This window comes from Lepus europaeus, chromosome 9 (assembly GCF_033115175.1).
Source record: "Lepus europaeus isolate LE1 chromosome 9, mLepTim1.pri, whole genome shotgun sequence".
In the NCBI taxonomy this organism is placed as follows: domain Eukaryota; kingdom Metazoa; phylum Chordata; class Mammalia; order Lagomorpha; family Leporidae; genus Lepus; species Lepus europaeus.
The window spans coordinates 17,434,486-18,587,918 of record NC_084835.1 but is presented as its reverse complement, the minus strand read 5'-3'; the positions used below and the strand labels follow the sequence as shown (position 1 = coordinate 18,587,918).

The 1,153,433-nt window shown below is 46.8% G+C and overlaps 5 protein-coding genes and 1 non-coding gene across 14 annotated transcripts; 3 read left to right on the top strand and 3 right to left on the bottom strand.

Annotated features, from left to right (window-relative positions):
* Nucleotides 1-221,595: 221,595 nt before the first annotated feature.
* LOC133767346 (U6 spliceosomal RNA) lies at nt 221,596-221,699 on the top strand. The gene has a single exon (XR_009866836.1). It is a non-coding gene; the product is annotated as a U6 spliceosomal RNA (small nuclear RNA).
* A 44,138-nt stretch (nt 221,700-265,837) lies between these two features.
* LOC133766216 (basic salivary proline-rich protein 1-like) lies at nt 265,838-267,178 on the bottom strand. Its single transcript, XM_062199936.1, has 2 exons — nt 267,029-267,178; nt 265,838-266,371 (listed from the first exon to the last, which is right to left on the bottom strand). The coding sequence occupies exons 1-2, from the start codon at nt 267,176-267,178 to the stop codon at nt 265,838-265,840; spliced, it is 684 nt and encodes a 227-aa protein (XP_062055920.1).
* CTNNB1 (catenin beta 1) lies at nt 265,842-302,781 on the top strand. 3 transcript variants are annotated; one of them, XM_062200653.1, is made up of 16 exons: nt 265,842-266,006; nt 289,409-289,470; nt 289,909-290,136; nt 290,471-290,724; nt 290,838-291,076; nt 291,164-291,365; nt 292,362-292,506; nt 295,881-295,984; nt 296,062-296,400; nt 296,624-296,782; nt 298,478-298,597; nt 299,099-299,249; nt 299,343-299,464; nt 300,310-300,370; nt 301,461-301,681; nt 302,145-302,781. In XM_062200653.1, exons 2-15 carry the CDS (start codon nt 289,458-289,460, stop codon nt 301,667-301,669), a joined length of 2,346 nt encoding a protein of 781 aa, XP_062056637.1. In that variant the 5' UTR covers nt 265,842-266,006; nt 289,409-289,457; the 3' UTR covers nt 301,670-301,681; nt 302,145-302,781. The 3 variants fall into 3 exon arrangements, with proteins under 3 accessions (XP_062056637.1, XP_062056636.1, XP_062056635.1); XM_062200652.1 differs by having other exon boundaries at nt 301,987-302,781; XM_062200651.1 differs by having other exon boundaries at nt 301,461-302,781.
* A 4,361-nt stretch (nt 302,782-307,142) lies between these two features.
* Nucleotides 307,143-904,143, bottom strand: ULK4 (unc-51 like kinase 4). 5 transcript variants are annotated; one of them, XM_062200117.1, is made up of 37 exons: nt 904,086-904,143; nt 897,026-897,203; nt 882,934-883,033; nt 879,577-879,716; nt 875,076-875,238; nt 870,886-870,987; nt 869,634-869,717; nt 867,940-868,015; nt 865,754-865,846; nt 861,620-861,738; nt 861,400-861,469; nt 857,845-857,941; nt 853,858-853,962; nt 850,002-850,062; nt 847,241-847,422; nt 846,311-846,357; nt 840,215-840,293; nt 809,321-809,428; nt 797,336-797,419; nt 775,258-775,419; nt 757,446-757,628; nt 737,680-737,807; nt 704,449-704,582; nt 702,135-702,256; nt 701,915-701,971; nt 694,278-694,329; nt 694,095-694,189; nt 665,874-665,925; nt 665,619-665,766; nt 650,036-650,128; nt 621,739-621,787; nt 567,609-567,714; nt 492,241-492,407; nt 487,749-487,886; nt 436,644-436,829; nt 309,391-309,476; nt 307,143-307,287 (listed from the first exon to the last, which is right to left on the bottom strand). In XM_062200117.1, the coding sequence occupies exons 2-37, from the start codon at nt 897,161-897,163 to the stop codon at nt 307,224-307,226; spliced, it is 3,870 nt and encodes a 1,289-aa protein (XP_062056101.1). In that variant the 5' UTR covers nt 897,164-897,203; nt 904,086-904,143; the 3' UTR covers nt 307,143-307,223. The 5 variants fall into 5 exon arrangements, with proteins under 5 accessions (XP_062056101.1, XP_062056104.1, XP_062056103.1 ...); XM_062200120.1 differs by having other exon boundaries at nt 487,788-487,886; XM_062200119.1 differs by having other exon boundaries at nt 861,620-861,735.
* A 108,477-nt stretch (nt 904,144-1,012,620) lies between these two features.
* Nucleotides 1,012,621-1,137,153, top strand: TRAK1 (trafficking kinesin protein 1). 3 transcript variants are annotated; one of them, XM_062200650.1, is made up of 16 exons: nt 1,012,621-1,012,906; nt 1,049,867-1,050,061; nt 1,096,748-1,096,824; nt 1,102,270-1,102,386; nt 1,105,498-1,105,598; nt 1,106,363-1,106,471; nt 1,106,722-1,106,800; nt 1,108,642-1,108,772; nt 1,109,185-1,109,259; nt 1,109,788-1,109,925; nt 1,112,558-1,112,634; nt 1,114,447-1,114,683; nt 1,115,327-1,115,640; nt 1,121,153-1,121,308; nt 1,131,172-1,131,274; nt 1,134,392-1,137,153. In XM_062200650.1, the coding sequence occupies exons 3-16, from the start codon at nt 1,096,774-1,096,776 to the stop codon at nt 1,135,191-1,135,193; spliced, it is 2,490 nt and encodes an 829-aa protein (XP_062056634.1). In that variant the 5' UTR covers nt 1,012,621-1,012,906; nt 1,049,867-1,050,061; nt 1,096,748-1,096,773; the 3' UTR covers nt 1,135,194-1,137,153. The 3 variants fall into 3 exon arrangements, with proteins under 3 accessions (XP_062056634.1, XP_062056633.1, XP_062056632.1); XM_062200649.1 differs by having other exon boundaries at nt 1,121,153-1,121,371; XM_062200648.1 differs by having other exon boundaries at nt 1,121,153-1,121,497.
* A 6,847-nt stretch (nt 1,137,154-1,144,000) lies between these two features.
* Nucleotides 1,144,001-1,147,372, bottom strand: CCK (cholecystokinin). The gene is made up of 2 exons (XM_062200116.1): nt 1,147,159-1,147,372; nt 1,144,001-1,144,134 (listed from the first exon to the last, which is right to left on the bottom strand). The coding sequence occupies exons 1-2, from the start codon at nt 1,147,370-1,147,372 to the stop codon at nt 1,144,001-1,144,003; spliced, it is 348 nt and encodes a 115-aa protein (XP_062056100.1).
* Nucleotides 1,147,373-1,153,433: the final 6,061 nt, after the last annotated feature.

Below are 1,153,433 nucleotides of genomic sequence, written 5' to 3'. Positions count from 1 at the left end.
AAAGTGCTCCACACTGCATTCTAACCACTGTGCCAAATGCCCACCCTCTCAGATCAACTCTTCTTTTTTTAAAGATTTATTTATTTATTTGAAAGTCAGAGTTACACAGAGAGAGAGAGAGAGGTCTTCATTCCACTGGTTCACTCCCCAGTTGGCCACCACGGCCAGAGCTGGGCTGATCCGAAGCCAGGAGCCAGGAGCCAGGAGCTTCCTTCAGGTCTTACCACGTGGCTGCAGGAGCCCAAGGACTTGGGCCATCTTCTGCTGCTTTCCCAGAACATAACAGAGAGCTGGATTGGAAGTGGAGCAGCCAGGACTAGAACCGGTGCCCATACGGGATGCCGGCGCTGCAGGCCGTGGCTTTACCCGTTACACTACCACGTCAGCCCCTGCAATAACATTTAAGTCCTCCCATATTCCTGCCTGCTTTGGCCACATTCTTCCCCCCGTATCTTTCATGTTCCAGGACAGGCACATTTCTAAGAGACCTTTCTCTCTGAAGTGTGTTTGTCTAGAAGACCAAGGGATAAAAAATCTCGGGCTTTGTCACTGACACCCAATAGCTACAAGGCCAGGCAAACCCTGCTCTCCAGTAGGAGTTCCTACCCAGGCCAGGCACAAAGGAGGCAGTAGCTGGGGGGCAGAAAATTATCCCCGAACCTGAGAAAGGAGAGAGAAGGACGTAGGGCGTAAATGCAACGTCAGTGGTTTCCAGGAAAGTTTATTTCACGTTGATCCCACTCTGGAAGTCTCTGTAGGGTGCTCCTCAAGCCCTTTTTTTTTTTTTTTTTAAAGATTTATTTATTTATTTATTTGAAAGAGCTACACAGAGAGAAGGAGAGACAGAGAGAGAGGTCTTCCATCCACTGGTTCACTCCCCAGTTGGCCACAATGGCCAGAGCTGAGTCAGTCTGAAGCGAAGAGCTTCTTCCAGGTCTCCCATGCGGGTGCAGGGGCCCAAGGACTTGAGCCATCTTCTGCTGCTTTCCCAGGCCACAGCAAAGACCTGGATCAGAAATGGGGCAGCCGGGACATGAACCAGTGCCCATATGGGATGCCAGCACTGCAGGCGGCGGCTTTACCTGCTATGCCACAGCGCCGGCCCCATGAAGCCCATTCTTGCTCCTCTCCCTTTTCCTCAACACCAGCACTTCCATGTGGATAATTCGTTTTAAGACTACCAGAGAAGGTTCTGGAAGGCATGGTTAGAGAGGTGATGTGGCAGGAAAATGTGATCCCTCATCAGCCTGGGCCACAGAACTGTTCCTGCAGAGTTGACCGAATGTTCCGGTTTCCCTATGATGCAGAGCCTGCCCAAGTCGCAGGACTTACAATGCTAAAATCAGCAAAGTCCTGAGCAAATTGTATTGGTGTTTAAGGAAGATATACTAGAAGAATTTACAAGCCAGAAGTCATTTAAAATTAAACGTGAAATAACGAGATCCAATCAACTGAGCACTTAGGAGCTGTGTATTTTTCTGTATCATATCTTTAGTGTAAGTTTTACTTTAAAAAATAAAATTTCTGCCTTTAGAAGTATGTTATTGTTGCATGAATAATAATTGCATGGCTTCATAGGTTACTGACCAGCAGAATTTAAATATTTAATTTGAACTCAGATTATCTATACATAATTATACAGTGTAAGATGTAGGTATACATTAAAAATGATGGCATTTGACAATAACATCACTTACTAAATTTTAATGTCACTTGTTGCAACATTATCTGACAGAATAAAAATTATAATCTACTCAAATTATAATTGTTGTGTAAATACCTAGATAACCTGCTTCTCTCAACATTATTTAATCAGGCCTTCATTTTATTGAAAAGTGGGTATGAATCTATACACTATTAATATGGATTACATTTTATAAATTAATATTGATGGAGGCACTCAAAAAACAAAGTAGAATAATGAAAATGAGCTCAGATAGAACATAGGTAAAAATTATGGGTTAGCCTATATGATGGGACTTTTTAAATTTTTTATTTACTTGAGGGAGAGAGAGAGAGTGAGAGAGAGAGCGAGAGAGATCTCATCCACTGGTTCACTTCCCAAGTGCCTGCAGTCCCCGAGTGAGGGCCAAAGTTAGAAGCTGGGAACTCAGTTGAGGCCCCACATGGGGGTGGCAGGTGCTCAGTCGTTTGAGACCTCACTGCTGTTTCCCAGGGTCTGTGTTAACAGGAAGCTGGAATTGGGGCACTAAGAACCCAAGAGCTCTGCCTGTGTAGCCACGGGCCCTACCCCGGGCCTGGAGTCGTGGATTCTGGTCTCCAGTTTGCAACTAATGAGTTGTGCAATCTTAGGTCAATGATTTCCCTAACTGTAGGCGAGTTCATGAATCCCCATGTCCCTGCCCTCCTCAAGGAACACCTGTCCAATTGTCAGCAATTCAGTTGACAAGGAGGGGAGTGGAAAGGAATTACTTCTTGCTTCCCTGTTTGGAGTTTCCAAAATTATCACCCTTTCACAGGAACGAAATTAGAGCCCCAAGTGAGCCATTAAATTAACACCCCATGAACTGAACTCTGCTTGCTTGCATCGTAAGATAGTTTACAATTTTAAAGACAATTCTTGGGGAGGAAATTGCAAGGTATGCTTATCTGGAACTTTCTATGTTGCTTTCTGGGGTCACCCAACTGATTGGCATACTCCAATATCTTAAATATATTGCCCTGTTCCCTGACTCCACTGTCAGGGCTGGTAATTGGTGGCGGAAGAGGAGGTGACTGTGTGACTAGAGTTAGACTCCTACGGGGTACTGGAAGCTGGACCACCACTAAGGACTAGGTGGACTGTGGCATGGGGCTTTGAAGCAGTGAAAGGCTGGAAATAGGTTCAGAGAGGGAGGTCTCAACTGCTTACTCCCTAGGAGCTGCAGCATTGGGATTTAAGTGACTAAAATCATATCCCTTGACCAATAGGCTTGGGAGTGAATGTAGCTGGGAGTTAATGTGGCCAGCACCAGTTTCAACCTGGTGATAGATGGATCATTGGCTACACTTGTAATTAGGAGATCAGAGCTGCTTTTGTTTATAAAGATGTATTTATTTGAAAGGCAGAGTTACAGAGAGAGGAGGAGAGGGAGAGAGTGAGCGAGCTTCCATCTGCTGGTTCACTCCCCAAATAGCCACAATGGCCAGGGCTAGACCAGATTGGAGCCAGGAGCTTGATCTAGGGCCACCATGTAGGCGAAGGGGCCCAAGCACTTCGGCTGTTTTCCGCCACTTTCCCAGGTGCATTAGCAGGGAGCTGGATCAGAAGTGGAGCAGCCAAAACTTGAACCAGCACCCATATGGGATGTAGGCATCGCAGGTTATATCTTAACCCATTATGCCACAATGCTGACCCCGAAGGCAGAGATTCTAACCTGCCCCTGGTCTGTTGTTTACCCAGCGTGTGAGGCAGAGAAGGTCACTCCCAGCTTTAAAACCGTCTGTGCTTCCCATTGTTCTTGGGGTGAGAGTCTAGCATCCATCACCCCATCTAACTGAGCCAACCTTGCTCAGCCCCATCTTCTGCCCCTTCTCTGTGCTGGGCATCAGCCTGTGGCCTTCAGAGCCTGTCTCTGCTCTGCTGCATACCACAGCTGCCAGCCGTGCAGATAACACTCCCTAGGTGTCTTTGTCTAATGGCTTCTGCTTGGGTTTGCCAAATGAAAGATACAGGAAGGAGATTGCAGGGTGGGAGGAAATAGGGGAGAAGCAAAGGCTTCTCTTATTTTCTTTCTGCTCCTGTCTCTGGCAGGGGGTTGCATCTTCATGGATCTGGTTTTCACCTTCTGAACCCCGTTAGCATCACCTGCACCTTATTCTTTTAGCCCTAACTATTGCTCATCTCTGGGTCAGTTTCCTGTTCCCAGTGTGCCCTTCCAGATTTTCTACTACCTATAGTTTCCTGCACCAAACTTTGGGCATGGATTCCATCTTTCTGGATGAATCCTTCTGATGATACATTGGCTCTCTTTTAGTTACTTTAATGGGCCAGGCTACTTGCTCTTTCTGTTGTCCTCTGCCAAGATCTAAAATGCCCTTACACTTGGATCCAAGAGATTCCCTCCCCTCTTGGGCCTGGGCAACCCAAAGCAGCCTGGATTTGGGATTCCTAGAGAGAGGGGTCTCTGTACAAAGCAAGCAAAGCCCTGGGGCATGAGCCCAAAGCTGCATGAAGCCAACTTGATTCTACCTTATTAAATTCTGAAAAATCCTGGAGAAATAGAAGCTTGCACAAAAGGTCACTGCTCATTTTAATCAAACCACATTGCTGTGCATGGCTGGGCTGTGGCCTTCAGTCAAAATTTCCTGCATGGCAGATTTTCCCTTTCCTTGGATAACAGTGATATTCTCTGCGAGCATGTAATAGAGCTTGAAATTACCCTGGCATGTTGTTTACTCTTCTTGAGAGTGGTGCTAGGCTCAGAGCAGTGTTTATCTAGCACTGTCATTATTTTTATTAAGTAAGCCCTTGCACTTCCAAAGGGTGCTGTAAGCTCTGTAAATATTTTATTAGCCTTTGTAATTAGTTGTTGCATCTCACAGCCCTGCTGGGAAGTGGGTCACTGTAACAGCCCCCAATTTTACCACCAATATGGAGGAGAGAAATGGGAAGGAAGTTGGAATGTGAGGGCAGGAGGTACAGCTTTTCCTTCCAGGGACTCAGCTTGCTGGGGTTCCTAGGGACCCACATACTGCATAGCGACAGTAACTCCCCAGCACTTGCAAAAGGGATGGGTAGTTCCTCCACACAGAACTGGGCTGAGAATTGTATTAAAAAATAGGAAAAGGTAAAGGCACACAGAAGCTTCCGGAACACGGTAGGCACTCAATGATACTGGTTCTTTTTGCTCTCCTGCTGGCTCCCTCTTCCCTTTGTTAAACCAAGGCTTAATTTATTCCCCCTCAGAGTAGGGGAAGAGGAAAGAAGCAAAGGTAGCTGTAGTTTGAGGAGTGTGGTCCAAGAATGTGACCTGTAACCTCTTATTGGAGAGAATGTATTTTAAGTTTTCTTCGTGATCAAATGGATGATAATTTTCAAACATATTTTTGGGGTGGAAAAAAAATCATCTCGAGCTATTAAAGTAGCATTTTGTTAAATCCTTCTACTGCTTATGTTTAGCTCCTTAATGTACCAAATAAAAAAAGAAATACTATCAAATTCTCCTTATATTTCTGGGGGTTTTTCTTCTGTGATTTTTTTCTGTTTTTCACTGCAAAGGTCTACAGCTGTTCTATCTCCTTCAAGAATTCTTTGTTTTATCCCAAACAATCTAGTTCTTCATTTCGTGGTTTAGGCCTTGAATGAAGTTTTATAGTGAAATAACATCTTTCTTTATTATGTTGTTTACATTAGCTTGTTTTATATTTGATCATTAAAAATCAACATCCAAGGGCTGGAGATTAAGCCTCCACCTGCAATGCCGGCATCCCATATGAGCACAGGTTCAAATCCCAATTTCTCCACTTCTAATCTAGCTCCCTGCTAATGCTCCTGGGAAAGCAGTGGAAGATGGCTCAAGTCCTTGGGCTCCTGCACCCACGTGGAAGACACAGATAAAGCTCCTGGCTCCTGGCTTCAGCCTGGCCCAGCCCCAGCTATTGCAGTCATTTGGAGAATGAACCAGTGGATGGAAGATTGATCGATCGATCTATATCTCTCTATCTCTATCTCCATCTCTATTTCTGCCTTTCACATAAATAAGTAAATCTTTTAAAAAAAAATCAACATCCAAATCGCTAGCCATTATTTACTTTTAGGTATGCTATTATAATCTTTGTATAGATACAAATTCCGTTTGTTTGGCGTTTGTTTACTTGGGGGTTCTTTATTTTTTAACAAGGAGAATTGAACACATCTATGATTACTGAATTGTAGATCTGTTTTTCGTTTCTTTCCTTCATTCATGTTTTCTATTTGCTGTGCGTGTTGTCCTGATTTACAGTTTCTTGGTTTTTTTTTTCTGGCCTAACGACTCCCAAAACCACCCCCATTAACTTTTATCTCTTATGGTTCTTTATTTTGCTAGTGAATCCATTCCTATCTTGTGTTAAAGGATGTTTTAGCATAGCCTTCTCATTGATACATGAGATTAAATAATACCCCTTCTGTGCCCAACAAGGCATCTGACCAGTACCGTCTCCTTCACCCATCACTGTGAAGGAGACTTCGAACAATTTCCTGCTTCTTACTTCCTTGCTCCTTCAACATCTAGTCCTGCTGAAAAGCAGCTTATAATCATAAATGATGAACCTTTAGTTTTCCTCTCCATGTATTTCAAAAACTCCACATCCACACTTTGTCCTTCCTTGCTGTAGTATCAACTTCTGTTTAAATCTTTTTTTTTTTTCAAAAGTAGGGTAATTCATTGTCTTATAATTTTGGTTTTGCTTAAGCGTTTTTTTTTTTTTTTTTAATCTGAGCCTTACCTTGGGTTTTCCAGAATGTGCAGCCTGAGACCAAGGCTTCCTGGAGATGTGGTCCAGGGCCCCCAGGGCAGTAAGGCAGGGAAGCAGCCAGCACAGGGGCATTAACGCTGAGCCATCACGACCGCAGCTGGCGGTTGCTGTATCCTGGAGTCAGCTGTGAACCCTGTCTCAGAACGATCTTTTTGGGGTTGGAAGAAGGGAAAGATTTATCCACCACCCCAAGACCCCCACTGTTCAAAGGTTTGCCTTAGAAAGTGTACATTTCCTTGCATTTTCAGGTTGCGCACACCCAAGAAATGAGCACGTTCCCACAGCGGCTCTTGCCTGGGACTTCACAGAGAAGCCCAAGGGCATGAAGTAAGAAGCACAGGGCATGAGCCCGAGGCAAGATCCTGACAGGTTGCACCTGCAGGAAGCTGGTTAACTCTTGTATGGAAGTGGCTACCACAGCTAAAGTTTGAACCACACAGGTAAAACAGAGCCACTCAAGAGCAGTGTATGGAAGGTGTTTGCTGCAAGTGTGGTGCCTACAAATCTTATGCAATAAAATAATACTCAAAAATTTAGAGGAGAAGGCATTTGGCCTGGTAATTAAGTTGCCTCTTGGGACGCACAACCCATAGCAGAATGCCAGAGTTTGAGTCCTGCTCTAGTCTCTATTTCAGCTTCCCACCGATGCAAACTTTGGAAGGAACAGGTAATGGCTTAAGAACTTGGGTATCTGCCACCCACATGAAAGATCCGAAATGAGTTTCTGGCTCCCAGCTTTGGCCTGAGCTAGCCCCAGCTGTTGTAGGCATCTGGAGGGTAAACCAGAAGCAGCAGATGTCTGTCTCTCTGCAACCTCCCTCTGATAAGTAAATAAAAAATTTTAGGAAGAAAAAAAAATTTAAGGAATTACTTCTCCTTACCTCAATTGTTCCAGTCCCACATCTGCCTTCTAGAAACAATTTTCATCCTTGAACCATTGTCTCCTGGTGTTAACCTATATTTTCCTAAATATTTTGTCATCAATTTTCAGAATCCATTGATTCCTTATTAAAATGATATAAAATTTTGTCTTCATGCCACCAGCTCACCTGTTTGTTCTTATTTTTCTAAAAACTGTGACAAACTAGTTTTTGTGCAATATATTCAACTCTTACATTCCTGTAGCTGTGTAAAAATATTCATTTCAGTGGCAAGGAGAGGATTATACTTTTTTCCTCTATAACTTTTAAATTCTCCTGAAATCAATGGTCACTTGGTTTGAGTCATCCCCCTGGTTTTAAGTACCTATATTATTTTCCTACATGCTGCATCTAATCTACCAAATGCTTTCCTGTGTTTTCTGTTGAAACTCTGCATCATATCAGGGAGTCCTTGAGCAAACCGCTCCCTTTATTCCCCCCCCCTTTTTTTTTATTTGACATATAGATAGACAGAGGGAGAGATGGAGAGAAAGGTCTTCCCTCCATTGGTTCACTCCCCAAATGGCCACTATGGCTGGCGCTGCACCGGTCTGAAGCCAGGAACCAGGTGCTCCCTCCTGGTCTCCCATGTGGGTCTCCCGTATGGGTTCAGGCGCCCAAGCACTCGGGCCATCCTCCACTGCCCTCCCGGGCCACAGCAGAGAACTGGACTGAAAGAGGAGCAGCTGGAACTAGAACCGGCGCCCATATGGGATGCCAGTGCGGCAGGTGGAGGATTAACCAAGTGAGCCACGGTGCTGGCCCCCCTTTATTCCCTTTCAAAATCTCTTTTGGAGCTTTCATTTTTCTCCAGTGTGGGAAAGGAGGCTCCCTGGACCTGCCACAGACTGAACCAGTGATTTCTCCTGTGCCCTTCTGCGTTGGATTCTGTTCATGCCCCCCACATCTTCCCTTCTTTTGTTTATTCCCTTAATTTGCTGGAGTACATTCTGCAGCATCTTTCTCATGCAGGGGAGTGCCTTATAGGTTCTCAGTGCATATCTTCAATTTCCCTTCACATTTGAGTAATTCTTCGGTGCCACTAGTATTCTAGGCTGCACTTTATGTACTTTTTTTTTTCCAGTGTTGGTCTTAGGAAGACCCATGCATACCATCCTGACCTTTAGTCTTCTTTTTTCTCAATAGAAGAGTTTAAAAATTTGCCTTTAATGCTCTGAAACTTCATGATTCTGTGTTGGAAAGAATACTTGTTCATTTATTACATTAAGTCCTCTCTTGGTCTTTTCAATGAGGAACCTTATCTTTACACTTTTTTAAAAAAAATTATTTGTTTATTTGAAAGGCAGAGTTATACGTGTCAGCGCTGCGGATCACTAGGCTAATCCTCCACCTTGCGGCACTGGCACACCGGGTTCTAGTCCCGGTTGGGGCACCGATCCTGTCCCGGTTGCCCCTCTTCCAGGCCAGCTCTCTGCTGTGGCCTGGGAGTGCAGTGGAGGATGGCCCAAGTGCTTGGGCCCTGCACCCGCATGGGGAGACCAGGAGAAGCACCTGGCTCCTGGCTTCGGATCAGCGTGATGCGCATGTCGCATCGCCAGCCGCGGCGGCCATTGGAGGGTGAACCAACGGCAAAAAGGAAGACCTTTCTCTCTGTCTCTCTCTCTCTCACTATCCACTCTGCCTGTCAAAAAAAAAAAAAAAAGGCAGAGTTACACAGAGAGAAAAGGAGAGGCGGGGGAGGGGGGAAGGGAACTTCCATTCGCTGATTCACTTCCCAGTTGGCATCAGACAGAGCTGCGCCAATCTGAAGTCAGGAGCCAGGAGCTTCTTCTGGGTCTCCCACATGGGTGCAGGGGACCAAAGACTTGGGCCATCTTATACTGCTTTCCCCAGCAATAGCAGAGAGCAAGATGGGAAGTGTAGCAGCCAGGACTCAAACCAGCGCACATTTGGGATGCTGGCATGGCAGGCGGCGGCTTTACCCACTGCGCCACAGCACCAGCCCCTCTTTTCACTTTTTTAGCATTTACTTTCAACCTTTTTCTCTTTCATTTTGTTGTTGTCTGAAATTTGTTCTTTAACTCTTTTATCTTTTTTCCCCAATATTTCTCATCTCTTCATAACTTGTTCTACCCTTGTTTTATAGATGCAACATGTTCTTTAAACTCTTCCCTTACCCAGCTTCTATAACAGACAATTGAAGGGCACTCTGTAAATATTAGTTAAATAAATGAATTTCTCTGGAGACAAAATTATTATTTTAATTATTCTTGGGTTTTCTTCTCTTCCTGGCATTATTTTTGAACTCTGGATTCCATTCCTCGGGAGTTTTGTTGGATGTCACTCTTCATGTACAAGGCTGAGCTGCTTCAAATTTGCTTTGGCTGCAACAACAGAAAAGTACCCGTAGTTATTTAACCGCATAGGGTCTGTGCCTGTTGCGGAGCAGAGTGGCTGAAGGCCTCGCATCCTCTTAAGGAAGGCGTTACACCCAGGCCCCTTCTGTCTACCAGCTGCACTACATAGGCTTTTGTCTGAAGGCTCTAATGTAGCCACTTGCTCCATGCATCCACAGAAAACAGAAAGAGCGCAGGGCAAAATGTGGACGCAGTTGAGTGTGTACTCTCGACAAGGCTTTTCTAAAAGCCCTCAAAGTGAAGGGAAATACTCTTTCATACCTCACTCCTGATGAGTGTGCCCTTTGCAACCCCACCTGCAAGGGCGTCTGTGTAGGGGAGTGGGGTTCCCTTGCAGTCCAGACAGAGCCAGTGCTGTCTCCACGTGAGTGACTGGGGAATAAATAAATATCAACACCCAGCGTTGTCTCATGATCGAACGCTGGGGATCTGGCGATTCCAACAAAGTCTGCGAAATGTCCACAAGCTGCTGCCAGATCTTCAGTATCCTCACGGTGGCTTTTATTCTCGGTAAATGTGGTTTGGAAGATTGATTTTATTTTTTCATGTTTTTAAAAGATTTATTTTTTGAAAGGCAGAGTGAGAGAGATTTTTTTTCTCTGCTGATGTCACTCCCCAGATGCCTGTAATAACCAGAGTGTGGTCCAGCCAAAGACTCCATCCTGGTCTCCCACATGGGTGGCAGGGACCCAAGTACTTAGGTCGTCTTCCACTGCCTTCTCAGTTGTGTTAGAAGGAAAATGGATTGAGGGGCCGGCGCTGTGGTGTAATGGGTAAAGCCGCCACCTGCAGTGCCAGAATCCCATAGCACGGGTTTGAGTCCCGGCAGCTCCACTTCTGATCCAGCTCTCTGCTATGGCCTGGGAAAGCAGTAGAAGATGGCCCAAGTTCTTGGGCCCCTGCACCTGCACTGGAATACCCAGCTCTGGTCATTGTGGCCTTTTGGAGAGTGAACCAGTGATTGGAAGACCTCTCTCTCTCTCTCTGCTTCTCCTTCTCTCTCTCTGTAACTATGACTTCCAAATAAATAAATAAATCTTTTAAAAAAAAAAAGGAAGTGGATTGAAAGTAGAATAGGCAGGACTTGAACCAACACTCTGATAGGGGATGCTCCCTGAGAGCACAAGTAATTTTTATGTGTTTAAAATATTAAATTTGAGAATATATTGAATATTCACAAATATTGAGATACATGAATAATATGATATGCATATTCAATATGAATAATATGCTTCAATAGATGAACAAATATATGAATCATCTAAAGTTATCTTAAATCTTCTAATTCAATCTAGATTTGTGATCTAAAATGAATACTGAGTACACATTTTCAATTTCAGTTTAAGGCTTCCATTTATAGTTAATTAAATACTAGCATTATAAATACCTAAAATCCCACATATAAAAGATCCTCTTTCAACAAAAATATCCCTACAATGATTTCATTCTGTTAAGTCTTTCTATCCTTAATTCTAAATCCTGGGACTGGCACTGTGGCACAGTGGGTTAAGCCACAGCTTACACATCTGCATCTCATATCGGAGCACTGGTTCCAGGCCTGGCTGCTCTGCTTCTAATCAGCTCCCTGTTAAGGCCCCTGGGAAAGCAGCAGGAGATGGCCTGGGAAACTTGGGCCCCTGCCACCCATGTGGAAGACCCAGTTGGAGTTCCTGGCTCTGGCTGCATCCTGACCCAGCCCCAGCGATTGCAACAATTTGGGTAATGAATCAGCAAATGGAAGATCTCCCCACTCTCCCTCTCCCTCCTCTCCCTTTCCCCCCTCTCCCTTTCCCTCCTCTCCATCTCCTCCCACTCTCTCTCCCCCCTCTCCCTCCTTCCCTCCCCTTCTGTCACTCTGCCTTTCAGAAAAATCAGTAAATAAAATTTTTAAGAAAAACATTCTAAATCCCATTGTGATTTAAACATGCCTACCCACTCAGGAAGCCAAATTCTGCCCAGGTAAGCGGGGTTGCTTCCTGTTAGAGATTTTTTGAAGAGATGAGACCTAAGCCATACTAACCCAAAATAACACTTCCCTCCACTGTCACTCACACTGAGCCTCTCCTTAGCAGGTTGAATCATTTGAAATGAACATTTTTATAGTGTGAAAGATGTTCCAATATTGGTTCATAATGAAGACCCTTATATCATTGGTTTCAAAAAATACAAAAGAGGCAGTGTTTTATTCCCACCGCTTTACCTAATTCTCTAGGCTACACAGTTCTTAATAAGTCTCCAAAATGACCTAGTCTGAAATGACTGACATTGTGGTGCAGTGGGTTAAGCTGCCGCTTACAACGCCGGCATCCCGTATCAAAGTGTCATTTCAAGTCTCAGCTAATCTACTGCTCATCCAGCTCCCTGCTAATGAACCTGGGAAGGCAGAAGATGGTCCAATAACGTAGGCACCTGCAGCCTAGGTGGGAGGCCTGAATGGAGTTTTGGCTGCTGGCTTTGGCCTGGCCCAGACCTGAGTATTGGTGGCCATCTGGGCAGTGAAACAGTGGATGGAAGATGTCTCTCTGTCTCTGTCTCTGTTTACACCATGCGTTTCCAATAAATAAATAAATCTTTGAAAATAAAAGAAAATGACAATAGAGTGACCTTGAACTATCTTCATGAAGGTCATTTTCAGAAGGCCATTTTACTTTCTTCCCCTGACCAGTGTCAAATAATACCTTACAACTTAGGCATATGCTAGTATCTCTTCTTAATTGGTGCGATGAATGTGTTGTAATACCCACGTGTTAGCAAGGTAAGTAATGGGATCCAGCAACAATAGTTGCTATCCTACTCACCTTCACCTTGGTTCTGTCTGGGGAAGTTTATCTCCTCCAGAGATGAGTGCTTCAGTCTCTTTCCTGGGTGAGTAGCCTTGACCGCAAGCCTTTGGCAGAGGGTTGAGAAGGATGGGCTTTCACTGGATCCCCATCCATGAAGCTTCAGCCGTCACCTCCCACCCCTGTGTCTGGTCTCCTCTGCATTCTAAGGATAACTTACCAGGCTCTCCCTGTGATGAGGCAGTCTACTGACAGTGATGGAGGGATGGAGGAGAGGACATCTGATCAGACATCTCCAGCAAGCTCCACATGCTGCCCTGCCCTTCGCATCCCTGGAGCTTTGGAGCCCAAGTTCGCTTGAGTGAGTGGGCTCTACCTGCTCCACCCACTTTTTTATTTCAAAACATCTATTGAACTCTCTCACCTGTTGCTGGTCCTTCTCCTATCTCGTTGACCTCGAAGACTTTTCAAAGGTCTTTTGCAATGCTCTCAGTGCGGTCACAGGACAGAGACATAGTAAATGCATGACTAACTTTACCTGGAATCCCATCCGTTGGGATTCTACTCTCTGTATTGGAAGAGGCTTTGCTTATTGCTGCTTCTGATCTCCTCCATGTTTTTGAGCTTATCTGATTTTCATTTGGGGTACTCAATGATCACATGAATCCGCCTTAGATAACTAGGTTACTGCACTTCCTGAGTCCCTGTGTCTTTCAAAAATGTGTTTCTTCTGCTCTTGACATAGTAGTTCTATTTGAATATATGCTCATCTTAAAAAGAAAGTAAAGGTGAGCAGAGAAGCAAGATTTATTTAAAGCAAAAGTACACACTCAGGAAATAATACGGGCAAACTCCAGGGAGAAAGAGCTGCTATGCTCATCTTTTATTAATTTTTGGTGAAGGAGCTTATAAGAGTCTTTCTTTTTCCTTAGAATGGATAAATACATGTCTCTGGACTTATTTGGTCATTATTTGTGCTTGTTTTTTATTAAGTCTGCTTTCTAATCAATGAGACTTTAAAGATCTGAGTCAACTCAGGGAAGTTTTTTTCTATTTCCTGATTATTATTCCATCTCCACATCCTTACATAGCTTCTGTTTCTTGTTAGATTTCCTGTATTTGCCTTCCTTTTGTTTTATATTTTCCATTCATCCCTCACTTTCCTTGTATTGTTTGGTGCACTAAAGTATTTTTTTTTTTTCCTTTTGATCTTTAAAACCAGTTACTAGCCGGCGCTGTGGCTCAATAGGCTAATCCTCCACCTTGCAGCGCCCGCACACCGGGTTCTAGTCCTGGTGGGGGCGCCGGATTCTGTCCCGGTTGCTCCTCTTCAGGCCAGCCCTCTGCTATGGCCCGGGAGTGCAGTGGAGGATGACCCAAGTGTTTGGGCCCTGCACCCCATGGGAGACCAGGAGAAGCACCTGGCTCCTGCCATCAGATCAGCGCGGTGCGCCGGCCACAGCGCGCCGGCCATGGCGGCCATTGGAGGGTGAACCAATGGCAAAGGAAGACCTTTGTCTCTGTCTCTCTCTCTCTCTCACTGTCCACTCTGCCTGTCAAAAAATAAATAAATAAAACCAGTTACTAAATGCTCAGGAATGATGGTGCATTAGCCTGGTTGGGTTGCCTTAACAAGATACCGTAGGCTAGGTGGCTTGAGGAATAGACGTGGTCTCTCGCAACCCAGGAAGGCGTTCAGGGTTGGCTTCTGGGGAGGCTTCTCTTCCTGCCTTGCAGGTGGCTGCCTTCGCATTGTGTCTTCACATGGCCTTTTCTCCATGCAGATGGGAAAAAAAGAGAGAGGGAGAGGTTGCAGTTGGTGTCTCTCTTCTCATAAAGACACTAGTCATGGTGGATTAGGTCCCCATGCTTGTGACCTAAGTTAATGACCTCCAAAACAATCACTTTGGTGATTAGGGCTCTAACATACCAGTGGGATGGGGGAAGGACACTTAATTCAGTCCTTAGCAGATGGTTATCATTTAGTATCTTCATGAATTCAGAACTGATGTGCTTTAGTTGCAGGTCTTTGGTATTCAGTAATTTTCTCCCTCTAGGAGTGCTCACCACTCCTTGGACAAAGTTAAGTTTCTTCAGGTTCCTTTGAATAGTTTGCCTCAGTAGGAGCCGCTAGTCATGATGGAGTGCTCTGTGGTTGAACTTTATTTACTTGCTACCCTTGCATGGAGGCCCTTAAGAGACATTTGAGGTCAGGCTGCAGAAGACTGCAGGAGATGAAAGACCCTACAGAGCTATATCAGTGCCTCAACAGGAAGCGAGCTCGCAAAACGGCAGCTACTTGCAGCAGCGCAGGAAAATGGTTATCTTTCTCAGATTTCTCTTTCTGGTACCAGCAAGGAGAGCAAAATCCATCTCTCATCACAGAGCCTGGGAAAATCTTGTGAGTGCAGCGCCCCCTCCAGGTCTCCCAGGATGCCCAGGATTAAGGGGCTTGAAGGGAAGGACCCCAGCCCAGTGCAGCGCCTGCACTCTCCTCTGGCAGTGGGTCTCGTGCTTCAGGGATATTGCCTAGTATCTTGCCCCATAGCTAAGGCCCTTTGCCCAAGCCAGGCCATGCTGTTCCCTTGACATAACAAAGCTCTGTTCTTCACTTCTCCCATAGACCTGGTAGCTGCCTTAAGACTATGACTCTGATAGCAATTTTCTCCTTTCCTAGAGGGTAAGGAGCACTTTATTTTTAAACCTAGATCCCTTGCTGACTTCTAGCATAAATGATATGGATAAATAATTTTTAAAAGAAGGAAAACATGAGAAACATTTGAATTTCCATACAGGAAACAAAGGTTAAAGATGCATATCTTGGTGCAACTCTGTTACCTCTAATCTTTCCTTGTAGCATCCACCTGAAGGACATCGTGACCTGGAGACCACAGCCCCAGAAAACCAACCACAAGGCTGCAAAGGCTCTTACACTTACGTAGCCAAACCTCACAGCCATGAGACGTCCCAGAGAGTGCAGGCTTCCCCAGACAAGCAGGTGAGTCAAGTACTGCCGTACATGCGTGTGAGTGCACATGTATACATTTGTGTGTTTAGCTTGTTTGAGGAGACCTGGGAGATTTCTGAAAGCAAACACTGAGACTGATACTGTTCAGCTTCCTCATGGTTCTCTGCAGGATTGAGGCTCATATTTTTCTAAAATGAGCATGTAAGACATTAGAAAAGAAGGAAAAACAACATGACCTCCTCTAGGTGAACTTCTCGAGGGTGCATAAGGTCAACTTTTTGTAGGCCTAGCTTTTTGGAAACTATATGCAATTATTGTTAGTTAAATCATTGTCATCTTTCTAACATGAATCTTCCACTGTACCACTGTGCAAGGAGTGGTGGTCAATGTCGCATGTCGATAGAATGACCTGGTCCCAAATGCTTTTAGGTATTTGCATGGATTTGAAATCTTTTACACATGCAGAATTGTTCAAGGGTGAAAAATAAATTAGTGAGAGAAAGATTTACTTATACAGAATTATAATTACATACTTATACAGCTGTACAAGTATAAGAAAGTACTAGTAAATGCATTTCTCAGATGATGAGATCCTGATCAGAAAACACAGGTGCACAAGAAACTGGAGTGTGGTCCCTGGACTCCCAGCTGCTCAAGCCACTCTGTTGTCTCCAGTTCTTTATCTGCTGCTTGGAGAGATGGAGACGCCCTGTGAATCGCTGGACAGAAAAATGGAGACAATTGACATTAGCATAAACTAGACGGTGGCAGCTCGGTCATTGTGGTTCCCCACATGAAATGTTGTAGACAGGAGTGGTGGCTGGGACAAGAAGAGTTGGTCGGCCGGCGCCGTGGCTTAACAGACTAATCCTCCGCCTTGTGGCACTGGCACACCGGGTTCTAGTCCTGGTTGGGGCGCCGGATTCTATCCCGGTTGCCCTCTTCCAGGCCAGCTCTCTGCTATGGCCCGGGAAGGCAGTGGAGGATGGCCCAAGTGCTTGGGCCCTGCACCCGCATGGGAGACCAGGAGAAGCACCTGGCTCCTGGCTTCGGATCAGCGACATGCGCCGGCCGCAGCGGCCATTGGAGGGTGAACCAACGGCAAAAAGGAAGACCTCTCTCTGTCTCTCTCTCTCTCACTATCCACTCTGCCTGTAAAAAAAAAAAAAAAAAAAAAAGAGGTGGTCATATGTTGGTCATATGTCACGTACATTCTATCTGTAAGTCCTAGTGATGTGCTCCAGTAACGTTTGAAAACATAGTCATGTCCAAGCCCAGCCCTAAAAAGTCTGGGTCGCAGACTGGGCATCAACTTGTTTTAATGCCCACAGGTCAATGCAATGTATAGGTCAGGCTGATGACCACTACTTTAAGTGTTGTCATCTGAGAAGGAAATTCAAACAAATGCCAAGGGCATGAAGAATGACACAGCAAAACAGAGCCAAATACTATAGTGCTGTGGGATGTGGGATCAAGAATGGCAAAGGCACGTTTGAGAAGCAGTGTTGTGAGGCTCAGAACTGATCTCTGGGCTCAGGGTCAGGGTAAATCCCAAGCATTGCTACTTAAAACCACTTTCCCAGTGATTCGCTGATGATCTCCCATCATGAGCCCCTCCTCTCTCAAACCCTCACTCCTAAACCCAACCCAGCCCAGGTACCAGTGCCACAACAAATCATATCCCTGACACGGACAAGTTTGTGATGTGCCTTCAAAACTCAAAGTTAAGAGCTGAGAAATATCAGACAGACAATAGACAGAAAGGGTAAAGAACTGATATTGGGCATAAGAATGATGACTTTCCGAGAGCAGGAAATGGGGGCAACAGTTAAATTCATCAGTGAAGACGAGTTTCCCGAGTTCTCACATTGCAAGTCCTGACATTCACAGAGTTCATGGGGCAGGTGACTCCTCTGAGCTGTGCAGATCACCAGCATCCTTCTACCAAGCGCCTTCGCAGGACGCGGCAGAAGCCATCGATCCTGACTCCGTTTCAGGTCTCGCCTCCCACGCTCTACGGCACAGTCACACAGAACGTGATGCCTCCAAATGCACTTCGGCATGTGCAAGAAGTCAGCTGCCACAGCTTCGGGCACCTTGCCCTCCCTGACCTGTCCTGGAAAGGGTACTCGGCCTTCGAGGCCTGCTTGTGGTGGGTCCTCTGAGAACGTCCTTCCCGTTGGAGTAGGCCTCGAACTCACCTTGCTGCCCTGACCTCCCCCCACTGTCTAATCAGTGTTACTGGCTCTCTGCTAGACTAGAAGTCTCTCTGAAGGCCGGGGAACACCGTCCCCTCCAATACACCCACCACCTAGCAAGATATCAGACCCAATGCAGGAGTCCTTGCTTCCTAGATTGGCAGTTTAACTCCTTTTCATTTTCCCTGCTTGTTTCCAGAACAGGCCTTGGTCTTGTTCCCTGGAGAACAATGATGGTTGGGTCATCTGTCAGTGACGTCTGTTCAGGAACTACTTCCTAGGCAGCTGCCCCTTTTGTGGAGTGACTCGGGCCTTCAATGGAGCCAGCTGTCTGGGTCCCCAGGTCTGAGCTGTCAGCCTGATGCTCTGGTGTCTGTAGCTTATGGGTCCATAAAAAACCAACTCGGATGGGTCTCACAGTCTGGCATGTGAGTCCACCATGCAGAGTTCAGTTCCTGCCTGTCCTCGTGCAGAGGTAGTGAGGGACACAGTTGCTGAAATGGCACGGAGGAAAGACAAAGGCCACACAAACTTTTGGCAAATAAATAGACAAGTGGATGAACAATTCTAAAAAGATTACATAAGCACCCTTGTCCTCCTGGGCCTCTCCCAAGAATCTTGCCATAGATTTCTACCAAGTGTTTAAGAACTGCTTCCCAGTCCTGGGAAAGCTTCCCTACATAGAATTTCCTTCAACACTGTGAGGATGGGCTCTGCCCAAGTTTCAGGACTTGCTGCTCTTGGGCAGAGCCAGTCTCCCAGAGCACTGCGGAGTCTGGTGAGGCTGGGTTCCCTGTGCTCTCCGCCTCATGGTTTAGACCCCGTAACCAACCATGCAGTCCAGTGTTGCTGTCCTCAGCCTGCAGATGGGGAAATTGGATCTCCGCTTCCACCCAGAGTCCTGCTGTCCCTCGAGGATGACAGGATGGACACCCAGAGCCTGGAACTCCACATCGTGGGCTGCTTCTCGCATCCCAGGCTGCTTCCACCACTGGTGATGATGAAGAAGAGAGGGAGAGGCCACAGACCCCAGCTCTGCCCTCTGCTGCATTCCTCGGTGGCTGTCCTGTGTTCTGGAGACCACAGGTTGTGGCTTGGAGCTCAGAGAGCTTTCCCATTGTCCTCATTTCACATGGGTAGAACATGAAGGGCAAAAAAATCTAAGGCCACAGCTCAGGGTGCAACACGGCCTTAGAGAACTGGTTCCAATCCATAGCTTCAGAAATTAAACCCTTCTGCTCTGAAACTTAGCTTCTGACCTCTGACAACGAGAGTAAATAAGCGAGGTCAGACAACACAAGCACTGCCCAGAGTCACGGAAGCCAAGCCTAGCATTTTAGCAATTAGGGATACTTGTCCATGAAGCACTTAAAAATCCATTTAGACTGTCCAAGTCGGTTCAAGCTCTTTAATCTTGGATAGAGTAAACAAGACTGTTTTTAAGTTTTTTTTTTTTTTTCTATTTTAAAGCATGAGTATTGGGAGAGAAAAAAATAAGACATTCAAGGCCAGCCCTTTGGACCCCAGTAATGTGTGACAGCTGCACACTGGTCAGACCTTTCAGTAATATTTTCAATCAGCCGACGCCAGCTTACCCTTTCACAGACTGGAAACAGCACACCTCCTTGAAATACACTGGTCAGTGCCCCCAGCATTATTCTGCACCCCAAAAAACATAGCTCTCAGCCCACGGGATCTCAGCAAATGGCTGTTCATCAGGAGCAACAGGCTTCCCAAAGGATGAGCAAAACTCAGCCCTGCCCATAGACATCCACTCTCCAGGCAAACCAGCCCCCTTCCCTGTCTGGAAGCCCCAGGCTGCTCCTCGCCTGCATGTTCTGCCCTTGTCTCTTCTACGTTCGGGGCACGTTTCTGTCCTCTGCCTTCACCCCATCTCGGCTGGAGGCACTTTTCAAAGCAACTTGCCCTGAGCTCCTTGGCGCTCCCCTCGCTTCTTTTTCTGCTACCGGTCTCTTGGCAGTGAGTCCTGGAAGACATGGGCTGCTACGTATTTCTCTGTGTTTATTTGCTCAATGTCTGTTTTCTCCACCAAACTCGACGCAGGCAGGGACAAGTGCCTTATTCACTGCTGTGGCCCCGGTGGCTAGCACAAACCTGCCAGCGTGGGTACTGAGTGGAGCTGAATAACTTAGCACATCTCCAGTGATTGTCCCTTTCAGTGTAAGATCTTAGAGAATAACATGCCCTTTTCACCAACTTGGCTCAGCCGACCCATTACTCATCGAAGGCCACAAAAGTCCAAGTTCAGTGGGTGTGACCCTCTGAAGTATGGCTTGTGGGGCCAGAGGAGAAGCACTGTGGGGTTTTTCTCTGAACAATGTGCACCTTCAGTAGAATTCCCGAGAGTCGGATGTGGAGTGCAGCCAGGAGGTAGACAGCGGTGTGCGTTTCCTGTTCAGTGAAGCTGTAGTCGCCCCTTCGCTCCTTTCACTTCTTGCACAACTGGAAATAGTTCTTCTACATGGGAAAGTCTCGGTCACATTCCCCAACTAGGTGGGTTCCCAAGAGGCTAGCAGGCAGCCCGTGTGTGTGTGTCCGTCTGTGTGCACGTGCAGACACGGGTGGCGCTGTTAGGCCATAGTGTGCTGAACTTTGCACCCCCTAGAGACCAAACACTTCAAAGCTGTTTGGAGACCTAGGAATTCAAACAAAGCATTTAATCTTGAGGCCCTGACACTTCCTACTCAAGTTAGAAAAATGCCACCCAGGCACCTCGCTGCGTCCTTCAACTCAGAAAAGAGGCCGCAAGCATGCAGTGAGGCTCCCGACGCCTGCTCCTTTAATTCTTTTTCATTTTCATCTCCTATTAAATTTGGATGATTTGTTTTGCTTTTTATTTTTAAATAATGACAGGGTCACAGGAAGTCACAAACATAGTACAAAGAGGTGCTGTGCACACTCTACCTGTTTTTCCTAGGGCTACATCTTACATAATCGCAGTACAGCACCAAAACCAGGAAAGTGACATTGGTCTGATGGGTGGGCCTAGTTCATTGTAATTTCATCACATGTAGAATCTCGTAGCCACCACCACAATCCAGGTTCAGAACTGTTCCATCACTGTGAAGGTCTCCCTCACGCTAGCCTTGTGTTTTCAGTCAGAGCCACCCACTACACCCCAGTGTCACTAACCCCTGGAAATAACTGACCTGTTTTCCATCTTTAGGATGTTTTTTCATTCAAAGAATACTACGTGAATGGGATCATGCAGGGTGTAACGTGTTGAGATCGCTTCGTTTCACTGAGCCGTGTATTGGAATGAATGTCTTGGCTACATTGAGTTGATTTTTGCTCCTTTGTCCAAGCTCAGTTACCCATACTTGCATGGGGCTGTGTCTGGGTTCTCATTTCAGCTCCACTGTGCTACATCTCATGACTTCATCAATACCATTGAGTCTAGAGAACTGTACTTACGTAGTGATCCAGCCCACTTAATTCTAGTTCCTTTATCTTTCCATATAAGCTTCAGAATATTCTTGTCTTTATCCTGAAAGAAAAATCTTGTTGGTATTTTGGTAGTTAAACCTATGAACCACTTTGGGGAAATTGTACATCTTTTGTTGAGATTTCCAACAAGTGAACATGATGTGTCTCTTCATTTATTTAGATCTTAGTTTTCTTTCACTAACATTTGATGTGTTCAACAAAGAAGTCTTTTACATGTTTTAGGTTTGCAGCTAAGTATTTAAGAATTTTTTGAATGATGTAAATGGTATTGAATTTTTGATTTTTATTTTCATGTATTCCTTGCTACTATATCAACATATGGTTGAGTTTTATGTCACCTTGTTATGGCTTGTGAATTTACTGAATTCCTTGAAATTTCCAGGAGTTGTCTTATAAATTCCTTGGTAGTTTCTGTGTAAGTAATCAAGTTTTCCACAAATAAGAACAGTCTTATTTTCTCTCTTCTCACTTGTCTGTCTCTTACTTATTTTTGTTTCCTTGTTATTGTGGGTAGAACTTCCAATACTGTGCTGAGCAGCAGTGGACAATGTGGAAATCCTTGCTGTGTGCCTGATCCCCAAAGGAAAGCTTTCCATCTCTGCTCTGCAAGCAAGATGTTTGCTGTAGGTGAGTAGACGTTGTTGAAAAGGAAGCTTCCCGCTATTCCTAGGTTTCTGAGAGCTTTCTTTTTATTATAATAGTTGTTGAATATGATCAAATGCCTTTTCTGTAACAGTTAATATAATCTTGAATTATACTTCTTTAGCTTCTTAATATGATGGGTTATACTGCATGATTTTCTAATATTCAACCAGCCCATCATCCCTGGAATAAACCCATTTAGTCATGGTGTGTAATTCCTTATATATGTATTACCTAATTCTGATTGCTACCATTGTGTTTAGAGTTTTTTGCATCTATTATCATGAAAGTCTGTATTGTTCTTCTTTGGGTACTGTTTTTAGTTTTAGTATCAGGGTTAAATTGGCTTCATAAGTAAGTTGGAAGTACTTCCTTCTCTTACATTTTTTGAGAGACTACATAGGATTCATGTTAATTATTTAAACATTTTTACCTTTTTCTTGAGAATCAGTCTGGGTGTAGATGGGTATTTCTTATTCAGGAGTTTAAAACTATGAATTCAATTTTCTTACAATTACAAGGCTATTCAGATAATCTACTTCATATTGAGTGAGTCATGATGGTTTGTGTTTTTAAAGGAAGTGAGTCATATCATTTAAGTTGTCAAATTTCTGTATGTAGATGTGTTAGTGATATTTCCTTGTTACGCTTTTGATGTCTGCAGGGTCTGTAGTGGTACCTCCTGTTTCATGCCTCATATGAGTAATCTGTGCCTTCTCTATTTTATTTTTTTATTAGTTTTGCAGGAAGTTTTTAAATTTTATAGATTTTTGTTTCATTAGTTTTTTGCTTTTCTGATTTTGATTTCATTGATTTTTTTTCTTATTGTTGTTAATTCCTTTCTTCTGCTTTGGTTTCTTTGCTCTTTTTTATTTGTTTCTTGAGATGGGGACTTCAGTGATTGATTTCAGACATTTCTAGCCTTAGCGTTTAGTGCTGTAAATTCCCATCTCACACAGCTTTACCTGCAAAGCATTCTCCCAAGGCTTCTTATTTAACCCATGTATTATAGATTTTTTTGTTTGATTTTCAAATATTTGGAGATTTTTCTTGTTAATTTTATGACATTGATAGGCCGTGTTTCGTTGCGGTCAGAGAATAAACTACTCACTATTTTGAGTTTAAAAATGTGCTGTGGTTTGTGTTGCGGCCCATGGTGCCGTGTCTCGTGGTGTGTGCTGCCTGTACACTTTTTTTGAATGTGCAGTCATCCGTTGCTGGGAGTGTTTCACACATGTCAGCTAATGTTGATTGACAGAACGTTGAGTTCTACATCTTTGCTGATTTTCTATGAAGTTCTTCCATCAGTGTTCAGAGTATTGAAATCTTTAACTATAATTGTGGAGTCGTCTTTTCTCTTTTAGTTCTGTAAATTTTGCTTTACATATTCTGGAGCTTATTATGTAATTTGTGATATTTGTTACATAAAATACCATTTTCTTCATCCATAATAGACAGATTATTTCCATATCTTGGCTCTTGTGAATAATGCTGCAATGAACATGGAAGTTCAAATATCTCCTTCAACATATTGATTTCATTTCCTTTGGATATATGCTCAAAAGTGAAATTACTAGATCCCCATAGGAATTACATTACTTAAGACATTTTATAGAAACCTTCATAATATTTCCATAATAACTATACCAATTTACTCTCCTAATAACAGTGTAGAAATTTTCCCTTTTCTCCACATCCTCACCAACATTCTTATCTTTTGTCTTTTTTTTTTTTAAGATATTTATTTTCATTTGTTTGGAAGGCAGAGAGAGAGAAAGGGAGAAATCAATACAGACAGAGATCTTCCATTCACTGGTTCACTCCCAATATGGTCATACAGCTGAGCCTGGCCCATGCCAGAGCCAGGAACCTAGAACTCAATGTGAATCTCCCACATGGTTGGCAGGAATCCAAGCATTTGAGCCACCATCGCTGTCTGCCAGGGTGTACGTTAGCAGGAGGCAGAAGTCAGACTCAAACACATGCACTCTAATAAGCAGCACAGGTGTCCCAAGTGACATCTGGATTGCCGCACCAAAGGCCTGCCCCAATCTGTTGTGTTTTTGAAAGTGTCTGTTCTAATAGATAGGAGATGGTGTCTTGTTGTGGTTTTGACTTGCATTTCCCAATGATTAGTGATGTTGACCACCTTTTCATTTGCCTTTTGATCTTTCATGTCTTTTTGTTTAAAGAAAACTTTTTTTTTATTTTTATTTTTTATTTTTTGAAAGGCAGAGTGGACAGTGAGAGAGAGAGAGACAGAGAGGAAGGTCTTCCTTTACCATTGGTTCACCCTCCAATGGCCACCGCGGCCGGCGCGCTGAGGCCGGCGCACCACGCTGATCCGATGGCAGGAGCCAGGTGCTTATCCTGGTCTCCCATGGGGTGCAGGGCCCAAGGACTTGGGCCATCCTCCACTGCACTCCCGGGCCATAGCAGAGAGCTGGCCTGGAAGAGGGGCAACCAGGACAGAATCTGGCTCCCCGACCGGGACTAGAACCTGGTGTGCCGGTGCCGCTAGGCGGAGGATTAGCCTATTGAGCCGCGGCGCCGGAAACTTTTATTTAATAAATATAAATTTCATAGTTAGACCTTTTGGATTATAGCAGTTCTTCCCCCCATAACCACCCTCCCACCCACAAACCATCCCATCTCCTACTCCCTCTCCCATCCCATTCTTCATTAAGATTCATTTTTAATTTTCTTTATATATAGAAGATCAACTCTATTGTAAGTAAAGATTTCAACAGTTTGCACCCACATAGACACAAAAAGCATAGAGTACTGTTTTAGTTGTAGTTTTTCCATTAATTCACATAGTACAACACATTAAGGACAGAGATCCTACATGGGGAGTAAGTGCACAGTGACTCCTGTTGCTGATTTAACAATTGATACTCTTATATCTGACGTCAGTAATCACCCGAGGCTCTTGTCATGAGCTGCCAAGGCTACGGAAGCCTCTTGAGTTCACAAACTCTGAACTTATTTAGTCATGTCTTTTTTTTTTTTTTAATTTATTTGAGAGGCAGAGACAGAGAGAGAGAGAGTGGAAAAAGCACACCCACTTGCTGGTACACTCTCTGAATGCCCACAATGGCCAGGGTTGGACTGGAACCAAAGATTGAGCCAGGAACACAACCCAGATCTCTCACATGGATACAAGGAAGTCAGCTGCTCGAGTCCCCACCACTGTCTCGTGGGATCTGCATTAGCCGGAAGCTGGAGTCGAGATCCAGAGCCCAGAATGGGACCCGGGAATTCTGATGTGGGATGCAAGCATCCTCACTGGCCTCTTCGCCATTAGGGTAAACACTTGCCCCTGTATGTCCTCTTTTTGGTGAATTTCTATCCAGGTCTTTGCCCTTTATTTCATTGAGTTAGTGAGATTTTTGCCATTGGGTTATTTGAGTCTACCTGGAGGTTAAATTCCTATCAGATACATGATTTGCAGTTGTCATCTCCATTCTGTGGGTTACTTTTTCACTTTGTTGTAAGATCGCTTTTCAATGTGATGTAATTCCATTTGTCTTGTTTTTGTTGCCTGCGCTTTTGGTTTCATATCCAAAACATCAATACCTTACAAATGTCATGGAAGTTTTCCCCTGTGTTTTCTTATAGTTGTTTTAAAGTTTCAGGTCTTATGTATATGTATGTGTGTATATATATATATATATATATATATATATATATATATATATATATTTTCTTTCCAGGCAGAGTTAGACAGAGAGAAAGAGAGAGAGAGACAGAGAGTTATAGACAGAGAGAGACAGAGAGAAAGGTCTTCCTTCTGTTGGTTCACCCCCCTAAATGGCCGCTACAGCCAGCACTGCGCTGATCCGAAGCCAGGAGCCAGGTGCTTACTCCCACTCTCCCATGTGGGTACAGGGACCCAAGCACTTGGGCCATCTTCCACTGCCCTCCTGGGCCACAGCAGAGAGCTGGACTGGAAGAGGAGCAACCGAGACTAGTACCCGGCAACCCAACTGAGACTAGAACCCAGAGTGCCGGCACTGCAGGCAGAGGATTAGCCAAGTGAGCCACGGCGCTGGCCTAGGTCTTATGTATTTTTTAAAGATTTATTTATTTATTTATTTGAAAGTCAGAGTTACACAGAGAGAGGAGGGGCAGAGAGAGAGAGAGAGAGAGAGAGAGAGAGAGGTCTTTCATCTGCTGGTTCACTTTCCAATTGGCCGCAATGGCCAGAGCTCTGCTGATCTGAAGCCAGGAGCCAGGAGCTTCCTCCGAGTCTCCCATGTGGTTGAAGGGGCCCAAGGACTTGGGCCATCTTCTACTGTTTCCCCAGGCCATAGCAGAGAGTTGGATCAGAAGTGGAGCAATTGGTATTTGAACCTGCATCCGTATGGGATGCCAGCACTGCAGGCATCAGCTTTACCTGCTACGCCACAGCACCAACCCCTTGTCTTACATTTTTTAATGCATTTGGGCTGATTTTTATGCATTATAGGAGATGAGGAGCAGTTTCATTCTTTTGCAAGTAGATATTCAGTTTTCCCAGTACCCTTTATCAAAGAGACTCTCTGTCCCTGTTGGATATATTAGCAATCCCGGGTTTGTTTTTGGGCCTTCAATCCTGTTCCATTGGTCTGTTTTGATGCCAGTGCCATACTGTTTTGATTAATGGAGCTTTGTAATATTTTTTGAAATCAAAAAGTATGCCTTCTAGTTTTGTTCTTGCTCAAGATTACTTTGACTAAGTCTTTTGTGTTTCCATCTGAATTTTAGGTTTGTTTTTCCCAATTTGTTAAAGAATAATATTGAGAATTTTGGAAGAATTGCCTTTAGACTATGGTATGGACATTTTGGCAACATTAATTCTTCCCATCCATGAATGTCTTTTCATTTTTTGGTTTCTGTTTTCCTTCATCAGTGTTTTATAATTAGTCTTTTATTTCTTTAGTTAATTTTATTCCTAGGTATTCTTCTTGTTGCTAGTAAATGGGATCATTTTCTTAACTTCCTTTTGGATAGTTCTTTGTGTGTATAAAAATACCACTGAATTTCGTATGCTGATTTTGTAAATGTAACTTAATGATTACATTTACATGTCCTAACAGTTTTCTTTTCCTTTTTCTTTTCCCCTCTTTTCATTGTTGAGTTTTTAGGGTTTTCCCTGTATATCATCTGCAAATACAGATAATAATAATTTTATTTCTTCATTTACAGTTCAGGTGCTATTTATTTCCTTTCCTTGCTATATAGCTCTGGTTAGGATATCCAGTACTGATGAAAAAAAGTGATGAGAGAGTATCTATGTCTTGTTCTAGATATTAGAGGGAATACATTCCATCTTTCCCTACTGATTGTGATGTTAGCTGTGGGCTTTTTTAAAATTTTTATTTATTATTTTTTATTTATTTGACAGGCAGAGTTAGACAGTGAGAGACAGAGAGAAAGGTCTTCCTTTTCCATTGGTTAACCCCCAAATGGCTGCCATGGCCAGCGCTGCACTGATCCGAAGCCAGGAGCCAGGTGCCTCCTCTTGGTCTCCCACGCGAGAGCAGGGGCCCAAGCACTTGAGCCATCCTCCACTGCCTTCCCGGGCCACAGCAGAGAGCTGGACCGGAAGAGGGGCAACCGGGACTAGTACCTGGCACCCCAACTGGGACTAAAACCTAGGGTGTAGGCGCTGCAGGTGGAGGATTAACCAAATGAGCCACAGCACCAGTCCCAGCTGTGGGCTTTTTAAATATGATCTTTATGGTGTTGAGGTTCATTCTTTTTGTATTTTGTTGACCATTTGTATGAAGGAATGTTGAGTTTCATCAAATAAATGTTCTGTGTCTGTTAAGATGATCATTTTGAAATCTTTCGTTCTGTTAATGTAGAGTATGGTATACATAGAATTGCATATGTTGAATCAGCTTCCAATATGGGGATAAATCCTGCTTGGTCATGATACGTAATGTTTTATATAAGCAAGTTTATTTTCTATGTTTGGAATATAGTTTTCTTGTGATGTCTTTGTTTGGCTCTGGTATCAGGGTGATGCTGGTCTCAAAAGTTTTAATTTGTTCCCTCTTTTATTTTGGAGAAAATCTAGAGAAAGATGGGTATTAATTAAGTCTTTGGATATTTAGAAAAAAAGACAAGCAAGAAAAACTGAAATCTCATTTAGATTAATTCTGTAAGAAATGAAGATTTTTCCTGAATATTTCTTTTATTTTATACATTTTTAAAAAGATGTATTTATTTATTTATTTATTTATTTGAAAAGCAGAGTTACAGAGAGGGAGGGAAAGGCAGACAGAGAGATCTTCCATCATCTGGTTCATTCCCTAAATGGTTACAACAGAAATGAACCAGGCTGAAGCCAGGAGCCAGGAGCTTCAGCCAGGTCTCCCACGTGGGTGCAGGTGCCCAAGTACTCGGGCCATCCTCCACTGCTGTACCAGGCTCGTTAGCAGGGAGCTGGATTGGAAGTAGAGCAGCTGAGACTTGAGCCGTACCCATATGGGATGCAAGTGATACAGGCAGTGACTTAACCTGCTGTGCCACAGCGCCGGCACCTCGAGTATTTCTGACAGTGGAGAGTTTCAGATGTGTCTTTCTACTCTAAACTACTTGTAGTATTTTCTCAATAACTTCTGATAATTTCCTCCCTGCTTCTAGTGGCTATTGTATACTCTTGGCATTGCTTTGCCCTAAATATTAACATAGTTACTCCCCCCTCCCCATTTCCCAATGCACCAATAACACAGTGCTGAGTGGGTCACGGGATATGAAAGTTTGGGTATAACAAAGGGGAATTATTGTATAAGACAAAAAGTAATGAGCTGATCATGTCTGCTTTGGGTATATCACAGCAACTGACTGCAGAGCTCAATAGGGAAAACCCAAAATCCCTAATACTAATTTACCTATGCAGAGTAATTTCTCTCATTTTGTCCCAAGAAGGTCTAGAAATCTTACCTATATCCAAAAGGTCTATTAAAACTTTTTATTAAAGGAAAAATTTGCTTCCTACCTGAGAATAAATTCTACCTTCCCAAACACAAAAGTGATTGAAGTCAGTTTTTAACTGCATTTACCTCAATTCTTTTAAATGATCATCTTATTTAATGAAAAAAAATTTATGTGGCTTGACATTTTTTTCCAGTAAATGAAAAACCCAATCATTGCCTTCTAAGGCTTTAGAATTAAATCAGATTGCATGCTTAACAATTTCTTCAACCATAAAACTGTGGACAATCTTACCAACCTTCCAGAACTATTGTGTTAAAATGAGTTGAAAAATAGATAAGTGCTGTAAAAATCCAGCCTTGTTTTTAGCGCAGAGGACACACCCAGTATGCTAGGTGGCTCTATGATGAGAACAGCGAAATTAACTGAAATTGGAAGTATCTTGAAATACTTGGGTCGCAACTGCCACACTTTACAACACATGAGTTTCTCTCCCTTCTGGTGTATTTACTTTCTACAACAGGAAGAACTTTTAAAATTACTCAGAGGACAAAAGGGGCCTTGAGAGTGCCTCTCCCCATAGCCATCTTTCTCCCTCTGTTTCAGTCATCAACACTTGAGACATGATCTTGACACTGATGACAAGAAAACATTGTCCATTCACTTTTTTTTTAAATTTTTTTTAAACTTTTATTTAATGAATATAAATTTCCAAAGTACAGCTTATGGATTACAATGGCTCCCCCCCCCAAAAAAAAAAACTTTCCTCCCACCTGTCCATTCACTTTTATTTTCAATTTTGAGATATAAAATGTTTGCTTTCTTAACTTAATGTGCTTTTATGAATGTAAAACTATTTTAGGCTTATATTACAGCCTTAGTCTTTTTTTTATGTCATTAATCCTCCTACTGTCCAGTAGGCTACTGTCCAGTAGCTTCCCCCTGGTTAGACTAGAACTCTTTTTCACATGCTAAATTGAGTTACCCCACCAGGACCCCACGAGGCCCTCTGAGCTTTCTGTATTGCTAAGCTCTTTGTGCAGCTTGATTTGATGACAGGCTTTTCCTGTGGGTCAGAGAGCTTTCAAAGCCATTGTTGGAACTTTCCTCTAGTTCAGGTACAAATGGCAATTCCAAAAGGCAAGAGAGGGTGTTCTAAGGAGGCTGACAGCAAGACCTTCAAACATCTCTCGGTTCAAATCCTTCCATGTTAATAATAATCCTACCTTGGCTTTGGCTCCTTCAAAATCAGAGCCGGAGGCAAGAACCTGGCTAAGGTGGTTCATTTGAGAGGAGACCCCAGAAAGTTGAGATGAAGGGGAAAGGAGAGTATGAGACTAAGAAGCAGGTAAACCCACTAGAGTGTGCACTTGGAGTCTGTACAGAAATACCTTCTAGAATGTTCTATCCGAGTATGAGAAGCTAGGCACTTGTCTACTGGCTCTGATTGTCTACTGGTTGAAGATAGCTCTTAGGGAGTCACCTGGCTATATTTCCAGGTTTCTTGATTAATGGCTAAGGGGATTCCCAGCTTCAGCTCTGAAGTAGAAAAATAGAAAGGCTTGCCTTATGGTTGAGTAGGACATTTTTGTGTGAAACCACACACAGAGTTGCAACAGAAATCAAAGGTGGACTTAGGGGATATGGCACAGGGTGTCGGAAACACTGGCTACAACCGTAGTGTCCCTTCTGAATCTACTGTTCCCCACTGTGCCTATGGGATGCCCCCCAGCCAGTGGACTACCCCGGTGTTGCAGCCCATTCTGCAGCCCGTTTGCTCAGAAGGTCACTGCTGTTAGCTTCCTCTGCCTGGCGTGGAGGCCCTGAACAAAAGACCTCCTTCTTCCGTCCTCCTTCCGACATATCCTTTTATCCACACACTCCATTCTGCAGAGCACGTCTGTGTCTGAGAGGAGCTGTGGAGCCTCAAGCAGCCCTGGTGAAACGCATTTAAGAGACCATTTAAATTGCCCACATCACAAAGTGGCTGAGAGGCATGCGATGCTGCCTAGATAGCTCTCCGGCCTACCTTGCCCGGCTTGCTTGCACAAACCTCTGCAGCCAGGACCAGCCCAAGGCTGAGTTCAGTTCGTGAACTGAGTCCGTGGGCTGCCCTTCCCAGTGAACTTGTCATACTTGCTGAAACATTTTTACCAGCCCATGCCCTGCACACATCAGGAACTTGCTGAGGACCAGGCCTTGTCTCATTCCTACACCCAGGATCTCATGTTCTGTCTGGGACGCAGTGAGCTCTCCACAAATCCTTGTGGAAACAAAGGAGGGAGGGATCAGGGAAAGGGGGTGGAAAGCCGGTTGCTAGGAGATAAAATGATTTGCTTATAGCACAGTTGCCAAAGATAAGTCATCTGGCACAAGCAGGGAATTCCCAGAGCTAACCAGTTAAAGCAATACTTTGCTGAAGTCTATTGCAAAATGCAGTACTTGCTTAGTCATTCACTTTTGTCTTTACCATTGTTTAAGAAAGAGATGGTCCAAGGGTCAGTGTCTCAGACCACTAGGTGACTTGCCTGTGTTTTCGTCTGAGTCGGAGCCTCCCCCCCAAGACAGCTGAGGACAGAGGTGAGCAGGAAATGGGGCCAGAGAAGAGGGAGTCTTCTAGGATGTCCTGGAAGCTTCCACCCAGCTGTCTTGGGCCTAGGGACAGATGAGCTGTGAACTCCCTGACACTCCTGCCCAAGTATGTGATGCAGCCACACACTGCAGCTGGAAGGGAGAGAACAGGTAGCAAATGCCCTGGAGTGATGGCCGCTTCTTCCTCCAGTGACTGCTGGCCAAGGGAAGAGGCAGGGAGGGTAGATAAGAGAGAAAAATTGGCTGCTTTTCTTATTTATCTGTTTGGGTAAAGAAAAGCAAAACAAGAGGTGAGCATCCATACATTACATTCCACTCACTGGATCCTCCCTTCCAGCTCTGACTTCCTCACAAGCCTAATGTTTGCCTCCTACACACAGTGCCCACCTATGGCCATCGTAGTATGAATTAGGAGAAAGAAAAAGAAAAGCCTGCTTCTTTTCCTTGAAAGCACAGAAACATAACACATGAGACATCTTTGGACAGAACAAGTCGCCACAATCCTGTGCCTCCTAGCGGCCCCTAGCAGCTGCCAGGGCTTGGCTGCCCTAGCCCTTGGGGCATTTATAATCTAAAGTGACCAGCAGAAGCAGAAATGTGAAAGGCTCTAATTACCTAAATTACCGAGTGTTGTGCACAGGAAATGACGTGTTCTGTTTGTGATTTTACTCACAGTGTACAAAACACTTTCCCCATAATTCAACAACAATCCTGAAATGATCACCATGTAACAACACAGAAGCCGAGGTACAGAGAGGCTTCGTGGCATGTCTTGACCCACACAGCTAATTCCAGATGGACCTTGGTGTTGAACTACGGTTGTCGGAGCCGAAACATAATGCTGTTTCCAAGACCCCAACAGCGGCTCCCACTGACTGGTTACAATTGCCTGACTTCACCCACCACTGGCTCCTGAGCACAGGTGTGGAGACCTTATTGCTGGCATGCCAGTGATGACAGCATAGAATACATGTCGTGGACTTTGATATTTCAGCCACATCCCCAAAGTGAGCCTGGTTCTGATAACTCTACCTACCTTCTCAAAGAAAAAATGAACAGATTAGGTGAAATTAGAAGCTCTGGGGGAGTTGAATATCCCGTAAAAGTCAGTGAATGTGCAGTGCTGAGACTGGGGAAAGAAAGCTCAGTAAGGGGCACTCAGGAACTCCCAGGGCTTAGAAGAGGCCAGGAGCTGAGCTACAAGGTTGTAGAACCAGGGAAGGCAGAAGAGGTCAAGCACAGAGCTCCGTGTGCTACATGGGAGCGCAGTCCGGACATGGCTGATTTCACCTCTTGTCTCTAGGCCTCGTGGACAGCTCTGAGAGCCAGGGCCTTTCTAGAAAGAAAAGTATCACCGCGCCCGACTCTGGTGCCAGTCTCGCTGGACTGCCGCTGCCAGCACAAGACAGCTGTAGAGAACAGGATGTCTGCTGTGTTCTCAGAGCTGTCTGCAGGGCAGCCACACAGAGGCAGTGTGGCCCGTGTGGGGGCACTCATGGCAGCTGGGACACTGTGAAGATTCCAGGCAGGTGGGTACCAAAAACAAGGGCTAAGGATGGAGGTGTTTATTAGAGCCCTGGGCGCTGCACTGGCCCTCTGATTTTAAACAGTACGCGGATGCTGACCACGCTCAGAGGTGTGGGTCCAGTCCAGAGCTCACTTCCTAGCTCAGGACTCACACGGTCATATGACACACGTGGAAGTGCCATAGAATCCCATGCATCATTTCTTTCAAATGGAACCCCACAACCCATTCCTCTCATCTGACATCCACAGGTTCTCAAGCCACATTTGGGCGTTGTCCCTGAGTCTCTGTCTCCTTCTCACTCCCACATTGAGACCATGACCACATCTCACTTTATTCCCAGATCCATTTACTTTTCATTTCCAAGGCCATCTCCCTAGTCACAGCTCCCAGTGCCTCTTGCTAAAATCTTTAAACTCATATCTGTGATGGGCTTCCTGCTTCTACTCTGCACTCACAGAGCAGTCTGAGTGACCTTGCCAAAGCAAAACGTAGATCATCAGCCTTTTGCCCCAGCAACCCCCAAAGCCCCCCCACCCAGTGGCTTCAGTATATAATTGAAACTCTAATGGCACCAGCAAGGCCCTGCAAGGTAACCATGCAAAGGTTTTTCATAATACAAATTCCCCATGATTTTTAAAGACCTCCTGGTATGCATAGTTTTCAAAAAAAATGCACCCAAATATACATATTTTAATTTCATTTTCCGTGAACTTTTTGAAGGCAACAGGGGAATGCACCAGCAGATGAAATGTCCCCCTGTGATACAAGAATGGTCAGCAAACAGTTGCTGGATGAGTGAATGCATAAATTTTAAATGAAAGAGGAAATTTAAAAGCAGAGCTAGCTAGTCTGTTACTTGTCCTCTCAAGAGAACCCAGATTGCCTTCCCTCCCCTGTGTCTGATTCTTCTCTATCCTCCGCTGGCCTTGAGCAGCTTTCCTAAGTCGAAGCTTCGTCAGGGCAGGAGTGTGGTGGGGCAGCTCAGAGAGGAGCAAGCCAGGTCCCTCCCTTGAACCATGAGTCACAGTGCTTCTCTTCCTTACTTCACTGAGGTTTTGCAAATTATTGAGTAGTCTTTTTTTTTTTTTCTTTGAAAGTCAGGAGACAGAGAGCTCCCATTCACTGGTTCACCCTCCAAATGCTTGCAGTGGACAGGGGATGGTGAGAGCCAAAGTCAGGAGCTAGGAACTCATTCCAGGTCTCCCAGTGACCTGAGCCATCACTGGGTGTGCATGAGCAGGAAGCCAGTGTCAGGCCCCAGAGGCAGATGGGAAACCCAGGTGCTCTGAGGTGGAGTGCAGGCTTGAGAACTGCCCCTGCCACAGATCCCGACCTCGATTTTCTCTCTTAACCCTCTGTAGAATCCTATGATGTGGTTATTAGTGTTTGCTCCATTGGACAGGAAATCAAGTCTTGGTGAGTTGCATGACTTTCACGAGGTAAGATGTTGGTAGCTGGCAGAGCCATGGCATCTGTCTGATGGCATCAGGCTCAAGTTCCAGCCAGTAGGCCACACTGGCTTCCTGCATGTTCACTGCTGTTCAACACTTCAAGATGCAAGCAGCCGCTGTGGACCAAGTGCTTTGGGAAGTGTTTCTCTTCATCTTCATCTTTTATGCCCACAACAAACTTAGGAGGTGGATCTTTATTCTCCTTTCTGCAGAGGGTGGACTGAGGCCCTGATGGTGGGAGCACTTTCCTACGGTTCTTTATGGAAGAGCCGAGATCTGCTGCAGATCCCCTCCTCCGAGGCCACTGTCCACTCTGTTCCTGCATGTTCTGCTGCTCCATCCGACAAGATCAGGGGGAAGAGGACTTGTCCAGAGACACACACCAAGCTCAGCAGGGCGTGGCCTACTGTCTAAAACACTCCCGGAGAGGCCCTGTTGCTCCTGCACCTCGACAGTGGCTCTGGAGAGCCAGGGAGCAGGAGAGGGCTTGGGATTGAGAACGATAAAGATGTCCATTCAGTCTCAGCTTTGTCCTTCACCAGCTGGTGGCCTTGTGCAGTCTACTCAGTTCTTTGAGCCCCTGCTGCCACTGAGAAAGGGGGGTCTCAGCACCAGAATCACGGAGATTCTGTGAGGACTAAGTAAGACCACAGGAAGGAAGCTCTGACCATGGGGCCAGCACGTGGTAGGTCACTATTACCCAGCTGGGTATTTTTAACTTCCTGCTCACCGGGTTCTCAGGCCCAGGAGAGGAGACACTATAATTAGGCTATTCTGCTGTGGAATTCCTCAGAGCCTGTACCTCCCTTTCTTCCTCCAATTGTCTCTCCCTTCCTTTCCCACCCACGATTTGAAGTCGACCGTTCTGTCTGCAGGAAATGTGTTACATGAGACCCGGCTTGCATTGGTGTTTCGTTCCGTGAGCTCTGCTGGCCTGTGCCTCCATTTCGGTCCTTGGGGGATGTGCAAAATGTTGTCAGGTGGGCCTGCTGGCTGCCTCACAGGCATGATGCACAGTTAATGGATGAGGAATTGCGTTAGTGGAAAATAATATGGGAGTGATGAGAGGGATGTATTCATGCAGGCAGAGATCTCAGAGTTGCCCGTGTGGGTCCACGTCGCAGCCCTGTTACTACCTGTGAGCCCAGGGCCATATTAGTACTGTCTCCAAATGTCAGTGTCCACACCCACAAAACTTAGAGATTCTCATTAAGCTGATGAGAAGCAATATTTTTGAAACATCCAGGGCCATACTAGGTATACTGTAGGTGCCTGATAAGGGCATTATTTTTAGAGTATTTAACAGTGTTTGCATCTAAAACAGGGATTGGCAAACTACATCTGGCCTATAGGCCAAATCCAGATCAGTGTGTGTTTTTATCAATAGAGCTTTATTGAGACATAGCCATGCTCATTTGTTTACGTTCTTTCCGTGGCTGCAGAAATGAGAAGTTGCAATGGAGCCCACTTAGACCACAAAGCCTAATGGATTTACCTGTTCAGCCCCTTGCAGGGAAAGCTTCCTGATCCCTGACGTAAAAGACACTCTATAAATGCTTGATATATAACTGATGCTCAATGCATTTTGGTTTATTGGAATGCACCCTTACCTCTGTTACATGAGACAAAAAGTCAGGAATGATCTGCGAATGCTGAAATTCCTTTTGACAAACTCACCCCAAAACACAGACGGCCCTTACTCAGCTTCCTGGCTGAAGATGGGTGTCATTATCATCATCGTCTTGATCAAGGGCCCCTGGAACTTGTACCCAGCCCTTTCCATGTTTCCTGGGCACTTAGTGGGTGGTTACCTTGGCTTTCCTGGATCCCCACAGCTCAGATGTCAGAGCTTTAAAAAGGGAGGGGGACAAGAGAGAGAGAGCGCACTGAAGTTTCCATTTTTAGTGTGCCACTTTGCTTTTCCATAAAGTTTTCCTTCCCCAGCCCCTCTTCTCTTTAGCCAACACTGCTCTTTGTTTTTCCCTATGAGCTTCTCTTCCTCATTCATTCTGAGTGCCTTTCCTACACCACTGATTTCCTGGTGACAAGCTGTTGGCTTAATTTTTAAAAATCATCTTTGGTAATTGAGAGAAAACTCTTAAAATGTTTCGTCCTTTCTTGCTGTCCAACTCCTTTTATTCTTGAGATAGAAGATTGCTGTAGACCCCATAGTATAATAATGGCTGCCCTGGTCATGGGTCCTCTTAGCAACTGTTCACTCTGTGCGTCAGTGGAATGAAGTTCAGCTCCATTAACAGAATCAAAGCAGTGGTTTAAGTGTGATGGAAACTGATTTGTCTTTCACTTGAAGTCTGGAGGTGGGAAATCTAGGGCTGTTCTTTGCTACGGAGGACTCAGGGGTCAGGTTCTGTCACTTTGTCACTTTTCCTCCCTCACTGAAGGCCCTCACCTTCACATCCAAGATGGCAGTTGAAGTGACAGCCATGACTTTTGCATTCCAGGTAGGTGGATTAAGAAAGGGAAGACAAAAAAGGAGCAATGAAGATGCACCAGTGGTTTTTGAGAATTATTCCCGGTAGCTGTCACCTGACACACCTGCTAATATCTCATGGGTTACATGGACACGTGTAGCTGTTAGGACATCTGGGAAATAGAACATTGATTCAAGTGGTCGTTTACCCATTCTATTTACTAAGAAGGATGAGGAGAGCAGATACTGGGGGGGAAGCCAGTGAGTATCCACCCCTGAGGATTGTTTTTAACTACAGATAGCAAAAGCTCCATCTAACGTTTTCAGCAACTGGGATTATTATTCCTTAATTTTAAAGAAGTCCAGAGACAAGTAGACTTAGTTGTTCATCAGGTCATGAAGGACCAAGGCTTCCACTCTGGTTCTTTGGTGTGCCGGCTACATTTCTACTTCCTGCAGTCTTTTGGTGAAAATATGGATGCTGCAACTCCAAGCATTGTGTCTTCATGCTCTGCTCCAAAGGTGGAGGGAAGAGGTGTCCCGTTTGTGATGCTTTTTGTGTCCTCTCTGGAAAACTCTGGGAGATTGCCCTTCCATCTCCTTGGCCAGCCCTAACTCTCATGTCCACCTTAGGTCATTCACAGGCAGAGGGACTGGGATAGCATAGACTGGCTCTTAGGACTTACAGCTTAAATAAAAGTAGGACTCTCCTGGCAAGGGAGAAACAGGAAGCAAGTTATGAGTAGGAATGCAATGGAATGGTCCATTATTTGGAACAGGAGCAAACAGCAATGGTTCCCCCAACCCCCTGCCTCTAGGAACATGAGACTTAGATTATTCCTGGATAAAAGGCAAGGGGTGAATTAATTGTTGATCATAGTCTCAACTTTCTTATAGCTGCTATTTGTTAGCAATGTGTTTTTGTATCAGTACAAAATTCAGAATGAGAGGTAAAATCTGCCCACGAATCTTCAGGCTTGAGCTCTCAGTTGAGTACTCTGCCAGCTGCTGCCTCAACAGTGCTCAGAGCTATGTTTAGGCAACTGTTCTGGATAGAAAAATCGGCTTTCTAAAAATACTTCCGCAGTCGCAATCATACGTCGTCTTCAGATGATGTGCCTTATCTTGCTGATAGGGTCTACAATCCTAGGTAAGGCCATCAGTCCTAACCAAGCTGCTTGTGATAACGACATGAAACTCTCCTTTGCTGAAAGCATTCCTCACCATCGCCCCAGAGCACTAACAGCACTTTGCCTGGTTCCCCATCCAAGAAGGACGTGTGAACAGTTGCAATGGGCAGACCTCATCCAGATTTGCACTGTAGAGCTGAAGGCTCAAGTGTGCCTGCAAGTAGGCCCAGATTCTTCTCCAAGAGAGAAGAAAGGGGGAAATGGCATCCCTTTGGTGTACCATGTGATAGGTATTTGCTATGAATTGTTTATCAAAGCCCTACTACCATAAATCAAGTTTGTCTACTTCCTGTCTGAGAATCCCCTCACCAACTAGACATGGAAAGGGCAGAGTGGTTGGGTTTGGGGCTTGGAACTTGTGTTCTGAGACTCTGGATTTTGGCATCAGAAGTGAAAAGATCCAAGGGATGTACACAAGACAAAGTGCCCAATGAATGCCAAGAATTTACTTCTAAGAATTCAACAGTACTGCAGAGAAGGGGAGGACAGGGTTATAATAAATTATAAATATTTAATGGGCTTTCATAGGCAAAGCGCATGGTACATATGGTATGGGATTAGCCTTAAGATTTTGCTTGGGGGGGCTGCCATTGTGGTGCAGAAGATTAAGCTACCGTCTACGACAGTGGCATCTCATATAGAAAGCTGGTTCAAGTCCTGGCTGCTCCACTTCCCATCCAGCTCCCTGCTAATGCATCAGGGAAAGCAGTGGAAGATGACCCAAGTGCTTTGGCCCTTGCCACCAACATGGGAGACCTGGATGGAAGCATGGGCTCCTGCCTTTGGCCTGGCCAAAGCCCCAGGCATTATGAGCACCTGGGGAGTCAACTCAGTCTGACTGTCTCTCTCTGTCTCTAAGTCTGTTTTTCAAATAAACAAATGGCTCTTTTTTAGGAAGGAGATTTTGGTTAGGGAAATGATTATCATCATTTCACAGGGAGCTCCTGAGATTGAGGGAGGCAAAGCCCGTTAACCCAGATGACACCATTAGTAGGCAGCAGAGCTGGCATCTGAATTCTGACTTAGTACTTGTTCCAAATCACTGCTGAAGAACAAAGCTTACAAAACACATAAAGGGGAAAGTTTGCACTAGTAAGAGTTAACACACCCAACAAAGTCCTCCTAAAGTTCAGGCAATAGAACATCATTCTGGAAGGAAATAACACCTAAGTACGTTACCATTATGAGACACATAAAAATGAGAATGTAAAACTCTAAGAATAAGACGCAGTGATACAAACAACACAAATATTTGAAAAAGAAAGTAAAGTTTTGTTTGTTTGTTTTAGATTTTATTTATTTGCAGGGCAGAGTTCCAGAGAGAGGAAGAGTCAGAAAGAAAGAGAGGTCTTACATCTGCTGGATCACTCCCCAAATGGTTGCAATGATCAGGGCCAGGCCAGGCAGAAACCAGGAGTCTGGAGTTACCTCCGGGTCTCCAATGTGGGTGCAGGGGCCCACATACTGGGCCATCCTCTGCCGCTTTCCCAGGTACATTAGCAGGGAGTTGGAATGCAAGCAGAGCAGATGGGACTTGAATCAGTGCCCATCTAGGATGCCAGCACCATAGGCCAGGGCTTTAACCTGCTACACCCCAGTGTTTGCCCCATTTATAAAGTTTTTAAAACAACTTTATTAATGGGGCCAGCGCTGTGGCATAGTAGGTTAAGCCTCCACTTAGAACACCAGCATCCCATATGGGCACAAATTGGAGTCCTGGCTGTTCCACTTCCCATCAGCTCCCTGCTAATGGCTGGGAAAGTAGTGCAAGATGGTCCAGGTGCTTGGGCTCCTGCTCCCACATTGGAGAACCAAAGGAAGCTCCTGGCTCCTGGCTTCAGATCAGCCTAGCTCTGGCCATTGCAGCCATTTGGGGAATGAACCAGCAGATAAAAGACCTCTCTGTCTCTCTCTCTCTCTCTAACTCTGCCTCTCAAATAAATAAATAAATCTTTAACAAAAACAACTTTATTGAGGTAAAATTTATACACAATGGGCTGTACATATGTACGGAGTACAACCTGATATGTTTTGGTATGTTTATGTGTCAATGATAGTGAACTTAACCATAACCCTTGAAACTTGCTCCTGTTCTTTCTCATCCCTCCTCTCACCCCTCTTCTCAGTCCCTCCCCAGGTAATCCCTAAATACTCCTATTTTTTACTTTTTGATGTTGCTGTAAATAGTATTTTAAATTTAAATTTCCTTTTTTTTCTTGCTAGTGTAAAGATTTATAATTGATTTTTATATTAATATTATACCATGTGTTTAAATCCATTTGAAAATTGATCACTGTAAAAAATAAGAGTGGGAATAAGAAAGGAGATGTACAGTTTGGCATCATTCCCACAGACTTACATCTAAGGGTAATGCTAAAAATTTGCCAAAGGACTCCAAATTCTATTAAGTTGTCAGGTACTAATGCCACCTTACATGTTAAAGTGATCATATTAAGTGTGTAACTGATCATATAGATAGGATTAAGTGTCAGAGGGATCACATAAATAAGACCAAGTGTCTGATAACAATAGAATTAAAAAGGACAGAATGATCCAACATGAGAAGCAGGCCACACAGCAGACTCATAGAATGACAAATGCCTTAAATAGCACTCTGACCTCAGAATCAGCTCTTAAGGCATTCAGATCTGGCTGACAAGTCCATGAGAGCGTTTCAGGCATGGAGAGCCAAGACACTGTGGCAAAAAATTATCTACATGGAGGATCTCTGTGAATGAGATCTCATTGGAAAGAAGGGGCCATCAAAGAAGGATGTACTTTGCTCTGAAGGGAGGAGAGAACTTCCATTTTTATTATGGCCCTGTCTAAATAATTTCAGAGTTTGTGGACTCAGGAGGCTTCCATAGCCTTGGCAGCTCATGACAAGAGCCTGGGTGATCACTGACGTCATAAATAAGAATGTCAATTGTTAAATCAACAACCGGAGTCACTGTGCACATGCTCCCCATGTAGGGCCTCTGTCCTTAATGAGTTGTATTGTGGGAGTTAACGGTAAGACTTGTCTTCACACAGTACTTTATACTCTTGTGTGGTGTAAACTGTTGAAATGTACCTAGCATTGAGTTGTTCTTCTGTATATAAAGGTAATTAAAAATGAATCTTAAAGAAGCATGGGAAGGGAGAGGGAGTAGGAGGTGGGGTGGCTTGGAGGTGGGAGGGCGGGTGTGGGAAGAAGAACCACTATATTCCAAATTTATATTTATTAAATAAAATCTTTCTAAAAATGAAATAAATAAAAATTTAAAAATTGTAGCATTTAAATTTGATAAACCCATTCAATAGTTTCAGTAGCTTTTTACTAGATTGTTTTGCAGATTCTATGTAGACAATCATACTGCCTGTGAGTGAAGATAATTTTATTTCTTCCTTTCCAATTTATATGTCTTTTATTCCTCCGGCTTGCCTTTTTGCATTGACTAAGATCTCTAGCACAGTGTTGAATACAAGTGGTTAGAATACCTTGTTCCAGTGTTAGGAGAAAGCGCTCATTCCTTTGCATTAAGTATGGCGTCACCTGCAAATTTTCTTAAACACCCTTTATCAGATCGTGTGTCTTCCCTTTAATCCATAGCTTACTGAGAGCTTTTTTTCAAAATCATGAATCAATATTGAATATTGTTGGATGCTTTTTTTCTGTATCTACTAGGAGGATTATCTTTAGCCTGTTGATGTGAGGAATTACATTATTTGGTTTTCTGCTATTGACAAACAGCGTTGCACAACCATGGTGAGTGAAATAAACACCTCTCGGTTGTGTCTTAGCCTCTCTATATGTTGCTAGATTCATCTTGGTAGTATTCTGTTGAAGATTTTTGCTCGTATGTGATTGAGAGATATTTGTCAGTACTTTTCTTTGCTTGAAAGTTTTTGTCTGGCTTTGGTTGTTGGGTAGAACAGGCTTCATAGTGTAAGTTATGAAGTATTCCATTATCTTAAGTTTTCTGAAAGAGTTTGTGTAGAATGGCACTATTTCTTCCTCGCACATGTGGGAGAATTACCAGTGACTCATCATGGCCAGGAGTTTTCTCTGTGGAAATATTTTAACTACAAATCCAATGTTAAAAAACATATTCAGAGCTATTAAGGTTATGTTATTTCTTCTTGAGCAATTTTGTCCTTAGAGGGATTTGTCTAGTTCATCAAGGTTGCCAGATTTATTGGCATTAAGTCAGTTATTCTTTTGTCTGCTTACTTTGGGCTCAATTGGCTCTTATTTTTCTAGTTATGTAAGGTGAATGCTACCATTATTAGTTTAAGCCCTTTCTTTTACTCAGATTTAGGCATGTAGTGCTATAATGTAAGCACCACTAAGTGTTTCATGTGTTATCTTTTCATTTTTTGTTCAACCCAAAATACTTTTTTTTCTTTTCTTTTCTTTCTTTCTTTTTTTTTTTTTTTTTTACAGGCAGAGTTAGAGAGAGAGAGAGAGAGAAAGGTCTTCCTTTTCCGTTGGTTCACTCCCCAAATGGCTGCCATGGCCGGCACTCTGCACTGATCCAAAACCAGGAGCCAGGTGCTTCCTCCTGGTCTCCCATGCGGGTGCAGGGCCCAAGCACTTGGGCCATCCTCCACTGCCTTCCCGGGCCACAGCAGAGAGCTGGACTGGAAGAGGAGCAACCGAGACAGAACCTGGTGCCCCAACTGGGACTAGAACCCGGTGTGCCGGTGCCGCAGGTGGAGGATTAGCCTAGTGAGTGGCGGCGCTGGCCTACCCAAAATACTTTGTAATTCTTCCTTTTTATTTTTTTCTTTGACCCATGAGTTACTTAGGAGTGTGTTACTTGGTTTCTAAATGTTTGTGAATTTTCCAAATATCTGACTGTTACTGACTTCTTGTTTTTAAATTTTATTTAAGTTATACAAGTTTCACATATTTCATATATACAAATTTGGCACACAGTGGCACTTCCCCACCTACCCTCCCTCCTGCCCATGCTCCAACCCTTCCTCCCCTTCCCTCTCTTTTTCCCAATCTTAATTTTTACAAAGGTCTGTATTCAATATACTTAATGATTGTATAGTTAACCCTACTCTAAGTAAAATGGTCAACAAATAGTATGAAGAGAAAAAGAAGACGAAGAAAAAAACATTGTTCCTCAATGGAAGAGACAAGGGCTATAAACAATCATCACATCTCAAAATGTCTATTTCACTCCAACATATTACATTTCCAGTATTTTGGGGAATCAGAAAACAATTTATATGCTTTGAAATCCTTTAAATTTAATGAAACTTGCCTTATGGCCCAGGATATAGTCTGTGTTGATAATCTCAGTCCACTGGGGGAAAAATAGAAACTTTCTGTTGAGAAGAATGTTCTACAAATATCAAACTGGTTGGTCATGTCATTCACATCTCAATATCCTGACTAATTTTCTGTTTGTTTTATCAGTTATTGCCAGGATTAGAGATCTTTAACTGTTATTGTAGATTATGTCGTTAATATCTTTGAAATTCTGTGTTTACCTCATGTATTGGAAACTCTTTTACAACATTCGCAAATCTTTAGGTTTGTGAATAACCGTCACGAATGACTCCATCATTATGACATATCCTTTGTTCTTTAGTCTTTTGTATAATATTTAATATGGTCACCTCAGCCTCTTATTTATTTCCATGCCCTTTTTTATATAGTTTTAAAAGATTAATTTTTCTTCATTCTGTTTGAAAGGCAGAGAGAGAGAGAGAGAGAGAGAGGAGCAGCAGCAGGAAGCTGGCTTGGAGTCTATTCATACATATCTTTGCATTTTAAATACAGTTATTTGAAGACACATGTAACTAGATGTTGCCCTTTTTATCCACTATGAAAATCTCTAATGGAATTGTTTCGACCATTTACATTTAATTCGTTATTGTTGTCATAAGTTTTAAATTAGTCATCTTGCTGTTTTCTGTTTATCCCACTTTTTCTTTGTTCCCTCTCTTTCATTTTCTGTTATTCTTTGGTAGGGTTTTTAGTGTTCTCACTTTGTCTCATTTTTGGATTCTGTACTTTCAGTTATTACTGAAAGATGTACATGGGGCGCTCACTTCAAATGCAGTACAAGAACTTTATAATAGTCTGTCTACTTCAGTTCCTCCCCTGCTGTGTCTTGATGCTACTGTTGTCCTACATTTTCCAGGGTGACTGTTAGGAACGGCCACTATACCCAGCCCAAGTGAGTGCAGGGTGTGTTTACCTCTTTCTAGATGGTCCTTCTCTCACCAGTTGGTAATCTATTGAACATTCAAGAGGGACCCCCTCCCCTCTACAAAGATCTCTGGAGGTTTTTGTGTTGTGAGGATCTCGCCCCTCAGTCCTCCATCCTGCCAACTGCAGCTGCCTGGGTCTGCCTGGACTCAGCTTTAGCTCCTTAATTCAATCCATTGTGGTGAGTCTCCCTGCACTACCGTCTGGAAACTTCCTGCAGATAGAAAGCTGGGGCCCACCTCCTTCCTCTTCTGTCCCTCCAGGACCACTGCCTGATGTCCAGGATCTTGTAAGCTTTGGTTTCCTAAATTCTGTCTGTGCACTCGCTTCGGTTTATTCAGTCAGGCAGGCAAACCTGGTCCCTGCTACTTCATTTGCTAGAAGCAGAAGTCCAGTACTCAAATGGAATTTTTAAATTAAAATAGCACAATGGAAATCAAAACCTGGAAGATATGTCAAAGATCAGATTATAAATGGCTAGATGGGGGATTAGTCATCTAGAAGATGGATGTATGGAAAATACATGCAGCACAGAAATATAAAAATATTGACAACGTGAATGAGTGGTAAAAGATTATGAGGACAAAATGAGACTGTTCAGTACTTATCTAAAAGGAATTCCAAAGAGAAAATTAAGAGACTGACAGAAATGCAATCAAGACTGATTTAAGACACGAATTCTGAGATTGAAGAAGTTTCCAAGCAGGATAAATAAATCCACGCCTAGCAGTTTGTTGTAAAATTACATAGTACCAAAAACAAAGAGCAACAACCAGAGAAGGAAGATAGAGTATTGAAAAAGAATTTTTGTGCAGATAATAAGCTTTGTAACAACAACAGGAGATTGGTATATGAATACAGACCAACCAAAGGAAATCCACTGTTAATCTAAATTCTGTACTCAGCTACACACTGTTCAAGAATTCAGCAAAATGGGGCCGGCGCTGTGGCTTACTTTTTAATCCTCCACCTGCTGCGCTGGCATCCCATATGGGCACCAGGTTCTAGTTCGGGTTGCTCCTCTTCCGGTCCAGCTCTCTGCTGTGGCCCCAGAGGGCAGTGGAGGATGGCCCAAGTGCTTGGGCACCTGCACCCGCATGGGAGACCAGGAGGAAGCACCTGGCTCCAGGCTTTGGATCGGTGCAGCGCCAGCTGTAGCAGCCATTTGTGGGGTGAACCAACGGAAGGAAGACCTTCCTCTGTCTCTCTCTCTCACTGTCTATAATTCTACCTGTCAAATTAAAAAAAAAAAAGAATACAGCAAAATAAGGTCATTTCAGACAAAAAATTGGAATAACCTACTACTCAAAGATTTTTCCAGGCGTAAACTGAGGGTGTACTTTAGGTTGATGAGAAAATAATCCTGAAAGAAGTGAGACATACTTTTCATGTGTCTAGTAGTTTAATGTAAAGACAAAAGGACCTGAGAGCCCATAGTATAATGGAAGCCAAGCTAGAATGAGACTAACATGGATGGGGACAGAAAATCACCTACAGTATTGCAGGATGAAACCCACAGGTTCATGCAGCAAGACAAGATCAACGGCGTGGCTGGGACAAACTCAGTGCCAGTGAGGAATCGGGAAGTAGTCCAGGGACTGGTCTGTTAAACGATGCTATCTGGCCAGAATTTGCAGGAGTTCTCTGTGAGATACACAAATGTATCCTGTTCTCTCCACTCATCACTCCCCAAATTCATCAACATGAGACAACTTATTTACAGTCATTCTGCGGTTCCTCTTTGCCTAAAATACAAAGCTTGAGTTTCCTGATCTAACACACAAAGTGGAATCTGGCTCCTGCCCATCCTAAGAGAATTAATGGAAACCCGTGCATCTAAATTGATCTCTTGTGTTGAAAGTTTGTTTATCTGGCCTCCTCAGGCCTACCAAAGTCTGGAATTTTTAGATGCTCACTTTAGCTCCTGTCCTGCCCGTCTTAACTCCTCCGTCTCTTTCACCCTATATTAAAAATGGTTCTACACATGATTCATTTAAATTCAGTCCTATTTTCTTTTCCAGATATAACCCGCCTTTATACTTATGGCACTTTTCCCACATAGACCATATTCCATATGTCTTTTGTGTTTTCCAGAATCCAAAATGTGATGTTCCTGGCCCAGTTACAGGCTGTCAAAGCCAAAACCTTAAAAAACAAAACAAAACAAGATAAAAACATTATCTTATGGTTATTTGTTCAGTGATTCCTGAACCTCTGCAATAAAAGGGTGCTCCCTAACTTAAATGAGCCATGCTTATCTTGGGACAACTTTAGTTGATAAAATGTTCTTTCTTATTTGATGAAAAAAAAAAAATCTATCTTCCCACCTGATCCTAATGTTCTGGTCCTAATCTATGCTCTAGAATGACAATAATCCTAATATTTGAAATTAGGATATTACATTTTTATGAAGTGGTGCTGTGGCGTAGTGGGTAAAGCCACTGCCTGCAGTGCCGGCATCCCATATGGGTGCTGATTGAAGTCCTGGCCATTCCACTTCCTATCCAGCTCTCTGCCATGGCCTGGGAAAGCAGTACAAGATGGCCCAAGTCCTTGGGCCCCTGAACCTGTGTGGGAGACCTGGAAGAAGCTCCTGGCTCCTGGCTTCAGATCTGCACATCTTCAACCACTGTGGCCAGCTGGGGAATGAACCAGCTCTCTCTCTCTCTCTGCCTCTCCCTCTCTCTCTGTAACTCTCCTTTCAAATAAATAAATAAATCTTTTTTTTTTTTTAAAAAAAAAGAGATTATAGTTTTGCAGATAATCCTGCTGGGTTTACATCCCAGCTCTAAAACTTAAACTACCACTCTGAGCCTTGAATAAGAAACTCAGAAAGGTTAGAGACTTGTCCAAAGCTGCCCAGCTTCAAGTCCATTGAAACTCCATGTACTTTTGGCAAACCCCACGGTTATGGAGAATTACGCAGAGCCGAACTGCTTCAAGCAGAATGGAAATGACAATGACAATTGGTTTAGGCAATATTTTCTACCAGATATTTTATCAGTTTTGCTTATGGAGGAAATTTTCTCCTATTCCTGCTGCTTGTTGCTGTGCCTGGAAGAGTCTCACTGTTGGATGGAGAAGACTGAGTTGGGGGTTATAGCTGGGGCTCCATCTGCAAAACCAAAAGCCTTTTCTGATCATCTCAATGAGTGGTCCTCAACACTACGGGTCACCGTTGGGTGATCGCTCCCACCGCTACCAAAGGAAAGGAAAATAAAAACCGGAGACTTTATTCAGAGCACACTTGTCCAGCGGGGAGAAAATTTTGAACCTTGGTTGGGAGGAAGCGAGAGCATGTAAAATTAGATAACTGAGTCTAAAGAAGGTTGATGGGCTGGCTCAAAGGTCCAGACATTGAAGGCTTCTGTGTTTCCACAGCCAAACAACCCTACCTTGGGGCGGACATTTGGCCTAGGGGGTAAGATGCTAGTTAAGAGGCCCTTGTCCCACATCAGGGTGCCTGGGTTTGAGTCTCAGCTCTGCCCTAATTCCAGCTTCCTGCTGATACAGAACCTAGGATGCAGTAGTGATAGCTCACGTAGCATGGTGCCAGTGACCCACATGGAAGACTTGGATTGAGTTCCCAGCTCTTGCCTTTGTGCCTCAGTCACTGTGACCATGTGGAGAGTAAACTAGCAAATGGGAGCTCTCACTTGGTTTCTCTCTCTATCAGATAAATAAATTCATTTGTAAAAATCCTATTTTATAATTCATATTATATTTAATAATAGACCTGGTCATCAAATAGGAGCAGGAAATGTGTCTTCACTCTGGAGAGTGGGAGAAGTGGTAGAAGAACCACGGACCAGCCCAAAGCCCAGTGAGTCTCAGCCAGGGGTGATTTGCCTCCAAGGGGGTATCTGCCACTGTCTGCAGACATATTTGATCATCACAGTTTGAAAGGACAGTTGGAACACTACTGGCATCCACTGAGTCAAGGCCAGGGATGCTGTTAAACATTCTAAAATGCATCTGATAGATTCATTCACACATCAAATAATCATCAGTCCCAAGAAGAAGGAACCTTATCTAAGTGGAGAAGAACTCCCATGTCTAAAAACTTCCGTGTAGCATCACAGGTTGTCAAGAAGCTGAATGGGAATATTCATTAGCAGGTGCTCCAAGAACAAGGTGCTAACATGAGACTACTCTCCTGAAATAGAATGTGAGATGGGAACCTGATAATGGAGTGGGTACCTGCAAGACAGTGAAGGGAAGCCAAACAAGGGAGCAATATCAGGCAAGGCCCCACTGAACAGAACCTGAGCCTGGTCCCATGGAGTGTAAATTATACAGCAGAGAAGAGAATGCATCAGAATCCCTCTGTGTCCATCTGTCATTGGCTAAAGGGGAGGAATAAATTCTCAAGAACCTCCATTCTTTCCTTTAAGCGGGCTCTAGCAGAGTAAGAGAGCTCACCATACAAATTCTGCAGGTGCTAGCTGGTGGACAGTGCTAGGGTTTGGATGTTAATTTGGATATTGGGTGTCGCCCAAAAGGCCTATGTGTTAAAGGTTTGGTCCCTAGAGTCTTGTGTGAATGGTATTAAGAGGGTAGAAATTTAATCCAAGGATGTTGTCTAGAGGTTGAGCATTTGATAGGTGATTGGATTGGATCAGGTCATTAGGGTGCAGGCCCCATGAGTAAATCCTGATGGCTTTATGAGTGAGCACATGGACAGAGACATATGCATTCCTTGTTGTGTGATGCGCTGCTCTGCCTTGGCACTCTGCCAACACCAGAGGCCAAACCAATGGTGCCTACCTGTGAACAACCTCCCAACCTGTGAGCCCAAATAAATCTCCTTTCTTTAGAAGGTGAGTTGCTTCACGTATTTCATTATGATGATGAAAATCTGACTAACACAGGAATAAAAATATGCAAAGACAGGGCACACACAAAATGGTTGAAAAAGAAGAAGAATGTGAGTAGACTGGGTGGATCACTGACATGGCCTACACACACTCAGTTTAGAAGGCTCCAGCCTCAACACCAGCCATTTATGGAGTGTCCCTGTGTGTCCCCAGCACAGCTGCCAGGATACACACTCTTTATCTGTGGCTGTGCACCCCACCATGCCCGAGTATAAATACTGGGCTTTGCTAGCCTACAGTCTGCATTTGTTACATTCCATTCCTCAATTTATGCTCTGGTCTGGTTTGTGTGTCTCCCCAGTCCCCACTATAGCACATTCACCAGGGTAACCCAGATTCAGTAAACACAAGGCAAACCCTCAAATACATGCGCTAGGAAAAACCATAAAGGCTTCCCCAGGATCGCTGCAATTGCTGGGAGCTCCTACAGGCCCCTCTGCATCAGCAGCTTGCTTTAAATATCTTACCTTTCATCAACGTGGGCATAAAACCAAGCTCCTTCACCCATGCCCACAAAGAACCACTGCAGCCCAGGGTTAGCAGGGGTTGGGCTGACCTAACTGAAATTGCAGGGAGTACAGAGAGAAGCTGGCACTGCCTAGGGCATGGCCGGCCAGCATCTGGACGGTCCCTTGTCTTCTCTCTCCACTTTTCTCTGGAGACCAAAACGAAGCCTTGTGCAGCAGGTTAGAGAGTGTCTTCCGGGGCTCACACTTGCCCTTGATCGTCCCACATCACCAGTGTGTTCCCTCCACATCAATTGAATACTCTTGCTGAGAGGAATGGTGGGGGAATGGCAGGCTTCTTCCATTTAACGTATTTTCCATTAACATATTTTCATTAAACATATTTTGTGTGTGTTTGCACATGCATGTACATGTGGGTATCCACCTTGGTATACATTTCCTTATTTATTTACTAATGCGCTTATCTTAATTTTTCTGCCATTGTTTTAGTTAGGGCTCTTATACACAATCCGTGTTTGGATCCGTTCTGAGCATCTTTGCTTTTATCGTATTTATTATCACATTTACTGTGAAGGTGGACATATCTGATCTTTTTTCTCTCAGTTTATACATTGTTCGTTTTCTTAGGTCTCTTTCTTTCCTTCCTACCTTTTGCCAAATATCTCTGTTTTTTGTTTTTTATTTTTTGCCCCTTTTATCTAAGTGATTTGCAAGTTGTGTATTCCATTTTTATTGGCTTAACAGTGACCCTTATACTTCAAAAACTATCTGATCTTCTATTCTTTTACACTGGACCTGTTGACATTTTCAGCGGAAAATGACAGATGCATACTCTTTTCATTTCTTTTTTATTTTTGACAGGCAGAGTGGACAATGAGAGAGACAGAGAAAGGTCTTCCTTTGCCGTTGGTTCACCCTCCAATGGCCGCCACGGCCAGTGCGCTGTGGCCGGTGCACCGCACTGATCCGAAGCCAGGAGCCAGGTGCTTCTCCTGGTCTCCCATGGGGTGCAGGGCCCAAGCGCTTGGGCCATCCTCCACTGTGCTCGCGGGCCACAGCAGAGAGCTGGCCTGGAAGAGGGGCAACCGGGACAGAATCCGGCACCCGGACCAGGACTAGAACCCGGTGTGCCGGTGCCGCTAGGCGTAGGATTAGCCTGGTGAGCCACGGCGCTGGCCCTATTTTCATGTCTTTACCGCTTGTGTCCACCTCTTGCTGCTCCAGATTTCCCAGGATAACCCTGAGTTTTCAATACAGGTTAATAATGTTGGCACCTTGTGAATCCTTTTCTTTCCATAATTGTTTTGACATTGCATTATTTCCTTACACCAGGAAGTAAAATTACTGACATGATCATTCTAAGGCACAGCATTGTTTATCCCGTTTCTTGTGCATCGTATTTCCTCATACTTGAGTTCTGTATTGTGATTTTGTTTGAGATCACCAGAGTAGCTTTGGAGACAATGGAACTGAGAGACGAAGGTGAGTTGTATCCGCTCACAGACCTGATCCGTCAGGAAGTTCTCTCCCTCTGCCCTGCCGCAGAATTGTTCCAGTGCCATTTGTGGTGATGTTCCATTTTCCTCTGATTTTGTATTTTTAATGTATTCATTTATTGATGCAAGAGACAGAGAGCACGTGCCCATCTGCTGGTTCACTCTCCACATGACCCCAACAACCAAAGGGCCAGGACTGGAAGCCAGGAACTGAGTCGAGGTCTCCCACTTGGGTGGCAAGGACCTAATCACTTGGCCTATCACTTGTTGCCTCCCAGGGGCCACATCAGCAGGAAGCCATTGAGAGTTAGAGCCAGGAATCAAACTCCACTGTGGGATGCAGATGGCTAAACCAGCAGCTTAAACCAGCTGCCTATACCTGTGATTTTAGAACTGTAGAAGCAAATTAATGGTTTGATCATTTTTACTTATGATATCTACATGGATACTTGTAAAATTTTTTTCTTATTCCTAAAAATATCTTAAATTTGACAGGATATTACTAAGGATATCCACTTTCTGATTCTTGGAAAGCTCTTCTAATCTGAGGACTTTTTTTTTTTTGTTTCAGAAAAGGGCTTTTATTACCCTTTCTGAATCCATTTTTCATGACTCTTTATCTTCCGCTCATGATCTCAGTTTTTTTATACTATAGGAAATCTTTTTACATTTCTGAGTTATCAGATAATTTATCAACCCATCCTTCAAAATCAATGAGTCTTTTTCTACCTTATGCACAATGCTATTCATACAATCCAGAATGGTTTTCTAAATTGAGGAATTCATGGTTTTCATCAGAAAGCAATCTCTCCTAATCTCAGATTTCTTCCTTTTCATCAGCGCAGCATCTTCTGGAGTCTTACTGAGAATACTAATTAGAGGGTTTTGTTTCCTGTGGATGTAGCTCCCGGGCTGCTCCCAAGGTTATGACTTAGCCTAGCACAGGCCAGATCCCAGTCCCTGCTGGTGATGCTGGGGCGGGGAGATGGGGCAACCATATGGGGAGAGAACCAAGCAGGAGGGAGACTCCCTGGGAACTGAGACTTCTCTTCCCCACGCTCAGCAGCCCCCAGTTTGTGGAGTCCTTCAGCCCTGCCTCAGCACCACTCGCACGTCTAGGCGACCCCGGTTCATTCCTTGTGCTGATGGAGCTACAGGAAGGCTAGTGGTCACCACTGTGGCTGCTCATCACATACAAGCAGTGAGAAGAAGAGATCTCAGGAGCAGGCATTCAGCCTAAGACTTCTGTCTGGACACTCCTACCCCGCATCCGAGTGCCTGGGTTTGTGTCACAAATCTGCTCCCAATTCCAGTTTTCTACTAATGCAGACCCTGGGAGGCAACAATCTTGGCTCAAGTAACTGGGTCCCTATCACCCATCTGGGAGACCTGAGTTCCTTGATCAGCCAGCTTCAGCCTGACCCAATCTTGGCCATTGTGGGCATTTGGGGAAGTGACTGTCTGTCTGTCCCTCCATCTCTCTACGTCTTATGTAAACGATTAACTTTAAAATGTATCATTTTTATTTATTTATTTTTTGACAGGCAGAGTGGACAGTGAGAGAGAGAGAGAGAGAGAGAGAGAGAGAGAAAGGTCTTCCTTTTGCCATTGGTTCACCCTCCAGTGGCCGCCGTGGCTGGTCTGAAGCCAGGAGCCAGGTGCTTCTCCTGGTCTCCCATGCGGGTGCAGGGCCCAAGCACTTGGGCCATCCTCCACTGCACTCCTGGGCCACAGCAGAGAGCTGGACTGGAAGAGGGGTAACAGGGACAGAATCCGGTGCCCCGACCGGGACTAGAACCCGGTGTGCCGGCGCCACAAGACGGAGGATTAGCCTATTGAGCCGTGGCGCCAGCCAAAATGTATCATTTTTAAATACATTACTTTAAAATATTTTAAAAATAGAAGATAGTTTCAAAAAGTTCATGAGAAAGGGAATTCAAGTTAAGTTTAGTGCAAATTTTGAAACTCATGAAGATCTTCAAAATGTTAATAGAAAGTATGTATTCTGAAAAAAATGCAGCAAAATACTTATTTTTCAATTCTGTGTTCCCACACACTTTTTGAAGTAATTTTACACAATTTGTCCATTTCTTTGTTCATTCATTCAACAAGCATTTCTTAAGCTCTGCTTCGTGCCAATCCTGGTTCTACACATTGAAATTTTTATGACAAATCTGGTTCTACCCAAGTAGATGGTATAATATCAAGGAATTGTGATACGAGGAAAAAAAATATGAAGAAAGAAATTGGGTGGAGCAGGGCAAGGGGAAGTTCTCAGGGTCAGCGTGCTAACACGTGCTTGCTTCATTAGACAGCGCTACATGCACCTGGGCCGTAATTGGGCTGCTGGGAGAAGGCTGTGTCATTTAAGATCTAAGGCTTATGCCGTGGCCAATTAGGGGCATGCCATATAGCAAAAATCATTGCCGCCTCCCAGCCTCACTCTGTGGGTTAGGGTTAGAATTACTTCTGCTGAGCCACAAGCCTGATGTGTGGTTTGATCAATCCCCTGGCTCAAAGGGCTCCCTGCCTCAGCCTTTCACGAAGAGTACCCATTGGGTGGGGACAATGCCCTACACACTGTTGTCCATACCTTAAACAACATACCTAAGCTGTACCCTTTTTGACCTGAGTCTTGAACCTGCTGAGGGTCCGCCATACCCTTGTTCTGGAGAGGAACAAGATAGCCCTGTCCACTGAGAACTTAGTAGTGGTTAGTTAGCCTGGTTAATGGGCTCTGCGATTGGACTTGTTGTCACTCTCATGTTCAGTTCCACCTACTGCTTCTGCATACCACCTACCGTCCATCCAAAGTCTGAGTCTGGTTCATCCTGGAAAATTCCTGCCCTAGTCCTGGCTCTTCCCACCATCCTGATTCTTCCTATTCTTCCCAGCAAGCTGTGCTTCTGAGATGTCACATGTCTCACCCTAAGCCCATCCCAAGTATTACAGCAAGGCATCTACCATTCTCATCCTGCTGTTCATCTCGGCTGGATGATGCAGAGGGCTGAGATCACACCATGATTTGTTTTTATAAGCAAAGAAACTTGTAATTAAGGGGAAACAAAAGGTTATTTTTCAAAGGAGATTTACTAGTATTGCGCAACCACCTGCTTTACCCTACCCCAACAGACCCAGCCACAGTGACCTTTCTTGAAAGTCAGAAAGACCTTCTGAAAGCTTCAGTTTATACAGTACAGAGGCCACACACACCTTTGAATTTTATAGCTCTAAAATTTGCTTGACCCGACTGTTAACAAGCACTTACATCCTTTGTCAATGTAAATTGGTATGTCTTAACCCATGTTGTGCTACTGTAAAAGAGGCCACAGACTGGGCAATTTCTAAACCATGGGAGTATTTTGGGTTCCCCATGTGGAGGCGTGGAAAGCTAAGATGAAGGGGCTCCAGCAGTAAGAGCCTTCTTGCTATGTCATCCCGTGGCAGGAGATGGAAGAGCAAGAAAGCAAGAGAGGACTGACTTCATTTTTATAACAGACCCACTCCTGTATGATGACGTTAGTCCAACAGGTGACCTAATCCTCTGTTAAAGGTCCCGCCTCTCAATGTTGTTGCCGTGGGGATTGAATTTCCAACAAATAAAATTTTGGGGGACACATTCTTCTGTTTTTCATCCATTTTTTTTCCAGGAGCCTATGTAGATATCTCATCAAAACCTTTTGATTGATCATGTTAAAATTAGAATCTATTCCAAACTACCTGGAATGTTATCAGGTGAGCAAACTCTGGATGAGTTACCAGACTGATATTTGGCAAATTTTTTCTTCTATGATCATATAGAGTTCCCCCTTTAAAAGTTATCCTTAAAGCCAAGACAAGTCATTTCTACAGCTTATAAATAAACCAAATTACTGACCCAAGTTTCATTTCTTGCCACCTGCCTACACCTATTAAGGCATCTGTCCATTGGCACAGTCTATGGTGTAAAGCAAAATAATTCACAGTCCATCCTTTGGTTGTGTCTTCGACAAGTTAGCCCACTGTAGTGTGGGATCAACATGGCCGGTGGATCAGCAACATCTGATCTAGCACCTACTACTTGACCTCTAATATGTTTTCCAGCCAGTGGTCAGAAAACTGTGTGCTTGCAAAGATTTCAAAATGTCTTCTGTGGCTATACTGACCTTGTGTCACCTTCCAGAAAGGATGATCTTCATACTGAGTTCAGTTGGCACTGAACTGATCCAGCAACCATTGCCATTTAAATGTCTCATGTTTAGATCTATTCCTTTATGGACTGTGGAAATTTTATCTTTGGTGTTGAGAACAGTCTCTACTTTGCACAGGTCACTTTAGAAGATGAATTGACCCAGGATACTCTAAAATTCACAACCTAAGCAGCAATTTCTCAAAACTCTTTTTGAGTAGTAGAAGGGGCACAAATTATTAATATCAATCTTAAACAGCAGTAGTTCATAGGCTGTGGACTCCATGAAATTTAAATCTCTGCACAGTGATTGATGATGCTTGGGGAAAGTGCACTTTCAGTCATCCCATACATTCAGCTGTCTTAGTATTATTTGGAGCAGAACTGTGAGAAACTCCAATATGGCACATGTTTGTGTCCCACTGTACAGCAAGATGAGCAAAGCACAGGTCCTACTGACAGCAGTAATTGGCATTCCAGCAACACAAGCCCGTGCCTCATGTAAATCCTCTCATCTCTGCCCCTACAAACTGCCGGAGCCCCATACATGCTAACAAGCAGTCATCTTGTCCTGTTCTTGGGTCCCATGGTTTTTGCTCATCCATAAGGAAGTCCCTTCAGCATGGAGCCCACCACTGCCTTTCTTCCAGGGAGAATCAATTGTTGTAGTTCAGTCTCCATAGAGACACACCCCGAGACAAGATTCAAGAAAAGTTGTCTTCCTAGAGACATAAGGATCAACCAGGAAAGAGAAGGAAGCAAACAGGCAACAGGTTAAGCCTGTCACCTTCTTTGGCTTCTGGCCTTAATCTCCATGAAGAGCTCTGGGAACCAAAGGAGAAGGCACATCTCAGACTTGGGTGTTTGGACTCCAGCTCCCAACAGACATGACTTGAAGGTGCTGGGGACAGGGACCTTAATTCAGGCCAGAGAAAGCCATCAAGCAGGTGGAAGACTGGTGAGTGTCCTCACCACTGATAAGGGCCAAAATCAGTGTCAGTCTCACCAACACCCACAGCAGGGAGGATGCGCCCCGGCTGTCCCTGGGCTGAGGTGGATTGTATTCCCTGCAGTTCTTCCTGTACCAAGGGTGCATGTGTGTAAGGATGGCTGTAAGGATCATTCTTAGTAGTAGAGTAGCCCATTTTAAGAACTTTCAGGTTTTTCTTTTTAAATAAACATATTTTAGTTCCATTTTTCTATGACTTTTTCAAGGATTTATTTATTTAAAAGGCAGAGTTACAGAGAGGCAGAGGCAGAGTCTTCCATCTGCTGGTTCACTCCCCCAAAAGGCTGCAATGGCCAGAGCTGGGCCAATCTGAAGCCAGGAACCAGGAGCTTCTTCCAGGTCTTCCACACGGGTTCAGGGGCCCAAGGACCTGGGCCATCTTCCACTGCTTTCCCAGGCCATAGCAGAGAGCTGGATCAGAAGTGAAGCAGCTGAGACTCGAACCGGCACCTGTAAGGGATGCCAGCCCTACAGGTGGCAGCTTTACCCACTACACCACAGTGCAGGCCCCAAACTTGCAGTTTTTACTCTGCCAAATTGTCCCTGTCTAAAAGGGACTCACCAGCTGATACCCTGGCTGACAGTATCTGAGTAGTCAGTTTTTCCCCCACACCAAGTGTCTGGCAACTGTTGATATATTTGCTGTAGTTTTACCTTTTCCAAATTACCATATAAATAGAATCATAGAATATATAACCCTTCAAGTATGGTTTCCCTAACGTGGCATAAGGCATTTGAGATTCATTCATGGTGGTGTGTGGATCAGTAGTCTATTCCTTTTTATTGCTGAGTTGTTGGGATGATAGCATATTCCCTGGAGAACATGCATATGCCTTCCAGTTTTTTTTTTAATAGACCAATATAGCAATTTTAATAATAGCTTTTAAAATCTTTAACTCTTTTTGTAGATTGCCAATTGATTTGAATGGCTTTTTGTTTTTAGTAACCTCAGTTAACCATACTTTCTCTCAGTTGGTAATGTTAACACATTATTGGCTTCATCTGTTTACAGAGCCATCCCAAACTACTGAATACAATAAAAGTGGCTGGAAAAAGTCCATAGGAACCTATAGGAGGACAGCTAAACACAGAACCAACAACGCTTTAGTTTTATGAGCAGCAAATCATATATAACTATGGATGACAAAAGACTTTAAGTCGCCATGTTTAAAATTATAAACTCATCAACCAACAAGAGGCACTTGCTTACTTCACAGTATTTTTGAAAGCACCTGTAGGATTTTACAAGTATTTAACCATTTAGGCCTCTGGGGCTTTCTCATTAAGATAACTATCATGTCTAGTAACACAAAATAATTAGACTTTTTAATTCTCAAACATTTGTATTAGTAGCATTTTCCATTATAGAAACTTAAATTTTGGTACCACATCACATCTTGACAGTACTTCTAATATAATCCAAATAGCCTGATTAGTTGGTGTCTCTATAAGATGAGAGACATAGGTCCTTCGATTTTTTCAGTTGGGCCCAAACTGGGAAAACCAAAGTCCAGGATTTACTGGAAATTTTAGAGTCCAGATTGTTTGAAACTTAGATTTTTTGAATGCCTGTCAAGAATGCCAAGAAGGCTCAAAATCCAAACTATCTGGTTGAAATAAGATTCCTTAAAATCATGACATAACATAGACCAAATTTGCTCATTGTTACAAGGTGATTATTCAAATCTTTGAAAATAAGCACATATTTAAATAACCCATAGCTCTTAATAAAAATGCAGCTGTTTTTGAACAATTAGAATTTAACAGACATCAAGAGAACATAATAGATTACTTTAACACATTGCTTTAACAGAGCATCAGAGTTTAATTCTATGTCAAAGAGAAATTGAGCTTCCTGTGATCTTTTGCTGTGAGGCTTCCTTCCTTTACCTTCTTTCATATTGGTGTCCATGTTTCTGTGTTTCTGTGTGTAACACATCTTTAAGCATCTTTTGCAGGGCAGGACGAGTGGCAACAAATTCTTTCAGTTTCTGTTTGCTATGAAAAGTCTTAATTTCACCTTCATTCACAAATGAGAGCTTTGCAGGATATAATATTCTGGGCTGGCAGTTATTCTCTCTTAGTACCTGGGCTATGTCTCGCCATTCCCTTCTAGCTTGTAGGGTTTCTGATGAGAAGTCTGCTGTGAGTCTAACTGGAGATCCTCTAAGAGTGATCTGACGTTTCTCTCTTGCACCTTTTAGGATCTTTTCTTTATGTTTCACTGTGGTGAGTTTGATTACAACATGTCGTGGTGAGGATCTCTTTTGGTCATGTTTATTAGGGGTTCTATAAGCTTCCTGTACTAAGATGCCTCTGTCCTTCTCCAAACCTGGGAAATTTTCTGCTAGTATCTCACTGAAAATGCCTTCTAATCCTTTCTCCCTCTCCATGCCTTCAGGAACTCCTAGAACCCGAATGTTAGGTTTTTTAATAGTATCCTGTAGATTCCCGACAATATTTTTTAGATTTCTAATTTCTTCTTCTTTTCTTTGGTTTGCCTGTTTCCTTTCCTGTTCTCTGTCTTCTAAGTCTGATATTCTCTCTTCTGCTTTGCCCATTCTGTTTTTAAGGCTCTCTAATGTGTTTGTCATTTGATCTATTGAGTTCTTCATTTCATTGTGGTTTTTGGTCACTATCACAGTTTCATGTTCTACTAGTTGTTTCATTTCATTTTGATTCCTCCTTAATATTTCATTTTCACGAGAGAGATTTTCTATCTTGTCCATTAAGGATTTCTGTAGTTCAAGAATTTGTTTTTGAGAACTTCTTAATGTTCTTATCAATTTTTTGAGATCCGCTTCTTGCATTTCTTCAATCTCAACATCTTCATAATCTTGAATTGGGGTGTCTTTTTCATTTGGGGGCGTCATAGTGTCCTCCTTGTTCTTGTTACCTCAGTTTTTGCGTTTGTTGTATGGCATGTTGGAGATATTTGGTTTCTTCACTGTGGTGTTTTTTCTTGTTACACTATGGCTCTATATTAAGTGGACTGTCTGCTTTCAGTGGAGCCTTAGAGGCTTGAGATGAGTGTGGACTGAGAGCTGTGTTTGGTTCCTCAGGGTTGAGGGTGTGTCAAAGATGACACTCCCAGGTTAGGTGTGGTAAATCTCTCTCTCTTTCTTTCTTTCTTTCTTTCTTTCTTTCTTTCTTTCTTTCTTTTTTTTGATTCAAAAGGGAAGTAATTCCGCACAGCTGAATGTAATTGGAGGTAGTTAGGCAAATGATATACCCACAGGAGCCAGAGATCCGAAACTCTTTCCCAAGGATCACACAGGGAATCTCTGCTGCCCTCAGTGTGGGCTCCAATTCTCCTGGAGTGTCCCACTGGGTTGCCACGTTAGATCCTAATCTCCTGTTATTTCACCCCTCCCCCCAAAGTCAGGTTTTTCTGCTAGGCTCAGGGCCGGTGCAGACCTGAGGTTGCCCTGCTTATGACGTATGTCCAAAATGGTGCCTGCTCTTTGTCTTGCTCGCCTCTGAGGGGTGAGCGGAGAGAGAGAAACTCGTGTCTGTATAGGTCACTTTTTTTTTTTTCCTCTCTCTCTTCTAGTTAGCCTGGTGAACTTTTCCCCACGGAGTTTCAAGCCTAGTTCTCTCTAGTCTCCTCTTTCTGCTTGCCCGCTGGTATATCGGGCTATTGAGGTTCAGCTCACCTCGTGTTCCAGCGCTGGTGTGTTGAGTCTGCCGCTGGTGTCCCGAACTTGGGCTCCCACGCTCTCCACGCAGGTCCACTGTGAATCACTAGTTCCGGAAGAGTTTCCGCTGCTGTTTCTTCCCCTACTCTTCCTTGACCCTGCAGTATCTCCACTTTTATTAACCTGTGTGTCTTGCCGAACTATCAATGTGCTCCCTTCCTATTCTGCCATCTTGCCCGTGCCTCCTCCTTCCAGTTTTTAATAACCATAAATAAACATCCATGTGTGTCCGTTTGTGTTGACATAGTTTCATTTCATTTGAATAAACACCTGTGATTGATATTGTTGGTTCATAGGATAAGTGTATTGAACTTTGTAAGAAATTACCAAACTGTTTTCCAAAGTGGCTGTCATTGTTTTGCATGCTCACATCAGAGAGTTTCAGTTACTCCACATCCTTACACCATTTGTTTTTTTTTTTTTTTTTAAGATTTATTTAGTTTGAAAGGTAGAGTTACAGAGAGGTAGAGGGAGAGAATGAGAGAGAGAGAGAGAGCAAAATTTCCCATCCCCAATTGGCCGCAACGGCCAGAGCTGGGCCGATCCAAAGCCAGAAGCCAGGAGCTGCTTCTGGGCCTGCAATGTGGGTACACTGTGCATTAGCAGAGAGCTGGATCAGAAGTAGAGCAGCCGGGACTCAAACTGGAGCCCATATGGGATGTCGGTGCCTCAGTGCCGAGGGGTCGGGGCTTTAACTCGCTGTGCCACAACACTGGCTCTTTTTTTTTTTTTTTTTCATCAATTCTGATTGTTGTATGCAATAGCTTGTGATGTTAATCTGCATTTCCCAAACGCTTAACGATGAGTGCTTGGCTTGCTGTCGGTATATCTTTTCGATAAAGAATCTGTTCAGTTCTTTCATCCATTTTTATCTGGGTGGGTTTTTTTTGTTGTTGTTGTTGAAGTTTGAGAGTTCTTAATATATATGAAAGTACTCAAAAAGATTTGTGGAAAATAAAATTTAAAGATAAGTTTATTATGGTACAAAAATATTTAAAGCCACCATACACTTGTTTTTCCAAAAAGTTAATAAAAATGAATATTATGAAAAAGCTATGCATGGATTCCAAAACAATTTTGCACCAAAATAAACATCTATTAATTCCATTTTCCATGAATTTTCAGAAGTACCCTCATACAAGTACTATATCAAATAGGTGGTTTGCAAATATCTCTCCTTATGTACAATTTTTTTTCATTCTCTGATATGTGTTTCAAAAAATTAAAATTCTTAATTTTGAGGAAGCCTAATTCATTATTTTTCTTTTATGGAACTTGTTTCTGGTATTGTAGTTTTGAAATTTTTTTTTTAACTTTTATTTAATGAATATAAATTTCCAGTGTACAGCTTATGGATTACAATGGCTTCCCCCCCCCCATAACTTCCCTCCCACCCGCAACCCTCCCCTCTCCCGCCCCCTCTCCCCTTCCATTTGCATCAAGATTCATTTTCAATTCTCTTTATATACAGAAGATCAATTTAGTATAAAGATTTCAACAGTTTGCACCCACATAGAAACACAAAGTGAAACATACTGTTTGAGTACTAGTTATAGCATTAAATCACAATGTACAGCACATTAAGGACAGAGATCCCACATGGGGAGCAAGTGCACAGTGGCTCCTGTTGTTGACCCAAATCTTTCTAATCATTATTCACAAAGATTTTATCCTATATTTTGTTCATGAAGTTTTAAAGTTTTAGGCTTTACATTTGGATTTATGATCAATTTTTAATTATTTTCCTTATGATGTGAGGTATGGAACAAAGATTTTGTTTGTTTTACATATGATTCTACAGTTGTTCCCGTAAAGTGAACAAGCTATCCTTAGTATATTGAATGGCCTTCGCAATTTTGTTGCAAATCAATCAAGCATATACATGTGAATCCTTTTTGGACTTTCTATTCCATTCCATTGGTCTTCATGTTTATCCTTTCACAACTACCACTCTTTATCAGTGTAGTTTTATAATAAGCTGAGATTTGGAGGTGTGAGTCCCTCCAAACTCATTCTGTTTCAGATTTATGGTTCTTCCAGTTTCTGTGCATTTCTGTATATAACTCTTGAAAAAGTTAATAGAAATCACACATTATTTATTTAAATATTTATTTTATTACTTATTTGAAAGTCAGAGTTACACAGAGTGAGAAGGAGAGGTGGAGAGAGAGAGAGAGAGAGGGGTCTTCCATCTGCTGGTTCACTCCCCAGTTGTCCAGGTCACCCACGCAGGTGCAGGGGCCCAAGGACTTGGACCATCTTCTACTGCTTTCCCAGGCCATAGCAGAGAGCTGGATCAGGAGCAGAGCAGCCGAGACTTGAACCGGCACCCATATGGGATGCTGGCACTGCAGGCGGTGGCTTTACCCGCTAAGCCACAGAGCCACCCCTTAATTTGTTTTTTCTGAGGACTTTTGGAAGTGCCCTCATACAGCGTAGAATTGTCTTGTTGATGCCTACCAAAACACGTGCTGGAACTTTTCTTAGAATTTCATTGAATATATAGATCAACTTAGATTTAGTTGGCATATAAATTACTATACTCTCTTCCACATTCATGAGCACAGTAAATTTCTATTTATTTAGGCCTTCTTTCATTTATTTAATTAGTGCCCTGTAGTTTACTGCATACCTGTTCTGAACATATTTGAAATAGTTTGTAACTGAGTATTTCATATTCTGATGGTATTAAATGTTATTTTAAAATATCGCTTCTTAGTTGTTCATTGATGATTTTTTAAAAGATTTATTTATTTATTTATTTATTTTGAAAGAGTTACACAGAGAGAGGAAGAGAGAGAGAGAGAGAGAGAGAGAGAGAGATTGATCTTCCATCCACTGATTCTCTCCACAGATGGTCATAATGGCCAGCTCAGGGTCAGGCCTGATGGTTGATTTTTGCATATTGAATTTGTATCTGGAATATCAATGATCCCTCTTCATCCAAAGATTTTTTTTTTTAAAGACACTGTCCTTTGTTTCAGCCTAATATCCTTAGATTTTTGTTTTTAGGCTTAACTTCTTAATCCTCTGCAGGGATTGTAAAAGAATAATATCATTCTCTCTAATACTTCTTTTGGGGACAGGTCCAATCTTTTCTGTTGTCTACTCTTCAGTAAATCCTATTACAGAAAGATTCAAGCAAACGTGTGCATCACACACAGTCCCTGAAGATGAATTACTTGCAAACTGTTCCGAAAACACACTCCCTCTGTGAATGCTGACAATAGCTGATATGCAGCTGACACTGTAAAGTATTTCTCCATTCGTTTCCCACTTCATTCCCCACCAGATTGTGCACAGAATTGTGCTGGGCTCTCAGCATCACAAGTGACCGGTGGAATATACTAGCTGGGGTTGCTTTGAGCCTTCATCTCCTTGGCAGTGTTCTTGGGTGACAGGCATTCTCCAAGGTCCAACAGTAGAGCCACAGGAGCTGGGCAGGCTCTCACTGCTGGAGCTCTCTGCCTGGATTCTTGGAGTATTCTGTATGTGTATGGCATAGTCAGCAAAAATCAAACCAAAAAATGTGTCCATACCTGTCACGGGATTAAGTGAATAGCAATTTCCTTTCCACTTTGCCACACCGAGTTTTAAGGAACAAAAAGGGAAGGCTGCCCTCAGAGCCTATAACCCTGGTGCAAGTAGAAAAGACAGAATATGGTATGAGGCAGGGCCCCTCCTGGCCACAGGTGCTGATAAGCCAGGGAATGCCTTCCAGTCTGCGGCCAGCTGCACCTGCTGTAGTTGGGGTCAGTCTCCCTGAGGCAGTGCCTCTGCAGGCTTCACCAAGGGAAATCCCAGGAATTTCCACCCACTTCCTCTGCTCCAAATGTCAGCAAATGGCTTTTCATGGTGACAGCATTTGTATTTGCATTTGGGTTGAGGATAAATTGTCAACTTACTCAAGCTTCTTGGAGAACTCATGGAAATTAGTGTCTTTTATTTTATTTTTTTAGGAATGTCAATGAGATTTTTGCATGAGCTATTTGGTGTGTGTGCTTTTATCTTTGCTTATTGTATTGTTTTAAGTATCATGTTGAGTATCTGAGGGCAATGATTTTAGTGCTAACCAAAGCCGTATAAGCAGGGGAGAAACTGTCAGATGGTTCTGTGGTGACAGTGCACTCTGTGGGGCTCAGTGCAAGGTAGTAACATCTGCCTGTTAGCCTGGGGAGCAGTACGAGGAGGTGGGCGTGGGAGAGGCAGGAAGGCATCTCTGAGGAGGTGATCTGTGCCTGGTCCTAGGTTCCTCTCTGTCAAGGAGGATGCTCACCCTCCATTTCCGGCATCAGCAAAGCCTTCCTGTTGCTTGTCACCTTCCATCACAAGACTCACAAGCAGATCTATCTGTGCTGCACCTCAGCCCCCTGGGACACCTAATGAGCCCCCAGGGCACCCCTGATCTCCGTAGGCCTCCCCCAGAGAAGAGAGAAGTAACTCTGCTGGAGCTGCGCCAGCGAGCAGGGTGGGGGGGAGCACGGCGTTGACCTGCCCCACCCCCAGGAGTGTGGGTAGAAGGAGGTGCCTGGGGAACGGTGACCCCACAGTCACACAGGATTAGGGGCTCTGCTTTAAGGATCACCCCAGGAGGTCATCTGCAAAAGAGACAAAAATAACAAGGCCACTGAAATCGTATTCCAAGATCTACACAATCCCACACAATCTCATGCCTCTTGCATTAGAATTCCCATTTTACAGACGGTGAAACTGAAGCCCAGAGAAGCTCAGTGGTTAGTCAGGCCTGAACTCAAACCCATGCCTCTGCTCCACAAGCTCCTCCAACTCCCCTACACCTGGGGACACAGGATCGTCCTTCAGACTAGCAGTTGGCAGCCTTCCCTTGCCTCTGCACTGGCCTCTTTCCAAGTCTTGCCCATTGGCAACTCCCCAGAACACACACAGGGATTCTCCCCCAGGGAGACAGCCAGAAGCCCAAATCCCCACTCCCAGCCCTTTGCAGAGGTTGCCATTAGATTTGGAGAGCAGGTGAACGTGCGTGATTTGAAAGATTCTCCTGGGTGGGCATTTGATACAGTGGTGAAGACACCACTTGGGACACCGACATCCTATATGGGAGTTCCTGGGTTCAAATCCCGGCTCCACTCCAGCTTCCAGCTTCCAGCTTCCTGCTACTGCACACCTTAGGAGGCAGCAGATGAAAGTTCAAGTAGTTGGGTCCCTGCCACCCACATTGGAGGTCTAGACTGAGTTCCTGGCTCCTGGCTTCAGCTTACCCCAGCTCCAACTGTTGTCTAACTCTGTCCTTCATCTCTAATAGAATAAAAATAGATAAGTAAAGATTAAGAAAGACACTCCCCAGAACTTCTAAAACAATCTCCAGGCCATGGGGAAACCACTGATTTAATTAAGCCAGTAGGTACAGGACAGGTCACAGCATTTTCTTCCTGCCCATGTCACTGCCATTTCTATTCCCAATGACAATCTTGGATTAACATTGGATCCAGGCCGGCGCCGCGGCTCAATAGGCTAATCCTCTGCCTGCGGCGCCGGCACCCCAGGTTCTACTCCCGATCGGGGCACCAGATTCTGTTCCAGTTGCTTCTGTTCCAGTTGCTCCTCTTCCAGTCCAGCTCTCTACTGTGGCCTGGGAAGGCAGTGGAGGATGGCCCAAGTGCTTGGGCCCTGCACCCGCATGGGAGACCAGGAGGAAGCACCTGGCTCCTGGTTTCAGATTGGCGCGGTGCGCCGGCCATTGAGGGGTGAACCAATGGAAAAGGAAGAAGACCTTTCTGTCTCTCTCTCTCTTACTGTCCACTCTTCCTGTCAAAAAAAAAAAAAAAAAAAAAAATTGGGCCCTACCCCTTCTCCCAAGCCTTTATTCCTTGTTTTTTTTTTTTTAATGTAAGGGTTTATCAAAGATTACATTTTCCATCTGGAACACACAACCAGGACCATCATGGATGTACAGACAGTGGAATTAGAGAAGACTGGGGCCAGCTGAGAACAGAATGCAGAATCCAAAGACAAGAGGGGTGGGGACCAGGAATGGGTGCTCTCCCTACCACCACATACATGGTGGCTGATGAAGGTGTCATGGCCACGGCCCCTTGGTCCACCCTGGAGGATCTCTGCAACCAGGTGATGGCCACACTGCCAAGGGCTTCTGTGCTTTGCAGCCTGAGGATGCTCTGGTCACAGGCTCGTGCCAGGTTCACACACAGATCAGGCCTGGAAGACCAGGAGTAAAATGCCACTCCCGCCCACAGCCAAGGAGGAGTGGGAATTAGTGAACAAGAAGTCCAGTTGCCTCCCACCTTGGGGAGAAGCTCTGAGGTGTGCCCTACACTGTGGTCCAAAGAGCCCTACCTGTCCACAGAGGCCCCGCTTGGTTGCCTGCTTTGGAACCAGTCACTTATCCCTCCCTGCCACCCTCTCTTGCTTTCTGGGATCACTCCTGGATAAACCATTTGCACATTATCATGGGGTCTGCTTTGGGGATACCTAAATGAAGACAAAGCCACGTAAGGATTTTCAATCCAAGCTCTTCCTTAGGCTTCAGTACAACACACCTTTTCCCTATTAGGACGTCTCCATCATACGTCCAGAAACCCTTTCCTGTGCCCAATGCCCTTGCCTCTCCTAATGGCACAGGGATTTCTTTGTAGGATCTCTCACCTCCTCTGCCCTTGGATCAATTCAGCTGACCCAAACTGGATGTAATGACAGGCAGGACCAGTTCTGTGGCTTACCTGCATGGAGAGAAAATCTCTTTGCAGCCCAGAGCGAGGCAGGCTACTATGTGTGAGTGTGAAGGCACAACCTGCCAAGAATGGAGGCAAGGCTGACATTGGGACCTCACCATTATCCATGGAGTCTTTCAGGAGCCACAGCCACTTTGCATTGAATCTCTACCTCTGGGCTTTCTGGAAACCCACAGAAGGCTGCACTCTGAGTGCTTAGTGGGTGGCAGCTGGCAAGTTCAAGGCATTAATACTCTCCAGAGCAACCCTCTCCAACCACCAATGGGAGTTGGGGCCCCAGCTTGCTCACCCTTGCAGTGGTATAACCCGGCTCCCCAGAGCTACTTGTGGGGTTCAGCCCCAGGCACCGATGCTTGGTGTTTTCCCCTCCCTGTCTCACTGCCCCACATTCCCATGTCACTTCCTGCATTTCCCAAATCACATTCAAATCCTTGCCTCGGGCTCTGCTTTGGGGAAACCCAGATGAAAAGGTGACAACTCCAAGGGCAGATATAAAATAACAGAAGGGGTGGGGGGAAGAGAACTCTGTCTTCATCATCCCTGGAACCCTGATCAAGGAATGCCCGAGGCGATATGTTGCCTTTGTTGTTGTTTTCTTTTTTGCTTAAATAAATCTCAATTTTTTTTGTCAGTTGCAACACTAACAAAATGGCTACATTACAATTAACAGCTAGATTTAAAGTTCCACAAAAGCCATTGGGTAACATCTACGCTGCATTTCACATTCTTCACCAGCATTCTGCCCCGCCCCCATCAAAGGACAGAGACCAAACTGGGCTCTGTGCTGACTGCTGGTACCATCCATGCCCCTCTGCACACTCAAGCTGTCCCTGCCAGCCCGGCACACTCACTCACCTGCTCACTCCTCCTCCACTTGACCTCAAGCCGTCCACCTGCAGGACCCAGTTCCAGAGCCAGACCCAAGTCTCTTCTGGAAAGTCTCTGTTCCTCCCTCCTGGCACTTTCCATGTTTCTCTTGCCATTTCTTAAAATAAGAAGAAAAATTCCCTATTAAAATTACCAAGTATCTATTTTTTTAAAAAAAAATATTTATTTGAAAGGCAGTTACAAAGAATGAAAGAGAGAGATCTTCCATCCACTGGTTCACTTCCCAAATAGCCACAGTGGCCAGAGCTGGGCTGATCCGAAGCCAGGAGCTTCTTCTAGGTCTCCCACACAGATGCAGGGGCCCAAAGACTCGGGCCATCTTGTACTGCTTTCTCAGGCCATAGCAGAGAGCTGGGTTGGAAGTGGAGCAGCTGGGATTTGAACTGGTGCCCATACGCGATGTGGTGTCTCTACCCGCTACGCCACAGCGCCCGTCCCACCTAGTGTCTCTTGAGGCAGGAGGCTCCGGAATGCCTCATGTTAGTCTGTGGCAGGTGACACAGCTGTGCTCCCCATGTGAAAAGTTACCAGTGTGTGTACTCTCTGTACGTACGTAGTCCATGTCAACCCATGAGTTTGCTTAAAGATCAAATAGTGACTCCAGCCTAAGAAGTTCTCAGGCCGCGGAGAAAGTGCTTTTTCCCTTCCGACTCTGTGATCCCTGTGGTTGCGACTTCAGGCTGAATCACTTGTCCCAGTGAGGAAGAACTGGAGCTTCCCAGGGTGGGGAGGGCTTGGTGAGCAAGGCCGACATGGGGAGGGAAGAACAGCCGTGCACCCGTGATGCCGGCGTAACTCAGAGACCCTCGGCTTTCAGTGCATTTTTGCAGTAAGCAAAATGCTTGGCACTGGTGCTTTTTTCCTGGACTGTGGTTCAGAGGCTTAGTTCCATGTATGCGTCCACTGATGCAGAATGAAATGTTGTTAGCGCTGTCAGATCAGGAGCTGGCAGGAAGGAGCCCCATGAAAGGGCGAACGCTGAACGTGTGTCACCGGCAGGACATCAGACTTGACAGGGCCAAGAATTTGGCTGCTGGAGCCAAGGTTAGCTAGCACCAGGGCGGAGATGTGATCCAGCTTTCTTAGGAGGACCTTTTTTTTTTTTTTGACAGAGTTAGACAGTGAGAGAGAGACAGAAAGGTCTTCCTTCCCTTGGTTCACCCCCAAAATGGCCACTATGGCCGGCGCGCTGCACCGATCCGGTGCCAGGAGCCAGGTGCTTCCTCCTGGTCTCCCATGCGGGTGCAGGGCCCAAGCACTGCCTCCACTGCCTTCCTAGGCCACAACAGAGAGCTGGACTGGAAGAGGAGCAACCGGGACAGAACCTGGCACCCCAACCGGGACTAGAACCCGGGGTGCTGGCGCCACAAGCGGAGGATTAGCCTAGTGAGCCATGGCGTCGACCGTGGGGGGAATCTTTCGGCTTGGTCGGTGTGTGTGTGTGTCTTGAGGTTGAAGGCAGCACAACTGGATGGGTGAAAAGAGACGGAGACAGAGTCAGAGACAGAGAGAGAGACTTAGAAATAGAGAGATGGAAACAGTGAGAGCCACATAGACCTAGACAGAGACCGAGATACAGACACACACAGAGGGGAGAGAGTATACTCCTACCTTCAAACCTGTTCCCGTTCCTCTGCTCTGAGCAAGAAGAAAGTACTCTGCGATCTCGATCATCTCCTTTTGGCATGAAATAGTTAAAGGGAAAAGAAACGAGGGACGTTGGGCTTTGGGATAGGCATGAGTGCTCCTAATACCAAACAGCCTAAAGGTATCAAGAAGGCAGAATTTCTACTAGAAGAGCTAGGTTGAAGTCTGTCTAACCACTTACCAGTTGTGTGACTCTGGAAGAGTTGGAACCTCTTTGAACTTTCATCTCTTCACCTATAAAACAGATGCATAAGGAAGTAATTTTATAAACTGTAAAGTGTCTGTCCTCTGTCTGTGTTGCGAGGGCTGTTTTGGGGGGCCTTGTTAGAAGTTGGCAGAGCTTCCCTGAGCCCTGTAACTTCTCTGCCCACTAAGGCCTTCCCCAGGGATCGCTGGACCCTGGTGCAGCTGTGCGAGTTGTCAAGAGTATAGAAATGCAGATGGGAATTGACTTAGAATCACATGGCGGTGTCAGGGATCCTGGATGGATTCATTCCAGAAAGAGCAGGTTTTCTTTGGTGGGAATTTCAATGGGGTGAGGGGAGGCCACAGAGAAGTGACTGGGGGTCTTTGGTGGCTTTGTTTCAAGTGCCATCAAGAAAAGGTACTCATTCCTCCCTTGCTGTTACCACCACTGTGCGCCATTATGTGTGCTCCAACCCCAGTGCAGTGGGCAGATGTGCCATGAACTTGGAAAGGAAGAAGCCAGGTGTGGAATGTGGCTTCTCAGAGGTAATGGCCTGCAGGAGGTGCACCTGGCTGCCCTCCTCCAAGCACCTCACACTGGGGGCGGGTTGGGTGGGAGGGGAGAGGGTGATGTTTGCCAGATGCAAAATCAACACCTGCCTCCTCATCCCTGGAGGTCCCTGCCCAGTCGTGGGTGCAGCAATCTCCCTCCAGCACTGCTTCCAACTTGTCTTTGGCTGAGAATCCCCTGGGGGTTTTGTCAAACACCAGCTTGTGGTTCAGCAGGGTTGGGGTAGGCCTGAGGTTCTGCTCTCTGACAAGCTCTCCCTGGTGGTGCTCAAGTCCATGGGCTACAGAAGGAGCAAGGCTGCAGAAGCTGGTTAACTTAACCAATTACTGTGAATGAATAATGAACAAATTAATCTATCGGATTCCATCATGTATCCCATCAGCTGTGGCTCTTTCATCTACTAAGAAACTCTTACCTGTCTGCCCCTCCCAGGAAATGGCAGCCCATTATTCACAGCCATCTGTCTGACAGGAAGCAGGGTCTGCCCAAGGCCTACCTCTGCCTTCCAGCAACAGCTGCCTTCCCCTTGGCTCCCAACCCCCAGCCTGTGCCCTGGAACTCACCAGGTAGCATTTGATGTGAAGATGAAAGGAGCAGCACACCTGGGTGTCTGCCCCCACTCTCCAAGCTCCACTTCCTTGACATCAATCACTCCAACCTACTCACTGATCCAAATTAAAAGCTGTGCTACCCAGCTCCTGCTGGAACAAATTCTGGTTCACAGCCAACTTCAAGGCCAACCCCACCCAGCTCCAAGAAGAGGTAGTGGGGCCAACGAGGCAGTCACTTCTCTTAACCGACCTCTAGGGACCAAGTCCATGTCCAGCTGAGTGTCATTTTCTTCCCAACCCTCCGGTGCTATGTGGGACAGCCCCTGGGAACAGGGTGGGGAATACCCCGAGCATCTTAAGGGTGTGCCTTGCAGCACACAGCCTGCCCATGGTCCACCTCACAGCAGCCTGCTGGCACAGTGCTCTTCCAAATCCCTGCTGTTAGAGTAGGCTCTGTTTTGAGTACTATCTGGCCCCCAAAAAATAGCCTGGCCTCCTGTTTGTAGATTCTCATACCACTTTTCACCAGCTCTCCACCTCCAACATCAGCCAGATTTTTACCATTTGGATCCTTTCTGACTTGCATGGAGACTGGGAAAATACCCTCCTCCTAGAAGATTTTGGGTCCCTCTAAATATGACTGATGACTCTTGAGAACATTTGAAAGTCAACCAATTCAACCTGTGCTCACTGAACATTGTAAGTCCCACGTGAAGTCCACAGTTTTGTTGAGAACAGAGCAATCAAGGGAAGACTCAGGCTGTTGCTCCCCCAGAGCACACATCTGGTGGGGGAAGAAAGAAAGTGAGCAAATCAATAAATAATCAAGATATTTTGGTACAGTGATGAGGCTGTGAAGTTCAATAAACAAGAAGGTGCAACACAAGGATTTGGGGGGCATGGAGAATTCCTTTATGAAGAAGTGATATTTAAATAGGTAACCCAAAAGTGAGAAAGAGCCAGACAAGTGGAAACCTGGTGTTAAACAGTCTGTGTCACCAAGACAAAGTCTCAAAGGAAGAACAACACTTTGAGTGCTCCAGAGAGAAGACCAGCATGGTTGAAGCACAGGAGTGGGAGTGATGGAGGAGGGGTTTGAAGAGCCGGGGTAGAACGTGTGTGTTAGGAAAAGAGGTACAGATTGGTGCCTCCTCACGCCGAGCACCAAAAATGTTAGGAAAAGAGGCACAGAATGGAGAGGAGGCAGTGTATGAATTTATAGCCAGACCGAATTTATTCCGAGAAAATAAATTCACAGAGGTGGGTGACCAACTGCCGGTGTGCACACTGACAGAATAGCTGGCAGGAGGCCCTGACCCCAGGGGCTGGGTTCTTTTTATATATTAGGAGGGCTAGGGATGGGGTTGGGGTCGGGACAGCAGGCAGAGGTGGAACTGGTCTTTCAGGTGACAGTGCGGGGCCTCAGAAACCTGGGAAAGAATGAGGGGGTGTAAAGGCAATAGGGGTGCCGGTGCTGTAGTGTAGCTGGTAAAGCCACCGTCTGCAGTGCAGCATCCCATATAGGTGCCGGTTCGAGGACTGGCTGCTGTACTTCTGATCCAGCTCTCTGCTGTGGCCTGGGAGGCAGTAGAAGATGGCCCAAGTCCTTGGACCCCTGCACCCATGTGGGAGACCCAGAAGAAGCCCCTGGCTTCAGATTGGCACAGCTCCAGCCATTGCAGCCATCTGGGGAGTGAACCAGCAGGTGGAAGACCTCTCTCTCTCTCTGCCTCTACCTCTGCCTCTCTGTAACTCTGCCTTTCAAATAAATAAATAAATCTTAAAAAAAAATAACGATCATAGGATGTGTGACCCAATTGAGATTCAAGGGCAAGGAATAAATTCCAGTGTTCATCTATCTTTTGGGCAGTGAGCAAGATTGGCTGAAGCTTATGTCTTTGATCCACCATTGTGTGACCTTGCGATTTATTCTAATGAAGTGACAATCCATAGTGGAAACTGAGACCCGAAGAACACAGTACAGGCTGTGCGCAGAGAGGGTTGGAGGTGAGAGACATAAACACAAAGCAAAAGTGGGATCTCAAGGACCAGTGCACGAGTAGCTGCCATCATTCATCAGGGAGTGATGGCATGGGCAGAGAAGAGGCTAGATTTGGAAATCCAGACAAAGAGCCTCATGTTAACCTCTTCTGAGGGTTGGCATCTTTAACACCCACCCTCCCCCACAAACTCCTGTAAAGATGTTTCATACAAGAAGTTCTCCATCCTAGACCCATACTTCATAGATGCGGGAAACTGTTCCCAGTGTCACAACATGCTAAAAATACTGTCCTCACCCATCCAGTCTCTGGCCACAATCTGCCTTTCTCCTGCCTTTAGCTACTCAACCAGAAAGAAAACAATCAATGAGTATTAAAGTGCTTCATTAGTACTGGTGTTTTTTAATAATGGTTCTCTTTTTTTTTCAGTTGATAAAAATTCCATATATTTACTGTGTACAACATATTTGGAAATATATATACATAGATATTACATCATTAAATTAAGTTAATCAACACCTATAGCCTCACATATTTATCTTTTTTATGGTGATAGCATTCAAGATCTATTCTCTTCATAATTTCCCAGTATGCAACATATTATTATCAACTACAGTCACCAGGCTATACTGGCACAGTGGGCTTCAGTGTTTATTCATCTTGGCTAACAACAAGTTTGTACTCTTTGATCATCCCCCCTCCCCCAACTGAGCCCCCAGCAACCACCATTCTCCTCTGTTTCTCTGAGTTCAGCTTTTTTAGATTTTTTTAGATTTAGATTTAGTGAGATCATGTGCTATTTGTCTTTCTATGCCTGGTTTATTTCCTTTATCATAATGTCCTTTGGGTTCATCCATGTTGACTCTAGTGACAGCATTTCCTTATTTTTAAAGACTGGGTAGTAATCTATTGTATATTTGTACCACATTTTCTTTATCCATTCATCAGTGGACACTTAGGTTGAGTCCATACCTTGGCTATTGGAATAATATTGCAATGGCATGGGAGTGCACATGTCTCACACACATTTCCTTCGGATTAGACGTAGAATCAGGGCTGTGTGCATTAGCTAGTAATTCTACTTTTCATTCTTTAAGAACCTCCATGCTGTTTTCCATAACTGCTGTGTTAATCACATTCCCACTAACAGTATACAAGGGTTCCTTTGACTGCACATCCTCATCAGCTCTTGTCATCTTTTGCCTTTTTATTAATAGTTAATTCATTGGGGTTTTAATTTTTATCTGCTTGACGATTAGTGATCTGGAGCCTTATTTTTTATGCCCATTAGTCATTTGTATGTGTTTTTTAAATTATTTATTTATTTTTATTGGAAAGTCAGAGAAACAGAGAGACAGAACAGACAGGCAAAGATCTCCCACCTGCTGTTTACTTCTCTAACGCCGACCAGCACCAGGGAAGGGCCAGACAGAAGCTAATAGTTGGGAACTCAACCCAGGTCTCCTACATGGGTGCCAGGGACCCAAGTACTTGACCCATCAACTGCTGCCACCCAGTTTGCACATTGGCAGGAAGCTGGAAGCTGAAGCACAAGCAGAGCTGATCCTTGAACCCAGGCACCAGGCACTCCAGTACAAAAAGCAAGTGTCCCAAGCTAACCCAAAGCCTACCCGGTTTATCTTCTGTGGAGAAATGTCTATTCAAGTCCTTTGCCAGTGTTGTAATTGGATTATTTGTTTTCTTGCTCTTGAGTTGTTTGAACTCCTTATATACTTTGGATATTATCCCCCTGTCAGATGTATGCTTTGCAAATAGTCTCTCATTCCATAGGTGGTGTCTTCACCCTGCTGATCGCTTCCTTCACTCAGTAGTTTGGTGCAATCCATTTGTCTAGTTGTGTTTTTGCTTGTGCCTTTGTTGTCATATCAAAAAAAAAAAATCACTGCCTAGATAATGTTAGGAAGTAGTTTTACAGTGTCAGATCTTACACTTAAGGCTTTAATCCATTTTAAGTTTATTTTGTATATGGTATGAGAGAAAGGTCCAACTATGTGATTGTCCAGTTTCCTCAACAGCATTTATTGTAACGACTGTCCTTTATCCAAGTTCTTGGCACATTTGTCAAAGATCAATTGACCATGAATGCATGGATTTCATTTTGTGTTCTATATTCTGTCCTATTGTTTTATGATAGTATTCTGTTTTGATTACAGTATCTTTGTAGTATATACTTTCAAATCAAACAGTGTGATACCTCTAGCTTTATTCTCTTTCTTTAAAAAAAATTTTTTTGCTGCCAATTTTAAGACTGACTTTCTAGTGCTGTAGAAAATATCATTGGAGTTTTAATAGCAATGGCATTAAATGTATAGAGCATTTTAGGAAGTATGAACATTCTAACAATATCAACACTTCTAACCCAATCCATAGGATATTTTTCCATTTACTTATGTCTTCTTCAATGTCTTTCATCAATTTTTATAGTTTTTAGTGTACAGATAATTCACTGCCTTAGTTAAATTTATTCTTAAGGGTTTTAAAAATATTAATGGAATTTTTTTCTCAGCCTTTTTTTTTTAGATAGTTTGTTGTTAGTGCATAGAAACACTGCTGGTTTTAATACATAGATTTTTTTTATCCTGCAGCTTTAGTGAATTCCTTTAATAGTAATAACAGTTGTTTGAGGGAGTCCTTTATGGTTTTCCATATATAAGACCATGTCAGTTGCAAACAGAGATAATTTTACTTCTTCTTCCAAGTTAGATGACTTCATTTCTTTCTTTAATTCTTCCCAGTTGCTTTGGTTCGGAATCTCAGCACCATGTTGATAGAAGTGATGAGGGCGGGCATCGCTGTCTTGTTCCTGACACTAGAGATACGTTGTCCAGTTGTTCACTGCTGAGTGTGATGTTAGCTGTGGGCTCATCCTGTACGGCCTTTATTGTGCTGACTCACACTTCTTCTAATCCTGATCTGCTGAACGTTTTTAATCAAAAAAGGGTGCTGAATTTTGTCAAATGCTCTTAATGCATCTAATGACATGATAATATAAATTTTATTCTTCATTCTGTTAAGGTGGTGGGTGGTGTACCACGTCAATTGATTTGTGTATGCTCCACCATCCTTGCTTTCAAGGGGTAAATCTGTTTGATCATGATGCATGAGAGTTTTTAAATGTATTGCTGAATGTGGTTTGTTAGTATGCTACTGAGGGTTCGTGCATCCATGTTTATCTGGGATATTAACCTTGTAATTTTCTTTCCTTGTAATATCCTTGTCTGACTTTGATATCAAGGTAATGCTGGCCTTACAAAAATCAGTTTAGAATTATTCCTTCCTCTTACGTGTTTGGAAAAGTTTGAGAAGGATTAGCATTAATTCTTCTCTATAGATTCGATAGAAATTACCATCAGATCTTGGGCTTTCTAAACTGGAAATTTTTTGATTACTGATTCAATCTCTATATGCGTTATTGTTATGATTATATTTTTTATTTCTTCATGATTCAATTTTATAAGTTATGTATTTCTAGAAACTTACCCATTTGTTCTATATTATCCAATTTGTTGGTAGATAATTGTTTATCACAGTCCCTTGTGAGCCTTTTTATTTCTGAGGCATCTGTTACAGTGTCTCCTCTTTCATTTTTTGTTTCATTTATTTGAGTCTTTTTTTCTCAAAATTTTGTAGATTTTATCAAACTCTTAGTTTTGCTGATCATTTCTGTTATTTTTCAATTTTTTCTTTATTTATTTCTGTTATTATCTTTTTTATTTGTTTTCTTCTGCCAGCTTTGAGTTTACTTTCTTCTTTTTCTAGTTCCTTGATGTATAATCTTGGACTGCTTTTTTGAGATGTTTCTTCTTTCTTAATGAGAATATTTATTAATGCAAAATTCTGTGTTAAAACTGATTTCACTTTATCTCATATGTTTTGATATGCTGTGTTTCCATTTTCATTTGTCTCAAGATACTGTTATTTCTCTTTTGATTTCAGTTGTTTAAGAATGTGTATTCTAAATTTATATACTTGTGAATTTTCTAATTTTCATCATTATTTCTAGTTTTATACCATTGTAGTAAGAAAAGATATTTAATATGATTTATTTTTTCCAATACTTATTTATTCATTCATTCATTCATTCATTTATTTAAAAGCCAGAGTTACAGAGAGGCAGAGGCAGCAAGAGAGGTCTTCCATCCACTGGTTCACTCCTCAAATGGCCGCGACAGCTGGAGCTGCTCTAATCTGCAGTGGGGAGACAGGAGCTTCTTTTGGGTCTCCCCCATGAGTGCAGGGTTCCAAGCACTTGGGCCATCTTCTATTGCTTTTGCATACCATAGCAGAGAGCTGAATCAGAAGTGGAACAGCCAGGTCTCCAACCACCTCCCCTATGGGATGCCGGCACTGCATGCAGCAGCTTTGCCCACTACACCACAGCACTGGCCCCTCTGATTTCAATATTACTGGATTTGTTAAGAGATTTTTTTGTGGCCTAATATATGATCTATCCTGTAGAATATTCCATGTGTATTTGAAGAGAATGTGAATTCTGTTATTGTTTTGAATGGAATGTTCTGTTTGTGTCTGTTAGTTCCATTTGGTCTGTAGTTCTGTTCAGGACTACTGATTCCTTTAACGATTTTCTGTCTGAATAATCTTCCCATTGTTGGAGTGGAGTGTTGAAGTTCCTTTCTATTACTGTGTTCTTTTCTGTTTCTTCCTTTGGATCCATTAATATTGGCTTTACCCACTTAGATGCTCCAATGTTGGATGCATATACATTTGTGATCATTGTATCTTTTGACAAATTGACCCACTTAACAATGTATAATGGCTGTCTCTTGACAATTTTTGACTTAAAATCTACTTTGTGTGATGTAAATACACTCACTTCTGCTTTCTCTTGGCTCTCATTTACAGGAAATGTCTTTTTCCTTCCCTTCAATCTTGTAACCTTAAAGCTAAAATGAGTCTCTTACAAGCAATATATAGTTTGATTTTTTTTTTAAAAAAATCTATTCAGTCACTCTAGTCTTTTGATTGGAGAATTGAGTCCATTTAAATTTAAGGTAATTTTTGATAGATAAGAATTTACTATTTACATTTTTAATGTTTTCTGCCTGTTTTATAGAATCATTTTCCCATTCTTTCTTGCTTGTTCTCTTCCTTTGTGATTTGATTATTTTTATTTTATTTTTTAAAAGATTTTATTTATTTATTTGACAGGTAGAGTTATAGACAGTGAGAGAGAGATAGAGAGAAATGTCTTCCTTCCATTAGTTCACTCCCCAAATGGCCACAACAGCCCGAGCTGCACTGATCCGAAGCCAGGAGTGAGGTGCCTCCTCCTGGTCTCCCATGTGGGTGCAGGGGCCCAAGCACTTGGGCCATCTTCCACTGCCCTCCCAGGCCACAGCAGAGAGCTGGACTGGAAGAGGAACAACGGGACTAGAACCCGGCACCCATCTGGGATGCTGGCGCTGCAGGCAGAGGATTAACCTAGTGCGCCATGGCGCGGACCCCTGATGATTTTTAATATGCTTTTGTTCCTTATTTTTTTGCAAACTTAAGTAAATCTTCTATAGGCTTTTATGTTTATGAATACCATGAGGATTACATAAAAACATCTTGTAGTTAAATTCTTTTTTTAATCTGGTAATAACTTAACTTTGAGCACCTAAAAAATGCTACACTTTAACTTCTCTTTTCTTCAAATTATGTCATTGATATCACAGCTAACATCTTTTATGTATCATGTATCCATTTACAAGTTATTGAGCTACAGTTTTTTTTTTAAATTTATTTGGCAGGTAGAGTTATAGACAGTGAGAGAGACAGAGAGAAAGATCTTCCTTCCATTAGTTCATGCCCCAAATGGCCACTAAGGCAGGTGCTGCACCGACCTGAAACCAGGAACCAGGTACTTTTCCCTGATCTCCCATGCAGGTGCAGGGGCCCAAGGACTTGTCCATCCTCCACTGCCCTCCTGGGCCATAGCAGAGAGCCGGATTGGAGGAGGAGCAGCCAGGACTAGAACTGGCACCCATATGGGATGCTGGCGCCGCAGGTGGAGGATCAACCAAGGAGCCTGCCCCCAGTTATTTTTTAATACTTTTTTAAAACTTTTATAGAGTTAAAAGTGGTTTTTGCACTACCATTACAATATCAGAATATTCTGAATCTGACTACATTCTTACTGTATTATGCTTTCATGTTTTTAGTTAGGTTTCTTGTTTCAACTTCAAAAATTTCCTTTAGGATTTCTTGTTAGGAAGGTCTAGGGTTAATCAAGTCCCACCACTTTCACATATATGGAGCGGTCCTTATCTCTCCTTCATTTCTGAAGGACAAGTTTTCTGAACAAGCTTGGTTGGGAGGGTTGATTTTTTTTTTCCTTTCATTGACTACATTGTCCTGCTGACTGTTGGCCTGTAAGGTTTCTGCTGAAAAATCCTCCAAAGTCTTACAGGGATTCCCTGGTATTGACCACTTGTTTTTCCCTTGCTACTTTAAAAGTTCTCTCTTTGGCCGGCGCTGCGGCTCAATAGGCTAATCCTCTGCCTGTGGCGCCGGCACACCGGGTTCTAGTCCCGGTTGGGGCGCTGAATTCTGTCCCGGTTGCCCCTCTTCCTGTCCAGCTCTCTGCTGTGGCCCGGGAGTGCAGTGGAGGATGGCCCAAGTCCTTGGGTCCTGCACCCACATGGGAGACCAGGGGAAGCACCTGCCTCTTGGCTTCGGATCAGTGCAGTGCGCCGGCCACAGCAGCCATTGGGGGGTGAACCAACGGTAAAGGAAGACCTTTCTCTCTGTCTCTCTCTCTCTCACTATCCACTCTGCCTGTCAAAAAAAAAAAAAAAAAAAAAAAAGTTCTCTCTTTGAGACTTCTGAAAATGTGCTTCTACAATGTGTCAGTGAGTATCTCTTCGCATTTATTTTATTTGGGGTTCTTTGGCATGTATGGATCTGTATATTATTTACCAGTACAGCTTTTAGAAGCTTTCTGCTATTCTTTCTTTAAGTTTTCTTCTCCTTTCTTTCTCTTCGCTCTTTCTTTGATCTTGAAATTCCCAAAATGAGTATTGCTCTACTTAATGGCTTCCAGCAATTCCCAAAGACTTTCTTTACTCTTGTGTGTTTTTTGTTCCACTTGTTCTGATGGATGATTTTAAATAATGTGTTTTAAAGCTCACTGATTCTTTCTCATGTTAATTGAGTCTGCTGGTGAAGTTCTTTATGGAATTTTTCCATTAAGTCATTGTGTTCTTCAGCTCTAGAATTCCTGTTCGGTTCTTTTCCATGGTCGCTTTAGGCTTTATTTTGCTCTTTTGGCAGTGTCATGTTTCCCTGGTTACCCATGAACACGTAGGCATGTATGCTGTCTACACATTTGAGGAAGCAGGCTAGGCATCTACTTTAAGCGTAAAAGACTGGCTTTGGCAGAGAAAGCCCCTTACTAGACAGCCCATTCAGATTCTGAGCAAGCCCCATCCTGCTGGAATCACCAAGTGCCTGGGCCTGCAGGTAGATAGGCCTGATGCCTGGGCCACAGGGAAAGAGCTTGGAGCTTGGTCCCTTGGGGTTTGGTCTTAAACCATGTAGATCCCTGGAGCAAGGGGCCAGCACCTTGAAACTAGTTGTATGTTGGCTAGGAGGCTAGATCCACAGTAGTCATCCTGAAATCTGAACACATGGTGGTTGTCTTGGAGCCCAAATCTCTGGGAGTCTTCCCACTGTTGGTGCCCACTGGTGCAGGACTGGACACTGGGTCTACTAAAGCATGGGATGATAGAGGGTAGCCTGGAATCTGGGACTTTGGAGGCTACCCTGCTACTTAGGTGAGCCTGGAGCTGGATCTTCAGGGAATGGAGCTGCACTGGAGTTCCATAGCAGTGATCTGAAGCCTAGTGCCATGAGGGCTAGCTTTGGACCTGGGGTCAGAGAAACGGTCCTGGTACCTGGCTCCAGGGTCAGGTTTATAGTATGGTGTCATCAGGGCTGGCCTGGAGGCTGAGCCTACTAGGGTGTGTGAGTATTGGCTTGATTCTGGCATGGGCCTGTATCTGGAGACTTTGGGGACCAGATTTGGTCTGGTGAGTCTACAGCCTTGCGCTACAGAAACAAACCTTGGGCATAGGGCCACTGAGGCAGAATTGGAGCCTGGGGCCATTGGGCCCACCCCAAAGCCCACAGTCATGGAGGCCAGCCTGGCATTGGATAGGCCGGGAACCTGAATCTATAGGGTCCAGCTTGACAGCTGGGTGAGGTCTAGAGACTTAGTCTTGGGGTGTCAGCTTGGATTCTGGCCTTGTGTTTCACTGGGGTGAGCCTAATGCCAGAGTTCATGGCATAGATAAGTACTCATTCCACTGTACTTCCCAATGAAAAAGGTGTCTCTCTTCATACTGTGTTGCCTGGGCTTGGGGGAAAGGCAATGCAGGTAATGTAAAATTGTCTTTCCTACTATCTTTAGTATGCCTTTTCCTACTTCTATGCTATAATGAAGTGCTGGAATCTCTCATTTGTATTTCTTAACTCTCATAAAGGTATTTTTTGTGCATAGATAGTTGTTCAAATTGGTGTTTCTACAATTCTAAAAGGAAATATATAAGACCCAACCCAGTTGTCAGGCTGGACAAATGCTAGAAAGTCCTATTTTGCCATCATCTTGCTGACACCACTCAGTACTAAAGACTTAACCTCAACTTTAAACTTCCTTAAAGTTTATAAGTCAATGAGAATGCTGTTTTGTGAAATGCATTCTGTCCAATGTCCCTAGAGCTAGGTCCTCAAGGTGGAATTTCTGAGGGGAGACCTGCTTGTCTGTCTGCTGCTTCATTGTTCCATGTGATGAAACCAGGTTTTGCTGACAGCACATCTCTGCCCCTGCCCTTCAAGACTCTGAGCTCAGCAGTGGCCATTGTTTGTAGAGACCAAGCCCCATTCCAAGTTTCTCTGGTGAGTGGTGATTGAGAAGGATAGAAAAGTAGTAGGGAGAATAGAGCGATCTGGGCATTGTCATGTTCCCTGATAGCTTTCTTCCTTACTGCTCTCGGATAAGGTCTGAAGATCTGGGGAGATAACAAAAGCTGTAAAACAGAATTATTACACCCAAACAAGGGAGAATAGATATGTTTAAAAACAAGCAAGTCTTATCTAGAACTTAGTTAAGTGTTGATAGAGGAATTATTGAAGAAGTTGTAAGGAATGAAAAAGCCTGATACATTCATTTTATTGACATGGAAGCAGAAGCCCAGCAAGCAGAAGTAGATTGCCCAAAAGAGAACCATTGATGAATCTCTTAGACTAGGGCACCCTCAAAAGCAGAGCCTTGGACCAGAGCTTATGTGCCAATTGTACATTCTGGGACATGGACCCAGAGAAGGACCCTTAGAAAAAATAAATAGAGGAGAGGAAACCAGGTGAAAACCATGCATATGAAGGGGTCTTGAAAAGGAATATCATGAAAAAAATTATGCATGGAACAAAACTTTTTGCACCAAAATAAACATTCATTTTAATGCCCTCATATGTGATCAGCCTGACAGAAGACAAATGTGTTCAGCCTTCCCTTTTGGTGAAGTTTGTTTTTCCCTCTCTGTCTTACCCTGCCACTTCCTGTTGAAATCTGCCAGCTCAAATGTCACATCCCTTTGGACCCTTCCTTAGCATGCTAATCAGAATTAATTCTTCCTCTTCAATGGCACAATTGCCATGGGGTTCTTCCTCAGCTCCAGCACTGATGCCATTTCATGACAGTTTATTGGATGGGTGTTTGATGGACCATCTACTTCTGCAGAGGAGATTCTACTCGTGGCCATCTCAGAGCCTTTGTGCGAAAGGCACGCCGAAATAATAATTTAATTAATTTTTCTGAACTTCTTTAGCCAGAGGTAAACTGCTGATAACCTCTCCATAACCAGGTACCTATCTACCCTAATAGGCGAAAGCAAGCTGGGAGAAAGAATGTAGTCACAAGAATGCTATCCTACGCTGGATCCCCCCAGAATGAGATTCTGCAACCAGGGAATTTACTTGGGAAGTGATCTCAAATTCAGAGTAAGGGAGTAGGGAACTGAGACAGGAAAAGAAAGGCAGCCGCTATAGGATTTCACCTCTAGGGTCCTCTAGGGCTTACTCCCATGGGAGACCCCCGGAAGAGTGTGTAGCCCATGCTTCAGATATTTCCCACCTGAGGCAGCAGGAGGACAAGGTGTTTGTCCATCAACTTCTTTTTTTGTTGTTGTTAACAGTTTTATTGAGATTTAATTCACCTGGCATAAAATTTACCCACTTAAAGTATACAATTTGGGACAGACATTGGACACAGCAGTTAAAACAGCGTTTGGGATGTTTGTATCCCATATCAGAGTGCCTGGGTTTGAGTCCTGGCATCATTTTTTATTCTTTTTTTATAGAAAGCTTTTATTTAATAAATAAAAAATTTCAGAAGTACAACTTTTGGATTATAGCATCTCTTCCCCCAAAACTGCTTTCCCACCCCCAAACCACCCCACTTGCTACTCCCTCTCCCATCCCATTCTTCATTAAGATTCATTTTTAATTATCTTTATATACAGAAGATCAACTCAATATTAAGTAAAGACTTCAACAGTTTGCACCCACACAGACACTTAGAGTATAAAGTACTATTTGAAGACTAATTTTACTGTTAATTCTCATAGTACAACACATTAAGGACAGAGGTCCTACATTGGGAGCAAGTGCACAGTGACTCCTGTTGTTGATTTAACAATTGACACTCTTATTTATAATGTCAGTGATCACCCGAGGCTCTTGCCATGAGCTGCCAAGGCTATGGAAGCCTCTTGAGTCCACAAACTCCAATATTATTTAGACAAGGCCATAATCAAAGTGGAAGTTCTCTCCTCCCTTCAGGGAAGAGTACCTCCTTCTTTGATGGCCTGTTCTTTCCACCAGGATCTCACTCAGAGAGATCTTTCATGTGGGTCATTTTTCGCCAGAGTGTCTTGGCTTTCCATGCCTGAAATGCTCTCATATCCATCAACTTCTGAGAGATTGTTGGCTATAGCCCCAGCACTTCTTGCCACCCCTTCATGGACCGTGTACAGTCCTCTGGCCAGGTAAAACCCTCAGGCAGAAAGTTACAGAGACACAGAGTGGAAAGGATATCCTGAAATGCAAGTATTGAATGAAGTTGGCAAGACACCCAATTCAGTTCGAGCATTCTAGTTTTGGCCAGCTTTGATTTAAGAAAGTACCCATCAAATAAGACCCCTCTGGCCCTGTTCTGCACCATGGGGTCACCCAGGAAAAAAAACTTGGTCTACTCACATGATGGCTGCTGTCATATTGAAAGACAACTGCTCTATTTCCTGTCATCCCAGACTCATGCTTTCCTACATGACAAACTACTGCAGCACGCACTTCTCCTTGAAAATAAGAGACAGAGTTTTGAAAGAGCTGATTTTAAATATATCACATCATAAATATAAACCCTGAGAGCACAGCTTCCTACATTCTTACTCCACTGCCCTCCTCCAACGCAAATAGAGACTTGGGATGTTTTTAGGATGACATTGTGTGAGAAGGTGATTGAGCAGCTGGTTTATGGTTCATGGGCCTTAACAGCACAGTTTTAAGCAATGCAGTTAATCCTACAATGTTATTAAAACATCAGATTAGCCTATGTGACAGTACAAGGTGACTGGGTCAGTTGTAGCACAGAATCCCGAATGTAAAAAGGGATTTAGTGCTGTAACCATGCAGGGGATCTGTATCAAACTGTTATTATTCCTCTGGGATGTGTCTATTTAGTTGTACTTCTGCTTTGCCCAATTGTAAGGAAAAAAAGTGTATAGCAACTACAGAAATAGAAACATGACTTCAAATAATGCAAATAAGATGGAGGAACAAAGGGAATAAATGGAAGTTGCCAGAGGGTATGTCAATGCACACAATGAAAGTCAGAAGGTCCCATGCCCTGGATAAAGGTCAGAGATTTAGATCCTGATGGCTGAAGGTTAGAGAGAAGAGAGAATCATAGCCATCTAGGAAGAGCACACTCCTAAGAAAACTATCAAGTCCAAGGATGGGCATATGATTGACAAGAAAGATCCAATCTTGGCAAGGTGGAAACCTTAAAAATTAAGGTAATTTTCTCTAAAGTAAACTGTGGTTTTGGAAAACTAAAGTATGCGTTTCTTAGATAAGAGATAGGAGGATACATACATACTTGTATATACGTAAAGACGTGTGTGGAAACTATAACCACCAAATTAGAGATGGCAGTTATCTCTGAATAAGAGATAGGAAGTTCCCATGGAGACTTCAATCGTTTCAATAATATTTTGTTTTTCCTGTTGAATTATGGAGACATGAAAGTTTGCTAGGCTGTTTGTTGCAATTTTCTGTGAGTCGGAAATTTCACAGAAGACATTTTATTCTGAATGTTAGGGAGGCAAGAATGAGTGCTGTAAGACCATTAAACCTTAACCTGATGTTGTTCAGGAGAGAGATGGAGGTAGACTCACTGAAATGAAAGTCGTATAGTTATAAAGGAAATGGAAAGAACTGAGATTCGGATTTGAAATGAAGCCAACGAGACTCACCCATGGACTGCATGTGAAGTGTATGGAAAGAGAAAAACCGTGACCCATTAAGCTTTTGGCACAAAAGATGGTGACGTACAGTGCTATGAGGATGGCGTAGAAGGAACAGTTTGGGGGTAGGATGGAAGAGTGTGGCTATCCGTAGTTCTCTTTGGACATAGGAACTTTGGATGCCTAATAAACAAGCAAGTGGAGGTGTTGAGTAGAAGTCTGCATATGTAGTCTAAAACTCACAGTAAAGCTTTGGTCAGCTGATTGAAATCTGAGAGCCACGAACACACACATTGAATGCATAGCTGGAGGTCTAGAAGAGAACATGGCTAAAGAGGGCCAATGAAAGGGCTCTGGACATCCCAGTATTTAGGAATCTGGATCCGAAGTGGTAGCCAGAAAGAGACTAAATAATCCTAGGCAATGGGGAAGAGAAATACAAGAAGAGTGAGTTATCGCAGAATCAAATGAAGTGGCATTTTAGAGAAGCAGGGAGAGGTCAATTGGATCCATTGCAAGTGAGAGGTCAGATGACAACAGACAATGGACCTTCATCTTTGCCAAGATGTAGGTCAAAGACAATCTGAGTGGATCCGTGAGAACAAAAGTGTGGCTGGTGGTGAAAACTGGAGGGAAGCCATCCAAAAATCTGTGTTCAAATGGTTCAGTGAGCTTTGCTGTGACTGGAAACAGAGAAATTTGTTAGGAGGTACGGGGTAGGGCAGGTAAGGTGCCACAAAGCAATGTTAGGGCAAGAAAGATGGAACATTGATGTGTGTGTGTTTAATGAGGATAATCTTGTTGGAAGGGAGAAAGTATTGATGCAGGGTTGGAAGGGGATCATCACAGTAAGGACACTCTTGTTCAGAGAAGTGGTAGAGCCAGGATAAATTGCAAGGCGCGCCGAGAAGGTGACAGAAACCTTCCACTGTAACAGTGCAGTACCAGTGTGGGCAGAGGGGTACACTGCTATGGTCTGATGTACCTGCCCCGCAAATGAGTGTATTAGAGACCTAATCCCCAGGGCAAGCAGACTGGGGAGTATGGCCTTTGGGATGTGTCTGATTGTGCGGGCTCCTCCTGAATGAATGGGCTTTATGCCCACTTGGAAGGGCTTGGTGAAGTTTTTCTCCCTTTGCCCTTCTGCCTTCTGCAATGTAAGGATCCGGCGTTCTCTCTCCAGAGGATGCAGCGTCCAAGTTGCAATCAAGGAAGCAGAGACCCTCACCAGACACCACACCTGCTGGTGGCTGGATCTTAGACTTCTAATCATTTAAATATGTGAGAAATATAAATTTCTTTTCTTTCTTTTACTCCATCTTGGGTATCCTTGACAGCAGCACAAAGCAGGCTAAGACACAGACCAAAAAATGAAGGAGAAAATCATTCTCATCTTATGAAAGTAATTTTCTCTATGAAGTTGACATTGAGAAATGAGCAGCTGATGGAGTCTTTGGGAAAGGAGAAAATGTGTAAAATGTTTTCTACCCTTGGGAGGGTAGAAAAATGAATTCACCGGGGGAAGAGTAGTAGGAGTATCTGAGGGATTTAGGGCCCGTTTGAGACCCAAGGTCCTAAATTTGAAGTGAATTAATGCAATTTTCTCCAGTAGTATTCAGCTTCTTGGGTACAAACAGAGTAAGCAGAAAATTGGGCTTAGTAAGAAAGAAAGGTGGGAGGAGCAAAAGTGTGTTCCAAGGGAATAACTATAGCAGGTTGTCCATGTAGCCTAACGAGAGCAAAGAAGGAAACAGACATAAAGGGGATGATGATGGAAGCTAAAATCAAAGATTTGGAAGTTTCCAGAAAGTCAGATAGTTCCTGCCGTAAGAGAACCGGAGTAGTGAGATAGATGAAAAGGCAACAGTCAGATAGTGGGGTACCTGCAAGGGAGGTCTAGGTCGTAATTTGCTTATTACAGATGAAAAACTTTAGACTGGAAAATGACCACGCGAATAGACATCTGAAGTGTAGGAAGAATGATGACAAAAAATCAATTAAGTTCATAGCTATCAAAAAGTCATATAATAAACATTAATATGAAAGATAAAATGGGATCAAGTGTTGTGGTACAGCTGAGCAAGCCATTGCTTGAGATGCCTGCATTCCTTACCAGAGTCCTGCCTCTGCTGTGACCCAGCTTCCTACTAATGCCTCTGGGAGGCAGTGGTGATGTCCCAAGTTCCTGGGCTCCCAGCACCCATGTGGGAGACCCAAGTGGACTCCTGACTCCTGTCTTCAGCCCAGTCCAGCCCCAGCTGTTGTGAGCATTTGGGGAATGAAACAAGGGATGGAAGTTACCCCCCTCTTCTCTTTCTTTTTTTCTCTCTTTCTCTCCTCTCTCTATCCCCCTCTCTATCTCTCCTTCTCTGTCTCTCCTTCTCTCTCTCTCTGTTAACTCTGCCTTTCAACTAAGTAATTAAATAAAACTTGTAAAAAAGATAAAATTCCAAATGATCTCAACATGGCAGGTTATTGCAGTGGAATGGGGAGAAAGAATGGAGACCAGGGACATGAAAATGTGCTAATGGTATATTTTCGTTTAGAGAGAGGATATAAACATTGATTGACTTTGGACATCAGTGGAACATTGTCTAGATGTATTTGTTGAAGTATAAAAGGTTACTACTAGAAGGCAAAAAGTAGTGGATAAATTCTAAATCATTAAGAAAGAAAAGGATAAAAGAAAATGCAGTTAATTCACTAAAAGGCAGAATGGGGGGAAAGAACAGGCAAACACAATAGATTATTAAAATTGTTATTTAATATAAGTGATTCTAGCCAATAAATGTAAATAGGAACACTTCTGAAATGGTCAAGGAAGGAACTGGGAAAATTATTTCATCAAAAAGAACAATATAAGTTGTTATAATTCACCATTTAAAAATTCTGGAGGTTGACTAAAGCACAGAATAAATTTATAATTGCTGACTAAATCTAGAAAGACTGAAGAAGAAATAGAAAATATGAATAGATTTTAAAGAATTGGTAATTGAAAATTTTCCCAGGACCAGATATATGGGCTCATTGGCTAGTTCCCCTGAAACATTTAAAGAAAATTGACATAATTCATTCATTGAATCTATAGATTTAATGCAGTATGTAGCAAAACCTCAACTGGGTTTTCTGGAGGAAATTATTGAGCTGACTCTAAATATTTTATAGAAATGTAAATGACTCCAAATAACCAAAAGGATCTTGAAGAAAAAGAATAAAATTGAAGGACTCCCAAATTCCAATTTCAAACCTTACTGTAACACTAAAGTAAATAAACAGTAAGGTAGCATAAGAATAGACATAACTGAGCACCCAAAAATAAACCCTTACATTTAGGGCTGGTTGATATTGGAGAAACATGTCAAGATGCGTTGATGGGCAATGTTTTTAAACATCTAGTACTGAGACAATTTGATAACCACATGCAGAAAGATGATTTTAGACTGTTATCCCACACCATAAACTAACATGGAAATTTGTATAGATCTTGCATCCTGTAACCTTCGCAGCTTGTTTTTTAATTCTAATAGTTTTTCAAGTTTCTAGGATTTTATGGTATCACTTATTGTTGGGATCACATCACCTGGATATACCCGCAAAGAGTTTTTCTCCTTGTTTTCTACTCTGGATGGCTTCTCTTCCCGTCCCATCTCCACTCTGCCCCAATTTCATCCTGTTTGTGCTGGCTAGACCCTCTGGTACAATACTGAGTAAAAGTGGTCAGAACACATCTTTGTCTTCTTCTGGATTTTAGAGGACAAGTTTTTGGCCTTTTACCATTAAGTGCTGTTAGTTATGAGTGTTCACAGCTGCCTTTATCAGGTTAAGGAAGTTCTCTTACATTCCTACTTTGATGAGTGGCTGTTTTGTGTGTTTGCTGTAGTTGTTGGTCATGAAAGGACATTGCAGTTTTTACTGCCCTTTGAGCATCTATTGAGATGATCATGTGGGTCTTGTCCCACCGTCCACTGACACAGAGCATTGCATAATACATGTTCAGGCGTCAAACCAATCTTGCATTTCAGGGATAAACCTCTTAATCCTTTTTTGTGTGCTGCTAGATTCAGCTTGCTGGGGCTTCACTGAGGTTCCTCGTTTCTATATTCATGAGAGATATTGATCTGTAGTTTTCTTGTGATATAGTGGGCTGGTTTGGGTACTAGGGTAATAGTGGCTTCATAGAATACAATTATAAACTAATTTTAAAATGCGCAAAATATTTTATTGTTGCCATTCTGTGAAGGTGAAGATGAAGTGGGATTTCATCGTGATTTTCATTTGTATTTCCCTAATGTATTGGCCATTTATGTATCTTCTTTGTTAAAACATAAATTCAGATATTCTACCCATTTTTAGTTGAGTTATTAAAAAGATTAACCTATCAAATGTTGGCGAGGATGTGGATAACTGGATATGAGATGCTGTAGGGGACTGATGCTGTGGCACAGTGAGTTGGGCCACCATCTGCACTGCCAGCATCCCATATGGGTGCCAGTTCTAGTCTCAGCTGCTCCACTTCTGATCCAGCTCCCTGCTAATGTGCCTGGGAAAGCAACAGTATATGTCTCATGTCCTTGGGCCCCTGCACCCACATGGGAAACCCAGATGAAGCTCCTGGCTCTTAGCTTTGGCCTGGCCCAGAGCTGTAGCCATTTAGGGAGTGAACTAGCAATAGGAAGATCTCTCTCCCCCTCTCTCTCTCTAATCCAAATTTTCAAATAAATAAATAAATCTTTTAAGAAATGAAGAAATTGGCCAGCGCCACGGCTCACTTGGCTAATCCTCTGCCTGCGGCGCCAGCACCCCAGGTTCTAGTCCCAGTTGGGGTACCTGATACTGTCCCAGTTGCTCCTCTTCCAGTCCAGCTCTCTGCTGTGGCCTGGGGAGGCAGTGGAGGATGGTTCAAGTGCTTGGACTCTGTACCCGCATGGGAGACCAGGAGGAAGCACCTGGCTCCTGGTTTTGGATCCGTGCAGCGTGCTGGCCGTAGCGGCCATTGGGGTGTGAACCAATGGAAGGAAGACCTTTCTCTCTCTGTCTGTCACTGTCTAACTCTGCCTGCTGTCAAAAAAAAAAAAAAAAAGTCAAATATAGGCTACACTGTATAAGCCAGCAATGGCACCCCCAGGGAATCTACACAAAAGTTAAGGAAACACATGACCACACACATATTTATATGCAAATATTTACATCAAAAAAGTAGGAACAGTCCAATTTGGATGAACCTCACAACCACTGTGCTAAGTAAAAGTAGTGTAAAAGGCCACATATTATATGATTCCTTTTTGAGAAATTTCCAGGAAAGGTAAATCTATAGAGAGATAGTAGGGTATTAGTTGCCCAGGACTGGGAGTAGGAATGGAAAGTGGCCATGGGTGGGTACAAGGTGTTTTCGGAGTGCTGGAAGTGGAGCAGTTGTACTGCTCTGTACATTTGCTGAGAATCAATTGCATATCTAAAGTGAGTGAATTTTTAAACTGTTTAAAACATTTAAAAATATGAATGTGTTAAAGTCACTTTTTAAAGAAGATTGTTAGATTAAGCTTTAAACATTCATCTATATGAGGGGTCTTCAGAGAGCTCATGGAAATGTATCTGATGAAAAAACTATGCATAGGCCGGCGCCATGGCTTACTAGGCTAATCCTCCGCCTGCGGTGACAACACACCGGGTTCTAGTCCCGGTCGGGGCACCGGATTCTGTCCCTGTTACCCCTCTTCCAAGCCAGCTCTCTGCTGTGGCCCGGGAGTGCAGAGGAGGATGCCCCAAGTCCTTGGGCCCTGCACCCCATGGGAGACCAGGAGAAGCACCTGGCTCCTGGCTTCGGATCGGCGCAACGCGCCGGCCGCAGCAGCCATTGGAGGGTGAACCAACGGCAAAAAGGAAGACCTTTCTCTCTGTCTCTCTCTCTCTCTCTCACTATCCACTCTGCCTGTAAAAAACACACACACACACACACACACACAAAAAAAAAACAACTATGCATAAACTTGAAATTTTTTGCACCAAAATTATCTTTTTAATTTTTTGTTTACGAGAGAGAGAGAGAGAGAGAGAGAGAGAGAGAGAGAGAAGGGAGGCGGGGAGCCTCTTTTTCTGGTTCATTCTTCAAGTGGCTAGCAGTCTGAGTGGGGATCTGGAAGCTTAGTCCAGACCTTCCATGTGGGTAGCAGGCACTCAGTTACTTAAGCCATCTCTGAAGCCGCACAGGGTCTGCATTAGCAGGAAACTGAAGCCAGAAGCGGAAGCCAGGAGTCAAACCCAGACACTTCCATGCGGGATACGTGGTTCCTAATTGGCATCTCAAACACCAGGCCAGACACTTGCTGTAAATTTACCTTTTCAATCCATGTTCTACAAGCTTTCCCAGTCCCCTGATATGCTGTTAAGGATGACACACATAACAGAATAATAACTTCTAATATTTACTAATCATTTACTTTGTGCTATTTATTTAATCACGACAGTAAGTTCAAGAAACAGCCTTCTGATTTTTCTGATTCTATAGGTGAGAAACCGTGGCCCAAAGAGATCAATAACTTCTTCAAGACTTCAGAGCCAGGTGGTGACGAAGGTGAGCTTTGAACCTCCCTTCCCCCGATCTGGATTGCTCCTCTTACAGGGCAATGGTTAAAATAAATGAACAGCAAAGATAAGCCAAGAAAACTAGAAAGAAAAATCAAATTTGTGTTGAAGTCACAGAAGCAAAAGTTAAGGGAAAAGATACTAAAAGGGACTTCCCTTGGTATTGATAAAAATCTCAAACTGTCAGAAACATGCAACAGACACAAACTTTTTCACTTACAATAGGAAAAAAAACAAAAACAAAGCTGACAGAAATTCTAGGAGACAGAAAATCTAGAAACTCACCCCAATGGGGGAATATTTGGTTATCTTGCTCACAATTTAAGCAAAATCTTAAACATGGAGAATTTGAAAGCTGCAATAATACAGCTGATGAGTAAGAGAAACTGAATGAGCTCTCTTCAAGCACACGTGAAATTGTCATGTGTTAACCACTTGTACACGCACATACTGCACACATGCACAAGAAAAAGCTTGGAAAAAAAATTCCCCAAGTAAAAAGCTTGTTGACCATATCCTTTGACCACAAAATCAACATTAAAAGGATAACCCTAGGGCTGGTGCTGTGGCATAGCAGGTAAAGCTGTCCCACACAGTGCTGGCATCCCATATGGGCACCGGTTCAGGTCCTGGCTGCTCCACTTCCAATCCAGCTCTGTGCTATGGCCTGGGAAAACAGTAGAAGATGGCCCAAGTCCCTGTACCCTTGTAGGAGATCCGGAAGAAGCTGCTGGCTCCTGGCTTTGGATCAGCCCAGCTCCAGTTGTTGTGGCCATTTGGGGAGTGAACTAGCAGATGGAAGATCTCTCTCTCTCTCTCTCTCTCTCTCTCTGCCTCTCCTTCTCTCTATATATAACTCTGACTTTCAAATAAATAAATATTTTTAAAAATAAATAAAAGGATAGCCCCCTACCCCAAAAAACCTATCAGTGTAGGAATACTAAAAGTTTTAAATGTAAAATCTGGGGTCAAGGAAAAAAGCAAAGTGGAGATTACTACTATTAACAGTGAACAAACATAAGAATACTATGCATCATATCAATTCTCAAAGAAAAAGTTGTAACTTTAATACACTAGAAAACTAAAACCATTAAAACTAACTGTCCACTTCTACTCAGAAAAATTATGTAAAAACCCTTCAATATATTTCTAAAGTATGAAAATGTAATAATAAAAGCAGATATTAGTATGGTAAAAAAAAAAAAAAGCAGGATAATTAACAAGCCTGTTTTTAAAAAGAACTATGCAAATATGTAGACTCTGGCAGATCAAGAAATGTAATAGGTACAAATATTAATGGCAAAATTTGAACATGACTCCAAGAGGAGTTTTTTTTTTAATTTTTAAAAAAATTTATTTGACGGGTAGAGCTATAGACAGTGAGAGAGAGAGAGAGACAGAAAGAAAGGTCTTCCTTCCATTGGTTCACTCCCCATGGCCACTGCAGCTGGCGCAGCACCAATCTGAAGCTTCTTCCTGGTCTCCTGTGTGGGTGCAGGGCCCAAGGACCTGGGCCATCCTCCACTGCCTTCCCGGGCCACAGCAGAGAGCTGGACTAGAACTGGCGGCCATCTTTTTTTTTTTTTTTTTTTTTTATAAATAGAAAGATAGTACATATATAAAATGTAATTATCGGCAAATGTGAAAATTATAGGCCATGGATGATTTCCTGAGGAAAAAATAAAAATGTAAAAGTTTATCAAGCAGGCAAAACCTGAGTAAGACTATCAGCTGGCAACAAAGAAAAGGTAGTGAAATACTTTCCTGTAGCAGGTACCAAGTGGAGATGGTTTAAAAGCAAATGATGTCGAAGTTTAGAAATACATGTGCCCTCTCCTTTAGGGATTCTGTTTCTAGGACTCTAGCTTTAAAAAATAGTGATGCCGGGTCATGCATGTGGGTGCAGGGGCATAGCAGAGAACTGGATTGGAGGTGGAGCACTGGGTCTTGAACCGGGGCCTATGTGGGATGCTGACACTTCAGGCCAGGACATTGACCCGCTGTGCCACAGCGCCAACACCCTATAATATAGTTTTAACATGTAACAAAATGTTTATGAGTTTTAAGTGACCTGCAAAAGGAATAATGCAAATTATCATCTTGGGGCTAGCATCGTGGCATAGTGGATTAAGCAACCACCTACAATGCCAACATCCCATATGGGTCGCTGGTTCGTGGCCTGGCTGCTCCACTTCCGATCCAGCTCCCTGCTAATGTGCCTGGGAAAGCAGTGGAAGACGGCCCAAATGCGTGGGCCCCTGAACCCGCGTGGGGGACCTGGGAGAAGCTCCTGGATCTTGAATTCAGCCTGGCCAAGCCCCAGCCTTGGCAGCCATTCGGGGAGTGAACCAACAGATGGAAGGTCTGTTTCTCATTTCTCTCTCTGTGTAGCTCTGCCTTTCAAATAAATAATTTTTTTGTTTTTTGTTTTTTTAGTTTCAGTAAAGGTATTGTAAGAAAACCTCACTTAATGTATTTCAGTAATTTAATGTTTCTACAGTCATGTGTTACCTTTAAAATTAACAAAACTCTGAGATACTTCTTTGTTGAACTAAAAAAAGCAAAACTAAGTTCTAAGATACAGAAAGAAGTTAAAGAAGAACTCTAGGATGCCATGCTGTTCTTTTCAATAAATAATCTTGATTCTTGGTTGTGAACATTTCCAGAAAAAAAAATAGTGATGCTCAAAGAGTTACCACCAAAATGTTTCTCATTTCCAGATTTATAGTAGCCAAAGAAATGGAAGCCATCTACAACTCCCATAGTATATCTGGGAGCAGGTGTTTGGTGCAGTGGTTAGGATGCCATTTGGGATGCCCACATTCCATTTCGTAGCATCTGTGTGAATCCTGCCTCTGAATCCAGCTTCCTGCTGATGTACACCTGGGAGGCAGCAGGTGTGGCTTGCATAATTGGGTCCCTGTCACCCACGAGGGAGGCCCAGGGCTTTGGACTGACACACATATTGCAGGCATTTGGGGTGTGAACCAGCAGATGAAAGTTTTTCTCTCTCTCTCTCTCCCTCTCTCTCTCTCTCCCTCTCTCTCCACACACACACATAAACACACACACAGAGATCCCTTGCCTTTCAAATGAAAATAAGTTTTTAAAGGGAATAGTTAGTAGAGCATGGATGCTCCTTTGATGTAATACTAACTGCATCCTTTTAAACAATGAATTCAGCCTCTATGCGCTGACCCAACAAGAGCTCTAGAAGATGCTGCTCAGTGAGAAAATTCAAGAGCTGTTTGTTCGGTGTGATCCTATTGTGTAGCGCTAGAAGCAGAACTGTGTGTATGAATGTCGGTAGAGAGGAAAGGGGCTGGCAGGATGGCCAGGACCTGCTGATGCACAGGGTGGGCAGGGGCACCACGGCAGGAAGAGGGTAGCTTGCTGCCCTCTGTTTCACACAGAGGACAATCCAGGTATTGCCTGTGTCAGCAAAACAGGAACTATAAAAATAAATGGAAGCACTTAAGTGGAAGACAGAGATTTCCCACAAGAAAATCTTTAAGGCCGGTTCCAGATCTGCAGTTCTTACTCACCTCAGGCAGGGAGCCTTCCAAACCAGACCACGGCAAAGCAAACGCTTGCTTAGGTTTAACATCCTACCCGCAGCGGGGCCAGAGCAGGTTACAGCTTTTCCTCTTCTGCCCATCAGAGCTGGAAGGCAACAGCACCCCTGAGTGGGCTCACTCCAAAGACACCCTCTGTGTCCCGGTCATTGTTCCCACCTGGCCCCTTAAGCACCACACTTTAAGTGGCACTGTAACATGACTCAGCCCTGTCTCGTGAATGGGAAACAAAGTGCTATTTGTCCTTCTGCCTGAAATAGGACTAACGGATCTTCCCGACTTGCCCCAGAGGGAAAGGAGTTGGGCTTCATGGGTAGCCCTGATCTGCTTCTCCACTCCTTCCCGGAGTCTCTCTCCAGCCAGGTAACCTGTGGGCCAGAGACCTGGCTCCGTCCCCTGTTGCACTGGGCTTTTATGTGCCACTCGCTTTTCCTTGTCTGTTGAGCTATGGCAGCAGAGATACCAGTAGCCGGTTTGAGCGTCACAGCAGCTATCCCAGAACCTATGGGGTTAAGAGCAGTATCATCTGTTGCGCTCTTCTCTCTGAGGTCCATCCATTCAGAGTAGGCTCAGCTGGGCTCCCGCCTGAGCCTGCAGACAATGTAAGTCATCCCAGTAGCTCTTCTCCGGGAGCTGGGCTTGCCGTTAGTTTGGTGACAAGGTAGCTGGGACCCATGTCTTTCATCTGTGATCACGTGGCGGTGGCACCTGCACAAGGCATAATAGGCCATTTCTAGGCATTAGGTAGTTGGGTGAAGACCAGGAAGAATCCTCACTCTACCATGTGTCATCAAGCTAAATGTCTCAAAAGAAGCTTGTGGTTAGCAGAGACTCATCAGAGATCATCTAGTCCAGTCTTCCTACCACCAGACTCCAGTCTTGATTATGTCTCCTTGAGAGATCAGCAGAGCTTAGAAGAATCAGAAAATAACTTTGGTTCAAGCTCAGGCAATGGCAGACCATGAGTCCCGCTGGCTCAAAAGAGGTTGGCCTCCAATTATTCACCTGCGTTGGTGATCGGGCCTCTCTTCCATGAGAGTGATCGGAATCAGGGGTCTTTTGAAGGAGAGGGAAACCACAGAGCCCCAAACATGAGGTTTTCAAAGAAAAGAGGCTGCCCACGAAGGCTTGATATTAACATTCAAGGCTGGCGGCCTCAGTTGAGTCCAAAAGCCCGTAGATGTGAAGATACCAGATGGGGCAAATACAAACTTAGCCACTGAACAGAGCATGCGTGCCTGTTCTCCCCAGGTACCATCTACCTGACTTCCCACAGCTCCTGCATACCTCTTCAGGAAGAAGGGAGGGGGAAAGTGGCACCAGGAGTGACCTTTGCTGGTGTTTCTGGCTTTCAGCCCAAAGTGTCACCTATAATTAGGTTTTGGAATTGTGTGATCTCCCTCTCACCATAAGAATTGATCATTCATTTAAAGGATCTGCATGGAGCAAAAACTTATATAATTTTCTTCTTAAATTACAGCCCATCCATGCCAATCTCTCCCTTGGTACTCATGTGACAAAATTAAAGGCAAAACCCACATCCTCTGGGTGCTATGGTCTATTGGGGATACAAAGGGATATCTAATATTTGTAGTACAACAAGGTCACTTCTGTAAGGAAGTATGCACAAAATGGGAGCAAAGGCAGACTGGGCCAGTCATCAAGCCGGAAAGAGGGGGCAGAGGTAAAGATTAAGAGGTGAGGGAGAGCGTGGCTGATTCTCAGGAGGGCGCGAAGTTCACAGCCCTCGCATTACCGGTGCGCAGTGGAAGGAGGAGTGTGGAGGCAGAAGATGAGGCTAGGAGAGACTCCAGTGCTGGGATCAAGAGGAGTCTTTATATGCATGCTAAGCATTTTAAGAGTTCGTCCAAGAGTAGGTGTTTGGCATAGCAGTTATGAGGCGACTTGGCACACCCACGGTTCATATCAGAGTGCCTGGGTTGGAGACTCAGCTTTGCTCTCAATTCCAGCTTCCCGCTAATACATTCCCTGCATGGTAACAGGTGATAGCTCAAGTAGGGGTCCCTGCCATCCACTTGGAAAACTCAGTGGCTCTGGCTGGCACCGTGGCTCAATAGGCTAATCCTCTGCCTTGCGGTGCCGGCACCCTAGGGTTCTAGTCCCAGTTGGGGCGCCGGATTCTATCCCAGTTGCCCCTCTTCCAGGCCAGCTCTCTGCTGTGGCCCAGGAGTGCAGTGGAGGATGGCCCAAGTGCTTGGGCCCTGCACCCCATGGGAGACCAGGATAGGCTCCTGGCTTCGGATCAGTGTGGTGCGCCAGCCACAGCGCGCCTACTGCAGTGACCATTGGAGGGTGAACCAACAGTAAAGGAAGACCTTTCTCTCTGTCTCTCTCCCACTGTCCCCTCTGGCCTGTCAAAAAATAAAAAAAAAAAAAAAGAAAGAAAGAAAACTCAGTGGCTCCTGGCTTTGGCCTGGCCCAGCCCTGGCTGTTGTAAGAATTCAGGAAGTGAGTTGTCAGATGGGATGCTACTGTCTGCCTTGCAAATAAATAAATTAAAATAAATATTCTTTAAAAAGAATTTGAAAGAAAATAGGGAACTAGTAAGGAATTAAGATTGAGGAAACTTATCATCACGTTTTTATTTTAAAAAAATATGTACACCACTCCTTGGATGAACAGAAAGGTATTCAGGAGACAACGACAATTAACCAGTCAAAACAGGTGACTCTGAACTAGAACAATTGCAATGGAGATGAAAAGGAAGAAAGAACAGGCCTAGAGAAGCCCAGCATAAGTAATGAATGAGATTTTGTGGCCGGTTAGCTACAGGTTGGAAGAGAAAGAAAGGAACCGAAATGTTGATGACATTTTCCCAGGGCCACTGAGCGAGTGACAGCATCACAGGCCACGTGAAGGAATCAGGAGGACTGGCTGGGTGGGGCACAGTGAAGGATGCAGCCTGATTGGCACATGGGATTTGCCTCCAGGGAGGAGTGACCAAGGTGGAAGCAGCGGCCTTGGTTACTAGGTCCTGAGAGGACAGTGGGGTTGTTCGTTACACTGAGGCAGAGAAAGCTTGGAGAGAGGGCATGGAGCAAGAAAGAAAAGAGCCCAGAATGGAGCCCCAGGGAGCACACGCTGGGGCCAGCAGAAATGCGAGCTGCAAAGGCAGGAAAACCCCAGGGAGGGCATGGCCATCGGTGTCATCTTGTGCACTGTGAAACCAGGAAGATAAGCCTGAAACAGCCCCTGAGTCCGCTACACGGAGGTCACTGGTGACGTCAGCGGAAGCTTCCACAGACAGGGCTCAGCTCCAGGGAGATAAGCCTAGGAGAGAAGGCGGCACGGGGAGTTGGCTGGTAGCGGTGATACGCTGGAGATGTGGTGTGGACATAATGGAAGGTATATGACGCGAAGTGGAGGGGCATGCGGTCTAAAAAGTGCTGTGCTTTAAATAAAGGAGACGTGATTAAATGACACCAGGAAAGGGGATACTGCTATTCTCATAGGAATCTCATAAGGATGAGACTAGCACGTGGCTGTAAAGTGTTTAGCAGAGTACCTAGAATATGTTAAATGCCCAGTAAGTGTGGCTTTGACAGTGATGTTGTTGATAACGACAATGATAGTGGTTGCAGAACAGCCCAGGAAGGCAGGTGGAAGACACAATGCAGAGAAGGAACGGCTGATGGCACAAGAAGGCTGGAAGGGAACGGAAGGGACCCAGAACACAGGCCAGTGGGCTAATTGTGGAAAGAAAGCAATATTCGTTCACTCAGCAGCACGCACCAAACCCCCACTGTGTCCCAGGCACTCTGCTCAGTATTGGGGGGGGGGGGGTAGCAAAGGGAACAAGAGGACCACTGCCGGCCCCAAGGAGCTCGCAGCCTAGAAAGATGCAGAGTGAATGGCATCACGGTCCGCTGTGATGGGATGGAGTTCAAGTCAGGTGGCGGGGGGGCGGGGGGTGGTGGTGGTGGTTCAGGATGTACTTCCTGTCGGCAGTGACTTCTAACCTTACACCTGAATCCCCTAGATGGAGAAACGCTGCAAGGTAATAAAAGAAGGAAGTGGGGAGATGATGTACAAGGAGGTTTGCAATACCTGGAATAAGAAGTGGAGGAATTCCTGTCTGGGACCTCTTTCTTGTGTACAGTGAGTTTATCTGATTCTTGAGCAGGATTTGGAATGGCTTCTGTGAAGGAGCAGAAAGAAATAGGCATACACACAGTGAGCAGCATTGAGGGCGCAAGTGGGAGTGCCAGGTTGCCTTAGAGTCCACCCCTCAGGCTGGACAAGAATGGAGAAGCTGGACCGGGTTTGCAGCTCGGGAGCTGCAGGCTAAGGGGAAGGGAATTGAGGGGGCTGGCCCGAGACAGGATGGTGCGATGCCTCCTAAGGCAAAAAGGAGATGCACAACCCAGGGGAGACTGGCCGCCCGCACCCTCCAATAGAGAAGACACATGGACATGAAAGCACAGGACAGTCGCAGAGCGGGCAAGAAGCTGGACTGAGAGTGGCAGATCCAGAGGCCACAGCAGCCCTGGGGCTGCCGACACCCAGAAAGGCCGTAGGCACAGAAGAGAGAACTGAGCAGACCAGGAGCCGGCAGGTGTTAAAGCAATCGCTCAGGGGCTCCTAGGACGCTGGCAGGAATGAGAGAGAGAGGAAGGGCGTGATGGAGTCTCCATCACTGTGGCTGAGGTGGAAGAGCTTAGGCGTGGCCTGATTAACAGCAAGGGCAACCCAATCTGGGTTGATAACTGTTCTCTCCGTGGTTCCCACACACACGTAGGATATCTTGTGCCCTCACTTTGTTATTTAAGAATTACAGTCTATGCATACGAAGAGTGACCTATTTTCTTCCATCTGCAAATTATAGTCTCATGTTCACCCTGGGGCTGCTACTGTGTTGCCAAGCGGGCAAGGCCAGTGAGCACAAATGCACCACTTGATGATGGCACAGTGACTGCCTTTGGCTGGCGTGATTCACTGACTTTCAATCCCTTCAGACCTGCTTTCCCTCAACCTCATCAACCAGACAAGCGAACAGGCGATGTGAGAATGGTAAATGAATTGGTGCATGGGGGCCTCACAGAGACACTGGAAGGGGCTCCAGCCTGGGCTTGGTTAAGGGCCAAGACAAGCTTTGGGTAGTCCAAGGTAACGCCTGCCTCCCTTGTTTCCCTCTCCACCTCACCCAGTGAGAAACACACATGAGAAGCTGACCATGTAAAAGCCAGGAAAGACATAGAGCCTTAAGGAAAAGCTATTTCCTGCCATGCTCTCTGGCACAGGAGAGATGTCAAGAGAGCCCTGGCCTTCATTTGGATTCATCAAGGAAACTATGCATCAAAAGCTTGAAAGGCATATCCCCAAACTTCTAATGAGCCTCCAATTTTGAGCAGAGGGCAGTGGCCACATAAAAGGAGAAGAGGAGCGTGAGAGCTCCATGCTGGCAGAGGGCCCCTGGAAGCTGCCCCTCCCACCTCAAAGAGGGCTCCCTGGCCACAGCTCTCCTCCTGTGGGCCTGCCTGTCTACCCCACCCCACCCCCCGGCTCCTTGCCCCAAGTTTCCAGGCAACAACAGTTCTGATAAGTCGAACATTAGCTTCCTGCCGACAGACCAACCCAGAGTAGAGAAAATGGCTGCAGACCAAACCATGCAGTTGTGTGGAGCCCAAAAGGCCACTGGTGGCTGGATCCCTTTGTGCCCATGAAGATGACCAAAGACCACTCCAACAAGACCTAGTCCAAGCAGAGTACCTCCTGATCCCTAAAGGAAACTCTGGAGTCTTGGTGTGAGCTCATGGATGTCCCTCAGGGACGGGAGCTGGGGTCTTGTAACCCTTCTGTAGTTCACCGGTGGTCTCTAGTTGTCCTCGGAGGAGGTCAAGTCCATGGTGCTGCCAGCAAAAGCATTCTAAGAGCTGGAGAGCAGCCCTTTGCTGTTGGTAGCAAAAGCTTCCCGCAACCAGGCAGGGGCTCACAGATCTGGTAAAGGGATCTGAATGGATCCGGGCAGAACACAAGACCCACTCTAGTTACAAATCATCTGCAAATGGGAAGAACAACCAACAGACAGAACAACACTGGATGTGAACCACTCTCCTCTGGGGGACCTCAGAGTCTGAGAGGCCCTCCAGTGTGGAAGAGGGCAGGGGAGGGGTTCTGAGAGCCAGGACCTCCACGGAGAGCAACGCCACCTGCCTGGCTTTTGGTTGCCATTCCATGAACGACATCATGTCAATAAAGGCTTCCTTGGCTAAGAAGAAGTTTGAAAACCACCCTACAATGGCTCTTTTTTAAAAAGATTTATTTATTTGAAAGGCAGAGTTACAGAGAAAGAAAGGTAGAGACAGAGAAGGGTCTTCTATCTGCTGGTTTATTCCCTGAATGGCAGCAAAAGCCAGGGCTGGGCCAGACCAAAGCCATGAGTCAGAAACTCTATCTAGTTCTTCCACGTGAGTGGCAGGGGCCCAAACACTTGGTCCATCTGCTGCTGCTTCCCCAGGCATGTTAACAGGGACCTGGATTGGAGGTGGAGCTCCCAGAACATGAACTGATGGCCCATATGGGATGCCGGTGTCACAGGCTGCTACTTAACTCGCTAAGCAACAGTGCAGGCCCAGCTCTTTGTTTTTACATGTTTATTTACTTATTTTCTTTTTAATTTTATCTGAAAGGCAGAGAGACACACAGAGATGCAGTCTATGGATCTCCGATGTGGGTGGCAGGAACCCAAGTACTTGAACCATCACCTGCTACCTCCCAGGGTGCACATGAGCAAGAAGTGGAGCCAGGACTCAAATCCAGGCTTTCAGCTATAGGATGGAGACATCCCAAGTGGCATCTTAACCACCGAGCCAAATGCCTGCCCCTCCAATAGCTCTTTATCCCCTCCATGTGTAAGGTTGGTAGAATAAATCAAGATGCCAATTACTTGGAGGACCCTGGGGATAAACCATCTGCCCTACATCAGGACAGCACCATGGATGAAGGCCCTCCTTCCTGCCCTTGTCCACCCCACCAAAGCTGGAGATATCAAGCCCTCAACAGCTCTTGCTACACTCCCTCTAAATTCTGTGGGTGGGCCTAAGAAAAAATATGCATGAAACATACTTCTCTTTGCAGTGTGTAACATAGACTGAATTTCAGACACATACACAGAAACAGAGCCAGAGAGAAGGAGAGCTTTGGCAGCTGGTAAATAGAGCCCTTGAAAGTGAAAAACGCAACCCCCAAGATAAAAGAGGTGGACCAAAGGGAGATGCGTGGTCCCAGGGAAGACTTGTGCTCCATCTGGTTGAACAGGTTGCTGAAAAATAGCTTTAATTTCACTCCAAGAGGGAAGACGCAACCTGAGAGAGTTGCTGGGGGAAGGAAGTCCTCGGATTCCTAACTGCAATTTTTCAACAAACACCATGAGCCAGGCAGCCCACTGATCACCTGCCCCTGAGGAAAGGGGGAAGGAAGGCCACAATTAACAGAAGTCAAATAGGACCCCAGGAGAAATCAACCGGGGGAAACTACAGTGTTTCGTGTAGGCCACTGGAATTCCAAAGTGCCCCATAATCCCCACTTACATGTTACCAACCTGTGAAGCTACCATGTGCTTAAGAGAGAAAGATTCCACCAGCATTCAGGTGATCTAGCAGGTTGCAGACGAACTGCGGAAATGCCCTACCTCAGAGGTACAGCCTTGCCACCCGGGCTCACTGGAGCTGATTGACAGCATCATAAAATCGATGAGCTTCACATAAACGTCCCAACTTTCATGGTTTTTGTTCCACTTTAGTTAGTTCGTTTTCCTGAAAACACTGAGAGTGCTGGGCCCAAGACCCTAAAGGTAATGGTGAGGAGTGGGCTCCTTCTAACACAGGCCACGTTTCTCGGCAGTGAGATGAGCTGGCAGCACAGAGAACAGGATCCCTGTGCCTGTGCAGGTGTCTCAATGAAGGTAGTGTCACCTGAGCAGATAAGTAAGCTCACTCGCTCTCTCTTGCTGATGCCCTGTCTCTTTTTTCCCCCAATTATTTATTTACTTCCCCGTTTTCATTTTATTTCAAAGGGCAGAGAGATAAGAGAGGTCCATAGAAAGAGATCTTCCATCTGCTGGTTCACTCTCCAAATGCCCACAATAGCCAGGACCAGGCCAGGCAGAAGTCAGGAGCCCAGAACACAGGTGGCAGGCACCCAAGGACGAGAGCCATCGTCTGCTGCCTCCAAGGGTGCACATTAGCAGGAAGCTGGATGAGAGGTGGAATGGTCAGGACTTGAACGAGCCCTTCAGTGTGGGGACAAGAAGTGCTTTTAACCCCTGCACCACCCACTCAGCCCGATAGTTCTCTTTCTTTGCTTTTGCCATCTCTAGCCCATTTAGGATTTCTGCCATCTCTTCACACCAGGCCTGCTACTGTGCGCCCAACTGAACAAAACACAAGTCAGATCTGCTTGCAGTAAGCATGGAGACACTAAATCCTCAGTTAACCAGGAGTGCAAGTGAATAGCATCGAACAGAGATAATAGCACTGGGCCTATTGGCTGAGCATGGCTCTAAATTCCTCATGTGTGCTAATCCTTTAATCTTCACAGTAGCACTATAAAGTGGGTCATATTACCAATCCCATTTTACTGATGGGTTTCACAAGTTATAAAGTTAAGATTGGAACCATTGAGGCTTTGATATATTTTAGAGAATTAATGTAGTCAATGCAAACTAAGATCTGGAAAAGGGCTGGGAATCTTGGGTTTTCATTCAACTACGAGACACTCAAAGACAAGGCAGAGAGTGCATCTAGGTGGCAGGGAGGATATACATGGTGTGAGCACTAAAGCTGATGCCAGGAGAGAGGCCCCTCCAGGCTGGAAGTAGCCTGGCCCAGGGGAACAGTGGGATGATGACATTTCCTAAATAAAACTGGGGCTGGTCTAGATCTTGGGAACCCTATTTGCAAGGGCAGGACAGCTGGAACTTGAGGATCTGTGCTGGAAAACTGGCTTCATGGGATAAGGTATGAAGGTCCAAGTAGATGGTCAGACATTAACAATGTTCATTGAGTTGACTACTGTGTACCATGCAGGGTACTGAGCATGAAACATCCGTGAGCTCCACCCTGGGAGATGGGTGTCATTGTCATTGTGCACATGGGGAAACTGAGGTGCAGAAAGAGTTTCATTAATGTATCTGCATCACAGGAGCAAGAAGAATGAGCCCCATGAATTGTTTCCAGAGTCTATAATCATAAATCCTACATTTTCCCCTTTAGCTGGCCAAGCGCCCGCAAAGCAAACAAAGCATTGTAGTTACAGGTGTCAGGAGCCAATGTTTAGACAAAGAGGGTCAGAGTTCCAACACACAGAGGCTGGCCTCAAAGGCAGAAATCCCTTATCCAGCCCAGACCTGTCAGAGGGTGTAGGAAATGCAGGCTCTCCCATCCCACTAAGGCAGTTGTCATTGTGTATAGTCCTGTGAGAAGACACTTGGTGAATGAATGCATAACTGGCATCTTTAGAGCCAGAAATGCATCCTCTCTGTATTTACCTTATCAGTTCCATCTGTGCAAGGTTGACCAGGAGTCCTCTCCAAGGGTATTCACACCACATTGTTCATAATAGCAAAGAGAGAAACATCACAGGAATCCCTTGGGAGGGGAACGACTGAGGCAAGTGTAATAAACCCATTCTAGGGAATACTCTCCAACAGAAAATGCACAGCTCACGTGAAGAGATCCCAAGATCCAAGAGGCAGCTGTGCCCTTCAGTTGCCCTTAGAGGAAGACCTTGACTCTCAATGCCAAGGAATGTAGCCAGCTGACTCCCTGCAGTTTCAGAGCCTTGAAGATTCTTTGCAGCAGTTGAGTTGAGGCCATGCCCTCCCTGAGAGTCCCCCAGGGTATTAAGGCCTGGCTGCTTCTGCACAGTGAGTCACTCCTCCAAGGTCAATGTCAAGTCTGAGCTCCCATTGGGTAGAGATGGTCGGGTCTGTAGCACACTGCGCTGTCTCCCAGCTCAAGCCTGCTCCCTCCCCTGTGCTTCTCGCTGGCGTCACCCCAAGGAATCTGATATACTCCTAACTCCTGTACCTTCCCAAAGACCCCAGATTGGCACAGTCATTGATCATGAAAGCAACAAATTACAGTACAAGGCATATACTAAGAGACCATGATGTAGGCAAACAAACATCTACATGAAGAAGTATTTTTTAAATGTAGAGAAAGAAAGGAAGTAAAGAATCCAGGGAGGGAGGGAGGAAGGAAGAAAAGAAGAGAAGGAAGGGAAAAAGAAAACTTCACCCACACACACATTTTTCTACACATTCACACATTCATAGTTATGTATTGGAAAGTACTGAAAAAAAAAAAACACACCCAATTGGTAGCAGTAGTAAGTGAAATTTTTTGGAATGAGGCATGAACAGGACTTAAAATTGTCTGTGTTGCTTTAATTTTCTTTCTCTAAGAAAAATACCTTCTAACATGACTTATGCAAGTAACAACTTCAAAAACACACACTTGTTTCTGGGGATCCAGGTCCCCAGGGCCAAAACTGCATGTCTTCAAGGAAGATCCCAATGTACCTGCTTCAGTTAGGGGCCTCCAGAGTGGGGCACGAGACCACCCAGAAGTGTTACATCATGAAAGGATCTGAGGACCACTAGCCTATTACCATTCCTTGCCGCTGTTAGCGTAGCCGACAACCACAGTGATCCACTGAAAAGGTGTCCAGAAAGATCTATGGGGTGTACTAAATTGCATGTGACTTCCCTGGCCTCCCTGGCCACACTGGACAGAGATGCCATAACTCCGCAGCACAGTGTCTCAGAGAACTGCACTTAACAAATCTTCCCTCGTATGGCATGGAGTACATCCGAGAGTGATGTGGCTAATGCTAAATCTAAACTGCACGGATGGTTTGCACAAGAGGGAACCACAGTTGTGACTACCTGTTGAAGCCATGTCTTTCACCTTTAAGAGGTCAAGGCCTCTCTCTCTCTCTCTCTCTCTCTCTCTCTCTCTCTCTCGCTTTCTCTTTCCCCCTCTGTCCCTCCCTCCCTACCTCGCTCCCTAAGTCCCTTCCCCCTCTCCCCCTTCCATGGGTGTCCTTAACCAATGTTGAAGAGGCAGACTGAAGAAAGGGAGGCCCCAGGCACTGAGATGGTGCTGGGCACAGGCTGGATACCTCCTCCCTGGACTGCTGACCTGTGTCCTCCTCCCAGGAGTTGCACTGACACTGACAGGCTGGTGATGGGTCAGAGGTTTGCACTCTGGTTGCAGTGTGCATCGCTGCTCACAGCATGCCCAGGGGAAGAACGCTAGCTTCCTAGGTCGAGGCTGTAACTGTTTAGAAGATTACTATTACTTTTATTTTTAGATGCCAATAAAAATGGCATCTGGGACCAAGGCAGATAAATGTTGCATTTCTAAGGAACTGGAAATTTGAGTTATGGTTGGTATTGTTCAATCATTGTCCATGGCCAGGGAGGGTACTCCTAGGAAGGGTTTACTGCAGGGATGGAACAGGGCCCAACTTGGAAAATTATTGGAGGCAGAATTTCTGAAAGGTTCCAGAATTGTCATCTTGTGCCATACTGAACCTCTCAGTACACCTGGCCAGAGTGCCTTAGGTAAGGTGCCGTCTTCCAAGTACTATGTAATATACCCCTGGTTCTGCTCTCATGAAGCACTCACTGTAAGCACACTTCGTAAGAGGGTACTGTCCTGTCCATTCAGTAAATGAGAAGATAAGTAACATGTTTAAGGTCACACAGCAGGGGGGGCAAGTGCTGGGTGTGGTACCAGGTCCCATGGAAATGACTGAACTGTGCCTGGCTCCATGCCAAGGCCTTGCTCTCAGTGACCCCCACACCATCCAGGCCTTCAGGCAGGCCAGCTTTTTGTTCTAGCAGATGGGCAAGGAGAGAGGACAAAGCACTCTTTGGATTAGCACCAACCTTTGCAAACACTTCCAGGATCAACTCTGTGAAAAGAGTGGGATGGTGACCAGATGTCTCTGTGCCTTCCCGTGTACTAAAAGATAGTTTGAGGTTCCTGCTTTGTTACTTCCTTACTTAATTTTAATTAAAGTTTATATTCCTTGTTTTTTACTTAATATCTTTTTTTTTGTGGCCCAGAATTCCATCCAAAATACTACATTATGTTTAGTTATTGTGTCTTCTTAAGTTTCCTTGTGGATATGACAGTTTCTCAGACTTGCCTTGCTCTCGATGACCTCAGCAGTTGGAAGGAGTGCTGGTTAAGTATCTTAGAGAGTGCCCCCCTGCCCCACTGCTTTTTACCCAAGATACCCTACTGGGAGCCAGAATTCATCCAGTAACACAGGCATCTCAACTTCATAATCAGATTATGACTCCTAAATATTAGGACAAAGGTTTTCAGATTCATTCTACAACCCATTCAGTCTATAACCCACAGGTGAGCTCTGGATAGAACGCATCGGAGGAAATAGGAAGGAGGGCCCAAGGGAAGCAAGGAGGAGCACGTGCATTCTGCAGTTGGTTCTCCCTCCTGTGGATGAACAGTTACGCCAGACCAGTGTTTCTCAGGGTAGGGGAGAGGACACAGGCAGTAAAATCCCAAAGGCGCTGGTTAAAAGTGCAAATTCTCATCCTTATTTCAGGTGCTCTGGTCATGAAGCTGCTTGGGAGGGATAAAAGACTACAGTTATGCTGAGGCTCAAGAAAGTTTAAAGTCCACCATGAAAGAAAATATTGGACATTCTGCCTTGCCCTGATGGCACATGTACAGGTGAGTGCACTGGCAGACGGGTGAGAGTAGGTAAGTGACGGTGGATCGGGTTCCGGTAGGAATGCTACAGATAGTGATTGCTGGGGACTCGGAGAAAGGCACTGTGATCCAGGGGGCTGTGCGTGGCATCAGGGCACAGAAAAAGCAGCCCCCAGACCTGGAGTGTGAATTTGTATGCAGGAGCTATCAGACTGATGGGGGCGAGTGGCAGCTTGGAGATACAAAAGGGGAATGTGGACCTCAAGGTGACTTGTAGACTTCAACATAGATGCCCAAGGAAACCGTGTCCTAGGTAGTATCACATCTATAAAGCACAACTGGCGTGAAGCAGGGAAGATGGAAGGATGAGTTTGGACCCTAGACATGTTACATTTAATGTCTTGGTGGAGTACAGAAGCAGGCACGTTCAGTGGCAAGTTGGGGGTCTTGACCTGAATTTCAAGTAGGTGGAGGGGTGTCTTACACACTCACGGGCTGGCCTCAAAATAGAGCTGGGTTTGAGCTGCTCTGTCTTGTGTTCCTCCAACTGCGTAGCCTGCAGCCACGGTCGTGGGCTCCCCCCAACTCCATCCTCCTCCTTTGTGAAGGAAGTGGGTGCAGCATTGACCTTCAGAGTCCCATAGAGGATTTAGCGGGATAGCATGTGTTAGCTCTTCCGAACATCCTCAGAAAAGTCAACGTTGATTCACATGCAGCATCAAAGTTGCGGTTGAAAACATAAGCTAGATCTTGAGGGAAAGAGTGTGTAGTAGATAGAAGAGATTAAGGTCCGAGTCTTGGGTAAAACAGCAGTGCGAGGACAGAAAAGGGAACAAAAGCCAGAAACAGAGAGAGCATGGAGATCCGAAGAAAGGCAGTAGTGCTGTACAGTGGGAAGTAACTCCGATTTCCTGCAGACTCAAGTTCGAATCTCTGCTTTTCCATTCACTAGCTGAGACTAGAGTTTTGCTGGAATCATTTCCTCAACTGTAAATCTGGGAGGACACTAGCCACCAGGTCTGATCAACAGCTAGGATGCCATATGTAAACGTCCCCTAAAAGAAACCCTGTGAATGTTAACCGCTATTACGATTATCGCACTGGCAAGGCCAGCAGGTGTTTTGCAGAAGGGGCAGCAAACAGTAATCCAGTGGTGTAGAGAGATTAAGGAAAATGAGCAACTGAGGGAAAAAAAAAAAAAAACACATGGATTTGTGATTTCAGTGGGTGAAGTCAGATAGAATCCAAGAAAATCAAGATAGCTGGTGTGGACTCCTATCTTAGGGCCTGCCAAACTTTCATGTTCCAGCATACAGAGAAAATTATAATGTTTACCTAACACACTAGGATGAGCCATTGAGGCTGTCCCAATCCAGAGAAAGACCATCCTGGGAATTCCAACTACTCCAAGTCCTGATTGGACCAACCAAGATCACATGCTCCTTCCTGGACCAATAACAGATGTCTGGGACTTCCAGATACTGCTTAGGATAAATCACAATTCCTCTACAGACGCAGGGGTTCAGAAAACTTAAACGAAATTGCAGTTCTGTGGGAGAAGAGAAGAAGGGATATGGAAGATGGAGCAGTGTTGCACTGTCTGCTATAGTAGGTGTTGTTAATCCCATTCCCCAAAGAGACTGAGACTCAAAGGGGTTGAATAAAGTTCTCCAGGGCACAGAACACATACAGGATAGGGCAGAGGGTCAATCTAGGGTCCCTCCTATTGCAGTCTGCATCACTGCCCGCTCGCTGCCCTGCCACGTGGCAGGTGCCTCCTGACACAACAGGTATTTTGTGTCATTGAGCAGCACACGGCTGCAGCCATCCAGTGGTCACCGCCTCACTCCTGATGAGTGGTGGAGTGATGACTAGCCAGAAAGCACACCAGCACGAACTCATTCTGATCATCTCTCCATGCAAGCAACTTTTGGTTATCAGTTGTATGGGACACATGATGCTGCTTTTCTTCCCACAACCTCTCATTTTATGTTAAATATATGATTTTTATCCTCAGAAGGGGGATTATCTTGGAGCAGAATTGGCAAGGTTAAACTCTGTCTATAAAACACATTCAACTGCACCATGAAATGAATGACATAATATATCAGTCATCTTCCTGGCTTTCAAAAACCCACAAATGCATTTCTGTTCAGTATGGGTGAATGTTTTATATTTTGCCTCCTTTCCCATGAAGGTAAAAATGACCTTGGTTCTTAGGAAGTGAAGATATATTGAACGGGTTAGGATCAACACAGTTCCATTTCATTTAGTCTCCACTAAAATTGCAAGGAGTGAAAATAGAGATTGAATTTATTTTACTATATATTGCCTCATTTGAACTTTAGTAAGGCATTAGCTTCTAAAGAAAACCCTCCCCCTCCCATAATCCCTTATTGATGGCATGTTAAGGAAATTGCCTTGACTTTATGGATTCCGGGCTGGAGGTACGATGAACCCGCTGGTGTGTCAACCGAGAAAAGCGCGCTAGGCTGGCTATTGCTGCAGAGACGCGAGCTGCTGACTATGCAGCACTTTGGCCCTGCCCAACCCACATGGCTCTGCTCCCCACAGAGCAAACTGACAGCATGCCAAGTGCCTCCGAGCCTTGCTGCCAGGATCTTCCTTTAAAAGAGCAAACCATGGGAGCGGAGGAGCCCTATGTCTTGAAAAGGGATCAGCAGCATGAGCCTCCTGCCCGGCCAAGGCCAGGAGCCCTCTACATCTCCTCCTTCCTCAGGGGGCAGAAACACCCTCCGGAAGTCACAAGGTGTAGCCCCAGAACTGTATCTAGCAAGGTGTCTTAATAGATCCTCAACATCCTCACGTGTAAAATGACTGGAGCAGAGTGAAAAGGTACCATTTTGGCTGGCGCTGGCACTGTCATCTCTCAAACATGGTTACCCAAGAAAGGACTGCGTTGAGCGACTATAAATTCTAGGAGCATCTGCTCCCTTCCACACATGTGTGCTCTTCGAATTCCGCTCACTCCCAAATTCTTGTCATTTCCTCCCCAGAATGGACAGATACCTCAGCTGATGACCAGCTGACCTAAGAGACACCCCCTGAAGGGAGATTTTTCCTTTGTAGATGGGGACACAGACAGGATCGAAGGAATTGCGTAAGAGGTCAAGAGTCGGGCACCAGTGAGGGAGTGTTTCAGACAGTGTATTTGAGGTCCACAATGCAGACTGATCTGCACCTGCTGACTGGGCCAACCCACTTCAAAGGAGAGAGAGAGAGAGACGGGGGTGGGTCCCCATCACCTGTTTATGTTCCCAGAGTCTAGCCAGCGTCTGTCACTGAGAAAGTTGTCAATTGTCTTGGATAATCCCAGGCTAAGGGGACACCAGTTGCTGAAAGATGAGCCTGTCTACTCTGATGAGACCCAAGCCACATGCACAAGCCCTCCCAACCCTTCCAGGAGGGCACTGTCCCTTCCTCTCTGAACGTGATAATGAGTCCACTTTCTCAAGAGTGCCATCAGAGGGGAGTGGAAGTTAAACAAACACATCTCTTTGTTGCTGCTCGTATTAACTAACTCACATGGCTTTGGCGCTCTCTCTGTCGCGCGCTCTCTCTCTGTCTCTCTCTTTCTTTTTCCCCAATCCATCTTGACAAAAAGTGGGAGGGGTTGAGGAGGAGTGGGAGGGGAACAGTGAGGGTTAGGGAGAGAAGGTGGCCAGGAGGGCAGCGATAAGTCCCAGTGTTCATTTGGTAACGGTGTGTTGAATGAACTTCGGCTCAAGGTGACGCTCGGCATTATGTAGGTCGCAGAGCACCAGGTCCCATGTCTCCAGGTGGAAATGAGTGAAGCGGAGTGGGAGGTACTGAGAGGCCTCCACTCCCAGGAGGGCTCGTGCCCTCTCTAAGAGGATGACCTCTTCTCAGCTCCAGTTATTACCAAGGAAGCATGGGAGTCCCCAGGGAACAGATCTTCCTTTTATTTCTCCCATTACAAGCTAGGAATATGGATTTTAAAACTCTACTTCAAAACATAAGAAACCTGTTTAGACCCTTTCAAACACTATAGCGGTCAATAAGAATGCATGTGGGGACAGGTGTTTGGAGCAGTGGTTTAAGACCTCACTTGGGACACCGCCTCCCATGCCAGACTCCTCGGATTTGAGTCCCAGATCTGTTTCAATTCTAGCTTCCTCCTAATGTACATCCTGAGAGGCAGCCAGAGCTGACCCAAATACTTGGGTTCCTGCTTCCCATGTGCGAGACTGGGATTGAGTTCCAGGGCTCCTGGCTTTGGCCTGGCCCAGCCTCAGCTTTTGCAGGCATTTAGGGAGTAAAACAGCAGATGGAAGATCTGACTGTCTACCCATTTCTCTGCTTTTCAAAGAAATTTTATGTTTTTTATGTATTTAAACTGAAGGCTGAATCTCGTCCCCTGTTTTTGGAAGCACTGTGGTTCTGAAATTTCACCCTCCCCTAAAGAACTTTGTAACACAGACGGCTGGGTCCCATCCCCAGGGACTCTGATTCAATAGTTCTAGAGTTGGGATGGAGGATAGGAAACCACGTTTTTAAAGAGTTCCCAGGAGTGGCTGATGCTTGGCTGGCTGGTCTGGGGCCGCACTAGCATCCCCAGCCATCCTTTCTACCCCCTGCTGTACCGCTGGCTTGAGTAGGAAAGGTCTACTGGCCCCTTGGGGGTTGCTATGATTGGAGCCCGTGGATTGCAAATAGGAGCCTGAGACTGTCACTCTTGGGTGTCTTCATTTCCTGGTTGTATTTTCCTGGTGACGTCTGGATGCAGAGATGGCTGAAGTCCCAGTTTATACAGTGGCCCAGAAAACCAGAGCTGTGGGAAGCTGGCTCTCCAGAAAGACCCTCTCTGCAGAGAACCCAGGAGCACAGCTCACACGTACCTCTCATGACGGTGGGTCTAGAAATGTAATGCCAGGAGCTCCACCTTGCTCACTCTCATCCCAGATGCCCACACACCTTGTCGCTGGAATCTCCCAGTACTGCTTCCCTGAGACGAAACTACCAGGTGTGTCTTGTGGCAAATGTGTATTTCCTTGTTTGGCATTTTGGGGGAAGGCCACCCGAAGCAGGATGCTACAGCTAGGTGAGGGTAAGAAATTAAATAAGGCAACTTTAGGCCAGGGTTCTGAATCTAGTGGGTTCCACTAGAGAAACCCTCAACTCCTCCAGCTGAGCCGTGGGGTCACCAGGATAGACCCTTACAGATAGAATCTAGACTGAGAAATTTGCAATAGTCCTGCTGAGATCCTGCTTTTGGAAGCTTGATGTTGGTGCCCAGGCTTCCAGAATTATTCATCTCTTATCTCTCCACACTCTCCGTAATCCCAGTTAGCTCATATTTAGAGAACTTTCTCAGGCTAAGGTCTTTACTCCTTTTACGTGGAGCCTGGAGCCTGCGTTCCTGCTGTGTTGACCACATGGAATCATTCCTAATCCAGCTCAAACCCACTTTCTCTGTAATCAAAGAACCCTGGACTTATCCGACCCCTAAACACCTAAACGCCATCTGGAAAATGCATAGAATGATAGCTGAGCATCAAGTTGAACAACGGCCTCCAAATTCTTGGCCACCACAGGCAGCCCTGCACCAGAAGGGGGTGTGTGGATTCTCTCTCTCAGTCTTACTCCACCTGAGTGTTCTAGTTTCCTATGGAACATAACTCCAGACAGGGTTCCCTCTAGCAAGGATATGCCCCAGAAAGAACTGGCGGAGAGAAAATTTAACGTGGATAAAAGAACCATGGTCAGTGATGAGCAAATGCATGTTCAGAGAGAATCAGCTCTGAGTATAGGAATTCATTTGGATACAGTCAAGGTTTCCCACCCTTGGGTCTTTCCTAAGTCCACAGAAATTTTCACCTGTAAAAGCTGTCGAAGAACAGGACCATGGAGAAGCTCCCCAGTATCCCATACCCAGGCCTCTCTGTAAGGCAACCTCGGGTCCTGTGCCCAGATGCCTTGTCAGAGGTGGAGGAAGGGTAGAGACACTGGCAGTGGGGCTGAACAGAAGAGAGCCCGGGCACACGTCTGGTCTGGCTAGTTATCACTGTCTGTACTCAGCCAATGAAGTCTCCTCCCTGAGGCTTGCTCTGCCATCTGTGCCATGGCGTAATACCACTCATGCCATCCTATCTTTGTGAGGACTCAGGATGGCTGGTGCCCAGCAGGATCCCCCTGTGTGTGCTTCTGTCTTGGGTGGTGCTCCCTAGAGGCAGAGCCTGGACTCGGAGTTGGGTGCATGTGGTTTACTGGGGGAAGTGACCTCAGGAGAAAGGACAGGGCAGGGGGGAAGGAAAGAGGAGGTCTTCGCTGGAGTCCCCTTCTGCCTTATCCCATGGAGAGCTCTGGAGCATGGCTTGCACCACTGGCTTGACTCCTTCTAGAGGTCAAGGGCAATCATTGTCCCTGAGTGCAAAGGGGGTGGTATTTCTCTTTGGGGAGAAGCAGCTCCCATCAGCTGAGGGCACCTGCCTGCAGGAAGCCCTGTGGGAGCCCTTTGTAGCAATGATCATAGGTAGCAGCTGGAGGTGGGCACCCCCTGCTGCAGGAGATCTGAGTGGGGCTTCCCCAGCACCCCCACTTCTCCTCCTCTTCTTCTCTTTACTACAGTAGTCTCCACTTAGCCACTGCTTTGCTTTCCACACTTCCAGTTACCAGTGGGTAACTGGTCTGAACCAAGAGTCACATGAGCACAAGGAGAAGGGACCAGCCTTGTGGTGCAGCAGGTTAAACGGCCACGTAAGATGCTCACTTCCCCTATCAGATTGCTGGTCAGAGTCCTGGCTGTTTTGCTTCTGATGCAGTTTTCTGCTGATGTGCTTGGGAAAGCAGCAGCAGATGCTTGGGAGATCTGGATGGAGTTCCTGGCTCCTGGATTCTCTGCCCAGCCTAGACTTGGCTGTTGCAGCCATTTGGGGAGCAAACCAGAAGATGGAATATATCCCCTCCCTACTCCACTGTGTGCATCTCCCTCTCTGTCACTCTGCCTTTCAAATAAATAACATTAATCTTTAAAAAAAATAAGAAGAAAGGTGAGTACAGTACAATGAGATGTTGAGAGAGAGGGGAGAGAGGGAGAGGCCTCATTCACATCACCTTTATTTATTTTATTATTATTTTCTATCTTACATTGCTTATTCTCATTCATCTATTGCTGTGCCCACTTTGTAAAATGGACTTGATCACAGGTATGGGCATAGAGGACAGCACAACATACGTATCAGAGTCAGTGCTATTCATGGCTTTAGGCGTCTATTAGGAGTCTCGAGGTGTATCCCTTGTGGATAAGAGGGACAAACTCTGCTCCCAGCAATCAGCCATCTCACTCTGTTGGCACAGGAGCCTACCACCTTTGTCTTGACTCTGGTGCTATCCTGAGCTGCACTATAGTGGGATACTAAGTGGTGTCCGACATCCACAGCTGTGTGACCCATACCGTATACCCAGTGATCTGCAGGTATGGGGACAATGCTACTGAGCTCACAAGAAGCAGCTGGGCAGGGGTTACTTCCCAGGCATGGTGATGGATTCCCACCGAGTAGCCACACCCTTGTCATCATTCTGATCTGCTGGCTCTTCTCAAAAGACTGAGAGCCCTGGCTAAGATCATACAATAGAGCTTTGCTTGTTCCAAGGAAGTGAGGAAAAGCAGCCAGAGGCACCTGCAGGCAGAGCAGCAGCAGCATGGTCATCGCCAGAGCGCTTCTTGGAAATGCAGACCCAGAGGTCCCCCAGACCTGCTGACTCAAAACTGCTGTCTGATGAGGTCCCAGGGCGGTGCCTGTGCACACTGAACCATGAGACTCGCTGGGGAAGGTGCTTTCTTAGTGTACATTGTGTTTGACTTCCCAGGGCTGGGCTGAGGCAGAGACTGGGAACCAGGAACTCAATCCAGGTCTCCCATGTGAGTTGAGGAGCCAGAAGCTGGAGCTAGAGCCAGGAATCAAACCAGGTATTCAGACGTAGAACAGGGGCCTCCTAACAGGCATCTTAACACCCAGCAAAAGGGTGACATGAAACCGACAGGAAGTATGGAGACCGACACACCAGATTTGAGACCCAGCTGTGTTACGACCAGGTAGGCAGCCTTGGGTACATGCCTTTCCAACTACGGGAAAAGGGACGAGGAGAATTTTTGCCTCATGAGACAAAGAATTTAAAACACCTCTGTGCCAAGAACACGGTAGGAATGTAAAACAAACAAAACCCTCGATCTGGCTTAGAGCTTGCTATGTGCTATTCTTTGGGAAATCTGCTTGAAATAAACGGAGTTGAAGCAGGCTGAATTGCAGCCTCCAAGGAAACAGAGCGTGGGCCCGGAGGAGGAGGGACCTCAGTAACTTTGATCTCGCTGCCCGCTCTGTTCCTCTCGCCCTTGATGGTTCTCCCAGCATGTCATCAGCTATCAACACATGGAAGGATTTGTTCCTGCCTACGCAGTCCTTGCTGAAGGATGGATGGAGACCAGTAGGGACAGAGGCTGTGTGGCCTTGGCATTTGGAGCACACAGGCCACCCTCCAGACTTCAAAGCACATGTAGCAAACAAGTGGTATGTACTCGGTTCTGCCTTGGCTCCTATTTTCTTTTGGCCTGTAAAGATCTTGGTTTTTATTTTTAATTACTTGAAGACGTTTAAAAATCAGGAGAATTTTGGCGGGGTAGGGGAAGCTGGCTTTCTAGCTTCTGTTAAAAAATTGATGTCACTCAGCCCCCATGCCTGCCTGGCGAAAGTTGGCTGGAGCTAAGAGCAGCTGCTCGTTTTGGCGGACCTGCGTTCTCCACACTGCCGCAGTCCACACCATCCCCTCCTGTCGCACTTCACCAACACGGGTTCCTTGTCTTTGCAGCCACTCTCTGACTGTGCCCTGGGGGAACAGAAGACCACAGAGCCACAGGGGGTTTGGGAAGGACATCGGCTCTCTCTCTGTATTGCACAGACAGTTGCTTTAGATGAATCACGTCTTTATCCTAAGGGCCAAGGAGGCTCTCCAGATCCAATGCAAGCATTGTACGCCTCTTACTATTGGCACACTTTGGGCGGGCCAGGATTTTTGCACCACTTCCACATTCTTATCTTAGCAGTGACTCTGGGGGGGCTGCCAGGAGTCCCGGGTTACAGATGAGAAAGGTGATGCTCAGAAAGATAAATATGTTTTCATGATCAGAGGGGAGCCATTGGCAGGGCTGAGACTTAAACATGGATCTGGTGGGTCCCCATCTTCCTCGGCTCCTGGATATAAGTTTAGCTTCAGATGCATGCACGCAGGAGCTGCTATGACAAACCCTCATATAATAAAAAGCCTATCATTGGAAACCAGTGAAAGGGAAAGAAAAAGGAAGTCCATTGTGTCAAGTGTTGGATGCCTACTCTTTCTCGAGCCCTTCAGTGTGCACCCTGCTCCATGGAGCAAATGCTCCTCTTCGTGTGTAAGTCGACATGAGAACAGGGTTCCTCTGAGGCCCACTGCAGACCCTGGAAACAAGCAACAGGGCTGACTGGGTCTTTGGACTGCAGCCAGATCTTCCAATGAGGCTTGTCCCTGGTGACCAGCTGCTCTTCACATAGTCCCGCTTGGCCAGCGGGACCTCTTGTCACCCAGTTCTCATGCCACTTGGTCACACTCTTGGCTTCCACCCAGAGTTCCTCTCTTGCTTCCTCTCACTTAGATTGCTCCAAGAGTGTAGAGTGACAAAGACCGATGAGGCTCCACATCAGTTCTCCAGTCATGGCTTTATGTTGTACTAGCTCCCTCAAATTGTGCACCTTCTTAAAGATACCTTTCTTGGCTTGCTGTCTGCTGTGGGGTCTTGCTGAATTTATAACTGATAGACAGTTAACACCAGGGAAAGCGCTGTCTCTCCTTCGTAGCAATCCATCTCCCACCCACGGGGATTCCTATTTTAGCGCCCCTGACAGAGTGGTGATGCGCTCTATACTTACACCCTTGGCAATATAAAATTTGTTACCGCAGGGGTCCATTCTGTTCCATATCTCAGAGCTCTGAGTTTTAACAAGCCCTTCGCTAAGCCTACCTGAAATCTGCTTCACTTTTATACCATTCATCCACCAGGAAACCTATGTTGAGCACTGATTCAGTTAGGACCTAATATTATAAGTGACAGAAAACACACTCAAATCTGTCCCATGAAAGGCATGATTGGGAACAAAAATGACTTTAAGTGAGACGTCCCAGCACTCAAAAATGCTACAAAATACCACGAGGTGCTCTCCCCCCTCTGCCTTCCATGTTGCTGTTCTGCTCTCCTGTAAGCTCTCCTGGGCCAACCTCTGTGTTAGCAAAACAGCTGCCACTGCTCCAGGCCTCTTCTCTCATCCGCCAGGGAAACCAAAGCAACCCTTTTCTTAGCTCCTCTCAGAAGTCCTAAGACTCAGACTTACTGGTTCACATGCCCACCTCTGAACCAATCATTGCAGCAGGAAGGATGAGCTACAGAGCAGGGGTAGGAACGTCTACCCCACCTACACCAAAAGACTTGAACTAAGAGATGGGTAAATTCTCTAAAGAAAAACAAGGGCACTACTCAGGGAGGAAGGGAGGAGACAACACCAAGAAAGGATCCCATGAATGTCTCCTGAAATCCTTTGCTTTTTGACAGCTGCTGTGATAGCTACTGAGGATGGTAACCCCTGCCTAGACCAGCTGATAGCTTGGTGAAAACACTCAATATTACCATATGAGGCTCTCACAAGTGCTGGTGCTACATGGAGAGAACATGGCCCCCTTCTGGGAGGCACCTTCTGGTGCATGAAAACACCTTGCCCACTGCTTTAAAATCTTCCCCAACTTTAACATCCCTGTTCTGTCCAGTTGGAAGCCCTTGGACTTGGTGTGCCAGTCTTGGACTATTACAGATAGCAGGAATATGATTCATGCAATTGAACCCGAACTCCAGAGATAAGGAGGCTGCCTTAGGCTGGGTCCCCCAGTGGTGGACTCTGACTCTAGGACTGGAATCAAGGAGTTAATGTCGGGAGGAGATTCCAGGAGATACACCCCAAGACTCCTAATAGTTACCTAAAGCTATGACCAGCACTGACCCTGATACATACGTTGTGTTCTCCTCTATGTCCACACCTATGATAAAGTCCATTTCACAAATTGGGCACAGCAATGGTTGAACAACAATATGTAGGGTAGGTAAGGGAGACAATCACAGTAATGCAGTTAATGAGCAGGTGATCACTGTGGGCAACCAGGGAATTCTGAGAGACCACCTGGGGCATGCAGTAAGGGAATGGAGGCTGGCTAGTTGTCCCCCAACTCCCATCCCCCTTGATTGAGGCCACTCTTAGGGCCAAGGAGCCACAAGTAGACAAGTAGGTGCCTGCAGTGAGAAGCTGTTGGCTGTAGGGGGACTGTGAGTGCAGAGGGAGTGTGGGAGTGGAAGGTCACTCACAGCACTTGCTTCAGAGTCTTTTCCGCTTGCGCTGGGCACTCACTTGACTTCTGCATCAGACTTCGACCTTGATGCTGTTGGCAGCCGCTCTAAAGCTAAGACTGAAAAAACAGGGCTCATTCCCCGGAGGCTGCCACTTGCCCAGGCCTTCCCCCACCTCTCCTCCCTGCCCTTGTGCCCTAGGATTCTGTGTTAAATATTGCACCTTGATTTCTCCCTGGAAATGTTTGCTTTGGTTTTAGCTTCAGACCCCAACCTGTTGAAATGATCAGGCCTCTTGAATGGATTATCTACGGCACCACTCTGCCTCAAAGCTTCTTTCATGAGCAAACCTTGAATGTGGCCTCTGTCTTTCTGTTTTTCTCAACTTTTCATGATGCAACTTGTAATTGTTCACAATGAAAATTCATTCGGAAAATATTATTAGCAAAATGAAGGCAAAAACATTGTGCACATGTCACCACCCAGAGACAGTTGCTATCAATATTTTACTTTCTATTCTTGTAGAATGTCATGAAGGCATAAAGTTGTTTTTTCCTAAAATATTGATTTTTTTAAAAAAAGATTTATTTATTTGAAAGGCAGAGTTACAGAGAGGCAGAGGGAGAGAGAGAGAAAGGGGTCTCCCATCCACTGGTTTACTCTCCAAATGGCCACAATGTCTGGAGCTGAGCAGATACGAAGCCAGGAGCCTCTTCTGGGTCTCCCACACAGGTGCAGGGACCTAAAGACTTGGGCCAACTTGTACTGCTTCCCCAGGCCATAGAAGAGAGTTGGGTCAGAAGTGGAGCACCTGGGACTCGAACCGGTGCTCATTTGGGATGCTGACACTGCAGGCAGCAGCTTTGCCCAGTATGTCACAGCACCTGCCCCACAATTATAAGTTTGGCAACTTGCTTATAAACCCTTAAAAATGTGAGTTGCGTCTTCACGAATTCTTGTTACTCCTCCCTCAAACAGAAGAGCATAACCCTGACATACATAGTCCTTTTGAGTGTACTAGACATAATGACTCACTTCTCACAAATGGAAAAGGAAAGATGGTAACTTTATAGTGGGAACGTGGGACACACACCATCTTCACCAAGTGCCAGGGTTGACAGTGAGTCTACCTGCTGAGACACAATGAGAATGCATTCACCCCAGTGCTGAACTCCCCCAAATGCCCAACTCAAGTCTGATCACGAGAAAAGATCACAGAAACCCAAACTGAGGGGCAATAAAGACAATAGAGTCCTCTTCAAAATGTCAAGGCCATGAAGAAAAGAGTGAGACATTGCCGGCGCCGCGGCTCACTAGGCTAATCCTCCGCCTTGCAGCGCAGGCACACCGGGTTCTAGTCCCAGTCAGGGCGCCGGATTCTGTCCCGGTTGCCCCTCTTCCAGTCCAGCTCTCTGCTGTGGCCAGGGAGTGCAGTGGAGGATGGCCCAAGTGCTTGGGCCCTGCACCCCATGGGAGACCAGGATAAGCACCCGGCTCCTGGCTTCAGATCAGCATGGTGCGCTGGCCGCAGCGCGCTACCGCGGCGGCCCTTGGAGGGTGAACCAACGGCAAAAGGAAGACCTTTCTCTCTGTCTCTCTCTCACTGTCCACTCTGCCTGTCAAAAATAAAAATAAAAAAAAAATAAAAAAAAATTAAAAAGAAAAGAGTGAGACACTGTGACAAATAGGAGGGAACTGAAGAAACTTGACACAACGAGCACAATGCAGTGTTCTGGATTGGATCCTAGGGCAGAAAAGGACCCTTCATGGGAAACTGGAATAAGGTCAGTAGTTTAATCGTTAAAGTTGTATGGATGCTGGTTCCTCAGCTCTGATAAAGTCCTGGTTATGTATGACGTTACCATGCAGGGGACTTCACGTGACAGGTACATTAGCATTCTCCAGTCCGTCTCTGCAGTCCTCCTGTGGATCTTTTAAAATACTTGCTTGGAACATTATTCCAGTTCGACAGAGCTGAGGCTTACACAATTCAGGGACCTCTCTAGGAAAAAAAAAAAACGCACATAATTACCAGGACTAAATTAAGTATGAGGACAAATGTCTTAAATGAGCAAAGAAATAACAACAAATTACACATTTTAGAAAGTTGAGAACACAAACATCAACCCCCCCCCCCAAATAACCTGCTGCTACTTGGCAAACAGCCTGATACCCCTCTAAAATACTTTCTTCCAGAGGTTTTTGACTGAATTATCTTTGATTGCTTTACAACATGATGACAGTTTTACAGTATCATTTTTCTCTATAGCCAATAGACTGTAATTCAGTCTTTCCTATAGCACAGCTTTTCAACATTTTTCATTGTCGATAGTTTTTAAAGTATCTTGTAACTTCCCAACTCACTATTGGTAAGGTCTTGTAGATTTTGCCCAAAATTTGAGTATCTTCTCTCAAGCTGAAAAGTTTCAGGGCTAGTTTTTTTTTTAAAGATTTATTTATTTATTTGGAAGTCAGAGTTAGAGAAGGAGAGGCAGAGAGAGAGAGAGAGAGAGAGAGAGAGAGGGGTCTTCCATCCACTGGTTCACTCCCCAGTTGGCCACACAGCTGGAGCTGTGCCGATCCGAAGCCAGGAGCCAGGAGCTTCTTCTGGGTTTCCCATATGGGTGCAGAGGCCCAAGGACTTGGACCATCTACTACTGCTTTCCCAGGCCACAGCAGAGAGCTGGATTGGAAGTGGAACAGCTGGGACTCGAACCACCGCCCATATGGAATGCTGGCACCACAGGTGGCGACTTTACCCGGTACACCATAGCACCAGCCCCAAGGGCTAGGTTTTCATACCCAGTACCCATCTTTAACCATCCTTTCAGCCGAGACGCTCATTAACCACACCACCATCCAGCAGTGTAGTTGTTGAAGGTTTATGCCATCATCACGCACCAGAACTCCCACTGTGACTAGGTATGGAAGGGAATGGAATCCTTCACTTACAATTTCATGTAGCTGGGAAACACAAGAAAGCTTCCAGAATACGTTCAAATCTTGTTCCTCTTCTACTTTCCACTATCCCATGTTACGTGCTGTGGTCTCTGTTTCATACCATATGACAACCTTTGAGACACAGTGCCAGGTGAGTCAGCTGTGTGGGTGGTAGCAGGATTCTTGGAAGCCATTCCTATGCTGGAACATGCAGTGTTACTTAGTGAAACCCAAATATGACCATGAACCACATCCCTGCCCACCCAGCTGGAGGAGTTACTGGTTCATCTACTTCTTGGTCAGATCCCTGAGTTAACTTGTGGCTGCTTCAACTGCAATGGAGTGGGCATCTGAGTGCAAAGAGGTGGTGGTTTTAATAGATTGAGGTTAAAAGTCCTTGCCTTTGTGAATTTAACAAAAACACAGCTCTTTGGGAACACTTCGGCCCTCCCAGGGTGTTGGTTGGAAGGAGCCAGTTTAAGGGAAGAAACCTCAAGCTTCTGTCTGTTTAGCTTCCCAGGAATCAGCCCTGCTTCCAGCTGCAAGTGACAGAAAATCTGGTTTGCAGAGCTCCAAGACCAAGAAATGTTACCACCATGCATATGAAAATCCTAAGCGGGTTGTTTGAGGGATCCAGCCAGTCCTTCCATGTGTTCTTCAAGGACCCAGGCTTTTTCTGCCTCTCCATTCTGTATCATATGGATTGAATATTTCTTCAAAATTTCATGTGTTGGAAAAATTAGTACCCAAATTCTTCTGTTGACTGCATTCGGAGATAGGGTCTTACAAGGTAAATGGGATTAGATGGAGTCCTTCGGGTGGAGTGCCCGTGATGGCATTAGCAACTTTAGAAGAAGAGAAGTCCTGAGTTTGCATGCTCACAGCTCCTTGCCATGTGTTGCCCTCTGCCATGTTATGACACAGCAAGGAGGGCCCTCACCCGCTGCCAGCAGCTTCCTCTTGGCCTTCACGGTCTCAGGCACCCCATTAGAGCAGCATCAAATGAACAGACACACTGCCTTTTACAGAGTCAACTTTGTCTTACACCTGCGTCTCTTCCTGTTCTTGAGATGGCTGTCGGGAGCCAACTTGCTACCTGCCTCCTCCAAAAATGATCACAGGACCTACAGCCACCTTCTCCTGGAGCCTCACTGGTGCAAAATGTGTCACCTCCTAAGCCAACCACAGTCCAGGACATAGGGGTCACTTCTAGCCCAATCCAGTGTATGCCTGGAGTTAAGGTCAGGATCCCAAATGCCATGCTGCTCTTACATGGAGGTAGAGGGCCAGGCTGCTTCTGTTACCTCCCAGCAGCCCATGGTCTGCTGGGAACACAGGATCATCTCCACCATTTCTCCTGTGAAGAGATGCTTTCAGAAGTCAAAATCTCCCATTCTTTCTTCCATTTATTCAATAATCTTGTACAGACTCCTTCTGGGATCAGATCTTGTGCTATGAATTGGGAAATCAGATGGAACTGAGACATAGTCCTCACCCCCTGTGCACGGTCTCTTTGAGGGGAGACATAGGTAAGCAGACCACTGAAATGGAGAATGAGAAGATCAGTTAGGGACAAAAGAGGTCCAGGAAAAAGCCCTGAAGGTTAAGACTGTGGAGTTTGCCTTTAAGAGCAGAGGGTGAGGAAGAGGATGGTACAGACAGAAGGATCCCAAGGGGCAAAGGCCCCAAGGCCTGGAGAAAAAGGAAAGGATTCCTGCCAGTTTGCGTTGCTGGAGAGCAGGGGAGAGAACAGTGGTGCCACAGGAGGTTGAGAACTGCCTCTGTGCCCTGGCTGGCAGAGGGAGACATTGAGCAGGTCCTTGTGCCTGGGTTTCATGCTGAAGGTGACGAGAAGTGATCAATGAACAATGTGAGCAATAGAGCAACCTGGTTAAATTCCGGTTTTAAAAGTCTGCTTTTTAAAGTTGATAGGGCCGGCGCCGTGGCTCACTAGGCTAATCCTCCGCCTTGCGGCGCCGGCACACCGGGTTCTAGTCCCGGTTGGGGCACCGATCCTGTCCCGGTTGCCCCTCTTCCAGGCCAGCTCTCTGCTGTGGCCAGGGAGTGCAGTGGAGGATGGCCCAAGTTCTTGGGCCCTGCACCCCATGGGAGACCAGGATAAGCACCTGGCTCCTGCCATCGGAACAGCGTGGTGCGCCGGCCGCAGCGCGCTACCACGGCGGCCATTGGAGGGTGAACCAACGGCAAAGGAAGACCTTTCTCTCTATCTCTCTCTCTCATTGTCCACTCTGCCTGTCAAAAATTAAAAAACAAAACAAAACAAAAAAAAAAAAAACCTTTAAAGTTGATAGGGAGGAATGGTGGAAGGATGCCAGTTAGGAGTTGAGTAGCAGTCATTTGAAATTCAGTGTACTTGGTTGGTATGGAATTCCTTTGAAACAGATGCAGCACCCCAGTATGCAAGTGTGTGTGTGTGCGCATACACACACACATACACACATATAGAGCATCTATTAATAAGTCCCAGATCATTAAAATAGCTTATTTCCCAGTTTTGGACCATTGTCAGTCATCTTTCAGCTGTTACTATGTGTATGTGTGTGTATGTGTATACATATGGTGTGTGTGTGTGTATGTATGTGTGTGTGTTTAGTGTTGGAGCTGATCAGCAACCAATCTTCCCCCTCACCACTTCATGCTTAAACTCTCTGCCCTGAGACCTGAAATCATGTTTGAAAGAGACAGTGGAGCTGGCGCCGTGGCTCACTAGGCTAATCCTCCGCCATGCAGTGCCGGCACACCGGGTTTTAGTCCCAGTCGGGGCGCCAGATTCTGTCCCGGTTGCCCCTCTTCCAGTCCAGCTCTCTGCTGTGGCCCGAGAGTGCAGTGGAGGATGGCCCAAGTTCTTGGGCCCTGCACCCCACGGGAGACCAGGAGAAGCACCTGGCTGCTGCCATTGGATCAGCGCGGTGCGGCGGCCGCAGCACGCCGGCCACGGCGGCCATTGGAGGGTGAACCAATGGCAAAGGAAGACCTTTCTCTCTGTCTCTCTCTCTCTCTCTCTCTCACTGTCCACTCTGCCTGTCAAAAAAAAAAAAAAAGAGAGAGAGAGAGAGAGAGAGACAGTGGAACCCACTGTGTTCCCAAGAAATCCCCTCTGTTCCTGAAAACCAGAAACGAGGAGAGGAACAGGGCTGGACAGGGAGACAGCACCAGCTCTGCAGAGTCACTCTATAATCCTGAGACAGATGTTTTACGTTCCCAAATCTCTGGTTCCCTCATGTATAAACTGGGCAAGAGTAGTCCCCATTCTACCCTCTTCCTGGGAGGCTAAAGTGGAAGGAAGGGAGTGAGTTGTTCAAACCCAAGGACTAAACATTTCCTTTTAGGATCATCTGTGTGGAATAAGTCTATGACAATATTAGCAACACTGTGCACTCTTTGGACCAGGCAACTTCCCTACCCTGTTTAATTTTCATATGACAGGTAAAGAAATGGTGGCTCAGATAGCTTAAGTCCTCGGGGCCACAGAAGTAGCAAGGGACAGAGCTAGAAGTCAGACTCAGTACTGCCTGAATCTAGAGGCTGCTCCTTCAGTTGTCATCCTGGACTGTCAGGCAATAATGGGTAGTAGTCTTACAATGGGCCCTCCAGGCAAACTTCAAACCTGAATGCCATGTCCCTTGCCCATATCTGGGAAAACACAAGAAGCCCATAAGTATCAAAAATATATTTGGAGAATATCAAGACTTATCAAGCGAAGATGTGGAAGAGTATGAGTAACTTACAAACAGAAAATCGTTTCTTACCAGCAGGTGACTGCTGGAGGTAGGAATAGAGAGCACAAGGCACAGACGACATCCCCTTGACTTTAAGCATAATGATAAAGAATGATGAGGCCATTGCCAAGCTTATTCGGGGAGGGCTATGTAAACAGACCCACATCAACCTTAGGTAAATGATCAGCAAGCTTTGAGGTAAGCTGTCGGACAGTGGTTAAGACACTGCCTGGGATACCCACACCCCATATCAGAGTGCTCCCAATTCCAGCTTCCTGTGAGTGCACACCCTGGAAGGCAGCAGGTGGGGGGTCAAGTCACTGAGTCCTTGCCACCCTCATAGGAGACCTGGATTGAGTTCCAAGCTCCTGGGTTCAGCCTGGCCCATATCCGGCTGTTGGGGAGTGAATCAGCAGATAGGAATGCTCTTTCTTTTGCATTTTTTTCCAACTTTCAGACAAATAAGTAAATAAAAATCTAAAAACATAGCGAGCAAGCATTGAGTACTTATTAAATATCTAGACGGATGTCATACCAATCATTTTTTAAAATTGTAATTCTATATACATAACAATCTGCCATTTTAGCCATTTTAGGTATACGGCTCTGTATCATTAATTACAATTATATTGTTGGGCAAATATGAGGGGTATTTCTAAAAGTTCATGGGAAATGAAATTAAAAGTTTATTTGGAGCCAAAAGAAATTTCTAAAATTCATGTATGCAAGGAGTCTTCACAAACGTTCATGAAAAATGTATTTGATGAAAAATCTATGCATGGATTTCAAAATTATTTTTACCCAAATAAACTTTATGTTTTAATTCCATTTTTCTCTATTTTTTAAAAAAAGGCATCCTCGTGTAGCCAGCACCCATCTTCAGAACGGTTTCATCTTCCCCATCTGAAACTCTGTTTCCATTAAGCACTAACTCCACGTGCCTGAGATACTCGGGTCAATTCACCAATGCCTGTTAAGCAGGTGCCACTTTTTACATTTCGCTTCTTACACAGTAGGGAAATGGGCACAGAAACCACACCTTCACTTATTCATGCACTCACTCATTCATTCAAGCTGGCGTGCCTACGTGTGAGCTACAGAATCATTGCCTTCTGCTATGTGATATGAACTAGCGTGAGACAAGAAAAGCATAAAAACACCCCCATAACTTCTGAGCCACTGTTTTCACAGGGCTGTGGGAGAGCTGGCCACCAGGAGAAAGAGTGTATTTTTGAAAGGAGAAAAGCCCCTTATTAAAATACAGCATGAAATTCCTGCTGCTACAGTTTCCTCCAGGAAAACCTACGTCTCACTCAGTCCCTGCATAGGTAAAACAACGAAGACATTCTTAAGGTCTGTTTTCAAAGCCAAGAACAGGCTTCGGGACTGCGAGGAAATGTCACTGTAAAAGTCTTGGAAGATGGAGGTGTCCTAGAGACCACACCGACCTGGTTTTTATCTGCCCTGTTGCTTTATAGCACTCCATGCTTTGCTCTCTCCAAAGTATGCAAGGGGAAACCTGGCTAGGAAGGGATGTTGCCAAATGCTTATTACACTCCTAAGGACTGTTGAATCCCATCTGTCTGAAGGCATTCAAGGTCAGGAACATAGATGGTTTTTCCATCTGTATGTGTGAAGAAAGAGAGCCACAGTGGTCCTTTCGTGTTCTCTGAAGAATGGTGCTGTGTGGGCGCCCAGCTTGCCTAAGTAAGATAGGACACGGCAGGTTTTACCAACCTCTGGGGCCATATGCTCCTTTGCTGTGGGAGCTCTCAGGGGCATGTGTACATTGGAGAAGTTTACTAGCATTCCTGGTGTCCACTCAGAGGGTGCCGGTATCAACACTCTCCCAGCCAAGCTTTAGTCCCGGGCAATCAGAACTGCTCCCAATCATTAATGGGACTAGGGTGACCATATTGACCATTCAAAAAAATCTAGATAAATTTCCATTTCAGGTAAGCAAAATATAATTTTTAGAAGAAACATGTCCCATTGGAATATTTGGAATAAAGTTACAAGAAAGAATCAACCATAGTTTATCTGAACTTCAAACCTAATGGAGGACCCACTATTCTTTTTTTTTTAAAAAAAAACTTTTATTTAATGAATATAAATTTCCAGTGTACAGCTTATGGATTACAATGGCTTCCCCCTCCCATGACTTCCCTCCCACCCACAACCCTCCCCTCTCCTGCTCCCTCTCCCCTTCCATTCACATCAAGATTCATTTTCAATTCTCTTTATGTACAGAAGATCAATTTAGTATAAAGATTTCAACAGTTTGCACCCACATAGAAACACAAAGTGAAACATACTGTTTGAGTACTAGTTATAGCATCAAATCAAAATGTACAGCACATTAAGGACAGAGATCCCACATGAGGAGCAAGTGCACAGTGGCTCTTGTTGTTGACCCAACAAATTGACACTCTAGTTTATGGCGCCAGTAACCACCCTAGGCTGTCGTCATGAGTTGCCAAGGCTATGGAAGCCTTCCAAGTTTGCCGACTCTGATCATATTTAGACAAGGTCATAAAAGACAGAGTGAGGATAGTAACCAATGATCCTAAGAGTGGCATTTCCCAGGTTTGAACAATTATACAGCATTAAGTGGGGAAGAGGACCATCAGTACACACAGGTTGGGAGTAGAGCCATTGGTGGTAGAGTAGAGGTTATGATTACAAAGGAATGAGGCCCAAGTGTGCTAGACAGGGTCTAGAACAAAGGACAGAGTCATTATTAGAGGAGCTAAGAAAGGTGCTGTCTAAGCTACAATTAAGTTTTCTGACTGAGAGGCAAATAGAACCTGATAGAAGGGGCTTGATAATAATCTGGTGGGCTTTAGGCCTTGTAAGTTAAGAGGCCCAGACCTATCTACCTCTTCACATGGGGTACATCCTAAGGGAGGTGTGAACCTCCTAGGGGAAGGCACTCTGTTGACTTTCATTACTTGGCTGGCCTGGGAGGAGAGCTGGCCAGGTAAAGGCAGGGGGCATCTCTAACAAGAAATTTACAGTTCTGCCTGCAATGTTGCTGACCCTACTTGACCATCCCCTCAGCTGCAGTGGTCACTTTGGAAGTTGGGCTGAGTGAAGGGCTTTTCAGCTTAGAGCCAATAAGATCTGTGGCTCTGACCTGGGCATCCTTCGACTCCAGGGCAGGTCCATTTCCAGTGATCCAACTCTTGGCAGAGCTGCCAGGGCTCTTCACAAGCTGACTTCTGCTGAAGCCCAGGCTTACCACATTGAAAGCCACTGCAGTGGACTGGCCTGTTGGGTCTCCTTGAGGGCAGATCACTGTACAGATCAGCCATTAATAGGCCTGCCACCCATTGCTTCTGATGCCTAGCTTTCTTTTCCTCCTGGTTTGTGTTAAAGCAGACCAGAGGATGCAAGTCAAGGGAGTGCCCGTATCCCATCTCTAATCTTCGGTGGCCTGAACTACAAGTCTATAGTCACAGGCATGTTCTGTAGTAGTTTTTCTAAGGTAGACAATGCCCATGAGGAAAATTATATTCTCACTTTAAAACTTTCTTTCCCTTTGGTCTGAAAGGGAGGTTTTTTCTACTTACTGTATACTTCGCTGATGGCGAAGTGAATCTAGCTATGAGATTATTATTTAAGTTCTTATTTTGGCTATGCTATTACAGAAAAATGTTAGCCATCTCTTTTATAAGGTCTAAAGATTAAATTGTGCGTCCTACAGATTCCTTCATAATAGAATTAGCTTCCTACCTTGAAGAGAATAGAGAAATGAAAGAACAAGTTGGGCTTAGAATAGAGAAATGAGGGAGCAAGTCCTAGATCGCTTGCTGACAATAGCAATATCACATGAATACTTAGCAAACCGTTTCAACCATTAGATAACAACTTAAGAAAACATTTACCAGAAGGTCCAATGCCTTCTATAAATTTTAAGAATCATGTATTTGAAAACACCTCTTAAATAGCTAACATGGTGTAGTTTGTTTAACCAGTAAACTTAAGCACAACCATATAAAATGTTTTTAGTTTCTTTCTACCAACAAGTTTAAAACATATGATACACAGATTCAGGTCACACAAATTAAAATGTATCTTTGATTAATTTTAGCAGCTTAAATTTATGGACAATCTTATCTATAAGCCAATTAAAATAAAACTCTTAATAAAATTCCCTATGTGGACATACAATATGTACACACATATAACATAGCATAATAGACCAATATAGCAATTTTAATAATAGCTTTTAAAATCTTTAACTCTTTTTGTAGATTGCCAATTGATTTGAATTGCTTTTTGTTTTTAGATTACTTTAACACATTGCTTTAACAGAGCATCAGAGTTTAATTCTATGTCAAAGAGAAATTGAGCTTCCTGTGATCTTTTGCTGTGAGGTTTCCTTCCTTTACCTTCTTTCATATTGGTGTCCATGTTTCTGTGTTTCTGTGTGTAACACATCTTTAAGCATCTTTTGCAAGGCAGGATGAGTGGCAACAAATTCTTTCAGTTTCTGTTTGCTATGAAAAGTCTTAATTTCACCTTATTCACAAATGAGAGTTTTGCAGGATATAATATTCTGGGCTGGCAGTTATTCTCTCTTAGTACCTGGGCTATGTCTCGCCATTCCCTTCTAGCTTGTAGGGTTTCTGATGAGAAGTCTGCTGTGAGTCTAACTGGAGATCCTCTGAGAGTAATCTGACGTTTCTCTCTTGCACCTTTTAGGATCTTTTCTTTCTGTTTCACTGTGGTGAGTTTGAGTACAACGTGTCGTGGTGAGGATCTCTTTTGGTCATGTTTATTAGGGGTTCTATAAGCTTCCTGTACTAAGATGCCTCTGTCCTTCTCCAAACCTGGGAAATTTTCTGCTAGTATCTCACTGAAAATGCCTTCTAATCCTTTCTCCCTCTCCATGCCTTCAGGAACTCCTAGAACCCGAATATTAGGTTTTTTAATAGTATCCTGTAGATTCCCGACAATATTTTTTAGATTTCTAATTTCTTCTTTTTTTCTTTGGTTTGCCTGTTTCCTTTCCTGTTCTCTGTCTTCTAAGTCTGATATTCTCTCTTCTGCTTCGCCCATTCTGTTTTTAAGGCTCTCTAATGTGTTTGTCATTTGATCTATTGAGTTCTTCATATCATTGTGGTTTTTTGTCACTATCACAGTTTCATGTTCTACTAGTTGTTTCATTTCATTTTGATTCCTCCTTAATATTTCATTTTCACGAGAGAGATTTTCTATCTTGTCCATAAAGGATTTCTGTAGTTCAAGAATTTGTTTTTGAGAACTTCTTAATGTTCTTATCAATTTTTTGAGATCCGCTTCTTGCATTTCTTCGATCTCATCATCTTCATAATCTTGAATTGGGGTGTCTTTTTCATTTGGGGGCGTCATAGTGTCTTCCTTGTTCTTGTTACCTCGGTTTTTGCGTTTGTTGTATGGCATGTTGGAGATATTTGGTTTCTTCACTGTGGTGTTTTTTCTTGCCACACTATGGCTCTATATTAAGTGGACTGTCTGCTTTCTGTGGAGCCTTAGAGGCTTGAGATGAGTGTGGACTGAGAGCTGTGTTTGGTTCCTCAGGGTTGAGGGTGTGTCAAAGATGACACTCCCAGGTTAGGCGTGGTAAATCTCTCTCTTTTTTTTTTTTATTCAAAAGGGAAGTAATTCCACACAGCTGAATGTAATTGGAGGTAGTTAGCAGGCGAATGATATACCCACAGGAGCCAGAGATCGGAAGCTCTTTCCCAAGGACCACACAGGGAATCTCTGCTGCCCTCAGTGTGGGCTCCAATTCTCCTGCAGTCTCCCACTGGATTACCAAGTTAGATCCTAATCTCCTGTTATTTCACCCCTCCCCCCAGAGTCAGGTTTTTCTGCTAGGCTCAGGGCTGGTGCAGACCTGAGGTCGCCCTGCTTATGACGTATGTCCAAAATGGCGCCTGCTCTTTGTCTTGCTCGCCTTTGAGGGGTGAGCGGAGAGAGAGAAACTCGTGTCCGTATCGGTCACTTTTTTTTTTTTTCCACTCTCTCTTCTAGTTAGCCTGGTGAACTTTTCCCCATGGAGTTTCAAGCCTCGTTCCCTCTAGTCTCCTCTTTCTACTTGCCCGCTGGTATATCGGGCTATTGAGGTTCAGCTCACCTCGCGTTCCAGCGCTGGTGTGTTGAGTCCGCTGCTGGTGTCCCGAACTTGGGCTCCCACGCTCTCCACGCAGGTCCACTGTGAATCACTAGTTCCGGAAGAGTTTCCGCTGCTGTTTCTTCCCCTACTCTTCCTTGACCCTGCAGTATCTCCACTTTTGTTAACCTGTGTGTCTTGCTGAACTATCAATGTGCTCCCTTCCTATTCCGCCATCTTGCCGCTCCTCAAGGACCCACTATTCTCTCTGGGCACCCTACCTGGGAGGCAAGATCACCTCCAGTTGGAAACCTCTGGTCTAGAATGACCAACCTTCCCAGGTGCCCACGGCTTTCCTGGTTTCAGCATAAGAAGTCCAGCATCGGGCGAGCTCCTCAGTGCCAGGCAAGCAGTATTGCTTGACCACCATGGAAGATCTACCTTCCTCCTTTGTGCTGGGTTCAGCGGTGAGGCTCCCCATGGGCTCCCAACAGCCCTTGGGAGTGTTTGGTCCTTTCAGAAGATGGAGAGGCCCCATTGTGAGATTGACAGGCAGGGCTCTCCATGGGAACTACAAAATGGCCCTACTTTTGCTGACTTGTTGATTCGTAAACACAACCTAAACATTACCGATAATGGCTCAAGTCAGCCTTCAAAGTGGCTTATTGATTTCAGCTGCCCCAGAGCAAATTATTCTTCCCAGAAAAAAAAAATCCATATCCAGGATATCTCATCTTAAGTAATCCAACATCCAAAGCTAATGGGACTTCCCCACCAGCTAGCGAGACTATAATTCCGCTTGGATTCTCCTGTAAATCCTCGGGATGGATATTTTGTGCATTGTTGTTGCCTTAATTCAGAGCTGTATTGACTGGTCTTCCCATGCATCCAGGACTGTTACTAAGCAACACTGATTTTTTTTTCTTCCCCTGTCATCTTACGTTGAGTGTGACAATAAAGTGAGACAGGGGGCTAAGAGGTAGAGGTATTGCAGAAGATTCTCTACTAATTTACCCATGAAGTGACTTCAAAAGTTGGTGGAAAAATTAAATGAATATGTTTTGATACAAAAATTCTTTTGAAATTCATGCATCTTTTTTCCATAATATGCATTTTCAATAAACTTCTTGAAGACCCCTCAGTGTGCTACCCATGGTGTTTCTCAGAGCTGCACAGGCCCTAAATCCCACTTTTTTCCCCCTCATGGAACTCTGGTCTTCAGGCCATATGAAAAGGAAATCCATCTTCAGTTTCAACTTTCTAACTGTGTTATTTGATGCTATATAGGGATGAATTTGGAAACGAGGCCATTTCCCAAGAATTGAACTGAAGAAATTCAGACACAATGGCTGACTGATTTGTAAACATCCTGTGGAGAAATCTGGAAACATCCAGCAGTGCCCATCAGGAAATCTGGGGCGTCTCTGAGAGGCTGGATATAATGGTACATAGTGGAACTCATGTGTATCAGCTGGAGAGAGCCACCATGTACACTTCTTTCCGTGGTGGCTTGAAAGTGGTGTCAGTGGAAAAACTTAGCATCATGGAACTTGATTGTCAGATGTTACAAATCAGGGATCCTCCCACCCCACCAAAACCATTTATTAAACATTTACTGGTACACCATTGAAATGTCAGTACAGTTAACAGGCAGAAGCCTGACCAGTTCAGTTACACCTGGACAATAGAAGGACAATAGAAACAGCCTGGGGGCAGGTGTTTGGCCCAACCATTAAGATACTTCTTGAGGTGCCCATGTCCCATACTGGAGTGTCTGGGTTCAAGTCTACCTCTGTTCCTGATTCCAGACTCCAACTCCCTACTAATGCATACTCTGAGAGGCAGCAGATAATAATTCAGGTTCTTAGGTCCCTGAGACACATGTAGGAGACCAGAACTGAGTTTCCAGCTCCTGGCTTTGGCCTGGCCAACCTAGCTGTTACAGGCATTTGGGGAGTGAATCCAGCAAGTGGCAGTTTAATATCCCCCCCTCCTCGCTCTCCCTCTCTCTCAATTAAGTTTTTAAGGAAATAGTCTGGAGCACTTAAATTGCATCCCCAGGACTCCAAATTTGCCCATGCTCTCCCTAGTACTTAGCTAGGGAGAAAAGAACCAGCCCTTGTAGACAGACACAAGCCCTCATCCTGGGACCAGGAGTATTGTGTCTGTTGACCTGCTTCAGACGTCTTCAGGGACCTCCAGAATATAATGTGGCTTCACACATTTTGGATTTATAATGCTAGGCTGCTCTGTTTCTCATTGTAAATTCACAAATCTGCATTCCAGGCTTACCTGTGTGTGTTGGGAGCAAGCGCATCTCAATGTGGTAGTTACATGCCTAGGTGCCAGAAGGAGTCAGACACCCAGAATTCGAACCTTTGCTCCATGGCTGGGTCACCTGGAGTGTGACACTTAACCTCTCCACATCCTCACCTTCATCCTTTCTGCTGATGAAGGCCCAGTTCAGCTCTCGCCATCTCCATGAAGCGTTTTGCTGTTCCAGCACAAAGATCACACCCTTCTCTAAACCATTCATTTTGTTTTATATCCAGTCTTGTCTCCACCAACTAAATTTTATGGAGCTTGAAGACTAGAATGATGTTTTATATGACTTTTTTATTCCCAGGAAGCTCTGTCTATGATGCCCGTGTGGAAGGTGCTCAATGCAAGCTCATCAATAAGTTAATTAATACCAATTCTTCGGGGTGTTCCACTGGAGCGCTAGGTGTGCTTCACACATTAACCCATTAAATAAAGGTGCCCCGAGTGTTTGGCCCAGACACTCCTATGTCTCCTGTCCGAGAGCCTGGGTTCCAGTTCCGGCTCCACTCTTGATTCTAGCTTCTGGCTAACGTGCACCCTGGGAGTCAGCAGGTGGCGGCTCAAGTAGTTCGATCCCTGAACCCAAATAGGAAACGCAGATTGAGTTCTGGAATCCTGGCTTCTGCCTGATCCAGCCCCAGCATTTGAGGAGTGAGCTACTAGGTGGGAGCACTTTCTCCCTCTCCCTCTCCCCCTCTCTCCCTCTCTCACTCTTCCCCTCTCCCTGTCCCTCCTCTCCCCCCCCTCTTCTTCCCTCCTACCTTCCTCCCTCCCTCCTTCTATTCCTCCTTCCCTCCCTCTGACTCTCTGTTTCCTTCTTACAAAAGCGTAAACCTTCCCTAGAAGCACCCACCCACCCACACACACACACACACACACAAGCTTTTTCTCATTTCTCATTGGACAAGAATGGACCAGATACCTTTTGTTTAATTTCTGACAAGGAAAATGGAATTATCGTGATCCATGTACCAGGAAACATGGGATCAGAGGAATGCTAAGTGATGCATCTCAAAGACTCCCACAGGGTCTTCGCTCAGTCTGTTCAATTGGCCTTTTTGTGAGTACTCCCCCTATGCTCTGACTGCAGTCTCCTGCTCCAGCTACACTAAGAAGCCAATGCTTAGATGGTTAACAGTCGGCTTCCTTTCCCCACTGAGGGCCCATGCTTGTCTCATAGCCTGCTGCTTTCTTGAAAGAGTAGACGAGTATTTGTGGGGAGTGGGGGAGGATCTAGGAAATCTATAACCTCAAGACGATGGTGTATGTATGGGGTAACTTCTTTCTTGGGATCTGGGCAATTTGGCATCCCCAAAGGAAATTTGACAGGTGATGCAGAACTCCTATATCGATGTCCCTTCTTTCCTATAATAGTTAATAAGAACGTATTATCAGCGAGAGGGTTTGCTTACATGTGCGGTAGGAGCACGTAGGAGGGGAGGAAGAAATCAAAGTATATGTGGCTGTGTGATGCCCCGTGACAGAGTCTTCCACATGGCTGCTACAAGATAACAGCCATCAGCTTCATAATCTCCTGTTTGTCATCTGGGCTTCAAAACAGGGCACGCAGACCCAGTTGCTGTCACAGGCGTTTTGTGCTCAGGGACTTCAGAAAGGCAAAGGATGCAAATACCCTGCAACCCAAAGCATACGGCTCCTCTTCCCCTCACCTCTCCCCAAGGAGGAGATGGGGAGATAGCCACCCTTTGTTCCCTGCAATGTTTATAACACTTATTATGTCTTAGGGTCCTTAATACGCGTGTGCCTTATAGTTCCTACCTCAACTTTGTGATGTTGTTTTGTTTGCTTTTCAAAATTTTTTGAGGTGAATAAATTTCACGTATTTCATACATGCGGACTGAACAACATAGTGATACTCCCCAACCTACCCTCCCTCCTGCCCACACACCTGCTCTTCCTCCTTCTTCCTCTCTATTTTCTTGCTCTTAATTTTTACAGTGATCTGCTTTCAATTTATTTTGTACTCTTAAGATTAACCACACATTAAGTAGAGAGTAAAACAAATACTACGAAGAAAATAATACTGTTCTTCAACAGTAGAGACAAGGGCTGTAAAAAAAAAATCACTGAATTTCAAAATATCAATTTCATTCCTATACATTACAGTTTTTGTACTCTATTAGTTGCCACGGATCAGAGAAAACATATGGTATCTGTCTTTTGGGGGGCTGGCTTATTTCCTAAGTATAATGATTTCCAGTAACATCCATTTTGTTTGCAAAGACAGGTTTCATTCTTTTGTAAGACTGAGTAGTATTCCATTGTGTGTTTGTGTGTGTGTGTGTATATATATGTGTGTGTGTGTGTATATATATATATATATATATATACACCATAATTTCTTTATCCAGTCATCAATTGATAGACATCTGGTTTGATTCCATATCTTAGCTATTATGAATTAAGCTGCAGTAAACATGGGGATACAGATAACTCTTTCATATGCTGATAACATTTCATTTCTGTAAATTCCCAGGAGTGGAATGGCTGGGTCATATGGTAGATCTACTTTCAGCTTCCTAAGGTATCTCTATACTGTCTTCCAAAATGGCTGTACTAGTTTACACTCCCGCCAACAATAGATTAGGACACCTCTCCCCCCACACCCTTGCCAGCAAGGGTACAGCTACTGTCGGGGAAGGAGGATGCTGAATTCATGGGTGTGGATTGCAGGAAGCAATTTTGTCTTTTCCTTGTAGTAGGAGGGAAGGCAAGATGATTGTCCCTAAGTTCTGGCTCTAATTGTACTGAAGGGTCCAAGGACACAGCTCAGGCTGAAGCTGTGGACGTTAAAGCCCACTCATGATCACGTTGCCCAAGTTCTTGGCCATGTTTGGGACAGTCTTAATACAGACCCCAATCCCTCATTCAGAGCTCCTGGGGGCCAGGTGTGTTTCAGAGTTCGGGGTGTACTTGGGAAGGGAATGTGGTACACATCTTACCCCAGGGGATCCCGGGGCATCTCACAATCAATAGCATTCATATTTTTGCAGCAGCGTGGATCCATATTCACATGGCCAAGATCAATACAGGCTATAAATAGCCTCCCCTCCCTACAGATCAGGTGTTGAAATTGGTCACATTTTGCTGCACATTAGATGAACACTCGCGTTGGGCCTTCAGAGCCGTGGGGTCCTGAGGTTCTGGGTGAGGGATTATAGATGCATCAAGGTGCACATTTTACGGCAGCATCATGAACTGTGCCTATAGCCTGGAGTGAGACCAGAGCCGCACCCACGTGTGAGAGCCAAGGGCCAGGGAGGGTGATCCTCAGATCAAGTGTCACATCGTAGGGATGGGTATGAGGCGGGAATAGCCAACACTCGGGTGGCAGCAAGGCAGGAGTGGGAGGGCTAGACGGCCCTCTCTGGGTCCTGCCTCTGCACAGGAGCAGATCAGCTGACTGGGGTGGGGGGAAGCATGGGTACACCGGACTTGCCTCCAGAAGCCTCCAGAGCAGACTGCCCGCTCTCTGATGCTCTCATTCTCCTCCAAGTGAAAGGATCGGGTCGTCAGATTAGCTGAGGGCAGGCTGGCCCCCAGGGGATGGGAGAGCCGTGTCTGCTGCCTGATCCTCCCAGAAGCTGTGTTTTTGCACAAGCTGCAATCTCCTGCACATCAATTATTAAAAAGCCCAGTGACTTCGGTTTGTAGCTATTTTTTTTTCTCTTCCTGGCAGGGTATAATTTAGAAAGTGGACTACTTGGGTTTGATTATTTCGCATGCAGGATTGAAACTGTAGTTCTTAAATCCTTGCTCAGGATCCTGAAGGGTGGGCGATGACAGGGGCCAGTCTCCTGGAGAGACTGACAAGGCTGGCAGAAGTTGAGGCCGTAGCACCAGCCCATCCACAGAAAGATTCATTTACATAGAGGCCAAGAACCTCCAGGCAACAGAACTTGAGCAGTGTTGATATTCAGAGTTCTGACACATACACAAGGCATGTTTTGTGAACTGAACGTGAGTCCCATGAGGCGTATCCACAAGAGCCTGGAGAAATACCAGGAACATTGAAGTAGTCACACACACACACATACACACACACAGTAATCACAGCAAATACATACTGAGCTTTCCCGGGAGCAGGTATTATTTTAGGTGTCTCACACAACTCAGTGAACCCCAGCAACCTCATGAGGAAGTGTGGCGTAAGTTCTCAGTGCTCTGCCATGGTCCTTTGTCCCACACTTGGTTTCAGCCCGGCTGTGATGGGAAGCTTCCTCCTTAGGTAGTGGTCTCTATGTGTGTGCCCATGGATTGCTCCTTTTTGCCTTGGGGACTCCAGCTTGGCCCCAGGAAGCTCTGCACCGAGGGAGCCGTGAATAAATGCTCTGCCTCCCTTCAGGAGAGCGATCCAGCCCATATCCTGGAGGTCTCAGAGCAGCCGGGCTCCCAGTGCCATCAGCAGGAACCGGTAACACAACCTCAGGTTGGCTTTTCCTCCTTCCAGCTCCCTTTGCGCCTACTTCCTGGGGTCACCCCCTAAGTAATAGACCTTGTCTCAAGTCTGCCTGCAGGGAGGCCCAAAGCAAGACAGGTCACATTGTCACTATCCCCGCTTTCCAGCTAGTGGGTCCCCAGTGAGTATTTGACATTGACCCAATCAGTTATTGAATGTGAGATTGGCATGGGCAGAGTAGGATTTGAGGCTGTTGTCAAAAAGGAAGGCGGGGCAAGAGCACGGTGGGCCAAGAGCATCTGTGGCTTGAGGGATCTGCAGAGAGCCACTCCGGAAGTCCTCTCCTAAGTGAGGCCCAGCCCCAGAGGACCTCAGCTATGGCTGGCAGAGGTGGCAGACTGTATCATACAGGTGACTCAGCCCAGGAGATGGGTTGAGGGAGAGACCTCCAATGTGGCCAAAAATGGCTGCAAGAGCGTGGCCCCTGTCCCCTGCAGCATCCGCACTGCAGTTTGTCAACGTGGCCACGAGCCCGCACAGCAGGCCTGGGCCTGGCAGAGAAAGGGGACAGCGCAGTGGCCTCCAGTAACCCTGTCCGACCCATAAACCCATACAAGCTATGCTTGAGACTCCCGGGAACACCTCTAGATGGGAGTTTTCAAAAGGCAGGAGTTCTTGCTAACTGGCAGTGTGATACACTTTGTCCCCATGGTTGGCGAGGCCATGAAAACAGTGCCATAGCTTAGAGTCGTACACCTGGAGCCCCTCACGCAGCCCTTGGGCATGGGAATGTGGCCACAAACTGAGAAGACAGACCACGGACACCGGGATCTCAGCTCAGCCACCTGTCGGGTGTGTGCCAGGGGCCGGTCTATGGTTCAATTGACTTATAAAAAGGGTAGAATTTAGTAACTGCCTACCAGATATGTCCAGCGGGGTAAACTGAGGCACTTAAGGCTGAGAACACTCAGCGCAGGCCGAGAGCTCAGTACCTGCTAGAGAACAGGAGCACCAGCAGTACCCTGACACTGCCTCCAGCCTCTCCCTCCTAGCTAAGGCCGTCCAGGACAGAACTCCCTCTACGTCTGGGGAGTTCCCCACATTATGAGTCTTCCTAGTCTTCCGTGCCTGCTTCCCTCTGCAGACACTGAATATGGCAGGAACTGGCTTTCCCAGCAGCCTTTGGATCAGGGCACAGGATCTACCAATAGGAGGCATGCTAGGGTTTGCCTCAGGGGCTAGACACAGGAGCAGTGGGGTTTCTCTCTCTCTCTCCCTCTCCTCTTTCTATCTCTCCTTTCAAATAAATAAATCTTTTTTTTTTTTAATTCAAGCAGCTTTGGAAAAACTGCCAAGTGCTCCCCTCACCCTTCCTCCATATTTGTTGCATCCTGCGTCATCTACAAAACAGCCTGGTGGGCTCCCAAGGCCCCATGCCCACCATCTTGATTTATTCCACCCCAGGGACCGTTCTGTGTTCTCTCTCTCTCTCTCTCTCTCCCTCCCTCCCTCCCCCTCTCCCCCTCTCCCTCTCTCCCTCTTTCCCTCTCTCTCTCTCTCTCTCTCTCTGTGTGTGTGTGTGTGTGTATCTCTTCTGGTCTCTCCTGTAGGCAGTGACTGGAAAGTATTTGCAAGAGAGTATGGAATTGGGCAGTCTTGGATCCCCTCCCAGGTCAGCTCACTTTCAGCCTCAGCTTGCTTTTGTGAAATCGAGCCAAGGATACCTATTTTGCACAGTTGGTAATGGAATGACAATGCTAGTACTCTTAAAGACATCCTATAAAGATTTCTCCTTTTCTTTTCTTTACTCCAGCCCCGGCAGCCCAGCAGCCTAAGGCCCACACCGGGTATGATTGGTGGCAGCAGGGCAGGAAGGGTCAGCACCAGTGGGTGAAACAGGAAAGAGAGGGGAACCAGTGCACTGGTGAGGATGCCAGGGGCAAGAAATGATTGAGCTGTTTAGTAGCAGTGAATGATTCTTCCAGGCTTGGAGAAGAGGTCCCCGGGTCACACCTGCCATGAAGTATCAGGAAACCATCAATCCACATCAAAGCAATCAATTCCTTATCCTCTGAGTGCTTAAATCATAAACACAATCAATACTGGCCTCTGAATATTGCAGCAGTTCTTCATCCAGAGGCTCCTGGGGGTACCACAAATAAAACTCATTGCCTGCCAGCTCCTACAGACACCAGTCCACTCCTGCAGGAGTTCCGTTGCATTTGGAGCCTCAGGGGCTAATGCCACGTGCCCATGAGTGACATCTCCATTTCCGTAATGGTACTGGGGAGTTGGAACTGTGGCCAAAATGATTCCTAAAAGCATTCCTCCTTCTTGCCCACGGCTTTGGGGCATCTGCTAGCTCCTGTGGAAGAAATAGTCCCTGTATTATGATGGGCTGAATGTTCATGGGGGAATGGGATCAAGAGCAAGGCTCTGCTGTGTTCAGCTCTTCACGCCTTCGTAAGGAGGGAGTAAGATCTCACATGTGGTCCCACCAAAACACACACGATGGTCCTCATGTAAATGTGGATGAGACAGTCGTCACAAGGAAACATACAAGGAGTCATAATGAGCCAAGAATCAGTCACATCTCCAAACCATTGCTCTTTAAATATGTGTATGTATTGTAGAAGACGAGGAAGCAGGGAGCTTCCCTCTCTTTCAGCACTCTTGAAGTCTAACTTACACATAAAAAATTGCACTACCCACAAGTACTCAGTGAATTTTCATAAACTGAACACACATTGTTACCAGCACTCCTGCATTTTAAAATAATAATAATAACATCTCCAATTCCCAGAACTGTCCCTCCTCTTCCCTTTCTTGCCTCCTCCCAAGGATGACTGCTATCTTCACTCCATGCCAGTTATTCTTTTTATGGATTAAGCCATAGAGTCGTTTTCTTTTTAGGTCTAACCCTGTTTGCTTGTCGCCAAATGAGATTCATCCATGCTCCTGTGTGTAGTCAAAGATTTGTTCATTCACTTCACTGATTTGTAGTCCATGGTGTCGACATACCACAATCTATTTATCCATCCTACTAGTGTTGGGCACTGGAAGGGTTTCTAGTTCTTGCTGCTATGGATAGGACTACTAGGAACACTCTAGAAGTCTCTTTTGGTGAACATATGTGGAGATTTCTGTTGCAGAGATACATAGATATAGACAGACATGGACATGGACATAGGCATAGACTGAAATAGGGACATCGTGCTGGGTCACGGGGGTTGCATTGTTTATCATTAGTAGATGTTGCCATGTAGCACTCCTAAGTGACTTTACTAAGTTACACCCCCAGAAGTCTTGAGAATACCAGTTTTCTATATCCTCATCAGCAGTTTGCTTTTTGGAGTTTTTGTTTGTTTCTAATATGCCCCTTAGCAGGCTCACCACTCCTACTCCTTCATCTCTGAACCACATAGGTGCTATTTGCCTTCTTGGAACTGAAGTTTTCTCCACATTTTGGTGATACTCACTACTTAGTTACCTTTGCAGACTGGCCTTCCAGCCCAGTAGGCCCATTCCTCCCTCTTCTACTTGTAATAAACAAACTCATATAGATATAGCCAGATTATTCTCATTGGATGGCTCTATTCCTCTCCTTTACTCAGCCTCTCAAGAAAGCACCTCAATGCAAGTAAGAGTTGGGCCATCATGGGAACTATTGTAAATCTGTCCCATCTTAATTTAGTAGAGTATTTTCAAGCTTCAATTCCTTAATAATTACTGGTAATAAATTTTTTGGTTATACCTCACTGATACCACAGGTTTGCAAACAACTACCCATGTGATTCCAAGCAATTTCCTTCTCCTAGCACCACACTCAGACTTGGACAGTTAAACGGGGCTCCTGCTCTAATCCTCATGCCTTTTTCTATCCCCACCTCCACCTCCATTCCAACCCTCCCAGGCCCACCAACACCACCACCTCCCGACACCAAACTGAAATGCCTTCTTCAAGGTATTTCTAAGAACACTTCAGTGCTTGGAACCAACCAGGGCCAGCTTTGCTATTTGTGTGGGGCATATTAGGCATATGCCAGGACCCATGTGGGTCCCAGACTCCATTTCTCTTCTTTGCAATCAGTACTTTTTTACCCTGTATGTAGCTCATGGGTATGATTGACTTGGTGCCCCGAAAGGCTCTAGGACTCATACTTAAGGTGCTGACCTGGGGCTCCCTGATAACCAGTATGCCCCTACTGGTTACCGTGGTGTTTCTCTAAAGAAATCTTGCAAGATTGGGCTACCAGATGATATTGATGTTGGTATTTCTGACTTTTGGCTCATTACACACAGGATGAGGCCAACAGTTTGCCACCAACCCTTGGCCTTGGACCTGTGTGTGGCCCTTAGACTGCTTTTCACCTAATCATCCATACAGCCACCTCCAGTATATCCCTGCTCTTGGGGACAGCAGGAAGATTTTACTCTGTTTTCCCCCCAACATAGGCACCCAGGGAAGCCACTCTACTCCCTCTGCAGGCTCTGCTCCTTTGGAGTAGACCTCCAGAGTTGGCTGCACTTATCTCTTCCAAGGGCTCTCAAGACTGTTGCTCCATAAATCTATGAGATTGTTACATCAACGTCCTCTCTCTATGACAATCAACGTGGTGATATCACATTCTCTAAGGTCACTCTTAATCCATCCAGGACAGCGAATAGCACTAATCACTCCATTCTTGGTTCTCAGCCTATCCACTGGTGTAGAAGGGAAGGGTACAATCAACATCGAAAGTAATCACAGTTCAGGAATGCAGTGATTACAGCCTAAAGAGTTCAAGGGAAGACGTAGTTGAAGATGTGCTGTATTACAAAATTCCAAACAGTGGGTGTACCAAGACCCAAACATGAAGTCTCATTCATACTTTTCAACATACTAAGGGTAAGACTTGCATGTGTAGTTGTGATGGGAAGTTTCATGTGCCAACCTGACCAGGCTGTAGTCCTCAGTTATTCAATAAAATACTCATCTCAGTGTTGTAGAGGAGATCATGCTCAGTAACCTGGCCGGGCCTCATCCTATCAATGAAGGGGCTCTAAGAACAAAGCTGAGACTTTCCTAAAGAGGGACCTCCATCTATGGACTGCAGCTTTAGCCCAACCCTAGAGTTCTAGCTCATCCTCCCTGACAGCCTGCACTATGCAGTTCAGGCTTGCCTAGCTAGCCCCATAACCACTTAGACCAATTCCTTGCAATAAATCTCTTTATATACACATATCCCACTGGCCCTGTTTCTCTGGTTGACTCTGACTGATATGGTGGTCATCATCAGTGAAGCACAGTAACAGCCTATGAGCAAGTCCCTGGAAGCCATTATTCATAGGGGGCACAACACACGATGCAGCATCATGAGTGATGATAAAGCCAGCATTAAATGCACAGCCTTAGGAACCCACAGAAGCAAGAAAAGCCATTTTATTTCAATACAAAAAGATTTCAAAGAGTTGTGATGTCGTGAGAGTGGCTTTTTCTCACAGTAGGGTATGTGAAACTACCTCAGAATGGTGCATTTTACATAAAGGACATGAAGAGATGGTTCTTGAAACTGAAAAGAGAGGGACAGTGAGTGTATTCCATGAAGAAACTTACGGTGTACCAATAGGACAAAACAAACACATGAACACCCTTTTTCTACCTAATGTTCTGCACCTTTACCAATAGACCACTGCAACTGAGACACATTCATAAATTTTCTAAAACATTTATTAATCAAACCATGGATCCAGGCAAGGACTATGCAAAAGACATTCTCCCGGGGCTCACACACTCCAAGGGCTCATGGTTTTCCTTTCCTTCACACTCTCCCATTGGTCATGAAGACTTTGACTGGTTCTACTTCATGGTTCCTTCTGCCTCTAGTATTCTAATTCTCCTCCCAAGGCATTCAAAGCAACTTTCATCCAGAGATAAGATAAATTTCTTCCCAGAGGTTGTATGTTTTTTGGGGGGGTGTTATTTGGGTTAAAGTGAATCCTGCCTTCTCTTGTCCACTCAGAGCCTCTTGTTCACTGCTCTCCTCACAGACCAAGAGTATCTTCCTCTCCTAGCAGGTACATAACCCAGTTCAAGAGCGGCTTGAATTGTAGCACAAGGCTCAGATCTTCAGTTTCTCATACAAGGACTCTCAGTCAAGAGGCTGTGCAAGCAAACTGTATGCAGTCCTCCTGCATACAGTGGCTGAACACAGTCCATTGCCTGTACTTGGCCTTAAGGCACTGTAACCTGCTATAACCATTTCCATACCTGGTGCTTTGGCTTCTGTCTGGCCCACATGCTTGTGCATGGATGGCTATGTAGTGAAAGGCCCACTTGACTAGGCATCAAGGTCCTCCAAGTCCACTCTTCCCACTGTTTAGCTCAGTGAAACGAGTTTGACTTCTTTTCACCACAGACACCAATTTCTTCATCCATAACATGGGTGAGTTGGATTAAGACATGGAGGTTGCTTTCTGTTCCTTTAATAAGTGAAAGAAATGTGAAAAGAAAGTACAAAGAATAATAGCACACTCACATTCCTGTGACTCAGTGGACAGAGGATATAGGTGCAGTATTAAAATTTGTGTAGGTAATATATTTATTGTCCTTTCTAAAAAATGAAGAGATCAAATCAAACATTGATGCCCAGAGGGGCGCACTAAGCAGGCCACGATGGCACTCGGCAGAATACACTGCCCTGCCCTTGACACCTACGGGGACAACTGATTCAGGAGTTCCAAAATGGCAGTTGTCTGTCCTGATTGGCTCACAGGCATGCTTGCTTTGACCAACAAATGTTGATACCCTTCAATGAGACATGTACGTGGGACCTGATTCCTTTATAGCACTCCTTGTCCCCATTCCATATTCATTCACATTGGTATGTATATCCCACCAGAATATCAAAAGCATTTGAGTTTATGAATATAAATGTATTATGCCCATATGGAAAGAGAATAATAAATGCTTCCTGTCGTTTCCCATTGCACTCCCACTATACGCCTCAACCTATGACCTGGAGAGTGAGGATACAGTGATGTTTGTGCTTCCTTCTATGCGTCAGTTACATCTTGATGTAATACAGGAAGACCATGGTTTGGAATGAACAGACTGGGGCCCAGATTCCAGCTCTTCCATTTGCTTCTTTATCCAAAGCCCCCAACTCTTTTACCTTCCAGAGTTTCTGCAGTGATCAGCAAAACCATCTGGCACAGGGGCGAACACAGCGGGAACTCAATAAATGCTAATTCCTTCTCTTATCCTCTTGCAGAATCAGCCTAAAACTCTCTCCATGATCTTCTCTAGGGACAGGTAGTGCATCCAGCCTGGTCTGTGGTATGCAATTCCTCACTAAGAGAGGCAAACAGAAATCAGAAAAGCTGAAATAGAGGGACGTAGGGTGGGGCTGCCTGTTTGTTCTTGCAGTTACCCTTGACAGCAGAGAATAGCACCATGACCATGGGAACGGTGGCAGTAGCATTGGTCAAATGCGAGCTGCCTTCCAAAAATGCCTAAGGCAGCATAGCTTTTGGCAGTCTTTTCTCCCCTTAATCACTGCAAAGATTTCTCAAAAAAAAAAAAAAAATCACATAGCAATGAAAGCCAAAGGAATGTCGGTGCCTATCCATAGAAGCCACATACATCTATTTTTGGTTCCCAGTAAAGCCCCATACACTGTAATTAGTATAATAATATGCTCTCTTCTATAAAGACAGATGACACAGTTGACCCCTGTCCCCATCTGGGCACAGGACGTGTGCTGCGTGGGTTGTTTTGTCAGCTGTGGGCTTGGATTACTTGCCCGTACGCCCTCATCTCATTTGGATTGGGACCAGGCATTTGCAGGAAGATCAGAAAAGATGAGTGTGGAGTCAGCTGAACCTCTGAAGAAAGAATTGGTAGACGTGGAGTCTGGGTGCATATCATGGGTGGAATTAGTGTGGAATTTTGCTTGAGTCACTTTGGTAGAGACCAACTGGCACCTGACAACTTAAGGGATCAAATCTTCACCTGGGTCTCTCTCATCTAAGCCGAGAAGCCACGCAGTCTCCCTGCTGGACCACTTCCTAGTCTTGGGGGACATCAAACAGATACTCTGAAGCCAGCCTCCTTGAGCACAATCAGATCCAGCAGTCCACAGGTTACGAACCACAGAACACTGTACATTGTGCACAGAGAGAAATATGAGTGTGTGTGAAGAAAGGGCATCAGGTTGTCTTGGGTGGTGAAGCTTTCTCAGTACCTACCTTGCAGATAGCACTGTCCAGCCACCTGGAGCCTTCCCTTCCTGCTCCCCTCAGCAACTTTATCTTTCTGGCTTCAGTGTGCCCCCCTCCCACAAGGTCTCCCCAGTATTCCAATGTTGCCTTTCAACCTTGAGGCTCTTTTGGTCTCTGCCTACCCTTGAGTCCTTGGCCCTTGAACTTCAAAATCATTCTGCTAGTCCTGGGGAAAAGTACAAAGAGAGCTACTTCTGAACGTCATTTTACTCATTTGTAACATGCAGATGGTGGCTTGTCTACCTGTGAGCAATTTGATAGAAGCCTACTATTGTTGGATGTGTGTATGTGTGTCGGGGGTGTTTTGTGTTGCATACAGACAAGTAGAAACAGGTATGTATACATACGCAAGAGTAAACTTTTATAAAAAGCCATTACAACATGCAATGATAAAGCCCTCACTCAGGTGCACAGTAGCATTTGATCCCCATGATAAACTTTAATATGGACAAGGCTGATGTTGATGTTACCACACAAATGCAGATCTTCTGACTTCAGGGCCAGAGATCTCTCTGTGACTCCTCTTGTATCCCTGGTAAGGAGAGACACTGGGAATCTAAATGGCTCAGAGAGGCTGGGTGAATTGGGTACTTCCCCCAGGAAAAGGCTACAGGTAAAGTCAGGCTCTGACCTCTTCTATTTAGCCTTCTTCTATTTAGCTCTTCTATTTAGCCTCAATATTATACTCTGTAAAAATGATGGGATTACTAATGTATACATTACAGGGGAGTTGCAAAGATCAAAGGAGGTAGTTCATGGAAGTACTTAGCACAGATCTCGTGCACAAAGCCCAGTAAATAACGGCATTGTCTCTATCAGTATTGTATATTCACTTACATTGATCCCCAAAGTGTTTCCTGTCGCCTCTGCTCAAACTAGTCTTAATTTTGAACATCCTAGAGCACAACACACCACTCCTAGTGCAGAGCTGCAGTCTGAGGCAAGCTTAGATGAGCTGGTTCAGAAAGGATGTTTGAGAAACTTGGCAGAAGGAAAGGTACCACCTCTTGTAAAGTCTGTGCTCTTCCCGATCGTCATGATGTCAGTGACTCATTGGATCCAACACAGCAAACCATATGTTAATCAACAGAGCTGCCCACAAGGGGTAGCCAACAGGCCTCTTGAAAGGAGCTCCAATCCTATCAAAGGCCTAAAATAAGAATAAACAATAGCAAGAACCTTTGAGCTCAACTCAGGACACATTTCCTGCATGGGGCCCGCTCGGAACACTTCAAGATCCATCTGGAAACAGCATCAGGCGGAAGTAGGGTCCACAGCCAGCTCAGCCCAAACCACCTTCCACACTAAGAGCCGACTCTTCTGTACTTAGCAGGACTAAGTTGAATTCTGTTCCACATCCCAGATAACCAGCTGCTGCCCACATGTGGTTCCTACAGTAAAGCTCTCCCAAGGCCAGACTGAACAAAGCATCCTCTGGTCATGACTAGCAGGTGCCCAAGGTCAAATACAATAGAATCAACTTCTCACAGCAGCCCACAGAAGGGTCTCACTCCACTGTGCATGTGTTTTTAAGTGACTGCTGATGCCCCTTGCCCACAGCCTCTGGGTACTTCCAACCCAGTTTCAACTTTCAGATGCACAGGAGAGAGTGGAGGTTTGTGCTTATTAGGAGGGAATCTCAGGCAAGGCAAATGGAACCAAGTAAAGAGCTCTGGCCCAAGACCTGGGAGCCCTGGGTTCAGCTTCTGCCTCTTAGCAGGCTGAGCACAGGATCCCGAGCAAGCTGACCCCCGACTTATGGACATGCGGGGGGAAATGCAAGCCTCCCAGGTGAGACAAACAGCAATACCTTTCTGCACTTCACACCCTGAGCCTCCACTTTCTGCCCTTGTCAGGGCCTTGGTTCCTTTTGTTGGTAGTAACAGCTTTATTGAGATAATTAATATACTATAAAATTTACCCTTTTAAATTTTACACCTTTTCAAGTGTACAATTCAATAATTCAGTATATTCATATATATATATATATATATCTGTTAACCTTCTTAATACATATGCTAGCGTATATCATTTATTTAACTTTACACAGAAAGGTCATACGGGGACCCTTGCTTTGTTCTTATTAAATCAGTTTTCCATATCAGTAAATATAGATCCACCTCATTGCATTTGTTTTGTTTTGTTTTGATTTTGTGTTCTATTTTTAAATATTTCAAATAATACCAAAAGCTATAGAGTTAAATGAGCAGATTTAACATTTTTTACCATTTTGTCATATTTGCTTCTAATGTAAATATGTATACATTTAGATAGTTTATTTTAAAGCAGAGATGTGAATATATTAATATCACATAATGTGGGATTCATGACAAAGACACAAAGTGAAGAAAGAAGGGTATATGATTATGAAAGGGAATATAATTCAGTGAAGACAGCATTTATAAATATGTACCGCATACTATATTTTTTGCTATATATATAAGCTCCCACATAGGAGAGGAAACATGTGGGATTTGTCTTTCCATGGCTAGTTTATTTCACTTAGCATAATGATGTCCAATTCCATCTATTTTGTTGTAAACATCAGGATTGCATTCTTTTTTATGGCTTAGTAATATTCGATATATATCATATTTTCTTTATCCATTCACTTATTGATGAACATCTAAGTTGATTCCATATCTTTGCTATTGTGAATAGTGCTGTAATAAATATGGGCGTGCAAGTATTGTTCATATGCTGACTTCATTTCTTTGGATATATTCCCGTAAGTGAGATCACTGGATCATTTGGTAGATCTATTTTTAGTTTTTTTAAGGAATTTCCATACCATTTTCTATACTGGCTCTACTAATTTGCATTCCCATCAACAATTTTGTAGGATTCCATTTCCTCCTCTACATCCTCTCCAGCATTTGTTTTTAAAGCTTATTTATTTATGTTCCTTTATCCAATCTGCTGGTTCACTCCCCAAATGCCTGTAACATCCAGGGCTGGGCCAGGCTGAAGCCAGGAGCCTACAACTCCATCCAGGTCTCCCACATGGATGGCACGGATCCAAGTCCTTGGGCCACCATCTGCTGCCTCCCAGGATGTACACCAGCAGGAAGCAGGGGCAGGACTCAGTTCTAGGCACTCTGATATGGGTGATATGGTACGCAGGCACCCCAAGTGGCGGCTTAACCTGCTGGACCACAACACCCACATCTTGGTTTTTGTTGTTGTTGTTTGTTTTGTTTTGTTTTGTGATAAAGGCCACTGTAAATGGAGTGAGATGACACCACATTGTGGTTTTCATTTGCATTTCCCTGATGGCTAGTGATAGCGAGCATTTTTTTTCATGTGTATTTTGGCCTCTTGTATTTCTTCTGGGTCTTGGTTTCTTAATGTTAATGCCTCTTTAGAGTGAGCATTTTCAGTGATAATGATGTTACTCTTGGTTTTTTTGAATCTGAGGAGTCATCAGATATCCTATCTCTCCAGCCTAACTGTGGCCTTACACCGCTTGTCAGCCACTGATAGAGTTTGGATATGGTTTGTGCCTCTAGATTCACCTGTTGGAAACTTGATCCTCGATGACCTGGTGCTGGGATATGGAGGACCTTTAAAAGGTGAGCCCAGTGCAATGTCACTTGGAGCTCTGTCTCTGATGAGAGTAGGACAGCTCTTGAGGGACCCTAAGGTAGTTCACGCAAGAGGGTTGTTATAAAAAGAACAAGCCTGGTCCACCCTCAGTCCCCCTAGTGCTCTCCTTGTCACGTGATCCGTCCTTGTCACACATGCTTCTCCCACGATGCCGTCATCCTGTGATGTGGCCAGAGGGCCTTCATCAGAGCCAAGCACAAGCCAGCACCATGCCTCTGAACCTCCAAAACGGTGAGCTTGATAAGGCACCCCACCTCAGGTATTTCATGATAGTAACAGAAAATGAACTAACGCACCCATGATTTTTATAACATGCCTCTATCATTGACTGCCCTGATGTTCGGCTCTGGCTCTAGAGCTGAGAGTAGAATCTGCCCATGCAAACTCTACTAGAAGCCACTTGTCGTGTGATCAAGGGGATGCTCCCCATCTTTAGCACATTTAATCTCACCTGGGCAGAACCCTACATGTCCAGTCTTTTCTAAAGCAGGACCTTATACTGCTATAAGGTAACCAGTTGGCTTATCCCCAAACAGGGATGCGCTGAGAGGGAAAGGGTGTTCTGTTAAGGAATACACCTGAACAATGAAATTTCCTGGGACGGTCCCAGGTAAACTAGAACATAACAGTCATCATACTTGAACACATTTGTATCCATGGAAGAAAAATCTACGGTAATCTCAGCAGCAGCCCAGATCAGGAAGAGATGGCTCATTTGGGCCATGGGCCCCAGGCATGGGGTCAATTCTTGTTGTCACCTAGACCTCCACGTACTCCTGGCATTGAAGTGGTGGAGGCCAGGAATGCTGAAAGTCCTGGAATGTACAGAATTGTCCCAGGAGACAGGGAATCATCTGGCCCAAACTAGCCAAAATTTCTCCACTGAAAGAGATTGATATGGTAGGATAATAGTAATTGTAAACAACAATATGAAACTTAGACAACTTCAGTATCTCCAGGAACAATCAGGGATTGGAGCATATATGCCCCTCCTTAAGGTATTCCAATGTCGGTCTTTTAAACACTGCTGGGTGAGTATGGTAGTGCTATATATTGGTATAGCAGTTAAGACATCACTTGGCACACACCATGTGGCAGTGGGTAGTTTCCAGGCCCAGCTCCACTTCCAGTCCCAGCTTCCTGCTGATCTGAACCCTGGGAGGCAGCAGGTGACGGCTCAAGTATGTAGGCTCCTGCTACCCATGTGGGAGAGCTAGGCTGAGTTCCAGACTCCTGGCTTCAGCCTGGCCTAGAGCTTTTGCAGGTGTCTGGAGGCAAATGAGCAAATGGAAGCGCTCCCTTTTCAAACACTGAAATAAAAATGAATAAAATTTGTGAATAAAAAAATTAATCAAAATTCGAAATTAAAAAAAAATTAATGAGAATCAAACACTGCCAAATAAATCCCATATGCATTGGCTTTGTATTAAAGGTTTACTGATCAAGGAAGATGTTTATTATATATTAAAAGAAAAAGACTAATACTCAGTACGATCCCATTTTACATATAAGTATTCTCTCTTCATATACACAGAGGATCAGTATATATACATATATCTATACACACACATTATACATACATATGTATGTATGTATCAGTGTGTGTGCATGTGTACAAAAATTCTGGAAGAGTATGGAATGATGCGGGGGGGTGACAAAGAGTATGACCAAAGCTTAAGTGTCCTCCCCTTTAAAGTTTCAAGAGCCATGGGGAAATGTGAGCCATTTTAACAAATATTGGCAACTGCTGAGGGTGGAGGCCTCCTGGGAACAGTCTATGAAAAGTAACAGCAGCCACAACTCCAGGCCTCTGCCTGTGATTGTCATCACATCCCCAGTGAGCTTTCCCAACCCTCAATCAGGCTTCTGACGGACACAGATCCACACCCCGGGGCTCGGAGAGCTGACCCACAGGAATTAGAGCAATGCCAAGGGGTGGGGACTGGGAGGAAACTGGGTGCCGAAGAACAAACCGTTCTCCACTGGCGTGTCCTTGTGTGAGGAAGACACATGTCCAGGCCACCAACATGATCATTTCTGGGCTCAAAAACAGGAAAAATACACGGAGCACTGCATCACCAGCGCAACGAGCAGGAAAAGTTTGCCAAGTGGACAGCCCTGTCTGGACCAGGACATCAGCTAAGCCTTCAAAGGCAGGACACACTACCAGGCTGGTGACTTCTGAAGCCAAAGGCAGGCCTGCTTGTCCTGGGCCTCCTCTGATGGCTCTGAGACAATGCTAACCGAGGCCATCGCTGTCAAGGGGTCATTGTGACTGTCTCCCCATTCAAGTGGTAGGAAACACCTCTTCTGAGTTTGGGAGTTACATGAGAACCCACATCTCCATGGTTCTCCCTCTTCACAACAATCCTACAATGAAGGGGGCCCTTACACTTACCTTGTCCTTTAATCCTAACAGTGACCCTGTGGAGCAAGCACCCCTGCTCCCATTCTGCTGATGAGGAGACAGACACTCAAGAAGGTTAAGCCCAGTCACTACTCAGCATTAAGCATCAAGCCTAGATTTGTCGGTGCCACAGTAGCTTCTTTTGTTTCTTGGTTCCTTTTAGCTTGGGAAGCAGTGAGGCAGGCAGGCAGGATTCTCATCTGCTGCTTCTCCCCACAAAGGCCAACAAACTGAATCCGGGAGTGGTAATTCCACCCAAGTCTCCCCCATAGACGGCAGGGACTCAATCACTCGAGCCATCACCGGTGTCCACTGGCAGGAAGCTGGCTTCCAGAGCCAGAGCCTGTACTCAAGGCCAGGCACTCCAAGGTAGGACACAGGCATCTTACCCCGACTGGGCCAAATGCCCACGCCAGGGGCCACAGTCTTTAACTACTCGTCTTACCCACCATTGCACACCCCCAAGGAATGGCAGGAGCAGAGTGTGGTCTTTTGTGGTCAATGTGACCATTGCAGCTTGAGGATAATGCCTAAAGACATGGGGTTGCGGGAGGGCTCCAGAACTGGACCTTTGGAGAAACATCAAAATCTACACCATGATGCTAATACGACTCTCCCCATAAATACTACCTTCATTTTACAAGTGAGAACACCGCACCCAACATCATAAGCTAACACATGGCATGGCCAGGATTTGAACCTTCTTCCTACATCGATTGACCACACCACTACACAGAAATAGCAAGAGCAGCTTTTGCTGGGTGTTGGCATGAAAGTCAAAGCACACGAGACCAAGGCATAGTTTGAGGCGGGTGGCTGAGGAATGACACTACTGCAAAGTCCCCATGGAATGACAAAGCATGGGAGATGCAGAGAAGGGTCACAGGCAGAGCTCCTCCAGCCACAGACTCGCCCGAAGAGCTGTAGAGAAGATGCAAGTCCAGTCTCTCCACCTGGATGCCCTGACAGGACCCTGGAGTACTGGGCCTGGCTCCTTTCCTCCTGCCAAAGACATCAGCTCCCCCTTCAAAGCAGTCTTCAAGAGGAACCTTGCTGCTTCCTCCGATCGCTGGGGTCCTTAAAGAGAGTGAGGAGATGCACATGGGCTTCCCTGGGAAGTATTCACCCAGTGCGCCAATTTGTATTCATTGTGCTTGAGCAATTATTTACTGCATTCCCACGGGTGCAGCGCCAGCTGGAGTCAACTGTGGTACGCTTTTCCCACCTCATCCTCAGCAATTACCTTCCAGCTGATGGTACGTACACGGATATAAATTGCTCGCCAATAAATATGTCCCTTAAGAGCCTTATTTATCTTTTGGAAGCTCCATGAAATAATCAGAGCCATCCATCACACCATAGTCTGCCCTTCGACTTTATAGGGGATTCCCCATTAACTTTAATGGGGAAGGTTGTTAGGTGTCTTTCTCCCCCTCCCTTGGCAAAGATGGAGGGCAGTGCATGGCCAATAAAAGACGCATTTTGCAAAAGACCTACTGCGTCGTTTCCGCCCACCTCCTCAGAGTGTCTTCTCCCTGGGATGATTTCTTAAGGCATTGCCTTCTCTGAGATGGAACAACTTGTTCCATAGGCCCACACTTGGTCCTCAGCACCCACTCTGGCTTCCCAGTGCACGCTGATCTTCTAGAGGGGAAAATCTCCCTACCTTAAAACGCCAGTGGTCTAACCTCTCCTTTACCTGATGTCTTTCTGCTCACTGTTATCAATATAAATCTGTACCCGTGATCCCCACCTCCAGATCGTGGCCAGCTTGCTTCCAGACACTGGAGGGCCCTTGGTCCTTGGTCTTTTGCGTCTTGCACTCACTGTACGTTTTCAGTCCTTCAGACTTCATCCCCTGGTGGAAATATGTCATTTTGTACGTTGTGATTTTCTTTCTTTTTGTTTGTTTGTTTGTTTTGGAATTGGCTTTTGTATTATGGTAAAAGCTAAACTTGCAATAATGAAAAGAGTCTCAAGCAACTGGCTTTGAAAGATTACATTTCCTGGGGAGGGCATTTAGCCTAAATGTTCAAATGTCAGTCTAAACACTGTATTCCACATCAAAGTGCCTGGGCTTGAATTTCAGCCCTGGATCCTGCCTCCTGCTAATGCAGACCCTAGGAGACAGCAGCGATGGCTCAATTCACTGTTTTCCTGCCACCCACCTAGGAGAACTGGATAAAGTGATCCTGGCTTCAGCCCAGCCTAGCCCCAGCCATTGCAAGCGTTTGGAGTGAACCAGTGGATATAAACTCTCTCATTCTCCATCTCTCTCTCTGTGTGTGTGTGTGTGTGTGTAAGTGTAAGTGTATGGTCTCTATGTCTCTTTCACAATAAAATGAAATCATACTTTCTATCTCACATTTCAGTTCTGAGGAAGGGGGGAGACAGCTTTGTTCCCCAGGTTTATCCAGAACCTTGGTTCCTCCACCTACTGCTCCATAGTTCTCAGGTGCATGGTCAAAACGGAGTCCTAGATAAATCTAACATTGGTGCTTGAGCTAATGGGATAAGAAAAGAGAAATCCCAGAGGGGAAAGTGCCTTCTTCTCCATTAGACAGTCACCTGGGAGTGCACCACCCACTCACTTCCCCTCAGCCCACACCTGGTCCCAGGGGAGCAGCCACTGCTTCATGCCCAAGCTGCTCTACACTCTGTGTGTGTTGGGGGTGGGGGCAGACTACAGTAGACATCTAGCATTTTCCCCCACAGCTTTCCCTGGTTGATTCTTCAGAACCGAAGTGCTCACAAGCAAACAAGAATAAAAGTGAATCTTCCCTCCACGTAAAGCCCGTGTAGAATGAAGTATAAACCAAGCAGCTGGATTATAGATTCTGCCACCGTGTTTCATGTCTTCCTAAGTGGAAAGAGTTCCTTCAAGGTGAATATAAGGAAAGGAGTCATTCTTGCCTTCTTTCCCACACACAGCACACCTGCTGCCTAAGAAAATGCCCAGGGTTCTTGACCGACTATGCATCCAACCATTTCTCAACACCTCCGTGACCAATCCAAGCAACAGTCAACTCTTCCTGAGTTACTCTAGAAACTTTTTCTTTTAAAGATTTATTAATTTATTTGGAAGGCGAAGTTACAAAGAGAGAGGAAGAGCCAGGGAGAGAGATCTTTCATCCTCTGATCCACTCCCCAAATGGCCACAATGGCCGGAGCTGGGCCAGTCCAAAGCCAGGAGCCAAGAGCTTCTTCTAGATCCTTTATATGGGTGGAGTCCAAGGACTTGGGCCATCTTCTGCTGCTTTCCCAGGCACATTAGCAGGGAGCTGGATCGGAAATGGGGCAGCTGGGTCTCAAACTAGCACCAGTACGATATGCCAGCACTGCAGGCAGTAGCCTAACCTACTACACCACAGCACCAACTCCTCCAGAAACTTTCTAATGATTGAAATTTGGCCTCCTACAATTCTATTCCCAACACAGCACCCAGAGTGAAAGCATGAATCCTTCTAAAACATAAATCAGAACCTTTTTCTTCTCAGTTCAAAATTCTCCATTTGGTATTTGGCACAGTGGTTAAGCTGCCACTTGGGAGACTGGCATTGTGGCACAGTGGGTTAAACTGCCACCTGCAATGCCAGCATCACGTATGAATACAGGTTCCAGTCCTGGCTGCTCTGCCTCCCATCCTGCTCCCTGCTAATGTGCCTGGGGAAGTATTGAAAGGTGGCCCAAGTACTTGGGCCCCTGCCACCCATGTGGGAGACCTGAATGGAGTTCCTGGGTCCTGGCTTCAGTTTGGCCCAGTGCTGGATGCTGCAGCCATTTGGTGAGCGGATTAGCGGATCAAAGATTCTCTCTCTCTCTGCCCTTCTCTCTGTAACTCTGCCTTTCAAATAAATAAGTAAATATTTTTTTTCTTTCATTCCACTTGGGGTGTCCAGATCCCGTATTGGACTGCCTGGTGCAAATCCTGGCTCTGTGACACATTTCAACTTCCTGTTAATGCACACCCTGAGAGCAGCAGGTGATTGTGCAAGTACTTGGGCTTTGGCCTGGCTCTCCTGCAACCATCATGGCTGCTGAGGGAGTGAACCAGTGGATGGAAGATTGTGTGTGTGCGTGTGTGTGTGTGTGTCACTCTGCCTTTCAAATACATAAAATAAATCTTAAAAAAAATCAGTGAGAATAGACTTGGGACTAGATTAGGGTTTGTGGGGATGTGTTAGACACTTAAGGCTAGCAGAGTTTAGTGGATTGTAGGTTACTTGCCTCACTGGTGAGATAGAGGGAAGATAGTAATAATCCAACTAATAGTAATAACCCAAGAAATGTAATTGCGGCATTTGTGGGGTCCTGTTTCATCCACAAAACTTAATACACATTTTTTATGGCAATAGCTGATATGAGAAAAGGTGGGAAAGAAATGGAGAAATGGTACCATTAGACACAGCTGGTAACACTGCAAATCAGTTGGATGCTTTCGCAAACTAACATACATTAAATATAAAAATATTTATACCTTTCAATGCAGTAAACCTACCTCTTGGATTTGATGTAAAGGAAGAATTTAATAGAAGAAACTGACCATAAATACCAGAACATTCATGCAGCAGTCACCGTCACAGCCACAGGTAGAAAATGAACGAAATGTGTTTTAACAGAGAATGATTGCATAAATGATTGGGATGGTAACTCAAAGGGTACATGTCATAAAGTCCTAAAAATAATTATGAAAACCACACAGCAGTACAAATGATGCATATGACATACTGTGGAATAAAAACCCAGCCTACACGTTGTAGACTTTCAGCTGCAATTCTTTGAAAACACACGTACAACGTGGCTAAGACTAAAGGAGAATGGGCAAAAAGAATTATGTTCATAGGAAGGCAATTTCTTTTCTCTTTTTTTTTTCTTAAATTTATTTAACAGGTAGAGTTAGACAGTGAGAGAGAGAGAGAGAGAGAGAGAGAGAGAGAGAGAGAGAAAGAGAAAAGTCTTCCTTTCGTTGGTTCACCTCCCAAATGGCTGCTACGGCCAGCACTGTGCCGAGCCAAAGCCAGGAGCCAGGTACTTTTTCCTGGTCTCCCATGTGGGTGCAGAGACCCAAGCACCTGGGCCATCCTCCACTGCCCTCCTGGGCCACAGCAGAGAGCTGGCCTGGAAGAGGAACAGCTGGGACTAGAACCCAATGCCCATAAGGGATGCCAGCGTTGCAGGCAGAGGATTAACCAAGTGAGCCACGGCGCCAGCCCCTCTCATTTTAAAATTGACTTAATTACTAAAGTTTTCATGTCAAGCTTTTGATAATTCAAAGTTTTGTTTACATGAAAATGGAGGGCTGACGGCTAAGAAGGCTTCACTTCTCTTGGTGGCCAGTCAGCTACAGAGACCCCATGACCGCCAGCTCTGCTGATGCACATGGGGACAGAGGCCTCCTTCACGGAGCACCATCCAGCCTCAGCCCTGGGAGCACTCCATCCATGCCCACCCAGAAGCACTGGCACTTCAGTTTGGGGAGGATCTTGGGGTTCTGGTAGCCACACTGCCTACTCTGCCTAGAAATAGAAAGAGCAGAGACGTCTGGTATTGAGGAGTGTACCACTGGATAGAATCAATCAATTAATCTCTCTCTCTGTCTCTCCTCTCCTCCTCCTCCCTTCCTCCCTCCCCCTCTACGTGTATATGTCTGCCTCTCAAAGAAATAATTTTTTACATGTTACAAAATAAATAAACTGCAGTTGTCTCAAGGTATTGGTTCCAGGAAAGCCCCCTAACCCACAGGCACCAGAATCTGAGGCCCCTCAAGTCCCTTGCATAAAATGGCGTAATATTTGCATATAACCTACTCATATCCTCTAAGATATTTCAAATTATCTCCAGATGGTTTATGCCTAATACAATGTTATGGATAGGCCAATGGTTGTACTGTCTTATTTAGGGAATAATTACAAGAGAAAAAAAATCTGTACACATTCAGTACAAATTCTTTTACTAGAGTTTTCAATCCACAGTATAGATGGCCAACTATACTACGAGTATTCTAGAACCCATCTGTATCCACTACATCCCCTGCTCCCTTTGCATAGTTACTGACAATAAGGAAGAGAGGCATAGGGCTGGCATTGTGGGGTGGGGAGTTAAGCCTCTGCCTGAGATATGGGTGCTGGTTTGAGTTCCAGCTGCTCGGCTTCTTATCCAGCTCCCTGCTAATGTGCCTAGAAAGACGGCAAAGGATGGCCCAAGTGCTTGTGCCCCTGCCACCTGCATGAGAAACCAGGATGGAGTACCTGGCTCCTGCCTTCAGTTTGGCCAACTCTGGCTATTGAAGCCATTTGAGGATGGACCCAACCCAATCATAAATTTACACGGATAACCTGACCTGGGGGTGGGTCACAAACTTCTAACAGGACAGCGAACCTGTAAATGTTTCCTTAAAAACAAGCTTCAAATCGTCCTTGTGCTCTGGGAAGAAAAGAACAGCTCTCGAACTACAGAAGTTTGATGAGATCCTGTGACGCTTGTAGGCCTGAGTGACCCTGCGTGGCCTATGATGTTTAAGATTCCTCTTGTTGATTGGATGCAGCATCTTCCAGCCCACTGGCTGAAGAATCCTCTACGTGGTGATGGCTCTGGACTTAGGAGCTGCAAGGAGAACTGATAGGCGTGGGCTGAGAGATAAAGAGGAGTGAGCAGGACAGAATTTAGAAAGGGAACTCCCGCACCTGCAGAAGAGAGGTGGACACAGGAGTCTGGGTGGGGGCAGGGAGTCCCGTACAAAGCAAAAGGGGCAAATGCCAGGCCAAGACTTGAATGGCCGGGTAGTGAGAGGCCCAGGAATAATGGACAGGAATGCCCTCCCAGCACAAGGCCTCCCTAAGATGTCCTGGTTGAGTTGCAGTCCTTAAGATTGGGTTCCTGTAGTGCAGCAGGTGGGAGGGGCAGATGAAATCACAGGAGCAAGCCATGCTCTCACTACCAATGCAACTTCATTTACAGTCCCAGACTGGTAAGGAAAGAAGAATACTCAGTGGCAGTCCAACAAATCAAAGAAAATGCACAACTTCCTGTTCAAAACCCTCTGTGACTCCCCAGTAACCTACAGGATGGAGCCCTGGCTCCCCAACTGGGCACACAAGGCCCTTGTTAATCTGTCTTCCCCCTCCTTGTCCAGCTACAGCCCCTCGCACTACACCACCACCCCCAGGGCACAGTGCTTCCCATTCTTCCCTGTAGATATCCTGCTCCTTCCGCACCTGTGCCCACTCTGCACCCTCTCTTGAATGCCCCTGCCCCTTTCCTACTACCAGTTTCACAAAACCTGCTACAACTGCCCAACTCTTCTTCTCTCATCTTCCACCTCCCTGCTCCCTCTGTTATTTGTCATTTGCTTAGGGCTCCAAAATGCAGTGCCCAGCACTGTTTAAACACTTGGGTGCATGGGGTTGTAATTGTCGCTTGCCCTACCAATCTCTCCTCCTGTACTGCAAGCAGACAGCACACAGTGACCCCTCCCAGATTTATCTCTTTCACTCATTCCTATCATCTTTCCTTGAGGTTCCAGAGTCCAACACTATTACCACATACAAGGGGATTCTTTGATCCGCACGCTGAGCAGTGCTGTTTCCTGTCAACAAGAGGAGTCTTAGATATCTACCTAGCAATAGACATCTTTGGAAGGCAAGACTTGGGATATGGTGTGCTCATGACACAAGTACAGGTGGCCCCTGAAATTAACCTATGTGACATGCCAGAACTAAGTGGATAGTCTGAAAATGTTGGTTGAAACCAGGCTTGCTTTTGGCCTTAGTTCCTTGTGCCCTATAGACAAGATTGGTTTGCTACTGATATCCCTTCCCATAAAGACTGTAACTATCAGAATTCCCCCCAAAAAACCATTCCCAGGAAAACTCCTTTGAGCATAAAGGTTAGATGTTTTGTTTTTAACAAAAACCACAACTGAAAATACTAACCAAACAGGACGTTCCCCATCACGATGTCCCCATGCTTGCCTGGAGCACGGTGGCACCCTCTGCCTTCCATCACTCTCTGCGGCCCTAAACACCCTCCCCGCCCCTCGCTCCCATCACGCCAGCACCAGTGGCCCAGGCTGGTTTCCAGCTGGTTCCACTCCCTCCCTGCTCTTCTCACTCCCCTCTGCCATGCTCGTTTATGAGGCCGTTTGTCTCAATCTCCCGGCCACACGATAAAGCACAGTGCTCCAAGCACCAGCAGTTTCTGTGATCCAAGTCGCTTCACTGAGTCATCTGTCAGTGTGTCATCAGGCACACCGGACTCAGGGCCCTTGCTTCCAGAAGTGTCGCTGGCATTTCAGAGTTCCAAAAAGCTCCTCTTGTGGGCCTGTTTCAGGGTAGACCCAGGATTACCTGGCCTTCTGCCTTAGAAGCCTTTCCATATATATTTTTTCAAACAGGGTTTGATATGGACGCCTTAAGGAAAGCAATAGGAGTTGACTTTTTTCAGGCTATTCCAGAAGATTTCTTCTCTTAAATGAAGTCATGCCTGGGAATGAGCCAGGAACTCCTAAGCCAGCATTGCCTTTGGCTTCCAGGGATCACAGCAGGATGAACACGAGGACTGCAGTCCCCGGACTGGAATTTCTCCTGGGGGAAGACTGAACTTGACCCTGCCTTTCTGGGCACCGGGAAGCCCCCAGCAGACTTAGGTGCGATCTTGCTTCCTGGCACAAGTTCCACTGGGAGAAAGGACAGAGTGGGGACAGTTCCAGGACTTCTCTTCTTACTTGGCCTCGGCGCAGGATGCTACTCCTTCAGCTGCAGCCAGGCCACACGTGGGCTGGGTCCAGGGCCTTGGAACACCCTCTGGCCACACCCCCCAGAGCCACAATAACTGACCCCAGCAAAGACTGCCTTCCCAGAATTCCTCGGGGCACCCGGGCTCCCTGTGAGCGCCTGGGCTTGGAGCAGATCCTCTGAGGTGAGGTGCGGTCTGGTCCCTGCAGCAGGGACCCTCCCAGCTGCAGGATGAACGAAGACACCAAAGCAGAGCTTGAGGCTCAGCCGAAGCCTCTGAATTTCCTGCAGGCTGAGGGTGGAATTGTCCTGGAAACTCCTGGGTCTGCAGGAAGGTGACAAAGGCCCCCATCTACAGAGAGTGAAGACTTCCTGTGATCGAGGAGAGAATCAGCCCCTGCCTGGGACGTCCCTACTTTTTCCCCCGACATTTGCGTTCTCCAGGGGTCCTGCATGGAGAGGAGCCTGTTCATCAGACACCCCTCTTGCCTACCCTGGTCTTCTTTTTTTTTTTTTTAAGATTTTATTTATTTATTTGAAAGGCAGAGTTACAGAGGCAGTGGCAGAGAGAGAGAGAGAGAGAGAGAATCCTCCATCTTTTGGCTCACTCCCCAAATGGCTGCAACAGCCTGCATTGCGCTGATCCAGAGCCAGGAACCAGGAGCCTCCTCCAGGTTTCCCATGTGGGTGCAGGGGCCTAAGCACTTGGGCCATCTTCTACTGATTTCCCAGGCCATAGCAGAGAGCTGGATCAGAAGTGGAGCAGCTGGCACTTGAAGCAGCACCCATGTGGGACGCCGGCACTGCAGGTGGCAGCTTTACTCACCACGCCACAGCATGGGCCCCCACCCTGGTCTTTTAAGGGGTAAAAGTGCCCAAGGCACTCAGAATTGTAAGACAAACACTACCCAAGGTGTGCTTGTACAGTGGACTCTGGTCTATTTTCTCATCTGCCTGGAGTACTCCGGTCCACACTGCCTGTGTTTAAGGTCACAGATGACCTCTGCCCCACCCCCACCAAAGCATTACACGTCTTGTGTCCTGGTGATGTCACTACTGGAGGTGCTTTGGGAACACCCCTTATGGGGGTCTTCAGACACCATTTACAAGGCACCAAGGAGAGCCTTGGTTTCACCACCATAAAGCCACAGATTCTTTCTGCCCAAGACTGGGATCACCCAGTCTCAAGCCCATGATTCCAAGTCCAAACCAAGCTAGTTTTCCTCTAAAACATTATAGTCTGACATTTTACTCTCAAGTTCCTGATCCATTTTTAAGTTCCTCTCGTATCAGGTATGAGACTTAGAATAGGCTTTTGTTTGGCTTTATTTATTTATTGTCTACAGAGGTCCAGTGGCTCCAGCACCATTCATGGAGAAGGGTGTCTATCTTCCGTTGAATTGTTTCTACATCTTTGTCGGTCATTTGTGAGGTCTGTGTGTTAGGCTCCTTCCTAGTCTCTCTGTTCTGTTCCATTGATGCCTGTGTCTCCCTCCACCACCAGTGCAGTCTTGATCACATAGCTACAGACAAGTCTTGATGTTGAATCCTACACAAATTTATTTCAGGAAGTAGAAGTCTTGAATTAGTTTCCTCCTACTTTATTCATTTTTTTCAGATTTATTTTAATTATTCTTGTTTCTTTGCCTTTCCATATAAATTTGAGGATAATATATATGTCAAAAAAAAAAAAAGATCATCCTGGAATTTAATAGTAAGTGAGTTAAACCCATATGTGTACTCAGGTAGAAGGGGTTGGCATTGCGGTGCAATGGGTTAGACCACCACTTGGGACGCCTGCATCCTGCATCAGAGCGCCAAGCTCCTGTGCTAGGTACTCTACTTCTGATCTAATTTTCTGCCCATGTGCACCCTGGGAAGAAGCAGATGATGGCCTCCCACATGGGAGACCCAGAGCTTCAGGCTCATGGCTTCAGCCTGGCTCAGCCCTGGCTAGTGCAGAAATTTAGGTTTCTACCAGCAGTGGAAGAAAAAGATCTTTCTCTCTCTCTCTCTCTCTCTCTCTCTCTCTCTGATAAATAAGTATTTAAAAACTTGCAACATTTTTGTTGTGTTGAGTCTTCCAGTCCCTGGACACAGTATACCTCTCCTTTTTTTATATTTCCTTTATTTCATTAGTGTTTTGTAGTTTTCAGCGTAGAAGTCTTAGACTTGTTTCACTAGATTTACCTAGTCCCGTATATGTAAAAATTTAGGGAACTTTCTATGTATACAATTCTGCTTTACATATACTTAGCATTTTAATGTAAATGTGATTTTGTGATTTTCTTGGTCATAGATTATTCTGTTGTATTGATATCAAGTAATTTCTTGGCTTTTTTCTTCCTAACCACTTGAGTTGTTTCCAGCATCTTATTGAGTAGCTCCCTTTTCCCTTCTCTGAATGAGCAAAAGGCTCATTTCCAAGGATCTACTGGTGTCATTAGCACCACTGTCATTAACATCTTTGTGTATGAAATTTTTTGTCTTTATTTGGCAGTTATTTTTCAGTATCAGTTCCCAGAAATGGAGTTATAGAATTAAAAGTTAAGGATATTGTACATTGTGTGTGTACACATGTGCATATATATTTTTTTAAATTTTTATGTATTTGTTTTAATTTTCTTTGGAAAGAAGAGAGGCAGGAATAGAAATTCCATCTGCCAGTTCACTCCCCAAAGGCCCACAACAGCCAGGGCTGGACTAGCCTGAGCTCCATCTGAGACTCCATGTGGGTGAAGGGATCCAAGCACTTGAGCCATCACTGCTGCCTCCCAGGGTGTGCATCAGCAGGAAGCGGAAGCGGAGCAGCTGGGACTCAAACCAGGCATCCCTGATAGGAGACCCAGATTCCCAAGAGGCAACTTAACGGCTGTGCCAAACACCAGCCTCACATCGTGGATTTTTTAAAGGATGACTTATAAAAGCCTGCAAGACACATCAGTGGGGACTTGCCTGTAGTGTTTGGATTCCAAAGAGCCCAAATGCTTCCACCCTGACTTCACATTGAGACTGAGAACATCCCCAGCTAACTTACACTGATGTGGTACCTCTTACACGTTCCTCAGGGAGTGCTCAGCAAGTCCTTCAGTTCCCATGCTCCTCAGCTTCCTCGGGTGCACATTCCAGTGATGCCATATCAGAGCATACATGTGTTTATGGTGAAAGTTTTTAGAACTCCCATGAGTCACCAGAAAATGAGGGCTACGCCCATGCGATTCAAATCAGCAGTCACTAGCCACTTTTGGCTATAGAAATTAATAAATTGATAATTTAAATTGATTAATTAATTAAAAAATTCATGTTCTTGGGGTATGCTTGTAGCTTAAACAGCTGCTTTGGCCAGCGCCGTGGCTTAACAGGCTAATCCTCCGCCTTGCGGCGCCGGCACACCGGGTTCTAGTCCCGGTTGGGGCGCCAGATTCTATCCCGGTTGCCCCTCTTCCAGGCCAGCTCTCTGCTGTGGCCTGGGAGTGCAGTGGAGGATGGCCCAGGTCCTTGGGCCCTGCACCCACATGGGATACCAGGAGAAGCACCTGGCTCCTGGCTTCGGATCAGTGCGGTGTGCCGGCTGCAGCGGCCATTGGAGGGTGAACCAACGGCAAGAGGAAGATCTTTCTCTCTGTCTCTCTCTCTCACTGTCCACTCTGCCTGTAAAAAAAAAAAAAAAATAGCTGCTTAAGGACGCCTGCATTCCGTATCAGAGTGCATGGGATCAAGCCGCACCTCTGCTTCTGCTTCCAATCCAGCTTCCTGCGAATGCGCCTAGGAGGCAGCAGATGATGGCTCAGCATACTGGGTCCCTGCCACCCGCATGGGAGACCCAGGTGGAGTTTCTGGGCATTTAGGGAGTGAACCAGCAAATGGGAGACATCTCTTCCCTTTCTCCCTTTGCTGCTCTGCCTTTCAAATAAAAAAAAGAAGAAAGAAAGAAACTTTTTTTTTTTTTTTTTTTTTTTTGGCAAAAGGAACAAGGAAACCCAACAGAAACAAATTTTTAAAAATCCCTGTTCTCATTTCCCCTCCCCACACTCCCAGTGTTCAATAGCCACCTGGCACCCTGTCCATTGCACAACAAGGATTAGAATTTTTCCATAATTGCTCAGCGTTCTATGGGGCAGTGCTGGCGAGAAAATTCCTCTTGGGACTCAGCTGTCATGGAGAACCGTAGTCTCATAATTACCTTTCCACAAATCAATTCCGATTGGAGAGGAAGTGCGTCCTGCTCCTGACAGAAGACACAGAGGTGTGCCCCACCCCCAGAGCCTCGCAGGAAGCGCACTCACAAATGGCCTTCGAGGATTTAGTAGGTGGCGGGCACTCCGCTGAACATGGCTGCTTCTCACACCCCCACCCCAAGAGCTGGAGACTATTTTACATGTGGAAGAATCAAGAATTTCTGCTGGAGACAATTTTCTTTGCATTCCGTAATTGGAAGAAATGCTTCCACGTGCTGCTCGGGGTAGAGCCTAAGACTCCAAGGTTATGGCCAAAGAATTGCTCTCTAACTAGGCTTCTGAGTGGGGAAGCAGAGAGGAAAAGGCTTCATCGGGAAGATGTAGGCATGAAGCACATACAGAGCTCCTCAATCACTTTTTTAAAAAAAAAAAAATTATTTATTTATTTATTTGAAAGGCAGAGTTACAGAGAGGCAGAGAGAGAGGTCTTCCATCCACTGATTTACTCCCCAGTTGGCTGCAACGGCCAGAGCTGGGCCTATCTGGAGCCAGGAGCCAGGAGCTTCTTCCGGGTCTCCCATGTGGGTGCAGGGACCCAAGGACTTGGGCCATCTTCTACTGCTTTCCCAGGCCATAGCAGAGAGCTGGATGGGAAGTGGAGCAGCCAGGAGTCAAACGGGCGCCCATATGGGATGTCAGCACTGCAGGCGGCACCTTTACCTGCTTCACCACAGCACTGGCCTCTCCTCATTCTTTTTCTTGATTTGTTTATTTATTTATTTTTTTAATTTTGAATTTTTTATTTTTTTATTTCATAAATGTGAATTTACAAAGTGCAACTTTTGTATTGTTGTGGCTTCCCCCCCAACCTCCCTCCCTCCTGTGGCCCTCCCCTTCCCACTCCCTCTCCCATCCCGCCCTTCATCGAGTTTCATTTTTAATTACCTTCATATACTGAAGATCAACTTAGTATATACTAAGCAAGGGTTTCAACAGGCTGCACTCACACAACCGCACATGGTATAGAGTATTGTTCGACTAGTAGTGTTTTTACATTTCATAGTAAAACACATTAAGGACAGAGATCCTACGTGGGGAGCAGGTACCCAGTGACTCCCGTTGTTAACAATTGGCACTCTTATTTATGATGTCAGCAATCACCCGAGACTCTTGCCATGAGCTGTCTAGGCTATGGAAGCCCCTTGAGTTCACCGACTCTGAACTTGTTTAGTCAAGGCCGTGTCACAGTGGAGGTTCCTTCCTCCCTTCAGAGAAAGGCGCCTCTCTCCTTGATGGCCTGTTCCTTCTGCTGGGGTCTTGTTCACCAGGATCTTTCATTTAGATTGTTTTTTTGCCACCATGTCATGGCTTTCCATGTCTGTGAGACTCTCATGGACCTTTTAGCCAGATCCAAATGTCCCAAGGGTTGATTCTGAGGCAGGAGTGCTGTTTTGGGCATTTGCCATTCTATGAGTCTACTGTGTGTCCTGCTTCCCCCGCAGGATCATTCTCTCCCTTTTAATTCTATCCTTCATTATTTGCTTACACTGGTCTTATTTGTGAAACCTCTTCGACACATACCCTATCTTTTTGATCGGTTGTGTATTTATCACTTTACCAAGTGCGCTGGCATTGGTACCTGCCTCCTTGGTAAGATCCTCAATCATTTTTAGAAGTATCCTGTGATGGAGGAAGGACCCTGGACCTTCCTCTGCACACAGATCTGGGGCAGCAGTACAAGGAGGTGATGTGGCCTGGTGTCACCCACTTTAAACTCAGACATTCATTCAGTCCTGGGTTTCACCTTTCTCTGGCCGTGAGAGCTTGTTCAAGCTTCTCTATTCCCACCTGCAGGATGGGGATAATACTGCCTGTCATAGGCATTTGCATGAGGCCTGAATTAAAGAAGATGTAAGCGTTTCATCAATGCAAAGCCAAGTGTGGGTTCCCCCGGCCCAGAGCTGGTGGCCCACCCTGGGAGGAGGCTGGAAAAGGAAACAGGATGAAGGGTGCTTTTAGGGCCTCTGAGCAGGGCAAGATGATGGACCTTTGAGAGTTCCACGAAGTGCTTGATGCCATCAGGGAGCAGCAAGGTGCCGCATCTTTGCAATTCTGTATGCTGCGGAGCGGGACTCCCAGCACTCCCTGAGATATTGGGCTTTAAACCTGTCACAGTAAATAGTCAGGAATTAAAACACCAACTCCCCGACTCTGGCAGTGCAATTTGCCATCTAAATTGTTGCCTTCCCTGGAACGGTGCATAAACAAGATGAGCAGGTCGCGTGAATTCTCAGCAGACGTGGTGCTCACAGGCAGCTGGTTCTTCCCTGAGAGGACGGGAGAGGCGTTGGCATCTCACACGTTCTCGTGTGTGCCAGGCAGGGCAGGGAGCCAGGCTGCCAGCTGGCACGGTCATCACAGCCCCCTGGAAGGGAGGAATTCCCATCCCATTCTGCCAATGAGGAAAGTGAAGGCCAAGGTCATTTGCCCAAGGCCACAAAGCTGTTAAGGAAAGGAGCTACCCTCAGCCTCCTTGGCTCTTCCCTGTTTCTCCACAGAAGCAGTTCCAGGAGAAAGGAGTTGACACGAGACCCCGGCTGCTCAGTCGGGAAGTGGCACAGGGGACAGAGCTCTGCCCAGAGCCTGGGGCTTGCTTGGCATACTTCCTGGCCACCCCTCCTGCAGCTGCCGTGTGGCCCTGCCTCTTGCCAAGGAGGACTGATGAGGGTCCCAGGGCAATGCAGCCACTCTGCTGCCTTGAGTCAAGAGTCAGGGTCCCTGCTTACGCCCTCCTGGGCGGCCCTTAGCCATGGACTGCCTGCATGGGGACCATGGAAGCCTCCCCCCACCCACCAGGGCCTGCAGTCACAACAAACTCGGAGGGATGACCCCCTCAGAGCACCCCGTGCCCTTGCCTGGTTCCGCACCCTGGCCTGCCTTCTCCCCTCCCTTCCTCAGTTTCTTTGGGAGCAGCTGCTTAGTAAGGCGGCTTCCCAAACATCCCTGTCTCAGGGCCTGCTTCTGAGACACCTGCCCTAAGATGGAGTTGGCTTGCATCTGGGACAGAGCTGACTTAACAACTTGGGTCTCTTCTCTTTCATGCGTGACTCAGTGGAGGCCAATGCCTTTGGTGTCTTTCAGTGTCAACCAAAGTGCCCCGTGCTTGAATCTTTACTCAGTTGATCAAACAGCTGTGGATCTGGGCACGCAATGGGTCAAAATGTGAACAGCCTACAAAACATCGGTGTTTGAAGGCGTGTCCAAACAGGTGTCCAGTCCCTCCAAAGAGACATGCATATGGCTGATAACGACCCGTGCAACCACTACAAACTAGTCCTGCCTGCTCCACCCCTCAATCTCTCTGTTCCCTTCCTACCTCATTGGGAAGAACCTTCCTGCTTCACACCTTCTCTGTCCCAGTACCCCTAGGCCTTACTCAGACGGGAGAGGCCAGCCCTGCCTCTGAATGGCTGGTGGAGAGAGAACAGGGATTCACTCTATTCTTCATTCACTCAGCTCGCCCCTCCCTCCCTCCCCTCCCAGGGTGTCTGTCAAGCACTGAGCTTGTGTCACCGCCCACCCCCCTGCACACTGCAAACTCATAGGTTGAGATACTAACCCCTATTACCTCTGCATGTGATTCTATCTGGAGACAGAGCCTTTTCACAGGTCACGAAGGTGAAAGCAAGTCATACGGGTAGGCTCTAATCCAGTAAGACAGGGTGGTTTTTCTAAGAGGAGACTGGGATACCGATGCCCACAGAGGGAAAACCTTGTGACGCTACAGGGAGAGGAGAAGGAGCTAGAGAGAGGTCTCCAAAGAAACCAACTTTGCCAGCACCTCGCTCTTGGACTTGTAGCCTCTATAACTGTGAGAAAATGGGTTTCTAGTGCTTACGTTGGCCAGTCATCCCATCCAATCAATGTAAAGCCCTGGGCAAACCCCTCCTCCCAGCTCTGCCCCCCACGTGGTCCTAGAGAGAACCAGGCTTATTCATATGCTAAAGTGGACACCCTTTGGGGCAGTGTGGCCTCCCCGTCTTCCCATTTTATGACCAAAGAAAGAACCATTCTCATGTTCAAGGTGACATGTACATTCCCCAGCCAGATAAGGGGGTGGAAGCTGCTTCTACTGTGATTTTCTTTTTTTTTTTTTTTCTTTCTGACAGGCAGAGTTAGAGAGAGAGAGAGAGACAGAGAGAAAGGTCTTCCTTTTCCGTTGGTTCACCGCCCAATGGCCTCTGCGGCCAGTGCACCGCGCTGATCCGAAGCCAGGAGCCAGGTGCTTCCTCCTGGTATCCCATGCGGGTGCAGGGCCCAAGCACTTGGGCCATCTTCCACTGCACTCCTGGGCCACAGCAGAGAGCTGGACTGGAAGAGGAGCAACCGGGACAGAATCCGGCACCCCAACCGGGACTAGAACCCGGGGTGCCAGCGCCGCAGGTGGAGGATTAGCCTAGTGAGCCGCAGCACCGGCCTCTACTATGATTTTCATTACCATAATCAAAGCCACTGGGCCACCCCCACCAGCAACCTGACTCCCCACCAGGGGTCCATGAGCTTTTGTTCTTGTTTTACATGGTGAAGCAAGCTGTAGCATGGCAGCGACTGCCCTTACTGCTCTATTTCCCCTTCTGGAGTTGGTGTGGGAATCTATGGAATGTTATTTAAAAATATATTTATGTATATTATATATATATATATATATACACACATACATCGCTGCTTGTCAGGAAGTCGCCGCTCTCACACATGGAAGATAACATGAATATTAGCTCCCTCACGTGCAGAGCTACCCCGAATGCCTAAGGGACTTCCCCAGAGAGATCCAAAGCCACGCAGCACCCCTGAGATGAGAGTCGCTGCTAATTTGGTTCCCTGGGTCACACAGACATGGGAGGAGGTGGCACAGGAAGAGGGAGCCTGGTATTTTCTCTGCACTCACAGGACTGCGGTACACTTACATTTCCCAAAGGCCATAATTATTTCCTGGAGAAGAAATTCAAATGACCCAGATAGTTAATTCAGCGAGATTGGCCCCAAAAAGTATTTACCTAAAAGGCAGTTTTGTCGAAAGGAGCATCACAACGCAGGCAGGGCTCGCTCTCATTGCCCGAGAAACGCAGGTGCCAGATCTAAGGCTGACGGCTCATCTAATTAGATGGGGCGGGGGGCTTGGGAGCTTGGAGGGCACAGAGAGGGAGGAGGAGAGAGGAGGGAGAGGCAGGGAGCAGGAGGGGGAAAAAGGAGGGAGGGGGAGCCAAGAGAAGGAGAGAGAGAGATATGGTCTTGTCACAGGTCACCCAGTACATGGTAAGGGCAGGGGCTGGCCATCGCCCTGTGATCCCCTGAATGGAAAACAATGGGAACTCGGCTGCCTCCACCTCCCTTCCCGTCTGTGTGGCCTCTGACCAGCTACAACCAACTTCCCTTCCTCTACGACCCAGGCTCCCCTGCCCCCACGACAACAAACCTCAGTCCCACAATGATGCTGTCCACTTCCCCTCCTCCAAACGCCCGTGCCCTTGGGATGAGGAGCTCAGCCTGAATCATGAGGAAAGTCGCTGGTAGAAGCAGCGCACATCAACAGCTCCCGCAGGCACAGCACCACGCTCGGGGCAGACACGAGCTGACCGCACCGGCACTGGACAAGAAAGAAAAGGGAGTGGACGATGCTCTATAAAAGCGTGATGATTGCGTTGCATGGCATTAGTTTGACATAATACGAGCTAATAGTCCCTCAGCAGTTACGATGTGCCAACCACTGTGCTCAACCCATTGTTATAAATCATTTCATTTAATCCATACCCAAAACCCAATAAGCATAATTATTACCTCTATTTTATAGATAAGGAGACTGGGAAGGGATCCAGGATTTGGACCCAGGTCTTAATCACGATGCCTTGAAGAAGCCATGCCCTTAATCACCATATGACCAAGCCTTGCAGTGTAGGGAGGAGATGTTTGAACAGACCAGGAAGGTCCCTTTCTCTACCCATTCAGCCCTGTGCAGGGATGAGCTACTTCAAGCAGATACCAGCAATCGGCCTTCAGGCCTTGAACTCATCATAGATCCCCAAGACGGCCAGAGTTGAGTTGTATGGGATTCAGCGGGGCAGGCTTGTGGACAGTGAGCTGTGCTATGTGTGGCTGTGGCATGGTTGTCACTGCTGGGGAAGGCGCTTCAGCCACCTAAGAACCCTGACCTCTCCTCACCCTGCAGTCCTTGTAATTTGGTGAGGTTGCAAGAAGCTACCGAGAAGAACCTACTCTCTTCCCCACCATGCAAATGTAGGGCCAGGTCCCCACCTGGAGACAACCACAGTGGTTCAGCAAAGCCTGGGTCGAGCTAAGTCTGTGTAATCGGGGTTCGCTGCGTTGAGGGTCTCAGCTACTGCACATCTGATCTGCGTTTTCTCTATCGGCTTTGCTGCTAAAGAAGCCGACATTCCTCTCAACCCAGAGGCTCCCAGACCCGCCGCCGTGGCTCAGAATTCAGGCAACGCAACAACATGTTCTGCATTGGGCTCCCTCAAATCCCAGGAAGAAGAGCTGTTACATGCCGAGTGAGAACGCTGAACTGGCTGAGAAGACCTAACGGAGGCCCATAAGAGAGCTGCCATAGGCACTCAGCGAATGTCATTCAAATTGGCCAACAACAGTGCAGTGACCCAAGATAAAACCAAAAAAATGTATGCTGGGGCAGGTGTTTGTGGTGCCAGTGGGTTAAGCTTCCTCTTGCGACGCCTGCATCTCCTATTGGAGTGCCCAAGATCAAGTCCCACCTCCACTTAGAAATCATGTACCTGGGAGGCAGTAGATGATGGCGCAAGTATTCTGTTCCTGCCAACCTCGTGGGAGACCCAGGTGGAGTTCCTGGCTCTTGGCTTCAGCCTGGCCCAGCTTCAGTTATTGTAGGCCTCTGAGGAGTCAACCAATGGATGAAAGCTCGCTCTCTCTCTTTCTCTCTCTGCATTTCAAGTAAATAAATGAAACCTGAAACACACCCATACACGCACTACTGACCCATCGATTGAGCATTCTATTTCTTTGTGAACAAAAGCATACATAAAGATTGATCCAAATCAGTACCTACAACAGGTGGACAGGCCTGTTGAGAATTCAGTGTGAATGGAAACGTTTCATTTCATAGTATTTAGAGTCTGCTTCTGTGGTATTTAGAGGATCCTGCTTCCCGGGGCTGACATTTTCCAAGAACAGAACTGAGTCTGCCGGCATCCTTTACAAACTAAACCAGTCCCGTCCCTTCTATTGGAACTCTAAGAGTTGGGAATCACACAGGACAGAGGATGGACTTTTTATGTGACCCTGGGTATGCCAGCCACCTCACCCAGCCTCAGTTTCCTTCTCTGAAAATCAAAAACAGCAGGACCTCCCTTGCAAGGACTCACTGAGAAATGCAAACACTTTGTCGATGTTTGAAAAGGCTGGGGCCAGCAGATTAAGCTGCTGCCGGGGACACTAGCATCCCATATCAGAGCACCCATTAGAGCCCGGGCTGCCCTGCTTCTGATTCAGCTCCCTGCTACTGTGCCTGGAAAGCAGCAGAAGATGGCCCGAATCCTCGGACCCCTGCCACCCACGTGGGAAACCTTGATGGAGAGCCCGGCTCCTGGCTTCAGCGTGGTGTTGCTGCCATTTAGGGAGTGAACCAGCAGCTGGGAGATCTCTTACTCTCTTCATGTCTCCCTCTCTGTCACTCTGCCTTTCAAATAAAGAAAATATTTTTTTAAAAAGGAAAGAATACATCTGAGATGAGTCTGAAGCTATGGGACAAGAAAAATCCCAGCAGAGTAAGGAGGGTGCCAGAGACCAGCTGAGGACTAAGCGGATTCAGTGCTGGTTGGGGGAACATTCAAGCACAAGAGAAGAATATTCCACCGTCTCCTCCAGATTCCCAGAGTGCACCCAACCACAGAGGGGGACACCGGTGTCTGCTACTCGGCCTGCAGCCTCCCACACAGCCAAGCATTAAAAGCACAGCTCGGAGGTCAACAGGCCCCCCAGTTTCCTGTGTGTTGGTCCTGTCCTCCCAGGGAGAACACAAGCTCCTTGTCTCACACAGGGTGCCTCTGTGTGCCCCCATGGCCCTGAGCACCGAGCAGACCCTCAGTAAATATTTACAGATTGCCTGCCCGGAACGAAGCCTGACGCTGGCCAGCTGCACCACGGAGCTTCTGCCACCTCTTGGCTTGAGGCCGCCTTTCAGAGCTCACCGACACTGACTCTGTGTGATTTCTCCCAGCTGTGCCCGGAGGAGCCCAGAGACCCCTGGTACTCAGAGGGGACAGAAGGCCGAGGTAGGGTTGTTGAAGGCTGCAGAAGCTATAGCAAGACGCCCTTGACGTGGCCTTGCAGATAACACAGGGAAGGGGCAGGGGACAGCTGACTGGGTCGCTGTCACCTGACCTTCGCAGCAAAGGTCAGAGGAGAAAGGACAGACAGGAGAGCAGGAAGTCGCCAAAGAGCCCCGCAGCCTGCAGCCATGTGGCGCCCCATCACGCCCGGCCACCCAGCGGCACCAGTGAGGAGACAGCTTCCTTCTGTGGTCTGACCCTGGCCGGCTGCCAGGGCTTCAACAAGAAATGTGTTGGTGGCACAGAATGGCATGTCTAACTCGTGCTGCATGCCTGCCGGCGTTTACCTCTCTTTCCCACACCCACGGACGCAGACTGGCTGTGTGGGAGGAGCCAGGGTGGCCGGCTGTCTCCAGGCTCTCGGGCCACACCTCCTTTTACCCCAGACCCGGCTCCCTTTGGGCCAAGGATGTGACTCTCTTTAAGCAGAAGGCGACAGGCAGCTTGACGTTAGCCGCTGATCACACACTATGTTGTTCAAGTTCACAAAGTTTCCATGAGGTGTTACCCACCCTTGTTTTAGAGGTGGGGAAATTGAGGCTAACATGGTGCAGTGAGGTCTCCACCCAGCCTGAATCCTCCAGTGATCTGACCCTTTCCAACATGTCAGTCTTCCTTGTAACACCCCAATCCGTCCTCCTTGGGGACAGAGGCAGCCACACACCCCCTCTAGGCTGCTTCTCTCACCTTCCATCAGCGATCAGAGTTCTAGAAGGGCCAAGAAAGCCCAGGGGTCAGCTCACTGCGCACTCAGTATTTGCTGCCAAGGGCTTTTGACTTCATATGGGTTGTTAACTCTCGAAGTGCCTGTCATAGTAGGGATATTTCCCTCTGTCTTGTTTTTCTGTTGTGTATCAGTTAAGGCAGGAGAAAGAGAGAGACCTGTGGTTGAGATCAGGCTATGTCCACACATACGGGTAGTGGAGGTGCCACTGGGTTATGGGTGCGCTGCCAAGAACAGGGCTCAAGCCTCCATGGTGGTCCATGCTGGACACTAAGAATTCAGAGCAAAGCTCTTGCCCTCTACCCCATCTCCTCCTCCACTGGCTTAGATTTGGAAGCCACTGCAGCATGGGTTCTGGGTCACCTTGTGCATCTGTATGTATGCACACCTTCTCAGAGCAGGGAAGAAATCAGGGTAACTGCCTAGGGTGGGGGGAGACAGAGAGAAGGAGAAGAGGGCTGACCCCGAGAACCGCTGATGCACTGGGCCCAGGAGCCACGGCATCGGTGCCCAGCAGCCAAGCTGAAGGACCACAGCCAGAGCCTGCTGCACTTGCAGCACCTGCACGCTCCACCTGGGAGTCACCTGTCAGTCACAGAAAGGAGCACAAAAAGTAATCAAGCTCTTCTTGCCGACATGGGGTGGGGCTGGAGTGCAGCAACCTGGGGAGGGCGCTGAGCCCCGTTCCCTCTCCGTGTCAAGCGATGAACCTGCTGCCTCCTTTCCCGCCTGTGGCTGGTCCTCCTCCTTCCTTCAGTGTCTGTGTCGGTCCGGGCTCCCCCTGCATGTCCCTGCGTCTCTATCTTTCTCTGTCTCCCTCCCCTCCCCTCTCCTGTCCTCCCTTCTCTCTCTCTGGACCACAGGGGTCTCTAAGCTACCCCCTCCTCATTGTCTCCTGTCTCACTCCTGACTATCTCTCTCCTTGCCCTTGAGTGCCCCAAGACTCCTTCCTCACCCCCTTTTAGAGACCTGTGTACACCTGCGTGGAGGGCTTGGAGTTCCAGCTAAAGGAGCTGCATAAATCGTGAGCAGATGGGAACCGAGCCCATGCACCCCCATGGCACGGCGCCTGCGTGGGCGGCAGATGGCGGCCCGACAGGCTCTGCCACTGCCAGGCCAAGCGCTGCTCCAGGTGTCCATCGCCAGCAGTTCTCATTCCACCGCCCCCTTTAGGCACGACCCACATTTCAAAAGAGGACGCACAAGGCCTACAGAAGATGCCTCTAATTCACCCAAGGGTTGTGCCTGCCGCTGGGAGACAAGCACATAGCACATTTCTCTCTCTCTCTCTCTCTCTCTCTCTCTCACTCTCTCTCTCTCTCTCTCAGAGTGAGCTATTTTTACAAGCACGCGCCCCTCGTTTCCAGTTCCCGTTTCAGCCTGAGCAAGCACTGAATTAGGTTCTTTCTTCGTTGTGTAGGCTCCCTCTCTCTGTTATTATATAAAACCATTTCAGCCCTGAAGGAGTTGGCATCTGACATCCAGCGCTTCTGAATCCCCAGAACAGAGAAGGGAAGGCATAAATAGAAGGGAGGGAAAGAAGTGTTCTGTGTCCGCTTCAGCAACATGAATCGTCGGAGAGTTAAATAGCAACAAAGTATTTGGTGTTAATCTTTAATATTCCCAGGAACTTGTCACCTCCTTCCTCAATCCCAGAGCTGCCTTCTGCCGGTGACTCTGCCGCCTCTCACAAGATATCACACCTTCTATTATGCTCCCAAAAAAGGACCCACCGGAGGGGAATTCTTAGTGATTAGACTGCCAAAAAAAAAAAAAAAAAAAGTGAACCTGCTCCTTGTTATTTACAAGGAAATGACTGAAAAAGGGTGATCTCCGGATTCGTTCCCTGGCAGTCTTCCCGTGTTAAGCAGAGCCCGCCTGAGCCCCATGTCTGATGTGATTGCTCCCCACTCTGAGGCTCCAGAGTCAGGGAGCGGCATTTGGCATAGGGACAAAGATCGTATCAGAAGTGGGCAGAGAGAGAGGCCGGCTGCCAGCCGCCCTGGCTGACTGCACCTGCTGAGAGCAGGATGTGCGCACCTGTGATGCCAGCCAGGGGGCTTCCCTTGCAATGCACGTGAGAAGAGTCTTCCTCCAGCAGGCATCCTGTGCTCTGTTGTCACAGCATGGCTGCCCCAGAGACGGACTCTGAGAAGGGGATTCCTGCAGAGGGAGCTCCTCTGAGGACAAAGCTCCGAGTGACAGGAGCGTAATTCCCCCTAAGCCACTCGGGAAGCCAGTGCAGAACACATCTCAGAGCTATAACACACGAAAGGCAAGGAGCTGGAGTGTTTATCTGCCACCTCCTGCCAGCCCTTGGTGGGGAGGGCTGCTGGGAGGAGGAGAGCTTGGTGTTCCTGGTTCCTTGGGCTTAGGCATGTTGGCTGCAGACCATAGCTCCTGCAAAGAGAAGCAGGCGATGGCTGTTGGAGTACATTACAGCAGTAAACCAGAAGGGATGTGAATCCAGTACCCACTGTGCACATCTGTGACCTGTGATCGTTTGTGTTTTGGGGTTAGAGCACCAAAATGAAAAGATATAAAAGATCAACGCTGTCTTTACCACACTAAATGTCTTATCTGTGGGTATCTCCTGGGATTCTAGACACTAAGCTATGTGGGTCCAGAGTTCTTTGCCTCCACACCACAATTCTCAGGATCTTTATAGAGGGAGGATTTCTCCTGGTTGTAGAAAGAATTGCCCAGGATGGAAGACCCTGTCCATACCCCAGAATGCCTGTAGGGCTTCATGAGCAACCCCCTTGGAACCTACAGACACAGGAGTGAGGACAGAGATGAGTTCCTCCCTCCCCACCTCCCTGCAAAGTCTCCTCGACCATAAGTCTCTTCTCAAATCATGGAGCTTTTGTAGAAACTCTTACGGTCACATCATGTTTCCTCTGGTTTCATGAGGACCAGGGCTGCATCTTCTCTACACCTGTGTCATCAGGAGGTAGAGGCTCACTGTGTCTTTCTCAAACAGAGGAATGAATGAAAGAACGTCGTCATTGCTCAGCTTAGAATCTTCTTTGGTTCCCCATTACCTACAGCATCAAGTCCAATTCCTTAATAGGACATTCAAGGACCTTTCCACTTTTCCCAGCCTAATTTCCTACCCAGGCTACCCTTCCACTCCTCTCTGTGAACTACTGAGCATTTGGCCAAAATGTCACCTTTCTCCACTCCCTTATGTACTGCGTTCTTTGCCTGAGGTACTCCTCTCCCTTTCTTCTTCCTGTGAGACAGCTACAAATCCTCAAAGACCCACCTGAATCCTCCTCTTCTGTGAAGTCACCCCCAGCTTCTCCAAGAGGTTCAGATAGGCAGACCTTCAATGTGTTCGGAGTACTAACAAAGACCCCCGGCAATGCTTTTCAAACAATGTTGATAGTTGCAAAAACAAAGATAGTAAGTAGCCGATATGGAAAACATTCAAAACTGTTTTGGCTTTCCTTATACATTTTATAGTGTGGAGCATTTTTGGTTTGATTTTTTTTAACAATCTTTTTTTTTTTTTTTGTATTTATTTGACAGGTAGAGTTATAGACAGTGAGAGAGACAGAGAGAAAGGTCTTCCTTCCATTGGTTCACTCCCCAAATGGCTGCTACGGCCCTAACTACGCCAATCCAAAGCCAGGAGCCAGGGGCCTCCTGATCTCCCATGCAGGTGCAGGGGCCCGAGCACTCGGGCCAACCTCCATTGCTTTCCCGGGCCACAACAGAGAGCTGGACTGGAAGAGGGGCAACCAGGACTAGAACCCAGTGCCCATATGGGATGCTGGCACGGCAGGCGGAGGATTAACCAAGTGGGCCATGGCACTGGTCCCCTGATTTTTGTTTTAACTACTCAAGGCTGGGGAACAAGGCACCATAAATCTTTTGGACCTTAGGGGTGATTATTGCTGTACTCCCAGGCACTAAGACCATCCAGTCACTCAGCACATGGTGCCAAGCACCATGCAAAGCCTGAGGCTCAGGAGTGCAGATGTGCGGATGACCCCGGCACTGCCCATCAGGCCAAACCCTCTGGAGGAAGTGACCAGCAAGGTACAGAGCACTAAGACACCAGTTGGCTGCTGACCATTTGAAAGGGCCTGTGCTAGCAAAATAAACAACGATAGTAATCGATGATAACCCACTGCACTCTGCTGTAAGTAAATAATTGAATAAGTAAACAAGTAAATATATAAATGGCAAAAAGACAGAGTTGTAAATAATCAATGTACAAGGAATGATAGGAATGGAAAATCACCATTTGGTGACCACCGCATTAATAACGGAGGTGGGAGGCAATCCAATGCTACTGAACTAGCAGACACTTGGGTGCTGAGAGCAAGATACTGGCGTATCTTGAAGGATCTCCCCACAGGAGACTTACAACTCACAAAGAGAGGAATAGTACATTTATAGTGAAGATCCCTGACAGACACCACTGCAACAAGCCATCACCTTAACCTCACATGATAAGACACGCTGATAGCATGTCTTACAAACCCCGTGTTCAGAAACTCTCTACAAAAGTGACTGTCTAGCATTTTTCCAAAAGTGCCAGAGTCATGAAAAGGCAATATTTTGTAAGATACTTTTCCCAAATTAAAAGAGGCTCAGGAGACATGGCAACAGAACGCAAAGTGGGATCCTGTGTGATTGAATTTGGGGCCAGAAAAAGGACATTAGTGGGACAATCGGAAAAATATGAATAAAGTCTATGGATTGGTACTTAGGGTTATACTGGTGTGTTGTTATCATTGCACTATGGCTACATAAGATGTTAATGTGAAGGGCTGTTGAATGAACAGTATGTAGAAATTCTGTATATTGTTTTGGCAACTTTCTGGTAAATCTGCAGTTATTTTAAAATAATATATATTATATATTATATTAATATTATATGTATTATATATATATATATAATCTAAAGAGCCTACACAGCTTCCTCATCGAATATGATCACCAACACATACCCTTTGCCCTATGGGGTTCATCTCTTAGAGGTAGAAAGGAATCTGTGGGGAAAATTCCAAACCTAAAAGAAAACTGGAGCTTTACTATCACCAAACCTTCTATGAAGACAAAGTGCAGTACAGAGGTAGTATGGTGGATAGACTATTTGCAAACCAGGCACCATTCTCCACCCTTCCCCTAGCCTTGTCCCTTAACAAGGTACCTTTCCAGACCCCCTGTCTCTTCCTTGTGAATCTATCCTGGCCTTGTGGTTGCTTTTACTAACAGGCAGAAGTGACACCATGTACCAATTTCAAGCCTGGACATGAGGCCTGCCACATTTCTGCTAATTCTCCTTAGACCCTGCCCAGCCACCAGGGGAATTCACCTGAGCTGGCTGCTGGAAGATGAGCAGTCTCACCATGCAGAGAGAACCCAACCCCCAGGCAAGCACCAGACAGGTGAAACAATACTTGATGAGTGGACCTGTCAACTGACCACAGACTCATGAGTGAGCCCAACCAAGACCAGAAGAACCATCCAGCTGAGCTCATCCAAAATTGCTAAGTCACGGCACCATGAACTAAATAAATGGTGGTTATTCCAAGCCACCAAGTCATGGTACTGTTTGTTACAGAACTATGAATAAGTGATATAGGGAACAACACTATGTCCTGTATCTGGATCAAGGACTAAGAATGATTACTCTCTCTTTTCCTTAATTGGGCAAATATAAAGGCAGAGAATCCCTGCTTTTAAAAAGACAAGAGGGGGGTTGGCAGGCACCATGGCTCAATAGGCTAATCCTCCTCCTGTGGCGCTGGCACACCGGGTTCTAGTCCCGGTCGGGGCACCGGATTCTGTCCCGGTTTCTCCTCTTCCAGTCCAGCTCTCTGCTGTGGCCCGGGAAGGTAGTGGAGGATGGCCCAGGTCCTTGGGCCCTGCACCTGCATGGGAGACCAGGAGGAAGCACCTGGCTCCTGGCTTCGGATCAGTGCAGTGTGCCGGCCGCAGCAGCCATTGGAGGGTGAACCAACGGAAAAAGGAAGACCTTTCTCTCTGTCTCTCTCTCTCACTGTCCACTCTGCCTGTCCAAAAAAAAAAAAAAAAAAAAGACAAGAGGGGTGAATAGCGGTTAAAATGTAAAATGTTGACCAGGATGCCTGTGTCCCACATCTGAGTGTCTGGTTCAGTTCCCAGCTTCAGCTCCTGATTTTGGCTTTTCACCAATGCTGACACCAGGAGGCAACATATGATGGCTCAAGTAGTTGGGTTCTTGCCACCTACACAGGAGAGACCTGGATTGAATTCCAATCTCCTGCCTCAGGCCAAGCCCAGACCCAGCTCTGGCCATTGCAGCTTTGACTGTTCAGGGGAGTTAATCAACAGATGGGAAATTATCTCGCTCTCTCTCCCTCTCCCCTTCCCTCCCTTTCAAATAAATAATATCAAAAAATAATAACAATAACATGACAAGCTACAACAAAATAACACCAGAGGAAGTGTCTGCTTTTCAGTGAGATTATTTTGATATGTACCACCTCCCCCCCACCCAAGATGAACGCGAACCCTTACACTAGATGAGGAAACAAAACAAAAGAAAGCCATCAGGACAGCTCCCCAGTAGAGGAATCTCAGTACATCCAGAACTGCTGCAGACAAAGTCGGGAGTGACGGCATCAACTCCCTGCACAAATCCCGTCTACACCGTCTCCCCAAGGGATGGACGACTGTCTGCTGAGATCTGGATTAAAAGGCATGTGCCTCGCTGGGTTGCATGAAGTCCAGAGGTAGGCTGGGTTGAGGGTAGTTCACCAGAGGGTCCCAAAGGACTGTCAGGGAGAGAAGTACAGAGGGAGACAAGATTGGCTGCAGGGTTAGAGAAGTTGAGGCACGAAGGGGTGTGAGGGCTTCTGGGACACAGAATCAGTAGCCACAAGTCATGGAGCTCCTCGAGCCTAAGTTGGAGGGGCCTCCCAGAGACAAAATGGGACACGAAGAGCAAGACTCCCAGGGGATGTCTTGAAAATATCAGAAAATATCAGGCTATCTCCCCACATGTATTGCCTTGCTCAGTCTTGAGGTCCTCAAAGTCCATTCTAGGGTTCTTGGGCCCCTCTGAGCCTGAAGACCAGACTGAGGGACCAGTGAGCACAGTGCACAGGGCAATTGAAGGGTTGGGGTGCAGAGTGGTGTGAGGGTGTGTTTCCTCCCTCGAGTGAAAGGCTCAGCCACAGCATCAAAGTAAAGCTGGATATTTCCTCTGTGTTCTCTCCTTGGTCAGAATTCAGCACTGACCACTGACCACTGATGAAATATCTTGCCTTATCTGTCAGGGCATAGCTGTCGTCCCCAAGGTGGCAGCTTGCTTCTAATAATAGGAAGTGCCTTCCTGCCCTGGGAACAAAGGAAATAACCTCCAGTACCCCTTCCCCAGCCCTTCCCATGGGCATGAGGACCTTGCTTTCTCCTGGAACTGGCTGTCACCAACCACTGAGCTGAGAGCCACTTAATTCAGCCATGCAAATCACGAGAAAATAATGCTCACCAATGCCAGGCTGCTGAATATTAGGAGTGAGAACTTGGAGCTGAGGTAGTGGCACGGCAGGGTAAGCCACCGCCTGTGATGCCAATATCCCCCCTAAGTGCCAGCTTGAGTCATGGCTGCTCTGCTTCCAATGTAGCTCCCTGCTAATGCGCCTGGGAAGGCAGCAGAGGATGGCTCAAGTGCTTGGGCTCCTGCTACCCACATAGGGGAGACCTAGATGGAGTTCCAAGCTCTTGGCTTCTGCCTGTACAAGCCCCAGCTACTACAGGGATTTAGGGAGTGAACCAGAGAATGGAAGATCTCTCCCTCTCCCTCTGTCTCTCTCTGTCTCTCTCTGTCTCTCTGTCTCTGTCTGTCTCTATTACTTTGCTTTTCTGATAAAAAAAAAAAGGATCTGAGGACTCAATGACTCCCACTTTTCACTGGGAAGAAGAAGCAAGAATAAACAGGAGGAAGGAACAAAATAGTCAAAGGAAATTAGGTAGCCTTACAAAAAGACCTCAATAAGTTCATGAAAAAAAATAGAATTCAGAGATAAATTTATTTGGATGCCTCAAAAAAAAAAAAGCTTTTTGAAATTAGTGCAGTTTTTTCAGAACACACATTTTCCATGAACTCATTGAAGGTTCCTCATATTTCTTGTTGGGTAAGCATGCAACAGACCACACAGGGGGATGAATCCTTACCCTGCTCACTGCAGGGGTAGGAATCACCCACACCCCTCACCTGGGACTCCTTCCTGCCCCACCTCAGGCCAGCCTCCTCCATGCCACCAGCCAAGCTCCCCAGAATGCCACGTGCTGAACTTGGCTGAAACTAAACTTGGGTTTATTCCAGCCCAGCTTAGCTCTTTTCTGTTTTTCCCCTCAACATGTAAAGCAGCTATTAATAAACAGCAGGGCTTCAGTCACACACACACGCCCCTTGTTAATTCCCATGGTTAACCCTGAAGGAGCTAATAAAGAATAATCCTGTGATTAATTATTTAATAATGGTCTCCCACTCTCAAACCTGAACTGTCATTTTGCCACTGGAAAGTGTTGAATGTAGGCAGGAAAGTTGAGGATGGAGACCCATCTGCCTTCAATGTCTGCCAGTAGACAGGTGGGCATGAGGGGTGCCAAGGCTGAGCCATGATAGAAGGTGATGATGGGCCAGCGCCGCAGCTCAATAGGCTAATCCTCTGCCTTGTGGCGCCGGCACACTGGGTTCTAGTCCCGGTCGGGGCACCGATTCTTTCCTGGTTGCCCCTCTTCCAGGCCAGCTCTCTGCTGTGGCCAGGGAGTGCAGTGGAGGATGGCCCAAGTGCTTGGGCTCTGCACCCCATGGGAGACCAGGATATGCACCTGGCTCCTGCCATCGGATCAGCGCAGTGCGCCAGTCGCAGCGCGCTGGCCGTGCCGGCCATTGGAGGGTGAACCAACGACAAAAGGAAGACCTTTCTCTCTGTCTCTCTCTCACTGTCCACTCTGCCTGTCAAAAAAAAAAAAAAAAAGAAGGTGATGATGTTCCAAGCTACATCAAACATGTGCCAAGCATCATCATCATTTGGAACAAGAGCCTCCTGCCTTGGGTCCAGGTCTTGTTTGTCCATGGAATGAATTGTCACCTGCCGCTACCCACATGAAACCATATCCTGGCTTTGATCAGAAATATCCAAGCAGGAGTCCCAAGCCTAAAACTCACTGGTGCCCAGTGGGACATTGTAAATTTTCCCTGGGAGACAGAGCTTCCTCAAGGCCACTGTTTATAATGTGAATCCTCTGGGAAGCAGAGAAGCATCACCTAGTACCGCTGTCAGGTGGATCCCCAAGAAACCAACCTTAAGGCAGGGCTTCAAGTGCAAGTAATTTCTTTTGGAGAAAAGTGGGGAGAGGAGTGAGGAAGTTAGAGAAGAAAGGGAGCGCAGCCAGTAATGGATGCATTGTTGACCACTGACCACTGTGGATCACTGGAGCTCAACCTCCTGGGAAAAACAGAGAGCTGTGTAGAACACAGGCTCTGTATTATTCTCAGATTATCTTGGGTATTTTATACCACCTCCCACAGTCTTTGGCTGAGGGTAAGCAGAGGGGTGGGGGGAGAAATGGGGGAGAGTCTTTCACACTGGGTTGGGGGTTGGGGAGAGGTGGTCAAAGGTGCGATTTGAGTTGTATCCTCCGGCAAGACTGGATGTAGGTGCAGCTGTGTTGGGAGGTGGGGCCTCAAGGGCTCCACCCACACCAGTGCATCAATGCCATTCCTGCAGGAGTGACTTAGTTATCATGGGATCAGGCTGTTAGGAAGCAGACCTGCCTCTTGTGCTTTCTCTCTGTTGCACATGATCCTTTCCCCTTCTGCCATGCGCTGATGCAGCACGAGACCCTCACCAGAAGCTGAGCAGCTTGCCAGCACCCTGCTCTTAGCTCTCCCAGCCTCCAGAATCATGGACCAGAAAATCTGTGCTCTTTAAAAACTACCCAATCTCAGGTATTCTGTTATGCCATCTGGAAGGTGACTAAGACAGTCCATTGTGCAAATTGAAGCAGTGGTGATCATTATGAGTAACATCTGCATAGCCCCCAAGAATCTGACCTTGTACAGGTATGTGAGGAAAGAGCCTGTTGTCACCTACTGAGGAATTGGAAGCTTGGGGAAATTATATGACTTCTCTACAACTGCATAGTTAGTGAGCAGCTCAAATCATTTGATCCTAAGTTCCAAATTTGTGCTATTTGAGCATTTGGCCAGAATAAGGAAATGAGCTGGTGTTGTGGCACCAGTGGGATAAGCTGCTGCCTGCAATGCCAGCACCCCATATTGTAGATCAAGTCCCGGCTGCTCCACTTCTGATCCAGCTCCCTGCTAAGGCACCTGAGAAAGCAACAGAAGATGGCCAAGTGCTTGGGCACCCATGTGGGAGACCCAGATGGAATTCACTGCTCCTGCCTTTGGCCTGGCCCGGCCCTGGCTACAAAACATCTGGGGAGTGAACCGATAGATGAAAGATGTCTTTCTCTCTCCACATCTCTCTTCTCTCTGTCACTCTGCCTTTCAAACAAATTATCATTAAAAAAAAATAAGAAAAAAACAATGAGAATACTGGAAACAAGAATAGGATGAGGGACAGGTGGTGACACATGAAGGAGAGATGTTAGCTACCATTTATTGAGCCTAAGTGTTTTGCATGATTTTTTCTCATTCAGTCTTCACAATGACTCCATGTGGTGATACTAGTATTTCCCCATTTCACAGATGAGGCACAAAGCAGTTAAGGAATTTGCTCAAGGCCATACAGGGAGCTGGGGCACCAGTCTAGGAAGACTGGCTGCAGAGTTCATGTTTTTAAGACTTTCTCACCTTCTCTCTCTGTGTTCTTAGCAACTCGGCTCACACGTTGCACCATTTGAAGTCTATTGAGCATTTTCAGCTGAAGCACAGTCCGTAGGATTCCTGGACAGCAGCAAAGGGGCCGTGGCCAGGTGAGGAAGGAACTGGGAACTCCAAAGTCATCTAGCTGGCCACCTCAGCTAAGGTAACAAAACAGGTAGACAGGGGCAGGCATTTGGCCTCCTGGTTAAGAGGCCAGTTAAGATGCCCGAATCAGAGTGCCTGGGTTTGAATCCCAGCTCTGCTGTCTATTCCAGGTTCCTGCTTATGTGGACCCTAGAAGGCAGCAGGTGATGACTCAAGTACTTGGGCCCCTGCCACCCTGGATTGAGCACCTGGCTCCTGGTTTCAGCTTTCTCTGGACATTGTGGCTGTGTGGGGAGTGAGCAGGTAGATGAGCTCACTCTCCTCAGCTGAGTCAGCTCATAAATCATGGAGTCCATTGTGCCCCAGCATTAAAACACTCTAGACCTGGGCTGTTCAATCCAGTAGCCACCAGCCACATGTGGCTACTGAACCCTTGAAATATGGCTGGTCTGAATTGAAATGTAAGTCGTCCTGAATGTTTGCATTTTTTTTTTAAATAATAAATGAGTGGACATTTGACACAGCGGTTATGACACTGTTTGGGATGCCTGCCTCCCATACACCAGGGCCTGCCTCAAGGCCTGGCTCCTCTACTTCCAATCCAGCTTCCCGCTAGTGTGCACTCTGACAGGCAGCACACCATGGGCAGATACACAGTTCTGCATCTCAGACACCTGGATTGAGCTCCACACTTGTGGCTTTGGCTTGGCCCAAGCCTGGCTGTTAAGGACATTTGGGGAGTGAACCAGCAGATGGAAGATCCCTTTCTATCTTTCCTCTCTGCCTTTCAAGCAAAATAAAAAATACACTTAAATGTAATTTTAAAAATAATTTGAAAATAATTTTTGTTAAAGAATGTAAGATTTCTTGTGAGTAGTGTTTATATGGATTGCAGGATAAAATTATACTATTTGTGGTATATTAGTTTAAATGAAATATATTGCTCTGAATTTCATCATTTTTTTTAAACTATGGCTACCAGAACACTTAAAATTATGTATATACTTGCATTACATTTTTGGTAGCCAGCACTGCTCTAAGAGTTTCTCAAACATGTCTTGATTTCTTCATGGCAGATAAACTTCAGTCCTCCTTGCATTAGTAGGCACCAGATACGTGTGTGCACACACGCATAGCCACACAGCTCCAGATCCACTTTTTAATGCCATATCCCTATATTGAAATGGATTGCCAAGAACCACAGCCATTTGAAAGATGAGCTTGAAAGATAAAGACCAAACGACTCAGAAAAAAGAAAAAAAAAAAAAAACAGAAAATACAGCAAAGAAAATGGAAGGAGCAAAGAAAAACATTTTTTTTAAACCCTGCAATTAATGTTCTCACGGATATGAGAAGTAGCTTCTATCTCTAAAATCACAAAACCCTACGTAAAAGGGATAAACAGTGAGCTCATAGCAATAAAGAAACTGATCACCAACATTGTTAGTTCAGGAGAAGTGGTTGGAAGGATGTAAAACAAGAAGGCAAATAAACACATAATAAAATAGTGAGGATAAGAAAATTGGGCAATCTCCTGTACTATTTAAAGATTTTTTTTTACTGTGACTCATAGTAATAAATGCCTCTCCTATTGCATTGTAGCTCAGTGCACACACAAGCATGCACGTAATACCAGTACTTGTTACGTGATATGCCGTATGAGTCAGGGTTCTTCAGGAACACAGGATCAGTGGAACACAGATAGATACCTAAGAGAGTACTTATCATGGGAATTGGCTCGCAGCACAATGGAGGCTGAAATTAGTCCCATGACCTGAGATCTGGAAAATGGAACACCCCGTGGTATAATTCAGTCTGAGGTCAAAATTCTGAGAATCAAGGGAATCTAGGGTGCGCCTCCCAGTCCAAATCCCAAGGCCTCAAAACTGGGGAGAGGAGGAGAAGAAAGCTCCAGGCAAGTGCTGGAGTCCAAAGGCCCAAGAATCAAGAGCTCTGATGTCCACGGGCAGAATAAGATATAGGTGCCAGCTCAAAGAACAGAGGATGAAAATTCACCTTTCCTCTACATTTTGTTCTGTTGAGGCCATCAACAGATTGGATAATTCCTGCCCACATTGGTGGGGGCAAATCTTTACTCAGTCTACTGATTCAAATGCCAGTGCCTTCCAGAAACATCTTTGCAGACACACTCATAAAAAGTGCTTCACCACCAACCTGTCCTGCTTCAGCTAGCAAAGGCTAATTCTGCCTGGAGAGAGAGAGGGTGAGATTAAGAAGAATTGTGGTTTATCACCCCGAGGTGGGGGTAGTGGGGGGGGATGTCTTGGGGTAGTGGACTTTTTTCTGCACCCCCAAACTGCTGTCTTTGCCCAGCTCACCCCTGATGGTTCTTGGACTGTCCTCTTGTCCTTGTCTACACTGTAGTGTTTTGGACCCAGGGGGTCTTGGCGGTCTCAGCACCCACATTGGTGGAACCTTGGGAGCTTTAGGGAAAGCTCATTCCTCATGCTACAGCATTCTTTTTTCTTTTTAAACTGAATATAAGTAAAGGTTTATTCATTTTTTAATACTTTATAAAAATTTATTTATTTTTTTTAAAAAATTTTAAGGTAAACAAATTCTATGTATTTTATATACACAGATTTAGGAGCATAGTGATACTTCCCACCCTCCCCTCCTGCCGCTCACGCTCCCACCCTTCCTCCTCCTTCCTCTCTTATTCTCTCTCTTGATTTTTACAATGATCTACTTTCTTTATACTCATAAGGTTAACCCTACACCAAGTAAGGAGTTCAATGAATAGAAGACAAAAACACCATTCCTCAACAGTGGAGACAAGAGCCGTAAACAATCACGGAATCTCAAAATGACAATGTCACTCCTCCCCCTGTCTCCAGCCCCAGATCAAACAGCCTAAGGAGAATCAGGTGGGGCAGGCAAGGGACCCTAACCTAACACAGCTGCAGCTGGTAGAAAACACGAGGGAACAAGCTTGGCTGTTTGGGCCACAAACCAGTTGTGTGTGATTATGCCTCTGCTATATAAGGCTGCATACTCCCGTCAGGCAGTGTGGGTGATTATGGCTTGATCTGCTGTCTTCCCTTTGTGCTGAGATTAAACGTAAGTGTGTTCCAATCGGAATTTCCGGTGGTTTTCTTTGGAGTTAATATTGCGCAAGGCCTCTGGGACTTTGGGCTCCCGTTGGGTGATCGTCCGTCCTGAAAAGCAGAAAGGTGCTAGCACTTGGTCATAGCTGACGATAGGAGGAAAATCTCCCCAAAAAGTTACTTAAAAGCCTAACATGGTATTTTTATCCCCAAGAAAATACAACAGAGTATTTCTATCTCTGAGAATGTGTTGCTTAGTAAGTTCTGAGGCTTTCTGAGACAAGATGGGACAGGTGCTACGTACGGGTACTTTAGAAAGTTCATGGAAAATGGAATTAAAAGATCTTGGTGTAAACATGGAAATTCATGCATAGCTTTTCCATAATCTGTATCTTTGATAAGCTTTCTTTTAAAGATTGATTTATTTGAAAGAGTTACACAGAAGGAGAGGCAGAGAAAAAAGAGAGAGAGAGAGATAGGTCTTTAATCCGCTGGTTCATGCTCCAATTTGCCATAACGGCCAGAGCATCGCCGATCCGAAGCCAGGAGCTTCTTCCGGGTCTCCCATTCGGATGCAGGGGCCCAAGCACTTGGGCCATCTTCTACTGCTTTCCCAGGCCATAGCAGAGAGCTGGATCAGAAGAGAAGCAGCCAGGACATGAACCAGCAACCATATGTGAGGCTGGCACAGCAGGCGGCAGCCCCTTTCATGAGCTTTTAAAAGACCCTTCATATGCACAGATTTCAAAAACTTTCGTAACAAAATAAACTACTATTTTCATTCCATTTTCCTTTGATTCTGTCAAGTGTCCCAGTGCAAGCAAAGAAGCTCTTAAAAATAATTGCTTTCTTCCCCAGTATTGGGGTTTTCAATGGGTTGCCAGGGTAACAAAGGCGTACCAAGTCAGGCAAGCCCACAGACACATGATCGGCTGCCCCAGGTTGGATCCCAGGCGCAGGGAAGCCCTGGAGCCCCCTCAGGCCTCCCCCAGTCTTCCAGGTGGGAGTGCGGGTGTATGTGTTAAGCAGAGCACCTTGGGGTGGGCACGCACGGTAATAGAGTCGGACCAAAAGGAGCAACTAGAGGCAACGGGGGGTGATGTGAACCAGAAAAGCCCAGAGAAACACCACCTCTGCCTCCTGGCTTTTCTTTTCCTTTTCTTGGCCGAACTTGAGAATTGAGAGTCACCGTCTGCATATGTCTCTTCCAATTATAGCTCTTAATTATGTTGCTGGTACAATGTGTAATAATACTTTGCATGGTTATATTGCTGTACAAAAACCTCATGCACATTAATTCACTTGACCCAAGAAACTACCCAAGGAAGTCAGCAAGGCGTTTTATAGAAAAATGAGGTGGAGAGAATTAAATGCCTTTCCTGGGAACACCCAGCCGGTAATGATGAGAGAAGAGGCCATGTTCTTTCTACCCGGCTTTCTCTCACAAAGGGAATGGAACTCATAATAGTAAGTGCATGGAATAAAATAATGCAACGCAACAGAAAGAGGAAAAAGCAAAATTAGAATACATGGACTGGGGCAGGGAGGGAGTGGGATTTAGACAAATGTCTGTTAATTTGCTGTAATTAAAGCCATCCTGACAGTATAAGCCAAAAAGATAGTCATGCAATTCTAAAATTGAGGCTGGTGAGCCCAAGTCAGTCTAGCATTGGTCAAAACTACCCTTGAAAGACTGGGGTCCTTTTTCATCCCAAGTAGTATCCTGTTCAAGTTGGCTTCACTCAGACATCACCAACCAATGACTCCTAAGAACTCTCAATCCTGTCGGCGGTTTAGCACAGGTTCTGTAGAAGTTCTAGATTGCCCTCCAAGAGCCTCAGAAAAGTAAAACGCATCTCTGAAAAGAGTGACTGATTACTACAGCCTCCTAGAGAATCGCTTTCAACATCTAGGAGAAGGTAGAAAGTTTGGTTCTCTTGATTACAGGTCAATTAAGAATTTCCCTGGAAACACTGTCTCGTTGCCATCTGGAAGACGTGGGCTTGCCAACTGCAGATAGCAAACTCTCCAATGAATGCTCTTAGAACAAGCCAAATGAGAAACAGTTATATAGCTTTAATTGCATCTGGGAAAACCCTCACAGGCCCTCCTAGCATTCTTTCTCATTGCATTCAGTTTTCCCTGTGGGGGCCTGATGGGTCAAGATGGACCAAGAGATGGCCATATGGCTTAACTGAGATCTTTGAGGTTCTCCTGAAAATTGGAATTCTGAGTGGAGAGACAGAACAGAGACATCTGAAACTCTAAACAAAATTTCACACCAGATTTCAATTGAGATTTTCATGCCTCTTGGTTCCTATAGCCTTACTGGTCAGCTTTTTCTACCAGATACTCAGTATCCTTCCAATAAATTCATTTATTAACTAATGTAAGTTTTTGCTACTTAATACCAAAGGACCCTACCCGATACAAAGTGTCCAAGGGACCTTCAAAAAGTTCATGGAAAAGGCATATATGGGTTTCAACATACTTCACAACAAAATAGATTATTACGTTTTTATTTGGGAGAGCTGTTCCATCTGGTGGTTCACTTCCTGAATGCTTAGAACAGCTAGGATTGGGCCAGACGGATGTTAGGAGGTATCCTAAGTGGGTGGCAGAGACCCAATTACTTGAGCCATTACCTGCTGCCTCCCAAGGTATGCACTAGCTGGAAGCTCAGGTGGTGTCTGAACCGCTAGGCAAAACCTCCACCCCTGAACTCATCTATTGATCTCATTTTTCCATAGATGAGGCGGCAAACCTAGGACATCTCTCTCTGTAGGTTCCTGTTATGCAAGCAATGAGAGGATGCACCAGGAGATTTTCTAGACAAACATGCATTTTTGAAAAAGCTGTCCTGACATTGCTAAGGTCCGTACATGATGAAGAATCCTTTCTCCAGTACAGGAGATACCAGCAAACATGAACTTCTTTTTTTTTTCTTTTTTTAAAGATTTATTCATTTATTTGAAAGAGTTCTACAGAGAGAGGAGAGGCGCAGAGAGAGAGAGGTCTTCCCTCCAATGGTTCATCCCCAGATGGCCGCAACGGCCGGAGCTGTGCCGATCCAAAGCCAGGAGCTTCTTCCAGGTCTCCCACATGCGTACAGGGGCCCAAGGACTTGGGCCAGCTTCCACTGCCTTCCCAGGCCACAGCAGAGAGCTGGACAGAAAGTGGAGTAGCCGGGTGTTGAGCCAGCACCCATATGGGATGCTGGTGCTTCAGGCCAGGGCGTTAACCCGCTGTGCCACAGCACCAGCCCCCAAATAAGAGCTTTAACGCTGTCCAGACCTTATATGACATTCCCAAACAGTGAGTGGGGTGGTGATGATAGAGAAGTCCCCACCTCAAGAGGGAAACCACTCTACATCCCAGCGAACTATGTCCATGAGGGAAAGAGTGCCTGGGCCTGCCAGTCTTGCAGCTTTTTACGAGCAGTCAAAAGCCAGTGTTATTTGCCATAAATACAATGTAATCACAAAAAATGAGTTTAAAAATGCATTATTAAATACATCTGGAAATGGTGCCTGCTTTGAGCTCTGCTCTGAGCCTGGAGATGGTTACTTCCTTCCTGCCAAGAAAGTTGAGACAGAGGGGATAAAATATGCCAGTGTCCGACCAAGACTTTGTTCTTGGTATAACCAGTAAGAGCACTGAAAAGGAGTAACTGTATCATGATATGATTCAATGTTATTTACTGCTGGATCTGTGGGCCCCATGTGCAGCTATCAGCATGGGTACTCTAGCCCCTTTAAACCTCTTCTCGCCCACACTGGACTCACCACTCATGGTGAGATTTCTTTGCCTACAGCGTCTGACACAGTCAACTCAAAGGGCATTTTTAAGCCATCCAGGCTGGAAGTCAGCCTAAGCCAGTATTTTCAACATTTCACATTTTTATTTTTTTTTTAAGATTTTATTTATTTAAGAGGCAGAGTTAGAGACAGAAGTCTTCCATCTGCTAGTTCCCTCCACAAATGGTCACAATGGCTGGAGCTGGGGTGACCCGAGCCAAGAGCTGCCTCCGGGTCTCTTACATGGTACAAGGGCCCAAGTATTTGTGCCATCTTCCACTGCTTTTCCAGGCCATAAGCAGAGAACTGGATCGGAAGCAGAGCAGCACCCATATAGGATGCCTGTACCACAGGTGCTGGCTTAGCCTACTGCAGCACAGCACAGGCTCCCATTTCCCATTCTTTATCTCGTTATTTTTGCTGCTTCCATTGTCCGTGAGCAGATCCCTCCATGCCTCACATGCACTGTGTAGTGTCTTCCCGTCATTTTCTGCCCTAAGAGGCCAACAAAATAACCATCCAGGACCACAGAGTCTAGCGGACATCCTCAGCCCCTCAAGGATGCGAACCTTGAGTGATTTGTGAACCTCAGTGATTGGGCAAGGATACATAACACAGGATCAACAGAGCCAATATATACTCAAACAGTATATTTTGACTACCTCTGTATTTCTTCAGGATACGAGAGAAAGCAGTGAAGAGACCAACACCTCGCCTTCCATGAACAAAAAGATAAGGTTCCGTCTGCAAATGAGAAGTGCTGCGGTATAAATCCAGGCAGATGTGGAGATGGAGAGTGCCAGGGGCAGTATTCTGGACAGGATGGTAAGTATAGTCCCCCATCTAGGGTAATATCTCCATCCAGGTAATAGGGTAATACCCAGTAGGGTATTAGACGTGGCTATCTGTGGGAAGAGCGTCCTACTTAGAATGAAAAAGTTCTTAGCAAGGAGGACTCTTGGCCCATTTGGAAAAGCAGCAAGAAGGTCAATGTGGCTGGGACAGAGTGAAGGAGGGGAGGAGACTTTGAAGAAGATGGATAGGCAATAAGGGGCTAGGTCACATAACCAAAATCAGAGTCATACTAAGAGGCCATTGACCACAAAAGGGTCGTGATCGGGGCTTTGAAGAAAATTAGGAACCACCTTTGGGGCTGGTGCTGTGGCACAGTGGGTTAACGCCCTGGCCGGAAGAGCCAGCATCCCATATGGGCGCTGGTTCGAGACCTGGCTGCTCCACTTCTGATCCAGCTCTCTGTGTGGCCCAGGAAGGCAGTGGAGGATGTCTCAGGTCCTTGGGTCCCTGCACCCAAATGGGAGACCTAGAAGAAGCTCCTGGCTCCTGGCTCCGGATCAACGCAGCTCCAGCCGTTGGGGCCAATTGGGGAGTGAACCAGCGGATGAAAGACCCCCCTCTCTCTTTATCTCTCTCTCTGCCTCTCCTCTGTGTAATTCTGACTTCAAAATAAATAAATCAATCTTTTAAAAAAGGGGCGGGGAGAAACCACCTTTGAGGCTCCCACTCAGAGCAATTTACAGAAGTCTACAACTGATTGCTATTCGACCAGGACCACAGAACAGCCACATGGGTTGTGCACAGCCCAACTGCAGTTCCCGCAGAGTATGGTAGGAATGGTGCCCCTGGAGTTGCCAGGGTGTGATGGTTACATTACTTCTCACCTCTGGAGGTTTTCTTTGGTCCTCATCTCATGGTGAGTGTGTATGACGAAAGCCAGACCCCTGATTCAAGTTCTCCATGAGTTGTGACCTCTTCTTTGCTAGGTGGTTGACAAGATTGGTCCAGGGGTTGAGCTGCACTTCGAAGAACTTGAGGTTTGTCAAAGGTTTCCTTCTGATCTACAAATCCCTTTACTCCCCATCTGCTTCCAAGACCTGGGTTTCAGGATCCAGAAAAGGAAAGCATGAACTAGCACCACCGCTTCCAATGACAAGTGTGGGGCCTGCTTGGCCATGGCATTGGAGTGGGCAGAGAAGCAATGAGCCCCATCCTTCTCTGCCCACACCTAAGCCTCTTGAATCTGTCACTGGTAAGTGTGAAAGAACATAGAGACTCCTCCCGTTAGTTTCTTTGCCTGAGTTTTATTGTTTTGGTTACACACACATACACTGGTTAGGGTTGAGGGAGGCACACACCAACACAGGATCACATTCACCTTCACCGGTCCTCTAAACCATCATCTTGAATCCCTTTCTTACCCTGTCCTTCGATTCCATTGGCTTACCCTTTCTGATCACATTCCTGACTGTACTTCAAATAGAAACTCAAAATTTAATTCCTTTTGCATCCACCCAGGATACAAGCAGAGATGGCAGCTTGAGCAGGTGGTTAAAACTGGATTGATTGCCTGGCACACCTAGCAACACCTGGGTTTGGGGTAAATCTGTCTCCATATTTTTGGGGTTTGGACCTGACATTGCTTGGAAGTTGCTAGCATCTCAAAAGACATGCTAAAGAAACTCCTGAATGGAGAAGTGTGAATTTCCCAAACCCATTTTTAGAAGGCAAGCAGCTAATCATACAGACTAGCTAATCAGCTGAGCTGCAGAAGGAGCAACATCTGAACATCTTGCTGGAATAGAAAGCAGAGAAATTGTGCAAGAAACATAGCCACTCCTTCCCAGTTCTTTCTGTAGGGGGAATCTGGTATGCCAAGAGACCTCCTCGCTGCTAGTTGCCGTAGCCTCACGGTAGCTGGCAGCGTTGGCACTGCCCTTCACCCATGCAGAGCTGCCCTCATTGGTGGAACATCTGGGCAGATATGCACATCTTTGCCCAATCTCATGTCTTCTTGCAGAATCTCTTCATAACTAGAGTCTTCTTGTTTAAGCATCAGCTTTGCTAGAACAAATTGCTGTGGTCTGAATGTGTTCCCCAGAACTTGTGTGTTGAGATGCTCCACCCCTGGGTCATAGTAATGAATTTGGCCTTCTGAGATTGTTTTTAAGTCCTGTGGGCTAGAGCTTTCATGAAGATGATCAGCGCCTTTAAGGAAAATAGGCTCAAGAGAGCTTGTTGTTCTCTTCCACCATGCAACGACAGTGAGGATATGTCTTCTATGAACCAGAAGGTGGCTCTTCCTGGACACTGAATCTAACAGTCCTTTAACTTGTCACCTTCCAGTGCTATGAGAAGGAAGTCCCTCTTGTCAGAAGTCTGTGGTATTTTTTGAAGTAACCAGAACAGACAAAAGCACACACCAACCCTAAAACTTAGTCTCTTAAAACGGTGGGTTGTCATCTCGAGATGCTTGGCTCAGGTAAGTGGACCTCACTTGGCTCCTATCTTGGGGTTACAGTCAGTGATGGGAGCTGAAGTCAGTTGAAATCTGAGCTGGGCTGGACATCTGTTTGTCAGTTTGGGGCTGCTTCAACAAGTACCATAGACGGGACGATTTAAGCAACAGAAATTGACACACTTCTGGAAGCAGGGAAGTCCAAGATCAAGGTGCTGATAGATTCAGCTCCTATTGAAGGTCATCCCTTTCTTGTTTGCAGACAGCAGTCTTCTAATTGTATCTTCATATGGTGGGGAAAGGGGAGAAGCAGTTCTCTCCCATCTCTGAGAGCACTGATCTCCATCTCTAAGCCCTGACTACCTCCAAAGGATGCATCTTTCAATAACTTCGCATTGGGGATTAGGATTTCAGCATAGTAATTTGGAGGGGACACAACTGTTGAGGCTGTAACAACACCCAAGAGGTCTGACTGACAGGCTAGTAGAAAGTAGTAGCTGTTGCCTGGGGAGCTCGAGTGGGGCTGCTACCCGGGAGACCTGTAAGTGTTCTCTCCCTATGCCTTCGGATTTTTTTTTTATTAAACTTTTATTTAATGAATATAAATTTCCAAAGTATAGCTTATGGGTTACAATGGCTTCCCCCCTCCCATAACTTCCCTCCCGCCCGCAACCCTCCCCTTTCCCGCTCCCTTTCCCCTTCCATTCATGTAAAGATTCATTTTCAATTCTCTTTGTATACAGAAGATCAGTTTAGTGTATATTAGGTAAAGATTTCAACATTTTGCCCATATAGCAACATCAAGTGAAAAAACTACCATTGGATTACTAATTATAGCATTAAATAGCAATGTACAGCACATTAAAGACAGAGATCCTACATAATTTTTTTTCAAATTAATTAATTTTCTATGCCATTTCCATTTTAACACCAGGTTGTTTTTTTTTTTTTTTCATTTCCAATTCTCTTTCTATACAAAAGATCACTTCAGTATATAATTAGCAAAGACCTCATCAGCCTTCGGATTTTTATGACCTGGAGGCAGGGTTCCCAGAACTGTTGCCCGAAGAGATCCAAGTGGAATTTCTGGGTAGCTATAACCTAGCCTTAGACCATCACTCTACTGTACTATAGTAAGTCACCAAGCTCAGCTCACATTCAAGGGAGGGAAATTAGAATCTTTTTCCTAATGTGAGAAACAAAATGCTTCATCTGGCTCAGGTGGTCTGGGGAGGGGATGAGCAAGTGAGGACTCCACTAGCACAATCTCAACCTCAGGCATTATTGCATGTCACCCTTAAAACTGCTACATAGGGTGGGTTCTGGAATTCCCATCGTAAGTGAGAAAACCCATAGTTGCAAAGATTAGGTAAAAGAGCAGGATCTGAGTACAAAACCATATGGCTCTGAAGTCCGTGCCCCCCCCTTTTTTTTCTTTTTTGAAGATCTTATTTGAGAGGTAGTTATAGACAGTGAGAGGGAGAGACAGAGAGGTCATCCATCCGCTGGTTCACTCCCCAGATAGCCGCAACAGAGCTGCGCCGATCCAAAGCCAGGAGCCAGGTGCTTATTCCTGGTCTCCCACGTGGGTGCAGGGGCCCAAGGACCTGGGCCATCTTCTACTGCTTTCCCAAGCCACAGCAGAGAGTTGGATTGGAAGAGCAGCAGTTGGGACTAGAACCGGCGTCCATATGGGATGCCGGCGCCGCAGACAGAGGATTAACCTGCGCCACAGCGTCGCCCCTGGGCCCCTTCCTTATACCATACTAAATCAGGGTAAGACAAATCAACTCTGGCTAAATGCTGCCTCTTGCTATAAAGTGTGCTTTAGAAGGGCTGCGGCACAAAATCCTAGGTTTCCCTCTAACATATCTCAGAATCACACCATAAGCAGTGCTCCATGCCACCATGGAAGACGTGGCAAAGGTCTTGACCATTTCAGTGATTTTATTCTCAAAGATACTGAGGGCTATGACCTCCACTTAAAGCCTTGGTTCTCAAGGTGGGTAGGGGGTGGGGATGCTCCTGGCGGGACATGTACTGATGTGCACAATTACTGGGTTGTCACGAGGAACAGCAGGCATGCCAGTTGCTGCTGGCATCCAGTGAGTAAAGGCCAGGGTTTCTGCTGCACATCATCAATGCACAGGACACACCAACCAAGATCCCACTCCAAACATCAACAGAGCTGAGTTGGGAGGCCCTGGTTGCCTCGTTTTGATTGAGGTTCAGAGAGAACCTGCTCTCATCTGCTTGTTGACTCCACAAATGCCTACCAACAGCTGACACTGGGCCAGACTGGAGCTGGGAACTCAAGCCAGATCTCCAACGTGCATGGTAGGGACCCAGTCACTTGAGCCGTCATCTGCTGCTTCTCAGGGTTTGCATTAGTACAAATTTAGGCAGGAGTTATAACTGGGTATCAGGGCTGGCACTGTGGTGCAGTTGGTTAAAGCCCTGGCCTGCAGTGCTGGCATCCTATATGGCAACAATTTGAGTTCCTACTGCTCTACTTCTGATCCTGCTCTCTGCTATGGCCTGGGAAAGCAGTAGAAGATGGCCCAAGTCCTTGCACCCCTGCACCCATGTGGGAGACCCAGAATAAGCTTCTGGCTTCGGATCAGTGCAACTCCAGCTGTTGAGGCCATCTGGGGAATGAACCAGCTATTGGAAGACTTTTCTCTCTCCCTCTGCCTCTCTAAACTCTGACTTTAAGTAAACAAATAAAATCTTAGAAAAAAAAAAAAGGGTATCCTGAGTGGCATCTTAACCATTAGGCTAAATGCCTGCCCCACTTTGATTTAAAGGCATGAGATACGCTGGCCAACCTGAACATTTAGGAGTGAAGGAAGAAAGAGCAGTGGTTCTTTGTTCCTACTTTTATAGGACCTAAAGTCGTTGAATTTCAAGGGTTGGGTTTTTATCTCCAAGATGCACAAGTAGCTTTTTTCTATTGTAGTAGCTGATACTGTTTGGAGTTCCTGAGTTTGTTCTCCATTCTGGAATTTATAACAGTCCACTGATTTACGACCTTCTAACACCAGAGAAAATATTTATATGCTTCTTTGAGGAGACAGGTGATAGTAACTTTAAAAGTCAGAAAGCAGGAAGCAGGATATGCTTCCAAGATGTTTTGTGTTCACCACACGCTAGTGTATAGCTCCTTAAATACAGAATCTGTTGAGCACAGAAGGGAGAAGATGGTGATGTGTCTCAGCATTTGGAAATATGTTCATTTACAGGTGAATTGTGGCCATAATTTCATATGATTGATCATATAAACATACTTAACCATCCAAACAAGTGTTTCCTTTCAAAGAAGTTACCGTGGAAGGATGCACACTTATTTTAACAAATCCTCCAATGCTCAAGATAAATTTGTACTTCATCCTTTGCTCCAACTCAGAACAACAAAAGGGAAAAACTCATTACCTCGGAGTCATATACCTTATTTATGATCCAGAACAGCATTTCTCACTTTGAGAAACGACTAGAATTTGCCAGAGTTATCTCTGAACAAATCTGGGTCATTTCTAGACATCAAATACACTGTCAAAGAACCAAAGTTTGCAAGATAGGTATCTTCGGAACTCAGCTTTATAATGGATTGAGAATACAGTATGGACAGAGAGCATGCCCAGGGTTAAAGTCCAATTTGAAATATTCACTGTTCCTTTCTGTCTTGAGCCCTGTTTACAATAGTCAATGTGTGACTTTGGCCATGATTTAGTTAAGCTTGGTATTTAATCGATATTTTCCTTCTGATACTGGTCTAGTGAAATAAAGGAAAACATGGGTAGACCGTTACGTTTAGGGCTGATGGTCAAACCAGTGGGGCACAGACTCCAGCCAATCAGAGCAGACTTCAAGCTACAGCAGAGAGCTACTGAGCCAGGAACAAACCTTGCAGTTACTGGGTTGTGAGAATATCCAGAGATCCCAGGGAGAGACTGGGGGGTTGGCATGGGGATGGTAGGGTGGAATTCTCAGGTTCGTGTTTGAATAACTGGTGTACATCAACTGGATGTCACCATGGTTACAATGCAGTATGGAACGTCCACGCCAGAGGTTGTTAACAGCAGACGCACAAGCACCTCATTGCATGGGTGCTTTCAGTGGACAGTTGCACAAGCTCATTCTTCAGCTCACAGTGTCCTTCCTCAAGCTCTATTGTCACCCTGCGTTTTGCCCTGGAGACATGAACCCACTACAGCTCAGCCCCCAGTGACAAACACTAACCTTCCCTGAGGCAGCCTTCAACCCATGGGGGCAAAGGCAGGAAGGGGAGGTGCCTAAGAGCCACCCTGGCCTCCTCCAGTAGGCAGTCCTGGGACATCTTGTTGTATTCTATGTAGTCCCAGGAGACTCAAGCCCTTGTCACAAAGCAACCTCCCTGAAGCACCTGTACACCTGCTGTTCCTCTTTGCTCCCACACTCTCCATGCTCCCTACTCCTGTTTCCAGGAATCACTTCCAGAGCCCTAATCTCGGGCTGTGCTTCTAAAGGATTCCGAGACAGGAAAAACCAGGGAAGGCACTATGGGGAAGGCAAGGTGCACATTGCATCCTTACTTCAGGGTATTTGAGGGCACCCAGATCCCACAAACCATTTAGAATCCTGGTGCAATTGACCTGGTCATTTGTTAAAGCTTTGGAAAAACTCAATGTGGCCCAGCCCTTTGAAAGACTTCCTCCATTTAAACTAATTAGTATCGATTTCCAGAGCCTGCCAGCCTTCAGGGAGTCCTGTCCGAGGTCCAGGGGAACAAAAAGTCTACTGGCAAGTGGAGTTTTCACACCTTATCTGCAATACTGTTTGTGACGTCTTAAACCTTTTCCTAAATTTGTGTTTTCCTCTAATCATGGGCTCTTATTTCATCTTTTTATTTCGTTAACCTTAGTGTTCAACTTTTCAGCATTTGTCCCATTCCTAACTTTTTAAGAAATGGTTTTATTTTTAGTTGAACTGTAGTAATTGAACATGTTTATTGGACACATAATAAACACATGCACACACACAGTGTGTGATGGACAGATCAGGGCAATTGGCATATCTGTCACCTCAGACATCTGTCACTGTCATTTCTTTGTGTTGCTAGCATTCAAAATTCTTTCCAGTAGCTATTTGGAATGTTCAGTCAGTTGTCAACCATAGTTGTTCTGTGCTACTGAACATTAGAGGTTACAACTGCTAATCGACTGTACTCTACCCATTAACCATGCTCTCTCCATCCCACTCTTCCCCACACCTTTCCCAGGCACTGGTAACCATTATGCTATACTCTACTACTTTGAGAACTTTTTAGCTTCCACATTTAAGTAAGAACATACAATATTTTCTTTCTGTGCCTGGTTTATTTCACTTAATGTCCTCCAGTTCCATCTACATTGATGCAAATGATAGAATTTCATGTTTTATATACCAGATTAATACTCCATTTTGTGTATGTACTGTGTTTTGTTTATCCATTCATTCTTTGATGGACACATAGGCTGTTTCCACATCTTGGCTATTGTGAATAGTGCTACAATCAACATGCAGCTACAAATATCTCCTTGACATGCTAATCTCAGTTGCTTTGGCTAAATACCCAGTAGTGGATTTACTGGATCATATAGTAGATATGTTTCTAGCTTTTAAAGGGACTTCCATAGTGTTTTCCATCGTGACTGTTCCAGTTTACATTTCCACAAACAGTATATGAGAGCTTGTCTTCCTCTCCATCCTCACTGGCATTTGGTATTATCTTTTTGATAATAGTCATTCTACCTGGGGTGAGCTGTCTGTCATTGTGGATTTCACGTATTTCTCAGCTGCTTGTGATGTTGAGCATTTTTACTTATACTAGTTGGCTGTTTGTATAGCCTCTTCTAAGAAATACCTGTTTGGGTTATTCATTAATGTTTTAATAAGATTGAGGGTTGTTTTTCAATTTTTTTTTCTTTTTCTTTTTTTTTTTTTTTTTTTTTTTTTTTTTTTTTTTTTTTTTTTTTTTTTTGCTATTGAGTTGTTGGAGTTCATTATACTCATATATTCTGGAAATTAATCTCTGGTTGGATGAACACTTTGTAGAAATTTTCTTCCATTCTGTAGGCTGTGACTTCACTCTGTTTGCTTTACTGTGTTTAAGCTTTTTAGTTTGATGTCCCACTTTTGCTCCTTTGCCTGCACGTCTTTGGTCATATCCATACCCTGATTTTGGTATAGGATGAGAGACTGGTCTAATGTCTTACTTCTGCAGATGGATGTCTTATTCTGTCTTTTCTATGCCAATAACATAATTATGTATTATGCCTATACCATAGCCAATATCATAGTTACTATAGCTTTGTCATATGTTTTGAAATCAAGCATTATAATGCCTCCACTTTGTTCTTTTGGCTTAAGGTTGCTTTGGATCTCTTGTGAACCTACTTAAATTTTGTGATTTTTCTCCTAGTATGTCATTGGTACTTGGATATAAATTCCAATAAATCCGTAGATTTTGGTAGTATGGACATGTTAACAATGCAGATTCTTCTAATACATGAACTTGAGACACCTTATTTTTGCATGCTTTTCAATTTCTTCCATCAGTGTTCTGTAATTTTCACTCTAGAGGTCATTCATTTCCTTAGTTAAATTTATTCTCAGGTGTTCTTTTTAATGTGTTTGAATGGAATTGCATTCTTGATTTTTTTTCTCAACAAATTTATTGTATTTTTGAAAATATGGGTTTTTTTGGTGTGTTGATTTCTCTATCCTGCAACCTTATTGAAATTTTTTTAACCAATTCTAACAGGTTTTTTGGTGGAATCCTTAGGCTTTTCTATATATAAGATCACATTCTCTGGAAACAGGGATACTTTAACATCTTTATTTCCTATTCGAATGCCCTTTTTTTTTCTTGTGCCATATTGCTCTGGTTAAGATTTCCAACTCTATATTGAATAAGATTAATGAAAGTAGAAAACCTTGTCTTGTTCCTGATCTTAGAGGAAATGATTTCAGTTTTATCCCATTCAGTGTGTTATTGACTGTGGGACTGCCATATAGAGCCTACATTGTGTTGAGGTGCATTCCTTCCAAATAGTTTGAGGTTTTCATCATGAAGGAATGTTGAATTTTTTCAGTACTTTTTCTGTTTCTGTAGAGATCCTATGATTTTTGTCATTCATTCTGTGGATGGGATTTGTTTATTGATCTGTGTATGTTTTACCATCCCTAGAATAAACCCCATGTGATTATAGTGTGTAATCTTTATCATGTGCTATTGGATTAGATTGGCTAATATTTTGTTGAGAATTTTTATAACTACATTCCTTAGAGATACTGATCTATAGTTTTCTTTCTGTTGTGTCTTTGTCTGGTTTTGATTTTGGGTAATGCTGGCCTCACAAGTCCCTTTCAATAGCTTGGAATAGTTTGAGAAAAATTGTTCTTAAAATTATTCTTCTTTAAAGACTTGATAAAATTCAGTGATGAAGCCACCTGACTGTGCACTTTTCATTGTTTGGAGACATTTCACTACAATCTTTCTACTTGTTATTATGACTCTCTCTACTTGTTATTGGTCTGTTCAAATTTTCTGTAGCCTTAAGATTAAATGTTAATAGGTTATGCCTGTTCTTAAATGTATCCATGTCTTCTAGGTTTTGCAATTTGGTGATGAGTATTTGTTCATAATGGTTCCTAATGATCTTTGTGTTCCTTTGGTAACAGCTGTAATTTTCATCTTTTATTTATTTGGGTCTTCTCTCTTTCTTGTTAGTCTAGCTACAGGTTTGTCAATTTTGTTAATCTTGAAAAAAAAACAACCCTTCATTTCATTGACCTTTTATGTTGTTCATATTCCACCTCTATTTTTGTCATTTCTACTCGGATCTTTCTGTTTTGGATTTGGTTCATTGTAGCTTTCTAGTTCCTTGTCTAGTTTCTTCTCATTAAGTTCTTTATTGAAAGCTTTCTCTTTTTTTAAGAACTCATACTACTTTTTAGTACTACTTTTGCTGTCTGCACAAGTTTTGGTATCTTTTGGTTTCACTTTCATTTGTTTTGAGAAATTTTTAAATTTCTCTTATGATTTCCTCATTGACCCATTGGTCATTCAATGAGTATTTAATATTCATATGTTTCTGCAATTTTTGAAGTTTCTCTTGTTGATACCTGGTTTTATTTCACTGTGATCAGAGAAGAGAGATGCTATAAATTTTTTAAAAAATTGTTGAGACTTGTTTTGTAGCCTAAGCTATGTCCTGTCCTGGAGGATATTCTGTGTGCTGGTGAATAGAATGTGTACTTATATTCTGCAATACTTGAAGATGTTATGTGAATTCTGTTATATCCGTTGTATGGTTTATTGAATTTTTTCCCTCCTGATCTGTCGATGAAACTGGGATATAGAGGTTCCCCAATATCATTGTGTTGAAGGCTATCTTTGGCTTTAGATGTTTGCTTTAGAAAATTGAGTGTTCCCTCTGGCAAAAAAAAAAAAAAAGAGGACCTAAATGAAAGATCTCTGTGAGTGAGGTCCCAGTAGAAAGAATGGGCCATCAAAGAAGGAAGTACCTTTCTCTGAAGGGAGGAGGGAACTTCCACTTTGACTATGACCTTGTCTGAATAAGATCGAAGTGGAAGAACTCAAAAGGATTCCACAGCCTTGGCAACTCATGACTAGAGCCTAGGGAGATTACTGACGCCATAAACAAGAGTGTCAAATTGTTAAGTCAACAACAGGGTCATTGTGTACTTACTCCTCATGTGGGATCTCTGTCCTTAATGTGTTGTCCAATGTGAATTAATGCTGTAACTAGTACTGAAACAGTATTTTACACTTTATGTTCTGTGTGGGTGCAAACTGATGAAATCTTTACTTAATATATACTAAATTGATCCTCTGTATATAAGGATAATTGAAAATGAATCTTGATGTGAATAGAATGGGAGAGGGAGTGGGAGATGGGAGGGGTGTGAGTGGGAGGGAAGTTATGGGGGGGGGGGAAGCCATTGTAATCCATAAACTGTACTTTGGAAATTTATATTTACTAAATAAAAGTTTAAAAAAAAGAAAATTGAGTGTTCCAGCATTAGATACATACACATTTGTAATCATTGTATCTCCTGGTTGTGTTGGTCTCTGATCATGTATAGTGATCTTTATCTGTCTTTATAGTTTTTAACTTAGTCTATTTTATATGATATAGATGTAGCTACTCCGGCCACACAGCAGACACATAGAATGACAAATGCCCTAAACAGCACTCTGGCCTCAGAATCAGTCTTTAAGGCTTTCGGATCTGGCTAAAAATCTCATGAGAGCCTTTCGGGCATGAAAAAACAAGGCACTATGGCAAAAAATTACTTACATCAAAGATCTCTGTGAGTGAGATCCCAGCAGAAAGAACAGGCCATCAAAGAAGGAGGTACCTTTCTCTGAAGGGAGGAGAGAACCTCTACTTCAGTTATGGCCCTGTCTAAATAATATTGGAGTTTGTGGATTCAAGAGGCTTCCATAGCCTTGGCAGCTCATGGCAAGAGCCTCAGGTGATCACTGATGTTATAAATAAGAGTGTCAGTTATAAATCAACTACAGGAGTCACTGTGCACTTGTTCCCCATGTAGGACCTCTGTCCTTAATGAGTTGTACTATGATAATTAACAGTAAAACTAGTCTTCAAACAGTACTTTATACTTTGCATGTCTGTGTGGGTGCAAACTGTTGAAATCTTTAGTTAGTATAGAATTTATGTTCTGTATATAAAAGTAATTAAAAATGAATCTTGATAAAGAATGGGATGGGAGAGAGAGTAGGAAGTGTGACAGGAGTGGTGTTTGGAGGACAGGTATGGGGGAAGGACCACTATAATCCAAAAGCTGTGCTTATGAAATTTATATTTATTAAATCAAAGCTTTCTACTACTCCTGTTTGGGGTTTTTAGTTTTTATTTCCACTTGCACTGTATATGTTTTCACATTTATTTAGTATCAGTCTGAGTGTCTTTACTGGTCGTCTTTGCTTGTTTTTATCAATTCAGCCACTTTACATTTTATAATTTAATGCTTTTTGTTAACTTGGGAGACAAGGAGCCAGACAGAAAGACAGAAGAAAAGATCTCTTAGCTTCTGATTCACTTAACTAATGCCCTCAGTGGCTGGGACTGGGTCAGGTCCGAAACCAAGAGCTGAGAATTCAATCCAGGTCTCCCACAAGGGTGACAGGAACCCGACTGAGGCGTCCCTGCTGTTTCTGAGGGTCTGCATTGGTGGGAAGCTGAAGTCAGGAGCCAGGGCCAACAAGTAAACCCAGTTACCCCAATGTGCCTATGTTAAACACCCACTCACAGCCTACATCTTTTAATTGGGAGATTTAATCCGTTGAATTTCAGAGTTATCGATGAGTGATATATTCCTGTCATTTTGTTAATTTTTCCAGATTGCTTTCCATGTCCTTTTTTCTTTTGCTCCTATCTTGTTGTTTGTAATTTGGTGGTTTTCTATAATCATAGGATTTGATTCTCCTTATGCTTTGCACATCTACAGTACTATTGAGTTTTGTGCTTTTGCATATTTTCATGATGATAGTTAATCTTTTTGCCTCTAGTGTAGGAATCTCTCATCTTTTACTGTAAGGCCCAGTCTGGTAGTGATGAATTCCCTCAGTTTTTGCCTGTCTTGGAAAAACTATTTCATTTCTGAAGGTTAGCTTTGCTAGGTATAATATTTTTGGTTGGCAATGCTTTTTTTCCTTTGAGGATTTTGAATATATTATCCCATTCTCTTTTGGCCTATAAGGCTTGCACCAAAAAGTCTGATATTAGTTTAATTGTAATTCCCTTATATGTGACATCATGCTTTCTCTTGCTATTGTTGGAATTCTGTCTTTGTCTTTTGCCAGTTTGACTCTAAGAAAAAATTTTTAACTGAGTCTATTGGAGTCTTTTGAGCTTCCTGGATCTGAATTCCATATCTTCCCAAGATTTGGAATGTTTTTAGTTATCAATTATCTTATAAAATAGATTTTGTATGCTTTTTCTCCTTTTTTCTATTGGAACATGCATAATGCAAATATTCAGTCATTTACTGGTATTTCAAAGGCTTTTCTCATTCTTTTTAAATTCTCTCCTTTGTCTTGTTTATTTTGAAAAACCTTTCTTTAAGCACAGAAATTCTTTTTTCTACCTGATCTTCTATGTTGTTGATGCTCTCTACTGTATTTTTAAAAGATTTATTTATTTGAAGGGCAGAGTGACAGAGAGAAAGATCTTTAATCCACTGGTTTAATCCCCAAATGATGGCAATGGCTAGAACTGGGCCAGGTCAAAGTCAAGAATGAGGAATTCACTCCAGGTCTCTCACATGGGTGGCAGGATCCCAAGTACTAGGGCCATCTTCTGCTGCCTTTCCAGGTGCATTAGCAGGGCATTGTATCATAAATGAAGCAGCCAGGACTCAAACCTGCGCTGCAGTATGGGACCTCAGCATTTCAGGTGGCGGCTCAACATGCTGTGCCACAATGCTGGCCCCTCAACTTTTCAATTTTACTTGTTGATCTATTTTGCTTTAGAATTTCTTTTTGAGGGCTAACATTGTGGTGTGGTGGGGTGGGCCTCTGCCTGGGATGCCAGTATACCATTTGATCACCGGTTCAAGACTCGGCTGCTCCACTTCTGTTCCAGCTCCCTGATGGTGTACCTAGGAAAGCAGTGGAGATTGGCCCATGTGCTTAGGCCCTGCCCATATGTAAGAGACCCAGAAGATGCTCCAGGGCCCTGGCTTCGGCCTGGCCAAGCCCTGGCCTTTGCAACCATTTGAGGAATGAGCCAACAGGTGGAAAATTGATCTCTCTCTCTTTGTCCCCCCCACCAAGTCCCACCTCTACCCCATTACTCCCCTGTGCCCCTTCTCTCTGAGACCCTGCCTTTCACATTATGTGTGTATATGTATATATTTTAATTTCTATTTGGTTCTTCTTTATGATCTCTGTCTCTGCTAAATTTCTCATTAACATCATGAATTGTCCTCTTAATTTCATTGAATTATCTACATTTTCTAAAATCATTATTTTGAATTCTTTTCCAATTAGTTTATCTATTTCTTTTCCTTTGTGGTTTGTTGCTAGAGAGTTAATATGTTTCTTTGGAGGCATCATATTATCATGTCTTTTCCTGTTTGCTTTATTACTCCCTGCATTGGTATTTGTGCATCTGGTGAATCAATTGCCTCTACCAGTTTTACAGAGTAGTGTTGATGATAATAGACTTTGTCTTGGCATTGTGTCCTAAGTTGTTGGCTGGATATTTCACACTGAATTTGAAGTTAGGCACTTTAGTCTCCATGGTGTTCCTTCATGTGTGAACAACTGCTAATGTCTGGGTACCTCATTGACCCAGGCTGCAGGTATTATGGGATTGCACTGCCAGCTAGGCTCAGTTCTCTTTGGTGATACACCTGGCTATAGGCATGGGATACCTATCAGTTTCTGTGGGTATTGTGTAGTATTGTGGGGCTACGTACACAATACGTAGGCTCAAGTAGGGACAGCACAATATACCTAGTCATAGTCAGGAGTGTCTTTCACTACCTGAGGGCCTCAAGCAGGCCAGTTGTACTTCTTTTGAACTAAACAGATGAATTTGGGGGGACTCCAAGGATAGCAAGCTTTGGGGATTTTTCCAGCTGCTTGCCAAGGCTGAGGGTGGGTGAGCAGTGCCACCAAGTTGCTTCTGGGCCAGCAAGGCTGTGGGCAGGGCCATCTGGCTGCATCCTGGGGCCCAGGGTGTGGGAAAAATCACCTGGTTGCTTACAAGACATCAGGAGGGTGGACAGTGCAGCCGAGTACTAACTGGGGGGCTTCTGCTTACTGAACAGCTCAGGGTCAGCCTCTCAGCTTCTTTCCAGGACTGTAGAGGATCTGCAAGGCCACTGGCTGGTTCACAGGGCTGGGTCAGCAGAGCTGCCGAGGGAAACTACCTGGCTGCGTCACAAGACCCCAGGTGTGTGAAGTCTCAGCCAGGCTCCCTGGAGCTGTGGGCTGGGTTAAGGAAGGTTCAGTATGTGCTGGTTACTTCTCTAGGACAATGCAGAGTACAACACGGCAGCTCCCCAAATGGGACTCAGGACCTGGGAGGACTGCAGGTTTCTCCAGTAGTAAATACCAGGTGTTTGCAACACAAGTGGAGACTGCCAGGGGCTTCCTGCTTACCTCAAAATCCCTTGGTTCAGGGTTGATTTTGAGGGGTAGGACGGCAAGTGCTTTGTTCTTCCTTCCCTTAATAAGGCCATCTCCCTGCTCTGCAATGTCTCTGCTACATCACAAAAGCACTTTGCCACCCTGCCTTGAACGCTCCATGATGCTACTGTTATTTTTTCATAGTTCTGGACCTTCATTGTAGAGGGAAGTGCACCGTGCACCTCTCACCAGTCATCTTGGAGATGCCCTATTGCTGTTTTGCTTGCTCCTTCTTCCTGGAGCTGATCATTTATCACGGATCTTGAGGCCTGTCCATTCCCCTTCCCTCTCATCTCTGATCTGTACCTTCTCTTCATCCTCCACTGCGATTCTTCAGCTCACATCCCCACCATTGCCAATCATCTCCTCCTCCACGTTACCATCTTTCACTGCCAGCTCAGAGCTAGGAAGATCTTCTACCAGATGCAGTGTGGACTGGGAATGACATCTGGTTAGGGGCCATCCCAGAGATGCCAAATTCTATCTTCTTCCTGATGAGTGTGCCGACATGGAATACCAAGGGCACCTGGGATACAAGACACTGCTTTGTTATTTGCAGACCCAGAAATCCAACGCAGACCATGCTGGCAAAGGGCACTGGAGAGCGCGGCTGAGTATGGAAGTCAAGGAAGAAATGTTCCCCAAGCATCAGACAAGACCCTCACAGCCCAATACCCAAGACGGAGGAGTCAAAAGCACATGACAGGAATAGAGGAATATGTGTGCCTGTTCATCTCACTGCCTGGGGACCAAAGGAAGATGGAAGTAGAGCCCTGGGGGAGAAACAAGGTAGGTGGGCATCCTCCGAAATGGCAGACAAGAGAGTATAAGAAAGAAAAAACGGACCAAAAAATGCACTGGTATGCTCATCTTAGAGAGGTGTTTGTGAAATAAGTAAATCAAAACAAAATTAATGAGGACTGAAAAGGTCAAGGATTAATGGCAAAAAAAAGATATTTCACCTTAACATTAGTGGCATTTGTGAGAAAACATGGCAAGTCCAAGGGGAGTCCATACATGTCTGATTACAGAAGTTGAATGTTTGTACCAGTCTTCAATAACATTGGCTATCAGGGCAGGTAAAGCTGCTGCCTGCAGTGCACCAGTTCAAGTCCTGACTACTCCTTTTCCAATCCAGCTCTCTGCTAATGACCTGGGAAAGCACTGGAGGATGGCCCAAGTGCTTGGGCCCCTGCACCCACATGGGAGATCTGGAAGAAGCTCCTGGCTTTGGATTGGCCCAGATTAAGCCATTGCAGCCATTTGGGCAGTGAACCTGCAGATGGAAGATGTCTCTCTTGCTCTCTCACTCTATAACTCTGCAATTCTGCCTTTCAAATAAATCTTTTTAAAAATTTGCTATCATCAAGTTGTCACTGAGAAAGCACCGCACCGACACTAAACAGGTGCCTGGAAATTCAAATTCATCCGCATACATAATGATATAATTTCCAGAAGAGGTATGCGTTGGTCTAGTTTCTACTGCTATCCAAGGGGAGTGAGACTGTCCTAGGGTGGCACAGATAGACTCGAAAGTGACATTTGATGGCATCAAAACCGGGAGCAAGAAGGTCAGTATCTACTGATGGATACTTCTTTTCCCTCCATCAATCAAAAGAATCAATGTAAGACTTGTGCATTTTTTGAATCATCCATTTGAAAGAGTTACAGAGATGGAAAGACAGATTCAGGGCTCTTCCACCCACTGGTTCACTCCCCCAGACAGCTGCAGCCATCCCAAAGCCAGGAGGGAGCCAGGAGCTTCACTGGGGGTGCCTTGTGCATGGTAGGGGCCCAAATACCTGGGCCATCTGCTGCTGCTTTTCCCAGGTCATCAGCAGGCAGCTGGATCAGAAGTGGAGAAGCCGGAACACAAACCAGCACCTGTATAGGATACCAGCCTCACAAGTGACGGCTTTACATGCTATGCAACAATGCCAGTCCCGAGAGCTGGTTTTTAACCTGGACAAACTGTACAACAGTTCTTTTAGCTCTGCTTTGTTTGAGGCTTGAAGAGATGGTGACAGCCTGCTGATGGAAATAAACCGTTCCCACTGTCCTGTGGCCAAATTCAGGGTTAGAGAAAGTTGTCAGCTAGGAAGAGCTGTGCCTCATAGATGCAGAAGTGGGATTGTCCCTGAGTAAATGTGGCCTCATCAGCATTCTGAAGTCTCTTGGCAAGGAATGGAAGTGGATGGCAAGCTCTACCATGAATGTGTTTCTCCACTTAGAAGCCTATATTCCCGTGACTTTTCTTTTGTTAACCATCAGGCTCAATAGCCACAACAAATGTCTATCAAATTTAGAACACAGAAAGAAATCCAGAGTATCAACCCACCTCTTCTATTCTTGGGCTTCCTCCTTGAATAATTTCATCCCAAAAGGAATGCTTCTGCATTGCCCCCAGAAATGCCTGATGTAGGTAAAGAAAAGCCACTCGTTTAATTCCAAAGTCCACTACTTGACAATTTTCCCCTCTTCCTGAATCCCAGCTACTTCATCCAGCCTGGCTCATCAGAGATGGTTATATAAGGAATTAGCCTAAATCCAGCAAGATTTGGAAATCAAGGGGCCCACATTTTGACTCAGGGGTTAAACCACCACATCTGTCTCTGGCATCCCATTTCAGAGTGCTGGTGTGAGTCCCTGCTGCTCCCCTTCTGATCCAGCTTCCTGCTAATGTGCCTGGGAAGGTAACATAATGGCCCTGGCCACCCATGTGGGAGCCTAAATTGAGTTCCTGGCTCCCAAATTTGGCCTGCTCCCCTGGCTGTGGTAACCATTTGGGGAATGAACTAACAGGTAGAAGATCTCCCTCTCCTACCCTGTTGCTCTGTCTTTGAAAAAAAATACATAATTTTTTTAAAAAATAGGACTTTTCTATCATTATAAGGTTTCCAATGATTATAAAGTTCCAACGATGCAATCAGCCTCCCACAAAGTAAAATCCTAAAATCAAATCTCTCCCATTTAGCTACTTAAATCCCTGTCACAAAATATCCTCTCCAGCTTTTCCATTCTACACAGACCTAGATTGAAGGATTCCCTCTCAGGGGCCTGGGGGAAAGCTGCTGCTGCAGTGGCCACAGCATTGGTTGGCTTCTTGCTGGGACTGGTGTGGCTCTTTCATGTCTACTGAAAAAGATTTCTCTAAAGCGTAGTCTCCCACAGACCTGACTTCCTGAAGGTCCAAATTAATAGACCACATGAGAACATCTCTCCCTGTCACATCCCATGGAACAACCTCAGTTACCCCCCAAAAGCTTGGTCCTGTGCTTTCTTCATCCCCAAGAGAAGGGAGGGAAGAAGGGGTGGGGAAAAAAAACACATTGATTTGGTCACATCCGTCTACTCACAATCTGCGATAGCTCTCATTGATGGAAGGATAAAACAGTGTTACGTACTTCTAGTGTTCAAGGCTTCCCAGGATCTGACCAAAACTTGCTTCTTCCCTTCCATTTGCCGTTTGTGCCATTCTGCCCACTGCACCCCTGCCCCTCTGCCTCCGTGTCCTGTCTCCTCTTTGCTGCCATCTCTCTGGCTTCAGCTCATTAATTAAAGTTTGATTCAGGTGCCACCTTTTCTATGAGTCTTTCCTGGCCCTCCATGGTCAGTGGGGTCCTCTCTGTCTCACTCTTCAGCCATCCCGGAACCCATGGATCACACTTGGTGCTATCCTGTGCTACTGACCACTCTGCCTTGTCTCAAGGAAACCTAGTGGCTCCAACTGAAGCTGTACCCCACCCACATGGCATAGCAAGAGCCCCACAGGCTGAGAGTGATCCTACCCTGTTCGGGGAGGAGTCTCATTCTCAAGGATTTGACCTCACATTACCCAGGCTTTGATCGCAAAGAATAAGATCTATGCTGGTCATGCTAAGCAGGAACAAATGACGACAGGGTATTGGCAGCTCAAAGGACCACTGAAAGCATTCAACAAACAAGCTGACCTTTAGAAATGACTCCCAAAGACACAGGAAAAACTGGACCACCCAAAGAGCTGCTGCCCCTCCTATAGGCAGAGGGCCACAAGCAGAAGACCATTCACATCCATCAAAAACATGTCCTGCCCACAGCCTGCTCCTCAAACATGGTGGCTGGGCTCTGGACCCAATACAGGTGGCTCCCCGGTGCCTGACCACAGAGACACCAGGCATCTTCTTGCTTCTGTCTCCCCAGTATGCTCATGGATGCAGCTAGAAGGCTGAATCTAAACCCTATCCAGACTGCAGCTTACAAGAGTCTTGGAAGTACAGTTCTGTGGCTTCCCAGCTTGTTCAAGAAGGGAAAACACTAGAAAAAAGTGGAGTGGCTGTTGAGAGTCAGCCCGTCACATGTCCCCCGGATCTGTGTAAGTGTCCATCTTGCCTCTGATCTTCGCCGGAGATTCACGCATGTTTGATCTGTGATGCCTGATATTTTAGAATCGATCTTGGTGACCACCATTCACTTCACTCTTTGTCAAATAAGTTAAGTCTATAACATGCAGATGACTGTTCCAGTCACCAAGGCATTTCTCAAACATTCATAGAAAAAGTATTACAGATTCCCAGTGTTTTTCCAAATTGTTTTATTACATTTAACATGTAGAAACATAAAAATAGCTATAAAACTCTCATGCTTACAGAATCTTAAACATTAATTTGCAAATCAAACACAATCAAAACTCTAAAATGAATGAAATTGAAACTAACAACCATTCTTTAGCATAATGAATGATGCTGCTTTGTACCAAGTGAATCACGGACGTCGGACTACTCGGAGGAAAATTCATTGGCACATTTTACATTTCACATGTTAATGGCCTGATTCTTTTGATTCTGAGCAAGAGGGCCCATTGTTTCAGTCGCTGTCAGTATCATTATCGTTATTTTTCCTTTTGAACAATAAATTCATTTATAACCACTGGTTTTAATGGGCCAATCACTTTAATGGTGCACTCCAAAATAGAGTGCTGAAAATTTTAAAGCATCATTTAATAGAAACTTCTTCCATGCATAATTGTTAATACCCTCCTCGTTAATGAACTGCAGAGGGTTCGTTTGTACAGAGAAGTGGGTCATGCAGCAGAGCATGGCTGTGCGTGTGGTTCCAACTGTGGCCAACACAGGCTCGTGGAGCTCCACATGTCTGCATTACCACGTGCAGGCAATGACTCAGTCTGTCTGCCCCCTTGCTGCACAGGAACTGGGGATCTTTTTTGCTTCTCTAGGCTTGTTTGAGCTATGCTTGGCACCAACATGTTCATGAATGTGAATGTAAAGAACAACTTGGGGTGAGGACAGTTCCTAAGATAAAAAGAACTCCTCCATGAAATTCAATAAGAACAAGACGGCAAACCCAGTAGGAAAAATGCAAGGAATATGACCAGGCACTTCAAAGAAGAGGAGGCAGGAGAGCTAACAAATGCGATAATCGATACCCACGTGCACATGATTAATTCAATCACCAATTAAAATAATTATGAGCTACTTTACATCCATAAAATTAGCAAAATTAAAAACTGATAGTACAAATACCTTGATTATAATGGGAAAGCATCTGAGGGGAAGGGAACCTTGATGCACTAATGGTGAAGAAAAAAATTGGGTACAACCCCACTGGAAAGCAAATGCTATCTAGCACTACTAAGTATATCTGTACCCTGCAGTCTAGGAAGCCCACTCCTGGATATACATCCAAGAAGGCTTCACCTGCAGGTCTGTGGAGGAAATGTGCACAAGGCTGTTCTTTGGCAGTTGTGTGTGTGTGTGTGTGTCTGTGGCAAGAATTTTGAGGTAGCCAAAGTGTTCATTATTCAGGAGATAGATAAGCAAATTGTGATGCCAGCCTACCGTGGAGCAAATGGAAATAATGAAATAGAGGGGCATATGGCAATAATGACAAATCTTTGAAAGCGTTGTGTTGATTACAGAAGTTAGAATGGGATGTCTGTTATGATGCCATGTTAAAAATGAAGACACACTTGGGATGGGCATTTGATACAGTGATTAAAACGCCACCTGGGATCCCCACAACCCACATGGAGCACCCGAGTTCCCTAAGCTGCTGTGTACTTCCTAAGACCTGTTTTAGGGGGACCCAAAACCAAGACAAGGTCTCAACTTGTACTCTGCAAGGGTTATTATGGCTCTGTTCCTATGATGACACATTTTGGCTCAGGGCAGGCTAGGGCTGGAGCCTTCCCTCCCGGGATTTATTGCAAAACCTGGAGGCTTGTGTCTCCAGGTCACATCATCTCACAGTCCTGCTGGCTCTGGCTATGACAGCTCTGCCTGCTTCCTGAATTTAACACCCCACTGAGCTTCAACAACAACAACGAAGAAGGAAAAAACACCCCTCCTCACCAGACGCTCCTCTCCTAAGAAAATAAAATCTGTGTCTCTGATGGTGAGGTTGGGAGATGTTTTATTTTCACACATTTGCACTGCACCTTCACAGACCAAACCCATGAATCCTGTTTTTATTTTGACACTATATTAAATTGGAATTAAACTGAGTGAGAGTAATAGCTTCTCCCAAGAACCAGAGTGGGGAAGAAGCTATTGGTAATGCTGGGAGAAGAGCCTGCAAGGCAGGATGGCAGCTCTCCCAGGACCCTGGGGACAGTGGGTCTGGACCAGGGAGCAAATCCTGCTCAGCACTTGTTTGGCTCCATTGGATCCCAGGAAGATCCAATGACACAGGAAACCTGGCCTTTAACCTTTCCCCATTCCCCAGCATGTAAAGAAAGCACCATTTATCGGGGCTACCTTCCTGGGAACAAAGTAACGTTGAGACAAGACATAGCTTTGAGGTTTAATTTTTAATGCTCTACCATTGTCCATGTTTGATCATTTAGAGGTTTGGCTTAACATTTTATGTATAGAGGACAGCACAGGATAGAGGGAATGATTCAAAGGTAAAGAATAAGGCATACTCCATCTAACTCCCCTTTTGTTTTATAAAAATTAGGGTGGGCATTTGGTGCAGCAGTAAGACACCGCTTGGGATGCCTTCATCCCTTTCCAGGGTGCCTGGGTTTGAGTCCTACTTCTACTTCCTATAACATCACCCTAGAAAGCAGCAGAGATGGGTCAGGTACCTGACCCCATGCCACCCACATAGGAGACATGGCTAGAGCTCCTCGCTCTTGGCTTCAACCTGACTCACCCCAACTGTTTTGCTCATTTGGAAAGGGAACCAGTAGATGGAAGATCTGTGTGTGTGTGTGTGTGTACCTCTCTGCCTTTCAAGTGAATGAAGAAACAAAATGTATAGTGATTCATTACTTATTTGGAGTCAAGTGCTCCTGAGACACTGATGAAAGCTTTGGCCTTCTCCCCAGAACAAGCACATATAAACCCAACACATGGGCTGGTGCCATCCTGCCACTGGCCTTCACGTTAAAGACCTCTGCTAACTCAGGAGTAGCAAGCATGAACACTACACAAAGAAGAAAGAAAATGGAGAAAAAAGAAATGTTTAAGTAATGTTTTCTACTTTAACATCCCCTTTGGGGGCAAGCATTGAGGAGCAACAAATCACGCCTGATGGCGATGCTGGCGTCCCATATCAGAGCGATGCCAGTTCAAGTTCAGCCTGTTTTGTTTCCAATCCAGCTTCCTGCTAATGAGCCTGGGAAAGCAGTGGAAGGTAGCCCAAGTGTTTGGGCTCCTGGCACAGGCATGGGGGACAAGAAAGATGGAGTTCCTGGCTCCGGACATCAACGTGGCTCAGCCCTGTCTCTTTCAGGCATTTGGGGAGTGAACCAGCAGATGGAAGAGCCTTCTCTCTGCTTCTTTTTCTCTTTCAAACAAGTCTCTAAAAATAATTTAAAATGAAACTTCCTGATTCATTCATTGATGAGTGCTGTAGAAATGCTCCATGGGCTAGGTCCTTCTGCTATGAGAAGGCACAACAGTGGTTCATGACTCCCACACAGTGTTGTGCATGTTGGGAAGTGGGGAGGGATGTTAAATGGCTGTAAGGCATCTCAGGGGAGGTGACTCTTAGGCAAGACAAGAATGATGACTCCACCAACCAAGAGGGCGAGCAGAGGGCTGAGGGCCGAGAACGCAGCAGGTGCGAAGGTCTGCAGTGAGTGCAGATGTGTGTGGGAGATTGTCCCCACCGCTACCAGCGCCACACACTGCTCTCAGGCTGAGGACCAGGCAGATGGGGAGGAAGGCAACTGGGGTGCTACGTGGATGTTCCGTAACCTTTGCTCTTATTTCTGTAGCTGGCTGATGTCTCCTTGAAACATGACTTCCATCGTGTGACTCTCAGACCCAGACCTGCACCTGCTGAGTTTTCTCCCATCTCACTGAAGCTGCCACCTCCTCCCCAGCCTGGGAGCTGGATCCAGAGCACAGAGCCCAGCCCTTGTGTTCTGTTCCCTCCTCTCCACGTGTATGAAGACATCTTTGAGTGCCACTGACTCCTCCGGAGCAGGCTCCTCCTTGAGGTATGTGTCTCGCCGTCCCCTCCACCTCCACAGGGACAGCCATGAAGCGACCCAACCCAGTGGTCTCTGCTTATTTCCCTGTTTCTGCCCTGTGTGGCAGTTAAGGTGTCAGTTGGGATATTCTCATCCCATATTAGAGTGCCTAATTTTGAGTCCTGGCTGTTATCTCAGTTAGAGCCTCCTACTAATGTGCACCCTGGAAGGTAGCAGGTGCTGGTTCAACTACTTGGGCCCCTACCATCCAGATGGGAGATCCTACCTCCTGGCTTTGGCCTGACCCATCACTGACTGTTGTAGGCATTAGGGGGGAATGACAAGTAAATGGAAACGAACTATCTTTCTCTCCACCCCTTTCCAAAAATATAAATAACAGATGTACTTTTTGAAAATGGTTAAGATGGTAAATTTTATATATGTTTTACATTTTTTAAAAAAGCAGTATTGGCCAAAATTACATAAAATTGGCAAGATTGTTCTTTTCCACTACTGAGTAGTAACAGGGACTTGTGTAATGATTTGAGTTCAGCTCTCAGCTGTAGGAAAACGAAGCTGCATTTCTTCACAGCTGAGTTTGGTGAGTGTGTAAATTGTCACCGCTATGTGTGCACACGTATATTTTGGTGAACCTGCAGGTGTCTCACACCTGAGTGGGAAGGGAAGAAGCATATGAGGCAAAGCTGGAGTGATACTGGCTGCCAGATGACAAAACCCGTGTGAGTTAAGTTTAAAAACCTTCAGGGGATGGAGGAGCCATTGAGAGCACTTAAAATAGCGAAATGATACGGCCTCATTGTGTTCTAGAAAGATCATTGGGTTGCAATGTGAAGAATGGATGTTGCAAGGAAAGGAAAACAAAGATGGGGGTAGCAAGAACATGTGGGGGCTCCACCAATGAGCAGTGGATGAGGACTGTAGCAGAAGGGATGGAAGGATGGTTAAAGCCGAAAGGTATTAGATATTTAGGCAATATAATGGAAAGCCAAGATACTGTGGCAAAAAAAATGACCTAAATAAAAGATCTCTGTGAGTGAGATCCCAGCGGAAAGAATGGGCCATCAAAGAAGGAGGTACTTTCTCTGAAGGGAGGAGAGAACTTCCACTTTGATTATGGCCTTGTCTAAATAATATTGGAGTTTGTGGACTCAAGAGGCTTCCATAGCCTTGGCAGCTCATGACAAGAGCCTCGGGTGATTACTGATGTCATAAATAAGAGTGTCAATTGTTAAACCAACAACAGGAGTCACTGTGCACTTACTCCCCATGTAGGATCTCTGTCCTTAATGTGTTGTACTACACGAATTAATGGTAAAACTAGTATTCAAACAGGACTTTATACTTTTTGTGTCTGTGTGGGTGCAAACTGTTGAAATCTTAGTATATACTAAGTTGATCTTCTGCATATAAAAGTAATTAAAAAGGAATCTTAATGAGGGGTGGGATGGGAGAGGGAGTGGGAGATGGGATGGTTGTGGGTGGGAGGGAGGTTATGGGGGAAAAACCTCTATAATCCAAAAGTTGTACTTTCAAAATTTGTATGTATTAAATAAAAGTTCTTTAAAAAGATATTTAGGCAGTATAAATGATTAGCAGCCAACTGAGTGAGGCAGAGGGACAGGGAGAGACAGCACCCAGGTGAACACCCAGTCCTACTTGGGTCACCTGAATGGACAGTGAGTAAGTCCCTAGGATAAGAAAATAGCAGGAGAAATGCAAGTTTGGTTGGGACAAGCATGCTGCTTTGTGTCCATTGGCAGTCAAGGGCTCATAAAATCAACTAGTAATGTTGGCCCTTCCAATCATAAAAACTTGACCATTAGGTCTAGTAGAGAGTTCTTAGGGCACGTACACCCAACTGTTGACATCATCTGAGCCAGGCCTTGAGAGGGGAGCACACTCTCTCTAAGGTAATGGGGCTGCAGGGTATGGAGGAGCTAGGCCATGGAGAAGATGACATGAAGTAGGGCCCTGGAAGGTTTATCCTAGCCAGGATGTGCCACAAGGACTGGGCAGAAGACTGGTGTAAGGGAGCCCAGGAACGAAGGAACTTCAAGTTTCACTTGTAATTTTTCCTTTAAGCCTTGAGAGTCAAATGACCTTCAGTGTCATTCCTTAGCTGTGTCCCAATCCTGCCTACAGCCGGTCAAGTCCTCACTCTAGGGTCCTGTTAACATCCATAAAAGGGTAAAATTTGAACACTTACCCCAGGGACCAACTGAGACAGCATCTCAGTGCCTGGAACACAGGACACACTTCACAATGTTGGCTTGTCTTCCACGATCAGCCCCACGACCCAGTTGACCTCTGCCTTCCAAAGATGAAGTGCAGCCCGTTCATGGTTCCCCAGCTCAGATCCCCGGTTCAGTCACTTGCAAGCCTTCCTAAGTCCTTTCATTTCCTCTGTGTAGCTGGGTCCATCCACAAAGTGTTCACATGCACATGGAAGAGCACGGGAAGTTGATGCTCTGCCTGGATATTTCAGGTCGACGTGTAGCAGCCTGTTCGGATCTGCCTCCAGTTCCATTTTAAGAGGATGCACTTGCTCAGATGTGTTAGGAAGACTCCTCACATGTATTAATTATGCCCCCACTAATTACACAGAAGGGGTGGAGCAGCATCATTGGAAGGGATGGGCATGGACAGCCAAGGGAAACAATGATGAGCTCGGCTTTGGCCTCACACAGGAGTGCAGTCTGAATCTAGGGGAAGGTTCTGACAGCCGTGTTCTTCATGCTGCCTGGACGAGGGGTGGGATTTACCAACTTGGAGTTGCCTGTGTGACCGGGTTTGAGAAGGGGAGTACAAGAGGGGCGTTCATGTTTCCTAATTCTAGAACCCCATTGACTGTACGCTACGCCATCTACTTAATCATAGGCTTGAAAAAGAGCACGAGGGATGCCCTCACGTTCATGTCCACTTCCCATTTCTGAAACATTAAATGAAAATGTGTCTCTGAGAGCAGAGGAAATGTGGTATAAATTTTGCAAGCACAAAAGGAAGGGGAATACTGAAGGGCTTTGGAGGCCCTGAAGTTGGTCAAGGACCCACTCTGCCTGCCCTCCCTACCCCTGAGCTACCTTCTATGGGGAGCCAGTAGACAGAGGAGACATCAGATCTGAGCTCCCCCTCCCCGCCCCCACTCTGGGAGGCCACTGGTCGCTGGGAGCAGTAATTGAAGCCATCCCAGGAGTGGTCAGTGACCATCAAGAGAAGACCCTGTGGTCACTAGGCCACCTGTGAAAGGTAAACACCCAGCGCCAGCCCAAGACAATCCACCCCCCCTCCCTCACAGCTTTGGAAACCGTCAAAGTCCCTCAGGTGAAGACACTGACTCCTGTCTCTTACCCTGGACCAGCTACCCCTCAGAGAGGGTGAACCTGGAAAACGCACGTGTGGCTCAGAAATCAGTGGAATTCATTTACAAGGTAGTGCTAGTGAATAATTCATTTATTTTGAGAGAAAAATGGGCCAACTGAATAGCTTCAGGGTCTTAGAAGATGTAGTCTGGTGGGATGTTTAAGGTGTCGAATAATATTTTTAATAATTAAATAATGCATGTTCATGATAGAAACCTCAGAGTAATGAAGAATGCTTCTACCAGAATTGGGCGCCTGTGTCTGCAAAGGCAAGGGTGTTTGTTGAAATAGTTTAAGGTAACAGATACATGGAAGCTACTTAAATGTCCGACAGTGGGGAGAGGGTTAAGTAAACTGAGATCACCCTGGCAACAAGGGGAGAGGTAAAGTAGAGAATGAAGTGAAAGGGGACGACACAGAAGGCTTTACACAGTGTGGCTCCATGAACGGGAAAACACTTACAAATTTGCAGCCAGTGCTCGCTTCAACAGCACATACACTAAAATTGGAACAGTACAGAGATTAGCAGGGCCCCTGCTCAAGGATGATGGACACATCTGAATAGTGTTCCCTATTTTTTCTGTAAGTATCTTATGTTTGGACTGTGTGGCCTATCATTTTCTGACCAGCTAGTTCTTCTTGCCCTTGAAGGCAGAGACAGAAACAATAGCAGTGGTAGGTGGATTATTGTCCTCAATGCTTTACTCCCTTCCTATGACATCATTTTTCCGTGTGTCTTCACAGCACTTGCAACTACAGAAAGTTTGGACATGCCCACATGCCTTGGTCTTACAAATGTAAATATAAGAGAGCTGACCAGAGCTCCTGCTTTCAAGCCTGGCCTAGCCGCAGCCCTTGTGGGCTTGTACAAAGGGACACAGCAGATGGAAAAATCTTTCTCTCCATCTCCCTGTCCCTCTCTGTCCCTCTCTGCCTTTCAAATAAATAGAAAATAATTTTTTAAAGATTTATTTATGTATTTGAAAGTCATAGTTAGAAGGAGAGCACAAAGAAGTCTTAAATTCGCTGGTTCTCAAAACAGCCGCAGCAACCAGAGGCTGGGTCAGTCTGAAGCCAGGAGCCAGGAGCTTCTTTTGGATTTCCCACGTGGGTAGCAGGGGCCAGGGCCTTGGGTCATCTTCTTCTGCTTTCCCAGGCATATTAGCAGGGAGCTGGAGAAGAAGTGGAGCAGCCAGAGCTTGAACTGGCATCCTTATGGGATGCAGCTTAACCTGCTTCCACGGTGCCAGCCTCAGTGTGTGTGTATGTGTGTGTGTGTGTCTGTATCTTTTTTTTTTTTTTGGACAGGCAGAGTTAGACAGTGAGAGAGAGAGACAGAAAGGTCTTCCTTTTCCATTGGTTCACCTCTCAAGTGGCTGCTACAGCTGGCGCGTCGCGGCCAGCGGGCTGCACCGACCCGAAGCCAGGAGCCAGGTGCTTCTTCCTGGTCTCCCATGCAGGTGCAGGGCCCAAGTACCTGGGCCATCCTCTACTGCATTCCTGGGCCACAGCAGAGATCTGGACTGGAAAAGGAGCAACCAGGATAGAATCCGGTGCCCCAACCGGGACTAGAACCCAGGGTGCCAGCCCCACAGGCAGAGGATTAACCTAGTGAGCCATGGCACTGGCCTATATAGTTATCTTTTTAAAAGGTTTGCATGCACTTACAAACACAGTAAAGAGCCTAGAAAAAAAAATAATGCCAGTGGAATGCATTACCTCAAGGGAGTGGAAGGGATTGGGAGAGGAAATAGAGTAGAAGCTTTTGTTTTAACCTACATACCTAGGAGTACTTTCAAAACATTGATGAATAACAATTACTTTTCAAACTTTGGATAGAGAGAATCCACACTGCATAAGAACCATGCATAAAACTAACTCCTGGAGATAACTCTAGCTGAGGTGCACTCTTCCAGATTTCACTAAGGCAAGTACGATCATAACCACCACTGAAATCTCTCTAAATAACATATCATGCGTGCTTTGAAGAGCCAATGAAGAATCATTCTGTGAATGACTGTTCCAGCATTAGCCCAGCCCTATTTCATCACAGGACCATTCTATAGTTGCTTGAACAGTCCCCCATTGGGGAACATTTAGAGAGTTGTTTTTTTTTTTTCAAACGAACAATGCTGTATGGACAACCTCATGGGTAGAGCATTGCATGTAATCACACTTCTTTCCTTAAAGCTAATCCCTGGGAGTGAAATTGTGGGGTAAAAGGGTGAATTCACTTTGGTATTTTTAAGACGTGTTGTTAACTTGTCATCCCATAAAAGTTGTGAGGTCTGCAATCCCTTGTCCGCAAAACTCTGAAAACAGGAAATGTTTTAAGTTTGGTTTCTAAGCTCATGTGGTGCCAACCCCTGACCCGAATGGACAGGAAGCTGCTTGCGGTCTGTAGTCATCTCACTTGATGCGAGCATTTGTACATTTCACGGCAGACACGGAAAAGTGTTGGGGTTGGGGAGGGGACTGGATGGAAATGGCCCTCGTCCTAGCCTGGGATGTTGCAAGGCAGACAGTTCATACGTCGCTTTTCTTTCCTAAAATCTAGAAAGATCTGAAATCCCACATGCCTCTGGCCCCAAGAATTGCAGAGAGACTAAGGGCCACTGTTCCTGTAGGCTCCCCGCAGCAGGATTTTGAGAGTGTTGTTTTCTCCACGTGCCCATCAGCCCTGGGTTTTAGAACTTGTTCCTCGTCTTTGCTGGTCTGAGCCGCAAACTGCAAATAGATGAGGCTGGCCGCTTTTCCAAAGTCGCATGCACCTGTTTGACTGTCTCCGTGCTTCACCTGTCTGCCGCTATCTGCAGCTCTGACCCTCTTGGCTCCAGCGGCTCTTGGGGGAGGGGCTTGGGAATCCTCACCTGGATCTGATCTCAGCTCTCCCCTAGTCTCCACCTCCTGGTCCCTAGTGCTCACTTCCAGCAGGTGGGGTGCCCTTCTTTTCTGCCACGCAGGTGTTTGATGGAGGAAGCAAGTGGTGGCTCCAGAGCACAGACCTCCCTGGTGACAGATCCCTTCCTGATTTCCCAGAGACACAAGACTCTGAAGGGGATGCTGGGTCAGCATAGTTTCAAGTGAAGCCCCATAGCCACCATAGTCCACAGCTCTGCCAATGCAGTCAACCCGCCCTGCATATCCATTCTCTACCTACGGTTCTTTTTGGCTTCCATTATCATGTACATCACTTAAAACAACTATGAAACTACACACACCGCTATTCAGGAAGGCTGGTTCCGACAGGACAGTCTATTTTCATTAATACCACCTGGTATTGTTTGGGCCAAACATTGTAACAGGAAACCCAGGCAGGCTGACTTAAGGGAGCACCTACAGAGAGGTGCCAAGCAGTGAGACCAGATCAGCAGGAATGTGACACAGATGCCTGTACCCAGGGACTGTCCTGGCTGCCCCAGTGTCTGGAGGCTGATGCTAATGCCGGCTCCACAGATGCAGCCTTGCGGCAGAGGCCAATCCCTGGCTGTCGCGAGCAGAGTGCCTCCTCTACCCCAGCCTGGTCCCAGGGCATGTCACTAAATTACCCATGGGCTGGGCCAAGGCACGAAGACCCTAGTCAGAAGATCTGTGATCAGAGATGCTGCCCTGACCTGGGGGTGGCACACCTGCATCCCGATGAAGCACATCCCTGAGCCCCCGCCAGAATAGCGGCAGCCCCCTTGCATGCAGCACCCTGAGGCTCTTGATGCAGAACCTTGGAGAGGGGACCTGAGCTCGCCCCTGGCCTCAGGACAAACAGGGCTGCCCTCACCACGGCGGGTACCTGAGCCCACTCACACAGACTTTAGGAAGTGGGCCACTAGGAAGCGCATGCGGTGTTTGGTGTTTCTAGCCACGGTATATTCCAGAGGCTCTTAACCTGGGACGTTGATTGGATTTGAACATTTGACTCTAGAGCAAATTATTTGAATTTTTCATGCCTAATTTTTCCCATGTGTAGGGTGGAAATTATTATTCAGATCAAGAGAGATCATATATGTATGCAAATCACATGAAATAGTGCTTGGTGCAGAGCATGTAGCACCAAATGTAAGCTATTGCCATTGCTGTGTTACTACTTGGGGTGGTATCAATGCTGTATCAGATGAAGAATATAAAAGTCTTTGATCGTGAGCCCAGACAGTACTTTATAGAAAATAGTAGAGAAAAGAAACTTAAACCAAGCAGATGTCATTATCAAAGCTCAAGTTCTAAATGCCAGAAACAAAGCCAATTTATAATTTCTTAAGTTAGTTTATTTCTTCTGGTTAACAAAGTGAATATGAGACGTTCAAGGAAGAAGTGGACCTCAAGACAGCAAGAAGGGAACACAGGGTAACTGGGAAGGTGGAAGGAATCTGGGAGGATGCTGGTGGTTGGGCGTGTGAGGCCTTACCCTGCTGAGGTGGAGCTTCCTGCTGCCCTGGGGGCTGGCAGGCAAAGGGGAGCTGACAGCACAGGCCGAGCCCTTAGATGGAGCTGTTAAGGGAAGGGACAGCAGCGCAGGCAATGCAGGTCCCTCCTTGTGTTTTCACTGCCATTGGAGGGAGGAGCGCAGTCAAGAAATGTAGGGTCTGGAAAGAAAATTCCTCTGTGCAGTTGCAAAAGTCAAAGGCCCTTGGAGAAAAATCAGAAAAGTGAAGAGGACTAAAAGGAGAAACTTGTGACATGTCCATCTCCTGCTGGAATAGTCTTCCATCAACGTGACTGGCCACCCGGTGAAGTATCACGAACCACGATAATTTTTGCTTCTCCATGGCCAGCCCAGAGCCCCACCAAGGGTTTACCTGGGTTGGTAGAGCCAGGCATATTGGCAGAGGCAGCCCCCACTCAGGGGGAAGCAGAGAGACTGGAACACTGGGGAGGGGGCCGGGAGTGGGTCTGGAGCAGTAGGGCTACAGGGACTGTCGGATGAACAAGCACCCACTCAGTGGGTTCCAGGCAGTCACTCTCCACTCCGAGCAGCAGGGAGGGGCCCCAGGTAGACATCCCTGCCATCCACCCACATTCCACAAAACAGAGGCAGAGGAGAGCCGCCTATCGCCCACTTACTGTTTCAAAGAGCTACAAGCCATGACTTATCGCTGGACAAATACTGGTTTTGCCTACCCTTGATAAAGTGGCTAAAAAACACAGTGTTATGCCAGGAAGGAGGCACTGATTCTAAAGAAGTCCCCACAGTGGCTTCCGTGCACCAGTGATAGGGCATGGTGTTAAAGTTGTAGCACCAAAGAGTTGTGAAGGACCATTCCAGGTTTCTACAAAAAAATAAATAAATAAAAATCCCTCTGCAAACTTCCTTAGAGATATTAAGTCCAAGCTAGAAAATCTCAAATAAAATGACAAGAGAGAAAGGACACAAAACATGACTGTTTCATCTGTGTGTGGGTGCACACGTGTTTGTACATGTCTATACACGTAAATACCAGAGGTGCAAGGGGAGCAGGGTAAATATTTGCTGAACATGAGTCCTGATGCACCATCATGTATGTGAACATGATATGGAGAGAAAAGGGGTGGGGGTGACATTGGGGCACCGTGGATGCAGCTGCTACCTCCGACACGAGCATCCCACGTGGGCTCCACTTTGTGTCCCGGCTGCTCCACTTCCAATCCAGCTCCCTGCCAATGGCCTGGGAAGAGCAGTGGACGAAGGCCTAAGTGCTTGGGCCGCTCCCCTCACATGGGAGACCCAGAAGAAGCTCCTGGCTTCTGCCTGGCCTGGTCCCAGCCTCTGCTGCCATACGGGTAGTGAACCAGCAGATGCAAGATCCTCTCTCTCTCTCTCTCTCTCTCTCTGTATCTCTGACTTTCAGAATAAATACATCTTTGGGGGAAAAAAAAAAAAAAAAGAAGGGAGCAACCAAAATGGACAGTCGCTAGATTCTGCGTGGTGGGACCACAGGTCATCATTTGATTTTATGAACTGTCCCAAGTGCTCGGTTAGAGTTTGGGGTTTTAGAGGAAGCGTTAGGTCTCTATGCTCAGCCTCTCTGGGGGCTCTTTGACCCTTGTCCCCAGCGACCCCACAGGAGGGGATGCAGCATGTAAGCCCCCCCAAAGGCCTGTGGCACTTTTTTCTCATGCAGATCATTCACAAGACGAAAATAATTTCTCCATGGAGACGTGCATCCTCCTCTGTTAGATGCAGAGGCTGCTGGTAACTTCTAAATAGCAGCTTCCTGCCATGCTCTTCTTCCTACGGAAGACCTGGGGACAGGGTTCTGGCAAGTGCGTCCTCCATGGTTGGGTATGATCCTCTGGGGGTGAGGATAGTGGTGACTTCTAGCCTTTTTTCTCTTTCATTGTATTTATTTTATCTGAAAGAGATCGCCCATCTGTTGGTTCGCTCCCCAAATGCCCACACCATCCAGGGCTGGGCCAGGCCAAAGCCAGGTGCCTCGAACCCACCCTGAATCTCCCAGGTTAGTGGCAGGGACCCAGCTACTTGGGCCATCATCACCTACTGCCTCTGAGTATGCCCATTAGCAGGAAGCTGGAGTTGGAAGCACAGTGGGACCGGAACCCAGGCACTCCCATATGGAATGCGTGTGTTCCAAGTGGTATCTTAAGGGCTACACCAATGCCCATTCCTCCTTTTCCTCTATATTCTTATTAAAACCAGAATTGTTAAAATATTAAATAATCAGTAAGAATAGCTATATCTTGGAATAGTTGATGAGTATCTTAGCTATACAAAAGTAAACTGGATTTTTAGAAAACAGAGTAGATCTTCATTGCTTCTCCAGACCTCCAGGATAAAATTCAGTGTCTACACGGCCCACACCAACCCTGATCTCCTCGCTACTTACTGTCATTTTAAATATTTAGTGAAAAACCATGAACCTACTGTATTTCTTAATCAAAAAGGCCAGTTTGGGCAATTTAGACACCCCTAGGTGTCTTATACAATAATGCCCCCGTTTCTCCTCTTTCTTCATGGTTTTGGTTATCTCCAGTCAACTGTAGTCCAAAAACATTAAATGAAACTTCCAGAAATCAGCACTTCCTAAGTTTGAAATTGCATGTCATTCTGAGCAGTGTGATGAAATCCCCTCGCATCCCATCCCTCCCAGGACATGAGTCACTGCTTTGTCCTGGTAATCCACGCCGTGCGCACCAGCAGCCCGTTAGTCACTTGGTACGGTCTTGTTTATCAGATCCACGGTCACAGCTACACTGCTTTTGTTCACCTGCTCCTTCTTGTACGTACTCAAGGCCCCAAAGCAAAAGAGCAGTGATGCCAGCAATTTGGCTATGCTGAAGAGAAACCATAAAGCGCTTCCTTTATTTGAAAAGGTGGGATTTCTCTACTTAATAAGAAAAAATTTTGAGATCCATAATACACTAAGAAAATTTGAGTGACAGATCATATTCACCTCACTTTTATTACAGCAGATTATTGTAATTGTTCTGTTCGGAATTTTTGTGGATGTCTTACAGTGCCTAATTTATATGTGAAACTTTCTACCATACATGTTGTCTATATGCATACGTGAAATTGGTATTGTCTGCAGACTCTGCTATCCGTTGGGAACCTTGGGATGTATCCATTGGACCAGGCAGGATTCCTGTTCTGTCATTGTCTCTGCTACGGTATGAACGCCTGTGGATCAGGCTCTAGGTTTTACTCAGCACCAGTCCCAAATCAACGCACCCAGCACCTAGAAATCATATATTTTTTTAACAAAAAATGAGTGCCTCCATTTCATCAAAATATTGTATAACTTATTTTTCTTCTGTTCCAGTGGGTTTTTTTTTTTTTTAAGGCTGTTGCACACACAATTTATCATCTAACAAAAGGAAACCGCTGATAAAAGAAGTCCTCCTTTGTTCTGGATTTCCTGGCCAGGTTGCTCAAGTCCTGTTTGCTTTGACTGCCTCTGGAGGGCTTGCTGGGTGAGGTCAGGGAAGGGAAGAGCAAACAGGGCCGCCTGTTGTTGGAGTTGCAGGAAACCAACTGCAAGGCTCCCGCTGTGTGGAGGGACAGGGGCAGGGCGAGCCAAGGCGAGTGAGCCAGCCTAGACCGTCCCTGACCCAGGAGAGACGTGGATTTTTATGCCTGTGCCCAGCCTCTGGGCCTGCCTGGCCAAAATAGCCTATGTGTGTTGAGGCGAGAGAATTCAGGGAGGCCACTGGACAGGTGGGAAAACCAAGGCACCACGCAGAGTCAGTGTTTGCCAAGATCACAGAGCCGGGCAGCAGCAAAGCTGAGACTCAAACCCTAGCCCCTCCACTCCCTTCCCCCAAATCCTTGCTTTTTTCCTGGAGAGGCTGAGCTGGGAGGGTCTGAAACCCATGACTCCTGGCTTTCACTCAACTCTGATGACTTCGGGTGATTAATCCACCCACAGTTATTTACTGAGCACCTATTATATTCCAGCACCTGTCTAGGTAGGCGGTGGTGGGGGAGGTGAATTCCCACCCTTAAAAATTCCCCAGCAGGAGATCGGTGATGTGATGTGTGGCGTCCATAAAGTTGTGCAACTCACCTGTGTGAATCAGAGGCCGAGGCCCTGGAAGGCTGTGCAGGAGGAGGTGGCCAGAAGCACAGGCCCTGCTCCTGGAGTCCCGCCTCCTCGAGCTTGACACACTGATGTGTCTGAGACTCGTAGGAGGCCTGGCACCCAAGACACAACAGAAAGAAAAGGGGACAGCCCTGGCTGAGCGCCCTTGATGGCCAGGCCCTACACCAAGGCCTGTACCTTCTGTGTTTTGATGCTCAAAATAACTCTCTACATCAAAGAGACAACTGAGTTCTGGGGTGTTTGCTCCTAACACCCCTGGCCATGGCACTGTATTGGCTTCTTATATCCATTATACTTTAGCACAGGGACCCAAAACCATGCCTTTACTAGCAAGTGGTCAATGGCCACTTGTCACTTGTCTATATTGGACAGCATAGGATTTACAGAACATTTCCGTCATGACAGAAGGTTCTACCAGACAGCACAGCACTGAGGCATGAGAGCTGGCAGCTCATAAAAGCTGTTGTGTCTTTCCTCTACCTTCCACTCTCAACCCTTGCTAAAGTGGCTGTGCAGTACGAAACACTGTAGTTGTTCGGTAAGTATTGGCCAGATGAATGGGGAAGGTGTGCCTTAAGAACAAGAAGAGGGTGGTTGCAAGGGTGGAAGTGGGCTTGATTTATTCCAGACGTGGCCAGCATTTGATGGAGAGGTTGGGCAGTCTCAGACATCCTCCTCCTGTCACCCATCCCAACCATGAAAACACAGAAATGAATCGTGACCTAATTTATGGCAGCAATAAAAGTCCATACGTACCTATTACCTCTCCCAATGACTCATGTCTATGCGCATTCCCAGTAAAACATTCCAAACAGACCAGAACCGTGGTTACTGCTGATGGGGGCAAGAGTGTTGTTTTAAGGTGAAGTTTTTCAGTCTGATTCAGGCCAGTGCTTGAGAGCTAGGGTACTGGAGTTCCTGAAACACGGTTCCGTATGTTTCAGATAGAGAAACTGAGGCTCCCATCTGTCACTGGCCTATGGTCACACAGCCACGTGGAGGTAATGTTGTCCTCCTGCCCATTTGCCATCTAGAATTTGGGCTAGAATAGGGGCAAACAACACTTGTCTGAGTATAAGCCAAGGAGCAGGAAGCTTGGGTGGCCAAAGAGCCAAAGCTGAGATGAAGTTGAGGACCTGGACTCGATACCCAGTCCCAGTTCTTGATTCCAACTTCCTGCTACTGCAGAGCCTGGCAGAAAGTGACTATGGCACAAGTCATTGGGCTCCTATCATCCATGTGGGAGATGTGGATTGAGTTCCTGGCTTCAGCGCAGCCCAACCATAACTGTTACGGACATCTGGGGAGCAAATCAGTGAATGGGAGTGTTCCCCACCCCACCCCCCATGTGTGTGTGTGTGTGTGTGTGAATTAAAAAAAACAGAAGCAAAATAGAATAGTAGGTTAGGAATAACTCCACAGCAGTAGGGTCACAGGTATACATTAAGAAGTAGAAGGTGCTATGGTCTGAAAGTTTGTGTCCCCTCAAAATTCATATGCTAAAATCTAATAACCCAAGTGATGGTATTATGAGGTGGTGGTGATGGGGTCTTTGAGCAGTGGTTAGATCATGAGGACTGAGCCCTCATGAATGGGATTAGTGCCCTTATAAAAGACACCTCCAAATGCTAGCTAGTCCCTTCCACTGTGCTGGGATACAATGAGGATCTACAGACCAGGGAGCAGCCCTTACTAGACACAGAATCTGACAGCACCTCGATCTTGGACTTCACAGTCTGCAGAATTATGAGAACTAAATTTCTGTTGTTTACAAGCCAGCCAGCGTATGGTATCCTGTTATAGTCGTTCCAGCAGATGAAGACAGAAGGCAATTACGAAAAATTGAAGTCTGGCAGCATCAAGTGTTGGCAGGGAGGATGGAAATGAGCATGCTTCTGCACTTGGGGAGGTGCTGCGTGTTAGAAGGGCCCTTCAGAGGACCATTTAGCATTGTCTAGCAGAATTTAAACTGTGCGTCTCTGTGACCCAGCAACCCTACCACTTCCCTAGGGAAACATTTGCACAGGTGCACGCCGGAACCCACGCAAGGCTGCTCATTGCAGCATCGCCTGTGATCACAACAAATGAGAAACAACCCCAATGTCCACTCATAGGGATCAACATGTGAAATGCAACATACCCATATTACGGATGCGATGAACTACATCCTAGCTCTATCCAGGGCCACCACAGCACAAACATTCATGCGAGCGAGAAAGAGACGGCCCCTGTGCATGAGCCAGTTAGACACAGGCACCTTTCCTCTGGGCTAAGCTAGTGGAGCTGAGCTGTTTCAGCCTCCCTCCTGCCCTCCCAGCTGTGTGACCACATTAGTGGTTTTGAGTCCAGTCCTGTCAACTGAAAGGACTGTATTGAGTGGGCCGACAAGTTGTGGAATAGTATGTAAAGCAGGGTGCTTAAATGCATATTCTCTGTATTTTCTCTAAGGACCAAATACATCACATGCATGTTAATGAGCAGAAAATGACTAGAGGGACACACCTGTGCTCTGCGCACCTGCGGCCTCTGGGGAAGCAGACGGTGGAGACTCAAAGTGGCCTTTCACTTTATCAAAAGCATTTGGTTTAATTGTTCACACACAGAGTGTACATCTCTAAAATTGGTATGATTAAATTGTATCTAAAAGAAATGGAGAAGTGGGCCTTTGGAGCAGGAGAAATGTGTGTGCTGGATAACACCCGCCACCATATTTAAAGTCTCTGCCAGCTCTGCATTTAAAGTCAGTTACCACGATTCTGGGGTGAGGTAGCATAGAAAGTGACAGAGAACTTGGGCTGGGCGAATAACTTTCTAGAAACCAGAGAAACGCGAATCTGTCAAGACTGCCTCTCCTGGGCACACCTGCAGGTGTCCTTGATGAGGTCAGTCCCAAGAATCCCAGTTTGCCCCCCAAGGCAAGGGAGGAAGGGGATGGAGCCTTGCCATCCCCACCACGCAGACAGCATTTCCCAGTGCAAGGAGCAAACTCTGTGTTCCCAATGAAAGTGATGGGAAAGTCAATACGCCAACTTAAGCAAGATCAAAGGAGCCATCCAATGACTTTGGGGGGCTTTATCACAGTGAAAAGAAGGTGAGAGAAGTTGACTTGTCTTGAAATTGTTTTTTAATGGTTTGATTTCACGGTCTTCTTGTTACTTAAGTACCATTCATCTTCCTCCAAATCTCTAGCAGGACTTTCATATGGCTTGGCAGCTCAATTTCCTTTCAGCCTATTGGATGAGACGCAAGGGCCAGCGGTCACTTATCTAGGGAAGGCACATTAGAGCCATTAGAACCTGCACCAGCAGGTCTCAGAAACCCCCCTTTGCAAGATTCACAGCCCCCGTGAGAACGGATGTATATCTCAAAACACTTGCTGCTCTTGTCACCTCCATTCCAGAGGCAACCCTCGTATTGATTGCCCATGCTCTGGGTACTATTTAATTATCTCTCAGAACAACGGGACCACTCACTCAAGGAGACGTCACTGACATGACAATGATGTTTGACTTGAAAGGGTAACCTAAAGGAACAAGCATCTCACACTTGCTTCTCCATTTCCCACACTTGGCAAAGCCACTCACCAGCAAGTATCTGCCCCTGGTCCATGATGTGCCACCGTGGTGCATCTTTTTTCTGTGCCATATACTTTTCCCAGGGATCAGTCCCCAGTGGCATTTCCCAAGGCCAACATGACACCACTTGGCTTCCACTGCAAGAGTGTTGTTTCCCTCCCAAGAGAAATTTCCCAAGGAAATTCTGGAATGAAACGATGGCAAACAGAATGAGGAAAAATTGAAAGGCTAAGTCAGCAATCAATGCAGTGTCTATGGAAGGGTGGAAGGCTGGACTCCCAGCTGGTCCATCTGCATAATCTCACTGTATTTAAACTTCACGTTTATATGTACCCTATACAGCAGCAGGCTGGCCAGTGTTAGCTCTTGCTCCAATATTTCCAAATCATTTGGGAGATGATCTCAGGAAATACCACTAAGGAAGCATGGAAATGAGACAGGGAAAGGAGGGAAAACTGTGAGGCGGGTGTCACCTAGTGGTCCCCACTGGGGGCAAGGAAGGCTCAATCCCTTTGGCAACCTCGCAACTCACTTCCAAGTGGTCCCTCCTGAGGGGCAAAGAAGTAGGGGCACTTTTCCTCCTACTGTATCCCTTTGGCCAAGAGTTACTCCTGGAGAGCTATCTTTCTGTCCCTTCCAGCCTGACCAGCACACTTTGCAAAGAAAGCCTGAGACTGACATATAAGTTTGCATCTGGTGCAAACATGGTACCATGTCCTGGGTGGTGAGCCAAGAGATATGGGTATTAACCCCCTAGAAACTGCTCAAACTCTATTCATTTTGTAAGAGTCATGTAAAATGTGACTTCTAGGATGGCACCTCTTCTTCCCACTCCTTCCTGATGAGAAATAATTAATAGCTTCCTGCTCCGAGCTATGTTAGCACTCTGCACACACTTCCACTAAACTAGCAATGGTGTTTTGTTCTATTTTGTTTGACTATTTCCATTCACACAAGACTTGACTTGAGTGTGGAGGTCAAGTCTGAGACTCCTGTGTATCTGAGTACTTCCACCATTCAGTGTTTGTGTACTGACTGAGGTTCTGCTCTGATTGAGATACTGGAGAACCAATCAGTGCAAAGTATGTCAGTTATCAATAAATGAAGACAAAGAGATATGTGTAGGATAGAAACTGGGGGATGAGTAGGAGTCTTTTATAAGGACCGGTCAAGGCTTCCTTGATAAAATAGAATTTCAGTGTGATGAGTGACCCACAAAGGTAGTTTAGGAAAAAGCAGTTTGGGCAGGAAGAATCATAGGTGCAAAGGCCCTGAGTTGAAAACATGTTGAATGTCTTCAGAGGACAGTGAGAAACACATGGTCCAGGCTTAGCTTACTGCTGATGTAAGAGTGCATGACTGTAAGATCCACTGCAGGTTCCTCCTTCTCTGGCCAAGCTGTGTCTCATCCCCTGCATGTCTCAACCATGTGATGCTGTCATTGTGTGCAAGGTCATGAAGGCTAGGGTCTGTGTGTTTTGATCATTTTGGGGCCGGTGGTGCCAAGGTCAATGTCCTTCCTGTTGAAGACACTCAGTATGTTCCTCACACTGAAGTCCTCACTATTCTCCATCTAAAACTTGGGAAAGCAGTGATCAGATCACAGAAAAGGAGCCTCGAAGTGCGCACTTGCTACTTCTATTAGCAAATTAACACGAGCATGAGATCAGGAGTAGCTTCAGCATTCTTGGTGGCAGTGGCTGCTCTTGGATGACACCAGGAGTTTTTGGGGAGTTAAAGCCCTAAGACATGACATTTCTTCTTTCAGGGCATTAACTTGACTCCAGACATTTTTACAGCCTGTACTAGGGAACAGTGGTACACTACGACCTTAACAGATGAATGTAGCCTTCAGTCCCTTAGAAATCACCAATGTCCGAGGTCTCATTTTAGAGCAGAGGCAGCAGCTGCTCGGTTGACTCAGACACTAGCATAGGTGATTGCATTTTCATGTGGTAACAGGTGACAACATGTTCCAGAAAAAGCATGTCATGTAAGGACATCTGAGGTTGCAAGGACAATAGTGTTTTGTCTCCAGCCCTCTCTACCCTTCCTTTAGGGAATTGTATCTTTCCTATTCCAGACATACGTTTGGGGAGAGGAAGGAAGTGGAAATCACAATTTCCTTCGTTCCAGGGTCAGTGACCCCATGAGGTGGATCCTAGTATTATTTGTACTTTAAGAATGAATAACCTGAGGTTCAGCAAGATTAAGTTTGTGTCCAAATTCACTGGGCCTGGGGTCAACCCTGGTTCTTTATGATTCCAGGTCCCTTGCTCTGCACTGGAAGTGTCAAGGAACAGAGTAGCATCAGAGTAGGGGGGATATGGAAGGGCACAGGAAGCTGACATTGAGGCCACTTAGTACCGGTAAGCTCGGGCCCCGAAGCTAAGGCAAGAGACGAGGTAAAGGATCTTGGCATTTCCATTTAGTGAGACCGACTTTAATCACCTGCCAAAAAAATGGGCTCTAATTAGGGAACCCAAATAAACTTTCAAGAGCTAGAGTTTCTCTCTCAAAGAGGTACGCTCCCAAGAGGTCAGGTGTCAGCCATAAAGGTAACAGGACAGACTGTCAGCTGGGCAGAAGCCTCTGGAGAAAGGGGGAGAGCAGGGGTCAGAGTCAGACCATGCCCCAGGTCTGAAGAGCCTTGCCTTCTAGACAGAAGGCCACTGGGGACCGTGTAGGGGACCCATTTGAAAAGAATCATCAGATGCCAGTTCTAGTAGGCTCACTCTAGAAATACTGCCAGTTTAAAGTCACCCCTAAGCTATTATGGGAGTGCCTTCAGAGGACAACCTTCAGCAGGGTTTAGCAGACCCACCAGTGATGACTCTGATATCTGATCTCAATGGCAGGAGGCAACGTGGGGCTTCTCGGGGACGGAACTCTGATAGACAGGTGCATGTGGCTATAAGGGACAGCAACCCAATCAAACTAGCTTGGAAAATGGAATCAGAGCATGTCCTGGTATCCTACCCTTGTGATGGCTCTTTTGTTTCATCCTGAGCAAGCCAGACAGGATAAAGGATTGTAAACCAGGTGTTTTGTTTGGTTTGTCCCCACCTTATTGACAGTTCCTTCCCCAAAATTGTACTTAAAAACCCTACCACCACCAGGATTCACAAGGAAGGCACCACAGGAACCACTAAAGGAAGGCAAGGTCATGTGGAGCCTGGGACCCAAACCCAGTCCATCCTCCCTTCTTTTCTCTTTGCTCTCTATAAGGAGGTCTCATTTCCTCTCAAGAGGCTGAAATCATGGTCTCCAGTAGCTCTGGGTATACATTCTCTCAACTTCACCTCCCAAGAATTGCCGCGGCTCAATAGGCTAATCCTCCACCTGCAGCACCGGCACCCCGAGTACTAGTCCCAGTCGGGGCACCGGATTCTGTCCCGGTTGCCCCTCTTCCAGGCCAGCTCTCTGCTGTGGCCCGGGAGGGCAGTGGAGGATGGCCCAAGTCCTTGGGCCCTGCACCCCATGGGAGACCAGGAGAAGCATCTGGCTCCTGGCTTCGGATCAGCGCAGTGCGCCGGCCACAGCGCCATCAGCCACAGTTGCCATTGGAGGGTGAACCAATGGAAAAGGAAGACCTTTCTCTCTGTCTCTCTCTCTCTCACTGTCCACTCTGCCTGTTTAAAAAAAAAAAAAGAGGTTGGGAGAAGCAAAGGTGATGGCCTTGGGTCACACAAGTGATAAATGGGGAAAGCAGGTGAATTGAGCCTGTATTTCCACATCAGTGGCGTTTCCACAGGTGAAGTTATTTCCCCCAACTTATGGAATCTCCCCCCAGTAATACACCCTGGGCTGGAAGCAGGGTACTCACGAGGAGGGAGGCATCTTACTCAGCATTTTTCAGGCTTCTCCTCCAACCGACTTACAGATATCAACATAGATAGCCATACCCTGTCTGAAATGTAGTCAGGAGAAAGGGACAGAACCATTGAGTGACAGACCCTTCCTTTGAGCCTTTTGGTCTAGAGGTGGCAAAAACACTTTGCAAATGACTGTAACAGGATGTTGACTGGACCCTATTGTCACCAGAGAATTGACAGCTGGTACCTTGAGAATGAAGTGGTGCTAATGATCCCCACATTTTAGAAAGGCGACACCTCCCCCCCACCCCCGCCAGCTTACTAAGAGGCAGCAGAAGCGACCATGCCGTAGCTGTTCACCAGCCCATCCCTGTATGGAACTCATAAGGAGAACACTGGAAGAAGAGGAAGTAGGGTCAGTGGAGCAGTCTGTGTGGCTTTGTGATGAGCACGGGGTTCCCCGGCAAGACTAACTACCTTACCTCCCCATGCAGGAAGGGGAGACACTAGAGCTTTCTCCTCTTGACAACAATGGGGGAGGAGGAGTCAGGAAAGCCACACGTGGAGACTGGGAGTGTCCATAAGACAGCGGTTCCACCCTGGCTGTTTCTAATGCTGGCAGCAGGGAATTGGAGAGTGCTGGGGAGAGTGTGTCGAGATCTGATGGGGAGAAGCACCTGCACCCTTCCCCAGTATCGCCTGCAGGAGGCTTGGACAAGACTCAGATGATGAATCAGCACCTCCACCCCTGCAGAAGGTTGGAAGGAAAGTCAGGAACTGTGGCGCTGCCCAGATAAACTGGAACCAAGAGAGGAGGTGGCCCCTCTGGAAGGGTGTTGGGTGCCTGAGCAGCTGGTGGGGTGAACAGGAGACAGGGCCAACCCTGCAGAGTCTTCAGCATGCAGATGGAGTGAGACTGAGCACTGGGTCAAAGGAAATCACATCCACTGAATCCACAGAGGGCCACGTCAGAAAGGACCTCAAGCTCAGGTGGAACCAGCTTGTGCCAGAGAGGCAGCAAGGCCACCCCAGCACAGGACAGGCATGTGAGTTCACCCCTGTTTGCCAGCTGTGCCCATGGGCCCAGTGCAGACAAGTTAGAGGCAGGGGAGGGATGGGACAGAGAGAAGAGGAAAGTTCACGCTCCATTGCCACTGACATCCTTTGAGTCACATGTCTAGACGGCAATGGCGAAGGAGAAATCATGGCATTCGATGGAAGATTGCACAGGACTTGGCTGCATGTAATCCCTGGAAGTGGCCAGAAAGCTAAGGAATCTGCCAAGATAAATTCAGGTTGGGAAAGACACATACCACAGCAATGAGCGGGGCGGGGGGAAGGGGTGATGCCTCATTTTGTCTCCCTACTCAATGAGCCATTTACATTTGGATTCTCGTCGTTGACCTACATTCCCTAATCCTTTTGAGCCACTTGGAGCTCATTTTCTTGCTTCCTTTTAGAGATGAGAAACAAGATGAGAGCCCCCCTCTCCCTTAGCTCTGCTCACATCTGGTTGGCTCACTCTTTACGGAGCAGACAGGCTTTCTCTGGGTGGCTGGAAACAAGCCCCTACCCTGCACAGCTGCAAATCTTCCCTCTCTATCTCCAACTGAAACGTCTCAGCGAAGGAAGCTGACTGGTTTGTCTGAGCCACAAGACCCTCCTTGCCCCACCAACAGGTCAGAATCGTGTGATCGACACAGCCCTATCCCCCTGTGTTTGGAGTTTGGGGTGAGGAGAGCTGGAAGAGACAGAAGAGCACAGTTAGCCTACGTGACACCGAGATGTATGTCAAATAAGCCCAGCTACCGTTCTTCTAGCATCTTGAAATTCTTGTTTCTCTACATATTTTAAAAGATGCTTTCAATCATGTGGGACTTTTAAAAACTCCTTTTTTTTTTTTTTTTCAACAAAATCAAGAGATCATGAAACCGGGTAACAGATAAGTGATAGCAACGTCCACATTTCAGTTTCTTCCTCCCTAAAAGTTACACAGGCTCATGAGGAAACTAGAACTTCTCTTTGTCTCTCTGCCTCCAACCCCCAAATTGGATAACACAAAGATTAAAAAAAAAATCATGTGACCAGGGGCTGCTATTTGGACAGTGTTAGATTATAGAATATTTCCATCATTCTAGAAAGTTCTGTCGGACAACCCCAATTTAGATACTTAACAAAGACCAAAAGCACAATGGGACTGAACCAAGAATGTGTCGGTGGTGAGAGCAAGGCAGGTACAGAACCAGGAAGGACCAAATGCCACAGGGCAGAAGCTGCCAGTGGAAGTCAGGATTCCTACAGAAACTGCTGGGGGGCAAATGTGGCTCCAGTGTTGGGGGTGACAGTTCCCTTTGGGCTGGCTCTTTCTTTTCAGGCGGGACCCAAAGTCCCTCAGGGGGAGGAGGCAAACAGGAGGGCTGACTGGAGTGAGAAGAGTGTTTAACGCTCAAGGCAAGCATAGATTTTCCTCCTCATTCCTCTCCCAGGTGGGGACCTCACAGGTCAGAGTCCAGACTTATTAGCAGAAATAAAGAAAACAAAGCCACCTAAGCTATCCTTTCCCTTCCACAGAGTCCTTAACCATTTCCCCTCCTCTTTACAAACTCAGTGATCAAGATAACACCAAGAAACTCAAGAGAGAGCTGGGCTGACTATGCCAACACAATTCAACCGTTCCCCTACATGAGGCATGTTTCAATTGTCCTAGTGATCTTGGCTTGCCTAGTCCCTAGACACAATGTCTGGCCCGTGGCTGCTGCTCAGAAAATACTGTTGAACTAATTAATTAATTAATCCCCTGTCAGTTACATAGGGAGGCCCTGGAGTTGCCCAGGAAAATGCTAAAAATCTGTTCAATGGGACAAGAAGGAAATAGTAGATAACAAGGCACATCCTTTAAGGCAGCGATTGCTGTAACGCAGCATCAAGGCCTGGTTTTGAGGTTGGTCTGGACTGTGCTGGGAACCAGCTGTGCCCTTGGGCCCTGGTTTCCTTCTCTGAAAAATGGAGACACTGAGTTTGATATGCTCCCTGGCCCTGTCCAGCTCTGCATTTCTATGCACGGTGGCATACAACCGTTCTTTGTTTTACCCAACACAAGTGCAATTTCTCTTCCTAAGAGTGCATGAGATATCTTTGTACTTTGTTTTGTGTAGGGAATAAGGGAGTTAGCTCACCCTTCCCTCCCCTCACCCCATCAAAGGTGAGTTTGGGAGTGTCCCCTTCTGGCTGGGGCCAGCGTTAGTGACCTGTAATTAGGTTGTGAAACTGCCCACGATAATGCAATGCCAGCCTGTGCCTGAGACCCTGAGAGCAGAGGGCGTGTTCCCTAACCCCAGAGCAAAGCTGGAAACCTGCCTGGGTGCTGCACCTCGGGTGGGTAAGAGTGGGGGCTCTGAGACTGGGACGTTCTCATAGAATTACAAGCAAGAAATTTAAAAAACAAACAAAAACAAAGGGCCAAGGAAAGAGGCACCTGCAGGTAGGTTAGCAAAGAAATAAGTACCAGGCACAAGGCATAGATGATAGATGTGGGGCATATGATAGATGTGGCATTTATGGGGGGGGCCTCAAAAACTGAAAATAAATATTAAACAAATAACTGATTTAATGATGTGAAGTTCTACAAAAGGAAAAGTCTTGGTGCAAGGTACACAGCAGGTGCAGGGGTTGGAGGAGGGCTCTGATGGAGCAAGCATAGGCCTGGCGGGTGGGTAGCAGGTAGCCAAGCAAGGAGACCAGCGGCAGGAGGAGAGGCCCTAGCTCAGTGGAGCTGAACAGCCATGGTCTCCAGGACCCCCGAGATTGTGCCAGAGCCCCCACTAGTGCTTTTACAGAATGAGCTTCTCTCCCCAATCCCTAGCTGGTGCTCTAAATTGAAGAGGACTCAGTTCCCCAAACTCACACAGATGTTTGAACTCTTACGTTAATGGTGGATGGTTTGATCTAATACTGCCCTGTAGGGAGTCTTTATCTCTTTGGGGCTTGCCCTCAGGACGTAGTTCCCCTGTGAGGGGTGGCTATTGAAGTCGAGTTTGACCTGGCTTCTCTCTCTGCTTCCAGGTTCACCACGAGACCTGTCCTCTGCACCTGCTCCTCCTGCTGGCCTCCACCAGACCCCAGACAGATGGGGCCTCCTGATCCTGAACTCTGAGTCTCCAAGCTGTAAGCCTGCTTCTGGCTTTTCCTTTTCCTTCCCCAGAAACTCGTCTCAGTTATTTTAGCTAAGGGAACGAAACGCTGGCTAATACAGCTAGGGTACAATTACACCTTGTGTTGTGATTGCTAGATGAACAGCTGCCTTTCACAGCAACCATGAGCTACAGGGGGGCCTGTGGGCCCTGCTTTGGGTCACCTCTGAGTCCTCAGAACCTGATCTAGGACTGGGACACAGAACATTTCCGATAACCATTTGCTGATGAATAAGAGGTGTGAGAAATCTTGTCATTAGAGAAAAACATAGACATAGTAATAGCTACCTGCTCTGGCCCTGTGAAGAGTTTTTAACATATTGCCTGCTGCAAAGGGTTTACTGTAAATGTAAGTTATTCTTTAAAATACCCGTAAGCTTTCCTTCTGATGCTGGGCTGATCCACACCCTCACAGGGATGAGAGAAGGAACGTGACTTGCCCACGGTCATACCTCCAGAACCCTTGGCCAGAGCTCCGTGCTAAGAACCAGCTGCCTCCTGCTAAAAGGTGTTCGGTAAGAGGAGGGCCAGCTTCCTTCTTCCATTCTACCTCCCAGCATCTCACCTATCACAGGCTCCTCTTCCAGACTTTGAAAATCTCCTACCCCCATCTCAGTTTTTCTTCTGTACCAAGTGGGCAATGATTTACTTACAACTTAAAAATCAACCCAGTGTATTACTTTGAAAAGTTCAATGGACAGGATTCTATCACCTTTTCTGAAATAATGGAGACCTAAAATAAACACGAAGATGAAAACACAAGCAACTTGACTAAATCCAGATATTGATGTGGGAGGGAGGATCTGAGCCTGAGGCCAGTGTTAGAACAGAAACAATACTCAAGGAACTTCTTTTTGCAAAGGGAAAGGCTTCTAGAGGGAGGAAGGAGGGACAGGAGGAAACGCAGGCTACCTAGAAAGGTAAATATAAAAAAGCAAGAATAATAGCATATCACATATGAGGGTACTTCAAGAGTTCTTGGGAAAACATAATTAAAAGAAGTTTTTTGGTGCCAAAAAATGGAAATCTATGCCTCCTTTTTTAATAATATACATTTGATGAACTTTTTGAAGACCCGATGTAGTTACAGACTTCAAGTATTTTTTTTTTTTTACACCAAAACAGACTTATCTTTTAACTCCATTTTCCATGGACCTCTTGAAACACTCTTGTGTATAGACATAAAATGTGAGAGCGAGAAAAAAAAAAAAACACAGGAAGGTAAATGGATTTACATTATTGGAAGGGTCTTGAATTGCCCAGGATTCAGTAATAGTACATATTTATAGTTGTTTGCAGTAAGTTAAGGATCACTTCGTAATTTCTAAAGTAACCGCTAAACAAATGATACTACAAAGGCCAACAGAAAAGGCAATACAGGAGCTGAAGTGGGAGAGGGAAAGAGGAGGCTGGCAAAGGGACACTAACAAGGACAAAAAGATGCCAGTACACTCCCCAGACTTCAGTAGATCTAAAAGACACTTGCGGAGAAAATATGAGCTTTGTGCTTTGGATTCCATAGTTTTAATGCTGCCATCATGATCCATCTGGAATCCAACCCTCCAGAAGTGAGAACTATGCTTTTTTTTTTTAAGATTTATTTTTTATTTATTTGAAAGGCAGAGTTACATAGAGAGAGGGAAAGACAGAAAGAGAGACATCTTCCATCAGTTGATGCATTCCTGAAATGGCCAGGACTGGGCCCGGCCAGATCCGGGAGCTTGGAGCTCCATCCAGGACTCCCATGTGGGTGCAAGGGCCCAAGTGTTGGGCATCTTGTGCTGCTTCCCCAGATGCGTTAGCAGGGCACTGGATCAGAAGTGGAGCATAGGTAAACGCCTTTCCTAACATCAAACACCAGAGACAGCATGGCGGGACTGGAGTAATGCAATACAAAGGTGCTGTTTGGACGTGGTACATCCACAAGCCCTGCAATGGACAAATAGGTGACCTCCCTAACTGTAGAGGCCCCTGTGGTCAACCTTATACCTCAAGCAGCTTCACAGGGAGGCTGAGTCACGTTGCCTGTCTTTGCATTATTTGGTTGTATAGGACACAACCTGGTGTGTCGCTCAGTTTCCTTGGCCTCTGTGTACCGTACCTCCTGGGACTCACCTGTGCATTGCCACCGGACACAGCTGTCACCTCACCTCCTCCTTGGCCACAGCATCGTGCTTCCTCCACAGTAGCACCAAGCCTCGGGGCTGCTGCCCTCCTGTCTCCTGCTGACAGCCGGAGCTCTGCAGAGGCTCAGCGGCAAGCAAGCAGAGCTCCCTGGAGGCCTGCTGCTCCCTGGCAGGCAGCCCCAGGGAATCCCGACAAGCAGAGAATTCTGTCAGGGATCACATCTCCTCTGCACCCCAGGCTTCTCCCATGTGACAGTGGCATGTGCAGGGCAGGAAGCTGGGTAGCCATGGGCCAGGTCAGGCAAGAGGAGAGGAAGGGCTCACCCTCCCCTGGGAATGCCCGTCTCCCCAGCCTCAGGGCCTGCACAGAATCTTCCCATTGCTTCTCCTCCCAGTTTTTCAAAGGCATCAGCTTCCAGAGGTGCAGCCTGCAAACCCCCACGGACCCCTAAGCAGTGCACATCCGTGCTGAGGCAGGGTCTCGTTTGTCACTCAAATGAGTTGATGCAAAAGCCGTTGCTGGGTTTGTGATAAGTTTCCTCTCAATGGGGGTCTCATCCACAGCTGGTTCCAGTCACCACAGCACTGACTCTGTTCTGCATCCAACCCTCCACCAAGCCTGGCCAACTTTACCACCTAGATCTCACTTGCATCTCTTCCCACGTCTCCATCCCCTCTGCCCTGTGTTGGTCTAAGAGGATGTCTCTTACCTGAATAATTGGGGAGGCCCCAACGGCTTTGTTACAGCTGTGGTTTGAACATGATTTGGGCCCTGAACTCATCTGTTTAGTCCCAGTATCTTACATTAATGTACTAAGAGGGTAGAAACTCAGTCTCATTATGGTGTTCAGAGGTTGGGCCCTTGGCAAGTGATTAGGTTGAATTGGATCACTAGGGTGGGGTCCCTGGGATTGATTCTTGATGGTTTTATAAGGAAAGATAGAGACAGATACATGTGCTGCCAGTCTCCTGCTATGGACTACCCTGTGCCACCTTGGGGGTCTGCCAGCTGGAAGACCATCACCAGAACTGTTGAACTTGGACTTGAGCCTCTAGAACCATGACCCCAAACAAACCTCTTTTCTTTATAAAGTTAGGCTGCATCAAGTATTTTGCTATAGTCATGAAAAACTCACTAATGTACTCACCTCTGGCCTCAGGACTACATGGCCCGCTACAGACACCTGTGGGTGTGCGACATTTTCCCTTGTGATTCTTCAGAGCCGTAGTTCTGCTCACCTTCTGTTTAACAGTCTTGGAAGGCTTGCCCTAGCCTCCAGAAAATTCCAAAATTTTTAGTGCTGGATAGAAGGTCCTACTAGAAACCAGCCCCTTTTTGCGTTTGGCTAGCCAAACCGCAAGAGAGGTGATAATCAGAGGAGTTGGTAGAAAAGGGAGCAAAACCTCTCTGCCATGGCTTTGCTCATCTTAAAGTCAGGCCAGGGATGCTGGTCAGAGGTGGAGTCCTGGCTCCTGACTCTGCAAGGTCACAGCTTCTGTTGCTAGCCCAAATCTCCAGTTCATACCCACGGTACCCCTAGGAGAGCACCTCTTAGGATCCCAGCCTCCCGTCAGGCTGATGACCCTCTCCTCTGCTGACATATGAGTAGTAACAAGGTGATGCTTGGTGTTCCCTCAGCTACTGTGGTACATGCCAGGTACTGTGCCAAGCCCTTCCTAATTCATTTTTCACAGCACCCCTGCAAGGCAGCACAATTGTTATCTGCATTTTGTAGATGACCAAACTGAGACCCAGAGGTCAAGCAGCTTCCCACAGATGGAAGATGACGGAGCTGGGGTTTATCATCACGGGCACACCCTAAACCATGGGCCAGCCCGTCTCCCGGGTTCAGGCAGGGAACTGGAAGGGAGGGGGCCCTTCACAGCCCATCACTGATGCTTCTGGGTGTACTTGGCTCGCGTTAGCAGCTGCTGACTTGACTTCTCCTTTGAAAAGAGGAGCTGTGCATCCCATTTGCTAGAAAGGATTGAGAAGTGTCTCGGGGATGCGTTGCTGCTCAGCCTGCTGCTCCTGGAAGAATCCTGGAAGTTTTGTGTCACATTTAGGGAGGAAAGGAGAGGAGAAAGCTCTACCTGCGCATCTGTAGCAGGGAATGTCGAAGGTGACCGCCCACGTGCCCAGAGAGGAATGGGTTTGGTGGCAAACTGACACCAATGTAACAGCACCCCTAGGGACTGGAGGGGCTGTTCTGACATCACAAACACAGCAGCTGAGTTACATGTGCCCCGTGCCTCCCCTCCAGGATGGAGAAAGCCTCATCACCTCCTATGGAAGACAGCAAGTGAGATCAATGCCAAAGATGGTGTGCAGGTAGGGTCTCAGCAAGAGCTGGGCAAGGCGGGTGATGGAGGTGAAGACCCGCACCTGGGAACAGAGAGATTTCTCAGACTGACTGATTCCCTAAGCAATGAATCTCTCCAGGTGCCCGTCTCCCCCGGCAGCCATCCTTCATCTCTTTGGCTTGCATTTGAAAGTCAACAGATAGCCAGGACCTACGGCCAAGGAGGCACTGCTTTCTTCCAAGCGGCCATGCAGAGTCCACTCTGTGTGATCTTCCCCTTCCTACACCCAAAGATGGGAGCTGTCAGGGCAAGCCTGGTGGGGGTGGGGCGGTTCCTGTGCATCGCAAGTATTCAGGAGAATGCCTCTCCCATAAGATTTATGGGCTTCATTTTACACTTTAATGGTTTCTGTCACAATCCCAAGAGGCTTCTGTGACTGATGGGAAGCCAGGGAAGAGACAGGTACTCCAGGTAGAAGCAGTGGCACTGATGGAGATGGGGCAGAAGTGAACAAACATTTGTTCTGCAAATGTTTTCTGTACCACACGTCTTTGCTCCCCAGATAGAAGAGTTGAGGGCACATTGCTCTTTGCAATACCCTTAAGGGTGTGCATATCTGATCCCTATAACCCTTAAGGGTGTTGCGCTATCTGGCCTCTAAGAGAAGGGAGACCTAACATTCTGGGGGTCAGGGAGTGGCATCTTGAAGGGGTCCCTAGGGGTGGGTGTTGGGCACACTGGTGAAGACACTGTGTGGCATGCCCACCTCCCATTTTGGAGTGCCTGAGTTCAAGTTGCAGCTCCTCTGCTTCCAGTCCAGCTCCCTGCTTAATGCGCACCCTGGGAGGCAACAGATGATGGCTCAAGTATTAGGTCCCTGCCACCCATGTGGGAGACCTGGATGGAGTTCCAGGCTCCTGGCTTCTGCCCAGAACAGCCCTGTGAACCAGCAATGGAAGTTTGCTCTTGTGCTCTCTATCTCTATCTCTTTCTCTCTATCATGTGTGTCTTCCTTTCAAGTAAATTGAAAATAAATATTTTTAATTAAAAGGAGCACCTAGATAATGCCAATCCTTCCCCAGCAGCAGTGAAGCTTCTGAAGAGTTGAACTTGGGAGAAGAGAGATGACTCTTGCCTGGTCCTAAGTCGTGCAGGTTCCCCACCACCTGGCAGAGCCAACCACCTGTTTAGAGGAGATTTGGGCCTTGCACTTGACTGCCCAACTTCACTGCTCTGAGATCAACACATATTCCCCACTGGACACCCAGAGCCTCTCGCCAAACAGCTCAGTACAGGTGGAGTGGGGGAGTCCATAGCAGCCCATCAGGCTGGCTCCCTTCTCTACCTCCCAGCCTCTCCTTTGAAATAATTGTATTCAATGCAAAGGTACAAAAATGGATGAAGCAGTTGTTTTTAAATGCTGATTTCATGCCCCTCCCAAAGGCACTCTTTTGTTCTGTTTAATTTTTACATCAGATTGGCAAGAACAAACTCTAGGGCGGATTCATCAAAGGAAACTGATAATTACTGACACTGTACATTTTATTTTGTTCATTATTTTGTTAACAGCTAATTCTGAAAAATACTCCTTATGAATGGGCTGGAAGCTGGCATAAAAATTATTAGCCATAACAGGATGCTTTTGCATAGAAATAGGTTTATTACCCACCAGCTGCAGTGAAGTGTGTGGGACTTGCTTTGTGGCACCCAGCAAGGGTCTCCCCACCTGCTTCAGGTAGACAGGCAGTTTATAACCTACGGGCTGGGCTACATTTTGCTTTGCACTAGTGTATCTATCTTATCCTGGCTGGGATTCCTGGTGAGTGGCAAATAGTTGATAATCAAGGAAGTAGGAGCCAGAGGTAGGCCCAGGCCAGCGCTATAACGTAGCACACAGGCCTGGATGTCCTAGGGCTTGGCTAGGGTGACGCCTGGGAGTCCTCACATTTGCTGAGTGTGGCAGCGGTGTGTGTGTTGGTTAATTCATTCCAGTTTTATGAAGGATCAGGTGTGCAGTCCTCAGAGAAGCTCACTAGACTCAGGTGCAAGTAGTGGGGAGTGGTTACTTTTGGATGCCTCCACCTCTTCTTGTCTTTGGGGAAATTCTCTGGCTCATGGTTCTTCCCCAAGATAGAAGTTGGACTCCCTTTTGCCTGATCACCCTTGCTGCGGAGGTACAGGCAAGAGGCTGGGGCTCTACCCATCTGACACTCTCACATGAGACTTTGGGAGACTAGCAGTCCCAGGAACTTGCCCAGAGACTCCGTCCTATGAGCTGAGCTATGGGGTATTCCAAGTAGCCACCAAGCCCCAACTCGGGGGAGTAGGCACGTTTGTCCTCACAGGGCTATGTTTCTGAAAGCGGATCTGTGACGAGATGTGACCACAGTCCTCAGTCACCGGCCTTGGTGACTGATCTCCTGGGCCTGTCAGAGATTCTGTGAGTTACCTGGTATTCTGCTTAAACTGGCTAGAATGACATTTGCAAGCAGGAACCCAGAGAAAACTTGCTAGGTTATGCAGCTAAAATATTCAGGCAGGGATATCAGAGGCCTCTGGTCTGGTCAGCTTACAGGGACCAGAACCGGCTGTTGAATTCTCAGGAGGACGTGGGTTGAGTTCCTAGCTCCTGACTTCGGCTCAACCCTGGTTGCTGGCGGGCACTTGGGGAGTGAACCAGCGGATGGCAGATCTCTCTGTCTGTCCCTGGCTCTGCCTCTCAAAGAAACAAAGCAGACAGGAACATTCCAGAAGAGGGTCCCTCCCTTACCTCTCACATCAAGAGGGAGCCACTCTCCTTGTCTCCACAGCGTAGACTGTTGCACCTCCCTTTCTACTCTGCAGTTTTGAGTGACAGCAGCTTAGCGGTTTCCCAGGTGTCTTTTATATCAGTCCGGTGATTTTTTTTTTTCCTCCTGGAGTAGATGTTAAAAGCAAGTGGTCATGGCCGGCACCACGGCTCTCTTGGGTAATCCTCCACCTGTGGCGCTGGCACCCCGGGTTCTAATCCCGGTTGGGGCGCCGGATTCTGTCCCGGTTGCTCCTCTTCCAGTCCAGCTCTCTGCTGTGGCCCGGGATGGCAGTGGAGGATGGCCCAAGTGCTTGGGCCCTGCACCTGCATGGGAGACCAGGAGGAAGCACCTGGCTCCCTGCTTCGGATTGGCGCAGCGCGCCAGCCGTAGTGGCCATTTAGGGGGTGAACCAACGGAAGGAAGACCTTTCTCTCTGTCTCTCTCTCTAACTCTGCCTGTCAAAAAAAAAAAAAAAAAAAAAAAAAAAGTAAATGGTCACAATCCTGAGCCAGATCCCTGGTCAGTGCCACCGGAAGTGAGGAACGAAGACCCTATCATCGCTTTGCCTTCTTTGCGTTTGCAGTAGCCAGGTGCCCATAGGGGCAGGGAAGAAAAACAAATTGTTGGGAAAGGACTCAGTCCCTATGGCCCCCACTCTGGAGAGCACTGAGCGGAGTCACCCACACAACTGCGCGTCAGCTCCTCCACCTCCAGCAGGGCCTCTGACGAGAGACCACCCTTTGTTTTCCCACCCGGAAATCTCCCTGCATCCCCAGCGTCTCAGGCCTCTCACTGCTTCTCGTGCTTTCCTGCTCTGGAACATAACTCCCTCCCCGCTTTAGGAAGTGCCTTCGGAGTTCCCGGAGTGACGCTGTCAGCCATGCAGGCTATGTTCTATTCCATAGAGAACGTATTCTCTGTATTTGGTAAATGACACGAAGCTCCAGTCGGCGACAATCGTGTAAATGCTTTTTTTTCAAGTAGGAGAAACTCACAGCCCCTGTGTGATCTTTTGCTGGGACACCTCCTATATTGCATGCATCATTGCATTTCATGCTCACAGCTCCCCTCTGCAGCGGGGGGGCCTCCTCACCAGGAGCAACGAGCTGCCCCTAGAGGCTTGAGAACTTGCCTGAGTCCTCACAGCCAGGGAGTGCTGGGGCGAGCCAGGATCTAAGCTGGCTCGGGAATTCACACTGGTCATGCTTAGCTAGGAAGCCTCATTCTGGCTGCCGCTGCGAAAGTGGGTGAGGGTGGCTGTGAAAGCTGAAGCAGACTCCTGGGACACCGGCAGACGGAGGTGAAAATTGAGAAGGGAAGAAGCAAAGGTGATCCCAGGCAGAGTCCCTTGGAGGGCGACTTCTGCCTGATCCCAGGGGACGCTCTGAAGCCAGACTTATACCTCAGAGCTGCCTGCTTGTATTTTCTATCTCCCCACCCACACTCCCTATATGGGTAGACATGGAGGCTCTTAAGCACTACTGGTTGGTCCTCTGTGCCTTTGGACACATTGGGTTCCAGCAGACTAAGGAGAATCCCCTTAGGATTCTGCAGGTACTGGCTCTTGGAGGGGGGTCGCAGATATGTTGCAGGTGCTCTAAGATGTGGGCAGAACACATCCCCTGGATTCAGACCCTACCTGCAGAAACCCTCAGAAAATGATGACATAGGAGGCTCCAGGGTTCTGCTGGGGGTGCTAGTGCATGAGCCCTCCAGCCAGTGGGTCAGGAAGCACCGTGGGATGGACAGATAATACATATTTCTGAGCTTTTAGTTAACTTACATTAAAACATTAATGGTAAGCAATCTATAGTGCATAATAGAAAAATCAGATTCTTCTATTTCTGAGTGACCGAATTGCATAATAGCATTCCTAAGGACCATACAGGCTGGAGTCTATCACAAGGACAAACTTTGCATGGACTCTTTTCTTGTCTTTTGACACCTGCGCTTGGTCACAGGTGACTCCACACACTCCTGGGAGATGCACATCGTGAGATTCACTAAGGAAGGCCTCCCGGAAGAATGGGACTAGTTGTTAACAATAAAATCCATGAATAAGTGTTATAGCAGCTTCATGGAGGTATAATTCACATACCATGTAATTTCCCCATTAGAGTATACCATTGAGTGTTTTTTTTTTTTTTTAGTATATTCAGAAACCTTGTGCAGCCACCACCACAAAATCAATTGCAGAATATTTCTATCACTCCAAAAAGAAACCTCAATGCCCATTTGCAGTCTTGGCTCATTCCCCCCCACCCCGGATTCCTAGCCTGAAGTGAAAGGGCAGGAGGTGGGGGGGTGGGAGGAGGTGGCTGGCATTGCTCTTGTTCCTCATTTCAGAAGCCATCCAGAAAGGCTCATGGAAAAGAATACTTCCAGAATGTCCGTCTTCTCTACATTTGCTTGAGAGAGTCGCAACTTTGTGTTTCTGATTGCCAGGCTCAGTGACCGGCAAATTAACTGCAAGAAAGAAAGGGAAATGCTATATACGCTCAACTGAGCCAAGATAACGGATCTGACTCCATGTCCTGGTGCAAAAGAGATGGGAGTGCTTGCACACCAGTTTGTCCTGAGAGTAGCAGCCACTTTTGGAACACAAGGCCGGGGTGTGGCCTGGTTTCCTTCCTCCCAGGTCGCTCCCTATAAAGGACTCATATTCCCCAAATCCAGGCTTGGGGAAAACAGGGCATTCCTTACACAGGAAGCTAGCAGCGCTGTGCAGTACTGGTGGAACCAAGTTAAAAGTTCCTGAAAAGCCTCCTCCACTTCGAGAGAACAAACAGGCAGGGAACACCCCCTCTTGTTGGAAAATCCTTTCATGACCATATTATTCAAGAAATGCATATCTGATCAAGGTTTTCTTCTTTTATTCTTCTGAGGCAAGGAGTGTAGCAAAAGTTATCAATGAGATTCAAGGTTATTGCGGTCACTGAGACATAGGCACCTGTGTCTTACTTCAGTGTATAAAAATCTTGGCTGGAGTGTGCTGTGACCAGGTTGGGCGCATTAAGTAAACACCCACAGACCTTTTCCACTGGAATCTGAGAATAAGGCAGTGAAAAAAATCCATTTTCTGAACATCACACTGGTCCCATTAGGAGGGCTCTGTGATCACATTATTATGTGCTTTGTCTTCAAACACAGACTCCCCTGTCTTTTTCACCCATAAGCAGAAAACGTCCTCTCCATGCTCATTATCAGGCTCCTGGAGCCGGTTCTCTCTGATGTGTCTCCCTCCCTCACTTTGGAACTCCACTTCCTTGAGATCTGTCATTGTCACCTTTATTATAATGGAGTCTTACAATCCCACAGCCATGACACTCAGGGGGAGGAGTATTCTGATGAGGAGGGTGGGGGTGCCTGAGAGTGGCGGCGGAAGACTCCACAGCAGCCTTGCTGAGAACGCGCAGAGAATGGAGGACTGGTAGGGAGACGGGCATTTTGTCAGCCAGTTCTCTTCCCCTGGCCTCATGGAAGAAAAAGCTAGGAGGGTCACTACAGGTATGCATGAGAGTAGATCTTCCAGGCATTCTGGTTGCAACGGGTAAGACTGGTCCCTATCTGATACACACACAGCGACGGCTCAGTCACTAGGTAGAGGTGATGCGCTCTCTGTGTAGCATATGTGGACAAAAGAAAGGAAAGGGTGGGGGTGGCTTTCCTTGACGTCCATATTCAGTAGGGCTTTTGACTCAATGGTAAGACAGTTAGCTAGACCAGTAGACTAGAAAGGTCTTCTTTCATTCTTTGTGGGAGCCAGGAATTCCATCCAGGTCTTCTATGTGGGTAGCAGGGACTTAGGTACTTGAGCCATCACCACTGCCTCCCAGAGTGTACATTCTCAGGAAGGTCGAGTCAGGACCAGAGCAGGGGATCAAGCCCAGGTACTTTGATATGAGACACAGGCATCCTAGCAGTATCTCAACTGCAAGCCTAAATGCCTTCCCCTGCAAAGGCAATATTTTTAGAAGCACAGCTGAGGGATGGCCAAACAGATAAATCAGCAAACAATAAATTGCACCAATAAATCAACAAACATTTAATACTTCCAGTTGGTATGCTTTGGCCAAAATAACTGAATTTAATCACATTCTTGTACAGATATGATTTGTGTGACAGTTTATGACATTCTAGAGATGAATACAAGTCATGTCCATCTGTCTGTCTGCCTATCCATCATCTACCTATCTATTTTTGGTATTTTTCTCCCTGAAAATGAAAAACTATCAAGACAAAAATAGGCTTAAAATGTACACAGCAGTGTGATGGGCTTCAGGAGTCAGATTGTTAAGAAGTTGTTAGAGCCTTCTCAATGCAACATGGACATCCCATTTTGGGTGCCAGTTGGAGTCCTGGCTGCCCTGCATCCAAATTCAGCTCCCTGCTGGATTGTGCTGGGAAGGCAGCAGAAGATGGCTCAAGTACTTGGACATCTGCTACCCATGGTTTGGTAGCAGCAAGGCCTAGACCTGGCTGTTAAGCCATTTGGGGAGTGTACCAGCAGATGGAAGTTTGTTCTCTCTCTCTCTCTCTCTCTCTCTCTCCTTATTACTGTAACTTTCGAATAAATAAATAGATCCTTAAAAATATACCTCATTAGCTTTTGAGCCTACAACTGAAAACATACTATAATTTGAAGAGAGTTCAGGCCCAATACCATGTGAAAATGGCTCACAAGTGGCTCTACCATTTTGGAACAAAAACAACAACAACAACAAAAAAATGAAGAGGTGTAGGAAAAGAAGAGCAGGTACACTTCCAGCTGAGATAAACTATGGACCCAGTAAAATAAAAAAATACAGACAGGTTGTTGCAGGTAGGGAAATACTGCACCCGGAAGCTCTTCTGTTACGAGGGGTAGTAAGGGCCAGCTTAAAAGGAAAGCCAAGAGACTCATGCTCATTTGCAAGAGGAAATAGGTTTGAGCAGAGAAATATGACATCTTGCTCAAAGTAATCCAAGGGCAATTTCCATGGTGGTTGGTGATTCCGGGAGAGAGCAAAAACATCACATGAAAGTTAATATTTGATGAACCTCCTCCAAGACAAATTCCAAATTGATTAAAGATATACATGTAAAAATGAGAAGTGTTAGAAAACATGAATCCTTCTTCTCTAACTTAGAATGGAGGGAAGAAATTCTAACTATGACCCAAAATGTAGAAGACACAGCACATTGATTAATTTTTCTAAATAAAAATAAATCATCTGAATGACAAAAAAAAAAAAGGCTGAGGAGAGAAGGAGCAAGAGGAGGAGGAGGAGAAAGGGGAAAAAGAAGAGAAAGAGGTGGCAAAATATAAAAACACCATATACAAACAGCAAACTGGAAAAATAGTCATATCACAAAATCCAAATATTCCTAGCATAGAAATTTCATAGAAATGGAAGAGACTAATAGATAAAATATAAGATCATTAGGTCATAGCAATCAAAAGGAAAACATATTATGAAGCTACACCCCATCTCATTGAAAAGAGAAACGCACTTTCAAATTGCACGGAGATAACGTTTGCAAACCTTCCAGTCTCATGGCACACTGCTAGGCTGGGCTTTCCCAGGTGGTTTAGTGTTAAGTAAGGCCCTCTCAGGGAACAGCAGCAGGGAAGTGAGGAGGGAGGTAGAAGAATTCAGCATGGGTGTGTCATGAAGCCAGTTGCCTCTATGATACCTAGAGCTCAGGTGGGGAACAGTGGGAGATGGTGCAGACCTCCTACACGTACACCAGCGAGCTACCCCTACACATACACCAGTGAGTATTGTTGTTTGACAGTTGTTTGACTGTTGACATGTGCAATGAACTCGTGAGCATTTCTGCTCTTTCCCCTCCCTGGCTCCCACACAGGCCAGAGCTTCTTCCTGAAGCCAGAAAAGGAAGGCCCAAGGCAGAGAGAGTTACAGCTGTAGCAGAGAGGGTGTGGGCAGGGCTCAGAAGTCTCCTGCCTGCCCACATGCACCCTGCATTGAGGGCACACACTCTCATACATCTGCTGTGAGAATGGAGTGTGTTGGTACACCTGTGGTCAGTGGGAATGCCCACTGGCTGCATGCTCAAGCCCTCTGGGTGAAATGGTGTAGTGTCAGCATATAGCCTGTGCATAGCCTCCTGCACACTGTAAATCACCTCCAGGTTACCTACAATACCTAATGCAGGGGGGCAGACTTTGTCCTAGTTGTTAACACAGCCAGCGTCCCACACTGAAGTGCTGGGGACTGAGTCCCAGCTCTGTTCCTGATTCCAGCTTTCGGCTGATGCACTCTGGGTGGCAAAACATGGCAGCTCAAGTAGTTGGGTCCCTGGCACCCACGTGGGAGACCTTGGTTACGTTCCCAGCTTCTGGCTTCACTGGGGGAGTGAACCAGCAAATGGGAGTTCTTTCTGCCCCTCACACAAATAAGTAAATAAATACCCAATGCTATACCAACAGTTCTTAAACTGTCTGGTTTGGTGAATAATGATTACCGAAAGCAATCTGTACATGGTCTTTAACAATAAAATTTTTCTCTTTGAATCTTTTTAATCAGGGGTTGGTCAAAGCTATGGCAATGGAACCCAGAGATACAGAGGACCAACTGCATAAACACACACATACACATGTGAATGTATTATTTAGTGAAAAAGTTAAAATTGTAAGTGCTGATGAATACCTGTAACATGGATGGATTTATGGGACACTTTTTCATTCTAAGTCATGTAATTCTGATTCTTTTAAAATGGTTTACAAGGTACACATATTACTTTGCAAACTGAAAAATGATAGTGGAGATATAATGACTCAATACACGTTAGGGAGAAAGCCAACAGTAGAAAATAATCAAAATGCAGAGTTTATCAAACAATGTATTGAGCTGCAAGGAACATAAAATGAGTCTGGCTGACTAGAGCAGAGAAGAAAATTATAGGAAGGATATTGGCTAGTTCAGGGAATCACCAGGGAGGTAGAAACAATAGGCTTGAGTTACAGGCAGAAACCTGAGGCTAAGTATCTGTAACCACAAAACCACTTGGTGAGGACATGGTTGCCATTGCACCCACAGCCCTGGCTCCCAGTGCCATCTCTAGGGAGATAGGATGGCGGGCAGGATGTTCCAACTGAGGCATCAAGAGGTGACCGACTGTGCATGTTAGAGTGGGATGTGAGGCAGATGACTTAGGACTGGGCACCGTGAGAATGTCAAAGGGATGGGAGACCAAGACTGAGGGAGATCCTTGAAGAGAACCTTAGAAGGACTCTTGTGGAGGCCTCCCCAGGCCAGGGAGGGGCAGTCAGGGGTACTGGGGGAGGATCTGCCAATGGGTTTCCCACAATGCCCCTAACAAAGGCATTAGCTAGACCAGCTAGCAAAAGGCAGTGTAGGACAGTAACCAGCAGGCCAAGAGCTGTTGCATTCTTCTTATGTTCCCTTGTGGCCCCAACCCTAAGGGGGTGGAAAACAGCAGCTAGCCAGCAGGGGGTGATGGTGACAGGAAGTCAACTCACTCTCTTTGCAGGGAAGTGAGAAGAGACTTTTTGCCTTGACCAAAGACTGAAGGAGGATAACTATAGGGAGACTTTGTTTTTGCAATTTTGTTGCAGTGAGACTTTGCTACAAAGATCACGAAAGGGGTGGGCATTCAGGACCACCTTTCTGGAGGAGGCTTAAGGGGATGGCATGGCAGGGGAGGGTCACAGGAATAAAACTGCTTCTAAGATCACCCATCAGGATTACAGAAAAGCGACAATTGTGTATCGGGAGGATCTTTCCACCGCAGTCACTGAACTAATTAAATCTGCTTGGGCTTCTTTGTGTCCTCTGCCCCAGACAAAGCCCAGCACAGAAGTAGCTGATTGGCTGAGCTGAGCTCACGCCTATGCTTCCGGTGCCTTGGACCCCAGGATGCCCACGGGAATTAGGGAAGGGGTTCAGCAGGTGGCAGGACAAAATCTGACATGTGTACACTATAATGGGGGACCCCGTGTCCACTTCTGATGGGTACTGCACCCTCTTAAGGGCTGCGGGGAGGTGCCTGAGGGGAAGCTAGTGAGGAGTCCAAGAAGAGTGACTCAGGTTTGCTCTCGAAGGTGTGGAGTCTCATGGTACCATAGCAGGTGCAAGAAGGAATTTCACTTTTGTCTATGACTTGGTAGCTTACAAACCTCTGGGACTTCTATTTCATTTGCTCCCAACAACAACAATGAAGTAGGTCTCCAGTGTCCAAGTGGTGCCTGGCCTGGAGCAGGTGCTTTGGCTCAAGCAAGGCTTTTAACGGTATGAAGAGTGGTGGAAACCCAACCCAACGGTAGTGTTTAGAGGTGAGGCCTTGGAGGTCAGATTAGATGTGATTGAATCCTAGTGGCTTTAATAAGGAGGGAGAGGGAGACCTGACCAGCACAGGAGGCACACACAGTCCCACCATGAGCTGATTCAGCCAAGGAGGGTCCTCCCCAAAGTCAGTGTCATGCTCTTTTGACTTTGAACCATGAGCCAAAGTGAACTGTTTCTGTTTTGTTTTGTTGTTTACAAAGTAGCCTGCCTAGTATATTTTGTTACAGTAATGAAAATCTAATGCAGTAGGTATTCAGTACATTCTTGAACGAATCAATGAGGAAAGGAAGAAATGAATGGGGAAGAATAAAACGCAGTGGTACAGGCCGTACAAGGAGATGCTACCATGATAAGCGAGATGTGCTTCGTCTACATCATGTAACACGGTAGCCACAACAGGTGCTGAGTGCTTAAAGTGTACGGAGACAAAAGAACTTGATTTTTTTTCTTTTTAAGATTTATTTATTTTAAAAGAGTAACAGAGAAAGAGGGAGAGACAGAAAGAGAGATCTTGTATCCACTGGCTCATTCCCCAGATGGCTGCAAAGGCAAGCACTGGGCCAGGCAGAAGCCAGACGCCAAAAGCTTCCTGTGGATCTCCCACATGGGTGGCAGGGGTCCAAACAGTTGGGCCATCTTCCATTGCTTTTCCCAGGCTGTTAGCAGGGAGCTAGATGGGAAGTGGAGCAGCCGGGACATGAACCGGCGTCCATATGCAAGCCGTCTCTAGCGGCTTTACCCGTCATGCACAATGCTGGCCCTGATTTAATTTTAATCTATTTAAATTCAATAGCCACGTGTGACTAATGGTTACTGTACTGGGCAGCTGAAGTCTAGCATTCAAATTCCATTTCAGCTGACTTAGTTTATAACCTGAGTAAACTCCTTAATTTGTCTATTTCCATTTCCATAAAAAATGGGGAAAATAATGCTCCCCTTCCTGTGATGTTTTCAAGAGGTCCCGGGTGATGTTCTTCACATTCTTGGAGGGCCAAGCTCTGCACCCAACAGAAGCTCAATAAACGGGAGCCACATGGGGTTCTTGAGACTCCCCCACTGCTGTTACTGCTATGACCTAAGTGATGCCAAGACTCAGAGAGGTGAGAGGTCCTGGCTAGGTCACACAGCCAGCACACAGCAGAACGGGATTTGCATCTTCAATACTCATTAGAGAAGCTGTTTTCTTAATTACCATCATAAGCAAGGGCTCAAAAACTCCATATGGCCCTGAACATTGTACCCTGATAAATAAGTCTTCCACACATGCTAGCAAAGAGCATTCAAATTCATGTAGCTTCCATGGGGATTAATAAAACATACATTTGTTTAAAAGCGATACTGAATTTATTGCGTTTTTTTTTTTTTTTGTCATGTAGATTCTCAGTCAACTGATACTAAAAAGTACAACTATTAACTGAGGTATCTCAAAACCTCTTGACATAAAAGGCCATCCTTGGGTCTGGCGTTGTGGCACTGTGGGTTAAGCCGCTGCTTTTGCACCATATGGGTGCCGGTTCGTGTTCCAGCCACCCCGCTTCTGACGCAGCTCTCTGCTAATGCACCTGGCAAAGCACAGCAGAAGATGGCCCAAGTGCTTGGGTTCCTGCCACCCACATGGGAGACCTGGATGAGGTTCAGCTGTTACAGGCATTTGGGGGAGTGGACAGCACTCCCTGTCTGTCCCTCTTCCTTTGGAACTCTGCCTTCCAAACAGATAAATAAATCTTAAAAAAAAAAAAAAAAAAGGCCATCCTTAACACTTCTGTATTAAAGACACGGGATCTATCTATCCATCCATCCATCCACACTAGAGTTACTTATGTAGCAAAAATGGCAATGCAGAATCTCCACAAACTATACACACACACACACACACACATATATATATATACACATACATATCCTAGGTACATTTACTAGAAACATGGAGAGTCATTTTTATCAAAAGGGTTTATTTAAAGTCAGGTAATGGAAAATATCAAGGTGTAATTCCCAAAAAGGATTTCACAATAATCAGCCATTATCATAAATAAAGCTCTGAGTCTAGTTTTAAAGAACAGAGCGCACAAATTCAGAATAAAACAATGTTTTAAAATCGATTATGGAAAAGATTTCAGAGCTTTAGAACAGTAGTCCTGTACAGAGTGAATAGAAGCAAAGAAGGTACAATGAGGAGCCAGTGGAATGAGGAAATAAATCCTCCAACCTGTATTTTTCCTTTTTGTGCAAAAAAGGGAAATCAACTTCACTGGTATTTAATATAATGTACTGACAACAGTGCCTGTGTATAATTTAAACAAATGTCTTTCTGGAAGTGCACATACAAAATGATTTCACTAAGATTTCCCAGTTAAAAAATTTTTAGGCATTGTTGTCTTAGAAAGCTTAGGATAAACTTGCAGTATTATGCCATCCTTAACAATTTCAAGAATTAATCATCTTAGTTCTGTTAGTTAGCTTTTCCTATATAGCGAACCACCCAGAACAATCTGGCTTACAACAACCACCATGTTTTATTGTTGGGAGCCTGCACAATGTCCCTGGTGCTGAATAAGGGTTCTGGAAACAAACTCACATGAGGAAGAGGCGAAGGAACCGGGGTGGGTTTGCTACAAACAGAGCAGACCGATGGGAAGGAGGGTTACTCTCCTGATTTCTACGGCGTAGTTTCCAGTGCGGTTTATAGTGCAAGGAGAAATATTTTGAACAGACGACCCCTTGCAGGAACAGAAATGAAAGCTTTCTTCTTTTCCCACATTGATTCCATAATTATACAACTATATGATTTCAGAGAACTCCATGCCAGTGGAACGACACAGTCGGCTGACATGAAAATTGCTGGGAAATCCCACCGGAGATGTATACATTCCATACTTGTCAACTTTTCTCGTTTCTATCAAAGAATTGGCTATTTCTTTCTTCTCTCTTTAAAAGCAAACCAATAGGCTTTTGTCTCTTTTTCTCCCCCCCCCCCAACTCAAATTCTAAAATTGTAAATTCAAAACACGAGCAGATTTGAAAATAGATGATGAAGGAAAAGCTTTAGTATAAACAAAAGAAAGATGGAGTGAAATGCAAGTTTGTCACCGCCTAAGAAACAGTGTGATGAAAGTGTGATACCTCTGCAGAGAGAACACAGGGATTCAGAGCATTGCTTGTCCATCTGAAAAGAATGTAAGAAAGAAAACACTGAAAAAAACAAATCCATACCAATATATATATATATATCCATGCAGTATCCTTTCTGGGTGTAGCTGAAATAGTGTTCTATTTGAATAATTTTATGTCTCCTTTTAGAGCTAAGATTTCTGCAGAGTTAGATCCAGATGCTGTTAAAATCCGTGCATTGTGTTAAATACTAATATATTGTATTGCAAGCCTTAGAATGAAATGTTAGGTCCTGCAAGAGGATAAATTTTAATAGCCAATAACCTTGAAAATTTGACCAGGTTAAAATTTATTTGCTTTTAAAGAAACAAACAAACAAACAAAAAAACTGAGTCTACAATGCAAACAAATAGTCTTTTTCTTTCAATAGCATTAGTAGAAGAAAAATCAGAAATGGCCATATCCTTATTTTAAGAGACAAATAGTTTTTTTTTTTTTAATCAATCTGTATATTTCTCTTCTTTTCTAGGCCCAAAGTTATTTTTTGCTGAGTGGAGCAAAACAGAAAATGGACATTTGCTTCTGGCACTGTGAGCTTCTCCAGGCCCCTGCCCTGTTACCCTGATACAATGTATTTCTGGCACACACTTGTGATACAGCCAGCAACCACTCTCCTCAAGCACTCAACTTGACAGCAAGTGAGAGTAAAAAAACATCTGACACATCAGTGAGGCGTGCCACACTCTAAACACAGTTCCTTCTTGAACGAGATAATTTCTAAAAAAATGATTAACCAGATAGGTAACTGCTCAGTACTGCTGTTTTTCTTCTAGCTATAACACGTAGCTGTCTCATTTTTATTGAAACAACCAACGGAGGGCTTCAATATTATAAACTATCTTTAATTTTTTAAAAGAAACCCATAGCTCGTCCAGATGCTTTCTAACTTGAGATTTAAGATCAAACCTACATGTGTTTAAAAATGCCATATTCTCCACTCCGATACTCGCACAGTCATACACAGACACACCTGATACAACTCCACACGGGTGACTGAACCATTTAGGATGTGTTGGTGGGTGGCAAGGGGAAATGAACTGGGGGAGAATTTTCTGTCTTCCTTTTTTCCCTTTCTTTTCACAATAGGTATTTTTGCCGGACAGGACATCTTGCTCTGTGTTTTGTTTTCATGGGTGTTGGGGTGGGGGGAATCATAATTGTATTTAGACTTTATGTGGCATGGGTTACTCAGGTCACAGCAGAAGCACCTGCAGCAAATTAATTTGTTGTAGCACATTAATTATCTCATAGCTTCTATTTAGGCTGCAGCTGTTGCTATTATGTTAATAATATTTTTTTACCACCACTGTATACAACAGGTTATGGCAATAATAGAAATATCCTATCTTTTTTTTTTTTTTTTTTGGCTTCCCCCTTCCTGTCGTTTCCATTTTTCTATGGCAGAAGGGAAAGACTGCAAGAAATTTAGGCAAATGAAGTCCCAAAGCGCACTCCAATTTTCTATTTCTGAACTGATTGGTAAGAGAATGGGTAAGTGAAATTAGCAAAGAATCACCCCACACAAAGATGGCGCGTGCAGAATTTGTGAAAGCGAAAAAGAAGAGGAAGGAGAAGCGAGAGAGGGACGGAGTACTGCAGAGCTGGGGTGGTGAGTGTTTGGATGGGGGCGGGGAAAGGCTGCAGTTTTCATGAAATAATAAGGTGGGGGAAAAAAGGCATACAAAGAGTAGGTTTTTCATTGTTTGTAAAATATAAACACAGATGAATTCTGTCTTTGGTTTGTTCATGCTTTTCACTCTGCACAGCAGGGATGTTCTTAAGAAGTTGCCCTCTGCGAAATTTCACTAAATGGGAACCGTGGACCCTGCATGATGGGATTATAATCACACCAGCCACTCCTTTTACATAATTTTTTGTTTAAGATCCAGTAAGACTCCCTGTTTTTAATATATATAAAGCGATAGACATGTGTATGTCGATAAACTGAGGGTGTGCGTCCCTATAGCCTCGTGCAAGCTAAAACAAAAAACCGGTGATATTACGTCTACAAATCTCAATGGATACAAAAACAATATGAAAATTTTTAGCTGACAAGAACATGTCTGCTGCCTGCAGTCCCTGCATTAGCTCACCATGTTGCCTACTAACCGAAAGATCAAAAATTATCGATTTCATGGCGCTGCTTGCTCTGGGAAGAAAAGCTACTTTAAAATTTGCATTGTTTAAGAAATGAGTTAAAAGAAAAGACTCAGTTTTTTTTTCTGAACACTTTGGGAATGTGAAAATGGCTTGTTGTAATCTTATCCATGATTTCCTATAATTCTATTATTTTTAGCAGCCGGAGTCCAGAAATGATTTTTTTCGATGAATTTAGGATTTTGCCGCAGTATACATCTGCAGTCCCAGAATCCTCCGGTAAGTTAATCCTTCTTGGGATGGGAGACGCCTTTTACCTTCTTGTGAATGAAATATCTGCAACCATTTTGAAATTTTTAATAGAAGGGTTGTGTGTGTATGTGTGTGTGTGCGTGTGTGTGTGCGCTTGTGTATGTTGGGGGTGTCTGTCTCCCAAGCATGATTTCTTAGCAAGGCAGCGGTATTTGTGTTCATTCTTTCTCACAAACATTGAGAAACACATACCTTCGTTTTCTTTGAATATCATGGGTGATGTCCCATTGCCTCTCCTCCACCCTCTCTATGGTAGCCATTAAAAGGTACCCAACGAGGGCCTCGAGCACACATATAACTCGGAAGCATGCTCCTAGCGTAAGGAGGGGACCAGGCCACCGCCACCACCATGGCTGTTGCCTCCCGCCACCTTCACTGTCCCTCCCTCACTCTGCAGTGCACATCAGCTGCAAAGCCTTCCAGGGTGGCTCTCTGCCGCATTTGCCCAGTGGGTTCCTAGATTACTTCTGTGTGCAAGAATAGCCAACCATGTAGTCTGACAAGAGGTATTTACAACTACTTAGTCTGTTCAGCTGGAAAGAAATCAAAAGATAACACTGAACCCTGAGATAATGTATTGCAAATCAAAAGTCCCAATCCATAAATAGCCCACTTGATGAACTGCTATATGAGAAGCCGATTTTAATTGTTGTCCAGTGTTCTCATATTGTAAGGAAATATTGTGACGGGCCTTCTTGGAGAGTCGGGATGGATTGTTTTTAAATGCACGGAATATTATTTAGTCTTTCCTTTCTGCTAGGAGGGGATTCGGATGTAGAATCCAAAGTGACCACACCCTGGTCTCACAGCTTCTCTGCTGCCGTTTCTGCTTATTTTCGGGTCGAGTCAACACACGGTGACCATTTTACATTAATTTAAGGGACCTAATCCAAAGGAGCCACTTGTCCGTTTCCCTCTCTCTAAAGGAAGCTCATTGTCTTAGGTGCCCAATAAATGTTTAATTAATGGATTTGATAAAGTATTCACACAGTGAGTGGAATCTTCTTGACAATGCTGGTTTGATTAATATTTCTTTTTTTGAAGTGCAAAAACAATCTGGGCATTTATTATTATTATTTTTTTTTTTTGCAGAACGGTAATTCAAAAGCATGTGTTTTCAGGTTCTATGCAGCCACTGCTTGATACGCCAATGGTCTGGTATCATGGCAAGCAGTGTCTTCTGCTAAACCAGCGGGAGACACTTGGGCTTCTAACAACACAGCCTTATAATGTAGAACCATTTGTCTGGTGCCATCTCACAGAATGATTTAATTTATGTCAAACCCATTGGACTGGCTCTTGAAGGAAAAGGTGTAAAGGAAAAAAAAAGATAACCCTGTGATTTTTTTTTTTTTAAAGAAATGAATTGCTCAAAGTCAATTTGTGGTAATTATTTTCACAGAATTACTTATTTCACCAAGTCATTAGGTATTTTCATGCTCTTTCTCTTTGGTTTGATAACAGTATCTGTCTTGATTTCATAGAAGTTATTCATTTCGTATTTCTGATGAGACAACTGTTGTTTTATGAGAAGCAAATAAAAATTCTGAGCAATTTGTTAAATCCAACTAATCTGTTTTAATGCCAGTAATTCTTGAGTATACTTACATGTGATGGAGAAAAACCGCAGGCTGCATTGTTGCAAATTTACATTTCTTTGAATAACCTGTGTATTTAAAGTGTCACTAGGGCTAAAAAAAAAAAATCTTGATTCTAAACTTATAGAAAAAATTCTTAGATTATTTTGGCACCTGAATAGAGAAATACAGATAGAAAGTGTTTTTCCTCTTTAGATTTTCTACTGGTGCTGGTATGTCTTAACAGGTTTCAACAGTGTGCCTTATTAGCAAAAATACACTGAACACAGAATATGCAAAGCTCTACTTTTAAAAAATACTAATTGTGGTGAATCAGTCATCTGATTTTCAATGTGTAATTTGAATCAGATCAACTGAAATATTCCTTGACTCTGTACATGACGATTAAAACGGGGGTGGGGGGGTGAGTGGATACCTGTACACGCCATTTCTACCCCTGACTTTGTCTTAGAAACAGTACTTTGACGAAATACCTTTTTCTGTTCGATCTGTTTTGAGTTGCGAGACCAGGGAAATTAACTGCGACCAACATACCCTTGATTCTACAGAATTGCTGCGAAGATACAGATGAGAAAATCATTGGAGACAATGGATCTCACTGAGCATCATCTTGGCGGGGGGGTACTTTTTCCACTGCGGGGGCTCACGCGAGCTATGGCGAGAGACAGCAGTACCGCTGTATACAGTAAAACATCTTTAGGGCCGAAAAATAAGTGTTATTTAAAGAGCATGTAGGCTCCAAAGCATGCTATCTCCATGAGGTGATGAAAAAAGGTTTCCCGCCTGGACTTCTGTAGAGAGACCTATTGTTTGCATAGGCATTAATTACAGTCCTGGGAGAAAAGCCCCCGAGGTAACTTTCACTGTTGCCTTCTGTACTTTCTCCATTGTGTTGGAGGAAAAATAAGCGTAAGACAATGGAGGAGAGAGAGTGGACCGGCTTTGACAGATGCCACTCTGGCAGGGTGACAATGGAGACGGCCGCGAGGCGGGTGCACTCCCAACTTCCTTGAAGTTGAGGACGATCAGGGGACGGAGAAGAGCAAATGAGTTTCCAAACACGATCCAGGCTGCCTCCTCCACAGCTCCTCCGCGGACGTCTCTCCGGCAGCAGGAGGGCACAGGTGCAGCTCTTCCCCAAAGAAGAAGCCCGGCCAGGGGCTCCGCGGCGACCCCGATGGGGCCCCGCGTCACCTACTGGGCATCGCCCTAATCGACAGCGCGCGGGAGCCGTCCTCCTCCACTCGTTACGTGTTCGCTAGTGGGGGACTCGGGACGACTTGTTGAGCCACGCGGGCTCCGGCGCCCACTTCGCCGAGTTGGGCCACCGAGCGGGGCCGGGACGCCGCGCCCACCCTGCGGCCCGCGGGGAGCCGCGCGAGCCAGGCCCACGCGGGGAGTGCGCGCCCCGGCCCGCGGCGGGGCCCCCGGCCGCCGCCCTCTCCAGACCCGGCCCCACGCGGCTCCTTAGGGCCGAGGCCGCGATGGCCCCTTCCCGCGGGGGCACAGGAAGCGCGCGTCCGGCTCGGGACGGAGCAGGGTCCCCGAGCTGCCCTCCTCCCACGTCGGCCAGGGTGGCGGTGGGAGGGCCCGGCCGGCCCACGGTGCCCCCTGCGCTGCCCCGCCGTCTCGGGCGGCCAGGGAGCCGCCGGCTGCCAACGCTGGGAGCGTCCCGGGGGGCGCGCGCGCGGGCGGGCGCGTGCACGCGCGGGCAGGCGCCCCGCCCCGCCTCGGCCCGGGGCGGTCGCACGGCGGCGGGCGGCGCGGGGACTACTTTCGGCGGCCGCCCGCGCCCCGCCCCTTGTCCTCGCGCGGCGGAACGCTCCGCGCTGCGCCGGCGGCGGCAGGATACAGCGGCGCCAGCGCGACTTATAAGAGCTCCTTGTGCGGCGCCATTTTAAGCCTCTCGGTCTGTGGCAGCCGCGCTAGCCCGGCCCCGGGAGCTGAGAGCGAGGGGGAGGCGGAGACGGAGGAAGGTGCGAGGAGCAGCTGCGGTCCCCGCCGAGCCGCCACCGCAGGCCGAGGACGGTCGGACGCCCGCGGCGGGTGGAGCCCGTTCCCCTGAGGTGCTTGGACGCTCCCTTTGCTTACCCTTCCCGGGCTGCTCCCGCTCCCTCTTCGGAGCCAAACTTCGTCCCGGGCGGGCGGGCGGGCGGCCGGGCCCGGCGCAGCCCGGAGGGCCGGGGCGGGGAGCCGGGGACGCGGGCCGGCGACGGCGGGGGCGGGCGGCGTCCAGGGCGCGGAGGGCGGCGGCCGGGCCCGGGTTCCGGCCGCGCTGCCCCTCGGGGGGCCCCGGGGGGCGCCGCGGGCGGGGAGGGGGCGCCGCGGGGGCGCGTCCAGGAGCCCGGATGACCGGCGGCGGGGTGGTGGGGGTGGGAGGCGGCGGTTTCCGTCCCGGGCTCCGGCGGCGGCCGAGTTTGGGGGAGGGACCCTGCGCCTCGGGATGCGCCGGGGTGGGGGGCGGGGTGCGGCCGGGGGCGGCGGGGGGGGGGGACTCCGCCTTCGCAGCCCGGCGGCGAGTTTGGGGTTCGGGCGCCGGAGGCCGGGACGCCACCCCCAGGTGCTTTTCCGCGGCGGGGAATGGGGGGCCCGGCGGAGTTGGCGGGTTTCCTCTCTGCGTCTAACAGACGAATAAGAATATATATATGTATATTTTAACAACGCTGCCTATGTGAGTTCGAATCGGAACAACTTTAAGCCTCAGAGTAACTCTTAGTGCAGCCGGCGCGATGCGTCAGTGGGGTGTGCACCTGTGAAGTGCGCGTCGTGTGCCAAGGTTTTCTCGTGCGTGCAGGTGAGTGGGGGGCGGCCTGGAGCGCTCTGGGTTTGTGGCCGTGGGGCTTGAGACCCTAGGACCGTAGGGGAGAGGGGACGACGGGGGCCGGCTGTTGGTCCCCGAGTGGCCCGCAGGCTCCAGCCTCCGGCTGCTTGGAGACTTCTCGATCGTGGGAATAATGTATTCCAGTAGTTGTGTGGCAGCTAAAGTTGAAGTTGATTCCCCCCCACCCCCACCCCTGTTTTAGAGCACGTTTTCTTTTCAGCGGAGTGAATTTTTTTTTTTTCCTCCCTCCCACGAAATTAGACAAACGAAAAATCCAAGCATTGTAACTTCTTTTCGGTGTTTTGTGCGAGGAGAGGACTTTGAACCCGAGTCTTGGGAAGTTCGGTTCCCGTCGCCGGGTCTGAATCGGCCGAGCTGGGGCGCGGGGTGTAGTGGTTTCCTTGGTGGAGGGGGCATTGTCTCCTACTTTGTGTCTTCCAGACATCTGTGGTCTCCCCTCCCCCCGAGTTTGTGCGCGGTGAATGGAGGGAGACTGGGCTGCTGGTATGCAGAGGTCGGCGACAGGAAATCGAGGAGTGGTTTTAGTGAACGGAGAGCTTTGTATCGTGAATAATGGTGGCTCAGACTAGACAGCAACTTGAAGAGACGGCTGCGTTTCCTTTGATGACGTCTAGGCCGATGTTTTTCAGATCGCTAAGTTGTAAAGTATTTTGTCTGGAATTTAGGAAGCCATTCCATTATTTACTTGCCACTTGGTGAACCGTCAGCACCCTCAGTTGGCTTCCTGTTAACTTGTCTTCATTCTAATAAATATTACGTCGAGCTCGGAGTGTTACCTACGTTATGCTGCTGTTTACTGTTTGTTGAAATCACTGGCTACTTTGGAAGCGCTTTCTTTGGATTAAGGCTACTTAAATTTTACTTTTAAATCCTCAAAAATCTCTGAAGTAGAAGAAAGTCCCCTTACGGTTTATTGGAGGTTGTCCTTTCACAAAAGACAAAATGTGATTAATTTGCACCCAATATTCATTACTTTGACCTAATCTTTGTTCTGAAGGCCGAGCACAAAGACAAGGCCCTGAAGTGATTGCAACAGTAACTTGAAAAACTTGCAGAAGTCTATTCTCCAGGATTAAGGGAATGCGGAGACCATTCAGTCTGCAGTCCTTGAGAAGGAATTTAAAAACTGCCCTAGAAAGCTTAGTATCGCCTGTAGCTTAGAGTCCTGTGGCCTCCTAGGCCTTGGAGCCTCCCACAGATCACACCGATCATTTAAAACAGCTTTTAGGAAAAAACAACTTAAAAAAAAAAAAAGGTGTTCAGATGTCAAAACTTTTTTTAAAAACCCATTGGCATCTGATTTCTTTCCAGATTATGTATAAAAGTATATTCCATTATTAAAATTTATCAAGCTGAACTGACCTTAAATTCCTAGTAATGGCTGGCATTGAAATTGTCACAATTGAAGGCCTGTATGCTTGTTTTTGTAACCCCACTGCCAAAATGGAAAAAGAGAAGGAAATTTTTCTAAGGGTGATTGAAAATATGGCACATAGAAAAACTGCAGGTAGCATTTTTGTACCAGTTAGGAGAGGCAGAGAGGAAATGCGTGTTGTTACTGTTGAAACTGGGGATATGGAGAGTTTGAGTATCATTCATTTATAGTTCAAGGTAGTGAAATTAGAACTGGCTGTGTAAGTCTGTTCAGCCAGATGACACTTCAGTTCCTGAAATGAAACAATACATCTGTTATAAGGTGATTTTATTTCCCTGTCATAGTCTACTAGTTGGTGATAATTAATAATTGTAGATGAGTAGGTGGTAAAAAGTTGATAACTCTCAATGGGGTCAGAGGCATGCTTGACTGCTAAGCCAGGGAAAGAAGGATGAAAGCTTTTAGATCTGGATAGACTTCTGATGTAAAAAAAAAAGGGGGGGGGGATTGTAACTCACTGGTAGTGGTACGTGTTGGTTTGTGATTGTTTTTGAAAACATTGCTTGTATTAACTTGGTTGTTTTCTTGTAGGCCTCTATTTGTTGGAACTATGGTATCTATTGTTGAAACAGCTTGACTGAAAACATTTTTATACCAGGAAAGTAAATAGTAAACATAGACCAAAATCTTTTTCTGGTTTATTCAAAGCATGTAGCTGTTGCCTGTTATACCTTCATGGGGAAGCTATCTTTACAGAATCAGGTCCTCCCACTTTTTTTTTTTTTTTAGATGTATTTTATTTTGAAAGGCAGAGTTTACAGAGAGACAGAGGCAGAGAGAGATCCGTCTTCGATCCGCTGGTTCACTCCCCAGATGGCCACAAAGGCCAGAGCTGGGCCCATCGGAAGCCAGGAGCCAAGAGTTTCTTCCAGGTCTCCCCTGCAGATGCAGGGGCCCCCAAGGACCAAGGACTTCGGCCGTCTTCTGCTTTCCCAGGCCATAGCAGAGAGCTGGATGGAAGTGGAGCAACCAGGGCTCAAACCATCGCGCATATGGGATGCAGGCACTGCAGACGGTGGGGGCCTTAGTTAGCCTTGTTATAACAGACTGTTGTTGGTGTAGTGTTTGGTTCGTTTGTGTAATGGATAAATAGGCTAACAGGTTAAAATACATACTTGTCAAGTTGTACAAAAAGGAAAATGTTAACTTCGTGGTTTGGAAAAGTTGGAATTAACCCCTGTGGTTTTTCACTACTTAACCTCAGGAGAAAGTTCTTTATTTCCTGTTTACTTAAAGTCTGTTTTAAAAGAGAACAATCCATTGAATTAAGGACCCATTTTTAGGGCTTAAACACTTTTTTTGAGTTTGTTAATTGTGGGCATGTCTCTTAAGAGACATCCCTCGCTCCCAAAATCTCCTTCAAACCTGAAGCAGCAGAGTGAGTAGTTCGGGGCATGTTTTCATGCTTTGGTCATATTGAGTGCCCTCCAGTGGATATAGCATTATTCTTGTGATTTATTTTTTATTTTAATTCCAGCAAGTTTGTGTTGGCATATATTTATGAATGGTTCTGAGAAATCAATTAAGAACCTTTCAAAATCAAGAATAATTTATTCATATCAATACTGCTAATTAAAAGGCTGGCTTAAAAAAATGTCAACTGAACCAGTATTTGCAGGATTAAAAATCAAAGTTGAATTACGAAGTTTTATTTAGGTCTCTTTAGTCCTGCTTAAATATAACGATAAACCAAAGACTCATACTTACTTGAGAAGATAAAAGATCACAATGTTTAGCCAGATTGATGAAAGAAACTAAGAATCTCAGAAAAAACTGATGATGGTGTGTGAATTGTCAATTTCTCTGAAGTCCCACAGTAAAACAATAATGACTCAACTAGTTTCTATTAGGAACTAGATGGAAAAAAAGCTAGTTGAGTCCTTTTGCGTGAACTAAAATATAGTATCCTTGTGACTGTGGGGTGTCATTTGTACAGGGTTTTGGGCTGTGGTCCAGTATAACAGTGTTTGACCTTTAAATTTTTCAGTAAAGATTTTTATTGTAGGCTCCCAGTGTTAATGTTTTTAGTATTTCTGCTAATAACATTAATTTCTGAAAATGCTTGTTTCAAATCAGTTTAATTAGTAGCAGGAATGACTTATCTAGACTTTTGGAAGTAAAATGGTCAGTTCATGAAGAATTCTCAGAATTTAAATTTTTTAAAAGATTTTATTTGAGAGTTAGAATTACAGACAGAAGGAGAAAGATCTTCCATCCACTGGTTCACTCCCCAAATGGTCGCAACGGCTAGAGCTGGACCTTTCTGAAACCAGGCTCTGAGAGCTTTTTCTGGTCTCTCATGTAAGTGTGGGGGCGCAAGCATTTAGGCTATCTTCCCCTGCTGTTTGCAGGCCATGGCAGAGAGCTAGATTAGAACAGGAGCAGCTGGGACATGAACCGATGGCTTAACGTGGTATGCCATAGTGCTGGCTCCCAGAATTTAAAATTTAAAAAAAAATTTTTTTTTTCTGTTTTCCTGATATCTAGTTAGAATGAAATGAAAATGTTACTTTGTAAGGAAACTGATGGTTTCACTGATTGCTCCACTTTGCTGTTGATGTTTAGTACGGTTTTGTGGAACTATTGTAGGACTTTTGACTATTTGAGATGTTCGTTGTCATTTCTAATTATGCTTTAAACCAAAAAGGCCAGAATGCCTTAAGTAATGGTACAAATGGTTTGTGTCAGAATGGACCATTCCTCTATGAAAGATCATTTTTGGAATTAGTGTTGTGCAAGTTGGTGCTTAATATTTGTAACACTTTTTTTTTTATAAACTTCTGTTCCAATTTTTGAAGGTTTTAGGATAAGTGAGAATAGATTTGTAAATTCTTTCAAAGATTACATTCATACAACTTAATGAAAAAATTTCCTGCTAGGAACTTATCTCTTGAAATTGGCCATTTGCCTTATAGCATAAACAGCTTGATGTTAAAAATGTAGGACTAAATTATTTTTTGTTTTTAAGATTTTATTGGTTTGAGTGGCAAAGTTAGAGGGAGGTCTTCCATTTGCTGTTTCACTCCCTAAATGGCTGCAACAGCCAGGGCTGGGCCCATCTCCCAGGTCTCCCACGTGGGTACAGGGGCCAAAGGACTTGGGCCATCTTCTGCTTTCCCGGGCCATAGCAGAGAGCTGGACCAGAAGAGAAGCAGCCGGGACATGAACTGGTGCCCATATGGCTGCTGGTGCCTCAGGGAAGGTTTAGCCCACTATGCCGCAGCACCTGCCCCAACAAGATTGCTTTCACAAGTCATACAGAACTGGTCTTGTTACAATGGTGGAAATGGCTATTCATGTGGCCTCCAGGATCAGGCCAGGTATAAGGTAACTGGGACCCTGTGGACTGCCACAGATGGGAGAACACATGTCCCAGCTGAGCAGCCAGCCATAAGCTGCAGCTGGTGTGTGTGTGTGTGTGTGTGTATTCATGTTGCAAGATCATCCCTGCCTGCCAGGATAGGGAAAACATTCACTTCAGCCTATATCTTTTGCACATGTTGGCCAATGAAACTATTTTAAGACACTGTTCACAAATTAAATACATCTATAAGCAGGATATTACCAATTTGTAACTATTATATCATTTGAAGTGTGTTTTTTGTTCTTTATTATGATCTATGAAATTATTCTGTGAATTTATATAATTTAACAGATAACTATTAGTTTTGTATTTAAGTACTTGGGAGATGCCTTGGCATCAGTTGATTATAGATGAAGAACTTAAAAGTAATATTTATAGTACTAACTTGTTTGTAAACTCAGCAAAATCCACACTTTTAAGGTACTGAATTAAAAAGGCTTGGTTCAAAGAAAAGGGAGAGAAATAATTTACTTATTACTTAACTTTTTTTTTTTTTTTTTTGTGGTAAGATTTATTTATGTATTTGAAATGCAGAGTTAAAGGGAGAGACAGATTTCCCTCTGCTGGTTCACTCCCCAAATGGCCACAATGGCCAGGGCTGGGCTGAGCCAGGCCGAAACCAGGAGCTTTATCCAGGTCTTCCACATGAGTGGCATGGGCCCAAACACTTGGACCATCCTGCACTGCCTTCCAAGTGCATTAGCCAGGGAGCTAATTTGAAAGTGGAGCAGCCAGAGCAGCCAGGACCCAACCTAGTGCCCATATGGGATTCTGGCGCTTTAGGTGCTGGCTTAACCCACTATGCCACAGCAGTGGCCCTTACTTAACTACTTTAAATATAGTTCTTTAAAACATTTTAAAAGGAAGTCTCAAAGCTTAATCCATTAAGGCATTTAAAATGCTAAACCATCTTTATGTGTGTACACAGTTCATACCAGCCTCAAATTTTACTGAGGTCTTTAAATCATGTCCTGGTTTTCAGCAAAATTCTGCATTTCTGAGCTAAACTATTGTTATTAGACCAGCTCCAAAACTTAAAAACGAAATGTAGACAATTAAAAATTAATTGAGTATGCTTATTTAATGTCACTGCTTTTTGGTCAGTATAAATTTATGCAGCAATTAAATGGATTTTGGTTAAATATTACTTCTAGCGAAGTTTATTTCCAGAATTTGTAGTTTATTTAGTCTTCAAAACTCCATTGTTTAAAGGACAAACTGTGACTGAACTGAAATTGCAAATCCTATGTCGACATTGGTTTTAGACAGTATCATTCCAAAATAGTGCTAAAAGAGTGAGCCTTTCATAAAACATCCCAGCAGCCCTGCACTCCCACGATCTCATGTAACTCTTCATAGAGCTGCTATGAAGTTTCTTTTGTACTATTCCAGAAGTTTCCTACCTCTGGTCTGTGCAATTTGGGAAAAGGCTTTTTCCCCCCCCTACTCTGCCCGTGACAGTGTAAAGAGCTTTAACCAACTAGGTGATGTTGGAGTGAAAGTGCTTCATAGTACTTAACCGTTTTCTCCCTCTATTTCCATCTTTTACATTTTCTCACTAGTGTTCCCATGGTTTTAACGTGTGATTTACTAATTCCCATGTTGTGGGACTGATGTTTTCTTTTTACCTGATTTATAACAAATAGGTTAAACAATTAGTTTTTAAATGGGGGAGGGGATTTTTAACCTACCTTAGTATCTTTCAAGTTCATTTGTCTTCATGGTATACAAAGCTTATCTCTGACTAAAACATTATCTTAAATTCTGGTAAGTCTGAGTTGGAAGTAATATGTACACAAAAGCTGAGAATAACAGTTTAATAAGCTTTTATTAATAGGATTTTATGATAACTAAAATAATGGTTGTATACGTGTACATACATACAACACATTTTGTTAGCCAATTTTTGTTTTGTAAATCTGTAAAACTATTCTGAAATAAACTGTTTAAAAAAGAATACCTTAAACGTTTATACTAATTTGCTGCACTGAAAGACAACTGTTGCATACTGGTCCAGATTTTCTCTTAGTATAGGATAAACTGATTTCAGAGCTGTAACAGTCTTTATGAACTGTACTTTTTTTTTTCCCCAAAGTATAATTAATTGGTTTTGGGGTAAGAGTGTAGTGTATCCATCTTTGAAGTTTTGTATATACTGTACTAGATGGATGCCACATGTATTAGGGGGGAACAAGGGATTCTTGGAAAAATTTTTTTCAATGTAGCTAATTATGGAGGTTTCCAAGTGGAGTTCCATTCTGCTGTGTAGGAAAGCACCCAAGTAGATACTTAAATTCCTTTCTGAACCACTGGGGGAAATGTAGCAATGTCCAGTAAGGTATTGTATAACTGTAGTTTATTTAGATACAAAAGTAGAAAGTTGACTTTTTTAGGAAACATAATGCTGACATAGAATTCTTTAAATAGGTTGGTAAATTTAGTTTGTCATTTTTCTAGCATTTTGCTTAATTGTTACATTAGTGTTATTTTTATTAGTAGTATTATTTTGCGTCTGAGCTTTTGTTACTTTGGTTGTATCTTGTTTGCATAGTCATCAGCCAATCCTTTATATTCTGAGATTGTTCTATGAATGTTTCCTTCTCTTCATAGTTGCAGCTGTAAAATAGCCCCTCCCCTGGTGATGCTGATTCCCTTGTAGCTCTTTCAAATGGTGCATACCTTCAACACTGAACAAAGAAGTAGACTAAATGTCTTCTTGGCTCCTCATGGGCACTTGACCATTCTTTTCCTAAGCTCCAGGTCTTGATTCATCCCGTTAAATTTTACCCCCACTACCCCCACTGTCTGCTTTATTTACTCCTATCTCTAATTGTTAGTGATGTGAGTACCATGTAGAGTAGGGCTGCTCAGAATGCTGTCTGAGTGTGAACTGTTTGTTACCAGTATAAATTTGGTTAAATTTATGCCAAAACGTAAATCACCTGTGTCACTTTAGTTTACTGTTTGGTAGCTACTTTCGTTTGTAAGAAGATTTTTTTGAAGGAAGCAGTGTGTTCATTTACAGTCTAGCAGAAATTCCTTAGGGTATGTATACTGGCACTTTGGATAACTCTGATGCAGAATATCAATGTTACCAGTGATAGGCTTCCAGGATCCTGGACTCCTATTTCCCTGATTTCCTCTCCTCCAGTGATCTTATTTCCCCCTGTAATTCACACACACATTCCTATTGTCCTGTATGTATCCTAGAATACCTTTCACATAGTACCTGTGTCCTGGCCCTCATACTCATTTCAACCTTCCTGTTCTCTCATTTCTCTGGTAATTATTTCCAAGTCCCTTCTGCTCCTTTGGAGTCTGCAGTCTTACTTGTCCCTGCCGCTGGTGCTCACTTCTGCCCAGCTGAGATTTCATGTTGAATCACAATCACTTTTTGTACAGGGGAGAGGAGGTGTCTTCAAAAACTTTGTGGATAATGCACAGTATGAAAAAAAGAGCATGAATTTCAATTTTTTTGCACCAAAATAAGTTCATCTTTTAAGTCTTTTTCCCTACAGACTTTATAAATTCTGTTACACAGCCCTGGTGTCTGTCCCAGTGATTCCCTACTCTGTTACTGGTTTATTATCCTTTATGATTGCTTGATACTTTTCCCTCTGTCAAACCTCCAGTACCTCCTTCCCTGTCCTCACTCTAATGCCATCGCTTTCTGTTTTCACTAAAAATGTTGAACAGTTGAAAAAAACTCATACAAGCTCCCATGTTGGGCTGAGCCCTCCTTCACCTATACCTCTGTCACTGTAGGTGACCTGTAATGTTCCACGATTAGGCCGTCCAGATCACTGATAGACCAAATCCCGTCCTTTCTTGTTCTCAACAGTATTCCTCTGGCATTCTCTATGCATTTGCTGCATTGATTCCTGGGTCTCTACTGGCTTTACCCATGAATGTGCAGGTGTGCTGTTATTTATCCCAATAAAGAAATTTTCTCCACAACTGTTTCTCCTTTGACCCACCACCCCAGACTGCTTCTTTACGGCAAAATACCTTAAAATAATTGTGTATATGTGCTTGTCTTCTCTTTGAGCCCCTGCCAATAAACATGATGTTGACATTATTGCCACGGTTGCTTAAAATGCTTTATTTATCTCTTAGGCCCTTATGTCTTCTAGTAGGGTTCCTTCCTTGCCTTTTCCGTCATCACTTCTGCTTCTATGTTGGAGTAGCTGGAGGTTTAGGCATGGAATCTCCTTTTTTGTTGTACATACTCACCATCCAGCTTTAAATAGATGATATTACATCTGCTTGGTAATGCCTTCCAAATTTATAACCTGTCCTGGGTTTCTCTCCTGAATTCTAGGTTGCCATATCCAGCTGTTTTTCAGCATCTTGAATGTCTCAGAAACTTCTCCAACTTAATATATCTAAAACTGATGCCAGTTTTTCCCTAAACTGCTTTTAGTCCTTCATAAATGCAGCTGTGTATCTTCCTAGTTATCCAACCTTAAAACCTGTTGTTGGTTCATTTTTCTCTAATACTCCAGATTTTCTCTGCAAATTGTTGTGCCCTGCCTCCAAAAACTCTATATAATCTGGCCATTTTTCTCCATGACTAAAGCATCTTCATATTCTGCCTGGATAATTAGGAAGTCCTTCTAGCTGCTCTCCCTGCTTATACTTTTGTCCCCTCCCTTTATCAGTCTGTTTTCAGCACAGTGGCAGGAGTAATCCTGTTTAAATATAATTATTCTGTTCAGAAACCTCCTAAAGCTTCCCATTATTGAGTAAAAGCCCAAGCCCATATGTGTCTGGACCATGCCTTTCATCCCCTGCTATGATTCTTCTCTCATTTCTCTTCAATCTTTGTTTTTCCTTAAACTGATCAAGCATTCGTGTCCTATCACTTCCACATTGAGATCTTCCTTGTACAGCTGCTTTCACTTTATCCTATAGTGATATTTATTTATTTATTTGGTTTGTGATACTAAATTATACTCTGAAGTAACATTGGATTCCTCATTCTTTTCCGCCTTCCGGGTCTTTGTGTCCTTTGAATAGTTTCTGAAACTTCAGGTGCTTAATAAAGGTTTGTTGAATGGATGTTCTAGAATGGCTTCTAGAATGTTCTTGTTTGGCTTCAGTTAGTGCCTCATTTATTCTTCTGCTCCCTTTCACAAAGTGTTGTGTGTGCATGATTTCCACTTTTCACTCCCATTCCAGTTAGTGTTCTGCCTGCGTTATTCCATGGGATGTACTCTTGCTGAATTTATGTCTGGACACTCAAGTTGATGAACCGAATGGATCGTTCTGAAAAAGCCTTAGTCTTGCTGCACTGCTCAGCATTTAGTGCAGTTCCTAACTTATTTCTAGATGCGCACTGTCCAGTAGAACTTTGTGTGGTGGTGAAGGTGTTCAGATCTGTGCTGTCCAGTATTTTAGTTGCTTTGTGTGGCTTTTGAGCACTTGAGATGTGGCTGTGACTGAAGGCTACACATTTTTAACACTAACTTAATTGTGAATGACCACATGGACAAAATGCAGGTTTTTTTTTTTTTTTTTTTTTTTTTTTAAGGTGTACAGATTTCATGTGCTTCATGTATACAGATTTAGGAACATAGTGATTCTTCCCGCCCTTTCTTCCTCCTGCCCACACTCCCACCCTTCATCCTTCTCTCTTTCCTATGCAATTTTAGAAAGTCGTTTTTCTGTTGTGGCACTACTAGACTTAGTATCACAAAGTGATTGTTCAAGCCAGATGCCTAAGTCAACTTGAATTCCTTTTACCTACTTAATTTCTCTCATCTGCTATCTCCAGTTCCATCAGCAGTGCCAGTTTCAGTGTATTTCTACTACTTGTCCTGAGTACTGTTCCCTTTGCCACCACCATCTGTCACTTGGACTTTTGCTGTAGCTGTTCTACCGGTTTCCCCTCTTCCTTTTTCCTTCCAGATTTTGAATTGTAGCAGGATTAGCTTTTAAAGACTTAAATGGTTTATCTTAATATTCAACTGCCAGTAACCTTTATGACTCCTGGTGGCGGTGGCACTTTGAATAGAAAACACCTTCTTTGTTAAAGGCTAGAGAACCCTACATGACCCGGCTGTTTTCAACTTCATTTCTTCATCTTCACCCTTTCCTGCTGTAATCAAACTGTGATCTCAAGGTTCAGTTCTTAAAACTGATGGCTCTGGGCTTTTGTGCATGTTATTTCCAGTTTACGGAATGTTCCTGCTTTGTTCCTTGGGTGCTGGCTTTTTTGCATCCTTCAGGTCTGTTTGAAGGTTACCCTCTACCCTCAAGAAGCCTCTGGTAACTCTTTTGTTTTTAAGATTTATTTATTTGAAAGACATCATGACAAGAGGAATGCTGGTTCACTCCCAAAATGTCGTAAGCATTGGGCTAGGCCAAAGGCAAGAGAGTCTGAAGCTCCCATCCGTGTCTTCCTTGTGGGTGGCAGGGGCCCAAGCACTTGTTTGCTGCCTTCCCAGGCACATTGGGAGTAAGCTGGATCGGAAGCAGAGTAACGTAGGCCTGAATCAGCACTCCCTTACGGGATGGCAGTGTCACAAATGGCCTAACCCACTGTACCACAGCGTCATCCCAAGCCTCTCACAACTCATTCCTGGGACATTCCACTCTTGTGCTTGCATCCTTCCACTCCCCTCACACTTGTTACTCACTTACGAATTGTTACTGTTTGTAACTGTTTATTCATTTGTCTCAAGAATGTGAGGATTGTGCTGTTTTAATTATTTCTGTGTACTCAATCTATTAACAGTTCCTGGAGTGTCCCTGGTGCATAAATATTTGCTGAGTAAATGAGATTTATACATTGCATTTATGCTGTTAGTGTTGCTATGTCCTGAAATTGGAGTAAATAGTCAAGGAAAAACTTTCTTGAGGACAACAACAAAAATCCTTTTTGATTAACATCACAATTTGATAAATTGAGAAAGCGAAATTTATATATATATATGTGGAACATTCATGTATAGATCCAGGTTATGACTCATGAGTTTATTTTTGAACTCATAATAGAACAAAGATTAGGAGCTGTTCCTTGAAATGCTTTGTTGAAATAACAAAAAGCAGTCCCATTTTGAAAATAAAAGCTTTCTAGCTGATTTTATTTCTGTAATACTCTTCCCTTCCTAAATATAAGGGAGCCTCATAATTATGAGACCTATTGTGGTAAAACTGTGAAAGGCAGCAAAATGGCTTTTTAGAAACATAACAGGTGTGATACAAGTGGTTGGGGACAGAAGACTGCTAAAGATGAAGAATCTGTGGTGTGGTGGCTTAGTAAGTAGATAGTTCTCAAGGAGTTGATGTCAGAGTTACTCTACAGAGTCCAGGTTTTTGTGTTTTATTAGGGTTATTTCCTAGGTTTACTTTGAGAGTTTGGATCAAATGATGATTTGTGTACATCTGTAGCCTTTAGTAGTGGGTGGGGGTGTTGTAGCATCAGCATTTATGACACTGAAACAAAATAAATACAATACCAGGGCCCTACAGCAGCCTCTTTGCTAGAGGACCTCCTAGTCATCGGTATTTTTAGGTGTTCCAGGTTTGTCTGATTAACAACATATTTGGCAAAAAACCATTGGAAGGTTATAGTTACCAGTATAAGGGAACTTTGGTGCCTGCTTGTAGATTGTCATAGGGAAAATACAGCGCATCCTGCTCTTAATGGTCTGAAGTGTGTTTCCAAATAAACTGTCTTGATATGGCCTTCCTATATTGTTTGGTCTGGTTTCATGGTTTTCACACAAGCTATTTTGAAGATACAGAAAGAAACTTTGTGTGACCTATCTTAGTAATCTATGGACACAATTTTTCCTGTTAGTAGTCTTCACATTTACACTTAATTAAAATGTAAGTTTGCTTGCCTTTGTTCTCAGTGAAAATATGTATTAAATAAATGAGGGGTTGGCAAACTGTTGCCCAAGATCTGTTTTTGTGTGTCCTGTGAACCAAAGATTTTTAAATGGCTGGAAACAGATCAAAAGAAGGGCAATATTTCACAGCACATGAGAACTACATGAAATTCAAATCTTGGTTTCCATGAGTGAAGCTTAAATGGAACCCTGCCCTGCTCCTTAGTGTAATTGTCGGCCGTGGCTGCTTTCATACTGCAGGCACAGGCTTGAGTAGTTGCTGCAGAGAGCTTAGAGCCCACAGAACCCCAAGTGCTTAGTGTCCGTGCTTTACAGGAAAAGTTTGCCGGCTCCTGTGTTAGATGATATGCATTTTTCACAAATCCTTCACCTTTCTGAAGGCATTTAAGAAATCTTTAGAGTTATATACTATTGTTGACTAGTCATCAAGTCTCTGTGTTATATTTTCTGTGTCAACGTTCTAGCATTTTTTTCTTTAAAGATTGATTTATTTATTTGAAGGAGTTAATGCAGAGAGAGGATGCAAAGCCAGGAACCAGGAGCTTCTTCCTGGTCTCCCACACAGGTGCAGGGACCAAAGGGCTTGGACTTGGGTCATCCTTTACTGCTTTATAGCAGAGAGCTGGATCAGAAGAGGAGCAGCCCGGATGCCAGCATTGCAGGCAGAGGCTTCACTTGTTACTCCACAGCGCTGGCGCCAACTTCCTAGCATTTTTATTGGCATATTCAGTCCATCAAATGTTTAAGAGATATATGCTAACCACTTTGGAAACAGGAGCTAAAGGTATAATCGCAGCCTTCCTAGAGTTCATTTGTGATGAGCGGCTTTTATTTTCATAAAGGTCAGTCTGCTGGTATGGTGGGGAAGGAAACTAGTAAAAAGTAGAGAAGAGGAAAATTGCCATTTTGGGACCTAAAGCAATACAGTAAATTGCTTTTGAAGGTCACTAAGTTGCTGCCACTAATTCTGCCTGATGTCTGAAGGTGGAGAGTAACATTTAAAAATAAAATCTTGACTTTGTTGTCATATCTAGTGTTATATAGCTAGGTACAGTCAATTTATGGAGTATATAATGATTCAAAATTTGGGAATATTTTAAAAAATTTGGCTGTGATTACTGTTGAAAGAATGTAGTTCTTTAGTATTATGTATGAAACCACATAACCTAAAATTAACCTAAGAAATCTTCCTTATATTTCTCTGAAGCATTGATTTCTAACAGTTTTATTTAACTTTGGGGTTGGATGGGAAGTAATATTAGATTGAATTTTAACTGTATTCTTGAATTAACTATTGCTTGTCAGTTTTCTCTCTGATAATTTGAGGTATAATGCCTACTTCATGAGTTTGGAAGACTGTGTGAAATAACTATATCAGGCTCAAAACCAAAACTGCTGAGATTTTAATTGTGCTACCTTGTTAGATGTTTATCAAGGGAAGAACTGGGCATTGAACATATCACAAAGCCGTATCTTAATTACACTGCTAAAAAAATACTTGATAAAATTTAATCAGAAACCCAGCACTAGAATGAAAATAGCAGTATTCATTAAATTATTAAAAATAGGAAATTTCTTTGAAGTAAAATATTTCCCTGAATATAAAAAAGTCTGATAATTTCCATACCCTTGCTTTAGAAAATATGCCACTTTTTATTTTATTTTTAGTAAGTTGGGTTTGCCTTGAGGCAAAATGGTTGGCTGAGTAGTTTCCACTTTTAAGATTTATTTTGAAAGCGTTAGAGGACGAGAGACATCTTCCATCTGGTGGTTCACTCCTCAGATGGCTGGAATAGCTGGGACTGAGCCAGGCCAGAGTTGGGAGCTTTTCCTGGGTCTCCTACATGGCTGGTAAGGATCTGAACACTTGGACAATCTGCTGCTGCTTTTCCCAGGCCATTAACAGGGAGCTGGATCAGCAGTGGAGCAGCTGGGACACAAACTGGCACCCATATTGGATACTGGCATGGTAGGTGGTGATTTTACTGATTATGCCACAACTTTGTTGCTGGTTTCTGCATTTCTTTTGCATAGTCCTATTTTAGTGACAGTTGAGCTTTTTTGCTTAGGATACATGTATTCCTAAGTGCTGTATTTCAGTGTTTGGCTGACCTAGTAGGGCTAAATGCTGGAAGATACCTTCTTGGAAAAATGGCATTTCTGATAACGTGTTATTTCTGTACACTTGGTTCTGTGTTTGCAGAAGGGCATACAAATGTTTCCATGTAGTTGATGTATGTGGAACTTTTTTTTTTTTTTGTATAGACCATTTTCATTCCTTTTAATTGCTATATAGTAATTTACCACCCCATTTTGCCTTGGACCACTGCAGTAAACACCACACTGGTGTACCTACTTAGTGTTTGCCTCTAAAAGTCTCCCCCCTGCCAACTTCCACATAGCTGTTTGAGTAAACTTTTGAAAAGCCTACATCACAGATCCTGTTACATCCTTGGCTTCCCAGTACACTTGGGTTTTTATTTTATGTCCTTGCTGATTTGTTTCCCCCTTCTCTTGATGGTTCCTGTCTTCTAGTTAGATTGGTGACATTTTAATACCTTCAGCACACGAAGCTTTTTCTGCCTTTACGCTTGTTTTCTGCCCAGTCTTAACCTGGCTCCTTCCTCTCTGCTCAGATACCTTGAACTCTGAGAGGCCTTCCCTGACCACCCCCTCTCATCCCACTTCTCACCTTCTTCATTTTCTTCATACCAGTTCTCGCTGCTGTCTTGTTTTATTGAGTAAATCCCAGTCAGTAAAGTGTAATGTTACTAGATGTATTACCTTAGTTTTTATTCATTGTTACTGCAATGCCAGTAACATAAAAAATGCTTAAATTTATTTGTGAATGAATTTTTATTCCATTTAATGGTTAAATTATATTTTTGTCAGTACTCTATAAGGGGCATTTGGTTAATTTCTAGCTTTTTCTCTGTACAGACCTCATGGCATGCTCTGTAAATATTCCCACAGAATACATTTCTTATAAAAACGGAACGTTTAAGTTAAAGAGTGTTTATTCTTATATTTAATGGATAGTGTTGGCTTATCCTCCAAAAAGTTTGTGCCACTTAATGGTATTCTAGTCATCAGAGTGTATTATCAGTCTCTTCAATCTTTAGCAGTCTGAGAAGCAAAAAGTAAATGGATCTAAATGTCTTGTGGATATCAATTGCTCACTTCTACTTTTTTGAAATGCTGAGTCTTGCACTTTCTCTGCAGTATAGGATTGTTTTCAGTGACTCTCTTTCTGTGCTATGGATGTTAACCTTCAGTCATGCCTCATGTATTCCAGTATGTCTTTTTTTGAATCACTTTATATGTGGTACTTTGTCCCAGAATTAAACTTTTAAACACATGTGAGCATTTGAAACACACACACACACACACACACAGAGTCTTCAAAAAGAACATGGAAATGGAATCAAAAGGTAACTTTTGGTGCAAAAGTTCTTCAGAATCCACACATAAAAGGTATTGCTTAAATATATAAAAATGCATTGTATGTGGGAAAATCATGGCTTTCAAAATTTTTGTATCACATATACATCTTTTAATTCCATTTTTCCAGAAACTTTCAAAAATGTTTTGAGAGGTAGAGAGCTCCCATCTGCTGCTTCAAAACCTTAAATGCTCTTAAAACTGCCTGTCCTGGCAAGGCCAGGCCAAATCTGGGAGCCACAAACCTAACCAAGTCTTCAGTATGGGTGTCAGTTGCCTGACTGCTTGAGCCAGTCATTACTGCCTCCCAGGGTATGCGTTAGCAGGAGGAAATTGGAATCTGGAGCAGAACTTGAACTCAGCTACTCCTGTAATGGGATGGGTGAGTCCTGTCTGTCATCTTAACTCCCATGAACTTTTTGAAGTACCTCCCCCTGCTCCGACACAGACACACACATACGTGGTCCTCAAAAAGTTCATAGAGAATGCATATTATGAAAAAATTGTGCATGGATTTCAAAATTATTTGCACTAAAAGAAATTGATTTGACTTCTATTTCCATGAACTTCGAAGTGACTGCCCATTTATACACACACACACACACTTGGTGTTTTTGGTTTCAGTGTTTTCAGCTCATGTTTACATTAACTGGACTTCCTAATCAGTTTTATTTCTCTGTTTACCTAAATTTAGTGTCAAAAAATGGTTTCCCGCGTGCAGATATTTGAAGGAATAAAGTTAATAGTGTAATAGTGTTACACGGCATAGTTGGGTGACAGTAGTTCACAACAACCTGCTATATATTTTATGAACAGATACACAAGAAAGGAGCTCCAAGTATCCAGTTATAACATCAAAGAAGAGGAAATCTTGATTGCCCTGATTTAATCAATACAGATTTTGTGATGCCATACTGTAGCCCATATATATATATAAATTATTGTTAAAAAATTTTAATATATAGGTTTAATTTTAATGTAGTTAAATAAAACAAAGTATTTCTTTTAGAATAAGAAGCCCAGGGTGGCTTAACTGTGGTGCAGTAGATTAAGCTGCCAGTTGGGATGCCTGCATCCCATATCCAAGCACCTGACGTTGAGTCTCTCCTCTGCTTCCTGCTAATGCATTTGAAGGCAGTGGATGATGGCCCGTACTTGGATTCCTGCCACCACGTGGGAAACCCGAATGGAGCTCCTGGCTTAACTGTGGCCCACCTGTAGTTGTTTTAGGCGTTTGAGGAGTGGAGCAGATGGCAGATACTCCATCTCCTTCTCTGACTCTCTGCCTTTTGAATAAATTAGACTTCGTAAAAAAAAGAACAAGGAGCTTGTTTCTCTCCTAATACTATTTATAAAGCAATCCAGCTCTCTCACTGATTTTTTTTTTTTTTTTGGACAGGCAGTTAGAGAGAGAGAGAGAGAGAGAGAGAGAGAGAGAGAGAGAGAGAGAGAGAGAAAGAAAGGTCTTCCTTTTTCCGTTGGTTCAGCCCCCAAATGGCCGCACACTAGGCCGATCCAAAGCCAGGAGCCAGGTGCTTGCTTCCTCCTGGTCTCCCACACAGGTGCAGGGGCCCAAGCACTTGGGCCATCCTCTACTGCCTTCCCGGGCCACAGCAGAGAGCTGGACTGGAAGAGGAGCAACCAAGACAGAACCCTGTGCCCCAGCTGGGACTAGAACCTGGGGTGCCGGCGCCACAGGCGGAGGATTAGATTAGCCAAGTGAGCTGCCGCGCGGGCCTGGAAGTATCTTTTTATGCTTAGGAAATTGCCACATTATACATGTAGTTTTCTGATTACTATAGTATTTTATCCTTTTCTCTCCTAATAATGTGATAATCAGTGTGACAGTTGATTTATAATGTTATCTTGGTATCTGATGGAACTAATCCCTTCTCATAGTTCAGAATTTTTTTCTGCTCACACTTTCATTCCAGATGAACCTGAGAATAATCTTTGAGTCCTAAAGGGGTATACATTGAATTTATAAACAAATGAGAGAAAACAGACATGTTTATACAACACAAATTTATTTTTATTTTATTTATTTATTTATTTATTTATTTGAGCTTGATTTATTTGAAAGGCAGAGTTACAGAGAGGTAGAGAGTGGGATCTTTGATCTACTGTCTCAGTCCCCACATGGCTGCAACAGCTGGAGCTGATCCAATCTGAAGCCAGCAGTCAGGAGCTTCCTCTGGGTTCCCATGTGGGTGCTGGGGTCCAAGCATTTGGGCCATGTTTTATTGCTTTCCCAGGCTAAAGCAGAGAGCTAGATCAGAAGTGGAGTACCTGGTCTTGAACTGGCACACCCATGGGATGCCGGAACTGCAAGCTACAGCATTACCCTGCTACACCACAGTGCCGGCCCCGACACAAAAATATGTAGGCAAGAACAGGATATATTTAACCATTTACTTTGTCTTACATTCCTTGTTTTTATTGTTGCTATTATGAATGACTTTGGTGATTGTATTTTTGTGACTGTTCTATTTGTGTATGGGAAAATAGTTGTACATAATCATAATGCCCACTTCTATTAAAAATGTAAACAGTTTTCTGTTCACCTTATTAGAGGGTAAAATCCACTCCAGACATGTGTAAAAAGTATCTTAAAATGTCTTTGTACTAAAATTTGAAAGAATTAGTGATTTTGTGAAGTTGAGAGAAATAATCATCAGTTCTGAGACATATTAGAAATAGATTCTGCCACACAGCTGCCATCTTTAGCCTTCTAATACAGACATTTTTAGCCTTTTCAAGCTTATGTGACTGTTAACCTTCACAAGTTGGGAATATTTTTTCCTTGTATTTGAGACTTTGTTAGTATGGCTTAGCTGATGTACCCAAAGTGTACAGAAAATATTAATGTCTTTGTATAACTCCATTTTAATTGCTTTAAAAAACTAAAGTCAAAGATGTTCCTGTTTTAAAGTCTTATTTGGGCTTTATTTTATCTGGCTTGCTGACATGTAGCTTTTATTTTCATGTTATTTTTGCTATTCAATGTATAGGAAATAATGTAAGAAAATGGCCATATATTCATCACCTTAATTAACAAATGTAGTTTTGCTGTATTTTTTTGGGTTTTTTGGGAAACAAACGGCTCAAAAGTTGAAGCTTTCTTTAATAAAAATGTTGCTCTCCTAGTCCCCTTGTTGCTCTTAAGCCCTACCCACACTGCTGAGAAGTTGTTACGTATTTTTTCTGTACTTTCATTACATAAACAGTGTAAGGCATTGTTTTTTGTTTGGTTTTGGGTTTTTTTTGTTTTTTACTTACTTGGTTAAACTATATTTTGGAAGCTGTAAAAATGTGCCAACATAGATAATGCCTATTCACTGCACTTCGAGATAGATGTGTTTTGAAATGTTAATCTTTGCTTACTTTAGTATCAGTTGCAGAAAAAGTGTCTGCTTTTCATAATTTTTCTTGGAGGTGGAGTGAAAAGGTAAATTAAAACTTTTTCCTGAAGAGGCAGCATGATTTCAAAACTTTTTGCACCCAAATAAACACAGTGCTGTTTCCCGTGAACTATGTGACGTATTTTCAATATTCCAAAGAGTTAACTTTATGGTATACCTTTATTATGGAAATGACTTGAGGAAATTATTTTATACCAAACATATATTAATGACTGGCATAGGGAAGACACAAGGGAAGGAAAAGGTCATTTGGGGAACCTTCTACTATTTGCTAGCCACAAAGACACTTCCTATTTCTAATAGCCATTGTGTACATGTTGTGGAGGAGCAGGAGTCACTTGATGGCTGTTTCTTGTTGGCCATTTGAAAAGATTTTTCCCCAGATACACAACTGAAAAGCAGAAGGCAAACTAGAGTGGGTTGTGACTTAAAATGTTAGTGTTGAATAAACAGTGCTAAGACAGCAAGAGCTGAGGAAGCTGAATTTTACATTATCAGTGACAGTTAATTCAACTACACACGCAGATGTTTCTAGCTTTAAAAAATAATCTTACTAAGACCTTTTATTTTTAATCCCCAAAGATACTAAAGGTTTGTCATACTCCAGACATAAAGTAGTATTTTTTAAATTTTAAAACGGAAGAAAATATTACTTGGCTTTGCTCTTCTAGTACAGATTTTTGGAAACGTGAATTGTTAGCACCAACTGTCTATAAAACTATGGGTTTATGTAATGGATCTGCTTTGTTTCTTTGTAGCAAAATTATTCCCAGCTAATACTCAAACTTTTTGAAAACTAAGGTAAAGATAATTTTGTTCTGAAATAGGAATGAAAAAATAATGTTCCTGTGAAATTTATTAGTTGTATCAGATATTTTTACATTGATGACTGACAGAAAATAGCTACAGGATTTAAAGTCAGGGAATTGCAGATGGAAAGACAAGAGTTGAGCATAGCAGAAGACGCCACGCGGCACACCCACATCCCATATTAGAGTGCCTGATTTTGAGTCACAGCTCCACTGTGATTCCAGCTTCCTAGTGCTAATGCAGACCCTGAGAGGGCAGGTCTTGGCACAAGTGGTTAGGTTCCAGCCAGCTTTAGAGACTTGGGTTGGATTCCCAGTCTATGCTTGCATAGCAACAAAGAGGAAAATACAGGACACATTGTATTCACCACCTCAGTAGACTGGATAGAAAAATATATGAGAAGTTGCCCATCTCCCAGCATTCTCTCTTTGTCAGCACATCACCTCACGGCAATGCAGCAGTCAGAAGAAAAGTTTCCTGATGTAGTCTGTGTTAGTGATCCCCTGCATGTTGGAACACTTGGTATTTTGTAACTTGTAGGCACTCTGGCCCCTACTCACCTTGATTGGTAGTTAGTGGATTTTCCCCATTTTTGTTTCTCATAATTCCTTCTGAAATGCTTGCTGCCTGGTGCTTTGATCCTCTGGACCAGTCCTCTTGTTTCTTCTCTTTATTTTGTCTTTCCCCTTCTGCTATAGATTTTCTCAACTTTAGCCTTTTAATTTTAATTTTTTTCTGCAATCTTTATGAGGGTACTAAATTAAAATGCTGTTTCTCTTTCTACCTTTCCCTTCATTTTCAAGTTCTTTGTGTGGAGTCAGTTGTGGGTTTTTTTTTTTTTCCTTGAACTTTTTTCTTTGATGATGAAGGTTCTCCTCAAATCACACCTTGATGGAGCTCTAGGATGGGGAGCTCCTTTGACTCCCCCTTGGCAGAAAACAATGAGGAAGTCCATTTTTCTGGAAGAGTGGTAAAATAGCCAGTAAGAAAGTTAGGCAAAAGATACAAACTAAAATGTATCATCAGTGGACAGAGAGCCTGGATGCCTTCCAGAGTAGTGTTATTCAGAGTTCAGGTTGCAGATCGCTTGATTGATTGAAGAATATTCATTTAAAAATGGGGACGTCTATGCTCTACCACAGTCCTTTTAAATTTGTTAAATTAAACATGCAATCCTGCTTAGTACATTATCTTAAAACACAAGATTCTTTGGTGTTCTTGGTCATTCATTTTGTTGAATACATAAATTGTTTCTACTGTAGATTCTGAAGCAGCACAACTCTTGTCAGCTTTAGGTGTCAGATGGTTTTTGTAATCATGAAAATCTAGTATTTTTTTTTTTTAAGATTTATTTATTTATTTATTTATTTGAAAGGCAGAGTTAGAGGCAGAGAGAGAGAGAGTCTTTGATCTGCTGGTTCACTTCCCAGCTGGCCACAATGGCCAGAGCTGTGCCGATCTGAAGCCAAGGACTTGGGCCATCTTGTATTGCTTTCTCAGGCCTTAGCAGAGAGCTGGATCAAAAGTAGAGCAGCCAGGACTTGAACTGGCGCCCATGCGGGATGCAGGTCTTGCAGACCAGGGCTTTAACAAATGCTATGATTTTTTTTTTAATGTGAAATTAAATTTTTATATTGATCAAAATAATATCTCCATTGGTTATATGTGTGTTGATACTTGTAAGCAAATTACTATAAATTTGAAATTAGAAAGAAAACCTTCACTAGCAAACATGCTTTTATGTTGCAGACTTTCATTAGAAAAGTAGTTTTATTTGTTTGTAAAAACTCTAAAATTCACTGTTTTGATCTGTTCACCAAAATCTGCTTTAAAAAGGTATATTCGATTACCTGTGTTAAATTAGAAAACAACTGACTTGTTTAATGAAAATGTGGCGTTTTTAAAATCCCATTGGAACTCTACTGTTCAAAGGGGAATCTTTGAGTTTTCAGCGAGAGGTTAAAAAAGAAGAGACCTTCAGGAATTTTGAGAGGTTGATTTTTGCATAGGTTTTTTTTCTCCCTGCTTTCATCATTAGAGTTTGTGCTTTCTCATCACCATCCTGACTAGCCGTCATTTATACTTTACTGAGAAGAGGTGTGTGTCAAGGAGGAACTTCGACTTACAGATTCAGCAGTGAGGAGATGCTAGGTCTGTTGCACATGTATCATGTGGTGAAAGAGGTTTTGGTATTTTTTTAGGGCATGGTCCATGATGTCTAGCAGGCATCCCAGTGACTTGTGTTAAAATCTGGTTAAGTTTAAATCCTAATAACTTTCGATTAACTCTTTTTAGGGTAACTTGACGCTTACTATACAACTGTTTTGAAAACGCACCGTGGACAATGGCTACTCAAGGTTTGTGTCATAAATCTTGGTTGCTGAATTGAGGCTCTGCTTCTTTGCCATTAACCCAGTCTGGCTCAGATCCCCCTGCTTTCCTCTCTCCCTGCTTACTTGTCAGGCTACCTTTTGCTCCATTTTCTGCTCACTCCTCCTAATGGCTTGGTGAAATAGCAAACAAGCCACCAGCAGGAATCTAGTCTGGATGACTGCTTCTGGAGCCTGGATGCAGTACCATTCTTCACTGATTCAGTGAGTAACTGTTAGGTGCTCCCCTGAGGGCATAGGTATTTCGCCACTGAGCTGATCCTGGCTTATCATTCTGCTTTCTTGGCTGTCTTTCAGATTTGACTTTATTTCTAAAAATATTTCAATGGGTTCTATCATGATTTTTTTTTTAATTAAGGTAACATTTTCAGCGTACTGATTGTTAATACTGTGTGGTTTTTACAGCTGATTTGATGGAGTTGGACATGGCCATGGAGCCAGACAGAAAAGCAGCTGTTAGTCATTGGCAGCAGCAGTCTTACCTGGACTCTGGAATCCATTCTGGTGCCACTACCACAGCTCCTTCTCTGAGTGGTAAAGGCAATCCCGAGGAAGAGGATGTGGATACCTCCCAAGTCCTGTATGAGTGGGAGCAGGGCTTTTCTCAGTCCTTCACTCAAGAACAAGTAGCTGGTAAGAATGTTACTGCCTTATTAAAAGTCAGAATGCAGGTTTGAGAATTTTTTTTTTTTTTTTTTTTTAAAGACTCAGCTTTAACCTGTTTTGTGGCTTTACCTGCTACGCCACAATGCTGGCCCCGAGAATTTGTAATTCTTATCAAAGGTAGTGTGGGCGGGGAAAAGAAGGGAGTGTTGGAATTCCTTGCCTTCTCTGACTCCACTTCCCCTTATATTAGACCATTTGATGCTGAGTGACAAGTCATGGATGTCACCTTTCCTTTCTGGATAGCACACTCTTCAGTGAATTCCGAACTGTGGATAGTAAATGTTGACTTTGTCTCTTCTAGATATTGATGGACAATATGCGATGACTCGAGCTCAGAGGGTACGAGCTGCCATGTTCCCTGAGACATTAGATGAGGGTATGCAGATCCCATCTACACAGTTTGATGCTGCCCATCCTACTAATGTTCAGCGTCTGGCCGAGCCTTCCCAAATGCTGAAACACGCAGTTGTCAACTTGATTAACTATCAAGATGATGCAGAACTTGCCACACGTGCAATCCCAGAACTGACAAAACTGCTCAATGACGAGGATCAGGTAAGCAGTGCCATGGCTAGCTTTTGAGTCACTTTGAAGGAACCTGTAGAGAGCTGTTTCAAAATGGCTCCCCAGTATCAGTATAGAAAACTAATGATGTCTCTTAATTATAGGTGGTGGTTAATAAGGCTGCAGTTATGGTCCATCAGCTTTCTAAAAAGGAAGCTTCCAGACACGCCATCATGCGTTCTCCTCAGATGGTGTCTGCTATTGTACGCACCATGCAGAATACAAATGATGTGGAAACGGCTCGTTGTACTGCTGGAACCTTGCACAACCTTTCCCATCATCGCGAAGGCTTGTTAGCCATCTTTAAGTCTGGAGGCATCCCTGCCCTGGTGAAAATGCTTGGGTAAGAAAACAGGTCCAAGTGCCTGGCGCTGAGAAGCAGCAGAATGCAGTCACAACATTTCTGACAAGGCTTTTTGCTTCTTTCCAGCTCACCTGTGGATTCTGTATTGTTTTATGCCATTACAACTCTCCACAACCTTTTATTGCATCAAGAAGGAGCTAAGATGGCAGTGCGTTTAGCTGGTGGGCTGCAGAAAATGGTTGCCTTGCTCAACAAAACAAATGTCAAATTTTTGGCTATTACAACAGACTGCCTTCAGATTTTAGCTTATGGCAATCAAGAAAGCAAGGTAAAGAATGGTCCTTATGGGGCTTTCATGGAGCATTGGAGGACGTGCAGTGTCACGTCAGTCCATGAACTGACAGTCATAGCATGCGTCACTCAAGTTTTGGAAAAATTTGGCATCTCCATTTCTTTAAACATATGAATGACTAAAGCACCATGCTAAGCACACTTTTAACAGGAGGCAATGTTCTCTCTGAACTTTAATTCTTCTGTGGGAGATAGACTTTGAAATACAGGGCTGGGAGGGCACATGATAGATGAAATAGAACCTGTTTTAAGGGTTCAAAGAGACCTAACAGAGGAAGTAATCATCGAGTTCACCTTTTCAGGATGAGAAGGGATTGATTAGACGACAAATGAGAAAATGGCATCTTTGAAGTTCCTAGAAAGGGAAGGGTGTGGCAAGTCTTGTGAATTTAAGAAATTCAAAAAAGAGATGAGGTAATTGAGATGGGGGGCTGACTCTAGGGCTCTGTAGAACATGTTATAAAGGGCAGTGGGAAGCAGCTTTCAGCAGAGGCAGAGAGTGAAGATTTGCTTTTGAAAATGGAGGCAGTGTCTGGAGGTGGGTGTATGTAGGAGAGTAAAGGGCAAGAGTGAGTGATGATTTTGGTATCTTTTTTAAAGGGATACGATCAGAAAAATCAAAGGGTCCAAATGAGTTGCCTGTGTGTGTTCTGGGTCAAATTTTCAACTGATCCCTTTTGATATAACCTCTATATTTGAACATGAATATTATATAGCAGCATGTTTTTATTTTTTCTCCCTCTTCCTTTGCTATGATCATTGTGGTAGAAGGAAGTTGGGCTGGTGATTCCTTAGGAGGACTGGGATGCCTGCTTTGGGGTGAATATACTGAAGGAAGGGAAGTTCGGTGGGGCTTGAGTGAAGGGATCGGAATGCATTTAGATGGATTGACAAGCTAGCTGAAATTCTTGTATCGTAAAAATGTGGCTTTTCTAAATTCAGTGACTAACAGTGTATATGCACACCTTTCTAGCTGATCATTCTGGCTAGCGGTGGACCCCAAGCTTTAGTAAATATTATGAGGACCTACACTTACGAGAAACTACTGTGGACCACAAGCAGAGTACTGAAGGTGCTGTCTGTGTGCTCTAGTAATAAGCCGGCTATTGTTGAAGCTGGTAAGTATGTTGTGTGTATTCCGGCGTCTCCCGTCCACAGCATCTGCGGTTCTAATTAGATTACGTTGGGCAAAGGCAGTAGAGCTTGGCCTTTACAGACTGGAATGCAGATATTCCCATTCATTTTGCTGTTAGATCCCAAGTCTGCTTGTTACCTGGATCAGTGATGTTGAAGGCTGGTTTTGGTAGAGATTTACTGAACATTGGAAAAAGTGGCAGGTACTCTGCTTGATAGCAATTTTCCAGTTGTGATTTTGGGTAGACTGAAGATTTGCTAACCTGTGAATATATGTGGGCTACTAATGGCGTATTCTAGTACAGTGCAGTTTTATGTAGTAGTAATTTCCTTGGTTTGTCAGTGAATTCTTGGGAGTGGTGTTTTGCCCTGTTAGTCTGTTCTCAGTGAACAGATGGTCTAATATGAAAAGCAGTGGTTTACGTTGCCTGTAAGTATATCTGAATAAGGCAGCTTGTGTGCAGTAGTTTATATTGTGTGGATTTTGGTGGTAGAGGAGGAGGAGTCTATGGTTTGCACCTGAGCCTTTTTTTTTTTTTTTGTCATGAAGACAAAGTTATTACTCTTTAGCCACATCACATCCTGTCCCCTTTGAGTAACCCAGTATCAGCAGCCATGTAGTTCAAACTGAAACTAGTGAGGAGGAAAGATGTGAAGGAACTTAATAGAAGAAAATGTTAGGGGCAAAGTATAGGGTTGGTGACCCCTGTCTTTTCCAACTTGTTGAGAGTGATTTTCTTTGTGAATTTGAGAGAAGTAGATGATGATTTCTCAGGGTAGCTAATGTACACACTGAGAGGCAGAAGTTGATGTCTTCAGTATATGGATCACTGCCACCCATGTGGGAGACCTAGAAGGATTTCTGGGCTTCCGGCTTTGGATTGGCCCAGTCCCAGTGCGTTTGGGGAATGAATCAGTGCGTGGAAGTGCTCTTGCTCTGTCATACTACCTTACAAATAAACTAATAAAAACTTAGGGGATCTTCACTTGAAGAAAATTCCCTAGGGTTTTTCTTTTTTTTATGTATTTTATTTCTTTGAGAGGTAGAGTTACAGACAGAGAGATGGAAGGAGAGGTCTTCCATCCGCTGGTTCATTCCCCAAATGGCCACAACGGCTGGAGCTGGGCCAATCCGAAACAGGGAGCCAGGGGCTTCTTACAGCTCTGTCACACAGGCCTGGGCTATCTTCCACTGTTTTCCTGGGCACATTAGCCAGGACTTGAATCAGTGCTCTAAAGGGATGCCGGAGAGGCCTAGCCCACTATCCCACAGTGCCAGCCTTAAATCTCCTAGCTTTCTCTGATGTTTGTTTATTCAGAATAATATATTCAGCATGTAATTCAAGCAGTGTAGTTAGGTACAGGATATACACCAGATAACAGATACTGTCAGTCCCTTTGCCTACTGTATGCAAAACTATGTGATTCAAAGTTGGAATGAATGTTGTAAGACAAATGAACAGCAACTGGTGTTGACAGTTTTAATGGGGAGGGAAGCTGGCTAATTAAATAGATGGAAAGGGGCTTCCCTGAGAAGGAGATATTAAAATGGACAGGAGGAAGAGTCTGTCTGTGGTCTACATGGAAACAGAGTCAGTTGCTTTCCAAGTAGAGAAAAGAAACATCACATGGTATGTGCCGGGAGGTAGGAAAGAGATTGTGGAGTTCCAGGTGCTGAAGAGACAGTATGCCATGTAAAGAAAACATAGAGGTGGGGTGAGAAACTCAGGATGAGGTTGATGAGCTAGGCAGGGCCGTACATGTAGGCTTTCTGGGCTTTGTAATCTAATTCCTCTTGTATTTTGTTGCTATATTCCAGCTCTGGAACTGTAAGTGTAGAACACTTTATTTGGAGCACTGTGTAGTGGGATCCAAATTCAAAGGGATTCCTCAAACTTAGACCAAGAATTGGATCCTTACGAGAAGCTTTTGATGATTGTTGAACAGTGACATAGCATTGCAGTGTTATGTTTGGAAAATTAACACTAGCATTGTGGACGTGTTTGACCAAAAGCAAGAAGACCAGACTACTGAATGTTCCCTAGGCCTTTGGGAATAAAACAGTTGGGTTTTAGAAACACATAGTAATGCACAAAGGTGTGAGACTTGTAAAAGAATCATAGATTCTTAAAGAATCACTTTGGGTTCCAAAGTAGCAACCAAACGTTATTTGTGGCAGAGAGAACTTGGTATTGTGATGATAAAAAGAACTCATAAAAGGGGTTGGTAATCTTTATACAATATAATTTAAGAAGCTGTTATTTTCAAAATGATTGAAAGATCATTATGCTAGAGGTTTCCCTTTTCACGGATCAGGGTAAGGGCAGCTGAGATGGGAAGTGAGAAGAGCCTTAAAGTCAGCTGCCTACCAGTTGTTACCCTGACCTGCTGAGTCATAATGCAGGTGCGTTGATGAGCAGCTGGGGTTAAAAACCACTGTGTGTGTGTGTGTACACATACACAGAGTGAGGAGAGAAAGTAGTCAGGTACTGAGTTGGGTCTTAATCTTACGCAGGTCACTAAATTAGTATGTGGAGCTCCTATAGGTAAAGAAGTCGGTAGGTATGATCTTTGTCGTGTATGGAAGGCAGTTGTCATAAATGCTATAAAGGGAAAAAAGTGTGCAAAGTACCTTGAGAATTACAGAAAGTGGGACCTAACCTGAGTTGAGGAAATAGACTTGCAGGATGAACAAGGAGATGCAGTCTATTGTCGCATTCACAAGTGGTTTGAGTTGGGCCGAGTTAAAAGCTTACAGGAGGGGATTGGGCTTCCATTGATACTTCTTGACCAGAGGGTCCCTTACTGAGGCTCCTCCATGATGGGAAGTGTGAACCTTTGCGAGGGTAGGGGATACATGTTTTGGAATCAGTGGCTTACACAGTCCCTGGGCAAGAAGTGTTCCAGCGCTTTTTTTGGATGGTTTTTCCTTAAGGTTTTTGCTCAGGTGTGTGACCTAATTACCATATGTAAACTTTTAACTATTGGCTTTTTAGCACTTAATACCATCTGACATCTGACGTATGCTTTTGATTTATTAAATGGTGTTATTGTCTGTTTGCCCCCAACATAGTCATTGATGTCTGTCCATCTCAGAACAGGGCTTGGTTACTCAGTCTGTATTTTTGAAATGATTAGAGCGAAAGAAGTCATTGATAAGAGTGCTGTAAGATCATAAAGTCTTTTTCCCAGAGAGGAAGGGAACAGTAGCTATTGGACAGAACGTCACTAATGAAATGAAGTGGAATAGAAAGGGACAGAATGCAAATTACTCAGGGAGGGACTACAGAGAATGTTTAGGACTGATGGGTATGTTGAGCCTCCCAACCACTGCCGTATCTGCTTTGTAATTGTCTAGGAGGGATGCAAGCCTTAGGACTTCACCTGACCGATCCTAGTCAGCGTCTCGTTCAGAACTGTCTTTGGACCCTTAGGAATCTTTCAGATGCTGCAACTAAACAGGTAAATCCTAAGGAAACTGTGCTTTGGTGATGAAATCAAAGGGAATATGTACCAAGCCTCTGTTTTTATCTCCGCAGGAGGGGATGGAAGGGCTTCTTGGGACTCTTGTTCAGCTTCTGGGTTCAGATGATATAAATGTGGTCACCTGTGCAGCTGGAATTCTTTCTAACCTCACTTGCAATAATTATAAGAACAAGATGATGGTGTGCCAAGTGGGTGGTATAGAGGCTCTTGTGCGTACCGTCCTTCGTGCTGGTGACAGGGAGGACATCACTGAGCCTGCCATCTGTGCTCTCCGTCATCTGACCAGCCGACACCAGGAAGCAGAGATGGCCCAGAATGCTGTTCGCCTTCACTATGGACTGCCAGTTGTGGTGAAGCTCCTGCACCCGCCATCCCACTGGCCTCTGATAAAGGTAAAACATCAACAAGGTAGAATGCTGCTGAACTGAAAATGAACTGCCTCTAACTATGTGATGGATATCTACATCGAGGGGTTGACAAATAGGAATTGTATTTCTTAGTAATAAATGTGGCTGGGGACAGGTAGGATTCTGAAGTGTTGGCGTGTAGATTTAGTGTGGTGGGAAACTTCGGTAAGAAAATGATTGTGTTGAGTTGTATTTTTCTTACCTGCAGGCTACTGTTGGATTGATTCGAAATCTTGCCCTTTGTCCAGCCAATCATGCACCACTGCGTGAGCAGGGTGCCATTCCACGCCTAGTTCAGTTGCTGGTTCGTGCACATCAGGATACCCAGCGTCGCACCTCCATGGGTGGAACACAGCAGCAGTTTGTGGTAGGTGAATCTTGGCAGAAAGGGCCAGCTAAGTCCAGAGGATCCTGAGTTAACGTTGCTTATTGGCTCTGCAGTGCCCTTCCCGAAAGGAGTGTGAGTGACTAAAAAACCTGACAGTGCTGTGTGGGAGCAGAGATCCTGTGGACCTCACTGGTACTGTGTAGGCGTGTCCTATGCATGATCAGCCTTTGAGTTTGGAAGTACTGGTACTTAGCCCAACGTAGGCTCACCTCTTAAGTAAGTGTGCTAGTGGAGTCGTAATGTGAATAGAAGTCTCCCTGATGGCAGAGTTTCTTATCCCCCACTACAAGCTGAGTTTTGCACCGAAGTTTTCAACAGGCCTTTTTACTGTCTCTTCTATGAGAGCTTTAACAACTGTTTTCATAAACTTAAAACAGTAATACTGAATTTAAAATAAGTAGTAGCATTTTGCAGTCTTGATCCATAATATTTTTAGCTTAAAGCTGTGATGTTGTTTGACTATTAAAACACATAATACAAATGTAGTTAAGCAAGGACACTTCTCACCTTTTAAACATTTTTTAAAAGACTCAAACCTTTTAAAAGTTTTCTCTAATTGGGCTCCTTTAAATAAGAAACATGGACCTTACCAGGACAGAGTTTGATAATCCCATTTTGCCAGTAGGTCTGTGTGCGTGTGCACTCACTCGCACTCCGGCTTTGGCTTTCTGTTCACTGCTTTTGGTGTTAGCTCATCTCCATCGAGTGCCTTAATAGAATGCCAAAGAATATCTTGTCTGGTTTTTTGAATCTCAGAGATTTTGTGTCCTCACGAAAAGTCAAGTTTCTATTTTTAAAACGCCACTAAAAGTATTAGAATGATAATGGAAAGAAAAAAAAAAAAACACTCAAGCAGGAAGCAGATGGTACTTCATTTGCAGAAGCTAACTTCCTCCTTCACATCCAGGCTATCTGTTGAATAGCCTTGGGAGAATCACCTACAGAGTGGAGTTTCTTCTGGTGATGAAACTTCGTTCACCAAAGACATGTAAATATGCAGGACTGGAAGGGGCATATGCCGTAAAAACAGTTTGAACATCACTTCCCATCCACATATCTTCTCTGTTTATATACTTTTTAGTCAAAATGATCAGTGCCCGTTTGTTGAGAAAGTTATCTTTGGGATTCAGAGGTCCATGGAAATTGTACAGTTAGCCCTTAGTATCTGAAGGGGATTGGTTCCAGGACCCTCTCTGGATACCAAAACCCACAGATGCTCAAGTCCCACTTAGAGAAAGGCATGCTATTTTCATATAACTAATACATGTCCTCTAGATTCCTTGATGGTATAGTGTAAATAATTGTTATACTTTGTTCTCTTTATAATTCCCTAAACAATAAAGTCTAAATAAATAGTTCACCGTAGATGCAGGTTTTTTTCCTTTTAATAGTTTTGGTCTGTAGTTGGTTGAATGTGGATTTGGAACCCAAGGATACAAGGCCAACTGTCCTTTGCGTAGCACCATGTATCACAGAGGGGTGTTGCTTACTAGTAGTGCCACCGGGAAGCCTCCTTTTGGTGACATTCAAGTGAATGGGAATCCTCCTTTATTCCTGCACTAACCAAAAATTATGGGGAGCTTTGGGTAATTATAGTCTAGTAATTGCTACTCAGAACCATTTACAAACTTTAGAGAAGACTGTCCTGTTTGTTAACCTTGTTTCTTCTGGTAGGAGGGAGTCCGCATGGAAGAAATAGTGGAAGGTTGTACTGGAGCCCTTCACATCCTAGCTCGGGATGTTCATAACCGAATTGTAATCAGAGGATTAAATACCATTCCACTGTTTGTGCAGGTATGTTGGTTTTTCAATGAGGTGTTCTAGATTTTACATGTCTGTAAAATTTCATTGTGTTTCAGAAAATTAGGGACCAGAAAGATACCTAACATTTAATTTTATGAAAATTGCTCCCCCCCCCCCCACACACACCCATTTTTTTGGTCAGTAGAAAGAAAACATTGGGACTATAGCCTGAAGGAAGAAAAGGAAAGAGCCGTTACATTCCACTTTGAGGGTGCTCAGTTTTTAAGGGGGAAGAACTGGCCTGAGGTTCCAGGACACAGCCCCCATCTCACCCCTCAAGCAACTTTGATTAAAATGACCTTTCTCAAGACAGGGTTTGTAGCTTAAAACTGTTCTAGAAATCCAGTATTCCAGAGCATTAAACATCATAGGACATACATTCAGAGACTGAATTAACACAGCGAATGCTGCTTACACTGTAAGCAGGGAGGATTTGTGTCCCATGTGGGTGCTTGCTGTGTTTTAACTCCGGGTTTTGTGTTTTCTCTTTAGCTGCTCTATTCTCCCATTGAAAATATCCAGAGAGTAGCTGCAGGGGTCCTCTGTGAACTTGCTCAGGACAAGGAGGCTGCGGAAGCGATTGAAGCGGAGGGAGCCACAGCGCCTTTGACAGAATTGCTTCACTCCAGGAATGAAGGTGTTGGTGAGTAGAAAAGGAACCAGGGCTGTGGTGGCTGTCGTGTACAGTGAAGTCTCGCCTGTTCCTTAAGGACCTTTTGTTTCTGTCCTTTCCCAGCAACGTACGCCGCTGCGGTTTTGTTCCGAATGTCTGAGGACAAGCCACAGGATTATAAGAAGAGGCTTTCGGTGGAGCTGACCAGTTCTCTCTTCAGAACGGAGCCAATGGCTTGGAATGAGGTGGGCAGCTGTGTCCGCACGTGGATCTGGAGTCTGTAGGGCAGGGAAGGCAGCTTGCTCTTTCCCGTTACTCCGTGCACAGACACTGGCATGGGAGTTTTCCTTATTTTTATGCTATTCAGCAACTGCTCTGGGGAGACCTGCAGGTTTTAGGAATTATTACAAACCAGCTGTGCTGCGTTACATTACAATTCCTAAGAAAGATACAAAAATTTTTTTCAGAAGAGTGTAAAAAGTTCAGTCAATAGTTGGTCAATTTATGGAGACATAACTGCATACATTGTCTTTAGCACTTGACTTCAGTACAGGTGGTCTTGGAAATACTCATTTCTAATGAAATGAACACTGCACTGGAAGTTTGTTTTACCCATTCTGTAGTGATTACAGGACCTGGTCATGTGCTAGATGATACTCTGTTTGTTGAAGGACTAGAAAGAGATACTATTAAATTAAAAACATGCAAAGTGCCAAACAGTGAATGTAATGTCTTAGGGTTTTAATAAGCATCTTATTAGCATGTTCCAACTTGATCCTTAACTTTGCCCACCCACTCTCTTCCCCAGACCCGTTTTTGTCTTTGCTAATGGCAGCTTTGCCTTTCCAACTGTTGAGGCTAAAAATCTTCATAGAGTACGTCGTGTCTTGCAGCAGCTCCTGCTGTAGGCCAGCACTCTTGCCCGTTTGGTTTACTAAGTCCTAATACAGTGCCTGGTGTATTGTAGCTGCTTATTAACTATGTGCACAGATGAAATGTATCTTTGTGGGGTGAAGTTTGGAAGGAATTTCATTTTCTAAGTATCTTTAAAATATTCCTTTGTATTCGTCCTTGCCTTGTTCCTATTCAGACTGCTGACCTTGGACTTGATATTGGCGCCCAGGGAGAACCCCTTGGATATCGCCAGGATGGTATGTGTCTCATATTTCTCAATTAACTCCAGATCAAGCTGAAGTTCCAGAGCTTTATCAAAAGAGCCTGTGTGCTCATCTGGGAAACCAGTGTTGGCAGGAAAATAGTGGCTGCAATTAAAGGCAGTTCTTAAACTCCAGAGTCAGCAATAGTATTTTTAAGGGATCATAGGGAATTCTGAGCCACACACACAGCAAGCAGCTGGATAATAGCACACCAGCAAATGTCAGGCTTGCTCTTCTCTTTCTAGAGCATCCTTAATAACTTTGTCTCCAGCCCACCTAGGGAAGTGAGAGAATGAAGAAACTCCATCTCACTAAGTTTAGCTCTGGGTTTACTATTCGGAAAACCCAGGTAATAAGCTAGTTCAAAATGTGACTGATGAAGGTGGAGGAGAGGGTAGACCCCCAACAGCGATGGCCATCTTGAATTTACAAGTGTAATCTGACTTGGTGTTAATAATGACTAAATCACCGAAGCCCATAAGTGTCAGTTCCTAACATGTTGCATCGGACTGTTTTCTCAGTACTTCCGTGGGTGTCACTTGTACTTTTCCAAAGATAGACCCCGTTTGGCTTCTCTTGATCTCCTCCCTATGACTTCTCCAAGCCTAGGCCTCAGGACTGGAGACCATCCTGGGCCACGGGCTGTATGCAGCCTGTGAAATTATGTGCTAGCCCTGCCAAGGCAGTGACAGGAGGGACTCAAAATTCTATAGATCTGTAGCCGGCTACTTTTTAGGTTGATAATTTTTATGTCCTGTGACTGATGCTATAAATATCCAAATAGCTCTTGGCAGAAAAAGATTCCCCACCCCTTGGTGGTGATGCTGTAGATTGCCGCTTCTGCTCTTCAGGAACCTTAGTGCTCTGCCAGGGTAAATGCACCATGATAAAACTAGAACCTGCTGCTGGTGTGGTCTCACGGGTGGCCTGGCTGTTGCGAGCCTAGCACTGAGCAGTTAGTTGGCTGAAGGAAACAAGAAGCTGAAGCCAGACAAGTTGGCTGCCACACTTCAGATGCCCTAACCTGTGTGTTTACCTCCTGTCTTTTCCTCTTCGCCCATTTTGTTGTCCCTGCCTCTTCTAGATCCCAGTTACCGTTCTTTTCACTCTGGTGGATACGGCCAGGATGCCTTGGGTATGGACCCCATGATGGAGCATGAGATGGGTGGCCACCACCCGGGTGCTGACTACCCAGTTGATGGGCTGCCAGACCTGGGGCATGCTCAGGACCTCATGGATGGGCTGCCTCCAGGTGACAGCAATCAGCTGGCCTGGTTTGATACTGACCTGTAAATCATCCTTTAGGTAAGAAGTTTTAAAAAGCCAGTTTGGGTAAAATACTTTTACTCTGCCTACAGAACTTCAGAAAGACTTGGTTGGTAGGGTGGGAGTGGTTTAGGCCTATTTGTAAATCACCACAAAAACAGATATATACTTTGAAAGGAGACGTCTTGGAACATCGGAATGTTCTCAGATTTCTGGTTGTTACGTGATCATGTGTGGAAGTTATTAACTTTAATGTTTTTTGCCACAGCTTTTGCAACTTAATACTCAGATGAGTAACATTTGCTGTTTTAAACATTAATAGCAGCCTTTCTCTCTTTATACAGCTATATTGTCTGAATTTGCATTGTGATTGGCCTGTAGAGTGCTGAGAGGGCTCGAAGGGTGGGCTGGTATCTCAGAAAGTGCCTGACACACTAACCAAGCTGAGTTTCCTATGGGAACAATTGAAGTAAACTTTTTGTTCTGGTCCTTTTTGGTCGAGGAGTAACAATACAAATGGATTTTGGGAGTGACTCAAGAAGTGAAGAATGCACAAGAATGGATCACAAGATGGAATTTATCAAACCCTAGCCTTGCTTGTTAAATTTTTTTTTTTAATCTGTAATGGTACTGACTTTGCTTGCTTTGAAGTAGCTCTTTTAATTTTTTTTTCTCTTTTTTCTTTTTTCTTTTTTTTTTTTTTTGTTGCAGTAACTGTTAGTTTTTTAAGTCTTGTAGTGTTAAGTTATAGTGGATACTGCTACAGCGATTTCTAATTTTTAAGAATTGAGTAATGGTGTAGAACACTAATTCATAATCACTCTAATTGTAATCTGAATAAAGTGTAACATTGTGTAGCCTTTTTGTATAAAATAGACAAATAGAAATGGTCCAATTAGTTTCCTTTTTAATATGCTTAAAATAAGCAGGTGGATCTATTTCATGTTTTTGATCAAAAACTTTATTTGGGATATGTATGGGAAGGGTACATCAGTAAGAGGTGTTACTTGGAACCTTGTTTTGGACAGTTTACCAGTTGCCTTTTATCCCAAAGTTGTTGTAACCTGCTGTGATATGATGCTTCGAGAAAAACATGAGGTTATAAAAAGGGTTCAGAATTAAACTTTTAATTCATTCAATGGTGTCACTTTTTTTCCTTCTTGTCACTCAGTGGTGAGGGTAACAGTATCTCCATCTTCCTGCACTTAGGTTCTTGGAGGAGAGCTGTGGGCCAAGACCCTTTCAGCCTGGCCTCAGTCTCGTCCAAGTGACCAGAAGCCTTTGGGGCTACACTGAGCTGTAAGAAACAGCAAAGCTGAAAGCCAGGAGGCATCCCTCCACAGGGTATTCCTGCAGGTAAAAAGGAAACACTACCGACCTGGCCTTGGGGCTGCAAGCACCTCCACACAAGGGTGACTCATTTGGAGGGGAATTCCTGTAGCTCCACTTTGAACTGCTAATTAAGCAGACTTATCTGAACATCGACAGGACGGGCCATCCTCCCACTCTCTGCCAGATGATCCCGTCATCCTGGTGGTAAGTCTGAAGACTTTGTCATCTCGGAGCGCAGACCTGTTAAGACTTGTGTTTTGCTCTGTAAAAGCAAGAGTGTTTTGAGTGGAGGGAAAGCTGTTTCTGACCGAATGTGTTTTTATCAAGGTGGTAGCAGTTGGATGAACACGCATGAAGTTCCTTTTTGAAAGTCAGCTTTTTCCTTATACATGACAACCAACCAATCAGTATTGCAAGGATACCAAGTGCTGCTGGTAGGTTCACGCAGCAAGTTTAGCTCTTAACAGGAAGAACCTTGGCAGGATGGTACATTTACAGGTTTTTTCTAAACCAGAAAGCATCTTTAGAGATTTATCCAGTGTAACGAGGAAATTAATCCAGTTTAGCAAGGTAGTTCTGGGCTGTACTGACAAGCACCCAGGGGGATGCAGGCACTTAAGAACAGTAAAGACAACAGACTTGCTGTAGCAGCTCTCCAGCCAAACTGTAAGGCTAATGGTAGGATCATTTTTTAAGGTACCTCAGAGGTAGAAGTAGCATCAGTGTGGAAAATGGACTTTCTTGAAAAAGTATGGAATGATTAAGTAGCCATTGGAATAAAACAAATTAATGCAGAAGGTATGTGTGCCCAAGAAAATCTCAGTATCACAGACTTTTCCTTTCAGGCTCCATCATGTGGGTCACAGTAGCAGCACACCCCAGAAGCCCGCGGCTTCCATGAGAAATAGTGCACTAAAAAGGTTCACACATAGAGCAGGGAACAGGAGTCACACATGCATGCTGCGGGACTTCACTGGTCCAAAGACAGAGGAAAAGCACTTTTAAAGGAAGGGACAGCTGCAAAAGTCAGAATAGTGGTTACCTGCCAAGGTACCACAGGTAGGACAGGACGCTGCCAGTGGGGAAGAACATGTCCAGAGGGAGTGCTGCCCATCGGTGTGGCTGGCACCCAGTGGATTGGGAGCTGAGTGTGGTCACAGGAGAACAGGGCGCTATGCTGTCGTTGGGAGAACAAGACTGGTCCCGTGGCAGTGAGCAGGCTGATGTTCTAGACAGGCTATTGATTGGATTATTTGAATCCTTGACAGCAAAAGATTTTAAGATAAATATGCTCTGTAAGTAATTCTTATTTTGATTGCTATAATAAAACAAGCTCTGAATTACATTGTTAAAAAACAAAGCCTTCAACATTGATCTGCAGTTTTGTTTTCGGTTGAGAATCGTAACTGCAGATTACCCACCTCACTGCAGTTCTGAGGTGACTGCGCAGCTCTGGCAGCATCCTACATGGAGTCGCTGCCACTCGCGAGGGGTGGGCAGACAGCTGAGCAGCGGGGAGGGAGAACAGGGACGCAAAGGAGACACTCCACCCTCTCGAGAAATTGGGACCCTATGTATTTACAATGTAGGTTTGGCATTAGCCATGAAACCTGTCTAAATTCTCCTGAATTTCCGTCTTAGAAAAGGTTGGCAGAGCCACTGTGACAGAGGGAGTGGCACTACCACTGGTATTTGTCCCAGGGCCACTCACTGCAGCACTCTGTTGCTAACAGCAACACCGACATCCCTCACAGTGCCCCTGGCTGGGGAAGTTGTGGTGCCTTACTTGGTGGGTCGCTGCAGTCGGGGGGAAACCGGCGTGTGGAGCCATGCTTTGATGCAGAATGGTCTTGCAAGTCTGTGCTTCCATAAAGGAGCAGCAGAGCCTACCTGCGGTGCAGCTGTTGGTGCCGAATAGGTTTTTACCAGACCGAGCTCTACAAAATGTGTGTCCGCCCCGACATCAAGCCTGTAGTTGGGAAGGGGGCTTTTAAAGGATCCTTGTCCAAGGTCACAGCTGCTTGCTCCGAGGCTCCCCACCCCTCTGCCTAAAATGCTGGGGCCAAAGCCTCAGAAGCTCTGGCTTGCCTTGCCCCTGCCCTATGCCCACCTCCAGCTCTCCCAAGGGTCCCCAGTACTCCTTCCAGCCCTGCCTGTGTCAGGGCTTCTGCCACCTTGGATATTTCTGTATTCAAGCAGGGGAGACCCAGTTCCAGTCGCCTCACTTGCCCCAGAGCCCGGCTTTCTGAGCTCTCGGGTGGGGAGAACGCTAGCCCTGTATTCAGACTGGACCTGAGGCTGCTTGGAGGTGGTGTGGGCAAAGTGAGAAGATGCAGGGGGCAGGACTGTGAGGTCGCTGCAGGTGGTGCCCAGCTCCGGTCAGGTACCCCGGGGCTGCCTCCTACCTCTGAACTTGAGACATCCTGCATTCCTGGAGCAGCTCAGCTGATGCATGGAAGCCGTCCAGCAAATAGCTGAAGTGTGGGAATGGAGGGAAGGATGGGACAAATCGGTGCCTAGGCCTGGGCCCCTTGCCACCGCCAGAATCCGGGGGAGGGGGGGGTGTTGGGGAACTGGTGGTCAGGAGCCAGCTGCAAACACAAAGGCAGGGCAGGGCAGGGTTAGCCCTCTGCTGGGTTAGCCTGCTCCGCCCCCCCCCCCCCCGGGAACTCGGGCCCACCCTCGTGAGATTGATGAGGACCCTCTTCCTCCACAAGGACACAGCTTCGCGTGTCAGGAACCTGACACCTCCAGCAGGACAGTGACCCTGCTAGCCCAGATAGGACTCACCCTGGACAGGCAATGCCAGGAGGCTTTAGGCCAGGAGTATGCCTAGCAGAATCCATGTGGAACCTGGTCCCTGTCTGTCCAACCTGGAAGGCGATCATGGGGACAGCTGTGCCTGCTCCCTGGACGCAGCAGACCAAGCGAGTGCAGGTGCAATCAAGGTTGAAGTCCTTGGAGCTGCCTCACAAGTGGCAGCAGGCAGGCTGGGGCGAGGTCACCAGAAGATGCCTATTCCTGGGTGGGAGACGGACCCCAAGCTCTGAAAACCCCCGTGAGGGTGCACACAGGTTCAGGAGTCAGTCATGAGTTCAGCCAGGCCGTGGGGCTGTGGCAAGGGACTGGGCTCCAAGGCTGCTGGCTGGTGTCGCAGGCTATGGAGGGAATTCAGTAAGGTTGACACGGGGAACGCTGTTGCAGTTGGGCACAGAGCTTGTGTCCTTATTACGAAGCTATGTGCAAAGTGGCCAACCACTCAGATTGGCTGTATCCAAGAGGGGCTGTCAGCGACTGCCAGCGGCTTCCCACAATGCTGTGCATGGGGCTGATGTGCCTCCCACTCAGCATGCAGGTGGCAGCTGCCTGGGGACGCAATCCATCTGGGCCGCGTTTGTCACTGGAGCCCTGGAGCTCTGGACCAGTTAGCAGCCAGTGGTCAAGTGTAGCCTCACCTCTCATTTTGCAGACGGGGAAACACTGCAGAGAGGCTGAGGGATGGCCTCAGCGGAGGCCTGGGTAGAGCTGCCAAGGACCTGCCCCTGCCTTCTACTGCTGCCCACAAACCTGTGCTTGGGCTTCCCTTGTGGGTATGGGGGAGAAGCCGGAAAGGGTTGGGTGGACAGGAGGGAGGGCAGGAAGTTAGAAGTAGTGGTTCCACTGGGACATGGCTCACTAGGCTAATCCTCCGCCTGCGGCGCCGGCACCCCAGCTTCTAGTCCCGGTTGCCCCTCTTCCAGTCCAGCTCTCTGCTGTGGTCCGGGAGTGCAGTGGAGGATGGCCCAAGTTCTTGGGCCCTGCACCCACATGGGAGACCAGGAGGAAGTACCTGGCTCCTGGCTTCGGATTGGCACAGTGCCGGCTGCAGCGGCCATTTGGGGGATCAACCAACGGAAAAGGAAGACCTTTCTCTGTGCACTCTGCCTGTCCAAAAAAAAAAAAAAAAAAAAAAAAAAAGGTTCTTCCCCCAGCACAAGAGGAGACACGCACAGAAACCAGCAGGCTGAAGACGGACGGAGCGTCTCGGCTGCCTTGTTCGCACAGGCAGAGCTCACAGCAGAGGGATGGGAAAGCAGCATGGCTGGCCCTCCCAGATGCACCCCACGGGAACCGGGGAAGTCCGCTGAGGGCCCTGGGTAGTGAGTGAGAGCACTTGCAGTTGGCAGGTTCAGGTTCAGCTGGCTTTATTAGGTCCAAATACAGCGGTGGGCGGTGATGTGGCGCGGGTGTGTCTGGGAGCCAGGCTTGTCTAGCACCCAACGGCGCGAAGGATCTCCAGGGCCAGGGAAGGTACCGCACTGTCAGCAGACAAGCTGAGGAAAACCAAAGCAGAAACACCTTGAACAGGCGATGGTATCTATCTGCCATCACAGGCGCTGGCTCCATTGGTCCCTGGGTGTCTGGTGGCCCAGCTGCCACCCACATGCATTATCTTGGGAAGAAGCAGAAATCCCTGGCTCTGGGGTGAGCTGAAAACCCCACAGTCCTGGGGGTGGGTGTGCACAGGGAGGAAGTCCCAGAACTCACCCTTCTCAACCCCAGAACCGAGGAAGCTTCTGGCAGCATGCACTGCTCCCCACGTCCCAGGCCCTCTCTGTGCACTGACCCTGCCTGCCCCACGTTACCAGTTGCCTTGCCAACCAGCCAGCAGCTCTGGGTGCCGTACTCCGACGTGTGGATATGCAATGAAGAGCTTCACATGGAAACTGTTAGGGGAGCAACTTGCTTGAGACACATTGAAACCTGTGCCTTAACAACTGGTAGGGAAGCCAGGAGTGGCACTCACACGGCAGTGACCCTTGAAGGGTAAAATTAGCTCGGGGCTGCACACAGAGCTGGGGGTGGGGGTGCCGTGGGAAAGACACGGGTGGCAGTGGGATGGGGCTGCGACACTAGGAGACGGTGCCTCATTTCTGCCCTGCGCATCCAAGGCCCCGAGCGATGTGGGAAATGTGTTTTAACTCCGCCTGCTCCGGGGCGGAATCCAGACCAGTCTGGTGGGGCCCTGCTGCCCATCCTGCCCGCCAGAGCAACCCTAGACGGCTGACAAAGGCAGGCAGGCCACCCTCTGGATGGAAAACTGCCATCCACGAATTCCAGGCTGACCCAGGGCCACCTGGGTGCAGCCCACGTGAGGCAGCCTCACTGCCACGTGGCCAGGGTTGGGGCCAGAGCTGCTGCTGCTGCAGCAGCATCCAGCCACGCGTGGACGCGTGCGCTCCCAGTTGGGCACAAGCATGTGCTAAGTCCCGGCATCCGGCCACACTGAGCACCTTGCTAACTGGGAGAATCCCACCGAGGCAGGGGCCTCCCCCCAACCCAGCACAAGCCCATGAGGGTGGCTGCAGCGGGGCCAGGATCTCCGGGGATGGATGTCACCCACTCGTCACAAGCCACACACCCCGGGGGCCCAGAGGTCAGAAGGGGCCCAAGCTAATGTCACCTTCCACAGAGCCCCGTAGTCATGAAATCAACAGAAAGGCTCTCCACGTCTCGCACATCCAGTGAAGATCAAGCTCCCCTTATGTGGGGGTGCTTCTCCCCAGGGTGGGGAGAGCAGCAGGCGCTGGGACTGCCCACCTCCCTCGGCTCTGGGGACCCTGCTGGGGTGACGGGGTGGGCCTGCGTGCCTGAGCCCCCACTAGCAGCCTCCATGGTGCTGCTGTCACGTGCAGCGAGCCCAGTCACACAGCACCCGCTTACAGGAAGGTGGGTACGTGGGGGCAGTGTTCTTCCCACTCCCCTGCCATTTCTCCTGGGCACTAACACTTTGCATAAGGATGTAAGATCCAGTGTGCCCCATCCCCATCCCCTGGCACCCACCTCTCACGTTTAGGGGTGAGGTGTGTGTGTGGGGGGGGTGCATGCCACTGTCTCACTCCCACCACACTGAGCATCAGCATGCCCGTGGGCCAGCTCCCGCCTTCACAGTGTATGTGTGTAAAACACATGCCTCATTGACAGTCCATGGACCTCACTTCTGGAATGTTCTATACGCACTGGCTGGGGACTGAGAGGCTGGCCAGAGCCCACAGGCTCAGCATCCAAGGGTCACCTCTGCAGATCCAGTGCTGTAGAGCAGGCTGAACTGTCAGCACTGCGCAGCCCTGTGGGGCTTCCACACAGTGGTGAGGAAGATACCTCTGGCCGGGCTGCTGCTAGAGGACCTGGGTGCACACGGGCCAGGGGTGCAGCCCACCTGGTCATCGCCCATTCCACCTGCTCAGATGCCTTGGGATGGGGATGCTGCCTCCCCCGGCAGGACCAAAGCTTCCTTTCCCTCGTTGACCCCTGCCCTTTCCCCTCCGCGGTGAAGATGCCCAGTGGGTGGAGCATCTTGGGGGATAATGAGTCAGGGTGTGTGGTGGGGGGAGAAACGCTGGCCCTCATTAGCCCCTGCTCCCATGCCCACTCACCCCCCGGTTGGGGCCAGCCGCTCCAGAGCCCGCAGGAGACTGTCCGCCTTCTTCAGACTCTCCAGGTGCTTCTCATTGGAGGTGATCTGCAGGGAGGGAAGGAGAGGAAAGGGCTCAGCTCCCTTCTCCCTGATTCATCCCCGTGGCGTGAGTGTCAGGCCTCTGTGGTGCCCCGGGAGCGTGCCCTGAGTTGGGCACTGCTGACCACAGGGATAGAGACAGGACATGGGGACCTTCGGGGTTGGGGGGGGGGCATGACGGGGATCCACTGGCACTTGCAATGTGCAGTTCAGGAGGCGCTGCCTCCTGTGGGTCTGGAACCCTGAATTGTCCAGGGCAAGCAAAGCTCCATCATCAGTGCTGGGAACCAGCAGGCTGGGCTAGTAATTGGCAATGTGTCCTTGGAGCTCTGGGCCCAAACCAGTCTAAGCTCACTCATGCAGGAAGAAGGACCATGGTTCTGGGTGCCTGGGGAGCCTGGGAAGAGAAGCTCTGACGGTCAGACCCCAGGACATGTACCCTTGCTGATCCCTGCTATCCTGGGAGAAACAGATGTGGGCAGCCTGCACCATAAGCTCTCAGAGCTGCAAGGGCCACCCAGGGGCTGCATTACCCAGCTGCCAGAGAAGAGGGTGCTTCAGGGACGAACCCATGGCCCCGCTGTTAGGCCTGCTCCCCTTAATTCACCATTCATGCCCTACTTTTATTCCGATTGTTACCTTTAGTACTTGTTTAGGGGCGGGTGTTTAGCCGATCAGTTAAGACACATGTCTCACACTGGAGTGTCTGGATTCGGGTCCATGACTCCAGCTGTCTGCTGCTGCAGACCCTGGAAGGCCACAGGTGACTGCTCAAGTGACTGGGTTCCTGTCGCCCACATGGGAGATCTGGGTGCAGCTCCCAGCTTCAGCACAGTCCAGTCCTGGCTGTGGGCATTTGTAGGCATTTGGGGAGTGAACCAATGGAAGCGGGCTCTCTCTCTCAAATACATACATACATACTCTCACTTTGTAAGACAAATCTGTAGCATTATTAAAAATAGAAATGGGGGGCTGGCGCTGTGGCATAGCGGGTAAAGCCGCCGCCTGCAGTGCCTGCATTCCATATGGGCACTGGTTTGAGTCCTGGCTGCTCCACTTCCGATCCAGCTTTCTGCTATCACCAGGGAGAGCAGGAGAAGATGGCTCAAGTCCTTGGGCCCCTGCACTCATGTGGGAGACCCGGAAGAAGCTCCCGGCTCCTGGCTTTGGATCAGCGCAGCTCCCACCATTGCAGCCATCTGGGGAGTGAACCAGCGGATTGAAGACTGACACCTCTCTCTCTCTCTCTCTCTCTCTCTCTCTCTCTCTCTCTCTCTCTCTCTCTCTCTGTCTCTCTGCCTCTCCTTCTCTCTCTGTGTAACTCTTTCAAGTAAATAAATCTTAAAAAAAAAAAAAAAATAGAAATGGGCCCTACCATCTGTATTTGTAAAGTGGATGAATTTGACATGGGAGGAGGATGGAGAGAACACCACCCCCACCCCAGCCCCTTTTGCTGGTTCACTCCCCGGATGTGAAGCTGGGAGCTCCCACATGGGGGAGGGGGCAGGAATCCAACGACTTGAGCCATCACTGCTTTCCAGGGTCCGCGCTAGCAGCAAGCCGGAGCTGGGTGTGTAACCCAGGCACTCCCACGTGGGACGTGGCTGTCTCAATCAGCAGGTCAAACATCCACCTCCCTGTAGCCTTACAGGTGAGGGCGTGGGGGCTCGGTGACATTAAGGGACCACTATAGGAGCTCCCATGCACCTGGTCCTCCTCCCCCATGGAGCCCACCTGGGCAGGCCTCACTCAGCCAACGGTGGTCGCAGCCACCAAGATTGGATGAGGTTTCCAGGGCTCAAGAAGAGGCTGACATGTCTTAAAGGGTCTCTCGTGGTGGCAGCAAGATCACAGAGGGTAATTAGAGCTTAGCATGGCCTCTGAATGACGTGTCAATGGGTTTGCAGTCCCCCGGAGGTCCTCTCCCATCCTGGGGTGCCTGAGCCCAGCCGGCAGGGCTGGTTTCTGCAAAAGATGAGCATCTCAGAGGGGCTGCACGACAACCTGTACTGAAATGACCCCGGCCCCCAGCGTGAGTGCTGGGTCCCGGACAGTGGTCCAACAAACTGAGGCTGCTAACGCCCTCCACATCAGGGGTCTTCATGGAAGACTCCCACCTGATTGGTCTCCGAACCGCCTCCCACAGCTCAGGTGAGCCACAGGGGGGCCTCCCTGGGGCTGCCCGCCCTGCCAGGGGCTCAGGTGCAGGGTGTTTGCTCCCAGGCAGTCACCGGACAAGTGCACAGAAATGACCCAATCACGTTCACCCACAGGGCAGGTGAGAGGCGTGAGCCAAGACAGAGCGCGAGAATTCTCTGATCCCAGGAAGAGGCCGAAACGGCTGCATGTGCAGCTGGCATCCACCCAGCCAAAAGAATTAACTGAAAACACCGCGGTTTGACCGCTTTCAACGGGGCTCTTATTAACAACGTCACCTGCTGTCCCTTATATAAGGACGAGTGAAGTAGAGAATAGAAGTGTCGCATTCCACCAACTGTGGTTCCAGGGCTGGGTAAGATGGAGAACACCAAAGCCACCCTCCCTCTCCCCCTCTGCGCACAGCTCTGAAACATGGCACAGACATTTGTGGACGCTGACAGCAACTCGCAGTGGGCGCACTGGGGGCATACACGGGACCAACACCACCACGCCACCTTCCCTCCAGTGCAGCCCAGACAGACCTCCACGCAGTCCTGAGCGTGGTGGGGCAGGTGCAGCGCTCCAGGAGACACAGCGCAGTGGTGGGGGAGGAGACGAACACTCCAGGTTTTCCCCACTTGCTCTCCTCCATCCGTGTGCACCCCGGGCCCTAGGCAATTCTGCGGGGACAGGGACAGCTGCAGCAGGCAGCCCCGGCCGCCTGCAGCCCTGAGGTCTCTCTCCATCTGTTTTGCCGGTGTTCGGCCCAAGGGAGCGTGGCTGCGGACATAGGCCGGTTCTTCCCAGAGAAAAGGGGAGACTCACGGAACCCCTTCTGGTTTCCTGTAGCAGGGAGGTGATGAACTGTCTGATGCACTCCTGGGCTCACTCCCAACCTGTGCGCACACGGAACGGGTCCCAACGGCACAGCCACGACTTGGAGAACAGTGAGGATAGATAGATCTCTGCCCACATCCCCGACTGGCCCCTGGAGGAGGCACGCACCGTGCAGCCCTGCGATACTTTAGATACTCAGCTGGCAATGCGGTGACAGCTCCAACCTGCTACGAAGCTAAGTGGTACCAGTGCCTGCTGAAACAAAACGCCATTTTTCTCTCTGGGGCTTCGGTAGGACAGGGGCGCGTAATGGAGTGATTAAAATGCCAGGATACAGGGCAGGTGTGTGGCCTGGCAGCTTAGATGTCGGCGGGGACGCCGACGAATGGATATCACAGTACCTGAGTTCAAGTCCCGGCTCTGCTCCTGACTCCAGCTTCCTGCACATGTGCACCCTGGGAGGCAGCAGGTAATGGCTCCAATAATCGGGTCCTTGCCATCAACACGGGACACTGGAACTGAGTTCCCAGTTCCCAGCTTGGGCCTGGCCCAGTGCTGGGGAGACAGCAAGTGGCAATTCTTTGTCTCCCTCTACCTCTCAAATAAGTAATTAAAAATAAAATGACTAGGATAAAATGCAAAGATTACTTGGCATTACATAATCATGACAATTACAACTCACATGACAGAAGACAATCAACAGAAGATATCAAATAAAATGACACAGATGCCGTAATTATCTAAGACTTTAAAGTGTCACTTAAAAATCTCTAGAAACAAATAATCACTAAAGCTGTTGAAACAAGTATTAAAATAGAACGTATCAGTTAAAAAAACAGGCGATATAGCAACCAAATGGAGATTTTAGAGCTAAAATTGTAATAACAACAACTTAAAAAAAAAAATAAACCTTGCTGGCTGGAATCAGTGGCAGAAATGGAGATGAAGACGAGCCGGTGAGCTTGAAGACGCAACAGCAGAAATTATCCTAGCTAAGCAACACAGAGGAAGAAAACACTGAGCACACAGATGAACAGTGCCGCAGGGGAGCGTGGGAGAAAACCAGCAAGTCTGTGTGCCGGGGTCCTAGAGTGAGGTCCCGGAACGAATGGATCCAAATGTTGGTGAAGAAAACCCAGTGCAGACGATGGCAAGTGGGGAAAAAAAGAGACTACAGATGTAAATGGCCGAGGAAATCCCTAACGTGAGAAATCCACACCCACACGCATCGTACTCAAGCTTGCTGGAGACCAAGGCTCTTGAAAGGAGGCAGAAAAGGAAAAGATGTGTTACCTACAGGGCACTGAGGATCGGCCTGACCGTGAACCATCATCAGAAACCATCGAGGCCAGGAGACAGCACCGCGACATCGTTAGTTTTTATTTGTATTTCTTGAAAGATCAACAAACCTGGTTTTTATTATAGTGCCGTTATTTTTGTCACTGGTATTGCACAAAATTATCGACAAAGAAATATTAAACTTCAATTCAAGGCTTCTGCTAGAGGCCGGCATTGCGGTGCAGGGGGTAAAGTCATTGCCGTATGATGCCGGCATCTCATATGGGCACCGGTTTGTGTCTCGGCTGCTCCACTTCTGACCCAGCTCCTTGCTGATATGCCTTGGAAAGTAGAATCTCTGTCTCTCCCTCTCTCTGTAGCTCTTTCAAATAAATCTTGTAACACACACACACACAGCTACATGAAAGATATTTCATAAACATAGCACAAATTGATCATTTAAAATTTCCAACTACTTTTGGTATATATATATATGTGTGTGTGTGTGTGTGTGTATACACATACATATATGTTATGTACATATCTGTTATATAGATGTATATATATGTACATATATATATATACATACATACACACATACATATATAAATTTCAGAAGGCACTAAAGACATCCAAGCAGCTGTGCTGGGAGGGGCTTGCTCTAGCCCTCAGGTATAAGCAGGTTCATTGCCCCCTGTCCTGAGTTTGGTGTCTGCTCATTCATGCTCAAGTGCACTGTATGATTTTGCAGATTTTTCTGTGATGCACTGGAAACCAGAGACCAATTTAGGGCTCAAATCTTATTATCTAGCAACAGATAATTTACGGTTGGCACAGTAAGTGCTAAAGGAGAAACTTAGCAAATAAGGCTCCTGTATCTACCACTTGTCACCCTGGGATGATATTATGCTATCAGAGCATCATTCAGGAATGAAGGTGAAATGAAGAGTCTCAGGTGAAGGAAGACGACCAGCGGAGCTGCTCTAAAAGAACTGCTAAGGGAGTTCCTCGGAGAGAAAGAAAATGACACCAAAAGCAAACTTGGAAAATTAGGAATGAAGGAAAAGCAACCAAAATGGTAAATATAACAAGCTATTCTTCTTTAAAAAAATACTTACTGATTTTGAAATTCAGAGTTATACAGAGAGGTAGAGAGAGAGAGAGAGAGAGAGAAAATCTTCCATCTGCTGGTTCGCTCCCCAGATGGCTGAGTGGCCAGAGCTGGGCCTGGAGCTTCATCTGGGTCTCCCACGTGGGCACAGGGGCTCAAGGACTTGGGCCATCCTCTGATGCTTTTCCCAGGAATGTTAGCAGAGAGCTGGATTGGAAGTGGAGCAGCCAGGACTCAAACAGGTGCCTATATGGGATGCTGGCAGTGCAAGCTGCAGGCTTTACCCGCTACACCACAGTGCCGGACCCTGGGTAACCTTTTTCTTTACAAGATGTCTGATGGTCAGAATGCCAAAGAATGATACTGACTTAAGGAGTTTTGGAGTTTTCAATGTGTGTAGACATCATGTATAGGACAACTGGAACATACAGGATGGGGGTCAGGACAAAGGAACCTGGAAGGGGTGTGGTCACGTTTTATTCCAATTAAAGTGGTAAAACGTGGTCAAAAGCAGACTGTGAAAAGTTAAGTATGGTATAACTCCAATAACAACTACTGACAAGAAGTTATACAAACGAGTAGTAGGGTCCGGTGTGGTGGTGCTGCAGGTTGAGCTGCCATCTGCGACCCTGCATCCCACAGCAATGTCAGTTCAAGCCCTGGCTGCTCCGCTTCCAATCCAGCTCCTTGCTAATGTGCCTGGCAATGCAGTGGAGGATGGCCCACGTCCTTGGGCCCCTGCACCCGTGTGGGAGACCCGGATGAAGCTGCTGGCTCCTGGCTTTGGTCTGGCCCTGCCCCAGTTGTTGCAGCCATCTGGGGAGTGAACCAGCGGATGGAAGACCGCTCTCTCTCTCTGGCTTTCAAATAAATAAGCCAAATTTTTTTAAAGTATTTTTAAAACGCAATAAATAACATGTTCAAACAGCTTAAAAGAAGGCATGAAAAAGAAAAAAAAAAAGGAAATGAAAGTCAAACAGAAAGCAAATGAAATGGGAGACGAAACCCCAACATACCAATAATCACATTAAATATAAATTGTCTAAATGCAAGTAAGAGGTTTTCTGCATGATTAAGGAAAGATCCAACTATCTATCATCTTAATTCAAGTGTGAGGACAAAGGCTGGTTACAATTTACAGGTTTAAAAAGGATGCATGAGGCAAACGTGAGCTACACTTGATCTTAGCCAAAAGGCCAAAAAGCGAGGCACACAAAGCCAGAAGACAGCTGAGGTGCATGTATCAATATCAGACAAAGCACACTTCAGAGCAGAGACCATCACCAGGCCTAGCACCTACAGAACATTCTGATGGAAGGGAAGGTCACCAAGAGGATGGAACCATAAAGGAACACGTACCTGACAACAGAAATCACACACACCCGAGGCAGAAGCTCATGTTAGTAACTGCAGCGAAAGGCAGACAAATCGTCAACTGAGGCTGGTGTCTCTAAAACTCCCCTCAGAGTCGTAAACAGTGAATACACAAACAATCATCAACGATGTCGAAGAAGCAAGCGACACCATCAACTTCTCAACGACACTGTCTACACCTCCCCCCCCTCCCCCGCCAAGAATCCAGAAGCACTCACCAATGATAAAATACTGTGCCATAAAATACATCTTCACAAACTGAAGAGAACTGAAACCATAATATTCTCTGGCCATAATCAAATTCAAACATAAATTCATAAAAAGCAGAACAGGAATAATTCCAACCACTTGGAAATTAAAGAACACTTTTCAATAGTCCAAGGATTGAAGAGGACATCCCAAGGAAAATGACAAAAATACTGTTAGCTGAATGAAAATGACTATACTGCGTACCAGAATCTGTGAGATGTGGCTGACACAGACCTTGGCAGGAAAGTTACAGAACCACATACTTCTGTTAGGAAAGATGAGACATCCTGACTCAATAACCCATGCCTCCACATCAAGAATCTAGAAAAGAACAAGACAAACCCAATCCCAAACCCAAAGAAGGACAAAAATAACCCAAAACAGAAGTCAAGAGTAATGTGGCAAATGGAAGCCCAAACTTATAAATACTTACAATAAATGCAAATCTGCCAGATACTCCAAGCAACACATCAAGATTTCCAAACTGGACATGAACAAAATAAAATACTCCCCTTTCTCTCTCTCTCTCCACAAACACACACACACAGTACAAGAAACTTTAAATGTAAGGGCACAGAACTGTTGAAGGTTGAAGAATGGAAAAAGAAAATATACAAACAGAAACCAAAGTAAGTTGGTTACTTTATCAAGTAACATAGACATTAAGGCTGTAATCACAGCTAGAGATATGAGCAAAGAAGGACACATTTATATATATTTATACATAAATGTATAAAAAGATCAATTGACCAGGAAGATCCATCAATTCTAACTCTGTATGCCCCTAACCACAGCCTCAAAACTCATTTTTAAAAAAATGACACAACCGTGGTGAGAATTAAAAAAACCCACAACCACAGTCATGGTGGGACACCTTTTATCTCCACCAGTAACGTACATGGACGACGAAGAAGAGGCACAGAAGTTATGTACAGAAAGATGAACAAACTCTATCACACACTGAGAAATTCACCTCATTGCAAAGTACTCCTTTGCAGTGCACATGGAAAATTTCTAAAATGTAAAATAAACTCAGCCATAAAGCAAGAAGCTATAAACTTAACCAAAGAAGTCAGGACCTGTAGGATTAAAAACTACAACATGCCTCGAAGGAAACCACCGCAAACTGATAAATACCATACGTTCAAGGAATGGAAGATTCAACATAATAAAAACATGAAGTCTTTCAAACCATAGGCTTAGTGAAACTCCTACCAAAACCCCAGCAGAGATTTTGGTAGGTATTGAGTAACTTTTACCTTTCCGTATAAATTTTAGGATAAGAATTAGAATACCCGAAATGACTGTGGAAAAGCAGAACAAAGTTTGCAGAACCACACTACCCAATTTTAAGATTTGCTATATGGCTAAAGCTACTGTGACAGTGTGGTACCGGCACAGGGATAGACACATAGATCAATAGAAGAGAGACCCCAGAAAGAGCAGAACCACGTACATACTATCAGAATTTGGACAAACATGCAAAGGTAATGTAACGAGAGAGACATAGTCTTCTGAACAGAAGGTGCTGGAACAGATACCCATCTGCCAATGCAGGCACTTAGACACATACTACACGAAACATCATCCCACACGGATCGGGGATCTGCAAGGGATGTGACAACTGTACAACTTCTAGAAGGAAACACAGGAGAAAAATCTACGTCACCTTGGGTTTCTCTTAGTTTTTAACACTGACGCGTGATCCCTGAAGGACAGATCTGACAAACTGGACTTTATCAGTATTACAAAATGTGTTCTTGTAAAACATGGATGAGGGAGTGAAAAGACAAGACACGGACTGGGAGAGACATCTGCAGATGACACACGTGCTGCAGCACTGACATCCAGAACATACAAAGAATTGCAAAAATCCAACGAGAGAGCACAAACTGATTTCAGTCTGGGCAGGGAATGGACACAGTGTTTAGACATACACTGGATATGTGGATGCCAAATGAGAAAAGACGAGCAACTTCCTTTGTCAGGGAAACGCATGTTAAAACTGCACACTCTTACTAAACTGCCTTCGATCCATAAAACGGGCAGCAAACACTGGGGAGAGGAACAGAGAGACTTCAGCATTGCTCACGAGAATGCAAAAATGGCAATTCTCATGCCCAGCAACTGCTTACCAAACTAAGCACAGTCTTATCGTATCGCCTAGTCATGGCACGCTTAGGCATTTATCCAAACTCATGGCCACACAGAGAAAGCTGGATGTGAAGGTTTGCAGCAGGTTTATTCATAATTGCTAAAATGTGTCAGAAACCATGATGCTCTTCAATAAGGAAACAGAGCAACACCAGGGAGGCCAGGCCCATCAGCTGGACCCAGAACAGGCAATTTTTTTTTTTCAATTTAAAGATCAGAGTGTTAATTTACCTTGCTACGTTATTTGGTCTCATGGTAACAAACCGTTTTCTATAATTAGTCGAACTTGCAATATTAGGATTTCAAGTGACTTTGAGGGGAATGATCTCTGGGAGTGACCTGCTTTCCCCTGGAGTCTGGTCTCAGGCCACTGAAGGTGATGGATTGAGATGGAACAGCCCCCTCTTGCAAGCACCAGTGTTTCCAGTGGGTAATGTGGCTTTTCGCCACCTATTTCCTCAATACCAAGTTTTCTTCAGACCCACATTGTGGATCTGCTCAAAAGTCATTACTTCTCTTTTGAGTTACCTGCACAGGGACTATTCTGTGCAAACAGAGATCCACAGAGACATCTCCTGGCCATTCTGAATGAGGTGGGAGTAAGAGCCACACTCGTCCACTGTGGGGGTGACTCTAAGGAAACAGCTTTAGACTACGCCTGCGATGAGTACCAACACAGTACCTCCTCCTCATAGTCACTGGTTCCCAGCACTCAGATCCAACTCCCGTAAGCCAGCACAAGCAAGCTCAATTTTATTTGCAGTAACGGGCTACAGCACAGGTTTCTGAACAAGTGGATTTCAGTATTCCTCAACGTCCAATGGCAGGCATCTTTCTGCAAACCAAGTTGTGCCTGCCTCCCATTCCTCTGCCTCCCGGTGACCATAAAGCAGCTGGGCTGCTGAGACACCTGACTGGCAGCTGCATGCTTCACTGACCCCGAAGGGAGACAGCAATTGTACTAGGTGTACCAGGTTCACCTGGAAGGCAGGTATTGTTCGAACCACGGGACCCACAAGGGAAAAATCAAAGGAGCTGGGAATTTCAGTTTAGCGTTAAGATCAACTTGGAAACACAACCTCTCTACTTTTGTTCTATCTATCTATATGTAAGGGTGCTTCAAAAATTATGTGGGAAAATGGAATTAACAGATAGCAGGCATTTTTCCATCAACTTCTTGAAACCCCTTCTGTGTATAAATACAAGTTGATTGCTGGCGCCGCAGCTCAACAGGCTAATCCTCCGCCTTGCGGCACCGGCACACCAGGTTCTAGTCCCGGTCAGGGCATCGGATTCTGTCCCGGTTGCCCCTCTTCCAGGCCAGCTCTCTGCTCTGGTCCGGGAGTGCAGTGGAGGATGGCCCAAGTCCTTGGACCCTGCACCCCATGGGAGACCAGGAAAAGTGCCTGGTTCCTGCCTTCGGATCGGTGTGGTGTGCGGCGCAGTGCGGTGCACGCTGGCCGCGGCGACCATTGGAGGGTGAACCAACGGCAAAAAGGAAGACCTTTCTCTCTGTCTCTCTCTCACTGTCCACTCTGCCTGTCAAAAAAAAAAAAAAAAATACAGGTTGATTAGCCCTCATCCCAAATCCTGTGGACCAGAGTGTTTCGAATTTCAGATATTTTGCAGATTTTGGAATATTTCCTTATAGGTAATGAGTTATCCTGGGGGTATCAAAATGCGAATTCATTTATATTTCATATGCATTTTATACACATAGCCCAAAGGAACTTTTATACGACATTTTTAAAGAATTTGATGCATGAAACAAAGTTTCACAGGCTGGAGTGTCCTACTCATGACACGTTAGTCCACAAACAGTGTTGGATTTTGGGAGCAGTTTTTGGATTTCTGAATTAGCAACGCTCAACTTGTGTATTTTACCTTAACATGTACACACATAAAAAAAAATCAGATAATGCACTTTGGGTAAATACGTAATGTTATTCAGCTTTTTGCTGTGGTCACTTCCACATGGCATGGTGTCGATGAAGCATCTATGCCGTCATTTGGTACAAACAGGCAGTGAAGAGACAATGCCTTACTGAGCAGTCACCATCTAATTCCCTGTGTGGCTCAGGAGTTGTAAGGTAGTGGGAGAGACAGAGAGAAAGGCCTTCCTTCCGCTGGTTCACTCCCCAAATGGCCGCTACGGCTGGCGCGCTGTGCCGATCTGAAGCCAGGAGCCAGGTGCTTCCTCCTGGTCTCCCATGCGGGTGCAGGGCCCAAGCACTTGGGCCATCCTCCACTGCCCTCCCGGGCCACAGCAGAGAGCTGGCCTGGAAGAGGAGCAACTGGGACAGAACTGGTGCCCCAACCGGAACTAGAACCCGGTGTGCCGGCGCAGCAGGCGGAGAATTAGCCTAGTGAGCCATGGCACCGGCCAGTAGTGTGCACACCTTGCCGTCCTGAGTCTGGATTTTGGCGTACCCAAAAGCAAACAGGTACGAGCGGCCCCTTAATGCCCCTGGATAATGGCCGGACTGAAAAACATGCCAGTGCCTCTCACGTGCAGGCAAGGCTGTGACGACAGAGGACGCTGGCTTGCTCCAGGCAGAGGGGCCACTGTGGGGGTGAATCCAAGCCTGGCGCCTGCACCCTTTAGTTGAGGCCTTGAAAAAGGCACAGGTCGGAAGGACTTCTCTTTGCCCTCACGGCTCTCAGCTCAGGAACATGGCTCCAGGCATCAACCTTCCCGAGCTCCTAAGAGGCACCAGTGCGGGCTTCTGCATTTATAGATGTTTTCAGGTGGGGAAGGCGGCAGCTGTGGGCTGTGGCTCTGCTGATGGGCGTGTAATCACGCACGTCTGGATCTTTACTGATCCTGAAAGTGTAGCAAAACGACGCCAAGTTCACTTCAGCTTTCTGATCCTGAGTTCCTCTCAACAGGTCCAGGCAACATGGACGGGCTGGGGGCGGCGGGGAGGGGGGGAAGCGGGACAGCAAAACAAGACAACAACCAGGAGATGATTCTGACAACAGTGGGAGCAGCCCAGGTGCTCCTTGGCACCTGTTATTAAAGACGCACGCCTCACATGGGGGAGGATTATTTTAATTTTGCGGCCTCCAGGTCTTATAAACACAAGTGAAAACAGGCAGGTAACTATGACAACTCTACTTCAGAGAGTTGAAGAAGCAAAAATAGACCTCCCCACCCAGCCCCTTTATATTGTTCTCTGCACACTGACTCTGTCGTCCCCTCCTTGGGGCTGTCCATGTGACTTCAAAGCTGTTTCTCCCAAGTGCTTATCCGGACATGCCATCCCCTGCCACCTGATGCCAGAACCGAGAGTCTGGGGCAGGACCTCCCCTGGGGGTTGGGGAGGGAAGGAATCGGGCAGCCCCTCCCCCAGTTCCACCTGGTGAGACGCACTGAGCGCTCCGGGTCTTCCCAGAAACTTCTCGAAGCCGCTTCCAGAGTTTCCCTTCCTGCATTCAGACGGAAACACGGCCATGGTAACACCTGCTTCTCGGCACCCAGCGCTTTCAAACACGTGCTCTTCCTCTTCACAACCTTGCAAAGTGAGTATGACCGCGTTCATTTTACCAAATGAGGGCACAGCGGTTAGGAGGGCTCATGCAACTTGGCCCCAGGTCACCTGGGCAGAGAGGAGGAGGAGGGCAGTGGCGCTAAGGTTGGCCCCCGTCCAGGGATGACTTCATGGCTGAGGCTCCTCCCAGGAGACCGCCCCATCCTCTCGTGTGCCTCTGAGTGCCCTGTGCTGGGGTCTGCAGACGACTCAGGAACTGAACAGCGTCTCCAGCCCAGCCGCACCGCCTGCGTGCTGGGTGACCCTGTATACATGGCTCACCCCCTCTGGACCGGCTTGTGGGCCACCTCCTGTTAACTGCTTGGCCCCCTTTGCTGCCCACCATGGTGCTTGCTGATGTCTGCACTTCCTGTGGCTGCAGAGGCCACAGAATGTCTTCTTGCAGAGAGAGTGTGGGATCCCTGATCCCAGCTACAGCGTCCTGTGGGTCATATGGACTGTCCAGATTGGCCAACACGTTGATCTTGTAGGGAGAACCGCCCTCGGAGCCTGGCCAGGGAAAGACTTGGCAACATCTCTCCTTGCTCTCTTCCTGTGGACCTGTCCTGGCCAGTGGCTGGAAGTGAATGGACAGCTGCCAGGTAGCCGCAGTGGGCCATCATCTCAGGTTCTCTTTACAGTTTTCCCAACAGGAAGGTCTTCCACCATCCCACGTTACAGACGGAGGATGGTAGACACAGACCTGGCCGACTTTCTCCCTGCACCCACCCTGTGGCCACACTGCTCAGTACTGCTCGCTCACCCCAGTCAGCTCATCGTGCCTTGCCTTATTCCTTGAGGGTCTATACACAGAGTGCTACACACAGAGAGGGGGAAAGGCCGAGCTGACATCCCCCAGCCCTCCACGAGTAGTATGGATGTTACCATTCTACCACGCAAGGAGCCAGCTCCAGCTTCCAGGAGCCCAGCCCAGGGGCACGGCATGGACTGCAGTGTCCAAGACAGCAGCCCAGGGCCGGGGTCAACACGGTGAGCACCACACCTCTCCACTGAGCCTTGAAAATTTGGAAAGGCAGCGAGCGAGGGAAGACGGACATTCGACACGCATCGAATCACCACACACGCGGGAGAGCAGGCGTCAGAGAGAACGCGGCGGTGATGCGGAAGGAGTTTCTCTTGCCTTTTCTTGCCTCCTCCTGGGCTCTGTGTGCTCCTCAGCCTAACTCCTTTCCGGCACAAACTCCTGTTTGTCCCTGTGGGTACCTGCTCAGCCCAGGGGCCATGGGAAAGCTGAGGATTTGAACGCTTCTTCTCCTTCACCCCATAAGACAAGATTGTTTTCTAAAAGAAAATTACGCACAGCTGCTCTTTCACTTGAGGCCAGCCAACTCTCTGCAGGTCGGTACCAACGCCCTTCTTGCTTAGGAACTGCTCATAATTACAACAGCCCCTGGCCAGGAACCCTGGTAAGTGTAAGATGTGGAATATAACATAACTGGGATGAGAAATCTTTAGGTCTGATCCAACTATCAACAACAGCCAGATCAAAAATAAGTGAGGAAAAAGTTTTAATTGGCAAAAAAAAAAAAAAAAAAAAAAAAAAAAAGATGGCTGTGGACCTCTTGTGGATATCAGAGTAAAGAGAGGCTACCCAGGGAAAGTTCTGATGAAATGTAGGATCAAGTCATGCTGATTTCCTGGGAGGACCCCAACCTAGTGCAGAGACAGCCAAGCACCAGAGACTTGATCTGCAGGGCAGTGGCACTTGGAGTTCAACCAGGGCATGTGCCTGGCATCGCCTTCTCAGGGAAGAAAACACATGGGTGGCATCTACCGCGGGACTGGGCCTGCGTGCGAACCTGGGGCTTGGGAAGTGAGAACTGTGTGAAGACACAGCCTGTAAATTGCACCCACACGAATCACAGCTGGCCCTTGGGAACTCACGGGGGTCACATCAAGGTATCCCCCTTGACAGCACAGTCACTGGCCTTCTGCTGTGAGGGGTGCAGCGGTGAGCATCCGAGAGATGTGGGGGCCGCGAGGTGGGAAAGCAGCAGACTAGAGAGGTGACTTCACCGTGCCCGTCTCTAGCTCTTCTTCTGAACTTTGGATGGAGAGGAGCAGAGGACAGAGTCACGTCAGAGCCACGTCAGGGCAACAAGGCTGAATACGCCCCCCAGCTCCCTTCTTCCCTCCATCCCTCACCCACCGTGCTGGGCCACCAAGCCACTCCGCAGTGACTGAGCCCCGATCGGCAGGGAAGATCAGAACGGTGCTCACAGCATGTAACACATAGCAAATGCAGCATCTCGTGTGGCCCCTGACTCTGAGGATACGCAACGGGTGTGGGTACCTGCCAAGACAGAGGTCTTCTGTGTCGTGACACAATGACACACAGCTCCCCCTCACAGGTGGGCAGCCAAGAAGTCCCCGCCGCACACGAGGTGAGACCCCACCGGAGGCTCTCCTGGCACCTCGAAGGGGTCCCATGTGTTCGGGATCGCGTTGCCTGTTTTCACACACAAGCTCTCTACGCCCACCCTTTCCTCCTCTTCTCTGAACAGTGAGTCTGCACAGTTCTGGGATCCAGAACAGCAGGTGTTTGCAGCCCCTGCCACACGCTGTACTCTGTGCAGATTCCAGGGGTACAGCCTAGGGGGTCAAGTTCAAGCTGCTACTGTGAGGATGATGAAAAAGTGAGTTCAAGAAAAAAAAACTAAGAGCGTAGTAGGTATCACGAAGAAAATAAAACGTCAGGGAGGGGCGGAGCAAAACAGTAGAGTCTCTGGGGGGGCTGACACGTGAGCTCAGGAGAGGAGTGGGAGGAGGAGGTGGAGGAGGAGGGGGAGGAGGAGGAGGAGGAGGAAGAGCAATGAGATTATCTTGGGGTCTTGTGCTCTCCAGAGGAGGCAACAGCAGCAACCAGGAAGGCCCCGTGCCAAGAAGGACCTGGAGGAGACTTGGCGGTTGCAGATCCGGGGTCCAGCTGCAAGCAGGGAACAGGTTAGGAGGGGCGTGAATGGCTTAGGTGAGAGGCCACGGGTCGGGGTGCCACACCCAGGAACACCCCCCAGCACCTGATCCCCGGAAAGTGAGCCTTCGGTGAAGCCGAGAGGCAGACTGCAGCTTGGAGGAGATGTGGGCGAGCAGGTGACTCCCGGCATGAGTGTGACCAGGACTGAAGACCCCTGCATGTAGGCCACCCGTGTGGAGAACGCCTCTGTGGGAGAAGGGGAGAAAATCGGCCTCCTTCATGACACAGGAAACCGAACCTCTGAGATGCCAACCGGAAATAGAGAAGATGGGTACAGAGCGGACTTCTGCAGAGAAGTGATGCGATGACCTGTCCACTCTCAGAGTGGCCAGGAGGGTGACCAAATGACAATGATCGGCGACATTTTCAACAGACTCATCAGCTTATACTTCAGTTAAGTGACAACTTTTTAATCCACGGCAATACTGGCACCTAAAAGAGGACGGTCTTCAGCTTCCTATGGGAGCGCGTGTTGGAACCGGGAGAGGAGGGTGCTGGTAACGGGCAGCTCTGACTTCTGCTGAGTCGGCTGGTACAGAGGGGACACTGGGGGTGGCAAGCGCTGGAGCCCACCTGGCCCCACAGTCCCGCAGAGAGGCCACCATAAAGACCTCCACACACATCACGGTGGGGTTTGGAAGGTGAGATGGTGAGGTCATGGTGGCCAAGACCCCGGGACCCTTGCTCTGGGCTGAGTCTTGAGCCCCTGGCCAGGAAGGGGGCTGCTGGCAGATTTGTAGCCACAGGAAGCCACGGCCAGCTGAAGCGTGGACCCAGAGAGCAGCTGATTCTGAGCGTGGTCTGCAGGCTCCCTGGGGCCCAGAGGCAGCCATCGCCACGGGATGCACCTTGTGTGTCGGGAGGAGGCTGACCGCTGTGGGACAACCAGGAAATGGGGCTGGTGGAGCCCTGGAGCTGAGGGTGCACTCCTTCCGCTCCACCCTGCTCTGTCCTCTAAGTTTCATGCGACATTTGTGAAAGCTTCAGGGGCCACCACAGCCCCTTCAAATGGTTCCGAGTCAGGAGGGAGACAAACCGCCAAGGGAAACGAGAGGACGTTTGATTTACGTGATGAAAGCTGCCGGGGGACCCAAGATGGCGATATAGGAACAGGAGTTCTGAGCAACCTGGGACAAAACAGATGCTTAACAAGGAGAGGGGGTACAAGCCGGCAACAGAGCGGAGCTGTGAGAATTTCCCGCAGAGTAGCCCAGGAGTCCAACAGCGACTGGGAAGGTCCATGCTGAGGGACAAAAAAAAACAAAGGGAAGAGGTGGAGGCGCAGTAGAGGTTTGGGGAAAGCTGAATGGGGAGACTCATGCCACACCCCCAGTGCACCAGGTCAGACGCGAGGTCTCGAGTCCCAGTGGGCCGGGGAGTCTGGTGAACTGCACTTGAAGCTCCAAGTGGGGGGAAGGAGAAGGTGTAAGAGGGAGACAAATGGAGAGGCTGGTTCCGTCCCTGTCCATGTTATGTCAACCTCCTCCCCCTAACCGGACATGCTAGCTGGCAGGGAGAAGCCATATTGTTTGTTTACATCTTCAAATACTGCAGGGGGCTACCACATTTGCCTCCCGGGCACACACCCATCAACTGCAGGGGCCACCTCACAACACCACCCTCCCCCAACCCGGGAATGAGGATCACAACATTTCAGAGTAATTTTGCCCCCACCATGCAAGCTATACAACAAGAAGTCCTGAATATTGAAATCTCGAGCTCATTTTACCCACCAGTGAGAAGCCAGACCAGCTCCCAGTAGGCGGGGCTTGGTGCACCAGACCTCTCATGCCCACCCCCATCACCATCCAGAAGTAAACAGGACTCCTGGAGGCGGGGCTGCGGCTTCCACCTGAAACGCACAGACATAGCAGCTCACAGCATAGGGAAATCTTACCACAAGCAGCAACACAAATATTAGAGAGAAAAACAACTGGAAATGCTGAAAAACAAAGGATAAAACCTAAATAAGAATAAGGAAGACACTATCAGCACCCCCCAAAGGAACACTACAACTCTTCAATAATAGGAGATGAAGAAGAGGAGTTCGAGGATATGCCAGAAACAGAATTCAGAAAATCAATCGTCAGATTACTTAGAAGCAATCAGAAACAAATTCATGCTCTAAATGAAAAAGGTTCCCAAGAAACTGAGATACTGAAGAGAACTCTGAATGAAATACTAGAAATGAAGCATTCAGTGTATCAAATAAAAATGCAGTGGAAAGCCTTAACAATAGAACAGGTGAGACAGAAGAAAGACGATCAGAACTAGAAGACAAATTTCTGGAAATAATACAGTCAGACCAAACATAAGAAGAAATTAGAATATTAAAAAACATGGTTAGAGATCTACAAGATTTTATCAAACAACCCAACATATGGATCCTAGAAATTCCAGAAGGTATTGAAGACAGAAAGGAGTAGAAGGATTTCTTGGGCCAGCGCCGTGGCTCACTTGGTTAATCCTCTGCCTGCTGTGCCAGCATCCCATATGGGTGCCAGGTTCTAGTCCCAGTTGCTCCTCTTCCAGGCCAGCTCTCTGCTGGGCCCGGGAGTGCAGTGGAGGATTGCCCAAGTGGTTGGGCCCTGCACCCACATGGGAGACCAGGAGAAGCACCTGGCTCCTGCCTTCAGATCAGCGCGGTGCGCCAGCTGTAGCAGCCATTTGGGGAGTGAACCAGCGGAAGGAAGACCTTTCTCTCTCTCTCTCTCACTGTCTAACTCTACCTGTCAAATAAATTTTAAAAAGGCCTTCTTAATCAAATGGTAACAGAGAACTTCCCCAATCTGTACATAGAAAGAAACATCCAAGTACAGGAAGTGCACAGACCTCCCAATATACACCACCAGAAAAGATCTTCACCTGGAAACAGTGTAGCAAAACTCTGCTCAGTAACACATAAAGACAAAATCTTTTTTTTTTTTTTTTGACAGGCAGAGTGGATAGTGAGAAAGAGACAGAGAGAAAGGTCTTCCTTTGCCGTTGGTTCACCCTCCAATGGCCGCTGCGGCCGGCGCATCACGCTGATCCGAAGCCAGGAGCCAGGTGCTTCTCCTGGTCTCCCATGTGGGTGCAGGGTCCAAGGACTTGGGCCATCCTCCACTGTCTTCCTGGGCCATAGCATAGAGCTGGCCTGGAAGAGGGGCAACCAGGATAGAATCCGGCGCCCCAACCGGGACTAGAACACAGTGTGCTGGCGCCGCGAGGCGGAGGATTAGCTTGTTAAGCCACGGCGCTGGCCGAGAAAGACAAAATCTTAAGAAGTGCACCAGAGAAACCACAAATCACATTCAGGGAAAACCCACTTAGACTCACTCTGGACTTCTCATCACAAACCCCACAGGCAAGGAAACAATGGCGAGACATACTGCAAGTCCTAAGAGAAAAAAACTAGCGACACAGAGTACTGTACCTTGCCAAACTTTCATTTATGAATGAAGGCAAAATAAGGATCTTCTGTAACAAACAGAAACTGAAAACGTTTGTGACTACTCGCCCAGCCCTACACAAGCGTCTTAAGGATGTGCTACACACAGAAACAGAAACATCACTACAGAAGGAGATGAATGCAGAAAATGACCCAGCAAAAGGATAAATGAAATCCAAAATACACACACAGGACTATTTAAGGAAAATGGCAGAGCAGAGATGGTATTTAACAATAGTCACACTGAATGTAAAGGGTCTCAACTCCACAGTTAAAAGACACAGACTGGCTGAATGGATTAAAAAATAAAACCCATTTATTTGCTGCCTACAAGAAACACATCTTACCAACAAGGATACACACGGACTGAAAGTGAAAGGATGGAAAAAGATAATACATGCCAACAGAAACCAAAAAAGAGCTGGGGTGTGGCCATTCCAGTACCAGACAAAATAGACTTTAACACAAAAACTATTAAGAGAGACAGAGAAGGACACTATATAATGATTAACGGATCAATTCAACAGGAAGGTGTGACTATTATAAATGTATATGCACCTAATTACAGGGAACCTGGCTATTTAAAAGAACTATTAAGAGATTTAAAGGGAGAGATAGAATCAAATACAATAGTAATAAAGGACTTCAATACCCCACTTCAGCAAGGGACACATCAACAGGACAGAAAATCAACAAGAAAACAACAGAGTTAATTTACACTATAGACCAAATAGACCTAGCGGGTATCTACAGAACCTTGTACCCTACAGCCACAGAGTACTTCTCTCTGATACATGGAATTTTCTCTAGGATTGACCACATGCTAGGCCATAAAGTGAGTCTTAGCAAATTCAAAAAAATTGAAATCATACATGCATCTCCTTGGACCAGAACAGAATGAAGTTGGAAATCAACAACTCAAGAATCTCTACATCATATGCAAGCACAAGGATAATGAACAACATGTACCTGAACGAACAGTGGGTCATGGAAGGAATCAAGAGAGACATCAAAAAAACTTCTAGAAACAAATGAAGAAAATACAACATACCAAAATTTGAGGGATACAGCAAAAGCAGTGTTAAAAGGAAAGTTTATAGCAATTAGTGCCTACAACAAGAAACTGGAAAGGCACCAAATAAATTAACTATCTATGCACCTCAAGGATCTAGAAAAACTACAGCAAACCAAACCCAAGACAGTAGAAAAAAGAAATAATCAAAATTAGAGAAGAAATCACAAACCTGAAATAAAAAAAACTACAATAATCAGCAAAACGAAGAGCTGGTTTTTTGAAAAAATAAACAAAATTGACACACCATTGGCCCAACTAAACAAAAAAGGAGAGAGCAGACCCAAATAAATAAAATTAGAGATGAAAAAGGAAACATAACAGACACCACAGAAATATGAATCATCATAAATTACTACAAAGATTGTATGCCATCAGATTCCATAACCAAGATAGAAATTGAATCAGTAATAAAGACCCTCCCAACAAAGAAAAGCCCAAGGCTTCACTGCTGAATTCTACCATTTATTTTATTTTATTTTATTTTATTTTTTGTATTAGACAGCCAGGGTTAGACAGTGAGAGACAGAGAGAAAGGTCTTCCTTCTGTTGGTTTACCCCCTCAAATGGCTGCTACGGCCGGTGCGCTGCGCTGATCTGAAGCTAGGAGCCAGGTGCTTCCTCCTGGTCTCCCACACGGGTGCAGGGGCCCAAGCACTTGGGCCATCCTCCACTGCCCTTCTGGGCCACAGCAGAGAGCTGGATTGGAAGAGGGGCAACTGGGACTAGAACCTGGCACCCCTATGGGATGCCGGTGCCACGGGCAGAACATTAACCAAGTGAGCCACGGCGCCAGCCCCTCTAGCAGACATTTAAAGAACTAACTCCCAAGTGTGCTAGCGCACTTGGGCCTCATTCCTTCATAATCATAACCTCTACTCTACCACCAATGGCTCTACTCCCAACCTGTGTGTACTGATGGTCCTCTTCCCCACTTAATGCTGTATAATTGCTCAGACCTGGTAAATGCCACTCTTAGGATCATTGGTTACTATCCTCACTCTGTCTTTTATGACCTTGTCTAAATATGATCAGAGTCGGCAAACTTGGAAGGCTTCCATAGCCTTGGCAACTCATGACGAGGGCCTAGGGTGGTTACTGGCACCACAAACTAGAGTGTCAATTTGTTGGGTCGACAACAGGAGTCACTGTGCACTTGCTCCTCATGTGGGATCTCTGTCCTTAATGTGCTGTACATTTTGATTTAATGCTATAACTAGTACTCAAACAGTATGTTTCACTTTGTGTTTCTATGTGGGTGCAAACTGTTGAAATCTTTATACTAAATTGATCTTCTGTATATAAAGAGAATTGAAAATGAATCTTGATGTGAATGGAAGGGGAGATGGAGCGGGAGAGGGGAGGGTTGCGGGTGGGAGGGAAGTTATGGGAGGGGGAAGCCATTGTAATCCATAAGCTGTACACTGGAAATTTATATTCATTAAATAAAAGTTTAAAAAAAAAAAGAACTAACTCCAATTCTTGTCAGTTATTCAAAACAATTAAAAGGGAGGGAATCCTCCCAAATTCTTTTTATGAATCCAGCATCACCTTAATTACTAAATCTGGACAAGACACAACAGAGAAAGAGAGCTACAGACCAATTTCCCTGATGAACACAGATGCAAAAGTCCTCAACAAAATTCTGGTCAATCGAATCCAACAACACATCAGGAAGACCATTTACCCAGACCAAGTGGGCTTTATCCCTGGTATGCAGGGATTCTTCAACATTTGCAAATCAATGTGATACATCACATTAACAAACTGCTGAACATAATCATATGATTATCTCAATAGATGCAGAGAAAGCATTTGATAAAATACAACACCCTTTCATGATGAAAACTCTAAACAAATTGGGTATAGAAGGAACATTCCTCAACACATATAAGGCAATTTATGACAAATCCACAGCCAGCATCTTACTGAATGGGAAAAAGTTGGAAGCATTCCCACTGAGATCCAGAACCAGACGAGGATGCCCACTCTCACCAATGCTATCCAATATAGTCCTGAAGTTTTAGCCAGAGCCATCAGGTAAGAAAAAGCATTCAAAGGGATTCAAATCAGTAAAGATGAAGTCAAACTATCCCTATTTAAAGATGATATGATTCTATATATAGGGGACCCAAAAGACTTCACTAAGAGACAACTGAAACTCAAGGAAGAATTTGATAAAATAGCAGGATATAAATTCAAACACACAAAAAAGTAGCCTTTGTATATACAGACAATGCCGTGGCTGAGAAAGAACTTCTAAGATCAATCCCATTTATAATAGATACAAAAAAATCAAATATCTTGGAATAAATTTAACCAAGGATGTTAGAGATCTCTACAATGAGAATTACAAAAAAACTAAAGAAAAAAAAAAGACATACAAAAAATGGAAAAACCTGCCTGTTCATGGATTGAAAGAATCAATATCATCAAAATGTCCATTATTCCAAAAATAATTTACAGCTTCAATGCAATACTAATCAAAACAACAAAGACATCAGATCTAGAAATGATGCTGAAATTCACTTGGAAACACAGGAGACCTTGAATAGCTAATGCAATCCTATACAACAAAAACAAAGCCAGAGGCATTACAATACCAGGTTTCAAGACATACAACAAGGCAGTTGTAATCAAAACAGGCTGGTACTGGTACAAAAACAGATGGATAGATCAATGAGACAGAATAGAACTGCCAGAAATCAACCCAAGCATCTGCAACCAACTTATATTCGACCAAGAAGCTAAAACCATTCCCTGGAGCAAGGCAGTCTCTTCAACAAATGGTGCTGGGAAAACTGGATTTCTACATGCAAAATTATGAAACAGGACCCCTACCTTACACCTGACACAAAAACCCATTCAAAATGGATTAAAGACCTAAATCTATGACCCAATTCCATCAAATTACTAGAGAGCACTTGGGAAACCCTCCAAGACATTGGCACAGGCAAAGAGTTCCCGGGAAAGACCCCAGGGGCACAGGTTATAAAAGGCAAAATTAACAAATGGGAATTACATCAAATTAAGAAGCTTCTATAAAGCCAAAGAAACAGTGAGGAAAGTGAAGAGGCAACAGACAGATGGGGAGAAATTATTTGCAAACCATGCAACTGATAAAGGATTAATAACCACAATATATAAAGTTATCAATAAACTCAACAACAACAAAACAACCCAGTCAAGCAATGGGCAAGAACTTAAACAGACATTTCTCAAAACAGGAAATCCAAATGGCCAACAGACACATGAAAAAATGCTCAGGATCACTAACCATCAGGGAAAAGCAAATCAAAACCACAAAGAGGTTTCACCTCACCCCAGTCAGAATGGCTCTCACACAGAAATCAACAAACAACAAATGCTAGCAAGGATGTGGGGAAAAAGGTACCCTAATCCATTGTTAGTGGGAATGTAAACTGTAAAACCATCATGGAAGACAGTTTGGAGATACCTCAGAAATCTGAATATAGACCTACCATATAACTCAGCTATCTCACTCCTGGGAATTTACCCAAGGGAAATGAAATCAGCAAACAAATGAGTTATCTGTGTCCCCATGTTTATGGCAACTCAATTCACAATAGCTAAAACATGGAATCAACCTAAATGCCCGCCAACTGAAGAATGGATAAAGAAATTATGGAATATGTACTCTATGGGACACTACACAATGGTAAAAAAAAAAATGAAATCCAGTCATTTGCAAAAAAATGGATGAATCTGGAAAGCATCATACTTAGTGAAATAAGCCAGTCCCAAAGGGACAAATATCATATGTTCTCCCTGATTTGTGACAACAGAGTATCTAAAACAAAACCAGTAGAAGTAAAATTGACACTATGAGAAGCAGTGACTTCAACAGCCCTTGTCTTGACTACTGACAGTTTATTACTTTATTTTTATTATTTTTTTCTGCTGAATACCATTGGTCGAACTCTTTACAGAATTTATCACAGGTGTATAAAGTCAACAGAAAATAGATACCAGTAAAAAATATGAGTGGGAATAAGAGAGAGAGAGGATTGGTACAGTTTGGCACACATTCCCATAGACTCACCCCTAAGTACAAAGCCAAAAACTTAGCATGGGACTCCAAATCCCATTAAGATGGGTGGCGGGGCCGGCGCCATGGCTTAACAGGCTAATCCTCTGCCTTGCGGCGCCAGCACACCGGGTTCTAGTCCCGGTTGGGGCACTGGATTCTGTCCCGGTTGCCCCTCTTCCAGGCCAGCTCTATGCTATGGCCTGGGAAGGCAGTGGAGTATGACCCAAGTCCTTGGGCCCTGCACCCGCATGGGAGACCAGGAGAAGCACCTGGCTCCTGGCTTCGGATCAGCGAGATGCACCGGCCGCAGCGGCCACAGGAGGGTGAACCAACGGCAAAAAGGAAGACCTTTCTCTCTGTCTCTCTCTCTCACTATCCACTCAGCCTGTAAAAAAAAAAAAAAAAAAAAAAAAAAAAAAAAAAAAAAAAGATGGGTGGCGGGTAACCAAAGATAAAATAAACAAATGGGATTACCTCAAACTGAAGAGTTTCTTTACAGCAAAGGAAACAGTCAGGAAAGTGAAGAGGCAACCAACAGAATGGGAGACTTTATTTGAAAACTACACAACAGATAAAGGATTAACAACTAGAATATATAAAATGATCAAAAAACACCACAAAATCAAAACAAACAACCCAATAAAAAAATGGGCCAAGGAGCTTAACAGAGGAAATCCAAATGGCCAACAGACACATGAAAAAATGCTCAGGATCCCTAACCATCAGGGAAATGCAGATCAAAACCACAATGAGGTTTCACCTCACTCCGGTGAGATTGGCTTACGTACAGAAATCAACCAACAACAGATGCTGGTGAGGATGTGGGGAAAAAGGGACACTAATCCACTGTTGGTGGGAATACAACCTGGTAAAGCCACTATGGAAGACAGTGTGGACAGTCCTCAGAAACCTGAATATAGCACTACCACAGGACCCAGCCATCCCACTCCTTGGAATTTACCTAAATGGAATTAAAGGGGAGAAAAAAAGAGCCATTTGCACCTCAATATTTGTTGCAGCTCAATTCACAATAGCTAAGACATGGAATCAACCTAAATGTCCATCAACGGATGACTAGATAAAGAAACTATGGGATATGTACTCTATGGAACACTATACAGCAGTAAAAAAACAATGAAATCCAGGCACTTACAACAAAATGGAGGAAGCTGGAAAACATCATGCTGAGTGAAATAAGCCAGTCCAAAAGGGACAAATATCATATGTTCTCCCTGATCAATGGCAACTAAACGAGCATCTAAAATGATACCCATTGGGCCGGCGCCGTGGCTCAGTAGGCTAATCCTCCGCCTTGCGGCGCCGGCATATCGGGTTCTAGTCCCGGTCGGGGCACCGATCCTGTCCCGGTTGCCCCTCTTCCAGGCCAGCTCTCTGCTGTGGCCAGGGAGTGCAGTGGAGGATCGCCCAAGTGCTTGGGCCCTGCACCCCATGGGAGACCAGGAGAAGCACCTGGCTCCTGCCATCGGATCAGCGCAGTGCGCTGGCTGCAGCGCGCCTACCGCGGCGGCCATTGGAGGGTGAACCAACGGCAAAAGGAAGACCTTTCTCTCTGTCTCTCTCTCTCTCACTGTCCACTCTGCCTGTCAAAAATTACACACACACACACACACAAAATGATACCCATTGAAGTGAAACGGACACTATGAGAGACAATGACATGATCAGCCCTTGTCTAGACTGTTGAGGAACAACTTATTATTTTATAAAAAAAAAAAAAAGATGGGTGGCAATAATGCCATCTTGTGTTAAAGTGATCATATTAAGTGTGTAATTGATCATATAGATAGGAGTGTCAAAGGGATCCCATAATTAAGATTAATATATAAAGGATCACATAAATAACAAGAGACAGAATTAAAAAGGAGAGAATGTTCCAACATGGGAAGCAGTCCACACAGCAGACTCATAGAATGACAAATACCCTAAACAGCACTCTGACCTCAGAATCAGCACTTAAGGCATTTAGATCTGGCTGAAAAGCCCATGATTTTCAGGCATGGAAAAGCCAAGATAATGTGGCAACAATTGTTCTACATGAAGGATCTCTATGAGTGAAATCCCAGTCAAAAGAAGGAGCCAAAGGAGGAAGTACTTTTCTCTGAAGGGAAGAGAGAACTTTCACTTTGCTTATGGCCTTGTCTAAATACTGATGGAGTTTGTGGACTCAAAAGGCTTCCACAGCCTTGGCAGCTCATGGCAAGATCCTCGGGTGATCACTGACATAAATAAGAGTGCTAATTGTTAACAGCAGAAGTCACTGTGCACTAACTCCCCATGTGGGACCTCTGTCCTTAATGAGTTGTACAATGACAGTTACCTGTAAAACTTGCTCTCAATCTGTACTTTACACCTGGTGTTTGTGTCTGTGGGTACAAATTGTTAAAATCTTTATGTAGTATAGAGTTGGTCTTCTGCATGCGAAGTTAATTAAAAACTAATCTTATGGCCCAAGTGCTTGGGCCCTGTACCCACATGGGAGACCAGGAGAAGCACCTGGCTCCTGGCTTCGGATCAGCGCGATGCACCAGCCGCAGCGGCCATTGGAGGGTGAACCAACGGCAAAAAGGAAGACCTTTCTCTCTGTCTCTCTCTCACTATCCACTCTGCCTGTCAAACAAAACAAAACAAAACAAAAAACTAATCTTAATGAAGAATAGAATGGGAGAGGGAGGAGGAGGTAGGGTGGGAGTGGGAGGGTGGGTATGGGGGGAAGAACTGCTATATTCCTATGAAATTTGTATTCATTAAATAAAAGCTTTCTTACAAAAATAATAATATATATAAAGAAAGCTGACAGGTGGTAATTCATCTCAGTTCAGGCCTGCCATGACCACTGGACGGCTGGTCCAGCAGCTGCTATTTTTGTGGAAGGCACTTGATGGAATGCTGACAGACCCCCTTTGGAAACATGTTCATAATGGCCATTTTGAGAAAACTGGCAGCTCCTTGGAGAGACCTGTCCTCCTCTGCCCTCAGGCCAGGCTGCAGTGTGAGGACACAGGGAGAGACAAGAAGAATCATGAAGTCTCTGGATCTCCCCTTTAGAGACACAGGTCCACGGTGACAGCCCCCACCACGCAGGGCCAGGTGCCGACCAGGAGCTGTGTATGTGCTGCCGGAGAGCTGTCTGCACATCCTTGTTTCGGGGCCAAGCTGGTGACCCCCATGGAGCCCAGCAGAGTGTGTGTGTGCGCAGGACGCAACTTCCCGGTGCCACAACGGCCTTGGGATAACAAGAACTCAAGCAAGGTCTCAGAGCCCCCCAGGTCTAGAGGCAGCATCCGAGAGCCTGCACAGGCATCCTGAAGCAGGGGCTGGGAGGCAGAGGTGACCCAACTGGTGCGGCCTCTGACCCTCACCCTCCTGGAGACCCAGCTGGGGAAAGGTTGGACGGAGAGTGGGCAGGTGCCAGATGCAGCACAGGATCTGGGATTCCAGACTCACTTGGCGTCCTCTTTTTACGCAAACCTCAGGCACCGTAACAGGCACACTGGGGCTCTGGTCCAAATGAGGCTGGAAATCTCGGACAGCCTCAGAGATGCTGCAGACTCTGCCCGTACAGAACCGAGAGGGACGCAGCTCCGAGACCCACGGGGACCGCGGTGAATTCTCAAGGACAGACTGTTTCGGGGCAGAGAGGGTGGGCTTTGCCATGGCTTCCCAGTGGCTGTCGGTGCAAGGTCAGGCCTGTCAGAAGCCTAGGAACATCACCCAAAACGGACACCTTGCAGGTGAGCTGGGGTGCTCAGAACTCAGATGCTTCCTGAACCCCTCTTTTTTTATTTAGTAAACATGAATTTCCAAAGTACAGTTTATGGATTACAATGGCTCCCCCCCCACCCCATAATTTCCCTCCCACTCGCACCCCTCCCCTTTCCTGTTCCCTCTCCCCTTCCATTCACATCAAGATTCATTTTCAATTATCTTTATATACAGAAGATCGATTTAGTATATATTAAGTAAAGAGTTCATCAGTTTGCACCCACACAGAAACACAAAGTATAAAATATTGTTTCAGTACTAGTTACAGCATTACTTCACATTGGACAACACATTAAGGACAGATCCCACATGAGGAGTAAGTACACAGTGACTCCTGTTGTTGACTTAACAATTTGACACTCTTGTTTATGGCGTCAGTAATCTCCCTAGGCTCTAGTCATGAGTTGCCAAGGCTATGGAAGCCTTTAGGGTTCGCCGACTTCGATCTTATTCCGACAGGGTCATAGTCAAAGTGGGAGTTCTCTCCTCCCTTCAGAGAAAGGTACCTCCTCCTTTGATGGCCCCATTCCTGAACCCCTCTTCAAATGCAAAAGTATTCTTAGAGGGTTCTCACTGGGCAAGAAAATAAGTTGAGACAGAAAAGGATTTCAGAAGAGGAAAGGGGTTGTGGGGACTCTTCCTCTTCTCTCTAACCGAGGCATTGCTGTAACTTTCCCCCAAACAATCTCCTGCCACTTCTCTGCTCCTTTGATCAGAACTTGGAGTATGGGGGGCCGGTGTTGTGGCGCAGCGGGTTAGGCTGCTGCCTGTGAGGTTGCCATCCCACACGAGCGCTGGTTCGAGTCCCCGCCACTCTGCTAATGCTAATGCCCTTGGGAAAGCAGCACAAGATGGTTCAAGTACCTGGGCTCCTGTCACCCCCGTGGGAGACTCAGACGGAGTTCTGGGCTCCTGGCTTCCACCTGGCCCAGCCCTGACCCCAGCCGTGTGGGGAGTGAAGCAGTGGCTGGGAAAATCTCTCTCTCTCTCTCTCTCTCTCTCTCTCTGCCCCACAGGTGGCTCCTGCAAGTGAAGACTCAGACCCCAGACGGACACTTCGCACGTGGCTGCTACAGAGCCAGCTGTGGGCAGCACCTCAGGTGCACTCACGGAGACAAGCCCCACGGCTGCTCCGACTGGCACTCCACGGTCACCACGGGGCTCTTTTTCTCAGATGACCTGCTTGAGTGAGAATTTGAAGCTGGCCTTATTACACTCCTCTGACATTAGCTCCCTGTGCGTTTCTTAACATAACTGGATTCTGGGGGCAATGTATGTGATGAGCCGCACTTCTCCACTTTATGGAACATTCACACAAGCGCCCTGGAAATGGATAATTCTGTCTACCTCCACTTGCTTCACTAATCTTTCATGCAAGTTCATGAAAGAAATACAGCTCACAGACTGTAGGGATGGGGTCCGTCCCTAACATGTCCTTTCCCAGAAAAATGCTAGAAGCAGAGATCGGGCCTCGGGTAGGTAAGTGAGATCCTGGGTCGGATGGATGGTCCTATGCCAACGCCCGGTGTTCCGGCACCTGGATGAGGTGCAAGACGATCAGCCGGTCCTAAGGCTCCCTGAACTGACGAATGTTCTCACGTGTGTCCACTGCACCCCGTTACAACGTGGCGCCATCAGTCAGTGGCTACCTTGATGACATGCTTGGGTGCACTATCAGGCGTCTCAGGGCCGGCGCCGTGGCTCAACAGGCTAATCCTCCGCCTTGCGGCGCCGGCACACTGGGTTCTAGTCCCGGTCGGGGCACCGATCCTGTCCCGGTTGCCCCTCTTCCAGGCCAGCTCTCTGCTGTGGCCAGGGAGTGCAGTGGAGGATAGCCCAAGTGTTTGGGCTCTGCACCCCATGGGAGACCAGGAGGGGCGCCTGGCTCCTGCCATCGGAACAGCGCGGTGCGCCGGCCGCAGCGCACTACCGCGGCGGCCATTGGAGGGTGAACCAACGGCAAAAGGAAGACCTTTCTCTCTGTCTCTCTCTCACTGTCCACTCTGCCTGTCAAAAAAATAATAATAATAAAAAAAATAATAATAAAAAAAATAAAAACTATCAGGCGTCTCAGGAGTTAAGATCACAGGGATTCTGTGGCTCTTTTAATGAAAAGTAACATGTAAAGATGCAAATTTATGAAAAAATAAACCATACATTCTATATAATAGAAGGGCCTTCATGGTATTCTTTTAAATGGAACACACTCCATGTGTCCTGAAGTTCGTCCAATGATATGCTTTTCCTTTTACAGTTTTCTGTCATGACAAATTAATCAAGAACAGCATACAATGAAGTACTTGCACCTGCCTGTGGTTGAAAGGCTACTGGAGGCTCACAATTTTTCTCCCCACACTTAAGACTTCATGATGACTCTACCTCTGGTTTGAAGGCATAATGAAAATGCTGTTTATCCAAGTAAACTGTCATGTGAAAAATATAAAATAGATGATTTTCTGTATTAGTTGAAAAAAAAAAAAAACAGAGAATAAACATAGACACAACACAAACACACATACCTATCAGTGTAAACAGCTTAAGACAACGACCAGTAAGGTCCCTTAGCCAACAGATTACGTGGAGAAAGACTGATCTGTAATACAAAAGAAAGACTACCTGCTGGCGCCGGCCCCAGAGTCTAGAAGAAGCCAGGTCGGGGAGGATACAGATCCCTAACCCAGACCCAAGGCTGGACATTCACGTTAGAGGCTCACGTTGTCCATCCTACTCCAACCAGCTGAGGGTTGGTGACCTTGACCCACGTCCTTGACTAACTGCCCCCCCCTCCCCGCATAAGACCCCAAGAATTGCTCTGCATATCTGTGGGGGTCTGGTCCTCAGGGTCAGGAAGCAAACGTAACAAGCTCTTTCCCTTTCGTCCCTACCCTTTTTGTAGTTGGTGTTGTTGCGCTCTGAGCATAGACACAGGGGAGGAATCCCCGACCTTTTGGCTTTTGATCTGGGATCCACGCGAGCCTCAGAAGTGGCTGGGTTGGCAGGTGCTGAGGATAAGAGCTCACACGTCCGGTGCTCTCCGTGTGCCAGGTACTGTCCTGAGCACTCAGAAATCAGCTTACCCGTTTGCGCTCCTAACTGTTAACTGCTATTCATGTCCTTATTTCACAGAGGAGACTGTGGCATGGAAAAGCTGAGCTTCTCAGGAAATCCTTGAAATCATTCAACACAGTAACAGAGCTTCACATCTCATAAAAAGACAACATCCAAGAATACGGTACATTTTTGTCTTCTGTTTATTCATTCACTAAAACAATCGGCAAAGACAATGTAGTAATTTTTTCCCCCAAAACACAGCTATCTTTCAGAACTAGTTCTTTTTGAACATCTGTATCACATGTAGTATTTAACCTAATCACTACAGGGCTTATAAAGCTGTGTGGTTTTTTTTTTTTTCATTTTTTTATATTGTTTTTCTATATCTTTCTCAATTCTATGCTAGTTTCATATGTTAACTTATTAGCAACTTTATTTTTTAAAATAACTTACTCAAAAGACAGAGTTACAGAGAGGGAGATCGTCTGTCTGCAGGTTCACTCACTCCCCAAATGGCCACAAAGCCAGATCTGGTCCAGGGGAAAAGCCAGGAACCCAGAGTTCTATCCAGGTCTGCCATGTGGGTGGCAGGGGCCCAAGCTCTATGGTCGTCTTCTGCTGCTTTCCTAGGTGCGTTAGCAGGGAGCTGAATTGCAAGTGGAGCAGCCAGGACTCAACCCACTGCTCTTAACCTGAATAGCGGCTTAACCTGCTGTGCCACAATGCTGGCCCCTAACAGCCTTATTGAGGTTTAGGTGACAAATAAAAAATTGCACAAATAAAAGCTGTATAATTTCCCAAGTTAGGGCATGATCATACAGTTATGAAACCAACACCACAATCGAGATAGTGAATAAACCCACCCTTCCAGAACTTTCCTCAGGGTCACTTGTACAATTCCTCCTTTCTCCTCCTCCACAGCCCCACCCCCAGGCAACCACTGATCTCCCTGTTATTATATGCTACTTGGCATTTCCTAAAATTTCCTCTCAGTGGAAGAGGACTGTATATACCGTTCTCTCTGTGGCTGCTCTCTTGCGCCACACAGTAACTTTGAACTTTGCCCAAGCTGTAGTATGTGCCATGCATCCCTTTCTCCTTCCAGGTGGGCTGTACTGTGAGGATGCACTACAGCTGCTTCTCCGACTGCTTCCTGACTGGGACCATCCCAAGCATGGCCCCTGTGAACGGTCACAGCTCGCGTGAGGCCGTGCTGGGCGTGCGGCCTCCACTCCTTTGCGTAAACTGATTTCCATCTGCAATCTGTTGCCCTCTGCCTCAGGTCTTTTTCGATGCGGGTGTGCTGGTAACGCATTCTTTCCCTTTATTGTGCATCAGAGAATGTCTCTTACTGCCTTCAGTTTGGAAACATGTTTTTTGCTGGAAACACACTTCTAAGGTCGACAGTTTTCCGTTTCAATGAAGATGCCTACTTTGTTGTCTTCTCAGATCATTTATACAAACGTGCCTTTATCCGTATCTTCGTTCCTGCGTCTCTAATACTTCGTTAGCCCATGGCCGCTTTAATGATTTTCATTTATTGTCGGTTTTGAAAAGTTTGATTGTGATGGTCCTTGATGTAGTTATTTTCCTGTTTCTTGTGCGTGGGGCTCATTGACTGTATTGACCAGTGCATTTGCAATTTTCCTCAGATTTAGAGAATTTCAAACATTACTTTCCAAATATTTTTGCTGCTTTTACACTACCATTTTTTTTTCCCTAGGAACTCTAATAACATACAATATGCTGCCTGAAGTTATCCAATATTCAGCTTCATTTTCTTTCTTTTTAAAGATTTATTTATTTGAAAGGCAGAGTTGCAAGAAGTAGAGAGAGAGAGATCTCCCATTCACTGGTTCACTCCCCAAATGGCTTCAACAGCCAGGGCTGGGCCAAGCTGAGATCCGGGGCCTGGAAGTCCACCCAGGTCTCTGCATGGGTGGCAGGGGCTCAGGCACTCAAGCCATCTTCTGTTGCTTTCCCAGCTCCATTAGCAGTGAGCTAGACTGGAAATGGAGCAGTTGGGACTTTGATGCTCTCATGAGATGCCAGCACCATAGGTGGCAGCTTCAACAACCGTGCTACAAGGCCAGGCCAGTTATCTTCATTTTCAAAAACAGTTAAAAAACCTGCTCATTCTGAACAGCTTCTATAACCGTTTGTTCAAAGTAACCACTCCTTCTTCTGCCATGTCTAATTTTCTGTTAATCCCATCCCACGTATTTTTCATCTAAGACATTGCAGTTGTTATCTCCAAACATTTTTTCCTTAGGTGTTTTAGAATGTGTCTTCCAGGTCTCTGCTAAGCTTTGGACATGGCCATTACAGGTGTAACAACCAAAACACCCTCCTCTTCCCATTCAGGGTCAGTTCTGCACTGCTTCCGAGAGACTGTGTTTTTCTGCTCTTTGAACGCCTTATAAGCTCTGATCCCAGACATTATGGAATTTACTTTATTGGGTGCTTCATGTTTTTGTATTCCTTATAAATATCCTTTTCTTAGGGGGGGGTGTAGTTGAATTACTAGAAACATCTTGCTGTTCGAGGGTCTTGCTTTTTTTTTTTTTCTTTTTTTATTTTTGACAGACAGAGTGGACAGTGAGAGAGAGACAGAGAGAAAGGTCTTCCTTTTGCCGTTGGTTCACCCTCCAATGGCCGCCGCGGTAGCGCGCTGCGGCCAGCGCACCGCGCTGTTCCGATGGCAGGAGCCAGGTGCTTCTCCTGGTCTCCCATGGGGTGCAGGGCCCAAGCACTTGGGCCATCCTCCACTGCACTCCCTGGCCACAGCAGAGAGCTGGCCTGGAAGAGGGGCAACCGGGACAGGATCGGTGCCCCGACCGGGACTAGAACCCGGTGTGCCGGCGCCGCAAGGCGGAGGATTAGCCTGTTGAGCCACGGCGCCGGCCGGTCTTGCTTTTTTGATTTGATAGACAAGCCTACAACACAGCTTAAATTGGGGCTGATCACTCTTCACTACTGAGGCGACACCTTTCTGTGTACCCCATGCCATGTGCCCTGAGTTACGAGGTTTTCCAGTTTGTCTGGAGGGAGCAGGCACCATTCCTGGCCCTAGATGAGCAATGAACATTGTTCCGTTTAATCCTTCTTACATGATTCCCTGTTTTATCTTTTAAGATTTATTTAATTGAAGGGCAGAGAGACTCCAAATGAGAGGGAGAGTGTCAGAGAGAGAGAGAGAGACAGACAGACAGATCTCCCATCCACTGGTTCACTCCCCAAAGGCCAGCAACAGACAGGGCTGGGTCAGACCAAAGCCAGGCTCCAGGAACCCCTTTCTGGTCTCCTACACAGGCAGCAGGGGCCCTGGTACTCAGGCCACCTTCCACTGTCTTCTCAGGCGTATCGGCAGGAAGGTGGTTCAGAGGCAGAGCAGCTGAGACCAGAACCAGCACTCAGATACGGGAGACCAGTGGCCCCTCCTTCCCCGGTTTCCCACTCAGCTGCTGATCGGTGCTGCGGAGTACTCAGGGGAGATAACCTCTAGACTCCCAAAGTTCCTTTCCAGCACTGTGTGCGGTGAACCCCGGCTGCCTCGGTCTCCCTAGACCTCCAGTTCCATATCCACAACTCAGACAATTTACTGGACCCCACCTCAGTGCCCTCTTCATCTGCTGCAGCCTGCAAACGCCCAAAGCAGTAAGCCGAGGCAGTCCTAGCAGTCGCCTCTTCTGTGTACCATCTCTCGGGGTTATCTGTCAGTGCTCGACCGTAACGTCTTAAAAACCACTGTTTTATGTACTGCATTCTTTTTCCCTCCCTCCCTCCCTCCCTCCCTCTGGGCTGTTTAAGGCAGGAAGGTAAATCTGGGTCCTACCACATCATCTTGATCCCAAGCAGACGTCCCCAGGTGATCACCTGCAATGCTTACAAGCCCAGCACTTACCTAACCATTCCTCTATTGCTGGATCCCTGTGATGTTTGCAGGTTTTCAGTGTTGTGCACAGCCATTAGTTTGCATGTGTATTGTAAAGTTGCCCGGCAACCCAGACACCCAACGACACGCATCAGCTCAGGACAGGGCTAACATTTCCCCTCCCTGCCAAGTGATTAACTGACTTTTTCAAAAGGTCTAGGGGACTGATTCATGGGTTTAAAGATGGGTGGGAACCACAGGCTCTTCAATTCAATTATTCCTAAGATATTTCATCATAGATACAGCTAAGTTAATTATAGGCCTTGGCTTAGAATGCATGCCCATGGCTGTAGTGAACCAGAATAAAACTCTAGTGCACCTGATTCACTAGTTCACTTCTATTCCTGATGCCCCAAGCAACCAGCCAGTCGGTTCTCCACTATGGAGCTGTGGTCCAAGACGATATTGCTCCAGCTTGTTAGCATCTCAGGGACTCGCATGCCCTAGGGCTTTTGTTAATTGCGGAGGCAGGGGAGATAAAGGTCACCAGAAAAGATGACTCTGTTGCACCTGCACAGCTCTGACAACCTAGATTCAGGGCTCCGTCCGCCAATGACTGAGCATGGGAAGGCCTGCAGTGCCTGCGCTCTGCATAGCCCACGGTGGCTCAGAGACTCCCGTTCCAAAGTCCAGTGAGCTAGGCTGTCCCTCAACCCTTGTGGGAGAGACGCAGGCCAGCTTGCACAGCTCATGATGGTTGGCAAAGCCCTTGGAAGAAGCAACGTCCCTATTACTTCCTATGGCAATGTCGGGACTGTGACGAGGCAGGGGTACTGACGTGCGATTTGCTACTTGGGCTTTGGGGGTTAATCCAGGTTGGTGATCCATTGCTAGAGAGGAGGCCTATGTGTCTTCCCCTTTGCCTCCTGTCAAGCGAGAAACAATCTGCTGGATGCAAAGAACGATTTTACAGCACTTTGCTAGGGGTTACAAGAAAGCCTTGGTACACATTTTGCTTTTGAAAGTATTTGTCTTATTTGACCTGATATTTAGGTGATTTTGAGGCAAACCATTAAGTACATAGAAACAAAACAGTAGATCAAAAGATCCAACTTAAAAAGAGTGCCTACAAGATCAAAGCCTCTGATCATCCCCTCTTGCTGCAGGACTTCACCTAGCAGAGGGAGAAAACATTTCTTTTGAGAAATACCCTTTTCAAAGAGAGATTAGCATCTGGCTTTAAGAGAATGGCCAAAGGGTGGGGACACACGGGGTGGGGAACAATCAGTCCAGGTATTCAGAGCAAACTCTTCAGCTACTCGTCTCGACAAGTTGGCACATCTGTCAGATGTCTGAATGCTGGGAAGACAATGCATCTGCTGGTGGGCTTGTTCAGAGTGTTCCCTAACATCTGTACAGTTCAGGATGATGCTACCTGCCCAAGAAAGGTGCAGCTTCACCGTGCTCTCCAGCTAAGACTGACGGAGCTCTGGGCCCAAGAGGAGGTCCGTATGCTGTCCTGACTGCCTGTAGGATTTGCCCAAGGCTGTGTTAAGCAAAGGATGCCGACACGGAATGGAAAGCATCAAGAGACAGTCCCCTTCCCGGCTCCTCACACCCAGGATTCCACAAAGACTTCCGTAACGGAGGGGAGTCCAACTGATCCACAGGGGCCTGACTTACGTTCTCTGAGCTACAGAAGGTGGGCATGTTACTATCAGACACTTGTCACATGGGTCACCTTAAACTGTGCCCGTTTCAAGTCACTGACCGCGTGAACACTCTCATTATCCTACAGCTGCCCCAAGGCTCAAAGTTCTGGAATGTCCCGGGCTTCCCTGGACCATCCCAAGTCAAAGTCCCAGGCCTTGCACTCTTCACTTGGCTGAGAGCGTTGGTTAGAGGATCGCCAGAGGTGGTAGAGAAAGAACAAACCCTCCGGGCAGATTGTTCTAAAGGCAAACCTTAGAGCCCAACAACTACCTTCCTTCTTTCTTACCAAAGTATGTGACAGAGAGCTGACATAGAATCAGACCCTGAAAGTAATACAAGTGAACAACATCACAAGGTAAACAACGGGGAAAACAGTGGCAGCGTTTATCACAAAGGGTTTGCTTCCCCAGGAAAGAACTTCTGCAGATCAGTGTGTAGAAGGTCAAAGAAAGCTGGGTACCACACACCACTAGAACCAGACAGCAGGGCCGAAAGCAAATTCACAGATTTTCGACAGGAAATCGGGTGTGAGTTCAACTTACCCCAAGCAAAATGCAAATGGTAACAGTGACAACATAGCACTTCCACCTCTCTGATTACCAACGACAAGTGAGTGAGGAGGAAGCAGGAAGGAAAGCAAAGCTCAGGATACAAACATAGCACTTGTGTAAAGGCCAGAGAAGAATGAGTCCCCAATTCTTTCTTGCCTCTGTACTGCTTTGGTGTGCGTGTCCAAAGTCCGTCAAAGGTTACAGGCTCAGTCTCCAGGGCGGCACCAGTGAGAGGTGGCAAAACCTTTAGGAGGTGAGTGTAGGGCAAGAACCTTAAGTCACCGGGGCTGCCCCCTTGACAGTTTCAGACAGAAAGCTAACACTAAAAACTTGATTTTGGCCCAACCACTCTCTGCTTTCTGGTTTTCCATGTGATCCTGTATCGCAACACACTCTGCCATCTGCCACGGAGCCCTCACCGGAGCCAAAGCTTACACCTTGCCATCCGGAATTTGAATTTCCAGAACTACGAGCTAAATACATGTCTCTTCCTCTCACAGGGAGCTTGTCTCAGATGTGAGAGGGCTTCAAAAACTTCACGGGAAATGGAATTCAAAGAATGTTTTTTGTTTTGTGTTTTTCAAAGGTTTATATCTTTATTGTGAAAGTCTGAGTTACAGGCAGAGGGAGAGGAAGAAGGAGAGAGGGAAGGAGAGAGGGAGGGAGAGAGGGAGGGAAGGAGGAGGGAGGAACAAAGGAAGAGGGAAAAGGGGAAGAGGGAAAGGGGGGAGAGGAGGAGAAGAAGAGAGGGAGAGAGGGAGACAGAGAGAGAGATATTGATCTTCGGTCCACTGGTTCACTCCCCAGATGGCAGCAATGGCCATGACTGGGCCAGGCCAAATCCAGGAGCCACAAGCTCCATCTAAGTCTCCCATGGGAATGTTAAGGACCCAAACACTTGGGCCATCTTCCACGGACACTGGCAGGGAGCTGAACTGGAAGTGGAGTAGCCAGGACACAAACCAGCGCCCATATGTCACAGGTGGTGGCTTTCCTGGCTACACAACAGTGGCTCTCAAATTTAAGTTTATGTGGGTGCAAACATTTTTGAAATTCATGCATATCAGGAGTCTTCAAAAAGTTCATGGAAATTGGGCACTACAAAAAAAGCCATGCATGGATTTCCAAATTTTTGTATGGAAATAAAGCTTTTTAAAGTTTTAAACTGAAAAAACTTTAACAGATGCATACAATTTGTACATATTTATAGGGCACCAAGCGCTGTTTCAGCCTAGGTAGACATAGTGTGCGAACTTGTTTCTCAATCACATTCTCTGTGAACTGTTTGAAGTCCCGCAGTACATCACTGTAGTAACCCAAGCTAATACGTGCAGGACGCACCTCTGGGCTGACCACAGCAGGACAAGGAAGGCGGCCTCCCTGGAGGCGGCTCCGGAGGGCAGGCGTGGATGGGAGTGGGTTGGCAACTATTCACTTTATACTTTTTTTTTCTTTATCGACTGAAACGTGAGCCAGAGATTGCCTCAAAGCTGAATTACTTGTAACAATTTCGAGGGAAAGGATGTCTTCTCCGAGACCCCGTTTTGATGGACGTGTTGACAGACCAGGCTGATTGAGGGGCCCTTTGTATCTTCAGAGATCGATATATAACAACTTCCTGTAAGATAATTGCAGTGCATTATGGGACGTCAAGGTCCCTCACACATTACCTTCTTGAAACCTTGTATGGGTTCAAGAACCCTTGATCTTTGTTTCTTGGGGTGGAGGGGGGGGGGGCATGCTGAGGCTCAGAAAGACAGCTCTCTTGGGCCAGAGAGTGAATCCCAGGGCTTAGGTCTGGGACTCATCTGATGGCTGCAGGAGGCTGCATTGTTAGACCTGCCCAGCCCAGGGCTCAGAGGCTAATGAACGTGATGTTAGCCACGGGGAGGGGGAGCAGGACAGGTTTGAGAACAGCTGGACAGCCACGGCGGGGACAGTCAGCAGAGGCTCTACGTGTGTGTGGTCCCACTGCCTACGCCGGAGCAACCACACTTCTGGAGGAAGAGGCCAGGGCCTGTGGCCAATGCACGGAAAAGCTGCGCCAAGACCTAGGTAACGCCCAAGGCTATAGCCACAGCCATGGCCAAGGAGAAAGGGGAGCTGGGAAGGGCTGAAGAAAGATGGCCCCGGGCTTGGGCTCAGGAGTGGCACAGGAACAGATTTGGGGTCCGGTTTCCTGTTCAAACCACAGGGTGACTGCCTTCTACCCCACCCTCAGGCCTGCCCTCCCTCGGGGGCCTGCTGTCACCACAGCACCCTTCTCTGCCTCTTGCAAGACCCCAGCATGACGGTGGCCCACAAGGCACAGGCTAGACCCCTCTCCAGGGGACTTGTACTCATCTTCATTCACCTGCACTACACAGGGCATGCGAGGCTGCACGGCCTGGAAGTGTGGACCTGTCTTGGCAGTAGCGGGTTGGCCACCGCGTGGTATAACTCACTGCTCATGCAGAGGGCGACACTCGAGGCCCTGGAAGACCCCTGTCCGCAATCCCAGCACATCGCAGGGCCGGGCAGCAACCCCGGGAGCTCAAGACGGACACTGGTGAACATCTCGGGGGACCGTGGCAAGAGGCCAAGGACTGGGGGAGGGCAAGGCAAGCCGAGCGCCGGGACGAGGCTGTGGAGCTCACGAAAGCTAAGTGAGCACAGCATGCAGGGACTTGTTCTTGTTGTAAGTGGGAGCAAAGAAACTGTTGCTGCTTACCTTGGTGGAAGGAAAGAACATAGGACTGAGAGAGGGATACAATTTGCTGCTGGCGCAGAAACTGATCAATGTGAAGAGAGAGAGAGAGAGAGAAAAGAACCCCATCTCCTGTTTTCTGCCCCAGGACATGGATTTCAGCTGTGAACGGAACACGATGCTTATCTTCCTGTTGATTTGTCTTGGTCCAAAATTCAGAAACACAGTAAGATCACACGGGGCCCCCATGGGGTGAAATTCAGTCCTGTGCCTTTGCTCAGTAAGGAACCGGACCCTGGTGGAGGGCACGTTCTCGCTGCTGCTTGCCCTCCTGGGATACCCACGCTCCCCGGCACACAGTGTCTTAGTCTGTTTCGTGCTGCTGGAATGAGACTACGGACACTGGGCAGTTTATAGCCAGCAGAGAGTTATCCTCTCCGCTCTGGAGGTAGGGAAGGCCAAGGTTGGGAAGCCTGCAACTGGCAAGGGCATTCCTGCCACACGATCCCCTGGCCGGAGACAGAGGAGCAAGAGACCATGTGTGCCGCAAACAGGAGGAGAGTGGGAACAGGGAGAGGAGGCAAAGGCTAAAGGGGAGGAGGAGAGATGAGACCTGCAGCAGGTGCTGGGCACCTCCATGACCACTCAAAAAACACCCTGTGCCGCCTTCCCCTCCCCTGGAGGGGTCCAGTTTTGCTCCAGTGCCCTCTGCTCCTCCACAGGAGTTTCCCCAGAGAACCCGAGCCCACTGGGCCCCAGGCTCTGAGCTAATCCTGGTTCCGCTGATTTGCAAGGCAGGCACTCACCCTGATCCTGCTCAGGCAGACTCCAGGGGAAGTGCGCAGGAGGCCTCTGGAGAGATTTGCTCCTCTACGACCTTGGCAAGTCTTGGAGAGTTTTCGGACGGTATACGGTATACTTGATGTCAAAGCTGCCAATTGCTGCAGGTCTCCTGCTGCATCTCCTGATACCCAGGACCATTCCCACGCTTCCACACTCTCCTATGTAGGCAGAAACCCAGAAACGACAATCCCCAGACCCCCTTGCCGATAGCTTCAGGATCAGAGTCCACCGCTGAGCCCAATCCCGTGACCTCCGGAAGGGCAGCCTGTTGTTCACCAGAGGCCACACGGCCAGCCGCCTGGGGATTAGCAGGCAGCAGATAGGAAGTTTGCCAGTGACTCTCTAAGCCTCCCTCTGAGAATTCAGCCCCGCAAGCCGCTGAGTGGGGTTCTTGCGAGTCCTGACCCCTCAATCACGCACACAAGTTCCTGGTTTTCAGTCTCTTCACTTACACCTCCAAACCTCTGAGTCCAGCGCCTCAGCCTCTGCCCAGTGCCTTGCAATGCCCGCTCCATGGGCCTCCCCCGACCTTTCTGTTCCTACACTGGACAGCCATGCCCCCAGCACGGGACGGGGGATTTAGGAGGCGCCCTAGGCAGTAACTGGCCCGCCTACCCCGCCCCAGTGCACAGTCCAGAGACACTAACAAGTGCATGTAGGGCATCCTCAGAAAACCCATGCAGACACTGAAAGGTGAGTGAGTGCAGGAAGGCTAGCATTTGGGAAGGTTTTCTTTCTGTTAATCCTAAAAGAAAAACCTAGAAAACTGTAACTAAGGCAGGGTTCTTTTCAATTTTACACCAGGAAAGATTGCAAGAATCAAACAACGCAGCTGGGAGGTATGCACTGTAAGTCAAACTGGAGATGAAACAATGAGTAATTAGTTAACAGTAATAGAACTAACACAGAATTAAATGAAAATTGAGACTACAGAATTAGGGCTTTTGCCTCAAGTGTTAGGATCAGCAAGGAGCCTGAAGCTGTGCAGTCCAGGGAGTCGGACTGGCTGAGAATGGGAGAAAGGATGTGAGAGCATCACAAGAGCTAGTATCTCTTTTTGTGCACTCAATTAAAAAGACCAGATTAGGCCGGCGCCGAGGCTCACTTGGCTAATCCTCTGCCTGCGGCGCCGGCACCCCGGGTTCTAGTCCCGGTTGGGGCGCCGGATTCTGTCCCAGTTGCTCCTCTTCTAGTCCAGCTCTCTGCTGTGGCCCAGGAGTGCAGTGGAGGATGGCCCAAGTGCTAGGGCCCTGCACCCGCATGGGAGACCAGGAGGAAGCACCTGGCTCCTGGCATCGGATCGGCGCAGCGCCGGCCGTAATGGCCATTTGGGGGGTGAACCAACGGAAGGAAGACCTTTCTCTCTCTCTCTCTCTAACTCTGCCTCTCCAAAAAAAAAAAAAAAAAAAAAAAAAAAAGAGCTAGTATTTCTTTTTTTGCACTTAATTAAAAAGACCAGATTAAACATTCCTAGACTGTATGACATCTGGGTGGTCAAAATCTAGAAAATCACAATGTTGTGAGTTTCAAGTAAAAGAATATTTTAACCACAAGATTTTAAAATGTTTATTTTATCTACTTGAAAGGCAGAGTGAGGGTGACAGTGAGAGAGAGAGTGAGAGAGAGATTAAAAGATTGAAGTCCCCAGTAGAAAAATATAGATTGGTGAATGGATTAAAAAAAAGAAACCGACATCCAATTATATGCTGCTTACAGGTAAAGATAGAGATAGACTGAAAGTGAAAGGTAGGCAAAAGATAGCCCATGCAAATGGAAATCCAAAATAAATTAGTAGCTATGTTCACATCAGATAAAACAGAATGCATATTGATAAGAGAGTCCACTGAGTGAGAAGAAATAACTCACAAATAAACACGCACCCAACTGTCACACATATACGGACCCAATGCAAGAACAGCCAAAAATATGAAGAAAATTTTATGAGACATAAAGAGATGGGCAGACTCTAATACAATAAAAGTGGGGGACTTCAACACCATACTATCATCAGTGAACAGATCATCCGGACAGAAATCAACAATGATACATCGGAGCTGACCACACGATAGAGCAAATGAACCTGCTAACAGACGTTCACAGAACATGCCATTCAACAGCCACAAACTGCACATTCTTCGCATTAGCACACACAGTATTTTCTAGGATAGACATACGTTAGGCCACAAATAAAGACTCAGTAAATACAAAACAAAACAAAAATCTCAGATCACAAAAGAACATAATGAGAAATCAACAAAAAGAACAAAAGAAAATTTATAAAACATGGAGATTATGCAACATGCCACTTAATAACCAAGGGATCGCTGAAGAAATTTAAAAAGTTCTTGAAAAAAATGAAAAGAAAAACCCAACATTTAAAAATCTGTGGGATACAGGAAAAAAAAGAAACCTTGATCCAGACAAAAAAAGCAAAATCTCAAATAAGGAAAACTAGAGATGAAAAAGGGGACATTACGACTGATATTTTCTGGTAACACAGAAACACATAATAAACTACTATGAACAGCTCTCTACTAGCACACTGGAAATCCTCAAAGGATAAATTCCTGGTCACATGCAGCCTACCAAGGTTAAATCAAGAAGATATAGAAAATCTAAGCAGATCATTAGTAAGATCGAAGTAGCAATTACAAGTTTCCCAGAAAAGCGCTCAATATTCCCACGGTGGAATGTATACATAATTTATTTGAATTTTTTTTTCTTTTGCTCACATCTTTGTTATGTGTTTCACCATTAAGAATGTAGATGATATTCACTGAAATTCTCAGCTTTGGCTTTAATACTTTAATTTTTTTGATCCAATAGAATTTACTTTGATGTGAAATATGAGGTGAGGCTTTAGTTTTTAAAAATAACTAACTTTCTGAAACCACGTTAAAAGTTTAATCTGTGAATATCTTTCCTATGTTTAAAGTATACTTATATATGTGAACATGAAATATTAGAATATATTTCAGGTCATTTTTCTCTGTTCTATTATCTTGCTGTTTTTGTGTCAATGACACACTTGTATTGAATTTGTAAAAGGAAAAAAAACCAAATAAATAAAAAATAAAAGTTTTCCAAACAAAAGTCCAGTTGCTGATGTATTTACAACTGAGAGCTACGAGACATTTAAAGAGGAGCTGACTTCAATATTTCCAAAAATAATCCAATATACTGAAAAGCACAGAACTCTGTCAAACTCTAGCACTGCTCTGACACCAAAACCAGACAAGGACACAATAAAAAAAGAAAATGACTGACCAGTATTCGTGAGGAGCAGAGATGCAAAAATTCTCAAAAAAGTTAACAATACAAATCCAACACTCCATCCAAATGATCACACACCATGGTCAAGTGGGATTCATCCCAGGGATATAAGAAGAGTGGTTCAGCATCTGAAAATCCTTAAATGTCATCAATCACACTGACGGAATGAACAAAAGCATGCTCATTTCAGTAGATGAAGAAAAAACGTTTGATGAGACTCCACATCCCTTCGTGATAAAAACTCTCACAAATTACACAAAAAAGGAACAGACCGCAAAATGATAAAGGTTACATATGCTATCCCCACAGCAGGTGTCAAACTGAATGGGGAAAACCTGAAAGCATTTCCCCTCACCTAGAGTAAGACAAGAATGTCCACTTTTTACCACTCTTGTTCACTAGAGTATTGGAAGTATTAGCAAGAGCAATCAAGGAGGGAAGGACATACAGGGCACTGAAATTGGAAAAGCAGAAGTCGAAATATCTATGTTTGCAGATAACATGATTTTGCAGATGGAAACAGCTAAACCCTCCACCAAACAGCTGTTGGAACTGACAAACCAACTCAGTAAGTTGCATGATGCAAAATCAACACACAGGAAACAGCAGGATTGTTATATACCATCAACGTTCTTGCTGAAAGGGAAATCAAGAAAGAAATCCCATTTGTAATCAAAATGTTCATATTATCTAAAGCATTCTTCAGATTTGATGCAAGTCCTATCAATATATTAAATAAATTCTTCACAGAATTAGAAAAAAAAATTCTGAAATTCATAAGGAACCCAGAACAAAGAGATTCTGAATAAAAAATAAATAAAGCTTAAGGCATCTGATTTTAAAGTATACTACAAAGCTACAGTGATTAAAATAGAATGCTACTGGCATTAAAAAAAAAACACACACACATGTATCAACAGAGCACAATAGAGAACCCAGAAATCAATTTTTAATTTTTGACAAAAGTAAAAAATAAATGGGATATAGATAGATGAGTGAGACTGCATCAAATTCAGAGGCTTCTGTACAGCACAGGAAATCATCAGTCGACCGGAATGACATCCAATGGAATGCAAGAAAATACTTGCAAGCTACTTATCTGACAAAGGATTAATATATAATAATAACTAATATATATACATATATATGACAAAGGAACTAAAAAAAACAAAGAACAAATGCAGTTAAGAAATGGGCAAAGGCAGCCAGCGCCGTGGCTCAACAGGCTAATCCTCCGCCTTGCGGCACCGGCACACCGGGTTCTAGTCCCGGTCGGGGCGCCGGATTCTGTCCCGGTTGCCCCTCTTCCAGGCCAGTTCTCTGTTGTGGCCAGGGAGTGCAGTGGAGGATGGCCCAAGTGCTTGGGCCCTGCACCCCATGGGAGACCAGGAGAAGCACCTGGCTCCTGCCATCGGATCAGCGCGGTGCGCTGGCCGCAGCACGCCAGCCGCGGCGGCCATTGGAGGGTGAGCCAACGGCAAAAGGAAGACCTTTCTCTCTGTCTCTCTCTCTCACTGTCCACTCTGCCTATCTAAAAAAAAAAAAAAAAAAAAAAAAAAAAAAAGAAATGGGCAAAGGACCTGAAGGTACGGTTTTCAAAAGAACAAACACAAACGGCCAACACCTACAGGAAAAAATGCTGCTGGATGGCCATTATCCAAGAGCCAGAGAGCAGCAAACACTGGTAAGAATGTGGGGAGAGAGGAACTCCTATACGCTGTGGATGGGAATGTAACTTTTTACAGCCACTATGGAGAAAACAATGGTCCAGCCATTCTACTCCTGGATACAAACCCAAACACTCATGGAATCATTGCTTCAGAAATCCATCTGCCCCACCATGTTTATATAGCACTGTTCACAATAGCTGAGATATGGAATCCACACCAGCCTCAGCTGAATGGATGAAGAAGACATGGTATATAGCCATAATGGAATACTATTCAGCCAGAAAAAGAATGAAATGCTGTACCTGGCAGCAAAATGGATGGACCCAGAGCACATCCTATTAGATGAATGAATCCAGACATAGAAAAGACAAATATCACATTCTCCCTCATATTTTGGAGTTAAAAAAAAATCACCTGAACACAGCATGGTCATTATCAGCAGCTGGAAGGGGTCTAACCAGGAACATTTGGATAATAGGTACCAAATCAGAGCGAGATTGAAGGAATAAGTTCCTAGTAATAAAAAATGCAGTAATATGATATGGAAGAAACTTAAATCCATTTTCCAAGTGAAAGACGTTGATCTGAAAAGGGTACTCACTGAATAATCCCCACTCTACCACATTTCAGAAAACGTAATACTACAGAGATAATGGAAAGGTTTCTAGGGGGTGGGGGCCAGGGAGGATGAGACAGATGGAGCACAGGATTTTCAGGGAAGGTATTCTCCTCTGTGTGTAGGATAATGGTGGATACAGGTCATTACGGAAGCACCCCGTGTGATACTATGATGGTGGGTGCCAGTCGTCAGACGTTTGCTGCAACCCACAGAGTGTACTACACCAAGAGTGAGCTTTATCAGGAATTAGGGTAAGTAATGTCAGTTCGTCAGCTCTAACACACTCTGCTCTCTGGTGAGGGGTGTCCATGGTCGGGGAGGCTGAGAATGTATGGGGCAGGGGGAACATGAGAGATGTCTGTACCTTCCTTTCATTTGGCCGTGACCATAAAACTGCTCTTAAAAAATAGTTAAGGGGCCAGCGGGTAAGGCTGCCACCTGCTATGCCCGCATCCCATATGGGCGCCAGTTCTAGACCCGGCTGCTCCACTTCCAATCCAGCTCCCTTCTATAGCCTGGGAAAGCAGAGGAAGATAGCCCAAGTCTTGTGCCCCTGCACTCGCATGGGAAGACCTGGAGGAGGCTCCTGGCTTTGGATCGGCGCAGCTCCGGCCATTGCAGCCAGTTGTGAGTGAACCAGCGAATGGAAGACCTCTCTCTCTCTCTCTGCCTCTCATTTTCTGTGTAACTCTAACTTTCAAATAAATAATAAAATAAATCTTTTTTAAAAATGAGGTGAGAGCAGGGAGGAAGACAGATGAAGGAATGGAAAGAGTAAGACAGACAACACGTAACCCAGATTGCATGAAAGCAAAGGATCCCAGAGGGTAGTGCAGAGCAGGGCCAGAACATGACACCCCCACCCCCCGGGATCTAGACCATGATGCCCATCCCTGGGGCAGGCTTCAGTGCCAGCGCACTAGGTGCTAGAGGCTCCTGGCCCCAGATGTGGTCACGCACACTGAGCTTTCTGGCTGAAGGTGGAGTCGGGGGGGGGGGGGGTCTCACTGGGGAGCAGGCGTGGAAAACTGTGCCCAGCAGCTGGGGACTCGGCAGGGAGGCTGCTGTCTCCCAGCGCCATGGTGGAAGTAGGACTCTTCCTGAGGCATCAGAGCCCATGCCACTGATCCGAGGCCAGCAGGGGAAGGGACGCAGCCTGCATCTCTCAGGGCCCAGTGTTTTCAGAAACTTCTCTGTCTCTCCTGTCACCTCCATGAGCACCTGCCGGACACCAGCATGGGTCCACTGTTTACTTTCTCTGTGGGCCCCAAGCCCCTCTCTCTGCAATCAGCAAGGCATGGCACCTGCACCTGTGCTGGGGGGGTGCCGCAGGGTCACCTCTCCACCAAGCTTTGGAAGCGGATCAGAGGGTGTGCCTTGGCTTGTTGCTTCTGAGACAGACACCACACCAAGTGAGGGTCCCGTGAAGTACTCCAGTGCATCGCACTGGCAAAGCTGGAGGCAGACAGGTGCTGCCCCAGAATCCTACGAAAGGGAACCGGCAGAACCTTTCTCCCCGAACGTTAAGGTTTCCTATTCAATCCCAAATTGGTCAGTGCCCCCACAACTTTCACATGAGGCCATTATTGTCCCTGGCCACTAAGGTTTCCATGTGGTTCTCTAACACAAGGGGTCTCAGCCCCTGCTCCTCACCAGCCTCACCTCTATCCCTTTGGGACACACATATTTCCCAGGCGTCTCCAGATCCAGCAAGTGTGACTTTTCAGGGGAGGCTAAGAATTCCTAAGAGCCACTGAAACCCACGGAAGCCAAAAAAGAATTCATGCAATTAACAGATCTATTTCCGATACCTGCGATGCTCACTGATGGACTGCTACTGCTTCCAAAGGCAAACTGCCTCGCCGAACCCAAGCCCTGTGCCCACAGGAGGCTGGGGCTGCCAGAAGACTGGGGATGGGTAACGCATCGGCACATGGCCTGAGAGCACTAATGGTAGCTCGCCGTATCCAGGGTCACCGCGGGAAGGGGGACGCTCTCCTGGCCAGGGGTGCTCCAACACTTTCAGCATCTGTCAGCCAGAGGCCTGACACAAATCACTAAGCCCCCAGCCAACAAGTGACCAGGAGGCGTTTTGCCCTAGAGGTTGACAGCACATGAAAAAACTGCCGTCCTCACAGAGCTCATCACGTCCATCATCTGATCTTGTTGATGAATACAAGAATTAGACACCCAGGTAAAGTCAAACTCCATATACAGCAGACGACAACCAGGTTAACAGGCAACAGGTGGGAAGTAAGAGGCGCTTACAAAACCCACACACAAACGCCAATCAGAAAGCTACTGAAACACCTAATCACTGGTTTTCGGGTTTCTTGACACATGAACGAGTCCAGTTTTACTGTCAATGAGCAGACATAACATTATGATTCATAGGCTACGACATTAGCTTTTTTTTTTTTTTAACAGTTTCAAGAGAATAAAAAGAGTTTAAGGATTAACTATTCAATCCCAAATTGGTCAGTGACCTCACAACTTTAACACGAGGCCACTATTGTCCCTGTCCACTATTGCGTTCATGTTGTTAAGCAAACCAATTAGCCAGAATTAATGATATTTGGAAATATCTAGATGTTCCTATTCTTGTTTTCTTTTTCTCCCTCCATTAAATCAAAAAGAAAATAAGATTTTGACCTAGAGGCAAAAGGATGGGTCCTAGTTTACATAATTATGCCTTCTGTTGGTAAAGATTAAATCACTTAGCAATTAAGTTCTCCAAGCTGTATATTAGGAGACAGCTAACCCTGGGAAGGCTGTGAACTTTCGAGCATTTTGTTGGGGGGAGGCTTTGGTGAATCATTCAGTCAGACAGAGGAGATATTAAACGTAATTCAGAGGGGGCTGGTGCCGGGGCTCACTTGGTTAATCCTCCGCCTACGGCCCAGCATCCCATATGGGCGCCGGGTTCTAGTCCCGGTTGCTCCTCTTCCAGCTCTCTGCTGTGGCCCGGGAGTGTAGTGGAGGATGGCCCAAGTGCTTGGGCCCTGCTTCTGCATGGGAGACCAGGAGAAGCACCTGGATCCTGGCATCGGATCGGTGCAGCGCGCCAGCCGCAGCAGCCATTTGAGGGGTGAACCAACGGAAAAGGAAGACCTTTCTCTCTGTCTCTCTAACTCTATCTGTCAAAAAAAAATAATAATTCAGAAACAGACATGGCAGGAGACGGGGAGTAAAGCATCAGGATTTGGACCACCTGCACTTCTCAGTTACACGGAACAGTCAAAAGGAACTTCAGCCACTCCATGAGTTAGCACGAGGAGTTATGGGTAGAATGTTTGCAAAAATGGCTGGAATTGGCCCAGTCCTGGCTATTGCAGGCACTTGAGACTAGACCAGCAGATAGAAGATCTCTTCCTGCTTTTTAGATAAAATGCAAATAAATCTTTTTTTTTAATAAAACATGGATGCATTTTTTTCTCCTTCCTGTATCCACACCTCTGATAATGTGACATTGCAGTTCTCCCATCCAGAAGCAGAACCTATTTCCCATCCTTGAATCATGACCTTGGCCAACAGGACGTGATGGAAATGATGTAGCAGCTCTAATCATAGGACTCAGCAAGTCTCCCACACTCTCCATCTCTCTCTGGGACTTCAGTCTGTGAGAACAGACTTGGGAGAGGTAAACTGGAGACTGAGAGCCCATGTAGGGCAGAAGTAGCCCAGATGTCCTAGCCAAGGCTCCAGACCCTAAGGCAGCCCAGGTGAGATCCGCAGGGCCACCGACTGACCCCAGGCTGAGCACTGATGGATGAGGGAGCCCGCAGGACAGAGCTCATGGGACTATGTGAGCTCTGGTTTTATCTCAGTCAGTTTCAGGGTGACTCAATGCAGAAATATTTAAACTGACGGAGGTGACAGTCTCCTAAAATTTGGATAGGGCAAGATTCTTACGTTCTGTGATCCTTTGCTTGGAGGGATAATTAATGAAGATCAGTGAACATACCATTTTTGTGTTGCCTTATTTCTTACCTATTTTTCCAGACTGCTATTCCATATTTAAGAGAATGATCTCTAATGGCTATAAAATATTCCACAGAAGGACTGTAGTGTAATTTAGCTGATCATAGCCATGTTTCAGATTGCTCCGATTTTGAGAATTCTAAGTCGTTTTACACACATTTGACTATTTGGATGATTTCTTTAGGATGGAGCCGAAGGAGCTAAGGTTAGGAGCAACGGTGTGGATTTTGAATCAGACCACCAGATGCTCCCCCTTGGGGTTGAACCAGTTTTCAGACACAAGCACGGAAAGGGCACCAGTTTCAGCACACACTTACTGGCACTGGGGTTTATTTTTAGGAGGTACAAATTCAGTAGGTTAAAAATTGAAAAGAGAGCACTGTGGCTACATTTCTTTGAATGAAATAAAGCCATGGTGCTGTCTGACTTCTATACTGCTGGATAAATGAGGCTGGTACACAATTTTGAAAATGCAGAGAAATAAGGAAGAAGCAAACATCACTCAAATATTTACTTACGGAACATTTACAGCAGCTCTACATTAAGAAAACTGGTCACTATTGGCTTTGCTTTTTTAAACTTTTTTTTTTTTTTTGACAGGCAGAATGGACAGTGAGAGAGAGAGAGAAAGGTCTTCTTTTTCCGTTGGTTCACCCCTCAAATGGCCACTGTGGCCAGCGCACTGCACTGATCCGAAGCCAGGAGCCAGGTGCGTCTCCTGGTCTCCCATGCGGGTACAGGGCCCAAGCACTTGGGCCATCCTCCACTGCTTTCCTGGGCCACAGCAGAGAGCTGGACTGGAAGAGGAGCAACCAAGACAGAATCTGGCACCCCAACCGGGACTAGAGTCTGGGGTAAGGGCGCCACAGGCGGAGGGTTAGCCAAGTAAGCCGTGGCACCGGCCGCTTTTTTAAACTTTTAAAAAAGATATATTTATTTGGATGGCAGAGTTACAGAGAGAGGGAGACATATCTTCCATTCACTGGTTCGCTCCCCCAAATGGCCACAATGGCCGGGGCCGGGCCAGGCAGTGGTCTGGAGCCAGGAGCTTCATAAATGTCTCTCACATGTGTGCAGGGACCCAAACACTTGGGCCATCTTTCGCTGTTTTTCCAGGTACATCATCAGGGAGCTGGATTGGAAGTGGAACAGCTAGGGCACGAACCACTGCCCATATGGAATGCCAGCGTCACAGGTGCCAGCGGAACCCGTGATGCCTCACTGCTGGTCCCGGCTAATTGCTTTTCCAAAATGAGTTTTCAAGAGGAGGACCTCTCACCACCATACAGTATTTGGATATGTGTAACTTTTCTTTGAATGTGTATTTATAATGGGCATCGATAACCTGATCTTATTCAAGGTGCAACAATAACTTGACAACCAATACACTCGATGCTTTGCAGGAAATTCTCATTTATCTTTGTATTAAAATTACTCTGTGGCACTGAATACTCACACAACATGACCCAACCTGGGCGAACCTTGCCCATAATCACAGCCTACTAGGCACAACACACAACACTCCTGTACCCTTCGACAGCACTCCTAGATGGTTGAGCGAGAGCGAGAGCGCACCACGGAGATCTCTACCAGGAGAAGGTGATGGGGACACCTGTGGCTAATATCAGGTAAAGCACTGAAGGTCATAAAAAAGTTAATTTTTCTCTCCTCTCATTAACCTTGACCATTTTATTACTTTATGTGTGTGCATGGGGGGGGGGGGCGCACTGTCTTTCTGATATAGAAAGGCCAAGCCCTGAAGTTCCAACAAAGAAGTAGCCGAATCCACACTGCAAGAAGAGTCACGGAAGATTGCTGGCTGTGACTCAACCCCCCCAAGCTCAGGGGCTTCTCCAAGATCCTGTAGCCCACACGGATGGAGCAGAGCTGGACCAGAAAGGTTCAGAGGAGGCTGATGTGTTCTACGCAGGGAAAAGATGCGACCTCCCAATCCTCCATTGCCCAAGGATCAGCCACACTGCCTGTTGGCTTTGTTCGTCAGGGCTCAGAGCTGAGTGGGCCGGGGACCCATCAACCTGCTGCCACAGTGGTGCAGGTGCTGATGCAGGGAGTATTACACAAACTAGAGCGGCTTCCCTCTTAACCGGCGGGCACTTTATTTCATCTTTCAATGAGACGCTGTGTAATCTTTTAAGATCAGGGGAAATGTGCATTTCAATATGAGGACAGAATGGAATGGGCTCAATCCTTCCAGGCCCCTAGACAGCTTCTAGTTAGCTCTCACTCACACCAGGACTGAAAGAACAAAGCACTAACATATTTAATGGTATAAAGCCAGCCGAAAAGGCTTCACTCCGGCCGTAATTCAACTTTCAATTAGACAATGGCTTAGGTGCTGGGTGGAATGGCTGAGCGTTGTTTTCCATACCAACAGGCTTTCTGGACTTCTGTGTTCACAGTATTGCAACGCAATGCATATGAGTATCTTAAGTAGGTATTAATACCAATGGAGAAACGTGAGAAAATAAACATAAAAAACCCAAAAGTTTGGATGGCAATGCACTGCACTTTCTCCAGATGTGTCATCACTGAAGAAGTTTACAATCATTATATTTACAGGGACATGAAACACCCATGGAAAATAAATCAGTTTGAACTCATGATGAATGTTAACACTGCTTGGGAAGGGGTATGCAATTTTTAAGTTATTAGACATTGAAAATATGCAAGAAAAATAGGAAATATGCAGGAAAAACAGGAAAATATGCAAGTTGAAGGGTCTAAAACAATCTTGGGCCCCTATATTATTTTATCATATTATATTGTCATATTAATAGACTGATCAGTTTCCATTTAATAGTGGCACTGAGACTGAGACCTAAGTGATACCGAATAGAGTAACTCAGAACAAGAACCCGAGAAAACTATGATCCCGTGAGCATTTCACTTGCTGTCACGGAATATGAACCCAGGGTGCTGGGTTTAGGCAAAAGCTGTGCACCAGAACGGGGTGGCAGACTTGAAACAGTTTGCTTGTTACGGCTTTTGTTTTTTAATAGAACATTGCCGGGAAACTGAGCTTGCAATATCGTACTCCCAGGGGGTGGGACCACCACGAACAAGGGGAGGTTAAAACGAAAAGAAACGAGTCTGAGTCACATTTTTTCAGCACACAACGTGCAAAGCTGCACACTGCAAGCAGGAAGTGCCCTCTGGCTCCCTCTCTTGCACATCCTGGACACTGCCCTGAACCTTGCTATAAAAGCCATGGCCCTCGGAACAGCGCGATGCGCCGGCCGCAGCGCGCTACCGCGGCGGCCATTAGAGGGTGAACCAACGGCAAAAAGGAAGACCTTTCTCTCTGTCTCTCTCTCTCTCTCACTGTCCACTCTGCCTGTCAAAAAAAAAAAAAAAAAAAAAAAAAAAAAAAAAGCCATGGCCTAAGGCTTCTCACCGAGGTGGCCTCTGTAGGGAACCACAACTCCCCTCTCTTGCTTTTCCTCGGAGCAACTCTGGCTTTAGCCTAGCATCTGGTGACGCCCTGAATGAACAGACCACTTGTTTTCACTAACAAGATCAAGTGTGCACGTGTGTGCACGTGCACGTTTGGCTGAATGGAGAACTAGACAGACATGTTGAAGGAGTTTGACTACCAGTCTTTCTCAAAGACGGAGCTTTCCTCAATTCATTGTGAGCAGAAACAAAATTCAAGGCTTGAATCAAGACTTAACAAAACTGTTTAAGCAAGTTAGTAAGCAGGGTTGTTTGTATTTCTTGAAGCCAGGAATACATGATGGAAAAGAGATACCAACAAAGTCTACCCTTTCTTTGCTGAGAGACAGAGAGAGAGAACACTGTATCTCCCATCCACGGATCCCGTCCCCAGATACGTGCACCAGTCAGGGCTGGCCAGGAGCCCAGGACCCCTCAAGGGTGGCGTGGACCCAACTACTTGAGCCACCACCTGCCGCCTCTCGGAGTCTGCATTAGCAGGGTGCTGGCACTGGGAGCAGAGCCAGGACTGCCACCCGGGCACTCTGCAGTGGGACTGTGCCTCTCCAGTGGTGTCTTGACTCTGGTGCCAAACACCAGCCCCTACCACTTCTGTTGTTAACTGTCGAAGTATTCTAATAAAGGAGGGAGTACAGAGGAAGGCCCATGGAAAGCAGCAAGGACAGAGCCTTCTGTGAATAATCAAGACTGGACTCTAGGGAGGTAGTTTGGGACCTTAGCTTGCCACCTCAGCACAGCATAAGGAGTCATTTTTGTAACTATCTGCAAAGCACTTAAAATATTCACAGTACTGTTCAGTAGCAGCACAGGTGGAGCGACTTCTCAGCTACTCACCAGAAAGCTCAGATTCCAAGCTGCCAAATAGTTCTTTTTTAAAGTGAGTGGAAAATTTTTGTATGACGGGAAATAATAAAAAAAAAACCTCTGATTCCAAATACAAAATTCATGATGAGTGTCTGTTGAGGGATTATGGATAATTTTAAATATTTAAGTGATCTATGGCAGCAAAGCATCTATCTCTAGTTCGAAATATGTCAAATTTTAGATAAAAAAGTTAAATATTCAAAAATCAAAATAGCTTAACTTAGCTAACTGATTCAACGTAGATATAAGGGAATTTTAAATACTAAAGAGTAAGTGAAACTCTTCTTAAAAATGGAATATACTAAAACAATCTGTAGCAAAAAACTACAAGCCAGAATTATGCATTTATATTAGAACAAAATCAATACCATATTCAAAAGTCATGAAATGTTAAAGCTTCAAATACAAATGAAACTCTTATTTTTAAGTTATCATCATTTCTAAAAATTATAGCATCTCCTCTGATAATTATTTGTTGCTTAATTGATTTTGACATTGCTCCTTCTCAGAGTTTGGAAGAAAAGCTTGCCCTGTGTTTGAAGACTAGTTAAGGAACGTCAAGTTCAGGAGCCTGTCCGGGGATATTTTGTTCTGCCTAAATTAAGATTAAATCACTGGAGGTACCTTGGCAAGAAGTAAACTCCAGGGAGGCCATTAACAATTTAGCATTTCTACTTCGTGCTGTAGCATGAATGCTGCTTCCCAAAGAAAACGAGAGAAGTGGCATTCATTAAAATTAAGATCTTGCAGCTGCAGAAATGTACCAGCACATTTATAATAGAGCCAGCCAGGAGGAATGCACAGATGTCTATGGATCCGCTGGGGTTAGTATGATCGCAGCTTGGCTTCTTCCCACTTCTTCACACAGTAAAACACAACAATTTTCGATTAGTCACAGGTAGGAGTCAGTTTTTACACACATGTCTAGCAAGTATCTTCTGAGACGAGGGGTTTCCTGGGACAGGTAACAGTGATGATCTTTAAGATCCCAGCTATAAGGGATGGCACTGTCGCACAGGGGTTATAGCCCCAGCCTACGGTGCCGGCATCTCATATGGGCGCAGGTTCAAGTTCCTGCTAATGCACCTGGGAAAGCAGTGGAAGATGGTCCAAGTCCTTGGGCCCCTGCACCTGCATGGGAGACCCAGAAGCAGCTCCTGGCTTCAGATCAGCACATCGCCGGCCATTGTGGCCATTTGGGGAACTGAAGCCAGCAGATGTAAGTGTGCTCGCTCGCTCGCTCGCTCTCTCTCCCTCTCCCTCTCCGCCTTTCAAATAAATAAATCTTTAAAAAAATCACAGCTATACATTGGCCTTTTCCTGCATGGTAATGTCCCTTGGACACGCTCAAGTCTATCACTCAGGGTCACCTGGGACAGCAGGTCCTGAAGATATACCTGTACCACAAGGGAAGTTGTGCTGATGGGGACACCAGCTACAGCAGTGACTAGGACTGGATCTGGGCTCCAGCCATGTGGTAGAGCCAGAGGCAGGAGGTGCCAACCAAGAGGTGTTCAAAGCTCCCCAAGAATTCTCCCAAGTACCTGGGAAGAAGCTGCCCCCACATAAGATACGTCCTATTGCATGTGGATATTAAAGAAACAAGAGAAGTGGCATTCATTCACATTAAGATCTTTGAGGCTGGAGACGATGGGGGCATTCAGGATCGTATGTAAAATGGTAAACCACGCGGCTGGAGCTTCTTCCTTGTTGGGGTATGAGCCGCTGAGAGTCCCTGGGGCAGACAAAGGAGAAGGGCTGTGCTTAGCACAATGCACCTGCAGGCTCAGCGGAAACAAACACTGACAAAGGCAACACTTGGGGCTCTTGAGGGACAACCCTGGCTAATTTCAGCAGAAAAAGATACTGGGGGGGGGGGGCAATTTGGGAGGAGCTAGAAAGTCTGGGGCTAAGCTGCCGGGGACAAAGTCTATCACCAATCACTGCCACAAGGCATTCCAGCTAGCACGTGGGCTGCTCCTTAGGAGGAGGGTGACGACACTGCAGACATGGCTGCTGACAGAACTGCTTTGGCCTCCCGGCCCATGAAGCTAGCCCTGCAAACTGGGATCCTGTCGCTTCTTCAGAGAACAGACTGACCCAACCTCTGCTTCTGTCGCTAGCTCCTGCATCAGTTAGTGCGACGCGGGAGTCCGGCCAGGGGAGTTCAGCTCTCTGCCCTGCAGCCCAGTTGCAAGGGGAGGGAGAGGCCCCTCTGCACTCCGCAGTGTTCAAGGGATGCTCCTCCAACACGGAAGGGGTCGAGGTCAGGCACGCCGGAACGACGACGTCTGGCGAGGCAGATGACCAAGAGAATGAGCAGAGGACCAAGAGCTATGAGACGGGTCACAGCTGGAGCAGGGGTGAGTGGGATCCGGTACCGGTTCTGCTTCTAATTCCAGCTTCCTGCGGATGCACACGCTGGAAGGCAGGAGGGGGTGGCTGAAATACTCCAGTCCCTGCCACCCACGTGCGAGACCCCGATTGAGTTCTGGGCTCCTGGCTTCCCCCTGGTCCAACCTTGGCTGTTGCAGGCATTTGGGGAGGGAACCAGCAGGATGGAAGATCTCTCTCCCTCTCTCTCAAACAAAATGAGAATAAATACAAATTAAAAAGAAAAGACACAGCTGAATTACCGAGGGATAAAGGAGATCCCCACTTGGGAAAACACAAAGAAGAAATTAAATCCTGGGTCTGTGGCTGGCTCCGACTGTACCCATTTGGTCCTTCTTTTTTTTTTTTTTTAAAGACTTATTTTATTTATTCAAAAGACAGTTACCGAGAGAGGTAGAGCCAGATAAAGAGAGAGGTCTTCCCTTCTGCTGGTTCACTCACCAAGTGACAGCAATGGCCAGAGCTGAGCTGATCCAAAGCCAGGAGCCAGGAGCTTCTTCAGGTCTCCCATGTGGGTTCAGGGGCCCAAAGACTTGGGCCATCTTCTGCTTTCCCAGGCCATAGTAGAGAGCTGGACTGGAAGAGGAGTAGCCAGGACTCTAACCAGCGCCCATATGGGATGCTGGCACTGCACGCTGGGGCTTTAACCCGCTGCGCCACAGCGCCAGTGCCGCAACCCCCCCCCCCCCAACATTTGGTTCTCAATGCTCATTTCCACATCACGGGAGGGCAGGAAGTGAGAGGCTGGGTACATGTGAGAAGGGACATGTGGACAACATGTCTGTGCCCTCCAGGTCAGAGGAGAAATGACCTCCCCACTGACCAAGGGGCAGTCCAGGAAGCCAAAGCTATGACCCGGCTCTCACACTTGCATAGTTTGGAGTTGGAATTTACAGCCCCTGTGTAATCCAGGAAATTGCAAAGAGGGGGGAAAAAGATCCCAAAGGAGTAGTTTTTAAAAAAATATTTGTTTGCTTGAAAGTTAGAGGGAGAGACAGAGAAACAGAGATCTTCCATCCACTGATAAACTCCCCAGATGGCTTCAATGCTAGCACCGGGTAAGGCTGAAGCTAGGAGCCAGGAGCTTCTTCTGGGTCTCCCACATGAGTGGGAGGGGCCCCAAAATTGGGCCATCTGCTACTGCTTGTCCCAGGCCATCAGCAGGGAACTAGACCGGAAGTGGAGCAGTCGGGACAGACACGAATCAGCGCCGGTGTCACAGGTTGTACCTGTTATGCCACAACGCCAGCCCCCAAAGAAGTTTCTGTAGGGTATGTGGATGGATCACAGTCAAGTCGCTCATGAGGGCCATCCCCAGCACAAACGGCACAGTCTCCTTCCAGACACAACAGCGATGGGTTACGGGCTCCTCGTGGCCTCAAATTACAAAGCACAAGAGAAAAATGATCCACCTGGGAGGGGCTCAAAGCAGACATGTTGAATGCTGCAGAACTTTCAGACAATTGCAGTCCTGAAGGCAAAGAATGATTACGTTATTTAGGAGCACAGAAGGTCAGGGAAAGAGGGGAAACCAGGACCCAGGGGGTGAAGACAGACATTGTAAGGAAAACTCATTTTAAACTCAAGGGAGGAAAAATGCAGTTGCCAACATTAAGAACTCAAAGACAGGATGATGTAGTAGCTAAGGAACAGGTGAGGGCAGAGCAAAAAAAAAAAAAAAAAGTCCAGAGCAGACAGGAAGAAAACCACTCAGAACCCCGAGGGAGAGAGAAAGAGAAGGGAAGCCTGTAGAAGATCTTCAGAGGACAGAATGAGAGAATCCAGCCCTCACCGAACAGAGGCACAAGGAGAAGGTGGGGAAAAACCCAGAAGCTCATCAAAATCAAGAGGTTGCGGCTGATCATTTTCTAGAAATCATGAACCCAAGTTTTCCGTTTCACACTCACTTGAGTCCCGGGAAGAAGACACAGCCACACCTAGAATCATTCCTGGGAAACTGCAGGCCATTAAAGACACAGGGATTTTAAAACCGGAGCGGGAAAGGGATTATCTATAAAAAATGACAGCTGGGCTCAGAGCACACTTCTCACAACAGAGCGCAGCAGACGGTGTGATGATGTTCTGAAGATGCTAGAGAAACTTCGGGAAGGACGCTCAGGAGAAAACCAGACACGAAGCACCATGGGAACTGGAAAGGGGCCCACACGGAGAGAAAGCAGGAAGGAAAAGTGACAAGGCACGCGGTGCTGTGTGGCTCTATCCAATTCCACAGGCTCTTTGTGAGAGCAACACAGACCGAGCCTTATTTTTTTCTGATCATTCTTCTTTAGACAATTGCACCACTGCCTTAATATTCTCTAAGAATGGCTTTGGGGGCCAGCGCTGTGGCGTAGCAGGTAAAGCCACCGCCTGCATTGCCAGCATTCCATTTGGGCGCCAGTTCGAGTCCAGGCTGCTCCACTTCCCATCCAGCTCTCTGCTATGGCCTGGGAAAGCAGTAGAAGATGGCCCAAGACCTTGGGCCCCTGCACTGCATGGGAGACCAGAAGGAAGCTCCAGGCTCCTGATTTTGGATTGGCGCAGCTACAGCCATTGTGGCCATTTGGGGAGTGAGGCAGAAGATGGAAGACTGTCCTCTCTCTATAACCCTGCCTTTCAAATAAATAATAAATGAATCTTAAAAAAAAAAGAGTGCTTCAGTCTTGCTAATCTTCATTTTCCTACTGTTCTCTATTTCATTCACTTCTGCTGTTACATTCAGCATTTTTCTTCCTCTGCCTCCTCTGGGTTTATTCTGTTATCATTTCATAAACTTCTTTAATGGAACATTCAATACATTTCCAAGGTTTCTTGCTTTTAAAATTCATCGTTAGTACAAAAAGTGTGTCTTTTGCTAAAGTATTAAAGTGCTACGTAAGTTAAGGCAATTTTATTTTGTTAGTTCTACAGGGGTTTTAGAACACGCTTGGGAGTTCTCTGACATAGCCCCTATTAAAAACAGAGCCAGGGGCAGTGTTGAGCTGTTAGGACACCTGTGTCCCTTATTGGAGAGCCTGGTTTGACCACAGCCCCGGTTCCTGACTCCAACTTCCTCCTAATGCAGACCCCACCAGGCACCATGGATGGCTCAAGTACTTGGGTCCTTGCAACCCACACAAATATTCTGGATTGAATTCCTGGCTCCCAGCTGCAGCTGTTGTGATGGGAGCTCTGTCTGCCTGCCTACCAAATAAATGAATTACAAAGATAGACTCTACTGTTTCTCATTTTGAATATGGACCAGCTTTAGGGACCACCCTGGAAAGGGGCAGAAGGTGGGACAGCCGGAGCTGAATGACTTCTGGGGCCAGATCATCTGGGGCTGCACAGCCTCTGCCACCCAGGTCTTGGGATGCTCATGCTTGGCCCCATCCACCATGCTCTGGGGGTGCCCAGGCTTATAAACACGCCAGGCAGACACTCTAGCCAACAGCACTTTGCAACTGCCAGACGGTTCCACCCCCTGGCCTTATGCCCTGCGGAGTATGGGGGTAGGAACGCACCAATGTCAGAAGCACCACCCAAGCTACGGATCTGTCGGCAACACAGGCGCCGTTGTTTTAGGCCACTAAGCTTCAGTTGGGTTTGTTGTGCGGCACTAGATAACCAGAAAGCTCTAAATACTTTCTGTGTTGACATCATCGCATTCCTTTATGGCTGTGACTTCCTGAGGGGGTATGGACAACCGATTCTCTGGATTTACAAGCTGTGCGTGTGCAGATTCCAACCCTGGGCCAAAAAATATTCAGGAAAAAAAACAGGTACAGCCTCCCCCACTCCCAGCATCAGTCCCTCAACAACACAGAACACAGTAGGATATTATTTACATAGCCTTTACCTTGTAATAGACATCAAGTTATCTAGTGATTTAAGGTAAACCAGAGGATGCGGGCACGTTATCTCAAACTACTAAACCGTTTCATGGAACAGACTTGAGAATCTTTGAATGTTGATCTCCTTTGGGGGCGGGGGGGTCCTGGAGTCAATCCCCTATGCATACAAACGGAAGATTGTAGATTCTGCACTTCTAAACACAAATGGTAATGGTAGTGGTGGTGACAGCTTATTTCACAATTCATTTCTTTTTCAAAAAATTATTTATTTAAAGGGCAGAGTTTGGGGGGAGAGAGAGAGAGAGAGGGAAGGAAGGCGGACAAACAGAGGGACACAGAGATGTCTTCCATCCACTGATTCACTCCCCAAATGGGCAAGTGGAAGTGAGGAGCCAACAGCTTCATCCAGGTCTCCCACAGGGGTGCAGAGTCCCAAGCACTTGGGACCATTTTCTGCTGCTTTCCCATGCACATGAGCAGGAGCTGGATCAGAAAGAGAGCAGCTGGGACTCTAACCAGCGCCTACGTGGGATGACGGTGTTGCAGGTGGCAGCTTCACACACTGCACCACAACACTAGACCCTATAATTTCATTTCTAACCTAACTGTGATTAGAAATGCATTCTGAGACTACAATTGACTTCAACTTTTTGAAGAGTTTTGTGACGGTCTTTGGGTTTAATTGTTCTGTGTGTCCGTGTCAAGAATATATCTTGGGGCTGGTATTGTGGTACAGTGGGTTAAGGTGCTGCATGGATGCCCGCCTCCCATACTGGAGCACCGGTTTGAGTCCCAGGCAGTCTGCACTTCAGATGCGGCTTCCTACTAATGTGCACCCTGTGATGGCTCAAGTACTTGGGCAGCAAGTGATGGCTCAAGTGCTTGGGTCCCTGCCACCAAGATGGAAACCTGGGTAGAGTTCCCGGCTCTCAGCTTTGGCCTGGTTAAGCCCGAGCTGTTATGGGCATTTGGGGAATAAATCAGAAGATGGAAGATGGCTCAGTGCCTCTCCTTCCCTTTCAGTCACTCCACCTTCCAAATAAGTCTTTTCAAGAAAGGGATCTGACATCATCAGGGCAGATATACATATACACATGAAACCACCATCATGCTGAGATGGGGGGAGGGCAAGATAAGGAGGATATGTTTGAAGCACCACAGACTGACCCTGTTCTTACAGAATTTTAGTTGACTTGCTTGGATTAATATTTCTTCACTTAGTGTACTGGTCCCCAAGAGATCAGTAGTATTCAGACTTTTTTGGTCTCAGAACTCTTTCCATGCTTCAAATTTGAGACCTCAAAAAAAAAAAAAAAAGGGCTTTTATTGTTGATTCAGGGCGTATCTGTCAACACGTACTGTATTAGAGGATCTGTGGCTCTCGGAAAATCTAGGCTGGTTTCAATAACAAGGCACCCCAGCAAGTACTGCTGGAGGAGAACAGACACATTTCAGTCCACGATCAGAGCGAAATGCCACCGCCCGCAGGCCTGGGAAAGGCCATCGGATCACCACATCCATTTTTAAAACATCGTTTATTGGGTGCTTACCATGTGTCTGATACTTTCCTCAACGTTTCGTATGTATTATGTAATGTAACCCTTGTAAGCACTACACAAAGTAGGTCCTGCGAATGTGTCCAATTTATGGATCTAGAAACTTAGCGAAGTTAAATAATTCTCTCAGAATCACTGAATGAATGAATGGTGGAGCCACAGTCTCTCAAAGAACAAACAGAGAGTCACTAATTTGATAATCCATTAATGTAGTACCTGAATTAATAAATGGAATCTATTGATTTCATAGTGGTTTCTTTAGGCATATAACTACCAAACTTTCTCATAACTCATACCTTGGCACTGACACAGATACATTATATTTTAAACATCTTTATGGGTTTAGACTTATTTTCTTCAACTTATGGACTAGGCTACACGTGACTGAAGTGACCGCTACCTGAACTCAGACTCTGGCCCTGTTGCTTCCTGGTCTTGGGACCCAAGGGGGGAACTCTCCAAATGGTTCCTGAGCCCCTGTTTCCTGACTGTAAACATCCCAATTTCTGGGGTAGATTAAGGGCAATGATGCATATGACACACCCACTTCCTTCTGGGCGCTCTACACAGGGCAGCCATCACTACTCCAGACCAGGCAGGGACGCCCTGATCCTGACCATGAATGTGATACTCCGAGTCAGCTGTTGGGATCACAACATCTTTTTTCCAAAACGTGGAGAATGGCTGGATCCCCAGGAGCTGAGTGAATTGAGCATAAATGCCTCCAGTTTCTGTGGGGCCCAGCGAACCACGAACATTGCTTTGGCCGGCCCTGAGAACAACCTCTGGCTGCCACTGTCCTCTATCAGAATCAACTGCAAACATTCTCCCGAATTGATCCGAGAAGCCCATGATTTCAATTAGCCATCGAGGCTGCTCTGGATTAAGTTTTTAAGGTTCAATAATGTAATTCAATTACATCCCGTACCATCTTGCAGTCTGGCAATCTTCCATGGATCTTAATTGCCAGTCTCTCTCCTTCTTACTTCTTCCCTTTCCAATGCAACAACCCACACCCCGGGTAGGTGCTTCCTCCCAAGATCTCACATTTCCATTAATTACTTCCAGGGGCTCCAGTAAAACGAGAGGGGTGTGAATCAGGGTGGTATTGGACTTTGAGAAAAGTTTTTTCCTGGTTCCCAGAAGAATCAGTGCCCGTGGGCAAATCAGCACTAGTGTCAAAGAGCTAAGGGTATAAAGCACTCAACTACTCTTTCACATAGGAGCCTTGCTTCGCACACCCAGAGACACCCCTTCTCCAATGACAGCAGCAGCCAATGGCCAGATTGGTATTGCAGGTGAATTTTTCCATTGCTTGCCCTTTGCTCAAAGTCCCTTCCAGACACTGTTGTGGGTGATGCCTCTTAAAGTGATATTTGCCACAACTGGACCTACTGTCAGATAGCAGTAGCTGCAGACCATCTGCATGGCAAAGAAAGCAGATTCTACAATGCAGACCAAAGGAACCAGAATCTCACGCAGGGAACAAGCAGTTACAGTTCTACAGAGCTCCCAGGCAAACCCCAAGCAACACTCAGATTTAAGAACCACTGGTATAGGAGGAAATGATGAATGTTTATTTCTGGCCAAATTATCTAATGCTCAGCATGTGTTGGTGGCTAGAATGTATCTCAAACACATTAAAAATACATATTCACTATTTCTTACTTCACTCAAACGAAACCAGAAATAAAGACTTACACGATGACATTTCAAAAACTGAAGTGAAAACAAAGATGTATGGTAGGTTCTCTTTATGACCAGGGGTTAGGGAAAGGCTCATAAGCAAAAGCCTGAAAGTACAAACCACAGGCAGGTGATCTTCTGGTGAATGAAGGCATGACAGGCATGGTGGACAAACACGACACTCATGGAGAGGATAGTCGCTGTCTTAGATCAACTGGAAAAAGCCAAGAATACGAACAGAAGAATGGGTAGTGGGAATAAGTAAAAAAATTCATGGATGCATTTTTTTTTTTTTGGCAGAGAAATGCAAATTCAGTTTACAATGAGGCACTATGTGTACCCATTCAAAAAGGTATTTCTGCCTGGCAAGGATGTGCAGGGGCCAAGAACTCTCAAGGATCATCGTAAAGGGTTCGACCTAGTAAAATAACTGTCAAATAATTTGGCTGAAAGAAGGTGCGGCCATGCCCTCGACCCCACAATCTCATCCCTGGATATACACTCTAGACGAAAGAACTGCAGGTACACATAGCAACCCGAACAGAGCTGTCAGGTAGACTAAGTTCAAACGAAGAAAATCCAAGATCTATAGCAGAATGTCATTTGTGTAAATTAAACACCACACATATACACACACACACACACACAAGCTCTCCTGTATGCACACATGGACTTTGTATGTGAACCCACCTGTATAATAGTCATGTGGAAATGTAAGTCCACACTCCTTGATTCATGGTATTATATGTATATGCATATGCATACATGCAAAAATGTACTTTAAGAAGTTCATGGGAAAAAAAGGTAATTTTATTTTGTTGCAAAAAACTTGGAGTCCACGCACTTTTTTTCGTAATACATATTTTCCTGAATTTTAAAGACCTCACCATACACCTGGATGAGCTATACAACAAAGAAGTGAGCATTTCTGCTGAGCAGGATTCACGCTACTGCCTGCAAACCTCCAGTGATCCCAGCACCGCCGTACTACACAAAGTCAATTCTTCACCTCCCAGTCAAGAGTTTGACGGGGGACTGCTCTTTTACCAGGTTTCTTCCTGATGCCCCCTCCAAAAACTCCCTTCTCATGCATTCCTATTCATCTCCTGGACGCTTCCCTTGTCTATGCTTGAACAGTGGGCCTGAGCACCTGCTCTGTAGGACACGGCAGCACGTGCAGAGGGAACCCACAGCAGAGGGCTGCTCACTCCATGAGCCCTTGTAGGTGGGAGTGAGAGGCAGGGATGGGGGAAGGCGGTTGCATCAAGGGTGTTTTCACTGAGTGAGCAAACAGTAACAAGCAAAATAGCTGGAACTCAAAAGCACCAAGGAATAGAAAGACATAAACATATAAATAAAACGAACTTGAGAACTTGATTTCACATGACTCCTCTCTGCTGGGGGTAGCATAGCTCAGCAACTTCCCTGGGTTCATCAACTGGGAAGGCAGCAAGGCGTGCACAGGTTAATCTGGGCTGCTTGACCAGCCAGCAGCATTGCCGTGCTTTTGCTTTGAGGCGTTCTGACTGAACGTCCCTGTAGGCTGAGCTCAGCAGAAAGCCAGGTCCGCCAGGCTCAGGGCTCTGCAGTCACAGTGACTTTGGCATCAAGAAGGCAGCCCTTGCTCTTCCATTCAGTTCACGGATCGGGTCTGAGCATCACTGGTGTTGCCCAGCTTGGGCTAGGGACCTAGGGGTCACAGAGAAGATACTGGCCTTGCCCCTGGGGAGGAGACAAGTGTGTGGCTGTCCACTGTTCAATGGCCATTCATCAAGTGTCTGCAGAACAACACAGCTAAACAGACACAGGGGGACTGTGGAACACCTGCTTCCTTGATGAGATCTTTCATCAAATTCAAAGTGTTTACTGAGTGCCTCCTCTGTGCGGAGCTCTTCAAAGGCCTGTGTGTTCTATGCACAGAACCACACAAAGGATTCAAGCCTTATTTTGGCAGGGAGGGAAGATGTGTAAAATTTAAGCAAAGCTCAAGAGACAGAGAACACAAGGCACAGAGAGCTAGCCTCACGTATAGAAGATTAACGACCAGTTATGGGGAGTCATAATCCAGGGCACAGACTCCAGAGAAGGGGCTGACCCAGCTCTTCTGCGGGCAGGTGGAAATGGCAATGGCCTAGCAGAAGGACTGTGACTGGAGGAGTGGAAAGTCTGGTTTGGAACAGTCTCACATGAGCACAGGCAGAGGCTGGAGGGAAAGGTCACCCTCTCTCCCGGCTTTCACCTGCCAGTAAGCCTGCTGCTCTCCACCTCGTCAAAGGCCATGCAAAACCACTTTCCTCCTTCACCTTGTACTTGGTGCTGTTGGGAGGTCTCCCTTGGCTGTCTTCTTTTCCAACCAGCCTCTCCTGACAAACCATGTACGCTTCCCTCTCGGGTGGAGGAGGTGCGAGACTCAAAACATGAAGTTGGAACAACATGAGCGCGCGAGAGTAAAAACAAATGATTATCTTTCCAAAGGAGGTAATTACCCAGCCGGATGAGATCATCCACGCGCGCAGGGAGGTAGCAGGGGACGAGCAGGGCTTGTTACTGTGGTAAGAATGTCCCTGACTTCTTCACGGTGGAACCTACAATTTTCTGATGCTTTAAATGATATGTTTCCCAGTAAAATGCAGTCCGCCATTATACGCTCAGTCCCTAGTAAGGACGGGAAGGGCATAATGGCAATATTCTCTCAGGAATTCTCTGGGGGCAAAGCCCTCTTTAATAACAAGAACAAAAAAAAAAAATCACAAAAGCTGTTTGGTCATTCAGAAAAGAGACCCCCGAAGGAGGCTCATCAGGTGTGCAACGTATCCTAGGCAGTTTGAAGAATTAACGTGAGCTACAGACAGTTTTTCAAAAAGCCACATATAAATTCTTCATTCGTCTCTTAAAAGAAAGATAAGAGTTGAACTCCAATGAAATATAAAACAAAGGCAGCCTTCATGTTATTATGTAATAAATAGAGATTGCTGATGTAGACACTTGTCATTCGGTAAATTCTAGGATGTATGTTGCTGTCTTGGTTGGAAATAGCTTTCAGAGATACCAAGACTGCAGGTGAGATGAGACACTTCTGGTAACGTAATAAAATAAAGCCACGTCTTTGTTGTCCCTTAGTAAGGGATATACAATGAAGGGGCCACACACACAGCCCGGCGGGGACCGTCAGCTTCTACACAGCACGCGCCTGGTGTGTCTGCAACGTGGGATCCCCCAAGAGCAGACGGCTCTGATTTGCTCTCATGCCCTCTGGAGGCAGTAGATGCATGGCATTCTGCTCACGGGTAGGCCCAGTATGCTCACAAATCAATACGGACAACTCTTCAAATTCGATTCTTGAATACAAGTTTGCGGCTAATTCCTGCAAGAATTTCGTTATTAACTGAAGTGCAATTTAGAATCTTTGATTGAAACGCCTGCCTGCTACAATTCCCAGTTCTCCTCTTCAACCAGATTACCCGACATTTGTTGGAAAACATATTAACCTTAAGTCAAAGCAAGTTCTCTTTACATGCCTGTATACAATGAGAATACATATATATGGTAGAAATTAATATTATAGGCCACCTTCTCCATTAACAAGGAGTAATAAGGAAGACAACAGGTGAATTATAGACTTAAGGGGAAAGCGTCCAGCAGTCAACAGGGTACAAGTGGGGAATAAGAGAAAAAGCTCATGTTAGGCACGTATTGTGGTGGTCGTGGGTCAAGTGCATCTGCAAAGCTTTGAAGCTTCTTTTCACTAAGTCACTTTCCCTGGACTGGTGAGAGTGGCCATTTAGAAATGATCCTCTGAGATACGGCATGATGCTTTGGGAAGACACACTCAAGGAAACAGAGGACAGGCACACCTATCAGCTAGACACACAAGCAGAGCGACCACTGACCCAGCTTCCCTTCCCACCCCGTCAGCAGCAGTGGATGTAAGGGCTCCAAACTGAAGGTGGTTTCTCGGCTGACCAGTCTATAGAGGCTAACTGCACTGACCAGTGCATTGCTACGCCAGGCTCTCTGCTTGCTTGTTCCCAAGCTCTTAATAAGGTGCACTGGCACAGAATTTTTGCTTTGAGATGAGTTGCTTTATTTCTTTTGATGAAGGAAGAGGGAAAAATTATACACACACACACACACACACAGAGCTTGGAAAGAAAACTCCTAGTCTCTGGGAGGGAAAGAAAAAGAACAACCTAGCACCTTCCCCATCCCGAGCAATCAGATGGAAGAAAGGTGTGTTGCTGGACGAAGTCCAGGGGGTACTTTATTCAGAAGCAAATTGCACCAAATCCCTGGCCTAGTTAATTTACCTCATTATATCAAGTGCACTTTTTAATCACACCAGCAAATTGCCTCCCTCACCGTTCATAATTCGATTTTCTCCCTTTCCTCTATGGAGTCGCTATTTCCTGCCGTGTCCTTTATGCCCCTTCCGCTGGTGCTGGGTCAGTGGCTAGCTGCCTCCTCTGCCCTCTTGGACCCTCCACACCTCCAGGGCCCGCTAAGAGACGCTGCTCCCGAATTCCTGATTATTAATATAATTAACACCTTTTCATTCTAGAACAGGCCCGTAGTCACCTTTCAAGTACGGCAATTAGGGAAATAAGACATCCACATGTGCAGTAATTTCATAATAGCCATGCACCCATGGAGTGCCACAGGAGACCGCGAGGTTTCAAGCCTGCTGAAGTCTGCAGTGATGCTAATTACGATGATAACTCGTATTTACGTGGCGCCATCCTGCCCAGGAACCTAAGCCGACGTCAGGGCATACAATTAACAGTCACGCATAAAGTGTGATAATGTTCAGAACACAACGAGGGATCTTTTTGGAAAGAAACACGGGCAGGGGAAACCTGAAGACACGTTGGCCAGTGATTTTTCCTGCAGAACGGGCTGCCCCAGGGAGTCAGAAGCGACAGGACAAATGTGACATTTTGTGACATTTTGGGAAGAAGGACTATACCATGGTCTTAGGTGAAGACCTGGCATGTCTGAACCCGAGGCTGGCAACAATGGTGGGGACGGCAGGTGTCAGAAGCCTGGGGGAGGGGGGACGAGTAAAATGATCTGGGTAGCTTGAGGCTGCCCATCTCAGCAAGAGGCACCTGGATAGGATAAAGGGGGAGTCCTGCACAAAAGGACCCAGCTCCTGCTGAACAAACACGTGGAGGAAGATGACGGTGCCTGGACGCTTCGAGGCCACAGAGTGACCTCTCGCAATGGAAACGTGAGCACGGATGCCACGGACAGAAAAACTGAGCTAGGCTCAGAATGAGAACAGACCTGCTCCACTCTGCATTATGAGACCACGGACAGAGACCGACGTTCCGGAGGGGAGGTGACAAACGGGGCAGTAGACAGACAATAGGCGAGATTCGCTGGGGAGTCTGCAAACCAGGACAGACAGGATGAGGATCTGTTCCATGAAGGAGAGGTGGGCATGGCAAAAGGAGAGAGAGAGAAAGGGAGAGAAAGGGGGGAGTGGGGAAGGAGGGAGGTGGAGGGGGGAGAGAGAGAGAGAAGGGGGAAGGAGGCGCAGAGAGAGAGGGAGAGAGAGCGATGCCAGGCACAGATGTTTCCTAGAGCTGTATTTAAGAAGAGGGGTTAAGTTTCCTTTGCGGGTTGCCAGTGAACAAAATTACATTCCACTGATGGGAGGGAGGAACTGCCGGCCCCACTGAAAGCATGTATGGAAGTGCAAAACAAAATCCTGAATGTTTCCAAGTTTTCTCAGATACGGGATTTGCTCAAGTAGAAACGAAACAGTTCCTTACAGTTCCTGGGTGGAGGGATGGAGGCTGTGAGCAGAGGGGAGACAACAGCACATCCTGCGGAGTGGAGTAGACACGTGGACCTGAGCAACTAACTAGTAAACCAGCGCCACGTGCTTCTGAGGGCTCACATGACCTCCACTGGCTCCCTGTTCCTTTACATGCTTCTTCTTCTTCTTCTTTTTTTTTAAACAGGCAGAGTTAGACAGTGAAAAAGACATAGGGAGAAAGGTCTTCCTTCCGTTGGTTCACTCCCCAAATGGCCGCTACTGCCAGCGTGCCATGCCAATCCGAAGCCAGGAGCCAGGTGCTTCTCCTGGTCTCCCATGCGGGTGCAGGCCCCAAGCACTTAGGCCATCCTCCACTGCACTCCCGGGCCACAGCAGAGAGGTGGACTGGAAGAAGAGCAACTGGGACAGAATCTGGCGCACTGACCGGGATGAGAAGCCAGTGTGCCAGCGCTGCAGGCAGAGGATAAGCCTACTGAGCCGCAGCGCCGGCCTGGCCTGCGTGCTTCTTAAAAACTCATCTTTAAAAAGTGATATAAAGTAAAATGAACCTTTTTTCTTCTGCATTTCAACATGTAATTTTCTTCACCACCATCACTAGAATCAAGATTTTCCATCAGTGAAAAAAATTCCCCTATGCTCTACCTTTTCCCCCAAACTCTGGTGACCACTGAATTCTCTGTGCCTCTACCTAAATGCAACCAGCAGGTAACCTTTTTTTTTTTTTTTTTTTTGACAGGCAGAGTGAACAGAGAGAGAGAGAGAGACAGAGAGAGAGAGAGAGAAAGGTCTTCCTTTTGCCATTGGTTCACCCTCCAATGGCCACTGTGGCCGGCGCGCTGTGGCCGGTGCACTGCGCTGATCCGAAGGCAGGAGCCAGGTGCTTCTCCTGGTCTCCCATGGGGTGCAGGACCCAAGCACTTGGGCCATCCTCCACTGCACTCCTGGGCCACAGCAGAGAGCTGGCCTGGAAGAGGAGCAACCGGGACAGAATCTGGCGCCCCGACCGGGACTAGAACCCGGTGTGCTGGCGCTGCCAGGCGGAGGATTAGCCTAGTGAGCCGCGGTGCCGGCCAGTAGGTAACCTTTTAAGACTGGCTTCTTTCACCCAGCACGATGCCTCTGGGATTCATCCAGGTTGATGCATCTATCAGTTTTGTTCAACTTCTTACACAGAGGGTTGTGTGAAACATCAATTGGCTACTCTGAAATCTCTGGTATTTCAGGTTTTCCTGAACCAAGTTTCTCTGGCTCAATTTGGAGAACAGTGATTCCTGTTTTTTAAAAATCATAGCATTTCCTGCCTCTAGGGATTTTTTTCTCTCTACTGGAGTTTAATATTAAAGGAATTCTAGGGGCCGGCGCTGTGGCTCACTTGGTTACTCCTCCACCTCTGGTGCCAGCATCCCATATAGGCGTCGGGTTCTAGTCCTGGTTGCTCCTCTTCCAGTCCAGCTCTCTGCTGTGGCCCGGGAAGGCAGTGGAGGATGGCCTAAGTGCTTGGGCCCCTGCACCCGCATGGGAGACCAGGAGGAAGCACCTGGCTCCTGGCTTCGGATCAGTGCAGCGCCAACCGTAGCGGGCATTTGGGGGGTGAACCAATGGAAAGAAGACCTTTCTCTCTGTCTCCGTCTCTCACTATCTATAACTCTACCTGTCAAATAAAAAAAATCAAATAAAAATAAAATATTAAAGGAATTCTAATTCTCAAAAAATAACATATGCTCACTGAAAAACCTCAAATACTCTGGATCAATATGTCTACACATGGATAAGAAAATAAAGTTTTCCCTCTATAACCTCCACTGCTAGAGGGATACATTTTGATCACCCTTCCTTGTAGACCCTTATCTAAGTGTGTTAAGTCATATAGATTCAAAAAACATTTACAAATACAGGATGTCAGTACAGTTACACTTGTACAACCCAATCCTACAGCGTATCTTACCAGTGCATCCAGTTCTACCTCATTTTTTTTAGAAATGTGCAGTATTTCATTATACAGCTGTTCAGAAATTTATATAATCGATATCCTGTTGATGACTACTTAGATTGTTTCCAACTGTTTACTACTACAATCTATCAACAAGTACCTTTATTTATTTACCTACTTTGAGGGTTTTAGATCATTTGAATAAAAAAAAAATAAAGCTCTTCATTCACTTGAAATGCATGTTAGATTTGACAAATGGTACCGGGTTGGGGAATGAGAATGCAAAAACATCTAGTTGTTGAAATGTAAGCATCTGAATTAAAGTTTCCTAACTTGTACGAGCAGGAATATGCTCCAGATGAATATCGCATTAATTGGCTTCACCACCACAGGCCCATCCGTTCCTCGCTAGACATTAAACTCGTTTCTCCCCTGGAGCTAAGAGCTGTTTCCCGCCGCGGATTTTACGACGCTCCTGTTGCTGAACTTTCTGCACTCAGTGGACTGGCGGCAATGCCAGAGAGATTAGAATTTGCCAGACAAGGACTCTGTGCCTCTCCCACCCCCCATGCCCACTTCCTCCTTGTTCCATTCAATCAACTGCTACTAGCTTATCTCCTCCCCCAGGCTTCTGGGGACTGACCTGCTTTCCCAAGGAAACTGACCCTACGGCGACTTCTTCTTATGAGTTCTACAAATTCTCCGACAATCTGGGCCCATGGGGCCATTTGCCAAGGCTGGCACTACCTTCACCTCCTCAGGTGCTGCTGATCTACACAGTTCTCACAGGCAAAACCAAAACTGGGTTACAGCTAACTACCCTCCTACTTTTCTACAAACCCAATCCAGGAACAAGGGCCCAGGGACCATGGGGGCACGGAAACACAGTCATGGGAGCCATCAGTGGTGCTGTGGGAAGCATCACCTAGGCGATGACTGGCAAGGTCATCAGAGGCAGAGAAGCTGTCTAAAAGACCCCTCCGACAGCCATGTTGTCACTCGGGCCTCAGAGCAGTTCCAGGCAGCAGAGCTAAAGCTATGGGAACGGTCCGGCCAAAACCCGGCGGGTAGTCGGAGCTTCTGGGCTTTCACGCTCACACTCACGTTGGCCACAGAGGTCAAAGGAAGGTGGAAGAGCCCGGGGGAAAGTGGCCTACCTCCTCCAGGGAGTCACGTGGGATCTGTAGCCTAGCCCTTGGCACTGTCGCTGTCCACAGGACATGCACATTTAACACATGCACGCCTGTCATGAAAACATGCCTGGGCACGCCTGGGCTAATGCTGAACTCCCTAGCCAACTCCTGCAGGCACAGCAAGCCATTCTGGTGAATGAAGGGAAGGGTGCCCCCAGACTGACATAGGTGCCTATTAGCTCTGCATTTCTGCCCGCCAGCGTCTGCTAGGGCCACAGACAGAGTCTGGAATGCGACAGGCAGGACTGTCTACCTGGAGGTGGGGAGCTCCTGTGAGCCAACAGCCAAGCAAAGGGCACAGCAGGGATGCAGGAGAGGAACTCTGGAAGTCCTTTCAGATAGGGCACGTGCTCTACAGCTCCTGGCAGGCAAGCCACTCCGCTTGCCTTGGGCAACTGGAGTGAGTGATTCTGGGATAATCCATGTGCACGACTATAGAATAAAATACGGCTGCTTAACACTGAGTCCTTGCCTTTGGCTTCTTGGAAAGAAGTGAGAACCAACAGAAAAATGTCTACCTAGGGTTACTCCTGCGCTCCTTCTCGTCCAGTTCTCCATCGCAGGGAACCAGAAGTGTCAGGGCGTCCTGCAGCGCTCCCCAGCTTCCTGTTCTTTGGATGCTTGCTTACATGCGTCCTTAAGTATTTCACAGGGTCAAGGTAGACATAAACCTTCCCTCTGCAGTCCACTTCCCTCTACCCTCCAACACATTCACCAAATCCAGAATCGGAGACAAATTGACTAGCACTTCCTCCATTTGCATTTCTAAATGTGTGTTGCCTTATAACTCAATTGGTCTCTGTTTGACTGACTGATTCTTCCTTGGTATCTTATGGAAAACAGTGACCAATGACTGATAATATGGGGTGAGTAGAAATAGGGTTAGAGGGAAACAGACCAAAATCATGAATAATAACTTTTCTGACACTCTAGGTATAATGTTTTCCCCTACCTACCTGTCTTTCCAAGCTTTCTAAAAGCTCAAATAAATAGCTATTAAAAAATAAAATGAAATGTGAAAAGGTAGGATGCTGTAGTAATATAACAAATAAAGGAGGATCTGGGACGTCTGATCTTAAGAAGCTCATGGGTGTTTCTTTAGCACCCACTGGAAACCTCAGCACAGCCACTGGATGGTCTGCAGGAGCGAGCAGAATCCTCCAGGGAGAACAGATTCTCTTGCCAACGGGAAAAAATAAAATACAGACCTATGAACTGACATTTCCACTTCAACGTTAACCTACTCCACAAGCACTGATGATAAAGCCCATCTAGGGGCCTCAGCAACACTTGTGAATTCCATTCACTCATTCAAATGATGCTAGAAAAGCTTTGGAAAACAGGCGACCACAAGCATGAACCTACTTGATGGCTCCATGGTTAATGATACTCAGTGCTACAAAAGGATGGTGCTTCCAGCTTCCCACCTGCCCAGTGGCGCTTGGGACAACCCAGAAAGTTTAGCTGCTCAATGGCCTAATTCTGCACAGCTCTGCCCAGGCAAGCTTGGTGGTGTAGCAGACAAGATACAAACAGTTTAAGACCCTTTGTTTAAGAAGGTTGGTGAAAACCTTTAAAACGACTTCAACCCCCTTTTAAAAAATATTTGCTAGCCATTATCTGGAGTTTCTGAACCTGGAGTTTTATCTTCAAGCAAAGCATTGCACACTGAGACCCAGGGGGTCTGGACAATGACTTGCAGCTGGGTAACCTGCACACGGCCCCAACAAAGCTTGACAACGTGAGCAAAACCTTTCCTGAGGGGTCCATTTCAGCCCCTATCAGAGGCGGAGCAAACCACAAGGACATCGTCTGTAGGATACCTTTCCATTCAAGTCACTGAACTGAATCAAGCGAACAAGTGTGACCCAGCCTGTTCCAGATGTAGACCGATCGCAGGTGGGATTAGCGGAAGTCAATGGCACGACAGCAGCACGTGACCTGGGGCGTGCAGCCTCCATGTGCCTGAATTCACAGAGGGGGGCCTGTGTGCTGTCATTCCCACACATTTCTATTTGTACCTGGGACACCTTTCATGTTCCACTCAAAGGTGATCGCTGCAAACCACTGAAAAATCAGTGCTGAGAAGCGGGATCCCCAGTCAGAACTGGGTGTCGGCTCTAGGGAAGAAAACCGGTCAGCAGAGTTCCATACCTTGCCCTGCATGATTTTATTTTTTTCCTTCTGTCTGGAAATTTTTAGTTTTGAAATCTTGTGCGTTTTACTTAAGGGTAAACAAGTGTAAAACCTTCATATTTCTTGTTTTTTAAAAAAAAAGATTTCTTTGTTTGAAAGGCAGAGTTTTAAGGACGGGAAGAGAGACACAGAGGGAGATCTTCCATCTGCTGGCTCACTCCCTGGATGGTTTACATAGCTGGGGCTGGGCCAGAAGCCAGGAGCCCCACATTCTTCAGGGTCTCCCATGTGGGTGCAGGGGCCCAAACATTTGTGCCATCTTCCACTGCTTTCCCAGGCACATTAGCAGGACACTGGATCAGAAGTGGAGCGGCTGGGACTCGAACTGTCACTCACAGGGGATGCTGATGTCACTGTGCCACAATGCCTGTCCCAGGCCTTCTTTTGCCTTGGTTTAAAACATTTCTTCTGGTCTCCTTTTGCTACTCAGGCAAGGTCTGACCAGAGCTGTTTTACTCTTCACCTATTTGCAAAGTAGGATAAACAGGCCGGGCTGGGTGGCTGGCTGCTCAGGACAGGGACAGTAGAAAATAAACTGTGGCCATTCCTGAAGCGTACCCCAATCAGTTCAGGGTGTCAAGAATTTAGATTTGCACCAAGGGTAGAGACTGGGAGTCCACTGGGCTAGACTGCGGCCCAACCGACTCCAAAGCAGCTGGGCTATGGACTGGTGTGTGGGAACCACTGACCGAAGTCAGAGAGTTGGGGCCAGGTTGACAAAGCTGCTAGGCCTGGCTCTGAGACATTGAGAGCCGGGCAAGGGCAGTCGTAGTTCTTAGCACAGGATAACTAAGGAACCACTGCCCCCTGCCCCATCCAATACACCCCACCCCCACTACACATTGGCAACACCGAGGGCACCACAAGGTCCCGTCTGCAGAACTGCTTCTTCCCCTCCTGCTATGAAGACCTATGTTGCTATGGTGATGGGAGGAGAGCTGAGCTTGTAGGGAGGTGAAGGGCTTGGAAACTGAAGACGGCTTCACAACAGAAACCCTGGTTAATGAGTTCTATGAATCGGGTTGAGAGGCCGCCTCGTCTACTCTCAGCTGGAGCCGGTCAATCTCTGAAGGTTCTGTCGGCCACTTGGGTTTTTTGTTTCTCTCTGTCCTCCTGGCTGGGGGGGGGGGGCAGGTTCTCAAGCTTTTGGTGACAAAGAGGGGGTGTCCTGCCATGTATCCCAGGGTCCCTTCCGGCCGTAATCTCCGGCCTCTGCCATGTCTTTGGCGGGCATTTTGTGGCCTTCATTGTGTTTAGGTCATGGGCAGAGGGGGAGGTATGGAGCAGGGGTGGTAGTAGTGTATCTCCTTAACAGCAAGTCCATAAAAACACTTAGCAAGTGAGCAGGGGGAGCGATGCCCTGGTGCGGGCCCTGCCACGTCTCCCCTCCACTTTGACAGGCTCTCCAGTGGGGCCACAGGAAGGCCCCTTGTGACACCAGTGACACAAAGCAGGAGTTCATGGTCTCTGAGGCCTACAGCCTAAAGACAGACACCTGACAATGTATACCAATGCAGGACAGCAGGAAGAAGTAACTACAGAGAGCCAAAAAAGAAAAACAGTTAAGCATGTTGGCTTCTCCATCGCAGGAGCACAGAGAATCACAACTTGGAATAAGAGGGAAGGGAGAGGGGAAGGAGGCAGGAGCAGCCTGCCAAGATGGCGGCGCCCTCCCCAGGGGCAGCGAGTTCATGACAGGATGAATGTGCGCAGGGGGAAAGAGAAAAACCAAGAGAAGTAAACCAGTATTTATACAAAGGAAACTGAACTTTGACAATGCGAAACTGACTTTTAAATATTTATTTATTTATTTCAAAGGAAGGGAGGGAGGCAGGGAGGGAGGGAGGATGGATGAGTGTGCTTCCACCCACTGGTTCACTCCCCAGATGCCTGCAATAGCTGGCGCTGTGCCAAGCTGAAGCCGGGAATTCCATCTGGGTTTCCCACGTGGGTGGCAGGGACCCAGGTACTGTGGCCAGGACCTGCTGTCTCCCAGGGTGCAGGAAGCTGGACTCGGCATCAGAGACAGGACTCTGCTATGGGGTGCGGTGCCCCAAGCAGTGTCTTAAAGCCTGCACCAAGTGATCACCCCCTAAATTGATTTGCTTCAAGCGGCACACAGTTCCCTCTTTACAACAGCGTTCTTTAAAAGACAAGTAGCATGGGTAATTAAGTCACAAAACAACAGTGTTAAGACTACACACGAAGAATGAAGTTGTTAACGACCTTACTTTGAGCTGGGAACCAAGGCACTGATCGTTAGATGCTGGTTAACTTCATAGAAAAGATGACCCATGCAGTGTAAAAATAAATAAATAAATAAATCACATTTCATGGCTTCGGATTTAGTCTGATGACATACATCAGAGGTTTAGCAATCTTATGAATTTCTATTCTCACTTGTTTAATACACTCCTCATGATTTAGGTAGGCGTATCTCCATCTTTACATCAGCACTGCGTTTCGTGGATTGGAAATTATTACAATACGTTGGTGGTAGCTAACATTTCTTGGGTGACGGACAAAGAAGGCAATGGGTAAAAGAAAGGCTTTTCCTCTTTGCAAAAAAGGTCAGGGCCACTGATGACGAAAGTTGTAAGAAAATTACAGCCTGCACTGTGTAAGCAAATGGCTATTTTGCTGAATACCACGGTGCCCAAAGCTCACCTACCCTAGGGAAATCAGGAATTACGTCACGAGTGTGTCCTGCAGGCATGGGGGAGTTAAGGCCTTGGATGCCAACAGCATGAGTAAAGGAAGGATGTCTTAGGTCTTCGAATGCTACCGAAACTCCTCTTGAAATATTTAGCTCAGGGTCAGGCGTTTGGCCTAGCGGTTAGGATGCCAGCTAAGATCACACACGGGAGCGCCTGGGTCCACTTCCCAGCTCTGGTTCCTACTTCCTGCCAGGGCAGACGGTGGGAGGCAGCAGGGATGACTCAAGTCATCAGGTTCGTGCCACCCACCTCGGAGACCCGAATTGAATACCACCCCCCCAACCCCAAAGGCCCAGGGTCCTGGCTCCCACCCCTGCTCAATCCCAGCCATTGTAAGCATTTTGGGGTGAACCAGCGGATGGGTTTTCCCAATCTCTTTCTGTCTTTGCCTTTCACAGAAATAAACCAAAATCATTTTTAAGAATGATTTGTTATTTTAGATAATGAAGTGCCTACCTCAAGGCTCTAAGAGAATATACAAAAATGGGAGGGGACACACCAAGAGAAGGCAATGCAAATGAAAAAGCTCTACATTCTCTTAAGGAAACAGCTAACCTACAAACAGGAAAAACGGTGCCACAGGCTATTTTAAACCTGTTCCAGAGCAAGGCTTTCCCACAGACTCAGAGCTACACAGTAGGGAGGAGGAAGGAACAGGCCCTGGCACCTATTGCACATCCGGTCTTTGTCACGAGGACCTCGACTGGAGACCTGGCCAGGCTGAGAGGGTGAGTGGGAGGACAGCTTAGCTCCCAGCCCTGCAACGTGCAGACGCCGCTCCTGATAGGAGCCAGTCCTGCACACCAGGACAACCACCACGCTCTGCCAGCGAACACACTTCCTGTGCAAAGCAAAGCAACGCAACATGCTGCCCAGGGTCCAAGGAAGCTTAAAGCTTCAGAGAACAACGTGGCAGAGAAGGGGGTGGGGTGGGGCAAGAACGCCTGGCACTGGGGCCCAGCTCGGGTCTCTGGAGCACCCTCAGGAGCTGTGTGGTGGCTTGGTGCCCTGCACAACCCAGATGTCCACTCAGTCCCCATCTCTCAGGGAGCTGTCCATGCACTTGAGGTTGAAGCAGAGGACCTGCTGGCATGGGCAGGCACGGGGCTGATTCGACCCAGGTGGGGACAGAACATCGGACATTCTCATTTTACCCCCAGGACCACAGGCACCCTCCTGGACCAGTGTCCTGGGCTGTCCTTTCAGGGCCATCACCAACCCCATTGGGTAGGAATCCAGCACTTGGACCTCCACGCCCTTAGACCAGACGGTGGGAGCCTGGGAGGCCAGGCCGACACTTGCTGTCCTCCCGGGAGCATGGGGGGGATGCACTGGACAGGAAGCTGGGCATCACGGGGAAGAAACAGCTCAGCTTCCTCACCTGTGACACCTGGGGCTACATGGCAGCTGCCCACCATGTGACCAAGATGCTGACGCCAAGTGCTGCAGAGGTCACAGCGTCCTTCCAAGGGTCATCTTATCGGGCTGTCAGAACAATCAATCTGCTTGAGCTTTGGTTCCTATTTTCCCGATGGGAAAGCTGAGGCTCAGGGAGGATGCATGCCACACAAAGAATCAAGAGAAAATGCAGATGTAACCAAACACAGAGTGAAGATATTTACGCAAAAATCTCAGGGAGTTCCAACAAGCCAACCTTGAGGCTGCTGTGCTAAGCACCAGGCTGAAGGAAGTGTGACGGCCTCCACCGTCCACCCACCCGAGGCTCCCTCCAGCCCCTGCTCACCTCAGGTTCAAGGTCTCTGTGTCTAGCCCAGCGATGGCTACGTCTGTCCTGAGTGTGAGCAGCCTTATTTTCCTTGGCATCGCCCCCTGTACAATACAATCTAACAGCTATGTGCGCACAACGCGTTCACACGGTGTTATGTATCCTGAGTGATCCGGAGGTGACTGAAGTACAGCGCGAGATGCGCACAGGTTGGGTGCAAACACCACACCATCTTATAGCAGAGATTTAAGCTGCAGGGGGTCCTAGAAGCAACCCCTGTGATACCGGGGGATGAGTGCTCATACTTCTTACTTGTATATAGAAATAACACGTTTCACAATTTCCAGAAGAAAAATCTGACCTCGTTTGGTCAGATCCTTTGCACAACGTGGCAGCAGGAGGAGGGGCTCAGGGACAAGAGTCACCCCCACCCTCTACAATGGCTGCCTTCTAGAAAGGCCTGTGTGAGGGTGGGGCCCCCTTCCCTCCTCTGTTCTGGGAGGGGGTGGGGGAGGGAGAAGGAGAGAGTGGTACCAAGGGGCATGCCACCACACCTGCTAGGACAGGAAAAACCACATACATGCACACACAAGCACATACAAGCACACACATGCACATATGTACATGTATGTGCACATACACATGGAAGCCGGAAGTCCCGGGGCCCAGAATCCACTACCAAGATGACACAGCACCCTACAGTTTAGAAGGTGCCCTGCCCACACCGCACTGTATTCTGGCCCCCTTTCATAAGACAGACTTTCCACAGCCGACTGGCCTCAGCCACGGACGCTGAATCAGAATCCGATGCCTCTGCCCCTGCTCGCGGGGCCCGAGTTCAGCCCTCGGGCTCTCCCTGATCCTGTCCGGAATCGCTGTGACTCTGCCCACAACGCAGGCTGCTGTGAATGCGGCAGCCTTTGCAGACCCGCGAGGAGGGGGCAGGCTGGCGTCCATGGCCCTGAGAGCCAGAGGGAAGGATGATGAGCGGTAATCAAGTCCTCGCGGCCGCATACCGGCTCTTCTCTCGAAGGCAGGCAGGCCGCTCAAATGGAACACGCAATTTCCTGGCCAGAGAAGCTTTTATGTTCACCTTCAAAACAGCACTGCCGCTCCCGCAGAGAGCCTTTCAGAGGGACCCCGCCTTTGAAAGGCAGGAAATGAGTATGGCGAGAGAAAGTGCCTGCAGCCCCGGTTTTTCTCCACCGGGCCCGAGTGCATGTACGTAAGGGTCCCTGGCACCTGGGACCACACCTCGGTGTGGGAGGGACCGTGTCTCTGCGTGGAACTGAGCCCCAAGGAAGGGCTGGGCTGTGCAGCAGGAGGACCTGCTGCAGCATCCCCAGGCTGGAAGCGAGGCTCGCAGGCGGCAGAAAAACAGGGCTTCCATGGCCACGTGGTCTCCTGCCGAGCCAGGCTTGCACTGAAAGCATGGTGGTCTTTCTCCCGCCCCCAAGCCGTCCTTCCAGCCCCGGGTTTTCCCTTTGCATCCCATGTGGACACCGGTTTGAGCCCCGGTTGCTCCACTTCTGATCCAGCTCCCTGCTCATGTGTCTGGGAAAGCAGTGGAGGATGGCTCAAATCCTAGGACCCCTGCGCCCATGTGGGAGGCCCGGAAGAAGCTCCTGGCTCCTGGCTTTGGCCTGGCCAGTGCAGCCACCTTGGGAGTGAACCAGGGGATGGAAGATCTTTCCCTCTCTCTGCAACTCTGACTTTCCAATAAATAAATGCATCTTTTAAAAAGAAAGCCCTAATGTGATGTGATGGGATAAAGAACAGGATTTTGCAAACCCCATCAACCTGGACATAATTCATCAGGAAGCTCTCCAGTAGCCCAGGAGGACTCCAGGAAAGACGACCAGTGTGTCTTGGAGGATGGAACTGGGTTTTAGACAGGGGTCTCCAGAAAAACAGAACTGTATTATAGCCATTGTATGTAAATGCACACATTTATGTGCAACACAGACACTATCAACACATGCGTGCACACAATATCTGTACACAGCTGCACGCATACACATGCGTGTACACATACACATGTACGTAGACACTGGGAGGCACTGGGAGGTTGAAAGGTCCCAGTGCTGTCTGAACCGGAGACCCATGGGAGCCAATGGCATGGTTTGAAGGCCTGAGAGCCCGAGAGCAGATGTGCAGATTCCGGTCTCCGTCCGAGAGCCCCCGAGCCAGCAAGGCCAGAAGATGACCCATGTCGCAGCTGAAGCTGTCACAGCAAGAGCCGGCCCTCCTTCCCCCCCACCATTTCATTCAATTCAGGCTCGAAATGGCTTGCAACGTGTGTACCCACCCTGACGAGCACAGCTCTTCACTCAGTCTGCTGAGTCAATGCTGAGGTCTTCTAGAAACTTCCTCACATCTGACCAGCTATCTGGGCACCCGTTAGCTCCATCAGAAGAACACATGTGTTACGCACCACCAGGCTCAAAGAGTGGGGGTGCCAGCTGTGGCCAGGTGCCAGGGGGAGGTGCCACCAGGGCTCTACTCAATCCCCTAGGGTCTGTGCCAAGGGCAGAAGACTGACGTCCAAGCTCAGGCAGTCAAGCCGAGAGTAAACCTGTGCCAGCGTGAGGCTGAACCATCCATGAGTCTGTCCCGGCCGCTCCTTGCCAACGACTGCTATTGACTGGCCAGTCTCTGCGTCCTTACTCCCAGACAGCTTCAAGTACCTGGGGGCTGCAGGGCCCACACAGCGGTCACTGGCCGGGACCAACTTGAGCACCACATGAAAGCCCAGGCCCCTGATCTCTAGCAGGGGTTACACTTTGAGTCAAGACCTTGACCCACCTTCTGCTGCAGAATCAGCTCAGGACTCGGCCCAGGAGGCACCCTCGTTTGGCTCCTTCGCTAAGCCTGTCCTGCTCCCCGCACTCCCTCACAGGTTTCCCCTGGGAACGCATCCTCCATATGCAACTTGCACCCCGATCTGTACATGGGGGGCTTTTTCTGATGGATCCGTGCCAGGACAGAGTTGTTGATGGCCGTGGGCCAAAGAGAATGGGGCTCCCCTGATGAGGTAGGGCCCAGACAAGCCAACACCACTTCTTGATTTTGGGCTTCGGGCTACCCTTCCAACACAGGTGGGAGTTCCATTTTAGAATGGAGAATGTTCCATGGGCTGGAGGAAAAACAGCCTTTCTGCACATGAGGGCTTTGCTTACCAGCGCATTTAATCATATTCATAGCTAAAGACCCCTCTATTACTCTTGCCTAACACTTGTGGACAGTAGGAATGGCAACGGCTGCTGTTTTTCTTAACAGTGATTAATATTATTTGCATAAATTTGTACAGGCACTTATTACAAAGAAATAAAGTACCTGCCCAAGCAGTGCATGAAAATCAGCATAATATTCGCCAAAAGAGGAAATTAAAAAGGAAAATGTCACCAGAAATTGTACCTTATCGATCTTCATTCTTCCCCTTTAACACTGCTGTGCTGTGGCTTATATCACATTTGCATAATTAAATTGCTGGGAGTGCATGTTTTAATTTGGCTGGAAAGTATACATTATTTCTACGGTGTGAAAATTTTTTGATGTTTGATTGGGTTTTTAATGCTTACTCTTCAAATTACTAAAGCCAGAAAAATTGTTTTGTTTTTCTGATTTTTTTTTCCCTCTACCCTATTTGACGAGATGTGTTCGGATGTCATTAGAAGAAGGTTACCAGCACAAAATTAAGGCCATGGTAATGCAAATACAGGCTTGTAGGAGGCAGGTAGTGGGCAGCGGCTTTGCTACCACAGTCCTTGGGGCCTTATTTTGGCTTTGCCATGAGCTGAGTTCTCACACTTTCCATACACATTCACTGGGAGTCTTTTATGGAACTGGATAGGGTCAGGGTGGGCACGGAGAGGAGAGGAGGCAAGTGTTCCCTACCAAAGGAAACCAGAGCTCAGCACAACGACTGACGTAGGTACAAAGGGTGTAGCTGGAGGCAGGGGTAACGGGGTGACTCCCAAGCTGAGCACAGAGGCAACATCCTCAAAGTTCCAAACAGATGTACAGGTGTTGTGACACCCCAGGACAGGGGCGTGACCAGTATCTCCCTGTGGCTAACAGCCCATGCTGCTCTCCAACGCACGAGTTCTGAATTCTCTCCCAAGCCCCGTGGTTACGCCACGAAGGTGCTGAAAGCCTTGAACGTGGGCAGGATTATGCTCCAGCACTGACAGCGGACTAATGTGGGATTCACCCTATGTCGCCAGGCCAGGGAATGCAGCTGGAGACTGATCCTGTTGTAGCCACTGAGCTCTTTGGAGGAGCTGGGCTTGCAGCATCACATTAAGAAAGATGAAGACCAATCAGGTCCCTTGAACACCCACAGCCCCATAGATGATTGTCCACCGACACCACGAGAGCCTGCCAGAAACAGCACAGCCACCGCAAAGGACCGCAAAGGACACAAACGCAGGCAGCTTCACGGTCACCGCACCAACAGGCTGCATGAGAGACACGTGGGCCCAAGTTATCTTCATCGAGGACATTGTCTACCCTTCATAGAAGTGCTTTATCACCGGGAAGGAAAGAAGAGACATAGAAATGGTTCTACCTCTCAAAACCCTCATTGTCTCTCACCTCTCCCTGCTTCACAGTTGGAGGGCTCCAGGCATGAGCACGTGAGTGCAGGTGACCAGACGCACACGCATGCACTCGCGCTCATGCTGCCGCCGTGAGCTGCCTTCTCTCCCACCTGCGCTGCGCTCCGCAGTCAGGCGGCCCCGGGGTAGGCACAGCCTCTCAGCTCCACCCCACGGACTCAGGCTGACTCTCTCTCTGAGACCAGGCTGGAGGAGGCAGGCTGCCTTTTCTGCTACAGGCCGGAAAGGTCAAGGACAAGGGACAGGAAGTGCTGGGGGACTGCAGCCAGGAAGCCAGGGAAAGCGATGTCGTGGGTGTGGACACGTACTTGGTCACATTGGCTCCGTGATAACATCCCGTGGAGACCTCATTCCTACGTCTGACCTTCCTACCAAGAATGATATCAAAGGCAAAATGTACCTTACAAAACAGACGGCAAAAAAAAGTTCATTAGATTCTCTGATCTTTAAGGAATGAGACTTAGATCATGCGTGAAATAGGATCTCATAAATCAGAAAGCAGTTTCTTTAACTATAAGCAAATGTTGTCTATTAAAAGCCAAGGCAACGCAACATTTCAGTACCCGCGTTAAATGAAGTCATCTTGTGGATAAACTACTTTTTTTTTTTTTTTTGACAGGCAGAGTGGACAGTCAGAGAGAGAGAGACAGAGAGAAAGGTCTTCCTTTTTGCCGTTGGTTCACCCTCCAATGGCCGCCGTGGTCGGCGCACTGCAGCCGGTGCACCGCGCTGATCTGAAGCCAGGAGCCAGGTGCTTCTCCTGGTCTCCCATGGGGTGCAGGGCCCAAGCACTTGGGCCATCCTCCACTGCACTCCCGGGCCACAGCAGAGAGCTGGCCTGGAAGAGGGGCAACCGGGATAGAATCCGGTGCCCCGACCGGGACTAGAACCCGGTGTGCCGGCGCCGCAGGTGGAGGATTAGCCTAGTGAGCTATGGCGCCGGCCTTCAACTTTTTTTTTAAAAATACGGTTTGCGATAAGAAGCGGATGAAGTAGAACGAACGACCATGGGGTTTTAACAATTTTCCCTCCCTCATGTCCTTGGTCACTGATGGGTACAGAAGCCCATGGAGGGAGCTGGCTAATGAGCTGAGGGTTCAGAACCAAGCTTCTCCATCTGAATGTCCATATGTGGGAAACAGGCAAAGCGCCCAGGCATATGAGAAAGGCACAGCCACGGGCCACTCCCCTTGCTCCTCAGAGGACTCAGCCTGGGGAGGGATGTGCTGCCCAGGAGGCTGACGGACTTGCACAACAACCCTGCTTCCGGCTCCAGCCCCATGGAGCCTGAGGTTTGGAACGGACTTCTGTTGTCTGTGTTGCAACCAGAGCTGACTGAGAGGCCTCCAATAACTAGGGTGCTGCTGCTATGATTTGAGCTAAAGTCACACAAGAAATGCACAAGCGTTCACCTAATAAATAGCTAAAGGATTTGACCACTTCTGAGTTCCCGGGGCATTGTCATCACACCTCCTAGCAAACAGGGCTCCCTCACAGCGTCAGGGCGTCTCCCCCTGCCTGATGCTAATTATCCTTTTGTTTTCCACCCCTGGAGCCTGGGAGACCACTGATGGGGACGTGTAGGACGTGTAGCAGGCCCATGTGGCTTTCTCTTTTGTTTTACAAAATTTACTCGAGGGGGGGGGGGGGAAGGGGGGAGTGTCTTATCCAGAGGACATTTTCAACCTCTGAATAGTATCGTCAGTGTTTCAAAGACCTTCGACAGGACTGCATTCATTAAAGGCCCAATGTGCCACGCTTGGGTGGACTGGTGTTTGCCCAGCCACCTCCTGCACTGTCACAGGGACTGGCAAAGTTGGCCGGCTTGGGGGTAGAGGGTCAGTCTTCTTCCCTCGGGCGGCCGTCTCACCACAGCAACACTCACGCTGGGAGTCCCTTGTCCCTGTTCACACGGGACTCTTTATTATGGTTTGGGGTACAGGAGCCCAGAGCTAAGCAGCTCGTCCCCGTATCAAGCCCAAGATTGACTCAACAGTCTGAAGAAAAAGCAAGGGGAGCCCAGTGCCCACCTGGCGCTACAGACGGCAAGCCCTCAGCCAGCATCAACCCAGGGCAACGTCACGGCCCAACTGCCTGCTGCCACCAGGCCCTAGGTCTCTGCCTGAGATCCATAGCCGGGTCACACTCAGAGCCAGGAGCTGTCCTGGGTGAGTTCACATCTCTACTGCAGGCTTTCTCATGCCGTGTTTCATAATTTATAAATTAAAGATTTAGTAGTTAAAAAATTTCCCTCATCCAAAAATCTGAAGCCTGAAAGGCTCAACGTGATGTCAGAAGTAGAAAATTCCATACGCGACCTGCTGTTTGCCGAGTCACAGCTGAAACACAGGTGCACTGAAAATAACGAAGGAAAGTGCCTTGAGGGTACGTGCACAGGGTAGAAACGAAACCTAAATGTTTCACACTCAGACTCAAGTCCTGTGCCCAAAACACTTCACTGCAAACATTCAAAAATATGAGAAATTCCCAAACCTAAAACTCTTAACGATCCCAAGCATTTCCGATAAGGAGTCTCCTTTCCCTACTACGCTGTGGGCTCTGCAGGCATGCGGGTGGTGGATTTACTTTTTTTTTTTTTTTTTTTTTGACAGGCAGAATTAGACACAGAGAGAGAGAGAGAGAGAGAAAGGTCTTCCTTTTCCATTGGTTCACCCCACAATGGCCGCAGCGCCGAGCCGAAGCCAGGAGCCAGGTGCTTCCTCCTGGTCTCCCATGCGGGTGCAGGGCCCAAGCACTTGGGCCATCCTCCACTGCCCTCCTAGGCCACAGCAGAAAGCTGGACTGGAAGAGGAGCAACCGGGACAGAATCCGGCGCCCCGACCGGGACTAGGACCTGGTGTGCCGGCGCCGCAAGCAGAGGATTAGCCTAGTGAGCCACAGCGCCAGCAAAGTGGATTTACTTTCTTGAAGGCATCCAATACTCCTCCTCCCTCCCTCCCTCTTCCTTTTTTCCTCTCCTGTCCTTCTGTCCTCCCAGCGTCTGAATGTCTTTCAAGCATGTTGAACGCCCTCTTCCTGATGCTGATCGAACCCGAACGACACGGTTCCTGAACCACAGCCAATCTGAAACAACAAAGAAAGATGTCGCAAGACGCCATCACCAGGGCAGGCCCGAGATGCCGTGCCACCCTGCCCAGGAACGCTTGTCTGGCAAGTGAGAGCTGCAGAGAGAGCAGGCAGTGGTCGGGGGGAGAGGGAAGCACGCCGCAAGCCACATCTAAGGCTCCAGGCTTCGTCCAGCCTGAGGACAGCAAGGACCACCGCCTGGGCGTTCAACAGGGCACTGAGATGCGCTCTGAGGCTGCTGCCTGGCACAGAGCAGCCCCTGAACCTGCTCATCCATCTCATCCTCAATCCACAACACGGAGGATTTACATTTGACTTCTTTTTTCTTGTCTCCTCCTCTCACTTGCCTCACAAAAGTGATGCTAGATGTCCTCCTCTTTGCTAACATCAGTGCCACCCTTTGGGGCTGACGGAGAGTTCAGCCTCCCACCAGGGCCCAGACCAGACAGGGAGTCCTGGAGGCCAAGAGGTAAGTGGGGAGATGTGAGGGGAGAGTCCAGGAAGCAGGTGGGAGTGGGAGAAGCTGGAAGCGGCGACGAGAACTCTGCCCCTGGATTCTTCCCTAGTTTAATATGATCGAGTTTTCCGATGATGTCAATTTTCACGGCCAACTCCTTTTTAAGTGACTGCACAATGGATAAGGAGGAAGCGCTTTTGTGTGCCCCGGAAAAAGCCATCCAAAGTAAAAATAACAGCCAAAGCGAGCAGACTTGGTCCACCCTTGAAGTCAACATGCAGGATCTCTCTTCGAAGAACTCCCAGCATCAAATTTCTCCTTTTTAAGGCAGAGGGACAGACATTTGGAAAACACAACCCCTAATGTTCTTCATGAAAGGTTTCTACTTCTGTTTGTTTTCACTACATAGGTGCCATGGCAGTGGTGGCTCTTGCTGAGTCCAAGGCACTCTGCAGCAGCGTCACAGTTCAAAGTTCAAAGGCACGCGCGTGCTGAGACCTGCCACCTGCGTCCTGCTTGCAAGGCTTCGGCACGCACAGTGTCTCTCTGATAGAAGTCATCGAGAATTCTCGTTTTGCTTGTTTGTGGGTCGGAGCCCGTAATCTAAAAAAGCCCATCTAGAGGGCCCACAGCATGCCAGCAGCCCAGGCACTTGAAGAAGTTGACAGAAAAACTGAATTAACAGGTAGGTTTATTTAAAACCCATGCACACGAGGGGTCTTCAAACACGTATGATGATTTCTACTTACTACCTACTGCAGTCTTTATTCAGTGTAGGGTTAAACGTGTGATTATAAAGCAAGCTGAAAGCATGCTGCTGTAAAAATTACAAGAGAAATTGAAAAAAGAGGGAAGAGGGAGGGTGGGAGGGAGGGAAGAGAGGTGGGAAGTATCATTAGGATCTTAAAAATAAATATGAACTACATGAAGTATTTTCCCTTTAAATAAAGAAAATTTTTTAAAAAAAAAATCCACGATGAAAAAATAATGCATGGATTTCAAACGTTTTTTGTGCCAAAAATCTACCTTTTAATTCCATGTTTCACATTCGGATACACCCTCACGTATTTTGTCTCCCGATTCTCAAAAAACCCAGAGATTACCAAGCCCCTCCTAGGCCAGGTTCTGCTTTCTCTGGCCAACTCCAGCTCCTCGGCAGTTTTCCTTTTGTGCATGTAACACCCCAGCTTAAACTGCCTCTCTGTCTTACCCAGGGTTCTCCCCTTCCTGCCACCACACTGCTGGTCCTTGCTGCTCCCCAACCTGCCATGCTGTTCCCTCCGGACTCTGGACATCTCAACTGCAGACGCATCTTCAAAGCTCGTCACGGACTCCACCTGCTCCTGCAAGCTTGCTCCAGTATCTCCACAGAACAGGGGCCTGCCTTTCCCAGGAACCCGGCCAGCATGGAGCCACCCGTTACCACGCACGGTGCCATCTACTCTGGGCTCAGGGAGGGCAGGGTACCTCCGGGGACCCTTGATGCCATTCTTTACTTCCAAGGGCCGTCGGTACCTGATACCTGCATGAGCTGGTAAGGTACTGGAAGATTTGCCGGTTAGTAAGTTAAGGACGGAGATGGATCAAGAAGAGGCCAATGGCTGTCACTCGGAACAGCTGCCAATGCCAGGGTGTGCGACATCACACATGTGCTTTATGTCTCCAGACCACTCTGGAATGTACATGCTATTACCCTTGCTTCTCAGAGGAGGAAATGGGGGTCAGAGAGGCCAAGTGAGCCCAGAGGGCCCAAACAACGAACAACCATCTGCCTCCGAAGCCTGGGCCTCACCCCATATGTCACCCTAAGAACGCTTCATCTGAGACAGGCAAATGGCACCGCACACACACAGCGCATCCCAGCAAAGCCTGCTAAAGGCGCAGTGGGACCCCTCTGAGCACTGCCAGTTTTCATTTTTTTATTTGCATTTGAAAGGCAGGGGAGGGGGGAGAAAAAGTGGCATCTTTCACCGTGTGGTGAACTCCCTAAATGTCCACAATGACCAGGGCTGGGCTATCCTAAAGCCAGGAACCAGAAACTCCATCCAGGTCTCCCATAAGGGTATCAAGGACCCAAGGACTTGAACCATCAGCTGCTGCCTCCCTGGGTGCACATTTGCAGGAAGCTGAATTGGGAGTGGAGCTCAGACTTGAACCCAGGGACTCTGATACTGCACCAAATGTCCACCCTGAGCGCTGTTGGTTTTGCAGCAGGAAAAAAATTAAAGAAACAGAAAAAGCAATATATAATGGAGGAATGCACCATGCTTCCCAAGAGCTTCCGCCCACTAGGTTCTGCATCATATACTTTGGCAAGCACTGAGCCAACACGGCTTGACTGCGCCTGGCCCTGCTGGGCAGAGTCCTTGGTTCTCAGGTGCTGGGAGGTGGAGGAGCCCAGGGATGGAAGGCAAGTGTGAGGTCACCCAGAGCCAGGTCTCCGAGAGACCCAAGGGACCAAGGCAGCCTCCCAACACTGGGCTGCGTGGATCCCTTCTGTCTTAGGTGCTGCAGTCTGGGCACACCTGGGAAATCAGAGCGTCTCCATACTGAGGCCCCTGCCCATTTCTCATTCCCAGAGCTCACTTCTCTCACAACAGAAAGGCCCCCACCCAGGGGGAGGGGGGCGGGCCACATCCTTAAGGAAGCCTGACTGACAAAGTGGAATCCGGAGAGCTGACTTCCAGCTGCATTTGGCTCGGGATGGCTGAAGCCAAACTCCTCTCCCCCAACCAGCCCCTACGGTGGAGTCTTCCTCAGGGGCTCTGGGGATCAGCTCCACCCACCAAGAGCTGGTGTTGGACAAGCGGAGGCATGGGAGGGGCCTTCTGCATTGGGATCACCACTGTCAGTACCAGGAGGGGGCAGCTTCTAAGTCCCTGTCTCTCCTGCAGAACTGACTCCGGGAAAGTCAGGTTTCCAAAGGGCAAAGGCAATGCCTTTCCCAGCCTCTGTCATTTGTCAAAGACAAACAGCGAGCTCTGATTTCCCCTTGGAGTTGCGGGAACATACATAAAGCACACAAGTTTCTCCCTGGCGGGGTCTCACTGTGGGAAATAGGCACAGATAGGCCTTACAGGGCCCAAGGCACTTTAGGCCCACTTTCAGTGAAATAGCATAATTTTTCTTTATGTATTTTCCCCCTGTAATTTAAAGGAAATATTACCGTGGCGCCACTATCAAGGCCACACATATCTTTCTGGAAAATAAGATGTGGGTTATTTTGTCCGTCTTGCCATTATTAATATGGGCATAAATTCTCCGTGCTATTTTCCAGGCACATGGTGTGTATTTTATAATTTAATATTACACTACGGTCAATGTGATTTGTGAATGTCACTTCTTCATAAGCACAGGTCTTTTCCATATTTTATGCAAACCTGCTATTCATCAGATCACACCTATGGAGACACTAAGAGCGCGAGCCGAAGGAATTGTTTTATCAAACCTTGACTTCGCTGTCTCTGTCTTCTTCTCTCCCGCGGGGCTGAGGGCAGCAGTTCCTGAGCTTCTGTTTTCGGTTTTCTTTTTCTTGTCTTCTGAGTCATGAGACCTTTGTTTAAGACAAAACTTCAGGATCCCTTGTGCAGAAAAATGTGCACGAACAGAAGAATGTTCTCATCTAATTTTATTTCAGCGGGAATTTATTTTCTTTAACCTAAACAGAATGTAGAAATCATCTTTCTAAAGGACTGCAAATCTTTCACTGTCTATATTTGATGCATTTGTTATGCAACAGGCCAAAAAAGTAGTCGTGCTTAAGAATAAACTTGACTTTGAAGGCTTGCTGTTGTTTGGCTTCCAGAAGGAGCTGAACTTATGGCACAGTGATTGACAGACAGGCACATGTATTCATGTTGTGTTTCAATAGTTTCCTGGAGCTGGCACTGCCATAGCAGGTGAAGCTGCCGCTTGTGGTGCCGGCATCCTATATGGGTGCCAGTTTGAATCCCGGCTGCTCCATTTCTGATCCAGCTCTCAGCTATGGCCTGGGAAAGCAGAAGATGGCCCAAGTCCTTGGGCCCCTGCACCCATGTGGGAGACCCGGAAGAAGCTCCTGGCTCCTGGCTTCGGATTGGCGCAGCTCCAGACATTGTGGCCCGTTGGGGAATAAACAACTACTTCTATTCTCACTTCTGGAATTTGCGAAGCGTTGGTCATGGGGACAAAGGACCTTGGATTCAAAGTAGGAAACAAACCTTTGAAGCGTGTCAAGTTTTAGACACATCTCTCCCTGGCGGACTGCTCTGGGAATGACTTTTCTTTCCACTGTACACAGGGCGCCCTGCATCAGGACTTGAGAAACCCCTGAATGCACTGGTGATTCCCTCTCCTGGAACCCCTCAGAGATGATTCACCAGGGAACCCTGGAGGACAGCCTGGGGCCGGAGCTCATGGGGGTGAGGAGACTAATGACGTTTCCTACATCTCAACAGCAGTGAAATCTGGAACCCCTGGATTGCAACATCATGCACCTGATTGGCAAAGGTCATGGGCTGGCTGCGCCTCCCCAAGAGCACAGTGAGATAGGAACCCTTGGGAATGCCAGGGATTCCATACACAGCACTGCTTCATGCCTTCTCTTATTCAAACGGCCAAGTTGCAGCACCCACCCACGTCTCTTCTGGAAAGCTACAAGGGCCCACAGGCTGCTTGAAGGCAAGCCTTCTCTCTTGGGACAAATCCAAGGTCCCACCTTCCCGAATGGAGCCGGTGTCTCACACAGAAGACCCACACTGGTTGGCCAATCTGCAGGTCACATGAACAGCAGGTGCTCCTTCTCTGTCCAGCATCAGACACCCAAGGCACTAGGGGGCCACCCCATCCGGAGGCTGGAAGATTCGACCTTCTCTCCTCTCCAGGTTGCCTGCTTCTACGCACGCATTCCCAGCAATTCCCATCACAGACATGGGATCACGGACAAGCACCACTGCACTTCTTCTCCAGGTTAAACCCTGGACCCTTGTTTCACTACGGCAATCCACTGGGCTTGCTGGTCTCTCCCCCTACAGATCTGGGCTTCGTCTCTCTCTTCCCCCAACACAAACATAAAGGCGCTGTCACATTTCCGGTTACCACTCTTGAAGGAGTTGCTCCCGGCTCTCTATCGCTTTGGAAAGCCGCTAGAAGGCTCCTGTCTGCTAAAGAACTCACCATGCTAAGGTTAAAGACTTAGCCTCTGTGGACAAGGGCTTATGCCCCAGAGAAAGATCTCCGGTGATGGAAAATTAGGGAGTGGATGATGACTTTCGGAGGCGGGGAGGCGCTCAGAAGACAGAGATGCTTCAAGGTAGAAGGCCATGTCTATGACTGTTCAAACAGCTGGGACTAGTAGCTTCCGGCCCACCCGCGTCTCAGACTGGACCTGGGAGGAGAAAGAGGCTCTGGAGTTGAATCTCAGCCTACACAACCATGAATGATGTAGCAAAAACCCTGCAGAGCCTGACTTCTGTGTATCCACCAGCTGTTGTTCTCTGGCCATCTTGAAAACCCAGTGATTTCTTTTTAAAGTCATCCTCTCTACGGGTACACTGGTAATAGATATTTTTTTGGGGGGTGGAAAGTCCTCAGGGCAGGCTTCATGATCACCTTCTGCGCTCTAAGAGAGCTGTCAAGGCTGTCTCTTGGGAAAACATTTGAGAAGGTCTCAAATCAAACTGTATAATCAGCACTCATGTTCTATGCAAATCAGAAGGTGTATTCTTACACTGCATCATGGGAACTAATCATTCCAGCACCATCGCTCGGAGAAAGCATCTGCCACCCGAAATGTAGAACAATAATTCACAGTCCACGGAGTGGTGCTACATCACAGACTAGACTTGTTATAAATTTATAATGATTTCATATAAAAACATTACATTTTAATAGTTTCAAGGAATGACAGGGTAGGGCTTGGTATAAATGTTTAACCAGCACTGTCTCATATTTCACACCTTGTTTATTTCATTACTGGGCATGCTAAAATGAAACAGCTAGCTTAAAAATGTCATCAAATTCAAAACACAGAACTTACAAATACTCGATGCAAACCAGTTTTCCGGCCCTAAGTATCTACCTCTTGCAGATAAACACCTAGATATTCCATTTAACCACCATGGCATTTTTTTCTTTCCTTACAGGAAATTTAAAATTACCATACTGACCTTGGCAAGGTGAAAAACAGGTCTTTGTCCTTGTAATTAATTCTTCTCCCCATTTTTAAAGGCCACCCTGGAGGAGGAGCCCCATCTCCTAGTGTGACCTGTGCCCAACTGACCTTTGACCTTTCTGTGACTTCACACGTGTTTCTATAAAAACATGGCTCAGACGCTATCAAGTCCTATTGCTCTGAGATTGAGGGGTGACAGTCATCGGGATCTGTAGGAGAAGCAGATGAGACCTGACGCTGCCTGCCTCTGCTACACTGCACCTGTCATTGTCAGCTGTGTATCATCTACCGCCCTTGCCCCGGACACCCACTTCTGTCTTCAAATTCTCAGTGATTCTGACCACTCTCTTCTCATATAATCACCCACCGGGACATGAGGAGGTGGTGGCACCTCAAATCACAGCACCAGGAACCACATTCTCCATCTTATTCATTGTACATGAACCAGACTTAAAAACTCCATGCAACACAGCCAGTGCCAAATGGCAGTGTGGGCCAGCACGCACAGGACAAGTCTTATCTCTGGGATTTTTAGCCATCTCAGTCACTTCTATGATGAATCGTCATCTCTAAAGACTATTCTACCCATACAATCAGAACATAAGAGCAGAGATCTGATTTAGCTACTAAAACATCAAAGTTCCTGGGGCCTGCTTTGTGACAAAGTGGGTACAGCTTCCTCCATTAACACCAGCATGCCATATCAGAGCCAGCTCATTTGCTGGCTGCTCCGCTTCTGATCCAGATCCCTGCTAATGGCCTGGGAAAAGCAGCAGCAGATGACCCAAGTGTTGTGACCCAAGTGTTCCTCTGGTCCAGGTGCTTACAAGGCAGCCAGGAGCCAGGTGGAAGGTAAGGTGAATCCAGAAAAGCCCATCAGTGCCTGGAGCCCAGAGGACAGTTTCCAGGCAAAGCATCAGGTCCCAGGTAGAAGGCAGCAGGCAGCAGGCAGAAAACACCTGTCCCCACACTTGGGCAAGTGGAAGCCGATGCACAGCGGATGAAAGAGGGCCTAATTCCCAAATGCATTGTGGAAGGCAGAGCGGGCACAGACGCCAGCAGCAAATGGGAATTTGGGGTTTAGGGGACCAAGGGAAGCTGAGCCCCTTTTGCTTTCCAGGTCCCCTCTTCAACCACAGGCAGTGCTAGATGCCACAGTGTAGGTAAGGGTCTAGAACCTTGGAATATGTGGGGACTCTTGGGTCAACAACAGGTCTTCACAATATCCCAGAGATGTAGATATAGATGCTGCAATCCCCAGTTTACTGATCAAGCATCATGGAGGAAGCTGAGTAACTTGCCTGAGGTTCCCTGGTGCACAGCCGAGACCTGAACTTAGACCAGACGTGGAAACCTTGCCTCCGTATGGAAGAGATCTCAGAGCCATGGGCAGCAGGTGGTTAGGAGCTTCGAGAGAACGTGGCCATCAGTGATGTGTGGGGCAGAGGGCTCCTCGGAGGGCTGGGCTGGCAGGAACGCCACCGTGGCCAGGAGACGCAATGACAGCCCGCACACAGTCTGCTTCCCTGACTGTCCGCTTCTCTGAGTGGGACGGCAAGGTCTCAGAGCCCAACAAAGGGGCTGAGAATGGCCTAAGACTAGAGAGCGTCACCCGTGCCTGCTCATCACTGTGCCCAATGCCCAGCAGCCAGCCTGGTGCAAAGCGTGGCTCAGTGCGTGCGCAGCATGCATCTGTCAAATGCATTCATGGAAAGGCAGTGGTTCTGCTACAGTTCTGCTGCTGCCAGTCCAAGCCCCAACCCATTCCCCCTTAGGTTGTACCCCTGAAAGGAGACATGCAAATCTGACGAGTGGCCGCTTAGTCAGGGATGCTGTGGCAGGCATCATGGCGGATCCAAAGATGAACAAAAACAATGCAGCCAACATAGCACTTTACATGCACTGGCACTGCTCTAAGTGATTTTTTAAAAAATTTATTTGACAGGTAGAGTTATAGACAGCAAGAGAGAGAGACAGAGAGGAAGGTCTTCCTTCCGTTGGTTCACTCCCCAAATGGCTGCAACGGCCAGGCGCTGCACTGATCCGAAGCCGGGAGCCAGGTGCTTCTTCCTGGTCTCCCATGCAGGTGCAGGGGCCCAAGCACCTGGGCCATCCTCCACTGCCCTCCCGGGCCACCGCAGAGAGCTGGACTGGAAGAAGAGCAACTGGGACTAGAACCCGGTGCCCATATGGGATGCCGGCGCCGCAGGCGGAAGATTAACCAAGTGAGCCAAGGCGCCGGCCCTGCTCTAAGTGATTTTAAGAAGTATCTCCTCTAGTTATCACAAAAGCTCTTTAAAGGGAAAGTACTATGAGAAGCCCATTTCACAGATGAGGAGAGTGGAGGTACAGACAGCTTAAGCAACCCAAGGCCACAGTACTACTAAGTGCTCGTGCCAGGTTCATAACCTGTGAGTCTGTCGCCACAACGCACGCGGGTCACCTTTATGCCACACTGCCAGTCATATGATCTCTAGACTCAGGGCATCTGGGGGCAAATGCGCCTCAACAGAGTGGCTTCTGCAGAGCCAACTGGGGTCTGCGTCCACCAGGGAGGAGCAGGTGCACAGTTTACAAAAGTCACTCATGTATTTAAATAATCCATACATATTTAAATAATCCATACATATTTAAATAAGCTATAACCATGAGGATACAAAATGGACAAAAATCCTTGTCCTCATAATGCTTGTATCTTAGAGGAGCCATGTTGGAGACCAGAATGAAGTTCTTGGCTGTTGTAGCATTTGTAGCAGACAGAGATCCATCAACTGATTCCCTCTTTGCCTGTCTCTTCCCCCCTCTCTCTGTTGCTCTGCCTTCCAAGTAAATGAATAAATGAATAAATCTTTAAAAAATAAAACATGGCTGGAGCTGCGGCTCACTAAGCTAATCCTTCGCCTGCGGTGCCGGTACCCAGGTTCTAGTCCCAGTTGGGGCGCTGGATTCTGTCCCAGTTGCTCCTCTTCTAGTCCAGCTCTCTGCTGTGGCCCGGGACCCAGGCAGTGGAGGATGGCCCAAGTGTTTGGGCCCTGCACCCACATGGGAGACCAGGAGGAAGCACCTGGCTCCTGGCTTCGGATCGACGCAGCGCGCCGGCCGTAGCGGCCATTTAAGGGGTGAACGAACAGGAGGAAGACCTTTCTCTCTGTCTCTCACTAACTCTGCCTGTCAAAAAATAAAAATAAAAAATAAAAATAAAATAAACAAGCACACAGAGACAACCCTTTAAGTCAATAAGTGTAAAAAGTAAACAACCAAAGCCAGCCCAGGAGGTAGAGAATGAAGAGAAAAAGGCCCTGTTCCTGTAGGCTGGCTGGACAAAGACCTCTCCAACTTGGTGACACTTGGGAGACCTGGATGTAGCTCCTGGCCCCTGGTTTCAGCCTGGCCTAGCCCTGGCTGCTGTGGCCATCTGGGTAGTAACTCTGATTTTCAGGTAAATAAATAAATCTTAAAAATAATGTGTTTGACAACTCTGAGATGGCGACATTTCTCTTAGATCTCAAAGATCCCCTGGCAGCTGTATTGAGATGAGAATGTGAGGAAGGGGCAGGGAGGACAAGTTCAAGGCAGCAAGAGCTGATGGGTCAGGACACCAGCACTGGCAGCAGCGACAAGGATCCTGCTCTTGATGTGTGTTGGAAATAGAGCCAGGGGGACCTGTGGCTCCAAGAGGTGGGCTCAGGGAGAGACCTGCTCCCCCTGGCTTCCCTCAGGTCTCTGCTCCAAGGTCACCCAACCAGAGAAGCCCTCCTTGCTGATTTGGGTCCTGAGTCACTTGAGCAACGTGAAGCTGCCCTGACGGAGATGGGCAGGCTTGGGGAAGGCCATGGTAAGTCACAGGAGGCCGTGAGTCAGCCAGGGGAAGACATGACATGGAGCAGGCCGCCGACTCTATCAGACTCGATCAGTGTTCAAGGGTCCTGGGGGCTGACAGTACGAGTGGAGCGCAAAGTGTAAAGACGACAGCAAAGGGAAGGCGTCACACGTGGATGCAGACTCTTGCATCAAATCTTCGGGCATTGCAGGCTCACGAGACGCGACCAGAGGAGAATGAGAGCAACGCCAGTGAGTCAGGAGGAGAGGCCAGAGGGCAGGTGGCCCAGAGCCCGAGGGAGGGCACACAGGCAAGGGAGGAGCGGCCGGAGAGCCAGAGGCCACGGAAGCCGAGGACTGAGGAGCAATCGCTCACGTCTTCCTGGCCGGAAGCCCGACTAGTTGGAGACGGCAAGTCTTGACAACTCCCCCAAGGGTTTCGCTGGGGGAAGGAGGGAGAGAAATGGGGCAGAGTGCACAGGGATGTGGGTTACGAGAGGTTCCGTTTTCTGATGGGTGATACATCAGCATGTTGTACTCTGATAGGAGACAGATTCTGGAAGGAAGAAGCACTTCGGTGATGCAGGGGAGAAAAAGGGGGGGTAGGCTAGGGGGACGTCCTTGAGCAGGAACATGTGGGTAGTAGATATTGGGGAGGGGGCCTCAGGCACGCTCAAGGTCCCTTCTGTGTTCTCAGCACAGTAAGAAAAGCCATCAGCTGAGAGAGAGGACGATCAAAGATGATGGGCACCCTTCAAAAGATTCTAAGTACAAAGCTGTAAGCTTAGATTGGATGGACAGAAAGCATGAATTCCATGAGACAAAACTCCACAGAAGAAAAAATAGACAAAAGGATCAAAAGTACTAATTCCATATCCTATCATTGAAAAAGGCTCTCAGACCCAAACTCATCTTTTCCTGGAATCCTACCCGATATGGCCATTCCCGGGGGCGGCAGGTGACCGAATCTTGAAATTGTGAGATGTGTTCCTTGAAACTGCTTAGCAGCTCAAAAGCTCTGTTGTTGAAAACGTATCACTATCTGGATGACTATATATTACAATCTTCCCGTGTGCTGAGTTTTCATATCCTAGTGTAACTGACAGGCAGCATTCTGTTGGGTGGTGGGTGGCGCAAGTGTTTGTCGTCAGTGTGTATTTTTTCCTAAGTGTGATACACTCATAATGGTAAGACAATACAGCACATTACTCAGATTTGGCTCTAATGGATTTGCACTAAACCCAAGACTCTAGGGGTGCTGTTGTGATGCCAGAATCCCATGTTTGAGTCCTGGTTTGAGTCCTGGCTGCTCTGCTTCTAGCCATGTTCCTGCTAAAGCCTTCTTGGAAAGGCAGTAGATGAAGGCCCAAGCACTTGGGTTCCTACTGCCCACGTCGGAGGCCCAGATGGACTTCCTGGCCCTGGCTTCAGTCTGGCTCAGCTCTGGCTATTGTGGCCAGTTGGGGAATGAACCAGAAGATAGAAGATGTGTGTGTGTGTGTGCGCTCGTGCAAATAAGTAAATTACTAATAAATCTTAAAACAAAAAACCCAAGGTCTCCCCCAAAGAATCTTTAAAGACAGACTCTCCTGCTTTGGGTCGTATTCAGGGAAGGTGGCTGTGTTTATATCTAGAGCATTAGAGTGTCAGCACACTTACAAACCAGCAGAACAACTGAATAGGTCTGAACTTGGTGTTTCGCTGTTCATCACATCACCTGGATCACTGCACGTTCAGAGAGGCACTCTACAGAGTCAAGCAAAGTGAAACACGCATTGAGGAGGGCATTGCTGGTGCAACCCATCCTACGGCATCCTGGTCTCCGGAGAGCACCTGTGGTCAGGTGTCTCGGTTAATGGGCAAAGCCCACTCTTCAGTCCTGCCCGAGAGCAGAGGCAGCAGATGGCCGAGTCCAGCGCACTCACGTCGGGTGCGAAAGCCCGCGGGCACACACCTGAGACTTCCAGAGCATGAGCAACGCAACCCCGCAGAGCCGCAGACTGGAGGACACGGAATATTCCCGGGTGTAGCAACCCTGTTATGTTGGCTTTTTTTTTTTTTTTTTTTTTTTTTTTTTGGAGAAATGACACTGTTAACAGAAAAGGTGACGCGAATTTGGGACTCAGAGAACGACACGATCAGGCTGTCCATAAAGCAGGGGTCTGTAGACGACATTCGAGTCAGCCACGCAGTTCTCAATATTGACCACTGGGGGATTCTGCCAATTCTTCATTATCCGGCATCAACATGATACCATGTAAGCTAGTCATGGGGTCTAAGGATGTGAAGCGAAGATATCAGGGTTCAAATCCTGGCTCCACGAGCCTCGGTTTCCTCTGCTGTCAAAGGGGAGGGCTGACATCTCCCCGCGTAGGGTTGTTCTAATCCCACACACGTCAACGACTCAGCTCCACAGTGAACCCACAGCCATCCCTCAATACGGGCTGGCTTTTACGTCATTAGGAAGACCATGCTCAAAACAGCAACCTCGAAGAAAACTGTTTCCTGGTCCAGGGAGTCGGAGTCCTCTGATTAGCAGCTGGTGACAACTACTGGGACATGTGTGGGAGCAGCGCTAGGCAGCGGAGAACACGCCAGCTTCACGCCAACCCAGAGAGCTGGGAGATGCAGGCAGGGAGAAAGCAGAGCCCTGCTCCGGCTGCGCTGTTCCTGGAAAGTTTCTGTACAGTGACGCAGCCTCCAGCATCCTCAGCTGCAGCTACACCGTGCCCCCTCCCCCCCAGCTGCACCCTCCCCACGCTCAGCCTGGCTGCTCGCCAGCCTTTGTAGTGGTAATGGAGGCAGGAAGCCTGTGCACCACTTGGCAGCGGGCTCCCCAAGCCACGCTGCCCATCCCTGGGATGCCCCAGAGCCGCTGATGAGACAGTATCAGAGGCTGCAGCTCTTGGTGGCCATGCAATTAAGCCTAACAAGGCACAGGAGGTTCCCTGGGGGGGCACGCTGAGATGCCCATTGTAATTGGCAACAGGCCTCTGGTTCTCCAGGGGCTAAGGATTATGTGTGGGCAGCAGGGAAGGCCACGAAAGGGTCAAGACCTTGAGGGAGACCAGATGGGATCACGCATCTTCATGCATAAGTCATAAGCGGCTCTATTGGCTGTTCTTGAGCTCCTCTGAGCGAGACACAGCCAGACCAATCCCTAGTCTGGAAAAGCAGCCAACGGAGGGTTCCCCCTGGACTGCAGGTCCAGACAGCTTCTCTGCATCTCTCTCCAAAAAAGCTGGCTGCAGAGCTCTGGTTCCTGCAGAGGTAAGCAGTGAAAATACGGACATTATGCCGTGTGCATTCTATTTCACCTTCCCTGAGCCCCTCTGTCTTAGAAGGTGTGAACCACTCACTGGAAGGGTGTGCAAGCTCCAACAGAAAAGGGCTTACATGAGCAACTAAGAGAGATCCAAGTGTGGAATCTAGGGGCCTGCGCTGTGACGAAGCAGGTAAAGCCACTTCCTGCAGTGCCGGCATCCCCTTTGGACACTGGTTCGAGTCCCAGCTGCTCCACTTCCAATCCAGCTCTCTGTGCTACAGCCTGGGAAAGCAGCAGAAGATGGCCTGAGTCCTTTGGCCCCTGTATCCCTGTATTCACATGGGAGACCCAGAGGGAGCTCCTGGCTCCTGCTTCGGATTGGCCCAGCTCCATCCATCTGGGGAGTAAACCAGTGGATGGAAGATATTCATTCTCTCTCTCTCTCTCTCTCTCTTTGCCTGTGAAATCAATCAATCAATCAAAGTGTGGAATCCAGGAGGGGTGTATGCCTGGGACCCAGCCATTCACGGGGACAGGAGCCACTTCCAAAGTCTGAGTCTGCGTGCATGTGTTCCCAAAACCTCATGGAAAATGTGTACCACTAGAAAACTATCGCAGGGACTTCAACACTTTTTTTTTTTTTTTTTTAGCCAAAAAAAAAAAAAAAAAAAAAAGAAAAGAAACTTATCTTTACATTCCATTTCCCCGTGAACTTTGGGAAGCACCCTTGTTTGTGTGAGGGTTTTCTCTGTGCCAGGCACTAGGAACACAGACTCTGCAGATGTCTCTCGTGTAGTTCTCGCAGAAGGGCCCTCACAGGTCAATCAGCCTTGTGCTCCAGGACGCAGACCTGCCGAAGGACAGCAGGTGGGGACAGAGCGAAGGTGTAGGCCTGTGTCTGAGTCTCTGCTCTTAACCCAGCTCACTCAGCACTTGCCGTGCAAGTTCCCTGGCCCTGACCCTTGAACTGTTACATGGGCAGCAAGGCTGGTCCACCCGGCCTCCACCAGGCCCTGTGCTAGCTCCTGCATCTTTAATGCATCAGTAGGTGGAGAGTATCATCTGTACCCACAGGAACACTCTTCCCCTCCTGGCCAGCCTGTTTCATGGGCTTAATTAAATCAAGGTGGTTTTGTTCTTCCTCATCTTCCTCTTGTACTGCTCAGCGTCTCTCATATGAATCCTTTCCTATGCCAGTTTTGAAGGCCATTATCATTTTCAACTGAAAGATTAAAACAAATAAAAAGATGTTCAAAAGCGGAGGGTAGCAGCCCTTCGGGAAATAAACACATGGACACATCACAGCCTAGCTCTCTTTCCAGCAAATGCCACTGACGGCACTGGAATTAGGGCAGGACTAGATTTTCAACAGTGCCTCTCTCAAATCCTGAATCTACTTGTACAGCGTCAACAACCTCCCATCCTGGGGTCCCCAGAAGCAGCCTCCGGAGCAGTGCTTCTTAAAGGAAATATACAGGGATCCCCTAGGGGAAGGCCCCGCTGAAGGCAGATCTTGACGCAGCACACAGATCCTGACTCAGCAGCCATGGGGTGGGGCCCAAGAGTCTGCATCTCAAATGAGCTCCCAGGACAGAGGCAGCTGCATGTCCAGGAAAACATCCTGGAGAAGTACGGGGCTAGAAATCTCCTGTCTACCAGAGCTATCCCGGAGACGACACTCAGCATCTTCGCCGGATGCTGGGTTCTGGATCCCCAACTTCTCTCCTCTTGCCGGATAATCTCGATACTGGGTTTGGAAAACTCTAGCTGTCCGAGGCGGGCTCGCCAGGAATGAGTGTTCCCTTACACCACGGTAAACAGCAAACCCTGCCTCCCTCATCAGACAGAAGGCAATCAACAAAATTGACAACACTTGGCAGCCTTCGTGATCTTGAACTCAGGAAAATACTGATGGAGCACACCCAAAACACCCTTCAGATATCCAACAGGCACTGTCTATGTACTAATGTGGGCAGAAAGTAACTGGCACAAGGAACGCTTCCAAAAGTCCATGGAAAATGTGTATTACAAAAAAAAAAATTATGCATGGGCCCCAACAATTTGTTTTGCACACAAATAAACTTATGTTTTAATTCCATGTCTCCACAAAACCTTTCAAACTCTTATGTTTGAAAAATAAGCCATTGTAATCCATAAACTGTACTTTGGAAATTTATATTTACTAAATAAGAGTTAAAAAAAAAAGAAAATTAGAAACATGGAAAATAGAAGAAAAAAAAAATAAGGCAACTAAATTTTCCGGTGTAGCCAGAACAAAAATCAATGATGCAGGTGTTGATAACACGGACAGCGATGGCTACCACTTTCAGGCAGCTACGTTCCCAGCAAGAGCTAGGCACATCGTTCACACTGCCCTGTTTAATCCTGACGACAGTCTTATGGTTGAAATGTCACTCTTTCCACGTTTTAGTTTAGAAACCTGAAGAGCCAGTGCAGGTGGCTCACTTGTCCAAATGTTGACCAAATAAAAGAAGTGAGACTTGAACCCAAGGCCGCCTAACCCCGAGTCCCTGATCTTTGTCATTGGGGTAAATGAGCGTTCTCATTAGAGGTGCCAAACATGTACCATGTGAGCTGCATTTTCGCCTACCTCCAGGTAGAGATGGTTTCTTTAAAAGGTCCTATCCAATAAACTTCAGCTTTAACAAAATAAAATCAGAACTCTAAGCTTCTTGAGGAAAGACATAAACCAAGCTGGTTTAAATCTAGTTCTCCATATTGCAAAGTGGATCGATCAGGATCTGGTGGGATAGACTCACCGTCTATCTCAGCAGAGGGTGATGTGTCAATTACACACATGCAGGTTCTAAGTCTACAGGTCAGGAGTATGTTACACACAAGCACAAGTTACGTTCACAAATTAGGAGAACAAAGGTATCACCCAGTGCAAACAAGACGCAGCCTTCCAGGTGCTCAAGTTCCCATGGCAGAGAGCCCTTGGGGGCATAGAAGGAAGCCCTGGCAAATAGCGTCAGTGCACTTCTCAGAAATTCTTAAGGCTTACGCCAGTGGAAACCCACGTCACCTTGGGCCAGTGAATTTGCAGCGGTTCGTGCTAGCTCAGCAAAGACGGGCGGCTGTCCAGGCTGAGCAGGAGGGAAAGTGGGTGGGTCTCCGTGAGTGGGTCCTGGATGTCTGCGGAGCTGCCTCTAGGACTGAACATCTTGCTTTGGTTTCCTGGGGGGGATCTTTTCCTGAGTGGGAGCTCCCTGGGGTGAGGGCAGCCTGGCCCTGGAGTGAGTGAGTGAGAATTGGATGATTTCAGAGGCGGGGAGGGGCAGGGACAGAGGTTCATACAGACTCTGGGGATGGGCAGTGGCTCTGGCGGATGGGGCAGCCCAGGTCCTCCTGCGCCCTCCCACAGGGAACTGTCAGGAAGCCGCTGAGGTGGGCACCGCCCTGGGGGAGGTGGGCTAGGCTTGTGCTCTGTCCCTGTTGCCCGAGTTTCCCAGGCCTGCCCCCTACCTGTGGTGCCCTGAGGTCTACGCCATTCAGAATCTCTTCCAGCTCTGTAGTCTAGAAGTTTCTCCGATTAGGTCACTATTGTTCATGTCTGTCCCCGTTTTCAGTGAGACTCTGCATTTTTTTTTATTTATATTTATTTTGATTATGTCAGTGAAATTCTGGGAGACACTAAGATAAACGTGACTTTTTTTTTTTTTTTTTTGACAGGTAGAGTGGACAGTGAGAGAGAGAGAGAGAAAGGTCTTCCGCTGATCCGATGGCAGGAGCCAGGTGCTTCTCCTGGTCTCCCATGGGGTGCAGGGCCCAAGGACTTGGGCCATCCTCCACTGCACTCCTGGGCCACAGCAGAGAGCTGGCCTGAAAGAGGGGCAACCGGGACAGAATCCGGCACACCGACCGGGACTAGAACCCGGTGTGCCAGCGCCGCAAGGTGGAGGATTAGCCTAGTGAGCCGCGGCGCCGGCAACGTGACCTTTTAACCACTCTGATTTAAAATTTCAAGTCTTCTGGAAATATCTGTTAATACATGTATATGCGTGTACCAGTACACATGCCTTCGAGGCAGTGGAGGGGAGAGGAGGGACACAGAGAGACACTAGAAAGATATAAACCAAAATATTAACTATGGTAATATGTAGGTTATAAATTTAAGGATGATGTTTATCATTTTCTTTTTCCTCTTCTCTATTCCCCAAGTCATCTACTATTCGTTTATTTTAAGTGTTGTGATTTAAAAAATAACTTCACGTACCATGGAGTTCACCACTTCAAAGTTCACAACTAGTTGTAGAAATTCAAAGCTATTAGCAGTCCCCTCCATTCCAACCTTTCTCCAGCCCCTGGTGACACAGCAGTCACAATCCTTCTGTAGATCACAAATCTGTCTATACGTTCTCTGCTCTGCATTTTTCAGAAAATGGTATCAGACAGCGTCTAGTGTTCCGGGGTTGACTTCACGTTTCACGGTCCATCCTTGGTCCATGCATCACTACCTCACCCCTCTTCATGGCTGAGTGACAGTCTATTGCATGGATCTATCATTTTATTTAATCCACTCATCAACGGATGGAAATTTGGGTTATTTCCACTTTTCGGACATCATGAGCAAGGCCGCTATTTAGGTACAAGTTGTGTATTCCTTTAAAATACTGTTTTAAAAATTACAAAAATGTTTTTCCCAAAAATGGTACATAAGTCAAACTTTTCACTTGTCAAGACTGACATTACTCCCTCTAATTTAAAGCATATGGTTTCATTACACCTGTAAAACCTGTCAAATAACCGCAAATGTCTAGATAGGATAAATTAAGTGGCAACAAGCAGACATTCTTGCATTAGCTTGTGGTCAACTAGCGAATCCAATTTTCTTCTCAACACGATGAGAGTACACTGATGTGTGTTAACAGTTTCTGTAGTATTCATAGCCATTACTTAAGAACAGCTGGCCTTTCTTTTAAGAGCATCATCTTAAAATATATTTCATGCAGTCACATGCAACATTCAGAAAACAATACTTTGTGAACTGTATTAAAACCAGCCCAGGCTGTGAAAAGAAAAAAAAAAATCTATTTTTGTGCCCACTCGTAGAGTGCAACCTTTAGAAAGGGATTATTTCCATTACATTTTCATCAGGGGCTGGCAAAGCAAAGTATATCACATTATTACAGAGCCTGGAAGTGTAATGACTTCCAGGTTGCTAAGCAACACCACACTGCCAAAGGCCCCCATATCTGTGATCTTGAGATACTCTCAAATTTCATTAAAACCTGCTCATATCCATTACACAAAAGACCCATGTAGGCTTGATAAACAGGCTTAGTTTCTTGACATAATAATGAAAGAATTAAACAAGAAATCAAGTGGCATCAAAACTTTTTGTAGTACTCAAAAATCAAATAATCCGGGAGAGGCGGCAAGATGGCGGAATAGGCAGGAAGCACACTTAGTCCGGGGGGAGAGAAAATTTAATATAAGTGGAGATACTGCAGTGCCAAGGAAGAGTAGGGGATGAAACAGCAGAGGAAACTCTTCCGGAACTAGTGATTCACAGTGGACCTGCGTGGAGAGCGTGGGAGCCCAAGTTCGGGACACCAGCGGCAGACTCAACGCGCCAGCGCTGGAACGCGAGGTGAGCCGAACCTCCATAGCCCGAGATACCAGCAGGCAAGCGGAAAGAGGAGGCTAGAGGGAACGAGGCTTGAAACTCCGTGGGGAAAAGTTCACCAGGCTAACTAGAAGAGAGAGAAAAAAAAAAATAAAAAAAGTGACTGATACGGACACAAGTTTCTCTCTCTCCGCTCACCTCTCACAGGCGAGCAAGACAGAGCAGGCGCCATTTTGGACATACGTCATAAGCAGGGCGACCTCAGGTCTGCACCAGCCCTGAGCCTAGCAGAAAAACCTGACTCTGTGGGGAGGGGTGAAATAACAGGAGATTAGCATCTAACTTGGCAACCCAGTGGGAGACTGCAGGAGAATTGGAGCCCACACTGAGGGCAGCAGAGATTCCCTGTGTGGTCCTTGGGAAAGAGCTTCCCATCTCTGGCTCCTGTGGGTATATCATTTGCCTGCTAACTACCTCCAATTACGTTCAGCTGTGCGGAATTACTTCCCTTTTGAATCAAAAAAAAAAAAAGAGAGAGAGAGAGATTTACCACGCCTAACTTGGGAGTGTCATTTTTGACACACCCTCAACCCTGAGGAACCAAACACAGCTCTCAGTCCACACTCATCTCAAGCCTCTAAGGCTCCACTGAAAGCAGACAGTCCACTTAATATAGAGCCATAGTGTAACAAGAAAAAACACCACAGTGAAGAAACCAAATATCTCCAACATGCCATACAACAAACGCAAAAACCGAGGTAACAAGAACAAGGAAGACACTATGACGCCCCCAAATGAAAAAGACACCCCAATTCAAGATTATGAAGATGATGAGATCGAAGAAATGCAAGAAGCGGATCTCAAAAAATTGATAAGAACATTAAGAAGTTCTCAAAAACAAATTCTTGAACTACAGAAATCCTTAATGGACAAGATAGAAAATCTCTCTTGTGAAAATGAATTATTAAAGAGGAATCAAAATGAAATGAAACAACTAGTAGAACAGGAAACTGTGATAGTGATGAGAAATCATAATGAAATGAAGAACTCAATAGATCAAATGACAAACACATTAGAGAGCCTTAAAAACAGAATGGGCGAAGCAGAAGAGAGAATATTGGACTTAAAAGACAGAGAACAGGAAAGGAAACAGGCAAACCAAAGAAAAGAAGAAGAAATTAGAAATCTAAAAAATATTGTCGGGAATCTACAGGATACTATTAAAAAACCTAATATTCGGGTTCTAGGAGTTCCTGAAGGCATGGAGAGGGAGAAAGGATTGGAAGGCATTTTCAGTGAGATACTAGCAGAAAATTTCCCAGGTTTGGAGAAGGACAGAGGCATCTTAGTACAGGAAGCTTATAGAACCCCTAATAAACATGACCAAAAGAGATCCTCACCACGACATGTTGTAATCAAACTCACCACAGTGAAACATAAAGAAAAGATCCTAAAAGGTGCAAGAGAGAAACGTCGGATCACTCTTAGAGGATCTCCAATTAGACTCACAGCAGACTTCTCATCAGAAACCCTACAAGCTAGAAGGGAATGGCGAGACATAGCCCAGGTACTAAGAGAGAAAAACTGCCAGCCCAGAATACTATATCCTGCAAAGCTCTCATTTGTGAATGAAGGTGAAATTAAGACTTTTCACAGCAAACAGAAACTGAAAGAATTTGTTGCCACTCATCCTGCCCTGCAAAAGATGCTTAAAGATGTGTTACACACAGAAACACAGAAACACGGTCACCAATATGAAAGAAGGTAAAGGAAGGAAACCTCATAGCAAAAGATCACAGGAAGCTCAATTTCTCTTTGACATAGAATTAAACTCTGATGCTCTGTTAAAGCAATGTGTTAAAATAATCTATTATGTTCTCTTGATGTCTGTTAAATTCTAATTGTTCAAAAACAGCTGAATTTTTATTAAGAGCAATGGGTTATTTAAATATGTGCTTTTTTCAAAAATTTGAATATCTGCTGCTCATAAAACTAAAGCGTTGTTGGTTCTGTGTTTAGCTGTCCTCCTATAGGTTCCTATGGACTTTTTCCAGCCACTTTTATTGTATTCAGTACTTTGGGATGGCTCTGTAAACAGATGAAGCCAATAATGTATTAACAGTACCAACTGAGAGAAAGTATGGTTAACTGAGGTTACTAAAAACAAAAAGCAATCAAAATCAATTGGCAATCTACAAAAAGAGTTAAAGATTTTAAAAGCTATTATTAAAATTGATGTATTGGTCTATTATGCTATATTATATGTGTGTACATATTGTATGTCCACATGGGGAAATTTTATTAAGAGTTTTATTTTAAATGGCTTATAGATAAGATTGTCCATAAATTTAAGCTGCTAAAATCAATCAAAGATACATTTTAATTTGTGGGACCTGAATCTGTGTATCATATGTTTTAGACTTGTTGGTAGAAAGAAACTAAAAACATTTTAGATGGTTGTGCTTAAGTTTACTGGCTAAACAAACTACACCATGTTAGATATTTAAGAGGTGTTTTCAAATACATGATTCTTAAAATTTATAGAAGGCATTGGACCTTCTGGTAAATGTTTTCTTAAGTTGTTATCTAATGGTCGAAACGGTTTGCTAAGTATTCATGTGATATTGCTATTGTCAGCAAGCGATCTAGGACTTGCTCCCTCATTTCTCTATTCGAAGCCCAACTTGTTCTTTCATTTCTCTATTCTCTTCAAGGTAGGAAACTAATTCTATTATGAAGGAATCTGTAGGATGCACAATTTAATCTTTACACCTTATAAAAGAGATGGCTAACATTTTTCTGCAATAGCATAGCCAAAATAAGAACTCAAATAATAATCTCATAGCTAGATTCACTTCGCCATCAGCGAAGTATACAGTAAGTAGAAAAAACCTCCCTTTCAGACCAAAGGGAAAGAAAGTTTTAAAGTGAGAATATAATTTTCCTCATGGGCATTGTCTACCTTAGAAAAACTACTACAGAACATGCCTGTGACTATAGACTTGTAGTTCAGGCCACCGAAGATTAGAGATGGGAAACGGGCACTCCCTTGACTTGCATCCTCTGGTCTGCTTTAACACAAACCAGGAGGAAAAGAAAGCTCGGCATCAGAAGCAATGGGTGGCAGGCCTATTAATGGCTGATCTGTACAGTGATCTGCCCTCAAGGAGACCCAACAGGCCAGTCCACTGCAGTGGCTTTCAATGTGGTAAGCCTGGGCTTCAGCAGAAGTCAGCTTGTGAAGAGCCCTGGCAGCTCTGCCAAGAGTTGGATCACTGGTAATGGACCTGCCCTGGAGTCGAAGGATGCCCAGGTCAGAGCCACAGATCTTATTGGCTCTAAGCTGAAAAGCCCTTCACTCAGCCCAACTTCCAAAGTGACCACTGCAGCTGAGGGGATGGTCAAGTAGGGTCAGCAACATTGCAGGCAGAACTGTAAATTTCTTGTTAGAGATGCCACCTGCCTTTACCTGGCCAGCTCTCCTCCCAGGCCAGCCAAGTAATGAAAGTCAACAGAGTGCCTTCCCCTAGGAGGTTCACACCTCCCTTAGGATATACCCCATGTGAAGAGATAGATAGGTCTGGGCCTCTGAATTTACAAGGCCTAAAGCCCACCAGATTATTATCAAGCCCCTTCTATCAGGTTCTATTTGCCTCTCAATCAGAAAACTTAATTGTAGCTTAGACAGCACCTTTCTTAGCTCCTCTAATAATGACTCTGTCCTTTGTTCTAGGCCCTGTCTAGTGCACTTGGGCCTCATTCCTTTGTAATCATAACCTCTACTCTACCACCAATGGCTCTACTCCCAACATGTGTGTACTGATGGTCCTCTTCCCCACTTAATGCTGTATAATTGTTCAAACCTGGTAAATGCCACTCTTAGGATCATTGGTTACTATCCTCACTGTCTTTTATGACCTTGTCTAAATATGATCAGAGTCGGCAAACTTGGAAGGCTTCCATAGCCTTGGCAACTCATGACGACAGCCTAGGATGGTTACTGGCGCCATAAACTAGAGTGTCAATTTGTTGGGTCAACAACAGGAGCCACTGTGCACTTGCTCCTCATGTGGGATCTCTGTCCTTAATGTGCTGTACATTGTGATTTAATGCTATAACTAGTACTCAAACAGTATGTTTCACTTTGTGTTTCTATGTAGGTGCAAACTGTTGAAATCTTTATACTAAATTGATCTTCTGTATATAAAGAGAATTGAAAATGAATCTTGATGCAAATGGAAGGGGAGAGGGAGCGGGAGGGGGGAGGGTTGCGGGTGGGAGGGAAGTTATTGGGGGGGGGGGAAGCCATTGTAATCCATAAGCTGTACACTGGAAATTTATATTCATTAAATAAAAGTTAAAAAAAAAAAATCAAATAATCCGGAGACCCAATGAATGAAATCTACAGTCTGTAGAGGTGTTGCACAGAAAGAAAGTATGTAACATCAGTTCACAGTAAACAGAAGCGGGAGGGAGTGTCTGGCATAGTGTTTTTGATACAGCTTGGGACACTCGCATCCCTCAGACCTGGCTCCATTCCTGATTCCAGCTTCCTATGAATGTACACCCTAAGAGGCAGCAGGTGATGGCTTAAGTAGTTGGGTCCCTGTCACCCACACGTGAGACCTGGATTGAGTTCTCGGCTCCCAGCTTTGGTCTGGCCCAGCCAGGGCTGTTGAAGGTATTTTGGGGGAGTGAACTTGTATATGGTTACACTTTCGCTCTCTTTCTATATGTTTATATGTGTTTCTCTGCCATTTAAATAAAATAAATTTTAAAAAATTAAAAAGTATTTTGTGTCTGGAAAAAATTACACTGTGTGGACTCTTTTTTTGGAGAAGGGATAACTATGTTCAGTGGATCAATCAGAAAGGAAGGCATTGGCAATGTGAAATGAGAGAATCAAGCAGTCTTTGCTTCCAAGACGGTCATCCCATGAATTCAAATAGAAAAGCAGGATGCCACAGGAAGGAATTCTTAGGAACACTTTCAAAACACTTCCTCTAGCAACATGCTTAGAAAAAAGTGGATCCCTGAAATGGAAAAAGATGTCGCAGCAGATCTTAACAGCTGTTTCAGGTGTCTCCCTGGGAGGATGGTCTAGGATGTTTGCTTCATTTGTCCACAATGTCAACAGGACTAGACCCCACGGCAGCACCCATGTGGGCTCCCTACTCCCTTCCACTCCTCTTACAGATGTTCCAGTGCAGAAATAATGGAAGGGGATCATGTGGTTCACTCAGCCTAACTCAGCAACCCTGCAAGCTTAAAGATTTTTTTAAAATAATCAAGGTACACCGGCGCCGCGGCTCACTAGGCTAATCCTCCGCCTTGTGGCGCCGGCACACCAGGTTCTAGTCCCGGTCGGGGCACCAATCCTGTCCTGGTTGCCCCTCTTCCAGGCCAGCTCTCTGCTGTGGCCAGGAAGTGCAGTGGAGGATGGCCCAAGTCCTTGGGCCCTGCACCCCATGGGAGACCAGGAGAAGCACCTGGCTCCTGCCATCGGATCAGCGCGGTGTGCCGGCCGCAGCGCGCCAGCTGCGGCGGCCACTGGAGGGTGAACCAACAGCAAAAGGAAGACCTTTCTCTCTGTCTCTCTCTCACTGTCCACTCTGCCTGTCAAAAAAAAAAAAAAAAAAATCAAGGTACATGCCTATGGGCATACACCAGGAGAGTCATGTATTCTGATGCCTGATTGTACAGGCAAACTCTCAACCAGAAATGACGCTCATGTGGGGTCACAGGTGGATGACGTTCAACAAGTGGTTACAGGGTGGAATGGAGTCCTTACTACTTCAATATTCCTTGCAAAAGCCCAAGGCCCCAGGAACTTGGTTTCACTTAGGGGGCACAAGTCCCGCACTGGAGCATGAGGAAGTTCACTGATAAACTGATGGGTGGTTGGCTCTCATGAGCTCACACATAAAAGTGAAGGGAAAAAAAAAATCAAGTCCTGTAACAACATGGGATTCCATGGAATCAGCACTGGTCATGGTGGAGCAACCACACCCAAAGCCGTTGGTGAGTGAGGGTCTGACAGGTGGAGGAGACAGGACCATTAATAGCCGGTGGAGAAAACCAGCTCTTCAAGGGTGAAGACAGGAACAGCCATCCAAAAGGGAATGCTAATTAGAATAGCAATGGGAAACTGATGAACAAAGAAAAGACCCATGTTACTCGCGCCGTTGGGAAGGTTGAATAAGAAGGGTGCCACAATATGGCAGCCAACGACTCTGAGCACGTCAAAGGGGAAACACAGGAGTCTCAAAGCCTGGTAGACCCTCAAGGGACACAATGAATGGCTCCATTTGCAGGCCTTCCTGGTAGGGCTTGGGAGGGACCCAGACTCTCAGAGGATAGCTGCCCCCCACCCCCCCACCCCCAGCTGCCTCCCACGGGCACTCAGATGGGGCCACCTCTGTCCTGGCTGCAGTCAGTGTAGGCCCAGGAACTCTCCAGGCTCCAGGCAAGGCCCCAGCCTCTCACGCACAGCTGCACCCATGGTATCTGGCCTGGACAGCCAGGCCCCGCATCCTAAAGCTCTGTGTCCCACTGTGTGCGACTCCCAAGCTCAGGAGGCTCTGGGCTTCCTTTTCTCCTGACTCCCACGTTCCCGACTCCTTTGGAGCTCTGACAGTCACGCCAATCACCTGTGTCCTTACTCTTCCCAGGATGCCTCCTTCCCTTTCCTGCTCTTCCCTTGGGTCAGGTTTCCCTTGCAGGTATCTCCTGTGCTCCCTGAGCTCTGGGCACGGGGAAAGTTCCATCCCTACTCCGTACCTCTTCCACACACACACACCCTGACCTCAGCTGTCAATCTAATGTCACCAAAGAATGTCATCTGCCACTAAGCCCTGTTGTAGGTATCCTGGGTCACTGGGGCCACCCACACTCTTTGTCCTCTACATCACTCTTGTACAAGACCTCAACAGCCACCGGAAGCACCCTTCTCCTATCACTCAGTTCTCTGATTTCCCCCACAACAATCCAGTCTTTCTATCTCACACCTGGCACTCACTCTATGGTTGCTTCTACATCTAGCCATGACTGTTAGTTGCCAGTGGAATGCAATCTCCAAATTCAAGTCTCCCACATTCATGATGGCTAACTCCAGACACCGTATTGGCAATTCTCGGCCTGACATTCCTAGTCACCTGACAGGCATCTCAAGCAAGCCTGGTGCACACTGAGCCCCTGACTTCCTGTCTCCCTCTACAGCCGCTCCTCCTGCGGTTTTAGCCATCGCAGTTTTTGCTCAGGTCAACATGGGAGCCATCGTTGCCTGTATGCTTTGTCTCAAAGCCTCTGCCCCAGTCTGTTTGCACAATCTGGTGGTTCGATCAAGATACAGCCAAGAAACGATCACCTGCTACCCGCCCCAGGCCAGGATCCGGACTCTCCTGCCTGGAAGCAGTGTGCTGACTTGCTTCTGTTATCCTTCACACCCCTCAGCGACTCTTCTCAGCCACCCAGACTCTCTCACCCCTCGGGCCCTCTCACCCCTCGGCTCACAACCCCCTGGAGCTACCATCCCCCTCATGACAAAGGCCAGTCTTTAAAAGGGCTTACAGGGCATTCAACTTCCTCCCTCCACTATACCGCCTCCCTGTTGTCTCTCTCACATCTTGCACACTACCTCTGCGTTCATTTGGCTCTGGACACACAGGCCTCCTTGGGGCTCCTACAGCATACCATGGATGAGCTTGCCCTGTGGCCTTGGCGACTGCTGTCCCCTCGCCTGGCGTGTGCTGCTTCAGACTCCCACCCAGCTGCACCCTTCACTTCCTCCAGGTCTTTCATCAGATGTCGTCTCATCTGGCCACCTTAGCTAAAAGCTGCAAATGTCTGGCTTTGCTTTCTCTCTTTCTTTCATCTTATATATTTTTTCTTGTGTGCTTTTACTCTCAAAAATTCTGAGCATCCTTCAAAAAGTACAAAAAAAAGGATTTAAAAGACAACATCATTTTGGTGGAAAAAAATTTTGAAATCCATGCATAGTTTTGGGTATTTTTTTTTTTTTGAAGATCTATTTATTTATTTGAAAGGCTGAGTTCCAGAGACAGGGAGAGACAGAGATCCTCCATTCACTGATTCACTCCCGACATAGGCCAGGCTGAAGTCAGGAATCAGGATTTCCACCTGGATATCCCACTTGAATGCCAAGGGTCCAAGTACTTGGGCCATCTTCTGCTGACCTCTCAGACACATTAGCAAGGAGCTGGATTGGAAGTGGAGCAGCTGGGACTCAATCCAGAGCTCATATGCGATGTAGGAGGTATAGGCATCAACTTAATCCCCTTTGCAACAATGCCAAGCCTCATGGACAGGTTTTTCATAATGCTCATTTTCATTAAGATTTCGAAGACTCCTCAGCTAAAGAATGGATTTCAAAAAAACTTTGGCACCAAAATAAATTTATCTTTCAATTCTGATTTCCATGACCTTTTCAAGGAACACTCGAACTATGTGACTGACTCAATAAATGTGGCTGTCACCACACTGTTCCCCATTAGGCGTCTTTGTTTACTGCTGCATCCCCTCATTTGGAGCAGTGTCTGCCACAGAGCAGGCACTCACCTACTACCTGTTGTAGGAGTGGCCATGCTGTCCACTGAGGATTTTCTCAGGGCCATATTGCAAAATACCAAACACCTTATTAAAAGAATGTGTTTGAAATGTTGATAAAGGATAAATCAATTCATATTAATTATTTTAAATGTCATATTTTGAGATCGAATCCCAATCAAACATTTTTTCACCATTCACCATAATTTTCAAGTGGCCAGTTGAAATGAGTCTATACAAAGCAATTAATAGTATCACTTATTGTGGAACACAACAGAATTCTTGTGCTACAAAATCCTATATCTAAATCTGATCAAGTATTTCTGTCCACAGAATTCAAAACTTAGCTTATGAAAAATAGGCTGGAGCCGCAGCTCACTTGGCTAATCCTCTGCCTGTGGCGCCAGCACCCCGGGTTCTAGCCCTGGTTGGGGCACCGGATTCTGTCCTGATTGCTCCTCTTCTAGTCCAGCTCTCTGCTGTGGCCTGGGAGTGCAGTGGAGGATGGCCCAAGTGCTTGGGCCCTGCACCCGCATGGGAGACCAGGAGAAGCACCTGGCTCCTGGCTTCGGATCAGCGCCGTAGCAGTCATTTCCGTGAACCAACAGAAAGGAAGAACTTTCTCTCTGTCTCTCTATCACTGTCTATAATTCTATCTGACAAAAAAAAAAAAAAAAAAAAAAGGAAAAGAAAAGAAAAATAATAGCATGAGGCCACACTAGACCTTTAAACTTGTCCACCAGCTCGAACTCACAATACTCACTCAGATAAATGTGGAAAAAAGCCAACCAATTACTCTCATCCTTAGGTTTTTCATGACTTCTTAATTATTTAATTTACGGAGCGGGAGCGGGAGAGGGAGAGAGCTCTCATGTACAGCTTCACTCCTGAAATGCCCACAACAGCTTGGACTGGGCCAGGCTGAAGCCACAAACCTGGAGCTCAATCCAAGACTCCCAAGGTGGTGGCAAGAATACATGTACTTGAGCCTGCTGCCTAACAGGCTGCACAGTAACAGGAAGTTGGAATCGAGCCAGACACTCTGATACGGGTTACTGGCATCGAACCAGCATCTTAACCACTGCACCAAATGCTCGCCCGTTTCATGGTTATTTGAAGACGGAAAACACCAAAGCCAACTCTGATTCTCTGCTTTGTGCACAGCCTATGCATTCGGAAACAATCCCTCTAAGCAAAGAATCAGATTGCTATGAAAACAGCACTAGCATTTGCTATTGTTGCCGTCAGTACATGGAACTCATTTCTTCAAAACCTCATAGAATACACAAAGAAATGAGTCTTGAAAATGTAACAAGAGAAGTCAGAAGGTTAACATGCAGGTTCACGGGGGCCCTAGAAACAACATCAGGTAGTTTTCAGACGATCTTCCTAATACGTCACGGGCTTTGACTGCTCGCTATTTTGAGAACAGTTCTGTTAAAAGCGTGTCATTAAAGAAATCAACGAGCGAAACAACGAGCGAGAGAGGGCGTGCAGGATTCTGCAGGGCGGAAGCTGCACGACGAAGTTGAGGAAGGGTCAGAATGCTTACTAAGAATCGAGAAGACGCCACAGTAACTCATAATCACTAGGAATGCAGCCAGGCAGCACCTTCCTGTAAGAGGGCATCTTCAAACGTTGAACAGATAAAGATCCCTCGTGGTGAGCATTTTCCATTTACGTTTTTTGGTCTCTCTGGATAGCGAGGAGGCGACAGAACACACAGCTAATTCCAGGGACTCTGAGTTTTTCACTCACAACTTCAATCGCATGGACTCTCCGTGAATTAATTTAATGGAAGGAAGCAGTACTCCCGGCACTTCCTCTCTGAGAGATACAAAGCGTGTAGACTGGTCTTTTCCACATTTCAAATGTTCTCTCCTTCAAGCTTCACAATTAACTACTTATTTTGCTCATGAACCCTGCCTTATTTTTACTCCTTTTAAACTCTTTTTATAAAGAGTGGTCAGGTACAGGGATACTGGAGCAGTGCCAACGGATCTCTCTAAGGATCACTCAATAATTATAAGAGAGATGTGCGTCTGCATATGGGAGGGATGCAACAGGCACCCCCTTAACCTAGCAACCACAGTTAGTGTCACCACTGCGGGATACCTGGAACCACCTACTTCCTGATGTGATAGGATCCGAGGGGCCTCGACCAAGGAGGTTCTTGGACCCAAAGGAAAGGGTCATATGACTCCAAAATTTTGAACATTCTGAAAGACAACTGCTGAGCCTTTTCAAAAAGTAAAGTGCATAGGGAAAAAAAAATACCAGAAAGACTTCTGAACTAACAGACCAAGGAAAAAACAGTTAAATTCAGTCTGTGAGCTTTGGTTGAAATATCACACACACACACACACACACACACGCACTCCAAAAACTCTAAGTTATTTTTGACAACTACGAAAAATTATACATGAACTGGTTATCAGTAATATTATGAAACTGCTAATTTTGTTTTTTTTCTTTTTTTAAAGATTGTATTTATTATTTATTTGAGAGGTAGAATTACAGACAGTGTGAGAGAGAAACAGAAAGGTCTTCCTTCCATTGGTTCACCCCCCAGATGGCTGCCACGGCCGGAACTACGCCGATCCGAAGCCAGGAGCCAGGTGTTTCCTCCTGGTCTCCCATGCGGGTGCAGGGGCCCAAGCACTTGGGCCATCCTCCACTGTCCTCCCAGGTCACAGCAGAGAGCTGGACTGGAAGAGGAGCAGCTGGGACTAGAACCCGGTGCCCATATGGGATGCCGGCATCTCAGGTGGAGGATTAGCCAAGTGAGCCATGGCGCCGGCCCCAAAACTGGTAATTTTCTGAGATGTGATAACGATAATGCTATCTGGGGGCCAAGTGTGCAATGTGTTCACTTCCATACAATTTGGAAACACACACACACACAAATGTGATAAAGAGATCATGAACAGTGATAACACCCATGATGACACAGCTGCTTACCACACTCCTCTTGCAGCATTACGACTTTTTATAAAAGGAGGTGAGCAGATCAGCGAGGGCAATGGGAACTTGAACTAGGAGGAGGAAGAGGCTCACAGGGGTGAATTGGGGAACTCATTTTATCCATCAGACATTTGGGAAGGAGCTGGCCGCTGAACCTCTTGAGAAAACAGTCAACCCAGAAGTGAAATGATGCTTTCTTGGGGGCTACAAACATCAGACTGAGAAAAGAGGAGAAAAGGCAACCAGTCTGGCCAGGAACTGCCTACACTGCAGGGGGCGGGCAGAGCTGGTAGGGGTGAGGGGGTGCCGACACGGGCAGAGGGGACTTGAAGGGAGCTTTCTTTGGCACACGCATGTCCTCGGGTCCCCTCAATGAACATCCACAGCTGTTCCGGGGCTCTGTGATTTCCCAGGTCTGAGTCCTGAGAGGCGCTGGGGATAAATGACTCTACTCCACAAGCCATTTGCTTCCCGTATCTTATATGTCTTGCTCAAAATCACAGGAATGTCTCCTCGGGGAATTAATTGCTTCTGCCTTGCTGGAAAGATAGAACAGAGTCACACAGAGCTCCCGAATGAACTCGCGCACCGTATGGCCATCACCGGCAGATGGCACATCCTGTGTAACCACGAGTGGGTGTGTCTGGATTCCAGGAAAGAGCTCTTAGCAGTGGTTCACTCTGCAAATGCCTACCCAGCAAGGTGCTTTGCGGGTCACAGGGTACAGTCTCGTGGGACTGGTTCTTTGTAAGACACCTTTAATACTGATTGTCTTCTGAGAGTTTTCCCAAATCGCACTCCCGCACCAGTCTATGGGAGGGAAGGTGACAGAGCATTATAATTACCCTTGCAAGCACTGATATTCTGCTCTCCTAGCATGGTCAGCACTACACACACACTGAAGCCAATTCTAGGCATAGAACAGGTTTGTGGGGGCTCGTGCACAGTGGATATTTTGAGTGCCAGAGTAAGCTAGCTTTAATTACAAGCCAGGTAGCTGATCTATAATCACTATACTGGGAAAACACTCTTTGAAATCAAGTTTAAGGAACAGGTAAACCTGGGAGATACTTGAAGAATTTCCATCACATTTTTAAAGCTAAAGCACAGAGTATAATTATGACACCTCCCAACTTCCTGGTAAATTACAACAGATCATTAAATCATTTGGTTTCCCCCACATTCTCTGGACACTTTAAATACAGGCTAAGTGAGGAAGAGCGCCGTCGTATTTCTTTGTCAGTGGGAATTACGGATTTAGAAAGCTATGGTCGCAAGGTTGAGTTCTTGCACAGAAATGTCAAGGGTTCAGGGCCCTTTTGGGGACCGACAGGGAGCTATCTGCCCCCTTATTTCCCATGACAATTCTTTAATCATCATGGGTTACCAGTCCTTGGCCTGCTCATCACCTGGCAAATGAGGGCACTGAGCACAGTTCTGGGGGGACCTTTTTTGAAAGCATCTAGGCTCACTCAACCTTGGAGACAAGCAGGGCTGAACCAAGTCCCACACACTCCCATCAAGAGCAGGCACAGAATAAACGTCCTCTGAGGTGGGGCCTCAAGGAATTTGTCATTGTTATAATCAGAAGAATCCCGGTAGGGCTGGCGGTGGTGCGGCGCAGCCGGTTCAGTGGCCACCTATGATCCCAGCATCCCTCATGAGCACTAGTTTGCGTCCCAGCCAGGTGCTCCATTCCCAATCCAGCTCCCTGCTAACACGCCTGGGAAAGCAGCATTAGATGGCTTAAATACTTGGGCCTCTGCCACCCATGTGGGAGACCCTGACGGAATTCTGGGCTTCTGGCTTTGGCCTGGCCCAGCCCCAACTGTCAGGGCCATTTGGGGAGTGAACCAGTACATGGAAGCTCTCTGCCACCTCTGTCCGTCTGTCTGTCTGTCTGTCTCTCTCTCTCTCTCTCTAACTCTGCCTTTTAAACAACCAACCAAACACTTGTAAAGAGAATCCATCCATTGACCAGGCCTCCTTAATTCAGTTACAGGTGTGAGGCCATACATCCAGACATGCAGATGGGCCCTTGTTTCTCCATGGAATCTGGTTCTCCTGGTCCAGGGAGCCGAGAGTGAGGTGCAGGTCTCCTCAAAGTCACAGGATGTCTTCACCATTCCCCACGTGATTCAAGTCCCCATCCTCTGTCCATCTGCATGTCAAGCCCCAGTCACTGCCCTCAGCGGCCTGGCAGAGACAGCGGGGAGAAGTCTGAGCTCTGTGCAGCACCAACAAGAGCTCACAAGGTGGGCAGAAGAGCAAAACTGACCAGCTGCCAGTACCAAGCAAAATATTTTTTACTTAGTAAATGCTTACTGCCCGCCAGGAACCGTGGCAAAGCTTTATTTCACGGGAAAGGCAACTCGAATCCAACGCACATGCTGCCACCACTCTTTCATCTACGGGACCAGAATTTCTGAATTCCAACAACCAAACTCCTGAAGTTGTAAAGCTCATGTTCGGTGGTCCCTGGCCTTTCCTGGCCTGTTCCTGTGTCTTCTCAATCTCACTCCATGGATGTCTGGAGCTACTCCGTCTAGTTCATGGCCTGGGATACAAGCACATCCCTCCACTCTCAGTTCACACATCACGTCTTTCCCAACTTCCTACCACAAGGGATTTTTGCTGCGTAACTTGGCTGGCTCCTCCACTGTAGCCCTCACTGCCCACTGCTTTTTAATGAAGCCGGTTATTTCCCTATCTCTTGAGGTGGAGATCCCGTGGGTGGGGAGCAGGAGGAGCCCATCTTACTGTTTTAGTACCCCCAGCGTGATGCTTTGCACATAATAATAACTCTATCTATTACTTATTTTTCCATGAATGAAAGAACGACTCTCTCAGGGGCTGTTTAGATCAAAGGTAGTCAAACTCAGCTTGACAAATGCCTGCAGTACCTAGAGGAGCACCGGGCAGAGCCAGCTCCTTGGAAGGGGCACGGGCTCAGGGCAGCTGAGTTCCGGCTTGACCCCAGCCATTCCTGCCGTGTCCAGCTGTAGCCGTGCAAATATTCCTTATACTCTTTGAGCCTTGGGTTTTTAACGGGGGCTCATTTCCAGGGTTGCTGTGAAGATGAAAATGAGATAGTGCACCAGAAGTCTTTAACAAAGGGACAGCACACGGTGGTCATCAATATCGGATGGCCACCTCTTCCATGTCACACAGCAGCACACGGAAGATATGACGAACAAGGAGATCACATGGCTCCCCGGGGTTAAAGTTAACGTGAACGTGAGAACAGACGATCAGCGGGCAGCTACAGAACAATGCATGCTGCAGAGCGAAGAATGGGGAGCAGCAGGGCCAAGTCAAAGAAGGGCTTACTCACGCGGGAGCTGTGTGCTGGCATCGCACTGCTCGCGGGGGTAACTTGCTGTGATCTCCTTCCAAACGCACTAAATGCAGGACTCCGTTCAACTAGAACTGAGCTTCAGGATAGGCAAGTTCAAGGCCACAGATGAGCGGACTTGAACTCAACATGGACTGAATCAGGGATGACTGGGAGAGGTTTGAGAAGATTTTCAAGCACTTCCCATAGATGGTTGGTCTGCAGACGTCACAGGCATTCCTGAACAGCTCAATCAGTGCACTTAAGGGGTCAGAGGGGTTTGGAGGGAAATCCTTTAGGAGATGGATCTTTTACAAGTTTGTGAAAAATGAAAAATGCACACTGGAGAAAAAAAAAACTTATGCGCGGATTTCATGTTTTTGCACCAAAATAAATTTTTTTTTTGACAGGCAGAGTGGATAGTGAGAGAGAGAGAGAGAGACAGAGAGAAAGGTCTTCCTTTTTGCCATTGGTTCACCCTCCAATGGCCACTGCGGCCGGCGCATCGTGCTGATCCGAAGCCAGGAGCCAGGTGCTTCTCCTGGTCTCCCATGCGGGTGCAGGGCCCAAGCACTTGGGCCATCCTCCACTGCCTTCCTGGGCCATAGCAGAGAGCTGGCCTGGAAGAGGGGCAACTGGGATAGAATCCAGCGCCCCAACCGGGACTAGAACCCGGTGTGCCGGAGCCACAAGGCAGAGGATTAGACTGTTAAGCCACGGCGCCGGCCATGCCAAAATAAATTTTCCACTTATTTTTTCCATGAATACTTTGAAATACTTTTATATTTTGAATCTTGGGACTGTCTAGGTTGTTTTTGTTGCTAAGTAAATGAAGAGTTGTTATAATATCAACCCAGAATATATCTGTGTCTTATTATTATTATTATTATTGAGGTAGAAAGATAAAGAAGAAGACAGAAAGAGACAGAGACCTCCCATGCACACTTAGTTCACTCTACAAATGTCTGAAAATAGCCAGGGATGGGCGAGGCTGAAGCAAGCCAGGAGCTAAGCACTCAGCCCGGGTCTCCCACAGGGGTCGCAGGGACTCAACTATGTGTCACCACCTGCTGCCTTCTCATGTCTACATTCGCAGGGAGGTGGACTTTGGAGTCAGAGCTGGGAATCGAACCTGGATACTCTCATACAGGATACAGGCAGCCTTAATCGTTATGCTGAATACCTACTTTGCACCTTGCTTTCTAAATATAGCACCAAAAGGTTCCATGGTTCCTTGGAGGAATGGCCAATTCAAGGGCTAGGGCAGGGACACGGTAAAAGGGGAGTTTGGAATATCATCTTACAATGAAACTGGTTTTTTAAAATGACAAGGGCATGTCAAAGGATACAGCAGACATCCAGCTGGGACATCAGTGGATTACAAGCCGCTGAATAAAAGAACCCATGAGTCAATCCTGATTAGAACAAAGAGAGAAGTAAAAGAAAAAAAAAAATAAAATAAACGGAGCAGAAAAGGTGGAACGACCTCACTGCCCACCAGTGGAGGAGCAGAGTTTGAAAACCTGGGGTACGCATGCAATGAGATGCAACTCAGTCTTCAAAAAGAACGGGAAACTTTGACACTTGCTACAACAAGAGTGACCCTTGGAGACGTTATGCTCAATGAAACAAGCCAGACATCAAAGGACAAATGTTGTATAATTCCACTTATATAACGTGCCTAGAATAGTCAAATTCATTGAGAGAAGAAGGAGATACCCTCCTGCTATCTTAAAAGCAAACAAGTGGCTGCACCCATCCACCCTTGACCCCAGAAAGCAGCCAGGCTGCCCTGGGAAGCCTCCTGCTGCCCCAGACGCAGGGCGGCAGCACCACTGACACACCCCCGACTTGGGAAGCAAAAGCAATGCTAAGAGCGCTGTGACAGCAGCGTGTGTCTATTTTTTTTTTTTTTAATTTTATTTTGTCTTTTTGACAGGCAGAGTTAGACAGTGAGAGAGAGAGACAGAGAGCCTTCCATTGGTTCACCTCCCAAATGGCTGCTATGGCCGGCACACTGCGCCGATCCAAAGCCAGGAGCCAGATGCTTCCTCCTGGTCTCCCATGTGGGTGCAGGGCCCAAGGACTTGGGCCACCCTCCACTGCCTTCCCAGGCCACAGCAGAGAGCTGGACTGGAAGAGGAGCAACCGGGACAGGATCCGGTGCCCTGACCAGGACTAGAACATGGTGTGCCGGTGCCGCAGGCAGAGGATTAGCCTAGTGAGCCGTGGCGCTGGCCAAGCAGTGTGTGTCTACACTAGAAGAATGCAAAGATTTCAAATGAACAACATAATGACATAACTCAAGGGACTAGAAAAGCAAGAACAAATCTCATAAAAAAAAAAAAACAGTAAAAGGGAAGAAATAAAGATAAGGACAGAAATCAATGAAACAGAGGCAGGCATTTGGCACAGGGTGAGCATGTCTGCACTCTATATTAATGTGCTGATCTGAGTCCTGACTACTCCACTCATTTAGCTTCTTGCCAAAGTGCATCCTGGGAGGCAGCAGACGTTGGCTCAAGTACTTGGGTCCCTGGCAGCCTCATGGAAGACTCAGACTGAGCTCTGAGCTCCTGACGTTGGGCTTTTCCAGCCCTAGCTGTTATGGGTATTTGAAGAATGAAACATTGGATGGAAAAGCTTGCATGCGCTCTTTGCTCCTTTGAAATAAAATGAAAAAATATTTTTAAAAAATAAATGAAACAGTAAAAAATACAAAAGATTAATAAAATAAAGAGGTGTTTTATTTTTCAAAAGACAAACCAGCACTGTGGCATAGTGAGTAGTAAAGCCACAGCTTGTGAAGCCAGCATATCATATGGGCGCTAGTTTTGAGTCCTGGCTGTTCCACTTCCCATCAAATTTCCTGCTATTGCACTTGAGAGAGCAGTAGAGGATGGCCCAAATCCTTGGGGTCCTGCACCAAGTGGGAGAGCTGGAAGAAGCTCCTGGCTCTGACTGGCCCTGCTCCAGCCTTTGTGGCCATTTGGGAAGTGAAACAGCAGATGGAAGATTCCCTCCCTCTCTTTCTTTCTCTCTGTCACTCTCTGTCTCTCCCTCTCTCTCTGTAACTCTGCCTTTCAAATAAATAAATAAATAAATATTCTCTTTAAAAAAGATAAAGAACAATGAAAAAATCTTTGGCCAACATAACCAGGGGGAAAAAAAAGCACCAAATGAATAAAATCAGAGGTAAAAAAGGAGACATTAAAATTGATACTAAAGAAGTTCAAAGGGTCATTATGGACCATTATGAACAATTATAAACCAACTTGAAAAACCTAACAAATGGACAAATTTCTGTACATAACCAAACAGAACTGAATCATAAGGACACAGAAAACCTGAAAATAACAAGTACTGAGAATGAATTAGCAATAAAAATCTCCCAACAAAGACAATCCCAAGACCAGATGTCTTTAGGCTCAATTTTATAAAATCTTTAAAGAAGAATTAGCACCAGTACTGGGCATACATCCAAAGGAATCTGAAGCCAGTATGAGCAGAGAGACGTCTGCCCCCATAATTTTCTCACAGAGTTATTCATAACAGCAAAGACATAGGATCCACCTAGGTATCCTTCTATGCATGAATGGATAAAGCAAATGAGCTGTGTGTGTGTACACAATGGAATATTGTTCAATCATAAATGTGACACAATTCTGCCATTTTTGGAAATGTAGGTGGGACTGGAGCACCTTAAGTGAAATCAATGAGGCTCAGAAAAAACCAAATTCTCTATGTTCTCACTTACATGTGGAAATTAGAAAGCAGGTTTTGCAGAAATACAGAGTAGAACAAGTGATTACCAAGGGCTTTGGGCAGCGTGTGGGGGATGGGAGCCATGACCAGAGACTGATCAATGGGCACAAAGGCGCAGCTAAATGGAAGAATACTTGCAATGTTCCACAGCACAGTAGCTCATCTATAACCAGGTCCACGAGTTTCAGAAAAGAAAACTGTGGATCTCCATAGAATCAACCACATCAGATATTGGATGAATATTTCCTGGGCTTTTGTCATCGTCTACCAAACGCACAGTTTTGACCTATTTATCACACATCGCCTGCATTATTATACTCTCGGGTACTTACCTTCAGATTGACCCATGCTTTCTACCAATGAAACACTTCATCTCCACGGCCAAAGCTGAGAGGCCTGCTCTTTGAGAGAGGAAGCTTCCAAAGGACTCCACAAGGGTCACACACACACTAGCACCAGACAGCTGAGGCAGCTGCCACCCTACAGAGTCCCTGCTGTCTGGTGCGCACTGTCTCCACGACCCACTGCCCTCAGAAGTATTCGTCCCACACTCGGGCCGATGGGCCTGGAAGGTGTCACCATCCTGTCACTCAGGATGCGACTCCATGGAGACAGGGAGGCTTGTTTGGGGGCGAGGACCATGGCTTTACAAGCGCACAGTGCAGCAGCTTCTAGTGACCACCTGTCACGTACGTTCAGCTGGGTTGCTCACTACAACTGTCTCCCATCACATCTGCACAGAGGTCACTGTCAGTACAAGCCTGCAGCCTGCCTCAGTCTCCCCTCGACAAGGGACACTTGGAGGTGCCCGGAAAGTAGGCGTGCACACAGATAGACAACCGCAAGACAACCGCAAGACGACGGACAGCAAACGGGACCTCCGGCTTTTTACAACTTCAGCACCCGCTTCTGAACATCACAGCCTTTTAAGTCAGCGGAGTATTTACTTGGAAGGAAATAAGTCCATCTCCCAACGTCCTCTCAATCAGACATCAGCGACGCATAGTTTTAAAATAAAATGAGGCAAAAATACATGGGACAGAAGGGTAAGTTTTCCCTGCAGTAGAAGGTGGGGAGCACACTGCTGTAGAAGTTACAGGAAGGAACGGACAAGGAAGGAGAAGGGTGGGCAGTACTACTGGGCCCCTACATGTGTATATATGCAGCAACTGAAATCTATTCACCTTAAAAAATAAAAGAATGAAAAAAATTTTAACAAGACACATTGGAATCTAGCCATCTCCATTTAGCAGCATTACCCAATCAAAATAGCAACCACACATTCATTAAACCAGGAGATCGAAAACTCTGTCAACAGTGAGTGGCAAACAGATGTGACAAGCGTGTAGATGTGGTGGATTGAGAAGGACTAATGTATTTCTGGGGTGTCCCTGAATCAACCTGTGAAGCATTTTCAGACCCACGTTGAGAGAGAGTCTACAGAACACCCAGCCTGTATTTTTAAAATGCAGTGAAAGATGGAGAGAGGCTGCAGGACCCCCTCCAAGTTTCAAAACATTATTATGTGTCCCATACTATGAAGAAAGCCATCAACGTGATGGAGACTGGTGACAAGAACTCAAACACAGACAGAATAGTAAAAGCATTCTATCAGCATTAAACTTCCTGATTTAGATTACTAATAGTCAAGAGTACGCCTTGTTCTGTTGTGCTTTGTTTTTAAGGAAATACGTGGTTGTGTGCTAACAGGGGTGAAGACACGACATCTCAGACTTACTCCCAAACGCTTCAGTACGGACACAAGGATGCGAGCAGCGGTAACGGGGAGTTGTTTGACAGCTCCTGGGACTTTGCTGGAACTTGAGTGAGCCCCCGGGCGCAGAGGGCAGCCCCGCGCCCCCGTGTTAGTGCAGAGGGCAGCCCCGCGCCCCCGTGTCGGTGCAGAGGGCAGCCCCGCGTCCCCGTGTCGGTGCGCACTCACCAGCCTCCTGAGAATCCTCAGCAGCAGCTTCTGCTCCTTCGGGTCCTCCTTGGCTAACAGGAGCTCAGCGAAACTCTCTGCGTTTTCGGGAGACAGGCTGTCTGGGTTTTCCCCGCCGTACAGTTGAACCAGGATAGACAGGCACTTGGACGACATCTCAAAAATCTCAGGATCCTCACTGGGAAGCTGGAAACGAACAAAGAGGACTTGTGAATTCCACTGAAGATGGCGCCGGTACATCCCAGGGAATACGATTCAACCTGACCTACTGATGGGAGTCTGATTAATCAAGTATTTCAAAGACTACTCATTTACTTAATTTACTCATTTGAAAGGGTGGGAGAGGGAATGGGCAAGGAGGTGGGAGAGAGAAAGAAACAAAGACTGATCGATTGATTTAATTTGCTGCTTCACACTCCAAATGCCTGGGCTGGGCCAGAAGCCAGGAAGAGCGCAGTTCAGGTCTCCCCCAAAGGTGGCAGGGGCACAAGCAGTTGAGCCACCACTTGCTGCCTCCCCAAGGTGCACACTGGCAGGAAGCTGGAATCAGAAGGAAAACTGAAACCTGAAGCTAGGCGTTCTATGTGGGATGTGCGTATCCCACATGGTATCTTAATAGTTCTGCCAAATGCCTACCCAAATATATATATATATATATATATATACACACACACACACATATATATATATATTAATGCATACTTTCAAAGTGTGTATGTTAGCTCAAACAAGGCTAATGACAGTCAGAAGCAGGTTCTGCAGTCCTTTCTTTAACTGATAGCAAAGAATGGCTTGTAACTAGCAGAAGGCAAATTTTATATGTGTATTGAACATTTGCATATATACATATATACATACAAGGGTTTGTGTGTGTGTGTATGTGAGTGTGAGTGTGGGTGTGCAAACAGTCTGATTCTCTGGAGGCATTTCCTTTGCATTCTTGCTCACCAGTAACTTAAGAGAAATCCACTTCCCAGCAGACGCTGGAGAACACCTGGGTTTTGTGTCCAAATCATCACTGACTACAAAGGAAAGAAAGCGTTCTTTCTCTACGCATTAACATGGGTAGGATGAAATCACAATCATACTGACCACCACAAACTTAGTTTATCTGTAACAGCTTTATTGAGACGTCACTTCAGTACATTTCACTCGCAGCACGGAAGTCAATGGTTTTTAGTTAGATTCACAGTCACGTAACCAGCACTCCACAAAGAAACCCTATACCCTGCAGTAGTCACCTTGTTATGCCCAGAGGCCCTGTGCTCATTTGCCTCCTCACTCTAGGAATTCACCTATTCTGCACATTGGAGACTCAGAATTGGGCAAAATGCAATCACTTGTAAACAGCATCTTTCACTCACTCAGCACGTTTCCAAGGTGCACCCGTGTCGTACTATGTTTCAGTATTTTTAAAAATAATGTGGCTAAAACTACTATTCTACTACAACACATTTTGCTCACCCTCGTATCCACTGATAGACATTGAGAATGTCTTCATGTGTTGGCTACTGTGAATGACGCTGCTATGAACGTATGTGTACCAGTTTTGTGGGTAGTCACACATTTTTGTTTCTTGGGGATGTGTGCCTAGGAGTGGACGTTCTCAGCTACATGTGGACGCTTCAAAAAGCTCACACCAAACAGAATTAAAACTGTATTTGGGCAGCTGGCACTGTGGAGTAGCAGGTAAAGCTGCTGTGACACTGGCATCCCAGCCGCTCCACTTCTGATCCAGCTCCCTGCTACGCTCCTGGGAAAGCAGCAGCAGATGGCCCTAGTGTTTGGACCCCTATCACCTACCTGAGAGACCAAGATGAAGCTCCCAGCTTCAACATGGCTCAGCTCAGGCATCTGTGGCCATTCCGGATGAAAACCAGCAGATGGAAGATCTCTGTCTCTCCATGTCTCTAACTCTGACTTTCAAATATACACAATAAATCTTTTAAAAAAAAAGTTTATTGTGAAGCAAAAAACTTTGAAATCTATGCATTAGGGTCCTCAAAATGTTCGCAGAAAATGTGTATGATGAAAAAAATTAGGTAGGATTTCCAATTCTTTTGCACTTAACGAGCTCATATTTGAATTCTGTTTTCCACGAACTTTCTGGTGTCCCCTGATATAGTAACTATTTTTAACCTTCTGAGGAGATGCCCACCTGTTTTCTTTCTTTTTTTTTTTTAAGATTTATTTATTTTATTTGAAAGAGTTACACAGAGAGAGGAGAGGCAGAGAGAGAGAAAGGTCATCCAACTGCTGGTTTACTCCCCAGTTGGCCGCGACGGCCAGAGCTGCGCCGATCTGAAGCCAGGAGCCAGGAGCTTCCTCTGGGACTGCCACGAGGGTGTAGGGGTCCAAGCACTTGGGCCATCTTCTGCTGCTTTCCCAGGCTACTGCAGAGAGCTGGATCAGAAGTGGAGCAGCCAGGACTTGAACCTGCCAGCACTGCAGGTGGCGGCTCTACCAGCTATGCCACAGTGGTGGCCCCACCACCTTTTTTCAAAGGTGTCCTTCATACCAGTGACATATGAGGGTTTGGTTCCCCCATTTCCACACCAACACTTGTTAATACCCCTCTTTTTAAGTACAGTCATCCTAGTAGGTGTGGAGGGGTAATACAGTATGATTTTCAGTTGCACTTCCCTGGTGACTGCTGATATTCCGCAATTTTTATGGTACTTATTGATCATCTGTACGTTGTCTTTAGAGAAATGTTTGCACACTTCGCCCATTTTAAAAATAGGTAATCTGTGTTTTTAACACTGAGACTAAGAGGTTTTAAATTTTAAATACAATTCGCTTAGCATATACATAATTTTCAATTTTAAATTCTCTCTCCTGTCTTCTTTTACTTTCTTTTTAATTAATTAACTTATATAAAGGGAACAGATTTCATTTATTTTATATATACAGTTTTAAGTTTTACCCTCCCTCTTCTTTCCTTCCTTGCTGTTTATTTATTTATTTATTTTTTGACAGGCAGAATTAGACAGTGAGAGAGACAGAAAGGTCTTCCTTCCGTTAGTTCACCCCCCAAATGGCTGCCACGCTGCGCCGATCTGAAGCCAGGAGCCAAGTGCTTCCTCCTGGCCTCCCATGCGGGTGCAGGGCCCAAGCACTTGGGCCATCCTCCACTGTACTCCCGGGCCACAGCAGAGAGCTGGCCTGGAAGACGAGCAATTGGGACAGAATTTGGCGCCCCAACCGGAACTAGAACCTGGTGTGCCGGCACCGCAGGTGGAGGATTAGCCTAGTGAGCTGCAGTGCCGGCCCTTTTAGTTTTTGTGTTGGTATTTTTTCAACTTGCTTTCAAGTCACAAGCTTCATCCTCCCCTGAAAAAAGAATTCCATGACTAGTAAGTGGAAGGAGCACCTGCTCCTCAGGAGTACAGACATGGATTATAAACAGTCAACAACTTGCCAAATGTCAATTTCATTGAAGTACATTACATTTTTTGGAATCTGTATCTTATTTACCACAAATCAGGTAAAGCCCATGATTGTTGTCTTTTAGAGACTGGGTTATTATTAATTAATTAATAATTAATTGCATCCATTTTGTTGCAAAAGATTTCATTCTTTTTTTTACAGCTGAGTAGTATTCCATAAAGTAGATACAACAGAACTTCTTTATCCAGTCATGAGCTGATGGACATCTGGGTTGATTATATATCTTAGCTATTGTGAACTGAGCTGCTATAAACACGGGGGTATAGATAACCATTTCATATGCTGATTTCATTTCCTTTGGGTAAATTCCGAGGAGTGGGGTGGCTGAGTCATATGGTACGTCTATTTCAGATTTCTGAGGAATCTCCATACTGTCTTCCATAATGGTTATACTAGTTTATATTCCTACCAACAGGGTCCAATTTCACTTTTTGATATGAATTAATATTTTTTCCAGTGGTTAAGAAACTGTTTTTGTTTAAATTTACATTACATTAAAAAAAGTTTACCATTTTTCCAAATAAGAGGTTTAACAAGTAAAAAGCAGAAAGACCCTAGTTTAGTGTGAATATAGACAATGGCTACAAACAATAATTGAATGTATAAATGACATTTCATCCATATACAGTTTCTTTTTGGTCAACTAGTCATTCATAATTTCTTAAAATGCAATACAACCAATGACAACATAAAACAAAAAAGTAATGTATAGTAATGGGCATTGCAATCTGCATAAAATTATTCCTGTGCATAAACTGCTGAGGAGAAATGGCTTCAAGTTTAAATGAAGTTAATTATTATCTTATAACCACACAGGAAATATTTAGATGTTACATTGTCATGAATCAATATTTTACTTATAGATATTTGTAAGTTGTAAGAAACAGAAAGATCTACTACATAGTTCACCCAGTTTTCCCCAGTGGAAGCATCTTTTTAATAAATTAGTATACTATCACCAGGAAATAAACCTTGCTATAAGCATGAGTTCTGACTTTACTAATTTTATACATGGCGTATGCATGTACATCTGGCTCTATGCAACTTTATCACACTACATTAGTGACAGTCACCACCACAAAGACAAGGAGCTGTTCCCTAAGTATCCCTTTTATAGCAGCAGCCAACTGTTGGCCTCCTTCAGCCCTAAAGCTTGGCAATCACTCACCTGCCTGCGCTTTGTCATTTCAAGTGAGCTTACCTAAAGGAACCACATGGCACATATGGCTTTCTCCCCTCAGTGTCACTTCTGTGAGAGCCATTAGAGTTTCTGTGTATATCCATAGTCCATTTCTTTTTATTACTGAGAAGCATTTCATGTTATAAACTTAACCACACAATGTATTCACCCATGAAAGGAAATTTGAGTAATCTCCCATTTGGAACTACCCCAAACACAACGACTGTGAATATTTGTACAGGTTTTTGTGTGAACATGAGCTTTTATTTCCCTGGGACAAATGCCCAAGAACACAGTTTCTGGCTTGTTTGGGGAATTGATGTTTATTTTTATAAGAAACTGCCAAACTCTTCTCCAGAGGGGCTGCACCATCTTACCACTTCGCATCCCTAACGTAACTGTAGCACAGATCAGTTTGCATCTTCACAAGCACTTGGTAGTATCACTGCTTTTTAATTTAGTCTGAGAGGCAGGTGGTGATATTTCATTGCAGTTTTAATTTGTTTTTCCTAATGGCAATTGATAGTGAATATATTTTCACATCTTATTCTGCTTTGTTAGTTGAAAGTTTATTTATTTTGAAAGTTCTTTAGGGGCCGGCCCCGTGGTGCGCTAGGTTAATCCTCCGACTGCAGCACCGGCATCCCATAAGGGCACTGGTTCCTCTTCCAGTCCAGCTCTCTGCTACAGCCTGGGAAAGCAGTGGAAGAAGGCTCAAGTCCTTAGGCCCCTTCACCCGTGTGGGAGACCTGGAAGAAGCTCCTGGCTTTGAGGCCAGCTCTCTGCTGTGGCCCGGGAAGGCAGTGGAGGATGGCCCAAGTGCTTGGGCCCTGCACCCCATGGGAGACCAGGAGAAGCACCTGGCTCCTGCCATCGGATCAGCGCGGTGCGTCGGCCGCAGCGTGCCGGCCATGGCGGCCATTGGAGGGTGAACCAACGGCAAAGGAAGACCTTTCTCTCTGTCTCTCTCTCACTGTCCACTCTGCCTGTCTTAAAAAAAAAAAAAAAAAAGAAGCTCCTGGCTTCGGATAGGTGCAGCTCCAGCCGTTGCGGCCATCTGGGGAGTGAACCAACGGACAGAAGACCTTTCTCTCTGTGTCTTCCTCTCACTGTCTTTAACTCTACTTTGCAAATAAAATCTTTTTTTTTTTTAAAAAAGAAGAAAGTTCTTTAAATACTATAGATACAACTCTTTTCTCAGATATGTGGTTTGCAAATATTCTCTCCAAGTCTGTAGCCTGTCTTTTCATCTACTTCTCTAAATTTTGTGCAGAGAAAAAAATATTTAATTTTTAAGAAGTCCAATTAATTGATTTTTAGATCTTAAGAACTGTGCTTTTGGTGTCAAGTGAAAAAACTCTTTGCCAAACCTTGAGTGGTGGAGATTTTCTCTCCCTCCCTTCCTCCTTCTCTCTCTCTCTCTCTCTCTCTCTCTCTCACACACACACACACACACACACTTTATAATTTTACACTTAATCCATTTAATTTTTAATTAATATTTATACAAAGTATGAGGTTTCAGTAGAGTTTCTTTTTGTCACTGAAGGGCCAATTGGTCTAGCTCTTTTTTTTTCCTTGAAAAATTATTTATTTTCAAGGCAGAGTGAGAGAGACAGAGACAGGTCTTCCATTTGCTGGCTCACTCCTCAAATGTTCAAAACAGCTGGGTCAGGCCAGGCCAAAGCCAGAAGCCAGGAACTCTATCTGGGTCTTCCATGATGGAGGCAGGGTCCTAATACTTGAGCCATCATGTCCTGCCCCACCCCTGGTTGCACATTACTGAGAAACTGGATCAGAAGAGAAGGTGGGCTTGAATCCAGGTGCTCAAACATGGGATATGGGTGTCCCAAGCAGCATTTTAAAACTCCCTGCACCACAATGCCTGCCCCTCCAACACCATCTTCAAAAGGCTATTGTTCCGCCATTGCATTGCTTATACACCTGTGCTAAAAATAAGGCAGGCATTTTTGTGTGGGCCTGCTTCTGGGATCTCTATGCTGTTCCATTAATCAAGGCATCTATTTTATAAAATAACACACTGCTATTCTAATGTAGCTACATAATTAAGTGTTAACATGACACAGAAAGTTTCTTCTCACATGTTCTTCTTTTCCAAAATTATTTTGGCTATTCTAAGGCTTGAGCCTTTCTTTATAAACTATAGCATAAGCTTGACTATAAAAAAAAATCTTAATTTATAATAGGAATTGCATTGGACCTATCAGTTTAGGGAAAGTCAGCATTTTCAGTCTGCTGACTCTTCTAATCCATGAACATAGTATGTCACTCCACGTATGCCTTCTTTGATCTCTTTTTTGGCATGCTATAATATTCAGGATATACAATGAGTTTTCAAAAATCTCATGAAAAATATCAAACATTATTTTAGAGCAAAAAAATTTTGAGATTCATGCACAGTTTTTTTTTTCATTAGATGCATTTCCCATGAATGCTCCAAGCACCCTTCATGCATCCTACAGGTGCTTTGTTGTATTTACCTATATAATTCATTTTCTTTGGAGTGACATTAAATGGTATTATGCTTTTCATTTCTGTTTCATGTGTTCACTGTTCATATATAGAAATGTGACTTTTCAAACTTTATTGAAGTATAATATTTATGAACTACACATATGTACACATTTTGAGGAGTCTGAATTTTTTTCCTTGACCTTTCATTCCAAAACCTAGCTTAAGCTCGTTCACTATAGGAGTGTTTCCACAGATTCTTTGGACTTCTCCACTTAGAAAATCATGTCAACTCTAAGTATGGAACATTTTCTTTCTTTCTTTCCATATAGGACACAGTTTACTTTTCTCGACCACAGTGCACTGACTGGTGTCCCCACTATTATACAGACTAAGAATGGATGGAAGATGGAATGAACACCCTTGTCTTGTTCCCAGTCTTTGGGAAAAAGGAATTTGGTTGTTTACCATGAAGCATGTTGCAGATTTTTTATAGAAGTTTATTACCAAGTTGAAGAGGTTCCCTCTTTAATCCTATTTTTTTTTTTATCATGAGTAGGGCTGGATTATGCCAATTGATTCTTATATACCAATCAATACTACCATGTGATGTTATTTTTTCTTTGCTTAGCTGGTAGAATACGTTAACTGATTATTTCAATGGAATATCACGTATATCTGGAATGACTCCTGCTTGGCCGTAGGGCTCATTATGTACATACATTGGTATGTTCAATTTGTTAATATTTTGCTCAGGACTTTTGTACCTAATTTTCTCACAGATGTCGGTGTGCAATCATTTTAAATACTTTCTTTGCTTGAGTTTAGTATTGGGACAAGACTACTCCCACAAAATGAGTTGCAAAATATTCCCTCTTCTGTTTTCCATAAGAAACTGTATAAAATTCGTGCTTGATATTCTTAAATGGTTGGTAGAATTGGTAGAATTTTACACGAAAATTATCTGAGCACAGAGATTGCTTTTCAGGAGTATTCAAATTACAGATTCATTTTTTAATGATTATAGGACTATTCAGGCACTTATCCTGGGTGAGTTTTCGTAGTTTTTGATGATTTGATCCACTTTTTCTAAGTGAAAGAATTTGTGAGTTTAAAATTGTTCAGAATATTCCTTTGTTACCTTTTTAATATATACTAACATTTCCCATTTCATTCCTTATGCTGGTCATTTCTGTCCTCTCGCCATCAGTTTTAATTTTTTTTTTCAGAGTCAGCTTTTTGTTTTATTGATTTTTCTCTACCATTTTCCTAATTTTTTTTTTGACAGGCAGAGTGGATAGCCAAAGAGAGAGAGACAGAGAGAAAGGTCTTCCTTTGCCGTTGGTTCACCCTCCAATGGCCGCCATGGCCGGCACGCTGCGGCCGACGCACCGCGCTGATCCGATGGCAGGAGCCAGGTGCTTCTCCTGGTCTCCCATGGGGTGCAGGGCCCAAGCACTTGGGCCATCCTCCACTGCCTTCCCGGGCCACAGCAGAGAGCTGGCCTGGAACAGGGGCAACTGGGACAGAATCCAGCGCCCCGACCGGGACTAGAACCCAGTGTGCTGGTGCCACTAGGCGGAGGATTAGCCTGTTGAGCCACGGCACCGGCCCCATTTTCCTATTTTCAATTTCATAGATTTCTAATAACATCTTTGTAATTCCCTCTCTTTTGCTTGCTTTGGGTTAACTGTGTTCTTTCCCAGTTCCTGGAGACAGGAGTTTAGACTGCTGATGGAAGACTAATCCTTTTGTTCTAACTTAAGTTTGTGGTACTATACCTTTTTCTCTAGGCACTGCTGTCAGCTCTATTTTACGTGCTTTGTTATATTTTCATTTTAAATCAAGTCTATGCATTCAAACATTTTCCTTTGAGCCGTTAAATTTGTTTCCCATAAATGGCCCTTCCTAGGTATTATATTATAGCAGCACGAATGTGCCCTGACCATTGCTGGCTTTTGAGTGGTACGTTTAGGCCACTGACACTCAATGCTAACAGTAAAGTAGCGGCGCTCCTGTCAATGGTGTTTCATCCTTTGTTTTCTGTTTCCTTTTGTTCTTCTCATTCTGCCTCTTTTAAACCTTCCCTGGGTTATGTGAGCAACTGTTCTATTTGTCTGATGACACGGATTACAGCTTATTTTTCACTGTGTTAGCTTTTTGTGTGGCCAGACACACAGTCCTGAGGGCCTGAGCATCCAAAGTCAAGGTGGAGCTTTCTTGGTGTCTTCTCAGATTCTAGGTTTTTCAAAAAACTGTTTCAAAATGTATTTTTGCTACATTTGCAAGTCAGAGAGACACAGTGAGATAGCTCATATCCACTGATCCACTTACCTAAAAGCCCTCAGTAGCCAGGGTTAGACTAGACCCAGAGCTGGGAGCCTGGAACTTCACCTGGGTCTTCCACGCGGGGTGCTGGAGCCAAGGACTTGTGCCACCACCTGCTGCCTCCCCAGGTGCACACAGGCAGGGAGCTGGATCCGAGGCACAGGAGTGAGGCTTCACACCAGGAGTCTACCGCAACTCTTCAGTGCCTCTTGGCTTGTGGTTGCTTCATTCCAATCCCTGACTCTGCCATGAGAGGACACTCTCTCTGTGTGCCTGTGTCTTTTCCTGGCCATCTTCTCCTAGGAACGCCAATCATATTAGGCGAGGGGTGGGCCCCCTACCCAAGGCTGACCTCATCTTAGTGAGAGTTCCATGTAGAATGACACAGTTTCAAAATAACATCACATTATCAGGTACTGGGGCTTAGGGTTTTAACATCATTCATTATTATTATTATTAGTGGAGGACACAACTCACTTCCTAACACTTCCTATCATCTGTTTCTCCTGTGCTCAGCCAGAGTCACATTTACTGTGGTCTTCGTGTTTCTTGCACCTGCACTTCTCTCAATCCCTCAAGTCTTCTTTATTTGATGCGTGGAAGATGGGGTAGAACGCCATGGGCAGCTGGCTTGCATCTCCTGGTGTAACGCCAGCTTCTCTAAGTGGCTTCCTCTGTCTGCCCACCCCAACTGTATTCCATGTTCCCCTCAGGTCCCGGCGCTTCTATCCTGGGCCGTCTTCCATGCTACAAACCACCTGCAACATCACTCGGTTCGTGAATGATGACGCAAAGCAACATGGGTACGTGGTAGGGCCTCACTGCTCTGAATGCTACATGGTAAGCAGCGAGCAGCGAGGGCCTCCGTCAGCTTTCCTCCTCACTCTGAGGACACGCGTCTTCTGCAGCTGCTCCTGCCTGCTGGCAAGTTGTCTCCTGCGCACGTTGTGGGTGATGGGGTTCTGCACTGTTTCAAGTCAGCTTCACCTGCTTCCTACCATCCAGTAATTACAGAAAATTTGTTTTCCCTTAGCAGCTTCTCTGTTTCATGCCCCAGACCTGCAAGACACATTTAAATCTTCTCTATTTTCACAGATTTTAGTTACTTGGAGAAATAGTCACACAGAATCTGGCTTCTTTTTCAATCTAACAGTTCTTCATTTTTGAGTTAGTTTTGCATCACTGTTCAAATCACTGTTCAAATAACTGGAGGGAGATTTTCAAGGGTGGCTTATTACCTGGACTCTCTTAACTCATAATGCCTGTTTTTTTTTTTTTTTCAAAAATTGTGGTATGAAAGCTTCACATCATCCCTGAAATAACGGGGAAAGGATATACCCAACTTCCTGAAACAATAAACCAAGCACACGAACAATGGCTCTCTAGTTGGAGATCAGGCAGTGAGGGACAGTAATCCAGGAGAGCAGGAAAACAGGAACACAGGACAGGCCCTACAGTGTCCTCTGTTGGAGACTGCAGGAAATGTCCAGGCCACGAAGGGCAGCGGAGGCAGATCCCAGGGGATTCCTGAAGTTGATGAGACACAGAAAACAGCCCTCAAGACCAAGGCAGCAAGAGATGATGGCATCAAGTGCCAGGGAGCAGAAAGCAGGACAAATGTCACTCAGGATGAAACAGGTAATCCGAGCAGTCCAGTACCCGGTAGAAAAAAAAAATGAGCATATAGCTAAAATCCTTTCTATAAGGCAAACTCCAGGCCCACATGATTTACTGGGGAAGAAGTGATAATACGTCTATGCAGAGGGCTCCAAGATGGCGGAATAGGGAGGGAGCTCACTGATAGTCCAGGAAAAGATAGTTTAATAAAAGTGGAGATACTGTAGGTTCAGGGAAGAGTTAGGGAAAAAATGGCAGAGGAAACTCTTCTGGAATTAGAGGGACATGGTGGAACTACATGGAGGGCACGGGCGGCAACGGCTCGGGACCCCAGCTGCCGAGTCTACAAACCAGTGCTGGAAATGGAGGTGAGGCGAAACCGCAGTAGCCCAAGACACTGGCCAAAAAGTGGCAGGAAGAGCCTAGAGGGAATGAGGCTTGAAGCCCTGTGTAGGAAAGTACACCAGCCTAACTAGAGGAGAGGAAAAAAATAAAAGGGATGGTACAGACACGATTCTCTCTCTCCACTCACCTTACAAGGCAAGCAAGGCAATAGAGCAGGAGGCATTTTGGACATACGTAACAGACTGACCAAAAGCAGACAGTCCACTTAATTTAGAGTCATAGTATAATGAGAAAAGTAATCACAGCAAGAAAAAAAAAAAAAAGAAGAAGAAACCAAAGATATCTCCACAATGCCAAACAACAAATGCAGAAACCGAAGAAATAAGAACAAGGAAGACATCACGACGCTCCCAAAAGAACATGACACTCCAATACAAGATGATGAAGATGCGCCGGCACTGCGGCTCAATAGGCTAATCCTCCACCTTGCGGCACTGGCACACCGGGTTCTAGTCCCGGTTGGGGCGCCGGATTCTGTCCCGGTTGCCCCTCTTCCAGGCCAGCCCTCTGCTATGGCACGGGAGTGCAGTGGAGGATGGCCCAAGTTCTTGGGCCCTGCACCCCATGGGAGACCAGGAGAAGCACCTGGCTCCTGCCTTCAGATCAGCGCGGTGCACCGGCCGCAACGCACTGGCTGCGGCGTCCATTGGAGGGTGAACCAATGGCAAAAGGAAGACCCTTCTCTCTGTCTCTCTCTCTCTCACTGTCCACTCTGCCTGTCAAAAAAAAATTATGAAGATGATGAGATAGAAGGTGAGACACTGATTTCAAAAAATTTATGATAAGAATGTTTAGAAGTTATCAAAAACAAATGCATGAACTACAGAAATCCATACAGGAAAGGACAGAAAATCTCTCTAGTGAAAATGAAATCTTAAGGAGGAATCAAAATGAAATGAAGAATTCAACAGAACAAATCAAAAACATATTTGAGATCCTTAAAAACAGAATCAGTGAGGTAGAAGAGAGAACATCAGACTTAGAAGACAGAGCACAGGAAAGTAAACGGTCAAACCAAAGAAAATAGGAAATTAGAAATCTAAAAAATATTGTTGGAAATCTACAGGATGCTACTAAAAAAACCCAATATATTGGTTCTAGGAGTTCCTGAAGGCATGGAGAGATAGAAAAGATTAGAAGGCCTTTTTAGTGAGATACTAGCAGAAAACTTCCTGGGTTTGGGGAAAAAAGAGACATCCTAGTACAGGAAGCACAAAGAACTCCCAATAAACATGACCAAAACAGATCCTCACCACGACACGTTGTACTCAAACTCACCACAGTGAAACATAAAGAAAAGATCCTAAAATGTGCAAGAGAGAAAGGTTAGATTATTCTCAGAGGATCTCCAATGAGACTCACAGCAGATTTCTCATCAAAAACCCTACAGGTTAGGAGAGAATGGCGAGATATAGGCCCAAGTACTAAGAGAAAAATGTGAATGAAGGTGAAATAAAGACCTCTCATAGCAAACAATAATGAATTTGTCACCATTCGTCCAGCCCTGCAAAAGATGCTTAAAGATATGTTATACACAGAAACACAGTCATCAATACAAAAGAAGGTAAACGAAGAAAATCTCTCAGTAAAAGATCACAGGAATTTCAAAGCATATATTAGAAATATTTTTGGGAGGCCGACGCCATGGCTCACTTGGTTGGTCCTCCACCTGCAGTGCTAGCATCTCATATGGGCTCTGGGTTCTAGTCCTGGTTACTCCTCTTCCAGTCCAGCTCTCTACTGTGTCCCAGGAAGGCAGTGGAGGATGGCCCAAGTGCTTCGGCCCCCGCGCCCACGTGGTAGACCAGGGGAAGCACCTGGCTCCTGGCTTCAGATCGGCGCAGTGCACCGACCATAGCAGCCATTTGGGGGGTGAACCAGCGGAGGGAGGACCTTTCTCTCTGTGTCTCTGTGTCTCTGTGTCTCTGTCTCTCTCTGTCTCTCTCTCTCTCTCTCTCTCTGTCTAACTCTGTCAAACAAATAAAAAAAAAGAAAAAAGAAAAAAGAATTATCTTTGGAAAAATGTCAGGACAAAGTCACTCCTTATCATTAGTCACATTGACCGTAAATGGCCTCAACTCTCAAGTTAAAAGACACAGACTGGCTGAATGGATTAAAAAACAAAACCCATCTATTAGCACATCTTTCCAACAAAGATGCATGCAGACTTAAAGTGAAACGTTGGAAAAAGATATTCCATGCCACAGAAACAAAAAAAGAGCTGGTGTAGCCATCTTAATATCAGACAAAATAAACTTTAACACAAAAACTGTTAGGAGAGACAAAGAGGGGCACTATATAATGATTAAGGGATCAATCCAACAGGAAGATGTAACTATTATAAACATATACACACCTAATTACAGGGCACCAGTTTATTTTAAAAGATATGTTAAGGAACTTAAAGGGAGACTTAGACTCCAATACAATAGTATTCGGGGACTTCACTACTCCACTTTCAGCAAAAGACAGATCAACCAGACAGAAGATCAACAAGGAAACATCAGAGTTAATCGACACTATAGTCCAAATGGATCTAACAGATATCTACAGAACTTTTCATCCTACACAAAGAATACACATTCTTCTCAGAAGTACATGGAACCTACTCTAGGACTGAGCACATACTAGGCCATAAAGCAAGTCTCAGCTAATTCAAAAGAATCACTCTGCCTGTCAAAAATAAAAAAAAATAATAAAATAAAAAAAAAGAATCTAAATCATACCATGTATCTTCTCAGACCACAGTGGAATGAAGGTGGAAATTAGCAACTCAGGAATCCCTAGAGCATATGCAAACACATGGAGACTGAACAACATGCTCCTGAATGAACACTGGGTAATAGAAGAAATCAAAAGAGACATCAAAAACTTTCTGGAAGTAAATGAGGATAACAACACAGCATATCAAAGCTTATGGGATACAGCAAAAGCAGTGTTAAGAGGAAACTTTATAGCAATGGGTGCCTACATCAAGAAAATGGAAAGGCACCAAATAAATGAGCTTTCAATGCATCTCAAGGATCTAGAAAAACTGCAGCAAACCAGACCCAAATCTAGTAAGAGAAGAGAAATAAGTAAAATTAGAGAAGAAATCAGCAGAATTGAATAAAAAAATTACAAAAGATCAGCAAAATAAAGAGCTGGTTTTTTTGAAAAAAATAAACAAAATTGACACCCCATTGGCCCAACTAAAAAAAGAAAAGATCCAAATCAATAAAATCAGAGATGAAAAAGGGAATGTACAACAGACACCACAGAAATAAAAAGAGTCATCAGAAATTACTACAAAGACTTGTATGCCAGCAAACAGGGAAATCTATCAGAAATGGATAGATTCCTAGACACATGCAACCTCCCTAATTTGAACCATGAAGACATAGAAAACCTAAACAGATCCATAACTGAGACAGAAATTTAATCAGTAATAAAGGCCATCCCAACAAAGAAAAGCCCAGGATCAGATGGATTCACTGCTGAATTCTACCAGATATTTAAAGAAGAACTAACTCCAATTCTTCTCAAACTATTTGAGAACAATCGAAAAAGAGGGAATCCTCCCAACTTCTTTCTATCAAGCCAGTATCACCTTAATCCCTAAGCCTGAACAAGATGCAGCATTGAAATAAAATTACAGACCAATATCCCTGGTGAACATAGACGCAAAAATCCTCAATATAATTCTGGCCAATAGAATGCAACAACACATCAGAAAGATCATCCACCCAGACCAAGTGGGATTTATCTCTGGTATGCAGGGATGGTTCAACGTTCACAAATCAACGTGATACACTACATTTACAGACTGCAGAAGAAAAACCATATGATTCTCTCAATAGATGCAGAGAAAGCATTTGATAAAATACAACACCCTTTCATGATGAAAACTCTAAGCAAATTTGGTATAGAAGGATGGTTGCGGGTGGGAGGGAGGCTATGGGGGGAAAAAGCCACTATAATCCAAAAGTCGTACTTTGGAAATTTATATTTATTAAATAAAAGTTGAAAAAAAAAAGTCTATGCAAACTCTTCCTGAAAGCTAAAGCAAACCAGATGCTTTTCAACCCATTCTAGAAAGCCAGACAGACATCATGAGAAAATAATACCAAAAGCCAATTAATATATTTTATGTATAAATGTAAAAGTCCTCAAAAATTTCCAGCAAACTGAATCTGCCACTTATTAAAAGTATTATCGCCGGCGCCGCGGCTCACTAGGCTAATCCTCCGCCTTGCGGCACCAGCACACCGGGTTCTAGTCCCGGTCGGGGCACCGATCCTGTCCCGGTTGCCCCTCTTCCAGGCCAGCTCTCTGCTGTGGCTAGGGAGTGCAGTGGAGGATGGCCCAAGTCCTTGGGCCCTGCACCCCATGGGAGACCAGGAGAAGCACCTGGCTCCTGCCATCGGAACAGCGCGGTGTGCCGGCCGCAGCGCGCTACCGCGGCGGCCATTGGAGGGTGAACCAACGGCAAAAGGAAGACCTTTGTCTCTGTCTCTCTCACTGTCCACTCTGCCTGTCCAAAAAAAAAAAAAAAAAAAAAGTATTATCTACTACGATAAAGTGGAATTCATACATCGGCATGCAAGACTGGCTTAGAATCTGAGCATCAATCAATGCTGCACGGAATCATCATAAAGGACAAAAACCATAAGGATCCACTCAATAGTCACAAAATGAGCCCCTGAGAAAATTAAACATCTTTCTGTGATAAAAACATTCAACACTTGAGGAACAGAAAGGGACTTTCCCAACTGATAAAGGACATCTATGACACCCTCTGGCTAACATCATATTTCCTGGCAAAAGAATGAGATTTTCCCTTGTGACATCATGAACCAACAAGGATGTTCACTCTCACCACTTTCATGCGTCTTTATGTTGGAAGTTCTGTAAAGGACAGTTAAGCAAGTTTAGGCAACGCCATCTGTCTCCATTTGCTGATGACATGCTCACATATATAGAAAAGACTCTAAGGAATTCATCCAGTAGAGAACTCCTGGAACTAACAGACAAGCTTAGCAAGGCTGCAGGACATGACGTTAATATATCAAAGTCAATTGTATCTCTATACACTCATGACAAACTGACGCTGAATTAAAATGGAGCAGGAGGGGCAGGTGTTCCAGCTAGCAGTCAGGATACCCACATGCCACATCCGAGAACCTGGGGCAGATGCGCAGATGTGGCTCCTGACTCCAGCTTCCTGCTAGTGTAGACCCTTAGAGGCAACAATGCTGGCTCAAGTAGCTGGATTCTTGCCACCCACATGGGAGACCTGGATTCAGTTCTCAGCACCCAGGCAGGCCCCTATTCCCCACCACTGTGGGCATCTGGGGAGCAAATCAGGAGATGGGAGTGTCTGTCCGTCTGTCTGTCTCTCTCTCTCGTAAATATTGTTTTTTTTTTAAAAAGTAACAAAAAAGAAGATAAAGTGTTTCTAAGATGACCAAATAGCAATCCTAATGCTCCCCTTCCTTCTAAATAAAGAAAAGCCAAAACAACAGATCTAAAGCTACATTTTAAGGTAAGTGCTTGAGGGAGAGCCCTGGAACTCAGCAAGGCATACACTGGAGCCTGTAACAGTGGGGTGCTAGCCTAGAGTGAAGGACAAAGTGCACCTGCAACCATGACCCTGGTGCCCAGCTAGGGGGACCGTCCACTGCAGAGAGGCCCAGCAGATCCAACTGCCATGGACAGCCAGCAGCAATCCCAGCTCCCAGACAGGCCCCCAGTTGTCACAGGTTTTCAGCCCGGTGAGGGGAGTCCCGTGGAGTCCGCACAGTAGTTTCGCTTTGGAGAAGGAGTTGCATGATCTCTCCCCCAGCCCCAGAGCCCAGGCTCTGCAGTTTGGTGTGATCTGAGAAGGGAACCACTGCCCACATTCATACTGCCCCAGAAGTCAGAACTCTGGAAGTCAGAACTCTCTACATCTCTCTCCCAATCCCTGTGTACCCACAGACATCTCACTACACTAGCAGAGGGGGAAGCAGCTCCATAAATTCACCAGAGCAACAGCGACCCAGCACCCACACCAGCCCAGTTCACTGCACTACAAGTGATAAGTTGTTCAGCAGAGGTATGGGGTGTGGCCATCAAGACCTGAGAGACCAAGGCCAGCTCCCTTCACTTGCCACCAGTGTCTCCTGAGGCTGGCTGGCTGCTTGTGGGCATGGGCCACCACCAGGGCTGAGGGTGAGTGCTGCACCCTGTCATCACCGTGTCCACCATCCTGCTACTCATCAGCCCACATCACCAGAGACCCAAGGGAAGGTGCCACACTCCCTCACCACGACAGGGGCTGCCAACAACAGCAAAGCAAGGCCCAGGGCTGCCCGAGGGAAAAATCAACACTACTCCTGTTAGCTGGGAGGCCACACAGTGGCAATCTCCTATCCCTGCTCCGTGTACCATAGCTGCTTGGGCTGAAAGTGTCCTCACCCCTACATAGCTCCCAGAAGCTCTGGGTCTCTCTGATCCTGATGTTGCATTAGCCATCTAGGGTCCTGCACTGTGGCACAGCGGGTAAAGCCATTGCCTGCGGTGCCAGCATCCTGTATGGGCACTGGTTCAACTCTCGGCTGCTCCACTTCCGATCCAGCTCTCTGCTGTGGCCTGGGGAAGCAGTAGAGGATGGCCTAAGTGCTTGGGTCCCTGCTCCCAGATGGGAAACACAGAGGAGGCTCCTGGCTCCGGTCTGGCCCAGTTCTGGCCATAGCGGCCATTTGGAGAGTGAACCAGTGGATGGATGACCTCTCTCTGCCTGTGCCTTTCTGTAACTCTGCCTTTCAGATAAACAAATAAAGCTTTTTTAAAAATTACCCAGCTATAGATTTACTGAATTTCAAGTCCCACCTGCAGTTATCTTGACAGTACCAGACCAACAGGTTTTACAGGCTTCACACGGCCCATGGGCCAGACACTTCCTGCCTTTGTCTTAGATGATATGAGTCTGTAAATAGAAAATTCGAATGACTCAACCGAAGACTAAAGGAATTTAATAAAGTAGCAGGATTTACAGACTCAATGCAAGTGCCATCAAATCACCACTGAAATTCTTCACGCAAATAGAAAAACAAAGCCTCCAATTCATACATAAGCACAAAAGACCTCAAGTAGTCAAGGCAATCCTGAGCGAAAAGAACAAGGCTGGAGGCATCACAATACCCGATTTCAAGACATACTACAGGGCTGTAATAACCAAACATCACAGTACTGGCATAAAAACTGGCCCATAGATTAGAAGGGCAGACAGAGACCCCAGAAATAAGTCCACACATCTGTAGCCAGTTGAAGACTGACAGAACTGTCCAAGAAGCACTGGAGAAATGATGGTGCTGGACACCCACCCACAGAAGACTGAGCCTAGATGCCCACCCCCCACACATTCAGGCTATCCAAAAAACTCAAAATGCGTTAAAGAGCTAGATGTAGGACCTGAATGCAGGAAACACTAGAAGAACACGTACGGGGAGTACCTCAAGACACTGGTATAGGTAATGACTTTCTGGACAAGACCCCCAAAACACAAGCAAGAAAAGCAAACACAGACAAACATCAAACTTGGAAGCTTCGGCGCAGCAAAGGAAACAGTCAGTGGAGCGAGGGGACCAAAGACAGAATGGGAGAAGATAATTGCAAGTCATTCATCGGATAAGAAACTCAAACAAACTCAATAACCTAAAAAAGAATCCAATCTAAAAGATGAACAAACCACATAAAAAAGCCAGACATTTCCAGGACAAAGATTTTGATATAGCATTAACAACAGGAGCACCATACTAAACAGAAGCTATAACGCACAGGTGAAAATGAACCATGCTTTGGGACTAAGTGCTTTTCCTAAGGAGAAAAACAAATGGCCAACCAATTTATGAAAAAATACCAACATCATCAACTACCAGGGAAATGCAAATCAAAACCACAATGAGATATCATTTCACCCCAGTGAGTGCTGTATGGGAGAGATGAGATACAGATCCATGCACATAAACAAATAGGAAATATTTCAAAGTAAACCTACGGTCGAATTTTAAAAGCTGTTTCAAAACAATTTCAAATCGCAACTGCATTGTGTTTACTTCCCTTTATTCAATTCTACACAATGCATTGCCTTTCAAGATCTTTCTCATTTTTATATTCCATTTAAAAAAAAAATACTGCCTGGTGCAATGCTTTGGCCTAACTAGGACGGGACTATTTATATTCAGAAAAGAGAATACATTACCTAAGAAAGAAAAAAAAAAGTAAACACTTAATGGTGTAATTTTTTTTTTTTTACTCTTTTTATGCTACCTAAAAGAGAAGACTCCCTCCGGACTGCTGGGGCATCTTTAAGGTTTCACATGCCATAATATCCATTCCTCCTCATTTTCATACATCACTCCTGCCCCAAGGCAGCAAAAAAAATCATTAAGCTGACGAATGGTGGGAACTGCAGATGACACCACCCAAGGAAGCCTATGTGCCCACAGCCTGGGTGCTGTGCTCTTCCCTGTGAAAAACAAGGATTCCTGTTTGCCAGCTCTGGTCTCCAAGCACAGCGTGTTTTTAACTGCGGGAAGTTAGGAGGAGGAGAACCTGTCACTACTTTACTAATTTAGCTGAGAGTCTATCTATATCACAGTCCTGGGTACTAAGATTTTTTTTTTTTTAATTCAAAAACAAGCTGAAAGTTAGGGGTAGGTCAAATTAGCCTTGACTCTGGGCCTCCACACTGTCCCAGGTGACTTTCAGGATGAATTTCACAGCTTCTTTCTCAATAACTAAAATATCGGGCAACATTTAAAACATCATAACCATCAACTCGGAGAGACCTGAGCAAGTCTATTGAACACCAAAGCTCCAGAAACCATAGGGGACAAGCATGTCGACAGTGAATGGTGAGATGTGGTTCTGGGGCCTGATCGTGCCATGTTCTGCCCTCTCTGGCTCCCACCTTCAGCACTCAGGTGGACTCCAGTCGGCACGGAATGAGTGAAGTGGGTTTGAGACAACCACCTAAGAAGTAACCAAACGTCCCATTAAGCTTCCAAACATTCTATGATGACTTTTTTTCAAAATTTTAATCGGATCTCACCACTACCCTGCATTGTCACTGTACTTAGGTAAGTGCAATGCCTTACTTCACTCCAAAGGTCCAGAAGACCCTGCGGGGCCCAGCCTCAGTCTCTCCTCCTGTGTTGCCTGGATCTACCACTTTCCTGCTCATTATGCCTTCGACGCTCTGCCCTTCCTTCCATTTTCTTCACCTGTTCCAGTGTGGCGCCACTCAGGGTGTTTGCAGCTGTAACTTCCTCTGACTGTAGTGTCTGTTGCTTATTTTCCCAAAGGTGGTGCGACATCAATCACCACTCAGGTCCAGTGTCAAGTCCCCAGAGAGTTCCTCCCTGGTCTCCCAGCACAGTAAGACCCTCATCTTATTCTCCTGTGGCTCCTCTCCCCTTTCACTGTTGCTTGTCACTTTGAGAAATGCACATGTCCATTCATTTGGTGCAGCCTGTGAAAGCCAACTCTTGGTTTGTCTTGTACGCCTGGTACAAAGCAGGCACTCAGTACTCACGTGCTAAACAAACATGCCAATGCAAACACCCCAATGGCAAGAGAGCCAAAGACACCAAAGAGTTACAGAACAGTGGAGTCCGCAAACAATGCAAACAGGGGCCTGTGTTGTGGTGTGGCACGTTACACCGCCACCTGAGCTGCCAGCATCCCATATGGGCACCAGTTCTAGTCCCAGCTGCTCCACTTCTAATCCAGCTCCCTGCCAATGTGCCTTGGAAATCAGTGGATGGCCCAAGTCCTTGGGCCCTTGCACCCACATGGGAGACACAGACAACACTTCTGGCTCCTGACTTGGGCCTAGCCCAGGCCTGGCCATTGTGGTCATCTGGGGAATGAACCAGCAGGTGGAAGATCTCTCTAACTCTTTCAAATAAGTAAATAAATCCTTAAAATAATACAAATAATGCAAACTTCTATTTCAACATTTATTTCTCCAAAGATTTTACTTTTTTTTTTTTTTTAACTTATTATAGAGGAAGGAATGGAGGGAGGGGGAACTGGAGGGAGAGAGAGAGAAGAGTGAGAGAGCTCTCCCAACTGCTGGTTTACTTCCAAATGCCTGCAACAGCCAGGGCTGGGCCGGGCCGAAGCAGGGAGCCAGAAACTCAGTTATTTGAGCCATCACAAAATTGTCTCCCAGGGCCTACATTAGCCAGAAGCTACAGTCAGGATCCAGATACTCATCTACGGGACATGGGTGTCTTAACCAACATCTGACTGTTCAGTCATTGAACTGGGGCTGGCATATGGCCTATGAGCCAACTTGACTGTAGGGAGAAATAGGGCCACAGAACCTAATAAAATCATGTTGAAAAGCCCGACATTGCTAGGAGAACAACCATCCTGACACAGCATTAACTATGGGAAAGCTAACGCTGAAACGTAAGCCACAATGTGTCAAGGAAAACGAAGCAGGCTTGCTAGGACAGGAGATCAAAGATGTGAGCAGAAGGACAGACCCTGGTAGGCCCTGGAATAACTCTGCCCCATAGGCTTCTTCTATTGGGTCTTGGACTCTTTAAGGATTGACTATCCATTTCCAACATTTAATTACTGGAAGATGTCACACAGAAACCTGGGCTATCCTGGCCTATTCTAAAGGCAAACACACGTCTCTGAGTAGGACGGCTCTTTCCACTGCAGAGCTTCAAGCAGCTGGTTAGCTGACTGTCCCAGGAAGGGGGAAAAGGGTCTGTCTTCCATTTCAGAGAGCCCAATTGGTTTTGCAGGTGCATGGAAGCTCCTCGCACCCAGGCACAGGATCCTCTCCAGAGCTGAACCGGGAAGTGACAGGCATCAGCTCTGGCCTGACCTTGGCGAATCCCAAGGTCACACTGAGCTTGTGGAGAAGCTGGGAAATGCACTTTCTATTCGGGGCACTGGAAGAGCTACAAACGTAACCACTCCAGCATGTGGACTATTTAAGATAAACACTCTGAGCAAGAAGCTGTTGCTTAAAAGCAGGAGATGAAACTTCCAGGTGAAAAATGTATCACTCTGATCATCAAATATGAGAACACTGAGGCCAGCTGCTTGCCCCATCAGCATTCAATATCAGACAGCTGGTTCCAGTCGTGGCCACTCTCTGCTTCTGATACAGCTCCCTGGCCACGTGCCTGGGAAAGCAGCGGAAGATGGCCCAAGTGCTGTGCCCCAGCCAACCACGTCGGAGACCAGGAAGGAGTTCCTGGCTCCAGCCTGGCCCAGCTCCAATTGTTGTGGCCCTTTGGGAAGTGAACCAGCAGATGGAAAAAAATCAATCTTTCTCCCTCTCTCTGTCACTCAGCCTTTCAAATAAAAAATAGATCTTAAAAAATGAGAATATTGAGGACAAAGGAGTTTTGTAGAGGCCTATCTTGCTAAACCACCCTTATCCTCCTAAGCACTTCTCAACCCAATTAGTGGACCTAGCCCTAACCCCTCTGCCTTACCATCCTCCCCCACCTTACTGTTCTTTCTTCAACTCAGTCCACCAGTAACTGACACTGTTTCTTTTGCTCCTCACTTCCTTTTAGGGGCTCCTGTGCCATGTAGACCTGCATTAAATATCTGTGTAGGCTTTCCTCCGGCAATCTATCTTGTGTCCATTTTTCAGGCCCATGAAGGTCAGAGGTGAGGTTTTCTTGCCCCTGCACTAACAATAGCAATACACTACACTACAATAACTAGCAATAACGAGAGTGGACAATGTCAATGGACAGCCTGAAATCTCTGTCACAAGCACCTACCATGTGCCAAGCATGGCCCCGATGCAGAACAGTGGATACAAGGCAAGTGTAATCCTTCCCTCATGGAGCTGTCACACACATGGGGAGGGAGATGATAAATGAATGGCTACATGGTACAATGGTGGGCCTGGTGACTGTCATATTAGGCAGAGAAGGTTTCCCTGGGAGGTGTTCTTTGAACTGACAGTCAACCAAAGTGAGGGAAGGAGCCATGAGAATGTTGGGCCAAAGAGTCTCTCAATGTTAGAACGCCCAGTTCAAAGCCCTGTGGCCTTCCTTTATAATGAATCAAAAATTAAGATGGATGGCTGAATGATGAAATAAATACAGGAAAACATTAATTATAAGATGTAGGTGGCAGTTACGTAAGAGCTCACTGTGCAATACTTTAAAATTTCCCTAATAAAAATGCTGGGGAGGGGATGGTTGGGGGGAATCCCTGTGACAGCAGAGTGCTTGGCACTTCTGAGGACCCATAATGAGGGAGAGCAACTGGAGTGGGTGTGCGAGGAGGAGAGGCAGGAAATGAGGCAGGAGAAGGCGGCGAGATCACAGAGCCTGCGAGTAGTCAGACATCATCCTAGCGCCCACCCCATCAGTGGTTGATATTTTCTCCTGGAGCTGTTGGCTGGGCACTGGATGTGCAAGCACAGAGTTCAGACAGGCCATGGCTGAAGTTACACATTTGAAAATCCTCAAAGAAAGGCACCATGGGAAGCCTGGGGTGGAGAATGAGTGAGTCACAGGTGGAGAGAGTGGCAGCACAGCCCGGCCTGGTCGGGCAGAGTTTGGAAAAGCTTCTCTGTAGGCAACCCTCGCCAGTACTTCTATCACCAGCACTCTGCAGACAATTAGAAATGATTCACTCTGGAGGTAAGCCTCACTTCTTCTGAGTACCAACTTCTTTAGGGAGAAATCCTGGCATCGCTGTGGAGGTGTACCTATCAGGCTAATCTATGTTCAGCAGGTGGAAACTGGGGGAATAAGGCTGAACAAATGCCTGGAGCTGCTCTTTATAAAGACTTCTGAAAATGCCCCCATTTTCATCTCTTAGGGCTAAAGGAGCTGTGGGATTTCAGTGAGAAGACCACTGTCCATCATCATTGTGGCACCCTCACAGAGTCTTTTGGGGTTGGGCTTCTCTGCCCCATTTACGGCTTCTAGCAGCTTCCATCTGTTTTCTGTATGCTGAATCTCAGCGCGCTACTGACTCCCAAGTTTTCCTTTCTTTCGTTGCTGTAACATATGCCTTGTTGAGGTTCTACCCTTTTCCTTTAAAAAGATCTTGTAGGGGAACTGAAAGACTCCACTAAGAGTATTGGAACTCATAAGGGAGTTCAGCGAAGTTGCAGGACATAAAAATTAACACAAAAATCAAAAGCATTTGCATACACAAACAATACCATGGCTGAGAAAGAACTTGTGAGATCAGTAGCAATCACAATAGCTACAAAAAAATCTAAATACCTTGGGATAAATTTAATCAAGGACATGAAGGCTCTTTATAGTGAAAATCACAAAACATCAACAAATGGAAAGGGACACAAAAAATGAAAAAATCTTCACTGTTAATAGATCACAAGAATTAATATCATCAAATTTTCCATACTACCCAAAGCAATTTATAGATTCAATTTTGATCCCAATCAGAATACCAAAGGCTCTCTTCTCAGATCTAGAAAAATCAACCCTAAAATTCATATGGAATCACAAAAGATCCTGAATAGCTTAAATAATCTTAAACAATAAAAATAAAGTTGGAGGCATCACAAGACCAGATTTCAAGACACACTACAAGTCCAGTATAATCAAAACAGCTGGTAGTGGGCAAAAGAACAGACATGTAGACAAATGGAGCAGATTAGAAGACACCAGAGATTAATCTTCACATCTAAAACCAGCCAGTCTTGGACATACGAGCTAAAATTATTCCCAGGAGAAAAGAAAGTACTTCAACAAATGGTATTGGGAGAATTGGATCTCTGCATGCAGAAGTATGAAAAAAGTCCCCTACCTGAAACTCTACAAAAATCAACTCACAATGAATCAGGAATCTATACCTAATACCTGAAGCCATCAAATTACTGGCGGAAAACAGGGGACACATGGCAAAATATTGGCATAGGCAAGGACTTCCTGTATAGGACCTCGCAAGCATGGGCAATAAAGGCAAAAACAGACAAATGAGATTACATAAAGCTAAGAAGCTACTGCACAGCAAAGGAAACATTCAACAAATTAAAGGGGCAAACAACAGAATGGGAAGAACAATTTGCAAACTATACATCTGATAAAGGATTAATATCCAAGGTATATAAGGAGCTCAAGAAACTCAACAACAACAAAACAAACAATCCAGTTAGGAAATGGGCTAACGATATGAACATCCTTTTTTTTTTTTTTCAAAGTATGAAACACAAATGGCCAACAGACACACAAAAAGACGCTCAGGATCACTAACCCTTAGGGAAAAGTAAATAAAAACAATGAGGTTTCACCTCACTCACTCCAGTCAGAATGACTATCATCCAAAAATCAAAAAAGTAACAAATGCTGGCAAGGATGTTAGGAAAAAGGTACCTTAATACACTGTTGGTGGGAAACCAGTACAACCATTATGGAAGACAGTATGGAGATTCCTCAAAAATTTGAAAATAGGTCTACTATATGACCCAGACATTCCACTCCTAGGCATTTACTCAAAGGAAATGAAATCAGCCTATTAAACAGTTATCTGTACCCTAATGTTTATTGCAGCTCAATTCATAATAGCTAAGATATGGAATCAACCCAAATGCCTGTCAACTGAAGACTGGATAAAGAAATTATGGGATATGTAAACCATGGAATACTACTCATCCATAAAAAGGAATGAAGTTCTGTCTTTCACAACAAAATGATGCCATCAGATTATATATAGTGCAATAAGCCAGTCCCAAAAAGACAAATTATGCTCTACCTGATTTGTGATAAATAACATAGTCTAAAAAAAGGTAATGTACTTTAATGAAATTGGCATTTTGAGGTTTATTTTTTTTTAACTGTTTATAGTCCTTGTCCATACTCCTGAGGGACAGTGGGTTTTCCGCTTCCTAGCTGTTGAATCCTTTATTTAGTGGAGGGTTAGCCTGTGATTACAAAGTAAACGGCAAGTATGTCATTCCAAAAAGTCAAAAGAAAAATCAAAAGTGGAAGAGGAGGGAGGGTGAAAGTGAGGAAGGGAGGGAGGGAGGGAGAACAGTGCAGGAAGTAGCATCATGATCTTAAACCTGTATATATGAAATACATGAAATTTATTCACTGTATATACATCTTTTAAAAATTAAAATAAGGTCTTGTGAGACAAAGAAGAAAGAATAGTGAAAGTAGGACTGTCTCTTCAAAATATTCTTGATCAATCTTTCTTATTTATTCTGTAGGATCAGCACAATGAATGAGGAAACCTATGCATGGGACTATGGTCATTACTTTATGTCTGTATCTTAATTTGGTGAAGAATTAATATTTTTAATAGCCGTGAGTCTTACTATCAGATACTTAGTATGTCTCTGAATTCATGGATTTTATCTTTGAAACTTTTCTGTTGTTTATATTGGCAGATGACTTGTATTTTCTTGTTACATTCATTTTTGGTCTTTTGGTTGAGAGATTTGATTCACGTCTGTGAATGTGTATTTCTCCATCTCTATTTCTCTCAAATTAATGCCAGTATATAGATAAGTCATTGGTTTCTGTATATTATGTACCACCAACAGATCGGAATTTGATTTTTAGCTCCAATTATTATCTATTTCAATGTTTTTCTAGGTATAAAAATCTTATCAACTTCAAGAAATGATTTAGATTGCGGATTTATTTCCCTTCTTTTACAGCATTATCTATCACACATTTATCCCACCACGGTGGTCTGCTAGCAGAAGGCATTACTCTTTCCTAAATTAATGAAAATGCTCTCAGTGCTTTTTCTTTTAAATGTATGCTACTGATTTCTAGGAACTAACATTAAACATGTTTGGAGAATCACTACTGCTTAACTGGAGTTTTTACAAATGGATCATCAGTTAAACACCACTGGAGTGTCCACACCCTGAAAATCTAAAACTTACATGTAAAGTCATCCAGACTCATCTTATAGATGCAAAGCAGCATATTACCAGGGTCTACCTGTTTGTTTTTTCATATTGTGAGTTTTTTCTATTTTGGTAGTAATTCATGAGATTCTAGTATTTACCCATCAAACTGGCAGCCCCTTTAAATGCTTGTGAAAGAATTCTTTATAGGATAATCAAGAAAGAAAAACTTCCCTCTTTCCCTGTCATTGCAAGAAAGCAGGTCCCATTCCTTCATAAAACACTCCTTGAAAATATTATTTCTAATTTTAAAAAAGTCTTGTAAGATATTTAGAAAGCAAAGAAGGTAATGTCCTGTGGAATCTATATTTAACTTTAAAACCATAAAAATTACGATTGATTATCATACCTAATAATGTTCTAGTGATAAAATTTATATTAATGTTTTGAATGTCTACAGGTAAGATAGTAAGATTTGAATTTCTATAGGTAATATTGCATGATTTCTTGGTGTGATTGGCATATCCCTTGTCTCTATTTGCTTGTGGTAACATAAAATTAGATCTGTGGATTTTTTTTTTTTAAATAAAGAGGTTGAGAGAGTCACATAATTAATCTCATTTTAGCAACTTTCCAAACTTGATATCTTCTCCATTCTGATGCCAATTTCAGTAATGTATACTTTTCTATAAAATCACCCACTTCTCCATATTTCAAACTTAATGTTGCATATATTTTGTATTTGTATAACTGTATTTGCTTTCATTCCTTCTTAACGCTATATAGCCACAGAATCCAAACTGAAAGTTCGAGATGTTATTTTTACTTATCAAAGGGACTAAAATTTTTTAAAAGACTAAAAAAATGCAATGTTAGTGAGGATCTAGGAAAACAGGTACATTTGTATACCTTTATTATAACAAATATTTTGGGAAGTTACATGGTGATTAATAGTTATTATAATGAAAGCATGATTTTCAATTTTTAAAAAAATATCACGTAGGATCTCTGTCCTTAATGTGCTGTACACTGTTATTTAATGCTATAACTAGTACTCCAACAGTATTTTTCACTTTGTGTTGCTATGTGGGTGCAAACTGTTGAAATCTTTACTTAATATATACTAAACTGATCTTCTGTATATAAAGAGAATTGAAAATGAATCTTGATGTGAATGGAAGAGGAGAGGGAGCAGGAAAGGGGAGGGTTGCGGGTGGGAGGGAAGTTATTGGTGGGGGGGGAGCCATTGTAATCCATAAGCTGTACTTTGGAAATTTATATTCATTAAATAAAAGTTAAAAAAAAATACACCAAAAAAAAAAAAAAGCATGATTTTATCTAGCCATCTTGCTTTGCAAAAATTTATCTAATCAAAGGAAATGTGGAAGAACCAAAATCACTCAAGAATGTTTAGTGTTCCACATGTATAATAACAAATTACTTGGAATGACCCGAATGGCCACCTGTCAGCAGACATTTGAGTGGCATAAATTCTCCTACACTCATACTGTGAAGTACCAGAGGTCCACGAAAAGAGTAGGACTGGTGCCTGAGCACCGGTATGGACAAATGCCCGTAACATTGAAATAAAAAGTTACAAAATATATTATGGTCCCAAATTTAGAAGTGAAAATCTCACACACACACACACACACAAAGAAAATCACTGATATTGTTGCTTGCAATTTTAACCAGTGAGAGGAATGCAAGAACAGGTGTCAAACGTGAACAATGGATATATCGGGGTTACAAGAAGGGGAGACTGTGAGTTTACCTGAGTCACTTATCTACCATCTGAATTGTTAGGATGTGCTTATGGTTCATACTGTAATTAAGATACAGGAAATAAACCTACCTTTCCCATCTTAAAATGAAGAAAAAAGTGGCAATATTTCCTAGGCACTGTGGCTAGGGGCTTTCAAGTAGTGCCATGAGCCCAGTGCCAGGCTTGCTACAGCCAATGGAGAAGACAAGAAGGGCTTAGCCTGGCTGTGTTGAGTAATGAGAGGGACAGACGGTCACCATTTCCCACAATCATCAAGTGAGGAAGAAGGGAACTTGGGAATGTTATTGTCAGGTATAATATTCCAAACTGTACTACAGAATTAAATGGTATGCAAGTCTGTTCAAATGACTGTTTACTGAATCCAGGATTATTGAAAAAATATCTTCATGCTATAATAATTCTTTCTTAAGAGCTCATATCCAAAGAATACAGATTTGAGGCAGTGAATATACCCTAAAGGAAAAAAAAAAAAAAACAGGAGATACCACATTTATTCTTCTACAGTGTTACTGCCCTTAAAAGAATGGATATTTTATAATAAAATGGTAGAGGCTAACACAATAAAAACCATACCCTAACAGAAAAACTTCACCAAATTAGGTGATTTTTACAATAAGAAGAGAATTCTCTATACAAAATTGGTTAAACATAGTTAAGGCTTTAACACTACACATTTACTATGAACTCCATGAAGTCTCAGCTCTATAAACTAATAGTTCCTTTATTCAAAGAGACTGATACAGAATTCACATTAAAATGAGACGGTCTGTCTAAAGTTTTACGCCACGGACTTTGTTGTTCCCCACGTGTCTTTACTGTGCGTCCTGCTCTGTATGCCTCCGTGAGCCGCTAGGCACTGCAGGAGATTCAGTCACCTTAGCTGAAGTGGCAATTTCTGCACCGACAGAGCTGTTTAGGGCAGCTCATTCTGGAGCTACAGTGGAATTGCTGGAAATACCCCCGGGTACATTATTTTAGCACATTAATGAGGCTGCTCACAAAGAGAGTTTATTACAATAAGAGATAGATGTTTATTAGATCAGTAAATATGATTACAGAACATGCTGTATGGGAAGGGCCTCTGGGAGCTACAGGCAGGATAATTTTGCAGGCATTAGACCCAAACAAAGAAGCCAAACATCATTATCAAAAGTGCCAACTTTACTTTATCACAGTTATGGGTAAATATCCACACTATTAAATACCCATATTGTTTTCCTGCTTCAAATATGATGCACAGGCACACTTTCTGAGCTCACACTCAACCAAGGGGCGAGTTTCCTGTTCATCTCAGACATGGTCCCCTTTAAAACACACCTGGGAATTGGGTTTCATTGACTGTAGCTATGTGTTTTTTCATGACACGTTACTGTATTACTGAATAACAGGAGTAAAGACAATACGCCACCAAAAGCAACGCAACAAAGAGACAAAAGCAGACACTGGGAGAGGCATGTACCATGTGACAACTGCTATGCTAAGAGCTCTTCACCCACAACTCCTTTAGTCCAGGCAACAACCCCTATGAGGTGTCTTCATTCAATTCCCTTCTTTGATGTGTTCGTGGTCACTGATCTGGTAGCTCCTGAAGCCAACTCAAGCATAGTTACTTAAATGCTGTGCCCACGGGTGATCCGACTCAACGATGGAAATGCCACTAGAGCCTGCCGAACACCCTCATGCAGAATGCCAATTAAAAGTCCCATCGTTTTGTCTTCAATTTTTAAGGACACAACTATTTCCTCCCTCTTGCTGTTACTTGTGAAGTGAATTCACAGCTCCGTGCTACCATGCTGTGACCCCTGCAGACAACGAGGCAACAGCACACTCCACAGTTGAAAAACCCACCATACATTTCAGGAGGGCAACATAGTAAGGTCTAGCCCCGCCAAGGTAAACATCAACGAGGCTGACCTTGAGACCCAGATTAAAGTGCAAATCCAAGCAAGCAAAGTACCCATGATCCATCAGCACCTCAATTTTAAATGGCGTTTTCTTGGCCCTCAAAGAGACAAGTTGCCGTATCTCAAGCCTGTTTCTGATGAACCAAGGAGAAGAGAGATCCTTCTGGAGGGAAAGTCAGGACGAAAATGCTACTTTCTCTGGAGAACCACACAGCATAAAGACAAGACTCTACCACGTGAGCCTCGGGGAATACACCTGAACAGCTCTCCCACCTGGGGCCACTGCGCACCTCCATTTCTGTGCTATGTAATAATCAGGACGGCTCGTCTCCTTCTGCTCAGTTCCATTAGGATGACAGCAAATTAGGTCAAGCAGAGGACATTTTCACGGGATCAGCTTTGCTATTAGGACTCCGGACACACACTTCTCTTCATTATTTCATTATAGTACAGGGCAAAAAAACAGAAACTTGCATACAAATAAATGATAGTTTTATAGTCAAAGACAAGACAGGCAGATGCCACTCCCACTTATTTCATAATTATACGGCAAATGCTATCTGGAGCCATTGAAATAAAATATTAACAGTCTTAAATGTTTGAAAGTTTTTACCAATACACCATCACATAGATGCCCACCTTACTCATTGCAATAAAATAATCCTATATAAATATCTACACATAAAAAAATAAAACCATCAAAGTACTTATATTATTATTGATTTATATTTTGGTATATTCGCTCAATGTTAATGGTTATAATGTTCGAGTTTGAACTGGCTTTTAAACAATAATATACAGAAAAACGGTGTTTGGTTCTTAAATAATTTATTCTTCTCTCAGTGACAAATTAAGGGAAACTGATCACTGGGCTAAACATTGGGTTTTCTGTATTTTCAGTGTTACTGCATGATGGATTTTGTAATTATCTTGGCCTCCACAGCCTAAATAGCTTTGAGGTTTCATTTACATGAGAAGCGAGTTTCCTATTTTTGCCTCAAGTGAATCTTTAATTATGAGCTAAATTATAATTATAAAAAAATTATGAGTTGAAAAAATATCTCCTCCAATTCACTTTGACAAAAAGAAAGATAGGAATAGCGTAACCAAACAATTTACACTCAAATTTACTTCTTTGTAAAAGGGATGCCTGTCTGCTGCATATGAAAAGCATTTAGGGCACAGCAGGTTAAGCAACCACTGGCTCCCCACACAGGAGTGCTGGTGAGCCCCGGCCACTCCACTTCTGATCCAGCTTCCTGCTAGTGCCTGGGAAGGCAACGAATAATGGCCCAAGTGCTGGTGCCCCCGACACCCCTGTAGGAGATGTGGATGGAGTTCCCAGCTCCTGGTTTTAGCTTGTTCTAGTCCTGATGGCCACAGCCCTTTGGACAATGAACCAGCAGATGGAAGATCTCTGTCTCTGCACCCCCCCACCCCCATCACCCCTTCTCTGTGTCTCTTCCTCTCTTTCTGTTGCTTTGCCTTTCAAATAATTAAACAAATACTTGATCTAATAGGCATGCTCCTGAGGGTAGAACAATCTCAAGAAATGAATCTCAAATCTCTTTTTAAAAGATTTTATTTATTTATTTGAAAGGTAGAATTACAGATAGTGATAGGGAGAGACAGAGAGAAAGGTCTTCCATCCACTAGCTCATTCCCCAAATGGTTGCAATGGCTGGATCTGGGCCGATCTGAAGCCAGGAGCTTCCTCCCAGTCCCTCATGTGGGTGCAGAGGCCCAAGTGCTTGGGCCATCTTCTACTGCTTTCCCAGGCCATAGCAGAGAGCTGGATCGGAAGAGGAGCAGCTGGGACTCGAAAAAGCACCCATATGGGATGTCAGCGCCACAGGTGGAAGATTAACCTACTGCACCAAAGCATTAGCCCAAATCTCAAATCGTTAGTGATGTCCCATGCCACTGGTCCAAAAGAAGACTTAACCTCAATGACAGAAATTGTGGAAACAACCACACATCATCATAAGGTAAGTATGATCAAAACGTAAGTAAAAATACTTAAAAGATAAACACATATGCTAACAATTCAACATAACAATATATCTATTTCTAGGAAAGATGCCAACGGGTCACATTAATCAAGGCTGGTGTTTCTCAACTTGTTTCACCAGATCACGTAGATGTGGCCCCATGAAAACTGCTCACATTCTATATGAGAATAAATAGTAACTTTGAAATGAACAGGCAGACAACTACTTTTTGACCCAAGTCATATTTCAATAGCTAAGGAAACTGGGAAAACTGTAGGTAACCAACTTCCTTAAGAATATTTCAGGTTGAAACCTTTTATAGTTAATAAATATATACTCCTTTTTTATTTCAAAGGCAGGGCGATAGAGAAGGTAGGAGAGAGACACACACAGAGACCACCCATCTGTTGGTTCACTTCCCATGTGCCTGAAATAGTCAGGGTTGAGCCAACCTGAAGCCAGGAGCCAGCAGCCAGGAGCTTCAACCAGGTTTCCCACTTGAGCCATGGGGACCCATTCACCCACTCAGCCATCATCTGCCGCCTCCCAGGTGAAAGAGGGAATTGGATCGGAAGTAGAATTCCATCCCAGGCACTCTAATACGGGTACAGGTATTCTGTGTGGTGGCTTTAACACACTGTACCCATCCATGGTTGACACTTTAAAATAATACTTTCCTATATACTAGACGCATTTTTTTTTTTTAGCTTTTTGAGAATGCACATTCTCCATGAACTTTTTGAGGGCCCCTCAGATCAACTAATTCATTATCTCTTGCGCGAACTCTAAAATGACAGAGCTTGAATTGCCAAGCAGAGCTCTTGGCGTCTAACCACTGTTTTGCAAGCAAGAAATGGTCAACTCCACGATGCATCGTCGAAAGACTAGAATGAAAAAAAGAACCTTTATGCATTGCGTCCATTGGCTATAATGGGCCACTGGCTAGAGACATGTTAGGATTCATTTTTCCAAAACGGCCACGTTTTTGACAGTTATTAGACAGCAGAAGCAAGAGCGGCTGCTGGTGTTCACACCCAGGCCCCCGGGTCTTCTGCAAGAGCACGACACCATCCAGCTTCCTCAGCCAGAGCATCGGGAACGAATTAAAGACCAGCAAATTTCAGATCTTCTAGAAGCTCATGGAAGTTCATGTATTACTAATTAAAAAAAATTTTTTTTAATTTCTGCACCAAGATAAGCTTATTTTTAAATTTCTTTTCCACAAACTTTTGGAACTACCCTCTCATAGTTGGGGAATAAAAAAACTCATCTGCTTTTTTTTTTCCTCAATGAAATTCCAATTCTTATTTCGCGGGTGTTGTCCCAGGTGCAAAGAAACTTACCGAGTTGAAAAGTAGAAAAGCACTATGACTTTTAAGTTCACCGTAAGTTCAACAAAGTCTTAGGCTTTGCTAAGTCATATCTGGCTGATTGTTTCTGGAGGCAAAAGACGTTTACGGCTGCACTGCAGAGCCGATTTATCACAAGAGAGCCAACGCGACTGCTGTGGGTACCTACACGACCCAACAGCATGCTGATCTTCACCAGCCGAATCAGGAGCGGACTCTATCAGTTCGTTAAGGTCTGCCTGAGTTCACCAGGGAAGCTATCTGGGACTGGAGGTTTCTGTGTAGGAACATTTTAAACTAAAAATTCTATTGCTTTAATAGAAACAGGGTTATTCAAGTCATCTACTTTTCCCCCTTCAGTGAACTGTGATGGTTTCTAGCTCCTAAAGATCTTTGCCATTTCATCTCTATTTTTAACTGATTATCAGAAAGCTGGTCATAGGATTTCCATACTTTCTTTTTAACAAGTACAGAATTCCTGGGGATGTCTCTCCGCGTTCCCCTCTCATTCCTGATAGGACTAATTTTTGTCTCCTTTCTTTTTTCCCTGACCAGCCTGGCAATGGGTTTATGAATTTTGTTGACCTTCTCAAAGAAATAGGCTTTGGTTTCACCTGTTTAATCTGTTGCCTTTCTGTGTTCTTGGTGAGTCTGCTGTGACCTTTGTTATTTCCTTTCCTTTGCGTCCTCTGGGTTTATTTTGCTCTGTTTCTAGTCTCCTAAGGTAGAAGCTGAGGTCACCGGTTTGAGACTTCCTCCTGTTCCAACGTAAGAGTCAGATTTAGTTATATCCCGCTAAGTGATGTTTTAACAGCATCCCATACGCTCCGGGGTACATATCTTCACTTTCATTCCATCCTAAATACTTATTAATTTCACTTTGGATTTTTTAATTTGATCCATGCTTATTTAAAAGTGTGTTAAAGTATTTCAGAATTTTTGAAATATTTTTATTGATTTCAATTCCACTATTGAGTTTCATATATTTATAAATGTATAATTTCTCTGTATTATAAAATACACATCAAAGTTACATAAATCTGCAATTTTTATATGCTTTCTCTGACCTGAATAACTTTAAATGAAGGAGCGTGGGTATTGTGGCACAGTGGGTTAGGCCGCAGCTTGGGATGCTCACACCTCCTATCAGAATGCCCAGGATCCAGTTTCACCTCCACTCCCAATTCAGCTTCTGTCGAATACACCTGGGAGGCTGCAGCAGATGGTCCATGTGCCTGCATTCTGCTCACCCATGTGGCAGACCCAGCTCTGGGCATTTGGGGAGTGAGCCACAGGATGAAAAATAATCTCTTGGCCTTTCTAATAAATAAATGCATCAAACTTAAAAAATAAAACGATTGAGATTTGGGTCATGGCTCGGGATATGGTCTATCGAGGTTCAACGATCAGTATGGCCTTGAAAGCACTTCTTTTCTCTTGTTAGGGGTTCCATGCATGCCGAGGCGGGCAGGCTGGTGGTAATATTAATGAAGCCCACCATTTCCTTGCTGGTCAGCTTGCTGTCCTACCAGTTACCAGGAGACGGGCACCAAGGTCTCTGACTAAAAATTCAGGGTTGGTTTTTTATCCTTGCACTTCTAGCAACTGGTGGCCCCATGTAGTTGGTGAAGCACTCTTAAGTCTGGTTGATTAGGTCACTGCTTTATCATTAGAAAAGCACTTTATTAACCCTGGTAATGCAGCAGTACTTCAAAAAAGTTCATGGAAAAACAGATAAAACCGAAGTATATTCTGATGCAAAAATCTTAAAATTTATGCTTCGTTTTTCAAATGTACATTTTCCATGAACATTTTGAAGACCATCTTTATCATTTGCTATGAAATCCTTCTCTAATGCTAAAATAGCCATTCCAGATTTCTTTTGACTAGGATTAGCATAATTTAATTCTTTCATTTAAAAAAAATATATTACTATTTATATAAAAGGCAGAGTGATGGAGAGAGAGAGAGAGAGAGAGACACCTTCCATTTGCCATTTCATTCCCCAAATAGCTGTAACAGCTAGGTTGGGTCGGGCTGAAGACAGGAGCCAGGAACTCAACCCACATCTCCCAATAGGTGCAGGGGTCCACGTACCTGGGTCACCTACTACCTCCCAGGTGTGCACCAGCTGGAAGCAGAGCTGGGACTCAAACCCAGGCACTGCTCTGTGGGTATCCCAAGCAGTGTCTTAACAGCTGCACCAAACACCACCCTGTTCCAACGTCTTCCAAATTTGTCATCAACACATTAAAATCCCTCTTACTCTAAATGCATAATTATATACGTCTAAGAGGAAAACAGGAAGTCTAATATGTATTTAGTACCCTGTAATTTGGAAAGTTTGGGAACTGCAGTGTTTTATTTCTTTGTACAACAATTACAAGGGGAGTCTGAACAACACTTGCCTTTTTTTTTTTTTCCCCCTGTGTGACCCATGGCAAGAAGGAAGATCCCTTTCCAAGTCTTGCTCCCTCCTACACTAGGATCTGCTCCCAGCGCTCTATCCTTTGCACCCTCAGTGCTGTGAGATAGCCCCCGGAGCTCTTTCAATGTGAAGTCCTTTGCCGTCATGGCTTCCTCTGGGACTACTTCATCCTTTTCAGACAAACCACCTCTGCTGTGTTCTTCCACTACCGATCTCGAGCCTCTCCACCGAGGGCAGTGTCAATACTCGCACAGTCAACAATTTCTTCTAAAGCGCCTGCAGTATCATTTTTAGCTTCTTTGATGGCTTTCGTCTATGCTGGACGATCCCTTCTCTCACTCACTCATCTTTGCAGAAATGCTACAAGGGTTGACCACTAGGGGACAAGGAGGCAATGTAACCTACATGCTTTGCTGTCTGTGCACAAAATGAGAAATAGATACACAGGGACCAATTGCTGACAGACTTGGAAATAAATGACACCACTGGTCACTGGCGATGAGGCTGTTGATTGGCATAGGGATCTGCTGATTCAAGAGCCAACAGCAAGGTCTGCACCTGCATGTTCTTACTTCCAGTTAATACATCCCAGTGGCTGCAATCTGGACTATGCTGTTAGGGAGACTGGTGTTATTCAACCGAAAATTCGTGCATGTCAGAACCATGAATCTCTGCATGTGTACAGGATACATATTAATGATGAAATGATACAGATTTTAAGTATTTAGAATTACATATAAGATTTTTGAATTAAATATATATTTTTGTTTTAAATTAGCATGTTATGCTTAATGTAGACTTTGATATTTAATTTAACCTTATGCTACTAATGTTTGCCCATACTGTTATTTATACTTGGAAAATAAAAAGCTTAATAGTACTACCAGGGTGGGCATTTAAACACAGTGGTTAGGATAGTGCTTGGAAAGCCCTCGTTCCGTAATGAGGTACCTGGGTTTTCTTTCCTCACTCTGCTCCTTATTCCAGCTTCCTGTTGACGTGCACACTGGAAGGCAGCACATCATGTCAAGTACCTGGGTTCCTGCCACCACGTGGGAGACCAGGAGGGAATTCTAGGATCTTGGCTTCAGCCCCAGCTGTTATGGGACATTTGGGGAATGAACCAGTGGATTGTAGATATCTCTAAGTCTTTCAAATTTTATATATATATATATATATATATATATATATATACACACACACACACATACATACACACATACAGAGAGAGAGGGAGAGAGGGAGGGAGAAAGAGAGAGGGAGGGAGAAAGAGAGAGGGAGGGAGGGAGGGGAAACCGTACTGGCTGGAGATTAAGGGAATACAGTATCACAGAATTCTTCCCTAAGAGCAGAATTTAATTAATTTTTAATTGAGCAACACAATTAACAAAGTTAATACTAAAAATAATGTTGTGATGAGTATATCTGCTTACACAAGTAATTCTGTTCTTCTCTGATTATTTCCTACGCATAAATTTCCAGAAGTGGAATGACTACATTCAGAGGCATAAACAATTTTAAGGCTTTTGATATATGCCAATTTACATTTTAATTTACCAATTTATATTACCGCTATCAGTTCACAACTTTGAAAATAGGAGAAGTAAAAACTTCTATTTCATTTGTTTTACTTAGGCTTACTTTATTACTAGTGAGCTGTGCTTGGTGAAATTAACAACGGACAATTGTACTTTTTGTTGCTTTGAATCCTCTGTTAAATCCTTTGCCCACTTTTCCTAGGGGTACCTGTCTGTTTCTAGCTAATTTAAATGACCTGTTATATGCATCGACATGTCACAGCCACAATACCTTACAAACGAACTTGTTCTAACTCCTGCAATTCCGAAGACCATGGTCATTACCATCTCATCGAAGTCTTATGTGATAAGTGAAATGTATAAACCTGAAACCATACTGAAATGTTCAAGGGTTTGGACCTATTCCAGTAGTCAGCTTTTAGAACCTTATCTGCCTATCAGAGTCCAATTAAGATCTCATGTTCTTCACGGATATACACAATATACATTAATTACCAAAACACATTGCTAGCCTACATTTTAAAATAAAGACAAGTGTTCTGAGAGCAAGACATAAAGTACACTCTTAAAAAATCCTTTTAGTGGATCAGACTTTTCTTTTGGCAAAATGTTTTCGACCCAAGTTCCACATTCAACCTTTTTTTATTTCCCGAACTCTCAGCTCTCCTTTGTGCCTGGTCTGTCCTGTTACCCTAGTCTTGTTCTACTAGGGAACGGCATTCATCCTGAAGCCCTGCTGTTAGGAGCGAGCTTGGAAAGAGGACAAGGAGGATGCTGGAGTGTAGCTCACCTGTGGGCAGGAATGATCTTCTGGAGGAGCTACTTTGGGCTCCTATTGTAATCCACCACGTAAATACACATTTCCCTACTCAACACAGGGCAGGCGGGCGTGGCCAAGGATAAAGATGCGACACAGAAAGCCACTTGGCTGTTTTGCAACCGTGTCAAGGCGGAGGTTTAAGAAGCAATGGGAGCAAACAGACCTCCGGTCCCAGAACCTTCTTTCAAAATCTCAACACCGCGTGTCAGAGCCCTAGAACAGGGTGATGGTGCTGTGGCAATCTATTCTGACGGCTCGGATGCATCTGTGTTCACCACTGCTGCTGAAATCCTTGCACGGAGTTTTATATATCACAGTTACTGGAAGTACAGCAGTTTTTCATAAGCATAGGATTCTCCCAGGCAAAGTCATCTGCTCTTTTGTAACCCTTCTTGTCCATCAGAGACAGGTTATACATGGTTGTTTTAGGAATACAGCCTGCCCCGTGAAAGTCAACGCAAATGCCGGCCGGCGCCGCAGCTCACTAGGCTAATCCTCCGCCTTGCAGCGCCGGCACACCAGGTTCTAGTCCCGGTCGGGGCACTGGATTCTGTCCCGGTTGCCCCTCTTCCAGGCCAGCTCTCTGCTGTGGCCAGGGAGTGCAGTGGAGGATGGCCCAAGTGCTTGGGCCCTGCACCCGCATGGGAGACCAGGAGAAGCACCTGGCTCCTGCCATCGGATCAGCGTGGTGCACCGGCCGCAGCACGCCAGCCGCGGTGGCCATTGGAGGGTGAACCAATGGCAAAGGAAGACCTTTCTCTCTGTCTCTCTCTCTCACTGTCCACTCTGCCTGTCAAAAATAAAAAAAAAAAAAAAAAAAAAAAAAAAAAAAAAAGCAAATGCTGCCAAACAAGAGGAAAGCAACCTACAGAGAGAAGAAAGGAAGATGAGGCAGTTTTAAAGCAAGTGAGCTGGTGAGCATCCCTTCTCCACCTCCCAGAATGCCCAGCTCCGCAGGGCAGGAGTAGCCAGAAAACTGGAAAAACTCACACTTGAACCTCTGTCTTACCAGACTTGGTCTGTTTTCAGTTATACTAAGAAAATACACTGCATTTCTTAGCTCTTTCCTATACAGATACTAATCCCTTCTCTGTAGCATGCCTCAAAGTGAAACAAATAGATATTGGCTCTGCTTTCTTAGGGCTAAAGTATACTAGGAAAGACAGGAATGTAGACAAGAGATTTGGGTACCGATTAATAGGAACTGTTATGGGTGGGGAAGCTGGGGATGCCAAAGGAAGTGGCGTCGGGCAAAACAAAATCTAGTCTTGTAGGATATAAAGGATCTAGTCTTGTAGGATATACCCGACTTCCTGAAAGGACTAAGACCTAGAAGACAAGGAAGAGTCCGCCAAGTTGAACGAGGAAGAGATGAGAAATCACAGAATGTTTAAAGGACGGGGAAGATGGGGCACAGGGCATACAGTGCAACAAGGAAAATCATTACAGAAAAGGCTGGAAAAACTAAGACAGGCTCAGATTATCTATGCTTGTCTAAACCTACGAAGACGACGCAGTTAATCCAAGAGAAGGGGAGGGAACCATCGAAGGGTTTTAAGGCCAGGAGTGACGAGACGAGTCTTGCACTTTGCAAAGAGTCCTCTGCCTTCACTGGGGCCCCACAGGTGTTAGAACTGGTGGTGGCCTTCACAGTAGTGTCCTTGGCAAGGGGGAGAACGTGACTGTTGGCGCTGTGTGTGGCTAGCAGAACTGCCAGGGCTTCATGCTGGGGCAGGATGGTCAATGAAAGAGAGGCAAGTGTGATGCCTGCCTTCTTGGCTTGGGCAGTGGAGTGTGAGTTTTATTCACTGACAGAACTCAAGAAGGGGGACATTTTTGGGGAGGTGGTTATGTGTTTGCTTTACCCTGTTGAATCCGAGTTGTTTATGGGGCGTCCCATGGCAATGACCGGTAGACAGATGCAGAGTAGCTAATTAGAAAGAGGATATGCCTGTAACATGGAGTCAAGATCCCTTAGAGGAGCTGATAAGTATAGAACCAACAGAATGCCCAATCTCTGGGGTACACCTCTGTATAGATTAAAATCACCATAAATCACTACTTATATTTCATACCACTGAAGGCAGCAGGGAAAGAATAAAGAGACAAGACCAAGTCTGCCTCCATTTAAGGAGGAAAGTCTGCTCAGGTATTTCTCAAAGGGAGAAATTAGGAACTACAAAGGCAGAGATTGATCTACAGTCTGTTTTGGTTTTCATTTTTTTTTTTTTAAACTTAATTTGATTATCTTTAAAGTTGGCGTAGCCGTCTCAGCAATGTGAACTTCCAACAGCCCTTAGCTGTTCCAGTGACAGCTCAGTCCTCCAGTCACCCTGTGCGGAAGGAGAGTTCACACGCTGGTGCTGAGTGAGGCCTGGGGTTCTGCACGGCCCACGGAGGAACACTGTTTTAATGGTCAAGAGAGGCAGCCATGTAATATGATATGTAACCTGATATGTAATAAAAGGGAAAAATTAAAAATGGTATTTCTTACAAACTTGGAAATCCACATTTTAATTGACACAGAAGCAGGTTACAGCACGGCTTCTTATTGGAAGTGATCACCTCATTTAAAAGCTGATCTAGAGTGCACAGTCTGGTTTTCCATTTATTTTATTCTTACTCAGAAATACAATAACTATGGTCAAACAATTACCTTGCTTGATCTGTCACCAGTCAACTCATTATCTCCTAGAGTAGCCAGATCCTATGTTGGGGTCAACAATTGAGTGTCTGAAACTCCCCCTGAAACCGGGAGGTGTGTGCGGAACTGTGCCTACCGGGGATTTTAGGCACTTTCATGAGACGAGGTTCTAGAGCCAGCAGATTCTCAAGACGGGCTGCGAACCACTCTGCTGCACCCACTTCCCTGCGACTCTCCCACGATGCGTAAGGTGTCGTTCATGCATAAGTGCAGGAGTCTCCCTGCATCGTGGCCCCTCTGTGCAGCTTCAGTCACCCACAGGCAACTGCACCGTGTCGCTATCAGAAGGCACAGGTTCAGAAGCAATCCACCAGTTGCACACTGCCCCACTCTGACGGTGACTGGAACACGAGCACTGAGGGGCCGTGACACCCACGACAACGGCCAAGAAAGCAGCTAAGGGACTAACAGTTGGGGAGCATAGGCACTGTGCACACGCTGGGCAGTGGGATGATGTGGGTATAACCAGGGCAGGGAGTGGATGAGACTTCATCACGCTCCTCAGAGCGGCCTCCTGGGGACATACGGAGGAGGTCAACTGTAAGCTCTAACACTAGGTTAACACGCAGTGTAAGCACTAAGTCGCCAACTCTACGTTATTCACTTCATTCATCTCACCAAGTAGGCACTGTGTCACCTCACGTCACCACAACAAGAAGGGCGAGTACAGTACAATGAGATACCTTCACAAAGAGGGAGTCCACACCTACGTAACTTTCATTACAGTACCCTGTTGCAACTGCTCTATATTATTGCTGTTGTTGCTAATCTCTCACCAAACCCAACTTACAAAACTTTATCACAGGTATGGAGGGATAGGGAAAAACAGCACTGACACTTCCCGACTTGCAGTGGAATTCCATCCAGTCAACTCACCATAAACTGAAGACATCGGAAGTCAAAAAAGCATAGGATACACCTGACCTACTGCTAACCACACTAGCTGAGCCTCCAACAGCACTCTGTAGAGTCCAGGCTGCTTCCTCTCACTCTTGTGGTGCTGTCTGGGAGCTGCAGCTCACTGCAGAGGGGGGCGGGGGGGGGGGGGGAGGGAGGGAGGGGGAGGGGGGGAGGGCGGGCGGGCATCGTACTACATATATTCCACAGCCCAGGAAAAGATCCAAATCAAAATCTGAATTGAATCGGGGCTCCTACTGACTGCATCTCACTTTCCCATCATCTTGAAGTAAAAAAAAATCTGAAACCATTCTAGGTCGAGAACTTTCCATATAGAGGGTTAATCTGTGGCTTAAGAAGTCTTGGAATGTATCCCCCATGGCGTGGGAGGGACTACAGCAGGTCATACATTACAGATGGACAGGTTTCATATTCTTTTAGGGATAAGTAGCTCTACATTCATGGGACCACATCTGGAAAGAACCTCAAAAGCTAAAAAGTCCATTCTCTTGCCTTTGGGCCAAATACTTCCAAAGGTATCCAAGTCAGTTTCTCTTTCCCTGTGGAAAAGCAATCCCAACACCTCACTGGGGGACACAGTACATTCTGTAACAACTGCTGTAAAATCGACTTTCGGCCTGTATGTTCTCTGGCTTTGGTGCTCCACAGTCTGGCTTCTATTTCTCCTCACTTTCTATGCAGCTATCAGTGTGTGCTAATCTTACTCAGAGAAGCCCTATGTTCTTGTCACAGGCCATTTTCTACCTGGACGTCCCCCGTGATACACACAGTAGAGCTCACATCTATTAGGCAGACGTTTGGCCAACACAGGGGAACCTAAGTTACTGGCAACTGGAGTTCAGTACCCACAAGAGCCAGAAAAACCTCTCAGAGGATGATTTTAGTCCTGGGGCCATCGCCTACCCTGAACGCTCGGGTGGCATCACACAAGTCACCGGGGCTCTGGGACCGGTGGTAGAAGAGGCTGCTCCAAGGCCGGCGCCGCGGCTCACTAGGCTAATCCTCTGCCTTGCGGCGCCGGCACACCGGGTTCTAGTCCCAGTCGGGGCACCGATCCTGTCCCGGTTGCCCCTCTTCCAGGCCAGCTCTCTGCTGTGGCCAGGGAGTGCAGTGGAGGATGGCCCAAGTCCTTGGGCCCTGCACCCCATGGGAGACCAGGAGAAGCACCTGGCTCCTGCCATCGGATCAGCGCGGTGCGCCGGCAGCAGCGCGCCTACCGCGGTGGCCATTGGAGGGTGAACCAATGGCAAAAGGAAGACCTTTCTCTCTGTCTCTCTCTCACTGTCCACTCTGCCTGTAAAAAAAAAAAAAAAAGAGGCTGCTCCAAGATTCCAGGGGGCAAGGAAAGCAGCCGTGTGGGGGAATTCAGAAAGTTCAAGGAAAACGTGCAGGGTCCTTTCATCCCACCTGTCTAGAACTTCTGAAGCCCTCCTGTACTGGTGATGACAGTATCCAAGGAAATCAGTCCACGCTGTTTCACAGGTAAAGGCTCAGGGTGAGAATCCTAAAGGCCATCCAGGAAGGGGCTGACAGCAAGGGGGCGCTGCTGGTGAGCATTATAGGCACCAGTAAGAGATGTCTATAAACAACAATACAGGGCTCTGCACGCGAAGGGTCCCGGGCTGAGAAGGAGGGGCCGTGTCCGGCAGGCTGGGTGAAAAGAGAGAAAAGAAGGGGTGCTCAGTGAGGGGAGGAGCTATGATTCCAACAAAACAACAGCAAAGCAGCAAGCAGAGGATGGGGCTCCCCATCAGACACAGGATCACAGAGTCCAAGGGCAGGCTGCCGAGAGCGGACACCTGAGAGCGGCCGCAGCTGCAGAACAAAGCAATTCACGGACGCGCTGTGACCAGCGCCACGCCAGGCACCTTCCGGTGCCACATCTCACTGAAACCTTCTGGGCTCACAGACAAGGAGCGCCTTAGCCAAGGTCACAGAGCGGGGCGGCAGCCAGGACTGCGCCAGCCACCTGGCCACCTCTGGCTTAGAGTCACACCTTGTTCTGACTCCAGAACTTAGGGGCTAGCGCTGTCCACAGCACATGGGCTACATGAGTTTCAGGAACTATCCGTAGTACAAATCAGCACATCACTACGTGTCCCTAATATAAGCCTGGCCCAAATGGCCTTGCCATTTCTGTAGGCCGCAAATGGGCAGATACTGGCGTCTTGAGCTGATCTAATGCAGTACAAAAGAATTTCAAACGAAGAGAAATGGTATCAGCCCCCAAATTTAGAGCCCTGTTGTGTTTAAATCTTAAACAAGGTAGGGAAGAAACAATGAAAGGAAGAATACATAAAACACACAAAATACATCCAGCTTCATTGTAAAACAGAGGCTGACAGAAAAGACCACTTCACATTTTATGTTCTGGGCTGACCTCCTGGCTGGGTAACCAGAGGTCCCAAAGCCAGCTTTCCCGTGGAAGCCGCTGCCGACTGTGACCTTGGCAATGCCTAGTCCCGTTAAACACACCCGAGTTCCTGGTTCCCTGCTCCTCATTGACCTCAGAACCTCTGAACAGCTAGCTCCCCAGGCCCCTCCAGGGCAGAGAACCAAGTCTGCATCTCACGGGCTGCGTTCCACCCGGGGAGACGATCCAGGACCCACCTATTTTGCCAGTTAGGTTAGATTACCTGGAACACATGCCTGCTCAACAAGCAATTCTCAAAGAGGCGGGTGGCGGCAGGAGAGGAGATGGGAATGTCTCCTTCCTGCCCTCTCAGATTGAAGCCTAATCTCTCAGACCCAGCAATTAACCAGTGCAATCAGGGCAGCTACAGCAGGCAGAGTAAGCAAGCCAGGCTCATCAGAGGCGCCCTGTGCGGCCGTTCCCAGCATTCGGGAAGGCACGTCTGAGTCACTCCAATCTCCTAATTAACTCTGCCAAGGAAGTGGGAGTAACTGCATCAGGCAGAGCTGTAAAAATGCCTTCTTTTATCCTTCCTAAACAAACTGTCTTTGTGAAGTCTACAAGCATTTTTTTTTTTTTTTCTCTCTGCTTGCTTGTCTTGTCACCATCCCGGGGACCAAAGGCAAAAAGTAGCCTCCATTCAGAACAATCATCGACAGAAAAACGCATCCGGAGGGGACTCTACTTTTTATCTCAGGATATCTCCCATTCATAAAACCTCCAAGACGTTAAAAAACAGAAACACACACACCCGATCAGCTTTCTAATCAAAGGTACTCCCCTTCAGCCGGAGTGTTTCTAAGCATGTCACAAAGGTGAGAGTTTAATATGTCTGAACTTAGCCCAGAGGCCAAGCAGAATCACAGCAGGGGGGTGGGGGTGGGGGTGGGGGGATTTTGACCTTGAGGTGAGAGAAGCGACTCCACTCCACCGCCGCCCTGTGTGTTCCCTCTGTGAGCTGCAGGGTTCTTTGTCAGGTGTGCCGGGGCCCGACATCAGAGAGGAGGACCAAAGAGCATCAAAGGGGACGCCCTTAGAACAGCACGAGCTCACCACCAGCTCCTGAGAACAGGAGCGCACGAGTGTGTTACTTCTTACTGAGCTGCGCTGGTCCAGTGTGTGGGCCAGGTACTATTCGTGGAATCCTGACAGCTATCTCCCAGTCCAGTTAGCAGGAGGAACCCCGTCCTGCAGATGAGAAAACTGTGGCGGCAACAAATGCACACGTATTGTTAAACAGTGTTCGCCCAAGAGACCACGGCTGGCGAGCAGCTGGGCTGAGTTGAGTTCAGGCCCATTAGCACTATGCGATTCTGTTTCCCTGTGATGTGACTGGGCTACTCACATGCGGACTCTTCAGAAGACTCATAAAGAATAGGTATTGTGAAAAAGCCACATGGATTTCCAAGTTGTTCCCACCAAACTTCTATTGTAATTCCATTTTTCTATGAACTTTTGGGAGTGTCTTTCATGTATTTCTTTTTATTATGAATTTTTTGAAACTCAAAGAGAGCTCCATCCACTGGTTCAGTCTCCAAACGCCTGCAATGGCCAGAGGGTGGGCTGCGGCTGGAGCCAGGAGCTTGAAACACAATCTGGGTCTCTCACGTGGGAGGCAGGAACCAGGGCTTGCTTGGGCTGGAGTCAGGAGCTGTGACCGAGAATCAAACCCAGGTAGTGGCTGATGCTGTGGCATAGTGGGCTAGGCCTCTGCCAGTGGTGCTGGTATTCCATATGGGCATTGGCCCACGCCCCGGCTGCACCTCTTCCAATCCAGCTCTCTGCTATGGCCTGGGAAAGCAGTGGAAGATGGCCCAAGTGCTTCGGCACCTGCACCCACATGGGAGACCCAGAAGAAGCTCCTGGCTCCTGGCTCCTGGCTTTGGATCAGCCCAGCTCCGGCAGTTGTGGCCATTTGGGGAGTGAACCAGCGGGTAGAAGACCTTTTTCTCTGTCCTCCCTCTCTCTGTATGTAACTCTACCTCTCAAATAAATAAATAAAGTCTTAAAAAAATCCAAGTATTCCCACATTGGATGCAAGCATCCTAAATGTGAGGCTAATTGCCCAGCCTTTTATTATATTTCATCTTCCAGTTTATGATTCCTTGGAACATAGATTAAAATGGAAAACACTGGGGGCTGACATTGTGGCGTACTGGGTAAAGCTACCATTGGCATTCTACATGGTCACCAGTTCATGTCCCAGCTGCTCCACTTGTGATCCAGCTCCTCACTAGTGGCCTGGGAGAAGCAATGGAAGATGGCCCAAGTGTCTGGGCCTCTGCCACCCATGTGGGAGACCCAGATGAAGCTCCTGGCTCCTGACTTTGGCCTGGCCCAACCCTGACCATAGCAACAAGGTGCAAAGTGAACCAGCAGATGGAAGATCTGTTCTCTCTCTTTCTAAGTCTGACTTTCAAATAAATAAATAAATCTTTAAAACAATGCACTCAATATAATTCCCATTTACTGAAATTTACTGATCTTTGTTTAAAATAAAGCACGGTCAATGCTTAAGAGATGTTTCCAGAAAATTGCAAAGAAGCTACAGTGTCAGTCTTCAGAGCACAGACACAAATATAACTCTACTGAATCAATTTTCTTAAGGTATTCATATCTTTTATACCCGAGCTCAGTAAACATTTTCTACAAAAAGAGCAAATAGCACAGGTTTGTGGGCTGCACCGTCTCTGCTGCTACTGTCAGTGCTGCCACTGAGGTGCAAAAGCAGCCGGAGACAGTGTGTAAATGAGCTGTCTGTGTGGCTATGTTTCAGCAAAACTTCATTTTCAAAGATAGAAAGTTGGCCAGATTTAGCCCACAGACCATTGTTTGCTTATCATTGTTCTACATCATCATTTTCATCAACCTGATCTGTCAGGCAATGAGAAAGATGCATTGAACTTTGCAAGAACATCGTGTGTTCTGGATTTCTCCCTCTTTGTATCCGGTCCTTCTCTGTCTGTGGAGTTCCATGCTCTGATATTTGATGCAAAAGGGTTCAGAGTGGGACTGGCGCTGTGGCACAGTGGGCTAAGGCTCTGCCTGCGGCACCGGCAACCCATATGGGTACCGATTCATGTCCTGGCTGTTCCTCTTCTGATCCAGCTCTCTGCTATGGCCTGGGAAAGCAGTAGAGAATGGACCAAGTGATTGGGTCCCTGCACCCATGTGGGAGACCCAGAACAAGCTCCTGACTCCTGACTCTGGATTGGTCCAGCTTCAGCCATTGTGGCCATTTGGGAAGTGAACCACTGGATGGAAGACCTTTTGCTCTGTCTCTCCCTCACTCTGTATGTAATCTACCTCTCAAATAAATAAATAAATCTTTTTTTTTTAAAAAAGGGTTTACAACAGTTATACTTTCCTATGACTCTCAATCTTTACCATTGCAGAATCATCTCTGTGTCTTGTTGAAGGTTTCTGGGAAATGATAAGCATATTGAGGTTTTCATGAAATCTTATATCTAACATAGGAAAACATTTGGAAAGAAAATATAAAATAAGACAATAAATTGAAGATTCATAACAAGCTCAAGAAGTTCAACTGGAATAAATTCACCTAGCAAAGGCAAAGACATCTCAGCACGTGGCAAACACCAAGGCCCTGTCTACAAGACAGGTATGGGACAGAGCGTGCTACAAGTGGCTTCTCCAACACAGGCTCCTTATCTGTCTTCTTAAGGCTACTTTCCTTCCTTTTCATACCTCTTCCTATAAATCTAAGTATTGCCCTACATTTCACACATCTAATCAGTTAATTTTATTTCATATTTAATGGGACCATTTTGAGTCTTTTTTTTTTTTTTTACTTTTTTTGACAGAGTGGACAGTGAGAGAGAGAGACAGAGAGAAAGGTCTTCCTTTTGCCGTTGGTTCACCCTCCAATGGCCGCCACAGCTGGCGCGCTGCGGCCGGTGCACCGCGCTGTTCCGAAGGCAGGAGCCAGGTGCTCCTCCTGGTCTCCCATGGGGTGCAGGGCCCAAGAACTTGGGCCATCCACCACTGCACTCCTGGGCCACAGCAGAGAGCTGGCCTGGAAGAGGGGCAACCTGGACAGAATCCGGCGCCCCGACCAGGACTAGAACCCGGTGTGCAGGCGCCACTAGGTAGAGGATTAGCCTGTTGAGCCACGGCGCTGGCCAAGTCTTCTCTCTTGTTCACAAGAGCCTGATTGGTTTCTTGCCCTTCGCCTATGAGCGGGCTATGAGGATTTAGCCCTTATCCTCCAGAGTGGACTCATGATAGGGCAATTGGCACAGCTGTTGAGAGGCCTCACAGGGCAGCTGCACTGCATACTGGCCTGGCTGGCTTTCAGGCTCCGCTCTGCTTCTGACTCCAACTTCTTGCTCATGTGCACCCTGAGAGCAAGCAGGTGATGGCTGGAGTGCTTGGACTGCTGCCGCCCATGTGGGAAACCAGGATTGAGTTCTGGGCTCCTGGATGCTTCCTGGCCCAGCTCCAGCTATTATTTTTTTAAAGACCTATTGATTTATTTGACATGAAGAGTTACATAGAGAGAGGGAGAGACGAAGAAAGAGAGATCTTCCATCCACGGGGTGACTCCCCAGATGGCTACAATGGACTGCACTAGACCAAGCCAGAAGCTTCATCTATCGCAAGAGTGGCAGGGCCCCAAACACTTGGGCCATCTTCCCTGCTGCCTTCCCAGGCACATTAGCAGGGAGCTGGACTGGAAGTGGAACAGCTGGGACATGAACTGGTGTCCATACGGAATGCTGGCATCACAGGTGGCAGCTTAACCCGCTACACCGAGATGCTGGTCACCAGCTCCAGCTACTGTGGGCATTTGGAGAGTGAACCAGTGGATGGAGGATCTTTGTCTATCTCTCTCTTTATGCCTTTCAAATAAATAAAAATATACAGAAATTAAACTGAAGTCATTCTCTGTGAGTTCACGTGAAGTTCTACAGTAGAGATCTCTCCCCTCTGTCAGGGCCGTGCCCAGTGACCTGGGGTGTGGGCCCATTCCCTTACTTCTCTGTGATGCTCTTGGTCAGGTGTTGGGGACTGCTTTACCCTTTATTAATACAACCAAGTCCTGACTGATTATTTTCCTATTTTCTTTCTCCCACAGTTAAACCAAATCTTTACTTGTTGAGTAAAAATAAGTCTATAAAATTATTCAAACAAACTGCATTTCCTTCTTTGAACCACAGAAAAACGTCAGTGGTCTTGTGTACCCTCACCTTTTTTTTTTTTTTTTTGTAACTTAATTTCACTTTTTACATCCCATTCCTGTTGAGACTGAGGGACTATTTGCATGCCAAGTCTAACTGTAAAATACTTTTTTGAAAGGACACCAATTCCCATCCTTTCCTTTTCCTTCTTGAAATTCATTTGCTGACTTTTTTAACCTCACATTCATTAAAAAAGTAATTGCATTTCACAGTTTTTAACCTTACTCAAATATCTATTTAGATACAGGATGAGCTACCTGGTTGAAAAATAAAGCAGAGGGGCAGGCGCTGTGGTGCAGTGGTTCTGTCAGCTGCAGTGCCCACATCCCCTGTGGGCATCGGTTCGAGTCTTGGTGGCTCTACTTCCCATCCAGTTCCCTGCTGATGTGTCTGGGAAAGCAGCGGAAGATGGCCCAAGTCCTTGGTGCCCTGCACCCTCGTGGGGGACCCAGAAGAAGATCCAGGCTGCTGGCTTTGGCCTGGCCTGCCCCAGCCCCAGCCATTGTGGCCATTTGGGGAGTAAACCAGCCAATCAAAGATTCTCTCTCTCTCTCTCTCTCTCTCTCTTTCTCTTTGTGGCTCTGCCTTTCAAATAAATAAATAAATCTTTAAAAATAAATCACGTAGAAACCTAGTATTTCCAGGCTGCATAATCTTCTGAAAGATCTTTTAGTTGGGATGGGAATCAAAATAACACAGAAACTCAGGAGATCACGAGATCCGAACAAAATGACAGGAGTACCTGCAGCGCGCCGAGAGACACCATCAGGTGAGTGCTTACCAGCGGGATGAGCAGGCTGATGAGGTCGGTGAGCGGCCTGCCGAGCAGCAGCAGGTCTTCTGCGGCCTGAGTGTCCCCTCTCGAGCCAGACTTCTGAGCCTGGAACAGAGAGAAGAGGAAACAAATGGGGTCTGGTGATGAGGCAGCATGGCTGTGGGAGACAGGTGCACCCAGACCACCAGGAGGAAGGGGCCGAGAAAGCTACTGACCTTGAACCTCAGAAGACGCTATGCTCAGCTGAGGCTTGACAGTGAGTACAGAAGCTGCCACTGCCACCAGCTTGGGCTATGGAGGCAGAGCCAGGCAGCCCATCAATACAGCAGCGGCTGGACGATGGTGATGCCACACCTACTGCAGTGGCGAAGCACTGCACACAAAATCTCTTTGAGAAAACGCACTTAGCCAGAAGTGAAAGAGCAGACTATAGGCCTCCCCACCTCTCCAGGGAAGGCGGGCTTCCTCCTGCACTTCAGGCCCTGGGGTCAGAACTTAAGCTGCCTGCTTTGTTCTGTGCAGGAGGACGTGACTGGCAGACACTTCCTTTTTCACGACGTGCACCTCTCTGGAGCTACGAGCAACTGTGGCCACCAGGAGCTTGGCGCTTCCCTCTCCCTGCGCCTCCCAGACTGACTTTATCAGAAGGGCAGCACTTTCTCCCAGAATGCAAACGTGCAGCACCATCCCAGGGGCCTGAACCTTTCTGCCTTCTGATGCACAACTTGACGTGGAATAGTGGCCTTTTCACATTAACTCTTTACTCTTTGGAGTGGATTGGTCCCCTCGTGGTAACGATACGGCAGCCTTAACCAATAAGGCCCTGGGCGGCAGTCAGGGGCATGGGGCCACTGCTCCCTTCCCAAATTCAGGAAAACGAGCAGGCAGGGCCACAGAAGCACCTCAGTGTAACTCTCCCCTCCAGGACACCCACAGAGTGGCCCCACAGAGTCTCAGAGGCCTACACCATCCTTTGTCACTGCCACCAAGAGACGTCCAGGCCCTACCCACTGAATTCATGGACTCCCGACTTGCAAAGTTGCCAAGGGTTCCAGAAAGGGCAGACTGCACCTTTGCACAAGAGGAATGCATGAGAAATGTAACTCTCTGCACAGGAGTATCAGCCCCCCGTGGCAGGAAATTCTGTGAGCCAAAGGGACCCCTCGCATAGAGGCAGCATAATGATAGAGGCAGAGGCCGGGGCCTGGCCCTCCGCCCAGCCTCTCCGCAACTCCTCTGCATCGTCCCATCTCAGGCCAGCATCCTGACTCCGAGGCTGGTGGCCCTCTGCATGCACAGGGCTCCTGTCTCTGTCATGACATCACGACACTGTCCTTCCCATCCGGATCCTGTGCTCTCTATCTGGATCTGCTGGTCTCTTTCCAGAACCCACGGCCCCATCATCCTTGCGTGGCAACCGCAGCAGAAATGAAGTGTGGGTGGAGGGAGGAAGGAGGAGAGTACAGCAGGTGACTGCAAGCCTTCGGGTGGCGGGGACAAGGCTTGCAGGAGCAACGTGGAGGGCAGGTATCTCAGGGGTCGGGAATCTCGCGAGGACAGGCCTGGGGTTGCTAAGGCACAGGGTGAGTCTAAGGCCCTACACATCTTGCCAAGGAGTCAGAAAGGTGTTCTTAGATAACCAGGCATCCCTGAGGTTCTCAAGGGAAGCAGAGATCCAATCAGGCTACGGACTACGGTACGAAAGGCTCATCCGCACTCAACAACAACACAGAGGACCCCCTGAAGATCAAATGGAGTCACCCCAAGTGATGGACAGTCACCATGGACAGCCTTGACTGCGTGTGTGACACTGAGAGAGGTGTAGTGGCCATGTTTCAGCCTCCCTTCAACACTCGCACACCTGCAGATCAGCAGCTGGTTCACTGGCCTGCTTTCGGGAGAACACCACCACCAGCTTCCCGACAGCACCTCAGACAGGGCGGATGAGGCCCAGTCCGGGCGGGCAGGTGCAGCCTGGATATTCACATATTTGTCGTCCTTCCTCCCACTCTGTAGTGCCCGAGGAACACTTTTCAGCCCCTGGATTCTTGCACATGCCGGAGTTTTCCCTACTAATCTGTGAACTCCCCAAAAGCCAGAACCCTCTCCCCTTGGACCCTGTGTTGACGTCACAGATGCCTGGCCCTATGCTAGGCTCATAGACATACAACAACAAACGAATAATGCATAAGCCTGCTGGGAGTTAGGTCTGTCGGTAAATACCGACTGAGCGCCTTCCCCGTGGGTCAGGACACAGAACTGAGGTAGTCCAGGCCCAAGGGAACCCCTGTGCAAACAAGCGGGTGCGCACCCGTTTCACACCCGGGCCGGGCACAGTGGGACGTTTCCTATGGACGTTTCATTCTCTCCTTTAAGTCTGCCCACAACCCAGCCAAGGCCTTCTCACCCTGACTTTATGGACAAGGAAGCAGACACTCAGTTGAGGTGGCTTGTCCGGGTCAGACAGGTGCACAGCTGAGTGCCTTTGTCTCTGCTGCGTATCATTTGCACACCACACTCGGGGGGTTCGCCCAGGGTCGATCCTGAACCAGAGGGCAGCTGGGGGAAGGGAGAACTAAACTCCACAGTGTGATTCTCACGTTGCCACCTCCGTTCCCCAGCATAGACACTCCCTGGACAAGTGCTTCCTAAATCCAAACACTCTCTATTATACTTTTAAACACTGCCATCCCTCAAGTCTCCTCTTCTAAGAAGGTTCCAATTAGAAGTAGACACAGGTGGGGCTGGCACTGTGGCATAGTGGGTAAAGCCACTGCCTGCAGTGCTGGCATCCCACATGGGCACCGGTTCGAGATCCAGCTGCTCTACTTCCGATCCAGCTCTCTGGTATGGCCCGGGAAAGCAGCAGAAGATGGTCCCTGCATCCACATAGGAGACCCGGAGGAGGCTCCTGGCTCCTGGCTCTGGATTAGCTCAACTCTGGCCGTTGTGGTCATTTGGAGAGTGAACCAATGGATGGAAGACCTCGCTCTGGTTCTACCTCTCTCTGTAGCACTGTGTTTCAGATAAATAAAATAAATCTTTAAAAACATAAAGAACCAAGTCACAGAAAGAAAGAAAGAAAGAAAGAGAGAGAGAGAGAGAGAAAGAGAGAGAGAGGGAGGGAGGGAGGGAGGGAGGGAAAGAGGGAGGGAAAGAGGGAGGGAGGGATAGGGAAGGAGGGGTGGGGAAGGAGGGAGGGAGGGAGGGAGGGAGGGAAGACATGAAAAAAATGTGCAACTGCGGATCCCCCAGGTCCTCAGCAGAACTCTGCTGCTCGCGTGACATGACGACAGATGAGCCAACAGAAACAAGTCCGTACTCCAATGCCAGCTGGGCGAAGCACTTAGTGACTGATCAGTATTATGTGTTGGGAGGATCTTGGGACTATTTATTAAGCCACGTTGGACAAGCTAAATACTGATCAGCCTAAGTGAGGGTGAGAGAGACCATTTATCACAATGATGCACAGCAGAGACTAAGCAGGACGTAGGGAGGCATTATTGGCTCTGCTACTGGGACACCAGGCAAGGTATCCAGGCAGCCGCTTTCAACCGCAGCTTCTGCTAATGACACGACCGTGCGATACGCATTTCTTGCAATTTCACCAGGACTGTACAGGCAACACCAAACTCACCCTGGCTACAGCCTTTCAGCTGATCTAAGCACCGCTGACTCAGCTGGTTAGAGGGAGCATTAAACCAAAGAGGCACACGGAAGGCTCCTTAGAAGGAAAGTACTTGGCAAAACCCCATCTCTCGCCTTCCTTACAGCACAATGCCAAGGAAATACAGGCAAGAGTGGCGTTTGATTCACAGCCACTGGACACCTCTCTAGCCCTGAGAAGCATCTCTCGGGAGACTGAAGGAAAGGTGTGGCCGTTTACATGTTGCGTGTGCACGTATGTGTGCATAGATCTACGTGTATGCAAACATGGCTGCCCGTGTGCCTGCGCACGCACGTCTGAACTCTCAGCTCACAGTCCCCAGGAGGCTCAGGCTTCCTGCTGCAGGCACGATGCAGCTCCTTCTCTGGCCAGGGAGAGACAACAGACGACTTGGCCAGCCCCGGCGTGCACCTGAGGCGAGTGCTCTCCTCCGTGAGGGACAGTTTCCCTAGTGATGCTCGACACGTCCTGGCTTCCTCAGCCTCTTTCGCTTTCCCCCGTACGATCACTTTTAAAAGATGCCTCATCATTTTATGAACGTGTTCGATTCCCAGGCCTTACTTGCAGATCCCTAAGAGGTACAGTGCAACGTACGCACAAACACTGCACAACCTGATCCAGCCAGTAAACAACCTGTCCCTACCCTCCTCTTTTGGGCTTGGAGCCCAAGGAATGATATGTTTCTTGCTTTTTGTTTTTGTTTTTTAATTATAAAAATAAAACCACAATCAGAGGCAGATGAGCAGGAAGCCCTTGGAAGGGGACAGGTGGCCTGGAGCGGGGCTACTCTACCTGCAAGGCCAGGCGCACGATGGCGGACGTGTACGTGAGCATGCCGTGCAGGATCTCGAGCAGAGAGAACAGCAGCGCGGCCGCCGTCTCCGCGTTGTGCGTGTGGTCCGTGTCCAGGCACAGCGTGGCGGCCGTGGTGAACAGGTGGCAGACGTGTGTGACGAGACCTGAGGGTAAAGCGGAAAGGGAGAATTATCCACCGGCAAGTATGGAAACCAGGAGTCAAGGGCGCCGAGGAGACAGGCACCCGACTGGATGTAGCATGGACGCCTGGCAGTACTCAGACTGCACTGTTACTCGATCCACTTGGAAAGGCTGTCCACACTGCCGGCTTCCAGGTCTCATGCCCAGACAATCTGTTCGGGGACCTAGGAACATACTTGTGCGAGTTCTGCAGGTGATTCTGTTGCAAGGTTCCCAAAACCACACCTGGAGAAACCCAGCTCTCCGTGCACAGGGTCTCCAGGGTCTGAGGACTCCTTGTCACTGGAGCAAAGCGTGTCGCATGTGGACATGAGGTCTCAGGGTCCGTGTGGAGGCAGCTATTGGGGACCAGGCTGGACAAGGCAGTCTGGTCTCTCATGGGCTCTGCAAATAATTGAGTGGATTCCATAGGATAAAGCAAACAAGCTATGTTTTCCCCATGTGCTTCGAAGATGTACAATTAATTATAATTTAAAGAAATCTGACATCGGTGAACTGCTGGTTAGTTCTATCATCCTGTCTCTGAAAACCTTATATTGGGGCTGGCACTGTGGCGTAGTGGGCTGAAGCCTCTGTTCAAGTTCCCACTGCTCCTCTTCCAATCCAGCTCTCTGCTGTGGCCTGGGAAAGCAGCAGAAGATGGTCCCCAAGTGTTTGGGCTCCACATGGGAGACCCTGGTTTCAGATCGGCCGACCTCCGGCCACTGTGGCCATTTGGGGAATGAACCAGCAGATAGAAGACTTTTCTCTGTCTCTCCCTCTGTCTGTAACTCTGCCTGTCAAATAAATAAAAATCTTTTTTAAAAAAAAAAAAAAACCTTTATATTATATGGTGTACTTGGATTTCACCATCTTTTAACGTGATGGCATCTGTCACAGCAAAGGGATTTCTGCATTTTGAGGCAGCGCTGTTTATCTTAAGTTGGCATTTTCATTGCTATAGTTATTTAGCACTGCCCTTTGAATTAAAAAAATGTATCAGATATAAATGTGGTGAAATGAAATAATGTCATAAACCTAAAGTAATGAATGGATGTTTACAGTGTGAACCTAACTATTCTTAAAAAAACCATCCTTTGGGGCCGGTGCCATGGCGCACTAGGTTAATCCTATGCCTGCAGCGCCGGCTTCCCATATGAGCGCCGGGTTCTAGTCCCGGTTGCTCCTCTTACAGTCCAGCTCTCTGCTGTGGCCCAAGAGGGCAGTGGAGGATGGCTCAGGTACTTGGGCCCCTGTACCCACATGGGAGACCAGGAGGAGGCACCTGGCTCCTGGCTTTGGATCGGCACAGTGCCAGCGGTAGCGGCCATTTGGGGAGTGAACCAGCGGAAGGAAGACCTTTCTCTGTCAAATAAATAAAAAATAAAAAACCATTCTTCAAAGGTAATTATTTTGAGGCTGGCATCCTGGTACAGCGAGTTAAGCCATTGCTTTTGATGCCAGTGTCACATATTGGAGTGCCAGTTTCAGGCCTGGCTGCTCTGCTTCCAATCTAGCTTCCTGTTGATATGCCTAGGAAGGCAACCCGGGATGCACAGGTGCCTAGATCCCCGTCACCCATGTGAGACACCGGGATTAAGTCCCTGGTTCCTGGCTTCAGTCTGGCCCAGCCCCAGACACTTGTGAACAAACAGATGGAAGAGATTTTCTCTCTCTCTCTCTCTCTCTCTTCTCTTGAATAAATTTTCTGTATAAGCAGATAGGGGAAACATGCAAGAAATGTGCTGAGTATCCAAAGTTAGATTGTTAAAAAACTGCATTTGTTGATTTAAAAGGCAGGGAGAGAAAAGGAGGGAAGGGGGGAGGGAGGAGAGTTGGGAGCAAAGGGAGGAAGTGAGAGCGAGAGACCCCTCCTCCCTCTTGCTGGTTCACTCCCCAATGACAGCGATAGCTGGGAACTCGAGCCAGGCCTCCCAAATAGGGACCAAGAACTCCACTGCTTGGCTCATCACTGCTGCCTCGTTAACGATGCCTTCATCAGCAGGAAGCTGGAATCAGGGGTGGAGCTGAAATCGAACTTAGGCACTCCAGTATGGGAGGTGGCATTCCAAGCAGTGCGTTAAGCAGTGCGGCAAATGCCTGCCCTGGAAATTTGGATTTTACTGGACCTGTCGTCCATTTATCCATAGTGCCCAGGTTATTAGCTGCATGGAACATCAGCCAAGCAGTTTCTCTTCCATGCAGTGTGCGTTGGCACTTTAAGCAAACCAGTCCAGTTTCTCCGGTGAATGTAAGATAATTCTCAGACTACAGAAGTCACTAATTTTGTCACGAAAGGCAGAGACACACAAAAATCAGAGGCCCCATTCAAAGCTGCACTCCTTGTGGCAAAAACAGGTATAATGCACACAACTGCCAAGATGCTGAAAAAAGGAAAAAAAAAAAAAAAAAACCAACTGAGTCTGAAAGTTGAAGATAAATACACTTGAAGAGAAAGTAGGCTGCATCCTTGCCAAAATGTCCTTATCCAGTGACAAGGTCCGACAGCACACACCATCACTGACACACGATGCCAGCAAGCAATGACAAGGACGTGTGCTTCGTGCCGCCGGCCACTCTCCTCGGGGCTACTGGGCATCACTCACACGGAACCTGTGAGTCAGCACCTGGCGCCCCTGAGCCGCCGCGAGGGCACAGACTCTAAGGGCCGTGTTAGGCGTGTGTTGCCAGGGAAGATAATTTCCTTGTGGGGCTCGCCGTGACTTTGAGACACATCTCGGGATGGTCAGAGGAGAAGGGGCGGAACCCAGCTCTGTGAACAGCAGAGCACACGGCTGCCCCAAGGACAGCGCTGGGTCCCTGAGCCCCCGTCCCATGCTCCACCTGGGCAGCTGCCTTCCTCCTGATCTTCAGTCTTCCGGAACGACAAATGGGGCTAAATTCCTGCTGGGACACAGAGCCCTTCCTTGATGCTGGGTGACAAACGTGTCCCAGGGCCAGGCAAGAGGAGGGACCAGGTGGGACCTAAGAGGACATCTTTGCCAGCGCGACAACGCCAGCACGACTTGCGAATGTCGTGTCTTAAGCCGCCCATCTCAGCCACATTCTCTGTGTTCTTCAGAGCCACAACATGCTCTTCTGGGTCAAAATGTATGGTTTTCGTGTTTTAACCTCTTTTTTTTTTTTTTTTTTAATTTTTTGACAGGCAGAGTGGACAGTGAGAGACAGAAAGGTCTTCCTTTTTGCCGTTGGTTCACCCTCCAATGGCCGCCGCGGTAGGTGCGCTGCTGCCGGCGCACCGCGCTGATCCGAAGCCAGGAGCCAGGTGCTTCTCCTGGTCTCCCATGCGGGTGCAGGGCCCAAGCACTTGGGCCATCCTCCACTGCCTTCCCTGGCCACAGCAGAGAGCTGGACTGGAAGAGGGGCAACCGGGACAGGATCGGTGACCCGACCGGGACTAGAACCCCGTGTGCCGGCGCCGCAAGGTGGAGAATTAGCCTATTGAGCCGCGGCGCCGGCTGTGTTTTAACCTCTTTGTAAACATGCTCATGAAACTTGTTAACGATTATCCACACTGTGTCAGGCTTTAACTGTCTACCTGATTTTTTATTTATTATAGCAAATACTATAGAGCAACTTATTTCTTCTGCAAATACTTCTTTACAGTCTCACAGATAAAGACTCTCAACTACAATATTACTACTTCCTAAAATTAATATATATACATATATATATTTTGACAGGCAGAGTGGACAGTGAGAGAGAGAGAGAGACAAAGGTCCTCCCTTTTGCCGTTGGTTCACCCTCCAATGGCCGCCGTGGTAGGCGCGCTGCTGCCGGCGCACCGCGCTGATCCGAAGCCAGGAGCCAGGTGCTTATCCTGGTCTCCCATGGGGTGCAGGGCCCAAGGACTTGGGCCATCCTCCACTGCACTCCCTGGCCACAGCAGAGAGCTGGCCTGGAAGAAGGGCAACCGGGACAGGATCGGCGCCCCGACCGGGACTAGAACCCGGTGTGCTGGCGCCGCAAGGCGGAGGATTAGCCTAGTGAGCCGCGGCGCCAGCCTAAATTAATATATTTTTAAAAAATTAATTAATTTAGGAGGCAGAGAGAGACAGGGAGAGGAAGAGAGAGACATTAGAGAAAGAGAAACAGACAGCTTCTATCCGTTGTTCACTCCCCAGGATTGGACCAGGGTGAAACCAGGAGGAGGGAATTCAATCCAGGTCTCTCATGTCGATTGGAGAGACCCAAGCACTTATCTCCCAGGATGTGTATTATAGGAAGATAGCATTAGGAGCAGAGCTAGGACTTGAACCCAGACACTCCAGTATGGAATGTGGGCAGCCCAACTCTGGACCATTAGACCAAATGCCTACCGCATATATTTCTTAATATGCTGATACACGGTGGGTGTTTAAAACCCCTCAATGATCTGATAACTGTCTTTACAATTCATTTCTCTGAATCAGAATGTAAAACAGCTCTACACATTGTGTTTGGTTGTGGCCTATAATCTTTAACAGTCCTTCCCCCACCCACAATTGTTATGCCATTTATCTATTACAGGAACTACAGCTTTTTTAAAAAATATACTTTCTCATGGTACTGTTCTTGTATCCCTATATTTGTGTTTCCAGTAACTCCGTAATTCAATCTAGAGACTCAATTTAATTTGGTGCAATTCCTTTGCTAATCATACTTTGGGCTGGGTTCTTTGTATTATCTGTGGCATCTTATCTGAAAGCACATTTGAGGGTACTTTAAAATCTTTGTAAAAAATGGAATTAAAAGATAAGTTTATTTTGGTGCAAATTTCTTCTTAAAATCCATGCATAATTTTTTCATAATGTGAGTTCTCCATGAACTTTTGAAGGTCCTCTGTAGACATACATTTAAAAAATTCTATACCAAAATAAACTTATCTTTTAATTCCATTTTCTATGAACTTCCTGAAGTCCAGTCAGAGAGTTTCATGGATTCAGGAGTTGTTGACTTACCATATCCATTAGAAATTTCTCACCCAATTCTATCTATTAATCATCACTGTCTCATCCCAGTATCTCCTTAGATATGATGATTTTCAAACTCTAATATTTCTTCTATACGTTTTAAGCTGGTTTTCTTCCGTTAAAAGTCACACTCATCAATTATTAAATGATTACAAATATGGAAGATAAATGCATATTCTCTACCATCATGTGCCAGTTTTCAGAGCAATGATTTTGGAGTGTTAGCAACTACCAAAGGTAACTAGAGGGGAAGACAGGTCAGATCATCTAGAAACTATGGTGGTTAACAATGAGCTCATTTGCAGCATAAAGGGTTTTTAAAATAATAGATTTTATGGGTTTTAATTGATTCAATTATCACTTTTTTTTTAATGCTCAGTGTGTCCCATCTTTGGCTACTAAGAGCCTCTTCAAAGTGTCCTTCCTTCTCCTAGGATAACACTCCAAAAGCTTAACTTACAGCCTCAGATTGGGCATTCGTGATTTCTTGAAAGACCCTTGGGTATGTAAACACCATGATCTGAACTCTAGGGGTGTTTGCTACTACTGTGCCATTAACTCACTGGACAGAGATAAGAAAGTTATATGTGGAGCACTACTCAGCCATAAAAAGAATGAAATCCTGTCTTTTGCAACAGAATGGATGCAACTGGAAACTGTTATGCTTAGAGAAATAAGCCAGTTCCAAAAAGACAAATACCATGTTTTCTCTGATATGTGGTAGTCAATATAGAATACAAAAAAAATGTATATGATTGGAGTGGACATCTTGTGATTTGATTGTTGTTTTAGGCCCTGTTTATACTCCTGTGGAATTGTGGTCTCTTTACTTTTTACTTGTTGAATATTATGGCTAGCGATACAGTAAGCATGTGATTACAGAGTGGATTGAAATTACGTTTTTGCAAAAATTAAAGCAAATAAGTAAAGAAGAAAGTAAGGGGACTGAGAGAGGAAGAAAGAAATGGAGGAAAGTATGGTTATCTTCTTAGAATTGTACCTATGAAATACATGAACTCTTTTTATATTAATAGAAATTTTTTAAAAAGAACTTTTTGTTCTAGACCCTGTCTAGCGTACTTGGGCCTCATTCCTTTGTAATCATAACCTCTACTCTACCACCAATGGCTCTACTCCCAACCTGTGTGTACTGATGGTCCTCTTCCCCACTTAATGCTGTATAATTGTTCAAACCTGGTAAATGCCACTCTTAGGATCATTGGTTACTATCCCCACTCTGTCTTTTATGACGTTGTCTAAATATGATCAGAGTCGGCAAACTTGGAAGGCTTCCATAGCCTTGGCAACTCATGACAACAGCCTAGGATGGTTACTGGCGCCATAAACTAGAGTGTCAATTTGTTGGGTCAACAACAGGAGCCACTGTGCACTTGCTCCTCATGTGGGATCTCTGTCCTTAATGTGCTGTACATTTTGATTTAATGCTATAACTAGTACTCAAACAGTATGTTTCACTTTGTGTTTCTATGTGGGTGCAAACTGTTGAAATCTTTATACTAAATTGATCTTCTGTATATAAAGAGAATTGAAAATGAATCTTGATACAAATGGAAGGGGAGAGGGAGTGGGAGAGGGGAGGGTTGCAGGTGGGAGGGAAGTTATGGGAGGGGGAAGCCATTGTAATCCATAAGCTGTACACTGGAAATTTATATTCATTAAATAAAAGTAAAAAAAAAAAGAACTTTAAACACATACATATACAAAGAAGTCTAAATCTCTTTAAAAAAAATGAGTTCATGCAGATATTTTAATGATTCAGTCCAGAAGTAGACCCCATATTATACGGTCAAATGAACTTCATCAAAGTAATCCTTTAGAAAAAAACCAAATTCTCTTCAACAGAAAAAAAAAATGGCAACCAAGTATCTGTATGGAGGAACAAAGAGAGATCCTTGACTATCACCTCCCAGGATTTACATAAATTAATTTCAGATGAGTCCCAAAGCCACAAGAGTAAAGCTACAACTATAAAGGTTCTAGAAGAAAATTCAATGGAAGATCTTTGTAATCAGGTGTTAGGCAAGATTTCTTAGTTCTGAAAAAGACCTGTTTTTGGGGGGGGGGGGAAAGAGAAAGAGGGGGAAGGAAGGAACAAGGAGGCAGGGTTACCTTCCATTCACTGGCTCACTCTCCAAATGGCTGCAATGGCCAGAGTTGAGCTAGGATGTTCATCAGGGACTCCCACGTGGGTGCAGGGGTCCACGCACTTAGGCCATCCTCCACTGCTTTCCCAGGCCATCAGCAGGGAGCTGCATTGGAAGTGGCGCAGCAGGCACTGGAATCACAGACCATATGGGATGCCGGCGTCACAGGCAGTGGCTTCACCCACTACACCACAAGCCTGGTGGAGGGAACACTTGTGATATGAGGGAGCAGGAACCACGGCAGCACAGTTCCATGAGCATCCAGGAATGAGAAAGATTCAAAAGAAAGGGTGTGTCAACCACGTCTACCTGAACAGCAGCAAGACGGCAGAAGAGAAGTCCCAGTATTCGCTATTCCCCCACACCAAGTCAAAGTGGCAACAGTCCACGGACAGGAAAGCCTTGGTGAAAACCTCCAATGCTGGACACCAGCCCGACTTCCCTGTGTGGTCCACAGAAGTGAACAAAAATCATACCACATGGCTAAGAGAAAGGGCATCACTTTGACAGAGTTGTCCCTCCCTTGCTGCCATGCTGAGACCTCATCACAGAAAGATGCTTCTCTGGGGACGATGGTTCCCACAGAGCGGACACAGGGAACCCTAAGGTCGGCATTAAGCTTCCCTGGCACTTTGAGGTGCTTTACACTCTGATTTCAACTTGTGAGGGACCCAGGGGTAAAGCACTACAGTGAACAATGAGGCCACCTGGAGCTGGGTAGAAACAAGGAGAGGAGGGGAAGCCCACAGAGGACCAGTGCCCAGGTCTTGGCGGTGGCTGTGCTGTCTGTGCACCTGCCAGCCCTACCACGTGATCACAGGCATCGACCGGCAGCAGCTCCCACCCAGAAAGCAGAACCAGTCACTTCCACAAGTGGTGAGAGGCTCTCCGTGGCTCGGAGCCCTAGAACTCAGCCTCCACTATAATCTGGGGCCCTGCCCAGGGAAGCAAACAACCAGGGCAGCAAAGAACAGGCCCAGTCTCACAGCCCACCCCTGAACTTCACCCAGAAAAGCCCTTGCCCACTACAGGAAATTTCTCAGAGAACAGGGGCGCTATACCTGCCACCCCCTGAGGGTTTAACAACACTCAGCTGAGCCTTAAAGGCCACCGAGGCCCTGCATAGGCAAGCACACAAGCTTCCACTCTGCATGCCCACTGATCAGAGCAGCTGGTCCCATTCACACCAATCTATGGTTCCAGCTAACCCCAGGGACTCGCCTCCAACTCCGTCCAGTTCAAACAGCGGTGTCGTCTGATGACGGTGTGCTCCTCGTGACTGCCCCCCCACCCCGCCACAGCTCGGCTGACTGCAGAATTCAGTCGGAGCTCTCACCAGATGGCAGAGTCTAACCAAGTATTCTACCTGAAGAACTCAGAGCAAAGGCAGCGGCCCAGCCATCTCGAAGACCAAAGAGTTAGCTCTGCCTGTTCATTACCCGCTGGCTGCTGCAGAATTACAGCTGAACTAAATAGTGATGCAGATTCTGTCAGATAATACAAAACCCAGAACACCTGACTGTCTGCTAAAGTGCACAGACCTCAAAACAAGGACAGGGATTATGAAGAAATACGAGAGCATGGCACCTCCAAAAATATTAACAAAGCTCCAGCCATAAGCTCGAACAAAAGGGAGATCTAGGTAATGACCAAGAATTTAGGATAATTCTCTTAAACAAGTTCAAGTAACTACAAGAGGACACAGATAAAACATTAAATTATAGGAAAGATGAACAAAACAAGGAGTTTGCCACAGACTTAAAAACAATTTTAAAAATCCTAGAGATAAAGAATACAATGACTGAAAATAACAAATGCAAAAAGAAAGCTTCAACAGCAGGCTCAATAAAGCTGAAGAATCAGGGAGACAGAGGTAGAATATTCAAAGTTATCTACTCAAAAGACCAAAAGTGAAAAAGAAAGAAAAATAATAATGAAAATCTATTAGAATTAATGGGAAACCATCAGACAAATGCATAATAGAAATTCAAGGAGAAAACAGTCAAAAAGAGGCAGCAACCATATTGAAAACATAGTGACTGGTGCCAGCACTGTGAGGTAGCGGGTAGAGCCATATGGGCACCAGTTTGAGTCCTGGCTGCTCCACTTCTGGTCCAGCTCTCTGCTATGGCCTGGGAAAGCAGTAGAAGATGGCCCAAGTCCTTGGGCTCCTGCACCCACGTGGGAGACCTGGAAGAAGCTCCTGGCTCCTGGCTTTGGATAGGCACAGCTCTGGCCATTACAGCCAATTGGGGAGTGAACCAGCAGATGGAAGACCTCTCTCTTCTCTCTCTCTCTCTCTCTGCTTTTCCTTCTCTGTTTAACTTTGACTTTCAAATAAATAAAGAAATCTTTCAAAAAAGGAAAGAAAACATAGTGACTGAAAATTTCCCTGTCCTGAGAAAAGATGCCGATACACTGGTACAGGAAATGCAGAAGTCTCAAATAAAATTCAACTCAAACAGGAGCTCAAGATGCTTAGTAATCAAACTATCAGAAATCAAAGATAAAGGAAAATCTCTGGTGAACAGCAAGAGCTAAGAAACACATCACACACAGTGGAGTCTCCACACCATCAGCAGCAGATATCCAGAGTATTTTCATCAGCAAACCTCTCTTTTCAAAATGAGAGCAAAATAACAACTTTCCTAGACAAACAAAAACGAAGGGAATTCATCACTACTGGGCTGTCTTACAGGAAGCTCTTTAAGCTAAAACAAAAGGTCACTAATAAATAGCATAAAAACTTACAAAAGAACAAAACTCAGTGGTCTAAGTAACACACAGTCATGCTCACAGTGCTCTAGGACTCTAACCCACGAGCGTTATGAAGGTTAAAAGACCATGAACTCTTAATAACTACAGCTAAGATAAACTGCACAGAGAAACTTACCCCAGGATGATGTAAATTCTGACAGCAGAAACCTAGAATGAGGGTGCGCTGAGGATACACGTGGAAGTTGTTAGAGGGAAGCAGAGTTAACTTGCGGCCAGCTGGGACCAGGCTGCTCTCAGGGCAGCCGTGCCCCGTCCCGTGGTGCGTCACTTCACTGCGCTCTGCGGCAACCCTGTACCGAGCAAAGCTGCTGGGGCCATTTTCCCAGCAACACATGCTCACTGTGTATCTCCAATTCTCACGGTATTGAAAACTTTTCCTTATTACTGTGCTACAGTGATCTGTGACCAATGATTTTTGATATTTCTACTACTATTGGGGTGCCACCAACTGCACCCCCATTTGCCCAAAGAAGAGATTTTTAAAAACATGACACAGAAATGGGCAATCTAGGAAAAAGTGTTCAGAATCATGAATCAGTAGGAGAATACATATTAAAAAGCACAATGAGGTATCATCCCACACCTGTCAGATTGGCTATGATCAGAAAGAGGAGTGATTACAAGGAGATGTGACAGTGAGGTTGTGGAAAAAAGGGAATGAAAACTAATGTAGTCATTATGGAAATCCGTATGGAAGTTCCTTAAAAAGCTAAAACCAGAGTTACCGTAGGATCCAGCAATCCTATTTCTGGATATTTAGCCCAAAGATGTAAAATTGAGATGACTACACTCCCAAGTTCACTGCAGCACTTTTCAAAGTAGTCAATTACAGAATCAGATGGATGAATAAAGAAAATGTAGTATGCATACACCCAATAAAACACTACTCAGCCTTTGAAAAGGGAGCAATTTTGCCATTTGCAACCACATGGACAGAACTGGAGAGCCTTATGCTAAGTGAAAGTAGCTAAGCACAGAAAGACAAACATTGCACTCTCACTTATATTTAGAATCTGAAACAATGGATGTCAAAGCAGCAGAGTAGAATGGTTGTTACAGCTGGTAGGAATGGAGGGCAAAAGGGGGAGATGGGTGTTGATGGTTAAAGGGGCACACATCCTCAACTAGACACGAGGAGTACTTTTTTTTTTTTTCTTCTGAGACTTACTGCAAAGGGTGGGGGATGCAGAAAATAGCAATGTATTGCACATTTCATTATCACTAAGAGTAAATTTCAAATGTTCTCAACACAAAAAATGAGAAGTACTTGAGGTTATGGATACAGTAATTGGCTTGAGTCAACTGTTCCACATTTTTTCCCACAGATCACACGATTTTGTATAACATAACTAGATACAATCACACTTTGTCCATTTATAATTAAAACATAAGAATTTTAAAAAGAGTGTCTAACACAATTAAGGACCCAAGAAAGGTTCACTGAATTGGCAATTTCCAGGCCACCGATGACTGCCAGTGGTACTACCGATGAGTACTGCACACTGAAGACAGACTGTAGGTTGCCAAATTTTCCTTGTTGCATTTTCCCCTGTACCAAGAAGCTTTTGACATATTGTTCCCAAGCTGTTTCCAGAGTCTCCCCATAGAGCCGAGGACGGAGTGAGGGTGGGAGGAATGAGAAGTATCCCTGTAAGACTGACATCCCCAGTGATCCATGCTCCTAAGGTAGGAAGGGTGAATAGTGCTGTTACTCCCTCGCCTTGCCTCATACTAGGTTGCTGCAGCTGGCAAAGCCCTTCAAACAGACCCACGCACGCTGCAAGTTACTCAGGTCAAAGGTCCCATCTGGAAAATACGCCAAGGGAATCAAACAAGAAACCTTTTGGAACGGGGGTGGGGAGGAGATCACATCCCTCTGTCTCCCGGCTTTTATTCTTGTCCACAGACAAGTCATGATCAAGAGAGAGACGGGCCATCTCCAAAGAGATAGAATGAGGTTCAAAGACACTGGCAAGGTTGTGCTCTCCACCGTGGAAATTTCTAAGGGATGAAAATGTTGGTAGAGAGGGGTATCCCACCTTTGTCTTCCACTAGGAAGGCAAGAGACAACACAACAAAGCCAGAGGCTTGCCCCGCTGGGAAAGACCAGCCACTCTTGTCTTCTTCTAGCCTCCTTTTCTCTCTCCCTCTTCTCCTGTGCAGATCCCATCCCAGGCGCAGTAGCTACCTGTGGCTTAGGGTCTCTCCCTCAGAAGCCTGGGCAAATGCCCAGCCCCTTTTTATGTTTCCTCTTTCTCATTGGTTCCAGCTGATACATACACACATACACACACACACACACAGACATGTTCACTTGGGGGGTGTTCTTCCATGAAATTATTAAGATCCAAGACTGAAGTTTAAACACTGAGGCAAATACACAGGACAATCGCAGTTAACTTTGTTTCCAGACCCGCAGGTTTAGGAAGTGTGGCTGCAAGGAGCCTTCTACGTAAACCAGCACAATGAAAAGGGTTTCTGTGCCTAGGCTGCCTGTTGTCTCCCTCAGAGATGGCATACAAAGGCTTCTGGGATGATGGTCTTGTATTTCCCAGTCCTCTGGTCAAATGCCACCTTAATAACTTCTTAATACTCCCTCCCAACATCTCTAAAAGAAACCAAAATCCATTAAGTCAAAGAACTCAAGAATTATTTTGCATTAATTATAACCAACTCATCAAAAAAAAAAACCCTCAAGAATTATTTTGTATTAATTATAAGCAAATCCCTAAAGGAATCATCCCCATAAGTTATTTTCAAGTGTTTAATGTTCTGAAAATATTAATGTGCATGAGCCATTCCCAGCTCCGGTCATTGTGTCCTTATTACATTATTCCGTTTTCAAAATCTGTTGGAGCAGAGAGCTAATATAAGAGTACACTTTGAACTTCCAAGCTTTTCAAAGTACTCTATATTTCTACCAATAATGATTTGAATACAGCATTCTAAATCCAAATTTAACCTCTAACTAGAGGCTTCCTTCTTGATAATTTTACATTTATATCATGCGAAGACGTTGGTCATTTCCATTAGGATGCATTAAAGGCAACACAAACAATCAGCAAAAGGAGTACCAAAGTATCTGTAATATCCAGTGTGAAGATGTAATTATTTCTCAAACTGATCAATGCTCCATCACCAGCAATTCAGGTCCCAACAAATGAGATGAGTTAAAGAGGAAACCCTGGAGGGTCAAAGTGACAATGTCTTTCCTGGACAGCGGACAGATGGAGGCATCGGTGAACTTTGGGGTCCTGAGCAACAGAGCATCCAACGCTGTCCGCCTCTTCCGGTCATAGGTCAATGGCCAGTGTTAGGAACTGAGCAGGACACAGCTCCTCAAACACTTGCAGATGCTTTCACTCTGAAGTCCTATGTTAACGCTGGATGGGCACAATGAAGAGACCTGACCTAATTATGGTGTCGGAGAGGTGAGCCTGGTGGGAAGTGTTTAGGCCACCTGACGCTTCTCCCAGAAGGCAGTGCTCCAGAGCAGGTGGCTATTTAAGCTGAGTTCTGCTTCCTGTCTCATCATGTGACTTTCTCCATACCCATTCCCCATCACTATCAGCCCTTAGCAAACACCAAGGTAATGGGGCCACCGGATTCTGAACCTCTGAACAGTGAGCCAAGATAAGTCTTATCCATCCCAAGGAGCTCCAGTCAGGTATTTTCAAGTAATGAAAAACTGGCTTATACAAGCAGCTACCAGTGAACAGAAACACCTCCATGTGAGAAGATGTCCAAGATGTAAACCATCTCAGTGTAGGTTTTACCGCCATCTGCCTCATTAAGTATGTGTCGAACGTGCTCACTGTGTAAGCACAACAGGGGTCTACAGCTGTGCCTGGAGCCACCCCAATGTCTCTCCCCTGGTTCTGCTCTGCTGCACACATTTGTACCACAGGTCTGCACCCCTTCTGGGCTTTCCCAACCAAAGCCTTCACCCTCACTCACCTGGCTGAGCACCAGGGCCTCTGGGAATGTGCCCTTCCCCCCACTGAAGGGAGGACATCAACCAGTGGGCTACGTGGCCGATTCATAGCCCCTGCTCTGCTCGGACCAGGTCCCCTCAAACTTGCCATCAGCGTGAAGCACGTGCCTGGTAGGCCGGGGCTCCTGTCTCTATTAACCGCATTTCTTCCCCAGACTCGGAGGCTCTGTAGTCACAACATGAACTCAGGACTACTGTCCTAAGAAAATTTTACACCTAGAGTACGATCCCTAGCAGTCTGGGAGATGCAAAACAAAACTACAGTGAGGTTCCACCTCACCCCAGTTAGAATGGCTTTCATACAGAAATCAACAAACAACAAGTGCCAGTGAGGATGTGTGTGTGGCGGGGGGAGAGGTACCTTAATCCACTGTTGGTAGAAATGTAAACTGGTAAAGCCATCATAGAAGACAGTATGGAGATACCTCAGACATCTGAATATAGACCTACCGTATGACTTAGTCATCCCGCTCCTGAGAATTTACCCAAGGGAAATGAAATAAGCATATTAAAGAAATCCCCATGTTTATTGCAGCTCACGTCACAATAACTAAGACAACCTAATGTCCATCAACTGAAGACAGAATAAAGAAATTATGGGATAATACACCACGGAACACTACACAGCAGTACAAAAAAAAATTAAATCCTGTCATTTGCAACAAAATGGATGAAACTGTGAAACATCATACTTAGTGAAATAAGCCAGCCCCCAAAGGACAAATACCATATGTTCTCCCTGACCTGTGATAACTAATAAAGCATCTAAAAGGTAATCTATAGAAGTGAAATTGACACTTCGAGATGCAATGACTTTGAACAGCCCTCGTCTCAACTGTTTAGGAACAGTTTTTTTTTTTTTTCCATACTATTTGTTGAACTCTTTACTTAATGTAGAGTTAACCTTATGTGTGTAAAGCTAACTGAAAATACATCTTAGTAAAAAATAAAAATGGGAATGGGAGAGGGAAGAAGAAAAAGGGCAGGAGTGCGGTCAAGGTGGAAAGAATCACTATGTTTCTAAAATTGTATTGATAAAATGCATAAAGTTTGTATTCCTTAAATAAAAGGTTTATGGGGAAAAATAACCAAAGGGAAAGTATTTGACATCAGTTTCCATGGAGAAAACAAGCAAAGGTCAAGAACACAGTGTAATCAATTCTGCAATGAATAAGAAGGTTAATCCAATTCCAAGTAACCTATGAACTGTAACCATATAACAAACCATATTTAATAGTAGATAGCTGTGATTTCACAAAAAAAGGATAACATGGATTTTCCATGAATTTTTTGAACTCCACCATTCATAATTTATTCTGGCCACCTGCCAAGGGGACTGAAATGCCCTTTTCTGGCTAAAGCAGAAAACATGAATTTTAACTGCATACAGAAACATATGGCCAAAAAGAGGCCCACATTGAATACTTGATAGTGAAAAGTGTTGGGCAGAATGAGCTCAAGTATAAATTCCCTGGAAGGAAAGCGCTTACATTCAACAAATGTCTGCAGAGATAACAATGCGTGTTTGGACTACTCACAAGCAGCTAAAGGGGTTTGGGGTTAATTCAGACAAATGTACCTGGAAGAACCTGTAAGAATGCAACCACACACCCCAGACTTAAGATGGGTTATTATTTATGACTAATTCAATAAGTAAATTCTATTACTCAAAGGAGCATAAATGTACTTTCCAATTTCCACCAGGGAATGGATGAGTTACGAATGACTGATCACTGACTCCAAGTCCAATAGAGCACAGGAAGATGGGGCTCAGGTGGAAGGGCAGCAAAGAAGTCCTCTTCAAAGAGCCAAGACGGCCGGCGCCACGGCTCAATAGGCTAATCCTCCGCCTGCAACGCTGGCACCCCGGGTTCTAGTCCTGGTCGGGGTGCCGGATTCTGTCCCGGTTGCCCCTCTTCCAGGCCAGCTCTCTGCTGTGGCCACGGAGTGCAGTGGAGGATGGCTCAAATCCTTAGGCCCTGCACCCACATGGGAGACCAGGATAAGCAACTGGCTCCTGCCTTTGGATCAGTGCGCTGTGCTGGCCACAGTGCACTGGCCGCGGTGGCCATTGGAGGATGAACCAACGGTAAAAGGAAGAACTTTCTCTCTGTCTCTCTCTCACTGCCCACTCTGCCTGTCAAAAAAAAAAAAAAAAAGAAAGAAAGAAAGAAAGAAAGAAAGAAAGAAAGAAAGAAAGAAAGAAAGAAAGAGCCAAGACTGCCTCAAAGCCTGAATTTGGGGTAGGGAATACTGGGCCTGTGGGGCACCTAAGGCCCATACAATCACTTCCCCTGGCCCTGAAAGGCAACCACGGGCAGGACTCAAAATCAAATCAAACGAGGCTGGTGCTGTGGCATAGTGGGTTAAAGCCCTGGCCTGAAGCGCCAGCATCCCATATGGGTGCCAGTTCTATTCCTGGCTACTCCTCTTCTGCTCCAGCTCTCTGCTATGGCCTGGGAAAGCAGTAGAAGATGGTCCAAGTCCTTGGGCCCCTGCACCCACGTGGAGACCTGGAAGAAGCTTCTGGCTCCTGTCTTCGGATTGGCTCAGCTCCAAGTCATTGAGGCAATCTGGGGAGTGAACCAGCAGATGGAAGACCTCTCTCTCTGTCTCTACCTTTCTCTGTAACTCTGTCTTTCAAATAAATAAAATAAATCTTAGGGAAAAAAATTCAACCAATCAATAGAAGGCTTTTTTTTTTTTTGCTTTGTGCAGAACTTTATTATAACTTTTCATTTTGACAATGACATTTTACATCAAGAGACAGATTTGCTGTGAAACACCAAAGGCAGTAATCCTGAAACTGGGTCAGAATTAAAGAGCTTCGGCTATAATCAATAACAAGCATACACAGAAAGCTGCAGTGGTTTATGAATTTAAGTAAGAACCACAATCAGTCCTTTATTTGGGGTCAGCCAAGTAGGAAAGCTATTAGTTTAAGTGTTAATGTCAAAGTGACAGCAGAGCTTATTAAAACAGAGTAAAGAGCAGAAAATATGCCCCCTGTAAACATGCCCTCAGAGAACTTTTGAGCTATACAGTGTTCATTCCTTAGGCATCTGTTAGACCACGCTTCCTAATGGAACCAAGCCCAGTACAGTGCCTTGGATGCAAATGCTGGATACTATCGGATTCCAGTCTCCCACGGGCTCCCAGACTCCCACCCTTAGCTTCAAGTTTCCTTGTCCTGCTTTTATGACTGCAAATAATCAACGGCTTATTAAAATTAGCTCACTGAATTGAAGGAGTGATGCAGCCAGCACTCCAAGGTTCCCAATCCCAGACTCATGAGGTCACTTATTTCCCCTATAGTTAACATCCTCAAGTCTTAAACAGTTTCTTTACCAAGAACCCCAGTCCTTGGACAAGTCCTAACTAGGACCTGCATAGAGCCTCCGGACTGACTGGAGCCCACATTGCTCTCCTCACAACCACCAACCGAAGGATGGCCAGGAGCACCACAACTCAGTCAGGAAACGTGATCATGAGCTGAACACACACCTCTCAGCCCTAACTTTACGCCTGACTCACTGGGGAGCCAGGAACGACGTGATACTTGCCTGGATCCTTGCTCTGCATTTTGCAGTAAACGTCTCATTTCTGCCACAGAATCGTTATCGTGATTGACCACTTTTTAAAATATTTTATTTATTTGTTTGAAATATAGTTACAGGAAGAGAAAGAGAGAAATAAAGGGAGAGAGAGAGAGAGAGAGACCTTTCATCTGCTAGTTACTCCCCAAGTGGCCACAACAGCCAGGCTCGGCCAGGCTGAAGCCAGGAACCTGGAGCTCCATCTGAGTCCCCTACATGTGTGGCAGGGGCCCAAGTACTTGGGCAATCTTGCAGGCTAATTTTTATGTGGATAATTTTGTGTGGCCCACGAATGACATACATATCCAAATGGCCGCTGGCAGAAAAAAAGGTTCCCCACTGTTCTAATTCCAATCTTTTTTATTTTACAGTTTTAAATATTCTGCTACATTCACTTCAAATCTAATTTTTTTTTTGAAAATGGAGACATTAATATCACAAAGTGAGGGGTTTCATGACAATGACTGTAACATGGGGAAAGAAAGTATGATTTGGTGAAGCAACATTTATGACTAAATGCCAAATGATACGAAATCCACTTCGTTTTCTATTCTTTATCTATGAACTTCCGCAAACCAGAAAACACACATGACATCTGTCTTTCTGGATCCTGTTTATCTGGCTTAGCATAATGATCTCCAGGTCCATCCCATTTTATTGCCAGTGTCAGGATCTCATTCTTATTCATGGCTGAATATTATTCCAGCATGTATATATACCACATTATCTTTATCCAATCATCAGTTGATGAATAGCTAGGTTGATTTCACATCTTTGCTACTATGAACTAAGCTGCTGTAAACATGGGGGTACCAGTATCTTGTAAGCTGATTTCATTCCCTTTGGATATATTCCCAGGAGTAGGATAGCTGGGTCATATTTTTAGCTGAGAAATCTCCATAATGTTTTCCATAATGGTTGCACCAATTTGCATTTCTACCAACAGTGTAGTGCCTTTTCCTCTATAACCTTGCCAGCAGTTGTCACTTTTTGGTTTTTTTTTTTTTTTGGATAATAGCTATTCTAAGTGGGGTGACATGACGCCTCATTGTGGTTTCCATTTGTGTTTCCCTGGTGGGTAGCAGCCCTGAGCAGTGTGCAGTGTGCAGTGTGTTTGTGTGTGTGTGTGTGCGTGTGTCTAATGGCCACCTAATTCAACCCTGATGTTGAGGCAGCACCTGCTGTATTATGAAGAGGCTTTCATGAGCAGGTACTGAGCTAGACCACATCCTGTAGAGAGCTCCACTCCCCAGAAGTGCTCTTTTTACCTCTTCTCCTCTCCTGCCCTCTCTGAGATGGTCCGTGAATGTTCAGGACAAACTACTGCATTCATTGGCAATACACCGAGCATCCACAATACAAATTCCTGCACTGGGCCACGATGGGGTTACAAAAACTTGACAAGCCGCCCCTTCCCATCAGGGCCCATACAAAGACATCAGCTCAGGAAGCGGTTCATGGAGTAAAGCCCTCGCTTGCACTGATGGCCAGAAAGGGTGCCCAGCCATGGCAAAGGCAGGGAACCTGGAAGGCCATCTGGATTCAGACCAGGGGGAGGAAGGGGGGAAGGGCCCACTAGGTTTGGTCAGTGAACAATGAGAAGTCTGGAGTTGAGTGAGGGCACGCTTTATTCAGGCAAGCGTGGGCAGACTGGAATAAAAGACTCACAAAGGAGAGCAGTGAGAGGCAATGGAAGAAGAGCAGGGGGCGATGGGAGTCTGAGTTCTGAGACCCCAACTGGAGAAGACCCTAGACTTCATCCCGTAGGCAGTGCAGAGTGGTAAAGGTGTTCGCACTGGTTTCCTATTAGAAGTGTAATAGGAACTCATTATAGACAAATTCCTGCTTTACATTTTTCTTACACTCTGTAAAAATTCAAAGTAATATAAATGTATGACTTTCTATACAAAAGGGTGACACAGACAATGAAGTTCAGTGACATCTCATCTCCTGAAAACCTAACGCAGAGCAGAAGTTAATATAGATTCTTCCTAAGCAAAGGGGATACAAGTGAATACACATATACATTATGCATGGAAATAAATATATCAAAGATCTTTATCTTTATCAAAGATAAAGACAATCTTACAAATGTCTTAAGCTAACTCAGTCTCTTAAATAAGCAAACAATGCCTCACTCTAAAAATAAAATGCATTAATATTACTAATGTTCTCTAAAAGGAGAAGCTGTGAAGTTCGGGTAGCACCTGGTCCTGGTCCAGCAGCCTTCTGTACACAGGGACTGGCCAGTGGTCCACTTCCCATGGGAAGCCCAGGCCTGGGGCAGGGGACTGGAGGGTGGCACTGCTCCGAGGAATGCATTTTGATACTGGAATGCTGGGACAGAGAGGAGATCTCACCCCAAAGATGAGAGGAGCCAGAAGCTAGGCAAGAGCAAAAAGGAAATGCAATAGTCACCACTGAGGGACCTGGGGAGACGGCTGAGTGTCACGTCTGGGCTCCCAGTGCCAGCTGCACCCGGGGCCCAGGAATGGTTCTTGCCCACATGAAGACATGTCTCCTTTCACTTGGCTGGTTTAAGTCTCTGCTACCTGCGGTAAGAACTTTTTCAAGTACCCTCAAATGACCTTACATGGTAAAAGGATTATTTTCAAAATGTGAGTGAGGGTCGCTCTTTTTTTTTTTTTAATTTTTATTTATTTTACTTATTTGACAGACAGGCCAGGGCTGGGCCATGCTGAAGCTGGGAGCCAAAAACTCCATACAGGACTTCCCACGTGGGTGGCAGGGACCTGACCACTTGAACCCTCACCTGCTGCCTTCCAAGGTCGCCATTAGCAGCAATCTGGAATGGACAGCAGAGCTGGGACCTGAGTCCAAGCGTAAGTCAAGGATCTTGAGGTCGGAAGATTATCAAGGCTTTTCCAGGGTGGCCCCCGTGAACCCACAAGGGTCTTCACAAGAGGAAGCAGGAGGTCAGAGTGAGTAGCAGGGGAAGTTGTGACACAAGCAAGCAGCCGGGCACATGCCAGGAAGGGGCCACGGCCACGGCACGCACGTGGTCTCTGGAAACTCTTCAGCTGCATTTTCCAAGTCAAGGAGACAGAAACTTCTAGAAGGAAGGCTGCTTTGGCAATAGCTTTAGAATTCTGATCTCCACGATTGTTAGAGAATAAATACCATGCTGTTTTAAGCCACTAAGCTCATGACTTTGTTACCATAGCAATGGGAAATTAATAAAAGAAAGGAGCAAAAGTAGTTGCGTTAACTTAGTCTATCGTCTTGACAGGAAGTCCTCAGCCATTATTCTCGGTAACAAGTGCATTTCTTGAGTCAACAGATCAAGAGCTTGGAGAACGCCCTGGGATCAAACTGGAGACATTCCACATTCAGTATGTTTCATGGGAAAAGCTTATAAATGGGCTCAATTCTGATGGCCAGTAATGGGAAAAAACCGATAGTGCGCAAATCAGAGCAGTGAAAGCACACTGGCCCTGGGGCCTGGTGACGCACATCCTGGCCTCTGTACCACCCACAACCTGGCTGAGCGGCCATGGTCATGAGCCTTGATCTCCGACCTTGAAAATGGAATGGCTTTTTCCAGCTCCGATATTTTAGGAGTCAGAACATGGCAAACGGGTCATCCTACTTCCTATCTAAGCCTGTTAAAGCTCCACGTAAACATTTTTTGCATACATTTTTAATATGCATGACAAATACCCACAGTGGTCATTTATGAACCGATATGCTAAGTGCTACAAACCCAACATTAGAATAACCCAGCACAGAGAAATAGCAACCGCAGTAAATACTTGGATGGTTTCCACCACCTGACAGGAAGCACTCTAAGTGCTTTGATGGATCTAATCAACCCCTCCAGCAATTCCATTTCACAGATGATGAAACTGAGGCTCAAAAGCAACCGATCTTTGCAAAGCCATGTGGCTCCATGGCCTACGCTATCACCCACTATGCAAGATAGATTTTCCATAGCAAAAATGATTGACAAGAGAGAAAAATCAAATCACCTTAAGTCTAAAGTCTGAAGCAGAAATCCAGGTGTGTTTCAAAAGGCATAACCAGGGACAGAAGAGGTAAGAAAGGTAAAGAGGAGGGCGTCTCATGGAAGGCTGAGTCCCTCCTGCCACAGAACTATCAAAGGGTAAAAACCAAGTAGGCATAAAACAAGGCACAGTAGCTCACTGTGATGCCGCGGGTTAACCCGCTGCGTGCGATGCCGACAGCACCTCTCAGTGCTGGCTTGACTCCCGGCTGCTCTGCTTCTGATCCAGCTCCCTGCTAATGCACCTGGGAAAGCAGCAGAAGATGCCCCAAGTACGTGGACCCTTGAACCCACGTGGGAGACTCGAGTAGAGTTCCAAGCTCCTGGCTTTGGCCAGGCCCCGTCCTGCCTGTTGTGGCCAGTTAGAGAATGAACCGGTGGATGGAAGATTTCTTTCTCTCCCTGTCTGTCCTTGTCTCTCTGTCACTCTGCCTTTCAAACAAATCAGTCTTTTTCTTAATAATAATAAAAAAAAACAGTAATAATAAGGCATAGAAAATTGCCCCAGCACCATGGCACTGCAACTCAAAATTAAGTGTGCTTCACTAAAGCTTGTCTTGCAAAGTTATTTTAGCATTTGTACCCCGCAGCTCTGTTATCTCCTGAGAGGCTTCTTGGTGACACTCTTCTGCAATGGCTAATTAGCAGGTGCCACTCAGAGCCAGCCCACTGCAGCTCATGATGGCGGTGCCGAGCACTGTCAGACATTCAACGCCAGTGCTGTCGGGTAAATCACAACAAGCAGCAGGGAGCACATTCCATTTTCAGTTTTCTGCGCTGGGGTGGGGGTAGAAAATAAATATTAGGAAGAAGGTAATACGCGGCTTTTGCATACCAATTTCTGAAAAAAAATTGAAAGTCACACTGGAAAGCTATTCATATAGAAGGGAACTTTTAAACTCTTGCTGAGCCTGGGAAAGCAGCAGAAGATGGCCCAAGTCCTTGGGCTCCTGCACCCGTGTGGAAGTCCTGGTTCCTGGCTTCGCATTGGTGCAGCTCTGGCCATTGCGGCCATCTGGGGAGTGAACCAGTGGATGGAAGACCTCTCCCTCTGTCTCTACTTCTCTCTATAACTCTCTTTCAAATAAATAAATCTTAAAAAAAAAAAGCTTGCTGAACTATGAACGTGAAAGATGAAGCTGGTAGAAGTAACCACAGACCCCTTGACACCTGAGGGCTCTTGGCAGGTGTGAGATTCCTTGGCTTGCAGGTAAGCCTACTCTTCTGGGGACCTTCTCTGGCCGCTTCCCAGTTTGCCTGAGCTGCAGCTCTTTCCCTTTAACTCCAGAGCAAGGGTGAGCACTTAGGTGATGGACATGCAGCTTCCGTGCAGACCGAGAAACACACCTGGGACCGGTCCCCGCAGGACCCGAGCTGGGCAGTCCCTGGCTCACAGCAGCGGGCATTGCAGCAGGACTGAGAAGGCTCGTGGTCCAAGGGTACAGCTGACTGCACGTTCCAATATTCCTGAATGCACACTATACTAACCTGTGAGCCAAGAGCCAGGCACTGTGGCAGAGCCCACATCCCCTGTGCAAGGCCTGCTTTGAGTCTGGACCCCTCTGCTTCTGATCCCGCTTCCTGTATACACATCCTGGGAGGGAGAAGATGACAGCCCAAGTGCTTGGGCCCATGCTACTCATGGGGGAGACACAGATGCAGTTCCTGGATCCCAAGTTTGGCCTGGTTCCTGCAGGCATCGAGGGAGTGAACCAGCAGACGGAAGATATCTCTCTCTGCTATTCAACTAAATTTTTAAAAAATAAATATTTTTTAAAAAAAATAGTGAGCAGAAATAAACAAGTCACCCAAATGAGAACCAGCCGAGGCTATTTAGAGCCTGCTCTAGTAGCTAAGTCAGCACCATCACTCTGCTTGGCAGAGACTCAAATGCAGACTGGAGAATGGGAGAGCTCTGTAGTAAGAAGACAGGAAGACTTGGGTCGTGCACTGCTTGGAGGAATTTGGCATGGAGAAAATGGAGACAGGCGACCTAGCCAGAAACAAGACACCTGTGCTGCTGGGTCTGGGAATGAATCTGGCCCTAAGCTGGAGGGGGCAGGGGGGGGCCATAACTAGAGCAGCTGGCACTCAGGGACCAAGCTGTGAGCAACGTGGACCGAGTGTGGCAGAGGAAGTGGGTCCCCGTCCTGTTGCATACGTTATCTGGCCGTTGGCCATTCCCATAGTTAGTCTCTCAAAGGATGCATGCAATGTCCACCCGTGAGAGTCAAGGACAAGAAAAGGATGCCTCCTTTGGCAACTTCCATGCAAACTTCTGTTGGTTAATCTGGCCAAAGCAAAAAGGAAAGGAGACTGAGCTGAAACCACGAGAAACAGAGTCATTTTCTGTAGGTGATGTGACGGCGGCCCCAGAACACACGATAAGAAACCACTGTCACCAACAGTGTGTGAAATTTTCCTTAATACCAACAACACTCACTAGAAAACCACCATTAAGCTCAACAATGCTTAGGAATAGTTGGGTCAGACATGTCAGAACTGTGTATGGAAGAATCTAACACATTCATAGCCCAGGTACTAAGAGAGAAAAACTGCCAGCCCAGAATATTATATCCTGCAAAGCTCTCATTTGTGAATGAAGGTGAAATTAAGACTTTTCATAGCAAACAGAAACTGAAAGAATTTATTGCCACTCACCCTGCCCTGCAAAAGATGCTTAAAGATGTGTTACACACAGAAACACAGAAACATGGTCACCAATATGAAAGAAGGTAAAGGAAGGAAACCTCACAGCAAAAGATCACAGGAAGCTCAATTTCTCTTTGACATAGAATTAAACTCTGATGCTCTGTTAAAGCAATGTGTTAAAGTAATCTATTATGTTCTCTTGATGTCTGTTAAATTCTAATTGTTCAAAAACAGCTGAATTTTTATTAAGAGCTATGGGTTATGTAAATATGTGCTTATTTTCAAAGATTTGAATAATCACCTTGTAACAAGATCAAATTTGGTCTATGAGTTTATAATTTTAAACATGGCGACTTAAAGTCTTTTGTCATCCACAGTTATATATGATTTGCTGCTCATAAAACTAAAGCGTTGTTGGTTCTGTGTGTAGCTGTCCTCCTATAGGTTCCTATGGACTTTTTCCAGCCACTTCCATTGTATTCAGTACTTTGGGATGGCTCTGTAAACAGATGAAGCCAATAATGTATTAACAGTACCAACTGAGAGAAAGTATGGTTAACTGAGGTTACTAAAAAAGCAATTCAAATCAATTGGCAATCTACAAAAAGAGTTAAAGATTTTAAAAGCTATTATTAAAAATGCTATATTGGTCTACTATGCTATGTTATATGTGTGTACATATTGTATGTCCACATGGGGAAATTTTATTAAGAGTTTTATTTTAAATGGCTTATAGATAAGATTGTCCATAAATTTAAGCTGCTAAAATCAATCAAAGATACATTTTAATTTGTGTGACCTGAATCTGTGTATCATATGTTTTAAACTTGTTGGTAGAAAGAAACTAAAAACATTTTATATGGTTGTGCTTAAGTTTACTGGTTAAACAAACTACACCATGTTAGATATTTAAGAGGTGTTTTCAAATACATGATTCTTAAAATTTATAGAAGGCATTGGACCTTCTGGTAAATGTTTTCTTAAGTTGTTATCTAATGGTTGAAACGGTTTGCTAAGTATTCATGTGATATTGCTATTGTCAGCAAGCGATCTAGGACTTGCTCCCTCATTTCTCTATTCTAAGCCCAACTTGTTCTTTCATTTCTCTATTCTCTTCAAGGTAGGAAACTAATTCTATTATGAAGGAATCTGTAGGATGCACAATTTAATCTTTAGACCTTATAAAAGAGATGGCTAACATTTTTCTGTAATAGCATAGCCAAAATAAGAACTTAAATAATAATCTCATAGCTAGATTCACTTCGCCATCAGCGAAGTATACAGTAAGTAGAAAAAACCTCCCTTTCAGACCAAAGAGAAAGAAAGTTTTAAAGTGAGAATATAATTTTCCTCATGGGCATTGTCTACCTTAGAAAAACTACTACAGAACATGCCTGTGACTATAGACTTGTAGTTCAGGCCACCGAAGATTAGAGATGGGACACGGGCACTCCCTTGACTTGCATCCTCTGGTCTGCTTTAACACAAACCAGGAGGAAAAGAAAGCTAGGCATCAGAAGCAATGGGTGGCAGGCCTATTAATGTAGATCTGTACAGTGATCTGCCCTCAAGGAGACCCAACAGGCCAGTCCACTGCAGTGGCTTTCAATGTGGTAAGCCTGGGCTTCAGCAGAAGTCAGCTTGTGAAGGGCCCTGGCAGCTCTGCCAAGAGTTGGATCACTGGAAATGGACCTGCCCTGGAGTCGAAGGATGCCCAGGTCAGAGCCACAGATCTTATTGGCTCTAAGCTGAAAAGCCCTTCACTCAGCCCAACTTCCAAAGTGACCACTGCAGCTGAGGGGACGGCCAAGTAGGGTCAGCAACATTGCAGGCAGAACTGTAAATTTCCTGTTAGAGATGCTCCCTGCCTTTACCTGGCCAGCTCTCCTCCCAGGCCAGCCAAGTAATGAAAGTCAACAGAGTGCCTTCCCCTAGGAGGTTCACACCTCCCTTAGGATATACCCCATGTGAAGAGATAGATAGGTCTGGGCCTCTTAACTTACAAGGCCTAAAGCCCAACAGATTATTATCAAGCCCCTTCTATCAGGTTCTATTTGCCTCTCAATCAGAAAAATTACTTGTAGCTTAGACAGCACCTTTCTTAGCTCCTCTAATAATGACTCTGTCCTTTGTTCTAGACCCTGTCTAGCGTACTTGGGCCTCATTCCTTTGTAATCATAACCTCTACTCTACCACCAATGGCTCTACTCCCAACCTGGGTGTACTGATGGTCCTCTTCCCCACTTAATGCTGTATAATTGTTCAAACCTGGTTAATGCCACTCTTAGGATCATTGGTTACTATCCTCACCCTGTCTTTTATGACCTTGTCTAAATATGATCAGAGTCGGCAAACTTGGAAGGCTTCCATAGCCTTGGCAACTCATGATGACAGCCTAGGGTGGTTACTGGCGCCATAAACTAGAGTGTCAATTTGTTGGGTCAACAACAGGAGCCACTGTGCACTTGCTCCTCATGTGGGATCTCTGTCCTTAATGTGCTGTACATTTTGATTTGATGCTATAACTAGTACTCAAACAGTATGTTTCACTTTGGGTGTCTATGTGAGTGCAAACTGTTGAAACCTTTATACTAAATTGATCTTCTGTATATAAAGAGAATTGAAAATGAATCTTGATGCAAATGGAAGGGGAGAGGGAGCAGGAGAGGGGAGGGTTGCGGGTGGGAGGGAAGTTATGGGAGGGGGAAGCCATTGTAATCCATAAGCTGTACACTGGAAATTTATATTCATTAAATAAAAGTTAAAAAAAAATGGTAAAGGAAAAAAAAAAGAATCTAACACATTCAAAAAGATGGTCAAAGAGAAATCACAGACTTTTAGGAAAGTATTTGTGAAGACAGAAAAACAACCTAAACTGACATTAATATCAGTGACCAAAGTCTTATTGGGACTTTTGAGGAACAAATTGGTTTAAGATTCATTGAAGAGATAAATGCATAAAAATAGCCAGATATTTTTGGAAAGAAAGAATAAGTACTTGTACTATCACATATTAAAATAGATGAAAATATGTGATCTCAATGTAGCAATAAAAAGCTAAATGGCAACAGAGAGCTCAAAAATATAGACATCAGGAACCTGGCATATGAATGTATGAATTCTTGCATAAATAGGGATATGGAAAATACAAATTTCAAATCCTAAAAGTAATAGGTCGTGCTATTATCACTGTATATAAAAACATTTTAAGTGCAAATCCCTGCACTTTACAATTTGAATAAAAACAACTTTGAGTCCAACTAAAGCCTTAAATATGGAAAAACAAATCCTCAAGTCAGAACAATTATCCAAAACCTAGAAGAAAAGACTGATGGATCTGACAATCAAAAAGTTTAGAATTACTTTATGAGCAGAGACTCCATCAACAAAATTAACTCGTGTAAAATGTGCTAATGTCTGCCGTATACAACGAGTTCTCACCAAGCATGAAAAAGGACAAAGGCACCAGATATTCACGAGCAAAGGCTAAGACTTAGAAACACAAACGATCAATAAATGTATGAAGTGTGCGCATCTCCACAATGAAAGAAGCCGCCTCCGAGGGGAGAGGGAGTGGTCAGACTGGAAACCTCTATACAGGGTGGAGAACCACACGTGCTGTCAGAGAAACGTGCCTGTGTCGAATGAGACAGAAACCACGGTGAGGCTTCACCTCACCCCAGTTAGAATGGTTCTCATACAGAAATCAGCAGACAACAAAAGCTGGCCAGGATGAACTGAGCCCTCTGGGCACTCTCGCATCTTCCCTGAAGAACTTTCTAGATGAAGGCACAGGGTGGCAGGGTCCGGGCAGAGCCTGTTAGTCTAACTCTGCTGGGGAGAAAGAGGAGACTGGAGTTAGGCCTTTTCTAGTAGAATAATGAAGAGAATGAAGCTGAAAAAAATGACCTTAAAACTCCTAAAAAAAATTACAAAAGACCCAGAATAGCTAAAGCAATACTAAGCAATAAAAATAAAGCTGGATGCATCATAATACCAGATTTCAACACATATTACAGGGAAGTTATAATCAAAACAGCTTGATACTGGCACAAGAATAGACATGGTGACCAATGGAACAGATTAGAGAATCCAGAAACTGATCCACACATCTACAACCAAGTAATGTTTGACGAACAATCTAAAAACCAGTCCCTGGAGAAGAACAGCCTCGTCAACAAACACTGCTGAGAAAATTAGTTTTGCGCATGCAAAAGTATCAAACAAGATGCCTACTTTATGCCCTCTACAAAAATTAAGCCACAATGGATAAGGGATCTCAACCTAAGACCTGAGGGGCCAGCATTGCAGGGTAATAGGTAAAGCCACCACCTACAAGGTTCGCATTCTATATGGGCACCCGTTCGAGTTCTGGCTGTTCCACTTCTGATTCAGCTCCCTACTAATAGCCTGGGAAAAGCAGCAGCAGATGACTCATGTGCTTAGTACACTGCCACCCATGTGGGAGGCCTGGAAGAAGCTCTTGGCTCCTGGTTATGGCCTGGCCCAGACCGAGCTCTTGCAGTCATCTGGGGAGTCAACCAGCAGATGGAAGGTCTCTCTCTCTCTCTCTCTCTCTCTGTAACTCTGCCTTTCAGATAAATACATAAATCTTTAAAAAAAAAAAATAAGACCTGAAACCATCAAATTATTAGATTAAAACAATGGGGAAACACTCCAAGACATTGGCATTGACAGAAACTTCTTGGATAAAATCCCCAAATCACAAGCAATAAAGGCAAAAATAGACAAACAGGATTACATCAAGCTGGGAAGCCTCTACAGAGCAAGGTAAACACTGAATGAAGCAAATAGGCAACTAACAGAATGCAAAGAAAAATTTGCAAACTACACATCTGATAAATGATTAACATCCAGGATACATAAGAAGCTCAAGAAACAAGCAATCCAGTTAAGAAATGGGCTAAAAGTAAATAAACAGGCATTTTTCAAAGGATGAAATTCAAACGGCCCAGAGATACATGAAAAGATGCTCAGGATCACTAGCCATCAAGAAAATGCAATAAAACACACAATGAGGTAGGGCCGGCACTGTGACGTAGGAGGTAAAGCTGCCACCTGCAGCACCAGCATCCCATACGGATGCTCCATTTCCGATCCAGCTCTCTGCTCTGCCTGGGAAAACAGCAGAAGATGGTCAAGTTTGGGCCCCTACACCTGCGTGGGAGACCTGGAAGAAGCTCATGGCTCCTGGTTACAGAGCTCCAGTCACTGCAGCCATTTGGGGAGTGAGCCATCGGGTGGAAGACCTATCTATCTCCCTCTGTCCCTCAAATAAATAATAAAAAAAAAAAAAAACACAACACAATGAGGTTCTACCTCACCCTAGTTAGAATGGCTATCATCCAATAATCAAAAAATAACAAATGCTGGAGAGGATAGGGGAAAAAGGTACCCTAATCCACCATTGGTGGGAATGTTAACTAGCACAACATTATGGAAGACTCTGTGGAGATTCCTCAGAAATCTGTAAACAGATCTACCATATGACCTAGCAACTCCTCTTCTGGGAATTTACCCAAAGGAAATGAAATCAGCGTATATAAGAGTGATCTGTAACCCCATATTTATAGCGACCCAACTCACAATAGCTAACATATGGAATCAACTCCGATGTCCAAAAATTGATGACTGGATAAAGAAATTGTGATAAATACAGATGATGGAATACTATTCAGCCATAAAAAGAACAGAAATCTGTTTTTTGCAACAAAATGAATGCCAACGGAGACGCTTAGTGAAATAAGCCAGTAGCAAAAAAAAAAAAAAAAAAGTATTTTTCCTGATTTGTGGTAACTAATATACAGAGCACTAAAGAGGGTAATAAATAAGTTAAACTGACATTTTAAGATTTGATTCTTTTGTATACCCCTTGATTATACTCCTCAGGAACAGTGGTTTTTCTACTTCCTACTTGTTGAATTCTTTATTTAGTACTGGATTAAGCTTGTGACTATAAAGTAAATTGAAAGTATGTCACTGTAACAATTAAAAGAAAAATGAGAAATGAAGGAAGAGAGAGGGGGGTGGGAAATATTACTACACTCTTAACACTGAACAGTCCTCGTCGAACACTGAATTTCCAATTGAGACCTACAAAAGGCCATTATTAGGAAAGGCATTGCAGCAACACCACACTGCAGCCTTGAAACAAGCCAGCCAGCTGAACCACCACTAACTACATGGAAACCAGCAAGGAATTCAGCATTCTCTAAGGGAAGCCAATTAAATCCAGACTCACGCAGCGGCTCCCAGGAAGACGACTCTAGGATAAAGAAGTATTAAAGGCACACACAGAGAGGGCAATGTGGCCAGTAAGCATGAAGAAATATATTAAATAGACAAAGTTAGCAAGATTAATATGTTCCTAAGGCATTAACCAATCAGCACTCTTTAAGAAATAAAAACTAAGTACCAAAAGCAAAATGTAAAACTATTAAGTACATTATCTTTTTTAAAAAGATGTTTTGTTTATTTATTTGAGAGGTAGAGTCACAGACAGTGAGAGGGAGAGACAGAGAGAAAGATCTTTCCTCCACTGGTTCACTCCCCAAATGGCTGTAATGGCTGGAGCTGCGCCAATCCGAAGACAGGAGCCAGGTGCCTCTTCCTGGTCTCCCACGTGGGTGCAGGGGCCCAAGCACTTGGGCCACCTTCTACTGCTTTCCCAGGCCACAGCAGAGAGTTGGAATGGAAGAGGAGCAGCCGGGGCTAGAACTGGCGCCCATATGGGATGCCGGCACCACAGGCGGAGGACTAACCTACTGTTCCACGGTGCCAGCCCCTCAATTACATTATCTTAAGTGAAGCATTCACTGCGATAAAGAGTAGGCAAGATATAGTAGGAACTAGGTTAGTAAACCTGTAGATAGATTCATAAAAATGATCCAATCTGAAAAAATGAGAAAAATTAAACAGAGACTTAATGTTCTATTGAATCATAACAAAAAAGATTAATACATGTAACGCTTATGAATCTTCTATATATTCATAATAATTTGGATTCTAGAAAGAAAAAAGACCTGAAAAATAACAGCTCATAGTTTATCAAATTTGGTAAAAATAAACAAAATGTATACTTGTAAATTCAAGAAACTCAGCAAACCCAAGCAGGAAGATTATAAATAAGCCTGTACTTGGGCATGTTAATAGTCAAACTTCTGAAAACCAAATACGTACCAGAGATAGAGACACACTGTGCATTGAAATAAGGGTGAGTTCATCAGGAACACATCACAATCGTTACATCGAAGAACATTTAATGTCAGAGCTTCCATATATAAAGCAAACAACTAATGCAATTAAATAGATCTAGTTGCAACTAGAGATTTTAACCCACTTCTCTGTGACAGGAACACTGTAAACATTAGTTTGTGGAAAATCAGTGACAGATTTTCTGAACAGCACTATCAATCATTCTAATGTCAATGGCTGGCCTTCAAAGACTACTGTACCAAACTACAGCAGAATACATATTCTTTCCAAGTGCACAGGAGACCTTCTCCAAGAGAGACCATATTCTAGAACAAAATCTTAAGTTACAATTTCAAAAATTGCAGTCACACAGAGTGTACTTCTTAAGCATAACAAAGTAATTTGAAAATCAACACTAAAGTATCCATAAAATCCCCAAGTCTTTAGTAATTTTAAACATGCTTCTAAAATACTTATGGGTCAAAGATGAAATTTCAAGGCAAATTAGAAAATATTTTAAAATGAATGATATAAAAGTACAAAAGTGCTTAGAAAGAAATTCATGGCTTTAAAATGCTACAAAAGAAGAAAGCTTTAAAATCAATCCTAAAATTTTTACTTGAGACTGAAAAAGAACTGAGTTCAAAGTAAATAGAATTACTAAAGAACAGAAACCAATGAAATTGAAAACAGATAAACATCAGAGTTTGCACTTTTAACTAGTAAAAATTATAAAAAATCTGTAGCAAAATTAAAAGTACAAATTAAATATACTCTTTTGCAATAAAATGGAACAAAGTACTGATACATGCTACAAATGGGTAATGCCATATTAAGTGAAGAGAGCCAACTGCCAAAGACTACATATTGTATGATTCCTTTTATATGAAATGCACAGAAAAGTCTATAGAGACCAAAAGAGTACCATGGTTCTACTTCATTTATTCTCTTGCTAATACTTTTATAGAGCTAGGAATTTAGTTTGTGTAAGTAGAGTGCAACAGGATGCACAGAATATTCGTCTTCACATTTTTTTTTTTTAATGTATGATAAGTATTTTACTAGGAAAGCTCAAGAAGGACCAACGTACAACAAGGAGGAGAGCGAGCGTTGTTCAACTGCCTCCAGTCAATGGGCTGGCAGCAGAGGGACACAAGGAAGCCTAGGCGCAGAGAGAGATGTACAAATGCGCTCATGTTGACATTTTGATGATGGCTGTTGACATACGTGTGTTTCTTTTGGCTGTGCTACAGGAGTACATTAAGTAATTCAATGCAAACATACCTTCTTGCTAATATTTTGATGCCATAAATCAGATCATGAATGCTATGAACCTTCTATTAGTTTGGACTGCTACTTTATGTCTCATTTTAAATTGAGCATCAAAGGAATGCAGCCTTTTAACCAAAACTTAGTAAAAAAAAAAAAGATTTTATTTAGAGACCTGGTGTCATTTTTGTCTTTTACGTAATCCCTACCCCTACCCTGCCCCAAGAAGGTTAGAAGCATATTTTTGTTTTCTTAACAGACTGAGTTGGTGTAGGATATTCCTGGCCATCAAAATATCCACATAGCTTTGAGATTTTAGAACTGAAAGGTGTTCAAGAAATATGAAAAAGCCTGACACATTCTGTGCCGTCTCAGTCACATCAAACCGGCTGCTGCAAATGCACAACACTGAATTCCACTGCCTGTGAGTGCACATGACTTTGTTCTTCGCTTCTTGGGTTCTGCAGTTTCCTATAATGCTCTTATTAACTTTTTTAAAAAAGATATATTTATTGGCCGGCGCCGTGGCTTAACAGGCTAATCCTCCACCTTGCGGCACCGGCACACCAGGCTCTAGTCCCGGTTGGGGTGCTGGATTCTATCCCGGTTGCCCCTCTTCCAGACCAGCTCTCTGCTATGGCCCGGGAAGGCAGTGGAGGATGGCCCAAGTGCTTGGGCCCTGCACCCACATGGGAGACCAGGAGAAGCACCTGGCTCCTGGCTTCGGATCAGCGCGGTGCGCCGGCAGCAGCGCGCCTACCGCGGCGGCCATTGGAGGGTGAACCAACGGCAAAAAGGAAGACCTTTCTCTCTCTCTCTCTCTCTCACTATCCACTCTGCCTGTCAAAAAAAAAAAAGATATATTTATTTTTATTTAAAAGGCAGAGTTACAGAGAGGCAGATGCAGAGAGAGAGAGAGAGAGAGAGAGAGAGAGAGAAAGTCTTCTATCCACTGATTCACTCTCCAAATGGCCACAACACCAAGAGCTGAGAAGCAGGGGCCCAGGCACTTGGGCCATCTTCCCAAACCATATGCTTTCCCAAGCCATAGCAGAGAGCTGGATCAGAAGTGGAGCAGAGGACTGGAGCCAGCATCCATAAGGGATGCCGGCACTGCAGGTGACAGCTTTACCCGCTATGCCACAATGCCAGCCCCGCCCTCAACTTTTTAAAAATAAAAGTTAATGGGGCCTGGGCCGTGACATAGTGGTTGAGCTGCCACCTGCAGTACCAGCATCCCATGTGGGCATGGGTTGCTATCCCAGCTGCTCCTCTTCCAATGCAGTTCTCTGCTTTGGCCTGGAAAAGCAGAAGAAGATGGCTCAACTGCTTGGGCTCCTGAACCCACGTGGAAGACTGGGAAGAAGCTCCTGGCTTCCGGTCAGCTCAGCTCTGGCTGTTGCGATCATTTGGGGAGTGAACCAGTGGATGGAGGACTTTCTCTCTAGAGCTCTACCTTTCAAATAAATAAATAAACTTAACAAAAAAAGAGAAGAGTGTCTGTGGCTCGCCTTAAAAGTCACTACCCCAAACATCCACTTTCCTCTTACAGTGTCCTGGGCACCTAACAACAATGAAAACACTCAACTACACAGTTTTGCAAAAATCTCGATAGAATCCTAACATTCCTTGGCAAGGTGCAGCTTCTTTCTTACGTAGTAGAGGTGCCAAGAGCAAGACCTGTTGGGCTGATTTTTGTTGATGGGTATAAAATACGTGGAGGGCTTACAGCCTGTGTGTAAACCACACCAAAATGCAAAGCGCAGACATTTTAAATAGCGGCTCAGATACACAAAGGCTGGCCAAGTGTAACAGAACCCAATACTCGGGGAGTGGGAGATGACATCTGTATGGCACGCTGGGGTCAAGAGCCCGGGGTTGTTTGTGCTCAAAGTCTCCGCTCCCTGAAGCCCTCCTGCCCCTCGTCACCTGAAGCGTCAGCCTCTTCAGTCCCGCTTAGGCTGCGGCTCCCACCTGGGGATTCTGCACAGAGGAGCAGCTCCGGGCAAGGTGTGCCGAACAAGCTGATCTCTGGCGTGGGGCTCTACTTGCCGCCGCAAAAAGGGTTAAAGTCTGAACGCAGCTCTGCAGTGGGAATTGTGCTTGCAGCTTCCAGCTATGTGGGTAACACATTTGCTAATGCCTCTTTGCTGTTTGAGCCTCCTGAGTTGTGGATCTGATGCATTGATCCTCACTTTTATTTGTTAAAGAACTGTAGCCTGTTCACTTTCATCTGAGAAGAGCTTAACTGAAGACACAGAAAGTGTGACATACAGTCTTCCCTGAGCCACTGCTTTCTCAATAATCTTTAATTGCAGTTCTGATGTTCTTTTGTTGTTTGTTTTGTGAGAATTTGATACAATGAAAATACTGTAATTATGAAGGATAATAATAAACAAACAGAAACGTTACACTCAAGAATCAGACTATCACAAACTCCATTTAATCTCCTTGGATAATGCTCTCTAGATGCAGCCAGTATTCTGCATTTTGAGTACGTTGTCCCTTGCTTTTACTTTACCATTCTATGTATCCCTCAATGTACTGCTTAATTTTGTTCTTGTGTTTTATAAAATTGGTCATTGTATCACATGCAGAATGCTGTTAACTTGCTTTCTCAATATTTTGCTCCTAAATTCATCCATATTGTATATAGCTTTGATTCTCTCATTTGCATTGCTGGAAAGTTTTCCATTAAATGATTTTAACATACTTATATATCCATTCTCCTGTTAATGTTCATTTGGACTATTTCTGTATGCTTCTCTTTATTCATGTACTTGAATGCTAGAATTTCTTAATGGTGCATTTGTGGGAAAGGAACTGCTCAGTTACGAACATCTCTCCAATCACCTCCCACCCCCAGTCCCTAGTAATGACCTTTCCACCCTCTGCTTCTACGAATTCAGCTTTTTAAGACCACATACACAAGTGATAACCCGCAGCATTTGTTACTCTGCGCCTGGCTGATTTCAGTGACCACAATGCCCTCTGGGTTCATACAAGTCATTGCAAACAGGATTTCCATCTTTTTAAAGGCTGTATAATAATCCACCGTGTGTATGATCGAGATTTTCTTTACCATTTGTTCTTAGAAACTGAAGTTGATTCCTTATCTTGGCTATCAGGAATAATGCCATAATTAGCACAGGAGTGCATGTATCTCTTCAGACTGATTTCCTTTGGGTACATACCCAGAAGTAGACTTGATGGGCCACATGGTAGTTCTCCTTTTATGTAAGGCACTTTTATTCTACTTTGCATCATGTCTGTACTAATTCATATCCTCACTAACAGCGTACAACCCTGTACACTGCAAAATCACAAAGATCCAGATGAAGCCAATGGCTGGAAACAACCAAGAGAAGTCCATCAACTGGTGCATGGGTCAGTAAAATGAGACTCAGCCACTTAACGGGTCACTACTCAAAAGGTACGAACCCTGAATACATATGCCAACATAGGCGATTCCCAAAAGCATTTTCTGATGTGAAAGAAGCCAGACATGGGAGAAAACATGCTGTATGATTCCACTTAAATGGCTATTTTAAAAGGCAAAACTATACAGGCATAAATATTTAGTGGTTGCCAGGGGCTGGAAGTAGGTGAGTGGGTGAGCAAACTGCTCCCCATCTTGATTACGACGATGGAATGGCTGCTGCAGACTCATCAAACTGCACACTTAATTGGTGCATCCTATTGTCTATACATCATCTCAGTAAACCTGCTTCAACACACACACATCTCCTGCTCATCAGTTTCCATAAAGTGCAACGTTCTTTGATACAGCAACACGACTGATAAATTAGCTGAGGGGAAAATAATCTGTCCTTTCAATGGGCTTCTGAGTAGTTGCAGAAGTTCAAAGAGGACACCAGAATGGCCACCAATCAGCTTGTTGAAGAAGACAGGGGCCATTCAGCTAAAGAGGAACTGAGCAAAGAGTCCTACATCTCTAGAGGACTAAGTTAGAATTACTCCCCAAGGGAGTCAAAGTAGCTTGGGTCCAGATCAAACCTGCCATTTAGATTTCAAAATTCTCACCAGCAATCTGGCCAGTGCAACCAAACTATCTCAAGGATCTGGGTACCTCTTTTTACCTCTTAAATGAAACCTAAGATTACATGTTTATGGGGTAAAGTGGGAAATTTCTGTATGTTAATACAATGTGTGGTAATCAGGGGGTAAGTTGCATACCCATCACCTCAAATACTTATTATTTCATTGCACTGGTAAGAAACCCCTCTCTATTCCTGTGAAATATACAATTCATTATTGTCAACCATAGTAACCCTACTGTGCTACACAACATTAGAAGTTACTCCTCCTACCCAGCTGTACCCCTGAACCTGTAAACCATCCTCTCTCCACTCTCCTCTCAGGCACTGGGAGCCACTATCCCACCCTCTGCTTCTATGGGGGCTGGACATCAGATAAGATGTAACAAGGTGGTTGGAGGCTGGCACTAGTTCAAGTCCTGGCTGTTCCACCTCTGATCCAGCTCCTTGATAATGAGACTGAGAAAGCAGCAGGAGATGTCCCAAGTACTTGGTCCCCTGCTATCTACAGAGGAGACCCAGATGGAGCTCTGAGCTCCTGGCTTCAGCTTGGCCCAGTCCAAGCCATGGTGGCCACTGAGGAGAGAACCAAAGAATGTAAGATCTCTTCCTCTGTCTCTCCACCTTTCAAAGACATGAGTAATGGCATGACCTGAAAAGTCATCAGTACAGGTGTTATGTGGCTATTGAGAGAACAGCAAACAACCACAAAGTCAGAGAACGGACTAAACATGTGCAAAACATTTCATAGATTACTTATGCAAGCAAGCATGAGGCCAGCTTTTCCTCTGTGCTATGAGCTCACAGCAACACATAGGTGTCCAGAAAAGAGAGCAGAGGGTGCCATCCACAGAGTCTGCAGCTCCAGTTCCAGTGGGCACCCTACCTTCCTCACCAGCATTGAGAACTCGATGAAAAGAGCTTTAAGGTCATGCCCATTGTACCATTTTCTAAGGAAAGTTCCTGCTGTCACGGCACACCTAAGTGTTTGAGCCATCAACCACTAAGAAAACTAAGTTCTGAACTGGCTGAAAATTAAAAGTGTAAGATACATGTGATTAGCATTCTTCTTGAAACGTCTATATTTTTCTATCTTTAACAAAAAGAAGAATCCTCATGATTAATATCTACAATTTCAGGGCTGGTGTTGTAGAGCTGTGGGTCAAGCTGCTGCCTGTAGTGCCAGCATTCCATGTGGGTGCCAGTTTGTATCCCGGCTGCTCCACTTCTGACCCAGCTCCCTGCTAATGTGCCTGGGATGCTGGGTCCCTGCACCGACGTGGGAGACCTGGAAGAAATGCCCAGCTCCTGACTTCGGCCTGGCCCAATCCTGATCGTTGGAGCCATCTGGGGAATGAATCAGTAAACAGAATATATTTCTCTCTCTGCCTTTCCCTCTCTCTCTGTAACTCTTGCAAATAAATAAATAAATAGACCTTAAAAAAAATCGAAGATTTCAGCGGCTTAAAGATATAAAACAGTATTGTCCTTCTGAAAAAATGTGACTCTCACTCCACAATTCTAATTGTGTGTTAAAAGTTATGAGCAAAGCCCTTAAAAGAGAGCTAGTGCTCGGCGCCGTCCTCGTCCAGCAAGAGACAGAGACCGAACACTTTGCACGGGGTTCCTTTATTGCTCGGCAAGCAGGAGATCCAGCTTCGATCTCTTCTGGGCAGGAACTTCCCTTACACCCGCGTAGCAAGGGTTTATATGCACAATACACGTCACAAATCAGGTGATAGGCTAGAAGCGCGGGGATAGGACAATCTCGTGGCAAGGCGGGAAGGAGCGAGCTAGAGCGGGAAATCTAAGGCGGGAAGGAGCGAGCAAGAGCGGGAACTCCCTGAGATGAGGAAGAACCCGGAAGCAGGGAGTCGGCGCCATCTTAGGGGCACGGTTCCTCCGGTCTGGTTCCCTACATCTCCCTCCTTTTGTTTTTGCACAAATCACATCCCCGACGGCCCTGGCTCATGAGGGCCGGGAGAATATTTACTAGGCAGAGAGTAGAGGTGCATACCCAGCGTGCTTGTGATCCGTTAGTTACGGAACTTCAAGGGCCTGGCCACAACCCCTGATGTCTCCGTTAGGGATCAGTTTTTATTCCCTTTTGCTGGGGCAGGCTGGGAATTGAACCTGCATGCATATGCATATGCTCTCCCAGGACCCCCGGAACCCCCGGGTGGACTCCTGCTGCAGTACCTTTGGTCTCGCATACCCAGTTTTCGCTCCCCGTCAGGGATGGGTGATACAGCCCAATGAATGAGAGGGGGAACAAGACAACTCGAGGAAGGTGTGTGCCTGATGGAGGCATTGTCCATATGTAGCCGCGTGGTAGGCCGGGGATCCCCTGGAGGGGCAGATATGCAGTTTTGTCCCCACAATCAGCTGTGGCGATGTGAGTACGCTGCAGTACGGTGTTGCTGGTCCCCCCCTTGCAGTCGCAAGGGTTGCCTACGTTCTGCAGTAAAGCAGTGGGGTTGGAGTTAAAGCCCGCATAAGAGCCAGGGAGCAAAGCCGCTGCCAGTATGAAGAAGCGGAAGGGGTGCATCTCACGTCTCGTTGTTTTGTTGCAATTTGTCGTCCTGTGAGAGCGTGGTAATCTCGGTTATCTCGGGGGAGATGTCGTCCGTAGGTGATAGAGGTGTATCTTGTGGCGGCGGGGCTGTTTTTCTGACCAATCTTTCCGGTATCCAGAGAGGTTCTCTTCCAGATTCCTGTGGGAAGACACAGACCGCGCCTCGGTTCCAGCATAATACCGGATCCGGGCCGTACCACTTTCCCGTGAGGACATCTTTCCAACGGACATAGCCTCGTGAAGATGGCTCCTTTAACATGTGTCTCTCAGCGGGGGACATAGAATGATCTGTCAAATTCAAAAAGTTTATAGTAAACAGTGCAAGGGAGAGGCGCATTCGAGGGGTTTTGCCCGTGGCAATTCCCTCCTTTTGTTTTAAGAGAAAAGCCTTGAGGGTTCGATGAGCCCTTTCAATTATGGCCTGTCCCTGAGGGTTATAAGGGATTCCAGTTTTATGTTGTACCTGCATACGGGTGCAGAAATCTTGGAATGATTTACTTGTGTATGCAGGACCATTATCTGTTTTTAAAGTTTTTGGTTTGCCCCAGGCTGCCCATGCAGCAAGGCAGTGATTAATGACATGGGTGGTACGCTCACCCGTCTCCAGAGAAGCAAAAATTACTTGGGAACAGGTGTCAACTGACACATGAACATACTTTAAGGTCCCAAACTCGGATATGTGGGTGACATCCATCTGCCAGATATGTCCTGGTAGTAATCCTCGGGGATTAACCCCCACCGAAGGCACAGGGGTTAAAGTAGGGCATGCGGCACAATGGCGAACAATATCGCGAGCGGCAGCACGAGAAAGACCGAATTTGGCGGCAAGGGTTTTTGCGTTTACATGGAACTCTGAATGAAACTGGATAGCCTGCTCTTCTGGGGAAGAAAATTGGAGTATCCAAATGGGGCGTGTGGCTTGATCAGCTATAGCATTGCCTGTGGTCATGGGTCCAGGTAAGGAAGAATGAGCTCTAATATGAGTAATAAAGAAAGGAGCAGACCGATTCCAAATAGATTTTTGCAGGGTGAGGAAAACTGTCGCTACGGAGGATGAAGAATTGACTAGTCCTGCGGCCTCAAGGATAGACACAGAATTAACCACATAGCGTGAATCAGACACAATATTGACAGGTCCGGGGAAATCAGAGAAGACTTGGTTAACTATAAGAAGTTCAGTTACCTGGGGGGAGTTAGTAGCGAATTGGAATGTTTTTGGCACAGATCCTGAAACAACATATGCACCGACTCCTGTTTTAGAACCGTCGGTATACACTACTGGGGCTCCCTGTAAGGGCTTTTGGGATGTGGACTTTGGAAAAATAACTGGGTGAGACTGAACAAAGGTTAGCAAAGGATCAGAGGGTGTTCTGTTTGTAATAGTTGCGGAAGTGGAGCAGACTAAAACCGCCCAAGCATCAGTACAAGCGATTAGCACACGTACCTGTTCCATGGAATAGGGGACAACAATGGTGGATGGTTCGCGTCCAAAATGTTGGATAGCCCTCTGAATGGCTAGGAGAGTTATCTCCGCCACTGCCACGGGATAGTAACTAATAGATCTAGTAGATGACATTGAGGGATGGATCCAGAGGAGAGGCCCATCCTGCCATAGGACCGCGGTGGGCTGTTTAAGGGTGTCGAGGACCCAAAGAGTAAGGTCTCCCGCAGGGTCCCAACGTTTTAGGGCAGCTTTACTAAGGGCATCGTTGACAATTGACAGTGCTTGTTTGGCCTCAGAGGTGAAGGTTCGGGGGGAAGCAAGATCCGGGTCTCCTTTAAGTATATTAAAGAGGGGCTGCAATGCAGCATTAGGAATGTTAAGGTAGTGCCTAATCCAATTGATATCCCCTAAAAGTTTTTGTAAGTCATTTAGAGTGGAGATAGCATTGATTTTTATTTGAATTTTTTGAGGTCTAATTTGAGTAGGGGCGACTATAGCCCCAAGATAAGAAACTACAGACGACAATTGCACCTTATTAGGTGCAATATGCAGCCCTGCCCCTTCCAGCACTTGTTGGAGTGTACTGTATAAGGCCAGGAGCCTCTCTGCTGTGGGGGCTGCACACAGTAGGTCGTCCATATAATGTAGGCACCTGCAGTCGGAATATCGGTCTCTAAGAGGTTTTAGTACTTGGGCTACATAGACTTGACACATGGTGGGGCTATTAGTCATACCCTGAGGCAAGACTGTCCACTCCCAACGCTTGTCCGGTTGTTCCTGGTTCTGGGTGGGGACAGTAAAAGCAAAACGTGGGGTATCCTTTTTGTCCAATGGAATGGAAAAGAAACAATCCTTAAGATCTATTACAATAACAGGCCATTGGTTGGGAAGTGCCGAAAGCAGAGGAAGACCACGTTGCACAGGGCCCATAGGCTGCATCTGTGCGTTGACTGCCCTAAGATCATGTAAGAGTCTCCATTGACCTAATTTTTTGCGGATGGCAAAAATAGGCGTATTCCATGGAGAGGTGGATGGGATCAAATGACCAGCGTTGACCTGCTCCAAGACCAGAGTGTTGACTGCCTCCAGTTTCTCCTGAGATAGGGGCCACTGTGGAACCCAGACGGGTACGTCCGTTAGCCACGAGATGGGTAAAGGCTCCACTGGTTTAGGAGGCGAAACAGTGACCCCTAGGAAAAACCCAGGCCAACTTTACTTGGTCTTTGTTTTGGTTCAATGGGGGAAGGGTGGCCCTGGAGCTGGACACCGAGTCCCTTGCCTGGGACGTAACCCATATTTTGTAGCATAGATCGTACTGCAGGGGAAGTGGTGACCAAAGCAACATCCATTTCTGCCAGGACGTCTCTCCCCCAAAGGGAAATGGGTAGAGGTAAAATGAATGGAGAAAACTGTCCTCTATGACCCTCGCTATCCTGCCATGACAACAAGGCTGCACTGATTTTTGGGAAATGAGCAAAACCAAGTCCTTGCAAGGTTTGTTCCGCCACATTTGTAGGCCATGTACTAGGCCAGTCCTTTGTTGCTATAATGGATTTGTCGGCTCCTGTGTCTAAAAGTCCCTTAATGTCCTTGCCATTAATCTGCAACACTAAAGTGGGACGTTCATTTAAAAGCATATGTAAGCCGGTAAAATTAATGCCAGAGGACCCAAAGTTACCAGCGCCGCGAACGTGGTTTTTAGCTGGGATTAAAGAGTGAAGACTGGGCAGTAATAACATTTGTGCGATACGGTCTCCAGGATTGATTACTAAAGGTCCCTGAGGGGCCTGAACCATGATCTTTACTTTACCAGTGAAATCAGAGTCAACTACCCCGGGGATCACAGCTAGCCCTCGGAGGGCGGCGGAGGACCGACCCAACACTAATCCAACCGAATCCGGGGGCAGAGGACCGGAGCAGTCGCTCTCCACTAATTGTACCCCCATCTCCGGAGTTAAGAGGAGAGGGGAGGTGGCGCGGAGGTCCAGGCCTGCGGACCCGTGAGTGGCACGGGCTGAGGGTGCACTGGGTGTAGCGCAGACACGGGAGGTGGAACCTGAGAGTAGATTTGATTTTGGGGGCTCCTCGCTGGGTTGGGGAGCCCCCTCTGGCCGTTTTTTGGCCCCTGGGCGCTACCTGTAAGTGGGTTGCCATCGATATCGAAAGCAGAACGGCATACCTCTGCCCTATGAGGGCCCTTGCGGCAACGGCGACAAGGCTCTATGCCTGAAGGCTGTGCCGTGGAATACCCATGGCTGAGATTGGGGCAATCGCGTTTTCTGTGACCCGGTTGATGACATTGGAAGCAAAGTCCTGAAGATATGGGGGGTCGGGTCGATTTAGATTTTGGACTGTTTTCTTTGACTTTTGCCAGCATCGCAGCTAGGCCCGCATTAGTAAGTGGTCCACCGGTATCTCTGCAGTATTTTAACCAGGAGTCCAGAGATTTATGTCTATATTGTCGAAGAATGTTTTTGCACTCTTTATTAGCCTGCTCAAAAATAATTTGTTTGACCAGTGGCTGAACGTCAACCTCGGAAGGGAAAATACGCGACGCAGCCTCAAGTATGCGAGCGACAAAATCAGCGAAGGGTTCGGCCGTGCCCTGAACGATCTTGGTGAGGTGGCTAGCTGAGTCACTTGGATTGGACGCCTGCCTCCACGCACGTTGGGCACAGTTGGAAATTTGCCTGTATACTTGTCTAGGGAATTGGGTCTGGTCAGCCTGATAAGGTCCACGCCCTAAAAGCATATCAGCATTCCACGTAGGGTGGCCGTCCTCAGCATTTTCATCTGCCTGGTCATGACAGCACTCTGTATTCATAGATTGCCACAAAAGAAAGCCGCCTGGACTTAAACAGGCCCGAGCCAATTGGGTCCAGTCGCTAGGTGTTAAAATGGACTGGCCGACTGATTCAAGGAGTGACAATGTGAATGGGGCTGTGGGTCCATAGTCATGGACCGCAGCCTTAAGTTGTTTTAATACTGTCATGTCCAATGGTTCGTGCCGGGCCTCTCGCGTGCCCAAAGCCAAAACAGGGTAAGCCTGAGCGGGGGCAGCGGGAGCGCCAGTTCGCAACTGTTTCCAGGCTTGTTGATGAAACTGTCTGCCTGAAAAAGGTGGCACATTTGGGACGTTTAATGGCCATGGCGGCACGGGTGTTAGATGGGGCTGAGGCACGCCTACATGACCGCCAGTAGGAGGCGCTGCGTCTTTAATCTGATGGGCGGGCACGACATCGATAGGAGGAGCCGTAGGCACTAGAGGGCGTAAACAGGCATCTTTTAACTTTTGCCGCAGCTGCGCATACGTAGGAGGCGGGGATTTAGGATCGCCGTCCCCTTCCCCCTCAGACTCAGAGGAGGCGGAGCCACATTCGGAGCCTGAGGCCAGTGAGGAAGTCTGGCATCCCGTGTCCTTAAATTGTATGAGGTCCCGGGCGCCGTCCGAGCTCTGAGAACGAACTTCCTCGAGAGCCTCGCGAACCGCCGTAAGAGTCGGGCGGTCCGCTCCCACCGACCTCTCCTCTTGGAGGCACGCCCGCAGTAGTTCCCATAAGGGGAGAACAACGGGGTCGATATCGGGTTCCTGGGGATCGTTAACTGTGCGCCGGAGATCCTTTCCTAATTTCTCCCAAGACTCAAGAGTTATTTGGCCCTCGTGGGTGAGCCACGGCGCAAAGAAATCAACACTTCCAAGGAACCTGACAAGTGTGGTCTTAGAAACCTTAATCCCTTTGCTACGCAATAATGCTTTTAACGGATTAAGCAACATTGAATGGCTAGATGAATTTCCCATTTTCAGTTTAAAGCGGGAAGACACGTCCGCTATCTTATTTTCAGTTTAAAGCGGGGGAACAAGTCTGCTATTCTTTCAGTTTAAAGCGGGGAAACAAGTCTGCTATTCTTTCAGTTTAAAGCGGGGAAACACGTCCGCTATCTTAGGGTGCGTCCACCCTCCAACCACGAGATATACCTCACTCGCGGGGCCCAGACGGTAAGACTGACCTCGCTTACCTTCTACTTACCAGGCAACGTAGAGGAAGCTCCCCGTACGGGCCACCAGCTGCTCGGCGCCGTCCTCGTCCAGCAAGAGACAGAGACCGAACACTTTGCACGGGGTTCCTTTATTGCTCGGCAAGCAGGAGATCCAGCTTCGATCTCTTCTGGGCAGGAACTTCCCTTACACCCGCGTAGCAAGGGTTTATATGCACAATACACGTCACAAATCAGGTGATAGGCTAGAAGCGCGGGGATAGGACAATCTCGTGGCAAGGCGGGAAGGAGCGAGCTAGAGCGGGAAATCTAAGGCGGGAAGGAGCGAGCAAGAGCGGGAACTCCCTGAGATGAGGAAGAACCCGGAAGCAGGGAGTCGGCGCCATCTTAGGGGCACGGTTCCTCCGGTCTGGTTCCCTACAAGCTAGAACTGGGGATACTTAATTCCAGGACCTCAGCAGTTAGAACAAGTCTTTTGTGCATTGAGTTTAGCAACAGGCAAGGCCATAGTGGCTAAGTACAAATATATATGGGCTGGCGCCATGGCGCAGTGGGTTAATCCTCCACCTGCGGTGCCGGCATCCCATATGGGTGCCATTTCTAGTCCCAGCTGCTTCTCTTCCAATCCAGCTCTCTGCTATGGCCTGGGAAAGCAATGGAAGACGGCCCAAGTGCTTGGGCTCCTGCACCCGCAAGGGAGACCAGGAAGAGGCTCCTGACTTTGGATCGGCGCAGTTCTGGCCGTTGTGGCCATCTGGGGAGTGAAACAACGGAAGAAAGACCTTTCTGTCTCGCCCTCTCATTGTCTGTAACTCTACCTCTCAAATAAATAAGTAATCTTTAAAAAAACATTAAAAATACACAAATATATAAAAACAAAGCAAACCAAGGAAAAAGCAATAAAACCACTCCCGAGAAACACAGATCATATATATTTTTTTAAATTCTGGGTCATCTGATTGATAATTCGGACCGCAGTATTCAGCTTCTAGGACAGAGAGGTGCTTGTCCTCTGCACGCGAGCCTGCCCGCCTGCCTGCCTGCCTTACTCTCTACTCACACATCCGCACGTCAAGAAGGGCTCCCCAGGCACCCCACACAGTACTCCGGCTCTCCCACACCCTGTCTCCTTCCTGTTCACGGCACCTTCTGCCTGCCTGTTCACCCTCTCTGCCCAGAACCACGAGCACCATCAAGACAGGGGCCCTGCACATTCACCCACTGTTGGGACCCTGCCTGCAGCAGTGGCTGGGATCCATGCCCAACAGATAGTTAAATAAACAAACATGCCAATGACTGAGTGGCCGCAAATAAAAGCCCTTTCTGTTAGCGTGGACTATAAAATAGCTCAGGACTTCAGATTGATGTATGCAAGCAGGGAACTGTTGAGCCTAAGTTTTGAATTTCATTTTCCATCTATGTCTGATTGCCGGCTGATTAAATCTGACAAGCTGCAAAGGGGGAAAAGTCATTATTAGATCCCAACCTATCATTTATGACAACCTAAATGTAAGTAATCATACATTTTATTACACATAATAGCTCCTAGGAAGAAAAAATATATATATCCACAATCTCACTGTACAAACTTGTCAGTGAACTTTGCTCTCTGTCTGAATATAGCCACATGAATTTACTTATACTTAAGTCTATAAATGTAAACTATGAACACATATTTAAGAGATAACAGTTCATTTGTTGATAGATCATTTCACTCTAATCAAGAGCTGGAATTTAAAATTCACTAGACCTGTTAGTTCTCATCACAAATCTCGTGTGTGTGTGTGTGTGTAACAGTAGCTTCACAAAGTTTGTGGAAAAATGGGATTAAAAGATAAGTTTATTTTGGTGTAAACGTTTTTAAAATCCATGCATATCTTTTTAAAAGATTTACGTATTTGAAAGGTAGAGTTACAGAGAGAGATTTTCCATCCACTGGTTCATTCTGCAAAGGGCCGCAATGGCTACGGTTGTGTCAGGCTGAAGCCAGGAGCCCGGACCTTCTTCCCCATCTGCCACATAGATACAGGGGCCCAGGGACTTGGACCATCTTCTGCTTATTTTCCAGGAGCATTAGCAGGGAGCTGGATCGTAAGTTCAGCAGCTGGGACTCGAACTGGTGCCCATATGGGACATTGGCACTGCAAGCCACGGCTTAACCTGCTGAACCACAGTGCCAGGCCCAATGCACATTTTCTGCATAATATGCATTTTCCAGGCGCTCCCTGTATATATTGATTCTTAAGTATATTAGCTCCCAAATAAACGTGTCTTTTAAGTTCCATGTTTCTATGAATTTTCGGAGCCCCCTCCTGAACGTGCACACACATAAATTTCTTGATACAAACACCTGCCTGCAGACATGTGCACAGCATGTTCCCAATGACATCTACGTGTGCGTCTTACTTTTTGGTCAAAGTAAACAAGGATATTCGTCTAATTCACAGGTGAGGAAGCACTTCACGCCTGTGCCCTGACGGGGAGTGCAAGGTCACACAGCTATTACGTGACAGTGTCAAAAGAAAATCCAGTCTCACCAGCTTAATCAAAGGGACATCAATACACCCACGGTTATGCTACTTTCTGCATTTATTAGCAAGGACAGACCTTCCAGAAAAAGTGAGGTTTTGTTGTTGTTGTTGCTCTTGTAAAGATTTATTTATTTATTTATTTGAAAGGCAGAGTGACAGAAAAACAGAGAGACAGAGATAAAGATTTTCCATCTGCTGGTTCACTCCCCAAACAGCCACAACGGCCAGAGCTAGGCCAAGCCAAAGCCAGGAGCATGGAGCTCCACCCAGGTCTCTCACGTGGGTGACAGGAACTCAAGTAGCTGGGCCATCATCGGCTGCTTTCCCAGGTGCATTAACAAGGAGCCCGATCACGGGTGGAGCCGCTGAGACTGGAACTGGCACTCCCACATAGGGCACAGACATTGCAAGCGGCAGCTGAATCTGCTGGGCCACAATATTGACACCCCCACCACTAACACCACAGCCAAGAAAAACTTTTGTCTGTTGCGTAGCAGACGTACCGACATTTCTCCCTATCTTAAGGCGACCTCAGGTCTATTTCCACAAATGAGACCCACCCACGTTAACCCCTGGGATGAAGAAAGAGAACAGTTCGAGCTTCCTACTCCATCCTTTTACGCTCCTGCCAGACATCATCCCCTTCCCTATGAGTCCTTACCACACTGACTTCTAACATCAAGGATCAGCCGCCTGGTTTCGTACAACCCCTAAGATAGATCATAAGCCTACACGTCAAAGGTCAAACAAAGGACCTTCTCTAGAAGGAAACGGTTTCACGACTTGGGCAGATGCAACATTTATTAAGCCACAAAATGAATTATCTATTAAAAAAATTACACTTCACTAAGTTAAGCACATCTGTAGCTCAGGTGTATCACTGAGAAGTCAATGCACAGAATGGAGGAACATATTTGTACTACACATGTCCAGTGAGGGACCTAAGCATGTATTACACATCCTGCAAGTCAACTTCACAAATGGGCAAAACACATTCACAGGAACTAAAACATGTATTTCAAAAGGCTGACCAATATATGAAAATGTCGTAAGTTACAAGCACAACAGAGACACTGCCATGTACCACTGGGAAGAACACAACTAAAAAGATCACTATGAGGGCCAGTGCCATGGCGTAGCAGGTAAAGCCATGGCCTGCAGTGCTAGCATCCCATATAGACACTGGTTCAAATCCCAGCTGCTCCAACTTAAAGCAGTAGAGGATGGCCCAAGTCATTGGGCTCCTGCACCCTCATGGGAGATTCAGAAAAAGCTCCTGGCTGCTGGCGCCATGGCTTACCTGGCTAATCCTCCATCTGCGGCGCCGGCACACCGGGTTCTAGTCCCGGTTGGGGCACCAGGTTCTGTCCCGGTTGCTCCTCTTCCAGGCCTGCTCTCTGCTGTGGCCCGGGAGTGCAGTGGAGGATGGCCTAAGTGTGTGGGCCCTGCACCCGCATGGGAGACCAGGAGAAGTTCCTGGCTCCTGGCTTTGGATCGGCGCAGCACGCTGGCCGCAGCACAGCAGCTGTAGTGGCCGTTTGGGGAGTGGACCTCTCTAAGTCTGCCTGTCAAAAAAATTAAAAAAAAAAAAAGCAGCAGCTCCTGGCTTCAGATCGGCCCAGCTCTGGCCATTGCGGCCATTTGTGGAGTGAACCAGAGGATAGAAGACCAACTTCTTTCTTTCTCCCCATCCCCCCCCCCCACTGCTTCTCTGTAACTGTCTTTCAAATAATAAATAAATAAGTCTTTTAAAAAAATCAACTAAACCTGGAGAAAATAAAAAGGCCACAGTCTAACAGAAAATATTTGCAAAACATATCCAGTAAAGGACCTGTATCCAAAATATACTGAGAATCTTTAAAGTTCAACAAAAAGAAAACAAACAACCCATCTGAACATGGGCTAAAGATCTGGACAGATACCTCATCAAAGAAGATGAAAAGTAAGCCTTCCAAGAGGAACACAGCCTCATATGTCGTTAGGGAACTGCACATTAATACAACAATGAGATACCCACAGACCTCTACTACAATGATTAAAATCTAAAAACACAGACAAGAACAAATGCTGGCCAAGATGTGGAACAATGGTGCTTTGGCTGAGTTCCCCAGAAATGTCTACACAGTAGCCTGGCAACCTATGTTGGGGGCTGGCAACAGTTTCCTAGCTGTCAAGAAATGCAAACAAGGGTACACCATAATAACCCAAACAACGGAATATCTTTGAACAATAAAAATAAATGCAAAGAGACGGAGGATCCTTCTAAGAATTGGCTAAGTGAAAAACATCTAAAAAGGCTGCACCAGCCTGATTCTAACTGTACAACATTCTGACAAAGGAGAAACAAACTACAGAGACATGGAGACGGTCAGTGGTTGCCAGGGCTAAGAGTTGGCAAGGAGGGATGAACGGGGAGAACCCAGGGACATTAAGGGCAGTGAAATTATTATTTTAAGAGAAATAATATTTTAAGAGAGAGAGAAAGGGGTGGGGCAAGATCTTCTATCTGCTGGTTCACTCCCCAAATGGCCAAATAGCCAGGTCTGGGCCAGGCTGAAGCCAGGAACTCCATCCATGGAGTGGTAGGGGCCCACATACTTGGACCATCCTCTGCTGCCTTCCAAGGCCTATTAGCAGGAAGCTGAATCAGAAGTATAGCAGTCAAGACTTGAACCAGTACTCTGATACAGGATGCTGGTGCTGCATGTGGGTGCTTAACCGACTGCAGCACAACGCTGGCCCCATGGGAGCTGGTGGAAGATAGCTTTTGATTGCCAAGCCTCCAACTCACAGCTCAGCACAACCTCTCTGAGCCACACTACTGAACTGAAACTCTTCTGTGAGCTGCTGTAACAGCCGATCTCTGACATTACAAATTAAACCAACTGTAGGAATTCTGAATTTTACTACTCATCTATCAAACTCGGTTTGTCAGTTATAATAAGTATAACACACTAATACAGGCTGTCAATTATAAAGGACTCTGCCAGGGGGGCCTACAGGAAGGGTTTTCTCCACTTTCTGCTCAATTTTTCTATAAATCAAAAACTGCTCTTAAAAATAATTAAGAAAATCTCAACTAAATCTACACACTTCTCTGATACAATGCTGAAAAATATTTTCGAAAATTTAAAAATTGGGGCCAGCATCTTGGTATAGTGGATTATTATACTCTCTGCAGTGCAGGCATCCCAAACATAGTAACCAGTTTGAATCTTGGCTGCTCCACTTCCAATCCAGCTCCCTGCTAAGGCACCTGGGCAAGCAGTAGAAGATAACCTAAGTCCCTGGGCCCCTGCATCCATGTGGGACCCACTGCTATCATCTGAGGATTGAACCAGCAGGTAGAATATTTTCTCTCTCTCTGCTTCTCCTTCTCCTTTACTCTTTCAGGAAAAAAAAAAAAAAAAAAAAAAAAAACTCTTTAAAAAAAATGCAGAGTCCTGGTGAAATTCCTCAAAGAGTCAATTAGCACGGCTCCATTCTCCACGCAAAACCGATTTCTCTACACCCTGGCCGGGGCAGACACTTGGCACACTGCTTACGATTCTATCTGGGACACTCACATCCCGACTGGAGGGTCTGACTCAAGTCCTGGCTACTTCGCTTCCCACCCAGCTTTATGCTAATGTGCACTCTAGTAGGTACTACATGTGACTCATGTCCTTGGGTCCTTGCCACTCATACCGGAGACCTGGACTGAGTTCTGGGCTCCTGGCTTCAGCCTGGCCTAACCCTGGCTGTTGTGGGCATTTGGTGTGTGGGGGGCAGGGTGGGGTGGGGTTAGTGCTGACGCAACGGATGGAAAATCTCTCTCTGCCTGTCTAATCAAGTGCAGGAGGGAACCTACTGGTGGATGTATCAGGAAAAAAAAAAAAAAGCGCACAGCACCGATTACCAAATGTAACAACTAAGAAGCTCCTGAACAACCTATATAAAGAGAAGACTCGAGTTATCAGCAATATTAGCCTTAAAGACAGGGCAGTGTTTCAGTCCACTTCACAAACATACAGAACCAACAGCAGAAGCCTGATGCTGAATGAGAGGCAGAAAAGTCTATCTCCTGCTGCCTTGGCTAAGCACTCAGGGCCCTGAAGACAGAGGTGAATCCATCCTTGGCGGGGGCACAGGGAGCAAAGGGGCCTGTTGAGTCTTTGCATCTCAGAGTCCTGCTGGATGGCTCTGGCCAACCTCCAGTCACCGCCACAGTGACTGCTTTGACGTGATGATGTTTCACAGTGCTCCAACTCTGCATGTTCTATGGTTCTTGAATGCAACTCAAGACAAGAAAAAGACCTGCAAACGCAGACAACTATCTTCAACAGGAAAGGAAATCTTTGAGGCAAAGGACGAGAGAGGGAGGGGAGTGAGGGAGGGAGAAGCAGCACAAGGGAGCAGGCTGTTAGGCGGGGGAAGACAAACTATAAATGTTCAGAAATACTCAACTCTAATGGAAACAATTAGCAGATAAATGGCGTATGGCTTGCTCTGCTATTCACAGCTACTAACAGTGAGACACCCAGAGAAGCCTGGATTAAATCCAGACTTTGGTGCATACACTCATACACACTCAAGATCATTTTACTGTTTGCCAATCACTCATTTCTATGTCCAGATGTAGAAAGAGCCGATGCCTCACTTTTTATCAAAAATGTTAACGTTAGATCACTGCTCTTTGGGGACTCATTTTTTAAGTGTGCAGAAGTCTCTGGGTCTGAACGATAGGATGCTCATAAAGAATTCTGGAATCTAAGTGATCTCTTGACATTTGACTAAAAGTCAAAGCGGTGGACCACAAGACAAATTGAACACTTCACCCGTGAAGGTGGACTATTAGCTTTGTTTCATGATCTGTAAATGAGTTATTAAACGCTGCTATAGAGTTTTACGACTGTTTTAATCCCATTAATAACTGTCCTCACTTTAAATGCCCTACTGTTTGCTGAGTATGGCTGATTATGTGCTGCACTAAGTGCTGCCCGGTATAAGACTATTTTTTTTTTTTTTCATCTGAAACTAAGGATATAAAAGAGAAGGCCTGAGCGACTCCATGGGGCATTGACTCCATCCTTTAAAGGAAAACAGAGCGAGCCAGATGCTAACTATCTCTCTTCCCAGGAGGATAATCTGCTGGATTGCATTTCTTCCATCTTGAGCTCCCAAGAGTCAACCGCCTCAACATAAGGGAAGCAAAGTGCATGTAGGCTTCAGCACACCGGGAAAGCACTTAGAAGGAACACTATTTACATCTTAACAGCTTTCTTTCCTTACATTAACTTCTCCTCTGAACTGCATCTTCAAGACTGCAGGAATGTTCCCAAGCGCTCAGCAAAGAAAGAATCTGAGAATCACAGGGGCCATAAAACAGCCCGGCTCCTGAGCTGGAATCACCCTGCTGTTCAATCTCCCTTGAGGACTGCCGGGACACTCAGCAAGTAGCTGAGCCTTCAACCTATTGCAAAAAATCATTCCTATGCTGCCTTGGAACTTTCACTAACTTCACGAAGACTCAATGGTCTACCTACTGGAGCTATTATGCAAATGTCCCAGTTGGGTATCTGGTCTACCAGTCAAGCAACCCAGCACCTGCCACACTCCTCAGGAGGGACTGCTTCCGGTTTGCCTATCACCGATGCCTAATGATAGGCTTCTCTAGCTTCATCTGTGATGTTCATGTAAAGTGGTGCATCCATAATTGAACAGAACAGACATCTGATGTCCCACAGTTTGACAGTCAGTTGTTTCTTGCTGAAACAGGGTGGTGGAGAACTTGAATTTGAAGCACAGATGAACACATGTGGAAAGCAAGCACAGGAGAACCAAGGCCAATTAATTAAAGCCTAGTAATAAGAGACAGAGCACACACTAATGTAAGAAATATCTTACTCATTTTAAATTGCTAAAATGGGAACTTTAATAATTTACTGTAGTGGATTCAAGTTTTTTTGTTTGTTTTTTTGACAGCCAGAGTTAGATAGTGAGAGAAAGAGATGGAGAGAAAGGTCTTCCTTCTGTTGGTTCACCCCCCAAATGGCTGCTACGGCCAGCGTGCTGTGCCGATCTGAAGCCAGGAGCCTGGTGCTTCTCCTGGTCTCCCATGCGGGTACAGGGCCCAAGCACCTGGGCCATCCTCCACTGCCTTCCCGGGCCACAGCAGAGAGCTGGACTGGAAGAGGAGCAACCGGGACTAGAATCCGGTGTGCCGGCGTCGCAGGCGGAGGATTAGCCTAGTGAGCCGCAGTGCCGGCCGTGGATTCAAGTTTGATAGGAAATTTTCAGAGTCTTCTAACTCCTCAACTTCAAGGAGCTGCTAAGAAGGATTTTCAAATTTGGTCTTGGTGGACAAAATAGTTGCTGTCTGCAAAATATTCATGCTTTTCTTTCCAAACAGTGGGTTTATGCCTGGGAAGTGGTTGCTGAACCCGGGCACTCCATCGCCCAAACTGCCTCTCACCATGCCCATGTGACTAACTCTCGCCGATGGAAGGTGCACAAAGAAACGTGTCATTTCCAGGTGGGTTTCCTTTGTAACTACAGTACAGCCTACTTAACAAAAACTTACCATATTAACAATTTTAAGTACATTCACAATGTTGTGTAACTATCACCACTGTCTCCAGAAGTTTTTCACCAGCCCAAACAAAGAACTCTATACCCATTACACAATCACTTCCCATTCTTCCCCACGTTCTGTCTCTGTGCAACTTCCTTTTCTAGGTACCTTGCATAAATGGAATCATACAACATTTGTCCTTTTGTCTCTGGCTTGTTTTACTCAATTAATGCATTAAATATTTACCCGTGTCCTATCATGTATCATAATTTTATCCATTTGTACAGCTGATTAATATTCCATGGCAGGTGCTTACCACATTCGTTTATCTTTTTTGTTTGTTTTTGGCTGTTGTAAAGAATGCTGCGATGGGCTGGCGCCGCGGCTTACTAGGCTAATCCTCCACCTTGCGGTGCCGGCACACCGGGTTCTAGTCCCGGTCGGGGCACCGATCCTGTCCTGGTTGCTCCTCTTCCACGCCAGCTCTCTGCTGTGGCCAGGGAGTGCAGTGGAGGATGGCCCAAGTGCTTGGGCCCTGCACCCCATGGGAAACCAGGAGAAGCATCTGGTTCCTGCCATCGGATCAGCGCCGGCCGCAGCGCGCTACCGCGACGGCCATTGGAGGGTGAACCAACGGCAAAAGGAAGACCTTTCTCTCTGTCTCTCTCTCACTGTCCACTCTGCCTGTCAAAAATTAAAAAAAAAAAAAGAATGCTGCGATGAACATTTGTGTATAAATACCTGGCTGAGTCCCTGTTTTCATTTATTTTGGGTCCACTACAGAAGTGAAATTGCTGGATCATATGGTAATTCCATGCTTAACTTCATCAGGACACACTGTAACATTTCCACAGTGGCTAAAATATTTTACATTCCCACCAGCAACATCTTCCACATGCCCTTCACCACTCCACGTCTTCACCAACACTTCTTATTTTCCAGTTATGTTAAGTAAATCATACTGTTATATATACCACTTATGTCAAGTGGCAATTCACAGTGGATTTCTAAAATAACAGTTGATTTTTAAAAATTTTTTTTAGAAATTTGAAAGGCAGAGATACACACACACACACACAGAGAGAGAGAAAAATATCTTCCATCTTCTGGTTCACTCTCCAAATGCCAATAATAGCCAGACCTGGGCCAAGCCAAAGCCAAAAACTAAAAACTTAATCTGTGTCTCCTACATGGATGGCAGGGACCCAACCACTCAAGTCATCCCCTGCTGACTCTCTCGGTTTGCAATAGCCGGGAACTGTGATTAGGAGTGGAGCCAGGATGGAAACCTAGGCACTCAAATGTGGACAACTCCAGGGGTGTTTTAATCACTGTACCAAATGCCTGCCCCCTTACTGACTTGCATTTATCTAATGACTGATAACATGGAGCATCTTTTCATAGGATCACTGGCCATTTGTACATCTTCAGTGGAAAATGGCCATTAAAGTCCTTTGCCCAGAGAGAGAAAGAAAGACAGCAACAGAGAGTGATCTTCCATCTACACTCACTCCCTAAAAGGCCCCCAAAGCCAGGCCTGGGCCAGGCTAGGGCCAGGATGAAGCCAGGAGCCCAGGACTCAAATTTCATCTCCATGTAGTCAACAGGGGTCCAACCACTGAACCATCAGCAGCTGCCTCACAGGATGCTCATTTGCAGGGAGTTGGATTCAGAAGCAGAGTCAGGATTTAAACCCAGGGACCCTGAAAAGGGATGAGGGCATCTCCAGTGGCACTGGAACCCCTGGGGTTTGGCACACCTGGCCTGTCTAGCTGAAGTTCTAAGGAGCAGCTCTGTACTCTTCCGTTTGCTGGATGTAGAGCACTCCCCAGCCCCAGGGAATGGATGGTGCAGCCACGAAACAGAATGACCCGGTTACCACACAGAAGAAAGCCACCTACTGACTAGGAACGCCACGTATTCTGCTATTTTCTGACTGGTCAATCAACTTCCTTGGTGTTCGTCCAGTGAAATTTTAGCCCGTTTCTTCCACCTGCTAGCCTTACCCAATTAGATCTCCAAACGTTCACTGTCTTTCTGATTGTCAAATACAAGAGCCCATGGTTTCCAAGTCCCAGGCCACATCGCTATGATGAATACGGCTCCAGGCCTTCCCCAGTTAGAATTTCCCCTTCTTTCAGTTAGTACTGATTAGTGCCACCTTCGTTTTTCCTAGACTGACGTCTTTACCTATAGTGCTGAAATTGTGTTTCTGAAACCAAGACACTTTCAACCCCGAGGCACCTCTGTGTCTTTGTAGCCTCCTGAGAATAACAGTTCCAAGTTCCTATTTGTGGATCTTTCCCCCCCCCCCCCCAGGACTCTCTGTACTGGCCCCCATGTGAGTCAGTGCAGATTAATTCATTTAAAACGGGTGATGCTCCGGTGGAATCTCACCACTCATCTTAGGCTTCCCTTATCCAGTTCTCACGGTCTGCTTAGACGCCCGTGTGGGGACCACTGTCTCAGCTACTTTTAATCCTGCCTCTTAAATACTTACGCTAATTTCAGTAACGATACAGAAAATGTACTTAATGCATCATCTTTTAGTACTCAAGAGAAACTATACTACTGTAACTACTATTTGCCCTAAGAGATCAAGATTCGAGTAACTCACCTTCCAAGTGGCAACCTCTGGGTACCTATCACCCACAGCACTTCTCCCATCATGCTGCCTTCCTACATTTGCATGCTTACTTCTCAACTTGTTCCCAAAATAACAGATGGGGATCTTCTTTCTTGGAAGATGGTTTGCAAAAAAAAAAAAAAAAAAAAAACTTTCAATAATTCTTTGTTTTATTTTACAGCAGGCCCAACTCCTCGTGTACTATTCCCTTACCCCACTGTCCACTCATGCCTTCTGGTACGTGCCCCTCTTGCCTACTGACTGGTTCCAGAGGTCGTTATGTGAAGTCAAATTAGTCAAGCAAAGACAGACAAGAGTTGCACGATCTCACTCACACGTGGAATCTAAAACGAAGGTGATCTCAGAGAAGCTAAATGCGTTTTTCACATGTTTCTAATCTGACCCGGTCAAAACGCTTGTTCAATGTCCTCCTCTTTGTTTCTCTGCTGAAACGACCCGTCTGAGAATGGATAAAATGGCTTTGACAGTTCACAGAACCCGAGACATTCAGAAACCTTGCTCAACACGAGTGAGCAGGCTCTTGGGAAAATAAGAACTTTCAGGCCATTCTGTCTCAAGGAAACAGCAAAGAATAACACGGATGTTCTGTGGGTCTAACACATCGTTTCCCATGTTTCAAAATTAAAGTCAGGTGCAACAAAAAGAAGTAATACTGAGGTCACTGCTTGAAAGGTTTTATTTTCCCAAAATTTGCAATCCAACCTTATCATCTCTGTCTCTGTCAGAGATTTTCACTGTGCCCTCAAAGGGACAGAAGCTGCCCCTAGGAACTTAGCAAGCTGGGATCCCAGGGTACGCTGTTATCTCAAAACAGAGTGAGTACCGGCACGGTGACATAGTGGGTAACGCTGACACCTGCAACGCTGGCATCTGACGTGAGCGCCAGTTTCAGTTCCAGCTGTTCCATTTCTGATCCAGCTCCCTGCCAATGGCCTGGGAAAGCAGTGGAGGATGGCCCAAGTCCTTGGGTCCCCGCACTCATGGGGGAGACCCAGAAAACAGTCCTAGCTTCGGACTGGCCCAGCTCTAGCCGTTGTGGCCATTTGGGGAGTGAACCAGCAGACTGAGGATTTCTCTGTCTCCTTTTCTGTCAACTCTGCCATTCAAATAAATTAATAATAATAATAATAAAAATCAAGCACTGGAGCTCGCACTTCGGCACAGCAGGTTAAGCCTGTCTGCAAGCATCTAAGAGCACTGGTTTGAGTTCTGGCTTCCCCATTTCTGATCTGGCTCCCTGCTAATGCAATTGGAAACGAAACAGGAGATGGCCCAAGCGCTTAGGCCCCTGCAACCCACACAGCCATCGTGGCCATTTGATGAGTGAACCAGAAGATGAACAATCTCTCTCTTTTTCTGTCACTCTTTCAAATCAGTAAAATAAATCTCTGAAGAAGAGAACTAGAACATGCTGTCTTACACACATCAGATTCTCTATAAATACATCTGGACAGAAGAAAGATGCAAGTCTGGAGCTCACCAGAGCTGACCAGTCACAGGTCACAAGTCTGACACTATGTAGGGCACGTGGCGTTGCGTGCCTGAGACCATGAGCATGGCACGAGAGCCACTATCACACACCTCGTCAGTGGGTTCTGACTCCGTGACATGCGAGTTACTGGCCCATACTCAGTTGGTACAGGATGCCTAGGCTCCTGTCTTCAGCGTGACAAGGTGAAAAAACTTCCAGAGCTGTGTGGTGGCAGTGACTGAACAATGGTGTGAATGTGCTTCATGTCCCTGAACTGTACAATTAACATGGCTAAAATGCTAATTCTATGTTGCAACTATTTTAACACAATAGAAAATCAATTGGTCGGGAATTCCCTAACACCACGGGACGTAGGACCTCCTACCACTATAATCCCAAACACAGGGGGTGGCCATTTGGTCTTGCACTGAGGTCTCCCGCATCCCATGTCAGAGTGCCCCAGGTTCGAGTCCTAGCTCCACCACCTGTTCCAGCTTCCTGCTAACGTGCTCCCAGGGAGGAAGCAGGCGACAGCTCAAGTACTAGCATCCCTGCCACCCACACAGGAGACCTGGATTGTGTTCCTGTCTTTGTTGTGGGCATCTGAGGAGTGAACCAGTGGATGGGAACACACATACACACTCTTATAAATAAATGAAACATGTATATTTTAAAAAGACAGATAATAGGGTGTGATGGAGAGTGTGTAGAAACGTCAGAACCCTCCTACACTGCTGGTGGGGATGTAAAACGGTGCAGCCACTTTGTAAGACAGCCAGGCAGTTTCTCAGAAGATAGGACCATACACCTCTCCTTGATATTTGCCTGGAATAAATGAAAACATGTGCGCACGGCAACACTCGGATAGGAAGACTCCTAACAGCTTCATTCACAACAGCCAGCAGGCGGGAACAACCCAGACTTCATCAACTAGTGAACCACACACAAAGCATGTTGTGTCCAATGATGGACGGACAGACCATTAGTCTGCAGGAAAAAGAAACAAAGGCCGGCGCCGTGGCTTAACAGGCTAATCCTCTGCCTTGCGGCACCGGCACACCGGGTTTTAGTCCCGGTCGGGGCGCCGGATTCTATCCCGGTTGCCCCTCTTCCAGGCCGGCTCTCTGCTATGGCCCGGGAAGGCAGTGGAGGATGGCCCAAGTCCTTGGGCCCTGCACCCGCATGGGAGACCAGGAGAAGCACCTGGCTCCTGGCTTTGGATCGGCGCAATGCGCTGGCCACAGAGGCCATTGGAGGGTGAACCAACGGCAAAAAGAAAGACCTTTCTCTCTGTCTCTCTCTCACTATCCACACTGTCTGTAAAAAAAAAAAAGAAAAAAGAAACAAAGCCCTGACTGACGCCACAACAAGGGTGCACCTTGAGTGTTGGGCAAACTGGAGAAAGCGAGCCCCATGAGGACACACCGCCCGAATCTTTCTGCATGGCTTGTCAAGGGTCTGGAAATCCATGACGACAGCAAGCCAATGGGTGGCTGCCTGGGCAGAGTGGGTTGAGGGGATATGGTGAGTGGCCACTAAGGAGTCAGGGTCCTTTGGGAAGTCATAAAATATCCCCAAATCGATTGTGTATTGGCTGCACAACTCTTGAGTACACTACACATCACTGAACTGGGTACTTCAAATGGGTGACTGGTGTGGTCTGGGACTCCCACCTCCCTCAAGTTATTTATAAGTTGCAGCAGTGGTTGAAACGTAGCCAGCATGCAGGAAGGAAGACTCCATTACCAAAGCAGAGACGTCCCTCCCTCACCCCTCCCATCCTCCTTCTCTCAACCCCTATTCCTTCCAATGAGCTTTCAAAGAGAGGCCCAGTAGCGCTCCTGGGAAGAAGGTGATGCCAACCCGGAGTTCAGCAGAAAATGTACAGGAACACGGTCAGCACCACCATCTCTAAACCCAACTCTCGCTGTTCTTCCCCAGCTTTTCCTGAAGGCCGCAGGACTCCAAGGATCAGTGCAGTGTAGACAGCCAGAGCCACGTGCACAGTCCTCTGGCCTGAGGCTGGCCGGAGACAGGGACACAGGAGAGCGCGAAAAAGGTGCAAAGTCTGGGACAAAGCAGCCCAGGCAAAGGACAGGACCGCGAGCGCCACGCGCCACTGGGAGAGACAACAGGGGCCACAGAAATGTCTTGGTTCCTGAAACGTTTTATCTCTTCCCTGCCGTGATGCAGCCCACACTGCTGTCTACCTGGAGAATCCCTGTCCACCCAGCAAGCAGGAGATGGGAGACACCGCAGGTCTCTAGGCTCTCACCGAGCAGGCATGCAACAGGGCATCCGGGCAGCATGCAACACCTACCTCCCATGGCTAGCAATGCCCGTTTCTATAAATAAAACAGAATCGAAAATGAATTTCGATTTCTGAATTAAACGCCAGGAGAGAATGACAGTGATTGACGTGCCGGATGTCTTCTGTTTCCTCTCCTGACCCATTCCCCTCAGCCGCAGGTAGCAGCTGTGCTCTGGTTGGCATCGATGGAATCCCTTGTCCCCTGGCTGCCCACGACAGGGCTCAGTTAAAGGGTGTCACTGGCAGGAGATGAAAGAGGGGGACAGAGTAGGGCTGGGGGCCCTCTCCGGAAGGCCCTGGTTGCTGTCAGACAGCTCTCACTCCAGGCCCCATCATGGCTCGCCCATGAGAGACAGAGAGACATTTTCCATTCACTGGTTCACCTCCCAAATACAAACAATGGCCAGGGCTAAGCTCCAGCACAGCCAGGAGCCTCAAACTCCATCCAGGTCTCCCACGTTGGGTGGAAGGCGCGACCCTTGGCTGCTTTCCCAGGAGCATGGGCAGGGAGCTGGATCAGAAGCCCAGCAGCCGCACTTGAGCTGGTACCTTGATAGGTGATGCCGGCATCACAGATGGTAGCTTGACCTGCTGTGTCACAATGCTGGGTCTCTGACATGCCTTTTCCATCTGCCCATTTACTTCTTGAACATTTCCTTCCGTCCTGTTTTTACACATTGCATCTGTCTGGCTCCCTCTGGCCTGTTCTGCAACAACACCGACCCCACGTGCTGCGACTGCTTTGTCGACAGCATCCAGCGGGGTCTCTAGTACCACTTTCCCATCGCGGCTTCATTCTGCACTGCTTTTCACGTTCCCTGGAGCCCACCTGCTGTCTCCCTGAGGACACGCTCAGTCGCGCGTGCTTGGCTTTTTGCATTTTCTGCGGCATCTTTCATCTCCGTGATCTACAACGCCCAGGGTCAGAAGAAAGTTCCTGACTCCACAGCTTCCCAAACTCCCAGTCTGCTCCTCAGTTCCTTCCAGCTCGGGCTCCTGAACCTCTCCCGGAACGATTTCCAGAGTGAGAACATTCCCACCTCTCACAGGCGCACAGAGTGTGACTGTCCATCTCCCTCTGCTTGTCTTTTCTCTGCCTTTTATGTAGGTTTCCTTCCACCAGTTTTTCTATACAGATTCTTTCCTGATCGTTACGTAACTTTGAAGAACAGGCACCTGCTGAAGCAGTGTGGAGAAGGGTGAGGGCCAGAGCTGAGGATACAATGACGGGCAGTCCCCACCTGCACCCGTGACTTCAACATTCCAGAGGCCAGTGGGGCCACAGCTAAACCAATCCAGCCAGATGCTCCTGCTGCAGTCCTGGCTGACCACGCACTGCCTGGGACCCCCTTCTTCAGCTTGGAGGCAAGATCGGAAGTGTGGCAATGAACCCTATCAGCAGGGTCCCCCTAGCACACCAACCTTTACCGTGGCTTTACACAGTCGCTACAATGCCAAAGAGTCAGGTCTACAGGGACATCACCACCTGGATCTTGTCACTCCACGTACAGATTTGCTTTTTTGAGACTAGGGCATTTATTGGCAGTGTGGGAGAAATACACTGATACTTGAAAAAGATCCAGGAAACTGGGATTAAAATTTAATTTTGGTGTTAAAAACTTTTTAATCCATCCATGGATTTTTTTCATCATGTGCCTTTTCCATGAATTTTTTGAAGACCCCTCAGATTCCTTACTAGGCACACGCTGCCCACGTTCCCGTAAAACTCACATCCTTTGGCAAGTACATTTGAGAGGCTCTGGCTGGGAGTGTTGTGGTGTTTTTCTTTCTTTTTTTTTTTTTTAATTTTACTTGCAATGAGTTGTGTTTTTTCGTTGTTTTATGTGGGACTTGGGGATACAGAAGTAAAATGAAAGTTACTTTATTCTTCTATTGCTCCAACCAGAAACATTTATGGGGACTAAAAAACCAAATATTTAATTCATCTATCAGGCAGTTATTGCTTACCTGGGATAACAGTAAAATAGTAGCAAAGACAGTTACTGTTTGATGAGAGCCCAATATCTGTGAAGCCCTTCACATCCACGACCTCATTTAAATCCTACTAACCTTGCAGAAATCACCGAAGCTCTATTTTATCGATGAGAAAATCAATGCCATGGTTCTGCTGTGAGGACGGGAGAGGACAAGGCGTGCATGGCCTTGCGTGCGGTGCCCAGGGCACACTCAACCCCCTCCACTCATTTCTTGCCCACAGCTCAACAGGGGAGCAGAAACTTGGGGTCAAGAGCTACAGAGAGAGGTAGACACATAGAGAGGGAGAGACAGAAAGGTCTTCCATCCACTAGTTCACTTCCCAGTTGGCAGCAACGGCCAGAGCTGTGCCGATCTGATGTCATGAGCCAGGAGCTTCCTCCAGGTCTCCCACTGCTTTCCCAGGCACACCAGCAGAGAGCAGGATCGGTAGTGGAGCAGCCAAGACTTGAACCAGCGCTCATATGGGATGCCAGTTCTGCAGGCGAGGGCTTTAACCTGCTGCGCCACATTTGCCGACCCATCTATCAACCTCTTAAACTTTGCCCATAACCCTATGGGGTGAATGGATGCATTTATTATTCTTACTCCTATGATGCAGTTGAGAAAACGGAGACAGAGACATTAAGTAGCAAGAGCACGGTTTTGCAAAAGACCTGTGGCAGAACTGGGAGTTGGTACTTGGGCTCCAGACTCAGTATCAAACACAATGTAACACTGCCTGCCTGATCCTCTCAATGTTGAACTCAGTCTAACTGATTTAATCCCACACATTTATACAGAAAGCTCCAGGTACTTACTGGCACCTTGTAACTATTATTGCACTGTGCCTGTAACAATGGTGCTTTTGCACGGGTACAAGGACAAGTTCCCAGAGTTAGACATCTGTGCTGGAGATCCTCCATGGCTCTTGCAACCTCCACAATCACAATTTGCTGAACACAATTATGTAACTAGGACCTCCAATAGCGTCTAACAAACACATCTTGTAATGCCAACGGTTTTGTGGCATTTCCTTAAAGACGACAGAGGGACAAAGTTCGGCCCTGGCCTCCCATCAGGAAACTGCCGTGAATGTAGGACGCAGCTCTGTCCACAGGCCAACTGCACGTCGCCCAACTGCCCACTACGGAACTGTTGATCTGACCTGATGGAAGTTGAGTTCTCTACATTTTCATTTTATGCAAGAGAGGTTCAGATGGTGCGCTCCCTCTGCAAGGAGCCTTGTAAATAAGCAAGTAAGGCAGCAGACTGTGCCATCGCCGCCTGCGGGCAGCCCCACCTGCAGGAAGCCCAGACCCCTTTATACTCCTACAGCCTGAGACCACTCTCTCCGTTCTAGCCTTTTTCGATCAGCACGTTAGGATGTTCTGTTACTTTTTTTTTTTTTTTAATTTGAGAGAGGAAACAGAGACTGAACTCCTGTCCACTGGTTTACTCCCCTACTGCCAGTAATAGCTGAGATAGGCATAAGCCCACCTGGCAGGCGGGAGTCCAAGCCAATCTCCCCCGTGCATGGCAGGAACCCAGTCTGAGTTACCACTGCTGCTTCCCCGGGTCTGTGTTGACAGGACGCTGGAGTCAGGAGCCAGAGCTGGGTTCGGAACCCAGGTCCCTGCTATGGCATGGGAGCATCATCACCAGCGTATTAACCACTCAGCTAAGCGCCGCCCACATATCCTTCGATTTATCAATAGAAGGTTGTAGAAACAGATAGCTGTGTGCAGGGAATCCCTCTTGGATTCCACGTATTTGGGGTGTTTTGCTAACAACAGCATCTTTCCTGGGGGATTTCAGAAGGCATTTAAAGAATCCATTCACTTTCCTACAACTTACTTAGCTACTGTATAAATAGAAAACCAAGCAAATGGGGGAAAATACTGGCTTTTCCCCTGATTTACTAGGCATACGAAACCATTGGTTAGTATGAGTGTGAAAGACAGAAATGAAAACATAAGCTGAAAGAGAACTTTGCCTCCTATGTGTTTTTCACTAAGGGACAACACACTTATGCATATATTGAGTTCAAAAGAAGGATTGTCCAGGTACCCAGCTTTGTCCCGTCCTGATCTGCAGCACCAAAAACCAAGGCTGAGGTGTGTTCCTGTCCAAGAAGGAGGACCTGGCCTATGATTTATACTGAGATCCTTCTCGCTGCCCAGATTTAAATCAAGTCTGTCTGTATCCAAGCAGTAGCTTAACAGAGAAAAGTCCGCAAAGCACCTGACAGACAAGAAAAGCCAGTGTGGGCAGCCATGCTGCACGATTCTTAACATTTGGTGACATCAGCTTAATGAGTAACTTCACGTCAAATTCCAGCAATGCCCACCTATGTCTAATCAAAGCTCAGATTTTTTTGGAAAGTATTCTTCCTGATATGCACACATTTCTATGACTCATTAAAATTAGAAAAGCCCTAAAAGTTTGATCAAAGCTGCTAACTGAAAACTTCCTCTTCATTATCCTAAGAATGTATTTCAGAGTGAAATCTTCATAGAGATAGGCTTAAATACTCTTTGAAGCAAACAGGGGCAATTTGTTAATGCAAAATCTTAGCAGTCAGAACTAAGGGTTCAAATGCCTGATGAAAATAAGTCCATTACTTAAAAATATAGAAACTTTCTTGGGTATTGACATTTTAAATATGTATGCCTTTCCTATTCATATTAACATTTACTAGAGAGATGAGTGGTTGCCAGGAAGCAGAGGGAGTGGAGGGGACATGACTGCTAAGGGACATACAGGCTTTTGTTTGTTGACTGGTTGGTTTAGGTGACAAGGATGTTCAGGAAGTAGTAAAGACAGGTGCGCAACTTTCAAATAAAACTACACTAAATTATGTCTTTTAAAAAAGGTGGATTTTCTGATATGTGGAATGTCGTAATTTAAAAAGAAAAACTATTAAGAAATGGATTTCTCTAAACACAGAAGAGTGAAATCTTTTCTAGGACTACCTTGAAGAACTTAAAAAATATCAGTGTATCAGTCCTTGAAAACACCGCCACACTAGGCCAGGAGAGCACAGGAAGAGCTGATAGCCAGACCAGGGCATCCAGTCCCAGCTGCTCTTCTTCCGATCCAGTTCTCTGCTATTGCTTGGGAAAGCAGAAGATGGCCCAAATGCTTGGGCCCCTGCACCATGTGGGAGACCTGGAAGAAGCTCCTGACTTCAGATCCACCCAGCTCCCACTGTTGCAGCCATTTGGGGAGTGAACCAGCAGACTGAAGACCTTTCTCTGTCTCTCTATATATATAACTCTACCTCTCAAATAAATAAATAAATAAATAATTTAAAATCTTTCAAAAATACTATAAAATATCGGGCCGGCGCCACGGCTCAATAGGTGAATCCTCTGCCTGTGGCGCTGACACACCGGGTTCTAGTCCCAGTCGGGGCGCCAGATTCTGTCCTGGTTGCCCCTCTTCCAGGCCAGCTCTCTGCTGTGGCCCGGGAGTGCAGTGGAGGATGGCCCAAGTGCTTGGGCCCTGCACCCCATGGGAGACCAGGAAAAGCACCTGGCTCCTGGCTTCGGATCAGTACAGCACACCGGCCGCAGCGGCCATTGGGGGGTGAACCAATGGAAAAGGAAGACCTTTCTCTGTCTCTCTCACTGTCCACTCTGCCTGTCAAAAAAAAAAATACTATAAAATATCAATTGTGGTATTATTATGACTTAAACTTTACATGTACGTTTAGCACCGCAGGGTGTTTCATTCTTCCTGTAAGTAAACTGAAATAAGAAATGCTGTCTTAGTAGTTCTGAAGGAGAGAGGCTGAATCCAGTCAGGTGGAAATTACAGAGACACCAATTTCAGCTCAATATAGAGAAACATTCTGTAATGACTGGAATTTGTCCAAATCAGAGTGTGCTGCCTGTAGAAAAGACTGTCCAATCTCACCCATTCAGAGTGGCTGCCAAGATTCTAGCATTCAAGAGCGCCCAGCTCCAGTGGGAGCTGCGTCTACTCCAGTGGCTTTCTATCCTAGATCATCATTCGCCTCGGGTACTCACTGAATTGCCAGTCTCCTCTGTACAAGACTAGTAGGTAGATGGCTAGTCATATATCCCTCAAGGACTTTAATGGTTTCAATTGCTTGGGCCCAAAGATGATGCTGTGCACCATGAATTCACAACATTTGCTGATTTCTCCCTCTTCTCCCAGCGTCGGCTCTGTGCAGCACACTGGCCTGCCTGCTGCTCCCCAGACCTGCCCCTGCAACCACAGGCTCCTGCACCTGTTCTTTCTCTCTGGCCATCCTCCCTCCGTGCCAGGCTCCTTCCAGCTCTTACACAACAAAGATCCTCACTGGGAGCCTTTCCTTGACTGCCCAACAGGAGATGTCAACTCCACTCCCACATGGATACTTCCTATCCCCTCTATGCATTCTCTAAGAATTACAGAAAGAGAGGGAAAGAGAGAGATCTTCCATCTGCTGGTTCACTCCCTAGGTGGCTGCAATGGCCAGGGCTGGGCTATGGCAAAGCCAAGTACCTCATCAGGGTCTCCCACATGGGTAGCAGGGGCTCAAGCATTTGGGACACTGAGGTCATAGGTGGTAGTTTTACCTGCTATGCCACATGCCAACCCCTTTCACTGCCTCCTCCCCCAAACCCTCAGTATTTATGATCCCCTAACACTTATCATTACCTAACATTAACTTCTTGTCCACTCGTTTTGTTTGCTTATTTATTTCACCAGAATATAAGATTCATGAAGGCAGAGAATGTTGTCCATTTCACTTACCACTGTATCCCTTGCATCCCAATCAAGGCCTTACACCCAAATGGTTGTTCAATGATTTAATGCAGTAAATCCGGTGGTGGTAAACGACCTATAGGAGCAGAGCTGAGTAGTTGTAATGCAACCTATCTGGCCTACAGAACTTACTATTTACCAATTGGTCCTTTGCAGAACCCTGTCTGCCACCCTGAACTGGAAGCATCAACTAGAATGTCATCAGGCTGAAGCTGTGGCATAGGAGGTAAAGCCTCTGCCTGTGGCGTCAGCATCCCATATGGGCACTGGTTCGAGTCCTGGCTGCTCCTCTTCTGATCCAGCTCTCTGCTAATAGCCCGGGAAAGTAGCAGAAGATGGCCCAAGTGCTTGGGCCCCTGCACTCACATGGGAGACCTGGAATAAACTCCTGGCTCCTGTCTGCTGATTGGCCCAGCTCTGACCACTGCATCCATCTGGGGAGTGAACCAGCAGGCGTAAAACCTCTTTCTCTCTCTCTCTGTCACTGTGCCTCTCGAAAAAACAAATAAATTATAACCAAACCAAACAAAAAGGTCATGTAGAACTCTGATTCCAAATGCCTAGGCAATGGTGGTAAATTAAAGATGGGGCTATGGTTGGGATTTAAGTTTGTCCCCCTAAGGTTAAAGACGTGGATCCCAGGTGGCACTACTGGAAGAGGACAGAAATTCAATCTAATTATGGGTCCCCGGTCACTGATGGCACATCCTTGGAGGTGAGTTATTATAAGAGGCCTGGTTATAAAAGCCAAGTCAGACCTACTGCCTCCCTCTGCTTCTTGGCTCACCATGTGGCCACAGCTGCACACATGCTCCCCCACTGCCATCCCCCACCCTCACCAGATGGGCCGGCCAAAAGGGCCCACGAGTCTCTAACTGTGAACCTGTACAGTCGTGGGCCAAAGTAAGTCTCCTCCTCTGTAACTTTCTTGTCCTAGGCATTAGCTGTACCACCATAAAGCTGACTAGTACAGGTACTTCCTGTCAACTGGGGACAGAATCTCTCTGCCTACACTGTGAGCCAAGCCGGTACAGTGACTTCCTTCAACCCACAGAGCGACTATGCGGTGTCCGAGCTGAGGCAGCAAGAGCCCTTGAAGCTTCACCTGGGCCAGCACGATGGCAAAGAGCTAGGGCAGCAGGAAGTGAACCCTGAAGTCCAGATAAAACGCTCAAGGTACACCTGCCCCCTTTCTTCACACAACGTCACACTACTGTAAGGGTAGGAGCCTCATGCTTAAGTTAACTTACACTTAAAGTCTACGATGTCTTGAGTTGCATTAGAAGCTACTAACTGAATTTTATAAATGCGCCAACTGGGGAAGATCCGAGGGTTGTTTGGAGACATTTCCGTTCGTTACTAGACAAACACTGGCCAGCCACAGCTTGTGGGCGGGCCACTCCACTTTGCACAAAGACATAGAGCTGCACGTCCTTTTTCGGATTCTCTGGGGCTTGTTTGGATGCTGTGTGGGCAGACATGAGCACTAATTGCATACAGCTACCTGCTCATCACCCTGAAATCTTTACTACCTGGGCTCCTTTGCAGGCACGGGTTTCTAGCTCCTGCTGTGCGCCATTATTTTCAATGTTACTCTTAAACTCAAAGGAATCTAAGTGAGTCATGAAATGCCCTTTCTTCCTGGATCCTGAAGCCCAAACAACCCTCACAGTGATTTTCTGGTCTCTTGAGTAAACTCTGATTTAGACAGTTTAATAAAAAACCTAATAGGACATGAGTACTTTGATTTCTGGCATGCCATCCACCAGTAGAGACAAGCATAATTTCCATAAATGCTTCTTTGGCGGAGCTACGGTTTTTTCGGTGCTCCAGTGTGTCATGTAAATCCATTACCCTGACAGCTCCGCTGGTCCAACTACAACTGGAAGTAATATCCATTACCGAAAGGTCATCACACAGGGAAGGGCCGGCAGCCAGCTTTAAAGTGTTAATAACTCTGATCGTTTTCAAATAGAAACAAAAGGTCCTACTTTGTTCCCTAATTTTTTCCCAAAAGGTGCCGTTAAAAATGAAAATCAAAAAACCAAAGAAGGCACTGAATTCTAAACCGTACATGCATATTTCTGCTAACAGCAATCTCTTTGCCTTTGAGAACTTGGATACTCGGCGGCACGCGTATCAGGCCATCAACACTTCACTGAGCGTCTTACGTCTACCACCTACAGCATATCAACAACTGTGAGAGGCCTTGGATGAAGAGCACTGTGAGTCCAGACACCACGAAGAAAGCAAGCATGCCACGTATCACTTGGATCTGCACGTTACGCTCAATGCCACTGCTCTTTGAGAATTACTCTGTTGTGCTTTATGGCTCATACATTTCCTTCATATAGGTGCAAAAAGAAAAATGTACGTACAATTAATTTGTTTAAGTTACTCTAAAAAGCCCCTCCTGTTCTAAGCCCAATTTCTTGCTTGTCAGTGCAGAACCATCAATGTTCATGTGTTGCCGCATCCTTTGTTCCAGTGAAAGGACTGGACTGAGAGAGAACTGCTGAGGCCATGTCCTGAGATCTCCGGGCTCGGTGCCAGCACGCTCACACCCACGGCACAAGTTCGACATGCATGTGCCGCGACATAGATGGTAGCAACAGATGCACTGGTTTCAGAGATACTCAGAATCGGACGGAAAAAAAATACATGTCCAGAATCCATCCTTACCTCAACCTCCCAGGAAGTGTGGGGACGTGGGTGAAATCCAGGTTGGCCAGGACTGATAAAACTCAGGGAACAATCATGTCTGCTTCTTCATCTACACTACAGTTCACTGCTGTTGGCATGATTTGTAAAGGATCACACGTAGTCCTCTACGTTTGAGATAGAGAATTTAATTATGCATAAAACTTCCTGAGGATATAAACCAATGGCTGGGTCTCAGCTGATTCAAGGCAAAGATTTACAAGATTTCATTGCAACCCCCTGCCTTCGCCTCAAGCCCACACGGCAGCGTGGCAGGTGTCAGAGACCCTCCACGTGGCCACACTCTACTGCATCTCACACACTCGGGGTTTACAAACACCCACAGGATCTTTAACCAACTTGGGGGGAAAAACACATGGAGGAGCCAGGGAGTTCCAAGAGCAGCAGAGTGAGTCAGACCTGCACCTTCGTCGCTGCACACTGAAATCAGTCTGCCCTTCAGGCCTCAAGGACCACCCTTCTGGAATCCACCAGCAGGAGCCAGGATGGAGTTCCTGACATCTGTGGGCTCCTGGAAACCTTCCTGCTCTCGCCCCTCACTGACAGCCAGACCAAGCTCCCTGGCCTGAAGACTAGATGGACTCACCACACCCTTTGTCTCTACTTAGACAGAAGCAAGGTGCTTGGCACTCCCAGGTCACCCTCCTCCCTCTCTCCCGTGGTCTCAATAGCAGAATTTTTGCTTATCTTCCCTTCAGATTCCATACCCCGTGCACCCCAGCCTCTGAACCTCTTCCACGGAGAATTATGGAGCTCCTGGTCAGCAGCACAATCCTTCAGGTCACCAACCGCCTCCCTTCTGTTCACTCACCTGTCCCACCCATTTCCTCTCCTGTAACCGCCATCCTTCCAGACCACGAAATCACACTCTGTTCCCCTGAAGCTAACTCTCACCCTCTCCGACGCTACTCCCTGCCTTAAAGACCTTTGTGCTTTCCACTGTACCCCACAAGACCTGACGCGGGTCCATCCAGGTTTTGAGAGAATCGAAGTGTATACAACTGGGGACCAGGAAGGAACCAGAGGAGGAAGAAAACAAAATCACGAATACAAAACCATCCGTGCGCAAATCAGCTTCATCAGCTTCAGGGAAAACCCACCTGTGCTCCAACTCTAATGAACCACGGAACACAAAATCCCAGGATCCACCTGGATCACCTCACACACGATCCATCCATGCCTGACTCTCAAGTCCCCTAAGCGCCTGTCTTCTAGCATTTGGGGCCATCCTAGATCCTCTTCCTTGTGGAGCCAGTAGCTGAAGAGCTCCACAGTCTCATTGTCAGGGTCGTGCTCCTCACCCACTGTGTAGGCGAGCCAACAGGGACACTAACAATCTCAAGGGCATTGTTCCACCACGTCCTGATTCTCAGTCAAGGTCAGGGAGACTGTTTTAAAAGGACTCATGGATGGAGCTTTTGTTTACTAGAATGAACATAACTGATGCACAGGAAACGGACGCAGTTTTTAATAGACTGGTATCAGGAGCACCACCAGCTTGGAATAAAAAGGGTAAGGACAAGTCTCAGGAGGTCTCAAAGCTCCCCCAACTTCTGTGGAGAGCAATCAGGTTGAAAAAAAAAAAATTCTAGCTACAAATATAAATCATTCTGGAAGAAAAGGAAGAATGAACCAAAGGAGCCAAGAGCCACAGAGAAGGATTCCCAGGGAGCAGAATTTTGTCCAGATCAAGGAGTGTGCACAGCGGTCCTCTCTGTGTCTCATCATTATAGCACGGGAACATGGATCCTTAGTGCGCAGGCTCTCCAGGGTGAAGGCACAGTACACGTGTCTCCCTAGAATTAACTGAGATGACAGGATCCTTGTCCTGAAGCCTGAAACGGATTCTGTCTGGAGATGAGCTGTTGAGGAATACGAGGGCTCTGAACCGTATTTAGGATGTGGGAAAGAACAGCGAGGGGCTGGAGAACGCGCAGCACTGCTTAGTCTCCTAAGGTGCCTTCCTGGGTTAGCCCGTGTGTTCATTCGTTGTGCCTGCTTAGACTCACACTCTCCGTGGGACGTCTTTAATTACAGAGCCAATCAGTTCATACGTTCCGTTCCTTCCCCAGTCAGTGGTATTAATTTGTCTTTCTGGAAATTTCAGCTAAGCTATCTAATTAATTGGCATATGCTTGCTTATTTGCCCTTATAATCCTTACTATTTCTGAATGATCAGTAGTGATCATCTCTCTGTACACTTGCTGATTCATTTTTCTGCCAGCTCAAATCTGTTGAGTCCCATTAGTAAATTTTCACTTCAGTTACAGTGCCCCAGAAATCCCATTTGGCTCTCTTTTTTTAAAAAAGTAATTTCTCTCTGCTTATGTTGTCTATTTGATGAGACATCAAGTTCGTACTTCCCTTTAATTATTTACATATTGTATCCTGTAGTCCTTTACACATATTGATAATAACTGGTTTAAAATCTATGCTTCATATGCCCAAATTAAGGGTTCCACAGAAAGAGTTTTACTGATTTTTTTTCCCTATGTAGGCATCATATTTTCCTGTTTCTGTTGTGGCTTTGTAATTTTTTGTTGAAAACTGGACGTCTTGGATGACATAATGTGTCAACGCTGAATATCAGCCTTTCCTATGAGGGTAGCTTTGTTGCTAAATTATTGTTGTTTGTTAGGTGGCTATTTTGTGTTATTTATGTGAAGTCTACAAAGTTCACATTCCATATAGTGTCTTGGCCACAGAAATTTCTGTTCATTTAGCTCAACAGCCAGCCGGTGACTAGCCTGAGACGTCCTTGGATGTTGAAAGCTGGATGTGCTACACTCACTGCCAAGCACCTGTGCGTGTGTGGGGCATGCCTGCATCCCAGTTTGCGGTTCTGTGCAGAGCCTTGACACCAGCCAGAGGAGAACACAGTGGGCCGTTTCAGTCCCTACTGCACACGTGCACTGCCTGATGAAGGCACACAGCTTTCCAGATTCCCAGGAACACGTCAGAGAGTTCCAAAGTCTCCTACGGATATTTCATTCCCCAGATCTTTAAGTTTCTGGGACACTCCTGTTCACTCCACCTGGTGTCTCAGACTCAGGCAGCTGCGACGTTACCAAAATGTCAATTATTATTTCTTGCCAATGCCATGGGTGCAGGCATCTCCTCTCAGATGAACTCCAAGTCAAGGCAGATAAGGAGAATGTCATTCCAGGGAGGCATGAAATAGGTCAAGTTAAGGCAATGCACTGGGAATGGGACTTCCCAAGTCTCCAAACCCTATTTTAGTTCAAGTCTGTAGAGCTTTTGATGATACAATGCCATTAAAGACTTTGATTAAAGCTTCCTAAAAATCATTGTTCATTAATTCCAATTAATAAAAAGCCCACTCCTGAATCCTTTCAAAATATTCTCTCCAACTCTGAGAATCAGAGTCACTGCAGAGTAAGTCCTTCGGACTCTCAGGAGCCCCACTGGCTGGCTGACAAAGCAAAGGGCGAGGCAGGTGCCTGGAGCTGAGTTTGCAGAGCTTTGCAGCTCCTGGCCCATGGAGGCACGAGACTGCATAACTGAGGTGGGATGGAGGACAAAACCCTAGAAGACAGGAGCCTCTGGCATTGGCAGGTCAGACATCGAAGGACTATCTATCTCTAAGGTGATCCAGGGGGTTCCTAGAGTCCAGTCTTCAGTGACCATCAGAGTTGGAGCACAGGTGGATTCACCCTGAAGCTGCTGCAGCTAGCATGCCAGGGGCCCTTAACACTTGAACTGTTCCAGAAAGAGGAAATGCTTTTCTTAAAAAAAAAAAAAAATTAATGTCATCAACACAAAATATGGAGAAGAATGTCTTACCACATCAATCTCAACTACAGACCAATCATACTCATGAATGGCAATGGTAGATTCTGAGAAAAGATTAGCAAAGAACCTAAGTTGCACCAAGAAGAATCTATCATAATTAACTGCAGTTTCTGGCTCAAATGCTAGAACAGATTCAGCATTAGGCAATATGTTAACATGATTCACTCCATGAGCAGATTCAAGGAAAAAGATCATTTCATCATTTCCACTGAGACCAAAAAAGCTTTTGAGAGAAGTCATTGTTTATTCTTGGTTAAAACAAAGAAAAATAGATGGGTACCTCCTGAAATAGAAAACAAAATATTCTGAAGCAAAACCATATTTTGTACCCCATTATCACTGAATATTGCAATCAGAGATGAGGAGAAAACACTATAGAAACAGGGGGAAAGATTGTCAGTATTAATACTATCATTATTATAGTTATATAATTAAAAACTAGGAGAACTATCTAATAGGAGAACTATCGAAGAACTACAACCGAAAAGAACAGAAAATAAAAAGAATTAGGTGTAACATCCAATATGCAGAAGTAAAAAAACTATCACTTTTTTAAAAAAAACTTGAAGATATAATTGCAAAAAAAGAGCCTCATGTCTAATAACAAGCCAAAGAGACAAAATAGTGAGGAAGAGATAAACTTAAGAAATGTACACGTCCGATAGAGAAATATAAAAAGTCTCCAAGAGGCACAAAGATGTCCTGGACAAAGCAAACAGTAACACGCTGACATGGCTGAGAAGTGTGCATTTGCGCGGTACTCAGAATGATTCTTTAGTATCCACAAAAACTACAGATGCACCAAAGGATGCCCATCTCCGAATCCTACCCTGTGTACAGTACAGTCCTGCCCTTACGTGGAAGGACACAGTGTGAGGTTTTTCACTGCAGACACTGTGACGGCCAAGCGCTGGAGATGGCCTTCATCCACCATCACAGCACTGCTTAAACACATCCTCCTGTAACCACACAACAACAGGCCACTGCCGCGTCATAGAACTGAGATCTGTTTCAAAGCCCCACGGCTGCCGGCAGGATTTATCGTTGGAACTAAGTGCGTATTTTTCTTAGAGGAGGGGAAAAAAATACACCAACATTTAAGCATAATGACCACACAGAAGTAGAGCTCAAAAAGCTTGGGAGGAAATATCTTAATGGTGACTTGATCATTTTACGCAGTGAGCTCTTCTCTTTGTCTTATTTTTCTGAATTCCAATGAATATTTTAGTAAAAAAGTAGAACATGCATGAGATTCTCAGAAGTCTAACAGTATAGATACACCTAAGATGGAAAGCGAAGCCACTCTCACCTCAACCAGCTTCATTCTTCAAGGTACCTCTGAGCACTTCTGTTATTATTTTTATGGGCAATGATAAGTCTATACCTTTCGCTTATAATTCTGTTTCCTGGTTAATAACCTTGAAGTAGTGCCTGACTTTGTGCCACCAAAGAGAATGAAGTTAGGAGGGTAAAAAATCTCGACCCAACCCCAATTCCATTTTGACAGGGATACCATTATTTTTAAACATCTATTTTGACTCATCGACTTCACTGTAACTTTTAAGACTCCCGGCCTTGTCAGATGAGGAAAGCTACAAAGAGGCCGCACTCAACAGAATCAGAGACCAAATCCAGGACGCCCTTACCTTGTTCATACAGCAGTTTCATATTTGAATCTTTGCAGGCTACCAGGTTGTTGAGCAAAGCAATCACACTCTGCATAGTGTTCCCCAGAACGCTCTCCTGATGATCCTGCAAGAGAGCAAAGTTCCTGCCATGACCACACAGAAATGCCATCGTGTCACCCTACAGACAAATGAGCAAAAAATCTCCATCCCTTCATTTTTTTAAAAAAATCTTTTACAAAGGTTAAATAGCTACCTTTGTGCAGTTGAATGGGGCAGACCCTTCTGGGTTAGCCGTCCCCCACAGGTGAGCTACAATGAGCTGGGAGCAGAGTAAACCATTTAGGTACCAGTGCGAAGGCAGGCAGTCCCCCTGCTCATGCGCTGAGGGGCAGCCATGCTGTCCTGCATGCTTTACACAGGTGACAAAGCAATGGCCAGAAAGCAAGTGTGTGAAAGTTAGGAGGCGCAAAGATGGGCTTGAGACCCCAATAGAAAAAAATCTGTTCAACAAGGAAATAGATCTGCACCTTCAAGATCATCCTGGAGCTCAGATTTTCCCATTTAGTCTTGCACCTGTATGGTGAATATCCAGCATGCATTGTTCTGTCACTGATTCAGTGCAATAAACTCCATCTGGAACCGAACACAGTGGACTCTGTTTTCCTCACACTTAACCTCAGAGAGAAGAGAGTAACTGAGTTCCCAGGGAGAAGGCGAGAAATGAGCGATCCTTGTCCTAATTTTTCATCCTGAAGACAATTCCATAGTGATTTTTAATGGGTCTCAAAAAGAACCCACTTTCCTTTTGCTCCCCTTTTCATTCCTCTGAATGTTTCCGAATTAAAAACCCGACAGAGTTTATCACTGAGATTATAAAACAGCATAGAGTAGACAAAGAAAGAAAAGGTCCTTAAGGGTGTGGGACCAGGGTGAAGCAAGCGAGATGCAAGGGATGCACAATGTGAGGAGGTTCTCTCAGCTCCCAGCAAGTGCTCACTGGATGCAGGTTCTTCTGCAAGCATGGTTTGGACCAGTCTGCTCCTGGCCCACCCCATCCGCCATCCACTCGGCTCACGTGGAGCCCGTCCTAGAAATAACGTGTACCTTTCAGAGACTCCATCTAGACCTTTGCCTATTCACCCTCTGAGAGAGAGGGAGGGAGAAATTCATGGTTTGTTCTGTATTTTTAACATAATTGTATCACATCTATTAACTCATGAAGTAATTAATAGCTCTTCTGTGTCAAGCATTGTTCTACACACAGAAAGACACACACTAGTGAACAAAAACAAAGTTCCTGTCTTCGTGGAAACAGGCAGTAGGCAGCAGCATAATGAATAAGTAAACTGTGTGATGTGTTGGAAGGGAGCAAGGGCCCTGCCGAAAAAGAAGAGCGAACGACAGGGAAGTGGGATGCGGCGGGCCGTGATGGGGCTGTGTGTTAAGCTGGGTGGTCGGGATGAGACTTGCTGCGAAGGGGCCGTTGGAACACAACTTTTGTCTTACTTTGTAAATGTCGAAGCATCTTGGAATTCCCTGGCTCAGCTCATCCGTTTTCAGTAAACTTGTCCTTTGAAATAATTTTAGCTTTACAGAAGAGGTGTGAGGAAGCACAGAGAATCCCCAGGTACCCTCCAATCAGCTTCCCTGAGACAAGCATCTTACCTAACCCTGACCAAGCCTAAGCAATCAGCACCGGCATGACGGTAACAACTAACCTACAGGCTTCATTCAAATTTCCCAAGTTGCCCACCCAAGTCCTTTTCTGTGCCAGGAACAATTTATTTTGGCAACAAATATTTACCAAGTACCAGCTGTTCTAGGTACTCAGTCAAGAGGAGGAGGAGGAGGAGGAAGAAGAAAAAGAAAGCAAAAGCCTGCTCTTATGTTACTTGCCTCGTGGCAGGGGAAGAACACATAATAAATAATAACATGATCCATTAGCTGATACTTGCTGTGGGAGCAAACAGAGAGCAGGAATAGGTGGCTCGGGAGTGTCACTGGGGAGAGGCTGTGATGTCGCACAGAGCAAGCCAGGCACGGCTCCCTCCGAAGGTGGCATCAGAGCAAAGACGTGAAGGAGGGGAGAGGCACTCACTGCTTCTACACCCTGCTAGGTTCTGCTGCTACTTTGTTCTAGAATTGCTAACATCACGTTCACAAGTGGTACTGACCAATGAGTGACATCCTTGACTGATTTTAGTATCAATTTCATGCTAGTCTTGTCCATCCATTTTATTCCACATGTATCTGTTGGGCACCTAACGCCTGCTTCTCGGGCAGTGACAGAAGTTACTCATAAAAGCAGCTGGAGGGGCTGGCCCTGTGGCATAGTGGGTTAGGCCGCCACATCCCATATGGGCGCCGGTTCGAGACCTGGCTGCTCCACTTCCCATCTGGCTCTCTGCCATGGCCCGGGAGAGCAGTAGAAGATAGCCCAAGTGCTTGAGCCCCTGCACCCATGTGGGAGACCTGGAAGAAGCTCCTGGCTTCAGAACAGCTCAGCTCTGGCCATTGTGGTCATTTGGGGAGTGAACCAGTGGAATGGAAGACCCCTCTCTCTGCTCTACCTCTTTCTGTAACTCTTTCAAATAAATAAAATAATTTAAAAAAATAAAATAAAGTAACTGGATTGGGTATATTTTTTTCCCAGAAGATCTTTACTTTTTTTTTCTTTAAATCTTTTGCTCAGGTATCAACACTTGGGGCCAATTTCCATTATTTCCACTTTCTTAGAAAATCACCCACAATGTCCAAAGTTTTCAGACACATTTTAAGAAAAAAAAATGCATGCATCCTTTTCTCCCTTTCCAAATCTTCTCTGACCTGTATTTACATCACCCTTCGTGCTGCCTTGGCGACCAGACACCCTAACACTTGGTTGATGCTATGGGACTTTTCAAAGAACCAGCTTTCCATCTTCATTATGGATCTATGCACTCTGTTTTGACTTAATCATGATGGATATACTTAAATTTTCAGGTATGTAGTAGGATGGCATTTCCCTGGCCATTTTAACTAGCGATGACACTGAGATTTGTTTTGGCAGATTAAGCTCATTTAGACAGAAGCTATGAGCAACATCACCCTGTCTCCCCCTGCATCCCTGTGACCACTGACCATCCGGAGTCTCCAATAGTCTGGACAGGTGAGTGATAATATGGAGCAGTGGCCAGGAGCCCTGGGAGGGGCACCTGGTTTCCGAAGCTTACACACACACACACACACTCATTTGGGTCTGAAGCAGCTCCCCCAAGAAGAGATCTTTGCCTCTCACCCATGATAGCAACTGGGTTTCAGATGGGGTTTGTACACCTCTGTCTTTGCTTGATATAAGACAAGGGTTCTGCCTTCCAAATGCACTGCTTAAAAAAAAAAACCCTCTGCCTCCAGAAACACACACTTAAGAGCAACACTTGCATAGCGGCCATTCAAGTTCGAACGTTTCTCTGACACCAGCTTAAGAAGATGAATGTGGAAGTAAGGGTCTGGCAGCAATTTCATCTAAGTATTCTTACAGCTGGCTGAAAGGGAAGGAAGGGTGATTAATAAGCACCAAGATGGCACTACATGGTATTCCTGATAAAGCAGCTAACAATACAGAGGAGACCTACTCTGGTGGGGAAAAGTGAAGCTAACTTATCTTTAATTTTGGGTCCTATTTGGCGAAGCAACACACACGGCTCCTTGTTCAAAGATCGATCTGTCATTAAGTATAGATTGGCCTTACTGGAAGTAAATATATTGTTCTTTTGATGCATGCATGTTTATGACTAAATGCACCTTTTCTATGAGGCCCTGGGCAGTATTTCACGCATCCTAAAACCAACACTCTGGTCTTTCCTGTGCTCCCGGGGCGAGTGTCCCTCGTTTCTTTTGATATAAAAGGCAACTCTTCAAATCTCTACTCCCCCTAGACATTCAGATCCCAGGGTCAGGTTCCAGCCAACTGGGCTCTGGGACTCTGAGCCTGGAGACCTCCCCAGCCCCGTGACACAATCTGTGGAGCTAAGGAAAGCTGAGGGCCTCCCTCATTATTAAATGCCCCCACCAACATTATCACTAGAGGTATTCTGTGCACCAAATGGGAAAAAAAAAAACACCTATGTGACGGTTATACTGAAGTTCAAAGACCTGGGATCCTATAGTAAGACTGGGGAAAACTTCCTTTTTTCTTTTCTTGATACTGTTAAAAACACTGACATATTTGAAATTTTTTTTTGTTGGTAATTTTTCCAACTATACATAGATTGAGAACATTGTTCAATGCACCATGGGGGCTTTATAAAAGCCGCAGTGTAAAATTATCTTTATTTGTTCTGCTTCTATTAGGCCGAGATGCTTCCTACACATACAGGGGAGGGAGACCTTGGCCACAGTAACTGCTCCAGCTCTGGACAGTGATGATGGTGTGGTTCTTAAGACAGTTACTGCGAAGGACTAGATCATAATTTCCCCAGAAGGAAGGCTATGTGTGTGTGAACAGCAGTGCAGAAGGTGTTAATGGGCATTAAGCACATTTCTATTAACTTCTTATTAAACTGAGTTATTTTATCTCGCTTAGCACCTTGACTAAGACTTGTTCTTGTTCACAACCATAGTAGTCTACAAGGGATAAAATTATGCATCAAAAAACCATCACGTTTACTTCTCCAAGTTAGAGTGGAAGATGACATGCGGGGAGGAAGCGTGGAAGTCAACGCGTGGGGCAGAGTTCCTCTTGGACACACCTGCAAAGCTGGTGCAAAGAGATAAGGGGCACACACAAGAGGCTGGTTCAAGGACCACGGGCCAGAGTTGGAGGGGAGGGCTCACTCTCATCAAAGCCTCTCACCAGCAGGCGCTCCTCTGGGGCAGCCCCCTTGCTCCCCAACAAGTCTGTGCCTGAGTCCCTGGGGAAGGGACCAAAGGCTGGGTACTGTCCCGATGCCTGTGTCTCCTTTTCAATCCTCTCGGTTCTTTAAAACAGCAAAGAATCAACGCCATCAGCACCCTGACACATGCAAAGAGAAGGGACGCAAATGAGGATCTACAGCAGGGCCAGGGGCCCAGGCAGCAGCAGTACTGGGGCGACCTTGTCGGAGAGCAGCCGCAACGCAGACCACGCCCTGAGAGTAACCTGCGCCGCCGTGCACTTTCCCCGCATCCTCCCCACTTCGTCAAAGTGCAGAGGGGGCTCCAGCTGTCTTTGTCCAGGGGAGCCCAGAGGTCAGCAAGGTCAAGTGGGTGCACCTGGGATTCTGTGAGAAGACAGGAGCATGGCCCCGGCCACTACGCAGCACAGCCTCACTGTAACCCAAGGTGGGAGGCGGGGTGCCGGGGTCACCCAGCAGTCCGCAGATTCCAGGGGAACCAGCACCGTGTGTGGACCTCACGGCTATTTGGGGAGGACTGAGCGCATTCCAGAGCAGGGGCTGGAAAGAATCTGAGAATTCCCAACTTGGGGCTGTTGTGGTGATGCTTCCTCCCCGTCCAGGCCATGATGCACCCCCAGCCCCTGCCACCAACACTGGGCTCTCCTGGCTGTTTATCACAGTGCTGTAAGACATCCAACCCAGGACGCATTAGGCAGGTAGGCATTAGACAGCTACAAGAAAGAATCAGCGCAGCTGTTAGTCCCCCACAAGAGTAAAAATGCATACTACAGCCAACATTTACAACCGTATTATTCAGACACCTGTATTAGTGTTGGCTGATGGACACAAGAGGAAGCTGGGGCTGGCATTGTGGCGTCGAAGGTTAAGCCTCTGCCTGCATTGCCAGCATCTCATATGGATGCCAGTTCAAATCCTGGCCGCTCCACTTCCAATCCAGCTCCCTGCTAATGCACCTGGGACAACAGCAGAAGATGGCCCAAGTCCTTGGGCCCCTGCCACTATGTGGGAGACCCAGATGAAGCTCCTGGCTTCGGATTTCCCTAGCTCTGGCCATTGCGGCCATTTTGGGAGTGAACCAACAGATCGAAGATCTCTCGCTCTCTTGATCTCTCTCTCCAACCCCCTTCTCTCTGTATCTCTGCCTTTCGCAAAAACAGATAAACAAATCTTTAAAAATCAAAATTAAAAAAAGGAAATAAAGAGGAAGTTGAGCTCACATAGCAGGGCATCAGTGAGACCCTACAAAAGGCAATCCCATTACACTTCAAGGCTGTGATGGAAATATTTAACTCTTTCATCCGTATCCCATCAGTAAGTACAGCTGATCTAATTTGTGTGCCGGACACCACACAGTGTGGACATTTAATAAACGGGACACTCGAGAGCTCTAATAAAATACAGCGTTTGCCAGCAGAGATAATTAGAATTGAAGCAGCAAAAATTCTCGTGTTTGGCAACACAGATGAAACGACTTCATTAAAACGTACAGCTTCAGCAGAGAGGGGCAGGGGAGCACCGGCCCCTGAAGCAGCAGCCTTCTTAACACTAATTGCTCCAGTGCTCGAGGAGGACAGCTCTGACCAATCAAGAGCACAGCGAGGCAACACCGGCGAAAAACACTCGGCCCTTCTGGGGCGTCTCCACTGTACTGTGCAGGTTCACGTCTGAAGCTGTAGATGCCACTGCCAGACTTCAGATGCCCGGAATGCAAAGTTTGGTGAGGACACTGCAGCTTTGGTCACCGGAGTAAGGATGTGGCAGCAACCTACATGTCTGCTGATGGACGGATGCATAAAGAAAAGGCTACCCACTCGTCTACATGCAGTGGAATATGACCCAGCCTTAAAAAAGAGAGATCTGATGTCAGCCACAGAGTGCATGGACCCTATGTGTGCAAAGTGCAGTAAGACAGATACAGAAGGAAAAATACTGCATGACCTCATTTGTAGTCATATGTGGCATATTTTACAGAGGTCAAATATAGAGAATAAAGCTGGGTCCTACAGTTGGGAGTGGGGGATGGGGAGATGTAGGGCAAAGGATCTAGTGTAGCAGACACGTAGCATGAGCCAGCCTAGAAATCCTAGGCACAGGAGAAGTAGTTCTAATATTTACCTTGTTAATTAGAGCTTTTGTTACATTCGTAGATTTTAGCTGCTTTTGTCACAAAACAAAGTAACCATGTAAGTTGATTGATATCTGGGGCCGACACTGTGGTTCAGTGGATTAAAGCCCGGTCATGCAGTGCCAGCATCCCAAAAGGGTGCCAGTTCAAGTCCTGGCTGTTCCATTTCACATCCAGCTCCCTACTACGCACGTGGGAAAGCAGTAGAAGATGGCCCAATTCCTAAGACCTCTGTACCTACATGGGAGACTCAGAAGAAGCTCCCGGCTTTGGATCAGCTCAGCTCTGGCCATTTGGAGCCATTTGGGAGTGAACCAGCGGATGGAAGACCTTTCTCTCTGTTTCTACCTGTCTCTGTAACTATTCCAAAAATAAAAACAAGTCTTAAAAAAAAAGATGATTGATACGTCCATCTGCTTCACTGCAGTAGCCATTTAACTATTTATATACATCCTATAATATCTTGTTGTAAACCTCGAATATTCACAGTAAACTTTTTAAAAAACTTTGATAGGGGTGTCAGCATTGTGGCATAGCAGATGAAGCCTCTGGGTGGCGCCGGTTCAAGTCCTGGTTGCTCCACTTCTGATCCAGTTCCCTGCTAATGCACCTGGAAAAGCAGCGGAAGGTGGCCTGAAGGAGTACTTGGGCTCCTGCACCTATGTGGATGCCTCGAAATAGCTCCAGGCTCCCTGCTTTGGCCTGGCCCGGCCCAAGCTATTTGTAGGCATTAGGGAAGTAAACCAGCGAATGGAAGCTCACTCTCTCTCTGCATTTCAAATAAATAAATAAATCTTTCAGTCAACATAGGAAGTATCTGCAAGAATCTAACAATGAGCTTCAGCTGCTCTTGGCTGCCTTTGGCACGGGTCAGAGCTTGAAGGCGACACCTGATTAAAAGACGACAACTGAACCGAGGGATGAGAGAGCAGAATGACTGAGGAACGGATGCACACCCAAGGGCTGCTGTGCACACAGTCACACAGCATCCTCTGGCCAACACACTCTTAGACCACATTTCAGAAAAACAGTGGAAGGATGCCCTACAGAACCCGCATGTGCACATGCTTGCACAACAGCACCAAAGTGTGGCCATGGCAGGAAATGGTGCACCTGCTGATTTCCTTTGCAACGATTCTCCCCACTGGCCAGGTTCTTAGAGAGCTGAGACCGAGGCTCAGAAGCAGACCTCAGAAGACCCAGGGGAAGCAAATACATTTGAGGAGAACAGGACCCATGCACCTGTTGCTGATGGTTTTTCTCAAGGCTGTCCTACAGCAGCTCAGACTCAGTGCGATCTAACCCAACTCATTATCCTTATCGCCTTCACACTTCGTCATCTTTTCTCTTTCTCCTGTCAATGAAGAGCACTACAACCTGGCCAGCTACTCAGCCATGGATCTCGGACTCAGGGGAATTACTGCCCCTCCCTACTTCCCTCATCTAATCAGTTGCAGAGTCCCCGCGAGTGCCCCCTGAGCACCTCTTGCATCCATCCCCTGCCCTCTGTCCACACTGGCACTGCCTCATCTCCAGCAATTGCCATCCTTGGTTAGGACGTCATAGTCTCCCGATCGGCATCGCCACTGCCAACCTCACTACTTCCGTCGCTATAGCGGTAGAGACTTCCTCTCCACTCCTGTGGCTGAAACCCAAGGAGAGCAACCTAAGGGGGCAGAGTTGACCCAAAATCGGTGTTGCCGACGTCCAGCTTGTGTCCAGTGCCAGGGTGGGATTTAGGGTCCGGAAAAGCAGGGAGGCCAGAGTTATGGGATGGCCTGAGCCAGCCTACTGCTGTTCTAGAGTTTGCAATTCCAGGGAAGAATCACATCACGGTTTGTGAAATATTTTCAAGACTTGTAGGGCCACATACTGACTCCCAGCATGAGGAACCGGAAAGGTGCAAGATAACTAACAATGTATTCAGTCATGGAGCAGACATTGGCACTCAGGACGTCACTGTTCCACACTGGAATGTCTGGGTTCCAGTCCCAGCTCCACTCCCAATTCTAGCTGCCTGCTCAAGTATACCCCGGGAAGCAGCAGGCTATGGCTCAGTTCTTCAGTCCCTGCCACACACTTGGGAGGCCAAGATGGAATTCTCGGCTCTGTTGTGGTCATCTGGGGATGAACTAGTAGATGGGGATCAACCTCTTCCCCTTGTCTCTCTCTTAAAAAAAAAAGGTATCTCTTTTAATTCACCTATTTACTTAGTTAACATGCGCATGGGATGTCCTGGGAACAAAGTAGGACTGTCTGGAGTACGAGGAGGTTGGGACTGAGGTCACTGCCACTGGGCATTTGCTCCACCAGCAGTGCGCAGTTAAACAGCCCCTCTGCCAGCACAGTGGGGGCTTCCAGGGCTGGCTAAGCAGGCTCTGACCAAGGTCGGGGAGGCTAAGCAAGGACCTTCAAGGGCGCTCTTCTCCCATTGACTCCAAACTGTGCAGTGCTCTCACCTTCAGGGTCTAGAGGGGCAGTACCCAGACCTGCCATTTCCTTTTTTTTTTTTTTTTTTTTTTGACAGGCAGAGTCAGAGAGAGAGAGACAGACAGAAAGGTCTTCCTTTGCCGTTGGTTCACCCTCCAATGGCCGCTGCGGCCGGCGCACCGCGATGATCCGAAGCCAGAAGCTAGGTGCTCCTCCTGGTCTCCCATGGGGTGCAGGGCCCAAGCACTTGGGCCATCCTCCACTGCACTCCCGGGCCACAGCAGAGAGCTGGCCAGGCCTGCCTTTCTTATGGGGTAGCACCGTCTCGAGGCCTCCCTCCACCGTTCTGATTGAAGACATAAGGGGAGCTGAGATCATTTTTAGGTTTGACTGACAGGTATCGTCAAAGCCTGCCAGCTGCTGTGCATACAGGCTATAATTAGCAACACAGAAGGGAGGGCCGGGATCAGCTGCTACCGTCTCCCCACCAGTGTGCTGAGCTCGCCTGCACAACTGCTGTTCGTGTTCAACACCAATGGCAAGGCGTGCTGGACGCCGCGCTGACAGGTTCATTGGTCATCCGGCTTGCTGAGCCCTGCCCTGCGTTATTTAGGCTTCTAGCAGGGAGCCTGCATCTTTTTGGCTGCCAACGGGGCCCTAAGCTTCCACGCTGGCACAGGAGCTTCCAGGAGACAGAGCCAATAGGAAGCCGCCAGAACCAGGATCCCCCGGGGACGGATGCGCTGAAGCAGAGGCCCGTCTGCCTCCCAAGGCACCAAGAAAAGACACGTGCATTTGGGACTGCAGCCTTCTCCTGAGGCCCCTGCTGCTGCCCCAGAAACAGAGTCATGGGGGACAGAGAGTAACGTCATCACTCTGCACAAGTCAGGTCGCACGTTCGCTGCAGCTGGGGGCCGTGAGCAGGAAGCCTCCCCGGCTCCGTGGGCAGGGGTTCGTGGCTTTTTCCCGTGCCTGCCTTCAATGGCAGCAGAATGGCAGGCACAGCCGCAGGAGGTCTACAGATGACCAGTGTCAGGTAGCCTGGATCGGGGTCGCCCATTCTGGAATTGGCCGCCCGTGGTATTTGATGCACGACCCCGCTTCTGTCCTGAGTCTCTGTAGCTGAAGGCAACGGCTGAGCTTTCCTTTTTCTTAGATCGACTTAGGTAACAGCAGCTGTATCTGCAAAATTACTCTTGGGAACATTCAATATGTTTTTATTTATTTATTTATTTATTTATTTATCTTTGGCCATACAGTGAGACAAACTGCAAAATCTAAAGAACAAATTGGCTGCAGTAGGATAAAGTGGGATAAAACGATCCCAGGTCATCTTTTGTGTCTTTGTGGGCATTTTCTTTAATTAGATGAGAATTAGAAGATACCTCAGCTATGAGCATCACTAAGTTAATGTGGGCTGATAAAGATATCCACAGTTTTTACCCTGGACAACTCAGAGGAGTCGGGGAGTCTTCCACTGGGAAAAGGCAGTGAGGAGGCATTAAGAAGCCCACAGGCCTTGCGCACCAGTGGGTAAAGTTCTGGGAATTCAGGGGGATTTAAGGAGAGTCCTGAGGTCAGGACACTGACCAACATCAGCAGAGGACAAAGTGGTCACCTACCGGCTGGTCCCCATTTCTGAAGTCTAGAAGGGGATTCTTGAGGGCACGGACTTCCTTCTCAGGCCAAGCCAGCTGCAAGTCTCTGAGGAGCTGTGAGGTATCAGCGGAATCCCAACCCTACTCTTCAGTCTCTCCTGTGGGGCACACATTCACACCTAGGGGGTATTGGCTGTATGCTGAGCACCCAGCGCTAAGGAGTGTCCACCTGCTCACGGCTGCTGTTTGTACATCAAGGCAAACATCCATAGGTGTTCTCTGCTGAGCATTGAGGAAGCAGGGAGCAGGAAAGAGAAGGCAATTGATCATGAGCTCTAGCCTTAAGAGCTTAGATGCCAAGGTGGTCTGGGGGCCGGCACTGTAGCACAGCGGGTTAACACCCTGGCCTGGGCGCCGGTTCTAGTCCCAGCTGCTCTTCTTTTGATCCAGCTCTCTGCTATGCCCTAGGATAGCAGTAGAGGATGGCCCAAGTCCTTGACCCCTACACCCACGTGGGAGACCGAGAAGAAGCTCCTGGCTCCTGGCTTCGGATTGGCACAGCTCCGGCCATTGTGTCCATCTGGGGAGTGAACCAGCGGATCGAAGTCCTCTCTGTCTGTCTCTATCTCTCTCTGTAACTCTACCTGTCAAATAAATAAATCTTTAAAAAAAAAAAAATAGATGTCAAGGTAGTCTGATTCTACTACCCTCATGCAGCGCAGAAACAAACAAACAAACAAACAAAACCCAGAAATCACAACAATACTAAGAATGAAGGGGCCGGGCCGGCGCCACAGCTCAATAGGCTAATCCTCCGCCTGCGGCGCCGGCACACCGGGTTCTAGTCCTGGTTGGGGCGCCAGATTCTTACCCAGTTGCCCCTCTTCCAGGCCAGCTCTCTGCTGTGGCCAGGGAGTACAGTGGAGGATGGCCCAAGTGCTTGGGCCCTGCACCCGCATGGGAGACCAGGAGAAGCACCTGGCTCCTGCCATCGGATCAGCGCAGTGCGCCGGCCGTGGTGGCCATTGGAGGGTGAACCAATGGCAAAGGAAGACCTTTCTCTCTGTCTCTCTCTCTCACTGTCCACTCTCACTGTCCACTCTGCCTGTCAAAAAAAATTAAAAATTTTAAAAAAAAGAATGAAGGGATGAGGGAAGGAAGAAAGCAACAGAGAAGGAGCGAGGGAGGACAGATGGGTTTCCTGGGTACAGAAACCTGAGCTCAGTGAGACAATTTGGGGAACCACTCAGGCCTGCAGGGGCCAAACCACAAGGTCTCTCCATAGCAAGTAGTTGCTCATCTCAATCTGGAATGGGCCTGCTATCCAGGCACTGGGCACCTGCACTTGCTGACCACTACTAGACAGAGAGGCACATGGACAGCAGCAGCTCTGGTCACCGCCCTGTGCTACTGCCTGGTGCTTTCCCCCTGGAGACCTTGCTGCTCCCCACAGCCAGGGAGCAGAAAAGGGAGTGTGGTCTTTCTGGTTTCCTTTACCTCCGGGCACTTGGGCTGCTTCTCCCAAGCATATGTGTGGAGACGGCCTCTTTACCCACCACGCTCTGTCGCCTCACGGGTCCCCGGGAGTACACAGGACTTGCAGAGTCATGCCGATGGCCTGGCCAGCACGTGCATTTTGATGAGCTGCTGTTGACTAGACAAACGGTCCCCTCGGGCTGACTGTCTGGTACCGGATCCTTCTGCTGCTGTGCACGACAATGGACAGGCGCTGCTGACAGCTGTCATGGGCCCGAAGCGGCAGGCACACACACAGAGAAGTGGATTTTACCGTTAGCCAATCCTACTGGGGTAATCTTAGAGTCTCATCTCTCAGGGCACAAGATACACATTAAGCAAGCTAAAAAAAAATAGAAGAAGATAGGTTTTTGGTTGGAGGCGTGAGAGATACTCTGTTTATCAAAATTGATATAGTTTCGGTGCAGAACCATTTCATTTGCCCGTGCTCCACAGTTCAGGGCCACACAGGCTCTGCACTAACAGCACCGGGGACTCCACCAGAGAAAGGACAGACAGGACTCTGAGTCACAGCGTTCAAACCGTCACGACCAGATACGGTGAGGGCAAGGAAACAGACAGCATCTCAGGTAGCTGGAAACGACTGTTTAAAGCCAGAGAGGTAACAGGGCGCTGGCTGCTTCGTTTTGCATCAGCTGCCGCACCCAGGAGTTCAGGTGGGCACCTGCCTGCCCAGTGAGAAGTGAGCTGCTGGGGACTCGGGCAAGCTTCTAAGGCCCTTTTCTGCTCTAACGTCCTCTGAGGCTAAGACTAGACCCTGAGACTTTCCAAATTTCTCCCAGGAAAGGATACACAGGGAGACTATTTAAATGATGTTAAATCATACCAAACTGTAACAACTGCTAAACTTCATGGTTACACAACAAGAAAAGAAAACTTCTGTACAGGCGCTGGTGTTGCCTGTGGACTGCAGCAAAGAGCACCCAAACACAAGGTTTAGAACTGGTTGGGGTCCCCTGTCCACCTTTCCCCAGAATGCACTCTCATCAACCCAATAAGACCAGAAACTTGTGATCCTTGGCAAGAAAACTAAACATTCAGAAGCCCCCAAGGAATCCCCCAGTCCCAATTCCATCCAGGGTTCCATGAAGTCCAACTTCATTACACAAATACTGACTGGGGGAGGGGCTGAGGAAAGCTCCTGTATGAATCGCTGTCTTGTCAATCACAAGGTTTCACACCCATTTGACCACAATGAACATCACTGCTAAGCTCTTCGAGCTAACAGGCTGCAATGGGAAACTGTCTACATTTTTTTTTTTTTACTTGCATCCATTTCATAAATACAACTTTAGGAACACAGTAATTCTTCCTGCTGTTCCTGCCCTCCTACCCACATCCTTACCCTTCCTCCTCTTCCCTCTGTATACATTATTGATTGACTGATCGGTTTGAGAGGCAGAGAGAGACAGACACGACAGAGTTGCCATCTGCTGGTTCATTCCGCAAATGCTAAAAAAAAAAAAAAAAAAAAAGGGCTGGGCCAGAGCCAGGAACTCGATCCAGTGTGCCCATGCGGGTGACAGGGACCCAGTCGATTCAGCCACCTCTTGCGGCCTCCAAGGGTGCACCTGAGCAGGATGCAGTGCTGGGACTTGAACCCGGGCAACCTGACATGGGATGTGAGCATCCCAAGGGGAATCTTATCTACAAGGCTGAACACCCACTCCAAAGTTGGAACATTTAAAGCACGAGCACACATATACGCAGACCCACAATAGACCCTTTACAAGGTGACAGGGACACAATTTGTTTGATTCACCATTGTGAGCAGTGTTCCCTGATAACATTTTGCTTTACAGGAAAGCCAGTAGACTGCATTGAAAAAAGTAAAAATGCACACAACCAGAATGCCATTCCTTCGACCACGTGAAGAGCAGCATACCCCAAGCCCACCCTAGATCCTCATGAGGTGCCTCGACCCTGCACCCAGTCCTCTGGCAACTTCCTGCCCAGGAGGCGGGGTGCAGTGTGCAGATCAAGGCACACTAGGGAGTGAGGCTCACGGAGCTGAGAGGTTTACAGCGGCGATGGAGATGGAGCAGGGCAAGAAGACTCAGCAGCCTGGGAGGCGGGGGGAGTGGAGACCAGAAGGAGAGCACAGACTGCGTGTCCCACCCACCAGACAAGATCCGGCAACAGGCGGGTGGGGGAGATGGGATGTTACAAAGCATGGAAGAGTGGGCTAAGACTTCCGGAATCCACACCAGATCTCGTTTTGGATTCAGCAGAGTTAAAAACCAAACCAGAAATAGGCTGTCACGCTAAATCGAAGATACCAGTTATGTCATGTCTCAGAGTGGGGCCGAGTCGGGCTTGTGGTCAGCCCCACAGGGTTCTCTCACCTCCATCGAGGCTGTCGTCTCCCAGCCTCAACAGCACCCTTCCCGCTTCACAGGGCCCTGCAGGCTTGAGCACTGGCTTCGGCCTGAAGCTGAGTTAATGTGGCTCTTCCTCTCTGGCTGGTAAGGGCAGCACCCTCAACGTCGTCACACCCAAAAAAGGGGCAACATCTTCTGCAAGTTTGTTTGTTTTTTCAAGTACATGGATTTTTAACTATTCCTCTCTCTCAGATTCTCCAAGACGTAAAAGGCTCGTGCTACCACCGATTACTGATTCTGTTCTTACCTCCAAGTAGCAGTTAGCTGGGGATACTTTTGAAGGCAAGGGGGCTAACTGGATGAATTCGTAAGCATCGTTTCAAACTCTGCGCTTCAGACACAGTATCCATAGGACTGAATTTTGATCTCAACTCTAGAATCTAGCTTCCTTTGTGTGAAAGCCCTTTGATAATGATATTTATGGCTTTCAGGAGATGCGATGAAGAGAACATAAGATGTTCTGGGATGTGAGACACTGATACCAAACAGCAAAAATGAAAGAACAGAATATTATGAGCATTTTTTAAAAATTTTTAATGGAACATGTAGGTTTCTCTGTGCTCCCCAGAAACGCCTCCGAGCCGCGGTGTGGCAGGAAGCCTAAATGAGGTCTCTGGAAAGATAATGGAGCTTTAATGATGGAAACAGCAAGAAAATTAAATCTAATCATGTTCCATTAAGCATACTCTTAGCTCTCATTTTTGCTAAATTATTTTATTATGATTCTGCCTCTGTCTATTGAAATAACCTTTTATGGCAATTTGATTTGCAAGCATAAATAAGGCTCATTTACTTTCCACTATGAACCCCTGTGGGATTAATAAGAAGAGATGGATCATCTAAAATTGTGCCCATTCTGCAATCAGGAAGTAACCATTCAGAGAGGTGAGTACTAGGTACTATATTTATATTTGTGAGGGAAGCATTATACTGTAATTAGAGGCTCACTGAACAGGAACCTATCATATCATCTGCGATGGTACTGATCTTCGCCGAAGCAGCTCCTCCCACACCAGCCATGGAAGGGAAGCCAGCGCCACGCACAGTCTGTGCCGGTGAGTCCTGCATCAGTGGTCCCCTCTCCGTCAGTCTTCGCCCTCCTGCTCCCTCTGCTGAGTGCACTGGGTCCTGTCTGGAATGCATTCTCACTGCTCAACACGGCTGACCACGGCTGAGGGGCTGCCTGCTTCCAGCAGGATGCTGCTGTGGAGCCAGAGAGACAGGAATCCCAGGGCACGGGGTGGTACCCAGGGAGCCACTGTGCGATCTGTCCAGGGCCTCACACACACAGGATACAGCAGGGGAAGGCGGGAGCTGCTGCACACTCTGGCCCCTGTGGGCAGTGGGGTCACTTGTCACGTGTGGGCAGGCAGGTGGTGTTTCCAAGGTGCTTCCCAAGATGCCACTGCTTCCAAAAACTGTCCTGATGAAGAAAGGACAAGCTAACTGCAATCACAGTGCACTAAAGAAATGGGTCTCGGGGCCATGTCTTCACTGAATCTATTAGAAACCGAGCACTTAATGAGGAAAATCTCATTTACAAACAATGCTACCCATAAAGATGAGATCGGCAGATTATAATGCAATAACCAGACACCATCCATCCTGGTTTTTTCAACTAGGTAACATAAAATTTAATAGGTAAAAGAACAGATTGTATGTATGTAGCAAATAATACAACTTTCATAAGCCAAGAGATATGGGGACAAATACAAAGGAACATACTAGTAACAGGGTACTTCATTCATTTGTTTCAATTTAAGACAGATGAAAGCAAAACATCAATAAAGATAAGCAATGTCTGAGCAGTATTCTCAATAAGATACATCTTATAGGTAGAGGTAAAATTCTGAATCCAATAAAGCAACAGGAATAGACTTCAAGAGCACATAGAAAATTCATGAAAATTCACCATAGCAAATAAAATAAGCAATATGAAAAGGAAGTCAAGAAAATGACAACATTTACAACAGCATCAAAAATTTTTAAATATTGGTAAATGAACTAGCCAAGGATATAAAAGACTTAGACACTAAAAACCATCAAGCCCTGCTAAAAGAAGTAAAAGAGAAGACAATATCGAATGTTCATGCATTAGAAGACTTACTATTGCTAGAAAGACCACATCACTAAAAGCAATTTATAGTCAACCCTATCAAAATCACACCTTTTACAGAAATGAAAAAAAAAAAATCCTGAAGTTCATATGGAATTTCAAGGGACTTGGTCACCAAAGTAATCGTGAAAAAGAAGTACAAACTTGGAGTCCTCACACTTGCTGATTTCAAAACCTACTACAAAACAAGAATAAAAGATGGCGGAGTTTTAGCAACACGATAGAAGCAGAGGAGGAGACTGGATTAAGATGGCAGAGCGGGGAGAGAGCTTACTGCTCTAGTCTAGGAGAAGACAGTTTTAAAAAAAATAGAGAGTTCAGTCTTAAGAAGAGTTAGGGAAAAAGCAACAGAGGAAACTCCACACAAATTAGAGGGACACAGTGGACAAAATAGATTTACCACAAAAACTGTTAAGAGAGACAAAAAAGGGGGCCGACGCCGTGGGGCAGTAGGTTAATCCTCCATCTGTGGCGCCGGCATTCCCATATGGGTGCCGGTTCTAGTCCCAGCTACTCCGCTTCCAATACAGCTTTCTTCCATGGCCTGGGAAAGCAGTAGAAGATGGCCTAAGTCCTTGGGCCCTGCACTCGCATGGGAATACTGGGAGGAAGCTCCTGGCTCCTGGCTCCAGGTCGGCACATCTCTGGCCGTTGTGGCCATTTGGGGAATGAACCAAGGGAAAGAAGAACTTTCCCTCTGTCTCATCCTCTCACTGTAACTCTACCTCTCAAATAAGTAAAATCTTAAAAAAAAAAAAAAAAAGAGAGAGCGAGAGAGAGACAAAGGAGGACACTATGTAATAAATTAAGGGTTCAAATCAACAGGAAGATATAACTATTATAAACATATGCACCTAATTACAGGGCACCTATTTAAGGCTATTTAAAAGAAATGTTAATGGATCTAAAGAGAGACTTAGACTCTAATACCATAGTAATGGAGGATTTTAATACCCCACTTTCAGCAATGGATCAACCAGATGGAACAATCAGCAACGAAACAAGAGAGTTAATGGACACTAAGGATCAAATGGACATAACAAATATCTACAGAACCTTCTACTCTACAGCCACAGAATATACATTCTTCTCATTAGTGCATGGAATTTTCTCTAGGATTAACCACATGCTAGACCATAAAGCAAGTCTCAGCAAATTCAAAAAAATCGAAACCATACAATGCATCTTCTTGGACCACAATGGAATGAAGCTGGAAATCAAGAACTCAGGAATCTCTTGAGCATATGCAAACATACGGAGACTGAACAACCTACTCTTGAATGAATGGTGGGTCACTGAAGAAATCAAGAGAAAAAAACATCTGGAAACAAATGAATACGACAACATAACATATCAAAACTTGTGGCATACAGAAAAAGCAGTTTAATGAGGAAAGTTCATAGCAATTGGTGCCTTCATCAAGAAATTGGAAAGGTATCAAATAATCAGTACCTCTCAAGGATCTAGAAAAACAACATGAAACCAAACCCCAAACTACTAGGAGAGAATAATTAAAATTAAAAAATAAACAAAACTGAAAAAAAAAAAAACCAAAAGGTTAGCAAAACAAAGAGCTATCTTTTTGAAAAAATAAACAAGATTGACACATCACTGGCCCAACTAACCAAAAGAAAAAAAAAAAAAAAAGCAAAGAAAACACCCAAATTAATAAAACTAGAGATGAAAAAGGAAATGTAACTACAGATACTACAGAACTAAAAAAGAATCATCAGAAATTACTACAAAGAGCTGTATGCCAACAAATTGGGAAACCTAGAAGAAATGTATACGTTCCTGGACACATCTAACCTTCCTTAATTTGAGCCATAACTCCAATTCTTCTAAAGCTACTGAAAATAATTGTAAAGGAGGGAATCCGCCCTAATTCTTTCTATGAAGCCAGCATCACCTTAATTCCTAAACCTGAAAAAGATGCAACTGAGAAAGAGAATTACAGACCAGTTTCCCTGATGAACATCTACACAACAATCCTCAACAAAATTCTAGCCAATCGAATCTAATTACACATCAGAAAAATCACTCACCTGGACCAAATGGGATGAAACTGGATTTCTGTATGTGAGCCATTCTAACCGGGGTGAGGTGAAACCTCATTGTGGTTTTGATTTGCATTTCCCTGATGGCTAGTGATCCTGAACATTTTTTAATGTGCCTGTTGGCCATTTGGATTTCCTCTTTTGAAAAATGTCTATTGAGGTCCTTGGCCATTCTCTTAAGTGGGTTGTTTGTTTTGTTATTTTGGAGTTGCTTGATCTCTCTGTAGATTCTGGTTAATAAACCTTTATCTGTTGCATAATCTGCAAATATTTTTTCCAATTCTGTCAGTTGCCTATTCACTTTCCTGTTTCCTTTGTGGTACAGAAACTTCTCAATTTGATGTAATCCCAATTGTTAATTTTGGCTTTGACTGCCTGTGCCTTCGGGGTCTTTTCCAAGAAGTTTTTGCCTGTGCCTACATCTTGCAGGGTTTCTCCAATGTTCTCTAATAATTTGATGGTGTCAGGTCATAGATTTAGATCTTTAATCTATGTTGAGTGGATTTTTGTGTAAGGTGTAAGATAGGGGTCTTGCTTCATGCTTCCGCATGTGGAAATCCAGTTTTCCCAGCACCATTTGTTGAATAGGCTGTCCTTACTCCAGGAATTGGTTTTAGATCCTTGGTAAATATAAGTTGGCTGTAGATGTTTGGATTGATTTCTGGTGTTTCTACTCTGTTCCATTGGTCTATCCAGCTGTTTCTGTACCAGTACCATGCTGTTTTGATAACAACCACCCTATAGTATATCCTGAAATCTGGTATTGTGATGCCTCAGGCTTTGTTTTTGTTGTACAAGATTGCTTTAGACATTCGAGTTCTCCTGTGCCTCCACATGAATTTCAGCTTCATTTTTCCAGATCTGAGAAGAATGTCTTCGGTGTTTTAACTGGTATTGCATTGAATCTATAAGTTGCTTTTGGGAGAATAGACATTTTGATGATGTTGATTCTTCCAATCCAAGAGCATGGAAGATTTTTCCAATTTTTGGTATCCTTTTCTATTTCTTTCTTTAAGATTCTGTAACTCTCATCAGAGAGATCTTTGACGTCCTTGGTTAAGTTTATTCCAAGGTATTTGATTGTTTTGGTGGCTATTATGAATAGGACTGATCTTAGCAATTCTTCCTCAGCTGTGGCATTGCCTATGTATACAAAGGCTGTTGATTTTTGTGCATTGATTTTATATCCTACTACTTTCCTAAACTCTTCTATGAGTTCCAATAGTCTCTTAGTGGAGTTTTTTGGATCCCCTAAATAAAGAATCATATCATCTGCAAAGAGGGATAGTTTGGTTTCTTCCTTTCCAATCTGTATCCCTTTAATTTCTTTTTCTTGCCTAATAGCTCTGGCTAACACTTCCAGGACTATATTGAACAGCAGTGGTGAGAGTGGGCATCCCTGTCTGGAACCAGATCTCAGTGGAAATGCTTCCAACTTTTCCCCATTCAATAGGATGGTGGTCTTCGGTTTTTCATAAATTGCTTTGATTGTATTGAGGAATGTTCCTTCTATACCCAATTTGCTTAGAGTTTTCATCATGAAAGGGCGTTATATTTTATCAAATGCTTTCTCTGCGTCTATTGAGATAATCATATGGTTTTTCTTCTGGAGCTTGTTAATGTGGTGTATCACACTGATTGATTTGCGAACATTGAACCATCCCTGCATACCAGGGATAAATCCCACTTGGTCTGAGTGGATGATCTTTCTGATGTGCTGTTGCATTCCATTGGCCAGAATTCTATTAAGGATTCTTGTATCTATGTTCATCAGGGAAATTGGTCTTTAATTCTCTTTCTCTGCTGTATCTTTTTCAGGCTTAGAGATTAAGGTGATACTGGCTTGATAGAAAGAATTTGGGAGGATTCCCTCTTTTTCGATTGTTCTGAATAGTTTGAGAAGAATTGTAGTTAGTTCTTCTTTAAATGTCTGGTAGAATTCAGCAGTGAATCCATCTGTTCCTGGGCTTTTCTTTGTTGGGACGGCCTTTATTACTCATTCAATTTCTGACTCAGTTATGGCCTGTTTAGGTTTTCTATGTCTTCATGGTTCAAATTAGTAGGTTGTATGTGTGCAGGAATCTATCCATTTCTGATAGATTTCCCTGTTTGCTGGCATACAACTCTTTGTAGTAATTTCTGATGACTCTTTATTTCTGTGGTATCTGTTGTTACATTCCCTTTTTCATCTCTGATTTTATTGATTTGGGTCTTTTCTTTTTTTAGTTAGTTGGGCCAATGGGGTGTCAATTTTGTTTATTTTTTCAAAAAACCAGCTCTTCATTCTGCTCCTCTTTTGTAATTTTTTTTTTTTTTTGGATTCAAGTCTGTTGATTTTTTCTCTAATTTTAATTATTTCTCTTCTCCTACTAGTTTTGGGTCTGGTTTGCTACAGTTTTTCTAGATCCCTGAGATGCATTGATAGCTCATTTGTTTGGTGCCTTTCCAATTTCTTGATGTAGGCACCTATTGCTATAAGCTTTCCGCTTAACATTGCTTTTACTGTATTCCATAAGTTTTGATATGTCATGTTATCTTCATTTACTTCCAGAAAGTTTTTGATTGATCTTTTATTATTCTGTAACCCAGTGTTCATTCAGGAGCATGTGGTTCAATCTCCATGTGTTTGCATATGCTCTAGGGATTCCTGAGTTGCTAATTACCACCTTCATTCCGTAGTGGTCTGAGAAGATGCATGGTATGATTTAGATTCTTTTGAATTTGCTGAGACTTGCTTTATGGCTTAGTATGTGGTCAGTCTTAGAGTAGGTTCCATGTAATGCTGAGAAGAATGTGTATTATTTAAGTGTAGGATGAAAAGTTATGTAGATATCTGTTAGATCCATTTGGACTATAGTGTCGATTAAATCTGATGTTTCCTTGTTGATCTTCTGTCTGGTTGATCTATTGCTGAAAGTAGAGTAGTGAAGTCCTCCAATATTTTGTATTAGAGTCTAAATCTCCATTTAAGTCCCTTAATATATCTTTTAAATAAACCAGTGCCATGTAATTAAGTGCATATTTTTAATTTTAATTAAGTGCATAATATTACATTTGTAATAGTTACATCTTCCTGTTGAATTGATCCCTTAAGCATTATATAGTGCCCCTCTTTGTCTCTCTTAACAGTTTTTGTGTTAAAGTTTATTTTGTCTGATACTAAGATGGCTACACCAGCTCTTTTTTGAATATCTTTTTCCAACCTTTTACTTTCAGTCTGCATGCATCTTTGTTAGAAAGATGTGTTTCTTGTATGCAGCTAATTGATGGGTTTTGTTTTTTAATCCATTTAGCCAGTCTGTGTCTTTTAATTGGAGAGTTGAGGACATTTACAGTCAGTGTGACTAATGATAATACTTACTATTCGTAAGTATTGACTTTGCCCTGTCATTTTCCCAAAGATATTTCTAATATATGCTTTGAACTTCTTGTGATCTTCAATTGAGAGATTTTCTTTATCTTGTTTCTATTGATGACCGTGTTTCTGTGTTTCTGTGTGTAACACATCTTTAAGCATCTTTTGCAGGGCTGGACAAATAGTGACAAATTCTTTCAATTTCTGTTTGCTATGAAAGGTCTTTATTTCATCTTCATTCACAAGTGAGAGCTTTGCAGGATATAATATTCTGGGCTGGCAGGTTTTTTTTCTTAGTACTTGGGCTATATCTCACCATTCCCTCCTAGCTTGTTGGGTTTCTGATGAGAAGTCTGTTGGGCGTCTAACTGGAGATCCTCTGAGAGTAATCTGACATTTCTCTCTTGCACACTTTAGAATTTTTTCTTTATGTTTCACTGTGGTGAGTTTGATTACCATGTGTCATGGTGAGGATCTCTTCCGGTCATGTTTATTGGGAGTTCTATGTGCTTCCTGTACTTGATTGTCTCTTTCTCCAAACCCGGGAACTTTTCTGCTAGTATCTCACTAAAAGGGCCTTCTAATCCTTTCTCTCTCTCCATGCCTTCAGGAACTCCTAGAACTCAAATGTTGGGTTTTTTAATAGTATTCTGTAGATTCCCAACAATATTTTTTAGATTTCTAATTTCTTCTTTTCTTTGGTTTGACTGTATACTTTCCCCTGCTCTGTCTTCTAAGTGCAGTATTCTCTCTTCTGCCTCACTGCTTCTGTTTTTAAGGCTCTCCAATCTATTTATTTGTTCTATTGAATTCATTTCATTTTGATTTCTCTTCAATATCTCAATTTCATGTTCTACTAGAGTCTTCATTTCATTTTGACTCCTAAAGATTGCATTTTCACAGTAGAGTTTTTCTGTCATGTCCTGCATGGATTTCTGTAGTTCATGTATTTGCTTTTAATAAATTATAAATGTTATAAATTTTTTTAGTTTCGTTTCTAGCATTTCTTCTATCTCACCATCTTCATCTTCTCCTTGATGACTATCAGTGCCTGAGTGCTAGCCCCATTGAATATATTATTTGTCTGCTCTGTCCCAAGGACCACACAAAGGATCTGTGCAGTCCTCAGTGTAAGCTCAGATTCCCCTGCAATGTCTCTTATCAGGAAGCCAATGCCACCTGAGCCTGTGGCATCTTCCACCAAAACTCCTCACATCTCAGCCACACCATGAGTTATCCCACACACCCTCAGTTTTGTTTTGTTTTGTTTTTTACAGTACCGGTTCATAAGCTCCACACATTCACTAGGTCTTAGTCTCCTATTATTACTCCCCACCAGAGTCAGGTTTTTCTGCTTGGCTATGGGCAGGTGCAGCTCCAAATTGGCGCAGCTGTTACGTATGTCCAAAGTGGTGCCTGCTCTATTGTCTCACGTGACTTTGTAAGGTGAGTGGAGAGAGAATTGAGTCCATACCGTCCCCTTTATTTTTTTCTCTCCTCTACTTAGGCTGCTGTCCTTTCCCCTATGGGGCTTCAAGCCTCGTTCCCTCTAGGCTCTTCCTGCCACTTTTCCACCAGTGTCTCAGGCTACTGTGGTTTCATTTCACCTCTCTTTCCAGTGCTGCTGCAGAGGAGGCTCTCGGCAGCTGGGCTCCTGAGCTTTGAGTGCCCGTGCCCTCCATGTAGAGCCACTGTGTCCCTCTAATTCTGGAAGAACTTCCTCTGCCATTTTTTCCCTAACTCTTCCTTGAGGTTACATGATCTCCACTTTTATTAAACTATCTTTTCCTGTTCTATCAGTGAGCTCCCTCCCTATTCTGCCATCTTGGACTGTTATCACATTTGGTTTTCATGTATGTTCCATCACAACTGATTTAGTCCAGCAAATGGAATGCTCACTGTTCTTGCACATAAACTTGCCCTGACTTCATTTGGAATAAAACAGAACTGTGTTTGATTCACGCGCCGCGACTCAACAGGCTAATCCTCCGCCTTGCGGCGCCGGCACACCGGGTTCTAGTCCCGGTCGGGGCACCGGATTCTGTCCCGGTCGCCCCTCTTCCAGGCCAGCTCTCTGCTGTGGCCAGGGAGTGCAGTGGAGGATGGCCCAAGTGCTTGGGCCCTGCACCCCATGGGAGACCAGGAGAAGCACCTGGCTCCCGCCTTCGGATCAGCACAGTGTGCCGGCCGCAGCACACCGGCTGCGGCGGCCATTGGAGGGTGAACCAACGGCAAAGGAAGACCTTTCTCTCTGTCTCTCTCTCTCATTGTCCACTCTGCCTGTCAAACAAACAAACAAACAAACAAAAAAAAACTGTGTTTGATTCAAAAGTAAAATTGCTATGCTTTTGCTTTACTTTTCCCAATCATCACAGGAGAATGAAGACCAAGAACATGCTGCTCAGAGCTAAAATGAACTGCAGGATTGTATCCAACACTCTGAACCTTCCTGTGAGGGCAAAGTAGGGGCTGGGAAATTAAGAACAGACAACCACAGGGCTACGAGATAGGCCCAGCCTCCTGTCGACAAAGCCACGCATGCCTGGCTCCGCACCACCTAAGAGCGGTACATACAAATCGGTAACAAGGGTCAGCATTTGCCATCCCCTCTTGAGTACAGCTGTACCTGTTATGTGACTTGTGCCAATAAAATGGACACCAGAATCGGAGTAATTTCTGCAGGTTTTTCACATTTAAAAACATATTGGGTTTATAGTTCATACACAGAGTATCAAATAATGGAGGTATGGGAGAGCTATATATGTATATATAAAATATATATATTATATATTTTTAAAGTCAGAGTAAGGGAGAAAACACACAATCAAGGAACTAATACGGAGTTTGGTGTTTTTTTCCAGGTGGTCCTGAGAACTCAGCTACTATTCTCCTTGAGTAAATCCTCACTGAGCGGCACGGGCAGGCTCTGAGTAGCGGTGGTGATGCTCGGCCACGTGGTTCCTGCTCTTGCCACGTGGTTCCTGCTCTTGCCTTGTGCACATTCTAGAAGGAGACTGGGACAATCAATACAATGGATGCTCTTGGCATCCATCCAAGTAAAAGAAGAGCTGCAATGACACCCGCTGCATAAACACCAGGGAGAGATGGAGGGGGAAGAAAACTTAGCCCAGGAGTGTGAGCCCAGATAGAGGAGGAATCGGTGAGATCAACCTACCCCTGCGACCTGGCCTCGTGTGATCACCCTGCAGCATGGTGGGCAGGAACCTACCAAAATCCAAAGATCCAGGTGAGTTAAGGAGAGGGGGGGATAGGCGATTGGGGGATACCAAGGCAATGAGAATGTATAAGGAAATGTTCCCGAGAGAACAGAGTTACACAGATAAAGAGCTTAAGAGATCTATATAAAGATCCTTGGGAATCTCCGAAATCGATTTGTATATACATAGGGAAAAAAATGACAAGAGGCCTAGGGAGGGATCTACTGCTAAAATATACAGGCTACGAGGGAAACATGAAAGAAAATTCCCAGGGCTCCCAGACAAGGGAATGCATTGCATTGTCTCTGATCAAACAGGGCCTCTGGGGGAGGAGGAAGCAATGTGCCTCAGAAGTGGGAAGATCATATGATCACATTCCTGGAATAAAGGCAATTCTTAAATGTCTTTGGGAAAGCTAAAATGAAATAATTTACAACTAACTTTGTTGCCTACCAGGAAAAAAAATTCAACACATTTTAGAAAAATGAACAAAAACTACAAAACTCATGAACAATTTACTATATCTGGAGTCACATGAAATACTGCTAGACAAAAAAAAAAAAAAAAGAAATGTAAAAATGTATTTTGCAAAAAAAGAAACCAGTCAAAAAAATCCAAGCTCTAGAAATGACAGAAATACTGTAGTGAAACTGTAGTCAAAAATGTTAGAATTGCTACTAAAAATATGCACAATATGCTCAAGAATATGAGACAAATGGATGATTTTTAAAAGAACCAACTGCCACTTGTACAAATGAAGAACATTTGAAATAGAAAATTTCACTATTTGGCATTCATCAGACGACTGGACAGGCACAACAGATAAAACGGGCAGCGAGGGCACAGGCTGCATCACAGTAGGTTAAGTAGCCTCCTGCAACCCATGTCTGAGTGCTGAGATTCAAGTCCCACCACCTCTTCCGCTCCAACTTTCTGATAACACACACCCCCCAAGGCAGTGGATTATGGCTTAAGTTCCTGGGTTCCTTATATCCATATAGGAAGCCTGGACGGAGCTCCAGGCACCAACCTGGCCAGCCCCAGCTGTGTGGGCTTTTGGGGAGTGAAACACTGGATGAGAGAGATCTCTCTCAATGTGTCACTCTGCCTTTGAAATAAATATTTTAAAAATGTCAATATATTATAAAAAAAAAAGAGCAATAACTTGAGGACCTAGCAGCAGAATTAATTGCTACTGTAAATATGCACAATATGCCCAAGAATATACTGTGAGAAATGCAAGTTTTTAAAACACCCCAACATCACTTTAGCAATCACTTTAGATTAAAAAAAAAAAAACATGGGGCCAGCATTGTGGCATAGCATTAAGCCACTGACTACAATGTCAGAATCCAGCAGGGTCGTCAGTTCAAGTCCAGCTGCTCCACTTCTGATCCTGTTCCTCGCTAAAGACCTGGGGAAAGCAGCGGAATATAGCACAAATGTTTGGGTCCCTGCACCCACATAGGGAGACCCAGATGAAGCCCCTGCCTTCGGCCTGGCTCAGCCTTGGCCACTGTGGCCATCTGGGGAATGAACAAGCAGATGGGAAAACTCTCTCTATATAACTCTTTCAAATAAATAAATAAGTATTCTTTAAAAAAGAAATAAAAACATGACATAGAACAGAATAAATATAAAAACAACAGCAAGCTTGTCATTAGAAACTATGTAAGCTGAAGAACACTGGAACCTCAGCTTTGGGGCAGTGAATACAACAGTACCAGTTGAGTTAAAAATTGTACTCAGTGAAACTATCTTGTGAAGATAATTGTGAAATAAAATATTTTTATGCAGGGGATGGCATTATGGCATAGTGGGCTAAGCCACCTGTGATGCTGGTATCCAATATGGGTGCTGGTTCTTGTCCCAGCTACTCTACTTCCAATCCAGCTCCCTGCTAATGGCCTGGGCAAGCAGTGGAAGATGGCCCAAGTGGTCTTCCACATGGGAGATCCAGAAGAAGTTCCTGGATCCCGGTTTTAGTCTGGCCCTAGCCCCAGGCCACTGCAGCCGTTTGGGGAAAAACCAGAAGATGAATAATCGATATCTGTCTCTCCCTCCCTCTCTGTAACTCTGCCTTTCAAATAAATAAATAAATAAATAAATAAATCTTTGAAAGAATTCTTAACAAACAAGATCTGGAAGAATTTCGCATTAGTATTCCTGCCAAAACAAAATATAGTGAAAATCAGAGTTAAATTTATCCAAAGGAATACAGATCTCCCAAGACAGTTAATAAGTATGTATTTTGTTAAAAGCTCATTTTTCTTATATTTAAATTTCTTTAAAAGAAATAAAATAATAGTATATTACTGGATTCATCACATATGAAGTAAAATGTTTATATGCAAATACATGACCCAAGACTGAACACAATAGTTCCTACATGGGTCACCCTCACATCACACGGTGGGTATGAGACTGCTGAAATGACCATGCAAGCTGAAAGCCTGCAGAGTGATCCTAATAATTCACAGGGAGAATTGCCACTGTTCCATACCTTCTTAATTTGTCATCAAAAACATTAAAAACCCTTATTATAAGTTATAAATATATAGGGAAATAAAAAATAGGAAATCTAATTTTTTAGCACACTGTAATTTAGAATGTTAGAAACACTGAGAATTAAAATGTTTTACCACTGTGTGAAACATTTATGAGGTTTCAAACATTGCTCTCTACCTTCTTCTAATCAAGTGACTCGCAATACAAGTGCCTCGGAATATTCTCATACTGCTAACATTTTATCCGTGGTCCTTTTTCATTTCTCTTGGTTTACTTTTTATTCCCTTCAATTTTCTTCCTCCACCTCTTCTGTCTTTCAATTTCTTTGAAAACGAGAGAGACAAGCCGGCGCCGCGGCTCAATAGGCTAATCCTCCACCTGCGGCACAGGCACGCCGGGTCCCGGTCGGGGCACCGGATTCTGTCCCAGTTGCCCCTCTTCCAGGCCAGCTCTCTGCTATGGCCCGGGAGTGCAGTGGAGGATGGCCCAAGTGCTTGGGCCCTGCACCCCATGGGAGACCAGGAGAAGCACCTGACTCCTGCCTTCGGATCAGCGCAGTGCGCGGCCGCAGCACACCGGCTGCGGTCATTGGAGGGTGAACCAACGGCAAAAGGAAGACCTTTCTCTCTGTCTCCCTCTCTCACTGTCCACTCTGCCTGTCAAAAAAAAAAAAAAAAAAAAAACCCGAGAGAGACAGAGAGACCTCCCTAAATACCTGCAACAGCTGAGCTGGGCCAAGACAAAACCAGAAAGAGGGGGAGAGGGGTATGGGGTTTGGGGGAGTGAGAAAGGGGGAAGGATGGAGGGAGGGAGGGAGAAAGGGAGAGAGGGAGAAGGAGAAGGAGGGAGGGGGAGGGGGAGAAGGAGAAGGAGGGAGGTGGAGGAGGAGAGTGGGGGGGGAGGGAGAGAGAGAGAGAGAGATAATCTCCCACCCACTACTTCCTGTCCCAAATACCTGCAACAGCTGAGACTGGGCCAGGCAGAGAATAGGAGCCAGGATCTCCATCTGGGTCTCCCTTGTGGAGGGCAGGGCATCACCTACTTTAGCCATCACCTTCTGCCTTGCTCCCCTACCCCCCTTGCAGGAACATGTAATTGGGAGCAGAGTTGCTGGAACTAGGAGTGGAGCCAGGACTCAAGCCCTGGCACTCCAATACGGGACACATGTATCCCAGGCACCCTCTGCCCCTCTCTGCTCTGTGAGTTCCTGTAACCCCACTTCACCTCTTCCTCCTCCTCCGTGCCAGAGCTCCTCCCAGTGAGCAGCTCCACCTGCGCATCTCCAGCAGCAGCCCACAGTCAGCTACTTCCTCTTCGATTCCATTTATGTTTGGTTTAAGTATCCCATCCAGCATTATCACTTGTTTCTTTGCTGACCAGACTCTAAGGATCCACTATTTTAGAAGGTCAAACAGGTTTATCCCCCACCCCAGGGGGTAGTGGGGTGAGGGAAAACAAACATGGCTGAGCATTTTGCTCTGTGAGCAAGAACTGATGCACAGTAGCAAGTCACTGCAGACTCGGAAAGAGGCCCAGTGATGGGCACTAACCATGAAGGGCATGCATTACTTAGTCACGTGTTGAAGATTTAGTAGGCAGGTTTGCACTCTGTGCACTTACGCACTGTCAATAGACTACACTAACTAAAATTTGAACCATGTGGCTGGGGAACTGGAGTTATTTAAACCATGGTAATTGGAGTTCATGCATTTTGGAGGCACACCAAGAGATGACTATCTGCAGTTCAAATCTGCACCTCCAACAGTAGCTATCTATAGATACACACACAGAATCAAAGCCAGCAATAGGTATATGCCAAAATGTTAACTATGATTGTCTCTGCTGATGGAGTAATGGCTAATTTCTTTTTTTCTTCCTCAGGCTTTCTTGTATACTGTGGTTTTTATACAGTGAAGATCGAAATGAAGCACTTGTATAAAGGAAAAAAATCAAGTTGTTTTTAATACAGTATGTTTAAAAAGTCATTTCCTAGGTGTTACCTTTTCCTGCAATGAAAAATATCGTTTTAAATTCACACACACCACCAGGAAATCAAAGCACACATTTTGTATTTTTTTTTTCACTTACATACAGAAGTACAAGCATGACTGGAAGGCACTATACTCAAATCCTAACATGATTATCCCTGGGTAGTTGGCAAAAAGTTGATTCTCATTTTCTTCTTTGACATATTACCACTTAACTTTTCTCTATAATAAAAAAAAATTAACAAGGAAAAACATTTGAAAAGAAGATGTCACAAGAGTTCATTCATTCAATTCATCCAAAAAGTACTCAATCAGCACTCGTGATGTAGCACTCAGGGTGCCGGGAGCGGGGGTTACAGCTCTGAACACACACAGGACACGGAATGCGCTGTGCTCACGGAGGAGCTGAAATCTTAATGAGAAAGAGAAAGCAAGAAAGCCGAAAAGCAGATAAGACACCAGAAAGGGCTAAGGGGCCCCAGAAATTGAAACTGGGTGATCTGAGAGACAGTAACGAAGTGAGAACGTTAGCTGGAGAGGCTTTTCAGAGGATGTAAGCTCTAGCCCAGAACTAAAATGTCAAGAGGGACCACTCACACCGGGGGGGAAGCCGACTCTAGGCAGAAGGAACTGTGCCCGAAGATCCAACGTGGGAACCAGCTCGAGGAGCCTGGAGACACAAAACGGCCACGTGGCTGAAGAACACAGACGCAGGGGCCGATGGCATGAAATGGGGTAGAAGGACGCAGGGGGCAGAGGACGTGTGCCTTCTCATTTGGGTTTTAAGACATGGCAGACATAAGATGGAGAGGGATGTGTCATTTTCTTTTTTCTTTTTTTATTTTTGACAGGCACAGTGGACAGTGAGAGAGAGAGACAGAGAGAAAGGTCTTCCTTTGCCGTTGGTTCACCTTCCAATGGCCACTGTGGCTGGCGCTCTGCGGCCGGCACACCGTGCTGATCTGAAGGCAGGAGCCAGGTGCTTCTCCTGGTCTCCCATGGGGTGCAGGACCCAAGCACTTGGGCCATCCTCCACTGCACTCCCAGGCCACAGCAGAGAGCTGGCCTGGAAGAGGGGCGACTGGGACAGAATCTGGTACCCCGACTGGGATTAGAACCCGGTGTGCCGGCACCGCAAGGCGGAGGATTAGCCTATTGAGCCACGGCGCCGGCCCGCATGTGTCATCTTCATTTTTGAGAAGGTCCAATCTGGCTGCTCCCTGGAACCCAGATGGGAGGGGAGGTAACGGTAGAAGCGTGGAGACAGGTCAGGCCTCCGTGAGAAGCGGTAGAGGCATGGGCTGCACCGCTGACGATGGAGAAGAAAGAAAGGAGGCAAACTCAGTATGTCCAGGAGAAGGCGGGTCGGCCCCAGCCTGTAGGACGTGGGTGAGGAGAGGTGTACTTCACCAGGACACAGCGATGCTCAGGGAGCAGCAGTTTGGGTGTGAGAAAGGACAACGGACACAAAATCCAAAGAGCTCTCTCTGGCTGGGAGAAGCCCGAGGTGTTTCCATGCTAGCCTGCGATGGTTTGTTCATTACAGACAGCACACCGATCTGCTGGGTCAGCCAGCACCCTCAGAAGGATGGAACGGAAACTCATTTAATGAGGAGACTCCTTACAGATGTGCAGGAGCCCAGGGACCAGCAACCACCACTCAGGCCTGCGGTGATGGGGAGAAGGGCAGATGTTGCCGACATCTGGGAAGAGCTGCAGCCAGGGAAGAGAGGGCCGTGGGTCAGAATGGTGGATACAAAGTTGCAGGTTGGCCAATGTCAAAGCTGTCCCCAGGCAGGGAGGTAAGGAGGGGAGGAAATGCTCTCACCTCTCTCTTCTCTGCCAGCATCAGGGTCTGGGAGCACCCACCTGGAAGCCACAAGGCTAAGGAGACCAGGTGACATAGCAGGTGGGTCAGCTCTTTGGGGGCACAGGCAGGGTATAAAGGCACTCAGTAAATCCTGGCAAGGCAGGCTAATGGAGAATTACTAACAGGAGAGTGTTCAAAGCTGAAGGCAGGAGAGGATTTCCTCATGGCAAACTGTGTAGGTAAAAAAAGAGAATGGGTCCCGAGACAGAGCTCTGAGATCCTCTGAACTTTCGAGGTCAAGTGCAGCTTAGGGAGTCACCAAGGAGGACCAGGAAGTGAGCAGTCCTGGGAAAGTGGGGAGAAAACAGGGTAGGATGGTGCCATGGAGGCCAACACAGAACAATGTCTCAACCAGGAAGCTGGTTGATGTGATTAAGGATTGTCTTCAGGTCAAGGGAGAACGACAGGCGACTCTGGGACAGTCTCTGGTGACACTGCTCAGTGCAGCCCCAGCACTGGAGGGGACCAGAAACCTACGGAATAGCTGAGGAATCGCAATCAGGCAGAGGAAAGACAGCAACAAAGACAATGCTTTCAAGAAACTAAGCTTTGAGGACCACCAGAGACAATGAAGCAATGGCTGTGGATAAATGCGGGGTGTAGCAGGTGCCTCGTGTGCCCTTACAGGATCTAGAGACAGCAAGAGGAGATAACCCAAGGAAAGACCTGACAATGGCGAAGAGCACCAGGAGATGACTCCGTGTGCCTCGGACCAAAGCAGGAATGTTCCAGTCATCTTACGGGGACAGGGAGAAGGGAGGAAGGACACTTGCCAGTAGGCTGTGGACGCGGTGTTGGGGGGATGAGGGGATTTCTTAGTGAAGCCGGAGGCAGCTTGCATTGAGGGTGATCGTTTCCCAGAGTGGCGACCAAACACAGGAGCAGCCTGGGCTCCCAGCTGAGATACAGTCAGAGCTATTTCAAGAGAACTCAGGTGATACAGTGATGCATTTCCCCCCCAGGAGACTTTAATTTAGCAGATGCTGGTGAGGAATGGAGAATATGAGCATAGGAGGAGAGTTAGGGAGCTGTGTCTGTGAGAGATGAGTCAAGTTCATGGAAGGGGGCAGGGGATTTTGGGAATTTTCCAGAACATAGGATAGGCCAATCAGGGAATCTAAACTGAGAAAGGGCAGAGAACACACAAGGAGGTCATAGGATGACGCGCGTGGCTGGGTCAACGGTCGGGACATCTCCGGGGTTCTCTGACAATTTCCCTGGAGGAGCTGGAAGGCTAGATGGTGCTGGCCTGCGGATGCGAGGCTCTGAGTCAAGACTGCAAAGGGAGCTCAGCTGTGATGGCCCCAAGGTCAGGAGCACATCCACAGAATGAGCACGTGCAAGCCGAACAGCTAAGGCGCTGAGTGGCCAGCACGCTGGACGGGTCATCCACATAGACACTGAAGCCGCCCAGAGTGAGGACAGGGGTATTCACAGCACGACCAATGCCTGGGGCTAAGCCAGGTCTTCATGTGGGACAGCGTCCCGTGCAGTGGGCACTGCTCACCTCCACCCTCTGCCTTGCTGTCGCCACTCCCCTGGGTTGGCAGCCAGGGTTGAGACGAGGCTACTCCTCCCGCAGCCTAACTCAGGAGTCATGGGTAAAGCAGCCACCGCAAGGCCCCCTGGATTCACACCGAGACTGACTGGCATGAGCAGTCCTACCCAGGGCTGACCATGGTCTCCCCAGCCTGTGGTGGAGCATAATGGAAAAGTCTCAAGGGATGTGCCTGTGTCCCAACCACAGACAATTTCTTTGAGGACAGGCAGAGTTAGACAGTGAGAGAGAGAGAGAGTTATAGACAATGAGAAAGAGAGAGAAAGGTCTTCCTTCCGTTGGTTCACTTCCCTAATGGCTGCTATGGTTGGCGCTGCGCCGATCTGAAGCCAGGATCCGGGTGCTTCCTCCCGGTCTCCCATGCGAGTGCAGGGACCCAGGCACCTGGGCCATCCTCCACTGCCTTCCCAGGCCGCAGCAGAGAGCTGGACTGGAAGAGGAGCAACCAGGACTAGAACCTGGGGTGCCGGCGCCTCAGGCGGAGGATTAGCCAAGTAAGCCACGGCACCAGCCTGAAGCTAACTCTTGAAGCTAGGTCTTCCTGAACCAATCTCTGGAAATCCAATGAGGGTTCAAGGAATTTTCTTTCTCTGTATGAACCAAGGGAGACACGTGAGTGTTTGCTTCGTTTTTCCTTTAGGCTTCAGACAAGCAGGGCCTCACACGGGTCAGGGCACAGCAGATTGGATCTCTTAACTTCTTATGGAAAATCCGAAACTTAATTTCCCTTCCCCAGTGCTATATGGCAGGTTGGATATTTACAAAGACAGGCCACCTGCAGAATCAAGCCCCTAGCCTGATGATGATGATAATGATAATAATAATAAAGAATTCTGTGTAGGAGCACCTAGGTTCACTGCCTCCTTCAATGGCTCCTCTCTGATCACTGTTCCAAGGAAACTGGCTTACTCCTGGACAATTTTTATGAAAAAGGGGCTGGCGCCGTGCCTTAACAGGCTAATCCTCCACCTTGCGGCGCCGGCACACCGGGTTCTAGTCCCATTTGGGGCGCCGGAGTCTATCCCGGTTGCCCCTCTTCCAGGCCAGCTCTCTGCTATGGCCTGGGAAGGCAGTGGAGGATGGCCCAAGTCCTTGGGCCCTGCACCCGCATGGGAGACCAGGAGAAGCACCTGGCTCCTGCCTTCGGATCAGCACAATGTGCCGGCCGCAGCGGCCACTGGAGGATGAACCAACGGCAAAAAGGAAGACCTTTCTCTCTGTCTCTCTCTCTCTCTCTCACTATCCACTCTGCCTGTCAAAAAAAAAAAGAAGAGAGAGAGAGATGAAAAAGGATATGCCTTCCAACACACAAACCTAGAGACTTCTCGGGAGGGGAGCTGCTCTGCATGGCAGAGAAGCTCAGAGGTACGGTCTACAGTGCAAACAGACCACATGGAGAAGAGTGAAAAAACACGGCTCCTGAATACAGCAAGCACGCTGAATCCATTTGACATGCATTTTCCTGAACTGTAGAAATAACAGCTTTCTGGGGGATAAACCTCATCTCCAAGCTCACCTGTCTTTACCATCAGTCCCTGACTTTGTTAAAGGCTCAAGCTCATAAACCTTAAGAGCTCTAAGACAGCGTAGGGATGAGTGTACCTACCACACAGAACAAGAATGTCCAGCTTGCAAAACTCACCAGAGCAGAGACGTCCTGGGGCCACCTGACCAGGTCCTCCCTCGTCCTTCTCCTCCTCCCCAGCAGCTTCCCGAGACAGGGCTGCAAACACTTGACCTTGCTTCAGCCTGCCATGTCCCGCCAGCTAACTAAACAGGCTCACAACATGGTATACTTTTGCACACTCAACCCTCTAAAATATTAATTCTTTAAAAATAGCTCAACCGGAGCTATGGAAAATCTATAAAGCATCTTCTAGCCAAATAAAATAAAAATCTAGTGCTTCCGTGGATACAGAGCATCTCAAGAGAGCGGGCAGAGAGAGACGTATGTGAGCAAGCTCCCAGAGCATATGAGTAACATAGTTCACAAGAAAAGCTGGTATGGGAAGCAAAATGAATCATTTTTACAACAAAACTTAGGAAGTGGCACAGTTTTGTGGCACAGCAGGAGGAATTATTTTCACGTGAATCAGAAAGGGGGCAGTATTAGAAGTTAAAAAAAAAAACCAGCCATCCCACTCCTTGGAATTTACCCAAAGGAAATTAAATTGGCAAACAAAAAAGCCATCTGCACATTAATGTTTATTGCAGCTCAATTCACAATAGCTAAGACCTGGAACCAACCCAAATGCCCATCAACAGTAGACTGGATAAAGAAACTATGGGACATGTACTCTATGGAATACTATACAGCAGTCAAAAACAATGAAACCCAGTCATTTGCAACAAAATGGAGCAATCTGGAAAGCATCATGCTAAGTGAATTAAGCCAGTCCCAAAGAAACAAGTATCATTTGTTTTCCCTGATCGGCACCAAAGGGTAACCTGTGGAAGTGTAATGGACACTATGAGAAATAGTGACTTGATCAGCTATGGTGCTGACGGTTGATGTACAATGTAACACTTTATCCATTTTAGTATTTTTTTTTTTTGTAAACTTTGTAATTGGCCGGCGCCGCGGCTCACTAGGCTAATCCTCCGCCTTGCGGCGCCGGCACACTGGGTTCTAGTCCCGGTTGAGGCGCCGGATCCTGTCCCAGTTGCCCCTCTTCCAGGCCAGCTCTCTGCTGTGGCCAGGGAGTGCAGTGGAGGATGGCCCAAGTGCTTGGGTCCTGCACCCGCATGGGAGACCAGGAGAAGCACCTGGCTCCTGCCATCGGATCAGTGCGGTGCGCCGGCCGCAGCGCGCCAGCCGCGGCGGCCATTGGAGGGTGAACCAACGGCAAAAGGAAGACCTTTCTCTCTGTCTCTCTCTCTCTACTGTCCACTCTGCCTGTCAAAAAAATAAATAAAATAAAAATTTAAAAAAAACTTTGTAATTAACACACAATTATTCTGAGGTGTCTAAATCTTAACTGAAAAGTGATCCCGATTAAATATAAGAATGAGAAAAGGAGAGGGAGGAGATGTATAATAGGGGACATGCTCAATTGGATTTGCCCCAAATGATGAAGTTAGAAAAGTTCCAGGGGATTCTGATACAATCCCATCAAGGTGGCATGTACCAATGCCATCTCACCAGCCCAGGTGATCAATTTCAGTTCACAACTGATCACACTGATAGGCCTAAGAGTCAAAGGAATCACACAAACAAGGTTAATGCCTGCTAATACTAACTGATAAAAAAAAAAAAAAAGGGAGAGAAGGATCCAACATGGGAAGCAGGATACACAGCAGACTCATAGAATGACAGATGTCCTAAATAGCACTCTGGCCTCAGAATCAGCCCTTAAGGCAATTGGATCTGGCTGAAGAGCCTATGAGAATATTTTAGGCATGGAAAGCCAAGACACGCTGGGGGAAAAAAAAAAAAGATGAAGAAAAAGAAGAAGACCTAAATGAAGGATCTCAGCGAGTGTGATCCCAGTGGAAAGAACGGGGCCATCAAAGTAGGAGGTAACTTTCTCTGAAGGGAGGAGAGAACTTCCACTTTGACTATGGCCTTGTAGGAATAGGATCGAAGTCGGCGAACCCTAAAGGCTTCCATAGCCTCGGCAACTCATGGCTAGAGCCTAGGGAGATTACTGATGCCATAAACAAGAGTGTTAAATTGTTAAATCAACATCAGGAGTCACTGTGTACTTGTGTCCCATGTGGGACCTGTCCTTAATAGGTTGTCAAAGGTGAAGTAATGATATAGCTAGTACTGAAACAATATTTTTACACTTTGTGATTATGTGTGGGTGCAAACTGATGAAATCTTTGCTTAGTACATACTGAAGCAATCTTCTGTATATAAAGATAATTGAAAATGAAAAAAAAAAAACCCTTGGTGTTAAATTGGAAATTACATAGAAAAATAATCAATCTTTTTTTAAAAAAAAAATATCTTGCAGAATCTCGGTCATTAATGTGATGTATACTGTTATTTAATGCTATAACTAGTACTCCAACAGTATTTTTTCACTTTGTGTTGCTCTGGGAGGACAAACTGTTGAAATCTATATATATACTACACCAATTTTCTATATATAAAGAGAATTGAAAATGAATCTTGATGGGAATGGAAAGGGAGAGCGAGTGGGAGGGGGGAGGGTTGTGGGTGGGGGGGAAGTTGTGGAGGGGGGAAGCCTTTGTAATCCATGAGCTGTACTTTGGAAATTTATATTCACTAAATAAAAAAAAAATCTATAGGCAAAAAAATAAAATAAAATATAAAAAATACTTATAGAGACGCCCCAATTCTTACAAAACATTCTGACCTTACCAATGAATTCCCTTTAAAATATTTCTTGGCTTATGTAACATCAAATAATTTTCCATAAAAAAAAAAGTTAAAAAAAAAAATGTTCTGCTTTAATCAGTTTAGACCAGTAATCAGGCAATGCAAATCTGAACAAATCTCTCCCAGGAACTACAGATATTTTTGTGGTCCACAGAACAGGCATACACAGAAAGACCCGAGCAGATTTCACGCTGGACCTCAGTTGCTGCCTCTACAGAACTGCTTCGTGTTGTTTCTCATTCCCATTCATACGGTGGCAGGTGTACTATGGAAAACGCATGAGGCGTTATGTTCGTATCCTATTACTGCTGTACCACATTCCTACAAACTCTCACAGCTTAAACCACCACCAGTGTTGTCTCTCCGAGCACTGGAGGTCAGAGGCCCGAGACAGGTCTCCCTGTGCTAAAAGCCAGGTCCCAGCAGGCTTCTGGAGGCTCCGGGGGGAGAATCCGTTTTATCGTCTTCTCCCGCTCCTTCAGGCTGCTGCGTTCCTTGCCCTGCAGCCCCCTTCCAATGCCAAAGCGAGCAACAGCCAAGTGAGTCTGCCTCACATCACCTCACATCACCCTGCCCACACTTAAAACACACTTGTGTTCACACTGGGGCCAGGGGACCATCCAGGATACCATAAGCTCCTGTAGCTAAAGGTCGGCTGATTGGCAACTTTAATTCCCACTTGCACGTTAACAGCACATTGACAGGCTTCAAGCACTGGGATCTGGGTGTGGATGCCAAGGAAGATGGGGTGTACCCTGCCTGTCACAGGTGGATACTTGGGAAACCATTCCTAACCCAATCACACGGGACAATCTGTGCAAACGGAGTCACAGACTGCCCAGAAAAGACATTTCCGAAACAGGAAGGTGACGGAACTAGAGCTACCAGTGATTAGCTACAAGAATTCGGAATTATCGCCTAACACTGCTTTCTCCCCATGTTTCAGAGCGTGTCCCCGACACGAGTGATTCTCAGCAGATGTCCCCAAATGTCTATCTCATGGTCAAACCCTTGCTTAACACTCTTCCAAGACCAGGCTGCGGGGTGAAGTCCACGCTCGTGGCGTGGACCACTGCTGCGTGCCACACACTCACGCACCCGTGTAGCTATTCACTGCCAGTGAACAAAGTGCAGGGACCAAATGGGACCCAGCTCCTACTGCACCAAGTCAGGGATCTGGTGGGGGACTTCGCTCAGCGGATCGCGTGAAATGCACACAAAGCCTGGGACTGCGCTAAGTGCTCTCAAGAGGCGTGGGGAGCTCGGCACAGCTGCGCCGCAGGCATCAGACACAGCCGGCTGAGACTCGGCGATCTCTGGGCTGAGACACTTGCCGGTGAGTGGTTCAGGAGGAACCACTGAGAGGGAGTGCTGACCGGAAGGCAGCGTTCTCCCAGCAGACGAAGGAGAGGCCCAGCTGCCCTCTGGGAAAGCAAACACAAGCACACTGGAGTTTGCGAACCACACTGTCCGTCCTGCCAACTGCAAACGCTGCACCTTCAGCTAGGTGTCCCCTCCTCCTGGGGACCCCGGTGTGTGTCTGCCATAACTTCCACCGGATGGCATCAAAACCATTAGCACACTTCTGCCTCCACAGTTAACCGCGAGCTCCCTGAGGCCGACACCTGGGCTTCATTCTCCTCTCTGACCCCAGCAGACCAGACTGAGCAACCATGATCATCACAAGTCACTCCCAGGGCTCCCACAGGACAACCCTCTCCTGTGGTGACACTCTGATGTGACAGCATGTGACAACACCCCCTGGGACAGTGCCCCCATGTGACAGCACCCCCACGTGACAACATCCCCACAGGATACCCAACACCTACCTCATGACAACATCCCCACATGACAGCACCCCCATACAACACTCCCCTCCTGACACATTTGCTAAAAACAGAGGTAGCTGTGGTTGTGAAAACAAAACAAGATGGTTATGATTCCGCACAAGGAAAAATTGATACAGAAATAAGCACTTGAATAATGAGAGCAAGAAAACAATGAAATAACCATAATGAAAAAAAGAGAAAGGAATGAGTAGCACTGTGTCATGAATATAGTAGAATGAAATCAGTAGCACTGCTGAAAATCTAAGAGGTTGTCTTTGGGGAGAGAAAATTCATTAAACTGAATAAAATACCAGTTATTTTAACACAGACAAAATGGGCAAAGTCACCAATACAGCAAATCAGGAAGAGACAGGCTCAATAACAACACATATGAAAATAAATATTCATGCAATGCTGCTCCCATAAAGAAAGAAATGGATGATACTCTAGAAAAACATTCAAATTTACAAAAATAAAAATGGAGAAAACCATAAGAGACAATAACTAGGAAAGAATTTATAGCTTGCTGATAAATGTATCAGAGAGAAACAACACATCTGTACAGAAACTAAAACTGCACATAATGGAAGTATGTCCTCTGCCCTCCCAGACGAGTAGTTCAGGTCTCATCTATTGAGTGCACAATGCTGAGGGACTTGCTTCCCAAGAGTGAAGAATGGAAGTGGGTGAGGCTGGGGTTACATCAACTCATCCTGAAAACCCTCAGCCACACAAGCATGGCGCACGTCGTCTCTGGCAGGCCACGTGATGCCTGTGCCCTTGATGCCACATGATGACAATGGCACTTCACCTCCACTGCTTTCTCCCCTAAAACCCGTAACATCTGTTTCATCGCGAGCAGAAGAATGCACTAGAATGAAGGGACAGTCTCTAAAACACCAGTGTTTTCCACAATCACCAACAGCGAGCCAAGTCTGGGGATGTGCCACAGACCAGAGGACACGAAGGAGTCAGGAAGACTACATGCACACGGGCCCTGGAAAAGAAAAACAAAACCCCCGGTGGCCAGGGTACTGGGTTCTCAGCTGTGACAAGGGCGACGCAGCAACGCAAGAACTTCCCAATGGGGAAATGAAGCCAAGGGCCCACAGGCACTCCATGCAGTCCTGTGCAGCCTCTCTGTCAATCTAAAACCACACGAAGATAAAAGGTCATTTGGGGGCTGGTGCTGTGGCTTAGCAGGTAAAACCGCTGCCTGCAGTGCCAGCATCCCATATGGGTTCCGGTTCAAGTCCTGGCTGCTCCACTTCTGATCCAGCTCTCTGCTGTGGCCTGGGAAAGCAGTAGAAGGTCATTTGAACTTTTTTTTTTTCCCCAAATAGCCAAAGAACTAGAACCCCCTAAAAATGAACCACAACCATATAGTTCCAGAGTTGAACTTTTTACACCAATTTTCTGTGAAGGGAGCTAAGCTTTGTATACTTCAAACTACTAAAAGGAAGATACTCTGAGACTGTAACTCACACTAACATGTACACATAAAGAGAAACACTGAAAGACACTTCAGATAAATCAAAACGGAATTCTAAAAACTGTTCAAATAATCCACAGGGGGAAAAAAAAAGAGAACAAAAACCAGAAAAATTAAATGGCACAGCTCCTAAACACAAACAATAATTACATGAAAGATAAAAGGTTTGAATACATTATTGAAAAAAAAAAAAAAGATTCGCACAGTGGACTAAGAAAAGCAGTTCATAGCTCTTGGCTTTAAACCAGCCCAGCTCCAGCCACTGCAACCATTTGGGGAGTGAACAGTAGATGGAAGACCTCTATCTCTGTGTCCCTCTCTCTCTCTCTAACTACGGCCTTCAGATAAATAAGTAAATCCTTTTTTAAAAAGGTGAAAGGGAACAACAGTGAGAAGCAATAAAGAAGACACCATTTTTTAGGCTGACAAAAATGTTTGAATTGAAAAATTCAACAGCAGAACAATGTCTCACTGAAGTCAAAGACATATGTTTTGAAAATATATACTCAGAGGAACCAAAAAACAAAAACAGTGCAACAAGTAAAGTGAATAGAGCCTTTCAAATCAATCAATGTTAAAAAAAAAATAAAAAGACATAAGAAAGCGACAAAAATCATTGGAAATGGGAAAGTTATTGTCAAATTCACAATAGTCTAGGTATGGTGGTTCATAAATTACTTGTAACTCTGGTATAAAGTTAAAAGATAAAAGCATTCAAAGTAAGCACAGTTATAATCATTTTGGTAATGATACACCATACAAAAACATGTAAATTGTGACATGAGTAACAAAATGTGGGGGAGGGAAAATATATGCATGAAATTTTGTTTGAAATATCAGTTTAAAATACACTGATATTTTATATCAGCTTCATAATAATCACAAAGGAAAAGCTTGTAGCAAATATAGAAACGCTAAAGAGAAAGGTATCAAAATAAATCCAAAGTAAAGGAAAATGACCACATCACGAAAGAAAATAAGCAAGGAAGATACAAACTACAAAAACAGAAAACAATGAAAATAGCAATAGTAAGTCCTTATCTCTCAATAATTACTTTAAATATACATGTATTAAATGGTTTAATCAAATGACATACAATGATGGCATGATTTAAAAATAAGATATATTTCATCTATAAGCTGCCTCAAAGGGGCTCACTGTAAGTGTAAGGACATACTTAAAGTGAAGAGATGAAAAAAAGATACTTCAAGCAAATGGTAAACAAAAGAGAGCAGAGTATCTGTACTTATAATCACACAAATTAGACTAAGTCAAAAACAGTCACAGGATACAAAGAAAGTCATCATATAATGATAAAGGGGCCTGTTCATCAAGAAGATCTAACAATTAAAAATGTATAATGGGGCTGGTGTCACGGCTCACTAGGCTAATCCTCCGCCTGCAGCACCAGCACACCGGTTCTAGTTCCGGTCAGGGCGCCGGATTCTTTCCCAGTTGCACCTCTTCCAGTCCAGCTCTCTGCTGTGGCCGGGAAGGCAGTGGAGGATGGCCCAAGTGCTTGGGCCCTGCACCCACATAGGAGACCAGGAGGAAGTACCTGGCTCCTGGCTTCGGATCGGTGCAGCGTGCCAGCCGTAACACGCCGGCCACAGCAGCCATTTGGGGGTGAGCCAAAGGAAAAGGAAGACCTTTCTCTCTGTCTCTCTCCAACTCTGCCTGTCAAAAATAAATGAATAAATAAAATTAAATTAAAGAAATGTATTATGGTAGTCAACACTGTGGTGTATCAGGTAAAGCCAACACCTACAGTGCTGGCATCCCATATGGGCATCAGTTCGAGTCCTGGCTGCTTCCCTTCCAATCTAGCTCCCTGCTAATGCACCTGGAAAAGCAGTAGAATACGGTCCAAGTCCTTGAGCCCCTGTACCTGCATGGGAGACCTGGAGGAAGTTCCTGGCTCCTATATTTGGGTTGGTTCAGCTTCAGCTGTGTGGCCATTTGGGGAGTGAACCAGTGGAAGGAAGATCGATCGATTGATTGATATCTCTCTCTCTCCCTCTCTCTCTGCCTCTGTCTCTAACTTTGCCTTTCAAATAAATAAGTAAATCTTTAAAAAAAAAAAAGTATTGTGTACCCAACATCATAGTACCTAAATATATAAAGCAGATATACAGAACGCTAACAATAGTGGATCAGAAATACAAAACAAAAGAAAACAAATAAAGGAAGAAATTGTAACAGAATAATAGCAAGGGACTTTAATATCCCACTTTTCAACAAGGGATAGATCATCCAGACAGAAAATCAATTAGGAAACACTGCATTTGAACAACACTACAGATCAAAAGTACCTAGCAAAAACATATAGAACATTCCACCCAACAAGATGAAAATGCGCATTCCTCTTAGGCATACATGGAACATTCTCCAGGTTAGCTCATCCATTAGTCCACAAAACAAGTCTTTATTTCAAAAGGATTAAAATCACATCACAAATTCTTTCCAATCACAATGGTATAAAACCAGAAATCAGAAGCAGAATGAAAATTGAACAAATCCAAATATGTGAAAATTAAGCAATAAACTCCTGAACCAAGGGCGGGGGGACTCAAAAGGGAAATTTAAGAAATATCTTAAGGTGTGGGAATTTGGCACAGAGAGTAAGACACCACTGGAGATGTCCAGATCTCCTATCAGCGTGCCTGCGTCCATGTACGGACTCTACTTGCAATTCCAGCTTTCCACGAACACACACCTTAGGAGGCAGCAAGTGATGGCGCAAGTCGTTCAGTATCAGCCACTGACATGGAAGAGCCACAATGAGTTTCAGGCTCCTGGAGGTGGCCTGGCCTGGACCAGGTTTTGCCAGCACTTGGGGAACGATTAACCAATGAACAAAAGCGCTCGCTCGCTCTCGCTCTTTCTCTCGCTTGCTCTCGCTCTCTCTCTCTCTCTCGCTGTCTCTCTGCCTTTCAAAGAAAAAATATTAAGTAGCATGAGACTAGTGAACATGCAGATACAACACACAGAAGTGTATGGAATGCAGCAAAAGCAGTTCTAAGGGGGAAATTTATAGCTGTAAACACCCATGGTGAAGAAGAAAAAAGACGACCACCATCTAGGCTGGAGCTTCGGTTTTCTGTATCTCACATCCGAGTACCTGGCTCAATTCCGACTCTGTCTCCAGGCTCCGGCTTCCTGCCAATGTCATCCCTAAGAGGCAACGGTGATACCTTGAGGAATTGGGTTCCCACCCGCCAAGTGTAGATGTGAATTGGGTTCGCAGCTGCTGGCTTTGGCACTGGCCCAACTCTGTCTGCTGCAGAAATTCGGGAATGAACCAGCAGAAGAGAGCGTGCTTTATTCTCTCTCTCTCTCTCTCTCTTTTTTTTTTTTTTTTTTTACTTCTTTGTCTGTCTCTCTACCTCTTGAATAAGTAAATTTTTTTTGGAAAAAAAGATGTCAAGCAACCTCACTTTACACCTCAAGGAACTAGAAAACAACACAGATCCAAAAATAGAAAAAAAAAATAACAGAATAAAGCAGATAGTAGAAAAAATAAGGAAGATCAATAAAACTGAGTTGATATTTTTGAAAAGGATGTAAAAGCCTTTAAAGACTAAGAAAAAAAAACAGAGAAAAACTAAAATATGCAAATTATAACTGATAGCACAGAAATACAAACATAACACAAGAGACTACAATGAAAAACCTTATCAACAAAGTGGATAACCTTGTAAAAAATAAATATCTAGAAATGTAAAATCTACCAAGACTAAAATATGAAAAACAAATAATTTGTGCACACCAATAGGTAAAGAAATTTATTAATTAAAAAAAATTCCCGGCCAGTGCCACAGCTCACTTGGCTAATCCTCCACCTGCGGTGCCAGCACACCGGGTTCTAGTCCCGGTTGGGGTGCCGGATTCTGTCCCGGTTGCCCCTCTTCCAGGCCAGCTCTCTGCTGTAGCCCGGGAGTGCAGTGGAGGATGGCCCGAGTGCTTGGGCCCTGCACCCCATGGGAGACCAGGAGAAGCACCTGGCTCCTGGCTTCAGATCGGCGCAGCGCCAGCCATAGCGGCCATTGGAGGGTGAACCAATGGCAAAGGAAGACCTTTCTCTCTGTCTCTCTCTCTCTAACTCTGCCTGTCAAAAAAAATTCCCAGCAACAAAAAGCCTAGGACCTGACGACCCAGTGGTGAATGATAGCCAACAATGAAGAAGAATTCATGGCAATCCTTCCCAAACTCTTCCAAAAGATCCGAAGAGGCGCGAACACATCCAGTTAACCACATCCCAGTGTCAGCGAAGGTCACTGCATGAACAGAAAATCACTTGCCAATGCCCCTACAGAACGCATGCAAGAACACTCTCAACAAAATGCTAATCAATGTGAACAACACACTGAAAAGAGAATACGGATTAAAAGTGCCAGGTAAGAAACTGAAAGCGGTTTCACTGAGATCAGGAACAAGACAAGGATGCCTACTCTCACCGCTTGTGTGTGATGTATCACTGCAAGTCCTGCCCAGAGCAACTGGGCAAGAAGAAAAAAAAAAAAAAAAAAAAAAGGAAAAGCAAAAAAATCAGAAAGACAGAAGCAAACACTGTCTCTGCTTGCAGGTGACAAACATTTTTAAACAATGCATGAATTCAATTAAGTTGTATACAAAATCATGATCTTAAAAACCACTTGCATTTAATTCACTAAAAGTGAATTATCTAAGAGAGAAATTAAGAAATCAACCCTACTTTTAATTGCAGCAAAAAAGAATAAGATATGCAGGTACAAATTTAATCAAGAATTGAAAGATACATAATGAGTTTATCCGTGTGTGTGTGTGCAAAGGCAGGGGTGGGACTACAACAATGAGACAAAGATATGACACAGATATTACATCCAGAGTGTATCATGTTAGCAGAGAGCTTGGACAAGGTGCTTCAAATATCCATTACTGGGATTTTCTAAATAGATTATGCTAATACAATGAAATATTGTATGGTCCTTAAATAGGACAGCTAATACATGGCTGTGCACCCAAACATTGAAGTCTTTGTATCTAAAGTCAGATATCTAAAAACACTGTATCTAAAGACAGATACAAAATTTAATATTTACCATGGTCCCTTTTTTGACAAAAGACAAGACAGACATACTACATACATGGGGAATAATGAGGAGAACATAATCAAGCCCTTTGGCATGAAATTATGAGACCTTCATGTGTTTTATTTGACGTTTTTGTATTGTTTAAAATTCTTCAAAGTATTTATTATTTGTTACCGAAAGAGATAAACCTAAAACCCTACAGAACAGCTCAGCCCTCACTGGTTCCACATCATCGTTTGTCTCCAATTTGGTTTTATACCTCTAACAAATCCAAAATGCAATTTCAGTTGCTAGAGCTAGTTAAAAAGTTCTACTTCTCCCCATAAATCCGTAAACTGATTTAATGCATCAGATTCCCTGGCTCAGCCTGAAAATCCTCTGCAGCCCTGGCTAAATGCATAAATTCTGCTATTTCTTGCTCATCCAAGAAAACAATGCAGACAGTATCAAAAGCAAATGTTAATGGATGTTTGCTGCTTTATTTAATCAAAACTGTTAACTTTTGGCTGACATTTCTACTTTGTGAGAAAAGTAGGTATTCTCATTTTGTTTATGAATAAACTTATTGAGCTTCTATGTTACTGAAGGTCTTTCAGAAAAAGTAGCATTGAGTGCATACCTATTAAGAGCAATCACTGATTCTGTACTGTGCACTTCCAGTAATTCTTTGCACTTGTTGTGAGTCATTGTATTTCGATCCATATATCCAAGAGCTCCACGTATACATGGTTTTTAGATTACTGTGACCAGGCGATGCCTAACCATAGCAAACATTTTATTTTTTTTTAATACAAGCCTGAAAGCAATGCTGGCCCACAGCCAATGGACTGGGCATTCTCAGATGGTCTAGAGTAAGGAAGGAAGTCCAGTGGTACCACCTACCATGGGTAGAATTCAACCAAACTGGCTTTTGTGAGCATATTACACCGAACAAAAACGCCTCTCCTACTATTTCATTTTCCAATTCTTTGATCAATTAAGTGTAGACACCAAAAAAATAAATAAATAAATAAAAAAGAAGAAGAAAACTACAAAAACCTACAACCTCGGAAAGTACACCACTTAACACCCTACCATTCATTAACCAACTTCTCCCCCAAACCTTTGAACTAGACCACCTCCTTTAGGGAGGAGGAAGAATTACTAGTACTTCTTCAAAGTGAAGATGAGGATTTACAGTACAACTAGAAACAAGAACAATGAAGATAAAGCTCAAGATTCCACTCCCGTGAGAAGCCGCGCAAAACACATTCCCACTGTGTGCTCCACTTTTGGCCAAGGATGCCCTAAGCTCTGCTTCAGTTTTTTTTTTCCAATGATTACAGTGTAGGTTTTTTGTTTTTGTTTTTTTACAGTGTGGGTTTTTAATCTTAATAAACTATCTTCTTTCAAGACAACTGGGTTGATTATGTGGAAACTACTTAAGCTACAGCTCAAGTTTACTGGTATTTTATCTTGCTTAGTTCAGCCCATTAGTTCAGCCAACATGATACGTTACAATGTCAATGGTGTTACCGTCATTTGTTCAATTACTATTGGCAACTTCACTTCAATCCAGTGTCAGCAGATTGCACCCTGGCCCCGGAGAGTTATGTTGCAAAAATAAATGTATGGTCCAAGCTACCACAGTTAAAGCTGTGCAAATCCAGTTTCGTTCCCCAGAACAACTCATAGTAATACTCTAATGGCAGCGCCCGACAGTGCTGTGTGAAGAGATTTCTGCATACAACCAGAATGTGTTTTACAGCTCCATTCTGCAATCTACAAAAGCCCTGAGAATACACGTAGGTTTGAGAAAGAGTTATCTCCTGCATCCAACAGGTCATCTTTCTATAAATCTGAAAGTATCTCCCTAAGTCAAGTATTTTGAAATGCTAGTCAAATCTTGCTTCCTATTTTAGAAACGTCTGCCCATGTGCATAGCAGAATCTTAACAGCACATTGGACACAAGGAGGCAGATTCTTAAAGTTGTAAGAAACTCGCTGTGTTAATGTTTTCTAAGATCCAATTCCCATCAGTTGAGTTACAACGAGAGTGGAGCAAAACGATGTTAGAAGCCTGATGAATGTAAAGGATTGAAAACACTCCTTAGATGTAATGTGGCTGCCAGTCTATACTGCCCTGATGTCTCAGTGATTAAATCCTTGTGGCTCCAAGGGCCCATAAAGAGACTCTTTTCTAAAGATATAGTCAACGTGAAAGATTTACTAACGCTCGCTTCAACTGCTATCCTCAAGAATTGTTAAAACAATATAATTGTCAAACTAGTGTATTGCTAATCCCATTTTTATTGTTAACATTTGCCACTGAAATTGCTCTTCAATTGTTTGCTTTGGAACAGAAACATAAAATATCATGACAGCAATATTTTGGCACATATTGGAAAATCTGCCATGAATAAAGATTTTTTCCAATAAAACAGAGTTTGCCTATATTATGTGGCATTAAAATGATGTATCGAAGTAGGCCAAAACATAAACCACTGAAATAAGATGAAGAGCGGTTAGAGTTATAGCAATGTTCAAAGGCCGACTCACCCAGATTTGCCTCTAAGGCACATTTAAAAGCAACTTCTACTCTATGGGAAGTGGCCGACACAACGTGCTCCCTTCTGGGCACCGGGCAATTCTGCACTCTTGAGTTGAGGCACAGGACTCTTCTGATGGCTCATGGTATTCATGTTAAGCAGATCCGAGATGCCTTAGTGCTGTGGCCCCTCAACACTTTGTATCCTACAAATCCTTCCAGCTTCATGCAATGCATGCTCCCCGCCCAACGCAGCTGTCCACACTGCTGCTGAGAATGAGGGCTCTTGGGGCCGGCGCCGTGGCTCACTTGGTTAATCCTCCTCCTGCGGTGCCAGCATCCCATATGGGCGCCGGGTTCTAGTCCCGGTTGCTCCTCTTCCAGTCCAGCTCTCTGCTGTGGCCCGGGAGGGCAGTGGAGGATGGCCCAAGTGCCTGGGCCCCTGTACCCGCATGGGAGACCAGGAGGAGGCACCTGGCTCCTGGCTTCGGATCAGCGCAGCGCGCCGGCTGTAGCTGCCATTTGGGGGCTGAACCAACGGAAGGAAGACCTTTCTCTCTGTCTCTCTCCCTGTCTAAATCTATCTGACAAATTAAAAAAGAGAGAGAGAGAATGAGGGCTCTTGCGGGGAGGCTCTGATCTGGAAGCAAAGTCAGGTTCCCAAGAAGAGCAACTTCCTGTAAGCCATCAGCTACCCAGCTTTCCCCACTGCTGGGGTTACCGATGGCAGGGAAATCTGCAGCTTGAGTTCAGGATGAAGACATTCTGCTGCTCTCTGGCCTGCACGTGGTGGCAGCACTCCCGAGACCTTAGGTTAGACCTCTCAAACCGGCTCTGTCTTCCACGCTCCCTTCTCCACGGGCCCTGTGGTTGACCGTGACAGTTAATGGAAACTTCCAGAATCCAGCTTTCAGCCTGTTTTGGTCCTCCGGTGATGGAAGAAGCACGGACCCTCAAGGTTTCCCTATATGCCTGCGACTCTGAGTCTGATTTTTCTGAGCCCCAAACCCAGGGGGTCGGCCTCCCTCCTCCTTGCACATACCTCCCGGAGCACACGAGCGCTGGAAGATTGCTTTCTGAACTCGAGGAAACTTCGATTTTGAAGAGCATGCATTATCTACAAAGCCAAACAATGAAATAACCACAGAAAAAGCCCTGGCAGGAGTTTGCTCCATGCTACCCTTTAGCCTCACTACCTACCACTTCTGCACAGTCTCTGCTCCACGCACTTACGACTCATTTATGTATTCACTACTCCCTAGGCCAGCCTAGCTTTCTCCTCCCCCAAGCTGGAAGACAACTCTTTCTCCCCAAGACCTTGTTCAAAGATCACTTCTGAGACCAGCTCCTCCCACCTCCCCCGCCAGCAGAGTCTATCCTTCTCTCCTCTGGGGTCCACAGCTTTCTACTCCGCCATCCAGGAAAGCCCCTACTCTCTCACCTAACTGTGCTTGCAGAGTACTGTCTCCCTGCAGTGTCACTCTGAAGGGACTGCACATTCCCAGCCAGCCAGGAAGGGGCACTGTGCCTCCTGAGTAGGCCGTTACAACTTGGAGACTGCTTTTAAAAACGATCGAAGAGTTACTTTCAATTAGTTATTTATTTTAAGCAATTCGAATCCATGCTTGCAGTTCTTAGACTACCACCTGACTCCAGAAATGTCTGCTCTTCCGAGGATTTCTGCACAGTTATTTCATACAAACAGGCAAATGAATTCAGAAGTCTGCTCCCTCCACCTTTATTTGGCTCCAAGCCTACAGGAGAAAGACAGAAGCTGCCGGCACGCCCTGCCCTTTCCAAGCAACAAGCTTACTTTCTTAATGAACGACATCGAGGAGATGCACCTGCTGGGAAACATACAACAGATGAAGAACTCCAGAAAAGAAGTTACAAAGCCTCTTAGGAAGGCTCCAACTACATCAAACAGAAGCTGGAAAACAGTTTGGGGCTGAGAATTTAAAAAAAAAAGAGGTCACAGCAGCCCACCACCTCAGTGACTCAAAAGCTCCTTTGTTTAGGTTTTTTTTTTTTTTGTTTTTTTGTTTTTTTTTTTAATGGGTAGCTGGAAGGCTAAGTAGTTAGCCAAGCCTGCAGGATCCCACACAATCATCTCATTACGTGCTGACAGTGCCATATATCCGCTAGCCACTACCTGGCCCTGGAACTCAGAAACCAATCCGAACTGAAATACACACTTGTGTTTCCTTGAATCTAGGAGTCTTGCCGCCTTAAGACGCACTGTTATTTTATCAAGCACTAAGAAAGAAAGCCACTGCCAATTAAACCATGACACGGCTTCTTTCAACTTAAAAATTTCATTTCCTTTTATTGAAAGAGACTTACGCAGATATAGATTTTGATAATGCATCACTCTTAGTCATTTGTAAAAGGGAAATAAATTGGTTGAAGCAATAACAACCAGGTCACCTGGCTGAGAGCAACTGTAAAATGCCATGTATTTGGAAAACCTATCTCAGTTTCAGCAATGTGAAAATCTGGGGGAAAAAGATGTGCGTCACAGAATCAATAAAACATTGCATTATGGCTAGCTTGGTAACAAAGTCTAAGAGGACAAGGTAACAAGTCACAGGATAACTGCTACAGAGACATCGCATTGATTTTAAAATGTATTTATACAGAGAAAAAAAGTTGAGATTATTCAACTCAAGAAAGATAAAAATGGAGTGAGAATTCAGTAACGTTTTTCAAGAACATCCAAGTCCTGCACCACGAACCGGTGACTTCCAATTCTTTTTTTCTTCAGATTAGAGCGATAATGCCTACTTTAAAATAATTTCCTAGAGGAAAGCTGAGCATGGAGCTATTCACACTGCAGAGGAAGTATCGTCCAGACCCGCCTATCAGCTGAAGGGGCTCAGAATAGCTGACGACCCTGACCTGGGGAGCAGAGGTCAGCCTCTACGCAGTCACTGTGCAGCACAGCCACAACACGACGACAGGGCTGAAAGGTTGGTGTTCATCAACTGAACACTCAGCATCATCTGTAAAATACCGAACACTTTCCTTTAAACACTGACCTGCTTGAAAGGCGGAGTGACGAGGTGAGGGAGGGGGGAGAGAAGGACCAAGAGAGGGAGGGAGATCCTCCATCTGCTAATTCACCTCCCAAATCGCCGTAATAGCCAGAGCTAGGCCAGGTCAAAGGCAGGAGCTGGGAACTCCATCGGGATCTCCCAAGTGGGTGGCAGGAACCCAAGTAATTGGGCCATCTTCTGCTACATCCCAGGACCAGTAGCAGGACGCTGGATCGTAAGTCTGGAGTAGCTGGGACTTGAACCAGCACTGCCATGGGGGATGGGGGCATCCCTAGCTGTGGCTTACACCTGCTGCACTACAACACCTGCCCCAAAGCACTTTCTTTTCGTGTACAAAGATTAATCAGGTATAGAAGGGTTCCGTTGACCTTACAGGAAGGAATTTGCTATGCAGCCCTTGAGATGAGAGGCAAAGGACACAGGGAGAACTTTTTGTCAGTCACAAAAGGAGCTCTGTTGACCTTCACAGCTCCAGAACTTGTTCAACAGCAGTCACTTTTCATCCGCACGCCGAGGGTGGCTGACTTTGCACAGCTTTGATGTTTGCCCTGTACCCAACCATGCGGCCAATAGCAGCAGGCTGCTGGAACCGCTGTCCTCTAAACCCATCAACCTCACAACCAATCACGGAGGAAAACGCATCCAACGCAGGTGCGGGGACACGCGCCTCAGCTGGTGGGAGCGACCTGATGTTCCTCACGGCGCAGCTCCTGGTCACATTTCTTTATCCCTGCTGCTGACCCTGCCTCTGCCCTTCTAGGCCATGCTATGCAGCCTCAGGATACCTACACACAGTCATGCCAGTGACACTGTACGTTCCACACAGCGTGGGCAAGCGGTCTGTCATTTCGTCATTTCAGACACGTTTTGGGAGTACTAACCATCCCCACCGCCCATCCAACGCCAAAGTCCAGGGCTAAGATTTACAAGACCTCGAAAATGTGGGTGTGTCCAATGTGGTGGTAGTAAGAGGGGATCAGGCCATGAGCGCTCCTTTCCCTGTAACAGAATTAGGGCCCTCAGACAGGAGGCTTCTGCAGCTGCTCACGCTCTTGTCCTGCTTTCTGCCACATGAGGGCACAGCAAAAAAGCCCCCAACAGACAGCAAACACCTGCACCCTCATCTTACACTTTCCAGCCTCCAGAACCATGAGAGAGTTCTGTCCTTCGTAAATTGATTGGTGCGTGCTATTTTGTTATAATGCACACATGGATTAAGAAACTCAGAAAACCCAATGAGCTCTCCTTAAAGGGCAAAGGTGACCTATGCCTATGAAAAATAAAGTCCTCACCATACATATAGAAGAGCACACAATCTGTAGATTGGTATTTTGAGACAGTTAAGGAAAGTGTTGAATCGGGAGGGTTACCAGGCTCCTACAGCTAATGTCCCACTTTGACCAAGGTAGGTAAGGCCAGTGTGACTGGGGAACTGTCCCCTCATTTGTCCTCTGTGCTGTCAGTGAGCTGCGCAGGTCAAGTTCTTGGTCAAAAAGGATGCTGTCAGTGAGCTAAGCAGGTCAAGTTCTTGGTCAAAAAGGATAACACATTCCGGTACAAGAGAACCTGTCTTAGCATTAACTCAACTTTCAGCCTAATTCTCGTACCTGTACTTAGCACCAAGAGGGATTTATCAGAGCTGAAGAACGCCAGCTCTGCATCCCATTTTACAGTCTACATGGAGGAACCATAGATGAAAAATTTTATTCAATAGCAGAACACTGCTGATCTGGTACTCAGGGATTAGAAAGTCAGAGGACTTCACCTGGGACACCAGCAAATTCATAATCAAGTGCGTCCATCGTCATTTTGCCCGCCTCTTCCAGGTCAACCTCGGGTGAACTAGTCCTCGGGTTAACTATGATTTGTAAGTAAATTGTGGATTAACGTGTAACAGTCGCATATTGTTAAGGGATGTCCTTTCTGTTAGCAAAAAAAAAAAAAAAAATGCATTTAATAGAAAAAGCAAAGGCTCTGTGTGACGAGGGTGGGACACCGAACAGTGGCCCTGTCCAAGGTCAGAGCTCGGCACTCCTTACAGATGGGGAGGCTGACGTCCGATGTGGTGAAGTTAGAGGATACAGAACACACCATCCTGCCTCGGCTGGGGCAGGGTGACATGTCCAACTCTCCTCAGGCAACTTGATCAACACCTTCAACATTTAAACATTGCACTTGGACTTTAAATGCACAGTCCCTTTCTTACCAGAATCACTTCAAAAATGAGTGGGATCAGTTTGCTTTCTTCCACAAGTCTGTTAAGGAAAAAAAAAGGTAAGCATGCGTTAGATAATTCATATTGAAATTGCTACCGTGATACGGAGCACTGCAATCCCCATGTTTTATTGCAAAAATGCTGTGACGGGGAGATAGTATGATTAAACACTCAGCCTTAATACACTGAACTGCAGCTATTAAACACAAGAAATACGAGACTTCTTCGCAAGTGACTGCTAGCTTAGCCTTATTGATCTGTAGCAAGTGAAACCTCAAATAGATTGATTTTTTAATGTGAATATTAATTAAAATTCACATTATTATAAAGACTATCAAAATAGGTAATGCTAGCTGAAATAATGTAACCAACTCTCACTGCACAGTTAAATTATAAGCATGCCACACTGTAATTTTTTATCCATGCCTCATTAGCTATCTTCTCAGCATTAATGAATTAATGTACGATGAATTTTAATGGCCTTTAATATTTAAAAAATTGGATACCAATCACCCAGTAGATGCTAGGCACTTTCCCTCATCACATCTGGTTATAAATTGTCATCAGCTATAACAAAAGAATATTTTTGTCATGCAGTTTAAAGAAAACAACCTTGACAAAACCTGAACCATTCCAGTTTTAAGAATACTTCAAACTCTAATTGCTCCTTCTGCCCAGGGTTTGGCCAGTCTATAGGTAAACTTTCCAGACCACACAGACTCTATAGCAACAACTCATCTCTTCCATTGCAATGTAAAAGCAGCCCCAATTAGCATCATCAACAGGGCTGTGTTCTTCAAAAACTTCACGTATCAGAACCAGGCAGTGGGCTATCTTTGGGGCATAAGCTATTGTTTGCTGACTCCTGCTTCAATCCAGAGCAAAAACAAAAATTATATTCCTTTTTAAATATTTTATTAGGACTATTTTTATATGAAAAACTACGGAGTTTAAGAGACAGGCCTGCTCCATATGCCATAGGTCTGTTGTCACAGACAACACCAGGTGGCTAGGAAGGAACCTGTAGCAAAAGGCCTCCCAAGAACTTGTGGGTCTGTGACAGCAGAGATAAAAGAGAAACCCGAGTGACTAACCCAACAAGATCACAGTGCCTACAAACACGTGCTAGATGAGAGGGAGACACAGGCACATTTCCCAAAGGCTGCAGCTCTGAGAACGGCCTAGCTCAGCGTCCAGCAGAAACAGACATGACTGCTGCTCACTGCAGCACGGCCCACGGCAGCAGAGATACAGAAACAACCAAGTGTCCACTAAGGATGTGGGGAAATAAACGTCCAACAGACACCGTGCAGCGGTATTCAGCCTCACCAAAGGAGGCAATTTTGGCACGTGTGGCGACAGCGATGAATCCAGAACACGTTAAGTGACGTAAACCGATACACGGGAAGAAACCTTTGTGTGATCTCCTATTTGTGTGCAATCTAAAACATTGAGCTCCGAGAAGCAGAGAGTAGAATGGCATTGAGCATCGTCTACAGCCTGGGGATGCACAAGGAGAGGAGGAGATATTAATCCAATGGTTCAAGGTTCAGTGTGACAGGGGAAGAAGTTCTAGAGATTTGTTGCATGGCATGATCACCACAGTTCATAATAACTTAGTATTATATTCCACAATTGCTAAAAAGAGATTTTAAATGTTCCCAACACTAACAAATAATAAAAAGGAGGTGATGGATATGCAAACCAGCCCAGTTTAACCATTTCAAAATGTACACATGTATCATCACATCGCATTGTACCAGGTAAACATACGCCAACACTGCTCACCTCTTAAAAATTTAAAAATGGAAATAAATGTAAATTTCATTTAGAAGTAAATAAATGTGATTATTTCTGTGATCTCAGTCTATTGGGGGGGGGGATGGCATTTGGATATGAACATTCATTTCATGTGTAGACTTTCAGTTTCTTGGACAATTGGAAGCCCAGATGCAAGGATGAAGCTAACAAGAAACCCTTCGCACACACTCAAAACCAAGCCAACCTCAGCTGAGCACATTCGCAGTCTTCTCCCTCGGCTTCCTAGATGCTCACTTTTTCCCTAAATGGAGATCCCGGAATTTTTATGGTGTACATACTATTACTAGGCGCAGGTTGAATTAGCCAAGCACAGACATCCCAGAGCTGCCCTAGCAACCAAAGCCACAAGCAGGGATACCACCACATACCCCACAGGGTCCCAGGAAGGCAGAGGAACAGACCTTCCGTCACAAGCCCAGCCTTTCAGGGCAGTGTTTTACAATACGGCCCATGCAGGCGTTCCGCCGCGTGGGTAAGATGCCGGTGTCCCATTTCACAGTGCCTGGGTTTACATATCAGCTCTGATTCCCATTCCAGCCTCCTGCTAATACAGCCCTGGGAGCAGCCTTTGGAGGCTCAAGCAGCTGGGTCCCTGCCACATAAAACCACGAGTCCCTCTCCAGGTCTGTGCATCCTGAGCAGGCTGCCTGGCAGGACGTCTGCATCTCCTTGCACTCTGGTTCTGCTCCTTACATTCCTCTGGATCCAATCAGCCAGACCTGTTTTTGCACTTGGATTTGGCTGACATACTTTAGAATTAGATCTGGGAACCCAAGTTCAATAAATTTTAGTTTAGTTTTTTTTTTTTTAAATCTATGTTGCTTTCTAGGAACTATAAACTCACACTGAATGTAATATCAACAGGAGGACCCCAAAACAAGTAAGGAACAAGGCTGGTTGCAAACATCCACAACCGATCTAAGGCAGTGTTTTTCCAGACTGTGCAGAGTGACCAGTGGGGAACACCGGGATGAGTTTACTCAAATCCGACCAAGAGATTTTGCATTAAAATCAAAGAATACCCAAGGGTGTGACACACAGTGCTGTCCTGTAACATACAGAGCAGGGGCATCAAGTGCTTTCTTGGGGTGGGCCTTGGGGAGCAGCAGGTTAAGTCACGCCTTCCAATTCCCACATCCCACATTGGAGTGCCAGTGTAGGCCCTGGGTACTCCACTTCCAATCCAGCTCCCTGCTGGTGCGCCTGGGAAGACAGAGACTGACGGCCCAAGGATTTGAGCCCCTGTTACCCATGTGGGAGGCCCAGGAAGAGTTTCAGGCACCTGGCTTTGGCCTGGCCCAGCTCCGGCTGCTATGGGCACGTAGAGGGTGAACTAGCAGAAAATGGAAGATTGATCTCAGTCTCCCTTCTTCAAATGAATAAATCTTTAAAAAATACTTTTCTCGCTTTTCACCATGATATAAAACATCTGACATCCGACACCCACAGATTCATGGAGGCTGTGGTGCAGACGATGCTCGTCTTTGACACGCTTCCAAACTGTGACAGCAGACAATCGGTCCCTGGCTTCAGTCACCCCCTCTCAGACCACCACTGCTGCAGGTGGTGGTTCAGTTCACGCGTGACCAACCCCAAACACGCTCGGAGTAGCGCTCATCAGACACCAAGTGTGAAATCATCGCAGTGGACCTAGGATACCACTGGCAAAAGGCTGTTAGGTAGGGGCTCTGTTGTGCTTGGCCACCCTGACTTGGGCCACCCACGACCATTTTAGCCAGACGTGTTATATCCTGAACCCTAAAATGTGAAATGGCTATGCTTTATGGACAGCCTGAAGGACAGGGAGTGCTTTACCTAAACTATTTTAAACCAAAATCACAACACAGATCTTTTTAAAGGTGTCCCTAACCTGCAAACACTATGAAGGTATTACCTGTGTTAATGACAGACCCATCTTCCTTAATTAAGTTAGCCAGAGCAGTAAACGGAACAACACTGCCCTTTCCAAACGTAGTTCCTGACTACTTTACCTTGAGGTTTTTGGCTTTTTTCCCCTTTAACTGCAACTTAATGATAGATTACATACACTTAAAAAGTCTTCTCTACAAAGTTGCTTCCAAATATTCACTCCTAATTTTGAGTATCTGTGGTTTTTAACACTAACAAAGAAGGTGCTATTTCAACTAGAAAGCTTTGAATAAACTCGGAGAGATCTTCACAATACATTATTTGGCACTGTAACTCCCTTCTGTGCCTCAACTAAAGGATGCCCTGTGTGCTGGGGAGATTTTTTAACTTAAAATTTCAAATTCATTAAATACTACTTTAATGAACTATGTGTTTAGATTCTAATAATTATTTAGTTGAGATTTATCTATAGAAGTTGCAAGCATAGATTGATCTATAAGAGGATTTGCTCATAAAATATGCTATGACTATTGAATGACGTAAATGTACATTTATGGAGCAGCTTCGTGGTGTAGCAAGTAAAACCCTCACCTGTGGTCCCTAATGGATGCTGGTTCAAGTTGCAGCTGTTTCACTTCCTACCCAGCTCCCTGCCAATGGCCTGCGAGTGGGAGTGCAAGTGGAAGACGGCCCAAGTGCTTGGGCCCCTGCCAACCATGTGGAAGACCTGAATGAAGTTCCTGGTTCCTGGCTTCCCCCTGCCCAGAGCTAGCTACTGTGGGGAGTGAACCAGCACATGGAAGATCTATTTCCCTCCCTAACTCTGACTTTCAAAATAAAGAAATTTTAAAAACAAAATAAAACGTATTAAATAATCTGTCAAGACCTTTTATGTAGAAAGAATACTTGTTTTTGAATTAAAGTTATTAGCAGCAGCCTGTGAAATGGTGGCAGCCTTGGGTTTTCCTCCATTTATTTTTTTTTTTTTTTTAGCACAGTTTTTGCTGCACATACCTTTAAAACGAACACTAAATACAAAAATAAATCTGGCAATATTTAGATGTAAATTACTCATTGCAACTTAGGAAAATTAAAAATAAGGGGAAAATTCTACTTCTGTTTGGAGACTTACCAGAGTTGGCCGGGCTGAATTTCTCAGCTTACGTGGGGATGAACCAAGATGAGAGTTAACATGGAATGAAGTCCCCCTGCTCTGGCCCACCGTCGTCCTATTTATTCAGAGCTCGAGGCTCCGTTTTGAAGGACAAGGAAAGGAGCTGCTAAGGGTGACAGGACAGGTCCAAGGAGTGAGCAGGTCTTCCTTCCGTTGGTTCACCCCCCAAACGGTCGCTACGGCCGGAGTGGTGCCGATCTGAGGCCAGGAGCCAGGTGCTTCCTCCTGGTCTCCCATGGGGGTACAGGGGCCCAAGCACTTGGGCCATCCTCCATTGCACTCCCGGGCCACAGCAGAGAGCTGGACTGGAAGAGGAGCAACCGGGATGAGAACCTGGCACCCATATGGGATGCCGGCGACGCAGGCAGAGGATTAACCAAGTGAGCCACAGCACCAGCCCCTGCTTCAAGTTTTTACGTACCTGTGCAGCAACACAGGAAGCAGGGACCAAGGCCAGACCCAACACCTCCATGAACCAACCCTGTCTGTCCAGCAAGGGCGCTGTGCCCCCCCTGCCCCCAGCCCCGGAGGCCCTCTCCCTCCACTGTGAGGGCATTTCACACACCGACCCTGTCATGCCAATCTCACTTAGTCCGTGAGACGTCCGTCTCATCTGGGAACTATCTCAGTACTCAGTTTATGGTCAACACGACTGGACCCTTGCCGTGGACTAGCCTCACGCATTCAAAATCCAGACCCTCACACTCAGAGTCAAGCGGGTAAGTAAATGCACAAAGAAATAGAGAACGAACTTCTACTGCAGGTATGTGCAGGGTACGAGGGACAGACAAGACAACCTAGCTGGTCCAGACTGGTGAGCCAAGGTGTTTGTGAGCCCTGCAAGGCATTAGGATTGCATGTGTGCACACCCTGGGCACGGGCGAAGGGGAGGGAGGGAGGGAGGGAGACTATCAGGAAACCACTCCAGGCAGGACAAAGTTGCTAGACTGCTTAGAGCTGGCAATGCCATGCCAACAAGTCCATCTTACCTCTTCTCCATTTTTTTTTTTTTTTGACAGGCAGAGTTAGACAGTAGAGAGAGAGAGAAAGGTCTTTCTTCCATTGGTTCACCCCCCAAATGGCCGCCACAGCTGGAGCTACGCCGATCCAAAGCCAGGAGCTTCTTCCCAGTTTCCCAAGTGGGTGCAGGGGCCCAAGCACTTAGGCCATCTTCTACTGTTTTCCCAGGCCATAGCAGAGAGCTGGATGGAAAAGGAGCAACCGGTACTAGAACTGGCGCCCATATGGGATGCTAGCGTTGCAGGCGGGGAATTAACCTAGTGTGCCACAGCACCAGCCCCAAGTTAGTCTTTTCTTCATTCACAGCCGGCACACTGCGCCAATCCAAAGCCAGGAGCCAAGTGCTTCTTCCTGGTCTCCCATGCAGGTACAGGGCCCAAGGACCTGGGCCATCCTCCACTGCCTTCCTGTGCCACAGCAGAGAGCTGGACTGGAAGAGGAGCAACCGGGACAGAATCCGGTGCCCCGACCAGGACTAGAACCCAGGGTGCCGGCGCTGCAGGTGGAGGATTAGCCAAGTGAGCTGCAGTGCCGGCCCCCCTCTCCATTTTTAAAAATAATTCCTACTCCATCGCTCAAATACGCTGTTTCTGGCCAACTCACATCCACACTCAAAAGCGGGACTTCTTTTAGCATTCTGACAACGCTGGTTAGGAATCTGAGATTTCATATTTGTTCTGTTGTTGAGTGAGCCCTGGACTACAAAGCTCTTATTTGCATAATTTACCACTCGAGTGGACCAATGGCAGCCTTTTTAAATTGAAAATCTCTAACATCAAGCTGAGTTTCAAATGACTGGTTCAGAGAATCACCTTCAGAAACAACCGGTTTCATAATGTTTAGTTGTGCTACGATATTATGTCTACGCTGAAAGCAATAATGTTTGTAACATTTCTCCTTGAAACGTCTGTCCTTCCCTGCAATGCTTATTAATCTGCTTGCAGAGAACCAACCGCACAAGCCTTACTAGTAAAACTACATACATTTAAGGACTTTTTTTTAACATACAAATAGGTAGGATTGTAATGTCAGCAGCTTTAGCATGGATAAATTTTAGATCTGATCATTTTACAAAGATCTATGGAGTTCTCCTTATGAGCAAACATTGCACTTCTTCCCTGAGGCAACTTATACTCCAGTAGATTTAACACAAGTAAATTATAAAATAACTTAATCCAAGTTAGAAAGCCGGCCTCTTCGTTGGCTGTGAATGTCTCAGAATTAACTTAGCAATCTGAAGCTGTATTAGAATGTGCCCCCAATGTACAGCAATCTCCTGTTGTCTTAGACAGCATGAAAAGGATACGAGGTTTCAGAAAAAGAACTTTTGATTAGGTCAAAAGCAAGTGTCTTCCAATAGAAAGGCGATTTTAAAAGAAAATAGAAGAATGTAACCTCACACAGACAACTTCGCAAAATGCTTTTATGCTTGTTATCTCAGTGGGTTATCAAGTACAATCCTGTGATAACCCACACAGATGAATGAAACAGAGCTCTAGAAAGTTCCTGCTCCAGGAGGTACGGACGGTGAAACAGGAGAGCTGCAGTCGAGAGGACCCATACGCAGTGAGCAGGACTCGCACCGGACAACTCCATCTCCTTCCAGCTCAGGCCATGTGCGTGCCTGCAGGCCCTGCCTTCCCCGAGCCTTCCTGTGACCTGTCCCTACACAGGTTTGAGGTTCTTGCTAACACAGCCAAAAGCTTTGGGTTCTCTTTCCAACACCCTGTCTAGGGGTGGGGGTGGGGGTGGGGGGGCGGTGCCGTGGTTCACTTGATTAATCCTCCTCCTGCGGCACCAGCATCCCATATGGGTGCCGGGTCTAATTCCGGTTGCTGAGGGCAGTGGAGGATGGCCCAGGTCCTTGGGCCCTGTACCTGCATGGGAGACCAGGAAGAAGCACTTGGCTCCTGGCTTCAGATCGGCACAGCACGCTGGCCGTAGTGGCCATATGGGGGGTGAACCAACGGAAGGAAGACCTTTCTCTCCGTCTCTCTGTCTATAACACTTCCTGTCAAATAATAAATTTTTAAAAAAGGAAAAAAAAAAAAACTGGTTAACGTGAGACTCTGTCTGGCGCTTTCCGTTCTGCCCACAGCCCGAGCGCTCACTCTCAGGATCCAGTGGCTCTGCAGCCGACCTCCTTTCTCTAATGATTCCTCAAAACCTAGGCGTTCCCTGCAAGGTGCGATTCTGTGTTCATCCCATGGCAACACATGCTGAACACAGGGGAAAGCCAGGCCCACTTCTGCGCCAGAATTGGGAGGGAACTGAACAGAAACAAGCTTTATCAGGATGAAAAGGATTGACAGGGACACAGATCACATTCAAGCCCCGGCAAGGACCACCAGGTGGTACAACTCGCCAGCATCTCTCCTCCTGCAGGTATGAGCTCAACTGTAAGAAAAGAGCAAATACTCAGAGATTATATTTTTTTCAATTCTCTCCAATTTTATGAATCTGCTTCCTTTCTCTCATTTTTAAGATTTATTTATTTATCTGAAAGGTAGAGTGATAGGGTTGAGGGCAAGAGAGAGATCTTCCACTGTTCCACTCTCCAAACAGCTCCAAAAGCCAAGACTGGGCCAAGCTGAAGCCAGGATCCAGGAACCCCATCCTGGTCTCCCACACAGGTGGCAGGGGTCCAAGTACTTGGGCCATCCTCCCCAAGCATGTTAGCAGGACTCTGGGTGGGAAGCAGAGCGGCTGGGATCTGAAATAATGCCCCTTTATGGGATGCCAGCATTGCAGGCAGTGGCTTAACCTGCTGAGCCAAACCTACTTAATTAATAAAACGCAAGAGATTCATCTTTTGGAAGCTACTAGAATTCACCAAGGACTTGACTTCTTTCTCTTCCCATTCAAAGAACATTTGCTTAGTGTCTATTATACGCCACGCAGTGAGTTAGGTGAGAACTCCATGAAGTATTCTAAGTGTTGGAGCAGACATAGAAAGATCTAGAAAGAGCACAGAAGGGACAACAGAAAGAGTCTTCAAAAGACAACCGATTATGACAACAGCAGCAGGCACAGATTGCACAATACTACCCAGAACCCACCACTCTGAGTGTTGTATGTGTGCTAACTCACTGAACTGTAACCACCACCACCCCTAAAAAAGGAAAGAACTCCACGAGCTAGCCATCATCATTATCCCTTTTACTTTGGTCGAGAAATGGAGGCAAAAAGAACTAAATAGTTGAAGCAGCAAGTAGAGGGACTGGGGTATAAACCCAGGCAGCTCAGAGATGCAGCCTCAACACTGGTGCTGCCCGAGGTTCAGCAGGGGCCGGGGTTACTAACAAAGGGTGGAGGAAGAGGTGGGAGGCAAGGGAGGGCAGTCAGGGTCAAAAAGGGTCCAGGCAAAGAGAACAGCACAACACAAGGCCAAAGCAGAAGGGTCACTGGGGCAGGGGAGAGGAAAGGAGAAACAAATTTACATCCAAAGGGAAAAGGTAAGAGTCAGGGGTAAGAAGACCAGGCTAGACAACTAAGGCAGGGAAGGTCACCAAAGAGCTTACCAGCGACTCCGAGGATCTTCAGCATCACCCCATGGGGGAGGGGTTGGCAAATGACAGCCTGGGCCCAATCCCTGCCTGCTGCTTGCATTCACCTGTGTGGCCCACAGGCTAAGACCAGTCATCAGGCTCTTAAAGGACCGAAGAAAATCAAAACAAGTCTATTTCACAATGCAGGAAAACCGTATGAAATGCAAAGTTCCATTTCCATAAATACACTGTTACTGGAAGACAGCCAGGCTCTTTCTTTTACAAGTTGTCCAGGGCAGCTTTGAGACTGCAGTGGCAAAGCTCTGGAAACCTAAGAGGCCGTCTGGCCCGCAAAGCCTAAACTATTTTCTACCTGGCCTTTCGTGGGAAAAACTTGGCAGAGCTCTGCTCCAGGTGAATGGCCGCAGCTCAGGGGAGCATCAGGCAAACTGATGTCATTATCAGTGTCGTGGTTCTGTGAGGATTATGTTCAGGCTGCAAAGACAAAGGACTGGGAACACAAAGATCAGTCAGCAGACGGACAACTCTCAAGGTGACAGGTGGTACGATGAAACCATGAACTCACAGGCAAAGACAAAAATTAGGTAGCTGAATATCTACCTAATGGGCAGTCTCCTAGGAGGAGGAGACAGGAGGGGTGAAATCTCAAAAAGACCCCCAGTCTTTGGTTTGCCCCATCAGAAGGCCAACGCCCTGACCTCAGCAGTAACTATCACCACCCCATCCAACGAAGCTGTGTGTGCCCGGATGCACTATGCTCAGTCTCTCCTAGGAGGAAAGTATGCTTGAACAATCAGATGAATTAAGTCTGGAGAGAAGAGTGAGAAGACAACAAGGCTCAGGAACCAAGGGCCTCCCCACACTTCCAGGCGGCAGGTGAGTTAAAGCCTACCAGTGACGATGTAAAATGAGGTGGGAAGATTATACGGCAACGGAGCGGGAACAGACAAGTGGCCAAGAGAACACATTACAGATTTTAAATTCGGTCCCAATTCCTAACAATCACACTTCCATTCTGTTCAGCATCCTCAAGGTCATTTCAGGAGCTATTTCTAAGAGCAACCCAAACTACTGTGATACTAATGGACAAAAATATAGAATGTGAGAATCAGTTTGAAAGTACAGAACTAGGGCTACTTTGTTGATGTGCACACAGGATGACGGTTTGTGGAATGTCATTCAGGCTAAAGTTTCATAAGAAAAACCAGAGAGTGGTGTGTGCTAAACAAATTTACAGTTTTGTCTTGGTCATAAAATTATCTAAAAATTATAATTTAATATAACTATATAAAGTATATGAATACAGAAGCATACATGTATATTATTAATGTTGTAATGGGGGAAGATAGAAAAGAAAAAAAAAAAAATGGGGCCAGCACTGTGGTGCAGCAGGTTAACACCTTGGCCTTCTGAAGCGCCAGAATCCCAGGTGCTCCACTTCCGATCCAGCTCTCTACTATGGCCTGGGAAAGTAGCGGAAGATGTTCCAAGTCCTTGGGTCCCTGCACTGATGTGCGAGACTTGGAAGAAGCTCCTGGCTTCAGATCGGCGCAGCTCTGGCCATTGCAGCCAACTGGGGAGTGAACCACTGGATGGAAGACAGCTCCCTCTCTCCCTCCCTCCCTCCCTCCCTCTCTCTGCCCCTCCTCTCTCTCTCTGTAGCTCTTTCAAATAAATAAATAAATCTTTAAAAGGGTCTAGTCCCGGTCGGGGCACTGGATTCTGTCCCGGATGCTCCTCTTCCAGTCCAGCTCTCTGCTGTGGCCTGGGAAGGCAGTGGAGGATGGCCCAAGTGCTTGGGCCCTGCAGCCGCATGGGAGACCAGGAGAAGCACCTGGCTCCTGGCTTTGGATTGGCGCAGCACGCCGGCCACAGCGGCCATTTGGGGGGTGAACCAACGAAAGGAAGACCTTTCTCTCTGTCTCTCTCTAACTCTGCCTGTCAAAAAAAAAGAAACGAAAACACAACCCTACCACTATAAATATTTACCTGTCTTGTATTCATAAAAGAAACAGAATCAACTTCATCTTCAAACTGACAGCTAGTTTTTACTGAGCTATGTTCTTGGACATCCAGGCCCCCTTTGAAGTCCAGTAATGAGAGGCTGCAGCCCACTCTACAAACACCCTGGAGTGCAGACTGGCAGAGCTCACAGCCACGCACACAGTCAGCCATGGACCCGGTATTAAAACTGGATCAGCAACCTGTAACGTCCTGTTGACATATTGCATCCGTGTAGGATGTGGGAGAAAAAGTTCAAAGCCTATGGGTTTTTTCCCAAACGTTTAAAAAAAATGTTTCCCCATTTTACTAAATATTCATTTAAAATATGGGTTCTTGGGGCTGTCACTGCGGTACAGGTGTTAAGCCCCGCCTGCAGGGCCGCATACCATGTGAGCACGCATTTGAGTCCCAGCTGCTCCACTTCCCAGTTGCTATTGTGCCTGGAAAAGCACAAAATGACTTAGGTGCTTGGGCCCCTGGGCCCCAGTGGGAAATCGGCATGGAGCTCCTGGCTTCAGACTGGCCCAGCTTGGGCCTCTGCAGTCATTTGGGGAGTGAGCCAGCAGATGGAAGATATTTGAGAGTGTGTGGTGTGTGTGTGTGTGTGTCTTTCTAACATTGCCTTTCAAATAAAATAAATATTTTTAAAAATAAAATGTGGGTTCTTATTGCCATATTGTTTTCTAATGTAGAGTTTCCAAAGCTCTGTTTGAACGTAGTCACTACTGTCGTTAATGTCTTCACTGTTTCTTGGATAAACACTTGCACACATCTTTTAGTCTGTTCACAGGATGACAGAGTCCTAAAAGTGGATTCCAAGGTATTTAAGGTGTAATACATGACAGCTGGCTTGTCATAAAATATATACTAACTTATAACAATGATAAATAAAAATTACATGTGTATTGCATACAACATGCTGTTTAAAATATACATACACAATAGAATGACGAAGTGAAGTTGCTTGGGGCAGATGTTTGACAGAGCGGTTAAGATGCCTTTGGAGAGGCTCACATCCCATAGCTGAACCCCTGGGTTCAAGACGCACCTCACTCCCAGTTCCAATTTCCTGCTAACGCATACCCTGAGATGCAGCAGGGTGATGGTGATGGGGCCAGTCATTAGGAGATCAGGATGAACGATGTTGAGAATACTTTTCCATATACCCGGCCATTTGTGTATTTTCTTTATGAAATGTCTATTTTGGTACTTTCTCCCCGCTTTTTTCTTAAATCTAGCTACTAACTTCTTATCCGAAGTATGGGTTGTATACTTTCTGCTCTTCTGTAGGTCGCCTTTTTATCCTGCGGACGGTTTCCTCGGCTATGCAGAGGATTTTCCATTTGGTAACATCTCATTTGTCAATTTTTGGTTTTTGTCGCGCATGCTTTGGGATTCAAGGGAACTACTAATTTAGAAGGCAGACAGCGGTGTTGGGAAAGTACGCATCTCTCTAGACTCTCCATGAGTGCTATTTTTAAAAGAACTCTACCAGTTTGTTTTTTCTTAGCATCTCATTATTTCAACACAGTTTCATTCAATTACTATACCACAGCGACTCTTTGGTGTGTGTACTGTTAGGAATGGCCTCCTTGTGCCCTTCGTCTATTTTTCCTTTAGCTTACCTTCTATTAGAATCTCAAGAGACCTCAAGAAATCTGTGTCTAAAAGCTGACTATCTGTTTATTTTGTAAACACCCGGGTTAAGCAGGACTTACTACCCCAAGCAGATAAGAGAAATGCAGAGGCTAAAAATGGTCCCTTCTGGGGTAGGAGGTGTCTCACAGGCCCCCAGTGAAGAACTGTGGCTCGTCAACCTCACTGCCTGGGTTTCTTCTCAAGTAATACACTATGGCAAAGAACGCTAAGTGATAACACATGTTCAAGTCCGAATAAGAATGTGCCAAGAATGTCACGGAGAATTACTTGAAATTCAGACCACTGTTTAGTCTGGCAGCTCCGGTGTCCTTTAATTATAAGACAAAGGCCCGTCTGTACAGCAACAGTGTAATATATTCTGACCAATAACTGTCATCACGTAACATCAGAAGACTCTCAGTATGGAAGACGACTTAGGGCTGAGACAGGACCAGTGAGTCCAGAATCTGTGTTTGATGGTTCCTGTTACATTTCGTCCAGTTGGGTTTCACTCTGATCTACCAAGCCGAGTGACAGTAGCAGGTGTATGCATTATATTCAGAACAATGCACGGCCTTATTAAGAGAAGATAAACAACAAATACAATTTCCAAGAATGAAGAATACGTTAACTGTTAAGTGGTAAATTACCTTGGTAAATCACCAAAACAAAGTGCAAATGTTGGAACAAAACTATGATCCTGAGACTTGCCAGACAGTATAGAGTGATGGATTCCTTTGGAATTCAGAAGGCACACTGATTTTATCAAGGGATTATGTTTAGCTATTATTTCTACAGTTAGGATGCCCTGAGCTGATGGTTTTCCTAGCTCTAAAAAAATAAATAAATAAAGGTTCCTGGGTTAACTACAGACTCCATAAGCACATAAACACAAGATCTAAGGGCACCAGAGGAATGTTTTACTGTGAGACAATGTTATCTTGTAACTTGCACTGTTTTCAGGACTCATATTTTAACACCATCAGAAGAAAAATAAACTTGTTTTGCAGATGCAAAATAACCAAAAAGTATTAACTGATGAGCCAAAAAGCAAAGATTTTAACAAGGATAGTTGGAGACGCCCATCAGAAAAGATGAGTAAGTGTATCAGTTTAAATAAATACAGCCTGCATTATTCCCCTTTTTTATATCTCTTATGAAACCACTAAAACAAAGATGTCACTCTGAAATTCAATGAACAATTAACTTTTCTAAGAAAACAAAAAGTTTTCAAAAAACAAAGAATATGCTTTTTAAATCGTGAAGATACTCACACTTACGGTGCTGGATGAAGAATGGACAATGGTTTACCATGGTCAAAGACAATGGTTTACTATGGTTTCTGTGCACGCAGGAGAAACCAGGCGTTCCCTCGCAGGATTACCCCCGCTTGGGTGGCTAACAGTCCATGGAAGCTTGTGACGGTCTGAGTGACAGTCTGATCTTAGCGATGCCACCGTCAGTGCCACCTTCTCGTGACACCGACGTCCTCATCCCAGCACTGTACAAGCGGAAGGTCCCGCTTCTCCTGGCTCTCTGCCCTCCAGCTGGGAAAGAGGCACTCTGCACTCCCCACGGCAAACTCTCTGCACAAATCCCACAGCAGGGCTGCTTGGTCTCAGTCCCTCCTTCCTCATGACTGGAGAACTGAGGCGCTGCCACTGATCTAAGCCCAACCTCTCACTCCTCAGGAGGCTTGCACTCGGGCCCTGGAACTCATCTCACACTCGACATCTCCTGAAGTGAAACACCCATGGTATCTGAGCACCTGCTTTCACAATGCGTTCAGGCCTCCTCCACCACGGCCACAGGGGCTGTGGCACCGTCTCCCTGGGTCTCCGAGTGGTCGAGCAAGCCCTGGGTTCTTCCAAGTGAGGGCGAAAAGGTTGGGCACCATTCTTCTAAGGTGATGATCTCTAGACCTCTACCTAAATACAGAAGAAAGTAACTGAAGTGTAACTGACTACAGTCCCCGGAACACCCCGGCCACTGGGAGCAAAGCCCTAAATGAAATGCTGGCTTCCAAAGCAATCAAGCAGTGAGCGAACAAAGAGACGTCAGCATGGAAAGCTGGCTTCCGGGCTCCGGATGTTACTCCATGAAGAGAGCAGAAGACTACCCAAGCGACCAAGCTCCCAGCCTCCAGGGCTGCTTTGATCAGACCGACTTTCCAAAGACAGTGTTGTTTCTGACAGAGATGAACAGCTTCAATGAACCTAGCTCCATCTCACGCGATACAGGACAGGGAGGACACGTTTATCAAGTCATCATCAATTTAGGAGACTTTCCGGTGATGCTGAGTCAAGTCATGGAAGAAAACAAGCAGAAGTACTTACTATTCACGGCAGGCCAAGCTCACAGAAGAGATTTTTATAACATGAAAACATAAATAATGTCAAAACAGATTTCGATCAATTACTATTGATTTTCCCCCACAAATGACTGAGAAAAAAAAAATGACTTGGAGCAAAGTTTCAAGTTTTTAAGCTGATGTCCTTTCACAGCCTTATCAAAAGGAGAATATTGGAGTGAATCGAGACAATTAACTGAACACTTCTTCCCTGAGTTCTCACGTACAAGATTTATGTTAGTTCTTGTAGGAGACCCAACGATGAGTTATATCATAATCAACATAGTGACAACAAGAGGTCAACCTGACAGCGGGGTTTAAGTCATGGCCCAGAGCAAGATTCAAAACCTACAAGGATGGGAGAAGGAACAGGGTGAACTACATGAGGAAGGTAGACTCACACTATAAATAAAACGCTAGTAGGAGCTGCACCTACTAGCTAGTAGGAGAAGCAAAGAGGGACAGTGTGAAAACCCCACGGGGACAGCAGGGAAACAACGGAGAAGCATGGTTTTGCTTCTATCCATGACCCTGAGGATGAACATGTTAAGAAATCAGACTGAGGCTGGCGCTGTGGTGTAGCAGGTAAAGCCACCGCTTGTGGTGCTGGTATCGCTTGTGGGCACCAGTTCAAGCCCTGGCTGCTCCACTTCCAACCCAGCTTCCTGCTAATACACTTGGGGAAGCAGCAGAAGATGCCCCAAGTGCTTGGGACCCTGCACCCATGTGGGAGACCCAGGAAAAGTTCCTGGCTCCTGGCTTTGCATCAGCCCAGCTCCAGCCATTGCGGCCACGTGGAGAGTAAACCAGTGGATAGAAGATCTCCACCTACCCCTCCCCTCTCCCTCTCCCTTTCACTAACTCTGCCTTTCAAAATAAATAAATCTTTAAAAAAAAAAAAAAAAAGAAACCAGATTACTGAAATAAACAAGTATGACACATACCAAAAAAGACTTCAAACATTTTAACTCTAATTCCCGTTGTGATACTGACTTGTGTTTCTATAAACAGTGGCTCTGTTGTGTGGTATAAATGGACAAGGTCATCTGGGCTCAAAATCTCACCTTCGTTCTAATTGATTGTGGGGCTTAGGACATACAAATCCAAGGGGGCCTTTTTCTGATGTGTACAATGAAGACTTTGGCCCAGTGTCATTTTACTCTGCATTGTTGAAGCTCTGACACCTTGGGGCCTTGCTACACCCTGGAAGGAATGCCCATGCCTGGGCTAGCCGACTCCTAGAGATAATAAGAACTCAGCTTTGAGTATGCCTCTCCTCTGTGAACACAGCAATCCAGAGTCCCCACCGCTTACCGCTGCCTTTACTGAGTCCTTACGACTCCAGGCAACTACTCCCTTGTCCTCAGTCACTCTAGAGCCACGTACTAGACAACATGACACAGCAGAGCCGACTGAAATTACTCAAACTGGCCAGTCCTGGTCTCCTGTTCCTTCCCAGGAATACCACAGTGAATGTCCCCGTCCTCACTGTCCCCCACCTCCTGAGCATCCCCTGGGACCTCCCCTCATGGTCCCCAGGGATGTGGCGTGGCCCTGCTCTTGCGATCCCCGAGTGTAAGCGACTGCCTTTCCCACGGAAGTCATAGCCTTTCTGTTGGTTTCATCACACTCAACCCATAATATAATCCACATTTTAAAACAGATAATCTTCAAAGTTCCTTATAGCTCTAAAATTCTTATACTTCACATGAATGAAGACAAAAAACATTTTTCTTCTTTAGGTCAAGAATCAGGATTTTTTAAAATAGTCTCAGCAAGTATGTTAGGGTATGCCACACATGGAGTCTATCAAGCATCTCCTTGTTTGTCAATTTAGAACCCTTTAAAAATGTCAACACCACTCCTACCCTACAAGCCACACAAAAGCAGGCTGCAAGCCGGTTGGCCCTATGGGTCATCATTTGTCAATGCCTGTTTAGGTAACAGGGCAATCAGCAGACCCTAGGATGACTGGAATGACGTAAGAAGCTTTATCGAATTCAAACCCTGATTTAAAACCACTCTACGGGGCACAACTGAGGAATCTCTACTTGTAAATGTGTACTAGGAACTCTAAGTAGTTTCTTTATAAATTTCACACCAAAAAGAACCATCTACTCCTGACCCAGAAATAACCGCTAAGTATTCAAGCGCCTGTGAACTCACGTCTCAGCTCAAAGAGAACAATGAGAAAACACCACTGTGTTGAAGTAACTGTCTTGGCTAGATGCAAACTCAACAGGTTCACAAATCGAGAAATCCATTTTGTGTGTGTGGACAAAGTCAGTCATCTATTCTAAATACTCATAAATTGTAAATTTCTCTAGAACCACAGAAGACAACATAAAAGAAATGCAACCAACTGTCAACTCTTCCTTTTGAATTGGAGGTAGTATTTGACTCTCAACTTTTGAAGCTAGATAACAGCCACTAGAAATTGGGGGGGAAAAAAAAAAGACTTCCCCATAAAAAGAAAAAAATGCTAAACTTCTCAAGAGCAAAATAAAAATCTTATGCTCATGGGGGCCGGCGCCATGGATCACTTGTTTAATCCTCCACCTGCGGCACCAGCATCCCATATGGGCGCTGGGTTCTAGTCCTGGTTACTCTTCTTCCAGTCCAGCTCTCTGCTATGGCCTAGGAAGGCAGTGGAGGATGGCCCAAGTGCTGCGCCAATATGAAGCCAGAAGCTTCTTCCAGGTCTCCCACTTGGGTGCAGGGGCCCAAGGACTTGGGCCATCTTCTACTGCTTTCCCAGGCCATAGCAGAGAGCTGGATAGGAAGTAGAGCAGCTGGGTCTCAAACCAGTGCCCATATGGGATGCCAGCACTTCAGGCCAGGGCATTAACCCGCTGCGCCACAGCGCTGGCCCCGCAATCCATTCTAACAAAAAAGACAGCCAGAAAGACAGACGGAAAGAAAGAAAAGAAAGGAAATTCCATTTTATCTGTTACTTCACTCACTGATATTTCATCAGAGAAATCCCTCAGTTTTATAAATTCAACCAGCTCATTCTAACAACAGAGAAGCATCTCTGACATCTCTGATGATCTGGACTTTTGCTTTTACCAAGCAATAAAACAGAAATTATAATATATGAAGATTTATATATCTTGATATCAAGATATCGCAAAAAATATTTATATATCTTGAGGTATTATATCAAGATTTCTTGATATATGAATCGATATATTATATCAAGATTCACATATCTTGATATAATATATCAAGATATTGCAAAAAAATATTTTCCTGAAAAGCAAACTTAAATGGAAGCCACCTTGGGATTCGGGCGTTCTCAGTGGCTTAGGCAAGTGTTAATCCAAGTCAACCCAAAGAGACGGCCCCCAAGTAGTCTCCTTCTGCTACTGGGACACTTGGAATTTTTTCCAGCTCTTCACAGGATGCTGGAGCTCTGGTTAGGACTGAATGGCATCAAAATGTTCCCACCTTCTGCCACACAGGCGACCTATCCTAGAACTATTTCCTTTGCCAGTTCTTTCTCTAATCATCGTGAAAAGGAAGAAGAAAGGCGAGTAGAAGGGGAGAACAAAGAGGAGGAAGAGGCGGTATAGAGAGAAGGGGGAAGACAAGAGCAGCACCGACACGGCACCTCTGTGGACCAGATGCCGACAGAGTGCCCATGTCTTCCAGAGGAGGGAACAACAGGTTAGGGGACTTGGCCAAAACCATACAAGCAATTTGGTAAATCCCTTTAGATACAATTCTGCTCCTCTGGGACACTGTCTGTCCCTGGAACATCATCACATTTTTCAAGTAAAAGCCTATTTATGCTTTTGTCTCCTCCATGAAAACTAACTCTGCATAGAGTGAGAACGTTTACCACTGATCTGGTCATCACTCAGACATTAGTGATTAGAATGTCTGATAAATGAATCAAAGAGCGAATTAACGCATCAAGAATGAATGATTGGTAACTTACGGCCAGAAGTGCTTTCCACTGAAGGCTACATACTACTGATTCAGCAAGAACTTCACTTGAGAGAATCCTAAACTTTCATTCCACTAGAAAGCCCTTTAATGAATCTTGCCATAAAACAAGTAACTCTAACTTTGAGCAAACTAAGAGGATAACAATTCTTCTTGGATACACATCCAAATTGTCATTTTTTCTGTAGTTCACTAAAAGAGCTAAATTTTCTCCAAAAGAATTCAAAAGAGTTCTAACCTAATTTGTTGGCAGGGGAAGATTTGCTGAAAGCTAATTAGCAACAAGCTAATGGCAACAAGCGAGCAGGTTATTGGTGCAACCTACTGTAAAATTAAGGAGAGAGAAGGGCAGAGATGTGGGGAATTAAACTCAATAACAAACTAGATATACCAGGGCAGTAGAGTTATTTATTAAAATAAAAATTCCTGTCTTGTATGTCTTAGTCTGTTTTATATATATATAGACTGTTTATATATTACATATTATATATATATATATATAATTTATTTATTTATTTGAGAGGCAGAGTAACAGAGAGGGGGAGTCCAAGGGAAATGTCTTCCATCTGCTGGTTCCCTCCCCAAATAGCCATAACCATCAGAGCTGGGCCTATCTGAAGCCAGGAGCTTCTTCCGGTCTGCCAGCTCTGCAGGTGGAGGCTTAGTCTACTCCGCCCCAGCACCGGTCCCTGTGTTAGTCTGCTTTGTGTTGCTCTAACAGAGTACCGAGATTGGGTAATTTATAAAGCAAAGAAGTTTGGTGCTGGAATCAAGGATGTTCAAGATCCAGCAGCGGCATCTGCTTAGGGCCTTGGGCTGCTTCAGAACACGGCCCAAGTCAGAAGGGCGTGGAAGGGGCCTGGCCTCCCGCACGAGCTCACCCACTCCATTGAGAAACCATGTGTCCATTCATCGGGCTCTACCACCACGACCCAGACACCTCTCGCTGGGCCCCACATCTCATCCGCGCCACACTGAGGAGTTCACTCTGTAGAGGGGACATGGAAACCCCAGCAACATGCTACCTGAATTTGGTTGTGCACTTGGCCCTCGTTTAAAGGAGAACTTCAGGGGTGGGTGTTGTGGCACAGCAGGCTAGGCCACTGCGTGGGGTGCCTCAATCCTCCAACACAGTACCAGTTTGAGTCCCAGCATCTCCACTTCCAATCCAGCGCCCTACAGATGCATCCGAGGAGGCAGCAGGTGATGGTCCCAGCACTTGGGACCCTGCCACCCACATGGGAGACCCAGATGGAATTCTGTGCTCCTGGCTTCTTTGGCACAGCCAGCCCTGGCTGTGCAGCCATCTGGGGAATGAACCAGCATACAGAAGATATTTGCTGGTTCTCTCTCACTCCCTATTCCCCTCCCTCCCTGCCGTTCAAGTAGATGAAAATAAACAGTTTAAAAAGGGGACCAATAAATACTCAATGTTGCTATGACCAAGCTTTTAAGGGCTTCTTTATTGACTAAGAATCCTATAAAACAAGAATAAACAAATAAAAATAATTATGCTTTGCTTGACATAAGGAAGTTTAATGTTCCAACAGTTATTACTTGCCACACTCAGGTCTTAATAGATACTAGCTAAATTAAGATACACATCCATCGAATAACATGGTGCTGATGGAACCAATTAGTAGGTTAAATTTATAACAAATGATTCATGGTTATCTTTATATGACTAGAAATTGCTTAAGACAATTAAGGCATTCTAGGGCCAGTGTTGTGGAAGAGTGGATTAAGCCACCACCTATGACACCAACATCCTGCTCCTCTTCCAATCCAGCTCCCTGCTAATGAGCCTGGGAAAGCAGTAGAAGATGGCCCAAGTATCTCGGCCCCTGCACCCAACTGGGAGACCTGGCTCCTCACTTCAGCCTGGCTCAACCCTGGTCATTGTGGCCATTTGGGGTGTGAACCATCAGATAAAAGATCTCTCCTTTTTTCCTCCCTCTGTAACTCTTATTTTGCAAGTAAGTAAATACATCTTTTTAATTCTATACATTTAAAGTAGGCATTTCTTAAAAGCTTTATTTATTGTGAAAGTCAGTGTTACAAAAATAGAAAAAGGGATCTTCCATCCACTGGTTCACCAACCAGATGGCTACAAGGGTCAGTGCTGGGTCAAGCCAAAGCCAGGAGCTTCCTCTGGGTCCCTCATGTGGGTGGCAGGGACCCAGACACTTGGGTCATCTTTGCTGCTTTTCCCAGGCCATTAGCACAGAACTGGATCAGAAGTGGAGCAGCCAGAACACTAACTGGTAACCGTATGGGATGATGGCTTATCAGGTGGCAGCTTTACCCACAACACCGCAATGCCAGCCCCCAGGTAAGTATTTTCTCTAAAAATTACTGCTACCAAATCCCTAAGGTCATTAAGTTACGACTTTTGGGACTTGTCGCCATCAGTGCCAATATGCCTCAACATTAAGTTTAATCTCGTTTTGGCTATAGGAAGCAAATAAATATGGAACATTCAACAACAACAAAAAAATTTTAAATCACCTATTAGGCCACAAATGAAAGCAAATACTAAAAACCAGAAACAGGACAAAATTTTACCTGGTCACAAATCAATAAAACTAGAAATTTAAGTCAAAGCCTCAATTTTCACAAATCAGAACGACAAGGACTGCATATACACCATTTGATAAAGATTTTGCACTAACAGGCACTCTCATACACAGCCAGTCATGGAGAAACTGTCACAACTTAGACTGGGGACAATTGGGCAACATTTTTTTTGTTTGTTTGTTTGATTTCATTTAATTATTTGAAAGGCATAGTTACAGAGAAGCAGAGGCAGAGACAGACAGAGACAGAGAGGAGCTGTGCTGATCCGAAGCCAGGAGCTACTTACAGGTCTCCCATGCAGGTAAAGGGACCCCAAGGACCTGAGCCATCTTCTACTGCTTTCCCAGGCCACAGCAGAGAGCTGCATCGGAAGTGGAGCCGCAGGGACTCAAACCGGCACCCAAATGGGGTGCTGGCGCTGCCGGCGGTGGCTCTGTCCAGCACACCACAGTGCCATCCCTGGGCAACATCTCTCAATACTACAAATGTTTAGACCCCAGATTCTTCAACTTCTGCACAATCAATCAGCGGGGAACTTCAGCACCAGTGATGCAGCCGTCAGCTCTAGAGGTTGTGATTTAAAGCTCCTGGCTTAAGACTCAGGTTTAGAATTTTTAAAAGATCCCCAAGTGATGGTAATATAAAGACAATCTTTGGGAATCGCTGGCTCACACACCCTCTGATGAAGCAATTCCAGTCCTGATTACTTACCCTACTCATATATTCACACGAGTGATAAATAACCTACATCACCAATGACAGCTTTTAAAAATAATGCTAGGGCCAGCACTGTGGCACAGCAGGTAAAGCCGCCGCCTGCGGTGCTGGCATACCACATGGGCACTATGGCTGCTCCACATCTGATCCAGCTTCTGCTGTGGCCTGGGAAAGCAGTACAAAACAGCCCAAGTGCTTGGGCTCCTGCACCCGTGTGGGAGATCCATAAGAAGTTCCTGGCATTCCTAAAGTTGTATCTATGTAAAAAATGCATTCATTAAATTAAAATTAAAAAAAAAAAAACAACAAAAACTCCTGGCTTTGGTTTGGCGCAGCTCCAGCCATTGCAGCCATCTGGCAAGTGAACCAGCAGATGGAAGACCTCTCTCTCTTTCTCTCTGCAACTCTACCTTTCAAATAAATAATCTTAAAAATAAATAAGTAATGAAAATAGAATAAAAGTTTTTAAATAAAAATAATGCCAGGACAGTAACAGATTAGAAAAAATACCCTCCAGGTGGGAATAGCCATGAAGTGCAATAAAAGAGGTACAGGTAGCACATATACTATTTTTCAAGAAAGCTATGCACAAAGAGGTGCAGAGCAGTTTAAATAGCATGCTGGCATCTGTATGATCTGTCTCTCCCACACACACAGACACACACCCACACACTGGGAACAGTAGCTATCACTTTGGAAAAAAGACTTGCTTCTTCTCTCTGGCTACTCTTTCAAATGTTGATGTTTGCAATACCCTATGTATTAATTCTTGAAAAATAAATGTAAAACATAAAAATGAAACATAAAATCAATCAAATCATTCCCCAGGGAAAATGAGTTTTTCTAAGCTAACATCTGGAGACACAGGAGAGCTTTGGGGGTAATAAAAATGCTCTATCTTATTAAGCCTAATGTTTAATAAAGAACAAACAAAAAGCTTGCACAATACTCAGACTTCCAGAACAATGGGAGTAGGAATGTAAATTGCTTTAACCAATTACAGAAATGGCTGGGTGGTATCTACTGGATCTGGGCAGGCACGAGTGCTGTAGCCCAGCGTGTCCACTCCTTCGTGGGTACTCAATAGAGAGATATGCATTTATCCTCCAAAGAATATGCGCAGAAGTATTTGAGGCCATGTTACTCGTGATAGCAAAAAAACCTGCAACAACCCTGGCACCGCTGAATGCCAAGAGCACTAGTAGACAACGGTATGGTTGTACAGCGGAAAGCCAGGCAGCTGACTGGGTCTGCAGAGTGGCGCTGCCAAGACCAAAGAGCTGAGAATAAGAACATGACCGGGAAAAAGATGAACAAAGCATCCTTGACCACGTGCACACATATCCGGCCGTAATCATGATGAGAGAAACGGAAATTAAATGAAATAACCTACCTCACTTGTCGCCCTGGCAAAATTCCCAAGCTTGATAGCCAATTTTGACAAGACTACAGACGACAAGACATGCTTCCCCATGTCCCTCGGAGGTATAGAATGGCAAACCTCTGGGGGAGAGGGGGCAATCTGATCCTGTTTTTAAAATATTCAACTGCAGTTGTCTTAGGAGACACCGGTATCATGTCTAGGAGTCATCCTACAAGATGTACATGTATACCCATACTGTGCTGCACATAGGAGGCTATCCATTGCCTGCGCTACCCCAAGATTAGGAACAAGTGCAGCCATGAGACACTCATGAGATAAATTACAATGTGGTCGTTCAGTGGAAGATATTACCACTGCAAATCACAATGTGACAGCTCCATGGGTACTGAGATAGAAGAGAATCCTGGAGAGAGACCCTACTATCAGTGATAAAATTCAAAGGACAGGAAAAAAAAAGTCTGTAACGTGGTTTGTACGTAATAGGGAGAATGATACAAAAAGCGCACATTCACATCAGCCTGCATTTTGTTATAAAATGAGCAAAAGCACTTAGCCACACAGAATGACATGAAGATGAAGAGAGAACAGAGTAGGCCAGGGAAGCAGTAAGGTTCGTCAGTATCTAACTCTTGATATTGTTCTTTTTCCCCTCAGTAAAAATGTATTACCCACGCTGAAATGTTGTACTTAAAAGCCATTTTAAAAAATCCTTTAGGCAAATAAGAACTCCAAAGCCTAATTATTTATGGCTGTTCTTTCTCCCTTCCTTTCCTACCAAGTGGGTGAATGGACTTTGCAAGGTCACACCAAAGTTGGTAAGATCTCCCTTTAAAGTGTATGGTGGGGGGAGGTGCTGGCACTGTAGCACAGCGCGTTAAGCTGCCACCTGTGGCTGCAATATACCATATGGGTGCCAGTTTGAGTCCTGACTGCTCCTCTTCCGACCCAGCTCCCTGGTAATGAACCTGGGAAAGCACCCACGTGGAAAGACCCAGAGGAAGCTCCTGGTTCCTGGCTTTGGATCAGTCCAGCTCCAGCCAGTGCAGCCATTTGGGGAGTCGATCAGCAGATGGAATATCTCTCTCTGTCTCCCTCCCTCTCTAACTCTGCCTTTCAAATACATACATAAATGAATAAATAATAAATCTATTTTTTTAAAAAGTGTATGATGGGGAACAGGGGAGGGAGAGGGTGGTAACTGACCTATGATGCTTTGCCCTTGACCTTCTGAGCTTAAGCTAATACTGACATAAGTGAAATCTTACTTTAATATCTTGCTCTTGAGAAGAGGCAAGCAGAACAAGATCTGGGGAAAGATTCCATGTAAGGAGATGATGGAAAAAGGGATGAAAAGCAATTTCAGCTAAGCAAACAATTTAGACATCTTTACAAATGAGTATTCAAAATGTATCATGCCCTTTTAAACTGTCACATAGTATTTGACATTATGATTATATGTATAACTTTAATTTATATTAAATCATGTCAATTATACAAAGTCCTCTCATTTTAAAATCACTTCTCTCAATGGAAATCTTAGTGCACATGTGAGCTTTCCCTAGAGCAAATTCTTAGAGAACTGCAAGTTGAAGGCTGTGCACCTTGCACGTGTTAATTAAGCAGAGTGAATAAACAGTATGAGAGATACAGTACGATCAGTAGTTAAATGACTACAAAATAAAATGAGAACCCGTTTTCATTATTAGTTTGGCAAAGGTATTGGCAAGAATACAAATAAATACTGATATGAAAAGATCTCCATTTTGATAACCAGGAAAACATGTACAGAATGAAACTAATGACATTATCTCTGATTTTTTTTAAAGATCAGCCACTGGGGCCGCCAACGTTATGGCATCACAGGTTAAGCTTCTGCCTGGAACACAGGCATCCAACATGGGCGTGGGCTCCAGTTCCAGTTATTCCACTTCCCACCCCAGCTCCCTGCTAATGCGCCTGGGAAAGCAGTAGAGGATGGCCCAAGTGCTCAGGCCCCCATACTCATGCAGGAGACCAGAGGAAGCTCCTGGCCTTGGCTTGGCCCTGCTCTGGCTGTTACAGCCATTTAGCAAACCGGAAGATGCAGGATCTCTTTCTTTCTGTCTCTCCCCCTCTCTCTAACTCTGCCTTTCAAATAAATTAAATAAATCTTAAAAAAAAAAAAAAAGAAAAGCCAACCACCACAAAGCAAAGCTATCTAATTCAGTGTACTCATATGTATTGGAATTTAAGTGAGCCAGAAAAGTTCCATTAGGATACACACAAAAGGAAAAACTATCCACTGGGGAGACAGCTGTGAGGCATTGGGGTTGGGACATAGGGAAGCTAAGGCCATCTCTTGGTTTTAGTGCCAGCATTTAAGATAAAGACAATTTATTCAAATACTGCTTATTTAACTAAAACAAAAAAGTTATACATATCATCAGTTGAATTCTTATAAACTTTCTAAAAAACAAAAACTCGAGTAAATTCACTATTCACCTAGTCACTAATCATTTTAGATTCTGTAGACATCATCAATGATCTATTTCTACTTTTCTAGCTTCTCCTTCCCCTCCACGTGAAGAAACCGACCTGAATTTAACAGAGAGCAGACAAGAAGGGACAAGAGTCCAAGGTGACTAAGGCCACATGACAAAGTAAATGCCATCTGCTCAGCCTGATGAAGGATAGAAGTAGTAGACAGTATTCGTTCTTGATGTCCCAAGCCCAGGAAGCAAAGAACTATCTACACTTCTATCCAACCTCCATAGTTCCACTGTCTGTAATTCAATTTCTTCTTTAGGAAGAGAGTATGGTGCCTTGTGAGTGATGAATTTCGAAGGCTTACTGGTCAGGCTCTCCAAAAGACTACAGACACAGAGAGCTTCAGATTGATGGGGGTGAAAAGGATTCGAATGCAAGGCTCCCCAAATGCTCTGGAACACAGTACAGAGAATACAGGATGACATTCGCATGGCACCCTCTGGAGAAAGCTACCACAGCCCCAGCCCTGTGAGAGACCAAGCACAGAGCACCCTGGCCCCTGTCACTCAGCCAGGGGACATCCATGAGCCCAGTACACTGCCGGGGGAACCGGTACCGATGGTGACAGCCAGTCCTAACAAAGCACTGCCTTCGGTGATGGGACAGCAGAGCAGATCAAGTCCAGGTGGGGGGACCCTGTGCCCTCGTCCTTCGTGAAAGACTGGCCAGCAACTCTGAAGGTATTCAAATCCCCAAAGGCTTGCTGCCCTGGCCTGCCGTGGAAAACCCGTTGTCTTGTTTCAAAGCAGGGAAGACCTCCTCCTCTCCTGGCCTGCTGTGGACCTGGCCGTTTCCTCAGACTCAACCTTCTTGGCAGGACTCAAAGCACCCAGCACCAGTGCTGAGAAATCTGTCATCCTCAGGGTTGCGGCTTGGTGATAGTTGAGGTCCCCCAATCGCCCACGTGTTAGAACCCTGAACCCTTGAGTCCTAAGATAAAGGAACAAGGATGAAACAACCCAATTATACTGTCTAAAGCTGGGCCTCAAAAAGTGAGCAGATGGGACCACTGGGGTGAAGCACCTGTGATAGAGTCCCAGTGGTCTTAAAAAAAAAAAAAAAAAAACTTACCGACAGAGGATGAGCACGTGAGCACGTTCCCTGTCTGCCTCTCTCACTCGCTCTCTCTGCTTCCTGGCTCACCGTGTGATCCTCCCTCTCCCTGCATTCCACCATCCATCACCTTCGTCACCCACCAGACTCTGAACCTCCACAACGATAAGCCATAATAAACTTCTAAGTAACTTATCACAGGTATTTACCTTAGGGGAAAAAAAAAAAAAAGGCCTAATACAATCTAATACAATCACATCAGTTTCTTCAAGAAAGGTAAAAAATGTCTCCATTAATTGAAACAAGTATGTCAACTTGATATGAGTAATAATCATTAATAAGTACCACTGAGACTTAGCCAACTGTTCAGTACAAAATGAAGCTCCAACTGACATTTTTGAAAACATATGTATCAACTTTTTTTTTTTTTTTTTTTTTTTTTTTTTTAGGAATCCATCATTTTAAAGCACCAAAGTTTTTCACAGGATGCAAACTCCAATTAGGGATAAAATATGAGAACAAAAGCCAAACAGCGTAAATGACATATTCCAAGCCATGAAACATGAAAAATCACCGCTTTGGCAGCTCAAGTACTGGTCTTTTGGAACCTCATCATCTCTTAGCAACGCTTGCAGGAGACAAACAATTAACTTTAGAGATGAGAAACAAGAAAGAGAGATTTGAGCACACTGTACCTGGTCAACGCTGGGTTGTGTTCAGTCATTGCAACCAGCAGCTTCAGAGCGTACGCGGGCACTGGGTCGGGCTCCGTGAGAATGTGCTCGTATCTGAAACGACACAAGATGATTGGAAAATGCGCAGTCGTCTGGCTCACTTAAGGGCTCCTCTGAACAAAGAAAAGCAATATGCCACAAGGTGTCAACATCTGGGGAAAAACAGATACTGAAGCAAACTCGTAAGCTATAGGGCCTGCACAGCCTACTAGCCCCCATCAAGTGTCAAATAGCTTTCCTTGCCCAGGGTGACAGTATTAACTTACAGAATGTTGCTCTCTGGAAGTTTCAAGCAGCAATCTACATGCAACAGTTTTGAGCTGGGTATTGCACTGAGAATTACAACAAAAGATCAATAGACAAGGGCCAGTGTTTGGCACGCTGGTCAAGACACCACTGGGGACACCCACAGCCCACATCAGAGTGCCTGGATTCCAGTGTCTGAACCCAGCTTCCTGTCACTGTGCACCCAGGGAGGCATTGAGTGATGCCTCAAGTACTTGGGTCCCTGCCACCCACATGCAAAGCCTGGACTGGTTTCTGGGCTTCTGCTTTGGCACGGCCCTGCCCCAACTGTGGCAGACATCTGGGGAGTAAGCCAGCATGTCTGTCCCTCTGCCTTTCAAAAAAAAAAAAAATGAGTATTTTTTAAAAATACCCATCAACAAGAAGCGGGTTTGGTGGTCTGTAAGACCACCCCCACATCCAGAGATTCACTGAAGGATCATGGGACCCAGCATACAGTTGTACCAATGGCTATGGTACTGCACAGCCACACAGCAGGGACACAGACCTGGATCGCAAAGGCAAAGGACTTAGGCAAAAGCCTGGAGGATTCCATGTGCAATTTCCCTCATTCTCTCTCTCCTGCTCCCAGCACTTGTTTTCCAGACAATAAAAATACAGCACATGTGTAGGTCAAAGCAAAACTGCTATCCCATGTTATCTGCTAGGCACAGCCTGGTTCAAACGCTAGGTCTTATCCACTGAGGTCCAGTTATCCAATATACAGCACCACACAGATGCTCAACCAATAAGCACTGAATGAAGGAGAACATAAACCAACCAACCAACCAACCAACCCACTCCCAGGAATTCATTCTCTGGAAGAGCCAGCAACTGAAAAGGGAGAAAAAAATCTCTAAAAATCCTAAACGGATATTTAAAACCCATGACATGAAACAGATGGGCTTTTCATCCAGAGGAGAGAGCCCCAGGCTCCCACTCAGAGCTCATTCACTCTCGCTTTGCAAATCGTTATGTAACAAGCTTCATTAGGTAGCCTCTAAGCCACAGCCATTAACAAGCGAGCCCACACAGGACCTGCAGACCCAGGAAAAGCCAAAGGAAAGCCACCCTCAGACCCCCAGGCGGAGGGCAGTGTGGGCAGCACTGAGCACGGAGCGTGAGCGAGCTGCTCACTCCTCAGGAGAGCACCCAAGTCCCAGGAGACACCATGATCTTCCAAACCAACGCCGTGCGTCAAGACATCCAGCTGGGTACAGTGTTCTGTTCAAGGGGCCAAGATGTAACCTATTTTTAGAAAGTTTGCATAAGTTTTTAAATTATAGCAATTAAAATAGTTGTCCGTGTATGACAGAGACAATACTAACCATTCACAATAAAACTAGAAATTAATCAAAACAGCAATATGTTTAAAAAAAAAAAAAAAAGTACACCATAACCAAGCATGAACACCACCAAGAAAGGAAAAAAAATTAACATTCCTACATCAGTTCATGTATTCTATCGTAAGAAAAAAACTGAGTAAAGATCTTCAGGGGAAGACCAAAATTGTGTTTCATAAAGTTGAACATCCAATTTATTTTTTGAAAGGAACAACTTAGCACACTAGAAGGACAATCACTCGTCCTTTTCGCTAAGTAAATGCTTAAGAAATAAAAAGCTCCTCTCATCCCACCTTGGAGGCACCCAAGGATACTCTCAGTTCCAACAATTCGCTAGAAGGACTTAAAGAACTCAGAAAAGTTATTAGATTATCAATCATGCTTCATTAAGGTGAAAGGACAGGGACTAAAATCAGCAAAGACAAAAGGAGCATATGGCCGAATCCAGAAGCCAGGCCCGAGATTCCAGCTGTCCCCTCCCCATGGAATTCCATGGTGCTTGATCCTCGTAGCATTGCTGGGCAATGATAGAAGCAAAGCACTGCCCGCCAGCAAAGCTCACCTGAGCTTCAGTGTCCATGGCATTGACACAGAACTGGTCAGGTGAGCATGGGACACCTCTCTGGCAGACCTTCCTTACTATCTTAAGCCCCTCCAGGGGTCAAGGTGATGTGCTGTGACCGGAAGCCCCCAGCCTAATTCACAATGTTAGCATAAACTAACAGCATCACCTGAGGGCACAGGTATACATGACCACATTCTTATCAGGTGGCATTTTCCAAAGGCTAGAAAGTCATCTCCCAGAAGGTCACCAAGGGCCTGGCTCATTGGAATGTGCGGGATTTGAACACCCCACGCCTGCTGAGTTGACCCCTTGCAGCACACATCCTTTACAAGGAAACTAGGTCACTGCCATCCAAGACTCTACCATTGCTTGCTGGTGTCAGCAACTGTTGGTCAAGAGTCTCAACAAGAAGCGAGGGCAAGAACCTTCGGATGAGTCACCCGTGGACCCGGGATAATTCTCCTTGTCTCCACTCCCAGACTTCCTAGAATGAGTGGGGGAAGGAGCCACAAACAACATGAATTTTTAAAGTTTCTGAAGTGATCTCCTTACTCATGTGCTTATGTAGAAAGCCATCCCCCCAAAAAAGATGGACAACTATTTATACATATAAATAAAACATTCCTAACAAGTTGGAAAACTACATGCAAAAATGAACTTAATGCAAAACATACAGAATACATTTGAAAAGAAAATATTGCTAAAACATTAGGGACTAAAATGAAAATGTCTTGAGATTGTTGGAGGTTATCTAACCTTCAAACAAGAGGGACAACTGAAATATGTACTCAACCATGCGTGAACATTTTCCCAAAGAACATGGTACTATTTCTCTCCAGTTGGTAAAAATGAAGGGTAAAATTCATAATGGATATGTGTAGAATACAAATAGTGAGTGCATTTTAGTTTAATAAAGATAGGTTTGTTGTGGTCAGCAAGACCTAGCCAAAAATATACTGTGATTTATTAGACTTGTCTTCTGCAGCAAGATCAAGCAGCTAAGCACATGGTCACTGGATCTCGCACTTCTCTAACTAAAACTCAGCAGAAAAACAGTATCAGTGATGAGCCCTGATTTTTGAAATAGCCACAGAGGAAGTGACCTACGAAGGGCTGCTCCATTCTGCTGGATGCGCGGCTCGAAAGGCACATTCTGGTGGCCTAGATCTGGCAATAGATTGCCAATTCCTTGTCCAAATACTGCCTGTAGTCTCCACTCTTCTACCTCCGGAGTGCTCTCTAACAAGGGGCTTAAGGAGCTGGAACTCAGGCAGGAAGAGACATTCATACTAAAATCACATCCTCATCAAAGCGAAGACAACTCCCCAGAACTGTTTACTTGTGACCCAGCATGACAAGCTCAAGAGCAGGTAGTCCATCTCTCTTCTATCTTCACTCTTAAACCTAAAATGAATAAACTCCTTGCCGAGTGCCCGGTATAGACGGTATACACCTAGATGGAAGGGGACGACATTCAAACTGACTATCCAAGTCACTCTGGATTATCATGAGAAACCATCCTGAGGGGTATGACCAAGCAGAGAGAGAATTCTCTCCAACTAGGATGGAAGGCTGGAGGCCCTGTGTCACAGAGTGGTCCAATCTTGCAGGGGTGAAGGCACAACCTCTCATGTCCATGGAGTGTACTTTGAGAATCTGGGGAGAAGTAATTCCAGAACATTCAAGAAACTCTAGGGTGCAAATCAATGATGAAGATTCTGTTAAATGAAAAGCTCACCTACATTCTAAAGCCCCAGTAACCATTACGTGTAGTGTGAGATCAGAACTTTGTACAAAAATCAAATGGGAAGAAAGGGAACACTTGATTTTGGACAAGAAACAGACAAGCCAGACAAGAATTTAACTGAAAGAGTTAGACTGTCAGGCTAGACCTTAAGAAAATCTATCTCGGAGAGAGCGGCAAGATGGCGGAATAGGAAGGGAGCACATTGATAGTTCAGCAAGACACACAGGTTAATAAAAGTGGAGATACTGCAGGGTCAAGGAAGAGTAGGGGAAGAAACAGCAGCGGAAACTCTTCTGGAGCTAGTGATTCACAGTGGACCTGCGTGGAGAGTGTGGGAGCCCAAGTTCGGGACACCAGCGGCAGACTCAACGCACCAGCGCTGGAACGCGAGGTGAGCCGAACCTCAATAGCCCGAGACACCAGCAGGCAAGCGGAAAGAGGAGACTAGAGGGAACGAGGCATGAAACTCCATGGGGAAAAGTTCACCAGGCTAACTAGAAGAGAGAGAGGAAAAAAATAAAAAAGTGACCAATATGGACACGAGTTTCTCTCTCTCTGCTCACCCCTCAAAGGCGAGCAAGACAGAGCAGGCGCCATTTTGGACATACGTCATAAGCAGGGCGACCTCAGGTCTGCACCGGCCCTGAGCCTAGCAGAAAAATCTGACTCTGGGGGGAGGGGTGAAATAACAGGAGATTAGGATCTAACTTGGCAATCCAGTGGGAGACTGCAGGAGAATTGGAGCCCACACTGAGGGCAGCAGAGATTCCCTGTGTGGTCCTTGGGAAAGAGCTTCCACTCTCTGGCTCCTGTGGGTATATCATTTGCCTGCTAACTGCCTCCAATTACATTCAGCTGTGCGGAATTACTTCCCTTTTGAATCAAAAAAAAAAAAGAGAGAGAGAGAGATTTACCACGCCTAACTTGGGAGTGTCATTTTTGACACACCCTCAACCCTGAGGAACCAAACACAGCTCTCAGTCCACACTTATCTCAAGCCTCTAAGGCTCCACTGAAAGCAGACAGTCCACTTAATATAGAGCCATAGTGTAACAAGAAAAAACACCACAGTGAAGAAACCAAATATCTCCAACATGCCATACAACAAACGCAAAAACCGAGGTAACAAGAACAAGGAAGACACTATGACGCCCCCAAATGAAAAAGACACCCCAATTCAAGATTATGAAGATGATGAGATCGAAGAAATGCAAGAAGCGGATCTCAAAAAATTGATAAGAACATTAAGAAGTTCTCAAAAACAAATTCTTGAACTACAGAAATCCTTAATGGACAAGATAGAAAATCTCTCTTGTGAAAATGAATTATTAAAGAGGAATCAAAATGAAATGAAACAACTAGTAGAACAGGAAACTGTGATAGTGATGAGAAATCATAATGAAATGAAGAACTCAATAGATCAAATGACAAACACATTAGAGAGCCTTAAAAACAGAATGGGCGAAGCAGAAGAGAGAATATTGGACTTAAAAGACAGAGAACAGGAAAGGAAACAGGCAAACCAAAGAAAAGAAGAAGAAATTAGAAATCTAAAAAATATTGTCGGGAATCTACAGGATACTATTAAAAAACCTAATATTCGGGTTCTAGGAGTTCCTGAAGGCATGGAGAGGAAGAAAGGATTGGAAGGCATTTTCAGTGAGATACTAGCAGAAAATTTCCCAGGTTTGGAGAAGGACAGAGGCATCTTAGTACAGGAAGCTTATAGAACCCCTAATAAACATGACCAAAAGAGATCCTCACCACGACACATTGTAATCAAACTCACCACAGTGAAACATAAAGAAAAGATTCTAAAAGGTGCAAGAGAGAAACGTCAGATTACTCTCAGAGGATCTCCAATTAGACTCACAGCAGACTTCTCATCAGAAACCCTACAAGCTAGAAGGGATTGGAGAGACATAGCCCAGGTACTAAGAGAGAAAAACTGCCAGCCCAGAATATTATATCCTGCAAAGCTCTCATTTGTGAATGAAGGTGAAATTAAGACTTTTCATAGCAAACAGAAATTGAAAGAATTTGTTGCCACTCGTCCTGCCCTGCAAAAGATGCTTAAAGATGTGTTATACACAGAAACACAGAAACATGGTCATCAATATGAAAGAAGGTAAAGGAAGGAAACCTCACAGCAAAAGATTACAGGAAGCTCAATTTCTCTTTGACATAGAATTAAACTCTGATGCTCTGTTAAAGCAATGCATTAATCTAAAAACAAAAAGCAATTCAAATCCATTGGCAATCTACAAAAAGAGTTAAAGATTTTAAAAGCTATTATTAAAATTGCTATATTGGTCTATTATGCTATGTTATATGTGTGTACATATTGTATGTCCACATAGGGAATTTTATTAAGAGTTTTATTTTAAATGGCTTATAGATAAGATTGTCCATAAATTTAAGCTGCTAAAATCAATCAAAGATACATTTTAATTTGTGTGACCTGAATCTGTGTATCATATGTTTTAAACGTGTTGGTAGAAAGAAACTAAAAACATTTTATATGGTTGTGCTTAAGTTTACTGGTTAAACAAACTACACCATGTTAGATATTTAAGAGGTGTTTTCAAATACATGATTCTTAAAATTTATAGAAGGCATTGGACCTTCTGGTAAATGTTTTCTTAAGTTGTTATCTAATGGTTGAAACGGTTTGCTAAGTATTCATGTGATATTGCTATTGTCAGCAAGCGATCTAGGACTTGCTCCCTCATTTCTCTATTCTAAGCCCAACTTGTTCTTTCATTTCTCTATTCTCTTCAAGGTAGGAAACTAATTCTATTATGAAGGAATCTACAGGATGCACAATTTAATCTTTAGACCTTATAAAAGAGATGGCTAACATTTTTCTGTAATAGCATAGCCAAAATAAGAACTTAAATAATAATCTCATAGCTAGATTCACTTTGCCATCAGCGAAGTATACAGTAAGTAGAAAAAACCTCCCTTTCAGACCAAAGGGAAAGAAAGTTTTAAAGTGAGAATATAATTTTCCTCATGGGCATTGTCTACTTTAGAAAAACTACTACAGAACATGCCTGTGACTATAGACTTGTAGTTCAGGCCACCGAAGATTAGAGATGGGACTTGGGCACTCCCTTGACTTGCATCCTCTGGTCTGCTTTAACACAAACCAGGAGGAAAAGAAAGCTAGGCATCAGAAGCAATGGATGGCAGGCTTATTAATGGCTGATCTGTACAGTGATCTGCCCTCAAGGAGACCCAACAGGCCAGTCCACTGCAGTGGCTTTCAATGTGGTAAGCCTGGGCTTCAGCAGAAGTCAGCTTGTGAAGAGCCCTGGCAGCTCTGCCAAGAGTTGGATCACTGGAAATGGACCTGCCCTGGAGTCGAAGGATGCCCAGGTCAGAGCCACAGATCTTATTGGCTCTAAGCTGAAAAGCCCTTCACTCAGCCCAACTTCCAAAGTGACCACTGCAGCTGAGGAGATGGCCAAGTAGGGTCAGCAACATTGCAGGCAGAACTGTAAATTTCTTGTTAGAGATGCCACCTGCCTTTACCTGGCCAGCTCTCCTCCCAGGCCAGCCAAGTAATGAAAGTCAACAGAGTGCCTTCCCCTAGGAGGTTCACACCTCCCTTAGGATATACCCCATGTGAAGAGATAGATAGGTCTGGGCCTCTTAACTTACAAGGCCTAAAGCCCAACAGATTATTATCAAGCCCCTTCTATCAGGTTCTATTTGCCTCTCAATCAGAAAACTTCATTGTAGCTTAGACAGCACCTTTCTTAGCTCCTCTAATAATGACTCTGTCCTTTGTTCTAGACCCTGTCTAGCACACTTGGGCCTCATTCCTTTGTAATCATAACCTCTACTCTACCACCAATGGCTCTACTCCCAACCTGTGTGTACCGATGGTCCTCTTCCCCACTTAATGCTGTATAATTGTTCAAACCTGGTAAATGCCACTCTTAGGATCATTGGTTACTATCCTCACTCTGTCTTTTATGACCTTGTCTAAATATGATCAGAGTCGGCAAACTTGGAAGGCTTCCATAGCCTTGGCAACTCATGACGACAGCCTAGGGTGGTTAGTGGCGCCATAAACTAGAGTGTCAATTTGTTGGGTCAACAACAAGAGCCACTGTGCACTTGCTCCTCATGTGGGATCTCTGTCCTTAATGTGCTGTACATTGTGATTTAATGCTATAACTAGTACTCAAACAGTATGTTTCACTTTGTGTTTCTATGTGGGTGCAAACTGTTGAAATCTTTATACTAAATTGATCTTCTGTATACAAAGAGAATTGAAAATGAATCTTGATGTGAATGGAAGGGGAGAGGGAGCGGGAGAGGGGAGGGTTGTGGGTGGGAGGGAAGTTATGGGAGGGGGAAGCCATTGTAATCCATAAGCTATACACTGGAAATTTATATTCATTAAATAAAAGTTAAAAAAATTTTAAAAAAAAAGAAAATCTATCTCAATAAATTAGAAATTGAAGCAAGCATTTTTAATTCATTAGAGCACTAAAAATGAATAGGCATATTCTTGAGCAAGAACGCAATGAAAAATGAAAAAAAAAACTAATTTTAAGTCTTTTTTAAAAAAATTTTCTCAATGGCAAACGTATCATAAACAAACCATATGATGGAAAAATTATTTGCAGAATGTTGATAAAACAGCTACCAGTATTACTAGTCACAGCTACTTAATGATGGGCTACATCCTGAGAGGGTGCTTACCCCAACTAAGATGGCCATGATGCGACGATGCAATGTAATTTCAGAAAGTACTGACGGAATAGTGCAACAAAGCTGTTAAGATAAAATCTACCTTCTGGGATGTGTAAGGCATCTCCCACAAACTGCTATGAGAAAGGGGGAGATAGATAAAGGAGGAGATAAAGCACCTCTTTTTGGCACTTTTAGTAAAAATCGCTTCTAAAATTTGAAATTGGTCCTGAGTCAACTCCAAAACTTTTTGACACAGGACTTTCCAGTCTTGTGATGTTTGTGTGCTCTGATTTCTGGATGATCCCCTCGATTTTTGCATGGACACAGCTAAATGAACACATATGTGGATGGAGAAACGGACAGATGGGAGGGGATTATGAGAGAGCAGGCACAGGTAGGTACAGGTTCCAAGAAGTGCGAGACATAATTTCAGATAATAAACTCTGCTCCCTTCTGGTGGCTTCAATTAAACAAACAAACATAACAAAACAAAACAAAAAAACCCTGTCTTATTGGAAGTCTCAAAGGCCAAAAGAAATGTCCTCAATAAAGCTAAACTCAGGGTCTACAATATAGATCCAAAGAGCAGGAATGGTAGAATGATCCTGATTCAGAAGCATCAAATAGCACTTACCTTTATTTTCTGTTACTGTTTTAACCTCTAAATTATTACAATAGAATGTACTCTTGGAGGGCGGGGGGATTTCAGTGCCTAAACACACAGATCTGAAACATTATGAAAGGACTAAGTAAAAGGGAAAAATAACACTATGACAATGTTATGAAGAATTTTGCTTTTTAGTTTTCAACACATTCAATGTAGTTTATAGATAGAATTCTAAACATACAAGGATACTTTTGTCCTCCCTCTTTAAGTTTTTGAGGTAACATTTTTAATTTGCATTACAGTCAAGGGTTTAACGCTCCAAATTCTTCTTTTAATACAAAAATGATTTGTAAGCTAAATTTTATTGGAGTGAATCAGCAGATGGACCATCCCTCTCTCTCTACTCCCCAACTCTTCCCCTTATCACTGTGCCTTTCAAATAAAGAAATAAAACTTTAAAAAAATTTTTATCTGCAAAAAATTATCTAAAGAAAGATAAAAAATGAAATATCCCTTTCTATTCTGATGTGCATCAAACATGGCCAAGTTTACTATTATTTTAACACAGAATTCCTGTGACCAAAGAAGACAAGGAAGAAACAGAGAATCATCCAAATGTCATAGGAGCCAAAGGACAAAAAAAAAAAAAAAAAATCAGGTGGCCAAATTGATCTGTTATGGGGACATGACTCTGAACAACCCTACAGTATGTTACCAGCAAAGGGATCCATTTATAAACTGCTAATTCTAAAAGGCAATGCAATTCAATAGGGAAAACTTTCCTTTCAGACATCCTAAAAACAAAGCCTTAGTAATTTATGACGTCATTGTGATCCTGATCATTGTACAGGGCACAAGAGAATTAGAAAACAAGAATGGCTGTGCTCATTTTCCCCAGGAGAGAAATGCTAGAGGCCACACTGCCATAACGATGCGCCGAGCACATCTGTACCAACGGGATCCCTTTTCAATACAAAACACTCAACGCTAAGAGAAAATATGAGATGAAAATGGATGCTGGCCAACTGGTTTGTGTCTACCAAAGGCCAAACGTTCAGCAAAATCTTGCCGTGGCTTATCATACCACTCAACACCTTCCTGATGGCTCCTAACATGGCTCCTCCCTCATTTCCCCTTACCATCATTCTCCACGTGTTATGTTTTGTTTTCCTCCAAGGTAATATTAGCTGTAATCTTTTTGTATATGTCTTTGTTTACAACTTTGTCTCATCCACTAGAAAATTAGCTCACTGAGGGACTCAACCACTGTACCCCAGTGCCTGGCACGTCAAAGTCACTCCACACATATTCACTAAATAAAGGAGCTATGAAAGAAATAAAGGAGGCAGGAAGAGAGGGAGCATCTTACTGTGTACATACACAATTCCACAATGTGGTACAAGTTAGATTGCAGGTACTTCTTGACTCACAGCGAGATCAGTTTCCAATAAAATCACCCTAAGTTGAAAAAAATGAGGAATCTTCAAAAAGTTCACGGTGAATGTCTATTGTGAAAAAACTATGCAAGGACCTCCATTTTTTTTTTTTGCATGAAAATAAATTTATCCTACTTCCCATAAAGTCTTTGAAGTACATCCACATTTTAAGTGAAAGTGCACTGAACACATCTGAGCTCTGGGACGCCCCAGCTTAGCGGCACAGCACACAGTAGAGCACTGGTGGTTACCCCCTCGTAAGCGCAGGGCTGACTGGGGTTATGGCTCCCAACATCAAGACGGTATCCTATCTCCATATCCCTAGCCTGAGAGGGGATCAATGTTTCAAAATAAAGAGCATGGATCCTTCTCAATGCATTTGGCTTTTGCACCATGAGAAAGTCAAAAAATCTTAAGTCAAACCATTGTTAAGTTGGAAACCAACAGCATTTACGTTTTAATCAACATTAAAATTCCATTTCCACAAGAGTAACAATGGTGTTGTTCTTCCTAAGAGTCAAATACTGAAAGAGAAATGCCCTCACCTTATCTAAGGAGACAGGGAAAAACACATTCAAGTAGTCAGTGTAAGACTTTCAGTACTAACATTTTGCTGATAAGGACTTTGATATTAAGCTTCTAAGAGGTGCTGATTTTAATTAATAAGATTAATTTGGGCTTACGTTCCATTAAACACTGTCTCTTCCGCATAAACTTTTACAACTAAATCTTGTCTCTGCCCAACCAAAAAAACACGGTAATTTTTTGAGTATATGTGGTATCTTTCTTCCCAGAACAGAAAACAAAAACAAAAACAGAAACCTTTTCTCATTAATCACTCAGCTAACTCAGTTACGTTGCTGGCATCCCGACTAGCTTGTACAAAGGAGGAAAAACTGAAAGCAGGAAAGGAAAGAGGAGATACACACACCGAGTGAATGACTGGAGCAAGATGTGAGCCCAAGCCTACGAGCCACAAGGTAAAGACTACACGTAAACAGCCAAGCCAACCGAGTTTAGTAAGCAAAGAGTTTCCTCTAGCCAGTGGCTGCACAGGAATCCAGAGACTCCAACTGTGAGAAATCATTGCCACCTTAAGGACAGAGGGGGTAGCTGAGGAGATGCCAGCCTCTCAGGGCAGGTAGGGCTGCACACAGGTGAGTACTGCGGTCCTACAACTGGAGACGAGGCCAAACACCACCACACGCACACCTCCCAAAAGATGGAGCCGAGTCCAGACACCCAGACCCTGTGCCTGTGACCTTCATTAGAAAAAGGGATTTTACAGATATAAGAAAGGATCTTGAGACAAGAACAAACCGGAACGTAGGCTGTGCCCAAACCCATGGAATGTGTTCTCATGAAATACAGCCAGGGGGAAATGTGAGAGAGACAGAGAGCAGGGTAAGCCCCGGGAAGACAGAGGACAACCAAAACGCAGAGAATCACCAACAGCCAGCAGAAGCTGGGAGAGAGAGGTAAGCAAGGATTCTCCCCCAGAGCTTCCCCAAGGACCATCCTCTGCCAGCGCCTTCCTTCCAGACTTCTGGTCTCCTGAACAGTTCCAGGGTCCATTTCTGTTGCTTTCAGCTCCAGAGTGTGGTCTCTGGTTAGTACTAGGAAACTAACGCAAACCACAACGAGCTGCATTCTGGCAACAGCCGGCATGGGGCTGGAAGCCGATTTCTCTCCCAGGCCAGGCAGCTGCCCTGACTGCAGTGAGAGGACAACCTGAACAGTCACACTGCCAGAGCAGGACCCTACACAGCTGTGAGCGAACACGGGAGTGCCGGCTGAACCCGCTCAGTTTGTGGTGCTGCGTTATCATCAACACAAAACTGATGGCATATTCAGAGTTTGATTTGCTCACATCCAATGTTACGCAAGCGTTTCAGTGGTGAACACTTTCCTTGCGCCCTTAGGTGAACGGTGTTTCCAAAATCATGACGGCAGCAGCTCCAGAGTCCAGGGAGCTGTTCATAGGTGGGGCACAGGAAACCCCACCCCAAGGGCACAGGGCACCGAGCAACCCCAAGCTTCACTAAGTACATGGGTGACTCGTCCAACTCAGAAACACGACTCAAGTTCTTTCCAGACTGCCCTCAAGAACATGTTCCCTGCAGGTTTAACAAACAGCATGCAGGCCTACAACGTAAGAAACACAGCTTCAATACCCAATACTTCATTGGACGTTTGGCTCACATGACTTCCAAACTTCGAGTTAAAAAAAAAAAATTCTGCAATCTTTGGTTCTGTCAGAGACTGAGTCCCATAGAGGCAGAGGCTGTGCACATCTTGGTTGTTCAAAAGCCCAAGACCTAGCACTACGCCTGTGGAATACAGTGCATTCAGTACTGGCTGTGTAAGGAGGCTCATGGAGAGAAAACATTCCCTCCCAGCTCACTTCCCAAAACGCTCACAGGCAGGAACCCCCAGAGAGAAGCTGGCCTGCCTACTACCCAGTGCTTTGCCTCGTCCACACCACTGCTTGCCCCAGAAATGCCTGCAGTGCCCATCCCTCATTCAACAATCATACCCAGGTGCCAATCAATTCCACTTTTCTGTAACTTTTTGAAGCACCTTGTAGTAAGCATTATCTATTTTAATGGCACTTAATTTCTATGTATTAGGACCTATTTACTATTATTCTATTATTGTAACCTTTAACTTTTTATAGCAGATATTGAAATAATGAGACTAGTGGTAGTGGTGCTAAATACTTATTGAGAGTGTACTATGTCATACACACTGTACTGAGTGTTTTATAAGAGGCATCCTATTTCAACCTTCACAATTAGCATGTGAGTTAGGTACTGTTACCCTGTTCAAGATGAGCAAAATAAGGCTTAAAGACTGAAAACACAGAGGCAAGACCTGTGCTTCACAGCCAATTCAGTCCACAAAGTGTGAAAACATGGCACACTATACCCCACTAACTTCCATACCATCGTCCCAAGTATATTTCAAGCTATTTAACAAACACCTGAACTCATCTACATTATTTATGCTCTCGAATTGCCATGCGGTTTCCACATGTATTTTCCTCTTTAATTCCTCATCCCTAGAAAAGGTACCTATTCAAGGAATTACATATTTATTTCAACTCAAATAAATAACACAAGAGCACTGAATTAGAGTTGACTTTTTTTATTTGCAAACTGCTCTAAAACTGGGCAGATTTTAGCCATAAAGAAATTTATTTCAGATTTGCAGAGCTGCTAACACTCTATTCCTGACCTTTGAATTCCCTCTTGAGTCAGTCTAATCCCTACTGTAAACACAGGATCCTGCCATCTTCGGTCCTAAAAAAATGCTTGTACAAGTTTTTAGACAGCAGATATCCAGAACACATCTCTTTAAAAAATCATGTTTTGTGTAAAAACTACTTTTTAGGGCCTTTTCTTGGCTAAAGATAAGTTTGATTATTACTGAATAGTTTGAGAAATCTAAGGTGGCACATTCATCCAGCTCATTAGACGGGTTGTAATCCCACTAGAAGATCATAATACTTATAGAATTCCTGTAAGCTTAGACTATATAGATGCACTCACATGTAACAAATATAACTGACAATTTATTTGATAGTTTACCACTGAAAAAGCTTCATGTAACAAAGCCTCAACATTTTTTATGTAGATGACCATTTCTTTACTTTGAGTATCACAAGTATCCTTACTAAAGAAACTCATTTTCAGAGATCTCCCAAAAGCTAACTACAGAAGCACAGCAAGGGAAAAAGCACCAAGCGCCTGGCCTGCACACCAAGTCCTTGCAGATCCAGCTCCCATCAGTCCACATGGGCTCCTCAGTCAGCAGAGCAAGGGTTGACGGGTAAGAGCTACCCACTCAAAGACTCGCCTTTCTGAGCCAGCGGCTGGTTGTTTTAACCATTGTTGCTGTTTATATGGACATAATTTTGCAGGTCAAACTCTTAACATTGACCGAAATCAGAATGGAATGACATTCTGATTATGTGGCTTCTATACTGTGATTTTTTTTCTTTTTTGGCATGGAAACAGATCATGAGAGCGTGAACAGGGAGAGAGGAGCAATAGGAGAGGCTGCCACCCTTGGAAACCTGCTCAGCTGACTCATACCGCAGCTGATCAGGCTTACAGAGTAGCATACAATACACAATCTAGCATTTAACTTTGAAAAAAAAAAATCTTCTTTAATAATGACACATGACATGCTTTTAAAATGTAAATTGTCCTGTTTGATCAAAACCACAGTGTTCCCTGAGTGGAAGGGGCCGTGTTCGCAGTGGGTGAGCTCAGCAGTCATTCTACTTTGGGTTTTGCTACCTGTGCCACAGACTAAGAGGGGAAAGAAAATAACTTTCTAATGAACTAATCCTCATTATCTGTTCCACCACCTCTTACACTGCCCCCGCCCCAAAAGCAAATCCTGTCTGTAACTAAACTTAATTTCCATTCCGGGAACTGTGGGGGAAGGAAGACTTCCTTCCATCTCTATTAATTTAGGTTAGAGACAGGAAAAGCTTCAATTTCATGTTCCAGCAGTCTCGTATTAATGACCTTGACTTGTATACCTTGCTCCTTAAAAGATAAACATCTTTCAATCTGCGTAACTTGACAGTCAAGTGTCTGGCAGAAAACAGATTAGGCTCAAAATAGATGTTTTTTAGGTGGGACTGGGGCTCTCTCAGGTTCTCTGCAAGGTGACAGCCTACGCCTCCGTTTACAGACCACGTGCACATGGGGAGTTTGCGCTCCAAAGCAGGAACACAAGGACTCGGGGGCCACCACGCCCATCCCTGGGTGTGTTCTGGCAACAGCTCCCCAGGCCTCTCTGGGCCTCCCCATGTGGACGCGGCGGCGTGATACTCACTGTGGAAGCAGGACGTCTCTGATGAGGGCCAGCAGACTGCTCTCCGAGTCCACGACGCTCGCCTCCTCCCGGCCGTCCCCGGCCTCCTGGCTGACCAGCAGAGAGGTGGTTTCCGAGAGCAACCGCAAGCTGAAGAGCCGCCACTCCACTTTTTTGAAACAAGGGAAGAGATGGCCAAGAACGTTACTACGTAGAAACAGAGTGGGGAACACGACGCTTAGGTGGTGGAATCCCCAGGGATGTGGTCACACTCACCATTCTGGCTTTGAACCAAGGACACCAAGGGTGGCAGGATGCAGTCCACAACCTAAAAGGAGGCATGGGAAACAAAGGCTCGGTCCCAGTCTCTATAAATGAGACGTCGTCGACGCTTCTTCAACGCACATAGTCACTAATCAAAGAAGTAAAAAAAGCAAACGCTCAACTTATCCTGGGCTTAAATGCTGACATTTAATAAAGCACCATGTAACTCTGAACAAGTCCTTAGGTCAAAATGACATTGTGAAAATTTTCAAGACAGTATTTTCTCAATAACCTCCAGAGTTTACAAGAGGAATTTTGGTGTATATACTGTGAAATCGGGCTGGCATCAAAGCAATGAATCATTATACATAAGCTGATGATCATTCCTTATGTCTAAGCTAAAACAACTATCACAATGTTAGGGACAAAACACACACATAATACCCATGTTTTATCAAATAGATCAAATGACTATGACAAACTAATCTTGAGTATTTTAGCAATGGACTCAATAGATGTAAATCTACTGTATAAACCGCCCAACTTTTCCCAGCTACCTGAGACACAGCCCAAATATGGTTCAAAACTTGACCCAAGAATCACAACGTTTTTCTCCAAAATACCAAAGCAGAAAGACAAATCACTATCACAGTCTAGTTTCTGAAATCCACATTTCATGTGAGAACCTATCTTGGTGACAGTAAACAGAATCCCTGGCGTTTGAGTGCTTGTTCTCTCTAAAATGCAGAAGCTACACGGAGTCAAATGACACCTTGCATCCAAACCCACGAATGAAGTTCTGCAAAGGTGAGGATTTCCATACAAGGGTGGCCTCGAGTACTGATCTGCTCTACCTCCATTTCCCGAGATAAATTTGTTATCTAACACTGTATAAAGATACTCGCAAGTGGATGCTTAGGAACTAGGGGTGTTTTGCTCATCCACTCCCACTAAGAGATATCACATCAATCAAAACACAGACGCCATGCTGGACCAAGGTATTTTGCAAACTCCAAACTTCCAGGTAGTGTCAACAGCAACAACTGTGCAAAGAAATAAACCCCACAGCCAACAGTTACCAACACCTATCTTAAAGGCTACAGAGCATAGAATTTGAAGAGATGAGAAGAACTGAAGTAATTAAGTAAGTGTGTATTTCAAGAAGTCTGTAAAATAGTAATTAAACATGGCTAAAAAGGTTGTCAGAAGATGAATACACACACACACACACACAAAATCAATGGTATTTCCATGTACCTACAACCACCAATTAAATAACATAATTTGGTAGAGGCATCATTTCTAGCAGCAATAAAATTCTATGCTTCTTATGATGGCATCATGACCTTCAGAAAGAGTTGGGGGGAGGGGCAGAGTGTTATAGGCACCAGGGCCACGGATGGACCGGGTTCCAGCATGACAGGTACAGAGCTTGCAAATCATCATAGCCACCCTCACAACAAGAAAAAAAAAAAAAAAAAAAGGCTGAACAAACTGAAAACCACAAACTTCTTACACGGGACAGAGGACTGAAGGCACAGAGCTAAGTGTCACCCTCGAAGCTGCACAGAGGCAAATAAGAATCCTAACTGATCAGGAACAGAAATCACAAGTAACTGGTATAAAAACAAGAAGTCTCCTGGCACTTCTGGCAGAGGGAGGGGAAGAGGAACCGTTCTGAAATAAGCAGAGTATTGTTTTGCACTTAAAAACTGCCTTTATTCAAAGAAACTATTGCACACCTTCCACAGCCTCACCTACTGGGATTTTTACTGGAATTTAACTGACCCGGAGAAAGGGCAATCCCGACCTCCAGTCCCCTCCAGGCTTCCTGTCTCAACCATAGGTAGAAAAAAGCCTACAGGCTCATCACTAGTGTGAGAACTAATCATATAATACTGGAACACTTCTCTTTACCCCCCCCCCCCCACTGACCATAGCATCACTAAGGCTCCTGTACAATAAAACAATCACAATGGACAAATCTACAGGATACAGACTTATTTAGGAAGGTGCTCTTACAGAAACCCAAAGACAGCATGAGAGAGAAAACTAAGGATACTATTAGCACAGAAAACCTACAACTACCATAAACATTAAGCCTAGCCCAGCTCCAAGTTCTCGGTAAACATAAAAGTTCATACTTCCCATCTACCTTCCTTCTGTGGCAGGAGGTGATGGTCTAAGTACTTGGCCTGCCACTCAGGTGAGACCCCTGGATGGAGTTCCTAACTCCTGGCTTCAGCCTGGAGGTATTTGGGGAGAGATCCAGTAGATGGGAGGTCTCTAGCTCTCCCTCTGTGTCATTCTTTCATATTAATAAATACATCTCAAAAAAAAAAAAAAAACAGAACACGGAGATGCCACCTTGCACATAACCAGTTATTTAAAAAAATCAAACAAAACCCAAGACTCTGGGGAAGAAGGGGTCATACACACCATGATAAATCAGTTAAATTGGAAATACAAATAATTCCATAATACTAACCACGACTGAAGATAAACACATCGTACAACTCATCAATTCTGTATCTATGTGTTATGTGACATATTTATATACTCACTATCTATTTTAGCTCAAGAATAAGACAGGCAGCCAGAGCTCCCAACCACTGGCTCACTCTGGGAGCAGGGACCCCAATACAGGTCTCCCACCTGGCTGACAGGGACCCAACCACTTGATTAACCACTTGCTGTCTTTCAGGGTACACAAAATAGGCAATTAGGAGAAGAACTGGAATTCGGAGTTATGGGTGTCCCAACCAGTATCTTAACCACTATGCCAAATAGCTGATCCACAGTCACATTTAATGAAAAAAATAAAATAAAATAAACACTTTGCAAAAGCATATGGACATTACATATCCTGAACAACACACATATTCTTAAATAGTAGAGTTCTTTACAGAAAACTTCTTTTAGGAATGGACATTCAGCCTCATGGTTAAGACACCAATTAGGATGCCTTTATCCCATGTCAGAGTGCCTGGCTACGACTCCCAGCTGATGTAGACTTGGAAGGCAACTGTCATCATGTAAGTGGTTGTGTTCCTGCCACTCATGTCGGAGACCTGGACTGAGTTACCAATTCCTCCCATCAGCCTTGCTCAGCCCTGGTCCTTCTTGGCCCTTGGTGGCATTTGGGGAGTAAACCAGCAGACGGGACAGTGCTCTCTGGCTTTATGTGTCTTTCTCCATATCTCTCTCTCTATATATATATATACACACACATTCTCTTTCCCTCTCTCTCTCTCTCTCTCTCTCTCTCTCTCTCTCTCACACACACACACACACACACACACACTGGTCTCTTGGTTTCTCTGCCCTAAAAATTTTAATTGTTTTTTTTTTATTATTATTTTGTAAGCTTTAAATGAAGACATCAATTTAATAAAAATAGTATTTAATTTTTCAATTAACATGGTTTTTCTATGACTACCTCAAGGTGATTTTAATGGTAAACCAAGATGATTAAAAACCTGATCCTTCCATGTGAAAAAGATCTTTTAGAAGGTGGGAGATGACATTGTGAACATCAAATGCTTTCTATAACATGTAAATGCAGACTGAGAAACTTTAGAAGATAGCCTGATTATTCACCTTTAACTCCTATTTTCACTTGGCAAGACGGTTGATTATCAAACAAAAGCCACTCAGAAAGAGAAGAGCGAAAGTTAAGATTGTACTGAAAATGCACACTGAGTCAAACTGGGGAAAAAGGTTTTCATCAAAGCTGAAAATCAGTCCCACAGATTTTATTAATTACTGTATAGATCAAAATATAAGTGAAAAAGATCATTATTTTAAAACGCTAATAAAAAGTGAAGACCATGTATAATTTGGCAAAATGTGCACTTAAAGTGAAATATACAATATTCTACCAAAAAAGGAAGGTGCAAAAATAAAATTTTAAATATATTCCTTCAGGAAACACAGCAAAGAAGCATATTTGGATCTTGGAGTAGGTTTAGGCAGAAAATACAAAGAAAATTGCACAAAGAAAATTTAAGAAAATATTTCAATATATCTCCAAATAAACTTCCAGGTTTATTGTTATCAACTCTCAAGAATATATAGGAAAAAAAAAATTGTGTCTGACACATCCCAGCACTTGTGCAAACATGAACTTTATGTGCTGCACATGAGCTACAGGTATGCAAACAAAAGAGATTAGATGAGCTGATAAGGGAATTTTATCACCATCAAAGCTTAATAGCTACTGCCAGCATTGTAGTGTAGCAGGTAAAGCTGCCAACTCTGACCCTGGCATCCCACATAGGTACCAATTCCAGTATGGCTGCTGTACTTTTTTTTTTTAAGATTTCTTTATTATTTATTTGAAAGAGCCATACAGAGATAGGAGAGGCAGACAGAGAGAGGTCTTCCACCTGATGGTTTACTCCCCAATTGGCCGCAACAGCCGGAGCTGTGCTGATCCAAAGCCAGGAGCTTCTTCTGGGCCTCCCATGCAGGTGCAGGGCCCTAAGCACTTGGGCCATCTTCCACTGCTTTCTCAGGCCACAGCAGAGAGCTGGATCCGAAGTGGAGCAGCCGGGACTCGACTCGAACCGACACTCATATGGGATGCCAGTGCTTCAGGCCAAGGCGTTTACCTGCTGTGCCAAAGCACCTGCTCCACTTCGGATCCAGCTCCCCCCCCCCCATATGCTTGATGGCCAGAAATAAATGGCTGTGAAAAGTTACCTTTAGAGGGCTCACTTAGAGCTCGGGGGGTGGGGGGGGAATTGAATTTTTTTTTTTTAACATTTAGAGGAATTAATTTGAAATCAAATGAACATTAAAATAATCATCCAGGTATGTAATCTACCACGGTGGCCAAAGTCACTCTACATTGAGGGGTATGTCTGGCAAAGGACAGCAGATTGAACAGAAGCTGTATGCTCAGTCTCTGGCCCCAAATCCCAGAGATCACTGCCACCCATTGCTAGGAAGAAAAAGCTCCCAGGGTCAGAGGGTGCTCAGTGTGATGCTTCACGGCTGGGGAAGGCCAGGGAGGAGCTCGCCAACACTCGGTGTGAGTACTGGGGCCAGCATCAGGGCACAGATGCACCTTTTCAATTTATTTTCATCTACTTGCAAGGCAGAGCAACAGGGAGAGACAGACATAGAGAGATCCTTCATCTGCTGGTTCATTCCCCAAATGCCTGCAACAGACAGGGCAGGCTCAGGTCAATGCCAGGCACCTGGAACTCTATCCAAGTTACCCTCAAGGACGGCAGGGGCTCAGGCACCTGAGGAATCACTGCTGCCTCCCTGGGTACACATTGGCAGGAAGCTGCATTAGAAGCAGAGGAACCGGGACTGGAACTCACACCCCAACATGGGATGCAGGCGTACCACGTGGCAGCTTAACCCATCGTGCCGCAACACCCATCCACACACAGTGTTTTTGACAAGTGTATTTTAATAGCAGTAGTTCCCTATGTAATTCTATGCACTTTATGCTATGTACTGAAAAAAAGAAACATGATTCTTGGGGCCGGCGCTGTGGCATAGTAGATTAAGCCTCCACCTGCAGTGCCAGCATCCCATATAGGAGCCAGTTCAAGTCCTGGCTGCTCCACTTCAGATCCAGCTCCCTGCTAATGGCCTGGGAAAACAGTGGAAGATGGCCTAAGTGGTTTGGCCCCTGCAGCCATACAGGAAACCCGGAAGAAGCTCCTGGCTTCAGATCGGCCCAGTCCTGGACATTGCAGTCAGTCTGTGAGCAAACCAGTAGGTGGAAGATCTCCGTCTTCCCCTCTCTCTGTAACTCTGCCTCTTAAATAAATAAATCTTTAAAAAACAAAACAAAACAAAAAAATCATTCTGAGAATGAATCCTTAAGCCTCACCAGACTGTCAAAGACTTGAAAGGAACAAGGACCCCTAGAGAGCCAGGGTAGATTCATTTACAACCGAGTTCGAAGGGGGCAGCATAAAGTTCAAGGAAATCAACATAGGAACCAATCAGTACGCAACACCGAGGAAACCACTCTGCTGTGTGGATGGCATCCTTGAACCCTCCCTGTACAGGAAGGCAGGGGCAGTGTGCCTGCGCAACACTTCCAGAAATCCATGTATCTTCAAAAAGAAAAAAAAAAAAAATCACCACAAAAAGTCCATTTTTACACAAGGGTCACCAATATAATTAGACTTCCAAAACGTAGACTTCAGATGAGGTTCTTTCAAATGCTGCCCAACCTCTCCTGAAGGTGTCTGTCAGATGGAAATAGCACTCTACTAAGGCAGATATTAAAACCAGTTCATGCATGTAATTCCTCACCTCTGTGATTAAGCATTTTAAAATAAATTACTCTAAATTGCTCACAATAACAGGGGGAGAAGCTTTCAGATGAATTAGGAATACTTCACACTGTTTCCCTTTGCACGTGTGGCTCTCCCTCTCCGCGCCGGCCCCACCAGCGAGTTCTTCAACCTCTCCACCAGCAGCCCCCTACCATGAGATCCTTTAGCAGTGAGCACGAGGCTAGGACAGCATGGGAGTGGCTCCTTTCTTCAGCATCTCTCCCCCAGGGATAGGAAGTCTGGGTTCTCCGGCTAGGTTGGCCCAAGAGGAGGTAGAAGCATACACAAATGCTTCTGCCTGGAACACCCACTCTCGCATCCAAAAGTTAACATCTACTTGGGGTCAATACTTGGCTCAAGAATCCTCTAAAAATCACCTCCAGATCCTGTTGGACAGGGCATACCCAGTGCACACAATCCCTTCCTGTGCTTCCCGTACTGGTCTCTTCCCCAAGCCCCTATGCCTGGCACTCCCCAACTCTACTATTTTGTTATTCTATGTTCCCCAAGAGCCAACACTTCTCAGATGTCGACCTGTATGGTTTCACCTTCAATATACAGATAGACCTGCCCAGCCAAGTCCTCTTTGCCTTCACCTGGAAAAACCAACAGCATACCTAAACGTCCCTCCCCAAGGATATACTGAAAGCCGCATCTACATCTCAAATCCTTCAGGTTGACATCCCTAATGTTTCTTTCCAATACAATTTGACTTAGTATGGGACCATACATGGTTCTCCTTTTGCACACCCCATTCCAAGAAACCGTGCCAACAGCCTCCTATTAACTCCACAGTATGGCCTCTATAGGGTACACAGTCTCAAGTGAAAAGCCCACTCTATCAGACCTCGGTTAAACTTGGGGGCTCTCTCTTGAGACCCAATAGTCTAAACCTCAACCCTCCACTCCTTTCAAGGCATACTGGCTTTTCATCTTCTTCACAGAGGCAACTGCAGGGATTTCTAGAATGTGTAGGTCATTGCCAAAATTGGCTACCATGGTTACCCTTGATGTCTCAGCCTCTTTTACAATTTACTAAAAAAGTCTTCTCTTGACCCCGTTAAATGCTCCTCTGATAAAACACAAGCCTTTGAGAACATAAATATCCAAGTAACTTTGGCCTCCACCTTGGAGGACCCCACTTAGCAACCATCCCTTCTGCTTCTTCACTCATGGATGAGAAGGGAATGCTCTGGAGCCCTCAGGCCAGGCCAGCCCGGGGAGGACACACTAAGTGGGAAGGGTACTACAGTCCACAGGGAGGCCCAGTAGCCCAGGGGTTGCCCTCTTGCTTAAAGGTAGCTGCTGCCACCTCCACTCTCATTAAAGACACGAGAAAGGATGCTATGGGGTTTCCCTTCACAACCTACAAGCGCACCTCAGAAAGTGCTTGGAAAATAGAATTAAAAGATGAGTTTACTTTGGTGCAAAAATATCCTGGAGTTCACGCATTCAACAATCCTCTAAAAAATTTTATGAAAATGTGTATTACAAAAACATCTTACCTGGATGTCAAAATCTTTGTACTAATGAAAACTTACCTTGTAATTACATCTTCCATGAACTTTTACAAACACCCTCAGGTTCCCCACTCCGTGGAAGCCCACATTGATGCTCACCACACTCATCACCTGTTCACTGGCCACCTAAGCAATTGTGAGATCCTCTTCAGCTCCTCACCTGTCACCCGAGTCAACCCACTCGGCCCTTGTATCCCATCAGACCGCGACTCTCCTCATGACAGCACCACTTAGCTTAACCAGCTCTTCACCTGTCAACTAGACTAACAAGGCACCCCTGTCCCATTTTCAGACTACGATGACTTACAGACAGGTGCTATCTCAGAGGACCTGGAAGACAGTACCCAGGCTGGATACGCTGCAGTATCCCTTCACAAGATAGTAGCATATGGACCCCTTCCTGAGGCCAGATGTGTGGGACAACCTGGAATCCAGGACCTCACCAGAGCAAGCCTCCAACACACAGACATGGCTGCCGACTTCTGTGCACACAGCAGGTTTGCTTTTGGTGAGGTTCATGATTTCTGGCATGCTCTGAAAACACAAGGGCTTTCTAACTTTCTCAGGGCAGCCAGGGAACAAAGACCAAGCCCTTGCCCTCTCTGATGCAATTCTGGCTCCACAAGGTCTAGCTGTCACTCAAGTCCAGGGTCATCCCTCTGTTCAGGCAGAAGAAGGCAAAGAAAGTAAGTAAGCTACTGCTGCCAGTGCAGCTTTGCTGCTAGAGCCCACACCCCTCAGGACCCCTCTAACCCTGGACCCCGCTACCAGCCAGTGAGAGGCAAAGACACCCAGGGAGGAAATAGGAAAAATAATGTAGCTCTTCTGATAAAAAGAGTCATTTTGGGATAGACATCAAGAAAAACCTCATCCTTCCAAATGACCTCCAAAATGAAATTTTAATCTTCATACATGTCAGGGTCCATAGGAGAAAGCAATAAAACTGGAGGCCCTCACCCACTTCTCACTAAGTGAACCAACTTCGGAAGATGTGTTCCCAGTGTAACCCCGGGAAGCTAGTTCATGCTTCCATGGATCATTTCCCCTCGTTAACTCCAGCAGTAAGATTCACGCAGCTCTCCATCTCCAAGGATGTGAACACGTGCTGGTGATGATCTTCATGTTTTTGCATTTGCTTGAAGCTTTCTCCTGTCACCAGGCCACAGCCAGGACAGCAGCTCAAATCTACTTCGAAAAGACTACACCAACCTGGAGAGTGTCTCAGGAACTTCAAGGTGACCAGTGACCTCATTCCACAGGGAAAATTATTGAAAATATTTATAAAACCTGCCCTATCCATCCTCAGTCCTCTGGACTAGAAGAAACTAGCAGATATTAAAAAAAAAAATCCTTGTGGCTGGCATGGTGGTGTAGTAGATTAAGCCTCTGCCTGCGGGGCTGGCATCCTATCTGGGCACTGATTGGAGTCCCAGCTGCTCCACTTCACATGCGGCTCTCTGCTAACAGCCTGGAAACACATCAGAAGATGGCCCAAGTACTAGGGCACATGCACCCAAGTGGGAGACCCAGAAGAAGCTCCTGGCTTCAGATCGGCCCAGCTCCAGCATTATGGCCATTTGGGGAGTGAACCAGCGGATGAACATTCTCTGTCTCTCCCTCTCTCTATAACTCTGCCTCTCAAAAATAGATTAAAAAAAAAAAAAGATAAATCTTTAAAAAAAAAAAAAAAAAACCACTTCTCTCTCCACCTGTCTCTGTAACTCTGCTTTTCAAATAAATAAATCTTAAAGGGGGGGGGGGGGCACTGTGGTGCAGCAGGTTGAGACATGGCCTGTGACGTCAACATCCCTCATGAGCCCAAGTTTGATTCCTGGCTATTCTTCCAAGCCAGCTCCCTGCTGATGTGCCCAGTAGAGCAGCAGAGGATGGCCAATATGCTTAGGCTTCAACTACACACATAGGAGAGCCCGATGGAGTTCCAGGCTCCTGGCTTCAGCCCAGCCCTGACTATTGTGATCATTTGGGAAGTGAACCAGTGGATCCAAGTTCTTGGGCACACACACTCTCTCCTCCTTTCTCTCTTTCTGTAATGCTGCCTTTCAAATAAATAAATAAATCCTTAAAAATATATTATACTTATTAATAATGTTACAGGATATTTCTTGATTTAAAAATAATTGTGGAGTATCCTAGACTCAAGGTATATCTCAATCTGCATTTGAGAAGTCACATTAAAATGGCAATGTTTACATGACAACCCAACCCCACAGAGCAACAGCACAGCATGACAATAAAGAGGAACACAAATCTTTCTTTTTACCAAATCACTTCCAAGCCACAGTGCAGAAACAACAATGAAATCTTGACACAGGATACAACAGGGAGCATGCTCTCAACTTTCAATTTCGCAAGGCTCTGTCCACTGGCCCCAGACTAAGCTACCACTTGGGTAATAGCCGGGGGCTAAGGGCTTGATTTCCAGTCTTACATTGACAGATTCAGGATGGAACTTAATCCAGCTGCTGCAGCACCTGAACGTGGCGGCTGAGCAGGTGACGGATTAGCTTGTGGGTGTAGAGCCCTAGGACAGAATCATGGTGGCTTAATCGGGAAAGGCCACAGAGCGGGAAGGTGATGGGGGGTGCGGTTGCTTGGTACACCGTGTCATCTTCCCTCTACACACACGTGCCACGCACTGCCCTCATCAGATATCCAAGAGGTCACCTGATCTTGAATGTTGAGCCTCCGCGGCGTGAGGACAAGTACACCCTTTCCCTTGTAAGTTATCTTCTCTCAGGCCTTCAAGTTACAGCGATGAGCAGATGACTAACAATTCTCTCTTAAAAAGAGGCGGCTGAGCAGCCGCCAGAGGGAGGACCCTTTCGCTGCTGTGCAGATGGATCATATACTCCCCAGGGCTTTGCCCTTCTGGAATCGTCCATGGAATTCATGAACATACATACCATAAAAACAAATACTACTGGGGCCAGTGCCGTGGTGCAGTAGGTTAATCCTCCGCCTGCGGCGCCAGCATCCCATATGGATGCCAGTTCTAGTCCTGGCAGCCCCTCTTCCAATCCAGCTCCCTGCTATGGCCTGGGAAAGCACAAGAGGGCCCAAGTCCTTGGGCCCCTGCACCTGTGTCAGAGACCAGACGGAGCTCCTGGCTCCTGGTTCCGGACTGGCACAGCTCCAGCCATTGTGGCCATTTGGGGAGTGAACCAACAGACGGAAGCCCTTTCTCTCTGTCTCTCCCTCCTACTGTCTATAACTCTTATCTCTCAAATAAATATTAAAAAAAATACTGCTACTGTAATCAAGCTCCTCTCACCAGCGACTTCCATCATAAAACCGCATCATGCAATATTTATTTCAGGTCTAGGGATTATAGCTCTGTACAATATCATCAAACTACAACATTTAACGCAGTCATACTGATTTCTTCAAGACATTTAGCCACACTAAAGTTCACGGGAGGATAAGTCCTAAAACCAGAGACCTATTGAGCTCTTCTTGAAAATGCAAACTTCTAAGTTTAGCATTTTTGTTTCTTTGCTAAAAAAGTGGACTCCCATTTTGTGTGTCTGTGCACACATGTGTGTATGTGTGTGTGTGCGTGCATGCACATATTAGCAACTACTAATGATCCTCAGTGTCGTGTCTCAGATGAAATGTCTGTTTTAGGATAACTAAAGACAGTCCTGGGCCATTTAAGCCCAAGAATAACAAAGCATGTGACATGTGTAAATAAAACTTGCATCATGTACCCCTCATTTCATTTGCCCTTTAAGTTACTGATACCCAAGATGACACTCTGTTTACAATTTAACATTTTCTATTTTAAGAGATATCGACAGTGAGATATTAGATAGGCAGCTGGGCCAGTGCTGTAGCGCAGTAGGTTAATCCTCGCCTGTGGCACCGGCATTCCATAGGGGCGCCAGTGCTAGTCCTGGCTGCTCCTCCTCCGATCCCGCTCTCTGCTATGGCCTGGGAAAACAGAAGATGGCCCACGTGCTTGGGCCCTGCACCTGCGCTGCAGACCTGGCTCCTGGCTCCTGGCTTCTGACTGCTCAGCCCCTGTCGTAAGTCATAGCTACTCATTGGGCAGCAACGGTAAACAGCAGGCCAATGCTGTCAGGAAGCTGGGTGGGGTACGACTTCTTCCACCAGCGAGCTCTTGCCTCATGGCTTCAATTAGATAGTAATTAGAGGACTCCCTGTGTCTGAGACCACACTCGACATTCTGATATTTCTTACACCTTTTAAGACCTTTTAGCAGCTTGTACTGTTCAGAAGAGTGGCCTGTCCCAAAGATGATGGATGGTAAGGACTACTAAACTTGAACCTTGCAATGGGCTATTTACTGGACTACAAGGCCAATGGTTCAAATTCATTCAACAGATGCAACGTGGGTGCTCCTGGCTTTGGCTCAGCTCTGGCTGTTGTGGCCATTTGGGGAGTGAACCAGCAGATGCAAGATCTTTCTCTGTCTCCCTCTCATTGTCTATTACTCTACCTTTCAAATTAAAAAAAAAAAAAGAAAGAAAGAAATGCAGCTTTAAACTATGAATAACGATGCTCAAATTTTCTTCATTTCACAGAAAAAGCAACAATCTCAGAACTTGCGGAAAAGCCCATTTCTAATCAATGATGATGAATCTGTTTATAGTGTTATTTTTGTAGACGAGTGATTTTTCTATTTTATCTTTATTTTACTGGTGAAAGCAAAACATTTGAAAACAGTACTGTTCTTTTTTTAAACACTCAACTAGAACGTTTACTCTGTATTTTAATATTAATCATCATTCCCTCCATTTCAGTAGACACAGCAACGAACAGCACAGTAGTTAACAGTGACCACCCAGACTGCAAGTCCCCTCCTCTCAGCACCCAGTCATGTTAGACTCACGGGAAAAGGCACACCTAGGACATGACAGCTACTTCCACTGCTCGCAGAGCAGGTCCTTTAGAGAAACTCGTTTGGAGAACACCTGATAAAAGTAGACAGAACACTGTGATGGCTTCTTCACAAAATGCAATGGCTGAAATAATATTAAGGAATTCCCAAGGGCACATCAGATTGGTAAAAATCTAAAAGGATGACAAGAGGCTATTGACAAGACCGTGGAGAAATGAACTCTTGTGGATGTCGCTCATGGAAAAGACAAATCTACTCCGCTGTGTACAGCGCCCTGGCAGAATCTTACAGAAGTAGATGTGCACCTGCCCTCTGATCCAGCAATCACCCTTCCGGGGATATACCCTGAAGACACAGCTCCACAGGAAGCTGCATGTGAACAAGGTCACTCTTTGTAACTGCAAAATATCAGCAACGACTTAAAGGCCCAAGCACAGGACAATGGTTGATCAGCCTGCGACCTTTATGCAAAGAGGAGTACTACACTGCCTTAATAAAGGGTGAGGAAGACCTCCAGAGACCGAGGTGGAGTCACATCCAGCATTCATGACTGCAAGAAAAAACAAACTGCAAAAGAGCACATACAGCTCACTTGGCTAATCCTCAGCCTGTGGCGCCAGCACCCCAGGTTCTAGTCCCAGTTGGGGCGCCGGTTCTGTCCTGGTTGCTCCTCTCCCAGTCCAGCTCTCTGCTGCAGCCCGGGAAGGCAGTGGAGGATGGCCCAAGTGCTTGGGCCCTGCACCCGCATGGGAGACCAGGAGGAAGCACCTGGCTCCTGGCTTCGGATCGGCGCAGCACGCTGGCCGTAGTGGCCATTTGGGGGGTGAACCAACGGAAAGGAAGACCTTTCTCTCTGTCTGTCTGGCTCTGTCAAAAAAATAAATAAATAAAATAAAAAAGCACATACAGTACTTGACCTTTTACATAAGTAAAAGGGGAAATTTTTTAAGTATTCCTGTTAAAAAAAAATTGGAAGGATAAACCAAAAAGCAACCTAACTGGTTGCCTATAAGCATAAGGAGGGTATGAGGGAGTGGTGGCAGAGTAGAATGGATATCAGAATTTATCTTTTTGGATAGCTGTGGTTTTTGTGGAAATTTAACTGCTCTAAATATTCAAAAAAAAATCAAAATCAGTAATGACAGGAGGGATAAAAAGAAAACCTAAAATTGAAGTCAACTGTATTTCAAATGAAATTAGAATCACACTAAAAGAGAGGTGAATACAAGTGCCAATGAAACACACCCCACCGCTGCCTGGTGGGGAAGGGGAAGGGAATTCTGCAACCTGGCTTAGCTACACAGAAAGGCCTAGAAGTGAAGACACCCCAGGAGAGAGGAGCACAACAAGCGTCCTGGTCTTGGTCTCGAATACTAGTTCCCGCCAACTGAAACCAAGGCTCTCAGACAAATGACTATTTCCAGAACCAACCAAGAGTAGCCAACAACTAAGCAGCAAGATCTTGCAGTACCAACAACGAAGGGTATGTCTCAAGGACACAGAATTCAATCTGTAAGGGTTGGCACTGCCCACATACAGCAAAGCTGAGCATCAAAACAAGTAAGCACAGTAGTGAAGCCATTGATACAAACAGGAATCTATGGTAGACAGAATCCTCTCCCCAGCCTCCGGCTCCATGTCCATGCCCGATGCCCAACGCCTGCTGATGTGTTCTTTTACACGGCAGAAGGGACTTTGCATATGTAATTAGGTTAAGGGCCTTGAGAGGGGTGGGACCCATATAATAAGGGTCCCTGGAAGAGAGCAGCTGGAGGGCCAGTGTCCAGGAAGTAAGGTCAGAGAAATCTGAAGGTGCTACTGATGGTTATGAAGCTCAAAGAATGGAGCATGAGCCAAATGCAGGTGTGCTCCTGCAGGCTCCGCCCTCAGAGGCTCCAGACGGAGCACAGCTTGGCTGACACCTTGAACTTAGCCCCAAAGACCCCGATTACAGAAAAACAAGATAGCACATTTGTATACGTAAATATATACCATAATACATATTTTAAGACAATAGATGTCTATTACCCTGTAAGAAATATAATACTGATATATCCTTGCAGTGTGTGTCTGTGAGAAGGCTTACATTTACCAAACTCTAAAAACTTTCCTTGTATATATGTAAACTTTCTAATTCAAATATAAGGTACAAACATAAAGGGATACTGATCCTAAGTACACAAATGCAATTAATTCTCACAACGGGCACACAGCCACACAAGTAGCATTCAGATGAAGGAACAAGTTAATACAAGGCCATATTAACCACCTCACTGGTTACCATCCAAGAGTAGCCATAGCCCTCACTGGTAATAGAGAAACTTCGGCTGGTTTTAAAACTGCATGCAGATGGGGTCATGGTATTTTGTACTTGTTAACCTTAGTTAAGTATTAAACCTCTGAGATCCATCCATGTTGTTTTAAGACTAACTGCAGGGGCCGACGCTATGGCGCTGTTAACACCCTGGACTGAAGCGCCGGCATCCCACATGGGCGCCAGTTTGAGTCCTGGCTGCTCCTTTTCCGATCCAGCTCTCTGCTGTGGCCTGGGAGAGCAGCGGAAGATGGCCCAAGTCCTTGGGCCCCTGCACCCACGTGGGAGACCTGGAAGGAGCTCCTGGCTTCTGGCTTTGGACATGCACAGCTCCAGCCATTTCAGCCGTCTGGGGAGTGAACCAGCAGATGGAAGCCCTGTCTCTCTGTCTCTACCTCTCTCTGTAACTCTGTCTTTCAAATAAATAAAATAAATCTTAAAAAAAAAAAACCACACACAAGAGTAACTACAGCCCCTCTTCTTTGCTATATGGTGTTCTGTTCAATGATGGCATCACCATGTATTTATCCATCAACTGCTGATGAGAGTTAGGATGGCTTCCAGGAGGAAGCAAGGAGCATTCTCAGTGTGTATTTTGGGGCACAACCACATTTCTATGGAATATATATTTAGAAGTGAAACTGCGGAGTCCTGAGAATCATGATAGTGTGGACATGTGGCTCAGCCTCCCTGGCCACTGCCAGGCAGTCTTCTAGAACTCGTGTCCGATTTACACTCCCACTAGGAGTTCCTGAGAGCTCCACGTGCTACACAGCCGCACCAGCACTTAGTATTCACACCAGTGTTAGGCTGAATTAAAGCCAGATTACTCAATATTAGCCTCTGGGATTTAGTTTTACATTTTACATAAAGGACGGAGTTTCATTTTAAAATGTTACGGTTTAGCTTATTTTTTTCAAGTTAAAGAAATGACAGTAAATTGTAGGCACATTACGTGTTTTACTGCCTGAAATTTCCAATAAAGAAATCACCTTAATGTCTCCCTTCGCTATTAATAGTGCTTTTTGAAACTACATGAATGGGAACAAATTCTCTGGACCCAATCATTGTGGTTTTCTGTCTGCTATGTAGGCCAGACTGGCAAATTCTGGCTCTGAAGTATTAAATGGTCTAAAAACTCTGGGAAGAATCTGAGTTAAGCGCTTGTGCTTAGCAAGAATTAAATGCATTTAGCCACTTCCATAGAATAAAGTATTGATCAGGAGCCTTGAATGTGGAGTGTGCTACATTTCTAACAATGCTATGCTCCCCAGGGGCCTGGATCTCCACCTTCATGTATTCTAGTCATGCTCAAGAAGAAGTAATTAGAAGATTTCCCATGAGTTGTAGACTGAAAAATATTTTTATCAAGCTAGTAGGTTGCAATGATACATTCTCTATCATAATCGAGCTATAGTCCAGTAATTAGTACACTTGTGTTTCATGATTAGAAAACAAACTAATTAAGTTTCCATTTAAACGCGATATAGATAATTGTAAACACTGGATCTTAATAAATTAGCCATGAGGTTATTGTTCATTAGGCAAAAGAATCAATAAGCAACATCCCAGCAAGTAATATCTCAATTGAAGGCTTAGAATTCATTGCCACGGAGACGACCGTGAGAAACAGGACCTGTAGTTATGTTGGGGGTGGTTACTTGGGCTGACTCTTGCTGGACACATCAGAACTGCTGCATAAAATACAAACAGCCACAACAATAGAAATATTTATGCCCTGAAAACACAGCAGGGGAGCTTGCAGACCAACCTCTCAACTCAAGTGTTAAGCAGAGAGCTGGGGCGATCAGACAGAGGGTCTGATTGTTGCCAAGAGGCATTTGCGGTGGATGCAAACCCAAGAGCTCCAAGACAGACACTGGGCCCAGCACCATCCACCATATGCAGTTTTATGAGTCTCTTCCTACTGAGCAGGGTACCTGCAGACAGAGGACTGCACTCTCACAGGAAAGAAAAACAGACCTGGGCTTCAGTCCTTCCACACATATGTGCATGTTGAAAACCCAGAAGACAGGAGCCAGCGTTGTGGCACAGCTCTTTAAGCTGCCACTTACAACACCGGCATCCCGTGTCAGAATGAGAAGCCGAGCCCTGCTCCACTTCCCATCCATCTCCCTGCTAATGCACCTAGGAGAGCAGCAGAAGACAAGCCAAGTACTGGGGCCTGTGCCACCCATGTGGGAGACCTGGACAGAGCTCCTGCTTCCTGGCTGCAGCCTGGCCTGCCCTGCTGTTCCAAGTATTCGGGAAGTAAACCAGCAGACAGAACCATCTCCATCCCTCCTCTCTCAGTTCACCTCCCTGGGTCACTCTGCCTTTCGAGTAAATAAACGAATAATTTTCTTAAAAAAATGAGATGCCTGCCCTGGCATCAGGTCTGTATTCCCAGGGATCTGAACGCTGGGTAAAGATGACCTCGGTCTGAAGCACCGGTCCCATCTGGCAGAGCCCTCAGCTGCTTGGCAAGTGTTCCTTGCAGCAAGAAGGAGCACAATCACCCATAGTGGATTTGAGGAACTGCTCACAGTGCATTTCAAGGACAATGACAGCCAAAAGTCAACAACCATCAGACCTCCATGAACGAGATGACCTGGGCATATGCAAACAAGATGTAACCAACACCAAAAGCAATTTTAAAACACTTTTGCAGTCTTCTCATATTAGAATTATCAGTCCTACTGCACAATAACCATTTTACAAATGTGAATGAGTAAATCACACAGTGAAAAATATCCACAAGATCTATAAAAAGCCATATAGATTAAAAATAAAAACATAAGCAGAATTTCCAGCAACGGAACTTCCACAAATGAAAAATAGCAAACACATGCAACGACTGTATCTGACAGTCAAATGGACACAATAGATGACAGAAACAGAACGAATGAAATGATTCAAATAAGCAGAGAAATGGAATATACAGAAAGCTGATAAGAAACACAGAGTTTAACATACATGTGATCTAAACTGCTGAAGGAGATAAAGGGCACTGAAAAACCAGTGGGAAAGTGAAATTTAAAGATAAATTCAGGGGACAGGTGTTGTGGTGCAGCATGTTAATCCACTGCTGGCAATGTCTACAGCCACTAACAGAGAGCCAGTTCCAGTTCCAGCTAATGCAGTTCTGAGTTTGGACACCCACGTGAGAGACGCGGATGGAATTTGTGGCTCTTGGATGCTGTGGGCTTTTGGGGAGTCAAGAGTGAAATAGTAGATGGAATGTCTGTGTATGTGTGTATGTGTGTGTGTGTGTGTCCATACTACTCTTTGAAATAAATAAATATTTTCATAGGACTGCCTATCTACATAGAAAAAAGATTTAAATCTACTTCCTTTTTAAAAAAGGATAGATTCCCTGGCCCAATCCAGTACATATCTCTGGATATCTGCTGAAGGAACAGGCATTTCATTAAGACATAGAGGTACATTTCAAAGAACAATGTATTCAGAGGAGACATCAACAAGTGTTTACCCAGATGCAAAACAACAAATGTAGAGACACAAGAATCATGAACACAAAAAACAATATGATCCCCAAAAGAAACACAACAACTGTTTAATATTAGACTGCAAAGACTAGGAGATTGACAAATGCCTGAAAAGGAATTCAAAAGGATGATCATAATATTCCTCACAAGCACAGAGAAGCAAATGCATGAGTTACAAAATCTGTGCATGACATGGCTAAGAAATTCCGCCAGGAGGCAGAGATAGTAACGAAAAATCAAATTGGAATGTTAGAAATGAAGAATTCAATAGGTCAGGTAAGAAGGTGCAGTGAAAAGCCTTAACCACAGACTCAGGGAGGCAGAACAAAGAATACTTGAGCTAAAAGACAAATTTTGGAAATATCCCAAAGAAAAACAATTTTAAATGAAGAAAAATTAGAAAAATCAAAAACAGTGTTCGAGATCCATGGGATACCATCCAACTACCAAAGCAATGTGTCTTAGGAGTTCCTGAAGGAATGAGAGAAACAGAATGGCTTAGAAGACTTATTCAGTGAAATAATAGCAAAGAATTTCCCTAATTTGGCAAAAGTATGGACATCCGGGTATAGGAAGTGCAGAGAACACCTGATAGGATCAAAAAAGATCTTCACCACAACACATTATATAATTCAACTTTCAAAGAGAAAACATCCTAAAATGTTCAAGAGAGAAATGCCAAATTACCTTTAAAAAGGAACTCTAATTAGATTGACAGATTTCTCATCAGAAACCTTACAGGCTAGGTGAAGAATGGAGACACACAGACCAAGTCCTGAAAGAAAATCACTGCCAACCAGAATACTGTGCCCAGTGAAGCTCTCATTGATAAATGAAGGTGAAAGAAAGACCCTCCAAAACAAACAGAAACTGAAACAATTTGTCACTGTTTGGCCAGATTTAAAAGATAACTGAGGACAAAGATAGCATCTTGAAGGAATGTAAAGGCAGAAAATTTCCCAGTAAAAGAAATAAAAAACCAAAAAATAAGAATATTTGTGGGAAAAAAGGCAGGACTACGTCATTACTTATCAATGATAACTTTGAATGTAAATGGTCTAAATTCTCCACTTAAAAGATGCAGACTAGCTGAATGGATTAAAAACAAGACCCATCTATTTGCTGCCTACAAGAAACACCTTACCACCAAAGATACACCGACTCAAAGTGAAAGGATGGAGGGAGATATTCCATGCAAACAGAAATAAAAAAATGAGCTGGAGTAGCCATCCAAATATGAGACAAAACAGACTTTAAAACAAAAACTGGGGGCCAGCAATGTGGCATAGTGGGTAAACTACCACCTGTAGTGCCAGCATCCCATACGAGTGTCGGTTCAAGTCCCAGCTGCTCCACTGTTGATCCAGCTCTCTGCTACGGCCTGGGAAAGCAGTAGAAGATGGTCCAAGTCCTTGGGCCCTCGCACCCATGTGGGAGACGTGGAAGAAGCTCCTGGCTCCTGGCTTTGGATCAGCCCAGCTCCTGCCATTGAAGCCATTTGGAGAGTGAACCATTGGGTCAAAGACATATTTCTCTCTATCTCTCTCTCTCTCTCTGCCTCTCTGTAACTCTGCCTTTCAAATAAATAAATCTTTAAAAAAGACAAAAATTGTTAAAAGAGACAAAGAAAGGCATTATGTAATAAGTTATCAATTTTTACAGGAAGATTTGACTATATAGTAAATGTATATGTGTGCAATGCTAGGGCACCCAGCTATTTAAAGCACATGTTAATGGATCTAAAAAACACAAGCTCTAAAACAATAATGGGGAATTTCAACATATCACTTTCATCAATGGACAGATCAACTAGACAAAAATATCAAAGAAACAACACAGTTAATCTATATTATTGATCAAATGGACCTAATACCTACAGAACATTTCATCCCACAGCTGCAAGTAACATTCAATTCATCAGTGCATAGAACAATGTCTAGGACAGACCACATGCTAGGCCATAAAACAACCCTCAATAAACTCCAAAAAACTGAAATCACACCATGTATCGTTTTTTTAACCACAATGGAATGAAGCTGGAAAGTAACAACCTAAGAAACACTAGAAAACGTGTAAACACATGGAAACTGAACAACAAGCTCCTTTATGAACAGTGGGACACAGAAGAAATCAAGGGGCCTGCCCTGTGGCACAGTGGATATATGCCGGCTGCTCTGCTTCTCATCCAGCTTCTTGCTGATATTCTAGAAAAAGGAGAAGATAGTCCTAGCGCTTGGGCCCCTGCCTCTCACGCTGACAACCTGGATGAAGCTCCTGACTCCTGACTTCCATCTGGTTCAGCCCTGGCCATTGCAGCCATTTGGGAAGTAGAGCAGCATATGCAAAAAAATCAATCAATTAATGAATCAATCAACCTCTCTCTATTCCTCCCTCCCTAAATGTAACTCTGAATTTCAAGTAGTTTTCCTAAACGAAAAAGAAAAATATCCCAAAAACAAATGAACATGACAATACAACATATCAAAACTTAAGGAATACAGCAAGAGCAGTGATAAAAGTTTAAAGTGATTAGTGCCTGTATCAAGAAATTGGAAAAGCATCTAATAAACTATCTAACAATGCATCTCAAGGCTCTAGGAAAAAAACAAGAAAAAAGTAAATTCAAAATTAGGAGCAAAGAAATACAAATTAAAGAAGAAACAAAACAAATTTAGAAAATCTTAAACATCAATGAAGTTAACAGCTGATTGTTTCAAAAAATCAAATTGATAAACCATTGGCCCAATGAACAAAAAGAGGTTGGGGAAGATCCAAATTAATAAAATCAAAATTGAGAAAGAAACCTAACAGATACTACAGAAATAAAAAAGAATCCTCTGGAATTATTACAAACAGCTGTATGCTATTACATACATAGGATTAGCCTACTGAGCCACGGCGCCGGCCCTTCTTACACTATTAAAACAACTGAAAGGAAGGGACTCCTCCCAAACTCCTTCTATGAGACCAGCATCACCTTAATTCCAAAACCAGAAAAAGATTCAACAATGAAAGAGTATAGGCTAGTATTCCTGATGAAAATACATATAAAAAACTTCAACAAAATACTAGCTAATCGAATCCAACAACACATCAGAAAGATCATATACCTGGATCAAGTAGGATTTATCTGTGGGATGCAGGGATGGTTCAACATACACAAATTAACAAATGTGATATTTTATAATGTAAATTATAAATGTAAAATTGATAATGTAATAACATTAACAAATTAAAGAATAAAAACTATATGATTATCTCAACAGATGCAGAGAAAGCATTTGATAAAATACAACATCCTTTCATGATAAAAAAGAAAAAACAGTTTGCTGGTTATAGATGGAACATATAGGGGCCAGCGCTGTAGCATAGTGGGTGAAGCTGCTTCCTGAAGTGCCGGAATTCCATTTGTGCACTGGTTTAAGTCCCAGCTGCTCCACTTCCAATCTCTCTGCCAAAGCTCTCTGCCATGGCCTGGCAAAGCAGTGGAAGATGGCTCAGGTCCTTGGGCCCCTGTACCTACATGAGAGACCCAGAGGAAGCTCCTGGCTTCAGATAGGCGCAGCTCTGCCCGTTGCAGCCATCTGGGGAGTGAACCAGTGAATGGAAGACCTGTCTCTCTCTCCCTCCCTCCCTCCCTCCCTCCCTCTCCGTCTCTCTCTCTCTCTCTCTCTCTCTCTCTCTCTGCCTCTCTGCCTCTCATCTCCCTGAGTGTAACTCTAACTTTCAAATAAGTAAATCTTTTTTTTTTTTTAAAAAAAGGAACATACATCAACACCATCAAGGCAAGATATGACAAATCCACAATCAGCATCATGTTGAATGAGGAAAAGTAGAAGCATTTCTAGTAAGATCCTAAACGAGAGAAAGATTCCCACTCTCACCATTACTATACAATATAGTTCTGAAAGTTTGAGCCAGAGCCATTAGACAAGAAAAAGAAATCAAATGGATACAAGTCGGAAAGGAGGAAGTCAAGTTATCCCTGTTCACAGAGGATATGATCCTACACACAGAGGAACGAAAAGACTCCACTAAAATACTATGCGAACTCAGAAGAGCTTGGCATAGTTGAGGGATATAAAATAAACACAACAATCAATAGAGTTTGTATACACAAACACTGCCATGACTGAGAAAGAACTTTTAAGATCAGTCCCATTCACAATACCTACGAAACATTTAACTAACTTGGAATAAAATCAACCAATGGTGTGAAATCTCTACAATGAAAATCACACAACATTAGCAAACAAAACACAAGACACACACACAAAAAAAGGAAAAATCTTCCACGTTCATGAATTGGAAGATTGAATAACAACAAAATGTTTACACTATCCATGACGTGTTCTTTAGAGTCCTGGGCTAACACGAAAGAAGTCAGACCACCATAAGATCCCCTTTCTAAAGGGATGATACACAGGTGGGGAGGGAGGACCCCAAAGCCTCCAGATGATTCCAGCCCTGGGCATCACCTGACAAACCACACGAACCGCCTTGCTGAGCTCAATGGATCACCAGAAACATGAAACGCAATACAAAATTGATAGTTGTTGAAAAAAAAATAGTATTCCTATCTATAAAACTATATTAAAACTATTTGTGGTATAGGAATGGGGCCACTCAGCTATCAGTGATCAGTAGTCAGAGTAATATCCAAATTCATGACCATGGCCAAGAGCCCGATCTGGTGCTTTCCTGTTCCCGACGCTATCTGCTCACCCTCAACTCCCAAAAGGCTGCTCTACTCCAACCACATCGTGACCCTGCTTCTGGTTTCTGCACTTGCTACTCCCTCTGTCTAGGAAGCTCTCTCCCTGGGCTTACCAGGTCTCTGCCCAAATGTTCCTTAGTGACAACACAATGTCGTCTACAAAAATCACTGCTATATACCTAGATGTTCATCCCTTTTTTCTGAGTGCCACTAATTGTCACCTGATAGTATCATGCATTTCCCTGCATGCTTCTTATGCTCTATCCTAAGCATCTCTGGATTAAACTGTAGGTTTCATAGGGGCACTTCCACCTTTCCTCTGTGCCTAGCATAGTAGTTACAACACAGTAACCAGGGCAATCAACAAATGTTCAATCATCACACACAACGGTAATTCAATGTTAACTCAATGTGAATAAAATAGCCCTGACTTGTGCCTTGGTTTAAACTTTTAAATCAGATCCCAAGAACATTTTAAGGAAAACTCACTGAATTTTATATTTCCCACGGTCCTAGTACTTCCCTTTTTCTTAAATTTATTTGAGGGTCAGAGTTACAGACAGGAAGGGGGGAGGTAGAGAGGGAGAGAGGGAGAGGGAGAGGGAGAAGGGAGGGAGAGGAAGACAGAGAGAGTAGCAGGAAGGGAAGGAGGGAGGGAGGGAGAGGGAAGAGGGGTGTCTTCCATCTGCTGATTCATTTCCCAAATGGCTGCAATGGCCAGAATTGGGCTGATCTAAAGCCAGGAGCTTCTTCATGGTCTCCCACATTGCTTCAGGGGCCCAAGCACCTGGGCCATCTCACACTGCTTTTCCAGGCACATTAGCAGGGAGCTGGATCTCAAGTGGAGCAGCCAGGACACGAACCAGTGCCCACATGGGATGCTGGTGCCACAGGCAGAGGCTTATCCTACCACGCTGCAGTACCAGCTCCATCATCTTCCTCTTAGAACAAAAATAAGACAAAGAACACTGGAAAGTCACAGTCAAAACTATAGCATTTCTAGATCATCTTTAATAAACTTTCTCTAATACAAAAAGCCAAATATATCTAAACAGGCCTTAAAATTTCAGCTACAGGGGTGTACATTCTGCTGGGCAGTCAAGACCTCCATATCCCACAGCAGAGCATCTGGGTTCAACTGTCTGCCTCCTGTTCCCCATTTCAGCTTCCTGCTGATACAGACCTGGGAGGCAGGAAAGGTAACTCAAATAACTGGGTTCCTGTGACCGAATCTGGGAACCTGAATGGAGTTCATGGCTCCACATTTCTGCTGTGGCCCAACCCCTAGCCGTTATGTACATTTGGAGAGCAAGTCAATGGCTGAGGACACTCATGCTCACTCTCTCTCTCTCTCTGTGCCTCTCAAACAAGTCAATATTCAAAATTCAGATACAAGAATTCTTGAAACTTTGATGTAACATCACTGTTGCCCTACCATCACTATCGCTGAAGCATATGTGTGTTAAAGTGTTAATAAAATTTTACTGTTGACCATTTGTGTTTCTTCTTTTGCAAACCACTGAAGAAAATGCTTAATAACATTAGTTATAACACTAACATTCGCAGATAAATGCAAATAAAAATTAATGAATTATCATCTCACTCCAGTTACAATAGCTATTATAAAAAAAAAAAAGCAAACACCAGCAAAGTGTAGAGAAAAGGGAATTCTAACACATTTGTGAGAATGCAAATTAGTAGAGCCATTATAGAGAACAGCATGGAGTCGCTTCAAAAGGCTTAAATTAGATCTACCAGATGACTCAGCTATCCCAGTTTCCCGAATATAGCCAAAGGGAATGAAACCAGCATACGAAAGACGTAACTACACTCCCATGTTTACTGCAGAACTATTCATAATAGGTATCAATCTAGATGCCCAACAATGGGCGAATGAATAAAAAAAAAAAGTTACACACACACACACACACACACGCAAGGAAATACTACTCAACCATTAAAGAATGAAATCCTTCAAATAAATAATTTCCCACAAAACAGAAGGAACTGGATTTCACTGTTAAGTGAAATAAACCAGACATAGCAGGAAAAACACTATGTTTCATGTCATACGTGGAAGTTTGTGTGTGCGTGTGCCTGTGCATGTGTGCGTCATGTCAATAACTCGTGAAAGGGGAAGGAGATCTTGGGGAAGATCTGATAGTGGGTACCCACTGCACACGAGTGAGGGTCATGGATTCTTGTGTTCCACACAGCAGTAGGGCAAGGACAGTCTGTGATAGAAGAAACAGAAGAGCTAATTGTCCAGGATGACTGCTTTATCCTCTGTGCACCTACTGAAAAGTACATGCAACGTACATGGACCTCATCTAAAAATTATTTGCGTTTAATGTATATTTATGTAGTTGAAAGAGGGGAAGGAAGAAGGAGAGTTAGAAGGGGAAATAGAGAAATTTTCTATGTACTGATTCACTCCCCAAATGCCTGCAGCAGCCAGGATGGGACAAGCCCAAGCCAGGAACTCCAACCAGGTCTCCCAGTGGGTGGCAGGAGCCCAAGCATTCGTGCCACCATCTGCTGCCTCCCGGGTTAACTAGCAGGAAGCAGGATCAGAAGCAGAGGTGCAGCCTCATCATTGGCACTCTCGCATGAGATGCGGGTATCTCAAGGGGTGGCTCAACCCACTGCACCACAACATCCACCCCCGAAACTCTAAGAAGACATTTCATAAAGTTTAAATAAGAGCGTAACAATTTAATACAAACAATTTAAAGCTAACTAGAAAAGAAATAAGGATCTCCATAAAGGGACTATGAGAAAACCCTTGAACATGAGACACAGCGTTTGTCATCTCTAAGAATGGGGTGTCACGGTGTTGCTACCTTAACTCTATAACATGTGGTGAGTCAGATATTCTGCCCAGGACTATTCAACAAATGCTCTAATGTTAGCCAGCCACTAAAACTCCAGAATTAAATGGTTTGCACCTGATTTTAATATTTCCTAATTAAGAAAGCAAGATGTAAACTGTCTGGCATTCTAAACCATGCGTTGCACACTGTAAAGCAAACCCAAATCAGAGATAAGCCAATTCCTAGACCTCATGAAAACCAAGGAAAACACTTTTTGACATGAAGGTGCAGCGTCACAAAGGGAGGAGGGTGGGAGCACGGGAGGGGTGGGAGGTGGAGGCGAGAAGAGGCTGGAGAAAACCAACGCGAGCAAAGAGATCCAGATCCGAACCCCACAGTGGCATCTATGTGAATACTGAAGGTGTCCAAAAAGTAATGGTTTCTTTATCTCCCAATTTCCCCCATGCAAATTCTCAATTCAGCTTTTTGATTCATTCCTGTGACAGACACTTCCCATCTCAGGAGAGACTCCTGTCTGAAAGCCTGCCTATTGGTTTAGTCACTGGAAATCTGAAGAACATTTGGAGATCAAAACCTTTGCTAGGGGCCAATGCTGTGGTGCAGCAGGTTAAGCGGCCATCTGAAATGCCAGCATCACATTTAAATGCCAGCTTAAGTCCCAGCTGCTCCACTTCCAATCCAGCTCCCTGCTAATGCGCCTGGGAAAGCAGCAGAGGATGGCCCAAGGGCTTGGGCCCCTGCCACACACGTCTGAGACCCAGATGGGGTTCCAGGCTCCTCCCTTCAGCCTGGTCCAGCCCTGGCAGTTGCAACCTTTTGGAAGTGGATAGAAATCTCTTGCTCTCTCTTCTGCTCCCTGTTTTCTCAATAAATCAATCAGTCTTAAACAAACCAAAAAAAGAAAAAAAAAACTTTTGCTGGATTATGCCCTAAATGCACACATCATTTCCGATCCCAAAGCAGTCACTGGTTCTGGGTTCCTGTGTCAGGGCTGGGGTGGAGGCTGGGGGGACCAGGGAGGGTTCAAGAGTGAAGGCTTGGGGGGCTGGCACTGTGGTGTAGTGGGTTAAGCCGCTGCCTGCAGTGCTGGCATCCCATATGGGCCACTTGCAGTGCTGGCTTCCCATATGGGCACCAGTCCATGTCCTGGCTGCTCTACTTCCGATCCAGCTCTCTGCTATGGCCTGCAAAAGTAGTGGAAGATGGTCCAAGTTCTTGGGCCCCTGCACCCACGTGGGAGACCCAGAAGAAGCTCCTGGCTCCTGGCTTCAGATCAGCTGAGGTCCGGCCATTGTAGCCAATTGGGGAGTGAACCAGCGGATGGAAGACTCCCTCCCCCCCACCTCTCCTTCTCTCTCTGTGTAACACTAACTTTCAAATAAATAAATAAATCTTAAAAAAAGTGAAGGCTGGGACCACAACTCTGCTCCACGGCACTGTCAACAACAGACACCACCCTGCAGAACCTGCCCTTGTCCTGGTCATCCAGCCTTGGTTCCCCTCTTCCTCTCTCCCCTGGCCCCTCTCTCTGTGGCAGGTGGAGGCTTTCTGCAAAAAAAAAAAAAAAAGGAAAGCAAGGAAGACCCCCTTCTCTCCTCTGAGGTCGGCCTTCAGCTTTCCTAAGGATCGCCCCACGGCAGAGGTTCTCAAGTGGGGCACCTTTGCCACTCACCGTACACAAACCAGCGTGGAGAGACATTTTCAGTGGTCACACCTGAGGGGAGACAGAGGGGGCGCTACCAGCATCTGGTGGGTGGAGGACGGGAACTGGTCTAACATCCTCCAGGGCACAGGACGCCCGTGCCACCAAGAACTGTTCGTTTCCATGTGTCACGGCTGAGAAGCCAGCCCTACGGCTCTGTGCTGTGGGTTACACAATCAATAATCAGGCAAGAAGTAGGACGGAAGTAGGGCCGGGAAGGACACTGATGCACAAAGTCCCGCGAAAGTCAATCAAGAGGGACACAGCAGGTGTCCTGGGTTCACCCTGCCAGAGGGGGGCAGCAGAAGGGGGCAGCACTTGTGCGCGGTTATTTCACACCAAGAACACGTAGGAGCCCAGCATACATGTGTATACTCCAGGTCTTTCTAGAGAGAGGATTACCCGGTAAATGAATAAGAGCTATGAAGGAAAGCAGCCAGAACTGACCGTAGAGCGATAGCCTTTCAATAAAAGGGGATACTGTATTATTGCTTCAAAAGCCGACAACGTGATCTTGATAAATTCTTCCGATGCCGTCAGTCCTAGAAATACAGTTAAGGTCAGAGGTGTTTATTAAGCACGGTATCAATGTGCCTCAAGCAAAGACAAAAGGTCCCATGGTCTACTCACCAATGGCTCCGTCTATATTTGTTTCTCCTGAGTCTACCGATGTAATATGACCCTGGAAAAAAAAAGTACTATTTTTAATAAATAGAACTGTCAAAATAACTCAAATCTTAAGTAATATTTTACCCCAATGTACACTTATCATTCTTCATAAAATAATTCATAGAAGGCATTATATACCCCATATAAATACTATAACCTGTTTTTACACATGGCTATATTAAATACTATACATAAATTATAAATTATGACAGTTTAAAAATGTACAAAACGCTACCAATGGGATTTAATGTTGGAATAAACAATAGTGACACGAGCACATACAGAATTGAGAGTGATCCAGTTGATGCGTGACCATATCCAATAACAAGCCACGCCCGCTGTCTCACAACCTTGCACGTCAGTGAGAACAGCACCTGAGCAGAACAAAGCGTCATCTCAGAGGAACGTCAAGGCTTGGCCAACCTGACCTCAAACTGACTCGAGACGCAGGTTAGAGCCCGAAGCCTGTCCTCCGATTTCACCCGTTTTTCAGTTCCTCTCGGAAACTTCCTTCCCCCAGCTCTTGGGCCCCCACGCTCCGTGCCGATGCCCGATTGCAGGGTGACCCCAATGCTGTCTGACAGGCAGCCTGAGCCACTGTGCAGTGAGCTCTCTGCAGACCTCGGATCCTAGGTCAGGTGCTCCACGAACGTGATCTCAGTGTGAAGCCCACGGCCACGGCTGGAACGGGCTGAGCACTCGCGGTTCTGATGTGCAGGCTCACAGCAACAGAGTTCTAGTCCTTGGCCCCCAAGGTGCTCTACATAAAATATTTTCTATTTAACAAATAGCAAATAAAACACAAGATGACCCTGGACTAAAGAAGAACTCAGTGTAAGCAATTAGCCCAGAGTGGAAACTGGTCCACTATTGTGTGCCAAGGGTTCTTCCTAAACATAAAAGAACATATGTAATATACATAGAAAACTTATGCTTGCATTTTCAGTTAAAATACAGAAAACCCTGAGATCTACCATTCAAGAAACCAACACACTCCCAGTTCAATCTCCCTGTCTCCCCTGCCTTTCTCTCCCTGAGACACAACAACCTTCATGACTATAATTTCCTTCGTATTTTAAAAATACCTTTCCACATATATATGTGCTTCCAAACAGGATGTCGTTTGGATGTGTTGTAACTTAATTGTAATTGTATGAAACCATATGCAGTTGAAACAAATAAGATAGTACACAGCCTTTAAGATGTTTTAAAAAAGAAGTTAAGATACAATGTGAAATTAGGAAGGCGGAATATTCATCTGTCTATACTACACATAGGCAAAGTGGTCTCAATTACACGTATCCACTGATATCATACATACATTAAACACACGACTTACATAAACAAATGCAGATGTATGAATAGAAAACATTAGTAAGGACACAATACGCTGACAATGGTTGTCTCAGAGGGGAAGTCACAGATGATTTTCTTTCCTCAAATTTATAATTTTCCACATTTTCTTTAACAAGCATGCACTTTAATAAGCACAAATTACCTTTAAAATAAAAAGTTTAAAAGACTTGTGTTTTCTGTCCAGCTTAAAAAATGCAAGCACTCTCAAAGTAAAAAAAACCAAATTACTGGATATTGTAAATTTTCAATTTGTAAATAAGAGGGGGGAAAGACCAAACAATAAAGAATAGAGTTAATAAAAGAAGGGGGTATTGTATATTTTTTATGAAAATTCGGTTGAAAATGTATCTTCATAAAATTCCCAAACAGGCAGGTACCTTCTGATAAATTTCAGGTTGAATTTTTAAAAAGTCAGAGGAAAATATGTCTTAAGCCTTAAATCTACATCGAAGTCTGTGGGTTAATACAAAGGCAGGCACAGAGCAGTGTGGCTGCTCGGGTACCAATTGTGCTGAAAAAATACGTAGCTGATACACAAACCCTGGGAACACGAACCATCATTTCTGAGGAAGAATCTGCCGGAGAAGCGGAGCAGCTCACTGTGGACCTGAGACAGCAGGTGGACGTCCGTCCCTTGTGTATCTCTGCTTTCTCTGCGCCTGGGATTTCATAACCGCCCGCATGTACTACCTTTTTGTTGTATTCAATGTCCTTAAGGGTCCTCTAGATGAAGAGCTTACGACTTTTTTTTGACAGGCAGAGTTAGACAGTGAGAGAGAGAGACAGAAAGAAAAGTCTTCCTTCCATTGGTTCACCCTCCAAATGGTTGCTACAGCCGGCGCTCTGCACCGATCCGAAGCCAGGAGCCAGGTGCTTCTCCTGGTCTCCCACATGCGTGCAGGGCCCAAGCACTTGGGCCATCCTCCACTGTACTCCTGGGCCACAGCAGAGAGCTGGACTGGAAGAGGAGAAACAGGGACAGAATGCTGCGCCCCAACTGGGACTAGAACCCAGAATGCCAGTGCCGCAGGAGGATTAGCCACCGTGATGGCCTTCTTCTAACTTTCTTGCTTCCTTACACTCCCCCTATTAAATTAAAAAAAAATAATCCCCACTGCATACTTCATCGATTTCCTATATTGAATGTTCATGGCCATATTTCTTCTTCATTCTTAGTGTAATGGAAGTAGTGAGGGAAGAGTGATGACAGGGTGGCAATGTTTAGCGATTCAAGGCGAGAGCAGAAGGGAACATGAGTGGCCACCTCGATGAGCATGAAGGTGTGCCTATCAGGACAGCCGAGGGACATGCCCAGTGCGCAGAGGGCCCCTTGACACGAGCAATCAAGAACTTAAAATGAGACCAGTGACTTGCAGTGTGTGTTTTACTCTAACCATACTTAACCAATCAAAGCAGAGTAGGGTAGGTAGGGAATTTTATTTAACCAGCATGAGGTTGTCCTAGAGAGAGAGAGCAAAGGGAGTTATGGATATCCGCAAGGCCGTGACGGATACTAAACCAGGCCATCTACACCCAGTAAAAAGAAAAATAAAGGACCGAGCCACGGAGGGCACGGTGATGAGTGGAACGCTGAGGAGAACGATTCGCGTCTCAGTGGGGCTGCAGGGCTACTGGAGTTGGGGAGAGGAGGAAGTGAGTTGAAAGTCAGGGTGATGGTCAGACAAGGGGAGGCTGACCACAAAGCCAGGCGCCTGACCTCAGGGGCAGGCAGGCGATGGGCAGACAGACGGACCCACGGGGAGAGAGGCAGCAGAGGAGCCGAGAGGCTGAGTGGCAGGAAGAGTCCTTCCGAGCGGGTAGCGAACTCTGTACAGTCACGACAGGAACAGCGTGCAGACTACAGTGAGTTCTGAAAACATTTTAAGGAAAGAAGGACGATGGCCCAGAATCCAAAGACGACCACATCACAGGCTACCTCCTGACGGCACCATCTTCAACGCTGGCGGTTTTCGCAGCAGAGATAAGACAATGGACCCCTAGCTCAGGGTCTAGGAGTGGAGGGCGGGAAACAGCACCACCTAGAGGCAGGGGACACAGCTACACCTTGAGGGTATGCCTGTGCTCCTCAGAATCATTCAATATTTCCTCCAAGAACATAAGAATAACTCCTATAGCAACCGTGGGAGATCAACTCAGGATCTGTTTTTTTTAAAATCTCCTAACAAGAGCAGTGATGTGCCGTTGAGTAAATATGTAGCATCCTGTTTTTAAAGATAGGCACGCACTACGTCTGTTTTATCTACAACTGAAGCCAAAAATCTCTCAGCAACGTGGTATTCACCAAAACTAAAAATCTGTCGAGGGCAGGAAGTGTGTCTCTACATAATTTTTGTAGAAAACTATAACCACTGACCGTTGTCCATTTATAAACCAATGAGGCCAGAACCTAGGAACAAACACAGCAAAGTCCTCTTCCTGAGCTCCTTGGTGAAGACCATTTTCTTTCTTTTTTTTTTTTTTTTTTTTTTTTTGACAGGCAGAGTGGACAGTGAGAGAGAGAGACAGAGAGAAAGGTCTTCCTTCCATTGGTTCACCCCCCAAATGGCCGCTACGGCTGGCACGTTACACCTATCCGAAGCCAGGAGCCAGGTACTTCTCCTGGTCTCCCATGCGGGTGCAGGGCCCAAGCACTTGGGCCATCCTCCACTGCCTTCCTGGGCCACAGCAGAGAGCTGGACTGGAAGAGGAGCAGCCGGGACAGAATACGGCGCCCTGACCGGGACTAGAACCCAGGGTGCCAGCGCCGCATATGGAGGATTAACCTATTGAGCCGCGGCACCAGCCGGTGAAGACCATTTTCAAAGAAAGATAATGATACCCACAGCAAGTCCCCTAATGCATTACTTCCCGGTTCCCAGTCCGTTCAAGGCGAGCCAGAAGCAGCCGGTGTTCACTGGACAATTTCCTCACCAGACTTTGCCCCCAGAGACTTCACTGCTTAAAACCTGCACAGGGGAGTGTGAGGGAAGGCTGCTTCTGCCACAGGGAGTACAGACAGCAATTAGCTCTTTCACCTGTAGCCTTTGAACACCTGATAATGGCTTACAAGTACCCTGCAAAATTATTTCCAAACTTCATCTCTTAAACCTGCAAAACTTCATTTACTTGGAGAAAAACATTTAAAAAAAGAAAAAGAAAAAACTAATTCCTATATTCATGCTTCCAATGTGAAGATCCTGAATTCTTCTACCAAAACAAATTCTATGAAGAGGTATCCATGAAAACTGAAGCCAACAGGAGCCCCAGTTCCAATGCCTCCCCAAGCTGCTCTATAAAGACCCTCCTTCGGAGTAATAATCACGCCAGCCCCTGCCTGAAGACTCCACAGCCACGCCAAGACATGCCAGGAGCCCACAAGAACCGGTTTAGCAAAGCCCAGGAAGTTCATGGCCACAGCATGGTGCTACTGGATATAGCTACTCAAAGAGGACTAAGGTGGAATACTCAAATTAAGGTGTGCTTTTTAAAAAATATATATATATAAAAGGACAACAAATGCCTTAATACCATAGCTACTCTACCAGAAACTCTTTGGTGGATATTAAGACCTACAGTTGTCTCCAGCCGCACCTGTAAGGCTTTGAAAACACACTGCTGAGTGCCTAAGTGTGCGTGGACTGCTTCCTGATGTCACAGAGTGCTGGGCTCTGCTAACTGGGCTAGGGGGCATTTACGGCCATGTAGCAACCACCTAGCCCAAATCAGCCCCCAACTCCAGGACATCTGTGCGGAAGCAAAACCCTCAAATTACTCTAAGGCAGAAAACACAAGAGGCTTTAATATGTTCATCTGCACTGCACATTTCTAAAGGGCTATGGGATGTTGGGTGAGTTAACTGTAGTGCAAGAGGTCAAGAGGGCATTGTAACTTGAATAATACTTCTGGAATCTTCAAGAAAGTTTACGAATTAACTCAGAGAGCCAACAGCCAATCCTCAAAGGTTTACTATAATGTGCATAACAACTTTTTTTTAAAGATTTATTTATTTACTTATTTATTTGAAAGTCAGAGTTACACAGAAGGATAAAGAGAGGGAGAAAGAGAGAGGGAGAGAGAGGGAGAGAGAGGGGAAGAGAGGGGAAGAGAGGGAGAGAGAAGGGGGGAGAGGTGTCTTACATCCACTGGCTCACTCCCCAACTGGCCACAATGGCCGGAGCTGCACCAACCCAAAGCCAGGAGCCAGGAGATTCCTCTGGGTCCTCTACGTGGGTTCAGGGGCCCAAGGACTTGGGCCATCTTCCACTGCTTTCCCAGGCTATAGCAGAGAGCTCGACTGGAAGTGGAGCAGCCAGGACTCGAACCGATGGTCATATTGCCGGGGCTGCAGGTAGCGGCTTTACCCACCACACTACAGCCTGCCCCATTGTAAGTACTTTTGATGGACAAGGAAACCCAGGTCCTGAATTGTAGTCAACACTTCTCTCACTTCACCAGTATTTCAAGGGTGTCATCCACACTGAGCATAAGGAAGAACACACAGGCAAGGTCAACAAACAGAATCAATAAGAGAAACAGTCAAAGAGTGCTAGAACGATCCACAATTACCCTACCAAAACAGCCTGTGCAGAGCCAAACAACCTTCAGTTTATTTGCTAAAAGCCATCTACTTGGGTGAGCTGATACAGGATAAAATGTACTATAGGTTTTTCAATATTAAAACAACTTGTGCATCAGGGTTATTTTCCGGTCCCTGGAGGTGCCCGTATTGAGAAAACCCTGGAGAACACGGAGCACCTGCTAGGACACCCACCGGTGGGAGAAGGCAGCCTGTCTTCAGCGTGCCCTCCTCCCTCATCCCTGAACACAGTGTGGAGAGGAGAGGAGTCGTCCTAAAATGCATATGCAGTTCCAGAAAGACTTGTACATAATTTCATGGAAGAATGTTACGTAATTCATCAACGGCTTTATGTTGGAGCCATTTGGTGGTTCTTAGAAAATTTACAAATGTACCCAGCAGGTATGTGGGGAAAAGTACTACACATGGGGGGGAAAAAAACAACAGCCACAGGAGGAACACAGGATCACACCTATCCCAAACAACCACTGTGCCAAAATATTCCAAAGTGAGCTCTGAGGTGAGCAGAATTACTAATTTCAGGCAACAAAATGTCAAAGCAATGGGATTGCACATACAGAATTACAGCCACACTAGAACGATGCCCATGCTGTATTTAAAAATAAGAAACAACTGAAGAGGAGGGTAAACAAATTTTAATAATGTTCATAATGATGAATGTAATACCAAAATTAAACATTTTCTACAATTCAGATTTTAAATTGCTAGAGTGTTAAGGATTTAAAATTGATCACAGAAGGACCCTTCACAGAACGTGCTATCCAAAACACTGCATCCTATTGGTAACCTCCACTCAACACTTACATGTAAAAACACAACCTATCACCTGTTGATGAACTCTCCAAAAATCCCCATTATCTCTTGGGAGTGACAATTTTTTTCTTAATTCTAAACTAACAATAAAATTGAGATGCCTACTTTATCAAGATCTCTGAAGTATTTTGAGAAATATCAGTTCAAATTTCTATTACTATCACAGTAAGGGCAGAAGTGCTACGTGACAAATGTTTTAGCTTCCCCTTTGCACAGGTCCTCACCATCACTTATATATATGCTAACTATTATCACTGATCAATATGCTAACTATTACAGGCGAGGGGAAAAACCTAGTTCCTAAGCCACAACCTAAACAAGATGACAATTTTGGGGAAGAAAAAACTGAAGTGTAAGGTAGTCCAGTGATTTTTCATTTCCACTTGTGTCATCGAAATTAAATTAAAGGCTAAACTGGGCTTCATTTAGAGAAATGCTATCATAAAAAGAAATCCTGCATATGACTGAAGAACGTAAGCCAAAGTCAATAACCAGCATAATACAGTCTTCGCCTTTTGTTTTCCCCAGTTTTATTATTTTAGATTTTTTTTCCTGACGTCCAATTCTAAAATCCAGCGAAGTGTTTCTGTGGGCTTATTTACCCTATTTGGGACTGCTCCTGAACAAAATACATTATCAGGAGAGAATGTGTTTTTCCTCCAAATGTCAAATTTTATTACCGTCAACAGATAAAAATATAAAAAGGTCACTTCCCTAGGGACAAATAAATACCACTAGGATTTTTAAATTACTTCGTTCTGACACCAAACTCCACACGCAGCAGAGAGCGCCACGTTTTTATTACCAACGTGCAGCATTCGCTGTTACTCACCAGAATAGTGCCGTAAGAGAAAAGGAACTCTTCTGTCACAACCTGAGGTCGAAACACCTGGAAGGACAGAGTTGCCGCAGATTAAACGCTGACAGCCGGGTGCAACCCCCGTTTAGGGAGAGAGAGAAATGGAAACGGTGCAGCTGAGTCGATGCGGCTCAGCCCCAACGTGCAAGAAAGGCAGCGACACTGACACTGTGCTTCCCTGAGACAGGGATACCTGGGAGGTGACGAGGTGCAGCACCACGGGCATCAGGGGCAGGCACATCTTCAGCTGCTTCACTTGAACAGTGGACGGGTGCTTGCGGCCAGAAACGTTAGCCAAGGCGGTAAGGACGTCACCTGGGAAGCACACCGCGGAGGACAGGCGAGGTTACAGACTGCGCAGGCTGAGGCCCCACTGGTCACCGCTCCTCTCCTACTGGGGATTTCTAAGGCAGCTCAGCGCCAAATACAACGAGTTGGTCAAAGCGCTGCCATCTCTACCTGCAGATATTCAAATTACTAACAGACCATCCATCGTGCCTCTGGGAGACAGGATGTGACATTCTGCGTGTGCACTATCAATTAACTCAACCTCTCATCTACAAATTGAAAATAGATTTTATAAATGATTATGGGTAGTAGTTTTAGATATATTTTTATTTTCCAAATTTCAACCCTGAGTACCTATTATTTTCATAAATGATAGAAGTAAGTTGAAATTATAACCCATTGTAGATCACAATTTTTTTAACTGTTATATGATGGAAGTAAAAAACAAAATGCCAGGGCTGGTGCTGTAGAGTAGTGGGTATAAAGCCACCATCTGCAGTGCTGGCATCCCATTTGGGCACCAGGTCAAGAATCAGCTGCCCCATTTCCAATCCATCTCCCTGCTAATGTGCCCAGCAAAGCAGCGGAGGACGGCCCAAGCGCTTGGGCCCCTGCACCCATGTGGGAGAGACAGAGAAGCTCCTGACTCCTAGCCTTGGCCTGGCTCAGCCCTGGCCATTATGGCCATCTGGGGAGTGAACCAGTGGATAGAAGATCTGTCTCTTCTCTTACTGTCACTCTGACTTTCAAATAAATAAATCTTTTAAAAAAATCAATTCCTGAAACTTTTCATTGGATGATAAATCCAACAGTAATAAAACTTGCCGTGTGGATAGCAGAATCTTATTTATCCTCAAGTAAGATACGTCTGGTAACAATGAATTCAGCCCCCAATCACCCCGATTACAGTCAAGAGGTTGGAGACTGTTCTTAAAAACTTTGCAATTGGGAGTAAATTTTGTGATCTGAATGTAGTAAAGTCTTTTCTTCACACTAGAAAGAGGCACAGCCTGGAGGGGAGGTGGGGTAACAGAAGCCAAAGCACGGCTTTTAGAGAGCACGCGTATCGGTGCTCCACAGTGCGGGGGGCGGGGGGGGGGGGGCAACAATGACTCACGGTAACTATGTTTTTATGAATGAACACAGGAGAGGAGCTCAAAGACTCCACACGTGAAATAACGACAAGGAGAGTGAAGCATTCACTACTCTGACTCCATCAGTACACACTCAACTCATTTACTGTAACGTCACACGCTGCCCCATAAACATGTAGGTACAGTCGGGATGTTAACCAAAAAGTGGTTTTTCCAGAGGAGATGAAACGCCAAGTAATCCGATTCACTCATCACACACTGAACACATGTATCAAGTTATCACAGGGTAACCGAAGCTTACCTAATAAATGAATTTAAAAATCAATCTGGGATGTTTTACTTTTACTCATTAAAAGGCAAAAAAAAAAAAAAAAAAAAATCTCCTGAAGTATTAGTAAGGATCAAAAGGTTACTTTCAATTAGCCACGGAGATACAAGTGTTTTCAGAACTTTGATTTAATATTCTGAATTTTCAAGTACACTTTACTAGAATGCCTTGGAGCAAATTTAACATTTTAAACATTTCTGGTTTATAGCTACATCTGCTGGAAAAGCATGGAATGGGATTAAGCTACATTTATGCATTCCTTGGATTATTCTAATTTTGCAAATAATAATGAAACAAGGGATTTCTTTAGCTGCAACAAACATCCTTTGTAAATCATTTTTAGATAGTTGTATCATAAAGGTAACTTTTTAAACCAAAGAAACTTCCAAACTTTACAACAATATCAAAATTCTTATGCATTAAATTTTACCAACTTAATTAAAAGCTAAGCACTTCAAAGTTTTTTTTAACAAAATAATAGTGTCAATCTAATTTTAAGCACTTAAGAGGCTTTCCTTTTGTCTATTATCTAAAATTGCCTGTTCACATCAGGTAACATCTGAGTAGGTAGGTAGGCAGATAATCCCTTTAGCCTCCTCAGTGACACTGATGGAAAGTAAGGACAAAGAGAGGTGAGACAAACTTAAGTCTTGAAACTACACACTCAAGGAAAAAAAAAATATTGTGCTGGCCAGCCTGCGGGAACAGAAGAGAGTGAAAACACAGGCCACGCCTCAAAGTCACGTCCCCGAAAGGGCAGCAGCAGCAGGGCCCGCGGCCCAGACTCCACAATTTACCCAGGATCCCTGGCAGCTCCTGCACGACGTGACAGATGAGCAGGTCCAGGCAGCTGGACAGGTATTCACTGCCACTCTGCTGCTCCTTGCCTGGCGTGGTCTTCCTGCTGTCTCGCTCGATGTACATCACCAGTCTACGAACAGAAAGTGCAAAGGTTACCTCTCGTGATGAAACCGTCGAGAGCATGTGTCCCAAATCACAGCCCGGCCAAGTGCTTCCCGAGGGCACGGTCCCAACCATGTGGACGTCAGGATGTCTACCACCCTGGCAGGTGCAGTCTAACTGTGGGCCTTGGAAACCTCGGAACATTTATGCAGAAAGAACAGGGGGCGACTTTGAGTCTCTCTGCCGATGTACGAGAAAAACAACGCCAATTTCCTTTGCACAGTGGAGAGAAACCGCTGTCTCCAAATGATAAATCAAAGGCGGGGATACTGGGGCTGCAGAGGGCCCCTGGTGTTCCTAAGACCCAAAGCAGCAGCGAACGCTGGCTGCACTTTCAGTGGCCATTAGTATTAAACCTGCTCAGAACCCCAGGCAACTTGCATGAGTTCCAATTCTTTCAGTAAATCGTGGACATAAATCCAAAGAAAAGGTTTTATGTTACAGACACCAGACGCTGTCTCAACATCTGGGTTGGACGTGTCTTTTTTCCCCCTAGTTTTCTGAGACCTGCCTTCTAAGGACAACCTATTTCTTTTTCAAACCACAGCAAATCTGAACCAGTCATCTCCAGGGAAAAGGGCAAAGGTCCATTTCCCTTCCTAGATATTTAGGGCCAAGCTGTGGGCCCTCCTGACATTCACCCCCTCTTTGCTAGGCCAACTGTTCTCCAAAGTTCCCTTTGACCTTCAACTCTCTCAACAGAGTCCACCGAAATCTCTTTAGGCCAATCTCCCCATTTGCCATCATCCATCTCTCTCCATTTCCATTGTTCTTAGACCATCCAATTTTTACTTAGAATTTCCAATCAATTCCCACTGTCAACTGGAGATGGTTCTTTAAAGAGTATGAACGCACACACACACTGAAATCTTGACACTTGGCATTTACGTGGGTCTCTTAGTAGGTTTAATTCATTGGTTTGTCTTTCTTACTATTTGGAGCCCTACAACTGAATACACAAGGAGCAAGTTAATCTTGATCCCACATCATCACCAAGCGTCCTCTGCTCCAGTCACAGATTACGGCCCAATGCATATTCCAATAAATACATGACACTGGTTAAGAGGCAGAGAGACTACTGATGAGCCAGCTGAAATGAATCAGTAATACTCAAAAACAGCCCAAAGCACAGGACTTTCAGGTAATGAGTAAGTCACTGAAGAGTCAGACCTCTCCCACTGCACAACGAATTGGGCACCAAAAGCAGCAGCTGTGGGAGTCGGCACAGGGCCAGCCTGGGCCTCCCAGGGACCTGCAGCACAACCCACTGCCAGTGTGGCCTGGAGCTTCCAAGACAAATGCACTGATTCCAAGAACCTATCAGCAGGCACCTGCTCCATCAGACTAATGAGCAGGATGAGAAAATAGTGAGGCGGTGGGACCCCTCACCTCCCTTTTCTGCTAGGATGGGGAGCTTGGCCTCTCGCTGCCCAGCCTTGCCATCTGCAAGGCAGCACTTCCAACACCGAAGACTGGACACATAACTGCATCTCCCCCAAGATCCGGATTTCAGACATCCCCTGTAACTACAGCTGCTCTTGCCGCTGCTCACTTGTGCGAGTGAGGCAGTTTTCCTCCTGCCCTGACACTTCCACCCAGTCCCCCAACCCTTCTTTGTGACAGGATCGTATCACAGCACTGGATCCACCTCCCCCTTCCTTATGAACTTTGGATCTCATTCCTTTCCATCCTCCCAGAAGCTTCAAATGGCCAAAGATCTGCTTTTCTCATTACGTGTCATTCTTCCCTATTTAACAAAGCACTGCTCACGCGCCTTATGCCTCTGTCCCCCTTTCTCAAACTGTCTTATGTAAAGCTTTATTTCTTCCAGCTTTATGTTTTTTTTAAAAGGTTTATTTAAGGATTTGAAAGCCAAAGTTACAGACAGAGGAGGAGTTTCATCCACGTCTCCCCGAAGCGTGGCAGGGGCCCAAGTCCTTGGGCCATGTTCTGCTGGTTTCCCAAGTGCATAAGCAGGGAGCTGCATCAGAAGTGGAGCAGCAGGGACTTGAACAGGTGCACATGTGATGCCAGTGGCACGGGTGGCAGCTTAAAGTGTGCCACAACGCCAGCCCTATAAAGCCTTATTCGTTCATTTTTATTTGAAAGAGCAACACAGAAAAAGAGATCAAGATCTTTTATCTTCTGGCTCACTGCACAAATACCCATGGGAGTGGGGTTGGGTTAGGCCAAAGCCAGGAGCTCAGAACTCCCTGCAGCTCTCCCACATGGGTGGCAGGGATCCAAGTATGTGAGCCATTATCTGCTGCTGCGCAGGGTACACACAAGCAGGAAGCTGGATCAGAAGCAGGGTTTTACTCCTAAGCCACAACACCTGCCCTTCAGTCAAACCCTTTAAAAGAGACACCGGGGGCTGCCACTGTGGCGTCGTGGGGTAAGCCTCCATCTGCAGCAGTGGCACTCCACAGGGGCGCTGCTTCGTGTCCCCGCTGCTCCTCTTCTGATCCAGCTCTCTGCTGTGGCCTGGGAAAGCAGTAGAAGATGGCCCCTGCACCCATGTGAAAGACCCAGAAGTTCCAGGCTGTGGTTCAGCCCAGCTCCAGCTGTTGCTGCCATTTGAGGAGTAAACCAGTAGATGAAGACCTTTCTGTCTCTCCCTCTTTCTGTAAGTCTACCTCTCAAATACATACAATATTAAAAAAAAAAAAAAGACATCCATGTGTAATGTCTCCACTATTCAAACTACATTTCCTCCATCTCCCATCACTTTCTCTAAGGTCACTGAAAACCTCCATGACATCAAGTCCAGTGAGCACTCGTCTGCCTTCACCTACTTTGACACGTCAGCCACATGCAATTCTGTGGCCACATTCAGTTCACATTCAATTCTGTTGCCACTTTTGTCCCTCTACCCATCATGCCATTATACTTTCCCAGGTTTATTCTCCAGTTTCTCTGGTGGTTCCTTTTCTGCATCTTTTTCCTTGGTTATGTGTCTAAATGCTTAGGTTTATTAAGACTCTCAGTACCCTCCAGGCTTTCTCATCCCTAACAATGACTTCAATTACCACCTATATAAACAGATGGTTTTTGTAGCCCACATCCAGTCTCCAAGCTACAGACCAATATTCAACTGCTGCCTTGACTTTACATACGCTTTTGTCTCTCCAAAATTCTTCAAACTCTTTATCTGCAAAGCAAACACCATCACCACACCAAACCTGGTTGTCTTCCAAACTACAGTGTCTCACTGTATAGCATCAATTCTTAAACCACAAACCAAGGAGAGTCTTCCTTAAGATCGCCCTGTCACTTCCCATATCAACTTAATCATTACATTTTCCTCACTCCCTTTTATCTTGTACACCCAACAGAGAGCAAGCCACCATATTTTGCTTCTCTAGAACTACTGCAGTAGCTTCTTAGCCCATTTGCTTCTACTCTATCATGCTAACCCTTACACACCCCGTATCAAAATAATTCCTATCAGCCGGAGCCACAGCTCAATAGGCTAATCCTCCGCCTTGCGGCGCCGGCACACTGGGTTCTAGTCCCGGTTGGGGCGCCAGATTCTGTCCTGGTTGCCTCTCTCTGCTATGGCCCGGGAGTGGCCCTGCACCCCATCGGAGACCAGGAGAAGCACCTGGCTCCTGGCTTCGGATCAGCGCGGTGCGCCAGCCGCAGCGCGCCGGCCGCGGCGCCCATTGAAGGGTGAACCAACGGCAAAAGGAAGACCTTTCTCTCTGTCTGTCTCTCTCACTGTCCACTCTGCCTGTAAAAAAAAAAAAAGAAAAAGAAAAATGATTCCTAGCAAGTTGCTCACCTATTTAAAACCATTCAATAACTCCTCATTGTTGCTGACATGCAAATTCTCACAACTTTCTATGTTGGCCTACAAGGCTTGGACCCCAACTATCTTTTTCATTTTGTCTTGACTTCTCTTGAATTTCTAATCTCAGAACCTCCCTGGAAACAAGCCATTGCCTGCACCTGCAGGACTCTCTTCTCCTTTCTTTGGCAATGAATCCCTACACGTATTTTATACTTCGCTGTAGCTTTCACAGACATTCTTAATTAAATCCAACTATGAACTGAAATTGATCACTTGGACTAGTGAGATGGCATTGGTACATGCCACCTTGATGGGATTGTATTGGAATCCCCTGGCACATTTCTAACTCCATCATTTGGGACAAGTCTGATTGTGCATGTCCCAAATTGTACATCTCCTCCCTCTCTTTTTCCACTCTTAAATTTTACAGGGATCACTTTTCAGTTAAAATTTAAACACCTAAGAATAATTGTGTGTTAATTACAGAGTTCAACCACTAGTACTAGAACAACAACAACAACAACAACAAATACTAAAAAGGATAAAGTATTACATTGTACATCTAGAGTCAGGACAAGAGCTGATCAGGTCAAGTGATCAATTTCAGTTCACAATCGATGGCTCTGATAGGTCTAAGAATCAAAGGGATCACACAAACAAGACTAGTGTCTGCTAATACTAACTGATAGAATCAAAAAGGGAGAGAAAGATCCAACATGGGAAGTGGGATACACAGCAGACTCATAGAATGGCAGACGTCCTAAACAACACTCTGGCCTCAGAATCAGCCCTTAAGGCATTCGGATCTGGCTGAAGAGCCCATGAGAGTATTGTAGGCATGGAAAGCCAAGATACCATGGAAAAGGAAAAAAAAAAAAAGAAGAAGATGATCTAAATGAAAGATCTCTGTGAGTGAGATCCCAGTGGAAAGAACGGGGCCATCAAAGAAGGAGGTACCTTTCTCTGAAGGGAGGAGAGAACTTCCACTTTGACTATGACCCTATCGGAATAAGATCAAAGTCAGCGAACTCTAAAGGCTTCCATAGCCCTGGCAACTCATGACTAGAGCCTAGGGAGATTACTGACGCCATGAACTGGAGTGTCAAATTGTTAAGTCAGCAACAGAAGTCACTGTGTACTTACATCCCATGTGGGATCTGTCCTTAATGTGTTGTCTAATGTGCAGTGATGCTATAACTAGTACTGAAACAGTATCTTTACACTTTGTGTTTCTGCGTGGGTACAAACTGATGAGGTCTTTACTAATTATATACTGAATCGATCTTCTGTATATAAAGATAATTGGAAAGGAAAAAAAAAACCTGGTGTTAAACTGGAAATGGCATAGAAAATTAATTAATTTTAAAAAATATATTATGTAGGATCTCTATCTTTAATGTGCTGTACACTCTTATTTAATGCTATAACTAGTACTCCAACAGTATTTTTTTTCACTTTGTGTTGCTATATGGGGGCAAACTGTTGAAATCGTTACCTAATATATACTAAACTGATCTTCTGTATATAAAGAGAATTGAAAATGAATCATGATGTGATTGGAAGGGGAGAGGGAGCGGGAAAGGGGAGGGTTATGGGTGGGAGGGAAGTTTTGGGAGGGGGAAGCCATTGTAACCCATAAGCTGTACTTTGGAAATTTATATTCATTAAATAAAAGTTTAATAAAAAAAATCCAACTATGATACTGACTCATAATATAGAACACACTAGAGTTTTATCCAACTGCAACTTTATAACATATTTTTTATTATCTGATAACGTTTGTCATCCTGGTAAACTTACAAAAAATCTAAAAACCTAGACTACATCTGGTTTTGCTCACCACATCCTTGCATTTCTGGGCACAGTGACATGGAGTCAGCTCTCAGGAAACATTACCTCAATGGGTAAATACGACTATGGAACCTACCGTAAGGTTTGCCATTCCTTGGGCCAGAAGAGTGTCTGTTTGAAACTTAATACTGCTTGATTACAAGTTAAAAACACAAACTTCTACTTAGAGAGATATACCAGGAGCAAAATCTAAAAACAAACTGGGGGGAAAATATTTCCATTTCACACCACAAAAGGTTATAATACACATGTACATACACACACACACATACACACACGCATGCATGCATGCCTCTCAGATTAAGAGAAGATTAATAGACCAAGAGAAAAAAATAGCAAGGAATAGGAAAAGGCAATATATACAGGGGAAAATATGAATGGATCAAACAGAAGTTTGTCCCATTTTGCTCCTTAATGCAATATACATAAAAAAGACTTATGTGTATTGTTAACCCCTTGCATGGCCATAATTCAGGAAGGCTGGTAAGACTGTCATCAAGACTCTGAGCATGGTGAGAACATTTAGCCTAGAGGATAACACGATGATCTGGACAACCACATCCTGTATCAGAGTGCCTGGGTTTTGACTCCAGCTTCCTGATAACGCAGACCCTGGGAGGCAGCAAGGATCACCCAAGGGTTTGGGTCCCTGTCACTCTGTCGGAGACCTGGATGGGATTCTTGTCTCCCAGTTTGGCTCAGTTCAGGCCCAGCCACTGTGGGCATTTAGGAAGTGAACCAGCAGATGGGATGGCTCACTCGCTCTCACGCACAAACAAATGTATGTATATTAGGACTGAGGGCACTGCTCCTCTTATTACAATGATGCTGGAAGTATAAACAGGAACAAATCCCACAGAGTAAATTGGCAGTTTATCTCAACAATTCAAAGTGTCATCATTCCACCTGCACAAAGAAATTATTCTATAGCGATCCCTGTGCACACATGTCATGACCCGTATTCACAGTGCGCTACTTAAAAGAGCAAAGAATTGGAGTGGGAGGAGTCCAGGAAGAGGGAATGGGTTAAGTAAAATATGGTACAGCATTAAAACACAGACATTAAAAAAGGACAGCTCTTTACACATGGCATGGAGAGAACTACAAGCTGTGCTATTAAGTAAAATAAGTGATGATTAAAATCAGATGTTTTGTACAGAAAGAAAATAATTTTCATTAATATTTGCTCAGACCAAAAACAATTCAGAGGATACACAAGCAATTAATAGTGATGTTTTATTTGCATGATGGCAACCTGGGGCAATGGGGCAGGAGAGACATCTTTGAAATTTTTGGTCTTTGAACCACAAACATGCATTACCTACTCAAAGCTTTAACACAAGTGTTTTGAAAGATATTAAATAATACTTTTGTCCTAGTATTTTTTAGGTAACAAATACTCAATTACACAGGCTACCTAACCAAATCATCAATGCCAAGCACAGGCAAACCGACGACTCCTCTTTCTAAGACCTGTGCTTCAGGGGCCATAGTGGCATAGCAGGTAAAGCCACCGCCTGCAGTGCCTGCATCCCATATGGCTGCTCTGCTTCCAATCCAGCTCTCTGCTATGCCCTGGGAAAGCAAAAGATGGTCCAAGTGCTTGGGCCCCTGCACCTGCATGGGAGACCTGGAGAAGCTCCTGTCTCCTGGCTTTGGATTGGCATAGCTCCCGCCACTGCAGCCAATTGGGGAGTGAACCAATGGATGGAAGACCTCTCCTTCTGTGTGTAACTCTGACTTTCAAATAAATAAATCAATCTTAAAAAAAAAAAAAAAACAAAAAACCTGCGCTTCACAGAGGGTCATGTGTAAGGCTACCTTTCGAGAAGTGAACCAGCAACAGACTACCCACAAAGCTATGTTACAGCCTCTGTTGAATGTGATTCCCAGATTCTCTGCTGCAGTGGGCTTCATCTATTAACTTGGCAATATAGAGACAGAGATGTCAAGCAAACCTGGGTATCATCCCCAGCCTTAGCACTTTCTAACAGTATTTCTTTTTAAGATTTATTTACTCAAAAGGCAGAGATAGAGAGAGAGAAAGACAGACAGACACAGACAGACAGAAGAGACAGAGAGACATCTTCCATCTGCTGGTTCATTCCCCAAATGGCACAACGGCCAGTGCTGGACCAGCGCTTCATCTGGGCCTGCAATGTGGGTGCAGGGACCCAAGGACCTGGACCATCTTTTGCTGCTTTCCCAGGCACATTAGCAGGGAAGCAGTTGGGAAGTGGAGCAGCTGGCACTCAAACCAGCTCCCATAGAGATGCCGGTGCTGCAGGTGGTAGCTTAACCCATTATGCCACAACAGCGCCATCTTGAACAAACTGCCTCAACTCTTAGGAGCTGTAGTCCTCTAATTGAAAATGGGAGATCGGTGTCTGCTGTGCAGGACTGCTTTGAGGAATGAAATGAGAAACAGAGTGAGACGTGGGGACTACCCAAGATGCAGTAGCAGCCGTCACCACCACCGCACTTAGGACCATGTTTTCTTGAGGACACAAATCTTGAAGAGAAATTTCCTGGAGTCTTTCTCTCCATCTCCTCGTCTCTCTCCCTCTCTCTCTCTCTGTCTGGATCTCTCTCACTCGCTCTTACGCTCTCCTCTCTTTCCTTCTTTTCCCCTTCCTTCCAATCTATCCATTTCACCCCCAATAAGCCCTTTCCCTTAAAAAAAAAAAATATTCCGAGAGTCGGCTAACTGCTTTCCACCTGACTCACAATCACCATGGTCAAAACCTCCACCTCCAGTTTCCCCTCCAGTGCATCTTAAATGTCTTATTAAAACGACACCGCATCGGACATCTCTCTACAGAAATATGCGCCATTACAATGGTTTGACGCCTTCTCATGTAAGAAGAACTCCAACATTTTCTTTTGTGGGGAGAGGGGTGGGTAACTGGCAGGCCAACTTTGCTTAAGAGACCACGAAGAATCCACCACCAGTGATTTGCCCGTTCTCCCACTGAGAGACATCGGGGCTGCTTTTCTTCCTGCAGTGGGCGTTTCTCTGCGAACTCTGCTGTATCCGACTCCTAGCGCAGAGTTGCCAGAGTGCCCGCAGAGCACAGAGTTGCCAGAGTGCCCGCAGCGGAAGGCAAACTCAAAGGTTCCGCTGGCTAGCACCACCGAACCGGCTGTCCCGATTGACTCCTGCCCGTGGTGGGCGAGCTCCCCCAGTTACAACCTCAGAGTCACCCAGTCGCATCAGATTCGATTTCCACCCATCCAGGGAGTCCAAAATGGTTACCCTGCGGTCTTGATTGGAGCTTCCATGAGGACTGCTGGTGGGAAGCACACTTGGATACGGCTTCACTGTCCGTCTGTCTTCTGACGTGCGGACCTGCTCAGCCCGCACCAGGTTGCTGATCTGGTGTCGCAGACTTCAGGCATTGTTTACATTGTCTGGGTCTTTCCTCTTCCCCTTCTATTTTCTCCTCCCCCACCCCCTCACTCCTCCCACTGGAAACCAATTGATCATACGGGTTTAGGTAGAAATCTAATTCCAGGGTCTGGTGCTATAGTGCAGTGGGTTAAAGCCCTAGCCTGAAGTGTCGGCATCCCACATGGGTGCCAGTTCTAGTCCCAGCTGCTCCTCTTCTGATCCAGCTCTATGCTGTGGCCTGGGAAAGCAGTGGAAGATCGCCCAAGTTCTTGGGCCCCTGCACCCACATGGGAGACCCAGAGGAGGCTCCTGGCTTTCAGATCGGCACAGCTCCGGCCGTTGCGGCCATCCAGGGAGTGAACCAGTGGATTGAAGATCGATCTCTCTCTCTCTCTCTCTCTCTCTCTCTCTACCTCTCTCCGTAACTGTCTTTCAAATAAATAAAATAAATTTTTAAGAAAAAAAAATCTATTTCCATTGCTTTTCCAAATGGATAACCACTCGCCCGTACCATTTGTTGAAAGATAGTTCTGAAATCAAGGGTGAAGGAAGAGGAATTTAAAAAACAAAACTAAAAAAATACTTGTGACTATCTGACTGAAAGCAGTTTGGCTTTCTCTACCTAGTGCATCTAGGCAATCACCAGTAGACTCACACAAAGACAGAAGTCTGAACTCTTGATAAAGTGAAGCAGAAAATCTCTGTGGTTCAGCCAGTTAAAGATCCGGCTTGCAGTGCCAGCATGCCTTATGGGCACTGGTTCGAGTCCCGGCTGCTCCATTTCCAATCCAGCTATTGCACCTGAGAAAGCAACGAGTGGTCCAAGTGCTTGGACCCTTGCATGCACGTGGGAGACCTGGAAGAAGCTCCCGGCTTCCGATCAACACAGCTCTGGCCATTGCAGCCCTTTAAAATAAATAAGTGAATCACTTTAAAAATAAAACAAACAAACAAAAAAAACCCTGGCCTGAAGAACAGCAGATCAACTGAAGCAGAAGCCAGCAAACACAATCAGGGAGACGAAGAGAACGTGTGCAATGCCAATGCTGAGACTTCGGCTCCCTTCCTCTCCCAGGCCCCCAGGGATCTCCCTTCTGCCCGGCCAGAGACCAGAACGCCCTTTACGTGCTCTCGTTGTCCAGACTAACTGGCCCTAAAGAAACATTCAGAGGCCCTGATGCTAACATTCTCAGAAAAAACGGCCACACAGATGATCTTAGTGTGAGGTCAAAGTCAGCAAAATTTACCCACACACTGCGACCTTCTGAAATAGGCTGCCTGTCTCCAGTCTTCACCAGGAGGTCAAACAGTACCAGACACCTCAGAGTCTGACTTCTTTGCTACTCCTCATCTCCCTTCTATTTCACTGCCATGCAGTATTCCGCTGTGTGACTACACCACGAAGTATTCGTTTTGCTGTGGGTGGACACTCGGGCTGTTTCAGTTTATGAGTCGCACTAAGCATGCCTCCCATAGGACGTATGTCAACACTGCCACTGAGTTAAGTTCTTGGAAGTGAACACTGGGTCACAATGCATCCCTCAACCCACGTTAGTAGATACAGCTCATCAGCTTTCCAAGGTGGTTCTTAAGTCAATTTGTAGTCCAACAGATGAGTACGAGAATTCCAGCTGTTCCGTATCTTTGCCAAAACCCTGCATTGCCAGGCTTTTTCATCACAGCCATTGTGCTGGCTATGTATTTGTACATACATCTGAGAGACAGACTGGGAGGAAGGGAGGTAGATAGTTATCTTCCATCCACTGGTTCACTAACCAAATGGCCACAACAGCCAAGATTGGGTCGGGCCAAAGCCAGGAGCCAGGAACTCCATCGTGGTCTCCCACGTGGGTGGCAAGGGTCCAAGTACTTGGACCATCTTCCACTGCCTTCCTAGGCACATTAACGGAAATCTGGGTTGGAAGCTGAGGCTTAACCTGCAGCACCACAACACTGGCCACCAGAAAAGTTTGCTAATTCCTTTTTCCTACATTGATCTGTAAAGGATACAGCACCATTTGTGGTACTAATGTTCTCCCCTGTGTGTCTTCTCTTCTCCATGTTTTCTTTCTTTCTTTTTTTTTTCTTTCTTTTTTTTTTTTTTTTTTTTGACAGGCAGAGTTAGACAGTGAGAGGGAGAGAGACAGAGAGAAAGGTCTTCCTTTCCATTGGTTCACCCCCTTAAATGGCCACTACGGCAGGCAAACTGCGCCGATCCGAAGCCAGGAACCAGGTGCTTCTCCTGGTCTCCCATAAGGATGCAGGGCCCAAGGACCTGGGCCATCCTCCACTGCACTCCCGGGCCATAGCAGAGAGCTGGACAGGAAGAGGAGAAACTGGGACAGAATCCGGTGCCCCAACCGGGACTAGAACCCGGAGTGCCGGGCCACAGGCGGGGGATTAGCCACGTGAGCCGCTGCGCCGGTCCTCCATGTTTTTCATCCTTTTGTCTCTCCACCCTGATTCCAGATAATTCAGGTATATGAATTCTCTATTCAATACAGTCTAATCTGCTCTTTTTTTATTTTTACTTTTTGACAGGCAGAGTTAGAGAGATAGAGAGAGGGAGAGGGAGAGGGAGAGAGGGAGAGGGAGAGAGAGAGAGAGAGAGAGAGAAAGGTCTTCCTTTTCCGTTGGTTCACCCCCCAAATGGCTGCTATGGCCGGCGCGCTGCGCCGATCAGAAGCCAGGAACCAGGTGCTTCTCCTGGTTTCCCATGCAGATGCAGGGCCCAAGCACTTGGGCCATCCTCCACTGCACTCCCGGGCCACAGCAGAGAGCTGGACAGGAAGAGGGGCAACCGGGACAGGATCGGTGCCCCGACCAGGACTAGAACCCGGTGTGCCGGCGCCGCAAGGCAGAGGATTAGCCTACTGAGCCACGGCACCGGCCGGTTGAGATGATTTTAAAGAGGGCTTTTCTCCCTGTCACAGGAAATCCTCAGTCACAACAGGCAGAGAGAGCAGTGACAACAGAAATACTGAACTCTGGCAATCAGGGAATCCAGAAGAAATCTCTCACTACACTGCCTAGCCTCCCCCCCGCCCCCCCAACAACAACAACAACAAAAACAAATTAGAGTTTAAGAATGCAAATCCAAATTGGCCTCTAAGGAATTTTTTCCCTCAAATTCAAGATCTCCATTCTAAGGCTTAACAATATGTTTGCTCAATTACCATAGTCTGAAGTATGTTTTGTTCAAAGCAGAAACTATTTACTGATTTCAAACACTAGCACAGGCCCTTCACAGGCAAGAAAGCATCCATCGCATCCGCTGGGACAAAATGAAAGGCTGATGGGATCCACACCACGAAACTCGCTCTAGAAAGCTGCTTCACGTCTCCGTGAGCTCCCCAGTGGCTCCACGCTACGGGGCCTGTTGTCACAGGCTATGGGGGAACAGAGCAGCTCGGCTGGTAGGGGAACACTGCTGACCGAAAGACTTCATTCTATGAAGGAAATGAAGGGTGGAAACGCTTAAGTGTGGCATCCATGAACATTTTACAATGGTTCTACGACAAGGCTGCCATGGTTATTTCTTAGCATTCTACAAGGGCATCGAGTTAAAAGACCCATTCTGTCAACGGTAACCCAAGTGACCCGCCATGAACCAGATCCATTCTTCTCCCCACACCTCCACTATCTTTAACAGAAAGACTTCTGATTTAGACTTGTTTCCCAAACCACCCGCCCCCTGGCACCCCGTGTCTCTCCAATTGTAGCTCTAATCCTAATTCTCTCTGCCTCATCTCTGTAGCAATCCTGATGCTCATTCTACACACATCCACCTTCATGCTTTCTTATCTGTTCTGTCTTATGTCATAGCTCTGTGCTCTGGGGGCCAAACTCACCATGTCCCATGGCTGTTCCTATCTCTGCTACCCACGGCAGTGCAGAGTCTGTAATAAAATGAGCTCTAGCAGCACACAGGCGATGATGTTCGTTTACTCATTCAGTAATACTCTACGTACTGCAAGGACGGACAGAGACAGCTAAGAAGAACGGTTGGCTACAAGCAACTATAATAGTTCAAATGGAACGGTGCGGGGGCTCCGGCTGGAGTGGCAGTGTGGAAATGGTGCAAACTGACAGCAGCTTGGGTATCTAAGTTACAAATCATTAGATTTGGTGTTGCTTAGATGTGAGATACGAGAGACGGGAGTCAAGAACGAACTCCACATAACTATGCTTCAAGGAGGGCAGTGAGGCCATCTACTCAGATGCATCAAGCCTGCCAGAGCAGCAAGGCTGGGGCAGAAAAGTCCGAGTTAGGTAAGCATGGTTGCCAGCTGAGACGTCAGTACCTGAGTTCTCAAAGGATGAGGTCTGGGCTGATGACATGCCTCTCATAGGAGGTCACAGGTGGATGCTCTCGAAGGCCATCAAATTCAGTGGGATAAGGTGGGGAGCCAGTGGTCAAGAACACAGCCATGGGCCTGCCGCAGAGGCTGGGATGACAAGCAAGGCCCAGCACAGGTCACCGAGAAAGGTGGCCAGGCAAGAAGGCAGGCAACCTGAACAGTGCCCCGGTCCCAGTTCAGAAAGCTCTAAGGAATACGGTGGGCATCGCGCTTCTGGTCAAGGGGAGTGAGGTTATTCAGACTAACATCCCCACGGTGAACACAACAAAAGTAACAAGTGTCAAAGAACATATAATTTGCTAAAGTACAATTCTATTTAAAATATAATCACATCAAATTACACGGATCACACAGAACTGTAGAAATGACTGAGTTGACCTCTGTTACAGGAACACTTGTGACACCAAGCTTTCAGGGACAGCTTCACACACGGGTGCAGGAAATGCTGTCTCTGAAACAATTTAAATGCAAGAAAAGACGCTACACCCCAGAACACTGTCAGATGGGATAGAAACAAAAGAAACCAATGTCAGAGAGGCAGCGGTGACACTTCAATGCTGAAGTTAAAGATGTGCATAGAATGTCAAACTAAGGCTATTTGATGAAATGGAAGAATAGAAAAAATTCTGAGTGCAGTATCTTATATACATACTTTTAAGTATATATGCGTAACCACAGTAATAAATTAAATATTTACAGGTGTCTGTTTAGTTCATCAAATTCCTTTTAAAATTTTACATATTTACCCTGCTCCACCACCCCAAAAGTAATCTTTGTTTTTGGACATTCCTTTGAAAAATGAAGCTGTTGTACAATCAGAAATGCCTTGAATTCAACTAAATGGATAATTAAGAAAATTAATATAAACATGGCAATTTTTTATTCCATTTTCCATTAATTTTTTCGTAATACCTTCAAACCAAATGTTTTTATCAGATTATTCTAGCTCTCATGTAGAAAATGGATTCTAGGGGTGGTGGTACCAGACCAAACGGTGGAGAGACCAGTTAGGAGGCAGCATCACGGCCCAGAGGAGATTTGCTGGCTTGGAGGGGATGGGATAGATGGAAAGAAATGGGCACACACAGGGATGTCTTCTGGATGAAGAGTCAATGTAACTGGCTGATGAACTGGACTGAGTAATCAGAAGAAAAATGTCTATGTGGGCTCATCAGAGGGCAGGGCTGAGCAGCCTGGATGTGAGGAAGTCTGGGAATCAGAAGGCAGATAGGAAGTCGATTTGATTTGTTTATGACAAAACAAGCTTCCTCTTGGCGGGCAGTGGGATATGTATGGGATGGGACAAGGGTCAGAAGACCATCACAGCACACAGGTGGTCCCTGAAGCCACTGGGTAACATGGAATCACAACAGGACAGTAATGAAAAAGAACACAGATAGGACCTCAGGGGAAGCAGAAAAGACAGAACCAGCAAAGGACAGAGGGGTGGGAAGACAGCGAGGAATACTGAGTTCCTCCTAGGAGAGCCACAGGGTTATGGGCCACAAGGGTTCACATTGTCAAGTTGAACCCAAGAACGTCACTTTGCTTTTTAATATATTCACACTAGAAAGCTGCATTCAGCCTAACAACAGGACACTGTTCCAATCTCAGCCAGAACTTGCAAAGAATTTCCTGAAAGTGATGGTACAGATTAACTGGCCTAAGGAAGCCCCAAGCACACACAGGAAAAGAACCTGCCTGGTTAGTGGGCAGAACCCAGCAGCTTCCTCAGCCCGAAACAGCAGGAGACCAAGACAAGTTTAGACTTAAGGGATTATAAGAAGGGGTGAGTTTCTCAACCTTATGAACATTTTTTTTTTTAAGTAATTGGTGCCAGGAAACCTAACCACAAAGAGAGAGAGAGAGAGAGAGATCACAGGGAGACTGAAGGAATGAAGGTTTCCCAATGAATGACTGTGAAAGTGACTTTACGGATTATTAATCTGATAGCATCACAGTGAACAGACAAGAGAGGGAGGGAGCCACAGGCTACTGGGAGTGTGCAGGTGAAGAGGAGAAGCCAAGGGACTGTAAGAACCCACTGATGGCTGCAAACGCTGTGGGCAGAGGACAAGGTTGCCGTCGCCCAGTGTGGAAAGAACGGCAGGCTAGCACTGGGAGAAGTCCACCTCAGGGGTTTGGGGATGGAGACTTCATTTTCCTTGCTTTAACTCAACCTGGTTCCTCCTTAGAATGTCTACCCACCCCGCCTCCACTTCTATCTCCCCCGAAGAACGATCGATACTCCCTACCAGTTACATGAAGCTCTATGTGTCCATCAAGAGAGTGTCCACTGGCCACGTCTATGCTGGTCGCAATGGCTCTGCGCCACTGGAGTACAATGCACACTGTGGACAAGATCCCATTTAGATGCCTGCTGGGCAAAATCCTCCCTATGGCCGCACACGATTTCCACACTATCAGAACACCACACTCTTCTTTGCTTCGCTCCACTCTGAGTCCATTTTTATCTGCGCCCTGCACATCCTGTAACTTTTACCCGTCACTTTGTCTCACGCCAGACAATTTGGATTTTAAAGGTGGGGACGTAGTTTTCCTCTCCTCCATGTCTGCCGAAATCCTCAACAAAACTCCTCGTCCAATTCAATGCCACTGTTTGCGATTAAAGCTATTGTCTTTCAGCTTGTGTTGGCCAGGTGATAAATCCAATTCTGCCATCAATTTAAATTACAGGGATCCCAGCTCATTTCTAGGCCAATCCTATGATTGGTTTCTTACTTCCAAAGTACATAACTGAAACAGACATACTCAGCAACTAGCAGAATTCACATCTGGGCTATATGATCTGTGGAATGAGGCCTCATATGATAGAGAAAAATGGAAGGAAGTTTGCACTGTCCCCTCTCTACCAATACAGCACATCACTCAATAGAAACCCAAATCATACAAGTGGCAGAAACTTAAAAGGTACAGGGTGATAATATCTTTTTTTTTTTTTTTTTTTTTTTGGACAGGCAGAGTGGACAGTGAGAGAGACAGACAGAGAGAAAGGTTTTCCTTTGCCGTTGGTTCACCCTCCAATGGCCACTGCAGCCAGTGCGCTGATCCAAAGGCAGGAGCCAGGTGCTTCTCCTGGTCTCCCATGGGGTGCAGGGCCCAAGCACTTGGGCCATCCTCCACTGCCTTCCCAGGCCATAGCAGAGAGCTGGCCTGGAAGAGGGGCAACCGGGACAGAATCCGGCGCCCTGACCGGGACTAGAACCTGGTGTGCCGGCGCCGCAGGAGGAGGATTAGCCTACTGAGCCGCGGCGCCGGCAGATAATATCTATTACATTCCCATTTAAAGTATCTCTTCAGCCTGTACAAAAATATTAGAAAATTACTGTGATGGATCTTGAAGACAGACAGTAGATTATCCAAAATGTGAACATATTGTGACTCCAACTGAAGCTTCCATTTAAGATGTAATAGCTGTGTTGGAACAAATCAACATCACATAGACATCTTAGCTGCTATCGACCTGGCAAAGGCTTCTGCTCTATACCAACTGGGAAAAAAAAAAGACAATCACCAACCTGCGTTGGCTTTTATTCACAAGGAAAAATATTCACGTTCCCTGCCCTGCCTCAGAGCTATGTCAGCTTCCCCCGTTCAGAGCATGCAGAAGGCTGAAGAGACTTGGATCATCTTGACATCCCACCAAATACCACCCTTGCACACTATGTTGAAGACATTAAGCCAAATGAATCTGAAGAACAGTCAGCACCAAATACTTTCATTAAGATACATGGGAGGGGCCTGTGTGGTGGCACAGCAGGTAAAGCCACTGCCTGCAGGGCCCGCATCCCATATGGGTGCTGGTTTGAAACCCAGCTGCTCCACTTCAGATCCAGCTCTCTGCCATGCTCTGGTAAAGCAATGGAAGAAGGCCCAAGCGCTTGGGGGCCCTGTACTCCTGTGGGAGACCTGGAAGAAGCTCCTGGCTTCAGATCAGCTCAGCTCCAGCCATTGTGGCCATTTGGGGAATGAACCAGCGAATCGAAGACCTCTCTCTTTCTATGCCTCTGCCTTTCTGTAATTTTGCCTTTCAAACAAATAAATCTTAAAAGAAAAAAATTCAAAAAATGTTACTTAACAAAGAAAGAAATATGGGAAAGAGGTAACTCCCTAAAAATTCAAGGGCCTCTTACCTCCACGCATTTTCTGGGGCTCAGTGGTCTAGAGCACATTGGGACATCTCTTCAAGTCAAAGCAAGTTATTACACCTTACACAGATTATGACCAAGAAACAGGCACAATACTTGCTGCATTTCTGTGGATTTAGGAAGTATAAATTGTTACTATTCCATCTCATCTTTGAACGTGTCCCCCTCATTCATTTTTTCAAGAACCCATAAACTTGCTACTTGTGCACGGAGTTGGGCGAGCGACGGCTCTACAGTGATTTCAGGTTGCACTACTGGCTGCTCTGGGTCTTGCGCGTCACAGCCCAGCCTATCAAGCGCTGCCCTGAGTGTCTGTGACAGAGAGAGTTCCAGCAGAGCATCAGCCAGTGAATCGCAACACGCCGCTTCAGGGGTTTTGAGCAAAGTCACGTTTTCTTCTTCAGATTTCAAATTTCTCCCTTTGAGAAAGACTTCCTGATTGAGAGCAACAGTGACTGATGGCCACAAATGATCATGGGATCAGTGGCCTATCATTAACCTGACTCACAAAGCCACCAGGTTGTGCACACACACAGTAACCCGCCATTCAGAATGCTCATCACTGTTAGAGGAAGATCTTAAGCAGGTCCGGAATTGGCCTAACAAGTCGCAGGGTACGTAGCTCCAATTACTCTGACACACGCCTACTCCTTTTGAGACTTGGATCTTGACATTCTTAAGTTTTTCATGTATTCATTACCAGTCTATGAACAAGCGCCCTGAGCCTGCTTAGTGAGTGCTACAATATGTTGGGATCAAATCCAAGTGGACTGCTACGCTATAAGCCTAAGAAGTGTCAAGAGCCCAAGAAATTCAACAACACAACAAACAGTCCAGTTAAATGGGCAAAAGACCTGAACAGACATTTTTCAAGAGAAGAAATCCTAATAGCCAACAGACACATGAAAAAATGCTCATATTCAGTAGCCACCAGGGAAACACAAATCAGAACCACAATGAGGTTTCACCTCATGCTAGTTAGAATGGCTTTCATACAGAAATCAACTAACAGCGGGAAAGGTACCTTAATCCACTGTTGGTGGAAACTGCTACAGCCACTGTGGAAGACAGTATGGAGATACCTCAGAAATCTGAATATAGCCCTACTATAGGTCCCACCCATCCCACTCTAGGGCATTTACCCAAAGGAAATGAAATCAGCATATCAAAAGAGTTATCTGTATCCTCATGTTTATTGAAGCTCAATTCACAATAGCTAAGATACGAAATCAACCCAGATGTCCATCAACTGAAGACTGGATAAAGAAATTATGGTATATGTACACCATGGAATACTACACAGTGGTAAAAAAATAAAATGAAATCCTGACATTGGCAACAAAATGGATGCAACTGGAAACCATTATACTTAGTGAAATAAGCCAATCCCCAAAACACAAATACTGTATGTTCTTGATCTGTGAACTAATAGAGCACCTAAAATGTAATTTGTAGAAGTGAAATTGACACTTTGAGATGCAATGATTTTGAACATTTTGAGGAATTTTGAACATTTCTTGAGAAACAGTTTTTTTTCTATACTATTTGTTGAACTCGTTACTTCATGTAGGGTTAATCTTACGAGTATCAAGTTAATTGAAAATAGATCTTTGTAAAAAATAAGAGAGGGAGGATGAAGAAGGATGGGAGTCTGGGAGGGAGGGTAGGGTAGGAAAAACCACTATGTTCCTAAATTTGTATATATGAAATGCAGGAAGCTTGTATACCTTAAACAAAAGGTTTCTAGGTTAAAAAAAATAAGTTAGTAAACGTCCCTGAAAGACATTTTCCCAGCGTGTATGCAAAACAATACACTCTGTCGTACACTAAGTTTAAACTGAGATAGGACTGCAAGTACAGATACATGCTGACTCCTGACACTGCCTAACAGCCTCAAAGGCTGGTCAAGGACTTCAGAAGAACAAGATCCCAACACTGGGGACAAGAAGTTCTAGGCAGGAGCTGTGTGGACAGATGCCTTAGGATGGGTACAATCACAAATGCAGTTAGGTGTCAGGTGCATTTTCTCTAAAGGGAAGCGACTCAGAGGAATCCTTTGCTAATCAGGGAGACAACACATTGTAAGAATGTCAGTCAAGACCCCTTCTCTACCTACCCTGGGGTTTGCTCAGCAGACCTTCAGGGGCCAAGAGGGAGGCGACGCAGAGGCTCAGCAAAAGGCGTTGTCCTCGACCACAATGACCTGGACACTGGCACCCCCACCAAATGAGAGACCAATGCTGAGCCTACAGGGAGGCCTTACTTTCTGCGAAGACCAGTCAGTCACCTGGCAACGAGCTGGTTTACAGAGGCAGCAACGAAGCGTAGCCCCTGGAATCTCATATCCTAGATCCGAATTTGCTTTCCTTGCCCTGAAGACTGCGCCAGCACAGCTGAGCATGAACTGAAGAAACGCCTTATGTACCATCATCTTCATCAATACCACCATGGCTTATTAACAGTAAACAGGTGCAGTGAGGGCCTCCAGCCCATGAGAGTCACTGGGGTTTTAAGTACCCCAGCACTCAGCAGCACAGGCTTAACACACAGCAGATGACCCACAGAAAACTCAGCCATGGCACCAGCTGGGAAACGTGCCCACAAAGCAGTTCTCTCTCTCAGTGTGAGGAGTATGTTTTCCATCAACAACCAGCATACACCCCACAGCCAAGACACACAAATCTGGGGTGAATTTTTCTTTTCTTTGCTTCTACTCTCCATGACTTTGAGTTCTGTCGGATTGTTTCCTTGGAGAAAAAGTTTCTACCAGAGGCTGTAACAACAATTACATTAAACTGAGGGGTGAGGCCGGTGCCGTGGCTTAACAGGCCAATCCTCCACCGGCATCCTGGGTTCTAGTCCCGGTTGAGGCGCCGGATTCTATCCCGGTTGCCCCTCTTCCAGGCCAACTCTCTGCTGTGGCCCGGGAGTGCAGTGGAGGATGGCCCAAGCCCTTGGGCCCTGCACCCCATCGGAGACCAGGAGAAGCACCTGGCTCCTGGCTTCGGATCAGAGAGATGCGCCGGCCGCAGCGGCCATTGGAGGGTGAACCAACGGCAAAAAGGAAGACCTTTCTCTCTGTCTCTCTCTCTCTCTCACTATCCACTCTGCCTGTCAAAAAGAAAAAAAAAAAAAACTGAAGGGTGAATCAGGGGGAACAAACAGGTTTAAATCTGTAAGGCAGGACACAAAACTCTAAGGACCAAGGAAAGTGGACTGCAGCTACCCAGTTTGGATAAGGCAGCCAGAACTCAGGGGATGATCTCTGAGGAGCCTCGAGGTACTACCATAGCCAACAGCTCAAGTTCTCAGGGTCACAGAGGATGCAGCATTAAGTCTAACCAAGTATAAACCTCTAACTCGGGCTTATTTATAGCTGTGCAACTACTTCATCGGAGAGGTTTCTGATACACATTACCAAAACACCATCAAAAAGGTAGCATTCCCACTGGATAAAAAGTTGTCCACTGGTGCAATCTGGATATATTAGTTGTTTTTTTTTTTAACCTATTTTGACAATACTGGAAGAAACAGTATTTCTTAAACTACCAATTATGCTAAATACCTCTTCTATATTTATCAATCTCTGTACAGTACGCAGATTATTACATATGATATAAAAATTCATAGCTTTCGTTACATATAAATTATATTTATGATTTTAGGGGGATATAAAAGTATCTTATTTATATGTAGCCAAACCATCAGGATTTCCTTTTATGGTTTCTTTCATTGCTTTTCTACTCGAAAAAGCTTTCCTGATCCATATTTAAACATTTTCTTCCAGCTGTTTATGATTTCTGTGGGGTATATAATTCTTTAATCCATCTGGAATAGACATTTGATGGTATAAGGAGAGAAAATAATTTTTTCCCACCCAGTTAACCAATTATCCGAAGTAAATATTTCTCTTTTTTAAAAAAATATTTCTTTTAAAGATCAAAGTAATTTTTTTTTATTTCACTGATTTTATTTCACTTCCCCATAGCAATGCTAGGGGAAGGCAGAAAAAAAACTCTAAGGAATGCATCAGGAGTCAGAGACTTGTCAGGCTCGTGACCAACCTGTGCACTGAACTCATCACATGACGCAGCCTCTAAAAGGGCTATCGTTTTTAGAGACACGGAAGGCCCCACTTTATTGTTTCATATTCAGTGTGAGTATGGAGCCATTTGGAGAAATGGACATCTGGGGGCCTCCCCACCATTTTTGTAGGATCCTGACAGCTCCATTTCACTGCCGTCTCACACCAGACAGATCTGAGAGCTGCCATAGCTGACACAAACCATGTGCTGAAATGCAATGCCTAAGAGGCTGATGGTGGTGGTGCTGGTTGCCAGAACAAAGCATCCGCCTAAGGCAGCCAAGGTTATCCCGGGCTCCCGATGGGCAGCATCAGCTCTCAGACAGAGGAGCGGCTCGGTGATCTGCTCACAACCCCAGCTGCTAGGGAGTTTCCGGGGACAGTAAGAAACAGCGAACACCTTTCCATACAAACTCATCCCAGGGAATCGTGCCTCTCCTTTGCACATTTTCATACCCAACCTTAACATCCGATAGGCACATCACTGCTATAGGAGGCCCTCAAAAATCTCATCACGATGCTATCACGCAAACTAAAAACATTGGGGCCGGTGCTGTGGCATAGCGGGTGAAGTTGCCGCCTGCAGTGCCAGCATCCCTTATGGGCACTGGTTCGAGTCCCAGCTGCTCCTCTTCCGATCCAGCTCTCTGCTGTGGCCTGGGAAAGCAATGGAAGATGGCCCAAGTCCTTGGGGCCCTGCACCCACGTGGGAGACCAGGAGAAGCTCCTGGCTCCAGATCGATGCAGCTCCAGCCATTTTGGCCAAATGGGAAAATTAACCAGTGAATGGAAGATTCTCTCTCTCTCTCTCTCTCTCTCTCTCTCTCTCTCTCTCTCTCTCCTTCCCTTTCCCTCTCCCTCCCTCTCCTCTCTCTGTATAACTCTTTCAAACAAATAAATAAATCTTAAAAAAAAAATAAAAAACATCAACAATAAACACTACGCATGGATTTCAAATAGTTTTTGCAGCAGACAAACCTATTGTGTAATTCTATTTTTCCCCAAGAACTTTGGAAATCCCTTCCAACAAGGCATGGACTGAAAACCACACAATAGGACAACTATCAGTCATCTCCCAGGGTCTACACTGGCTGTCTACTCAGCTGAGTGTATTTCACATTATTGAGATTTCACCTCAAAGTGAAAGAATTTGAAATTTCACCACCTTAAGGATCTCATTAATCCTTCAAACACTAACTGGTACTTACTACTAACAGTGCTTATGGTTTTTCTTTAACATTTTTTAAATTAGATGAGTGAAACATGCTTATCCTAACAGCCTAAAATTGCAAGCAAATATAAGAAATAATCAACATACCCTCCCCCTCCTTAGACAGCCAATGTGGTATTACTCTTTCATGTGAATTTTTACACAAGTACAAATGGCAGAATTTTGTCATCTTTGTTATTTTACAAAAGTATCTTCCTAACATACAATTTTGCCTTTCTATTGGCTTCATTTATCTATAAACAGCCTCCAAGTTAAGCCAATGAATTGCTTATATTATGGCCATACTTTCATTTATTGAAACATTTCTTATCAATGGATATGAACTACAGGAGAGGTCTTCAAAAAGTTCACAGAAATATGTATTGTCAAAAAATCATGTGTGGATTTCAATTTTTCTGTATCAAACTAAACTTATATTTTAATTCTTTAAATAAGCTTTTTGAAGTTCCCACATATCTCTAAGTACTCACCACTAGAGGCAAGGCTGCGCTGGACTAAATAGAAAGGTAGTAGTAACAGAAAGCCAGGCATAAAGAAGCCACGAACAATATCAGAATGTGCAAATTAGGGATGGCTGTAACAGTCCCCACCACACTCAATAAATTTCTTAGGCCCTAATTGATGATTGGACCAGAATGATACACATCAGGCCCCCACCCATGACCTTACACTCCATGATTTTAGTGACCTGGGGTCAACAGTGGTCTGAAAATACAGAAGGGTAAATTTCAGAAACAACTGATAAGCTTTAAACCGCATGCTGTTCTGACCAGCATGATGGAATCTCCCCTCCATCCTGATCCGTCCTGCCTGGGACGTGAGTCCTAACCTTGCCCCACGTATCCTTGCTGTATATGCTACCCCCTCACGTAGTCACCTTAGAAGCCATCCCCGTTATCAGATCACTGACTGTGGTATTACAGAGCCTGTATTTAAGTAACCTTTTTAACTTAATACAGGACATGATGGACAAGACCAATGATGCTGGTGATTTGGAATGCCAAAGAGGAGCTGTAAGATACTTCCTTTAAATAAAAAGGCCAAAGTTCTCAAAAGGAAAAAAAAAAAAAATTTGCTGAACTTGCAAATAACTATAGTAAGAATGATTTTCTATTGACAGATTGCTAAAGAAAGAAATGTTCATGCTAATTTTGCTGTCACACTTCAAACTACAACAGGTACAGCCACAGTGCCTATGTGCTTGGTTCCGCTAGAAAAGCATTCAATCTATACATGTGTGCACATATAAGAACATCGAGTACACACAGGGTGCAGTACTGCCCTAGTCTGTGTTCTGCTGCTGTAACTGAATACCTCAGACTCAGTAACTTGTGAAGAGTAAAGGCGTGCTCAGCTCATAGTTCTAGAGCCTGGACCACTCAGGGACCGGGGGACACATCTGGTGACTGCCCTCCTGCTGGTGGGAATCCTGTGCAGAGTCCCCAAGCAGCACAGAGAGTCGCTGAGTGACGAGGAGGCGTATCCTAGAGACGGCACCAAGCTTGCTTTTCTCACCAGAGCATCCACTAGTCCACGAAAGGATTGATCGCCTCGGAAAGATCTCACGATGAGCGTTCAATTTCGGGACGCTGCTCTTGTTGCTGTTTTGTCTGGGGTTGGGGCGGACACTGACATCAGAGCAGGCGCTGTTCACAGTTCCTACCACCCTCTGAGGGTCTGGGAACTCATCCCCACGGATAAGGGAGGCTACTATAACTTTATCTGGTAATGTGCTCAAAATATATGGGGAACATACAAAGAAAATTAAATTTTAAGTGTGGAAAGTTAAAAAAAAAAAGTAACTGTTTACTTTCCACTCAATGGGGAGACACTAACAATAGTGGTCTCTTTTAAGTTAAAGATGAATATTGCAAAACCTGAAACGACAGCTAAGGAAATGACGCAAAGTGATGTAATCAACAGTGACCACAAACAGGGGCTGGCATTGTGGTGTAGCTGCTAAGGCCACCACTGGCTAGCTAATATCCAATATGGGCACCAGTTCTTATGCTGGTTACTCCACTTCTAATCCAGTGTCCTGCTAATCTGCTTGAGAAAACAATGAAAGATGGCCCAAGTGCTTGGGCCCTCACCACCCATGTGGGAGACCCAGAATTCCAAAGCTCCTGCTCCCAGCTTCACACCAGCCTGGCCTAGCCCCAGTCATTACACCGATTTGGGGAGTGAACCAGCAAATCCGAAACTCTCTCCCCCTCTCTCCCTCCCTCTCTTTTTGGTAACTCCACCTTTCAAATAACTAAATAAATTTTTTAAAAGCATCAGGAATAAACCAAGGAACCCTAAATATGTCTTACTAATCCATAGGAAGGTAAAAAAATAAAGCCAGGGAAAAGAATAAAATGCCAGACTTAAATCCTGGCATATCAATCATCATGCAAATATGGCAATTAAAAGGTAGAGACCATCAGAAAAGAAAGTCACTTCATATGTAATAATACAGGCAGGTTCAAGGTACAAGTATTGAAATGGGTATAAAATGCAGACATTAACTTAAAATGAAATCAGGAGTGGCTGCATTAAACTAAACTTTAGAGTAAACTTTAGAGCAAAGAAAAATATTGGAAATAAAGAGGGACTAACATACTGATAAAAAGTCTGTATACCAAAAAAGGAAACTAAAAACATACGCACTCATCAACAGAGCCTCCAAAATAATTCAAGTAAAAATTACTAAGCTAAAAAGACAAAGCTGTAATTTTATTTTTGGTGTTTTTTTTAATTATTTAAAAGGCACAGTGACAAGAGGGAGACAAGGAGGAAGAAAGGGAGGTTACATCTTCCAGCTACTGTTTCATGCTCCAAATGCCCACAACAATTGGAGCTGGGCCAGGCAGAAGCCAGAAGCCCAAAACTCCGTTCAAGTACCCCATATGGGTGATCTGTATCCAACTATGTGAGCCATCATCTGCTCCCTCCCACGGTGAGCATTAGCCAGAAACTGGGTGGGAAACGGAGCAGGGACTCAAACACAGGCATTCCAACGTGGGAAGCAGCCCTCCTAACCACTGGACTTTCAACCATTCACCCCCAGGCTTTTAACTATGGCATCAATATCCTATTTTCACAAGTGGATAGAAGTATCGAAGAAAAACACTAAGAACATAAAATATCTAAACACAATGAAACAATAGAGTGTAAATGAAATAAAAGAATATTCCACCCAACAAGTAGCACATGTTTTCCAAACACCCACGGACCCTACACTAAAGCATCAAACAACCTCAGCAGATCTACAGGAACTGAAGTGATGGACAGGGAATGTTCTCTGACCGTAAAATCAAACTAGAAATCAGTTAACAGACTGATAGCAGAACAATCTCCAAACACGTAGAAATTAAGTAACACATTTCTATATAACACACGGGTCAAAGAGGAAGTATCAAAGGAAATGAGAAAGAGACTGAACGGAATGGATTTAAAAAAAAAAATCATCATCTGCAAAAATTCCAAAGGCATTGCTGAGTGGGAGATTTATAGCAGTAAAAGCTACAGGAGACCTTTGACAAGTAAAAAGGTCTCAAGTCAATAATGTCAGTATCTACTTTGAGAAATGAGAGAAAAGATCAAACCAAAGTAGAAGGAAAAAATAAAAATCAGACAAGATACAAGCAACAGAAAAATGAGAAAATTAATGAAAAAAGCTGGTTTACTCAAAAACACAAACCCAAGATAACTGATATAGTATGTACCCAGAGTGAGAAAAGTAAAAAGAGAAGTAAATCACCAATATTAGAAATGAAAATGGATTTCACAACTAATCTTTGAGCAGTTAAAAAGAAGTAAGGGGATATTAAGAAAAAATTACATTCATAAACTCAAGAAGTCAGAGTAAATGGAGCAATTCTCTGAAAACCACTAACTACCAACACTCAACCACACCAAACTTAAAATCTGAAAGATCTTGTGACGACTCAACAAATGGGTCATTTAAAAACCAATCTTCAGGCCTGGATGGATTCAACTGGAAAATTCTACCAAACACTAAAATAACACAAATTTTATGAACTATCTTCCAGAAAACGAGCGATACATTCCAACTCTTTTTATGAGACCAGGATTATACTGAGATTAAAATTAAAGAATGGATGGAAGCAGTGCGGGGGCGGGGGGGGGGGGGAGAGAAGCAATAAACAAACTACAGAATAATCTCTGGTGAGCTCAGGTGCAGCACCAGCCAACACAGTACCAGTGTTAGAACCTGTCAGGCCACTGAGGCCTCACAGAACCCATTAGGTCACTGGGCCTGAACCCCCAGTCCTGGGGACAGAGAATAACCTCAGGGAAAACCCAGCACATGGGACCTTCCAAACTGCCGAGACCACGCACTGTAAACCTCACACGCCTTTTTCCATGTCTCCCAGCCGCCTTATCAGCGGCCTTGTGGCCCGCTGCACCTCCCCCAACAAGCAGCTCAAGAAGGGACTCTGCCTGCTGCACAGACAGAAGAAAGCCGAGCTCAACCCCCACTCCTCCCCTCGCCCCCCGGTTTTGTCTCCCCTAAGATAAAGTCCTTTCTACTTGAACTGACTCTGCACTTTCTTGGAACCCTACAACCCTAAAATCTAACAACTAGGAAATCAAATCTAGTCACATATAAAAGCATTACATGCTGTGACCAAGAGAGATTTATCCTAGGTATACAAGGCCCGTGTAACACCTGAAAATCAATTAATATAACGCATCATACCAACAGTTTAAAAAACTTACTACTGGGCCGGCACTGCGGCACAATAGGCTAAACTTCTGCCTGTGGTGCCAGCATCCCACACATGGGCTGGTTCATGTCCTGGCTACTCTTCTTCCAATCCAGCACTCTGCTATAGCCTGGGAAAGCAGAGAAAGGTGGCCCAAGTGCTTGGGCTCCTTGCACCCACATGGGAGACCCAGAACAACCTCCTGGCTCCTGGCTTCAGGTAGGCCTAGCTCTGGCTGTTGCAGCCATTTGGGGAGTGAACCAGCAGATGGAAGACCTCTCTCTCTCTCCCTCTCCCTACCTCTCCAAGAAAGACATAAAAATATGAGTTTAAAAGCTAAAAAAAAATTTTACAAAAGGTATTACTCTATTAGTTGATACAGAAAAGGCATTTGACAAAAGCCAACATTCATTTATGATGAAACAACAAACAGTTATCATCAAGCTGAGATTCAAGAGTAGGAATGAAGAGGATCTTTTCTTCCACTGCATAAAAGGCATATCCAAAAAAAATCTCGAGTTAAAATCCTATTTAACAGCACAATACCACGTGCCTGCCTTCGAAGACAAGAAACAAAGCCGGGACGTGTGTCCTCAGCACTCCTGTTCACCACAGTACTGCAAGTCCCAGCCACGGCTGGAGAGCGAGAATGGGCCACTTCTTTGCTGTATCCCGGATGAGTCTGTGAGTCTGGTCTTCATGACTGACGAAACGACGGAGACAAGCTAAGTTCATGAAGCACCTGACTCAGCGCGCCGCTGGGGCGGCCAGGAGTCCAAGCTCGGGCGGTCCTACACGCGTGGCCTCTGGAGACGCCGGGCTGGCAGATGACACCACACCAGGAGCACAGGGAACCAGATCATGTCATCAGAGATGAAGCCCGAGAATGACTCGGGGGTCACACGTGCTTTCACAGCAAGTCACTCTTGTGAGAACCAACCCAGGGTCCCCAGCGAGCAACCTTAGCCTCCTCCGGTGGCAGCGCCCCCAGGGACTCAAAGGCTTCTCACTAGACCCTAGCTCTTCAAAGTCTCATCCCCTTCCAACACTGCCCTGCCCTGAAGCTTTGCTGGACAAACCGCACCCGAACCACAGCAACCCTGGACGTGAGGTAGCTGGGCCAAAAGGCAAAGAAATATGTCAATCTTTCTATATGATGGTCAAGCAAACTTACAGTCTGAAATCTAAAATACTCTTAGAATTGGAAACAATTTGAGCACCAACACAATGCCACAAGCAGAAAATTCCATGCGTGACCTCAGGGGATGAGGTCAAAGCACAGGTGGACCAAAGATACCCCACAAAACCACCTTCAGGCTCCATGTATAATCTGTGAATTCCTAAATGAATTTCATGTTTAGACTTCAGTCCTATCCCACCAAGATTTCTCATTATGTATCTGCAAATAATCCAAAAAAAAAAAAAAAAATCAGATCCCAAGCTTTTCAGACAAGGGATGCTCAAGCTGCACTGCCAAATTCCTCTCCATATTAAAAAGTGTTTTGCGGTTCCCCGCCTCAACCCTACAATGCGTGGGAGCCCGAGTTCCCAGAGCCTCACCAGAACACACTGTCAAACACAGCCAGGGCGTTGAGTAAGGAACGGGACCTCAATGTGCCTTTAATTTGCACTTGTACTTTAATGGGAAAGATTGAGCATTACCTCATGGGTTTAGGGGTCATCTGCTTTCCTTTAATGCCATGAGCTGGCTGTGCACAGCTCTGGGCTGTGCTTCTGCCTCATCCCTTTTATCTGTTGGTGAGTTTGGGTTTCTTCACTCTGTGATTAAAGGCTTCACGCAACTATCTGGAGATTCCTTGTTGTTCATTCATACTACAAACTCACGCACGCAACGTTGGCTGGAAGATTGTGTGCGGGAGTAGGGCTTGTGAGAGATGGGCTCTGCTGATGGGACGAGGCTTCACTGGCTGCAGTGGGCGACACTCAGATGTCAGCCCCTCGAGAGCTTTTCACTGGGGATCAGTCAGCTTCCCCAAGAGGACACGCCAACATTTAGCCCAGAGAATGGAAGCCAGACTGCCAAAAATCTAAGACTCAGGGAGGGAAGAAGAGGCGGTCACCTTGCAGAGGAAGCCGCCGGTCCTTAACTGTCCTGATGTTCAGGACAGGGGAGGAGAGCGGGGGCCAACTCTCCACTAGCCTCCTGTCTGCAGGCTCACCTTCCTGTCACCAGTGCCTACAGATGGCTGGGACGCCAACTCTCAAGCTTCTGGAGTTCTGCCGGGTGGTAACCAGGTCCCACACTGGCCCTTCCCTTTCCCCTTGCAGACCTGGGGAGAGCGCATTCGTCTGACAGCCACGCAGCTTCCAAAACACAAACACGGGGACCAGCAGTCACCTGCCGGAGCCATCCTGGCCTTCTGGCACTCAAAGCCCTGTATTATTTTCACTCCTTCACCTTCATTGGACAACAGGGTCAGGAGAGAGCATGTTCAACCAAAGGGCACCTGCTGGGGTTCCCTGAATTAGCAGCCCTCCCTTATGCGTTCTTTGCCTTCTCCTGGACTCCACCCCCTTTCCATGTGAGCCCTCCTGGGCTGACTGCAAGTCTCCTACTGTTCTCACACACCTGCCATGGACTCTGTAGGATTCAATGTGCTTTCTTTTTTTAGCTCTCCTGCTGACTTTCAATAAATAAATAAATACAACTCCCTCAGCACAGACGTTTCATTAATTGTTGACATTCTATTCTGTCTCTCCCGTTAGTTCTGCACCAGTTAAGAGCTGCCTGGTCTTACAGTTCTTCCTCCTCCAAGTATTGTGTTTCCCTAAATGGGCTGGAACACACGTCTGCCTACGGACTTCTTCACCCACCCAGCACCTGAGACCGACAGGTGTGGCAAAGCAGCAGGTGGGGAAAGGAAGCTGTTCCCTGCAACGACAGGGAGGGGGGAGGGAGAGGTGGTCTCCCCTCGGTCCTGCCCCAGAGCCCCTGGCGCTCCAGCAACCACAGGCCCAAGTCCTGTGCATTGTGGACCATTGAGATGCATCAGAGTCTACTATTCACCCAGAACTTAGGGGCCTGAAGACAGAGGTGTCACCTCGGCCATACAGAGCAGAAAGGAGAGAGCAGCCGCGTACCTCTCCCGCAAGGCCTGGCTCACCTTGCAGCCCCCTCTCTACACTCAGCCTGCTCACTGTGCTGCTCCGGAGAGGGAGAGGAGAGGCAGCGAGGGTCCGGGGTGTGCCTTCAGGCTACCATTTTCCCACCACCGCAAAACGTTTCTAAATGTTCAGAGACACAGAAGTCACAGCAACTCTGCAGAAAAACGAAATGTGTCACATGCAGACTGTGATGGTCCGGTTCAAGAGTTTTCAGAGTTGGAGGTCACGGAGGGTATTTTAGATAGGGTGATTGGAGTGGCTTCTGGAAAAAGTAACCTTTGAACAGGGACCCAAGTGACTCGAGCAAGGCAGCCATGCCAACGTCTTGGGGAGGAAATCATGGGCACAGGGAACAGCAACTGGGACAGAGCCCTGAGTCTCAGCGTGCTACAAAAGAAGCCAAGAGGCCGGCGCTGCAGCTCACTAGGCTGATCCTCTGCCTGCAGCGCCGGCACCCCAGGTTCTAGTCCCGGTCGGAGCGCCGGATTTTGTGCCGGTTGCTCCTCTTCCAGGCCAACTCTCTGCTATGGCCCGGGAGTGCAGTGGAGGATGGCCCAAGTGCTTGGGCCCTGCACCCGCATGGGAGACCAGGAGGAGCACCTGGCTCCTGGCTTCAGATCAGCACGGTGTGCCGGCCGCAGTGCGCCAGCCGCGGCCACTGGAGGGTGAACCAATGGAAAAAGAAGACCTTTCTCTCTGTCTCTCTCTCTCACTGTCCACAAAAAAAAAAAAAAAAAAAAAAACCAGCCAAGAAAACCCAGGCGGCTGGAGTCCGTGGGCACTGAGACTCAGAAGACAAGGGCTGAGGGGGGCGGGAATTAGACAAGGAAGGACAGCGAGGAGAGAGCGATGTTATGGGAAGAAACCGAAGTGGGCAGACGCACTAGCTGTTATAGGAAGACCAGGCTGCACGAACAGGAAATGATGTCAGAGTGTCTGCTGGGCAACCACAGGGGCTCTTCTGGTAAAAAATGGCAGATCCAAGGGGAGAGCAGAGGCAGCAAGGCCCACGGGGAAGTCTTTAAAAACAGACAACAGTCACCTCCACTTCTGGACACAGTGGACTAACAGGAACAGGGTTTATCCTCCCAAAACAATCAATAAAACACATGAGACATCAGTTTTCAAGACAAGGATCATATTTTCATGTTAATTAAAGAATACACAGGGATTTGTCTTCTCCCTTGTCATATAAATATCTACCAAGAATCCACACGTCCTCCCATCACCTCACAAACACTGAAATATTTATTCTCTGGCTATCTATGGAGGGAGGAGGCCTGCCAATCGCCATTGTAAATCGCAGCTCTTCCAGGCTCTCCTGGTTGTTATGAGGAAGCAGAGAAACCCCCGAGATCTAGAAAGAGACATTAAAGGAGATTCTCAGCCGTCTCCAGGCTCCAGGGCAGCATGGACCAGACGGCTCGAAAGATGCTGGCGTCAGAGTGTGGGGGGGACTGTGGAGCACCCAGGGTTGGGGGAAGGGGATGCGTCCCTTTAGGAGGAGTAGGAACCCCAAGAGAGAGGGATGCCCAGCTTAGGCCCAGCCCATCAGCTCCTGCCTCCTGCCCTGCTCCTCCTCCTTCGTCATCAGTCTGCCTCTTCCAGTCCTACGGCTTCTCATTCCAGAATGTTAAAATAACACCAACAAAAATAAATAATAAAAAAATAACCAAGTGGCTCGTTCAAAAATAGCTCCCAGCGCCCACTTCAATATGCTGCCTTGGGTTTGCCTTTGAGCCAGGACACATCAGCTATTCGCACTGTGCTGCGTCAGAGCCTTCTCCGGGTGCATGGTGGCTCCCAGTGGAGAGGGAGGGCACGTGACTTTTTTTTTTTTTTGACAGGCAGAGTGGACACTGAGAGAGACAGAGAGAAAGGTCTTCCTTCACCATTGGTTCACCACCAAAATGGCCGCTATGGCCAGTGCACTGTGCCTATCCGAAGCCAGGAGCCAGGTGCTTCCTCCTGCTCTCCCATGCAGGTGCAGGGGTACCAAGCACTTAGGCCATCCTCCACTGCCCTTCTGGGCCACAGCAGAGAGCTGGACAGGAAGAGGAGCAACCAGGACAGAATCTAGCGCCCTGACCAGGACTAGAACCCGGGGTGCCGGTGCCACAGGCGGAGGATTAGCCTAGTGAGCCACGGCGCTGGCCGAGGACACATGACATTTTACATCCTCAGGACATCTTAGGACAGGGTTGTGGGCATCAGTGTGGAATAGGACAAACTCCCGCACCAGGCCCAGATAGGGACCAAGGAAAAGCCCGTGAGGCAGGTGTGCAGCTCCCAGTGAGACAGGCATCCCACGGAAGACACTGAGGAAAAGCACAGAGAGCCATACCTTGCTTGACAGCAGAGCAGCAACATCTCACGGTTATGAAGCAGAATATACAAAAGCACCAGGAAGGCTTTGGCTCTAATGCAAGTGGACGGGCTGTCGAGTAGACGGATAATTGTGGAGACAAAATCCTGTGGAAGATATTGAAGAAACACATTTTTTGAGAAAACATTAAAAAAAACAAAACAAAAAAAACAGCAGCCTCACCTCTCGGAGTGAGGACATTATAATAATCAAGCACACAGTAGGAAATAAATAGTGGCTACTGCTTTAGCCTTCTCAACCTGTCCTGGATCCCTAGTAGAGCTTTTTATATTATTATTTCACTGACACCTGAAAATTAAGATATAAATATTGACAATGATATCCCTATGTTGAAGGAAAAAAAATCAGTCTTTAAAAGTTAAGTAATCTGCCCAAATTCTGAGGTGAATTCAAATCCAGACCAGTAAAACAAACCTGTCTCCTGACTATGCAATCATATAACCAGCAATACCTAAGTAAACAGTTGGCAATCACATCTACATGTAGATTTGATGCTCTGAGAAAACCTGCACATAAAGAAACAAGATCTCTCATCTATATATCTGAGGCTTAACAGATATACAGTAAAATGAATACCCAGTACATGATGCATAAGAAAAAGCTATACTTCTGCAATGTTCTTTCATTAAAGCTGTAATATCTCATTCAGAAGTAACTTCTGTTATTTTTCCTTTAATACACAAGTTGTACATCATTTCAGGTGCCTATTGAATATACAAATATTCAAATAGCACACACACACATACTAATGTGCACGTGCACACGCAGAGATTGTTACTGAATGTTAAATAGCCAGGAATACAGAATCACAGGGTTCACAGGAGTCCTAGCCTAAGACGAGCCTAGCAGTAACACTGTGAGTCCAAGGCAGAATTTACAACCTCAACTTCTTTTTGACACTCCTGGTCCTTTTATCTTGGGTGCTACGTGGCCAGGTAGGCGGAATTTGCAGTCCTGAATATGCTTCTACTCAAGGAAGGTACACGCAGCAGCATCAGTCTCACGGAGATCCTGAACCAAGTCATCAAAGCCAGGTAGCCCCCTGAGGAGGGGAAAGGCAGCCTCACCCCCAGGGCGTCCTGGAACAGATCTGTTTCCAGCTTTCAGCACCCTGACAGGAGAACACCCATCTCCCCACTGGCGATTCCGTACGCTAGTTCATACTCTGCAGTACAAGGACCACAGTGGCCAATCTGCCTTCCACACCAATGCCAACACCTGTGCATGCACACACACACACACACACTGCAAAACCACTCACACCTCCACCAGCCACTGACTGAAAAACTGGTCCACTTTAAAGGAGACTACAAACACAGAGAGAATTAACTGCAGTTTGAGATCTCAAGTTTGTTTCCCATAAGGAACATCACTGCGACAACAGGTAAAAATCTGAATAAGGTCTCTAGATTGGCTAACGTGTGTTACGTGAATGTATTTCCTTTATTAAAGTATTTACATGTTATGTATTTACGTATGTGTTTGAAAGTCCTTGTTACAGAGATAGGGAGGGACAGAGATCTTCCATTTGCCTGTTGACTCCCCATGCGGCTGCAACAGCTGGTGCCGGGCCAGGCTGAAGCCAGGCGCTCCACTCAGCTGCCCATGTGGGTAGCAGGTGCACAAACACTTATAGATGATTTTCCACTGTTTTTCCAGCCACAGTAACAGGAAAATGGATTGGAAGTAGATCAGGCAGGAGTCCAACTAGCACTTGTACAGGACACCAGCCTCTCAAGCAGTGGCTTACCCTGCTGTGCCACAACGCTGGCCCCACATCAATGTATTTCTTGATTTTGAAATTCATGGCTTGGTTTTAGGAAATTTTCAAAAATTAAAGTTAAAAACAAAACAAGAAAGGCTACATTTCTCAAATGGGTGAGAAAACACAGGCATGCATAGTTAGAGAGGAAAAAACAGTACAAAGTCAATGTGATGAAATGCTCCCATCCAGCGAGTATGGATGAAGGGCACGTTACAGTCACCACCCTAAATGTGCTACTCCGCCCCTGAGGATCACCACGGTAGCAGCCGGACTCATCGATGTGAGCACCCTCTCTACCGCCGCTCCCTTCCTCTCGTGGCCAGTGAATCCCCAAGCTCTGTCGGAAGGCCACCCCATCACAGCCTTGCTGCAACGCACCATTACATCCTTCCTGAATACTGCCAACACTTCACTAAACCTCTCATTTTTTTAACGAAGAACAAAAATTTTTTTTATTTGAACAACAGTTACAGAGAGAGGTAGAGCCAGAGAGACAGAGAGGTCTTCCATTCCGCTGGTTCACTCCGCAAATGACCACAATGGCCAGAGCTGAGCTGATCTGAAGCCAGGAGCTTCTTCCAGGTCACCCACACAGGTGCAGGGGCCCAAGGACTTGGGCCATCCTCCGCTGCCTTCCCGGGCCACAGCAGAGAGCTGGACTGGAAGAGGAGCTACTGGGACAGAATCCAGCACCCCAACTGGGACTAGAACCCGGGGTGCTGGCGCCGCAGGCAGAGGATTAGCCAAGTGAGTCACGGCGCCGGCCAAACACAAAATTATTTAAAGACCTGGGAGAGACTATGGATACAGATGTGATACATACACACAAATATCCATATTTATACAGACCCCAGTCCTGTGGGGAAAAAGCTCTTAAGTCATTTATTAGAAAGGATAAAGAAAAGTCTAAGACATGTGGACACAAAAAAATAAAGTGAAATTCCACCCGGAAATAAAACACAATGAATGCAGAAAGAAGACTAGGGAATGTATTTAAGAACATTTTAAGAATAAAGGACTGGAAGGGGCTGGCACTGTAGCATAGCAGGTAAAGCTGCCACCTACAGCGCCAGCATCCCATCTGGGTGTCGGTTCGAGTCGTGGCTACTTCACTTCCGATCTGGCACTCTGCTATGGCCTGGGAAAGCAGTAGAAGATGGTCCAAGTTTTTGGGCCCCTGCACCTGCATGGGAGACCCGGAAGAAGCTCCTGGCTTCTGGCTTCTGGCTTCTGGCTTCGGATTGGCAGGGCTCGAGCTGTTGCAGCCATTGTGGGGAGTAAATCAGTGGATGGAAAACCTCTCTCTGCCTCTGCCTCTCTACAGCTCCACCTTTCAAATAAATAAACAAATCTTTCAAAAAATAAAGGACTGGGGCCAGTGCTGTAGCATAGGCTAGGCCTCCACCTGCGGTGCCAGCATCCCATATGGACTCTAGTTCAAGTCCTGGCTGCCCCACTCAGGATCCAACTCCCAGCTAATGCCCATGGGAAAGCAACAGTGGATGGTCCAAGTGTGTGGGCCCCTGCACCTATGTGGTAGACCTGGAGGAAGCTCCTGGCTTTAGACTGGCCAAGCTCGGGCCACTGTGACCATTTGGGGAGTGAGCCAACGGATATAAGACCTCTTTCTCTCTCTCTCTCCCTCTCTAACTCTGCCTCTTGAATGAATAAATATACCCTTAAAAATAATAAAGGACGGCCGGTGCCGTGGCTTAACAGGCTAATCCTCCGCCTTGCGGCGCTGGCACACCAGGTTCTAGTCCCAGTTGGGGCGCCGGATTCTATCCCGATTGCCCCTCTTCCAGGCCAGCTCTCTGCTATGGCCCGGGAAGGCAGTGGAGGATGGCCCAAGTGCTTGGGCCCTGCACTCGCATGGGAGACCAGGAGAAGCACCTGGCTCCTGGCTTCGGATCAGCGAGATGCGCCGGCCACAGCAGCCATTGGAGGGTGAACCAACGGCAAAAGGAAGACCTTTCTCTCTGTCTCTCTCACTATCCACTCTGCCTGTCAAAATAATAATAATAATAATAATAAAGGACTAATTTTCCAGAGTATGTGTGACACAGTGATTAAGTTACCAACTGAGATACCTACGTTCGTCATCAGCCCCCAGTGCTGCAGGCCTTCGGGGTGTGAACCAGAAGATGGGTGTGCACATTTGATTTCTGTGTGTGTTTCTGTCTCTCCCTTTCTCTCTGCCTCTTAAATAACTTTATATATGCAAGAGAATACTGGCAGTCATTTGCATGGAATCAAGAAAAGATTATGTGATACGACTAAGAAATTCAGTAAATAAACAGAGATCTTGAGAAAGAATCAAACATAAATCCTGGAAACAAAGAACTCAATGTGTCAAGTAAAAAAAATACATTTGAAAGCCTCAACAACAGACTAGGTCAAGCAGAAGAAAGAACATCTAAACCTCAAGTCAGATCTACTCAGATAACAGATGATAAAAGACAGTTTCTAACATATCTGGGATACCATTTTATGAACACATATTTGAATTCTAAGAAACTCTGAGGGAGAACACAGGAGAAAAAGCAAAGGAAAGCTCTTCAATTAAATAACAGTAAAACTTCCTCAATATGGAGAAAAACGGGAACATCCAAGTTCATAGGCCCACAGCACTTGAAATGCATCAAAACAGAAAAGATCCTGACTGTGACACACATCAGTCTAACTCTCAAAAGTACAACACAAAATAATTATAAAATCTAGAAGAAAAAGGAATGTAGTTACGTTTCAGGGAACCCCCAATAGGCTAACAGGTTTTTCAACAGGAAACTTACGGCAGGAAGAAATGGAGTGATGTATTCCCAGCAATGAAAAAAAACAAAAACTCCCAACCAAGAATAATATACCCAGCAAAGCTATCCTACATAGATAAAGAAAAAAGGAAAATGAAAAAAAAAAAAAAAAAAAAAGGCGGGGGGTACTTTCCAAGACAAGCAGAAGCTGTAGGAATTTACCCAAGTTTTCTTGCCAAAAATACTTAGGGGGTTGCTGCATAGAGTAGCAAAAGGCAGACAGCCATCATCATAAAACACACACATGTATGTGTGTGTGTGTGTATATACATACATACACATATATATATATATATATATATATCCCACTAGAAGAGCATAAACCACAAAACAGACATGAAAAGGGGGAGAAAAAAAGCAAATTATATTATATTCAAAATAAATAGAAGAAAAAAATGTGATGATAGTACTGGGTCATTATTTATCGGTAATAATGTTGAATGTAATGGACCAGCTTCCCTGATGAAAAGATGCCAACTGGCTAAATGAACAAAAAATTAAGATCCAACAATACGCTGCTTACAATAAATTCATTTCACCAGTCAAGACACACACAGACTAAACTGAAAAGATAGAAAAGATATTCTGTGCAAATGGTATACTCTTTATCAGATAAAATAGATTCTACAATGCAAACTGCAAACAAGGACCATGTCATCTACATACACAATTTTACTGCCTTGGTTCCTATTTCCATGCCCTTTATTTCTTTTTTTTGCCTAGTGGCTCTGGCTAAAAGTTTCAGGAGTATATTGAGTAAGAGTGGCGAGAACAAACATATTGTCTGAATCCAGATCTTAGTGTAAATACTTCCAGTCCCCCCCCCCCATTAAATATGAAGTTGGCTGTGGGATTGTCATATACAGCCTTTGTCGTGTTATGTTCCTTCTATGCCTAATTTGTTAAAGGTTTTTATCATTAACGGATGTTTTGAACTTTATCAAACACTTTATTGGCATCTTCTGAGATGGTCATATGGCTTTTATCCTTTATTCTTGATGTGTTACATTTATTTTTAAATGTGTCGATGCAGTATCATTGGGAATATATACTTGTAAAATGTTGTCTTCACTGAATTATACCCCTTAAACACTAATGTGCCCTTTTCCTCACTTTAAGAATCCCACATTATGTGATATCAATAAATCTGCCTGTGACTTAAAAAAAATGTGTATAATGTCTAAACATGAAGCAAATATGGAAAAATGTTAAAGCCAAGTGAGCTAACTGAATGGTTCTTTATATTTTTCTGTATTTGAAAAATAAACTGTCAAAATAAGACAAAATCATCAAAATTAGACAAAAATAAAAGTGTAAAAATATATAAAAGACAGTCATTATATAATGATCAAGGGATAGTTCCACAGACTGATGAACATACATGTATATGTACCTAATTCTGTAGCACACAAAAATTCTATAAAATAATCACTACTATATCCAAAGGGAGATATAGACTCCAGAAGAGCAATAGTGGCAGACTTTCATATCCCACTTTAATCAATGGACAGAGCATCTAGACAAAAACAAAATCAACAAAGAAATATCAAAGCCAATCTGTATACTACAGGTAAAATGGTCCTGTGAGACATTTACAGAACATTTTATCTGACAGCTAAAGAAATAAGAGATAAACAAAGAGGAAATGAAGTCAAATTATTCCTGTTTACAAAAACTACACGATTCTATATACAGAAAAAACTAAAGATTCCATCAGAAGACCATTAGATATGATAAATTCACTAAGTTGCATAGTACATAATCAACATACAATTATCAATGGTTTTTTTTTTTTTTTTTGGACAGGCAGAGTGGACAGTGAGAGAGAGACAGAGAAAGGTCTTCCTTTTGCCATTGGTTCACCCTCCAATGGCCGCCGCGGTAGGCGCGCTGATCCGATGGCAGGAGCCAGGTGCTTATCCTGGTCTCCCATGGGGTGCAGGGCCCAAGTACCTGGGCCATCCTCCACTGCACTCCCTGGCCATAGCAGAGAGCTGGCCTGGAAGGGGCAACCGGGACAGGATCGGTGCCCCGACCGGGACTAGAACCCGGTGTGCCGGCGCCACAAGGCAGAGGATTAGCCTAGTGAGCCGCGGCGCCGGCCTATCAATGCTATTTTTATTCAGTGACAATTAACTCCTTGAAAAAGAAATCATAAAAGTAGTCCCACTCATAATAGCTTCAAAAATTTAACACCTAGGAATAAATTTAACCAATGTAAAAGACTTCTAAAATGAAAATTATAAAACAATGATGAAAGAAGACGCAACAAAATTAAAATTCTCCCATGTTCACAGATGAAAAGAATTAATGTTGTTAAAATGTCCATACTGCCCCAATCAATTTAAAGATTCAATGTATGGCTGGCACAGCAGCTCACTAGGCTAATCCTCCACCTTGCGGCGCCGGCACCCTGGGTTCTAGTCCTGGTCGGGGCGCTAGATTCTATCCCGGTTGTCCCTCTTCCAGGCCAGCTCTCCGCTGTGCCCCAGGAAGGCAGTGGAGGATGGCCCAGGTGCTTGGGCCCTGCACCCACAAGGGAGACCGGGAAAAGCACCTGGCTCCTGGCTTCGGATCAGCGCGATGCGCCAGCCACAGCGCACTGGCCGTGGCGGCCATTGGAGGGTGAACCAACGGCAAAGGAAGACCTTTCTCTCTGTCTCTCTCTCTCTCTCACTGTCCACTCTGCCTGTCAAAAATAAAAAAATAAATAAAAAATTTTAAAAAAGAAAATTTAAAGATTCAATGCAGTCCTCATCAATATACCAATGATACTCTATGCAGAACCTTAAAAAAAAAATCCTAAAATTCATATGGAAGCACAGAAAAGCCCACATAGCGAAAGCAGCCAGGAGCCAAAAGTACAAAGCTGGAGGCATCCTAATGGCCAATTTCAAGACACACTACAGAGCTACAGTAACCAACAGACTGATGGAAAAGCATACAAACTCCCACGACAAATCTACGCATCTATAGCCAGCTGATTCTCAACGAAGGTGTCACAATCATGTACTGGATAAAGGACTGTGTCCTCAATAAAAATGGTGTTGGGAAAACTGGATATTCATACTCAGAAGACTGAAATCTGACACACACAAATACACACAACCCATCTCTTACCCTATATAAAAATCAACTCAAATTGGATCAGAGATCCAAATGCAAGCCCTGAAACAATAAAACTACTAAAATGAAACATAGGAGAAAAACTTTGAGATACAGATAAAGGCAGCAACTTTATGGCTAAGACCACAAAAGAACAGGCTAAGAAGCCTCTACAAAACTACACAGCAAAGGAGAACAACCAACAGAATGAAGGGACAACCTACAAAACGGGAGACAATTTCTGAAAACCATTTTTCTTATAAAAGATTGATATTCATTTTACATAAGGAATTCAAAATCTCAGCGACAAAAAAAAAATTAATCGATTTTTGCTCATTTTAAAGTGAGCAAAATTGGACCCAGGGTTCAGCTTACTGATTAAGATGCCCACGCTGCACAGTGGAGACCCTGAGTGTAATTCTGCCTTCAGCCCCTGAGTGTAGCTTCCTACTAACGCAGACCGCAGGAGGAAGAAGTCATGGCTCAAACAGCTGGGCTCCTGCCACGCAGGGGGGAAACCTGGATTGCAGTTCCCAGCTCCTTGCTTCAGCCCCTGCCTAACCCCAGCTGTTGCAGCTGTCTGAGTGGTCAACCAGCCAACGGGAGCTCTCTCCTTCCACCCATCTCCATTCCTCTGCCTCAAAGATACATTAGAGGGAAAATGACATGAATAAACCCTCATTAAAACAAGAAATTCAAAAGGCCAACAAACTTATGGAAAAAAAAAATGTTCAGTAACATTAGCATTCAGGGAAATGTAAATCAAAATGAGCTATCACCCCACTCCAGTGACAAAGGCTGTTGTCAAAAAGAAAATAATAAATGCTGGAGAGGATGTGGAAAAAGGGGAATTTTTACACATTGTTGATGGCAGTGTCAATTCGTACAGTCATTACGAAGAACAGTAAGGAAGCTCCTCAAAACACTCAAAATAGATTTATCATCTGTTCCGGCTACCCCATTTCTGAGTGTAAACGGAATCAGCGCGTCTCAGGGATGCCTGCCCTCCCCTAGTAACTGGTGCATTACTCATCGTACCTAAGATACGGAATCTACCCAGATGCCCATCAGCAACTGCATGGAAAAAGAACACGGGATACACACACAATGGGATATTACCCAGCCATTAAAAGGAGCACTATCCTATTACTCTCTGGAAAATGGATGGAATTACAGGGACATCACATTATATGAAATAAACTGGAATTAGGAAACTTAAGTTTTCACTCATATGTGGCCACTTAAAAAAGTTGATCTAAGGGTAGAATAGTAATAACTAGAGGAAGGGGAAGACAGGAGGATGAAAGACGTTGAATAACGGCTACAGAAACTCTGCTGGATAACGGCTATACATTCTAGTGTTCTGCAACACACATCCACGGTAACCTATCCTGTCTTTTATGAGAGGATTTCAAAGACTCCAGTCACAGAATGGTCACAAAGAAAACATCAATTGTTTTGATTCAATGCATTCATGTTGTGGGCATTATTGAAATGTTACACTGTACCCCACAGATATGTACAACTGTGGTTAGCCTTAAATATTTAAGGAGATGCAAAGGCTAACTAACCTCATTTGATCATCACCCACTGAATACATTTATCAAATTGCTAAACAAAAAGTCCATGGAAAATCCATGTTTTCAAAAACCTGTGCATGGATTCAAAAGTATGTTGCACCAAAATAAACTTTCATTAATTATGTTTTTCAGTAAGTTTTTAAAAATTATGTATTTAAGAGGCCAAGAGATGGACATATAGACAAACAGCAGAACTCTCCTCCACCTTCATTCCCATATGCCCACAACACAATCCAAATCTTCCAGCCGGGTGCCAAGAACTCAATTGCATGATCTATCAGTGCTGTCATCCAGGGTCTGCGTTAGCAGGGAGCTGTAGTCAGCAGCCAGAGCCTGGGATGCAACTGAAATACTCCGCTGATATGGGACAAGGGCATCCTAACCAAGGAGCCAAATGCCCACCTCTTACTAATTTTTTTTTTGAAGTCTTCTCATACGGTGTAGTCATAAAAATCTCAGTAACAGGGGCCCGAGCTGTGGCATAGTGGGTTAAGCCTCTGCTTGTGGCACCAGCATCCCATATGCGCAACAGTTCTAGTCCTGGCTGCTCCTCTTCCCATCTAGCTCCTTGCTATGGCCTGGAAAAGCCATAGAAGATGGCGCAAGTCCTTGGGCCCCTGTACCCGCATGGGAGACCTGGAAGAAGCTCCCAGCTCAGGATCGGCCCAGCTATGGCTGTTGTGGCCATTTGGAGAGTGAACCAGCAGATGGAAGACCTTTCTGTCTGTAACTCTACCTCTCAAATAAATAAAATCTTTATTTAAAAAAAAAAGGTATAAAAAATCTCCCTAACAGCAACAAAACATACAAACCATTTAAGGAAGAGGAAAGAGAAACACGTAGGACTTACACCAAGAAAACTACAGACTTCTGTAGCTGCTAAGAGAGCAACTGAGCAAATAGAGGAGTGGCATGACTTGAGACTTGGACTTGGGAAAACCTACGTACAAACACCCCATGGCTTGACGAAAGAACTGTACTTCAGTTTCTTCAATTACAAAATAAAGCGGAGAACACTCCCTAACACATCTCCTAGGCTTGATATAATGACTAGATTCTGAAAAATATCATAGTGCATAAAGTTCCAAGAAGCACACTTCTGAAAATTTATGCAAAAGACACATAAACCAAGACAAAGAAGAAAACACACACAACAGTAAACAAGACTTTACAAAACAGCAAAAACAAAAGGCATGAAATGATACTCTGCTTCTCAAACTAGGAAGACTATGTAAACTGCTCAAATTTTAATTAAGGAGGGTAGTGTGGGAAAGCAGTTGACAAAAGACCTCTGAGCTGTCAACAGGCAAGCTAAAATACAGTTGCCCTCACCAAGTAGTCAAAGAAATGCAAACTTGGGAGGAATTCATTTTTAACACAAAGCAGATCAGCAAAGAAGAAGATGGACGGTGGCCAGTGTTGGCACGGCCGTAGTAACATGCAAAGAGCTCAAATTCAGCCAGCAGGAAACTAAGCGTCCACCCTTCCCTTCCGCAGCAGGAAAGAGAACTGGTAAACCTCAAAAGCCTTTAACATGGTGTTTTCTTCTGGCACACCTGTTACAGCTACAGAAGTTTTGCCTAACGGAGTGATGAGCGTGTATGCTTTATCTAAGAGAGTGCGCACAGTATTATTGTGTGTAAGACAAACAGAAACAGGAAAGAATTTTAACATCTAAAATAGGAGATCTGAGGGTAGGTGTCTGGCACAGCAGTTAAATCATGCTTGGGACACCTGCAACCCACTTCGGAGTACTAGCTTCAAGTCCCAGCTACTCCAATCCGGATCTAGCTTCCTGCCTAGTGCATGTCCTGGGAGGTAGCAGGTGATGGCGTTAAGTACTTGGGTCCCTGTCATTCATGTGAGAAGCCCAAATGGAGTTCAAGCTCCTGGCTGTGGCAAGCACTTGGGAAGTAAACCAGCACATGGAACATCTGTTTCTGTCCTTCTCTCTCTCTTTCACATTAAATGCAAATACGTAAGAATTTAAAATACAGGAATTGTTAAATAAACCCTAATTCTCACCAGTAATCCACCTACCCGAAGTTCAGATCAACCAGGCTCATGCCATTCTTTGATGAAAAATGCTAATGACATATGGGGGGAGGGCAGAGGAAGTAGAGACAGGAAGTGGTGCTACCTGACCTTACAGACTTGGAGCAGACCTTGCAGGGGCTGACACTGTGGCGCAGCGATTTAAGCCACTATTTGCAACACCAGCATCCCTCTTACAAGCAAGTTCCAGTTCAAGTCCTGGCTGCTCCATTTCCAATCCAGTTCCTTGCTAACGCAACTGAGAAAGCAACAGAATTTGGCCCACGCACTTGGACCCCTGTTACCCAGCTCTGGCCATTGTGGACGTCTGAGGAGTAAACCAGAGAATCAAAGATCTTTTTTCTCTATCACTCCCTTTCTGTCACTGTGCCTTTCAAATAAACAAATCTTAAAGGGGGGGGGGGGGGGGGGACGAACACTCTACTATGCTACTATCTTCTTTAAAAAAGAAATGAAAATACCAAGCATTTTCTGGTGATCCCCTTGGGATAATCACTCTTGGGCCCAGTGGCCATACTATGCACTGAGACAGTCCAAGTAGCCTGCGGAGGCCCACAAAGAATGTGACCGAGGCTCACGGCCAAAGCTCTAGCCGAGTTCCCAGCGGACAGCTCGTACCAACTTGCCAGGCATATGAAAGACCATCTGGAAAGTTTATCCTCCAGCCCCTAACACAGGCTTGCACAAATTACAGATTTGTGAGCAAAACAACTTATTGTTCTTGTCTAAACCTCTGCATGTTGGAGTGGTTCCTTACTGCAACAGATAAATGTAACGTAAGTATGTAAATAAAAAAGCAACACATCCAGCCATAAAAAGTTTCCTACAGCAATAGACAATTTTAAAACAGAAATATCCAATAATATGTATGATGAGGGATATTTTTGCAGTTCTTGATATAATATTATTCAGCCATGACTAACAATCCTACAAAATTAAATAGGCTCATGACTTTGAGTGAAACAAACTAGACAAACTATCATATCAAAAATTAAAAACAGTGTCTGAGATTTATTTGTAATGTAATGATCCGAGTCCCTTATGATGCTGTAAATTGTGGAGCTGAGCCTAAAAATGGCTTATGCTCTAAATAAGTTCTTAGTCATTACAAAAAACAAAAACAGAAAGAACAATGATGACTTTGACTCCCTACAACTCGATGCTCAGGGCTCCATATTTAATCTGAAGCAGTGTTCACCACATGTCTACAACAGCGTTCGTCTCCTAACAGTTGAGGAGGGAAGGATTACAGGCTGCAGGCAAAGACTAGGTGCCTAGGATGAATAATCAAAACTACCTTTTGAGAACCAAAAATGACCTCGGGTCACTTCAGCTTGCAACCCACTATGTATTCAGCTTTGATTTAAATTCATCTTGTCACACAGCTCAACATACCTAAATAATACAAGTGGAAGGAAAGGGGCGGGAGCTGTTTAGTTCTATAACTCCAACGACAGTGCAACCAATTTGTGTCCAACATTCACAACCAGGAGCCAAAGGCACTAAGCAGTGCTTTCAGAATGGACATTTCTGTCTGAACACAAAGATGATGGCAGCAAATACTCACAACATTAAGAATTTGTCCAAAATATATGAAGCTTCCATCACAAAACAAAATATCTATCTCTGTCAAAATTAAGCAAAATGCTGAAGCATCCCTCCAGGACATAAAGACTGAAGTATCGGATGAACGAAAAGCAGCAATGAGGCAGAGAATCTCCAACTCCTCTCTCACACATTTTAAGAGGTAAAACTGATCTGCTTCTGACCGACTGTCACAGCTGAAAATCAATGAGGACAGACTGGTCATTAAATAATAGTCTTAAGAAAAACCAATGAGAAATCTTGTCGATAACTATGCTGGCACTATTTTGCTATGTAATACTGAAAATGTACTTAATAAATCTAAAATTTTTGGATCGCACTTTCCTTAAAGAACTTTAGTCAAGTATCTGCATAAGGGACTGGTGCTGTGGTGTCATAGGTTATTCCTCCACCTGCAGTGCCAGCATCCCATAAGGGTGCCAGTTCTAGTTCTGGCTGCTCCGCTTCTAATCCAGCTCCCTGCTGACGGCCTGGGAAAGCAGCGGAGGCTGGCCTAAGTACTTGGGCCCCTGCACCCACATCAAAGACCTGGAGGAAGCTCCTGGTTCCTGGTTTCAGAATGGCCTGGCTCCAGCCACTGCAGCCATTTGGGGAGTGAACCAGCAGATGGAAGATATCCATTTCTCTGTCTCTCCCTCTCAAATAAATAAATATTTTAAAAGAAAAGTATCTATATAAAATATCTTTGACAAGTTTTATACATGTGCATGAAAAATCTCACAACATAAATTCATGATCAGATTAATATGTACAGATTAATTTCCATTTTCTAAACACTTGATTAGCCACCACTGAGTCTGTATGCCTAGCAACATTGGGGGGAAAAAAAACACCAAGTAGACTCTCAACATCTAACTTTTTCACACTTTCACATCATGAAATTTCACAGTAATCAGTCACGGTACTTTCAAGTAATACGGAGATCAGTTGCTACAGGCTTATTTTTAATCACTGCTATGTACTTGGTCAAAACACTAACGCTAAAGCACCAGTTACAATCAGATTAGACTCCTAAAATAAAATTGGACAACAGCTAGCATCAACATCAATCAGGAAAGCCAAAAGTTACAAAGGCAGCATCTGTAGTCGGTATCAACATCATTCCGAAGGCAGCCATCTCACCAGTGAGCATCAGCAGATTCACCTGAGAGATGTGGTGTGGCTTTAGAAATCAATGTTTGCATTCATTTGATGTGACCTCCAAGGCACATGCAATCCAAAGTACCCATGATCAGTTATTCAGCTACAAAGTACACTCAAGGTTCTACCTCTCAGAGGAAAAAAAAAATAACTGAGGCAGGTGTGTGAAGCTACGTCACTACACAGCTGATGTAAGTGGTGTGAGCTCAGCTATAGTGGAGCACAGCTCCAGGAGTTTTTTACACGCTTTGGGATCCGTAACACCCAGAATCCGGCACTGAGTTTTACTGTATGGTCTTATTTCTAAAATCACACCAGTGATTCATACACAGAGCTGTCTACTGGTTTGTGGTCATCCTCACTGCTGGCGCCGCTTCTCCCTGTATGCGTTCAAACGCACACACGCATGTCCATGCAGACTTAGGACGACACACTCCCGTATAACCCACGCTCATCATCTGGCCGCAGCTCTGTCCAATGTTTCTTGCTAGTCTGACACTCATTCTGTGACAGATCCCTCGGGAAGCCCTTGTGGGAACGGCTCTCTCCCCAAGTTCACACATCCGTCTGTGACCCTTCTAACTGAAGATCCAAAGTGACTTCATACAATATATATATATATTTTTTTTCTTAGTTCACCTCCTCATTTCTCAAAAATTGTAAATGCCTTATTTACACTGAATTCTGGCACCAAAAGAAAGCTAATACAAAGTTTTCTGAATTTTCTGTGGTAAACAATCTCTTTTATTGAAAAGGAAGGGGAGGGACTTATTTGGGGTAGTGAATCTCAATTAAAAACAACACAACACCCAGGCATTGGTCCCCCTAAAGAACCACAAGTGTAGCTCCTTCTCTCTGTCCAGTAGGAAGCCAGAACCTTTTTGTTTGTTTCCAGGCTGCCTCCTTTCCCACTCACGCCAGTCTGTCAAACCAAACACTTGGAGAAAACCTGAGCTTTGCCATAATAAGGTTGGTAAACCAGCCCTTCACTCATGCGTAGACAAATGTAGGCACTCTTCTATAACGTAAAATAAAACAGGGGCTGGCGCCATGGCTCACTTGGTTAATCCTCCACCTGCGGTGTGCACCAGCATCCCTTGTGGGTGCCGGGTTCTGTCCCGGTTGCTCCTCTTCCAGTCCAGCTCTCTGCTGTGGCCCGGGAGGGCAGTGGAGGATGGCCCCTGCACCCACATGGGAGACCAGGAGGAAGCACCTGGCTCCTAGCTTCGGATTGGCGCAGTGCTGGCCATAGTGGCCATTTGCGGGGTGAACCAACAGAAAGAAGACCTTTCTTGGCCGGCACCGCGGCTCACTAGGCTAATCCTCCACCTGCAGCGCCGGCACACCGGGTTCTAGTCCTGGTCGGGGCATCGGATTCCATCCCGGTTGCCCCTCTTCCAGGCCAGCTCTCTGCTGTGGCCCGAGAGTACAGTGGAGGATGGCCCAGGTGCTTGGGCCCTGCACCCCATGGGAGACCAGGAGAAGCACCAGGCTCCTGGCTTCGGATCAGCGAGATGCACTGGCCGCAGCGGCCATTGGAGGGTGAACCAACGGCAAAGGAAGACCTTTCTCTCTGTCTCTCTCACTGTCCACTCTGCCTGTCCAAAAAAAAAAAAAAAAGACCTTTCTCTCTGTCTCTCACTATCTATATCTCTACCTGTCAAATAAAAAAATAAAACAAAACAATGGCTGTGGTGCCACAACCCATTAGGAAAGCCAATCATGGCCCTATACAGTCCTCTAGGATCCAGGTCAAGGTCATCAAGGTCATCTTGCAAAGTTTCCAGCCCTTTCTTCTCTGCTCACCATACTCCAAATCCACTGCCTTCTGTCTCTCCGCCAATCACCAAGCATTTTGCACATGGTAAACGTCCCATAAATGATAGATTGTTTTTCATTAGAAAAAACAGAATCTTGCATTTTGAACTAAAATTTGTCATACATTATTGAGCTATCAGAGATACATTTAATTAACTTGAGGAGAAGAGAGAGAATATGCCATCTCTCTGTCACTACCATTAAGTACAACTAAAAACTCTGGGCATTATACATAAGCAAACATACGAAGACTGACAGGTGGAGAGAGCAGACCAGGCCAGCTAGCGACCCTGGGACCTGAGGACCAACACAGCAATGCATGCACTGGGTTACATTTTGGCTTCACATATCCCAGGACCCTGGAAATAGCAACAGGTGTTACACAAATACACAGCTAAAACCAGATGGCTAAAGCCTAAGGACTAAGAAAGGGATGGCTACTCCCCTTTAGCTAAACACCATGGAAAAACCACGTCCCCACTACCATCAGCAGAGGGCAAGCAGGAAGCCCAGGACAAGGTCACGTGGTCACAACAAGCCATCCCAACACCATTCGCCGGCAGAGTCGCATCAGAGGAGATGAAACAGAGCAACGGAACTCCCAACCCAACATGAGGAGCCTGGAGCCCCACCCAGGCACAGCAGCGACAAGCCTCCCCTTCCCTCTCTCTGCTGTGATCCTATCAGAAAAGGCAGAGCGGAGCTGGGCGCTGTGGCATAGCAGGTTAACACCCTGGCTGAAGCATGGGGATCCTACATGGGTGCCGGTTCTAGTCCCGGCTGCTCCTCTTCCAACCCAGCTCTCTGCCATGGCCTGGGAAAGCAGAAGATGGCCCAAATCCTTGGGCCCCTGCACCCACGGAGGAGACCCGGAAGAAGCTCCTAGCTCCGGATTGGTGCACTCCAGTCTTTGTGGCCATCTGAGGAGCGAACCAACAGATGGAAGACCTCTTTCTCCGTCTCCACCTCTCTGTGTAACTCTTTCAAATTAAATCTTAAAAAAAAAAAAAACCACATAGTGAGAAGCCTGCTCCTTCACCACCTTTCATTAGCAAGGAGGCACCGCCCCCACACACCCCACCAGCGTCAGTGGACACAGGAACAAGGAACCCTCCCTCCACCAGCAAAGGTGGCAGCAGAGAAAGGCCTGAACTGCCACTCTTGTCAGAAGCAATGAGGGTGGCTCCCGTACCCCTGGGGTGTCAAAAGTTACCCAGCAGGGCCCTGGATGTCCACCTCCACCCGGCAGTGGCCTCCTTCCCCCTGCCACCGTGGTGTTAGAGGAAGCCTTCGGAAACAGAACACTTGCCTAAAATCCAGCGCCGTGGCTCAACAGGCTAATCCTCCGCCTTGCGGCGCCGGCACACCGGGTTCTAGTCCCGGTCGGGGCACTGATCCTGTCCCGGTTGCCCCTCTTCCAGGCCAGCTCTCTGCTGTGGCCAGGGAGTGCAGTGGAGGATGGCCCAAGTGTTTGGGCTCTGCACCCCATGGGAGACCAGGATAAGCCCCTGGCTCCTGCCATCGGAACAGCGCGGTGCGCCGGCCGCAGCGCGCTACCGCGGCGGCCATTAGAGGGTGAACCAACGGCAAAGGAAGACCTTTCTCTCTGTCTCTCTCTCACTGTCCACTCTGCCTGTCAAAAATAAAAAAAAAAAAAAGAAAGAAAGAAAGAAAAAAGAAAAATCCAGCGTCTGACAGCACACCAACACCCAGTGTTTCGTGAATGCCAAGTTGCAGTTCTGCATGATAGAAAACTGCTGAGGGTTTGGCTCACTGCAACGTGAATACACTTTGCCCTTGGCCTATGGTTCAGACAATGGTTAGTTGTCTCATCAGAGTACCTGGGTTCAACTCCTGGCCTGGGCCCCTGACCCCAGATTCCTGCTAATGCAGACCTGGGAGGTCTTGAATCCCTGACACCCACATGCAAGACTTTGACTTCCCAGCTGTTGGCTCCAGCCTTCGTTCAGCCCTGCCCATTGTGAGATTTGGGGGAGTCAGAGGATGGGACCCCTCCCCCCCAAATAAAAAAGATTTTTAACAGCACTAATACTAATCCAAATCAGAAGATTATTTAGCCTTCCGTACACTTCATTGTACAATCATTCATTTCTTTAACATGCACGGAATAGTGCCACACATTATCAAACGGCTAAAAATTAGCAAATGCAACTCATTTTACTGCTTCCGTGAATTAAGATATTTGAAGCTTAATCAATGCATGCCTGTGCCAAGGGTTAGGGACTCCAATACAACTTCTGACCTCTTATCACAGCTTCAACAGCAAAGCCACTCCAGCGTCACTTTTCCTAATTTCATGACTTAGAAAATTTAATGGCAAAACCTGGAAACACGAATGGCTTGGGGAAAAAAAAATCGCTTTGAGGTACAAACTTAGCAAAATCTAAATTAGAGCAGTTACAGTAAAAGGTGGTTGACTTTCTATTTGGTTCAAGATTACTATGCAAATCTCCTAGTTATTCACAATAGTCATGAAATCTTAACTTCCCTTATATAAAGCAAAATTTAACATGTTGCATTTAATGCAGAATAGCCATGCCTTAGAGGATCCCACTCCACAACTCACAGAACCATTACTGTTAACAGGATTCACAAAACACTGGCTAGAAATATGTATCCCTGTTCCATGGTACCAAATTAAAAAATGGAGTAAGTTGCACAATTGAAAAATCTCAACTTCGAGTCATCACTTTCCAAACATTAAACACGGCCCTTTAAAAAAAAATTTTTTTTTTTCACCTAACTCTAATATTCTCAAGCAAGGCTTCTCAAATCACAAAGTTAAAATGAATCACCTAGCAACCTCATTGAATTATAGACTAGGGGCCTGCACTGTAGTGCGGCTGGTTAAGCTGAGCACAGGGGTTTAAGTCCTACCTGTTCCACTTCAGATCCAACTCCCTGCGAATGCGTCCGAGAAGGCAGCGGAAGATGACCCAAGTGCTTGGGCCCTTGGCATCCACACTGGAGACCTGGATGGAAGTCCAGGCTCTTGGGTTCCGCTTGGCCCAGCCCCTTAGGTTATGCCTGGTCCAGCAATGTCCACTGTGGCCATTTGGGGAGTGAACCAATAAATGGAAGATATCTGTCTCTCCCTTTCAAACAAATAAATAAATCTTTAAAAAGTAAAAATAAAAAGAAGCAAAATCTGGGCATTGGGGCTAGCAGTTAGGACGCCTGTATCCACACTGACGTTCCTGGGTTCAACCCCCCGCCCTGTCTCCTGACTCCAGCTTCCTGCTAATGCAGACCTGGGAGGCAGCAGTCATGGCTGGACTTATTGGGTTTGTACCTCCCACGTGGGAGGTGTGCGTTGTTTTCCTGGTTCTTGACTCCTGCCCTAGCCTACCCTCTCACCCCCTAGCCACTTCCAGGGCTTGGAGAGTAAACAAAGGATCCCTCTCTCACACACACATTCCTTGTCTTCCTGCCTCTCAAATAATTCTTTTTTAATGTGGATTCTGATTCAAGAACTCTGCAGGGGCCCTGAGAGTCTGCGTTTCCCACACATACTCCCAGGTGACACCACCGCGTGGCCCAGAGAGCAGGACTGAGGCTGAGAAGGCCTAAGAAACCCGTGCACACAGGAAACTCTTCACTGTTCACTAGTAAAATGGGACACACAGGCAGAAGCCATTTGCTGGACCTCGGTTTTAATCACCCAAAGACTCTTAAAACATCTTCAGATGTGTGGGACAAAAACTGAGTAGAGTTCAAAGAGGTCCTTTGGGATGAGAGAAACGAAATTCTGCCAAGGTGACATTACTTGTAGGGGACAACAGGAGCATTTTAAAACGGAGTGACGGGTAACGGTCGGAGTCGAACCTTTTCCTGGATGAGTCTTTGCAGATGAATCCCGCAGGACAGCATGGCGGTGAACAGGGTCAGCATGTACTGCTGGACCCTGCAGATGGCAGAGGCCAGGCAGCCGATCACGGAGTTCAGGCCCACCTTCTCGATGACATTCTGGAAGGCAGCAGGCGAATGGCGAGTGATCCTGCACAAGGCCTGCGGAGACAGCACAGATCTGTGTCAAGCTCAAGTGCGCAACACCTGCTCCTGCGGAAACGAACAGAAGGTGCTCACCTTGCTTCCTTAGGCTTTTTTTTTTTTTTTTTTTTTCCACACAGAAAAAGTGGGAAGTTTTCAACAAAGGTAACAGGCAGACAATCATCTAGATGCCAAAGAAAAGCTAGTGGTATTTTAAGCCATCAGAAACGGGCTGGCGCTGTGGCACAGGTTAATAAGCTGCCACCTGTGATACAGGTTTCCCATACAAGCACCAATTTGAATCCTGGATGCCCCCCTTCCAATTCAGCTCCCTGCTTATGGCCTGGGAAAGCAGCGGGGGATGGCCCAAGTGCTTTGGGCCCCTGCCCTCACATGGGAGAGCTGAAAGAAGCTCCTAGCTACTGGCTTCAGATCGACCCAACTCCGGCTCTCCTGGGAGTGTGAACCAGCAAACACACGATCTCTCCAACTCTGTCTCTGTCTCCCTGTGTGCCTCCATGACTTTGAAATAATAACAAAAATATTTTTTTAAAAAGACATGAGAGGCTATCACAACCACAAATTGGTAAGCTAATTCTATTTAAAGAAAACCTTCCTCGTAAGCAACAAAAAAACATCACAAAACTTCATGTAGACAATGAGTTAGGTGCTTATGAAACAGTTATAACTTAAAAGTTTTGAGATAACACATTTTTAATTTACATTATATTCAGAGGCTTAATGCTCCAGTAAATAAACAGTTCAACAAACAAAAATTTAAAAAACCACAGTAGAGCAGGAAAATAGGCAAGGGCTATAAACAATCAAATTCAAACATGCTCAAGGCCGGCGCCACGGCTCACTAGGCTAACCCTCCGCCTGTGGCGCCAGCACCCCATATGGGTGCCGGGTTCTAGTCACGGTTACTCCTCTTCCAGGCCAGCTCTCTGCTGTGGCCCGGGAAGGCAGTGGAGGATGGCCCAAGTCCTTGGGCACCTGCACCCACATGGGAGACCAGGAGGAAGCACCTGGCTCCTGGCTTTGGATCGGCGCAGCGGGCCGGCCATAGCAGCCATTTAGGGGGTGAACCAATGGAAGGAAGACCTTTCTCTCTGTCTCTCTCTAACTCTGCCTGTCAAAAATAAAAATTGTTCAAATTCATTCATATGAAATAAATTGGAAAAGAGTCATAATACCATTAAAAATATAGTATATAATTCTTAACAATTTTACAAGGATTTATTTTTTATATTCAAATATTTATTTACTTACTTGAAAGTCATAGTTACAGAAAGAGAAGGAGAGAGATCCTCCATCTGCTGGTTCACTCCCCAGATGGCTTCAACAGCCAGGGCTGGGCTATCTACTGCTTCTACTTCCAGGCCACTAGCAAGGAGCTGGATCAGAAGTGAAGTAGTAAGGATGTGAACCAGCACCCATATGGGATGTCAATGTCACAGGCAGTGGCTTTACCTGGTATGCCACAATGACAGCCCAAATTTGATCAAGATTTAAAATACAGTTTAGGCCAGCGCTGCGGCTTACTAGGCTAATCCTCCGCCTGCGGCGCCGGCACACCAGGTTCTAGTCCCGGTTGGGGTGCCGGATTCTTTCCTGGTTGCTCCTCTTCCAGTCCAGCTCTCTGCTGTGGCCCGGAAAGGCAGTGGAGGATGGCCCAGGTGCTTGGGCCCTGCACCCGCATGGAAGACCAGGAGAAGCACCTGGCTCCTGGCTTTGGATCAGCACGGTGCGCCAGCCACAGCAGCCATTGCGGGGTGAACCAACGGAAAAGGAAGACCTTCCTCCCTGTCTCTCTCTCTCTCTCACTGTCCACTCTGTGTAAAAAAAAAAAAAAAAAAAAAAAGAAAGAAAATAAAGTTTAGAGATTGGCACTGTGGCATAGCAGGTAAAGCCTACACCAGGAGTGCCAGCATCCCATATGGGCGCCAGTTCCAGTACTGGCTGCTCCACTTCCAATATGGTCCGGAAAAACAGTGGAACGTGGCCCCAGTGCTTGGGCCCCTGCACCCAAATTGGAGACCTGGAAGGAGCTCCTGGCTCCTGGCTTCAGATCAGCCCTGCTCCAGCCATTGTGGTCATCTGGGGAGTGAGCCAGCAGATGAAGACCTCTCTCTCTGCTTCTCTTTAACTCTGCTTTTCAAATAAATAAATAAATAAATCCTTGTTAAAAGGTTTAACAGCATACTGTATTTGCAGCAAAACAGATACACACTGGCATTCTTTTTTGTTTGTTGATTTTTTTATTTTTAGCTCCCATATATAAGGGAGTACATGGGGTATTTGTCTTTTTGTGTCCAGCTTTTTTCATTCAACATGTTGCTCAAAGGTTCCAACCATTTTGATGCAAATGACAGAATTTCATTTCTACAGCTGTGTAATATTCCACTGTGTATCTATACGACACTTTCTTGAACCATTCATCTGATGAGGGTTACCTAGGTTAATTCCTTAATTTGGCTTTTAAGCTAACAGGCACTATGGCGTAGCAGGTAAAGCCGCTGCTTGCAGTGCCGGCATCCCATATGGGCACCGGTTCTAGTCCCGGCTGCTCCACTTCCGATCCAGCTCTCTGCTATGGCCTGGGAAAGCAGAAGATGGCTCAAGTCCTTGGGCCCCTGCACTCATGTGGGAGACCCGGAAGAAGCTCCTGGCTCCAGATCAGTGCAGCTGCGGCCGTTGTGGCCATCCGGAGAGTGAATCAGCAGATGGAAGACTTCTCTCTCTCTGCCTCTCCTCGCTCTGTGTAACTCTGACTTAAATAAGGCCGGTGCCATGGCTTAACAGGCTAATCCTCCGCCTTGCGGCGCCAGCACACTGGGTTCTAGTCCCGGTTGGGGCGCCGGATTCTATCCCGGTTGCCCCTCTTCCAGGCCAGCTCTCTGCTATGGCCCGGGAGTGCAGTGGAAGATGGCCCAAGTCCTTGGGCCCTGCACCCGCATGGGAGACCAGGAGAAGCACCTGGCTCCTGCCTTTGGATCAGCACGGTAGCAACAAATCAATTAATTACATTTAAAAAGAAAAGAGGGGCCGGCACTGTGCCACAGAGGGTTAACGCCATGGCCTTAAGCGCCGGCATCCCATATGCGTGCCAATTCGAGTCCCGACTGCTCCATTTCCCATCCAGATCTCTGCTATGGCCTGGGAAAGCAGTAGAAGATGGCAAAATACTTGGGCCCCTGCATCCACGTGGGAGACCCAGAAGAAGCTCCTGGCTCCTGGCTCCAGATCGGCGCAGCTCCAGCTGTTGCAGCCAATTGGGGAGTGAACCAACGGATGGAAGACTTTTCTCTCTCTCTCTCTGTGTCTCTCCTCTCTCTGTTTAACTCTTTCAAATAAATAAATACATAATTGAAAGATTTGAAAAGATTTATTAATCTTTAAAAAAAAGATTAACAAAAACTATGAGAAGAAGATGATGGTGAGCCAGATTTTCAAGAGTCAAAAATAAATGGGAGTTAAAGAAAAAAAAAAGAATCCAGTCTGCAGAGAACAGGACAAACACCCACAAGAAGATATGACGATGCGGATCATGTTCCAGGAAAGGCAAGCTTTCCTATACTCATGGAACAGATCACTATAGCAGACTTTTTTTAATTAAATATTTGCAGGAAAGATTGTCTTATTGATAATGTGCACATTTATCATTATTTCTGAAGTGACTAATTAAACAAAATGTTTAATTGCAAACGCGCATTTGCAAAGCACTAACAATATACTTTCCCTTTTAAAGCAAAGTTTCCCTTTCATTGCGGAACTGTCATTTCAGACATTTAGAAAATTCTGTCGTGGCAGTAACTGACTCCATTTCAAATATATAGACACAACCTTCAAGAAATTCATGGAAATGTGTACTTCAAAAACATTTATGCATGGATTTCATTGATTTTTTATGCTAACATTTTTAATTCCACTTTCACAAACTACTTCAAGCATGTACATACCAGGGATTGATATTCATTTATAGACAGTCATATTAGATTGAGATTTCATCAAGTAATTAAGCTATTTTGGACACCTTTCAACATTTTGATCTCTCCTCTTTCTTTCAGGGAACAGGTGGTTAAGTCAGATGTTGTGGTATAGAAACAGTTAAAGTACAGTTCTTCAAATCTAAAGTCCAAATTGGGTAAGTTTTGGTACTGAAGCAACAATATCTGAAACTAGGAATATGAAAAATTAATTCAGTAACAAGAAATCTGGTCCTGATAAAAAAGATTGGCAAAAGTTTCTAAAAGGCATCCACAATCAATTTAAGATAATTGCTATTTATGAAATCAAAACAGCATTGTTTCAACGTTGTTTATCCAAGTATTTTTTTAAAAAGCATTTAAAATGACGTCCTTCCAAGATTACATTATAGTCGGAATTTTTCAAGCCGACTCTAATTCTCCCGACAGGGACTTGAACACAGCAAACAGTGAGTCTCGCGAGCACCACACAATCCTTGGGGGAAGTGGCAGAGCACAACGGACTCTGTGGATACCAAGTCCCTACCCAGTTATAATGAGAGAGTTTCTAGATACGAGACTCGTCCACACTACTGCTAAGTGGTACTCGAAGCACTGGCAGTGCAGCTAGCATCGCTCCTGTTCAGGCCGCTGCCACGAAGCCTCAGAGACTTCTCACTTGGGAAAGCGCGAGCAGAAAGCCCTCGCTAAGGAGTCCCCTCTACCAGCAGACTCAGAGGCGAGCCTGGAGCAGCCGAGAGGACGCGCACCCTTTAGGACCCATCAGCGTTGGATTTTATTTATTTTAAAAGAAAATCACACATCAAGGCTGAATGTACTTGTTTTTTAAATATTTGCTGATTGAAATACAGTCTGAGAAAACATCCCCAAGTAGGGGGAAATCTCCCATTCAAAATTCACTTAGAAACTTGCTTCTGAAAGAAGACTTAGCATGGCCTCCAGAACGTGGGTGTTCTTATAGTCTACTGAATAAAACTAAGTCCCAAGAACTAGACGAACTGAAATGTCCAAGTTGGGTACCTATCCGACACACAAAGGGCATCACCGATTTCTTGTCTGGTGTTTTCAGTGACACTTATTGATGTCACACAACATTCCCCAGGAGATTTTCCAGATGATGCACCCTCATCTGATCCCTGGAAGACAGCACAGGGGCAGGGGTGGACACAGAAGAGGAAGGAATCCATGCCGCTGGACAAAGCTGCGCAGCCCCAGCGAGAGCCCCTGCCCCAATGCGCTGGTTCACTTCTTCACACTTGCACAATTACCATTACGCTAATCATCGCCCTCATTGGGACCTTTCTGCTCAGTCCACCTCCACGACTTCCTCTGGTTTTATTTTCTATACAGAGATTCTCTAAAATCCCCAGAATTCTAACAATCGTTTTATTAATGTCCAAATCAGGTCCACTTCTTCCAACAACCAATACCACGGATGCCAATTCCAGGTCAGTAAGGCCAATCAATCATGGTGTGCTCCAAGCCTTGTCAGAGTTTCCTAGGAGCCCCAAGACCTAGTGCACTGGTTTACTCAAATTTCAGCAGGCAAACAGAGTACTGGGCCTCTCCACCCAGAGCTTCTGATTCAAGGGGTGTGAGTTCAGACCCAAAAACAAGCAAGTTCACAGGTGATACTGACACTTCTGTAGGGGAATCTGCTGGGGTCAGGAGGTCACTGGGAGAAGGGAGTCATACCATCGGTGACAGAGGCAGCACATGCACATGCCTAGAAGGGAGTGAGGAGCAGGCTGGTTGCTGTCTCATCACACATCATTCATTCAGCCAAATCAGATCCACTGAGCATCCACCAAGTACTCAGGAAAGGGGCACTTGTCCTGTAGCAGACACACTACTAGGAAAAAACTGTCCTTAAGTAGGCTAATTCATAGAGAAAACTGTTCATAGACAGGTTAGTTACTAGGGGGAAATGCCCATCAACAGATTAATCAATGAATAGGGAAAGCTGTCCGTAAGTAGGCTGTAAGAAATCACAAGTGTAGCGGAGGAGGAACCAGGAACATCCTAAGCAGACAGCTGGCCCCCGTATGCCTCAGTCCACAGGAAGCGCACACAGAGAACACCTCAGCCTGGGAGAAGGTCCTGAGGCAAGGAAACGCTTGGAATTCTAGAAAATGTCTGAGCGTGAAGTTTGGTTAGGCACAGTGAGTGAGGGGATGTGGGCGAGCAGACAGGACACAAGACACAGGCAGGGGCTGAGTCATGAGAGGTGCTCCAAGGTCATGTTAAGAATTCTGATCTCAACCAGCGCGGTCGCTCACTAGGCTAATCCTCCGCCTGCGGCGCCGGCACACTGGGTTCTAGTCCCGGTCGGGGCACTGGATTCTGTCCCGGTCGCCCCTCTTCCAGGCCAGCTCTCTGCTGTGGCCCGGGAGTGCAGTGGAGGATGGCCCAAGTGCTTGGGCTCCTAAACCCATATAGGAGACCAGGAGAAGCACGTGGCTCCTGGCTTCGGATCGATGCAGTGCGTGGTGGCCATTTGGGGGGTGAACCAATGGAAAAGGAAGACCTTTCTCTTGTCTCTCTCACGGTCTAACTCTGCCTGTCTACCCCAAGGGGTACATGAACCTCAGGATGACTGCCTGGAAGGAGACTGCAGAGAGACATTAAGAAGGACAGGTCTCTTGGTGAGGCCTCCTGGGGAGGAGGCCATTGCCAGTCCTCGCCAGGACGTGTGCGACCTGTCCTCAGAAAGCACTCAGGGCCCATGACCTCAGTTCTTAGGAAGTCCTCTACAGATCTCTTACAGTACAGGTGCTGCTCTCTGAAGGCTATGACACTGACATAACTTGGTGTGATGTCCTTGCTCTGGGCTGAACATGACTTGGCTCCCAAAATTCAGGGAGACTGAACTTCAAGGTCTTATGTTGATGGTTGATAGATCAAGGGTGGAGACATGACCCCAATTATGGGGGCTTGAGAGGTGGGCCTGAAGGGAGGTCTTTGGTCATTGGGGCCCTGCCCCCAGAGGGCAGATCCTGGGAGAGACTTGGCTGTATGAGCCCAGGGTGCTACTTCTGCAACGAGCCTCCGCCAGGTTGCAGACTCACGGGGCCGCCTGATCCTCAACCATGAACTTCCAAGGTGCAAGCCAAGATAAACCTTTCCCTTCCGGAGAAGTCTCCTCTCTCCCTCTCTCCTCTCCCCCCCTCTCTCCCTCTCTCTCTGGTCTTTTAGTTAGAGCAATGAAAATCTAACCCAGACAATCCTTAAACAATGATCTCCTGTTGCCTTTCCCTCTTTTGTGGTTCGCAGGACTTCGGCAGCCTGTTTTTCTGTGACTCTTGGTAAAGAAGGGGGCTTAATGTTATTAACTTCTTGCCCTGGGTTCACACAAGAGACAAGAGCCCTCAAATCTTTGCAGGAAAATTTCTAAGTTGTAATCAAGGTTGCCCCTCTTCCAGGCCAGCTCTCTGCTGTGGCCCAGGAGTGCAGTGGAGGATGGCCCAAGTCCTTGGGCCCTGCACCCCATGGGAGACCAGGAGAAGCACCCGGCTCCTGGCTTCGGATCAGCGCGGTGTGCTGGCCGCGGCGGCCATTGGAGGGTGAACCAACGGCAAGGGAAGATCTTTCTCTCTATCTCTCTCTCTCACTATCCACTCTATCTGTCAAAAAAAAAAAAAAAAAAAAAAAAAAAAGACAAACAGGGATGAACAAGACACGGTCCCGGATTTCACAGAGCTACACTCTGTCAGATAGATTAATAAACTAACATAACTAATGCACTAAGGAAAATGTGCTAAATGCTTTAAACATCAATGTCACTCTCAAAATCAAAGCACTCATCAGTTCTCAACTTCTACCTAGTACTCCGAATGAAGTATTGCCAAGTCTTCCAAAAATGAAACGGTGACTTGTTCCAGAATTTAAACAGAAAGGGCAGAGGAGGAGCTAAGATTTTATCAAATTCACTCTGAGGGGGACAGAGTTGGTACAGCCCTCGGAAAACCACTGAGGAAGCTACACCTGCGGTTCAGGTGAGAGATGGGGGTGGCCTGGATCATGGGGCAACAATACAGCTGCCGAGAGGGAGACAGAGCTGACAGATGCTGACATTTCAGAATCACATGACAGGCTGATGAGCTGCTCGTCAATGGTGAAAGGGAAGGACTTATGGGAAGGCAAAGTATCAGAGATGACCTCTGACCTTGCTTTCCTGTTTTTTTTTTTTTTTTAAGAGTTATTTCTTTATTTGAAAGAGTTACACAGAGAGAGGAGAGTCAGAGAGAGAGACAGAGACAGAGAGGTCTTCCATCCGCTGGTTCACTCCCCAGTTGGCCGCAACGGCTGGAGCTGCGCCAACCTGAAGTCAGGAGCTTCTTTGGGTCTCCCACATAGGTGCAGGAGCCCAAAGACTTGGGCCATCTTCCACTGCTTTCCCAGGCCATAGCAGAGAGCTGGATCAGAAGAGGAGCAGCCGGGCCTCAAACCTGCACCTATAAGGGATGCCAGCACGTCAGGTCATTAACCCGCTGTGCCACAGCGCTGGCCCCAGACCTTGCTTTCCTTAACCCAACTTCTCTCTCCTCCCCACTCAGCTTCAGTATGCCAGGGTCTGCATAAGAGGAGCAGCGAGGGAACAGACGGGGCTGAGCCGCAGAGCAGCCACTGGTGTAGTGGGCAAGGGAGATGGAGGCTGACAAAGAGGAGGCGGCCCCAGTGAGCGGGAGTTTGTGACACCAAGGGAAAGAACTGCTCAGTCAAGAGAACGCAATGGCAACCAGGCTTGTCTCTGGAGGAGAAGAAATCTACAAACACACCAGAGGCATGCCTACAGCGAATCCTGAGGCACTGTAGTAACACTGGAAGCACCAATCTGATTTTTCTAAACATGTACAAAATAAGATTTTTTTTAAAAAAATTCCAAATGCATGTGTATCCGTGGGGACGTATATTATTTTCCAGCTGTTTCTAGAAAACAGTAACGCCTCCAACAAGGAGCACCAAGATGTGCATTTCTAGACACCAAGGATTTCCCTGGAGAAGTGATGGGTCCCTGGGCTGGAGCAGGAGAAGCCCAAGACGAGCCCAGGACACTGTGTGGAGTCAGAAGGTAAGAAGTGTCCAAGCCATGACAGCAGTCAGTCAGAAGGATACAGACCCCAGCTTAAAGGGATCCCAGCAGCCTCCCCTAGGATGACTTGGGCATTTAAACAATGAGTAGTAGCAGCGCTGGCAGCAGGGATACATTTCAATCCACTGAATAAAACGGGCACCTGTGGGTCCACAGTGACACTCACAGACACATAACTGCAGGAGGAGGACAAACACCTCCTCAAAAACAAATTCCAACCAGAGCCTGGGGCCTGGGGCCTGCGGTTGAAGAACTCCTGGGTAGCATGGAGAGAGTGGTTTCTGAAGGATCAGAAAACAAAACGAACAAAAAGAACCTGCAAGACGGCAGGGCAAGGTGATGGCCGAGGAAGATACCAGCAGTCGCCGCCGCACAGAGGCACCGATTTGAACAGCTGCTTGTGTCCCCACGTTCCCTTCACAGGAGCCACAGAAGCCCAGCGCGAGGCCACAGCGCCTGGTTTTAGTCTACTGGTCAGGAAGAACAGAGCCAAGAAGGCAGCAAGGAGCAAAGAGCGGCCTGTGACGACCCTCCTTCAGTTCCAGGTAGACAGGGTGGACAGCGACACCTTGCCTCTTGCTTGGGCTAGGGAGAGGGATTCAAGCCCAAACCTTCGACTTGAGACCAAGTACCAGGCCCACTACAGTGAAACTGTCACACAGGACCCCATGTCCACTGCACTCAGGACAATATCTGGACCCTGCTTAGCCAAGGTACCAGAGACCATGTACAACTGCTGAAAGATAGAAAAGCAGAGGTTTCAATTGCTGGGGAACAGGACCAGAAAATAGCACAGGACAGTGCCCTAGAGGCCAGTGACGGTCAGCCATGGTCAGCCACAGGAAGACCCAGCACCGGGCCACTATCCCCAGGCCAGTGCTCACAGAGCCTCTCTATCTACTCCAGCATCAGGCAGAGGCCTGCACCCCTGCAGGATGAACTTCCTTAGGCATGTGCCACCAGCAGCCTCACGCATACCTGGTACACACACTCCTGAGACCGACAAGACTCAATGACCACGTATCCAGGCATCAAAGCTTAGTGTCATCTTGGGAAGTCGCAGGACTGTCCCCACCACACCATCCCCAACCTGGGGTAGACAGTGTCAAGTCACTCTTTAACCTCTGGGGAGTAGGAAGGGAAACTGATTAGACCTTCACCTTGGAGCCCAGGTCCACTGCCACCACAGTAAGATCCAGCACCAGATATAGCCCAAAGGTCCCTGCACCAAGGACAGAATTAACAGAGCCTCTTGGACTTGGTCCAGGGTAAGGTCGGAAGTCCTGCACCGTGGTAAGGCAAACTCATGCTTCAGCATGCATCACCCCCAGCCTCACACAGTGCTGACACGCATCTGTGACAAGAGCAGGGCCCTGAGACTCTGAGAATTAGATGCAACTCAGCTGAGGGTCAAGGCTGCTGGTCTAAGGCCTGCCTTCACCATCCCTCCCAAATAGGAGCAGACAGTAAGGAAGAATACCTGAGCTACTGGAGAGCAGTGAGAACAGGACAGTGTCTCAGAACTCAGTGCCAGGCTGACACAACCCACCCTAGACAAAGCCCCGTAGTCCCCACCTCCCCAAGAGTACCTGGGGATGGAGACTCTCTGAACCTGCTCCGGTGCCAAGCACAGACTCACGGTCAGAGTTGATGGGATTGAAATCCCCGTCAGCATCACCTGTGGCTTGCTGCAGAAGCCAGGAACCGTGAGAGCATCTCCACAGACGGCAGCCCATAGCAGTATGAGTCTTGGTCCTACACCCACGTTGGGCTGGTATCCGCAGGCTGTGGGATCTGGGTATGATCAAGCATTGTGGCACTGGTGGCCATAGGACCAGGCATCTGAGCCTAATCCAGACTCAGAGAGAGCCCTGTAGGAATAGGATATCCCCTTTCCAACAGCTCCCCAGTTCATCCTCAACAACATACCATCACAGACAAGGGCCAAGCCTGGGCTTGAAGCACCCTCTAGTGCTGAAAGAATAACAAGACAACCAACAGAAGACTCCCAGAAACCTCAATTTAAAACACCATCAGGCCGGTGCCATGGCTTAACAGGCTAATCCTCCGCCTTGCGGCACAGGCACACCGGGTTCTAGTCCCGGTCGGGGCACCGGATTCTGTCCCGGTTGCCCCTCTTCCAGTCCAGCTCTCTGCTGTGGCCCGGGAGTGCAGTGGAGGATGGCCCAAGTGCTTGGGCTCTGCACCCCATGGGAGACCAGGAGAAGCACCTGGCTCCTGCCTTCGGATCAGCGAGATGCGCCAGCTGCAGCGGCCATTGGAGGGTGAACCAATGGCAAAAAGGAAGACCTTTCTCTCTGTCTCTCTCTCTCTCACTATCCACTCTGCCTGTCAAAAAAAAAAAAAAAAAAACCATCAATCTTTTTTTGACACATCAAGCATGTTTACAGCCTTGGAGAAACTAAGCAGTGTGCTTAAAACTTCTCAGACAGACATAAACAAAGCCAGGTTATACAAACAGGAAGAAATATCTGATCTTTCGATACACCAATGACACAGCACACAACCAAGCATCAAGAGCTTTCAAGGCAAGATGAACTCACGTAATCAACAAAATAAAGCACCAGACAACTGGTAGGAGAGCAGCTGAAATATGCAAATTTTCAGACAAAGAATTCAAAATAGCTATTTTAAGAAACTTCAGTCAGCTTGAAGGAAACACAATTCTAACATAATTAACAGAGAAGCTAAGTAATTTTTAAAAAATAAAACAAACCCTGACATTGAAAAGTATACTAAACAAAATTTAAAATGTGATAGAAGGCCCTAGTAGCAGAAAAGATCAAACAGAAGAAAAAGAATTATCACACTCAAAGACAAGGAATCTGAAAACACAGAGGGGACCAGCACTGTGGCACAGGGGGTTAAGCCACTGCCTGGGACACCAGCACGCCTTGTGAGTGCTGGTGCCAGTCCCAGCTGCTCTGTTTCCAATCCAGCTCCCTGCTTATGCACCTGGAGAAGCAGTAGATGATGGCTCACGTACTTGGACCCTGCCACCCACATGGGAGACCTGGATGGAGTTCCAGGTTCCTGGCTTCAGTCTGGCCCAGCCCTGGCCATTGCAGCTATTTGGGGAGTGAACCAACAGATGGAAAAAACTTCCTCATTCTTGTTAGCACACTCGTTGTTTGACTCTGCCTTGCTAATAAATATTTAAAAAGAAAATTAAAGAAGACAACACACATTTGTAGGAGAAAAAAAAATCTACTGGTAAGAAGAAAGTTTACAGACAGAATTAAAAGAGAAAATATCCAAGTTATTAGGATTCAAGACAGACTGGAAAAGGCAAAAGGGTTAGAAAGTACCAACGGTAGCAACAGAAAGTCCCCAATCCTACAGCGGATAAAGCTGTCCAGGTGTGGGTAGGCCACAGATCACCACTCTACCCAGGGCATGATACAACCAAGATCTCCAGGATTAAAGATAGAGAGGATTCTCAGAGCTTCAAGAGAGAAGACGGCAATAACATCTAAATGGGTCCCAATTCGCCAGCCTGCAGATTTCTTTGAACAAAACATTACAGGCCAGGAAGGAATGGAATGATTCTCATACTGAACAGAAGTGAGTAAAAAAAAAAAAAAAACCTGCAACTAAGAATACTATACCCAGCAGAGCTATCCGTTAGATATGAAGCAATAAAGACATTTCCAGAGAAACGAAAACAGAGAATTTATCGCCATCACATCTTTCCTGCAAGAAATGCTATAGGACAGCCGAGGCTGCAGTACAGTGGGCTAAGCCTCTGCCTACCGCACCAGCATCCCATGCGAGTGCCAGTTTGTGTCGCATCTGCTAAAGTTCCAATCCAGCTCTCTGCTATGGCCTGGGAAAGCAGCAGAAGATGGCCCAAGTGCTTGGGCTCCTGCAACCTTGTGGGAGACCCGCAAGAAGCTCCTGGCTTCGCATCAGCCCAGCTCCGGCCGTTGCAGCCATTTGGGGAGTTAACTCGGGGCTGGAAGACCTTTCTGTCTCTCCCTCTCTCTGTATCTTCACCTCTCAAATAAACAAATAACTCTTTTATAAAAAAAATGCTAAAGGAAGTTCTTCTAATTCAGAGAAAAATATGCTAACAAGGAAGAAGAAAATACCAGAAACTAGAAGACTTACTGTTAAGAATAATTATACATAGTAATAATCAATGCTCAAATATTATAAATGTGGTGAGTAGGTGGTAAGTATTCATACCTTTAGTATGCTGTCTCAAAAGCAAAATTAAAAATAACTGTAATAATATATTAAGAGATAGGCAATACAGAAGATATAAAATGAGACAATACAATAAAATTTTAAATGTGGAAATGAAAAATGCCAATGTGGAGGTCTGTTTCTAGTAGTTTTTTTTTTAATTTTTCTTTATTTTCCTCTTTATAATCAGTGTTAAATTTTTATTAGCTTCCAAATGGCTTGTTAAAACCAGAAGATGTTTTCAGTGAGCCTCATAGTAAAGACAAAATCACAAACCTATAATACAAACAGCAAAAATAATTAGCAAGGAATCAAAACACAGTACAGATCCAGCACTGTGGCATAGTAGGTTAATCCTCCACCTGCAACGCTGGCATCCCATATGGGTGCTGGTTGCAGCCCCGGCTGCTCCTCTTCCAGGCCAGCTCTCTGCTGTGGCCTGGGAAAGCAGCAGAAGATGGCCCAAGTGCTTGGGCCCTGGTATCCATGTGGGAGACCGAGAGGCGGCTCCTGGCTTCTCCAGCTATCTTGACCATTTAGGGAGTGAAGCAGCAGAATGTCCCCTCTCCCTCTCAGTGTCTGTAACTCTACCTCTCAAACAAATACAACCTTTAAAAAAAAAAAACCTGCCAAGAGAAAATCAGTTAACCACAAAGGACAACCAGAAGAGGAACGGAGAGAGGAAAAAACTGCCATAAAACTAGACAGCAAGTAGCAAACGGCAGCAGTGAGGCCTTACCTGTCAATAACTACCTGAAATATAAATACTTACAAGTGACAAATATTAGTGTGACCAAAAAAACAAAACACACACACACACAAAACCCTATATGCTGCTGACAAGAAATTCACCTCACCTCCAACTACACAGATGGAAAAACGACAAGACAGAGTAAGACATTCCGAAGAACTGCAGCCCACGAGAAAGCAGGAGTGGCCGGGAGCATATCAGGTAAAACAGATTCTAAATCCAAAGCAGTAAAAAGACATGGAAAATCATTTTATAATGATAAAGATTCCCGTTCAGCAAGAATAAATCATTGCAAATACATACGAGGCCAATACTGAAGCATCTGAATACATGGAGTGAATATTTGTAGACCTACAGGGAGACGATGGGCAGAGAGAAAAATCCACTTTCAGGAGTGGACAATGCACAGAACTTCTGTAAAGAAATGGGTGACTCTGAATAACCATGTGTAACAAACTCAAGACGAGAGGCAAACTGGATGCATCCAGTGAGCAAAAGAAGGCTTAGAAGGGAGAAGACTTCGGTGGGAACAACCGGAAAAACTCTACCAGAAAAACAAACCATGCTGAATACGAGGATTAAAATAAAAACAAAGTTAATTAAAGCAGGACAGGTTCTTCTAAAGACCCAGGATCAAAATGAAAGCATTAAACTATGATCCAACTGTATCTCAAGAACATTCACTGATACACTGTGATGCTCTTTCTGGTGGATTCTCTACACTTTTTAACACTTTAATTGTTGTGGGGTTGTTTTTAATTTTGAAAAAATGCAGCTTCTGGAAGAAATGTGTACTGTGACAGGTGCAATACAAGGGACATTCAAAAACATCATGCAAAAATGTTACAAAAAGATGCTTATTGGGGTATAAAAAATTTGAAATTCACAATCTTTTTATAAAACACAATCTGCAAAAAAGTGAACTTTCTGAAGATCACCTCATACATGTAGACCTCATGATTAATTTTTTTTTAATATTTATCCATTTATTTTACAGACAGAGTTACAGAGAGGCAGAGAGAGAGAGAGAGATCTTCCATTGCTGGTTCATTCCCCAGATGGCCCCAATGGCCAAAGCTGCGCCAATCCCAAGCCAGGAGCCTCCTCCAGGTCTCTCACATGGGTGCAGGGGCCCAAGGACCTAAGCCATCCTCCACTGCTTTCCCAAGCCACAGCAGAGAGCTGGATCAACAGTCGAAGAGCCAAGACACACACCGGTGCCCACATGGGATGCCAACACGGTAGGTGGCAGCTTTACCTGCTACGCCCCCTTAACATTTTTTTTTTTTTTTTTTGGCATTAAAGTAAACTTAGCTTTCAAGTCCCTTTTCCATGACCTTTTGGAAATACCCTCCAATATCCTTTCTCGATGATATAAATGCAGAATTTTTAGCCCTTAACCTACAAGATTCCACAGATACTATAAGAACTACATCGTATCATTGGATAGCCACAGGATTTAGCAACCGCAAACTCATTAGTGACTTAGCAAGATCATCAGCGGTGGGCATTTTTATGACAGATGGCAGACTGGGTTGAGGAAGAAATGGAGGCCAGAGAGAGGCAGCAGTGTGTGGCGATCACTGATGGGTATGTGAAGGGCAGACGTGCAGCTGAGAGACTGACGTGTTTCCGTCTGTGCTCTTTCTTTCTTGGGCTGACTGAAGAACGCCTGAGCAGTCAGCACTGTGGCGTAGTGGTTTAAGTTCCCGCACTACACAGCGCATGGCTGCTGGTTCGTGTCCCAGCTATTCCTCTTCTGATCCAGGTCCCTGCTAATGGCCTGGGAGAAGTAGTGGAAGATGGTCCAAGAACTTGGGCCCCTGCACTCACGTGGGAGACGCAAATGGAGCTCCTGGTTTGGGGCTGGCCCAGCCCCGGCTATTGCAGCCATCTGGGGAGTCAGCAGCAGATGAAAGGTCTCTGTCTCTCCCTCTCTCTCTGTAACTCTTTCAAACAAATAAATCTATCTTAAAAAAAGAAAAAGCAATGTCTGAATGCAGATTAGAATGATTTAGTAGATAAAAGAGTCAAAATTTATGTAAGAGCAAAAATGATCATTGGAGTAACATTCCCAAAAATAAGCCAGAAAGATTTGAAGAAACGCCAAGAGGTTTAGCTCTGGGAGGAGGGGCAGTGCGTGCACCCTAACCAGAGGGAGGAACTGAGACAGGACAGGTGTTCGAGGAACTGGGTCTCGTGGTGTGCTAAGAGCAGTTGGGTAAGTCCCACTGGCTGCTTCCATTCACCCGGGAAGTAGGGGCAAAGTCGTCCAGTGACGATGCAGGACACAAACACTGGACTGGAGGTGACAGGAAAGAGGATAAAGCTTTAAACTGCCACTGAGAAAAGCTAAGAAGGAGCAGACCAGGAGAACAAGGTGCCATACAACGTAACCAGAAGGGCTACTGAAATAAATCCTACGGAAAAGGCTGGTGTTTGTTTACCAGACCATTAAACTGACATCATATTATCCCCTCTTCATACATTACAACCATGCCAGCAGACAACCGATCAACACACAAGAACTGTAAAACAACAGATGCCTGAAAGTCAAAATGAACTCACCCGAAGCACATGACAAGCCCATGACACTCAAAATGTGAACGTGGATGCTGACAGAAAAAGTCAGCCAACACTATATAGGTCAACAGACCAAACCCTGACCCCTACCTACTACCTCTGTTTTCTACTAAAACCTCCAAATAGTTTCTAAAACCATGCTATCATGGTCCTACAAAGTCCTACTGGAAGGTATCCAGTCCAGTTTTTAAAATTATTTCGGGGATGAGCATCTGGCAAAGCCATTGAAATACCAGCAGGGACGGTTGCATTCCGTACTAAAGCGCCTGGCTCTGCATTCCTGTTGCACTCCCCATTCCAGCTTCCTGCTAATGCAGACCCTGGGAGGCAGCAGGTGAGGGCCCAAGGAGCTGGGTTCCTGTCAGCCACATAGGAGACCTGCATGCAGTTCTCAGCTCCTGGCTTCACCCAGAGCTAGTCCCAGCTACTGAAAGCGTTTGGAGAGTAAACCAGAGCACAGCATCTCTCCCCGTCACTTCTTCTCTGTGTTTTTCTCAATACCTCTCGAATTAATTAATTTTTTAAAGATTTTAATTATTTATTTGAGAGATAGAGTTTTACAGAGAGAGAGAAAGAGAGAGAGACAGAGAGCAAGGTCTTCCATCTGCTGGTTCACTCCCCAAATGGTTGCAATAGCCAGAGCTGGGCCCATCCAAAGCCAGGAGCTGCCTCTAGGTCTCCCACAGTGATGCAGAGGCCCAAGCACTTGGGCAATCCTCCACTCCTTTCCCAGACACATTCGCAGAGAGCAGGAACAGAAGAGGAGCAGCTGGGATACCAACTGGCACCCCTTTGGGATGCCAGCACCGCAGGTGGAAGCTTCACCTACTACACCATAGCACTGGCCCCAGAGTTAATTAATCTTTCAAAAATTGGCTTTAAGGAGAAAAAACAACTTATGCTTTCACCAGCTACTACTCTGATTTCTGTTTCCTACCTACTGAATTAAATTTATTTTGGTGCATATCACTGAACATGGTGTTTAAATATAACCAAGTAGGTGCCCCCAAGAGACTATCTTACCGATATTGCCGTGATCCTGAGAGAGTCAACAGTGGAATGTCTGAATAGGTACCACAGAACAGGTCCAATTTCTCCGGTAATAAAGCCTTGGGCTTGAGCAGAAAAGGTAGTACAGACATTTTCAATTATCTTTGCAGCCATGTGATTCACGATACGTTCTTCCTAAAGTGAAAAAAAAGAGCAGGGGAAGGTTGAATTATTTTATATAATATATACATGCCATGGTTTCACAATGACTGCCAATGATATACTCATAGAAAAACTACCATCAGCCCCTTGGAGGGTTAGGCATCTTGAGAGGTACGATAATGTTTTGCGATTATTATGAAACTGTAACCAATAATCAGCTGGTTGTTCACGAGCACAACAGAATTCTCCATGTTTTAATGAAAACTGAAATGACATGAGTATTATGTAAAAATTAGAAGATAGTTTTAGGCCAGCACCGTGGCTCACTAGGCTAATCCTCCGCCTGCAGTGCCGGCACCCCGGGTTCTGGTCCCGGTTGGGACACTGGATTCTGTCCCAGTTGCTCCTCTAGTCCGGCTCTCTGCTGTGGCCCAGGAGGGCAGTGGAGGATGGCCCAGGTGCTTGGGCCCTGCACCTGCATGGGAGACCAGGAGAAGCACCTGGCTCCTGGCTTTGGATTGGTGCAGCGCGTGGGCCGAAGCGGCCATTTGAGGGGTGAACCAACGGAGGGAGGACCTTTCTCTCTGTCTCTCTCTCACTATTTAACTCTGCCTGTTAAAAAAAAAATAGTTTTAAAATCACTGGGAACCAGTCAAACAGTCCACAGACATCACCCAGGACTAGTGATGCAAAGACCACTTAAACCCAGGCTGCCTGAAGAGTCCCAAGAAAAATGCAGCATCAATGAGATGACCAAATCATAAAAAGACTAGACTAAAAGCTATCATGGCTACCCTAACAGAGTTTAAAAGTTGACCTGAAAAGATTAAAACTGTTTTCAACCAATATAAATGAGTCCACGAAAAGGCCCAAAACTACTTAAAGGAAAACAAAAAAAAATCTTCAGTACCCAACTACATAAAATTCAGGCACCAATGCTGTGACACTGTTTACAACGCTAGCACCCCATTGCCAAGTCTTGGTTTCATTCCTGGCTGTTTTGCTTCTCACTCAGCTCCCAGCCAATGCCCCTGGGGAGGCAGCAGAAGATGCCAGAGTATTTGCGTCCCCGTCATCCAAGGGGGAGACCCAGGTGGAGTTTCTGGCTCTTGGCCTCAGCCTCGCCCAGACAGGACTGTTGTGGGGATTCAGGGCAGTGAACCAGCAGGTGGAAGCTATCTTCTCCTTCCCCCTCCTCCTCCTTCTGTGTTGCTGTGCCTTTCAAACAGGTAATTCAAAAAAAAAGTGTCTCACCTCTAATTAGTTACCAAGTATTCAAAGAAGCAGGGAAACAGAACTCAGAGAAGAAAAATCCAATCAGGAGGTAGCAGAAAGATGCTAAAATGGCTATCACAAGCAGAGTCACGTACTCAAAACTGCTCAGAATGAAAGATAAATCATGCAAATTCCTCTATAAAAATACACTGGATGCGGTTAATAGGTTAGGGGCTGCAGATGAAACAGTGAATTGAATGAGAGCAGTTATCAATAAACACAGAAAGAAATACAACCGAGGAAAAAAAAAAGAGCAGAGCCTAAGTGAACTTTGGGACAACTTTGAAGGATCTATAAATGTAGTTGAAATATAAAAGGAGTTGTCAGGCAGAAAAATGGCTAAAATATTTGTTGAGTTATTTCTCAGATGCATTAAAACTGTCAACTCCAGGTTGTCCAATGAGCCCCAAGAACAGGAAACAAACAACAACAACCAAAAAAAGGTACACCACCATCAGACTACTAGAAAGCAATAATAAACAGAAAAAACTTAAAAGGGGCTAGCGTAAAAAACACATATTCCACAGAGAGGAACAAAGGGAAGAATGATCGCAGATTTCTCGTCCAAAACAATACAAAGCAGAACAAGGCAGGCATTTAGTTAAGACACCATTTGTAACTGCCTCATCCCATATCTGAGTCCCCGGGTTCGAGTCCAGTCTTCTATTCCAAACCAACTCCCTACCAATGCATACCCTGGGAGGCAGCTGTGATGGCCCAAGTACTTGAGTCCTTGCCACCCACTCAAGAGACCAGAAATCAGTTCCAGGTTCCTGACGCGGGCTGTTGTGGACAGAATGAAGATGTCTCGCGTGCACTCTCTCTCCCTCTGTCCTTTTCAAATGCACAAAATTTGCAAGATGAGACAGCAGAGCAGTATCTTTAGAAATAACTATCAACCTACAAATCTACAACCAAAAATAATACCATTCCAACACAAAGCTAAAAGCAAAACTGTGAGGACTGATAAACAATTCAATACAGCTTTAGGATACAAAATCAACTTACAAATATAAATGGTGTTCCCATATACTGACAAACAACTGTATGAAAATGAAATTAACACTGCTATTTACAATGGTACAAAAATATGAGTAAATTTAACCAAGGAAGTTAAAAATCTATACTGAAAACTATAAACAATGATTAAAGAACACTGAAGATGACACAAGTTCATGGAAAGGTATACGTCTGGAAATAATTACTTTTGTTAAAAAGGTCCATGGAGCCAACACTGTGGTGTAGCAGGTAAAGCTGCTGCCTACAGTGCCAGCATGCCATATGGGCGCCGGATCAAGTCCCGGCTGCTCCACTTCCAATCCAGCTCTCTGCTATGGCCTGGGAAATCAGTAGAAAATGGCCCAAGTCATTGGGCCCCTGCACCCATGTGGGAGACCAGGAAGAAGCCCTTGGCTCCTGGCTTGAGATCAGCACAGCTCTTGCCATGTGGCCATCTGGGGAGTGAACCAGCAAATCGAAGACCTCTCTCTCTCTCTCTGCCTTTCCTTCTCTAAGTAACTCTAACTTTCAAATAAATAAATCTTTTAAAAAAAAAAAAGCTTAAAAAAGGTCCATAGTACCCAAAGTAATCTACAGATTCAGTGCAATCCCTATCAAAATTTCAATGTCATTCTTTATAGAAATAGAAAAAAAAATCTTAAAATTTGTATGGAACCACAAAAGACCCCAAAAAGTCAACACTATCTTAAGTAGAACCAAGCTGGAGGCAGCACCCTAACGGATTTCAAAATACATTATAAAACTACAGTAATCCAAACAGCATGACACTGTCATAAAAATAGATACAATGGGGCTGGCGCTGTGGCGCAGCGGGTTAGAGCCCTAGCCTGAAGCGCCGGCATCCCATATGGGCACCGGTTCTAGTTCCCGCTGCTCCTCTTCCAATCCAGCTCTCTGCTATGGCCTGGGAAAGCAGTAGAAAATGGCCCAAGTCCTTGGGCCCCTGCACCCATATGGGAGACCAGGAAGAAGCTCCAGGCTTCGGATGGGCACAGCTCCAGCCGTTGCGGTCATCTGGGGGGTAAATCAGCAGATGGAAGACCTCTTGTGTCTCTACCGCTCTCTGTTGCTCTGTCTTTCAAATAAATTAAACACATCTTTTTAAAAAAAAAGATACAATGACCAATGGGAAAGGACAGAGAACCAGAAATAAAACCACACAGCTATAGTCAATAGATTTTTGATAAATGTGGCAAGATCACACAATGAGGAAAAGATACCCTCTTCAATAAATTGTGTTGGGAAAACTGGATATCCACATACACAAGAATAAATCCAACCTAATCTCACTTCTCATACAAACAATCAATTGAGGGGCCAGTGCTGTGGTTCAGCGGGGTTAATGCCCTGGCATGAAGCACCAGCATCCCATATGGGCGCCGGTTCTAAACCCAGCTGCTCCACTTCCCATCCAGCTCTCTGCTATGGCCTGGAAAAGCAGAAGATGGCCCAAGTCCTTGGGCCCCTGCATCCGCATGGGAGACCCGGAAGAAGTTCCTGGCTCCTGGCTTCGGATCAGCACAGCTCTGGCCATTGCAGCCAATTGGGGAGTGAACCATCGAATGGAAGACCTCTCTCTCTCTCTCTGCCTCTCCTCTATCTGTATAACTCTGATTTTCAAATAAATAAATAAATTTTTAAAAAATAATCAATTGAACATGAATTAAAGACTTAAATGTAAGAACTTAAACTATAACACTGTTAGAAGTAAACACAAGGGAAACCCTACAGTACACTGCTATGGGCTGAGATTTCTTGGGTCTGATTCCAAAACACAGGCAACAAAAGGACAAGCACATAGAAAGGCATCAAGCTAAAATGCTCCTGTACAACAACAATGCATACAGTGAAGATGTCAGTCAGGTTGGGAGGAAGTAGCTGCAAACCGTGCAGCGGATAGGAGGTAATATCCACCATCTACAAGGAAGCCAAACTACTAATAACCAGAAAACCTAGAAAAAGTGGGCAAAAATACTTGGATATTTCTCAAAAGACAGCAAGAATGACCAACTGAAAACCAAAAAAAAGTTTGACATCTCTACTCAGCAGAGAAATCAACGCAAATTAAAACCACAATGAGGCATGACGGCATACGTTCATTTTTCTGACAGTAGCCAGTAAGTCTGGCAAGAAGGCAGAGAAAGGGGGACAATTATACACTAATAGTGGTATTTTTTAAGTAGTAAAGCTGTTTTGGAAAACCAGTATGTAGGGTCTTTAAAAAACTCAAAAGTGGACTTACTGCATGATCCAATAATCCAACTACTGGGTACACACCCAGAGAAACTGACGTCAGTATGCCCAGAAGATGCTCATTCACTGTGGCATTGTTCACAATAGCCAAGGCAGAAAAACAACTCTATCAACACATAGGTGGATAAATGGATTTTTAAATGTGGTTAGGGGCTGATGCTGTGGCACAGCGGGAAGAGCAGCCGCCTGCAGTGCCGGCATCCCATATGGGCTGCAGTTCAAGTCCCAGGTCCTGCACTTCTGATCCAGCTCCCTGCTGATATGCCTGGGAGACCCAAATGAAGCTCCAGATGAGCTCACCTCCAGCAGCTGCAACCATTTGGGGAGTGAACCAGTGGATGGAAGACCTCTCTCTGCCTCTGCCTCTCTGTAGCTCTGCCTTTCAAAAAAATAATTTTTAAAAAAATGTGTTCCATAATCCCAACGGAATACTATTCAGCTTCTAGAAAATGGGAAATTCTGTCGTTAGTGACAACACACGGGCACCCAGAGGGTATTTTGTGAAGTGAAATATGCCAGGCACAGAAAACGAAATACCATATCATCTCCTATGTGAAATTTCAAGAAGTCAAACTCCTGGAAGTAGGAAGTAGAATGGGGTCACCAGAGGCTGGAGATGAGTAATGGGATGGATGGGGAAGAGGAAGGAGACATTAGTCAATAAAGTTAAAATTAGATAGGAAAGAAATCGCCTGGGGTTCTGTCCCACAACAAGGAGACTCTAGTTACTAAATAACTATCATACTTGTGTATTTCAAAATGGAGGATTTTAAATGTTCTCATCACAAAGAAATGATAAATGTAAGAAGTGATCGATAAGCTAATTACCCTCACTGATCATTCCACAATGTATACATATATTATAAAACTACACTGTATCGTATGAATATATGCAACTATAGTTAAAACAAGAAGGTAAAATGAACACTTTTCTGACATACGAAGCTGAGAAAATTAATCACCAACCACACTATAAAATTATTAAAGGAAATTGTTCTGGCAGAAAAAAATGATACTGAGAGGAAAACGGAATCAACCTAAACGAGGACAGAACAGGGGACGGTGCTGTGGTGCAGTGAGAGTGGGTTAAGTTAATGGCCTGCGACACTGGCATCGCATATCAGAGCGCTGGTTCAAGTCCCAGCTGCTCTGCTTCTGATCCAGCTTCCTGTTAATACACCTGAGAGATGGCTCCTGCCACTCAAATGGGAGATCCGGAGGGAGTTCTTGATTTCACCCTGGCCCAGACCTGACTGTTGTGGTCATTTTGGGGAAGTGGACCAGTGGATAGAAGATTTCTCTCTCTTCCTTCCAAATAAATGTGTGTGCATGTGTGTGTGTACACATATTTATACACATATATATGTGGTGAATATTTGAGTAAATGTAAGACTCCTGTCTTTAATTTTTACCCTCTTTAAACACAACTGAATTTTTCTTAAATATTTAATATAAGAAGTTTTTTTTAAAACATTTATTTACTTGAGAGTAGAGTTTGGGGGGGGGGGGGCAGTCTTCTATCTGCTGGTTCATTCCCCAAACGGCCCCAAAGGCTGGAGCTTTGCCAGTCCGAAGCCAGGAGCTTCTTCCAGGTCACCCATGTGAGTGCAGGGGCCCAAGCACTTTGACCATCTGGTACTGCTTTCTCAAGTTATAGCAGAGAGCTGGATCAGAAGAGAAGCAGTCAGAACTAGAACCAGCACCCATATGAGATGCCGGCACCACAGGTGGAGGATTAACCTACTGTGCCACAGTGCCAGCCCCAATACAACTGAATTTTTAAGAGGAAAAATAACAGTAATGCTGTGAAGTTTATAACATACACAAAATGACAGCAGCAGAAAGGGTCAGAGTGGACGGCTCCATTATTCTGGTGAATGGCTATTACATATCAATTGTAGGATGTTTTATACATTATATAGGCAAGGTTTTAGTTTAAGGTTCTATTATAAAGTGCAGTGTCCCGTAAAATATAGACGTATGCAAAACAAGAAGCCAAAAGAAAACATAAAAAGTCCGTAGGGAAATGGAAGACTCAGATGTAACCAATAACAAGTTTCATATTTACCAAATTCTCCAACAAAAAATAGAACACATATTCTTTTTTTCTTTTTTAAGATTTATTTATTCATTTGAAAGGAAGAGTTACAGAGAGGCAGAGGCAGAGGGGTCTTCCATCCGCTGGTTCACTGTCCAAATGGCTGCAACGGTCGAAGCTTTGCCAACACGAAGCTAGGAACCAAGAGCTTCCTCCGGGTCTCCCACGCGGGTTCAGGGGCCCAAAGACTTGGGCCATCTTATACTGCTTTCCGAGGCCAGAGCAGAGAGCTGGATCGAAAATGGAGCAGCTGCGACTTTAACCGGCTCCCATATGGGATGTCAGCACTGCAGGCAGCAGCTTTACCCGCTACACCACAGCGCCGGCCCCAGAACATACATTCTTATCAAAATCTCAAGAGGCTAGCATTGTAGCCTAGTGAGTTAAGTCTACGGCAGCCTGAGATGCTGGCATCCAATGTGGGTGCTGGTTCGAGTCCCAGCTGCTCTACTTCTGATCCAGCTCCCTGCTAATACACCTGGGAAAGCAGCAGCAGATGAACCCAAGTACTTGAATCCCTGCTACCCACATGGGGCACCCAATGAAGCTCCAGGCTCCTGGCTTCAGCCTTGCCCAGCTCTGGCCATTGGGGAATAAACCAGCAAATGGCAGATTTCTCTATCTCCCCTCGCCCTCTCTGTAAACCTATCTTTCAGATAAGATAAATGCTTAAACACACATACACACATACACTCAAATTTCCAGGTTAGACCATAGTCTAGGTCACAAAAAAAAAAAATTCAGCAAAAATTTGAGATTAATCAGAAATTTAAATGTAAAAGTTAGAACCCAAATTTTCTGAAACAGATCCAAGATCATGTTGACTACTCCGAGGTACACAAAGCTTTCTTAAGCAGGACAAAAAAATACCACAAAGAAAATGATTAAATTACGTCTCAAGCAAAGTTTGCCCTTCTGTTCAATGAAATCATGAAGTTTCACAGAATCTGATTGGGAGAAAATAATTACATCAATATTAACTATCTGAGCATCTTATATGTTATACCTTAATTGAGTAGATGAAAGAATTATATGTATAATACAATCCTGTATTTGTTTAATAATACACCTAGGCAAATATGTAAGGAAGGTCACAGAAAGATATAAAACACTTCATTAGTAGTGTTTGCAGGTGTGGGCTATGTGGAGAGGGTACTTGCTAATTCTACATGAGACATTTTTATATCATTCAGATTTGAACTTTTTAAACTGTTTGTCAGCACTCTGGCCTCAGATTCAGCCCTTAAGGCATTTGGATCTGGCTAAAAAGCCCATCAGAACATTTCAGGCATGGAAAACCAAGCCACTGTGGCAACAAACGGCCTAATTGAGAGATCTCCGAGTGAGATCCCAGTGGAAAGAAGGGGCCATCAAAGGAGGAGGTACTTTTCTCTGAAGGGAGGAGAGAACTTCCACTTTGCTTAGGGCCCTGTCTAAATACTGACAGAGTATGTGGACTCAGAAGGCTTCCATAGCCTTGGCAGCTCATTACAAGAGCCTTGGGTGCTCACTGACGTCATAAATTAGAGTGTCAATTGTTAAATCAACAACAGGAGTCACTGTGTACTTGCTCCCTACGTAGGACCTCTGTCCCCAATGAGTTGTACCATGAGAATTATCGGTAAAACTAGTCTTCAAGCAGTACTTTATACTTTTTGTCTGTGTGGGTACAAACTGTCGAAATCTTTACTCCATACAGAGTTGATCCTCTGTATATAATTAAAAATGAATGTTAATGAAGGATGGGATGGGAGAGAGAGTAGGAGGTAGGATGGTAGTGGGGGTGGGAGGGTGGGTATGGGGGGAAGAACCACTATATTCCAAAAGCTGTACCTATGAAGTTTATATTTATTAAATAAAAGCTCTCTAAAAAATAAACTAGGCCAGCGCCGTGGCTTAACAGGTTAATGATCCGCCTTGCGGAGCGGGCACACCGGGTTCTAGTCCCAGTTGGGGCGCCGGATTCTATCCCGGTTGCCCCTCTTCCAGGCCAGCTCTCTGCCATGGCCCGGGAAGGCAGTGGAGGATGGCCCAAGTGCTTGGGCCCTGCACCCACAGGGGAGACCAGGAGAAGCACCTGGCTCCTGGCTTCGGATCAGTACGATGCGCCGGCCGCAGCGGCCATTGGAGGGTGAACCAACGGCAAAAGGAAGATCTTTCTCTCTCTCTCTCTCTCTCACTATCTACTCTGCCTATCAAAAAAAAATAATAATAAATAAAATAAATGTTTGTATTTTCATGTTAAAAGGTTGAGAGATGAGTAAAAGATAGCAGTCTAGCTAAGATCCAGCCGTGGTTTTGCATTCCTGTGGCACTGTTTCATTATCTGCAAAATGGGTATAATAAAACACAAGGAAGCTTGATAATTAAATGAGACAGCACGTATGAACACTTAACATGGACCATGAAAAGCAGTCAATTCTCAAAAATGTTAGCTTTTCTTCCTACCGCTGATACTATATAGTGTGAGTTCTAACACCACTAGAAAATAAAGTTTAGAGATGCTTCCACTTCCTCCAACTTTGGCACGTGTCATTTCTCAGAGCACTGGCAAGAATTTGTCCCCACGACCCTGTTGCCCTCCACGTGGCCACAATGAATGAATGTGACACAGCCTCTCTCTGCTCCTTTTTTCCTTCAACTCAAGGGGGAATGAAATGTGTCATCCAGCTGGCACATGTGAAAAAAATAAAGCGGACACAACAGCTCTTTCCCTCTTCCCTTGGGGGCAAGTCCGCTCACATAGAGCTGTCTCCCTACATCCCCAGGATGCCCAGGCCTGTGGGCCCGCCGACAGCAGCTGTGTGCTCACCCAGCTCTCACTGCACACAAATAGGATGTGAAGCTTCGTCCCACGCGTGTTCATCCTATTTCCCAACAGGTTCTGAAGCCTTTCCTCTGAACGCGCTGGGGGAAGGGGCACAGAGCTATTTATGGGGGCCTCACCTGCACCTTCACATGTGCTCTCCATCACAGCTGTCAGTCAATTCCTAGAGGACTCAGGCCTGCTGCTAGAAGCCCACAACTATTTTAACACCTAGGATGGAACGGGGCCATGTGTCACCCCAGCGCTCTGTAAACTCGGTGAGGCTGTCAGGCCAATTCTACTTGTGACTACCTGAAAACAGCTACCCCAGTGCCTCTGGAATCCCCTGTGGGATGCCACGCAGAAGTAAGATCGATACTATTTTCTGCTTAATTAACTCTTTGGAAGGATGAACTAGGACTAAACTATTACTTATCACTTAAAACAAAGATGTGTTTCATCATATAATAATTAAGGCTATGGTTATTAGAAAAAAGATAGGCTAATTAACAAAGAACTGCAGGGGCCAGTGCTGTGGCACAGTAAGTGAAAGTCTTGGCCTGTAGCACTGGCATTCCATTTGGGCGCTGGTTCGAGTCCCAGCTGCTCCACTTCTGATCCACTTCCTGGTGACCACACCTGGAAAAGCAGCAGAGGATGGCCCAAGGGCTTGGGCCCCTGCACCCATGTGGGATACCTGGAAGAAGCTCCTGGCTTCAGATCAGCTCTGGCCATTGCAGCCATTTGGGGAGCGAACTAGGGGATGGAAGACTGACTCGCTCTCTCCACCTCTGTCTCTCTCTCTCTCTACCTCTCTCTCTCCACCTCTCTCTGTAACTCTTCCAAATAAAATAAAACTTTAAAAAAAAATAACTGCACTGTGTTTTGATGGTGTAAGCAGATCTAATACCATTCAAGGTGACCTTGATAGGATGGTGTTGCTGCCAAAATAACAATTATCTACACGTCTACTTCTCTAAAGGATACTAAAAATCACACGTAAAATACTGACACTAATTATTTTCATATCTTTAGATTTATTAAAACTATAGTATTTCCTGTAAAGGCTTCAAGGCACCTCGAGTTTGTTTTATAGAGCTTACTATTTTAGTATTTCATTAAACAATGAATACAGATTTTCATTTCTTGCATTATTCGGGAGAAGATACCCAGACAACCTGCTCTTTCTCTCTGTGAATCCAACCACATTATGCTCAGCATAAAGTAAGAGAATAAGTCCTCTTAAAGTCACCAAATTCTTAGGCCAGTGATTATTCAGGCAGGAACCCTGAGAGGTGCTCAGAGCACTTCAGATGATGCTTGTCCCAAAAACACTGGTCCAACAGAATGCAAGAAGAATGAGAAGCAAAGCTGAGGACCCACACAAGGAGGAAGTCACGCGATAACTCCCTATCCCAACCCCATTAAAGAGAGCCTACTGTAGCCACAACTCTGCACAACAGATGTGATCAATAAACAACTCCTCCTTCTACCAGATTCCCTGCCAACCTGTGGTAGTGACTGAGGGTGTATTTGGGAGGGACCAGAGAGGGGACACCGGTTGGAGGAGAAGAAGCCCCTTAGGAGCTAAAAGCAAAGTAGCCCCTCATTTGATTTGCAGTGTCTCCTTCAAAAGGAACCAAGGTTCTGGTGATGGCAAGACTTTCTCATGGGTACAAATACACCAGAAGACAGTGAAAGAGTACCTCCAGTGACTAACAGATCAGTATGTCAGCCTACAACTGTATTCACAAAATATGTTTCAAAAACAAGAGCAGGGACCGGCACTGTGGGGCAGCGGGTTAAAGCCCTGGCCTGAAGTGCTGGCATCCTATATGGGCGCCAGTTCAAGTCCCAGCTCTCTACTATGGCCTGGGAAAGCAGTAGAAGATGGCCCAAGTCCTTAGGCTCCTGCACCCACGTGGGAAACCCAGAAGAAGCTCCTGGCTCCTGGCTTTGAATCGGCACAGCTCTGGCCGCTGTGCCCAATTGGGGAGTAAACCAGCGGATTAAAGACTTTTCTCTCTCTGTCTCTACCTCTCTAACTCTTTCAAATAAATAAAATAAATCTTAAAAAAAAAAAAAAAACAAGAGCAATATTCATTACAGGGAACAAGAAAAGACAAAGCAATGAAGACAAAGAAAAAATACAAACCAGATGGAACAAAGAACACAACATGAGATGGGAGCTATAAATACAATTACTCAAACAACTGCAATAAATGTAAATGGACTAAATATTATAGCTAACACAAAGTAACTAATTAAAGATTTTTTCAATAAGCAGTATGAAGAGACACATCTAAACCAAAGTGATAGAAAGGTAGAAAAAGAATCAAAGGAGATATATTTAATGTAAGATGATTTACATAGCTGTATTAATATCAAAAAAAGGCTTTGGGCAAAAAGCATTACTTAAGATTTTTTAAAGTCACACCATCATGATAAAAAAAAAAGCAACAAACTAAAGGGGGGAAAAAATCAGGATTTTGTACATATCCAATGACACTCAAAAAACCTGAAAGGAAAAATGCAACAAAATTACATTATCGAAGAAGATAACTTAAACACACAATTCAGTATCTGATAAGGCAAAAATACAAAAGCCATCATTGTATACAGGAGATCTGTGTCTGTCTACCTACTACCTACCTGCCAGATTAACAAGCTCAACCTAATGGGAAAAAACATCACCCAACAATGGCAAAATTCACATTTTTCCCTAGATATACACACACTGAGTTAAAAGGAAACAGACCTAGAATCATGAATATATCATTCCCTGTAATCATGACACTGTTAGGCTGAAAAATACTAACAAAAAGACAAAGAGAAGAGCCAGAAGGTGCGTCATTACATACAGAAGAAACCTGGCCACTGTAAATCCTTGACTGACGGCTGATCTTCCATCACCTCTCACACGCTGCACATCCAGCAAAGCCAGGCTGCAGAGCTCCCCTGAGTGCATCTGTCACATAAGGCGAAGAGGTGCCAGCCTCACGCCAGCAGTGAAGATGCTGTGCTCTGGGCACTTCGTGCTCTACCAGCTCTTGGGCAGCCGAGTTCCCCTGCTTTGCCCTAGCCCAGAACGGCTTCTACATAGCATTCCCAAAGGTGTACTTCAGACTCGTTAGGTAACTCCAAAATTAGTAAACTCTTCAGTGTCCTACCAACAACAGCATCCAGGAAATTATCAATTATTTGAACCATACAGAGATTAATAAGAAAAAACCATTATTCTAATTCTGTACACACAATGCTCACCATTACTGCCCAAGAGGCAAGGGTAACTGTGAGGACCAACCAAAAACAAAACTGAGTTTGATGGCACATACATTTCCTCGATAAGATTGCACTTAGATTATAACAATTAAAAGAGCTATATATTTTACCTCATTTCTCTGTTTTAGCTAAATAGTGTCTAAAACATTTCAAACCTAATACATACAATGGCTAACTTCTTTTAAAAGTTCAGTCTCTTCTAATTAAGCACAAACAATTTACCATTACTTTTACCAAAAAGAAAAGCTCTAATTAACAAATCAAAATTCAAACTTCCTCTTAAAAGAATTCTGTTACACCAAAATTATCTAAGTAAGTTATTACTTAAAAGTAAATAGAGGCCGGCACCGTGGCTCAACAGGCTAATCCTCCGCCTTGCGGTGCCGGCACACCGGGTTCTAGTCCCAGTTGGGGAGCCGGATTCTGTCCCGGTTGCCCCTCTTCCAGGCCAGCTCTCTGCTGTGGCCCGGGAGTGCAGTGGAGAATGGCCCAAGTGTTTGGGCCCTGCACCCCATGGGAGACCAGGAGAAGCACCTGGCTCCTGGCTTCGGATCAGCGCAGTGTGCCGGCCGCAGCGGCCATTGGAGGGTGAACCAACAGCAAAAGGAAGACCTTTCTCTCTGTCTCTCTCTCTCACTGTCCACTCTGCCTGTCAAAAATAAAAAAATAAAAGTAAATAGTAAATAGTAAAGGGGCCAGCACTGTGGTGTAGCTGCTAAAGCTGCCGCCTGCAGCGCCAGCATCCCATATATGCACCAGTTCGAGTCCCAGTGGCTCCACTTCCAATTCAGCTCTCTGCTGTGGCCTGGGAAAGCAGAAATAGATGTCCCAAGTGCTTAGACCATTGCACTTGCATGAGAGACCCAGAAGAAGCTCGAGGCTCTTGGCTCCAGATTGGCACAGCTCCCACCGTTGCAGCCATCTGGGGAGTGAACCAGCGGATGGAAGACTTCTCTCTGACTCTGCCTGTCTGTAAGTCTGCCTTTCAAATAAATAAATAAATCTTAACAAGAAAAGTCAATAGCAGGGGCCGGCACTGTGGCATAGAGGATAAAGCCACCACCTGTGGTGCCAGCATCCCATTTGGATGCTGCTTCGAGTCCTGGCTGCTCCACTTCCAATCCAGCTCTCTGCTGTGGCCTGGGAAAGCAGTAGAAGATGGCCCAAGTCCTTAGGCCCCTGTACCCCCATGGGAGACCTGGAAGAAGCTCCTGGATCCTGGCTTCTGATCGTCTCAGCTCCCGCCATTGATGCCATCTGGGGAGAAAACCAGCAGATGGAAGACCTCTCTCTCAGCCTCTGCCTCTCTATAACTCTACCTCTCAAATAATAAAAATTCTTGAAAAAAATAGTAAAGCCAACTGCTTATTTCTTTAATCTCACATTTTAAATAAAACATAGGACAGGTGTCAGTTCAGCACCCATAATTATTCAGTCTATTATGCAGGCAAAAGAGAGAGAGGGCCCGATGCTGTGGCATAGCGGGTAAAGCTGCTGCCTGCAGTGCCAGCATCCCATATGGCCACTGCCGTGGAAAATGGCCCAAGTCCTTGGACCCCTGCACTCACGTAGGAGACTTGGAAGAAGCTCCTGGCTCCTGATCGGCGCAGCTCCAGCTGTTTCAGCCAATTGGGGAGTGAACCATCGGATGTAAGACCTCTCTCTGTTTAACTCTGACTTTAAAGTAAAAATAAATAAGTCTTTAAAGAGAGAGAGAGAAAATGGAAGAGGCTAATTAGAAATGTGTAATCTTCTCTCAACATACAGAAATTCTCCAAGGACTATTTTGAGCATCTCTATGTATTACAGAATAACTGGCTACCAACTCAGACAAAACTAAAATCTCATTCCCACCAATCTTCTGACTTTCTACTCTACACACATACAGAAGATGGGTCACTTAAATGCAACACTGATAGTCCTGAGATGAATTCGCAAGGATCCTAAGGAGGGAACTGCTCTTTGCTTTGTACACAAACACAAAGGGCAAAGCAACCGAGGCCCGAGTCCTCAGACTGGGGGGCACCTGAGTCCGAAGCATGGGGAAGAAAAGACAGTTCAAGTTTCGCTTTTTGTGCTAACAGCAAACTTCAGCAAGTGCAGCCCCCAGGGCTCGGCCAAGCGCAAACCTCTGAAGAGTAGCTCCTCTGGGACTGAAACCCACAGGTGACTCCCCACTCTGGGGCCCCAGATGCCAGCACGAGCCCTGAAAGCCTGACTTGGGAGCATCACAGGTCCTGCCTCTGTCCGCTACGCTGCCACCCCCTTTTCTCAACACTCCTGCCCCTCTGCCTGCTTCTCTGTGCAGTCCACCCTCAGCCTCCCATTCTAAACACCTTCCCTCTTCCCATCTGAACACTTACATCTGTAATAAGGACAAAGACATCTGATGAGCAACTCTATCACTATTAAAATTACGGGTGTCACGTGCACTGAGCAGGTTGGCCTGTTTGGAAAACACCATATAACGTCTTGGTTAATTTCAACAAAACAAAAACGTACTACAGATTATTTTAACGCACTCATCACAGTCCCAAGTCTAAGATTATGACTTCTCCCAAAGGGGACACACAACACAACACAACACAACACGGGATAAGGCATGGTCGGAGGCCAAGCAACTTTCAAAGTATTGCACACAAAGTCCCCTTGATTAGATTACAATTTGACACTCTGAGGGGCCGGCACTGTGGCATAGTGGGCTAAGCCTCCGTCTGCACCACCAGCATCGCATATGGGTACTGGTTCATGTCTCAGCTGCTGCTCTCCCAGTCTACCTCTCTGCTATGGCCTGGGAAAGCCGTACAAGATGGCTCAAGTGCTTGGGCCCTTATACCCCATTGGAAGGCCTAGAAGAAGCTCCCGGCTCCTGGCTCCAGATTTGCGCAACTCCGGCCATCGTAGCCATTTGGGGAGTGATTCAGCAGATGGAAGACCTTTCTGTCTCTCCCTCTGTCTGTAACTCTACCTCTCAAATAAGTACATAAAATCTTCACAAAAGAAAAAAGGCTCTGAAAAGAACTCAAAACCAACAAGTAAAACCATACAACCCTGTTTAACCCAGTGTGTTTCAACTTATCTGACAAAAAAAACCATGTATTATTTATAAGGCTTATAAATACCCCATAACTAGCAAAGCTAGATTCTAGAATAAACAAAAGTAATTATTTGAGGGGCCGGCGCTGTGGTGCAGTGGGTTAACGCCCTGGCCTGAAGTGCCAGCATCCCATATGGGTGTCGGTTCTAACCCCGGCTGCTCCACTTCCTGTGCAGCTCTCTGTTATGGCCTGGGAAAGCAAAAGATGGCCCAAGTTCTTGGGCCCCTGCACCCGCGTAGGAGACCCAGAAGAAGCTCCTGGCTTCTGATTGGCACAGCTCCTGCCACTGTGGCCAACTGGGGAGTGAACCATCAGATGGAAGACCTCTTTATCTCTCTCTCTCTCTCTCTCTCTCTCTCTCTCTCACTCTCACTCTCTATCTGTCTCTCTATCTCTCTCCCTCTCTCTGTAACCCTGTCTTTCAAATAAATAAAATAAATCTTAAAAAAAAAGAAGCTGGATCCCTACCTTTTACCACATATACAAATTAATTCAAGGAGCTAGCATTGTGGTATAGCTGGTTAAGCCACTGCCTGTGACACCAGCATCCCATATGGGCATCGGTTGATGTCCCAGTTGCTCCACTTCTGATCCAGCTCCCTGTTAATGGCCTGGGAAGACGGCCCAAGGGCTTGGGGCCCGGCCACCAAGGTGGAAGACCCAGATGAAGCTCCTGGCCCTTGGCTTTGGCTGGGCCTAGCCTCTGCTTTTGTGACCATCTGGGGAGCGAACTTTGAAATAAATAAATCTTTAAAAAAAATAATTATTTGAACCATGGCCTTTTTTATATTCCTCATAATATATATACGTACACATTTTTTGAAAGGCAGCTCTAAACATGATCAAGAATTCAAAGGAATTTAATCAGTTGCCATCTCATTCCAGGCGTCTAAATCCAATGCGTCATTCACTTTAGTGCTAGTGTTTAGACTATGTCTTCCATTCCATGCTAATATCAATTTCTTCAAACTTATTTACACATCTGATCTCTATCGACATCCCCTTAGGTGAACTCAAAAAGTTGATCTAAAAGTTATATTCAAGTGAGAAAGAGTTAAAAACAAATGGTTGAGAGGCTCTTGGGGGGTGGAGATTATAATGCTGAAACAATGATTTCCCATGTTAAAAATAAAAATACTCATGTAGGTCGTGTGACACAGAGGTAAGCCACAGAACCAAAAGGAGCCCTGGAAGAGGCATGGACCTGAGTAAAGGGGACAAGACAGATTGTCACTGAATGAAGTGTGATCTGTCTACTTTAAAAAACTACACATTCTTATCAATCAGGGAAATGCATATTAAAACTACTGGAAGACCAGGGCTACTGTTGTGACAGCAGGGATACAGTAGCCACCTGTGATGCTGGCATCCTTTTTGAGCTTGGGTTTGTGTGCAGCCCCTGCTAGCGGCCTGGGCAAAGGGGAAGATGGCCCAAGTGCGTGGGCACCTGCCACCCATGTGGGAGATCCAGATGCAGTACCTGGCTACTGGCTTCCGCCTGACCCATCCCTGGCCATCTGGGGAGTGAACCTTACAATGAATGATCTCTCTCTCTCTTTGACTCTGGCTTTCAAATAAATAAATTGATCTTTAAAAAAGAAAAAACTATTAGAAGAAACCATTGAATACCCATCAGGGTGACAAAGACAATGTTCAAGAACATGTGGATTAATGGGTCCCCGTTCCCAGCTGATGGGAATACAGATCGATACACAGGTGTATATAAATGAAAGTACTGCAACAAGTTCTTGGCAAACTGGAATTAATGGGGCTAGGGAGTATGGCCTAGTAGGTTAAACCTCTGCCTACGGCGCCAGCACCTCCTATGAACACTGGTTCACGTCCCAGCTGCTCCTCTTCCCATCCAGCTCCATGATAATGGCCTGGGAAAGCAGTAGAAAATGCCCCAAGTGCTTGGGCCCCTGTACCCACACGGGAGACCCGGAAGAAGCTCCCGATTTGGATCAATCCAGCTCCAACCGTTGCAGCCAATGGGGGAGTGAACCAGCGATTCGAAGACCTTCCTCTCTGTCTCCCTCTGTCTGTAACTCTGCCTCTGAAATGAGATCTTTTTGAAAAATGAATTAAAGCTTCTTTTGGTTCAAAAACAATTTGAGATCCACACATTTTTTTTTTCTCCCCACAACAAGCAATTCCCATGAACTTTTTGAACATCCCCTTTCTATCCGGAGGCATATCCCAACAGTATCATACTACACAGTGGAACAGATAAGCTACTGTTCACACAATTAATGTGCTATCAACCTCTGCCTAGCTAGAAGAAAATAATTAAGGCTAGAAGAATATAGCACCATCCCTTCTACACATAGTTGAAGAACTAAGAACCAACCCATTTAATACACTAAGAACCAATCCATTTAACATTTAGCAATACATTCAAAGGCACAAACACCATAAAGCAAAACTTGGGAATGTTTTCCACCGGAAGTCAGCAAGGGGTTACACCATGAAAGAAAGGACAAGATGGAACCCAAGAAGCAAAGAGAAGCTTTCTCCAGGCCACCAGTCTTCTATAAATTAACAGAGTGTGTGAGTGCACAATCCCAACCAAGCACTCACATCTGCTCTCTACGAGGTGTGTTTCACAGGAGCCGAGCCTTCACGCAGAAATACCAGTGGTACTGCAAATGACTGAAGACACAGGGCTTAAAATTTGTTCCCATTTGCACTATGTCCTGAATACAGTAGATACATTTGCTATTTAAAAGAACCACTATAATTATTTTTGTAAGGATGCAAAGCCTTTTTAAGGAGAATCCTCACCCCCTAATTTACCTGTTTGGTAGAGACAATGTTAGTATACAGGCTGCCAACGCAATACTTAACAGCTTCTCAAAAATACAAGATCCAATTTTCATAAATTATTGCCTGCTACAATTTTCTCTCGAGGAAAACCACACAGACTTCCCATACATACCAATGCAATTAAAAGCAAGTGTGGTACTAAAATATGAAGCTACACGAGGATAGCAAACATTATTTCGTCTATTATATGCTCAATCGAATACACAGGGGGTGAGAGGGGAAAGAGCTATTAGGTAAAAGATACATCCCTCAAAGGTTACAATTTATTGCATCTTATTAGGCAATAAAGTTCTTTTTTTTTTTTTCTTTTTTTACTTAATAGAGAAACAGAAAGAGACAGTTCCATCCTCTGGATCACTCCCCAAATACCAGTGATGGCTACATCAAAGCCGGGAGCTGGCAATACAATCCAGGTCTCCCACATGGGCGTCAGGAACCTAATCAGAACCTAATTACTGAAGCCGTAACTACTGCTTCTTGTGGTCTGCGTTAGCAGGAAGCAGGAGCCAGGCACCTTCACCACTAGGCCAGCTTCCTAACCCAGTAACTTAAGTTTAAAATTTAAAAATAGGGGCCTACCACTGTATTGCTAAAGCTGTAGCTATTAAATTTACTTTTATTAAATAAAAACTTTATTAAAAAATTAAAAATAAAAATAGGGGCCAGTGCTGTGGCTTACTAGGCTAAACCTCCGCCTGCAGTGCCAGCATCCCACATGACTGCTGGTTCACATCCCAGCTGTTCTACTTCCGACCCAGCTCTCTGCTATGGCCTGGGAAAGCAACAGAAGATGGCCCAAGTCCTTGGGCCCCCGCACCCACGTGGGAGACCCAGAAGCAGCTCCTGGTTTCCAGCTTTAGATCAGCTCAGCTCTGGCCATTTGGGGAGTAACCAGAAGATGGGAGACCTTCCTCTCAGTCTCTCCCTCTGTAACTCTATCTCTCAAATAAATAATCTTAAAATACACGTTTAAAAATTATAAAAAAAATTTTTTTTTAAGATTTATTTATTTGAGGGGCCAGCGCTGTGGCATAGCAAGTGAGGCCGCCGCCTTCAGTGCCGGCATCCCATATGGGCACCAGTTTGAGTCCTGGCTGCTCCACTTCCAATCCAGCTCTCTGCGTGGCCTGGGAAAGCAGTGAAGATGGCCCAAGTCCTTGGGACCCTGCACCTGCGTGGGAGACCCAGAAGAAACTCCTGGCTTCGGATTGGTACAGCTCCTGCTACAGAAACCCGGGGTGGGAAGACTCCCTCCATCCAAACAGGCACCAGAGACGTGGAGGATCCAGCAGTTTATTCCGCCAGGGGGCTCAGCCGGAATCATTTCCTGAGAACTGAGTAACAATCCCAAGTTTCTTACAATATTTACAGGTTGATCAGCACCACACCTTAGCTGTTACAGCACTGGTGGGTTTAAATTGCAGCCTACCTGACTTAGGACCACACTTCCAATTGTCTGTGGGTCTGGTTTGTTTGTAAGAGAGATACCAGGGGCAGATTTATTAGGTGAGATTAACGACTGGAGTTTGCAGAAGCAGAACTTAGGACTTAGTCACTCCCTAGCGAAGACAGCAGTGGGCAGCTGCTTCACTAGTTAATTGCCAGCGGTCACTTGTGTTGGGAGGTTTGTGTTGGGAGGAGGGGTCGCCTTTCCTTTCTTTGTCTCTGGTTGCTAACTTAATTCCTGTACACTCTGGCCGTTGCAGCCATCTGGGGAGTGAACCAGCAGATGGGAGGCCTCTCTCTCTCTGCCTCTCCTTCTCCGTATACCTCTTTCAGATAAATCAATCTTTAAAAAAAAATTTATTTGAAAGGCAGAGGTACACAGAAGGAAGGAGAGACAGAGATCTTCCATCTGCTGGTTCACTCTACAAATGGCCTCAATGGCCAGGGCTGGGCCAGGCTGAGCCAGGAATCCCAAACTCCACCTGGGTCTCCCCTGTGGGTGACAGCAGCTCACATACGTGGGCCATCTTCTGACCCAGGTGTATTAGCAGGGGACCAGATAGAAAGTAGAGCAGCTAAGACTCAACCTGGTGCTCACACAGGATGCACCCATTGCAGGCATCAGCTTAACCCACAACAACTGGACACCAGCCCCTCCAAATTGAAAAGCTTTAAGCATTCTCTTTAATACTGTTAAAGGGATCCACAGAAGACTCCCTTCTCCTGTGAGCACCCATATTCTGTTCTCTTTCCATCTATGCATTTGACATACCCCAACCTGTATTTTTATCTTATCACCCTCGAGCAGTGAGAGGAACTCAAGAACAGGAATCCCACATCTGCATCTCAGGCCGAAGTGTGCCCGTCTGAAGGCCTTGAACAATGAACCCAAACTTGTCTTTTGACTGTGGGTGAAAATGACTTAATTCTCATATTATCGATCAAATACAATTCACTGGCTTCCTCATATCCTATAATGACAACTGAATAAGTATTCAAACCTACAGGCTAGGAAACGCTTCAATTTCCCTGCTGGGTCTCCAGGGGCAAACCTTGGAGAGCATTTCTACCTGGAAACATTACCAGGTTACGACAGAATGCAAGAAGAAGTGAACTCAAAAGGAAGATGTTTATCCTGATCTACTGTTTTCATTCCTTAAGGAATGTTTTTAGCCTATGGCTTTGCCTTGGGTGAAACAATGTCAAATGATTTAAAGCGAACAGCAAATGCCAAGCTTTCAGGTTGGTTGCTACGTCTTTTACCTAGAGACACATAGGAGCTGCAAACCTAGAAGGCGGCTGGTGGGCCAGCTGGCTGCTCTTCACTGGTTACCAACAGCACACGGAACAATGTGAATAAATCGAGAAACCACATCACATAACAAATCCTACTTAATATTAACATCAGTGGGAGCTACTGGAAGCTTCTCTGTGTCTGAACCTAAAGATGGCAACCTGACAAGATAATTGAGGGTTGTCTGAGGGTTGTCTGAGGCTCGTGGAGAATTCTTTGCATCAACCTTGCTTCCTCAACTGGTGTCCTGATAGCTACAAAGAGGGGTACAGGAGTGTCGTCAGCAACATGTCATTAAAAGCTGGTTACACTGTTTACGCTTGCCACTGGCATTGAAAGTAGATTTCTGAACAAGTGAACGAGGAAGCTGGTTCATTTTTGCACTTGCTGCAGTACAGGTCACTTGCTGGTGGTGGGTTGTCGGGATTATTTAAATTCAGGAGCAACTGCTGGGTTGACAAGCCCCTGCACTGCTGCAGGCTACCATCCTCACACAGTGCCTGGAGGGTTATTACAATTGCAGGCGTCTTCAGACAACAAAGGAGTCTTACCCCTTCCCGAAGGCACCTCATTAGCACTGTGTATGCAGCCACGGGAACGGCCCAGCATTCTCTGGGGTTCTTTTTTTTTTCATCCTGAAATGAAGTGGAAGGAGAGACAGTGAAGCGAACAGCACAAAAGATATTAACCCGTTCAAGAAAAAAGCAAACAAGCACGGTTCCAAATCCAGGTTCTTGATAGTGTATGGTTATTTATGACCAGATCAAGGTTCTCTGGTGCATTGCCCATGCAAGTTATTTCTTCCATTTCACACTGTGTCACCTGTAATGTTGATAAAACTCCCTCCTCAGAAGTCAGATATAAAAAGAATTAAGAACAGTATGATCTGACTCAGAGTAGCACTATCTTACTGATAATGGCAGATATAATATAGACATCCCCAGATCAAAGCAGTCCATTATCCAGAACGGTGCGTAAGCACAGAACACACAACTCAGTAGTATTCTCAGACTCATTCCACAAAACACAAGTAAAACAAAGTCTGTCATGTCGTGGGACAATGTGCTAACTAGGAATCAAGCCACCGTGGTTAGCAAGTACACTGATTAGAGTGACAGTAGCCATGATTCTGGACAGAGGATTAACCAAATTCATGTAGATAACTGAAGAAAACTCCTGCAACCTATCAAAGTCACCAAAAAAGCGAGGCACCACAAAGAAGGGTGGAAAAAACTCCATCTTTTTAATGATGTATATATGTTTGTTTATTTTATTTGAGAGAGGAAGACACAGAGAGAGGTAAAGAGAGATCCATCTTTCAACCACTGGCTCACTCCCCAAACAGCCTCAACAGCCAGGTCTAGGCCAGACTGAAGCCACGAGCTCCATCCAGATCTCCCACATGGGTGGCAGGGGCCCAAGTACTTGGACCATCCTCTGCTGCCATCCTAGGTGCATTAGCAGGGAGCTGCATTAGAAGTGAAACCAGCACTCTGATAAAGGGACACCAGCATTGCACATGGTGGCTTAACCCACTGCACCATTCCACCAGCCCCAAAATAAATCTTTCTGGACAGAAGAAATTAGATTCTATTCACCTAAAATTTATCTTCTAAAAGACTACCCAAATGATAAAATTGCTCTCTTATCAATCCAAAAGTTTCTTACACCCTTGAAATTATGACTCATTAAAAATGTACTCGTATTAAATCATACAGTTCCACATCTGGTCATATCCCGGACATGATGAACAGGAGCTGCTTGACCTAGCAGGTAAGGCCGGTCGTGACACCTGCAACTAATATCAGAGCACCAGGGGTGACTCCGGGCTCTGAATCCTGACCCCAGCTTCCTACTAATGCAGACCCAGGGAGGCAGCTGTGATAGCTCAAGTTCTTGGGTCCCTGCTGCCCACACGGGAGACCTGGATTGCGTCCCCAGATCCTGGCTTCAGGCCCTGGCCCAGTGACACCCACTGCAGCCATCTGGGGAGGGAACCAGCAGACAGGAGCTCTTTATCACTTTCTTTCCACCTCTCAAATAAGTGGATTATTTTTAAAATTAGAGTATGTGTGAGTTCAGAGCCAAATTTAACTTCCAGACAACTTGATTCCCTTCCAGCTCATTTATAAAAAACACCTCTCACAGGGGCCTCTGCGTCCCCACCCCCTGTACCTATTACCTCCTCTCCCTCACAGCCACATAGACTCCCTGGCCTATCACCAGTCACCCCTGCCAAAAACCTGAACCACCTGCCTCTTGTCATCCCTCTCCCCTGGTCTTCAGAAACCCTAAGGTTGAAGGAAGCAGTCCTGCCTTTTTTAGACCCGGGCAGGGCACCGGGTCCATGACTGACTCAGGATCCCCAACTCTAGGGCCTTTCAACATCACTCCCCGTCCTGCCTCCTTCAGGGTCCCTGGGACACGCATTCTCCTTTGCTGCTCCCAACTTGTCAGCATCTTTCCTCCACTGGATCTTTCCCACATCCACAGGACAGGCCGTCTCCCACTTGGGGAACAAGGCCATCCTCAGCCCCCTACTGCTTCCATGACCAGCCTCCCTTCACCTTGCCTTTCTCTGTTTCCTCCCCTCCCACACAACCTCAGCCACTCCAACACACAACAGCGCTTCCAGTGGCAGTGGGTCCCTCAGTCCAGTCGACACTTCTGACCCATTTTCCTGGACCCTAAGCTACAAGCTACTGACTTTGCTTTCCCTGCAATACTCACTTCTTCCTACGTTCCTGGCTCGCATTTGGGCTCTCAGAATCCTCTGACTGTGCCACACTGCATTCTGTATATTTAACTCAGTTTTGGCCTGTCAATCAGATGACTTATCTGCCCTCTTTAAAACTCCGTAATGACTTCCCTAATCTGGATAAAGAAAGGGACATCCAAGCACAGGAAACACATAGAACCCCTAATAGACATGACCAGAAAAGATCTTCACCGTGACACATTGTAATCAAACTCGACACACTAAAACACAAAGAAAAGATTCTAAAATGTGCAAAGAGAAACACTAGATTACTTTTAGAGGATCTCCAATTAGACTCACAGTGAACTTCTCATCAGAAAACCTACAGGCTAGGAGAGAACGGCGAGATACAGTCCAAGTCTTAAGACAAAGTAACTGTCAACCCAGAGTACTGTATGCTGCAAAGCTCTCACTTACGAATGAATGTAAAATAAAGAAATTCCATGACAAACAGAAATTCAAGGAATTTTTTTCTCTACCCATCTAGCCCTATAAAAGATACTTAAGGATGTGCTGCACACAGAAACACAGAAACATGGTCATCACTACGAAAGAAGGCAAAGGAAGAAAATCTCTCAGTGAAAGTTCAAAGGAATTTCAAAGTAAAAAACAGCAATATTTTTGTTAAAAATGGCAGGAAAAATTGTTACTTAGCAACACTCACCTTGAATGTAAATGGCCTCAACTATCCAGTTAAAAGACACAGACTGGATGAATTGATACCAAAAAAATATTTACTGCCTACAAGAAATACATCTCACCAAAAAGATGCACACAGACTCAAAGAGAAAGGATGGAAAAAGATATTCCATGCCAACAGAAACCAAAAAAGAGCTGGTGTAGCCATCCTAATATCAGACAAAACAGACCTTAACACAAAAACTGTTATAAGAGACAAAGAAGGGCACTATGTAATGATTAAAGGATCAATTCAACAGGAAGATGTAACTGTTATAAACATATGCACCTAATTACAGGGCACCTGGCTATTTAAAAGAAATGTTAATGGCTCTAAACAGAGACCTAGATTCTAATACAACACAATACTAACAGGGGACTTCAATACCCTACTTTCAGCAATCCACAGATCAACCAAACAGAAACTCAAACAAATAGCAGAGTTAACTGGCTCTACAGAACAAATGGACCTAACAGATATCTACAGAACTTTTCATCCTACAATTGCAGAATACACATTCTTCTCAGCCGAACACGGAACTTTCTCAAGGATTGACCACTTACTAGGCCATAAAGCAAGTCTCAGCAAATTCAAAATAAATTGAAATCATACCATGCATCTTCTCAGATCACAATTCAATAAAGCTGAAAATCAGCACTCAGGAATCTCTAGAGCATATGCAAACACATGGAGACTGAACAACATGCTCCTAAATGAACAGCGGGTCACAGAAGAAATCAAAAGAAAAAATCAAAAAATTTCTGCAAACAAATAAGATGACAACACAACATATCAAAACTCATGGGATACAGCAAAAGCAGTGTTAAGAGCAAAGTTTATAGCAATTACAATTTATTGTCTACGTCAAGAAATTGGAAAGGCACCAAATAAAGGAACTATCAATATATCTCAAGGATCTAGCCAAACAGCAGCAAACCAAACCCAAAACTAGTAGGAGAAAAGAAGTAATTAAAATTAAAGAAATCAACAAAATTGAATCCACAAAATACCAAAGATTAGCAAAAGGAAGAGCTGGTTTTTTGAAAAAATAAAACTGACCAACTAACCAAAAAAAAGGAGAGAGAAAATCCAAATCAATAAAATTAGAGATGAAAAAGGAAATATAATGACCGACACCGCAGAAATAAAAAAGAATTTTCAGAAATTACTAGAAAGAGCTGTATACCAACAGCTGAGAAACCAAGAAATGGATGGATGCCTAGAAACATACAACCTACCTAAATTGAACCATGAAGACATGGAAAACCTAAACAGACCCATAACCAAGATGGTAACTGAATCAGTAATAAAGGCCTCCCCACAAAGATAAGCCCAGGACCAGATGGCTTCACCGCTAAATTCTACCAGACATTTAAAGAAGAACTAACTCCAATTCTTCTCAACTATTCCAAACAACTGAAAGGGAGGGAATCCTCTCTAATTCTTTCTATGAAGCCAGCATCACCTTAATCCCTAAATCTGAAAAAGAAGCAACAGAGAAAGGTAATTATAGACCAATTTCACTGATGAACATATACAAAAATCCTCAACAAAATTCCAGCCAATAGAATCCAACAACACATCAAAAGGATCATCCACTCAGACCAAGTGCGATTGATCCCTGGTATGGAGGGATCATTCAACATTCACAAAAGAGTCAATGTGATAAATCACATTAACAAATTGAAAACAAAATCCATAGGATTATCTCAATAGATGCAGAGAAAGCACTTGATAAAATACAATACCCTTTCATGATGAAAACTCTAAGCAAATTGAGTATAGAAGGAACATTCCTCAACACAACCAAGGCAATTTATGACAAACTCAGGGCCACCGTCCTAGTGAATGTGGAAAACCTGGACACATTCCCACCAAGATCTGGTAGCAGGCAAGGATGCCCACTCTTACCACTGTTATTCAACATAATCCCAGAAGTTTTGGCCAGGACCACTGGGCAGGAAAAATAAATCAAAGGAATACAAATTGGGAAGGATGAAGCCAAACTATCCCTATCTGAAGATGACACGATTCTGTGTATAGCAGATCCAAAAAACTTCACTAAGAGACTACTAGCACTGATCAAAGAGTTTGGTAAAGTAGCAGGGTAAAAAATCAATACACAAAGGTCAACAGCCTTTGTGTATACAATGCTATGGGTGAGACTGAGCTTCTAGGATCAGTCCCATTCATAACAGCTACAAAAAAAATCAAATACCTTAGAATGAGTGTGACTGAGGATGTCAAAGATCTTTGCAATGAGAACTGTGGAACATTAAAGAAATAAAAGATAAAACAAAAATGGAAAAATCTTCCATGTTTGTGGATTGGAAGAATATCAATATGTCCATTCTTCCGAAAGCAATTTACAGATTCGATGTGATACCAATCCGAATACCAGGGACATTCTTCTCAGATAGAGAGAAGGTGATGCTGGGGTTTGTATGGAAACGCAGGAGGCCTAGAGTAACTGAACACATTTTTTGCAACAGAGACATACTACAAGGCAACTGTGGTCAAAGCAGCCTGGTACTGGTACAGGGATGAGTGGATGGACTGGTTGAACAGAACAGAAATGCCAGCAGTCAATCCAAGCATCTACAACCAGCTTACATTTGACCAATGAGCTAAAACCAATCGCTGGACAAGGACGGTCTCATTGACAGATAGTGCTGGGAGAACTGGATTTCCACATTCAGAGGTTTGAGGCAGGATCCCTGCCTTATACCTTGTCCAAAAGTCACTCAAAACGGATTAAAGATCTAAATCTACCACCTAACACCATCAAACTGTTGGAGAGCATTGGGGAAACCCTGTAAGACACTGGCACAGGCACACAGTTCTTGGAGGGGACCCCAGGGGGACAGGCAGTCAAGGCCAGGATTGACAAGCGGGATTGCATCAAAATTGAGAAGTTTCTGTACTGCAAGGGAGGCACTCAGGAAACTGAAGAGGCAACCAACAGAATGGGAAAAATTATTTGTCAACTATACAACTGATAAAGGATTAATAACCAGAATATTTAGAGATCAAGAAGCTCCCAAACAACAAGAGAAACAACCCAGTTAAGAGGGGCAAAGGATTTAAACATTTTTCAAAAGAGGAAATCCAAATGGCCGACACATGAAAAAATGTTCAAGAACACTAGCCCTCAGGGAAATGAAATCAGAGCCACACTGAGTTTTCACCTCACCCTATTTAGAATGCCTTTCACACAGAAATCAACAAACAACAAATGTTGGCAAGGATGTGAGGACAAAGATGACCTAATCCACCCTTGGTGGGAATGTCAACTGGTAAAGCCATTATGGAAGACAGTATGGAGATAGCTTAAAAAATCTGAATACAGACCTACCATATGCCCCAGCCATGCCACTCCTGGGAATTTACCCAAGGGAAATGAAATCAGCAAAGAAAAGAGTTTTCTGCAACCCCATGTTTACTGCAGCTCAATTCACAAATGCTAAGCTGTCCAGTCAACTCAGATGTCCATCAACTGAAGACTGGATAAAGAAATCATGGGACATGTACACTATGGAATACTACAACAAAATGGCGGAATCGGGAAAACATCATACTTAGTGAAATAGGCCAATCTCAAAAAGACAATACCATATGTTTGTCCTGATCTCTGAGAACTAACAGAGCACCTAAAACAAAATCTGTGTAAGTGAAATTGACACTTGGAGAAGGGATGACTTGAGCTGCCCTTGTCTTGATTGTCAAGGAAAAGTTGTTTTCTTTTTCCATCTTTTTTTTTTCTTGATACTATTTATTGAACTCTTTGCTTAACATAGAGTTAATTGTATGTGTATAAACCAACTGAGGATGGATCTCAATAAGAAATAAGAGTGTGATTAAGAGAGGGAAGAGGAAGTTTTGTAACTGTAAAGCTGTATAGTTCTGCATACATGCAGATGGACTTACTTCTAAGGGTTCAGTTTAAAAACTTGTCACAGTGCACATTAGCAGGAAGCTAGAATTGGACACAAAGCTGAGACTTGGACTAGGCAGTCTGATATAGGACTGGGGGTGTCTCAAGTGGCATCCTAACCACTGTCTCAAATGCCCACCAGGACTTTTTTTTAAATTCTCTGTTCCCCAAGAAGCAGAACAGTTATCTGTTTTTCATGATGATGTGACCATTGCTTAGAAGAACTTGTGGCACATAGCACGTGTCCCCATGAACAGACTGTGCCAAGGTCAGTAAAATCACAGGGAAGTGAGCAGGGAGAGAGACTAGCAGGATGTGAACATGAAGCATCCCTTGGCTGAGTCAGGGGTGGGCTCACTGTATTAGGCAGCAAGTGATGGCTCAAGTCCTTGGATCCCTGCCACCTACATGTGAGACCTGGATGGAGTTCTAGACTCCTACCTTCATCTTGGCTCTTGCCTCTTCCCAGATGCCACAGGCATTTGGATAGTGAACCACTGGATATAAGCTTGCTCTCTATATATGCCAGATCAATAAACTTTAAATAATACAGTGATGAGAACTATAATAAAACACAGCAGAGTGACAGGTTGGAGGAAAGATTATAGCCAGGGTGGCCCCACCTCATGGTGCTCATGGCCAACAAACAGCTCTTCAGGGGATCCATCTGAGCAGAGAGAAAACCCCAACACCTTGGAGCAACACTGAGGAGGAGTGAGGTGCTGAGGTGGGAACGTGGCGAGGTGGGCTGGAGGAACTGTGGAGATGAGAGGCAACTGGGAGGAGCAGGCTGGAGGGTAGTGCAGGATCGAGTAACACACTAGGCCAAGAAGGCAGCTGGAGGGCTTTGGCCATGACAATGAGGCAGCTCAGACACATTGGAGGCCTCCTAGAGGGCTGTTTTCATAGGCTCACTCTGGCTGGTCTCCAGAAGACAGATTTTAATGGACACAATCTTGAACCAAGGAGACCATCTGAGCATTCTTACAACAGATTGGCAGAGAGATTATGGGATGGGGGTGGGGGAAGACACCATGAGAAGACCTAGACTCCAGGAGACAGGTTTCCTTGACAAAGTCAAAGAACAACTCAACCTGAGAATGAGCCATCTCCCAGCATCCTCTGCAGGACCACAGCCTGGCGTTCTGTCTCTAAACCTGTTGCCTGCAGGTGTCAGGAGGGCGTCACTGGCAGAACCCCCATTTGTGGGTTACAGACGGTGTGACCTACCACTTCATATAAAACCTGTCCTGAGACCACAAGGCTGACTGTAACCCAAACAGAACAAATTCACAAAACACCTCATCTTGTGAAAACAGACTTGTGTAGAACCAGGAGCATCACTTCCTTTCCTGGTTTACTAAGATGTAGTCACATATGATAGCCACAAAAATCATGCCTTTATTAGAAATAACCGAGCTTGTATCCAATTAAAGTGACTACCAACGAGAATGACTGTACATCTACTTTCAGAAACAAACAGGAACATGATTCTATCTACATAAAATTCCAGAAAATCCAAAGTAGTCTAGTAGACAAAGAAAGTACCTTAGTGGTTATAAGGAGGCAGGAAGGAGGCATTAACAAAGGGTTCTGAAAGAGGCTGGCACTGTGGCGCAGTGGGTTAAAGCCCTGGCCTGAAGCACCAGCATCCCACATGGGCACCAGTTCTAGTCCTGGTTGCTCCACTTCCGATCCAGCGCACTGCTATGGCCTGCAAAAGCTGTACAAGACGGCCCCCAAGTCCTTGGGCCCCTGCACCCATGTGGGAGACCCGGAGGAAGCTCTTGTCTCCTGGCTTCGGATCAGGGCAGCTCTGGCAGTTGCAGCCATCTGGTGAGTGAACCAGCAGATGCAAGACCTCTCTGTCTCTACCTCTCTGTGTAACTTTTACAAATAAATAAAATAAATCTTTAGGAAAAAAAAAAAAAAGGGTGCTGAGGAAACTTTGGGAGGTGATAGCTAAGTTCATAATCTTTTTTTTTTTTTTTTTTTTTGACAGAGTTAGTGAGAGAGACAGACAGAAAGGTCTTCCTTCCATTGGTTCACCCCCAAAATGGCTGCCATGGCTGGCATGCTGCACCGATCCAAAGCCAGGAGCCAGGTGCTTCCTCCTGATCTCCCATGTGGGTACAGGGGCCCAAGCAGGCGGAGGATTAGCCTAGTGAGCCACAGCACTGGCATCAAAAAAAAAAAAATTTTTTTTTTTTTTTGACAGGCAGAGTGGATAGTGAGAGAGAGAAAGAGAGAGAGAGAGAAAGGTCTTCCTTTTTGCCATTGGTTCACCCTCCAATGGCCGCTGCAGCCAGCACATCACGCTGATCCAAAGCCAGGAGCCAGGTGCTTCTCCTGGTCTCCCATGCGGGTGCAGGGCCCAAGGACTTGGGCCATCCTCCACTGCCTTCCCGGGCCATAGCAGAGAGCTGGCCTGGAAGAGGGGCAACCGGGATAGAATCCGGCACCCCAACCGGGACTAGAATCCGCTGTGCCGGCGCCGCAAAGCAGAGGATTAGCCTGTTAAGCCACGGCGCCGGCCATCAAAAAACTTTTAAAGAATGAGTGTAGACACCCATTCTGAGAAGAAGGCACACTGGTGTCTGACTATTCTAGTAAGTGCACCTGGTTTTATGATAACTTCCTTAATATGAATCAAAAATCTGATAAAAAAAATAAAACAAATTAGGTAAAAAAAAAATAGACCACAGGAAATGGGATAAACTGAGTAGTAATATTTGATTTTACTTAGAGTCTGAAAAAGTTGGTAAACTTGAGCTTTGACATCAAGGTCTTTGGCACTAAAGGCAATGGTAAAGCAAAAATCTGCTCTCTATTCCCACCCTTAAGGAACTCTAAGGAAAAGTGCCTTTCCCAGAACTTGGCACCCAACGGGCTATCACACAAGGGAATGCTCCACTACAAGAAAACATCAAGACACAGGGAGCTCCAAGGATCTACTAAGAAACACATGTTGGGGCCTGTGCTGTGGCACAGTGGGTTAAAGCCCCAGCCCTGCAGCACCGGCAGCCCATATGGGCGCCATTTCGAGTCCCAGCTGCTCCTCTTCTGATCCAGCTCTCTGCTATAGCCTGAGAAAGCAGTAGAAGACAGCCCAAGTCCCTGGGCCCCTGAACCCATCTGGGAGACCCAGAAGAAGCTCCTGGCTTTGGATCAGCTTGTTGCAGTTATTTGGGGAGTGAATCAGCAGAATGGAAGACCTCTCTCTCTCTCTCTCTCTATCTGGCTCTACCTCTCTGACTTTCAAATTAATAAAAAAAAAAAAACTTTAAAAAAAAAAAAAAGAAAAGAAATACATCTCCAAGCTGCTGGCATCGGCCTGACCTAGTCATGGAAATTTCGGGCACTCATGGAGTGAACCAGTAGATCTCTCTCTGCCTTTCAAATGCAATAAAAATAATTTAGAAATTAAAAAATAGGAACCCCCTCCAGTGATTTATCTATATATGCTATTCTTAATGGTATGTAAGTACTAAGATTAAAAAAATGAGTTTTTACCCAACACAAAATAATAATGTACATTTAAATTTGTCCATTTAATCAAAGAGAACCCTGTAAATGCAAGAACATTATTATTGAAGAATTAGGCAGATAGGGTACAGAAGTCAGAAAAAGGATTTTCCCACCCTCATATTCCTTTCTTCCTAGTTTTCTACATGGGTGAATGTGTTGTCTCTTCAAGACACAAATTACCAGGGCCAGCATTGTGGCATAGCATGTAAAGTCGCCATCTGCAATGCCAGCATCCTAAATGGGAGCCAGTTTGAGTCCCAGCCGTTCCACTTCTGATCCAGCTCCCTGCTAATGACCTGGGAAAAGCAGCAGAAGATGGCCTAAAAGCTTAGGACCCTACACCCATTTTTGGCTAATTGGACAAACTGTTCCAAAAAATAATTTTTACAAAAAAGGAACAGCCATGACACTCATAAGAAGGAAGAAAAATGGAGATTTGCTATATCAGCTATCAATACTAATGATGGGGGGGCTGGCGCAGTGGCACAGCAGGTTAACGCCCTGGCCTGAAGCGCCAGCATCCCATATGGGTGCCGGTTTAAGACCCGGCTGCTCCATTTCCAATCCAGCTCTCTGCTATGGCCTGGGAAAGCAGTGGAAGATGGCCCAGGTCCTTGGGCCTCTGCACCCGCGTGGGAGACCCAGAAGAAGAGACCCAGAAGAAGCTCCTGGCTTCCGAATGGTGCAGCTCCAGCTGTTGTGGCCATCTGGGGAGTGAACCAGCGGATGGAAGACCTCTCTCTCTGTCTCCCTGCCTCTCCTCTGTGCAACTCTTTCAAATAAATAAGTAAAAAATCTTAACAAAAATACTAATGATGGAACTAAATATCTTAAAATACTGATGTTTTTGTTATAATTATGATAGTGACCGTGAAGTGATGATGCTCCAGAAAGCTGATTTAATACAAACACGAAAGATATTCCAGTTATTTAACATTTTAAGTTATAGGACCAAAATTTAAGAATTCAAGAACAGAATTTCCTTTTAAACTTGTAACTTATGAGTATCTACATGAAACCACCACAGTATCACAAATGCTCAACCCCAAATCTACCAATATTGTAAAAACATTCAATATTCTAAGTATTGATATTCAATATTAATTATTCAATATAATATTTATATTGTCCTTGGATTTGGGCCACGCTGAAGCCAGGAGCCAGAAGTTTCTTCCAGGTCTGCCCTGTGGTTGCAGGTACCCAAGTATTCTAAAAGTATTCAGTATTTTTTAAAAATTATGGCACTATTAAGACTTCCCTTGTTCAACAGCACTTCCACATTACAGCTTTAGAAATAAGAAGTCAAATCCTGTCACCACAAATTCCCAGAGTCACATTCAAAGCTCCATTTGTACAAAGTCACATTCTATTTAAACTGCACGGGGAGAACCGATGGTCTTCTCTTGCCTGAAGGAGTCAAAGATGGCAGCAACCTAAGGAGTGCCCTGCGGACGTGCAGGCTCTCAGCTGTGAAACACGGCCTGAGAACTCTCTCCCCCAGAGGAGAAATTCCTCCTACGTTCCTTGGGCATGCTCTGAGGGCCAGCGTCAGAGAACTTTTATAGGACGTTAATGGTTGTCAGCCAGGATATGTCAGAGCGTGTCAGCCGGCACCAGAGGTAATCAGACAGTCTCACCTGGGTGGCTACGAGATAGATCAGCTCTCCAAGGGTTGGCAAGAGGCACTGTTTTAATTTGCTGTTCCTGAAGTTCTCCCGAATTAATTCAGTTAAGAGAGCAATTGCCTAAAATAGAGGGGGAACAGAAAAGTTACAGTTTAAAAAAAAAAATGATGTGAAAAGTAAGACACGGCAAATTCACCTTCCATCTTTATGTACTGCTTTCCAAGTGATTTGCAAAATGTCGGCTTTATTCTTTAAGAAAAATACAGTAATCCCATCCAAAACTATATAGCGAGTTAAGTCGCCCCTTGGTATCTGCAGGGAGTTGGTTCCAGGACGCCCTTACCCCTGTTCTGCGGATACTAAAATCCAAGGACACACAAATTCAGCATTATATAGCATCACATAGTATTTGCCCAGGAGCTACACACATCCTCCTGAAAGCTTTAAATAATTTCTAGATTACTATGCAGGGATGGCTCAACATAGGCAAATCAGTAAGTCTGATCCATCACATTAATAATCCGAAGAATAAAAACCATATGATTATCGCAATAGATGCAGAGAGAGCATTTGCTAAAATACGACACCCTTTCATGATAAAAACCTTAAGCAAGGAAAATTTGGAAGCATTTCCACCAAGATCCAGAACCATTTGAGGCTTTCCACTCTCCCCATTACTATCCAATATAGTAAGAGATCCCAAACAAACAACAAAGCCTGAGGCATTGCAATACCAGATAGAGACATAGTACAGGACAAACCAGCCTGGTAATGGCACAGAAATAGACATGTAGACCAACGGAACAGAATAGAAACTCCAGAAACTAACCCATGCAGCTACAACAATGGTGCTGTTAAAATTGGGTCTATACATACAGAGGTTTGAAACCAGATTCCTTTCTTAGACCTTATACAAATATCCACTTAAAATAGATGAAAGATCTCAATCTATGCTCTGATGCCATCAAATTACTACAGGAAAACATTAAGCAAACTCTGCAAGACGTTGGCACAGGCAAAGACTTCTTGGAAAAGACCTCAGAAGCACAGGCAATGATGACCAAAACCACATGAAAGGAAGTAGACGAAGCTAAGAAACGTGTGTCCTGCAGAGTGAACACTCAACAAAGTGAAGGGGCAACCAACAGAATGGGAGAAAATATATGCTAACTATGGAACTGATAAGGGATTTTTAAAAATATATCCATTTTTTTTTTTACTTTATGTATTTCAAAGAGTTACAGAGAGAGATAGAGAAAGACAGAGAGAGGTCTTCCACCTACTGGTTCACTCTCCAAACGGCCTCAACAGGAGCTGAGGCGATCCAAAGCCAGGAACTTCATCCATGTCTCCCACATGAGTGCAGGGGTCCAAAGACTAGGGCCATCCTCTGCTGCTTTCCAAGGTACACTAACAGGGAGTTGGATCAGAAGTGGAGCAGCCAGGACTGAAACCAGTGCCCATATGGGATGCTGGCACTGCAGGCCAGGGCTTTAACCTGCTGAGCCACAGTGCCGGCCCCCTCATAAAGGATTAATACCCAAGATCTTTAAAGAAATCAACAAACTCAATGACAAAAGACATGAACAGACATTTTTCAAAGGGTGAAATTCAAATAGCCAACAGATACATGAAAGGACGCTCAGAATCACTAGCCATCAGGGAAATGCAAATAAAAATCACAATTAGGTTTCACTTCACCCCAGTTAGAGTGACTGTCACCCAAAAATCAAAATACAATAAATACTGACAGGGATGTGGAGGAATATGTACCCTAATCCACTGTTAGCAGAAATGCCAACTAGTACAACCATTGTCAAAGACATTATGGAGAAATCTCAGAAAGCTGAAATAGATATACCATGTGACCCAGCCATCCAACTTCTAGGAATTTACCCAAATGGAAAGAAAGCAGTGTATGAGAGAGTCACGTATACCTCCATGTTTAAAGCAGCTCAATTCACAATAGGTAAGATATGCAATTAACCCAAATCTCTATAAACTGATGACAGAATTAAGAAAATGTGGTATATATACACTGTGAAATACTACTCTGCCAAAAAAAAAAAGAATGAGGCCAGCGCCACGGCTCACTTGGCTAATCCTCCGCCTGCGGCGCCAGCACCCCAGGTTCTAGTCCCAGTTGGGGCGCCGGATTCTGTCCCATTTGCTCCTCTTCCAATCCAGCTCTCTGCTGTGGCCCGGGAAGGCAGTGCAGGATGGCCCAAGTGCTTGGGCCCTGCACCTGCATGGGAGACCAGGAGGAAGCACCTGGCTCCTGGCTTCGGATTGGCGCAGCGCACCGGCCACAGTGGCCATTTGGAGGGTGAACCAACAGAAGGAAGACCTTTCTCTCTGTCTCTCTCTGTCTAAATCTGCCTGTCAAAAAAAAAAAGAATGAAACCCTGTCTTTTTCAACAGAATTGATGCGACTGGAAATCATCATGCTAGGGGAAATAAACAAGTCCCAAAAAGACAAATATCAGGTTTTCTCCAAAATATAGCAGTTAATATAGATATTAAAAATGTATAGGAATGAAATAGACATCTTGTTTTCAGCCCTTGTTTATACTCTGCAAAACTGCAGTCTTCCTACTCTTTACTTGTTGAATATCATGATTAGTGGTGAATTAAGCCTATGATTATAGAGTAGATAAAAATTATGTCTTTGCAAAAATTAAAGGGCAAAAAGGAAGGAAGGAGGGGACTGAGGGAGGGAGAGAGGGAGGGAGTAAGCATGGTTACCATGTTAGAACTTTACCTATGAAATACATAAAAACTATTTGTTTTATATTACAAAATTTTAAAAATTTACCGCTTGGCATGCCCACATCCTAGATGGAGTGCCTGGTTTCAAGTTCTGAGTTGACCTCTGCTAATATACACACTTGGTGGCAATAAGAGATAGCTCAGGTACTTGGGTCTTTACCACCCACATAGGAGACCAGATGTAGTTCTAAGCTCCTGGCTTTGGCCTGGCCTTGCATTGGCTATTGTGGGCATTTGGGTAGTGAACCAGCAAATGAGTTTTCATTCATATTCTCTCCCACCCTTTCCTTCCCTTCTCTCTCTGCCTTTCAAATAAAATTTTAAAACTTTTCCTGTTTATTTAAAAAAGCTAACAAAAGAGCTACACAGTAAATGTGCAGACATCAAAAAAACCATAAGGGACTAAGATGAACAACTCTATACCTACAAATTTTGCAGCTAAAACAAAATGTACCAATTTCTCAGAACATACAAATGGTCACAACTCACCCAATTAGAAAAAGATAATCATTTGCAAATGACATGCTTGTCTACATGGAAAGTTCCATGAAACCTATAGAAAAAAAAAAAAGTTCCTAGAACTAGCAAGTGAGTTCAAATAGGTCACAGCATGTAATATTTAAAAAAAAAAAAACTCATCTACATAATAAACAATGAACATAAGGAAAAATAAGTATTTCAGTGTAATTTTCACAAAAACATATATAGGACTTGTAGGCTGAAATTGCACAACACTATTTAAAGAAATCAAGAAGATCTAAATGAAGAGATGTACTATGTTCATAGATAGAAGACTCAACAGTGCAAAGATGCCAATTCAGCCCAAACTGATGACCAAGTTTAATTCCTATCAAAATACTAATCTTATTGGGAACTCCCATCAAGATAATTCTAAAATTTATATGGAAAGCCAAAAAGATTAAAATATCAAAAACAATTCTAAAAAGGAATAAAGTAGTTGGATTTATTCTCCCTGATTTCAGGATTTATCACGTATCCACAGTGATCAGAACTGTGTGGCACTGGTAAGACAGACACACAGATCACTGGAACACAATACAGCATCCAGAAAAGGCTCCATTCAGGAACAGCCAGTGACTGTTCACAAAGAAGCACCAGCAACCCAACAGAGAAAAATCAGTCATCCCAATGTATGGTGCTGGAGCAAAGGGATATCCAGAGGAAAAGCAAAAAGTGAACCTAAGTCTGATACTTCACATATATACACACACACAAATTTGAAATTATCACAAATATAAACATAGAACTATGAAACTCCTAGAGAAAAAAAAATCTAACACAAAGTCTTCAAAACCCAAGGCTAAGTAAAACATAGACATGACACCAAAAAGCACAGACACACTGTTATCAAAAAAGAATACAGCAAGCAAATAAGCACACATGCACATACACATACACAGTGTTCATCATTAATGATTAGAGAAAGACAAATTAAAAGCAAAGTAAGAAAAAAACTGCACAACTATCAGAATGGCAGAAATAGAACTAAAACAACACTAATAGCTGCTGAAGGTGATGAAATACAGGATCATGTGCAAATTGCTAACCCAAGTAAAAAACGGTACAGCTGCTTGGGAAAACACGTGGGCAGCTTCTTTTAAAAGTAAACATTTTAAAAACAAAACAAAACACACTTGCTTTAAGATCCAGCAACTGGCCGGTGCCATGGCTCAATAGGCTAATCCTCCGCCTTGCAGTGCCGGCACACCGGGTTCTAGTCCTGGTCGGGGCGCCGGATTCTGTCCAGGTTGCCCCTCTTCCAGTCCAGCTCTCTGCTGTGGCTGGGAAGGCAGTGGAGGATGGCCCAAGTCCTTGGGCCCTGCACCCGCATGGGAGACCAGGAGAAGCACCTGGCTCCTGGCTTTGGATCAGCGTGGTGCGCCGGCCACAGCGGCCATTGGAGGGTGAACCAATGGCAAAGGAAGACCTTTCTCTCTGTCTCTCTCTCTGTCCACTCTGCCTGTAAAAAAAAAAAAAAAAAAAAAAGATCCAGCAACTATGTTCTTGAGCATTTAACCCTGGCAAAGGATGACATGCATCCGTACCAAAACTTACAAATGCATGTTTATAGCAATTTTATTTGTAACTGGAAATAATCCCAGGTATCTTTCAATGGGGAAACGGTGACATAAAAACTGTGATACAATATTCCACGGAAATGACCGCAGCAATAAGAAGGGATCAATACACGAAATGTTCAACAGCCTAGTAAATCTCCTGAGAATTTTAGCTCAATTTTAAAAAAGCAAATCCCAAAAGGTTCCACACCATATGACTCTACGTGTATGACATTCTCAAAATGACAGAAGCATAGAAATGCAGAAACAATTTTAGTGGTCGGGAGAGAGAGGCACACGCAGCAGGGTCAAGTGAACCTGTTCATTAAAGGGGCAGCAGCATGAGGGGGTCCTTGGCCACGACACAGCGGCTCCTTCCCTTAACTGCTTCAGCATCAATATCCTGGCTGTGCTACTGTCCAATAGTTCTCCAAAATGTCCCTCTGGGGGAAGGGGTTGAAGTACACCCTGTATCTTTCCTATATTACTTTTTACAACTGCATGTCAATCTATAATTCTCTCAAAATAATAAAAGGTTGTTTAAAAAAAAAAAAAGTCAATCTCATACTAAATTCAAAACCTAGATCTGGCTTTCCGCTCCACGAAGTCAGTGGCAGGACTCACCGCATTTCTCGGTTTTCGAATCCCCTGGTATTTCGTGTCAGTGAGCATCACGGGAAATTTAAAACGTTTCAATGCTACAGACCCTTCCAGTGATCAAACTGCCGGGACTGCCTCCAGCACAGCACAAATTGCACTGGAGCTCAGCTGCTCGTAAACAGACACACATCAGGTAACTGATTCCGGTAATGCTTACAACAAGCTTATGCCTCTTGCAAAGTTCACTGTGCGTGGCATTCGATAGCACTCAACAGATAATGGTTCCCTCCAACGTTGATCCTTACAGATTTGCTCATCTGTCATCTTACAAATCAAGAAATATTAATGGAAAAACTCTAACAATGAACAATTACAACACGTAAGTCACATATAACGAGGAGTAATGTTTTTTCTGACCTAGCTACCTAGTGTTGAAAATGCCAACACTAAACAGAATAAATAAAAAGACTAACTTTGGGCTGGCACTGTGGCACACTAGGTTAATCCTCCACCTGCGGTGCCAGCATCCCATATGGGCGCTGGTTCTAGTCCCGGTTGCTCCTTTTCCAGTCCAGCTCTCTGCTGTGGCCTAGGAAAGCAGTGGAAGATGGCTCAAGTGCTTGGGCCCCTGCACCCACTTGGGAGACCAGAAAGAAGCACCTGGCTCTTGGCTACGGATTGGCGTAGCTCCAGCCGTTGCGGCCATTTTGGGGAATGAACCAATGGAAGGAAGACCTTTCTCTCTGTCTCTCACTGTCTGTAACTCTACCTGTCAAATGAATTAAAAAATCTTTAAAAGATTAACTTTTCAAACTCACAAATGTAAGTAATACATGGATATTATTACTCTGCATGCTTTCCTAAAGTTTCTAAAAAAAAGTCTCCAGGCCTTCTAACATTGAAACTCAAAGAGATACTGCAGGATGTTGGGATTTTGTGCTATTATTACATATATTTTTGGATAAGCTCTACAAAAAGAAAAATGTGGGTTCTGTTTTTGGTGCTTTGGATTATTTTACATTTCCCCAAAAGTAAGTTGAGTGGTGTTAGAAAGAGGGCCTTGATGTCTGGTGACCAAAAAAACAACAAACTTCTTTCTCAGTTGACATCTGCTAACATCTAATTAAAGCAAAGTCCAGGAAGCTGAATAAGTTTGTGTACTTGGTGTTTCCAAACTTTTTCAATGACTATATATGACTCCTTGACAAATATCCTTGTGTTTTATTTACCTCTCCTGACAGTTCATTATCTTAAGTAGAAGAATCCACCATTTATGTACTGTTTACATTTAGACCTCAATGAGGACATGACAAGATAATAACCAGAGTATTCAGTTCTAGGAGCAGGATGCCAATTATGGATGCAAATTGGAATGCAGCTACCCAATTAACATGCAAAAGAATTAGAGATAATGTTAAAACTTTAATGTCCAGATGTCACCCAACAGAGTTTCTTACAGACAACCTTGCAAGGACATTTTCAGAGTTACGCAACACAAAATGGTGTTTTCACACAGTTCTGCCTTCTTCCTGCATGGGAGTCACCAAGCCTCACTTTTGTCCAGGGTTATCACCCCCCTTCTTTTTTTTTTAACCAATGCTCACAAAAATTAGGATTTGAAGTTTAAAGTATACTCAAGTGATTTTACTTATCAGGACTTAATCAGATACACAGAACCCAAAGGAATCTAAGTTGAACAAATAAAACAGAAAATGGAAGAGGAAGAGAGGCTATTATGATATAGGATATTACATGTTCTCATTTCACAAGTACAAGCTGCGTTTGGGACACGGAAATGGCATTCTAAGAAAGAAAAAGCCTGGGTGAGGTGCTATCAAATGGGATCCGCTCTTCATTTCAGACTTTGCAATGTCTCTAATTTCAAGGTTTGGGGAAGTATACTGAACAATGTGATCGAAAAAACGATGTTGTTGGTCTAATCACTGTCACATCTCCCACTGGTGTTATTTAAGTGCAGTTTCAAGATGTCCCTTTATTCCATTAACATGGATATTCAAACACTGCATTTTGAGGGCAAAGAGCAAGTAAACTGTCTGAACAAGTATCTTGAGTTGTATCAGCTGCAGAGTTTCTAAGCTTCCATGCTGACATCAGAGAGCAGCTGGACTGTTCCAAACCGCCTCCCGGAGCCCTTGACCTGCCTCTTTTCCTCCCGCTCTGATAAAATGCCGTAGCATGAGTAATTTATAAAGAAGAGATTGATTTATCGTATTTCTGGAGGCCAGAAAGTTCAAGACTGAGGGCCCTGCAACTAGCTCTAAGAGGCTTTGGATCACATCATCCCATGATGCAAGGTGTACGGGAGAGAAGAGACCAAATTCACCCTTTTTTCACAAATCTGCTGTGGAAGTAACAGTAATTCTCTCTCATTAGGCCCCTTCCCAACACCATTTTATTAAGTTCCCAATGCATGCTTTTGGAAGGGGGCACATTCCCATCACCCAATGTACAGTACCAAGAGTGACCTAAAATGCAAACACTGTGGACTTTGGGGGATGACGACAATCCAGTGCACATTCATGGACCTTAGCATACGTCCCACTCTGGTGTAAGATATGGATCTTGGGGGAGGTCGTGCATATATGGGGGAAGGAGGAACACAGAGTATCTCTGTACCTCTCTCTCAACTTTGCTGTCAACCTAAAACTGCTCTTAACAAACTCTTTAAATTAAAAAAAAAAAAAACTGATTTTGCCATTTTGCAGGTTAAACTAATTTAAGACTGTGATAAATGTCTAGTTCAATACCAGATCACTCATTAAAATCCCTTCCTCTATCTAGTGGATCCCAGGTGAGATATTCTGAGAATTCTTCCCACTGAAATTTAAAAAATAATGGTTAAAAATATTTTTATAAAATTCAAGGCTGAATTGGCAAGAAACTAAGGGTAACTTAAAGATCAAAAATAAAGCAAACAGAGAGCAAAGAGGAAATTAGAGTTACAGGTAGGCACTTGGGATACTTAACCCTTGGGGACAGGTGCTGAACCGTGGTGGTGACCTTGAAATGACCTTTCAAAATGGAACAAGATAAAAACCCCATGGACTGCCCAAAGTGTGATATGAGTAGGAGACCATTCACATTAAACTGAGACTCCAAGGATGTATGAATAAGAAATGAACCAACCTGCAGCAAAAATTTTGTATTCCTAGTAGTAAATGAAGTAGTAGGGAAAAAAAAAAACCTCACCTTGAAAATCCAAACAGGTCTCAGAAGTGCCTCAGCTGGGCGTCTGCTAGGCTGAGCAATGGAAACATGGCCTCGGGGTAAGGAGGTCAGACTGCTGAAGTTTCCAAAGCATTATCAAGTAGCAGTTCTCAAATGGAAGTGTACATCAGAGTCAATGAAGAATTTGTAAAAACACGCATTGCCAGCCCTACCCTCAGAGTTTCTCATTCAACAGACCTGCAGTGAGGCCTGGGTATTTGCATTTCTGTCAAGTTGCCAGGTGACACTGATGTTGCTGGTCCGGGACGACACTTGGAGAATAAGCATTGTGGCACTCCACACGGCCTGCATGTTAGAGTCACACATGTACCACGCAATACCACCTCCACTGACTCCAGAAATTCTGATCTAACCGGTCTGGAACACAGCCTGGACATCATCATGTTTTTATTAACTCCCTGGAGAACTCTACTGTGCCACCAAGGTTGAGGGCCACTGCTCTAGGGGACAGAATCTGAAAACTCAGGGAACTGGCAATGCTGGGATGGTTTGAGGAAGTACAACTGGCCCATCTGGGTGGTCCTGGAAGCCAGGCTTTGGCTAGGTGGGACATCAGCACCTGAACAGCTCTGGTGTCACTGTAGGCCAGAGTTGGCATCCCAAAATACTAACAACGGAACTGGCTGCTCTGATCACAGCAGGAGTAGTGGGATTCAGGACCCTGAAAGCCAGTGGCAGCATCTAAACCAAGCGACAAAGTGGGGGCAGCTGCCCCAGTGAGCCGCAGGGCAAGGCAGTGGTCAGCAAAGTCTGACCCACAATAATGTGAGACAACAGGAAGGTGACCATCACATCAGCCTACGACCTAACACAACTCCCCATATCAGGAATTCATTCTCACCCAGGTCCCAGACCCAAGTTGGTTCACAGACCTAGGGTTTCTCAACTAAGCTGGGGTTCCTTTCAAAGAGACCCCTCTGAAATAACGACTGTTTCACACACATGCCTTCAGCATTTGTCATGCAACTGAGCGTGGGGGCAAGACGAAGACGAAGACCCAGACCCTTGGAGGTTAATAGATATGGGCTCTCAACTTGGGGCAATCTTTGGAAACCTACAGTGCTGCATAGTTCAGGAATCAGGTTAGGAGCTTGTCAAGGTCAGGTGCTACATGGATTCCTAGCCAAAGTCCATCTCACATCTGTCCACTGGATTCCTGAGCCCATCCTTGGTTCTCTTAGTGCCAGAACATATAATGGGAGAAAACATACTTCTTTACTTGTACAATTCCCATACTGGACCCTGACCAATGGACTGAAGACTAGTTATCACAGGAAAGGCCAAAGGAGAAGCCACTGAACTCCTACACCTGCCCTGCTTACATACTCAGTAACAGTAAACCAAGAGCAAGCCCATACACAAGGAGGAACCTCAGAGGTCAGTGCCACTAAGGACTTGAGAGGGGCAACCCCATTTAACTTACCTACTAATTCAATGATGCAGCAGTTTCAAATATGGCATCTTAACTGAACTAAGTCAACACAGTGCCCAATACCCGGTTTGCTTTCTTTTCCATACCAACCAGTAGGTCAAGTCAGAAGCAGTTTCTACTCGCTGAATTGTCTCTGTATCAAGTCTCCTGCTGTGACTCAACACAGTCCAGAGGAACCCGAGCCTCTTGCTAACCTAGAGGGCACCATGCTGTTCCACCGCACCTGTAACATTATGCTAACTGAATCTGGCATGCAGAACTCTGAACTGTATTCCAGAGGGTGGGAGATGAACCCTGAAAAAGTTCACAGTCTACCACACTGGTGATGGTCCTAGGAGTCCAGCAGTCTGGGCATAGGAGGATCACCTTTCCAAAGTCATAGATACTGCACCCGGCTCTGGCAACTAAGGCACAGGAAGACCAATGACCAGCCAGCCTCTTTGGATCTTGGAGGCTCCAACCTGTTTACTCATAACTGATTATGTCCATTGTTTTTTTGTTTTTTGTTTTTTTTTTTTTTTTTTTTTTTTTTTTTTTTTGACAGGTAGAGTTACAGACAGAGAGAGACAGAGAAAGGTCCTCCTTCCGTTGGTTCACTCCCCAAATGGCCGCTACAGCCAGCACTGCGCCAATCTGAAGCCAGGAGCCACGCACTTCTTCCTGGTCTCCCATGTGGGTGCAGGGGCCCAAGCATTTGGGCCATCCTCCACTGCCCTCCTGGGCCACAGCAGAAGGCTGGACTGGAAGAGGGGCAACCGGGACTAGAACCTGGCGCTCATATGGGATGCTGGCATCGCAGATGGAAGATTAACCAAGTGAGCCACAGCGCTGGACCCCCTGTCCATTGGTTGAGAGGGACCTAAGACAGGGTTCTGCAGCAGGTCCAAGTTCAAGTGCAAGCTGATATACCAGCTGGGTCTGAACACCCACACATCTAATGCTACTGGCACTGTCTACAGCCAATAGAGATAGTGTATAAAGCCTGTGGCAAGCTCCAGTGTCAGAACCACAGCACAGACCCCTACAGTTCAGGAACAAGGCTTTGCCCTCCCCTTTACCAACCATCATTCTCCATCTGAAAATCAACTCTTGACTGGTTGTGGAACCCCAGTTGAGCCTGGATGACGGACCCTGGAGTACTACAAGTCCTGTCCTGCCCAACATGTTTGGGTGTTACCATAAAATTGGTCATGCAAAGCAGCATTTCATTCTAAAATTGAAACAGGATCTAAAGGACCAAGCCAGGCATGGATTCACTTACTCTAATGTGCAGGTGAGTAAGACCCACGGGCTCCACTCTGCTTAGCTGCCTCCCCCTCTTCTTCGTCCCACACCCTCAAAAAAACCGGGGGAGGCACATCTACATTTACTGTAGACACACAAATGGACTAAGGAATGGATCTACACCAACTCAGAGGCAGTCACTAGAAAGTTAGCCAAGTCAAGAGGTTGGAAAGAACAATATTATACTTTCATGGGGTAAGGGGGGCAGGTGATGAAGAGAAACAGAGCGTGGATGGAGCTCTTGGAATGGGAACGGAATGTGAAGCCATTCATAATCCGCCCACACAAAGGGCCTCTGGGGCATGCCCAGTCAGCTGGAAGAGTGGAAGCATCCTAAGGACGCCACTCACCATCTTCCACCAGCTCCCCTGTGCTTGCTCAAGGATCCCACTTACAAGTAAAGCAGCACAGAGCCAATAGTGCATGACACCAGGGGCTCCTGCTCACAAAGGCCCACCTTGGTTAATGTCACTACTGAGCAGCCAACCCACCAAGAAGAGAGCCAACACTGAGCACCGATATGGCTCCACTCCCTGGGGCACCCAGCTGGCCACCAAGTGGCCTGTTGGCTACTCTGGAAGCATCCCACTGTGGAGAGGACAGCATTTTGTCCCCTGATGGTTAACTGCCTAGTCATGTATGGTTTAGCCATCCCTGCTCCCTGCTCTGGTGCCAAGTCCTTCATCCACGCATTTTTCCCTTCTATCAGCCTCCCAAAGGGTCTTCAAGAGTTCCAAGAGCCATCCCTTCTCCTTGGGTTGAGAGTGAAGAATGGGGCTGGGCACTGTGATGTAGTGGGCTAAACCTCCACCTGGGGCACCAGCATCACATATGGGCGCTGGTTCATGTGCCTGCTGCTCCCCTTCCACTCCAGCTCTCTGCTGATGACCTAGGAAAGCAATAGAAGATGACCCAAAATGCACGGGCCCCTGAATCCACGCGGGAGACCCAGAAGAAGCTCCTGGCTTCAGATAGCCCAGCTCTGGCTGTTGCAGCCAGCTGGGGAGTGAACCAGTGGATCAAAGAACTCTCTGTCTCTTCCTCTGTGTACAACTCTGCTTCTCAAATAAATAAATGCTTTAAAAAAAAAAAAAAGAGTGAAGAACAATTCCACAACTACTAGCCCTACTGAACTATAGTCCCCCTGAGTTAATTCCATCTTGGTCAATAACCTCTCATGGAATTATCTCCATTGGAGCATATCATCTGCTGGGGACTGTACTGATATGCGCACCCTCTGAAGAGTGTCACCTTCCCATTTTCCCCTTCTGTGCTTGTGAAACCGACTAATACTGACACTGGCAGCCTCCCCCGGAATATGCAGACTCATCCTTGGCTTCATGAAAGCAATGGGGCAACACCGGTACTGCACACCCGCACGGACCAATGAATAGGCTGTCCGCTCCCAGCTTGACTAACAGCCTTTGAAGCTTTCCCAGACTAACAGTTTTGTCACTTGGAACTAGTTTTACTCCAATTTTTTTAAAAAAGAAGAAACTAACGCAATTGCCAGGGACCATGGATCCATATCATCTCAGTATCAGAGAACCCAGCCTCTCAACTCCCACTTGTGATATGGGAGCAATGATAGTCGCCGAGGCCACTGTGTCGCAGTGAGTCAGGGAGGGATGCAGACAAAGAGCCTGGCAGGCCCTAGAGCCCTCACGGGCCTGGAGTCGACCCACAGTGACAACACTGCTGTTCAAATAGACCTTTATTTTCTCAATCCATGATAGGGTACCATGGCCAGGAACCTTAGCGGCCGTACCAGATTCGACACAGACCCCCTTGTTTGTACCCTTCACTGGCTGCCTGCTGCAAACCACAGACAAAACCCGATGAGCAGAGAGGGAGAGACACTGCAGGCAGAGGAAACCAGGCGAGAGGCAGAGTTTCCAGGTGCCGCCTCACCGTCGTGGCTGGTCCCCTCTTCCCCATCTGCTGAGAACACCCACTAGGATGTAGATGATACATGTTTCTTGAGGGGTTGAATTGCATTTTTATTTGAAAACAAAACACCCTACAGACTCACTATAGCAATGTTTCCTTAAGAAGCCAGGATACCAGTGCCCTATTATCAAAACTGGGTCTTTTTGATGCTCCAATAATTTAAAAGTTATGGCACAAAGAACATCATTTCAATACTGTAATTTTTGAGCCTGCTGTATATAACTAGTATTTACTTGCTATATATTCTTACAAGCTGTATCTTTCAACACTCCACAAATGGTATAAACCCAAAGGAGGCTCTTTCTAAATTGCATTTTTCTGCTTCAGGGATCAGCTCTGATTAGTTGTGTTTTGTGCAATTCCTTCCGTCCCAAATTCACTTTTCATGTTTCTTTCATCTAATAGAAAAATGAAATGTGATGCTTTGCTGGGTTCCCAAGGATTACTAAATTACCTTGCTTTCAAATGCATAAGCCTCATAATGGCTGCTCTGAACACACAGTACAGGTACATTCCTAGCCCAGGTAAAATGAGCACCAGAATTAGAGCAGAAAATGCAGAGGCTAAAAATTGTTCTACAAGATGTCAGATAAGAAACTAAATCAATTCTACCATTATACAAAATTAGGAAGCATGGTTTTTAAGAATTCTTTGATGCGAGATATTTAATTTGCCTGCAGAAATGATTCAAATACAGCAATTCCCCCAAATGAAATGCACTTCAGCACCATGGCTCAATGTAAGAGAAAAAAACCAGCATGTTTCACATCATTCTACATTAAAAGTGAGTATTATTCATCTCCTGATTTATCAACTGCAGCAAATTGGCCGCTCATGCTTTCAGAAAGTCACAGAAAAAAAAAGTTTGTGTAACAGGTCAATCACAAGGGTGTGAATTCACCAAAACAGCATACGGGGGGATGAATAAGGACCTCACTCTGAGCTCAGCGCAACAAACAAGGCACAAAGGATCCTGTGCAGAGTCTGAAGTGATAGATAGCATCTTGCGGTCCCCAGCAACCGAGAACCCCCAGGAGGCCACCTCTGTGACAACAAAAAGGCCAAGAACAGGAACCTGACTTCACTTCCGAATCCAACAGGATCATCTTTCCTAGGAAGCATCCAGCTTCCGCAACTGCCATCAACACCCAGACGCTACGTTCTCACACGATCTAGAAGCAGAATCATTTGCTGAACATGGCCAGCGGGGCACCTGACCACACGGCTTCTCAGCCCCCTTCTTCGGTCCTGACCATTTCTTCCACCGCAGCTCAGCCACTGACCCCCCAAGACACATACCCCAGACCCCGGCACCTCTGACACTGCTTCTCAAACAGTCTTATCTCCATTTACATGTTTGAAAGCTTCCTTAGTCAACGCCTTGCAGCAACAGAAGTTTAAACCCATCGGCGCTAAGCCAATTCGTCCAGCACCTCCTCAGAGCACTTCTCCCTTGCTCTTCTACGCAGGCTGGGTTATCAAAGTCCCACTCCCAGGGCTCCTACAAGCAGGTTTCGAAGTGGCCCCTGTCCCCTTCCAGAGACCCAGCCGCTGCCTTCACTGAAGAACCTAACTGTACACGAATGGGCAAAGTGGGTCCTTCCCCGGAATGGTGTCACCACAAACCTGGTGTCCAGGGGAGCTGCTCCCTTTCCCTAGGCAGCCAGCTTCCCTTTCTCGGACATGACAGTTCCCTCTCCTCCCCTCCCTCACATCCTTGGGCACCCATTACCCGCTATGTACAGCGACCCTGCTGTGCTCCAGTCAGAAGCCAATTGCTGCACCACCCCCTGCCCCGGTCAGCTCTGACCCTCCACGCACCTGCACCTTAGCCTGTTCTTCCCGTTGCAGTGCATGAAGAACCCAGCCTCTGATGTAACACCAGTCACCGGGGGGCATTCATTCCCATGTTGAGGACACCACCTCAATATGGCTTCTGCTCCTACAAATTGGTCCTTCTGTGTCACTGCTTACCCTCATCTCTCCAAACCTAACCGAAAAGTAGGTTTAGCATCCGCCTGCAGCACTGGCTTCCCCTGTGGGTATCGAGTCATGTCCTAACCCCTGGCGATCACTGATCTGTTCTCCATGTCTATAATATTGCAGTTTCAAGAATGCTATGTTCATAGGAGATTTCACTCCTCACAGACCCATCTATGCTGTTGTGTGGACCAATGGTTCATTTCCCTTTACTGCTAAGTAATCCACTCCACACTAGGAAAAAACAATCTAATCACTCACAAATTCAATAACATTTATTTTTGGTCTAGGGCCATCACAAATAATGCTAGCACAAACAGTCACGTACAGACTTCTGAACAAACCTAAGATTTCTCTGCAACAAAGCCCAGGAGTTTCTGTGTGTGTGTTTGTGTGTGTGCACACACATAACACACAAGCCTTCAAAAAGTTGATTGAAAATGTGTAGTATGAAAAAATTATTTATGAATGATAGGACTAAGAGTCAAAGGGATCACATAAACAAGACTAGTGTCTGAAAATACTAACCGATAGAATTAAAAAAAAGGGAGAGAACGATCCAACATGGGACGTGGGATACACAGCAGACTCATAGAATGGCAGATGTCCTAAACAGCACTCTGGCCTCAGACTCAGCCCTTAAGGCATTCAGATCCGGCTGAAAAGCCCATGAGAGTATTTCAGGCATGGAAAGCCAAGACACTCTGGCAAAAAAAAAAAAAAGAAAAAATGACCTAAATGAAAGATCTCTGCAAGTGAGATCCCAGTGGAAAGAACAGCTCATCAAAGAAGGAGGTACCTTTCTCTGAAGGGAGGAGAGAACTTCCACTTTGACTATGACCTTGTCTAAATATGATCAGAGTCGGTGAACTCAAAAGGCTTCCATAGCCTTGGCAACTCATGACAAGAGCCTAGGGAGATTACTGACACCATAAACAAGAGTGTCAATTTGTAAAGTCAACAACAGGAGTCACTGTGCACTTACTCCTCATGTAGGATCTCTGTCCTTAATGTGCTGTACATTGTGATTTAATGCTATAACTAGTACTCAAACAGCATTTTTCACTTTGTGTTTCTGTGTGGGTGCAAACTGTTGAAATCTTTACTTAATATATACTAAATCGATCTTCTGTATATAAAGAGAATTGAAAATGAATCTTGATGTGAATGGAAGGGGAAAGGGAGTAGGAGAGGGGAGGGTTGCAGGTGAGAGGGAAATTATGGGGGCAGGAAAAAGCCATTGTAATCCATAAGCTGTACTTTGGAAATTTATATTCATTAAATAAAAGTTAAAAAAAAAAGAAAAAAAATGTATGGATTCTAAAATTTTTGTGCAACAAAATAAACTTTAATTTCACTTTTCTACGCTGTCCTTTCATATAAATATGTGAAGCGGAAGCATAAGGTAACCATGGCTTTTTTTTTTTAACACAAGTACCAAAATATTTTCCCAAATGGATGGACAATTTTACACTACCAGCAATAATGTACATAAATCCAGTGTCTCAGTATTCTGGCAGCACTTGGTATTGTCACAATTTATCCTGTTAATTATTTTCATAGGTGTGCAGCTGTGGTCTTCGTTTGCTTTTGCCTGACAGACAAGCATGTTAAATATCTTTTCACATACTTATCTACTTATTCTCTGGTGAAACATGTCACGTGTCTTTCGCCCATTTTCTTATTTTTTTAATTATTGAGTTTGGGGAGTCCTTTACGTGCTCTTGTATGAGATTTTATAAGGATGGCTTCATGTAGACACAGAAGACTCATAGAATGGCAGATGTCCTGAACAGCACTCTGGCCTCAGAATCAGCCCTTAAGGCATTTGGATCTGGCTCAAGAGCCCATGAGAGTATTTTAGGCATGGAAAGCCAAGACACCATGGAAAAGAAAAAAAAAAGAAGAAGACCTAAATGAAAGATCTCAGTGAGTGAGATCCCAGTGGAAAGAACGAGGCCATCAAAGAAGGAGGTACCTTTCTCTGAAGGGAGGAGAGAACTTCCACTTTGACTATGACCCTATTGGAATAAGATCAAAGTCAACGAACTCTAAAGGCTTCCATAGCCTTGGCAACTATGACAAGAGCCTAGGGAGATTACTGACGCCATGAACAGGAGTGTCAAATTGTTAAGTCAGCAACAGGAGTCACTGTGTACTTACATCCCATGTGGGATCTGTCCTTAATGTGTTGTCTAATGTGCAGTGATGCTATAACTAGTATTGAAACAGTATTTTTACACTTTGTGTTTCTGTGTGGGTGCAAACTGATGAAATCTTTACTTAGTATATACTGAATCGATCTCCTGTATATAAAGATAATTGAAAATGAAAAAAAAAAAACTTGGTGTTAAATTGGAAATTATAGAAAATTAATCAATTTTTAAAAAAAAATATCATGTAGGATCTCTGTCATTAATGTGCTGTACACTGTGTACTCAAACAGCATTTTTCACTTTGTGTTGCTATGTGAGGGCAAACTGTTGAAATCTTTACTTAATATATACTAAACTGATTTTCTGTATATAAAGAGAATTGAAAATGAATCTTGATGTGAATGGAAGGGGAGAGGGAGCGGGAAAGGGGAGGGTTGCGGGTGGGAGGGAAGTTATGGGGGGGGGGAAGCCATTGTAATCCATAAGCTGTACTTTGGAAATTTATATTCATTAAATAAAAGCTTTAAAAAAAAAAAAAAAAAGGATGGCTCCACGTGTGTAGCTCATCTTTTCATCCTTTCTGGGACAGACTTTTGCAATGCAAAAAAATTTATGAAGAACAATTTATTAACTATTTTCCTTTCTGGAACATGTTTTTGGTACCACGCCCAAGAACTCTAACTCAGGGTGACAAGCCTCTCCTCTGAACCTTGTGGACACTAAAGACCGGCTCATCTTATTCCCCTCTGAAAGTACTGCGCTTTCTTTTTGGCAAGCAGTTCAAAGACTTCCAAGCAGTAAGTCTTGTTTTTCATCTGTGTTAGGAGCAGTATCTTCTTGCTTCTCCCCCTAGTCCTAGAATGTAGCCTCTGGGATCCAGGGCACGGTCCTTGGTCCTAAGGCGTGACCCTCCTAGAACGGCAGTATCAAGTCCACGGTGTTGACCAAGCCCCTGTACAACAGAGTGGGACAACCCTGAGAACTCCACTTCCCCTGCCCTGGACGGCCGCCCAGATCTGTAACCTTCCGCTGCTGGTTCCTGTGGGGTTTCATGGGCTGTCCCTCGGTGCATGGAGAATTCCAAAACTAACCAATGACAGCAGAGGAATGTTTGTGCTAAGATTTCCCCTCCACTCACTTCCCATCCCCCTCTATAAGGGCCGAATTGTAACCTCTGTTCCTCGGCCCCCAGTGTTGCCTTCTACCTGAACTGAGTCCCTTTCTGGAAACTTGTAGCAACTGCTAATCCTTAATGGAAAACAAAAATGGGGGGTGAGGCGGGAGGCGGCTTTGTGGACAAAGGGTGAAGCTACCTCCTGCAATGCCGGCATCCCACACTGGAGCAGCGAGTCCTGGCTGCTCTGCTTCTGATTCAGCTCCCTGCTAATGTGCCTGGGAAAGCAGAGGAAGGTGGTACTGGGCCCCTGCCAGCCATGTGGGAGACCCAGAAGGAGTTTCTGCCTCCTGGCTTTAGTCTGGCCCAGCCCCAGTCACTGTAGTCATTTGGAGAATGAACCAATGGATGAAGATCTGTCTCTGTCACTGCACCTTTCAAATACATGAAGCTTTAAGAAAAAAAAAAAACACCTGCTGAAAAATCAGCCAGTTACGGGGCGGCTGAGCTCCCTGCTTCCCGTCTCCCAGGTGGGCCCTCCCCCCGCCCAGTCTCCACCTGCTCTTCTGTTCCTCATCCTGCCCAGATTTATCACTGTTCCTGGCACAAGTGGCACCACGTTACAGCTCCCCACACATGAACAAAACCAGAATCCCAGCCCAGGCCTGCTTTCCAAGTTCACTTCCCAGTCTGGAACAAGTGCAAATTCGTATCCCAGACACGGATGAAAATTCCAACTGTAGTTACAAACTTTTAGACGACTTTTTTCTTCTACTTTCTAGAACCAATGGTAAGAGCGACAAACTGTCTTGTTACCTCTCATGGTAGGTAGGTGACTTGTCTTTATTTTTTCTCCCAAATTCAATTCTTAGCTACAACCAATGGCCTCAGCTCAACCTGTGGCCTCATCCCATATTTGTAAAATGCTCTGAACCTCAGAACGACAAAAGCGGTAACCACTACTCCGTCCTGTCTTGTTTCAGATTTCAGTCCCCTGCCCCCGTTTCTGGATTTTGAGAACTTCCATTTTTAATGTGTGCTTAGCCTTGCATTCTGTAGCCTTCTTGTTATCTTTTCTCCTGCGTGTCTAGCTGTTGTGCACTTTTGCTGAGGAAGGATTTTCAGGTTATCGAAATGGTTAGAACTGCCACAGCGAGAAAAACATGTTTCATTATTAGAATAGCTGTAATATCATAATAACTGCTGCATGCAACAATTACAAGGGAAACAAGCCTACATTAGTACATAAAATACCAATATCCCGGCAAGTTCCAGAACCACTTGTTCTAAAAAGAAGTTAAAAATTCCAAGTATGGAAATCAAGGACAGTGACCAAACTTCCTGTGTGCAGCTGTATTAGCTACAAAAAGCTACACTGCTCAAGCAAGCAGGAAGAGAAGAGGAACAGGTGCATTGCAAGCACAATGGCCAAATGGGCCACACCACACCACAGCATTTAACACAGAACTAGGGCCAGTCGTCTGCTCATCACATCATCTGTCTAGAGCTCCAAAAGCAGCTATGTCCAGAGAGAACTAAGTCCGAGAAGGCTTCAAATCCCCATCTGTCCACTGCTTAACACAACACTCAAGTTCTAGAACCTATTCAGCAGTGACTCAAGGCAGTAGCTCACAGACTTCACTCTTCTGACCAACAGAAAATAGGAGTCTTCCACAAGTACTGGGATAAGCAGTGGACAATTCTAAAAATCAGATTTGTTTCAATTCAGTGACAGTGGTAGTGCCTCATAGCACAGTGAACTTGGTCCATTAAGAATCTGTTGATTCTTATCACCGTTGCTGGGTGAAGTAGGCTAATCCTCCACCTGCAGCACCAGCATCCCATATGGGTGCTGGTTTGAGTCCTAGCTGCTCCACTTGTGATCCAGCTCTCCGCCATGGCCTGGGATAGCAGAAGATGGCCCAAGTGCCTGGGCCCCTGCACCCCATGGGAGACCAGGAAGAAGCTCCTGGCTCCTGGCTTCAGATTAGCGCAGTTCCAGCCATTGCGGCCATTCATTTGGGAAATAAACCAACAGAGGGAAGACCTTGCTCTCTGTCTCTCCCTCTGTCTGTAACTCTACCTCTCAAATAAATAAAAATCTTTTTTAAAAAATCTGTTCAAAGTGAAGACTTTCTGTTGAAAGTAAAAAATGCAATGTGAATTAATAAGTTAACACAATGATTGACATTTCCTGAAATCACTGAAATTATGTCTTAATTAGAAAAAGGTTAAAGCGGCCGGCGCCGCGGCTCACTAGACTAATCCTCCTCCTTCGGCGCCGGCACACCGGGTTCTAGTCCCAGTCGGGGCACCGATCCTGTCCCGGTTGCCCCTCTTCCAGGCCAGCTCTCTGCTGTGGCCAGGGAGTGCAGTGGAGGATGGCCCAAGTCCTTGGGCCCTGCACCCCATGAGAGACCAGGAGAAGCACCTGGCTCCTGCCATTGGATCAGCGCGGTGCGCCGGCCGCAGCGCGCCTACCACGGCGGCCATTGGAGGGTGAACCAATGGAAGGAAGACCTTTCTCTCTGTCTCTCTCTCACTGTCCACTCTGCCTGTCAAAAAAAAAAAAAAAAAAGTTTAAAGCGATAATCCATGTGATTTTTACAATTACTTTCCTACTGTATATATCACACACATGATACGTCAAGACACTGCAAAGGAAAAAGTCCACCTTACAATGGAGCAATTGGGCAGCACCATTTCAACCTAATCATCAAGGAAGTGCAACAAATATGGGAAACCTGACACTGCCCGCTTCCTGATTTTTTTAAAAAAGATTAACTTACCTGAAGGCTAGAGTGACAGAGTAAAGGTGGGAGGGAGAGATGTTCCATCTGCTGGTTCACTCTCCAAATGGCCTTAACATTCATGGCTGGTTCAGGCTGAAGACAGGAGCCCAGAGCTCCAACTGCATCTCCTACGCGGGTGGCAGGTGCCCAAACACCTGGGCCATCCTCTGCTGCCCTCCCAGGCGCATTAGCAGGGAGCTGGATTCGAAGCAGAGGTCCCAGGATTCGAACCAGTGTTCTGACATGGGATACCAGCGTGGGAAGAGGGAGCTTAGCTCACTACAGCACCATGCCAGACCCATGCTCCCTGATATGCTGAAATATGAAGCAGCCACATCATCCGTGACACATTCTTACAAAAAAAGAGTTTAATCTGAGTCTGATCAAGCTGCTAGACCTATCTCACAATTTACAGCAGACCTACTGAGTAGCTGAATGAGTTTCATGATATCAAGAAAAAACCATTAGACAAATGGGGAAGATCCTACAAGGCGAACAGCCTGCAGTCTCCAAGAAATCAATGTTACGAGGCAACAAGAGATGGAGAGACCATTAGAGATGAAATATCAGCAAGGGACTGCAAAGGGCGCCTTCTAAAAATGTGAGTCGAGTTCCTTCTAGAAAGACCAGGGTGGTTTCAGTTTCAGTAACTCCATTAATAATGTTAACAATCCACTTGTTAACAATAGAAAGTGCAATGATGTGGTCACTGACACCCTAAGACTCAATTCAACGCCCACTCATGGTAAAGATGCAGTGGAAAGTCCTAAGTTCTTTTTAACATGATTTTATTCCACCACCACATATTAATGAGAACACAGGGCCCTGTAAATTCATCAGCCAAAGGATTTTAAATTTAGAGAACCTTCTTGGAAAAGTTCAGATTACACCCAATTGGACACACAGATACCCTGTAGCCAGCAATTCTACTCCAAGGCATGCCCAAGAGAAAGCCTGCATACATGCATTCAACCATGTGTACAAAAAGATTTTTTTTTGATAGGCAGAGTTGGACAGAGAGAGAGACAGACAGACAGATAGAAAGGTCTTCCTTCCGTTGGTTCACCCCCCAAATGGCCACCACAGCTGGGGCTGCGCCAATCCGAAGCCAGGAGCCAGGTGCTCCTCCTGGTCTCCCATGTGGGTGCAGGGCCCAAGCACTTGGGCCATCCTCCACTGCCCTCCCTGGCCACAGCAGAGAGCTGGCTTGGAAGAGGGGCAACCGGGACAGAATCCAGCACCCTGACTGGGACTAGAACCAGGTGTGCCGGTGCTGCAGGCGGAAGATTAGCCAAGTGAGCCACGGGGCCAGCCAAGAATTATTTCTAACAGCCAAGTACAAAAAGCAACCCCGATGTCCATCACCAGGGATATGGAAGAGTCATGCGGTGAAAATCCACCAGAGGTACAGGCACCAGGAATAAGTTCCACAGATAGAATATGGCAAAGAAGAAGACAGGTAGCCATGTATGACATGTCAGATCGTCCAACCTCACACACACACACACACACACACAGAATCACAGGAGGCAAAATAACCACTGGTAGTATTTGGGCATTAAGTCCCTTTGGAAGCCAGGGAGAGGGCAGGAGAGGGCACAAAGGAATCTCCTATGTGGGCCATCTTCTATTCCACACCAGCAGCTCCTGGGTTTTCCCTTTGTGATCATTCATCAGGCAATACATTCATGTCTCGTACGTGTTTGTCTATTTAGAACATTTCCATAAAAACAGTGTTTTAAACCAAAAGGAACCCATAAGGTAATCCCAAAGGCCCTAGTTCCTAACTATCTAAAACAAACAAGGGCTGGTGTCCCGGCACACCAGGTTAAGCCACCACTTGCTATGGCAGCATCCCATATGGGCGTGCCAATTCAAGCCCCAGCTGCTCCACTTCTGATCCAGCTCCCTGCTGATGTACCTATGAAAGCAGCAGAAGATGGCCCCAGTACCTGGGCCCCTTGGAAGATGCACATGGATTTCCAAGCTCCTGGCTTTGGCCTGGCCCAGCCCCTGCCATTGCAGCCACTTGGGGACTGGTTGGATCATTCCAACCAGCGGAAGGAAAATTCAATCATCATTCATTGTCTCCCTTGTGCCCTCAAATATTTTTAAACAACCTAGGCCAGTGCTGCGGCTCACCAGGCTAATCATTCGCCTGCGGCGCCGGCACTCCGGGTTCTAGTCCCGGCTGGGATGCCGGTTCTGTCCCGGTTGCTCCTCTTCCAGGCCAGCTCTCTGCTGTGGCCCGGGAGTGCAGTGGAAGATGGCTCAAGTGCTTGGGCCCTGCACCCCATGGGAGACCAGGAGAAGCACCTGGCTCCTGGCTTTGGCTCGGTGCAGTGCGCTGGCCGGAGCGGCCATTTGGGGGGTGAACCAACCGAAGGAAGACCTTTCTCTCTCTCTCTCTCTCTCTCTCTCTCTCTCTCTCTCACTGTCTAACTCTGCCTGTCAAAAAATAGAAATAAAAATAATAAAACAACCTAAAAACTGATGTCTGTACACTGCATTTGTGACAGAAGTAAAAAATAAGTTATTGGAATTGACGTTAAAATTCAGTATTATCGGCCAGCGCCGTAGCTCAACAGGCTAATCCTCCGCCTTGCGGCGCCGGCACACCGGGTTCTAGTCCCGGTCGGGGCACCGATCCTGTCCCGGTTGCCCTGCTTCCAGGCCAGCTCTCTGCTGTGGCCAGGGAGTGCAGTGGAGGATGGCCCAAGTGCTTGGGCCCTGCACCCCATGGGAGACCAGGAGAAGCACCTGGCTCCTGCCATCGGAACAGCGCGGTGCGCCGGCCGCAGCGCGCTACCGCGGCGGCCATTGGAGGGTGATCCAACGGCAAAAGGAAGACCTTTCTCTCTGTCTCTCTCTCACTGTCCACTCTGCCTGTCAAAAATAAAAATAAATAAATAAATAAATAAATAAAAAATTCAGTATTATCACTGTGTTTATAGTCCAGGGCGTTAGATGCAAATGACAAAAAAAAAAAAAAAAAAAGACACAAATAACTTAAAATGCACTGTGGAGCTTCATTGTTAGTAATATTTATAGTAACTTTTGAAAACCAACACAACAAACCTTAGGTTAATGAAAATAAGTAATTAGCTCACCAGTCAAGATTCTCACCCAGTAAGAAAAATCACAATTTTAAGAGAATGATGAAAGCAAGATAAAGGACGAGAAGTGCCTGGTGCAGCTCTCTCCACAGGGACCAACCCGAATGCATACAGCACGGTGGCTCCACTGGCGAGTTCGCAGCAGAGCCCCAGGGTGTGGTCACGATGAAACGCGAAAGCCAAGGAGCAGAGTGACAAGGACGGCCTCACACAGAGGGTCAGCAAGCATGGCTCCCACCGCCCCGCTCCAGGACCAACCCTGAACCCACACAGCCCCCACCACCCTGCTCTAGGACCAACCCTGAACCCAAAGAGGCCTCCCTTGGAGGCCCCAACAGTACGCACCTGCCAAGCCCAGGACAGGGAGTGATCAGAGCATCCACACCAGGGATGCTGGTGTGGCCAATGCCCAAGTCATGCTGGGCCCTCTCCAGTGCCCCTGTGACAGCTTCCCCCCACCCAAAGACTTCACCCACCCAGGAGCCTCCTCCTGCAGCTCAGCCAAAACAGCCCATGTGACTGAGTCAGGAGCCCCCCCCCCCGACCTCTCAGAACCCACGGACGCACGTGAGCAGCCCCCACACCCACCCCACCGAGAGGCTCAGCCTGCGGAGACCCCGGAAACCCAGCCTTGAATTCATGGCCCTACCCACCCACTATACGGGGCAGCAGCTGAGCAGCTGGGCCCACCGAGGCTCCCCAAGCCAACAGGCAGCCCCCCTACACACACACACCCAGGAAGAAGCAGGGCAGCTGTGCACGTCACGCCACAGATGCCCAATGGACATGCCTAAGATGCTGACAGGTGCCTAGTGTGGGCCCACCGCTGCGGCCACCAGCCACTGACATGCGCCCTGCTCCAACGCCGGGCACGCTGCATCGCACTCCCTGGGACCATCAGAGAAGCGCTACCCACACTGAGCAAGTTCCCCCACCTCCACTGCCCTATCTCGTCTGCTCGGGCCATCACGGCAGCCTTACCCCACGTGAGCCTTGCTAACTGACAGGCACCGAATTCCTGCAGCCAGGAGCAGTGCCCCCAGAGCAGCTGGTGCACCTGCCCCAACCTAGCAGAGCTCCATCCCAGCTGACAGTGCAATCCCACATGAGATAACCATAGGCACTGGCGACAATGACCGTGGATGGAGTTACACTGACACCACACCACAGCGCCCACTCACAAACAAAGCCAATGTGCTCCATCCCAATAGCAGACACCCGAGGACACGGTGCTTCACCTAACGTATCAAACTGGCACATACACGTGACCTCTACGAGATGCACAAATACTGATGGAGGGACACAGGAAGCATCCAAAATACAGAAAGGTAGCACAACACCTCCAAAGACACGCAGTCACTCTGCAGAAATGCAGCAACAGGGCCTGCGAAGAAGTCAATGGATGAACTGTCCGAAAAAGTATTTGATTTGATTTGAAAGAAATGTAATAAGATAAAAGAAAACAGAGAAAAAATTCAAGGACATTAAGATGATGATTCATTATTTGAAAGAGAAACCTGGCCAAGAGATAAAGATGATGGAAAGAAACAAATAGAAACTTGGAGCTATGTAATTCAATGAACGGAGAAAAAAAACAAAGAAATAAAGCGCAGGGGCGTGGGTTTGTCGGGAAGGTTAAGATGCTGGTGAAGACACCTGCAGCCCATCTGAGTGCCTGGCGCAGGCCAGCTACCCCACTCCTGCCAGTGCTGCCTGGGAGTCAGCGGGTGACAGTGCAAATGCTTGGGTCCCTGCCACTCATGTGGGGAAACCTGGATTGAGTTCCAAGCACCTGGCTTTGTGTGGCCCAGCCCTGGCAGTGGAGGGAATGTGGAGATGAATCAGCAGATAGCTAGAAGACCTCTCTCCATATGTCTGCCTCTAACAAGTCAAAAACAAAAATGCTAACCTTAAAAAGAAAACCTGAAAAAATCCTTATGGGATCTTTAACCAACGTCTGGATTGCTCACGGGTATTAAATGTACTGAAAAAAATCAGCACTCGAAATTTTACTCATGGTTTACTGACAGATTAGCCACACACAGTCAACTGTGAGTCGACAGAAAACTCATCTCCAGAGCTCTGGACCTCAGGTGCACCCTGCAAAGGGCTCCAGGATTCTGAAACGTGTGCCTGGCGCTTACTCTGCATTTTTTTGGAGAGGCCAGTAAAGCTTTCATTATTGTCATTCATCTGAAATGCTAACAACCAGAACGGACCCGAAGAACATTTCGTGTAGGCAAAACTGCAAACATCAGGAAAAAGATGAAACGCAGGACCACAGACTTGCTAAGCTTCTACAGATCAGAAGTCTAAACACTAGTTCTTGCACTTGCAAAACATTTCACAGTGTTTGAGTGCCCTCTAGTGGCTGCCTGAAGTATCACAACAGCTCATAGGATGGCTGGGTCAAAGGCTCGCAGCGGCGGCAGTAGTACAACAGCAGGTCCCAGAACTGGGCCACAGGCATGGATGGGGGTTGGCGGGCACATCACCCGGGTGACTGGCAGGTCCCAGGGTACTGCAGATGGCCTCTACCCAGGCTCTTGAGAACAGCGACAACAGGACCATCTCCCAACCACTGCCACAGGATGGCCAAGCACAAAAACTCCAGGAGTGTGGACATTCTCTCAGTCCCAGCCCTGGCCTTTGTATGCCAACACCCCCTCCTCGTCTAGAGCCCGTCCCATGGCCCCCACGCACTATCAGCTCTCCCCCACGGCATCTGGCCCCAGGCAGAGCTGACCTCTGGGCGAGAACCATCCCAGTGCCCAGACACGCCTGAGGACACAGAGGAGCCTCCCCCAGGAAAGATCCTACTGGGACGCGAGTCCGTGACCCCGCGCCAGGTGCTGTAGCTCATCAGCAACTGTGCCACTTAGCAGTCCACTGTGTGAGCATGCCACACGCTGCCCACTCAGCTGTGGATGGACACTGGGGTTCAACACAGGGCTGTTATAAATCATGTTAATAACACAAGTTCTTGTACGTGTCATTTGGGACCCTAAGGATCCTAAGTTTTTTTGGTTTGGTTTGGGGTTTTTTGTTTGTTTGCTTTGAGCCACTCTGGTGATGAACTTGATACTTCACTTTGGTCTGGATTTGCATGTCTCTGACGACTCAGTGTTGACCATGAACATGTACATGGGCCACTCTTCTTGGCTATCCATGTCTGCCTGCAAGTACTATCAAAGCCAGCAGCTCATCTGTCACCATGCTTCCAACTCTATCCAGGAAAACAGCATGTACGTTTGGGGGGAGGGGTCAGAAGGTGGGTATGCGTAACACCGTGGTCCAGGGCACAGTGATGCAGCAGGTAAAGCCGCCGCCAGAGGCACCGGCGTCCCTCGTGGACACCAGTACCTAGTCCTGGCCACTGCACTTCCTGGCTTCCGACCAGCCCAGCTCCAGCTGTTGCAGCCATTTGGCAAGTCAACCAGAGGATGAAAGATTTGTCTCTTCCTCTAACTCTGCCAGCCTTTCAAACAAGATAAACAAACGAAAAAAAAAGACGTAAATCACTATCTTCCACCTCCTAAATTAGTCTCCTGGTTCTGCCTGCCCCTCTCCTATTAATAGGCATGCTTTTCTTTTTTTCCTTGAGAGAGAGAATCCATCTTTCAAAAAAAAATTTTTTTTATTTAATTATTTGACAGAGTTATTGACAGTGAGAGGGAGAGACAGAGAGAAAGGTTTTCCTTCCGTTGGTTCACCCCCTAAATGGCCGCTATGGCTGGTGCTACGCCGATCCGAAGCCAGGAGCCAGGTGCCCCCTCCTGGTCTCCCACGCGGTGCAGGTACCCAAGCACTTGGGCCATCCTCCACTGCCTTCCCGGGCCACAGCAGAGAGCTGGACTGGAAGAGGAGCAACTGGGACTAGAACCTGGTGCCCACATGGGATTCCGGCGCCACAGGCGGAGGATTAGCCAAGTGAGCCACAGCACCAGCCTGAGAATCCATCTTCTATCTATGAGTTCACTCTCCAAATAGCCATAGCAGCTGAAGCTGGGCCAGGCCAAAGCTAGAAGCCAGGACCTCTATCCAGGGTGCAGGAGCCCAGGCACTTGGGCCACCTCCCACTGCTTCCCCAGGCCTTTTAGCAGGGAGCTGGATGGGAAGCTGAGCAGCCGGGACTTGAACCAGCACTCCAGTAAGGTGTGGCGGCATGGCAAGCCGTAGCCTCACCCACTGTGCACGCCAGCTCCCAGAGCAATACTTTTCAAACATTAACCAAGTCAAGGCATGATCTCAGGCTCACAATTCCCCCATGTCCCTCCATCTCATTCTGAGTAAGGTCCCAAATGCTTAGGTGACTTGCAACAAAGCTCTGCCCTGGCCCGGCGCCAGCTCCATCCCTGCCACCCTGCCACCCTGCCACCCTGCCTCCCTCCATTGCAGCCAAACTCCCCTGGAAGCCCACCGACCAGTTTTCTTTGCCCACTCAGTCCTCTGCAAAGGCTGTGCACCCTGTCTGCCACCCCATTCGTCCAGAGAGCAGAGCTTGTGCCCACAGTCGCCCCCGGCCTCCGTTAGCATGTCGCCAGCAAAGGCTTTACCCGAGCAAGGACCACGGCCACCTCAGAGATCCCTAACGCCATCATCCAACCCCATCTTCTTCACGGAGTTCATCATCACGCGACACTTCATACATTCCTATTTGTTTTCTCTTCCCACGCTAGAATGCAAGCTGTTAATCTACCACGTGCAACACTGTGCCCTGATGCCCAGAGATGGTCTGAGTGTACATAGGTACTCCTAAATATTTGGAAATAAATGGACAGAAGAGTACTGGAGCCAGGAAAGCGAAGTAGATTATGAACGTCAAGAATACGACACTAGGAGCCAGACCTGTACCACGGCAGGGTAAGACGCTGCCAGCAACACCCATATGGGCACCAGTTCAAGACTGGGCTGCCCCACTTCCAATCCAGCTCCCCATAATGCACCTGACAAAGCAACCGAAGACGGCCCAAATGCTTGGGCCACTGCACCCCATGTAGCCCCTGGCCTCCTGGCTCCTGACTTCTGCCTGGCCCAGCCCTGGCTGTCGCAGGCTGCTTGGGAGTGAACTAGAGGGCGGAAGACTTCTTCCTCTCTAATTCTGCTTTTCAAATAAATCTTAATAAAACACTACCAACAAATTTCTTCTAAAACCAACTAAGAACTTGACATTGCCTACTCCACTGCTTCCTCACCCTTACAGATCTTCTAAAAGATGCAGAATTTATTTCCATACTAGCAATTTTTAAAGTATTTATAGTCTCTTTTTCAAGAATTCATGCTTTTTAGAATAAGCTTCAAAACATTGAACAGCTGTTAGTTAGGCTCGCATTTTACAGATTCATTTGTTTAAACTTACTTATTCTGTACTTTGTCTTAACATCTATTGCTTTCAGGCAGCTACAGCTTGATCAAGTAAATAATCGATGGATGTTGGTACAACTCAGATGGAGGCCTTAAATTTTTAAAAATGCCTCCCTCCCCCAAACTGGCAAATGGAATGTACTGGGGTGAAATGGACATCTGGAGATTCAATGATCGTATACAGCCCTTGGCTCTTCCTTGAGGAACAGTGGTTTTGTTTTTTTCTTCATTATTTGTTGAACTCTTACTTAGTGTAGCATTAACTTTATGATCATTAGGTAAAGTGAATGCACATCTTTGTGAAAAATAAGAGTAGGAACGGGAGGAGGAGGAGGAGGGAGAAGGGCTGGAGTGTGGGCGGGAGGGACGGTAGGAAGGGAAGCAAATCTGCGCATACGAAATACACGAAACTTGTATACCTCAAAATGTAAAAAATGTATTATCACATTAACTGCAACACCAACTAGCAGGACAGGTCAATCGTTTTTATTATTCAAGGACACTAGAACAGGCCATGTAGTCACTTCACAGGACTTGGCATTACTGGTTCAATCAGAAAGCCTTCCGCGTGTTGGTGCTGGAAGGAAATGACCGATGACAGAAAATATCTTTAGTGCATGCAAGATCATTAAATATCGGGACTGCTTGTCAAGAAATGATTCACGGTGGGTGAGCACGAAAACACTAAATTCAAGAAGAAATACCAGAAGAACTTTGATTGAATTATGAGTGATGTTTGAACTAGAAATTGCACTGGTTATAATGAAGGTTGGGTGACCTACAAGGAAACCAACAGAAAAAAGGCTTATCCAGAAATAAAGAATGAGTGTGGTTCAGAAGCCTTGTGACGCTGCCGTGCCACCTTCCACAATGGACTGTGTCGTAGTGAGCTGCTGGCGTACGCCAACTGCCACGATCCCACAAATTCAGAGACCACCCATGAAAGCCGCATGCTAGCAATTACAAACTCAAGGACGATCTTTTTTCTCACCTCATACCTTGTCAGTCAAAAAAGAAGTTACCTCAATAACAGGTGTGTTTTCCTGGAGCTCTGTGGTGTGCGAGGCCAGTAAACCAATCACGCGAGCAACCTTGGCCCGTCTGCAAATGGAGAGGAAAACAGGCTCAGAAGAGAGGTGTCAGAGACCAAGGAGACGGGCCCCCCGGGGCACCTTACACAATGGTGAGCACGAGGTACCAGAATATGAAATCAAAACTCAACGTGGTAGGGCAGGCGTGCGTGCGTGCACCTGTGACTGTGACCTAGAAGAGCCCTCCCCTGTCTATGTGGACACTCCGATGCCAGTGTCCTCTGAAATCCTGCTCCTAATAGTCACAAAGCTTACGTGCCCGGGCTCTATAGCAGCGGCTTCACCCGAGACAAGAGAGAATTAGTAATGAATGCTCTTCTCTCTCATTACAGAGACATCCGGCTAAAAGTCTCCATTCAACTAGTTAGGAGACCAACGAGTTCCCAGATAAGTAATAAATAATTAATACCAAGCCAGTTTAAGATTGGTGGTATGTATTCACTTTAATAGCAATTTTTGCAGTGAAAAGTCTAATCAATATTGCTCTATTTTAATCAACACAAGTTTTAATGGGGTGTTGCTTGGGCATCCAGTGGAAAACAAAGTTGGTAAATTGCTAAATAACTGAGTGATTTCAAAATGTTTTTCAAGCAGAAAATTGGGTTTGCTGAGATTTTTGGTCATTAGATTAAAACAAGAGGGTGAGTTAATGAGAACTTCCCTCTTACCAAGTGAAACCCACATCGTTTCTTTACCAGTCGGTACATAAGACCCGACTCTGAAATGCATCAGAAGATACAGAACACATCTCTTTTCAAATACAAGCTCGAAATACAGATGAGACACGGAACCATCTTGTAATCTGCAACACTAAATACTGGCTACTGGAGTTTTCCACAAAACTCAAACTGTATGAGAACATGCTCATTGAATACTTTACCCAGTCTCACCAAGACAATTCCTCTTAGAACAAGAGCAAACATCCTACCTGAAAACCCTTATACTTTTAAATAACACACTATTTGAAGTCTAAATAAGAATCAATCTGTTACATCAGAAACCTAAACACACCTGTACCCTATTATACTAGGCCCGAGTCTGGCTCCTTCTCAGAATTACGGGCTCTTCTTTACTGTCGCCCTCCAGGTGCTGCCCCTGTGACTCAGAGCACTGTACTTCCAAACAATCCCACGTCCACCTGCATCGAGGACCAGGACCGAGTTCCAGGCCGCTGGCTTTGGCCTAAACCAGTTCCAGCCATCGTGGCCATTTGGAGAGCAAACCAGCTCATCAAACACATCTCTCTGGCACTGACTTGTGCTCTCTGCCTTTCAAATAAATTTGAAATAAAATTTTTTAGAAAAATACAGTTTACAATCCTAATTTTTAACCTTAATAATTATAATATTTAATCCTAAATCCTTTCCCGGAGACTTTTTATAATCCTAATACTTAGTCTCAAATTCAAAAGCGTATTATAGAGCAAGTACAGACAACTAGGAAAAAGGATTAGCACAGAACAAGAAAATGAACAAAGCTTTCCAACACGGTTGTTGAACTTAAGAAAAATCCAACAAGCAAGGGTAAGCACCAAGCTGGAGATAAAATCCCGGAACGGGAAAGTAGTGTGATGGTTCTCCCCAAGAGCCGGCATCTGATCCAGCCAATCCCACCACCAGGCACGGACCCAAAGAAACGGAAACATGTTCACACGACACCTAACACACAAATATTCCCAGCAGCACTGTTCAGCCAGATGTGCAAAGAACCCTGATGTCCATAAGGAACGGACTGGCTGCACGCGGCGAATCTACACAATGGACCGCCATTCGGCCAGTCACTCAGAGAAAAAGCAGCGACACATGCTACAGTAAAGACGACCCTGGAGCCTGTCCTGCTAAGTGATACCAGGTAGGGCCAGAAGGCCACCTACGACAGGGATTCCACTTATATCAAGGCAGATACGAAGCAGGTGAATGGTCCACAGGGGTTGGAGAGAGCCAGAATGGGCACAGGGTTTCCTTGGGTGACATAAGTCTTCTGAAATTAGAGTGACGATGGTTCTACCACTTCAAGTAAACAGCACGGAACCATGTACTTTAGAAAGATCAATTTTTTTCTACTGAAATATATTTATTTCTAAATTTCATTTTCCATCAACTTTTTGGAGTACCTTTATAAACAGCTTATAATACATGGAAAAGGGATAATGCCTAAGAGAAATAGAAATATAACAATACAAAAAAGGTAGTTTATTTCTAAGGATAAAATAATTAAATGAAGGGTCGGTGCTGTGGCATGGTAGGCTAAGCCTCCACCTGCAGCACTGGCACCCCATCTGGGCGCTATTTCATGTCTCAGCTGTTTCTCTTCCAATCCAGCTCTCTGCTTTGGCCTGGGAGAGCAGAAAATGGCCCAAGTGCCTAGGCCCCTGTACCCACCTGGGAGACTCCAAAGAAGCTCCTGGTTTTGGATAGGCTCGGCTCCAGCTGGTACAGCCATTCGGGGAATGCACCAGCAGATGGAAGACCTTTCTCTCGCTCGCTCGCTCCCTCCCTCCCTCCCTCTGTAACTCCACCTCTCAAACACATCAATCTTTAAAAACATTAAATAATTCTGCTAGCTAATTCTCTACCTAGCTCATGTAAAGATATACTTTATAATAAACAATTTCTAATTAGAAAGGAGAATGTTATAGCATGTGGATTATATCTGAAAAAAAAAAAGAGAGAGAGAAAGTCAAGAGACACGGAATCTCACACCCACCCTTGGGAGTTTCAGGAGCAGAAAAGGGATGAAATAGAGTCGAAGATTTTCCACAGAAATCTAAAGAAAAATGAGCCGGGGCCTCACACTGTGCCACAGTAGGTTAAGCCACTGTCTGTGTCACTGGCATCCCATGAGTGCCAGTTCAAGTCCCAGCTGCAACACTTCCATCCAGCTCCCTAATATGCCCAGGAAAGCAGAAGATGGACCAAGGGCTTGGGCCCCTGTACCCAGGTGGGAGACCTGGATGACGTTTTAGGTTCCTAGCTTAAACCTGGTCCAGTCACAGCCATTGCAGCCATTTGGGAAGTGAACCAGTAGATGAGAAAAAAAAAAAAATCAAGTGATCTCTCTCAAATAATAAAAAGAGATTTTAGGGGCCTACAGCACCAGCATCCCATATGGGTACCAGTTCAAGTCCCACTTCCAATTCAGCTCCCTGCTAATGTGCTTGGGAAAGCAGCAGAGGATGGCCCAAATGCTTGGGCCCCTGCACCCATGTGGGAGACCCAGAAGAAGCTTCTGGCTCCTGGCTTCCAATTGGCTCAGCTCCAGCTGTTGTGGCCATTTGGGGAGTGAACCAGCAGATAGAAAGGTAGAGAGAAGTCTTCCAAGTCTTTCAAATAAATAATCTTAAAGAAAGAGAGAGAGAGAGAATCTTTGTCATATGCTAGTAAAATTCCTTAGTACTTCAGGGAAAAAAATTTTTTTAAAGTGCCAACAATGAAAAGCACAATTCAACCAAGACACAAACAGGACAAAGAAAAAGTGCCTTTGGCCCAAAGTCCTCCAGCCATAGGCAGCATAGGATGGAGGGCACAAACTCCAAAGCAGGGTACCAGGGAAGCTTGGCCCAAGGGTGCAAGTAAGCTCCCCAAGTCCACTGGGGCTGAGCTCCACCACCACAGACACTAAGGCCCAAGCAATGCAATCCTGGCACGTGCTGTGACGTGCGTGAACTTGGAAAACGGTGAGCTTAGTGAGCTAAGGCAGCCACAAAAAGGCAAAGCTTCTATCATTCCTTTCGTATGAGGTGCCTACAAAAAGCAAATCCACAGAGACAGAGTGAAGAACAAGAGTTACAAGGGTGAGGCAGGCAGGAGGGGAAGTTACTGCTGAACAGGTTAAAAAGTTGCGCGGGACGAAGGGACGCTAGTACAGCCCTGTAAGCGCACTTCCTACCAGTGCACACTGTGAATTCTCTAAAATGACCCATGTTTTGTTATTCGTACTTTCAACTGCGCACTTAAAAATGAATCGGGACTTCATAAAGTAGTTTGTAAACACACAGACTGGCAGTGTACCCTACAGTTTTGGAAGGGCTACAATGTTTCTGAAGGGCATTGTAGCCATTTCTCCCAAGTCTCAAGACTACAGACTGCTTTCTGTCCGTTTGTTCTAATTCTGTGCATTGGTCCTAATGGGGAAAAAGCAGGCACAAAGACTTAGGCACAAAAATGTTACTCAAAATACTGTTTATAGTAACACTATCACAGGGAAAATAAAATGATTAGAGACTCGAGGCATCTATACAGAAAGGTGTACTTTTATACACTGTAAATGACATTTAAAAATGGGACATATTACAGGGCAAAGAGCAGCTTAACAAATGGAATCATGTGATTCTAATTTTAATTCTTTTTAAAGGTTTATTTATTTGAAAGGCAGAGTTCCACAGAGGGAGAGGCAGAGAGACAAACAGAGAGGTCATGCGCTGGTTCACTCCCGCAAATGGCCCCAACAGCCAGGGCTGGGCCAGAATGAAGCCAGGAGCCAGGAGAATCAGCCAGGTCTCCCTCCTGGAATATACTTCGGCCATCTTCAGCTGCTTTCCCAGGTTCATTGGCAGGGAGCAGCCAGACAGGAACCAGTGCCCATATGGGATGCCCGCATAGCAGGCAGCGGCTTAACCAGCCACAGCACAACACTGGCCTCCAATTTTGCTTTTCTATATACAGAACAAAACTAAGAGATTTGCACACCTACTTCAAAGGCTAAGTAGCCCCCAGGCTAAGTTAAGGACCCTGATCCTAAGCCACCCAGGAGGCTTAGTATAGCAGAAGTCCTGGAGGAATTAGCATTTCAATAGCGATGCCAAAGGCGGCTCCCGGCTGGGAACTTGTCTGCTTTACTATTTGTCACCTTCCTCAAAGGAAAACAGTCTTACAATTCAACTAACAAAGGACAGATTCAAGCCAGCACTTGAAAAGGACTATCTTGACAAGTCAGCAGGGGGCACTCCAAGCACTGCACATCGAAGGGTTTCACTGGTTTACTTCTTCAAGCAATACTACATGCTAGGCGATAACCTACAAATCCCATCTCAGGCTATTAGATTTTACTTGGAGGGACAAACATCTACAAGATGCATAAAAATAACTACCCCCTAAATGTTTGGTGATCATCTAATCGTTTCTCCCATGTCTCACTGGCAGGCAAAAAATATCACAGGATTGCAATTCATAAACTTCTTTCCCCTCCATTTCTGCATATACTTCTCCTAAAAATCCTAAGAGATAAGAAAGCTCGATAATAACAATGTCCACAACCCCAACTTACGTGAGCACCTACTGAACACCAGGCACTGCTACAAGGTATGGTACCCACTTATCTCATTGACAGTTTCATTACCAAACCATCTGTGAAATAGCTGCACTGTGTCCATCTTCCCCCCAACCAACAGGCTCAGCGCGTAAAGTGGTTTGCCCAAGGATGTAGATCAGCAACCTACACCCAGGTCTGTCTAAATCATAAACCTCTGTGGTCTCCCAGTCCCCAATAAGTAAAGACTCGGGATAATAATAATAGTAATAATAATAATAATAATCTTTTGCCTCAGTCTCATTGACAACCATAGCCCAGGGCTTTCCGATACCTGATCTAACATGCTTCTTACCCTGGCATGCTGCTTTCACAAAAATCAAGTGTATATACATCATCCTCTCAGGCTACGAGTAGCATCCTAGGTAAACCAGGCACTACATGAGGGAAAAATTCAAGTGGAAAAAAAGCAAACTCCTAACAAGTTTAAGTTCAACATACACAGAGATCAGAGTTCAAGGACTTAATAATGAATATTCAAGAGTATCAATTAATAAGCTTTCCAAAAACAGCTTAGCAAATCCCAGACTTGTATTCATAATATTAGAGCAATTTTGACATCTTTTTCAGTGTACAGTTGGGATGCCTAAAGTCAGCGTCAATCATTACTTCAAAATAATCTGTCAAGATTATTTAGAACTAGGCTTTTGAAATGTATGCTTCTTGTAATCACTTAATAAAGCCACAAAGAATAATTTTTAAAATACAAATGTTACTTACATGTCCCAGTTTGGAGCTATTCGCAAATGCTGGATGAGCAATTGGAACTATAATACAAAATTAAAAGGAACATGTAAGCCAGGAAACAGGGCACAAAGTGACAGCTACAGTAAAACATCAGACCCTGTATGCAACTGAAATGTAAAGCAAGCACCAAGGAGGTAATTATTTACAAACGTGCAGAAGTGCTGAGTCAGTGAGTAAGAGAAAAACTAAGCACGGGACTGTTTCTCCTCCAACTTTATATGCCCCAAATATCCACACGCCCACAGCCCACCCAACAGACACACACCAAATGCCAATAAAAGGAACCGTAACGCTATCCTGGAAAGCAATGAACACAATGTGTTCCAGGTAGGTCCCCACGAGGGCCCCCAGTGGGAAACACTTCCAAATCCACTCTAACTCCCTGCTGAGCAGGAATGCAAGAGCTCTGAGGACTCCCAGGGGTTCACCAATGAACCAAGACAGTTCAAGAAGTGACATGCCCGGGAGGAAGTGGGGGGAAAAGGGAGGAAAAAAAAAAAAAAAAGGAAAACTCAAAGACGCCGTGTTTCCCTTCAATGTCTCATCAGAAACCTTGGCGTTCACCAGGATTCACTCAGTAAAGGCCCCCCGTCCTGTGTGGGGTGTTCACTCCAACCACGGGTCAAAAGGCCTCCCTTATGACTTCAGATATCAAACACATTTCGCCACCATCAGACTTAACAAAGGTCCAAAACAATCACCATCTATTCAAACGTACCAGGACCTGAGGGTTAAGCAGGATAATTGTCACGAGCCTGCAAGCTTGATAAATCCCTTTTTGTTCACTGTAATGAAATCGAGTTATTATTGGAGCATTTGTTTTCAGCTCTGTGGGGATACACAAGTGAGGCGCGTAAGGCACGTTGCAGGGACTCGAAACGGCTTTGCTTCCGAACCACCTACCAGCGGGGAATGGAGCAGCCTGCTGGCCACCTCCTTGTGGCCGGCCACGACACACAAGTAGCAAAGGAGATTCAGTTTGGCCCGGGACGCCCCAGTGCTCTTCTCCGCAGAGTCAATCTGGGAGCAGAGTTGTTGCAAAAAGTCACTCCAATCTTGGTCTTTCAGGGACAGTAACTTCTCCACTGCACAGGAGAGAAAACCGTCGAAGTACGCATGAAGTGTCAAAAGTCAATGTTTGCATGAGAAATAAACTCAAAGGAATGTTTGAAGATTTATTTATTTGAGAGGCAAAGTTACACACAGATAAAGAGGTCCTCCACCCTCTGGTACACTCCCCAGTGGCTCCAACAGCTGGAGCTCGGCTTATCCAAAGCCAGGAGTTTCCTCCAGGTCTCCCACATGGGTGGCAGGTGCCCAAGCCCTTGGGCTATTCTCCACTGCTTTCCAGGTCCATCAGCAGGGAGCTGGATTGGAAGCGAAGCAGCTAGGACTTGAACCGGCGCCCACATGGGCTGCTGGCACTGCAGGCAGAGGCTTAACCTACCGTGCCACTGCACCGGCCCCTCAACACAGAATTTGGATCACTCAGGTGATAACAAAGCCAACAGTAACATTTACAGCACAGAAAGCAAAGATGACGCCGGCTTCTCATGTCTTTCTGTAGCGCTCAGCCCTCCCCCCCCCCCCCCAAAGTTTTTTAACTACTTCAATGGAAAGCTACACTTCAGGGAAGGCAGAGGGCTAAGGAGGACTGACCTGCAATGTAGAATATGACGGTTCCTCAGACAGTGGGGGAAGGGAGTTGATTTTTTAAAAGCTTAGTTTCATGGAAAAAAATTTTAGATCTGTGCATATACTGGGTCCCACACAGCTCATGGAAAATATGTATGAGAAAGCTAGCCAAGGGCAAGAGGCTGGCCTAGCGGTTCAAGCGCTGGATGGGATGCCTGAGCTCCACATTGGAGCGCCTGCGTTCAATTCCAGCTCCCTGCTAATGTGCACCCTGGAGACAGCAGGTGATGCTCACATGGTTGGGTCCCTGTCCGGCTCATCAGAGATGTCAGCTGGGTTCCCAGCTTCTGACTGCATCCAGCCTGGCCATAACCGGACTGTGGCACGTATCTGGGGCGTGAACCACAGACAAGAGCTGTCCCTGCTGCGTCTCTCAGCCTCTCAGAAAACATGTATGGATTTCAGAATGTTTTATATCAACATTTTCCCTTAATTCTATTTTCTGTGAACTTTTTGAAGTACCCTCACAGAACAAAAATATAAAGTTAAATAAAACCGTGTTGGGAAAAAAAAATAGCCTTTGTATAATTAAGTCAATCCAACTCTAAAATATTGGAAAAAAATCACAAAGTCTACGGTTGTTTAAAAGTTCTACTGAAGTGATGTCAACCAGGTTAACATGCTAACTGCAATCACCTGGAATTCCTTTCAAAGCCCTATAGAATTATGTGAAAGCCATGAAACAAAATGCCATCTAAAATTCATCTTTTTTATGCTAATCTCTACCTTTACAGAAAATAAGTTTTTTTTAAAAGATTTTTTGCATTTATTTATTTGAGAGGTAGAGTTACAGACAGTGAGAGGCAGAGACAGAGAGAAAGGTCTTCTGCCCACTGGTTCACTCCCCAAATGGCCGCAACGGGCGGACCTGGGCGGATCCAAAGCCAGGAGCTTCTTCCAGGTCTCCCATGTGGGTGCAGAGGCCCAAGCATTTGTGCCATCTTCCACTGCTTTCCCAGGCCACAGCAGAGAGCTGGATGGGAAGAGGAGCAGCCAGGACTAGAACCGGCGGCCATATGGGATGCTGGTGCCAGAGGCGGAGGATTAACCTACTACGCCACAGCGCTGGCCTCTACAAAGTAAGCTGTAAAAAGTCGTTTTCTAAAACAGTAGAAGGGGAAAAGGGAAGGAATAGCATTTCCAGATCATTCACCTAAGTTTTCATAAAAGTGATTCTATTCAGCACTGAAGGTTATTGATTCTATTTCGCTTCATTCACTTTGGTTCAAAAACATCCTTTCTTACAGTTCCTTTTTGGCTTCTGTCATGGATTAACGTGGCCTATACACACCACTGGTGGGGCCAATGAGATCTGAATCTATTTTATTTTGAATCTAAAAACAATCACAGATTCTGTTCCAATCATAATGAAGAATCTTCTCCAAAAGTAACTTAATTGTTTAAAACAGAACTTGTCAAACAACATAAACCAGTTGAAGGTATATAAAAATTGCTGGTGTTCCCCTAAATATGACTTCCATCAGCTGTCAGAAAAAGGCAATAGTCATCTGTGAACCACCTCCATCCTAACACGACCCCCATGGAAGTGAAGAATCCCAGCTCAGTACTCAACTGCCCCGGTTCCCCCAGTGGAATCGCAGGAAAGCAAACTTGGCACTGCTGCCCCTTGTCCTGTGCGCTCACTAGGGGACCGAGAGTGACAGAAATTCAGCTGCGCTAAAGGGGACGAGCAAGAGACGGTCACCTGCTCTCCGAACCAGAAAGCTTTACAAAAGCAACCTCCCCACCTCCTCATAGCAGGACAGTGTAGCCGACACCGAGCTGAGCAGTCTCAGGGCTGGCACCAAACCATGACAGATGGCTTGGAGCCGACACGACACTGTGTCAAGAATAAAGCCAACTGGCAAGGAAACCGGAATTGAGTTATTAATACACAAATACTCCGTTTGCAAATCCATTTCCTGATATACATAGAGTCTGCACGTTGATAAGCCCTTTGTGATCCTACCTGAATGTGCCGGTAGATGCAGTATTTTTGGATCAAATTTAACGGGTGGTTGTTTCATTATCTGTGGATAAAAACAAATTTAAATTTTTGAGCTGTCTGTTGAGACACAACTGTCAACTATATCATATTAAAATGAAGTCAAAGAAGAAGTCGGTAACTGTTATTGTCACCAAAATAATACAATAGAGCTCTTTCAGACTAAAATACAAATATAGACGATTTGTTAACATCATTCCGATTGGGACCGGTGCTGTGGCACAACAACTAAAGCTACCACCTGGAATTCTGGCATCCATCCCCTTTGAGTGCCAGTTAGAGTCCCGGCTGCCCCACTTCTGATCCAGCTCCCTGCTCCTGCTAATGCACCTGGGAAAGCAGCAGAAGATCGCCCAAGTGCTTGGGCCCCTGAGCCCACGGGGGAGATCCAGATAAAGTTCCTGCCTCCTCGTTTCAGCCTGGTGCGGATCTGGGCACTGCATTCATTCGGGGAGTGAACCAGTGGATGGACCCATCTCTCCTCTCCACCCTTCCCCTCCTGCTCCCCCTCCCCCCCCTTTCCCTCTTTCTCTATTTAACTCTTTCAAATAAATATATATAAATTTAAAAAAAAAAAAAAACAGGAAAGGTGCACCGAATCTTAGGTTACCCTTTAGTCAACTTACATGTAGGTGAGACATGAAGTCATTCAATAAATATTTAGTGGGTACCTGTCAGAGTGAGACACTTTATTACGTGCTAAGGGAGCTACAAAGGTATTTATGAGCTAGCCCTCTTGTCAGAGCGCCAATATTGTGGTTGGAAAGATGAGACAAACATGTGCTAAATTAGGAACCACACAACATTTAAGCAACAATTCAAAATACGCAAATTACAGACAAAACATTATAGACCAAATATATATGTAATTAGGTAATTATAGACAGAACATTACACTGAGAATTTTTTTTTTTTAAATAATAACTTAGAGGACAAAGCAAGCACTTCAGGCTGCTGTGGTCAGGACAGAGTTTAAAGCGGAGGCAGAGAGAGGGTTCAGGTCTTCAAGGATGGTGAGGACTCCATGGCTGTATGGTTTAGGGAAGAAACCATTCCAGGAACAGCTAAGTGCATGATTTATTTGAAGGAAGTGAAGGAATGATGCGACTGGATCCATGATTCTGGAACAGTGATTCATCCTGAGAGATTACATTCAAATATCCGGGGCTGGCACCATGGCGCAGTAGGTTAATCCTCCGCCTGCGGCACTGGCATCCCATATGGACGCTGGTTCTAGTCCTGGCTGCTCCACTTCCAATCCAGCTCTCTGCTATGGCCTGGGAAATCAATAGAAGATGGGCCAGGTGCTTGGGCCATTGCACCCACATGGGAGATCAGGAAGAAGCAGCTGGCTCCCGGCTTTGGATCAATATAGCTCCAGCCATTGCAGGAGTGAACCAACGGAAAGAAGACCTTTCTGTGTCTGTGTCTTTAACTCTACCTCTCAAATAACCAAACCAGAAATCTTAAAAAAAAAAATCCAAGCATTTCTATGTCTAACTTCTCCAAATCCTCTCTAGGTAGCAACTTAACACCCTTTACTGAGGGGCCAGCACTGTGGCACAGCAGGTTAAAGCCCCGGCCTGCAGTGCCAGCATCCCATATGAGCACTGGTTCCAGTCCTGGTGGCTCTACTTGCAATCCAACTTCCTGGTAATGTGCCTGGGAAAGCAGCAGAAGATGGCCCAAGTGTTTGGACCCCTGCACCCATGTGGGAGACCTGGAAGAAGCTCCTGGCTTCAGATCAGCTTAACTCCAGCTGTTGTGGCCATTGAGGGAGTGAATCAAAGGATGGAAGACCTCTCTCTAGGTAACCGTCTTTCAAATAACCAAAATAAATCTTAAAAAAGAGAGAGAGGTCCTTTATTCTCATCATCTCATCCTAATCTCATCATCTCAACTTCTCTCTCATTTTCATCAGGAGAAACCCTTACACAAACTCAAAGTGAGCAACTTTCTAGGAAACCCCCAATTAATTACTCTTTTAAAAATATCCAAAGACAAGCAAAGATTGAGAAATTTTCATGAGGTCACAGACAAGGAACACGTGCAGGAGGGTAGGAGGTAGAACAAACACGAACCTCGGGACAGCACGAGTATCAGAGGCACAACTGGTAAAAATCAAATGATTCTGGCAGTTTAGTTAACAGCACCACCTCCATGCTAACTCCTGGGGATCCGCTAACTATCCTTCAGATCTGAAGGACACAGAGTTAGAAGCTGGGTGAAACGTACGCATCGGAACTGTTACTGTTTTTGAAACGTCTCTGAGTTGATAATTAGTCCAACATAAGATTTACAAAAATTCTTGGGACAAGCATTTGGCCAGTGGTTGAGAAGCCTGCGCCCCTGCACTGGTGTGCTCGGGCTCAGCCCCCGGCTCTGCTCCTCACTCCAGCTTCCTGCTCATGCGCACACTGGGAGGCAGCAGTCATGGCTCCAATAGTTGGGTTGCTGTCCCCTACATGGCAGAGTCACAGACCTTGGCCAGACCCAACCCTGACTGTGATGGACATCTGAGGAGTCAACCAGCAGACCAGCAGATAACAACTCTCTCTGTCTCTCTCTCCCTCTGTCTCTCCCTTGTCTCCCTGCATCTCATTTTGCTTTTTGTAAATTCCACTAAGATTTTTCCAGAGAATAGTAAGTATAGTTATTAGAGGAAATTAAGTTATTAAGATACAGTATGGCCAGCACCACGGCTCACTAGGCTAATCCTCTACCTGCGGCGCCAGTACCCCGGGTTCTAGTCCCTTTTGGGGCACCAGATTCTGTCCCAGTTGCTCCTCTTCCAGTCCAGCTCTCTTCTGTGGCCCAGGAAGGCAGTGCTTGGGCCCTGCACCAGCATGGGAGACCTGGAGGAAGCACCTGGCTCCTGGCTTCGGATCGGCGCAGCACGCCAGCCGTAGCGGCCATCTGGGGGGTGAACCAATGGAAGGAAGACCTTTCTCTGTCTCTCTAACTGCCAGTCAAAAAAAAAAAAAAAAATTATGGCCTAAGAAAATACACTGGAAAAACACCCTGTTACCCACGGAATCTAATTTAATATGTAACTCTGCCAAATATCTAACCTCAGAAAAAGAATGAGCTCTATTGGGAAGAAAAAAACCGCTAAATCTATATGAAATGGTATCAGGAAAATTAACTTGCACCTGAGAACATACCTGGTTTAAACAGTAATACTCCTCAATGAAATTAGAGTAAGCAGTCATGAATTAAAATTAAAGACACCATTTTTTTAAAAATGAAGAAAATTACGAGGTGGTGGAATGAGAATGTGTTGGGAGCTGGAAATCAACAGAAAACAGAGGTGGTGAGAAACTGTTTTGTCAAGGATAGAGTACATCACTATCCCTTAGGAAAAGAGTGCCACATCCCACAAGATGTGAAGCTGACTCCCCAAGCTCCCACGGTCTTGCCCCTGCCTCCATATCATCTCAGCCACCTGTGACATCACAGTGTCTTCCCTGGGACCTGCCCACTGCACCCCGGCCCGGCGAGCCAGGCTCGCCAAAGACTTTCTCTCATCTGTCAGTGGCTAGAGTATTTGCAGGTTCAAGGAAGTACCTGTGGAGTAAGGAAGGGACTGAGAACTAGGTGCTGCGGTTTGCAAGTTAGCCTTCAAGTCGGTCTTGCAGTCGGCAGCCAGCCCTCGGCCCACGCAGAGCCGAGGCATGGGCAGCAGAGCCGACAGAAGGCTCGGGAGAGCAGCGAAGAGGAAGGGAGGGCAAGAGACGGGTGTGGGCAGGGTGGGAGTGAAAATGCAGCCATGCTGCCCCCAAGGGTGCAGAAGCAGACAAGGAGACGAACGGGGAACAACCTTGGGGTTGTCGATGATCGGGGTGACGAGCAGATCCGAGTCGGTGTAGATGAGCTCCCGCATCTGGGATTCCAGGTCCTGCTGACTCAGGGGGCCGCCGGCGACCTGAAACAAGCACAACACGTGAGCAGGAAAGAGCTTTGAAGGACCGAGCTCCCAAGATGCTCCGCCAAAGGGTCACACTTCTCAAAGCTTTGCTTGCTGTTCGGAACGTGTTCAGTCTTACTGGATCTACACCAGAATCCTAAGATCCTGCCGTTGTACGTGTCCCTAGTCCTACCCATGGATGAAAGAAACCAAAGCTCCCAGACGGCAGTGAGCCAAGCGCTCTGTTTGCCACCGAGGCAGCTCAGAACTCAGGAAACAGATCCTGGTTGTGTGATGGTCTGGTCTGTGATGAGGCTGACTGGTTTTTCAATTACCACTGTGCCTTTTTCCTGTCGTTCAAAGAACACTAATCAATGTATTTGTGCTTTACACAAGATTCAATATGAAGTTAAAATTGTAATAAAAAATTCTGTGAGGGCCGGCGCCGTGGCTTAACAGGCTAATCCTCCGCCTTGCGGCGCCGGCACACCGGGTTCTAGTCCCGGTTGGGGCGCCGGATTCTGTCCCGGTTGCCCCTCTTCCAGGCCAGCTCTCTGCTATGGCCCGGGAAGGCAGTGGAGGATGGCCCAAGTCCTTGGGCCCTGCACCCGCATGGGAGACCAGGAGAAGCACCTGGCTCCTGGCTTCAGATCAGCGCAGTGCGCTGGCCGCAGTGACCATTGGAGGGTGAACCAAAGGCAAAAAGGAAGACCTTTCTCTCTGTCTCTCTCTCACTGTCCACTCTGCCTGTCAAAAAATAAAAATAAATAAAAAATTTTAAAAAAATTCTGTGAAATACTGATCTGCTATGTGAATATTAAATACCTAATGTGTATAGTTATTAAACCTAATAAGAGCTGATACTTAATGAATATAACCAGATGTTCACCGTCAGTTATTCCTTTGAGATGTTCCTTTGTTCTCTACTTAAGCACAACTTTTATTCCCAATGCTACACCTTATTATCTCCCATCAGAAAAAAAGGAGGATGGCCTGCAGATTGATACATTAATAACTTCAGCTGAAACAATGATAGAACAGAAAAATGAACTGGTAAAGACTAAGTAAAATAAATTATCTGAAACTGAAGCAGAGAGGGGCATGGATAAAGGCACAGAGGGGTTAGCTCGTGAAGTTTCTAGAAACAAGGCTGTCCTGTGCAATTCTCACGAAAGAACCCAGAGGACACGAGAAAAACAAGTAAGGGGGAAGCTTGTTTTAGAAAAAAAAAAAAAAGAAAAAAAAGGACTTTCAATACAGAAAGGCCAGGGTGGAGTCACTTTGTCACTTGTCAATTACCCTTGCAAGAAACTTACAGGGCAAAAAGCTTTACTTCTTCCTCAACCACAAAGATCAGTAACCCTTCAGGACTGTGCAGTCAATACTGAGTATTCACAACATTATCCGCTGGGGCTCCACACAAGACAGCTGTTCTTTATGAAGTTCTTTAACAAACCAACCCCCCACCCCCCACCCCCCCTGGCCGCCCACACACACACACACACACACACACACAAGGGGCACAGGCTGCAGTGGCGAATGGGTTGGAGAGGATGGGAGCAACGGAAAAAATGGAGACCAGTGAGAAGGCTGCTGCCATCTGCAGCAGGCACCCTTTTTTTCTGCCAAGGGCCATTTGGGTATTTATGACATCATTCACAGGCCACACCAAATTACCAACTTAAAAATTAGCCTGCTACAGACTTGCTGAATGTCTGAGTCCCACCTGCAGTTGCCTTGGCAGGCCCAGACCAGAAGATTTCGCTCGCCTGATGGGCCCATGGGCTGGAGGTGGCCTGCCCCTGGAGGACAGTGCTGTGCACCAGGTCAGGGAAGAAGTCAGGAGCAGGGCACAGGGCTGAGTACCCCTGCTGACCTCACGCTTACCAGGACTTCCAGAAAATTCCATCAGTCCATGTATTTAAATAATACACCAATATGTCAAAGAAAGGTGGCCAAATTATCCTTTTTATAGAGATGATAAAACTGAATACCCAAAACGCCAAAATTCACCAACTGGTAAATTATTGGAAATTGTAAGAATTAGAAAGGTGGACCAGTCAGAAAATTTGTTTATAAAAAATAATTCCCTGTGGGTAAAATGAACACATGCACAACTCATAACAATTTACTTTCCTGTTCACATCAGTGAAAAGTCAATCACATTTTAAAATAACTTTTCAGTTTTATACCAATCTTCTATTTCACATGTAACTGAAAGATTAACAGTGTCATTTTATTATAACCAATTGATATAAATTTCAATGTAGAAGCAAGCTTCATTTGGTCCAAATATTAAAACATTTTGCTTCAAAGGACACCATTAAGAAAGTAAAAGGACAACCCACAGAACAGAGAAAAATGTTCACAAATCACCTATCTAGAATATATAAAGAACTCCTACTCAGTAAGGGAAAGATAAATAATTCAAACATGACCAAAGATTTGAACCGGCATTTCTCCAAAGCTGATAGACAAATTGCCAATAAGCACATAAGATACTCAACATGACAGGTGTTCAAGTGGCTGCAAACCAGAAAGCACAATGACAGAACTTCACACCCCCTTGGAAGGTTATCATCAAAATGATGACAGACACTACCGCCCTGTTCACAGTAGCCAAAAAGTAGCAGCAATGTAAGTGTCCATCAACAGATGAACAGCCCAGCCACGGAATATTCTACCAGTATTATTAAGCCTTAAAAAGGAATGACATTCTGGCAACATGCTACAACATGAAAGAACTTTGAAGGCATTACGCTAAGGGGAGTAAGTCAGGCACAAAAGGACACATACTGTACGATTCCACTTAGGCCAGGGACCTAGAACAGGCACCCTCCGAAGGCAGAAAGTGCGACAGTGGCTGCCAGGAGGTGCGGAGAATGGGGAAAGGAGAATTGCTACTTGGGATGATGACAAAGTGCCAGAGATGGAGAGGGGCAGGCTTGCGCAACACTGCCCACGTACTTCCTATCACTGAGCTATCCACCTAGAAATGGTTCAAGTGGCAAATCTGATGTCATGTCTATGTTCCCACAACTAAGAGAAGAACAGTAAAACACGGGCGATGAGGTATCATGAAATTTGAACCCTCATACACTGCTGACGGAATGTACAACAGTGCAGCAACTTTGGAAAACCACGAGGCCTCCAAGTTAGACCAAGAGGTAACACTTGTCCCAGCAACGCCGCTGCTAGGTACACACCCCAGAGACATGAAAACACGCCCACAGGAAGCTAAGTACACAAATGCTCACGACGCCATTTTCACTGCAGCCCTGGGTGAAAGCAGCCTCCATGTCCATCAACTGATGAATGGGGAAAAAGCTGTGAAACACTCAACAGAAGGTTATTTGGCAACGAACAGGAATCTAGCACTGACACGTGCTCCAACTGGGATGAATCTTGAAAACCGCTACATGAAGTGGACAAAGTGAAAGGCCACACGTTGTAGGATTCCGTTTATAGGAAACTTGCTGAAAGACGTAAGTAGATGAGTGGTTGCCTAGGATAACGGTGGAGAAGAAACGGGAGGAAGTGAGGGGGTGACGACCTACAGGCACAGGAGTTCTTTACAAGATAATGGAAGAGTTCTAAACTTGATCGTGGTGAGGGTTGCACAACTCTGCCCGTGCTCAAGGCCCTGCAGTGTACACACTACCTGAGTAAATTGTACGGTGTGTCAATCATAGCTCAATAAAGCTGTTAGCCAATAAAACAACCAGGAAGCAGTTAAACAGGATGTCTCTCACAGTGCTTACTGGACAAGAAGCAATCATGATCAGGGAAGATGATCTCCCGTACATCTTACAGATATGAATGTGGTTTATAGGTTCACTTGTAACTGGTCTTTGGAGCCCCCCTCCCTCATGTCGAGAACAATTTTTCATTTCTGCTCACCTTGGACAAAGGAGAAGTCCTCTGGGGGGAATTCTGAGTCATAACCTCTCCCGGACTCACTCCCACTGCTGTGCTGGTTCTCGGAGTGGGACGGGAACTGGAAAACACAGGCCTGACAACATGCATCGGGTTCCACTAACCGCATTTACTTTCTACCTTCTGCAGGGGAAATGCTTCGTGAAAAATGATAGAATATGGTTCTATTTGATCTCACAGTTTAAAAATCTAAACTAAGTTTTTATAATTTTTTAAAAATATTTATTTGGCAGCATTAGAGAGGCAGAGGCAGAGAGAGAAGTCTTCCAACTGCTGGTTAATTCCTCAAATGGCCACAATGGCCAGAGCCGTGCTGATCCAGAGCCAGGAGCTTCTTCCATATCTCCCACATGGGATCAGGAGCCCAAGGACTTGGGCCATCCTCTGCTGCTTTCCCAGGCACATTAGCAGGGAGCTGGAATGCAAATAGTCACAACCAGAACCAGCACCCATACAGGATGCCAGCACTACAGGTGGTGGCCTTAGCTGCAAAAGCACTGTGCTGGCTACAATTTCTTACAATTTTAAAATAAATTCCTCACTCATACATTATTCTGTTCACAGGTTCCATGCTGTATTACAATATTCTCTTTTTGTTACACCTTAAAACACTGGTCTATTATTTTTTAGATATCTGCAGACATAGATAGAAATAACATTAAATGGGTCAAATGCTTTGCACAAGATGGAAAACATTTACCGGAGCTGGCATGGCGGTGCCATGGGTAAAACCGCCACCTGCAACGCCAGCATACCACGTGAGTACCAGTTCGAGTCGCAGCTGCTCCACTTCTGATCCAGCTCCCTGCTAATGGCCTGGGAAAGCAGCAGAGGATGGCCCAGGTGCTTGGGCCCCTGTACCCATATGGGAGACCTGGAAGAAGCTCCTAGCTTGGGTCTGGCCCAGCCCTAGCAGCCATTTAGAAATGAACCAGCAGATTGAAGACCTGTCTCTCCCTCTCTCTGTAAATCTGCCTTTCAAATAAAGAAGATAAATCTTTAGGGGCCAGTGCCGTGGCTCACTTGGTTAATCCTCCACCTGTGGCGCCAGCATCCCATTTGGGCTCCGGGTTCTAGTCCTGGTTGCTCCTCTTCCAGGCCAGCTCTCTGCTGTGGCCCAGGAGGGCAGTGGAGGATGGCCCAAGTGCTTGGGCCCTGCACCTGCATGGGAGACCAGGAGAAGCACCTGGCTCCTGGCTTCGGATTGCTGCAGTGCTGGCCATGGCAGCTATTTGGTGGGGTGAACCAATAGAAGAAAGACCTTCCTCTCTAACCCTGTCGAAAGAAAGAAAAGAAAAGAAAAGAAAAGAAAAGAAAAGAAAAGAAAAGAAAAGAAAAGAAAAGAAAAGAAAAGAAAAGAAAAGAAAAGAAAAGGAAAGAAAGAAGAACAAGAAAAACAAATATTTAAAAACCAAAAAAGAGGCCAGTGCTATGGCACAGCAGGTTAAAGCCCTGGCCTGAAGTGCTGGCATCCCATATGGACAATGGTTCGAGTCCCGGCTGCTCCTCTTCTGATCCAGCTCTCTACTATGGCCTACAAAAGATCTCTCTGATTCTTATGGAAACTGTTTCACAATTCTATACATTGCATATTCGTGACAGTCATTCAAAACAATGGTCTAGGGGCCGGCGCTATGGTGCTGTGGGTTAAAACCCTGGCCTGAAGCGCTGGCATCCCTTATGGACGCCGGTTCTAGTCCCAGCTGCTCCACTTCCCATCCAGCTCTCTGTTATGGCCTGGGAAAGCAGTACAAGATGGCCCCCAGTTCTTTGGGCCCCTGCACCCACATGGGAGACCCAGAAGAAGCTCCTGGCTCCTGGCTTTGGATCGGCGCAGCTCTGGCCATTGCGGCTATCTGGGGAGTGAACCAGCAGATCCAAGACCTCTCTGTCTCTACCTCTCTCTGTAACTCTACCTTTCAAATAAAATAAATCTTTTAAAAAAAAAAAAAAGGAAAAGAAAACACTTAGCCTTATCTCAGGAAATATTTGAAATGGAAAATCATCTTGGTATCTATTTAATTAAGAAATAATTTGCACTTATTTTTAATGATTCTTTCAACACATACAAATGCTTGCCACAATCTAAAGGCCACTACCTTATTCCTCAAACTCAGTTTTCAGTTTTGCGTATCTTAAAACATCTATCTTGGGCCAGCATTGTGGTACAGAGTTAAATCACCGTTAGATGCTGGCATTCCATCTGGGCAGCGGTTCTAGTCCCAGCTGCCCCACTTCAAATCTAGCTCCCACCTAGTATGCCTGGGAAAGCAGCAGGAGTCCCTAGGTACATGCAACCCACATGGGAGACCTGAATGGAGCTCCAGCATTCTAGCTTTGACTTGGCTCAGCTCGGCCATTGCAGCAGTTTGGGGAGCTAACCAGTGGATGGAAGATCAAGCTCTGTGTCTTGCTCTCTCTCTGTAACTTTACCTTTCAAATAAGCATTAAAATGATTTCCTTCAAATTCTCAAAGATGAGGATTTTCATCCCTTTTGCTTTTCTGCTCACTCAATTAACAAGTATGTACATATCACTAAAAATACCATGGCATTTCAAAAACGTTCATGGAAAATGCAATTAAAACATAAGTTTATTTTGATATAAAAATGTTGATGCTCATGCACATTAGGGTTTTCAAAAAAGTTCAGAGATTATATTCTTAAAAAAGGCAGTAATTTGAAAAACCTAGCGGCCAGCACTGTGGTATAGTAGGTTAAGCCTCCATCTGCAGCACTGGAATCCCATGAGGGCACCAGTTCAAGTCCCAGCTGATCCAGCTCTTGGCTAACAGCCTGGGAAAGCAGAAGGAGACGCATGTGCTTGGGCTCCTGCATCCACATGGGAGGGCTGAAGGAACCTGCTGGCTTCTGATCGACTCAGCTCCAGCCATTGCGGCCACTTGGGGAGCGAACCAACAGATGGACCATCTCTGTAAAAAGTACTTACTCTCAAAAAGTAAATAGATAAAAAGAAACTTCTTTTAATTCCATTTTTCCTTGAAGTACCCACTAAGAGCAGACAGTGTACAGGATTCTACAAAACTGAATTTTAAACTGTCTAAAATGCATATAGTTAAGTTTAACATACTTTAGATATTGGCAACACAGACCAGGACATTATAGGCTATCATTACAAACCCTATTTTATGAAATGAAACTATTTCCTATGAGAAATTTAACATTTAATATTTACAATTATTAAAACTATAAATATGTAAGTCCTAATCTGTAACATACAATTCTGATTTTTAAATACTTCCAATGATTACAAGTAGTATTCAAGCTTTACGTATTAAAAAAAAAAAAAAAAACAACTTTGTTTCTGTAAGTTCTTATCCAAATGAAAAAGATGAACTTGGAAAATTTCAAATTGTATCTTAAAGCAAAAAAAAAATAGGAAATATAAGCTGCTTTGTTCAAATTTGTAAAATTACACAGCAAAATCCACACTCCTGTTGCCTGCGAGAGGCAGATGCTTCGGCAAGATTTGACCTCAGGCTCCCGGGAGCTCACGTACCTGAGGAGGAACATGGATTCACTCAGCTGGCCCCCAGGAGTGCTCTTAGGCCGCAGCTCAGCTGGATTTTCTGCGGTAGGAAAGTAGCATATTAGCCACAAAAACCGCAACTACAACAGACAGGTGGAACGCAGACGATGCCAATAGAGCGGTAACAGCGGGATCAGACACCGACCAACAGCCCTGTCGGCAGCACGAATGCGTTCACGCACAAGCTTACCCAGTCTGCAAGAGCGACTCGGCCGGGGACCACTGCTCTGCCCTTTCGCCTGTCCATTCAGAGGGTTCTGCGAAAGCTCCTTGGATTCTTGTGGCCCAGAACATTCTATCACATGCCTGCTAGAGGGAGAAAGCCAACACAATCAAACGTACTGCAGAGCTCTCTGTAGTTCTATGGGTTGAACAGGAAGTTATAAATGAGCAGTTTCTGTGTGCAAGCCTTAGTACCAAGGGGTCCGTAAACCTTATTTCTAAGTAACAATCAGTGGCAGGCAGACTTGGGAAGTAAACCAGAACCTCAAGTACCACTAAAACCTGCAATGAGGTTTCCCTTTATATTTCCCGTCCATATTGGCCTAGACTCACAGTCAACACGTTCAGCCAGAAAGAAGCCCTCCATTCCTGTCCCAAGGAATGCGAAAGAGCTGAGAGAGGGCAGGAGAAATGGCCCAGCTTGCTCTTCCTTCTCCCCATTTGTTCTGTGCTGCCTCCTGCAGCAGCCAGGTAACAGGTAAGTGCACCTGCAGGCAAGGACCGTGGACTCTAGCAGAGAGCAATGCTCTTTCCCTAACCAGAGCTTTGATGCAAAAAAAAAAAAAACAAACAAACAAACAAAAACAAAACAAAAAACCCCTAGGGAATACCCTTGTGGCTCTGCTCTCTTTTTCCCTCTCTGTCTTCATGGCACTTGGATCCAAAGGCAATCAAGCAAGACAGAAAAACTATCCTACACCATGACCAAGGAGGATGTATGATGGGAAGGTGAGGCTTGGTCAATACTTGAAAAACAACCCTACCCAATGATACACGAGAAGCATTTGATAAAATTCTATGTTCATTCAATCTAACAAAGAGTAGCTTCATAAACCTCTGGCCAACATCATATTCAATGGGAGACACCAAATGCTTTCACCCTAGAATTAGAAACCAGGCAGGGACTGGTGCTGTGGTGCAGCGGGTTAACGCCCTGGCCTGAAGTGCCTGAAGTGCCAGCATCCCATATGGGCACCGGTTTGAGTCCTGACTGCTCCACTTCTGATCCAGCTCTCTGCTATGGCCCGGGAAAGCAATAGAAGATGGCCCAAGTCCTTGGGTCCCTGCACCCACACGGCAGACGCAGAGGAAGCTCCTGGTCCTGGCTTAATATAGGCACAGCTCCAGCTGTTGCAGCCATTTGAAGAGTGAACCAGCAGATAGAAGACCTCTCCCTCCCTCCCTCTCTCTCTCTCTCTCTCTCTCTCTCTCTCTCTCTGCTCTCTCTCTTTCTGCCTCTCCTTCCCTCTGTGTAAGTCTTTCAAATAAATAAATAAATCTGTAAAAAAAGAACAAATACAGTAAGGCAAGAAAAGAAAAAAAGATACAGATCAAAAATAATATCTTAAACTGTCTCTGTTTAGACAGGTGGCAAGAATGTCTACGTAAGGGATGTTTAAGTCAAAATCATGGCCGGTGCCGTGGTTTAACAGGCTAATCCTCTGCCTTGCGGCGCCGGCACACCAGGTTCTAGTCCCAGTTGGGGCGCCGGATTATATCCCGGTTGCCTCTCTTCCAGGCCAGCTCTCTGCTGTGGCCTGGGAAGGCAGTGGAGGATGGCCCAAGTGCTTGGGCCCTGCACCCGCATGGGAGACCAGGAGAAGCACCTGGCTCCTGCCTTCGGATCAGCGAGATGCGCCAGCCGCAGCGGCCATTGGAGGGTGAACCAACGGTAAAAAGGAAGACCTTTCTCTCTCTCTCACTATCCACTCCGCCTGTCAAAAATAAATAAATAAATAAATAAGTCAAAATCATCTTACTGAATGGAAAATATTCCTAGATTTCTAAATACAAATAGACAAAAAAACAACAAATTGAGCTCCATTAGTTACTCAAAGTCAGTTTCCAAGATCTAAATATTCATCTTGTAGAAAAGGGGAGCAGTAAAGAATTAATGATATCTATTTGCATAATCATTTACATTTTTTCAGAGTATTTTTGTTTATCTCATATATATTTTCAATTTTTATTTATTTGAAAGGTAGAGTTATGCAGAGGGAGAGGCAGATAGAGAGGTCTTCCATCCACTGGTTCCCTCTCCAGATGGCCACAACAGAGCTGAGTCAATCTAAAGCCAGGAACTTCTTCTGAGTCTCCCACGCGGGTACAGAGGCCCAAGGACTTGGGCCATCTTCTACTGCTTTCCCAGGCCATGGCAGAGAGCTGGATCAAAAGTGGAGCAGCCAGGACTTGAATTGGTGCCCATATGGGATGCTGGCACTGCAGGTGGCAGCTTTACCTGCTACACCACGGCGCCGGCCCCTATCTCAAATTGTCCAACGGTTCTGCAGAAGTAGCAGAACAGGAACTCCCTCGTTTATTTAATGAGTACAAACTGAGGGACAGAGGTGTTTTGCCACTTGCTGACATGGAGCATCCAGGACGAGGGCCCATTTTGCTGACACCTCCTTGGGAGCAGCTTAGTTATATCACGCTCCCCTCATGGCAGATTGTAAGCATCTGGAAGGTGGGAGCTAGAACTTTGACTTCTCTCAAAAAAAAGTTTAAAAATTTTCTTTGAGAGGCAGAATTATATACAGAGAAAGGGAGAGACAGTTAGAGATCTTTCATCCACTGCTTCACCCCCCAGCAACAGCCAGAGCTGGGTGGATCCGAAGCCAGGAGCCAGGAGCTTCTTCCAGGTCTCCTATGTGCGTGTAGTGGGTCCAAGCACTTGAGCCATCTTCCACTGCTTTCCCAGGCCATCAGTAGGGAGCTAGATTGGAAGTGGAGCAGCTGGGACACGAACCAGAGCCCAAGTGGGATGCCACTGCTGCAGGCAAAGGCTTAACCACAAAGTCAGCCCCTATAACTTTGACTTCTCTGGAAGCCCAAGAGCGCTTAATGCAACAGTGAGAATGTGGTTGAAACTCACAGGGATACACAACTCAAGTTCAGGGGAGACCTTAAATGGAACTCAGACTTCTCTATCCAATATATTGAATTTATGGCCGGCGCCGCGGCTCAATAGGCTAATCCTCTGCCTTGCGGCGCCGGCACACCGGGTTCTAGTCCCGGTCGGGGCACCGATCCTGTCCCGGTTGCCCCTCTTCCAGGCCAGCTCTCTGCTGTGGCCAGGGAGTGCAGTGGAGGATGGCCCAAGTCCTTGGGCCCTGCACCCCATGGGAGACCAGGAGAAGCACCTGGCTCCTGCCATCGGACAGCGCGGTGCGCCGGCCGCAGCGCGCCAGCCGCGGCGGCCATTGGAGGGTGAACCAACGGCAAAAGGAAGACCTTTCTCTCTGTCTCTCTCTTTCGCTGTCCACTCTGCCTGTCAAAAATAAAAAAAAAATAAAATAAAAAAATATTGAATTTACCAAGATTAAAATTAAGGAGCAGACAACCACTTACCAGTGAATGAGCTGAGGGGGAGAACAGTGAATTACGAAGACCGTACCCCTACTCAACGACTTCTCGCCTTGCTCTTTTCCAAACACCATCAACCGTACCCCTACTCAACAACTTCTTGCCTTGCTCTTTTCCAAACACCATCACCTTGCTAAGTGTTCTGGCTAAGAAGATTTGATAGCAAAAGTACATATCAGGCAGCATAAGCTCAGTAATGTGGTCCTAACACCCAAAGCCTAGTGACTTCTAACCTCATCGTGTAACATCTCCCTCACACACAGCCATGAACAGCTGCTCACTTGAGATCTGGGCAGACAGAAACGTCATTCTGACACTTTTCCCCAGTGAAACCATCAGGAGGAAGACATGTGGCAAATTACGCAGTGATTCTTAAGGTTTCTACCAAAAACAACGCATCACATTGGCTCACATTTCATGAGCCAAAGCGAGGCCCATGGCCACATCTACCTTGACGGGGGAAATGAGACCCAGCACGCCGGAAGGCAGACGCGTTTGGTGAACAGGACTCACAACTGCCTACTAAGTCGCTGACGGAGAAACCAAGGATGTCTCAGCAAACGAGCAAAATGAAGAACACAAAGCTACAGTGACTCTAAGCAACCTCAAAGAAATGCTTGACTGTCCCCTCCTACAAAAGCATAGAAATTCAGGCCACAGGTGTTGCATTAGCACGACAGTCATGGCGTGAGTGTTGGGTAAGCAGGGCTCACGCACAAAGGTAAGCGGATACCACCTGAAGCCGAAATCGTTGACGCTGGCGTCCTGCTCTTCTTGACTGAAAGCATTCTTCCAAAACGAATGCTGCAGTAGATCTGCCCAGGTGAACCTGCACAAAACGAAAGTGGTGCGAGAACAATTTGTAACGTGATTTCCCTTGGAAAATTTCCAAGACCTGTCAGCTGTATGTAAGATTTTGTAGTTTATAAGTATCTCCATTAAGTGAGGCAGAGATGCTAACGCTGAAGTTGTATTTTGCCATTTCATTAACCTCTTTTAGTACAATCAGAGGAAATTATTCTCCAGTCTTAAATGGTGTAAAATCCAACAGTCCTGACAACTAAGCACCAGAAGTCTTGGGCTTCACAGGCCATAGCACTGGATGAAAACACTTAGGTTCTGCAAACTATTGCTATACATATGTTTATAGATGAATAGATACATCTTAGATATGTATTTTACATATATTAATATCTAACTTATGTATATGAAATAGAAATTACCTTGATCAATAGTAAAACAAACAAAAGTCAATTGGCAACCACAAATAATATCTCATACTACAAACATCAACGTGTTCATGTTAGATATTAACAATTTATAATTCTGGCACCTTTTTCGTCCTCAGAGTTAGGAGTGTTTGAATCACCCTGACTGGAGGACACATTTCATTTTTGCAACTTCACTTTGTGAACTCTATTCAGACAAAAACGAGACTTGATCAGTCTCCTGGCTGTGAGTCAGTCCTCTGTTGAGGAGTCAACATAATGTTACCAGATTCCGGTGACACTAAGCTTTATCTAAAACCCAGGCTCACTTGCAAAGCATGAATTTTCACTACTACCAGAGTATACATGCTCACCAGATTGGTGAGCCTCACTAAAATTTAAAAGCAAAAAAGAAAAATGTATTTGGTTTTCAAGATTTCTGTACTAAATACAAATTACCTTGATCAAAAGTAAAACCTGAACATGAGAAGAATTGGTAACCACATGTAATATTCCTTCTACACAAAGGGATCTTATTACTTCACTAGAAGAGAAATTAAGATGACCAATAGAGCAGTTAAAATTTATTTCCCACACATCAGATTGGCAAAAATGTGAAAGGTCACAAAGCCTATGGGAGGTGAGGATGGGAGTGGAGCAGCTTTCTAGGATTTATTTGCTACAGGTGCAAATCAGCCTGTGTCCCTGGACTGTGGTCAATGTATCAAATTGTCCAATACTCTTAGCCTATGGCCAGTTTCTCAAGGGACAGCCCCCAACCAAAAACACACTTCACAAAGAAGATATTTAATACAGCAAGGTATTTCATACTCCAGGAAGCATTCTAAACCTTTATTTATATTATATATGATTGCATATACATCCTACATTAATCTATATCAATACAAAAAATTCATAATATAGGACAAGAAAAGTAGCTTATGGAGCGATTCCAGTTAAGCAAAAAAAAAAAAAAAATACATTACAGAGATAGAAATGTAGGCATATGTGATTATACAATCCTAAATAAATTAGTTTTACTTACAGTCCATTAAAAGTTGCTTGAAAGTTATTTATCAAAATAACACCAATGGCAAAAAGTACTCTAAAGGAAGCAAAGGAAGTTGGCCCTACAGCTTACATGAGAATCAGCATTTGCTTCTGCAGCACTTTTCCTATACTATTTAATAAAGGTAGACAAAGGATTATTTTATAGCTACACTCAATTTTATACTCTGAAAGCAAGAGACCCGAATACTTACCTGAACTCTCCTCCCCTCCTGGCTCCTGTACCCCCAGATATGTGCTGGCAGAACTCGAACTGGAAACTCAATGCCTCTGCCTCCCAAGCTAAGGGCTCCCATTTCCCTCTTCTTCACCTCCGCCTCCCCTCCCCTCCCCCGTGCCCTCACAACAACTTTAACTTCCTGACATCGATGCAATCCAGCAAACTCACCGTGTGTCCACCGTCCCATTACTGGGCATCCCCATGACAATCTAAAGGCATGACACTGAAATACCATTAACATCTAGTAACTTAACCATCTTGAGAACAGCCTGCCTAATTCAGAAGTCTAAACCCATGTTAGCCTGAAATATATGATGGAAAGAAACACGTTTCGGATTTGGAAGGTACAAGAAAACCTGTCAACCTACTGAGCCACTACTTAGTACAGGAAAAGAGAATCCAGTCATGTTAAAATGGCATACGTACCTTTTCTGTGGATCTTTTTGAAGTAACCCATCAAGCAAGTTAACAAAATCTGAAGACGCTTTAGGAAAAGAAGCATCTATAAACAAATTAATTTCCAAAATGGAAAAAAAAAAAGTTAAGTAGATGAACACATAATTCAATCAACTTTATCTCACTATCCTAAATCAATACTCAGTTAGTGCTTTAGGCTCCTAAGTTGTTTTTAATCATATACTGCATCCAGTAACAATCAGAGCCTCTGTTTGGTGGGGCAAGAAGGCTGGGCACAAAACCAAAGATAAAAACAGTTTTTCCAACATCACAAAAATTTTTTTAAAAATGCAAACTTTCAAAACTAAGTCTTAACTAACATCTTTATGGAACAATCCCAATAAGGACCACCAGCCTGAGAAACTCATACCCTTGTCTCCAGCCATGAACTACACGTCTTTTTCTCAGAAACCTTCCTAACTTGATCAACTTTATGGGGCACTTAAGATTATAATACTTGTAATCCTTTAACTTTGAAGATTTTTTTAAAAAGATGTATTTATTTAGTTTACCAGCTACACCACAGCACTGGCCCCTACTTGGAAGATTTAAGATTTAACAGGCAAATAATAAACATGCAACCATTCATCTTATAACTTTTTATCTTTTTAAATTAGATCAGAGGCCGGCACCGCAGCTCACTAGGCTAATCCTCCGCCTTGCGGCGCCGGCACACCGGGTTCTAGTCCCAGTTGGGGCACCGGGTTCTGTCCCGGTTGCTCCTCTTCCAGGCCAGCTCTCTGCTGTGGTCCGGGAGGGCAGTGGAGGATGGCCCAAGTCCTTGGGCCCTGAACCCACATGGGAGACCAGGAGAAGCACCTGGCTCCTGCCTTCGGATCAGTGCAGTGTGCCGGCCACAGTGACCATTGGAGGGTGAACCAACGGCAAAGGAAGACCTTTCTCTCTCTCTCACTGTCCACTCTGCCTGTCAAAAATAAATAAATAAGTAAATAAATAAATAAATAAGATCAGCATGTCATAGTCAATTCATCTGAGCACAGTTAAAAGAAGTGGCCATAAACACAATGACCAGTGACAACAGCCAAGCATGCTTGGGACAAAGCAATCACAGTAGCAGCACCACGGGTTACTACAGTCACAATCTTAAAATCCCTGTGAAAACTACAGGGTGACCTCCAGTGATACCCCGACCAAACTCAGCATCTTCATTTTCCAATTTCCCCTCCATGCACAGAAAGCTTTAACTTATGGAAGAAAACAAGAATTAACACTAAGAGTATTTAAAATAAAAAAAATCGTGGCCAGTGCTGTGGTGTAGCAGGTAAAGCCACCACCTGCCACGCCAGCAACCTATATGGGCGCCGGTTCAAGTCCCGGCTGCTCCACTTCCCATCCACCTCTCTGCTGTGGCCTGGGAAAGCAGTGGAAGATGGCCCTGCACACATGTGGGAGACCCAGAAGAAGCTCCTGGCTCCAGGTCAGCGCAGCTTCAGCCATTATGGCCATTTGGGGAATGAACCAGCAGATTCAAGACTTCTTTCTCTCTCAGCTTGTGCCTCTCTGTAACTCTACTTTCAAATAAATAAATCTTTAAAGGATACAATTCACAGTGATTACAAATCTGTAAAAAACAAACTTTGGATAAAGTTGTACCTTTGGTCAGTATAAACTAAATTATCTGCACTTATTCTAAGAAATCTTACCTTTTGGAACAGGTGGCAAAGGATCTTCATAAAGAATATTTTCAATCAACTTTGAATCACTTTCTGAGAAGAATGGAGGTCTTCCTGAAATCACATTAAATCATGTACACTCAGTATTTTGCTCTCACCAATAATTCTAAAGTAATCTCAACTACAGACATTTCAGAATTACACAAATTTCAGGAGAGAAATAGACAGTAATAATTATTGAATGCTTTATATGCCAAATACATTGTCTATATATTTTGATATTTCACTTATTCAAAATGTATCAAATATACAGATTAGCAACCCTGGTGGAGAGATTCCCTGGACCACTCAGTACATCGAAGTAATTTACACAAGGCACCTGTACAAAAGATCCTGCTAAGAAGCACAATTTATAGCATTCCAGATCATCATGAAAAATGAGATGTATGTACCAAAGACCCCAGGACAATATACTGTGCATGGATGCCCAGGTATGTACTCACAATCAATATATATAAAAATTTAGGGGTAGGTGTTTGCTGCAGCAGCTAACACTGCTCAGGATGCCTGGGCCCACATCCAAGTGCCTGGGTCTGAGTGCCTTCTCCACTTCCAATTCAGCTTCTTGCCTATATGCACACTGGGCGGCAGTGGGTGACAGCTGAAGCACTCGGGTACCTGCCACCCACATGGGAGATCCAGACCAAGCTCTGGGCTCCTGGCTTCATCTGCCCCAGCCATTTGGGGAATGCATCAGTAGATGGAAAACTTCTGTGTCCTTCCGCCTTTCAAATTAATTTTTTTTAATTTAGCAAAAGCTGTTTTTCAACATCTTATAGGCAAAATACTTGCAAATTACAGACTTCACCCTGGGTTTTTTTTTTTTTTGCTTTGTTTTTTAATTTTGTTCTGCCTAGCTCTGATTTCCAACTGAAACAGAAAGGGGCCGGCACCATGGCTCACTAGGCTAATCCTCCGCCTGCGGCGCTGGCACCCCGGGTTCTAGTCCTGTTTGGGGCTCCGGATTCTGTCCTGGGTGCCCGGATTATGTCCAATCCAGCTCTCTGCTGTGGCCTGGGAGGGCAGTGGAGGATGGCCCAAGTGCTTGGGCCCTGCACCCGCATGGGAGACCAGGAGGAAGCACCTGGCTCCTGGCTTCGGATCGGCGCAGCACGCCAGCCATAGCGGCCATCTGGGGGGTAAACCAACGGAAAAAGACCTTTCTCTCTGTCTCTCTCTAACTCTGCCTGTCAAAAAGAAAAAAGAAACAGAAAGGGATCACCTGAAAACATTTCATAAAGTAGACAGCCCAAAGACCAGAGGTCACTGGCGATGGAGTAATCAGTGCCCTTCACGATTTCCGGTGCTGTATATATCGGAGATCCTAAAATAGTAAGAAACAACTCTGTTAGACCTTTGTATTTCTCCCAACACAAACCCATCTGCAAAACACCAGGTGAAAAAAGCATACACATCAATCAACCTTCACACATAATTGACTGTTTCAAATGTTTTCTCAGTGCTAGTTCAGATTTTTTGCAAAGGATAGGAACAAACAGATTTGGGAAATATACCTGGGTGAGAGGTGGGGCACATTCTACTCTTTTTTAAAATTGACAGTTTAAATAGTCTGAAGAACCTTCCATTACAGTGTTCCAACTTAACTATGTTAATTTATGCATAGGCAATTGGCCTAGAGGTTAAGCTATCAGTTGTGAGGCCTGTATCCTGCACCACAGGGCCTGGGTTCAATGCCCAGCTGTGGCTCCTGATTTCAGTTTCCTGCTAATACAGACCGTGGCAGACGGTGGTGATGGCTTCGATGATTGGGTCCCTGGCCAACATGTGGGAGACCGAGATTGAGCTCCTAGCTCTTAGCTGCAGCCCAGCCCCAGCTGTTGTGGGCACTGGGGCAGTACACAGTGGATGTCAATTCTCTCTATGCCTCTCAAATATAATAAACACATTATTTTAAAAATTTAAACAGTGTCAACAATCCCAAAATCCCACTGATTTACTACAGGTTTATTTATTACTCAAACTTCACATCCATCCTAGGTAGGCCTAGGAGCTCCGATTCCCATAAGTAATTCAAAGATGCAGGCTGACAGAGCCTTTGTCCCAATTCCTGCTTCCTCAATCCAGGAGGCAGCAAGAACGGAGCCATTTGCAGATCAGCTCCTCCAAGTCCTACCTCAGAGCAACTCCCAGCACTCATGGGGCCGGCGTTTCGGTACAGGGGTTTAGAGGCTCCGTGGGACACCTGCATCCCCTACCAGAGTGCCTGGATCTGAGCCCTGGCTCTGCTTCCAATTCTACTTCCTGCTGAAGCACGCTGGGAAGCAGCAGGTAATGGCTTAAGGACTTGGGTCCCTGCCATCTGCGTAGGAGACCTGGATTGGGTTTTGGACTCTTGGCTTCGGCCTGGCCCAATCCTGGCTATTGTGGGCATTTGAGGAATGAATCCACGGATGGATAACCTTTCTGTCTCTCTGCTTTTCCAATAAAATGGAAATTTAAAAAAATAAAGAGTACTCAGGTGTATCACACAGACATTACACAAAGTTTGGTATCACATAGATACCTTGTACTATGGAGCTACTAAGAGCCTTCATTCACTTATCAGAGCAGCTTAGAGGGGTACTGAACACCTGGTAAAACACACAGGTGGGCAGTTGTTGCGCACCCCCCAAGTCCAGGGTCTTCACCTCCCCCCAGTGGATACTCTGCCCGCTCTACCTCGAAATCTTCCAGTGAGAACATTCTCTCCGTGAAGTCATCACCAATCATTTGGACACAGAATTCCTCTAAGGTGTAAACCTTCCAGCAAACTATTTCCAGGGACCATTATGGCATCTGGCAATGTTGGGGGTCCATAGGTGTGGTTCCCAGACCTCCCAGGGAACACTCTGGCTGTGCTGCCACACTTATAGGTGTGTTCCCTTGTTCAACAAACAGTAACAGTACAGAGGGCCTATCCTTCTGTACCAGGTGCTAACGAAACAAAGAAAAATGAGGCCCAGGGGCTATCCAGGCACCCTGCCTAGCACTTAATGAGGGGCTGTGTTAATATTTGCTGAACATGAATGTCTATCCATCTTCTCCCACTTGAAATAAAAGCTCAACGATGACACAATTCATGCCTATTTATTCACATCCATATTTACAGCGTCTAAAATATGCGGACTCATTTATAAGTAAATGCGAAACAAATGAATACACTAATAAGCCAAAAAACATAGATCCCTACATTCATAATCAAATGGGGAAAAGACAAGAGAAAATAATTATGGTACGGTAAGAGCAATGAGAAATCCATGCACATGTGGGTCGGCACTGCCAGGATCCCACATGGTTGCTAACTCAAGTCCCAGCTGCTCCATTTCCAATCCAGCTCCCTGCTGACATATCTGGGACAGCAGTGGAGGGTGGCCCAAGTGCTTAGGCCCCTGTCACCCACATGAGAGACCCAGAGGAAACTCCTGGCTCCGGGCTTCAGCCCGGCCATTGCGGCCATTTGGGGAATGAACAGCAGATCAAAGATTCTCTCTGTCCCCTAAACATATACACACCACCACCACCACCACCACCACCACTACCACCATATAACTATGCCTTTCAGAATAAATAAAATCTTTAAAAAAACTATGCACACAAGAAATAATAATAGAGCTAGCCTCTAAGTATTCAGTCCAATAAAAGTCTTCCTCAAAGGAGCTGAGGCCAAGAAAGAAGAGCAGAAGGGGAAACAGGAGCAGGGGGCATGGGGGTGAGGAAGCACTTGACGTGGGAGGGAAACTGTCAACAAGAAGTGCGCTGCTTCATAAACCAAAAGGCATGGGTTCTGAGCAGTGAGAACTGTTCTTCTGAGTACTCCAAGAAGCCAACACCCAGACAGCATTCACCTTGCGAGGATTCTTTACAGGAAACACCTGCAGGGAAAAATGGGGCGAGCTGCTCAGAGAGCAAAGCATGTCCGACCCCGAAAAACAGAGAAGGGAAGGACGGTTAGGAAGACAACATGTGGTCCAAGAAAGGTTCTGCAAGGTCACGGAGAATCTTGAACCAACAGCAGCCATCCATGACATTAAAAGAAACAAAGGCAGAACTGGAATCCAGGCATGCTTATCAGAAGCTCTCTGAAATACGACCCGGATGTAGACCAGTCAAGATTGTTGTCTCTCTTGTTCATCAGTACTCACATCAGGACCACTGTTAGTTTCTCTAGGGCTATGCACTGCTATTGACCAGTTATGAACTCCATCCCAACACCCAGCGACTCTCATCTGTCAAAAGGCTAAGTGTTTAACTGGCTCATGTGCCTTGTTCATTGCCACATATAGACTGTAAATTCTCAAGGACTCCAGAAAAATAGAAGCGGTCTGACTTTGGACTTCTTCTATCACAGGGATGAGAGGGTGGGCCATCTACCATGTGGGTGATCCCTCAAGGTCAGGGCTTACCCTGTACTGCTCCATCCTTGGCCAGAGAGGCTAACTTGCCCCCCATCGTTGCCAAGACCCAGAAGTAGCCCAGTGTCACTGTGAGAACTTCTGACTTATTTGTCCACAACACAGGGATTATCTCAAACACGCAGTCCTGAAATATATCACTTCATTTTCTACAATAAAATCCTAAGTAATAATTCAGAACTTAATATCCGACTGACACAGCCCATGACAGTCATTTCCATAAAACGCCAGACATGCTGGGGGTGTTTAGGGTTCTAGACGTCATCTTCTTGGGGACCAAATTCTAGTGCACACAAAGCTGGCTCTCAATGCTAAACATCCTCTGGTCATACTGATGCTTAACCTACTGTTCCACATCTTTTTTCCTCATCCCTGTGCCACAGTGCCTACCAAGCCCAGGAAAGAATGCTACCCTCTTTCCAAAGTACCCCTCCCACCTGTGGGCAACCCACTTGACTGGCAGCATGGTGACCCCCTCAGAGCTTTGAAGGCCCTGAGCTCCCATGGAACTTAGGAAGCTAAGATCTTTACCACTTTCTGCCCCCCGAAAAGTATCATACATAGCACTTCAGACTCCCCTCAACTACAATTTTAGCTTCTGTGGCTCTATCTCATTGTCAAAACTACCCACGAGCAGTGCACCCTGGGAAGTTGTCTCAGCTGCAGAACAGGAGCCACTCAACAGCATCCAACAGACAACTACTAGTGTGTGCCAGGCACCGTTCTAAGTGCTGAAAACCCGGCTCCCTGGTTTCTAACGAGTGGTGACACAAAAAGCTAGGGACAAGATGGTGGCCTCCCTGTGGCTGACATGGTATTAGACCCACGTGGGAAACGTTAGGCCAGGGACAGTCATTCCTACATTTAGACTTCCGGTCATTATGATTTTCAGCACAGCATTTGATTGGCGAAATAGAAGACTGAAATCATCTCCTACACACAGGAGTTCGGCGGCCTCCCACTGGCCTTACGGTCTTTAAACTGCCCAGGGCCACCATACCTTTGATTCTGTTTTTCATGCTTTTCTTCAGCACATTTTCCCCACTATCACCTCCTCCTTCTTCTGCTGCAATCAAAGCAAAGAACTCTTCCAAGTTTTCACCTTCCACTTTGGCCAAGCAGAAGTTGCTGAACTTCAACGTGCCAGGTCCTTCCAACAGTATCTGTGAAAGATTAGAAAATAAACATCTTCCGAAGCAAATTCAGCTCAATTTAAACATTCATAAGTACCTCTTTTTTTTTTTTTTTTTTTTTTTTTTTTTTTTTTTTTGGACAGAGCAGATAGTGAGAGAGACAGAGAGAAAGGTCTTCCTCTTTGCCGCTGGTTCACCCTCCAATGTCCGCTGTGGCCAGCGCATCTCGCTGATCCAAAGGCAGGAGCCAGGTGCTTCTCCTGGTCTCCCATGTAGGTGCAGGGCCCAAGCACTTGGGCCATCCTCCACTGCCTCCTGGGCCATAGCAGAGAGCTGGCCTGGAAGAGGGGCAACCGGGACAGAATCCAGCACCCCAACCGGAACTAGAACCCGGTGTGCAGGCGCCACAAGACGGAAGATTAGCCTATTGAGCCATGGTGCCGGCCTATCTACCTCTTATAATTGCACTGAAGAACTTTTTAAATGTTCGTTTTCATCTATATGAAAGAGAGATAAATCCATTGATCAATCAATCGATCATCTATCTACCTATCTTCCATCCACTAATCACTCTTCAGATGTCCACAACATCCAGGACCAGGCTGTATCAGGCCAGAACCAGGAGCCAGGAACACCAAAATGGGTAGCAGGGACCCAAGCACTTAAGGCATAATCTGCTTCCTCCCAAGCTGCATTAGCAGGAGGCTGGGTCAGAAGCAGAGCAGCCAGGACTCAAATAGGCACTCTGATATGGGATGTAGGCAGCCCAACCAGTGGCTTAACCCACTGTGCCACGACTCCTGCTCTTACACTAAAATACTCATGAGCATCAACATTTTTGCTTCATCACAACTCAGAAAAATGCTTATTATTTTTTCAAAAAGCTAAAGAAAAATTTCAACATCTGTAACAGAATCAAAAATTAAGCTGCTTATTCCTAGACATATAATGAACACATCATCTAACTACATAGAGAAACATCAGACTTTCAGGAGAGATAAGGGATAATGAAGAATGAGCCCTTTGGTCATCTGTATCTGTCAAACAAATTGTAGATCAAAAATAATCACGGCCGGCGCCGCGGCTTACTAGGCTAATCCTCCGCCTTGCGGCGCCGGCACACCAGGTTCTAGTCCCGGTCAGGGCGCCGGATTCTATCCTGGTTGCCCTTCTTCCAGGCCAGCTCTCTGCTGTGGCCAGGGAGGGCAGTGGAGGATGGCCCAAGTCCTTGGGCCCTGCACCCCATGGGAGACCAGGAGAAGCACCTGGCTCCTGCCATCGGATCAGCGCGGTGCGCTGGCCGCAGCGCGCCTACCGCGGCGGCCATTGGAGGGTGAACCAACGGCAAAAAGGAAGACCTTTCTCTCTGTCTCTCTCACTGTCCATTCTGCCTGTCAAAAAATAAAAAAATAAAAAATAAATTAAAAAAATATTCAGAAAATAATTTGCACAAGACTTTATTCTCCATCATTATTCCCTTGGTACATTATATAACTACCATTTTCATAGCATTTACACCGTATTAGCCATTATAAGCAATCTGGACAGGATTTAAAATGTATGAGACGAGTGTATAGACCTGATGTAGATACTCTGCCATATTAAGCAAAGGACATATGTATTCTGATTCTGGTATCTGGGGTGGGGGTACTGGAACCAGTTCCCCACAGCTACTGATGGACAGCTATATACAGAAGAATTTATTCTCACCAATCGCTGGTGATATCTGAAAAAGGACTTGAAAACCCCCACATCCAAAGTGGTTTCGTAGCTGGGACAGAAAGCATAACATAGGACGAACACTAGGGTTTTGAGTTACAGAAGTGGATTTGAGCCGCAGCTCCAATTACTTGCTGGCTGACTCGGGAGAACTGACTTAACCTTTCTAATCCTCTTTTTTTTCACTTACAAAATGCAAATAATAATAATAATAATACCCAACTCTTCAGACTGTGCTAAGGATTCACTGAGGTTACCCATGTAAAAAGCTTGTAACAATGAACGGCATATGGTACGTGCTCAAGACTACTCGCACAATTTGTGATTGACAGTCAACTGTGCTTGAAACCATGCCAGGAAGCACTGTTCTAACAGTTCTATCATTTCCTCCAACATCACTAAGAACACTCCCCGGCAGCTGCAATGGGTCAGGTGACTTTTCTGTTTGGAAAACCAAGTTGAAGTCCATCTGTACCTTGCAGCCGCAGACACAGAAGATGTCTATCAGTCTGCAACAGTGCCTTTGAGACTTCTGAGTGCTAGAATCATCTAGATGGATCCGGTGAAGCACAGAGCTAGTCACCTCCCATTGCCCCCAGAGTCTTTGAAGGTGTCTGGGGCAGAGCCCAAGAGCCTGCCTTTTTAACAAGTCCCAGGTGATACCTGCCCAGCCCCCTTCCTTCTCTCTCTTTCCTAGCCCACTCTCCCTCAACAGTGTGTGCATGTGTGTTCTCCTCACCTGTTAAATAAATGTCATCACTTCGTACGCTCTGTTTGTGCCTGTACATAGAATGCTTCTCTAAGAAAGAGGCAACAGCCTGGATTAGGGATTTAGACCCAACCTAGCCCACAACAAAGGGACAAACTTGAGTTCCAGTGGCAGGGGCCAATTTTTGAAGGGTCAACTAGTAAATATTGCAGACGTTGCAAGCCATACACTCTTCTGCCCCATCTACTGCATTCTACAAACTGACTTCAAAAAACTGGCAGAAAAAGAATTAAAAGTTCATTTTGGTAGCCACCCCCCTCAAAAAACTAAAATTGTGCATAGCTTTTTCACAATACCTATTTTCCATGAACTTTTTATGAAAAAGACTATGCATGGATTTAAAATATTTTTACACCAAAATAAACTGATCTTTTAATTCTACTTTTCCACACACTTTTTGAGCTATCTGTGTACCGTTGTTGCACAAAAGCAGCCACTACAAGACCAAACGGGGCAGCTGTGCTGCAATACAACTTTATTCACATAAACCAGAATCCTGACGACAGCACGGGTTATTGCAAATCAGCCCGCATTTCTCAGATCACAATGGCTGGCAAGGAACCTCGTTAACAACTCTCATACAGACATCAACAAACTACATCCCAGTCACTGCCTGTTTTTTCACACCTGTGAGTTGTAAATGATGCTTTTTTCTATTTTTAAATGTTTAAAAAAATTAGACTGTATGTTAGCATGTAAATATATGGAATTCAAATTTCAGCATCCATAAATAGAGTTGTTAAAATCCAGTCACACCCATGCATTTCCACACTGTTCACAGTTTGCTTTCAGCAGGCTGGAGGCAGTTTGAGTGGCTACAAACTCTTGAAGTAGTTCAACCATGAACTTCTATTCACTACACAGGCTGTTTATGGAGTTTTCCTTTTTAAGTTGAACTATCTTCACATAGACATGGTCCTCAAACAGAAAGTTAAGGAGCAAGCATTTAGCCTAGGGATCCAGTCAGCCCATCCCCCATCAGAGTGCTCTGCGGTTTGGTACTCAGCTCTCAATTCTGACTCCAGTTTCCAGCTAACACAGAACTCCTGGTGATGGCTCAAGGGATCAGCTTCCTGCCACTCACGTAGCAGACTTGGACTCAATTCCCAACTCCCAGCTTTAGCCTGGCCCAGCCCCAGCCACCTGGAGAGTGAATCAGTAGATGACAACTCTGTCTGGCCCGCTCTTCAGTCCTTAAAAAATTCTTATTTTTCATTTTATTGGCATACATTAAAAGTTAAAAACTGACTAGTAATATGTGCAATTCCAAAAGTCCACACTTAAAAAGGCAATAGAGGTCACGATTGTGAGCAATGCAGAAGCTTAAATATCGCATCCTCACAACCACCCTGGAAGCTTCTATCTCCGTATCACAGAGAAACTAGGTGCCCAGGGGCAGGGCAACTCATCCAAGGATCACACAGCTTCCAAGGCTCAGTGTTAATGCCAACTCAGAAACTACACAGGCTACATGACCACTGCACTGACACACATTTAGTAATGGATGACGTTACCAAAGAAAATATGCAATCCGTAGTAGTAGGAACCACACATGTAGAGCCAACAATGCCAGCATCAAACGAAATAACAGTTCCTAAGTGCGCACCATGATTTCAGAGCTCAGAGAGTGTGGGCTCATCCTTCTTAGCAGCAGTAAGTAATTACTCAAAGAGCTCTGGAATAAGGGACAGCTCTGCATGCTCAAAGCTACTGAACTAGGTAGCTAAAGTATGTATTTGCAATTATTAAACCAAAGCGTCAACCTTAAGTTACAAGATTCTCTATACCAAAATTGTGTCTAACAATAAAAACACATCTGAGAGAAGACCACTCTCAGCTGAGACTCATGTAGCTAGGCAATCAAAACTTGCATGCATTACCTTCCCAGGAGAAATGTCACAGAACAGAATGCCCAGTTGATGAAGATGATGTAAGCCAGTAATCAGGTCAATTCCAAATTCTCTCACAACGTCTTCTGGAAGGTTTTCATCTTGAGCAATAACCGTTTCCAAAGAACCACCTGCAAGATGTTGAGTCAACTCACCCATTTCAACCCACCAGCACCACAGGGCCCCTCCAAGAGGATCCATGCTGGAAGAAACTGGGCATTAAAAACTGATCAATACGGTCAGTCCTGACGGTCTGGCAGTGGAAAGACACCTGTGAACCAACGACACAGTGGTCGAGCCCTGTAGCCGATCAGAACTCTGCTCTGTCTGGAAGAGCAGTTATGCGTCAGCAGACGCAAAGAAAGGATAACCACCCTAGATCCCTCAGGAAATAAACAGCTGCAAAAATGAGTGTTAAATATTCATCTAGGGGCCAGCGCTGTGGCTTAACAGGCTAATCCTCCACCTTGCAGCGCCGGCACACCGGGTTCTAGTCCCGGTTGGGGCACCGGATTCTGTCCCGGTTGCCCCTCTTCCAGGCCAGCTCTCTGCTATGGCCCGAGAAGGCAGTGGAGGATGGCCCAAGTGCTTGGGCCCTGCACCCGCATGGGAGACCAGGAGAAGCACCTGGCTCCTGGCTTCGGATCAGCGCGATGCGCCGTCCGCAGCGGCCATTGGAGGGTGAACCAACGGCAAAAAGTAAGACCCTTCTCTGTCTCTCTCTCTCACTATCCACTCTGCCTGTCAAAAAAAAAAAAAATATATATATATATATATATATCCATCTAGGACTGTGCACTTAAGTCAAACTATGCATTTAAGTCATATTATGCCAAGTGTAGTCTTGTTTACCCATATGCAAAGTCAAATCACATGGACTCAAAATCCTGCATGGCAGGGGCCAGCGCCGTGACTTAACAGGCTAATCCTCCGCCTTGTGGCACCAGCACACTGGGTTCTAGTCCCGGTCGGGGTGCCGGATTCTGTCCCGGTTGCCCCTCTTCCAGGCCAGCTCTCTGCTATGGCCCGGGAAGGCAGTGGAGGATGGCCCAAGTGCTTGGGCCCTGCACCCGCATGGGAGACCAGGAGAAGCACCTGGCTCCTGGGTTCGGATCAGCATGATGCGCCGTCCGCAGCGGCCATTGGAGGGTGAACCAACGGCAAAAAGGAAGACCTTTCTCTCTGTCTCTCTCTCTCTCACTGTCCACTCTGCCTGTCAAAAAAAAAAAAAAAATCCTGCATGGCAAAAAAAGACAAAGCCATTCCTTAATATGGAGACAGTCACAGCCCTTAGCATGCACCACTGATGAGATAAAAGGCAATGCCATAAATTCCATCTCTACCACGTAAGTGCCAGGAACAACTGTTTTAAAGGATTCCAACAGGAGTGGCCAGTGCTGTGGTGTAATAGGCTAAGTCTCCACCTGTGCCACCGGCAGCCCATGTGGGCTCCAGTTCATCTCCCAGCTGCTCCTCTTCTGATCCAGTTCTGTGCTGATGGCCCAGGTGCTTGGGCCCCTGCACCAGCGTGGGAGACCTGGAAGAAGCTCCTAGCTCCTGATCAGTTCAGCCCTAACCCCTGCGGCCACTTGGGGGAGTGAACCAGTGGTTGCAAGACCTTTCTCTCTATCTCTCCCTCTGTCTGTAACTCTACCTCTCCAAATAAATAAATAAATATAAATAAATAAATGAAGACTACAACAGGAGCCAGATTCAAAGAAAGTGAGATCTTGGCTGCCATCAGCAAGTCCAATCAGAATTATTAATGATGGAGGTTAGAGTTGCCCTGGGTTTTGTTTACTTTGTTTTGGTGAATGAGAGACCATTCCCAACACAGGTGTAATTTAGAGCTAGAATATTAATTATTATGTCTCTTCAGAGATCAGAAGCAACAGATAAATCAACAATATGAAGGGCCGGCACTGTGGCGTAGCAGGTACAGCCTGCCACCTGCAGTGCCAGCATCCCATACGGGTGCCAGTCTGAGTCCTGGCTGCTCCACTTCTGACCCAACTGTCTACTGTGGCCTGGGAAGGCAGTGGAAGATGGCCCAAGTCACTGGGCTGCTGCACCCACGTGGGAGACCCAGAGGAAGTTCCTAGCTCCTGGCTTTAGATTGGCGCAGATTCGGCCGTTGCAAACACCTATAGAGTGAACCAGTGGATGGAGGGCCTCTCTCTCTCCATCCCTCTCTATCTGCCTCAGCCTCTCTGTACTATGTCTTTCAAATAAAAATAAATCTTTAAAAAAAATAGGAGGGACATCCCCTGATCACTGTCAGTATGCACATCCAACTAGGATCCCCTCCTACTCATTCAGAAAGATAAGCTACAAATCCCAGTGATGTCTTCTATGATTAAGTTCAATAAATTTTAAGTGTTAACATGGAAAATTCACAAAGCTAATGATTGTAATAGGCCTTAAAATTTAATATTGCTTTATTATCTGGTATATAATCACAAGTACATTCTAATGGTGGTATTTATATTTTCCCTATTAAATTCTTAATGCTGAAACTAAAAGCCCAGATAATCTCTGTGTATTTGGTTTTTGTTGTGTTTTTTTTTTTGTTTTGTTTTGTTTTGACAGGCAGAGTGGACAATGAGATAGAGAGACAGAGAGAAAGGTCTTCCTTTGCGGTTGGTTCACCCCCCAAATGTCTGCTACAGCCGGCACACCGCGCTGATCCGAAGGCAGGAGCCAGGTGCTTCTCCTGGTCTCCCATGCGGGTGCAGGGCCCAAGCACTTGGGCCATCCTCCACTGCCCTCCCAGGCCACAGCAGAGAGCTGGCCTGGAAGAGGAACAACCAGGACAGAATCCAGCGCCCTGACTGGGACTAGAACCGGGAGTGTTGACGCCGCAGGCGGAGGATTAGCCTAGTGAGCCGCGGCGCCGGCCATGTGTATTTGGCCTTAAAATATCCTACGAAGCAACAGTGATGACATGCGATCTCTAATTATTGCTGGAATTTGTTGGTTCAACTTTGTGCTTTTCCACATTCCTAAGTTTTCATACAATGTATCCTTTCCATAAAACGGAAAACATAATTACTTTATGACCTAAAATACTTGACAAATTAATCACCATTTGAAATTACTGCTAAATGTTCATACAGGTGATTGAGTAACATACCAGAGTCAACTCCAAAGTGAAGTTTATAGCAGCCTTCTTTTCCCAAGCGTCTTTGCCCTTTACCCTGTCCTTAAATCCACCAAAGCAATAGATTTGTAAGTTAGCACACTAAATAACATCAGCACCTTTTAACTTTGCAATAGGAGATTAAAGGGAAGTAACACAACTTAGACCACAGGTTTATCCTGTGCTACACAGGGCGGCCACACTCTTACCCGTGCACAGCTCCACCACTAGCCAGAGATGATTGCTGGTTTCATACCACTCGTGGAAAGTTACAATATTCTTGTGTTTAATTTCATGGGTGAGACGGACCTACAAAAACACAGAGCATTCTCTTGACAAAAATTCTTCAAAATCTGGCACTTAAGAAACACCTCACTGGGAAACAGATAAGAAAACCATGAAATCTACCTGGCAGACTCTCAGACGTTGGGAACGATGGCTATGAAGACAGACACACAAAAAAATGCTGACAACGTACAATCCCCAAAATTATTTTTAAAACCTGCATACTAAAGCTTTGCATATTTGCATAAACACAAATTATAAAGATGTGTAGGAAGAAGAGTATATGTCAAAATAACTAATGTTATTGTTTCCACTACTGGTGTCTCACAAATCTTTACTTTTTTACTTTTTTCTATGTTCTAGACTAAGTCCACGCTATGTTTATAATCAGGAAAAAAAATATTTTCACAGGAAAAGCACTAAGTTAAAATAACCTAGCAACTGAGTAACACAATCATAGTTAAAAATGACCGCGGCTCACTAGGCTAATCCTCCGTCTTGCGGCGCCGGCACACCGGGTTCTAGTCCCGGTCGGGGCACTGATCCTGTCCCGGTTGCCCCTCTTCCAGGCCAGCTCTCTGCTGTGGCTAGGGAGTGCAGTGGAGGATGGCCCAAGTCCTTGGGTCCTGCACCCGCATGGGAGACCAGGAGAAGCACCTGGCTCCTGCCATCGGAACAGCGCGGTGCGCCGGCTGCAGCGCGCTACCGCAGCGGCCATTAGAGGGTGAACCAACGGCAAAAGGAAGACCTTTCTCTCTGTCTCTCTCTCTCACTGTCCACTCTGCCTGTCAAAAAAAAAAAAAAAAAATGACAGTGTTACCATGTCAAATGCAAAAAGGTCAAGAAAAAAAATTACATAATACCACGACTAGCACATTAAAAAAACAAGAACAAGGGCATTTGGCACAGTGGTTGAGCCACTACTTGGGACACCCACGTCTGGTATTCAAATGACTGCACTGGAATCCTCATCTCACTCCACTCCTGATCTCAGATGCCTGCTAATGTGTACCTGGGAAGGCAACAGGTACACTCCCACTCATGTGGAAGACTCAGGTTCAGTTCCTAGTTTCTGTCTTTGGCCTGGCCAACCCCAGTTGTTGCACGCATCTGGGGAATAAGCCAGTAGATGGGAAATTGATTCATATCCAGCTGTATGTCTATCTCTCCCTGCCTTTGAAATGAATTTAAAAAAAAAAAGTTAGCTCAGAGAGAAGACTAGCAGGAAACAAACTAAAACATGAACAGTGGTTATATTCAAGTGACGCAGCAATGGCAACGTCTTCTAACCATTTTTCCAAATTGTCCCAGTTTCCTTTAAATGAACATACATTACTTTCGCCATTTTTACAGAAGGAACATTTAACTTAGCAGCCAAGATGCAGATGGCACGTTGAAGACCTGGGTTCGACTCCCAGCTCCAGCTCCTGACTCCAGATCCTTGCCAGGGCAGACCCTGAGAGGCAGAAGTGGTGGCTCAAGTGACTGGGTCCTCGCCACCCACCTAGCAGACCCAGATCCCCGGCTTCTGGTAGGCACTTGGGGAGTGAACCAACGGATGGAAGACCCCTCCCTCACTCCCTCCCTGCCTCTCTGTAACTCTGCCTTTAAATAAATAAATCTTTTTTTTAAAAAATGAGCAAAGGCTCTGAATAGACATTGCTCAGAAGAAATATAAATGGCCAACCAATACATGAAAAAATATTACCATTCGCCATTAGGGAAACGTAAACCAAAACCACAATGAGCTAGCACCTCACCCCACGAAAAGTGACTTTTTTAAAAAGATAAAATGTCACAAAAGCTGCTGCATGTGGACAAAGGGAAGGATATCACACACTGTGCGTAGGAAGAGAAGTCAGTACAGCCACTGTGAAGAACACTACAGAGATGCCTTTAAAAATTAGAAGCCGCCACATGATCCAGCAATCCCACTATTCAGTGCACGCCCAGAAGACATGCAATCACTGTAAGAAAGTGTTATCTGCACCACCACTCCACATCACTGCTCATAGTCAAGATACAGAACTGATCAAGGTGTGAGGAGTGGATAAAGGAACCAGAACGCGTACATACACGATGGAATTTATCATTCAGCCATAAAAAATAGAACCCTTTCCATTTGTGGCAAATTGGATGGAACTAGAAGACATAGTTAAATGAGATAGGCAACACACAGAAAGACAAATAGCACAAGGCCAGGGCTGGCGCTGTGGCATAGCAGGTTAAAGCCCTGGTTTGAAGCGCCGGTATCCCATATGGGCTCCAGTTCTAGTCCCGGCTGCTCCTCTTCTGATCCAGCTCTCTGCTGTGGCCTGGGAAAGCAGTGAAAGATGGCCCAAGTCCTTGGGCCCCTGCACGCAAGTGGGAGACCCAGAAGAAGCTCCTGGCTCCTGGCTTAGGATCAGCTCAGCTCTGGCTGTTGCGGCCATCTGGGGAGTGAACCAGTGCATGGAAGACCTCTCTCTCTGTCTCCACCTCTCTTTAACTCTGTCATTCAAATAAAATAAATCTTGAAAAAAAAAAAAAAACATTCAGTTAAAATGGTATTCTATTTTGCAACAAAGGAACAAACTACAATACTTGCAATAACATTGATCAATCTCAAAAACGTGATCCAAGGAAAATAAGTGCACCACCAGCGAGTACACACCACAGGATTCCATCCAAGTTACAGCAAGCAAAACTAAACTACAGTGATAGGCACAGTAACAGTGTTGAGGGAGGAGACAGATCTGGAGGGGCGCAATAGGCAGCTTCTGGAAGGAAACGGCTGTTTTACATCTAAATTTTTATGTGTTATGTGACTGCATACGTTTACTAAAACTCATCAAAACGTACACTACAGAGCTGCACAATTAACACTAATAACCTTTTTCTCTAGTGTTGACCTCTGAACTAAAATGGAAGCTTGTTAAAGACAGGGATTTTGTCTTTTTCCTGCTGAACCCCAGGACCTGGGGACCCTGGAAGAATACATGTTGAAGGAATGAGTGAGTGAGACAGCTAAGCTCAAAGCTCAGTGACCTCGCCAAGGATGGGCAGAGAAACACAATGAAACGTGATAAATGCCATCATGGAAGCAGAAATACAAGCCGGAGTGATGGACATTAGCCAGATGCATCAGTGCTCCTTTTAACCTCTCAGCTGTTGTGAGGCCAGAGGTCCCCAGACCAGACGTGGCCAGACCAGAGGTCCCAAAGAGCAGGCCAGAGTGGCCAAGCAGGGGCCTCAGCAGCCACAGGCCCCAGCCATGAATCAATGAGTGCAGACAGAGGTCAGTATTCACAGATGAGCCCAGGAGCCAGGTGCAAGGCATAGACTAAGCAGACACGTAAGGGGCTTAGGGAGACCTCACTGAAGAGGGGCAATTAGAGAGAGTCATTGGAAGACTCAGGGAAGATCATGAATAACAGGACTGGAAGCACTTGAGTCACAGATCTTCAGTACCGAGCACCATACTACATCCTCAGACCCTAAGGTGGGTACCATTATTTTCCTTGGTAAACAGGAAACCACATTTTCCCATTGAAACAAACTGAGGCTTGGGGTTGGTGCTGTGGTACAGCAGACTAAGTCTCCACCTGCAGTGCCAGCATCCCATATGGGTACTGGTTTAAGTCCTGGCTGCTCCTCTTCCTATCCAGGTCCCTGCTACACCTGGGAAAAGTAGAAGGTGGCCCTAGTGCTTGTGCCCCTGCACCCACGTGGGAGACGACAAAGAAGCTCCTGGCTCCTGATCGGCATAGCTCCAGCCGTTGTGCCCATTGGCAGAGTGAACCAATGGATCAAAGACCTTTCTCTGCCTCTGCCTCTCTGTGTAGCTCTACCTCTCAAACCTTAAGACAAAGAAACTGAGGCTTAAAGTTTTTCAACCTCTTTACCAAGTTCAACCAATGAAGCTACAGCTCCAAGATTCTACTCTGGTATGCATAGGATGCCAAGACCCCCTCAAAAGTCCTACACTACACACTCACTCCTCAGGGTGTGCATCGAGTTCCTCCATAGCGTTTGTTCCATTTGGAAAGGCATCAGCTCACTAACATGGCGATAGTCTCACTGGGATTCTGTCTTGTGGTATTTACAGCATGCGGCACATGTTGCATTCTCGTGGTTAGGCTCAGTTAAGGGACCTAATCAGGGCTAAGTTCTCTTTATATAAAGCAAACAAACTTCATGTATTTCATATATACAATTTTAAAAGCATAATGCTACTTCCCACCCTATCCATCCCCTCCCTCCCTTACTTCCACTCTTCCTTCTCTTTGCTTTCTTATTTTTAATGTTTATAATGACATACTAAGTTGCTTACAGGAAGGTGGCATTTGTTCCAGACCATGATAGACCTAAAACAGAAGTCCAAATATCACAAAGCTTCCTCACTCAAGATTTCTCTCTCAATGGCCCTACCACATTCTCTGGAAATCCTGTAGCAGTCACCCCCCTACATTTTTGATGGACTCCACCCAAGAATGACTGGAGAAAGTGATGATACATCAATAAAAATGAGTTTTCTAAGTGCATGACCCAGCAGAGTCCCGAAATGAATGGACAAACCACAAGTCAATTATGACACCCAAAAGCGCGATTTTGAGAATATCTAGAGCAAGCTAAAGTACAAGAAGGATTTCAGATAGTCTTCAAACCAGTACTTTATACTTTGTGTGTCTGTGTGGGTGTAAACAGTTGAAATCTTTACTTAGTATATACTAACTTGATCTTCTGTATATAAAGATAATTCAAAATGAATCTTAACGAAGAATGGGATGGGAGAGGGAGTGGGAGATGGGATGGTTTGCAGGTGGGAGGGTGGTTATGGGGGGAAGAACTACTATAATCCAAAAGTTGTACTTTGGAAATTTATATTAAATAAAAGTTTTCTTTTAAAAAAAAAAAAAAAAGAAGGGTTTCACAGTAGCAGCCAAGAGCATCCATCGAGGGGCATGACTATGCACGCTAGATAGAACCAAGGAGAAGGGAGGCAGGGAAGGCAAACTCCTCCTCATCTAACTTTCTCTTCGTCTAGCTCTGCTGGCTCCTCATAGAGGATGGGTGCTTCATCCAACAGATGTGACTCAAGCTGAATCAGGATGGTAAGGACAGAGGCAATTGAGGAGAGCGAAACCACCCAGCTCAGTGGCTGAAACCTAACAATACTCAGAGTAGTCAGATATGAACTTGAAATGCTTCTTCTAGGTCTGGGACCTCAGAGTGTCCAAAGTCTAAGAGACCTGGAAGGCAGGGATTTGGACAAGCATCAACATGAGGACCTTGACCTCTTATCTTGCTATACCATTCTCTTGCAAGGACAGGATCTGCCTCTGACCTGTCACTTCACCCTCTATCACAGCCTTGGGGTTCAAAGTGAACACATGAATTTTCGAGGAAGCAGAGACTTTGCTGGGTTCTTTCACTCAGGAACCACAGACAGTGAGTGGCCTTTCCTTAGCCACGGACATTATCATTTTCTGTCTCTTCTCAGTCCTTCCCTCCTATATATGAAGTTACCTCTCGCCTCCTAAATCTTGTCCAGTTCTGGCCAGCGCCATGGCTTAACAGACTAATCCTCCGCCTTGCGGCGCCGGCACACCGGGTTCTAGTCCCGGTTGGGGAGCTGGATTCTATCCCGGTTGCCCCTCTTCCAGGCCAGCTCTCTGCTATGGCCCGGGAAGGCAGTGGAGGATGGCCCAAGTGCTTGGGCCCTGCACCCGCATAATAGACCAGGAGAAGCACCTGGCTCCTGGCTTCGGATCAGCGAGATGCGCCGGCCGCAGCGGCCATTGGAGGGTGAACCAACGGCAAAAAGGAAGACCTTTCTCTCTGTCTCTTTCTCTCTATCCATTCTGCCTGTCAAAAAAAAAAAAAAAAAAAAAAAAAACTTGTCCAGTTCTGAGCATTTCCCTCCCTATTCCCCATGCATTTCTTGTTCCATTAATGACTATGACCTAGTAAGAGACATCAAGATATAGAGGACTGGGGAGCGGCGCTGTGGCGTAGTGGGTAAAACCACTGCCTGAAACACCATTATCCTCTATGGGCACCAGTTCATGTCCCAGCTGCTGCACTTCCGATCCAGCTCTCTGCTAAAGGCCATGGAAAAGCACAAGATGGCCCAAGTGTTTGGGTTCCTGCCATCCACATCAGAGACCCAGATGAAGCTCCTGCTGTTGCTGCCATCTGGGGAGTGAACCAACAATCGAAAATCATTCCCTTTTCCTTCTTTCTCCCCCACATCTCTTTCAAAATAAATGTATCTTCCAAAAAAAAAAAAAAAAAAAAAAAAAAAAAAGTGCTTACAAGGTATCAGGTCTCCTGCTAAGTGTTTTACTGTATTATTTTATTGAAAGCTAAGTATGTCCAAAGACAAAGTACTAGCAAACTGACTCAACAGCATATTAAAAAATTATCCAACATGACCAGCTGGATGTATTCTTGGAATACATGGATGGTTTCACATACAAAAACAAAAGTCAATGTAATATATCACATTAACGGAATGAACAAAAAAAATAAAAAATGAGATGACCCTGTAAACTAATTCAGGAAAATCAGTTGACAAAACTCATGGGGACAAAAAAGCACTCTACAAACTAGGAATCAAAGCAAACTTTCAACTCAATAAAAGGCATATATGAAAGATCCAACCAAACAACATACTCAATGGTGAGAGACTGAAAGCTTCTCCTTTAAGTGCAGGAATAAGGCAAGAATACACACTTTCACCACTAGTCTACAGCATAGTCCTACAAGTCCTAACTAGAGCAATGAGTCAAGAAACAATTCTATTTTTCTTCCTAAAGGGCAATGAATAAATCAATCAGGATATGGACTGATCTTTCATGTAGAAAACCCTAAAGATTACATACACACAGAGAATAAGGCAAAACAAGATTCAAAGTCAACACTCAAAATTAGTTAAACAAGAAAAAAACAAAATTAAGTAAACAGCTCCATTTATAAGAGCATCAGAAAGACTGAAACACGTAGGAATTAACCTCAAAGATGTGAAAGAACCTTAAGATGAAAAATCGCAAAACAATGTTGAAAGGAATTTTAAAACATAAATAGATAGGAACACCCCATGTTCATGGATTGGAAGATGTACAGTTGTTAAGCTGTCAGTACTATCCAAAGCCACCTACACAGGCAACACAATCCCTACAAAAATTCATTCAAAAATTGATATGGCCTTTCACAGTACACCAAGTCACCAAAAACAACCTCAAAAAAGAGCAGCAAGACTCACATTTTGCTTTAAAATTTCCCACAAACCTACAAGCATCACTATAGATTTTTTTTTAAATGGTGCTATGAAAACTGAATATCCACACACCAAAAAAAAAAAAAGCTGTATGCTTGTCTAAAACACTCCGTAAAAATTAACTCAAAATTGATCAAAGACGTAAAATACACACACCGAAGAAAAGTCAAAACTATGTAACTCAGGAAACACACGACAGGGACCAGCACTGTGGCTTAGCAGGTGAGGCCGCCATGGACGCAGATTTGAGCCGTGGCTGCTCAGCTTCCAATCCAGCTCTCTGGGAATGCAGTGGAGAATGGGCCAAGCCCTTAGGCTCCTGCACCGTGTGGGGCCCAGGGGAAGCTACTGCCTCCTGGCTTTTGATCGCTCAACTCCGGCCATTGTAGCTATCTGGGGGTTGCACCAGCGGATGGAGGACCTCTCTCTCTCTCTCCCTCTCTGCCTACCTCTGCTTATCAAATAAGTAAATCTTTTGAAAAAAAACTTTCATTGCTGGATTTGCTAATTATTTTGGGATGTGACAACAAAAGTGTGGACAATAAAAGAAAAAGGAGATGAAATGGAATTTCTAACAATTAAAATTTTATATAACAAAACCAACTATCAATATAATGAAAAGGCAAGCTACAGAATAGCAAAACATCTGAAAATCAAGTATCTGCTAAGTTCAGTTCTGTAATGTACAGCAACTCGTAAGACTCGGTGAGAAACAATACTATACAGCAGTAAGGAACAATGAAACCCAGTCATTTGCAACAAGATGGAGGGATCTGGAAAGCATCATGCTAAGTGAATTAAGCCAATCCCAAAGAGACAAATATCATTTGTTTTCCCTGATCGGCGACAACTGAGCACCAAAGGGGAAACCTGTTGAAGTGAAATGGACACTATAAGAAACAATGACCTGATCAGCTTTTGTCCTGACTCTAGATGTACAATGTAATACTTTATCCTTTTTAGTATTAGTTCTTGTTGTTGTTGTTGTTCTAGTACTAGTGGTTGAACTCTGTAATTAACACACAATTATTCTTAGGTGTTTAAATTTTAACTGAAAAGTGATCCCTGTTAAATTTCAGAGTGGAAAAAGAGAGGGAGGAGATGTACAATTTGGGACATGCACAATCAGACTTGTCCCAAATGGTGGAGTTAGAAATGTGCCAGGGGATTCCAATACAATCCCATCAAGGTGGCATGTACCAATGCCATCTCACTAGTCCAAGTGATCAATTTCAGTTCACATTAGATGGCTTGGATAGGTCTAAGAAACAAAGGGATCACACAAACAAGACAAGTGTCTGCTAATACTAACTGATAGAATCAAAAAGGGAGAGAAAGATCCAGCATGGGAAGTGGGATACACAGCAGACTCATAGAATGGCAGATGTCCTAAACAACACTCTGGCCTCAGAATCAGCCCTTAAGGCATTTGGATCTGGCTGAAGAGCCCATGAGAGTATTGTAGGCATGGAAAGCCAAGATATCATGGAAAAGAAAAAAAGAAGAAGACCTAAATGAAAGATCTCTGTTAGTGAGATCCCAGTGGAAAGAACGGGGCCATCAAAGAAGGAGGTACCCTTCTCTGAAGGGAGGAGAGAACTTCCACTTTGACTGTGACCCTATCGGAATAAGATCAAAGTCAGCAAACCCTAAAGGCTTCCATAGCCCTGGCAACTCATGACTAGAGCCTAGGGAGATTACTGACGCCATGAACAGGAGTGTCAAATTGTTAAGTCAGCAACAGGAGTCACTGTGTACTTACATCCCATGTGGGATCTGTCCTTAATGTGTTGTCTAATGTGCAGTGATGCTATAACTAGTACTGAAACAGTATTTTTACACTTTGTGTTTCTGCATGGGTACAAACTGATGAGATCTTTACTAATTATACACTGAATCGATCTTCTGTATATAAACATAATTGGAAATGAAAAAAAAACAAACCTGGTGTTAAATTGGAAATGGCATAGAAAATTAATTTTTTTAAAAAATATTATGTAGGATCTCTGCCTTTAATGTGCTGTACACTCTTATTTAATGCTATAACTAGTACTCCAACAGTATTTTTTTTTTTCACTTTATGTTGCTATATGGGGGCAAACTGTTGAAATCGTTACCTAATTTATACTAAACTGATCTTCTGTATATAAAGAGAATTGAAAATGAATCATGATGTGATTGGAAGGGGAGAGAGAGCGGTAAAGGGGAGGGTTGTGGGTGGGAGGGAAGTTTTGGGAGGGGGAAGCCATTGTAACCCATGAGCTGTACTTTGGAAATTTATATTCATTAAATAAAAGTTTAATAAAAAAAAAAAGAAAAGAAAGCAGGCACGGGGCTGTCACTTGCAATGCCAGCATCCCATATGGGCACCGGTTCTAGTCCCAGCTGCTCCACTTCTGATCCAGCTCTCTGCTACGGCCTGGGAAAACAGTAGAAGATGACCCAAGACAAGCAGCAGCTCCGGCCAGCGCCATGGCTCAACAGGCTAATCCTCCGCCTAGTGGCGCCGGCACACCAGGTTCTAGTCCCGGTCGGGGCGCCGGATTCTGTCCTGGTTGCCCCTCTTCCAGGCCAGCTCTCTGCTGTGGCCAGGGAGTGCAGTGGAGGATGGCCCAAGTGCTTAGGCCCTGCACCCCAGGGGAGACCAGGAGAAGCACCTGGCTCCTGCCTTCGGATCAGCGCAGTGCACCGGCCGCAGCGCACTGGCCGCAGCGGCCATTGGAGGGTGAACCAACGGCAAAGGAAGACCTTTCTCTCTGTCTCTCTCTCACTGTCCACTCTGCCTGTCAAAAAAAAAGAAAGCAGCAGCTCCTGGCTTTCAGGTTGGCACATCTCCGGCCATTGTGGCCATCTGGGGAGTGAACCAGCAGATGCAAGATCTCTCTCTCTCTGCCTCTGTAACTTTTAAATATAATCTTTAAAAAAACAGGCACAGGATTCAATATCTATTTCTGCAAAAAGCTGCACAAATTGTCAATAGGAAATGAGAAGACACCGTCACCAGTCATTAGGGAAATACAAATCAAAACAAAAAGATATCAGGCCGGCACTGCAGCTCACTAGGCTAATCCTCTGCCTGTGGCTCCGGCGCTAAGGGTTCTAGTCCTGGTTGCTCCTCTTCCAGGCCAGCTCTCTGCTGTGGCCCAGGAGTCCAGTGGAGGATGGTCCAAGTGCTTGGGCCCTGCACCCACATGGGAGACCAGGAGAGGCACCTGGCTCCTGGCTTCGGATCGGCGCAGCGCGTCAGCTGTAGCAGCCATTTAGGGGGTGAACCACTGGAAGGAAGACCTTTCTCTCTGTCTCTAACTCTGCCTGTCAAAAAAATAAATAAATAAGGTTCCTGCTATGCCAGAAACCCTTAAGAAAAAGCAAAGGACTCTTACTCAGCTGAAGATCAAACACTCGAGAAAGAAGTTTACCCAAGACGCTGCAAAAGGCAAGGAGCAGCCATCTACGCAAAAGCTAAGCTCTATCACAAGGAATACAGGCAGATGTACAGAACTGACATCCAGATGTCAAGGAACGCTGGCAACTTTTTTGCAACTGCAGAACCCAAATTGGGGTTTGTCACCCCAATCAGACCTATCAATGGGGCGAGTCTCAAGGTCCAAAAAGTGTTGCGCCTTCTTTGCCTTCATCGGTTCTGCAGTGGCACCTTTGTTAAGCTCAGCAAGGCTTCGATTCACATGCTGAGGACTGTGGAGCCACGTACCACACGGGGATGCCCGAATCTGAACCAGTAAATGAACTCATGTACAAGTGTGGCTATGGCAAAATCCCTGGACCAGTAACACTCTGACTGCCCGTTCTCTTGGTACATGCATGTAGGATCCGATCCACGGGATCCACACTGCTGGAAGACACTTCCGGTTTATCTTCTCCACAAGGTGGGATGAAGGAAACCACCACCCATTGTGCAGAGGGTGGAGTTGCAGGCGACAGCCAAGACCCGATCAACAGGCTTATCAGAAGGATGAACCGTGGTGTCCACTACGTTATTTCTGTAATCTGGTCACGTAACAAGCAACAACTACACTCAAATCGAAATATACTGTTGTACTGAGGACTTCTTCTAGGCCCGCCTCCACCTTCCCTGAACTATTGAGGCAAATTGGTGTGTGACAATTAAACCAAGCCAACAGCCCCTCCCAGACAAAACCTGGCTGAGTTTGTGTTGCACGAAAACTTTTTTCCTGATTTTAAGTTTTCTCTATGAAAAAAAAAAAGTTTTTCACCTTTGAAGTGTGCTGTGAGTCAAAACAGGCTTATTCTAAGAACGCTCATCTCAGGCCTCTGTCAGGATTTGTAGGTAATCAAAGAAATGCAGTTGCTGAAATTCCATGTTTCAGGCCTTGTCAATGACAACACACAGGTGTTTTCCTTTCCCATTCCGTTGTTGTTCCTGTTTTGCACCTTTCTTCCCTGTTTAGGTGGGTTATTAATAATTCCACTACACGTTGTGAATGCTATGATGGAAGTACGCTTGTGCCCAAAGATCCAGCTACTTTAGACCATCTAAAGCAATCACAGTATAATTACTAAGCCAAAAACTTGAACTAGAAAGTTGGTATTTCATGAATAACATTCCTGTATATTGTTTACGTATCATCTCAGTGAGTCTACTGAACTGAAAATTTTGCAGTGTACAGTGTAACATGAGATACGTGTCAAAGCAAAATTTTTGGTGGTCCTCACTGGAGGACCGTGTGCTGTGGCTCAAATTCAGTGTGAAATGGATCCCTCATTAAATCAATGGGTTTAACACTTGAATATTGAATCTAGTACTTGAAAATCATTTGACAACTCTGTTTAAGAATTTCTTTATATTCCTTATTCCTGGTATTCACAAGTATTTCTGTGTTACTAAGTTTCTTCAGGGCCAGTGAATTCTGCAGTGAAATCAAGAACAAATTTGATTACAAAGTCATCTTACACATGTTCCTGAGTACACTTTATCTCATCAGAAATTCATTGATTTGTCCACTGTGGGATCAATGTCATTAAATAGTACATGAATCTCTTAAAACAGAAGGGAAGAGGGATCGATGCTGTGGCGTAGGAGGTGAAGTTGCCACCTGGCGCAGGTTCCAATCCCAGATGCTCCACTTCCAATCCAGCTCCCTGCTATGGCCCGAGAAAGCAGTGGAATATAAGCCAAGTGCTTATGCTCCTGCATCCTCATGGGAGACGGGGAAGAAGTTGCTGGCTTCGGATCAGCCCAGCCCCCGCTGTTGCAGCCATTTGGTAAGTGAACCAGTGGATGGAAGATCTCTGTCTAAACAAAATATGCTCTCTCTAAATATTAAGAATAGAATTACCAAATAGGATCCAGCGACAGCTCTTGTGGGAATGAACCCAAAAGAAAGTAAAGCAGGAGCCATTTGTACGTGTAGATTTCATAGCCGTTATTATGCACAACAGTTAAAACATGGAAGGAAATGCAGTATGTTCATACGACCCAACCTTAAAAAGGAGGAGATTCTGACATGCTACAGCACGGATGAACTCTGAGGACACCGTGTTAAGTTAGCCAGTCACAAAAACACAGACACTGACACCAGTTATACAAGTAGTCCTAATCCTAGAGCCATACCGTGGAATGGTAGTTGCCGCGGTTGGGGGAAGGTGGGAATGGGTTATTTCTGAGTGGCCATAGAGTTTACAAGATTAAGACTCAGAGATGGAGGGTGGCAATGATTGTGTAACAATATGAGTAGTCATGAGCGTTGGACCACACAATTAAAATCATTAAGGTGGCAAATTTTATGTTATGTTTGCTTTACAAGCTCAAAAAAAAAAAAAAAAAAAAAAAGTTACTGTGGGCCAGGAAGCCTGGGCTGTAAAGTTGACACAGCTACTTCAAAGCCAAGTCACTTATTCACTGTCCCTTCTTTAAAAGGTTCATAGCCGGCGCCGTGGCTCACTAGGCTAATCCTCCACATTGCGGCGCCGGCACACCGGGTTCTAGTCCCGGTCGGGGCACCGATCCTGTCCCGGTTGCCCCTCTTCCAGGCCAGCTCTCTGCTGTGGCCAGGGAGGGCAGTGGAGGATGGCCCAATGCTTGGGCCCTGCACCCCATGGGAGACCAGGAGAAGCACCTGGCTCCTGCCATCAGATCAGCGCGGTGCGCCGGCCGCAGCGCGCCTACCGCGGCGGCCATTGGAGGGTGAACCAATGGCAAAAAGGAAGACCTTTCTCTCTATCTCCCTCTACTGTCCACTCTGCCTGTCAAAAATTAAAAAAAAAAAAAAAAAAAAAAAAAAAAAGGTTCGTAGTCATATATTTAACTTCTTAAATGTATTTGAAAGGTAGGAAAAAAAAAAAAAAAAAAAAAACAAGGACATTGCTTATTTGCTGGTTCACTGCTCAGATACCCTCAAGAGTTACAGCCAGCAGCTGGGAACTCACACAAGGTCTCCCATGTCGGGGGCAGGGAGGAAGCTCACCAAGTCTTCACATGCTGCCCCGCAAGGTGCACGCTAACAGGAAGCTGGGACGGAACCAGAGCTGGGACTTCAACTCCAGCCTGGGTCCCAAGCAGCGCCTCTACCACCGCACCAGAAGTCCACCCCACGCACTACATTTTAAAAGAAACCATCAATAATTTCTCTTGTGCCAGAAGAAAATCCAACCTAAGCCGTTAATTACTTAGATATTCCTCACTATTCAGGACTGTGGAATTTAGCAGAAAGCGGTCTTTCCTACCTGACTGTAGTTCCGTCTCCGCCAGACAGATGGGAATGCACCCGACTTACCCAGTTGGTTATTTCGGGCCTTTTGCACTTCTCAGTACAGAGAATGGCTACGAAATTGATGGTTCCCTTCCGTCGCCCTTTATACACAACCGTCTTGCTTCCTCTGCCAATCTCCTCATAGAGAATGAAGTTTTCCATCTGTCAGCCGGCTTTTCACATACAATAGCATCTCCAGCTCCTGGATAGTAAGCAGAAATGACATCAATGTAAGCTCTTTGGCTGATTAGAAGTTCAAAAAAAAAAAAAAAAATCCACCCCCGAGAGCTGGATTCCACCATCATTCTTTTTATAGAATAAGCAAAGCCAAAGGAAAAATAAAATTTCACAAGCCAATATTCAACTTCCTATCCACAAAACCTTTATAAAACCAGTGTAAACAATAGCTATTTTAAATCCAAGTTACAAAGTTAGAGAATGAGAGTGGAATGGTAGTTGCCGCGGTTGGGGGAAGGTGGGAATGGGTTATTTCTGAGTGGCCATAGAGTTTATAAGATTAAGACTCAGAGATGGAGGGTGGCAATGATTGTGTAACAATATGAGTAGTCATGAGCGTTGGACCACACAATTAAAATCATTAAGGTGGCAAATTTTATGTTATGTTTGCTTTACAAGCTCAAAAAAAAAAAAAAAAAAAGTTACTGTGGGCCAGGAAGCCTGGGCTGTAAAGTTGACACAGCTACTTCAAAGCCAAGTCACTTATTCATTGTTAGGTATGAGAGTATCTTGCTTAGTTTGTTGCAATGGAAAGTATATTGATAATGGAGTATCATAATGGATAATGTGATAATGGAAACTACATTGATAAGGTAACTGTCCCACCATAACCTCATGAAATATGAGAAGCCAATGACACAACGTAAAAGGGTGCTTCATAAAGTCTGTGGAAGAGGTGCTTAGCCTGCCAGTTAAGGCATCTTTGTCCCCTCTTGGCTCCAGTCTCAGCTCTGGCTCCTCACTCCAACTTCCCACCAATGCAGACCAATGGAGACAGTGAAGGCTTAAGTGACAGGGGACATCGGGGTTGAATTCCCCTGGTCTCGCTCTGGGTGTGACAGGCATTTGAAAATCAAGTCAGTGATGCATCTCTGTACCTCTCAGATACAAAGTTTTAAGTTCATCCCAAAAATGGAATTCAAAGTTCAATTTGATGCAAAGATACTTTTGGAATCCCTGTCTGGTTTTTATAATACAATTTCCCATGGGCTTTCTGAACTCAGCTGGGGTCAATAAAATACTAACCTGGACAAAAGTCACTCCTGCTGACTGGTTCTGCTACTTAAGTCTACAGGGTACACGGCCACACCGTGTAGTTCTATTGCCTACGGCCACCTGCAGACTACCAAAGTACTCAGTCAACGAAAGATTCTTGTATGAACTACTGTTTCTAGAGAGAACTTTCCAGAAACTCAGTATACACGTGTAACAAATCATAGCGTAAATCTAATTATACACTATTATCTGTCAATAAAGCTGAGGGGAAAAATATGTTATTTACCTGTTTTACTTTCACTTTGACTAATTAGAAGGAAACTTCACTAAAATTACCCAAGCACTAAGAGTGGCTTTTAAAAAAAAAAAAAAAAAAAAGATTTATTTATTTGAATGGCAGAGTTACAGAGAGGCAAAGCAGAGAGCATGAGAGCGAGAGGTCTTCCATCTACTGGTTCACTCCCCAAATGACCACAAGAGCTGGAGCTGGGCCAATCCATAGCCAGGAGCCCAGGGCTTCTTCTGGGTTTCCCACGTGGGTGCAGGGGCCCAAGAACTTGGGCCATCTTCCACTGCTTTCCCAGGCCACAGCAGAGAGCAGGATCGGAAGTGGTACAGCCAGGGCTTGAATCGGCGCCCATATGGGATGCCGGCACTGCAGGCAATAGCTTTACCCGCTATGTTACAGCGCCAACCCCAAAATATCCTCTTTAAAAATGGCTTTTTGTGTTCTATCCAGTAAGTCAGGCCTAAAAATCCCTTCACAACACAATCCGCAAAATAGCTGTAAGTTAAAGGTATTTATTTTTTGTAGTTCACTAGGGGTTATGATTGTTACAGCTCTGTCCATACACTAAAACCCTCTGAACTTCACATTTTAAAGGGGTTTTATCATATGTGAATTCTAACTCAACTTGTCTATAAAAGGCATTGCACTTGACACCAATATCAAAGGCAGCAAAAATAAACTGAACTTCATCAAAATTAAAAATTCCTATGCAAAGGGCACTATCAACAGAATAAAGATGCTATAGAACACTCACAAATCCAATTTGCTAAGAGATGAGTAACTAGAACATAAAAATAACCCCTCGAGGCTGGCATTGTGGCATAGCAGGTAGAGCTGCTACCTGCAGTACCAACATCCCATATGATCACAGATTCGAGTCCCGGCTGCTCCACTTCCCATCCAGCTTCCTGTTAATTCGCCTGGGAAAGCAGCTGAAGATGACCCAAGTGTTTGGGCCTCTGCACCCATGTAACACACATGCAAATGAAGCTCCTAGCTTCAGCCTGGCTGTTGCAGCCATCTGGGGAGTTAACCAGTAGATGGAAGATCTGTCTCTCCCTCTTTTTTTAAAGGCTTATTTCAAAATCAAATTAAGAGGCCCACATCCCACAGAGTACCCAGCTCCAGCTCCTAACTCCAGCTCCGTGCTAATCCAGACCCTGGGAAGCACTGGCAACAGCTGAAGTAATTTTTTGCAACCCAAATGGGAGACCTGGATTGAATTCCCTGCTCCTCGCTTTGCACCGGTGCAATGCAGGTTGTTGTAGGCACTCGAGGAGTGAACCAGTAGATGATACTATGTGTGTGCGAATTTGTTTTATGAATTTAATGGGCGAAGGACTTGAATACATACTTTTCCAAAGATAAACCCATTGTCAACAAGTACACTGAAAGGCGCTCAACATCACTAGTCTTTCAGAGAAAGCAGATCAAAACCATGACGACATCATAACCTTGCACTCATTAGGGTGGCTACCATTTAAAAAAAAAAAAATCTCGTGTGTTGTTGCTGAGAGCATAAAATGGTACTGCAGTTATGGAAGACAAGAAATTGAAAAGGTAATGACCATAGGATCCACCAATTCCATTTCTGGCTATATACCCAAAATTCAAAGCACATTGTCAAAAAATCTTTGTACAGCCATACTCATGGCATTACTCTCAACAGCCTGAAGGGGGAAGCAATTCAAGTATCCATGGACAGATGGAGAAAGCAAACCTGATACAAACACACACTCTGCTTTTTACAGGAATGAAATTCTGGCACAGCCTACAAAGCGGACAAACCTTGAGGACAAGATACAGAGTGAAATAAGCCAGGGGCCGAGGGAAGGTGTAGCTTGTCTGTTTTTATTAAGTATCCTGTTTGACAAGAAGAAAGGAGTTCTGGACACTGGTTAACAACATGACTCAACATGGTTGTTTAGTACTTGTCACTCTTCAAACACACACTTTAAAATGGTTAAGACGGTGTGGCCAGCGTTGTGGCAAAGTGGGTTAAGCCGCTGCCTTCGACACCAGCATCCCATGTGGCATGCTGGTTCATGCTCCAGCTATTCCACTCCCAACATACCTCCCCGCTAATACATCTGGAAAAAGCAGCGTGGATTACCCACATGGGAGACCAGAATAAAGCTCCTGGCTAGTGCCTGGCCCACCCCTGGCTATTGCAGCCAATTTGGGGAGCGAAGCAGCAAATGGAAGATCTCTATCTCCCCCTTCTTTAAAAATAACCTTTAAAAAAATAAAAGTTTTACAGGGTAAATTTATGTATTTTACTGTCGTTCAAATTTTTAAGATTTGAGAAGATTTAATAAAACTGGTTACTGAGAGGTGATAAAAGTTTGAAGAGTAAATGATGGGGGACAGCAACAAACCACAAGAAGAGTAAGAAAATCTATTTTGTAGATGGAAACCGTCCAATTCCCTAGAGCAGAAGCTGGGAGCTGTTTCCCTGTACAATTTCAGATGGCAAGTATTTCATCTATGCAGGCTCTGTGGTTTCATTTAGGCAGAGCAGCCATGAACAATTTAGTCCATGGAAGGCCAGGACGGCATTCCACGAGGACTTTATTTAGGGTACCAGCACTGTGATGTAGCAGGCTCATCTCTGCCTATGGCATCAGCATCCCATAGAAGTGCTGGTTCGTGTTTTGGCTGCTCTTCTTCCAATTCAGCTCCCTGCTTATGGCCTGGTAAAGCAGCAAAAGACGGCTTCATTTCCTGGGCCCCTGCACCTCACTGGAGACCAGGAAGAGGTTCCAGGCTACTAATCAGCTGGCTCAGCTACAGCTGTTGCGGCCTCTTGGGGAATGAACCAGCAGATCGAAGACCTTTTTCTGACTCTCAAAACTAAAAAAAAAAAAAAAAAAAAAAACAAAAAAAAAAACTTTATAGACAACTCAAGTTAAACTTTTGTAGAATATTCATATTGCAAGGTATTATTTTTTTGAATTTTTTAAAAAATTCCCAAGCCTAGAGCCAGACGTGCCCATGTGCAGTAGTATGCCGAATCCCATCCTGGTTCAAGATGCCAATGATTTACTCAACTAGCAATAAAGCTAATTCTAGGACCCATCTTTCAATAAAATTAAAAGTTCCTGCCAAGTGGAAAAACAATATGTACATTAATGATTCAAGAGTAGGAGCCAATGCCATGGCACAGTGCATCAGGCTACTGCTTGCAACGCTGGCATCTCATGCCAGGGTCCCGGAGGCTCCCTACTGGTGCCCTTGGGAAGGCACCCATGGGTCAGGTGCTTAGGCCCCTGCCACACATGTAAAAGACATGGAGGGGACTCCAGGCTCCTGGCCCAGCCTGGGCCATGAGAACATCTGGGGAGTCAATCAGCAAATGGAAGATCCACATTCCTCTGCCTTTCAGATAAACAAAGTTACAGGGTAGTACATGTTGTTATTTAGCAAGTTGACTGCTGGTACAGAAATCTTAAAATTTTAAGTAGAAAACAAGTTCAAATGCGAAGTCCCAGAAGAAATAATATGATGAACTTTCAGTTTCTCTTACTATCCTCTTCTCCCTAAAACTGATTTCTTGAAATTAGGCTTTAGACCCCAAGAAAAGTATGAAGGAAAATCTTAAGTCTGGATTTTACTTGGGCCAAATCTATTTCCTCAATCTGTCTAAGCAACTGCACCTGAGCAGCAGGCCAGCCTGAAATCAACAAGACCCATCAATCACCCACCTGCTCAGGTGAGGCGGGCTCCCTTCTGTAGAGCCCTTCCCTGGCCTAGGGTTGTGCTCCCACAGTGCAGGAACTCCATCACATGACTTGCTACATCATCTCTCAAATTCCATGACTTGACTGTTTTTGACTCCAAGAACACCCCTCCATTAAAGACAATGTAATAGGGATTTTTGGAAGTCTGTAATCTGCAGAGGTCTTCCAGGCCATGGCTAAGACACCTACATCCTAGTATCTTAATGCCTGTGTTTCAGTCGAGGCTCTGCTCCCAGTGCCAGCTTTACTGTTAATGCCGATCCTGAGGGGCAGCAGCTGATGAAGTACCTGGGTTCCTGACACCCAAGCTGGAGCCCTGTGTTGATCTCCCAATTCCCAACGTGGCCTGGCCCAGCTCTGATCCAATCTAGGAGTTTAGGGAGCCAACTGTTGTGAAAACCTTTAACCCCGGAATGGCGGGGTTGTGGCTCAGCAGGTTAATCCGCCCCCTGCCAGCATCCCAGCTGCTCCCCTCCCGTCCAGCTCCCTGCTAATGGACCAGGGAAAACAGCAGAGCATGGCCCAAGTGTCTGGGGCCTTGCACCCACGTAGCAGACCTGGAAGAAGCTCCTGGCTTTCAGCAAGCCCAGCCAGACTAGCGAATGGAAAGTCTCTTTCTAGGTCTCTCCCTCTTTAAAAATACATCAATTTTTTTAAAAAAAAAAAAAAAAAGAAATGTCTGGGGTCAGCGCTGTGGTGTAGCGGGTAAAGCCGCCTGCAGTGCCGGCATCCCATATGGACAACGGTTTGAGTCCTGGCTGCTCCTCTTCTGATCCAGCTCACTGCTATGGCCTAGGAAAGCAGAAGATGGCCCAAGGTCCTTGGGCTCCTGCACCGACGTGGGAGACCCGGAAGAAGCTCCTGGCTCCTGGCTTTGGATCGACCCGGCTCTGGCCATTGCGGCCATCTGGGGAGTGAACCAGCGGATCGAAGACACCTCTCTCTCTCTCTCTCTCTCTCTCTCTCTCTCTCTCTGGCTCTCTGTAACGTAACTCTGCCTTTCAAATAAATAAGTAAAACTTTAAAAGATAAAAAAAATTGTGTCTCCTTAATCGCAAAGTCTACAGACAATCCCACAAAACACGCGTGCAGGTCCATCACCACGAGATGCCCAACCCGCCCTCTGCAGCGCCGGGGAGGCCTCCCTGGGGCCGCCCGCATCACTCCCGCACAAGCCCGCACTGTCCCGACCTCCGCGGTGGTCAGCACCCCCCTCACCTGCACGCGCCCTCCCAGGGCCCCCAGCTCGGGGCTGGGTCTCTAACCCACCAGGGCAGCCAGGACGCGTCCGCAGAGGTCGGAGCGAGCCGCCCACGCGCGCGTTTAAGACGCGGGCGGCGGGCCCCGCCTCCAACAAGCCAGCCAGGTGGGGCTCCACAGGTGGGGTTTCCCCGGAAAGCCGAGTTCTCGGACCCCGGCCCAGAGGCGCAGACGCGGAGGTCCCGAGCAGCGGGCGTCCACACCCGCCCGCCGGGTGACGCCAACGCTCCCCCAGCCCCGCGAGCCGCCGGGGGCACCCATCAGGTCCTCCTCCTCGCAGCGCCTGACCACTGAGTTCACTCCAGGGGCGGGGGCGCGACGGGATTCCCGGCCCCCGCGGGCCCCCAGGAGGGTCCGGGCCAGGGAACCCGGCGGCCTCCACCGCCTCGCTGTGCCCCCCGGACATCGGCCAGCGAGGCCGGCTGGGAGCCCACGAGCCGCTCCGGACTTAAGAGGCGTAGTCCAAGCGGGCATCTCCGGATCTGAGGACCACGAACGCCCCTCACCGCTCCCGCACGCGGGGCACACGCTCGGAGCCACGGAAGCCGCCAGCGCCACGCACCTGCGCGACTGCTCAGGGTCCGCTCGATCGCTCCAGCGGATGCGCGCGGCGCGGCCTCCGCCTCGGGACGCGTTCACGGTCCCACAAAAGCGGGGGGAGGGAAGCGGAGCAAGGACCGCGCGGAGCGCTGAAGCAGCCCGACCTCGCGCATCGAACACCCCTCCGCGTTTGGACTCAACCATCCCGTCTCCAGGGTAGCACGCAGAACGCCGGAAGGTACGCGGAGAACTGATTGGCCAGTTTCTGTTTCTATCGGCGGGGACCCGGATGTGAGAGGCCGCGAGGGCGCCTCTCTCAAAGCTAACGGTATCGCACCCTGGCTTAGGAGGAGCTCACCGGCCCAAAAAGGGGGTGGGAGCTGGTGGGAGAAGGCGGGACTCAGCGACAGAGTCGTTTGGATTCGTCCATCTCGTATCCATGGCAGCACGCAGGACGCCGGAAGGAACGCAGAGCGCTGATTGGCTCAGCATTTCAGTTCCCATTGGCTTGGGAGAACCCGGATGTGAGAGACTGTGGCGGGCCCTCTGTCAATCCCAGCCATGGTCTGGACTAGGCTGCGGGACCGATGAAACAGTGGCTGTAGAGTTGGGGGCTGTGGAGCCCTGGGGCCCTAGTCATGTCCTCTCTTCCCACCCCGCTGTCCGCGTTGGATTCCTTTCCGCGTCCCGTGGGAGCTCGGGTGGATGTGGGGGTACAGCCTGGGGAGCTGCTGGCTCCCACATGGGCGCTTCAGGACCGCGACTCCACAGAGGCGGGAAGGCTGTGGGTTACCTCTTCTCCTGCAGCTGAGGGAACAGCCCAGCTATCCTGAGCGCGTCGGCCCGTCAGAGCTCGGCGCCCTCCAGTGCCCACCCCCAGACGCGTCAGAGCCGATCCCGACCACCTGGGCGCCATGCTTGTCAGGCTTGGTCATCGGAGTCACCTGAGCGCTTGTTAAACCGCACAGATGGCTAGAACCACCCTCGGCCTCCGTTCATCTGCATGGGGCCTAGATTGGGCTTTTCTGGCAAGTTGTCAGGTGTTGAGGATGCTGCTAGTTGGAAACCAAACTTGGCAAACAACGGTGTGGAATCCCGGCCTGACCACACCTGCGGGGTCACACCTGCTGGTCTTAGTCCGCCCTACCTTCTCAAGAATCTCCCTATCTGTCATTGTCGGTTCTGTGCTGGGAAAGTTCCCCCACGGACCACTCCCTAATGAATGAAATATAAACACTGATGAAATTTCACTTGGTTTATTACAAGTTTTGATAAAGTCCAAGTTAGTATCACGAACAATACCAGACCCTGGGATTTCTTATCCGGGTTCTTGGATGCTTCCAGGCAATACATGAAGCTGTTAGGACAATTGCACTTCTGGGTGCACGTGCATTTTCTGGCTGGAGGGTCTCGTGCTTTGATTGTAAACGTGCCCATGATCCAGAAAAGTTGAAGAACTCGTGCTGTAGATAATTTTAAGACAGTATCACAAAAGACAAATGAAGAAAACATGGACCCTACCAACAGCCTTTATCCAAAGATGAGACTTTACTAGGCATTAGTTCCACTTAGTAGTGCAATCCTACGTTCTGTTTAGTTACCTGAGAAGGACTGAAAGCTGAAACTTCGCGTTTTCCGTATCTTCGATTCCCAAACACTTTCAGAATGGCCTTTGCTTTCATCTCAGTGTTAGACTTTCGTTCTCAGTATAATTGATAAGAGCGAATTGGACATAGGACCAGAGTTTGGCACAGGGGTTAAGACACTGCATGGGAAGCCGATATTCCACACCAGAGTGCCTGGGTTCAAGTCCTGTCTCTGCTCCGAATTCCAGCTTCCTGCTGATGTAGACCCTGGGAGGCAGCAGGTGATGGCTCAGATGAGTGGGCTTCTGCTACCCATGTGTGACTCCTGGGTTGCATTGCTGGCTCCTTGAGTGAACCAGTAGATGGGAGATCCTGCGCTCTCCCACTTCTTGGCACATTTTCTTCCCTCTCTCTGCCTTTCAAATAGAATAATATTTTTTAAAAATAGTGAATTTGATAAGAATACCAAATGTTAAGTTACTCAGGCAACCTCTTCCTCTCAAACACCTAGTACCTCGTCTTCCTCACATCTAAGTTATCCCCAGGAATCTCTTAGTTCAACCACCGAAATTTCCTTTTTTAGGCAAAGCACTGCATAGATGTTACAGAGCAGGGAAATTAATTTACTTCAAACAATACAAGTAAAATGAAAGACATTTTTAAGGAAACAGAAACATAAATTAAAACACTTGAATCCTGGATAAATGTTAGAATGAAAAAGTACGTGTTTTAGGGGGCCAGTGCTGTGGCATAGCAGGTTAAAGCCCCAGCCTGCAGCTCCAGCATCCCATATGGGCTCTGGTTCTAATCCCAGCTGCTCCTCTTCAGATCCGGGGTGCCGGCGCCGCAGGTGGAGGACTAGCCTATTGAGCCACAGCGCCAGCCTCCTCTGAGTTATTTTATTGGTTTGCTTATTTTAACATCTTTCACGTTAGTCTTTCCTACATATCTTGATGGTTTTGGCTATGCATTCATGTGCAAGAGTAAGGTAGTAAAGGTTTCATTCACTGTTTGTGGCACATTTTGGGGGTTTATTAGTGACCTTCATTTTGTGGTCATGAGGCAGTAAGGTAGTTATTTTTTTAAAAAAGAAGTTTGTTGGGGGCTGGAGCTGTGGCATAGCGGGTAAAGCCACTGCCTGCGGTGCCTCATCCTATATGGCTGCCAGTTCGAGTCCTGGTTGCTCCTCTTCTGATCCAGCGCCCTGCTGATGCTCTGGGAAAGCAGTAGAAGATGGCCCAAGTGTTTGGGCCCCTGCACCAATATTGGAAACTCAGAAGAAACTCTTGGCTCCTGGCTTCGGATCGGCCTAGCTCTGGCCGTTGCGAGCACTGGGGAGTCAACCAGTGGGTGGAAGACTTTCTCTCTCTCTCTCTCTCTCTCTCTGCCTCTGTCTCTCTGTGTAACTCTGCCTTTCAAATAAATAAATTAGCCTTAAAAGTTTGTTGGGAGACTTCTCTTCTTATTAAATGTATTTTTTAAATGACAAATCTCCTTTCCCAACAAAGCACACTCCAGTCGTTTGCCCAGAGAGTAGAAGAGTGCTGCCATCAATTCTTGGCAGGAATGGAGCTAAGGAGAGACTGGTGGGTGAGAGGGTGGGTTTTACTCCTTGCCCACCACCTCACGCCTCTGTTCACGTGGTTTATAAAGTATTTCTACGTTTTGTCTTGAAAGCAAAGGCCACTATGAGGGAATGCTGCCCCAGGTCGTGGGGTCTCTTGGTATGGAGCATGAGTCCCTCTCTCCCATTCCCATGATGAGGAATAAATGCCCCAGGACTCACTTGTTCCTGGCTGAGGGCACATCGCTTCTGCTGTGGCTGTGCTGCGTCTCTCGGCCAGGTGTGCTGCGCCATAACCTGACGATGCTTCCCTTCCTGTTCGCCTTATGTTTCAATTTCAATTCATTTCAATGAAGATTTTAGAAACTTTTTTTTTCTTTGACAGGCAGAGTGGACAGTGAGAGAGAGAGACAGAGAGAAAGGTCTTCCTTTGCTGTTGGTTCACCCTCCAATGGCCGCCGTGGCCGGCGCGCTGTGCCCGGCACACCGCGCTGATCCAAAGCCAGGATCCAGGTGCTTCTCCTGGTCTCCCATGCGGGTGCAGGGACCCAAGCACTTGGGCCATCCTCCACTGCCCTCCCAGGCCACAGCAGAGAGCTGGCCTGGAAGAGGGGCAACCGGGATAGAATCCGGCGCCCCGACCGGGACTAGAACCCGGTGTGCTGGCACTGCAGGCGGAGGATTAGCCTATTGAGCCGCAGCGCCGGCCAGAAACATTTATTTTTAAAAAGCTAGCTTTAAACAAATTTTACAGACCTCTGGTAAAAGCTGTCCATAAACATGGATTGCTATGTGGTTGTCTGGTTCATGTATATGCTGTGTAACGTGCAATCAGAAGAAATATATTTACCTCTTCAAACATTCAACATTTCCCTATGGCGAAAACATCCAAAACTCTCCTTTTTTAAATAGGGAAACATACATCATCTGTGGTCACCTACTTTTCCAGTTCCTTCCTCCTGAGCTCAGTGAGGTCTTGGGAAGCTTCATGGTAAACTGATGTGTGGTGTTCTTCATCTTGCATCCTAAGTACAATCATTTTGTGAGGATGGTGGATGATAGCTGCTCCCAAGGGTCTTATTCTGGCTCCCTTCTAAGTGGAAAGGATGCAGCGTCTGTCCAGGCCCACCCTGTGAACCCGCAGTTCTCAGAGTCTTCAAAACATGTATTTTTTTTTTTAATTTAAAATTAAAAAAAAATTTGTTTTTGCAAATATCATTTTTTTTAAGATTTACTTTATCCATTTGAAAGACAGAGTTACAGAGTGAGGTAGAGCCGGGGAGACAGAGAGAGAGAAAGAGAGAGGGGGTCCTCCATCCACTGGCCCATCCCCCAACTAACCACAATGGCCAGAGAAGAGCCTATCCGAAGCCAGGAGCCAGGAGCTTCCTTTGGGTCTCCCATGCAGGAACAGGGGTCCAAGGACAGGAGCCATCCTCTACTGCTTTCCCAGGCCATAGCAGAGAGCCAGATCAGAAGTGGAGCAGCCAGGACCTGAACCAGCGCCCACATGGGACACCAGCACTGCAAAACAGGGCTTTAACCTGCTGAGCCACAGCACCGGCCCCAAAACACGTAATTTTTTTTTTCTTTTTTAAGAATTATTTCAGCACCACGGCTCAACAGGCTAATCCTCCGCCTGCGGCACCGGCACACCAGGTTCTAGTCCTGGTCGGGGCGCTGGATTCTGTCCCGGTTGCCCCTCTTCCAGTCCAGCTCTCTGCTGTGGCCCGGGAGTGCAGTGGAGGATGGCCCAGGAGCCAGGAGCCAGGAACTTCCTCCGGGTCTCCCATGCAGCTGCAGGGAGCCAAGGACTTGGGCCATCTTCCACTGCTTTCCCAGGCCATAGCAGAGAGCTGGATCAGAAGTGGATCGAACCAGTGCCCACATGGTATACAGGCACTGCAGGTGGCAGCTTCACCCACTACGCCACAGCACCGGCCCCAGGTTCAAATTTCTTGTTAATATTTTCAAGCTTATTAATTGTCATGTCAAAATCTTTTTTTTTTTTTTTTTTTTGACAGGCAGAGTGGACAGTGAGAGAGAGACAGAGACAGAGAGAAAGGTCTTCCTTTGCCGTTGATTCATCCTCCAATGGCCACCACGGCCGGTGCACCGCGCTGATCCGATGGCAGGAGCCAGATGCTTATCCTGGTCTCCCGTGTGGGTGCAGGGCCCAAGCACTTGGGCCATCCTCCACTGCACTCCCTGGCCACAGCAGAGAGCTGGCCTGGAAGAGGGGCAACCGGGACAGAATCCGGCGCCCCGACCGGGACTAGAACCCGGTGTGCTGGTGCTGCAGGCGGAGGATTAGCCTAGTGAGCCACGGCGCCGGCCAAGATTTTGACATAGGCCAGCGTCGCGGCTCACTAGACTAATCCTCCGCCTGCAGCACCAGCACACCGGGTTCTAGTCCCGGTCGGGGCGCCGGAGTCTGTCCCAGTTGCCCCTCTTCCAGGCCAGCTCTCTGCTGTGGCCAAGGAGTGCAGTGGAGGATGGCCCAAGTGCTTGGGCCCTGCACCCACACGGGAGACCAGGAGAAAGCACCTGGCTCCTGGCTTCAGATTGGCACAGTGCCGGCCGCAGCGGCCATTGGAGGGTGAACCAACGGAAAAGGAAGACCTTTCTCTGTCCACTCTGCCTGTCAAAAAAAAAAAAAAAAAGCGGGTTTCCTTTCTTGATACACAACTGACACTGAAATGAACCTTCTTATACATCAGTCTGGGCAATCATTTCTAGTTTTCTGTGTGAGAAATTCCTTTGCAATATGATGGTATTAAAGGTTCAACATATCTCCTGTGGTTTTTTAAAATTATTTTTATACTTAAGAAGGCATTTCCTATTTAGAAATTAGATATCTGCCTATCTTTTACTTTTATTATTTCAGTTTTTCTAGGAGATTATTTAGTCCCTCTGGAATTTATTTTGGTGGACATTGGGAAATGAGCATATAACTTTATTGTAACCAGTTTCCCAGCACTAAAATTCTCCCTTTTCTTGGAAATTTCTGATATCTTTCTTATTATAGGTCAAACTTTAAATATATAATATCTGTTCCTAACATTAATTTGTTCCACTGAGCTATTTTTGTGCTACTTGGAGACAGTTCTTAATTCCAGTTTTAAATTTTTATCATCAAAAGGAAGCAAATTAAAAAAATTTAAAAAAAAAAAAAGGAAGCAAAATGACCTACAGAGAACAAGGAGACCAGGATGGCCACGAGGACATAAAGGGGTTGGGGGGAGATTTGGATAAGACAATGAAGCATGTGTGACAAGACGGTAGACTGGGGCATTGGGCTGCACTAATGACCTGCCTATGGGAGAGAACTTCAAATTGTCATAAAAAAAATTGGCGTCAGAATTCTCTAGAAGCCATAGCTAAGAATAGAAGCAGAGGAATCCTACGTGGGAGTAGTAACCACTGCACTCAACAAATATGTGTTGAGGACCTACTGTGTGTCCTGTACTATATTAGTCTACATTAGCCTGAGCTCAATGATCAGAAAGATATTATTCTGCTTCCTGAAGCCTCCTATAAGTAGAGATTAAAAAAAAAAAAAAAATTCCCGGCCGGCGCCGCAGCTCACTAGGCTAATTCTCCGCCTGCAGCGCTGGGACCCCGGGTTCTGTCCCGGTTGCTCCTCTTCCAGTCCAGCTCTCTGCTGTGGCCCGGGAAGGCAGTGGAGGATGGCCCAAGTGCTTGGGCCCTGCACCCGCATGGGAGATCAGGAGGAATCACCTGGCTCCTGGCTTCGGATCAGCGCAGCGTGCCGGCCGTCGCGGCCACTTTGGGGGTGAACCAACGGAAGGAAGACCTTTCTCTCTGTCTCTCTCTCTCTCTAACTCTGCCTGTCAAAAAACAAAAATTCCCTGGACCAGGACGTGTAGTCAGTGGGGTTATATGTCTTGTTTGCATGTGTAATTAAGATAGGCGCTATGGACATGTATGAATTTGGGCAGCCCAGAATGTGAGTCTCCTTCTTATATTTGGATTGTTGCTCACTATCTTCTACTGAGTTGCCTAAAAGTAGACCTTGGGGTGGGCATTTGGCACAGCCGTGGCGATGGCCACTTGGGACAATGGCATCCCAGGCCTTGGCCCTGCCCCTGATTCCAGCTGCCTACAGATGTGCACCCTGCCAGGCCGGGGTGATGGCTCAAGTAGCCAGGTCCCTGCTGCTCACGTGGAAAGCTTGGACTGAGTTCCCAGCTTGTGTGCATTTGGGGCATAAACCAGTAGATGAAAGCTCTGTGTGTGTGCGTGTGTCTCCTTCTCTTGCTCTCTTCCTCTGTTCTGATCTCTGTCTCTCAATTTCAAATAAAAAGGAGAACCTGAGAAGCGAGTTCCTGTGCTTGCAATTTATTGGGAAACTGCTATGAGGAGGAGAGGGGTGAGGGAAGCAGGACAGGCCACAGAGAAAACCAAGCAAGGATGTTTCTAAGGAGAGGCCTACTGAGGGCGCTGAACCCTAAACTGACTCGAGAATTGGTCCCACCTGCAGGCAAGGGCGTCCCTTTTGAAGACCTGAAGCAGTCCATCACGGGCTGCAGGCTGCTAGGGATATGAGTAACCAGCCTGACTTCAAATTTCCACAGGTGAACTTGGTACCACTCAGTTAAGAGTAATTTTCAGTAGACAGGAGTAGAAGAAGGGCCAGGTAAGATTCAAAGCACATAACAGTCCCCATGGGGGCCTTACTACCACCATATTGCAATAATAACTGCAGTGTTGGACAGAGTACTGACTGTAGTCCTATGGTTCTCTTTGAAATTCAGTTTAAGAAAGCCCTAAGCCTAATACTCGCTATGTCTCTACAACTACTCCACAGCCATGAACTTCACCCAATCCTAAACCAATGTTAGTACCTAAATTGGATCATAACCAGAACATACTTCTGGCCCTAGCCCTAACGTTAACCAAAGCCCTAGCCTCCGCCTAGCCCTAACGAAAACCCTATTCCTAGCTCTGTGGCTCTCTGGACCCTTTCTGGCTGTTTTTGGGCTCAGTTCTATCTTTTTAAAAAATGTTCAGTTCTATCCTTCTTGTAAGTCTGTCAGCTGTGCACTATCACTGCAAGGTCTTCTTGTTTTGTTTAAATTCACCAATCTCCACTTTATGGCTTCCTGTCCAAAGCCCTGATTCCTGCAGGAATTGGTAGCAACAGCAGAGGCTGGCAAAAGGCCCTCAGACACTGGAGGAAAGTTTGTGGTGCCCGGGACAAAGGCAGTGAAATGCAGCTCAACTTCACCAGTGGGAATTTGATTGGCTTTAGCAGAATGTGCAAAGCAGTAGTTTAAATTGTTATCTGCAGTTACCTGGCGTGAATATTCACTAGAAAAAGACTTTAGAGGAATAAGTGCCACAGGATGCATACATTAAATTAGAGCACACCCTCCATGAATTTAAGACCCGTGAATTGAGATTGCATCTACTGTTGGGGGTTGGGGAGAGTTAAGTTCCTGAATTCTTTGTTCAGGTAAAACCTAGAAAGTCTCAATGACTTTGATAAAAGAAGCTCTTACTTTAAAGCTGCAAGACCTGAGTAGAAAAAAAGAAGCTTCATTTTACAGTTGAATTTACAGTCTTATCTATTTTCTTAGTAGATTAACTGGATTCAACAGTGGTCTATACTGAACACAGTTGTAATGCCAGAAATTTTTTTATTTTTAAGATTTTTACTTATTTATTTGAGAGGTAAAGTAGAGGCTTAGCCTAGCACACCACAGTACAGGCTTCCAGCAGCCTTTTCTTTTTTAAATCATTGACCCATTCTCTTTTTTTAGTTAATTAATTAATTTGAGAGGCAGATTTATAGAGAGAGAAGGAGAGATAGAGAGGTCTTCCATCAGCTGGTTCACTCCCCAAATGGCCACAACTGGAGTCGGGCTGATTCAAAGCCAGGAATCAGGAGCTTCTTCAGGGTCTCCCACGTGGGTGTGGGGGCCCAAAGAGCTGGATCAGAAGTGGAGTGGCCGGGACTCCAACCAGCACCCATATGGAATTCCGGTATTGCAGGTGGGGGCTTTACCCACTACACCACAGCGCCAGCCCCTCCAGAAGTCTTAAGATATGATATTGAACAGAGGTTTTCAAATGTTTTGGTCTTAGGATTCCTTTATATTCTCAAAATATTGAAGTCTCCAAAGAGCTTTTGTTTATATGCACTGTAGTTATTGATATTTTTCACAATATAAATTCATACAGAATTTTATTTAATGAAAGAATAAACCTATTGTATTGTCATACAAATAACATTTTAGTAAAAGTAACTTTATTTTCCAAAATAAAACGACCATTAGGAGAGTAGCATTGTTGTGTCAATCTCTTAACTGGCTTAAAAGGAAAGACTGGATCCTCATATCTGCTTCGTCATTCACCATGCTGAAATGTTACACAGACTTTGAGACTGTGCTGAGCACTCATGAGAAAATGAGACTTAAAAAGCAAATAGCACCCTGCTGTGATTATCAAAAATGGTCTTGGGGCTGATGCTGTGGCGCAGCAGGTTAATGTCCTGACCTGAAGCACTGGCATCCCAAATGGACACCGGTTCGAGACCCGGCCGCTCCACTTCCGATCCAACTCTTTGCTGTGGCCTGGGAAAGCAGTAGAAGATGATCCAAGTCCTTGGACCCCTGCACACATGTGGGAGACCCGAAAGAAGCTCCTGGCTTCGGATCGGCGCAGCTCTGGCCGTTCCAGCCATCTGGGGAGTAAACCAGTGGATAGAAGACCTCTCTCTCTCTCTCTCTCTCTCTGCCTCTCCTCTCTCTGTGTAACTCTGACTTTCAAATAAATAAATAAATCTTTAAAAAAAAAAAAAAAGAAAAATGGTCTTGAGCTCCTACATCTCCTCAAAGGGTCTCATAGACCCCAGAGGTCCCTGGACCATACATTGAGAGACAGTTACATAGAGAAAAGATTCCAAAGACTTTGAATGACTTAATTATTCCTTAAATATGTGCCACAATAAGGCCTTTGTGAAGTTCTTGAGCAACATTTGGGAGAAGAAAATCTTTTTTTTGATTTATTTTACTTATTTGACAGGTAGAGTTATCGACAGTGAGAGAGAGAGAAAGAGAGAAAGGTCTTCCTTCCATTGCTTCACCCCCCAAATGGCCGCTACGGCCAGCGCTGCGCCAATCCGAAGCCGGGAGCCAGGTGCTTCTTCCTGGTCTCCCATGCGCGTGCAGGGACCCAAGCACTTGGGCCATCCTCCACTGCCCTCCCAGGCCACAGCAGAGAGCTGGACTGGAAGAGGAGCAGCCGGGACTAGAACCCGGTGCCCATATGGGATGCCGGCGCCACAGGTGGAGGATTAGCCAAGTGAGCCACGGCGTTGGCCTCAAGAAGAAAATCTTTTAAAAGCTCTTGAGTGGGCCGGCGCTGTGGCTTAACAAGCTAATTCTCCACCTTGCGGCGCCGGCACACCGGGTTCTAGTCCCGGTTGGGGCGCCGGATTCTATCCCGGTTGCCCCCCTTCCAGGCCAGCTCTCTGCTGTGGCCCGGGAAGGCAGTGGAGGATGGCCCAAGTGCTTGGATCCTGCACCCGCAAGGGAGACCAGGAAGAAGCACCTGGCTCCCGGCTTCGGATCAGCGAGATGCACCAGCCGCAGCGGCCATTGGAGGGTGAACCAACAGCAAAAAGGAAGACCTTTCTCTCTCTCTCTCTCTCTCTCACTGTCCACTCTGCCTGTCAAAAAAAAAAAAAAAAAAAAAAAAAAAAAAAAAAAAAGCTCTCGAGTGGCTTTTCTCTAGGCTGTAGATACCAGTGGGAAATGTTGCAGTTGCAATGGTCTACTTCACTTTAGTGAGAATGTTGGGGTCCCAGAAAGGACGGGTCAAATAGCAGCCATTGACCGTGAGAGAAAAGGGGGCATAATCACCATAATAGCTAACAGGATGGAGAGGTAAATAACGAATGTTCTCACACATAGGGACGTTCAGGATTGGCCCTCTCATCATGTCATTTCTAGGACCGTAAGAGATAACATTACACTGACATAATGTTTGATTTGTGTGATCCACCCAAAAAATTCAGGTCTGAAAATATGAATATGATTTGAGGTGCTCTGATGGCAAATCATAGCCCCTTATCCAAGTGCCGGGCCTTGGAAAGATCAGAACATAGACTCCTTGGATGAAAGGGGCCCAAAATGCCAATTAGAAAACACACACACAAAATAAAAATGTTAATCAAAACACACACACACGAAGAAAACACACAGTAATACCATATAGAAACATGGAGTGTATCTTCCTATGGTTTTAGAACAGGATGTTAAGCCATTGATTATTCTATCAGTGGACCAGGAAAAGGAAAACGCCCAGAATTGCAAGGGAATACTGGGCACTAGCTATGAAATAACAGTACTGCTCGGATCCCAAAATCCATATAGTTCATCAGTCAGTGTAGGACTTTTGGGTATTAAGTAATACATTGAATTTCCTCAATATCCATCTCACAGGAGGCCCAGCAATGCTCCAAATATCATGAGTTTGACACTGGGGAAAAAATGTTCACAGAAATCCATATTAGGAGCAAGCTATGCATGCATGGGATATTTTTTAAAGTTCACAGAGAATGGAATTAAAAGACATTTATTTTGTGCCCCAAAGAAAGAAATCCAGGCACATATTCAGCAACTGCAGAATACATTCCCCCGCCATGTAAAATGTGGGATATTACGGCTCAGAGGATCAAGTAAACCTCCAGCTACTCCTTTGCATGTAAATAGCAAATTCTGTACCTAATGTGGAATTTGCCACCATCAAAAGTTAACAGAGTCATGAATAATAATTCCCATCTCACTCCAACTTAATTAGCATAACTGAACAGAGCACCTTGAAAAATGACAGTGGATTGCCACAGGCTTCATCGGCTGTTGACCTAAATTACAGTTGTTCTTCCAAATGTGATGTCCGAACTGCAGTCAGCCAACCTTCCTGGCATCTGACGTGCACCGTGTTATTTGGCAAATGCATTTTTCTTTATCCCACTGTGCTTTCATCTCACAGGGCAAATTGTACACTTTTAAATTGTGCCCTCAGGGTCTGCTCTGTGGCTCTGCGCCCCAGTTTAGATTACAGTAAAGTGGACCGATTTGTTGCCCTACAAAATGTCACCCAGTGGGACTCTGTTGAGGCCACTGGGCTGAGAGAATCAGGAAAGATGGAAGAAGGAGTTCCCCGGATTCCTTGGTAATATTCACACTTTGCATCCTAAGGAGATTCAGAGGCCTTTTGTCTGGTTGGATTTTCTGACAACCCAGTGGTTCCTGTGCTCAGGGATATTACCTTCGAGGCAAAGAAGAAATCATCACGTCCTGCTTCCTAACTGGGAGGAAAGATGCATACAGCTTTGTGAGCCTCTTTGGATGTCTGAGGCAACTGACAGTGTATTCAGACATGCTATTTTTGAGTTTACTAAGGGTTGTGAAGAGATATGTTAAACATGAACAGATTCCTGAGTGAGAGAGCTTTTTCATTTTCCCAAACGAACGTGCAAATAGCTCTGCAATTTGGTCCACGTGCTCCAGTAGAAGCAGTGGTCATCTGAGAGTGCCTGTCAACCCATCCTGGAGAGGACCCTGTCAGCGCTATTGCAGGAACAATCTCCAAGGTTTTGAAATAAAGCGTCCTCTCCCATTGAGAAGCCTTTCTTTCCTTCTTAGAGGGCCTTGACAGATTCCACTGGACCTGAGGTGCCCTTGGGACGTGAACTTTTTGTCTTGAATTAAATCACATGAGCCACCAAGCCATAAACACAGGTATTCTCGGTGCTACTCCATCATTCACTGCACCTCCTGAAGATATTAGCAAGTTACCTGGGCAGATGGTTCACTCCCAGCATGCACACCGTTGATGCCTGTCCACTGCTTCCTAACTCACAGCTCTTTCCTCTTAGGCAATTCCCTTTGACCAGATGACTAAAGAAGATTTCAAGCCTGACTTTCAATTTGCTTTGCAAGGTTTTTTAGTTTTCTACTTTAAAAAAATTTTTTTTAATTTATTTATTCAATTTGAAAGGTGGAGGGAAAGAGGGGAGAGAGAGAATCTTCTATGATTAGTTCACTACTCAAATGCCTACAACAGCTTGGACTGGGCCAAGCCAAAGCTAGGAGCATGGAACTCAAGTCACATCTCCCACATGGGTGACAGGGACCCAACCACTTGAGCCATCCATCACCTACTGCCTCCCAGGGTGCACATTAGTAAAAAGTTGGAGTCAGTAGCAGGGCTGGGACTCAACCCCAGGTGTTCTGATATGGGCTATAAGCATCCCTACTGGTATCAACCACCACGCCAAATGCCTGCCCCTCTGCACACTTTGTTGGAACCAATCAAAAGTTGACACCTTGGGCATTGAGATGTGGAAGTCAAAGAGAGATGGCCAATGAAGACCAAAGGGAAGAAAATCTTCCCAGCCGGGGGAACCTTGGAAGAGCAGATCCACTTTCCTGTGTAGAAAGAAGGCCAAGAGTAACAAGACTCATAGGCAGCGCTTAATGGCCCAAGAAGGAAGCAACTCCCAGGTCGTCACTCCCCTCCTACATCTATTCTGGCACTCTCTACACAGTGATCCCCCACCCCCACTCCAGTCTCCACCACCCCAAACCTCCCACCATGCCCCCTGGACTCACCGTCTAGACCAGCCAAATCCCCTGGCCATTCTCTGAACACAGTGCTTCTCCTATAGGTCACTCAGGCATGGCTATGTTGACTCCCACATCCTGGATGATTTTTCTCCTTATCCACCATTCCCTTCTTGTTTTTACTTTCCCAAGCACTAAAATGACTCCCCTGTGCATTCTCTCAACTAAACTATCCTACCTCTTTCTTTCATCATTAAACTCATCTGGAAAAAAAAATTTAATTCAGTGCAACTCCCTTCCTCCCTTCTATGCTCACCTGGGAGCAGGGGATTGTAGCTGGAGAAAAACACATGGTGGTGCTGACTGAGGATTGCTTCAGATCCACAGCCCATAGCTTTCAGATAGCTTTGAGGCCTCCATTTGTTTAGTTCTATTTCTCCAAAAGAAAAAGAGCGCCCATCCTCTGGTTCACTTTGCAAATGCCTGCAGTGACCAGCAAGGTGGTGGTGAGTGGCAGGAATACAATTCTTAGCTATCACTGTCACTTCCCAGGGTCTACATCAGTGGGAAGCTGGAAACAGGTGCCGGAGCTGGGAATCAAACCCAGGCACTTGGATGTGGGCATGCTAACCTCTAAGCCAAATGCCTGCTGCTACTTTCTCTATCTTTGAGCTGTGGCCCAGCTTTGCTTTGCTGTCATCTCTGATACTCTCATCACTTCTCTCTCTCAGCTCAACCATTAACTCAACCTACTAACATGCATCTTTTAAAAAATGTATTCGTTTATTTATTTGAAATGCAGAGTGAGAGAGAGAGAGAGAGAGCAAGAATGAATTTCATCTGCTGGTTCACTTTCCCAAAAAGCCCCAGTGGCCGAGGGGCTGGGCCAGATTGAAGCCAGAAGCCTGGAACCCCACTCAGGTCTCTCACATGGGTGGCAGATGCCCAGGTATTTGCACCACCCACTGTTGCTTTCTCAGGCTCATTATCAAGGAGCTGGATTGGAAGCGAAGGCAGGACTCAAAACCAGTGCTCCAGTACGAGATGCTGGCATCGCAGTCTGTGGCTTAACCCACTGTGGCACAAACCACTCTGCTCACGTGCACCTGAGCACACACACAGTCCCTGTCCTTTGTCTTGCCAAGGTGGTCTGCTCCTGAGTAGCGCGCTTCTTCCTGACCCATCCACTCTCTGCCTGTGGCCTCTGCCCTTCCAATTCTCCTCTTTTTCTCTTGAATCATCAGTTTGCTCCTCTGGCATTAACCTCTGATGTTCCAGTTTTTTCCTCATACTAGATGTGATTTCTTGAGAATAACTTGGAACATTTGATGACACTGATATGTCTTTAGCAAACTTCAAACGAACAATGTGGCTCCCCAAAAAGAGGTAGGAATTCAGAATCAAACCACCAAAGAAGAAATCGAAACATTTGTGAAAGATCTCTTGCCTTGTCCATATCCAAAATTCAAGCCAAGGTGAGTTTTGTTAACCCCATTCACTAACAAGATGTACATTTCAGGTAACTTATCATAAAAGGACTTCTCCTACTTCAGAGTTACAACAGATACATTTATGAATGAGGTTATACAACAGATCCTCCCAAAAAGTTCAAGGAAAATGCATATTATGAAAAAACATGGATTTTTAAACTTTTGCACCATAATAAACTTCAATCCTATTTTTTCCATGAACTTTTTGAAGTCCTCTCAGTCAACTCTAATTAAACATGACAGCCCTTGGGGTTGGGATTTTCTACAAAATAATTCCAGGGATGAGGGAACAGAGTGAAGCTAACGATGCCCTCATTCTGTCTTGATCATCGTTGAAACTCACAAAAAGTCCGTGGTGGTTTAATCCATGATTCTCTTTTATGTTTGCAAATTTTTCATAATAAAACCTTTAGGAAAAAAACAAACCTGTCGAATGTATCCGGTGATGTTGTTAATCACAGGACACCAAGGATGAGACAAGCCCCCTAGAGCTGGGATATCAGGATTATCTCTTTGCAATGAGGAAGCAGAACCAGCAAGCAATGAGAGAAGAATAGAAAACTGAGAATCTTTCTGGAAAGAGTTTTCTATGATTGGATGTTTCTCAGGATTCTGCCTAAAACCCCAATCACAGTGGACATTGTAGGATTAATAAAGAAATCTTTGATTGTCTCTCATTAAGACAGTTTCTATTTGAGTTATCCAGGACCCTGGAGAATCTGGATTATTAAAAAGAGGGGGGCAGAGTACCCTCTCAGCTATAAAATGAATCCTCACAAATATATTACTCTATTTTTCAGCTCTCAGTTGTATACAATTGATGTATTTGTGAATTCCTAAGACAGAAATAAGCCATTAATTACCATAATTTTATGTTACATTTTGTTTTCTGGTCGTATTAGCATCCTTAGTGTCTTTTTTTTTTTTCTAAATTGTCTTGGGTATCCATGTGTATTTATTTTTCCACAGAAACTTCAGAGTGCATTGTCATTTCCTTAAAATGAAATTTATTTGGCGTTTGACTGGGATTACATAATTAATTTGGGGATAAATGACATATCACAACATCGAGTCTTTCCATCTGGTTAACTTGGTTAACATGCAATTACTCCTCTCGGACCTCAGTCAACTCTAATTAAACATGACAGCCTTGCATTAGCAGAGCTTGGGCAGGTTGTTTGGGGGCCTGGAACTGGCATGGGCTGCAGAGAGCTGCAGAGGCAAGAGGCCTGCAGGGAGTCATTTAGAGGTCCAGAGCAAGAGGTGGCAAGAATAGGAGAGGAATGGATGTTTGAAAAATGTGCACATTGTTCAGGATGCTCAGGTTTCCTGGGCCAGGGGCGGAATCTACAGCACCCAGCACTGGTGGGGACTCGGGTTGTAGATGAGCCGAGGAAGCAAGAGTACAAACATTGGGCCGGCGCGCTGCAGCTCACTAGGCTAATCCTCTGCCTGAGGCGCCGGCACCCTGAGTTCTAGTCGCGGTTGGGGCGCCAGATTCTGTCCCAGTTGCTCCTTTTCCAGTCCAGCTCTCTGCATGGGAGACCAGGAGGAAGCACCTGGCTCCTGGCTTCGGATTAGCGCAGCCCGCCAGCCGTAGCGGCCATTTGGGGGGTGAACCAAAGGAAGGAAGACCTTTCTCTCTGTTTTTCTCTCTCACTGTCTAACTCTGCCTGTCAAAAAAAAAAAAAAAAATTTCACATTCTTTTAGGTGTATCTTTTGGAAATGCCATTAGCTGGATTTTTTTCTTTGATTTTTATCCACCCTGAGAAAATTCTCTTTCTAAAGGAGGATCTAACCTTTAATATTTACCATGGTTGTAGATGAATCTTTGTCTTAGTCTTGTCAAAGCTCATGTTTTGAATCTGTTATACCTTAAAATCTATTATACTTTACCAGTTTCCCCTTTGTTGGTTTGATGTCCTACAACTATGTTAATTCTCTTGCAATAACCCTTAATCTCTAAAATAAAATTCTCCCCCCCCCCAAAAAAAAAGCACATGTTACACGGGATAAAGCCAGCAGATTTCTTTAATCATCCTCTTCTGCTGTAACTTTCCTGGTGATTTTTTTTCAAAGTCACTTGTTTGTTTGTTTGAGAGGCATAGAGACAGAGAGAGGAAGCATTTTGATTTGCTGGTTTACTTCCCAAATGTCTGCAGTGGCCAGCATCGGGCTGAGGTCAGAGCCTGGAGCCGGGAACTCCATCCAGATCTCCCACGTCACTGGCAGAGACCCAGTCGCCTGAGCCATTAAGCTGCCTCCTGTGCCTGCATTGGCTGGAAGCCGGAGTCAGGAGCCAGAACTGAACCCAGCTACTTCAGGGTGGGATACAGCTACCATAACTGCATTCTTTATTGCTAGGCTAAATGTCTATTCCCAACTTCCAGATTTTATGGAAACAGTATATTTTCATTTCAAATTATAACTATTTTCTACATTTAAATAATTCTAATAATAAATGCAATGTCCTAATCATATTAAAATTATTATTTAAATTTTATTTATTTGAGAGGTAGAGTTACAGAGAGAGGAAGAGACAAAGAGAAGTCTTCCATCCTCTAGTTTACACCCCAAATGACCACAGCAGCTGAAGTTGTGCCCATCTGAAGCCAGGAGCTTTTTCCGGATCTCCCATGCAGGTGCAGGGGCCCAAGCACTTGGGCCATCTTCTACTGCTTTCGCAGGCCATAGCAGAGAGCTGGATCAGAAATGGAGCAGCCAGTACACAAACCATTGCCCATATGGGATGCCAGCACTGCAGGCAGAGTCTTAGCCTACTCCGCCACAGTGCTAAGCCCTTCTCATAGATTTTTTTTCTTTTTTTTTTTTTTTTTTTTTTGACAGGCAGAGTGGATAGTGAGAGAGAGAGAGAAAGGTCTTCCTTTTTGCCGCTGTTTCACCCTCCAATGGCTGCTGCGGCCAGTGCATCTCGCTGATCCGAAGCCAAGAGCCAGGTGCTTCTCCTGGTCTCCCATGCGGGTGCAGGGCCCAAGGACTTGGGCCATCCTCCACTGCCTTCCCGGGCCATAGCAGAGAGCTGGTCTGGAAGAAGGGCAACCAGGATAGAATCCGGCACCCTGACCGGGACTAGAACCTGGTGTGCCGGCGCCGCAAGGCGGAGGATTAGCCTGTTAAGCCACGGCGCCAGCCCCTTCTCATAGATTTTTAATCACCTATAGATTACTCATGAGACCTAAAATAATGTAAATGTGATGAAATTAATTGTTACACTGTGTTGTGTAGGAAATGGTAAGAAAGAAGTCTATACGTGTTCAATACAGTTGCAATTTTTTCCCTGAATGTTTTTGAGCTATGGTCGTTGGTTTGAGTTCACAGATGCAGAACTCACAAGTATGGAGCAAGGAGTATATTTTTCTCATGAGTAGACTGGACTTACAGGTTTTGAAGAGACCACAAGAGATAAAGTGTCATTCTTACATCACAGGAGGGGAACATACTGTCCACATGACTTACCGCTGCTTATCACTGTTGATACCAACCTTGATCACCTGGCTCCGGGAGTGTCTGTCGGGTTTCTCCACTGTGAAAAAGTTACTCTCCTCCTTCTCCTTCTCCTTCTCCTTCTCCTTCTCCTTCTCCTTCTCCTTCTCCTTCTCCTTCTCCTTCTCCTTCTCCTTGATCACCTGGCTCCGGTAGTGTCTGTCGGGTTTCTCCACTGTGAAGAAGTTACTCTCCTTCTCCTTCTCCTTCTTCGTCTCCTCTCCTTCTCCTCCTCCTCCTCCTCCTCCTCCTCCTCCTCCTTCTCCTCCTCCTTTTTTTTCTTTTAGCCCTTGCCATACTGCATTCTTCCAAAGAAAGTCACTGGGTGCAGCCCATTCCTACAGAATGGAGAATTCTGTTCCACTCTTGGCAGTGGAGATCTGGATACTTTATTTGGAATTCTTTCATATGAATGATTTTTTTTCTTCTTTCCCATGTATTTATTTACCCACTCATTGATGTCAATAAGGATTCATAAATATTTATTTTTCTACTTTGCTTTAAATTCCAATGTGATTTTATTGATTTTTTTTTTCTGCCCAAATTGTTCCAATTTTGCCCACTGGGATATTTCCAATAAATTTCTATGTCCCTTGACATAAACTCCATGACTTTGAGTTTGGGTTTTTTGTTCATTTGTTATATTTCTTTATTTTCTGGCACTACCAGGTGCTCCAGGCTCATCTTGTATTTCATGAATATGTTTTGCATGTGATCTTTTAGCCTCTTTATTTGGATTAATTTACTTGTTTTCCTAGAGCACATCTTGTAGTAAGAGTAATGTCTCATTTTGATAAGGAAATGTAAATTGTTAGAATTAAGAGGTAAATATTCAACAAATAGAAACAGTTTGTATATCTTTCAAGCCAGCAGAGACAGTGAGAAAAAGAACCAATAAAATGCGTTCCACCCGTTAAATAAAATTTATAAGAGGATGTTATTTTGTACTGCATTCCTGCACTAGGCCCAGCAGACAGAACCTAAGTAGAATTGCTCCTGCTAAGTACCACATCATCAACCTGAACCTTTAAGGAAACAGGAAAATCCCACACACATGAATTTTCCTGAAAACGGGAGACTTGCAGAAACTCATGGAAAAGGAGCTTTTAGTGGGCAACCAGGATCAGGTGGCATGGTCAGGACTCCCCTCTGCCTTAACTCTCACAAAGAAAGCAACCCCAAGTAACCTGCAGTTACCCAACCGCTTCCTCCTATTACGCTGTTTCCTTGTTCCCTACTTAGCTGAGCCTGTGGACTGCTTATCTGTTATTTAGATAAGACGTCCCTTGTTCAGGAATCACTAACACAAGTGAATTCAAAATTATTTTTAGAGACAGGGAGGGGTACAGGGAAAAGGCATAGAGGGAGGTTGCATAACAGGTGCCCAAACATACTTGGGTGGAAGACGAAGTTCGGATATTGTGCAGTCCAAGTGAGGGACTACAGTTCACCATAATCTGTATTTTATAAATGTCTGGAAGGGAGGAACTCAAGGGCTGGTGACAGGCAGATGGCTGTGTTGAGTGCCCTGATTTGATCAGAGCGTATTGGATACCTGAACCTGTACGGAGCATCACATTGCGCCCTAGAGGCAGGTGGCATGATCGCATGCTAACCACAAAATAAACTTTAAGGAAACAAGCTCTAACTACCCTGTGTATACCCATTGGATATACGTAACAAAGTTCTCACACTGTAGCCACGAAGAAATGTACAGTAAAAAAATAAAATTCATTGAAAAAAACAAATTCACTTCTAAATTTTTATTTCTTTAGTTTCACTTAGAGAAAGAGAGAGAGAGAGAGAGAGAGAGAGAGAGAGAGAGAATCTTCTATCTGCCTACTCACTCACCCACATGCTGAATCTAGGCACTCCAAAATGGGTTGCAAGAGTCCCAAGCAGCAGTTTAATGGCTGCACCAAAATCCACTCCAGGAATTTAATTCTTATATTACATTTGTTGACATTTCCTTTTCGTGCATCTGGTAAAGTTGTGCAACGGGGGCGCCGGGAGAAGGAACAGTGGCTTCATCAGATTTCAGTGAATACTGTGCTGTTTCTTCGGCCTGGCCCTGGGAGGTGACGTCTTGGAGGATGATCCTTTCAGACAAGGCTTCTGAACAGAAGCAGACTCGGGTTTGAGTTCTGGTCACCCACCCTTTCTGCAGCAGGTGCAAGACGATCAGACGTGGGTGTTCCTGCACCTTGTCCTTGGCTTCCTGCTTCTGTTGGCAAAGATGCCATCTCCTGTGGGAGGCAGTGGCTTCTGTGTCCTGTCATGCTGGGTGAGTCAAATAAAATAAAGAGCATGACGACTTCCTTCCCATTCCTGAAAGTCCTTCTTTGTTGACTCAGCAAACAAGAAGGCCCGGTGGCTTCCTTTAAGAGCCTGCGGCTCCTGGGTCCTCCATTGAACTGGTCCACGGGGGAGGGGATTGGAGGAATGAAGTAAGCTGGGAGTCCCTACATGGAGGTTGGTTCTTATTGGCTCATTTATCCCTAGGATCCCATCAGACAAACAGGAGTCACCTCCTGTTTGGGTCAATTGCTTTATTTTACTAAATGTGGTACCTTTAGTAGCATCAAGTAAGCATTGTACTTGCTGGTGCTGAGAAGTGCAAGTTCATTACCATTGTTTTCTTCTCACAATGCTTGCAGCACAGAGACAGCTGACCCTGCCTCTCCTCACCTCAAGCCCCAGGGTGACATAATCACTTGGCGTCTGAGGAGTTTCCTTCTCTTCCCTTGGCTTTGCCAGTTTCCAACATAGGCTACTTGAGCTGTGCTAAACCATGATCAGTATGCATAAAGGCAATACCAGGTTAGGTGTCTTAGATTGGGTTCCCACCAAACTAACCCCTGAGATAGAACAAACAGTGTATTTGAGAGCCATCCAAGGAAATACAGGCAGGGTGCAGAGCATGGAGGCAGGAAAGGTAGGTAGCCAGTGAAGGGCAAGCAAAAGTGGCTGGCGCTCAATCACAGGAAGTCTGAGAGCCAATACGGAACACCCATTGCTCAAAGGCACAAGGGAGCATAAACTTCGAGGACTTCCAGGTCACTTCATTGAGCAGAGCAGGCTTGGTTAGCCAGAGGATGTGGTCAGTGACAACAAGGAACGAGCTGCAGAGGTATGGGCAGATTGCCAACTCTGTCTCCCAAAGCAGTTTTCCCCTGTTCTTTTCAATGAGTGGTGCAATGATGTTTGTATGTTGCCTGCCCATGTATAACAGCCCCAGCTCTTCGTCCTAACAGTCATATGACCCAATTGGGCCAATGAAAGTGAAGTGAAACCATAATCTTATAATTTGAACTGATGAAGTAATATTTCTCCATGAAACATTTTCTTTTTCTTTCTCTCTCTTTTTTTTTTTTTTTTTTTTTTGACAGGCAGAGTGGACAGTGAGAGAGAGAGACAGAGAGAAAAGTCTTCCTTTGCTGTTGATTCATCCTCCAATGGCCACCACGGCCAGTGCACTGCGACCGGTGCACCGCGCTGATCCAAAGGCAGGAGCCAGCTGCTTCTCCTGGTCTCCCGTGTGCGTGCAGGGCCCAAGCACTTGGGCCATCCTCCACTGCACTCCCTGGCCACAACAGAGAGCTGGCGTGGATTCTGTCCCGGTTGCCCCTCTTCCAGGCCAGCTCTCTGTTGTGCCCAGAACCTGGTGTGCCGGCGCCGCAAGGAGGAGGATTAGCCTACTGAACCGCGGCGCTGGCCTTCCATGAAACATTTTCAAAATAACACAAATAAATTGAATAAAAAGTATTTTTATATGTGTATGTGCATTTCTCAACCCCCCTATGGCAGAAAATGATAGTTGAGTATGAAAATCCAGTTGGGACCGGCACTGTGGCAAGTGGATTGGCTTCCTGCTTCAGCACCAACAAGTATAATGCTTATCCTGGTGCTACTAAAGGTACCACATTTAGTGAAATGTCATGGCCTGCAGTGCTGGTGTTACCAGAGAATGGCAGGGTTCTTGTCTTCGCACAAGAAAGAATTCAGGCGTGAGACAGAGTAGTGGAAAGTAAAAAGTAGCAAAGTTTATTAGGGTAGGGACATCCGCAAGAATGGATGGGTACCTCTCCAGACAGGACCTGAGAGAGAGAGTGCCCAGTCGCTCAGACTGGGGAGGGGGGAGGAGGAGCGAGGTTACATGGTTGAGTGGAGAGATTACACCTGACCAGGTCAGGTGGGCGTCTCAGCAGAGAGGCAGAGGGCTGAGCACACGGTCTGGTTGAGGCCGGGGGTTTTTAAGGAGATGGGTCTTTGTCTTCACACATCTCCTCCTGAAACAAAGGATTTTATGGATGTAAATATTAAGAAGCTCCTATCTGAGTTTTCTCCCTGAAGTTATCAGACAGGGGGAAGTCTGGCTGGCACTGGGGCCCCCCGTTAGAGGAAGGGCAGGAAGGGCACTTGAAGTGCAGATACTGGGCTGCACCTGGCAGGTTATCAGGTAGAAGGGAGCAGGGCAGGATGCGAACACTGGGCTGCCCCTGAAACATTATCGGGATGACTTTGAGATGCAGATGCATATGCTGGACGTAGACGTCTTCTCTTTAGGCCTGTTACACACACACATAAGCTCATATCTGATTTCCTACCTAACACTGGCATTCCATACGGGCACCGGTTCTGGTCCCGACTGCTCCATTTCTGATCCAGCTCTCTGCTATGGCCTGGGAAAGCAGTAGAAGATGGCCCAATTCCTTGGGCCCCTATACCTGTGTGGGAGACCCAGAAGAAACTCCAGGCTCCTGGCCTTGGATGGGTGCAGCTCCAGCTGTTGTGGCCAACTAGGAAGTGAACCAACAAATGGAAGACCTCTCTCTCTCTCTCTCTCTCTCTCTCTCTGTCTCTCCTTCTGACTTTCAAATAAATAAATAAATCTTTAAAAAATAAATAAATAAATCTTTAAAATAAATAAATAAATAAATAAATCTTTAAAAAAATTCAGCTAGCCTGAATTTCTCAGCTTCCCTTGCAGCTAAGTGTGCCCATGTGATGAAGACCTTTAGCTGGTGATACTGGAGTGGAAGTGATGCATACCCTGCCAGGCCTGGCTCATGAAAACTCTCACAAATGCTCCTCTGTGCTCTTTTCTTCATCCCCAGGTCAGGATGACCCAAGAATGACAGAGTCACGATTAGTCTAAGTTCTTGAACACGTGTATGGAACAGAACTTCTCTACCAATCTAGAATCTCTTGGGATGGTTACTTGAGCAAAAATAAACAACAAACAAACAAAAAAACAACCAACATCAACAACAAAAAAACAACTGCTTTACTGTGGCATCACACTTTAGCTTACTGAGGACTTCAGTTGAGTCCACCCTGATGAACACACCTCCTGATACCCAGCCCTGAACCTCCATGGACCTTGCTTAGGGGAAAACAAAACACACACACACACACAACACTGGGAAATAGCAGCTAGGAGCATGTTGGCCATACTTAAAACGTCATGGTCCAGTTTGGGGCATTCCATATCTTAGTGCTTGGGTGTGTGTTCCTGCCCAACCTGAATCCAGCTTCCTGCTAATGAGCATCCTGGGAGGCAGCAGGTGATGTTTCAAGTGCTTGGATCTCTTGCACTCACATGAGGAACTCAGATTGGGTTCTGCTTGGTTCAGCCCCAGCTGTTGTAGGCATTTGAAGAGGGAACCAGTGGATGGACGACCTCTTTCCATCTGTGACTCTCTGCCTTTCAAATAAATATGAATAAAATACATTTAAGAAAAAAATACCAGAAAATGAAATGAATAAAAATTTGCAAAGATTTAGGTAGGAGCAACTAAAAAATTAAGAGAGCAGGTCGGCGCCGTGGCTTAACAGGCTAATCCTCCGCCTTGCGGCGCCGGCACACCGGGTTCTAGTCCCGGTCGGGGCGCCGGATTCTGTCCCGGTTGCCCCTCTTCCAGGCCAGCTCTCTGCTGTGGCCCGGGAAGTCAGTGGAGGATGGCCCAAGTCCTTGGGCCCTGCACCCGCATGGGAGACCAGGAGAAGCACCTGGCTCCTGGCTTCGGATCAGCGCGGTGCACCGGCCGCAGCGGCCATTGGAGGGTGAACCAACGGCAAAAAGGAAGACCCTTCTCTCTGTGTCTCTCTCTCTCACTATTCACTCTGCCTGTCAAAAAAAAAAAAAAAAAAAAAGTAAGAATTACTACATCCTCTCCCTCAACAAAACAAGAAAGTGTTCATCAGTGAGTTTCCTCTGGTTATGTGCACTTTTGGTTCTATCCTGAAGCACTGTCCCAGCCAAGAAATGTTTTCTGAGCACCCACTAAAGAACACCAAGATGTGTTCAGAGGACACATCTGGGAAGAAGACTGCCCATGAAGCAAGAGGGAGCAGAGAGAAAATAAATGATAACATATGTATACGTATTCTATCATATTAAATTGTGAACACTAGGGTAGGGAACATTGAGGAAAAGGAGGAAAAAGAGTAGCAGTGTTAAATGAGATGGCCCAAGGAGACCTTGTTGAGAAGGTGAGGGGAAGAGAAATAAGGATGTGTGGAAGAGCTTTCCAGGCAAAGCCAACAACCAGAGCAGAAGTTCTGGGGCAGAGGAGTCCTTGACATGTTCAAGGAACAGTAAAGAGACCATGGTGCCTGTGGGGTGAGGTGGGTTGGAAAGAAGACAAAATTAAGGTTGCTGAGGTCAGGGAAGTAGACCACGTGGAACTTAGAGGCCATAGTAAGAATGTTTGCTTTTATTCGGAAAGACATGGGGAGCTACTGGAGGATTTTGAACCTAGGAGGACCATGATATGACTCATTGGCTCCCTGTTGATGCTGGGCTGGAGTGAGACAAGGCAGAAAGCAAGATGCAAACAGAGGTTGAAGAACCGCTTGCAGGAATTCGGGAGAGATGATGGTGGTGGCTTCAAGCAGGAGGGAAGCCATGAATGTGGCTGAGAAGTCGACTCTAGATTCTATTTTGAAGTTCTATAGAACCAAGAGCAATGCCTGACAAATTGGATGTAAAGTGGAAGAGGGAGGCAACTGTAAGGTGTTTGGTCTGAACAACTGAACTACAGGGAACCGTGGAAGAGCAGAACTTGGGGAAGATGCACAGTTCAGTTTTGGGCATGGTGAAGTTGAGATGCCTTTTAGACAGCCAATGGCAGTGTCAAAGAGGACGTTTGTTTATGTGAGTCTGGAGTTCAGAGGAAAGTCTGGGCTGGAGGTATAAATTTGGAAGTTATCTGTGTACAGATGGTGTTTAAAGTCTCAAGATGGGATGAGATCACTTTGCAAGTGAGTGTGGAGTGCAGTTTCCTAGAACCCAAGGGAAGAAAGTGTTCCCAGGAGAGAAGTGATAGGATTACGTCAAATGCTGCTGGTCAAGTGGGATGGGGCCAGGGAATGAACCCCTCCTTGTTGGCCATGTGCCGGTCAACGGCGGCCTTGGCAAGGGCTATTTGGGTGGAGCAGTCTGAACAAAATCCTGAGCAGAATGAGTTTATGGAGAAAATGAAGGAGAAGAATCACAGATTTTTTTTTTTTTTTACTACAGATTAGAAAGTAAAGAAATGGAGTAGTAGCTGCAAGTGGAAATGAAGTCAAAATGGAAAAACTCAACAGTATGTTTGTGAGTTGGTGAGAACATCCCAGCGGAGAGGGGAACACTGATGATGGGCTGATGGGAGTGGGGTGAGGGGGGATTACTGTGGTATTGTACCTGAGTAGATGGGTTCATTTCCTAGGACTGCTATAGCAGATTGCCCCAAATCTAGTAGCTTAAAATAAGAAATTTATTCTTGCACAAATCTGGAAACTGGAAATATGAAATTAGAGTGTGGGCAGAGATTCACTCTCTCTGGAGACCCTGGGAGACAAGTTCATTCCTTGCCCCTTCTGGCTTCAGGCAGCAGTTGCAATTCCTTGGTGGGCGGCTGCAGCTCTTTGTTCTGCCTGTGCGCCACTTATTCTCGGTGGTCTTTATCTTCCTCTTCTGTCTCAAACCTTCTGCTGACTTTCTAAGGACACTGCCACTGGATTTAGCACCCCCCCCCCCAGATAATCTAGGATGATCTCATCTCAAGATCATTAGCTTAATTACATCTGCAAAGTCCCTTTGACCAAATAAGGTCACAGATTCTGGATTCTAGGAGAGGAAGTCAGTCAGGGGGTGGGGAGGGTGCACCATTTAGTCCAGTGCAGAAGGCCAGAAGAAATGGAGTCTATTTCATACCGGGGGAGGGTTGCCTTTAAAAAAATAAAAGACTCGTTCATTTATTTGAAAGACACATTGACAGAGGTGTGCGTTAGAGAGAGAGAGAGAGAGAGAGAGAGAGAGAGAGAGAGAATCTTTCACATGCTGGTTTACTTCCCAAAAGCCTGCAACAGGTCTGGACCAGTCCCCAAACCAGGAGCCAGGAACTCTTTCTAAGACTCTCAAGTAGATGGCAGGAACCCAAGCATTTGGCCATCATCTGCTGGCCTCCCAGGGTGCACATTGGCAGGAGGGCAGACTGCATGCAGAGGAGCCAGATTGGAACCCAGCACTTGACATAGGATACAAGCAAGCATCCTGCTGTGCCACGTCACCCACCTTGGAGGAGGGAGGATTTGATGGCTTTTAACCGAAGCAGAGTGAATTCATTACTAGTATCAGAGGGATCAGGTGTGTAGGTAGATGTAGTGGTAGGACCATGTAGAGGTTCTTCTCATTATTTCTATTTCTTAGTGAAACAAGAAATAAGACCATTAGCTATCTGTGAAGGAAGGGGAAAGATTGGTTAGAACTTTGAGGTTGAGCTGGTGCCATGGCTCAATTGGCTAATCCTCCGCCTTGCAGCGCTGGCACCCCAGGTTCTAGTCCCGGTTGGGGCACCGATCCTGTCCTGGTTGCCCCTCTTCCAGGCCAGCTCTCTGCTGTGGCCCGGGAGGGCAGTGGAGGATGGCCCAAGTCCTTGGGCCCTGCACCTGCATGGGAGACCAGGAGAAGCACCTGGCTCCTGGCTTCGGATCAGCTGGCCAACGCGCGCCGGCCGCGGCGGCCATTGGAGGGTGAACCAACGGCAAAAAGGAAGACCTTTCCCTCTGTCTCTCTCTCTCACTGTCCACTCTGCCTGTCAAAAAATAAATAAATAAAAAAGAACTTTGAGGTTGAAAGAAAAAATGTGTTGCAGCTTTCTCGGAGATAGGAGAATGACTGGATTAGAGAATTATTGTCTGGTAGCATTAAAATCTACCTGAGGTTTGTGGTCATGAACTTAAAGTGGGATCCAGCAGCACAGTCAGTCCTACTGTATGGATTCAGGTGCCGATGAGGTAGAAGACTGAATTTATTCAATCCTGTCTCACCAAGTGTGATGAAGAGAGGGTGATAATTGAGGGAGTATGCAAGGAAGTAATTACAATGATTGATCACGGAATTTACGATTAGTAAGGAAATCAGGGAGGGCTTAATGAGGGTGAGAGACAGTGAAGAGAGGTTGTGTTAATAGATCATGGGCCCCAGAAGCATGAGACTGTTGGGGCCCGAATCTAAGGAAAGTGAATTAGGAAGATAGGAGTTAGAGTTCATAAAGTGGGAGGCCGGCGCCGCAGCTAAATAGGCTAATCCTCCGCCTAGCGGCGCCGGCACACCAGGTTCTAGTCCCGGTCGGGGCGCCGATCCTGTCCCGGTTGCCCCTCTTCCAGGCCAGCTCTCTGCTGTGGCCAGGGAGTGCAGTGGAGGATGGCCCAAGTGCTTGGGCCCTGCACCCCATAGGAGACCAGGAGAAGCACCTGGCTCCTGCCATCGGATCAGCGTGGTGCGCCGGCTGCATCGTGCCAACTGCGGCGGCCATTGGAGGGTGAACCAATGGCAAAAAGGAAGACCTTTCTTTCTATCTCTCTCTCTCACTGTCCACTCTGCCTGTCAAAAAAAAAAAAAAAAAGTGGGATGCATGGAATTAAGATTGGGGAGGGTTTTCAGTTATGATGACTTCTTGTCTAGGGCCTGCTCATGGAAGTAAGTGGTTAAGGGAGGAAAAATGCTCATTTATCCATAGAGATGGTGGACCTACTATGTGTTAGATGCTGGAGAACAGGGGTGAACCAGCTCATAGTACAACTGAAGAAAGAGATAAGTAAACAGACAAGGCTAACATCTCAGAGTCTGGGTGGTAAGCAGAGTGGGGCTGTTAAGGGCCCAAGTAGGGGGCATGTGGCTTCTTAGAGAAAGAAATATCCAAATAAAGCCTTCAGAGCAAGGAAAACTTGACAGAAAAGGGAGAGACAGGACCAGGTACTGCTGCCAACAGTGCCACTGGGAGGCACAGAGAGCTGGAGAGGATAGCGTAGAATTCCAAGTTCATGGTCTCATGGGCTTGATCTAGGCTGCAACCAGCTACCTTTTAGGCTCTCCAATGCTGACTTTTTTGAAACTGCCAACATTTGCAACAAGAATCAGTTACAATCTAGATTTCTGCATCTTCTTGAAATTCTAGGACATGAGACATCTGAGAGACTGATTTTGCATTTAGACATCACAACAATTACTAGAGCTTGGTAGTGGGTATACTATAAAGACAAAGAAGGGAGACTCTATGTTTCCCTTTTCTCTACTTCCTTCACACACTGAGGATTCTTCCCGCCAGATCCCTGAATGAGAGCATCCTGAGGTTCGGTATGGTTGGAGCACAGGATGAAAGGGGACCCGGCTAAAGAGGAGTGTGAGGGCCAGCAAAGAACACTGCACTCAGTGAAGGAGACTGGGCTGTAGCCCCAGGCCAGTAGGGAGTTGCCCAAGAGTTTATAGCAGAAGACTGATAGCATGTGGTTTGAGTTTTCCGCAAGGGTGATGGATTCAAGAAGGAAGACCAGATACAATAAGGAAGTCATTGGTATTAATCCATGTTTTTCTTACTTCTAAGGCATCCATTAATAGTGGCTCAACAGTATAAACACAAGGCTTCATGTCTTCATCCTAGGATTCTTCATCCACCCCAGTGCTCACCATTTCCTAAGACTGACACCGACTCCCTTTCACTTTGCAGGGAGGGAGACAAAAGCAGTGCTTAATCAGTCACACAGTGCTAGGAGCCTGAGTTGAATTCTGACTTTGTGGATAGGGTGTGGCTTTGTCAATAGTGTGCAACTTTGTGTAAGATAATCAACTTCTCTCAGGCTCAGTTTGCTCATCTATAAACTGCAGATAACAATAGCTACCCTACTGGGCTGATCCTGGATGGAGGAACCGATGGTGCATGCTACGCACTTGAGACATGTTAGACTACAGCCCCAGGACAGGTCATCTTATGAAAACATGACGGTGGTTCTCACACAACTGAGTCTTTGTTCTTGGTCTGGAAGGCTGGCAGGACCCAACTTCTTTTCTTGGATATGTATGTGTGAGGGTTAGTGATAGGTGTAACCCCATGATCATTTGGGTACTCTCAGCTCATTTGGAGCAGGTGCTTTATTTGTAATAATCGGTCTGCTTTCCATATATCTATTACATGAACAGGCGAAAACCCCCTCTTGCTTTTTTCACTGTAAGATTGCATAAGAAATACTGATTTTTTTTTTTTTGGACAGGCAGAGTGGACAGTGAGAGAGAGACAGAGAGAAAGGTCTTCCTTTGCCGTTGGTTCACCCCCCAATGGCCACTGCGGCCGGCGCACCACGCTGTTCCAAACCCAGGAGCCAGGTGCCTCTCCTGGTCTCCCATGCGGGTGCAGGGCCCAAGCACCTGGGCCATCCTCACTGCACTCCTGGGCCACAGCACAGAGCTGGACTGGAAGAGGAGCGACTGGGACAGAATCCGGCACCCCAACCAGGACTAGAACCCAGGGTGCTGGCGCCGCAGGCAGAGGATTAGTCTATTGAGGCGCGGCACCGGCCAGTAATACTGATTTTAACTATTCACTTATGCAACCTTACACTCTTCCAATTGACATTTGGGAGCCCACTGATTTTTTTTTAAAAAAAGATTTATTTTTCACTTTGTGTTGTTATATGGGGCAAACTGTTGAAATCTTTACCTAATATATACTAAACTGATCTTCTGTATATAAAGAGAATTGAAAATGAATCTTGATGTGATTGGAAGGGGAGAGGGAGTGGGAAAGGGGAGGGTTGCAGGTGGGAGGGAAGCCAATGTAACCCTTAAGCTGTACTTTGGAAATTTATATTCATTAAATAAAAGTTTAAGTAAAAAAAAAAAAAGATTTATTTATTTTGAAAGAGTTACACAGAGAAGGAGAGGCAGAGAGAGAGAGAGAGAGAGGTCTTCCATCCGCTGGTTCACTCTTCAACTGGCTGCAATGGCTGAAACTGCACTGATCTGAAGCCAGGAGCCAGGAGCTTCTTCTGGACCTCCCATGTGGGTGCAGGGGCCCAAGGACTTGGGCCATCTTCTACTGCTTTCCCAGGCCATAGCAGAGAGCTGGATCAGAAGTGGAGCAGCTGGGACTCGAACTGGTGCCCATATAGGATGCCAGCACTGCAGGCGGTGGCTTTACCCACTATGCCGCAGTGCCGGCCCCATGGGCCCACTGATGCTACCGTGGGTTTTACCACGCTACTGGTGGCAGCAGTGATGGTGCAGGTGGCAGGTGTGCAAGATGAGCCTCCCTGGCTGTCCCTGAATTGGCTGGTCTCCCGCACATGCCCTCCTGATCACTTGCTGCTCTTGATAATCCGCTTGAGTCCACCCTCCACACGGCAGCTGGAGAGGGCTTTTCAAAATGTGAATTTGTTGGGGCCGGTGCTGAGGCATAGCGAATAAAGTAGTGCCGGCATCCCAAATAGACATTGAGTCAAGTCCTGACTGCTCCACATTTGATCCAGCTCTCTGCTGTGGCCTGGGAAAGCAGTAGAAGATACCCAAATCCTTGGGCCTCTGCACCCACGTGAAAGATCCAGAAGAAGCTCCTGGCTTTGGATTGGCACAGTTCCAGCCATTGCAGTCATTTGGGGAGTGAACCGGCAGATGATCTCTCTCTCTCCCCTCTCTTACTCTGGTTCTGCCTTTCAAATAAATCTTTAAAAACAAAATGTGACTTTGGTGGTGGTGGTAGGGAAGGGAGGCAGGCATTTGGTCTAGCCGTTAAGATGCCTCTTGTGACACCCACACCCCGTATTAGAATGCCTGGGTTTGAGCCCTGGTTCTGCACCTGTTTCCAACTTCCTGCTAATGAACACTCTGGGAGCAGTGGGTGATGGCTCTAGTAACTGGGTTCATGCCACATACATGGTAGATCTGGATGGAGTTTTGGGTTCCTGATTTCCACCTTGCGCAGCCATAGTCAATGAGGGCATCTGGGGAATGAACCAGTGGAATGGAGATCTCTCTTTCTCCCACTCTGCCTTTCAAAAAATAAAGCAAATTTTAAAAATATGCATTAGACCATGTTATTCCCTTACCTACAACTCCTTATTCCTTACTCCATCAAGGCCCATGTCTTCCTGGAAACCCCACCCATAGCAGCCCTAGCCACTCAGGGTCTTGCCTGTCTCTGAGTCTGATTCGGTCCCCTCCACTTTCCTGGGTCTCAAGTATTATTTCCTTGGACAGGTCCTCCGAGCCAACTAAGCCCTCCTGAATCTCCCTACTGGCCTACTTACAGCACCCGCAGCCTTCTTGTCATTCCACTTCCCTCAAACTCATTGAAGATGAATGTGCACATCATCTTATCTAACTCCACTCCTGGACTGAAAGATCTGTTGGGGCCAGGGATGTGCCTGCCTTGCTCACCACTCTATCTGCCTGACCCAGGCCCAAGAAGGCACATACACACAATATATTATGGAAATAGCCTCTTAGTTCACTATTTCACTCAGCATCTACTTGACCAACGGGAGATGGAGCTGATAAACAAATACTCCATCCATCCGTCTGTCTTGCATTCTCTTCAGTGGCTCAGAGGGTCCTAGCGAGCCCAGGCCTTAGCTTCATGCACCCTGGCTAGTCTTTCTCTGTTCCATTCCTTCCGCTCCCTACTCCTTTCCAAATCCCTATTCCATGGGCTCACTTCTCCAAAAAAACCACCTGCCCAGGAGTCTTTCTCTAACACTGCTTTTGGTGGGGGCGGGGTCCAAGCTGCCATAGCTACCGTTTTAACTCCTTTTCCTGGACCATTTTTCTACGTTTGAGTCTCTGGCTGTGTTTTGGACTCCTAAAAGGTGCCCAAATTTCCAAAAATTACTAACTCAAGGCCTGTCAAATTATCAATACACACATGTTGATTTTGATCTGATGTAACAAAAGGAAAGCACACAGCGGTTATCTGGGGCCCAGGGGAAGCCAGAGCCACTGCTGGGGCAGAGACCTGACCTGTGCCTGGTATTAGATAAGGCCGAGGGCCGCCAGGGTGGTTACTGCTTTCTCATTTGTGTTCCCTGCTTCCTTCACGTCCAGCAGCCGCAGGTCAGCAGCCGCTCCAAGTAGCTCCAGAGCTTGGGCAGGCCTGGAGCTGGGACGGTCATGCGAAGGGGTTCCACCTCCACCTGCTTCCTCCAAGCTGGGAGTAGGAGAGAGAAATCAACTCCCCTCCCTCCCCCAGGGGCAGGCTCCGCAGGTCTGTCATCTGGTGCTGGAAGCCAGATGCCAGGACCCTGCTGCCACAAGGCCACACTCAGGGACTGCAACGAATGACTTCACAGCTCTGTGCCAGTCTTGACCGAACCTCTTGGCTAGAGGCAGACAGGCAGCTGGAAACGGTGCACACAGCCCTGGACAAGAGCTATAGTTGTGGGTCTACCACGAATTGGATGCTTCTGTGGTCATGTACCGCTTTGCCTGCCGTTTCCCGAACATGAAAAGGTTGCACTAGATGGATCTCCAAGAACCTCCCGGAACTGGAAGAAAGCTCGTCTTGTCGGTTACACTCCTAGAAGACTCCTGGTTGTTAGCAGTGCCGTAGCACCGTATCTACAACAAACCCACCACCACACAGCTCCAGCCTACTTCCTGGCAGTTGCACTTCCTCACTTGGAATATACTTGATCGTGTCTGTCACAGAAACAGTGATTGAGATAATATGTAGATTCACGTTCAGGGGTCCGTCCACATCGCACCGGCAACCCCCACCCCAGGCATCGCTTTCTTAGGAGAGACTGCCGGCGGCGGGACCCTCTCCGAGACCCCGGGGACCTTCTTCTCTGGTTCAGTCCCCAAATGGCAGCAATGGTTGGAGCTTGGCCGATTCAAAGCCAGGAGCCAGGAACCTCTTCCAGGTCTCCCATGTGGGAGCAGGTGCCCAAGCAATTGGGCCACCTTCCCCTGTTTTCCCAGGCCATTAGCAGGGAGTTGGATCAGAAGTGGAGCAGCCAGGACTCCAATAGGTGCCCTTATAGGATGCCAGCACCGCAGGTGGAGGCTTAGCCTACTATGCCACAGCGCCAGTCCCCCACTGTTACTTCTTAAAGACAGAGGTGAGCTGTAGAGAGACAGGTCAAGTTAGGAACAACAGGAAGTCTACCGCTGACCCCACACCTTACTACCTGGATTCCAACCTTTGGAATTCCAACCATTGGAATGTGCACCCTTCACAGTTTTCCCTGCATACTGGATCCATTCTAGGGTCAGGTAATGTATTCCCTCAGCACGGCCTCATTCTCCAAGCCTCCTCCAGCATCTTTGGGGAATACCATCCCCTGCCCCTTCTCAGGAGGTGTTCCCCATTTTGGATTTGTCTAAAGTCACATCATCCTCAGGTTCACATCATGCCTTCTCTCCCCCAGAGTACCGCTTAGGCTAGGAGGTCTGAGCCCCTGACCCCTATCTGCTGTTACTGGTGATGTTAATTTCCACCACCTGCTCAGGGTGCTGTCCACGGGCCTTGTTGCGCGGTTACCTCCTCCCACCCGTCACCTTGCTGTAACAAGCTGAAGTCATCTACCGGCAGACGCAACCCAGGCCCCCATCCACCGCCCCCAGCCTCTCCCTCGGAGCTAGCACCCGTGGTCCCTGCATGTACACTTGATGGTCTCAAGCCCTCTTTTTCCTCCCCCCCAGGTTTTGGGGAGCTGAGGTTCAGCGTCTTTCCCACGACTTCCCAAAGTCCCTTGTACCCTCTCTGGGCAGAGCCCAGGCGGAGAAGGGGACCCGACTGGACCTAAGTCTGTTCTCCGTTAAACCGTCCACAAGTGATTTGCATAATGGAGCTGCCTGCGAGTGCTCACTTCCTGGGTCGTTTCCTGACCTCCCTCCCGGTCCCCTTAGGGTGGCATCTTGTTCCCAGGGTCCGTCCACATCGCACCGGCAACCCCCACCCCAGGCCTCGCTTTCTTAGGAGAGACTGCCGGCGGCGGGACCCTCTCCGAGACCCCGGGGACCTTCTTCATAGCTCTCTGCGCCCCGCAGCGCCGGTAACAGGCGCAGGGGCCGCTCGAGGGCCGCCACTGCCGAGGTAGGAGGGGCGCCGCGGGCCGGCATCCCGGAGGGCGGCCCGCAGGTGGCGGCGCGGGGCGGCGGGCGGGGCCGGGGAAGGGGAGGGCTCGGCGCGCGTCCGGCGGTGACGGCAGCGCGGAGGGGAGGTGCGAAGCGCCCGCCCGCGGGAGCCATGGCGAGAGGCCGCGCCGCGGCGCCCGCTCCAGTCCCCGCGTTTGCAGCAGCGCCCTCGCCCGCCGCCCCGGGGCCCACCCGGCCGCCGCCCCCGCGCGCCCCGGGCCCGTGACGCAGCCCGGAGAGGGGCCGAGCGCAGGAGGGTGGCGCGGGGCAGCCCGAGCGCATCCCTACGGTTCCCGAGCGTCTCCAGCACTCCGACCACCCCGGTCCACGTCCCGGCACCTCGGACCCCGAGCCCCTGGCGCGCCAGGGCGGGCGCGCAGCAGGAGCCCGCGGCGCAGCCGAGCGCCCCGCCGCGTGTGCCCAGGGCCGCCCGGCCGGCTGCCGCTGCGGAGGGAACCGGAGCCGCCGGGCGGCCGGGGCCGGGAGGACGACGAGGAGGCGGCGGCCGCCGGAGCCGAGCGCCGGAAGCCCCCCGGGACCGCGCCTGCTGCGGGGCCGCGCTCGGTGCGCCTCTTGCGGGTAAGCCTCCGGCGCGTGGGCCCCGCGGGCGGGGAAGGGCGCCGCGTTCCGGGAGTGTCACGCGCGACCGGGTGGCCGGCGCCCGCGCTCCGAGGGGACAGCCCCGTTCGGGCAGCGGCCGCACCTGCGGGAGGCCCGCGGGGGTGGGGGGGAGTCCCCGGGGGCGTCGTGGCGGCCCCGCCGCGTGGCCTGGCCACGCTGAGGTGACAGTGAGGCGACCTTCAGAGAGCCCCGAGCTGGGCCAGGCCGGAGCGCGGGCAGCACCCTGCGTCCAGCTCGCTCGCAAAACTTCCCCGCGCATGCCAGCTTCGCGGCGGCAGAGGCTTTCACAGGGCCTCTCTCGGCCTTCTGAGAGTTAAGTTTACTTGGGTCACTTGTTTCCGGACAGGAGTTGAAAGAGTTCTCTTCCAATGCCAAGGTCAGCATCTTGCAGGTAGAGGCGACTTGAGCGAAGTGCATTGTGTTCCTCTTTGGAACAGCTGGGATACGGGGGTCGGGGCGGCACTGGGCGCCCCCTGCGCCGTCAGCCTCCCTGTGCGGGGAGCCCCTATGCTGAACTTGTTCTGACGTGGCCAGGAACGTCCACTTCGGGAGCCAACAAGGCATGAATGTTCAGGCTTCTGATTTTTTTTTTTTAAACCCCCCCCCTGATGTTTCGCCAGAACTTTTTACTTTTCTAACAATGTATAAGCGTTAGTGTCCGCAGTGTGCAGCCGGGATGGGTATCCTTTCCTGGAGGGCTGTGGGGAAACCAGGGTTCTTTGCAGCTTCCAGCTACGAGAGCAGCAAAGAGGGCAGTGGTCGGACTGTGCCCTGGGGAGTGGGTCTCCCGCTAGGGGGAGGGTCTCCCGTGTAGTAGAGGATGACAGGCAGGGGACTTCACTGGTTAGCTCAGAGGGTTGGCCTCAGGGTGACAGATGGCCGCTTTCTCTTTGGTCGTCCTCCTGTGCCCTTTGGTCTCTGACCCCACTTATCCCACAGCTCTGTAGTAAGGGTGGGGCGGCAGGAGAGAGCGCTGATGGACCCTGGGGATGCTGAGCTGCTCAGAACGCCCGAGTCCAGGTCCAGCACGTTTGGCTAGAGTTGGGTTTCAGCTTGGCCACGGCACCAGAGCCATTTCCTGTCTGATGCCCCAGGGACCTGTGGAGTTCGGTTTCCCATCCCCAGCTCTGTGTCGAGGGTGTCTCCACCCTGGTTTTGTTGCTTCTGCCCTTTCTCTCCAGCAAGTTAAGAAGGACGCTGGCCTTCGAGTGGGAAACCTGGATTCAGATTCCCGCTCATCTCTCCTGGCCTGTGTGAGCTGGGGCCTTTGCTGAACCTCTCTGCCTTGGCGCTCCTGGCTCTGGGGTTTCTCCTCCCATGGCCCCTCCAGCATGGCCTTGGCCCTCAGGATTACAGAGAAGTGCTTGAACCGAAAGTGTAGAAGTTTGCATCACAGGGGAGGGGTTTCTAGGCTGCTTCCTACTTGGGTGTGTGACTTGGTAACCTTCCTGAGCTCCAACAGGGATAATAAGGCAAATATTATACTAGTAACGATCAGCTTTTTAGGTTTATTGTGAAGGCCACATCAGCTCGTGTTAAAGGGCTTTGGAAATAACAGAGCATTCTTCCCACTGAAAGGGGTTCTGAGCGTTTCAGTTTCCAAACCAACCTCCTCTTACTGTTTGCCCCCTGGTGTGAACTCTGTCCCTACCCCTAGGCTGGAGAGCAGAGGCTTTCCCAGGTCCATCAGCCATCAGTGTGGACAGGCAGATGTGGAGGCCGGACACTTTGCCTGTAAGGCACAGTTGTTGTTGTTTTCAATAAATACATTGATTCATTAATTTGGAGAGAGAGAGAGTGCTCCCATCTGTTGGTTTGCTCCCAAATGACTACGGTAGCTGGGGCTGTGCCAGGCTGAAGCCAGGAGCCAGGAACTCAATCCAGATCACCCATATGGGTGGCAGGGGCCCAACCAGTTGAACTGTGACCTGCTGTCTGCCAGGGAGCTCATAAGCAGGAAACTGGAATTGGGAACTGAGCTGGATCCTGAACCTCGACTCTCCCATAGGGGTCTTTTACCTTCCCTAAGGGCCAGTTCTTTTTCTCCTCATGGCCCAAGTCAGAAAGGCTGGGAAGGGTGGACACTTCATTCGCACTCACGGAGGGTTACAGATATTTCAGAAAGCCTTTTGTGTGACCCACAGTTCCACACTCGATGGTTGGGAAGTTTGCTGAATTTGGGGATAGTATTACAATGACCAGCCTCTTCTCAGCTCTGGTTCCACAATCCTTGCGAGTGGACTCTGATCTACTTTACAGGGGGACTGTGACTTTACAGGGGGGAGACAAAAGGTTGCCCCTTCCAGAAGATGGAGCCGGGAAGCGCTGACTCCAGGTGTACAACAAGGGCTCTGTGTTGGTTAGGGACTGCTGGGCGCAGATACGCTGTGGACTGGGTCTTGGGTTTCCTCCTCCCCTTTTCCCTCTTTCTGAACAAATGTTCCCTATTCTGTCTTCCTTCTTCTTCCCCGCCCCCCTCCTCCTCCTCCTTTAATGACGAGATACAGAGAGCCCCTGTCGTCTGCTATCCTCTCCAAATGCCTGAAGCTGGGTGCCAGGAACTCAGTCCAGGTCTCCCACGTGAGTGGCGGGAGCCCAATGACTTGGACATCACCTCTGCCTCTCGAAATCAGCGTTAACAAGAGGCTGGAGTCAGGAGCCAGGGCTGGGAATCAATCTCACGTTCTTGGATGGGGGACTCAGGTGTTTTCATGGATGTTTTAACCACGAAACCAAGTGCCTGCCCTCCGCTCCTTATCAGGTGTATCCAAATGGGGACTCTCGCTTCAGTGTGAAAAGTCCCAGGTTTTAGGGAAGAGACAGTAAATGCCAGCATGATACCCAAATCTGGATGTCTTTGAGCTATGCGTAATACCAGATGTTCTGCAGCTGCTTAATGAAAGGTTTTGTGTTTCATAAAGGTCCTTGTAGCATTTTTCATTATTTTAGAAACTCATTTAGGGGCCGGCACTGTGGCGCAGTAGATTAAGCCTCGGCCTGCAGTTCTGGCATCCCATATGGGCATGGGTTTGAGTCGCAGCTGCTCCACTTCTGATCTAGCTCCCTGCTAACGGGCCTGGGAAAGGCAGCAGGAGATGGCCCAGGTGCTTGGGCCCCTGCATCCGTGTGGGAGACCCAGAAGAAGCTCCTGGCTCCTGATTTCAGGCTGGCCCAGCCCAGCCCTGATCATTGGTGGCCGTTTGGGGAGTGAACCAGCGATGGAAGATCTCTGTGTCTCTCTCTCCTCTCTCTCTCTCTCTCTCTCATCTCTGCCTTTCACATAAATAAATAAATATTAAAAAAAAAAAAAAGGAAGCTCATTTAATGATGCCGTGGTTAATAGTGCACTTGAGGTGGAAGAGGGAGGAGGAGGCTGCAAGGGGAGCTCTGAAAATCCTCATTTGGACTTGTGGTCCAGCCTTGTAGGAACTGGGCTCCTTGCCTTGTCTGTTGAGGGGTCAACAGAGGTTTTTCAGGAAGGACTGGAAGTCGCTTTGATGAAGTCTTGCAAATAGTGGTGGTTCCTCAGGTCACAGCCCTGGGAAAGTCCTTTGACCTCCGTGTCTCAGGCTGAGACATAGATGACACTGATGCTTCCTAAACTTGGCTTCCTTAACCCTCAGGGCAAAGGAAACCTGGAAAGGGAGGCGTTGGAATTGGTTCTGAAGTTGCTGGCACGAGCCTCAGCTTTTTTGGAAGTTAATGATTCCTTTGATGAACACATTGTAGGATCATCTTGTTTTTCTATAAGACGTGCTGTAAGTGCTGATTCAGGCAGAAAGCACTTGCAGATGCTGCACCTTATCATCTTTGGGGTTCTAGAGACTCCCTCCAGGTTACGTCTCTCTGTGTGTGTGTACCCCAGTTTGAAGCTCCTAGTAGCTTATCTCTAGGGTCTCTGTTAGTTCCAGACTTGAGGATATGTCGGGCATTCAGAAGCAGAAGGTACGGTCCCTCCACCCTGTGGCTAAGATCAAGTGTAGTATCTCTTCTTATCAATTTAATATCCTCTATCCGAGGCCATGATATTAAATGGATATTTAGGAACTGGCAGGGGGAAAAAGCAGAAAGTGATCCACTGAAAGGAAATGAGTTTTGTATTAACATGAGAGGGATGCGTCCCCATCAAGGGGAAGTAGGTATCTCAGTAAATTCAAGCACGGCCAGCGTATGCATGGTGTGGATGTGAGTGTTGAGACCATGCTGTGTTGGGGCCGGCGCTGTGGCGCAACAGGTTAAAGCCCTGACCTGAAGCACCGGCATCCCATATGGGCACCGGTTCGAGTCCTGGCTGATCCTCTTCCCATCCAGTTCTCTGCTATGGCCTGGGAAAGCAGTGGAGGATGGGGGCCAGGTCCTTGGGCTCTTGCACCCATGTGGGAGACCCAGCAGAGGCTCCTGGCTCCTGATTTCAGATTGGCTTGGCTGCAGCCACTGTGGCCGTTTGGGGGAGTGAACCAGCAGATGGGAGACCTCTCTCTCTCTCTCTGTGTCTACCTCTCTCTCCAGCTGTTTTTCAAATAAGTGAAAATAAATCTTAAAAAAAAAAAAAAAAGACTGCTGTGAATTTTCAGAGGACTTTCACAATCTTTTTCTTTCCTTATGAATTAATTGAAAATAACCATGAGCATGTGGACTAAGCGGCTTGGCATTTGCCTCATTCAGAGCACTTACTTGGCTCTTACTGCACGCCTCCTTTATGACTGGACTTACTAGATAACATGATTGTGTTGATTTTAACAATGCCATGGTCTGCTGATTTATGTTCACCCAGATTAGCTATTAGCAAATTCCATGTGCAGTTACATAGACACAGGTTTTTTTATGCTACTTAAAACAGGTATCAATTAGAATGGAGATGTGTGGGACTTTTTTTCCTTCCTTTCTTCTCTTCCCAGGTTTTTTTTTTTTTTTTTTACTTATTTATTTATTTATTTTTTTAATTTGAAAAGCAGAGTTAGAGAAAGGGAGAGGGAGAGAGAGAGAGAAAGATGTTTCATCCACTGGTCCATTCCCCAAATGAAAAATGACCATGGCCAGGCCTGGGCTGGGCTGAAGCCAGGAACTAGGACCTTCTCTGGGTCTCCCATATGGGTACAGGGGCCCAAGGACTTGGGCCATCCTGTGCTGCTTTTCCAGGTGCATTAGCAGTGAGATAGATCAGAAGTGGAGCAGCTGGGACTCGAACCAGTGCCCACATGAGGTGCCGGCACTGTAGACAGTGGCTTAACTTGTTGTGCCACATTGCTGGCCCCCTTCCAGGTTTGGAGAGAGAAAGCACATAGGCAGCTGGGAGATATTACCACCTGGTGAGATTTTTGAAGTTCTCCATGGGGTCCTCTGTGGTTTTGGTGAAGTTCAAAGTCCTTCCAGGCAGTTCTGGAGCGTCATCACGTGCCACGGGCCAGGGGTTCTTCAAAGGTGACATTCTGCAGAGCTCTGAGTTTCTGAGTTTTGTAAAAAGTAGAATACCTGCAGTCTCGTGCAGACTTGCCTCCTGGTATCATAGGTCCTCACCAGATAGCTTCCGTCTGGGATGTGGCCAGAGGTAAAATAGCTCCTTAGAATGTTGGGAGCGGTTTGGCTTCACCTGGAGTACTGAGTCAGCGATTAGAGGACCGGGTGCTCAGTGATGAGGACAGAATTCATGTTCCTTTGAGAACCTTCAGGAAACTTCTTGAGGACTTGGGAGGAGAAATTCCTTCCATCTCCAGGAGTGTGCACAGCCCTCAGTGCAGTGAGAAAGGCAGGGGACGGTGACTGCGGACAGCTGGGCTGTTCATGGTGGGGCCACGCGGCTGTGTCTGCCTGACCAATGTCATGGCTTAGGCTGAATGCAGGATCCTAAGGCCTCACAGCTCCAAGTGTGGTCCCTTCACCCGGTTAGATTCCAAATCGGAATCTGCACATGAACTGTATCCACAGGTGGTGTCTCTGCTCAGATGCTCCTTGGTGGTTGCACAGATATGTTTGCACCTGCTCGGGGATAGACGTTAGATATCAGGAAGAGCGAGTGACCTGCTTACACTTGCCCCTTTCCCTGCTTGGGGGCATCGGTGCTTAAAGTTGAATTCAGCCTCTCATCCACTACTGAAAGGAAAGGGATTAAGGTTTCTTAGAAAAGACTGCTGAGTCCATTCTCTTCCCCAGCCCCAACTCTCCCCTTTCTTTAATTGTGTGCAGTGAACTGTAACATGGGAGGACCCAAAGAGCGAAAGGGCAGAGGGTCCTTCTAAATCACTAGAGGGGAGAATGGTCCAATAATCCAGCCAGTCATTAAGTCCCGCCCTCCCTCAGCACTCCCCGAAGACTTTGATGTTTTGTGTTCTCACAGCCATGCCAGAGCTGTGAATAGATAGCGCTCCCCAATTTCTAGCTGAGTGATTGAAACTTCCATCCCGGCATCCATCCATCCATCCATCCATTTGTCCACCCACGGAGCCTCCTTCCTTTTCTTTGTTGAACAAGTCTAAAGGGAAAGGTACTGCCTGCTGTGGACGTGGGAGGTTGTAGGATGACGTGGAAGCGAGGTAGAAGGTAGCCGGATCTGACGCCAGGACGTGTAACCTTGTCTCCACATTCCCGTCATCTGCTCTCGCCTTCCTGACAGGTGCAGGGCTCCCCGCCTGGCATGCTCCTTCTGTAATCTCATGTGCGGATGGGAGCACATAGCCAGTCTTTGCTGAATTCCTCTTTGGTAGCTGCACAGGGCTCCTGGTGCCCCAGTTTGAAAGATAAAAGGAAATTCCTAATACTTTTTTTTTTTTTTTTTGACAGGCAGAGTGGACAGTGAGAGAGAGAGACAGAGAGAAAGGTCTTCCGCTGATCCGATGGCAGGAGCCAGGTGCTTCTCCTGGTCTCCCATGGGGTACAGGACCCAAGCACTTGGGCCATCCTCCACTGCACTCCCTGGCCACAGCAGAGAGCTGGCCTGGAAGAGGGGCAACCGGGACAGAACCCGGAGCCCCGACCGGGACTAGAACCCGGTGTGCCGGCGCCGCAAGGTGGAGGATTAGCCTGTTGAGCCACGGCGCCGGTCCCTAATACTTCTTTAAAAAAAAAAAAAATCTAGTAAATATGCGTAATGTGAAATTGATCATTTCTACCATTTTTTTAAAAATTTATTTATTTATTTGAAAGAGTTATACTGAAACTTTGTTCATTAAACACTTAACTCCCTCTTTTCTCCCCCTGCCCCACAACCACTTTTACTTTCTGTCTCTATGAATTTACTCTAGGAGGCTTGTACAAGTACAATTACACAGTAATTGTCCTTCTGTGTCTGGCCTATTATGGCATAATGTCCTCAAGGCTCACCCGTGTTGCATGTGTCGAGATTTTCTTTATAAGGCTTAGTATTAGGCCAGCATTGTGGCATCACAGGTAGGCTGCCACTCACAGTGCCCGCATCCCCTATATGCACGGGTTAGAGTCCCGGTTGCTCCACTTTCCATCCAGCTCCCTGCTAATGAGCCTGGGAAGGCAGTGAAAGGTGCCCCAAGTCCTTGGGCCCCTGCACCCATATGGATGAAGCTCCTGGCTTTGGCCTGACCCAGCCCTGGCCATCGCGGCTACTTGGGGAGTGACCCGTGGATAAAGACCTCCACCCCCATCTATAACTCTACCTTTCAAATAAATAATTATTTTTTAAAGGCTGAATATTAAACCCCGCATTGTGTTATATACTGCACTTTATCCATTCATCTGTGGACTGACATTTGGGTTGTTTCCTCCTTTTGGCTATTGTGAAAAGTCCTGTTGGGAACTTCGGTGTGTAAATTTCTGTTCGGATCCCTGCTTTCTTTTGTTTGGAATATGTTTTTTAAAACAGATTTGCACCGGCTGCAGCGGCCATTGGAGGGTGAACCAACGGTAAAGGAAGACCTTTCTCTCTGTCTCTCTCTCTCACTGTCCACTCTGCCTGTCCAAAAAAAAAAAAAAAAAGAAACACAACAGATTTGCTTATTTATTTGAAAGACAGAGTGACAGAGAAAGGAAGAAACTGAAGACAAAGAGATCTTCCATTCATTGAATGTTTACTCTCCAAATGCCCACAATAGCCAGGGCTGGGCCAGGCAGAAGACAGGAGCCTGGAAGTCCACCCAGGGCCTCTGTGTGGGTGGCCGGGTCCCAAGTCAGTCCCTTCCTTCTCAGGTGTGTTAGCAGAAAACTGGATTGCAAGTGGAAGAGCTGGGATTTGAACTGGCACTCCAGTATGGGAATCCCAAGTGGAGTTGCTGGATCGTGTGGTAATCCTATGTTTAATGTTTTGAGGAATCACTATAACATTTTTTTTCAATGGCTGCACCCTTTTTCATTTCCACCAACAATGCACAAGGGCTTCAGTTTCTCCACATCCTTACCAACACTGTTATTTTCTGAGGTTTGCTTTGTTTGTTTTTGTTTTTGTAAGTAGCCATCCTAACGGGTCTAAGTGGTTATTTCTTTTGAGTAACTTTTCTCCATTCTGTTATTTTCCCAAATACTAGCAATCCTCTTTGTCTTGCTTTGAGGTGTGGGAAATCCCTGAAAAGTAGAATTCTTGCTTCAGCCTGTCCATGCCTTGTTCCTGGTTGCTGTTTACCTTGGGGCCGTCCGTGGTTGATCTAGTACGTGTGATGAGACTCACATTAGCATGGTCTGTGAGCTGTTCGTTGGTGTTTCCGGTCTTTCCATTCTTCCTTCATCTTTTTATTTTGAATGAAAATTGGAGTGTGTGGGTCTTAGTACAGAGTTCTAATGGTAAATGTGGTTAGCCTGTTGGACTTTCAGTTGGAGTGTTTGGTGGCCTGGTGTCTTCAGGGACCTAATACAGTTATATTATCAAGGGCCATTTAAAAAGCAAAAAATTAGGTGAGGGGTTCGAGAATGTGGGCTTTGCCTGCACTGCGGAATTTCAGACCTGGGAAGAAAATTGATTGACTTAAACTCAAGGGGCAGGCAGGTTCTTGTCACATCATGAAGTTGGAATTGGTGAGCTTGTGCCAGGGGATTAAAAACACCAAGAAAACAAACAAAAAACCAAACCTATGATTCAAGGATAGTACTATAATGATTTAGAGGAAAGGCGGGGTGCAGAGGGAGCATGAGTAATTTGTTACATGGGTGACTCACTGGGGCTGTGTCTGTGAGTGTTACCTGGGGCGCAGATTTCTGAAATGATTGGTTTAGTGGCTTTCATCACAGAGACAGAAAGTGGCAGGAGGCAATGCCTATCTCATCTCGACCTTTGCATCTGGATCGTGTTTCCCATAAAATGCTGAATAGCTGAATACCTGGGCATTGTGCAGTTCTGCCTCATGTACCTCAATGGAGTGTAACGTGGTTTTCATTCATTCTTTAAAAAAAAAAAAAAAAAAAGGCCGGCGCCGTGGCTCAACAGGCTAATCCTCCACCTAGCGGCGCCGGCACACCAGGTTCTAGTCCCGGTTGGGGCGCCAGATTCTGTCCCGGTTGCCCCTCTTCCAGGCCAGCTCTCTGCTGTGGCCTGGGAGTGCAGTTGAGGATGGCCCAAGTGCTTAGGCCCTGCACCCCATGGGAGACCAGGAGAAGCACCTGGCTCCTGGCTTCGGATCAGTGCGGTGCGCCAGCCGCAGCGGCCATTGGAGGGTGAACCAACGGCAAAGGAAGACCTTTCTCTCTGTCTCTCTCTCTCACTGTCCACTCTGCCTGTCAAAAAAAAAAAAAAAAAAAAAAAGGGCCTGCGCTATGGCGCAGTGAGTTAACGCCCTGGCCTGAAGCACCAACATCCCAGATGGGCGCCAGTTTGAGACCCGCCTAATCCACTTCCAATCCAGCTCTCTGCTATGGCCTGGGAAAGCAGTAGCAGATGGCCCAAGTGCTTGGGCCCCTGCACCCATGTGGGAGACCTGGAGGAAGCCCCTAGCTCCTGGCTTTGAATCAGTACAGATCCGGACGTTGCAGCCAATTGAGTGAACCATCAGATGGAAGACCTCTCTCTCTCTCTGCCTCTCCTCTCTCCATGTAACTCTTTCAAATAAATAAATAAATCTTTAAAAAAATAAATAAAAACATTAGAAAAACAAACAGGACCCCAAGACTTCACAGTCGGTCTGGGTGAATTGCAGCACCCTATCAATGTGCCCAAAGCCATCCTTATGAGATTGGTGCTTAGGTGTGTTAGACCCAGCAAAGAACTTCTGTTTGTGAAGCCAGGCCCTGAATCATTAGCTGCACTGGTAACTTCATGTAGTCATTACAAGGCTTATGAGAATTAATACACACGCCCGGCTCCGAGTGCGCATTTGGGGTTAGCCTTTATTGCTGTTTTTGTTGCTGGACTGCCTATGATCTGTGTTTGAGTGTGTACTTGGCGCTGTCCCCCGAGGGTGTGTGCTGACCTTGGTCTCCATGGCACTAGCAGGAACAGCCCCTGGGTCCAAGGCATTGATTTGGCCTGGGGTTCATCCCTCACCTGAGAACAAACCTCCCTGCTTTGGCTTTGAAGAAAAGGGGTTAATTTTGCAATGGTCCCCAGGCATTAGAAAAATCCCTGTGGACTTGATATTTGGACACAAATATCGAGACATACCGAATGTCTCTTGTGGAAGACATGTAGTTGGGAGTCTGTGTTTGAGAAAACATCTTTCTGTTTGGGAAAGCAAGCAGAAGGCCTTTATGGTTACAACAGTGGATAAAAGGCCTGGCGAGCAGATCATTGGGAAAATAGACTCAAATGTTGACGGGTCCAGTAGATGTATTATCAAATGGTTTTAACAATTATTTCATGCTACCCTGAGAAACTTCCAGCTGGGCTCAGTCTTTGAGTGCTGGGAAAGAAATGATGCTCCGTAGAGGGGAATAAAGAAAGCACGCATTCCTGGGAGTCTGGTTCTCTTGCAGCCTGACTTGTATCCTTTATGGCATCCTGAATTCTCTGTTCATGAGTGATCATGATCCGCACGAGCAGCCCAGAGAATTCCCCTCACAGACTCGGAGGTTGCATCAGTGCAGACAAGGGCCGCAGTTTGCAGACTTTCCGAAGAGAGGCCCCTTGGCAGGGTACCGGTGGTGTCAGGAGAGCGGGTGGCTTCAGCTTGGTCAGTGGGTCTCAGGCCCCATGCGTGTCCACCATGACTGGCACCTGCCATGGGAGTTCTTGCTCTGGGAGAGAAGGCAGTGACTTCAGCTGGGGCAATGAGTGAGTGTAGTGCACATGGGAGGTGTGAGTGATGTCTGGAGCTGAGCTGAGGCTTGCTTGCCGAGGAGATGGAGGGAGGGGACGGGGACAAGATGAGGCTGAGGTGTCCCGGCACAGGGACCTGGAAGTTGATGTGCCCATGTGGCTTCTGTGTGGAGGTGTTTGGGAGCAGTGGGTCGGCTGTGCCTGACACTTGGTGGAGAGATCTGGGTTGGAGATAAGGGTTTGGGGCCCATCCCCGTGTGGACAGAGGTGACATCACGTGTGCAAGAGTTCACAGAGGGATGACCAGAGATTGGGAGGAGCCCAGCAGGGCTGGTTTTTATGGTAACAGGTGGTGTTCACGGGGCCCTGTGCTTGCACAGGCCAAGTGAGAGAAGAGAAGATGTCCTTTGGGTTAGTTTTTATTTGTAGGTATGCAGGTGTTCGTAAGTGTTCCACTTGGTTTTCTGTGGCTTGGAAGAGACGCTGGCTTAGCCCCTTAAACACAGCCATGTGTTGACTATAAGAGTTCTTGTGGTATTCTTGATGCTTTGCAGGTTTCCTTGTCAGGATCCACTATGCTTATCCTACAGGTATCCATACTTTATGGATTCCTGCAGTTAGTGAGTGCTGAATTAGAGATTTTACTGTTCTTTCTTTCCGTTCTAATCGATCTCACTTGAGGTTTTACGGTTCCTACTCTGAGGGCTGTAGGATCCTGCTAAAAGTGTGGAGACTGGAAATTTCTTGTTTATGTGAAGCTGACAAAAGCAAGTGCTGGTGAGGGCATGAACCAGCGGGTAGTCTCGTGTGGCACAACCACTTGGAAATCTGTTAATGTTTTTTTTTTTTTAAAGACTTATTTATTTAGTTGAAGGAGTTACACAGGGAGAGAAGGAGAGGCAGAGAGAGAGAAAGAGAGAGAGAGAGAGGTCTTCCATCTTCTGGTTCACTCCCCAATTGGCCACAACGTCCGGAGCTGCACTGATTCAAAGCCAGGAGCGAGGGGCTTCTTCTGGGTCTCCCACGTGAGTGTAGGGGCCTAAGGACTTGGGCCATCTTCTACTGCTTTCCCAGGCCTTAGCAGAGAGCTGGATCAGAAGTGGAGCAGCTGGGACTCGAACCTGCGCCCATGTGGGATGCCGGCACTGCAGGCTATGGACCTACCTGCTACGCCACAGGGCTGGCCCCAATCTGTTAATGTTTTAAAGCTAAACATTTGCCTTAGGACCCAGTGCTTGACTCCTGGGTACGTTCTCAGCAGGAACAAGTGCTTTCGTACTTGTTCAAAGCAACTGTACTCATGATAGCTCTAAACTGGAGTTAACCCAGTGGCCATCAACAGGCAGCTGTGTAAACAAATCATGATATTGCCCCACAATGGAATATTACTCAGCGCTGAAAAGGAATGAAACACGAGTACATGCAACTGACGGAGGAATGTTTCGGACAAAACGTTGGGTGAAAGTGGCCAGACATAGAAGTATGCAGCGTGCGATGCCATTTATATGACGTTCAAAAAAGTTCAGGCATTTTTATCCTGATAACAAGTCAGAATAGTGTCGTCTACAAGGGGATATAGACTGTACAAAGTATATATATATATATATACAAGTAAAATTTAACGCAGCTCATTGTATAAGGTCATTGAAGGTGCTGGTTAATTTGTTGATTATTAGATGGTAATACCACATGATAGAAAATGTTTGTTGCACAGAATTTTACTTAAGGATTTGCTCTGACTTAAGGATTTCACCCCGCTTCTTTCCTTAATGTAGTTTAGAGCAGAGACGTGTGCATGCACACAGATCCCTTACCCCTCCCCCACACACGCACACACACATGCACACACACACATAAAGCCCACTAGAAGGTAAAGCAACTGCTGCCCAGTCACTAGGGCTAGTTAAGGAAGCCTGAGTATTTTTTCCTCTCTTTCCTTGATTGGCCCAGAGTGTGTTGTAATTACTGTGGCCCAGGGTTTGGGCTAGGGTGAAGGTACAAAACTTAAGGGAGGGTGCCAAAAAACTAACGGTCAAGACTAGTAATATTTTAATGCAATACTTTAAGAAATCTAAGTGCAAAAGAAAGTCTATGATAATTCAAATACCAACATTTGAGTTGAAGAAGGGGTTGGTATTACTGGATTTTCCTTTTGCCGGAGTTCCCAGCATAGCTTATTAAGCACTGATGTGGAGCTGAAGATAGAGCCAGGTGTCATGTCAGACGTGAGAAAGAGGAGCCGGCATTTGGCACAGTGGTTAAGACATCACTGGGACACCTACGTCCCATACCTGAGTCCCTGGGTTCGAGTCCCAGCTCTGCTGACCAGTCCAGCTTCGTGCTATTGTGCACCCTGGGAGGCAGTAGGGTGGTGGCTCAACTACTTATGTCTCAGTCACCGTCTTGAGAGACCTAAATTGAGTGCCAGTCTCCTGTCTTCTACCTGGTCCTGCCCAGGGTGTGGAGGGCAATCTGGGAGGGAGCCAGCAAATGGGAGATCTGTCTTTGTGTCTCTGTATCTGTCATTCTGTGTAGTTTTCAAAGAGATAACAATAAAAGATAATAAAAAAAAAAAGACTGGAGAAAGAGACTTGACCTGCATGTGTGATGTGAAGAACTAGGTTGGAAGAATAAAGCCTGAAGCAGCAATGGATATGATGAACGCTCTCAGCGTTTTGTGCACAGGAAAACAGTATTGTGTCTTGGAGAGGGTACTTCTGGCATATTAAACATTCCAACAAAAGCGCATAATGTGCAAGAGCATTTGTAATAGTCCTTAAACATCCTATAGTGATTGTCTTTGAATTTGTGAATTTAGAATTTTTTGCTTAGCTTATGTCAAGAGGGGCATTGGTGTTGTGAGTCAGCGCGGGACGTTGGCAGAGCCCAAGTAACTTATTCATGGTATTAACACGTATAAAACATTGTCTTGTCGTGTGTAACAGTGTTCAACACTAGAAAAAGTTAATAATTGCCCACCTTTGGGCTAAGCATGTGATTGCCGGGTCTGCAATTACCTGGTGGACTTGGAGAGAGCCTGGTAATTCGTCAGCCTCATTACTGCATGTGTGCATAGACACAAGTCTGTGCTGTTGTCTTGCCTAGCGAGCGCGGGCTTTGAATTGGAGCCTCCTTTGTGTTTTTCTGGTGAATGAGCCCCAGGTAATGTATCCGTGTGGCTCCTCTGGCAGGCGGGCAGGGCCCAGAATGAGAGAGCCCAGGTTTTTCAGCTTCGTTTCCAATTGCTATGGATGCAGCTGTCAGTGCCAGCCGGAGCCTCTCCTGTCCCTTACTGCTTGTCACTTTCCCCCTGGAAGCTGCAGCCCTGCCCCTTCCAGAAGCTAACTGCATGCAGTCTCTTAAGATGCTGGAGGACTTTTATTATGAGTGTTTTTATTTTTAATGGACACATAGTACTCGTACGTATGTTTGGGGCATGATGCGACATTTCAGTACACGTGTGTCACATGGAGTGCTCAGAGCAGGGTGATTGGCATGTCACCGCCGACATCCCTCTGATTTGTGCCCGGAACTTTGGAAATCCTGCCTACTTGCTATTTAGAAATATTCGATGAATTGTTACCCAACATAGTGTGTCTTGTGCTGTAAACATTGGAAGCTATTCTCTATCCAACCCCTGTGCCCATTGCAGAGAACTTTTAAAAGTGTACTGCGATGGGAATTAAGTTCAAAAAGTTACACTAGAGAGGGTTAAAACTTTCCAGCCTTGCAAAGCCTCCCTTCTTTGTTCACGGGCCCCGCCCCCTCTTCCCTGGTCCCCAGTGCCAGGTCTGCTCCTAGCAACGGAGTCAGTGGCTAAGGCTGTCCGAGCAGGTCCCCCCCAGCCTCCATTCATGGAGGCTTCTGCAGGGAGGACCCTTTGTGGCTCACTGGCCTTGGCTCCCAGAAAGGCTTTGCCTTAGGAATCCCATTTCTTTAAAAGACACAGGGACCAGTCAGGTCTTCTCCTCCTCACGTTAGTTTTGGTAAGTTGTAGATTTCAGGGACTTTGTCCAGGTCACCAGGGTTGACTTAATCGACAGTCACTCTTCTTATATCATCTGTAAGGTCTGTAGTGATGCCCCCGTCTTTTATTCCCGACATTTGCCTTTTGCACGTAGAGCGTGTTCAGAGGAACTGCCCGACGGGAAGGACCCAGCTCAGGAAAGCGGGTGGGCGTGGTTTCTGGAAGGGGAGTGGAAGGCGGTGGAGGAACTGAAGCTGAGCCCGGGGGAGGGCTGAGGGGCAGCCCTGCGGTTGGAAGGAAGGAGCCGTCACGTGGGTGGTGAGCTCACTAGGCTGCAGACACCAGCTGTGCTATTATTAGGGCTTTTCTGTCCCCAGCAGATGTTCTGGGGCGGAGTTCCAGCCTCTCTCACTTCCCCCAGAGGGGATAATGAGCTGCTCCAAGGGTAGATTCCATGAAGCTCTGTGCCATTGTTTCCCCGGCACGTGTCCCTTCTCTGCTTCTCCGTGTCTTTGTGTGTGTGTGTGTGTGTGTCTTTCTCCTGCTGTCTTTGTTTCTCTTCTTGCTGTTCTCCCTCTCTGTGTTGTCTTTCTCACGTTACCTCTTTTTCTTCCTGTTTCTTTCCCTTTCCCTTCTTTTTCTCTAGTCTCCTCCAGCCTCTCTGTAACCCTGTGTTCTCACTCTCCCTGTCCCTCCCTGCAGTACTTATTTCTTTTCTCCTTTGAGGCCCTTTTGTCATAGAACATAGCGGGGGCCCTAAGCCGCATTGGCCCATAGAGAGCATAAGGGGTGCAGGTGGGTCCCAGGGCGATCATGTACGGGACAGGGTCTGGATGGAAGCCTGTTTGGGACGCTGTGGTTGGCCTGCTCTCCTCTTTACTCCCAGGCTTGCAGTGCTGTGGTGCAGGGCCACTCTCACCTGGCAAACTGACGCCCTCCTGGGGACATAGAGTGTCTCTGCTCTCCATCTGTGCATTGTTAGCCCCATTTCCCCGCTGCTGTTGTCCTGGATCTCTTGGACTTGACATTCATCTGGAAGCTTCCACGTGGTCAAGCCACGTGTCAGCTTGGAACCACCAAGTAGAGTCCATGTCACATTGAGTTAAGTTTCTGGTCTGGGAGTCTTTAAGTTTCTGGAGGAAGTGGGCGGTTACGTGATGTCAATCCAGCGTGTACTTTTTGAAGCTCAGAGGGATGTTTGCTTCAAGATAGAACTCTTCCATTGTTTATTTTAGGTGCTGACCAGTTTTCCCTCCTAAGTTGCTGACATTTTCATAAATTTACATTATACTTTTGTGACACAAAGCTAATGACACAATCATATTCTTGTTTTCAAAAGTAATGCTATATTGGCCGGTGTCGCAGCTCACTAGGCTAATCCTCCGCCTGCTGCGCCAGCACCCCGGGTTCTAGTCCTGGTTGGGGAGCCAGATTCTGTCCCGATTGCTCCTCTTCCAGGCCAGCTCTCTGCTATGGCCCGGGAGTGCAGTGGAGGATGGCCCAAGTCCTTGGGCCCTGCATCCCATGGGAGACCAGGAGAAGCACCTGGCTCCTGGCTTCAGATCAGCGCAGTGCGCTGGCTGCTGCACGCTGGCCGCAGCGGCTATTGGAGAGTGAACCAACGGTAAAGGAAGACCTTTCTCTCTGTCTCTCTCTCTGTCCACTCTGCCTGTAAAAAAAAAAAAAAAAAGTAATGCTATAACACACGCATGCATCAGTGGTGTTGATTTATGTATTTATGTGAGAGACAGAGCTTCCGTCTACAAGTTCACTCCACAAAGACCCATAATGGCTAAGGGGCCAAGGTCTCAAGTTGAAGTTGGGAGTGGGAACTCAATCAGGGCCTCCCACGTGGGTGACAATGACCCAATTACTGAGCCATCACTGTGACCTCCCAGAGTCTTCGTTGGCCAGAAGCTGGCTTCCGAAGCCAGACCTGGGTGTCAAACCTTGGTACTGTGGTATGGGACACAGGTGCCCCAACCACCAGGCTAAACACCCACCCCCTTTAGTGATGTTTCTTACTCTAATCATGGCCCCTGCTGTCAGAAGTACATTTAAAGAAAAGCGGAGGTGAGCACGAGGTGAGAGGTACTCACCAGCTACATGCAGTAGTTCTTTACTCTGCCAACTCAGGAACAGCCTTGTCTCATTTTCCTAATCTTCAGCCTGACTGCCAGGCTGTTGTATCTTCCAGAAAGGATTGGGTGGAGGTTCTAATTCCATAGCCTGCAGACGGTAAGACTCAGCCATGGTTGGAATCGGGGGATTCCTGGCAGAGTGGGGTGCTGGAGACTCTCTGGGGTCAGTGACTGCAGAGGATGCGTTGAAGGGCTTTCCTGGGCCAGGGCTTGGGGTGCCACAGTGAAGGAGATAAAGGTCAGGTCTGGGGCAGGTGAAGGAGACTGAGTGGCGGATACAGGATGTGAGGCCCGGGAGTGACTAGGGGAGAGCACGAGTGGCAGCGAGGGTGTCCTTAGGAAACCGGTGGGTGAGCAGAGACCGAGTAGTGGAGAATCGGACATGGGAATACACACAGGCAGCGCTTCCAGACAGAGGAGCAGCGGCAGGGGCAGAGGCCTTGGCAGGGAGGCCTTGGGGAGAGGGCATGGGGGAGGCGGTGGGCAGGGCAGGGGCAGAGTTGAGATTTTAACCTGAGTGTGATTGGACTGCTGGAGGATCCCCAGTAGAGGAGTGACATGGGTTGATCTGCTTTTTAAACAGACGCCCAGCAGCTACACGCAGGCCCCGGGTGGGCGGGGGTGGAAGCAGGGAGGGTGGAGAGGCTTGTGCATGGCTCAGTGGAAGGATGTGATGTGTCCTGGGGGCGGAGGCTCTGGGCAGCTGGTGGATGTGACAGTCCAGGGTGAGGCCCTACAGGCATTTGTAAATCAGAAAGCATTTACGTATGTGAACCGCTGTGGTGCTAAAAAATCATTATTAGATATAATTTTTAAAGTAATTTTTATTTACTTATTTGAAAGGTAGAGAGACGGACTCAGAGAGATCTCGCATCAACTTGCTCATTGTCCAAATGCCCACAAAAGCCAGGGCTGGGCCAGGCTGAAGCCAGGAGCCTGGAACTCTATCTGGGTCTGCTGCATAGGTGGCAGGGACCCAGTACCTGAGCCATCACGGCTGCTTCCCAGGACTTGAATTAGGAAGCTGCCTTAGAGATGGAGTCACCAGGACTCTAACCATGTACTCCATCAATATATGCCGGCATCCCAGGCAGGATCTTAACTCTGGTGCCAAATGCCCGCCCCTGTTAGATGTTACTCATTGGTGGAACAGTGACTAGGGACTGCTTGGATTAACATTCTACCCAGGACGTTTGTGGAGCCGGCTTCATGTCGAGGCAGAGCTGGAAGGTGAGAGGGGGCAAGAATGTGACTTTCTTTTGTAGCTGAGGAAGCTGACTTTTCTCAGCAGAGGAGAGTTGACCTCAATCCTTTTTCCCAAGTCGGCCAGCACGGGGTAACCCTTGAACGGATGACACAGAGAGGAAAAGGGGCCACGTGCCTTAGGACCCAGGATCCATGGCAGTCAGTGACAGTTAACCTCAGCTCTTTGCATTTTTTCTTTTCTTTTCTTTTCTTTCTTTCTTTCTTTCTTTCTCTTTCTTTCTTTCTTTCTCTTTCTTCCTTCCTCCCTTCCTCCCTTCCTTTCCTCTCCTCTCCTCTCTCCTCTCCTCTCCTCTCCTCTCCTCTCCTCTCCTCTCCTCTCCTCTCCTCTCCTCTCCTCTCTCCTCTCTCCTCTCCCCTCCCCTCCCCTCCCCTCTCCTCTCCTCTCCCCTCCCCTCCCCTCCCCTCCCCTCTCCTCTCCTCTCCCCTCCCCTCCCCTCCCCTCCCCTCTCCTCTCTCCTCTCTCCTCTCTCCTCTCTCCTCTCTCCTCTTCTTTCACAGGCAGAGTTAGAGAGAGAGACAGAGACAGAGAGAAAGGTTTTCCTTTCCGTTGGTTCACCCCCCCAAATGGCCGCTACTGCCGGCACACTGCGCTGATCCGAAGCCAGGAGCCAGGAGCTTCCTCCTGGTCTCCCATGCGGGTATTTGAAAGTCAGAGTTACACAGAGAGAGAAGGAGAGGCAGAGAGAAAGAAACAGGTCTTCCATCCACTGGTTCACTCCCCAGTTGGCTGCAGTGGCCGGAGCTACATCAATCCAAAGCCAGGAGCCAGGAGCTTCTTCCGGGTCTCCCATGCAGGTTCAGGGGCTTTCCCAGGTCAGAGCAGAGAGCTGGATCAGAAGCGGAGCAGCCGGGACTCGAACTGGCGCGCATATGGGATGCTGGCGCTGGCTTTACCTGCTATGCTGCCGCGCTGGCCCAAGCTCTTTGCATTTTCTAAAACGGAAACATTTCCCAAGATTTTGAAAGCGATTCCGTGCCACCACCTTCTCTGCGTGTGTGTTGTAGTATGCTTAGTCCGCCTTTGGGTCCAGTGCCTATTTGTAATACACTGTTTTTCAAGTGGGCATGGGGTGCGGAGTCAACTTCCCCACAACACAGGTGACAGCTTGGGGTCTCCCCTCCCAGTGAGGATCAGCCTTTCAGGGGCCAGGGAGGTGCTGGAAAAGACCCAGCAGCTGACCCGGGGCCTGTGTTCATGGCCCTGCTTGTCCCAGCCACCTGACATGCGTTCCCTCCCGGCAGAGAGCTGCTGGGCTTCAAAGGGTGTAAGCTCTTCCTTCTCCAGAGACGGGAGCTGGGCCTAGCTGGGGCAGCCGGCTCCTCCACCTGCAGCTAGGAGGCACCTTAGGAAGACCTAGTGGGTTCCCTCGTGGCACTTGGAGAGAGGCTGAAGGAATCTTGGGTGCAGTTCTCTTGGAATCCGAAGTATTAAGAGTCGTCAGCGAAGAGAGCAGGGCTTGTTCTGGGATGGCAATGAGTCAGGACAGGCCTGGCCTGCCCGGGAATTCCAGAATGTGCTGTGACTTCCTAGGCAGTGGCTACAGGACTTGTGCTTCCTGTGAGCAGGGTGTGTGTGTGTGTGTGTGTGTATACACGTGCGAGCTTGCTCGCCTGTTGGCTGCCCCGCGCTTGCCAAGGATGGCCCGAGGCTCCCAGATTGGCTCAAAGGCACCAAGAATTGTGTGAAGCTGAGAAAAACAACTTCTGAACCTCTGGACTGTAGCTAGTGCTCTCCTTCATGCCTTATTGGCAGCCAAATAAACAAACACCAACTTCTTCCAAAGAATGCTGATGGCCATCTCACATATTAACGTTGGCCACAGGCTAATGTATCTTTTATTTCCTCAAAAAAAAAATTTTTTTTTTTTTTTTTTTTTGCCTCCGAACTGTGGCATCAGACAGATCTTACCCGCCTAAGCAAATGTGAAGGGCTTCTGTTCTTCTGATGAAACTCCATTGTCCTCGGGCTTGAAACACACTGGCTGCTTTGTTTGGGAATGTGGGAAGGAAGGGGTTTTTCCTGCTGAGTTACGATCAAGTCAGCCCGTTTGGAAATATGCATTCCAGGGTTAGAGTCTCCTTTGCAGACTGATAGTTTGATGCGTTTGTTCTGCAGCCGTTGGCGCATCCCACTCTGGGTGCTTTTTAATGGGCTCGGGTGGCTACTGCAGCCTCAGCCAGCATCAGACAGCAGCCGCAGTGACCTCTGACCCCTCCCCCTTGGAACTGCCTTGGGGCGCAATTAGAGAGCTCTTGGATGGGCCTGAGTGATTGCTGGGGCATAAATAATGCAATCTACTCTGTCTCTGTGTGCCCGTGGTGGGGCTGGGTGGCTGGGCGCGTGGGGCAGCCTGAGCCTCTGGTTCTGTTTGGGCCCTGTGATCTCGGGGAAGTCTTCACCTGTGAGCCTCTGGTGTTGGGCTTGCTGAACAAGTCTCTGCCGTGGGCCTGTGGGGCTTGGGTCAAGGCGATCCCTGCAGTGCTCAGCCGGTTCTTGGGTTCTTGCTCCCCGGCAGCTCAGTCTGCTTTCTGCAGAGGGGAGCACCGAGCTGCAGTCCTTTGAGGCTGGTGACATTTGGGTGCCTCATCCGCTCCTGTGTCCTCCTTCTCCCAGACCCCCTGCGTCCGTCATGGACGACCAGGGCATTTAGCTCAAGATCATCGTCCCTGACCTGCTGTTGCATCCTTCTGCTCTCCACCTTGCTTCCCTCGCTCACTGCCCAGGTCACAGCCTGAGGTTACCTGCTGCACCTCCGAGCTCCTGAGCATAACCACCTGCTCCCTGAACCCCAGGCCTCCCAGCCCTCGCCACACCTTCCTCATCCAGGCTCCTGGCTTCTCGCCCTCCACCCCGTCCTGGCATCACAGAGCACCTGTTGTCTTCCTTTCTGCACCCGGCTGAACTCTGTCCCCGGCTTCTGAGAGCTGCTGGAGGAGTCACGTAGTCCCCGTGTCACCCGTCACCCGGCTGTGTCACAGGCTCTGTCCAGGGATGCTTGTGTGAGTCCTTGGGCCTCTTGCTCTGCCGTTTGCCACAGTGACTGTTCTAGACTTCCTGTGTCTTTCTCGAATGCTATACCCCGATCGTTGCCTTTCGTAGCTGCTCTCAGCTGCGTGAGCAAGAGCAGGCAGACCCGCTGCCTCCCAGTGCTCACACCCAGTCACACAAGGGCAAATGCACCCTCTTCCTGCCCAAGGCTGCTGGGCGTCCCTGGGCTGGGCCTATCCCACCTCCCATGAGCAGCACTTCCGGCATTAACCCCTGTCTCCTCGGCTTCTTGCTGTCTGTGAAACCCCTCCCCAGCACCCTCCATCACACTCATTTCTCTACCGTGTTTCCAGACCCTGGGGCTCTCCCCGGCCAGAGCTGGTCTCACCAGGACACCCTCTGCCTCCCCTCCCCAGCTCTGTTGCCGTCAGACACCTGTGCCCCTTTCCCCAGCACCAGCGGCACAGCGGGTTTGGTGCTAAGTCCACGACACACCTTCCGGTCCTGCCGTCCATGACCTCTGACCTCATGGTCGACAATGCCCTTGGCGTCTGGGAAGCTGCACCCTCCTGGTGTTCCTGTTCCTCCTCCACCAACCCCGCCTGGCTTTTCCTGGCAGGCCCTTCTGCCCCACACGTAGCCTCTGAACGTTGGTGACCTCAGGGTGTGTTCTGGGCACTTCGCCTGGCACCACGCCCCCAGGTGAGCATCCTGGGCCTGTGCCTCGGTTGCCATGACTACCCCAATCTGCTGCCAGATGTGCTGATGTCTCCTGAGTGCTGGATCCTTTTACCTACCTGCCTGCCTGTGGCACTCTCCACCGTAGGATGCACAAACTCCCCCCAGCTCACCATCACTGCTACCTGTCCACCAGAGGAAGCTATCCGTGAGCCCAGTCACGTGGAAGGTACTGCTCAGACAGGAACAGGGATCTTCTCCTAGTTCCCACCCCTTGTGCTCAGGGGCCTCCCAGAACTCCCTGATTGCCCTGTCAGGCTGGCCTGCTCTGGTATTTTCTCTGCTCTGATTGGCGAGGTGACCTTTTGGAAGCACGCAGGCAATTCTCTCATTTTTCTGCCTAGAGCCTTTTCAGGAGCTCCCCATGGGGCCAAAGAGGCTGCTGCCTCTCCATGCCTTGCTACAGCCCTTCCGAGCATTTTTTTGTTTCCTTACTGGGCTGTGCTTTCTCTCCTTTCTCTGCTTGTAGAACCTGCCCTGCCTCCCCTTCTGCATGTAGCCTGTTCCGTTAGCCCCAGCTTGTTCCTGTGCCCGGGCGCATTCCTGCTCACCCTTCAGGTCTGACCTGGGGTTGGCCTGGGAAGCCTTCCTTGGCCTCAGGGGAACCCACCTGTATCAGCACTTTTCACAGTGGCTTGTCCCTGCTATTTTTGTCTGTGGCCCCTGGAAGGCAAAAAGCATCCACAAGAGGCGTCATTTGGACCGTGAGGAACGGGCACATGGCGGAACCAGCATCCAACACTTGACCCGAAACGTGGCTCTTTTCTTTGAGTCTTGGGATCGGGGCCAGTGGAGACGGGTAGTCCTAACACATGAGAGATTGCACAAAGGTAAGTGATTCATTTGCCAAGTTCATGTCTTGTTCGTGCCTCCTGGTAAGGCACAGCAAACAGTAGGTGCTCAGTAAGTATTCATCAGGCGACTGGAGCACAGGTGGACGTCTCGGGCTTCCTGGGGCTGATTTTCACGAGGCTCAGAGCGCGTTCTGCTCGGGACTCTTGGGTTGGCACCGCTTTCTCCAGCCGCCTGGGTGAATGGAAGGGCATGGGTTTGGAAGCAGGCGGCAGCTGTCTGTGTAGCCTCTGTGAGCTCTTTCCCAAACACTTGTGGGCCTTTGACCATCACAGGCTGTAATCACCAGAGCAGTGTAACGGAATTCCTGGGCCGTGAGATAGCCCTGGCCGCTCCAACTCATGTCATTCCTGGGGAAAATTAGCCTATTTGTAGCTCAGCAGGCCTGGTTGGGTACATAGATGGGCCTTGTCACCTTCCCGGGAGGTGACCCCACTTTGAATTTAACCTGGCCAAGTGCCGTAGATAGCTCTGGGGTGGGTACCTTGGAGCAGAAATGTGCTGTTGCCGGGATACCAACCAAAGCAGTTTAGAGTACTGGGATTCAGTTAAGTGATCAGGTAAGATTCGTGGTTGTTCATCTGTAGGACAAATATTTACGTCATGCCTGCTGCCTGGCTTGCTTGCTTCCTTCCTTCCATTTATTTATTTATTTATTTAAGAGGCAGAGTTATAAACAGAGGCAGAGAGAGATCTTCCATTTACTGGTTCCCTCCCCACATGGCTGCTGGGCCAATCCGAAGCCAGGAGCTTCTTCCAGGTCTCCCACATGCATGTGGGGGCCCGAGCACTTGGGCCATCTTCTCCTGCTTTCCCAGGCCATCAGCAGGGAGCTGGATCGGAAGAGGAACAGCCAAGACTCCAACCAGTGCCCACATGGGACACCGTTGCCTCAGGCAGGGGCTTAAACCCACTATGCCTGGTCCTTTTCTTTAACACGGTTTATGGGCTTTGTCTCCAGCCCTTCCCCCTAAGTAGAGCAGAAGCCACCGCAGGTCAGGGCCTCTCTGAGCTTGATGCTCAGGACCAGCACCATGGTTTTGGTGCAGTGACAAGGCGGGCAGGGAAGAAGCTGCCTTGCTTAGTGTGCAGCCTGGCTGTGCAGGCAGAAACCCGTGCCGCTTCACAAGGGAGCGATCTGACTGGGGCCTGGCCCAGGAGCTCTGGCTAAGGTGGGCGGTTCTAGAGGTTGAACTGGATGAGGTCGTTCTAGATTCTTCACACACGTGCCTTAAGGGTACTGTGCCTTGTGTGTGCTTCCTCACTTTTTTGATGGCTTGGTTTGTAGGGTGAAGTTTTCAGTTTTGATGAGGTCTTATTTATATTGTTTTGGTGCCCTGTACTTTTCGTGTCACATCTGAGACACCCGAAGACCATGATGGTCTCTTTCTGTCTGTTCTTTTTTTTTTTATTTTATTTTATTTTATTTATTTATTTTTTTTGACAGGCAGAGTGGACAGTGAGAGAGAGAGAGAGACAGAGAGAAAGGTCTTCCTTTGCCGTTGGTTCACCCTCTAATGGCCGCCGCGGTAGCGCGCTGCGGCCGGCGCACCGCGCTGTTCCGATGGCAGGAGCCAGGTGCTTATCCTGGTCTCCCATGGGGTGCAGAGCCCAAACACTAGGGCCATTCTGTCTGTTCTTTTAAGAACAGTTTTGTGGTCGGTTGTTACATTTCTGTCTGCTATCCAGGTCATGTTAATTTTTCCCACGTAAGGGTCCGGCTTCGCAGTTTTTCACATGGATATCCTTGTTGCTGCAAAGACCATTCTTGACACATCGGCTCGTCTTGTTGAAAATCCAGTGGCCTTCCACGTAAGGATTTTATTTTAGGGCTCTCAGTTCTGTTCCATCTACCCGTGTATCCTTGTGCCACTACCACTCTCTCTGGAGTCCGGCACTGTGGAGTAACGTTTGAAATGAGACAGTAGAGACCCATCCATCAGCTCTTTGGTGTTCAAGATTACTTTGGCTATTCTGGGTTCCTTTCATATGCATATGAATTTTAAGAACAGTTTATTAATTTCCATATTTAAAAACAGCAGCTGGGATTCCGATAGGAGCTGCATGGTTTCTCCCCATCAGTTTCAGTAGTATTGTCACTGTAATAGTCGTGAGTCTTCCAGTCCATGGATGTGGGAGGTCGTCCGTGCCGTTACATATTCTGTCCTTTCTCTCCACAGTGTTTGTAGTTTTATTATTATTATTATTATTTTGCCAGGCAGAGTGGACAGTGAGAGAGACAGAGAGAAAGGTCTTCCTTTTGCTGCTGGTTCACCCCCAGTGGCCGCTGCGACGGGCGTGCTGATCTGAAGCCAGGAGCCAGGTGCTTTCTCCTGGTCTCCCCTGTGGGTTCAGGGCCCAAGCACTTGGGCCATCCTCCACTGCACTCCTGGGCCACAGCAGAGAGCTGGACTGGAAGAGGGGCAACCGGGACAGAACCCGGCGCCCCAACCGGGACTAGAACCCTGTGTGCCGGCGCCGCAGGTAGAGGATTAGCCTATTGAGCCGCGGCACCGGCCGAGTGTTTGTAGTTTTCAGTGTACACGTCTTGCACTTCTTTCTTTCAGTTTCTACCTAAGTGTTTTCATTCTGTTTGTTGCTGTTAAAAAAGGAAGAGTTTCCTTAGTTCCAAGTTTAGGAAGTTCCTTGCTAGTGTACAGAAATACAGCTGATGCTGGTGGGTTGACTTTGTACCCTGCAGTCTTGCTGAACTTGGGTGCTGGGTCTGGTAGGTTTTTAGGGGTTCCTTAGGGTCTTCCATGGCTTATTTCAGGTAATGTCATCCACACAGAGAGGAGAGAGCTTTACTTCTTCTTTTCCGGCACGAGCATCTTTTGTTTCTTAATTTCTCCGGCTAGAATGCCTGGTACAGTGTGGAAGACCAAAACAAGTAGCAAAAGTGGACATCTTTGTCTTGGTCCTGATAATGGGGGTGAAATACCCACCAGTCTTGCACCGCTAAGTGTGACATTAGCTGTGATGTTTTCATACATGCCCTGTTTCAAGTGGAGAAGTTTCCTCCTGTTTCTAGCTTGTTGAAGCTTTTTATCATGAGAGGGCATTGCATTTTGTCAAATGTATTCTCTGCATCTATTGAAATAGTCATACTTTGGCCGGTGCCGTGGCTCAACAGGCTAATCCTCCGCCTTGCGGCGCCGGCACACCGAGTTCTAGTCCCGGTCAGGGCGCCGGATTCTATCCCGGTTGCCCCTCTTCCAGGCCAGCTCTCTGCTATGGCTCGGGAAGGCAGTGGAGGATGGCCCAAGTCCTTGGGCCCTGCACCCCAAGGGAGACCAGGAGAAGCACCTGGCTCCTGGCTTCGGATCAGCGAGATGTGCCGGCCGCAGCAGCCATTGGAGGGTGAACCAACGGCAAAAAGGGAGACCTTTCTCTCTGTCTCTCTCTCTCACTATCCACTCTGCCTGTCAAATTAAAAAAAAAAAAAAAAGAAATAGTCATACTTTTATTTTTCTGGCCCTTTATTTCATTAATGTGACATAGTTAATGATTTTTGTGGACCATTCATTCCATCAGGAGATATTTTTCCTTATCTTACTTTGCAGACCTTTCAGTAAGTGAAAACACGTTTTCTTTTCAATGAGATAGAGGCTTCTGAGTAGAAATTGCTCCTGCTTGCAAACTGTTTTCCCCTCCACTGAAGTTCTTTGTTCATTTTCTTGTGGGAAAGGAGCCCTTGAAATCGATCACTGCCTGTGTGGAGGGCCTAGGGGCCGCTCTGCCCTCCAGGGCAGACCTGCTAGTGCTGCCCACCCCCCCCCCCCATCCTGGTCACCAAGTGTTGCTAATTATCCAGATCTCCTTGTCTTGCCCCCTAGAGAGAATCACCCCAGCTTCTTATTGCCAGAGGACTTCGGCCTCTTTTGTAAAAAGACCTTAGGGGGGAGCCCCCTGTGCAACTGGATCCTGCCCCTTTTTGGGTTAAGGGTCAGTGCATGGGTTCCCATCTCCAAACGTGAGCTTTGTTGTCCTGGGCTCAGGGCAGCAGCTTAGCAACCACTGCCAGGCCCTGGGCTGTCCCGGGCTTTGTCTCTTCGGTCACCCTCCTCTCCTGCATTTCTGTCTGCTGGCCGGTTGGCCCGTTGCCCTTCTTTCTTCCCCAGTCCTCCCTCTCCCCCTCCCCCTCCTGTCTTTCCCCCAATCCTCTGCCTCCTGTCTCTCCCCCCACTCCTCTTGCTCTGTTCCTTACCCTCCTCCTCCCTCTTCTCTCCTGGCCCCTTCTTGTCTTCTCCTAATCTCCCCCTCCTATGTCTCGGAAGGCTTTGTCCTGGCTCCCACCCCGTTCCCCCACACCCCCAGGCCCCCATCCGCATGAACAAACCTCTGCAGCCTGGGACGGCTGCGGTTGTCCTTGGCCGCTTGCCCGAGCAGTTCTGCAGCCCCGGACGCTGTGTCTTACTTTTTCCATGGCAGTGGGGAGTAGGGGATCGCAGCTTTCCTGGTCTCACAGGCTCTGCCTGCGGGGCCGGGCCGTTTCTGAGCAGTCCTTGGCTCTGCTCCTTGGTGTCACTGGTTTCTTTGTGGCTTGTTAGAGTTACAGGAACTCCCCCATCCTGCAGTCCCTTGAAAGAGGACATAGTTTTGGGTGGGGGTGGTGGACACACAGGTTTCAAAGGGGACAAAACTGGGCACTGTGGCATGGAGGGTTAAGCCACTGCCTGCAGCGCTGGCATTCCGTATGGGCTCTGATTTGAGTTCTGGCTGCTCCACTTCCCATCCTGATCCCTGCTAAAGCATCAGGGAAAGCAGTAGAAGATGGCCCAAGTGCTTGGGCCCCTGCACTCACATGGGAGACCCAGAAGAAGCTCCTGGCTCCTGGCTTCCACCTGGCCTAGCTCTGGGCAGTGTGGCCATTGGGGGAGTGAACCTACGTGAACGAAGATCTCTCTCTGTCTCTGTGTGTAAACTTTGCCTTTCAAATAAGTAAATAAATCTTAAAAGGCTGAGAGGGGAAATGCTTTGGTCTCTTAAAAAAAATGGTTATTTTCATTTTATTTGGAAGAGAAAGACACAGAGATATCTTCTGTCTTATGGTTCGTGCCCCAAATAGCTGCAGTAGCCAGGGCTAGGCCAGACTGAAGCCAAGAGTCCAAAAACTCCGTCTGGGATTTCCCATGTTGGTTGCAGGGATCCGCATACTTGAACCATCACCTGCCACCTCCTAGGGTTCACGTTAGCAGGAAGCTGCATGGGAAGTGGAGGAGCTGGGACAGCAGATGCTGGTCACCCGAGTGTGACTTTTTCCATACGTGAGACCCCTTCCCCTACTTTGGGCGCTTAGAGCCCCTGGCTTGCTGGACAACCTTCCTCCCAACTCTCTAGAATGCTTTTCAGTTGGTGAGAGACCAGCATTTATCCTTTAAAATTATGTTTTAATTTATTATACATAAAACCCAGTGACCACGGTGGTGTAAGTTTAACAATTGGAAGCTTGAGGGTTCGCCTTGTGGGCGTGCTCCTCTGTGCTGGGTAGTGGCAGTGGATTGGTTTGGGGTCCGTGGGGTGTTCCTGACTAGCTGCTTTTGTGACTTGCTGGTCCCAGATGCTCCTGACCAGGGGAGAACCTTCCAGCTTTTGGGTGACCCAAGGTCCTGAGTTGTCTGAGATTTTGGGCTTCAAAACGAATACTAGAATTTTAAGTGATGATCCCGCAATTCTGCTTCAGCATTTAGACTTGCTTCCCACCTCTTGTTTGCTTCAGGTTTTTTATTTTTAAAACAGATCGTTGAATATTGATTTATGTGGGAGTTTTCTCTGTTTAATTGGGTAACTTTCCCAGAGAATGGATTCAGTAAACTGGGTCTGTAGACCGAGAGGCAGAGCCAGACTACACGAGTTCAAGGCCGTCCAGGCCACTTGCCAGCTGTATGGACCAATGCCTGAGCTTTTGGGACCAAGACCCATCAGGGTAAGGGGAGGGACTGCGGTAAAGTGCACACTTTTTTTTTAAAAAAAGATTTGTTTATTTGAAAAAGTATTAGAGACAGAGAGATCTTCTATCTGCTGGTTCACTCTCCAATGGCTGCAACAGCCAGGTTTGAGTCATGCCAAAGCCAGGAGCCAGGAACACCATCCAGGTCTCCCATGTGGCTGGCAGGGGCCCAAGTTCTTGGACCATCTTCCCCTGCCTTCCCAGGTACATTAGCAGGGCGCTGGATCGGAAGTGGAGCAGCCAGGACTCAAACTAGTCCTCCCACGGGGGATGCCAGAGTTGCAAGCATCAGTTTAACAGTGCTGGCTGCTAAGGTGCTTATTATTAATAAGTGCTACATCTCTGTTACGAAGAGTTAGTAGCAAAGCACTGAAATAGGCAGAAGCCTCTTGCAGTTTTGTTTCCTGTGCTGTATTTTCACTGGAATCACCTAATTTCTCTGCAGTTTTAAGTTAGCTAAGCTTAAGAAACTGGGCCTGTGGGGCCGGCGCCGTGACTCACTTGGTTAGTCCTCCGCCTGCAGCGCCAGCATCCCATATGGGCACTGGGTTCTAGTCCTGGTTGCTCCTCTTCTAGTCCAGCTCTCTGCTGTGGCCCGGAAGGGCAGTGGAGGATGGCCCAGGTGCTTGGGGCCCCTGTATCTGCACGGGAGACCAGGAGGAAGCACCTGGCTCCTGGCTTCGGATTGGCGCAGCACCGGCTGTGGTGGCCGTTTGGGGAGTGAACCAGTGGAAGGAAGACCTTTCTCGCTGTCTCTCTAACTGTCTGTATCTCTATCAAATAAATAAATAATAATAATAATAAAAAGAAACTGGGCCCGCAAAACCAACTTTGTTGCACAAAATAATATTTTTTTAAAAAAGATTTATTTTATTTATTTTAAAGAGTGAGAGAGAGAGAGAAAGAGAGAGGTCTTCCATCTGCTGGTTCACTCTCCAGATGGCTGCAGCGGCCAGAGCTGAGTCAATCTGAAGCCAGGAGCCAGGAGCTTCTTCGAGGTCTCCCACGTGGCTGCAAGGGCGCAAGCACTTGGACCATCCTCCACTGCTTTCCCAGGTACAATTATCCGGAAGCTGGATTGGAAGTGGAGCAGCCGGGTCAGGAACTGCTGCCCATGTTGGATGCGGACCCTGCAGGCCGGGCCTCTAACCTGCTGTGGCACAGCGCCTGCTCCACGAAGTAAGGTCTTGACCAGCTGATGCCGATGTGTTTCTTCAAGAGCTTTTTCCCCCCTCAACAGGAGATCGGCTTTGGCCGTTTTGAAATGTGATGTTTAAAATTTCCCCAGGCAGAAGTGTGCTGCTGCTGTGCCCCTCTGCTCCCGAGGATGCTTCTCTCCCGAAGCGCGTGCCTTCTCTTCTCACAGCCTTGTTCAGAAGCAGGACCCGTCCTGCAGGACACGGCCAGCTGCCATGCAGAGTGTTCCACACACTGTTCCCGGGTGCAGTCGTGTTGCTGTTCAGGCCATTTGAATAGGAGCCGCACGGGCTGTGTGGGTTGGGTGGCAGCCGGGGTGGAGAGGACAGCATCCTTTGCCTGACGCCTGTGCTTTAAGTCTGCCTGCAGAGCACACAGTGCATGGCTGCTGAGAAGAGGGCCTGGAGGGCAGTGGCTGGGCCTGCAGCTCACTGCCACAGTGGGACCCAGCATGGCCGGTCTTCCCCTGCCACTGGTGCTTCTGTGGTCCCGTGGCCTCTGGCTTCTACCTTACCTGGGACTTCCTCACCTGGGACAGTAGGAAGCAGGCTGTTGTGTCCAGCAGATAGAAATACTACATCACGTAGGCCGGCGCCGTGGCTCAACAGGCTAATCCTCCGCCTTGCAGCGCCGGCACACCGGGTTCTAGTCCCGGTTAGGGCGCCGGATTCTATCCCAGTTGCCCCTCTTCCAGGCCAGCTCTCTGCTATGGCCCGGGAAGGCAGTGGAGGATGGCCCAAGTCCTTGGGCCCTGCACCTGCATGGGAGACCAGGAGAAGCACCTGGCTCCTGGCTTCAGATCAGCACGATGCGCCGGCCGCAGCAGCCATTGGAGGGTGAACCAACGGCAAAAGGGAAGACCTTTCTCTCTGTCTCTCTCTCTCACTATCCACTCTGCCTGTCCAAAAAAAGAAAAAAAAAAAAAAAAAAAAAAAGAAATACTATATCATGTGCTCTTGATTCGGAGGCGCTTTTGAATCAGGCCCCGGCTGCAGGCCATGGTTAGGATTTCCCATTAGCAAGTGAAGGTGGGTTCAGCCATCCGTTGCTGGCAGCTGTTTGGTTCTGTGGACTTTGCACGATGGAGAGCTTTAGCGTGTTACAGGAGTTCCTGCACCTGCACAGCTCCTACCAAGCTGGCTAGGAACCCCACCCCTGCTCAGCCTGTCACCCTCTCTCCCCGGTCGGGCCAGTGACCTGTGCATGTAAGAACTGGGGACTCTGCGGGGAGCGGACCACCAGATTTGGAACAGAAAGTTTTGCATCCTCAATCATTAGGGGTTTGACTCAGCAGCTTTTGCAGTTTATTTGTTTTTGTTGATTTCAGTCTACTTTATAGCACCTTTGCAGAAGGGGAAAAAAAAAAAAAACAACAAGAAAACCCACACACGATTTTTACACCATCAGGAACTCCCAGGGGACCCTCAGAAGCCCATGGGCGGAGGAGTGGGGCCGTGTCTGTCAGCCACAGGGTGGCGTTAAGGGAGGCAGGATCTGTGTGGTTTTGGTGGGCTCTCTGTTGTCACCTGGCTCCTTGGGCATCCCCCTCTGCAGGAATGTGTTGGCTCATCTAAGAAGCCGAGAGGATGACCAGCTGGTGCCTGGCGTCCCCCTGGCTCTGGGAAGGTGGGCTTTGGGCGATGTCCCCAGAGAGCACGGATCCCCTATGAGCTGGGAAAGGTAAATCCGTGTGCTTCCAATTGTGAAGGCCTGCCGTAGGCTAGGAGGCGCGGTGTCTGCTGGAACTCACGTGCTTGCTTTGGGAGCCGGTGGCCCAGGTGATCGGTTTCCTGTTCTTCCACCCAGGTGGGTAACCTGGACAGAGCTCCTGGCTCCTGGCTTCAGCCTCGCCCAGCCCTGGCTATGGTGGGCATTTAGGGAGTGAACCAGTGGATGGCAGATCTCTGTGTGTCTGTCTGTCTGTCTCTGTCTTTGTGATAAATGTGAAGTGTTTTTGTTAAGCTCTTCACCATCCTGGTTCTTGTCCCTTTTAATGTTTTCTCTTTGTTTTTTTAATCCACCGCTCTGAAAACTTTAGAAACCTCTGAAGTTTCCAGATGTTGCCAGAACTTTTTATTTATTTCTTTTTATGAAAAGTAAGCTGTTATTTCCATGTTTTGCAAATGAAGCTAGCTGAGGCTTTGCGTTTTCGTGATTAGTCGAAGAGACCAGATCCCATATCCTCGTCAGGTTCTTCCAACCCTTCCCTGGCTTTAGCCTAGGTGGGGGCTGTGGCAGTAGCGGGGGCAGCAGTGTGGGCACAGCCACAGATGCAGACGGGTCAGCCAAGAAGGCCTTGACAGTTTCAGCAAAGGGAGGCCACAGACAAAACCAGGACCTGTGTGTGCTCACTGACGATGGAACGGGGTGCAGACACGGCCTTTGGGTAACCACACAGCCAACGTCTGGACCCCCTGCAGGAAGTGGGATCTCAGAGGCTCTGTGATGCCAGCACAGGGCTGTGGATGCTGCCATCGTCGACCACCTACAGCCCAGAGGAGAAGGGCTGGCAGCCCTGTCTTTGGTCTTTATCAGCTGCACGTGGGGCGGGGTTTTAGCACTGCCATTGAAGCCTGCAGGCTGGTCTCCCGGGCCCCCGTCTTAGCAGTTGGCACGGTGACTTCACACCAGCACGGCCCTGGTTTCAGGGAGTCCTCTCTGGGGCAGAGCTGTCTGTGGCCTTCCCTTTGAGAATCAGGAGGGAATCGCAGTCTGTGGCCAGGACAGACAGGCAGACAGATCCAGGCCTGCTCATTTTCTGCCAGGGTGGGGGTGAAGGCCGGATGCTCTCTTAGTGAGGATGCCTCCACCCTTTTTCAAAAAATGTTTATTTATTTGAAAGGAAGAGGTAGAGAGAGAGAGAGAGAGAGAGCGAGCGAGCTTCCATCCATTGGTTCTGGGGCTGGGCCAGGCTAAAGCCAGGAGCCAGGAACTCCATCTGGGTCTCCCATGTGGATGCAGGGGACCCAAAAACTTGGGCCATCTTTAGCTGCTTTCCCAGGTATGTTAGCAGCGGGTTGGACCAGAAGTGGAGCAGCTGGGACTGGAACCAGCACCCGTCTGGGATGCTGGCACTGCAAGTGGAGCTTAACCACCTGTGCCACAGCGCCGGCCCCCAGGATGTCCCCTTTGTCTGCAGCTTGGGGTACAAACTTTCCTTGCTTTGGCTTTGCCCTCGACTTTGGGGCCAGCTTGAGCAGCTGAGTGGCTGCTTCGTGACCAAGGCCCCAAGGGAAGCTGCCCTCAAAGGCTGGTAGAAGACTGCTGGCGGCCTTGGCCCCTCATGGTCAGAAGAACCATTGCCAGAGAGAGGAGGGGGCAGTGGTGAGGACGTGGCCTCAGGGACTAGGGTGCTTCCACCTTTGAGGTCATGAAAGAGGACGGAGAGCTGGCTGCTCCCTGCCCGGTCTCCAGAACTCAGTGCTGGTGGCTGTCCAAGTGTGTGTGGCTCAGATTCTTTTTCCTTATTAAACCTCTCCCCCTCCTAACCCCTCCTCTGTTGCCCAGCAACACCCTGGTGACTCACTTGGAAGCCTTTCGTGATTGGCAGCCACGCCATGCCCTTGTGATGTGATAACCTGGCATGTGCCCAGCTTCGTGTGCAGACCCCAGCAGATGCAAGGAGCTGTCGGTCAAGTCCAAACTCAGAAAGAATTAAAAAAAAAAAAAAAAAGACCAAAAACACAATCCCGGGATGGTTGAGTGTGTCAGTATCTTAGACAAGGCCCGAAGTGGTTTGCTGGTTCAGAGCCGTGGCCCTCGGGATGGTCCCTGCAGCACCATCAGTGGCACCTGGGAACTTGTCGGAAATGCACAGACCCCAGACCTCAAAAACTCTGGGGTGAGGCCCAGCTAAGCCTTCCTGGAGATTCTGATGCTCGCTCACTGGGTTGGGCAATCCTGTAGACCGGAGCTGAGGTTACCCCTCCAACGCCTGCCAGGAGAGGCTGGGGTGGTCATCTCACCTAAGGCACCTGTGCTTCCCGCATCACAGCAGCAAGCGCCTCATGGGATTTGGGAAAGCAGCCACCTGGACCCACAAGCATGAATCAATCTAGACGGGAGAAATGATTGATGTTACTGTGTGCCGTGTGAAGAAGCAGGGGGCTCCCAGGGTGAGGACGTGAGTGACAACAGCAGCTGGCATTCTGGGAGTTTGCTCCGAACCGTGTTCTGTGTGCATGCTGGGTGTGTATTTAACTAGTTGCTCTCACACTGCATGCATCTCCCCCCACAGTGTGAAGAGCCCCAGATACCACAGTGTTAAGGACTGAAGGTGGTGAGGGCCCCAGGTCTTGAGATCTGGTTGTCTGAGATCCCTCCAGCCTGAGAAAGTCACGGACCAGGTGCACAGGCCCCTGGGGAGTCATTTTCCCATGGCACTCCTGGCTCATCGTGAACTTCTGGTGTGGTGGAAAGGCAGGGGAGCCGAGTGACCGGGGCCACTCCACTGCCATTTGGATTTCCTGACTCTGCAAGGCGGCTGAATGTGGTTTTTCATGTGCTGCCTGGAATCAAGTCTGATTCTTTCCTCCCCAACAATGGCTGTTTTTATAAGTCCTTGCCTCTCCCGGGCAAGGTCCCACACAATGCAAGCCTGTCTTTTCCTTTTGTTTCAGCTGGTCGACCTTATGGGCTGAGTCTGGTGGACTTTTATCTAATGTTTATGGGCAGCGTAGTGTGATAGCTGACTTTGCTTTTTCTGTGTGGGAAGTCAAAGAAAAGGTGAATGATGTTCCTCCCACCCCTCAAATAAAAGCCACCCTAGGAAAGAGAAAATACTGCAGCCCCGTTCAGAATCAGGGGTCAAGTTGGTCGCAAAGGAGGGTAAAAGAGGACCGTGGGGGCCTGTGCTGTGGCGCAGTGAGCTAAGCTGCCACCTGCGATGCTGGCATCCCATATTGGAGTGCCAGTTTGAGTCCCACCTGCTACATCTCCAGTCCAGCTCGCTGCTAATGCGCCTGGGAAGGCAGTGGAAGACGGCCCAAAAGCTTGGTCCCCAGCCATGCATGTGGGTGACCCAGATGGAGCTCTGGGCTCCGGGCTTCAGCCTAGATCAGCCTCAGCCATTGAGGACATTTGGGGAGTGAACCAGTGGACTGTCTCTCCCTGCATTTCAAATAGCTAGCTAGCTAGATAAATAAGGGTCCTGGGGACAAGTGGCTGCTCTGGAGGTGGGGTGAGAGTTCGCCGAGTCACTCTGTGTATGGCCCCCATTCCACGGGTTGGGCTCTTTCCCTCATTCCAGGTGAAGGCTGAAAAAAAAAATCCTTCTTAGAAGAGGCACTGCCTCCCCTATTCTAGCCCCTGGATCCAGGCCCAGGAGAGCTGGCCTGGTGCCTGTGTCGGGGACGTGCCCTGAGCCAAGTCCATGCTGACCCTAGCTGGCCCAGCCGGTCAGGTGGAGCAGGCCTGAACCAGTCCAATCACAGAGGTGTTCCCAGTGCACGGACACTGCCTGTGTGAGTCCAGGTTCTCTAGAGCTACAGGACTGATAGGATCCACAGGTAAGTGTGGGAGGAGGATTTATTAGGGGCTTGGCTCACATGATTGTGGCAGCTGAGAAAGTCCTGTGACGGGCCACGTGCAGGCTGGAGGCCCAGGAGGCCTTAGCGTGGCTCAGTCCACGTCCAGGGCCTTAGTGTCAGAAGCTGAGGATGTGACTCTCAGTTCGAGGCCGAAAAAGCCAGGTGCCTGCAAGGGGGCCATGGGTGCAGCCCTGGAGTCCGGAGGCCGGCAGCTGACCTCGGAGACAGGAGACAGGACCCGAGCCTGTCCCAGCTCGCTCTCTCTCGGCGAGAGCCCAGACCTCCTGCCCACTGACGAGGCCCACCTCCAGTGAGGCCGGGCCTTCCCACCCTGTGCCCTCAGACCCCTGTGCTAGGAAACACCCTTGTAGACACAGCCAAATCGTTCTTTCCCAGGTTTCTAGGCATTCTGTAGTATGGTCAAGTTGACACCACAAAGTAAACCATCGCACTGCGCTTCCTCCCTCCCTAGTGAGAAGGAAACTCCAGGGGCCAGCATCGTGGCTCACTTGGTTAATCCTCCACCTGCGGCGTCGACACCCCATATGGGTGCCGGGTTCTAGTCCCGGTCGCTCCTCTTCCAGGCCAGCTCTCTGCTGTGGCCCGGGAGGGCAGTGGAGGATGGCCCAAGTGCTTGGGCCCTGCACCCGCATGGGAGACCAGGAGGAAGCACCTGGCTCCTGGCTTCGGATCAGTGCAGCTCTGGCCGTGGTGGCCATTGGGGGAATGAACCAACAGAAGGAAGACCTTTCTCTCTGTCTCTCTCTCTCACTGTCTACAACTCTGTCAAATCAAAAAAAAAAAAAAAAAATTAGTTTTGAGAAGGAAACTCCAGGCCCCAGCTGCCGAGGGGCCCGTTTGCCTCTCCCATGGCCAGGAGAGGATTCACTGCTAAGCCCGCACGCTGGGGCCAAATCCCCATCCAGGCAGTATGCTCTCCCCTGACACTCAGGCTGCAACAGAAGCCATTGGGATGTACAAAGGACTGTTTTTCTTAGAATTTCTTCTAAACACTCTTGCTCTCCCACAATCTGCCCTGCTCTCTCAGACCAACACCCTGCGGTCAGTATGTTTACCGAGCACCTGCTGCTGTTGTCCCTGGGGTGTTGAGGATAGAGACTAGAGACTTGTCCTTATAAAGCTGACATGCCTGAAAGAGTTACAGAGAGAGGGAGAGGGGAGAGCCTCCATCTGCTGGTTCATTCTCCAACTGGCTGTAACTCCTGGGGCTGGGTCAGGCTGAAGCCAGGGACTTCTTGCAGGTCTCCCATGTGGGTGCAGGCGCCCAAACACTTGGACCATCTTCCTCTGCTTTCCCAGGCACATCAGCAGGGAGCTGGATCAGAAGTGGAGCAGCCGGGATCTGAACTGGTACCCGTAGGGGATGCTGGTGCTGCAGGCAATGGTTTTTCCCACTGTGCCACAATGCCTGCTCCACGTGTGTACTCTGAAAACTGTTTTGGTCCAAGGCAGTAACAACAGCTGCCAGTTCTTGAGGGCTGACATGTGCCAAGGGCTGTGCTGCGTGCTTTCTCCAGGTGACCAGGAAGTACATGTGGAGTGAATGGACCTCCCTCACTCCTCCTGGCTGGGTGTGTGGCTCACTCTGTCGTCCAGTGCCCTCACTCAGGCAGCTGAGGCAAGAAGGGGAGGCAGGTACGGGCTGCACCGTGAGAACCTCGCCATTCGGCCTCAGAGGCTTACATTTTATTTTAGCAAAGATGGAAAGCTGTGCGTGGGTCTTGGGGGTCATGTGATGGCTTGGACATGGTTTGAGCTGTGCCCCTAAGGGTCCCTGTGTCAGTGGCTTGGTCCCCAATGTGATGATGTGAGAAGTGGCGGGGCCTTCAGATAGGGCCTTATGGGAGGTCCTCCGTCTGCTCCATGGGGTTCTGGGCCCTTCGGAGAGTGGGTTGTTAGGAGAGCGAGCCTGGTTCTGCGTTGCTGTCTGGCTTCCTGTTTGGAGGTTGAATCCCTTCCTCTCCCATGTACTCCATCCTCCATGCTGTCTGCATTAGGCCCCTTGCACTTCCCAGGCTGAACTTGGGGGCTGCTCGATGTTGGACTTGGAGCCTCCCACAGCACGAGCTAAAATAAACTTTTCCTGGTAGAGTTATCCAACCCCAGATATTTCATGGTAGTGACAGACAATGGAACAGCACCTGAGGCTGCCTTCCCACCGGCTGACAAGTTGTACAGCCAGCCTGGGACCCAAGGGCTTTGTGCCCCTAGTCTGATGCCTGGAAGAAGCAGCATTGCTTCTGTTGGCCTCAGTTGTTTTTCATATCAAATGGGCCTCCACCCCTTTTCCAGCGTCATACCTGTGTGCAGTACAGGCGAGATGTTTGGAAAATGTTTGATATGTGATGGAAATTTGATGTATGGTGGAAAGTGGAAATAACTGGGTAACTTTGCTCACTCTGGCACGTATAATCAAGTCAGCAAGAGGTGAATCACTTCCCATTTTCCACACATCTTTGCCATGATTTTCCCTCCATATTACAAAATAGTGCGTCAGCTGTGTTTGTGCAGAGCCTTAGAAAACAATGCGTTTAAAAGCTATACAGCAAAACAGGCTTTTGGTGTACAGGTCTATGAATGTTAACACATGCGTAGAATTCTTCTAGTATCCCAGAGACAGGGCCTTGTGCCTGAGTAGTTCCTAGAGTTTTATAAGAGCTTTTAAGGATAACAACTTGACTGAGAATATCATTTCAATAACATCTAATTCCACCTACGTAAAGCATAGAATTGAGCGGTTTTTGTGAGTCTCAGAGTTGTGCGGCCATCACTGCGACCCATTGTAGAACACTTGGGCCGGCCCAGAAAGAAGTGCCATAGCCACTGGCGGTCGCACCCCCTTTTGCTTTTGTCCTTGAGCTTCAGGCAACCACCCGGCTGCCTTCTGTTTTTGTAGGTTTCCCCATTCTGGATGTCTTCTGTTCACGAACTCACGCGAGTGCATGGTCCTTTGCAGCTGGCTTCTTTCACTTACCAGAGTGTTCCTCTGCTCCCGCCCTCCGCAGCTGTCTGCTTCCTCCCTTTTACTCGTGGGTGATACCCCATGGGGTGTACATACGATGCTGCATTTATCTGTTCATCTGTTGATGAATTCCTAGACGGTCGCATGACTCACGCTGCTGTGAACATAGATGAGTGTTTGCATGAACATGCTTTCCTTTCTTCCCCTAGATTTTTATTTTCACCGTATTCGAAAGGCAGAGACACAGAGATCTTCCAATCATTGGTTCACTCCAGCAAATGCTTACACAGCCAGGGGTGGGACCAAGCCAAAGGCAGGAGCCTGGAATCCAATTTGAGTCTCCCATGTGGGTGGCAGGGACCTCAATACTTGAGCCGTCACCTGCTGCCACCCAGGGTGTGCCTCAGCAGGAAGCTAGATCAGAAGCAGAGTGGCCAGGACTCAAACCAGACATTCCGATATGGGATGCAGGGGTCCCGGGTGGTGTCTTAACTGTGCACAAAACGCCCATCCCTGTTTTCATGACTGTTGGAGGATACTTATGAGTGGAGTTGCGAGCTCATGTGGTTATTCTGTAGAAGCTCTTGAAAAACTGCCAGGTGGTTTTCCAAAATGGCTGTATATTCCACATTCCCGCCAGCCCTGGAGACCGGTTCCAATCCGTGCATGTCCTTGCCAACACTTGTGATCTCTTACTGATTATAGAACATCCTGTGGATGTGAAGTGTTGTCTAATTGTGATTTTGATTTGCATGTCCCTGGTGGCTGAGATGTTGGACATCTTTCCTTATGCCTGTTGACTTTCTTTTACGAGATGGAGACTTAGAGAGGGAGCGAGAACTCCCCCAGCCCATCCCCGGGTCTACTACCCAGATGCCTAGAATGACTGGATGACTGAACCTGGGAGCCAGGAGCTCCGTCTGGGTCTCCCATATGGTTGGCAATAACTGAACAACTTAAGCTATCATTACTTCCTCCTAGGGTCTGCTTTAGCAAGAAGCTGGAGTCAAGAGCTAGAACCAGGTATTGAACCCAGGCACTCTGATATGGCACGTGGGCATCTTAACCAGTATCTTAACTGCTGGGCCAAATGCTCCCCTACCCCCTTATTGACCTTTGAAATGGTTTTAATTGATACACATTCTGCGTTAGAAGATTTTGACATAATGAACATACATTGTTTTTCAGTCTATCATTGATTTTAAAATTACATTGAATAAACCTACTAACTGATATTAAACAAATTATTTCACGCAAGTGAATATTAGGAATTATAAAATTGGGGCTGGTGTTGTGTCATAGTGGATAAAGCCACTGCCTGTAATGCCAGCATCCCGTATGGGCACTGGTTTGTGTCCAGGCTGCTCCACTTCTGATCCACCTCCTGTTGATGGCCTGGGAAAAGCAGCAGAGGATGGCCCAAGTGTTTGGGTCCCTGCCACCCACGTGAGAGACCCAGATGAAGCTTCTGGCTCCTGGCTTCAGCCTGGCTCAGCTCTAGCCATTGTAGCCATCTGGGGAGTGAACCAGCAAATGGAAGATATTTTTTCTCTCTCTCTCTAATTCTGACTTTCAAATAAATAAATCAATCTTAAGAAAAGAGATTGTAAACGTAAAGGCATTCTTTTTTTTAGCTCTCTGCTCTCAGAAATCTAGAAAAAAGGTAGAAATCCTTGCTTCCAAGCACCACATTGCTCTATGCGTTTTTCAGGCCTTATGTTTTAAACATGAGCCTCATTAGCATCTCGTATCAAAAACTTGCTGTATATTTTTTAACAATCGCAGTCATTGCTTCTGAGCCTGACTGGTAAGAGCCTGCCTTGTATCCTTTCCTGATACTTTCAGCTTGACGTTTCTATTTCCAGTTCGAGGCTTTTAAAAATAAAAAAGAGACAAAGTTCAGGACCAAAATTGCCTCTGTCAGAGGAGCCAGCTTTATGTGGACTTGAACCAACCTGTAACCCGAGTCACGCACAGCTGCTATTAATAGGGCCGGGCCCGTGAAGGGCACCTTGCGGCATCGCCTGGTTCCATTCAGATGGGGCAGTGTCCTGGGCTGCGACGATGCTGCCGCTGCTGACGATGGGAGGCCGGGCTCTGGTGCGTTTATAAGGTGCAGTAATTACAATCCCTGTGAGCTTCTCTTTGGTATTTAGCCCTCCTGGGATAATGCAGCGCTACTGTGGCTGTCAAGGAAAATGCAATCTTTTTATATGCTCTGGCTGGACAGTAAGCCCCGGGAGGGCTGGAATCCAGCTTTGCACCCGTGTTTTCTACACAAGAACTGACAGCAGGCTCAGAGCGGTGCTTCCCGAGTGAATGAATGGGTGCATGCATGCATGGAGGGTAGAGCAGAGGCTGATTGTCAAGCCAGATCCGTCTCGTGCTGCACTTTCCTCTTTCTTGTCAGGCTCCACCTTTATCCACACTTCAGCCTCCTTTGCAACCCGGGTGGAGGTGAGGAGCCCTCAGCTGGGGCTTTGGTTCAGGCCAGTCACACAGGTCCCCATCCCTCTGCCATGTTTTTTTAAGATTTATTTATTTGGAAGTCAGAGTTACAGAGAGAGAGAGAGAGAGAAAGAGAGAGAGAGCTTCATCCACTGGTTCACTCTGCAGATGGCTGCAATGGTGCCATGGCCAGGGCTGAGCCAAGCCAAACTGGGAAGTTCATTCTGTGTCACACGTGAGTAGCAGGGGCTCAGACACTTGGACCATCTTCCACAAAGCTTTTCCCAGATCATCAGCGGGGAGCTGGATTGGAAGTGGAGCAGCTGGGACATGAATTGGCACCCCACGCCAGCCTGGCAGGTGGCGGCTTTACCCACTACACCACAATGAAGACCCTGAGATTTTTTTTTTTTGTTTATTTATTTATTCATTTGAAAGGCAGAGTGATAGAGAGGAAGAGAGAGAGAGAGAGAGATTGATCTTCTTCCACTAGTTCATTCCCCAAATGCCTGCAACAGCCCGGGGTGCACCAGTGCCAAGAGCCAGGAACTTCATCCATGTCCCCCATGTGGGTGCGATGGGCCCTGCTGCCTCCCAGGCAGGTCAGGTGGGTCAGAAGTGGAGGCAGGACTCCGTCCCAGGTGCTCTGTTGTGGGATGCGGGTGTCCGGTGGTTGTGACGTGACTGGTTAGCATGCTTAACTTGTGTCTGCTGTGGTCTCCTGGGGCAGGTTTTCCCTGAGGGTAAGGAGGAGACTGCCTGGTCCTTGCCCAGACACTGTCATCTCTGCAGGTGATGTTGAATCTCCTGCCTTCATTTTGTGACCTGGGAGAACTTGCCAGAAGGCAGGCGCCAACCCTCTGCCTGGGTCCCGGCAGAGAGGGAGGGTGGACCTGCATGCTGGGGTAGGCTCTGTCTCTTGCTTGTGTCTCAGACATGCCACGCCGTGTGTTTCTCCTCCATTGAGTGTCCCTAACCTTGAGAAAGCACCCTGTTAGCCTGCCACTCAGCCTGTACCTTTTGAATCTGTGCTCTAATGCTTTTGGGTTTGAACAAACCAGGAAATGCAACCAACGGAAGGACATTGTCGTTTTAAATGCCAATAAACCTGAACGTGGTGTTCCAGGAGCTTCCTTTTAAGGCTGGTCTCAAACTTCACTTCCTCCTGTGCTCCTGCCCAGAGCGCCCTTTGCTCGCGATGGGGTCACCTGGAGCTCACCTGGCTTGGCTTGTCTTCTCTTAACCGTGCAGCCTCAGTGGGCGCTTGTTTGGGGAATTGGACCTGTGTTCACCTTTTGGGGGTATAAATTACTCCTGGGAGCCGCTCACTTTATCTTTTTTTTTTTTTTTTTTTTTAATTTGACAGGCAGAGTGGATAGTGAGAGAGAGAGAGACAGAGAGAAAGGTCTTCCTTTTTGCTGTTGGTTCACCCTCCAATGGCCGTTGCGGCCGGCTCATTGCGCTGATCCGAAGCCAGGAGCCAGGTGCTTCTCCTGGTCTCCCATGCGGGTGCAGGGCCCAAGGACTTGGGCCATCCTCCACTGCCTTCCCGGGCCATAGCAGAGAGCTGGCCTGGAAGAGGGACAACCGGGATAGAATCCGGCGCCCCAACCGGGACTAGAACCCGGTGTGCCGGTGCCGCAAGGCGGAGGATTAGCCTGTTAAGCCACAGCGCCGGCCTCACTTTATCTTTTTAAAAATATTTTATTTATTTCTTTGAGAGGTAAAGTTGAGTTACAGACATAAAGTAGAGAAAGAAGGAGGTCTTCCGTCCCCAGGTTCACTTCCCAAATGGCCACAACATCCAGAGCTGGGCTTATCCAAAGCCAGGAGCTTCTTCCAGGTCTCCCATGTGGGTAGCAGGGGCCCAAGCTCTTAGGCCATCTTCCACTGGTTGCCCCAGGGCCAGACCACAGCAGAGAGCCGGATTGGAAGTGGAGCAGCCAAGCCTCGAAACTGCGCCCATGTGGATGCCAAGGTCGCAGGTGTAGGCTTAGCCCACTACGCCACAGTGCCGGCCCCTCTCATGTCGTCTTTAAAATGGAGCTAGCACTCATGTCCCTGTTAGTAGAGAAAATTGACCGAGATAAGGTTTGCTTGTAAACATCCTTGTCCTTTTCCGCTTTAAATTCTGTTTTATCACGCTCATCTTCATTATGCTAGCCGAGTCCGGAGGGAACTTTAGAGTCAACCTCTCCGGCCTCCCAGCTGCTGCAGGCCTCGCTGCCGGCATCCAGTGTGGCCTGTCCCTGGCTGGGCACGATCTGGGGGAATGACTGACCTGTCTGTATTGGAATGATCCCATTCGATTCAGCCACATCTGGTAACCTGTCCTCTGCTTTCAGGAGCCCACAGGCTGTTTGTCTAGGGGTATTCATGGTAGTACATGGCAAGAAACCTAAAACAGGGGCTGGTGTTGCGGCACAGCGGACTAAGCCACCACCTGAGACACTGGCATCCCGTATGAGCACAGGTTTGAGTCCTGGCTGCTCCCCTTCCCATCCAGCTAATGGACCTGGGAAAGCAGCTGCTGATAGCTGAAGTACTGTGGGAGACCCAGATGGCGTTCCAGCCTCCCACCTTTGCCCTGGGCCAGCCCCAGCTGCTGCAGCCATTTGGGAGGAGAATCTGCAGATAGATCTCGGTGTGTGTGTGTATGTGTGTGTGCTCCCTCTGTCACTTTGCCTTCCAAAAAAAAAAAAAAAAAAAAAGTAACAGAGTGTGTTCCCACCACTAGGCGATTGCCCAAGTTTAGTTTGTCTAGTCAGTGGATTTGCAAGTGTTGATAAAAATCAAAGAGGCATCCCTAAAAGCAATGAGAAAGAATAATTTAAATTGCTGCCAAGCAAGGAAAGCCAAGTACAGAAGTGTATTATGGGTATATCATGCTGCTTTTTATTTTGAAGTAATAGGGACCTCCACGTGTCATCAAAAGTTACTGTGTCACAGAGAATGAGCTTTGCAAGTGCCTTACGTGCTACATGTAAGCATGCTCAGGTACCCTTGGCAGTAAGCATACCTGTGTTCTCGAAGATAATAAAATGTGGAAAATGTGCATATTAAAAAGTGGGTTATTTACCATCTGCCCTTTATGCTATCCCATTGGTTCACTCCCCAAATGGCCGCAACGGCCGGAGCTGCGCTGATCCGAAGCCAGGAACCAGGTGCTTCTTCCTGGTTTCCGATGCGGGTGCAGGGGCCCAAGCACTTGGGCCATCTTCTGCTGCTATCCCAGGCCATAGCAGAGAGCTGGACTGGAAGAGGAGCAACCGGGACTAGAACCTGGGGCCCATAGGGGATGCCGGCGCCGCAGGTGGAGGATTAACCAAGTGCGCCACCACACCGGCCCCTATGCTATAATTTTTAAGATGATGTGCACATTTATCTAATTTCAAAGCAATCCAGGTGTGTATATGTGAGTGTGTGAGTGTGTGTGTGTGTGTGTACATAGGATTGGATCAGGTGTGGGCTTTGGGCCACTTGGAGGTCTACTTCTGGGTATGTTCAGACTTTAAGCCTCCCACTGGACCCTGCAGCCTGGGGTGGGAGCTGAGCTAACCATGTTTTAGCAAGAGACAGATGACATTTCTTCCCCAGGAGTTTTTCTGGGGGTCTTTATGAATTTGAACGGCGAGGTGAAAATTCTGGTACATCTCTTTGTTTATCAGGGGACCCAAGATGTTTTCTATTTGTTCCTTTCTGGGTATTCTTGTGCAGTTTCCAGTAAGAGCATATGTGATGGGTCCTGTGTTATGTTGTTTAATATTTTGCTGTAGCTACATCATCCAACTCAGAAAGCTTTTTATGAGTATTTCCTAGGGAACATGTTGAGTGACTGATAGACAGATTTTAGACCCCCTGCCCCGCAATAAGGAGATGGCCCGCTGTAGTGAGCCTGGTCCAGACAGCGTGTTGAGTCACTGTGGCTCTTGTCCTGGCTTCACTGTTTCCTGTGGGGCCTCAGTTTTCTCCTTGGTGATGTGAGGTTGATAATGCCTGCTCCTGCTGCTTCAGAGATGTGTGAGAAATGAATGATTTGCATGACGTGACCATAGTGTGGACAATATTACAGACACGAAGGACCGTGATAGACACACACACCGCAGTGATTTGGAGTATTTGGTTGATATTCATCCTTGTTTTTCTGCTTAAGAAATGTCCCTTTATGTAAAATATTCTGTTCTTTTCCCCATCCATCCCAGAGAACTCTCAATAAGACAGATGGGGGCAGGTCCCTGGAGGGTTTTGAAGAAATCCCATTAGCAGTGAACAAATGATACGACAGTCCCCCAACCCGCACCCCGCCCCTACACAGAGCTTGTGTCCTATTTGGGAGAGCTGGACAGTAACCAAGGGAGTAAACCACCGTGGATTAGAAGGAAGGGCACCTAGGAAGCAAAGTGAAGGAAGGAAGGGAATGCGAAGTGTTGGGAAAGGCCGCTGTGTTGAAAAAGCTGGGCAGGAGAGCGCTTGCTTGAGAAGTTGATGCATCAGCTAAGGTCTGAAACAAGGTAAGAGGGGGTGGCCACAAGGCTGCCGGGACTGGACAAGGAGACCACAGGCAGAGGGCACAGCGGGTGCCAAGACGGGAGCTTTGAGGCCAGTGTTTAAGCACTTGTGAGGGAAACGTTCTTTAAAGAGTGAGTAGACAGCTCCGTGAACACTAATTAAAAATGACTCAGAGTGCAACCAAGGGGCCATCTGTCAGGCTGTCCTGGCATTCGGGAGGACAGACACAGGGCAGGTGAGGACCTGTGGGGCGGTGCGGTGCGGTGCAGCCTGCGTGGAGGAGCGCCTGCTTCCAGCACGACTTCCCTCAGCTGTGTCCCCCGTTTACAATCACAGTCTGTCCTCTGGGACACGTTTACATTGCACCTGTATGTCGGGTGTCTTTTACACTCCCTTGGTTAAATTAGAAGCTGACCTACAGGGGATTTAATGACTGATGTAGGGGGCTGGTGTTGTAGTGTAGCAGATAGCGTTGCCACCTGCAATGGTGGTATCACATACGGGTGCCGGTTCAAGACCCAGCTGCTCCACTTCCGATCCAGCTCCCTGCTATGGCCTGGGAAAGCAGCAGAAGATGGCCCAAGTCCTTGGGCCCCTGCCACCCTCGTGGAAGATCAAGTTGACGCTCTAGGCATCAACTTGGCCCAACGCTAGCTATTGTGGACCAGCAGAGGGAAGATTCTCTCTCTCTCTCTCTCTTTCTCTCTCTCTCTCTGCTTCTCCCTGTCTCTAACTCTGAGTTTCAAAATAAATAAATAAATATTTTTTTAATGACTTATGTAAAAGGATTCTGTGAAGCTAGCTTAAAGCTTACTTTATTTTTCTAAGCTTTGTATTATTGCATGATTCTGATTTACAGAAAAGTCGCAGAAGAGAGTACAGAGAGTTCCCAGATATCCTCGGCCCTGGTTCCCCTGATACTGATGTCTTACATAAGCCTTGCCCTTAGGTTTCTAAGAGTGATGTGTGTGTGTACACACAGAGGGACACACACACACACACACTCACACAGTGTAAGGGAGGCAGCTCTGTTATCTGCCAGCCCCCTGATAGCTCGACACACACCTCCTGGGTACAGAATGGACTCTGCCCATGGCCAGAGCAGGCAGGGAGCGACTTTGAAGCTGCCGTTCCAAAGCAGGAGGCGCCGGGAGAACGATCAGCTGTGCAGAGAGCTCTGAGTGTCATGTGAACTCAGTGGCACTTGAACTTTATTTAGTAGAAGATTGGCCTGAGATACTTAATATAGACATCCCAGCCATCATGTGAGAATTCCATTCTGCCCAAGTACAACAAATACAAGAGAATTTGGGAATGTTTACTTTTGCTTGTGCTATGCTACGTCCTCTCACTGCTTTCCCATCTAATTTGTGGATCAGAAGACCAACAGATACTGTGCCAGTTAACTCATGTACGATCAGGAGCAGCAAGCCCACCCGTCCGTCCTTCTGTCCGTCTGTGTATTGACTTTATTCCGTGGTTCTTTGCCTTGGAAATGGTCCAAGTTACTTTGGAAAGGGATATTCAACTCAAAAGATGACAGCCACTGACACTCCCTCCGGGCCCTGGGAGGGGACCCACACCCTCCCAGGATGTCGCTGACGCTGTCAGTCCAGAACGCAGCTGTCTCTGGTGGATGGAGGCTGTGGGACAGCTGCTCTGGCCAGGCTTGGGACCTTGGATTACAAGGAGTCACAGTGGAGAGAGATCCTGCTCAAGTGTGCAGCAGGAATCCCCTAGCAGGCACAGATTTGACAGTGGGCAACTCACTCAACTTCTACATTTCGCTGTGGATAAAGTGGAATTTTCCAAGAGCAGGAGTAAAAGGCTGCAAGGGACCTTCTCTTGGTGGACTCTTGACATCAGAAAGGGCTGCCCTACTAGGAAATGCACACACAGTTCAGTGCTTTCATTCCCTTTGGCTAAGGATAGATTTTTTTTTTAAAAAAACTTGAAAACTTTTTTTTTTTCTACTGTGGCCAATTTCAGAAAAATAGAGTGTGTACCCACATGTTGAAAAAATTCCAGTTGTGCTTTTAGCAGCATTAAAAAAAAAAAAAACTGGACTCAAGAGATTATTTTCTGTTTAACCTTTCAGAAACCACAAAACCAGCTTCAAAATGGCATGATTATATGGCTGTGCCTCTGAGAAGACAGAACCTTTGAGCACTAACACTTCCGAGCCTTGTTTATTTTGGTGGTTTCTTTCCCTTCTCTGTAACCACGCATCCCACTTACTTGTGAAATATGGGTTGTGTCCGAGCTGTCGGGATCCCTTAAAACAAGGTATTTTTCTGTTGAGAAAGAGCCAGACAGCGCCAGGTCTTTAACAAAGAGTGCTCAGTCTGCCGAGAGAAAGAGAGAATTTTCATTTCATGGGAAAACAGTGGCCAGCAGCGTCTTCTCTCCTGCCTGGCTGGGCCTCTCCCTCCATCCCCCGAGGCTCACTGCTTCAGGCCTTGCTGTTGGGATGAGATGGCATTGGTCTTCCCAGGGGCAGGTACTGTGTACCTTTTACCTGTACTGTCGCATCTTTCGTGGCCACTTGGGGGAGATGGACCAGGGGAGCCCTGTGGTGTACACTCTAGAAAGTTTAAGAAATTCAATGAAGGTCATGCTGGGAGTGAATAGTGAAGTTTGAATTCCAGGCCTCCCTTTCCAACCCCAGATCCATTGCTCATTTTCCCAGATCAGAGGTCAAACCCCACCACCTGTGGGGAACGCGGTCACACTCAGTCACGTCTCGTCCGTGGCTTTCAAGCCGTAACTGCAGAGTTGACTCAATGCAGGCCAGCTTGAGCTCAAAGCCAAGAGTTACTGTCCTGGTCTTGGCAGAACATGCTTGCTCAACTCTGCCCTGGATCACAGCTGAAGATGCATTCAGGTCCTTCGTGTTGTCAGACTAGTCTCCCGGGAAAGCCCCTGTGGCTGTGTTCTTGCTCTTGTGAAAAGGTGAGAGTGGCACAGTGAAATAGAGAAAGCAGGCAGGGGCAGCACAGTTGGGTACCACCGTCCAGGGGGAGTGATGCTGTCAGATTCTGCGATGGAGCAAATATTCTTTTTATTTTTATTTTTTTTAGATATATTTGTTTATTTGAAAGAGTTAAATATAGAGAGGGAGAAACAAAGAGAAGAGACAGATCTTCTAACCACTGGTTCATAGCCAGGGCTGGGCCAGGCTGAAGTGAGGAGCCAGGAGCTTCATCCAGGTCTCCCATGTGGGTACAGGGGTCTAAGCACTTGGGGCATCTTCTGCTTTCCCAGGCACATTTGCAGGGAGCTGGCTCAGAAGTGTGGCAGCCGGGACTTGAACAGGCGCCCATATCGGATGCTGGTTCTACAGACGGCAACTTCGCCCGCTGTGCCACAGTGCTGGCCCCGGACCACGTGTTCTTGCTGCTGTCCTGCTGACACAGAGGCCATGTCCTTCCCCCATGAATCTGGACTGGTCTTACTTTGACCAGCAGATTGTGGCGGGAGTGACTCTGTGTAACTCTCAAGACTGAATCTTTTTTTTTTTTTTTCTATTTGACAGGTAGAGTTATAGACAGTGAGAGAGAGAGACAGAGAGAAAGGTCTTCCTTCCATTGGTTCACTCCCCAAATGGCCGCTGTGGCCGGCGCACTGCACCGATCCAAAACCAGGAGCCAGGAGCTTCTTCCTGGTCTCCCATGCGGGTGAAGGGGCTCAAGCACTGGGGCCATCCTCCACTGCCCTCCCAGGCGACAGCAGAGAGCTGGACTGGAAGAGGAGCAGCCAGGACTAGAACCCGGCACCCATATGAGATGCTGGCACCGCAGGTGGAGGATTAACCAAGTGAGCCATGGCGCCAGCCTACAAGACTGAATCTTAAAGAGATCTGCAGCTCTGCTTTGGGACCTGCCCCGGTGGAGGCCTGAGGAGCCCCATAGAGATCGTGTTTGCACATGCGAGGGGCTCTAGCTGTGGTGCTGGAGATGGGAGTGAACCCTGTTCGGATGTGTCAGCACTCATTGCCATCTGCCTGCACCTTCATGGGGGACCCCCGGTGGGCACAGCGGAAGAGCCGCCCAGCTGAGCCTTTGCCATTAGTAGGCTGGTGAGAGAGGATCAGTTGTCATTCTTGGAAGCCAGGTTTAATGCCTTAGACCACCATGAGATAAGATCATCTGGAGGCCGGCGCCGCGGCTCACTAGGCTAATCCTCCGCCTTGCGGCGCCGGCACACCGGGTTCTAGTCCCGGTCGGGGCACCGATCCTGTCCCGGTTGCCCCTCTTCCAGGCCAGCTCTCTGCTGTGGCTAGGGAGTGCAGTGGAGGATGGCCCAAGTCCTTGGGTCCTGCACCCCATGGGAGACCAGGAGAAGCACCTGGCTCCTGCCATCGGAACAGCGCGGTGCGCCGGCCGCAGCGCGCTACCGCGGCGGCCATTGGAGGGTGAACCAACGGCAAAAGGAAGACCTTTCTCTCTGTCTCTCTCTCACTATCCACTCTGCCTGTCAAAAGAAAAAAAAAAAATTAAAAAAAAAAATCATCTGGAGACCACAGATGCCTTGTGGGTTGGCTGAACCTGTTTACGGGGTGCCCAGATGTAATTAAGAACTCTAAAATACAGATTATTAGCAACTGAAATCTGGGAGTCTACTGTGTGATTGTAGACTAAAAAGCCTAGATTGAGTGTTGCCTTGTTCTGGACTTAGGGGAAAGGTGAACAACAGGCATCCTAAGCAGTTTATCAAAGGTTTCCTAAAATACTGAAGTTAGAATGTTTGTGCCAGACTTCCTGGAAATGAAAAAAAGCTCTCCTGAAAATTATTTATGAATGGATTTTTAAAAAGATTTATTGATTTATTTGAAAGAGTTAACAGAAGCAGGGAGAGAGAGAGAGATCGATTGATTGATGGGGACCTTCCATCCAGTGTTTCACTCCCCAGATGGCCACAGCAGCCAGGGCTGGGCCAGAAGCCAAGAGTTTCATCTGGGTCTCCCATGTGGGTGGCAGAGGCCCAAACATTTAAGCCATCCTCCACTGCTTTTCCCATGCCAATAGCAGGGAGCTGGATTTGGAAGTGGAACAGCTGGGCACCATCTGGCACCCATAAAGGATGCTGGTAGCACAGATGGTGGCTTTACCTGCTATACCACAGCACTAGCCCCATGAATGGGTTTTTTGATAGTGATGTTGGCATAGGCTGTTCAGTTTGACATTGTTTGATCCCCATCAGAGGTCAGAGTTGTAGAAACGCAGGAATAGGTTTTAAGCATGTGGCTTTCTGTAGACCTGCATCTGTGGCTTGTGTTTGCATGGAGCAGACCTGACCACCTGGTCACACAGCTTTCCTGTGGCAAAGCTCACGGTTTCCTTTAACTCACTGAGCAGCCCAGGCTGGGCTTTGCAGCTCAGATAATGTCCACTGTGGTACATTTTTTTTGCCCACTGGGAAAGGTCAGGCTTTTTGAAGCATGGGGTGTGTGACCAGGGTCACCTTATTGTCCGATTATGTAGATTACAATGTGAGTAGTACCCCTAGCATTGTGTGGTGAAGTGGCCCAAATCTGCCCTTGCCTGTAGTCCAGCTTTATCTGTTGAATCATTTGTTTATTTACTTGTTTCTTTGAGAAAGAGAGAGAGAGAGAGAGAACGAACAAGGGAGCTTGGATCTACTGGTTCACTCCTCGAGTTCTTGCAATAGCAGGGCCAGGGCTAAACCAGGGGCCAGGAACTCAGTGCAGGTCTTCCATGTGGAAAGCCGGAATCCTGTTACTTGAGCCATCAACCCTGCTTCCCAGGATCTACGCTAGCAGGAAGCTGGAGCCAGGTATTGAGCTCAGGTACTTTGACGTGGGACCCGGATGTCTTAACCACTGGACCAAATACCAGCCCCTATCCCCACCCATGGTGTTAAACCCCACCCATGTTGAATGTTTAAGGGTTTTCTTACTGTTTTTGCTAACAATGCCTTCCTTGTGCTTCCAACTAAACAAACCCCACCCTCCCAAAAGAAAAGAAAAAACAAAAACCTTCCTGGCTGTAGCCAATAATATGTTTACATATTGTGCCCAAATTAGAATTGGTCATACTCTTACCGCTATCATCAGCAAATTTACTAAATAAAATTCAAGGTTGGTTTTTCAGCTTTTTTTTATTTTTTTGTCCTTTTGAGCATGCCTGTGTGACAGTGACTTGGATACTTTTCTTATGAGTGTGTTACTAATCTGCTTTATAATGATGTTCATGTCTTTTTGTTTCTATGCAGTGTTAGAGTCCCTCTCAATTGATTTAATTTTTAGCTTATATAAAACATTAATTATCATAGGTACAAAGTACAGAACAACCTGTGCCAGAGCTGGCTCATTACCTTCTCAGTTTCCTTCTCTCTGTTGCTGGGCACCCCATAGGGTGGTCAGTTTCTGGTTTCAGTCCATCCAGTGTTTCTTTTTGTAAAAATAAACACAGATATTTATGTATGAATATTTTATTTCTCTGTTGTCCTTATACAAAAAGGAAAACCTTTTAAAAATTACTTGTTGATTCGAAAAACAGAGAGAGAAATCTCTCATCCATTGGTTCATTTCCCAGGGCTGTGTCAGGCTGGAGTTGGGAGTTGAGAACTCAGTCCAGGTCTTCCGTGTGGGTGGCAGGGACCCAGCCGCTTGAGCCATCACCTGTTGCCTTCCAGGGTGCACATTAGCAGGAAGCTGGAATCTGAAGTGACATTGTGACTTGAACCCAGGCACCCTGATGCTGTGTGTCCCAGGCAGTGTCTTAACCGCTACATTAGATGCGAAGCTCTTTTTACACCTTTTTCCCACTTAGTAGTATACTGCTGAGACTGTTCAATCAGTTTATGGAGATCTTTCTCATATTTTTGCCTTTATTGCTGGAAAATATTCCATTGTTTGATGAACAAACACTTACATACTAACAAGTTACTTCCAGTATTTTACTGTTAACATTTCATTTCATGATGAATTACCTTGCATGATTCCCTTTGTTTTCTGTATTCCATTGTTTCTATTTTATTTTTGCAGCAGTGTATGGAATTTTATCTTCCATTACAACTTCTGATTATTGTCCGTGGATCTGAAGGCTGTTGATTTTGTGCTAACGTATCCCGATGCTTTACTGAGACCCTTTGTTGTTTTGAGTTAGTTCTGTTATTTCTTTTAGGTTTTCCAGATATGTGATTATATGATCTGCACAGGAATAACTTTACTTCTTCTTTCCCCATTCTTTTTTTTTTTTTTTAGAGATTTATTTATTTACTTGAAAGTCAGAGTTACACAGAGAGGAGAGGCAGAGAGAGAGGCCTTCCATCCAATGGTTCACCCCCCAGTTGGCCGCAGTGGCCGGAGCTGCGCCTAACCAAAGCCAGGAGCTTCTTCTGGTCTCTCACATGGGTGCAGGGGCCAAAGGACTTGGGCCATCTTCTCCTGCTTTCCCAGGCCATAGCAAAGAGCTGGATTGGAAGTGGAGCAGCCAGATCTCAAATTGGCGCCCATATGGGATGCCAGTGCTTCAGGCCAAGACGTTAACCGGCTGTGCCACAGTGCCAGCCCCTTCTTTCCCCATTCTTAGGCTGCTCATTTTTTCCTTTGGTCTAGCTGTTACCCAGTGCATTGTTGGGTAGTAGTAGAGATAGTCAGCATCCTTGTCTTGTTCTTAACCATACTGAAAATTCTGCTGGTGTTTTCCCGTTGAGTGGGATGTTGGGACTGTGGTGTGTGTGTGTCTGTCTATCTGTATCCCTGTTGAGTATCCGTTGATTCCTGCTTTATGGACTGTTTTTCTTGGGAATGGGTTGTTGAATTTCATTGGAATTTTTTCTGCTTCTGTGGAAATAATTATGTCTTTTCTCCTTAGGCCTAGTAATATGGTATATGATATAAATGGATTTTTATTTTTTATTATTTGTTTTTGAAAGAATGACAGAGAAAAAGGAGAGGGAGGAAGAGAGGAAAGCTGGGATGGAGAGAACTTTCACCTGCTGGTTCACTCTCCAAATGGCTACAACAGCCAGGGCTGGGCCAGGCCAAAGCCAGGAACTCCATCCTGGCCTCCCACGTGGGTGGCAGGGGCCCACGTACTAGAGCCATTATCCACTGCCTTCCCAAGTGCATTAGCAGGGAGCTGGATCAGAAGCAGTAGCTGGGACTTGAACTGGCACTCTCATAGGGGGTGCTGGCCATGTAAATGGTGGCTTTACTTGTTGAGCCACAGTGCTGGCCCCTGCTAATGGATTTTTAAATATTAAGTTATCTTGGCCGGTGCCGTGGCTCACTAGGCTAATCCTCCGCCTTGCGGCACCGGCACACCGGGTTCTGTTCCCGGTCGGGGCGCCGGATTCTGTCCCGGTTGCCCCTCTTCCAGGCCAGCTCTCTGCTGTGGCCAGGGAGTGCAGAGGAGGATGGCCCAAGTGCTTGGGCCCTGCACCCCATGGGAGACCATGATAGGCACCTGGCTCCTGCCATCGGATCAGCGCGGTGCGCCGGCCGCAGCGCGCCTACCGCGGCGGCCATTGGAGGGTGAACCAATGGCAAAGGAAGACCTTTCTCTCTGTCTCTCTCTCTCACTGTCCACTCTGCCTGTCCAAAAAAAAAATAAATAAATAAATTAAATTATCTTTACATTCCTCAAATAAACCTGTGATATGTTTCATTCTTTAAGTTCTGGATCTACTTAAGTGTATTTGAGACTATCCAGTTTTTGAGTATGTAGTAGAATTCTATGTGGACCAGTAGAATCTGATGGAGAAAAATGTCATTGCATGAATTTTGAGAATTTTTAAAAATCCTTTATGTAAGATTACATGTTCCTAATTCTAAGGATAAACATTAAATTATCCAGAAGTTTATTGGAAGCCGGTCCCTTTTCTAGATATTCTTTTTGACTGGAATTTTGCAGAATGCTGTTGATGTAAGAAAGGGTACTTGCCAAGGTCAGAATCATTCTGTGTGGGTAGAAGCAAAGCCATTCCAGAACTTGTAACACACACATGGAGGCCAGGCAAGTAACAGAGGGATGGAGCTAGCCGAGTAGCAGGTGTGAGGGAGTGGCGGGGACTGTGGCGAGCTGGAGTGCAGTTTGTTCCAGCTCCTTCCAACGGCTTCCCAGGAATGTGACCCTGATGCCAGAGAGGCTAGGACATCTAGAATTTTAATGAGAAAACTTTGAAGACGTGGACAATTAGTTTAAACATTAAAAGCACAATGCAGTCCAAGCGCAACACGGTCTGTGAAACTGTGACCCCCCATCAGCAGTCCTAGGAGCTGTGGTTAGGCAGTTGCCTTAGCTGGGCGTGGCTGAACCGGAAGCTCAGAGGCGGGTCTTGCCCCTCCACGGCCATGGAGACAGGCTGCGTGCGCTGCTGCGGAGTGATCATGGAGAGAGGAGGCGATGACCTGGCCTGGGGAGCCTGATCGTGGATGATGATGCTCCGAGCAAGCTCGAGAGGAGTGGGTGCCCCTGGGGAGGAGCAGCAAGGAGCAAACATGTGCTCTTTGGATTGGGGATGACTCAGCCCCTCCCTCCCACCATCCACCCAGTCCTGATGGGTGCGTTTCCTCTTTTCTTTTTCTTTTTTTTTAGAAAGCTTTTATTAATGAATACAAATTTCATATGTGTGGCTTTTAGGAATATAGTGGTTCTTCCCCCCATTCCCACCCTCCCACCTCCTACCCCTACTCCCATCCCACCTCCTACTCCCTCTCCCATCCCATTCTTCATTAAGGTTCATTTTTAATTGACTATATACAGAAGACCAACTCTATACTGAGTAAAGATTTCAACAGTTTGCACCCACACAGAGTATAAAGTACTGTTTGAAGACAAGTTTTACCATTAATTCGCATAGTACAACTCATTAAGGACAGAAGTCCTACATGGGGAGCAAGTGCACAGTGACTCTTGTTGTTGATTTAACAATTAACACTCTTATTTATGATGTCAGTGATCACCCCAGGCTCTTGACATGAGTTGCCAAGGCGATGGCAGCCTCTGGAGTCCACAAACTCCGTTGGTTTTTTTTTTTTTTTTTTTTTTTATTAAACTTTTATTTAATGAATATAAATTTCCAAAGTATAGCTTATGGGTTACAATGGCTTCCCCCCTCCCATAACTTCCCTCCCGCCCGCAACCCTCCCCCCTCCCGCTCCCTTTCCCCTTCCATTCGTGTAAAGATTCATTTTCAATTCTTTTTGTACACAGAAGATCAGTTTAGTATATATTAGGTAAAGATTTCAACATTTTGCCCATATAGCAACATCAAGTGAAAAAACTACCATTGGATTACTAATTATAGCATAAAAAACTCCGTTGGTTTTTAAACAGGGCCGTAAGCAAAGTGGACGTTCTTTCCTCCCTTCAGAGAAACTTGCATCCTTCTTTGATGGCCCCTTCTTTGCACTGGGATCTCACTCAGAGTTCTTTCATTTAGGTCATTTTTTTGTCACAGCGTCTTGGCTTTCCATGCCTGAAATGCTCTCATGGGCTTTTTAGCCGGATCCGAATGCCTTAGGGGCTGATTCTGAGCATTTCCTCTTTTCATTCCTCTTCTTACTCTTGCCTTTATGCATGTGCTCATCATGGCCCCTTCACTCCATCCCGTGCAACGGTGTGACTGGTCGCCCAGTTGTCAGTATTAGCTCTGTGTGTGACTGCCCCGCTCATTTCAGTGAGAAAGGCTAATTGGGTGCTTTCTTCTGGGGGAGGAGGAGTTTAAAAAACATGCTCTGTCAGTCCGTCCATGGCTCTGGGTTCTGACCTCACTGTTTGCCGGAGTGTTCTTATACTGAGGCTCTTGGCTTCTGCCTTCAATACCATGCATTCCTAATTATTTGTGCTACTTCTTAAGTAATCCGGAGGTCAGCCCTGGATTACTTACCAAAAGTGGCTGATAAGAATCGAGCCATGATTTCCAGCTCCTCCTCATCCTTGGCAGATGCCCGTGTTAGTTCTCCGGAGAGAATTCCTTCTCTGCCATCACGCTGGTTTAAGGCCAGGATCTGACTTGCAAAGGCGGCCAAGTGAAACCCGTTTGCCTCTCCAGGGATTGTTTAGAATGAATAAAATCAAGACCACGATACTTTTTTCACATACATGCCTGCAGTGTGAATTGTTAACAGCAGAAACTTTCATGCTGGCGCAGTTTTTCTGGAAAACTAGGAATTTGAAGGACTTAACTTGTTGATGGAGATGAAGCCCATTTTATTAACAGGAGCCCTGTTTGTAGCTAAGCAGCCTTGTCCGCGTTAAGTTCGTTCGTTCTTACTTGGTCCTACAGTGAAGTCAGAAGACAGTGACAGCTTCTGTTTCCATAGCTGCAGAATCTGTTTTCAAAAACACAGGGCTATGATTTCACTGTCGTTCCGTGCATGTCGGGAAACTCGTATGGAAATAGAAAGGAAGGCTCATTCAAAATACAAGTTTTCACACAAAAAAGTCCAGCTCCTCTGTGGGTGCTTGGATGAGATTTTGTTTTTCTTTCTTTTTCAAACTTTTTCAAGTTTTGCAGGCTTGTGCCAGAGGTTGAGCATGAGGTGGTCTTGAGTGACCTTGACTCTGTCCTGTCACTCAGGAATCCTCTTCAGACAGCTCCTTCTCGTGTTCTAACGTGACCGATGACTCAGTGACAATCCATGGCATTCTATAGAGGCTGCTGCCAACTGTAATTGTGTGTCACGTAGTCGTAAAGACAAATGGGTTGGTTGGTGAGCAGGTTTGGACATAAAAAGGCGTGTCCTTGAATTCATTCTACACGCTAGGTTGTACTGTGTCCAGGCGCTAAGGACACAGCAGTGAACCCAACGCCTAGAAGTAATACGTCTTTGTCTCAGCCCCTCTCTGCTTGCACACCGTACAGCTGGGTTGAAGTTTGTAGCCTGGTTGGAGGCACGGGCGTGATGAGGAATCCCCGTTTCCCCAGCAGGAGAGTTATTTGGGAGGAAACCGCAGAGCTGTCATTGTTTGAGCACTTAGTGTATGCTTAGAGCACTGAGAATGTACTTTAGTGAATCATCTCACTCAGCCCTTAAAACAACCCAGCACTTTCCACTGTATAGAGGGACCAAGGGTTGTAAGGGTTAACTGACTTTTGTTTGCACCCTGTCACTCCCTGTCTTACCCTGAAGGGGTGGAGCTTATAGCAGAAGTGCCTCTGTGGTCAGGGTTAGGAAATGCACTCCTCTCCAGGCTGTTGCGAAGGTGTGGGTGGCACTGAGCCACTCCCACTCTGAGTACGGGCTGAGGACACAGAGGACCTGATAAAGAAACAGAGATCTGCCGGTGCTCTTCTGTGACAGCGAGCTTCTACTGCAAGTGGTCTGTAGCCGCATTTGTGTATGTTTCGTTGTTACTGAAGTAGACACAGGAGTGGAGCTTCCCTAGCACAAAAATTTGAAATTCAAAGTACTCTAAGAATCCAAACACATGTTGAACGCCAACAGGATGCCACAGTGGAAAATTGCACATCTGACCTCGTGTTGCTATCAAATCATTGAAGTATAAAATGACCTCCAGGCTGTGTGTGGAAGGTGTAGATGAAACATAAATAAATTTCGTGTTTAGACTTGGGTCTCTATCTTAAGATATACAATTATTTATATGCAAGTATTCCAAAATCCAGAAAAATCCCAAATCTATAATAATATTCCAGTCCCCAGCATTTTGGAAGAGGGTTACTCTGCTTGTACCAAATTCTGCACCCTGGTTTGCAACCTGCCATTTTCCTGTTTCATCTAACCAGGGCATCTCTTCTTGGCCACCGTGTGCTTCTCTGCCATTGGAAATGACACTGTGGTGAGAGTTGTGCAGAGGTGTTGTGTGGATGGCCATGCCTTATTTGGTGGAAATCCGTATCAGGAACATTGTCCTCTTTCACGTGTGAGCTGTCATACAGATGCCGAGAAGAGGAACGTTAAATGTCTGTCCACGATGATGGCTTTTCTTAGAAAATAACTGGAACTGCTTTTCATGCATGTTCCTCGATGTATGTGAGGTCATCATCTGCACCCTTGTCAGCTCCACAGGTGTTAATTAGGACAAAGAAATGCTAATTTGATAGGGAACAGCATGGCATTTTATACTTGTTGTAATTAAATTTCTTTGATTACTAGCGATACTTTTTCCTGAAAACATTTTAAATTAATTTTTGATAATAAAAAGTCACATTTAAAATAAAAAGTAATTTAACAAAAAGTATTTTCATTATGGATTTTAACTTTTTTTTGGTGAGAAACGATCTTCATGAATTATGGCATTTGATCTTGAAATGGACAATTATCTTATGGTCTTTAGAGGTTTTTTTTTGTGTGTATGTGTAGGGTTGTTCTTTTTATGTCTCGACTTTTTCTGAAAAATTTCACATCTGTATAAATTATAAAAGAAGGGTACAGTGAAGTACACTGACGTTTGCCTTCTGTGTTTATTGGCGTTTTTGTGTGTGCTGTGGTATTAAACAGGCTTGAGTTCAACAGCAGCCTCCCCTCTGGGTACTTAGGTCTCTGCAAGGGGATGTGCAGCCTTGGTTTTCCCACCAGGGGCTTCAGGTGGGTGATGGTGCAGGCTCCACAGCAGCCCTGAGGTTGGGGCAGGCACCCCCCTTGGGGTACCGCCCCCAGGCCAGGCCGGTCATGGCACATGGTTGGTCACTTGCAGTATGTTCAGCCGGCAGCGTTCTTTCACTGGTTGGAGTCCTTGTGAGTTTTTTAAAAAGCTGAGCTCCTCATAGGGAGTGAGTGCAGTGAAAGTCAGCCCCCAAGGAGGGGCCCAGGAAGGAGAACTGCTCTCTTCCTCTCCCGCCCCTGGGCCGCCTCGCTCTGGTTACTGCATTCACTTTATCTGGGAGTGTGGCAGCTGGCAGCCACAGTTTTAGGCTGGGCGAGGCTTGTTCGTAATTCAGGCCTGTCCATGGGGAGGGCAGGTGAGGCCCCGTGTGCTCCGCTGGCCTCGCTTTCTTGACCCTGTGGCCGTGCAGAGCGCCAGCAGAAGCAAGTAGGGGCTGCAGGGCAAGTGTTCTGCTTGCAGCAATAGCTTTCTGGCTTAGAAGCTCAGGGATTTTTCCAGTGAGCCATGCCACAGGGCTTTGGGATGAGGACACCCCTCCTGCCACCCTCCCAGGCTCTGGCCAACCTCCTCCTGGAGCCCTGGGAATGTGAGAGAGCCCGGCTGCAGTTTCTGGGTTTCTGATCGGGGCTCACAGAGAAGCATGGAATACACCACTGTGACGCTCCTCCAAGAACCTTCCTCGCCTGGCCTGCTGCCCGTCAGGCTGGCCCTGTGCCCCATGACTGGCGGGATTAAATATCCACAGAGGCCACTGTTTGTCCAGCAGACCAACCCATTGGCCCGGTACACTAGGGAAGCCCCCTGCAGACGGGTGTACTGCCTGGAGGTGATGCCTCTTCAGGGCAACAGCCAAGTTTGCAATGCCCTGCCCAGCTGTTGGGGTCTTCCAGGTGATGCGTGTCTGCCCTGGGTCCAGGCCAGCTGGTCTCACTGAACTCCCATGGTGCTGGAAGGCAAGTAAAGGTTCCATTGCGGACGAGAAAGGAAGGGCAGCTTCAGCTGGCTCAGCGGCTCAGCTCGGTCTCCTTTGGCAGGAGATGGAGCTATTTATGGCGTCTGATAAATCTGCCGCCTGTGAGAGGGACTGGGGGCCCCGTTACGTAAGGTCGTCGGTGAGCACTGTATTTTTGTTCTCTTGTTCTTCCTTGTTCTGGGACACAGGGGTGGGCTTCCAGAAGGCAGCGTGGCCTGGCGTTTGGGTCACATGGTAGCAGTTTTCACTCACGAGACCTGGATCTATTACATGGGTTTGCCCTGACGTCATAGGCATTCGCTGGTGCAGTGTCTGTGCTTGGGGTGGGGGGTGGGGTGCGGGGGGCGGGGTTTGCTTCTGGTCTCCTCGCAAGGTTTAGAAATGAGAGGGGGGCCTGGATTCTGGAACTCACTTGGGTCACAGTCATTTTTTTTTTTTTTTTTTGACAGGCAGAGTGGATAGTAAGAGAGACAGAGAGAAAGGTCTTCCTTTTTGCCGTTGGTTCACCCTCCAATGGCCGCTGCGGCCGGTGCATCTCGCTGATCCGAAGCCAGGAGCCAGGTGCTTCTCCTGGTCTCCCATGCGGGTGCAGGGCCCAAGGACTTGGGCCATCCTCCACTGCCTTCCCGGGCCATAGCAGAGAGCTGGCCTGGAAGAGGGGCAACCGGGATAGAATCCGGCGCCCCGACCGGGACTAGAACCTGGTGTGCCGGCGCCGCTAGGCAGAGGATTAGCCTGTTGAGCCACAGCACCGGCCATACAGTCGTTTTTCTCCAGTTGCTCCCAGTTGAGGAAATTTGCTTAGAGAGGTTGTGGTTGTCATTTTAGGGGCTTCCCTTGCTCCAGAGCCAGAGAAAAATGATGTAGGCTTATGAGTGGATGCTACTCCCCCTACCGTTTTTTAATTTCTATTTTTCTGAGACACAGAGAGATAGAGAGAGCTCTCATCTGTTGGTTCACTCCCCCCAGATGCCCAGAACAGCCAGGGCTGGGCCGAGCTGAAGTTGGGTGCTGGGAGCTCAATCCAGGTCTCCCATGTGGGTGGCAGGAGCTTGATTACTTGAGCCCTCATCACTGCTGCCTCCCAGGGTGTGCAGTGGCAGGAAGCTGCAGTCGGCAGCCGGAGCCAGGACTTGAACCCAGACACTCTGATGTGGACTCCGACATCCTGACCCGTGTTTTAGCCCCTGGGTTGGATGCCTGGCCCAGCTCTACTGTTCTGGCTGCAGTTGCCTGTGTGGGCTCCTGCAGGTCTCTCTCATCCTGTGAGTGGTCACTCATGCCCTCTCCCAAGATGCTCCTGCCCTCCGCAGTGTGGTGTTGTGGGAACTGCAAATTTGCAGCAGTGAGAACTGCTTCCCAGTCCTGCTCCTGCCACAACTGGGGACGAGACTTTGAGCAAGATGCTTAACCTCTCCCCAAGCCTCTCCTCGACGCCTGCCTCACAAAGCAAGTATGGTTCTGTCAGTCTTCAGAGTTACATGAAGGTCAGGAAATGGCATCGCAAGCGTGCAAGCCTTCGGTGCCTTGCATGGTGTGGGCGACCTGCATGGCCCATGGCATCTTCTGGGCAGCCTTGCTCCCTCCCGCCACCCCGTGCCACTGCTGCCAACCTGCAACTTGTCTCTTCCTCACCCAGCTGTTCAGCTTTGACATGGACATTCCCCACTGCTTAGCCATGTGAGGAGCTGGCCTGGACAGATAGGAGTGCCAGGAAGATCCAGTGAGATGGGAGAGTGACAAATGGAGGAGTAGAGAGTGAACAGACCTGCGTGGTCACCTGTCATCCGCCCGCTGTGTGGCTTGGCCCCAGATCCCATCTTGGAGCTGGCTGCAGAGCGGGTACATACTTCTCCTGTGGACTTGAGCTGTCTCAGTGGGGTCTTTGTCATGTTCGCTTTGCACCTGTCCTGGCAAGAGGGTTATTTTAAGACCCAGTGGACAGATGTGGGGGAAGGGTTCGTTGTCAAGGATCACAGGGAATGTCTGATTTCCCACTGGACTGTGAGCTCCTTTAAGCACAGCATTACTCACAGCTGTAGTAGAGCAAACAGCGTCTCTGGAGCCATTCAAAGCTAAGCTCAACCCCTAGCGAGTTATTCAGCCTCTGTTTGTGTATCCCATTTCCTCTTCTATAAAAAGTGAATGCTGATATTACCTTATAGGTTGTGAGCCTTAAGCAAGGTCATGTTTACAAATGGCTAAGTACAGGGCCAGGCCTGTGGCTCATTTTGCAATTTCAGGAGTGCTGGCACTGTCTGCATGTTCACATAACACATCCTGTTCTCCTCACCTTCTAAGCACGTGGCATTTTACTCAGAGAAGTGATAGGAAGACGCCAGGTTGCCCTGTCCACAGAATGGGGGACCTTTGTGTCGGTCTCACTGGTGCAAGTTGGGACCTTCATGAACAACAAGGTGGCCTCAGATGAGAGCCAAGATCCTGGAGGGCCCACCTTGATTTTATTTTATTTTATTGGTAATGTTTATTTTTTTATTTTTTATCTGCTTGAGAGGTAGAACAACTGAGAGAGAGAGAGCACGCGAGCGAGCGAGCGAGCGAACAATTTTCCATTCACTGTTCTGCTTCCCAAATTCCAAATACCTGCAACAGCCAGGGCTGGACCAGGCCAAATCCAGGAGCCAGGAACTCCATCTGGGTGTCCCACGTGGACAGCACTGGCTCAAGTGCTTGAGCCATCATCTGCTGTTTCCTAGGAAGCAGAGCACCTGCCTCTCAAAGTGGAACCATGATGAGGGATGCAGCCATCCCAAGCAACAAGCAAACCCACTGTGCAGTGCTTGTACCACCTCCTCACCCCCCTACTCCCTTGCCAGTTTTAAATGACAGAGTTCCTTTAGGATCATTCATAGCCTGTAGGGTCGCTGGCCATCCCAGGTGATTGTTCCTAAGGTAGGAACAAGGTGTTGAATGCCTCCATTGCCTTTACAGCTACAAAATGCCTATGATCCCTGAGGCCCAGGCCTGGCACGCCACCTCCTCTTGTGTCTGCTTCTTCTAGCAACTCGATGAGCAGGTGATGGCACCCACATTCTGTGGACGAGCAACATCTCAGAGCCTGTCCAAAGGCTGTAGATTAAAACCAGGCCTGTCTGGTCCCAGTGTAGGATCTGAATCATCTTTCTCTGGGACCGAAAGGCTGTGGCATGACTCTGATTTGCCTTCTCCCTGGGCTTAGCACAACATGGGGTACCTGAGGAGGACTGGGCCTGCAAAACCCAAGTTCCCCTTGGGAGGCAAAATTCCAGAGTTGTCCCATGCAGATTGCTCTCCCCTGTTTCTCAGTCAAGTGCCCATCTAGGTATTGCTATCCAGGGGCTAGAAAGATGCCATGGCAAAAGAGGAAGTCATGGGAGTTCCAGGCTGAGAAGATGCAGCACAGCTTTGCTGGTTGGGGCGTGAGGCCACATGCAGGGACCCCAGGAAGACCTGGACGAACTCATGGAAAGTGCGAAAGCAATGCGGGCAGCCTCAAGGAACACAGGCCGGCCCCAGCAGACAGCCCCAGATAGGAGTCCTTCAGTCCTGCAACCCCAGGGAGCTGAGTTCAGCCAACAACCCGAGTCAGTGTGGACTCCAGAGCCTCCAGTAAGGAACGCAGCTCTGCTGACACCTGGACTGCAGCCTGGTGAGAGAGCCATTGTGGATTTCTAACCCGTGGACCTGTGAGTTGATGCATGGGTGTTATGTCACACCACTGTGAAATCTAGGCTAGAGACATCCCACAGTCCTGCGGCACGGCTTGTCTCTGTTGGACATTGTTTGCTTTCTTGGACCTGTTTGTTCAGGCTGCTGAGTAAAATCATGGACCGCAGGTGTATCCGATGGCTCTGCCCGTAAGGAGGAAACTTTGAGCGCTCAGACACCTGGCTGCTCCAAGCGGGAGGACTGGTGTCTCCTTAGCACCTGCTGGGCCTCCCACCTGCAGCTGTGGTTCTGCTGTTTTCCTCACTGCCTCTGACTTTGTCCTGGAGGAAGCTCCCTTTTCACCCCTTGGGGAGTAGGTGATTTGTGCACACAAAGGGCAGCTCTGTCTGCTTTGTGCCACTTTGGTCTCCTGCTAGGAGGCATATGTGTGTGTGTGTGTGTTTGTGTGAGAGAGAGAGATGGTTGGGAATAGGTGGCAGTGGTCTCATGCTCACAGCACAAGGGAGGGTCAAGAAAGGCTGATCTGCCTGGTTGCACCTCTTCCAGGCCAGCTCTCTGCTGTGGCCCGGGAGTGCAGTGGAGGATGGCCCAAGTGCTTGGGCCCTGCACCCTATGGGAGACCAGGAGATGCTCCTGCCTGCGGATCAGCGTGGTGCGCCGGCTGCGGCGGCCATTGGAGGGTGAACCAACGGCAAAGGAAGATCTCTCTCTCTCTCTCTCTCTCTCTCTCTCTCTCTCTCACACACACACAATCCACTCTGCCTGTCAAAAATTTAAAAAAAAAGAAACGAAAAGAAAAAAAAGAAAGGCTGATCTGGAGGTAGAAGCCCACCTGTGATTCCACCTGCTGTCTCCTGCAGCCTGTGGAGCACCGTAGCTGGCAGGCAGCACGGAGAGCTGGCTCAGTCCCTTCCTTTTCCAGATGGGGGTGCTGGGCTCAGAGCAGTGACACCCTCTCTTCAGTGTCACACTGCTTTCTCGGGTTTAGTGCAGATTCTGAGCCACAAAACTCACACAGTAGAGGACGAGAAAAATCTTAGGAACTTACACGTGTGCTTTGTCAGCAACTTCAAGTTCGGCAACAGACTGCAGTAAACTTGAGCAGCATGTCAGGTACTGCGACAGCCTGGGGGCTGCAGTCATTGACGGTGGCATTGAGAAGAAGAGTGAAGCCAGGGACCTGGGCCAAGGGCTCCAGGCGCAAGGCAGGAGAATTCTCTCAGCCTCCGCGTGGACTTTGTCCTACATCTTTGCCCTGAACCTCTTTGGCTAAGAAACTGACCAGCTTGTGGAATTTCTCGCTCCTCTGCTGAGATGCACCTGCTGGTGCAGCCTCCCCAGTCTCTTTCAGCTCTATCTCAGAGAAGCCTTTGGCTGGCTGTGCCAGATTTTGCTGCGGCCACCGTTGCCTTGCTGCTGAGCCTGCATGAGGCCCCAGAAGCACCTGTGCCTGTTAAGTAGGGGGAAGACAAAAGGCACGGCAACCACTGAGCTGCCCTGAGCCCCTCTGAGTTGTGTTCCCCCTGTGGCTGGCTCCATGGCCTTTGGAAAGGTACTGAGCCTCTCTGGGCATTATTTTCCTTGGCTGTCAAATAAGGCCGGTAACACTACCCAGCTAGTGGGGAGGTGCTGGTGGTGGGTAGTAGAAGTTAGAGCTTCCAAAGCACTTGACACAATGGCTGGCACACACGGAGCTCTCGGCGAAGGTGGGTGTTGATGGTCACCATGTTACAGAGACGTTGTTTGCCCTTGTGGAAGACCTGGTTCTAAGTTGTGTGATTGTAGGAACATTTAGGGTTGAGGAAGGTGGCTCCTGTTAGGGTACTACAAAGAGTTTGTGGAAAGTGGAATTAAAAGATAAGTTTATTTTGGTGCAAAAAATTGAAATTCATGCATCATTTTAATAATATACATTTTTCATGAACTCTCTGAAGACCTTTCCTATGTCTGAATTTCAAGATACGTTTGCACCAAAGGACATGCCTGCTAATCCCATGTTCTCAGACATGCGTGCCAGGCTGTGTGTCAGGTGCTTTGTTTGTGTTACCGATCCAATAACTTGAGAGGTGTGGGTGTGGGTATTATTGTCCCACAGAGGAGGAAACCAGGCTCAGGGACCTGTAGGAACATGCCATGGGTCTCAGCAGCCAGAAAGCCCAGGGCCCACAGCTCTCTCCTCCTCCCCAAATGAAGCCTTGACGTTGTGGGGGCTGCGTGCTGGGCAGCCTCTTGCTGCTTTCCTCTTGTGAGCCCGATGGGATGCCTGGCTGCACTTCTTTCTGCCCCTTTGAGCTCTCAGAGATCATGAGATCTCAGCAGAAAATGCAGCGTGAGTCATCACGGTGCTGATCCACATTGTGGTGGAATGAGGTCTGAATCCTCAGGGTCCTTCACAGCTGCTTCACACCTGGGAGAAGGGAAGTCACCCCTCCCTCTCAGTTCCTGGGTCCCCCGAAGGGCACACAGCACAGCTGTTTCTTCAGGCTGAAACTGGTGGAAGCTTTGCTGACCTGCTTTCCAGTGGTTGACACCTGAGTCTTCCTGGTCCCCATTGTTGGATGGTTTATCGTGCACGTTTGACCACGAATCACAGCCGGTGTGTACTGGTCTGTATTGGGAAGGGGAAGAGGTTAAATTGGAGCCAGCTGGGGAGCCCTGGGGGTGTGCCAGGCAGGTTCTCCTTGTTCTCGGTGAGCAGTGGGTAATGGAGGAGTTTAGCCCCATTGGCTTCTGTTAGGGATTCCAAAATCACAGCTTCCTAGCTTCCAGGGATCCTCAAGGTCATTTGGGTTAAGGCCCCTTCATTCAGTCAGTCATTCACTCCTTGTATTGTGTGTCCTGCTGACATTTACTTAGTGCCCACCGTGTGCCAGGACAGCCGATGCTTCCAAGGGGCTTGCATTATGTTAGGAGCTGACAAGTAGGGATAGGAGGACAGAGCCTGGGGCTCGTGTGTGGTGGGGAGAGGCTTGTCCCAGAGTGCACACCACACGGCAGGTGCCTTGGCTACAGGGACTGTGTACAGGTGATGGTAGTGATGGTTTTGAGAACTTCCTGTGGACCAGGCATGGGGTCAGTGTCTTCCATGGATCATCTTGTTTAGAAGAACTCAACAGTTTGCTGTAACCCAGGCTATTTCTCACTTGATTTTAATGGGCAAAAAACTTGATTTTTTGTTTGTTTTAAAATTTCAAGAAGGGCCCCTCGAGCTTCTGAGTGGCTTTGCCAGTTATCACAAAGCCCTTTGGACTTCAGAGCGGTGGCCCGTGTTCCCTCTTGAGCCCGAGTGAGCATTTGCTGATGCCTCCAAAACTTGGTGTTTCAGAAAGGACTTAAACAGTCTGTATATCCCTGGGTCCCACGTCTGCTCATTCAACCAACCCCAGATCGGGGGGAAAAAAAATTCCTGAAAGTTCCAAAAATTGAATCTTAAATTTCCTTCCAGTCAAGCACCGGACTGCTTGGAAGTGGTGCTGTGGAAGTGAGGCGCGGCCTCTGCCCTCGTGCAGATCTCAGCCTCTCTCCACACGCCGGGGTTGAGCCTGGCCCGCTTTGCATTCGTGTTGTGTGGACTTAGGCCTGTGATGGTTGCATCAGTCCTGAGCATGCGCAGATGGCGTTCTTGTCATCATTCCATAAACTGTACAGTTTCACACCTAGAGATGATCTAAAGGGTATGGGAGGATGTATTCTATGCGGGGTTATATGCAAATGTTATGCCATCTTATTTCAAGGACTGAAGGGATGAGCATTTGGCCTAATGGCTCAGATGCCCACGTCCGTCATCAGAGTTGCCTGGGTTTGAGTCCTAGCTCCAGCTTCTGACTCTAGTTTCCTACTAATGCAAACCCTGGGAAGCAGTAGGGATGACTCAAGTAATTGGGTCCCTGCCACCCATGTGGGAGGTCTGGAATGTGTTCTTGACTTCTGGCTTCATTAACTGGCCCAGGCCTGGCCATTGCAGGCATTTTGGGGAGAGAATTAGAGGGTGGGAGCTCTCTTTGTGTCTGTCTATCTGCCTCTCAAATTAGCATCCTGATTTTGGTATCCACGGGGAGTCCTGGAAGGCAGAGAGTGACTGAAGCATTGTAGCGATATGTTTCTCTGCTAAATGTATGACATCTATAAATGGAAACAAAGCTTCTGTTAGGAGAAGCAGTAGCACTTAGGGATAAATGATCAAGATACAGGCCATCCAGAAATGAAAGCAAAAGTTACATAACCCATGGTTGAATCAATCCCCTTTGAGAAATCTTCACATTATAGAATGTTAAAAAGAAAAACAACGTTGATTTAAATGAAACTTTGCTTTCAGAACAGTTGTGTTCTGCAAAGGGAGGAAGTTTTTTGAACTATTGTATATGAATCACACAGAACATGTACGGATAAAGAAGGTTTGAATGGAGGGTTGGGTTTGTTAATGCATTTAGAACCTTTTGAGATCCGTGTTAATTACCTTCTATCTCTCTGCCCCATGACAAATTCGTACCTGCTCTGGAACCTCCTATCCAAGGGTGGCACTGTTGAACTTCCCCATAGCTGCCACAGTCCTGTGCCATTGCATCTTAGGGCTGTGTAACATTTCCCTGTGATCAGCTTGGTCTGTACCTACTGAGGCCAAAGAGCCACGGACATTTTGCCAGGCTGTCCTTTGGGATTTGTTCTCCCTACCCTGCTCCAGGAAAGCATAATGAGGCTCTGAGTTTCCTAAAACACTTGCCGTATTCACTGAGCCTTATTACAACTGTGTAATACGAAATCTCACCCGGTAAGGGACCTTTATTGAGGTTCCTTTAAAAAGTGTTCAGGGAGTCTGTATCCTTTATTCAGGGCTTTTTGCTTTAGGTTTGTGAATCGCATGCATTATGTGGTCTTTAATTTTAGATATTCCTAGTTGATTTCACTGCCATTTTTACTTTACCATGTTTTCCTCACCTTTGAGTTTTTTTATGTTTATGTGTTCCCGAGATCCCATGAGACGTGGTCACACCTGGAGCTCTTCAGAAGTATGAAAGGGGTTTTCCGGGGCTGGCCTTGTGCCACATCCCATGTTGGAGTGCTGGTTGGAGTCCTGGCTGTTCCACTTCCAATCTAGCTCCCTTAGTGCACCTAGGAGAGCAACACAAGGTGGCCCAAGTACTTGGGCCTCTGCCACTCATGAAGGAGATGTAGGTGGAGTTCCTGGTTCCTAGCTTTGCACTGACCTGGCTGTTGCAGCCATTTGGGGAATAAACCAGTAGGTGGAATCTCTCTTTCTCCCTCTCCCTCTCCCTCTCCCTCTCCCTCTCCCTCTCCCTCTCCCTTCCCTCTTCCTCCCCTCCCCCTCTCCCTCTCCCTCTCCCTCCCTCTCCTCTCACTACCCCTCCCCCTCTCCCTCCCCCCTCTCCCCTCTCCTGCTCCACCTCCCCTTCTTCTCTCCTTCTCTTGGTCTTTCCCTCTCTCCCTCTGTTTCTCTGCCTTTCAGATAAATAATTTTAAAAGGGGCCTTCAGGTTTCAGCATATGTGGCACTGTCTGTTGTCTTTGTGTATGAAAGCATCTTCATTGGGTATAGAGTTCCTAAACACTTTTCACTCCAGTTCCTGAGGACTGTCTCCAACGAAGCAGTGGCATCACATTTAGACACATGAGATGCCTTCTTGTCCCCAGTCTTCGTGTGTGTCATTACATTTTTGTCTGTGTCTGGATATCTCCAGGATTTAAACTCTACACTAGGTTCTATCTAGGAGTCCGTTTCATTAATTCTGTCTGGGTCCTGCGGTAGAGGCTTTTGGTTTAACAGTGCATGTCTCCTGCTCTAGGCGTCCATTCCAGTCCAGCGTGTTTTCAGCTCTTTTCTCTTGCATCCACACCTCTTTTTCAGGCGCTCTCCTGCGTGCACCTGTTCATCTTCTCAGTGTCAGGCGTTTACAAGCTGGTTCCCAGATTCCATGTGTGCACTCATGGGTCTGTTGTCTACTCTGCTCAGGTGCACCTGTAAGCAAGGGGTGAGTCGCAGAGCCAAGCTGGTGTATTGCTGCGTGGTTTGCAGTCAGCAAGGCAGCCTGCAGACCAGGAATCAGAACTGGACCGTCCCAGGAGAAGCCCTCAGTGACCCCCTGAGAGGCAAGAGACAGGCAGCTGCCCTTGGCGTCACCCTGAACAGTCTCGTCCTGGCTCACTGGCTCCATCTCCTACCTCCTGGAGGGCTTCTCCTGCAGCACCCCGCCCTCCCTAGCCTCTGCCACCCAGGTGGTTTTGGGTATTGCTCAGGGCCTCTTGCTTGTCAGTGGCTTTGTCGTTTTGTCTGTATTTGAACCACTGAGGAGCTGAGACAACCCGGATTCATCTACTTACGGTCTTGCAGAAATTGCTGAGGAGTCCAAGGTGCTTCTCACACCTTTCCCTTTGCACCAGGGACGTGCAGGCTTCCCCACCCCCTCTCCCATTGGATATATTTTTTAAAGGTTTATTTATTTATTTGAAGGGTAGAGTTACAGACAGACAGAGGGAAAGACATATATATAGAAAGAGGTCCTTCATTTGCTGGCTCACTCCCCAAAGGGCCGCAGTGGATGGAGCTGCACCGATCCAAAGGCAGGAGCCAGGATCCAGGTGCTTCTTCCCAGTCTCCCATACAGGTGCAGGGGCCCAGTGACTTTGGCCATCTTCTACTGCTTTCCCAGGCCATAGCAGGGAGCTGGATTGGAAGTGGAGCAACTGGGACTCGAACCCCCACCCTTATGGAATGCCGGCACTTCAGGTGCCCTCCCCCCAATTTGATATTTATTTTGTCTGTGTTATGAGGGCAGGACACTTATCCCCTGAGCCAACTTCATTTAATAGGAATTCTTGGTTGTACTTTGACAAACCCTCCTTGAGGAGCAATGACAAAGATTCAAGGCTGTGCCACATCTCCCTGTAATCACCATAGCTCATCATTTGTTACCGCAGTGAGTCTCTTTTCCTTTTTGATCTTAGGTTCTCTCAAAATTACTGAATATCCCATTGAGTGTTTTCTTTAAAATATGGGTTATATTGAGCATACAGGTTGTTATTTGGATTTAAGGTACAAGCCTTTAAGCCATACGGTTACGGAAGCACACATCCTGTTACTTACCCTTAAGAGTAATGGCCTCATTACCCATCCTGCAGCATCTGGGAAATTCTACTGTAGATCAGTAGAAGAATGGGAGCGAAATAGTTTTGTAAAAGGTGTTTAGTTTTTTCATCTACTTGAAAGGCAGAGTGTCATGTGTGCGCGTACCCACACACAGAGGAAGAGAGATTTTCCACCTGCTGATTCATTCCTCCCAAATGCCTGCGATAGGGCTGCACCAGGCCAAAGCCGGGAGCCAGGGACTCCATCTGGGTCTCCCCTGTGGGTGGCAGGGGCCTACGCACTTGAGCCATCACCTGCTGCCTCTGAGATGCGTCAGTAGGAAGCTGGATCCAGAAACGGAGCAGCCAGGATTCACACTGGTACTCAGATACAGGATGCTGCAAACTTCGGCTGAACCAGACCTGTTCCACATCACAAGACCTGCTCCAGGAAACAGTTTTGACTCTGTAGATCCTTTGAGCCAGGCTCAGGGTACCCCAGGGGTTCTCATTGCACACTTTGAGATCTCTTGCTTCCTGCCTGGTTCATTAAGCCTCTGCTTGACGTTGTTTGCTGGGTGTGTGCACACACACCTGCTGTGGGCGTGGAGGTGGGCTGGGCTGACCTTGAAGGCAAGTTTGACTTCTAAGGCAGCAGCGCCTTCCTGAATTGTTTGAAGTTACTGCCTGTAGGCTTCCTATTCTGGGAGTGGAGTGGAGTGGAGCCTGTACCATATACCATCCCTTTTCCTACAATTTTCTGGGGGAAAAATCTCAGATTTTTAAAAAAAAGACTTGATTTAATTGAAAGGCAAAGCTACACAGAAAGAGAGAGAAATAGAGAGAGATCTTCCATCCACTGATTCACTCCCTAAATGGCCGCCATGGCCAGGACTGGGTCATACTGAAGCCAGAAGCCTGGAAGTCCATCCGGGTCTCCCACCTTGAGCACTTGCGCCATCTTCCGCTGCTTTCCCAGGGGCATTAGCAGGGAGCGGAGCAGCTGGCTCTCCGCCAGCGCTCTTATGGGATGCCAGTGTCACAGGTGGCTGGCTTAACCTGCTGAGCCACAATGCAGGCCCTTCAGTCAGATTTTAGACAGGGCTGTGAGTCTCTTGATTAGGCCCGTGTTGCTTCAGTGGCCCCAAGGGTCTAGACATCTGCTCCGCCAGAACCCGTGAAACTGCGCGTGGTTTTTGGAAGTAAGGTCTGTAATTTTCATCAGATTTTTTCAAAGGAGTCCCCTTATTCCTCACTGTAACTTCAGTGTAGGGGAATATTCCTTAAAGTTCTTAGAGAGCTGAGAACATATCACGGTTGGAAGGGCTGAAGAGAAACATCACTTGTTACCTCATTCAGTTTACAGATCATCGTCACCTCACTGTGTGTAAGTTAATCCCACAGCAGCATATCCATTTGTGTCTCATTCAGAACACGCATGCGTGGCTGTTCCCACGCATACAGTGGTGGCCTGGCTCCCTGGATGTCCCTGTTCCAGGTTAGGGCTCATCATTGCAGCCGTGGTCGCTTGTGTCTGCTCACAGCTGCTTCCAGGCAGGCTTCAGTGAGTGGACGAAGCCAGGGGCTCCACGGTTTGGTCTCCATCCATCCTGCATAGTTGAATGGACTTTCCCGCATTTCTTCTGTCGAACCTGAGGAGTATAATTGGCAATGCCTTGACTCGGGAAACACTTAGTGAACTTTGCAGTGTGAACCCCGTGCTGTTGGAGGCTTTATGGTCCAGGGCTTCTGTGCGGGGTTATTCCCTGGCTGTAATTAACCGTGCCCCTCTGTCTGGGTTTTCCTGCAGGTTCCCTGTGAGCAGTCCCTGCTGGTGCACCAGACCTCCCGGGGCCCATCTGCCCGACTGCCCCAGACTCCGGCAGCGGGGCCCCTGATGGCAGTGGGCACCTCCCCGTGAAACCTGCCAAGCTGGACGCCACAGCTCCGCGCGACGACACTTCGGCCAGCTCCGTGCCCCCTTCGGAGACTTGCAGCCATGCAGTCCTAGCCTGCAGCCCGGGCCTCCCTGAGGAACACTACATAAGCGAGGCTGTGGAAGATGCTCCCAGCTACAGAGGGTACCGAGATGCCTGCACCATTACAGGTATGGAGGTCCTCTCTCTGCCAGGGAGGGGAGGTGCGTGCATTGGGATCACTGAAGTACAAGAGGATCTGGGATTCAGAGGCCTCCCAGCTAGCACCTGCTCTGCAACGATGACTGGGTCAGTCACGGACCCTGTCTGAGATGTAGACAGCCCTCCCTAGGATCATCGTGAAGGTTGCCGATGAGGACGTTGGACCCTGAGCCACAGGCGTGGCCCACAGCAGATGCCCATTGTAGTGTGGTCTCTTCCTCCTCTTTCTGAGCCTTAGGGTCGTTGTCAGTCACCAGGTGGGTGCGGTGGCAGGGACATGCAGTATCAGTGGCCTTGATGCTGCATTAGGAGGTCCAGCGCTCGCTTCTTCCTAATACCTGCATCAGTGCCACCTTCGTGGTGTCCCAGGAGCAGGATGAGCCCCTCGCACCCAGGGCCACCTCTGCTGTGCAGGAGCGTTGTACTGCATCTCCCACTGAGGGGATCCTGGAGAGACAGGTGCTTGCAGCCGCTGCAGGAGAGGGCTCGGAAGAGAGGCTGGGGAGAGTGGCGTGTGGAACAGCAGCAGGGAGTAACGTCTCAGTTAAATCGCATTGCATTCTTCTAGAAAGTTGATGCCTTTTTGAGTTTTCGATTGCAGTTTTTTGCCTTTGTCCTCCTTTCTGAAGTGATGCCCAATGAGGGTCTGAAACGTGCAGAGTTGCTTCCCGTAATGCCTCGTGGTTGTGTGTTCCCAGTTAGGCTTTGAGGGCTTCCTGTGTCTCAGGAGTTCCTCGGCTACAGAGGTGTGTGGAACAGGCCTGGGAGCCCAGCCTGAGCCGGCGCTATACTGGGCCTGCACACCTCTGCTCTGCTCCCTCAGATGGGCCACATGCTGGCCACCGTGTGGGCACCGAGCCCTGCTCTCGCCCGCCTGCTGCCCCGGGACACATTTCACCACGTGTCCCCTCTCTCCGCGTCATCCACAGGTCTTTCCTGTTTGCCCCCAGAGGTACTGAACCACAATCCTTCTCAGCTCTGCTTCCTCCCGCAGCCCAGTGCCCCGTGCCTCCGTTGGCTCACTCCTCTCCCTCTTCTGCTCTCCCAAGTCCACTGCAAACAGCACCTGCAGCGCTGAAGACCTGCTTCAGCCCGGGGGTCTGTCCTCTGTGTCTTTGTCTTTGCCCGCAAATGCTGACCCTGTCGGCCTCTCCTTTCTCCTGGAAACAGGTTTCTGGGCCACCCCCAGCTCTCCCGGTCCTTCTGCCTCCATGGCTGCTGCTCCTTTTCTCCCAGCCCTGGGAATTCTGGACGGCCCGGGGCTTGGCCCTTCTGACCTTGGTCGTCCTGCGTGGGCCCAGGCACCAGGCAACCTCACCTCACCCAGCAGTGAGATGTTCAGCTCTGCCCATGTCCTGCCTGCTCTGCAGTGTCTGTCCTCTGGCTGGGCCTCCTGCTCACTCCACCTTCCACGTTCGCCACTTGATGCCCAGCAGGCCACACACCTGCTCCCATCTCCCCCTGCAGCTGCCTTGCTTGGGTCCCTTGCGTCTTTGTGAGTGGTGCTTGCATTCTTTGGGTGGCCCAGGCCAAACGCCTCCTGGGCATTTTTGACTGCCGTCTTTGCCTTCATGCCCGTCATGCCCGGGTTGCCGAGAGCCTGCCATCCCCCTCTTCAAGAGCCTGGCCAGGGTTTGACCGTTTCTTGTGGCTCTGCAGTAGGCTCCCTGGTCCGAGCTTGGGATTCTGCGTTCCTTATCATGCGTTGGGGATTGCAGTGGCCTCTCTAGGGGGGCTGCTGCTGCTCCCCCCACCACCGCCACATCCAAGCAGTCTGTTCCCTACTCAGCCACGAAGATGGGTTTTGTCGGTACAAAGTCCGATGCTTTGATTCACCTCCAAACCTCCAGTGGGCTTCCGCCTTCCAGTGGCCTCTCAGGGTCTGTGCGAAGGGGCTCCCCTGTTGCCCACCGACTGTGTCCCCTGGGCCCATGCCACACCAGGCGCTCCCAAGCCCTTTGTTCCTGCTGCTGCCCTTAGGCCTGAGTCACCTATTAACCTGACATGTCCTGGTGGCCCCCTCCCCTCTTCTCCCCAGAGGCATTTCATCAAGGTTGCCATCAGCCTCAGAGAGAGCACTCCACCCGCATCCTTCCCTGTCTTCCTCCCCCGCTTTATTTTTTCCCCCAGATCTAACCGTCCCCTGAGCCCCTGCATGTTTGTATTTCCTTGGCCACACTTGCAGTAGAACATGAACTCCTTTGTTTATGCTTTATGTACCCCTGAATGCCCGAGACTGAAAGAGCTCCTGCCTGTGCCCAGGGCCCAGTGACTCTTTCCTGGGTGAATACATTGCTATTTCTCAGCACTGCAGCCCCGTGGAGGTGGGTGTCGTCATCCCCTTTCTGCAGGCGAGAAATCAAGACCTGGTTGCTTCTGCACTTGCCTGGGTGGCAGGAGTTGCATCCAGGTCTGTGTGTGTCCCCACCACCCGAGAGTGCCGTCTGGTAGAAGAGCCAGGGGACAGGTGACCTGATGAGTGCAGTGAGGAGCATGGGCACATGGGAGGTACCAAGAAGGGTGCCTGGCTGAGTCTTGGAGAGGACAGGATGGGGGGGGGCGTGCCAGGAAGGCTTCCTGAAGGAGGTGGTGTCCAAACTGCAGCTCCATTTGTGCAGCGGTGTGAACTGACCCCTTGGATTCCCAGTGGCATCAGTATGCGTCAAGGACAGGACACATCCAGACTGTTAAAGTCCTGTCCCCTTTGTCTGAACGTGACAGCCCAGGCTGCGACGCTGACCCTCAGGGCCCCAGTGGGCCAGGGCCGCTCAGGTTCCTTGCTGGGATGTTCGTAGTGAGCACGGGACGACAGCTGCGAGGCGGGGCTCTGTGCTCTCGTGCCGGGGGAACAGGAGTGAAACACAGCCCCTGGCAGCGCTGATGCTGTGGGGCAGCTGGGGGGTGTCGCAGTTGCTCAGACGAAAGCTGAACGCTGTGCGAGGTGGGCCCTGAGAGGGAGGCACGCAGCAGGAGAAGCCTTGGGGGCAGCCTCGTGTGTCCCCGGGAATGCGCCTGTGCGCTCTGGGGATCCCGGGACACCGCTTGGCTGGCAGCTCCGGTGAATGCCCCCGCCCCCGGGTCCCGTGAGCCCTGCGGGAAACAGCAGGCCGTTTGTTCACTTCAATTTCTAGGCAGAGCTGCTTGCCCCCTCTCCCCTGCCAAGGCCCTGCCTCTCCTCCCTCCCCCACCCTCCCAGCCACCCTAACCCAGGGGTGTCACCTTTTTGGGTGCGTCATTTGCTGTCTGGGGCGGTTGAACAAGATGAGCCGATAGAGTTCCCAGGCTGCCTGCGGTTACGTAAGCCCCTGTGCTCCCAGGGCAGCTCAGAGTCCTAGGATTTGCCCCAACAGGCCAACGCAGAGCACTGCCGACGAGCCCGGGAGGGTGGCCGGGCCGGCCGAGAGGACCTCTCCTCTCTCCCACTGGCCTTGGAGTCTGCCACTGTGTGCATATATGGCCTTAGGGGTTCACATCGGGCAGCCCACCGGGGCCCCGTGTCTGCCAGGACTCCGCCAGCTCTTTGGGACCCACGCGCGTGGTAAGTGTGCTTGCCGGGAAGGAGAAAGGCCACGGGAGAACGGACCTCTCACGTGTGTGCTCTGTGCTGCTGGCAGGTTTTCCGTGGCTGTTTGGTGGGGAAACTGTAATACTGAATGATTGACAGGCAGATCAGGGGGCTTGGGAGGCTGCCCCCTTGTCCGGGCGCAGAGGAGGCCAGCTCTGGGGCTGCTCTGGGGCCAGGCCCCTTGGGCTGCCACCCCTTCCCCTTCAGGGCACTTTGCAGACCCCAGACAGGGTCTCTAAGCCTCCTCCACTTCCACCTGTGGCCTCCCCAGCCCTGCCGTGTCTCCAGTCCTCTGCCTCTGTTCTGGTTTCTTTGGGCCTGGGGTCTCTGGTCAGCAGGGAAGTTTTCAAAAGGCAAAGGACACAGCGAGACAGTGTCTGCCTCCCTCCCCCCCCCCCCCCTTCCACCCTCACCGTCTTTGTTTTCGGCACTGAACGAGCGGCCGATGGAGAGCTTGCGATGGCTTCTGTGCCGACTCGCCCCCCTTGGCACCTCTTCCCGCTTCCTTGAAACTGATCGGAGTCCGTGACCCATCCCGGTTCTGTCCCCATGGCTATCTAGGTCAAAAAAACAGTGAATTCCTGAGAGGTATAAGCAGTTTCTGTCCTGTTCCAGTCAGTTATAAGTCTGAAGACAAAAGTTTTATTGAGTCTTTAAAAAAAAAAAAGTTTATTGAGTCTTTTAAAAAAAGATTTATTTATTTGAAAACCAGAGTTAGAGATAGGGAAAGATTGGTCAATTGATCTTCCATCTGCTGGTTCACTCCCCAAATGGCTGCATTGACCAAGGCTGGACCAGACCAAAGTCAAGAGCTTCCTCCAGGTCTCCTGTGTGGGTGCAGGGACTCAAGCGCTGGGGCTGTCTTCCCGCTGCTTTCCCAGGTCATCAGCAGGGAATCTGGGTGGGCAGTGGAGCAGCCAGTACGTGGGATGCAGGCATTGTAGGTGGCAGCTTTACCCGCCTCGCACAATGCCACCCCCGAGTAAGATGCTTTAAACGTGCACGGGTCAGTGATGTACGTGTTGAACCAGCATGTGCCCAGAGCCAGCTGCTTGCTGGGGCTTGTGTTCACGGCTGGGGTCCGTCAGCGAGCGCTGGTGTGGGCAGCGATGTGATCCATTGGCTGTGAGCTCGGTGAGAGTGGCTGGGGTGAAGCAGATTGTGGGAACAACCTTGGCAGAGGTGCCCTGTACCTAAGCGCCCCCATTTCACAGTTTTTTCCTTTGCTGTTTACCAACTTAAGCCTCCAGGCTTGAAGTTTTGGATCCTAAAAACATCCTGGGGTTCTTGCACACTTTAATTAAATTTCAGGTTGTATCATTTCTGCCTAGTGTCTATTTTTTTTTTTTTTATATTTAAAAAGAGAGAGAGCGCTCCCATCTGCTGATTCACTCCCCAAATGCTGAACCTAAAGGTGTGGCAGGAGCCAAAGCCTGGAGCTGGGAGCCTAGTCCCGATTCCCCAGGGGGAGCGGCAGGAACCCAGTCACTGAGCCGTCACTGCTGCCTCCCTGGGTCTGCATCACAGGAAGCCGGTGGCAGGAGCTGGGGCTGGGTGTAGGTCGCAGGCATCTTGACCGCCCCCAGTATCATTTTGTAAATGCATTTTCCATGCAAAAAAAAAAAAAAAAGTAAGCAAAATGTTACTTAATGTGGAAAATGGAGAGTGAACTGTCCCTTCTCGGACAGAGTCAGAAAATGTAAATTGGAATCCAGGGAATTATGAGTATTTTGAGTTTGTAATTTAGAGATTTTTTTTTTCTCCTTCCATCAGTGGGATCTCCCATTTAACAGTTGGTTTGCCTTTGCCTCTGAATGTGGGAGGAAGCCCTATTATGTTGGTTTCCAGAACTAACACTTAATTTTTCAGAAACAGCCACCCTCACCTTATAAAAATGCCATAAGTTATTTCTGGGGCGACCAGCTGATCTTCCCTCCTTTTAGTTCCTCAGCATTAGACGAGTGGGAAGAATAGCTAACACACAGGATTTATTTTTGACACGAGTTGTAAAACGTAGTTGAAATGCATCAATAAGGGGTAGGTGTTCGGTGCAGCAGTTAAGACGGTACTAGGGACACCTGCCGGGTTCCACAGTGCCCGAGTCCTGGCTCTGCTTCCCACTCCAGTTTCCTGCCAGTGCTCCCTCTGGGAGGCAGCAGGCCCCTGCTACCCATGTGGGAGATCTGGCTGGAGTTCCTGGCACCTGGCTTCAGTGTGGCCCAGCCCTGGCTGTTGTGGGCATTTGGAAAGTAAGCTAGTGGATGGAAGAACTCTCTCTTTCTCTCTCTGTCTCTCTCTCGCTGCCTTTCAAATGAAAAGCTTGAGAAAGTTTTTTTTTTTTTTTTTAAGTGAATCAGTAAGATTATTGTGATTTCTAGTTTTCGGGTGCTTGATATATTTTTATCCTAATTGCTTTTATTTCTGCTTTTGAAGCAAGTTCTTTTTTTTTTTTTTTTTGACAGGCAGGGTGGATAGTGAGAGACAGAGAGAAAGGTCTTCCTTTTGCCGTTGGTTTACCCTCCAATGGCCGCTGCGGCCGGCGCATCGCGCTGATCCGAAGCCAGGAGCCAGGTGCTTCTCCTGGTCTCCCACGCAGGTGCAGGGTCCAAGGACTTGGGCCATCCTCCACTGCCTTCCCGGGCCATAACAGAGAGCTGGCCTGGAAGAGGGGCAACCGGGACAGAATCCAGCGCCCCAACCGGGACTAGAACATGGTGTGCCGGTGCCGCAAGGCGGAGGATTAGTCTGTTAAGCCACAGCGCCAGCCGAAGCAAGTTCTTAATGTATCCTATACTTTACACAAACAGTGAATTAGAACAGAAGAGCACAGGTGGCTGACAGGGGGCTCAGCCCTCAGCACCCCGCTTCTTGCAAAGCTGAGATCTGCGGTGGGGACCAGGGATGAGACTGACTGAGGGGCGTGCCAGGTGCGCCGGGGGGCAGGACCTAGTGGGATTGGGTGCGTGCCAGGCCATGAGTTCGGTGGAGACTCTGGCACTCACAAAAGGACTTTGCTCCTGTGTTCTCTGCCCGTCTCCCTGTGAACGTTCAAGCACGTGAGTGAATAAAGCGGAAAGGACTGTGGACTGAGAGTCTGTAACTAGATCTGTCCTGAATTCCATGAATCCCAGATTAGAGTTCCCCCTAGAAACAGAGCCAAGGGGATGCCCAGGGCGTGTTTCAGAGTCTGTGGGAAATGGAAAACACGAGGCATTTTCCACGAGTGTTTTGGAGCTGCTCACGAGGGAGGCTTTGTTATAAGGAATGGGATCGCTGGATTACTGAGGCTGAGTCAGCTCCAGTTTGCGGTGGGCAAGACCCAAGCGACCCAGGGGCACTGGTGTTGCGGTGCCCATCCCGTGCTGCGGAGCTGAGGCCGAGAGAAAGCCTGTGTTTTAGGCGGAAGCAGAGAATGGCCAGCCTGCAGCTGGGAGGCCCTGGGTGAGGTCAGCCTTTGTGGAGGGGGCTTAGCCCCTCCACATGGCGGTGGAGGGGGGGAGCCGGCCGCTCTCCTGTGTGACCCTGTCTCATGTTACCTTTGCCCCACCCCAGACACCTGCACAGACATACCCAGAGTCTGGTCTGACCAAATTTCTTGGCATATAAACAAGCATCACAAGCCCTGACGGTGCCCGGCAGGCTCCCCAGTGCCACTCCCGCCGTTCCTTTTGTCCCTGGCCCAAGCCTGCAAGGTGAGCACTGGCGTCACCCCCAGCTGAGCGAGGCGGCATTGGGCTCTCCTGTGAGGCCGGGGTCCTGGGGTTCTGACACAGCCGTGTGATCTGGCCCTGTTAACTTCCCTCACTACACGTTTGTTTGTGTATTTTTCTTTTTTACTATGTTCATTTAACTGAGGTTGTAAATGATTGAAAAATAGTATAGTCGAGTGGTAAAACCTACAGTTGTACCAAATAGCCAGGGCAGAGCAGCTCTTATTCCTGTCCATACGGTGGACAGGAATAAAAAATCATCCAAGAAGTTTTTATGCACATCTTATTTTTCTAAAAAAAGAAGAAGCAAAAATAGGGCTGTCCCATCTATCCTAATCTGCATTTTTCTAAAGACAATAATAGTATTACCTTAAATGATTATTCGTAGTACAAGTAATCTCAGTTAACTTTTAAGAATAGCCTTGGCCGGTGCCGTGGCTCTCTTGGCTAACCCTCTGCCTGCGGTGCCGGCACCCCAGGTTCTAGTCCCAGCTGCTCCTCTTCCAGGCCAGCTCTCTGCTGTGTCCCGGGAGGGCAGTGGAGGATGGCCCAAGTGCTTGAGTCCTTGCACCCGCATGGGAGACCAAGAGGAAGAACCCAGCTCCTGGCTTCGAATCGGCGCAGCGCCAGCCGTGGTGGCCATTTGGGGAGTGAACCAACAGAAGGAAGACCTTTCTCTCTGTCTCTCGGTCACTGTCTATAACTCTCTCTCTCTGTCTCTGTCTCTCTCACTGTCTAACTCTGCTTGGCAAAAAAAAAGAAAAAAGGAAAAAATGCCTCATGGGATCCCAGTGTTTGCATCGTCTTCATTCACTCGTTTTAAATCCTGCCATGGTCTGACCATTTGTGTCTTGCCCCAAACCTGTATGTTAGAAACTCATCACCAGTGTGATGGTATCGGCAGACGGGACGTCCGGGAGGTTATTCTGTTGTGGACTGGGTTAAAAGAGACCAGAGAGACCCTGCTCGCCTTCTGCGACGTGAGGGCACAGTGAGAAGGTGCCACCCACGAACCCGGGAGGGGCCCTCGCCTGATCCAGAATCTGCTGGTACCTGGGTCGCAGACTTTCCAGCCTCCCGAACTGCAACAGATAAACAGTTGCACTTTGCAGGCCTGGTTCATGGAATGTTGTTACAACAGCCACAGCAGGCCAGCACACACCAGCCGTTCTCAGTCCTGGGCATCTCAACGTTTCTGTTTCATTTTAAAATTCCTGCCTTCTTCATGTGAGGTTAAAGAAATCGATCATGTAGTAATCCTTGCCGTGGTCTGAAGGAGAGACTACACTGAGATGAAATGACGTGGTCTGTACTTCTGTCGTAGCTGCGTAGGCATGGCCTCACCAGGACGTGTGATGAGCCGGGGACCCAGCCCTTGCGGGAAGAATGGCTGCGAAGGCAGCTGGCCGGGCGCTGCCCGAGAGTGAACGCCACAGCTGTCCCCTGCTGATGGCCGCCCGCGGCAAGTTGTTTCCAAGTGTTGCTTTGTTTATTTATTTTTTTAAGATTATTTTATTTGAAAGCAGAGTTAGAGAGAGAGAGAGAGAAAAGGAGAGACTGAGAGAGACAGATCTTCCATCTGCTGGTTCACTCCCCAAATGTCCACAATGACCATGGTTGAGCCAAGCCAGAGCCAGGAGCCGGGTGCAGGGACCCAAGGACTTGGGCTATCCTCTGCTGCTTTCCCAGGTGCCTTAGCAGGGAGCTGGATCAGAAGCTGAGCAGCCAGGACTCAAACCAAGATAAGGTCATTCTTGCATGGACAACTTTTGGGTCCGTTATCCCCCATGTATGTAAACTGTGTGTGTGTGCATCCTACACAGCATGTGCATTTAGGGTTCGGTTTGCATCAAACTCAGAGAACCCTCTGGAGAGCCAGTGCACATGAAATGCCTGGCCCAGCATGAGGAGGGGCAGTTTCTGCCCAGCTCTGGGCAGTAGCCACTCTTTCCATCTTGCCGATCAGACAAGGTATGAAAATACGGTATTTTATCGTACTTCCTGTGTTTCATATTGTGAGTGAGTCTGGGCCTCTTTGCTGTCGGATTTCATTTTCTGTGAACTGACTGTGTGTGGCCTTTGCTTGGTTTTCCAGTGGGCTGTTGACCTTTGAGAGTTACAGTGGAATTTGTGCGGTGTGCATAAGGAATGGGGTGGCGTGCACGGTTGAGATTCTCTGATATTCAGAAGAGGAAAATGTTTTAAAAATAGATGCACAAAGTATTATTTCATTAAGGCTGCGTTGGGTGCTGCGTTGGGTGCTAGGAGAACATGTGAAGGGAATCACCCATGCTTTTGTAAAGGAATTTCTTTTTTTTTTTTTTTTTTAAGATGTATGTTTGTATTTAATGGAGTTAGGGGGAGAGGAGGGGAGAGAGAAATCTTCCTTCCACTGGTTCACTCCCCAGATGGCTGTAATGTCCAGGCTGAAGCTAGGAGCTTCTTTCAGGTCTCCCACATTGGTGCAGGGGCCTGAATTCCTGGGCATCTTCTGCTGGTTCCCAGGTCCTTAGCAGGAAGCTGGATTGGAAGTGGAGCAGCCGGGACATGGGATGCTGGCCCCACAGGCAGCGGCTTTAGCTGTAGCACCACGACACCAGTCCCCTGTGGAGGAATTTCTGGAGTGGCCTTCAAGAAGGCTTCTAAGGGAAAGCAGTATGAGAGCATAAATCTGGAAGATAAGGGCTGGCACTGTGGCGTAGCGGGTAAAACCGCCACCTGCAATGCTGACATCTCATGTAGGTGCTGGTTTGAATCCTGGCTGCTCCGCTTCCGATCCAGCTCTCTGCTATGGCCTGTGAAAGCAGAGGAAGATGGCCCAAGTGCTTGGGCCCCTGCCCCCACATGGGAGACTGGGAAGAAGCTCCTGGTTCCTGGCTTCAGATCGGTGCAGCTCCGGCCGTTGTGGCCATCTGGGGAGTGAACCAGCGGATGGAAAACCTCTCTCGTTTTTTTGCCTCTGCCTCTCTGTAATGCTGCCTTTCAAATAAATGAATCTTTAGAAAGAACAGTCTGAAAGGTATGTAGGAGTTAAGGTAGGGAGGCAAAGAACATTCCAACTACAGGAAGCAGTGTGAGCAAAGGCCCTGTGGTAGGAAGGTGTTGAAGACAACGATGACAGCTAGCAGACACTGAAGTGCTCACTATGGACTGGACACCGTCCCAAAGGCCGCTTGTGTCCAACTTCATTTGATCCTCATACATTAGGTGTCTGTTTCTGTGGAACAAATTTCCCAAACTTTGGCAGCTTAAAGCACCAAACTTAAAGCACCAAACTTCTACCCTGTCCCCTGTTTCTGTGGGCCAGGAATCCAGGAGTGGCTTAGTTGCATGGTTCTGGCTTAGGGTTTCCAGAATGCTGCAGTCAAGGTGAGAGCTGGTCGCCGGGACAGCAGGGTGACCGTGAGCCTGAAGGTGACCGACTTTGCAGTTCTGCTCCTGGTTGTCAAGAGAAACGAAACCCTAAGTGCACAGGAAACCTTGTCCAGGAGGGTCGATCACAGCATTGGTCACAGCTGCCCAAAAGCAGGGGCAACCCCCGTGTCCACCAGCTGGTGCACGGTTCACCCATCTGTACAACAGCGTTCAGCAACGAGAGGAAGTGAGGGATGAGCACAAGTTCAAGTTCATAGAAAATGTCTCATGGAAGAGACAGGCTCGGAGCCCTTCAGGTTTGTTTTTTTTTCTTTTTGCACCAGCATTGTGGTCTGTTGCCCTTTCCCCGACACACGTTGAAGGCCCTTGGCTCCGAGACGCGCCGTGACACGACAGGCCCTCGAAGCCGTCGTGCTGAGCCAGGCATGCAGATCACGGATTGCATGATTCCATTTGTGTGCAATGTCCTGAGTAAGCAAACGCAGAGAGATGGGAAGCAGATTAGTGTTTGCTGGGGCCTGGGGGTGGAGAACGTGGGGAGGGGCTGCTGGCAGGTGTGTGATTTCTTATATGGGATGGTGAAAATGTTCTAAAACTAAACAGCAGTGAGGTGGCACAATTCTCTGAATACATTGAAACCTGCTGAGTTGTGTTGTTTTTTTTTTTTTTAAAGATTTATTTATTTGATTTGAAAAGTACAGTGACACACACAGAGGGAGAGAGAGATTTTTCTATTCACTTTTTCACTCCCCAAATAGTTATAATAGCCAAGGCAGGCCAAAGCCAGGAACCTAGAACTCCACCTGGATCTCCCTTGTGGGTTGCAGGGGCTCAAGTACTAGGGCTGTCTTGTGCTGCTTTCCCAGACACATTAGCAGGGAGCTGCATGGGAAGCCGGGCAGCCAAGATGCTAGTGTTGCAGGCAGGGACTTAACCAGCTGTACCACAGCACCAGCTCCTGAGTTGTCAGCTTTAAAAGGTGAATTTTATGTCAGTAAGGTGTATCTCAGTAAATCTGTTCTTAAAAAAAAAAAAAAAGAAGAAGAAGAAGAAACAGAAAAGCATGCTTGCAAGATCCACTTTTAAACTGGTTCATGCACGTGCCTGGCAGGTTCGTGCCAGCTCTTAAAGGTGGATGTTCCCACATGGGCCCTGCCACAGGGCTGCGTGAGGCTCTCCCAGAGCAAGGCCATGGTGCAAACTTGACCCTTCTTTTATGACCTCGTCTCGGAAGTCACACGGCCACTCCTTCACAGTCTGTCGGGCCCATGGTCCAGCTGTGATCCAGGTGGGCCCCACCCACCTTGGGCAGTGCCCTTCGGGGGTAATTGCAGAGCCCAGTGGTCATAGGGCACTACAGTTCTATAAAGCAGATCTTACCATGATCTCCATTGTACACGCCAGGAAACCAAGGCACAGACAGCCTGAGCAGCCTGCGCAGTGACTTATAGCTCCCTCTAGTGGTGGAGCCTGGGTTAGCTAGCTAACTAGAGGAATGGGTAGCTCATCTCCCATCTATCACCATCCCCCCATCCATTTATCCATAGCATGGGGGGGGGGGGCGGGGGCTGTTGCTGGGTTAGTTGGTGGAAGGTGCGGGGAACGGGCATCAGCTGACATGGTTCTCATCGGTGCCATCCTGTGAGCCCCTGTCTGCAGCCCCCTCCCCATCTCCTGTGCTTGGCTCCCATGGCCGCCCCCTCTCTCCCTCCAGGATTCCAGGGGAGCCGTGTCTCCTTCCATCAGAGTGCTTGCCCCCGTCCGTCAGAACGCGTTCCTCGTTCACCCCTTCCGTGCCCACAGGGATTTGTCCATCCTTTCCATTGCTTTGCTGCCCGCCCGGCAGACAGGGACAGACAGGGACAGGCGTGGCTCTGAGAGCGGCAGGCCAGGGCTCGGCGAGGGGGCGGTGTGCATCTCCGTCTGCCGACTGGGAGTCATGGACTCACTGGGCAGTGCAGACGGCGTGTCCCTGGGTCGAAGACTCCGAAAACCCCAGCCCTCTGCGGAAGATCCAGCCGAGTGTCCGTGTTGATGGGGAGGTTTCCACAGGGGCAGCCATGAGTGTGGCAATTGTGGGAGGAGAACTGATGTTTGGTTTAATGCGAAATTAATTCACAGTCGCGTGCAGTGGACGGGCAGCAGATTGGATAGCAGAGGCCTGAGGGCTTTCATCGTGTTAAAGTCTTCGTAGACACATGCATTGCAGATTTTGCAGATAGATTCTGTTACGCGAGGGAGCTTCAGAAAGGTCATGGGACAGCGGGATTAAAATATAATTCACGTTTTCTATTAACTGAAGACCCCTGTATTAGTCAGGATTTGTCCAAGCGACTCCTGGATGAGCATTTGGGGTTCAGGCTAAAATTGCCCTTTTCCCTCTCAGAGTGTGTGTGTGTGTGTGTGTTTCTGTTCTTGCCTTGGCTTCCAGGAAGCTCAGCGACCTCAAGTGTCTTGAATAGCTATTCTGATAAAATCCTCAGCTTTGCTCTCTCGCCTCCCTCCCCTGTAATACAAAGCATTTAGGTTGCTGTTATTTTATTCTTATTCCGATGGTTCTGTTGAACCCTTCTTGGATGTACGTGGAGTTTAAGAAGAAGATAATGAACCGTGGCCCACTGTATTTTTCAAGGTGCCGAGAACTGTCTGGCGTGGGAAGTCGACCCTCCTCCCACATTTCAGCCTGAACAGGCTTTGATCCATGTTCCTAAGCCTTCAGGCAGTGTGGTTTCCTAGGGTTTGTTCTTGAAGGGTGAGCCCTGGGGGCTGAAGAGCTGGGTATGGTTCACTTACACTGTGGCCGTGGGCAAGTCATCTCTGGTAACCTCGTGACTCCACCTCTGAAATGGGCGTCGCCACAAGGGCTGTTACTGTCCAGGTTCAGACCGTCCGTGCCTCGAACTGGATGCGTGGCGGGTGTCCATCAGTGGAGTTACTTTCACGGTCGGCTCAGCATCATTCCCTGCCTCCCGTTTGCAGTGAAGTGTGTTCCAGCCTTGTGCTAGCCCGTCCTCCTTGTGGGGTGCTCATTTGTCCGCCAGGCTTGGATTTTGAGTGATGGGCCAGGCTTCAGAGCCCCCCACTGGGCATGTGCAATACCTTATGTAACCATAGGGGTGTCATCGTACAGCTTGAGTCTTCACACTTCCCAGGCATCTGTCTCTGCAGACAGAGCGAATAGGCACACGCTGTGACAGCCGGGCAGCCAGGGGGTGGCCTCCGGGCAGGGCTGCGGCTCTCATCTTTGGAACTGCAGTGACGCTGGTGGCGACCACGTGGGGACCAGGGCCTGGCGGGTGCTCGCCCTCCAGGATGGTATCCCTGAGAACATTTCTCTCTTGGACCCGCCACCTCCGCTCTTGCTTCTCCCTCTGCCTCCCTCTCTTCTGCTGTCCTCTCCCCCCCCACTTCCTTTCCCTTTCCCCCTCTTCCCACTCCGCCTTCCCCTCCTCCTCTCCCTGCTCCCCTTCTTCATTAGAGAAACGGTTTTCTTCTTAAAAACCGCGCAGCATCCCTGGATCTCGGTGAAGCCTCTGGAAGATTTGCGGCCTTCAGCGGGGCTCCCCAGGTCCCAGGGGAACAGAGCACAGGGATACACGGAGGAAGCAAAGGTGGACTGTCCTAAGACAGCCCTTTCTGATTTTAAAAATTATTTATTTTATTTGAAAGGCAGAGTTATAGAGAGGGAGGGATGAAAGGAGGGAGAAAGAGAGAGAGAGAGAGAGAGACAGATATCTTGGTCTTCGTTCTGCTGGTTTGCTCCCCAAATGGCCACAACATCCAGGCCTGGGCCAGGCTGAAGCCAGGCTCTTAGAACTTCATCTGGGTCTCCCACATGGGTGGCAGGGGCCTAAGCACTTGGGCCATTTTTTGCTACTTTCCCAGGTGCCTTAGCAGGGAGCTGGATCAGAAGTGGAGCAGCTGGGACTTGAAGCAGCCTCCAAATGGGATGCTGGCGTTGAAGGCAGCAGTTTAACCCATAATGCCACAACGCAGGCCCCTAGACCTTTCCCATTGTGTCTCGGTGACAGGTGCCCTTTGTTTTGTTTTGTTTTGTTTTGTTTTGTTTTGAAGGTTTTTATTTAGTGAATACAAATTTTCATGTGTACAGCTTTTAAGGATAGAGTGTTTCTTCCCCTCATTCTCGCCCTCCCACTCCCTTCTCCCATCCCACCTCCTGCTCCCTCTCCTGTTCCATTTTCCATTAAGATTCATTTTTAATTGACTTTATATACAGAAGACCAACTCTACTAAGGAGAGATTTCAACAGTTTGCACCACACAGACACACAAAGTATGAAGTACAGTTTGTGTTGAAATCTATATATATACTAAACTGATTTTCTATATATAAAGAGAATTAAAAATGAATCTTGATGGGAATGGAAGGGGAGAGCGAGTGGGAAAGGGGAGGGTTTCCGGTGGGGGGAGTTGTGTGTGTGGGGGGAAGCCTTTGTAATCCATAAGCTGTACTTTGGAAATTTATATTCACTAAATAAAAAAAAATTAAAAAAAATAAATAAAGTACAGTTTGAAGACAAGTTCTACCATTAATTATCATAGTACAACTCCTTAAGGACAGAGATCCAGCATGGGGAGCAAGTGCACAGTGACTCCTGTTGTTGATTTAACATCTGGCACTCTTATTTATGACATCGCTGATCACCCAGGGTTCTTGTCATGAGCTGCCAAGGCTGTGGAAGCCTTTTGAGTTCACAGACTCTGTTGGTTTTTAGACAAGGCCATAAGCAAAGTGGAAGTTCTCTCCTCTCTTCAGAGGAATATACCTCCTTCTTTGATGGTCCCTTCTTTGCACTGGGGTCTCACTCACAGAGATCCTTCATGCAGAACCATTTTTGCCACTATGTCTAGGCTTTCCATGCCTGAAATGCTCTCATGGTGTTTTCAGTCAGGACTTAAGGGCTGATTTTGAGGTCAGCATGCTATTTAGGGTGTTTGTCATTCTATGAGTCTGCTGTGTGGACTGCTTCCCATGTTGGAACTTTCTCTCCTTTGTAATTCTGATTGTTATTACCAGGCACTTGGTCTTATTTATGTGATCCCTTTGATTGATGGTCCTATGTATATGATCAATTCCATACTTAATATGATCATTTTATGACATAAGATGGGATTAGTGCCACCCAGCTAAATGGAATTTGGAGTCTCATGGCAAATTTTTAGCTTTAGCCTTAGGGGTAGGTCTGTGGGAATGTGTGTCGATTTGTATAGCTCCTCCCTCTCTCATTCCCACTCTTATTTTTAACAGGGATCTATTTTCAGTTGACTTAATACATCGATGATTAATTCTGTGTTAAGTAAGGAGTTCAGCCAATGGTATTTAGAGAAGAAAAAAAGAATAAAAAAATAGATAAAGTGAAATAATAAAGTGTTCCTGGACAGTCAAGACAATGGCTGTTCAAGTCACTGCTTCTCATAGTGTCTGTTTCACTTCTACAGGTTTCTTTTTAGGTGCTCTGTTAGTTGTCACAGATCAGGGAGAACATACTATGTTTATCCCTTTGAGACTGGCTTATTTCACTAAGTATGATATTTTCCAGAATCATCGATTAGCTGTAAATGACTTGATTTTGTTTTGTTTTTAATTGCTGTGTAGTCTTCCATAGAATACATATCCCATAGTTTTTTAATTCCGTCTTCCGTTGATGGGCATTTAGGTTGATTGCATGTCTTGGCGATTGTGAATTGAGCTGCAATAAGCATAGAGGTGCAGATGTCTCTTTCATTTGCTGATTTCATTTCCTTTGGGTAAATTCTGAGGAGTGGGATGGCGGGGTTGTATGGTAGGGCTATATTCAGGTTTCTGAGGACTCTCCAAACTGTCTTCCATAGTGGCTTTACCAGTTTGCATTCCCACCAACAGTGGATTAGGGGACCTTTTTCCCTGCATCCTCGCCAGCACCTGTTGTTTGTTGATTTCTGTATGAAAGCCATTCTAATTGGAGTAAGGTGAAACCTCATTGTGGTTTTGATTTGCATCTCCCTGATGGCTAGTGATCCTGAGCATTTTTTCATGTGTCTGTTGGCCATTTGGATTTCTTTTTTTGAGAAATGTCTATTGAAGTCCTTTGCTCACTTTTTAACTGGGTTGTTTGCTTTGCTATATTGTTGAGTTTTTTGATCGCTTTATATATTCTGGTTATTAATCCTGTATCAGTTGCATGGTTTGCAAATAATTTCTCCCATTCTGTTGATTACCTCTTCACTTTGTTGAGGTTTCTTTTGCAGTACAGAAGCTTCTCAATTTGATGTAATCCCACTTGTTAATCTTGATTTTTATTGCCTGTGCCTCTGGGGTCTTTTTCAGCAACTCTGTGCCTTGGCCGATGTCTTGCATGGGTCCTCCGATGTTCTCTAGTAATTTGATGGAATTGGGTTGTAGATTTAGGTCTTTAATCCATTATGAATGGATTTTTGTGTAATGTGTAAGGTAGGGGTCTTGCTTCATACTTCTGCGTATGGAGATCCAGTTTCCCCAGCACCATGTGTTGAAGAGACTGTCCTTGCTGCAGGGAATGGTTTCAGCTGACAGGGGCCCTCTTGCCCCGATAGGAGTGCCAGGGTCTTGAAGAGGCTTCCCCACGCACACTCAGGGTGCTTTGGGGTTTAGCGAGAAGCAGGAAGATTGGCCAGGGTGGTGTCTGCACAGGAATGAGTGATGGAGGAGAGGGAATGGCTGGCTCTCTCTCCCTCTGCGATAGTTCCGTGTGTAGTCCCTTCTGCAGAGGAAACCTCACGTCCAGGTGGGAGCAGGAGGGGCAACCCTGAGCTCGCCCTTCTGGGCACACAGAAGGCGGTTGTGCCCATACCTGCTGCCCTGTTGAGAGGGTCCAGGTTGTATCCGGGCCCGTGCCCCTCCCTGCCCTTCGACCCTGTCACCGTGTAAGAGCAGGAGTGTCACTGGCAGTTCAGGGCCACCCTCAGCTCCCGTGCTTTCTGATTCTGCATGGTATAGGGACAGCATGGTACCCAGGTGGCTTCCTCCAGCACTGGGCTTTGCCCCGTAGGTGCCACTCAAGTACTACACAGGTCAGGGTGTGTGAGCCCCAGGCATGAGCAGAGCTCAAGCAAAGAGTTGTGGGATTCACGCAGAGTGGGGAGGGGCGGGGGAGGCCAAGAGGAGGGACGGAGGGGCCGGGGGTCTTGGAGTGGAATTGAGGGACTCACAATGGGAGAGCTGTGAGGACCTGGGCTTGTGGGCAAGGAGGGTGCATCTGAATTTCAGACCTCAGAGGTGGCCCAGCTGTGGCAGGTGCAGTGTAATGTGATGGCCAGCAGGTAGAGGGGTCAAGTGCTGGAGTGGTGGTTACAGCCTGGACTGTGTGAAGAGACGCCAGATGGGAGCCTGATGTCGTCTGGGGTTGGGGGTGCTTCAGCTGGGCACTGTGAATCCTGGGGGCACAAATTTCTCAAGGCTGATGAGGCATCTTGAGATTTGGTTATTGTTTATACCTTGTCTGTACTCCCGAGAAACCGTGGTCTTCCTGCTTGCTGAATTCTCTGTTTAGTGGAGGATTAAGCTTGTGATTATAAAGTAAACTGAAAGTGTGTCATCACAAAAATTAAAAGGAAAAAGGGAGCAGGAGGGAGGGTGGCAGAGGGGGAGGAGGTGGGAAGTATTGTTATGTTCTTAAAACTGCATATATGGGGGTCCAGCGCTGTGGCGTAGTAGGTTAAGCTGCTGCCTGCAGTGTCAGCATCCCATAGGGCACAGGTTCATGTCCCAGCTGCTCAACTTCCAGTCCAGCTCCCTGCTAATAGCCTTAGAAAGCAGTAGAAAATGGCCCAAGCACTTGGGCCCTTGCACCTGTGTGGGAGACCGGAAAGAAGCTCCTGGCTGCTGGCTTTCGATCGGCCCAGCTCCGGCCGTTGCCTCCATTTGGGGAATGAACCAGTGGATGGAAGATCCCTCTCTATCTGTCTCTCCTTCTGTCTATCTGTAACTCTACCTCTCAAATAAATAAATCTTAAAAGCCAACTGTGTACATGAAACCGGTTCTCCTTATGTAAATTAATTAATTAACAAAACAACAACAAAAAGACACATGAAAGAACATGGACTGGAAGCCCGAAGAGGCGTCCCTGTGGGAGCCAGCTCAGAGCCAGACCCTCATCTGTGCCTCCTGGGGGCTTTGACCTTACCTCATTGATGCAGTGTGTGCCCGGCACAAACTGAACCTCTTGAGAGGGAAAGGAGGAAGGTGTTGCCACTTAAATTATTTATTTTCATTCCATTTGAAAGCCAGGGATCTGGGGCGGGTAGCTGGGAGTGGAGAGAACCTTTCATCTGCTGGTTCACTCCCCAAATGCCTGCCAACAGTCGGGGCTGGTCCAGGCCCAAACTAGGAACCCAGAACCAAGTGGAGGTCTCCTGGGTGGGTAGCAGGGAAGTGAGCACTTGAGCCATCCCCTGATGGCTCGCAGTGCGTACAGTAGCAGGCGGCCGACATGGAGGCAGGGCTGAACTCGGGCACTTTGATGAGGGGTGGGGGTGTGTCCCAGACAGCGGCTCAACCATGGCACCGGTCACCTGCCCCGGCTATTGATTTTTAGCCCTTGGGAAGCCAGCTGCTGGCTCAGCCCCCAAACGTTAGCTGTGCAGACAGAGCCGTGCCCAGGGACCCTGCTATTCCTTCTCTTGGTAGGAATTCTGTGCTCACTGCCCGGCCGGCACGTCCGGTGTCAGTGTCTCTGATCACTTTCAGGATACACTTGTGTTTCGGCATCGAAAAGTCCTTAGATCAGGCTAGACTGTGATTGCTGCAAGGCTGGGCAGCTCTGTGTTAACTGCAGTTCCCAGCCCTGGTTGTTTGTTTGTTTGTTTGTTTAACAATAAAAAACGGAAGGGGCAAATCCAAGTTGGCCTCTGAATTCTCCACTGCCTGGCGCTTGGAGGGAATGAATGAGCCTGCCCAGGTGAGGCTGTGGCACCACCTAGTGGCCAGGGAGGTACCAGCAGCAGAGGCAGGAGCCTGGCTTTGAGAGCAGGTACTTGTATGTAGCTCCCTGGGTTTGCAGCTTCCAAGAAGGATTGAGGGAAAGGGGCATGGCTGATCAGGTAAGCCAGGTGATTTTAATTGTCTCTTGTTTTCTGTGTCCAATGCTCTGTCTGCGGGAGTCGTCACAAGTGCGGTTGATAAAGGAGAGAGTCGTTAAAGCTAGGCATGGCCCTGTCTTGCTCAGACCATGGAGATTGTGGTGGTGCTGTAAGGTCATTACAGCTGTGACCCCCGTCCCATGGTCACTCTTAGCAGATGCTCCGCCCATGTCTTTCAGCAGAGGGGTTGCTGGAGAAGTTCGCCTGCCCAGCGTCTCCCAACGCCCAGTGGCGACCACAGCATTCATTTCTTGCCTGTGGTCCTAGTTTGTCATTGGGCTGGCTCCACTCCTGCATCGCACAGGGATTTGGGCTACAGGGGCGGTGGCTTCCTGGCGGGATCCTGGTCTCTTGACAGAGGACAGGAGCTCAGGAGGTCAAGCCCGGCCATGAGGGCCCTTGCAGGGCTCACCTGGACACGTGGCCTGTTGTGTCCGTGTACATCCCGTTGGCCGCAGCACGTCCCATGGCCTGGTCTAGTCACTGAGTTGCAAAATGATGCTAGGTCTGCTGCGAACCACGGCAGGGGTGGGGGGTGAAGGACGGGCTGCGGGCAAAACCAGCAGCCTGGATTTCTGCAGAGTCTCAAAGTCTCAAAGTGCCTGCACCTCGGAGCGCTTTGCGCATGCTCCTAGCCCTGTTGGGGGTGGGGAATGGCCGCTGCTCTCACGGCCCAGGGCACACAGGTCGGCCAAGGTCCGTGTGTGCGATGACTGTGCTGTTGGAACACAGGGGCCACCGTGCACAGTCCCTGCAGGAACGGGCTGTGGCTGCAGGCCAGGCAGAGGAGGGGCTGGACCTCCCGGGATGGATCAGTGCCGTGATGTTTCCTGAAATACCCCTTTTGAGGTGGGAGACCACATAAAGCTGAGAGGGCGGATGGTAAGTCCAGTGACCCTGCAGCCCTGCCGTACCCCACCCAGCTCCTGTGGTTGACAAGGTAGATGGCCGAAGCGTGAAAGCTCTCCCTGTGTTGAAACATCTGTAGAAGATACGGGAGCTCCTCGGGCTGTCCACACAGCTGCCATGGGAGGCAAGGTAACCTACCCGGCAAATTCGCATTTCTCTTACGTCGCATTTCCATCTTCCAGAGGTTTGCCGATGGGCTTGAGTGGCAGGTTTTGTGAGTCACCCTGCTTTCAGAGTTTCCTGTGGCTGCGTTTTTTTTTTTTTCTTTCCGCATTTGATGAGGGCTTCCTTGAGATGTCATTCACCTACGATTGATCCGGAGAATGTGTGTAACTCAGCGGTTTTTAGTTTGTTGGCGGGATTGTGCAGTCATCACCACAGCCAATTCCAGAACGTTCTCATCACCCCCAAAAGCAGCTCCGGACCCTTCAGCTGTCACTCCCCCAGCTTGTGCCCGTCTCCCCCACTGTGACTGTGCACTTCAAGAGCTTTCTTTTTTTTTTTTTAACTTTTTTTTTATTTTTTATTTTTTTTATTTTTGACAGGCAGAGTAGACAGTGAGAGAGAGACAGAGAGAAAGGTCTTCCTTTTGCCGTTGGTTCACCCTCCAATGGCCGCCGCGGTAGGCGCGCTGCGGCCGGCGCACCGCGCTGATCCAAAGCCAGGAGCCAGGTGCTTCTCCTGGTCTCCCATGCGGGTCCAGGGCCCAAGCACTTGGGCCATCCTCCACTGCACTCCCTGGCCACAGCAGAGAGCTGGCCTGGAAGAGGGGCAACCGGGACAGGAACGGTGCCCCGACCGGGACTAGAACCCGGTGTGCCGGCGCCGCAAGGCGGAGGATTAGCCTAGTGAGTTGCGGCGCCAGCCTCAAGAGCTTTCAAAACACGGTTACTCTTGACTCTGGCAGGCTCATCCCTGGAACTGGAGAGGGTTGTTCTCAAGTGGCCGTCCCTGCTATTCAAGTGCACCCTCAGTGGACACTGGAAGTGCACCTGTCACTCATGTTGAATGACATCACCACTCCTCCATCTGCACCAGTGATGACTGACTTCCAGTTTTTTCTTTTATTATTGCTTTGTATTTTTACGTGTGTGTTCTGTCTCCTCGCCGTTCGCTGTTTGCTGCATGTTGAGTTTACATTCCTGTTGATCTCTGAAACCTTGTTGGAGTACCATGGTCACATTCCAGGGTCAGGTTTTATTTGTTTTGCTGATCTGTTTTGTTTAACTACTTATTTGTCAGGCTGCCATAGTATATATATATACATATTTTTTTTTTGGATGAGTTTGAAATATTTTCCTATCCAGATGATCTCATATGATGTTTTGTAAAAAGTAACCATTGTCCATTTATAAACAGAATTTCCTGTTTGGGAAATCATTTAGATAAACAATAGCCCGGGTGAATGCATCAAATGGCAGAGGCCCAGTTGGCTTTGTGGCTTCACAAATCTCGTTCCACTAATCACAGAAGATTTTCTTGATTTGGCACTGAGCTCGTCTCGGAGTTCCCGTTCTGATGCTAGCTGACTCCCATCACTCCTAGTAAGGACTAAATCTGGGGAGGGAGGGGGAGAATTGAACTGACAGCTGCCCAGGCTGCCTCCAAAGGTCGACTGGGCGTACCCTTCACTCTTGGGTATAAACAGAAAGCAAGTCCAAGTGTGAAAAGTTAATTTTTTTTTTAAATATAAAGTTTAAATATAAAGCCCCTGGATTAGAGAAACAAAACCCAAGAGGTGGGAGGGAGACGGGCAACAGGAGGTACAAGAAAGCTACCCTGGTTTTGCTCTGTGGATAATTCAAGAAACACAGGCTTGCTTCCTGTCTATTCAGAGATCACTGTCTGTGAGTAAGGATTGCATTTGGCTGCACAGGAAAATGGCCTCCCCTGGTAGGAATTCTTGTTCTGCTACAAAAAGGAAGCTCGGAGGGAGGCTGTGCGGTGCGGATGCAGTGCCGATGCCTTGGGGGCCCAGGCTCCTTTGGCTTCACTGTACCATTGTGGTTCCTGTCCGTAATGTTGCCTCTTGTCTGAGAAGCCAGGCTGGAGCCCCAGCCATCGTTTCAGAGCCTCCAGCTGCCTTTGGGAAAGGCTCATCCACTACTGTTGCTATGTCATTGGCCAGAGCTTGGCCTCCGTGTCCTATCTGACAGGAGGGAAAGCTAAGAAAGGTGGAGTTGTCATGGGGCTGCGATACTCAGGAGAGGATGGAGGGTGGGAAGCCACCGACGGGGTCTGCTGTGCCTCCTGGACCAGAGTTACAAATAAGATGGGAGCCAGCATGACCCTGACATCAAAATGATACAAGGACATGACCTCTTAAAGAAAGAAAACCGTGTACCAGTATCCCTGATGAACACAGATGCAGACATTCTCAACAGAGTGCTAGCAGATCAAATCCAGCAGCACGTGAGAAAAGACGATAGACCACCGTGTAGTAAGGAGTTGTCCTGGGGATGCGAGGATGGCTCAGCATTGCCCAGTCGAGACCTGGGCTGCATCACGTCAGCAGAACAAAGCACAGAAACCATACGACCATCGCTTTGGATGCAGAGGAAGCGTTCAGTGGAGTTCAGCATCCCTTCCTGATTCCTCAAAAAATGAGGAACAATGCTTGTGTAGGACAAGCCACAGCCAGTATCACACCGAACAGAGAAGGGCTGAAGTCATTTCCTGCAAAATCTGGAGCCAGACAAGGATGTTCGCTTTCCCCAGTTTGATTCAATAGAGTATTAGAAACCGTAGCCTGAGCCATACGAGAAAAATACAAAGGATGCCAAGTAGGAAGGGAGGAGCTGAAATCCTTCTGATTTGCACATGACATGGTTTTATATGTAGAAGCACCTGAAGACTCCCCCAGAAAACAGTTACAACCAATGAATGAATCTGGTAAGGTTACAGGATAGGAAATAAACATGAAAAAAATTCATAGCTTGGTTATACACTAATAATGAAATTGCTGAGAAAAAAAAAAAGTCAAGAAAGCAATCTCACGATAGCTTAAAAAAATTACGTAGGGATAAATGTAACCAAGGAAGGAAATAACCTCTATTTTGGAAACATCAAAGCACCAACGAAAGACATTAAAGAGGACACACACACAGGCCCACAGACTCACGCACACAATGGACAGACATCCGGATCATGCCTGTGGGTCGGAAGAATTAATATTGTCAAGCCCTGAGTGAGGCTGCTTTTACTGGAAGTTGGGCCTGCCTCTCTGAATGGAGGCACTTTTTTGAAACATAGTTAGTACAGCCCTTCAGATCTTGTGCTAATTGTTGCAAAAGAACAAGAGACTGATAAGTTGAGCAGATCAGAGTTGTTCTGATTCAGGAAGGACCCCAGAGCATCCAGTCTTACCAATGTTCTGGGGAGGCATATATTGAAGAGACAGTCTGCCACGCTGGTCATCAAGAAAGCTGATTCTTAAAGAAAATAAGATGGTTATCTTCTTCTACATCTATGACTTAGAATTAAGGCTTCAGGGCTGGCACTGTTGTGCAGCAGGTTAACCCCCCCGCTTGAAGTGCTGGCATCACATATGGGTGCCTGTTTGAGACCTGGCTGCTCCACTTCTGATCCAGCTCTCTGCTATGGCCTGGGGAAGCAGTAGAAGATGGCCCAAGTCCTTGCGCCCCTGCACCCGGGTGAGAGACCTAGTGAGAGAAGAAGCTCTCGGCTCCTGGCTTCAGTTTGGCGTAGCTCGAGCCTTTGCAGCCAATTGTGGAGTGAACCATCGGATGGAAGACCTCTCTCTCTCTCTCTCTCTCTCTCTCTCTCTCTCTCTGTGACTCTGACTTTCAAATGCATAAATAAATATTTTTAAAAAAAAGAATTAATATTGTCAAAATATCCACACTCCTCAAAGTGATCTTCAGGTTCAGTGCAGTGCCTATCAAAATGCCATTGGCATTCTTCACAAAACTGGAAAGAACAGTCACAGAATTAGTATGGCGCCCGTATAGCCAGACCAATCCTGAACTAAAAGAACAAAGCTGGAGGCATCACAACACCTGACTTCAAAATGTAGTACAGGCCGGTACCATGGCTCGATAGGCTAATCCTCTGCCTGTGGCGCCGGCACATCAGGTTCTAGTCCTGGTTGGGGCGCCGGATTCTGTCCCAGTTGCCCCTCTTCCAGGCCAGCTCTCTGCTGTGGCCCGGGAAGGCAGTGGAGGATGGCCCAAGTCCTTGGTCCCTGCACCTGCATGGGAGACCAGGAGAAGGTCCTGGCTTCAGATCAGCGCGGTGCGCCGGCCACAGCAGCCATTGAAGGGTGAACCAACGGTAAAGGAAGACCTTTCTCTCTGTCTCTCTCTCTCTCACTATCCACTCTGCCTGTCAAAAAAAAAAAAAAAAAAAAAGTAGTACAAAACTAGAGTAACCAAAGCATGCTACTGGCCTAAAAACAGACACATAGACTAACGGAACAGAGTAGAGAACCCCAAAATTAATGCACATATTTATAGCCAGTTGATTTTTGACAAGTTCCAGGGTATATTCTCGCCCTCATCTCTCTCAGTGCAAAAATGGATTCACAATGGATCAAAGACCTAAATGCAAGACTGGAAACTATGAAGCTAGTAGGGGAAAACAGTTCAGGATGTTGGCCTGGGCAAGAATTTTTTTTTTTTTTTTTTGTATATCCCCTCAAAAATGCAAGAAACAAAAGCAAAAATTGACAAATGGGATTAGATCAACCCAAAAAGCAAAGCAAACAGTAGGGCAAAGAGAGTCTACAGAATGGGAGAAGATATTTGCAAACTATCCACCTAACAAGAAATGAATTTCCAGAATAGATGGACAAATGACCTGACCAGACATTTCTCAGAAGAGGACATGCAAACGGCCACCAAGTACATGAAAAGCCAGCCAGCTTCACTGATCATCAGGGAAATGCAAAACAAAACCCCAGTGAGATGTCACTTTATCTCAGAACAGCTATTTTCAAAAAGACCAAAAAATAATAAAATAGCAAATGCCTGGCGAGGAAGTAGAGAAAGGAGACGTCTCATCCAGTCGGTGGGAAATGAATACATTAATGCAGACATTATGGAGAACAGCGTGGAGGTTCCTTGGAAAAATGAAGGTAGGACTGCCCTAGGATCCAGCAGTCTCACCAGTGGGACTGTATCAGTGTGACGAACAGACGTCTGTGCTCAGGTGCTCATTCCAACACCATTTACAGTCGTCAAGATATGGAGCCAACCCAGATGCCCACTGAAGAATGGATAAAGAGGATGTAGAATATTCATGCAATTATTCAGCCACAAAACCAGACTGGACTTCTGTCGCTTGTAAACATTTACCATAGCACTCTATAACTCCTGGCCATTATCACTGGTGGCATTGTCTTTGTGAAAAGCACCCCTGGAGCCCTGCATGACCTAAGTCTGCCAAACCCTGTGGGGTGTAGGTGGTTCAAAGATACACGGTTAAATAGGGAGCCATGGTAATTCCGGAAGCCGTGATCGCTGGCTCATTTCATCAGTCTGAGATGGGGAGGGCCCACCTGTGTGGGAGCCGAATGCTAGTACTAGATGGAAAATGATGGATTAGTGTGAGAGTACAAAAGTGAACTTTATGCAGGCATTCTTAACGCTAACACCACACTTTTTTTTTTTAACTTGTAAACTTGTATGTTAGGCAAAAAATGGATACTAAAAATAATAGGAGTTACGCAATGTGGTAACTAAAATACTTAAACACTGTCCCTGGAGAGAGAAGGAAGGGAGGGGAGGGAGAAGAGGAAAGAGAGAGGGAGAGGGAAAGAGAGAGGGGGAGAGAGAAAGAGAGAGAGAGAGAACCTTCCTTCTACTGGTTCACTCCAGAAATGGCCGCAATGGCTGGGGCTGGGTCAGATCAAAGCCACAGTCTGGGACTACATTTGCGTCTCCCACATGGGTTGCAGGGGTCCAAGTACTTGAGCCACGTTCTGCTGCCTTCCCAGGTGCGTCAGCAGGGAGCTGGACCGGAAGTGGGGTAGCCAGGACGCCACCCTGCATCCCCACTGACATTGCAGGCAGCAGCTTAACCAGCTGGGCCATTGTGCTCGCCCCCCCAAAGCACTTTGACCTCCCCTGCTCCCAGTCTCTAGCATCCACAATTGTGCTATCTTTCTCTGTGAACCCCACTGCGCTAGGCACTCCCCGTAAGTGCAGTCATACGATGAGTGACCTTTTGTGTTGGGTTTATGGTTTTGTTTGCACTAATGTAACATCTGCGCCATGTGCAGCACCTGTTAGAATGCCCCCCCCCCCACTTTAATCTTTGATTGTGTGTTTATTTCTTCCACATTTTGTGTAACCATTCACCTGCCTCGGGATTGGCCACAGGCGCTGTTTCCGCGTTTCGGCTCTTGTGAATAATGCTGTTACGAACACAGGCGTGCAAGTGTCTGTTCACGTCCCTGCTTTCTTCACTTCTTTTGACAGCCACCTGCTCAGAATTGGAATTGCCCGTTAGCCAAGCTTGATGAAAAGAATACACCTGACCGGCCCGGCAGGCGTCTTAGGAAAGAACTGAGACCTGTGCTTAGCTTGGGAGGAGCCTGGCTGTGTGTATGTGTGTGTGTGTGTGACAGGTCAGGTGCGCTACAAGCATGCTTATGTAATTTGCACTGTGGATTTTTTTGGCCTCCTTTCTTACATGTAAAACTGAGCGTGATTACTGGTTGAAGGCTCCTGGACTGAATTTTGGTTCTCCAAGCTGTCAAACTGTTGACTCTGAGCGTTGTTCCAACTTTGCACCAGCTCCATCTGTCTAAACCGTGGCTCGACTGTGAGCGCATGGATTGCAGTGACATTGACATGGGGTATTTGCACGTCAAGCCGTCTTCCCCTGCTTACTTAATAATTGTGAGATATAATGTAAATACATTTTTAAAGAGCAGTTATGAAAATTAGAAACCTGAAGCATTTTATTTCCTGGTAAAAATCAACTCAAACAGAGAGTAGTGCTCTTCACTTTTCCAGTCTTTTCCTGGAGATTTAACTTGAGGCTGGACTTAAGCACATTAATTTTTTCCAAGAAAACAAATTTCCACAACATTCTGACTCTATGTCTTAGCATTAGAATCCACCCAGCCTGTGCCGTGATTATCACCAACTTTCATGGTTTCCTCTACAATGTCATTTTGGGGCCTCTGCTCTGGCCACTTCTTGCGCTCTCCTTGCACAACAAACCACTGTGCCCTAGTGGCCTGTGCTGCGTAGCATTGCACAAGATCGCCCTTTAGCCTTGCATCGTGGATCCTGTTCTTGACTGTGACCGAGTCCGGTGGATTTGCTGCCCACACTCCGCCAGTCTGTTTGGGGTAGGTATGACTGGACCTGGGGTGTGTGTGTGTGTGTGTGTGTGTGTGAGAGAGAGAGAGAGAGAGAGAGAGAGAGAGAGAGACAGAGACAGAGACACAGAGAGAGAGACAGAGACTTCAAGAGACAGGTCAGTCCCCGACAGCAGCACCTGTGGAATTACAGCCAGGTAATTGTCTCTCTCTGCTTGGAAAGAGCTGCTTCCAGAGGTAATGAGACCGCAGCCCCTACGGAGAGCTGCCCAGCGTGGGTTTTTGTTTCTGTCTCCAGAGTGTAGTCGCGTTGACCTCTTCTCCCTGGATCCCTGCATGTTTCTCTGCTTGTCCTTCTGCAAACCCGATTTACTGTTCACCCACAAGCCAGCTGCCCCTGAGGGTGTAGGGAGTAGGGGGTGAGAAAAGGAAGATTCGTGTCTGTCTCTTTGGGGCTGGAATGCTGGGTGGGCACGGTGTTGCAGGGGACAGCAGGGGGCAGGGGGGAGGCAGAGGTCCGACCTGCTTGGCCTGAGGTCTCCCCGTGGTTCTGAGTCTCACAAGGCCTTCCTTCTCCTTCTGTCTTTCGCACCTCGCTTTCCTTGTGTATAACACGCGTCCCATGCCTCACCCCGCACTGCAGCAATGGCTGTGAGAGCCGTGCATTGTTCAGCAGCTCTGTACTGTGCCACTTGGTTACCAGGCAGGGTTTGGGGTGCCAGGCAAACAGCAGAGAACAGATCAGCATCTGCAGGTGGTATTGCCGCCCCCGGGACCCTTGCACCACGGGACCTGCTCAAGCTATAACCAGGCTCGGGTCTGCTGCCAGTTTGCTCTGTTACATTTGGCTGCTTCCTCAGCCTCTCTGAGCAGTGTTCTCGACCATTGGAAGGGGCAGTGAGTCGGCAGATTTCGGCTCCAACAGTCCCTTTCTAATTCAACCTCGTGACCAGGTGGATCTTTAAATAAAGAAACGGAGTTAGGGTTAGGGACAAGAAGGAAAATATAGGAAGGAGATGGACTTTTGTGATGTGGCCACACTGGTGAGCGAGTGGTTGTGCCTTTTCTTATTTTTGTTTTTTCACCCTCAGTGTGGAAATGTCTGCAGCATTTTCCTGCACCCCGGTGAGGAACCAGCAAGGGAAATGCCAGCGAGCACACCGGAGATCCGTGTGTTGACTTTGGCCCTTGAATTTTTTTTTTAAATTTATTTGAAAGGCATTTACAGAGAGAGAGAGAGAGAGAGAGATCGATCTTCCATCTGCTGATTCATTCCCCCAGTGGCCTCAATGGCTGGGGCTAGGCTAGGCCGAAGCCACAAGTCTGGACCTCCATCCGGGTCTCCCATGTGGCTGTCAAGGGCCGAAGCACGTGGGCCATCTTCCGCCGCTTTCCCAGGCACATCAGCAGGGAGCTGGATCGGAAGTGGAGCAGCCGGGACTCTGCGCTCACATGGGGTGGTAACATCACAGGTTGTGGCAGGCCCCAGCGCTAGGGTATTTGCAGCCTAAGTCAGTGTCCAGCATGCGGAAGTCATGGAATTACATGTAACAATACAGATCCCTGAACTCTCAGCGGGAGGACCGAGGGGGCAGCAGATAGCTGCCTTGGGAAGTGCTGGGGAGGTACGGTCCTGGCTCTGGCTGCTCAGAGACACTGTCTGCAGCCCCACACCTTTGTGCCATGGAGGGAGAAACCGAGTCCCAAGCAGATGACACTGCGTCCTGTCCCCGCAGAGCTAAGGCTGGGGTCCCTGTCTCCAAGCTCTCCTCAGGCTCCCAGGGCCCCTGCGATCCTCCAGCAGGTGGCAGTCTAGCGCCTGCTTCCTCCCCTGCCCTTCCCTGGGCTGTCTTCCTGGGTGCCTTCAGGTCCTTGGTGTCCCTCTGTATCCAGCCCCGTGGCTGCCCCAAGGTTCCAGCAGCCCTGGAGGGCATTTGTGCGTGCTCTGCCAGCCTTCCAGCCGGGCAGCTCTTAGCTTCTGGGCCCAGGAACCCTCCCTATCTGGGGGCGGCCCCTACTCAGAGCATTGAGCTGCTCTGTATGAGGTGGGCTGACTTCTGCAGCAAGGCCAAAGCTCTGTATTCTGACATGAGACTCTGAGCTTTCACTGTCGTTGGAGCTCTGGTTTAGGGCTGTTGCCTCTGCTGTCATGGTCAGCATTGGCCTAGGCTCCTGTGCAGGGTACATGAGGCTGGTTTGTCACCTGAGCGTCCATGCAAACCCCTACACAGAGGGGCCTCCTTCCGGCCACTCTCTAGGGGTAAGGATCTGGTATAGAGTGGGCACAAGCTGCTTCTGCTGCTCCAAACCTTGCCTGGCCTTTGAGCAAACTTTAGCATCTTTCCCCCCTCCCAGGCAGCCCTAAGAGAAGCCCTAAATGAATCCTGGGGAGCAGGGCCCACTCCAAGGTTGATGCCCTGGAGGAAGGAAGACCCAGGAAGGGTTAGAGCGCCAAAGAGGTGCAGAGTCGCCTTTGTATTCTGCTTCCCAAGAGGGGCGTCAGCGCTGGCGGGCATTGGGTCGAGTTTGCCCGGTGATGGAGGGATGTCCAGTTTCCCATGGGCCTTTCCTCCTCACTGCTATGATCCTGAGAGGGACTTGAAGGGACCCTCAGGCTGGCTGGCTGTCCCCTCCTCCATGCAGAGCCTGGATCTGTCACCATCACTGCCTGTGCCTTCCCTTTGCTCCCTTCCTCACCCGGCATAGCCTGGCCAAGTGCTGAGGGCCGGGGTGCAGACAAAGGTAGGGGGTGACTCAGAGCCCTTGCTCCTGTGAGGCTCGCAGTCGGTGGGGACGAGTCAGGGAGAGAATCTCCTAGCATGTACCGAGTGCTGGGCAAGCCCGAGAGACGGCAAGAGAGCGCTTCCATATGGGGGGTGGGGGCGTTTGAGGGATGGGACAGATGGCAGCGAAGGATGTGCAAGGCAGTGAAACAGCCCAGTGAGGACCCAGGTTTGTGGGGAGAAAAATGTGCCCGGAGAATGGTGAATCCGAAGTGGGTATCGCCTCGCCCAGGGCCATTGGAGGAGACGGCAGAGGCTGGGCTTGCTAAGAAAGACTGTTGGGGGTGTGGACTTCACTCTTTGAACAGAGACCAAAGGAACGGTGAATTGTGGTATCAGTGAGGTCGATGCTTATTTATTTATTTTTTTCTCTCTGTAAAGCTCAAGCAGAAGGTGGGCTGGGAGCTCTCTCTCCCTGGGCTGCTGTCCTCATGCCCCCTGGGTGTTGCCTTTGTGGGTTGGGTTGAAGGTGGCTCCAGCAGCAGCCCAGGTGGGCAAGTGGCAAGCATGTGACTTGGAAGTTGTTTTTGTGTCCTGTTAAGCAAGTCCACCATGGGCACAGTCATTCCTTCTGCAGGGGAGGCTGGGAGGCATAGTTTCTGGTTGGGTATTGTTGGGACCAGCCATCCCTTGAGGGTTATGGTACACAAAGGAAGGAACAAGGGTTGGCTTTCGAGACATAGGCACAGCCTCTTCCCTGGGGAGCTGCAGGCTGAACCATGAAGCACTTTATAGGGAGCTGGGTGGAGGAGTACAGCAGAGTGGTTTTGGGATCAAAAGGTGTCTCTCCAAATATGGCACCAGCAGCAGTGTGGTCAGGTGGGCATGGGGGTCTCCCCTGATTGCCCAGCTGAGCCTGGCCTTTGAGGGACTGGGCAGGCCGCAGGTTGGTGGGGTAGCTGTTGTTAGTATGCACCTGCTGGAAGCCATAGACCTGTTGGGGTCTGGGGTTGATCGGGAAGCTGATCGCCTTCATTGGAGACTCTGTTGGGAGTGTGTTTTTTAAAACAACTCATTGTCAGTTTATTGAAGGAGTTGGGTTGTGCATCTGTGATGGTGACTTGAACCTCGACTCCAGGCTCAGTGCTGAGGGAAGTACTGAGTCGGTGATTCAGCTGTGAATTGTCATCCAAAAACTGTTCTGTATCCTAACCCCTTCACCGCAGGTGTTTTTTTTGAGTGGTTTTCAAAGTCTTGGTAAAGCTGGTCCTTCTGCCCTGAGAACTGTTTTCCTTGGAGCCTCTCAATGAAGTCTGCACCCATCTTCTGCAGGGATTTGACACTGTGGCTAGGTAGGGTGATTATAGTTATTTTTTATTTATTTGAGGGGAGAGAGAGAGCAAGTGAGCTCCCCAAATACTCAAAATGGATGGCCTGGGGTGGGTCAGGAAACTCAACCCAGGTCTCCCAGATGGGTGGCAGAGATCCAATCATTTGAGCCTTCACCTGCTGCCTGGCAGTGTGCTCATTCACAGGAAGTGGGAGCCACAGCTGGGAACTAAACCCAGGCACTCCAATATGGGACACAGGCATGTTAACCTCTGAGTCAAACGCCCGCCCCTGGCTAGGGTCTTTCTGGTGTCTTTAAAAACCATGGCTGCGACATGACTTCCTGTCCAACTTGTTCCACTGGGAGAGCAGACAGCAGTGAGTCAGGAGGAGGAGTGGACTGTGTCTTCCTCTAGAAGCTGGGCACATGTCCCATGGCTTCCTCGCCATGAGAGTCGGAGCTGTGGGGACGTGAGGACCCCACAGAGTGTAAGGGATGGGGCAGGGTTGTCCTCCGTTGACCTCTGACTCTGCCTGGTTCTGCACACAAGTCCCTTCTGTTCTTGCCTCTGCTTCCTGCGCCCTAAGAGGGGCGATCACTGTGACACCACCCTGACTTGTCAGCACCCGTGCCACAAGTCTGCAGTGCCCCGCCTTGATAGAACAGACACTTCCTGATGATGAAATCCTGGGAATCCCCCCTCCCCTGCCCGGCATTTCCAGGGCCCCCTCCTGGGCCCTGGGCAGCAGGTGGCTAAGGGACCAGCGTAGCATTCAGTCAGACCAGATCTGTCACTTAGGTATAGTTGCTTGTGCTTGACCACAGCCCTTGTGAATCTCGACTTCCTTGCCCATAAGACGTGGAGGGTCAGAGAATGCTATGGAGGCCCTGGCCTGGCTTTGGCACAGGATAGCAGTGCTGGGGAATTCTCGAAGGTGCTTGTGTTTAGTGTCCCCAACCTCAGGCCTTGCCTGTGTCGTCGTCTTGAGGCAAATGTGGTGTCTACTTCCACAGGGAGTCCTCAGGGCCACTGGGCCTGCAGCCAGGGTCAAGGAGAGCTACTGGGCTGTCTCTGCGATCTTCCGCTGTGCATGAATCCTCTGGGCCTTCCAGGCATCTGGAAGCTCACTGATGCTTTTATGGCTGGTCACTTCACAGAAAAACCAAAGCTGCAGAGCTTTTGGCACAGCCACACCTTTCAGTACTTGACCTCGCTGGTCCTGGCACGCCTTAAGGAAAGCAGAATCCCTTGGGCAGGAGGACCCACACTGTGAATAGGCTGACCTGCAGCCCAGGGCGTGGAAGGACAGGTCCAGGCTCAGCTCTTGTGCAGCTGCCAGCTGTGTTGTTCTTGAAAGGGACTTTGTTTCTGGACTCCATTCCCTTCTCTGCCACCAAGTAGCACTGGCACCAGCCTGTCCTGGGGGCGTGTCACATGGGAATGTCTTGGGCCCCTGCCTGGCGCTGGCTTTTGTGGAGCTGCTGGGGAATGATGGTTGGAGCCAGGAGCCCCCACCGATGGGTGTCCGTCTGCCTCCTTGATCCCAGATCCCCTTGGCTGCGAGGTGTCTCACAGAGGTGAGCCGGGCAGGCACTTGCTCTTCACTTGAGAGTGAGAAGCAGGAGTATTTGCTTTCTGTGGCCCATCTTGAGCCTTTCTGGTGATGCTTTGTTACGAGTGGGAGATGAGAGGAGAGAAGAGAGAGCTGTCTCGAGGTTGGGCTGCTGCTAGCTGTGTCCTTTGGGGAACATAACTAATGTTGGCGGCAGACAGACCTTCGCAGAGCGACAGGGCAGGTTCTGGGCTGGTTTCGGGCTGACAGAAATGCCACGCGTGCTTGCGATGACATTTCCCACGTCAGACAGAGAAGCCTGAACATTGAGATGTAGGTCTCGCCCACAAGATCAAACTGCTCCCTGAAGCACCAAGAAAAATTCTGAGCGGCCTCCACTTTCTATTAACTCCTTCCTGAGTGCTTTGCAAAACCACGCTGACTACCTGAGTGGCCGTGTTCTCCAGTGCAGCTTTGCATATCTGGTTGCGTGAGAAGGGGTGCTGTGGGCTGGGGAAGGCTCCGGGAGGGGTGGGAGGATCCCACCCGTTGTTCTTAACCTTTTCCCGTGATTCTATTTTTTTTTTTTTTTCCCTGCTTGCTCCACCTTCTTATTAAACACAGAGGAGACAGGGCTCTTGGCATGGCTGTCCCAAGCGCAGGAGTCTGCACCTTGTACCTGAGAGTGAGCAGCGCCCACTGTATCTACCCTGCTGCTTTCTGGGCTGTGGCTCGGGCAGGGACAGGAGGAGAGGGACAGGCCCTGCCTGCTCTTCCTGCTGTGTTTCCCCTGTGACTCCCTGCCCTAGGCTCTTCCTGCTGCCTGCCAGCTTGCAGCCCTCCATCACGTACTGCTGCCATTTGCACCAGTTAGTTCCTCTGTGTGAGTGAGTCTAGGGCGTGGCCTTTCTCCTTTAGTCGCCTGCCTGCCATGCACACATATGTATAGACAGGTCACTAGATTTGTATGTATTTGATATGTATGTATTTGAGAGACAGACAGGGGAGATATTTTCCGTCTGTTGGTTCATTCCAGAAATGCCCGTAACAATTGAAACTGGGAGCTAGGAACTCAATCTAGGTCTCCATGTGGGTGGCAGGGACCCAGTTTCCAGTTGCCTGAGCCATCACCACTGCCTCCCAGGGTCTGCATTAGCAGGAAGCTGGAGTCAGGAGCCAGAGATGGATATCAGACCCAGGGACTCTGATCTAGGATGTGTTTGACCAAATGCCACAGGAATACTTTGCAGTGCCCTGTGTGGTTTTCTCTGTCCAGAGAGTCTTTTTCCCCTGCCCTTGCTAACACCCACAGAGGGCCAGGAAAGCGAGGTGCATGCTTGATGCTCCACTGCCGTTCAGTCCTGCCTTGGTTTTCCACTCCAGGTCAAGGACAAGAGCAACAAGCTGGTTAAGAATTGACCTCCAGGGTCGTCACGTTTTGGTTGTTTTTCCACCACTGAAGACTCACTCTGAGGATGAAGGAGTGAGTTAAGTCTCCTCTCTTGGACTTGGTGCTGTGTGTGCACCATAGGTGCTTGGCTTACTTATGAGCTGACAAGACCATGGCTGCCTTCTGGGTCCATTGACTGTCCTAGGTCCCCAATGCCTCTGTGAAATGGGCTGATACAGTGGCTGATGTCGGAATTCATTGATAATTAACACTCACTCGTTAGCATTTCCTTCTCTGTATTTAATTCTTCGTTTAGATTTTTCCTTCGATAACTGTGGGGTAGAAAAGTAGGGTAAGACTGTCCCCTGTCCTGGTTCTGTCTGCCCTGTTTGCAGTTTAATTAAAAGGCCTGTGTTAATGTGCTTTGTATGGGTTGGTCCACCATCGTAGGCATGACTCCAAACCTCTTGGGCATGGCCTGGGCCAGGGATGGTGGGGTACAGGCGGTGGATATGAAGAATGAATCAGGCACTGACAGACCCAGAAGACAGAGCTGAGTAGATGTAGTAACAAGTTCTGGCCGAGTGCTGTGTGAACATGGACGATGGAGGAGAGATTAATCTGTGTAGAGTGCTCGGAACACCAGCGTGTCGGAGCAGGTGGTGTGTAAGCTGTACCTCGAAGGATAGGCACCTGCTGGGTGTAATCGTTGGATTCCACAAAAGAATGCAAGTGTTGCAAGGACAGGATCATGAGAGTTGTGTTTGCCATTGTATCTCCTGTGCCTTCGGCCCTCAGGATGTTGGGTGGATAGATGGGTGGGAGGAGGGAAGGAAGGTAGGATGGGTGGATGGGCACGATATTGGGTGGATAGATGGATGGGAGGAGGGAAGGAAGGTAGGATGGGTGTGTAGATGTGAATGAGCAGATGAATGAGTAGATTAAATGAAGGCAAAATTTTAGGTGAGGGAGCGTGGCAGGAAGAAGTTAGGCATATTGGTGAAATTGTAACTGGCTTGGCTTAAGCATGGAAAGGTTGATAGTAGACAGCTAGAGAAAGAGTTGGAAAAAGACTTAGCTTCATTGATAATGAAGGCACTAAAAACAGCAGGAACTACCTTGGGTAGTTCTTGCCAGTAAGAATGCATTAAAAATTTAACTGACTTATAATAATAATTGTATATATTTATGGGGTACAGTGTGACACTTTAGTATATGTCTACAATATATGATGCTCGGATCTCGGTAATTGGCTTATCTGTCGCCTTAAACATTTATCACTTTTGTGTGTTAGGAAAATCCAGTGTCCTGTCTACGAGCTATTTTGAAATAATTATTTTCAGAAAGTTACTCTGCTGTGCTATAGAACATCAGAAATTATCCCTCCCACCTTATACTCAGTAAGCATCTGGTCTACCCTCTATAAGTCTCAGTTTTGAGAGGAGGATTTATTTATTTATTTATTTATTTAAAGATTTCTTTTATTTATTTCAAAGAGTTACAGAGAGAGAGAGAGAGAGAGAGAGAGAGAGAGAGAGAGAGGTCTTCCATCCGCTGGTTCACTCCCCAGATGGCCGCAACACCTGAGGCTGCACCGATCCGAAGCCAGGAGCCGATCCGAAGCCAGGAGCCAAGCGCCTCTTCCAGGTCTCCCACGTGGGTGCAGGGGCCCAAGGACTTGGGCCATCCTCCACTGCTTTCCCAGGCCATAGCAGAGAGCTGGATCGGAAGAGGAGCAGCCGAGACTAGAACTGGCACCCATATGGGATGTCAGTGCCTCAGGCCAGGGCTTTAACCCACTACGCCACAGCGCCAGCCCTAAGAGGTGGATTTATATCTGAAAAAGACCCTCCAATATGGCCTTGTCTGGGGTCTCCACACTGTAGATAAGTGACCAGACACCAGCAGGTGCAAGGCCATAACCGGGTCTGGGCTCTCAACTCTGCCGTCTTGGTCTTCCTTCCAGATGTGTGCAACAGCACCGATCTTCCGGAAGTCGAGATCATCAGCCTGCTGGAGGAGCAGCTGCCCCATTATAAGCTAAGAGCCGACACCATCTACGGTTATGACCACGACGACTGGCTCCACACACCTCTCATTTCTCCAGATGCCAACATCGACCTCACCACCGAGCAAATTGAAGAGACCCTGAAGTACTTCTGTAAGTGGTTGCCTTTTCCATGTCATGATATCATTTTGACGACCGGTCCTTCTCAGCCAGGGCCTTAAATGAGACCTTGTACCATGTCGCGTGGCCTGCCACTCATGGGAAGGTGGCCAAAGAAGTGTGGCTTATAGATGTTAGGACATACGCGTTCTCAACTTTAAATGCGCCAAGGAGGAATTTTGGAGTAGTTGGGGTGGGGGGTGGGGCGTCACTGGAACATACTTTGTTTTCAGTGTGGGAGGATTTGAAAATGTTCCCGTCTCCCCTTGGTGCTAAAAGGAATAGGTGATCCTCAGAAACTCTTAGCAGAAGGAGCTCGTCTGCAGCTGTCAGCAAAGGTGTTGGGGACTTCAGCTTGTTTATGTGACACAGCAGGACACATGTACAAGGTGGGGAACTCGTGTCTGATGGCTCCCTAACCTGGTTATTTAAGGGCAAATGATGCCAGCTGGGGTGAGTTCTCAGTGTGTTCCTGATGACAAGGGCGTGACACTTCATAATGCAGACTTGAAGGAAAAGGGGATAATGTAAGAAATCGATATCCAGTGATTCTGCTGCTTTTTCAAGAGGGGCCTTTTTTTTTTTAATTATTAAACTTTTATTTAATGAATATAAATTTCCAAAGTACAGCTTATGGATTACAATGGCTTCCCCCTTCCCATAACTTCCCTCCCACCCGCAGCCTTCCCCTTTCCCGCTCCCTCTCCCCTTCCATTCACATCAAGATTCATTTTCAATTCTCTTTATATACACAAGATCAGTTTAGTATATATTAGGTAAAAATTTCAACAGTTTGCCCCCATATAGCAACACAAAGTGAAAAAATACTGTTGGAGTACTAGTTATAGCATTAAATAACAGTGTACAGCATGTTAAAGACAGAGATCCTACATGATATTTTTTAAAAATTAATTAATTTTCTATGCCATTTCCAATTTAACACCAGGTTTTTTTTTTTTCATTTCCAATTATCTTTCTATACAGAAGATCGATTCTGTATATAATTAGTAAAGATTTCATCAGTTTGCACCCACACAGAAACACAAAGTATAAAAATACTGTTTCAGTACTAGTTATAGCATCACTGCACATTAGACAACACATTAAGGACAGATCCCACATGAGATGTAAGTACACAGTGACTCCTGTTGCTGACTTAACAATTTGACACTCTCGTTTATGGCGTCAGTAATCTCCCTAGGCTCTAGTCATGAGTTGCCAGGGCTATGGAAGCCTTTAGAGTTCGCTGACTTTGATCTTATTCCGATAGGGTCATAGTCAAAGTGGAAGTTCTCTCCTCCCTTCAGAGAAAGGTACCTCCTTCTTTGATGGCAAGAGGGGCCTTTTTAGATGCAGTTTTGCTCTTAAGAAATTCAGAGCAGCCCTGTCATTTACATATCTGTTTGTCATTGTGTCCTCCAGGTTTTGTTTTGTTTTGTTTTGTTTTTAAGAAAAAAGTCCAACAATCCTGGGCTTTTATCCTCGAGATGGTTTGGTTCAAAGCCCGTGGTTGATGCATCCCTAGAAGCTTTCTGTCGTTCTTTTCATGAGTACAGACTGATCTCTGGGTTTGTGAGATCGTTCGTACAAGACAAGTTGGAGCTCTACGTGTCTCCTTCAGGGTGTATCCGGGTTGTTTTCAGGTTTTCTCTATTTGACACTAATAAGAAAGGAGTTCTGTTTCAGTTAACTTGTGTTTTTATACCTAGCGCCTGATGTAAACCCTGTGTTTTTTTTTTGACCAGATAACCAGTTTCAATAAAAATAAAAATGAAATAAACACAGCAAGGTAGAGCTGTCCCATGGTTAACGTCAGAGCTTCGGCGTGTCTGCTGTGTCGTGTGGCTTATGGGAAGCTCTTGGCAAGCCACCTCTGTGGTGTCCCTGTCACCAAGGAGATGTACTGTTAGGTAGAAGATGCGGGGTGGAGTAACCGCCTTGGTACAGTAGAATTCTCAGTAGAAATTTTTTTTTTTAAGGAAACTGCTGTGTGTTGCTTACTGTCTTGTGGGAGGCCCGCTGTGGTTCTGTCACAGAGGGCACGATGCTCAAAAAACTTTCACACGAATTGCCTCATTTCATCTCGATCAAATGTCTATACTTGGGCAGGGCCCGTTTTATTGTAGAGGAAGTAAAAGCATGGGGAGCTTGGTGTTTATTCCACCACACTGACCCCGTTACTAAAACCCACTTAACAGTAGACCCGAATAGTGATTGTGTCTGTTGTATACTTCTGTATGTGTGTTATATGTAATATAAACACATATAATAATATAGTATCTATAAAAGGAATTCTAGTGGATTTGGCAGGAGATAACACACTTGTCATAAAAGTGGAAGAAGCAAAACAGACGCTGAGCGGAGATTCTGAAACTTCTTTGAGCACAGTTGCCTCCCAGTGTTCCCTTCCTTCTGTTTTCTCCTGTTTCCTTGTGCTGAGAGCACGGTGGCTGTTGGCTAAGTAGCAACTGAACCATGACGCATTCACTCTTAACTATAGCATCCTACAGAGCAGAGCTCTCAAACTGAGGTCCTGGGCCCCCCGAGGGTCCATGGGGAGAATCTAGGAGAACTTGGAAAGGCAAGGCAGACGGCATCTTTATTTCCATGGACTTTGAAATGCAGCATTTCTCGTTGTCAGGGCCACAGGCAGCAAAGCACCGTGGTTTCAGCGGGACCTGTGACTTTGTCATCAGATATTTTCATGTTGTCATGCTGGAAGCTGATGCGTTGAAACACTACCTTTGCTTATCACCCACTGCTTTGAAGCTGTGTTCGTTACTAGATGTGCTGATGGGTCTGGCTTGTTAATGGGTTCATAAAGAAGCACTTACTGTGTAAACGATTTGGGGTTCATATCACCGACTTTCCTTTTTTAAAGTTTCGGTAACCATCGTAGAGTATACACACTCCCCTTTCCAGTTCTCAGTGTTGCATTTCGTATCTTCAAATCTTCACTCTGAGGCGGGTCTGTGGGCCTTGCCAAACTGGCAGGAGGTCAGGGGGAGGCATGGGTTAGGAGCCCTGCTCTGCGCATGGTGTCCTCCCTGGGTTTCGTGTGTTTGTTTACACGTTGTCCCCCGGGCGATGCTGTGTCCACTGCACCGTGACTCACTATGTCTTGTTGGCGTGAGGTCATAAGAAGACAGCACAACCTCCGATGTCACTCTAGATGTTATCTCCTGCTGCAGTTAGGGCAAGGTTGTCATGGGTGGGAGTGGGGATGAGGAGCTCTCGGGGGTTCTGTTCTGCTCCCCCAGGTGAGAACCCCTGGATGAAAGGCCCACCTACGCCTTGCTCCACCACTCAGAGCAGACTGCCAGGGAGTGGGATAAACTCAACCCCCTTTCCTGTCTGCCATCCCCTGAGTAGAGAACCAAGCTTGGCTTTTAATATGGGCCCTCCAGTGGAGGATGGCTCATGTACTTGGGCCCCTAAACCCACATGGGAGACCAGGAGGAGGCTCCTGGCTCCTGGCTTCGGATCGGTGTAGCTGCGGCCATTTGGGGAGTGAACCAACAGAAGGAAGACTTTTCTCTCTGTCTGTCTCTGTCATTATCTGTAACTCTACCTGTCAAATAAATAAAAATCTTAAAAAAAAAAAAAAAAATATGGGCCCTCACTGGCGCGCTGAGCAGAGAGGCCAGGAAGCTGTGGGCATCCCTCCTCCCCTGCCAGGTGCGTTCTTAACTCCTGGTGGGGCTGAGGAGCACAGGAAAGGAAAAATGACCCACAAAGCACACGGACCCACGCATATGGGACAGCTGGGCTTGGGCGGTCGCGGAGGAAGAAACAGGCGATGTTTAGCAAGTGCCAGACACAGTTCCTTCTGCTTTCTGCAGCATCACGTGTCCCCCACAGCCACCTCTGGATTAAATACCCTCCCAGTCCTCCTGCTGCCCCTGGGGACACCAGGCTCAGGGGAGCTCCGAGGCCCCTCCAGGATCACGTGGCTCACGGACGAGGTGTTGAGACTCGAGCCTCCGTTGTCTGATCTGACTCCGTGTCTTAACCACGTTTAGGAAAAAGAGGCTTAAAAAAAAAAAAAAATGCTAGCTTCAGGTAAAACACAGAAACAACCCTAATCCACCCAAAAGCCTCAGCTGCAGAGTCCCTCAATCGCTCCTCTGTTTGTGAAATGTGAGTCCAACATACTCAGCTCATCTCAGGGCTCAAGGGCGCCATCCCAGCAGACACTTGGCCCAGAGCGGCTGCATTGGAAGCCGAGGTTTGCTTCTCCCCTGCGTTGTTTGTCCCCGTCCTGGGGTCCGTCGGCGTCTCCCCAGTCCCTGAGTCCCGTCGACCTTTCTGGTCCCTCAGCTTTTAGCAGACGCCAGGTGCGAAGCTGGCAGTGTTTCTCATCGGGCAGCCCCCGCTCCTTCTGTCACCCTTCCGGGGGCTGCTCTGTGTAATTTTGAGGTTAAGGAGCATTGGTGGGGAGCATAAACGTTTGGGGTGTGGGTGTCCTGCCAACCATCCCACCTCTGAATCTGCCCGAAGCAGTCTTCTCTAAAGAGAAGATTATGAAGCAAGTTAAGTGTTTCGAGATGGGGACTGGCATTGTAGTGTAGCAGCTAAAGCCTCCACCTGTGATGCCAGCATCCCCGGTTTGAGTCCTGGCTGCTCCACCTCCAGTCCAGCTCCCTGCTAATGCACCTGGGAAAAGTGATGGAAAACGGCCCAAGTGCTTGTGCCCCTGGCACCCATGTGGGAGACCCAGAGGAAGCTCCTGGGTCCTGGCTTTGGCCTGGTCCAGCCCTGGCCATTGCTGCTGTCTGGGGAGTGAACCAGTGGATGGAAAACCTCTCTCTTCCTCCTTGTCATAATTCTAAGTTTCAAAATAAATAAAATAAAAATCTTAAAAAAAAATAGTTTCAAGATGTTGTTCTGTTGTTTGATTGCACTGTAAAGTCATTAATGGATTTGCAGACCAGTGTCTATGGAGTGACTGTCAGAGTACTTGACTGACTTGAATTCTAGCCGAGATGTTCAAGACATCTCCTGGGTTACTGATTGACTTTCTCCTGTGGCCTAGCCCGGGGACTTTGCACTAGGTTGGACCCAAAACAAGAAGCTCCCAAGGCCTCTGCAGACATTCTGTGCTGGGGTGGGGCAGAGAGGAGAACCTGTGTAGTAAACCAGCTCCCTCCTTGCCGTTTTAATTTTTACAAGTAGATTTAAATTTAAATTTAAAAATCGAAGCTACTTGATCGCCTCTAACCATACTGTACACCCGGGGCCCCAGCGGCCTGCCTTGGTGCCAAGATTTGCTTGGGTCTCCCTGCTCCTCACCTGGGCACTGTGGAGCTGTGTCCCTCTGTGGGACCTCCAGCCACGTTGCACAGCGTGGCGAGCTGTGGTGCAGCAGGGTGGACAGCACTCCCGGCCTTGGGCATGGCATGGTGTCCTCGCCCAGGGCTCTCCCCGGGCAGTGGGAACCCGGGTGGATGCTTGGCCAGTCTCTGCAGCCTCTTTCCCTAGTGTCCCTGGTCTACCCAGGACTTTTAAAAATGGACCCTGCCTAGTCCCCACCCTCAGGAACAGAAACGTTTGTTCCTGTCTTCAGGTAGCTGAAAGGTGCTGCCTGAAACATGGGCGTGCCTGGCCTGCTTCTGTGTCCTCTCTCTCCCAGGCTGGGCAGGCCAGCCACACGGTGACACGGTGACTGCCACATGCCTGCCCACCCAGGCCCTTTCCTCTGCCCTCTTCCCCAGCCTCACGTACCCAGTTGTGAGCTTAACCCAGCCACTGCCAGAAGTGGCTCCTCCCCCTCCCGGCCCCATACAGAGTAGCTTTAGTAAATGCCTCCTAGCCATCGGTGGATGGTACCCCACATGCCTTCTCTAGCCTGCTGCCTCCTCTCTAGGGAAAGCTGCTACAACCTCTCACCCTGGCTACTGCCTCTCGACCCCACCCTCCCTGCGCCTGCCCTCCCGTCCCCGCCCTCCTCTTATCTTATTGCAAAATCCAGCCTAGTTGTGCTGCTGGTTTGCTTCCTGTTGCCCTTTGATAAAATGCAAGGTCTTTGAAGATCCTGTGACATGGCTCTTAGCCCTGTCCCCAGCCAGCCGCATCCCCCTACCCCCATGCCCACCGCCAGGACACCTGAGACCGGACGACCCTACCTAGTGGCTGCCCCCTCTGCCCCGGCTGCTTCCTTTTCTGTGTCTTCCTCCCCAGGCCACCCACGGATGGTACTCCTCTTCTGTGGCCTTTCTTTGTCCTGTCTTCATGGTCCCCATCACTCTCTGGAAGGATTTACGTCCACAGTGGTGACAGGTGGTGGTGGTGATGATGAGCAAGTGTTGAGCACTTGCTGTTTGCCGGCATTGTTCTGAGCACTTTTAATCTTCATCAGCGCACCAGGAGGACACACATGAGGGGCCTCTTTGCAGCTTCGTGGGAAAAATGATACATGGATTTCAAGAACAGCTTTTGCACCAAAAAGCTTATCTTTTTTTTTTTAAACTTTTACTTAGTAAATATAATTTTCCAAAGTTCAGTTTATGGATTACAATGGCTTTTTCCCCCCATAACTTCCCTTCCACCCGCACCCCTCCCCTCTCCTGCTCCCATTCCATTCACATCAAGATTCATTTTCAATTATCTTTATATACAGAAGATCGATTTAGTATATATTAAGTAAAGATTTCATCAGTTTGTACCCACACAGAACATAAAGTGTAAAATACTGTTTGAGTACTAGTTATAGCATTAATTCACATTGGACAACACATTAAGGACAGAGATCCCACATAAGGAGTAAGTACACAGTGACTCCTGTTGTTGACTTAACAATTTGACACTCTTGTTTATGGCGTCAGAAATCTCCCTAGGCTCTAGTCATGAGTTGCCAAAGCTATGGAAGCCTCTTGAGTTCGCTGACTTCGATCTTATTTAGACGAGGTCATAGTCAAAGTAGAAGTTCTCTCCTCCCTTCAGAGAAAGGTACCTCCTTCTTTGATGGCCTGTTCTTTCTACTGGTATCTCACTCTCAGAGACCTTTCATTTAGGTCCTCTTTTTTTTTTTTTTTTTTTTCCCCAGAGTGTCTTGGCTTTCCATGCCTAAAATACTCTCATGGGCTCTTCAGCCAGATCCGAGTGCCTTAAGGGCTGATTCTGAGGCCAGAGTGCTGTTTAGGACATCTACCATTCTATGAGCCTGCTGTGTATCCTGCTTCCCATGTTGAATCGTTCTCTCCATTTTTTATTCTATCAGTTCGTATTCGCAGACACCAGTCTTATTTGTGTGATCTCTTTGACTCTTAGACCTATCAGTGTGATCAATTGTGAATTGAAATTGATCACTTGGACTAGTGAGCTGGCATTGGTACATGCAATCTTGATGGGATTGTATTGGAATCCCCTGGCACATTTCTAACTCCACTAATTGGGGCAAGTCCGATTGAGCATGTCCCAAATTATACATCTTCTCCCTCTCTTATTCTTACTCTTATATTTAACAGGGATCACTTTTCAGTTAAATTTCAACCCCTAAGAATAAATGTGTGTTGATTACAGAGTTCAACCAATAGTATTAACTAGAACAAAAAAAAATGCTAAAAGGGATAAAGTATTAAATTGTACATCAACAGTCAGGACAAGGGCTGATCAAGTCACTTTCTCACAGTGTCCCTTTCACTTCAATAGGTTTCCTTTTTTGTGGTTGGTTAGTTGTCACCAATCAGGGAGAACATACGATATTTGTCCCTTTGGGACTGGCTTAATTCACTCAGCATAATGTTTTCCAGATTCCTCCATTTTGTTGCAAATGACCAGGAAAAAGGGACACTAACCCACTGTTGGTGGGAATGCAAACTGGTTAAGCCTCTATGGAAGTCAGTCTGGAGATTCCTCCGTAACCTGAATATAACCCTACCATACAACCCAGCTATACCACTCCTTGGAATTTACCCAGAGGATATTAAATTGGCAAACAAAAAAGCTGTCTGCACCTTAATGTTTATTGCAGCTCAATTCACAATAGCTAAGACCTGGAACCAACCCAAATGCCCATCAACAGTAGACTGGATAAAGAAATTATGGGACATGTACTCCATAGAATACTATACAGCAGTCAAAAACAAAAAGCTTATCTTTTAAGTACCGTTTTACAAACTTTTGGAAATATGCTCACTCACTAGATTTATAGTAAATAATCTCATCTTGTTAAGTGAAGTTTTTAAAAATCTGTTTCACCCACATCTGATCAGCCATTCAACCCTTGACAGGATATTTCAAAATAGTAAAGTTGGTTTTTGTAGAGTCAGCATGTGCTATTTTTCTTTTCTTTCTTTCTTTTTCTTTTTCTTTCTTTTTTTTTTTTTTTTTTTTTTTTTTTTTTTTTTTTTTGGACAGGCAGAGTGGATAGTGAGAGAGAGACAGAGAGAAAGGTCTTCCTTTTTGCCATTGGTTCACCCTCCAATGGCCGCTGTGGCCGGTGCATCTCGCTGATCCGAAGCCAGGAGCCAGGTGCTTATCCTGGTCTCCCATGCGGGTGCAGGGCCCAAGGACTTGGGCCATCCTCCACTGCCTTCCCGGGCCATAGCAGAGAGCTGGCCTGGAAGAGGGGCAACCGGGATAGAATCCGGCACCCCAACCGGGACTAGAACCCCGTGTGCCAGCGCCGCAAGGTGGAGGATTAGCCTGTTAAGCCACGGCGCCGGCAAGCATGTGCTATTTTTGACTGTCTGTGACTAACCCACAACGCCGTAGTTAGCATCAGAGGGCAGAGGCAGGTTTGGTCACCTGCACATCAGCATTGGTGGAGAAGCAGCTGCATTCATAGGAGCCCAGGTGCTGGGCCGCGGGGGATGGTGGCCTGCCGGCTGGCCGTGACCCACTGTGCGGTGGGCTCTGTGAAGGCTTCTGGGAGAATCAGCGGAGCAGGTGAGTTGGGAAAGTCTCAGTCCCTCTTCAGCATTGTGCTTTTGTGCCAGGTCGTCCTCGTCACGTGGGAACCCGCACCCTGACCTACCCCGTTGTGTTCATTTTGCCCACATGAGGGCCTGCTCCCACTGCTTCGCTCCTGCTCTGTACAGAGGGTGGAGCTTGGACGCTGGCTCAGCCATGGGCAGAGAAAGGGACCTGGCATTTCCAGGTTTGGGGCAGAGCCCCAGCCCATCAAGAGCCTGCTGATGGTGAGACGTGGCCTGCAAAGCTCCCCTGTGGGAGAGGTACCAGGAGATGGTTCCCCTAGATGAGAAGTCTTACGTAGTGTTTCCCACCCCAGGGTTTATTTGCAGCAAGGACTTGGGTGCAGTCGAACTGCATGTGGCAGCATCCAGGTTCTCCTCCTCTTCCTCTAACCACTCGCCTCTGGTTTTCTGTCAGCTAAATCCCCCTTTTCCTGGCTCTCCTTCCACGTGAACATCTCCCAGCATCCCATCTTGGGGTCTTCTCTCTCCTGCACCACCTCTGCTTCAGCCAGTGTCCCTGTGCAGCTGGTGTCTACCTGTGGAATCTCACATGACACCAAACACACACTTGTCATCTGTGCTGGCGCCCCAGGAGGGTGGAGACACACAGCAGGTGCCCACAGCCAGGACCCTGTCGCTTCTCAAGGACTCCGGCCCTGCTGTCTTGATTCCACAGACACTCCATTTGCATTGCAGCCTCAGTTCTAAAGACTCTGATCACTGTCACCCCAAGGAAGTCCTGGACCCTCTCTGTTGGTCACCTTTTGTTGTGGCTTTTTTTTTTTTTTTAAAGATTTATTGATTTATTTGAAAGGCAGAGCTACAGAGAGGCAGGGGCATCTTCTATCCACTGGTTCACTCCCCAGATGGCTGCAACAGACGGAGCTGCGCCGAAGCCAGAAGCCTGGAGCTTCTTACGGGTCTTGTATGTGGGTGCGGCGCCCAAGCCCTTGGGCCATATGCTGCTGCTTTCCCAGGCACATTAGCAGGAAGCTGGATCGAGGTTGCAACAGCTGAGACTTGAATTGTGCCTGTATGGGATGCTGGTGCTGCAGGCGGTGGCTTTACCTGCTGAGCCACAGCGCCGGCCCCTCGTTGTGGCTTTTTTTAAAAAAGTCAAGTGACTCTGTTGGTGATGAGGTGGCTTTGGGAGAAGGGTTCCGTCTCTGATTTCCAGGGTGAGGAAGCAGGCACACTTGTCACCACTTTAGAGGATCATGGGAAATCGTTTCTCTGCTCCTCCCTTTTGATGCCTGGTGTCTTGGTGAGCACAAACAGTCTTTAAAAGAAGCCAGGTTTTAAAAATAGCTGTGTTTCTTTCTGGTCACAATGCTGTGCTGATTTTAGATAATTTGGAAAATAAAAACAAAATGACGACTAACTTAGCAACTTACACACTTCACTTTTTGTGAGGTGTTTCTAGTTTCTTTACCTTGCAACCAACATATTTGGGGATATGCATTTTAAATTAATGCTTTTTAAATTAACACTCTATGGCAAACATTTCTCCAGGTATTAAAATTCTTGAGGATTAAGTAATAATCACTATTAATATTCCATCATGTATATCTAACAGCTTATCGCTTATAAGGCAGCTGGGTCTTGCTTTTTAAGATTTACTTATTTATGTGAACAGCAGAGATAGAAAAGAAGTCTTCTATCTGCTGGTTCACTCCCCAAATGGCCACAATGACTGGAGCTGCACCGATCCAAAGCCAGGAACCAGGAGCTTCTTCCAGGTCTTCCACTTGAGTACAGGGGCCCAAGGAGTTGGACCATCCTCCACTGCTTTCCCAGGTGTATTAGCAGGGAGCTGAATCAGAAATGGAGCAGCCGGGACTCGAACCAGCTCCCATATGAGATGCTGGCACTGCAGGTGAAGCCTTTACCCTCTACACCACAGCGCTGGCCCCACAGCGGTGCTATTTCTAGTGCTACCCCAAGTAACATACAGATGAACATCCAGTTGTGTAAGTATTTGTTCACCTAGCACCTGAGTGCCTTTGGGTGCATTTCTAGAGATTGGTTTCCTGGGCTTGAAGTTATGACTGTTTTAAAGCCACCTTGAACTGCATTATGGACAGTACTTCAGTGAAATAGTTCCTTCAGTGAATGCAGTAAACATGGCTTGTTCTTGGTGGCGTGTGTTGAGTCATGAAATTAACAGGGGGCCCAATGAGTGGATGTCGAGGGAGTAATTGAGTGTGTGGGGGTGACATTTAGTCAACTTCCTGGTTTTCTCCACCCCAAGAATGTTGCGAGGAGAAATGGATATTCCCAGATGCCTCTTTGAACTTGGAAGTCTCCTTTTCAGGTTTCAACTTCAGTTTCCACTGGATGTGTGCAGATGGTGGTGGCCAGTGACAAATGAAACGGACATCCACAGGGGGCAGGCAGTTGGCACAGAACGCCCGTATCCTGTATGGGAGTGTCTGGTCTGAGTCCTGGCTCATCCGTTTCCAATCCAGCTCCCTCCTCAGGCAGTCCTGGGAGGTGGCAGGTGATGGCTCCAGTACTTGGATCCCCGCTGCCTACCGGGGAGACCCAGATTGAGTTCTGGGCTCTGGCTGCAGCCTGGCCCAGCCCCAGCTGTTGGGGACGTGTGGGTAGTGAAACTGGTGGATGGACGAGCTGTCTCTTTCAGAGTTAAAATAAGTGACTAAAAATCCCAAGAAGGCGCTGGATTCTATCCCGGTTGCCCCTCTTCCAGGCCAGCTCTCTGCTATGGCCCGGGAAGGCAGTGGAGGATGGCCCAAGTCCTTGGGCCCTGCACCCCAAGGGAGACCAGGAGAAGCACCTGGCTCCTGGCTTCGGATCAGTGAGATGCGCCGGCCGCAGCGGCCATTGGAGGGTGAGCCAACGGCAAAAAGGAAGACTTTTCTCTCTGTCTCTCTCTCTCACTATCCACTCTGCCTGTCAAAAAGAAAAAAAAAAAAAAATCCCAAGAAAAGGAGTTGAGTGTTAACGTGCCAGGCCCTGTGGGTGCTTCCGGTACCCTCCAGAATGAAGACCGTTCTTATCCTCGCGTGAAAGGCCAGGAAGCCAAGGCCCGAAGCGTTCATCCGTGGTCGGCCCAAGGCTGCCCGGGAAGGGTGAGCAGCAGGGCCGGAGCCTAGCTGCACCAAGCTCACTCCCTTCTGTGGGGTGATGCTCCAAGTACACCCCATACCTCTTCTTTTTTTTTATGATCTTCTGATTTGAAAAGGTCTGGTGTGCTTTTTGAGGAACTTAAAATGGACAGACTCTCACCTCCCCTGAGCTCCAGCTGTGGGTGTCATGTATTTAACCAAATCCTTTTACTTGCAGGTAGTGGGCCAGTTAGTCCTTGCAAGCAATCCCCCTCACCCCGCCAACACACACACACACACACACACCAGATTTGGTGTTTAGGAAGTCTGAACGTATCCTAAAGATTTCCTTACAGGAACCCCGAGGACGAATGTCTTCCTTTTTCTTTGTATCGGTAGTTGTCCATGAGTGAAATTTTGGAAAATGGTTAACAATCGTTAGTGACTGAAGTTGATGTGAATATGGCACATAAATGCGCTCGGCTGGTCTTTTTAATTCAAAATGTTACCAGGGGCTCAGCTTCTTCTCAAACTCCCTCCCAAGGGCAGCTTCACGGGGGGCACCGGGATGCAGGGGTGCTGTGGCGTTGGGTGGAGTTGAGAGAGTGAGTCTGCCCCCGTGGGGCGGGCGCTGTCTCCGTGGGGTGTTGACAGGACAGGTTTCCTTTGTGGTGGTTTGTAGGGAAGAGAGGTAGCTGGAGAGCCAGCACTCCTGTGGTGGAGGCCAGGTCTGTATCCTCTGACTGGGTGTGGCCTGGGAACATCACTGCTACTGCTTTGGCACCTGATTTTTTTTAATTTTTAAAATTTTTTAATGCTGTCTTCAATGACAAAACAGTAGAGCAGAGGAGGGGGAAGCTGGGGAGGTAGAGTGCGATCCAGATTTTCCATCGATGATGGGTTCACTCCCCACATGGCCACTACAGCTGGTCCAGGCCAAAGCCAGGAACCCAGAACTCCCTCTGGGTTTCTGTTTTGAGTGGCAGGAACCCAAGCACTTGAGCCATCGTCCCCTGCAATATCCCAGAAGCAGTAGCAGGAAGCTGGACTGGGAGTGGAGCGCCTGACCCTCCAACCAGCACTCTGATGTGGCATGCCAGCATCCCAGGCAGCAGCTTAGCCGGCGGCACCACAGTGCCTCTCCCCAGGGACTTGACTGTCTGGAAATTAATCAACACGCAGCGTTCTGTGGTTCTCTGAGATGTGCCATTGTGTGATGTCTCCCCTCTAGTCAGAGATATCCCATCATGGTGTTTTTTTTTTTTTTTTTTTTTTTTTTGCTTTAGAGCAGTTTTTAAATATGAGAGATTTTGTATCGTGCAACAGGAATTAGAAGAGTTGGAACTTCTATTTTCCCATTTTAATAAATTATAGTGTTGCTTGCTTTTTCAAATGAAAGCATGAGATACTTCAAGACATTTGTGGGAAAATGGAATTCAAAGATGGGTTTATTTTGGTACAAAAATTTTTGAAATCCATGCAGACCAGGGATCCTGAAAAAGTGCCTGAGAATTCCATTTCTATGCACAAATTTGAAAAATTTTTTGAACCCAAAGCCATTGTATCTTTTAATTTAATTTTCCATGAACATCAAAAAATTTCCACATACTGTGATAATTGAAAAAATTCTCTAACAGAACACCATAGAATTATTCACCTCTCATCTACTTTTTTTCATTTTTTCATTAAGATTTGAATACATGTGAGGCTTTATTCTAAAAGATTACAAACGGTTGAAAATAATTTCCACATCCCAACAGGGCAGCGCCCATGTTTGCTTGGGAGGCCCATCATCCTCATGCCTTGCTTAATAAATATATATATTTTTTTAATTTGAAAGACAAAGTTACAGAGAGAGGTAGAGACAGAGAAGGAGGTCTTCCATCTGCTGGTTCACTCCCTAGATGGCCGCAACAGCCGGAGCTGCACCGAACCGAAGCCAGGAGCTTCTTCCCAGTCTCCCACGTGGCGCAGGGTCCCCAGGACTTGAGCCATCTTCTACTGCTTTCCCAGGCCATAGCAGAGATCTGGATTGGAAGAGGAGCAGCCAGGAGTAGAACCTGCGCCCATACGGGATGCTGGTACTTCAGGCCAGGGCTTTAACCTGCTGCATTACAGCGGTGGCCCCAGTAAATGCTTCTTAAGTCAGAGGAAATGCAGACACCTTTTTTACATTTAAAATACAAGTTCTTCTTCCTTATATATTTTTTTTGTAAAAACAAAACAAAATGTAAAACCCACATAGAGAAAAAGATCATTTTGATGGTTGCCACCTTCTAAAGATTGCCTTTGTTCTGATGCAGATATTAGTGACATGACACAAGAATAGAAGCACCTGGGGCCAGCGTTTGGGCTAGCAGGTTAAGCCATAGCCTGCAAGGCCGGCATCCCATAATACCATAAGGGTGTCGTTCAAGTCCTGGCTGCTCCACTTCCAATCCAGCTCCCTGCTAAAGTGCCTGGAAAAGCAGTAGAGGATAGCCCAAGTGTTTAGGTCCGTGCCATCCACATGGGAGACCCAGATGGAGTTCCAGGCTCCTGGCTTCAGCCCAGCCCGGCACTGGCCATTGCAACCATTTGGGGAACGTATCTGCAGATGGATGAGCTCTTTCTCTCTGTCCCTCCCTCTCTATGTAACTCTGCCTTTCAAATAAATAAAAACGTATCTTAAAAAAATCAACACAAAGTCACAGTATGGCAGCATGCACCAAACCTGTACACACATGGGATGGGAGTGTCCTTCAGTGTGTGGGTGGGTGGGTGGGTGGGTGTACACTACATGTAACACGCATGTGCTGAAGGAGGGGTGCCGGGCAGAACAATGAGAAATCTGTTCTCACATAGACTTGTGTGTGATGGGGCAGGGTTGAAAGAAGGAAGGGAGGGAGGGAGGAAGGAAGGGAGGGAAGACAAATCGTGAGGCTGTGCTGGGGCTGTCAGGGGAAGGTTTGCATATTTATCTGCTTAGGAAAATCATAGCGGAATGTTTCCATTGTCATGTTATTTGTAGATAATTTTTATTTATAGACAACCATGAACTTTCTCCTGGTAAATGCCCAAGGCCTCAGTGTGTCCTTTCTGCCATCCCCAAGGCTTGGGGCCATTTTCCTTCCCGGGGAGGCCCGAAGCCAGTCCTGGGATTGTGCCCTGTCTCATGTCTTGCTCAGACCCCAGCCAGCAAACTACCTCACGCCCATTTCTGGGCCACTTTTAGCTGACATGGATGTCTGCAGGCCCTGGCTACAAAGCACTTCCTGTCCATTAGACATACAAGGTCATGGACGTCCTGACCCAGGTGTGGGCCTCGGTGCCTCTCTGGGGAAGGTGCCCCAAAGCAGCCGTGTGGCAGGGGGCCTGATGGCACCAGGAGCCCTGGGCACAGAATGTGGGAAGCAAGGTGGTCACATGCTCACACTGGTGGGCAGCCCATCCTGTGGTACCTGGGCTTGCCTGCTCGCCTGCTACCTGCCCCCTTCCATTCTTTCTCACCCACCGGATTCCGACCGTGCGTGTCTTTTCCCTTTTTCTTTTGAAGAACAGAAGTGCTTGGCAGGCGCTTCGGGACAGATTGACAGTTTTCTCTCGCATGTTAATTCGGCACATGGAAGACAAAGCTGGAACGGACTCAGGTGGGAAATTGACGTGACAGCTCGGCTCTCACCCCGTCTGCTCCTCGGGGTGAGGGACTGAGGCTACTCGGAGGCAGGAGCCAGGGTGTCTGAGCCCCTCAGTTGTTTGTGTTTTTGAAGCCTCTGGCATCTGCTGAGAGCCCTGCTGGCCGTAGGAGTGAGACTCCCACCCAGGCCGACAGCAGGCAACGTCGGAGACGGGCAGGTGGGCTGCGGGCGGATGCTCTGCCCTTCCCAGGTGCACGGGATGCCCTTTGCTCCTCAGGGCCCTGTTGAGCGGGAGGTGGTCTCTAAAAGCCAAGTGTTGTTCCCCCACCGTCCTGCCGGAGGTGGGGTGGGCACCTGCGTCTCCTGTGCCTGCAGTGAGGGGGAGGTGGCTGAGGGGGGTGGGCAAGCTGTGCACTCTAGCTGCCTGCCTGCTGCCACGGGTGCTCAGTGACTGGCAGTAGCAGCATTTAAAAAGTCCAGAAGCTCTGCAGAAGCCTCCTCTGCCCTTCAGTGAGTGGAGGGAAGGCTGGGGGAGGTGAGAAAGCCCCCTCAAGCCTTCCCGTCTCCTCCGTCAGGCCTCCTGGCCACCCCGGCAGGCAGGTGGAAGCTGGCCATGCCGTCTGAAGGGAGGGACAGGGTAGAAGGCTCTGGAAGCCATGAGCGTGTTCCAGAGGCTGTGGATGCTGCCGATTGGCCCTGGAGGCAGCCGCACAGGTGCACATCACAAGGCCCACCTGCTTGTACGGGTGGGACCCGCACGGGCCACCTGTCAGACATGGAGCGAGGTGCCCTGTGGCAAAATCTACAAGGGCCCAGATGCACTGGGGCAAACTCAGAACTGTGTCGTTTGTGCTCGAATCCTCAATCGATAGCATTCCTTCATCTTCTAAGTGTATTAAATACGTGTAGATACTCATCTGCTCACCTAGCTAATCATCATGGGCTCAGACATTTTCTTGATTCCTTTAAACACTTAAATTCGCTGACAAATATATTGAGTGTCCTTAATCTATCAGGTCTTCGAATGCTTACAGAAGAGAATGTGGAGGTCTCACAGCAGAACTCCCGAGACGTAGACGTCAGCATCGGTACTGTGGATTTGACTCATTCCCCTGAGGTTTCTCAAAGTATTTTATTTTACCTCCAGGGATATACTACTAATCATACCAGACATTAAGAAATGAGGAAACTTCCATCCCAGCATAGCTGATTGGTTTTCCAGGATTGCCCCACGAAGCTGCCCCAAACTCAGTGGCTTCTAACAATAGAAATGTATTCTTTCTGGAGGCCAGAAGTTCAAAATCAAGGTGTCAGGCACAGTCTGGCCTTCAGGACCGCCGGGGGAATCCACTGCATGCCCCACGGTTTCCAGGGGCTGCACGTGAGCCTCGGTGTCCTGGCTTGTGGGGGCATCCCTCCGCTCTATACCTTGTCTCCCCTTCTGAGCACGTTTGTCACTGGACCTAGTGTCCTCCTGAGTCCAGGATGATGGCACCTTGAGATCACTTTAACGACACCTGCAAAGACCCTTTCCACATACTCCAGGTGGACCATTTAACCGACCACAGTAGGCTACGGGTGTGGGCAGAATGACCTGAGGCTGGGACTGGGGCTACCTGGTCTTTTGTCCAGGGTGATTCCAGCTCATATCAGCTTCCAGAGAGCTGGGCCCTTTTCTTATTGATATTTTCTCTCTCTGTCTCTCTCTCTCTTGTGCTCCCACTGTAACAACTAGGCTGGCTGGGTCTGAGGGACTCTTGGTTCTGTATGATTTGTTTTTACCCTTTGTTGAAATATAATTAACATCCAAGAGACTTTTTAAGCCCACACCTGTGCCGTTGGCTTTGTAACCCAGTGGCTTTTTCTGAAGCGACCAGCTCTCTGCGTTGGTTACTGTGACGTCACCCTTTGTCCTGTGCTAGTGATGCCTGCCTGGGACTGTTGGGCTTTTCTCTCCTAGGAATTTGGGGCCTTGGTGTGGATGATGAGCTGTCCTCGCGAGCCTCTGATCCTCCTCCTTCCCCAGGTGGAGTTTCGGGCCACAGCGTGTGGGCCTCTCTCCTCAGCACCTGCCTTCCTCATTCCGTACCCTGTCGCCTTACTCATCCCCCCACCCCACCCCACCCGAGATGTATTCCTTCAAAGCTTTACAAAAGGGATTCGTGCACACCCACCTCCCCTACTTCCTAAAAGGAATTAAAAATAACTTCTGTCGCATTCTCCTTTCGCACGAATGGAAAGTTGGTTGCCTTGTGCGCTCGCTCGCCCTCGACTTTCTGGTGTCCGTGGTGGACTCCGGGGCTTGTTCTAATTCCAGTGAACCGTATTCTCATGTTGAGGTCTGCGCTGTCACCGCACGGCCTCTCTCCTGTGCCACATCACTTCTACCCCAGACCTGGGTGCGGTTTTTGCTGTCTTCAACCTGGTGTGGCCGACCCATTTTGATTTTTCCCTGGCCCAACACATGGGGTCAGCAGCCCTCCAAAGAGCCTTATTTGGGCCCAACCCACATCTCAGCATGTAAACATTGACGGGCTGTGACGTGGGGGGATGGAGGGACGTCGCTGATGGGCAACATTGATGACAGAGCCAGAAGAGCAGGAAATCACATAGATAGTTTCGATTTTAACTCTTTTCTGATCATTTTTTAAAATTTTATTCTTTTAAATCGAATTTGTTTTCTCTGCAGGATGCTAACTTGAATTTTTATAGCCTTTAGATGTGTGTGCGTGTGTGTCTTCCTCCTTTTTATTTTCTTTAAAATTTCATCTGAAATAAATCTTGGATGTTTTCTTAGTCACCTAGTGACGAAGTGAAGAGAGTCTGAGGAGGCGGACGGAAGCTGCTTCCTCTTGCCTCTTGGCGTTGGCTAGGCTGTCCTGGGCAGGTGACTTAAACCTGGGAGCCCCTTTCCCCAGGAGCACACTGCGAGGCGTACCTAGGTCGCAGCATGCGAGGCTCCAGTGAGATGGAAAGTGCCGAGTGGCTACTGTGCAGCCAGCTCTTCGCAGCTCTGTGAGGCTTCTCTGGGGCTGCTCCTGAGCCCATGCTCTTTCCTAACTCTCCAGGGTGGGTGGTGCTGGGGGTCGTGGAGGAGAACGGCTGGGAGGAGGTGGCTATTTTCGGCTGCAGCCATGCGTGGGCCCTGGGAGAGATGGAACCGTCAAGTCTGAAGGGAGGTGGGGAATGGAAGCCCACGCCTCCTTTTCAGTCTCTGAACCATCTCTGCACAACCCTGGGTGGATCGTCTTGCCCCCCTGGGCCTGTGAATCGGGAGTTTGGGTGTAACCTTCACTTCGCAACTGCTTGGGACCCCCAGAACTGCCGCAGGACCCCCAGAACTTCCGTGGGACCCCCAAAGTGCCACGGGACCCCCAAAGTGCCGTGGGACCCCCAGAACTGCCGCAGGTCTGATGCACTTTTCTCTTTGCCTCCTTTTCTACTGTTTTGCCTCTTCCCCATTTTCCTAAAAATAAAACGGGTGTGTGCAGCCTTTGGACTTGTGTTCGTCGCTGTTGAGTCGTGATCTCTCTCTCTCTCCCCGCCCCACCCCAGCCTGTCACTCCTGCTCATTACTGTAAATGCAGTGCCTTTCAATTAATTATGCTGGGAAAAGCTTATAAATGGTGTTTCTACCTCATTTCCCTAATGATAGCTGAGATACTTGTACTCTCTTCTTAATTGCTCATACTGGCTTCTTTCTTTCTTCTTTCTTCTTTTTTTTTTTAAAGAGTTGGAATGATGAAAATAGTCACAACCAACAGTTACTGCCAACGCACCCCATCGCAGGCACTATGCTGAGTGCCATGCCATGCATTAATCACAAAAACGTCATCCTGCCTCTATGGCAGGTGTTATTATTATGATTATTCCCACCTAGCACATGAGGCTGGGTCACAGAGATGTTGAGTGAAACACCTGATCCAAACCCCAAAGCCCCAAGGCTCTTACTTACGAGATTACACTGCTGGCTGTCTGTGCCTATCCATCCATCCCTCGATTTTTAAATAAACAAAACCCCAGAAAACCTGCAGGTGCCTGCCTCTGCTCACCTGTCCTGAGGAATGATGGGTGTGTGAGGGGCCGCTCCGTAGTTTGCTGCCAGAGAAACTGACAGGGACCAAGAGGGAGAGAAAAGAGGTGTTTAGGTAATAGGGGCAGCTACTGCTTGCTGACTTTAAATAGATGCCCTAGAAAACTGAAAATATGTATCCAAGTTGGGGTCAGGGAGAGAGATTAAAGTGAGACAGGGAGGGCATGGGGTCTGGGTTCTCCTTTGACCTGGAAGAATTGGGGGTACCTTGGAGGAAGAAGGAACCCCAGAGGATCACAGGGCCCCCAGGGTATAGGTGACAGCCTTTTGGGAAACCTGTTAACAGCCCCAGCCAGGATTCATCACCGACGTTGGTGGTCCCTGTGCCTGCTAGGTGGACCAATTTCCATGCCGGCTTGGGAGTGTGGGTGCAGTTTTCCTCTTGATTTTCTCATACAGACAGACACACACACAGTTTCCTGTATATGCACAGATGAGCAGCCTTCGACATCAACAGATACTTAGAAGACCCTACCTGAGGCCAGTGCACTCAGTTGCTTTCAGCAGGCGGGGGCCAAGGCTGGTGCAGAGCAACCCACAGTGTCCAGGCCAGGCCCCCACGGCGAAGAAGTCTCTGACCCCCAACGATGGTTGCGTCTTGGCTGAGAAACTGTTCCACCGACATTAAATCTAAAATCTAGTTCTCCAGGACCTCATTGTTACTGTGAAAAATTTAAGCACATCAAACACTTGGGACTGCTAAGGAAATCCTATGTCACAGGTGTATGTGTAAGGACAGGTTCCAAGCCCCGCCCCCTCCCCCTCCTCAGAGGCAGCCCCCTTCCTGCAGGTGGCCCAGAGCCCGTGGAGCAGCAGCTCCTCGCGTTAGGGCGTTCACCTCGATTTCAGCATGGCCTCTTATTTCCCCAGAAGTCAGAGCAAAAGGCGTGAGCAGAGCACCGCACTGCATGGACGTGGAAATGTGCCTGTTGTCTGAGTCATTTACATTTCCTGGAGGTAGAGGAACAGCGTGAAGAAAAGAGGTTTTCACAGTTTTAAATCAGGCTCAGACCAGAAAGCCCAAAGGTAGCAAAGGGTGGGCCCCCGTTCTCCGCTTCCCGAGGTGACCCAGAATCCAGCAGACCGGCTCGCCTTTGGCGTTCGTTGGAGGTGGGAGGGCCGGGAGCCCCCAGCCACCCCGTCCCCCACCCACTTGCAGCCTCCGCTCCCGGCATCCTTGGAAGACATTTCCACCCTCTCCACATCCTTTTCCAGAGCCGGCCGGTTTCTATGGCAACGGTTAGATTGAAAGATGAGCGGGGAGCAGGAGGCAGGGCTGGAGGGAGATGTGTCCCTGACGTCACCCTCTGGGCGTCGGGATAGGCCCATGCCGGCTACTCCCACCCAGGGCTGCTGTCCAGTGCCGCTTTATCAGCAGGGCTGCCACAGCTCTGCGGCTTGCCTCCCTTTTCTGCTCCTCCTACTCCCCCTCCCTGTGCCCCTAGGCATTTTTTTTTCCCCTTCCTTTCTCGCTGCCCCTTTTTCGGTTTTGGCTCCAGACTGTCGCTAAGAATGCACCGTGTGGTTCCGGTGCGGCTCGGGATGCTCCTGGGCCCAGCGTCCTGGAAGGGCGGGGAGGCATGGCAGCGCCTCACTTGACGTTGACGGCGCTGTGAGGTCCCTTCTTCCCTCTGCAAGAATCCTGACTATGCAGAAATTTATCGAAGCGGATTACTATGAACTAGACTGGTATTATGAAGAATGCTCGGACGGTAATTAGGGCCAGGCCAGATGGAGCAGGGATGGGAGGGACGTTGTATGTCTGGGGGCGGGTGGTGGTCCTGAAGCCTCCCCCCTCCCCCTGGCCCCAGGGAGCTGGGCTTTGGGGGGATGCAGTTGGAAGTAGCCTGACCTGCTGGCAGGCCCACTTGGCTCTGGCCGTTTCCAAGGCATGGTGGAGGGGACGGCAGGTGGCCAGGGCCTCTCCAGCCAGAGAGTCTTCGGTGCTGTGTGTAGGTCCTTTGCGCAGAAGGAGAGATGGGTTTCGATTTTACGTTGGGCTTGTAGGCGTGGTGCTTCTACCAAATCCTCTCTGGTGTGAGACGTCAGTGTGTTGTTGATGTGTACGTGTGTGTGTAAGTGGAAATGTGTTTTCCCATTCTCTAGTGCTCTGTGCTGTCCCGGGGCGGGGGGTGGGGGGTGGGGGGGTGTAGGAAACCTGAGGCTGGAACAGCGGATCCAGGAGGTGGCTCCCAGGTCTGTCAGCAGCAGGCCTGGAAGAATCTGTCCTTGACAGAGCCCAGCCCCAGTGGCTGCCTCACTGTGGAGGGGTGAGGCTGGAGAAAAGGCAAGAGACTGGGCTGGGGAGGGGCGGGGAGAGGATGTCCCCAAGCCACTCTCTGGGTCTGTGCACGGAGGGAGGGTGTGGCACATTCCGGGGGATGGACTGGAGATTTCAAGCACCCAGGTGTATTCCGAGTAAGACCACAGGGGTGTGTCTGCAGGCTCTTGCCCTGTCCTCGGGCATTAGAATTGTGGATTACACAGCCTGCCCTCTTTGATTTCTTCTTGAAAAATGACCTGAAATTGCAGGCTTTTTACCAAAAAAAAAAAAAAAGGCAGTTAAATATCTACACCCTGCAGGTCTCTCCCCAGTGATCGGTCTGGTCTCTCCCCAGTGATCGTATCTCCCCAGCCCTGCTGGAGCCGTTAATAGGTAGGATGACTGCTTCTGAACTGAGTAGTTGAAGTTTCAGGTCTGCATTTGACAGAGCTGGACGATGTAACTGACTGGGAGCTGGCCTGTTGGGTGGGCTGCATCCCATCCCTGATCCTCCGACCTTTACCTTGACCAAGGGCTGTAAGACCCAAGGGGCTTGCCCAGGGCATGGCAGCTTTAAATATGCCAAGAAACTCGCCAGTGTCCCCAGAGCTAGGCGAAGCCACCATTGGGTCTGGCAGGCCCTTCCCAGGATCTTAGGTGAGAGGATGAACCAGTGATTCCTTTTTTTTGGTTTGTTTTTCCTTTGGATATATTCCTTCTGGAAGCAAACTCCTGCCCTGATTCCAAGAGGCAGTCACAGGGACCCTGCTCTTTAGAGACCATCACAGACCCCCTTCTCGTTGCCCCGGGGATTTGCGGCTCGTGGAGCCCTCCGTGGTTTCTCAAAGTAGGCGGTTCAACACAGCCACAGTGCCCTGTTGGTGTCGGCAGCATAGGTGCAGTTGAGAGCCACGTGGCCTGTGGGTGTGTTGGGTGTGGCCACGGCACCCGTGGATGCCGTCTGAGAAATGGGGGAGGAAGGTTTCTTCGGGTCTGGCCCCTTGGCTGCGCTGTCCGGTTCTCTTTTCACACGGGAACAGAGCCAGGCTCTGGCTGTGGTCAATCTGGAGGGTGAGAGGTGGCCTGATGCTACCTGGGTCTCCATCAGAGGATTTTCTTACCCTCTCGGTCCTTGGCTGAGTCTTCTGGCCCCTGATCTTTTCTTTTCCAAGAGCAAGGGGAAATGGAAGAGGGGATGGCTCATCTTTCCGAGGGCTCATAAATATTGATCGCTGATGCTGTCTCAATGCCTGCTGACCAAAATCCTCGCGCTTTAACCCCTACCCCTTTGGAATGAAGGGGAGAGCACTGCTGGGGCCATTGGCATTTTGGTAGTCCCATGTCAAACCGGCAGCAAGAGAGAATGAAAGAGAGCTGGAGCCCAGAAACGGTTTGATTTAGGAAACTTGCCGGAAGGGGAATTTCATGCTAATTTTAGGTTTATTTGTTTACACGTGGCTGACTCTGTTGGGCTCTTTCCTGGCTGCAGGCACCTTAGCTGGGAAATACAATTTGCCCTTGATTTCCTGCATCTTTTAAATTGCAGATCAGCATACACACAGCATTGCTTTGTGTCTGTTATCATTTTTGGCGTTGGGATCGATACCAGGGAGGGGGGAACTTTCCATACAAATAATGCAAGGTGAGTCAAATGTTTTGAAGAAGATGCCAAATCATCATTTATGTCTAACTCAGCATTAGCCCTGAAAGAGAGATGTCTGCTGATGGGGACATAGATTGCAGGCCTGTAGGACCCCTTCTTTAAAGGTTGAAAGAGTTGGCTGCATGGGAATTTTCTTCGGCTTTGAGTCATTCACTCCCTTTCATCAATTTCCGTTTTGATGGTTTTGTCCCCTTCTACCCACCCAGCCCACAGACCCCAGAGTATGTAATGAGAAGCACGGAGCGGGAAATTAATCAGAAGAACTTGGCGGGGTTGATTGCCTCATACCTTAGAGTAACTGTTGGAGATGTAGTGTGGCTAGCGGTCCACACAGCACGTGTAGCAGCAGCCCTCAGTGTTTCCAGCACAACCTCTGTGGTCAGACAGGATGTTGGTTGTCTCCATTGGACATCTCCCAGCTCTAAGACCGGGCAGGTCATTGACAAATCACCCACTTACTAAAAAGGCAGCTTCTCGGGCTCCCTTCAGATGCAGTGATGCCAGGGAATCTGACGTCTCAGCTGTGTTTGGGAGACTTGAGCCGACATCAGCAGACAGCAGCCATGGGTACAGCCATGGTACAGTGAGGACCCATGTGAACCATGGGTCGCTCACAGAACGTTGGCCACAGTGGTCACAAGGGTGCCCCGAAGAGGGCAAAGCATTATTAATTTTCCAAAGGCTCAGTTTCAAGTATATATGTTCTTTTTCTAAAGATTTTATTTATTCATTTGAGAGGTGTAGTTACAGACGGACAGAGGGAGAGAGATAGAGAAAAAGATCTTCTATCCGTTGGGTCACTCCCCAGATGGCCGTAACATCTGGAGCTGGGCTGATCTGAAGCCAGGAGCCAGGAGCTTCCTCTGGGTCTCCCACATGGGCACAGGGGCCCAAGCACTTGAGCCATCTTCTACTGCTTTCCCAGGCCATAGCAGAGAGCTGGATCAGTAGAGGAGCAGCCAGGACATGAACTGGCACCCATATAGGATGCTGGCTCTGCAGGTGGTGGCTTAGCTCGCTATGCCACAGCGCTGGCCCCCAAGGTATGTTCTGAATGTACCTGAAGGCTTGGTCCACTTCCCTGGTGCCTTATAAAAATAATGAGGGCAAGGTTTTTTGTTTTTGTCTTTTTTTTTAAAGATTTGTTGATTTATTTGAAAGAATCACATAGAAAGAGGGAGAGACAGAGATTGATTGTCCATCCACTGGTTCACTCCCTAGATAGCCACAGTGACTGGGGCAGGGCCAGGCTGAAGCCAGGAGCTTCTTCCAGGTTTCCTACGTGGGTAGTAGGGCTCATCTTCTGCTGCTCTTCCCAGACAATTAGCAGGGATCTAGATTGGAAGTGGAGCAGCTGGGATGTGAACCCGCACCCATCAAGGATGCTGGAATTGTAGGCAGGGGCTTTACCCATCATACTATAATGCTGGCCCGAGGACAAGGTGTGAGGATAAAGGAAAGAGAAAGTTTAATCTGTCAGTAGATGGGGATGGAGCAGACCTCTGAGTGTCAAGAAGTACTGACCCGCTGAATGAGGGCGTTTGGGAGTTATAGAGAGACTGTGAGGAAGCGGAGCTGAGCAGGTGGAGCCAGGTAGGAGCTGCAGGTCCCTGGTGCCAGGTGCCGAGGCTCATCGCTAGATCCACGTCAGTGCATTCCTCCTCTGTTTCGTCAAGGTGGTCCTTGAGGGCCACAGGTGGGGAGGGGGGACCCAGTTGGACCAGGACCTCTTGCTCTGCAGAAGAAGCTGAGATAAGAAAGGAGGCACCTTGTGCCATGAGGCATCAGCTTCCCGGCTGTACACTAAAATTGTGTGTCTATGTTGTTTCATTTGTCAATGTAACCAGGTATTAAGACTGCCGTTTTGTAGTTATTCTAGAAACAGGTAGAATGGCAGGAAGAGTGCTGGCCTGGAGTCTGTGTTTGAACCCTGCTTTGCACTTTGTGGTCTGGGGACTTCTTTGGACCTCTGAGAGCCTCTGTAAGCCCAGGATCCCCCAGGGCGCAGGGGCCCAAGGACCTGGGCCGTCTTCTGCTGCTATCCCAGGCCACGGCAGAGAGCTGGATTGGAAGAGGAGCAGCCAGGACTAGAACTGGCGCCCATATGGGATGCTGGTGCTTCAGGCCAGGGCGTTAACCCACTGCGCCACGGCGCCCGCTCCAGAAGCACTCTTAGTAAACATTGAAGAGCTGGGCCAGTGCTTCATCTTATTTTTCTCAACAGTTGTGGTCCTGATTAAGTTTTTTTAATTTTATTTTTTATTTATTTGAGAGGCACAGTTAGAGAAGGAAAGACAGAGAGGGAGGGAGGGTGGAAGGAGGGAGGGAGGGAGGGAGGGAGGGAGGGAGGGAGAGAGAGAGAGAGAGAGAGATCTTCCATCTGCTGGTTCACTCCCCCAAATGGCTGCGATGACCGGGGATGGGACAGACTGAAGCCAGGAGCCCAGGAGCTTCTTCTGGGTCTCTCCTGTGTAGGTGGGGGCATTTGGGGAGTGAACCAGTAGATGGGAGATCTCTCTTCTCTTCTCTTCTCTTCTCTTCTCTTCTCTTCTCTCTCTCTCTCTCTCCCTTTCACATTTAAGAAAAGGCATCCCTTTGAAAAAGTGAGTGGCTTTTTGAATCAGGCACAGTATTTGGAACACCTCTTCCTTGCGACAGTTTGTTTTGTTCTCTGTCCATGCTCACCCCTTTCTCTATACCAGTGTAGATCTGAATGTCAGGGTGGGAGGTGGTCGAGTTCACACTGATTTTGTAAACGATGGTGACTCCATGACCGTGCACAAGGGCAACCACGCATTGTTGGCTGGATTGCAATGACCTCTGAAAGGCCCCCTCAAGGTAAAGGTAGCTGGCTGTCCAGTGGAGTTTTGTCAGGAGCGTTTCAGGCGTTCGCTGGAAAGCTGTGGCTAGCGTTGAGGTGGTCTTCTGTCCCGGCTGCATTTGCTTTCCTAAGTATCCAGCAGTGCCACCAGGACCTGCGTTTGCTCATCTTGTGTGCATCATGTGATGCACCCTTGCAGGTACAGGTCGCCTGTGCCTCTTCGGGACAAGGCGCTGTGCAGAGTGGCTGTTAGAGTTCAGTGCAAATAGCCTCCTAATGTGATTGCTTCAGACAGGCGTCATTAGCGATAGCCTTGGTAGACGAGATGTCCTCCCGCATGTGTGGACGCTGAAGACCAGAGTTGGCCGTTAGACCAAAGCGAGCCCAGAGCCCAGGTTTCTGGAGCTTCGTGGTTGTTGTCTTGTGTGTTTGTTTATTTATTTAAACTGCACAGGGTAAAGTGCAAGGGGAAGTGACCCCCATAATGGGCCAGCTCCGCCCTGTAGAAGTGGAGAGGTGGACTGCGAGGGAGGCCCAGAGAGCTCTGAGGACGACCACAGCAGATGGGGTGGTGTGAAGAGAAGGGTGCTCGTGCTGATATAAACAAACACATGCCTGAATACGTGCGGGAGACAAAGAGGTTATTACCAACACTCAGTGCAGGAATCCTGGAATTAGAAATTTATCTTATGCCACCATCGTAATCAGTGGTGACAGCCAGATCATCAGAACGAGCAAGTGTATCGCCACCAGGCACTTTCTTTCTTTTTTTTTTTTTAACTTTTATTTAATGAATATAAATTTCCAATGTACAGCTTATGGATTACAATGGCTTCCCCCTCCCATAACTTCCCTCCCACCCGCAACCCTCCCCTCTCCCGCTCCCTCTCCCCTTCCACTCACATCAAGATTCATTTTCAATTCTCTTTATATACAGAAGATCAATTTAGTATAAAGATTTCAACAGTTTGCACCCACATAGAAACACAAAGGGAAACATACTGTTTGAGTACTAGTTATAGCATTAAATCACAATGTACAGCACATTAAGGACAGAGATCCCACATGAGGAGCAAGTGCACAGTGACTCCTGTTGTTGACCCAACAAATTGACACTCTAGTTTATGGCGCCAGTAACCACCCTAGGCTGTCGTCATGAGTTGCCAAGGCTATGGAAGCCTTCCAAGTTCGCCGACTCTGATCATATTTCGACAAGGTCATAAAAGACAGGGTGAGGATAGTAACCAGTGATCCTAGGAGTGGCATTAACCAGCCACCATGCACTTTCTAACCACAACAGTGGTTAGAACAGTAAGTCTATCACGCAGAGACGTGGCAGGTGTCGCCCCAACCAGATGATTGCAGATGGGGTTGATGTGAGGCAGGGTGATATGGTGCACCAAAAAGCAAGTGCTGCCGCTCCTGCGGGGCTCTTCCCTAAGTCCATAAGTCCGACCTTGAGAAAGCATCAGGCAGACTCAGTATGAGGGTCATTCCACAAGACCGCAGGCCTGAACTGTCCACAGCTGTCAGTACCTAGAGATACAGAGACTCAAAAACGAGGGGCCAGTGCTGTGGTGTCGTCAGCTTAGCGTCTGCCTGATGCATCAGCATCTCATACAGGTGCCTGTTCGTGTCCCGGCTGCTCCATTTCCGATCCAACTCTCTGCTACAGCCTGGGAAAGCAGTAGAAGATGGCCCAAGTCCTTGGGCCCCTGCACCCACGTGGGAGACCTAGAAGAAGCTTCTGGCTCCTGGCTTCGGATTGGCTCAGCTCTGGCCATTTGGAGAGTGAACCAACAGATGGAGGACTTTTCTCTTACCCTCTCTCTCTCTCTCTGTAACTGTGCCTCTCCAATAAATAAATAAAATCTTTTTTTTTTTTTTTTTTAAAAAAAGGACTCAGAAACAATTCCAGGCCAGGGACTAAAGCAACTTGTTAGTTGAATGCCACACTTGATCTTGAATTTTGCATTGCCATAAAGAGTATTCTTGGGATAACTGAGAAAAACTTCAGTTAAGTTTTAGGATTAGGGAATGGTATTGTTTCAGTGTTGGGGTAGGAGCAAATGTAGTAAAATGTTAGCATTGGGGAAATCCAGATGAATGTTATCCAGGCTTTTTGTACTTTTATGGCAACTTTTTTCCCTTTTAAAATTATTGTTTAAATTGTACCCGTTTATTGGGTACATTGGGGTACTTCGATACATATTTCCAAATCATGTTTGTTAGTGTTTCCTTCGCTTTAAACATCTTATATATTTACTTGCCTACTTACCTACCTAAGAGAGAAAGAGAGGGGCCGGCGCAGTGGCTCACTTGGCTAATCCTCTGCCTGCAGTGCCGACATCCCATGTGGGCACTGGGTTCTAGTCCCAGTTGCTCCTCTTCCAGTCCAGTTCTCTGCTATGGCCCGGGAGGGCAGTGAAGGATAGCCCAAGTTCTTGGGCCGCTGTACCCGCATGGGAGACCAGGAGGAAGCACTTGGCTCCTGGCTTCGGATCGGCGTAGCGTGCGGGCCGTAGCGGCCATTTAGGCGCCGTGGCTTAACAGGCTAATCCTCCGCCTTGCGGCACCGGCACACCGGGTTCTAGTCCCAGTTGGGGCGCCGGATTCTATCCCGGTTGCCCCTCTTCCAGGCCAGCTCTCTGCTGTGGCCCAGAAAGGCAGTGGAGGATGGCCCAAGTGCTTGGGCCCTGCACCCCATGGGAGACCGGGAGAAGCACCTGGCTCCTGGCTTCGGATCAGCTCGGTGCGCCGGCCGCAGCGGCCATTGGAGGGTGAACCAACGGCAAAAGGAAGACCTTTCTCTCTGTCTCTCTCTCACTATCCACTCTGCCTGTCAAAAAAAAAAGGAAAGAAAATATGAAGTTAGCTTTTTTTTTTTTTAAGATTTACTTTTTATTTATTTGAAAGAGTTATGGAGCAAGAGAGAGGTCTTCCATCCACTGGTTCACTCCCCACCTCTTCCAGGTCTCCCACATGGATGTGCCAGGGCCCAGGGACTTGGGCTATCTTCTACTGCTTTCCCACATGCATTAGCAGGGAGCTGGATTGGAAGTGGAACAGCCGGTACTGAAACCAGGGCCCATATGGGATGCCGGCACTGCAGGCTTTAACCTGTTACTCCCCAGTGCTGGCCCTGAAGTCAGCTTTTGTTCTCACTGATAGAGCCTGCGGCCCGGCATGGTGTCCCACACATCTTACAGTCAGTCTGGCCCTTGCGGAGTCCTGCCCTGGGCCAGGTGCTTCTTCCTTCCCTGCCTCGCTAGAGGTACAGCACAGCCGAGCCACTCCTCTGGAAGACCTGATACACATGTCCGCTATTGTTTGAAGTGAATTAACAAGTCCAGTTTGCTAATGTTTGTAGAGATTAAAGAAGGATTTGTTTCCCCGAGTGTGTGTTTCCGTACATACTGTATTTCAAGCATCTGCCATTGTTCAAAATGTGATCTTGGATTTCTTGCTTCTGAATTATACTCTACCTCCTTGTTACAAAGAACGTGTCATTTTAAAAGTTAATTATTTTATTTGAGAAGCATCACTGGTCCACTCCCCAAGTACCTGTAAGGGCTGGAGCTGGGTGGGTTGAGACCAGGAACTCAATCCAAGTCTCCTCTATGGCCCAGTTATTTTAGTCTGCATTAGGAGGCTGCAGGCAGGAGCTGAGCCAGGAAATAAACCCAGGCACTCTGATGTGGGATGCGGATTTCTTAACCAGCATCCTAACTGCTTGGCCAATTGCCCAGCCCAGATCCGTGCCTTTAAAATGTATGTCTGATAAAATAAAGCAATCACTTTCAGGTTCCAGAAATTTAACCAGAGAATGCCTATGTCCCCATGTTTTCATTTTCTAATAAAGTCTTTGTTGGATTCTGTTTGTCTACTTGCAGGCATTTCTGTATGATCCTGTGTGAGTCTCTATGAGGTAGCCTTTTCAGCTGCATGTCAGAGGCCTCAGCTCTGGGCATGCAAAGCTGCATGAGGCATAGGCCCCGAACTTGTGCAGAGAAGTCTTTTATTATGATCTTGCCTCTGCTAAAGTCTTCCCTCCTGGTTGACTGGGGGAGGTGAATCGCCAGAGAGACAGCATAGGTGCAACACAGAGCTTTGAGGAGCGAGCAGACCCAGCACGGTGGAGCTGAGAGGTGCCTGAATGAGCTGTGATTCTCCAAGATACCACCAGCGCTTGGGGCCTCCTCTTAGAGGGTTGGACGGAAGCACCTGCCAGTCTCACCATTACAGGCAAAAGCAAATAGTACAGAGGAACTGGTATTGAGATGTGCAGTTCAGCTGTGGAATCTTTTCATCAGCCACACAGCAAGCTATTGTTAGTCCTTAGCTATCTCTTTTCTTTTCCATGCCTTATTCTAGCAGTTCAAATGGATGTTCACAAATTTAAGAAAGTGCAGATTTAGGGTGAGAGTGGGATTTTATTTTATTTTATTTTTTAGAATGCAGGTTGATAAAGAGAAAATGCAATTGATTATTAGCAAAGAAGGAACAGATGAACTCAGCTGAACCCAGGCAGCGGTGGCTGTAACTGTGGGAAGGCAGGCTCTCCTTGCCTGCTCGGCGTTGTCGTCAGACGTCAGCGGCAGTCCCACTTGTCCCTGCTGCTCCAGCAGCTCGCCCACAGGAAATCTCTCATCTGAGGCTGTTTGTTGGGCAATGTTTCGCCAGGGCAACTCCTCTGCTCGGGCCCCACCTTTCGACAGGTATACGTGCTGAAGGCTTGGCTTGTATTGTCCTGTGCTGTTGCTAGGAAACCTCCAGGAAGCTACCATTCCTTGTTGCTCCCTGGGGACAGCTTGACAGGTCCCGTTCCAATGACTGCCGGGCTCCCCTTTGCTCCACCGCATTGGTCAGGCATTCTTGTTCCCAACAGGTGTTTCTCACTGCCCCGCCCCACCCCGCCCCTCCTTGGGGAACACCCCCTTCCGGGTCCTCCCTGAGTGATGCTGGGCCAATGGCCCTGTGTGAGCTGCTGCTCCACTCCAGCTGAGCCAGGGGCAGGTGCACGGCCCCGGGGCTGGGCCCAGCGTCAGCCCTGTGGGCCCCTGGCCCCAATGGCTCCTGGGGACAGGCAGCCAAGAGCTTCCCGAAGGATGGCCCCATAGGATGATGTTTTCACTTTGGGACGACTTCAGCAATGTCCCTGGGAGACGCAGGAGGGGAAGAGGAGTGTTTTGAATATGATGGCCAGGATGAAGAGAGGAGGCCCACCCGTGAGCAGCTGCACGTCGACACCCTGGACTTCTGGGAAGAGGGTAAATTCTGTCCTTTGCTCGCATCTGATCCCTTTCTGTTTGTGTCTAAACCGGCTGGGCGGCTATGATTTCACAACGCGTGTGTCTGGTGTTTCCATCTGAGATATAGCTTGGAGTACAGGGCCCTTATACGAATGGCTCACTGAATGCCCCTATGAGCCCCCCCCCCCCCCCAGCCTGTGGAGCAGCTGTTTCTGGTTTATGTCTGCCTCCCCAGAAGCCATTGTCCCAACTTGCTCTGCCACTTCCTGATCCGTGCAAGCCAAATCAGAGTGTGTGGTTATGGTGTGTCTGGCCTCCGGAATGCATCCATGCTGTTGCAAATACGGGTAGTTTCTCTTCTCCATTGTGCCATTCTGGCACTCTATTTTCAGGGTTTCAGTTATTCTCTCGATGAGTTCATAGACAAGAGATCCAGTGGTGGTTAAATGAAACATGTTTTTTGCGCCAGCAGTGTCTACTTAAACAACTATTAATGACTGCTTTGAAATAGGGATGGGGAAAAAAAAAAACTCTTGGGATGCTTTCAAAGAGGTTGAAATCATGGGGCGCCTCCGAGGGTTTCTCCTCTGGGAGGAAGCGTGTGGGTGTCAGACAAGGGGGTGTCCACGTGCAGGTGGGGGTTTCCTGGTCCGGCTCCTGGGGCTGTCACCCACAGGCCTGAGAAAGGGGGACTTGGTGAGGAGAAGCCGTTTAAGCAGTGACCCCTTGGTCTCTTGAGTCAAAACAGTCAGAACGCCTTTTCAGACTTCTGAAGGGTCTGTTTTCACGTCTTAGGATGCTGTTCGTTTCCAAAACGGTTTGTAACCCGTGGTTTTCTTTTGAGGTTACTGGCCTGAAAATATGAACACTTCACCTCCAGGACAGATAAGACTGTCTTGTTACAGAACGGAGGGACAGTGGGACAGGCCACAAGAGAGCCAGTGCTTCCTAGCTGGTGTCTCTGGGGTGAAGGGGAAGAGGAAGGAGTGACAGCCTGACAGTGGTGTCCTTGCTGGGTCCCTGGAAGCGATCGAGAGAGAGAGAGAGATGCACCCATCTGCTCTTGTAGGACTGGGGCCAGCCCAGATTTAACTGGATCAGCTTCTCCACGCAGCCCCAAGTGGGACCTGCTCTAGTGCCACCTGCCAATTTGCCAGAGATGCGGAAGCCCCAGTCTGCGTCTAGCGAGTGGTGGGCATGCACGTGCAAGCGTGAGAGGAGCCGTGCCACAAGGCGTACGCAGCATGGCATTTTAAAGCCAGTAATTCCAAAGACTGTTCGAGAGTCTGGAACTCGGCCATGTATCCTAGTCGAGGGAAGGAAACATTTTTGTTGTATACATTTCCCATATGCGCACATATGTATAAACGTACACATTGTCTCTCCATATAGCTCTCTGTGTAAAAACTTTTTTTTGGTTGAGAGTCAGGTGGTGATGATGATGGTGGTGATGATGATGACGGTCACTGTGCACCTGCTGTGTGCCAGGCCCCATTTTAACTAATTAATGTGGATTCATGCCCTGAGCCCTTAAAAACACCATAGGAGCTTTCATACTTTCAGACTTCCTGTTTTATAGGCTTGCAGGAGGAAACTAAAGTAGCTTGTCCAGAACGTCATGGAGCTAGGGGGCGGTTCCAGGCTGTGTGGAGAGCCCTGTGCTCTTAACCATGGTGCTCACTCTTCTCGAAGCAGGGTCTCCGGCCCACAACATCAGCATCACCCGGCAACCAGAGAGAAAATGCCTGTTCTTGGGCCCCACCCCGGACCTGCTGGATCAGAAACCGTAGGGCAGGGCCCAGGGATCTGGGTTGCACACGCGCTCTCCGTGTGACACCGGCACACACTGTCTGGTGCTCAGCCATATCTCGCAAAGACCAGCGTGTCTGTCTTGCAGGAGAATTGGTGGATGGGAGATGTTGTGCGGGGTTTACCATCTGGTGATGGACAGCTACACTTCTTCCTCCTCTTATTTGCTCCCATCCACTTCCCACCCTCTCTCCCGTAAAATATTCTTAGCCGTGCAGTCAGTGGAGCGCTAACAGTGATTGCCACCCCGCTTCGTTCTTTCTGTAAAAGAAAATGAACTCACTTTGGAGCCTGTCTCCCATTTTGTCATCAAAGCACCTGAGGCTCAGCTGAGTTGGCTGTGGCCGGAGTTTTGCAGCTGTAAGCACAGAGCAGGCCCTCACCCTGGTGTAGGGGTCTGCCTTCCACCACACCCTGATGAAAAGCACACAGAGTTCTAGGCCCGTCCCTAGTGGGAACTCATTTAATCCTCTTTACCCACAAGGTGGGTGCTTGCCAGGAACTGGGCACAGGGAGAGGTGGCCATGCTCTGACTGTGTTCACAAGGACAGGCAGGATTCGGGCTCCGTGCCTACTGGTCACAGATAACTTGTCCAGTGCTGAGGGACGGCTTGATCCCAAGTGCCGAGCGAGCGGTGCTCCCAGAGTGGAGGGCTGTGTTTGCTTTAGCTAGCGCCCTACACCGGGAGGTCAGACAGGCTGACCTGTGCCAAGGGAGTCACCGTCACACCCATCTGTGCCTGAGCCCCAGCACCAACATGAGGAACAGGTGGGGAAAAGTGGAATTTCACTGCCAGTTCCTTGTGGTTTGTTGCACAAGACAAATTCCAATCTTTTTAAAAATATTTTAATGATTTGTTTATTTTAAAGGCAGTGACGGCAGACATGGGGGGAGATCTTCCATCTCTTGGTTCACTCCCCTACATGGCCACAACAGTCAGGACTGGTCCAGGCTGAAGCCAGGAGCCAGAAACTCCATCTGGGTCTCCCACATGTGTGTCAGGAGCCCATGCACTTAGGCCATCCTCTGCTGCCTTCCCAGGTGCGTTAGCAGGGAGCTGGGTCATTGAAGGAGCAGCTGGGACTTGAACCTGTACTTACAGGTGGTGCCGGTGTCTCAAGCAGTAACTTAGCCCTCTGGAGATGCCTAAGGGAAGGGGGCGGGGCTGGCTTCCTCATTTCTTCTCACCTGGGCACTCCTGAGGCTCTCAGCCTGTTTCGAGAAGAGTCGATGTATGTCTGGCCGGTGTCGTTTAGGGTGGCTCAAGAGGCAGCATGATTGGAAGAACTCTGGAGTCTGCTGAGCGTCCTCCTTAGCAGCTGTAGGGTCCCTGAGACCTCAGGCCTTAGGAGCAGGCCCATCCCCTCTCTTTAGTGCTGTCTGTGTGTAGTAGATGAGTTCACCACATTGGTCCTTTTTGCACAAAGGGCAGTTCCCAGGTGTTGAGTGCTAACCAGAGCTGACAGTCTGGAAAAACAGACGAACACAATGCCACTTGGGGCAGGGAACCCACAGCCTGATGGAGTGCCCCGTCCCAGCCTCCTGTGTCCAGTGGCGACCACCCCCATTCTCTAATTGTTTCCAAGGCAAGCTGGGGAAGCCACGCTGCGCAGACACAGCACCGTCCTCCAGCTGGCCAGGGCCCTCTTGGGCTCCAGGGCTGGGCCGGCCCATGGAGAGCAGCTACATCCCTGGGCACTGAGTCCGGAGCTGGCTGAGATGCCTCAGGCCTGTGCAGGCTGCGGAGTGGACATGCCAGCCCTAGGGAAGAGGCCCGGGGTCCCTTGTTAACACAGGTGGCCAGCAGCACTCAAGGGCGCTTGCCCAACTTTCTCATAGAGTGAAGGATGGCAGAGGAGTCGAGCCGGCTTATCAGTGCCAACCACAGGCACGGTGACAAAGGTCCCTTGGCTGGTAGCTTTTGTTGTACCTGTTTGGTTCTCGGTATATCCATGGCTACCATCTGCAGGTGGTTTTCCTATCTAGAACAGGAGCACCAGCTTCACCCCAAGACTGCCCAAGGGCAAAGCTCCCCCATGACCCCTGTGTCTTGGGGTCCTGTCCCCTGTCCCTCTGCCACCCCAGACCTGAACTCCTCAGCAGCAGCATCTCTCCCCCCAGCTCCTCTTGCTTCTCTGTCTTAAGCTACTTTATCCACCTGCTCATCTAGGTCAAGAACGCCTTGAGAGTATGGTTCATGTATTTACCCAATAGGTATCTTTGGGAGTCCCCACTTGGGGGGTCAGCAGATCAGGCCCTCCCACCAGAGCTCTGTGGCCTTGGGCTCTGTCTTCCTGTCTCAGATGGGATAGCAGAGAATGCAGGATGGATGGAAACACTGAAGGAGATGGGGCAGGGTCGGCATTCAGCAGTGAGTCAGTGCCTCTAGGCCTTGGCGATAGATACATGGATGCCAGAGACCCACGCTGGGTGTTCCAGTCTGAAGCTGGGAAATTGACTGCAGTGTGCAAGTCCAAGTTCTGGTCCAAGTCCACAGTTCTGCCCCACTTGACCTTGGCCTCTCTCCTGTCTAGTTTGTTCAGTGGGGGCTGTTCTGAGTTTTCAGTGAATGGACACTCCTGTGTGTAGTCAGGTGCCCAGGGCAGCAGTTGGCGTGCTGTGGTCACCCTAGCAGTCATTTCATTCATTCTCTGCCTTGTCAAGAAGTCGTGTTGGTACCAAGCTCTCAGCCTGCCGAGGCACGGGAGAGTGAGCCAGAGAAATAGTTGAGCTGATCGCGGTCCTACTGAGCAGTGGAATGAAGCCAGAGCTGCACCATGTGGGTCTCTGCTGTCAACGAGGGGCACATCGCTCCCGCCCATCAGCGGAGAGGCTGGGCGCTGCGTGGACACAGGTTATGGCCAAGCAGACTGCTCTTTGTGCTGGCTTTACGCTGAGCTGCCCCCACCGCTGACCCAGAGACCTTCCAGTGTGTTTTCACCCGGGAGCCGTGAGACACCAGGGCTTCTCATGGAAGAGTGGTAGCCGTTGGCCTGTTGGCTTCTGGCCTGAGACCATAGCTGCCTCTGTGAAGGTGTCTTCCCTGGCAACTTCCTGTGTGCCGCACTGGACCTGAGCTCTCCTTCCCCTTTCCAGATGTGGTTTCTCCTTTGCATTCAGCCTTGGGACAGGGAGGGGACTGTCCAGGAGCAGGAGGGATGCTTATCTTGAGACAATAAGATAGGGTAGTGGTTAGAAATAAGCTGTTCTTTGCATATTGCTTTTTAAAAAATTATTTATTTGATAGGGGAAGAGAGGGAGAGAGAGAGAGAGAGAGAAAGAAGAGAGAAGGATTCAGAGATAATGAGAAGAGAGAATAGACAGCTCCTATCCACTGGTTCATTCCCCAGATGCGCACAACAGCCAAGGCCAAAGCCAGGAGTCAGGAGTGCAACCCTGGTCTCCCACATGAGCCATCACCATCTGCCTCCCACAGTTTGCATTAGCAGGAACCTGGAGTGAGGAGCCAGAACCAGGAATCAAACCTAGGTACTCTGATGTGGGACAGAGACATCGTAGCCACCAGGCTAAGTGGCCACCTGCCTTGCTTTTTTTGGTTTTGTTTTATGTTATTGAGTATCAACATGGATAAGACCTGGCTGTTTTCCCAGGCGGGAAGGGCTAGGGGACATTTGTGACTCTGTAGGGTTGGTTGTGGCTGTGCTGTTGTCATTTTTGACATGAGGACATTTAAATGCCAATGAAAATAAATTGTTCTTCCATTTTGTTTTGTTTTCCTTGCTGTGGGCCATTACCCTTCAAGGGCTGCATTAGAATGGTTCTGCTTTGTTGTTTTTGAAACCAAGAAATGTGTGTCTTACAGGTCTTCGGAGTTAATTCTCTTGGCTTATTTTGTCCAAATTATTGTGAAAATAAATATTGCAGGCCAGCAGTCTGGTGGGGGACTTGGCCAAGCCTCAGAGGGACAACGAGGAGACGAAGAAGAGCTGTGTGTGCCCAGGAAGAGGGCCCAAGTCAGACTCCTAAACTTTGGACAGGGTGGCCCTTGGCTTTCTTATGGGTGTGTCCTGAATTCTTTCTTCCATCTGACCCAATTTTAATGGTAGTTCTCTAGTTGAAAATAATTTAATCTCTATGGGGCCCGTGAGTGCATGTATGGATTCCTAATCAGGGTTGGTTTCTTTTTCTTTTTAGTTTTTATTTACTTATTTTACATATTTGCAAAAGAGAGAAGAGAGAAGGAGCGAGAGTGAGCGAGCGCAAGTGCCAGCGCGAGCACTCCTTCATCTATGGATTCACTCCCCAGGTCAAAGCCAGGAGCCAGGAGCTCCATCCAGGTCTCCCCTGTGGGTGGCAGTGGACCCAACTCGTAGAATCATCACCTCCTGGGGTACACTTTTGCAGGAAGCTGGGATCAGGAGCAGAGAAAGGACTCGAACCCAGGCACTCTGATGTGGGATGTGGGCAGCCCAAGTGGCAGCCTAACTTTTGTGCCAAACGTCCACCCCAGTGCTGGTTCTTCCGGGGTGACTGGTGATTCCTAAACTAAGTCGCTGTCTGACAGTACCACTGTGGCCCAGGGAAGGCTCAGTCAGGGGCTGAGATAACACAACAATGTTTTCTCTTTGTCTCGTTCACAAGGAAGTAGTTGGAATGTGGGGTGGCTTGTTTGCAATGCTTGTTTGCATGTTATTTGGCAACATAAAATGTCGAAGTGTACTTTACATGCTGTAAAATTCACTCACTTTATTGGACTAGTATTATGGCCCAGCGGGTTAAGCAGCCCCCTGCATTGTTGGCATCCCAGATGGGTGCTGGTTTGAGTCCTTGCTGCTCCACTTCCCATCCAGCTTCCTTGCTAATGTTCCCGGGAAAGCAGTGGAAGGTGGCCCAGGTACTTGGGCCCTTGCACCCACCTGGGAGACTTGGAGTTCCAGGCCCGTGGCTTTGGCCTGCCCCTGCCTCAGCCATTGTAGTCATCTGGGGAGCAACCAGCAGATGGAAGAGTTGTCTCTTTGTGTTTCCCTGCCTTCCCCTCTCTCTGTGCCTTGCAAATACATAAATAAATGTTTTGTCTTGAAATTCCCTTGCTTTAATGACAGTTTCGTGGATTTTTGTGAATCTACTGAGTAGTGTAACCACCACAGTCATCCAGTCTAAGAGTTTTGCATCCCCCCAGTAAGATCCATCATGCCCATTTACAGCAAACTCCAACTGCTACCCCCAGTCCTACAAAACCACTCACATACTTCCCATATCTGTGGTTTGCCTTCTGATACTTTATGTGACTACACTCAATGCTGTATGGCAGTTTTTGTGTCTGGTTTTTACTTAGCACAAGATTTTGAGTTCCATCCACACTGTGACATGTAATAGTGCTTTGTTCCTTTTCGTGGCTGAATAATATTCCATTGCCGGGATTGTGCCACATTTTGATGACTGCTCACCAGTTGCCTATAGGTTTATGTGAGGACATATGCATTCATTTCCCTCCAGAAGATCCTTTGGAGACTGCAAGAATCTGTCTTGGTGACCTTACCCAGCTCATCAGACTTCCCAGAGTCTTGGTTTTCCCCGTGATAACGCTGTGGGGAGGGGCTGCGTCTAACTTACCGGCCCCATGTTTGGCTGAGATTAGCAAGAGCTGCCCCCTTCATGGAAAGCACTTTGCCTAATCAGCCCGATCTCGATGTCTGCAGCAGACCGGAAAAACTGCAAATTTTACAAAAGCGGGCAGAAAAGCTGAGGCTTGGGCAGGGTGTCCACCGCACCTTCTCTGTGGGCCACGGCAAGAGCAGGAAGTACTCAGATGGAGAAGTGGGAGGAAGACAGACCCTCCAGGAGCAAAGAGCGGGCACACAGGTGCCAGGCTGGACACCCACAGGGGCACCGCCGGCTGTGGATGCTGTGGCTGCGTCTGGGCGGTAGGTGCGAGGAGGCGCGGATTGAGAGGTGGGACGTGGTGACCGTGGTCCCTGAGTGTCCCATGGGATGACGCTGCTCCTAGTAGGATGTGGCAATGGTGGGCAAGGTTTCTAAGCAGAGCAGGGATTAATGAAATCCACAACTACTGCACAAAAGCTTGGAAGGACATCTATTTTGTGATGCCCAGAAACTTAGCACGAATGGGGACTCATTTAGAATTTAAAGGGAAGCCTTTTACCTATGGCTCTGAGGTTCTGGGCCTCCATGCCTTCCCCTGTGGACAGGACAAATGGTTAAGAATGTACTAAGTTTGTGAGAGTGCTTCGAAAAGTTCCTGGAGAACAGAGTTTGAAAGATAAGTTTTAGGGTGGCACTGTGGCTCACTAGGCTAATCCTTCGCCTGTGGCGCTGGCACCCCGGGTTCTAGTCCCGGTTGGGGCGCTGGATTCTGTTCCGGTTGCCCCTCTTCCAGTCCAGCTCTCTGCTGTGGCCCGGGAGTGCAGTGGAGGATGGCCCAAGTGCTTGGGCCCTGCACCCGCATGGGAGAGCAGGAGGAAGCACCTGGCTCCTGGCTTCAGATCAGTGCAGCGTGGCAGCCATAGCGGCCATTTGGGGGTGAACCAACAGAAAAACGAAGACCTTTCTCTGTCTTTCTCTCACTGTCTAACTCTGCCTGTCAAAGAAAGAAAGAAAGGAAGGAGGGAAGGAAGGAAGGAAGGAAGGAAGGAAGGAAGGAAGGAAGGAAGGAAGGAAGGAAGCTTTAGTGCAAAAAAAAAATTAGAAATCCATGCATAGATTTTTTTTTTGTAATACGCACTTTGCATGAACTTTTTGCAGCTCCCTTGTATGCATCAATTTCATAATTGTTTGCACTAAAACTTACCTTTCAATTCCATTTTTGCTGACTTCGGGAAGGCCACTTATACCTCGTGGAGCGCCAGGGGCCAGACATGGGGATTCTTTTCCACCCTCCACACTGCGGCTGCGGGTGGGAGTGGCGAGTCCGCTGGTTCGCAGACCAGTCTTTTCTCTGTCCCTGAGGAACCAGCTCTGCCTCGGCTAGGCGTGTCAGGGTTCCTGAGGGTCAGTTTTGAACGTTTATTCAATACACTTGTTGTTTTTCTAAGAAAAATAACAAAAAATAGAATTTGACCTTAGTAAAATAACTTGTGTTAAGGTACAGAAGACAGAAGGAAAAATAATTTGGGGGGGGGCAGATAGAGCTGGATTCTACAAAAAAGAATTGTTGAGAAATACTGTTTTAATTGAAGAAATCGGCTGTTAGTAAGGGAGACTGCAGACAGCCCTGTCTGTTCGTGGACAGGCTGCTTGGTCTTTGAGTTCCGAGGAAATCTTTTTTTTTTTTTTTAATTTTATTTTTTTTTATTTTTGACAGGCAGAGTGGACAGTGAGAGAGAGAGAGAAAGGTCTTCCTTTTGCTATTGGTTCACCCTCCAATGGCCGCCGCGGTAGGCACGCTGCGGCCGGCGCACCGCGCTGATCCGATGGCAGGAGCCAGGTGCTTCTCCTGGTCTCCCATGGGGTGCAGGGCCCAAGCACTTGGGCCATCCTCCACTGCACTCCCTGGCCACAGCAGAGAGCTGGCCTGGAAGAGGGGCAACCGGGACAGGATCGGTGCCCCGACCGGGGCTAGAACCCGGTGTGCCGGCACTGCAAGGCGGAGGATTAGCCTAGTGAGCCACGGCACCGGCCCCGAGGAAATCTTGTCTTCCAGAGGGCATAAGGTGTTTCCATTTTGGTACACACAGATAAGCACACACATGTGCACGTGTGGATGTGTGTGTGTCTAAAATAGTCATTCGTTCCTATATTCGTACAGCGATAGGTGAAGCTGACGTTAATGGCAAAGTGTTGTCAGGAGTGGGTTAAGGAGTGGTGAGAGCTGTTCGGACAACCCTGTGAAACTCTCCACCAAGGTGAATGGAGTGAGGGCTTCTTGCTGAAGCCCCAGGAAGTCTGTTGAGGCCAAAGTGTCCAGATGGCTTATCACATGTGGCGTGAGACAGGCACCTGTTGCTGTGTGGGACCTCACACTGTATGTGGGTGATTGGAACTTGCTTTGGGCTGGTGGCTCCTGTTGTGAGCGTACCTGGAAGGATGAATGCCGTCATTTTTTCTAAAAATCGTTTGGGGCAAGGTTTACTTTACCCACTCCTGGTTTTCTAGTGCCAGTGCCTCTCAGAATTTTGTCCACCCTGTGAATCCAATGAGCTGTGACAGCCTCTCACAGGTCTCCGTCCCTGTGCTCAGCCAGCCCAGGCCTACGGGTTCCAGTTTGGCTCCACAGTCCCGTACTGCACCTGCCTTCCTGATGATAACCCAGTCTCCTCTCGCTTCAAAGTGGATTCTCCCAAACCAAAACCACCTGCAGCTCCTGGGGGGCATGGGAGGGCATTTTGTCCACTGGGCCTCCTGCCGCAGTGGGTTGTGGACAGCCCCCGCCCAGCACGCCATTCGTGCTGACCTCAGTGGCTGTTCCAGTGCTGGCCCTATCTTGCTTCTGTCGGGCTGCACCTGTCTGTCTCAACAGAAGGCGCCAGACCCAGGAGACCCATGGCTCCTGTCCCAGCCAGAACCCCAGGTCCTACATGTTTTGATTTACCTCCCGCTCAGTCAGACCTCTGCAGTCTCTCAAGGAAAGAACCCGCCTCTTTCCAGCAGCCTTGACATTGGTCTCTCTGCCTGGCCCTGCTCCCCTCCCCCATTGCTCCACATGGAAGCCACAGTGTTGTTTGAACTACAACTCTCCCATGGATGCTGTCCCTTTGAGAAGTCTCCAGTGACTTTCCATTGCCCGTGATAAAAGTCCATGGCCCCTACAGGGGGCTGCCAGGCCCTGAAATCCCCCCATGCCTGCCCCAGGTTGCCCTGGTGTCTGTGCTGCCACAGGAGGGCAGGCAACCCTCGGGTTCAGCGCAGAGCCTGGTGCAGGAGATGGGGTATCGTTTTCTGCAGGTTTGACGGTACAAGAGGCACAGTGTGTGTCCACAGGGACTTCACAAAGTTCAGAACATGGAACTGAAAGGTAGATGTGTTTAGGTGCAGAAAGTTTGAAATCGGTGCATGGCTTCCCTGGGTTATGCATTTTTCATGAACTTTCTCATCCATCTACTTTGCTATAGTAGACAGGCTATGTCTAACATTTTGGTCCTAGGACTTGGGCCATAATTCTCGAGTACTAAGTTATTATGGGGGTGTATGGCTGCCCCTTTACTTTTTAGGGGGCAAGGGGCACACTTTTGGGGGTGAGAGATGCAACCAGCAGTTGCAGAGCCATTCCCCTGGCGAAAGAGACCCAACCACAGCTTATTGTAGATGCAACTTCCAGAGAGGCTGCACTGGCAAAGCGCACCCTGTGCTGAGCTCCCTGCAAAGGCCTCTCTTGTTATTTTCCCACACTCCTTGCTTGGCTCCAGGAAGAGGAAATGCAGGCATTAAGAGGCCTTCTCAGGGCCTGGTGACCTTGGGACAGTCTCCTAGGAGAACACAAGCCCCCAAGGTCAGGAGTCTTTTCTTCCCCCATGCCACACGGGTGTCTCGCCCTGTTTGCACACGTCCTTAACCTTGTTGATTGGCGCTGGCCCTACCTTGTCCTTGTTCCTTTATGGCTCACTTGTTGAGTGCCCGAGCCAGGCTGGCCTCAGCTCAGCCCCTGTGGTGCAGCCTCTCTCCCTGGGTGACCTTGGTTGGGTCCAGAACATCAGATTATTCATGATGTAGAGCAGCTACCTTGCAGAGTTATTGTGGAGATGAATTGAGGAAGCAGATTCAATCCTTTAGCATAATAGGGGTGCTGTAAACATTAGCTGCTGCATCTGCTAGGAGTCTGTTCTTGTTTTATAAACTTACTGCCCACTGGCTGTGTGGCACCAGGCTAGCTACTTAACGGCTCTGAGCCTTGGCTTCCCATTTGTTAAGTGGTGTTCATGTCAGTACCCACCCTTAGTCGTGCTCAGAGGGCCCCATGGGATTGTCCACACTGAGGTCTCTGAATGGTGCCTGGCCATGGTCACGATCTGCCTGCGAACACCCAGAGCCAGTCAAGGCACATTGCACTGTACCTATAGATTCAGAATTGCTGTCCATGAGTTTATATGCGTAAGTGTTCCTATTGCTGTCATTAATTTCTCTCGTAATAAGCTCAGGAAGGCTCCCAGGACCTTCTGTCTTTTTCTTTCTTTCTTTTTTTTTTTTTTTTTTTTTTTTTGACAAGCAGAGTTAGAGACAGAGAGAAAGGTCTTCCTTTTTCTGTTGGTTCACCCCCAAAATGGCCACTACGGCCGGCGCGCTGCGCCTATCCAAAGCCAGGAGCCAGATGCTTCCTCCTGGTCTCCCATGCGGGTGCAGCGCCCAAGCACCTGGGCCACAGCAGAGAGCTGGACTGGAAGAGGAGCAACTGGGACAGAATCCGGTACCCCAAATGGGACTAGAACCCGGGGTGCTGGCGCCACAGGCGGAGGATTAGCCTAGTGAGCCACGGCGCGGGCAACCTTCTGTCTTATTATCAACTGCGTACTTTATGGAAAATGTTGTAAGTGCTTTTTTCTCCACCAGTGCAGGGTCACTACAGAATTTCTTTAAACTCACACGCACGAGCAAAAGAAGGTGAAAACTTGGCAATCTTATCCAAACATCAGTGTTTCTGTGGCTATCCTTACTTTTTTTCTATGTACTATAAATTTATACATTTCTCCTCCCCCTGTTGGAATTACGTGTATCTTTAAAAATATAGCTGGAATAATCACGTGCTTCCACAGCTTGGGGTAAATTGTCGTGTTTGTTTTTTTCACTGATGCCTCTGACTTGTGTAGTTAGACCCAGAGGGCCTGGGGCTTCCAGGAAGACCTGCCCCTGTGCACCCCCAGCTGAAGGGGCGCTGTGCCAGGGATATGACTGGGCACACCTGGCCTCCTTGCACTGTGTGCCTGGTGAGAATAATGCTGGGAAGATTAGTGGCCCATGCATACATTGTATTGAGTTTAAGTGTTAAAAATACGGTAAAGATTTTTAAAATTAGTTTGCTAAAAGGACAACACAAAGGGATCCTGATGGTTGTGGGTACATGAAGCTGCACAGGGGATTAAAATTGTCCTGTGCTACACACACACACACACACACACACGAGTACGGTTAAAACTGGGGAAATCTGAATAAGACCGCAAATCAGGTAGATGTCAGCATCCTGGTCGTGGTATGTAATTTTGCCGAATGTCAGTACACAGGAACCTGGCTCAGGATCTATGGGAGTCCTGTGGATTATTTCTTACGACTGCATAGAGTTAGCCACACGTGCCCGCCTGAATGGGTAATGATAGTGATCTTAAGACATTAGCTGGGGAAATGAGTGTCGTCTCGGACTGGCACAGTACTGGAGCAGACTACAGCTCCAGCTCCTGCTGTCTGGCAGGATCACAGCGGCACAGGACCAGCGCTGACTCCTGCCCGAGGCACAGGAGCCTTCACCTGCCCTGAGCCCGTGCGCTGGAATCCATCTATTATCAAAGTAGATTCTGGTTGAAATCCACCCTTGTCGCTCTCTCTCTCCTCCTTGGCAGCTCTACCTAAGTGAGACGCAAAGAAAGTGCCCCAGGTGATGGACTTTTCTCTGCTGTGAGGCAGGTGATAGGACTGGGTGGAGAGCAAACCGCACCAGGGAGCCTGCCTCCCCGGGGGTGGGGGAGGTGGGGGGGCTGGGGGGGTGGACTATGGTTTCAGATTTAGAACCAGATTTCAGGTCTCCTCCTTAAGCTCGGAAATCATTCCAACAGATCAGGTTTCTCTGAGCTCATTCGCCGGGGTGCTTTCTACTGGTGTTTAATGAAATATGTACAGACCTATTGAATTCCACTTGCTATGTGCCCAACTTGGACTTGGTACAGCAGTGCGATTCCCATTTGCTTTCCTCCCGGGGCGTGGGCCATTGCCAGAGTGTCAGCTCGCAGCACAGTTAGCCTCGCTCACAAAGCCTGGCTGAGGAGTTATTATTATGCAGCCCCAAAGTGACAGGTGTCAATATGGTTGCTCTTTGACCCTAAATCTATTTGCATTCACTCCTTCCTGCATAGAATAAAAGGCAATGCTACCTTTTGTTGAACTGCAAATCTAGTCCTTGCAATTGTTTTAAAACTAGACAAGCCTGAGATTTCTCTCTCTCTCTCTCTCTCTCTCTCTCTCTCTCTCTTTTTGGCAGACTAAAGCCTTTCATTGCACAGTCCTTTTTTTCCCAGTGGAAGGAGTAAAAGAGACACAGTTCTAGGGTGGCTTTTGTGCTGCTTGCTCTGACCACAGTATACACAGAGAAATAGCACCGTGTGTGAGTACGTGTGTAGGGGGGCAAAGATTATGGTCATTTTGGTATGGATTTTAAAAATAGATTGCCTTGGCCGGCGCCATGGCTTAACAGGCTAATCCTCCACCTTGCGGCGCCGGCACACTGGGTTCTAGTCCCGGTCGGGGCTCCGGATTCTATCCCGGTTGCCCCTCTTCCAGGCCAGCTCTCTGCTGTGGCCCAGGAAGGCAGTGGAGAATGGCCCAAGTGCTTGGGCCCTGCACCCACATGGGAGACCAGGAGAAGCACCTGGCTCCTGGCTTCAGATCAGCGAGATCCACCGGCTGCAGCGGCCATTGGAGGGTGAACCAACGGCAAAAAGAAGACCTTTCTCTCTGTCTTTCTCTCTCTCTATCCACTCTGCCTGTGGGGGGGAAATAAAATAGATTGCCTTGTTTTTCATGATATGGAAACCATTCTTTAGACTCAGCGTCAGGATAAGATGGGCAGAGGGGTCCGTGCTGTCGTGAGATCCAATCGGTGCTTCCAGAAGGAGCCCCTATGTCCATGTGGCTGGGGCTGTGTGGCTGGTGGGGTGCAGCCCTGCAGGCCTTTCTGGTAGGTTCCATACAGGGGCTGTGCTGCCGCCTGACCTCCACCCCATGCACTTGAGTTTGCTGAGTTCATGGGAAGCCAGAGCCCTTCTACCCCACCACCTGGCCCTCATACCACCTTTATATATGCACACGCGTGTGCACCCCCACACATACCCACAGTGTAAGGCTTCACAGGGATAGCACCCATCCCCCACAGTTAGATCTCATACCTGGAACTGGAAAGTGAAACCCCGTGGTGTTGAACACAGCGTGGGCTGAACCCAGGAAAGTCAGTGGCCCTGCGTGCTAGCACAGGAACACAACCTCAGGGTGCTTCTCCAGATGGGGTCGTTTGTGTGGCAGGTGCGTGTCCTAGGTCTCATTGTCACTTTTACTCCTTACAGTGCTATGTGCTGAAAGAGTTGGCCAGATGACTAAGACGTACAATGACATCGACGCTGTCACTCGGCTTCTGGAGGAGGTAAGCATTTTAGGGGAGGGCAGAGAGAGCTGCTTATCCCCAGCTGATAGAAGCGCACGCTGTTGTCTGCTTCAGCGAGGACTCTCAGAAGTTGGGCCCTCTCCGGGTATAGTGTAACGCCTCTACTTTCTGAACTAGCAGCAAGGTAGGCCTTTGTAGCTAGAATTTTGTATGGGTATTTTAGATTTTTCAAAGGATGTGTTACTCCTGATACAAAATACGGTACCGCTTAAATAGGTTAAATGTATCTTGTGGTTCCATTTTTCCATGACCGGTTTTGGAGCATCCTTATAGAACAAAGCTGGCCATTGCGGGTTCTTAGAAAGGACTCACGGAATAAGTGCCCGTCCTTAAACGCTGGCCCCAGCTCCAGAGCAGCTCTGACACAGACAGGTGCTAACTTGCAGACCCTTGGTCCTGCTCCAGAAGCGAGAAGGACTCCAGGTCACGTTCCTTAGCACTGTCCCCAGGAAGGGAATTAGAGCGACGTGGGAGACACGGGAATCCCCGCTGTGGTTTCCAGCCTGCTGGGCGACGAGGCCAAAACCCAGGCAGGGCCCGGGCAGCAGTGGCAGAACCCAGAGTGTTTGATTTGGGGGTGGGGACGTCCCTTCACCTTGTGTTTGCGCCTTTCTCTTCCCCTGTGTTTCTCCCTCTGCCTACCCAGTGTCTCACACCTCCCTTGAACCCACTCCTGTCCGATCTCCTAGAGAGAGTCACAGAGTGATGTCAGGGTGTTAGCCGAGGCGTTTGGGGGCACAGGCCTTCTGCCTTCTGGTGGTGGCTGCCTGGTCAGCACCACTGACTGTGTTTTGTTGTAAGTTCTTTTTGAGTTTCTATTGAGAACTTTCATTCTTTTGTTTATTTGGTGGGGAGATAGAAAAGAGAGAGAGAGAACTTCTGTCTGCTGGCTCACTCACCAAATGCCCACAAGAGTCCCTGGCTGGAGCCAAAGCTAAGAGCCAAGAACCCAATCCAGGTGTCCCACGTGATGACAGGAACCATCACCACTGCCTCCCTCGGTGCGCAGTAGCTGGAAGCTGGAATCAGGAGCGGAACTGAAATCGAACACAGGCTCTCCAGTAGAGGCTGTACCGGGTGTCCTGAGTGGCGTCTTCATTGTTGTGCCAAACACCAGCCCCAGAGTGGTTCCATGGGCTGCCACCCCGGAGTGTCCACAGCCTGCAGCCCTGGGCTGTGACCGAGTCCCAGCTGGCAGTGCTGGACAACGTTCCCCAGGTCGTGACCCTTCTCAGCCGGGCGAGAGTTTGAGCGTTTCATGCAGATGCCAGGGTCAAGAATTCACTTTTTTGCCACCAGCTGGTTTTCTAAGTGGCTGTGGCCATGGCCATGTTTGGCCTCATCTTATAAAACAAGGGGGGTGCTGGGAATAGTCTTGGCAGGGCAGTTCCTTGGTTCTTCGTTGTGCCTTGTTTCACTTTTCACAAGGTCACTGCGTTGGTCCGTCTGTATCTCTGTGTTTTATAAATAGCAGTGCCATTTGCTCCTTGCCCTGATAAGAATTGTGTCAGAGTTCCCTGCCTTTCTGTGGAACTGGGTGGGGATCCCGGTGACCACCAGTCCGCCCAGGTCGTGTGACGGTCACACCAGGCTGCGCTTTCCTCTGCTCTCGGCTCTGCCTCTGCTGTCGATGGCTTTGTTCTGCACACCTGCCGGGCCGGGAGGGGGGTCTTTTAGCCAGTGTGACAAGCGTGCTTCTGGTTTTAAAGGAAAAGGTTTCTGTGGCTTGCTCTGGCTGGCTGCTGTCCAGGATGCACCTGTAGGCCAGGCTCACCTTCTCCGCAGGTAGGGAGAGGCTGACCCTCTGGGCCCCAGCGATGCTTTTTGTCCTGAAATTGGTGAATGAGATGAGTCAGCCATGAAGTGTGCACTGCTGGCTGTTCCTGTCGCTAGTGGGCGTCACAGTCAGTGTAAGTTCATTGGTAAGCAACTGAGGGGGCCGGCACCGTGGCTTACTTGGTTAATCCTCCGCCTGCGGCGCCAGCATCCCATATGGGCGCCGGGTTCTAGTCCCGGCTGCTCCTCTTCCAGTCCCGGCTGCTCCTCTTCCAGTCCAGCTCTCTGCTGTGGCCCGGGAAGGCAGTGGAGGATGGCCCCAGTGCTTGGGCCCCTGCACCCGCGTGAGAGACCTGGCTCTTGGCTTCGGATCGGTGCAGCGCACCGGCCGAAGCAGCCATTTAGGGGGTGAACAAACGGAAGGAAGACCTTTCTCTCTGTCTCTCTCTCTCTCACTGTCTAATTCTACTTGTCACATAAGTAAAAAAAAAAAAAAGAGAGAGAGAGAGAGAGACTAAAGTTAGAGTCATTTTAACTAAAGCATCACCAGAAAGAGAGAATAAGCCATTCCAGTGAGCTCCTCCTTGCCTCTTCGTGAACTGGCTCTTTCAATAGCGTGTCTCCACGGGCCGATGTGAATTTGTTTGGAGTCTGTTAGTCTCGTCCTTTATTTAGTGGACATCCCCTAGCTGTTGCGCTGGTTTTTGAAATACCCATTGATCATGTGTTGGCTAGTCTCTTCTGTCACCCTTGGATTTCTCAAAGAGAAACGCAGCCGAGCTGTTGCCTTAGTAAAATGAGAACCGGGAAAGGAACTGAAGACGCTTCGATGTCATGTTTAAATTTTTCACCTCCTCAATGAATACTTTTACTATAACTTCTTGCTTTTTGTTATCCCAGCAGGCCGTGATCTTTATAATTACTATAACGCTTGAACTTCAGCCTTTCGTACATTTTAAGGGCTGAGTGATATTCCTAAATGTGTATCTCCCACATTTTCCTAATGCATTCACCCGTCAGTAGACACATAGGTTGATTCCATGTCCTGGCTGTGAGAAGGGTACAGTGAGCCTGGGAGCCCAGGTGTCATGGTATTATTCATCGTGTTCAGAGCTGGGGGGTGGGAAGGGGCCTCCAAACACAGAGGAAGTGAGGGGAAGCAGGGATGCTGATAGCCTGATTTGATCGGTTTGCACTGTATTTATCTGTCTCGAGGCTGCCTGCTGCCCCCTGGTGTTCACGTACTAAACGGTCATCGGAAAACTTTTTCTAAACAAAATAAAGAAGGAAAAAAATTAGCTGTCCTGTGTAGACCAAGAGAGAATCTGCAGTAGTAGAGAGAGCAAGGCGAGCCTCGGGGCTGAGGTTGAGGCGTGTCCAAGGGGCTCCATTGTTGAGCCCCTCCCCCTACTCCTCTTGTGTTTGTTCCCCCACCTCGTCTCCATTCTCCTGGGATCCTGTGTTGTGGGAAGCTCTGTGCATCTGTCAGGTGCTCTGGCAGTACCTCGCCTCACCTTTCATAGGGACTATTGCTTTCTTGCTTGATTTGTTTATGGTGAAATGTACAAACACAGTGTGACCACGGCGTGCCAAGCGGCTGTGCCTGTTCCAGGAGCCGAGCAGCATGGTCATGGGAAGCCAGCGCAGAGCAGGTAGTCAGGGAGGGAACCAGAGAGCGTTAATCAGGCACCCTCTGGGCGTTCAGCACAAGAGCTCGCTCTAGCAGAGGGATTGGATGGACTTGAGTTCGGTTTACGGAGATCAGACTTTGGCAGAGAAGTGGACGTCAGAGCTGCACTTTTGAGCTGAGTGTGAGCTGGCTGGAGTGAGATGCACCAGGCGCTGGTTTGGAATCTGGCCTTGAGACTTGAATTCTGCACAGGTTGCCTCACACAATTCTTCGATCCTTTCCTCTAGCTACCAAATACGCACCGCTGCTGAGCCTGAGACGGGATAAGGGTCTGGGAGTTACAGACCCCTCCTGGGAGGCAGGGGCCAGCGGGACTGAATGCCCAGAGATGAGGGTCTTATTTTCCTGGACAAAGTCACTGCGTCCCCCCCTCCACGGCCCCATTGGAAGGCCCTCTCCACTCATACTATGTTTCTGGCTGGCAACAGATTGGGGGTTTTTGCTGCTGACTTACTGGTTTACCCACTTGGCTCTGGGATGATAGTGCAAGCCTCACTAGGGAAGACCCAGGGGACAGATACCGTGTTCCTGCAAGAGGGAACCAGGTGACCGTCAGCTCCAGAGTCTCCCCAAACTGTACTTGACCTCGAGTGCTGTGCCCCTGATTCCCCCTTTGTAATTCCATCTATTGTTAATACCAAGCACTTTGCACATTTGGGGTTTCAAAGGTTGCCGCATGAGTGGCAGGTCCAAACCAGGGATGGCGATGGTGTATATATGTTTGTTGGCTCAAAGGCAGCCAAGCGGAGTTCCTGTGATTAGCAGAGGGTTGTGCGCTGCTGTTGCCATGGTGTAACAGGGTGAGTGTGTAAGAAGTTAGAAACCCTAGATTTTGCCAAGGCGATCTCAGATGGCCTGCCCTCCTCTCCGCCCCCGACTTGACAGAGCTGGGAACCAGACCCTCAGGAATGTTCAAACAGAACCCCAAATCTCGGTGTGGCATAGGACGGGCCACCAGTTAGAGTGTGACCAGCACCTGCTGTGGCCCCCGTGCTCTCTCCCTGGCCAGCAGTGTGGAATAACACCCCAGTATTTTCCATTCTGTGCTGTTGTGCTTAATGTAAACCAAATGTCAGTTGCTGTTACTAAGATGATTGCTCGCCTTGCTGGAAGGCAATAACCGTGTGTTTTGACAATCCCCGCCACGGAGCCCCTGACCTTCCTGAAGGTTGAGCCTTTTGCCGTGGGCCATGTGGAAGCTGAATGGCCAGTGTTGGGTGGGGACCCAGGATTCCTCCCCAGCCTTCCCCTACCCTAAACAGCACATTTGTATTCTTTTATTTTTCTTTACTCCGGGTGAGCAGTGTCTAGAATGGACTAAGCTCTTCAGTTCTCATCTCCCTGCCACCTCCTCCCAGAAGTGAGCTATCGTGGGCCCAGCAGGGGGTTGACAAGTCCACACGTGGGGATGGCCTCTGTCTACCATCAGGGGACACCTGCCTCCCTGCAAAGGCAGCTGTGCCTTTACAAGCCAAGCCACCAAGGATGAAACACAAAGAGCTTAGTAAACTGCCCCCTAATGAATGCTAGGGGGGCGCTGCCTGTCTGGGTCAGCTCTTAGCTTTACTGTAAGAGCACTTCAGGATGTTTGTGTTCATTCATTCATTCAACAAAGAGTTCCTGAGTGTGTCCACGTGTCCATGTGCTGGGCCCAGGTCGTCAGAGCACTGCACAGACACTGAGAACCACTGCAGAGAAATGTGTCTGGCGACAGCTATGTTTTTTTTTCTTTTCCTCTTGGATCAAAGATTTTTTCTCCTTAGGCTTCCAGTTCACTGCTGGATGTCCACGTAGCCCCTGTGGGCAGAGGTTGCTCCTCTTGTAACAGGCGCCCCATGCCAGCACGGGTGGTCAGTCGTGCGTGGCCTTGTTAATTCCCGGGTGCCCTTGATTTCCTCACTGGACGCTGACTGCTCCGGGCTCCTGCTGAGTCCCTGTCCTGCCTTTGCCTCTCGTAGAAAGAGCGGGATCTAGAATTGGCTGCCCGCATCGGCCAGTCGTTGTTGAAGAAGAACAAGACGCTGACGGAGAGGAACGAGCTGCTGGAGGAGCAAGTGGAACACATCAGGGAAGAGGTGAGGGGCGGAGGCCACGGGCTCGGGGGCCACGGGCGTGGGCAGAAGCCCCCAGCCCCCAGGGAGCACCCTCAGCCTGAGTCCAGAGCTGCCGGCTCAGAGCCTGGGAGCCTCCCGTGCCTCCTTCTTGTCCTCGGTGGGAGAGGACAGATGTCCCCAGGGTGGGCACAGGCGCGTGGTGCCGTTCCACGTGGGCAGGCCTGGGCCGTCTGCCCAGAGTGCACACGCTAACCACGTGGTTGACAGAGAACCTCCACACAGGGTGAAAGGGCACACGGGCTGAGACAGCAGCAGTGAGCAGGGGTCCCCGAGCCCCGCGGACGGGGCACCTGCAGAAGGTGGCTGTCTGGAGGCCGGCTCTTGTTGCTGTGGAAGGCGAGTCGCATTCATGATTATGGAGGAATTTCGTGTGTGTGAAACAAGACCAAAAATAGCCTTTTTTAATGATAGAAACTTAGCTATTTTATTTTTTTAAAATTTATTTTATTTAAAAGACAGAGTTGGGGTATAGAGAGAGAGAGGGAGGAGATGGATCTTCCATCTACTGGTTCTCTCCCCAAATGGATGCAGTGGTTGGGGCTGGGCCAAGCCGAAGCCAGGATCCAGGAGCTTCTTCTGGGTCTCCCACATGGGCTCAGGAGCCCAAGCATTTGGACCATCATCCACTGCTTTCCCAAGTGCATTAGCAGGGAGCTGGATTGGAAGTAGAGCAGCTGGGACTTGAACCGGCGCCCCTATGGGATGCTGGTGCCTCATGCTATGCCACAGCACCAGCCCCAGTGATTATTTTCATGATGCAGATCTCGGCTGGTGGATATCAGTGGTGAGGCTGATCTGAAAGGGGCTGCTTTTTCTGGGAGGGACGTGGTGTGGACAGGAGCAGGGAGGCTGCAGAGCGAGTCGGGAGAACAAGGGTTAGAAGCTCACAGCCAGGATCTGCCCTCTGTCACCCTGAGCATTCTCTTCCCAGTGCATGGTGGCCATGAGGACTCTGCTTCCTTCTCCTGCGTTCTTTTCTAAATCAGAAAAGCGGGAGAGGACCCCCTAATTCATGTCCCTGAGATATATCTATAGTTTGCCTAATTAAAGCTACTCCCGGTGCATTGTTGTCTGGGCTTATGTATAGTTGTAATACAACAGCACTTCAAATAGCTCATAGAAAAGGGTATTAAAGGGGCTGGTGCTGTGGCGTAGTGGATAAAGCCACTGCCTGCTACATCATGTCCTGGCTGCTCTACTTCCTATCCAGCTCCCTGCTAATGTGACTGGGAAGGCAGCAGAAGACAGCTCAAGGGCTTGGGCCCCTGAGCCCACGTGGGAGACCCGGAAGAAGCTCCTAGCTGCTGGCTTTGTTCTGGCCCTGCCTTGGCTGTTGCAACCATCTGGGGGGTGAACCAACACTCTCTCTCTCTCCCTCTCTCTTTGTAACTCTGACTTTCAAATAAACAAATTTTTTTAAAAAATATATAACTTAAAGATAAATTTATTTTGATGCAAAAGATTCTGAAATCTGTGTCAGTGAGTATTCTTCAGAAAGTTCATGAATGATATATATTAGAAAAAATGCATAGGTTTCAAAATTTTGTGCACCAAAATGTACTTTCAATAATGGTTTTCCATGAACTTTATTAAAGGTGAAGAATGCTTTATTTATTTTACTTGAAAGGCAGAGAAAGACAGAGGGACACAGAGAGATCTCCTATCTCACTCCCAAATACTCTCAACAGCTGGAGCTGGGCCAGGCCAAAGCCAGGAGCCAGGAACTCGCTCCAGGTCTCCCCCAGGGGTGGCGGGATCTCAGGTACTGGAGCCATCACCTGCTACCTCCCATGATGTGCATGAGCAGGAAGCTGGAGTTGGGAGTGTAGTGGGGACTTGAACGCGGGCACTCTGAGGTGGGGTGCAGGCACCCCAGGCAGCATCGTAACCACTAGAGCAAACACCCAGCCCACATTTCTCCATACATTGTTTTGAAGTGCCCTTGCATGATAAAGGCCGGCTGTCACTGTAGGACCTCAGGCTTTCTTTAGAAGACAGTAAGGTGAGATGCTGCTGTGTCCTGTGTTCCCAGCCCTGGCATCAGGACCTGAGTCCTGCCTTCCGGGGCGACCCCCAGAGAAAGCACACCGGCTCCGGCTGGCCCCTTCTGAGCAGAGGACCTGTCACCCAGGAAGTGGTCGCCCATTGACCTCTTCACATCACTGTCCTTGCCTGAGGTTCCCCCACCTCACACACAGCATCCTTTCCCCTGGAATAGCTTGGAATTTCACTCTCACAGGTTCCCCCGACCCATCATTCAGTGGTCAGCCTGGGTGGTGAAGCCGTAGCCTGGATGCACATAAAATTGGCTTCCCCGTGTTGCATAGGGAGTCGCAATAAACACAGGCCCCACATCAAATCAGAAACAAGAAGGAAGGAAAACAGCATGGCAGTTCTCATGTACAGCACTTAATCCATACCCATCAGTCATGAGTGCTGTACGGCCACGAACACGTTTGCAGCATGAGGTTGTGTATCCCAGCACCTAAAGTACCCTTCGGTGTGGTGCATGCGACTGTCCCAGCAGTAACGCACACGGCCCGTTCCCAGTGGCTGCCCGCTTTGCTTCCTCGGTCTGAAAGTCTTCCCCAGCGACTGTGGACCGTAGAGTCAGGTCTGGCCACGCTTAGCCAGGAGCCCTGTGGCAGTGTCTTGGTCACAGGATGGGCCTGTGTGGTTTTCCCAAGTCAGGGGTTGGTGCGCTGAGTGTAACGGCCTCACCAGGATCCTGTCCAGAGGTGGGAGTTGGCTCTCGCGGAAGTTGCCTTCCGTTTGCTCCCATGACCCATTGCTCTGGCCCTTTGGCTGTCTGATCTGGCTACTTCCAAAAGCCGTTAGCGTTCTCACCCCCAGCCCTCATTCTGGAGCCTTATGGTCCCCTTTCTTCTCTATCCCAAAAATACTAATAACAACAATAATAAATGTAGACAGGAAGGTTCCTGCCAAGCAGTTAGCCATTGCATTTGCCCCCTCTTGGGGATCAAACTCAATCCTCGCTGAGCAGTCCGTTCCCCAGCGTGAGTGGGTCGTCACTGCCCTCCCAGGAAGCAAACCCTGGGCCCGGTTTCGCAGGTGTCTCAGCTCCGGCATGAGCTGTCCATGAAGGATGAGCTGCTCCAGTTCTACACCAGCGCCGCCGAGGAGAGTGAGCCCGAGTCTGTTTGCTCCACCCCGTAAGTCAGCAGAGGGCTTGTTCCTGAGGGTCTGGGGCCGACTGGTGACATTCTGGGAGCCCCCTAGGCGGGGCTGCCCGCAGCAGCAGTACTGTTGCCCTCTGTAGACCAAGCATCTGCAAGGGCCTCACAAGGATGGATCGTACTGTTGGAGGGGAGCGTGGGAGGATGGGTTTTTTTAGTTTTCATCTCCCTGGGCCATTTTGCTTGTTTGCGAGCTGAAGTTGACTTGCCCTGGCAGGTGCGCGGGTGACAGGGTAGGCAGTGCTACTGGAGAGAACACAGGGCTCCGGAGCCAGAGGGGCCATGACCGGTCCTAGGGAGTCAGCCGAGCTTCCCATAGGGAGCGTGTGTTGTCTCCCCCCATGACCTGAGTTCAGAGCTTGTGTGTGTGCCTTGCTGGCTGTGTGCCCCAGGCCACATCCCTTAACCCCTCTGTGCTTATTTCCTCATTTGTCAAACAGAGTTGCGACTAGCACTGAGGTTGTAGGGTGGATGAGCACCAATTGAGTTACACACACAGAGTATGGAACAAGCATCCCGGAGTTGTGCAGCCTTTAGATGGGGTCGATTCCTCTGAATCCCAAGGCAATGGGCCAGGGCGTGTTGTGGACAGAGGCTTGGGATGGTGCTGGCTTCCTGGGGGTGGAGCACAGCCTTCCCAGGTCACTGCCTTGCAGCTGCCCATCTGCAGCTCCCCCAGGCAGGCCAGGGACCCGGAGGCCCCTGTCTGTCCCCACACTGTGAGCTGGCTCCCTCCCCAGGCTGAAGAGGAACGAGTCCTCCTCCTCGGTACAGAACTACTTCCACCTGGATTCCCTGCAGAAGAAGCTCAAGGACCTGGAAGAGGAGAACGTGGTGCTGCGATCCGAGGTGACACGCAGCCCCGGCCCCCTCTGCCGCCTCAGGCCGGGGTAGCCCTGGTGCCCGTGCCATCCACAGAGGTGGCGTCTGGGTGTTCAGATCAACTGGCTGCACTTGGTGGATGTCTGATAGTGGGGGGGGGGGGTGCTGAAGGCTGGCCTCCCCAGACACAGGGTAGCCCATGCTCCATGCCTCAGCCCTTGCCTGCAGCCCCTGTCCAGGTGGGAGTGCTGGGCTCTGACCTGAGTCGTGTCCGCAGGCCTGCCAGCTGAAGACGGAGACCATCACCTACGAAGAAAAGGAGCAGCAGCTGGTCAATGACTGCGTGAAGGAGCTGAGTACGTGCCGGCCCTCCCACCCCATGCCACTTTCTATCCCCCCCACCTAACTTTCTACTCCCCCCACCCCACTTTCTACTCCTGCCCCACACCACTTTCTACTCCTTCCCTACCCACCCTACCCCACTTTATACTCCTGCCCTACCCACCCTACCCCACTTCTACTCCCACCCCACGCCGCTTTCTACTCCCCCTACCCCACTTTCTACTCCATCCCACCCCACTTTCTACTCCCTCCCCACCCCATTTTCTACTCCCTTCCTATGCCACTTTCCACTCCTGCCATACCCCACTTTCTACTCCCACTGCACGCCACTTTCTACTCCCTCCCCAGCCCACTTTCTCCTCCCTCCCCAGCCCACTTTCTCCTCCCTCCCAACGCCCCTTTCTGCTCCCTCCCCACGCCACTTTCTCCTGCCTCCCTACCCCACTTTCTACTCCCACCCTACCCCACTTTCTACTCCCTCCCCACCCCACTTTCTACTCCCTCCCAACGCCCCTTTCTGCTCCCTCCCCACGCCACTTTCTACTCCCGCCCTACCCTACTTTCTACTCCCTCCCTACCCTACTTTCTACTCCCGCCCTACCCTACTTTCTACTCCCTCCCTACCCTACTTTCTACTCCCTCCCTACCCTACTTTCTACTCCCCCCCACGCCACTTTCTACTCCCTCCCCACACCACTTTCTACTCCCTAGCACCTGCCATGGGAGGTGCTCTCCCTGCCACTCTGCAGCTCTGCTGTGGTTTTCCTAAGATGAGAGGCTGCCTCCCTTGGCCTCGTGTGGTGCGCCCACCCCTTCTCACATTGTGGACTGGGTGCTGGGTGTCAGCCACCCAGGATCTTAATTTCTTGCTGAGATGGATACTTAATTTTAATTCTGGACTTATTTAACATGTGGAGGAGGTAGGGAAAAATGCTTGCTCAGAATTTGATTTGTAAAAGTCGAGATCTGAGACCTCAGCTTTTCAGCTCCTTTTTCCCCTGTGCTGTCTCTGCTGGAAGCCTGCAAGTTAGGACAAAAGGGCCAACTCACTATGTTGTGTTTCAGCAAAGTACCAAGCAGGTGAAACCCACCCCACATTCAAATCCAGTGCAGAGTTCTGGCTCTGAATGTGGGGGGCACCTCGGGGAACTGTACCAGTGGTCGCTGTTTCCCCAAGCAGGGCTAAGCAGGAGTTCCTCCTGCCTCCTGTTAGCTACAAGGATTTATTCTTGTGTGGAGCCTTAGGGCTCAGCCAGGTGCCTCCAGGGGTAGTATGGCACCTCCTAGCTGACTCCTGGGACCTGCCTCATTCTCTCTGGGGATATGACTCCCTCCTCATGCCTGAGAGTGATAGCTGGGTGCCTTCCCTGAAGAGACCACGTTGCTTGGTCACTGTGAGTTCCTTCTTCACGTACTTCCTCCACTCCTGTTAATCTCTCAGAGTGATGGTTTTTCCTGGGCAAGCCACAGAGAAGCCATCCTGTGTGGATCTGCCTGCATGGGCTTCTTTTTTTTAAATACAGATGGATTTATTTATTTGAAATACAGAGCTAGAAGCGAGAGAGAGAGAGAGAGATCTTCCATCCATTGGTTCACTCCCTAGAGTGCGACAGCCAGGCTAAGCCAGGATCTAGGATCCAGGTCTCCCACGTGAGTAGAGGGGCCCAAGCACTTGGGCCATCCTCTGCTGCTTTTCCCAGGCCACTTGCAGGGAGCTGGTGGGAAGTAAAGCAGCTGGTACATGAACTATTGGGATGCCGGCATTACAAGCGGATTACCTGCCACGCCACAGTGCCAGGCCCCAAGCTGCGTGGTCTTCTGACTCACACTTGTTACCGTCCTCTCTTTGGCCAAGGGGACGCCAATGTCCAGATCGCAAGCATCTCTGAGGAGTTGGCCAAGAAGACCGAGGACGCCGCCCGCCAGCAGGAGGAGATCACACACCTGCTGTCACAGATTGTCGATTTACAGAAAAAGGCGAAAGCTGTAAGTGGTCTCCGCTTCCCTGGCCAATGCCGCAGTGGCCGTGCTGAGATCAGAAGGGGCAGTTCTGGTCTGGTTCTTTCTGCAGTAGAGCCAGGTCCCCTTTAGAGTGAAGCTGGAGCTGTTCAAAGCAGTTTAGTGACCCCTGCTGGGCCTGTGCTGTAAGCGGGAGATGCGATGCTTCCAGAGATCAAGCTGTTATTTCGGGGGTGGAGGGTGGGCTGCAGAGAATGAGTGGGGTCGTAGGGAAGACTTGGCCGTGGAAATTGCATCGCACGAAATTTTACCACAGGGTGAGATAGACATTGCATGGTAGACAAGAGATCGGGTGGTAATCTTAACAGATCAGGTCAAGTCGGGCTTACCTAAGTTTCTTTCCTAGAAGAGCGAGTGATTTCTCTTTGTCATGGTTTAGTGTGCGGTGGAAAATGAGGAGCTGGTCCAGCACCTGGGGGCTGCCAAGGACGCCCAGCGGCAGCTCACAGCCGAGGTGAGGGGCCCTTTCTGCTTTGTTCAGGGACCCGGGTACCGAGGAGGTGCATCACAGACTCCCTAGATGGGCGGGCATTCATCAGATCCATTTTGACCATTTTAACACCGAATTTCATTCCGTCTGACTCGTAACGTAACTCCCAGCTGCACCGTGGTTGGTTCTGTGCCCACGTGGGAGGCTAGGCTCTCTCCCTGCCCAGGGCCTGGCCTGCACAGGCTGCCCCTGTCACTGTCCCCACAGCACGCACACTGCCAGGTTCAAGGACACAGTTTCAGCCCTGGATATGCTGTTACAGCTTTGCCTTCTCTTCCACGCACAGCTGTTGCTGACTCCGTACCCCATTGTTCACATATTGCAGGGGATTTCTGAGTCTGTGAGCTCGCCCCCAGGAGAAGCCAGCCCTGGGCACCCGTGGGGCGGCCAGTTCCCCGGGCAGGGGGGAAGGGGTCCCGGTTAGATCACTGCTGTCTCTCTGGCCCCGGGGGCTCGTGCCGTACTGACTGCGTCCTCCCTGGTCCCCCGCAGCTGCGTGAGCTGGAGGACAAGTATGCAGAGTGCATGGAGATGCTGCACGAGGCTCAGGAGGAGCTGAAGAACCTCCGGAACAAGACCATGCCCAACACCACGTCCCGCCGCTACCACTCGCTGGGCCTCTTCCCCATGGTGAGCCGTCTGGGCGCCGGGGGTCCTCGTCGGGGCACAGCCGTGTCCGCCATCCTGACCTCTGCGGTTGGGTCTTCAGATCCGGTGTGGATCTGGGCCCAGTGCCTGGGCACGTGCACCCAGCCGGTGGCTTCGTAATCACTTGTGGCAGTCGGGTCCCTGACTTCCTGTCTTTCGTGGGTGGGGAATCAGTTCTCTGCCAGGCGCCGTGTGGATGTCTTTAACATCACACACAGAATCAGCTTAAAACTCAGCCTGCTGCAGATTTAGGGAATTCCGTGTGCTGCCTGCAGTTGCCTTGGCAGGGGCAGACCAGATGATGGTGTTGGCCTCATACTACCCATGGGCCAAATGTTCCCCACCTCTGCGAGTCTAAATTATTGAGCTTAGTAGGAATTTGCTTGAGTTGAAACCTCAGTTACTCACACCCGATTTTTATCTGACGTTATTAGGGGATGGGTGCTTTTGGCCTCACAGTGTGTTCTAGAATTCCTGATGTTGCCTGTGCAGTTCTGCTGGGACCTTCCGTGTATCCTTATTCATCCTTCTCTTTGTAGCTTTCAGGGTCTGAGATCTGAAAAAAAAAAAAAAAAAAAATTCTCTCTGCTTGCGCTGGTGATTTTATGCTTGTTATATTCTTTCCTCACAGTCTTGCTTTGTCAGCCTTTTCCTGATTTTTTCAAACTTGGGCTTTAAGGGAATGGAGTTGAGAAGGGAATGTTCTAGGCGGTTAACCTGCAACACAGGGCTGAACCCCCGGTTCAGCACCCCCCACCCCGTAGCATTTGGTTAGAGGTGAATGAGCTTGCCCACTTCCTCTGGGCTCAGACCAGATGGGGTCCGTGGCTGCTTCGTAATTTTCTTCCCTTCTTCTCTCTAATACTCAGTATCGTAGATACATAGCAGATACTGCGTTTAATAGATTCTGCATGTGGGTGGATGGATGGATGCTGGGTAGAAGGATTGGTAGATACGGATGATTGACAGATGCATGGATGGGTAGTGGATAGATGGATGGATGGATGATGGCCAGATGGCCAGAAGGACAAACAGCCAAGAACTCCTGTATATTCAGGCTTTGTCTCTGTGGTTTCTTGGATACCAAATTGTGAAGAGTGAAGAGCTTTTGGGAGAAACTCCCTGAAATGAGATAGAGTGGGTGACTGCATACATGCTGGCCAAATCCTGTCCAAATAGACGATGACCTGTCCTTGGAGCTCCTTCCCTTCAGCGTCCCGTCTCTGAGCCCTGATGCACCCTGTCCTGCCAGCCCAGACTGCTCGTCGCCTGGCCCCGCTCCTAAATCGTCATCTCTTTTTCTTCTTTGCTGTCACACCTCGAAGTCAGGCTGGAGCATCTTCTGTCTCTAAGAAACTTGAGCCGCAGAGAGGGACACATCACATGAGCAGCCACCCCAGGGAAAGCCGCAGAGAACATTCTGCCCCCTTCTATCCCCGCCTAGCACTGAGGACCGTTGGCTCCCAGTCTGGCCCGGGCAGCTTGACAGGCTCTGCCGGCCTGGCGTCCTCCCTTGCTGGCTTCTCGCTGGCATGCAGCGAGCTCCTGGGGCCGTCTTCACTCTGCTGCGTTTCTCATTGTCACGGGCAAACCTGTCTTTGAGAACTAAACCCTCATAGGAGAAAAGGCCAATTGAAAGTCTGCATGTCCGCTTCTTCCGGAGGGCTTCTCATCTTTCCTGTTTGCCGAGATAAAGCCTTTATTAGCCTTTCCCCATAGCTGCTGGCACAGCCTCCTTTCTGAAGTGGGGGTTTTAAGATGCGTTACCCATAAAGGCGTTCGAAGCAGTCTGATGACGGCAGCTGCTTTTCCAAGCCTCCCCTGCTCCCTGCCCTTGAAATTGCTGAGTAAAACAGGGAGGAGCCGCCGTGGCTCAGCTGTGATCCCGGTGCTCGTGTCTGATGGGCAGACGGGTAGTGTGCAGTCCCAGTACCCTGCCTGCTGGGAAGCCACTGGCCACCTGCAGCCATATAGACTTTATCAGTTAGAATGAAGTAGAGTGAAGAAGCCAGTCCCACAGTCACACTGGCCAGCACAGCGCCAGGGCTTTCGCAGCCAGCCGTGGCGAGTGGCTCCCACGCGGGACAGTGCGGACAGAGGACGATGGCACCGTCCCGGGAAATTCTCTGGGTTCCCTCGGACGTAGCCCTTCCCTTTAGGTTGTGCTCCGTGAGTGTTCAGCTCTGGTGCTCAGCAGGTGCGTTTCTGTGGGCACCTGTCTGCCTCAGTTGGGGGGAGGGAGGCAGGGCTTACGTGTTAGGCTCTGTCACAGAGAGAGGAGTATGGCTGTGCGGAAGGTGGAGTCTGATCCTGGGGCCTGGTCCACTGGGACGTGAGCAGCCAAAGCTCATGACCTCCCCAGGGAGAGAAATGAGGGCACCGTTCGACAACTGGCAAGGACCCGGCTGTGTTGGGTCTGCTGGGGAGGCAGTGCAGGATTCCATGGGACGAAACTGCTCAGCGCAATGAGCAGGTGGGTGGCTAGTCGGCAGGGAGTGGACCTCACCTTGCAGGTAGCCAGGAGGCGGGGAGTGGCTCCCCGGCCTGCACACCCCTCTCAGAGACACAGCTCTGGGATCGCCACTCACTCCCTGTGTCTTCTGGCTTTCCCCAGGACTCCTTGGCAGCAGAGATCGAGGGCACCATGCGCAAGGAGCTGCAGCTGGATGAGCCGGAGTCTCCCGACATCACGTACGGCCGCACGGTTTTTCTAACCCTGAGCTCCCTGAGACCGCCCTATGCCCTGCGGTCAAACCCAGCAATGTCGGGGCCTTGGACCCCCGCGGTGCCGACTACAGTCCCTCCCGGGCCAGGTTAAGGGAAACAGGCATAGAGCATGGCTGGCAGCCCTCTCCGCTCCTCCTGTGAGGTCTTCCAGATACATTATGAACCTCCAGAGAGCTGAACCAGGAGGGAGACGGGGTTCCCATCTCTGAACACAAGCTCTGTCTTCACACAGCTGCACTTTTTTTTTTTTTTTTTTGGCAGAAAACAGTACTTATTTTATTTCTTAAAAAGAATTATTTAATTCAAAGGCAGAATGATGAAGGGGAGAGAGGGAGGGATGAAGGAAGAGAGAGAGAGAGAGAGAAGAGAGAGAGAGAGAGGGAGAAGAGAGAGGAGAGGAGAGAGAGGAGAGAGAGAGAGAGAGAGGTCTTCCATCCAATGATCTTCCGTTGTCTTCCCAGGCACATTAGCAGCAAGCTGGAGTGGAAGTCACTGTGAGGACTTGAACCAACACTCTGATAGGAGATGCTAGCATTGCAGCTGGTGGCTTTACCTGCTGTGCCCCAACACTGGCCCCACTGATCTTTAACATCTGCTAAGAAAAGGGAAACAGCGGTGCAGCATAAAGAACAGAGGGCTCTTTCAGGGATGATGAGCAAGGCGTCCGCTTCCTTTCTGGGTACACCCTGCGCTATCAGCGTCTCCATCTCTCTTCCTATAACTTCATTCAGATCTTGTGCACAGCCTGCCCCAAGGTGTTGATAAGAAACTTGTGGGCCAGGTTCCATCATGTTTGCTCTGTACCCAAACTCTGTAGACAGGACTCAGGAGTGATAGGTGTCCAGGTGAACCATGGCAGACCCGCAGCCTTGAAGGAAGCAGCCATTGTGGAAACAACCCTTTCTCCTTAAAAGAGAACAAATTAACCTCAAAAGGGTGGTTCCGCTCTCAGAAGTGGCAGTTCCTAAAAAGTAGGCGAACCTGGTATTTATATTGTCTACTAGTAGAAGTTTAAGCTTTGCTTTTTCAGGTACATGGAGAATTAACACATACTATTCTGCAACTATTTGTTAAGTGCCGTGGAGCTTGCATGGAGCTTTTCCATGGATATCATGAAAAAAAGCTAGCTGGCGCCTGCACCGTGGCTTAACAGGCTAATCCTCCGCCTTGCGGCGCCGGCACACCGGGTTCTAGTCCCGGTTGGGGCGCCGGATTCTGTCCCGGTTGCCCCTCTTCCAGGCCAGCTCTCTGCTATGGCCCGGGAAGGCAGTGGAGGATAGCCCAAGTCCTTGGGCCCTGCACCCACATGGGAGACCAGGAGAAGCACCTGGCTCCTGGCTTCAGATCAGCAAGATGCGCCAGCCGCAGCGGCCATTGGAGGGTGAACCAACGGCAAAAAGGAAGACCTTTCTCTCTGTCTCTCTCTCTCACTATCCACTCTGCCTATCCAAAAAAAAAAGCTAGCTGGGAGACCAAAGTAGGGGCTAAGCATTTTTTTTTGCAGGCCAAGCTTTAGGGCTGTGAGAAGCAGTGTCATTCCTGCTAGCAGCACTTTTAGGAGTTGCATGGCCATCGCTTTGCTCTGCACTGCACGTGGGTTGCAGTCATGGGCTCAGTGTCTACACCACAAAGGCAGTGACGGAAGGCACAGGGGAGCAGGCTCCCTGGGGGCCAGTCACGGGGCGGCTGCCTGGCTGGCCTCTCAGCCAGTCATCTGAATTCTCACATCAGCCCGGCCCCTGCTCATTCATGGACGTCATGGTGCCTCTTCCCCAGGCACCAGAAGCGAGTCTTCGAGACGGTGAGAAGCATCAACCAAGTGGTCAAGCAGAGGTCTCTGACGCCTTCCCCCATGAACATCCCCGGCTCCAACCAGTCCTCAGCCATCAACTCCCTGCTGTCCAGCTGCGTCAGCACCCCCCGGTCCAGCTTCTACGGCAGTGACGTCGGCAGCGTCACCCTGGACAATAAGACCAACAGCATCATCCTGGAGACTGATGTAGCCGAGCTGGGGTGAGCAAGCCGGGTGCCCTCGGCGGCGTCCTGTCTTGGGGAGAGGGGAGGGAGTGTGGACGGCATGCGGGTCACCGTCGGGGGCAAGTGTATGGGGGTCGCCTGATAAATGCAAACCTTCCAGTTCTCCAGAGCCATTCCACCAGCCGACCTGCTCAGTCATGCCTGGTGGTGATTCCGATTTCTTAACCAGCTTGAAGGGGTGGAACAGGATGATGGCTGATAGCCTGCTTTTCTGGGAACCACCAAAAGGGAGGCTGAATGAGTGTATGTGTATATATGTGTGCAGGTGTATTTGTGTGTGTGTGTGTGTGTATATATATATATATATATATATATATTTTTTTTTTTTTTTTTTGGCCTCCTAATCAACAGTTAGGCCACAGCCTGGTTGCTTTTGTGAGCCTCTTTGTGGCTTGGAGGTTGGTAGACTGAGAACCCCATCTCTGGTGTGGTTTGGCAGGATGGATGGGTGCGGGGAGCCTAGGCAGTGCCCCTTACCCGTCTTTGCCCCAGAATAAAATAAACCTAGCACCCCAAGCCCGCCCAGGTGTTCTGGGCAGGCACCTGTTTGCGCCATGATGGTCTCTGGCGCCCCCTGCTGGACGCCGCGCGCTCACCGCTGCCCCGTGTCTCCCCGCAGAGACCAGCGCACCAAGAAGCCGGGCACGCCAGGCACGCCGGGCTCCCACGACCTGGAGACGGCGCTGAGGCGGCTGTCGCTGCGCCGGGAGAACTACCTGTCGGAGAGAAGGTTCTTCGAGGAGGAGCAGGAGCGGAAGCTCCGGGAGCTGGCGGAGAAGGGCGAGCCGCACAGCGGCTCGCTGACGCCCACCGACAGCATCATGTCCCTGGGCGCGCACTCGCGCTTCTCGGAGCTCACGGGCTTCTCGGGCATGTCGTTCAGCAGCCGCTCATACCTGCCGGAGAAGCTGCAGATCGTGAAGCCGCTGGAAGGTGACCGCAGCGGGCCTCGGCCCCTCTCCGTCCTCCTGGGCGACTCCCTGTGGTCGCTGATGCACCACCCGGCCGCGGGCCCCCTCTGTAGCACCTACTCCTTCTTCTTCCGCGACAGCCACCCGCGCTGCTGGTTCGAGTTCCTGTGAGGGTCAGGCCTGGGGCCGTGGGCAGGGCAGGGGCTCCGCGCGCTTCGGCCCCTCGGTCAGGGAGCTGTGATGCGTGGGCTCCCGCGTTCTGATTGGTGCATCACGTGAAGGGGGCGTGGCGCTGTGCAGGTGCAGCGAGTGCCCCACTGAGCTGAGGCCAAGCCTTGGAGCCACACTTTCCTAGGGACGGCCCCCTTTCAAGTGTCAGGGGCTCTGCAGATGATCAGACTAGTGGGAAAACTCGGCCACCTTCCTTCCATTTTTTTTTTCTTTTCTTTTTTTTTTGCTTTCATTTTTGCATTATGGAATATGAAGCCTTGACCTACTGCTACCCTGCCAAGACCACTACCACCACCACCCCCAAGTGTTTTGCAGCTTTTGGTTTTTCCTCCTTTCCTTTGGAAACCCATGCAAGCTTGAGAAGGTGTTTAGAATTCTCTATTTTCTGTTACATTTCCCACGCAAAGCCAAACCGGAATTTCTGTAGGATAGTATTTTCTGGTTTTGAAAAAACTATCCTCCTCTTAATCTCACCCCCTGCCCCATGAGGTTTTAAAGCTGCAGTTGCGTTACTTCTGCACTGCATGTGTATCTTTGCACTGTGCCTGAGAGGTGTCACGTGGGCTGGTCGCCTTGGAGGCAGCCTTGCCCCCTACTGGGATGCGCACTGGGAGACCAGGTGGTGCTGCTTAGACACCAAAGACCTGCCCGGGTCCCCTGTTCCTCGAAGGAACAGGTCCGGCTGCTACTCTGTTTTCATGACATTTTTTTTTTTTTTTTTTTAGTCCTTCCTAGGTAACAGGGAAGGGATGACTCTCTTTAAATTGTTTATCCCATTTGTAAGCTTGGCGATTGTTTTCTGATCCACGGCTGTGTCTGTTTTTCTTTCAATAAAATCTTCCATTTCTGCAATTTTTCCTTTCTGCCTTTCTTTTCTTTTTTTTTTTTTTTTTCCTTTGTCTCTCCAAGCCCACCGGACCTTCTCATCTCAACCTCATGTGCTTTCTGTGTCTGTGCGCTTAGTCAGATCCCCTAAGAATTCGTGTTTTATTTCATTTTCTGAGCACATGACAGGAAAAGGTTTTTTTAAAAAAACATTTGTTTGACCGGCTCATCTTTCTTCCTTTTACCCGGGTAACTTCAGTGGCAGCGTTTCTGTGATAAGTTAATAGAGTGAGAAGAAATCCTGTTAGATGTGCAAGATGCCTTTCGTGTGTGGTTCTTGGCACCCCAGGAGGCTAAGCCACTACCGTTCACGAATCGTGTGTTATCACGGGACCTGCAACACAGCCTCATGATACGGATCCCCTGGGCTCCGTTTTCTAATTCTCTCGACTCCTCAGCAGTGTGAAACACGGCTCTCCCACGCCTCCACCCGAGTTCGTTGGTGTGGGTCACTGCGTGTGTCGTGACAAGGCGGGGTGCTAACTTGGAAACCCGCCTGACTTTGGGCTCTCGGCAGCCCTGGCCCGTGGTTGCTGGCTGCACCACCACACCTTTTGAGCCCCGTAAATTCTATTGTGAGGCCAGCTCACAGCTGTCAGACAAGATTCTGGGGAGGAGTAAATGGGACGTGTTTTGTATCGTGCCAGGCACCCAGCAGGTGCTTGGTAAACGCTTGGTCATTCCAGACTGGCAGGCCTGCGAGCATCAACTCCCCGTTCCGGGGTCCTGTTCCTGTATCCTCCTCTTCCATCACACCCCGCCCTGGTCCCACCCCATTCTCTAGCAGCCCAGGTAAAGGTACCTGGGGTGAGGCTGGGATCCCTGCAGATAGCCAATCTGTGTCTAACATCTCTTTCTCCCTTACCTGTTTAATTACTCTTGCCATCTGCTTATTGTGTCAGCCAAGACCGGCCGAGCTGGGTGTTTAAGAAATGCTAGCTCTCTTGTCTCTTCATCTGACCTTAGGAGTTTTTAGCAGGTGCAAAACAAGCAATGCAGATGTCTGCATTGAGCAAACAGAGGCTGGCGGTATTTCCCTGTTTTGCTCGTCTTTTTGTTGGAATCCAGTTGGTATTTCAAATAGGCTACTATGCAGTTAGGGACCTACGTGCACTTCTAAACTGCACACGGGCCAGTAGGTTTCCTTCTGACGTTGAAACCCCAGTGCTCTCCCCTTTTGGTGATGCAAAAACATTTCAGTGGGAATGTTGGGAGGAAAGCAGGCGGAAGGCAAGGGGCAGTGACTGTCATTAGGTTTTCCCCACTCTCTGTGCCCTGACCCCATAGAACTCTACCTTGGTGCTAACCAGGAACACCAAGAGGCCTTTCCTTCCTTGTCTGTGACCTTAGCCCCAGCCTCATTGCTATGTGAGTGGGAGGAGTGGACAGGTCTTAGTTGAGCTGGTTAAAAAAAAGAGAGAGAGAGACAGCTGAGAGTACAGTGGTTGTCCTACTTGGTGTTTGACAAGTAGAGGCTGGGGAAGAGGAGCCGGTAACACACCAACTGTGGCTCTCAGTAAGGCACAGGCCACGTGGACATCTCAATCGTATGCCCTCTAGTGTCAAGTGGTTAAGGGAGCAGACGCTGCAGCCAGCCTTGGTTTTGCCCCCAAGTCGTCTCACTTAGGAACCCCGCAGCCTCTCGCAAGCTCCTGTACCTCTCCTGGCTTAGTTTCCGCCTCTGTAAAATGGAGACTGCAGAGCCATCGTGAAAATGAAATAAGCTGTAAACGTAGACCCTCGCGAGGCAGGAATGCCCAGGGCATGGGGTACAGGTCCAAGCAGGACCCATCCTCGCGCTGTGCAGCCTCCAGGAATGCACAAGACCCCAGGCCTTCCTGCAGGTGCAGTGCGTGCTGAGCTGAGTGTCCACCAGGGGGAGGCCAAGCCTTGGACTGTTATCTTGGTGCAACAACCTACCCCTGTGAGATTTGAAAGCTGCAGATGTGTTACCTGTGCACTGCACGCCTCCTTAGCTCCAGCCATCAGACCTTCCATGGCCCACTCCTCTCTGGAATGGCCGTCCATGGGACGGGAGGGGGACCCAGTGAACTGGTGGAGGACTGGGGGGACCTTTGGGCCTCTTGTCAGGGCCCAGACCTCCTGCCTGTGTGGACTCTTGCCCAGTGGGTCACAAACATCTTGCACCTGTTTCAGATGCAAGATGCACCTGTTTCAGAAATGTTTGGCATTTCTTTGCTTCTTCACCTTTCTGTGTCTTGCCTGCCTTTCTCTTGACCTCCCAAAAGTAGTGGTAATGGGGCCATCATCATCCTTTAAAACAACCCCCGCCAAGTGGCTCGTTTAATAACAGTGTCCCTGGGTGCTGGTTGATCGCCAGGAGTGTGTAGCCGCTTAGCACATGGGTGGGGTCTCCATCTGTAGTGTGAGTGCAGAACTTCTGGGGTGGCCGGGAACTCCCTCCAGCAGGAGTATGCGTGTGTCGCTTGCTGGGGGCCCCAGGACGCCCTCCTGGGAGTTGTGCTGTTGAGCCTGGGGGCCAGCCACGGCTGCTTCCTTGGTCTGCGCTCCCGGCTAGAATGCTGGTGTCTTTGTCCTCAGCGCTATGGATTTGAGGGCAGCCAGGAATCGGCCTAAGATTACTGAATTTGGCCTCTGTCTCTGAACCCTGGCGACACCAGTGCTAATTCAGCGACTTGAGAAAGCGCACTCCAGGGAGCCTCCTGTGAAGTGTAGGTAGTATTACTTCCTAGGTTGGTTTTGAGGAGAGAGTTCATTGCCACACAGGAGTGCCTGGACGTGGGCCGGCAGCCTTGTAAAGCAACAGTGCTCTGGCCCCTGGCACCGAGAGCCCACCCAGTGGTTTCCCCAGCTCCACAAAGGCCTGGTTGTGTCCACGTAGTGCTGCTGGCACACAAGCGCTCTCTGGGAAAAGGATCTGCAGCTTCCTTCAGATTCTAGAAGGATCTGAGAATCTGGAACCACAACTCCAGAGTGTGGACTGTCAACCTTGGCACCACTGACATTTGGGGCTGGGGCTGGTATGGGGGCTGTGCTGTGCTTGTGGGGGTGTTTGATAGCACCCCTGTCCTCTGCCCACTGATGCCATTAGCGTCTCTGTTCCTCCACACCTGTGACCACGAAGCAAAATGTTCCCTGGTGCCTGGGGGGTGCAGAGTCCTCTTAGGTTGAGAATGAACTGCTCTTGCCACCCAGTGAGAGACCGGGTATGGGATACCCTGTTTGATTATAGTCACCTCTTTATCTTTTTTGCATTAAGCACTGTGTGTTTAGATTCAGTGGGTGCAGGTTATGCAGGGTGCTGGTGCACCTGTACCCACTGGAAACCAGGATAGGCCTCAAGGCGGGTGTCTGGGACTACTTTAGACATGCATTGGCAGTGTGTACAATTCTTGCTTTCTTTTAAATGCATTTGAAATTACCCATTGACAAAATCTCTTTGAGACCCTCTTTCTGAGAGTGTCCCAGAAGTCCCTTGCTAGTGGTGTTTGCAGGTGGGGAGCTCACCGGGCACAGCGGGGGCCTGCACTGCCGTCTCCCTTCCACCCCAACCTGCCGCCTTGTCCCTGACTCCCCAGGTGGCTGGTACCTGGCATCCTCGGTACTCCCAGGGAAGCCTGGAAGGATTCTTGCTGGTGCCAACAGCTTGCCTTAGGGATACACTCTGTGGCTATCACAGAGCTCACGGTGTCATCTGAGTCCCGGGGTCTGGTGTCACCAGGCAGATGGGGTCGTGGGCTTTGGATGTCTGTGTGGCCACCTCTGTGTCGTGAAGTCACACGTCCTTAACCCGATTCCCTCTGCCTCGCCCTGCAGCCTCTTCAGGTGGCTCGGTGGAATCCAGAAAGGCTGAGTCAAAGGGGGCAGCAGTCACCTTCCACTGAGGTCTGGGTGCGATTTTCACTGCTTTGTGCTCTGCTCCCGTGGGTGATCCAGGGCAGTTGGGTAGAGTCTCAGGTTCTGCCAAAACTTAGGTGTTCCCCGTTGCCAGCAGTGTGTATTCCATGCACAGAGTCGGGAGCCGTGGCCCACGCCCACCCCTTGTACCTGCTTTGCTGTTTTTACTCTCCTGTTTTATGAGATGAAAATGTGTTGAATTTGGGGGTTGATGTTAGTTGATGAAAAATAAAGACACTGTTGCCAAACATCCTCGGTATAAGCTATGGCATTCATTTTACTTTCTTAAAGAGATTAATTGTTAATTCCTTAACTCAGTGCCCCTTCCAGGCATGGTAGAGCACCAACTACCATTCCTTAACGCGAAGAGCCGTGGGAGCTCTGCCAGGGGCCCCTCCCCCATAGTCCACCTGTGCGGGCTCAGGCCCTGCCGGGGTTCCCGCCAGCACTGTGAGGGTGATAACAGCCGCCATCCTCAGCCCCCAGCCTAACCCTCTCTTCTCCCTGTCCTCCTCCCTCTCTCCCTCTTCTCCCGCCAGGTTCTGCCACTCTCCACCACTGGCAGCAATTGGCACAGCCTCACCTGGGGGGCATCTTGGACCCCCGGCCCGGTGTAGTCACCAAGGGCTTCCGGACGCTGGACGTTGACCTAGACGAAGTGTACTGCCTTAACGACTTCGAAGAAGACGACACAGGTGACCACATTTCTCCCCCGGGCCTAGCTACCTCCACGCCAGTGCAGCACCCAGAGACCTCAGGTGAGGCGTTCCGAGCACGCGTGACTGCCTCGGGCAGCAGAAGTTACCCGGGCCGGCCTCAGGCTTCCCCAGAGGAGATGCAGGAGCCGCCAGCGGCCGAGGAGGAGGAGGAGGAGGAGGGGTCTGGTGAGGGCACTGCCGTCCGTCCTGTAAACCTGGCACCTTCCCCGGAGGCGCAGTTCTGGGCCATTCTCACGTCTGTCCCGAGCACCATCCGTAGTGGCTCTCTGTCTGTGGCTTCCGCTCGTCTCTGTGGGTGACCACGAAAGCCATTCCCGTTGTGCGGCTCTGTTTTGTTCTGTTTTTTTTTTTTTTTTTTTTTTTTTTTAAAACACAGAATCCGATGCCTCTCTTTTGTAACAGATGGGTGTAGCTCCCTGCCCATCTTGGAGGTGCATGGCCTCACAGGGCTCTGAAGCGGGGAGGTGCAGGGTGCAGGAAAGGCTGCTAAAAAGAAGTGGATTATCGGGGTCCCCTGAGAACACCAGTGCCCTTCTTCCCAACCCCGACCGCACCCCCATCTAAGGGGCAGATTCTCAAGACCCCTGGTGAGTTCCAAACCTGTTTGAGTTGAGCTGGGCAGTGTTAGGGCAGTGACCAGCACTGGGTCTGCTAGCAGGTGACCCAGACAATCCCTGACCTCCGTCCCAATAGAAAGAGGCCCAGGGAATGCTCAGGCCTCAGACAACGCTCCACAGGTCAGCTCCCTCCCTGTCTGGCCTGCAGCACAGGGCTGCGCGCTGCTCTCTTCCCACCAGTGGGTTGTTGACAAGTGTTTGAAGAATACTCTGCAGCCTCCTGAGCCCTAGCCCGTGCCATGAGGCTCTTCCCGAGAGAGGGTGCTACAAGAATCTTGAAAAGACACGGGGCCGACCCCGTGCCTTGTCCCCACAAGCACTAGAGCTGTGACCATGAGTTTGCAGAGTGGTCCAGCCCACAGCGGCCACTGGGACAAAGGCCTGATGCTCAGGGAACCGGCTGGGCTGTGGGCAGCATGGCTACCGTTTGGTCCAAACCACACGTCTTGCCCCCCCTTGCTGGTGACCCCAGTCCCCCTGGCCGATTTCAGACAGCTGTGGTCGAGGAGTGTGGATGTGCTACTGGCTTTCCTTTGACATAAACTTTAGGGGAATCACCCAGTGGAAAGAGTTTGTTCAGCACACGGGTTTATGATTTGAGATGTTTTTTTAAGGTAGTTAATTTACCAGGTTAAACCCGTTAAACTGTTTACCCTTCTCTGTCTGCACACTCTAGAAAGGGCAAGCAGCTGCAGGTTTACAGCCCCTGTGTTGTCAGCACCAGTGTCCATCTGGACGGGAGGCCGGGGACAGGAGCACAGTGTCTGGCAGGCGCTTGTGGCCGAAGGGGTGGGCATCGTGGCCAGTGTGACGCCCACCTTGCAGCCTCCGGGGGTAGGACAGGAAGAGCACCCCGGAAGGTTCAAGAAGCACCGTGAGGTGCAGCTTGGGAATTACACTGAACAACTGGTGCTCATCAGGCCAACAGAGGATTCTCACTGGAGGAGCCTAGGGCAGGGAGGGGACCACTTTGGAGAGCTCAAGTCAGGGCTGCTTTTCCTTAACACGCGGTTCTCTCGCGGCCCCACCTTAATCGCACCGGGCAGCAAATTCAGCCCAGCAGCCTCGTGTGCGGAGAGGCACGTTCACGGCGGCAGCCGTAGAAGGGGTCGGGCGAGGGGCGTGTGCTGGAGACGGCATTTTCTAGGCTGCCGAGGGGCGTTTAGTAAGGGGCCGATCTTTTTTTTTTTTTTTTTTTTTTTTTTTTTTTTGACAGGCAGAGTGGATAGTGAGAGAGAGAGACAGAGAGAAAGGTCTTCCTTTTTGCCGTTGGTTCACCCTCCAATGGCCGCTGCGTCCGGCGCATCTTGTTGATCCGAAGCCAGGAGCCAGGTGCTTCTCCTGGTCTCCCATGCGGGTGCAGGGCCCAAGCACTTGGGCCATCCTCCACTGCCTTCCCGGGCCATAGCAGAGAGCTGGCCTGGAAGAGGGGCAACCGGGATAGAATCCGGTGCCCCAACCGGGACTAGAACCCGGTGTGCTGGCGCCGCAAGGCGGAGGATTAGCCTGTTAAGCCACGGCGCCGGCCGTAAGGGGCCGATCTTTAACACGTGGGTTTTGGGTCTTGCATGCGACTCAAAGTCCTATGCAGATGGAAAGTGTGTGCAGTGATCAGGCTGGGTTTTGTGTGTTTTCCCTCCTGGGAATGACAGGACCATTTTGGTGCTTGGAGTGTAAGCATCAAGCAAGTCACCCTGAAGACCAGACATGGCCCTTGGTGTACAATCACAGAGTGCCCCTCCCCTTGGTCTGGTCTTCAGTGCTTGGGCCTTTCTCTTGCCCAATGGTACAGTCCCAGGAGCTACCCTGAGCGTGAGAAGAGTCGGTAGGGAGAGGCCGTGGGAAGACGGTTAGCCCGTGACTGGCGTGATGGGAGGAGGTGGGTGAGACTGTGTAGTAGGCACTTCTGGCATCCCATGGAGAAGAAGTTTTGAGCCCTGAGTCTCTGCCTGATTTTCTTGTACTGTTGGAAGCATCATTCACTGATTTTGATAACCCCGTGTCTTAAAAGGCTGATTTTCTGTTGTTGTGCTGTAATTAATTTAGACGATTAAAATGGATTTTAAAACAATTCTTAGGTTACAGTTTTACTTTATTTCAGTGACCTGCCTTGCTTTGGATTCCTAGACGGAGCACATGGTAGCAGAAGCGGTCATTGTCATGTCCTGTGGGAATTCTGTCTTCTAGTTGGTAGGGGGAAATGCTGGAATTATTTGGAATTATTTTGGACGCCTGGATCCTTAAGGGTGAGAAAGAGTGGGATTAATGAACACCAATAATGAAATTAAAGAGCTGTCTGTTTTGTACTCACTCATGGAGACCACAGCACATAGCAGAAATACCTGAAAACTGATTCTAGCAGACCACGGCTTCTTTTTAAAAAAATTTTTTTTTATTATTTATTTGACAGGTAGAGTTATAGACAGAGAGAGAGAGACAGAGAGAAAGGTCTTCCTTCCACTGGTTCACTCCCCAAATGGCCGCTACGGTTGGTGTACTTTGCCTATCCGAAGCCAGGAGCCAGGTCCCTCCTCCTGTTCTCCCACATGGGTGCGGGGCCCAAGCACTTGAGGCCACCCTCCACTGTACTCCTGGACCACAACAGAGAGCTGGACTGGAAGACAGAGCAACCGGGACTAGAACCCGGTGCCACAGGAAGAGGATTAAGCAAGTGAGCCATGGCACAGGCCCCGACCACAGCTTCTTATCAGACAGTGGCCCTGCAAGGGAGCTGGCTCCTATTTAGGGTCAGTGTAGAGGACAAAAATCACACTTTTGGGTCAAAAGTACCCCCAGAGAAATCCCCTAACTGGGCAGCACCTGTGTCACCAGAGGCAAGAGCAAGAGCCAGCTCCTTAGATCACTTTTTAAAAGATTTTATTTATTTATTTGAGAGGTAGAGTTACAGACAGTGAGAGGGAAAGAACTGTCTTCCATCCACTTGTTCATTCCCCAAGTGGCTGCAGCAGCCAGAACTGGGCCAATCCGAAGCCAGGAGTCTCCTCTGGGTCTCCCACGTGAGTGCAGGGGCCCAAGCACGTAGGCCATCTTCTACTGCTATCCCAGGCCATCAGCAGAGAGCTGCATTGGAAGAGGAGCAGCCAGGATTTGAACCAGCACCTATATGGGATGCCAGTGCCACAGGCGGAGGATTAACCTGCTGCGCCACAGCACCAGCCCCAGGTCACTTCTTTATCTGATACATAGATTGAGGTTCAGTCCAGGAGCAATTCATGAATGATGGAAGGGAAAAAGAGCTGGTGTTGGGAAGGAAGTAGACGGAAGGTTCTGGAAACCACCATCTTGCAGCTTCATCTCAAGGCAGGGGCCTACTGGAACCAAGCCACTGCAGCCTGTGTCCTGTCTCCCTCCCAGTCCCACTGCACAGCAGAGAGGCGGGGTCCAGATGGGATTGTGAGGGAAGGTTGACCCAGGAGCCCTGTGGGGCTGGAAGGAAGTCTGGTACACCTGTCCACAGACCCTGGGATATAGGGAAATGCCTTCCGATGTCTCCACTGAGAGCTGTGAGTTCCCGCTAATGGGAGCGCTTTGCTTCCAGCCTGGATTCTGTGGGAGTGATAGGTCGGAGTGGACAGAGTGGACATGGGCTCACATCCACCTGTTTCGGGGGATGCTAACTAAGGAAGCCCTTGGGCTCCTCTATCAGCATTTGCGTTAAACCAGCTCAAAACGAGCCAGCTGCAAACCCAGAAGTGGAAAAATAAACCAAGAACCAGAGAACCGACTCCTCCAAAGCAAACAGCAGAGTCAACTCCGCTCACGGTTCCCAGAACAAAGCCTGCCTGTCCACTGCCATGTCTCTATGGCATCCTCACCTCTGAAAGCCACAGAAGCCCCCCCACCCCGGGGCTCCCAGAGGCACCCGCGCGAATCGCTGAGGCTTGGGCATCTGTGCTGGGCTCTTTTCTAGGATGGGTGGGTGGCGCCCTTGAGGGAACACACAGTTGCTGAGGCTCGGAGGAGCTGGACCCCTGCACTGCCGGGTGGGGTATCCCTGGGGACATGCTCTGTGGGACCAACCTGGAAAGCAGGAGCAGGAGGGGTCCCAGCCAGGCCAGCTGCCCACACCCGGCAGTATCTGCCCCAGAAGGAGGGACAAGTGGACAGACTGCAGGAGGTCTGGCTTTGTTGACATCCAAAGGATCCAAAGAAATGTTTGGCATTTTCCCCTTTTGGACTTTTAATAGCATTAACAAAAAAAAAAAATTCTCTTTGTACACCAAGATATGCTGTGGCCACTGGAGGGGATTTCTGACCCAGTGTACAGGGTGCTGTGGAGTTGTTTGTCTTTTAAATGCCATGCTCCAGAGACAGCGCAGGCAGGCAGCTCAATGTCACAGACTCTGAAATTTTGCAGCAACTACAAATAAGTCGTGCAGCAGCCAGCTCTTCTGATGTGGCTCACAGTCTGTGAGGTCGGAACCCCCGGGGGCCTGCTGGCCCAATGTGTCTGATCACTAGACGCTCCTGGGGTCTCCATAGAGCGGCAGGGCCAGACAAGGCCTGTGTTCCAGAAACATTTTAAGAAGCAGACGAAAATGGTTACAGGGCCCCCGGGAAGCCTGAAAGCAAGGGCTTAAAGAGTGCCCTCTCGGATTTGTACAAGCTTTCTGGTTTCAGCTCGCTTTCATGCAAGAGGAAAAGAAACAGCCCACAGCTGCTCTGCTGCCTCTGAAAAGTGTGTTTGATTCCCTCTGCCCCTCCCCGAAAGCAAAACACTTGTCAGAGCTACAGGAATCCCTGGCACAGTAGGTGCCCTCACGGCACGTCCTAGGGCAAACAGAAGTGCCACGGAGCCTTCTCCAATTGTGCTCATCCTGGAATTTTTTTTTTTTTTAAGATGTATTTATTTACTTGAGAGGCAGAGAGAGAGGTCTTCCATCCACTGGTTCACTCCAAATGGCCACAACAGCCACAGCTGGGCTGATCCAAAGCCAGGAGCTTCTTCCGGGTCTCCTGCATCGGGGCAGGGGCTCAAGCACTTGAGCCATCTTCTGCTGCTTTCCCAGGCCATCAGCAGGGAGCTGGAGCAGTTGGGATTCGAACCATCACCCATATGGGATGCGGGCGCCGCAGGCAGATGCTTAACCCACTACACCATAGCGCCGCCGCCTCCCCACCCCCACCCAGACGTTGTTTTTACTCCCAGAAAAAGTTAGGGGCATGGCTAGATAAGGCAGAAAAGAAGTCTTTAAGGAAGGATTGGAAAGCTTTGGCTTCAGCCTCTCTGCTGGGGAGTGGAAAGGCAGCCCTTGCTCCCAGGGTTCACAGGCAAGAACATTCTCCATCCTCCTCCAGGACCAGCAGGCAGTGAGGTCGTTAGAAGCTGGCATTTTAGAAACCCACAGGTTGATGCCCTTACGGCCCGATGCACGCCACACTTTCCAGCCGGGTTGACAGTGGTTTCAAATTCCCAGGAGGTTTGTTTTTGCTGGCCTGTCGTGGTACTTGCTGTTTAAGTGGGGACAAATGCTGAAACTGTGTGTGTGTGTGTGTGTGTGTGTGTGGTTCATGATTTTATAAAAATTGGCCAAGCCAATTCAAGTCCTGTGACAGCAGCTTCACACATCTTCAAGTGAAAAAAAGGCAAAAATAAAAGTTTGAAAAGGGCAGGAGGGTTTCATTTTCACAAGTTGGCCACTGCCCGAGACGAGCAGAGGGAGGGAAGAAGGAAGGCGCTCACTGCATCCCGAAGACGGGGCCTCCTCTGCTGAGCTGTCGGGTGCATTGTACATGGGGCTTGCAGGGCATTTTTACAGGTTATTCATGTGAGTGAAAATGAATAAATAAGCAAAAGTTTGGGGTGCATGCCAGGGCTAGAGGTGCTCCATCCTCAAAGGTTTCCTGGATGCAGGTGTATGTGTGTGTGTGTGTGTCCGTCCATCCGTGTGTCTGTCCCATTTCCCCACAGAAACACGCCAGAGGCACTTGGACTGTGTGGTGTTTCTGTGTGGCCTCATGTGGGCATTCTTCTAAGGACCAGGCTTTATGATGACTTTTAAACAACGACAACAGTGTCTCTTCCCAGCACGGTCCCGCGTGCCTTTCCCTGCCGATGGGGGGAGGAAAGCTCCGTGAGATTAAATGCGGTGTGTGAGCGGCTGTGTGCAGGTTTTATCTTGTGGCTGGCCAGGTGGTCAGAGTGCCGACCACGTCTCAAGTCTCCATAGAGAGTCTGGGCACACCAGGGGGTTCCCAGCCTGAGCATCCACTTTCCCAGTCAGTCCCAGGCATGGTAGTCTCCAGGCAGTGAGCACCACTTAGCAAGCACACCTGCTCTGGGCTGAAGGCATGCCAGGGTCCCAGGGAACTCTGTCCCTTCCAGAGCCCCCCAGTACATGCACCTGCAGCCAGCCGAAGGGTGTGTGTGTGCTTGCGTGTTGCTGCGTTTTCAAAACAAACAAAAGTTTGTGTGCTGGCCCCTGGTCACCAGCCTAAAACTCAAGGATGCATGGAGTTGAAAGCTGATCAGGTGTTGTGCCAGTCTCAGTACCTGGAGAACAGTTTTCTAATGGATAGAAATGGAAACTCATTCCTACATAAAATGCTGAAAGCAGCTGTCAGTGTGCACACTCAAGCCTGGTTATCTGCCCATCTGGTAACTCTGAAGCCCTGTGGTCAGGTGGAAAGAAAGAACAAGGGTTTAAGTACGAAGTCGGAGCATTAAATGCAACAAACCCTGTGCTTTATGGCTGACGGCCAGAGATGCGCACTGGTCATCAACCTGCAGAGGGCCGGTGGCTCAGGTGGAGAGTTAGGGATGGACCCCTAACTCCCAGCTCCCAGCCAAGAATGTTCAGGGCGCTTCTTGGCTTTTAGAACTTGCATACCTAGGGCTTTTAGGAGCGAGCCCCTTGACCTTCTGTGACATGCAGGGGGGTAGCCTCGGGCCAGCCCAGTCCCATGCCCGCCACTTACTCTCTCTCTCATATCTCAAGGAAGGGAGGTGCGGCAGCGGCCCAGCCGTCTGTGGTGACGCGGGAGAGCTGATGCGTCCGGGCATCCCAGCGGTATTTTGGAGGGGCCGAATCTCTGGCTCTGGCACTTTTGAGACTTGTTGATCTTCCTCGGCCTTCTCGGTCTATCCATTGCTCCCGGGGAACGGTGTCTTCTACTACATTTTTAGCAGCCTTTTTCCTCTCCCCAAACCCATTTGTACAAGATGGGTTTTGCTTCTGCTGATGTCCATCTTGCCCTACCTGTTGCAATTAACGCATCTAATACGTGCTGGGCAGGGGGTGCAGGAAGAGAACATTGGGGACTTTTTGATTTCATATCCTGGTTGTGTGTTTCAATGGGGGTGAGCTTCCACTTTGAAATCCAGTCTTGCTTCGTTTGATTTCTTTTTCTTTTAACGTTCTCTCTCTTTTCCAACTGTCCTATCTTAATTCCTCCTCCTTGATGTTTCCCCACCACCACCACCACCACCACCTCCTCCCTCCCCAATAATCCCACCCATCTGGTATTCGAGCTGCTTTTTCTCAGGCTTTTTGTTGCTTTTGTTTCTAGACTTTATCGCAGTCAGAGAATCGTGATTGTTCGGTTGCCTTTCCTTCATAGCTTCGTCCCTTTTTACTTGGCTCGCAGCATTTTCTCGGCCGAGTTTCTAAATGAGCGCATGTATTGGTTGAGAAACACAGATTCCAAAAGGCTATTTTTTTCCCCCATGTTTGGGTTTTTCTTCCCCCCCTCCCTCCTCCACCTCGCACTTGGTTCGGAGCTCCCAGTGGTTGAGAGTTTGCTTCTGTGACCGTGGTGCTGGCCGCCACAGCAGGTGCCATGGGAGCCACCTGCGACACACACAGCTGGGTCAGGCCATACCAGGGCAAGTCAGTCCTGCCTTGCTCCTCGAAGGCACCGACACCATTTTTGTGTCCCGGCATTGTCCTGCCTGCCTTTTCAGCTTGTGTGTCTCCAACATTTTTTTTGTTGTTGTTGTTGTTGTTCCCCTCTGGTTTTCTCTGAAGACACAGTCAGCTGTGGGGGGATCTGTAGGCGCAGGCCACCAAGTCCATGCTGTCGTATTTTCCTTTTTGTCAAACCCAAGAGGAAACGTCACCATAAGGAGCTGGAAGATTCTGGTTCACGGCCTTGTGAATCTTCATGGCCTTTGAATCCTCATGGTCTCTGATAGCCTAAATCAGTTTGCTCCCAGGAGGTCTCTGGGGGCTGAGCTGCTTCAGGACAAGGGGTGGGGCCGGGAGCCGGGGACGCGCTCATCTCTTCATTCTGCATGCTACTTCGTGCAGCATCTGTTGTTATTTTTTTCCCTCCCCCCCTTCCCTGAGTTATGCTTCAGTTATGAATGAGGATGGCCTCTACAATCATGATGTCTCCCGCACACTGTATGCCTTGCTCCTCTGCCAGCTCTCCAAGGCACGGGCCTGACTCTTCTTTGAGTTCCTTTGTCCTACAGCATAGGTTTCAGCTGCCTTGACAACAACTTGTCGAGAGCATTAGAAGGAAAGAAATGGAAGGCAGGCGGTTGCCGTCTCTTGTTTGTTCTCTTAGAAGTCATACATCCCAGAGACGGCAAGAAAGCAGCGAGGGTAGGGAGCGGGGAGACCAGGGCCACTTGCCCCAGACTTGATCCTGGGACTCTCCCACGTTGTTGTCCAGGCAGCTGAGCCTCCCCTGCCACCACGACAATCACCATGGCAATCGCCAGTAGTGGAGCCAGCTTCCCCAGGCCCCTTTCTGTGTGCACAGAAAAGGGAGCTGCGCTGAGCCTTGCCCTGTTGCTAGGTGCCAAGCGCCCTCCCTGCCCGCTCCTCTCCCTCCCCCCCGGGCAGAGATGTGGCCCCTGTTGGCCAACACAGTGAATCGTAGCACAACGCAAGAAGAGAGCGCATTCAGACCTCTGAGGAGGGAAACCAAATTTACCCACAAGAGCCCACGAGCTGAGCACCTCCCCCTGCCCGGAACTGGATCCACTACTGGCCCCAGGATTCTGATGAGGGACCCTGTCTGGAATGGGCCGGAAGCTGGAACTCGATGCTCTGCAGACCAGTGCTCAAAACCGTGGTCCCTTTTGAGCGACCACCTTCCATCCAGAACATGTGCGTTTCTCCTTCCTCGCCCAGATCCAGCTCACAAGGTAGCTCATCGCTTCTTGCATCTGTCGAGGGCTGCGCTGGATTTTCATGTGCGTTGTGGTTAGACTTGGATGCAAGGAATATGTTTTGTTCCCCCCCAATGTAGCGCACCACCCTGGGAAGTGCATGTCACAGACCAACTCCACCTTTACCTTCACCACCTGTCGCATCCTGCATCCTTCAGACGAGCTCACGCGGGTCACACCAAGGTAAGGCACCCCAGCCCAGGCGGGCAGTGGTGGCATGGGGTCGGGACACCCCCTTCTCTGCAGAGCTTAATGTTGAGGAAGGCCGAGCAGAGAGGCTCCTTCGGAAGCTTACAGTGGCCAACTGGAGCGTCTCCCAAGCATTTGCGAGCCACCAGTTCTGGGTCCTTCTTTCCCTTTGAGTCGAGGCCCTTGTAGATTGAGATCCAGCTCAGGGGAAGAAACCTGGACCCTCCACTGATGGCCTTTTGTGTTGGCCATGGAATGGGTTCATGGGCTCCTCTTTAACCAACTGAAGCTGACACTCCCACTGGCCCTACAGCCAGTTCTGATGGGTTTTTTGCCGACAGAGCATGGCATTCTTTCACAGCCCGTGTTACTGTGCTCTGGGGGACAGACCCAAGGAACCATGCACCAGGGCAAACCATAACGACCAACAAGACCCAGCCACACAGCCGGCAGGGTCCACCTGATGTGGCTTGGTCTCTCCAGGCTGATTTCAGCCACAGCTCTCAGTAGCATAGAAAAGGGTCCCCCTCAACACAGGAGAGGGACCCCCTGCCCCCAGCAGTAGTGCAGTCAAGCAAGTTGCCGGGGGTTGGTGGCAGGTGCAGTAGAAAAGGAGGGTGGTGACATGGGCCGGCCCGGAGGGAGCAGCCCTGAGGAGCACCCTCAACTATGAATAATTCTCCACAGGTCATGTGAGGAGGACGACGAAGCAGCCATATGCCCCGTTGAGCTGACAGGAGGTGTAGGGCAAGAGAGTCTGAGCCCACGGGCGAGGCAGGGGGTGAGCACACGGCCAGCAGGTGCCTGCCCTGGCAGGGTCACGTGGAAGGGGCTGTGTGTGCACGCGCGGCCGCCACTAACCGGGGGACTCGGGCTTGGGTGTGTCTCTGTGGTGGCGCCTGGCTAACGTGGCCTTGACGGTTGAGACCCCTAACCCATCTAAATGCCCCCGTGAAGCCGAGTGCCGGCACTAATCGAGGCCTAACCTACAGTTCTCACCAGATGGGGGTCTCTGAGTTTTAGCTTTGTCGTTTCTGTCTGCCCTTCCTGCCCCGGGAGCCCCTGGCTTCCCCGTCCTGTGGTTTGATGTTTCGAAAAGGTGGTTGCTCAAAGCTTCTTGGAGCGTCCAGGAAAGAGCCGGTGCCATGGGTCACTTTTGCACTCTTGTGGCTGCAGCCACAGAACTCAAAGTCCTCCTGGCCTTGCTGGGCAAAACGCCCACAAAAGCAGCAGCAAAAGTGGGCCTGCCTGCCCGAGTCTGAACGAAAGGCTTCTTGAAACAAAACGGAATGCTCGCTAGGAATGGCCACGTAGACAGGATTTAACATCCAAGAGGTTTTTTTTTCTTTTTTTTTCTTTTCTTTTTTTTTTTTTTTTTGACAGGCAGAGTGGATAGTGAGAGAGAGAGACAGAAAGGTCTTCCTTTTGCCGTTGGTTCACCCTCCAATGGCCGCCGCGGTAGGCATGCTGCGACCTGCGCATCGCGCTGATCCGATGGCAGGAGCCAGGTGCTTCTCCTGGTCTCCCATGGGGTGCAGGGCCCAAGCACTTGGGCCGTCCTCCACTGCACTCCCTGGCCACGCAGCGAGCTGGCCTGGAAGAGGGGCAACCGGGACAGGATCAGTGCCCCGACCGGGACTAGAACCCAGTGTGCCGGCGCCACAAGGCGGAGGATTAGCCTAGTGAGCCACGGCGCCGGCTGAGGTTTTTTTTTCTTGCCCTATGTTGCTTGTACATCAACATTGGTACAATTCCACCTGTGCCTTTTGAGGAATCCACGTTTTTTAGCCTTAGGAATCTGCTGTGGTTCTGGATCTCATGTTTCTCAGTATTCCCAACCCGCCAGCATCCCCTCCCTGAGCTTGTGTGAGATGCACCTGTTGCGGCTGCTCCAGCCATACGGTGCCTCCGGCTTGTTTCTGGCCTTTGAATGCTCTCTCCTGCAACAGGGGGCGCTTCTCAGCTCATTGCAAGGAGCTGCTCCTCTTCCTCCCTCCCTGTGGTTAGTGCCTTGCCCAAGGTGGCCAGGCCTCCGTTGGCCAGGTCTTCTGCCCATGCCCCCAGGGACCACCCAGCTGACTTGCTCCAAGAGCTGCTGGCAGTCCTCAAGCAGAGTCCAGGGCAGGCCCCTTAAGACTGTTTGGAGGGGCGGTGCCTGGTCAGAAACAGGCAGGTTTTCCATGCCTATAGGGCCTCACCCCCCTCCCCACAGCAGCTGTTAAAACCAGTCCTATCTCTTAAGCACAGAGCATGCCCACCCCCACCCCCACCCCCGCTGCCCCTCTGAGAAACCTTGCTGTCCTGACGGCCTTCAGAGCTGGCTCCGAGCAGCTGGCACCTAGTGAGCCCTCCGTCACCACGACACGTGTGCGTGAGCAAGTCGCTCTGCTTCCCTTCGGGGTAGCTCGGGCGTCACACACTCCAGGGGCCTTTTTGTAGGTAGCACAATAGACATCGGTCTGATCACACAGGCTGGGGTGGCTCCCTCTGGCCACAGCTCTGCCCATCAGGATGGACTGGGACAGCACCATGCAGAGGGCAGGGCGCTGTGCCAAGGGCTCAGGAGGCAGGTGCTGCCTTGGACTTGACCAGCACTGCCTGGCCTTGGTTGTTTTTTTGTTTTTTGCCAGCCTCTTGCCTCTCACAGCCGTGGCTCACGTCTTGCCCTGGGTAGGGGGAGCAGTGGTCTGAGCAAGGCTTGCTGGAATTTGAGGAAATCTGGAAAGGAAAAAACATCTTTGCTAGAGAGCATCCTCCCCTGCCTTCCGACAGCCTTTGGGTCCCTGGGGCTTGGGTTCGGATCCATTAGCTGGGTGTGACGTTGAGTAAGGCGCCTCTTGCCTCTGCACCTGTGTCTATGTCTGAGTGGGGGCCGGTTATCCCCGCTCACCAGGGGGCAGCAAAGGGAGTCATGTGCAGCTTCCTGGCGACTTCAGCCAAGCCTCGTGTAGGGAAATCAAAGGCTTCTGTGGGCGAGAGGTGAGAGGGAGGAGCAGAGGTGTCTACCCCTCCCCACCCCGAGCTGTGACTCCAGCAGGGGACTGGCCCCTGAGCCTGCCTGTGGCTCTCGTGGGCACCCCTGACAAATATCCCATCCTGCTTTCCTTCCAGCCTTAACTCAGCCCCGACTCCAGCTTGCGGCAGCGCGGGCCACTTGAAGTCCACGCCGGTGGCCACGCCGTGCACCCCCCGGAGGCTGAGCCTGGCCGAATCCTTCACCAACGCCCGGGAGTCCACAACCACCATGAGCACGTCGCTGGGGCTGGTGTGGCTGCTGAAGGAGCGGGGCATTTCCGCGGCCGTGTACGACCCCCAGAGCTGGGACAGGGCTGCCCGGGGCTCGCTCCTGCACTCCTATGCGCCCAGGATGGCCGTGATCCCCTCCACTCCACCCAACTCGCCTATGCAGACCCCCACGTCCTCCCTGCCCTCCTTCGAGTTCAAGTGCACGAGCCCTCCCTACGACAACTTCCTGGCTTCCAAGCCGGCCAGCTCCATCCTGAGGGAGGTGAGGGAGAAGAAGAGCCTACGTAGCAGCGAGAGCCAGACCGACGTGTCCGTCTCCAACCTCAACCTCGTGGACAAAGTCAGGAGGTTTGGGGTGGCCAGAGTGGTGAACTCAGCGGGGCGAGCCCACATCCCCACCTTGACTGAGGATCAGGGACCTCTTCTCGGCGGGCCGCCGGGACCAACACACGCCCTGGTCCCCGGAGGCCTGGTCCCCGAGGGCCTGCCTCTGGGATGCCCCACGGTCACCAGTGCCATCGGCGGGCTGCAGCTCAACACTGGCATCCGGCGGAATCGTAGCTTCCCCACCATGGTGGGGTCCAGCATGCAGATGAAAGCCCCCGTGACTCTCACCTCAGGCATCTTGATGGGTGCTAAGCTCCCCAAACAAACTAGCTTACGGTGAGGAGGGGGCACGCGGCCCCAGAGCAGGCCAGCGCTCCCCGCTGCCTCCCCTCCACCCCGCCACAGCGCACTCTCTCCTCCTTCCCGGTCGCCATCCGCGCCCTCCCGAGCTCGACAAATCAACCTCGTGCCTCAGGGTGGGCAGAGCGGAGGCTGTGTAGAATGTGTACATAGGACTCGGGGCACCTTGCGCCTGCCCCGCCCCTTCCTCCGGCCCTGCAGGAGGGGCCCTCCGCACCATCATCACCCTCGCGAGGACTTGGCCTGTGCTCACCCCGGGGGAAGGTTCCTCTTCGTCTTCTTTCCCCTCAAGAAGCACTGAAACTCCCAAGTGTGTTCTTATCCCATGGATAGGAAGCCAGTGAATCCTGGGGCTGACTGCCCGCTGCACACCACGAGCTGTCCCTCCGCACGCTCAGGGTCCGAGTGCACCTGCCGCCCCGGGCCCTGGGCCACCTCGCCTTGGCCACCCCACAAGAGGCTTAGGAGCCTCGGTCCTTGGCCACCTGCCGCTGACGTAGCTTTTCATGATGGGAGAGATTTTCTTCCGTTGACGGGCAGCCCGGCTTCTCCCACCCGCGCGACCCTGCCTCTGTGCACGGTCATTTTTCTGTTGAGGCGTGACGCTCTTTTCAGGTGTCCCTGAAGTCCCAGGCGTCCCAGGAAGTCGTCTTGGGTCTTGTCATCAGCCATCAGCCTAGGCGTCGGACCCAGCAGAGAACGGGTTCACACTCAGCAGCCCCTTCTGCGTCCTGTGTGATTGCTTTTTATCCTTCCGTGTTTTTAAACGCAGGGAAGTCGCAGTCCTGACAGCGTGCGTCCTCTCTGTGGTTCCGTGATACCCAAAGAGGAATTCCAGATACCGCAAGCCGCTAACCCAGTGCAGCTTGCTCAGTGTCACAACCCAATCAGTTTCAGACCAGAGCCCAAGACAGCTTCCCCTGTAGGATTGAAAGGAAAAGGGATAGGGACAGACCTCGGGGAGAACCAGAACCGACACCAAACCGATTCCAGGGAGAAACGAGGCTTTGGTGTCCTTAGAGTGAAACTAAGCGGTCTTGGCCGCCGCTGTGTCCCGTTTTCTGTGTCGTTTCGGAACAGACAGAGGCTGTCACAACCAGGTGTCTTCCTCCCCCTGCCCCCAGCCCTTTTTCTCCACGTGCCACTTTCTGTCCTTAGAGAAACAACGGAGGTGCTTTGTGGAAAGAACCACGCACGCGCGAACCAGGGAGCCTGGTCCTGTCGCTGTCACCGATCCAGTCGTGAACTTTTATTTATTATTTGTTGTTGTGCCGTTTTGTAAACAAACACCCTCTCGCCTTCCAGCTTCGGCCACGGTGCGTCGGTGGCATCCCAATCGAAGCAGGGATTGACTTGTTCTAATCTGAGCCCTGCACTGGACGCCATGGGGTTCCGTGACCAGACTCCTACGGGAAGGGTAACATCCCAAGGCAATAGGTTGTCGTTTCGTGTCCCCACCCGGAGTGTCCTGCCCCTGAGTGACGGCAGCCTCATGTCCACCGAGGACACTGGCAGAGAAGTCCCCAAGGAGCAAGCCTCAGTCCCACGATTTCAAATTATTTATTCTCCTAACACCTGAGTGTTTTTTTTTTTTTAAATTATGTTCTCAGCTCTCCTCGCTGTCGTAGGTGTGCGCTCTGTGCGAGTAACGTTATCTCCCTTGATCTGAATGTATTTTAAAGCAGCAGGTGGAGTGACAAAGGAATGTGAAAGCCACGCACTGAATGGACCACTCCATGTAGAGAGCGAGGAGCCAGCGCTGCCACCAAACTACCAGTGTCTAAACCGGCAACTCGGAGGCCGCAGTATTTAGCGTAGTGAATAAATCAAATGAGCAACATTGTGCAGCCACTACCAAGAAGTGTGTTGTGATGCATCAGACATCAACAATAAAATCTCATTCGCTAACGAGAACCAATAAAATAAGCTCAAATGATGGAAACCACGCTGGTATTCTGATTTGTGTTGTCCTTATAACCTATACAGTGGGAACAGGAGTGAATCCTAGGACTCATCCGTTGGGTCTACTTTGAGTTGTGTCCCAGGGGTTGTTCCATTTGGAGGACAGTGATGTTCACGAGTGAGTCAGGCGTCCACGGAGAGACTGGTGATGAAGCCAGACGGAAGCATGAGGGCTGTGCAGAGAATTCCGACAGGGTGATGTGCAGGAGGGGCAAGTTCTTGTGGATGGGGCACAGGCCTCTGGGGGTGGGTGGGAGATATTTGGGCAGAGGGCGCAGCTGGTGCAAAGATCCAGAGGTAGCAGAGCATCTGGTGTGTTGGAGGAGCAGGGAGAAGGCACGTGTGGCTGCTTGCTGGAAAGATCGGAGGAGTGCAATGGTGGCAAAGTGGACTGTGGGATCTTCCCAGCCGCTGCAACTGAGCAGGCCACGTGGTTGGTTCTGGCCGGCGGGCTGTGTGCAGGGGAAAGACCATGCCTGACTCCCCACGCCCCTCTTCCTGTGTGTTAAACCCTGAAGCCACATATTAGAAGGGTGGTGTCTCCATCCTCCTGTCTCCAAGTGAGAAGAATGAGGAAGTAAACCTTGGTGTCGTCAGTCAGATTCAGGGGTCCTGCATCAGAATCCCTGGGTGGGGGAGGGGTCCAGGTGTGTTTTCTCTAATGGGTGACGCAGGTGTGCACTAAAGCTGGAGACCTACTGTGCTAGCCCAGGTGCAGCCTAGATGGGAGTTTTGCCAGCCTCCTTGGCCCAGGGGACCTGGCAGACAGCTGCAGCCCTCCTTGTTTGAAGGGGAGAGAGAAGGTGGGGGCCAGTCTGGCAAGGGCGGGAGGGCCTTGAGGCCAGGTGACCCTGCGTCTGGGCGCCAGGGACAGGCAGGGTTTGCCAAGCTGCGCTCTTCCTTACACAGGGATGGTGGGTGATGACACACAGAAGGGACCATGGATTCTTGAGAACCACCGTTTTTATAATGCTAATGTCTCATTCAGACAACAGTGAAGGCTAAGAGAGTGACAGGCAGTAGCCTGTTGACACATCTTCCTCTCTTCCCATGGGACCTGCAGGAACTTACAAAGAGGGGGAGGCATCTTTCCAATGCAGAACCCCAAGGTGCATCACGTCAAACAGGTCACGGAATCTAACCTCACCCCAAATGGGACAGACGGACGCCAGGCACCTCCCGATGGGTGATGTCCTGAGGGCACCCGTGACTTCCGTGACGTTCCTACAAGGGTGGCGCACTTTATAGAAGTGTACCTTAGCCCTTTTAAAACTGTCCCGGCCAGGAAGGAAAGGTCAAGGTTCTGCTCCTGGTTGATGAGGACAAAGAGGCAAGACAGTCACTCCATGCATGATCTGCGCTGGACACTGGGACCGGAAACCACGCCCACAAGGACGCCATGGGGACAACTGGGGAAATCTGAACGTGGAGCATGCGACTTCAATAGCGTACCCATACAGGACATCCTGAGTGCAGGAAGTGCATGGTGGATATGTAAGAGCAAGCTAAGGGATTGACATCAAGGGGCTTGACTGCTGCAAGCGACATTCAGATATCTTCAGAAAGAGCAAAGAATAAGACTCAGAAAAAAGCAAGAAAAGGTGACTCTGAAAAGGTAGGCAGGACCCTGATATTGTGTGTTGGGTGCATGACGGAAGGTGTTCTTCTGTCCCAGGGGTGTTTCTAACCTGCTCTGCACTGGTTTTTTTTTTGTGTGTGTGTGTAGCCCAAGCCCGCCCCAGCCCAGGGACTTCACCCAGAGGGTGCCGTGACCCAAAGGGAAAGATGTCAAAGAGTCATTCGAGGAGAACAGGAAGGACATCAACGTCTCAGTTTTCCGTTAGGAAGGAAGAGCAAGTCCAGCGCACTTTGGTGCAAGACCCCAAGATGCGGAAGGATAACTTTCTGAGCCTGGTTTTCTTTTCACTCCTGCCTGCCTCCCTGCTGCTCCCACTTGCCAATTGCACAGGAGAGGGGCTGGATGAAGGTTGTCCAAGAGGAAGAGGGATTCCCACATGTAACCGATGTGGGAGTCCTTCATCTTTCCCACTGGAGGCCAAATCCAAGGTTATGGGAGAAGCCCCTGATGGGTCAGGGATCCAAGGTTGGTTGGGCATGTTTTTGGGGGGAGCTAGGAAAGTGGGGGTGGTGACCACACAGCCGGGAAGTGGAAATGGCTGCCGAGAAGCAGGGGTTGTGGCACAGCAGGTTAAAGCTGCCTCTTGGGACACCCATATCCCCGATCTGAGTGCTGGTTTCAGTGCCAGCTACTTGGCTTCCAATCCCGCTCCCTGCTAATGCATCTGGGTGGTGGTAGATGATGGCTCAAGTACTTAAGTTCCTGCCAGCCATGTGGGAGACCAAGATGGAGTTCCTGGTTCCTGGCTGCTGCCTTCAGCCTGGCCAAGACCTCCTGGTCATTGTGGCGATTTGGGGAGTGAAACAACAGATGGAAGATTGTGTGTGTGTGTGTGTGTGTGTGAGAGAGAGAGAGAGAGAGAGAGAGAGAGAGAGAGAGCCTTTAAATAAGTCAATACATAAATAAATGGCAGCAGGTAGGTCTCAGTGGAGAAGTCCCCAGACAGCCAGACAGTGTCAGCCCCAGATGGTGTGGGGGTCACTTCTACATGTTGCCTGGAAGGCAGGTGCATGCTGGGAGACCTTGCAAAGAGGACCGAGCAAGTGGACACACGCCTCTCCCAGAACCTGGATGCTACCTGGGGAGAGGTTGGTAGAGAGGGAAAGCCATGCTGAATTCATGCCTCAACTGACTGGGAGCTTGTAATAGGGATCACGATGAGATATAGATTTAAAATAATTTGTTTGTCCTGAGCTCATGTTTCAGAACCAGCATATCCTGGGGAGATTGACTCTCTGTAGCCAGTAGGGGGCACCTGGAGACTGCACAAGACCTGAAGGCACACTACGCCGCCAGGTGGGTTTGCTTTAGTCTTGGTCCTCCTGTTCCCCATCACCACCACCACCAGGCGGTCACCTGTGAACAGAGTTTGTCTGGATGCCTCTGATGGGGCCACAGCCAGCTCCGTCCTCTCCCTGCGTCCAGCACAGAGCAGTAGTTAGTACTTTCACCCCAGTTCAGCCACAGTTAGGATGCCTGCCTCAGTCTGACTCCACACTGGGCTCCAGACTCCTGCCCCGTAACCTGGGTGCAAGGAGGGAGACCCTCTTAACTCCCAATCATGGTTTATAAGTCCCTGCTGTGCACCGTGAACGAGCTGATTCGCTACGAGCCAAATTCTATTCAAAACACAAGCGCTCCATGGAACTTCACATTTTGACTAATCTGGAATTGTCTTTCCCTTCAGTTTTCCTTCACTCACCGTGCCAAGTGTCAGGTGTTCACTCATCAGGGGTAACCATAACTACCAAGCTATCTTCAAAACATCTCTAAGTGGCCCGTTTGCTCCCTCGTCTCCAATTCTACAAAAGGCACTTCCCGGCCGGCGCCGTGGCTCACTAGGCTAATCCTCCGCCTTGTGGCGCCGGCACACCGGGTTCTAGGCACACCGGGTTCTAGTCCCGGTCGGGGCACCGGATTCTGTCCTGGTTGCCCCTCTTCCAGGCCAGCTCTCTGCTGTGGCCTGAGAGTGCAGTGGAGGATGGCCCAGGTCCTTGGGTCCTGCACCCCATGGGAGACCAGGAGAAGCACCTGGCTCCTGCCATCAGATCAGCGCGGTGCGCCGGCCGCAGCGCGCCAACCGCGGCGGCCATTGGAGGGTGAACCAATGGCAAAAGGAAGACCTTTCTCTCTGTCTCTCTCTCTCACTGTCCACTCTGCCTGTCAAAAAAAAAAAAAAAAAAAAGGCACTTCCCTCCTCAGTTTCACTGGGTGATTGTTCCGAACACAGGAGTTTTTAGGTAAGTAATAAAATAAATTACCCATGCTCCAAAAATAGTCCTTAATTATCTGGTTTTAACATTTCAGCTGATTGGGTGGGGTGGGAGGAAGAAATGGACCTGAATACTGCTGATTTTTTAAAAGTTTATTTATTTATTTACTTGAAAGGCAGAAAGACAAAGATAGAGGGAAACATGGGGTGGGGGAGGTCTTCCATCTGCTGGTTTAGTCCCCAAATGGCTGCAACGACGGGGGCTGGGCCAAGCCGAAGCCAGGAGCCAGGATTTTCTTTTGGGTCTCTCACGTGGGTGTAAGGGCTCAAGTACTCGGCCATCCTCCGCAGCTTTCCCAGGTGCATTAGCAGCGAGAGCTGGATCAGGACTTGAACCGGCTGCCCACATGGGATGGCAACATTGCATGCTTCAGCGCTGGCCCTGTCCTGCTGATTTCAATGTGTGCATGGAGCTAACACCCTCGCCACAAGGCAGCAGGCACCCTGAAGCGTGGTGTTTTGAATGTCCACTTCGGGGTGCTGTCGTCTTCTGCAGGTGGAGCTGCCGGGCCATTTCTCTGGTTGGCTTAGGTAAGTCACAAAGTAAAAAGACCTTCCCTGACACGCAGGGTGCAGCTGGCTGTGATGGTGGTGGGCAGCCACCTGGCTGGCCTCTCTTCCATGCAGTCAGCCCTGCCATTCTGCTCATTTCCTTTCATGGTTCTCACTGCTATGACTGACAACTCTGGAATCTTTCACTTGCCTGAGTCTCTGCACCTGTGCCAGCAGCCCCCACCAGTCACACAGGTGCACTTCAGTGTGTGTGTGGAGCCTGTACACACCCAAGAGGATGATCGAATCCTTTCTGGGATGGGACTTGGGCAAACAGCACATATGTCGAAGTCATTCTGGCTGACACCCAGTAGCATGGGGCAGTTGAGGCTTGAACAAACTGCTTGTTTGTGTTTGCCCAGCCAGGAATGTGAGCCATGGCAGGCAGGGGAGGATGGGAAAGGGCTCGAGTGCATGTACCTCATCCCATTTGTCGGTGACTCTGCTAATTCTGCAGGTTTTCCAAGCCCCCAGCCCCAGGGGAATGTTCAGAATTCCATCAGAGGGACACCCGGGAATCCCTGGTGCTGTTGGTGATGTGGGTTTGGCTGGGCTGCTTTGTAAACCCTAGAAAACTGATATGAATGCAAATAACTCTCATCTCCAGAAACCTAAATGAATGCTGCCCCCTAAAGACACAGCTCATTTCTGTTCTGGATGACGGATCACCCCAAATACTGCGTTTGACCTATAGATGTCACCAGTTCTGTCTCTGGTAGCAAATTCAATTCAGCATTCCTGCCGGCTGCGACGTCATACTGGCTCCCGTGTTAATGAGGAGTTCATGACATCCCTGGCGGGGGGGGGGGTTATTTTAAATTTGGATGAGTCATGACTACTTCTGAAAATGATACTTTGACACCCACGTCTCTCATGATTCATAAATCACTAATTCAGCTCATCACCCATTTCCCATTGTTGATTTTGTATGAAAGTCCAAGTTCTTCGTGGTCCCCAACCTCCAACACACACACACACACACACAAGCGCATTCTCATCCATACCAACTATCCCCTAAGACAGAACAGGCATTTGGATGGCTACCTGAGACCTGAAGCAGTCTTGGAGCCCAAATTGTGTGGACTGAGTGAGGTGGCAGCCTTAGGCGGCAGCGTATGGTGCAATCATTTAAGTTGGGGTTCATGTTCTACACTGAATCCTACCTTCTCAGGTTTGAGAATTGTACTGATCCAGTCTTTTTGGGGTCCCCTCTGAGGACGTTCCCAGAAATCTCTTTCCACCCCTATGGAAGACAAGCACTGTAACCCCGGGCAGGGGCCGCCTGGGACCAGCTGAATTGCCAGTGTTGTCTTTGTGTCTGTTCCCTTAGGGCTGCACTCCGCCACCTGGGCTTTCCACTGGATAAGGATCTGAGGTTCCTGGAGGCTTCAGCCAGGGGGCAGGAACAGGCTGCTGTGTGGATGGCAGGTACGAGACTGACTGACTGTGTGTGTCCCCTGGGACTGGTTCCCATACTGACCCCCACAGAGAACCAACGGGCAGGTGCACCCAGCATGCACTGAGATAGAGGGGCTCTGAGCTCAGATATGAACTGGACAACTGCCTAGCAGTCCTGTGTGCTCTGGCGTTGGAGAAGGGCTGGGTGGGCAGGAGTCCTACTAACCTAGGAGCATGAAGCCCTCCGATTTGTGAATCTCATTAGCTGGGGCACCTGGGGTGGTTGCTTCCCCCTCTCAGAGCCTGTTTGCTCATAAGCGACGTGAGGACAGTAACTTCTGTGCTACGGGGCTTGGAGCAAGCAGATGCCTGCGAAACCTTTACTTGGTCTTGCCCTGTAACTCCTTCAAAGGCCAAGAGGGTCCCAAAAGAAAGGCTGGTGTGGGGGATGACTGGCAGAGGACATTGAGGGCAAAGGTGGTCACTGCTGGGACTGGAGCTGACCACAGAGGGCTCTTGCACTGTTGCCTACAGGACAAAAACACACTCCACGCCCGACGCCCACTTCCCAAGCATTTTCTGGAATCCCCCTAGCAGGGATCTTCCCTTGGGCACCACACAGTCCACTTCCCTACTGGCACGTTCTGAAGGCCACATGGAGCCCTTGGCCCTCAGCAGACACAAGGACAGACGGACAGAAAGCCATCACTTTAATAGCATAGCAACACTTGAGGAGGAGGAGCCACGGATGTAGCACACATGGGTCTTCTATTTGCATGATTGGGCTGAGGTTGGTGGGGGAGGGGGCACTCACTGGACGATTTACAGACTTTTTCACATTGAGAACTTAATAGAGACTTCAGATGTCAATGAGTTACAATGTGATTGTTTTCGTATTCAGCCTCCTCTTCGTAAGGTCAGGAGGTTGCTTCCTGTCGGGCCAAGGGGGGCACCGGTTCCCCTCCTAGGACGGGTACTCATACTCCTCCGCACTGCGCCGGCCGAAATCCATCCAGCCCATGTAGTCCCGGTCGCTTATCCTGTGGCTGGGGTCCAGGCTCTGCAGGTTCTTGATGATGGACATGCGGCCAGCAGGAGCTACAGGGGCATGGAGGCAGGAAACAGGGCGATTACATCGGAGAACACGACTAGTTGCATTGGTGAAAGAGAATGATAGAAAACACGGGACGAAAGTATCACACACACCTCCCTCAAGTTAACAAAGAGCTCTCAAGGGAGTGCAGAGGCAGGCCCCAAACACAGGGGAAGAGAGACGGACTCACGACTGTGCAGCTGGAGAGAGGGCAGTATTTACCAGCCACGGTGTGTTCTGTATTCTGCTTGTATTCTAGTGGGTGCCTTTGCCCTGCTTTGCACACAAGGTGACTCGCCTGGACGTTCCTTTGTTTCTCCTGTGTGCAGGTCCCCCAGCAGCAGCCAGCCAAGGATTCCCCCAGAACTTACCCATAAAACCCCTCAACATACCTAGCTCTTGTTGTAAAGTAGTGCAGTGACAGCATCGTGGCACTGGAACGGTTTCTAAAAGCATGAACTCAAGTCCCTTTGCTGAATAAATACCCTTGATTCATTTGAAAGCTACCTTCTGTCTTTAAAAATGATATTGGGGGAAAAAAAAAAAACAAATTTTGGCATCTCAGGAACACTCAAAGAGGGTGAGAAGTAATAAAATAGGAACCTGGCATTTTGATCTAAATGCAGTGATTGAAGCTGCATGGGCCCATTTCGCTCCGGTAGTCAATGAACGTGAAATGGAGGTCCGATCTTAAGGAGCAGGCTGGATCTCCCATCTAACTCAACACGAGGCCAGCAGAGATGTGAACTGGTTTCTTGGGAGGTCCTCGACACTGCCCTGGCCCACGAGATCGTAAACAGTGGCTTCTGGTGAGTGAGAAATCAGTATAAAGCCCCCTCCTGTGCAAACTAGGGGTCCACAGAGGCCCGTGGGGACCACCGTGGACAGACCCCACTCAGTGATCCCCAGGGGTGGGGGCCCATCCCCCACCTCTCGTGAGGCTGCCCTTGCCAAGTCTTGCCCTCCGGTGGGGAGGAATACGGCTCATGGATTGACAGCTGACACTGCAGAGGGAGCTACCCTGTCTTGGTAGGTCACGGAATCAGGCAAGCTAAGTGAGAATCGAGTAAGCACACAGAGCAGCATCCCAGCCTTCCCCCCAAGCCCGTCTCCTCTCCCAGCTTTGGAGCTGGAGTCAGCTCAGCCCTGGGTGTCATCTCCCCAGCTACGCAGGAGCTGAAACATCCGTCCTCAGATTCAGCGACACCGTCCGCCTGCTCTGTGGCTCAATGTCCAGGGCATGGTGGGGCACAGCCCCAGCTCTCATTGGAAGCAGAGCGATGGCTTGCGCGTAGTGACACTGAGAAGGGACTTAGTCACTTGTGGGGTGGAACTAAGGGGCCAGCTGCCTTTACATTTGAAATCCCAGAATGGGCTCAGAAGCTCCATGGCTTCTTCTGGGGAGGTCCACACTCAGACAGGCAGCCCTGCCGCTGCCCATGTTGCAAGTACATGGAAGCTGCACAGCTTTCCGGAGCCCTGGCTTTGGCGCAGACACCATGGGCATGATAGTACGGTGCAGGGCTGCTCTGAGGGCTCAAAGAGACAGTGGAGATGTAGCACTGGGGCTGTGCTGGGCACCACAGCCACTATGCCCTAGATGCCTTCCCAGTGCTGTCCGTCTGAACCTCCATCGAGAGGCCTGCCAACAATTCCTCCTGAAAAAACTCACGAGCATTGTGCAAAGAGTGCATTGCCTTGTTTAGAACCTTCCAGGGTAAGCACACCTTGTACTTGAGTCCAAAGCTGACCTGAAAATATGCAAAATGTTCAAAGAAACCATGCAACAACTAAATATGTGAATGGTCCCTCCTAATCCACAGGTGTCAGATAGAAGCCTGGATGGTTTCCCAGCCGGTGCACATCCCAGGTGTGGGCAGTTCCATGGCCTGGCGATGAGCAGGCCCACCTGGGTCTGTCTGGCAGCACAGACTGAAGGTCCAGGGAGAGGCCTGGGGTGAAGAGGGAGCCAGCAGAACTTTCCAGGAGGAGAGTGCTGGTTTTAGGAAATGCTGTGGCATTTGGCTTTACTGTTTCCTTGGGTCTTTCCTAAAGCTGGGCAGAGGGCTTCCAGTGAGAATCCTAGGTTATTTCAGACTGGTCTTAGATGCAGCTCACACCTGGGGGCGGGTACTGACTGACTTTCAGGTTTTCCCTCTCAGCTGACCAGGATCACCTGCTCTTCCGCATTCGCAGGAGAGCCGAAGACAAAGTGGTGACTGACGACCATTTCCCAAAGAGGAAAAAACAGAGCAGATGGGCTTCTCTGTTGAAATCTGCTGGGCACGAAGTGTATAGTCTCGTGTATCGCACTATCAAGCTGTACCTCCAACATGGGTAAAATTATTATATTGATCAAAACATTTCTAAAGTCTTTAAGGAAACAGAAAACAACCTTGATTAAATCATCACATATGGCATGTCTAATGACTTATCACACTGTGCCCCCTGAAATGTACAGACACAGAAGTTTCCAGCACACCGGCTAAGAGAGCCCTGTGGATAAAGTATTACCTCCCTTCCCTCCTAGCCGTGTTTGCTACCCATTTCTTCCTCCTGTTACGTACTTCGGTGACAAGGGACGCACTGTTGCTCCTTTTTAAATGTTGTTGTCAGCACTGATTACTTCCTGCGAGAAGGTTTCCAGGTGTCAGAATCTGGGGGGCTCCCAGTTCCAAGCATTTAAAGGAGAGGAGTCAGTCTATCTGGGAACCCTTTTGGGGGGGGGGGTTCAGTAATTGTGTTTTGATGTATTCATAAAGTGGCATTGAACTTAAGTGGTAACACTGTGCAAAGATCAGCTCCAAGAGATTTTAAAGACCCTTCTTACTCATCAATCCTCCACACTCCCTCTCAGGTTGCTACCAAGCACGTCCAGAAAACCTCATGGTGCGCTGTAGGGTAACTCAGAAAAGAAACCTGCGCTTCCTCCCGAGGGAATACCCCCTCAAAGCAGGCTCTAGACAAGGTCAGAACTGGGAGCCCGGAGCAGGTGCAGCAGCGAGGGACTGGAGAGGCAGTGGCCTTACCTCTCCGAGCCTGCTGGATGTACCTGGCCAGCAGCGCGCCCAGGTGCCCTCGGGACTCGACATCCGTCCTCTGCGCGGCCCTCAGCTGCCTCCGGGACGCCTCCTCTGCCCGCTGCACCCCAGAGCCCGCGGGATCTGAGGGAGCCACGGGCTGCGTCAGGGCGCCGACCGCCAATACTGCTATCAGCACGCACAGGCTCAGGCCGCGGTTCATGGCTGTGGACAGCAAAGGGTGGAGGGGTCGGGGGTGGGGCGCGGGGCGGCGTTAACTACAAGTCTGGGCGTCCGCCGGCTCCTGCTAAGAGTTACCCACCCAGAAGCGAGTCAGACACCCCTCGCCTCCCCAAGGCGGCGCGGACCGCAGCCCGGAGACCACAGCGCGCGCGCCCTGGCGCGCCAGGCTGGTCTTCGGGGTAACCCACACCCAGTATCGGGGTGCGGCGCCTGGAGACCCTGTTTGCTGCGGTGTTTAGCAGATGGCTGATTTATTCTTCCCTAAAGTTAGCAGAAGTGGGCGCAGCGCGTCTCCACGAAGGAAGAGAGTGTTGAAAAATACGCGCAAGGGAAGACTTTGTGGGAGAAAATTAGACCCTTTAAAACAGGTAGCGCCCTTCCCGATGGCTTTGAAGCTTTCAAGACCGAAATAAGAGAGGCATGGTTTAAAATGCAGTATCCATAAAAGCTGAGTGTACACAGGCAAGGTTTGAAGAAAAAAAAAAAATCCAAAAAGAGGCGCTCGGCGCTCTCTGCTTTTAGATCCACAAACAGATAAAATACCCGCAGGTTTCTATCCCCCAAACCCTGATTTCCACCCCACCACCACCCCACCACCGCATTTACAAAGTGAATTTAAACAGTAAAAGCGCTTGGTATTTTATTTGGCAGGCAGGATCGCCAAAGTGCACGGCACCGCAGGGTAAGGGCTGGGGAATGCCAGCGTGCGCGCGAGCCCTGGCACATGGCGCTGCCAGCATCGTCCGCAGAAAGGGAGCGGCGAGGCGTGAGGAACTCTCCCAGACGGCTAAGCACACCCAGCCCTCGTTTTGAGATCCAGGGCCGTTATTTCCGACTTTCAGAAACGTCTTTCGAGCTGTCGGAGGGAAGACAGGGCAAACAGTAGAAGCAAAACGGAAAGCCGAAAACCCGGGACACCTGCCGCCCCGCCGGCGAGCGAGGCGCCTACCTTGGGATGAAGACGCGGCGCGGTCAGCGAGTCCACCGGAGCAGCCCGGCGCCCGAGCCAAGTTCAGGGTTGGGGGGGCGGCGGCTGCCTCTTAAATAGCCCCGCCCGGCGTGGTGGGCCAGTCATCTGTTTCCCCGGCGCTGACGCACGCCGGCGGCCGCACGTGCCCGGGGGCAGCCTCGGGGGCGACCGGAGACGCGAGAGGGGGGAAACGGCCCGGCGGAGTCGGGGTAAGCCCTGTGTCCCGCCCCTCTCTCTGTCCCAGGAGTTGTCCCACCCGCTCTACCCTTGGGCTTTTACGCGCGGAGCTGTCCTAGGTGGGAAGCCCCGGATCACGGAGTCTCCTCCAGGTTGGGGAGGCAGACAGTGTTTCGTCCTCTTTGGGGACCTGACGGGCCGCCGAGGAAACCGGGGGCGCAGGGCGAGGAGGCGCTAGAGTTAGGGGTCAGCACGGGTAAATTGGAATCGGGGGAGCGTCCGAGGCTCTGTAGCGCGGGTACCTGGGCGAAACGGAGAGGAGCAAAGCTCTCGAGGTCCCCCACACGATCCCTGGGTCAGTGAAAGGGCTCCGACCACAGCTGGCTGCGAGGGTCCCACGGCCTCGCCTTACGCGGTTGTGAAATTGGGATGGCACTGTCTGGCTTTTCCGGGAGAATTCCAAGTTGGGAAAGGGTTGTTTTCCCGGGGCCGAGTCGTCACCTGCTCCTTGTCACCGACAAGTGGCGCCAGCGAGTGTCCCCGGGGTTTACTCCCCGACGCGCCCCCATCCTGTACCGCTAAGCTCTGGCACTTACCCCCTCTCCCCATACTCCAGGGGCCAGGCCCTGCCACAACTCGTCCTGCCTTGCCCTTACTCTAACGCCATTTCACGGACGGAAAGCGAGGCCCGAGGAAGGGTGGTGCCAAGCAGGGGCTCTGCCCCAGGCTCCCACCCACCTCGGTGCCCGAGACCTCCCTGCTCGGACTGGGATGCCAGCAGGGAGATTTGGAAGCGCTGCTTTCAACACTGGACTCTTCGCTCAGAAGTCCCCGGGGATGCCGGGATTGTGGGGCTGCCTGAGTGGGGGGGAGGGGGGTCCGGTGGGGACCAAGGGGAGGTTGCTCTGATGCGTCTCTGCCAGCTGCGCTTTTGCAACCTCGAGGCTACATGTGGGAAAACAGCAGTGCGTTAAAGGTTTTCCAGTGAATTTTATTTTTATTTTTTTGGGCACAAGGCCTGCAAGATTTGCGTGGTTGAGTTGGAGAAATTGGTTGTATCTGTGAGGACGGCGGAGGCTGCTTTGAACTTTCTATACCCACTGGATTCCCATCCATGGAACACAGGTCCTGGGAATGCAAGGAGGGAGCTGAAAACAAGTAACCAAGCCCCCCACCGCACCCCAGGTGGTTCTGATGTGCTTGGGATGGAGACGCTCACAGAGAAATGTTTTGATGAGGGGAATGAAGGAGAGAGGTTGGGGTTTTAGAAAGATGATTCTGGTGGTGTTGTGTTCCAAAGGCAAAGAGATGTGAAGGCAGGGGCTGCTTAAGTGATCCCCAGGGACTGGAGGTCTCCTGTGTAGGCAGGGGCTGCTTAGGAGAACCCCAGGGAATGGGGGGGGGGGGGCTGGGGGGCAGCAGGTGTCAAGGTCTGCTTGTATTAAGGCCAATAAACGATTATGACACCTGTTCGTTGTTAGGGAGCTAATGACATAGCCACAGGTGTTCATCCGAGGAAAGCAGAGACGAGCAGGAGACCCAGACTGAGCTCCTGGCTCGTGTCTTTGGCCTGGCCCAGCCTTGGCTGTTGTGTGCAGTTGGAGAGTGAGCCAGTGGATGGGAGATCTCTCTCCCTGTCTTTCTCTGCCTTGCTACCTCTCAAATACATGAACCTTAAGAAGAAAAAATAAGGCTTAGTGTCATGCCGGAGCTTCCTAATTCATCATTCATGGGACTGAAACTCGCTACAGGTAATCTCCATTGAAGGTGCTCAGGAGGCTGACTGCTGTGGTTTGGAGGCTTCTATTTTTGGGAGACTGGAGTTTTTTTTACTGATCGGGTTTAGGAAGGCCATTATTTGTCCTGGAACATTTCAAAGCCCCACCTACAGAGATGGTGTCTGCAGCCATTATCAGGAACCATTTGAGAAGAAGGAAGTAGCTGTGGTCATTGTGAACAGTACGCTCCTTTACCTGCTGGTGAATTTCTTTAAATACCTTGTTATAGGTTGGGTTTCCACAAAAGCAGAACCTGACACTAGTGCCTGGATGTCGGGGGATTGATCTGGGAGGGAGGGGAGAGTGGACAGTGAAGTGTGAGTACTGAGTAGGCTATGCTGTGGCCTCAGCACCCAGGGTCTTCCACGATCCGCCTCTTGGAACACGTGTCAGAAGCAGCCTACCTGAGACTGGAAGGAGAGCCAGGCACTTGCCCACTTCCAAGGCCAAGGCTGAGATCCTGTTGAGAAAAGGCTCAAAGGAACCTAGCTGGAGTCCTTGGTCAGCAGGTGTTGTCATAATGGTTAAAAGTGCCATTCAGGATCTTAAGTCAGGGTGTGAGACATGTGTTGTCAAACGGGGATCTTGAGTCTGATGGGGTTGGGGACCCAAACCTTAAGAGGATAGATGTTTTAGTCTTAATCAGACGTGGCCTCTTTCTTACTGTCCCAACTCAACCTGGGAAAAGTAGGAGAGAAAACACTGGGGCAGGGACCGAAGGCAGAGACTCCAGAAAGATGGGGTGAGGCGTATGTGTGGGAGAGGGGTCCAAGATGTGGTTGCCAAGGAGAAATAGTACAGGAAGATGACTGAATCCACTTATCTTCTCCCTCCTCACCACACCCCTTACCACTGGGCGGGCCTGTGCACACCATCCAATCTGCATGCAGCTCCTCCGGGATAAGCCTGAGACCCAAGAGTGGGAAGAAAGATTTCAGGGAGAAGGTGAATAGTGCCAGCCCCAGAAATTGTCTGGGGGTCCAGGCTTTTAGAAAAAGCAAGCGTAGGGCAAATGCAGTTGTGTTATTCCATCCTTTGTTAGCATATCAAAATACCCAGAGAAGGCTAACGTTGTAAAGACAATAGCTTTCTTTAGCTCACTGTCCTGGAGACTCCAAGTCCAAGATCAGGCAGCCTTATCAGTTCTGCCCCTGAGGAGGGCCTAGTGGTAGATGGTGTCACAGGAGAGGAACACATGTAGGAGGAAGAGATCATACTCTCGAGGACAGAAGCCACAAAGTGATTCAGGGATCGGGCCTGCTCTTCAAGCAACTTGCTCTCCTGAGAACTACCTTGTCAATCTTTTCCAAGGGCAGCCCCCTATACACACACACTCAGTGGCACAAGGATGACCTACCTCGCCACCTCTCAATACAGACACACTAGGGACCAAGCCTCCAACACATGAACCCTTGGGGGGATATTCAAACCACATCAGGGTGCTGCAGCATTTGGATTTGGACAGCAGGAATTTTACCATGAAAGGAGTTACTTAAGGAACAGCGTGCACCTGTAGCAGGTGTGATGGAATGCTAAGAATTGGCAGCTGGGAGAGGAGGAGCCTGTGCATATACTTACTAGTTCCTGGGATGGTGAGTGAAGGGAAGGGTTTGTTTTCCAGCTTCTGTGACTTCTCTGGCACAAGGCAGGCCTGCATAGGAGTGGAGAAAGTTCTGGGTGCTGTGTCCAGGGACCACCCAGCATTTGCAGAGGAGTGAGAAGATGGCTTTATCTGCCAGATTGCATTTCTTATGTAAGTTTCTGGAGCTTGGAGTTGGAAGGAGAAGTTTGACTCAGTCTTCAAATGAGAATCTTGGTTTAGGTTTTGGGTCTCTGTCTTGGGTTTTGTACCTTCCGAAAACAACACCTAAGCCTGGATGCAGGTGGTATATTTGGGAGAGCATCCAGAGAGCAGAGGTGAGGATGTAGGAAGTGGGGGAGGGGGGGAAGTCAACGAAGTGCAGGTTGATGAGCAGGTTACTGCTGGAAACAACTGGGTTTCCTTCTTGCTGGGGCCTCTTTGAGAAGTAAGACAGGAATTGTCCACTGCAGCGTCTATGCATGAATCCTACCTTCTACTGTGTGATGGCTACTGTAGCAGGTAGGCTTGGGGTGGGGACCAAATGCCAATTAAGGCAGAGGAGAAAGATGCTGGTGCTTATGTGAAAGCCATCAGCCTGTGCCAAAACAGTGCCCTGAAGCCGCAGGTGAATCCAGGTGGGTCAAGAGAACATGGGGTGAAACCTCAATTATCTCCTGCAGCTTCTTAGGGCAAACTGTAGGAAAGACCCTGTTAGGTTCATATGTGGGCCAAAGGGTGCAAATAGTTTGCCCTAGAGAAATGTTCAAGAAACATGGCCTCTTCCTCATACCAGACACTGGGGATTTCATGGTGCTAGTGATGGGAGATTGAGTCCTGAGTCTCCTAGCCAGTGTCTGTGTAGCCCAGAGCAAAGCATAGGTGAGGTGGGCAGGCATCACTTTCTAGAACATTGTGAGGTCTCTGTGGAATAAGTCTTGTACTTTGGTTGGATAGGGCTTGAGTGTTAGCCCCAAGGGTTCAAGTGTTGAAAGCAAGTTCTCCAGCAAGGTGATGTTGGGAGGTGGGGACTGGAGGGTGATCACTGGAGGGCACTGCCCTCCAAAGAGGGTTAGGTCATTCCCGTGGGACCCCTGAGTTTGTTTTCATGAGAAGGAGTTGGTTATAAAAGCCTGTGCCTGTCTGGCTTCCTTTCTCAATAGCTGATCACTCCCTCCTGCACCTGCTGCAGGGTGATGTGGCCATAGGGGCCCTCGCCTGAACCAGTACTGTGATGTTTGGACTTTCGGCCTCCAAAATTCTGAGCTAATTAAATCCTTCTTTGTAAGTTCTCAGCTCAGCTAACTCATTACAGCAGACAAAAAGCGGGCTGGCGTGAGGCAAGATATGAAGATGGAGGACAAGGAGATTAATAATTTTTAGTCTTTTTTTCACATTCACCTCTTCTTCAAACAAAAAGACTGGTCTGAGAATGAGACCAAGGAGGAGACAACCCATGGGATGATGGGCTAGAGATCAGAAGCATCTCAGGATTGTCCAGACTGACAAATCCATCCCAAGGCTCCCAGGTTGATCC

Excerpts from the sequence above, each read along its gene's own strand:
- LOC133766216 (XM_062199936.1), bottom strand. The coding sequence starts at position 267,178 with ATGCCCCCTCCACCAAGGAAACCACTACACCCCGCGCCCCAGCTCGGC. Across the intron at positions 266,372-267,028 it reads TTACAATGCTTGGATTTTTC|GGTCCCTCCCCCAAACTCGG; the intron begins GTTTGTCTAATT and ends CCCGAGGCGCAG.
- CTNNB1 (XM_062200653.1), top strand. Across the intron at positions 291,077-291,163 it reads GCCCTGGTGAAAATGCTTGG|CTCACCTGTGGATTCTGTAT; the intron begins GTAAGAAAACAG and ends GCTTCTTTCCAG. Across the intron at positions 299,465-300,309 it reads AGCCAATGGCTTGGAATGAG|ACTGCTGACCTTGGACTTGA; the intron begins GTGGGCAGCTGT and ends GTTCCTATTCAG.
- ULK4 (XM_062200117.1), bottom strand. The coding sequence starts at position 897,163 with ATGGAAAACTTCATTCTCTATGAGGAGATTGGCAGAGGAAGCAAGACG. Across the intron at positions 704,583-737,679 it reads CTGCTCTGCTGTCAAGCAAG|ACTGGTGATGTACATCGAGC; the intron begins GTATGGCTCTCT and ends TTCTGTTCGTAG. Across the intron at positions 492,408-567,608 it reads GAAACTGCTGTATGAACAAG|GTCTCGTCACACACGTCTGC; the intron begins GTAAGGGCGTCC and ends CTTTACCCTCAG.
- TRAK1 (XM_062200648.1), top strand. The coding sequence starts at position 1,096,774 with ATGACTAAGACGTACAATGACATCGACGCTGTCACTCGGCTTCTGGAG. Across the intron at positions 1,109,926-1,112,557 it reads CGCTGGGCCTCTTCCCCATG|GACTCCTTGGCAGCAGAGAT; the intron begins GTGAGCCGTCTG and ends GGCTTTCCCCAG. Across the intron at positions 1,121,498-1,131,171 it reads GGAGGAGGAGGAGGGGTCTG|CGCACCACCCTGGGAAGTGC; the intron begins GTGAGGGCACTG and ends CCCCCAATGTAG.
- CCK (XM_062200116.1), bottom strand. The coding sequence starts at position 1,147,372 with ATGAACCGCGGCCTGAGCCTGTGCGTGCTGATAGCAGTATTGGCGGTC. Across the intron at positions 1,144,135-1,147,158 it reads CATCCAGCAGGCTCGGAGAG|CTCCTGCTGGCCGCATGTCC; the intron begins GTAAGGCCACTG and ends ATGCCCCTGTAG.